This window comes from Lissotriton helveticus, chromosome 2_1, assembly GCF_964261635.1.
Source record: "Lissotriton helveticus chromosome 2_1, aLisHel1.1, whole genome shotgun sequence".
Classification (NCBI taxonomy): Eukaryota; Metazoa; Chordata; class Amphibia; order Caudata; family Salamandridae; genus Lissotriton; species Lissotriton helveticus.
The window spans coordinates 460662387-461815819 of record NC_136059.1 but is presented as its reverse complement, the minus strand read 5'-3'; the positions used below and the strand labels follow the sequence as shown (position 1 = coordinate 461815819).

General features: G+C 45.6%; 1 protein-coding gene across 1 annotated transcript; it reads left to right on the top strand.

The window, feature by feature from the left end:
* Nucleotides 1-276883: 276883 nt before the first annotated feature.
* Nucleotides 276884-1024075, top strand: ANKRD55 (ankyrin repeat domain 55). The gene is made up of 11 exons (XM_078677760.1): nt 276884-276983; nt 277682-277804; nt 333826-333956; nt 379515-379624; nt 483974-484034; nt 489526-489654; nt 581908-582092; nt 661277-661444; nt 820404-821074; nt 876750-876851; nt 1023528-1024075. Exons 1-11 carry the CDS (start codon nt 276884-276886, stop codon nt 1023806-1023808), a joined length of 2061 nt encoding a protein of 686 aa, XP_078533886.1. The 3' UTR covers nt 1023809-1024075.
* The last annotated feature ends 129358 nt before the right edge of the window (nt 1024076-1153433 follow it).

Genomic DNA, 1153433 nt, shown 5'->3' with positions numbered 1-1153433 from the left:
GTAGAGGTGTGTTGTTATCGCGCATGCGCATTATGGAGTTCGTTCTGCGCATGTGCAAGAGTGAGAGGGCCGGTACTACTCGCTCGCGCATGCGCGGTTAAGGCGGTGCGAGCGAGGACCAACATGTGCTATTACCAAATGAAGTGGGGCAATAGGAGGATGCTAATAACAGAGTTACTAGAGCAATGTACGCCTCATTACAACTAGGCAATGGTCTTTTTAGGGTGCATATTTTCATGGCGACCGGGCAATGGTCTGAGGATGGCTGGCACTGCTGATCAGGGGGGGGGGGGGGGGGGGGGGGGTTGGTTTGGGGTTTTTTTTCCCTTAAATGTCCTGATCATGTATGGGACAACGAGTTCCACGGGATGGCATCGTTGAGCCCATTGGTAGCTGTTGACAGACGGTATACCCATCTTTGTTCTTTGCCCAGGAGTCTTTTGTCATTATCAGTGGCACTTTCCGGGATCTGCTCGATTATTGTCCAGTTGAAGTCATTCGGAGTGTGACCTTGGGTAATGAAATGGTTCGTAAGCTTGCTTACGTTTTTCTTGCATCGGATCGTGCTTCGGTGCTCAGTGATCCTGGTCTTGACCTTTCGGGTGGTCATCCCCACATAACGGAGGCCACACGTGCAGGTCAGGAGGTACACCACGTTGCGTGAGTTGCAGTTGGTGTGACTTTGTTGTGTCCATGTTTTGTTGGGTTCCAGGTGGAGCGTCTTGGTATGTGTGGTCAGATGACACACACTGCAATCGTTGCAGGGGTAGTGTCCAACCACTTTCGGAAGGCCCCAGGCATTCAAGATATTATTGGCTGGTTGCTTGTGTGGTAGTCTGGGTCTGGTGCTCACCAGCTGGTCCTTGAGGTTTTTGTTCCTTTTGTAAGCGAATCTGGGTGGTTCCCAGTCCCTCTGTCCAGAGTTGATAATTCTCCAATGTTTTTTTATGATTTTGGTCACTTCATTGGAGGCCGTGTTATATGTGGTGACGCAAGTGATGGGTTGATCTTGGTCATTTTTCACGTGATCCTCCAGAAGGGCATCCCGGTTTTGGTTTCTCGCCCTTTTCTGGGTTTTGTGAATGATGGTTTTTGGGTATCCGCGGTTCTCGAGTTTGGTAGCTAATTCGGCAGATTGTGCTTTGTAGTCATGTACATTGGTGCAGTTTCTGCGGATGCGGAGAAACTGTCCGAATGGTAGGTTTTCTCTCAGGGGCCGGGGGTGGAAGCTGTTGTAGTGCAATAAAGAGTTCCTGGCCAATGTACAGGAAGGATGCCCTTCTGGAGGATCACGTGAAAAATGACCAAGATATATTAAGGATGAGTGATAAAAGTTTCCGTATTAAATCCCAATAGGATTGTATCAAAGTGCACTCAAAAAACATATGTTGATGAGTACCTGGTTGCAAATTACAGTTCCAACAAAGATCACTATCCCTTAATTTTCAAAGTTTGTTAGTTGCTTTGTGGTTGCTAACTTGCTGGGTGGATATAAGGCTCAGTGTTTTATTCTCAGCACTCATCTAGGGCCAGATGTAGGTAAATGACATTCACCCATTCTTAAATACCGAATTTTACCGATTCGGTATTTCAGAATCGGTAAATGAGATGTAGGGGAAAAATTGGTAATTTTTACCGAATCGGTCAAATTCGGTATCGGACTTTCGGATTTTTCCGAATCGGTATTTACCGAATCGGTATTTCCCATTCATTCCTATGGGCCTTTTGGCCCATAGGAATGAATGGGAAATATCGAATCGGTAAATACCAAATCGGTAAATACCGAATCGGTAAATTCCGAATTGGAAAGCAAGCAAAAGTGAAACTTAAGAAAACAGCCAATCAGGTGCTACCACCCTCCCCCTCCCTACCAGGAAGTGGCTACACAGGCAGCTGCAACTAATTAGAAGGTTCTGGAGAGGCAGTTGGAGCAGAGAGACTGGGAGCAGCAGCAGAAAGAGTTTGTGCAGTTTAAAACCCGAAAAATGGCAAGCAGCAAGGACACAGAGCAGACAGAGAGAAAGAGAAAGCTGAAATTCAGCAACATGGAGCTACAGGTCCTTGTGGAGGAGGTGGTAAAGGTGCACCACAAACTGTTTGGAAGGCAGTCCCTTTCTGTGGCAGAATCTGCAAAAAGGAAGATTTGGCATGATATACTCGACAAAGTCAATGCTGTGGGAGTGACCACCAGAGTTACAGAGGATTTAAAAAAGAGGTTCTATCACCTGAGGAGCCTCACAAAAAAAAAGTTAGCAGACCACCACAAGCAGGCATCGCTAACTGGTGGAGGAAAGAACACAGCACCCCCCCTCACTGACCTGGAGGAAATGGTGGCCACAACCTTAGAGCCTGAAAGCGTCTGCGGACTGGGAGAAGTGGACAGCTCTGCCAAAGCTGCAAGTTCCAAAGGTAAGATGCATGCACAGAAATCCCCCTCACACCCTCAGCCTTCCCTCACCCCTTGAAGCTAAGTGACCGCAGTCCCAGTGTGCCAGCATCAAACAGTAGCAATGCATCATGGTACGTGTAGTTTGTTAATGAAAGACCATGTCATACAGCACAGTAACCAAGTTAGTCAAATTAATGCAGACATAATGAAAGGCAGGCAACATTTAAATTGTGCAAATGCAAAAAATTTAATTGTAGTGGCTGTGAGACATTTGCGCCTAGCTAATATACGCTCATATGTCCACAGGTCACACATCCAGAAGGCAGTCACAGGAGACAGAAGGCACGGCACCCGAGAGGGATGAAAGTTAGGAGCCTGGTCCCAGTGCATAACAGGACACAGGTGTACCGAGTGGCCAGCCAGCTTCCCAAGACACTGAAATCACTCAGGAATTGCAGGCATCCCCACCACATTCACAGTCCCCTCTGTTAATGTCTTTACCTGATATGGCAGCATCCCTGGATGTGCAAACACCTGCAGCACAACCAAGCAGGAGGCATGTTGTTCCCCCACTGATAGCAATGGAGACAGCTGCCGGTGAAATGGTGGTTGAATACCCACAAACCTTGCCTGGAGATGATATCTCTGCCACACCGCAGTCCAGCGCAGAGCCTGTCCCTACTAGCACAAGACGCCGCACAGTCCAAGGAAGGAGTGTAGGTGCACGTGGGGAGGGGTCCAGTGTCTTCCAAGGCCTGGAGGAAACCATGGTCAAGATTCAGAGGATGCAGGGAAATGGCATCATGTCCTGTCAACGACAAATGTGCAACCTCAATATCAATATGCAGGACATTGGAAAGGGCATCAGGGAACTGGTGGAAGTAAACAAGAACATGGCTACAGGGATACATGAGATGACACAATCAGTGCAGCTACTGTGCACCAAACTGGACACAAAAATAGCATCAAGGCGCAGGGAGAAGCAGCGTGCACAGCAGACAAACAAAGCTATTCACCGCCTGGCCACAGCCACATCCCTGCTATGCAGGCGAAGCATGAACAGTCAGGAGGTATTGACACAAAACAGCAATCATCTGACAAGGGGCATAGCCGGAATGACCGGTGCTCTCGAGGCGCTATTAAATGCGCAAACAGCACTAACTGCTGCTGTTGATGTGCCAGAGAGTGAAGGGAGCACAAGTAGGAGCAGCATGGTAAGCCCCCTTTTTGTAGAGACAAGGAGGAGCAGCAGGCGACAAGGTGAGGCTACAGCCCAAACGCCCAGCGAACAAAGTGAGCCACAAACATCTGGCAGTGCTAAGCGTGGACGCAAATGAACAGTTAATAGTATGGGCTAGTGACCCTGGACATTCAAATTTGAAAGTTAAAAGTTTATGTTGCACATTTGTGCCTTGGATACCTGCATAGTGACAATATAAAACTATGGTAGGTGCTTACAACACCTGTCTGTGTCTGTTGACTCACTGTGAGCATTGTAGTGAAATGCTTTCTGGTGCACTTTTGTTGTTTAAAATACTGAGATCATTCCAAAATTAAAGCAGTTTTCTTGCATTCTACATCTGTGTTTGTCTCAGTACTTTCTCAGAAATAGTTGCGTGTCACATCCTCACATCTGTGTTGACACTCCAGCAGGTTGTGTTTCAGGCACAGCAATCTCGTCATCATGATCCTCAAAGTCTGACAACTCCACCTCAGTGCCCTTCTTCGCAGCAAGGTTGTGCAACATAGCACAGACAGCAATGATCTTACAGCAGGTGATGGGGGTATACTGCCGGGCACCTCCACTCTTGTGCAAGCACCTGTACCTGCTTTTCCAGATCCCAAAGGTACGCTCCACAACATTTCTTGTGCTCTTGTGGGCCCGGTTATATCTCCTTTGGCTGGGTGTTGAGGGGTTGAGGGAGGGGGTGAGTATGAAGGAGCGGAGGGTATATGCACTGTCTCCTAAAAGTAAATGGGAATACATTACTCACATGCATACATGTACTTCTTACTGCTATAGGTGTTAAAGGGGTCACACACTGTGTCTTACCTAGGAGGTATCCTACACCAAATTCCCCTGCAGTCAGCCGTGCATAGATGCCGCTGTTTTGAAATATATAGGAGTCGTGGGTACTCCCAGGGAATTTTGCCACAAGATCAGTGATGGCGCACTTGGCATTGCAGATCACCTGCACATTGATGGTGTGGGTGGACTTCCTATTCCTGTATATATATTCGGTGGCAGCAGGGGAACAAATGGGAATGTGCGTGCCATCAATGCAGACAATTATATTGGGGAATCGCGCCATCTGGTAAAAGTCAGATTTTGTTTGGACCAGTTCAGCATGGGTTGCAGGAAAAGATATATAATGGTCCATCCTGTGTAACATGGCGTCAAGGAATTTGTTGAAAAACCTTGCCAGGCTGCTCTGGGTCACCCCACCTACCGCAGCAACCACACTCTGGTAGCTCCCAGACGCAAGCAGGTGTAGGCTGCACAGCACCTGCCCGTGGGGTGGAATAGCGTGTGCCCTTGGGGTAGTGTGCTCCAACAGTGGTTGGAGGTCCCTGGTGAGGTCCAAGATGGTGTCTGGGGCCAACCTGTACCTCTGGAGTATCTCTGCCTCTGTGAGCATGAACAGGGTGATCCTCTGTCTGTAGACCTGCTCCTCTCTCAGCCATTCCCTCTCTCCTTCCTCATGTAGCCGTAGCCGTCTTGCAATGACATAAAATGCCGCCATTGTGCAAGTAGAATTGCATTTTGGGTCCATTTTTATAGGTTGCACCTGGTTACCACCTGATTTCAATCCATGGTAAATACCGACTCTTAAATACCGAATTTGAAGCAAATTCGGTATTTAAGAGCTTACCTACATCTCATCATTCAATTTTACCACTTCTTATTTACCGATTCGGTATTTTACCGATTCGGTAAATTTACCGATTCCGTAAATATACCGATTCGGTAAATTTACCGGTTCGCAAACCGTTGCGATTCGGTAAATTTACCGATTCGGTAAATTATCCGATTCGGTAAATTTACCGAGTCGGACGATTTTCGGTCTCCTACATCCCAAATGCTCAATACCGGTCGGTAACGGCCAAAAATACCGATTTTCGGCTGTTACCGACCGGTATTGGCCTACCTACATCTGGCCCCTAATGACTTAAGCTGCTCTGACCTGAAGAGACCACACCAGGTTTTGCACTCTTTTGTCTCCATCTAATAAGTACCCCACCATTCATAATTGGGGAACAAGAGGATTAAGTATCCGCGTATTTGGTTTCCCACTGATCTTCCCACTACCGCTTGATCCATGAAAAATGATGTCCTCTCTTTTTCCCCAGACCACATTGTACAAATTGCCTGGTGGTAGGTTGCATGGTAATATTTCTGGATTTCAGGTAAGAAGTCCCCCCTCCTCTCTTCCTTGGTATGAGGAGAACTATCCTATTTGTCCTGGGCCTGCCCCTAGCTCACACGAAGTTTATCATTGTAAATTGTAGCTGCACTAGCTCAGCTGTTGGTCATGCTAAGTAGGAGGGTTAGAAACATATACAAACAGGAGATTACATGCATCTTTAGAGCATGTTTCCAGAAAGTCCCAAATGACACAATCGGAACTAACACTGCTGGGACTTGTGTTTTGGTTCCTGGTATTATCCTTCGCTTGCATGTTTTTGATGAAACTAACCTGGTTAGGGTCTACCAAGCAAAGCTTCTTGCTGTTTTCACTCTTTCGGGTCTTTGCCCTGCTTATGAATGTGTGTAGCATCTGCTTCTGGCTTAGACTGTTCCACCCCCTTCAGCAGTGAAGACATCAACTAGGCTAGATAACTCCTTACCTAATCATGGGGAGAAGTGTTTGCAAAAACCTATAAGGAGGCCAACCAGTTCTGCTATTTTTTTTTCCTGATGTTATCTGAAGACTTATCCGCTTATGGTATCCCTGTAACAGTGTTATGTTCTCCCAGCTCTGCTGCTGTTTTGGGATCTAAGCGGTACAAAAGGGGGTGGTGATGGACGGAGTATCTGAACCAATCAAACACCCACACCCAGTCAAAAGATCTGGGTTTAATCCATCACTGTTCTTTAGCCGACTCTGCCACCCCAGTTCAGACATGGCCATATGCAAATCAGTCTGACCCTGTGCCTCATGGGAACAGTCCAGCCCGAACTGCCAAGCCATGCCTTCCCTGGACGGGAAACAAGCTTCCTAGGACCGGTTTTTGGCATTTCAGCCGTCTTCAGCCAGGCTTGCTTGAATCCAGTGGCAAAGTGAGCAAGGGACTCATGTGTGAGCATACCCTGCCAACTTATGGCGAACAAAGCGGTACAAAAGGGGGTGGTGATGGACGGAGCATCTGAACCAATCAAACACTCACACCCAGTCAAAAGATCTAGCAGGAGTCGAAAAAGGCCTGGTTGCGCCTGGCCTTAGCATTTATGGTTTGGAAGAAATTCTTAAAACTGAACCTTTTTACCCTCTTCAGTAGAGCCCACTTCCCCATCACCGACTTGAGGTGCTCAATGTTACATTCTCGGGCAAATTTACAAGCCCCCTGCACCACCAGTACGTCAATTTTTGCGACATACTGGTGGCTCAGGGGGCTCCTCCATATTTACAAGGACAGGAAAAGCCACCCTGCGTGACTTTTCCTCTCTTTGTAAATAAGGCCCCTTCACACGCAGCACTTTGCGTTGAAGGGGCGTTACATGGGTTTTGCTGTGGGTGTTCCCACGCAACACCCATGGAACAAGACACATCTCCAGATTTACGATTAATAGTAAATCCGGAGATGCGTCTGAATGCTACGCCACCCTAGAGGTGACATAGTGAAGCGTAACGAGGAGAAATGTTTTAATTTCCCCCTCGTTTTTTCCTCTTTCAATGCGTGATGCATTCTACAATACGCATTGAAAGAGGAAAATGCCTGTAGTGAATGTTTTTGTGCAGGAAGGTGCCCCTTCCTGCAGGAAAATAATCTCCCCACGACGCAGGCATCCTTGCCCCATGGTGCAAGGGTACCTGCGCCAGCGCATTGATGCAGTTTGTGCGCCAGGGAAGGGGAAAGCACAGAGATGCAACATATTCTTGTAAATATGTTGCATCCCTGTGCTTCGGAATTGCCGCAGCGTGGCGCAGCCAAAGGGCTTGCGTTGCCACGCTGCAGCACTTCTTTGGAGATCTTCCCCTCTGTTCTTTGCATGTGGAGACACCTGTGTAACAACAGTACTGTTTTGTCTCCATAAGAGACACAGCCTACTTTCAGAAGGACTTGGGCCCTATTGGTTTCAAGGAGTGACAACAGCCCCGGTCGCAACGCTAGCCTTCTAAGCATAGTGTGGGGAGATGGCTTCTTTTCAAGTTATTCTAGGGCTTTAATCTCCACTTTATGTAGGTTTGTCTATCACTGTTTTCTGTTCTCTTGCCACCTTGGCAGCAATGGCCATTGGTTATCCCCATTACTGTCAACTTTAATGGCGTCCTAGTGTATTCTTGGAAGTAGTTAGTGGTTCCACTAGTCATTTTAGTTCTCTGAGCCCGGTCTCTTAATTACCTTAATTATAACCTCCACATGTCTCTATTAGTATGCTTCCACGGCCCAGACCTCGCACTTTCGATATGAACGTAGTCCTATATATGAATAGTTTGGATATGCTCATGTTTTTAGTGGCACACCTTAGCTCCTAGAAGACAAATATTAAGCTTTTTTGTGAATAGCACCGATGTACGTGCGAGTAGCAAGAACAGTCCTTGTCCTCTGGGTTATGTGCCCACCAGCATCTTGTACAACCTGCTAATGAGGTATTGTCTTTCAGCCTTTGGACATCTTCCAAGTAGCTGCCTGCCCAGTAACTCTTCTGTCCATTTTAAGGTCTCACTCCATATTTACATTAGCCACCCAGAAAACGTTCCCCATCATTAGGGGTGACCAAGGGGCTGATTTGGGGTTTGTCGGGTGACCTGCCATCTGTCAGGGTGGAGGAGAACATTAGGGCTGTCATCCTGACCGGTCTACTGCCTGGCAAATTTAGAGATTACCCTCGACATTGCATGGGCCTACCCATACCATTGATTGTTGGACACCCAAACTCAAATGCTCATATCATTGTGTTTGTATTTGTTTCAATCTTAAGCTCCATGGGTACTGGCCCACTGTATAGACTGTAAATACTTACCTGTCCTTGTACTACTTTCCATTATTTGTTAAGGCACACTTATTTTCACTTCTCACTGCACCTGTTGTAAGCGTTTGATGTATTCCTTCGTTTCATAAAAACAAAGGGGCATATTTACAAGCCCCCCGTTACTTTTCGTGATGTACTGGTGGCGCAGGGGGCTATTCCATATTTACAAGGACAAGAAAAGCCACCCTTCGTGACTTTTCCTCTCCTTGTAAATACAGCCCCTTCACACGCAGAAGGGGTGTTCCATGGGTGTTGCTGTGGGTGTTCCCACGCAACACCAATGGAACAAGACACATCTCCAGATTTACGAGAAATCGTAAATCTGGAGAAGCGTCTGAATGCTACGCCACCCTAGAGGTGGCGTAGGGAGGCGCAACGAGGAGAAATGTTTTCATTTCTCCTTGTGTTTTCCTCTTTCAATACGTGCTGCATTCTACTGCATGTGTGCTGCATTGAGGTGCTGCCAGAGTGCCATATTTGCATTGACTGTGCTCTGCTTGCTGCCAAGGCGCTACAACTGTACCCAGGAGAAGAGGAGCGCCAGGATTCTAAAGCGCTACGAGGGGATACCGGCGTGTGGGATTCCCCCCTGCCTGTTTGGCTGACAGTGGGCAGCTGGAACGTATTGGGGGCATTGTACTCCTCAGGAGAAGAGAGTGAGGAGTGTGAGACACTCCTGCCCTGCCCCAGTGTTTTGCGCACTTTGCTTTTGCTGTTTTTGCAGTCAACCCTGACTTTGCGGGACATAGGGCATTTGAGCCCCGGAGAGAGGCCACTTGGCCTGGGGCCAGTTTCAGAGTGTTGTGCCCCCGATTGGGGTGAACTGTGTTTGTGCTGGCGAGGTCTATTGCCCCGTATGATTTCTTTCATAATATTGTTGCATAATGCATTTGTACCTAGGATGATACCTAATGCTTATCCCTCCGGTTCGCAGTGCTGATTTTGGGCCATTGGTAATTTGAGAGCCCCCGAGTAGGGGCTCCCCAGGCGCAGTAGCGCCAGAAGTGAATCTGCAACTTTGGGGCAGCTATTCCAAGTGTATTTACATAAAGTGTACTGTTAATGTTGCTTATGCCTAATGCATGTGGTTATATCGCTAATGGTTTCTTTGCCCCCTAATGCTTACAGGATGTTGGGGGTTACTAGGGATGCACCATTATGCTAATGTTCTGTCCTAATGTGCGCAATGATGAAATGCCTCATGTGTATGCCCCATTCTAATATGATTAGGCCCCATGTACTGCAGGAGGTGCCTTAGTCATCTGCTAATGCCTAATGTGATGTTGCCTAGCGTTTTTACCCTAATGAGAAGGCTTCATGCCTACTATGGTTATGCCCACAGGTTGACTCCTAATGATCCTACACTGAGGATAATGCCCACTGCTGGTGTATACCCCATGTGATCCTGCCTGATGCCATGCTAGATACCCTGCCATGTATATAATCCCCCCTGTAAATGGTTACCTGGTGCCTAGCTGGCACAGTTCATCTGCACCTGTGATCCCCTGTACATATTGACTTGGCGCCAGTTGGCGCAGTGTAGAGAATTCTGTGATTATACTGAGTTTACCTAATACACAAGTTATTTTTTTACCTAACCTGGTGTGGTCTCTTTTTGTAGTGTGCCTTGTGTGTCGCCTGTGTGTACTGCGCGGTGCTTTACACATTTCCTCCGGAGTTTAGCCCGCCCGCTCTGCACCACGCTACCCGTTTCTAACACCACCACTCCAGGGTTGGTTGGTGCTGGAAAACACCACAACTATGAGCAGACAATCAGCAGTACAAGGTACGAACTGCAAGGGTCCCTGACTTGAGCTGCACAGAGTTTGTGGCTCCGGATGCACAGCGGCCGGCACAGGCACACCGCCACGGCATGGTGACTTGCAGTGCACTGAGGTAGGGGCACGTGAGCTGAGCGTGTACTCGTCGATGTCCAAGGGGAATGTCGCGGAGGGTTGCAGGTGACAGTGGAAGGTGTCCTTCCAGGGCATGATGCAGAAGGCAGAAGCAAGCAGAAACAGGCAAATGGCGTAGTTGAATGCTACAGACTCCTCTTTTCCACCTTGTCAGTATCAGCTACATGTAGATGAAGACAACCTCAAGCCCATGGGCTCAGACGCCACAGACGTTCAAACAGAGATTGCCCATGAATTTCAGGGCACACATTCAGTGGCACCAGAGCTGGAAGGGGATGCAGTCTGCGATGGTGCAGTTGTTGGTAGTGTCCCATCACCTTCGTAAAGGTGAGCATTTTCTCCTCTGGACTGAAGCGCGTCTTCCTCTTACTCATCCCCTTGCGTACTGTGACATGAACATTGCCATGAAGAAATCATGACTCAGTTCCAAAAGTGCGATCTAGTTGGCCGCAGTGTCGGCCGGAGGCAGTGGTCAGCGCGGGTTAACCGCTGTCCAGCCATCTCCTCCAGGATCTCTAACACACGATGTTGGAATGGCATGTGGATTAGATTTGTGGCTGACGGAGGTAGTGGCACCAGAGCTGAGCGGGTGTGCAGCCGGCGAGGATGCCGTGTCCTGCCTGGGACGGACTGCATTGGATTGGTGTGAGGCCTGCAGGACCGCTGTGTAGGCTGAAGGCCCCAGTCAGCAAGGGCCCACAGACACGTTTGGTGGGAGTCCTATGCACAGACTTGGTGGCACCACATCGTAGGGAGTATAGAGACATAAACTCAGTCTTAAATAATGTACTCTGCCATGGTGTAATCAAGACTCAGTTCCAGCGCTCCTCTGTTGCTGTGGTGCGAGGTCCGCTCTGCAGGGGGTAACCCGGGACACACCACAGTAGCTTCCAGGCTGAGAGCCTCAGCATCAACCCAGCACCCAGTACACAAGGGCGGTGAGGATTCCAGCTAACGGGACACGGCAAGCGAGCCATTCATTACCGGCTTCTGGGAATGGCAGTTTACACCGGCAGACACAGAAGCCACCCCGGTGAAGCCTCCGAGAGGATTCAAAGAGGGAGAAGAGAGCTCAAGATGGTGACCATTAACTGTGATCATGGCCGCTGCGTCTGAAGTCCCTGGTTCACTCAGGCCTGTGTTGCGGAGGCTTTGATGGTCTGAGGAGGCTGCCAAGGTCGGGGGCATGTGGTGGGCCCTCATTGACACACGCCGGGGTCAGCAGGTGAGCAGTGATGCCTGGGTGCGCAGGGGCGGCCATGATGGCTTCGGGGGCCAGGGGGCAGCAGGCACACAGGATCCCAAGCAACACCGCTCACGGCATAGGCCTCGTGGCGGGGTGAGAGGCGCCACCCTGGCAGGGACGTTGGGCATTCCGGAAGTAGACCACACCCAGAGTTACGTGCTTTTTATTCACACCGCTACTCTGACCTGGCGTGCACCAGGCCAGCCCACTCCGCACCCGCTTACAGAGGGGAAATAACAAGCTACATTTCCTTGATCTCCCCCACTGGCTGGGGTGACATGGTTGCATCCACTGTCCACTACACTGTGTCGACATGGATATGTCTGTGGTCCGCATACTGCAGTCTGTCCAATACATCCACGTCACACTTGGCATTGTGTGCACTCTCATTCATCGGTCACATCGCCTCCTTCGCACATGCTTAGTTCCCTCCTCTTCCCACAATCTGCTATTGTGTAGCTGAGGTGCCATGATGTTGATGGCTCATGTACATGGCTAGGCCAGGTTCCCACAGTGAGTTGTGCTTTCATGTCTGGTGTGTGGGCATGTTGTTTGGCATGTTGTATGTGACTTTGTGACGTGTGCATTCCCAGAGTTGTGGATTGCATGATTGTGTATTTGAGGTGTGTGGTGTGTTCATTTGGTACTTACCAAGGAGCCGTGCATTCCAATAAGTGCCATCCTGAAAGCGCTGATTGATGATGGACTGTCGGAAGATGTAGGAATCATGCACACTGCCTGGGTAGTTGGCGACGACGTTGGTGAAGAGTCCCTGGTGGTCCACTATTGCCTGCACATTGATGGAATGCGATGTGATTTCTGTTGCGGTAATTGTGTGCAGTGTCGGCAGGGGGAACAATTAGGACATGTGTACAGTTGATTGCCCCCAACACGTGCAGGAAGCGAGCTATGGCGTAGAAGCCTTGTTTGGTCTCCAGGGGTTCCTGCACAGTGTGGGGGAAGTGTAGGTACTGGGGTACCAAGCTGATGGCATCCAGGACAGGTTTTAAGAACGTTGATAGGTCTGGCTGTGAGACTCCTCCGACTCTGGCTGTTGTTGGTTGGAAGGTACCGGAGGCCAACAGATGCAGCACGGCCAGCAGCTTTGTCTGCGGAGGTATGTTGGTTGTCCGCTGTGTTGGTACCGTCAGCCTGTGGGCTATGATGTTCAGGATGCGGAAGATGATTGTCCTTTTGAGCCTGTAGTGGGCAATGACATTATTATTATTATTATTATTATTAAATGAGATTTGTAGAGCGCACTGACACCATGAGTTTCCTGGCGCTATGGGACATCGAATTCCGGGACTGAGGTAAAGTGCAGGGTTAGCAGAGTGAGGGAAAGAGAAAAGTTTTAAGCAACTTCCTAAAATGAAGGAGGGAGCTGCTTGATTTGATGTTCAGGGGAAGGGAGTTCCAAAATTTCGGAGCCAAAAAGGCAAATCTTCATCCACCAAATTTGTTAGTTCTAGTTTTGGGTGTGGTAAGTGATTTTTGATAGGTGGAGCGAAGATTGCGATTTGGACAGTAGGGAGTGATGAGGGAACTCAGGAACGCAGGGCTAGGGCAGTTGAGGGCTTTGTACGTGTGGCAGCCCAACTTGAAAGCTACCCTTTGTTCGATTGGTAACCAGTGAAGTTTGTACATCATGGGTTTGGCAGATTGCCATTTAGGAGATTTAAAGATGATCCGGGCTGCCTGATTTTGGACCACTTGAAGGCGGTGAAGGAGGGTTTTTGGAAGTCTGTGATAGATGCTGTTGGAAAAGTCCAGACGGGAGAGCACAAGGGAAATGATAACCTGGGTCAAGGCAGGTGTGGAAAGTAGATGGCTGACCTTCCGGATCTTTCTGAGCTGGAAGGAGCAGGATGAGATCACGGAGCTGATGTGAGGTCGGAGGGAGAGTTCGGCGTCAATAATTACGCCGAGACTTTTTACAGAGGTGGAAGGGGTCGGCGGGGGGCCCAGTTCGGAAGGCCAGAACTGGGTTCCCCAGGAAGAGAGGCTGGAGCCCGGGAGGAGGAGCTCGGTTTTCCCGGGGTTTAGCTTCAGTTGGTTGGAGTTCATCCAATCTTGGATATGAAGCATGGCAGAATGAAAATTGTCTATTGCATTAGGAGAATTGAGTGGGAAAATAATCTGCAAATCGTCGGCGTAGTTAAAGACTGTAATGTCCCAGTTACGGAGTGAATGGAGTAGGGGCCGGAGGTACAGATTGAACAGAAAGGGTGACAGGGAGGAGCCCTGGGGGACTCCGCAGGTTGTGGGGGTTTTGGGTGCTGTGTAGGGGCCCAGGCGGACGGCTTGGGATCTGTCAAACAGAACAGACGGGATCCAGCTGAGTGCAGAATCCTGGATGCCAGCCTGTTCGACACGGTTGAGCAAGATGTTATGGTCAACCGTGTTGAACGCGGCGGAGAGGTCCAGGAGAACGAGAGCCTGGGGGGTTCCTGAGTCAGCATTTTTCCTCAGTGTGTCGAGGACAGCTAGGATAACGGCTTCACTGTTGAATGAAGGCCTGAAGCCGGCCTGATTAGGCTCCAGATAGCAGGAGGACTCAATGAAATTGGAGAGGCATCTGGTGGCATGTGTCTCGAGGAGTTTTGAAAAGTAAGGCAGAAGCGATATGGGGTGATACTTGGAGAGTTCCGCTGGGTCCGCGGCAGTTTTTTTTAGTAGCGGGACAAGGATGGCTTCTTTGAAGGATCTCGGGACAGTGCCTGTGCTGAGTGAGCTATTCAAAAGAGGTAGTATGCATTCAGGTAAAGAGTGACATACTCTACGCAGGACTGAGGGCGGGCAGCCATCATTCGGGGAACCTGATTTTAACCGGGATGCGAGCTGTACTAGGGAGATGAGGTTGATGGGGGGAATTCAGTGAAGACAGAGGAGTTATTGGAGGAAGATTCCAGGGGAGTGATCTGAGGGACAGTGGAGATCGATGCCTTAATTTTATTGATTTTTTCGACGAACAAAAGGTTGAGGGCGTCACAGGTTGCTTGGGTGGGAGTCTGGCCTGAGAGGGTTCTATCGTCGGATGTCAATTCATTCATAATTTTGAAAAATTCTTTGGCTTTGTTGTCCGAGGAGGAGATTCTGTCCGAAAAGTGAGTAGATTTGGCAGAGACTATGGCCATTTTATAGTCTCTGCGAGCTGACATGTATTGTGATCTAGCTAGTTCGGAGTAATTACGTCTCCATGCCCTTTCAGATTGACGTACCTTCAATTTCAGTTTTTTGAGGTCATCCGAGAACCATCTATGGGAGTTTTGGTGTCTGGTCGGGGGAAATTTGATAAGGGGGGCGAATTTGTCACTGGCTGACTGCAGCCAGAGGGAGATGTCGTTTTCAAGTTTGTCCACGTTGGTGCCTAGGATACGGGCAGGGCGGGTGTCTGATAGGTTCGCAAGAAATCCTTCAGCGTCATAGGCATTCCATTTGCGGGATAGACCTCCGGCCATCAGTGAAATGGGGGGTTTGCCACTGATCGTGAGAGTGGTGTCTATTAAATGGTGGTCTGACCAAGTACAGGGTGAAACAGAGGGGGGGGAGAGGGTGAGGTTTTGGGTCCATATTTGGTCTAAGATGTGGCCCTTGATGTGTGTGGGCAAAGTAATTTGTTGGGACAGATTGAGACTGGTGAGGGCCTCAAAGAACTCCGAGGCATGGGGTCAGGCCTTGATGTCGTTGAACCAGTAATTTAAGTCGCCAAATAAGGCGAAACTAGGATGGGAAGTGAGGAGATTAATCAACTGATCAGACAGAGTGGCCGCGAAAGTTGGCGTCGGTTGGGGGGGGCGATAGAGAAGAAGGAAAGTTAAGGCCCCGCTGTCCATGTTTAAGCTGAATATGAGGTTGTCGACTCCCAAGAGGGAGATGGATGAGGTGGAAGTGGAGTTCAGGTGTTTGGAAATTATGGCCGCTACCCCGCCCCCCCGGGCGATTTCCTGGCCGATCTGTGCGGAGGATGTAGTAGTCTGGGGGGAGGGCTGCCAGAATATCAGGGAGTGAGTCCACCGTCAGCCAAGTTTCAGTAAGCAGGAGGACGTCAGGTTTTTCATTAGAGAGAAGGATGAAAATATCGGCGTGATGTTTTACTAAGGATCGAGTATTTAAATTGAGGACTCTGATGGTGGTATTGCTCTGAGTAGGCTGACTGGAAGATACGACCGAATCGGTTGGGAGACTGTAAGTCCCGTAAGGAGGAGGCCGAATATGTAATGATATGTCCAGCCTGCCTGGTCCCTGGGCCCGGTCTGGCGCGGACGGGCGCAGAAGGGCTTGCCTTAGGCGCGCCTTCGGCGCGCAAACGGAGCGCCCGCTGCGCTCGTCCGCTGCGCTTCCTAAAATGGCACATTTTTATGGGTGCCGGAAGATGGCAAATGGGGTGGCGTGGCCTAAAAAGGGGCGTGGCCAGAGATCTCGCCGGTGATGGCGGCGGGGAGTTTCCCTTTCCCCAGAGTCCGGTAACAGCGCTCGGTCCGCTGACAGGAGGAAAGTGTGGCCCCAAGAGGAGCAGGTAGTGCAACAAGTGAGAGATAAAACAATTTTTTAAAAATGAGTGCAAAGATTGGCCTACTCCCGGCTTTCCGCCTCAGGAGGATTGATGTCACAGCCGCGCTCGTAGTCAGCGAGGCTTAAGTAATGAGGGCGGGGGGCGTGGCCTAAAAAGGGGCATGGCCAGAGATCTCGCCGGTGATGGCGGCGGGGAGTTTCCCTTTCCCCAGAGTCCCGTAACAGCGCTCGGTCCGCTGACAGGAGGAAAGTGTGGCCCCAAGAGGAGCAGGTAGTGCAACAAGTGAGAGATAAAACAATTTTTTTAAATGAGTGCAAATATTGGCCTACTCCCGGCTTTCCGCCTCAGGAGGATTGATGTCATGACATACTCTGGTGTTAAGTCTGTGAGGGTGGTGCGTTTTCTGAAGGTCACGGTCTGTGTCTGCGCTGCTTCTGTGGTGGTCTGTGGGGTGGTGAGGGGAGGTCCAGGGGGGTGGCGGGGAGCGTCCAGGGGGGTGGCAGGCCTGGAGGAGGTGGGTGTTGTGGGCCTGTTGGGGCTCCGAGCGGCATGATCAGTAGCTCCATGGCATCTGTTGCCCTTCAGGTGTGGCTCTGGGCTGGGCTCACTTTTCTGGTGCCGGCTGCCGTCCGACTTTACACCAGGTCAGAGCAGGTGTTAATTTCCGGCTGCTAACGCGCCTTATCGCCTGTTTTGAGTTCTTATTGCCAACCTGCCTGTCGTTGAGAACGGTGTTGTCGCGGCTTTTTGCACGGGAAAGCCTACTCTGCATCTCATTAGCGATAGTTGCTAGGGTCATCTGTGGTGATGTTTTTTGCGGCTGCTATCACAGGTAAACTGGTGATATGGGCTGTTAACACCAGCTTGTGAAAGTGCTCTTAATTCGGCGATAAGTCCTTGAGAATCTACCCCAATGTTTCATTGAAATATTTTCTTCACTTTTCATTTCTTCCCTGAAAAAAAGTTTCTGTATTTTTCAGATATAAATGTGCCACAATGTCTACTGGCCACTGGGAGTAAGAGGATTGCTGTTTGTAAATTCGACACTTTGAAATGGGAGAAAATTAAAACCAAGAGTTTCCTCAATCATTGAAGTAACTTTTAATTTTAATTTTCTCCCATTTAAAAGAATTCAGAAACATCATGTTGTTCTCATGCTCCAATATTGAGTTGACAAGGACTTTTAATAAATAATTAAATGTCTCAGTGCTTCAGTTCTTCACCTCTGAGCCCCAGTCTCAGTCATAAATCTGACTGAGTACTGCACATTATCAGGTCCCGCTATATGCAGCCTGATGTTAATAATGTAAAATAAAACCAGCCTTCACTTACCTTTAAAAGGAAAATGTGTCTCTGTGCTTATTTACAAATGAATTCGGGCTGCAAGATACTCTGAAGGTGTCTGTGAGCTGCTGGTAGCTCGGATCGACCTGGTTGGAGACACCTGGTCTAACAGTTACCTACTGTTTCTCAGGTTGGAGTGGTAACAGTAAATCTGATGCCTTGAAGTCATTCTGTTGGAAAATAGGATCTGCTTTTATGCTTACCCCCACTTTTTGCTTAGTGTTATGCTGTTTCTGACTATTCTTACTCGAATCCTGCTGATCAGAACCCAGTCTCTGTGCTTTCTCCCCAAAATCGGATATGGTGAGTACTTAGGTACATCCCAGATTGGCCACTGGCGTACATTTATAAGTCCCTAGTATATGGTACCAAGGTACCCAGGGCAAAGGTTTACCAGGGGTCTCCAATGGGCTGAAGCATGCATTGTGCCACCCAAGGGAGATCACTCAGATTGTGACCACAGGCCTGCAATTGCAGCCTGTGTAAGCTGGTGCTAGCACCACTGATGACAGGTCGAGGTTTCCCTATATCTGAGGTCACTACACATAAAACCTATAAGTCTCTCCAAAGGCAGGCCTTTCAATCCTGAAGGCAGGGTGCTCAGTTCTAGGTGTGAGGGTGCCCCTTCATGAGCGGGACACCCCTTCAAGCTTCGGAGTCCATTTTCGCGGGTTGTAAGAGCATCAGCCATTAAGACATATAGAGTGGCCATGCGTCATTATGCGATGACCATCTCTAAACTGGCTGTAACGAACCCTGTCATATTTGGTGTCAAACATGTTGGAATCGTATCCCCATACCGTAAACGGTGTGGGAGGTATTATTCCATACACTGTAATGCTCCTCCGGGAAGACCTCAGTGCTCCCGGCACCAGTCTTCCACAACCGGACAGCAAGCTAGGGCAGCCTCCGACCAGAGACATGTTTCTGCTCTCCTGCTGCTGAGACAAGCTCAAGCAGGGGAAGGCATAACAATAGATATCCTGCCACAGGGAGGTGTGACTACCTTCCAGACAGGGTTTAGTGTTTTGGGGCAGGGTGGGGGCGCTTGCCAGTCCCACTGCTTAAAGGACACACGGTGCCCTCCTTGCACACTCTAGTTCAAACCAGTTCAGGGAGCCGTTGGCTCCCGCACTGGCACAAAACTGGACAAAGGACATGGGAGTATCCTCCCTCCTCTGGAAGGGACCCCTGAATCGTCCCAACCCTTTCTTTAGGGTACTTAAGGGCTTCCTTCTGGGTGGGTCCCTGGACTCATCGTGTTACAAGATTCTTGTCATGAATAGACAATTTATGTCAATGCAGAAAGAGTCTATGCACAAAACACATGTTTCATGATGCAACTCTATGTAAGTTTAAAATGAAAAAACCCATCCCTATCCCATGCAGGAGCACTGCTGTGAATGACATATCAAAATGTGCTGTGAGTGTTATTATGTTACGTCTATGTTTTCATTGTGTTATGTTTTCAAAGGACACTCGTTTTTGTTTAGTAAATTAATGCTCGTTGTCGTAGAGGATAATGTTTTCTCCTTTTTGGTCACACGCGTTTTTATGCGCACATTAGACAAGAGAAGACTCTCTGTTTAAAAAAGCTTACATGCATTTCAATGCGCGCTGCAGAACAGAAAACAGCTGACTGGCACATTTGACTGCACGCATTGTCACGCAGGGACGTGAACGTGCATGGCAGCCGTTTAGGGTGTGGCCTGGCTATAAAAGCCACACCCATCTTCTAGAAGGCGCTTTGCCTTCTGCTCATCGTCGAAGAAAGAAGCTGCTGGGACCTTTAGAACTCACCTGAATTCCACGTTGCGATCCGAACGATTTCAAGGACATCTTCTTGCTTCTGCATGGCAGGACCTGCAAAAGAGAATAGAAGATAAGTGACACTGTTAGTTTTAGTTTTACTGGTACCCACCATAAGAAAGTACTTATGCTTAAAGTAAATCTTGAAAGCTTTCACAGTGAAGAAAACTGAAGTAAAGCATTTTCGGGACATTGCGCTTAAGGCTTGTTTTCGACTTATTACTTATGCTACGATTGGACACACAATTTTGAAGAATAACTTTTGGACATTGTGCTCAAGTTTGTTGAATACAAGAAGAGTATTTGGGGGGTGAATTTCTGTTTTCTTTCATTTATAACTAGGAAGCACAGAGAACAAAAGGTTAAGTGTTCCAACAGTAAGTGTTAGAGTTGGTTGAGAGAAAAAGCTGTAGTCCGAACATAAAGTAAAGGTAATTAATAGAACTAGAACTGTCTCTTTTCCAATTAAAGGTGATTTTCTCATAAAGGTGTGTTATTGCGCAAGGACAACCGAACAACAAACAAGTACTTGCCCTCAAGTCAACACATCTCTCCACTCCTCCATATCAAGACTGTTAGACCCGTCTGCTTCTGAGAGTCCCCTCACCACTATGATTTCTTTTGTTCCCCTGTACCTCCCAAAATTTGTTGCTTTTTATTTGTCTACCAGGACTTTTTATGTGTTGTTTCATGGGGTTAGATGTTCCTTGACGCCCAGTTGCTCACAAGGTTTGTGGCACCTATTTACAAGGCGCCTGACCCAAACCTGTGGCATTACAAACTGGGGTTGTCAACCTGTATAATTGGACCTAAAATGGTGGACACCCTTTTTCCTCATGTGAAGTGACTCCCATTGGAGCCTTCATGAACCCTGGCCTTTTGAGGTTTTGGCGCCCTTTGTTTGGCGCGCATTTCTGACAGGAATTCCTTTATTTTCCTCATTTACACAAAATGGCTGCTCTAGAACCCCAGTACGGTGGCTGTGAGTGTCCTAAATACCCCTCAAGAGTGCCATGTCATTGTCACAGCCAGAGAAGGTTCTAGAACCTTCTGGCTCGTGCCAGTACCCCAGGGCACTGGCTATATAAGGCCCAGTCCCTGGCGGCCATTTTAGATTAGTTCAGACTAGAGAAGAGATTCCAGACTTGACACCAGATCGACACCTGCCCTGTTGACCCCTGAGGTGGCTGGTAGCGCAGGCAGTAGAGCAGCAAAGGGTTGCTGGCATTGTGTCTGACTGGCGTTCCAGTCAGCTACGTGAGAAGTGATCTAGCGCCTACAGCGCCTGCCCAGCGAGTACCTCATTGCCCCCAAAGACTGTGGCCAGATTCGTGCCTCTCCGCCCCCCCGGTGGTGAACTGTGATAGAATTATCGAGTCGCGAGGCGAGAGCAAGTTTGCCGCGACCGCGATCGTCAGCTGTGCCCCCTTCGCGTCAGGTGCCTCTAAAGGGGAGCTCGGACGTCTCCGAGCCCCACCAGCGTAGAGCGCCTCCTGCGCAGATTGAAGGTGAGGTGGTGCGCCGGGGCGGGGAAAGGCCGGCCTTCGTTGGGCGGGACTAGCGTCTCTGCCACTCCCCAGTGACCCGGGAGCTGTAGCTGTGGGCGGGAACCACCCTGAATGCGGAAGTCGGAGGGAGGTCCGTGGAGCCCCTGAGAGCCCCGTCGCTAACGAGAGGAGTGCTGTGCCCGACTGAATCGTATCTTGATTGCAGCCGATGTGAGGTGGGCCCGTTTCCTCATAGTGAATGCAGCGTTGTGAAGGAACTGTGAACCGGCATTTACTTGACTGTGCGCGAAGGTTGTGTGACCTCTCTGGCAGCCCGTTCGTCAGTCTAGTGACTTTGAACTGGTGCCGCCTGTGCTCAAGTGGTGCTAAAGCCCGTAGGCGCGCATAGACTTCCCCGGCAAAGCAGAGATCCTATCCCGGTGACCGCCGAGTGCAAATGATGTATTTACTGTGTTTCCTTGCCTTCTAGATATACGCGCATACGCCTTGAGTGATTATTAAAGAGTCCCAAACCTTATTTTGTGCTCAGAGAAGCCGTATACCTGGTCATTGAAAACAGCATAAACTGTAAGAGTTATCTTTCCCATTTGAAACGTATTGCAGATGTAATGATTCTAAAGTATTTAATTGGTGGCAGCGATACCAGAAGAAACATGTGGTTGTTTATTTAAATGAACCAATATTTATTCTGATATTTATTCTGATATTTATTCTGATATTTAGTCTGATATTTATTGTGATACTCATTCCTGAAGGTATTCTATTTATTAATACTATTTATTACCAGAACTGTATGACCAAAAGAAATGTATATGTGCTTTCCCAGTCAACCCTATTTACAACAAAGAACTTTTATATAAAGGAATCATATTTTTCTACAGCAGTGGTGTGGTGTCCTTCTTTTTGGTGTGGATGTACAAGGAGTTATTGTTGGGTCAGAGCCGGCTTAACACTACAGCCTTCACGTGCCTTGTCACTTGAGCCAAGCTACCCCCTTTGTGCTGGGCTTGCCCATCGCAGGTCCAACAAAGACATACTGAGACGTTGGGCCAGTACCACTACTGCTCGCATGTAGGCTTGGTTCTATAATTACAATACAGCCCATTCTAGATAGTTTCTTTTAAAGGGTAAGATAGAATAAAATTAAAAATAGGATAATTAGGTGTTTCTTGGTGCCTCGCAGGTCGACAGCAAGAATTCAGAAAACGTCCAGTATCTGGCCCTCCTCCCCCGGGTCTATCATATAGCTTGTTAAGTAACATACATATCACAGGTTATTGTTTAGATAGTGGGGAAGTTGGTCCCTTGCGTCTCTGCGAAACCACAACCACGCAGATACAAAAGAAGACAAGGTAAGGGACTGCGTGGTTGCCCTGACAATTCTGATCAGACACCACTTCATCTTTGGCTGTCTGGGCACTCTGGACTTGGCTGGATTTTGCTCTGGGCACCGAGACTGCTCCTGCTGATCCTGGTGGCGTCATCCTGCTAGTCTGTTGCCTCTTCTGTGCCCGTGCTCCATACAGGATCCTCACAGGCCTGTGGAAATCCAAGACACCTGAATGAATCTCCCGTGAAGTGAAGGAGTCACTTCCCAGTATCTGCAGGCAACCCAACACAGCTGACTGGTCTGCTGATCCTGGGCCCCTATGGACTCCAAAAGGCTCAGCAACACAGGTGGTGGTTCTGCAACTCCCTCAAGGCCTGCACTGTCTTCTCACTGGGTTTGAGGCCAGTATCCCTTGTCAGAACCTCTGGAACCGAACCCCTGCGCACTGCGTCAACCTGCTGTTGCCAAGCCTTGTTGACTCTCTTCCTCAGAGATCTTCAGGCGCCAAGAAGCTCCAATCTCAAGCATCTCCAGCAGCCATGATCGTTATCCTCACCGCATCCTTTGCACAGTGGTCCTGCATCTTTGTGGAGCTTCTCAAGGTCCTCTGGCGACTCCTGTGCCTCCGGCCTGTGGGTCCTCTTGAGGGTCTTCTTTGACTCCAGTTGGCTCCCGTGACTGCTCGGGCCTACTCCAACTCCCCTGTTGGTGGTAAGCCACTTGGACCTTGCTGGTCCTGACACTGCACCTTTTTTGTTTGCCATGTTGTTTGCAGTTGCCAAGGCTTGTTGGTGCTTCCAACGCACACCGACCCCTCAACTCTCGACATCCAATGTGGGACAGCTTGGCAGCAGCCTGGTCTTCCACAGCATCCTGGTCTTTCACAGCATCACCTGGTCCATACTGCTGCAGCTCCAATGTCATCATCAACTCTCCAGCATCACAGGACATCGATGGGCATTCGAGTTTCGCACCCCCTGGCCACTCCTCAGTGGCATAGACTCTGTCCCGTCTGCTTGCAGGTACTTCTCATCTTGAATCCACCTTTGGGTTCCACTGGACACTTTCAACTTCTACATCAGCGGCATCTTCCTGAAGTCCTCCATTGAGTTCAACTGTGGTTTCTGAAGCCACTTTGCACTTATGCTCCTGGCTTCCCTGGTGTAGGTATCCTGGTTCCTAGGGTTTCCATGGGTGGGGTGGCTCTCCAACCTTCTGTCTTTTACGGGATTTCTTCAGGGTCCATTGAGAAGGGTCCTTCTTCTTTAAAACTGCTACTGCGGCTTCCCCATTGGGTTGAATTGCGCATACGGTCATGTTTCCACTCTGCACACGGCCTGGGTACTTACCTCGGATGGTTCCTTGGGTCTCCAGCACGTCTACGTCTTCTGGGCACAGTCGTGACTTGAGTCGTGGTTCGCATTCCACTATTTTCGTATATGGTTTGGTCTCCCCCTGGCGACCACTTTGTATTCGGGCTACTTACCTGTTCTATTTGCAAAGTATTGTGTGCATTGTGTTTATATCTCCAGGTAGGAGATATTTTTATGTGTTAGTGAGTGTCTTATAATAAATACATATTTTTATAAATACACTCTGTGGTTCTTTTTTCTTTTAATCTATACCAATAAGATTATGTTATGGTAAAACAAGCTGCTTTACACTCCTTCTGGACTAGGCTCTCCACAGCTACCACTTAGAGAGATTTCTAAGGTTGGCTAAGACCACTAAAATCACCATACGGGTTGTCTGGATTAGTGCAGGGTTCCACAATTACATAAGTGAACACCATATACTAAGCCAGCCTCCTACACTTTCCCTATTGTTGCTCTGGTTGGAGTTGGAATAGATAACTGACCCCTCTAAAGTCACTTCAGCACTTTCCCCAATTTCAATTTTGTTTTGTGGGAATAGAAGTTGTAGGAAGGTGGATATCTGACTATGGTTACCCCCAACTTTTTGCCTAGTGTTTTGCTGGTTTTTGACTTAGTTGGCCTGGGATCCTGCTATTCAGGACCCCAGGCTTCCTGCTCTCTCTGTAAAATGGACTCCATGTACCTTAGGTGCATTTACCAATTAGTACTGGGCCACCTTATCAGTCCCTGTACAGTGTACCTTAGGTGCCCAGGGCATAGGTGTACCCAGGGCCTACCAGGGGCTGAAGCATGTATTATGCCACCCCTGGCTGGCCATCTAAAACTGACACAACTGGCTGCACGACAGCTGGGGCAAGGTGGTGTAATCACCCTTTGCTGTAGATATAGTATACCTATATCTCACCCTAAAATGGACACGTATACTCCTATCAGTCACTCCTATGGCAGGCCTTATCAATCCTGAAGGCAGAGTGCTTGGAATTATGTGAGATGGTGCTCTGGCATGAGCTGAGCCGGTCTGCAGCTTGCGGAACCAAGTCCTAATAGCTGTTCCATGATAACGCTATACCATATACTCTTAAGTGCATTATCATCCTCGCGGTTGAATGCTAACTTTGGTATAGCATTATCAAAACATGTCGAGTAAGGTGTCATACGAATTGGAATACTACCCCCTCGCCAATTCTGGCAACGGGGGTAGCATTCCACCCTTCTAGAGGGACACAACATGTATGTAACTGTGAACCCCGGTTAAAGTTAACTTGAGCCTTGGCATCACAAAATGGATGCTGCCACCACAGACACAAGTCTGACTTCCTGCTGCTGGGAGTCCTTCCAGCGAGGGAGGCTTGGACAAAGGGTTTCCTGCCTTGGGAGGTGCTAGCACCACCCCAGACAGGATTTTGTGTATTGGGTAGGACAGGCCTGAAAGGAATGAGACATGCCTGGGGCACACAAGGTGCCCTGTGCATACACCGGTTCAAACCAGTTGCTGGGGCATCCCTGCCGCAGCTTTAGCGCGAAAACCGGACAAAGGATAGGGGGTGTAACCACCCCCCTTCCTGGTCCCACCCAGGGGAGGGACCTAGTCAGTAGTGCAGCCCCATTTAGGAGAATAAAGGTAGGAGCTGGTCCCATTCCAAATTAGATTATCCTGAACAAGTTTACAAGAAGAAACTCTGGACTTCGACGTTCTGCTCCACAGAAGACTGAAGAATCTCCCTTGTGGGAAAGGAGTGTCCACCCTGCAACTGCAGGCACCATCAAGCGTCCAGCGGCTTCACTTTGTCGTCTTCCCTCGAGGATCCAGACTTCAGAGCCCGACGAGACCCGGATTCCCAGACCACTCCGACCTCAACTCACATCTGCAGCACAGCTGAGATCCGTGGGTGCGGCGAGACACGTGGGACCGGCCATCTTGAAAGAAACTGCACTTCGCTTTCAGCACGACTCCCGAGGTAAACTCGACCAAGTGCTTTGGGGATTGAGAAGCCCTAGCCCCGAGCAGCCCCTGCACCGAAGATCAGCCCTCCAGCCTCCACGAGATCTGCGTGGGACCCTTCTGCTTGGTTGCTGCTCGACGCGTTGTCTGGTCACTTGCCGGCTGGCTAGTGACCTCCTAGACGATGATCCTTGAAACTTTCACTGCTGGTCTGGTTGCTCCAGACTGGGCCTTGCTCCCTTCCAAAAGAGGAGCACCCCGAACTCTCCTAGTCCGCACGAGACGCTTTCTCCACTCACCGCGTGGGTTGCCTTTGCTAAGGCCTGTTGACGCCGATTCCGGAACAGACACCGCCGACAGCGAGAGCCTGCGTGGGACAGCTCGTGCCTCCATCCTGGTCGTCGAAGACACCTCCTGGTCCACGTGGCTGCAGAGTCAAGCATCCGCTCTTCACCTGATCACGACAACGACATCTGGTTCCTTCCTGGTTCCACTCCAGTCACTGGCTAGTGACTTTGAACATTGTCCCCTGGATGTATGACGGTACAACGCATACTTTTACATCGCATGCCTTTACAACGCGGTTTTTACATCGCATACCTTTACAACGCATAGCGCTTTGGGGTGCTGGATAGTGAATAGTTTAATTTACTATTCCAACTCCAGTCCCCGTGGACACTAGGGAAGGTGTTGGACAGTAAATTAAACTTATTCCCTATCCTAGAGCGCCCCCCAGCGCAATGCGTTGTAATGGTTTGCGTTGTAAAAGTTGCGTTGTAAAGGATGTTTCCCTTGTCCCCTCTGCTTTCAGGTCTTCAGCTTTTCTGATCCACCCTTGGATCACACCGGACATCTTCCTCCTGGTCGCCTGCAGCATCTTTTCTTTCAGGCTCCATAGACTTCAACGCAGAAACCCGACACGACTTCGCACCTATGCACCCGCAGCCCGTGGGTGAGGTAACGAGAGCATTTCGGTGCTCAAGGGTAGCTTGACTCTCCTAGTGTCCAGATTCACAGTCGTTTTAGTCCTAACTAGTCAGGATTGTCCGTACTCACCTTTTTCTCGAACTGTACTGTCCATAGATGTTGTTACGCATCCCGCGTGTGAGTTCACACTCTGCACCCGTGTCCCGTGGGCCTCCTATTACTTACCTAAGGTTAGGATAGCGTAGTCCCAGCGGTCCTACAGCCTCTGGACAGCTCGATTTCTTCTATCGACTTTCACATTCCATTTACTTAGTATATGGTTTGCAGTGCCCCTAGGGCACCATTGTAACTTTGTGCAACTTATCGTATTTTTCCTACGAGATTGTCATGTGCTTAGCCCTCTGACCTCATAAAGAGTTCAGAGGTGTTTGTTATTAATAAATATATTGTTTATTTTCATAACAACCTGTGTGGTGTCCTTTCATCTGGTATTCAAGGGGTTATATTGTGGTAAAACAGCTGGCTTCACATGCCAAAAGAGTTTAGCCTAAGACTGCTTTGTCCATGCTACCACTAGGATAGCTGGTCTATAAGGTTGACTTACAACCAATCACCATAAGGGTTGTTTGGACTGATACAAGGTGATCACTAGAACTAGTGAGCATCATATATCAGGCCAACTTCTCACATTGGTGTGCAGCGGTTGGGATTTGAGCTTGCTGTTGTTTTTACCACGTATAATCTTGAAATATCATTTGAAAGATCACATAAGGTACTCTAGGTACATATAACAAGCTTAGAAATACTCTGAGTTCTACTGAACCAGCTGTTGTAGTAGAAAGGGCCTAGCACACCCTGACTACAACTCTTAGCAAGGGATCAGTAGGAAAACCCATAGTGTAGGTAGGTGCATCACTTACACCTCACTAGAAAGCATGTCTACCCATGGAGAGACTTCAGAGACTCCCCTAGTGGTTAGTGACCCTCCACAGGTCCTTTCCAGATATGCAGCTCTCAGTTTCCAGGAGATGAGGCAATTGTGTACCTCCAGGAAATTGAAACAGGGTTCCAACCCTACCACTCCTTTTCTGTTAGGTCTCTTAGAGACCTATGATGCTAGAAAGGCCTCTAACCCAGGCCCCTCTAATGCAGATGGGAGCATGCCCCCATTAGAAGGTACTCCTGGTGATCCTGACTCCAACCTCCCTAAAACAGAGAATGAAGATAGGGAAGAAGGGGATGTATCTGAGGATGAGGCAGACAATGGGCAACCTTTAGTCAGCAGACTTACAAGGGCCAACTTAGACCTACATAGGGAAGGAACTGTGGGACCCCCAGTGCTGACCCTTAGCAGGCCTAACTTTGGGGTTAGGAGAGATAGATCTCCTTCTAGGGACTCCAATAGATCTGTGCACTCTCATGAATCTGCTCAGAGGAGAATGACTTCCCCTCAGAGGAGAGAGCATGAAGCAAAGATGAAGGAAGTTAATCTGAGGATCCAAAGGGAAGAACTTGCCCTTGCCAAAGAGAAGCTTGCCTTTGCTAGAGAGCAACAGTTGAGTGGGTTAGCACCCACTGGTGGCAGCAATATCCCTAAGGATAAAGGCAGGAGTTTTGATAATAGACACCTGAGTAAAATAGTGCCCTCCTATAAGACAGGAGATGATATCCACAAGTGGATAACTGCTTTGGAGAGAGCCTGCAAAGTACAGCAGGTACCCCAGAGTCAGTGGGCAGCTATATTGTGGCTCTCCTTTGAAGGTAAAGGTAGAGATGAGCTCCACACTGTTAGAGATGAGGATGCTAACGATTACCAAGTCTTGAAAACTGCACTGATTGATGGGTTCGGCTTAACAACTGAACAGTACAGGTTGATGTTCAGAGACACCCAGAAAACTCAGGATTGGACTGATTTTGTAGATTGTGCTACTAAGGCTCTGGAGGGCTGGTTATTGGGTAGTAAAGTTACTGATTACACAGTGTACAATCTCATAATGAGAGAGCAAATCTTACTTACTTAACTGTCAAAACCAGCTTGTGCACCAGCACCTGGTAGACTCTGATCTGACCTCTCCACAAGAATTGGGTAAGAGGGCAGACAAATGGGTCAGAACCAGGATTAGGCCTAAAAATCAGGGTGGTGACCAAAAGAAAGAGACTACCAAGCCTCAAGAGAAAGGTGGGGATAAATCTACAGAGAAGACTTCCCTAGGGCCCCAAAACTCAAAGAATGGGGGTGGGTCCCAAGACACTTCCTCTACCCAGAAGAAACCTTATTGCCATGCCTGCAAACAGGTAGGTCATTGGAAAACTGACAGCAGTTGCCCAAAGAACCACAATAAGGAAAACATACCCCCAAGTAATACTCCCATGCCTCCTGTTACTACTAGTAGTAATCTCCCAGGTGGTGGGAGTACCCCCAAGAATTTGGGTGGTTTTACTTTGGGAGTTCCTGGGGACTCTGGCCTAACCAGGTCCCCTAACTCAGATACTCTTGTCTGTGAAACTGATATGGGGTTTGCCAACTTCACTGATTGTCCTAACACTTTGGACAAATACAGACAGGAACCCCTCATCAATGGTCTGAAAGTTGAGGCCTATAGAGACACAGGGGCTAGCATCACTATGGTGACTGAGAGCCTAGTCCCCTCAAGGCAACTTATACCTGGTGCCACATACCAGGTGACAAACATTGATGGAGTGCAGAAAAATAATCCCATGGCAGTGGTAAATCTCAGCTGGGGAGGTGTCACTGGCCCCAAGAGAGTGGCAGTGTCATCAAACTTGCCTGTAGATTGCCTACTGGGGAATGATTTAGAGATCTCAGCCTGGGCTGAGGTAGAGCAAGAAACCCATTCTAAAATGGTAAATCTTCCTGAACAGGTTAGGAGGGCTGTGCCAGGCTCAGCCCAATCTCAAACAGATTCCTTCCCTGAAAAGGTTAGCAGGGCTGTGATGGTAACAGCCCATACCCAAACTGAGTCCCTTCCTGAAAAGGTTGGTGGGGCTGTGATGGCCACAGCCCAAACTCAAACTGATTCCTGTGTTGTGAAGCCTGAAACTATGGATCACTCCACACAAACAGAGAGCATTGAGGAGGAAGAGAAATCTCCCTCCCACCAGACATTAGGAAAGGATCAGCCTCCTCAAGGAACTGATCTTACCCCTTGTGAAGGAACTGCCCCAGAGGTAGTCAGGCCAAGCCTGGCAAAGCCCCTGATGTCAGTTGACCCTTCCAAGGTGGGACCGAGTCTGGAGCAGGTAACCTGCCCCTCTCTACCCTGCCTCAGTCAGCCCAGGGCTAGAGAGGTCAAGGAGGCCAGTGAGCCCCAAAGGCCCCCCTGTCCAATAGAACAACCCCATCAGCAGATTAGGGACACCAAAGCTAGCAGCCCTAGCAAGGTGGAAAAATTAGAAACTCCTGAGGGATCCCCCTTAAACTTAGTTAGGGACCTCCCCCAGATGGACTCTGGTGGGCACAGCCAAACTTGGGACCTAAGGGCCCCAGACCTGACCTGTCCCTCCAGTAAGCCAAACAGAGGGACCCAGCCTCCAGCTTTAGGTATCCAGAGGTTAACCCTGAGAGCTCAACACAACTCAGTCGTGGAAAGAAAGGCCTATTTGGTGGATGAGGATTGGAGGAAGCTGAGCCCAACATTAGTGGAGCCTCACTTCAGTACTCCATCTCAGCACCAGCCTTTTACTTTGCCAAAACACACCACAGGTAGAGATTCCCTATGGTGGAGACCCTCAGATACCCTTAGGGTGAGGGATTGCTTAGTGGACCATGAGATAGGGGGTAACCATGCCAGTGCTGGTACTTCCTTATATGGCCACTTAGGCAATATAGGCTTACCTGGTCAAGGATAGCCTTATCTCCTTTCGTTTGGGGGGGGGTTATGTAGGAAGGTGGATATCTGACTATGGTTACCCCCAACTTTTTGCCTAGTGTTTTGCTGTTTTTTGACTTAGTTGGCCTGGGATCCTGCTATTCAGGACCCCAGGCTTCCTGCTCTCTCTGTAAAATGGACTCCATGTACCTTAGGTGCATTTACCAATTGGTACTGGGCCACCTTATCAGTCCCTGTACAGTGTACCTTAGGTGCCCAGGGCATAGGTGTACCCAGGGCCTACCAGGGGCTGAAGCATGTATTATGCCACCCCTGGCTGGCCATCTAAAACTGACACAACTGGCTGCACGACAGCTGGGGCAAGGTGGTGTAATCACCCTTTGCTGTAGATATAGTATACCTATATCTAACCCTAAAATGGACACATATACCCCTATCAGTCACTCCTATGGCAGGCCTTATCAATCCTGAAGGCAGAGTGCTTGGAATTATGTGAGATGGTGCTCTGGCATGAGCTGAGCCCGTCTGCAGCTTGCGGAACCAAGTCCTAATAGCTGTTCCATGATAACACTATACCATATACTCTTAAGTGCATTATCATCCTCGCGGTTGAATGCTAACTTTGGTATAGCATTATCAAAACATGTCGAGTAAGGTGTCATACGAATTGGAATACTACCCCCTCGCCAATTCTGGCGACGGGGGTAGCATTCCACCCTTCTAGAGGGACACGACATGTATGTAACTGTGAACCGCGGTTAAAGTTAACTCGAGCCCTGGCATCACAAAATGGATGCTGCCACCACAGACACAAGTCTGACCTCCTGCTGCTGGGAGTCCTTCCAGCGAGGGAGGCTTGGATAAAGGGTTTCCTGCCTTGGGAGGTGCTAGCACCACCCCAGACAGGATTTTGTGTATTGGGTAGGACAGGCCTGAAAGGAATGAGACATGCCTGGGGCACACAAGGTGCCCTGTGCATACACCGGTTCAAACCAGTTGCTGGGGCATCCCTGTCCCAGCTCTGGCGCGAAAACCGGACAAAGGATAGGGGGTGTACCCACCCCCCTTCCTGATCCCACCTAGGGGAGGGACCTAGTCAGTAGTGCAGCCCCCTTTAGGAGAATAAAGGTAGGAGCTGGTCCCATTCCAAATTAGATTATCCTGAACAACTTTACAAGAGGAAACTCTGGACTTCGATGTTCTGCTCCACAGAAGACTGAAGAATCTCCCTTGTGGGCAAGGAGTGTCCACCCTGCAACTGCAGGCACCATCAAGCGTCCAGCGGCTTCACTTTGTCGTCTTCCCTCGAGGATCCAGACTTCAGAGCCCGACGAGACCCGGATTCCCAGACCTCTCCGACCTTAACTCACATCTGCAGCACAGCTGAGATCGGTGGGTGCGACGAGACACGTGGGAGCGGCCATCTTGAAAGAAACTGCACTTCGCTTCCAGCACGACTCCCGAGGTAAACTCGACCAAGTGCTTTGGGGATTGAGAAGCCCCAGCCCCGAGCAGCCCCTGCACCGAAGATCAGCCCTCCAGCCTTCCCGAGATCTGCGTGGGACCCTTCTGCTTGGTTGCTGCTCGACGCGTTGTCTGGTCACTTGCCGGCTGGCTAGTGACCTCCTAGACGATGATCCTTGAAACTTTCACTGCTGGTCTGGTTGCTCCAGACTGGCCCTTGCTCCCTTCCAAAAGAGGAGCACCCCGGACTCTCCTAGTCCGCACCAGACGCTTTCTCCACTCACCGCGTGGGTTGCCTTTGCTAAGGCATGTTGACGCCGATTCCGGAACAAACACCGCCGACAGCGAGAGCCTGCGTGGGACAGCTCGTGCCTCCATCCTGGTCATCGAAGACACCTCCTGGTCCACGTGGCTGCAGAGTCAAGCGTCCACTCTTCACCTGATCACGACGACGACATCTGGTTCCTTCCTGGTTCCACTCCAGTCACTGGCTAGTGACTTTGAACATTGTGTCCTCTGCTTTCAGGTCTTCAGCTTTCCTGATCCACCCTTGGATCACACCGGACATCTTCCTCCTGGTCGCCTGCAGCATCTTTTCTTTCAGGCTCCATAGACTTCAATGCAGAAACCCGACACGACTTCGCACCTATGCACCTGCAGCCCGTGGGTGAGGTGCTCAAGGGTAGCTTGACTCTCCTAGTGTCCAGATTCACAGTTGTTTTAGTCCTAACTAGTCAGGATTGTCCGTACTCACCTTTTTCTCGAACTGTACTGTCCATAGACGTTGTTACGCATCCCGCGTGTGAGTTCACACTCTGCACCCGCGTCCCGTGGGCCTCCTATTACTTACCTAAGGTTAGGATAGCGTAGTCCCAGCGGTCCTACAGCCTCTGGACAGCTCCATTTCTTCTTTCGACTTTCACATTCCATTTACTTAGTATATGGTTTGCAATTTAATTTTCTGTGATATATGTTTTCTATAATTTTTATTTAACTAGCGCTACAATAGTTTGTTTCTTTTTTAGATGTATTTTACTTAAGACAAAATCTTAATTAACTTAAGACAAAAGCCTAATTTAGGACAAAATCCTAACTTAAGACAAAATCCTAACTTAAGATAAATTCCTAACTTATGGCAAAATCCTAATTTAAGACTACTAAATGACTTCTGTGAATACCAAAAGTAGTAAGGTTAGGATTTTGTCTTAAGTTAGTTCTGTGAATAGGGCCAATTGATAGAGGTACAGGATGCGAAATAGGGTAGTGCATTGGATATGCTTTTTCAGGAGAAAAGTAACAGACTCACAAATCCAAGTACATGGAGGTACATCGATGCACAATGGATGCAAGTACATGTAGACCAAAGATAAATATAATGTCAATGTTGCTATCCACTATATTTTTGTACTGAATATTTGTGTACTTTACATAGTTAGTAGGTAATCTCGATATTTTTGTCTTGATTTTCTTTCTGCTATATTTTTGATTCACAATATTTGGACCTCAATATTATGTCATAGAAACATCTGTGACTGATGTCCTGGGGCCGAGCATATGCTTTTGCCTCTCTGCTATGAGCCATGATCTAAGCTCATTGGAACCTACTGATCCTCTGGCCATGCAGCTAGGTTATGCAGGAATATAAGGCCCAAGTCCCAGCAAAAATTCATATGTCTGTGCTCGTTAAACTGGGCATGACCTGGACATTCCAGCCCAGGAAGACATCAGAAAACTCGTACACCTCCAGGCTTCACCCATTAATTCTTGAAAGAACTTTGATAGTAGATATGTGGATAAGCTTATGTAAAATGCTAAATGCTAATTACAACCATCTCTACCACTTATCAGTGTTTACAATATCACTTAAATAAGCTCAAAATGTGTTTTACTCCTTGAAACATCCATTTTCAATGCATATATCAAGTATGACTCTCATTCGTTTTAAACTGTTGTCCCTGGGTGTAAATTAAAAAGAGAACTACCCCTTGGTATTAGAAATAAATACATATGATGTTACAAAGGCGGTTACTTTTTTACACTGCTATGCTTGAAAATATATGGCTTACTTGTTTTTTGTATAACGCTCACATAGACAAAGGTCTGCTTCAGAGCACCAATAAAAACAGAATATGATCACAAACCTTGGCAATTCCCGGATGGAAACCTGCACTCACTCCTATTGGTGATGAGCTCCCTTTAATACATCATAAATACATCATTTAACTTGGTACGAGAGATTAGTGTATACAAATAATAGTATAATAGGTCATAGCTTGTTAACGCAAGCCACACGTTTCCTAACGTCTGTGTATTACATTAAGAAATGCATGTATTCAGTTACGGGCAAGATGGCGGCCGCTTGATCCCGAGTGAGCGTCACTCCCCCTGTCCGGCTCTGGCAGAATGGAGGTCTGTTTGAGAGTGTAACGGAGCTGAACGGAGAAGAGCGGATCAAGAGCGGTGTGGAGGGGTGGAGAATATTGCTGTACCGTTTATTTGGAGGATCTTTGTAGTTACGAGAAGAATTCTATGCTAGCAGCACGGCGAGATTCTTTGGCTGCGGGCGTCTCGGCTCGCTGCAACCGTCCTTCGGAGCCGGGCTCACCTGTGGGCTTGGAAGGTGTGGTCGTCGAAGAGCCTGCAGCAGGAAGTGGCGGCGCCTGGCGGCTTCGGTGCACGAAGGCCGCCTCGTAAGAACGGGAGGGTTCCCGCTGGAGCCATGGAGGAGTCACCGTCTGCTTCATGGAAGGGAGCGCTTGTACCTGCCTTGGAAAAAGAAAAAATCGGCAAGTTTGAAAGAGCGGAAAGAGCAGGCCCCAAGGCTATAGCGGTGAGTCTCAAGAAGGGCTTGGTTAAAGGGAAAGCTCTGGAGAAGACACAGCCCCTGGGAAACGGGAGTGAGGAAAGCAAAAACCAGGGTACTGGTACTCTGACTTCAGTTGTGGCCGGTACTGGACGGGGAAAAGCTGCAACAATTCCCGGGATGTTTTCAGGGAAGGGGACTGGGAGTAAAAATCTGCCCCAAAATTCCAAAGTGTCGTCTGGGGCTGTAGGAGAGGCGTAAATCAGCAAGAATGTCGAGAAGCCGGCAATGGTCACGGAAAGTATAAAAGGGGCACTGGCAACCACAGAAGGGCTAAAGGACATATCATATGATATGATTGGTACTGTAAATCTGGAAGTGGATGGTGAGATAAAGAGGGGTGTGGATGCTAAGGTCATTTCTGAACTATTACTGTCTGGCGTGGGTGAGCCCGGAGAAAGTGAAGGTGCTATAAATATCACTGAGAGCTCAGCGCAGAATTCAGAGACAGATCAGACTGATCAGAGTGAAGCATTTAAGTTCTCTACTCCCTCTGGAGAAAAGCCATACTCAAGATTAGCTGGGGGTAATCTCCAGGATAGTCAGGATGGTGATAGCTTCTTCTCAGATGCAGAGGATTCGGATTCGACTGCGGACTCTGCTGAAGAGGATATAACGACAGGTGATAATAGTGGGAGCCCTCCTAATATCGGCGATACGCTAAAGGTGTCCCCTCGTCGCGCCAAAGGAAGAAAGATTTCTAAACAAGGATTCAGGGTTGCGGACAGCGATGATTCTGAGGCTGGCAATAATAACCTTCAATGGGACTATTTACATGCTACCACCAGCCTCGCGGGAGCAGATGGTTTGAGCTCTCAGGAAGAACAAGCTGGGGGCTCCACAGGAGAGGCGGATTCATCTCCCTCTAACTCATTGATATATGCTATGCTGAAGTCCATTCAGAGCGAGGCATGTCATGAACATAAGAGGGCCCAGCTGGCCACTATGAAGATACAAGGGGCTATACGCAAGAACACCAAGGCCTGTGCGGAGGTGATTGCCAGGACAACTGCCCTTGAAGAGCGGATTGTTGGGCTCGAAGCCGGATTACAGGGTGCAGAACTGAAAACCTCTGCCAATGATGACAAGTTAATGGATATAATGTGGAAGCTAGAAGATTCTGAGAATCGGCTACGTAGGAGTAATTTAAGATTGCTTGGAATTGAAGAGAATGCTGAGGGGCAGGACGTAAGAGGATTTGTGGTGAAACTGTTTAAGGCTGCATTTCCGGAGTTGTCGCATTTGTGTTGGAAAACAGAAATCCAAAGAGTGCATCGGTTTCCTTTTATGCTAAAAAAGAATCCTGGTTCTGAACCCAAACCGCGGGCTATATTAATATTTTTCGGTAATTATTTGCTGAGACAAGCCATTTTTTAAAAGGCTCGTCCTGATGCTGAAAGATCTGTAGAGGGGCACTCTTTTTTCGTACGCCCCGATTTTTGCCACGCAACAGTGGAACGGAGGTGGCGACTCCGCACACTGATCAATCCTTTTTCAAAAGAAGGGATGTGAGGTTTATTTAATGAACCCCGCAAGGTTAAAGGTTATTTTTCGTGGCAAAACACGGGTGTTTGTATCCGAAATACAAGCCAAGGTATTCTTGAATGAACTGATGGCAAATTGTGGACTTAAGGATAGAGGATACTGAGGATACTGAGTTTGCCTCTCTAATGGTGTATGCCTTCTGTATCTCCTAGGAGCTGTGTATATATTCGCTCTTTCTTTTTCTTTTTCTTTTTCCTTTTTTCTTTTTCTTTGTATATCCATTGGTTGTTATATGCTGTATTTCTCTTCACTCTCATGGTTTGATGTGTTACGGACAGGGAGTGACCATGGGCATTTGGGAAGTGGGAGGCATCACTTGGGTCCGAGGATGGTACACAGTCAAAATATCGAGTTGTAAATATTGACCTACACAAATATCGAGTTAGAAATATCGAAGGTAAAGAATATCGATGTCAAGAATATCGTTTGACAGAATATCGGCACTAAGGTGAGTAATATCGATTTTTTTTTTATATCGATGTAAGTAATATCGAAGTCAGTAATATCGATATCAAACATATTGATGTTAGTAATTTCGATGTTACTAATATCGATATTTGTACTATTGTTATGTATTTTAGTATGTATTTAATATGTATGTGTTATATGTTTTTTGTTAAGTATTTTACTTGTTTTAAGTTATATGTGAACTATTTTCATATATTTATAATGTTATTTTTAAGTCAATTTTATGTTTTAGTACCGGAACGGGCTGTGGGTTTCTAGGGGAATAGGGTGGGAAGTAATTTAATTATATTAAATTAATTATTCATTTTTAGGAATTATAAATTAATTTTAATTAATTTTTGTGTTTAAGTTCTGTAGCGGGTAGTGGGTTTATAGGGGAATTGGGTGGGAAGTATTTTAATTGTAATGAATTATTTTAATTTATTTATTGGTATTGATAAATTATGTATTTTTAATTAATTAATAATTGGCAATTAATAATTGTAATTAATTAATTGTTTATTTGGTAATTAATTTTTGTAATTAATTTATTTAATTGGTAATTAATGTTTGTAATTGGTAGTTAATGTTTGTAATTGGTAATGAATGTATTTAATTTGTAATGAATTTTTAAAATTGGTAATTAATTGATTTAATTGGTAATTAAAAAAATTTGAAATTATTTGTAAATATTTGGTAATTAATGTGTTATAAAAAGTATTTATTGGTATACAAATAATTTTATTGTTTAATGTTTTGTAATTGGTAATCAATTATGAATAATATTTTTTTGTTTTTTAGTTTTTTATTGCTTAATATTTATTATTTGGTAAATATTGTTTTTTTATTAATATTTGTTGTTAATTATTTATTCAAATCTATTTTTTTTAATATTAATCGGTATTTTGAAATGATGTTTAGTTATTTAAAAATGTAAATATTAATACATTTAAATATAAAATGTATTTCTAAGTATGTTATATTTAATTTTTATGGTATCCAATTCTTTACTTACTGTTGTACTCTCTGGAGTGTGAATAGTAATTTTTACCATTACGCTATCCAACGCTTTCCCTACTGTTGCACTCTCTGGAGTTGGAATAGTAATTTTTACCCCTACGCTATCCAACACTTTCCCTACTGTTGCACTCTCTGGAGTTGGAATAGTAATTTTTACCCCTACGCTATCCAACGCTTTCCCTACTGTTTCACACTCTGGCGTTGTAAAAGTAATTTTTACCCCTAAGCTATCCAACGCTTTCCCTACTGTTGCACTCTCTGGAGTGGGAATAGTAATTTTTACCCACCCGCTATCCAACGCTTTCCCTACTGTTGCACTCTCTGGAGTTGGAATAGTAATTTTTACCCACCCGCTATCCAATGCTTTCCTTACTGTTGCACTCTCTGGAGTGGGAATAGTAATTTTTACCCCTACGCTATCCAACACTTTCTCTAATGTTGCACTCTCTGGAGTTGGAATAGTAATTTTTACCCACCCACTATCCAACGCTTTCCCTACTGTTGCACTCTCTGGAGTAGGAATAGTATTTTTACCCTTACGCTATCCAATGCTTTCCCTACTGTTGCACTCTCTGGAGTGGGAATAGTAATTTTTACCCACCCGCTATCCAATGCTTTCCCTACTGTTGCACTCTCTGGAGTTGGAATTTATTGTTAATTATTTATTCAAATCTATTTTTTTTTAATATTAATCGGTATTTTGAAATGATGTTTAGTTATTTAAAAATGTAAATATAATACATTTAAATATAAAATTTATTTCTAAGTATGTTATATTTAATTTTTATGGTATCCAACGCTTTCCCTACTGTTGCACTCTCTGGAGTTGGAATAGTAATTTTTACCCCTACGCTATCCAACGCTTTCCCTACTGTTGCACTCTCTGGAGTTGGAATAGTAATTTTTACCCCTACGCTATCCAACGCTTTCCCTACTGTTGCACTCTCTGGAGTGGGAATAGTAATTTTTACCCACCCGCTATCCAACGCTTTCCCTACTGTTTCACACTCTGGAGTTGGAATAGTAATTTTTACCCCTACGCTATCCAACGCTTTCCCTACTGTTGCACTCTCTGGAGTGGGAATAGTAATTTTTACCCACCCGCTATCCAACGCTTTCCCTACTGTTGCACTCTCTGGAGTTGGAATAGTAATTTTTACCCCTACGCTATCCAACGCTTTCTCTACTGTTGCACTCTCTGGAGTTGGAATAGTAATTTTTACCCACCCGCTATCCAACGCTTTCCCTACTGTTGCACTCTCTGGAGTGGGAATAGTATTTTTACCCTTACGCTATCCAACGCTTTCCCTACTGTTGCACTCTCTGGAGTAGGAATAGTAATTTTTACCCACCCGCGATCCAATGCTTTCCCTACTGTTGCACTCTCCGGAGTTGGAATTTATTGTTAATTATTTATTCAAATCTATTTTTTTTTATATTAATCGGTATTTTGAAATGATGTTTAGTTATTTATCAATGTAAATATTAATACATTTAAATATAAGATTTATTTCTAAGTATGTTATATTTAATTTTTATGGTATCCAATTCTTTACTTACTGTTGTACTCTCTGGAGTGGGAATAGTAATTTTTACCATTACGCTATCCAACGCTTTCCCTACTGTTGCACTCTCTGGAGTTGGAATAGTAATTTTTACCCCTACGCTATCCAACGCTTTCCCTACTGTTGCACTCTCTGGAGTTGGAATAGTAATTTTTACCCCTACGCTATCCAACGCTTTCCCTACTGTTGCACTCTCTGGAGTTGGAATAGTAATTTTTACCCCTACGCTAACCAACGCTTTCCCTACTGTTGCACTCTCTGGAGTGGGAATAGTAATTTTTACCCACCCGCTATCCAACGCTTTCCCTACTGTGTCACACTCTGGAGTTGGAATAGTAATTGTTACCCCTACGCTATCCAACGCTTTCCCTACTGTTGCACTCTCTGGAGTTGGAATAGTAATTTTTACCCCTACGCTATCCAACGCTTTCTCTACTGTTGCACTCTCTGGAGTTGGAATAGTAATTTTTACCCACCCGCTATCCAACGCTTTCCCTACTGTTGCACTCTCTGGAGTGTGAATAGTAATTTTTACCCCTACGCTATCAAACACTCTCTCTACTGTTGCACTCTCTGGAGTTGGAATAGTAATTTTTACCCACCCGCTATCCAACGCTTTCCCTACTGTTGCACTCTCTGGAGTGGGAATAGTATTTTTTACCCTTACGCTATCCAATGCTTTCCCTACTGTTGCACTCTCTGGAGTGGGAATAGTAATTTTTACCCACCCGCTATCCAATGCTTTCCCTACTGTTTCACTCTCTGGAGTTGGAATAGTAATTTTTACCCCTACGCTATCCAGCGCTTTCCCTACTGTTTCACTCTCTGGAGTTGGAATAGTAATTTTTACCCCTACGCTATCCAACGCTTTCCCTACTGTTGCACTCTCTGGAGTGGGAATAGTAATTTTTACCCCTACGCTATCAAACGCTTTCCCTACTGTTGCACTCTCTGGAGTTGGAATAGTAATTTTTACCCCTTCGCTATCCAATGTTTTCTTTACTGTTTCACTCCCTGGAGTGGTAATAGTAATTTTTATTTTTATGCTATACAATGTTTTCCCTAATTTTGTATTTTCTGGAGTGGGAATAGTAATTTTACGTTTTACGCTATCCAATGTTTTTAATACTGTAGTTTTTTTAACTTTAAATAGTAGTTTTATTTATTATTTAGATAATGTATTATATTATTAATTTTAAAAATATTGAAAGTATATTTAATTTTTTTAATTTATTAAAAATAATTCTTTACTTTTTTATGTAATTATTTTATGTGTGGAGATCTATTTGTAATTTATAGTATTTTTAAACAATTTATAAGTAATTAAAGTAATTATTGAAATGTATTATTAAGTAAATATATAATATATATTTTACATATGTGTTTAATTAGTGATATATTATTATATATCTATTATTTATTAATTTTAAACATTACTAAATATTTTTAACAATGTTTATTTTATTTATAAGTATTATTTACTTTATTTTACACATTATATTTTAACAGATATAAAACGATATTTTTAATTACGATATTTTTACCATCGATATTTTTGTTTCGAAAATTTTGTACTTATGTTGTAGATAGGATGTTGATATACTTGCCTTCGATATTCCAGCGTCGATGTTTCTGTAGGTCGATATTTTGTCTGTCGATATTCTGTCATAGATCCATGAGGACCCCTTTTGCCTGTTTTGTGGGTGGGGGGTAGCTGGGGGGTGGGTGTTCAGGAAGGTGGGTTGGAGACGGGGGTGGAAGAGGGGGGGTGATGCAGAGGGAGGGGAGATTGGTTGTTGTTAAAGGATGGAGTTTGTTTAATTTGACGCTTAAGACAGGCAGTTTCAATTTCAGAAGTATTTATTTAGTAGCATGGCCAGAATTCGAGTAGCATCTATCAATATTTGTGGGCTAAATGATCCCAGTAAACGTCGTTGTATTAGAGAAGATCTTCGGTTCTTGCGGGCAGATATTATCTGCCTCCAAGAAACGCATATGGGGGCCAGTCGGCATAAATGTTTGGAGTTTGAGGGGTTCCAGCTAGTTTCATGGACTAAACTAGAAGCCAAGACTAAAGGAGTGGCCATCCTGGCGAGACGTGGTAAGGTCAACATTTTTCGATCTGCAGTAGATCTATATGGGCGTTGGGTTATTGTGCATGGCAAATTTTTAAATAAAGAACTGACTTTATGTTCGATATATGGGCCAGTTCTTGATGACCCAGAAATTTATAAATGGTTGAATTTGGAGCTGTTAGGCTGGCCTTCGCCATTGATCATTTGTGGGGATCTTAACATAAATATTGATTGTGACTTGATGAATCAATCCAGGGCAACTATTGCGGGATGAAAACCAAAGGTATATAGGGCCCTACGGTATATGATGGATCTGCACGGTTTGATCGATGCCTGGGCATTTTTTAGACCTAAGGATCCCGGATTTACTTATTTTTCCGCCCCTCATAAAATGTGTTCTAGATTGGATTACTTTCTTATTTCTTCTGTATTTGCTACCAAATCTAATATTATGCGATATCTTAGAGTGATGTCGGATCACAATCCGCTCTTACTTGAGATCAGTGTACAATGTAGCGGGGACAAACCAGACGTGTGGCCGTTCAATCGAGGTCTGCTCAGAGATAGTATTTATATAGAGGTCATGGCTGTTTGGATTACAAGATTTTTAGAGGAAAATTTGGGTAGCACCGGGATACAAAATGTGTGGGACACACTAAAGGCCGGGATAAGGGGTGAGACTACCCGTTTTGCCTGGGAAAGTCAGAAAAAAGAAAAAGCCACATTAGTGAAGCCAAATGCTCATCTAGAGAAGGCGGAGGTAAATCTAGCCTGTGCCCTCGCTCAGGATGAGGATAGTGATCTTGTGCAAACCCAGATTATATTAGCTAAATCAGCTATAATAGAAATATCACAAAGTAAGGCGGCAAGCAAATTTGTGGCATGGAGATCTAAGATGTTTGAAAACAGTGAAAGAGCTGGACATCTACTTGCCTCTAGAACTAGGGAGAGAGAGTCTGCAATGCGCATTAAAAACACTTCTGATCCGGATGTGGGTCTAGTTTCTGAGGAAGGTGCTATCGCTGTAGCTTTTCAGAAATTTAACCAAAAACTATATAAAGAGGATATTCAGGAAAATTAGGCAATACAGGATGAAATTCTAGAGTATTTGAGGGAAATAGAGGTTGAGGCCCTGTCCGTTGAGGAGAAGGATATGTTAGATACAGATATAGGAATGGATGAAATTTGGCTAGCTATAGACTCCCTTCCGTCTGGTAAAGCTGTAGGCCCTGACTTTTTACCAGGGGAATTTTACAAATGTTTTCGTTCACAACTCTCATTAATTATGATTGAAATGTTTTGGAGTATTCAGAAAGGGGATCTGCCTCCTGAATCGTGGAGAAGAGCCAGAATTGTGACATTCTTAAAGAAGGGCAAGGAACCCTCGGATACAGGGTCCTATCGACCTATCACGCTTATAAACAGCAATATAAAGATCAATACCAAGATATTGGCGAACCGGCTTTCGGGGGTGATTAAAAAGCTTGTTTCCCCTCAACAGCATGGGTTTGTGCCCGGACGGGAAACAATAGATCATATACGGTGCACAATTGCGTTGTTTGATTTTACTAAGGTTTTAGGAGACCCTATGGCTTTAATTCTGCTTGATGCAGAGAAAGCTTTTGATAGGGTATCCTGGCCTTTTTATGGGCTACTATGAAACATTATTGGTTGGGGATAAATTTATTTGTGCAATAAAGAGCATGTATAAACCACCTAAAGTCCAGATCTCTGTCATGGGAATTCAGTCAGGAATAATCAACATTCTGAGAGGTACAAGGCAGGGTTGTCCCTGCTACCCCTTATTATTTGCTATTTATATAGACCCCTTAATTAAAAAACTTTCTTTTAACAACCTGATACGTCCAATATGTTCAAAGGGGGGGAAACCAAAGTTCTAGGGTATGGGGATGACCTAGCCATTTTAACAGATTCTCCTCTGGTGGCTCTACAACAAATTCAGACTCTCAGGTCACAGTTCGGATTACTCTCAGGGTATCATTTAAATGAGGCCAAGACTCAAATAATACACAATGATAAAATTACTCTAGCAGATCCCCGGGTGTTGCATCATGCGAAATATTTGGGGGTAGAGATCTGTGCTAATTCAGATGAGATAATACCGATTAATTTAAATCCGCTGATAGATAAAATTGATGTGGACGCCCGCCGATTGAATAATCTTCAACTAACACTAATAGGCTGATGTAATGTGGTCAAACTGATATCCCTACCCAAAATACTGTATTATTTAAGAGCTATTCCTTTACTATTTGAGCAAAACTGGTTTATAAAGTTGGATCGGATCATCTCCTGGTTTCTATGGGCAGGGAAACGGCCTAGACAGGCCATGAAATATATGACATTGCCTAGGGAGAGGGGGGAGATGGTCAGTACCCAATTTTCAGATATATTACTGGGCAATAACGGTTAGGCATATTGCGGAACTTTTAGATGTTGAAGATTTAGAATACACGGACATTTCAATTTATCATTTAATTTTGGGAGAGGAAGCGCGAGGGCTATTATTTAGACACATTGATTTTGCTTATTTTAAACGGGTTAGGTTTAAGGTGTTGTGGGGGGCTTTCAAAGTTTGGTCTAGGGTCCGGCAGTTGTGCAGTATCGGTCGGCTTCATATCTATTCCCCTCTGGTAGGGAATACCCTACTACCTGGAATTTTCCAGGATGGATATTTTAGAGAATGGGTATCACAAGGGGTCACCGTAATTGGGGATATAGTCTCGGTATCCGGGCTGTTGACATTTAAAATCATAAAACAGAAGTTGGGAGTTAGCAATAGACATTTTTTCAAGTTTTTACAGATCCAAGACTTTTTTTTCCAGAAAAACGGTTAATTGGTGTCAAATTCCACTTATCGATGCTATTAAGGGGGGACAACCAACTATTTCTAGGATGTATAAATTACTAAATGAGACTCGGAGTGATGATTTAGCTAAACATTTTAGTCGTGGCAGACTGGATTAAATGCGCGGCAGGAGGCCTGTGAGGAATCTTTAGGCTATAGCCAAACTGCTACCATTTCAGCAAACCTCCAGGTCCAGTGTTTTAAGACATGGTTCAACCTATATATCACTCCACATCGTATACAATAATGGGGGGGTACGGTAGGGGTTGATTGTCCCAGGTGTGGGGAGTATGCGGTCGATGGTATTCATTTGTTCGCATCCTGTCCCTGTTTGACGTCTCTCTTAAACAAGATCGAGCAATATTTGGAACAAATGCTGGAGCATAGGATACCACTAACCCCCAGGCCATAATGCTGGGTGTAGTAGATCAAAATTTGACTGAATCTGAGCATAAATTTTTCTTTAAAGCCATGGCAACTCTGCGATTGTCAATTGCTACTATTTGGCTGGACCCCACCCCCCCGAATGTGTATGAATGGTTGGCCAACTGGTCAATGTGAGTAAGTGGGAAATGCTGGTTTTCAGGAGAAGAAGTCCTAGGGTTCGGAGGGAGGGAGAACGTATATGGGAATCTTTGAACAATTGGATGTCTCTCGAGAATTAGCGATCAAGGTTTTTTTTTTCCTTTTTTTTATTGAATGAATTGCCAGTTTTCTGATGCTCTTTTATCTCTTTTTTTTGTTACATCCAATCTTGTACTTTTTATTGAGTTTTTCTTTTTCTTCCCTTTCTCTCTGTAGTGTCCCTCTGGTGGATGGGGGGGCTGGGTGAAAATGAAAAAAGAATTGGGATGTTCGACATGGTCATTATGTATGTTAAATTGAATATTTGAATGAATTGGTTATCATGTCTTATGTCTAATAAACATGTTTTAAAAAAAAAAAAGAAATGCAAGTATTTTTGTTATATTGGCTTGTGTGTCACCTCTAAAATTCATTGCTGGTTTTGAGTGACAGAGAAAAATGTTGAAACACATGAATGTGTGGTTTACATATGTCAACAGGAACTATTAATGCTGATTCCATCAAAAGGCAGATTATTAAAGGCCGCAGAGAAGGGGCTCCAACCCAACACCAAAGGCAGAGCAAATCCTCCCTATGTTTTCTCTTTGTGCTTAATCTCTGTTCCTCAACCGTTTCTTCCAGCCGCCCGCCCCTGCTGCTGCGTCCCTGCGGTCCTGCCCCCCTGCAATCCCATTCGCCGCCCCGCTCCTGCCTCCCAGCTGCTCCTCCCTCCCACATCCCCTCATATGGAGGCCACGCCGCAGGCGCTAAGCCCGTCTGCGCCCGTCCGCGCCTGGACCGAGCTCAGCACCAGGACCCCTGGCCCCGCAAGTGCCATGACACCCGCATCTGCTATGACTCTGGCACCCTCCACACGCTCAACACTGGACGATCACACACCTGCTTCCTGGCCGCCCCGAAGCGCACCCAAGGACCCTTCTCCTGCTGGAACTGCAGCTTCACCAGCGTCCGGCCCGCCAACCCACCTACCAAAGAACCCAACTACCTCAGATGCATCCTTGTCAACACCCGCTCCACACGCAAACACGCTGTTGAACTCTGGGACCTTCTGGACTCCAACACCCTAGAGGTTGCCTTCCTGACGGAGACCTGGCTGAACCCCTACTCGGCACCGGACATCGCCATAGCCTTCCCAGAAGGCTACAAGATCACCTATAAGGACCGCACCAACAGAGTAGGAGGAGGAATCGCCATTGTCCACAGAAACACACTCAAAGTCTCGACATACACCGACGACACTAGATCGGGGAACGAACACCGGAAACCTACGCAGCCCACAAAAACGCTACCCGCAGACACCACCACCTCATCAGATCTGCCAACAGGACCTCCTTCAAAGACCTCCTAGACAAAAACGCACACAAAAGCAAAGAGCTCTTCAACGTTGTGAAGGAACTCTCCAACCCCAGCTCCAACACCAAGGACATCCCATCCTCACAAGACCTGTGCGACTCGCTGGCCACTTTCTTCCACCGCAAGATCGCTGACATCCACAACAGCTTCAACACCGCGACCGGCCCGGCAACCACCAAGACCTCCAACCCCACGATCTCCACCCACACCAACCGCCTGATCTCCTGGACACACATCAAAGACAAGAACACCATCAAGATCATGCACTCCGTCCACTCCGGATCCCCGTCAGACCCATGCCCACATCACATATTCAACAAAGCCAGCACCACCATCGCACCCCATCTCCAGAAAGCCATCAACATCTCCTTTGAGACAGCAACATTCCCGGAGAGCTGGAAGCACGCGGAGATCAACGCCTCACTCAAGAAACACAAGGCGGACCCCAAGGACCTCAAGAAAGTCCGACCCATCTCCCTGCTCCCGTTCCCGGCGAAGGTCATCGAGAAGGCTGTCAACAAACAACTGACCAGATTCCTCGAGGAGAACAGCATCCTGGACCCATCCCAGTCTGGGTTCCACAGCAACCACAGCACCGAAACTGCCCTCATCGCCGCCACTGACGACATCAGGACCCTGCTTGACAACGGAGAAGCCGCAGCTCTCCTCCTCCTGGACCTGTCAGCCGCCTTCTACACGGTCTGCCACCGTACGCTATGAACACGCCTCCACAACGCCGGGATCCAAGAGAAGGCCCTGGACTGGACCACCTCCTTCCTCTCCGGCAGAACACAGAGCGTCCGCCTCCCCCCTTCCGCTCCGAAGCCACCGAGATCATCTGTGGCGTACCCCAGGGCTCATCCCTCAGCCCAACACTGTTTAACATCTACATGGCACCGCTCACCCACGTCCCCTGACTGCACTACCTCATCATCATCTCTTACGCTGATAACACCCAGCTGATCCTCTCCCTCACTAAAGACCCCCAAACCGCCAAAACCAACCTCCATGAGGGAATGAGGGCCGTCGCCGACTGGATGAGAAACAGCCGGCTGAAGCTCAACTCGGACAAGTCGGAGGTCCTCATCCTCGGATCCACCCCCTCGGCCTAGGACGACTCCTGGTGGCCAACCGCACTAGGAAAAGCGCCAACGCCCACTGACCACGCACGCAACCTAGGGGTCATCCTCGACTTCACCCTCTCCATGACGAAGCAGGTCAACGCCGTCTCTTCCTCCTGCTTCCACACCCTCCGCATGCTCCGCAGGATCTACAAGTGGATCCCCACCCAAACAAGAAGGAAAGTCATCTAGGCCCTCGTCAGCAGCAGACTGGACTACGGAAAAACCCTCTAAGCAGGAGCCTTGTCCAAACTCCTGAAACGGCTCCAACGCATGCAGAACGCCTCCGCACGCCTGATCCTCGACATCCCTTACTGCAGCCACATCACACCTCACCTGAGAGACCTGCACTCGCTCCTCGCCAACAAAAGGATAACCTTCAAGCTCCTCACCCAAGCGCACAAGGCACTCCACAACACCAGGCTAGCAGACCCAATAACTACTGACCTTCAGAAGACTCCTCAAGACCTGGCTCTTCGAACTGTAGCAGCATCTACCCCACCCCTTAGCGCCTTTAGACCCTCACGGGTAAGTAGTGCGCTTTACAAATGCTTGATTGATTGATTGATTGACATGAGGATAAACTTCAGCCGTTGTATCCTTAGGGCTATAGACAGAATAATAGATGTGTTCTACTTTATTAAGAAAGAACTTTGCAATACTATTGCAAAGTAATTGATTGCTAGAGATCTCAATGTTACAGGGTGAGGTATGTCTTCTCAAAGTTTTGACAATTCTTTGGAGGAGTTTGCAGCAGTATCTATCTGATTAGCGTAATACACTGCCTTTTCTTTTACTATTAAGGACTTGTAGATAGACAGGCATTGTTTGTATTTATCCTTCTCTAGACCATTGTTGCCTTTACGCCATAGGCGCTCTTGACGTTTACAAATGTATTTCTGCTTCCTGAGTTCATTGGAGTACCAGGGAGCAATTGGGTGATGGCGCGAGGAGTGATTGAGTCTCTCTGGAGTGAGATTAGAGCAGGCAGAATGGAGCCATTGGGTGAACAAGGTAGTGTTGGTTTCAACATCACCAAAAAAAAGATGGCTGAGATGTATAGAGATGGTGCAGGAGTAGGTTAGAATTTATTTTGTTCTAGGCAGGCGATTTATGTGGCTTGGAGGTGGGGATATGGGACAGCAGATTAAGTGGAAGGCCACTTCGAAAAAGAACCCAAAATGGTCAGACCAGGTTAATGGCATAGGGCCCGATTCACAGAACTAACTTAAGACAAAATCCTAAACTTACTACCATTTTGGTATTCACAGAAGGCACTGACTCATTTTGGTATTCACAGAATGCACTTACTCATTTCGGTATTCACAGAAGTTAGGAGTCCTAACTTTACTACTACTAAATTGAGAAAAATCTTAATTTTAAGACTTTCAGTATTCACAGCAGGCATTTAGGAGTTCTAAAGTAAGGAGTCCTAACTTTACTACTACTAAACTGAGAAAAAAAACATTTTAAGACTTTCGGTATTCACAGAAGGCATTTAGGAGTCCTAAAGTTAGGAGTCCTAACTTTACTAAGACTAAATTGAGAAAAATCCTAACTTTAAGACTTTCGGTATTCACAGAAGGCATTTAAGAGTCCTAAAGTTAGGACTCCTAACTTCTGTGAATACCGAAATGAGTAAGTGCATTCTGTGAATACCAAAATGAGTAAGTGCCTTCTGTGAATACCAAAATGGTAGTAAGTTTAGGATTTTGTCTTAAGTTAGTTCTGTGAATCGGGCCCATAGACCCTAGATGTGTGAGAAGGCAATGTTTAGAAAAGATGCCTTCAAGAGTATGGCCGCATCATGTGTGGGCACTTGAACCAGTTGAGCCAAGCGTCCATAGTGTCTAAGAGGCATGCAGTGTCATGGTCTGTATTAGCTCCCAGATGGAAATTAAAGTCGCCCAGCAAGGTGGAGTTGGCAGTGTAAAGCCCTAAAGATAGTAAAGGAACGTTCCAAAATCACAAGGAGGAAATAAAAAGAAAAGGGAACGCACTGGCAATGGCATTCAGGGCCCTGTTCGAAAAACTAAAAGGCCCTCATATCACCCCATACTGGAAGTTGCCCAGGCAAAGATAACCCCCACCCTGGAATATGGGAGTGAGGCACCGCAGGAGCGTGAAGGGGAGGTGATAGGGAGGTCCTAGATAAAACTATAGTGAGGATCTACAGGCAACTTCTACAGCTAACTAGCCAACAAATGATCCCCAGCATAAAGAAGACTCGAACTCGGCTTAGTCTAACAGATGTTAGCCAGGAGAGAAGCTTTTAACATCTGCTGCTATAAATTCAAAACTTCTGATTAAAACATTATAAATTACAACATCAGGATGGAGATAAAAGACAGACCACACTCTTCTGCCCAAAAATATCTCAATTAGACAATTTTCATCTTTGATCTAGAGAAAGCCTGGGACTCCTGTGCTAGCTATGCCTCATTCAGAAGAGTGGCTAATAAAATGGTAAAAAAAACTATTGCTACTGGAGGACAAAGCTACTTTAGCCAATAGACAGCATGCTTGGACGTTCCTAGCCAGCTGCATGACTCTGAAGCCACAACAATGCTTGAGATATGTTTTAAACCGCGTCCTCAAAGCAAAATATATGAACATCGAATGGGCCTCCTGCCATCAATTCTGCAGGGCCCTCTTCGTTAAGGAGGGATGATATAAGCATCTGCACGCTGTGCAGCTTTTCGAAGGAGGACACAATTCAGGTGCTGTGCCTTTCCAAAGGGACCCTCAACCTTCCCCGAACCTTACTTCATGCACTCTGAAATGAAAAAGGTCTACACTCCTACAGACAACCTGCAATAACCTGTCTCTGTTCTGCTGACCCACAGATGATATTCTGGACTGCGATATATCTTTGGGTGGAAAACAAACTAAAGAAAGAGGCTGGCCATACTGATATTGATAAATGCTTCAAACCTAGAAGACTATCCTGAATCGCTGTAAGCAAGACCTTGCAGGCTTAAGGCATAATTGTTCAAGAACTTTGTCTAAAGTAACCTTCTCTAACTGGCTGCTATAAACTGCATCTCACACTTTAACTGGGACTTTATTGACCAGTCACTCACCTTGGCCCCTAGCACTGGTCATTTTGCAAGCTTAATTGTCCTTTGAACTTTTTTTTAACTTTATTTATGGATTTTCATACATAAACAATAGAAACATAGTCGTTCACTGTCACTTTCCACACATGAAGCAATACATATGCAAGGATGTACAAGTGTGCCAAATAGCTCGATAACTAAGAAGTCCCGTCTGACATCAAAAACAAGGTCACAGAATCGCTGTCAGCCCCGCAATGTAGGAGATCACATCCGCCGACCCGGCACTGTCCAACCCACCCGACATATCATAAACAAAAGAACAAAAACCAAACATAATAATCATTATTATTGGTAGCATTCATGTTACCTGATATCAATTATATTGAAAAGCAATGGTCTAATCAACCACCTCCAGTCTGGACTATACTCTGCTCCAATTGCTTAGTGGATGGCTTCCTATGTGACTTGACATATGGCCTGAATGGACCCCATATGTCCCTGGGGTGAGAAGAAGTAGGTAACGTGGTGGAGTGTATCTTGCAATTGTTGCAGGATGCCAGACTGCCCAGCCAACTCTGTAATGTGGGGACTGTTCTGCGACCCCAATGGATTGCGATCTCTCTTTTGGCCAACAACAAACCTAGCGCTGCAAATTTCCGCACCTTTTTGGGAAAGTTGACCACATACCCTAGCAGTGCCACTTCAGGAATGGGGAAAAGGGACAGATCGATCATTTTGCCCAGGGTCTTGTGCACCGATTCCCAATAGGGCTGTAGGAGTGAGAAGCTCCATGTGAGGTGTGCGAAATCGACATAGGGGGGCTGCGCATTTGCGACAATTGTGGGGTCTGGACTGATCTAGTCTGTGGGATTTGGCCGGTGTAATGTACATCCTGCGCAAAAACTTGAAATGTAGCAGTATGTGCCTACTGTAAAGGGAAATGTCTCTTGTGGCAGTGCAGCAGTCAACCCATTGGTCATCAGTGATTGGGTGGCCATGGTCCTCCTCCCAATGTCTATGAAGTCTGTTATCATTTACAGGGATGATGCCAGAACATTCTTTAAAGAGTTTGGAGACAATGTGAACACTTTGGGGCATATTACCAAGCCCGCGATAAATGCGTTAGCGACTTATTAAAGTCGCTAACGCATTTTTTTTCATCGCACTATTACCAATACGTCTCTAACCTGAGTTAGAGACGTATTCTTGACGTCATCTTTCGCCCCGCGCTGGGGGCGATAGATAACGCTAATGGGATGCAGGGTGGGCGTTCCCACGTCCAACCACATGTAAAATGTGGTTGGAGGTGTTAACACCCTATTATCAAGGCAGACGTTGGGAGAAGGAAACCTGCGATAAACTTGTTTATCGCAGGTCTCCCAACACCTGCTTTGATCAGGTGTTAGGCATTGATAACATGTGGGTGTGGATCATAAAGCTGAATCCACCCCCCCATATTATCCAGGCACACATTAGCGCGTGAAAACAACACTTGTTTTCATGCGCTAATGTTCCCTATTGCCGACTATCGCCGGATTTAATTTTGCCTACGTGTTGCGCGTTGATAATTACGCGCTATCACGGCGATTAAAACCGGCGATATTGAAATGTGCGATGTGCTTTTATTATCGCACATCTTGTTAATATGCCCCTTTGTTTGCTCCCTATGACCAGGGACAAAGGTGCAAATGAGTCTGGTTCTACTGGAAAACCAGGCAGTGTGGCACGTAGAGCCAAGCGTATCCGATTCAGTACAAAGCTATCCATGAACATGGTGTCTGGGAAGCAGTCAGCATCTTGTACAGAGAAGGCCTGGCTATCCGGGTAAAGGTCCCCAATTTTGGTAATGTCAAATTAGGTTAATGTACACTGCACAATATTTTTCCCACTTATTGGCAACCATTGGGGAGCGGAAGGGAGGTAGAGTACAGCATGGCAGTACCAGTGATGCGCCTTAAGTTTCTCCCAAGCCCAACTGGTGGTGGACACTGTCTGAATTTCTCTGGGATCTCTTGGAATGCCCCAGGGTAGCACTGTAGATAATTTCTCAGGAAGGACAAAATCAGACTCCGGATGGAGGAATGGAATCCTGGCATCGGTAATTGTCCTTTGCACTTTACCCTAAAACATACATTCAAACTGCTTGCCATGATCTGTATTATGAACTTTAACTGACACATCTGTTGTATTTTAAACAACCTAAATGCCTCACTAATTTAAGCCTCTTACATTTTTTATGTCAAAGCCTCTGAGACCCGCACCCAGTCTTTGTTCCACATTTTTAAGTTTTTGTTTAAATTGTTTGATATACATGCGTTTAATGTTATGTATATACAAAGGTTTTTTATTAATCATGCAGGTGTTTTATTATTCAACAGGAATCAGTCAGCCAATCTATCAATCAGTTGACTTGTAGAGCGCATATTTGTCACCTGTGAGGGTATCCAGGCGCTGGCACGGTCCATGGTCTCAGTTGAATAGCCAGGTTTTCAGTGACCGTTGGTATTGATGAAAAGTTGGTGATGTCCTGAGGTGTGGGGAAGGTCGTACCAGGCTCAGGCTGCAAGGTACGAGAAGGAGTGTCCTCCTGATCGGCTGAGTCTTAAGCAGGGGGTGTGGGCTAGTGCGAGGGAGGCAGAGCAGACATGTCTGAAGTGTGTGTGAAATCTCAGGCAGTGGTTGATGTAGGCAGGTCCAGAGTTGTGCAGGGCCTTGAACACGTGAGTGAGGGGTTTGAACTGACATATTTTCTGGGTTGTGGGTCCAGTGGGGTTTCCTGAGGTGGGGTGAGGTGTGGGTGCGACAAGGGCGTACCAGGACAAGTGCAGCTGCGGCAATCTGGATGGTCTATAATCTTTGAATGAGGTGGGCATCGATTCCCATGTAGGGGGCATTTCTGTAGTCCAGTCGACTGGTGACAAGAGCTTGGGTGATGGTGCATCTTGTGTTTAGGGGAAACCACTTGAAAATCTTACGTAGCGTGCGCAGGATGAAGAAGCAGAAGGATGACACGGTGTTGACTTGGGATCTCATGAGCATACTGTCCAGATGATACTGAGGTTTCTGGTGTGCTTATTTGGGGTTGGAGTGGTCACCAGAAGGTGTCCCTGGGGGAATTGTTGCTGCTGAAGATTAGGACCTCCATCTTGTCTGTGTTGAGCTTAAGGCAGTTGTCCATTATTAAATTGGAGAGCCTGGTAATGCATTGGTGGAAGTTGATTCTGGCAGCAGTGGAGTTTTCAGAGAGAGAGAGGATGATTTGCGTCCTGTCAGCATAGGATATAACGTTGAACCTGTTGGATTTTACAATGTTGGCCAGGGGTGTCATGTAGATGTAACAGAGGGTGGAGCTGAGGGATGAGCCTTGAGGGGCTCTACAGATGATTTGTTTGGGGTCTGAGGTGAAGGGAGGAAGGTGGACTTGTTGAGTTCTGTCGGTGAGGAAAGCAGCGATCCATTTGAAGGTGGTTCCTTGGATTCCCATGTTGTGGAGTCTAGCAATGCTTGTGGGATGGGAGACTGTCTTGAAGGCTGCTGACAGATGGAAGAGAATAAGGGCGGCAATCTCCCTTTTGTCGAGGATGGTCCTGGATGTCATCTGTGGCTGAGATTAGGTTGGTTGTGTGGTTGCTGAGTAATCAGTATTGAAAGTCATCCAGGAGGTGATTCTGTTCCAGGTGGATTGTGAGTTGTTGGTTCATAGCTTTTTTGATGACAGTAAACGGTGCAGGGAGATGGGTCTGTAGCAGCAGCGGTCCGTGCAGGTAAGCACAGTAAATGTCAACAGACGACAGAATAGGAATTATTTATTTATTTAATTGTCCCTATTCCATTGTTCGTCAACTTCCCCACCCGCCCAAGCCACCACTCCACCACACTTACCTGCACGGACTGTTGCTAGTCTGTAGTTTCTGAGTTCGTTTGGGTCCAATGAGGGTTTCTTCAGCAGGGGTTTGACTTCTGCCTGCTTCCAGTCTTTGGGGAAGGTGGATGCATCTAATGAGGTATTGAGCAGGGTGGTCAGTTTGTGGCTGATCTTGGATGCTCCTAGGTTGAAGATGTGCTTGAGGCACAGTTCAGATGGGGCCCCTGAGTGTATGGATTTCATGATAGTGATGTTGTCCTGAGTGGTGAGGTGGTTCCAGGTGGTAAGCCTGGGGAAGGTCCTGTGTGTGGAGGTGTGGGCATTGAAGATATCTTCAGGCTTGAGTTGGTTGCTGAAGTTTCTGTAGATTTTGGCGATTTTGTCGTGGCAGAAATTTGGGAGGCTTCCGCATAGGTCCTGAAAGAGGGTGATGTTGCTTGTTGCTGTTACGGATTTGGTGAATTCTTTGACTATGCAGAAGAGCTCCCTACAGTCATTGGGGTTGACTTCAATGTGTGATGCCAGAGCTTCTTTCTTTGTCTCACTTAGTTGGTGGTGTTATAGGTTGAGTGCGGTTTTGAACCTGGTTCTGTCAGCTGGGTTTTTGCTGCTGCGCCTTCTCTTGTCGAGGTGCTTGCAGTGGCACTTGGCTGTCTTGGGGTCATTGTTGTACCAGCTGGCTTGTTTGGTGGCAGATATTCTGTTTTTATTGTTCTTGATGGGGGCAACGTTGTTGGCTTATTCTGTGATCCAGGCGTTGAAGCTTCTCATGTCCTGGGTCATGTTGTTGAGGTGTTTGGGTGGGTTGAGGGAGAGAGTGTTGGTCCATTCGGTTTCTGAGGCCTTGTTCCAGCGGCAAAGGATGAATATTGGGTTGCGCTGGGTGAGGTGGGGCATGGGGGTTGTGATGCACAATGTAGTGGTCGTCCATGTGAGTTTTGTGGTGTGGCTGTATTTGATGCTGTCACTCGAAGTGAATACAGGATCATGTGTGTATCCTGTGATATGCGTGGGGTTGTGGATGAGTTGGAAGAGGACGATGTTGTTTAGGCTGTTCAGTAGGATGGCAGAGGAAGGTCAGTATTGTCGTTGAGGTGGAAATTGAGGTCGCTCAGGAACATGTAGTCTTTGGAGTCTATGGCGAAGGGGCGATGAAATGGATGATGAGGTTGCAGAAGGTGATTCGTGGTCCAGGTGGGTGGTAGGCCGGGGTTTTCTTGTCCGTGTAGATAATGAAGTTGGAGTGTTCTATTGCTGGGATGGTGTCCCTGTGGTAGTAGATCATTTGATGGAGTCTGTGAGAAGTTGGCCTGATGTGCAGTGTTCACTATTCTAGTGATCACTATATATCAGTCCAAACAACCCTTATTGATGATTGGTTGTAAGTCAACCTTATAGACCAGCTATCCTAGTAGCATGGATACGAGCAGTCTAAGGCTAAGACTCTAGAGGGCGTGTTAAGCCAGCTGTTTTACCATCACATTACCCCTTGAACACCCAGTGAAAGGACACCACACAAGTGTTATGAAAATAAACAGTGTATTTATTAGGATCACAACAACCCTGTACTCTTTATGAGGACAGGGTGCTAGGCACACAACAAAACTCTTACGAAAATACTTAAGTTAGCACAGTATACACAAATGCCCGAGGGGCACGAAAAACCATATACTCTAAAAGTGGAATGCGAAATTACTAGCAGGTAAGTACAGTACTAATAGGCTTTGGAATCGCTAGGACTTGACTAGGGAATCGTTAGATTACTTCTAGGAGACCTAGGGGACTCGGGTGCAGAGTGTGCACTCTCACGCGGGATGCGGGACAAAGTCTATGGAAGCTAGTAAAGGCAAAGTTAGTGTTCACGGGCGAACCCGACCTGGTAGGGAGAAAACGACAGTGGATCCTGACCCTTGGATAGTGAGGCTATGCTGGGACACCGAAGTGCCGAAGTTACCTAGCCCAGGGGCTGCAGCTGCATAGGTCTCAAAAGACGTCGGGAATCCTCGTTGCCGGACCAGGAGCCTGGAAGAAAGATGCTGGCAGGCGACCAGTGAAGATTGTTCGAGTTGATCCAAGCCTGGATCTGGAAGAAGGACGATACCTGAAAGCAGAGGGGACCAAGTTCGTGACTACTAGCCAGTAGTCAGTGGGCACCAGGAGGGCACCGGATGGTAGTCACCTCGACTAGGTGAGTGGGCGACGCTGGCTCTGCAGATCTCACGGACCAGGAGGCGTTGTCGGCGACCAGGATGGAGAGGCGAGCTGTCCCACGATGGATGAAGCTGTCGGCGTCGAAGTTACCCAAGATTGGGCAACAAGCCTTGGCTAATTCAAGCCCACGCGGTGGACTCAAAATGGCGTCTTGAGTGGACCAGGAGGGTCTGGGGTGCTCCTCTTCCGGAAGGGAGCAAGGGCCAGTCTGGAGCAACCAGACCAGCAGCAGTGATGTCGTCGGGCGTCGTTCAGAAGGCCACAAACCAGCGGGCTAGTAGCCAAACAACGCGGTGAGCAGCAGAAAGCAGAAGGGCCCCACGCCGATCGTGGAGATGCTGGGGGGCTGCTCTTCGGTGCTGGAGCTGCTCAGGGTCGGGGCTTCTCGGACCCCAAAGCACTCACCAAGAAATTACTCGGCGGGCTTGCTGTGCAGAAGTCGTGCAGTCTTGAAGATGGCCGGTCCCTCGAGGTCTCGTCGCACCCACGGTTCTCAGCTTGGCTGTAGAGGTGGGTACAGGTCAGAGGTGCCAGGGAAGCCGGTTCTCGTCGAGCTGGGCAGTCGGATTCCGGAGGAAGGACGTGCAGCAGACCGCAGTGTTCTTGATGGTGCCTGCGGATGCAGGGTGACTACTCCTTAGCCACAAGGGAGAAATCTTAGGAAGAAGTCTTGAGTTCCTTTCGTAGAAAGTAGTTTCAGGATTCAAAGATGATCTAATTTGGAAGGGGGCCAGTCCCTACCTTTATCTGGGAAAAGGGGGCTGGCACGCGACTAAGTCCTGCCCTATGGGTGGGACCAGGAGGGGGGTGGTTACACCCCTCTCCTTTGGCGGGCTTTCCCCAGGCCAGGGGCTGGAGTGCCCCTGGAACTGGTTTCAGCCGGCCTATGCACAGTGAGCACCGGGGTGCCACTTGCAGTCACCTTCCTCTGTAGCCCTGCCTACCTGGAATACACAAAACCCTGTCTGGGACGGTGCTGGCACCGCCCCTGGCAGGAAACCCTTTGTCCTTGCCTCCTGCTCTGGGAGGACTCCCAGCAGCAGGAGGGCAGACTTGTGTCTCGGTGGCAGCATCCATTTTGTGGATGCTAAGGCTCTGTCTGACTTTAACCGGGGTTACAGGTTACATACATGTCGTGTCCCTCTAGAAGGGTGGAATGCTAACCCCGTCGCCAGAATTGGCGAGGGGTTAGTATTCCAATTCGTATGATACCTTACTCGACATGTTTTGATAAAGCGATACCAGAGTTGGCATATAACCGCGAGGATTATAATGCACTTAAGAGTATATGGTATGCGATATCATGGAAACGGCTAAGGGATGGATCCCGAAAGCCGCAGACAGGCTCAGCTCATGCCAGAGCACTATCTCACACGATTCCAAGCACTCTGCCTTCAGGATTGTCAAGGCCTGCCATAGGAGTGACTGATAGGAGATCTGTGTATCCATTTTTAGGGTTAGATATAGGAATACTATATCTAAAGCAAAGGGTGATTACACCACCTTGCCCCAGCTGTCGTGCAGCCAGTTGTGTCAGATTTGGATGGCCAGCCAGGGGTGGCATAATACATGCTGCAGCCCCTGGTAGGCCCTGGGTACACCTATGCCCTGGGTACCTAAGGTACACTGTACAGGGACTGATAAGGTGACTCAGTATCCAATTAGATATGTACCTAAGGTACATGGAATCCATTTTACAGAGAGAGCAGTAGGCCTGGGGTCCTGAATAGCAGGGCCCCAGGTCAACTAAGTCAGAAAACCAGCAAAACACCAGGCAAAAAGTTGGGGGCAACCATAGTCAGGGATCTACCTTCCTACAGAGTCCCAGTGGATGATGGCGATTCCTCCACCTGGCTTATTTTGCAGTTGCACTTGGTGATTCTGCATGCTGGTGGTGGCAATGGCGGGGGCTGACATGGTGTTGAGCCAAGTCTCGGTGAGGAAGATGATGTGCGGCGCAGGAGTGTCGATGAGGTTTCAGACCTCGAAGGCTTGTTTGCTGAGTGAGCAAATGTTGAGGAGGGTACATGCGAGTTGTTAATGGGTCATAGGAACAGCTTGTGGTGTGGACTGGGTGTTGCCGAGAGCGATGAGGGCAGGCGTGTTGTGGCAGATGAAGTAGCAGTGGATGCAAGTAAAAGAACCTACCAGGGAATGTGGTGCTGCGAGAATGCATTGTTTGTGGTGGCATCCTGGCTCAAGAGCGCGGAGGGCGAATGAGGTGCAGTTGATGGTGGCAGTTGGTCCAGTGTGCCTAGTGCTGGGTACGGTCCAGGCTTGGATGAGTGTTGACAGGCTTGCCTTAGGTGCACGTTTGGCATGCCGATGGTGAACCCGTTGCACAAGGCCACGCTCTGGCCTCCATTTAGTAGGCACTGGGAGGTGGGAGGGGCGCAAAGAGTTGGTGGGTGGGGCTGTCAAAAAAGTGGGAAGGGAAAGCAGGAGCAGGTAAGGAGAGGGGGAGACAGTGCTGGGGGGAAGGTGGAGGAGGGCGGAGCAGGAGAGTGAAAAAGGTGGTTAGTGAAGGACAGGAGCAGCTGCAAAAAAAGGCAAAAAAACAAAAAGAAGGTGAATCAAGAGAAAATATGTTAAGAAACGGCTGAAAGAAAATGTAAAAAGTGAAGATTGAGAGACAAAAAGGGCGAAAACGGGTGAGAGCAGCAGCAAAAATTGTAAGGTAAGGGCCAAAAGACAAAAGAGTGCGAAGGAATGAGCGATCGAGAGGAAATCAGACAGAAAAAGGACGAAAAAGAGGAAAGTGGGAGAAAATGGGCAAAAATTGGCGGGAGCAGCAGCAAAAAGAGCAGGAAAAGAGAGCAGAGAAAATCTCGAAAAGAGAGGAAAGAAAAGGGGGAGATAGAGTGAAAGTGCAGAGGATCTAGCAGAGGGAGGACTGCAATAGAAGAGAGAAGTCCAGGAGGAGTGCGGTTTTTGGAGCTAGCAGGAGGGCAACAGAGGTGGGTGTAGAGCTGGGCCTGGGCACCTGCTCCCTGTTTCATTTGTGTACTATTCACAATACATAATTCTAATGCTATAATTAACTAGTTAAAAGTGTTGATGCACAAGTTCAAGACTGTCCGAGTCTTCGTAAAACCGAGTGAGTCCTCATAAGACTTAGTCCAAAGTTAATAAATAAGCCGGCACCAGACAAGGATTCCAGGATTAAACTGCATGGGTATATTCAAAAATATAATCATTACAGGAAGCAAAAAATAATTAGTTAGCCAATTAGGATTCAGCTGGATAAAATAGACGGAGTATAATTCTTCAAGAGGACTAACATAAAGTCAACATCAGAAGCAAACCAATGAAAGAACGAATCAATAAAGAAACTAATACAGAGTTTGCCTTCTAAGGAAACCCAGAAAAGAAATGTCTCGTCTCCAAAATAATAGTTTTGCAAGGTTTCAGAGTAAAGAAGCCACACACATTTCAGGGTTGAACTAGCAATATCGCAAACACTTAAACTAATCAATATTCTTGTAATCATGTACTTCTCGAGACCTCTAATGCATCTCATTGGTTAGGCTATAGATAGCTATTTAGGGAAATGAATGGACATTTTATCTAACACAGTAATTCAGTGGTTTATTCAGCTAATGAATGGCATACACTAAACTTCAGCAGGAAACCTTGAAAAGTTGCAGAATAAAGTAACATCCAGGAGCTGCAAGTGCAGGTAAGAGCAGTGGGGCAGGGTTGAGGGGGACTTGACACACGACGTCGAGGGAAAATGTATGATTTTCATTTTCCCTCGTTGTCTGTCGAGTCCCCTCCTCCAACCCGCCCTACCTCTCTTACCTGCACGGGCCGCTCCTGTGTAGATAATGCGCATGCAATTTTGCAGTTGTAAATGGTTCTCTTTTCTAGAAAGCAGCTAGGGATCCTTCATTCGTGGTGATCCTGCTGGCTCCAGCTTTTCTGATCCTCCTGAGCACCTCCATCTTCTTGAGGGCTGGTTTGAGGCAGCTCCTACTGTGCAAGGCCTTCGACGCCAGAGAGGTGCTTGCCAGATTATTGGTGAATCGCATGCCAGGATATTTGAGCTGAATCAAGGCCGAATGGAATGACTTGATCCATGAGTATGTATGTATGTGTTATTTCTATAGTGCAAATCTAGTCAAAAGAGGGCCGAGTGTCTACATAGTAAATGAAAGTCCAGCATAACGTGAAGGGGTGATAGGAGAGGTGGGAGGTTGGTGGACTGGTGATACATTGTGATGTCCAGTGGAAAAGTCTCGACTGAATGACTGCGGTAAGCCAATTTACCCAACCATGCATAAACCCCTAATTTATTTACTTCTTGTAGCACCAACATCCCAGTGTTCTGCACAAATGCTGCTCTATAGTAAACAGGAATACCAGGGGAGAGTTAAAAAAGTTGACTGGGGGTAATTAGCCCGGACAATATGAAATTACATTGCTTCATTATAGGACTAGAGGTCACAATCTTGCCTACCATCCTCTTGAATAGGAATGGGTCTAATTCCCATTTAAAGTTGGGGTACAAACTTTAATAGATGTCCTGAGTTTGTACGTTAAAAAATAATGCCTAATTTAGATGTGGTTTGGTTAGCATTACTAGGCCACTGCCAGTTTTCAATGAAAGCTATTAGTTTTGCAGTATAATAACACACCTTTCTTTTATATTCGCATTTTTTTCTGTATGTATGCTTGCGTGTTTTCCTGTTTCAGAAGAATCATCAGATAACAGGGCTCAATTGTACTGACTGTAATGTAATATTTGTGCTCAGTCGACGTAGCAATGTTCAGGATGTATTATCTACACATTTTACGGATAGCTGCATCGTATAAGCTGGTGCGTGCCTCATAACGGTGGGCGTCATTTAATTAGAAAATAGGGCGACAAAGTGTTCTAACTGTTCTACAATATTTGTCTAAACTTAATTAAGGCAGCCTGGGCTGCTAGCGCGGCAGCGCGCGAGCTCGCTGGGGCAGCAGCGCTCTGAGACGCACATCAGCACCCAGGCTGCATAGGCGGCAGCTGTGCACACGCGCTCAGCCGGCTGCCGCCTGCATCCTAGTTCACCCTCCGAGCCCCGTCCCTCCGCGAGCCGCCGATGCGCAGCTCTGCAGTGCCTCCCCGGGACCCGGCGGCAGGAAGGCAGCTGCCCCTCCTCGTGCGGATCTCTTCTCTCAGGGTCTTCTGGAAATGACAATCACGCCGCTTCTCAGCTGCCCTGTTCGCAGTGCGCCTGTCCTCAGAGCGGTCCTCCTGCCGGGGGTGTGTACCGGTTTCACCTTCTGTGGGAGGCAGACCGTGCCTTGACAACAGCCAGCCTCGTCTGCAGAGGGACTTTGCATTTTCCTGCGAGGGGACGTGGCGGCTGCTGCCAGTGCGTGTGCCTTCGGTTGGATCATCGTGGACTCCTGTCCGGAAGCCCAGGAGTGGTGCTTGCATTCATTGTAAATAATGATATAGGCAGCCATGGATTTTAGCACCGCGTCGGTGTTTGACCGCCATAAAGGTAAGTCCATTTCTGTGAATTTCAAGTTGTCCTACTTGCCCGCATCCCAATAGCATCCAAACAGACGCAACGTGTGCAAAAGGCATCCTATATTAGTGAAATACGTGCACACGTGCATCCGCCAGCCGCCTCGGTGGCTTGTACACACTGGAATGCGTCTGTATGCATGAACGCAGTTATTACTGGAGTGGAGGCCGTGTCGTTTGCTTGGAAGTGCGGAACATGTCATCCTTGCATTTGGCAAGTAATTAAAGCAGAGGTATAAAGCTCTCGCGGGCTAATTGACTTCTTTGCGACGCTGCGTCGCACGCGCACTGCCCGCGCGGCGCCAGTGCACCGCGCGCGCCCCAGTCTACTACGAACTCGGCTTCACTCGAGGACAGCGCTTACTCGGGCTGGTTGCTATGGAGATGAGCGGGCTCTCGGCTGTCATTTTAAAGCGATGTTTTGAAAAACGTTCTTGTTGGCCGTATGTATGCATATTTTGTGTGCGTGGTTGTCCCCTGTTTTGATACCGAAACTTCTGAGCTTCTTGTAATACGTTAAAAGGCTCTCGGAGTTCGCGTGAACGGTACTACATGGACGACCGCTCTACCTCAGTCTTTCTTTTCTTGTCCCAGCCTGACGCTATTTCAACCACTTCCGACTGATGGGCTTTCTTTGATTCTGGTGGGACTGAAGCGCAGAGACACTTCAAAAGCAGCGTTTCTTTTCCCTAAGAGTATGCCAGTTAATTTCACCGATATTATGAGCGGTATATAAATTGCGGCCTACATTCCTTTTCCTTTTTTGTTGCTATTATTTTCCATCGTTAATGGGGCACATAAGTGATAAATAGCAGAAATTATATACTGTTTGACCAGGGATATACTTTTTAAACGCTTTAAAAATGGGCTTTTCACAGGTTGCACTAAACGATGCAAATTCGCACATCCGATCAAACAAACTAGTTCTCATTTGTGGAATTAAAGGCCAGTATTTTCACGAATTTCGCGATATGGATTTTCGAAAAAGTCCTTGAAGTTCAGGTTCCGTCCACAATTCCGGAAGACGTCATGGTTTGGCATTATGAAAATAACAGATACACAATTTGCAATCTTTCGAGTTAGGAATGAAGGCTCAAAAACATGCACTTTCACACAAATAAAGGGGGGACAGGGAGCTAGTTAAGAAAAATGAGGTCCAGTGCCAAAGCTCCCAAAGAAATACGGGGCAGATTTACAAGCCCCCTGCGCCTCTTTTACGCCGCCGTTGCGTCACTTTTGTGACGCAGCAGCGGCGCAAAAGACGCGCCGTGGTGCGGGGTATTTACAATGTGAAGCATCTCCCAGATGCGTCATGTTGTAAAGCCCTGCGCCAGAAGAAGGCGTTCCATCGCAGGGGGGGGGGCGTTCCGGCGCAGGAACACCTCCCAAAAGTGGCTGAGTGAAATCTACAAGATTTCACTTAGTCACTTTTGGGCCCATGCTGCGTCAAAACCCTGCGCCTGCTTGAAGCAGGCGTAAGGATTGACGCAGCATTGTGGAGGTAGGGCCCCTCAGGCATTGCTGGAGCTGTGTCGCACTTGCGACGCAACTCCAGCAATGCGCCGCTTTTACGGCACAGATGTGTGACGCATCTGTGCCATTTTTGCCCCATGGTGCGCCGCATTGTAAATGCGGCGCATCCAGGGTGGCGGAGCTACGGCGCACAATAACTGGCACATCCCTGCTGATATGCAGGGATGCGCCAGTTATTGTAAATCTGCCCCTACGTGTCTACACTTAGGTGGCTTAAGTTCCTCTTGAATAAAGATAGGTAAACCCAAAGTTTATGGTATACCAAAGAAAGAAATTATGTAAATCCGTAGGAAAGAAGAATGGTTTGTTTCTTGCTCTTATGGGTGGTTGGGATGTCTTGAGTGCCCTCAGACACCCTTGCGAGTGTCAAATATCATCATAGGGCGTTGCTCCTCGTGTGGGTGGTGCAGCAGTCCCTCACGGGCCCCACAAGGGGGCTCTTTGATGGAGATCTTTTAAAGGAGATGCCGCAGTTGTGCTTGTGGGTGTGGGGGCCTGGGGAGAATGTGGTGAGTTAAAATGGTCTTACAGTACCCGGAACCAGTTTATTCTTGGGTCCGTATGATCAATTAAAAAGGGGTTGGTCCTGGAGAAAACCTCTAAAAACAAATGAGAGGAGTGGTTGTACAACTAGCCACTACTCACAGGACAAGTGCTCTGGTGAAAAAGTGTAAATAATACTTTTCGGTCAACATGTTTCGCGCTCCCTGGTGGTCCCTACCGGATCCATAGGTGCTTCGTCGGGACCAGAAATAAGGGTGAGTTTTACTAATGTAGTGATCTATAAAATAGAGTGATAGGTACTGGGCAGGGGGCCCATGGACCTGTAATACCTTATTCTTCAAGGTGTGGCGTGGCTGAGCGGTAATAGGTAACAGTCGTAACAGTGTCCCGACACTGTTACGGACGGGAAGGTCTCACGGCAGCAGGAGCACTGGACACTTTTTCCAGCCTCCCCTGAGCAGCTGTCGAAGGAGCCCCAACTTTATTTTTAAGATGTTGGGGATGAGTACCAAGAACAAAAGTACCTATTAGCGCTCAGCCGCGCCTCACCTTGAAGAATAAGGTATTACAGGTCCATGGGCCCCCTGCCCAGTACCCATCACTCTATTTTATAGATCACTGCATTAGTAAAACTCACCCTTATTTCTGGTCCTGACGAAGCGCCTATGGATCCGGTAGGGACCACCAGGGAGCGCGAAACATGTTGATCAAAAAGTATTATTTACACTTTTTCACCAGAGCACTTGTCCTGTGAGTAGTGGCTAGTTGTACAACCACTCCTCTCATTTGTTTTTAGAGGGTTTCTCCAGGACCCACCCCTTTTTAATTGATCATACGGACCCAAGAATAAACTGGTTCCGGGTACTGTAAGACCATTTTAACTCACCACATTTTCCCTAGGCCCCCACACCCACAAGCACAACTGCGGCATCTCCTTTAAAAGATCTCCATCAAAGAGCCCCCATGTGGGGCCCATGAGGGACTGCAGCGCCACCCACATGGGGAGCAACGCCCTATGATGATATTTGACACTCGCAAGGGTGTCTGAGTGCACTCGAGACAACAGGAGAAATTCTCTCACTACACCATATCCCAACCACCCATAAGAGCAACAAACAAACCATTCTTCTTTCCTACGGATTTACATCATTTCTTTCTTTGCTATACCATAAACTTTGGGCATACCTATCTTTATTCAAGAGGAACTTTAGCCTCCTAAGTGTAGACACAAAAACGTGCACTCCCTTGAAGAATACTGCCTCATATTTTTCAAATTAACATATTTGGCAGTGTTTTATTTACTTCTTAATTAAAGCCTTATCAATAGTATGGTGTGTGTTTCGGGTTTGTATGTGTTAAAATTTACATTTTATAATTCTCTAAAAAGTGAACTTTTGCGATAAAGCCAACTAAACTCACGTTTCTCTTGGTTGTTCAATACAAGTGCACAATAATTGTGAAAATGCTGTCGATGATAGAGAACGTAAATTAGCATCCAAGTGCAGTTTATCTCGTATGTGTGTTAAACTCAGCATGTACATCTGTTTTTTGCAGTTGCGCGTTGGAAGCGTCCACCAATTAAATGAATGACTTCAACAATGTTTGTTCATTGTATAGTGAATTTTACTACAGTGAAAATCCACAAAAACTTTTTTCTTGGTATCGTTTAGGAACCACAACCAAAAAGCAACTCAAAATCTAAAAAGAGAAATTTATCGAGTTTCTAGCACATGCTAAAATGTCCAACACATAATTATTCTGTAGAAAACAATGTACTATTCCTGTTTACAGTGTTTTGTATTTTAAGTGAAAACATATTTTATAAGATCACACAAACCCCAAGATGCATTACATGTTGATAGAATTTCAATTTGAGATTGTTGGAATTTTTTTTTTGCTTTGCATTATATTGTATTGTAGCGTTTATACAGTGCTTACCACTTCTATCAAGGCCCCAAAGTGGTTTGTTGGGTGTGTAGCAAGTGCCTTATTAGCTTGTAACTCATGGTTGGTAAAATATTGGTTTGTGATGAGGCCTATGTGTAATGCTTGGAATTGTGCGTGAAGTTTGGAGATATGATGCCATTTCAGCTGCCATGGGAATACTTTCGCACCAAGTTGAATGCAAAAGTGTGTGAGAGGTTGGATTGAAGTTTGCATATACGCATTGGTTCTGTTTATGTTAGCCTGTGTCTGCCATATCATGTTTTTAGAAATAGCCAGGTCTGTTTTTTTGTTGCTTTTTTATGCAACTCCAGGTGGTCATTGGTTATCCTTATTCATGCCTTGCGTCTGTTCCAGAGTTTAGATGTCAGCACAGAGAAAGAATACCTGCCAGTGTCGGATTATTTGAATGAGGAGATAATTGAAAGTGGAGCAGTTCTGATTCTGAGGTTCATCCTCTGTCATTAGACTGTTAGACCGGATTGTACTACTGAATATCTGCACCAACAATATTGTGGTGTACTAACATCGAGGACAGAATATTGAGGGACAAAATATTGAAAGGTCAGTGATATCAGAAAGTGTAGATTTACTGTTCCTAACTCCAAATATGTGTACCTTGAAGATATATGTCCTGCGTAGGTACATATGTGTGGAGTTAGGAATAGAGAACCTAGACTTAACTCTCAATATTTTATTTTCGATATTCTGATCCATTCGATATGGTTGATTCGATATTCAAAGCGCACATTGTGAGACGGGATGGAAGGAACACGCATCCTATGCCATGAATTGCGTTATGAGCAAAGTAGAGTCTCTTGAAAGAGATATGTTTTCCAATTGCTGTCCAGTGCAAGACTTTATCATGGTGCAGTCTGACTTTCATCATTTCCCCAGAACTTTAAAAATCTTTGGGGTTTTGCTTAAAAATGAGCTTTTATCACAGATTGAATGATATTTATTCACCCAGAGACTACTACACGATGAAGATTGTTGTTTTAAAAAAAGTAGAAAGTACATCTTTAATGAATGGGTGTATACATGTCCTGAGTATACCAGGTACATGCTTCTAACATTCTGAATACATAGAAGTCACCCTCTCTGAAAATCCTAGCTCATGGATGCATATGTATTTTATAGGCAGACTCCCATAATGCAGCATGATGTAGTACTTCAGTGTTACATGGAAACCTTAGGGTGGGAATAGAAAATGAGGACAGAGATCGTACTGATGCCGAGACAAGAAGACACCTAAACCAGAACAAGGAAACAATCCAATTGTGTCCAGGGGATCGCTGAAACCATGGAGCTGATGTCATTGTGATGGGGCAGTAGCACACAAAAAAGGAGAGGGAGGGTCCAAGGGAAAGGTTTAAAGACCTGCAAGGAAAATGTCCCCTATTTCAATACAACAATAACACAAAAATTCCTCGGGTCTGTGCTAGCACGCAAAAGGCTGAGAAAATGATGGACTAGAAGTCTCACTAAATCTCTGTAGGGGATTAATCCCTTTAAGGACAAATACCCTCACCCACCATAGGTGGCATTCTTCATCATATGGGTTTCTCCTCCCAATGGGACAACCTGGTCCCACTGAGGGCTACAACATCCTCACTATGAGGCGGGAGCTTAGGGATGTTTTATAAGGTGTGTATACTCTCAAAAGGATGCTAAAATCCCATAGATGGATGATGGTGTAGTGAGGACGCAGCGCAAAGAAAAATTGAATCTAAAGTGGTGAGATTAAAACTACCTAGTGTGAGCAAAACTGTACTGTTTATTCACTTGCTCACACTGGTAGTGTTTAAAAACAGTGCAGCGAGCAATATGGATTTAAACTGCTCGGTGTTGACAAAAGGAGGACATGTCTCAGCCTAATTGATCTCTACAGGTATCTAGGCTTTCATCAGGACCAATAAGTTGATGCTGCTGCTGTGTTAAAGTGAAGTAATACAAAAAATAATAAATCAAATGGTGATACCAAACCAGTAATCCTAATTTTCTCGCTCGGATTTTACTGGATGTACCTAAAGAAGTGAGACAGAAATGGACAAAAGCACAAGGTCAGACAAATAGTAGTCAGCCATCTCTATTAGTGGTCGTGCTAGTTTAGAGAGGATAGCATTATATTCTCTCATCACCATATGAGTATTTGTGGTATATAGTACAATTAATACAATTACCCTACGTAAGTAGGGTAAGTGTATTACCTCGCCTCAACCTGGCGACAGCTCAGGGAAGGGGCCCCGCTCTAAAACAGTCAATAGAATATACACAACTATATGTCAGACATCAACACACTGCATGGTGACACTGACAAAGCAAAGTGTGATGGTCCAAAGATCACAGATAAAACACCGTACATGCAGAAGAACAAAAGTTCTTTAGGGACATAAATAATTCAGCATAAAGTATAGATTACGCTGTTGCTGGAGTTTGAGTGTCAGTTAAAAGGTCAATATTAGACTGACCGGGTGATAGGTTTTCAGCTATCTAGAGGCTATGAGTTGCATATCAAAAGCACCCGTTTTGTTAATCAAACAGGATGCTAAGTTGTGCAGACCCTCGGATCATTCATTAAAATGATCACAACCCTGAGACTTCAAGTAAGGTCGCTCTTATTCAAAAGGATGGCAGTTGACCTTAGCACAAGCAAATGGACTCAAAGCCATAAGACTGCTGCGTCAGGGATAAAGGTTAGTTGTTCAAACTGAGTTAGATGACAGATAACCGCCTCACACACTGGCCCCACTTTCATGTTTAAACAGGAGTAAGCCAAGGCAAAATCGCAGATAAGAATCTGGAAAACCCAGAACTAGTTTGATAAAAATTCTTGCCTGTAACTAAATCTACTAGCAAAGTCTTACCTCTCCGTCGGTACCCCGTCACGGTACGTGAGCTGTGACCGGAGGTACCGATGGGAGGCACAGCCTGGAGTATAAATAGGCGAAGTAGCTGCACTTTTCCTGCTGGCATTGCGCTCACCTGTGACAAGGCTGATAGGTGACTGGTGTACGCGCCTGGATGGTGTCCTTCCGGTGACATGGAAACATGCCTTGATCCTGCCATTGATTAAAAAGCCCACCTTGGACCCCCTTATCCATGCCAACTAGAGGCCTATTTCCCTTCTCCCTGCTCTGGCGAAAGTGGCCGAGAGATTTGCATATCGAACGATTTCCAATTTCATCGAAGGAAATGACCTGTTGCATGATACGCAATCTGGGTTTCGTGCAAACTTTAGCACGGAGTCGGCTCTTCTCGAGGTCACAGATGCCATCAGGGAAAGACTCGACTCTGGGGGAAGGGCCATGTTGGTCTTGTTGGATCTGTCGGCGGCTTTCGACACCGTTCCTCATGATCGCCTCCTCATAAGACTCTGGGAGAGCGGCATTCGGGGAACGGTGTGGAAATGGCTTAAATCCTTTCTGGCCGACCGCCGGCAAACGATCTGGGCGCCACCATTTTCCGCTGATATGGCTCCGCTAGAGGTAGGGGTTCCGCAAGGTTCCATTCTTAGCCCCATGCTATTTAACATCTTTATGGCACCTCTGGCGGGAGTCGCGGAATCCTTTGGCGCCCAGATCGTATCCTACGCCGACGACACCCAGCTCCTTTTCACTTGTGATAGGGGTGGGGCATTCGACGGCGTAAAGATCAGGGACTGCCTTAGTGCGGTCTTTGAGTGGTTCAGGTGCAATGGTTTAAAGTGCAACTCCGACAAGTCGGAGCTGCTCTTCTTTGGATGCTCCTGTGAACCAGATTGGAAGGCTTGGTGGCCACAAGATCTGTTCCCTCCTGACAATGTGTCTCCCAAGGCAAAAAATCTGGGAGTGATCGTGGACAGTGAACTGTCCTTTGGGCCACATATCTCGTGTCTCTCAGGCAAATGCTTTGGCATTTTGCGAATGCTGAGGAAGTTTCTTCCTCTGGTGTCTCACCAGCACAGGAAGATTATTGTTCAGGCCTTGATCGGATCTCGAATGGACTACGCAAACGTTCTTTTCTTGGGTTTACCAAAATATCTTCTGAACCGTTTGCAAGTAGTCCAGAACTCCGCAGCTCGTGCTATCTATGGACTGCCGAGAAGAGCAGGAGCTACGGTTTTACTGAATTCTTTACATTGGCTACCGATCGCCAAAAGAATTATTTTCAAGTGTCTGACTTTTGCTTTTAAAGCTCTACATGGAACTTGTCCTAAGTACATAGGGAAACGCCTCTCCCGCTATGTACCTAGTCGATCTCTGAGATCATCTTGCCTATCTAAAATGACAGTCCCAGTAATCAGGCGTGCAAGGATTGGTGGTCGATCCTTTCGCTATTTAGCCCCGAAGGAGTGGAATGAACTACCACTCTTTCTCAGACAGACTCCCAATCTTCTTACTTTTAGAAGAGAGTTAAAAACGTGGCTGTTCACGAAACAAATGTGATTCCTCTCTTGTGTCTGCTTTTAAGTTGTTGTGTTGTTGTTTACTAGCTGCTCTTTCTTCACCAAAGCGCCGGGATGCTCCTCGGAGTCGCCGAGCGCTATAGAAGAAATAAATTAACATAACATAACATAACAGCGCATACGTGTTCACCCTGAAGATGACTGCGCATATGTGTTGCAAAGACGCAGTCTGGGTCACCGCTCTCAATGATAACTTTATTATACTATTTTGCCCCTATTACAAACAAGCATTTGCAAAGCAATAGGTTTCGCATTATTAAAGTTTGAGCTATTGGCATTGCTAAAGAATGCAACACCAATAGCTCAAACTTTAATAATGCGGGACCTATTGCATTGCAAATGCTTGTTTCCTATTTTCTACCGGGGGGAGGCGAGGGTGGGAAGGGAACCTCTATTTACAGCTCTTACAGTGTTCTCAGCCGATTCCTATCCAGAAAAAATGCTTGTTCAGGGAGAAGGGAGAGTGAAGTTGAATTCAAAGTTTGGCTAGAAGAGATGGAGATGAGAAGCACGAGCTATGGGCACAATGATGGTAAGGGAGAGGTAAGAATGGCATGGAAGAAGTAAAGTTGGAGACCCAGGACAGGGATGGACTGAGGGAAGGAAGGGCCAAGGAAGGGGTCTGGGAGAGGCAGAGAAGATGAGAAACTGTAGTGAGCAGCAAGTACTCACAAGATGCGCGCAAATTATTACATGGAACAGTGTGTTCCTACACATTTTTATCGAGTTCAAATCCACATGATTCTAGAACATCATTGTATGGTTTCCAAAAACTTCATTTATTTATTTGTTCCAGTTTATAGTTGTACTGATGTCATCTCAGTAAACAATTTATATTCAATCCTCTCAAAACACCCAATGCATTTCGGGTCATGAAAACAGAACGACCCTTCCTCAGGGGTCTGTAAGGAAAAACATACAGGACCACGTTAATTACCAGTCAGGTTAAATCAAGCATTATATGTGCACAACACGTTCAAAACATACTGCATTTCAAAATACAGCTAAATGGCTCTGCAACATCAAAATACGTCAAATGCTTTTAAGCTGCTCATTGCACGACAAGAAAAACATAATAAACATAGACAAGGTAAATGAAAACGTAATAGAATGTATAACATCCACTCCTACACCGTATAGCGGATACCAATGGTAATAGCAGATACATTCTCAAAATATTATGTCACGGACACTATAACTACTTACTAGAGAGTCGAACAGGCTAGAAACGCTCTCACGGCTTCAACAAGCGGGCGGACGCGCTGCACTGTTTTTTAAGCAAAAAGCCGGTAAGCATTAGTGACGCGCGGTCACATGATCAAGGTCAAGAATACACTGATCACTCGCAGCCGCGCCAAGGCGGGGAGTCACCACTCACGTGACATGTGTCTGCAATGGCTTCAATATGGCGTACCTAGTTACACGTCTATAATGTTGACAGCATCAATTTTAAAATGCATTCAATCAATCATAACAAACAAAAGACTTTGAACGGAATGGCTCAATATGCGCAGCAATCAGTTAGTGTTTCATGTTGTATCGACAAGTACATAACAATGTCAATCAATTATGCGTGTACGAATATCACATTTATATTGTGATTTAAACACATTCAATCAGAAAAATACATGCAAAATACATTGAAAATAACAAAGCGGAGGAAAGACCTGTTACCAATGTCTGTCAGGATCATCAACTTGTTCATAAAAAGCACGTATACTCAATCCTATCATTCATCCCAGATGTCTGCAAAGAATTCAATTTTTTTATCCAAAAGAATTCGGCTTGTAATCGCTGTTTTTGAGGGTCGATGTCTTGGCGCTGTTTTATCACCTGCAGAATCGTGCATCTCAACTGTGAAATTTGGTGACGAGCCTCGATCCAATGATTAGCCACAGTAGATTTTTTGTTAGAGAGTCTGATGTTGCTCTTATGTTCTGTAATACGTACTTTTAATTTTCGTTCAGACTGTCCTACATATACTTTGCCACATGGACACTTGATGGCGTAGATAATGTTTTTACTGTCACATGTTGCAGAATGTTGTAACTCAATTTTATATCCTTTTGAGGGATGAGTAAATTGATTGCCTACAATTACATTACTACAATGCACACAGTTCAAGCACCTGGACATGCCTTTATATGTTTTCTTTTCTTTTGTGGGACTACTCAAAATCTCTTTCAAATTTCGTGATCTTTGATGGGCAAACATTATTTTATCACTGTAAAGTTCTTTAAGATCAGGTTCCTCAGAGATCAAAGACCAATGTTTGTTCAAAATCCGTTTGATGCGTGTGACTTCTGTCGAATATTTGAGTACACAAACTGTTCTTTTTTCTTGACTTAAGATAGATGGTTCAAGCAACGTCTCTCTAGATTTAGTTGTTGTTCTTTCAAGTGACTCTTTCAAAATAGCCTCAGGATAGCCTCTCTTACGGTATTTTTGAGTTTGGATCTCGAGAGATGTAGATAGCTCTTGTTCATCAGAGGTGATACGTTTCAGTCTTAAGAATTGTGAAGTAGGCAGGTGCTTTTTTAGCACCTCAGGGTGAAAACTCTGAAACAGTAAACAGGAATTGCGATCTGTGGGTTTAGTATGCACCTTCGTGCTCAACTGCTGATTGTGAAGTGTAATCCTCACATCCAGGAAAGAAATCGATGACTCCTCAATCATATGCGTAAACTTGATTCTGGCATTATGGGTATTCAAGATTTCAATGTTTTTTACCAGAGCCTCTTTGTTCCCTCTCCAGATTACGAATATATCATCGATATAACGTTTGAATAGAATCAGACCATTTGTCCAATCTGGATTATTCAATACATGGTCAACTTCAAATTTATGCATATAAATATTGGCGTATGAGGGAGCCCCCCCAAAACCCATGGATGTTCCATTACACTGGTTATAAAATTTTCCACTCCATTCAAAATAACTGTAGAACAATGCAAACTGCATTAATTCTAAGATGAACATTTGTTGTGATTGTTCGAGCTCACTATGTAGTAAGCTCCATTCCAATGCTTCAATACCCTCATTATGAGGTATTGACGTATACAAAGATACTACGTCAATAGTACATAGAAAGTATGTGCATCCTTCCTCAAACCGAATGTTGTTCAACATTTTTAAAAAGGCTGTAGTGTCCTTGATGTAGGTAGAACAGTTCTGAACTATAGGCTGTAAAAATCTATCTGCAAATTTTCCTATCGGTTCTGAGATGGAGCCACAGGCCGAGACAATCGGTCTGAATGGAGGATTAACTGGATCCTTATGAATCTTAGGCAACATGTACAGTTGCGGTCTTCTTGGAAATGGTACTTCAAAGAATTTTTTAGTTTTCTCACTTATCCAATTCATTTCTTTAGCATGATTCACAATGTTGAGTAGAATGGCTTGATATTCTAAAGTTGGGTCATGGTCTAAAGGTAAATAAGTGTTCTCATCTGCAATATGATTATTAACACTGTTGTTGTAAAAGGTGGTGTCCATAACAATCAGGGCACCGCCCTTATCTGCTTTTTGAAAAGTGAGATTAGAATTCGAACTCAGATTTTTCAATGTGTTCCACTCTTTAGCAGATAAATTCGTTTTAGATGGTTTCGAGAATGGAATTTTCCGTACCTCAGTGAGCACTGATCTCTCAAATGCGTCTATAGTTTTGTGTGAAATAGGGGCACAGAATGTGCTTTTAGGCTTAAAGTCTTGATCCCAACTCATTTCACTCACACTTGCAGGCATGTCTTTAAAGAAAAACTTAAGTCGAAGTAGTCGAAAGAATTTAAACAAAGCTATCTCAGTTTCTCCCAATGATGATCTGTACGTAGGGACAAATGTGGTACCTTTATTTAATAGTTGTTCTTGAGCTGTTGTTAACGTAGTGGACGAAATGTTAATGACTAGGTTGTTTTCGCACTCTGACTCCGTGTGCGTTTTGCCACTTCTTCTTCGGTTTCTTTTGCCCCTTCTCGTGGGTGTGGAGGAGCATTTGCTGCCGGACTGGTCTCTAAAAAAGACACCTGTTTTGATATGCCATTTGTAGAAGATTTTTCTATCAGTTGAATAGGCCTTCTTGATTGTGAGATCTCGGAGTCTGAGACTACACTCTCTTGAGACGATGTTGCGGTGGTTTTTTGTGGACGTGTGGATGACTGCCATTTCTTCTGATTGTAAATTTCAGCCCAAGTGTACACTTCTTCTAATTTATAGTCGATAGTGTCACGACGGTATTTACGAACTTTTCTTTCATTGACTTCTTTGGCATAACGCTCCAATTTTGTGTTAATATCCTCAAGTGTCTTTCCGAGGTCGGGGATTTTATCAATCTCAGTTTTCAAAGTTTTGATTTCATTCTCAAGTTCAGCAAGTGTCTTAGATAATTCTTCCACAATGAGTAAAATAAGATCTAGTGAACACTTATTTAAAATCAGATACCATTTTTCCACAAATTGTTTGCTGTTCCTGCATAACAGAGGTTTGAGGTTGAGAGGCAGAGAAGATGACATCACACAACAGGAAGGTACCAATGGAGGTGGCGGCGGGGTGGAGAGGGTAGAGAATGAATGTAGAAATGAATTAAAGGCAACGTTGGATGAGGCGAGAATAATTAAGGAGAGAAAGGTGGGGTACTAAAAGGGGGAGGGGGCGCATGAGAAGCTCTGATGCCAGATGGCCAAAAGTAAGGGCGATAGGAGTTAGAGAGAGAGAGAAGAGTGGGGTGGGAGGGAGTCTAAAAGCGGAGGGTAACAGAGAAGGGTGGGAAAAAGGCAGGGAGAAGTAGGTAGCGCAGTAGTCTGAGTGGAAAGCAGTATTAAATGGCGAAAAGCACGAGAGGTCAGCGGGGTAAGAGGGGCAACCACAGGAAAGAGGTCCGGGAGGAGAGAGGCAAGCATGGGAGGGAAGAAGATAAGGCTCAGCGAGTGGAGGGCCTAGGCGGGAAACCGGGGGTGGGAGGAGAGGGGGGCAGAGATGGACAGTGGGGCATTCGAGGTAGATACGGTTTATTAACGTAGTAATTCCTCGGAGGGAACGTATTCTTCATTCTGCAACATTGGAGCACAAGAGCGGTAGAGCCGAAGAGGCCAGGGTCAAACGTGCATCTGAATTTAAAGCTGTGGGCGCGTGGGGGTGCAGGGCACAGAGCGAGGTAATGAGAGGGTGGGGAGGTGGCACAGAGGAAGGGGGCACAGAGAAAATGGGATGGACAGACTCTGGCTGGGACTTATGATTTTTAAAAAAGCATTACGGCTGGCGGGACCCGTCCATAGAGGAAAACACCACCGCGCACCCCAATGAGACGTGTTTATACGCAGCACCGAGATGATGGAGCGGGTGTTTACATGTATGCGCGGCGCCCCGTGTCTATTTATACCGTGCCCTGACGCAGCGGCCCTGTTTATGGCTGGTCGGGGTAGCTGTGCCTATGTACAGCAGCTCTGCAGGCATGTAGCAAGGTCCGCTAGAAGACCCTACAGGCAGTGCCGTAAGTGAAGCATTCCCCAGCCCTGCCCCTCAAAGTGAGGTGAGGGTGCCCTGAAGTGCCCACCCCCCAGGAGTGAGGTGAGGGTGCCCCAAAGAACCCTTCAGAGTGAGGTGGTCTGAGATCAGTAGGGATGATGCCTCGGACAGGCAGGTAGACCTAGGGCTGTAACATACTGTTAAAAGACTCTCGGGGACACCACCCTTTCTTAACCTTAATGAACAGGAAGAAGTCCTGTTATCTGGGGCTGCTTGACTTCCGCTACGTTTGTCCCGGTCCATGTGGCTACATTGAGTAACAAGCATCGCGGCACCGACGCTTTACTGTTCATGTTAAAAGTAAAGCGCGGGTGCCGCGATGATACCAAAAGTAAAGATTTAGATATTTTTTTCTATTTCTTTACTTTTGGTATAATTTCGCCTCCCGCGCTTTACTTATAACATTAAAACTAAAGTGCGGGTGCCGCGATTATACCAAAAGTAAAGAAATAGAAAAACAAAATCTATTTCTTTACTTTTGGTATAATTGCGGCACCCGCGCTTTACTTTTAATGTTAAAAGTAAAGCGCGGGTGCCGCGATTATACCAAAAGTAAAGAAATCGGCAAAAAATGTATTTCGCCCTTTACTTTTAATGTTAAAAGTACAGCGTGGGTGCTGCGCTGCTGCGCGTGCTGGCCACCGGTGGGAATGAGCGGAGCAAAGGCGGGACATGCGCCCGCCTTCGCCCAATCGCGTGCCGTTTTTGTTTAAAAAAAATCCAGCAAAAGTCAATTACAGACGGGCTCAGCAAAACCACACGCACAAGCGTGTGGGTAGCTTTCTGAAGCCCTTTCAAGAGGTCTCGCGCGAGCAGTGCTACGCACTGCAACTCTAGGCGCAAGACCTAAAAAATGCATGCATCATTTTGTAGCTGCACACATGTGTGGTGAGCGCACCTCCAAAATTACACAACTTCCATGTCATAACACCCTACAAGGATGCTGTCCAGCATGACTAAAAAACATTGATAAAGCCAATAGTTCCCAAAGGCTTTTTCAATGCTTGTTGCTTTGAGCTGGCAAGGTGGAGCAAGAAAGTAAGCACTCACTTCCGGCATCGATGTGTCCTGTACAGGTTCAAAATTCAACAAAACAAACTCATCATTTGATGGCTGTCTAGAAACAGGTCTGGAGAATCATTATTCAGGCAACCTGGTCTGCTTTATTGACTTTGGTACTGGGCCAAGGATACTGATCTATAGTTATCCTAACGTACTGTGAGTAGGAAAAGAGTTAAAAAGGCAGCCCAGCTCCTGTACCCATAGGTTTGGGCAGCTTTAGGTAACAGGGTGCAGGTGTGGTCACATTGATCATGATGAAGAACATTAATGTTCCCTTATTGTAGCTACACTTATCCTGAGCATTCTTTGGAGTTCTTATGTACAGACAAATGATTCAGCTAATGAAGAGGGTGAATGGGCATAGAACGCTACAGTGGTTCTACACGCAATGGATTTAAGAAAATACATTGCTGTACTTAAGAAATAGAAGAAAAACACTCATTGCTCAAGTGATCAAGAATGGGTAGAGTTTAGAAGCACACTAGTGTGTATATAGAGAGTGATAATGGTCCGGCCATTAAGTCTCAAAACCAGCGGTATATGATTGAGTCTTAGTTACACAATTTTTTTGACCCACTTATCGGTGGCACCAATGAGGTTTTGATCCTTGTTTCTCACGCGGTCATCATCAAGACTAAAGGCTATTGAGAAAATTTGGAGTGAAAGTGACCAAACAATCCTAAAGAATGAGAGAGCTAATGGTTGTCTCAAGCCGGGGGCTCACTATCTGAATTCGGGATAGGAATAGGTCTAAAGTCACTCTTACTATAAGAAGTAATCTGAAGGAAATGTATGACGAAATTCTGCATGCGTTTTTCACGCATGCCTGAGGAACTCAATCATTTGAACAAATGCGTCTTTAGCACGCATTTGTTCTGCTCGCAAGTCATTTTAATGACTTGCTTTAGGTGGGAGCTGGATAGTGAAATTGTTTAATTTACTATTCCAACTCCAGTCTGCACAACAGTAGGGAAGGTGTTGAACTTTAATTCCAACACCACTCCACCATTGCACCTCCCTATAGCAAGTCATTGTTACGTCTTGCGTGCAGAACCATTGCGTGCTAAAGATGCATTCCTTCTGTTGCCGGCGCTGTGAAGGCACAGCATGATTCCGGCTTTGTCCTAAAGGACGTTTCCCATCTGACGGTAAGGTGCAGAAAGTGCTCAGCAGGCTCTGGCCTTGACGGCTTCAGTACTTGCTTGTCGTTGGCAACAGAAAATTGAGATAGAGAAGTCAGACGGGTGTAAGCACCTAATTAATTAGGGCAAATCACAAAACAGTCTAGCCAAATTCAGTAATCTGGTTGTGTAGTTAAGTAAATATTTAACAAGTTTGCGCCTCAGCACTTCTTCAGTATGCATCCGAGGTCGGCAGCTAAAGGTTGATCACCATTATGGAATGAACACCAGATTTTGGAGGTAAGTTAAATTCTTGCTATTCTACGGGGTCAGTACATTTGCTGGGGGAAGTATTTTATTATTTTTTTAGGTTTTGACTCTCTATTCCATGTGAAAATGAGCATTAACTGTCTTGTGACCGGCTGCATAGTACTTCTTCCACCTCATAGCATTGAATTGCATTTTCAAGTGTGACTACTTTGAGTAGACTCTCTATTAGAACATCAAACCCAGGCGTCTGTTGCGGTTGCAGTCCAGCCAGATTAATATGCCTGGCATCAACACTGATGATCTGCAGGGAAGTGCTTTGGATTAGACGGGGTATTTTTGTTATGGCATCCATAGTCATTCCGGGCTTAGGTGTCCTATTTTGCACTGAAAATAGCCTCCTTCAGCCAGGCAGGAAAATATCAGTGAGGCATAAAGGCCATGATTTTTACCATCAAAATTATCATCAAAAATGGAAAATAACTGGCGCCTGGTTGGGCAGTCTCTACCGGAACTCATTAATCCACTATCATCAGAACTGGTTCTTCATGAAGGAAGGTCTCTTTGGACAGACGCCTTTTTGCCACACCACAAACGGTCATACGAGGGTGCCAGACTGCAACAAATGGCCTCAAATATGGCCTCCTTGCTAGGGGGAGCGGAGGGCTCAAACAGTTAATGGTTTTGTCTTGTTCTTCGAAAATGTCTCTGTAAAATCTTTCTCCAGAGCTGCCTATTGTACACCAGATCAAGTTTGATACATATGGGGTGAAAGTTCGAGATAGTCACTCTAAGAAGGATTTCAACCGCTCAATGGTGTCAGCACGAGCTCTGCCAGGAGCACTAATAATAATACCTCACCACATAGCTCTGTAATACCACTTCACAGTATTTGACTGAGGGCCCGCAATCTTCATTGGCCCGGTTTGTATTGTAAAAGGAACAAAAGGCCCTTACTAGGCGTCGCAAGTTTGCCTCACTTGTTGAACTTAGCCCGGTGTCGCCGTGCCTCTTCCCTGCCTCCTCGAGGTATGCGTTCCGTGTCGTGCGGCTGGCTGCCTTAGTGCTCGCACTCTCACTGTCCCCCGCTCCGCCTCGCGCTGTCTCTTGGCAGGGGTGCTTTCATCTCCTCCCCTCGGGATTGGAGATGTCACCTCAGGACGCGCTTGTCCCTGTCTCAGGCAGCGGCAGTGGCAGAGGCCTGCGGCTTTGACAAACTTCGTTTAATGGGGAGGCAGCCAGGAGGGTTTGAAAGAACTGAACCAACGCTGAAACCCCTTTTATCAGGCATAATTTAAACTCCACATGGGGAGAGAAAAAAAACATATGTCGAAAAGAAAAGTCAACTTCCCTCCTGCTGTGCGCTCCCGCCTCCTCCCCCGGCCCCGGCAGGTTCTAGTGCGAATCCAGCTTTTCATTTTCCAAAAAATGTAAAAGTGGATTTGTGCAGTGTGGCTGGGTGAAGGGAAAAGGAGTGCAGATGTCTCCTCATGAATGCGGCGGCGTGCCAGGAATGGAAGCTGCGATTCCTTTGCTGAGGGGATCTGAGAGAACATTTTAAACAAGCATTGGCTGCACCGCAGTAAAGCCGCGCGGCCGTGAAAGCGATCATCTGCATTAAAAAAAAAGCGCGCAGCAGCAGGGGGAGGGGGCCTGCCCTATTCCCTTGCGGGAGCATGCGACCATATGACGCCACCTTATGGCGCTGCGCGCTCCCACAAGGAATTCGCTAAGATGTGCAAGCAATGCAACACGTGCACGTTTTTGCCTCCAAAGCTGTGGCGATGGCTACAGGTCTCTCTGCTGTGCAGCGCATGCGTGGTGCATAGGCGAGACCTAAAAACCGAGTGTTTTAATGCAATCAACCAAGATACTCGGTTTACAATAGGAATTTTTTTCTAAAAAGACGCGACAATTAACTCAAGGCCAAAGTGCAAGACTGTTGGGAACATAAAGGGGGCCCAGTGTAGTCAACAAATCTCAATGGAAACTTTATTGTGCTAACTAGACCCTGGGATGACAGGTTCTTATACTCAAGGCCGTGCGATCTAATGCACTCAACAAAGATATCGGAGTTGCAATAGGAATCGCTTCTGGAATAGCAGCCCCAAATAACTTTGGGTAAAGGTACAGGAGTGTATCCAAAATACTGATGTTTTAGTGCAAGAGAAAAGAGAAAAGGGCAAGATAAAAACTATCCACCTCCCCAATAATATCTCTGTACTACTTGTAGTGTCTAATGTAGAATTTATAAAGAGAAACCTTGTGTGATGGCTGCCCCCTAAAAAGAGAAACTGATTCAGACATTCCTAAGGTTATTATCCTTATCACCAGAGAGGCCGATTATTTCTGGAATTTGACCCCTTTTGGAGCCTTTGTCAACCTTTGTTGACTTTTTCCTTCGACCATTGGTATTAAAGATGCCTCCGTACATTCAGGACACAAAGGATCTCCTACGTCTCCTTACAGACATTTCTTATAATATGGAGCAAGATTATCTAGTCTCCTTTGACGTAGAATCCATGTATACCTGCATACTGCAGGATGAGACCGTGGTCATGGTGGAGACCCTGCTTAACAGCAATCCCAGTGATAGCAGGACTCCAGTACACAGATGTTTGGGACAGGCGGGCAAAGAAGGAAAAAGAGGCAGCAATCTACCTCGGTGGTTTGCACAACAGCCATTCGTAATAGGAGTATGCGATTGCTAGGATTTGTTGAATAGTGTGGTGGTTGGAATCAGCAAGGATGAACTATTATTACAGCACGCCAGCTATATGTGTAGCACAACATAATAGAACTTGAGGTTACAAATGCAAAAGGTTTCACCTTGTCCAACTCTCTTCTAAAAAACCAGGACCACGGCAAATACATTTTTCTTTGGTTTGGAGAGGTTAGCTAAGCATGTACACTAACATACTTGTTACATATGTTCACACGCATTGGTTCCTCTCTGAGCCTACCTGAACTTTAGTTTATTTAAAACAACCTACTTTTTTCCTGTGCACCATGGTACAATGGCTCTCCACAATATGCCAGGGATTATTGCCACTGTGCGACTGTAAGAATGTTGCCACGGATTGTCACCCATGTGTCGGGGCCAGCCTGTGTCTAGGGATTAGCACAATTGTGCCAACCCTGAAATGTGATGAATGAGTGATGAATTCTTTATTAACTGTACAATTACTTAAAATCTTTACAGTAAAACACATTACCCACCCCTCCCGTCTGCCCACCCCCAAGGAACTTCCCAAAATCCGAAATAAAAAAATGCACCATGCCTGCATGGGCACAGTTTATAGCAGTATGTCCCTAAGAGAGAATGCGTTTAAGTAAGTTAAAATGTCAGAACGCTCCAGTTCACGCCAATATTTGCTTAGTCCTATGAGAATCCCTGTTTATATAAAATCCATCAGTCATTGTTACAAGTTTTAGTTGTACCCCCTTCAATCCCCCACTCTCTCTTGTAGTCTAGTTGACCACGCTGTGGGCCCCTAAGTTGAGTAACGTCCGTTAGGTTAGGGCACCAGCTGATTTGATTACTGGGACATTGAGGCCCTGAGGTCTACGACCTGTTGCTGTGGGTCAAGTGCTATTCTTATTTGATGAGTGAACTTGCCGACTCTAGCAAGTAAGCAGATAGTTGTTTCTGAAAAGCACCATTCCAAGGCATCCCTGCACGTTCTCAAGCCCTTGTCCCTTAGGGCTTGGCACAGCAAACGATGGCGATCCGCAACAAATTTTGGGCAGCAGCATAAGAGATGTAGCCAAGATTCCCTGTGGTAGTTGCATAGTCAGAAGGAGACAATGTTATAATTTTGCGCCCATTTAGAGTTGAAGTCCAAGATCCTGAGGACAGTGAGGCGAAAAAACAGGATTTTCTTTCTCGCTTGAGCTGAGAGTGGGTCACACATGTAAAGGGATGTGGAATTTCTATAGCCCAATGCCCAGACATATTGTTTGGGGCCAAGGGCAACAAGTTTTCATGTGTATTTTGGCCTTGGGACAAGTAGGCCCAACCTCCTACAGCGCAAATCCTTTGGTTGCCAGTTTTCAGTACCACATTATGGATCAGAGAAAGGCATTGCCTGCAGTTAAGGTAATATTTGTGTCCATGTGTTAATGCTGTTCAAACCTGTATTTATGGTTCATTTATGCAAAAGCCTTTATTATTAGGGTGAGCTCTCTCAGTAAATGTTTTAAGTTCAGACTGCAGTACTGACAGTGGGTAGAGTATAAAAATGTGCACACACGTTTGCAAAGTTTAACAATATGAGGCTATGTATACTGCTCCCAGAAAGCTCACTGATTAGATGCAAATATTTGCAGAAGCCTGAAAAAAAGATTGTTGATTCTCTGCTTTCAAATAAAATGTTCACAAAAAAATACAAAAACATTTTGCTTAACTACTAAAAACATTTAGGTACCATTTCTTTTCAGCATCATTTAGTAACACGTGTTGATAGCTGCTAGAATTTGCCAAATATATTATTTATTTATTTATTTTTTATTTTTTGAAAACCTTTATTGACATTTCAACCAAATACAGTTATGGGCCTACAACCCCCGGGGCTGGCCGCTAAGCAGTTAGATTAACAGAGAGAAATTTTTAATCACATGCAGCACCTCGGGGAGCAGAATCACCATGCTAGCGTACTCTTGGTCACTGAACAGCACAATTAGAAAAACAGGATGTAAAAGGTTTTCATTTTATAGTATAGGATGGAAGGATCAGGTGCCGAACAATTTCCCAGCAACGAAAAATGGCAGGCAGAATAGTAAACGTGTCAACAGTAAACAGTAATCGGTCAAATCAATGGCGCTGGAACAGGCGGTTCAGGATGTGAGGGAATATTACGGTCAATTCGCGCCTGCTAGTCACCCGCCCTAAGACCCAGAGAACACCACGAAAATTGAGGCACAGATGAAAAAGCAGGGATTGATACCAAAGGAAACCCACTGCACTGACCCAGAAAAAGGAAAAAGACAAGGAAAAATAAGAGAAGAGAAAAAAGGCCATAGAAACAAAATAAAAACGAAAAATCCCCTCCCCCAACCCCCCACCCTGCACCCCTGCAGATGACTATGGCCCCCCCCCCAGCAGTGTGCCTGTCGCCCGAGAACCAAACCCGAAATATAGAAAAAACAGAGAAAAAGGAGAAAGAAAGGAAACCCCACCCAACGGGGAAGTGGAGGAGGGCAATAGTCTATACGCTCCCGGTCTCTCCCCCCCGCCCTAACAAAGGGGGCCTCCCTAATCCCGCACGAATAAAGTTGTCCACCATACAAAAATGCCCCGGGGGGAACCACAAACCCCCCGCCCCGGAATCCGTCTGTTAATGAAGCAGTCCCGTTACCAATAGATCCATCATAAACAATTCAACCCACAATCTCAGCCTTGGCCCCGTCTATCAAAGTTGCCGAGTCCCTCGGATAAGTAAAGCCCCATCCCCGGGAAGTCAAAAGTCACACAGAAGCAGCCGGAGCTTGGGCCAGTAAATGGGAGAGGAAGAGCAGATCCCAACGCACACGGCTTGCACAAATGATGCCCCTCCCCGTCTCCGAAGCCAAGCATCGTTACATCCGCCATGTTGGGAGACCGATTGGGGAGGGGGTGCGACTCGATCCGATAAAGATTATAGTGTGGGCCAACAGTGTCCAGGATGGGGGAAGCAGTGAAATGTTCCAATAACTGTAGGACCGATGTTTCCGAGAACGTAAGAGAGTCACCAATCTCAGAACACACAATGAGATCCATTTCTTCGGGGGCAGGCACAGCTTCCAGCACCGGGTCCAAACGCGCCACTAGGGCGCCCAACAGGAGGTAAGTCGGCTGCCAGGTCTCAAAAATCAAGTCAGGGCTTGCTCCCGGTCCTATGATCCCATCTGCTGCCGACAGTAAATGATTGACCTGGGCCCTCACCGTCGCGTGAAGCGCCGCAAGTTCCGCCATTACCATCTGCAAGGAAGGGCCACATTGGGTCCGTTCTGCCAAGTTCCATACATCCGCAGGCATAACGATCCCCACGGAGAGGCGCCTTTTCCGGGGCAGGATACGCCGGAGCAGAAACAAGCCGTGAGGGACGGGCCAGCAGCACGCAGCAACGCGCGGCGGGCCCCCCACCCCGGGGCACCAGCGGTGCTAGTGCTGGGCCCCCGGGCCGGGGCCCCCCGTGACGCAGCACCGCGCGCCACCCGTCACCTCACCTCAGGTACAGCACCAGGCAGCAGATGGTTGCAAAGTAGTCCAGAGAAATTTTCAAAAGTTCCAAGGACCGGACCCAACCACTCTCCTCAGTCCGTTGTTGTTCACTTTGGACCCGGGTAGACCAGCAATCGAGTCCCCGGCTTCCAGTCTGGGTTAGGCCTCAAAACATTTTCGATGTTACTTCACCCCAGAACATCAGAAAAATTCCGTGGTCACACCATCGGGGTGCCGACTAGTTCACCCACACGAATCCGGGGCAGGAGATCAGGATATTCGACAGGATAAGCGAGCGTAGGACGGAGGTCAGCTGAGCCGGGAGACTATGCGGCCATCTTGGTCGGTGTCGTAGCTCCTCCCCAAATATATTTATAACGGAAAATGAGTGTTTAATAAGATTATGGGAAACTTAAAAATACACAAGCATTGGTAAAGCCAGTAGGTCCGAAATTGTTGGTCAGACTTTTGGTTTTGTCAATGCGCGACTTGTTTAAGCAGGGTTTTTGTAAACATTATAAGTGTGGAAGCTGCCAGGCCCTCACGATTATAACAAATATTGGCGAAAGCAAAAATCATTTTGGTCTCAAAAAGCAAACATTGCACAGTAGTTCCTGGCACTGAACAAACAACTGTGTCGATATGCTCCTTGTGAAAGAACAGAATGCTGTTACTCCCAGTGAAGCTAGTCGATAGACAGAAAGACAGAGGCAACATTTTAATAAACATAAAAGGTCACGGTTAGCGCCAGACCTAATTAGGGACCCAATTATTAAATAGAGTGCACCCATATCCTAGGATTAAGTGCAGATATACGTCTATTGTGAATCCACAAGATTTAGAGATATGCCAAGAAATAGTACTCCTAGAAAATATTTGTGAACTGCATTTTAGCATGAGCAAATATGCAGGTGTAGATTTGCTCATGCGAAAATCCGAGTGTTTACAAGTTCACTTTCCTTCCAACCACTTTTTTCTCAACCCATGAAGACGTTTTATGTTTGCCATTGTCAGGAGTAAATATCCAACCTTTCTCAGTATGGGAAAAAATAGGAGAAGAGTTGGTGAAAACCCTTAAAACATGCAAGATAGTAGGTTTTCACAGACTCATAAGGGTGTTCCAACCGGGAACTGCTGCTTACCATTACCTTCAGCAGCAGTATGTAAATCGGCAGAAACGTGGCAACATAAGGGAATTGCTAGTATTCAAACCCTACTATGGAATGAGCCTTGGCATAAACATAGAGTCTATTTCAGAGCTCTTATAGAATGAGATTGCTGTCATAATTTGTCGCCTCATTTCATTGCACAAATGGGACAACTGGATTTTGTTACAGGACAAGTCGATACATGAAGCAAACTGCCCTATGGACAAATAGATATTTTATTAAATTCAACACCCCTGCATGTAAGGTTGAGCTTTCCCGGGAGTGTATGATTTGTCTAGTGACAGTGTGAAAGAATTGTACCGGAGTGAGGATCGATCCAGTTCGAACAAGATGGTCTGGACTTGGTGCTTCACGGCTTTGGCCCAGGCAGAATAAGGAATTTCCAGAAGGACCTTGCTCCCTGCCTCTATTTTCAAGCAATCTATAGCTTGATCCAGCTTGGCGTGCCACGGGGAGCCCTCATTTCTAAGAATCGGCTTTAAAGAGTGTTTAAGATTCTTTTCTGGGGATTTCAGTACTCTGATGTAATATTTTATTAGGTCCCCCGAAGTTCCAAGTCCTATTTCTAGCTTCAACCTGGTGTTTCTAGCATGTCTGGGTGCCTGCAGCACAGTTTTGTATGCTTTTACCTGAGCTGCGTTGATAACTTTCGTTAGTGCGCCTGGAAAGGCTAAGTGATCGTAAGTGATTGCAGGCATTAGTTTTGCCCTCAGTACAGTCAACATGGGCTCTATCGATGGACTTGCTAGACGATAGCTTAGTCATCTAAGAGCCAGAGTTATTTTTAAAATTCTCATCCTTAGCTCCCTTATGTGATTGGATGCTGTGGCCCGCTCTGTTACCGATACTCCCAAGTAATTATAGGCTGTGGTTCAACTACAGAAAGCCAGGTGGTAAAATGGGGATGCTCACTGCATCCCTGTTTCTCCTACAACTGTTCTCCAACAGGAACCCATTCTTGCACCACTGGGGATAGCAACCATCGAGGCATCATCGGGTATCAGTATACCAATGACATGCTGTTCTATCTGTGCTTGTTTTTCATCAGGGACCACTTGCAGCTAAGACACTGCAATGGTTTGCTCAGGACATGGTGGACCACCAGTAATTTACGCATGAGCCTACTAAGACTTAGGACATATTTACTAAGAATTCATACGACTCAGTAAGGGATGTTGCTGTGCTGCGTTGCATGAAATGAAGAGAGCAGAACTTCTCCACATTTATGAAGATACAGTACAATAATGCTATCTCCTAGTGCTGGCGTACTTGTAACTGAATAGCGGCAATGCAGGCACGCTTGTGCTGCTATGCAAGGGTGACTCCATTGTGGTCGTAATCGTTTTTTGTGCAGGAAGTAATACCTTCTTGCAACATAAATATTCTTAGAAGGTTATTCCTCGTTTTATGTGTGCTGCACAATACAGCACAAATGCAAGGAGGAAGTAACAAGGAGAAATAAATATATTTATCCTCGTTACTCCAGCCTTGGGTAGGTGCTCCATTTTGAAGCAAACCCATGTTTACTGACTGTGTAACTACAGGTTTGTGTTGAAATACATCAGTGGATGCATGGGAACGCCCATGCTCAACCTATGTAATGCCTCCCCGATGCAAGGTAGCGCTAGCCAGTACTATGTCCTGCTTTGCGTTATCTTTTTTACAAAGCCACCCAAATTGGGCTTTGCGTGGGTTTGTGCATTCCAACATAGATCTTCCATCAGGGCTGTTGGTAAAATTGCACTTTCAAATTACAAATGTTGACTTGCGCCTGGTGGTTTGAGCAAGAACTATGTCGATTGGACTGTTTGATTGTTCTCACAAATCTTCACTTCTTTCCCTTGAGGCAGAGTTGTCTGCTGCAGCTGTGATTGTGGCTTGTGCTCGAAGGCAGAATCATATCACTTCCATTCTTCACAGTCTACATTGGTTACCAGTGGATGCCAAGCTGCTCTGTAAGGTAGACTGTCTTGCAATTAAGGCCATCCTTTAGGGGGTTTCCTGAAAATCTGCCACAGAATCTGATCATTTCAGGGTGATAGGAATTAACTTAGTTCATGGTGGAAACATGTCTTAAAAAAACGATATTTCACACAACTAAGGGAAGAGGGTCAATAATAAATCTCCCACCCCGAACCCCCTAGACATTCATTGTACACACATGAAGGGGTGGAGAGAAGTGAACAAAAACAACCCCAACGCGTCCCACAAAACAAAAAAATTAATTGTTTTGAAAAAATTGCCCTCACTCACACACCGAAGTGTGTGACATGCTTCATCATCGGACCTGCTTACAATACATCCAGGTGTAGCCACACTCTGGACAGAGCATAGGGGGGGGGGTTGAACAAGACAAGACCACAGAATAACAATACGTGACCAAACAACATACATATAACAGAAACACAAAAAACACAATTAGTGATCAGTGAATATCACCAAGTGACTGGAATTGGTGCGCAACACGTGAATTTGAATTTGAATTTAAAAGTATTTATATACAGCGCGCGTACACCAAGCGGTTTCATGGCGCTAAGCAGTGCTACAGACCCAGAGGACAAAATGACGCGGGAGAAGTGGGAGCGTTAAGATGGGAAGGCCTGAGTGAATAGGAGGGTTTTAAGGGCTTTACGAAAAAGGGAATACTGAGGGCAGGATCGCAAGTGAATCGGGAGAGAGTTCCAGAAGGCAGGACCCAAGGTCGAGAACTTGGAACCACCCCATTTTTTGCGTTTATAACGGGGGATCACAAGAAGTTGGAGGGTGGAAGAACGCAGTTCTCTGGATGGGGTGTAATCATGGATAGCTGAGCTGATGAAGGCCGGGGCCAGCCCAGACCAAACTTTGAACATAATGCAGCCCAACTTAAACAGTGCGCGTTGTTGTACCGGGAGCCAGTGTAGAGATTTAAGAAGGGGAGTGACGTGGTGGAATTTGGGTAGATTAAAAACGAGGCGGGCCGCCTGGTTCTGAACCATCTGGAGGCCCCTCACGAGGTACTGCGGCATGCCGCAATAAATGGCATTCCCGTAGTCCAAGCGGGACGTCACCATCGCCAGGAGGATAAGTTTGAGGGCGGAAGGGGAAAAGAACCGGGAAACTTTCCGAATGGTCCGGAGGGAAAGAAAGGCTGAGGAAACCACCGCGCTGACTTGGGAATGGAGGGAAAGTTGGTTGTTGATTTTGAAGCCAAGGGTTTTAACGGAGGGAGAGGGAGTAGGCGGGGAACCTAAGGAAAGGGGCCAAAAGAGAGGAGACCACGGACTGGAGGAACCACCTGTCAACACCAGTTCTGTTTTATCGGGATTGAGATTCAGGTGGTTGTGGTTCATCCAGTCCTGAATGAAGGTCATAACTGAGTGAAAGTTGGATATAGAAGCAGGGGAAGAGGATAGTGAAAAAATGAGCTGGAGGTCGTCCGCATAGTTGTACACAGAGACCTCCCGCTGCTGTAAAGCAAAAATAAGAGGGGCAATGTATAAATTAAATAACAATGGAGAAAGGGAGGATCCTTGAGGGACCCCATTCTGTACTGGCCGGAAGTTGGCAGAATAATCCCCCAAGCGAACTGCTTGGGAGCGGCCGCTCAGGAAGGAGGACAGCCAGACCAAGGCCGCACCCCCGATGCCCACCGCTCCGACACGGGAAAGTAAGATGGTATGATCCACCGTGTCAAAAGCGTCGGAGAGATCCAGGAGGACCAGGGCCTGGGGCTGGTTAGTGTCCATTCCCTCCCTGAGGTTGTCCAAGACAGATAGAACCACGGACTCCGTGGAATGGGCGGGTCGGAAACCGGCCTGCCTGGGGGCCAAGACACAGTTCGCTTCCACAAAGGTGCTCAAAGTTCTTACTACGTGGCGTTCCAGTATCTTGGCCAAAAAAGGGAGGAGTGAGATGGGGCGATAGTTTGCTGAAACCGAGGGATCAGCGCCGGATTTTTTTTAAATGGGTAAGATCACCGCTGTTTTAAGTGAGGGGGTGACTATACCCTGGGACAGTGAGCTATTTAGAAACGTGAGGGGGGGGTGAGGGACAGGAAGAGTAGATCTGTTTGAGGATGTGAGCAGGACAGGGATCCAAGGGGGAACCGGATTTAACCAAGGGAAGGAGGGAAAGAAAAGTATCCCTAGTAAGAGGCGGAATAACATCCAAGTGCGATGTAGCTGGAGGGCAGTGAGGGTTGATAAAAGAGGGGGACGGACTGGGAATGTTAGTTCTGATAATACTAATTTTATCCAGAAAAAAAGAGTTGAGGGAATCACAGAGGAGCTGTGAGGGAACGGGTTTGAGCGTGGACCTGTCCGAATATGCAAGCTCCTGAACGATCGAAAAAATTTCTCTAGGCTGATTTTCAGCAGACTGAATTTTAGAAGAGAAATAGGCTTTCTTAGTTTCCAAAATGGAATTCTTATATCGGGCCGCAAGAGTGATATAGTGTTGTCTCAAATTTGGGCAGTAGTCCCTCCGCCAGATGTGCTCCGCTCGGCGAAGGTTAAGTTTCTGCGTCTTCAAGTCGTCACTAAACCAGCGGTTTGCATCCTTTGTGCGCTTTAGGGGGGCGACTTGGTCACAGCCGGCTCGCAACCATTCATTGATGGTTGCCGCTTGGTCAAGGGATGACAGCCCTGCGAGAGCCGGGCTGGACGCGGAGAGCGAGGCAGTCAAGGAAACTACGTCTACGTGCAGTTGAGGGAAATAGTCTTTAAAACTGGTTTGGGGATACCAAACAACAACTTTATTAATAGGTTCCACAACCAGGATTAAAAAGAAAAAAAGGATGGACGCTGTTTCCAAGAACACAGATTAGAGTTCTCTAAACAGCCCTCCTAATACCGCCTTTGCCAACATGTTTCGACCGACTTACTGTGCCAAAAAGGTCACCCGGTCTTCTTCAGGGCATGTGTCGCCACCAGTGCCAGTATCGGTCACACCGTAATTCGGTTAGAGATCCGATATGTTAATCACATACGATTCCAGTTGAACCAATATGTGTAGAGGGGCTCCCAACAATCCGGGAAACATATACTAAAAAAATATAAGAGACCCCTGTCAGTATGTTGTAAAGAACCACAGGGTGGGATAACATAAAATATACAATCCTACCCCCTTCCGGTTCCTAAAGGTATTATCTGATTATCCATGGTCTTATGAGAATATCAAATTATAGTCCTCATCAGTGTTTGATTAAAAACAATTAAAAACAATGCTGTGTGCTCTCTTCAAATTACAATTCTAGAAGCACTTTGTCTCTCTGATAGTGCTTTCTTTGATAACCACATGCACCCCCTGTGTTATCTTAGGCAGTGAAATGGTGAATTTCCAAAGTGCATGACTCACCGAGTTTATTGCATGTGTAAACTCGACATGGTGTCTCGCAGGCCGGAGTCCCAAGAACACAACCTGTGATTGTAAAAATAAAGAAAGACATACCCTAGAGCTATATCATATCACATGGATCATTGCATCGGGTTCGTTTTATCATTCACATCCGTCTCATGACTGACGTATTAAAATCCAGACATTACCGGCATTCATGTATTCACCCAAATCAGCCCAGATCAGAGCTTCTACTCTCCGGTCTGTAAAGGGCGCATCATTTCCAACCCCCCTCATTTTATGCCTCCTTACTGTTCCGAGGAACCCTCCTCGTGGGTTAGCCTGCTGATTAGATCGCCGCGCGGATAATGGCGGTACGTTCAGGAATACGGAAATAGAGGAGTTGCTCCGCCTACAGCTGTTGCGCTGCTCCGGCCGCACGGCTGAACGTAAAACGTCATTCCGTCGCATATGCGTGCCCCGGGAAGCTGGGGAAATGGAGTCCCAATATGTCTATTTGCCTGCGCCTCCACCTTAATAACCAAAATGTGGGCAGCCCAGTAGGAAGCCTCGAATATCGAACGCTAGGGTATATTAAATCTTGGAAGCGCATAAGGCTGAAGGATTGGTGTACCCTACCTGCACCTGTCTTTAGAATTTTCCCAGGATTATCTGCAGTCCGAATCAGGTCAGACAGTATTACAATAGTCCCAATTACTGTCCTTACCCTATGGTGTCTATTCCGGTGCACCCTCTGAGTATGATGATATCTCCCGGGGTCTCCCATAAAGTGGTGTATGCATATTGGGTGATCGTAAAAAGGATATCAGAACTTTCTTTTAGGGTCATGGCGTGTTTGTTCATATGTAATGATACAGTGAATCGCCCACTCACAGTATTAAATTCACAATGGTCAAGAGTTAAGGGCTACTGTCTCCCCAGTGTTTGCCACGGTATTTCATCATTCAGGCCAATGATTTGACTTCTCAGGCGGTAGACCCATTTTTGCTCACGAAGTAGCAGAGTCCGATGTTCATCTGTCATATGTCTCCCAAGATTTGGTTTTTCAATTACAGTCCACATCAGCTCGTCAGCGGAATGTCCCATTTCCAGGAAGTGTGCTGTCATTTTTGTGTTGGATCTGCCACAGCGTATTGTGCTCCGATGTTCCGTAATCCTCATGCGTACCTTCCTGCTCATCATTCCCACATAAAATTTCTTGCAGGGGCACGTGATTAAATAAATCACTCCCTGAGAATTACAATTGGTATGGGATCTCTGTTCCCAGGGAGTGCGGAGACCCAGGTCCAGCTGTTTCGTATTAGATGTCAACGCACATACACTGCAAGAGCCACATATCGTGTGGCCCATCAATCTGGGGAGACCAGTCACTTGTCTAGAATCCGTAGTCGTATTTTTAATCCTTGGTCTCGTATGGACCAACAGATCCTTTAGATTCTGACTGCGCCTGAAAGAGAAAAGAGGCTTCTCAAAATGGAGTCCCCCTGTATTCAAGATGTTCCAATGTCGCAGAACCAAACGTCTGATCTGCTGGGATGCTGTATTAAATGTTGAGACAAAGACAGGTTTATTAGTCTCAGGTCTGGTGGTAGTTGTGAGGAGAGTGTCGCGATTAGAATTCAGTGCCCGTTTCTTCGCTCTTTTGATAGTTTGGACTGGATATCCTCTTTGTCGTAATTTTGTAGTGAGGACATTCTCCTCGGTCACAAATTCTGCCCGGTCCGAGCAATTGCGGCGGATCCGGAAGAGTTGACCAACGGGCAAATTCTCCCGTCGGCATTTCGGATGAAAGCTCTGATAAGCCAATAATGCGTTTTTGTCAGTTGGTTTATGGAAAACCCGAGTTTTCAGGATGCCTTCACTGGGTTCCAATAGTAGGTCCAAAAAGGGGAGACTTGTCTTGGTCACCGTCGCGGTAAAATGGAGAAAGGGATTTCTTTCATTCAACCACACAAGAAAGTTGTTCACAGAGGTCTCATCCCCTCTCCAGATGACCAAGACGTCATCAATGTAGCGACTCCATAACCTCCAGCCAGACTAGGGGCAAAAACATTGCCCATGGATGTGCCATGGGTTTGTAAATACACTCTGCCCTCAAACTCAAAAAAGTTCTTGGTCAGAGCTATTTCTGCCAGATGTAAAATAAGGGCTCTGGGTGTATGATATGGCCACTCCTCTTCGAACAAGATGGTTTCCAGCATGCGGAGGGTTTCTCTTTGTGGAATGTTAGTGTATAATGCCTCTATATCGAGGCCTAAGAGGAATCCAGTGGTAGGATCAAAGGAGATGTCTTTCAAAAGATTCAAAATATCCAGGGTATCTCGTAGATATGCCGGTAGTTTCTGAACCAGGGGTTTGAAATAGAAATCACAAAACTGCGATAGAGTTTCTAATAAGGACCCCATCCCGGAGACAATAGGTCTCCCGGGAGGGGGTCTCACCCCTTGTGAATTTTTGGCAGGACGTAAAAATAGGGAGTCCTGGGATGTTTATTCACAAGGAAATCAGCCTCATGGTCTGTGATCCAGTCATTGATTCGAGCTTCCTCAACTGTCATGGTAATTTCCCTGGTGATGGTCTCAGTTGGATCCTCCTCCAATCTTAAATAAGTTCTAGAGTCGGAGAGTAGACGGAGACACTTGTTACGATAGGTCACTTGATCCAGAACCACAGTTGCCCCACCTTTGTCCGCTGGTTTCTGGATAATCTCCCTGTTGTCAGATAGTTCCCTCAGAGCCTGTCTTTCTAGGTTGGACAAATTGGAAAAATCATGGTGATGTTGTTCCAAACCCGAGGTCTCCAAGTCATGGATCACAGCCTGTTCAAATGCCGCCATTTGGGGTGGCAATAGAGACAACTGGGGAGTGAACTGAGATTTAGGTCGAAAGGTGGTGTCCCCTCTTTCCTGCTCCATAGGTTCCTGATCCTGAAAGAAGACCTTAAGCCTCAGGATACGAAAGAAGGCTGCCAAATCTTGGCGGAGTCTAAAAAGATCCGGGGGATTAGTCGGCACAAAGCCCAACCCTTTGTTCAGTACCTGCTCCTGTAGTTCTGATAAAGGGTAGGAGGATAAGTTAACTACTAAGGAGGAGCTCCGCTGGTACTGGGCAGGTTGGTCTGTGCCATGCTCCGGGTGATTCGTTGCGTGATTTCCTGATTCGGGTCCTCCCAAGTCACTTGTTGTTGACCCTTCTGTTTGCCCCGTCCCGTGCCCCGGCCTTTCGATAAAAAAGGCCCTTGATAGTTTTGGAACTGTTGATTTTGGTATTGGGGATTTTGAAACCGGGGATTCTCAAATTGAGGATTTTGAAAATGGGAGTTAGGAAATGATCCCGGGGGAGCATAGCCCACTCCAGGCCAATTGAATGTTTGATTAGGATATTGCTGGAATGATTGGTGGTACATGGGAAGTCTTGGTCCTCGCCAAAACCCCCGACCCCTTCCCCTCCTTCTCTGTGGGACATCCCCCTCACTCCCCTCGCTAGAACTGCTGGTGGTATACTGGCGAGGTCGGCCCTGCTGGTTGTGTTTATTGTTTTCAGTCAGTTTTTGCTTGGCATATTCATCATTGGTATAGGGATATACTTTTTCCCTCGAAAAGGTTTTCAAATCCTTCTGTAATTTGGAGACTTTAGAGTGTATAAGATGGTCCCTATATTCTGTCAACTCTGTGTTAATCAAATCCAATTTGTGGTCAAAAGTGGCCATTCCGATCTTGGTTTGTAGTCCTGCCTCAGTAGTTTGAATCTGGATCAGAAGTGCATCTGCCAGACGTTTGGCCATGCTTATTATCAAGACTAACCAGTCCCGGGTACATTTCCATGCCACCAGGGCCCAGTCACGTCTAAAGGCCTCATCCTCTAGGAATATTAGAGGCTTATTAGTCACCAGAAGACCTCTGGGTGCAGCATTTACCCGCAGGTACTCAGTAAGGATTGCTCCATGTAAAATCGTTTTAACTTGTTTTTTTTTCAATTCCAATAATGTGTCCCAGCCTTCACCTTGAGCCAATACATCAGAGACTCCAGTGTCACCTAACAGTGACGGTCCAGCCAGGATATCTTAGACAATGTCCTCACCAAAGGACAAACCGGGAATTAAGGCCATATTGATACAACTGGACTAGAAGCAACTGGACCCAAGACCAAAGCGGCCAAAAAATGACCAAAAAATGACCAAAAAATTGAATAGAACCGAGACAGAGGGAAGAGATGTAAGAGATCAATACAGCATTGTTAAATGTGTCCAGTGTAGAATTGCTATCACCGGATCACCAAGTAAAAACAATCCCTGCGGCTAAGCTGCCTCTCTAAACAATATTTCACACAAGTAAGGGAAGAGGGTCAATAATAAATCTCCCACCCCGAACCCCCTAGACATTCATTGTACACACATGAAAGGGTGGAGAGAAGTGAACAAAAACAACCCCTACGTGTCCCACAAAACAAAAAAAATTAATTGTTTTGAAAAAACTGCCCTCACTCACACACCGAAGTGTGTGACATGCTTCATCATCGGGTCTGCTTACAATACATTCAGGTGTAGCCACACTCTTGACGGAGCATAGGGGGGGGGGGGGGGTTTGAAGAAGACAAGACCACAGAATAACAATACATGACCAAACAACATACATATAACAGAAACACAAAAAACACAATTAGTGATCAGTAAATATCACCAAGTGACTGGAATTGGTGCGCAACACGTGCAGTTGAGGGAAATAGTGTTTAAAACTGGTTTGGGGATACCAAACAACAACTTTATTAATAGGTTCCACAACCAGGATTAAAAAGAAAAAAAGGATGGACGCTGTTTCCAAGAGACAGATTAGAGTTCTCTAAACAGCCCTCCTAAAACCGCCTTTGCCAACATGTTTCGACCGACTTACTGTGCCAAGAAGGTCACCCGGTCTTCTTCAGGGCATGTGTCGCCACCAGTGCCACTATCGGTCACACCATAATTCGGTTAGAGATCCGATATGTTAATCACATACGATTCCAGTTGAACCAATCTGTGTAGAGGGGCTCCCAACAATCCGGGAAACATATACTAAAAAAATATGGTGCACAGACATAATATCGACTCCAAAATATCGTTTGGACAGAATATCGAGTTTGAAATATCCTTTGGACAAAATATCGACAGGACAGAATATAGACAGCCAAAATATCGTTTTTAAGGTAAGTGAAGTAATATCGACTAAATAATATAGAAAGTGAAAATATCCAAGTATATAATCTAGATAGTAAAAAATATCGTTTTTTAAATAATATTTAATTATTTATAGTGTTTTTTCATGTTATAATATGTGTGAAAAGTGTCATTTTATGTTATAATTATTTTTAATTAATGATTTTTTTAAATTATTGTGTAATTTATTCTGTAGCGGGTTGTGGGTTTATAGGGGAATAGGGTGGGAAGTAATTTAATTATAATTAATTAAATGTGTACATTTATTTATTGGTAGTAATATTTAATTAATTGGTAATTAAATAATATTTGTTAATTATTTAAAATTTAATTGGTAATTAATTTAATTTTATTGATTAATTGCTAATTATGTAAATTTAAATAACTTATTTCCTGTAGCGGGTTGTGGGTTTATAGGGGAATAGGGTGGGAAGTAATTTAATTATAATTAATTAAATATGTAAATTTAATAATTGGTAGTAATATTTAATTAATTGTTAATTAAAAAATATTTGTTAATTAATTAAAATTTAATTGGTAATTAATTTAATTTAATTGATTAATTGCTAATTATGTTAAATTAAATTATTTATTTCCTGTAGCGGGTTGTGGGTTTATAGGGGAATAGAGTGGGAAGTAATTTAATAATAATTAATGAAATATATAACATTTATTTAATTGTATTTAATATAAAATAATTGTAAATTAAATTTTAATTATCAAATAAATAATTGGTAATTAGTTATAAATTAGTATTAATAGGTAACTAATTGAAATATTTATAGTTGATTAGTAATTTTAATATATTAATTATTATGTTATATTAAATAGTTAATCATTTTTAAATAAATTTATATTGATATTATTTTGTAATTTATTTATTAATATATGAAGTATTTACTTTCTCTAATGTTGCACCCACTGGAGTGGGAATAGTAATTTTAACCCTTACGCTATCCAACGCTTTCCCTACTGTTGCACCCACTGGAGTGGGAATAGTAATTTTAACCCCTACGCTATCCTACGCTTCCCCTACTGTTGCACCCTTTGGAGTGGGAATAGTAATTTTAACCCTTACGCTATCCAACGCTTTCCCTACTGTTGCGGGAAACATCCTTTACAACGCAACTTTTACAACGCACTACCATTACAACGAAACTTTTACAACGCAAAAACTATTACAATGCATGTTTTTACAACGCAGATACCTTTACAACGCATACCATTACAACGTAAGTATTGGTAAGTATATAATCATTTTTTGAATGTAAATTTTTGTAATTTTTGGGTAAAGGGGTATTTTTAGGGTTCAGGGTCAGTTTTTAGTTTTTGGGTAAAGGGGTATTTTTAGGGTTCAGGGTCAGTTTTTGGTTTTTGGGTAAAGGGGTATTTTTAGGGTTCAGGGTCAGTTTTTAGTTTTTGGGTAAAGGGGTATTTTTAGGGTTCAGGGCCAGTTTTTAGTTTTTGGGTAAAGGGGTATTTTTAGGGTTCAGGGTCAGTTTTTAGTTTTTGGGTAAAGTGGTATTTTTAGGGTTCAGGGTCAGTTTTTAGTTTTTGGGTAAAGGGGTATTTTTAGGGTTCAGGGTCAGTTTTTGTTTTTTGGGTAAAGGGGTATTTTTAGGGTTCAGGGTCAGTTTTTAGTTTTTGGGTAAAGGGGTATTTTCAGGGTTCAGGGTAAGTTTTGGGTTTTTGGGTAAAGGGTTTTTTTTAGGGTTCAGGGTCAGTTATGGGTTTTTGGGGCACAGGGGTATAGTGTAAAAATAAAGTAAAATTAAATTTACATTAAATTAATTTAATGAAATTAAATTAAATTAAAATATATTAAATTAATTTTAAATAATTTAAATTAAAAAAAATTATTATATACTTACCAATACTTACGTTGTAATGGTGTGCGTTGTAAAGGTATCTGCGTTGTAAAAACATGCATTGTAAAAACATGCGTTGTAATAGTTTTTGCGTTGTAAAAATTTCGTTGTAATGGTAGTGTGTTGTAAAAGTTGCGTTGTAACGTCATATATCCACTGTTGCACTCTTTGGAGTGGGAATAGTAATTTTAACCCCTACGCTATCCAACGCTTTCCCTACTGTTGCACCCACTGGAGTGGGAATAGTAATTTTTACTCTTTTGTATTTGTACGTTAATAATATTGGCTATTATTTAATTCAATTTTGTTACTATATATATATATGTTTTAAGAAATATGAATAAAAAACATTATTTTTTTACTTTCATTAATTATTTAATTATTAAAAGTTATTTTAAGTATTGTTAAGTATATTTTAGTAATTAATTTTTTATATTAATGTAATTAAACATTGTTTTTATTAAAGTCGATATTTTTTACAACGATATTTTTGTAAACGATATTTTAAACTCGATATCTTTGTACTTACCTGTTTGTACATAGAAAGTCGATATTTTGACAGTCTATATTTTGTAAACGATATTCTTGAAGGTCGATATTTTGTCACTCGATATTATTTCAGTGATCCAAAAAATATAAGAGACCCCTGTCAGTATGTTGTAAAGAACCACAGGGTGGGATAACATAAAATATACAATCCTACCCCCTTCCGGTTCCTAAAGGTATTATCTAATTATCCATGGTCTTATGAGAATATCAAATTATATTCCCCATCAGTGTTTGATTAAAAACAATTAAAAACAATGCTGTGTGCTCTCTTCAAATTACGTGGGTTTGTGCATTCCAACATAGATCTTCCATCAGGGCTGTTGGTAAAATTGCACTTTCAAATTACAAATGTTGGCTTGCGCCTGGAGGTTTGAGCAAGAACTAGGTCGATTGGACTGTTTGATTGTTCTCACAAATCTTCACTGCTTTCCCTTGAGGCAGAGTTGTCTGCTGCAGCTCTGATTGTGGCTTGTGCTCGAAGGCAGAATCATATCACTTCCATTCTTCACAGTCTACATTGGTTACCAGTGGATGCCAAGCTGCTCTGTAAGGTAGACTGTCTTGCAATTAAGGCCATCCTTTAGGGGGTTTCCTGAAAATCTGGCACAGAACCTGATCATTTCAGGGTGATAGGAATTAACTTAGTTCATGGTGGAAACATGTCTTAAAAAAACGATACCATTCGGTCAATGCTTTCTGGACTTGCCGATTCAGGTCTGCTTTTCTTTTGTTTTTTGCTCAAGAGAAGTCCTTGCTGTCCTTTCATCGGAGTCTGGAAAAAATCCTGCTTGTCTCAGACTTCATCGTGTTTAGTTTCAGATATGCTTAATGTGTTTGATATTCCGTACTTCTTTTGTATTTGCTTGTGCGACTATCTTACTTTACACAGAGTCTTTTAAAATAAAAATAATATAAATAACTAATACAAGGACTTCAAATCAATCTTAAGTAAAGCCTCACCTATGCATGTGGAGCCATACGAATGCGCTGTTTATAAAAGTTCTTACTAATTAATCAAAAACATTGATCAATTAGTGTGCTTGTTTTTGAACTTACATTGATTGAATCACTGTAGTAGTGGGGATGAGAACGTCTGGATAACTTACTGCTACTCTTCATTGCTCCAATATTATTATTTTTTTGTGTATTTTATTTTTATTATTTTTCTGTCAATACAACACAATGACAATAATGAAGGAGAAAATTCTCAATGACATTCATCAGACATGGTAAGCTGAGATACAATCAATGGCATTGTTGAACAATATGAACTCATATTTTACAGTACAGTTTATCTGAACAGGAAGACAGTTGCTCACGCTAGAATATTCATTACACTCGACAAAATCAGCTAGGCTTCTTTTGTACATTAAGGCACTAAACCCTGGGCCAATGGCAGATTATCACATGAAAAAAACAGCATAATTGTAGCTACTCCGCATAAATGCCATTGGGTATTGAGACACAATACACATCACACGTGCCCCACCAGAGTCATGATTCACATATCGGAATCCAAGGTCTGTTCTGGTGCCCCATGTGTGGTATGTGTCTGATGTGTAAATTTCCTTAGTGTGCCAGGGGTCCTGGCGGATGTATGTCGTTACAACGCATGCTTTTTCCACGCATGCCTTTACAACGCAGGTTTTACAAAGCAAGTCGTTACAACGACTTGCGTTGGGGGGCGCTGGATAGTGAATAGTTTAATTTACTATTCCAACTCCAGTCCCCGTGGATAGTAGGGAAGGTGTTGGATAGTAAATTAAACTATTACCTATCCTGCAGCGCCCCCAGCGCAATTCGTTGTAACGAATTGCGTTGTAAAAGGCGCGTGGTAAAGGTAGTGTGTGGTAAAAGTTGCGTTGTAAACGCTGTTTCCCGTCCTGGCTCATCCGGCAGAGACTCTGCAGTCCGAGCAAGAAGGTAGCTCTGCAGGGGACTCCATATGTTTTTTGGCTTTGAGGCCCTGGGCAACAGTTCAGCATACAGAATTAATTTATCTTGGTAGTATACCAAGTCGTCCAGCCATTCCTTGAGCCCTCTACCCCATCTGCAAGCCACTCTACGCTTAGCTAATAAAAGTGCAATGGTAACAAATTTGCGACAGGACTGTGGGATAAAATTAGTATAGCCCAACAGTGCTAGTAGTGGCGTGCACTATAGGGCAATGGAAACCATCTGATGTAAGGCATCGAATATTTGGGCCCAATATTCATTCACTCTAGGGCACTCCCATGCCAGATGTAAAAAGTCAGCACGAGGACTACCGCACCTATCACAACTGTCCGTAGTTCGCAAGCGGAATCAAAACATTTTGACCGCAGTATAATATAGGTGTGGCAGGAACTTGTAATGTGTAATGCGGAGCCTAGAGCTGGCAGAAACCTGTTCTGTTTGGGTGCATCAGTACAGCCATTGATCATCAGTTATCTCCTGTCCCAGCTCCTGATTCCAGTTAATGCGAGAAAAACTGAGAGGTTCCATCTGCTGTGTGCGTATCGTGTGAAAGAGCACGGATACCAAGTGCGCCGGTGATGTGGCTCGCAATAGCATATGCAATGGGGTAAATGTCGGGGGCTCCTGAGTATAGTCTGGGGTGATGGAACGCATACCCTGGCGTAGCCTGACATAAAGAATGATATCCCGTGAGGTTGGTTGTAATCCTTGGAATAGCCTTTCAGAGGTGAGTAATGTCCCATTTTGATAGAGATCTCCCCATGTGGTGATTTTGGCGCGCTCACATAATGAGAGGCATGCGTGGATGATAAGAGAGGGGGAGTAGTGGTGAGTATAACATTGGACATTGAAGGAGAGCTAGAATGCGACGCCATGTGTCTACTGTGCATGTGATTGTGGTAGGTTCAATGTCGCATGCACGGAGAGGTGTATACAGCATACCATTTAAAGGAATTGGGTCAGCCAACCAGTGTTCAGCCGCAATTTGTGGCATATATCTAGGGGGATGGAGCCAGTAAAACGCATAATGAGCCTGTGCACATACATAATACAGTTCGAAATCTGGCACATCAAATTCCCCCTGAGCGTATGGCTGAGTGAGAACTGTCCATTTCAATCGAGGTTGTTTACCCCCCCAAATCAGCCTCATCATTTCGGACTGGAGTGTATGACAAAAGTGTCGCTCTGGATGATATGGGATATTTAAAAAAAGATATAGTATTTGTGGCAGGACGGCCATCTTGATCAATGCTGTACGTCCTGCTAGGGTCAGCGGTAGGGAGATCCATCGGGTGACGTTTTCCGTAATCCGTTGTATTGCAGTGCCATAGTCGAGGCTCATCAGCTCATCCCTATCCCTAGTTATTACTACCCCAAGGTATCGTAGGTCCAAATCACACCATTCTAGTGGGAAGTCTAGGGGGAAAGGCGAGGCCGCAGCAGTCAAGGGGAAGATTTGGGACTTTCCCAAATTTATATGTATCCCAGAAAGTTTACCAAACACAATAAATTCCCTAAGTAGAGGGTTTAAATTATCTTGTGGGTGCCTTACATACATTGTTATGTTGTCTGCGTACAAGGATATGAGGATTTGTTGAAATTACATCGGAGAGCCTTATCCTGATGATGCTGCCTCAACCTTGACGCTAATGTTTCGATTGCAAGCGCAAATAGTAGGGGTGAGAGCGGGCATCCCTGCCGCGTGCCTCTGGAGATGGGAAACACTTCAGAAAGATGACCATTAATAAGGACTCTTGCCATTGGCAGCTGATACAGTAGCTGTATCCAGTACAGAAACAAGGCAGGAAACCCCATGCGCTGCAGAACTCCATAGAGATAATCCCATTTGTTAGAGTCAAATGCTTTAGTGGCATCCAGGAAGACATCCGCCAGCGGCAGCTCCGGAGCCACATTCTGCAGTACAGAGAATAGGGTACGAAGGTTGTGTGTGGTTGTTTTACCAGGAACGAATCCTGCCTGATCTGGGAGCCCTAACATTTCCATTAACAAGGGTAACCTATTTGCAATAATCTCAGCCAGTATTTTGGCGTCGCGATTAATTAGAGATTACTGCCTATAGGAATCACAGTGTAGTGGCGACTTTCCGGGTTTAAACAGTGATGTGATGAGTGCTTCCATCATGGATGGGGGGAGTCTGCCGGCTTCAAGCGATTCCTCATATGGTACCTTTAATATTGGAGCCATCAGGTCGATGTATGTTTTATAAAACTTAGCGGGCTGCCCATCGAGGCCCGGGGCCTTCCCGGACTGTAGTTGCATGATGACTTCTCGCACTAGTTCGAAAGGGGCAATGAGAAATTACCTCTGTGTGTCACTCAGCCAGCCAAGTGCAACATCCCTTAGGAAGCTGTCTAGTTAAAAAAAATCCCTATGCTGTGAGGTGTATAGCGTTGAATAGTGTGTGGTAAATGTAGATAGTATGTCAGTAGTGTCTTGTTGCAGTATCTCTCCTGGTCCTATGATTTCTAAGACACAGTGGGAGAAGCGTGGACGACGTATGGTTTCGGCTAGCGCCTTTCCTGGCCGCTCTCCCTCCCCATATCTCCAGGCCATCCAATATTACCCCCGGAATTTCGTTTCGCTGCCAGTGACCTCAGTATATTCAGAGAGTTTCCCCCGAAAAGCATGTTGAATATCCTTGTTCCCACCCAACCCAGTTGCATCTCTAGGTCCTTGAGCTCTGTTTCTAGTTTTCTTATCGTGTTCTGTATGTCCCGTACCACACCCGCCCCTTTGGAGATACAAAACTCTCATATGGTCACCTTAAAGGCTTTCCAGATTGTTTCCACGTCTTCTACAGAGCCTTTATTCCTTTGGAAGAAATCTTGGATTCATCCTCCAGTTCGCTGTGGAATACCGCGTCCAGTAGCATTAAGGGCTGCAGTTCCCAAGTACGACGTGGTTTGTTATACCCAGGAGGGGCAATTGTATGCTTGACCGGGGAATGGTCCGAATATGTTCTGACCAGATCTGTGACATCTTTTATTAGGGGGCCTAAACCTCTAGATAATAAGCAATAATCCAACCGCGCCCAAGATGCAGCTTGCGCTGTGAAATGTGAGCCCTCCCGCTCATTTGGATCAGAGTGTCGCCAGGTGTTTAACAGTCCTATCTCCGATCTAATGCCCTGCAGGACATGGTAGGACCTATTGTAATGATGTGGTGCGGGGTTTGATCTGTCTTCGGTTGGGTTGAGAGCGACATTAAAATCCCCAACCCATTTGATATGTGTAGATCCTATGTCAAGTAGTTTCCCCCATAGTACTGTGAAGAATCCAGGAATGTCTACATTTGGGCCGTAACAGCTCACCAAAGTGACAGAGTCCGTGCCCAACCCCCCCCCCCACAATGGTGTATCTCCCGTTGTGATCCAATATTGTTCCCGCTAGAGCGAATGGCGTCTGTTTTATTAAAAAGGATTGCCCTGCCTCTAGCATATGAGGAATACAAGGAGAATAATCGATGATCTGCCCATTTTGTGGCGAAGGTAGTGGGGCGCTGTGGCTGAACATGCGTTTCCTGTATTAGCGCAATATGTATGTGGTGCCTATCTAAGTATGCCAGCAGCTGACAAAGCTTTCGCGGGTCCCCAAACCCCTGTACATTCCACGTAATGATCTGTAGACTCCGCTGAGTTGTCAAATCAACCATGGGCACCGGAAATATGCAATAAGTGATGGCCTGCCTCCTGTGCACTGTATGCCACTGTCATAAAAGTACCATTTGTCTGTCTATCATTTTTCAGTGTAGCAGTTAACAACCAACTTATCTGAAAAACCATCTCCCCCCCTTCCCTAGCCCTCCTCCCACAACAGCACCCCAATTGTGCCGGAATGACTTTTCCCTCCCAAACCCCATTTCCTAAACTTATCAATGCGGTCCCGCCAGACCAACGTCGAAGAAAGGCATATGGGGGATCACCCATAATGGGGAACCGCTGGTGTCACACACTTACCTCCCCGCACCGTATGTCCTCTCCAAACCGCTGTAGCAGTAGATGAGGCCACAGGAGTGGCAGGGGGAGGGTGCTCAACTTTATGCAGCGGAGACAAAAGTACCATTGTCCATTCCTTACCAGTAGCACAGTAATTATCCGGCACTTTCCTCTAGAATGCTAGGTATACCTATCGAAGTTCTCTTAATTTTCTATAAGTACATTTTCTTGTGGTCGCGAAAAATCCTCCTCCCGTAGTGCGGATGGAGCAACGAGGGGTCTGCGCCGCCATAGTTCTGCTGTCTTGAGGCCAGAAGCGCTGAGCAGTGACAGCGTTATCCCCCCATTTATAAAAGTCGTCTGCCGGCACAGGAGAATGGGACAAGGAGGAAAGATCATCAGAATTCCGTTGAGGGGAGCGTCGGTTTATACTTTTGAGAAACTCTTCTACTTGATGCGGAGTCGTAAATATGTTCTGTTTACCTTGGTGTGTAATCCTAAGGTGCGCTGGATACAGGAGTGCAAAGTTAATTTGCGCCTTTGGGAGTTGTTGTTTTACGGGGATGAACTTGCGACAAGCGTCCTGCACCGCAACGGTGAAGTCTGGATATATGGTGAAGTTCATTCCGTCGTATGTCAACGGCTTTTTTCACGTGCCAAGAGGAGTGCGGTGTCCCAATCTCAATAATTAAAGATCCGGGCAATAATAGGTCACGGAGCACTACCCGGAAGGGGGCGAGGCCCAAGAGACCGATGAGCTCTTTCTACAGTCAAATGTGGGGGGAAGATGGCAGCTCCAAAGGTGTCTCGTAGGAGACGTTCAAAGTAGTTCTCCATGCGACCAGTGTTCGTGGTTTCCGAAATGCCTAGGATGCGGATGTTATTTCTGCGGCTCCTGGCTTCGAGATCCTCCTTCTTGGAGGCTATTACTTTCAGGATTTTGTCCATTTGTGTCATTTGCTTTTGCATTTGAGTCATAGCATCTTCCGAACTCGATATCCTCCGTTCTGCTTCCTTGATCTGTTTATCATGCTTGTCTACTTTCAGCTAGGACTCCAACATGCATCAACAACAGTTAACAAGAAATATATTTACCATCAACATTTTAATTAATGTTTTTCATGTTTTTTTTCTTCAAGATTATTAATTTTAGAATTTTACAAATCATATTTATACAAATCGATATTTGTCATGTATGCATATACAATCAACAATGACATTTAATAAAAAATTTGCTTTTGACCCAATGCATTTCGGGACTTTTGTGTCCCTTCGTCGGGGGTTCTGTTAAAGAAAAGACAAAAAGAATAAGGAAACCATTTCAAACAATGCACATTGATCATGTCCTGATTATTTACATTTTGACAACTGAAAAAATCATTGGGTATGCTAAACATTTTTAGTTCACTGCTAACATGATTTCTAGTGATTTTGAAACTCAATTAATGTGTACTCCCTTAGAATCTAGATGTGCCCTCTAATTATCAGCGCAATTACACTTATGGTATTGACTGACTTCCATGTCTAATTGCCAAAACTCACTCAACTCGTGAAATGAACAAACTCCTGATAGTTGAACAAACCTCACCTCTGTATTCAATGTCACAAGCACGATGATCTTTTGTGTGTATCCTCAAAAAGCTATGTTCTGTTAAAAAAATCACCAAGTGAAACTCAATCAAGAGAATATCGTTATTCCACTAGATACGCCGTAAACACTGAGTTTAATGTCTTACCTAGTCATGAGCATGATACACCCGAAGAACAAAAAAGCAAATTTTGTATTAAATGTCATTGTTGATTGTATATGCACCACCACTGTATCACTCAGCACCACCACAGTTTCACTCAGCAACACCACATCATCACTCGGGCCAATAATGCATCACCACAGCATCACTCAGCAGCACCACAGTATCACTCAGCACCACTACAGTATCACTCAGCACCAGTACAGTATCACTCAGCAACACCACATCATCACTCAGGGCCAAGAATGCATCACTCAGCGCCACCACAGCATCACCCAGCGTCACCACAGCATCACTCAGCGCAACCACAGTATCAATCAGCGCAACCACAGCATCACTCAGCGCAGCCACATCATCACTCAGTGCAACCACAGCATCACTCAGCACCACCACAGCATCACTCAGCATCACCACAGCATCACTCAGCACCACCACAGCATCACTGGTTCAAATATGTTCTCTCAATGTTTCAAGCTTTTTTACAAATGTCACAAAAAGATGTTAATATTTCTCTTCTGTTCTTGGATTTTCGTCACAATAAAATACACTGAACATAATCTTCACAAAAGTTATTTACAAAAGTTTAAGCTATTGCCATTATAAATTACAATAACTTTTATTTAAGTATTAAATATTGAAAAAAATTAAAAGCCATTGTTATTTGTAATAGCAATACATGTAAGTCACGTAAATACAACACATATTGCATTACAAATGCTATAGGTGTCACATTTGCGAAAGTTTTAACTATTGGCATTGTAAATGACAAAGCTATCAATTTAGCTATTTTCAAAACCAACACATAAATAAAATAATTGTCATTTACAATATCAATAGCAACAACACATTATCACTCAGGGCCAAAAATACATCACTCAACACCACCACAGGATCACTCAGCACCACCACAGGATCACTCAGCACTAACACTGCATCACTCAGCACTACCACAGCATCACTCAGCACCCCCACAGCACCTCTCAGCACCACCAAAGCACCACCACAGCATCACTCAGCACCACAACAGCATCACTCAGCACCACCACAGCATCATTTAGCACCACCACAGCATCACTCAGCACCACCACAGCATTACTCACCACCACCACAGCATCACTCAGCACCACCACAGCAACACTCACCACCGCTACAGGATCGCTCAGCAACACCACATCATCACTCAGGGCCAATAATGCATCACTCAACACCACCACAGGATAACTCAGCATCACCACATAATCACTAAGCACCACCACAGCACCACCACATCATCACTCAGCACCACCACAGCATCACTCAGCACCACCACAACATCACTCAGCACCACCATAGCATCACTCAGCACCACCTCAGCATCACTCAGCAAACCACATTATCACTCAGGGCCAAGATACATCCCTCAACACCACCACAAGATCACTCAGCACCACCACAGGATCACTCAGCACTACCACAGCATCACTCAGCACCACCACAGCATCACTCAGCACCACCACAGCATCACTCAGCACCACCACAGCACCACCACAGCATCACTCAGCACCACCACAGCATCACTCAGCACCACCACAGCATCACTCAGCGTCACCACAGCATCACTCAGCGCCATCACAGCATCACTCAGCACTACCACAGCATCACTCAGCACCACCAAAGCATCACTCAGCACCACCACAGCATCACTCAGCACCACCACAGCATCACTCAGCAACACCACAGAATCACTCAGCAACACCACAGCATCACTCAGCACCACCACAGCCTTACTCAGCACACAACAATATCGCTCAGGGCCACCACAGCATCACTCAGGTCCACCACAGCATCACTCAGCACCACCACAGCATCACTCAGCACCACCACAGCATCACTCAGCACCACCACAGCATCACTCAGCACCACCACAGCAACACTCACCACCACCACAGCATCACTCAGCACCACCTCTGTATCACTCACCACCACCACAGTATCACTCAGCACCACCACTGTATCAATCAGCAGCACAACAGCATCACTCAGCAGCACTACAGCATCACTCAGCAGCACCACAGTATCACTCAGCACCACCGCACTATCACTCAGCAACACCACATCATCACTCAGGGCCAAGAATGCATCAATCAGCGCCACCACAGCGTCACCAAGCATCACCACAGCATCACTCAGCGCAACCGCAGCATCACTCAGCGCAACCACAGCATCACTCAGCGAAACCACAGCACCACTCAGTGCAACCACAGTATCACTCAGCGCAACCACAGCATCACTCAGCACCACCACAGCATCACTCAGCACCACCACAGCATCACTGGTTCAAATATGTTCTCTCAATGTTTCAAGCTTTATTACAAATGTCACAAAAAGATGTTAATATTTCACTTCTGTTCTTCGATTTTCGTCACAATAAAATACACTGAATCTAATCTTCACAAAAGTTATTTACAAAAGTTTAAGCTATTGTCATTATAAATTACAATAACTTTTATTTAAGTATTAAATATTAAAAATTAAAAGCCATTGTTATTTGTAATAGCAATACATGTAAGTCACGTAAATACAACACATATTGCATTGCAAATGCTATAGGTGTCACATTTGCAAAAGTTATAACTATTGGCATTGTAAATGACAAAGCTATTAATTTAGCTATTTTCAAAACCAACACATAAATAAAAAAATTGTCATTTACAATACCAATAGCTCAAACTTTCCTAATGCGAGACTTATTGCATTGCAAATGCTTGTTTCTTTTGTCCTCATTCGTCTTGGAAAAACAACCAGAGAAACTCTGGGGCCCCCTCAAAAGGCCGCCTGCAAACCTCACCGGAGCAGTGAAGTAACAGAGTGTAGAGGCATAATCATAGGACTTTATTCAACTGGGAACGGTCCCAACCTAGTTCGCACATTCAGAATGTTTCTAGCCAATTTACACAAGGGGACTAGAGTTCATTCCTTTTGTTTGCCGATGCCCTGTCCAGCCTAATAGTATATCTTACAGATTTAGTCCAATCTGCTCTAATCAAAGATAGGTTACTTACCTAGTTTTTACAGATCTCTCTCCGAGCAAGGAGAATCAAATAAAAACCTAGCTTTCTTGCATGAAGTGACAGAGACTCATATTGTGCTGGAACCCCAAAGAAAACAAAAACTGTGCTTTCCTGAAGTTCCATATCGAGTATCGTTGATATGCAATTACTCATGTCTGCCCCAAAACATTGAATCTCGGAACACTCCAGAAACATATGCATGTCATCCACCTTTTCTTGGCTACATTTTGGACACCTCAGTGTTACACCCTTCCCCAGTTTAGATAGCTTTAGAGGTGTCCAGTTGCCCCTTTGAAGACATAAAATGTGGTTCCTCCTTAAATATGCAGCGTGCTTGTAGAGGTCGCCCTGCTCCTAAAGTTCTAAGAGCATATCTGCTCTATATTTTACCACTATCCAGAGTCTCCCCCCACCCCCCGGTGCCTGATGCCAGGGTTACACCTCCTCTCCCCCTGGAAATGTTATACCTTACCCCAGATTTGACTGTGTCCTCTTATGGAAGGGTCGTTACCTCCTCTTCCTTCGCAGTTTTCCGCATCCAGGACCCCCAAGGCTGCTTCTCCTTTATCTGGCTCCTGTCCTGCGTTCTACAACTACTCCAAACTCTGCCTAACCGGCTCATTGAGCAAGCCTCTAGTACTCTTGTGCTGCCGCTGTCTCTCTTTCCTTGGACAGGGATTCGCGCTACGGCCCTCCGACCTCTGCGGAGCTCGAGCCGTAGTCGCTCCGACTTGAAAGTGGGGGCAGCAGTGAAAAGAAAGCCGCACTCTCTGTCCTCCACGGTGAGTACTTTCTGAGTGGTTTTACCGTCCTGAACTTGTGGCACTAGCAGAAGAAAGCTCCCGACTTCTGGAGCCTCCGCAACCCGCAACTAGCCGGCCGCCATGTTCTCCGTCGACATGGTGAAATATTTTTAGTTAGTTGCACATTACATTTAAATTGAAATAGATATAAATGTACTCACATAATTAGAATAGAAATAATATAATGAAATTGTAATGCTAAATATTACCTTGTATTTTTTCAATAGAGTATTATTTATGTATGCTTTTACCTAGTATAATAGTGCAAACCCTGCAATTCTGCAGTGGTGTAAAGCAGGGTTGAGGTAATAACCTATAAAGATAACAGTGGAACAGTGTTAGTAGAAATGTGATAGCTGTTTTTAAGTGTTTACAAATTTTGTAAAGTAGGTTTGAAGTGTTAATATTGAAAGTGGTAAAACTCTTTCAATTTTTTTGTGTTAATGTTTTGAGGTAGAGAGTGGTGTTGTGGCCATGTTGCTTTGTTTGTAAAGTAATATGCTTGGTGCACAATAGCCTGGAAGATGTTGCATGAATGTTAGGTAGTGTTTCAGGGCAAACGATTAGGAAATGAGAAGCATTTGATCAGTATTTCTGAGTTGTTTCACTTCAATAAAAGGGTTTAATAATTTCAATTCTCAGGACAGAGCTATTGCAAAACTCTATATCAAATTTGATAGCGGAGTGTTTGTTGACTTCTTCAATTTTGCAAAATTCAATATATAGATATTCTTCCAACTTTTCCACAAACTTACCATCCAACAGCAAGTGTAGGGTATATGCACTGAAGATGATTACACAAATTATATCATGGTAAGTATATTACATAAGGTATGTCAGGCTCGGAATTGTAGTTATGGTAAGTAGGTCAGTATGATAGGTTAGGTTTGGTAGGTAGGTATTCTAGGTTAGGTATGCTAGGTTGGACGTGGGAGGCATAGTAGGTTAAATAGGCTAGGTTAGGTGTGAAAGGTAGGTAGATTTGGTGGGTTAGGTATGATAGGTACATGTGGTAAATAGTTATGGTAATTAAGGTAGGAATTTTAGGTTTGGTTGGTATGTATGGTGGATAGGTGTGGTCGGCTGGGTACACTAGGTTATTTATAGTAGGTAGGTATGTATGGTAGGTTAGGTATGGTAATTTTGTAAGTCAGGTCAGTGTGTAGTTAGGTAGGGTACTTATGGTGTAGTAGATATGAAGGGCAGGCATGGTAGGTTAGTTATAGTAAGTTAGGTATTGTAGGTAGGTATGGTACATATGAATCTTGTGTGTGTTCTTCTTTTGAAGAGCCAGAGTGACAAGTCATCCCTTATGCTTAGTACTCTTACGATGTTTATAATTGTGATCAATATATTGATTTTTTTGTAGTGTGCATCTGAGTTGTTTAGGTACCCTTACTTATTTTAATTTAGACTATAGTAGATAGGAAGCTAGGGTCGGATAGTATGGTAGGTAAGTCTTGCAATTATGGTAGGTGGGTAGATATGATACGTAGATTTGTTAGGATAGGTGTGCAAGGTAATCTGATAGAGAAATATAGCCGCAAATTCCTTAACTTTTGAATTCTCTCCAGGTACCTCTGAGCGCCGGGGGATGGCGTCGTACGGCTTCGCGATGGCGTCGACTCCGGTAACGACATCAGTGAAGCCAAAAAGGTCCCCTCCGGTACGTGGACGTCCGTTTCTCCTTTTCTCGCTGTAATGCGTATCTGGAGAAGTGGCTTCTCTGTCGATTTTTTTACCTTCTTCAACACTTTCTGTCAGTGGAACAGTGTGCCTTTGTTTAATGTCTACAGGTTTTAAACCTTGTGGGTCTTGTAGCCGACCTATGTCGGTGACGGACCTGCATCCACTTTGTGTGCGTTTAGGTGAGCACCTCAACGCTGAGGATTGTGTCTCCTGCCAAAAACTAAAACTGAAGTCGCTAAAAGAGCGGTATTTGAAGTTGATGGCAGCGTGTGTGTCACGGTCCTCAGAGGCTTCCCAGCCTCTGTCTTCATTGGCTTGGGAAGAGCATTTGCTGGGTCGATCTAGGAGCCGAAGCCATCTTGGAGGACGTCATTCTCCAGGGAAGTCAAAAGATAAGCAGGTGAAGTTGTGGCATTCTCAGACTTCACCACATGGAGACTCCCATGCCTCCCCCACTAGACTGTTAAGGAGGCTGTATGTGACTCCCCCCTTCTGCAGCGCCATTAGGCCCCAAGGAGGTGAGTGGGGCGCTGTCGAAGGGTTTACCCTCGGTGACGGTTGAGCTGTTCGAGTCGAAGGGTTGGCGCCAGTCGACGTCAGCTGGCACCACTTTGGCGCAGGTCCACAGTCCTTTGGGATCTCGACCTACGACGCCATACTTCGATCAGCCGACTCCGACACTGACGTCTGTGGTGTCGTCAAAGTTGCTTCTCCTCAGTGTAGGCGTCGTACGACGTCAGATGTTGAGTCGACTATTCAGACTGAGGGAAATATGCAGGTTTTGATTCCTTCTCAGGAAGAGGTGGTGTAAAGACAGCCTGTGTCACTGAGGCAGGGCACTTTCATCCCATTTCTGACATTAGTGTGCCTCAGATGGAGGAGAGCTGGTTGTCTGCTCTGGGAGAGACTAGTTGCCTGGATTCTTCACCAGCTTCAGGGTTGCTTTCTCACCCTGGCAAGTTCGTCCTTTGCAGTCATGCTAAGGAAAGTGGCTACAGTTTTAAACTTTTCACTTCCTACAGTGCAAATGTCCACAGATCCTTTGATCGAGGTCCTTTTTCAGGGATGGACAGAGGAAGAACTTGTTCTTCCATTTGGGGAGGCCCTTTTTGATATTTTAGTTGGTACTTGGGCCAAGCCTGAGTCGGGGGCATCAGTGGACAGGGATATTGCATGTAGACACCTGCCGGCGCCTGGGGACCCAGTTTGTTTTATGGACACCCTTCCACACATGGCTTGGTGACTCAGGTTTTGACCTCTTCACAGGATGTAGATTCTATACCAAAGACTCCAGTGGGTGGTAAGGAGACTAGGAGTCATGATGTATGTAATAAGCACATCTTTGCTTCTACAAGCGCAGCCTTGAGAGCCACAAAAACGGTTTGTGTGCTGAGGCGATATTCTTATGCTTTATGGGATTCACTTTGTAATACGATACCTTCTCTTCCGGATAACCTCCGTTTGGAGGTTGGTGATTTGATTAGGGATGGTCAGCAGGCAGCTAGGCTTCCCATAAGGATAGTATGGACACAAGGACTCTGTAGGTCACACTATGTCATTGTAAGTGGCCTTAAGGCATCGGGCTTGGTTGGCAACTTTGGGTTTCTTGGAGGCCGTCCAGTCGACTTTGGTCAACATGACATTTGATGGTCCCCATCTTTTTGGGAGGCAAGCTGATGCAGCTTTATGATACTTCCATGTAGACAGAGGTCTTCAGTGTCATAGCTTTTCGTTGTTTGTTACTGGTGTAACTTGTCTTTATACTTGAGTTGCAGACTATTTCTTTATAAGCAAGTAAGCTTTGTTAGGGCCGTTTACATGTCCTTCGTTAGTTTGACCACTTGACCACTTGGTGTCCTGTGAGAGCAGATGTTTTATTCTAAGTAACATTTTTCCCCTTTCTTTAGGTTTTTATTGATTTAGATGACCGATGGAGGTTTCCCTTTGTCCCTTGGCCTCTGAGGATGAGATTTGTGCTCAAGAGGTTATTGCGAAGAGATGTGTCTTCTTGCATGGAAGATTTTCTGATGCAAGCTTCTTTGAAGCAGTTCAGTACGCTAAAATGTGCATGGTTGCGACCTTTTGTGGTCTCTGATAGCGATATGTTGGTATGCCAGAGGTAAGTCTGGTATATAGGGACGCTCTGTTCTTTACTTGTTAGAGTAATCCGCATAGCTATGTCCTCACTACTCTTTTGGTGTGTATATTTATTATGGCGCTGATGGATCAGAGCCTACGCTTAGTATTCTTTTGAATACATGTTCTTGTGGTTCATCCTTCATTAAAGTTCTTTTGGACTATTTGTTTTATGGTGCAGGTTGCTTTCTCCCTCTAAGCGGACTGCATATATACATTTTTATTATATGTGCTTCACTTTTTTGAAAATTGTGCAAGTAAACTCAGAGTTTATGGTGCATTCTTTGGAAGACACAAGTTAGTGGCCTTCTCTGTGGGAGGGGATAGGTAATTCATTTGTTCATTCCTAAAACATGATGAAGTGAATTCCAAGTGTCCGAAACAATCTGATGGTGACTTCTAGCTGCAGTTTCCTTACCTGTTTTTAATCATACGGTTTATGGTTGGAGGTTTTAGGCTTTATAGGAAGCTCTTCTTGTTATTCTCCCACAATGCTTTTTGCACCTGTCTCGAGGTTATATATTACCTGTCTTTTTGGGTATGTATCTATTTTTTTGGGGTTTTACAAGTCCTTGGGAAATCATGGCTGTTACTTCTTGGGGTGGACTTGTGATCAAAATGTATTCGTATCAAGCGCTTGTTGCTAACAAGGACTCATTTTATATATTATTTCCTTTTAATGTGTTGTTTTTTCCTAATTAATGTTTTGATACTGCACTAATAGGTGCATTCTCTTTTCTTCTTTCACTTGCCTTAATATTTTGAGCGTTCCCACGGCTCGGAGTAAAGTTCAGACTTTCGGACTATGACACTAAGGCCATGCAGGTGCTGGCTTTGTAGATACCTGCGGTCCTGCAGTAAATGTGGGCCAGCAAAGCTCTATAAGTTGTCAGACCACTCGGAGTCTATTGTGACACACTTTTATATATATATTATGTATATGTCCAGGCGATACACCTTTGTGGCAAAATATTTTACAACTGGCATAATTGATGAATATTAATAATACATTCAAACCTATTAGTGTCATTTAGTCTCTTTAAAGAGCATTATGTAACCTTTGAGTGGCCATTTCATTCAAACAAAATTCTTTATTCCGTTGAGGTATTACTGATCTTTCTTTTGGTTTAATTCATCTTGGTATAATGAATCTGCGGCTAGACTGTGTCTCTACCAGATATTACGTTACCGAAGATAAGTAACGTTTACGTTAACGTATGCTATATAGCTTTCAAATGTGTGGCAGATAGGAATAACAGGTAGGTATTGTAGACTAGGGATTGCTGGAGGCTATGGTAGCTAGGTATGGTAGGTTGGAATGGCAGTTACAGTAGGTAGGTGTGGTAGGTATGGTAGACATGTATGGGAAATAGGTGGGATAAGTTAGGTATAGTAGGTTAGGTATGGTGAATCAAGTAGGTATGGCAGGTAAGTATGGTGAACCTATCTTATGGTAAGTAAGTATGGTGGTAGGTATTGTAAGTGGGGATGGCAGATAAGGTATTGTTGGTTAAATATGATAGTTTAGGCATGGTCGGTGGGTATGGTTGATAGATATGATAGGTCAGGTATGTGAGGGCAGGTATGATAGGTAGGCATGGTGGCTATATAGATGCTTTTGGTCTGTATGGTAGGTAGCTAGGTATGGTAGGAATTATTACAGGCTCTTTCTGATGTTATGATGTGCCTGTAGTAAGAAACTAGAATAGAACATATTATAGTGAGAGCATGAGCACCCACATATCAGAAGAACCGTACAGAATGAGTTCTCTTGTCAATATAACTGTCAACCTACAATACAATGGGAAGTGGGGTTTAAGCAGGTGTGTTATTCATGTTTGAATGGTAGTTTAGAACCAATAAGTCATATGAAATAGACAGGTGCAATGGGAGGGAAGTTGCAGGCATGGAAGGCAAAGGCATACAATTAGTCGCATAAATAGCAGTTTAACAGGAATTATTTAATTTTTTTCCTAAACTGATGGAAATGCAACTGTATATTCCAAAAGAAACCAGTCGAGCACTTTGAGCACAGTAATGATGTCATAAGACATTTTCATTCCTTATAGTAGTCTTGCAACAGAATTCAGCATGGCTTTGAGGAGTGCCAGGACATTTTTGGTATTGCTAATAGGGTTGTATTTTCACATTTGATGATTGAGATTACTAAAGCTTAAACAACCGAACAGAAGTCTTTTGGGTTTAGGAACGATTAAACATTTTATTTTACATTTGAAGTGAGGCTCTAGGACCTTTTAGTGACTATGCAATATGTTAGCTAATAGATTAATATTGGTAAAAAGGCCAGAGGTTTTCCCTCAGAGGAGGGATTTGAAGTGAACCTTCAATGTTAAGTTTGTTCTGTAAGCCAAACTTAGTTGAAGTTGTATATGTGTTGTAGAGACTGTAGGATAAATTCAGTCTGTTATGGTTTGAGTTTGAAAAGGTTAGACATCATAATATTCTAAAGATTTATTAAATAGCTTTTTAATTTACATATGTTGGGAAAGGAATGCCTTCTTAATGTTTCAGGTGTGTTGCATGCCCAAGTGTCTAACTGCGTGTATCTTGTATTCTAGCTTTTGAATTTTAGATGTGGCGTCATTCTAATCTAACTTGTGGGCAGAAACGATGAGGAGAAAAATGTTACAATGGCACATTATGCAGTTTATGTCGTCAAAAATTTCCAAGGTGGCATCCAGTGTGGAATTCAGAGGGAAAAAGTGTTAGATGTTTACTGTTTTCAATGAAGGTATTGCATTGTAAAAAACACAAATTGAATGGCATGAAGTTGTACCAGCTTTGTTGGGAAAGGTGGGAGGGAGTTTATGCAGTTTATTGGGAATGCAAGTTCTGTAGTAGGGGATCTATGTGTATAGTCATAATCTTGTGAATAGTTCCGCCCATGTGCGTGGACCCCGGAGCAATCGAAATAGTCTCTTAAGTTGTCTTCTTCTGCAGTCCTGCAGAGACACTTAAGAGAAAATCAAAGACAAATAATGCAGCCTAAAACTACAAGGCTACATTGGCCAGCACTTCATCTCGAAGTGAAAAAGATAGCCAAATAATATTACATTTTACACACTTTGTAAAGTTTCACACCTAGAGAAACTCCCCTTCACAAAAATACTTTGTCATGATAGAGAGGAAGGGTTGGACAGACAAGCCCCATAGGCTGCCATTATGTGTCTGGAAAAAGGGATACCGTGCCTTTAAGGAACTCTTCAGAGACCCTCGGTATCCCAGGATGCACAGCCAAAGGCCTTTTACTTTCAGTTCTTTATTCCGGCTCCTGCTACAGGACCCTGGAGCATTGAGCTCTACCTTTTTGGGTATATCCTCAATTTTTGGAGCTTTTCCAGTGTTTTGAGTGTTTCACTCGACGTCTGGGGTCTTCTTCTTCCAGTTGCTGTCTTTTTTGACCAGTTTTGCCACCTCTTTTTTGTCGAAATGCCAGCTTTATTCGACAAGTGCCCTGAGTGTGGTAGGAAGAAGGCAAAATCTGACCCCCACACAGTATGCATACTCTGTCTCCCTTCTACCCATGTCCCTGACTCCTGTGATATATGTCACTCTTTCTCCAGGAGGACCCTGCGTAACAGGGAGAAGATCCGTCGCCATGGCCTGGAGCAGAGGAGACATCAAGAACCAGGTGGGACGTCTGGGCATGGAGGGACTCTGTCAAACCTCTGCCCGTGCATCGGGCTCTGGGGGCTCCCCAGTCAAGAAAAGGCCCAGAAAAGGCACCGGACCCGGTCGATAGCTTCGACGTCGGCGTCAAGAGGTATGACTACCATCTGCTCCCCGTCGACCCAGAGCTCTGGGTCGAAGCAACGTCGACGTTCGGCGTCGATGGGTAGGACGTCGAGACGTCGACAGTTTACGTCGAGGACTTCACCGGCGTCAACACACCATCAACGTCGCGATGAGTCCCGAAGAGACAGGCGCTCGCCGTCGAGGCGACACCGCCGTTCACCTTCAACGTCGACACCAAGATCGACGTCGAGGAGAGAAAGATCGATGTTGAGGCAGAGACGCTCGATGTCGGTGAGTTCATCGACGTCAGGAAGAACGACGTCGAGAAGAGAGACATCGAAGAGGTCGACGTCGAGGAGGGAAAAGTCGATGTCGAAGAGGAAGTCGAGGCCCAGAACTGTATCTAGTACCTCTTTGGTTAGCGTATCATCGTCATCATCATCATCGGCAAGTCCCCGGTCGTGGCGGCGCCGGCGCTTGCACTCAGAGAGGTCATCCTCCAGAGCATACTCCCGAGGCCTGCTCGTAAGAAGAGGAGAGTTCTTAGGTCAACGGACTCTGATTATTCCCGGTTATGGGTAACTGTTTGGGTGGAAATTTCTGGGCCTCGGTGCTACAATTGTCAGGGGCCAATTATGTTGTGACACATTCCTCGCGAAAGGCTTCACCCAAGAGCCATTGTAAGAGTAAGTATAGAGGAAAAATAGAGGATTGTGCCCTCACGATTTGTCAATAGTAGTCCGAAAATAAAAAGTAAATCTTCTTTGAAAGTTTTACGTGCTTAGTTTTTATTTCATGTTACATCTGTGGATAAAGAACAGCCTTGGCTTGTTCCAGGACCACAGAGACGAGATACCGGCTTTTTAGAGAATCACGATTTCAACCTGCACCAACACCTGACTCTTGCCTTGAAAAAGCCCACGGCCTAAAGGCCACTAGGGCAAAACATGTGTCGGCTGTTCTTTATCCACAGATGTAACATGAAATAAAAACTACGCACGTAAAACTTTCAAAGAACGTTTACTTTTCATTTTCGGACTACTATTGATAAATCGTGAGGGCACAATCCTCCATTTTTCCTCTGATTATTCCCGGACCTACTCGCCCTCAAGGTCCAGGACGCCTACGCGTCCTCCTCTTCCGCAACTTCCTCCTCCACCACCTCCGCCTCCTCCTCCTCCTCCACCCCCTCCACCACCTCCACCACCGCCTCGGCCTCCACAACCAAACCCTTTGGTTCCGGCTCAGCCTATTCTGTTTCCGCAGCCTCCTGGGCCGGTGGTTCCTCCAAGGCCCAGAAAGCCAAGGTCAAGATTCAGAGGGAGGCATCGCTCTCGCAGTGAGCATAGATCTTCGACGAGGTCACGTCCTAGTCGGCGGAGGGAAAGTTCACGGTCCAGGTACATGGACTCATCCAGTGACAGGAAATATTCTCCCACTTTGTCGGACTCTCCTCCGACGAGAGTGTCACCAGTGGATGACATTGTGACGTTCCAGGATGTGCTGATGAGGGGGGCAGCGATGTTGGGGATCACATTGAATGTGACCACCCCTTCAACCTCTGTGATTTTTGAAACGCTGCAGCGCAGGCACCTCTCTCGCCCGTTGCTACCTTTGGTGCCAGGACTGGAAGAACCGGCCATGGAGCTGTTTCTGACGCTGGCCTCGGTGAAGTCGACGCTATCTATGCTTCAAAAGAAGTACAGGCCCCCGGATTCTGATCCTGCGTTCTTAAGAGCAGATCCTGTGCTGGATTCTGTCATTGTAACAGCAGCCAAGAAGCAGCATTCCACTGCCCCTCCGTCTACGGTCCCTCCAGACAAGGAGAGCCGTCACATGGATTCGGCAGGAAGAAAAGTCTGCAGTACAGCTGCCACTCGATGAAAGCGGGTAGTGCATCAGCGCTTTTGGGTCGGTATCACCGCTTCTTGTGGGAATCCCTGCAGCAATTCATTGAGCTCCTCCCGAGGGACAGGAGAGAAGACTTCCAGGAGATCTTGAATGAGGGCATGATGGTTTCAAATGAGGTCATCAGTTCGGCGGCGGATGCCTCTCTCCTGGCTGCGCATGGGGACTGCCATGGTATTAACTTGAGATGACATTTCTGGTTGCCCCTTACCTCTCTTAAGCCTGTTGTGGTATCACAATCTCGCCATTCTTTTATGGTGGTCGTGACAGAAGATTATTAGTGCGTAACTTATCTGTATTAAATTAATTTTAGGGTGTGCCTTTTAGGGGGTACATACCGCCCAGTTCCCTGTCAACCCGGACCTGATGAAAACCTGGTATATCCCATGCACGGTTGAAACATGTAGACCACAACACATATAAGAGATACTCTTGGCCTTAATATACCCTCACAGTATCTCGCCCCACTTTTTTAACATTGTCCAGTTACTTGTCAATAAAATTTATCTGCCACTAAGTTAAACCAGGACAATTTTTAACACACTTTTTTCTGCACCTACATTCACTACCTGCTCCACTGTAATTCAGGTGTCGTAGCACACCCTGGTGACGCTAGGCCACCAGGGTGGACCCCGATGATGAAGCATGTCACCACCAGGTTGGTGAGTGAGGGGTTTTTAATAAAAGGATAAATTCTTTCGTTTTGTTTGCCTACCGCCACATTAGGAGTCTCTCTCTTGACCTTCCAAATGATGGTACTCCTCCTTTTGTTTATCTAGTCCTTCCACAGGGGAACAGGAGTACACTCCGTTCACTTTCAGTGAACACGATCCCTTGCTCTCCCTACTGTTAGCATATATGCTGAATATTGTTTGCCATGTATACAGTCTTCGTTTTGTCTGCCCTCCTCCAGCTATTCCACCAGTTTGTTCACAATACCAGCTGCGCGAACTTCAAGCGGAGGCTGATACCCTGTTAAGAAAAAGGCCGATAGAAGACGTCCCTCTGTCTTAAAGGGGAAAGAGTCTTTATTCAAGGTTCTTTCTGGTACGCAAAAAGGACAAAAACGAGTTCAGGCCCATTCTGGATTTGCGACAAGCAAACAAATGGATTCGCAGGGAGAAATTTCGCATGCTGCCCTTGCACCAGATTTATCCTCAGCTGCCGCAAGGAGATACGTACTTCCATGTGCCCATTGCTCGGAAACACAGGAAGTTCATGTGCTTCCTGGTCGGTACCAATCACTATCAGTACACCGTACTACCGTTTGATCTGAAGTCTGCACCCAGGACTTTTTCAAAATGCATGGCAGTGGTGGCAGCGCACCTGAGAAAGAACAAGGTGTTTGTCTACCCGTACCTTGACGACTGGTTGATCAATGCCTCCACCTTCCAGGAAGCACAATTGCATTTCAACAGGACTGCCGTTCTGTTGAATCTGCTGGGTTTGCATATCAACATGTCCAAGTCCGTCCCGACTCCGGTTCAGTGCCTGCAGTACTTGGGAGCCTCCATCAATACTCTCGGAGCAAGCGTGTCTCCTTTGGAGGAGAGACGCTTATCGATCCTTCGGAAGGCTCAGGCTCTCATGTCCGTTCCATCAACAACAGTGAGGATGGTGTCTTCTCTTCTGGGATCGATGGCCTCTTGCATCTTCCTCACACCACATGCACGCCTCCACATGAGACTGCTGCAGGAATGTCTGGAGGATCAATGGGACCAGAAACGAGGGAGCTGGGACGACAGGATCCACCTGTCTCTACACGCTCAACAGTCCCTGAGATGGTGGTGTTCAGCAGAAAATATCCTCAAGGGGGTTCCGTTCCACAAGGACATTCCCATACAGACTATTGTGACGGATGCTTCTCTCCACGGCTGGGGAGCGCATTCAGACCATCTACAGATCCAAGGAATGTGGTCCCAGGTGGAATCCACGTACCACATCAACTTTCTTTCAACTCAGAGCTGTTCATTTGGCTCTGAAAGCCTTTCATCCGTCCTTCCAGACCAACTCCTTGCTTGTACAGACGGACAATACGACCACAATGTATTAACTCAACAAGCAGGGGGGCTCGAGATCGCGTACACTGTCCCAAGAAGCGTAGGCAATCTGGCACTGGCTGCTAGCCAGAGGACTGACGATAACGGCTACCCATCTACCAGGTGTGAAGAATGCTCAGGCGGACGCACTCAGCAGGCTGGTCCAGGAAAACCACGAGTGGGTCCTAAACGACGAAGTACTAGGAAACAGCTTCTGAAGATGGGGCACTCCAGACATAGATCTGTTCGCCACCGCCAAACACAGGAAATGCTGAGACTTCGCCTCCAGGTTCTACCAACCGGGGCCTCTGGGGAATGTGCTATGGATCAGCTGGTCGAACAGCTTTCTGTACGCTTTTCCGGCCATTCCCCTGTTTCCGGCAGTACTCTTCAAGCTGTCTCATTCCAGAGCGTGCAATGATCCTCATTGCTCCGGAGTGGCCTCGACAGTGGTGGTTCACGGACCTGCTCCACCGCTCTCTACAACCCCACCTGTGGCTTCCATGTCAGCCGGACCTTCTAACGAAGTTCGGGGGCTAATGGTGCACCCCATCCTCTCATCGTTGAGTTTGACGGCATGGCTCCTGAGATAGTACAGTATGGACACTTGAACTTGCCTGACAATTGCATGGAAATACTCAAGGAGGCTAAGAGACCTTCCACCACGACTACCTATGCCTACAAATGGAAAAGGGTCTGCATCTGGTGCCCGTCCAAGAACGCTGATCCTACCTCCTGCAAGGAAGATGTCATCCTTCCATATCTCTTGCATTTGGCTCAATCTGGCCTTAATTTCCATTCTATTAAGGTTCACCTTGCAGCATTAACTGCGTATAGGAAATGCCCTTCACAAACATCCTTCTTCCAGATTCCTGTAATTAAAGATTTTTAGGAGGGATTGAAGAAAGTATTTTCCCCTGTTAGGCATCCGTCGCCTTCTTGGGAACTGAATGTTTTGCTGTCTCAGTTGATGAAGGAACCTTTTGAACCTATTCATAAGGCTTCTCTGCAGCATCTATCCTGGAATGCGGCCTTCCTTATGGCGATAACATCGGCCCGCGGGGTGAGTGAAATCCAGGCCTTGTGTTGCCAAGAGCATTATACGGTGTTTCATGCTTCTAAGGTTGTCATGAGGACTCACGCCTAAATGCCTAAAGTGATTTCTGATTTCCATGTCAATCAGACGATAACTTTACCTATGTTTTTTCAACATCCTTCCTCTCCGGCTGAGAGGTCTCTTCATTCCCTGGATGTAAGAATGGTGTTGAAGTTCTACTTCGATAAGACCAAGGACATTCGTAGGTAAGACCAATTCTTTGTCAATTATGGTTCGGTCAGGACTGGTCTTGCCACATGTAACAGTCCATCTCTAGATGGATCGTGTCCTGTATCCAATTATGTTACCAAAAGGCTAACAAGACCTTAGGGGGTAAGCCTAAGGCTCATTCCACCAGGGGCAAAGCAGCTACAACAGCTTTGCTACATAATGTTCCCATTGCAGATATCTGTAGGGCTGCCACCTGGAAGTCGGTCCATACCTTTGCCAAACACTACTGCCTGGACTCTGATGCTAGAGCAGACGCTCAGGTTGGGCAGGCTTCGTTGAGAAATCTGTTTGCACAGTAGTGGTTTTTGTCTGTTTCCTCCACCGCTGATTTTGTTTGTTGGGATGAGCTTGCCATTCTATTCACAAGATTATGACTAGACACAGAGATCCCCTACTACAGAAGGAGTAGTTTCTTACCTGTAACTCCAGTTCTGTAGTAGGGGTATCTCTGTTATAGTCATAAGCGCCCTCCCTCCTCCCCGGTGGATGAAATGATAATGTACTGAATTCTACAGGCCTAGCTTTATACACCTTCAAAAAGAACTGAAAGTAAAAGTCCTTTGGCTGTGCATCCTGGGATACCAAGGGTCCCTGGAGAGTTCCTTAAAGGCACGGTATCCCTTTTCCAGACACATAATGGCAGCCTATGGGGCTTGTCTGTCCAACCCTTCCTCTCTATCATGACAAATGATTTTTGTGAAGGGGAGTTTCTCTAGGTGTGAAACTTTACAAAGTGTGTAAAATTTAATATTATGTGGCTATCTTTTTCACTTCGAGATGAAGTGCTGGCCAATGTAGCCTTGTAGTTAAAGGCTGCATTATTTGTCTTTGATTTTCTCTTAAGTGTCTGTGCAGGACTGCAGAAGAAGACAACTTAAGAGACTATTTCGATTGCTCCGGGGTCCACGCACATGGGCGGGACTATTCACAAGATTATAACTATAACAGAGATACCCCTACTACAGACCTGGAGTTACAAGTAAGAAACGACTTCGTCTTTGAGTTGATCAATTCTTGACTCTTTAAAGGAGAACCAATTGAGAACTCTAGTATTTTGGCTTTGGGTTGCACAGGGTTTTGTGTTGATTGAAGTTTGGTTTTAAGTTTGACAACCTGAAACAGCTCCTTTGACTTGTTGAGTGCATTTGTATCCTGTCTCGTACAAAGTTGGCTTTTGTTGAGATTATTTTGCTCCAATATTCTTTTACTTGGTCTTTTAGAGCTGATAAGATTTTAATTTTTCCGTCCCTTTTTTCTATGTTAAGTAATGGCTATTGAGTTTGTGTGTAGGGCTTTTGATTTAAAAGGGAGTATTTTGCCAATAGGTGTTTGGATCTCTTAATTTTATTTGGTGAATGAAGTGCTGACCTCCTTATGCCCTTTTGATAGGGAAGGGAAGAATTAAGTGCTGAAACAAGTGTGGAACCTGGGATGCAGTGGTCTTTTAAATTGTATTCATATATTTACCTTGAGTAAGTGGAGATGCGGGGGAGGTAAAATAATTTCATTAACACAAACACTTTAATTCTAGCTTAATTATTTTATTGATGTGGTGTCTATTTCTCAGAAAAGAGGCTAACATGAAAGGCTGTCATTGAGGTGGATATGTTGCTACTATCCATGACACCCCTAATGTTTAACACACAAACCCACAAACTATAACTTAAAAAAAAGTATAGAACGAGCAATTTATTTAGGCAGCGACAGTAAAATATAAACATATTAAATGTGATACTTGTAGGATCCATTCCAACTCTGGAGCACACAAATCACCACACCGCACTCATTTAGTGTGAAACGAAATTTTTCTTATTCTTCGGCATGCAACCTTTCACTGAACGCACTGCAGCACAGACTTTATTGACCTCACCCAGACGCACCCAAATACCTTCCAACTGATTACATAACTTTGTAGGCGTCGCTTAGGATCACAAGGGTCCTACTGCACATGACCACATGACAATACATCTCGCACTTTGTTAAATAAAAAAAATGCACCAGTCTTCCAGATCAAGCCATACGAGTTTAAGGAGTTAAACTGTCATCTGGCATAGTAGATGTAGACTCAGATGTTTGACTTTGGTACTCAAGTGGACTTGTCCCACTCATAAGGTCTGAAGATGACGAACAATGAGGTGGATGTCTGAAATGTAATGAGCCTCTCATAATGGACTTTCCAGGAAGTTGAGCGGTCACCATATGTCCTTTACTTGTTACAACTCTCAATGATTCAACATCAAATAGAGTGCCAGTCTTGCGTTCCCGTTTTTGTTTGATTAGGACCTCGTCTCCGTCCACGAAAACCGTGTCCCGAGCTCATTGGCGCTTATCTGTATAGGCTTCATCTTACTTTTGCGAGAAGTATGCACAACACAAATCTCAATAGTGTCTATTACTTAGCTTGTGCATTTCCCAATGGCTCTCCCGAACATCAAGGTGGCAGAGTGTTCACCTGTTGTAGAAGGGATAGTTAACCTATAGGCACAAAGGTTTGTACATAAGGCTGACTTGAAATTGATTCCTTTGAGTGAAGTGCACTGAACCATTTTCTTCAGGGTGCCCATAAATTGTTCAACAACGCCATATCCCTGTGGCCAGAGAGGTGTTCTTTTCTGATGCTTGACATTGAAATGACTAAGAAAGTGCTTAAATTCTCTGCTATTGAAGAGTAGACCATTGTCAAATTTGAGGATGGAGGGAATACCCCACGCTGCAAAAATATAATCCAGCCTCTCAATGACTTTGTCAAGGGTGGCCTATGATGAGTCTTCCACTAAGGGAGAACGTGAGTACTCATCAATAAGTACCATGAGATGATGGGTATTGTTTAAGGGTCCAAAGAAATCTACTGCACTTTTCTCTCACGCTTGTTTAGGAAGATCAGACATATTAAGCGGATGCTGCGTTGTCAACGTGAGGAAGCTACACTCAATCTCTGAGGGCTCTCTTGTTGGCTATAATGCCAATATGTCCTTCGTGTGCCAGTTCAATGACTTTTTGTCTCAAGCTCTCAGGTATGACTTTCCTCGAAGCTCTTAGTATAATACCTTTGTGAGTGACAGAAAGTTATTCTTGCACATTCATTTTTGATATTCAGCGTCATCTGTGAGAGGTCGAGTATGTTTTCTTAATGATTGCACTGTAATGATAGCTTTGAGTGTGAGCATGTCTCTGTGTTGGTAGCAGCAATGATCTACTCAATGAATAGAGCTGCAGGTCTGCTGGACTTTACTATGAAATTAGTGTATGCTTCAGCCACTTTAGACATTGCACTGTGGCGCTCTAATGACACTCGTGAGAATTAACCTGTGGGGTTTCGATCCTTCCCAGGCTTATGCTCAATAGTGATCATACTCTTGCAATTGCAACTCCCACCTCTCAATGCGAGAAGGCATCTTGGCTTTCTTATTTCCAAAAATGGTGAGCAACGCCTGGTGGTTAGTGACAAGGGTGAAATGCTTTCTGTACAGAAACACATGAAAATGTTCACAAGCCCACACTACTGCCATGCTCTCTTTTTCTGGCTGAGAATAGGCATGTTAAGTCTGAGATAGACTTTTGCTAGGATAGGCCACAATGTGTCTGAGCAAGGATCGCGCCCAACCCCACTGGGCTTGGGTCTAGAACAATCTCAATATGTAACTTTGGATCAAAGTAAGCCATTTCAGTTGCATTTTCAATTGCGTGGTTGATTTTCTTGATACATCGATCACATTCAGAAGACCATTTGAAGGAAGATTCTTCTTTGTCAGTTCTTTTAATGGGGCACTCTTCACGGCAAAATCATGAATATATCTAGAGCAATAGCTGGGCATGCCTAAGAAGGATCGTAGCATGGTTACATCGTACGGGCAACATGTGGATGACAATGCTTGTACTTTTTTAGGGTCAGGAGTCATTCCCCCTTCAGAGAAAATATGCCCAAAGAATTTGAGTTTGGTTTTGTGAAACTCCCACTTTTCTGCATTTAACGTGAGACCTGTATCTGCGAGGAAATGCCATACTTGTGTAAAGCTTCGTCATGTTCCTTTCTTGTGGCCCCAAACACTAATATATCATCACTGTAGTTAAAAGTATGCGTGACAGGTTAAATTACTCGGCGAATGACATCCTGAAAGATTTCTGTAAATGACAACACATCAAAACTGAGGTGCAGATTTACAAGCGCCTTGCAACACTTTTGCGCCGCCAGTGCATCACTTTTTGTAATGTAGCGGCAGCAAAAACAATGCACCACACACATAGGTGCCATTTACAACGTAACTCATCTAGGGAGATGAGTCACCTTGTAAAGCCTTGCGCCACATTATACCTGCGTCAGGTATAATGTATGCAGGGTGGGCGTTCCCACTCAGGAAAGCCTGCTTGGAGCAGGCGTAAGGCGTGTGTGCTTGCGACACAAATCCAGGAATGCGTGACTTTTGCACCAACAGAAGCGTCAGAATTTCTGACGCATCTGTCAATCCTTGCACCATGGTGCGCTGTATTGTAAATACGGCGCATCAATGGTAGTGCAAGGGTTTCGCATGGAGGCGCAGGGAAATTGACGCATCTGTATAGATTCTTGTAAATCTGCCCAAGTCTCTTGTATCTGAACGAACCAACATGAGTTGAAAAAGTAGTAATTGCGTTCTCTTCCAGCTCAACTTGATGGTATACTTTATTCTCATCAAGATGGGAGAAGACTATGGTGCTATTCAGCTGTGTAATCATGTCCGCTATGCGTGGACCTGGATGTCTTTCTTGATTGCTTTGTTGGCCAGGTGCATATCAACACAGATACGCACTGCACCTGCACTGTTCTATTTTGGCACTACCACCAAGGCAAAACCCATGACATTGAACCAGTAAAGCGCTCAATGATGTGATGCTTTAAAAGTTTTTCTAGTTCCATCTCAATGGCCTCCTGTACATGAAAAGCAATCTAACGATGTCGCTGAGCAACAGGACGATTGTCCTCATTAATGTGAAGTTGCACCTTCATTGTCTTGAGTTTCCCAGGTCCATGAAACAACAACGGGAATAGACTCACTATTTCAGAATGTGCATTGAGGTTCTAGTTGATGGATGTTAGTCTTATGTCAGCAGCAGTGCTGAAACTGAGTAGACATGCACTCAATGAAGTACCTTGGAGAACATGAATTGGCACTTGTGTTGCCATTTTCTTATGCATTATTGTCGCTACAAATGACCCTTGACTTTGCAATGGTGGTGAAGCATCCCATGTTTACCCCTTTGTTTTCGATGCTGTTGAGCATAGGATCAGACACAATTTGTCATATTTTTCTGCCGGCATGAAATTGATTGATGCACCACTATAAAGTTGTAGGGCTGCCATTCATCTTTTGCATGATCTTGGGGCTTCAGCCAAATGAGTTTGGCGCTTCACATGGCGATCCTTCTTCGACTTGTGTTCTTCTTTGCAAGCTGCCAATCCTACACACATATGTCTTTCTGCAGTCGACATCACTATTGCACTTCATTCTTGTTCACTGTTCCTCAATAACGATGCCGAAGAGCCTTTGGCAGATGAATTTGATGACAATCAACTGAGTTTAGTCTCTACTTGCCTCAATTGATGTTGCAGTTTGGGCTTGTGGGGGTGGCTAGAATGCTTCTGAAAACTTCATACACCCCTTTTCTCTTCTCTGTGTGACCCAGCTAGTTTCTCTTTGCAGACCATTATGAAATGGTTTTCGGTCCCTCCTGTACATGCCTTTGCATATCTGTTCAATGGTGGGACATTTACCATTGTGAGGAAATGAGAATCCATGTCGTTAACACAATTTCTTTTTCTTCTGAGCCATCGTCCTCTGGGCCTCCACTTTGTGTTTCTGCTTACTTTTCATGATCAATGCTGATTCATTCTGGGTTGTTCCAGCTTCCATATCAGCAGCCTATCAATCTGCCCGCTCTTCTGCTTTCGCAGCTATGAGTACCTTCTCTAGACTTAGTGTCTCTCTCAGCATGCGTCGTCAGAACGAATATGCGAGGCAACCATCTATGACTCGGAGACGCATGCCTTCTTCATTAAATTCACTGAACTTGCAGTGCTTGATGAGGGTATCAAGTCTATCAGTAAACTCATCTATCGTTTTACCAGATAGCTGTCTTGCCTGGATGAAAGTGTATCTTTCATAGTTGACATTCTGCAATGGATTGAATTTGGCTTCCAGCGGTTCTTTGATTTGACAGTACAATAGTTCATCAGTTTTTGATATTTTCTTTATCACTTCTTTCACTCTATCACTTGCAAGGTTCTTAAAGTATTTGATGATCTTTTTGTCATCTACTTCTTCTGGAGCATAGATGAAGTCCTCAAACGTTTCGATCCATGCAGTGCATCTGTTGCCAATATTCTGCTCTTTGGTGGTGTTGAATGGCGGTGGGGGGGTTGAGGAACACAGCAGCGTCATGATTTGTGTTGTGTTACTGACGTTGTGAGTATATGCTTTCCCAATGATGGTTACTGCTCACTCCAACCTTCATCTTCTGTAAGTAAGAGCCGTGTGCTTACATCTGGCTTGTCGCACCCAGGCTGATGTTCTACGGCCTCATCTTCTTTGTTGACGGTGAGTAATGGTATTATCTCCTGCGCATGTTCGTCAATGTTCCCAACTTTTTGCATCATACCAGGTTGTCGTTGCCTTTATTGTTTTTTGGCGCTTGGTCGTCTCAGCCTTAAGCGCTTCCTTGCACCTGCCTGTCACTGCCTTTTGCACTTTTTCTTTATACAGATGATGGCTCTATGTTACACTGTGGCACAGTATCTCTTCTTTCGGGCTTACCAGTAGGCTTCTGGTGGGGTCTCTAACTGTGTTCTCTGTAGAGCGCAGTGATTTGGAAATCACAAATTCTGTGGGAAAAGGCTAAAGAATCAAAGATAATTACATTTATTCACCAGTCTCTGTCATCAGTTATAGGAGTCCCAAAAGAGAAGGGATCATATTGGTATGCCAGGCAGTATCAGGACCAAATGAACATAGGAAAAGAGGCAACATATAAATTGGCGAAGCAAGGATGCCAGGGGCCCTAATGCTAAAAAACAGAACAAGTGATGGACAGAATGCAAATCAATGTCATACATTCATCCCAGTACAGAGATCTGGGCCTAAATCCATTGTTTTTTTGCTCACCATGCCATACAAGTTTAGACCCAGCCATATGCAAATCAGTCTTGACCCTATGCCCAATGGGAACAGTCCAGTTCGAACTGCAAGGTCAGGTCCTCTCTGGACTGAAAACAAGCATCCTAGGACCGGTTTCGGGCTTTCAGTCCTCATCAGCCAGGATAGCTTGACCCCAGTGGCATGGAGAGCATGGGACCCACGTCTGGGCATACCCATCCCACTCAGGGTGACAAATGCTAAAAGAACAATTGATGGACAGAATGCAGAACAATGTCATACATTCACCCCAGTACAGACATCTGGGCCTAAATCCATTGTTTTTTTGCTCACCATGCCAATCCAGTTTGGACCCAGCCATATGTAAATCAGTCTTGACCCTGCGCCCAATGGGAACAGTCCAGCCTGGACTGCAAACAAGCATCCTCGCATCTCCTTTGAGGACCTTGTACAAGCTAGAGTGGTACCTTGACTCCACATACTCCAACAGTAGCCTGCTTCTTGGGGCACAGATTGCACACACAAGCAGTTTTCTGGACCTCAGCAAACTCTCAGGGAGAGCAGTCTTTTTTCTTCGGGCGCATATCCCCTACTCGTTGCCAGTTGTAGCATCCACCCGAAAGCTGGAGCATGCAAATGACCACACCCGACACAGAGCTCACTGATAGACATTTTTATTCTTTGGCATGCAACCATTAAGTGAATGCACTGCACTGTAAACTTTATTATCCATACCCAGACACACCCAAATACCTCTTAACTCATTATGTAACTCTGTAACGAGTCCGCCAAGGACCACAAGGGTTCTACTGCATATGATGACACAACACTACAATACTTTCTTTAAAAACGCAAACACTTTCACTTTGAATTTTAAACTTGGCTATTCTACAGTAGGTGAAAATTACATCTCCATTCTATTTTCACATTTTTATGTTTGATACTATTTATTATACTTGTTGTATTACACTGCACTAAAGAAGTCAGGAGTCCGCTGCATTGATTCAGTAAAAACATAAGATGATCACACATCTCATGTACCATGCTGGTACACAAGTTTTATGTATCCCTGTCATCAAGTTGATGAGTTTGAATTCTGAGTTTGAATTATAAATGATACAATCATGTATGCACAGCATGCTGTTACAACGCAGTTTTTACAACGCATGCTGTTACAATGCATAGCGCTTAGGGGTGCTGGATAGTGAATAGTTTAATTTACTATTCCAACTCCAGTCCCTGTGGATAGTAGGGAAGGTGTTGGATAGTAAATTAAATCCATTCCCTATCCTAGAGCGCCCCCCAGCGCAATGCGTTGTAATGACATGCGTTGTAATAGTTGCGTCGTAAAGGCACTGCGTGGTAAAAGTTGCGTTGTAAAGGATGTTTCCCATTTATAGGTGAGCATGTAGGGGAAGCATCCCAGAACGCTGATGTAGAATTGTCCTGAATTGGTTTAACAATTAGTGAATCCTCCTTTTTAGATGAATGAGCTGAAGACAGAGAAATCTTTGAATAGTGTGCTGCAAACGCCTCAATTCTTCAGCAGTGTCAACTTTGCCAACTCCTGAATCAGTTATCAGGTTTCCTTTTGTCTCCCTTTGGAACATTTCAAGAGGTGTGAGTCTTTTCAGGAAAGCGACTTTCCAGTAACTTGTGGATCCATGTGAAGGTATTTGACAGTGGCTGCCTGTACTATTTGCAGGGAGGGGTCAGGAGAGGGACGAACACACACATAAACACTCATTTTCATTCATTCACCCATGCACACCCACACACATCCATTCCCAACACTCACCCCCATATATTAATGCCCGCACATACACACCAAACATTAAAAATAAAATCATACTTACCTGCGCAACTCTGCCTCAGAGAGTCCACGAGGGTTGGGATTGCTGCCGTCCTTCATTGGCTGACCTAAGGTATCAATACCTAAGGTCAGCTACTGCGGGAAGGCAGAAGTCCCAAGCTTCGGAAGTCCCAGGAGGGTTGGGACCAGTGCCTTCCCTCATTGGCTGACCTTAGATCAGCCAATAAGGGAAGGCAGCAGTCCCTCACTAGTTGCATAGTGGGATGGGGTCAGTGAGACTGCTGACCCCATCCCTCTCTGTGACAAGGTGATTCAGAAGCTCCCAGGTCCGAGGCCATCAGTGACGCTTCCCTCATCACAAGGGGAGGGCCTTGAGGTGGTTTGCCAGGCTGAAAATGACATGCCCACAGAAGCTGTGACTCCTTCTGCCCGGCAAAGTTCAGCTCAATCAGCGGGAAGCCTGCTTCTTTAGCGCATGTCTTGCTCTTGGCTGCCCGACCAGAAATTAAAGAGTGTCTGTCACGCTGACCTTTGCTCAGCCTGACTGACATTCTTTGTAGTGGCCAAAAGGTGAGGGGGGCGTGGCCCCTCCGCCCATTAGGACAGGCTGCTGCTGGAATTTGAAGGTATTTTTTATCACCGACTGCATGGATCAGCCTTTAAACAGATGTGGCAGGAAGACAAATGGGCCTATTCACAAAGATAAATATACATGTCTATGTTCACTGGTGTGTGTATATGTATTACTACAACTAGGCACAACTTTAAATTTTTTTGCTGTTCACCCGGTGTAGACTTACATGTCCCACCCTGTCAAATCAGGACGTGGAGGCTTCTAGAACAGGATTAAGTAACTTTGTACACATAGGTGGAGATCACTGCAACTATGGCAAAGCTCTTCCTATGCAAAAATACATGAACATTTTTGAAGGTTTTTTTACTTTAACTTTAAAAAAAATGATTTGACGTATGATACAAATGTAAATTACTTGTAGGTATTTATCTGTAACCTAGAACTAATAAAACAAAATGATGCAGCACATTGACTGGCACATGCATCAAGGTAGGCTTTTGCGATTCCTTAATTGCGATTATTAAGGAATCGCAAAAGCCTATGCATGTAGGAATCGCTATAAAAATAGCGATTCCTAAACATTCCATAATTGTGACTCGCAAATTGCGAGTCGCAATTAAGGAATGCCTTCCCATTCATTCCTATGGGCCTGCAGGCCCATAGGAATTAACGGGAGCTTGCATGCGCAATTTGCGAGTACCAGTAGGTTTCTTACTAAAGTTGGAAGCAATTAACATAGAACCGGATGAACAACTGATTCTCTGCACGGCAGATGTACAGTCCTTGTACACGGTCATACCACACTCTCTAGGCATAGAGGCCATTGAAAAAGCTCTAATGAACACAAATTTGGATGTTGCTTTTCAGACATTTCTGATGGAGCTGATGATCTTCTCATTATACCAAAGTTACTTCAGGTATAAGGATACATGGTATCAACAACTCGTGGGCACCGCCATGGGCAATTCAGCAGCGCCGGTCTATGTGAACCTATTCATGAAGGAGTATGAAGAGACACACATACTATCCAAATCCAAATGGCGAGACAACCTTAAATTGTTCACAAGGTATATTGACGACATATTCATTGTTTGGAAAAGCTCAAAGGAAGATTTACAAACAGCCTTAACTGAATTTAACCAGGTGGATGAAATAATACAACTAACATGGGAGATATCCAACACAACTGTGACATTCTTGGATGTCAGAGTCAACCTCACGGATGAAGGATTTGAAACTGATCTTTTTGTTAAAAGCACTGATAGGAACAACATGTTGCACTATACGAGCTTTCACGAACAGAATCTCAAGAGATACCTTCCGTTTTCACAAATGGCAAGAGCTAAAAGAATCACATCAGACCGCACCAAAAGTGAACAAAGGATTCAAGAAATTGGCATGAAATTCAGACAAAGAGGGTATCCTGAACAGATCATAGAAGAATCAAGAAACAAGATAAACCAACTGAACAGAAAAAAACTTCTACAATCAAGCGATAAGAATGAGCAAACCAGAATAGTAGCAGTATCAAAATTCTCTACGTCAAGTCACAAATTAAAAAAAATAATACTGAAACACTGGCGCTTGTTAACCCTGGAACCAGACTTCAATAATATCTTTGAACAACCTCCAATGTTTGCCTTTACCAGAGCGAAAAACATGGGTGAAATGATCCAACCCCACATCAAACCAACAGAAACTTTTAAGGGAACCAAAGCATGTTTGAATTGTGGCAATTGCAACAGTATAATAAAAGGAAGTAAAATCAACCACCCCATGAGGGGCCATGAAATCAAACTCAGAGTGAATGCAACATGCGACACATCAAATGTTATATATGGACTAAAATGCCCATGTGGGAATCTTTACGTTGGAAAGACAGAACGTCGCATTAAGATCAGACTCACAGAACACAAGTCTAACATTCGGCTAAAGAACACCAAATCTTCAGTGGCTGTACACTTTATGGAAGAAAAGCACAACGTCTCACAACTCAAGTTTATCATTTTAGAATGTGTCGCAAAAATTGAAGGAAGAGACAATACGAAATTCCTCCTACAGAGAGAAAACTTTTGGATATACAAACTATCCACCCAAAAGCCTTATGGACGTAATGACAGAATCGAATTCTCATGTTATCTATAGTAATGTTTCCAAGGTGCCAATTGGAACAACTGTGATCATTATTGACATGGATGTACATCTCACCTGAATTATCACAACTAGTCCACAGCACACTATCATAGTACAACACTCATAAAACCCACATAGACCTGGGTTCGATTCCAGCTTTTACATTTGGTCCGAAACACATGCACTCTTTCACTTTTATTATTTTTTGTATTTTCTCATTTCCCAGTTCGTAACACCATTTACCGGACCTGCCGACATACAACAAACTAACTTTGTGGTAATCGATACCGCCAGCCCCTCCACAAACGATCACACACAGATAGTCTTTCTTTAGTCACAGCATACCACGTGATCGGGGCACACCTTTAAACACACCTCCACAATGGCGAATACTTTCATAGTGGCGTCTTTTGAACCGGACATACACATCGAGAGATTACTGCGAGGCTGTTAAACCTCACTCACAAGGTCAGTACATATTAGGCTACTAATACAATAGACAGTCAGACTGAAACGCTCATACACGCGAACCAATGGGTGCTAACTTTTCGACTTGTTATATTATTTTTTACAGCACATATGAATTAGGATCAAAGCAGGCATGTAAGTTACATACTTATCTTTATTTTGTATTTGACCATGAACTCACTGAACCTGACAAACAATCAATTTGTTATGATGATTTATTATAACGAGTGACATTCATGTTTTTATGTTTTTCATTAATAGTATCGTCCCTGATGAAGGGCAATGTGAATGCCCGAAATGCATTGGATATGAAGCAATATTGATAATGCCTGATGTGTTGAAAACATCAAGAATAACAAGATACATTTTGAAAAACAAAAATAAACATTTGAACTGCATTTAAAAAACGATAAAGTTGTGTGGAATCCTCTTGTGATTGAGAGGAGAACTTTTAGTTCCCGCAGGGATGGTTCCAGTGAACCACTGGAACCACTGATATGTTCATTATATATAGTTAAATTACATGAGTATCAAATAACTAATTTATTTTAATTTAATGTAATAAATAAATAACATTTTTGCTCTGTCAATATCATTAACACATAATTATATATTTTTTAAAATATTTATTTTGTTTTTTAAATTAAAACATATTGTAAATATAATAAATGTAAGTACTTAAACTTTTTGTTCCTATGGATGTTATTTTCTTTTCTTGTCTCCATTGTTTATTGCCAGTGTTGTGCTTGACTTACTCCACTACTGTGCTGACATATATTTACACCTATTTTAACACCTTTAGTGCTATAGTAACTTTAAAAGTGTAGTTTGTGACTAGCCATGGTCAAAGACTTTTGTGCGTGTGTTTGTATTAGTATGTGCTTCTCTCCTTAAATTTCCCCAGACGCCTCCAATTTAAGAGTAAGTAGTCTCCTTTATTCACGCACTCTCCTTTGTCTCTCCTACATGTACTACAAAAATGTATATGTATCTCTGCAGAGATCGCCACAACCTTAGGGTCGATTCGGATCTCGGTCGGAAAGGCTCCGAATTGGTTTTGGTTTTACCTAAACCGATCCGAAGCCCTTCTTTCAGACCGACTCGTTCCCAATTCTGAACGACCAGGTACGAGGCATTTGGAGAAATCGAGCCTTCCCAGAGCCGATTCGTACAGCTCTATATACAATTTGGACAGCCTTTCCGATTCGGTTTGCTCGGATCAAAAAGGCATCCGGAATCTGTCTTTGGTGGCCCGTAGCAGGCCCCCCTTCACCTGGGGCCATCCGAATTGGGCCTGCGGGAGTACCCATAGGTCTCCTCTTCCCAACCATACACAGTGTGGCAGGCACCAAGGGGTGCCTGCCACAGGGCGCATGATTATTCCCAACCACTCCTTTTGTCAATGAGAGCTTGTGTATGCGTTCAGCGAATTTAATTGATGATGACCAACTCAAATTTTTGGGAAATTACAATCCTCGTGTCCCCTCTTTATACCTTTTACCAAAGGTTCACAAACATTAAAGAAAAAGATAATCGATTAATAACTGAAACCACAGTAATATCCGTTGAAACTAACATTCAAAAAGCAAGAAGCACAGGTGCCTCCGGCCCTGATCAGATACCGATCAAGGTTTTGCAAGCAGACCCAAAGGAGTGGAGTCAGTTGCTATGCCCCCTATTTAACCATATTTGTAATATCGGCCAAGTACCTAAATCATGGCAGGGGAGCATTATTATCCCCATACATAAAAAGGGGAGTAGGACCCTAGCAGGGAACTACCGACAAATAGCACTTATGGACGCCGCAGGAAAAATATTTGCAGCAGAAGTACTAGATCGCTTGAAAGACTGGGCTTTTTCGTTGGATCTGATACCCATGTTCCAAGCGGGTTTCAGACCTAATCATTCTGTTACAGATAATATCGCGATCATTCAGGCCACTCTAGATAAATATGTAACTCGGAAAACCCAGGTTGTATATGCAGCATTTATTGATTATTCTACGGCGTTCGACCGTGTTGATCGTCCAACACTATGGAGAAAACTAAGGAGGCTTGGAATTCAAGAACAACTGCTGCAAACCATAGTAAACCTTCATACTAATACTTGGTGTCAAGTCCAAATGGGGGGAGAAAAAGGCCTAACAAAAATAATTAAAACTGATAACGGACTAAAACAAGGGTGCCTTTTAGCCCCTATTTTATTCTCCCTATATCTAAGTGACTTACAACAGCAACTGCAACAGGGCACTAGTTTGCCTCCAAAAATCGCTAAACAAAGCATATATGCATTGCTTTATGCTGATGACATAGTGTTGTTAGACCTAACTCCTTTCGGATTACAAAGATCCTTGGATATCTTGCATAAATATTCCAAAGAAAATTTCTTAATCCCAAATATAAAGAAAACAAAAGTTGTAGCCTTTTCGGGGAGGAAACATAGCGCTAAATACAGCTGGAGGCTTGGAGGAGAAAAGATCGAAGAGGTTAACGAATATCCCTACCTTGGCAGGATCCTTTCGAAGAATTTAACAAATACAATTCAGATAAAAAATCTCCAAAGGAAATCCGAATTACATGCCACGGCCCTTTCAAGACTCTACAGTGCCACTGGGAACAGGCATTTTTCCTCAATGCTAAAAATTTACAGAGTAAAAATACCGCCTGTATTATCTTATGCGACAGAGTATATCCCCATAAAGCAATGGGGCTTCATGGATCGCAAAGAAGGAAAAATTCTAAGAAGGATCATGAAGGTCTCAGTTTCTGTACCTGTTCAAGCACTGAGATTAGAATTATCCATCACAAGCGCTTATGCTACAGCTGTGGCCAATGTAATTAGGTGGGCCTACAATCTACTGCACACTAAAGAGAATACTCTAAGATCATTACTGAAAAAAGAGACTTTTGGGTTGGAAGCTAAAAAACAAACTTTTCAAGAGAATATGATTGTTGCATTCCAAATGGCAAAAATTAGTCCAGACATTCTGCTCACCTGGTCAACGGCGCAAATGAAACTTTTCTTAAAATGTTTTACTCCAAAATTGAGCTATGAACTAGACATTGAACATTGTAACAAATTATCTACTTACAAACCCTTTGCAGACCTACTGGAATATAAACAAATCCAGCCGTATACTGGGTTTACCTTAACGCATGGCGCGAGGAGGGCGATTACTATGCTTCGACTGGGCATCCTACCTGTATTAGCATATACATCAAGATGGCTCCCTGGAAGATCGCCAAAATGTACACTATGCGAAGGGGGTGTTCAGAATGTAGAGCATTTATTATTCGTATGTCCAAATCTTAATGTAACCATAGCTCGTGCAAGATACCTAGACCCTATCTATCGTTCCTGCAGAATTACAATGGTGAGAGAACTTATGATATTGTGCAAGCAGCCTCCGAATGAATTTGTATGCTATAATTTTTATAAATTTTTTAAATCCTTTTTACCTTTATATTGAAAAATAATGAAATTCTTAATTTGAAAGTGTAAAAATTTATAATTTGTGGTCCTCTGTCGAGTACCAACACAAATAAACTTTTGACTGACTTGACTGACTGACTGACTAGCCATGGTCAAACACTTTTGTGCGTGTGTTTGTATTAGTATGTGCTTCTCCCCTTAAATTTCCCCAGACGCCTCCAATTTAAGAGTAAGTAGTCTCCTTTATTCACGCACTCTCCTTTGTCTCTCCTACATGTACTACAAAAATGTATATGTATCTGTGCAGAGATCGCCACAACCTTAGGGTCGATTCGGATCTCGGTCGGAAAGGCTCCGAATTGGTTTTGGTTTTACCTAAACCGTTCCGAAGCCCTTCTTTCGGACCGACTCGTTTCCAATTCTGAACGACCAGGTACGAGGCATTTGGAGAAATCGAGCCTTCCCAGAGCCGATTCGTACAGCTCTATATACAATTTGGACAGCCTTTCCGATTCGGTTTGCTCGGATCAAAAAGGCATCCGGAATCTGTCTTTGGTGGCCCGTAGCAGGCCCCCCTTCACCTGGGGCCATCCGAATTGGGCCTGCGGGAGTACCCATAGGTCTCCTCTTCCCAACCATGCACAGTGTGGCAGGCACCAAGGGGTGCCTGCCACAGGGCGCATGATTATTCCCAACCACTCCTTTTGTCAATGAGAGCTTGTGTATGCGTTCAGCAAATTTAATTGATGATGACCAACTCAAATTTTTGGGAAATTACAATCCTCGTGTCCCCTCTTTATACCTTTTACCAAAGGTTCACAAACATGCAACAAAACCCCCATGGAGACCGATCGTCTTGTCCAACGGGGGATTACTTGAGAATACCTAAATTAGTCTGGATCACTTTGTGGCACCTTATGTTAGAGATCTACGATCATATTGCCAGGACAGTATGGAATTTCTGAAAAGGATCCATGATATTAAATAAGAAAAAGGATTTTTGTGGATTACATTGGACGTATGTTCTTTATACACGGGACCGATTCACAGAATTAACTTAGGACAAAATCCTAAACGTACTACTTTTGGTATTCAAAGAAGGCATTTAGTAGTAGCAAAGTTAGGATTTTGCCTTAAGTTTGACTTAAGACAAACTTAAGACAGACTTAAGACAGACTTAAGACAGACTTAGGACAGACTTAAGACAAACTTAAGATAAACTTAATTCAGGATTTTGTCTTAGCTTTGTCTTAAGTCTGCCTTAGGTCTGTCTTAAGTCTGTCTTAAGTTTGTCTTAAGTTTGTCTTAGGTCTGTCTTAAGTCAAACTTAAGTCAAACTTAAGTCAAAATCCTAACTTTACTACTACTAAATGCCTTTTGTGAATTACAAAAGTAGTAAGTTTAGGATTTTGTCTTAAGTTAGTTCTGTGAATCGGCCCCTCCGTGTATAAATCAAGAGCAAGGTTTTGATGCATGTCTATATTATCTACAGAAGAGACCAATTGGCCTCTATGACCACACGATCATGCTTAAATTGATGATTTCCTATTGTTTAAAAGAAAATATCTTTCTATTTGACAAAATGCTGTATTGTCAAAAGTCTGGGACTGCCATGGACACCTGCTTTGCCCCCAGCCTGGCAAATCTGTTTCTGGGCTTGTGGGAGGAGCAGGTGGTCTGGACGGATGGTAACGAAATGTTTACAAATCAGGTACCGTTATGGCTGAGGTATATAGACGACCTCTTCATCGTCTGGGATGGTGATGAGGAATCAGGTTTGAAGGTTCATTGAGCGTCTTTCTTCCAATAACCTTAATCTCAGCTTCACACATAAAATCAATCAAAAAGAGAGTGACTTCCTTGATATCCATGTCACAGTGCAAGACAACAAACTTGTGACTAATTTATTCAGGAAGGAGACTGCAGGTGACAGTACATTAAATGCATGCAGTCATCATCACACTTCTCTCCTTAACAGTATTCCCTATGGCAAGTTGCTGCGGGCTCACCGGAACAGCAGTACAGACAGTGGCTATTCTAAAGAGTGTGACATCATGTTAGAAAGGTTCAAACACAGGGGATATTCTAACAAAATTCTGTCTGAAGCCAAAAATAAGTTGTGTAAGTTTAAACAGGCTGATGTTCTGTTCAACAGAAACAGAATAATCCCAGATAAGAAAGCCATGATGACACCTATAATGATAACCACCTATAATGATCCATCTGGTACACTCAAATCGATCATGAAAAAACATTGGGGACTGATTCAAGCGCATCTCGTCATTGGGTGACCGCTCAGCCCTCCACAGGGCTTGGTCGCCCCACTCACTGCTGCCGCTCTTGCCTGCCTTTGCCGTCTCCTGCCTGCAGATTCCTTCGCTCGCTGCCCGCTGCTCCTGGGAATTTCCTGCTGCTCCTGGGAATTTCCCGCTGCCCGCTGCTTCTTGGAATTTCCCGCCGCTGCCTCCCTGCGGCCCCGCCCCCCTGTGATTCCATTCGCCGCCCCGCTCCCGCCACCCAGCTGCTCCTCCCTCCCGGCTCCTTACTTATGACGCCCTCAGAGCGACCGCGCAGCGGACGCGCGCAGCAGGAGCGCCGAATGAGCGCCGAAGGTGCGCCAAAGGTAAGCCCGTCTGCGCCCGTCCGCGCCTGGCCCGCGCCCAGCGCCAGGACCCCTGGCCCTCCCCGCCGAGGCAAGACGACCCGACTGACCTACGACGCCACCACTCTCAACGCACTCGATGCCGGACGGACCCACGCCTGCTGCCGAGCCACCCCGAGACGCACCCACGGACCCTTCACCTGCTGCACCTGCAAGTTCACCTGCCTCGGAACCTGCCCCGCACCCGCCAAGACAAACACCAGCAGCAACCACCTCAAGTGCATCCTGATCAACATCCGCTCCGTCCACAGACACGCCGTGGAACTCTGGAACCTCCTCGACGCTACATCATCGGACGTCGTCTTCCTCACGGAAACCTGGATGAACGCCTCCTCTGCACCCGACATCGCCATCGCTATCCCGGACGGGTACAAGATCATCAGGAGGGACCGCATCAACCAGACCGGAGGTGGCATCGCCATCGTCCACAGGAACACCATCCGCATCACGACCGACGCCCACGACTCCTTCGCCGCAGCCGAACATCTCCACTTCCAGATTCACACCGATCCTAAGACGACCCTCAGAGGCACCCTCGTCTAAAGACCCCCGGGACCACGCACACAATTCAGCGAAGACATCACAGACTTCATCAGCCCGCACGCCCTCCCCTCCACTGACTACATCCTCCTCGGGGACCTCAACTTCCACCTGGATAACAACAAGGACCGCAACACCACCGCCCTGCTGGAAAACCTCACCAACTGGTCAACACCCCCACCCACTATGCCGGCCACACGCTTGATCCCGTCTTCTCTTCCAGCAAGTCCATCACCTTCAGCCACGCCACCGGACTCCACTGGACCGACCACAGCTGCGTCCACTTCAGCTTCAAAAGATCCACGACCCACCACCACCCGCAACAGGTACCTCACAGGAATTGGAGCAAGATCACCGCAGACCAGCTCACCACCTCCCTCAGCAAGAGCCCACCCGCCAACACAACGGACCCCAACGAAGCAGCCCGCAACTTCACACAGTGGCTGACCGCCTGCGCCGACGACCTCGCGCCACTAAAGAACCCTCCCAGCAGACCCAGAAGCAAGAAGGCATCCTGGTTCACCGACGACCTCAAGGACTCCAAGAAGACCTGCCGCACCCTCGAGAAAGCCTGGCTCCTCGACCGGACCACCGACAACATGACCGCCCTCAAACACGCTACCCGCAAGCACCACCAGCTCATCCGCACCACCAAGAAGAAATCCCTGAAGGAACGACTGGACAACAACGCCCACGACAGCAAAGAGCTCTTCACTATCGTCAAGGAGTTCTCCAACCCCAGCACCGGCACCAACGACATCACTCCGTCACAAGACCTCTGCGACTCACTCGCCTCGTTCTTCCACCGCAAGATCGCCGACATCCACAACAGCTTCGGCGCCCCACCCACGCTCCCAACCGTCGAACCAACGCCCCCCACCGCCACCCTTCGCACCTGGACCACGGTGACCACCGAAGACACAGCCCGCACGATGAACACCATCCACTCCGGATCACCGACCGACCCCTGCCCACACCACGTCTTCAACAAGGCCGACTCCACCATAGCACCCCAACTCCGGAACATCATCAACGCCTCCTTCAACACCGCCACCTTCCCGGAGAGCTGTAAGCACGCCGAGATCAGCGCCCTCCTGAAGAAACCTACAGCGGACCCCACCGATCTCAAAAACTTCCGCCCCATCTCGCTCCTCCCTTTTCCTGCTAAAGTCATCGAGAAGATCGTCAACAGACAGCTGACCGCCTTCCTCGAGACGAACGGATCCCTCGACCCCTCGCAGTCCGGCTTCAGAGTTTGTGAGCTTTGTATAGCTCACAAACTCTAACAGGGGAAAGGACCACCTATCCTCAAGGATATGGTCCAAGCGTACAAAGCCCCCCGCTCTCTCCGTTCCGACCACCAACACTTGCTGCAAGTCAGTAGGTGAGGAGAGAAAGAACTGGTGGAAGAAGATTCTCCATAAAGGTGGCCACCCTGTGGAACTCCCTCCCTCTGTACTTGCGGTCGGAAGTAAGTTTCCCACGTTTTCGGAAACTTTTGAAAACGTTTCTGTTTCCTGCCTGATGCCCTGTGCTGTTGTAACTTCGCCTTCTTCTGGATAAGCGCGGGGATGCCTTTTTGGTAACCAGGCGCTATATCAAAATTCGTAATAATAACCACAGCACCGAGACCGCCCTCATCGCAGCCACCAACGACATCCGGACCCTGCTCGACAAGGGGGAACCAGTGGCCCTCATCCTCCTGGACCTCTCTGCTGCGTTCGACACGGTCTGCCACCGCACCCTAGTCCAGCGCCTCAGCAACATCGGTATCCAAGAGAAGGCACTGGAGTGGATCATCTCGTTCCTCGCCGGAAGAACACAAAGAGTCCGCCTCCCCCCGTTTCGCTCCGAGGCCACTGAAGTCATCTGCGGCGTCCCGCAAGGATCTTCACTCAGCCCCACCCTCTTCAACATCTACATGAAACCTCTCGCAGCCATCGCACGCCAGCACAACCTCAACATCATCTCTTACGCCGACGACACCCAGCTGATCCTCTCCCTCACCAGAGACCCCGACACCGCCAGAACCTGCCTACACGAAGGGATGAAAGACGTCGCCGAGTGGATGAAGGACAGCCGCCTGAAACTGAACTCGGACAAGACGGAAGTCCTCATCCTGGGATCTTCGCCCTCCGCCTGGGACGACTCCTGGTGGCCCCCAGCCTTGGGCACCGCACCCAAGCCAACCGACCACGCACGCAACCTGGGCTTCATCCTAGACCCCTCCCCCTCTCGATGACCAGACAAGTCAACGCCGTCTCCTCATCGTGCTTCAACACACTGCGTATGCTTCGCAAGAACTTCTGCTGGATCCCGACCGAGACCAGGAAGACTGTCACCCAGGCACTCGTCACCAGCCGACTGGACTACGGAAACGTCCTCTACGCCGGAACCACAGCCAAGCTACAGAAAAGACTCCAGCGCATCCAGAACGCCTCCGCCCGACGCATCCTGGATGTCCCCCGACGCAGCCACATCTCCAGCCACCTGAGGAACCTGCACTGGCTCCCCGTCGACAAGAGGATCACGTTCCGGCTCCTCACCCACGCACACAAGTCTCTCCACGACCTGGGCCCCAAGTACCTCAATGACCGCCTGACCTTCTACACACCCACCCGCCAGCTACGGTCCACCAGCCTCGCCCTCGCAGCCGTACCACGCATCCGAAGAGCCACGGCCGGAGGAAGATCCTTCTCTTACCTGGCTGCCAAGACTTGGAACTCCCTCCCCATCCACCTTCGGCTGACCCAGGACCATCTCGCCTTCAGGAAACAACTCAAGACCTGGCTGTTCGAGCAGTAGCATACCCCTCCCCCCAAGCGCCTTGAGACCCTCCCGGGTGAGTAGTGCGCTATACAAATGGCATGATTGATTGATTGATTGATTGAAGCAACATTGGTTGTTCACCAACCATAACTTACAAGAGACCAAGTTTGCTTTGTGACAAATTGGTCAATAGCTATTTTCAGACTGAACCCAACACGAATTGGCTACAATCTAATAAGGGATTTCACAAGTGCTTTGCTTGTAAAGCATGCAAAAACAGTGAAAATCGCAAAACCTATAAAACTGCCAGTGGTATGGATAAAGTCATCTCCAAATGTATCACCTGTACCACCAACTAGGTGGTTTATGCCCTAGAATGTCCCTGTGTTCTCCGCTAAATAGGGAGTACCAAATTGCCCGTTAAGAAAACGGATACTTGAAAATCAGAGGGCCATAGCCAATCTAGATTTTAATTATCCTGTGGCCAGACATTTTTATAATGTCCACGATAGCAATACCAAACTGCTCAAATATATGGGACGAGATAGGGTATACAAACAAATCAGGGGAGGTGACACAGAAAAGCGGCTGTGGATTCTCGTATCCAGGAACATCATTGATCTAAATACGAGAATGCAATTTGGGCTGAATAGAGAAGAGGAATTGGCAACCCATATTGGGGTGTAATTACCCCCTTGATGTTGGGACATTTGTATTTTTTTTTTTTTCAAAGTTTTTTATTTGCATCAAAGGAACACAGGCAATAATCATTTCATTTTTACAAAAAAAGAGCAAAAATATAACACTACTACGCGGCTGCATTAGATAATTATATAACATTACTTACACCATGCCACACATATAGATAAGAACAAATAGACATAAATTTAAAGAAAAGGTTACTAAGACATAAATAAACCCCATATTCTGTCAGCTTTTCGTCTGGCCTGCAAACCCCTTGAGTCTGCAATAGCGGTTTCCATACTATAAATCTCCTTAACTAAACTCCACCATTCTGAAACTATTGGTGGATTCGTTTGGATCCATGCTCTAGCAATAATTAACCTTGCGCAAGTAATTAGGATATTCAAAAGATCTCCAAACCTTTCACCCCCATCGATGCCCACACAGACATCCATGTGTGAGAGTGAGAAGGGTTGCTCAAGCCTTTCGGAGATAACCTTAATTATTCCTTCCCAGTATTTATTAAGGTGAGGGCAAGAAAAAAACATGTGGACAATATCCGCGCCGCTCATGTCACATTTAGGGCACTTCGTTCTATCAGAATAGTTATTGTTCTTTGCCCATTTGAGTATCCTTTCAGGCGTGTAATATAATTGACAAACAGTTTTAAACATTTGCAGTTTTAAGCTGGAAGATTGAACTGAAGCATTAAGACTTTTGAGAGATGTGGTAATTAGATCTGGTGGGACACTCACTGCTAGTTTCCTATTCCATTTCTCTGTTAAAGTAGTAACATCGCTGGTTCTAAGATCAGAAAAGAGCTTATAACCCAAACTTATGATAGATTTATCTGTATCTCTATAAATACAGTCCCATATCTCAGATTCTGATACTGCAGTGAGCTCTAATTTTTTCACCAAACAATCTCTAATCTGATAATATTTAAACCTTGCCGTTTCAGTTAGATTATAGCAGAGTTTCATTTTATCAAATGCCATAAAGCCATGATGGTCATATAAGTCCCCCAGAAATCTAATACCAGAATTTAAAAACATTTGACAAGCTGGGTCATGAAAAATAGTAGGGAAACCGGGATTACCCCATAAGGGTGTTTTACTGTGAAAAAGAGAGGTATTGCATTTAACCATAATAGATCGCCAGACACTCACAGTGTCCCGTATGGTCTTAAATTTAACCCTTTTAAAATAGTTGGGGTCATTTATCCTGTACAAAAACATATTGACATCCAATCCTAGTAGGAACTTATGAAAGTATAAACATTTATCCATAACTGTCAAACTGCAGATCCGAGTCATAAATGCTGACCAATAATAAAATTTAAAGTCTGGAAAAAGCAGTCCTCCTTGAGTAAAGGGGAGTTTGAGCAATGATACAGCACGCCGGGCTTTTTTATACCCCCATACAAAACTGCCAATAATACCTTCTAGTCTGGTGAAGAAGGAGTTATTGACCCGTAGGGGAATTGTTCGAAACAGGTATAAAAATTTAGGCAAAATTTTCATTTTTATTAAGTTTATTCGACCAATTATACTGACTGGGAGTTTATGCCATTTCTTAAGTTGGATGGCGGTTTCTTTTAATAAAGGTTCATAATTTAATCCTATAATAGAATCAATATCCGAGCAGATTTTAACACCTAAATAGGTGGCTGCATTACTTATCCCAGAAACAGGAATGGCTGATTGGTAATTCATGATGACCTGAGTTTTAGTGGTATTGAGTCTATAACCAGAGACGGAGCCGTATGTGCCTGCTTCTATTAAAATACCTTTCATAGTTTTAACAACATCTGGCGAGAAAACAGCAATATCGTCAGCATATACAGTTATATCTAATTTATCTGGGCCAATAAAAAAGGGGCAAATTAGCGTTTGGCTTTGTAGGGCAATTAAAAAAGGTTCTATTGCAAGAGCAAACAACAATGGTGATAAAGGACACCCCTGTCTTGTCCCTCTTTTAATGGAAAACAGAGAAGAGCATTTCCCCATATATGAGATCTTACCCATAGGATTATCATATATTGATTGGATCCATCGTAAGTGTTGTCCTTTAATACCAAATGCCTGTAGAGCTGCCCAGAGAAAACCCCACCCCACCCGGTCAAATGCTTTTTCAGCGTCTAATAAAATCATACCGAGTGGGGTGTGTTTAGTCCGTGCTGCGTCAAAGGCTGATATAGCCATATTAATATGCGCAGTGGTATCGCGCTTAGGAATAAACCCATGCTGTTGGGGAGAGACAAGTTGGGACATATATGGAGCTAATCTAGTAGCCAATATTTTGGCAAAAATTTTTGCATCACTGTTAATAAGTGAAATAGGCCTATAAGATCCCCTCTCTTGTGGTGCTTTGCCTTTTTTTAAAAAGAAAATAATTTGGGTTAGATTCCAGGATCTGGGTGCTTGTTGCCCTTTACCAATAGCACTAATCACATCAACAAGTAGTGATATTAATTCTTCTGTACAACATTTATACATTTCCAAAGGAATAAGATCTTCCCCTACAGCTTTACCCGTTGCTAAAGATTTAATTGCGCCCCTAATTTCAGAAAGCGTGATATCGGCTTCTAATTGAGCCGATTGTTCTGGCTCTAAATTATTGACTTTATTAACGTTAATATAGTTGTTAATACAATCCTCTGATATAGCAACCTCTGGTGTATAAAGAGTTTGATAAAAAGAGGCAAATTGTTGTAAGATCGACTTTGGATCACAAAATAATTGATTATTGTCCCCTTTAATTTCTTTAACCATATTAATAGAACGATCTTCCGCAACTTTGTAAGCCAGAAGTTTCCCACTTCTATCTCCATTTTCGTACTGTTCTAAATGATATTTTTTAAGTTTATTAATACTTTTATTCCTCTAGAGGTTTTTTACTACGGCTTTAAGCTCAATTAGTTTGAAGTTTAATTCTACTAAATTTGGAGCACCATTACAAATAGCATCAGATATCTGGAGTTCAATATCTCTAATTTCATTTAGCCTTTGCTGATTTAAAGTTCGAAGTTCTTTATTTTGTCGCCATATGTATTGCTGAGTAAACCCCCGTATGCTAGCCTTACAGGAATCCCAAACTACCCATGGTAAGCTGGACTGTCTGTTAATCTCAATGAATTCTTTTATATGCTCTTTAAGTTGATTTATGAACATCATATCAGAAAATAAGTAACGAGGAAAAGAGAAAGAGCGGATATTAGTTTCCTCAGTTGTTAGTGTAAATATTATAGAAATCGGGTTATGATCAGATGTCACCCTTGGATGTATATCCATTGAGCATTTGCCAAGAATCAAGTCAGAGGCCCATATCATGTCTATGCGTGAGCATACCTGATGTGCAGCAGAGTCGAAAGTATAACCAGCTATACCAGGGTTTAAAATTCTCCATACATCTTTTAAAAGATGTATTGATGCCAAATCCAAAATTGCGGCTCTAGTTTTCCTCATTCTCTGAAAGGCGTTTTTTCTAGTAATATCCAATTTATAATTCATTATACAATTAAAATCTCCTAACACAATATACTCTCCCCCCATCCAAGTAATTCCATATTAATTTGATCAAAGATTATAGGCTCATCTTGATTTGAAGCATAAACGCCGCATATTGTAAGTTTAAAATTTCCTAGCTTTATCTGCGCTATCGCCCATCTGCCAGCTTTATCAGTTAGAGTCTTAACTATTTCACATTTCAGTTTTTTATGTTTTAGAATCGCTACTCCCCGAATTGAAGTATTAAATTCCGTGCAAACTAAGAGATCAAATCCTAGTTGTTTGATGAGTTGTTTATCTTTATAAGCAATATGAGTTTCAGTAAGAACGACTATTTGCGGGTTATACATCCTAAGTTCCTCATAGACAAGACGCCGTTTTATTTTATTGTTTAATCCTGAGACATTCCAGGTTAAACACTTTATTAAATGCATTTTAAATTATATTTTTCCTTATCCATGCAGCCACTGTAAACAATCATCATCAATGCCATGTAAACCTTCTTAGTTATTTTTTTTCCGTCATTTTTGTGTCCCTTGGTGCACTTTTTACCCCAAACCATTACTACTTCCCTTTGCCCACCCCACAATCTACTTCCACCTCCCCCCACCCCGTGTTTACCTATGGATCCCCCCTTCCTATTGACTGCCGTTCCCCTGGCAGTAGGTGAGCGGATAGAACGCTAACGGGTCCAGGTGTTTGTAATTAATCAGTGCGACACATTGCTACACACTTTCTCACTATTTCAATTATTTCAATTTACACCGAGTCATATAAGCAATCATCTGATAACAAGTGAGTGGCAAGAAGAAAATGTTAACATCAATATATCTAGTAAGACCCGTAAGACCAGAAAAATAAAAAAAAATAAAAAACCAGAGCATAGCACAAAAGCACCCCTATATACTTAACATTAGTCCATTAGTCCTTAGCTCAATCATTTCCCAGCTTTCCAAGAGATAATCGCTTTTTCGACCTCATCTACATCCCAAAAAAAAATATGAGTGACCATTTTTTATCACTTTCAACTTTGCAGGTTCTTGCAGATAAGCTTGAAGTCCAAGATCCTTGATCGGATCTATAAATTGTTTTAACTTCCATCTCCTCTCTAGCGACAGTTTACTTAGATCTGATCTCACAAAAAAAGTGATAGACTCAATAGTAACTGGTGTATTAGGACGCGCTTTTAAAGAAATGGCTTGTCTAAGCAAATAGTTACCGATATAAATCAGAATAGGTCTTGGAAACTTGCTACTCTTATCTCTTTGGACTGGGGTAGTCGATGTGCTCGCTGGATCTGGGAATCCCAGTCCCAGTCTGAAAGGTCAGGAAAAGCCTTTTGGAACAGATGAGTGATGTATGCCCTCGGATCTGCCCCCTCTTTTCCTTCAGCAATACCAAAGACACGGAGGTTCTGTCTTCTATTCCTATTCTCCAAATCTTCCAGTTTGGCTTGCATCTGGAGTATTTGTGAGGCGTGCCTATTCAATTCAACTTCAGAGCTTTGTGATTTCTCTTCTGTAACAACCACTCTCTGCTGCAATTCTTCTATGTCCTGTGACACTGCCCCCAATTTACATGCCATCTCTTGTAGAGAAGTTTGAGTTCTATTATTGTCTTCTCTCATTTGTTGGTAATGAGTTTTTGCCTCTTGTTTCTGTTCATTTAGGAGGTGCAAGATTGTCTGAAAAGAAGCAGTCACCTCCCCTTGCGGTATCCACTCAGTTGGCCCAATAGAAGAGGATGAGGCAGTGTCCCCCAAGTGCATTGCTTGAATGGGCTCTCCTAGCGGAGTCCTTGATATCTCCGAAGTAGTTGCCATAGGAGTGCCAGACATACCCTCGTTTATACTATCATTGCCATCATTACCATCACTACTGCTGATATTGCTGCAGTCAATTGGCACAGAAGCAGAGCTATCTCCAATAAATATCAGGGTAGGTGCAGGAGTGTGTGGATGTAATTGGTCCAGTGTACAATCCCCAGTAGCCCCAGTAGCCATTGGTTTATCAGAAATAATGGGTTGAGTAGAGCTGAATGGGGCATCATCCTTTTTTTTGTGTGTGGATGCAGTAGTTAAATCATTGGGGCTATTATTACCAGAAAGTCGCAGCGCCATAGTTTTTACACCTCCCTTGGCCTGTACCCATTGTCTGATAGGGCTGTTTTCGGCAATGGCCTTCAAGGCAGTTGTTTTAGTTTTGCCCGACATTTTTACCGTTTTATTCTTACTTTTGCCCTTCAATTTCTTGGAGAGTATTTTATTTTTGATCGTACTTAAGGGCGTATTGCTCCCCCGCTCATTAACATCCACATATTCTTCATCCGTTTCACCAATGTCTAGATTATCATCATTTTCGTCATTTTCACCTCCTTCAATTTCTTTCACTTCCACAGTACTTCCTTTGTCTAGGGGCAAACTAGTAGTGCTTGACGATTCAACATAAGAGGTTTTAGCGTTAATATTCATGTTGAATGAGTTGTTGAATGAGTTCGGCATTGAAGAGTGAGGCTCTTGGGGATCAGTGTGATCGGCAAAAGTGTTATTGGTGGTAGCAGCTAGGTCACTTGCTCCTTTTTCCAGTTGAGCTGTCTCTAAGACTGACTCTAAAGCCGCTAAATTAATTGAATGATGAGCTATAGTAGCGTCATTTAGGAGTTGCTTCTCAGCCATTTTTAAATTATTCTGTTCTCCTTCATTTACAACAATTACAATATTGCCTCCAATTTGACCCCCATCAGCTGTATTACCTTTCATATGAGGTGGGACTTTACCTCCTTCGAGTACACCGTTTTGCAATTGCCTGTCTTTCAGAGCAGTTTCAACGATGCTTCCCGTTACCGCCGTGGCTGCTGCTCTTCCGCTTACTCCATGCTGTTCGGTGCTCAGGGCTGTTTCCACAGTGTTGGAAGGTTTCTTACTCGTTATTTCGATTATAGCAGTACCAGACAGTGAGACTGCAGAGGTTCCTGCTCTCCCACTCGCTGCTGTGTTGCGCGTTGTCCGTACGGGAGGTTTCGGCGCCATCCTGCTGGCGCTCGCCCTCTCTGACTGAGCTGTAGCCGGTGTCGAGGGGGAACGCAGACCCAACCAGCGGATTGCTGTTGAGGCCGATCCCAGTTTGATCCACTCTGTCAAGCTCTCCCAGCCCAGCCGAATCCGTGAGGGTTCCCGATGTAACCGCGGTGTCTCAGCTCGTTCTACACCGGCGGAATAAAACAAGCTTTGGATGCGGCTCCTAATCAGCCGAAGTTTCCACATCAGCCTCCGTGTTCCTCCGAGTTACTGATGACAGCCAGATAAGATAATAAGAAATCTGGTTTTTTTTTCCTTTTTGCGAGGTGAGCCCCCACAAGTTATTTTGCACTGTAGTTTAAGTTATTCTGCAATTCTAAGTTCAGTTCAGCGCTAAATACTGTGTCGGTCATTGCCACAATAGCCTTTCAGACCCAGACCCGTCTCAGCGTCCTCCACTCCGGCGGTGTCAATCCGCCATCTTGGATCCCACTCGGGACATTTGTCTTTAATACTTACTGTATATATTCTGATTCACAGTTTCCCTAGTTACTTTATTTCTTACTTTATTTTTTCTCCCCCTTTTTTTTTAAAATAATACTATATATTTCTTCATTTGCTCTCAGGCATGTGGGGTAGGACCTTGGTTAACTATTATGGATGAAATTCCTTTTCCAGTAACTTATATGGTCACTTGCCCGAATGACATTTAGTTACACTATCTGCTATTTCCTCTTGACTTTTGTCCATAGGTACTGCAGTGAGATAAATTAAGATTAGCTCCAATTTTAAGAGTAATCCACCATTATTCTCAAAATCCACCCGCTGAGAGGATTAATCCATAGTACACTTTTTTTTTGCATTTGGGTTTTATTAAAATCACTAATTTGCACAATACTTACACTACCGCTGTATCCATGCCATATGTATTGAATAACAGGTAATGAAACATCTCTTATTGCTCAGATTTTCCATATTCCATCACCCCATATGTAATTGCCGGATGGCCATTATATAGGGGAAACACAAAAATGTTAAGTTAGGACTGAGTCCAACATCATGTTTGATCTTAACTTATTAAGTTGTGCATATGATTATTTTGTGTGTCCACGCCACCCAACAAATTGATATAATATTTTGATGAATTTATAAATCTATAAATATTGCACATTAATATTATTGCAATCATCACAATGTCAACATTTATATCACAAATTGCGATGTGTATATTTTATAGTGCATTCTCCATGCAGGCTTATTACAGCATGCGATATGCGGATGTCTTCTATGTCTACCACTCAGCCAGAGATCTTTGGTACGGGAAGAGGTAGGGACACAATACGATGCGTGAATCGCCAAGGAATTGCGATCACGGTAGATACCTACAAGTGATCAGTTTAAATAATCTTTTCTTCCTTGGTTTAAAATTATGTATATTGTTTATGAATCATTTTTTACGAAGATATAGTGTTAAATCATGTCGCGCAGTATGTATGTTATGTCCATGATGACATATATAATGGTACGGGCGATAGCAGAAGTTTGAACTTGAGAAAGGCGTTTTGGCTGAAACGTGTTGGTTTTTTTTTGCTCCATATAAATTACGTATAGTGAATATTGGTGTGCCACCTTCCTTTCCTATCGGATTGCAGACCTTCTGAAAAAATTATTGTGGATCGTGACGAAGGGCTAAGAGGCCCGAAACGCGTCATGAAGGAGCTTTGCACATACATTTAAATAAATAAAATAATTTCTGGCACCAGCTCAAGAAGTTGCCCGAACCTGTTTTTGTGCATCTAGTGCACAAGGGAGCATAATTATGACCTCACATATTACGTTACTCATGATACATCCTATGAGATCATTTATGACATCACTACTGACATCTCAAATGTCATCTGTGGGGTATCAGCCACCCCTCATCATGCACAGTCAAAGATCAACATCCCGGGTGGGGGTGGGGGGGGAATGGTAATATCATTACTTTATGTATAAAAGTTAGTCATTCACTAAAATAAGGTCTTTTTTCCTTACATAACTATAACGTCACTACATATATATATATATATATATATATATATATATATATATATATATATATATATATATCTCTCATCAAAGTGCCCAAAAGCTCGGGAGAGCACACAACTGTTCGCCTCCCATCCGGGCTTCAATTTCACTCGCTCCAGCCTTCTGGTTTGTATTTTTTACCAATTGCCAACGCGTTTCAATTGTGATTGTGGGATCAGTAGTCCCAGAAACAAGACAATCTCCATTGCGTTTGTTTTCGTTAAGTTCATTATTTCCTTATAGTAAGGTCCAGAAATAAAAGCGAGTGTTTTGTTAAATTTTGGCTTGCAGTGCTGCATAACTTGAAACGCGTTGGCAATTGTTAAAAAATACAAACCAGAAGGCTGGAGCGAGTGAAATTGAAGCCCGGATGGGAGGCGAACAGTTGTGTGCTCTCCCGAGCTTTTGGGCACTTTGATGAGAGATATTACTACACGGCCGCCCGAGCCGTGGGGAGAGGCACCAGCCCATCAGAAAGGGAAGCTGCGGTGAGGAACTGTTCTTTATCGTTATGCAGCACTGCAAGCCAAAATTTAACAAAACACTCGCTTTTATTTCTGGACCTTACTATAAGGAAATAATGAACTTAACGAAAACAAACGCAATGGAGATTGTCTTGTTTCTGGGACTACTGATCCCACAATGCAAAGCGCCAATGAATGTCAAAGCGAGGCTCATTGTTAAAGCGAGGCTCATTGAGGGGCTGACTACGAAATAAAAGATGGATTGATAAAGAGAAACAAGTCTCTGCTGCATTTGTATACTGCCCAGGAAGAAGAGTCTTTAGGACTTGAAACGCGTTGGCAATTGGTAAAAAATACAAACCAGAAGGCTGGAGTGAGTGAAATTGAAGCCCGGATGGGAGGCGAACAGTTGTGTGCTCTCCAGAGCTTTTGGGCACTTTGATGAGAGATATTACTACACGGCCGCCCGAGCCGTGGGGAGAGGCACCAGCCCATCAGAAAGGGAAGCTGCGGTGAGGAAATGTTCTTTATCGTTATGCAGCACTGCAAGCCAAAATTTAACAAAACACTCGCTTTTATTTCTGGACCTTACTATAAGGAAATAATGAACTTAACGAAAACAAACGCAATGGAGATTGTCTTGTTTCTGGGACTACTGATCCCACAATGCAAAGCGCCAATGAATGTCAAAGCGAGGCTCATTGTTAAAGCGAGGCTCATTGAGGGGCTGACTACGAAATAAAAGATGGATTGATAAAGAGAAACAAGTCTCTGCTGCATTTGTATACTGCCCAGGAAAAGAGTCTTTAGGACTTGAAACGCGTGGCAATTGGTAAAAAATACAAACCAGAAGGCTGGAGCGAGTGAAATTGAAGCCCGGATGGGAGGCGAACAGTTGTGTGCTCTCCCGAGCTTTTGGGCACTTTGATGAGAGATATATATATATATATATATATATATCAAGGCTCCAAACGCTTCCGTTAGGAAAGACGTGAAACGCACTCCGAGGGTAAGCAGCAAAAGTTTATTTTAGCCCACAAACAAGTGTAACAGACGCGTTTCGGACATCAGTGATGTCATCAGTGATGTCATTTGAGATGTCATCAGTGATGTCATGAGTGATGTCACTGACCATGTCATGAGTGATGTAATATGTGACGTCATCAGCAGTGCATTGCTGGCACGCGAGTTATAGTGAGTACAACTAACTATAACGTGGGAATTTCAATGGTTTTGTATGAGTAAATTGTACAGCTAACTATAACGTGTGTGAAACCTATGGTTTTTTTCTGTGAATTTCAAAGGTTTTTTAAAAGCTAATTCCTAACTATAACGTGTGTGAAATCTATGTTTTTTTTCTGTGAATTTCAAAGGTTTTTTAAAAGCTAATTCCTAACTATAACGTGTGTGAAACCTATGTTTTTTTCTGTGAATTTCAAAGGTTTTTTAAAAGCTAATTCCTAACTATAACGTGTGTGAAACCTATGGTTTTTTCAGTGAATTTGCAACTTTTTTAAAAAGCTAATTCGTAACTTTAACGAGTTTGAAAACTACAATTATTAAGTGAAATATTGTTTTTTAATGGTACGTAATTATTATATCTATTAACTTTTTTATTTTTTCTAACTATTTCCTAATTCTATATTTGTAAAAAACTATTTTTTACATGTTTTTCATATATATGTTTTTTTAATTATTTGTGCACCGGTGGCTCACGGTACGCGTATCGGCGCGCGCACCGGTACGCGCATCGAGAGCGCCCTATCGCGTTCGAAAAAAATATTAATTTATGTATTAAAAGTAAATAATAATATATAAAAGTACTATTTATAATAAATAATAAATAATGTAAAATTTTAAAAACCATATCTAAACTCACTTTTGATCCATCTACTTTTCCACAAGGCCAAATAGTATATGGAAAGTCCTTTTCTGTGGAAATTAGTCCAGAGTATTCTTAATGTCTCATTTACCCGACTTTCTGAAAGAAAATCTCCAACATCTTTTACATTATGAAACAAGAGTTTTACTTCCACCTCTAGCTTACTTTTTATAAATAATTTCTATAATACTCACAGCACACACTATATGATCAACATATACTATCTCTATGAGAACTACATGTTTTTTATTACCTTCATCACTCTCATTCATTTTTTTCATAATTTTGAAGAGCAAACTAAGTTATATTAAGTGCTGCAATCTTCATAGGCCAATTACCTTCCCTAAAATTTCGGTTGTAAGAACACTAGGTAAGAATTTAGTAAGTCAGAAGGCAAACGTTGTTTGAAAGTCAATTGAGTATCATTACAGAGCTTCCAACCTTTTTGACATTTTAAATAACATGTGTAATGTCCTGATGTTGTTGAAGGACCATCATGGTAAATAATTGCTGCAGTTGTAAAGGTTCTTCCTGAAATTGATAATTGAGAAGCCACAACATTTTTAATTAATGTTGTCAATTTAGTTCCATTAGGTCTACATCGTTGGAACATTAAAATAACATACTGTCCATTTCTTCTTAAAAATAAAGTTGATAGCATTTCAGATTTACATTGACTACAGACCATGTTTTGATTTGCTGCTCTAACTACATTATTAAAAGACACTGATTTGCAGTCTGGTAAAGTCAAATATATAAATCTTTCAGTGTCTACTGTAGTACTACTTTAAAAGGAGCAATTGTCACAGTCATGTTGCCATTTATAAGAAAGGCCAAAAAGATTTTCTACATCTACTCCTTCATCTTGCAAAACAACAAGCATATACATTAGAAATTCCTGACAATCTTGCTGAATATTCTGTGAAAATTTATTTATTTATTTATTTATTTTTTAAGGTTTTTATTGAAGAAGACAAGAGAATTTACATAAATCGGATGTCATACAGAGAAAACGATATAGCGATAGGTGAGCGAGTAGACCAATGCAAAGAAATCAATTCACAGAAGTATGTAGCTTTGGCAACGATATATACATTAAGAGGAGAAATGATCAGCAATCTGACAAAACAACAGCCTGCAAGGTTCGCCCACCCACGATTCAGGATAGTTAGACCAGATTAGACATCCGACTAAGTAAGAAAATCGATACAGGATAAGCGACCCATCTCTTGTGAAAGAAGAAAGGAAAGAGAAAAAAGGCCATAGAACTAAACAAAGGTAAAATAACAAACCCCTCCCCATTCCCCCCACCCTGCACCCCTGCAGTGGCTACGGCCCATCCCCACTAGCAGCGTGCCTGTCGCCCCGGAACTAACCTAAAAGTAGGAAGAAAGAGTGGAGGAGGAAATATCAAACATGCCCCCGGTCTCCCTTACCCCCCGCCAGCAGCAACCCACCCCACACATCTCCAGGATAATAGAATGCAACAAGTAAAATCCAACGGGGGAAGCTTGTAAGAACCACCCCACTCCCGTGCAATTATGAGGTACAAATCCCGTGTCAAATGAAGTCATTTTTCAAACCCATCCAGTAAAAGCCAACCCTGGCCGCTACGATTCTTCATGCGAGCCCTGTCCGTTCGAACCGCCATCTCAATAGGAGAATCAAAAGATAGAAAAAGTTCAAAGTCAGTACGGAAGAATTGAAACCAGGATAGCGGTACACAAAGTCCAAAAGTCAAACGGAGTTCACTGCCCACAAGAAATAGGGCGCTAGAGCATATTTGAACCATCTGGGAGACAAAGGGCGAGGTAGCAATCCGACAGTCACTGGAGAACTCACTCTGAAATATAAGATTGTCCATATCCATCTCGGGTGGTATCAGCGTAGGGCAGGATGCACCTCTGATAGTCTCAGGCTCGCTTACTGCCGTTCGGGAGTCGAAAAAGAATACAAAGTCTGACTTCAGCGCGGGGCCTTCTGTTGCAGTCGGAGCCTGCTCCGCGGGTAAGGCAACTAGTTCCAGAACCAACAAAGGGTCGGAGTCCGGTCTCCGGCAGATGATATCAGCCGTTACGACCATCCTCTGGACGATGGCGGTGACTTGTGAATGGAGCTCCCCAATGGCGGCCATTACAGTATGCAGCGACGGCGTACATTCCACCCACTCCATCGCCCCTCACGAAGCGACCGAGCAGGTTTCTGAACCCCGGAGGTCGACTACTCCGGGGCACCAGGCACAGGCAAAGCCGATGACTACTGTGGGCACTTCCAAAAGCGTGATTTCAACACCGTCGCCGCCAGCGAGGAACCAAGCCCATTGACCCCGGGAGCTCAGCGGGGCCTCCGGGCAGCGGATCCCCGACCACAGCAATCGATGCGTCAAGCCGCCGTAGTTGCGAGATAAAGCTGCCACCGAACCACCATCCAAAATGGACAAGAAACACTCCACTTCGGGAGACTAGACGCCACCCAGGTCCCGCGGCCGATGTTATTCAACTCCAACCCGGCTGGGTTAGAAATCGAGGCCCCGGCTTCGACTCCGGGTTAGGCCGAGAATGGAACACGGCGTATCTTCGTCATCCGAGCAGCTAGAAATTCCGGGATTGCACCTTTAGAGTCAGGAACACTTCAGCTGCACGGGAGTCCGGTGAGGGATCAGGATAATCGTCAGGATTTGTGAGCAACTGGCTGAGGTCGGCGGAGCCGGGAGCTTATGCGGCCATCTTGGTTGCTAGCCTAGCTCCTCCTCCTGAAAATTGATTTAGACCAGAACATATGTCTAAAACCATTTAAATTTCAGAAACACTTTGTATTTTTGTTCTATCACTGCTACATTTCTCTAATACAGAATTTAATAAACAACAAAGTGTTTGATCACGATTTTTAGCAATCTGTTCTTTTACAGTTTGGAGAAAAGAAACAACATTAACCACTACATTAGCATAGCAGTTGACACCAGAACTATTTTCAAATTGAAATCCAGCAACATCTTTAACCGCATGCGTGCGGGCGGATTTCCGCTCGTACGCTGAGATTTTTCATAGCGCATGTTACGTGACGAGCTGGGCTCGTCATCAGCGTGCGAGGAGGCTACGCCATGACGAGCCCAGCTCGTCATCAGCGTGGAAGGGGTTAAGTGAATCCATTTCCTTTCTGCTTACAATTACTGTTTCATCTACTTTTTTTCTTTTTGCTACAACTTCACAACAATTTTTCTCATTTCTTCTTTTTCGGCCTACCACACGCTTTTCAAACAGAGGATATTGAGGTAAATTTGGAGCATACTCTCTTCTTAACCTATTATATTCTTTTACACAATTTAGATCTGCACTAATCTTTGTCTCATCAAAATCAATCAAGTACAATCCAGATAAAGTTCTCACTCAAGATAAAGCAACATATGCCATACCCTCTTTGAACACAGAATTTCCAATATTCACCAAAGCACTATCAACACTTAAACCTTGAGATTTATGAATAGTTACTGCATATGCCAAAGAAACAGGAAACTGTTTTCTGCGCACATATAAATCTTTCACTAGCAAAAAACAAGCAGAACAACGACTGATTTGTTGTACTTCTTTAATACCATCAAGTTTAATTTTTATAATTTCAATTCCATCTCTATTTCGGTAATTGACAAAATCCACAACATGACCCATTGCTCCATTTACTAAACCTCTTTCCACATGTAAATTACGTCGTAAAATTATATGACAATTTAAAGATGCATACAGAGTCTTTTCCATACCAGCAGTTTTAGATATTGTCTTCTCTAAAGAATCTTATTTTGATTTCAACTTTTCTGACCAAATAATAGTTGCTCCTTCATGTTCTATTTTATCAATAGCTTCCAGTTTCACAATTTCTTGATTTTCCAACTTTAACATTTTGGTGTTGAAGATTGAACATTCTTGCAGAGTTGGCATCAAGCATATGACAGATTTGTTTTCAGGAATTTTCTTAAAAATATTCTCTGGGAGAATATTTTCCTTTGGAAACAAATTTGAAATTAATCGTCCATGTAAAGCTTCTTTGCCATGCTCAGTTAGTTTCCCAATTCTTACATCTTGTAGAATATTTTTATAATCTTCATCCGTTGCCTGTCGCATATTTTGAAGTAGTTCTGCATATTTGAAATTTAGCCATATGTTAACATTTCCAATGCTTCCTAAGCACTTCCTGGTATCTTCATGCGTAAGCATTTTAAACACTGGCTGTCCTTTCACTGGAGTTAGTTGCAGTAGATCTCCAAAAACAATGATGTGTTTGCCTCCAAATAACACATCATAGTCTGTTTTAAGAGTTTCTTGCATTCTTAAATGCACAAAAGCAAGCATTACATTTGATACCATGCTTACTTCATCAATGATAAGAAGTTTCATTTTCTTTAGGACTCTTGAAACTTCACAACAAGCTTCTCCAGATAGCTTGTGGTATTGTAATTTGTTATCATGCTCCACTGGCAGCATCAATAAGCGATGTAAAGTAATCCCTTTAATGTTGTGTGCTGCCAACCCAGTTGGAGCAGTAACAACACAAGAGAGCGATGACTCCGTTGTTTTCTGCAAATATGTTGCAATCGCTTTAATCAGGAAACTTTTCCCAGTTCCTGCTTCTCCACTCACATACAGTCAGATAGGTACAAATGATGTACATGAGCACTCTTTTTTCTCATGAGATAAACCATGCTCAATTTGTTGTGTGACTTGATCATATATTTGTCTCTGCTCAACGTTTAGTTCTTTTTCCAAATCTTCTAAGTCAACTCCATCCTCCTGAGCTTGTTCCATGGCTTTTTCAACTTCATCCATGGCAGTGGCAGCTTCATTTTGTATAATTCGTCCTCCTAGTGGATCCTGACTCAATGAAGCAGAACTCTGACTATCTTGAGAACTGTCTCTAGCAATCTCTGCTGCAATTGTAGCTTCCTGCTGTATTTCCTCGTTCAACATTTGCAGATAATTTGAAAAAACAGGACATTCTATCGTATCCTTGGTTGCATTGAACGAATCTTCATAAGTAAGAAAATCTCCAAGTAGTTCCTCTTCTCTACGCCAAGTCTTAAAGAGTTGCAAAAGAGCTAAGTAATAAAATTCCCTTTTGTCTGGAGAATCACAACTCAATTTTCAATGATTAATCAAATGGCCTTTTCTTTGTTTTACTAGACAGCTTTCACATCCAATTACAGCATATACACCTTTATTGATGTCTTCTGTGACTTTCTTTTTAAAAATGTAGGTTTGCAGAACTTCATAGAGACAAGCGTTCTCAAGGTGAGTACTTCTATTTGGATGGTATGTATCCAACATGTTTGTCTTCAAAATATCTGTACTGTCTGGTTCTTTCTCCGCCAAATACTCTATTTCTTGTACAGATTTCAAAACTCGGTTTCGTGTTGCAGCAAGACCTAGACTCACCCAAATGATGGTTCTAGATTCGGCATATAGACTTGCTGATGATAACCGATCAGAACATTCATACGCTCCAATTTCTCGATGCGACAACATCTTTAGACTGTAACTGTATAATTTCTTGCTTAGACTCTTTTCATGTGAAATTTCCTCCCACATTAAAATTCACCCCGTTTACCCGTCCTCCACTTGTGTCTAATTTTACGGCACGAAACTGGAAGCGGGCTGATACTTCTCACTTTCATTCCATTCTGTCTACTACACTTCCTAGCGACACTACTGACATTAACACGCAAACTGCCATCCTTGATCTATGGCTGACACAAGCAAGTGATGTGGTCGCCCCTGTGAGAACTATCAGAACTAAACGCCCGCATGACGCTCAGCGCTGGTTTACTGACCAACTTAAACTGGACAAATTAGCCCTCGGACAAGCTGAGCACCGGTGGAGACGGAACTACGACCCCTTATTAAAAACCGCCTATATGGACTTATTAAAACAGTACAAAAAATCGATTTTATTGGCCAAATCCTCCTACTATTCCCAGAAAATCCTTAGTTCTGCCTCAAAAACTAAGGATATTTTCTGTATTGTAGCTGAACTCTCTCTCCCTGATTGTGTTACAGTCCAACCCCAACCCTCACAGGCTCTTTGTGATTCCCTCAATTAATTTTTCATTAATAAAATCACTACCATTAAAAATAATATTCCCTCCCCCTCCTCACCCAATGTCTGTGTCCTACCCCCCACGAATCCCTGCCGGCTGCATGAATTTCCCCCTATCTCTCAGTCCGAATTTATCTCCCTATTGCACGTAGTCAGTACTGGTTCCCCCAATGATTGCTGTCCCCCTCAAACTTTGAAAGATGCTTTCTTGGCCTGTCCATGTCCCCCGTTAGACCTTCTTAACCACTCACTTGCTACAGGCTCTGTCCCTGATGCTTTCAAAAAAGCAGTTGTAGTACCTGTTCTTAAAAAACAAGGCTCGGACCCAGCTGTCCTCAGTAACTATCGGCCGATCTCCCTCCTCCCCTACTTGGGGAAGGTGTTGGAGACCTATGTTACCCGCTGCCTCGGCGCCTTCATTGAAAAATCTCACTTCCTCGATGATCAGCAGGCCGGTTTTAGACCGGCCCACTCAACGGAAGCGGTCATTGTGGCTGTGATGGATGCGCTGAGACAGGGGGCTGATAGGAACCTGGCCCAGGCCTTGGTTCTATTGGATCTGTCGGCTGCTTTCGACACGGTCGACCATGCGATTTTGATCGACCGTGTCGAAAATGCGGGTATCCAGGGCCTGGCCTTGACTTGGATTTGTTCCTTTCTCCACCAGCGCTCCCAATCGGTTCAGCTATCCACTTTCTCGGCCCCTCACTCCTCACTCTCCTGTGGTGTTCCCCAGGGTTCTGCTCTATCGCCTCTTCTGTTTAATCTTTATATGCAACCTCTTTTAGTTTCCCTCCGTCACACCCCTGTCACTGGGCCAGATTCACAGAATGAACTTAAGACTCAATCCTAAACTTACTACTATTTTGGTATTCACAGAATGCACTTACTACTCATGGCATTCACAGAATGAACTTACTACTTTTGGCATTCACAGAATGAACTTACTACTTTTGGTATTCACAGAAGTTAGGATTTTGTCTTAATTTAGTCTTAAGACAGACTTAAGACAGGCTTAAGACAAACTTAAGACAGACTTAAGACAAAATCCTAACTTAAGACTGTCTTAAGTTTGTCTTAAGACAAACTTAAGACAAAATCCTAACTTCTGTGAATGTCAAAAGTAGTAAGTTCATTCTGTGAATACCAAAAGTAGTAAGTGCATTCTGTGAATGCCAAAAGTAGTAAGTACATTCTGTGAATACCAACATAGTAGTAAGTTTAGGATTGAGTCTTAAGTTCATTCTGTGAATCGCGCCCACTATTTTTAACTACGCGGACGACCTACAGTTAATTTTTCCTATTGATTCCTCTCCTTCCTCTTGCACCAACTTTCAGTCCACCATGCTTACCATCTCTGAGTGGAGGAATTTCAGTCAGCTAAAGCTTAACCCCAGCAAGACGGAGTTGGTCTTGACAGGAGGGCCCTCAAATCCTTGGAGCTCCAGCTTTTGGCCTCAAGCTCTAGGCCTTCCACCCTGCCCGGTCAAGTCCGTAAGGAGCCTTGGTGTTATTATCTCCAGTGACCTATCGATGAGACCTCAAATTAACACCATCACCTCGGCCTGCTTCTACCATCTACGCAGAATTTGCAAAATCCGAAGGTTTCTTTCTACAGAGGCTCTCATACTTGTCATCTTGGCCCTTGTCACCTCCCGCATCGACTATGCCAACTGCTTGTATGTGGGGATCCCTGCTTACCATCTCCATCGGCTCCAGCTGGTACAAAACCAGGCGGCCAGATTGGTCTTCCAACAGCCAAAGCACCAACATGTCACGCCCCTGTTGAGGAGATTGCATTGGCTCCCGGTTGCTTCCCGTTGCATCTTTAAAATGTACTAGAAGGAAGGGGTCCCAGTGTATCAAGGGAACTAATTAAATAATTGAAAAGTAATCATTCAAAAGACAAATGTTTTCAGATCCACACGGTTTAATTCACAGTGGGATAGAGTATCATATACACATAATAGAATGCAATAAACTGTATTAACGTCATACAGTGCCCCAAAGTGGGAGAGGGAACGTGATAGTGAGGATAGCGTGAAGTGAAGGGATTAGGTGACAGTAAAATCAGTTGTTTAAGCATATATACGTGACACCAATGCGGTGGCAACAACTTGTATATCACATAATAACTTGTTCGAAAACAGGCATACTACACCAGGTACAGCATATATACAATATTGGTGTGTAGTTGCCACAATAAAACCAAACAGTCGACGTTTCGACCCTCTTGAAGTTGCAGGATCGTTTTAACCTTGCTGTAGGGTCTTCATCAGGACCAGGGGGTGGGGCAAAGGACCTAATGGGGATATAGTAATTCCAAATTAGAGGGTGGTAATCAACCTCTGAATTAACACATAGGTAGAGACACAATTGGGCTTGGGTCGAGCCAAAAGTTGACCGACTTACATCATTAGTTGAGAAATAAACGTTACGCATGCAGTTAAACCAGATTTAAGAATGGGCCTGGAAATGGGAAACCGTACGGGCCGCTACAACAGCATTTGCAGACAATGGCACCCCAAATGAGACCATCCAACATATCTGGAGGATATGTATGTACATCACCATGCAGTAAAAACGACATAATCCTTATGGAACAGAGAACCACGTGCGCCGCTACAAATGCATTAGCGGACAGCGATGACACAAAATTGAGTGCAAAGGAGTTGGTTACAAACAAGCAGATGTGTCGTAGGGACCTGTATTTGTGGCCGGAGGTCGGCATGAATCACTAACGTTTGGATTAAAAGCGCTGTGCTTATAATCGCAAAGTGGCTGAATTGGGTCTCCCAATCAGCCGCTGTCGGACCTTAGTTTACATTGCTCGCTCTTTTACAGATGCGGTATTCATCCACTTGTTTCCAACTCATTGTATCCGCCGTCTGAGAGCCAAGCAACACGCTGACTTGCGGTAAGCGTCTCCCAGAGGGCCCTGTCCAGCCATTAGCCATTCTCCCCTGTGCATAATATAGACTATGTTCCCAGTTAAATTAACTCGGCGGCTCCACCACGCGCGGCATCTACAGTAGGCCACGTGAATGCGCACTGCCTCTTGTAGCATTTCATGTTTTAATCCAAACGTTAGTGATTCATGCCGACCTCCGGCCACAAATACAGGTCCCTACGACACATCTGCTTGTTTGTAACCAACTCCTTTGCACTCAATTTTGTGTCATCGCTGTCCGCTAATGCATTTGTAGCGGCGCACGTGGTTCTCTGTTCCATAAGGATTATGTCGTTTTTACTGCATGGTGATGTACATACATATCCTCCAGATATGTTGGATGGTCTCATTTGGGGTGCCATTGTCTGCAAATGCTGTTGTAGCGGCCCGTACGGTTTCCCATTTCCAGGCCCATTCTTAAATCTGGTTTAACTGCATGCGTAACGTTTATTTCTCAACTAATGATGTAAGTCGGTCAACTTTTGGCTCGACCCAAGCCCAATTGTGTCTCTACCTATGTGTTAATTCAGAGGTTGATTACCACCCTCTAATTTGGAATTACTATATCCCCATTAGGTCCTTTGCCCCCACCCCCTGGTCCTGATGAAGACCCTACAGCAAGGTTAAAACGATCCTGCAACTTCAAGAGGGTCGAAACGTCGACTGTTTGGTTTTATTGTGGCAACTACACACCAATATTGTATATATGCTGTACCTGGTGTAGTATGCCTGTTTTCGAACAAGTTATTATGTGATATACAAGTTGTTGCCACCGCATTGGTGTCACGTATATATGCTTAAACAACTGATTTTACTGTCACCTAATCCCTTCACTTCACGCTATCCTCACTATCACGTTCCCTCTCCCACTTTGGGGCACTGTATGACGTTAATACAGTTTATTGCATTCTATTATGTGTATATGATACTCTATCCCACTGTGAATTAAACCGTGTGGATCTGAAAACATTTGTCTTTTGAATGATTACTTTTCAATTATTTAATTAGTTCCCTTGATACACTGGGACCCCTTCCTTCTAGTACATATTCAACCCAGGTCCCAGTGACTATACATGGGTATACCCCCTTGTGCATACCCCCCCCCCCCGCATCTTTAAAATGGGCTGTACTGTCTTTAAGTCTTTTTTGCTCTTGCTCCTGCTTTTACTACCCTCAGTCTTAAACGTCACCTCCCTTCGAGGAATCTTCGGTCATCTGCTCACAACCTCCTAATCATTCCTAGATTTAAACGCAAAAAACATGGTGGTTCCTGCTTCTCTTTCCTTGCTCCTTCAACTTGGAATTCCCTTCCCCTTCCTATTCGACTTGCCCCGACTACATCACTTTCCGTAAACTCCTTAAAACCCACCTCTTTCAGTTAGCTTATGATTAATCCCTCTGTCCATACCCTACCGCTTTGTATCTCTGCTTTGTCTGTTGAGCGCCATGAAACCAATTGGTGACCGTGCGGGGTAACAAATTCTTTTAACATAACATAACATAACACATTTCCTTCAGTTCCGTCTTTTCTGATTTTGTGATGTAAGACGTCACATATCGAGCCACAGCAATAGAGTCGTCAGCCACATATTGAATATCCATGTTAGCATTCCACATGGACAAAATGACTGGGTTGTAGTCATTTATGAATTTGGATTCCTCATTTCTTCTTAGGTTGTATGTATTTTTGGGTGATTTCCTGTCACAGTATGTCGCAGAGAAGACAAAATTGTTGACTCTTCCTTTCAATGTTACTGGACGTGGAAATGCAAAACGACATTTCGTGTAGAACTTGTCCTTGGATTTGTATTTTCGACGACAGTATTTCCCACAACGATGGCTTTGAAAGCGTAAAACTTGGTGTCTTAAATTGTTTTCTTCTGTACTTTTCGGAACAGCACATGTAGAATACTGCTCAATAAAACTCATCACTTTCTCATCTGAATCTGTTCCAAATTTAGGTGCATCTTTAATCCATAGCAGCATATGTATATGTGGAGCACCTCTTGCTTGATACTCCTTTCTCCAAAAGAAATCCAACACCTCTCCAAGCGGAGGATTTTTTTTGTTTGTAATAAAGGACATCATAGCTTCAAACCTATGATTGAAATACCTGCATACATTAACTGGATCCAAAGAGCACAGTTCTCCAGGTGTCTTGTATTCAATATTTTCAATATTTGTATTTGCCTCTTGTAGAAATTCAAGTAAATCTTCCCAAGCATACTCAGCACAGCTGAGTGAGGAACCATGTAGGAGTTCCTAAGTTTCTTAGCATACATTTCAATTCCCCATGACGACGGTACCAATACTCGTTAGTACCACGCTGACATGCAATGAGATTAATTAGCTGAGATTCCAAAACACTGTCTTGCAGTTTCACTTTATCCATAAAATCCCTTGCCGAAACATTTTGTAAATGTGTTCCACTTTTCAGTATATGGTTCACTGCATAAGAAAATCCAGACAAGTCACTCTCAAACAGTAGATGGAACAAATATGGAATGCATTGACGAATCCTTGGATCTTCTGCATATAATCTTGAAGTCCGGTATTCAGATGCAGGAATGTGAACAGGTCGGTCGTCATATCGTCCACCTTCACCTGTTGGAAATAACTGTGGAAAACAACGAGCTTCTAAACTTTCTTCCCATACACTAATGGGACTTCCTTCGGCTTTTTTCATCTGAAACAAGTCAATAGCATTCCCCATTACTTCTTTGGAATGCAATGGATGAACACTATAATGTTCGTAAATTTCTTCACTTCTAGAGACATCAACTTTTTCTATTTGTCCAGCAGAGACATCAGTGTCGTCTTGTACAGTTGTTTCCTCTTCTCCCACATACACATTTTTATAGTACTGATTATTTTTTACCAGATACAACGTTGCCTTTTTGACTTTCCTAACATCCACTAATTCTTGCCAGATTTTCTTACTTTTTGTCGGAACACCATTAACTAGAATAACCAGAGGTTCCTCTTCTACTTTTTCAACACCAATTGTATCGATATTTTTCTTAAAATCTAGAGGCAAATAAATAACTCTTTCCTTTAATCCTCTCTGTAAATCTGAAGGAGGCAATTTCCCTGTCTTAGGCTCCATGCGAACAATAGCCTGAAAAGGATGCACACATGGGAATCAGAATAGACTCATAGGTATTTAAATCCATCAATTCAGAAGGAATGTCTACCAACTCCAGAATATTATGAACAGCTCTAGCAGGCATTTTGTTTTCATTTAATTTGTTATAGCAATATGTACAAATACGTTGATCACAGCCCAAATCAAAACAATTTTCAACCAACAAATAAGTTGCGAAATCCTTCCACTCATTATTATTTATCTTTTCGCTTTTTACATATAAATCAACTAATCTAGTCTGATGCTTATAATGAGTTAGTCCACAACAAACACAAGAAAAATTAGGTCTTTCACTTGAATTGACCTTAAACTTTATAATTTTGTTTTCAAATTTTTCTGTACTTTAAATCTCTACATTCTCTTCTACATTACCTTCTATTACTGTATCAATTTCTGCACTGACCTCTTTTTCACCAAAGTAACAAACTCAATTTCATCACAAATGTTTTTGACATCTAATTCAGTTCCATGCAAAAGAGCACTGTTTAACTGTTTTAGTTTAAGTGCTGGACTTTTTGCATAGTACAACCTTCTCACTAATTTCCTCACTTTATTATGATGCACTGCTAAGATCCTAAAATGGTGAAAACACTCTGACATACTTTTCTTGAAAGACAAGCCAGTGAATGCCCTTGCAAACCTGTTTTTTCTCTCACTCTACAAGGATCTAACTCTTGTAAAATTTTCATTTTTTGTTTCTTACTTTTCTTAGTATATGTCCGTAAGAAAGTGCGAAACAAATCAATTGATTCCTGTCGGATACTACAAATACTACTACAATTCCATGTATATACTGGAGCCTTAGGACATCTCCCTAAAACTTCATCAGGTAACACCTCTTCTGTATTTCTAGGCACAATCTCTTCTTTTTCAACCGGACAACCGTCCTTCACCTCATATGCTCGACCACTGGTGTCAACTGCATGCACCAAATCATTATCCTGAAAGTAACTTTCTTCATTAAAAAATGGCTCAGAACTTGAACTATGCTTCCATTCTCCAGAAAAAACATCACAAAAATTAGTCCGATTAATTACTCTCTTCCACTTACATTTTGATTTGAACACATTGATTACTTTATCTAGTGTACACATTCTATTCATTACTAATCCATATAACTTATTTTTCACTTTAAATGCTTCATCCACAATCTTAATTATGCTTTTTTTTCTTGTAAAAAGCGGTCTTTTTTTGATACCTTTTTACATTTTTTAATAAATGTAATACAATTCTGTTGTAAAACCTTCGTCTAAGAATTTCAGAAAATTGTTTGCTTCTTCTATTGCTTTGCAAGATGTCTCCTTGTACATGTCTCACATTTTTAGAAGGACATCCTGTATTTTTTGAAATTACAGGTGTTTCATTGTTCTTAGTTAAAAAACTTTTGTTTTCTTGACATTTCAATAACTTCCTGAGAAAATTTTTACTTTGCTTACCAGGAGCATTTTTCTTTTTCTCTGAAGATTTTATTTTGGTTGGTTCTTGATTTTCTTTTTCCTTAGACCTTAATTTTCTTTTATACATTCTTTCTCTTCTTGTTTTAGAAGGCATCTTTTTGTTTGTTTGTATAGATGATTATAATCTGTGGAAAACAAAAAATAACATATTATAGACCACTACAAACATATTACATAACAATTACAATAAGTAAACAATATAAACACTAGTATACAACAAAAGGCTCATTTACATTACATGTGCTTTGGTTTGTGTCAAAAACGAATTACTAATTAATGTTATATCTTGTTTATATATAGGTGGCCTGTTTTTGGCCTGTAGATACAGAGAAATAATTTGTGCAGAGACACACATACTGCTTGCACAGACAGAGATGGTAGATTACATGTAATATCGTGGACATGTGCCTAAGATCACACCAAATCTATTGCATTTTCAATGCGTGTTTACTTTGGTTCCATCAAGAAAGCATTCAGATGTGTCACACATTTTCCATAAATTCTGAATGTTTGACATTAATGCTGGTCCAGAGATAGTGTAAAGGTTTCATTGGCATATTTACAAGCCGCTTGCGCAATGTTAGATATAATTTACTAATTAATGTTATATCTTGTTTATATATAGGTGGCCTGTTTTTGGCCTGTAGATACAGAGAAATAATTTGTGCAGAGACACACATACTGCTTGCAGAGACAGAGATGGTAGATTACATGTAATATCGTGGACATGTGCCTAAGACCACACCAAATCTATTGCATTTTCAATGCTTGTTTACTTTGGTTCCATCAAGAAAGCATTCAGATGTGTCACACATTTGCCATAAATTCAGAATGTTAGCACTCTAATATGCCAATGAAACCAATACACTATCTCTGTATCAGCTTTAATGTTAAACATAGCGGCTTGTAAATATGCCAATGAAACCAATACACTATCTCTGTATCAGCTTTAATGTTAAACATTGCGCACGCGGCTTGTAAATATGCCAATGAAGCCAATACACTATCTCTGTATCAGCTTTAATGTGAAACATTGCGCACGCGGCTTGTAAATATGCCAATCAAACCAATACACTATCTCTGTATCAGCTTTAATGTTAAACATTGCGCACGCGGCTTGTAAATATGCCAATGAAACCAATACACTATCTCTGTATCAGCTTTAATGTCAAACATTGCGCACGCGGCTTGTAAATATGCCAATGAAACTAATACACTATCTCTGTATCAGCTTTAATGTTAAACATTGCGCACGCGGCTTGTAAATATGCCAATTAAACCAATACACTATCTCTGTATCAGCTTTAATGTCAAACATTGCGCACGCGGCTTGTAAATATGCCAATGAAACCAATACACTATCTCTGTATCAGCTTTAATGTCAAACATTGCGCACGCGGCTTGTAAATATGCCAATGAAACCAATACACTATCTCTGTATCAGCTTTAATGTCAAACATTGCGCACGCGGCTTGTAAATATGCCAATGAAACCAATACACTATCTTTGTATCAGCTTTAATGTCAAACATTGCGCACGCGGCTTGTAAATATGCCAATGAAACCAAAACACTATCTCTGTATCAGCTTTAATGTCAAACATTGCGCACGCGGCTTGTAAATATGCCAATGAAACCAAAACACTATCTCTGTATCAGCTTTAATGTCAAACATTGCGCACGCGGCTTGTAAATATGCCAATGAAACCAATACACTATCTCTGTATAAGCTTTATTGTCAAACATTGCGCACGCGGCTTGTAAATATGCCAATGAAACCAATACACTATCTCTGTATCAGCTTTAATGTCAAACATTGCGCACGCGGCTTGTAAATATGCCAATGAAACCAATACACTATCTCTGTATCAGCTTTAATGTCAAACATTGCGCACGCGGCTTGTAAATATGCCAATGAAACCAATACATTATCTCTGTATCAGCTTTAATGTTAAACATTGCGCACGCGGCTTGTAAATATGGCAATGAAACCAATACACTATCTCTGTATATGCTTTAATGTCAAACATTGCGCACGCGGCTTGTAAATATGCCAATGAAACCAATACACTATCTCTGTATCAGCTTTAATGTTAAACATTGCGCACGCGGCTTGTAAATATGGCAATCAAACCAATACACTATCTCTGTATCAGCTTTAATGTCAAACATTGCGCACGCGGCTTGTAAATATGCCAATCAAACCAATACACTATCTCTGTATCAGCTTTAAGGTGAAACATTGCGCACGCGGCTTGTAAATATGCCAATCAAACCAATACACTATCTCTGTATCAGCTTTAATGTGAAACATTCCGCACGCGGCTTGTAAATATGCCAATGAAACCAATACACTATCTCTGTATCAGCTTTAATGTCGAACATTGCCCACGCGGCTTGTAAATATGCCAATCAAACCTATACACTATCTCTGTATCAGCTTTAATGTCGAACATTGCGCGCGCGGCTTGTAAATATGCCAATGAAACCAATACACTATCTCTGTATCAGCTTTAATGTTAAACATTGCACGCGCGGCTTGTAAATATGCCAATCGAACCAATACACTATCTCTGTATCAGCCTTAATGTTAAACATTGTGCACACGGCTTGTAAATATGCCAATGAAACCAATACACTATCTCTGTATCAGCTTTAATGTCAAACATTGCGCACGCGGCTTGTAAATATGCCAATGAAACCAATGCACTATCTCTGCATCAGCTTTGATGTCAAACATTGCGCAAGAGTCTTGTAAATATGCCCCTCTTTATCTTATATTCCATCTCAATTGATACCATTACTGAAATACTTTATGCATCTGCCACACCATTTGATATGGTTTTCTATCTGCTATTCCTATCCCTCTCCATACATTCACTGCTTCGACCCAGGTTAAAGGTTGCACAAGGCACTTAAAAAAAAAAGAGCATATTTACAAGTCCAATGAAACCATTACACAATTTCTAAACCAGCATTGAATCCAAGCATAAAAATCAATTTATAAAGAAGTCTACCTTATCAACACACAGCGAACATTATGGAAAAAGGTAAAAATATAATTCCTTAATTCACACAGACACTCACTGAGATACTTGTCAAAAATCTTTAAGCTCTCTATCTTTTTTAAAATAATCATTACTCACCTTTAAAAATGCTTTGAAAGATGTAAAACAGTGTCAGTCACACTCAACAGATTTTCTTAACCAGAATCTCTGAACAATGCTTCCTTCACTGGAGCCTTTCAATAATGGCATAGATTCTTACTCATTTCAGACCCATATTCTTGTACATAGTCAATAAAAAGTGTTCCCACACAAATCCAAAACCAAACTGTTCATTTTAATTGGTTGTACATTTCAAGACTTTGAAACTCACATAACATTCACCCATCCCCCCAGTGCTCATTCACCAAGTAACCATGGTAACTCCCTCTTAAACCAGCACACAGTTCACAAGTTCATCATACTATGTTGCAAAACAATCCATCAAGGCTGTTTGACCTCTCAATCTACTAGCTAATGAAATGCAATGTTTGTTTAAATGACTTTTCCTCAACCATTGAAATGACTTCTTACAAAAAAAAAAGCATGCACCCTAATTTTCAGTGGAGATTTTTAAGAAAGCTCCAATCATATCTGGTTATTCATCTGCACTGATTTTCAACCACTTTTTTCATAATCAAACTGCCATTTCATTTCCACAACTCATCTGACTAGAAGCACATCAACCTTCAAAATGACAAAAGTCTGGTTTGTGGGTCATAGCTATGTCCACTGGAGTCAAAAATACCCAGCTAACAGAAGTATTTACAATCTTGATTTACCAAATGTGGACATTATATGGATTGGACAGAGAGGATTGAGGAGTCACCAATTGATACCATTGGTAAAATCCTTTATGCATTTGCCACACCCTGACCTTATAATTGTGCACTGTGTTGGAAATGACTTAGGCACTTTTACTGAGGTAGGTCTGGAAATGCTTTTAAAGGACATCTTTGGGAAATTGATGTCACTTTTTCCAAAAACTGCCTTGGTATTTTCTAATATATGCCAAAGGCAAAAATGGAACTGGTCCAACCAATGTTGTCCACAGATTGAGAAAGCAAGGAAAAATGTAAATAAATCTGTTTCTGCTTTCCTCCGAGACTATGGTATGGGTTCCATTTGCCACAACAACTTGCGTTACAACATGCAAGACATCTATAGGAGAGATGGTGTGCATTTTACAGATGAGGGGAATAGAGTTTTCCTCTTGAATATAAGACTCTGCATTGGTACCTACTTGTAGGTACAAAAAACACCCACTTAACACAGCAGCTCTTTTCAGAGCTAACTTATCTCTAAACACTCTACATTATTTTTTTACTCTATTTTTTTACACTGTTTTTCCCCGTGGTGCGCTCAGGGTGCGTGTACCGGAGAGCGCACCTGGGAGCGCACACAGCGCTTACCCCACGAAAATTTAAAAAAAAAAAAAAGTTTTTTTGACCTTCAAGGTCCTTCTAGGCCCCCCTCAGAAAACCTAGGGGGTCAGGGGGTGTCTACTCTGCCTCCTTTTAATCATTTCCCCCTTTCTTTTTCACCTCTTGTGTCTCGATTCTACCGAGACACAAGATGGCGGACTCTCCGGACTGTTTAGAATGTTGACAGACACCCGACAGCCAATCAGCTTTCCGCTCGCGCACTCCCTTAGCGCGCCGGGTGCGCTCCCCGGTACGCGCACCTGTGAGCGCTCGGAGAGCGCCTGTAGATATATATGTGTTTTTGAAGTTAATTTTTTTTTAAAACCAAGTTTGGCGTAATTCCGTTCAGCGGTTCGGGCTGTAGACTTGTCAGACCGTCCTATGGAAATGAACATGGGGAAAACACGTTCTGGGACCCCCCTTTTTTCTCAGCCCCCACTTCACGAATCCCCCCGAAACTTTCAGGGAAGGAGCACAGCGGAGCTGGCCAAAATTTTGGAAAATTACACACAAATTCCTCAAGCGACGCCAGAGTTATTCCCAATAGAATGTTGCGGATTTCCTATGGTAGCCAATCCTAACTATAACTACCTACTGGCGACCGCCAGCAGGTAATACACACACACACACACACACATATATATAATTATACTTTTGTAAAATGAGTTCCTGTGTGGTGTCACTGCCTCCATATTTTTCAATGGGATTGTGTTGCAGTTTCTGTGAAAGGCCATGTGCAGTGGTTGAATTACTCCAAGGCTGGGCGGGTCTACATTTACTCATTTTAATACCTTTAAGGAGGCACTAACTTTAGAAGTGTTGTTTGGGAATAGCAATGGACTCTTTTGTGGGTGAGTGCGTGCTTGTTTGTAGTAGCTGTTTTTCTCCTTAACCCCAGCCTTAATATTAGCTAAAACCCTCTCATTTTGTAACCCCATTTACCATCCACCTCCCATCCTCCTACATTTACTACTAAAACATAGGCATCCATGTGCATTCAAAAATAGGGAATGCGGAGATCTTCACCTGTAGGTTAGTGTTTAAAAAATTTTTTGTACATGTATGTACATGAGTAGTAGTACTTTTTAACATACTGCAAAGCGTAGTTTGTGAATAGGCACCAAAGTATGTAATCTAATATATAAACTTTTGTGTTCATTCATGCAAGTAATGCATTGTTGCATTGTATTTTCCTGCTGATAGTCACTGATGTGGTGACATTACCTTTGGAGAAACAAAGAAAGTCGTACATCCCCAAGGAAATCTTAATGTATCTTAAAGAAAAGATTATATTTTAACTTTTCAGTTGTTCCAAACGAAATTTAGTCTTACACCTAACCTCTCTGGATATGGGTTACATAAGATGTTTTAAAATGCATCTAGTATTTCGATGCGTTAGTATTTACACTAATGCACTAAAATTCATTTTTGGTGTTGATAAAAGAGACCGGGGCATATTATTAAGGGCTGGCGATAACATTATCGCCGCTTTAGCATCCGTTTTCGGGCAAAAAGCAGCGATAATTTTATCGCTTTATTAACAAGGACACGCTAGCGTGTGTTTCCTTGCATTAGCGCCCGATTTCCTATCGCCTTGCATCGCTAATGAGATGCAAGGTAGGCGTGCCCCTTACAACTACATTATAAAATATCGCTAACGGTGCTTCGCTGTATTTACAACAAAGCCCTGTCTGGTTTAGCACAGATTTTTTTCGCGCTAACTGGGCCTTAACGCTGGAATTTAACATCTGTTAAATTCCATTCTAGGACATACCTAACGTTGGAGGTGGATTGCGTGGCTAAGACAACAGGCCCTATCATCAAGGATATTGCCGTTTTCCATGGAACATTGCTGGAAAACCAGCGTTGTTCCATGGAAAACGGCGATATCCCCGCTATAGTGGAGAAGTGTGGCTCAATGGTTAGAGCAGCAGACCCTGATGCAGAGGTCTAGCCCGGGACCAGGGTTCAATTCCCCGCCTCGGCGGGTCTTGGGCTCAAAAATTCCACGGACCTGATAATTCTCGCCTCTGTGCCTATTCCAATCATGGAGTCCCACTCTGCAACTCTGGGCAATAGCTTGCTTAATCTCCACAACGGCCCCCACAACGCTAAGGATGCCTGGCCTCCACCTTGGGGGTGCCCAGGAGTGGACACCTCACAGGGAAAGCCAGGATGGGTTCCACAGCGGTATTCGTGCAAGCGCCTTGAGACCCTTGCGGGTGAGTAGTGCGCTATACAAGTATCAATTTACATTTATTGCTGGAATATTTATCACCATAGCACTAAGTGTTGTTGATACAGCGCTAACATGGCGATAAGTTCCAGTGATAGCCGGCGATAGAAAAATGAGCGGTAAGCGCGGTCAGCAATAATTAACAACTTAAACGTTCACACTTCGATCAGAGCTGCTGCTCTGTGATGGCATTCAGACATAATCCAGATTTTTTTGAATTCATTGTCGTGTATTCAGACAAGTTGCTATTTTGGGAATCGAGGCTCCACCCTACTTCTTTTCTGTCCCAGCTGAGTGTGATGATTAAGCAGAAGTCAGATTCAGGCAGTGAGATCTGTGTGGTGGCTGTTGTAGAGGCATGGCGTTGCCTACACCAACTATCAAATAGATCATCCAGGACTGCAAAACTCTGCCCTGACCTCTGGAATCTATCACATCTACCTCAGTGTCTCTCCATATTTGACACACTGCAATTTTAAAGGTAGCCCCATATGCTTTCGGTCTAAACCATGCAGTACTGAGAGATACACGCTAATCAGCCTATCACTCCACCTTACCCAACTTTTCATAGTTACGGAATAGTAGGGTGAAAAAGAAAGCTGCTGAGAGCTGAAATATGCAGTTTCAGCTTTCATTTTCCTGCTTCAGTGCGACTTGAGTCAGTAGCGAGCAGTGTGCCTGTCCGAGACTCAATGGAGCATCAGCAACTGAAACAAAACCTGGCAGGCAGCTTAAGTAAATACAAAAATGCTTTCAAGTTTTTTATTTCTGCGGATGAGAGATAACGGGGCATATTCTCATGAACGTGTGATAACCATTGCAAAAGTAACTTAATGCAACACTCCACATCGCGGAAAAATTACGCTGTGTTAACTAAGTATTCACAACACAGCGGTACCATGCAATAGTCACCAGATAACGCGTTAAAATCAATGCCACACCGTAAAAATGCAAAACATGAATGCAAAAGAAGCTGCGATGAGCCAAATCGCGATACAAAATCAGCGAAAACCTGCGACAGGCCTGCAGTTCACGCGCGTCAGGCGGGAAAAATCACCGTAAAAGTAGAAAAAAAAACAGACAAACAAATGCCAAACAACAGCGAAGAACAATGGATGTTGCCGGAGCAAGTACGGAGGAGAACCAGAGCCCCACAAGCCCCCCGGAGGACCAGGCTGGGACCTCTGGGTCAGGGAAGGCCAAGGAGAAGAAGAGTAGGAAGAAGCAGTTCAAGTCAGCGGGAAAACAGGATCCTGACAACGGAGGTGGGAGAACACTATCAATAACTCTTCGTCACCTCCACTGTGTCATTGACAGCCAAACATGGACTATGGCAGTCCATCATGGACAAGGTGACTGCAGTGGGAGTGCTGAAGAGGACAATGGAAGAGGTCAAGAGGCGCTGGAATGATGTCAAGCTCAAAACCAAGCTGAAACTCGCCAACAACCGGAATGCAGCAATGCAGACTGGAGGTGGGAGTCCTGCGCCACAGGAGGAGCTGGATGATATGGAGGAAATGGTGTCCACAGTCATCAGTGGGGAAACTGTGGCAGGAGTTGGGGGACCGAATCCTGCTCAACATGACCGTCCGCAACAGCGCCAGGGTGAGTAACGAAAAGGGACTGGGGGAACGGGGGGAGATGGGCACAATGGCACACATGCACAATTAACTGCGGACAAACCATGCCACAGACCAACAACTCCCACCAAGTGACCAATGTACCCAAGTATGCAGCATCTCAGCACTGTACAAGCACAGAAGTCGCAGGCACGCCGCAGGAAAGGGAGAGGGGCAGCAAAATCAGAGCTGCAGGGGCGACTCCCCCAAAATGCAGCACACACACATAACATTCAGAGCACACCAACACGGACAACAATGTGGAACACACCGCTAAACACCTACAACAGAACACAGGAGACAACTGGTGCCGCTTGGGTGTAGACAGCCCAATCGCATTTGGCATTGCAGGGAAATGTGAGTTGAAAATGTACAAGTACAAACACACACACGTCTGTTGTCGAAGTGTCCACTGTCCCTCTGTGCTACTGGGATCAAGCTATCCTGGCTGAAGAGGGTGAAACCCCGAAACCGGTCCTAGGATTCTTGTTTCCGGTCCAGGGAGGACCTAGCTTGGCAGTTCGGGCTGGACTGTTCCCATGAGGCACAAAGTCAAGACTGATTTGCATATGGCCAGGTCTGAACAGGGGTGGCATGTTGAGCAAAAGAATGATGGATTTAACCCATATCTCTTGACTGGGGGTGAATGTTTTGATTTGTTCTGCATTTCATCCATCAATTGTGTGTCTGTTGCTTCCTCACCCCATCAAATAGGAAGCTCCTCCCAAACAGCCACAATGTACACAGTCATGCAGTCTGTATGAAAACATGTACAATGCGACAACATACATGTGGACACATTGTTAAACTGTTTCTCCCCTTCACAATGCAGTGGGAGAATCAACACCTCCTGCAGAGCAGCCCGACCCTCTCTTTGATGACGAAGAAGACCACCACAGCTTCGACTCCGACGCCCTCCAACAGCTGGTGGAGAGCCTATTTAGCCCACTTCCAGGAGCTGGACAGCCCAGCAGCTACGAGGAGACTCTACCCCCTGCACAGACCACACAGCAGGCAGCACCCACCACCACGGCTGCCTCCCCGGACCCGCACGAAGAACACATTGCCTTCCAACGCCATTTGTTGGGGTTGCAGGAGCAGCAAGCTGAACAGGTGCGGTGGGCTTCGACCGCATGGCATACAAGCTAGATGCCATACGTGGTTGTGTAAGTCCCATCAGAGACCACTCACGGTCCCTGACGGACACCCACAGTCCGCTCCATGCCCTCCAACGGACCATGGCTGACATCGCTGGAGCCCTGTCTCAGAGAATAGAACAACTGCCCAGTCAGAGTGGCTCTAGCGATGTCACACGTGGGTTGGGAATATGGAGAGGTTAATGGAGACCATGGAGCAGGCGAATGCGGAAAGAGCTGCTGCCACAGCTGCACATCAGCGAGTGGTAGCTGGGTTCCTCAATGACCTCAAAACAATCTTCATGGCATTGCTACCACAAGGCCTGGCTCTGATGCATGCTGCTGCTGCTACCACTACATCCACATCGGTGCCCCCTGAAGTGTCAGTGCCACACAGTGCAGGAGACAGAATACCACCACCCACACGTGAGGCACATGAAACAGCAGAGGACAAAGATGCGGATAAAACCGCCTTACTTATACGAAGAAAACCGTAGCATTCATCTCCGCCATATGGCCTGTTCCTGCTTGGTTCTGCCCTTTGCATCATTAACTTCCACTGTCCCCCGATACACTCTGTGACACTCACATTGGACCTCGACATGGACTGCCATATTCTGTTTGATCGCCAATGACACACCAATCGGACTGAGGACTGAACTCTTCCCCTTCCTTTGGACTTCTCATTCCCTGAAGGACTCTGGCTGGCCCTCCATGGGCCGAGATCGTAATGTGTGGTTGCACGGCCCTGTACTGCTCCAGATAAAACACTCCACTGAATATGCATTAAACATTCCTAATCACACAGACGTGTCATGTCTATGGTCTGTCAAGTGTGAAAGTATGGATGAATCTAGGGTCAGTGGATTCCTCTTACGTCCACGTGTCGTTGAACTTGGGTCACAGGGTGACACATTGCTGAATGCGGTCCGGGTTGCACAGACACAACAACAGGGACACACGCATTGCTTACTTCCTTGTCCAGCCCCATAGGGAACCACGCCCAGAGCCCGGAAGTCATTGTTCACACCCTTACGCTGGACTGGCATGCGCCAGGCCAGCCCACTCCGCTTACGCTCACAGGTGGGGACGGCAACGTTACATGTCCCAGGTCTGCCCTGTAGTAATCTGCTGATCACAGGTCTAATTGTCAGCATGATACAGCCACTCCCTCACGGTTGGTATACACCCACACCACATCCATCCAGCATATGCGTCACAGGACATTTGACCCTGCCAATAAAAATGGGCCGGGCGCACGTGCTCGACGCCATTTCCAACCTCTCTCTGGGTGTATCCGTGTGGTGTTCAGGTAGGCATGAGGGCCCAGGGCCAAGCAAAACAACACTTTCCCCCGCACCGGAGGTGACATGATGGTGTCCGCACCACGATACCCAACCATACAGGTCCATGACTTGCGGGCCACAGACTTGATGGCACCGGATACACTGTTGTAACAGTGAGTGCTAATGAGTTTAAATGACTGGGATTGAAAGTGACTGAGAATGAGTGTGAGTGAGTGAAGGAGTGTGAGTGAGTGAGGGTAATGGAAGTTAAGTGAGTGAGAATGAGTGTGAGTGGGAATAAGTGACAGTAAGTACGTTAGTGCTGAGTGAAAATAAGTGAGTTAGAGTGAGAAAGAATAATCGAGATTGTGTGAGACTTAATACAAATGATTTGGAGTGTGGGCAAGCAAGAATGAGTGAGAACAAGATGATTGCAAGTGAGTGTGAGTAAGAGTGAGTGAGAATGAAATAGTGCTAACAAGTAGGCGTGAGTGCAAAAAGTAGGCGTGAGTGCAAATGAGGAGTGCTGGAGTAAGAATTAGTGAGCAAGAATGAGTGCGAGTGAGTGAATGAGTGAGTGAGTAAATGTGAGTGAGTATGAGTGAGAGAGATTGTGTGTGTGTCAGGGTGCTATGCTTCCGGAACTGCTGTTGGCTGTGGCATACTGGAGGTAATTCTTGACTTACAGAAGAGAGGCATCAATTGCAAAAAATTTGTGCTGACACAATGAAGTTAATTCTCAGAATAAGGGACTCACATAGTTAATTGCAGGCCTTGATATATACTATATGTGATACTTGGCATCTGGGGAACCCAAGGCAAAAGACTAGCCCTAGCAATATATGGGGTAATTCTTGGCATATTAAACACCTATGGTAGACATTTGGCACTGCCTCGTGCAGGCAATTCTAAGCTTATGGGACATTCATAGTAAAATGCTGCCACTGATGTATTGTATTTAATTCTTGCCATTAGGGGGCACCAATAGTCTATGGGGCATAATGGAGGTAACTGTTGACATTATGAGGGCAACCATAGTACATTTTGAAAAACAATTGATGAACTAATAGGGAGCATCAGGCTTAATTTGCTTGCCACAACATGAGAGTACTTGAATATTTAATGATTGTCCTTTCACAGCCTATGACTTTTAGGCAAATTTATGTGAAAATTCTGCCCTAAAGTTCAACACTTGACCCTCTTTTTTCAAACTATTTTGTGGAAATACCCCCCTCAAGAACACCCTAGAAGAAATTGAGCTTACTCTCTAACTGCAATTAAGGACAAGGAGTGCACCCTACTACTTTCGAAGATAAGCAGCGCCTCCTGCGATCAGTATGTTAAGAACAAATTAAGGTTTCTCTTAGAGCAGCCAAAGTCTGACTGACTATATAAAGATTATGAACCCGATTCACTAACTACGTTTTTATAGTACATAAAGTAGTACTACACTAGTTCTACTGACTAACTACAAAATGTAATTCACAAACCTACCGGTAGAAATCCCCACCTTCAGATCTTCTATCTTTCTTTGGGGAGAGTGCCACGCATGTAAGTTTTCTACTTACTTCTGAATGAAAGGGAGACTGGCTGTGAAATGGAGAATACTTACTACAAAATACGAGGGGTTTAAGGTTAATACAAACCTTAAACCTGCTATGCGCAGTGTTGCATTACTTTGTAATAAACCAAGCAAAGTAGCTTTGTGTAGCTTTGTAAATTCCAAAAGGGATTTCCCGTCAGGGCTATGTCACAACAGTGACACAGCCCTGATGCAAAATCTCAGTAAATCTGGGCTGTAACGTGTGATGACTGCAAGCATGGTGAAATATAATGACTTAGAACATTCAGCAGGTGCTAAGTGGAAACCCTATGTCAATATCTCGGGTTGAGCAATCTAGTAAAAAGTTGAAAGCCTACACATATGAGGAAAACAGAAACATGAGTTCAAGCAATTGCAGATTTACCAGCAAACAAAAGCGCCATCAGAATCATAAAAGGCAACACTACAATAATTGCATAACTGAAGCAGACTGCTCTTTTAAAGATTCCATACAATTCTAACAGAATTCCGCAAACCAGAGTGCCTAAACACAGAAATACCAACAACACAACCCTTCTGTGTAGAAATCTCTAATGAATTGATCTCAAAGATTGAAAATTACCCTAAGGAGAATATGGACAAAACCACAAGTACACATGATCCAACCACCATAGAAAAAATCAACAATAATAATCCTTCAATGCGCTACTTTCAATACCCAGTCACAAACAAGATTTCTTTTATATTATCATTGCAGCCAGACCATCACTATCAACTTCAGATGCAGCACAGCCAAAACTCTTTAATGATATCCTTCCCTCAACCTGTGCAGGGGAGGTAGACAGTCACTGGAACTAGGTTCATTCCTACCTGAGATGAAAACCTCCTACATTTTTTTTTTTTTTTTGGGTTATAAACTTTTATTCAGCGTTTGAAGCCAGTACACTGCTATTTAGCCAACAACCCGGAGGCAGGCAGCATCTATAATTCCAATTGGACCATTCTGTGTGGTCATACAGCTCACGCAGTTGTACAGATCATGTAGCATCAATGTATAAGAACCATGTAAAACTAAACCAATAACGCATTCAGTTCTGTCAATCACCATTTGTCATAATTAAGAGTACTTCGTCAACCGGACCATGATCATTTGGCAGCAGCGTATGTCTAGTATGAAGAGGAGGATGTGGTGGAGTGTGTAAGAAGGGGGGGAGTGTGGGGGGGAACAGCGTGGGGGGGGGGGCGTAGCAACCCAGCAGGCAAACCAGTCAATGCCAGTCATCAAGTCGCTTCTTCGCAGGCTTACGCCCAAAGTTCATCCGTGTGCAGTCGTCACCTCGCCCATTCCATTCCCTCGTGGTCCAGCCATTTAACTCTCCAAGTCCTATACGTTGCCAATCACCCATCACCAGTCTCTCTCTGTGCCATACTATCCACTATTCATCCGATACTCTACCCGACAGCCAGGTTGTCAGGGGCAGCCAGACGTCAGCAGGTCTAGATCTCAGTGGTAGCAGCTCTCCATATGTGGTCAGTTGATCTCGACAGTATAGTGCCGACTGAATCCAATTTTCCGCCTTTGGGGCAGTCTTACGCTTCCAATGCAGCGCAATTTGCCTTTTTGCCAAGAGGAGTAACAGGGCAGCCAGTTTCCGTGAGGCTTTGGGGACGCCGGCCACAAATCCCAGTAGGTCCACCAACGGGTCAGGAAGCATCGTTTCTCCTATTATTTGTCCCAGTTTTGAGAAGATCTCTACCTAGTAGTGCTGCATTGGCGCGCAGCTCCACGTGAGGTGAAAGAAATCTGCATCTTCTGCACCGCATCTCCAACACCGAGACTCAGCCAGTAGCCCTATTTTAAAGAGTTGCGCAGGTGTGCGGTACGTTCTATGTAGAAAATTAAAATGTATTAGTCGCAGTCTGTAATTAGGCGACAGATTTTCTAATTGAGTGCAGCAGAACGTCCATTGTTTGTCAGTTATGCTTATTCCCGCCTCCACCTCCCACAGAGCTTTCGAATGAGGGCGTACCCACGGTGCCGTGTCTTGCGTAATTCTATAGATCCGGGTGATCAGTTTTTTCGGAGAGCTGTTCGACAGCACTTCTTCAAGCGCCGAAAGTGACGGCGGAACCGCAGGGAACATCGGGTATCTGGCCTTACACGCTGCTCGCAGTTGGTAGTAGAGCAGTAATTCGGAAGCCGTGGGGACTTCCGAGTCGCAGATTTCCCCCAGTTCCACAAGTGTGTCATCGGGGTACAGGTCGCCGGCTACCAACAGGCCGCACTTTCGCGCCCTTTCAGAGATCGCCGTATCTCGCAGAGGACCCAATAACGGATTTCCGCTCAGCGGCATGGACGGGGTATACAGTTCAGTAATATCCGCTCGCTTTGCGATGTTCTGCCAAGCCCATCGCACTGTTTCCACCGTGTTCACATCGTCTGGTGACCGTTTATATTTGTGGTATAGCGCCGTAGTCAATGGGGTAGGCGCCGATACATCCCGTTCAATCACCACGTGAGGCTGATATGGGATTGGGTGTTGCCAGAAGTGCAGGTACTGGGCCTGGGCGCAGTAAGCATAGAGCTCGAAGTCCGGGGCTGCCAGACCACCCTGGCGAAAGGGAAGCGTCAATACTTTCCACTGTACTCTAGGTTGTCTGCCCGCCCACACTAGTTAGAGCAGGGCGGAGCGTATGCGCTTGAAGAAGGCAAGCGTAAGCGGTAGTGGTATGTTCGCAAACAGATACAAGAATTTAGGCAGTATGACCATTTTGGTTATTGCTATACGCCCTGTCAGTGACAGCGGCAGGGTGATCCACTTTTTCACTTTGGTCTCTAGCCAATCCACCGTGGTGCCATAGTTTAAGAGCCACAGATCTTGTATGGAGCGGCTTATGTGTATTCCGAGGTATTTTATTTCCCCTTCAACCCATGCGATGGGGAATTCGGTATGACAGCGTACTGTGCCGTCCGTGAGCGGCAACAGTGTGGATTTAGACCAGTTAATGTCTATGCCGGTCAAGCCACTGTATCGCACTATTTCCCTCATGAGGGGGTCAAAATTATCCGCTGGGTTTTGCATAAAGATCGTTATGTCATCCGCGTAAAGGGACACCAACAACCCCCTAGAGGTAAAACCTATGCTTCTCTGGGTGTGATGTTGTCTCAATCTCGCCGCCAGCGGCTCTGTGGCGATGGCAAAGAGCAGCGGTGATAATGGGCAGCCCTGCCTGGTCCCTCTAGTGATCTTTATAGGCTGCGAGACTTGTCCGTTTATCTTCACTCTTGCCGTCGGGCAATTGTAAAGAACGCAAATTTTCTGTATGAAGAGCTTGCTAAACCCCATTCTAGTGAACAGTGCTTGCAAAAACTTCCATTCAAGTGAGTCGAATGCCTTAGTGGCATCCAACAAAGCAGCTGCGGCCTGGGCCTTCGGATCTAGGTAATGCAGCAGTCCAAATAATGTACGCAGGTTATGTGATGTGGACCTACCCGCCACAAATCCCGATTGATCCGATAGCGCTATTTGTGGTATCATAGGTGTCAGTCTCTCCGCCAGCAATTTAGCATATATCTTGGCATCTAGGTTTATGAGGGACAGCGGCCTATACGAATCTGGACTTGTGGGGTCCTTGCCCGGCTTCAGGAGCGTAATGATCATGGCCTCACGAAGCGACGGGGGGAGGCTTCCAGTCTCAATCGCTTCCATGTACACTCTGTGTAACCTAGGGACTAGGATGTCCGCATATTCTTTATAGAAAGATGCCGTGAGGCCATCAGGGCCAGGCGCTTTGCCCGAGGGCATGCCAGCTATGGTTACACGGATGTCTTCTTGTGTGATCGGCAAATCCATATATTCGCGTGCTCCATTGTTGAACCACGCCAGCGCCACCGTGTCGAGGTAGTCCGTGACCACCTCGTCCGCTGGCTGCACCCTGGAGGTGTAAAGTCTCTCATAGTAAACTTCCATAGTTTTCAGGAGATCTCCCGGCGTCCGTGCTGTTACGCCAGTGTCGGTGGTCAGTTCCAGAATATATTCCGCACCTCTAGGTTTCCTGAGCATTGCGGCAAGTGTCCTCCCGGGGCGGTCCCCCTCCCCATATCTCCTAGCCTGAGCGTATTTGTGTAGGAATTTCACCTCCCGTACGGCCTCCTCTTGATATTGGGTGAGTTTTGCCCTGAAGGCCGCCTGGGTCGCAGCCGTAGGTGAGCTAATAAGCTCTACCTCCAGACCTGCCAAGTCTTTTTCGAGCGCAGCTAGTGTAGTTCTTATGGATCTCAGTACGCCAGTTTTAAGCGCCATGCAATGCCCCCTTGTCACCACTTTGCAGGCCTCCCAGAGTGTACCGGGTGAGTCCACAGTCCCCTCATTGAGCGCAAAGAACTCTTCGAGTTTATCTCTCAGCTCTTCTTTGAACACCTGGTCTAGTAAGGCCTGTGAGGGAAACCGCCAGCTGAACGGTTGTGCGTATTGTGCTGGGGTAGCTAAGGTTACTTCCACCGGAGCGTGGTCCGACAACGATCTCGGCAAGTGCACCGTCTTCAAAACCGAAGCATGCAGTTCCCTGGACAGCAGCCAGTAGTCGAGTCTCGACCATGCGGCCCTGTGGGCCGTAATGCAAGTGCCCGCTCGCGCGTGAGGGTGTAATAGCCTCCAGGAGTCTACCAGGGATGCTTCCAAGATAATACCTCCCAGGGCCTCAGCCGCCTTCGGGTGGTGCTCACGGGCAGCGCCCTGTCGATCCATTGCGTTAGACAGCACTACATTGAAGTCACCCGACCACAGTATCGCTGCATTGGTGAATGGACGCATTTTGTCCCATAGCTGCTCATAAAAGGCAGGATTGTCATCATTGGGGCCATAGACATTCACAAGCAGAACCTGGATGCCACACATCACTCCTAGGATTAACGTGTACCTCCCGTCCCCGTCTTTCAGCACCTGGTGTGTCACCCTGTGTAGTCCCTTTCGGATCAGAACCGCCACCCCCCTGGCATAATTCGAGTAGGGGGCATGCACCACCTCCCCCCATCTAGTGTGTTTGAGTTGTGGAGCATCAGTGATCTGTAAATGTGTTTCTTGAAGCATGCAGATATCCACATTTTTCCTAGCTAAATAGGCATGAACCAATCTCGCTTTCCTTCTGTCATTCATTCCTCTCACATTCCATGACAGGCAAGTTATTGATGCCATAGCGCCGTGCGTATCAGTAGTCGTAGGTGCACTAGACCTTAAGTCACCAGCAGCTGCCATAGTAATACCAAGAGTTGCGTGTACAATCTGACCAATAGTGCGCCCATCGCAGTCCACCCAAGGCCGAGCAGGCCCCACTCCACAGTCATTCGGAAAGACGACCACCTCCAGTCCATCCACAAGCACGCCGCATCGGTGCCATAGACTCTTATGTAATTGACCTCCGGTGACAATATCAACATAGCGTTATCGTAGGTTAACAATGCAAACCAAACATAACCAATCCCCATCCCACCCCTACCACCCGCTCCAACCCCCCAATTAGGTCGTGCAATCATCCCCACCCATACCATCCCAACAGGACAAAGTAATAACAATAGTAGATGGTCGAAACATATTGTGGGAGTCATCCCCTGGGGTACGCGGGTATGTGCCATCTAACCCTGCACTTGTGGCAAGGCGATCGAGCGCAGGCCGGACACTATGAGCTACAGGGCCCCCCGCCCCTCAAACCAAGCGGAGCAACAGTGTTTTAATATCAGAGATCGCAATCAATTAGCAAACAGTAACACATCCCACACCCAAACGGGCAGCGTCTCAATACCTATCTGCTGTGCGCTTGGCCGGTTTCCCTCCATCAAGCCCCCCTCCCTTACATGAAAAGTCCCCATCAACGGGAGACATAAAGGCACTGTGCATTATTCAACATCACTTAGCTGTGCAGCGTCCCCCTGCTCTGCCACCTCTTGTTGTCCCTTCTGTTCCTTGGCAAGCTGTTTAGCAAATTTCAATGCCGCTTTCGCATCTGTGAAGAATGTGGGTTTGCCCGGGCCCTGAACCCTCAGTTTCGCCGGGTAGATCAGTGAGTATTTCATGCCAATTTGCTGAAACATTTTTTTCGCAGGCAGAAATTCCCTCCTCGCTAATTGTACTTGTAGCGTGAAATCAGGGTACATTGCTATCCGGTTGCCCTTGTATTGTATCTCCGCCATACCTCGTGCCAGTCGCAATATCGAGTCCCTATCTCTATAGTTGAGGATCCGGGCCAGGATGGGTCGAGGTGTGGCTCCCGGTTTTGGAATCGGTCCCAATGTACGATGCGCCCTCTCCACCAGGAACATGGAGGACAGTTCTTCTCCAAAGAGGTCTTTCATCATTTGTTCTATGTAACGTTCCATATTTGCAATGTCTGTTGATTCTGCCACTGGATCAGGGCCAACACCTTGTCCATACCACGTAGCTTTTTGTCTAGATCCGACTGGCATTCCTCCGTCTCCGTCACCCGCGTTTCTAACACCCCAACTACTCCTTCTTGCTTGTCCATTCTTCTTGTCATGCCGTCCATCCGAGCAGCCAACGCGTCCATCTTACCATCTATGCCCTGCAGACTTGATTTGAGATCTTGGAACATGGCCTTGATGTCATCCGCTGGCAATACGGGCCGGGCTTCTCCTTGTGATTCCGGCTCCGGGACATCTTGACCCTGTGGTTTCTTGGTCGTCTTATCAAACGCGAGTTTGGGCTGTCTCGTGTCTGGTTTGCCCAAGATGGCAGCTGGTTTCGGCGCGCCCACCGACAGTTGTACGAATCCACCCCTCCTCCACTCGCGTCAGCCAGTCAAGGCACCGCGTCTGGCAGCGGGCGTGATACCGGCACGGTATAGTCCACAATGTAGGCAGCGCGCTATGGTATTACAAGCGGTGTCCTCAGTCTGGAATCCTGGTGCAGAGTCTCACAAGTTCACGATAGTCCGGCTATGGTGCGCTGATATGAGGAGGCAAAGTGCGACCACTGTCCCGATTCAGTTATCACCCACGTTCCGCTATGTATGCGGTCACAGGCACCAGGACAAAAATGGCGGTTCGCGCCCAAAAGGTCAATCGTTGAGGCTGGCAGCTCCGTCCGCCCAGATGTAGCAGCGAGTGGTCCTAGCCCCAGGGTACTATCCCCGTCACCAGAGATAGCCACGACTAGGCAGCGCAAACAGAGACCAACTCACTGTGCAGTTGTGGAAGCGAGGTTCGCAGCCGCGCTCTTCTCCGTCCTTCCGCCTCAATTGCCCTGCGTTCCTCGGTCACTGTGGCCGGAGCTGCGATGTAGGTAGCCTCCGCCGCCAGCCCCCGCTGCAATATGCCCGTCAGGCAGACAGCGCGGTCAGAGCCACCAGACCACGATCTCAGCGGCACAGGTCACTCGCGCGGGGCCGGGGTGGCAGCCACTTCCTGTCGGGCAGCTTCAACGCGAGGTCCCGGCATGCAAATCCACAGCGGGCCTCGCAGCGTCCACAGGGAAGGGGGACAGGACGCCCCCGGAGCGAAGCCGCACCGCAGTAAAGCCGCCGCCGTTCAGTGCGGGGATACTCCGCTGGCTCAAGGGGCACGAGATCCGAGCCCCAGCGTCTTCAAGAACGGATTATTGCCGGATTAATGTTCTCGATCGGCGGAGCTGCGCGTTCAGGCAGCCATTCCGCTCGGCAGTCAAGCCACGCCCCCAAAACCTCCTACATTAGACATGGTGAAATATAATGGCTAAGAACATTCAGCAGGTGCTAAGTGGAAACCCTATGCCAAAATCTCGGGTTGAGCAATCTAGTAAAAAGTTGAAAGCCCACACATATGAAGAAAACAGAAACATGAGTTCAAGCAATTGCAAATCTAACAGCATACAACAGAGCCATCAGAATCACAAAAGGCAACACTACTCCAATTGCAGAACTGAAGCGGACTGCCCTTTTAAAGATTCCATACAATTGTAACAGAATTCCACAATCCAGAGTGCCTAAACACAGAAATACCAAAAACACAACCCTTCTGTGACAAAATCTCCAATGAATTGATCTCAAAGACTGAAAATTACCCTAAGGAGAATGTGGACAAAAACACAAGTACACATGATCCAAACTCCATAGAAAAAAACAACAATAAAAATCCTTCAATGACTACTTTCAATACCCTGTCACAGACAGATTTCTTTGATATTATCATTGCAGCCAGACCATCACTATCCTCTTCAGACGCTGCACAGCCAAAACTCTTTAATTATATCTTTCCCTCAACTTGTGCAGGGGGGTAGCCAGTCACTGGAACTAGGTTCATTCTTACCTGAGCTTGAAACCTCCTACATTAGACCTCTACACAAAATGTAAAACTGCAACCCGCCCAACCCAGTAAACTACAGGCCCATATCAAATGGACTATTCTTATGAAACAGTTTTGAGAGAGTTGTGTTTACTCAATTCTCCAACTTTACCAAACGTTATGGCATATTGATAGATCAAAAACACAGCTTCAGACCAGGTTAGGAGTCATCATATCAATCTGGGATGATCTAAAACTCACAGTTGACAAAAGCAGAGTAGCTGGCTTGTTGCTTATGGATTTATCCGCTTCATTTGATACTGTCCACAATTACATGCTACTTCAAAGACTCCAGAGTTCCCCCAAATCATTTTAAAAATGGATAAACCTGAAGAACTCTACAATTCGCAAGTCTGTAACTGCCTTTGTGCCATAATAATATGGATGATGAATAAACATCTACAGCTCAATACTGCAAAGGCAGAGATTATGACCTGCGGAAAATGAAAAAAGTACCAGCTCACTCCCAAATGGCCTAAGGAATTTCAAGCCCCTCCAACAACATCAAGAAAATGTAGAAACCTATGAGTAACCATGGATTCAGATGTGTCCTTGATACTGTATGCTAACAGTATCACAAAGAGTGCCTTCTCCAGAATGAAAACAATACGTTGCATCTTCCTATATCTTGCACACCAACATAAACTGCAAGCCATCCTCTCACTTGTAATCTCCAAGCTTGAGTATGCCAACAGCCTACACCTTGGTGCTCCGTCAGACCTCATAGGCAAAATACAACTTATCCAAAATGCTGCCCCAAGGCTTTTTCTCTAACTTCACCCAAGAGAACACATGCCTCCAGTGTTGCAGTTGCTCCACTGGCCACCTATAGCTAGCAGTGCACTGTTCACCGAGTCTCCTTAGGAAAAGGGCGGCTATACCTAAACTTTACCTTTAAGCAATACACACTAAATAGAAAACGGCACCATTTATCACTATACAGCCTTACCATAAGAAACCCATTGGAGGCACTGCTTTCTCAGTACAAGCCTCTAAGCTCTGGAACTCACTACCAGCCAACACTAGAAGCACCCGTAAGCATATACACTTCTACTGGCGGCTGCCACATTCAAAAGGTAGTGGGGCGCTGGTGAGGTGGCGCAGGAGGAGGAGTGAATTAAAAAAAACATACCTTAAGTTTACGGCTGCATCCCTCGTTGCGCCGGGTGCTTCCTCTTCCGTGTCCCAGCAGGCACTGGGGAGGCATCAGACTCCCTCTCCAATGGGTCTGAGCAGGCTGGAAAGACACCCTGTTAAGATCACAGAGTCTGTGGGGTTTCTCCAGCCCGGCTGCTCAATGCAGCTGTACAAAAGGGGGTGGTGATGGACGGAGCATCTGAACCAATCAAACACTCACACTCAGTCAACAGATCTGGGTTGAATCCATCACCATTCTTTAGTTTAAAGAACGGTGATGGATTAAACCCAGATCTGTTGACTGGGTGTGAGTGTTTGATTGGTTCAGATTCTCTGTCCATCACCACCCCAATTTGTACCGCTTTGTTTGCCATAAGTTGGCAGGGTATGCTCAGACGTGAGTCCCTTGCTCACTTTGCCACTAGATTCAAGCAAGCCTGGCTGAAGACGGCTGTAATGCCAGAAACCGGTCCTAGGAAGCTTGATTCCGGTTCAGGGAAGGCATGGCTTGGCAGTTCGGCTGGACTATTCCCATGAGGCACAGGGTCAGACTGATTTCCATATGGCCATGTCTGAACTGGGGTGGCAGAGTGGGTTAAAGAACTGTGATGGATAAAACCCAGATCTGTTGACTGGGTGTGAGAGTTTGATTGGTTCAGATTCTCCGTCCATCACCACCCCCTTTTGTACCACTTTGTTCGCCATAAGTTGGCAGGGTATGCTCAGACGTGAGTCCCTTGCTCACTTTGCCACTGGATTCAAGCAAGCTGGGCTGAAGACGGCTGAAATGCCAGAAACCGCTCCTCGGAAGCTTGTTTCCGGTTCAGGGAAGGCATGGCTTAGCAGTTCGGGCTGGACTGTTACCATGAGGCACAGGGTCAGACTGATTTGCATATGTCCATGTCTGAACTGGGGTGGCAGAGTGGGCTAAAGAACGGTGATGGATTAAACCCAGATCTGTTGACTGGGTGTGAGTGTTTGATTAGTTCAGATGCTCCGTCCATCGTCACCCTCTTTTGTACCACTCAATGCAGCTGGGCTGGAGAAACCTAAGTGTGCATGTGTCAGGCTGACCAAAACACACATGAGCACTAAGAGAGTGCACTTAGCACTCCTCCTACTACCCTCTCCCATGCCCCAGACTCGCCCCTCCCTGTACATACTGCCTAAGCCAGCTGCCTAAAAATAAAATGATAATAAAATATCATTTTATTTTTTATCTGCTGGCTCTGCCAGTGTGGCGATGCTCCTCTGCCTTTGCGGAGGAGCCGCCCCTGTGCACTTCGGAGACAGTTGAAGACATGGCTATTTCCTAGGCAACTGCACCATCCACTTCCCAGTAACAGGGATCAGAAAACACCCTCGGATGTATGACATTACAGCGCATGCTTTTACATCGCATGCTTTTACAACGCGGTTTTTACAACGCATGCCATTACAACGCATAGTGCTTTGGGGCGCTGGATAGTGAATAGTTTAATTTACTATTCCAACTCCAGTCCCCGTGGATAGTAGGGAAGGTGTTGGACAGTAAATTAAACCTATTCCCTATCCTAGAGCGCCCCCCAGCGCAATGCGTTGTAATGGTTTGCGTTGTAAAAGTTGCGATGTAAAAGCACTGCGTGGTAAAAGTTGCGTTGTAAAGGATGTTTCCCAACACCCTCAAGCACAATCTGCAGTCTACAGCCCACAATTTTTGCTGACATCTCAACGGCAAATTGCTTGCAATATGTAGGTAAGCTTAGAAGGACTGATCTATGGTTCATTGTCTCATTTTATAGTTGTGTAGTTGAATATTTAACAGTTAGGGTGTACAATAATACTAAATGAGTCAGCAATTTTTTTTTACTTATGCCTCTTAAATTCACATAAAGACATATCTGCTATGATGGTTGCCCATCACCATGTTATGTTATGTTAATTTATCTTTTTAAGCGCAACGGTTACCCTGGGGTGTACTGCCGCTTCCTGAAAGAGAAGCGCTCGGTTGAGTTTCTGAGGTAGAATGGTAGATTGTTCCAGGCCTTTGAGGCACATGTGATAAAGCTCCCACCACCCCAGTTTGTTTTTTTGACTGGGGGAACTATCACTTTTTTTGCTCCCGTAGAGTGAAGTGTCCTTCTGGGAACATACCATTGAACCCGTTGTTTTAGGTAATCAGGGCCCACTCCCCTGAGGGCCTTGAAGACCATACAGAGGGATTTAAATTGTGTCTGTTGTTTAACTGGGAGCCAGTGTAGTTGCTTTAGTTCTTTCTTAACCGAGGCAAACTTTGATGTCCTCGTCAACAATCTGGCCGCCGCGTTTTGCACGATTTGGAGTCTGTTTAGGTGTTTTTTGGGGATGTTCAAATAAAGACTGTTGCAGTAGTCTAGCCGTGATATAATGAATGCCGTGACCACTGTCCTAAGACTGTCTTCTGGAAGAAAAAACTTTATTTTCCTGATGATTCTCAGGAGGGTGAAACTCGCTGAGACAACCCTACTTATCTGGTCCCTGAAAGTAACTGTTGTCCACTATAACAACCCAGGTTCTTCGCATCCTTGGTCGGTACGGGGAGTGTTCCCAATTCTTCCGGCTACCAGTTGGGCGTCCAGAGGTTCAAGTTGTTGCCAAATATGATGACCTCTGTTTTGCCTGAGTTAAGTTTCAGGCAATTTGAGGACATCCACCCCGTGTTGGCTTTCATCCAGTCATGAAATCTTTTACATGTTACAGCCTCTTGCCCCCGCCGGCGAGACAGCCCTATTTGCATGTCATCAGCATAAGATGTCTATTGGAACCCAAATGATCTTATCAGAGCTGCCAACGTTGACACATATTTACAACAAGGGGTGGTGATGGACAGAGTCTCTGAATTAAGTAGAGTACTCTCACCCAGTCAAGAGATCAGGGCTAGATCCAACACCGTTTTTTAGCTCATTGCACCATCCCAGTTTCAGAACCTGGCTGTATGCAAATTAGTCTGTCCCTGGCCCAGTGCATCATGGGAACAGGGCAGACCAGACTACAAAAGCGTTGACACATAAACATTAAAAAGTGTTGGGCTGAGGGTGAACCCTGTGGCACCCCACATGGAAGAGAAAAAGGTTTAGAACTGTCTTTACCTAGGTCCACCGTTTGGGTTCTATCTGTGAGGACGGATTTCAAAAGGTTCCAGGCATTGCCTTGTACCCCGCCCTCTGATAAGCGGTCCATCAAAACATTATGATGTACCATATCGAAGGCCGCAGAGATAAACAGCTTGGTCGGTACCACCTTGGACCAAGGCCTCTCTTATTTCCTCTGTAGATTTTATCAGGGCCAGCTCTGTGCTGTGTTCTGTTCTGAATCCATATTGTGTTGGGTCTAATATATTGTTTGTTTGGAGGAACAGGCTAAGTTGGGCATTAATGGCTTTTTTGCTGGTAGCGGGATGTGCAAGATAGGTCTGTAATTATTATAGTCCTTGGAATCGAGATTTTGTTTTTTTAGCAGAGGAAGAATAGATCCCGTTTTCCCTTTTTTTGGGAAACTGGCCAGATTTGAATATGGCATTGAACAGGGGGGTAATAGCTGTACCAATGATCTCTGGGATTTGTTTGATCACGGATGCAGGACATGGGTCCAAAGGAGATCGGATGGAGGCCAGGAGTTTAATGGAGTCTTGTATCTTTAATGGTGTGAAACTATCTAGCGTCAATGTTACTTTGGATCCACTGGACACCACCCTGGCTGACGCCCAGGTATCCACTTTCTGGGTAAACGTAATGAGGAGAAAATTGCTTACACATTTTGCGGAAAGAAGGAGGCTAGGTTTTCACATAGTTCAGGACTGCTCTGATTTTTTGAAATGTTGGGAGCGGTGAGGTTAGTTATTGTTTTAAAGAGTTCTTTAGAGGAGGATTTTGTTGGAGTGATTTGCTCCGGAAAGAGCGTCCTTTGTGTGTTAAGTAGTAATTTCTTACAGAGGGTGAGGCTAAGCTTATACGTCTCTTTATCAGTACTATTATAGCCTCTTCTCCAGGCTCGCTCTAGTCATTTACAAGCGTGTTTTTGCTTTCTTAATTCTTCTGAATACCAGGGGGCTGATGGCCATAGTTTCGCAGGGGCTAATTTATTGCACGCGGCATCTACCCATTCCGTGTAAGCGGAATTAGCGTTGTCAAATCTTAAGGGAAAAGGGCAAGCTGTTGCCTTGAGTAGATCTCCTAACTCTTTGCTGTTGATATCTTTCCAGGCTCTTATTTCTTTTTTTTTGTTTTTCTTTTTTTTTATAACATTTTTCAAATACGCTCACATTACCTTATGTTACACATAAGTACACAGTAGAGGTACGGGTATGCCACTTGCAGGCATGCTGCGTACATATAGCAGGAACATTGAGGGTGTTAGTCCACCCGTCGTTGTGGTAATGCAAGTCCAGAGGGGGAACTGGGGAAGATGAAACTGGGGACGTCGTGTGGGGGGGAAAGTGGGGGGATGTGGTCAGGGACTGAGAATCGTGGAGGATGTTCAGGTCGCATCAGCTACTATCTGTCAGTGGGGTCCGATAGAGAAGGTCAGCAGGCGTAGCAGGAAGAATCGCATGCAATGGTGTGTCCATACCACTTCAGGTGGCCTGGGAGCACGGGGGCTGCCGCACATGTACTCTAGTGTGATATTTGCACCGCCGGGACTGCAGGATCACTTTGAGAAGCGTTAGGAGCCGTGCGCGCGTGCGTCTCTGTGAACTCATGGGACAACATGGCCCACTCCAGTGTTCAAGGCTCTTATTTCTATCTGTTTTTTTAGGCTCTAACATAGTTGATGGCAGTCTGGATATGTCAGTTCAAATTGGATGGCGATGTGGTCTGTCCAGGGAAGTGGAAACACCTCGGTGCAGGTCAAATTGGGATTGTTAGAATACATCCTGTCTAGAGTGTGCCCTGCAACGTGGGTGGGGCATTCTACCAGTTGCCTAAGTTCCCCCGTGCTCATCACTTGTCCCAACCTAGTAGTGTCGGGGTCGGTGAGAGCTTCAAGATGAAAGTTCAAATCCCCCAGCACCGTGAATGAGTCTGAGCATAGTCCCTCCACTAGTAGCGTTCCGACAGACTTAACAAAGTCACCTCTGAGGCCAGGGGGTTGATAAAGAAGGATCCCCTTGTATGTATTATGATAAGAAGTGCGTAGACTAAACGAAAGTACTTCACAAGCCGAGTTAGATGCTGTGTGAAAGGGAGGCTCCAGGGAATCATTGGTATATAACCGTCAGTCCTCCTCCCCTCCGATACGGTCTGCCTTGAGTGTAGGAGTGAAAGCCTGGGGGTGTAGCTTTGGCTAAATCGTGTCCTGAGGCTTTATCAGACCAGGACTCTGTTATGAAAGTCAGCTTTATATTATATTCCTCAATAAGCAGTGCACACTCCGTGCTATGCTTAATTAGAGACCTTGCATTTAGTATCAAAATAGAAGAAATGGCGGATTTGCATAAGACAATCAGCACATCGTAAAGTATCCCCTTGTTTTTATCAATCTAATCCGTGTCAATTGAAATCCTCTCTTGGAGTGCAAGTCTGATATCGTGCTCATCCACCTATAGCACTAATCTATGATCATCCATCCACTCAAGGTATGGCAGAGTATCAAATGCATTTGACAAAAAATACCAGTGCACATCCTATTCTTGATAGCTATTATCCAATGGGCATCTAGCCACAAACATCTAATATATCCAGTGTACATTAGTCCATAATTGAAGCACACAAATTTCATCAATATTCAATGTTCTTTTATTTTCTTGTCACAGCCAGCCGACGCGCGTTTCGCCCTTCCCGGGCTTTTTCAAGGCAAACAATCGTTCAGTTGAACACTCTGTATTTTCTGCATTCGTTTATCACTACAAGCTTGGCAATATTGTTCCTCCCGGCTTTTTGTTTTCCATACGTAAAATTGCTGTAAGTAGTTTTGTTTTCGTTCCCCATATAACTATTACGAGTTCAAAGGTTTGGTCTTGGAGCCTTGATAAGTTCCATCGCCATTGCGCGTGTAAAGTTTTGGGAATGGTGGCTTCTTTCCGCGTTTCTCTTCGGAAGTATCGTGACTGTTTCTAAACCTTATTAGATTTTATTAACCAGTGATTCCTGTGTTCACTTTGGAACGCGCTACTTTCTAAACGCCCCTTGTAATATGTCGGGCGATCAACAGGCTCCAGGCAGAAACCAGCTCCTCAGAAGAGTAGACAGTGCCCCCCTCTGTTCCTACGACACAACACCCCCTGCGGTTCGCAAGCACACACAGGACGGGCGGTGACGCCAGAAAAGAGAGAGACCTAAAACCCTTAGGTCTCCTAGTGTGAAGACAGGGTACTCAGACAAGGTACACAAATAGGAAGCCGCAGCCTGCAGGGGAGAGAAGAAAACAGACATACAACAGACTACTTAGTATACTACCATAAGAGAACAAGGACAACTAATCTACGTTTTTCTGTAATGAGTGTGCTGCAAGGCTCTTACCTGCCCAACGTGTGTAACGCACCCAAAAGGTATCCACAAAAAAATAATAACATACGAACCAAAAAAGGAGGGTGGATACTTAGGTCTCTCTTTTCCAAAGGAATGATTCCAAATAGAAGAGTCCAAAAAAAATGTATTTCAGGGTCGTGATACTTCTCACTGAGTCAGCAAGGAAAACAAAACAAAGTTCACTCCAGTGGAGCCGCTCCCGGGCGTTTCCCACCGAGAAACAGCTGACGGACGCTAACACTCGGCGTCCTTCGAAAGGAAAAGCAAAATCCATCGGCAAAAGTCCTGTCAGATAACTGACACGCCGAGAAACCACTGCGGATGCCCCAGTATCGGGTAAGAGTGAGCAGGGACACAGCGGAGTCTTACAGGTCTGGGTGACGGCCAGGAACGCCAAACCGGTGATCCGCAATCAGCGGGAAAGGAAGAGAGGTAAACAAATCCGGTGTGCACTGCGGCGAGGGGTGCTTGCACAGTGCCGCGAGGAGAGTAGTTGAAGGGTAGGTCGCAAGAGCCAGCGCGGCCGCGCGAGGCTTCTGCTGCAGAGACGAGGAAAAGAAACACGAACCAGTTCAATGGAGCAAGAACTGCAACAATGATCCAAGGGTCGGGATTCAGGCAGGATTCCAAATGAAAACCAAGCACCGCCGATAGGGGAATGGAGACATAAGAACCTCCCAGTCGGCATCTGATTGGTGCATGAGGATCATAGTCTTCTGCAGAGCGCCTCAAGGCATTCTGGGACTTGTAGTCCCTGTTAGGCAAAAATCACCGAACAACACACTCAGAACATGCCCTAAGAGCTCCGGGTCCTAACATAATAGAGCGCGCTAGATCTAAGTGTTCATAAATGTATGCGTCTACCGCATGAGTCCCCTTATCACCTTTTAGCATTCTGCATACTGGCAGTCTGTATACTAGTGGCTCCTTTGTGTAAACGTTACGCTTTGATCCTGTACCACGTCTTGCACTGACCTGGCATTTACTCTATTACCTGTGACTCCGTAGCAGTAGCTGCTCTGGATTTTCTGAACCGCTTAAAATAAAGATATAATTGGGCCTTACCACTCGCACTTACCTATCGATAATGTTGCCTTAATTAATCACCTCATTTTCTAATAGCTCTTGAGGCGATACGAGTGGAGGCTACTGGTATTTCTATATTACACGTCATCTCTCATTGACTGATGTCTGGAATACATGGAAGACCGCCATGTCTTCGCAATACCTTGTTTATTCTCTGAAGCTGCTCTACAGCACATTTTATCCAGATTGAGGCTTTTTTTAGCAATTGCGCCCTGAATTACATGAATTTATATCTCCAAGCGCACACTACCCCATCTTAAACGCTACTGTTTACACAGTTCGGTCTGAATTTGAGAACGAATAACATATGATGTGATAACATTGACTGAAATTACGTGGATTACAATTTTACAGATTGCTTGTGGCATCTGCAACTTCAGTTTTCCTTTTTAACAGAGCGGTGCGTCACGTCCTGAGCTGCTGCCAGGTGAGGTGAGGTGTTCACCCGTAAAACCACGGGTAACCATACTTTTCCAAATCAATATCTTACTGTAAACGTTAAGGTACGAAATGATGGGCACCAACCCAAACATTGATATTAGCATTCAGTACAAGCCTTGGTAATATCTGTCTCCACTCTTCATGTTTTTAAGTCACATTGTTCTTTTCTTCCACAGGTGATACCAACTCTATTGTGAGATTCTCGCAATCAAGACCACTGGTTTCCTTAGGTTGTACTTATTCCAACCGAACTATTGTCACTTGTATTACACTTTTTTTGCAGTAGCAGTTACTATCTAGATCCTGAGGAAGGCCGCGATCAGAATTTGATCACCATAGCTGAAACATGTAGACCTGCTTTTTGTACTAGTGCAGTTAATATTTCTTAAACTGCACATGCACTGTTTTCTAACCCTGACACCAGGTGTTACCTAATAAACTCTTTTTTCTCTTGGTAGTCAATTTTAGATCAGTCTTCACATCACCATTCTTTGCCCTGCAACCATCACCCGAAATACTTCCAGCGCTTCACAACAAACTGATTTTAGGAGATCTGATAAATTGATCAATAAAACATCCCTGAGCTCCTCCCTCACAGTGAGGGGTTGTGGCCCTTGATTGTACTAGAAATTGCAACCAAGAGGAGATCCCAGATGATGAAGCATGCCATCTCGGAGGATGATGGGATTCCATCCTCTTAAGAGGCCTCCCCCCATGTTTGAGTAGGAGCCATATACTTGTACTGTTTGCGCTATAGACCTGTCCTAAGCTCGGCAGACACGCGTATAACTTGTTTGTGAAATTATTGGTTGTGGGGAATCTATCGGCACCGGTCTTTAAACCTTTCCCTTAGACCCTCTACCCACGGTTTTGTATTGTTAGGATAATAAAAATACCCATCCCGTCAGATATCTCTTACTTCAACCATTTCAGCTGAGGATCACAACTATACACAAAGGCCCTTATTTATCAAGGTTTTGCATCATTCTAGCATGATGCAAGGTCAACGCAAAACCATGATAAATATGGGCCTGTGTATATAGTTGTCATGCTTGATGTGATTGTGTGACGTAAGGGGATGCACAGGCAACTCAAAACCTAATGAGATTTGTCACGCTAAGTCCACCTTCCCTGCTCCTGCATGGCTTGATAAATCTAGAGTAACACAAGCTAGTCGAAATGGCTGCCTTGTGTTACTCTGTGACAGGGAGCCGTGCCATAAGTGGAGTGTGGGTCTTTCCATGCACCCCCCCAAGCATTCTGACACATTCCCAGATTTACCTAACCCGGTAGAATTGGGAATGCCCCACATTTGTACGCCTTCCCAAAGGAGGTGCAATATGGACAAATATGTTTATATGTCCTCGTCATTTCCTCTTTCTATGTCTGCTGCATTCTGCAACCTACTTAGAAAGAAGACAATGCCACTGAGGATTGTTTTAGGGCAGGAAAGGTACCCCTTCCTGCACAAAAAAACAATTCTGCCGACAATTCAGGCCCGTGGTGCAAGGTTACCTATATTGGCAATGTGCAGCAGTTTTTGTCCCAGCGCAGGTAGAGAGCAGAAATGCACCCTATAATGTTAAATATGGTGCATTCCTGCCCTCCCTTTTGCGCAGCACAGCAAGATAGCTTGCTGCTTTGTGTTGTGTGAAATATTGACAAATATGGGCCCAAATCTCAGATTGAAATAACCAGCTAAGCCGACTGTATCATAAGATATACCATAAAGGGACCTGCAGAGCTGTTCAAAGCTACTACTATTCTGAAAACCATAAAACTGCATGTTTGTCTCTCATACGTCATCATCCACCACACTGCTATGTGCTGTGTTCCATTACACGATAGCTGCACCTTAGTGTCATCACACCCTATGAAAACACTTCCCACATAGTATCAAAACAAAGACAATCTCCTTACTACAAACCCTAAACTGTGTAGCATGCTACCCATGTAGGCAAGCGCTTCAGTCCCCCACATAAAGATAGTAAGCACAGAATAAATGTTGCAAAACAATACAATATGTATCACACCTATGAACACACCCTACCAAATATATTTCCCCACACTACACTTGTGAACATGACGACATATATGGGCATTGAAGCACAAACATGATACTAGTTGGTTAGAAAGAAACTGCAACAAAAAGTGACATGAAAAAAACAAAAGGCAACATGTAGACACACTCACAAGGATACCGTGTAGCATACATCCAACAGCATCACACTAACATAATATTCACCATGACTAAAGGTGGCCAGCCCTGGCGTAACTCTTTCTAGTGTAATTAGTCGTAATTAGAGTAAAATTACACGTTATTATGCTTAATTACACGAGAACTGCAATCCAGCATTTAGCGCTATTTTCTTAGTGCAAAATGCACCCTCATGTCCAAAATGGGCCAGAGGATGCATTTTGTGCTAAGAAAATAGCAGTAAATGCTACAGGACATGAACAGTGGTAGCCAGCAGCTGCTCACTCTCTCTTAGGGGCATATTCCCAACAACTAGCGATAATTTTTGTCTCTAACTTGTTTAGAGACAAAAATTATCGCCGCACATCGGCGATTATTATCGCAGATTAAACTTGCTATTAGCAAGGTTTATCGCAAATGCGATAAAAAACGGCCGCAATGCATGAATATCGCTGAAAAGTCAGCGATATTCATGCATTATCGAGCAAATGCTCTTAGCCATGTTATCCACCTCCCATTGGATAACATGGTGAAGAACTGCTCAGGGCAGGTGTTAGCTTTTGGAGATATTCGCGCTTAGCGCGAATATCTCCAAAAGTTGGTAATAGGAGATAGCGATGTTAGCGACTGTTTCCAGTCGCTAACATCTTGGCACGCCCACTTTGCATGTCATTAGTGATAAATATCACTGACATGCAAAGCGGGGCCCGAGATGGTCGCTATCTCCTATTAGCTGTCACTAACTGGTGTTAGCGACAGCTTGGTAATAGGGAGATAATTTTATCTCCGCTTTCTTGGCTTTTAAAGCCAAAAAAGCGGAGATAAATCCCCTTGATAATATGCCCCTTAGTTTGTTGTTCCTGTGCTCCTGCGGTAGGATTTTTGTCCAAAAATTACACTTAATTACTCAAGCTGGTATAATCGCATAATTTCGGTACTTTTGTATCACAAGAGTAATGCATAATTACTGGAATTTCCCCAATTACTCCAGCGTAATTAAAATATCGCTCATGACACACTCCAACCACACACCTCAGATTAGACATGCACACATGACATAGAACATGCCAAACAAAAAAGTTTGTGCCAGCAGCATCCCGCTCAGGGATAAGTAGTCAATGGCACAATATCATTAATTTCACAAAACAAATACATTGTCCTAAATCAATAATTAAAAACCCTCATATTACCTTGGCCTGACTTCTCGGGCTCACGAGCCAGAGGTGACAACATGAATCACAGGAACAGAACAGTTTGAGGTGAGCCAAGCGGTGCACACGGGAAATATCCGCAGCCATTTAATAGACATATTGCGGTTTAGTTCAGAATGACACTCAAGTCAAGTCAAGTCAAAATTTATATAGCGCACTACATACCCATTGGGTCTCAAGGCGCTTGAGGGTGGGGGGGAGGTTTACTTATCGAATATCCATGTTTTAAGTTGTTTTCTGAAGGCTAGGTGATTTTGAGTAAGGCGGAGGTGGATGGGAAGGGAATTCCAGGTCTTAGCCGCTAAGTAGGAGAAGGATCTTCCTCCCATGGTGGCTTTGTGGATGCGCGGAACAGCGGCGAGGGCTTGGTTGGACGAACGCAGCTGGCGGGTGGGGGTGTAAAAGGAAAGGCGCGTGTTGAGACAATCCGGTCCAAGTTCGTATAGGGCTTTGTGTGCGTGGGTGAGGAGACGGAACGTTATTCTCTTGTTGACGGGGAGCCAGTGAAGGTCTTTCAGGTGAGCGGAAATGTGGTCTGTGCGGGGGATGTCTAGTATGAGTCTGGCTGACGCATTTTGGATGCGTTGAAGTTTTTTCTGTAGTTTTGCGGTGGAACCAGCGTAAAGGGTGTTTCCGTAGTCCAGGCGGCTTGTAACCAGTGCGTGGGTGACCGTTTTTCTTGTTTCGGTGGGGATCCAGTGAAATGTTTTTTTGAGCATGCGTTGGATGTTGAAGCATGAAGATGAGACGGCGTTGACTTGTCTGGTCATCGAGAGTGTGGAGTCCAGGATGATGCCCAGGTTCCGTGCGTGGTCCGTCGGTATGGGGGCTTTTCCTAGGGCCGTCGGCCACCAAGAGTCGTCCCAGGCGGAAGGGGATGAGCCTAAGATGAGGACTTCCGTTTTGTCCGAGTTCAGTTTCAGACGGCTGTGCTTCATCCACTCGGCTACTTCTTTCATCCCTTCGTGTAGGTTGGTTTTGGCGGTGGTTGGGTCTTTGGTGAGTGAGAGGATCAGCTGAGTGTCATCAGCGTAGGAGATGATGTTGAGGTTGTGTTGACGTGCGATGGTTGCGAGGGGGCTCATGTAGACATTGAAGAGGGTGGGGCTGAGTGATGATCCTTGCGGGACGCCGCAGATGACTTCGGTGGCATCTGACTTAAAAGGGGGGAGGCGGACTCTCTGAGTTCTTCCAGCGAGGAACGAAATGATCCAGTCCAGTGCTTTTCCTTGAATTCCGATGTTTCTGAGGCGTTGTATTAGGGTGCTATGGCAGACTATGTCGAAGGCTGCGGAGAGGTCAAGGAGGATAAGGGTGACTGTGTCTCCGTTGTCTAGTAGTGTTCGAATGTCGTCTGTTGCTGCGATGAGGGCGGTTTTGGTGCTGTGTTTGGCTCGGAAGCCAGACTGTGAGGAGTCGAGTGATTTGTTAGTTTCGAGGAAGGTGGCGAGCTGATTGTTAATGGCTTTCTCAATTACTTTGTCAGGGAATGGGAGGAGCGAGATGGGGCGGTAGTTTTTGAGTTCGGTGGGGTCAGCTGTGGGTTTCTTCAGAAGGGCGCTGAGTTCGGCGTGTTTCCAGCTATCTGGGAATGTGGTGGAGTTAAGGGAGGAGTTGATGACATCTCGGAGATGGGGTGCGATAATGGAGTCTGCTTTATTGAAGATGTGATGGGGACATGGGTCTGTAGGGGATCCTGAGTGGATGGAGTTCATCAGGCGAATCGTCTCTTCTGTGGTGATTGGGTTCCATTCGAGAAGGATATTCGGGGGAGGTAACCGTTCGGAGGTGAGTGGGGTGGATTGGTTTACAGGTGTGTTGTCAAAGCTGTTATGGATGTCGGCAATTTTGTCGTGAAAGAATGAAGCAAGGGAGTCGCAGAGGACTTGTGAGGGGGTGATGTTGTTAGAGCTGGCGGTGGGGTTGGTGAATTCTTTGATGATGTTGAAAAGTTCCTTGCTGTTGTGGGCGTTGTTGTCTAGTCGGTCTTTGAGTGCTGTTTTCTTGGCTGTCCGGATTAATTGGTGGTGTTTGCGGGTGGCGTTTTTGAAGGCGGCTTGGGTGATAGTGTTTGGGTCTGTTTTCCAAGTTTTCTCAAGGGAACGACAGAGTTTCTTGGAATTCTTAAGGTCATCGTTGAACCAGGGGGCGTTCTTGCTGCCTTGCTTGGTTTGATGTTTTTTCAAGGGTGCTAATTTGTCGGCGGTTTGGGTTAACCATTGTGTGAGGTTGATGGCGGCTTGGTTAGGGTTCGCTGAATAGGCAGGGGTTTTTTGAAGAAGCGATGTTGAGATCTGGTCGATGGTGATTTTGTTCCAGTTTCTTCGCAGAGTTGGTTGAGGGTGGTTGTGGGTGGAGGTCTTATTGTAAATAAAGTGGATGCAGCTGTGGTCCGTCCAGTGGAGGGGTGTGGTATGAGTGAAGGAGATATGCTTGCTGGAAGTGAAGATAGGGTCGAGTGTGTGTCCTGCATAGTGTGTGGGGGTGTTAACAAGTTGTTTGAGTCCGAGATTGGCGAGATTGTCCAGAAGGGTGGTGGTGTTGCTGTTGTTGCTCTTTTCCAGATGGAAATTGAGGTCTCCCAGTAGAATGTATTCTTCTGAAGGGAGGGCGTGTGGGGTCATGAAGTCAGTGATGTCTTCGCTGAATTTTGTACGGGGTCCTGGTGGCCTGTAGAGGAGGGTGCCCCTGAGTGTTGTCTTGGGGTCGGTGTGGATCTGGAAGTGGAGGTGTTCGGCGATAGCGAGGTTGTCATCTGAGCTCGTTGAGATGCGGATGGTGTTCTTGTGGACGATGGCGATGCCTCCTCCTGTTTGGATGGGGCGGTCCTTACGGATGATCTTGTAGCCGTCCGGGATGGCTATGGTGATGTCTGGAGCTGAAGAGGCATTCATCCAGGTTTCTGTTAGGAAGGCGATGTCCGGAGAAATGGTGTCGAGTAGATTCCAAAGGTCGATGGCGTGTTTGTGAACCGAGCGGGTGTTGAGAAGGATGCATTTTAGGTGGTTGGTGTTGGTTCTCTGTTTGGTGTTTGTGGATTTGGTTTGGGACTTGACGCAGGTAAATTTGCAGGAGTGGCAGGTGAAGGGTCCATGGGTGTGTCCTGGTGCTGCTTGGACGCAGTTAGTGAGTCGGCTGGGGTTGAGTGCAAGGAGGGAGGAGGCGTCGTATGTAATGCGGGGAGGATGGGTGATGCGGGGACCAGGGGGTCTGGCTCTGGGCGCGGTCCAGGCGCGGACGGGCGTAGACGGGCTTACCTTTGGCGCACCTTCGGCGCGGCCATAGCGCGTGGACGCTGCGTGTGTGGACATCCGACATAAATGGAGAGTGGGGGGGGTGGAGGGAGGGAGGAGCAGCTGGGGAGGCGGGTGCGGGGCGGAGAGGAGGGGCTCGCTCGAAAGCACAACAAACAAAATGGCAGCAGAGGTAAATACGAGCTGGCCGAGCTTGGGGCCAAAAAGTGAATAATGCAATGGAGAGAAGGCACAGGTAAAACGAACAGTAAAATATAAGGTGGAAGCCAAACAAAGCGAGCGCAGTGCTAAATGATTTATGCAAATGTGAGCAGTCAAATGCGGGCGGTAACAATGTGGACAAGCGCTGCGATACAAGCAAAGAAGAGCAGTGCTAATGAGAAGCGCTACGATACCAGCCGGCAGTTTTCACTCAGGGAATCAGTCAGAGAGCAGGGAATCGGCAGAGAGCGAGTGAGCGGCCGCCTCTTACAGCGTAAGGGAGGTCACAACGCTTTAGTCTACGGGGCAATGCTAATCAATCCTTGGGAGGGAGGAGCAGCTGGGGAGGCGGGTGCGGGGCGGAGAGGAGGGGCTCGCTCGAAAGCACAACAAACAAAATGGCAGCAGAGGTAAATACGAGCTGGCCGAGCTTGGGGCCAAAAAGTGAATAATGCAATGGAGAGAAGGCACAGGTAAAACGAACAGTAAAATATAAGGTGGAAGCCAAACAAAGCGAGCGCAGTGCTAAATGATTTATGCAAATGTGAGCAGTCAAATGCGGGCGGTAACAATGTGGACAAGCGCTGCGATACAAGCAAAGAAGAGCAGTGCTAATGAGAAGCGCTACGATACCAGCCGGCAGTTTTCACTCAGGGAATCAGTCAGAGAGCAGGGAATCGGCAGAGAGCGAGTGAGCGGCCGCCTCTTACAGCGTAAGGGAGGTCACCCATACAGCCTGTTCTATGAGATGTTTTGCCACCATACATTTTGATACCAGCGGCCGTTTCCCTGCCGATCACCATTGTGACTTGCGGATGACAGGACTGGGGAAAAAACTACAGCCTTACAATTCGACCTCTGGATCACCCAGCACCATAACCAAAACAAAGCGCTGTGCCAAGGGAGTAGTGAGAGTATTTCAAATAGCATGTCATTACTGTGCCAGCCACAGACAGACTTCAAGTGACGAGGTGACAGCTTCATCAAAGATCAAACACTTAAGAATAATGGCCTAATGAAAAGCTTCTTTACTAAAAGCAGAGAGCACATTGTCAAGCTACATAATTCCGCGTATGCAAGCAGTTGTGTGCACAGGAACAACACAGTGACTCACTGACGCAGCTCAAGATCATGTACCACAGGTGAGACGCTGTTCGAGAAGCAGCTAGTCGGAGCTGAGTTTCCAGTGAAGGCCACCCCATCCCCACCACAGACACCCAACGATTTGACAGGTTGGAATGACGCGGCTTTCAGATGCACAAGCGTCCGGATTCAGGCTCTGTACAAACAAGGGATCATATGTTGGGCTGGTCAGGCTAGGATCTTTAAAGAAGAGGACATTGGAGCGTAAAAGGGCTTGAATTCCAAGCTGCTCTACAGACTTTCGCACTTGACCACTCAATTTCTGGTTGTTGGTGCCCCTCTGGAGCTTGAGGGGTAGGGCCTGATTATACGGTCAATGTAAAATTGACCCATCGCTATATAATGTGTTGTTAGTTGTTAGTTGTTAGTTGTTCCTTTTTCCCTTGTGTTTAGGATTCCTCCCTGCGTCCCTCCATTGCTGTGTTTACTGATATGCTTTGATACCTTTGGGTGTCCTATCTTCCTTTTACCTCCATAGCTCCAGCCTAGTTTGTGCCAGTGGCATCCTTAGATACCCAGCTGGTATCCTGGTCCTTCAGGAGCTCTTTACAGCAAGCTCCACTGCTGAAGTCGGATTCTGTCTTGTACTACACTGTCCCAGTCCGGTCTGTACTCTGCATTTAACTGTGGTCTCCTAGGGCCAGATGTAGGAGAGGAAATACCGGTCGGTAACGGCAGAATTCGGCCGTTACCGACCGGTATTTAGGAATCGGCATGTAGGGGCCTGCAATTTACAGAATCGGTTAATTTACCTATTCTGTAAAATACCGAATCGGTAATTTTACCGATTCGGTAATTCCACATGTAGGTGACACTCCTGAGAGTGCCACAGGCCCTTAAGAGTCGGTATTTTACCACCCAATCCTATTGGGTGGTAAAATACCGAATGCAGGTGTGCATGCACATCTGTGCATGCACACCTGTGCCATGTGGCACACAGACATGCCCTTAGGGCATGTCTGTGTGCCACATGGCACACATGCCTGTATTTGGGGTGCTAGAGGGTGTCAAAGTGACACCCCCTGCACCCTTGCAGGATTCGGTATTTACCGATTCGGTAAATACCAAATCGGTATTGCCCATTGATTCCTATGGGTTTCAAGGCGCATAGGAATCAATGGGCAATACCGATTCGGTATTTACCGAATCTGTAAATACCGAATGTTACCGATTCGGTAAATGTAAAAAGAAATTTACCTACATCTGACTACTTCTAATTTACCGATTCATAAATACCGAATCGGTAAAATTCGGTATTTATGAATCGGTAAAATAGAATTACCTACATCTGGCCCCTAGTTACCTAACAGTCGGTTCAGTGACTTGCTATTCCTCCTCCAACAAGGATACCCTGTCATACTCCAAGCCAGTGACAAATCCACGCTGAAGGAGAAATCTAGTCCAGTGTTCCTCTCTCTCTCTCTCTCTCTCTCTCTCTCTCTCTCTGTTGTTCCTTTCATTCCTGCAGTAGATGGATCTACCTTTATGACCAATAGTGGCCAACATGAGGCACAAAGTTATCTGTCATTGAGGCAGGTAGGAAAAGTCAAATCCATCTTGGCATTTGTTTCGGAAACATGGGATTGTTAGCATGTCAACTGAGACTTGAGTGTCTGAACAAAGCATAATATGTAATTTCCCTATTAGAAAATTGGTAAATGCATTCTATTCAATGCCTGGGACTGTGAATTGGACACTGTTGGCCACAGGGAACCAGTGCAGTTGTCTTAAGACAGCAACTACACTGTCAGATGGTTGATAGATAGGAACAGGCCGCTGCCACATTTCATGACATATTTAATGAGGCACTTGGGTTAACCAATAGAAACGCAGTTGATGCATATTCAAGGAGATGAAATAGATCATGTTAGAGATATGAGGAAGGACACGGAAGAAACGGCTCCAGGAGGGAAAGTAATTACCATCAACTTTAATCATATGTCACCAGCAGGCTCTCCTATAAGCACATCATATCGGGCCTGACTCATGAATGTAAACTTAGACCTAAAGTCTGAGTTTAGACCTGAAGTCTAAGTTTAGACCTAAAGTCTAACTTTACTACTAGTAAAGTTAGACTTTTGGTCTAAGTTGGACTTCGTCATAAATTTAGACCAAGAGTCTAACTTGACTAGTAGTAAAGTTCGACTTTTGGTCTGAGTTAGACTTTTGGTCTAAACTTAGAGCAAAAGTCTAACTTTAGTAGTAGTAAAGTTAAACTTTAGGTCTAAACTTAGACTTCAGGTAGAAACATAGGGCCTTATTTATGAGGCCATGCGTCAGTTTTGTGTTGTGATGCAACTGCAGTGTAAAACATGCCCCGTTGCGTTCTATTTACAAAGTGACGCATCTAAGCAGATGCATCACTTTGTAAACCCCTGCGCTACATTACACCTGCATAAGGTATAATGTATGCAGGTGGGGCGTTCCCACGCACGCAAGCCTCATTGAAGTGACGCAATGAAATCTATGAGAGTTCACTGCGTCACTTCTAGGACATCTTTGCGTTAATATCTTACACCAGCCTCACAGCAGGCGTAAGACTGACGCAGGCCCTTTCACATGGGGCTTGCTTCATGTGAAAGGACACATTGCTGGGGTTGCGTCACTTTTGTGACACACTCCAGCAATGCGTCATTTTTGCGCCTACAGATACGTCAGAAATACTGACGTATCTGTAACTCCTTGCGACATGATGAGTCATACTGTAAATATGACGCATCCAGCATGTCACAAGGAGGGCGCAATGAAAAGTGATGCATCGCTGTTTTCATGCAGCGATGTGTCACTTTTCATAAATGAGGCCCATAGACTTTTGGTCTAAGTTTAACTTTGTGAATCAGGCCCAAAATTCTTCTCACATCCACTTTCTAAACCCTAAGACTCGCATTTATGGGGTTTTGGCATAGGGCAGAGTAGAAAGTCGCCTTCCTTAATGCCATAAGCCAAAGTGAAAGGGCAGAAATGCACTATATGTATCCAATATGGTGCATTCCTGTCCTTCCCCCCTGCACTGGCTCTGTTTCGGCAGCCTAGTGCCAACGCAGGCTCCTTTGCACCATAGTGCAAGGGTGCCTGTGTTATCGGCAGGATTGTTTTTGAGCAAGAGGGAGCACCTTCTTGAACAAAAAAAAAAAATCCTAAGAGGTATTTTCCTCTTTCTATGTTTGCTGCAGAATGAGATATTTCTCCTCATTACGCCTCACCTCGAGAGGGGTAAGATTTTGATGCGTTCCCAGGTTTACAAGTCCTTGAAAATCTGGGAATGTGTCAAAAAGCATGGGAATTGAACACCCACCGCAACGCCCATGGAATGCCTCCATTGCGCAGAGTAAGGCGATGCAGCAACGTTACGTTATTCAAGATTTATGTGGCCACCCAAAGCCACGCAAAGTCGCTTTAAATGGCTTCATAAATATGACTCAGAACCTGCGTCATGCATGTACCACTTTGCATGGTGCAAATGTGATGCAAGACTCTCATAAATATGCTCCTAAATTCCATTTGACATCAGGGAAGGGAACATACCAACCAGGGAGAATGGGCAAGAGAAATAAGAACGGAGTGACGTAGAGGAGCATGACATTTTATAACAGTTACACTGTAGAAAGTAGCTACCTTCCTGTCAAGGTGGTGGGCATTGATTGTTCACTGAAGCTTGTGTATTAATCATACTCGGTATTATAAGTGCTGTTCTTTAAATGCCGTCATTTCTTCTATCTTGTGAGAGGCAATAGAAGAACAGGTCAGCATTTAGTGATGTGCAGGGCCGGCTGCACTTTAGGGTTGTCTCCTTCCCACTATAGAAGCACTTAGCTGAAAGAAGGTAATTTTCGCCATCTCCTTTCAGCCTGTCTACATGCAGTGCGCAAAAGTTTCAGCTCCTCATTGTACCATGGGGCAGATGACTTCCTTTTATTCTTCATCTGTTTAATAGGGGCACATATATTCAACGTATTAATGATATGTGTACAATAGGATTGATAATTCTTATCCACCGAGTCATCGGGAGCAAAGAAATTTTGATTCATGAATATGGGGCCTTGCCTATTTTTTTTAAGTAATCTCATCCAGTCTCTACTCCTACGATAAGTCACTGGGCAGCTATTGTCTTCCGCTGCTTCATACAGAGCCATTCTAAACTGGATGAGTGAATGATCAGTCCAGCTTTGAGGCAGTACACTGATCACCTCCGTTTCATCTTGATTTGCGAATATTAAATCTAGCACATGTCCTCCTAGGTGAGTGGGATGGCATACTAACTGGCTTAAGCCGAGATTTTCACAGGTTTGCCTAAGATCTCTCAAATGATTTCCTAGGGTCCCATTATCCCACAGGTTAAAATCTCCCAGGAGCAGCATTCTGGAATGTGTTAGAGCCAGAGTAGTAATGGTATCGGCCAATTCTAGATACTGTGTGTCTTGGCCCGGCGGTCTATAACAGACCATTCCAGTTAGGAGCCTTCCCCTTCTACCGTGTAATGAGAAGCCTAGTAGCTCAATCCCTGCAACCTCTTCGACCTGAAAAGGACCAAGATTCCATCTGTCTTTAAACAGGACCCGACGCCCCCTCCTCTTTCAGAGGCCCTAGGCTTATGAAACAGCTTATAGCCAACTGGACAAGCAAGACCTAGCTCTACCAGGGAGTCATTGTTAGACCACGTCTCCATAGGAAATAATACATCCAAGTCCATGTCTTCTAACATGTTGGACACCTCCTGGAAATGTTTAATCAGGGACCAGCAAATTAACAATCCACACTGTAGTGTACCACATCCCCGTGACTGAACTACTTGAATTCCCCCCTCCACAATCCTCTCACCAATACTAACCAGTTCATCCTTGGAGTAGGTAAGCCGGCCGAGGCTGACACGAACAGCATGGCTGGCGCTAGGTGCGGACGAGGCGCGGACGGGCGCAGACGGACTTGCATCGCCCCTCCTGAAATAGGCCGGCAGATGCAGTCGTCCACGCACTAGAGCGCTAACCAAGATGGCGCTTCCTACAGTGGCACTAGGAGAGAAAAGAGTTCTCTACCTCCCGCAAAAGAGCGGGATGAAGTGTCGAAAGCCTTGCCACCCCATTCGCATGTGCTTCCTGCTGTGCCTGCCGCATCTACATATAGAGCTCTCCCTGGTCGCGCAGGATCCTGGATGAGAAGTGCACTCTTTGCTGTGTGGCCCGCGAGCGCCTATTGGAGGCGTGTTCATGCCTGTTCTGGCCCCAGTAGGTCCCCAGTGCCTGCCTCGGTGATTATACCTGCTCGCTAGGCAGCTCTCACACTGCCGGCAATCCCTGCTTCTGGCCTGTACTCTCGCGAGGAGCGAGATTCACCTGGCGGCCATCTTGAAGTCAGGCGCCTCATCCAATACCCTGTCGGAATTCCACAGCAGCCATCTTAAAGTCAGGCATTCGCCTGGAAATGCATTGAACCTGCAGAAAAGACATACTTACATGACTTTATTGAAAATAATAAAACAAAAAATAAATGTTGGAGTGGACCACACGTTCTCCTGCCACATGTGCATGAAGACTGTTAATGCTGGTAGTGTTTGGGCTTTCGTACACTAGCTGTTGCACCCGCTGCACTCCTGGGTCCCTCGCTGCTAATCCTGCACCCTGCTATAAGTGCTGGCATTATCCACTTTACTGCATCTGCGCCAGGTGACAGGCGCTGTGAGGCTTCCTGTGTTTGGACACCTCCCTGCCAATCCTCTTCGTAACTCCGCACCATGTCTGGGTCCCCTACGTTGAGACAACATCATGCCTACCCTGGCGCCAGCACCAGGCCGGAGTCCCATACATCATCGTCCCAGACTGGAGGCCACAGACTTGCCATGTTGGGAGTCCCTTTTCTATGCTCGCCGGAACCCCTAGTTCTCATATCTGGGGGAAGAATGGGCCTTGGCTGGCAGGAATGGCTAGAAGATTTTGAGGACTTCATGAAAGGTTCACATGTGACTAATGAGTATCAGCAACTCATTGAAGTATGCAATCTAATTGGGAAACATGTTGGACAGATTATAAAAGAACTTTCGGCTGATGCTGCGTCGTCCTACGCAGACGTGTGTGACGGCATAAACAGAACATTTCTTCACAAAAGAAGCATTGATTATGAACAGTACACTTTCAATCTGGCCTCGCAAGAAAAAGATGAGTCTCTGGGAACCTTCATCACGCGCCTCAGATGATTGACACGCTACTGTGAGTTTGACTCTTTCACGACGGAAGACTCTCTTCGCTTGCGAATCATCGAAGGATGTCAGTCTGAGTCATTACAAAGACGCCTTTTGAAGAAAAGTTACTCCCTTGATGAGATAGAAGAAATTACGCAAGTGCATGATCAGGCTGAAGAGCATGCAAAACGAATGTTAGCTGGAAGAGGTGAAAAACAAGAACAAGCATTCCGGCTCCAATCACGTAACACAGACAGGTCTTTCCCTGCAAAGCAACGATATCGAGAGACAAAGTTCATTCTCACTGGACAAGTCGTTGTCGTCGCAGTCTCAATCAGACTGACAAAAGACAGGAGCGCCAACTTAAATGTTATCGCTGTGGATATGACTTCCCTCACACTGAGACTTGCCCTGCATTAGGCCAAAGATGTTGGAAGTGTGGAAGGGACAATCACTTTGAGAACGTTTGCAGAGCACCTCGCAAAGACACTCACAGACAATCAAGACAACCCAACACTCGCCACCATGCCAAGGGAAGTGGGACCGCAGTGATCCTTCCACTGGCTCATCACGGTCCAGCCTTTGCTCTCATGTCACATACAAATTTTGCAGAGTTTTATATAGCGCGAACTAGACCCGAACCGAATCAGGTATCAGAGCGCTTTACAAAGCACCAGTTACGTTACATGAGGACGGACACACATTCATTTTAGGCACGGAGAGATTAAGTGATTTGCCCAGAATCACATGAGGTTTTTGGCGTCGTTACCGAGACTCGAACCCAGATCCCCAGGTCCGAGGTCGAGCGCCCTAGCCGTCTTGAGAGTCAAGGTCGCCGTCACCAGTGTTGCAAGACAGTGATGAATATTTCTGCATGGTCGCGGATCCTGACAGGCTGAAGAAATATCCACGACTCCATCTTCAAATGGACACACACATGGCCAAGTTTGTACTGGACAGTGGGGCATGCCTCAACTACATTTCAGTTGCAGAATACAATAAAATGAATCCACAACCGCACCTGCACAAAGCTGCCCTGTGAGTATACACTTGGATGTCAAATGAACTTCTGTAGTAGGGGATCTCTGTTATAGTCATAATCTAGTGAATAGTCCCGCCCATGTGCGCGGACCCCGGAGCAATCAACAATAATCTCTTAAGTTGTCAAAACATGCAGAACTGCACAGACACTTAAGAGAGAATTTAAAGACAGATAATGCAGCCTATATCCACAGGCTACACTGTCCAGTACTTCGACTAGAAATTCCACCAAAAATCCACAAACAGCACAGCCTGTCCAGGGTTTTCTTACAGAGAAAACCTTGCCTGTAACAGCAAACCCCTCTGGGATGATAGAGAGGAAGAAGTGGACAGACAAGCCCCATAGGCTGCTATTATGTGGCTCAAAACAGCCTTTAAGAGAACTTTCCAGAAGCCTCACAGTATCCCAGAATGCACTGCAGGTCCCTTTTACTTTCAGTTCTTTTTTCCGGCTCCTTCTAGCAGGACCCTGGAGCATTAGCTCTTCTTTTTTGAGCTTTTTCTATATTATTTTTGTGATAAATTTGGATTTTTGCAGCTTCACTCGACGTCGTTGGCCTTTATCTACATTCTGCTGTGTTTTTTTGGCAGAATTTCTGCAGTATTCTTGTCTTATACTACTTCTAGTCTGACAAGTGCTTTGTCTGCAGCTGTACTAAAGACCAAAGCTGAAGCTCACAGGGTTTGTATTCTGTGTTTGCCTGTGTCTTTTGACACCTGTCTTCTCTGTAACTTCTTTTCTGGGAGGCTTCGGCTCCCAGGTTGGGAACAGAGGAGTTTGAAGGCATCTTCAGCCTCTGGGTAAGGAGAGGGTGGGTCCTCTACCGAGTCCCATGCTGTAACCTCTGGGGTTTTTCCCCGGTAAGGGCACGTCTGAGCTATGACGTGGTTCCGGTCGGCGTCGAGGACGTGGAGTGCCTCGACGTCGTGGAGTGCCTCGACGTCGTGCAGTGCCTCGACATCGTGGAGTGCTTCGACGTTGTGGAGTGCTTCGACGTCGTGGAGTGCTTCGACGTCGTGGAGTGCTTCGACGTCGTAGAGGTGCCTCGACGTCATGGAGTGCCTCGACATCATGGAGTGCCTTGACGTCATGGAGTGCCTCGACGTCATGGAGTGCCTCGACGTCATGTAGTGCCTCGACGTCATGGGGCGGTGATGCTCGACGTCATGGGGCAGTGATGCTCGACGTCATGGAGCAGTGATGCTCGACGTCATGGAGCAGTGATGCTCGACGTCATGGAGCAGTGATGCTCGACGTCATGAAGCAGTGATGCTCGACGTCATGGAGCAGTGATGCTCGACGTCATGGAGCAGTGATGCTCGACGTCATGGAGCGGTGGTGCTCGACGTCATGGAGTGGTGAGGCTCGACGTCATGGAGCAGTGAAGCTCGACGTCATGAAGCAGTGATGCTCCTTTTGGGGCGTTGGTCGCTTGGGCACCGCTATCTTCCGTTGGGTCCGGACGTCACCGTTATGGATGGCTCGGCGTCTCGGTGTTTGACACCGTAGTGACATTTTGACGTCGGAGTGTTGGTTGTCGTATAGACAGTCACTGTCTTAGTGATGGTGACGTCGTAGTGAGGTCGACTTCATGGGTTACAGCCGCAGAATACTTGCCGGCGCTTGCGGCCTGGGTCTTGTTCCAGGCCTTGCTCCGTGGTGAGCCCCCTCTGCGTAGGAGGGGACTTTGTGTTCCCGGCACCGTCCACCCACGACGCCGAGGATGTTTCGGATTTCTCTCGGTTCCCTCTCTCATCCACCACCCCAGGGGCCTTTGGCCCCTCAGTCTGCGATTCCCCGTGCCTTGTTGCCAGGGATGCGTCTTCCATGAAGTAGGGGGAGTCTCTCTCCGACTCTTAACTGGTTGGCGGTACTTAGCTTTGGTCCGCTACCACCTGCCAGGAGGTTCTGACTTCGAACGTACCCCTGACTTGGTCGCAGGGGTGGCGGCATGTATACGTCATGCGGTGGCCCGCTGTTACTGGGCCGTTGTAGTAAGATCCCTGTGTGGGGGTGTTTTCTTCACCGATATATGGTTCCCCTGCCGAGTGACAGGAGGGAAGCCTTACAAGAGATAGTCTATGGACCTGATAGTTTCAGGTCTAAGTATCGGTGTCGGAGCGGAGTTATCTCTTCTACCGACCCCCAGGTATTGTGGGTTTGCCTACGTTGCCATACTTGTATTCGTCGGACGTCTCTGCAGCCTACGGCTCAACAGTGTGCATCTACTCTCCCGTTCTTTGGGCAACAATTGGGTTGCCATGAGGGTAGTGAGTGGTCCGCATAAGTCTGACTCGGAGACTTTTGAAAGGCTGTAGGTTTGGGGCGTGGAGAACGGCTTGAGGCCTTCTTCCCTTTCTAGTGGCGTTTTTCCTCCCAGGATTTGTCTGTGGTCCCGGGCCGCCTTTAATGCTTCACTAATATATTGTGCGCATACGCGGGGGAGCTTGATGCTCCTCGGCGGACTAAGGCCGGCCGGGTCTAAGTCAGTCTTCGGTTCATCAGCCCTTCTCCAGCAATTCCTCCGGTCAGCTCGCGGTTTCAGCTGCCCGAGCTCCAGGCGGAGGTCGATATCCTGTTAAGGAAAAGGGCGATAGGAGACGTACCTCTGTCTCGAAGGGGAAGAGGTCGGTACTCCCGGTTCTTTCTGGTTCGCAAGAAGGACAAGAACGAGTTCAGGCCCATTCTGGATTTGCGACAAGCAAACGAGTGGATTCGCAGAGAGAGAGGAATTTCGCATGCTATCGTTGCATCAGGTTTTTCCTCAGCTGCAACAGGGAGATTGGCTCTGTGCCATAGATCTACTGGATGAGTACTTCCATGTGCCCTTTGCACACATACACAGGAAGTTCCTGCGATTCCAAGTCGGCGCCAATCTTTATCAGTACACAGTGCTGCCAGTCGGGCTGACGTCTGCGCCCAGAACATTCTCGAAGTGCATGGCAGTGGTAGCTGCAGACCTGAGGATAAACGAGATGTTTGTCTACCCGTACCTGGACGATTGGTTGATCAAGGCCTCCTCTTTCTCGGAAGCTCAAGCACGCTTCCAGAAGACGTGCGTTCTTTTGAACAAGCTGGGGTTGCACATCAACATGTCCAAGGCTGTCCCGATTCCGGTCCAGTGGATACAGTACTTGGGAGCCTCTGTCAATACGCTGTCAGCAAGCGTGTCTCCTTCGGAGGAGAGACGATTATCGCTCCTTCGGAAGGCTCAGGCTCTTATGACCCCCTCCATCTACAACAGTGGGGACGGTGTCTGCTCTACTGGGGTCGATTCAGAAAAGGGGGTGGTGATGGACAGAGCATCTGAATTAAACAGAACACTCATACCCAGTCAAAAGATCAGGGCTTGATCCATCACCGTTTTTTAGCTCACTACACCATCCCAGTTCAGAACCTGGCTACATGCAAATTAGTCTGTCCCTGGCCCAGTGCATCATGGGAACAGGGCAGACAAAACTACCAAGCCAATTCTTTACTGGAAAGGAAACAAGCTTCCGGGGACCGGTTTCTGGCATTGCAGCCGTCTTCGGCCCGGCTTGCTTGAATCCTGATGGTGCAGTGAGCAAGGGACTCACATCTGAGCATACCCTGCCACTCCAATAGTGGCCAAAACGATTCAGAAAAGGGGGTGGTGATGGACAGAGCATCTGAATTAAACAGAACACTCATACCCAGTCAAAAGATCAGGGCTTGATCCATCACCGTTTTTTAGCTCACTACGCCATCCCAGTTCAGAACCTGGCTACATGCAAATTAGTCTGTCCCTGGCCCAGTGCATCATGGGAACAGGGCAGACCAAACTACCAAGCCAATTCTTTACTGGAAAGGAAACAAGCTTCCGGGGACCGGTTTCTGGCATTGCAGCCGTCTTCGGCCCGGCTTGCTTGAATCCTGATGGTGCAGTGAGCAAGGGACTCACATCTGAGCATACCCTGCCACTCCTATAGTGGCCAAAACGATTCAGAAAAGGGGGTGGTGATGGACAGAGCATCTGAATTAAACAGAACACTCATACCCAGTCAAAAGATCAGGGCTTGATCCATCACCGTTTTTTAGCTCACTACACCATCCCAGTTCAGAACCTGGCTACATGCAAATTAGTCTGTCCCTGGCCCAGTGGGGCTGATCCATCACCGTTTTTTAGCTCACTACACCATCAAAACGGTGATGGATCAAGCCCTGATCTTTTGACTGGGTATGAGTGTTCTGTTTAATTCAGATGCTCTGTCCATCACCACCCCCTTTTCTGAATCGTTTTGGCCACTATAGGAGTGGCAGGGTATGCTCAGACATGAGTCCCTTGCTCACTGCACCATCAGGATTCAAGCAAGCCGGGCCGAAGACGGCTGCAATGCCTGAAACCGGTCCCCGGAAGCTTGTTTCCTTTCCAGTAAAGAATTGGCTTGGTAGTTTGGTCTGCCCTGTTCCCATGATGCACTGGGCCAGGGACAGACTAATTTGCATGTAGCCAGGTTCTGAACTGGGATGGTGCAGTGAGCTAAAAAACGGTGATGGATCAAGCCCTGATCTTTTGACTGGGTATGAGTGTTCTGTTGAATTCAGATGCTCTGTCCATCACCACCCCTTTTCTGAATCCTACTAGGGTCGATGGCCTCTTGTATCTTCCTCACGCCACACGCACGGCTGCCCATGAGACCTTTGCAGGAGTGCGTGGAGGATCAGTGGGATCAGAGGAATGGTTCTTGGGACGACAAGATACGGCTGTCTCGGCATGCTCTTCAGTCTCTGAAGTGTTGGTGTTCGGCGGAGAATCTCCTCAGAGGGGTTCCCTTTCACGAGGACATTCCCGCACAGACTATCGTGACAGATGTGTCTCTCCATGGCTGGGGGGGGCGCATTCCGGGACTGACAGATACAAGGAACGTGGTCCCCGATGGAGTCCACGTATCACATCAATTTCCTGGAACTTAGAGCTGTTCACTTGGAACTGTAGGCGTTTGTTACGTCCTTCCTGACCAACTCTCTGCTTGTACAGGCGGACAATACGACCACGATGTCTTGCCTCAACAAGTAGGGGGGTTCGAGATCGCGCACTCTGTCGCAGGAGGCGCAGGCGATCTGGCGCTGGCTTCTAGCCAGAGGACTGACGATAACGGCTACCCATCTGCTAGGTGTCCAGAATGTTCAGGCAGACGCACTGAGCAGCCTGATTCAGGAAAACCACGAATGGGTCATAAACGACGAAGTACTAGGAGAAGTCTTCGCAAGGTGGGGGACTCCAGACGTAGATCTGTTCACTGCCGAAAACAGCAAATGCTGAGACTTCGCCTCCAGGTACTACCAGCAGGGGACGCTGGGGTATGCGTTATGGATTAACTGGTCGAACAGCTTTCTGTACGCTTTTCCACCCATTCCCCTGTTTTCGGCGGTACTCATCAAGCTGTCCCAGTGCAGGGCGCGGATGATTCTGATTGCCCTGGAATGGCCCAGGCAGTGGTGGTTCACGGATCTGCTTCACCGGTCTCTCCTTCCTCACATACGGCAGCTGTGCAGGCCGGACCTTCTCACGAAGTTCGGGGGGGAGATGTTGCACCCCGACCTCTCGTCTTTGAGTTTGGCGGCATGGCTCCTGCGTTAGTGCAATATGGCCATTTGAATCTACCAGAAGTTTGTATAGACATACTGAAGGAGGCTAGGCGACATTCCACTAGGACTTCTTATGCATACAAGTGGAAGAGGTTTTGCATCTGGTGCAAGTTCAAGGACTATGACCTAACGACGTGTAAGGAAGATGTCATCCTTCCGTATCTTCTACACCTGGCGCAGTCTGGCCTTAATGTCCATTCCATTAAGGTTCATCTTGCTGCGCTGACTGCCTACAGGAAATGGCCTTCACAGACTTCCTTCTTTCGGATCCCTGTGTTCAAAGGGTTTTTGGAAGGCTCGAAGAAAGTGTTCCCTCCTGTCAGTCTTCCTTCGCCTTCATGGGAATTGAACGTGGTGCTGTCCAGATTGATGAAGGAGCTTTTTGAACCTATTCATAAGGCTCCATTGCAGCACCTGCCCTGGAAGGCGGCGTTCCTTGTGGCCAGTACATCAGCCCGCAGGGTGAGGGAAATTCAGGCGTGGTGTTGCAAAGAACCTTATACTGTATTTCATGCTGCTACGGTTGTTATGCGTACTCGCCCTAAAGTTCTTTCAAAAGTTATATCTGACTTCCATGTTAACCAGACTATAACTTTACCTACGATTTTTCAAAATCCTTCATCTCCAGCGGAAAGGTCTCTGCATTCCCTGGATGTTAGGAGGGTGTTGAAATTTTTTATCTGGATAAAACCGAAGATTTTCGTAGGTCAGACCAATTGTTTATCAATTATGGATCAGTCAGGACCGGTCTTCCTACCTCTAAACAGTCCATCTCGAGGTGGATTGTGTCCTGTATACAATTGTGTTACCAAAAGGCTGATAAGACCTTAGGGGGTAAACCTAAGGCTCATTCCACCGGGGGCAAAGCTGCCACGACTGCTTTGCTCCGTAGTGTTCCAATTGCAGAAATCTGCAAGGCAGCCACTTAGAAGTCGGTCCATACCTTTGTTAAGCATTACTGTCTGGACACTGAGGCCAGGACAGATGCTCGGGTTGGGCAGGCTTCGCTGCGAAATCTGTTCGCACAGTAGTGGTGTTATTTCTGTTTTCTCCACCGCCGCTTTGGTGTGGGGATGGGCTTGCCATTCTATTCACTAGATTATGACTATACACAGAGATCCCCTACTACAGAAGGATTAGTTTCTGTCCTGTAACTCCAGTTCTGTAGTAGGGGTATCTCTGTTATAGTCATAAGCGCCCGCCCTCCTCCCCGGTGGAGAGAGATATTCATGTAAGAAATACTACAGGTCTGGCGTGTTACGCCTTCAAAAAGAACTGAAAGTTAAAGGGACCTGCAGTGCATTCTGGGATACTGTGAGGCTTCTGGAAAGTTCTCTTAAAGGCACAGTATCCTGTTTTGAGCCACATAATGGCAGCCTATGGGGCTTGTCTGTCCACTTCTTCCTCTCTATCATCCCAGAGGGTTTTGCTGTTACAGGCAAGGTTTTCTCTGTAAGAAAACCCTGGACAGGCTGTGCTGTTTGTGGATTTTTGGTGGAATTTCTAGTCGAAGTACTGGACAGTGTAGCCTGTGGATATAGGCTGCATTATCTGTCTTTAAATTCTCTCTTAAGTGTCTGTGCAGTTCTGCATGTTTTGACAATTTAAGAGATTATTTTTGATTGCTCCCGGGTCCGCGCACATGGGCGGGACTATTCACTAGATTATGACTATAACAGAGATACCCCTACTACAGAACTGGAGTTACAGGACAGAAACTACTCCATCTCCCCTGTCTAGGACAATTTCAGACTGATCTCACATACAAGGACAGGACCATTCCAGCTCGCATTCACTTCATTGACGGTCCTGAAGCAGATTGTCTTCTTAGCTTGCCCACAGCGGAACAACTTCAGTTAGTAAATATATTGTACCGAGTTGATGACAAACCTGACATAGTCCGCAAGTTTCCAAAACTATTCGCTGGGCTCGGAAAAATGGCTCATTGTCAAGTTCGATTGCACATAAATGAACGTGTGACACCCATAGCACAACATCACAGGAAGATTCAATTTCATCTTTAACAGTCCGTAGAGGAGGAACTGCAGGATCCTCTCCGGGCTGAATTATTGAGAGAACATCAGAACTTGGGTCTCTCCAGTGGTCTTAGTACCGAAAAAGGGTTCACCTGGCAAAGTGCGTCTCTGCGTTGATATGAGAGCACCCAATACCGCCATTGAAAGAGAGAGACACCCGGGAACTCATATCAGCGCCATGATTGCGTCACTCAATGAGGCGCAAATCTTCTCCAAATTAGACCTCAATAAGGGCTATCACCAGCTTGAACTCCATGAAAAATCGAGATATATCACCACATTCTCGACCCACCAAGGCCTGTTCGGATACAAAGGCTCAGCTTTGGGGTCTCGTCTGCAGCTGAGATCTTTCAAGAGGCACTTCAAAGATCTGGGATGTGCACAGTCTATAAGTTTAACTGAGTTCTCCATGCTCCATGGGTATCACTCTCCTCCCTGAGTGTACTCGAATAATCCAATGGTCGCAGGACTATTACAACATAGTCCTCTCACCCCGGGCACAAGACGATTGCTGGATCTCCAGCTCAAATAATCCAAACGTTTTTTTCTTGTGATTATGTGTATGTGAATTTATTTCTTCATCATAATCCACATTTGTCAGAAAGTTCACGTGTTAAATATTTCATGTAACATCATTTGTTTAGTTCCCAAATTGATTATTTCCAATGCATTTCGGTGCATCTAGCACCTTCATCAGGGAAATCTGTAAGTTAATTAAACAAAACAAACTTGCTTTAGCCTGCGTTCTTTCATATAGTTCACAATGTTAAACATTACCATCTTCCATTGTAATTAACTGCATTAAGTTTCAACAATGCACAACATAGTTTAATAATTATTACCACGTAGGACCGCTATCTCATAAAACATTTTACAAACTTGACTCAATATAAGTTAGGCGTTCAATGATACAATGTAACGCTACTGCTGAACTCGTACTTCGATGTTGATATGCCGTTCAACTACGCACTATCATGTTCTCGGTTCCTGGCCGCTGTATCGCTTGCATGCTTTTCTACCAGTTCTACTAAACTTGTAAGACGCGGCTGACTGTTGCGAATGCGGGTACTGTGAACGCTCACCTTGATAGTTGTGTAAACTGCTTACGCGAGCTCCATGCTGCGCTTCCTAATGGCGCCGGGGTCAAGTGTGTTCATTTTTCTATCCGCAGTTTAGCGCATGCGCGCTACTCTACCCCGTTTTTTTCACTAAACTTTATTAACGTTACTTAAACGTTGTGCTGGCAATGTGTATGAATTTGACTGCCCGTCCTTACTATGTAATGCCTGACAGGTATAAAGAATGTGTGAGAAACTTCATGCAATGTTGTGTTTCATATACACGGTAATTTTTACAATTCAGCAAAGATTTACGTACTACATCATAGATAGCATAAAAATTCTGTTCGATCATTAAGCCCGTTGGGCTTCAGACTGTTCAAATAATAAATCCAGTGGTTCTCTCTTTTGAGTAAGTTTTTTTTGTTACTTGTACCCTCTGTTTTAAGCACTGTTTCCAATATACAAGCTCGCAATTGGCTTATGTGGTGCTGTTTTTCCTTGAAATGGACTGCCACCGTTGATTTTGTTGATTCTGTTCTTATGTTGCTTTTGTGTTCTGTGAGGCGCGTTTTTAGTTTGCGCTCAGTGTGGCCTACATACACTGCGCCACAAGGGCATTTCAACATATATATTGTATTCATTGTGTCGCATGTCCCATTAACTCTTAATGGTATTTGGAATCCTTTCATTGGATGGGATATGGCATTGCCCTTCATGATGTTATGGCAGCTACTACAGTTCATACATGGTATAGTTCCACGATAAGTGCTTTTTGGAGGTCGCTCAATAGGATGCTTTAACATTTCTCCAAGGTTCTTTGCTCTCGTGAATGCGAACAGTGGTTCTTCTGAAAAGGTGCCTTTGAAATCCACTTCCAATTTCAAAACTTGCCAATGTTTTCTAATAATGTTCTTGAATTGGGTGCTTACATTTGAGTATTTACTCACACATGTGATTCTCTTGGTAGCCTCTTTTGTTTTGTTCGTTAATAGTTCATCTCTGGATGTTTGTTGTGCTCTAGTCAGTGCTGGTTGTATCGTTCGTTCAGGGTATCCCCTGTCCTGGAACCTTTTTGCCATAATTGTCAGTTGCTCTTGACATTCTTGAGTTTGCGAGACCACTCTTCGGACCCTGAGGAACTGTGATTCAGTTTTTGGATGTAGAAATCACTAGAAATCACTAGAAGTGAAAATCAGTTTCAAACCAACCTCTATCGAAAGCCAACCGACAGAAACAACTTATTGAAATTTGACAGTCATCACCCCTTACCCTTGAAGACACATCTGCCATTTTCACAGTTCCTCAGGGCCCGAAGAGTGGTCTCGCAAACTCAAGAATGTCAAGAGCAACTGACAATTATGGCAAAAAGGTTCCAGGACAGGGGATACCCTGAACGAACGATACAACCAGCACTGACTAGAGCACAACAAACATCCAGAGATGAACTATTAACGAACAAAACAAAAGAGGCTACCAAGAGAATCACATGTGTGAGTAAATACTCAAATGTAAGCTCCCAATTCAAGAACATTATTAGAAAACATTGGCAAGTTTTGAAATTGGAAGTGGATTTCAAAGGCACCTTTTCAGAAGAACCACTGTTCGCATTCACGAGAGCAAAGAACCTAGGAGAAATGTTAAAGCATCCTATTGAGCGACCTCCAAAAAGCACTTATCGTGGAACTATACCATGTATGAACTGTAGTAGCTGCCATAACATCATGAAGGGCAATGCCATATCCCATCCAATGAAAGGATTCCAAATACCATTAAGAGTTAATGGGACATGCGACACAATGAATACAATATATATGTTGAAATGCCCTTGTGGCGCAGTGTATGTAGGCCACACTGAGCGCAAACTAAAAACGCGCCTCACAGAACACAAAAGCAACATAAGAACAGAATCAACAAAATCAACGGTGGCAGTCCATTTCAAGGAAAAACAGCACCACATAAGCCAATTGCGAGCTTGTATATTGGAAACAGTGCTTAAAACAGAGGGTACAAGTAACAAAAAAAACTTACTCAAAAGAGAGAACCACTGGATTTATTATTTGAACAGTCTGAAGCCCAACGGGCTTAACGATCGAACAGAATTTTTATGCTATCTATGATGTAGTACGTAAATCTTTGCTGAATTGTAAAAATTACCGTGTATATGAAACACAACATTGCATGAAGTTTCTCACACATTCTTTATACCTGTCAGGTATTACATAGTAAGGACGGGCAGTCGAATTCATACACATTGCCAGCACAACGTTTAAGTAACGTTAATAAAGTTTAGTGAAAAAAACGGGGTAGAGTAGCGCGCATGCGCTAAACTGCGGATAGAAAAATGAACACACTTGACCCCGGCGCCATTAGGAAGCGCAGCATGGAGCTCGCGTAAGCAGTTTACACAACTAACAAGGTGAGCGTTCACAGTACCCGCATTCGCAACAGTCAGCCGCGTCTTACAAGTTTAGTAGAACTGGTAGAAAAGCATGCAAGCGATACAGCGGCCAGGAACCGAGAACATGATCTTTCAAGAGGCAATCAGAAGAGTAATCCACCACATTCCCAACACTCTAAACTACAGTGATGACATTCTCGTGTATGGTGCAACGATACAAAAACACGACAAGGCGCTGGACCGGGTTTGTCATGCTCGTTTGGATGCTAACCTCACATTAAATAAAGACAAATGCGAATTCCACAAATCTATAATAAAGTTCTTTGGACATATTTTCTCAGGCGAGTCTGCTAACAACCTTGCTTATTTCCACTATCGGCGGAAAACTGAAATCATTGTAGATACGAGTCTCATGGGTCTGGGAGCTATATTGGTTCAGTATGACAGAGAGGGTGATTAACGATACATCGTAGCCTATGCCAGCTGGAGCCTAACAGACACAGAGAGAGCATACTCCCAGCCCGAAAAGGAAAGTCTGGCGGGTAGCCTAGGCCTGTGAACATTTCCACATCTTCATCTATGGAAGACACTTTATGTTCATCACACACCATCAGGCCCTGCTAACTATTTTTGTAAATCCCTGAGCCAACATGCCATCCAGAATAGAGCGTTGGGGCATCCCTCTTCAAGAGTATACCTATACTATCATCCACAAACCTGTAAAAGCTGCAAACCCAGCTGACTATATGTTGAGACATCCAAAGTCAACTTCCAAATCAAACCCGTCATTGGCGGAGGAATACACCCATTTTGTAGTGGCTCAAGCCAAACCACCAGCAGTCCCTCTGGAGGCCATTCTTGAAGCCACCAAGGAGGATGTCCCCTTACAAAATGTGAAACACCGCATCCAGACAAACAGCTGGAGACATCTGGAAGAGTCCAGACAGAGCATACAAATTGACAGTCATGAACTGACCTCTTTTAGACACATGGCCGATGAATTGTCCATTACTTTCGATGTTCTTTCACTATTAGACAAACGAATCATCATTCCGAAACAGCTGCACCAAGGAGTTATCAACTTAGCGCATGAAGGGCACAGAGGTATCGTAGCCACGAAAAGAGCGCTGCGTGAGCGGGTCTGGTTCCCTACACTTGATCAGATGGTTGAACTCACTAGTAAGCTAGTAAGTTGAGCGACACACCTGCACCCATACAAATTTAGGAATTGCCGGAAGGCATCTGGCAACATGTCGGAGTCGACTTCTTTGGCCCGCTACAATCTGGCAAATACATCCTGGTTGTAATGGATGAATATCCACGTTTTCCGATTGGGCACCTCATATCGTTAACCAAAGCTGCCACCACTATACCCGTGTTGGATGAAGTTTTTGCAGCATGGGGTATACAGAAGGTAGTGAAAACATTCAATGGCCCACCATTCAATGGGAAAGACTTTGCCGCATTTGCCAATCACCTCAATTTCAGACATTGGAAGATCACTCCCCTGTGGCCACATGGTAGAAAGATTTATGGCCACTCTGAAAAAAAACATTCAGCAAGCAAAACTTTCAAAGTGTGATGTTCAAGTGGCAGTAAATGAGGTGTTATGAGCATACTGAACCACACCACATACTCCCGCAACCTGGATGTTGGGTCGCACGGTGCGCACAAGAATACCGGCCTGGGAAGACATAACTAGTGGTACTCATCAAGACTCTGATCATGAAGAATTAGCAGCAAGAGACAGACTGAAAAAGGAGAAGATGAAAGAATACGTGGACAGTCAATGGAAACAGGCACAGTCATCCATTCAGGAAGATCACTGGGCGCTGGTACGGCAAGAACAACAAAGAAAAGCAGACAGTTGATATCATGCCTGCCCACTGTAGGTTACAAAACAAAAAGGGAATATGATCACAGCTGCGTCAGAGAACAAGAGAATCACAAGGAATGTGTTGCACTTCCAGAAATACACACCCACTGTCAGAGAAGCATTGGCTGTGCCTGACAGTGCATTGAAAGGGGACGCACCTGTGATGGGAAATGAGCATCGGCCCTCCACCTCTCCTGGTGAACGGGAGCAGTTGACTCAGAAGGTAGCTCACCGGTCGCAGGGACTCCATCGAAGACCCGTTCGTCTCATTGAAGAACTGTAACTATGTTGTTTTTCTTGATATGAACAGACACATCTCAGGTGATTCAAGTTGCTTAAGATGGGGGGAGCTGTAATGTTGTAAACTGCGCAGGGCACTAGGACTGGCACAGTAAGAGTAAAGGTGGGAGGAGAGCAGGGAGGCGGAACAGGAGTCAGGATGGGCAGTTATGAGCAGGAGAAAGAATAAGGCAGACGTACATAAAATAAAGCTCCCACCAGATTACATGTCAATGTCGTCTGTTCCTGTACCACAACACTACAGGGAAATCCCTTGTTCATCCATGCAAGCATTAGCGCATGAGAACATAGAGCAGCCATCTTTAGTTCTAGTGTGCATAAGCAAAGTTTTCCCACCAAAGCAGTAAGTACGTCATGTCACGTGAGTATGACAGACGCATGTGCAGAAAAGTTCCCGCGTTGCGGCGGCCATTTTGGGTTAATCGCGTTACGGTTAGTAAAAGCACATATGCAAGCTTCCCCAGCTTACTAGAAATGTCGTGTTTTGCATTGTTAATAAGACGAAACATGTTGGTTAATACATTACTTATTATTGTGAGAGAGTTGAGTCCAAGCAAGGCGCTTTATGCGCGAAACCTTGCTCCATCAATCCCCTCTTTGATGGTATTTTATATCATCACAAATTACAGAAACAGATGCCAACTTTTCAATATTTACTCATTTCTATCTCTTCAAACACTCCTATAGGCTTTTCCCCATTATTCATGTGGAAGTTTTTCATTTTCTTGTACAAATCCCCATTTAATTCTTCAAGCTTAATTTCACTGAAGTTTCTTTTCTTTCCTCTCTGATTTACTTTATATGTCTTCTTATGTTTGCGACATTCGCAACAAATTATTGTCCTTAAAATCAGTAGTGCTACTCCTACCATTGGCATCAGTATTTTACCTACAAAACTCTTTTCTATGTTAGTGAACCAACTACCTTTGAGGAGAGACCACTCTTCTCTCAAATTGGTAATATTTCTTGTGTACCTTTTAATTTCTATGCTTTCATCTGGAATGTAAGTGCAACAATGTTGCGTCTTCAACATTCTACAGACTCCGCCCTCTTTTGCCAATAATATGTCAAGAGCAGGTCGATTTTGTAAAACCATTGATTTTTTTTGATAATCAAATTTTATTGAAGTTTTCATCTCACATCACAGTTAAAAACCCTTGTCCCTCCCTAATGACAACACAGATCATATTAGCCCTTTCTGAGTAAGTAGATAGCACCCTCGTAACACACTGGCATAGTGAGATAGGGCCCCTCAAGATGGCATCAGGCCAAACCATTTGCCCCACACTTTGCTGAACATCTCTGGGCATCCCGGAACCTCAAAGAGGGCCTCCTCCTGCACCCCACACCAGTCCACACCCCTCCTCCAATTCCATAGTACCGGTGCCTCAGACTGTGACCATCTAGCAGCTATGTCCCGTTTTGCCACTGCCAGCGCAGTTCCTAGAAAGCGTTTGTCGGCCCGGGAGCCATCCAGGCCATCAAATGCTCCCAGTAGTAAGTGCTTCGGGTTGTGGGTAACCACCCATCCCAAAGCCCGTATGAGCTTAAGCTCCACCCTCCCCCAAAACGGGTCCAAGGCCGGACATAGCCATACCATGTGATAGAAGTCGGCTGGAATACCAGCACTGCGCGCATAAGCCGGGGAGGCTCTCACGCCGGCTCGAAAGAGACGCGCTGGCGTGAGGTATGCCGTGTGGAGGTAGTAAAGCTGGACCAGGCGTAGCTTTGAAGATGTGGTTAGGGTTTTGGGTGCCATAAGGGCGTCTCAACAGTCTGCTTCGTACAAGGGACCCACCCACCCCTCCCAACGCTCTCTAAGCCGATCCAGGGATGTAGGGCAGTTATTTATCAGGGCTCGATATATACGGGACACCCCCCACCCCCTTCCCAGGTTACCCATCATGACTTGGGCTTCTAGAGGACTTAACTCCGGGAGGGAGGTGGGTGTTGGGAGATGTATGTGGAGGGCGTGGCGGAGTTGCATATATTTGTAGAACTGGGAGTGTAGGAGAGCATGCCTATGCTGCAGGTCAGAAAAAGAGCGCATATGGTCCCCTACCCACACGTCTCCAAGTAGTGATATCCCCACCAAGTCCCAGCGGCGGAAACCCTCCAGGGATGAGACCTCTCTCAGCCAGGTACCATGCCATAGAGGCGTTTGTCTAGTCAGCTTCCGGTCCCAGATCACCAAGCAATGAGCAGCGCGCCAGGCCATGAGCACCGTCCTGGTGATTGGGGGCAAGGTCTGTGGCACCGGAGAGCCGTATAGGAAGCCCTGAATCTGCGCGAAGTCTAAGGCGGTAAGTTTCACCCGGTAAGCTGGGTCGGACCAGCCGCCCGCAAACCAATCATGGATCACAATGAGTCTTGTGGCTAAGTAGTAAAAATGGAGGTTGATGACTTCCTTGCTGCCGTCAAAGGGGGGAATCCGGCAATGGGACAGCGACAATCGTGATCGCCCACCCCCCCACAGAAACCGGGTGAGTGTGTCGTCCAGTTCCCTAAACCAGCTACTCGAGAGGTGGATCGAGGTGTTCTGTAGAATGTAAAGAAGGCTGGGGAGGATCATCATTTTGAAAAGGACGCTCCTGCCCAGCGGGTTAAGGGGAAGGGACTGCCAGTTCCTAAGATCGGTTTTCATCCGGGTGGCAAAATTGAGGGCCCATTCCAGCTCCGGCAGGAGGGTCGCCCACACGCCCAGATACTTGAATGACTGCCTCCGGAGGGGGATCACCGCCAGCCAGTCGAAGCATGCCCAGGAGGGGTGAAGAGGAACCAAGGTAGACTTCGTCGGGTTCAGACGGAGACCCGAGACCTGCTCAAAGTCAGAAAGGGCCGCTAGAGATCTAGGGCGGAACGTTCCGGGTCGGCCAAGTAGAGCAGAACATCGTCTACGTAGAAAGCAATTTTATCCACCTGGCTCTGATCCCACATCCACCCCTGGATAAGGGGGTCCTGTCTGATTAATGCCGCCAGGGGCTCCATCGCCAGCGTGAATAGGAGTGGTGAGAGGGGGCAAAAACCATTGATCTTACCGCAACTAATTCGGTATTGATCATCAAAAATTTACCAGCAGTGTCAGTCGATAAGCGATCCTCCACTTTTGACAATTTACAAATTCTTTGAGTGTTCAGAACCACTCCCACTGAAGGTATTATTGCACTAAATATGTCACCTACAATTTCAGCAAATGATGCTCTTTAACTACGAGTTAGTCCATTAGTTTCTTCATTGCTTCCAGTGATTTTCACTACATGGTACACATTTGGGAATACTATTCCAAAATAGCAACACCCGCACCAATCATCAGGCAATTTAAAATAGGCTTTGTTCCCACAAATGTAATAAATTCCAGGATAAACTGGTTCAGTTCCATCGTTGAAACCCCAACCACCAATAACTTTGAAATTGTGTTCACCTTCACTGGAACCAATGAATATATTGTTATAATAATCTGTTTTCTCCCTATGGAGACAAAGGGGCATATTACCAAGCAATAGCGATAATTATCGCCATTGCTTGGTTAGAGACAACATTTTACCGCTGAGCTGCGGCGATTTTTATCGCAGATAAACCTTGGTATTACCAAGGTTTATCGCAAATGCGATAAAAAACGGCCGCAATGCATGAATATTGCTGAAAAGTCAGCGAAATTCATGCATTACCGAGCTAATGCTCTTACCCATGTTATCCACCTCCCATTGGATAACATGGCTAAGAACTGCTCAGGGCAGGTGTTAGCTTTTGGAGATATTCGCGCTTAGCGCGAATATCTCCAAAAGTTGGTAATAGGAGATAGCGATGTTAGCGACTGTTTCCACGCCCACTTTGCGTGTCATTAGTGATAAATATCACTGACATGCAAAGTGGGGCCCAAGATGGTCGATATCTCCTACTAGCTGTCGCTAACTGGTGTTAGCGACAGCTAGGTAATAGGGAGATAATTTTATCTCCGCTTTCTTGGCTTTTAAAGCCAAAAAAGCAGATAATATGCCCCAGAGTTTCCCTTTCTTTTCGAAATCCAGCAACATAGCAGCTTGAGTCTTGCCATTAGAGGTAAACTCTTTATTCTCAGCCCATTTATGAATCTTCCGCTTATGATCAGTGGCTTTTCTATGGAAATCCTGTCTCCTTTTCTCGACTAAATCTAAAAACACCTTTTCTTTCTCGTGTAATATACATGTTAGATTGTCTTTGTGAGCCTTGGCTACATCTATTGATCCTACTGTTAGAAAATAATCTCCCATAAAGTGTGTAGAGTCTCTAGTACTAGAAATACGATTTAAATTTCTACGTAAAGGAACTTCAGAGAAGATTACATAAAAATTAGAATAATAATACTGCAATTTTCCAGTTCTATAAAACAGACTAGCTAAAATTCTACATGAAATTCCATAGGTCAGAGGTAAGTGATGGTAAGTGACCCCTTCAGCTACTGATGTGGGCAACTTCATGCACATGTAGCAATCACTGATTTCCATAGCTTCTACATAATGTACCAACAAATTAGCAAATACATCTAAATGAGTTCCATTTCTAGCTCTTCTATTATGCAAGTCTCCCTCATCTGGTGCTTCCAAATCTACTCCAGTTTGCTCAAGACTAACTGCTTTCTCATGTGTATGTGTATCTATTGTCTTAGATGAACCTACTTGCTCAGGTATATTAGTGTTATTCTGCATTTCTTTGCTCATTAGCTAAGGTATATCTAATGTCAATCCAAACCATACTATAACTACTATTACTATATTACATGTGGATATTCTACAACATGTCTTTAACACCATCAATGCTACAGAGATTCATCCTCTGTGCTAATCATCGATGAATCCCATTGTTCATGACAAGCTCAGCTCGTCATGAGCACACAAGCAGTGTACTGCATGACGAGCTGAGCTCGTCATGAGCATGGAAGGGTTAAACAATTTCTTTTCGGTCTTCCGTTAACATTATAATCAGCCATTTCTGACTAAGGAGATTTTAATCCCCTCTTTGTAACTTCTCTACAGATTTTAACCTGTTTTTCTTTTCTCAAGTTGGTCTCACTTCTTCGTCAGTCTGATCAACAATCACGGTCATCACTCAGTTCTAGATTTTCGAAATCTTCAAGTATGACGTACATCCACTCAGGTCCTCTGAACTTTTTATTTAGTCTTTTCAAACATGGACTCCTCCTTCTAGGTTGCTCTGTGGACGGTCCAGCTTGGCTTGATATTTCATTTACTTGCTCTGGTTCTTCATTTATTGTTTGAAGGTGAAATTTCAGTCTTTTGACAAAACCAGGCCACTTATCTCCTTTTCTGAGCCTTTTAGCTGGCACTGTGCTTTGACTTTCTTCAAATGCTCTTTTATTTTCGTTCAGTTGTGGCACTACTTGTTCTCTGTCAACTTCTGAATTCCTCTCTATCTGACTTGGTCCAGGTCTTATTTTGATTTCTTCTGCCTGGATACTAATCTGGCCTTGTTCAGGAGTTTGTTGTACTTGACTTTGACTTTGACTTTGTTCGCCTTCTTCTTCCTGAACACGTTTTTCTACCCCTATCTGGTCCTGTTCAGGTCTTTGGATTTCTTGATTGTCTTCTGTCTGAGCTTTCGCCCCAATACCTATCTTTCCCTCCTCAGACTCTGGAGTACTGGCTGGAGTTTCAAATGTCTGAGTACACCGATCTTTCCTTATCTGGTCCTCCTCAGAATTACTTTTGACTTGGATTTCTGTAATCTGAGTACATTCTTCTATTCCTGACTCATCCTCACTATCACTCTGTCTATCTAGATAGGTTTGACTTCTGGTTCTCACAAAGTCTGCAGGTATTTCGACTACTGGAATCCATTCATCCTGACTAGTGCTCGATTGTTCCTCATCAACTGCTTTGGGATCAACTTCTTGAGACCCCTCAGCTGCACAACCTTCAGCCTCTATTTCATCAGGTTCGGTCACCCTCTTGGTGTGACTCACGTGGATCCAGTTTGGAATTCCCCTGCACTTTACAGCTGTGGTAGTAACCAATATCACTTGATGTGGCTCTCCCCACCTTGGTGCTAGGCAAGATTCTCGAGTATGTTCCTTTATCACTACCCAGTCACCTGGATTCAGGACATGTGCTGGAGTTGATTGTCTGGATATAACAATTAACGGTTCAACACCAGAGGGTCCAAGGGAAGATTTGGAGAATGCAAAGTATTTATTACCCAGAATCAGACTAAGAAACAAAACGAAATCCTGAGGACTAAAAAAGAATGGTATATAAAGTGTGGCAATGCCACTACTATCTCTTTTACATTTGTAGTATATGAGATGCCAATCAAAAACCAGTGACTAGGCCCAAAATAAGTATCTATGGGCATTTCCCTTTTAAGGACGAAATCCCTCACTCACCAAGGGTGACATGCTTCATCATAGGGATTCTCCTCTCAGAGAAAAAACCTAGTTTCTATGGGGGTTACAATCCCCTCTCTGAGAGGGAGGAGCTCAGGGGTGTTTTGAATGTTATCTAGGATGTACTAAATCCACAAATGAGGAGCTAATAGTGTGAATGAGGGTGCAGTGCAAAATAAATTTCGTGAAAAACCATGAAGGATGTGAATTAAAACTAGCTTCAGTGTGTCCCAAAAACTGTTTATTATAGGACGTACTTTGCTAGGATTAAAAAGCAGTGGACCAGCGCTCTGGATTCGAAACAGCGGTGGTGTGGAAAAAATTACTTGGTCAACATGTTTCAGCCATAAAAGCCTGTATGTGGGCTAGGCTTTCATCAGAACCTATGATGCTGCTGCAAAAAGTGTAAACAGAAAAGGATACAGAGACTCAATTCTTCTTGGTGTGTCAAAAAATAGAGGAAAAAGTTACCTACAATCAAAAACATAAAGTACATTTTTCAGTGTCATGATTTCTGGTATAACTAGACACAGGTGATGTGGCATTAAATTATTTTTTTATGTATAGAAAGGACTTACCCGTAACTACTGGGTAAATCACCACCCCTCTCCCTGGCAACAGCTCAGGAAAAAGGCACCGCTCTGCAAAAAAACGGTGATGAAGGTTTATTGTGAATAACACGTCTTGTTAACTTCCAAGAAAGAGAAATGTATATCTATATGTGTGTGTCCCAACACGTGTAAATCACACCAACAAGCATATCTATATCGATCCAAAGTCTCATGTGAGGACTGTGCAAGGATAAGTTAAATAAAAAAAAACTCAGAAAGAAAGAGAGTTGCACCATTTGACATTGCATGATAGATGCATATTGATTGCATTGAGGTGTATAACAAAGGTCTAACCAGCGTGCTCTGATCAGATCTCATAAACAGAAAATATATGTACACCTCTGTTTTCTAACAAATAGTGATAAAGTAGCTTGCCGAATACGTAGCTGGCTGCACAGTTGTACTGAAAGGGTACTAACATGTAGTGCAAATCCAGCGTTATCTGTAAACCACAGACATCAGAAAGTTCACAAAGAAAACTGAAAAGAAACTATGCCAGTGACAGGCGTCAGTAAAAATTCCCGTATGGTCACAAAGTCAAGACGCCGAGTGATCAACTTGACAAAAACAATTATAATCATGGCAGAACAGCAGGGCAAGGCTAACCTATCCGTCGGTACCTTGGCGAATGAATGAGCCTGAAGCCGTAGGTAACTTGAACCGGAAAGGCGCCTCTGTTTAAAAAGGGCTGATCTTGTAATGGCAGCCAATCCCATCCATGGATGCTGCGATGCCCGTCTAAACGTAAAACTACATGGCGCATGTGGGATGAGGTATCCACTTTGTTGAAACCTCGCGCATGTCTAATGTATTAAAAAATGGCCTTTAACGCATCCGCAATACGGCAACACTGTTCAGAATAGTATGCCCACGCGATGTGAATAGTAGCGTTATATTAAACATTAAAACACGCGATGTAGGATGAAAACATCGTTTTATGTGAAAGGACACAAAAGATACATAAAAAAAAGTAATTGTGTCAAAATCTAAACGAAAAACCACAGAATGAGGACATAATGTGGCTGCCCTGGCAAACCCAATATTTAGGTCTCTAATTAATCATTCTTAATAAAACCTAGCAATGGGCTGCAGACAATGGCTTTATCCATGTTAAGAAATCCAATATTTAGGTCTCTAAATAATCATTCTTAATAAAACCTAGCATTGGGCTGTAGACAATGGCTTTATCCATATAAAGAAATATGTTTGTGGACAATACTCACTAGGAACTAGCTGTAGATGTTATGTGCGATATAAAACAAAGCTAAATTTAAATTTAGATCAAGGGGTTGATGCTCAGAGAGTAGTGACCATCTTGATTAGACCTTCATAGTAATAGCCACAGAATATCGTCATTCAGCCCTCTGTTATCAGTCTGAAGTTTATGCACCCACCATTGTTCACGTCTGAACAAAAAAGAGGTAACATCAATTACATGGGACGGAATGAACGGTTTCTCCAAAACCGTCCATTTCAGATCACATGGACTCTGTTTCACTGTCAAGAAGTGATTGGTCAATTTCGTAGATGACTTGCCACAACGGATGGTGCTCTTGTGCTCAAGGATGCGGATTTTTACCCTACGAGTGGTCATCCCTACATATCGCATGGGACAAGGGCAAGTGATCAAGTAAATGAGGTTGTCGCTGTTGCAATTGGTGTGACATTTAAGAATCCAAGGTCAGGGTTATCCTATGTCGACCTCTTTTGTCACGGATGTATGAGAACAGGCTGCACACGAGCCACATGGAAAATGTCCCTGTACAGAAGGTAACCCCCATAAGGTATCCTGTGCACCTCTGTTGTGAATGCGAGGGCGAGTGTGTATCAAGTGATCTCTGAGATTGCTGCTCCGCTTAAATGCAAAAAAGGGGTAAACAGTCATAATATCGATTCCAAAATATAGAATGGACATAATATCGAAGTAAAAATATAGAATGGACAAAATATCGAATGGACACAATATAGTGGTTAAAAATATCGAATTTAAGGTAAGTAATATCGATTTTCAAAATATAGAAGTCAAAATATCGAAGTATACAATATAGGCATTAAATATATCGATGTTTTAATAATATTAATTTTTTAAAAGTGTTTTGTATGTTAGTATATGTGTGAAAAGTGTATATTAATTTTTGTAATGTATGTTTAATGTATTTTAAGTAATGAATTTTATGTTATTTAATTTTTGCGTAATTTAATTCTGTAGCGGGTTGTGGGTTTATAGGGGAATAGGGTGGGAAGTAATTTAATTATATTAAATTAAATATTAATTTTTAGCAATTACTATCAATTTTTTATTAAATTTTGCTTTTTAGTTCTGTAGCGGGTTGTGGGTGGGAAGTAATTTAATTGTAATTAATTAAATATTTGTATTTCTTTATTGGTATTCATTTTGAATTTATTGTTATATTTTAATTGGTAATTAATTTTTATTAATTGCGAATTCATTTGTATTAATTGATTAATTGTTAATTATGTTAATTTTCTAAATTTATTTTATGTAGCGGGTTGTGGGTTTATAGGGGAATAGGGTGGGAAGTAATTTAATTGTAATTAATAAATAATATTTTTCATTTATTGGCATTGATTTTAAATTTATTGTTAATTAATTTTTAATTGGTAATTAATTTCTATTTGGCAATTAATTTTTATTAATTGGTAATTATTTTGTATTAATTAAATATTTGATAATTATGATAATTGTATTATTGTATATTCTGTAGTGGGTTGTAGGTTTATAGGGGAATAGGGTGGGAAGTAATGTAATTATAATTAATTACACATTAAAAATACTTTTTGTGTATTGATAATTAATTTACTGTTAATTTTTAATTGGTAATAATTTTTATTATTAATTAGTTTTTGTTATTGAAAATTAATTCGTTGTTAAATAATTATGAATAGGTTATTAATTTTTAATAACTAATATGTAGTTGTATTTCTAATTAATTATTACATAATATTAAATTGGTTATTCATTTCAATTAATGTTTTATTGGTATTGATATTTAATTTATTTTTAATAATATATTAAATCATTACTTTCCCCACTGTTAAACTCACTGGAGTGGGAATAGTAATTTTCACCCTCCCGCTATCCAACGCTTTCCCTACTGTTGCACTCTCTGGAGTGGGAATAGTATTTTTTACCCCTACGCTATCCAACGCTTTCCCTACTGTTGTACTCTCTGGAGTGGGAATAGTAATTTTTACCCCTACGCTATCCAAAGCTTTCCCTACTGTTGCACTATCTGGAGTGGGAATAGTAATTTTGACACTCCCGCTATCCAACGCTTTCCCTACTGTTGCACTCTCTGGAGTGGGAATAGTATTTTTTACCCCTACGCTATCCAACGCTTTCCCTACTGTTGCACTCTCTGGAGTGGGAATAGTAATTTTTACCCCTACGCTATCCAATGCTTTCCCTACGGTTGTACTCTCTGGAGTGGAAATAGTAATTTTTACCCTTCCAATATCCAACGCTTTCCCTACTGTTGCACTCTCTGGAGTGGGAATAGTAATTTTTACCCCTACGCTATCCAACGCTTTCCCTACTGTTGCACGCTCTGGAGTTGGAATAGTAATTTTTACCCTCCCGCTATCCAACGCTTTCCCTACTGTTGCACTCTCTGGAGTGGGAATAGTAATTTTTACCCTTATGCTATCCAACGCTTTCCCTACTGTTGCACTCACTGGAGTGGCAATAGTATTTTTTACCCCTACGCTATCCAACGCTTTCCCTACTGTTGCACTCTCTGGAGTGGGAATAGTAATTTTTACCCCTACGCTATCCAACGCTTTCCCTACTGTTGCACTCTCTGGAGTGGGAATAGTATTTTTTACCCCTACGCTATCCAACGCTTTCCCTACTGTTGCACTCACTGGAGTGGGAATAGTATTTTTTACCCTCCCGCTATCCAACGCTTTCCCTACTGTTGCACTCTCTGGAGTGGGAATAGTAATTTTGACCCCTACGCTATCCAACGCTTTCCCTACTGTTGCACGCTCTGGAGTTGGAATAGTAATTTTTACCCTCCCACTATCCAACGCTTTCCCTACTGTTGCACTCTCTGGAGTGGGAATAGTAATTTTTACCCTTATGCTATCCAACGCTTTCCCTACTGTTGCACTCACTGGAGTGGCAATAGTATTTTTTACCCCTACGCTATCCAACGCTTTCCCTACTGTTGCACTCTCTGGAGTGGGAATAGTAATTTTTACCCCTACGCTATCCAACGCTTTCCCTACTGTTGCACTCTCTGGAGTGGGAATAGTATTTTTTACCCCTACGCTATCCAACGCTTTCCCTACTGTTGCACTCACTGGAGTGGGAATAGTATTTTTTACCCTCCCGCTATCCAACGCTTTCCCTACTGTTGCACTCTCTGGAGTGGGAATAGTAATTTTTACCCTTACGCTATCCAACGCTTTCCCTACTGTTGCACTCACTGGAGTGGGAATAGTATTTTTTACTCCTACGCTATCGAACGCTTTCCCTACTGTTGCACTCTCTGGAGTGGGAATAGTAATTTTTACCCCTACGCTATCCAACGCTTTCCCTACTGTTGCACTCTCTGGAGTGGGAATAGTATTTTTTACCCCTACGCTATCCAACACTTTCCCTACTGTTGCACTCACTGGAGTGGGAATAGTATTTTTTACCCCTACGCTATCCAACGCTTTCCCTACTGTTGCACTCACTGGAGTGGTAATATTAAATGTTAACCTCCTGCTATCCTACGGTAAAATATTGTAAATTTTTTATTAATAACTTAAATTAATTATATCTTAATTTTAAGGGTATTTGAGTATTTTTAAGTATGTTTTAGTTAATTATATTTATTATTTCATTAATTTTAAATGACTTTTAAGACATTTAAAAAAATTCGATATTTTGACTGACTATTTTTTACAGATTATATTTTGGATTCGATATTTTTGTACTTACCTGTTTGTAGATAGGAATTCGATATTTTGGCATTCTATATTTTGGTGACTATATTTTGGTAAGTCTATATTTTGTCATTCTATATTATGTCAGTGATCCCAAAAAAGGACGTGGTAATGACACCCCTACTATATTTAGGATTTTCCAATTCGATCAAATGCTTTTTTTTATTCTGTTGGAAAATTTGCAAAATGTATGGACACAAGTCAGCCTGTTGGTGGTTTCTTTCGGAGTACATGGTTCAAGCAATGTCGCCCGGTTGTTGTTAAATGCTCGCTTGTAAGATTTTTTGATCAGCCTCGTAGGATATTGTCTTTCCTGCAGTTGGTTAGACAGGTTGCGAGCATGTTCATGGTATTTCGCAGTAGATGAACAATTTCTCTTAACCCGCAGGAATTGTCCAAATGGCAGATTATCTCGTATAGCTTGCAGGTGGTAATTGTCGTATAATAACAGGGAATTTATGGCCATCGGTTTCTTATACAGTTCTGTGCTTAGGCCATCTGCCCCATGGGATATCAAAATATCAAGAAAGGGGAGGTGAGTCTTGCTGTATTCACAGGTAAAATTCAAAAAAAGTTTGCAATCATTTAGCCAGATTTTGAATTCATTTAGAGTGTTTAATGTCCCACGCCACACCACAAAGATATCATCAATATATCTTTTCCATACACGTAGATGGTCTCTGTATGGATTGTTGATATTAAAGATATATTGCTGCTCGAAAACATGGACATACAAATTTGCCAGGCTGGGAGCAAAAATGCTCCCTATTGACGTACCTGACACTTGGAGGAACAATTGGTCCTCAAATTGAAAGAAATTTTCTTTCATTGCAATTTTTGCGCAAGCGATGATAAAAGACACTGGTGTGATGGAAACCGGGGGATTGTCTAAAAGAAGAGTCTCAACAACAGAGAGAGTCTCATCTTGTGTGATACATCTGTAGAGGGACTCTACATCAAAAGAGACTAGGTAGTCTTGCTCCAAGTCAAAATCCACGTTCTCCAACAAAGTGAGAAGGTCTTTCGTGTCCTTCAAGTAGGTGGGCATTTTAGCAACAAAAGGACGTAGAAAGTGGTCGGCAAAAGAAGATAAAGGTTCCAGTAAAGAGCCCAAACCAGAGATAATAGGGCGTCCTGGAGGTGGTCGTTGGTTTTCGTGCACTTTAGGTAATATGTAAAAATAAGGCACAATGGGATAGGCTTTCACTAAAAACAGTACTTCATGGGTAGTAATCCAATAGTTTGTACATGCTTCTTCTACCAAGACTTTAATCTCTGTTTGTAATCTCTTAGTTTGGTCCTCTTTTAACAATCTCTAAAAACTGGCATCTTGTAATTGTATCAAACAGGCCTTAGAATATCAAATTAAAATCACACTTACGGGTGCTCTCTTCAAGAAACAGAATGAGGAATGTAACAAACATAATAAAGAGTTCAAAGACTCTGTATTAACAAGTCAAATGATCTTTATTCGGATAAGAATATCCATAAAAGCACAGTTCATCACCACCAAAGTTAAAATACAAGAATGCATTGTAAATATTAAAACATATATATATACATAAGTTCCATTACAAAACACTGTAAAAAATGTTAAAATCCAAGATCAATAAATTAAAAAAAGATCTTTCATGTTTCTCCATGGAGAGGGTTTATCCATACGCCAGTGCTGATTATGCACCCCCTCAATACATCCGACAGGGTCGGAGATATGGGTCTAACTATTCAACTTCAGGCAGCGAGGGTTGGTCTAGCGACTCAGATAATTCTAACCAAGGAGATACACAAAATAGAGGTAACATCAGAAGAGGTAGAGGCAATTGGAGAGGACCACGGGGTGGTCCCCAGTGTGAACCTCCCCCACAATAGTGGACACCAGGTCCTTTCAACTATCCTCCTTTTCCACCACATGGACAGTATTTTCCGTACCCCCCACGAACTCAAATATATCCCAACCAGCCTTTTTTAGGGTATGGTCGCGGCAGGTCCAGAGGAAAGAGGCGGCAACATTCCACTCAGGTCCACTGGACAGACAATCCACTGTCCCGGTCGACAGAGGGTCCAACGGAACAGACAGCGGGACCAAGCTCCAAGATAGCCTCATAATCAACTTGAGTGCCAAGATCCTGAACCCTGATGAACGTTACCTTCTCAATAAGGGTTTGGGTTTGGTATCTTCCTATCAAGGAAATACCTTTGAAATCAAACAAGAACTAGCACAGTTTGTTCGCAAAATCCGATTGAATTTTTCCTTTCGGAATCAATCAATCAATCAATCAATCAGAGTACTTGTAAAGCGCGCTACTTACCCGTGAGGGTCTCAAGGTGCTGAGGGAAGGGGGTGCCGCTACTGCTCGAAGAGCCAGGTCTTGAGGAGTCTTCTGAAGGCGAGTAGGTCTTGGTTCTGACAGCGGTGGGTAGGGAGGGTGTTCCAGGTCTTGGTGGCGAGGTAGGAGAAGGATCTGCCGCCGGAGGTTCCTCGCTGGATGCGGGGACATCGGCGAGGGCGAGGCTGGCGGAGCGGAGCTGGCGGGTCGGGGTGTAGAAGTTGAGTCTGCTGTTCAGGTAGGCTGGTCCGGCGTTGTGGAGTGCTTTGTGTGCGTGGGTTAGGAGCTTGAAGGTGATCCTCTTGTCGACGGGGAGCCAGTGTAGGTCTCGCAGGCGGGGGTGATGTGGCTGCGGCGAGAGACGTTGACGATCAGTTGGGGGGAGGCGTTTTGGATGCGTTGTAGTTGTCGTAGGTGTTTGGCTGGGATTCCTGCGTAGAGTGCGTTGCCGTAGTCCAGTCTGCTGCTGACGAGGGCCTGTGTCACCATTCTTCTTGTTTCGGTCGGGATCCACTTGCAGATCCTGCGGAGCATGCGGAGGGTATTGTAGCAGGAGGAGGAGACAGTGTTGACCTGTTTAGACTTGGAGAGGGAGGAGTCGAGGATGAATCCTAGGTTGCGTGCATGGTGGTTGGGTGTCGGTGCTGCTCCCAGTGTGGTCGGCCACCAGGAGTCGTCCCTGGCTGAGGGGGTGGGTCCGAGGATGAATCCCTCCGTCTTGTCTGAGCTTAGCTTCAGATGGCTGTTCTGCATCCAGTCGGCGACGGCCTTCATTCCCTCGTAGAGGTTGGTTTTGGCGGTGTGCGGGTCCTTGGTGAGGGAGAGGATGAGCTGGGTGTCGTCGGCGTAGGAGATGATGTTGAGGTCGTGTTGGGAGGCAACTTGTGCGAGGGGGGCCATGTAGATGTTGAACAGCATTGGGCTGAGGGATGAACCCTGGGGGACGCTGCAGATGATGTTGGTGGCCTCTGATCGGAAGGGCAGGAGGCGGACGCTCTGGGTTCTGCCGGAGAGGAAGGACGTGGTCTAGTCAAGGGCCTTCTCTTGGATTCCGGTTTCTAGGAGGCGTGTCTTTAGAGTGCGATGGCAGACCGTGTCGAATGCGGCTGACAGGTCCAGGAGGATGAGGGCTGATGTTTCGCCGTTGTCTAGTTGGCGCCTGATGTCATCTGTGGTGGCGATGAGGGCTGTCTTGGTGCTGTGGTTTCGTCTAAACCCGGACTGGGGCGGGTTTAAGATGTTGTCTTCCAGGTGGCGGGCCAGTTGCATGTTGATGATTTTCTCGATGACCATCGCCAGGATCGGGAGCAGGGAGATGGGCCGGAAGTTCTTGAGGTCCTTGGGGTCCGCCTTGGGCTTCTTGAGGAGGGCGCTGATTTCGGCGTGTTTCCAGCTTTCCGGGAATGTTGCTGTTTCGAAGAAGAAGTTGATGACCTTCCGTAGTTGGGGTGCGATGGAAGCGTCTGCTTTGTTGAATACGTGGTGTGGGCACGGGTCTGACGGAGATCCTGAGTGGATTTAGTTCATGACTTTGCGTGTCTCGTTGTCGTTGACGTTGGACCAGGAGGTCAGGCGGTTGGCGCTGGTGGTGTTCACAGGGGAGGTGGGGTCTGGCGTAGTCGGGATGGGCATGGTGTTGAAGCTGTCATGGATGTCAGCGATCTTGCGGTGGAAGAATATGGCCAGTGAGTTGCACAGTTCTTGTGAGGGCGGTATGTCGTTGGCGTTGACGCTGGGGCTAAAGAGCTCTTTGCTGTCGTGTGCGTTGTTATCCAGGCGGTCTTTGAAGGAGGATCTCTTGGCTAATCTGATGAGGTGGTGATGTATGCGCGTGGCGTCCTTGGGGGCTGCGTGGTTGTCTGGAGTGAGTTCATGAAGCCATATCTTCTCCAGTTTCCGGCAGGTGTGTTTGGAGGTCTACAGCTCGTCAGAGAACCAGGTGGCTCTCTTGCGTGCGTGGTTTTTGGAGGGTTTCTTGAGTGGGGCAAGGATGTTGGTGCAGTCGTCAATCCACTGTCTGAGGTTGCGGGCTGCGGCGTCTGGTTTGGTGAGTCGGTGGGTGGGTTCTGGGCGAGGGTGGTGATCAGCTGGTCTTCGGTGACTTTGTTCCAGCAGCGGCGAGGCAGCTGTTGCATGCGGTGGTGCGTGGTTGGTTTGTTGAAGGTGAAATGGATGCAGCGGTGGTCGGTCCAGTGGAGTTCGGTGGTGTGGTCGAAGGCGACGTGGGTGCCTGTGGAGAAGATGGGGTCCAGTGTGTGGCCAGCGGCGTGGGTGGGTGTGGTGACGAGTTGTCTGAGGCCGAGGTTGTCGATCAGGGTGGCGGAGATGGCGTCGTTGTTGTTCTCGAGGTGGAAATTCAGATCCCTGAGGAGGATGTAGTCTGTGGAGGCGAGTGCGTGGTTGCTGGCGAGGTCGGCGATGGAGTCGCTGAATTGTGCTCGGGGTCCGGGTGGTCTGTAGATGAGTGTTCCTCGGAGTGTGGTGGTGGAGTCGGTGTGGATCCGGAAGTGCAGGTGTTCAGCGGTGTTGAGGGTGTCTTCTGCATGGGTGGCGACCTTGAGGGTGGACTTGTGGACGATGGCTATTCCTCCTCCGATTCCGTTGGCGCGATCCCTGCGGGTTATCTTGTAGCCGTCTGGGATGGCTATGCCGATGTCGGGCGCCGAGGAGTCGTTCCACCAGGTATTGGTCAGGAAGGCCACGTCTGGGGCGGAGGTGTCGAGCAGATCCCAAAGCTCGACGGCATGTTTGCGTGCGGAGCGGGTGTTGAGGAGTATGCAGCATAGGTGTTTGGGTGCGGTCCTTGGAGGTTTGGTGGTTCTGTCGCAGGTGAAGCTGCAGGTGTGGCAGGTTAAAGGTCCATGAGTCAGTTTCGGTGTGGCTTGGAAACAGGTGTGGTTTCGGCCGGCGTTGAGTGCGTGGAGGGTGCTAGCGTCGTTGCGGAGTCTGGTGTTGTGGCGTTCGCGGGGTCTAGGGGTTCTGGCGCTAGGCGCGGTCCAGGCACATACGGGCGAGACGGGCTTGCCTTTGGCACGCCTTCGGCGCGCCAGTGGTGCGCCCGCTGCTCGGGCTACGTAAGGGTTGGGTAGTGAGGGAGGACCAGCTGGGAGGCGGGAGCGGAGTGGGTGTAGGGGGGCGGGGCCACAGGGATGCAACGGCGAGAACGAGGGTGCGAGAGACGGCGGCCGCAGGAGCAACGAGGCAGCTGGTGGCTGTGTGGTGGCTTGGGGAGTGACCTGCCTGCGAGCAGGATCAAAGGTCGCTCATAACATTTCTGACTCACCCCAAGATCGAGATGTGAACACCGAACTAAGGAACAAATCCACGTTTAATCCGCTCACCAGCCAAGTACCTCCTCAGGTGCTTACTTTTGAGCAAGCGGTCTCTTCTCAAATCACCAACATTTGTGCCAGTGAAAATAGACAATTCCAAAATTTGAACAAAAAGGAACATTTAGCACTAACTATCCTGACAAATGATGATACCATTATGATCAAACCCGCGGACAAAGGGGGAGCGATCGTGATAATGGACACCTATGCATATCGAGCAGAATGTTTGAGACAATTACAAGATGTCCGTTTTTAGAGATTGCTAAAAGAGGACCCAACTAAGAGATTACAAACAGAGATTAAAGTCTTGGTAGAAGAAGCCTGTACAAACGATTGGATTACTACCCATAAAGCACTGTTTTTAGTGAAAGCCTATCCCATTGTGCCTTATTTTTACATATTACCTAAAGTGCACAAAAAACAACGACCCCCTCCAGGCCGCCCTATTATCTCTGGTGTGGGCTCTTTACTGGAACCTTTATCTTCTTTTGCTGACCACTTTCTATGTCCTTTTGTTGCTAAAATGCCCACCTAATTGAAGGACACGAAAGACCTCACTTTCTTGGAGAACGTGGATTTTGACTTAGAGCAGGACTACCTTGTCTCTTTTCATGTAGAGTCCCTCTACAGATGTATCACACAAGATGAGACTCTCTCTTTTGTTGAGACTCTTCTTCTGGACTATCCCCCGGTTTCCATCACACCAGTGTCTTTTATCATCGCTTGTGCAAAAATTGCAATGAAAGAAAATTTCTTTCAATTTGAGGACCAATTGTTCCTCCAAGTGTCAGGCATGTCAATGGGGAGCATTTTTGCTCCCAGCCTGACAAATTTGTATGTCCATGTTTTCGAGCAGCAATATATCTTTAATATCAACAATCCATACAGAGACCATCTACGTGTATGGAAAAGATATATTGATGATATATTTGTGGTGTGGCGTGGGACACTAAACACTCTCAATGAATTCCAAATTTGGCTAAATAATTGCAACATTTTTCGTAATTTTATCTGTGAATACAGCAAGACTCACCTCCCCTTTCTTGATATTTTGATATCACCAGAGGCAGATGGCCCAAGCACAGAACTGTATAAGAAACCGGTGGCCAGAAATTCCCTGTTATTATACGACAGTTACCACCCGCAAGCTCTATGAGATAATCTGCCATTTGGACAATTCGTGCGGGTTAAGAGAAATTGTTCATCTACTGCGAAATACCATGAACATGCTCGCAACCTGTCTAACCAACTGCAGGAAAAACAATATCCTAAGAGACTGATCAAAAAATCTTACAAGCGAGCATTCAACAACAACCAGACGGCATTGCTTGAACCATGTACTCCGAAAGAAACCACCAACAGGCTGACTTTTGTCCATACATTCTGCACATTTTCCAACAGAATCAAAAAAAGCCTTTTATCGAATTGGAAAATCCTAAATGTAGGTGGGGTGTCATTACCACGTCCTCTTTTTGCATTTAAGCAGAGCAGCAATCTCAGAGATCACTTGATACATACTCGCCCTCACATTCACAACAGAGGTACACAGGATAACTTTAGGGGGGTTACCTTCTGTACAGGGACATTTTCCATGTGGCTCGTGTGCAGCATGTTCTCATACATCCGTGACAAAAGAGATCGACATAGGATCACCACGACCTTGGATTCTTGAATGTCACATCAATTGCAACATCGACAACCTTATTTACTTGATCACTTGCCCTTGTCCCATGCGATATGTAGGGATGACCACTCGTAGGGTTAAAATCCGCATCCTTGAGCACAAGAGCACCATCCGTTGTGGCAAGTCATCTACGAAATTGACCAATCACTTCTTGACAGTGAACCATAGTCCATATGATCTGAAATGGAAGGTTTTGGAGAAACCGTTAATTCCGTCCCATGTAACTGGTGTTACTTCTTTTTTGTTCAGACGTGAACAATGGTGGGTGCATAAACTTCAGACTGATAACAGAGGGCTGAATGACGATATTCCGTGGTTATTACTGTGAACGTCTAATCAAGATGGTCACTACTCTCTGAGCATTAACCCCTTGATCTAAATTTAAATTTAGCTTTGTTTTATATCGCACATAACATCCACAGCTAGTTCCTAGTGAGTATTGTCCACAAACGTATTTCTTTATATGGATAAAGCCATTGTCTGCAGCCCATTGCTAGGTTTTATTAAGAATGATTAATTAGAAACCTAAATATTGGATTTCTTAACATGGATAAAGCCATCGTCTGCAGCCCATTGCTAGGTTTTATTAAGAATGATTAATTAGAGACCTAAATATTGGGTTTGCCAGGGAAGCCACATTATGTCGTATTTTCGTTTTTGGTACGTTTTTAACACAATGAGTTTCTTTTTATGTATCTTTTGTGTCCTTTCACATAAAACGATGTTTTCATCCTACATCGCGTGTTTCCACTCATTAATGTATAATATAACGCTAATATTCACATCGCGTGGGCACATTTGCCAATGCGCTTGCGCACACGAGTGCACTACCAGGAGACGCAATGCGCATACTATTCTGAGCAGTGTTGCCGTATTGCACATGCTTTAAAGGCCATTTTTTAATACATTAGACATGCACGAGGTTTCAACAAAGTGGATACCTTATCGCACATGCGCCATGTAGTTTTACGTTTAGACGGGCATCGCAGCATCCATGGATGGGATTGGCTGCCATTACAACATCAGCCTTTTTAAAACAGAGGCACCTTTCTGGTTCGAGTTACCTCCGGCTTCAGGCTCATTCCTTCGCCGTGGTACCGACGGATAGATAAGCCTTGCCCTGCTGTTCTGCCATGATTATAAATGTTTTTGTCAAGTTGATCACTCGGCGTCTTGACTTTGCCATTCCGATCTTGTGACCATACGGGGATTTTTACCGACGCCTGTCACTGGCATAGTTTCTTTTCAGTTTTCTTTGTGAACTTTCTGTTGAACGTTCTGATGTCCGTGGTTTACAAATAACGCTTTATTTGCACTACATGCTAGTACCCTTTCAGTACAACTGTGCAGCCAGCTACCTACTCGGCAAGCCACTTCATCACTATTTGTTAGAAAACAGAGTTGTATATATATTTTCTGTTTATGAGATCTGATCAGAGCACGCTGGTTAGACCTTTGTTATGCACCTCAATGCAATCAATATGCATATATCATGCAATGTCAAATGGTGCAACTCTCTTTCTTTCTGAGTTTTTTTTATTTAAGTTATCCTTGCACAGTCCTCACATGAGATATAGATACACTTGTTGGTGTGATTTACACGCGTTGGTACACACACAAATAGATATACATTTCTCTTTCTTGGAAGTTAACAAGACGTGTTATTCACAATAAACCTTCATCACCGTTTTTTGCAGAGCGGTGCCTTTTTCCTAAGCGGTTGCCAGGTGGAGGGGTGGTGATTTACCCAATAGTTACGTGTAAGTCATGCTGTACAAAACAAAAATCTTTTATGTCACACCACCTTTGTCTAGGTATACCAGAAATCATGACACCGAAAAATGTACTTTGTGTTTTTGAATGTAGGTAACTTTTTACTCTATTTTTAGACACACCAAGAAGAATTGTGTCTCTGTATCATTTTCTGTTTTTGCAGCAGCATCCTTGGTTCTGATGAAAAGCCTAGCCCACATACAGGCTTTTATAGCTGAAACATGTTGACCTAGTAATTTTTTCCACACCACCGCGGTTTCGGATCTAGACCGCTGGTGCACTGCTTTTTAATCCTAGTTTTAATTCACATCCTTCATGGTTTTTCACGAAATGTATTTTGCGCTGCGCCCTCATTCACACTATTAGCTCCTCATTTGTGGATTTAGTACATCCTAGATAACATTCAAAACATCCCTGAGCTCTTCCCTCTCAGAGAGGGGGTTGTAGTACCCAGAGAAACTAGGTATTTTCTCTGGGAGGAGAATCCCTATGATGAAGCATGTCACCTTTGGTGAGTGAGGGATTTCGTCCTTAAAAGGGAAATGCCCAAATATTCTTCTGTTGGGCCTAGTCACTGGTTTTTGATTGGCATCTCATATACTACATATGTAAAAGAGATAGTAGTGGCATTGCCACACTTTATATACCATTCTTTTTTAGCGCTTGGATTTCGTTGATTGTCTGGCGACAGCGTATTCCCCAACCTGGTGAGAGACAGAACGCACATGGTCAGCCAGTTCTTTGCAGTACTCGAGCACTAAATCATCAGATATATTTATCAGCTTGTGTCCTGGTACCCATGCCTGCCTCATTGCTCTAACCATGAGTATCTCATGGGGATTCAAGCCTGTGTTTCTGTCTGGAATGCTCCTGAGTCCCATCAGAACAAGAGGTAAAGCATCAGGCCACTCCAATCGGGTAGATTCATACAGCTTTCCCAATTGTGACTTGATTGTGCCATTCAGTTGTTCTACCACTCCAGAAGCCTCTGGGCTGTATGCACAGTGCAGTTTTTGCTCAATTTGTAATGCTTCACAGATCAGACAAATTATTTCATTATTAAAATGAGACTCTCTTTCTGATTCAATTGTTGCTGGAAAACCGAAACGTGGTATGAGTTCCCTCAGTAGTAACTTAGCTACAGTGATGCTATCATTTCTGCGTAGTAGGGTAGGTGTAGTAATCACACTTAAAATTCAGTAAGGTTGAAGAGTTTGTTTATTAAGATACAGCTGTCATTGACCCTCAGCATCAACTGTTCGCATAAGAATCTTTGGTGATGTCACTACTTACGTCAGAAAGTTCCATCTTAAAGAAGACATCACCACACATCTCCCCCTCATAACAAAATATAAAATAAAAAACACAACTTTCTAAAATAATAATAACATATTACAATGAAATATTTTACAATACATACAACATTTTTTCTTTAGGATACATTCAAATTAATTAACAGATTTAGAAAAAATAAAGCACTACAATTGTTCAAGCTACAACTTCAGGAAAATGAGGACTGATTTTACATATATTTCCCAAACTCCAGATTTTTCCATGATCTAACTTTACAACTGATCCCATGACTTTTATCACTTTCCGAGGCTGGGAGTATTTGCTTTCTCCTTTTATAACAAATCCAGCCTTCCTCACGACAACCCAATCACCATTCTCTACACCCACAACTTTAACACCTTTTCTCTTATCATACCTTTCTTTATTCCGTGCATGAGAATCTTCCATCCTTTCTGCCATGCACTCACGATCCACCCAAACCTGATCTTTATTTTTTAACCAAATAGGTGATTCTTTAGTGGCAGGTTCTCTTCCTTTCAATGCAATGAAAGGAGAAATCCCCGTAACAGAATGGGAAGTTACTCGATGAGCCCACATCATCTTGTTTAATTCTTCTCTCCAAGCTAGACCATTTGTCAACGATAATTGGATATTGTCCATAATTATCCTATCGGCCCTTTCAACAAGACCATTAGCTTGTGGTCTAAACAATGCAGCTTGAACATGTTCAATTCCGAAATCTTCAAGGAATCTTTTCATCATGCTAGACACCAATTGCACTCCATTGTCAGTAACTAGTGTTCTAGAAATCCCTCCTTTCATGAATACCTTCTTTAAAAACTCAATTACCTTTGCTGCCGTGATATTCTCAACCGGCTTTCTGGTGAACCACTTACTATGATAGTCTACTAAGACAATCAAGAATCTGCTCCTAGTACCCAACCTCTCCACAGGACCCAAAAAATCTAAAGCTAACTTTTCCCATAGACGGTCAGGAACTTTCACACACCCCAAAGGTGGTTCACGTATAACTTTGCATTTGTCACTATTACTACAAGCATAACAGTCTTTAATCACCATTTCTACCTCTTTGTCCATTCCTGGCCACCAGAAGCTTTGCCTCAATCTTCTCTTACACATACTTCTGCCAAGATGACCCTCGTGCACCAGTCTAATCAATCTTGGTCTCAATATCTTAGGTGGTACAACCCTATTGCATCTTAAAACCTTTCCAGAGTGGATACTTAACTGATCCTTCACCTTAACATATTGTTTCAAATCCTTATCCAAATCTGACATATTTCTCCATCCATTTGTTATAGCACTCTTTAAATTCTCATACAACACATCACCTTCCAAGGGTACACTCCAGTCCTCACTTCTCAAGGCTAATCCATCTCCAGAAAAATCAGACATGACATCTACTTCAACCAAAGAAGAAATCTTTTCTTCTTCCACAATTGGCATATGAGACAAACAGTCTGCCACAATATTTTTCTTCCCTCTCACAAAATCAATTGTAAAATTCATGTCCATGACCGACAACAGCCATCTAGAAATTCGAGGAGTCACGTTTCCTTTAGACCTTTACCACCTTTAAAGATATACAACAGTGGCTTATGATCTGTACTGAGCATGAAAGGCAACCCCCAAAGATAAAACTTGAAATGATGCATTGCCCAACAACAACCTAATGCTTCCTTTTCTATTGCTGAATAAGATTTCTCATCAACTTGGAGACGATGCGATGCATATCCTAATATTTTTTCCTCACCATCAACATACTGTGTCAAAATGGCACCCATACCTACATTGCTAGCATCCGTCGTCAATACAGTTTTTCTATGAATATCAAAAGGGCTCAGCACAGGAGCAGAAATCAAAGAGTCTTTGACCTTCTTAAACGCCTCTTCACAGGCTTGATTCTACTCAAATTCAATAGCTTTTTTCAACAAACAACAAAAGGTTATCGCCCTTTGGTCCACGTCGCCACAGGACGAGAGCGGAACGGACTACAACCCCTGCCGTCGGGAAGTGCCGTGATTCGTTTTCCGATCAGGGAACTATTCGCCTTGTATTCCGGCCTTCTTTAAAACCAGAGTGACTGACTACAGCCCGACGGCAGCCATTGGCCGACCAACTGATGCGAACATCTTTCTTTCGCATCTACCCGGAACTGATTTATATGGCATCACCTGTGAGGCAGAGATAGACGCAAAATCTGCGGTGCCTGCTTGCCCCGGACGACGAGACGTGGCCGGCTCACTCTGAACCCCACCCGCTCGTGTAATACAGTATCTAAATCTTGATCATCTTAACTAGAAACCTTGAATAGGAAGCTCTACCCGCCGTAATTGAACAGGAAAATAAAACAGGACCCACCCACGTGAAAAATTCGGACACGTATCAGCCTGATAACATCCAGAAGTTCCGTAACTCTCAGCTTGCAGCTTGTGTGTTCCCCTGCCAGACTCCATCTGTTTGCCCTGACGAAGGTGCCTGACACCGAAACGCGCGTTGGCGCTTCCACCAAGGACGACAATCCTATACCACCTAATCTGCCCCTTCATTTCTGCACCCCCACCCATGCAACTATAAATCCATTCTAGTGTTGCTGGTTACTTGTGTAAACGGTTGGAATGTGTCTGAGTCTGAATGATCCCCTGAAGATGTGAGTGCCTGTGTTTAGTCCCCTTAATCTGCCCCGGAGTGAATGGAACACTGCTATGTATGATGTTGCGCTTATTACCCTGATTTGAAATATAACTTTGATTGTATATCTTTTTAAATGTCTGAACAACCTATCACTAAATCCTTTTTTATGAATATATGTATAAAAATTAATAAAAAGAGATGTTTTTCATAAAAGTATGATTTGATTGTCTGGCTCTGATATTCGGTAATTCAGCTTCTTTATTAATTGAACTGGATCCCTTAGTATCCACTCCGGCAGGGTGTTTTTCTATAATTCTTCTTTTTTCAACAACGCCCTCATTGGCTCAACCAGATCAGAAAAATTAGACATACATTTTCAGCAGTACTCTGCCAAACCTAGAAATGACCTCAACAAATCCTTGTCTACAGGCCTCTGTGCTTGAACAATAGCTTTTACAATGTTATTCTTTGGTTTGAAGCCCTTACCAGATATTTGTGTCCTAAATAGTTTACTTGTTCCTTCCTCAATTGACACTTTTCTTTTTTTATAGTCATGCCATGCTCATCAATCCTTCTTAACACTTCGTTTAAAAGCTCATCATGTTTTTCATAAGATTCGCCCCCCACCAGAATATCATCTTGAAAACACAAGATCTTATCCATCCCTTTAAAAATATTGTGCATAATCCTTTGGAAAACTGCAGAAGCAGAAGCTAAGCCGAAAGGCATGCGACAATATCTGAAGGCGCCCAGCGGAGTAACAAAGGATGTTAAAGCTCTCGACTCTGGATGTAAGTTTACTTGGTGGTAGGCAGCCGACATATCCAAAACTGAAAAAACTTTACCACCACTCATTCCACTCAACATTTCCCCAATATTGGGCAGAGGCTGCCGATCCACACAGATATTTTTGTTCAGATCTCTAAGATCGATTCACAAACGAATCTTGTTACCCTCCTTGGGGAAGACAACAATGGGGGCAAGCCACTCTGATGCTTCTATTGGTTCAATGATCTTACTTTCCAACAATTTATTCACTTCTCGTTGAAGAGGTTCCCTCATAAGTAAAGGAATGGGCCTAACTTTATGTACCACCGGCACCGCATTCTTCTTCAAGATTATGCGATGTGTGAAGCCCTTCAGCAGACCCAATTTGTCCGTAAAAACATTTGGAAATCCAGACATGAATTTCTCACTCCACTCCGTCTCAATCTCACTCACTCTCTCCACAACCATAACCAGTTCTTGATTATTCGGATTGAGAATTATATTTAGGGCTTTTTGGTGTGGCCAACCTAATAAATTAGAACCATCTTCAGATAGGTATACTCTTCCATGAACAGCATTTCCTTTAAACGCAATATAATTCCACAACATACCAATGATATTGATAGTTTTTCCTCCATAGCCAATTGCCTTTATATCAGATCGTAGAAGATCATTCATTCATCCTTTTAGTTGTTCTATGAAAACTGTTTTACTGATAATAGTGAATAAACTTCCAGAATCAAGTAGGACCCTTACTATAGATTTTCCAATCATGATATCACAATGTGGCTTTTCGAGTTTGTCAGTGCTTTCTCTTTTTACCTCATTACCATTGGTACTATCAATATTATGACACTCAACTACATTGCCATTACTAGTTTCATTAAAAATGTCACATTCATCAATTGCAACAATCACATCTTCATGAATTTCACCAAGATTTTCTACTACTTTAACATTAGATTGTTGCACAGGCCGCAATTTCGTTCTACACATTTTAGCTAAATGGCCCCTCCTTCCACAAGTTCTACAAATTGAGGGGCATATTACCAACAACTAGCGATAATTATCGCTATGTTGGCTTAGCGGCACTATTTTTATCGCCGTGCTGCGGAGATTTTTATCGCTTAGGAACCTTGCTATTATCAAGGTTTATCTCCTAAGCGATAAAAATCGGCCGAAATGCATGAATATCGCTGAAAAGTCAGCGATATTCATGCATTACCGAGCTAATGCTCTTAGCCATGTTATCCACCTACCATTGGATAACATGGCTAAGAACTGCTCAGGGGCAGGTGTTAGCTTTTGGAGATATTCGCGCTTAGCGCGAATATCTCCAAAAGTTGGTAATAGGAGATAGCGATGTTAGCGACTGTTTCCAGTCGCTAACATCTTGGCACGCCCACTTTGCATGTCATTAGTGATGAATTTCACTGACATGCAAAGTGGGGCCCAAGATGGTCGCTATCTCCTACTAGCTGTCGCTAACTGGTGTTAGCGACAGCTAGGTAATAGGGAGATAATTTTATCTCCGCTTTCTTGGCTTTTAAAGCCAAAAAAGCAGAGATAAACCCCCTTGATAATATGCCCCTGAATTCCTTGCTCCACAGGTTGGACTCGTGGCAATATGTCCTGGCCCACCACACCTATAACAAATAATTGTCCTTCTTTCAGGCAACTTATTTGTACCAGTCTTATTTTCTAATGTCTTAATTTCTTTCTTGACTTTCACTTCTTCCACATCGATTGCAACAACATCTTTTTCTGATACTTTGTTGCTTGGCTTCCCAACATCAATTTCATTTAACCAAACATCAGTATTCTCCATACTCCTTGCAATCTGAATAGCCTCATCAAGAGTTGGATCCAATGATAAAAGTCTCTCCCTAATCTTTTTGTTATTCGTGCATCTAACAATTTGATCACGAATTAAAGATTCCATTATCCCATTATCCCAGTATACCGCTTAAATCTAGGGGTGAAGGTCACTGCATACACAGCCCCCTGTGCAGTGGTCCAGTTGTCCTCGTCGCCATGAAAAGTGTAGTAATCACACTTAAAATTCAGTAAGGTTGAAGAGTTTATTTATTAAGATACAGCTATCAGTGACCCTCAGCATCAACTGCTTGCATAAGAATCTTTGTTGATGTCACTACTTACTTCAGAAAGTTCCATCTTAAAGAAGACATCACCACAGTAGGCTTCCACCCATTTCGAAAACAGGCAGACAATGACTAGGACGTACTTCAGTCCTCGGCAAGGGGGTAATTGGATGAAATCAATCTGGATTCGTATGAAGGGACCTTCTGCCTTTCCAATCTTTCCTGGCAAGACTACAGTTCTCTTACCAGGATTCATTCTTTGGCATGTTATACACCTCTGGCAAAGACTCTCTGCTACATTCCTGAATCTCGCATTAACCAACTCTGTCTGACATGCCTAATCATCGAGTCCCTACCTATGTGAGAACTTCCATGATACATCCTAGCCATAGGAGCAAGCATACAATCTGGTAACACAGGTCTCCCATCAAGGTAAACAATAACACCATCCTCAACCCTTCTTCGACATCCTATTTTCTCCCATTCTTCCTTTTCCTTCATTTCTGCCTCATTTTGCAAGTCTCTCACTTCTTCCCATGTTTTCACTCTTTCAAGCAACATAAGTTGGCAGCTGTTTCCATGTGCATCAATTTTCTTATTTATTGCCATCTTATGTTTGGCACAATGCTGGGCTAGTTGGTCGGCATATCGGTTACCTGCTGTCACTCAGTCATTTCCAGATTGGTGAGCAGCACACTTGACCACAGCCACTTCTTTTGTTAATTGAATTGATTCTAGCAAGTCTTTTACATAATGTCTATTCTTAATAGGAGTACCTGGAGAAATGAGAAACTCCCTTTGCATCCATAGTTGGCCAAAGTCATGCACAACCCCGTAACCATACTGACTCTCAGTGTATATGGTTACTTTCAATTTATTTCAAAATTTGCAGGCTCTTGTCAATGCAACTAATTCAGCTACTTGTGCAGACTTGACTTCACGTAAATAGGATGCTTCCACTGGACCCCACAAAGTACACACAGCATAAGCAGCACTTAATCCTCCTTCCTCATGTCTCATGCATGAGCCATCTACAAACAGCTCATATTCAAATGTCAACAATGGCTCTTCTTTTATGTCTGGTCGGGCTTTGTACTGTATTCTGTGAGGTCTAATTCCCTTTTCACTTCTGCGAAGTGTGATTCAGGTAACAGTGTAGCTGGATTTAAAACAGTGCATCTGGCAATGGTCACATTCCCTGCACCTAGAAGAATTTGCTCATACTTAGTCAGCCTACTAGGAGTCAAACACTGAGCATGTGTTCTGGTTAACAGAATCACTACTGAGTGTGGAACATACACGGTCACAGGGTGTCCCATAATGATGGATTCACTTTGCTCAAGACTCATGCAGGTTGCAGCTACTGCTTTCAGACATCCTGGCAATGCAGATTCCACTGGATCAAGTGTGGATGAAAAATATGCCACAGGACGTCTCATTAAAGCATGAATTTGGGTCAGAACAGACAATGCACAATTGTTGCGTGCATCACAGAATAATGCAAATTCTTTTGAATAATCAGGCATCCCTAAGGCTGGAGCTGAGCAGAGACAGTCTTGCAGCTTCAAGAAAGCAGTCGTACGTTCATCATCCCACTCTACTGGGTATTTTGCTCTTTTCGTTGTCATCTGTATCAGAGGTTTAGCTAGGACTGCAAATCCCACAATCCACTGCCTGCAGTAACCTACAACTCCAAGAAACATTCTGATTTCTTTCTGTGTCTGGGGTAGATTCATGTTTCAGATTATTTTGATTCTTTCAGAGGTAACTCTTCTGACACCTCTTTCTAGCTGGTGCCCCAGATACTTTACCGATGTGGTGCAGAATTGCAACTTCTCAGGTGACACTTTATGCCCTCCTTCTGCCAAATGATTCAGCAATGCAATGGTATCAACAACACAGTCATTTCGAGTCTTAGACGCCACCAACAGGTCGTCTATATACTGCACCAGGACAGACTGTTCGGGCAAGACCAGAGATTCAAGACATTTTTTCGATATCTGATTGAAAATCTATGGACTCTCTGTGTACCCCCGAGGGACACGGTTCCAAACGTAGACATGGTCGTTGAATTTGAACGAGAAAAGATATTTGCTATCTGGATGTAATGGTATGGAGAAAAATGCATGGCATAAATCAATTACTGTGAACCATCCGGCTCCACACGGTATCTGATACAGAATCACTGCAGGATTTGGCACAACTGGACAACATCGGATGACAATTTTATTAATTTTGCAAAGATCTTGTACGACCCTGTATTTCCCGCTCGTTTTTTTTTATACCAATTATGGGTGAATTACATGGACTGCTCATTATTTCCTATAAAATGCCTTGCTCACCCAAACGCTTTATTTCTGCTGCAACACCTGCTTTTATTTCTGGCCTCATTTTGTATTGTCGAATATTTGGGTAAACTGCACCTTCTTTCACTGTCACTTTTACTGGGTCAACATTTGCCATTAATCCTACATCTTTCTAAGTGAAATCCCACACTTCAGGATTCATCGTATGCTGTAATTCTTTTGGGAGGTCTTCCACTAGCATCTTTTTAATTTCGGTTTCTTGTTTGGCCAACTCCATCTTCATCTGGGGTTTGAATTTCAACACCACCTGGGGTGCAAAAGATTGTGCAATTCATTTTGCACAGCAAGTCCCTAACTAATAGCTTTACTAGACTGGAGTAGCACACCACAAATGTGTGCATTTCTTTAAAATTCCCTATTCCGATCTCCATAGGTTCTGTAACATGGGTACTAATTTGTTTATTAGAAAGGCCCACTACTTGGATCGCTTCCCCCGAGAGGGGTAGGTTTGGAACGTCTGCTGTTCTCACAGTAGAATGGGTAGCACCAGTATCCAACAAAAAGGTAACATCATTTCCCTCAACTTTTCCCTCAATGTATGGACCTGACTGATCTACCGGCAAGGAAGCGCCAAGTACGCACTCCTCGTCCTCCCCTCTCAGTCACCGTCAGTAACTATCTTCCCAAAAAATGCGTCACTCAAAAGAAATCATCTTTTGTTTACTCTGTCCAATTCTCTAACCACACACAGGTGTGGTAGCCTCTTTCTACCATCATGTTTGATGCGGGCGTATTTGGTGGGGGAATAATAATTCCCTCTCTAGTTTTAATCGTTTTGTCCTTTTTAAAGAAATTCTTAATTCTTTTACATAGCGAAATTTTTCTCTCTCCTCCGTACATGATATAAGGTCTTCCCCTTATGTATTGCTTGTGCGCAAAACCTAAGTACCTCCTATCGGGTCTATTTCCTATAACTGTTGGATCTAAATGCCACATATAATTTGCACCAATAAATTTAATATGCAGCTACACTCAATTGTTTACTAAATGCTTCACCAATACCAGCGCGTTTCTTATTTTCGAGAACCAATCAGTGAATTGAATTCAAATTACTTTTGACCAATGATTGCGCAGCTTTTCTCGTGAGACAAGTTCCCACTGTCCTGCACCCACCCCTCCATTACAATTACCTCAGCTACACACCCGCTGTCTCAACAAATAATAGCGCAGCTCTGAGTGACGTCAGCGCAGCTCCACAACTGACTCCCTCTTTTGCAAGGTAATACGAGAGCGTATTTCTTTTCACTTTAAATGCAATATTCATTAATTAACAATGTAAAAACATTCGCCACTGTGCCTAAGTGACTAAATTCAAAGGAAAGATGATTTCTTTCACTGCGAGTAAATCCCTTCCGCTTACTCTTCATACACTGCGAGTAGATCCCTTCCGCCTACTCTTCATAAAAGCATTAGAGAACCTGTTACTCCCTCAGGCTTACCCTTTCTAGGTGATATAAGGCCAAAGTTTCACCAACGAACTCCTTTGCTATCATTTATTCACACCTTTATACAGAAAATCCATAATCAGTGCTTACATTTTTACCTAACCATGCACTTACTTCCTTAGGCAAGTGACCTCATTGCAAAGTGGCTTTCATTTACCACCCGCTATTCTGCCCCCCTGGGGATTCCAAACAAACATAGAACAATACAAACGGGTTTTGGTTAATACATAAAATCTATGCAATTTTCAAAAATAATCAATACACGACTAACTACCTATCTTAACGAAACCCTAATCACTCCTCTGCTACCAAAAGAAATACTGATAGAGCGCGGGTTCACCTGCCCAGAATTGTACCATACTCACCTGGGCCCATAAAATATACACACTTTGAACAGGTAAACCTACGCTTAACCAGTGATTAATTTTAATCTTTTAGGACCTATACCTTGACTTACTAATCCTTGTCACCGGTACCTAGAGTCCTAAGGGATCAAGGGAGTTAGCAAGAAAATAGGTAGTAAATAGATGTTAGCACTCATAAAATAACCACAGACTCGGGAAAGATTTAAACTCTTTATCTAAATATTATCTTACATGTTAGAGTCCATACTTAATAAATCAGAGCTTGATCAATTTGAAAGAATAGAATCAAAGTAAAATGATGCAGAAATATTTTGAGACTTTCTTTATGCATTGAAACTGAGGAAGGGTAAAAAGAGGGAAACAGCACAATGACATATCCATGCAGCTTTATATTTACCTAGAATGGTGTGAAGACCAACCCTGGCCACTGGCTGGGATAAAGAATAGGACCCCCGATAGTGCAGGTGCCAACAGGATAGAACAGGTGCAGACCAGAATCAGGATAAATACGGACCAAATTGGATCAGGACAAGACCACCGCAGGTCAGGACGGGCACCCACAGCTAAAGTGCAATGCCAGCGTCACACCCCTCTCTCCAGCTAACAGTCGGACCCCGATTGGGTTAGCGAATCTTCTTCCTCAGGAACCCCGATTGGGTTATCGAACTCCTTCCCGGAAACCCGATTGGGTTATCGAATCTTCTGACAGAGTGTTCCGCCAGCAGGTCTGCTCCCGAATCTTCTGACAGAGTGCTCCGTCAGCACCTCTGCTCTTGATCGCCTATTGAGTGCGTTGGGTCAGTGACAGGTCAGCTATTCCGACAATCTAACTAGCTAAGCCTACCTTAGTTATACCATTTTCCAGGGCTGTGTACCACCCCCCAACCTTGCAAATATGTATATTCCCTCAATTTGATTGGTCAAAAGACGAGGAGAGGTCATCACACCATACCAGTTATGAGGTCATGCTCTTCAATATTCAGATTAATGTCCCCCCCCAATATCTTATTTTCCCATGCACTTTTATTCCACCCGGCAATGAATGTTCCAATAGTAAATACAATGTATAATTTGACATCCTCTTGGAGGTTCAGGAGGTCGAGTTCCCAGGAACATCTTCTAGCAAGTTGGGAGTTGGCGGGAATTCAATGCCATGGCTTGTAGACTTGGGTGAATTCGGTGCATGCCCAGTTTCAGGACCCAAGATGGAACATCAATATCCTCGATTGGTCAGAACACGAGCTAATAGCAAAGTCAAAGAGAAACAATTTTGGAAACTTTTATAAATGTATGCACTGTATACCACTTATCGCTCTTCTATTTCCATTATTTTACTTTAACTACAGCATTAGGGATTATGCAGAACAAACAACTTAGTAAAAGCAGCAATGCAAGCATTAGCGCATGAGAACATAGAGCAGCCATCTTTAGTTCTAGTGCGCAGAAGCAAAGTTTTCCCACCAAAGCATTAAGTACGTCATGTCACGTAAGTATGACAGACGCATGCGCAGAAAAGTTGCAGCGGCCATTTTGGGTTAATCGAGTTATGGTTAGTAAAATCACATATGCAAGCTTCCCCAGCTTACTAGAAATGTTGTGTTTTACATTGTTAACAAGACAAAAAATGTTGGTTAATACATTACTTATTATTTTGAGAGAGTTGAGTCCAAGCAAGGCGCTTCAAGTGCGAAACCTTGTTCCATCACCACGTCCTAAAAAGCAGAAAACAGTACCAGATTTATTGATTTGGCCTTTATACTTACAAAAAAAGAATTGACAATGCATTGGAAATCTACTGGGGGATAACGACTGCTAAATGGCGAGATGAGCTGGTTAAATGGGCAGGACTTGAGAGAGCTATATCTTTTCGGGAAATGACGAGTGGGTGGGGAAAAATTGAAAGGGCTAGAGCTTGGGAACATTTAGTAGATAACCTACAAGCTCCGGACATTGACTCAGAGACATCTGACAGCTCCCATCTTTTGCTGGAGGATTCAGAGGGTAGAAGTAGTTGATTTAGTGGTGAAGCTTTAGGTGGGAGGGGAACTAAATATATGACAGCTTGGTTAGGGGAATCCGAAGTTGGGGTAATGGATGTGTATGTTAGTTGCTAGCTGAAGAGGAGAAATGCCATGTTTTAATATGTATGCACTGGGGCTGTATGAGTTTGAATGATATGCACATTTTTAACCTTTTTGTTTCTGTACTACCATGCATAGCTCATTGTCTGTTTCTGATGTCCTGTACTACCATGGAGCATAGAACAATCTCTGTTTCTGAAGTACTGTCTTGCCAGTTACTTAGTTTTTTCTTATATGAAAATAACAACATTATTTTTTTTTTACTTTGTTTATTTTCATTTTTTTTCCATTATACAATACATACAATTCTTATTAGGCATTTCCAGCTGACTTGCTTATCGGCATCTAATTACAGCTCAAATTAGAGCATTTGATAATTGTCTACAGTACACATTAAGCTTGTTACCAATTATGTCCCACATGTCTACCCCTTAATTCTATGCCATTCTGCCACTCTTACTGACCTGTAGTCCTTAACTATCATCTCTTCTGTGTTCACCTCAGCATCATTCCTACGCTGGAGATAATTTGTAAAAGGTTCCCAACTGTCACAGGGTTTGGAATTAGGCGGGAGCAGTTAGGCATATATACTGTTTTGCTCCTGACAATATGTCATATCTGCAAGCCGTTCCTTGAATTTGGGGGCTCTGCCCCTGCCCCACCTGCATGCTATCCTCGGTTTTGCATTAGCTGGCGCCACTTGATAAATTGTTTGATTTGCCCTTCAATCCCAGTTTTGTAGCCTATTAGTCCCATCTCAGGCGTCAGATCAATGTGCACATTTGTTATTTCACTCAGGGCCTTACCTATTTCCCCACAGTAGTTTGCTATGGTCCTACATGTCCAGGCCGGATGTAAAACTCAGCTCCTTCTTGTCCACATCAATCACAGGTGTTGTTTTCTCAATTTGAGTCTGTGCATTTTTACAGACATATAGTACATCTTGTGCAGAAATGTAAAGTGTATGATCCTTAATCTGCTACTCGTTGTGATTCGCTCTGTTTGTTGGTAAAAATATGCCCAAATATCATCTGTTAATCGATATCCTAATTCTAGTTCCCACCCTATTTTAGCCTTCAGTGTGTTGGGTGTCCCTTTCCCTATAGTCGCCATATATATGCGTGATACTGTACTGAGATGCCCCAGCTTGTAATAACAGGTGTAACAGGATTATTGTGGGAGGTTCTTCTGGGAATCTCGGAGTGGCGGCTTTGACATCTTGGCGAAGTCAAATGTATAGGAATCGTTCCATTTTTATAGGAGTGTTTTCCCCCAAAAATATGTCTGCCCCCTTGAATTCCCCTTGTATATTCATATCTCCCCATAAATTAATTCCTTCTTTTAAGAGCATACGCTTGCATATTCCTTCGTGTGTAACTGGTAGGACCTGTTGATTCATTAGCTGGAGTAGTGGGGAATATATCATGGGAGGTTGCGATTATTTTGCAATATTACGCCACACAATATTGGTGCATGCTACAGTTGAATTTTTCCCTCCAGCTTTCTTATCATCTGTCCCCAGGAACCCGGCTAGGGGGATGGGCATCATGTACCCTTGTTCCACCACTAGGTGTGTCATAAACGGCGGAGGTTTAAACCAGTATGTGGCGTAATGTGCTTGTACACTAAGGTAATTGAGTTCGGGATCTGGTGCGTCAACCCCTCCTTGCGCAAACGGCAGTGTGAGAGTGCTCCTCTTAATTCTGGTTTTTTCCCACCCCACGCTAGTTTAATTAACTGACTTTGAAGCCTTATAAAGAGGGACTGACCAGGTGAATAGGGTATATTCATGAATAAATATAAAAACGTAGGCATTATGACCATCTTCATTAACACGACTCGGCCAGCCAGCGATAGCGGCATAGCAACCCACCTGGTTATAGATTCTTCTACTGAGTTTAGGACCTTACCATAGTTAGCCCTCATTAGTTCTTCTTTGTCTTTAACAACGTTAATTCCTTAATATTGGACTTCCGTATAGCACTATTTTAGCGGGTATTCCATCGGAAAGGGTGTAGTGTTCTGAGTAAGCGGCATGATCTGTGATTTCCCCTAGTTTATGGGTTCGAGGCATGTGGGCTGCTGAATTCATATCTATAGCATAGATCGCCGCCTAGTGTTGGGTCCGGATGATTGCACATTGTTGTCCTGGAAGAGTCTTCGAAGTAGCACGAGATAGGTGGCTCCTCCCCTGGACTACAGTGCGCATGGGCATCGACTCCATCCTCAGATTGGTTTTTTCCGCCATTGGGTTCGGATGTAATTTCGTTATCTCCAGTTCGGAATCAACATAAACTTTTTCGAGGCCCGAAGGCCTTTTTCGAACCGTCGGTATTGTTTGCGTTCGGTGCCCGGTTCTGTTCCAACTCAGTTCGAGTCGGATATCCAGGGAGTCGTGTGACTCTTCGGTGATCGAGGCCCAGTCGACGCAGCAAGACTTTCGACGGCATGGAACGGGGTCCGTTCAAGAACTGTCCCGTGTGTGGATCTAAGTATCCCCACATTGACGTCCACCCGGTGTGCAACAAGTGCCTGTCGCCGGACCACGACGAAGCCAACTGTATGGCTTGTTCCAGGTTTCGTTCAAAGAAGACGATTCGGCTTCGGCGCGTGGCGCGCCTCGAGGCCCGGCGCACGGCCCCGGCACCGGTGGAGATCTTCGACGACGAAGAAGCAGACGAACAAGAGGTTCAGTTGCAGATTTCACCCCCAACGGTGGACATCGAATACGACTACGAAGCGGATGTCGAAGGCCAAGACGAAGAAGAAGTCGTCGACGAGGTAGGAGACGACAATGAGGCCTATGGGGCCATGGAAGATAGCTCAGAGGAAGAGCTATGCCCCGTTCGAACAATTTCAAAGGCTCAGGTCGAGGTATCGCCACACGGCCTTACCCAAGACCTTATACCAGCATCCATGGCCCCGCCTTCCGGCCCGGCTATGGACACTTCGGCGGAGCCGCCATTATCGAAAACGAACCCGAAAGTGAAACCATCGGTGTCGACAAAAACAAAAGCGGTTGAGGCGCCATCAAAACCGAAGACGTCTGCTCCCCCTTCGACACCGTCGTCCTCCGAGGTGTCGGGGCAATCGAAGCCGAAGAAAGCCATCGACTCGGTCAAGTCGGGCAAAGGCGTCGTGCCGAAAATGGTCAGGGGCGTCGAGCCGAAGTCCAAAAAGGGTGTCGAGCCGAAGGCAAGCAAGGGCGTCGAGCCGAAGACTGGGGCCCCGAAGCCAGTAGTACAGACCGCCGATCCGAAACCGTCGGCGTCGACGTCTGCTTCCACGGACAGAGATCGTAGCGCCCCTAAGCAGGATGCTCCTACGCCTCGGACGGAAAAGCCAAGGTCATCGACGCTCGAGTCTACCCATGTTGGTGGACCGAGGTCGGCTGTCGGGTCGACGAATCCATCCGCTTCCTTTACGAAGCAGGTCTCGGACTCCCTCAAACGAATTAGGGACAAGGCTTCTACGGCGGAACCGAAGACGCCTTCCACCCCGAAGCAATCTGTTCCGACGCCAAAGACTTCAACGCCAATCCTCTTCACGTTGCCGCCGAAGGTGGCGCCGAAGGCCTTCGCACCACGATCGGTGCCCAAGGACTCTATGGTGTCGAAGCCGACTCACCCGGCTGGGAGCTTGAAGCATCGTCCGCCCTTACTAGAGGAGCAGTCGGAGCATTTCATCGATGCCGACACCGGAAAGCTTACGCTTTACAAAAGAAAAATCACAGCATCGCAGCCTTTGGAGTCATACACAATTCCTCTAAAGCGCAAAAGGCCTGCTTCGGAATCACCAGTCTTGGTCGAACCGATAGTTCCTCAGACTCCAAGAATTGCAACACCCTCACCCACTTATTCTGATGGAGAGGATGCCGGGGAAGAAGACGAGGAATACAATTTTCCTACCAACACAGAGCCTGATGAACAACAGGACTCATGGGTTGTGGCAGGTGACCAAGGGGATCAGCACACCGCCCATGACCCTCAGGTGTACAACGTCAAGACCTCTCCCACTGAGGATTCTGCGGCATTTAATGCCTTAATTGAGAGGGCAGCTAAAAACCACGACGTTGAAATGCATGCTGACCCAGTTGAGGTGGACTTCCTCTTTGACACTTTCTCAGCTGCTGAAAAGACTGTAAAGACTCTTCCAATGCTGAAGGGGGTCCTTAAGCATGCTGCGGACATTTTTAAGGAACCCACACGGTCAAGGGTAGTGAACCCTAGAATTGAGAAAAAATACAGACCGATCCTACCTACATCAAGGGCCAGTTGCCATTGGACTCTCTGGTAGTTTCTAATGCCCGCAAAAGGGCGAATTCGCAGACCACTGGTGAAGCTCCTCCCCCAGACAAAGAATCTAAAGTACTGGAGCCATCAGGAAAGAGAGTAGCAGCTCAGACGGCCAATATCTGGTGTATCTCTAACATGCAGGCACTCTTGGCTAGATACGACAGGGCACACTACGACACACTAGAGACCCTGTTGCAGCATCTACCAGACCAATATAAAGAGGCAGGAGAGATGCTTATCCAGGAAGGGAAGCTCATCTCTAACGCTTCCATTAAGTGTGCACTTGATGTTGCGGACACTGCAGCCAGGGCAATTAATACCAGTGTGATGCTAAGACGTCAAGCATGGCTTAGGATCTCCGGTTTTAAGCCGGAAATACAAACTACCATCCTTAACCAGCCGGTAAACCCTGACAGATTATTTGGTCCAGAGGTGGATACCACCCTGGAGAAAATAAAGAAGGATACCGAGACTGCCAAGTCCACGGGGGCCCTCCAGTCCCAACAGTTTCGGGGGAGCACTTTTCGTCGCTCAGGCAATAGAGGTGTTTCCAGAGGCCAGATGTCCCAACAAACACAATTCAATAAAGGTGGGGCGCAATCCTCTTACCCCAAGCAGAATAGAGGAGGATACCGGGGCAACAGCGCCAAGGGCAGAGGCAGGGGCAACAACAACTCCCGTTCCTCCACCACCAACAAACAGTGACTCCCTGTCACTGCCCCCCGACCATCTAACACCTGTCGGGGGGAGACTCCAGCAGTTCCTGCCAGTCTGGAAATCCATCACCACAGACAGGTGGGTCAGGAAACTTATCCAGTTTGGCTATTGTTTGGAGCTAAAGTCCACTCCACCCAACATACCACCAAAACACCGTCCTATGTCCGCAGAGCATTTGCACTTATTGAAGCAGGAGGTTCTTGTCATGCTGCAAAAAGGCGCAATAGAGCTCGTGCCAGTGGAGGAAGAAGGCACAGGGGTGTATTCCCTGTACTTCTTAATCCCAAAGAAGGACGGGTTCCTCAGACCTATTCTGGACCTCAGGCCCCTAAACCAGTACATTCTCTCAGAACACTTCCACATGCTAACACTGCAGCAGGTTCTTCCGTTGCTCAATCAGGGAGACTTCCTCCCAACCTTGGATCTCAAGGATGCTTACTTTCACATTCCACTCCATCCATCACACAGGAAATACCTCAGATTCACCATTCAGAATCGGCATTATCAATTCAAGGTCCTTCCTTTCGGAGTGACCACAGCCCCCAGAGTGTTCACAAAATGTCTGGCGACAGTGGCTGCGCACCTCAGGAGACAGAACGTCCATGTCTACCCTTATCTGGACGACTGGCTGGTTCAGGCAAAGTCAGCCCGGCAGTGCGCCGCCGACATGTCCCACACCATTCACCTTCTTCACGGTCTGGGCTTCTCACTGAACTATCCGAAGTCGCACCTTCAGCCAGCCCATGTGCGGCGTGACGATAGATAGTCTGGCGGCCACGGCTCAGCCAAATTCAGTGAGGGTCGACAACATCCAGTCGCTAATCCGAAAGTTCAGACCGCAGCACTCACTTCCAGCAAGAGTGTTCATGCAGTTGATAGGCATGATGGCCTCCTGCATCTTCATAGTCCCGCACGCGAGGCTGCATATGCGTCCGCTCCAAGAATGCTTGGCACATCAGAGGATTCAGGCTCAAGGACAGTTGAAAGACCTAGTGTTGGTGACCGGTCAGGCATACAACTCTCTGCATTGGTGGAATCCACACAACCTTTGCAAGGGCCGACCGTTCCAAGAGCCTGTGCCACAGATTGTCCTAACGACAGACGCATCTCTCCAGGGATGGGGAGCTCATGTACTCCACTACACGGTGCAGGGACTATGGACGACGCAGCAAAAGAAGATGCACATCAACTATCTAGAACTGATGGCGATCTTCATGGCACTAAAGTCCTTCAAAGTACATCTGTGCAACAAGGTCGTGTTGGTCCGGACGGACAACATGACGGCCATGTACTACATCCAAAAGCAGGGAGGTACACACTCTCCACAGTTGTCTCATCTGGCTCAGAGCATGTGGAAGTGGGCCATTCAGGGGCACATCTTCCTCATGGCGGAACACCTCCCGGGCAAGGACAATCAGATGGCGGATCTGCTCAGCAGGTACAGCCACCAGATGCACGAGTGGGAGTTACATCCATCAGTACTCCGCTCGTACTTCCAGCAGTGGGGTCATCCAGAGATAGACCTGTTTGCCTCAAGGGAAAACGCAAAATGCCAAAGCTTTGCCGCCAGGTTCCCGCACCCACAGTCGCAGGGCAATGCGATATGGATGAACTGGTCAGGCAGATTTGCGTACGCTTTTCCCCCAGCACCTCTCATACCGCTGGTGGCACGAAAGCTAAAGCAACACTCGATGGCACTCATCCTGGTTGCTCCAACGTGGGCACGCCAGCCATGGTACACCACGTTTCTAGAACTCTCCGTGGAACCGCATCAAAGGCTGCACCTCACACCCAGGCTCTTGACACAGAACCATGGCGACATTCAGCATCCAGATCCGCAACAGCTCAATCTGGCGATCTGGCTCCTGAGGTCTTAGAGTTTGGCTACCTTAATTTGCCTCCTGAATGCATGGACATCATCCGGGAGGCAAGAAAGCCCACCACTAGGGCCTGCTATGCAGCAAAATGGAAGCGTTTTGTCATTTACTGTACAGAACATCACATCAACCCGCTAGATGCATCCATTCCTAACATCATCTGTTATTTGTTACATCTTTACAAATGCAATCTAGCATATGCTTCTATTCGGATACACTTATCCGCCATAGCGGCTTATCTCCAAAACAGGCAGCATCTCTCTGTTTTCAGGGTGCCTGCCATTAAAGCCTTCCTAGAAGGGCTGAAACGGGTCATCCCTCCCAGGACCCCGCCAGCTCCTGTATGGAACCTCAATGTGGTCCTCACCAGGTTGATGGGCCCACCTTTTGAGCCTCTGCATTCATGTGAGATTCAGTTCTTAACATGGAAAGTGGCTTTTCTCATTGCCATCACGTCTCTACGGCGTGTTAGTGAGCTACAGGCGCTCACTGTACAAGAGCCATTCATTCAAATTCACTCCAACAGGGTGGTGCTGTGCACTAACCCTAAATTTCTTCCTAAAGTGGTTTCGCAGTTTCATGTCAATCAGACCATTGAACTGCCCGCGTTCTTTCAAAACCCTGAGACAGTAGCTGAAAGAATGCTCCACACTCTTGATGTCAAACGAGCGTTGATGTACTACATTGATAGGACCAAAGACTTTAGAAAAACACAACAGCTCTTTGTTGCCTTTTCAGCCCAGCACAAAGGCAACCCCATTTCAAAAGCAGGGATAGCCAGGTGGATCGTTAAGTGTATTCAGATTTGCTACCACAAGGCTAAGCGCACTTTAACTGTCCCCCCCAGAGCCCACTCCACCCGCAAGTTGGGGGCCTCCATGGCGTTCCTGGGTAATATTCCTTTGGAAGATATTTGTAGAGCAGCCACATGGTCTACACCACATACATTTACTAAACATTACTGTGTAGATGTGCACTCAAAACAGCAAGCAGCTGTAGGACAGGCTGTTCTTAAAACACTTTTTCAAACTTCTGCAGCTGGCACAGGCGGCCGCCGTTAATGGAGGGACTGCTATGTATTCTATGCTATAGATATGAATTCAGCAGCCCACATGCCTCGAACTGAATATGCTACTTACCAGTATGCATCTGTTCTTGGCATGTAGGGCTGCTGACATTCATATCGCCCGCCCTCCTCCCCGGCGCCTGTAGCGGCTGCAGACTTTCTTGCATTTACTCTTAGCATGGCCATCGCTTACACTGTTACACTCCATCTTTGCCACAATGGCTAAAAACAATCTGAGGATGGAGTCGATGCCCATGCGCACTGTAGTCCAGGGGAGGAGCCACCTATCTCGTGATACTTCGAAGACTCTTCCAGGACAACAATGTGCAATCATCCGGACCCAACACTAGGCGGCGATCTATGCTATAGATATGAATGTCAGCAGCCCTACATGCCAAGAACAGATGCATACTGGTAAGTAGCATATTCATTATCCCAGAGTATGCACTGAACTTTACAATTTCGTGAATTATTTCATTTAGCCTAGATTCTGGGTCTCTTATGTAGAGCATAATATCATCTGCATATAACGAGATCAATACCAGCCTCTTTGGGTAGTCTAGCGCATACAGCTTGTGGTGCTGCCGAAGCATGGCAGCTAGAGGCTCCGTTGCTAACACAAATAGCAGAGGCGATAGGGAACACCCCTGCCTTGTACCTCTAGATATGCTGAATGCAGGAGTGTGCTCTCCATTCAATAAAAACGTTGCACAGGGCTTATTATATCGCTGTTTTACCCATGTTAGATATCCTGGCAGGGAACCCCATGTATGCTAAGACTGCAAATAAATGTTCCCAATCCAGGGAATCGAGCGCTTTTGTGGCGTCTAGAAAGACCGCTGCCCCTTTTTCGTCCTGATCTATGTCATGCATGATGGAAAACAATGTGTACATATTATGGGAGGTGGACCTGCCGGGCACAAAGCCCGCTTGATCCGGGCAAATTAAGTGTCCCATCAACAGACTGAGTCTATTGGCCAAAACTTTGGCTAAGATTTTGGCGTCACAATTTATCATGGACAATGGCCTATATGAATCTGTGCAGTCTGGAGGTGTGCCCGGTTTTAAAAGCGAGACTATCAAGGCTTCACTCATAAATGGTGGTAATATCCCGTCTGCCCCTCCTCCTCGTACATGCGTTTCAGGAATGGTACTAGGATGTCTACATATGTTTTATAAAATTCGATCGTGAGACCATCTGGCCCGGAGCTTTTCCATTCCCCATTTGCATTATGGCACTCCCTATTTCCTCTCTATTGCTATCAGCTGCGAGAACTTCCCTTTGCCCTTTATTTTATTAAGCCAGGCCAGTTCTATTTTCTCAAGATGTAGCCCTGTTTCTGCTTGCCTAACACTGCGTGATGAGTGTAGCGTTTTGTAGTGCGCGGTGAATATATCTATTATATCTGCAGTGTCCCTATGCACACCGCCTTCCTCATCTTTTATGGTCAGCACATCATTCGCGGCCTTGAGGGGTCTTATGATCTCAGCTAGCGCCTTGCCTGGTGTTCCCCTTCACCATATTTTCTAGCTGTATAGTATTTACCCCGAAATAGGCATTCCCACTCTGCTGTAGCCCGGTATTCAGTAAGCAGTTCTCTTATGTTTGCCATTGCAGAGTTCGCGTTTGTTGTTCGTGCATTTGCTTCTTGTTCTTTAAGTTTTATTTCTAATTGGGACTGGGTCTCTCTGGTGTCCCTTTGAATGCCCCCCTGCTTTGGCTATACGTATCCCTCTTACAGAGACTTTCAGCGCATCCCAGACGGTGGCCAATGAGGGTACTGAATCTATAGTAATTCTGAAAATAATACAATTCTGTTTAAAATAAATAGGTCACAATTACTTCATTGGAGGAGTGTGAGCAAAAAGGGAATGCAATAGCCATCCTTGACACTGCTAAAGACCCAAGCATCTGGTACACATTTCACTCATTGATGGAAAAAAATTCTCAACCTGACTCCAAATCCAGGATAGCCATTTTTGTGATTGACCTTGATTCTAGGACATACTTGTTCAGGTTTTATTCTTAAACAAAGCCCCCCGACTACGGGCTTGTCACAAATGGGATGCTTCTCTTGAGCTCTTGCCTCTGCTGTTTTTGCAGAAAAGATTTCTTGTTTGAAAAGAGTTTCAAGGGTTTCAGAATGTTCTTTTCCTCTGCTGCCTTTTGAACAATTCCATTCAGCTCTGAGCCAAACAGTTTTGGTCCCGAGAACAGCAGTTTTTGAATGAGGGCTCTTTGTGCCGTGTCTAGCTCTTTGTGCAGTGTCTAATGCCATGTGTTACTATCTCTGCTTCTGATGAGGAAGCTGCTGCACAAAATCACCAAAAAACAAATCAAAGAGGAATCATGCTAGGGTCTTTATATTAGCAAGAATGGTTGATGAATCTCCATTTTCCCGCAGACAATCATATATCTACTGGAGGTCTTTCAGCATAATCAACGTAGCATAAGCCGCATACATGTTTGCTCTAGTGGCGCACTTGGAAGCCACCTTGTTTTTTTAAAACTTTTTATTGCATGAACAAAATCAAAAGCAACACAAACAGAAACTAAGAAGGTGCAGTGCACTTCAATGATGGAGTGCCGTCTCCATCATTCTCAACAATCTCATTACGATAATCCAGCAGTTGTCCTATCAATTCATAGGATTTACAATGCATTTGCGTGTCTCATACATTACGTCATACACAAAACATTACTTGGATCCGTGGTCTACTGACAGTGGGGGAGCGTCACTGAAAGATGTACATATCAACCCTCGGCTTACATTCCAAGGACCCAAGATTCTGGTCCATTTTTGTGGGCATCCTCTGCCTTCGTATATGACCCTCTCCTCCTGCATGCACCAATCCATATCGGTTTCCCAGTCCCTGAACCTTGGCTTGGCCACTCCTTTCTATGTTCTGGCTATATTGAGTTTTGAAACCATACAACCCAGGGAGACCCATAATCTTTCAGATCTCGACAGGTCAGTGGCCTCCCAGATATTGTGAAGACAGAGGCGGGTGAAACTTCGAGGGGTTTATGACAGGTTAAGAATAGCGCTAATGTGACCCTACCCCAGTAACCCTGAAGGGTTGGGCTCTCCCACCACTGGTGTTGGTAGGTGCCGGTGTGACCACATCCTCTGGGACAGACTGAAGAGCCCAGAACCCCCATCTTGACAAGCACCAAGCTGGTGTAATAGGCTCTATGTAACAGTTTAGGTTTGCTGAATTTAAAACGCTATCGGATCGCCACCTTGTGGGAAGAAGCCAGGGTCTCCTGCCAGTCTTCGTCACTAGTATCCCCTACATCATCCACCCATTTTGCATGAATTTTCCCTAGCGTATCTGGTGTGTTGTTAAGTATTTTGAGATATGTCAGTGAAATGGCTTTTTCCTGGAGGTAGTCGTCTAACAGTCTGTCCTCTGGAAGCCACCTTTTAAGCACAGTTTACATTTTAAGCATAGCCTCTAATTTTTTAACCACTATGTCTGGCAATGCAGTGTCCTCAGATGCTAAGGATAATACTGAAGCTTAAAGCCAAGTTTATATTGACCCTAGGTATTCGCAGAAACTGTCCTTCAAACTTTGAAGAGAGTATCTTTTATTAAGGAAGCGAGGAATGGATGTAATGTCAATGTCCTTCCACTCTTTTAGTATGATCTGTTTGATGACATCAAGTAAGGGAAAATCCTCTACTTGTGCCCCACTGTTTTGGGAAAAAACCCTCTTACACTTGGGCTTTCTCTTCAAATCCTAATACTTCCCTAATATGTCTGAAGAGGTCAAGAAGTGGCGAAACTTGAATGTATTTGTCTCTCTTGTCTCCATCTTGGTCCTCCTCCTGACTCAGGCTCAGTGAGGGCAGTATCTATTTCTTCTTTAATATGGGTCTGCAAGTCAGCCCTTGAAATTTGAAATATTTCTTCTTTCTGCACTTGCTCCTTGTTATTCTCCTTGGAGTTAGCTTTTCTCTCCTCTATAGCAATTTGGGGCCAGATGTAGGTAGCCAAATACCGGTCGGCAACGGCCGATTTCGGCCGTTACCGACCGGTATCTGGCTTTTGAGATGTAGGTGGGTCGGTATTTACAGAATCGGTATATTTACCGATTTTGTAAATCCATATGTAGGTGGCACTCCTAAGAGTGCCATAGGCCCTTAAGAGTCGGTATTTTACCACACAATCCTATTGTCTGGTAAAATACCGAATTCAGGTGTGCATGCACATCTGTGCATGCACACCTGTGCCATGTGACACACAGACATGCCCTTAGGGCATGTATGTGTGCCACATGTCACACAAACCTGTACTTGGAGTGCTAGAGGGTGTCAAAGTGACACCCCCTGCACCCTTGCAGGATTCGGTATTTACCGATTCTGTAAATACCGAATCGGTATTTCACATTGATTCCTATGGGCCTTGAAGCCCATAGGTAATCAATGTGAAATACCGATTCGGTATTTACAGAATCGGTAAATACCGACTGTTACTGAGGGCCGTATGTAGGTCGGTCGGTGACGGCCGAAAATCGGTATTTTCGGCCGTTACCGACCGGTAATCCTGAAATGGTATGTAGGGCCCTGAATTTTACAGATTCGGTAAATTTACCGATCGGTAAATTTACCGAATCTGTAAAATACCGAATCGGTATTTTTACCGATTCGGTAAATATGAGATGTAGGTGGGACTCTTCTGAGTCCCACAAGCCGTACAGAATCGGTATTTTACCATCAAACCTATTTGATGGTAAAATACCGATTCCGGTGTGCATGCACATGTGTGCATGCACACCTGTGCCATATGACAGGCAGACCTGCCCTTAGGGCAGGCATGCCTGCCACATGGCACCCGAGCCTCTTTTGGGGGTGCCAGAGGGTGTCAAAGTGACACCCCCTGCACCCTTGTGTCAGTCGGTATTTACCGATTCGGTAAATACCGAATAGGTAATGCCCATTCATTCCTATGGGCTTCAAAGCCAATAGGAATGAATGGGCATTACCGGTCGGTATTTACCGAATCGGTAAATACAGATTTTTACCGATTCGGTAAAAGGAACATCTGGATGCTCCTACATGTCCCCCCTTCTCATTTACCGATTCTTATTTACCGAATCGGTAAAATTCGGTAAATAAGAATCAGTAAATGAGTCCTACCTACATCGGGCCCTGAATCGGTAAATTAAAAATGAAATTTACCTACATATGCCTCTTTCCTATTTACCTACTCTTAAATTCCGAATCGGTATGATTCGGTATTTAAGAGTCGGTAAATAGGAATTTCCTACATCTGGCCCCTGGTGAGTAAAAGAATGCGGCATTCCTTAATATTGGTTACCACTCTTGCCTCAACTCTCGCCCCGTGAGCGCTAAAAGCAAGAAGAGCACCACTTGCAGCCTCCCTCTGACGCCTGCAGTGGCTTTCAAATGGCCTGGCCACCAATGCTGAAGAGGCTTCCCGCCCTGCCCTAGCACATCAGCAGGTAACCCGTCTGCAGATGGTGCAAATGCACAGTTTCAACAAAGCGCTATACCTCACAACACCAGTACTGGTATAATTTCATATCTGCTTTCCACACAGAAAGCAAATATATATAAGTATATATAACAAAATAATTTTACAAAATTGCATGGCTTACCTCTGTTGGTAACAAAGAAATACAGGAGAAGGGGTGGGTGAAGGGACCTTCTTCTAAGGCTAAGCCATTTCACAACAATAGAAGAAGGACTTTAAATCTTGGTGATAAGCTCTGTCGGAGGCGGCGTCGAATCCTTAATTAAGCACTTGGATGTGGAGGACGAGGTGAGGGGTAATGTTTTTGTAATGACTAGGTATAGAATTTTTGGTACCCTTAACAAAGCAATATTTTGCCACCTTGATCCTTGGTAATTACACCGGGCCTCATTTATGTTTTTTTTTTTACCATAGAGTAGCGCAGCAGGACTGGCTGCTACGATTCCCTATGGCAAAAGAAAAGAGCAGGAATGCACTGTACCTATTAGATACGGCACCGTCCTTTTCCCCTGAGCCGGAGCACAATAGGTTACTGTGCGCCAATGCAGGCAATGTTGCACCAAGGTGCAAGGGTGCCTGCGTTGCAGGGATGATTATTTTTGCGCAGGAAGGAAACCTTCCAGCACAAAAACAATCACAAGAGACTTTTTCCTCTTTATATGTGTGCTGCAGAATGCTGCACACGTAGAAAGAATAAAAATAAGGAGAAATAAAGATATACCTCCTAGTTGTGCCTCCCTTATGCCTCCCCTGGAAAGGCATACGTTTTTGCCTCTGCCTCAGACTTACGAGTTCTCTTAAATCTTGAGCAGTGTCAAAAAGCCATGGATGTTGCTGGGAGTGCCCCCTGCAACACCCATAGAATGCCCCTTTCACATAGTTTTCTGTGTGAAAGGGTCGCATATATCTATAAGGCCATGAAAATCCACGTAATGTGGCTTTATGTGGCCTTATAAATATGCCAGTGGCACATTGCGTCACCTTCTTCCAAGCCATTTCACAACAATAGAAGAAGGACTTTAATTCTTGGTGATAAGCTCTGTCGGAGGCGGCGTCGAATCCTTAATTAAGCACTTGGATGTGGAGGACGAGGTGAGGGGTAATGTTTTTGTAATGACTAGGTATAGAATTTTTGGTACCCTTAACAAAGCAATATTTTGCCACCTTGATCCTTGGTAATTACACCGGGCCTCATTTATGTGTTTTTTTTTACCATAGAGTAGCGCAGCAGGACTGGCTGCTACGATTCCCTATGGCAAAAGAAAAGAGCAGGAATGCACTGTACCTATTAGATACGGCACCGTCCTTTTCCCCTGAGCCGGAGCACAATAGGTTACTGTGCGCCAATGCAGGCAACGTTGCACCATGGTGCAAGGGTGCCTGCGTTGCAGGGATGATTATTTTTGCGCAGGAAGGAAACCTTCCAGCACAAAAACAATCACAAGAGACTTTTTCCTCTTTCTATGTGTGCTGCAGAATGCTGCACACGTAGAAAGAATAAAAACAAGGAGAAATAAAGATATACCTCCTAGTTGTGCCTCCCTTATGCCTCCCCTGGAAAGGCATACGTTTTTGGCTCTGCCTCAGACTTACGAGTTCTCTTAAATCTTGAGCAGTGTCAAAAAGCCATGGATGTTGCTGGGAGTGCCCCCTGCAACACCCATAGAATGCCCCTTTCACATAGTTTTCTGTGTGAAAGGGGCGCATATATCTATAAGGCCATGAAAAGCCACGTAATGTGGCTTTATGTGGCCTTATAAATATGCCAGTGGCACATTGCGTCACCGGAACTTCAAAATGTTCAGGTGGCACAATAGTGCGGTAGGGCCTCATAAATAAGGACCACCATAGTTAACTCTTCAAGAGCAGTCTGGCACCATTCACAGGTGGTGCTTTATGTGCCGGGAATGGCCTTGCTATAGAAGCAGCCCTGATTTTAGACAAAAAAAATGACATTTTAAGATTTATATTGATTATCAAAATGTTTTTAGAATTGTTTAACTGTTTGAGTCATGATGTACTTACATCTTTGTTTTTTTCGGTCCTCAAGGTGACACAGTGGAAGAAGTCGACTTGAATGTTGTTTATCAAGCAGCTGCTAATGGAGATGTCAACACACTGACAGCAGTGATTCGTGAAGACCCTTCAATACTAGAATACTGCGATAGTGAAGGTAACTTTGTGATGTATACTGGCATGCAAAATGGGAAATTATTATACCATGCAGGCAAGAAGTGTGGCCTAGTCATATTTTCAGCTTCATCTGTGAGTGAATACAACGCCTTGTCAACGATAAGATTCTATAGCATGGCATCCCTGCACGTCGGGGGCTAGTCGGAAGAGAACTCAGCATTCCCATTAATCTGCAGGACAGATACCTGCAATACATTCTGTTGTTGTTTTTCAGTTTTATATTGCACAAACTCGACCACAAGATACTAGAGTGCTTTGCATGAGCACCAGTTTCTTTTCACAAGGTCACATACGTTTTTTAGGCACGGGGAAATTAAATGATTTTGCCCAGAATCCCAAGTTGTTCAGTCGATAACGGTACTCGGACCTGGTTCCCATTTCTAAAGTTGGCAGCTCATACTCAACCCTGGTTCCCAGTTCTAAAATAGGCAGCTCTGGCCGTAACACCACATCCTCTGCTTAAGAGAGAGGGTGTGCACAAGGTGTGAAAAAGCAGACTCCTGCATCCCCGTGCAGCGGGAGGGGCAATAATTCATTGGTCCCCAACCCTTTTAAGTCCCTCTCTATTTATCCCAATCCAAATCCAATGAATATCTGTGAGGGGGTCACAGTGGTCATAACTCAGTAGGGTGGGTAATAATAATCTGCTGATAGGGATTAGCTCTGGGAAGCCTCCAGGTAGCCATGCACTCTACATATCAACTAGATTAGATTAGAGGGGCCCGTATCACATTCTGCATAGGGGCCACATCATTTTGCGTTGCATCACTGATGTATGTTAATATGTCTATGTGTGGGTGTATATATATATATATATATATATATATATATATATGTAGCGGGCAGTCTTCAGCTATATTTCTGATTGCCATACAAGAGAACTCCCAATACACTGTGGGGCAGATTTATGTTAACTGGCGCATCCCCAGGGATGCGCCAGTTAACATGCGCCACAGTGCGCCACAGCTCCGCCACCCTTGGTGCGCCGCATTTATGATGCGGCGCACCATGGGGCAAAAACGGCACAGATGCGTGACGCATCTGTGCCGTAAAGGTGACGCATTGCTGGAGTTGCGTCGCAAGCGCAACGCAGCTCCAGCAAGGCTCGGGGGTGCCCCATCTCCACAATGTTGCGTCAAGACCTACGCCTGCTTCAAGCAGGCGCAGGCTTTTGACGCAGCATTGGCCTGAAAGTGACTGAGTGAAATCTTATAGATTTCACTCAGCCACTTTTGCGAGGCGCACCTGCCCCGGAACGCCCACCCTGCGCCGGAACGCCCACAAGCGGCGCAGGGCTTTACAACGTGACGCATCTGCCTAGATGCGTCACGTTGTAAATCGTTCGTAGGGATGCGCCACGTTTACGCCGCCTTGCGTGACGCAACAGCGGTGTAAACGTGGCGCAAGTGCCTCATAAATCTGCCCCTGTATCTCTGTGATGTCACACCCTTGGTCTAGTTTTTTTGCTCGATTTATGCTTTTGTTATTGGGACTGGGCCTATTGTATTCTTGCATTTCCGAATTTGTCGGGTCGGCCAATACCCACAGGACATTGTCCCCCTTCACCAAATATAACCACGACATGGAGAGTAATTCTGAATAACTCTTAACATCTCGGCCTCCTTTTCCCTTACGTTGTTTCTTTTGTATTATTTTCTTAGCACATTTCACCCTTTTTGTATACTCCCAAGTCATTATTTGTAATACACATCAGGATGAACAGTTCAAAGTGAAGACCCCAATACTTACTTTTTAAGGGTTCATTATTGCAGTAGTCGGATTTCACTGTTTGCCACAGCAATCTGAGACAGGTACATTTGTATCGAACACACAGTAATCAGGGGGCATTATAATGAAGATTGTGATGTTTTCCAATTCGTTACTGTTTTTTGAAATACACACTTAATAGTGGTCCATGCATTGGAGCATGGTTTATCTTCTTTTTTTGTGATTCATATACTATATGCATGTTTATATGTTATAAGTTCACACGTTCTCTGTGCATTTGTGCAGTCATATAATGGTTTCGTCAATACGAGACACAATGTTGCCAATTATTAAACGAGACGGTTGAATTTGTCTTCAATATCCGTATATATTGTACATCTGTATATATTGTACACAAGTATATATTCACATCGTACATTCCTACCACAATTCTGTTCCAATGACGATTTTATCATTGTATGATTTATTGCGAAACGGATGACGGACTAGGCAATTGATTTTTGGATGCCAGATGTAAAGTCTTCATTTCCCCCCCCCCCTTTTCCTGCTATTTATACATATGTGATTCACGAGTATCTGTTATTAATTAATTTTTTCAAGTTAATTCTGCTACATGCTTTGTAATTAGGACCCTGTTCATGTAGGTAACGTGCATTCAGTATCCGAAGTGCACGTGACAACAGCGAGTCTTTCACCAGTAGTTTTTTACTCAGATAGTATTTCATCTGTGTTCATCCATATTGTAGTTTCCTAGTCACATGATTATTTCACTTATGTATTTAAACCTGACAACTGAGAGACGCTGTTATGTGAGCAAGGCCACCTCGCTGGCCGAAACGCGTCATTTGTTCGATTAAATTGCACTTTATGGATCAATAAAAGGTTACTACGCACCTGAGTGGTAGTTGGATATATATATATATATATATATATATATATATATATATGTGTATATATATATAAATATATGTGTATATATATATATATATATATATGAACCCAATCCTGTGTTCACAATCCTTTCGAAAAACAGGCACCGACTCCGTGGGATTCAAATCAAGGGTCTTTATTTGCAAGAAAAAACTATCAGACGCGTTTCGGCGGACAGGTCCGCCTTGCTCACTACGTGGATATATATATATATATATATATATATATATATCCACGTCACACAAACTCCTTCTGGACCTCCGGGACCCTTGAAAGGTGGCGTGCACGCCAGCGGAGTAACCGGCAATTTAATATCCAAAATAAAGGGAAATTACAGCGCGCTCTCAGGACATCAAAAAAGACACATTTAAACCTGACAACTGAGCGACGCTGTTATGTGAGCAAGGCCACCTCGCTGGCCGAAACGCGTCATTTGTTCGATTAAATTGCACTTTATGGATCAGTAAAAGGTTGCTGCAGCCGGCAGTGATTTGAATCAATCCAAAAGTCCGCTTCTCTGTTTGGGGGTTCTACGCACCTGAGTGGTAGTTGGATATATATGTATATATACATTTAATTCTTGCACCGGGGGTGGCGGTCTCCGGGGCTGGGGGGGGCCTGAAAGCCCCCCGCATACATTAAAGCGAGCCCCGTGGGGTGGTGGTCCCCGCAGCTGGGGGGGCCTCAGAGTCCCCCAGTTACCATTTTAAAGCCCCAGGGAGTGGCGGTCCCCGGGGCTGCGGCGGGGGGGGCCCTGAGCCCCCTGCATATATTAAATTAGAGCCCTGGGGGGTGGCGGTCCCCACAGCAGTGTGGGGGGGATTGGGACCCTCCCCACTTTTATTTCAATAATGCCCCCGGGATTTGCCCCCCCCCCTCCCGGGGCAGATTTACATATTTTCCCCTGAGCAGGCCTAGGGGGTCAGCCCCGTTTTCACGTTTTGCGGCGTTTGTTTTTGTTTTCTTGTGCCTCGGTTCTACCGAGGCACAAGATGGCTGCCAATACTTCCTGATTTTGCCAGTTGTCAGCCAATGAGCATTCAGCCTGTGCACGGCAGGGTGCTTGTAGGCTGTGCGTAGGGTACGTGGATAGATAAGCGGATCCACCGCTCCCATAGATATATAAATGACGTTAACCGTAATTTTCTCAAAAACTACTGAACAGATTGACGCCAGATAAGCGAAAGGCACAAGTCGGAACTGAGGACTACCTCTCTGCCAAATTTGGTGTAATTCCGTTCAGCCGTCCTATGGGTCCTATGGGAAATTGCATGGGGAAGTGCGATGTAATATTTATTTATATATATATATATATATATATATATATATATATATATATACATATATATATATATATATATGTGTGTATTTATGCTACTGGGTAGTTATAGGTCAGCAGTTTCATTGGAAAAACAATTGTTGTGTTGTTAAGACCTTTGGCACCCTTTGAGGAATCTCCATGAAACCTTCCGACTAATTTGGGCATGGAAAGTGTTGGGGTGATATGTCAAGTGGGAGACAAGAAACACGCATTTACAACGTGTTGGTTTTGAAAACATATAAATAAATGGCATTGTCATTTACACTGGCAATAGCTGAGCAGTAGAGAGAAGTAGAGTAGTATTAGTGAGTAGTAGTTAGTAGAGAGTGAGTAGTAGAGTAATAGAGAGTACAGTTGTAGAGAGTAGATTAGTAGTGAGTTGTAGGCAGTAATAGAGAGTGAGTAGTATAGATTAGTAGAGAGTAGTATAGAGTGAGAGGGAGATAGTGTGTAGGAGATAGCGAGTAGTAGAAAGTAGTAGAGAGTGAGTAGTAGAGAGTAATGAAGAGTACTAGATAGTAATAGAGGGTAGTAGAGTGAGTAGTAGATAGATTAGTAGAGTGAGTAGTAGAGAATGATTAGTAAAATTGAGTAGAGATTAGATAGCAGTAGTTAGTGAGTACTAGAGAGTACTAAAGTGTAGTAGAGCGTAGTAGAGTAGTAGAGAGTGAGTAGCAGATAGTGGAGAGAGTATTTGAGTGAGTTGTGAGTAGTAGATATTAGAGAGTAGTTAGAGTGTGTAGTAGAGTGTGATTAGTAGAGAGTGAGTACTAGAGAGTGAATAGAGAGTACTAGAGAGTAGTAGAGAGTGAGTAGAGTGGAGTAGAGTTTGAGTAGCAGAGAGTATTAGTAGAGAGTAAGTAGTAGTTAGTAAAGTGTACTAGAGAGTAGTAGAGAGTGAGTAATAGAGAGTATTAGAGTGAGTAGTAATGAGTAAGTAGATAGTATATAGTGAGTAGTATAGAGTTGTAGTAGAGGGAGTAGTATAGTTATTTGAGAGTAGAGAGTAGTAGAGAGTGAGTAGTAGTGACTAGAGTAGAACGTGAGTAGTAGCGTGAGTAATAGTGAGTGAGTAGTAGAGAGTGCCTAGTAGAGGAGTAGAGTGGGTAGTAGAGTAGTAGAGTGAGTACTAGAGAGAAATAGTTATTAATAGAGAGTGAGAAGTAGTGAGTAACAGAGAGTTTTTGAGAGTACTAGAGTGAGTAGTAGTGAGTATAGTTAGTAGTAGAGAGTGAGAAGAGTAGTAGAGTGTGAGTATAAGACTAAGTAGGGAGTATTAGAGAGTTGTAGAATAAGTAGTAGAGTAGTAGAGTGAGTAGTAGAGTAATGAGAATAGTACCTATTGCATTTGCACACACACACACACACACACACACAGAGCCACACAGTAGAGCGGAGTTGTGTGAGTAGCAGAAAGTAGTAGTAAAGAGTTAGTAGTAGAGAGTAAGTAGTTGACAGTGAGTAGTTGAGTAGAGCGTGTGTAGTTGAGTTGTAGAATTAGTAGTAGAGAGTAATAGTTATTAGGTAGAGTAGTAGTGTATTAGAGTTGTAAAGAGTATTAGAGTGAGTAGTAGTGAGTATTGATAGTAGTAGTGAGTGAGAAGAGAGTAGTAGAGTGTGAGTAGTAGAGCGGGTAGGGATTATTATAGACTTGTGGACTAAGTAGTAGAGTAGTAGACTGAGTAGTAGCGTATTAGAGAGGGAGTAGTAAAGAGTGAGTAGTAAAGCGTGAGTAATAAAGAGAGATTATGAAAGTGATTTGTAAGGAGTAGTAAAGAGTGAGTAGTGGAGTAGTAGAGTGTTAGTAGTGTTAATAGAGTGTTAGTAGAGCGAGTATTAGAATGAGTAGTAGAGCGAGTACTAGTTAGTAGAGAGTACTACATTGAGTAGTAGTAGAGAGTGAGTAGAGTAGTAGAGTGAGTATCAGAGTCGTAAATATTTACTAGTGAATTAGAGTGTTGTAGAGTAAGTAGTACAGTAGTAGAGTGAGTAGTGACAGTAGTAGAGAGTGAGTAGTAGTGATTAATAAAGAGTGAAAGAGTGAGTAGTAAAGGGTGAGTACTCCATGCACACCACTCTAACATCACGACACGGGCTGCAGTCCACCGGAGAAAGAAAGACAAAAACACATTAGCAAACTAACATAGGCAACACGACTTACCTTAGATGTGCTAGCAGCCGCATACATACCAGGGAAAGCACTCCGTTTACGCCGCTCTAACATCACGACACGGGCTGCGGTCCACCTGGAAAAGAAAGACAAAAACACATTAGCAAACAAACATAGGCAACATGGCTTACCTTAGATCTGCTAGCAGCCGCATACATACCGGGGAAAGCACTCAGTGCACGCCGCTCTAACAACACAACACGGGCTGCGGTCCACCTGGAAAAGAAAGACAAAAACACATTAGCAAACAAACAAAGGCAACATGGCTTACCTTAGATCTGCTAGCAGCCACATACATTCCAGGAAAAGCCCTCCGTGCACGCTGCTCTAACATCACAACACGGGCTGCGGTCCACCTGGAAAAGAAAGACAAAAACACATTAGCAAACAAACATAGGCAACATGTCTTACCTTAGATGTGCTAGCAGCCGCATATATACCGGGGTAAGCACTCCGTGCACGCCGCTCTAACATCACGACACGGGCAGCAGTAAAACCTGAAAAAGAAAGTTAAAAACATATTTGCAAACAAACATAGGCAACATGGCTTACCTTAGATGTGCTAGCAGCCGCATACATACCGGGGACAGCACTCCGTGCACGCCGCTATGACATCACGACACGGGCTGCGGTCCACCTGGAAAAGAAAGACAAAAACACATTAGCAAACAAACAAAGGCAACATGGCTTACCTAAAATCTGCTATAATCGCTGCATACATCCCAGCAAGGAACACAGTTGTAAACAGGATAAAGTCAGCCTGTAAAAAAAAAACATTGAATAATGTAAACAGTAAACCAATAAAATAAAAAAACACTCAAAAACCGTGCACGCCGCTCTAACATCACGACACGGTTTCGGTCCACCTGGAAAATAAAGACAAAAACCCATTAGCAAACAAACATAGGCAACATGGCTTACCTTAGATCTGCTAGCAGCCACATACATACCGGGGAAAGCACTCCGTGCACGCCGCTCTAACATCACGACACGGGCTGTGGTCCACCGGGAAAAGAAAGACAAAAACACATTAGCAAACAAACAAAGGCAACATGGCTTACCTTATATCTGCTAGCAGCCGCATACATACCGGGGAAAGCACTCCGTACACGCCGCTCTAACATCACGATACAGGCTGCGGTCCACCTGGAAAAGAAAGACAAAAACCCATTAGCAAACAAACATAGGCAAAATGGCTTACCTTAGATGTGCTGGCAGCCGCATACATACCGGAAAAAGCACTCCGTGCTCGCCGCTCTAACATCACGACACAGGCTGCTGTAAAACCTGGGAAAGAAAGACAAAAATACATTAGCAAACAAACATAGGCAACATGGCTTACCTTAGATCTGCTAGCAGCTGCATACATACCGGGGAAAATCACTCAGTGCAGGCCGCTCTAACATCACCACACAGGTTGCGGTCCACCTTGAAAAGAAAGACAAAAACACATTAGCAAACAAACAAAGGACCCTTCGGGATGTGGTCCCTAGGTCCTAGTGAGTCTCAGGAAAGGGGCTACATGGCCCCTCCCCTTTAATAATAAAAGCCCCTGGGGAATGGGGTCCCAGGGCCAGGCTCTGTGGCCAACCCCCTGCCTTGCACTGCTGATGTTGTGTGCAGTATGGGGTTGGCGGTCCTTGGGGGTTGGCCACAGGTGCAGACAGTCTTTTTGGCCAATCAACCCCCACGGCCAAAGGCCATGTGCAACGTTAGGTTGGCTGCATGCGGTGAGTTGGCTGCAGGCGCTGTTGCCAACCCCTCACGTGAACCATCAAAGGCCCTGTGCAGTTGTCTGCCTTTATGAGAGTTGGGCACAGGGCCTCACCGCAGGCTTTCAGCCGTGCACAGCTAGGGGTTGACTGCATGTGGAGAGTTGAATTTACATCTGGTGATTCAATATTACTTTATTTAAAAAAAAGCCAAGAAATTCACTAAAAAAACAAATGTTAAAGTAACATTATAGTTAATTGTGATAAAAAGATGTTTTTTTTTTGTTTTTTTTAAACCTTAGAAATTCCCTGAAAAAAACCAAGGCTAAAGTAACATTTCAGTTAGGTGAATTTGTCAGTGACAGAGTTAAAGTTTTGATCTAAAAAACCCACAGAACTTCAGCAGTTAAAGTTAGGAGAGAGCCCCCACCTTGCACTGCTCATGACCTTACATATTACATCACTCATGACATGTTCTATGACATCACTGATGCCATCCCAAATGGCATCACTGATGACATCATACAAGCTTCTTTTGTACACATTGCTCTATAAACGGGTATAGCTTAAGAGCTCTGAAAGTAAGTGCAAAATAGCTCACAAGAATATGAGGCAGCATCAATGGCATCACAGAAACAACTCCCCTAGGTGTAGAATGCATTGGTTATGTGCCAAATTAACCCTATACCATACACTTACAGGTAGCATAGTTCACATTAACAATAAACCACAGATATATGGGAAACCCTCATTGCATACGGTGTTCAATTTGTATACGAACTGTTCAGAGAAAGTCAAGTTCTTAAAAATACTGAACGTCTGTTCCAAAATGAGCGCCCCATTATGGACAGCTTTTATCTGTATCAAACCCGTGACAGTCACCAAGCCTACATTGCGAAATGAAGTTGATATGTGTAGAGAAGTGGGGCTCAATGGTTAGAGCGGCAGACCCTGATGCAGAGGTCTGGCTGGGACCAGGGTTCAATTCCCGCCTCGGCGGGTCTCGGGCTCAAATTCCTCGGACCTGATAATTCTCGCCTCGGTGCCTATTCTAGTCATGAGTCCCACTCTGCACCTCTGGGCAATAGCTTGCTTTATCTCTACAACGGCCCCAACAACGCTGAGGATGCCTGACTTCACCTTGGGGGTGCCCAGGAGTGGGCTCCTCACAGGGAAAGGCCAGGAAGGGTTCCTCGGCGGTATTCGTACAAGCGCCGAGATGCCTACGGGTAGTCGTGCGCTATACAAGTGCGTAATCATCATCATAAACAATATTCACTCTACGAAGAGAGTGAACCCTGTACCACACTGTTTGCAGTCAGTGAAACTCATGAGAAATACACTACAGAGTACTAAAAAGTACAGTGTACACTTTATGCAACACTTGGCAAAAAAGACAATACTCGCTTAAAATAAGCAACGTCCGAAGGTGCTAAAGATTATACTACCTGCAACCTTCATACTGTGGTGAAAACTTGACAGATAGCCCATTTTCTGGAACAAAACGAGCCTGTATACATAGCTGAATACCTGGTGCATGCAGTGTTTTATGTTACATAGAAATTGTCATGCTGAGACAATTCTGTCTAATACCCCAAGCCTGATTACAATACTTAGGACTAGATTACGAGTTTGGTGGTCCATAGGACTGCCAAACCCATGGTGGCGTGGCTGTCACCGCCGTACCGGAGGTCCGACCTCCAAATTACAACTTTGGCGGTTGGACCTCAATAAGAACTTGGGGGTCAAAATTGACAACAGCCTATCGCTTAAGTCCCAGATCCTTGGACTAACTGGCACTTGCTATGGTCTTCTCAAAATGTTATGCAAGTTCCTTCCCCTGCTCTCGCTTGCGCATAGGAAGACTACGGTCCAGGCTCTAATTTGTTCTAGGCTGGACTACTCAAATGTTTTATACTTAGGTCTTCTGGACTATCTACTACAAAAACTTCAGGTGGTCCAAAACTCGGCGGCACGGGCGATTTTTGGGTTACCTCGTCGAGAGAGAGCTTCGGATCTCCTACACTCCCTACACTGGCTCCCTATTCGGAAGCGGATTGTTTTTAAAACACTTACGCAGGCGCATAAGGCACTCCATGCTGTGGGAGCTGAATATATTCAGAAACGTCTTGCTTTCTACAAACCAACTAGATCCCTTAGATCGGAATCTCTTGGTCTTGCCATTGTCCCTGCTGTTAGGAAAGCAAGGGTAGGGGGACGCTCTTTTAAACGTCTGGCTCCCCAGCTCTGGAACACCCTCCCTCTGTCGCTCCGCTGTACTCCGAACTTGCTGGCCTTCAGAAAGGGTCTGAAGACGTTGCTCTATGGACAGTGATCCGCTTGCTTCTTCTCTATTTTCTGCCTTGCCCTCTGTAGTCTGCTGTGGGTTAGAAAGCGCCGGGACACTCCTTGGAGTAGCCGAGCGCTATATAAGACACCCATAACATTAACATTAACAATAGGACCGCTGAAACCGCCAGGAATCTGGGATCCCTGGCGGTGACATGGTGGTGTGAGGCTGCAATATGTTTGGCGTGGCCGCTGGGGCCCCACCAAGCATATTGCGAGTTTCCTCACTGTCAGCGATCTCATGGCGTTGCTAGTGAGGAAACTAAGGGGGCCTTACTGGTCCCCCTGGTGCCTCTGATCATGGGGGGGGGGCACATGGCGTGCCCCCCTGTTTGCCTACAAGCCCAGTTCCTGCACGGCGTGGACTTAGCAGTCTGTGCCATGGAGGAACTTGCTTTGGCGTTCCCAATGCATTGCCTTTGAGGCACTGGCATGGGAAGGCCAAAGGACCGCTTGCCGAATAATGAGAAAACTCATAATCTGGCAGGCGGGTGGCGTTCGAGTTTTGTGGTCCGAGAGTGGGGCAGTGGTGTGCCGCCCCACTCCCGCACTACTAAAGTTATAATCAGGCCCTTAGTATGTATTATGTAGAATATTTGCCCTGTTGCAAACCTTCCCTGCAGAGCCTCAAAACGTGTGTGGAATATAATGGGCACAAGTTGTCAACTGTCACCTGCACACTGAGCTACTCTTCAATGCAAACATTGATAACATGTTCAATACCTCTATACACCTATGATGCATCAGAAGCACATGTGTTTTCAAAACTCTTACACCCATTACCTAGACCCAGGCTGTACTAAATTAGGTAGAAATGTTTTATGGTAGTTACCTGCCCCTATGTAAACTATAAACCAAACTAGCATACTCTTTGGATCATGTCATGATTGATGTAATTTGAGATATCAATAGTGATGTCATAAATGATGTCATAGAACATATTATGAGTGATGTAATATGGAAGCAGTGCTTGGCAGGGCGCAAGTTATAGTTAACTCTGCTAACTATAATTGGTGAATATCAATGTTTTTTTTTTAGTTGAAAACGTTAATGTTGTCACAGACAAATTCACCTCACTGTAATATAACATTTACCTTTGTTTTTTTCAATTAATATATACATGCATGCATCAGCGGTCCCGTCCCCACTGGGTTGTTATATTTAGTTTTGTGTTTCCAGGAGAAATTCCTTTTTTAGGTCTCGGCTAGAAGCGCGCGAAGCGCGTTCTCACCAGAACTATAGCAGTCGGCTCAGCCGACAACGAGGGGAGTCAGGAGCTGGCCACGCGCACATTAAGAAGCATTGCAGAGTCGGATTCCGACGCGCGCCTTGGGATTGGGTCGCGCGCGTCGGAATCCGATCTGCCATGCGCCTTGGGATTAGGTCGCGCGCGTGAGCTTCTACCGAGACAGCTCACCTCGTGCGGCTCGTAGGTTTCGGTTTCGTTTTGCTCGTGTGTGTGGCCGGCTGGCATTCCCGAGCCGTGGAATGGAAGGAGCAGCCCAGAAACGCACTGTCTGCACTTAGAAGCAGTGCGCTTTACCTCACCCTGAGTCCCAGGGCTTGGGAGGGGACGACTGGCTTTTTCTCTCCCTCCATGCAAATCTCATTACTGTGGCGGACCTGCAGAGGCAGGCGTGGGGAAGGTCGACATCCAGAGTCGGGATGTGAGCCACCCCCAGCGGCCCAGAGAGCGAGGCAGATGCTGCGGAGACCAGCCGAGGTAAGGCGCGGGCAGGGTCCGGGGTCCCGTGTACCAGGGAGGAGGCCGGGCCCCGGGGGTCTGAACGGCCGCCCACACCGGGGGCCCTCCAGTCTATAGAAGGCGGGGCCCTGTCTCCAAGCCGGCACTCGGGGGCCACAGAGTGTGAAGCCGGGCTCATTTGAAAACTATCAGCTGGCTTATGGACCCAAGGGCCCCACCCACCTCATCCTACCCCCCAACCCCATCCTACCCAAGCTATGTTGTAGTGCACGAGGGCAATCTGTGTATTGTGAAGTCGACAGAACGACAGCTGTCAATAAATAAAGATATGGGTCCTGCTCGCTGATGGGACAAAGGAACAGGTGAAGAACGGGAAGCGCGCAGAGTGGGTAATGCTGATAAAATGTTAGAAGAATCGGGGACCTAGCAAAGACCGAGCAGGGCTGTAGAGGAAGGGAGAAGGAGTGTGTTAGTCAATTCCCGCAATATTAGTTGAGCAGCAACGGCACAAGGGGCCTCTGAGGATGGGGGACTGCTGGGGGGTCTTGGTTTGCTGGCATGGGACGGTGAGGTCGAACAGGGGCTGGTAGTGGTTTGTGTTCGGGGCGGTATAGGTGCAAGGGGGGGGTGGGAGGCATGCGAGGAATGCAGGGTCTTGTAGCTGGTATGGCGGCGCTGACTGAGGGCTGGAGGTCTCTTGGCGCACTCGGGCAGAGGGACACCGCGTAGCTGACAATGGGGCAGATCCACGTCTGTCTTTGTCCTGATGCGGGGGGGGGGCTCGCAATTAATGGTAACAAAGGTTTCGGTAAAATAAGTGCGGGACGAGGCGGCGTCTGTCGGGACAGTGGCGCGTGGCGTAATGGGGGCAGAGGTGCCACGGTGCTCAACGCAACATCAATAGCAGCGGAGAGGTGGGGGGGCAATGAAAAGGAGATCAGGGGCGAAGGATGGGTTTGGCGGGCACACAGGAAGACCTGGGGCGCAGGGAGGGGTGCACGGGTAGGGTTGGCTGGTTGCAGATGGTTGGGGGCTCAGCTCTGGGTTTGGATGCAGGGATGGGGCCGTCAGCACAGGTTGTGGCTTGGCAGGACAGTGCAGGCGTGTCTTCCACGGGGCGGATGGGTGGCGCTCAGGGCACCTGAAGGAACCGGCTGCAGCACGCATGGTGGAACGGCAAAGGAATAACGGGGGGGAGCAAGGACACGAAGTGGGTGAAGGGTACTGCTGGCCTGGTGGTGGCGGGTGTCAATTCGGGGTGGGCATGCTGGGCACGAAAGAAAGATGGGCTGGCAAGAGATGGGTGGAGAGGTGCGCAGTCTGCGGCGGTGGACAGGAACGTTTCTACAGAAGGCTTCTTGATATGTCCAGGCAAGATCGCACACTTATTATTATTTAATTTTTTTAAACTTTGACTGGTGCCAAAAACCCCGCTGGTATTGGTCTCCAGAAGGCACCAGGCTCCCAAAGTGAAATCCGTATCCTAATACGAGCATACAAGAGGATTTGATCCCAGCCCCGTGCCCCTAATCCCCCAGATCAACAAATCTGTAGCAGAATACACAAATATAGTCTGCCTATCCTCATTCAGGAATTAATGTATGCTAATCCTGAGCCAAGAGTACTTGTGTGAGAGGTACACTGTAGCCATCAAGAGCGCTCAGGGGCACCACTCCGGGGCACCACCACATCACTCGGGGACACCACCACATCACTCGGGGACACCACCATATCACTCGGGGACACCACCACCTCACTCGGGGACACCACCACTCATCACTCGGGGACACCACCATTCATCAATCGGGGACACCACCACTCATCACTCGGGGACACCACCCCTCATCACTCGGGGGCACCGCCACATCACACAGGGGCACCACCACATCACTCAGGGGCACCACCACATCACTCAGGGGCACCACCACATCATTCAGGGGCACCACCACATCACTCGGGGGCACCACCACATCATTTGGGGACACCACCACATCACTCTGGAACACCACCACATTACTCAGGGCCTCAGGGGCACCACTCGGGGGTACCACCACATCACTCAGGGGCACCACCACATCACTGAGGGGCACCACCACATCACTCAGGGGACCACCACATCACTCGGGGACACCACCGCATCACTCTGGGACACCACCGCATCACTAGGGGACACCACCGCATTACTCGGGGACACCACCGCATTACTCGGGGACACCACCGCATTACTCGGGGACACCACCACATCAGTCGGGAACACCACCACATCAGTCGGGGACACCACCACATCACTCTGGGACACCACAAATAAAACAATTACAGTTAATTGCGTTTGTGCCTGGGTGTTAATGGATTTTATTGTCTATGGCCTGGCAGCCCCATTCCTAAAAGGAGATGGTGAATGGTCTTTTCTTTTTGCACATTATTTATGGTCTGGTGGACGTGGTACAGGTAGGCTTTTTTTTAATTTATTTATTAGTTTTCACTTTTATATGGCGCAAACTTTAAATCAGCATGCTTATAACAAGCAAGACTAGCACTCTATATGACTGCCAACGTTGTTTAGCATAAGCAACAGCTAACCATTCAGAAACAATGTTTATATACCAATTGCAAATTAAAGAAAAAAATTAATGCAAAGCATTGTCATTTACAATGCCAGTAACACAAACTTTAATGCTGCGAGACCTAATGCATTGCAAATGCTTGTTTGTTTTGCTAATAACTTTGGTGCCATTTGATGAAACTTCACAAACTACTTTCCTTATGGAAAGTTTTGGGGTGACCGTCAAGTGGGGACTGCGAAAAATAGGGGGTCCCAAAACACAAAATCCCCATACATTTTACCTATACTTTTTTTAATAGACTTTTTTTCCCTTGGCCGCCCTTGATTAATGAGCGCTCTAGTTGACTGGTTGCAACATGAAAGAAAACACTCAAAATCCCCTTAAATTTTTTTGAATTTGCAGGAAGCTAGATCTTGGTCCAGAAAGCATACTTTTTGTCATTTGGTGTAAATCTGTTCTGTAGTTTTTGAGAAATTAAAGATCAATGGGCAGATTTATGAGACCCTTGCGCCACGTTTACGCCGCTGTTGCGTCACGCAAGGCGGCGTAAACGTGGCGCATCCCTACGAACGATTTACAACGTGACGCATCTAGGCAGATGAGTCACGTTGTAAAGCCCTGCGCCGCTTGTGGGCGTTCCGGCACAGGGTGGGCGTTCCGGGGCATGTGCGCCTCGCAAAAGTGACTGAGTGAAATCTATAAGATTTCACTCAGTCACTTTCAGGCCAATGCTGCGTCAAAAGCCTGCGCCTGCTTGAAGCAGGCGTAGGTCTTGACGCAGCATTGTTAAGATGGGGCACCCCCGAGCCTTGCTGGAGCTACGTCGCGCTTGCGACGCAACTCCAGCAATGCGCCACCTTTACGGCACAGATGCGTCACGCATCTGTGCCGTTTTTGCCCCATGGTGCGCCGCATTGTAAATGCGGCGCACCATGGGTGGCGGAGCTGTGGCGCACTGTGGCGCACATTAACTGGCGCATCCCTGGGGATGCGCCAGTTAACATAAATCTGCCCCCAAATATATTTGTATATCTGGATGGTTGGGTTCAAACCCAGCTTTAAAAAATAGAGCGTTCTGATTGGCCCAGGGGCCTTTTTATTCCTTGGACCTCCTCACTCTTATAGGAGTTCACTCCTGTGGGAGCGAGCAATATGATTGGCTGGCCATAACATGAAAGAAAATGTTGCTGCAGCCATTACAGGACTCGGGAACTTAGTTCCCTGTCCTGAGAATGTTTACCAAAAAATGAGATAAAAGGGGTCAAGCCTAGGTATACCTTACCCCCTAATCCTTGAGAGAGTGTCCCGGGGCCAAAAAAATAAAAGGTTTCTTTATGCCGTGATCCTTCTGGACTCCCACGGTATGACTGTGGTACCCCAGTGGGATTGTGTGATTTAAAAAAAGCAAAACGGTATTCTTTTTCATTAATAGTCCCATGAAGTGGTGCCAGGGCCTGGAGGTCTTCCTTGTGAAATATTTGGGGAGTGGGTGTGAGTGGGGCCTCCCTCCCTAAGCATCACTTGTGCCCCAGGGACTCAAGGCTCGAATGTACATTAAAGAGGCGGGGTAATGTGGCCCCTTCTCCCTGGGCCACTAGTAAGCAGCAGGGACCCCACCACCTGGGCTCAAATACTAAATACATGTGAGGGAGGCATGCAGCCCCCCTTCATGATTTGCTATTAGAGACCCCATCTTTTGGGCCTATTTGTAAAATATAGGAGAGAGGGCCTGCGACCCCGCCTTATTGAGCCACTCCTGGGGCCCCGGGCCAAATGCTTAATACAAGGGAGAGGAGCCGTGGGTGGGCCGAAGGACTTCCAACTCCAGGAACCAATAGCCTTTAAAAAAAGGGAAGGGAGTCCGGCCCCCCTCCCAATGCAGGTACCCGCCGTAGGGACCCCATCCTCCAGGGTGCGATACTACACAGGGTCCCGGGAAGCCTACCCCCGGGAAACTGGGGTTCCCTGCTCGAGAGAGTGCGGGCATCCACTGCCTGCACTCTCCCAAGGCATGGAAGTCAACTTTGCTCCCGCCCTGACTCGAGCTGCCCGGCCGCTGGGTTCCCCCTGCGATCCTCAACAACTTGCCTACATAGTGGGTGCCGCAGGTAGGTTCTGTTGAAAGTAAAAAGCAAACAAGCGAGTCATTCAAAGTATACGAATTTGAGGATAAGAAATGAATTGTTTGTCTAATTAGTGACAAATAGAATGAAACTTAATATATACATAGGTATAAGAATTTCAAATTAATTCATCTGGCGTAACAAGCATATTCAAATGAATCAATCTAAATAACCAATCGTATACACTGAATTAGATCATTACAACAAATTAATTCTACATCAACATAATCAAGGGGTACACTACAGAAAATAAACTAACATGCATCAAAAGAATAATTAAACAAGCATTTGCAATGCAATAGGTCTCGCATTATTAAAGTTTGAGCTATTGGCATTTCTAAATAATGCAACACCAATAGCTTTTTTTGCAGTTGGTGTTGCAATATTTAGCAATGCCAATAGCTCAAACTTAATTAACCCAAGACCTATTGCATTGTAAATGCTTGTTTATGTCTGGCATTACCAAGGCTTACATGCCAGTCCTTCACAAAAAGTGCATTAGGGAAACGGGGTAGGAGCAGCTACCTTAAAAAGGGAGGTCACTACAGCATTATTTTCGAGGGCTTTGTGCCAAGGGACCGGGAATTCCAGATGCCATAGTCAGCAGCTGCTCCATCATCAAGTAAACCATCTCCCCCCACTCTATGAGGTGCGGGAAGCCAAAGGTGGATGATCCAGACCTATTTCTAGCAGGTGTTCTGCCAGGGCACTTTTAGAGGATTTTCAATTACTACCTACCTATAAATGAGGCCCACGGTCTCACAAACCTGCAAACTTTTAAGAAGGGAAGCTTGTTTTGACTGTATCGGCAGTCAGACTTTTCATATTTAGAATGGTCAATGAGATTTCTGTCCCAACTTCCATCAGAGCTTACCCATGTGCACAATCTCCACCTTTGTCTTGTTTCAGAATCCACTGATGATACAGGCTTCAGATACAGAACTGAGTGCTCCCTCGAGCTTGCCATGGACAATGCATAAACGTGCCTCTCATTCTGAACACTGAGTTACAACAGGCCATGCCTTCTCACAGCACTCTAGTGGAACCAAGCGCATATGAACAATGAGGCTGATAGCAGAGTCCAGTAGATAAACCAAAAAGTATCAAGGCCTTTTCTTGACTCTCAGAAGCTCATGGTCACCTGCTGGGTGAGCAAGTAGAAAGCTTATCCACAATCTCCAATCGGCTCCTACATTCCTGAACCAAACCACATAGTTAAACTCTCATGTGATGCTGACAGATCTACCCGATGATTGGTCCTTCATGAAAAGTCATCCACCAATCCGGTAAAGTTGACTCATTACCAGGACCACTAGACGTTTCTGAAAGAAATTTTTTAAACATTACTCTGCTCAAAGGCAGACCCTATGCACAGGTTAACTGTTGACCTTTCAGTAGCAGATTGCTGCATTCAGGTGTTAAACTCTTACTTATATGAAGCAACTTTCCCCAAGCCAGGATCGATTGGATACAAAATAATGAAATAATACTATAACAGACAGTGTCACATTATGTTGCATAATCTGGCTTTTGTAGACACATAATTTTGTGAAGACAGCTACAAACTGGCCCTCTACTGTCATACAATGTCAGTGGGCCTGACTTCTCTTAACCACATTACACCTAGACCTTATGCTACGAAGACATGTGTTCCTTGTATACAGCTCTCAAAATGAGGCTGACAATCGTCTCCATGAGAGTGATAGAAGGGACGTGGTTTGGAGCAGGCTCCATTGAGCGTACAAGGAGGACCTTTTCAAGAAGGCAACACATCCCATCAGTGTATGCATATGCTGAAGGAGTTTGGTCATCAAATAACTGTTATTCACACTACAGTAAAACATTCCCAGATTAGTATAGCTAGAAGATGGGTACTTACTCGAAGCCTTTATTTCCTGATAGTCATTCCAGATAGTGGATAAATATTACTGCATCCTTGTTTCAGTCACATCATCAGTAATCAACACCCATCTGTGTGTGAAGCATTTCTCTCAAGATGACAGCAGGGCGAAGTACCAAAGAGAAATACTGCATTCGTTCCCTTCACCTGTATATAGAATCGGATTCTCTAAACCGAGAGATCCTTTCTAATCATTACAAGTAACCTGGCTCATTTTGAGTATAGTTGGAAATGGAGAATCCTAGACCACAATCATGAAGCATCTGACAGTGCCTAGCGGAAGCCATGAACATGAGGAGGGTTGGCACAACTAGCCAAGTGTATGCCTTTATGCTTGACAGCAGTGCACCGACTTAGCATAGAAGCAGAGTGAACTCTATGAGGGATATAAAGTATAAAAGGAGGCTATAGGAGAAGCAGTTTGGTTATCCCTGCTGAATGTGAAGGCCCGTTACTGGGAGATGTTATCTGACCCTTCAGATTCTAATGAAGCAGCCTGTAAAAGCCTCAGTGTTTGAGGAGACTTGCACCACTTATGTATACAGGCAGCAGATGTGTTCCCAGTAAAAAGAGATGTCAGTTTCTTCAAACCACTTGCAGGCATCACTTCCTAGTACAGAAGGAAGAACTGGAGTACTTTCTGTAATGTGTTAAAGAGCTGAGGCGGGTTACACTGGTGGACACGGAGGAAGGAAGAAGTCTTAACAGAACTTTATTTAGGCCATTTGGGGAGGAGGGCATTTACCTCAAGAAATCTTTTGTTGACTCCGGCAGGACAGCCTGCTATGCTTAGAGGCACTGCTGGGGAGACAAGGTACTTATTCTGAAATTCAGAGGGGTCTGTTCACGACCTGCATTTTGTAGTATGTTAAGTAGTAATACAGGAGTAGTACCCACTTACTACAAAATGCTATTCACAAACCGATGCACCACCGTCACTCCTATCTTTCCTATGTGGAGCTCAATGCCAAGTGGAGGAGATCTCCACCCATAAGCCTACGTTTTAGTTGTAATGTGGGAACAAGGGAGATTGGCAGGAAAATGGGGAATATTATTTACAAAATGAGAGGGGTTTAGGGAAAGTAAGGAGAGGTTTAGGGAGGAACAGCTTTTGTGAAACATTCTCGGCACTGTCTGACATTTTTCTACCTGCAACGCTTAAATAAACAATACAGCATATACATATGCAGACTGTGAAATGTCACAGGCAGAAACACCAAGGAGAAGAGGTCTGCGGCGCACCCTCGTATACAAAAAAAAGAGACACAGGAGCCAAACACCATCGAAAGTGAAAAAGGCAGACTGGGAAAGCTTGCATTCAATAATAGCAGTGCACGATCTGCTCAAATAAAGCTGACACTACTCTTCCAAATAAAAACGGAAGAACTGCACAGCAAAAACAAACAAGAATGAAACTAACCGGACTCCGGAGGTTTGGGGGGAGGTGGGGTCTTGCTGCTCCGGGGTTTTTCACTGCTCAGTGCGGTGCCTCGCTCCTACCTCAGACGCAGCTTCCCCCTGACGGTCTCGGACCTGTCCCCAGTGGCCGGCTGTGGAATTGCAGCCCCTGCGCCAGCAGCAGCACGCGTTCGGAGCCAGGAAGGGAGCACGCGCACGCTGACAATCTGCGCGTTCACAGACCACAATCTGCGCGTGGCCCAGTCTGTACTCCCTTGCAAGCCGTCACGGTGACAATACATTTTGCTGGTGGGAGCGCTTCGCGCTCCAACACCAGCGAGCCCTAAAAAAGACCGCTGCTATTGGGATTCCTGGAAGCAAAGACAACAGAAAATTAAAAACAGGCAATTTACCAAGCAACACCTACCATCTAGAACTTTCCAGCCTCATACATACACTGCTCTAGGCCTCTTTTTCTCATTAAAACTGAAAGAAATTCCCTTTAAATCACTCTATCCCAAAAACGTAGGAGACCAATTCCCACTCCCCTTCTAGTCCAATGTCATCTTCTCTGCAAGTGTCACCTCCCGGGTAGGTTTGCCACTATAGGTATTTACATGAACTCTTGCTGGCTAGGTTATCAGTTGTTGCCCAGCATCCTGCTGAACCTGTTTCATGATCTGCACTATATACACAACCCTAACCAAATAATTATATTTAACAGAAAATGTGCATTACAGATTCAGAGATCTTTTAAAGCTAAGATACAGCTGAATTGATAGAAAATGTTGTCTTCTCCCTAATGTTCTATGGGGATGACACTCAAATTATCCTCTTGGTGTGGAGGAGTCCAAACACTACTAATTTACTTGCCTGTCTAGCCTCTGAAGCTGATTGGATATGCTGTAAGTCATTAAAATTAATGAGGACAAAACTGAATAACTCATTTGGTTTGCTTTCCATCTCGAAGAATCCCCATTGGTGGCTGACAGAGTGAGGTACTCACCTGACCCCCTTTACTTGTGCAGAAAATGACCTAGACACTCAACACACCTTTGAGAGACACAATGATGTGGTGTTGGTGTCCTGTTTTTTCTATCTACGGATGATCAGCAAAGTCCTCCTTTCTTGCCAATGGAAGTCCGTTGCGCAGTGGTTCAGGCAAAATTTTTATCTTGGTTATATTACTTTAATGCTTTCTATTTGTGCTGGGCTTTTAAATCTCAGCCACACCACCTACAGCAGATTTAAAAGATGGCAGCCAGAGTTCTTTTAGGCCTGTCCCTAAGCTGTTCGCTAACTTCCCCACACAGTTTTACACTGGCTTCTGGTGAGCATTCTTTTTATGTTGAAAGCTTTATTCATTACTCACAGACCATTTTACAAGTAAGGCTGGTGGTGCTTCATTCAGAATCCAAGTGGTACATCTCCATTGAATATTAAGTTCGATGGATGCATTCTTACTTTACATACCTTGCATCAACTGTGCTCACCAGGGTCAAACAGCCTTCTCATTTCTGGCCCGTAACTGGAATTCCTTCCCTTTGCCTCTTTGCACTGAAACCAATCATACTGAAGTATACAAAAAGTGATTGATGGAATGCTTGGATTAATCTTAGCCACTGATAATTAGTAGTGGCCACATCCCAGTCCATCGTTATTTTTCACACCATACTGCCTCAGTTTGGACCTGACATAGGTAAATCAGTCTTAACCCTGCCCCAATGGGAACTGCCCAGTCTGAACTTCAGGCCAGGTCCTTCCTCAACTCGAACACAAGCAATCCAAACCCGGTTGCACCCTTAATAGGGCTAATCGGTCATGCATAGACCATATCAGGGCATTCCCGTCACACTTAGGGAAGGTGACAGCCCCCTTCTTGTGCACTTGCATTACATTTTCTCCTGTGCAGGGTATGCAAGTGCATCTTTCTGTTTATGAATCATGTGCCTATTGCACATGTGCCAAACAGCCGTATTTCCAGGTGCAGTTACATGCAAATCATTTGTTTCATAAATCATATTGTAGCTTTTACTCTCACCCTAATGTTTCCCTAAATGTGTAATGTCTATATTACTAACCAGTAATCACATTATGGCCATTATCCCTGCCTTACCCCAGTCCTTATTTTTTGAGAATACTCTACCTTTCATCCCATCCTGGAGTACAAATATTTCGGGGATAGTGGGAGGAACTAAGGCTTTGGAAGAGTAAGTGAGAATCAGAGCAATGGGAAATCCGGTTAGTAATTGTGAGACCCGGAGTTCGCTAGTTGGCTGAGGTAGATACCTTAGGCCAAATAGGGACCCTTGCTTCCAAGTCAGGGAAAGGAAGGACACCTTCTCAATAGCCCCCGCTCACCCCCTCGGTAGCTTGGCACAAGCATTCAGGCTTATCTTCAAGGCAAGTGTGTAAAGTATTTTCAACCACGCTGTCAGTAACCCAATGATGGCATCACAAATGGACTCCACATGAGTTTCATAAAAACGAGCCTAAATTTATATAAAAAGATGTACGATGAGACCACACAATATATATCCAACATATGCGTATTTGTAATATTCCTCCTAGACGGTTGTTAGGCCAGCCAGCCTTTGTAAGTTCTGGCGATATTAATGATCAAGACTAAATGATCCCCCTGCAGTCCTAATGCAATGCTATGCAGTTCGTAATGCTAGAATCAGGCACTTCGCAATTTAAAAATAATGCAGTTCCTAATGCTAGAATCAGGCACTTTACAATGTAAAAATAATGCAGTTCGTAATGCTAGAATCAGGCACTTTGCAATGTAAAAATAATGCAGTTCGTTATGCAACAATCAAGCAGTTTGTAATGCCAAAATAATGCAATGCGTAACGCAACAATCAGGTAGTTTGTTATGCAACATAACGCAATACGTAATGCAACAATCATTAGTTTGTTATGCAAAAATAGTGCAATGCGTAATGCAACAATCAGGCAGTCCATAATGCAGAAATAATGCAATGCGTAATACACTAATCAGGTAGTTCGTAATGCAGAAATAATGCAATGCGTAATACGACAATCAGGTAGTTCATAATGCAGAAATAATGCAATGCGTAATACACTCCAGCACCGATCAGCGTGCCCTAGGCAGTCTCTCCGCCACTCATACTGACTCGCGGTCAGCTTCTGTCGTCAGATGCCCCCACACGGGTATGGTGTAAACCAAAGTGCAGCTCCGCACTCCGGCCCTGGCACTGCCACTCCTTGGCAAGTACGGGCCACTATACGAGTTGAAGCAGAGGCTCGCGCTGCAGGAATGGGAGAGGCTGAAAGCGTCTCTCTCCGAGCCCGCACCTTGCCCCAGGCGGCGACACACGCTACCTGGGAGGTGCGACCTCGCTCTCCTCTTCTCGCGACCTGGGCCTCCGATGCAATCTTTGTGGATTCCGGGCAGTGGAACTCGGTCCTCCCTCGAACGGGGTTGGGTCGAGGACCTGCTCTGGCAATGGCGGGCTTGGGCCGTCAGCTCAGCTCCTCTGGGGCTGTCTGTCCGGGCCGCTGGTACTACAAAGATCTCCGGCTGCCACACGGCACACGCACACAGCATCGCTGAGACTCACTTGAGATTTGGTCGTGCATGATCACAGGGCACTCATCACGAATGCCTCAGGCTGCACGAGGCGCACGCACACAGCGTTGCTGAGACTCACTTGAGCTCCAGGTGCACGATGACAGGACAATCCTCACAAAGGTCTCAGGCTGCACAAAGCACACGCACACAGCGTCGCTGAGACTCACTTGGACTCTGGGTGTGCACGATAACAGGGCAATCCTCACGAAGGTCTCAGGCTGCACAAAGCACAGGCACACAGCATGGCTGAGACTCACTTGGACTCCGGATGCATACGATCACAGGACAATCCTCACAAAGGGCTCAGGCTGCAAAAAGCACACACACACAGCGTCGCTGAGACTCGCTTGGACTCCAGGTTTGCACGATAACAGGGCAATCCTCACAAAGGGCTCAGGCTGCAAAAAGCACACGTAGACAGCGTCGCTGAGACTCGCTTGGACTGCAGGTGTCCATGATCACAGGGCAACTCTTACGAGGGTCTCAGGCTGCAAAAAACACATGCACACAGCATCGCGAGACTCTCCTGGAAACATTTGTGTTCCTGAGTTTCCGCAACAGGGAGCCAGCTCACCTCGGGCCCTTGGGGATAAGTTACTTCCGGACACAGCACACAGCAAAGTCTTTTCAAGCAAGGGGACACAGCACACAGCAAAGGCCCTTTAGCCTCTCCATGGTTAAAGAAGCAAATTGCAGGGCAGCCCCAGAATACACTGCAAGGGCCAGGCCTTTCCGTCAGTCTCTTCAGCTGTTTATTCCTTGACAGAGATTTCTCTTGACCACGAAGTAGGTTCAATCCTTTTCAGTCTTGATCAATCCATTTCTCCAAAGTTCAGGGGCTTCAGCTCTTATAGTTATACCCCTAAATGTCTTTGAAGTCTTTGTGTTCAGGGGGGCACTGGCCCCTGTTCAAACCAGTCCTGGGTGCCTCCCTGACAGTGACAACTTCTTCCTTTGAGTAGTGGGGGTCTGGATTCTCAATCACTCAGCTGGAGATGGGAACATTGTTTTATTGGCAGCAACCCAGGCCTCTTCACCTCTAGGGGCTAATACTCCCCCCTACACTCCAAATGCAGGTCAGCCTGTTGCTGTCTCCCCTCCTCCCCTGGGTCAAGACATTCCCCAGATCCTATCACTTTAAAATCCAGACAGTCAATCCACAACCGGGCAAAGACACACAGAAATGTTAGTGGACAAAACCCAGCCACTTCTAAAAGAGTGGTTTCTAAACACACAATGCAAAAACCACCCTCATAAAAAGAAGTTTTATTACATTGTGAGTTCAGGCACACTAAACTTCACCTCTCCATCTTAAGCCTTTGGGAAGATAGGCTGGAAAACATATTACACAGCCTCCCCATTCTCTCATATGGCCAAGATGGCCTTTCAACAGTGAAAAATGAAATGGAGATTATTTTACTGTCAGGACACGGTACACACCTTAGTACATGTCCTACCTTTCACATGCACTGCACCCTGCCCAGGGGGTGCCTTGGACCTACCATAGGGGTGTTTGATGTGCATAGAAAGGGAAGGGTAAGGCCTGGCAAGTGGGTGCACTTGTCAGGACAACATGGCAGTTTAACAAACTGCGCGCAGGCACTGCAGTGGCAGGCCTGAGTTCTCTCTTTAGGCATACTTGTGTGGGTGGCACAATGAGTGCTGCAGGCCCACTAGTAGCATTTGCATTACCAGCACTGGCACACATAGTGCACTTTACTAGGGACTTTACTAGTAAGGCAAACATACCAATCATGGACAACTAATTACCATTACACTTTACACAGGGAGCACTTGTACTTTGACACTGATCAGCAGTGGCAAAGTACCCAAAGCATCTAAGTTGGCAACACCATGTCAGAAAAACGATCTAGGGGGAAAGTAAAGAGTTTAGGGAACTTTAGCCAAAAAGGGCCTGGTCCAACAGTAATCTAGATATTACCTCCTCATTATCCTTCTTCATCTCTGTAATTATGAGGATATAACCAAGCAGTAACAGCAGCTTTGAAATTGGACAACACACACAAAGAACCTTGAATAGAGAAAAGAAAAGAGGAAACTGCCTTGGAAAATGCACAAACTGTCCACACAAGCATGAGAGCAGCCATAACACCATCACCAAAAGACAATCTCATAAAAGAAGCCACATCAGTGGGTCACCCAGGTCTGTTACAGAACTTTGACCACAAATATATGAGGATACAAAACTCTTGTTGCAAATATATCAAGAAACATAATGATTACTTATTATACACTGAACAGAAAATACTACAGTATAGAGTACATCAATAACTGTAAAACTATAAGAAAACGTATAGGGGCTTATTGCAATGGCGGTTGGAATTGAAACCGCCCGTTTATTCCGGCTGGCATCCAACGGGCTCATGTAGCCCGTTGGCCAGTCCGGGGCTGGACTGTAATCCTAAAGGGAGGCTTTTACTCCAATGGGAATACAAAGCACGGTTTCCAGCAGGGTTTCCATGCCGGCCTTTCAGACATGGAAACCCTGTCGGAAAGCGTGTTTTGGGACTTCTAGCAGGGCCCCCTTGTGTATGTGAAGTGTGTATGTGGCCCCTTAGTATCTATAAGAAATTAGGAAATTAAAAATATCGGCTGCACATCAAAACAGTTGAAACACTACTTTAATAACAACAAATATATCCTCAACCAAAATAATGATCAAATGCATACAAAAAATATAGATACAAATATTTTATCAAATTATGTAAACATAATGCATATTTAAATGAATGGAAAATATGAATAATTGTCCACTATCTAGAGATAAAAAACAGAGGGGCATAGTAGGAAGCTGTTTGCGATTCGCAAATGCTGGAATTCGCAGAATTTCGGCATTTGCGAATCGCAAACGGCGTTTTGGTATGTATAGGCCACATAGCAAAATAAGGAATCGCAAAAATTGTGATTCCTTATTTTGCTCAAGCATTTAAGGAATCGCAATTTAGCGATTCCTTAAATGCTATTTAGGGGTGCCTCACAAATTGCGATTTTGGCTTAAGGAATCGCTAAATACCACCTACTCCAAGTAGATGGTATTTTGCGATTTCCTGTCAAAATGCATTTTTTTTTATTCAAAGTGCCATGTGGCGCACAGACATGCCCTTAGGGCATGTATGTCCGTCACATGTACTAACAGGCACATTCCAGGGGTGCAGCAGGTGTCCTTTGGACACCCTGGCACCCTTGGAATTGCGATTCTCAAATTGCAATTTTCTCATAGAAAATCGCATATTTGAGAATCTATCCCCATTCATTCCTATGGGCCTCTTGGCCCATAGGAACGTGGCGGGCGGTGCTAATGTTAAAAATGCACGATGCACGATGCACCCGCCATTGTGGCGGGTGCATCCTAATTCCACGGACAGGACCTCCGCCCCTGTGGCGGACGGTCCTGTCCTCAGACAGGCTGGCGGACGGACATCCTAATGGACCTCTATGTTGGAACTGCAGAGATTCTTTCGTATGGTACGTACGATTAAAGGATTTTTTTGCCAAACAAGTCTGACATCTGAAGCAAAACTAATAGGGCTGCATAAAACCTCTATGGTCTACCCTAGGCCTGGGTGGTGAATTCCGTTCCGCTGGCGGAATTTGCAGAACTTAGGTAATTTTGCGATCCGCGGAGAACACGAAATTGCCCAAAATTCTACGTTCCGCAGCTTCGCGGAATTTTTTGCTTTTTCACGTTCTCAAAATGCATGTTTGCAAGATAATTCCCCCCGATCACGCAAATAGCGATCGCGAACAGAAAAAAACATTGCGAACAAGCAATTTCGCATGTTCGCGAAATTTCTGCGTGTTCGCTGAGATTTCTTACCGTTTCGCAGAATTTTGCATAGCGCAACTACGCAAATTCAGCCCACCCCTAGTGTACCCCTTGAATTTCATGATAGCCAAAGAAATTGTAACTTGTTAAAATTCTATCATCACGGAAATTGAGAATCTTTTCCATAACCCAGTAATAACTAAAAATAATTTGACTAACGAAGATCAGAAAGCTCTGCGCAATCTTCATTCATTGGCTGATATGATAATAAAACCAGCAGATAAAGGCGTGGGCATTGTCCTATTAAAGAGATCAAAATATATAGAAGAGTTGCTTCGACAACTCGACATGATTGACCACTATAAACCGCTTGCCCAAAATCCAACACAAGAATTGAGCAATAAAATATTGGCCTTAAGTAAACTTGGTCTTGAGGGGCGTTGGCTTTGAAAAAAGGAATCAGCATTGCTTATCAATGATGACCCTACTGTACCAGCAATATATATCTTGCCTAAAGTACATAAAGATTTGAATAACCCTCCAGGACATCCCATTATCTTAGGCTGCAACTCTATTCTAAAACCTTTGGCACAATACACTGATATCGTTATAATACCTTTTGTAGTCAACCATCCAACATAAATCTGAGACACAACTGCTGTAATTAATGCTAGTGAAGAATTTCCTTTTGATTTGACAACTGAATTTCTTGTCACAATGGACATGGAGAGCCTATATACCAATATACCACAACGAGAGGCACTATCCCTAATTGACATGATCCTGGACACGAGACCACATCTCCTAGTGTCCCCACATCATTTATTTTGTGATGTACTGAATTAGCATTATGTAAACATTTTTTTATCTTTGAGCCACAGTTCTTTGAACAAGTTAAGGGAGTTGCGATGGGGGGCATTTTTGCTTCAGATATAGTAAACATCTATTTGGTGGATTTTGAGACAAACCTCATCTTTAACGATGCAAATCCATCCAAATTGTATATAAAAAATGGATGCGATACATAGATGATGTTTTCCTTATCTGGAAAGGAAATTCTGAGTGCCTCAAAGATTTGCAAAGATGGATCAATACCTGTAATCCCAATCTTTAATTTACCATACAATATGATAATTCAAGTTTACATTTTCTTGATATAACCATCAAAGTAGAAAACAAGCAGCTGTATGGAACCCTTTGTACCAAACCTACAGCAAGGAACACACTGCTAAAATATGAAAGTCATCACCCTAAAGCACTTCAATATAACTTACCCATCGGTCAATTCTTGCGCCTACAGCGCGACTGTTACAGAAAAGAAGATTATTTCCTCAAGGCTGCTAAACTCAAAGAAAAACCGAAAGCTTGAGGCTATCCATCACCACTTCTGAAAGAATCTCTTAAAAGAGCATGTTATAACAATAGATCAGTCTACTCGAGATTAGAGAAAGACCCACAGACTCACATCTAGTTTGTGTCACAACACTTGGCACATTTTCGAATACATCCAAACAATTGGTAAGCAAACATTGGAGTCTTTTATAGAACATTTCAGAATGAATTCAAAGGAAGACCACACTTTACATATAAAAGAAGCACTAATCTGGAAAACAGGCTAGTGAGAGCATATGAAGAACCCAAAAAATCTTCAATTTGGCATAGGCTCCAATTGACTCCAGTGGTTGGACATTTGAAATGCTACAATTGTGCTGCATGCAATACAACTTTAACCACAAAATGTTTGAACTTAATGGCATCAACCACCAGATTACAATCTTCTCAAATTGCAACACAAGCAAGGTTGTCTATTGAATCAAGTGCCCTTGTGGCTTGCCCTACATAGGCAAGACAACACAACCCATATGCAAACGAATACTCCAACATCAGTCAAGTATTAGGTGTCAGGTCAAGCACACCCGTTTGGTCGAACATTAGATTCTAAAGGGTCACTCTGCAAAATAAATGCTTTGGTGGGTCATTGATATGATTAAACCAGCAGTGCGACCTGCAAATGTTGACCATTTGTTAAACGTAAAAGAGAACCGTTGGATCTGTAACTCAGATAGTGTACGGAATAGATTAAACATAGCTGTCGAATGGCAAACGCGTATACATATATTTTTGAATCAATGTAACCGGAAGACTGTTATACTATGGTTCACTTTCTAATAAGATGTCAAATGTTACTTTCTCTAGAGCTCTATTTTAAAGAATGTTCCGAAAAGAATCAACCACTTTCTTTTGAGACTCTGTATTTAGTTTTCACACATTTAAAACACTACATTGCAGTAGTGATTCCATTTGTTTAGGTCCTGATGAAAGCCTGGATTAGAGAATCCATAGGCTGAAACATGTAGACCTGTCATCCTTGTGGACTGTCTATAGTTGTTTTTTACAAACTGTATACGCTCTGTTTTTATGTTTGGCTCTTAGATAGCGTTTATTAAAATTGTTCAGTATCCTGGTAGTCAATTTTAAATTTCACTTCTTTTCACATGTATCTACATCCACTGCAATCATCATCATCACCCATCCTAAATTAAAATCTTATCTCATCATTTCTGGGACCACAGTGGGCACCATCTTAGGCCACTGATGAAGACATCTGTGAGCTCCCTTTCCATGTTGAGAAGGGTGTAGCCCTTGGCTGCACTAGGATTTGCAGTTAAGAGGAGATCCCAGATAATTAAATTTGCCACCACGGTGGGCTGATGGGATTCTTTCCTTCCTTTTTAAAGGGATTTTCTCTGACCAACACATTTTAGTTTGTTGCTGTCTGCTTTTTAGTTTTTTAGTTCCTTGTTTGTTATTTAAGGTTCAGTTAGGGATAGAATACTGTTTGGTCTCTAAATATTTTCCCTAGGATCCCCTGTTTAAATAATTTGTGATACAACTGTTGAATTTTGCTCTATAATAAAGCCTCCTACATACTAACATATGGACCTCAATTTGTGAACACTTTTTGTGACCAATTTCTTCTCACGTCTGTTTCTAAAATGTATGTAGTAAGGTTTGCAGGGATTTTCTGAAAACCTATTTCCACATACCCTGCAATAGGGTTGTTGTCGAAAAAACTAAATGGACAATGTTTCGGAACAGACGAAAACAGTAAATAAAAGTAAATTCATATTGAAAACTCTTCTTTTATTGTTGTATAAATTAAAACTTTAATGTCTTTCGTTTGGGCCATGCTTTGCATTGTTTTAATTCATTATTTACAAACCAGCTGTTTTGCACATTTTCTCCACGTCCAAGTTGCTGATACGGCCTTCTGTACTGCTCTTATCTGGTATATGTTCTGAAGAGACTCTGCCAGTGTTTGTCATTTAGTTAATCATTAATTCAACAAAAAAAGAGGCTGATCAGTAGATTTATTTTACAGCTAATATGTACGCGTGTTTCATTGAAGTCTGACTATCGAGGTATCAATATCTGACACATTTATTAACAAATATAGTAATTATTTAGTCTTATTCTGAAAACAGTTGAACGATAAAAATGTAGTTCTTCAAATTTTAAAATTACCTTGATGGTTTGTTTTTCTTATTAGTGATAACATACAGCCATGCTTTATTAACCAAGGTAGCAGCGCTCTGTGATAACTGTTCAAATATAGATTCAGCTCTGAACAAACAGCACAATGCAAGATGCACGTAATGCTCCAGCATTTAAAGCAAAGCCATTGTTGGATTAAACGCAGACGTTCAGAATTTTAAAGAAAACATTGATAACCCTTGAAATGTTCGTGCGCCTTAATGTAGTCAGGAATAAAATTAGTGTCCTTCCTCTTTACATGTTTCAGAAATCTATTCAAAGCAAATAGTTTATGAGAATTGCTTCTTTTTATGAGTGTTGGTACTTCCCATTCCTGTATGACAAAGTTTGTCTGTGACCTCTCCATAATAACCCTACGCCGCCTTGGTTTGTTTGATCTAAAGCATGGGTACTCACAAACTTTCTCTCGGGGGCCAAATTTACAGTATGGTTTGTGTCCGAGGGCCGCACCGGTGGGGGCGGGGTCAGTGGGGGAGGGGGCGGGGCTAGAGCACCAAAAAATTGTGACCATGAGGTTGAACACAAGTCCCTGCAGCGGACGCCTTCATCCACTGAACCACCAGACCCGGCATACATACATCTCTCTCTCCCTCTCCCTCTCCCTCCATCTCTCCCTATCTCTCCCTCTGTCTCACTCAGACTGTCTCACTCCCTCTCTCTGTCTCTCTCTCTCTCTCTCTCTCTCTCTCTCTCTCTTTCCTTCCCTCTCCCTCTGTCTCCCTCTGTCTCTCTCTCTCCTTCCCTCTCCCTCCCTCTCCCTCTCTCTCTCTCCTTTCCTCTCCCTCTGTCTCCCTCTCTCTCTCTCCTTCCCTCTCCCCCTCTCTCTCTCCTTCCCTCTCTCTCTCTCCTTCCCTCTCCCTCTGTCTCCCTCTCCCTCTCTCTCTCTCCTTTCCTCTCCCTCCCTCTCCCTCTCTCTCTCTCCTTTCCTCTCCCTCTGTCTCCCTCTCTCTCTCTCCTTCCCTCTCCCCCTCTCTCTCTCCTTCCCTCTCCCTCTGTCTCCCTCTCTCTCTCTCCTTCCCTCTCCCTCTGTCTCCCTCTCTCTCTCTCTCTCTCTCTCTCTCTCTCTCTCTCTATCTCTATCTCTCTCTCTCTCTCTCTCTCTCCTTCCCTCTCCCTCCGTCTCCCTCTCTCTCTCCCTCTGTCTCCATCTCTCTCCTTCCTTCTCGCTCTCTCTCTCCTACTCTCTCTCTCCTTCCCTCTCCCTCTCGGTCTCCCTCACTCTGTTGCCCTCCTCACAGTGTCGCCCTCCTCCCTCTGTCGCCCCCCTCCTCCATCCCTCTGTCTGTCACCCTCCTCCCTCCCTCTGTCTGTCACCATCCTCCCTCTGTCTGCAACCCTCCTACCTCCCTCCTCCCTCTGTCTGTCACCCTCCTACCTCCCTCTGTCTGTCACCCTTTGACTAAAAGTTTTTGGGGCACCTTGGTACTGAATAATAGATGTGTGGTGTCCACCAGAATTTAAACCATTAGCCAGTGGCAAGTGGTGAACTTTCAACGTTATGCTTCTTAAAAATCTGCATTGAATGGGACTGAATGACTCAGGCTTGTTTTACTGGTTTTCTTGATGGTGAACGGGTGGTGGTGACGTAGGGGCTGAATTTTGGACACCGGCATGGGTAAATTATGCTTTAACAACACAGTTTTATGTGGTTAATAAATAGCTTGAGGTTTGAAGGGGCAGCGATAAAACTTTCTAAAAATATTTTGAGTTGCCAGGCAGCCCATACACCCGTCATGGGTTACCTGCTCTTTCACTCTCATACTCCAATTTCTCTCTCCCTTTCTACTTCTCTTAGCACTTCGTCCACTGCTTGTCTCTTTCCATGTTCTTTATTTGTCCGTCTTCATTTTCCCTCCTCTCCCTCATTCTTTTGTGTCAAATATTGTTTCTCCTTTCACCTTCTCCACACACCGCCAGAGCGTGCGTGCAATTTACATCCTTATAATGAAGTACATTTAAAACAGGCTTGTTTGAAATGTTAGGCTTGGCAGATAATTTGCAACTCTTTGAAAAATTAGTCACTTTTCAACATATAAACATTGCCTTGTATTCCTTGAATCGCGGGTTGTAACGCAACGTAATGTGATTCATTAACAAGGTCTAAAACAGAGAACCAAAAAAATGGGCGCCAGCAATAACACTAATGGAAATGACATACACTTATTTCTTCCTGAGGCGAGGAGATGCGGCAGGCAATTGTTGCCACGGTAGGTGGGCGAGGCGTGCTTTCTTATCAAACCATCCCCTGCCGCGACGCACAGTGGCAGGTGAGGGCGGGGGGCCGCAGGTCAGCATGCAAGACACTGATTGTCTGCTCATGCCCTTTTCTCGGCAAATGCGGCCCCCGAGGAATCACAACAGCATTAATGGGCCAAGTCCATGACTGTTGTTGTTTTCCATGGGGGGCCGCAAGGAGAGGTCTGGCGGGCCGCAAATGGCCCGCGGGCCGTACTTTGAGTACCGCCGATCTAAAGTCACACTCACATGCCTACGTTTTGTTGATAAATCCTTCTTTTATGGGGGTACTAATTCCTGCCAAGGTTTCCACGGTACAACGAGACCGCAAGACAAAAAGCTGCTTTCGCTTCCCTCAGATTCACTCCTGTGCACCCAGTCTTCTGGAGTCCACACCAAAAGGTGTACATGAGAATTGATCCCCTTTGGAGAAGGAGGGGATTCTGTGCAGCTGTGGAAAACGCACCTTTGGAGCCGGGAGAACCTGAGTTTGGAACTAATCTCACTTTCCCAATTTGCCATGTTTCAAAACCCTTATTAATGGTGGCATTCAGACGCATTACTACAACCTATCATGTTTTCTCTTTCACAAATATTTGACCGAAACTGAGATGGCAGGGTGTGCAAAATAATGGTGGACGTGGATACAGCCCGAGTAATTATAAGTGGCTAAGAATCATTCAAGTATACCATTCATCATGTTTTTGTAGACTTCAGTGTGACGCACTAATTGGGATTTGTGTGCTCAGTGCAGACTGTGCCACTGGAACCAATCTATACCCAACTGATGAGCCCTAATGTTATGTTATGTTATAAAAAGATTTATATCGCGCTCTAATAAGCTAGAGTGTCCTGGCGTGTGCGCGGGCTGTGGAAGAAGGGGCAGGATAGGTTAGATGACCAGTTTAAACAGATGAGTTTTAAAAAGTTTTTTAAAAAGGCAAAAGTCCTGTGTATGCTGTAGCTCCACGAGGAGGCAGGCAGCTGCTCCTTTGACAGAAAGGGACTGGCCTCCCAAGCGTGCCCTACGAAACCGTGGGATGGCCAGCAGGTGCTGAGTGGCAGATCGTAAAAGGCGACTCAGCGTATACAGAGCAAAACGCCTCCTAAGGTATGCCGGCCCTTGGCCATGAATGACCCTGTGGGATAGAGTGAGGGCCTTGAATTGCACCCACTGGACCACAGGTAGCCAATGCAGATCCCGCAAATGCTGCCGGACACTAGACCTCCGAGAGATGTCAAACAGGAGTCTGGCCACGGCATTCTGTATGATTTGAAGTTTCTTAACCAGATAGCCTGGAATGTCAATAAACAAAGCATTGGCATAATCAAGGTGGGAGAGGATGAGGGCGCGCGCTACCATTTCTTTAGCCTCCCTCGGAAACAAGGGAAAGAACCTTCGTAAGGCCTTAAGGGTCCCGAAGCAGACTCCAGTAAGTTTTTTTATGTGTTCTGCAAACCGTAGTTCTTCCCCAAACCACACCCCCAAATTCTTTGCCGGGTCACCCACAGAGCTGGGCATGGAACATTAGGAGGCCACAAAGATTCTCTGAAGGCAGGGGGGTACTGGCCATACAGGAGTACCTCCGACCTATCCTCATTGCACTTAAGTTGGGCGTGTGCAAGCCAGTGGAAAACAGACGAAAGGCAAATCTGAGCGGCCTTGGTATCCAGATCAGAACCCCTCCACATAAATAGCAGCTGGGTGTCATCCGTGTAGACTATAATTTTTGCACCCAGTTCCTCTGCAAAAAAAATCAGGGGGGTCAGATATATATTGAAGAGCATGGGGCTCAACGTGGAGCCCTGAGGCACTCCCGTTGAAAGTTTCCTCACGGAGGACGCATGGGGAGGCATCCAGACCTGCTGAGTCTAATGAGGGGGAAACCTGTTTTGGGTTGTATTCCAGCTAGAGGGAAGTTCAGGAACCTCTGCAGATCCTAGGGTAACCAGTGGATAATGGGCAATATGCATGATTGATATTCGTTAAATTGACCAAGACTCAAGTTAGCTTACACGAGCAGTCAAAGCTTAATTCATGGAGACAGTATAGGTTTGGAACTCAGATACTCTATGAAACAGTATCCACAGGTGACTGCCTTGTTATTAGTAACATGCCAGATGCTGTACAATAATGACTTTGAAACCTTGGGTGACAGAATGGTGTTTGAAACGATCCTGAATTCAGTGCCAAGAGGCGAACACAATAAGCATTCATCACGGTTCTTGGGCTTTGACTGCGATGATGCAGAATTCATGGTTTCTGGAAAATAATTGTATCATGGTATTAATTTGTTATTTTTAATTGACAAAATGTGATCATAACCAAATATGTAGCATACTGATAATATACACACAAAAGACTTGTGGTGAAAACAAGATTTTAATTGGCCTATATGCTTAACATGCTTATAAGATTATTACCTGTCTGAATCACCCACAGGAGCTAGGATACAGGTTGGATACACATTACTGATATGAGAGCCAACACTTCAAACACTCAAACCTTTACCAACTACACTCACTGCCCCTGGCCTTAGAAATGATACATGCACAATGTACACAGACGGGCTTGCCTGGTACTGCCTATGGGATTTTTGTTGAATTGCAGGGACATGAGTGGAGTTGAGAGACAGAGGAGAACATCATAAGAGCCAGTATGCTGACACTTTGGTTTTTAGTTTTCCTGAAAATATTTACTGCAGGATACACGTCATGTTGTTGTAAAAGTAGAAATGTGAAGAATGAAAATTTAGGTGGAATTGGTTTAGGGATTATTACCAATGACAAACAAGACCGCCCCTTTGAAACCTCATGCTTTCTTCTCATGCTTGCCCCAAGCAACAAAAACACTGTATGCCAGAGGAACACTGACGTCCCTTTAGAGCCAGTCCCCTAATGGTTTCCTCAAGGATATATGGAATTGAAGAGCCTGCCTGCTGGAAGAGCTGGCCCCAACTAGTCTGGGTTGAAAGGAGATGGGGACAGCATAGGACCATAGGGATCTGATGCTCAGAGAGACTTAACAAAGGGCATGGACTCAAACGATCCAGTCCAAGGCAAAGTTTACCTAAATTTATGTTTCAATCTTTGAATTGCTGAGACCCTCTATGTTAATGACCGGAACCATGGCTGTTAAACCGGTAGGTCACAGCAACAAGAGTAACCTACATCAACTCAAATGTTTCCATACCACATCACTTTTGAGTGCTTTTTTTGTTACAATGTCAAATGTTATTATTTTAATAAACCACAATTGTACATTTGATACATGTATACTACTATAAGAAATGAAAATCCAGCAAAATAGCATAGTCCATGTAAAACCACCCACTAATTAAGAGAGATCATTATAAGTCAACCATTTCCCCCACTCTTATGTTTCTGTGGACACCCCCTGGGAAGTTAGATTGTTTCTTCTGGTTTAGCGCACCAGTGCTTTGCTGCTCGCCAACTAGCCAGGGTGGGAGGCGAAGGAAAGTTCTAATGTCTGGCTATGTCTCTTTTGGCAAGTACTGTCCTAATCCCTATAAGAGTATGGTCTCCCCAACTTTCCTTGAAGTCTTCAATGTTACCCAACAGTGCAATATGAGGAGATGGATTGACCAGCTCTCCCAGTACCCATGGGAGGAAGGCAAACACGTCTTGCCTAATGAAGATACACTTTCACACCACATGGAAAAATGTGCTGGTGCTTTAGAGCATTGATAACAGGCGATTGTGGTCAGTTTGTTAGCTCACCATAATCTCAAGTGTGTGAAGTAGGCCATGTGGATGTACTTAAGTTGGATAAGTCTCAGTCTTGACTAACACCCTAGGGATCATATAGAGTTTTATAGATATGGGTATACCTCACATACCTAATGGGCCCATAAGAATTGTGGCTTCAAGGAGGCTAAACTTGGCTACATCACAGAGGGCCTCTTGGTGGGGATGAAGGGCATGGTAGAGTTGTAAGCAAAAATAGAATTTTAATGTATGTAATGAGAATTTAGCGTGAAGATCTTGGAATTATTTAAGGTGGGAACCCTGCCAGATATCCCAAACTACTGATATGTCAAAGAGATCCTACCTGTGAAAACCTTTGAGGGAGGTCGAGTGGTGCAATTAGCTTCCCCTCCACAGGGGGGTTTCGAGTGTGATCTTTCTATCACATCCAATCCATTTCAAGGCAGACCTCCATACGAGTAAAATCACCCTGATGAAATTCAGGAGGGTTTAAGGAATAGGGGGGCATATTACCAACAACTAGCGATAACTATCGCTATGTTGGTTTAGCGGCGATATTTTTATCGCTGAGCTGCGGCGATTTTTATCGCTTAGGAACCTTGCTATTATCAAGGTATATCTCCTAAGCGATAAAAATCGGCCGAAATGCATGAATATCGCTGAAAAGTCAGCGATATTCATGCATTACCGAGCTAATGCTCTTAGCCATGTTATCCACCTACCATTGGATAACATGGATAAGAACTGCTCAGGGGCAGGTGTTAGCTTTTGGAGATATTCGCGCTTAGCGCAAATATCTCCAAAAGTTGGTAATAGGAGATAGCAATGTTAGCGACTGTTTCCAGTCGCTAACATCTTGGCACGCCCACTTTGCATGTCATTAGTGATAAATATCACTGACATGCAAAGCGGGGCCCAAGATGGTCGCTATCTCCTACTAGCTGTCGCTAACTGGTGTTAACGACAGCTAGGTAATAGGGAGATAATTTTATCTCCGCTTTCTTGGCTTTTAAAGCCAAAAAAGCGGAGATATACCCCCTTGATAATATGCCCCAGGGTCTTCATAAATCAGACCAAGAATGTTATATCGTTTCACCAGTGTTATTTCCAGTCGAAAGGAAGGATAATTTTTTCCGCTGTCATTAATCACTAACATATGGGCACTAACATAGGCACATATCTGCCATGCCCTTCCTATGTCATATGGCGATTGAACACATTTACTAAAGGATGTGCCTGAGGGTCGGTTTGGCCACAAAAAGTATCGAATTATGGCAAGTAAGTTTTAAACCAGGTTTGAGGTAGAGTTGATGGAAGTTTTGGAGGACGTAAAGTAACTGTGGTAATGCTATAATTTTAAACATGGCAAGCCTGTCAAGAATATTAAGAGGGAGTTTGGCCCAGTTACTAATATCTACAGTCAGTTTCATCATTAAGGGTCTCCAGTTTAGGTTTCAAGTTAAATTGGGTTCTAGTGGTATATAGATTCACAGACATTGGAAACTTAGTTTGCGGATCAGCAGTCTTGATTGCCAGTCCACCACATGCCTGTCACCTTTCAGAGGAATCAGGAGGGATTTGGACCAGTTGACTTTAAGACCAGAGTTTTCCCCATAAAGGCACAGCATTTGAAAAAGGCATGGGCCAGTGGGGGAAGTTCGAGAAAGGAACATGAGGACATCATTCACATAGAGGGCAATCTTGTCCTCAATTGCCATACCCCTATTAAATCTCCATATCTGGGCATCACATGAGATCAACCCCACCTAGGGTTTTAGTTATATGTCTAAAGGAAAAAGTAAGGGGCTAATGGACACACTTGCCGGGTGCCACAACCAATTGGAAATGTGGATGAAAGACTGCTGTTAACTCGAACCTGGGCCAGTGAGTGCGATTAGAGTCCCCAAATATATGATCTTAATTTAGGCCAAACTCCCATTTTCACTAAAACTCCCTCACGGATAAAATAATCCACTGAATCAAAGGGCGTTTCAAAGTCTATGAGCATGAGGGCACTAGGGCCATCTAGATCTGAAAGGCATGCAAGCGTTATTTGGACTCTACGGATACAGTGTCTAGTGCTACAAAACGGCATAAAATCGCATAGATCTGGGTGGACCAATTGTGGTACCGTTTGAAAAGTCTGTTCTCCAAGGTTTTTGAATAGATTTTAATTTTGGCATTAATGAAGGAGATTGGTCAGTAAGAGGCACATCACTGTGAGGGGCTGCCTGGTTTACGTAGAACCAGAATGGTTGCCAAGTCAAGTTCTAGGGGAGAGCGGCAGATTGCTGTTGATTCTTCGTACATGTTTAGCAGATGAAGGATCAGAAACAATTGAAAGTCGGGGTAGTATTCAACAATGTTCAAGTTCAAGTTCAAGTTCTGAAATTTGTATAGCGCACTACTCACCCAGAGGGTCTCAAGGCGCTTGAGGGATGGTGGGTGCGTTATTTATCGAATAGCCAGGTTTTAAGCTGCTTTCTGAAGGAGGGGTGGTTCTGGGTAAGGCGGAGGTGGGTGGGGAGGGAGTTCCAGGTCCTGGCCGCCAAGTAAGAGAAGGATCTTCCTCCCATGGTGGCTCTGTGGATGCGCGGAATTGCAGCGAGGGCTTGATTGGATGATCGTAGTTGGCGGGTGGGTTTGTAGAAGGATAGTCGTGTGTTGAGGCATTCGGGTCCTAGGTCGTGTAGGGCTTTGTGTGCGTGGGTGAGGAGACGGAACGTTATTCTCTTGTTAACGGGGAGCCAGTGGAGTTCCTTCAGGTGGCCGGAAATGTGAGCTTGACGGGGGATGTCCAGTATGAGTCTGGCTGAGGCGTTTTGGATGCGTTTGAGTTTATTCTGTAATTTGGCTGAGGTTCCGGCGTAAAGGGTATTTCCATAGTCTAATCGGCTGGTGACTAGTGCGTGGGTGACTGTCTTTCTTGTTTCGGTGGGGATCCAACTGAAGATTTTTTTGAGCATGCGAACGATGTTGAAGCATGACGATGAGACGGCATTGACTTGTCTGGTCATTGAGAGGGAGGAGTCCAGGATGAAGCCCAGGTTGCGTGCATGGTCCGTAGGTGTGGGTGCGTTGCCCAAGGCCGGTGGCCACCAAGAGTCGTCCCAGGCAGAGGGGGATGATCCTAAGATAAGGACTTCCGTTTTGTCTGAGTTTAGTTTTAATCGGCTGTTTTTCATCCATTCGGCTACATCTTTCATTCCTTCGTGTAGGTTGGTTTTGGCAGTGTTTGTGTCTTTGGTGAGGGAGAGGATCAGCTGGGTGTCGTCTGCGTAGGAGATGATGTTGAGGTTGTGTTGTCGTGCGATGGATGCGAGGGGACTCATGTATACATTGAAGAGGGTGAGACTGAGGGAAGATCCTTGTGGTACGCCGCAGATGACTTCGGTGGCCTCTGATTTGAAGGGGGGGAGGCAGACTCTCTGGGTTCTTCCGGCGAGGAATGAGATGATCCAGTCCAGAGCTTTTCCTTGAATTCCGATGTTGCTGAGGCGTTGTATGAGGGTGCTGTGGCAGACTGTGTCGAAGGCGGCGGAGAGGTCAAGTAGGATGAGGGCAACTGTTTCCCCGTTGTCCAGTAGCGTTCGGATGTCGTCGGTAGCTGCGATGAGGGCAGTTTCGGTGCTGTGTTTAGCTCGGAAGCCTGACTGTGAGGGGTCAAGGGAGTTGTTGGATTCGAGGAAGGCGGCGAGCTGACTGTTGACGGCTTTCTCAATGACTTTGGCGGGGAATGGGAGGAGTGAAATGGGGCGGTAGTTCTTAAGTTTGGAGGGGTCTGCTGTGGGTTTCTTCAGAAGGGCGCTGAGTTCGGCGTGTTTCCAGCTTTCCGGGAAGGTAGCGGAGTTGAAGGAGCAGTTGATGACATCGCGGAGATGGGGTGCAATGATGGAGTCTGCTTTGTTGAAGATGTGGTGGGGACATGGGTCGGTTGGAGAACCTGAGTGGATGGAGTTCATCAAGCGGATGGTGATGTAACCATCAGGGCCCAGGGTTTTACCAAAGTTCACATCCTTAAGAATAATAGCTAATTCCTCTGGTGTGATGGGTTGATCAAGCATGAGACGGTCACTCGTGGCAGCGGGAGATCTTCTGCAAGTGGGGCAGAGGTTTCTTGCAGGTTGCGTCCCTGTGTTGTATAAAGGAAGCAGTAGTAGTCTGCAAAGCTGCAGCAATATTGGTCACCTTAGTTAATGTCTTGCCACAGCCTCCACAAGAGATAGAACGGCCACGTTCCTCATCACCAGCCAGAAGAGCAATTTTGCCCGACTTATACCCCCATTCATATAACTTCCTCGTCAAGGCCATTCAGCACTCGTGAGCCTTTCCAAGAGAATGCTGTGGGAGAGATGCTCTTTGAAGGGCTAGGCAGTGTTCCACCTATTCTGTTAGTTGGCTTTGGGCAGTACATTCTAAGGCCATAAGGCTAGCCACTAGGTCAGTTATCTTTCGGTATTTTTCTCTTTCTTTATCCTTCAGTTAGGATCAGGCAAACCACCCAGTAGTGTAATTGTGCCCTTGTTAACTCAAAATAGGATTGTACTTCTTGGTGATAAATTGTGTGATTTGTTTATCTGTTAAGTACCACACATTAAGCCACCAGATTGGGTGGGCCTGTCTCCTCGTGAACCAAAATTTTGTGTCACAGTGGCATGGTCCGAAATGCTTTGAGGTAAAATAGAGGAGCAAAATGTATGAGTGAAGTCACTGGCAGGGAGGGGACATCTTTTTGTGTGTAGCAAAGGGATGGGTGTATGCCCAGGAGAAGGCGTTTCAGAGCCTCCATGCATCACAGAGGCCCAGTCCCTCAGCCCACTTTTTCAGTCCTCTGTGTCTGCCACCTGCCTCCCCAAGTCTAGTAGAGTCAAGGGTTGGGGCATAAGGTCATTAAATTTGCCTCAAATTGTAGTGAATCCCTTGGGCAACTGCAACATTACCTCCTTGAGCCTCTCCAGAGTGTTTGTGGGCAGGAGGAGCAGGATATAAACAATACGGAAATTATAGTGACAACCCACAAGGTAAGGTAAGAAACTATTCTTTTAGCTTCAGGTATAATGTAGTTTTTGTGTTACTTTACTAACATCCACTGTTGCAAGATTTTTTTGTTTTTGGTAGGGACACCATTTACAAGAATGATAAGTGGTCCATCAACATCTCTCTCAACACCAACAGTTTCAATACTCCATTTAAAATCTAAAGGTAAGGAGACAACTCTTCCTTTAAGGTCTTTCTGTAGCTCTGTCGGTGGTAATTTCCCAGTCTTTGGCTCCATACAATCTATTGCTTGAAAAGGGTGTATATATTGCTTGAGAATGTATTCATAAAGATTTAATTCCTGAAGTTTGTCTGGAATTGTTACTAATTCTACCTTGTTATGTATTGCCCAGGCTGGCATTTTGTTATCCTCTAACTTATCATAGCAATACATATAAAGCCCTGTGGTGGCAAATCAAAGCGTTCCTCTATAGATAAATATACAGCACATTCTTGAGACTTATCTCCGTTCTCTTTTTCAGTTTTTTAGTACAAAGCAACATTTCAAGTTTGGCTTTTGTAGTAAGTGCGTCGAAAACAAATACATACATAATTTGGTTTCTTTGAAGAAACTGTGTTAAACTTTGCAATCTCTTGTGTAAAGTTATCAATACTAAAACCGGACTCCTGTTCCACTACACCTGTATATACCAACTTCTCATTTTCCCCAGACTCCTGTTCAGGACTAAAGAAACAAAAGTGAACTCCTTCACAAACTTTTTCTGCCTCTGCTAATGTACCATGCAATAGAGCTCTATTCACTTCTCCTAATTATAAGGCAGGAGTTTTCACAAAGTAAAGTCTTCTAACTAAATTTTGCATTTTAGAGTGATGAACACTTTACATTCTGAAGTTATATAATGTGCTTTTGCACACTTTCTTCCACAGGCATGTCAGTGAATGTCCCTGTAAATTAGTATTCTTTCTCACTTTGCATTGATCTAAACCTTGCACAATTCCAATTTTCTATTTCAGACTTTTGCATGGAAAGTTACACAGGAAATTTCTATAAAAATTGATCACTGACAAACACTGCACATACGGCTACAGTTCCATTTTTATATAGGGGCCTGTCTACATCTTCCTTTTGCCTCTTTATCCATCACTTCCTCTGCATTCATAGGAACTATCTCTTTTACAACGGGATGTACCTTCTTTCTCTACATATTATCGACCAGTTGTTTCAAGTGAATTCACTAATGTGTTCTCTTAGAAATAGCTTTCTTCGTTAAGAAAAAAAAAGCTCAGTGCTGGACGCATACTTTTTTTCTCCTCTGAAGATTTTACACAAATTACTTCTATTCACTAGTCTTTTTTTGGCTTCTTCATAGACAACCCTGTTGTATCTAGTTTTCTGTTCAGAATCAAAATATCAATTATCAACTATAGCCTCAACATGTTTTTGTTTGAGTGCTTCTCTTCTCCTTTTATACTTCCTCATAGTTCATACAAAATTCTTTATGACCTTACTACGAAAAATTCTGACTCTTAGGGCCAGATTTATGTTAACTGGCGCATCCCCAGGGATGCGCCAGTTAACATGCGCCACAGTGCGCCTCTGCTCCGCCACCCATGGTGCGCCGCATTTATGATGCGGCGCACCATGGGGCAAAAACGGCACAGATGCGTGACGCATCTGTGCCGTAAAGGTGGCGCATTGCTGGAGTTGCGTCGCAAGCGCGACGCAGCTCCAGCAAGGCTCGGGGGTGCCCATCTTAACAATGCTGCGTCAAGACCTACGCCTGCTTCAAGCAGGCGCAGGCTTTTGACGCAGCATTGGCCTGAAAGTGACTGAGTGAAATCTCATAGATTTCACTCAGCCACTTTTGCGAGGCGCACCTGCCCCGGAACGCCCCCCCTGCGCCAGAACGCCCACAAGCGGCGCAGGGCTTTACAACGTGACGCATCTGCGTAGATGCGTCACGTTGTAAATCGTTCGTAGGGATGCGCCACGTTTACGCCGCCTTGCGTGACGCAACAGCGGCATAAACGTGGCGCAAGGGCCTCATAAATCTGCCCCTTAGTTCTTTAAATTCCTTCTGTATTCTTGTTAAAATATCCGCTTTCTTATAAGATTTATTACTCTAGATGTCACATAGCTTTTCTCCTTTCTTAGCTGATTTGAAACATTGCTTTTTATTTACATGGTTTTGCTCATTTAGCATTTTTCCACATTATTTTAAGAAAATTCTTAGTTTGCTTACCAGCAGCTCTATTCTCTTTCACCACATTCTCCACATTTCTCAGTTTTCTTTCTGTATTGTAGGAAGATAGTATCCGTTCCTCTGTATCTTTCTTGTTTGTGATTTTTTGGGCATTATAACTCTGTTTTAATTACAAGATGGCTGAAAAGATAAAAAAGCAAATGAATACATTTAGGTTTTCATTATATACTACTAAAGTACATAATCTGAGCATTTAAGCACCTACATTAATAGGTATGTCAGTATGTTATAGGCTAGCCACTCTAAGTCTGTTACTTTCCACATCTAAATTAGTGTGTGCCAGGGTGTCTCAACATATGCATTGGTGTATCCCTGGATGTGTCAATCTGTGTATAACTGTGTGCTTGGGTGTTTTATTGTATGGATCAGTGTGTCAGTAGGGTGTGTCACTCTATGCATCAGTATGCGCCTAGTTGTGTAAGCATTTGTGTTAGTGTGTGCTTAGATGTGTTAGTGTATTCATAAGTGTGTGTCTGGGTGTGTTAGTGTATGGATCAGTGTGTGACTGGCTGTATCAGTGTATGCATCATTGTGTGGCTAGGTGTCTTAATGTATGTAAAAGGGAGTCCCTGGGTGTGTCAGTGTATCCATCATTTTCTGCTTGGGCATGTATGTGTATATATCAGTGTGTGCCTGGGTATACTACTGTATGCATCAAAGTGTATCTGGGTGTCAGCATCTGATTTACTGCCTACCTGGGTGTGTTAGTGTGTGCATCAGTGTGTGCCTGGGTGTCTTACTGTAGGGTTCAGTGTGTGACTGGGTGTGTTAGTGTGTGCATCAGTGTGTGCCTGGGTGTGTCAGTGCATGCATTAGTGTGTGTGTAGCCATGTCACTATATGTATCAGACTGTACCTGAGTGTATTAGTGCATCCATAAGTGTGTGTCTGGGTAGCCCAATTCCAACCCTAAACGGCCTGCGTCAAGGGTGCCTTTTAGCTCCCATATTGTTTTCCTTATATTTGAGCGACCTACCGGAAAACCTTAACCAGGTCAATAACTTTCCACCTAAGATTACAAATTTTAAAATCCACTGTATGTTGTATGCAGATGATGTAGTAATTCTAGACCTGACCCCATTTGGGCTCCAAAGAAATTTGGTGGCACTTACCAAATATACTGAAGAAAATCATCTAATCACAAATGTCACCAAAACAAAAGTAGTACCATTTACAGGAAAGAAGAGTTCTGTGAAATATAACTGGACATTAGGGGGAAAATCACTGGAAATTGTAAAAGAATATATATATCTCGGGCGAATTTTCAATCAATCACTGAACAACCTGCCTCACTTGCAAAAAATGGGTTGAAAAGCAGACGTCCACCTAGGGGCCCTCCAAAGATTGTATCTCTCCACTGGGCAAAGACACTTCTCTTCTCTGTTACAGGTGTATAGCTCTAAAATTCCTGCTGTTTTATCATATGCAATAGAACATATTCCAATCAAAGAATGGAAACAAATTGATATCAAAGAAAGGAAAATCCTCCGGAAAGTAACCAGGATGCCGCAAGCTGTGCCGGTTCAAGCTCTTAGGCTAGAATTATCGATAGTCAGCTCTTTCGCCAGAGGGATCACAAATATAATTAGATGGGCATATAACCTGGTCCAAGCTGATCAAGGAACTTTAAGAGCTCTGCTAAAAATCAAAACACTTGAGCCAGACTCTCCGAAGAATGTATTTTAAAAAACTTATGCACAGCTTTCAAATTATCAACTGTTACTTTGGATATGTTAAAATCTTGGTCACCAGCCCAATTGAAACTAAGCTTAACCGCATGCGTGCGGCGGTTATTTTTGCGCTGTGCGGCTTTTTTCTAAAAGCCGCGTTACATGACGAGATGAACTTAGACATGCCACATTGCTCTGAACTCTCAACGTACAAACAGTACGCGGACACATTAGTTTTTAAAAAAACGCAACAATATATCTTTTTTAATTAAAATCATGGAGTCAGGCGATGCATTATTCTATTACGACTTGGGATATTACCCCTGAAATCACACACAATTAAATGGTTGCCAAAAGGAAGAGGGTCTAACCTCTGTGACTTATGTAAAGGTGGGGTGCAAGATCTGGAACACGTCCTCTTTGCCTGTCCTAATCCGTCTGTTGTTGCCGCTAGGAATAGATACATAACACCGATTAAAACTAAATATAATATAAATTCTGTTCAGAATTTGATTACCCTTTGTAATGGTCCACCTAATGAATTTGTGTGTATTAACATGTATAACTTTTTTAAATCATTTTTTAAATTATATTAATAAGATAATTTTAATAGTAAAATTGTAATTTTTATTGTTAAAAATGTTGTTGTTCTCGCAAGAGAACTAAATCAAATAAACTAAACTTTCAAACTTTCCATAAGTGTGTGTCTGGGAGTGTGAGTGTGTGCATCAGTGTCTGCCTGGGTGTGTCAGTGAATGCATACGTGTCTTCATGGATGTATTACTGCATGCATCAGTGTGTGCCTGGATGTGTTAGTGTATACATGTGTGTGTGGTTCAGTGTGTTAGTGTATGCATCAGTGTGTGCCAGGCTGTGCTACACTGTGCTTTAGAGTATGTCTGGGTCTGTCAGTTATGCATCAGTGTCTACCTGCGGACTACATTAGAGGTGGCTTAAATGTAGAAAAAAGGGAATTGAAGGCTTGGCAAAGAGTTTGAAATGCCTACTCGACCTTGTAGGAAAACTACACACACAGGATGTGCAGTAGCAGGTCTGACACATGTTTAAAGGACTACTTGTCTGCATACGTGACTTAGAGTGTCACTACTTGAGTATATACCTGAATAAGTGTTTCAGTCCCTCTCTAGGTGTGTTACTGTATGTGCAACTAACTATGTAGGTGTGTCACTGGCTGGCTTAGTATCTCTATAAGTCTTTTTATATTACTTACTGGCTCTATTACTGAGTGTTGGGGTATATATGTGTGTGTGCAACTGGCTCTGGTACTGCTGGATACATAAGTGCTGTATGGGCATGTGACTGAATGTGTAAGTGCCTCTGTCTCTGTTTGACTGGGCGGTTGAGTGCCTCTAAACTATTGTAAGTACGTATGTGAGTTGCGGTATGGTGGGAGACTGGATGTTTAACTGTGCATATGGGTGTGGAAGTGCCCACATGACTAAATAATATCTAAATAAGTGTATCAGTCCCTCTCTGGCTGTGTTGGTGGATGTGTAACTAAGTTTCTATATGACTAGCTGTCTTAGTATCTCTATGGGTCTCTATATGGTGCACAGACATAATATCGACTCCAAAATATCGTTTGGACATAATATCGACTCCAAAATATCGTTTGGAGAAAATATCGACAGGACAGAATATAGACAGCCAAAATATCGTTTTTAAGGTAAGTGAAGTAATATCGTTTTTAAGGTAAGTGAAGTAATATCGTTTTTAAGGTAAGTGAAGTAATATCGGTTTTATTTTTAGGGTTCAGGGTCAGTTTGGGGTTTTTGGGTAAAGGGGTATTTTTAGGGTTCAGGGTCAGTTTTGGGTTTTTGGGTAAAGGGGTATTTTTAGGGTTCAGGGTCAGTTTTCAGTTTTTGGGCAAAGGGGTATTTTTAGGGTTCAGGGTCAGTTTTCAGTTTTTGGGTATTATTTTATTATATTTTATTACTATATATATATGTTTAATAAATATGAAATAAAAAAAATTATTTAACTTTCATTAATTATTTAATTATTATAAGTTAATTTAAGTAATTTTAAGTATATTTTAGTAATTCATTATTAATATTAATTTAATTTAACACTGTTTTTAGTAAATACGATATTTTTTACAACTATATTTTTGTAAACGATATTTTTAACTCGATATTTTTGTACTTACCTGTTTGTAGATAGAAACTCGATATTTTGACTGTCGATATTTTCTCAACGATATTTTTGATGGTCGATATTCTGTCCGTCAATATTCTTTCAGTGATCCCTCTATATGTGTATGTAACTGTCTGTTTATATTACTTACTGGTTATATTACTGAGTGTTGGAATATATAATTGTGTGTGGAAATGATTCTGCTACTCCTGGATACCTAACTTCTATATATACATGTGACTGAATGTGAAAGTGCCTCTGTCTCTGTTTTACTGGGTGGGTGAGTGCCTCTATTCTGTTGTGAATATGTATGTGAGCTGCAGTATAGTGAGAGACTAGATGTTTAACTGGGCATATGGGTCTGGAAGTGGGCATGTGATTCACTAAAACTTCAAACCTCTAAGCACATAGCACCCTGCCCTATGGCCTACTTACTCCCTACCTTAGGGGTGGCTTGTATGCATATGAAGTCAAGTTTAAAGTTTGGGAGGGCTTTTTAAATATGAACTCGACATGGCAGTAAAACTGCACACACAAGCTGTACAGTAGCAGGCTGAACACATGTTTAAAGCCTACTACTATGAAAGAGTGACTAGTAGTACCACTACTTCAGTACATAGCTAAATAAGTGTATCAGTCCCTCTATGGCTGTGTTACTGGATATGTAGCTAAGTAAGTCGCTATAGGACTGGCAGTCTTAGTAGCTTTATGGGTCTGTATATGTGTATGTAACTGGATGTCTATATTTCATATTGACTCTATTACTGAATATTGAGGTATATAACTGTGTGTGTAAGTGGCTCTGTTAGCTCTGGATACATAAGTGCTGAATGGATGTGTGACTGAATGTGTAAGTGCCTCTGTCTCTGTCTGACAGGGTGGATGAGCACCTCTATGCTTTTGTAAATATGTATGTAAGCTGCAAACTGCAGTATGGTAGGAGATTGGATGTTTAACTGGGCATATGGTTCTGGAACTGCGCAAGTGACTCACAAAAACCTCAAAGTGCATGTCTTACCTTCTAAGCACATAACACCCTGCCCTATGGCCTACCTACACCCTACCTTATGGGTGACTTGCATGTAGTAGAAGGGAAGTTTTAGGCTTGGCAATGAGTTTTAAATGCAAATGGCATACCTGGTATTAAAACTGCACTGACACAGGCTCTGCAGTCACAGGCTCAACACATGTTTAAAGGGCAACTTCTCTGGTACATATCTAAATAAGTGTATCTGTCCCTCTTTTGGTGTGTCACTGGATGTGTAAGTAACTATGTGGCTATATGACTAGCTGTTCTCTATGGGTCCCTATATGTGTATGTAACTGGATGTGTATATATTACTGTCTGTGTATATTGCTGGCTGTTTATATCACTTACCGGCTCTATAACTGAGTGTTGGAGTATATAACCATGTGTGCAACTGGCTCTGTTACTCCTGGATACATAACTGCTGTATAAGCATGTGTCTGAATATGTAAATGCCTCTGTCTCTGACTGGGTGGGGAGTGCCTCTGTGCTTTTGTAAATACACGTGACTTACAGTGTAGGTGGGAGACTCTGTGTCCAACTAGCTTAGTTAGCAGGATACATAAGTGCTATCTGGAGTGTGTGAGTGAATGTGTAAGTGCCTCCTTCGCTGTCTGACAGGGTGTGTGAGTGGCTGTATAGTCTTTGATGTAGGTATGTCAGTTGCAGTACGGGTGGGAGCCCTGGTGTATAACTCACTGAAACCACATACTACATACCTTACCTTTTAAGTACATAGAACCCTGCTCTATAGCCTACCTACAGCCTACCTTAGGGTTTTAGGCTTAGTAATGAGTTTTAAATGCCAACTTGACTTGGTAGTAAAACTGCAAAGACACAGACTCTGCACAAGTACGCCAAAGCAATGTTTAACCACTACAGTGCTAGGAGTTTTCCCGCTGTGCGCTGGATGTTCATAAATCCCATTATTCATGACAAAGCCAGCTCGTCATGTGCGCAGCGCAGGTAATGCCCATGACGAGCTGGCTTTGTCATTAGCGTGGAAGGGGTTAAAGAGCTACTTCTCTGGATTTGTGATTTGGAGTGTCTGTACTTGAGTGTAAATCCAAGTGACAATATCAGATCCTCTGTGGATGTTTCAGTGGATGTATAAGTAACTATCTCGCTATATGACTGGCTTTCTTAGTAACTATATGGGTCTATAAATATGTATGTAAGTGGCTGCATATATTGCTTACTGGCTGTCTTAGGAACATTTGGGGTATATAGCTGTGTGTGCAACTGACTGTTACTGCCAGATACATAAGTGCTGTGTGGGCGTGTGACCGAATGTGTAAGCGCCTCTGTCTGTATCTAACTCAGTGGGTGACTGACTGTATGGTTTTGTACATATGTATGTAAGTCGTAGTATCGGTGGGAGACTGGATATATAGCTTGTCATATAGCTCTATAAGTATGCATGTAACTCACTGAAACTTCAAAGTACATGTCTTACCTTTTAAGCACATAGAATCCAGCCCTATGGCCTACCCACGGCCTACCTTAGGGGTGACTTATATGTAGTGTAAGGGGAGTTTAAGGTTTAGCAAGCAGATTTAAATGCCAACTTGACCTGGCAGTAAAATTGTACACACAGACTCTGCAGTAGCAGGCCGAACACATATTTTAAGGGCTACTTTAAAGCTCACAGCGGAGACTCAGGCCAAAACATTGTCAGGTTCCTGTTTTGGCATCCTGAAATCTCTCAGGAAAGTCTTACAGATGTTACTGGTATCCACATGGAGGGTAGTGGTATGGAGTCTAATAAATTCACTCTTTTGGAGTCCTAAATATGTGATAGAAATGCTCCAAGTGGTGCAGAATGCAGTGAAGAGTGGATTTCAGTCAATTGGTTCATCATGGTAACTAATGAAGGTATTGCAACTAGCACTGGGAGGCCAGGTCAGGTAGCCATGTGCTATATAAAAACAACTGAATTAAATTGAATACTTGTCTGGATGAGTCAGTTCTTCAGTACATACCTGTATTCATGTATCAGTCCCTCTGTGGGTAGTTCTTTGGCTAGCTAAGTAGGTATGTCAGCATATCACTAGCTCGCTTAGTAAGTCTGTGGGTCTGTAAATGTATATTTAAGTGGTTTTATGGATTGCTTACTGGCTGTCTTAGTGAGTGTTGGGATATGTAACTGTGTGCGCAGTATCTTTACAGCCCTTCCCTCTACTCTGTTTTAGCTCAGTTTCCATAGCAATTCCTTTTGGAAAACTCTCATGTCCCAGTACGTCAAAAGTTCACACCATTTTCTATAAGTATCATATTAGCTTCTAGTTCAACTGTAGCAGGTGTGTTTGACTGTGATATGAGAGCACGGCCTCCAACCATTCCACACAACACTACAGGTGAGAGAGCCTGGGGCGACACAACCCTCAACATCCCCGCATCTGCTGCCTGTCCCCCCTGCTGTGTGGGCCTGAATCCATAGCCTGGGCGTGAGCTGAGGGTGCGCCGGACAGCGCAGGAGGGGGCGCGGCTACACCTGGATAAATCAGCCTTATGCAGACCGCATCACGGGAGGCCCGGGCCCCAAGGGGGTAAAACATCTGCCTAATCAGAGACTTTAGGGAGAGGAGAAGCCTGGGGCCAAGCAGGGAGAAAACAGAGGAGACATTGAGGCTTGACATAGAGCTTATGTAACTGCGACCCCAGTGTGGTACTCTACGGGCCTCTGGAAGCCCATATGGCGGAGGGTGCCCTGTCGGGAGCCAGGGATAGCAGACTAGCACCGGGAAACCTCCGGGTAGCTGTTGCGCCATATACATTTAAATATAATAATAATAATAGCACCGGAACACGTGCAGTGATCTAGCAGGGGGCGCAGAGCTGGGGGTGTGCTGGGGCCTCACCCCTAGAATTTTATAAAGAGCCTGTTGAGAGCAATACCCGGCCTTAGCCCTGCTGTCGACTCTACTCTAGCCTGGGCATTGAGTGCCCAAAACAAGAAGCAGTGCGGCAGAGGGTGAGTCTGGACTTTGCATACTTATGGCACATTACGCATAATGCCTGAACGAGCCGCAGGGCTGCACAGAGGAGACCTTCGCATTATAGCTTACAAGCAACCTGGGTATCCACGCTGACATAGCCGGTCTTGATGATCACAGTAAGCGTACAACAACGAGAATCGATTGCATTGCTGACCCCTCAATAGCGGTGGGTGTGAGGGAGGAGTCCGCCACGAACCATGGGGCAACCCAAAGGGAAATTGCCCGAGGGAGTCACCAATAGTACGCAGCAAACGGAAGAACTGGAACATTCATCATTTCCACCCTCTCTCCCCTGCACACCGCCCACAAAGAAAGAGGCACCCCCGGACAAGCTAGATTTAATACTACAAGAGGTCAGAGAGTCCAGAAAGGCTATAGAGCAACAGATCGGCTCTCTCACAACCGGCTTTACTCTGCTCAAAGTTGATCACATTAAACTTGAAGGCACAGTGAAGGGCAACAGTTAGGTTCTGGAAGAGGTCCTCCCACAGTACAAGGAGCGCACGTTGCAAATTCAGCAACTGCATAAACAAGTCGCAGGCCTGCAGGACAGAGTTGAAGATGTAGAAGGAAGGGCCAGGCGGAACAATGTGCGCATCATCGGGCTTCCGGAACGCAGTGAGGGCCCCAATGTTGCTAACTTTATGCAACAGCGGTTCCGCGACCATGTGGCCCCAGACGGATTATCGGACTACTTCTGTGTGGAAAGGGCCCACAGGATACCCACGGGGAGACCCAAGGCAGGAGTTCCACCGTGGCCGCTGATAGCCAGGATCCTAAACTATAGGGATTGAGATGTATTGCTTCAGAAAGCGCACAAGCGGCCCCAGATACAATTTGAAAATTGCCGGATATCGCTGTATACCGATTACAATCTCATGGTCCTGTGACAAAGATCTTCCTATCAGGCAGTTAAAAAGAAACTAAGGGCTATGGACCTTAAATACGCGCTCTTATTCCCTGCTGGCCTGAAAATCATTCATGACCAAAAGACTTATTTTTTCGAGAGCCCAGAAGATGTAGAGGAATGGATAGTGGTCATGGACCCGACCTCGCTACCCGGGGCCGCCTCCCAGAGTCTACCAAGCAGCCCCAGGCAAACGCAGGGTCGGCGGTCACGCCGCAATGTGAAGTCAGCCCACAAATCGCAGGTGCTCAGCCCTACACATGAACAAGTGCAACGGAGCGAGGTTGAAGCTCTAGCGACAGCAACCACGTTCATAGAATGTGTCCTACATACAGCCTCTGAACCCTTGGAGGGCAGCACTGTGCGATCGGATTCTGAGAGCAGTGTACCTTTATTCCCCATGGTGTCGCCTCAGACTGCAGACGATCTACTGGACTGAAGCAACACGAGAAAGACTATCCTGATCGGCCAGACAGACATAAAGTTCGATGGAAGAGGCACATAATCTAATAGCCCTATATATATATCCTCTTTATGTGGTTTAAATGGCACTGTAGCAAAATGAATATTAGTCCCGGGCTCAGCTTAGCTCACATATGTAGTTCTCACACCATGGATGGCGCAAGTGGCAACCCCCTAATTGCGTTCGCACTATGTAAATGCAGCACAGTTCCACAGGTTGTGTTTTTAGTTTGGACCGGCTAGGTTCACCGGCTGGGCCTAGTATTAGTAGTTGAGATGGAGTTTTGGGGTTCTGGCACACAACTTATGTCCTGTTCTAAATTATAGTCTTCCTTTCACACCTGTGACACATGCTCCAGTATTACTGCGTACCACACATGCTTAGCTCCTATAACTTAGTCATTTGGAATGTTCGGGGTCTAGGGTCAGTACAAAAGTGTCACAGGGTACACACACAATTAATTAGGTAAAAGGCACAGATAGTGCTCATGCAGGAATCACACCTTACAGAACCAGAAGCGGTGATAATGCGCAAGAAATGGAAGGGGTAGATCTTCTCTACTAATTACTATGCCTTTGCCAGGGGAGTGACAATATGGATCAGATATGGAGTCCCTTTTATAGAACTAGAAAGGCGTATTGATGCGCAGGGTAGGTACATATTTCTCCATGGGATACTCAATGGAACACACATTGTGCTGGGTAACGTATATGCCCCAAACTTCGACCAGGATAAATTCTTTGTGTTCAACACGACTGACTGCATTGTAATGGGTCCATGTAATATTTTTTAGTCCTTTATGAAAGTCTCCAAAGGTTCTCTGATGTTAAATAAATAGGGGTGGTGGAGAAAAAAGTGTGTGGTTAAACTATCACTAGATCAGACCAGAAGAATTATAGAAAGTAAAGATGCCCAACAGGATGAAGTGATTGATCCATCATATTGGTTCCCCCAGAAACTCAAATTATGTAGATAGGAATGTTGCAGATCCTGGTGTGTCAAGTTCTCATGCTCTTGAGTATGAAAGTTGTCTTAGTTCATCTTTGCAGGATGAAGAATCCTCATAGTCTTTGACCAGTCCCTCAGATACTGGCTAACATGATCTTCACCCTGCTGGGTTACAGCCTGTTCAGTCGGAACAGTATGCTGTAGTTGAACATGCAAGTCAAAGTGTAGAAGATTCCAAATCTAGAGTCCCTCGAAATGTGTCTGTTCCGTTAAGGTATGAGGATTTTTATGTTCACTAGTAACATTGTTAGGTCTATTTGTTTTGTTTTCATTGTTGTTTAGGGGAAAGAAGATGTCATTAATGGGTGCCTGGAATATTCATTAGTCCTGCGTTTGTGTTCATCATAGGATCTTGTTACATCATACTTACCTGATGTGGAATCGTTTATGCTTAACTTGTGCTGCCCTGCACACTTCCTTACCTTGAGAGTCCCAAACGCTACTGCTAGGCAGTTGCTGTTGCAGGTAGCAGTACGAGGATCATCCGGACGTGGGCTCTTCTGCATCATTCTAATAAACTACTTCAAAGACAGTTCTGTGCTAAGGGAAGTGAGTAAGGTCGGCCCCCGGGCAAGCGAGGTGTTATCGCTGCGGTGGCGGTGAGTGGAAAAGCGGCCCAGCCCCCCACAATGCACCCAGGTCCTCGCATGCACTGCTGCGGTTCGGTCCCCTTGGCAGTAGACCTATGCTGGGAGGTCGTATCCCTGGTGTGACATAATCATTTATAACATGTTTACACTTTAACTGACTGCTTGGGCCTCTAAGTATTTACAGCTGTAGTTAGCCACATGCACTTTTTATGAAGAACGAGTTATTGCTGATTCGAAGCTGCCAAATGTATGAACATATGTGCTCCTTGTAAAAAATTATTTACAGTTAATCTGAATGTTTGGGTATTATAGGAGCTGAGCACAGTTACAAGTCAGATCGAGGCTGTGACTCTTCTATTTCCCAAATTGTAGGAGTTCGGTTCCCTACAGATATGCTGAAAGAGTTAATGTTAATAAAGACACATGTGTGTATAGTATGTAAATGAACTAGTAAAGGACGAATTCCAGACATGTTTTGTACACATTTTGGAAATATTTTAGAAAGGGAATTAAAAAGATTTTGGACCGTAATTCATGAATACAAATCTATGCCACAGAATAATCTTTTTTGCGATTGAGGAATTGAAAACTGTCTCTGTTTTTCAAAGCACGCTCGATTAATACACTGCAGCCATGATTCTTTACGCCCCCGGCTAACTACTTTGCTAAAATGTACATTGTTTGCAAATCCTTGGTGGTTCCTGCATTAAAATATCTCTGTTTACATCTTTACTGGAAGACTTACCTGTAATATTCAGTTGTTAAATATGTATTCAACTTTTTGTCTGTCCTCAGTGTGTACCGTGCATCCTTTTAAACCTCACTGCTATTTCGCTCTTTCATGGAGGACTCATTCTGTTGATGTGTATTTGCTCATAATTGGGTCTAATCTGTCGAAAGAAAGCACGGTTTAAAGGGCTTACCATTTGCATACCGACCACAAAGGAAATGTTGTATCTCTAATTGCAATACAGAGCACCTCTGTCGCATGCTCATGACGTATCATGCAATGACATTATGTATGTGCCAGATGGAGAGAATGACAATGATAATGTGCTGAGATGGAAGTTAAACTCTTTGCATTTTGAAAAGTCTGTTTGGTTTTGTTTTTCAAGGTTGTACACCTTTGATGCATGCTGTTTCTGGACGCCAACTTGATACAGTAAAGTTGTTACTGAAGATGGGCGCTAATATTAATACTCAAGATGCCTGTGGACGAACCAGTTTATCTCTGGCAACATACCTGGTATAAAGTTTTATGTTTATATTCTAGCGAAATATAGAACGATCTAGAATAATTTGAAACTAAAAAAAGTAGATAAGAGAGCATAGGCTCATTGGTTTTGTGTTGGTGTAAGAAGCTTTTCACCTAATGGTCCCCACTTTTAGAATGGCTGCAGCCCTTTGCTGCTGAATGTTATTGCATTTTCTATTTGTTGTAGCGATGTGTAATAAGTTTGGTTGTCTCAGTCCAAAGCGGGAGAGGGACAGGGGAAGCAACAAAGCAGGAGGAACAGTGGTAAGCCATAATGCGGGATGGAGCAGAAGGGCCTGGGCAAGCAACAACACTGGAGGGGTGGGAGGGCTGTTGCAAGAAACAATGTGGGAGGGACGGCTGCAAGTAAAAGAATAAAAAGGACCTCCAAAAGTCCGAGCTGTGGAAGTACTCACTATTGGCAAGGAAGCAGTACTTGGGCCATATTCTGAGGAAAGACAAAGTACATGAAGAGGTAGTGAAGCCGGCAGGCGCTTACCAAAGATAAACAAGGAAATGTGAGCAATGATGAAGTCAACCAATGGTAAGCAATGGGCGAGCTCTAAACCCCTTGTAAATAGCCAAAATGTTTCACAAGCGTCAGTGCATATGCTGTCTCATGCAAGACCTAAAACGTGCAACAGCACACGCGTTGTCTCAGACGCGTCCTAAAAACAAGTCTAGGTTATTGGTGGTGTCACTCAAGAGCTAAAGAAAGCATTAAAAAATCTAAAGCATCTTCTTATTTCTGTTTCTGTAGTTGTAAATCTAGGTCTGAAGCCATGTCGAAGTATAGTGAGGGTAATGCATATGGCTAATTATGTTTCATATTATATAGACTTCACCTATATTCTACTACAGGATAGATTGATGGTTCTGGTTTTCTAACACCCTGTTATGGTATTTCTGTGGTTTGGTAAAATCTCAGAAAAATGCATTCCGTTTCTTTAAGAGAGGAGCCAAATGACTTCCATTTTTGGCACAGCAAGGAGCTAGTAAGTGCTTTGATGATTTATGTGAACTGAAATGCACATACAACATATGCTAACGCGGGATTACTGGTTACTAATTATCTTACCAAATCCCATTTCCTGTCGACTGAATCGTTGGTACCTGTCTTGAGTAAAAGGTAATCTCGCAGTAAACAATCAATTTAAGAACTTACACCACTCTAAATGACCACTGACCAAAATTAAGTTTTAAAGATTTAATATAAAGTCAAAGATAACTGAAGATACAAACTTCTCAAAATGAGATTAAGAAGATAAATCGGTATCACTATGAACATGAACTTTTTGAATAATCTGAGTCTGAAAAACAGAATAATAAGTACAAGCTCGAAAACCATCAGGGTTGCTAAAATGGATACAAGTTGCAACCTCAAAGTCATTACAGAAAAGAAAAATTAAGTTTAGTCTGTCCCTACACTACACTAAATGACATCCCTACTTAACAAGATCTTTACCCTCTAGGTGTCAGCCGTGGTGATTTCCTAAGAAGATCACGCACTTCTCTTTGTCTCTTCTCTGATAATGGGTCTCTCCTGATCAGCCTATCTGCCTACCCATCCGCTTCCTTAGGCTCCCAAAATCATCTGCTCTGTCCTTCTCCCGGGTCACTTTCCCTAATACCAAATCACATTTCCAATAGAAACGCCCCTTGGGACGCCCCTCACGTGGTACATCTTTGCGCGGTAAAACTCCATGATGGTACTCTTGAAGACCCTCGTTATAGTTGACCTTGGTTCCCAGGCTCCTTCTTCCGTGCGCTGATACCCCCTGAAATTCCTGGAAACTCCTACAGGCCTGCGCAAGGCGCCACTGAACAAAGTCCCTTTCATTCGAGCTGATTAGGACCCTCGCACCTGCATACAGCTCGTCCTGCAGTGGGCCTCAAATTCCAGACTTCACCATATCTTAGGCCATAAAACACTCTCAGAGCTCCATACTGGACACCTCACGACCTCTCCTCTAACGAGCACATGACGATTTAAACTACATGACATTATCTGTTCTGGCCTACTTGATTTACATGCAGCAGGTTCCTGCACTCTTAAAACGTTAACTTGATTTAAACAGCAAACATTCTTAACTAGCATACGTTTCTAAAATAACACATCTATAAAGCATATACTTTTAACCCTAAGTTCAATAGTACATTTTGAAAGAACCATGTCAACTTTATCTCACATTATTTTAGCAGCACGTTCAGGTTTGCTGTGAATTGCCCTAAGGCCTACACAAAATACTGGAATCCAAAATTACATTTAATTCGGACATGACTCTTTTAACATGAGAGAACCATGAGGTTTTCACCTATACTCCAACATTTCTACATTTAATCTCACACCGTTATAATTATGGTTACTCTACTTAACATTCTATACATTTCGCTATTGAATATAAAACACTCGTGTGCAAAACATGTTTAAACTAACTACGTGCTTGTAAATATGGCGTACTTATACATTTTTTCAAACTTGTGCTCTCTCAGTCCCCCCTTTGATGACCTTTAGGGGTCATCATTACCATGACACTAAAATGTAGAACCTTTAAAGTGAAGACAGGGCAGTACCACTTCTTTTCATACTCTCTAATGCTTTCAGACTCTTATATTGAGTGTCCTGCATCGCTGTCAACTCTTCTTCCTGTTTCTTCATAGCTCTCTGTAACCTATTTGCTCTATACCATTGATACAAACGCACCAATCCCCACAAAGTGATTACACAAATCATTACTATGATGATGGGCTTCAATATGTACCAAACGATACCCTTTCCTAAGTTGGCAAACCAACTTCCAACTTTACCCATTCCATGACCTACTTTTTCCCACACATTTACCTTTGCCAGGTCCTCGATTTCGTAGTGTATGGCAGTGATGTTTTGTATATACTTCTCTAGAGGCTTTGAATTGTCTGGAATGTAAGTACAGCATTCCTGTACCTTCAAGGCCCTACAGACTCCTCCCTCTTTTGCTAACAGAACATCTAAAGCAAGTCGGTTCTGAAGAACCATTGCCCTAATCGATTGCATCTCCCCCTCTATCAGCATCAAGGATCTTGCAGTACTGGCAGATAGCCTATCTACGACTGTAGCTAACCTCCTGATCTTAATGTCATTCATTATCAATCCTAAGAAAGGGAATGCAGCACCTATTACATCTCCAACTACTTCTGCTGCACCCAGCCCTCGCTTCCATCTAGTTGATATTTCTTTCTTAGGCGTGTCTAAATTCTCAACATGATATATTTTAGGGAAGACAACAGCCAGATAGCATGATCCGTACCAATTATCTGGTAACTTCACATAGGCATATCTTCCACATACAAAATATACATTTGGTATTGCTTGCATCCCTTTCATGAAGTTCTTAGAGTAGTACTCCAATTGAAAGGCATGTTCACAATTTACTTGTCCTACATAAACGTTTTCATAATAGGAGTAACTCCTGTGAATGCACAGTTTCCCCCGTTTCTCCTTATCCAAAGCAATTGGACCAATACTACCTTTTCGTTGTTGTGCCCTTTCCTCCTTGGTCCAATCTGTTTCCCCTTGTCCTGATGCCTTCAATATCTTCTGCCTCCTGTATCTAGTATCTACCTGAGCTATAAACTTTTTCTCAACTTCCGATATTTGACAAGTCAGATTGTTGATTCGAGCATGTGAAGTATCTAACGTTCTCCATGGAATAAACCATTTGTGTAACCTGTCTTCGCTTTTGTAGTAGTCCCATTTGTTCAAATGCTTGAAATTCGGAACCTCTGGCAATGTCGAGTCGAAATTCGAGAAGTAATACTCAAATCCGTCTCGTCCATAAAACATACTTAACAATAAACTGCACGTTATCCCATATGTCAACGGGAGATGATGGTATTTGATACCCTCCTCCACCGAAATTGGTAATTGCATACAGACATAGCAATCCTTTACCTCCATGGCATCAACATATTCATAAAGCAACTTAGCATAAGCATTTGACTTGTAATTCCCCTGTGACTCATCCATGTGTAACCTTTTTACTTCTGCATCTAACAACGCTTTGTCTTTCTCATTGATGTTTCCCTTCTCCTTAATAATGGTAGTTCTCGGTGTTGACACTTCCTTATCCTCCTTAACTGTGGTTCCATCCCCTTCGTGTCCCGCTAGGAATGAAACAGTTACCACTAAAATTATAAGAGAAACCACTACTCCTAAAAATGTAACAGCTATACATTTTGCCCTGCGGTTCGGGTTGCCAGCCTCCATGTTCTCAAACAGTGTAGTTTTCGACTATCTTCCAGCCTTCACTTCCTCTTCTTTTCAAACAAAGTCTTTCTCTCTTGCAATGTCTTTCTTGGAACACTTGGAAGCTTGACAATGTATTTCCGCAAAACAATTCAAAGTCCAGTAATATAGACAACCCTAGCCCTTCTCCATCCGCTAAAAGGAAACCCCTACCATTTTTTTTTCTTCTTCCACTCGGCGCTAGGTTATCTTGCAACAATTTACAATTTCTTTTCAAAAGTCTTATTTTCGTCTGAAGTTATGTATGACTCAAGGAGTGACACTACTTCTTCATAAACGTCCATCCGAAGTATCATTCCCTCAGGTTCTGGACAGTTCGTACCACAACATGGAAAGTCAACCTTTTCTAGGATTATTCTCCTTATTTCGCTCAAGACAAGTGGACGGACGAAATTGAGAGTTAGCGTTTTTTCAATTTCCACTCCTGGTACTATCAGTTCTACATCCACAATTACAAAGGGGTTCGTTCTAATCAAGATCACTTTCTTCACCTTCCCAGTTCTGCACCCCCTTGAAGACATTCGCAATATGATATTAGTCCACAACAATAAGCGCTCCTAGCATTTCTACTACTCGCTCAAGCATTTCCAAACGAAGAAGAGTTCCCTCCAATATTGGATATCGTGAACAACAAACTGGAAACTCAACTGTTTCTAAAATCAACTTTCTTATTCCACTCAGGAGAGCAGGATGAACGATGTTGAGTGTCAGCAACCTTTCGGTCTCCGCTCCTGGCAGTAGAAACTTTATTTGCACTGTGATGATCGGGTCAGTTCTGATCAGTTCCACTTCCCTGATCCTCCCTGTTCTGTGTCTCCCAGACATCTGCAACAAGGTAGGTCCAGTCGGGAGTAGAGTATCTTCTGCTAGGCACTCGCACCCTACTTGATCTTCTAAGACCCTCCTCGGCTTGATCCTGGATATCTTCTTCTGGATCTGAGTCTTCGGATATAGGAGTAAGCGTTTCTTCCTGGGCCGACCTCAAACTTAGCCTTCTTCTCCTTGTTGGCCAAGTGGCAGCTCCAAGCCTTATTCTCCTATTCCTTGTCCTCCCACTTGGTTCTTGATCGCTCCGATACGGATCTGAGTCTGAGTCGTATTCACTTCTGCTCTCTCCTTCAGTTGCGTCTTCTGTCTCACTGCCGTCCTGCCTTCGCTCTTCTTCTGAATCCGATGCGTTCCCAACTTCTTCCGACACCCCCTCAGCCGCCTCTATCCCTTCTTGCGACTCTTCTTCCACTTCCGGGCTTTCGTCTGGGATGGGAGCTGTTCCCTCTAGAGGTGCTGGAACTCTTCTAGTATGGGATGCATGGATCCAATTTGGCAGCCCCCCGCACTTCACCGCGGTGTTCGTGATCAGGATTACCTGAAAGGGCCCACGCCAGCGAACATCTAGGCAGTTCTTCCGGACGTGCTTTTTAACCAAGACCCAGTCCCCTGGGTTCAGGTCATGACACAGGTTCCTCGCTGCTGGAACTTCAGCCGCATGCACCTGAAGGGACACAGAATGGATGGCGTCAGACAGTCCTTTACAATAATCCAAGATCAGATCATCTGTAATATTCAATAGAGCAGTAGTTGGAACTGTAGGAAGTCTCATGGCCCTCCCCATCAGGATCTCGTGGGGAGAGAGACCTGTCCTCCTATCAGGTGTGCTGCGCATGCTCATGAGCACCAATGGAAGAGCATCTGGCCAACTCAAGGATGTGGATGCCACTACTTTAGCCATTCTATTCTTCAAAGTGCCATTCACTTGTTCCACAATTCCTGAAGCTTCTGGTCGATAACTACAATGCAGCTTTTGATCGATATTCAGTGTGGAGCACAACATCTTCACTATTTCGCTGTTAAAATGTTTTCCTCTGTCCGATTCCAAAGAGGCAGGCACCCCGAAGCGCGGTATCAACTCCCTGAGCAACAATTTAGCCACTGTGAGTGTATCGCACCTACGTGTAGGGTACGCTTCAACCCATCTGGAAAATACGCATACAATCACCAACACATACCGAAGGCGATTGACTCTTGGCATTTCAATGAAATCTAGTTGCATTCTATTGAAAGGCCCCCCCGACCTCCCAATGTGACTCAGTGTGACTGGTGTTCGTTTGCCTACGTTCAGTTGTTGGCAGGTAACACATCGCTTACATACTGATTCTGCTGCTATTCTGAATTTCGGGCAATACCAAGTCTGCCTAAAAACTCTCATCATAGCATCCCTTCCTAGATGTACTGGACCATGTATTTCTCTCGCCATGGGATTAGCTAATTCTTCAGGTAACACAGCTCTCCCATCTGCTGAAACCCAAAAATCCATTTCACTTCACACACAGCCTGCTATTTCCCATGCCTTTTTCTCTGTTTCAGGTGCGTTCTCCTGCATTATCCTTAAATCCTCCCAAGTGTCTACAGTTTCTAACATCATACTTAATTCAGTCTTTTCTTCTGCACCTTCTATTTCCACCTTTGAGAAAGAATAACTTTGTTCCGCACAATAGCGTGCGACTTCATCAGCATATCTATTACCTTGTGACACAAAATCTGTATTCTTAGTATGAGCTACACACTTCACTACTGCAATGTCAACAGGACCTTGTAATGCTTCTATCAGCAATCGCACAAATTCTCCATTTCGAATGGGCGAACCAGAGGAGGTCATGTAACCCCTCTGAGACCACAACTGCCCGAAATCATGAACCACACCGAAACCATATTGGCTGTCCGTGTAGATGGTGACTCTCTTTCCATTTCCTGCTATGCAGGCACGAGTTAGGGCAATAATCTCTGCTACCTGTGCGGAATGTACTCCTTCCAGGCAAGCGGCTTCCACAACTCCAGTAATGGTACAAACAGCATAAGCTGCTCTCAACCGACCAGTATCGTCTCTTAAACATGAGCCATCAACAAAGTAAATTTCATCGGGGTCTGACAATGGCTCATCCACTATATCTGGTCTGGGTTTCGTGCATAGTTCAGTCACATCAAGGCAATCGTGGTCTTCACATCCTTCGCCTTCTATTACCGAAGGTAATGGCATCAAAGTAGCAGGATTCAAGACAGAGCATCTCCTGAGAGTCACGTTTTCTGCGGCAAGTATAACTTGCTCGTAGCGCGTGAGCCTGCTATTGGTCAGATGCTGCGTCTTCGTCCTGGTCATTAACAATTCAACTGAATGCGGTACATACACCACTACTGGATGTCCCATCACAATACTCTCGCTCCTTTCAATGCTGACACCCGTTGCAGCAACGGATTTGAGACATCCGGGCAACGCTGCGGCTACTGGATCTAATGTAGCCGAAAAGTATGCAACTGGTCTACGGGCATTACCGTGGGTCTGTGCCAAGACTGACAAAGCACATCCCTCTCTCTCACAGTAATAGAGTGAAAACGACTTTTCATAATCTGGCATTCCCAGAGCCGGAGCACGACATAAATCGTCTCTCAGCTGTAAAAACGCCACCAGACATTCTTCATCCCATGGTACCGGATCACTCACCTCCTTGTGCGTCAGTTTCTGTAAGGGCTTTGCTTTCAGTGAAAAGTTAACTATCCACTGTCGGCAGTAACCCACCATTCCTAAGAACATTCTAACTTCTCTCTGTGTTGTAGGCGCATTCATTTTCATTATCGCCTCAATCCTCTCTGGGGACACCTTACGTTTCCCTTTTTCTAACCTGTGCCCTAGATACTGTACTTCTGTCAGACAATACTGTAACTTGCTCGGAGATACCTTATGTCCATTTTCAGCTAAATGATTCAGTAAGGCAATTGAATCTACTTTACAAGCTTCCTCTGTTTCTGACGCAACAAGTAGGTCATCTATGTACTGTACCAGAACCGAGTTCCGTGGCAGTACTAGATTCTCAAGATTCTTTTTCAACAACTGATTAAAGATGGATGGACTGTCTGTGAATCCTTGTGGGATTCGACACCATGTTAAAACGCGATCTTCCATTTTAAACGCAAAAAGGTACCTGCTCTCTTCATCCAATGGGATTGAAAAGAAAGCCTGACAAAGATCTATCACTGTGAACCATTCTGCTTGACATGGTATTTGAAACAATATTACTGATGGATTCGGTACCACGGGACAACATGAAACGACTATGTTGTTAATTTTTCGTAAATCCTGAACTATCCTAAACTTCCCGCTAGGTTTCTGCAAACCCATAATCGGGGAGTTACAAGGACTGCCCACGATTTCCTTCAGTATTCCCTGCTGTATCATTGACTCGATCACAGGCTTTATTCCCGCAATCGTTTCCTGGGACAATTTGTATTGAGGCGTTCTTGGAAACTCAACATTTGGTTTTACCAGAATTTTTACCGGTTCTACCCCTTTAATCAATCCTATATCTTCTCCTGTGAAATCCCACACCTCTGACGCCACTGCATCTCTTAAGTCTTGTGGAAGATCTTCTACAGTCAGAGTAGGATATAGTTCTACACAGAATTTTGAATTGGCCACCTTAAAGGTAGCATCATCGTCGGTAGTCTGTACCTCCACTCCTTGTGGGGTGCAGTATATGGTGCAATTCAATTTGCATAACAAATCCCTACCTAACAGACATACCGGACTCGAGTCACAAACCACAAACTGATGTTCGTTCATGTGGTTTCCAATTTTCACAGACACTGGTTCTGTCAAGGGACTAGTCATTCTTTTATTTGCGACTCCTACCACTTGAATTGTTTCCCCTGACATTGGCAAGTCTGGAACTACCGCTGATCTCAGAGTCGAACGAGTAGCCCCAGTGTCCACTAAGAACGTAGTGGGACACCCTGCCACTTCTGCCTCAACAAATGGCCCTCTCTGATCCACTTCTAGAACTGCCCCGAGGGTACAGTCTTCTTCACTGCTCACCCGTTGTCCTGTCAATGGATCAATGTAATAACATTTTTCTTCCTCGATAAACAGAGGCATTTGTTTAAAGACCTTTCCTCCAGCTGCTATCTTCGGTGGCTGTGGGAATTGGGCCCGTGGAGCCGAAGTCCCCCCTTTGGCCACCTTACTGCTTGGGACTGTCACTTTTTGCACTGGGTCTTCTTGGACCTGCTCTTCTACTTCTAGCTCTCCGTTTTCAGGGTTAAAGGGACACTCGCGTCGCCAATGCCCCACCTGATGACACAGATGACACTTTGTCGTTTTCTTTAAAGTGGCAAAGTCTATCCTAGGTCTCTGCCCTTCTTCATTATCTTTGCTCTGACCATTTGGTTTTCGTCCCATCCCCTGCTTCTGCTGGCCACCCTTCCCAGCGGACTGCATTTGCACCACCATCAATTTCTCCTTTAGATTCTTGGCTTTAGAATCTATCTCGTCACTGCAGTACCTCGCATAGCGTAAAATCTCATCTACTGGTTTGTTCTGCCAACAGATTAAATGTTGCTGTATCATCAAACAAATATCAGGTCTCAACCCCAAGACAAACTTTGACACGAACTGCCCTATATCTTTGGGATCCATTACATCTAGTCCACTGTATTGCTTGAATGTTTTCAGCAATCTTTCATAAAACTCGTGAACTGTCTCCTTGGGTTCCTGCCTTGTTCGGTCTATTTTTACCCAATCTATATCCTGTGGTGGTACCTTATCTTTCAGCCATGCTATTACCCTTTCATACTTTCGCATGACAATCTCAGATGGTCCATTTGTTCGAGCATCCCTCAATGGTTCAGCATTTGGCCATTCGACACTAGTCTTACAAGGGGTCCATAGATCAGATGGGACCACGATGTCAAACAACGTGTTCAAATCTATCCACAGTACTTTCGAGATTTTAACGAACCTCTCTACCTGCTTATACCATTCGACTGGATTGTCCCGCAACTTCGGAAATGAGTTGGTAAATGCGGCTAAGTCTCCTCTACTCCAGGGCACATGTACATAATTTCCATTTGATATTTCTCGCAAAGGGAATGCCTCCATCTGCATTACCCTTCCCTCAGGGGTCATCACATTTGTACTTCGCCTAACTGTGCCCTTTTTCGACCACCTTTCTTCCCATTTATCCAGTTCTCTCCACACTCTTATCCCTGTTACCAACTCTCTTATGTGTGTTTTTAATCCAGTAGTTCTCTTCTCATCTAGATCTTGGTCTGCGTACTGTAATCTGTGGTTGCTCTGCAATGCCCTTGTCCTAGACAAATCCACGGCATACTTGTCTGCCAAATCAGTCAGTTTCTCATGAAACGCTCTAGCTTTCCTAGTAATATCCTTTGCCATGAACAATAACTCATCCTGTTCATACAATTCTATCCTTTCCAAAGGCAATGTTCCATCTATTATCTCATCAACATCTGATTTTAAACTGGTAACATCAAGCCTTTTTGCCTTTATTTCAGCTTTCAAGACACTCAATTTAGCTCCTCCATCCGCATCTCTCCCATCCCAGCTCCGAGATCTACGTTTAGGTATTGGTGAATTATAGGGAGTCCTCCCCTGTTCCCATCTCTCTAAGTCCCATGCCTTTCCATCTTCTCGGGGTGGGTGGTGAAACACTCCTTCATGCCTCCCAGCCTCTCTCTCTCCATCCTGGCTAGTTTCACGGGATAGAGGGTAAGAGGTTCTATTACTCCCTCTTTCTTCCCTACTTCCCTGTGATTCCTGATTATTCGAGGCGTGGCGGGACCTATCGCTGTTCTCCTTTCTCCAATGTTGAACGTCTTCCCCAAGTGTATGATGAAGGCACCTAAACCTATTCTGAAAAGCCCGTACCGCCTCATCTCCTCCGTTCCCCCAGAGACGGGACATTTCCTCACATTCTACAATCTTAGTATTTTGTTCCGGCTGTTCTCTCTGATTTGTAGGACATGCATCCCCTCTATTCTCTTGACTTTGGCCTTCCCGGCTCTGACTACTCTCGCTGGCCCCACAATGAGATACTGTCCCGTTTCCCCTGCTTTCCCACTCTGGTTCCGTTCTTGTCCTGTTACTCGGAGATACTATGGACCCGTCCCATTCCCTCAAATCAGCTCTTAACTCTGAAAAAGATCTTGGCCGCGGTCCCCTTAGATCCATTGGTCCTCTCGGACCTCCCTGTTCTGAATTGGGACCGACAGTTGTGTCTAATGGGGTGTTCCACGTTACCGAACCTGGTAATTGTTTCCATGCATTCGTCACATTATTCCTCCTTTCCATCTCAATCCTTTCCCTATCCAATTGCCTTTGTTGTTCCCCTCTATCTCTCTCAGAATTATAGATCGAAACTATGGGTCCTATGGTAACAGGCACTTGAAGAGCGTCTGGCAATCCCACAGACTCAACCCTTTCTGTGGTTGGCGTTTTCTGCACCACAAACCTTCCCACTACACTCTGTACAGTGTTGTTTGGAGGTGTTTCTCCGCCTTTGCTAGGTGTCCATTCCGATATAGGGAGTGGTGTATATCCCTCTATCTCATTCCCATCCTCCCTTGCGAGCCCTCTATCTTCTATCAACTCCACTCTCGGAGGTGGTCTATCCATTAACAATCTGTTTATCAGATTGTCCTCCGACTCGCTTTCCTCGTCTTCTTCCATGAGGTTTCCTCCTCCTGACACCTCCCTCATCGGATACATCTTCTCCACCTCAATAGTCTGTACCCTCCAACGCTTTTCCTCCTCATCCCATTTGGAATCTCGCACTGCCCTTACCGATCGCGTCAGCCTTTGTTGACGCCTGTTCAAATTTCGGTCGTGTGCAGCCTTAATCCATGCATTAAGAGCCTCAAACTGTGTTGGTCTAGGTGAGGGTTTCGATGAGGACATGGTTGCTTTTAGCCGATGTAACACCTCTAACTTAAACGTTCCATACTTCGGGAACTGCATTTCCTCATTTCCTTCCGTAAGCTTATTCCAAGCCCCAATCCACAATATCGTATGCAGCCCCACATTCGTTGCCATATAATGAGCTGGCGTACCCTCTGGGGGAGCCTCTTCCCCGTAATAATGTTCACTTCGTTTACGTTTAAAAATCCCTTTCAAACACTTAAAACACTTCATGATTTCTCTTTTCTCCGCGTTTGTTTACTTCCTGATGATATTCCACCAATCTCAGCGCCGTTCTCACTAACTGGCCTATCCGTACGCGGCTTTCCTCCGACGTCACTCTAGCCGCCCAACCAGAACGCGGCTCTAGCTAACGTCACACCAACCGCTCAATCAGAGCGCGGCTCTAGCCGACGTCACCCGTCCCCCTTCGCAGCAGTTCCCCTCCTTTCTCAGCTCGTCTCCTCGGTCATGCACACATCCCATTCATACTCTGAAAAATGATTACTTCCGTCCAAGCGATCACCTTTCTTTGACTGTACGCCCACAGTCTTTCTGTAGTTGTCACCCTAACTTGGCGAAATGTCTTTCCGTTTACTTCCAGACAATCGCCTTCTCCGATAGGTTACTCACACGCAGTAACTTTCGACCAGCGTCCGTTACTCATACACTCACTCTTACACTCCCCCTATCTTGGATCCACGGCGGTCAATGGTACCTCGTGACCTCCGTACTATGGTCGACAACTACCCTGGATGTTCGATACACCCAAAACCACTTAAGCTCTGGCCTGAACTTAAGATTTCACCAGTTCACCCGTTTACCAGGTTACCAGTTTACCAGGTTGCGCGCGCTCACAACCTTCTCTCTTTCACACTACAGGCATTCAACTCCGCAAGACATTACAATACAAATACAACACAAAACACCGCAATCTGTTCACGCATGACCCTTTTTATACTCACTCTCCGATACTGCTGCTTTTCTCGCACCGTCTGCACCTTTCGGCACACGATTCTTCCGCTGCTCGTCTCTCGGCGTCTCGGGCCTTGGGGTAACTAACCTCTCTAGATTACCTTCCTCAAGAAGATAACCATCCTCTGCTACCAACTGCTAACGCGGGATTACTGGTTACTAATTATCTTACCAAATCCCATTTCCTGTCGACTGAATCGTTGGTACCTGTCTTGAGTAAAAGGTAATCTCGCAGTAAACAATCAATTTAAGAACTTACACCACTCTAAATGACCACTGACCAAAATTAAGTTTTAAAGATTTAATATAAAGTCAAAGATAACTGAAGATACAAACTTCTCAAAATGAGATTAAGAAGATAAATCGGTATCACTATGAACATGAACTTTTTGAATAATCTGAGTCTGAAAAACAGAATAATAAGTACAAGCTCGAAAACCATCAGGGTTGCTAAAATGGATACAAGTTGCAACCTCAAAGTCATTACAGAAAAGAAAAATTAAGTTTAGTCTGTCCCTACACTACACTAAATGACATCCCTACTTAACAAGATCTTTACCCTCTAGGTGTCAGCCGTGGTGATTTCCTAAGAAGATCACGCACTTCTCTTTGTCTCTTCTCTGATAATGGGTCTCTCCTGATCAGCCTATCTGCCTACCCATCCGCTTCCTTAGGCTCCCAAAATCATCTGCTCTGTCCTTCTCCCGGGTCACTTTCCCTAATACCAAATCACATTTCCAATAGAAACGCCCCTTGGGACGCCCCTCACGTGGTACATCTTTGCGCGGTAAAACTCCATGATGGTACTCTTGAAGACCCTCGTTATAGTTGACCTTGGTTCCCAGGCTCCTTCTTCCGTGCGCTGATACCCCCTGAAATTCCTGGAAACTCCTACAGGCCTGCGCAAGGCGCCACTGAACAAAGTCCCTTTCATTCGAGCTGATTAGGACCCTCGCACCTGCATACAGCTCGTCCTGCAGTGGGCCTCAAATTCCAGACTTCACCATATCTTAGGCCATAAAACACTCTCAGAGCTCCATACTGGACACCTCACGACCTCTCCTCTAACGAGCACATGACGATTTAAACTACATGACATTATCTGTTCTGGCCTACTTGATTTACATGCAGCAGGTTCCTGCACTCTTAAAACGTTAACTTGATTTAAACAGCAAACATTCTTAACTAGCATACGTTTCTAAAATAACACATCTATAAAGCATATACTTTTAACCCTAAGTTCAATAGTACATTTTGAAAGAACCATGTCAACTTTATCTCACATTATTTTAGCAGCACGTTCAGGTTTGCTGTGAATTGCCCTAAGGCCTACACAAAATACTGGAATCCAAAATTACATTTAATTCGGACATGACTCTTTTAACATGAGAGAACCATGAGGTTTTCACCTATACTCCAACATTTCTACATTTAATCTCACACCGTTATAATTATGGTTACTCTACTTAACATTCTATACATTTCGCTATTGAATATAAAACACTCGTGTGCAAAACATGTTTAAACTAACTACGTGCTTGTAAATATGGCGTACTTATACATTTTTTCAAACTTGTGCTCTCTCACATATGTAAAAATAGAATGTCAAGCACTCTATGATTATAGAGAAGTACCACAATCTTCAAAACTGCAGCATGTGTTCATACTTGAGAGACTGCAGACTCTCGCACACATACTGATTTAGCTTGATTTAAAATCATTGGTAACTGCAAATCCTTCAAATTCTGTAGCAAATGTCTAATAGAGTGTAAAATCCATGGACTGTATTTTGTGCTATTACTGTGATGTAGAAATCAGCCAGCGGATTCTATTTCATAGTTAGTATTTCCCCCTGAAGTTCGAGGTTTCTGAGTTACAACTGAATCATAATTCATGCCCTAAAAGACAAAGGTCATAGGCAAAAGAAGGAGGGGCTGGCCCATATAACCCTATAGAACCTGGGCTTAAACACATGAGCAATAATAAAAAATGTATATAATGGGGATCGGTAACTTCTAAAGAGGTGATCACAATAAGACACTTAATTCTCATTGGAACCTGATTTAATCAAACATGTTATTACAATCAATGAACCATGTTATATGACCCGTCACTCTTTACATCTAAAGTACCCCAGAGTCCCAAAATACATTTGTATGTACATTTTTAAACAACATATACCACAAAACACAGATGTACAGTATTCTTTATACAATAATGAACATTTATTTTACTCTCTTATCTCTCCTGAGCACTTTCCACTAAGTATGTCTAAGTCATGAGTCCACCTAGAGGTAGTCAGTCGGGCCATGAAGATACCAACACTTTCTGAATATCTTTCCTACTTGTAGTCGCAATACTTCAGTGCTGCTCAGTATATTTATTAGACACTCCACAGGAAAATGTCGATGCATTTTGGCCTTGACAATGTTAAGACATTTCCTATAGAATGTGGTGTCGTCGTTGGACGTTGTCTTACGCTCACTAATGACCACACGTAGTCACTGGTATGTTAGTGGGCAGCAAAACTGAACCAAGCCCGGAGCCCCGGGCTTTTTATTAACTCTTTCCACCGATCTTCTGGCATACGCCAGTCCATCTCACTTTTGTCACGCACATGGGGGTCACGGCTGTTCCCCCGTGTGCGACTGGGAGTATTGTACTCTCCCAAGTCTCGACGACACTATATTCCTCCTTTACTGAGAAATGTCAACAACATAATCCAACAGGGACAACTAAAAACGTAAACAACTTAAAGTTCCCGTGATAGTCATAGTTCAGATACAATAATCATAGCATAATCTAACTTGATCGCAGGATAATCCGGCACCTGTCCGCAGCAGCAAGCTTGTTGGTTACTTTGGATTAGCCAGACACAAAGTCTTTATACTTTTGAGATGGTTTCGGGTGCTACCGCAACTGCTACTGTGCTTGGCTACCTCTCATTGAAGGTGTTGGCGAGGGCGTTTTCTGTTGTTCGGCGTCCTTGGTTCCTGAACTCTCATAGCTGGCAGCTGGGAGCCTAGGCTCCAAGTCTTGGGAGGTGCTGAGAGAGGGCGCTGCACATAAGTTCTCAGAGAGGGTATCTGGATCCGGTGTTAGGTCACACTCCTCGCTGGTACCTTGAGGGTCCGCCGCAGCAGCTACTCCTGACAGGCGAGTTGCAGGGAATTCTTCAGTGATGTCCTCTGGGAATTTCTTTAACTTCCACCACACCCACAGGTCCAATTCAAAAGGCAGTCGGAACTTCCCTCTGGGATGGCGGTCTCATACTAGCACTCTGTCGTTCACAGAGACACCATCCGTATCCCGACCAACTCCGACGACATCCTCACCGCCGCCGAGCACCTCCACTTCCAGATACACACCGACCCCAAAACCACCCTCAGAGGCACTCTCATCTACAGACCCCCGGGACCACGCACACAATTCAGCGAAGCCATCGCAGACTTCGTCAGCCCGCACACCCTAACCTCCCCAGACTACATCCTCCTAGGGGACCTCAACTTCCACCTGGAGAACAACAATGCCAGCAACACCGCCGCCCTGCTGGGCAACCTCGCCAACCTCGGACTCAAGCAACTGGTGAACACCCCCACCCACTACGCCGGCCACACGCTTGACCCTGTCTTCTCCTCCAGCAACCACATCTCCTCAGCCACTCCACCAAACTACTCTGGACAAATCACAGCTGCGTCCACTTCAACTTCAGAAAAACCACAACCCACCACCACCCACAACAAGCTCCCCGAAGATGCTGGAGCAAGATCACCACCGACCAGCTCACCACCTCCCTCAGCCAGAACCCTCCCACCAACACGACGGACCCCAACGAAGCAGCCCGCAACCTCACACAGTGGCTCACCAACTGTGCCAATGACCTCCCACCACTGAAGAACCCTCCCAGCAGACCCAGCAGCAGGAAAACCTCGTGGTTCACCGACGACCTCAAAAGCTCCAAGAAAACCTGCCGCTCCCTCGAGAAAGCCTGGCGCCACGACCAGACAACAGAAAACATGACAGCCCTCAAGAACGCCACCCACAAACACCACCAGCTGATCCGCACCACCAAAAGGACAACATTCAAGGAACGACTGGACAACAACACCCACTACAGCAAGGAACTCTTCAGCATCGTCAAAGAGCTTGCCAACCCCAGCGCCTGCAACAACGACATCACACCCTCGCAAGATCTCTGCGACTCACTCGCCTTGTTCTTTCACCGCAAGATCGCCGACATACACAACAGCTTCGGCGCACAGACCACGCACCCAACCACCGAACCAGCACCCCCCACCACCACCCTCTGCACCTGGACCCCGGTCAGCACCGAAGACACCACCCGCACGATGAACACCATCCACTCCGGCTCCCCTACCGACCCCTGTCCACACCACATCTTCAACAAAGCCAACTCCATCTTCGCACCCCAAATCTGGGACATCATTAACAGCTCCTTCGCATCCCCCACCTTCCCGGAGAGCTGGAAACATGCAGAGCTCAGCGCCCTCCTGAAGAAACCCACCACGAACCCCACCGACCTCAAGAACTTCCGCCCCATCTCGCTCCTCCCTTTTCCTGCCAAAGTCATCGAGAAGACCGTCAACAAACAACTCTCTGCCTTCCTCGAGACAAACGGATCCCTCGACCCCTCGCAGTCCGGTTTCCGAGCAAACCACAGCACGGAGTCTGCCCTCATCGCAGCCACCGACGACATCAGGTCCCTGCTCGACAACGGGGAAACAGCTGCCCTCATCCTCCTGGACCTCTCAGCAGCCTTCGACACCGTATGCCACCGCACCCTGATACAGCGCCTCAGCAACACCGGAATCCAAGGAACGGCCTTGGAATGGATCATCTAGTTCCTCGCCGGAAGAACCCAGAGAGTCCGCCTCCCCCCATTCCGGTCCGCGGCCACCAAAGTCATCTGCGGCGTTCCGCAAGGATCCTCGTTCAGCCCCACCCTCTTCAACGTCTACATGAGCCCCCTCGCAGCCATCGCACGCCAACACAACCTAAACATCATCTCCTACGCCGACGACACCCAGCTGATCCTCTCCCTCACCAACGCCCCGCCAGAGCCAGCCTCCAGGAAGGAATGAAAGACGTCGCGGAATGGATGAAGCTCAGCCGTCTGAAACTGAACTCAGGCAAGACGGAAGTCCTCATCCTGGGACCATCCCCCTCTGCCTGGGACGACTCCTGGTGGCCCCCTGCCTTGAACACCGCCCCCAAGCCAACAGACCATGCATGCAACCTGGGCTTCATCCTGGACTCCTCCCTCACGATGACCAAGCATGTCAACGCCGTCTCGTCATCCTGTTTCAACACTCTGCGCACGCTCCGAAAGCGTTTCCGGTGGATCCCCATCGAAACCAGTAAGACGGTCACCCAGGCCCTCGTCACCGGCCGACTGGACTACGGGAACACCCTCTACGCTGGAACCACAGCCAAACTCCAGAAGAGACTCCAGCGCATACAGAACGCTTCTGCATGACTCATCCTGGACATCCCCCGCCACAGCCACATCTCCGCCCATCTGAAGGACCTGCACTGGCTCCCCATAACCAAGAGAATCACGTTCAGACTCCTCACCCACGCACACAAAGCTTTCCACGACATGGGCCCCAAATACCTCAACAGCCGCCTCACATTCTACACACCCACCCGCCAGCTCCGTTCTGCCAGCCTCGCCCTCGCCACCGTCCCACGCGTTCGCAAAGCCACCGCCGGAGAAAGATCCTTCTCCTACCTGGCGGCCAAGACATGGAACTCCCTCCCCACCCACCTACGGCTGACCCAGGACCATCTCTCCTTTAGGAAACAACTCAAGACCTGGCTGTTCGAGCAATAGCGGCTCCCCCCTCCTCCCAGCGCCTTGAGACCCTAGCGGGTGAGTAGTGCGCTTTACAAATCTGTTTGATTTGATTTGATTTGACTAGGACAGGGCGTTCCTGAGCGTGTCTTTTACAGGAGGCTTCCTCATTGTTATGGGCTGTCCGGAAGTTTGATTGATTCGGAGGGTTAGGTGTTTCTTCTCACACAGGGTGATGTGGGATGGTATCCCTCACAGTCCTGCCAAAGCATAGCTTGCTCAGAGAAATGCTGGTGGTGCAGTGCGGCGTAAGCCAATATTCACTTAAGAACTGGTATAACGCCTGTTCCAGGTTGTGATTCGCTGCCAACGCGATCTGGATCGTTTTGTTGAGGGTTCTCAGCAGGCACTCTACCTCGCCATTGGCTTGGGGCCATTGAGTGGTTATTCGGTGGAGATTGATATTGTGGGATGCTAGATAGTCCATCAGTTCAGAGCCAGTGAACAGCGGTCCATTATCGGTACAAATTTCTCCGAAGAGCCCATGTGTTGCTATGAGCTTTTCTAACTTCGGGATCACCACTGCCACAGACGTTGTTGCTATTATCTCCACCTCTGGGTAATGTGTCCACCATGACTAGCATGTGTCTCCCTCCGGGTAAACTGCCGAAGTCTGCTACTCTATTCCACAGGACATTCGGAGCCGCTTCGGTGATGATGGGCTCTGGCCGATCTGGTGGGCTGGTGGCCAGGAAGACAGGACAGTGTTGCACAATCGCCTCAATTTTTTGGTCTAGGCCCGGGAACCAGACCGTGCTTCGGAGCCAGTTTTTGGACTTGATGATCCCTTAGTGAGCCCCCTGTGCTAGGAGTGCAGCTTTCTGTGCAAGGTCTTCATGGCAACACGAGTCGCGTACCTCTGAGGAGACAACCCTCGTTGGTCACCGACAGCCGACTCCGTGTAGAGTGGTGTTGGATTTTGTAGCGTCTTCCAGTCTCCAGAGTTGACAGCTTGGATGGTGATCTGTAAGCAGTAATCGCGCTGTGTGGACGCTATGACATCTTCTAGGGAAATCAAAGTGGCCTGTATCTTTCCACGGTCATGCTCACATAATCATCCGTGGCTGCAGCTTCTGCGGCTTCAGGTGGCATGACCAGTCGGGCATACCTAGGCAGGAAGTTAGCAGGGTTGCGGGTGCCGGGCTGGTACTCGACGGAGAATTGAAATTCTTGAAGTTGCAGGATCCATTTCTCAATCCTTGGTGCGGGTCGTGATGATGAGCCGTGAAACAGAGGGATTAGAGGTTTGTTGTCGGTGATGATAGCAAAGGGGTGGCTGTATAAATAGATGTAGAAGTGTCGACAGCCCCATAGGATTGCGATCACTTCCCGCTCTATTTGTGAGTATCGCTGCTTCGTTGGTGTGAGTGTGCGGCTAGCGCAGGCCACCGGAGCCCATTATCACCATTCCTGTTGCTGGGCTAGGACTGCGCCTAGGCCGATAAGGCTGGCATCCGCTATGAGTTGTGATTCTCTTCGGGGTCAAAGTACACCATTGTGGTATCTGCGGACTGGGAGTGTGTTGGAACAAATCTTCTTGCTCTGGTCCCCACACCCACGGGCTGGTTGCTTTGGTGAGGTCTCTGAGTGGGACGGTGAGGTCTGACAGGTTCTTGATGAACCGTCCGCAGTAGGTCACCATGCCCAGCAAGCTGCGAACTCCGAACACTGACATTGGGGCAGGTGCTTCTTGGATGTCTTTCACCTTGTTGGGGTCAGGGCTGATGCCTTTGTCAGAGAAACGGTAACCAAAGAAGCTGATGTTGGTCTGTAGGAAGTCACATTTCTCCTGGTGCAACGTGAGTCCGCTCCCGACCTGAGAAAACTGCCTGGAGGCAAATTAGATGTTTTTCTAACGTGAGAGCATGCACCACTATATCGTCGCTCACGTTGAGTACGCCTTGCAGGCCATGGAGGACGCCTTTGACAATGTTCTGGAAGACTTTGGCAGCACTGGAGAGGCCAAAGTGGAGCCTGGTGTACCTTCAGAGCCCTGCGTGAGTCGAGATGGTGGTAATGGGGCGGGAGTCTGGGTGCATTGGAATCTGATGCTAGCCAGACCGGAGATCCATCTTGGAGAACCATTTGGAGCCTGCCAGCTCACCGATGATGTCATCTACAGTCGGTGTGAGGTGGCGCTCTCGCTTGATCGCTAAATTCGGGACTCTCATGCCCACACAGATACGTACGGCGTCTGGCTGTTTGGGCTACTTTGCTACAACGATGGTGAATACACATTGTGTTGGTCCTCACACCTGTTCGATGATGCCGGCTTTCTCTAGGAGTCAGAGTTCGGCTTCCACCTTTGGTCGTAGATGAAAAGCGATCCTTCTGTGCCTGAGAGCTATCGGGGCTACTGACTTGTCGATATGCAACTGGATGGTTGGTCCTTTCCAAACACCTAATTCCATCGAATAGCGGTGTAAAGTCCTGTAGTAGGCGGTCAAGGTCGTGTGCATGCATGTCAAATGCGAATTGTATCAGGTTGAAGTCCTGGGCTGTGCGGCAGCTGAGTAGGAATCCCAAACCTTCTTGCGACACGTAAACCTTTGCACTTTGACGGGTGCATTGTGAGAAAGATCTGCTTGAAAGACACCACACAGCTTCAGCGGTGAGCGGTTGCCAAACGTATATACTTTCACGTTGGTGCTGCGAAGCGCTGGCGGGTTTTGTAGGCTACGGTAGACGTTTGCAGCTATCAGGTTGATGGTGACTCCTGTGTATATGAAAGTGACGATGGGGAGGTCTTGTACTCCAATCTCTCACATTGGTGCAGTCTGCCTGGCAGCCTTGACCCTATCCAGCGTTCTCACCATGTGGACAGTGGCTGTTTCCTCTTCCTCCATGTCCGTGCTTGACATGTCGTCTGGGTGCAGTTCTACTGCACGCACTAGTTTCTTTGGGCCTTTGGGCTATCTTCTTTGAGAGGAGCGGCACACTTTGGAGAAATGGTTCTGCTTACCACCCGCATGGGACGTTTTGCCATTCGCAGGGCAAGCTCCGCTGTCGGAGTACGGCCTCCGCATCACCTGCATGTGTGACTCTGTGGGCCTGGCTTGGTCTGGTGTGGAGATGGTTTGGTGGACTTCGGCTTGCTTCCCCGCGTCTTAGTTTGGATGTAATTGCTCGGTTCCTCTTTGATGGGCGTTGAGGAGTGGGGGTCCATATGGCCCACCTGGGCTTTGGACAACTCTTTGGAATGCCCCAGCATCAAGATATCTCTCATGGGCATGTTGTGTTCTTACAGGATGCGCTCACGCAATTTGGAAGACGCGCATCCTTGAATAAACTGTGATCAGAGTTTGTCATCTTCATCTGGGAGTACACGTGCTGGCTAGCTCCCTCAGTCACCCAGAGAAGATGTCCACCTACTCGCCCGGCAGCTGCCGTGCTTGACGGAGGAGGAACCGCTCATAGTCAGGGTCCCTCCCAGGTGGAGCAGCAGGGGACATCTGCATGGCGCTGGAATTTCTGCAGCTTTGAACTAGGTCTCAAGGCGTTCAACCCACACTTTCCATTGCGCCGCTTGGAATGGTGGGGGCCCTGTGATGGTGTTGGGCTCCAGTGGGGGGACTGATGCCTTGACGATGAGCGGTGGATCATGGCGGTAGGTGGCCAAGCAGAGAGCTGTGCTGTTGGGGGGTTTTCTCCTTGTGTCTTTATAAATCTTTTTTTATGCGAAAGCTGCTGGCTGGGCCGTGGCACAGGCCTGGGTGAGCAATTGAGGCAGCAGTGGCCGTGCGCGCCCCTGATGGTACTCTGGCTGATTGCTGTGGGTAGTAGGTTGCAGCTAGGGTCCACTGAAGGGCTTTGAGTGAGGCAGGCAGCACCCTTTGAGCTACGTGGGCTTAGCGACTGCTCATTCAATGGTACTACAGGGACTTTGGACAATCTGTTCTCTCGTCGGTGTGCAGCGGTGTTGACCAATGCGGCCAGGATCAGCGGGGAAGGCAGACACTCCACGTGGTGGCAGGTGGAGTCGCTCTCTGTTGCGATGTTGGTGCGACTCCAGCAGGGTGCGCTGCAGCATGTGAGGAGGGCTCCGCCTCTTGAAATAGGTGGAATGAGCAGGGGCCGCTGCTAGTTAGAGGTACCTCTGTTGGTTGTGCCCAGGTCGGGTTTCTGGGGCATGCTGGCAGTGGGCTGTGTTCTCCTGCGCAGCAGCCAGAGAAGGAAAATGCATCAGCAGTGACACAGCAGTAGTGGCGGTGGTGAGTGGAGACGTACGGGTGCAGCTAGGAGCGCAGGTGGCTAGGTACGCTGTGGGGCCTTGGCCACCTCGTCACCAGTGTGGTGTCTTCGTTGGGCCTTGTCTTGCACTCACTAATGACCATACGTAGTCACTGGTATGTTATCGGCCAGCAAAACTGAACCACGCCCGGATCCCCAGGCTTTTTTTAAACTCTTGACACCGCTCTTCTAGCATACGCCAGCTCAGCCCACTTTTGTCACGTACATGGTGGTCGTGGCTATTCTCCCCTGTGAGGCTGGGAGTATTGGACTCGCCCAAGTCTTGACAACACTACAGAAAAGAAGATACAGCACCGAAATGAAACTTAGTGCATAAACCAACTGAAGCAAACGTCTCACATGTGTGGCCACTCACCTCTGCACTTTAAATTGCTTGCAAATGCTGCTCAAATCCGCAGTGAAGGGTGCCTGACCGAGTCCCATCATTTAAGCAAAAGAAACCAGGTGAAGAGCCAGCTGGCTTATTTCTGTGGCCATCAGAGTGCTGGGGAAGCGTGTCATGTGATAATTCTGTGATTCGAGGTGGCTATTTTAAAATACCTCTGAACTTAAAACAATATTCGCTTAGCCAAATCTGCAAAGAACGAAGGACCAGATGTAGGTAATCTCAATTTACCTATTCTTAAGTACCAAATCATACTGATTCGGTATTTAAGAATAGGTAAATGGGATATAGGTAATTTTTCGTTAAAAATGACCGAATCTGTAAGTTTCGGTAATTACCGAATCAGTATTTACCGATTCGGTAATTGCCATTCATTCCTATGGGCCTGGGGACCCATAGGAATGAATGGCAATTACCGAATCGGTAAATACCGATTCGGTAAAAGGCGGAAAACATTGAAGGGTGTCACTTTGACATCCTGTTGCACCCCTCAATTGTGTATGGGTGCACATGTGGAACACATACATGCCCTAAGGGCATGTATGTCTGCCACATCGCACTGTTGAAAAAGCAAAAAAATGCTTTTTCCAAGGTTTTCATTATTTACCACCAACTTGTAGTTGCTGGTAAATAACGAATCCTTAACTGAGGAATGCACCAACTTGAGAGATCCCTAAATCCTGGATTCGGTAATTTACCGTATCGGTATGTTAAGAATTCGGTATAAAATACCGAATCCTAAAAAAATGCCACCTACATCTAAAAAGCCTAATACCGGTCGGTAACGGCCAAAATTCGGTAATTTCGGCCGTTACCGACCGGTATTGGGCGACCTACATCTGGCCCTAAATCTCTAAAAAACTTCCATCAAAATCAAAATAACATCCCGAGTGTCGGAAACGCCCCAACCACCCGGGAGGGGGCCTCGCCATCGCCCACAAGAACAGCCTACTCCTGACCGCCTCCAGTGAAACATTTCCCTCCGCCAAACACCTGCACTTCCAGATCCAGACCAGCCCCAACTCCACGCTCCACGGAACCCTCGCCTACAGACCCCGGACCCCTTCGCCACCACCATCACTGACCTCATCACACCCCGCGCCATAGCCTCAATGAACTACATACTCATTGGTGACCTGAACGTCCACCTCGACAACCCAAGCGACCCCAACTCCACCCCACTTCAGGACAACCTCACCAACATCGGACTAAACCAACTCATCACCACACAGGGCAGGGCAAACCCCATCTTTGCAGCAGGGAACAGCGTCCACTTCAGCCACACAACGCAACCCCCATAGACCGACCACCACTGCGTACACTTCACCGTCGACAAACCCAGGGCACTCAAACCTGCCCCATGCCCACCGTGAAGGAACTGGAGCGAGGTCACTGACAAGCAACTCAACTCCACCCTCACCTGAGACAGCCACACCCCGGCATCCGATGCCAATGCAGCAGCCAGAGAACTCCACACCTGGATCGCCAACTGCACAGACAAACTCGCCCGCTATGCAACACCGACAAACAGCGCCCCAGGAAAGCCGCCTGGTTCACCACCGACCTCCAAGAAGCCAGATGCACCTGCAGAAGCCTAGACAAGAACTGGGGAAACGCCAAGACGCCCGAAAACTACACCACCTACAAGGACGCCATGATGGGCTGCCACAACCAAATCAGAACCACCAAAAGATCTTTCATTCACAATAAAATCCTCGCAAACTCCATCAACTCAAAGGAACTCTTCCCCGTCATTCAGGTATTCACCACCCCCCACAGCAAAGCCACAAACATCACCCTGTCTCAAGACCTCTGCAACATGCTTGGAACCTTCTTCCCCTCAAGATCAAAAACCTCTACGACAACTTCGCCAACCACCCATAGAGGCCACAGGTAGCCCGTCCCTCAGTCACACCAGCCAGCCCACCATCTCCGCCTGGACTCCGATCACAGCCGAAGACACCTCCTCAACCATGAAAGGCATCCACTCAGGGCCCCCCACGGACCCTTGCCCCCTCACATCTACCACAGAGCCATCACCTCCATCGCACCCAAACTACAACACATCATTAACACCACCTTCGAAACAGGCCTCTTCCCAGAGGACTGGAAACGCAAAGAAGTCAGGCCCCTGCTCAAGAAGCCCACAGCTGACCCCACCAACCTCAAGAACTACCGGCCCATTTCATCGAAAGACAACGTCGTCCTTGACCCGTCCCAATCCAGATTCCGGAGCAAGCACAGCACCAATATCGCCCTACTCACTGCCACAGATGTCATCCGCACCCTCCTGGACCAAGGACACTCTTCAGCTCTCATCCTACACAACCTATCAGCAGCCTTCAACCCCGTCCCCCTCCGTACACTCATCGCCAGGCTACATGACACCGGCATACAAGGAACAGCCCTAAACTGTATTCGATCATTCCTCACTGGAAGAACCCAAAGAATCAGACTGCCACCTTTCCTTTCCGACCCCACGAATATCACATGCGGAGTCCCACAGGGGTTGTCACTGAGCCAATCCCTCTTCAACATCTACATGGCCCCCTCACCGCCATCGTCCGACAACACGGCCTCAACATCATATCCTACGCCGACAAAACCCAGCTAATCCTCTCCCTCACCAAAGACCCCGCCACCGCCAGACTCAGGTTCCAGAAAGGGATGCAGGAAGTAGCAATCTGGATGACCAACAGCTGCCTTAAGCTCAACGCTGAGAAGACGGACGTCCTCGTCCTTGGAACCACCCCCTCAGCATGGGACAACACCTGGTGGCCGTCCGCCTTCAGAAGCCCACCGACCCCCTCGGACAATGCCAAAAACCTCGGCATCATACTCGACTCATTCCTCACCATGAACTGACAGATCAATGCCGTCACCTCAAGTTGCTTCAACACCCTCCGAATACTCCGCAAGACTTTCAAGTGGATCCCCCCTGAGTTAAGAAAGACAGTCACCCACGCACTCATCACCAGCAGACCTGACTATGGAAACGCGCTGTACACTGGCATAAACAATACTTTACTCCGCAAACTCCAGACGATACCAAACACCTCCACCAGACTTGTCTTCGGCACCCCACCGCACAAAAACATCAGCCAACACCTACGAAGGCTCCACTAGCTCCCCATGGAGAAAAGAGTCACCTTCAAAATCCTCACCCACGCCTACAAATGCCTGCACAACACCGGACCCGAATACCTCAACGACAGAATCAACTTCCACGTACCCAAAAGGAACCTCCGATCTTCCAACCTCGCAATGGCTGAAACCCCGCGCATCCACAGAGCCATAGCAGGCGGAAGATCATTTTCCCACATCGAGGCCAAAACTTGGAAGAAACTACCGGCAGACATCAGGCACGCCCCCAAGACCTGGCTCATCGGCTGAACGGATCTGCTTACCCCCCACCCCCATCCTCAGCGCCTTGAGACCCTCACGGGTAAGTAGCACACTTTACAAAACCCTGATTGATTGATTAATCACTTCTCATGTGAACGGCTCGCAGCACTTGTAGTCCATTTCAAATTGCAGATACCAGAGCATGTATGCAGATCTTCATTTCAGTATTTGTCAACATCAAAACATTTTGCACTATCAAAGCAATTATTCACCAGTGCATGATAGCTACTTCCAATATTTATATCAATTCCTAAATTTCTTCCAGGTTATTTAATCCAGAGATAGCTGTATGCAATTTCTCAATCATTCTGGCTTCTTTCTTAGATAGTAGATTATACATAGGTGGGCCATTCAAATTGAGCTGTACAACATAAAAAACTGACCAGAACAAATCCTTTTTGGAATGTTTCAAAAATTGATAGTGATCAACCAAAGGTGGCCGTGAAAAAATATACAGTGGTCAAACCACTCAAGCTGTATCTTGCAACATAGGTCCTGGATAAGATGCTGCACGCAAGGTGCCACTCCTTTTTATTTAACACAGTTTTACTAAGTTCAGAGACATTTTAGCATGGCTGCCTCGAAACACAGGTTTATCACATGGCGCACTGGTATGCACTCCGATGGTCACAGATATAATCCGCCCGGCTCTTCGTCCAGTTTTTTTTACTTGAATGGCAGGACTCGGTTGGGCCTCCTTTCTTGATAATTTGAGCAGTGGTTTTGAGCAATTTAAAACAAGCAGGTGAGTGGTTACACATGCAAGATGTTTTCTTGAGTGGGTTTATGCACTAAGGGGTATATTATCAACAACTAGCGATAATTTTTGTCTCTAACTTGTTTAGAGACAAAAATTATCGCCGCACATCGGCGATTTTTATCGCAGATAAACCTTGCTATTAGCAAGGTTTATCGCAAATGCGATAAAAAACGCCCGCAATGCATGAATATCGCTGAAAAGTCAGCGATATTCATGCATTATCGAGCAAATGCTCTTAGCCATGTTATCCACCTCCCATTGGATAACATGGCTAAGAACTGCTCAGGGCAGGTGTTAGCTTTTGGAGATATTCGCCCTTAGCGCAAATATCTCCAAAAGTTGGTAATAGGAGATAGCGATGTTAGCGACTGTTTCCAGTCGCTAACATCTTGGCACGCCCACTTTGCATATCATTAGTGATAAATATCACTGACATGCAAAGTGGGGCCCATGATGGTCGCTATCTCCTATTAGCTGTTGCTAACTGGTGTTAGCGACAGCTTGGTAATAGGGAGATAATTTTATCTCCGCTTTCTTGGCTTTTAAAGCCAAAAAAGCGGAGATAAAACCCCTTGATAATATACCCCTAAGTTTCATTTTGGTGCTGCAATTGTTTGTAGCTGGACAATTACCAGTCCCAGACAATGTATTTTGCGCAGCTCAGGGTAAATAAGGAATTATGATGTGCTCAGCTGATTGCTCTTTTGGTAAACCGTGGATTACAAAGTATTGGATTTGCGTCTGTAGGCAGGGCCATTTGGGTGTCTTTCTTGGTGACTGGTTAACCACATGTGCTCTTTATAAAGATCTGTGGTGTCTTTTGGATTTGAATGGACATTTAGTATTTTTTACAAATAATGTTTCCCACTACTATTGTTTATTATGCATGTGGCTCGTGGAGAAGTTCTTTGGACACCTCAACTATGGTGCGGTGGGCTTTTCTATACATACAGCACTTGTTGGGGGCACAGTGGATTTTTTTGGTTGGCATGTGTTGGCCTTTAACCTTCTATTAATTATTTTAATTACTTTGGGTATTTTTGATGGAATTAGCCCTAGTGGCAAGTACTTTGTGAGCGCATACAGGTATGAGATTGTGCAGGTAACAATCAGCACATATTTATTTGTATGTTCTTCTATAGGAAATGTCTTCTTGTCTTTCGCTTCTCTCCTGAGGAGGCCATGAATTGTCTTGGTCAAAACGCGTCAACTTTTTCCTGTGGCGGAATCACTAATAAATACATTTAGCGGCACTGCAGTATTGGGACGACAAAGAGGAAATATCATGGAAATGTTAGTCTTCTTCCTGGTCTGATTGACTACCTCAGAGGGGGACTGTGTTATGAACTCATGATTTAGGCACCTCTAGTGGAAACTGTTCAGGAGAGACAAGTGTATACAAGACATTTTTATTGTTGTTTAAAGTTTCTGCACATAGGTGTTTTGTGGTATATGTTGTGTAAAAATGTACATATAAATGTATTTAGGGACTGTGGAGTACTTGTAAAGAGTGATGGTTATATAAGTTCATGGATTGTAATAACGTGCTTGATTAAATCAGGTTTTAATGAGAATCAAGTGCCTTATTGTGATGAATTGTTTGGATGTAATTTATCCTCATTATATTCTATTTTCTATTGCTTATATACTAACAATAAAGGTCAGCAGTAATTCCACAAAACAAAGCTATTGTTTCAGGCACTGTACATTTATGGAGGTGGCTTACAGCGACCCCAGCAAGGAATAATACTGGTGTCCGTTTTACCTGTATTTAATCAAAAAAACTGAATCATTTCAAAATTATATAGAGTGTTTGATGTTGAGAATAAAGCCGGGAATCCCCAAATGAATGGTATAAACAATGAATGTACTTACTTGTCACCCTGAAAAGCCATGTGAGAGAGGGCGGGGCTTGGAATGTGGCTTTCAGCTCTCATTGCCTAAACAGCCCAGTAGTGTCACCTTAAGGGTAAGGGAAATAGAAAGAGGGTGGGGCTTATTGGCCATTGTTTTCTAAGAAATTTCCTCTGCCACCTTTCAAATACAAAATCAAAGGATTTTTGCCCATCTCGAGTATTCTGTGAGGATGCAAAACTCTACATGGACTGCAATGGGTTAAAGCATCTAACACATTAGAGTATTTAGGATTTTCCACCTCATTCACTGTTCTCTGTGTGATGTCAACTTGATACCGGGTAATTGTGTGAAGAGTTCTGACATCATGTGACACATGGTGCCACCATCTGAGTTGTCATGTCTGCATGTAGGGGAAGATAACTATTTTCTCATACTTTTGTGATGCTCCCTTAGAATTTTTTAGGTATTTTTGCATTTCTCTACTGTCCCAGGGACTGCAGTGGGAATAGTAAATTTTAACTCTCCAAAGTCCAACACTTTACCTACTGTTAGGCTGACTGGAGTGTGACTAGTACATTTTACCCTTCTGAAGTCCAGTGCATTCCATACTGTTGGAGTAGGAGAAGTAAATCTAACCCCTACGAAGTCCAACATTTTCCCTATTATTGTGGTGACTGCAGTAGGAATAGTAAATCTCACCCCCTACAAAGTCCAGCACTTTCCCAAGTATTGCATAAGCTAGAGTGGGAATTGTGGGGCATATTACCAAGGGTGTCGATAGGCAATTATCGCCGGTTTAGCGGCCGTTTTCTGCCGCTAAGCGGCGATAATTCTATCGCTCTATTAGCAAGCGGTCGCTAACTGATGTTAGCGACAGTTTTAAGGCGATAGCGAGCGGTTTGTGGCCTACTTTGCATTTGAGCGATATTTATCCCTAATGACATGCAAAGTGGGCGTACCCAACCTGTTAGCGACTGAAAGCAGTCGCTATCGCCTATTAGCAAGGCAGGCGTAGCGATGGAAATATTCCCGCTATCGCCAAAAACCAATGCCTGCTCAGACCAGTTCTTAGCCATGTTATCCAATGGGAGGTGGATAACATGGCTAAGAGCATTTCGTCGCTAATGCGTGAATATCACTGTATTCTCAGCGATATTCACGCATTTTGCCGCTATTGCTGGATACTTTAGCACAATGGAGAAAAACGTTGCTAATAGCATGTTTTCTCCGCTAACATATCCAGGGATTTGCAGCAATAAAAAAATCGTCGCTAAGCCTATTTAGCGATAAATATCGCTCCTTGTTGTTAATATGCCCCTGTATTTTTATTATTCTTAAACTCCAATAGTTTTCATAATTTTGTTTGTATAAATTTTTATAGCATTAACCCGAACGCTGCTGCCGACGTTCTGCGGACGTCGCGTGCACTACCTCGGTAGTGCTGCGCACGTCCGTTGAACGTCGCGGCTCTGCCCGCGCAATAGAATGTTCCGCACTAGCGCGGAACGTTCAGCGCAGGCAAGGGGTTAAGTACTCATTGTTTATATTTTATATTATTTGTTTTTATTTTTACATTTTTTTTAAGGCTTATAGGTTTTTTGTAAATCTGTTTTTAGATTTAAAAATGTTTAATATGTTAATTATTGTCTAAATTAATTCATATATTTTTTGTTATTCAGCTGTTTATATTTTTAATGGTTTTATGTGTATGTATGTTATAGATATATTTACATTATATATTAATTTTATTAATATCTTACATTTATTACTAAGAATATATATAGGTAGCTATATGTATAAATGTAAAATATGTTAAAAAAATGAATATGTAAAATATATATTTTTATTAATTAAGTTTCACTATACATGCATATAAATAAAAACACATATAATTGTGTTTGTGTATTTATATAAGTATATATTTTTATATATTATAAAATATTAGTTGAATATATTTAATTCACATTATATTACATTTATGTAATAAAATAGTTAATATTTGCTACTTTAAACTCTATACAAAACAAAAAAGTTTTTGTCTATTTGTGGATGATGTTAGTGTCAATGCAATTTTTTTCCCGACATTTTGTGCTTACCATTGTAATTATAGGAACACAATATATTGGTAAATGATATTTTTGACACAATATATTTGTTTACCATGATTTTGTGTCAGTGAACCAAATCTGGTCCAATAAAATGTGTTCTGGCGCAAGTGTACAAATAAACGTGCATGTACTCCAGTGGAAAGGTAAAATGTCATGTTAGCATCAAAGTTTTATATTTCTAACTTGAGATCACTGTTACTGCCTAACAGATTTCATGTTCTGGCGATTTAGCAGATGAAAACTGAGGCCCTACTCAAAAGACCTAGGGGCAGATTTATGAGGCACTTGCGCCACGTTTACGCCACTGTTGCGTCACGCAAGGCGGCGTAAACGTGTCGCATCCCTACGAACGATTTACAACGTGACGCATCTAGGCAGATGCGTCACGTTGTAAAGCCCTGCGCCGCTTGTGGGCGTTCCGGCGCAGGGTGGGCGTTCCGGGGCAGGTGCGCCTCGCAAAAGTGGCTGAGTGAAATCTATAAGATTTCACTCAGTCACTTTCAGGCCAATGCTGCGTCAAAAGCCTGCGCCTGCTTGAAGCAGGCGTAGGTCTTGACGCAGCATTGTGGAGATGGGGCACCCCCGAGCCTTGCTGGAGCTGCGTCGCGCTTGCGACGCAACTCCAGCAATGCGTCACCTTTACGGCACAGATGCGTCACGCATCTGTGCCATTTTTGCCCCATGGTGCGCCGCATCATAAATGCGGCGCACCATGGGTGGCGGAGCTGTGGCGCATGTTAACTGGCGCATCCCTGGGGATGCGCCAGTTAACATAAATCTGCCCCCTAGTCGATAAGATTGTTTATCAATGGAGGCCTCTAACACTCTATGGGGCAGATTTACAAGCCCCTTGCGCCTCTTTTGCGCCGCCGTTGTGTCACTTTTGTGATGCAGTGGCGGCGCAAAAGATGCGCCATGGTGCGGGGTATTAACAACGTGACGCATCTGGGAGATGCGTCACGTTGTAAAGCCCTGCGCCATAAGGAGGCGTTCCTGCGCAGGGGGCGGCGTTCCTGCGCAGGAACGCCTCCTAAAAGTGGCTGAGTGACATCTACAAGATGTCACTCAGTCACTTTTAGGCCAATGCTGCGTCAAAACCCTGCGCCTGCTTGAAGCAGGCGTAAGGATTGACGCAGCATTGACAAGATAGGGCCCCCCAGAGCATTGCTGGAGCTGCGTCGCACTTGCGACAAAACTCCAGCAATGCGTCACTTTTATAGCACAGATGCGTGACGCATCTGTGCCGTTTTTGCCCCATGGTAACGGCTCCGCCACCAATGATGTGCCGCATTTACAATGCGGCGCATCCATGGTGGCGGAGCCGTTACGCACAATAAGTGGCGCATCCCTGCTGATATGCAGAGATGCGCCACTTATTGTAAATATGCCCCTGAGATTACAATTTTATGCTTACATACCTCCATATAACGTCAGTGAACTTCAGGGCCAAAATAAGTAGCCCAAACTTGGGCTACAAGAGAGAGAGGGAAACAGCAACACAGTATTTAACATTGACACAACAATACATCTCATTGATCTTAAAAGTCTAACAACATGAAACGTGCAACTTATAGTACTGCTTCCAATAACCCGATTTAGAAAGCAGAATTAGGCCTAGCAAAGGATCATATTGTGTCAGACCTAACCAAAGAGCCCGAAGAGGGACGCCCCTTCTGCTCTGGCAGTCCGTTCCTTTCATTGACCAAAAAAGTCTCGGATGCCACCTGTTGGGAGAAAACGGGCACCTTGTCTCCATGTCTGATACGTAATTTAGCTGGAAATCAGAGAGCACCAGCAATGTCATTTGAAAAACACTCTTTTTTTGTTGTAACATTTTTATTAAAGAAACAACTTACAAACACACAATGAAAAAAAACAGGTGCAGTATGGTGCAGTAATCAACCTTCACAGGTGGTCATGATAAGGTAGTACAATCACGATAAAAATGTATCCCAGGGTCCATGATGCGATCACATTTTTCGTAGTTTCCTCTGTATTCACACATCAAATATCTCCGTTATCTATCAGCGCTGAGGGGGAATCAGAGAAAGGGGTACAGAGTAAGCCCCTGCTTTCCTTCCATGAGCCCCAAATTGTCGACCATTTGTGCGGGCAGCCCCAACTTTCGTAAATTACTCTCTGCTTGCATACACCAGTCCATATCGGACCCCCAATCAGTGTGTCGTAGTGGAACTCCCCCCAACCATGTTCTTGCTATATTACGTTTCGTAACCATGCAGCCTAAAGAAACCCACATCCTCTCTGATCGGGACAGGTCCGTGGCTTCCAAGATATTTAAAAGACAGAGCCGAGGGGAGACATCAATAGGTGCCTTACTTATCCGGGACATATCTGATATACCCCTGAAGGACCGGACATTCCCATTACTGGTATATGTAGGTTCAGACGTGACCACATCCCCGAGGGCAAGCCGGGGAGTCCAGTATCCCCATCTTGACCAGCAATGAACGAGTATAGTAGACTGTATGGAGTAGTTTACGTTGAATGAGTTTGAAGCAGGAACGGATTGCTACCTTGGGCTGGGAGGTGGGGGCCTCCCGCCAGTCATTGCCGTCCATGTCCTCTATGTCGTCCGCCCATTTGGAGCGAGTTTTCTGCTGGGTATCTGGTGTGTTGTTCAGGATATTTTACGGTAGGTTAATGAGATGGCCTTCTCCTGGAGATAGTCGTCCAAGAGCCTATCCTCCAGGGGCGCGGAGACCGGCTAGTCTGTCCCTTTAGGGATCGCTCTACGAAGAGTGTTGCGGACCTGGAGATAACGAAAGGTCTATCCTCCCTATAGCTAGAAGTCTCTCTACAAGTCAGTGAATGGAGACACCCCACCCGCCTTCCACATATCTACGACCTTTGAGAGGCCGATCAAGTCCCACTTATCGAACCCTGGTTGCTTGGACAACATCCTCAGTCGGCAAGAGTCAAGCAGCAGGGTAACCTGCATGATCCTATCTTTCCACCCAAGTGCAGCCGTTGGTTTATTCCATAGAGCAACCGTGGTGGAAGTTGGTGTGAATCTGGGTGTGTGTTTCGCACCACCGTAAAGTGCCCTGAGATAGTTACCTGGAAGCATATTGGGCCTGCCCATCCTATCGGCGTGGTCTGCAATAGGTCGATGTGTCCAGTGCTTCGAGACCACTAGTTGGGAGGCCCAATAATAGGATTCAATGGCGCGCTAGGCAATGCCGCCATCATATCAGCTTTTTGTAAGTTTGGTAAGGGCAATGCGGGGAACATTGCAGTCACAAAGCAGGGTCCGTACCTCAGCGTCAACAGATTGAAAGTAGCGAGGTGGAACCAAGTGTGGCGTATTCTGTAGGACATATAGAAAGCGCTGGAGCGCCATCATTTTATAAAGGGCAGCTTACCTAACAGCATGAGGGGCAATGTTTTCCAGTGCTGCACATCCGCCCAAAGGCGGTGCAGGGGGGTCAAAAGGCTCCTATCATAAAAAATGGAGGGGTCATAAGTGATATAGATACCTAAATACTGGAAGCCATCCGTAACTATTTTGGCTTCACAGCCATTGGGGACCAGTGGGGGGCCCCCACTCAATACATAAATCAAAGATTTATCCCAATTGATAGTGTAACCGGAGTACCTTTGGAAAAGAGTAAACATATGTAGTACCCTGTGAATAGAGAAGCGGGGGTTAGCTATATAAAGCAAGACATCATCGGCTTAGAGGGAAATCTTGTCCCCCCCAATCTACTAACCAATTGAGACCCCTAATAAGGGGGGTCCGTCCTTATCCAAATAGCCAGTGGTTCAAGAGCCAAAGCGAAAAGCAATGGTGACAGGGGGCAACACTGTCTCGTGCCGTTTTCCAATAGAAAAGCTGTGACCGGCCACCATGTACTGCGACCCGGGCTAGAGGCTTTGAGTAAAGAAGACGTAACCAAGACAAAAATCGAGGACAGACCCCATATATTTTGAGTGAGGCAAACAAAAAGGGCCATTCAATCATATCAAACGCCATTTTGGCGTCAAGTGACATATTTACGTAGTCCTCTTGTATAGTGGAGGCCCATCCCTGGACCCCGAATAGGCGACGGAGATCAGTGCGGTGTTTCTAGCTGGCATAAAGCCGAATTGGTCCAGATGTATCAGCTTGTGAAGGTAAGGCAAAAGGCGCCGAGCCAGCAGTTTAGCTAATATTTTGACTTCTGGATCCAGGAGGGAAATGGGTCTGTATGAACTGCAGTGCTCAGGGGCTTTCCCCTTCTTATAAATGACCGCGATAGTTGCAAGACGCTGTGTCTCTGGTAACACACCTTTCGTCGCGCTCTCTTCATACATTTGCACGCGGAATGGGGCAATAGTGGAAGGGTTGGTTTAGTAAAGTTCAATTGGAAGGCCACTAGGGCCCATGGCTTTACCGGACTGCAAAGCGCCAATCGATTTTGACATCTCTTCGCTCGTCAAGGCGGCATCAAGATCCCGACATCCTGAGGTTCTAAGACAGGCAAAGGCAAAGTCGATAACAGTTCCGCCACCTCCACCTGGGTGAATGAATGCGTGGTAGGATAAACCCGCCAGAAGTAGTCGGCAAATGCTCCTGCAATCCCAGCTCTGTGTTGTATTGTCATACCCTCACGGTCAATAATTTGAGCAACCCAACTTTATGCCATTTCTCTCTTATCAAGCCACGCTAGTAGTTTAGTGGCCTTGTCGCCTATGTCATAGACCCAATGTTGTGTGGCTCAGTACTGGACCCTTGCCGATTCCTCCGCAATATCTCTATACTCTTTTAATTTATTAGCCAGTTTGTGTGCGGTGTCCGAGGTACCCGAGGTCACCAGGTCACTTTCAAGGTGGGCAATCTCACTCTCCATCTCCTCCATCTGCTTGCATTTTTGTTTTTTGTGGCCTGCTATCGCCGCGACCCCACAGCCCCGGATCACAGTCTTAGAGGCCTCCCAGAGAATTATGTCTGATTCAACAGATCTGTCATTATCGTCAAAGTAATTCTTGGTGGCCCCTGTTCAGTTTGTCTCTTATCATCGGCACTCTGAGGTACCAGGGATTGAGCGTCATGTCGTGATGAGAGGGAGGTGGCACTCCAATCCCCCCCTGTAATACGTCAAAATCTGGGAGTGAACCGAGATGCCCCTGGGAAGGAAGGAGATATCGCCAAACATGGGAAGTTGGGAGGCCTTGCCCAAAAAATAATCTATGAATAAGAGACTCCATTGTGCCCTGAGTGGAATGTGTAGTGTTTGGTTGTGGGGTTACAAGTCCTTCAAACATCTATCAGGCCTAGTGCCCCCAAAAAGTCCACCAGTAGTTTACCGGTTGGTTCCTCCGTTTAGTCGGCATGTGGTAAAGATCGCCATTTAGCGCTGTATTGCCGTCGACCCCCATCAGTATATTACCCTCAGGTAAATTCAACATATGCGGGCCCAAGTCTTGCAATGGAGGGGAATAAAATCTAGGGGGCACGTATAAACAAGTCACATTAAGGGATCGACCCTCCCACTGCCCGAGGCCGTTACGAACCTACGCAGTGGATCCTGCGGGGCTGTGTGACTTTTTGTATTTGGAAGGGGAGGGAGGTACGTACCAGGATTCACACCCCTCTGGACCCCCTAGTGTAGCCGGCATGAGCCACCAACCTATAGCCCCACCTAATAAGAGCGCAATAGGAAACTCCCTGTAAATGTGTTTTTTGGAGTAATACAAGGTCAGGGGTGTGTCTCTTCAAAATTGCAGTACTGTACTCCCCTTGATACGATCACCCAAACCGTTCACATTCCAAGAGATTAATTTGAGGTGGCCCATCGGTGGATTTGCATCATAATCAGCACTTATTCATACTGGGGGCAAGGTGCCCCTCCTCCCGAGGGGTAACAAAGAAAAGATAAACGTCTGTCCATCACTGTTCCCCTGATAAATGTTAGATATATTGCTGATGACCCTGGATGTGGTAAAGAAAGCACCATCCATTTGACTGCACTGAACCTACTTGTGATGACAAAAGTAAAACCCGTTGAAACCCCCCTGAACCCCCCACCCTACATCTCTGCAACGTGGACGGAGAACTAGCCACACCCCAATTGAGTAAGGGAGAACGCTACAAAGCCAAACTACCCAAGGACATGAGCACATTCCCCCATGATAACTATTACGTGATCCCAAGGCATATTAAGTTGATAACAGTGAGACCCTTCGAACACTGAGTCCAAATAGTCATAAGTGGAAGTCTCATCTCGATCGAGAACCAGGAGCAATGTGCTTAATTTAGGAGCTTGCCTAATTTGTACAATGTCCAACAGTATATATTAAAAGATATCGCAAACATTACATCACACAGTATAGTCACCCTCACCCTCATAGGGCCAATCGGTATTTATAGTCACTTCAGCCTGGCGAGAGATACTGCCGTACATAAAAAAGGGGACAATGCACAGCCATGGAACCCGGCCCATCTGCTATCAATCGCTCTCATTTCAAGACGGTTGTCTTGCCTCTGCTGTCGGTTGGGGGAGGAACGTCTCCCATCGCCAGAGGAGCGCCAGTCTTCCAGCCACTCCCAGGATTCCTCTGGTGTCTGGAAGAACCATGATTTCCCCTCTGCCTGCACCCACAACTTAGCCAGGAAGAGCATTGCATACTTCAGGTTTTGGTTCCGTGTTTCGAGCGACTTTGAGCAGGTAGCATAGCAGCTAAATCAGCAACATCCTCAGATGCTTACGTGCTTAAAAGCATATATCCAATTCACTAAAGTGAACTTTTACAATGAAAACATTAGACAATGAGAAAGCTGATGATTTTGGGGTCCCCCTTAACCTGGGAGGAGGACCAAGCAGATGCCTTGAACACCTGGGGCCTCATTTATGAAAAGTGACGCATCGCTGCGTGAAAACAGCGATGCGTCACTTTTCATTGCGCCCTCCTTGCGAAACCAATGATGCGTCATATTTACAGTATGACGCATCATTGCGCAATAAGTTACAGATACGTCAGTATTTCTGACGTATCTGTATGGCGCGAAAGTGACGCATTGCTGGAGTGTGCCACAAAAGTGACGCAACTCCAGCAATGTATCCTTTCACATGGGGCAAGCCCCATGTGAAAGGGCCTGCGTCAGTCTTACGCCTGCTGTGAGGCAGGCGTAAGAAATTGACGCATTTGTGTCCTAGAAGTGGCGCAGTGAAATCTCATAGATTTCACTGCGTCACTTCTACAACCCTTTCTTGCATCAATACGCCATCTTGCATACATTATACCTGGCGCAGGTATAATGTGGCGCAGGGGTTTACAAAGTGACGCATCTACCTAGATGCGTCACTTTGTAAATATGGCGCAACAAGGCACATTTTTTTACACCACTGGTGCGTCACAAAAAGTGACACACCAGGGGCGTAAAAGTGATGCACAGCCTCATAAATGATGCCCAAAGAGCATAAACAAAAAGCACATTTTGTTGAACTTCAGTGGTGGTCCCATCCTCTTAGGACCACCCCAAGCACAGTTATGGGCAAAAAAACAATCCCAACCAAAGGCCCTGCAAAGCATTATGGGACGAGACTAAACAAAAAGCACATTTTGTTGAACTTCAGTGGTGGTCCCATCCTCTTAGGACCACCCCAAGCATAGTTATTAGCAAAAAAACAATCCCAACCAAAGGTCCTGCAAAGCATTATGGGACGAGATTAGCAGTGGGCAGTGAATATTATACTATGCCATATGAAAATTATTTTACAAAGAGCTGCAGTTCACCTAGTCGTTACTAGATGTCCCTCACGAGTCAAATGCAAAGCATTGAAATTATTCTTACATCAAACTGTTGTTCCACTAGTCGTTACTAGATGTCCCTCACGAGTCAAATACAAAACCATTGAAACCCTTTCATCAAGCATTTGCATTTGACTCGTGAGGGACATCTAGTAACCACCAGTTGAACTGCAGCTCTTTGTAGAATTATTTTGATATTTGATACTATATAATATTCACTGCCCACTGCTAATCTCATCCAATAATGCTTTGCAGGGCCTTTGGTTGGGAATGTTTTTTTGCCAATAACCGTGCTTGGGGTGGTTCTAAGAGGATGGGACCACCACCAAATTGTTCAATAAGATGTGCTTTTTTGTTTTCAAGGCATCTGTTTGGTACTCCCACTAGGTTAGGGAGGATCCCAAAATCATCACCTCTCTCACTGCTTGCTAACTTTACAGTTTCACTTTTGTGAAAGTACTATATGCACTTTAATATATAGAGATAGAGATATTTAATTTTATCATAACTGGTATTGTGCAGGATGCCATTTACAATAATTTTGCAATTTTTCCACAGTTCAGACAAGTACACAGTGTCATCAGCTATGTTACCAGACTGCGTGCTACCTGTAGTACTGCTACGCAAACTACGTCCAGGGTTAGTCTTTGGTTACCTTAACTCTATTTCCCATGTTGCGGAAGTCGCTGCGGATAAGGGTGACCTAAGTCGTGACCACGTCACTCTTGTGTTCCAGCACGTTCAGACTTCCTGGATTGCCTCCATGACGTCCACTAATGTCGGGCCCCTACATTGCTGTGCTGTCTCATTTCCGGGTCATCGTGTCTCTCTTCAGAGGCGTCCAACTTAGTGTGAGCAAATTTCGCCAATGTTAATTGATGGGTCTGTTGGGAGCCTTTAGCAGTGGCCATTGTATCAAGATAGAGAACCGGTGCAGACCTCAAGTGGGAAGGGCAGTGGGGGCAAAAACGTCCAGAATTGTCACCACCAAGAGTCCGGAGAAAGTACAGGTGAACCACACCACACCCCAAAGTTCTTCAATAGGGGCCCTCAAGGACAAACTGTATCGCCAATGCCACAACCATCCACTCTTATGACGGTTCGATCATGGCCAAAGTGTACCAACTGTACCACCAGAACACAAGTCTGCAGTGGTTTGGGGCCATATACAACGCAAAGTATAGTCCTTTGTTCAACACCCCTTCCCAAGGGGCGTCTAGCAGCTGCCATGAAGTGCAGGGGGCCACAGGCAAGAGTTCCTCATTACGGAGCCGAGAATGAGGAGCGGCTGGGAGAGTTGAGAGGGACTGTGGAAGGCGTCAGACCCCGTGGAGGCTCGATCTGCCGCCAGGGCCCACCTCGGTGACTCCGGAGTGCCATGGTTGAGCACTGGGCAGCGTCGCGGTCGAAACTCTGCCTCCTTCCTGCACAGTTTTACGGAGCCGATAACTCCGATTGGTGGTCAGATTTTCCCACCCGATGAATCTTGTAGATTTCACTGCGTCAGTTTTACGGGGCTTTCCTACGAGGGAACACCCACCCTGCGACAGAACGCCCACATGAAACCTGACGCAGGATTCATGTGGCGCAGGGCTTTACAACGTGACGCATCTGCCTAGATGCGTCACGTTGTAAATAAGTTGCAACATGGCGCATTGTTTACGCCGCCACTGCGTCACAAAAGTGACGCAACTGCGGCGTAAAAGTGTCGCAAGGGGCTCGTAAATCTGCCCCCTGGTGAGCAGACACCATTTAATGGCATAAAAGGATGGCGGCTTTCCTCATTAAAACTCCTCCTTGGTAAACATCCCAGCACCGTGAGCATGCCACCATAGACACCCCCCAGGCCCACATGCTGAGGGCCAGGGGAAAGCAGGCCCCCAAAGTCAGTTTCCGACAGCCAGTCCATGTCAGAAAGGCCTACACGGATTTGCTGTCGAAAACCGACATCATAATCCTGATGGTGGTAACAGCGTCCTTAAGGGATTATGGTGCCTTTCCGACTAACCGAAGGCTTCTTTGAGCCAGTCGGAACCACGTGAGATGTAAATGTAAATGTGTTGTATTTGTAAAGCGTACGGCTGCCCACGTGACGGGGCGTCCCGGCGCTGCACTCATACCGCTGTGGAACCCTTCCTGGCTTTTCCATGTGAAATGTCCACTCCTGGGCGCCCCCAAGGTGAAGCCAGGCATCCAAGCGCTGCAGGGGCCTTTGTGGAGATTAAGCAAGCTATTGCCCAGAGTCACAGAGTGGGACCCATGTTTAGAATAGGCACCGAGGCGAGAATTATCAGGTCCGGGGAAGTTGAGTCCAAGAGCCACCGAGGCGGGAATTGAACCCTGGTCCCGGGCCAGACCTCTGCATCAGGGTCTGCTGCTCTAAACATTGAGCCACGCTTCTCCACAGATTCCCCCGCCAGTTTAAACTCTGACCGCTGTCATCCTAATGCAGCGGTTGGACTTTAAACCTACCCAATTTAAACCTACCATGTTCGGTGGAAAGCATCTGACCAGTGGTCGGAGGCTTTCTGACCGACATTGTAATGAGGTCCTTAGTGTCGAGTCCTGGTAGATTTCCGCTCTTCATAACTATACTGCACAAGTTACATCTTTTCCAATCCACGATTGCAAGTTTTGCCTAGTCACTGTGATGACTGTTTAAAAAGACAATGGTCCCTAGACAGTATAGATAATGAGAGGTAATGAATATAGAACAAAGAATCGTTTCTATAGTGTCTGTCTAGCCGGACAGTGTTAAATAACAAATATATTTGTATGCCAAATGTGATCTATATGCAGACTTCTCCTTCTTGACTAAACCGACACTCCCTATGTATGCCACGATTGTCCTTGTGTGGTAGTGCATGGAATAATGATTATACAAATATATTTGTTATTAAACACTGTCCGGCTGGACAGACAATATAGAAACGATTCTTTTTCTATATTCATTACCTCTCATTATCTATACTGTCTAGGGACCATTTTCTTTTTAAACAGTCTAAGCACCCAAGGTCCCTGACCATTTGCTCCTTTAGGTTCTCTTGTTCCATATAACCGTAGTTATTGTGATGAGGCACAGTATTTTTTTCAAATGACGAAGCACCAATTTGTATAAGGAAAAGTTGACCGAAAGGCACATCCCATCAACACAGCTCAGGTAAGCGCAAGGAAATGCAGGTGAATGGCATCCATTTTGTTCAAAACCTGTAAAGGTTCTACTTTTTGCTTCCAGGGGCCAAAATTGTGAAACTCTTCTAATCTTCCTGTGGGTCAATTACTTTGTACTTGCCTGTCATTCAAGCATAACATACTCTACTCTTGGGAGGCAAGGGGCTTGGCTGCTGGCATCCATCTTTCTAATATTATTACAGTCTCTGACACCGAGCTCCTTAGGTTTTACCTGCGTTTTGGCTGCCCTAGCCTGATTTCTGTGCTCTGTTCAACATGGAATGCTTGCAGAGGAGAGAAGAAGGGATAGGAGAGCCGATGATGACGTCTGAATAACTAAAGAGCACGTGGTCACTTGTGGTATGGAGATAATGGCAACACCTCACCACCTCTCCCTCCCATGTGACAGGGATGGAACAAGCTGGTCTCCAACAGAGAGAGGAGGCTTAAGTATCACTGGCCTGATTGTGAGAGGTGTCTGTTTGCCTAAGCACACACCATCACACAAGTGGTTGGAGGCATCTCTCAGACTTATCAGTATATGTCAGCTGAACGGGGCTTAGCCATGGGTGCTGGGTGCTGTAGTAAGCAGGTACACTCTCTCTGAAGAGAGTTAGCTAGCAAACCCTACTGAGTCTAGCTGCAGTCACAGCGGCAAGGTGAACTATGAATTTCATGGTGGCAAAAAAGCACCAAAGAAGAGAAAAGAGAAACATTTTCCATCTTCAAAAAGAAGTGAGTGCTGATAATGATTGTGGCACAACAGCTGGCAACTTGGCTGAGAGTCAACGTGAAATTGCACTAGAAATTATTTAAAAAAAGCTTGGCAAGGTGGAGAAAACAACATCAATAGGTGAATCTCACTTGGAATATATGGAGACTAAGGTGACAGGAGTGGAGGCTTTTATGGACATAGTAGGTATGAAAGTGCAGCAGATGGGGAGCTGAGTGGGCCCGGTAAAAGTTGAGCTAGGTGAAACAATCTGATTTTTGAGGTATTATGTAAGTTGTCCAAGTCCCCCACAAGGTCCCCCGTGATCCACAGATGATAGTGATGATAGCATAATAATCATGGTCCTCAAAGACTCCTTATTGAAAAAAGTGGAGTCTTGAAACATAACCTAAGAGTGAAAGATGGGGAATTGTACTTTTCCAGTCCACCACAGCAACTCAAGTCAGAAAGAAAGAGTGCTAGTTGACAAAAATGAACGCTTAGACATTAGTGTCCCATCCTCTCTGTGGTTTTCAGCACTTTTGAAGAGAAAGCAAGAAGCCAAATTGTAAATGTTCATGCCATTGGAGATAGACCTGGCTGTACTGGATTACATAAACAAGGCAAAGGGATGGTGACATGATGTGATGGCAAGAGTGTTAGTCAATAGCAAATTAGGCTGTTAACACGACTTGAACCTTTGCGTAGGCCCAAGTGGAGGGAGGGTGGAGAATTTTATTTTGTGGAGTGCTGTTGCCTTATCGTTATTTGAACCTCCCTAGTTAGTTCCTGTTGATGCAGAACCTTCGTGGAGCCATCCTTGCCTTACTACCTCTGCCGCATTCTATCCCTTTTTCCGTTGATTGAACCTTACATGTTTCTCTGTAGAGACATCTCGCATTGTCATTTGAAGTGTTATTCTTAGATAAAAATGCTGTGAGGAAAGATTCATTATTCGCTGCAATACCAGCAATTTAAGCCTATTGTCGGTTGTTCCTTCCTTCCAAGATTTTTTGTTTTGTGGTTTACTGACCTTAGCGTAACCTAGTTTGCTATTAATATAAAGTGATTTAAACATAAAAAGATATCTTTCTGTGTAGAATATAGTGGGATATGAATGAGAGGCTAAATGAAGTTTGTCAATCATGTATGATCCATGAACAGCCTCAATAATATTCCTTGACTAGCTGTGGGTTTCATATAGCTATTCGGTTAGTTGATGGTGAGGTAAGGTGAGCTGTTTTAGTCACCTCAGCCAGCAACTGAATCAAGAGTAACTGCCACTCCTAGAGAAACCCTAACACAGAGCCTGATTATGATGGCGGACGTCATGAGTATTGGGACCGGCTGCCTATATGGGGGCAGTCCCGCGAGTGCAATTACAATGAGACCGCCACTGTGGAGGTCGCACTGTGCATTTTTACCATTGCGGTGGGTGCTGCTGGCTGCACCACCCGCCGCAATGGTAAAAATGCAAGTTTGGCATTTCCCTGCACTATGTGGCGGGCACACGCGATGCCTGCCACATAGTGCAGGGAAATGTTGGGCGGCACCACAGGTGTCCCCCAAGTACAAAACTTGAGTGCCCCTGCTGAAGGGGAGCTCGCTACCTGCCCCCAAAGTACATCCCTGCCAGCCTGTGAATGGCAGTTGAACCGCCATATACATGCTGGCGGGTATGCAGCATCCTAATCTGGTGGACACCATTTTGTGGATGCAGGGTGGGTCAGACAGCCAATTGTAATGATTGCCTGTGTCGGACCTGTGGCGGATGGACTTCCCGTCCGCCAGCAATCCGCGCGCCATCCTTATCTGGCGGGTGGAGCTGGGCCGCACGATGGCGGTAAATCCCCCACTGGCAGGCTGCCGGTGGTGGATTCGCCGCTATCCTAATCAGCCCCATAGTGTTTTAGAATGTAGTGACCTAGAGAGGATTAACAGACTATAGCTTACCCTCAAGAGGACAGTAGCACATTAGGACACTACAGTTAGTTTCTTTGCATTGCAGTCATTGCAATACAATTTTAACTTAGCACTGATGTGAAGTCCCTCCTTGATTGAGAATTTGTTTTAGTTTTCGATCGTGAACTAAGGCTAAACATTGACATAGACTTTCTTCTAATGAAGTAGCTGCAGGTGAAGAAATCACAAACATCTAACTATGGACTTTAGTAGTAACAGACGAACAAAACAAGAAGGGCTGAATAAACAGGAAAGATATTTGCTGGGGAAATCAAGTTTCTAGTTCCTATTTTTATCTCATTTTTAGGGGTGGCTCGAAGGCTGTGTTAGTCTGCTGAGAAATGGTGCCAAGCAGAATATCCCCGATAAGAATGGGAGGTTGCCATTGCATGCTGCAACTGCAGAGTCTGATGTGAGGTATGTTTTCTCAGTTTATTTTTATTTATTTTGAAATTAAACAGTTAACAACTTTTTAAGCCTATATCACATATGTTAAAATCCAAAATTGTTCACTTTTAGATAGCTGTTTTGATCATCAGAATAAAGACCTCTTGTTATGTTACAATGCTGTAAATTAAATCCAGAATCGTTTTGCAAAAAAGATCACACATATTCTGCAAGTTATTACCTCCTTGCCATCAAGGGTGGGCCTCATCCATTCATAGTTCATTTTGTACAAGATCATATAAAATAATTGGCATAACAAAAACACCAGGTGCAACGATAAGTGGAATCACAAATGCTAATTATGCTATATCACCTGATCCAAAATGTAATCACAATTACAATTGCACACTGGGCGAGGTGAATAAAATGTCGGGGGGACTCATCATCTTGTAAACGGGACCGACCGACCTCCAGTCTGCCATCCCGTCAACCACATTAGGATCCGACCGAACACTTTTCGGTTGCATTCTGACATTTCCCTATGGAAGCATGCATTACGGCAGTAACCCGGCTGTTACATGCCCCCAATAGGAAATGGGATGTGTTGTGTATCCCTGCAACCCGTGGCAGGCACCTCAAGGTGCCTGCCACGGTGTGCAGGGATTAACAGGGGGGCACCATAGGTGCCCCCTAGGCCCCCAACCAGAGGCCGCAACCACAAGGGGGCCTAGCTGGGGGCCCCTAAACACGCTCTCCAACATGTCTTCCATGTCACACAGGCCAGCATGGAATCCATGCCGGAAACCAGGCATCTTAATCCCAAGGGTGGAAAGGCCTGCCCTTTGGGATTACGAGCGGGTTATGACTGGCCGACTGAGCCAGTTGGAATCCAGTTGGAATGACCGGCTGGTTTCAATTCCGTCCGGATACATAATCAGCTGGTCGTAATTGAAACTGATGAATGTCAAAGGTTTTCCAACCTCCACCATAATAGGCCCCTTGGTCTTTAATCACCTCTGGAACTACAGATGCTGAGCTTCACCCCTAAAAGATTCAGTAATGATATGCAAAGTAATTGCTTACTAAACTTATATACTATGGTGCCTAGTGTGTCCAATTGAAGGTCAGAAATTTGAGTAATAGTTGGTATGACAAAAGCATACTCCTGGGAAGTAATACTAATTAAATGCAGAATTTATATTTCATATGTTAATGGTTTTCCAGTGAACAACACATTATGTTAATAGCCTAAGAACATAAGAGTGCTGCCTGTGAGTAGCCCAGTGCCATGTGTGTAAACAAGCCCATCATTGTCAAGAATATCTTAACAACTATTGGAGTAAATCAGGTCCACTAAGTCCACTTTGTACTGGAATATCGGAATATTCATTATATGAGTCGTTATATTAGTCTGTGTTCATCGTGTCTTCTTACTTCCAATTAAATTCCCAAAATATTTTTATTGAACTTCTGCCCTTAGTATAGAATATATATTCTTTTCCTGAAAGTACTGTATAATTTAAATGTTCTTTTAGTGTCAACTAATATTGCAAGTTGGTATTTTCTTAACAGAACATTCACGATCTTAACAATTAATATTTGCAGTACTGACATATTCAATGGACGTACCAGTATTTTCCTCCCATAAATATAGACTGCTATGTACCCTGGCAATATGCTAGATACTGTGTGCTTACAAGTTTCTCTTGTTCTTGTATGTCAAAAGATCTAAAGGTCAGTTTACAAGTCTCACTAGCCTGACTAACACATGTATTGCACATACATTAGGTAGGTTTTGAAATAATTCCAAAATGAAAGTTAGGTTTGACCAAAAGGGCATACTACGTAAATAAGCATTCTGATCTACAAAATAATTCCAAAGTCCTAAGTATTGATTCAATGGGGTGATCCAGAATTAATGATTCTTAAAGTAAGGTATTGATAGACTGCTTGGCAATGCAGGGTTATATTAGTTTGTTTTGTTTGTAAATATGAGAACATAAGGAAGTATTTGATCACTGGGGGACTAATTAAATCTGATCTACCCAATAATACTTCTCAAAGTTAGACAGCGTGAACTTGCAAACAGGTATATCTCTCTCTAATACCCAGGAGAATCTAATGATATCCATCGCGGGCAATGGTAGCGTCACCCAAAACACATTTTCTGCTTAAGTTGATTAATTAGAAAGTGTATATTTGAGGCATATGTGTCTTCTTTGTTATGTTTATACCTGGATATCTGAATCAAATGCATGACCATATATGATGAAGTCTTCATTTGCCACACGAGTCAGTGAAAATAATTCCAGGTTTGAGCAGATGATACTGAGCCAGAACATTTCCCCATATTTGTGGAAAGGGGACAAGATTTCAGGTAGTGACTGTGAGGAATTAATGAAAAAATTATTCTTAAATGTATTTGCAAATCAAAAATTTTTTTTTTGTTTTTGATAAAGTTTGAATTTTAATATTTTCTTTATATCGAGGTTATATATTTTTTATTTGGAAAATATGTTAAATGTGGTTATTATTTATTGATTGTTAAGTTTAGTTTATGTATATTATTTCTTTATTATAATTAAAAGTAAAATATTTAAGAAATGTATTAATGTATTTTAATATTTCTGACAGTTTTATTAAAATTTGTAATGTTTTTTGCTTTTATAAAATAATAAATGTTATTTCAATTGAATTTGTATATTCGAAATGTGCATTTATCATATATCTTAGTAAACCATTATTTGCATTTTTTAATTTTTTTAATTAAATGATCAATAATATATTCATTAGTGGGATGTTAGGATGTAAGGGAAATTGGGTAATTAGGAAGCATTTGTTATTAGATGTATTTGTTTATAATTTTTTTAGTTTATAAGTAATGTATTTCTAATTTATAGAATTTTAATTATCATTTTATAATATACAAAAATATTAAAGTTTTTTTTAAATGTTCAATTTTTGATGATATAGAATACATTTTACATTTATGTATATGTGTAGTTATTTTATGTGTTTATTATTTTATTTTGATAATAAATTATGTCATTTACATCATTAAGTTTCAAAGTTATATATATATTGCTTGTAAAGGTGTTGTGGAGGATTACAATCTTATAGTTTAAAAATATTTGAATTATATTATTATTTTCATTTATTATGTTTACATTTATTTATATGAATGCTAAATGTTTGTTTATTTTTAGATTTTGTTCACATTTGTTGTTTTATTTTATATTATTTTAAGCTTAAGTTTTAGCGTATTTATATAAATTGTAAAATCTGTATTGTAAGTTATATTTACTTTGTTCAATTATTATTTAAAATGTTGAAAAATTATGTATTGTCTTGTATGAATACTAAATGTTTCCCCTTTAGTAACCAACACAGTACCCACAATGGTTAAGATTGGAGTGGGAATGGTAAATTTAAGCCCTTTAGTGATTACTACCTTCCCCAAATTTGTTTAAATTGGAGTGAAAACAGTAACTTAGGGGCCAATTATGATGTCGGGTGGATTGCCCCCGCCAGGCTGGCGGTAGCCACAGCCAGCCTGGCGGGGGCAATCCGCCCGACATCCGCATTTGTTTTCCCCCCCGCCATATTAGTATGACGGGGGGACCTCGGCGGACGGAAAGACCGTCCGCCGCTATTCCGCCCCGGTCGCCTTGCAGCCGGTGCGGAAAAGGAATAATATGGTGGCGGTGTCTATCAGACACTGCCACCCATATTATGATCGGCAATTGTGGATGCCTTTCTGTGGCGGCAATGCCACCACGGAAAGGCATGCAGAGAATCCCTGCGGGGGCCTGTTGCGGGCCCCCAGGGACTCCGGGGGAGTGGGGGGTGCACATGGGGAGTGCACATGGGGGGTACCTATGGTACCCCCCAGCAGTTCCATGCACAGCATGGCAGGCACCGCGCGGTGCCTGCCATGCTGTGCATGGAAGTGCACAGCATGCTTTCCTGCCATTGTGGCGGGCGGTGCTGAGTGCACCGCCCCCCTACAATGGTAGGAATGTGGGATGCGCCCTCAACTGTGGCGGGTGCATCCTAATGCTTCCGACAAGACCCCCGTCCTTATGGCGGTCCCTACTACCGCAAGGATTGCGTGCGGGCAAAGTCCGCCACCTAATGGGCCCCTTAGTGTCCAAAATCTTTTTCATAATGGTTTAGATTGGTGCGGTAATAGTTAATAGTAAATTTAGCGCCTTTAGGGGTCGATTCTGAGTTTTGGCGGTGCGGGAGGATGCCGTATGCCACATCGGTGCCCCCGCACCGCTGAGACTTGCTGCTTGCCCCCCAGACTCCGACTTTAAAGTTGGCTGGTGTGCAGGCAGCGTGGGGGTCCCGCGGCAGTGCCTATTTCAGAGGTGGCGTGTCTTTGAAAAAGGTACCACAAGGTTCCTCAAGGGCATGGACTCGAAAGTCCATGCCTTGCAGGCACTGGTGTGCATGCACACAGAGGGGCATGTTATGCCCCCTGTGTGCATCGACATGTGGTGGAGGCACAGGAGGCCCTGTAGGGCCCCCTTTGATTCCTCTCCACCACGTTGTAAATGGAAGAGGAACCTCCATGACACCGCCGGCAGAAAGGAAACTTGTAATATGCTGGGTGGGACCACGGTGGTCCCGCCAAGCATATTGTGGCCTCTGACCGCCGCGTCACCTCCAGGGATTGGTGGTTCCCATGGCGGCGGTTCCAGGGTGGTCTAATCACCCAACTCGTAATCAGTCAGTCGGACTGCCAGTGTGGCGGTGGCTGCACCGCCACCACCGCACCCCTACGAGTATGATGATCTTCAGGCTGCCAGACTTGTAATTTGGCCTTTAATGTCCAAATCCTTCCCCAAAATCATTCAGATTGGAGTGTGAATAGCAAATGGAATCCCTTTAGTGCCCAACATCTTCCCCAGAATGGTTTAGACTGGAGTAGCAATATTAAATGTAACCCTTTTTTGTCCAACACCTTACTTAAAATGGTGTAGATTGGAGTGCGAATATTAAATGTGCCCCTTTAATGTCCAAAACCTTCCCCAAAATGGTTTACTTTGGAGAGTGAATAGTACATCTAACCTCCTTTAGTGTGGAACAAACACCATGTCCGAAATTGTTTCTATTAGAGTTGGAAGAGTAAATGTTATCCTTTTGTGTGAAACACCTTTTTTAAAATGGTTTGTAGTTTGGTCTTTTGTATAGTGTGTAGCTTTTTTACAATACATATGAAGGGTTTTATATATTTTTTATTTATGTATTGTATTTATTTTATTGATTGCACATTTTTATTTTTGATACATACTTTTTATGCAAAGAAATAAAAAATTACATGTTACAGTGGTACAACATTTTAATTTGATTTATAATACAGGTTAAACAACATCCTAAGCATTCAATTCAAAACTTAAAGTGAGAAAAAACTTCTATAAATCACAATCATACTATTAGCTTCACATGGTACACAAGCACATCTAACTCGAATAGAAGAAGGGTGTAGGTGAAGCACATGCTGATAATGTGTTGGACTAGCAGTAATTTCTTAGTGCAGATAGATTGATACGGCCCTGTGGAGCTTGTGTTTTATCTCCATGGTTATGGACAAGTCCTTGATTCCAAGCCGGAAGTAACAGCTGCTCTGTTTCTTTCAGTCTGCCTCATTAGCTTAAAGTCAATGGATTAAAGTCTTCCTGGATATGATGATTTCACTAGCAAGTTGAGCATCATGTATTTATCTATCATTTATTTAGCATTGCCAAGGAATTATTAATTGACTTATTGGTTGTGGGAAACATGTTTGATATCTGAGTTGATGGTGCTGATTTGTCAAATTACGTGCAAAATTAATTGCATGACACTAATGACGAAGTCAGTACACTAGACAATTAATTTGTAGTCTGACTGATTTTTTTCCACAGCAGAATTGCTGTTTGGAATTGTTATTAAATGAATATGGCTAGAGCACCTGACACATATGTAGGAGAGAAGGGTCTGCTTTCTATGGTCACCCTCACTTTTTGCTGTGATTCTCTGGTTTTTCGACTTTAGTGTGGCTGTGGGCCTGCTAATCTGACCCACAGCCCAGCTGTTTTCTCTCTAAATTGATACCATGTACTTTAGGTACATACCTGATTGGGTATTGGGTCACCTTCGTGAGCCCCTGTATAGTGTACCATAGGGTGCATCCAAGGCCTACCAGGGGCTGCAATATGTATTATGCCACCCCTGGCTGGCCACCCAAACTGACACCACAGGCTGATCACTCAGCTTGGGTAAGGTGGTGTAATCACCCCTTACTTAGATATAGTATATCTATAGCTTATATATAGACACATATGCACCTATAAGTCACTCCTATGGTAGGCCTCGACAATCCTGGAGGCAGAGTGCTTGGTTTTATGTGAGAGGGTGCTCTAGCATGAGCTGAGCCCCTCTGCAGCTTTTGGAACCACGTCCATATAGCCATACAATATACTCTTAAGCGCATTATAATCCTCGCGGTTAATGCTAACTTTGGTTTGGCTTTATCAAAACATGTTGTGTAAGGTGTCAAACACTTTGGAATACTACCACCCCGCCAGTTCTGGCGGCGGGGGTATCATTACACCCTTCTAGAGGGAGAAGACATGTAGTTACTGCTTTACCCGGTTAAAGTTAAACAGAGACTCAGCATCACAAAATGGATGCTGCTGCCACAGACACGAGTCTGACCTCCTGCAGCTGGATGAAACTCCGGCAAGGGAGGCCTGGACAATAGGTTTCCTGTCGAGGGAGGTGCTAGCACCTGCTAGCACCTCCCCAGACAGCCTGTAGTGTATTGGGGCAGGGTGGGTCGAATGGAAAGATGCTTTTCCAGACACTACCTGAGGCACACAAGGTGCTCCATGCATAGCCCGGTTCAAACCAGTTGCTGGGGCACTCCAGCCCCGCTCTGGCGCGAAACTGGACAAAGGGAAAGGGGTGTAATCCAGCTGCGGCCCGTGGAGGGAGTTGGGGTGGGGCAGGCAGGCGGGGCAGGGGAGGGGCAGGGTGGGGGGTGATAAACAACGGAATCTGGATGATTGCAGGTAAGTAAACAATTGCATTAATAAAACGAATTTCGTTCCGTGCCCTGCATCACAAAATGCGATGCAGTGCGCGCTACGAAATTCGTTTTATTAGTTTAATTGTTTACTTACCTGCAATCATCCAGATTCCGTTGTTTATCAGCCCCCACCCTGTCCCTCCCCTGCCCCGCCTGCCTGCCCCAACGCAATTTCCTCCATGGGCCGCGGCTGGTGTAACCACCCCCTTCTCAGGGTCCACCCATAGGAGGGACCTAGCAGGTAATCCAGCCCCTAAAATCAGTATAAAGAAAGGAGCTGTGTCTAGAGACATTAGATTATCCTGGACTGAAACTCTGAAATGAAACTCTTGGACCTTCGACATTCTATACCGACTAGAAGACTGAAGACATATCCCTTGTGGTCAAGGAGTGACCACCCTGTGCAAACAGGCACCACCAGTAACTTGCTGGTTTGCTTTGTCGACTCTCCTGCCGGAACCCGAAGTCTCAGAGACTCAGGAACTGGACTTCCAGACTTCTCCGACTCCGATCCACATCCACAGCAAAGCTGAGACCCGTGGCGGACACGAGAGACGTGGGAACGGACACCCTGGACTACCTGCACTTTGCCAACAGTGCAACTACCGAGGCACCCTCGCAGTTGTGCTTTGGGGTTTGAGAAGCCCCAGACCCGAGCGCCATTTGCACCGAAGCTCAGCCCTTCACACTCCACGAGTGCCGTGTGGGGCCTGCTCTTGCGTTTCAGCTTGACGCGTCTTCCTGGTTGCTAGCCCGTTGGCTAATTAGCCCTCCGAAGACTTGCTTTTAAAACTACATCGTGTTCCTGGTTGCTCCAGGCTGGCTCCAGCTTCCATGCGAAGGAGAAGCTCCCCAGACTTTGCTGGTCTGAACTGAAGCCCATCTTCCCTTCCTGCGTGGATTGTGTTTGCCAAGGCTTGTTGGGTCGGATACCGACACCACAGTCAACTGGATCCTTTGTGGGAGAGCTCAAATCCAGCTCCTGGTCATCGTCGATGCCTCCTGGTCCTCGTGGCTGCAGAGACAAGCTTCACCTTCTTCACCTGAAACACTCGACATCGCCTGGTTCCTTCCTTGTTCCATCCTGGTCACTGGCTAGTGACCCAGACTCTGTCCCCTCTGCTTTCAGGTTCTTCTCATCTTCGATCCACCCTTGTATCCACCCGGACACTTTTCTTCTGATCGCCTGCAGCACTTCTTTGCAGCTCTCCATAGGAAACAGCAACGAAACCCGACACAAAAAGACACCTATGCACCCGGCTACCCTGGGTGAGGTAACTCGAGTACTCCGGTGCTCCCGTGGTGTTGACCCTCGAAGTGTCCTAGTTTAAAAGGGTTTTACCGTAGTCTATCCGGAAGTGTCCTTAATCAACTACTTTGTAACTTTTACGTTCCCATTATAACTTAATGGTAACTCGCGACTGTGTTCCCACACTGCACGCGGTTCCCGTGGGTCTCCTACTTCCTAACCTTTGGTTCTGTAGTGTAACCCCAGCAATTCCCTACGCCCTAGGCCTATTCACTATTCCTGAAGTGGTCCTTACACCACTTACTTAGTATATGGTTTGTGAGGCCCCTAGGGCAGAATTGTATTTGTGCAACTTATAGTATACTTAATGAGTAACTTGTTACGTATCTCGAACTCTGACCATATTAAGAGTGCAGAGGGGTTGTGTTAGTGATAAATACATATATATTTGATATATACCTTGTGTGGTGTCCTTTCATTTGGTATTCAATGGATTATATATGGTAAAACAGCTGGCTTCACATGCTCTCTGACGTTTTAGCCTAAGACTGCTGGTCCATGCTACCACTAGGATAGCTTGTCTATAAGGTTGACTTTACAACCACCATCAATAAGGGTCGTTTAGACTGTGCAAGGTGCCCACTAGAATAGTGGACATCATATGCCAGGCTAACCTCTCATAACATATTTTAATACTTGGAATTACATTAGCTCTAGAAAATAAAGAGGATATTCGCTTACACATTACATTGAATCATCATAATATAAGTATATGGAGGCAGTTCTGTGAGTGGTAATTAGATGTATGTTTACAAATCAACCCAGCTGGTTGAGTTCAGGGGTAATGTATATAGGTCACTTTCATTGATAAAGCTCAATCATGTCTATTGGTGGAGTTATAGGGGAATAGGTCAAGCCTAATGGGAACCTCAAATGTGAGGACTTTAGGTATATAGGCCAGTAGACTTAAAGTCAGTGGCGTAACAAAAGCCCTAGCAGCTCCCACAGATCCCCTCCGCAGCACTGGCAGGTCCCTGGACTGTTTCTCCGAACTGGATCCGGAGCGCGGGGTGCCCCAAGAATGTACTTTGAAGTGGGGCCTCCTTAATTTTCTTTACTCCACTGCTTAAAGGTAATGTGTATATGTCGCTGTTAAAGTGAAACTCATGGGCCGTATTATGAGGGGCTGCTCTAGTCCAGAAAAGAGTCCACTGCTTGTTTTAACGCACCCGTTGCGAGTAAAGTGAATTAAGTTAATACAATATTTTTCTAAGATAGCCCTCATTACGAGTCCAGGGTTAAATTCTGATCCATGTGGAAACTTGTGTTTGCACAGGAATCAGAATTAAGAGTTGTGTGATAATCATCACACCCTCAACTCGTTGAATTGTTCGTGTCCCTTGCTCATTTGTTCCACTTTGTGATATTTGCCTATGTACTTGATTTGAAAGTTTCCTGCCACCATCATTTTATAGTAAATGTGGTACTTGAGAATTTCTTTTAAGCTTTGACCAAATGAGTCCATGGCACGAACTCTCTGAGTTTTTGGGGGTTAAAGTAACAGTTAATTAGGAGCAAGGGAGAAGCCTTCTGACCTAATCTTAAGCCTTTTATGGATACCGCTTGCAAACCCCCGTGGATTTGCATCCACGGCGAGATTAAGATTTTGTCTGATTGCTTTATGAAAATCGAGAGGCCACCTGAAGGCCACACAAACAGGCTTGTACATGTGGCCGGTTGGAAGATTTAGTAGAACCCATATAATACTGTGGAATTTCATGCCCATGTTTCCTGCATGCATAACGTAGAGTTGAAGCCAGGCCTGCCACATTCCATGAGATGATTGAGAGCTGATTTTGTATTGCCTGTTTCCCGATCCTCGGTCTTAAACAAAGCAAAGAGCAGTGTTGCATTGTGTTAGGAGGAGTGGTGTTAGTTACATCTCTGGGGCCTTGAGGGCTGGTTTCTACTCATGGGGTTCTGAATTGACATTTGATATCTGATGTTTCTTTCCTTGATTCCTCAGTGTACTATCAAGGGGTTAGAGATGCTATTGTGGTGCTTAATAGCCAGTCATGGGTTGCACCCCATGCACCCTTCAGGACGCTTCAGCGAGGAACAGCTGTATTCGCCCTAAGTAGAACATGCAGGTATTTGTGGGAAATATAGTTGAACCTCAATGCCCCATTCCTTGAAGGTGAGGGCTTCTCACAGATGGCGTCTCTGATTGCAGTTGAACCCCAGTTTGTGGTTGTGGACTCTGATGTCTCATTGCCAGGGGTGTGGGCAAATTTAACCGAAATAAGCTCGTTGAGGTAAGGATTTTTCAGAGATGGAATATGTTGAAATAATCGCAGCAGAGTCAACTTGTTTAATATATCCAGAGGGCCATTCAAGAAGAAGTGTGGAATAAATGCTAAAGCTGCATCGTGGTTGGCGGCCCCCTTCTGTGCAGATCCATTTGTGGAGGTTTGAGTTGGTTCCCCCAGTTGCAAAATGAGGGGTTCATTACTGTCTCTTCACAGTGAGCTCGGTTGCTGGATATTCCTGAGGTGAGTGGGCAAGTACAATTGACTGTGATCGTCCATAAGGTGGTTAGATTGCAAAAATCTTCTACGGTTTCCTCCAGCTTCATTTTCCTCCCTTGGAAACTGGCACTGAAGGGGATTAATGGTTACTGGCTCTTCCTCGGCACATGTACCCTGTAAGATGCCTCTTGTGGATTCCCTTATGTCAGAATTCAGGTTATCTTGAGCCTGACCATTGCTTCTCAAGGGAAGCCGTGGAGTTCTTGTAGTTTCCTAGATGTAAAGCTGTTTAGTTTTGCAGCGCTTGTCTAAAAGTGGCAGAGACCTGGAGAATTACGGTGGCGTATTCTCCGTTTGGTTGTGCCGTTCCTTTTATGTTAAATGTAGGACAAGAGTCCATGATTGCTAGTCAACTCTGGCACAAGGTAGTGATTTCCTGTTCTCCCAGTTTAATTGAGGTGGGCCCGAACTACGCATTAGCGTAGCATCATTTTCTGCAGTGGCCCGGGTTGTACTCTTTACGTGAGGGGGAGACCAATTAGGAGCGTATATTTCCTAGTACTTGGGATTTTATAGCTGGAGGCGTTTGTGCTCCCTTTTTGTCCCTTGATTCGGTTATCTGTTGCATTGTTGGCAGGGATGTCTCCCCAATCCCTTATAGTGCCATACTGTTTTCAATAGGCCGTCTGCCTTATTTACCGCCACGGTTGAAAATTGGGAAAAATTTAACTATCTTTCCTTGTTGTCTAGGTGCACCTACTGTGAAGTTTGGTCCTGTTGTCGCCGGCTACGTTTTTAGGTCTTGCCTGGTGGCGCAGCGCGAAAGCGCTGTCGCCAGCGAGATCTATTGTCATCGACTTGCCTCGGAAGGGAGACAGGAGAGGGGCACGCGCAGGGCGAATGGAGGTCGTGAACATGCCCGTGAACACACGCGATGTGCACATCTCCTGTCCCCCTTCCGTCCACGCAAGCCAGCTGCATGCAGTAACTGCGTTAACCACAAGACGCAGCAGGATAGCATAGACCACAATTGCACCCACTCAAGAGTCCATTTATAAGCACTTAAAAAAGGATGGTAGCCTCTCTCAACTCAAGCTCTATAAAAGTGTTAAGGGCCGTTGCGCTATAAACCCCCCCTCCTGCCCCCCCCCACCCCTGACAGGATAAAACACTTCAGGGCCTACAGTTCAAGGAGGCTGTCGTGCTATCAATTCCCCCCGACAGGATTAACGATCTGTCACTCGGCCAGCTCTCACCTGCTAAACTCCAGCAGAGTTCTACACGTCCTCCGCCAACAAACACACATGCACCAGCCGCACCCAGCCACCACACACATACTCGCCCCCATCAACGCGCGCATGGCGTGCTTTCGCTTTGCCTTCCTCCGGTGTTTCAGCCCTCGCTCAGGTTTTCCCGCCCGCTGTGGCCCCCTCTCTTCCTCCCTCGCAGCTCTCTCCCCTCCTCTCCCTGCCTCCTCTTCGACCCCCTCTTGTCTTCCTCCCTGCTCTTTTTTTCTCAGGTTTGTCTTGGACGGGTGGCTAGCACAGCGGATAATGCATACACTGTAGAGATAGAGTAGGTCCCAGCCTCGGATCAAACACGAACGCAGTGGGACTTAACAATAAGGTTATAACGAGTTCTGTTTGCCCAAAAAAAAAAACATGTTCTTAGTGAGTTTTGCATTAAAGCCATCACTTTTTGATCAGTGAGGACATATATACGCAAAAGACGACCAGTTATGTATTTTTTTAAATTAAGATTTATGATGAACATCTCGGTTATTTGATCTGGTCTGTTGTGGAGATCTGCATTTCGAGCAGCAACATCCTCATTGGGGCAATTTAGCAAATACATCTCACATTTTTTACAATGCCCATGAAAGGATGTCTAAACACTTGTCGCTCTCTCTGAACAGCCTACCACACTAACCCAGTAGAAGACTTAGAAAAGGGGTGCTTTAGAAATCCATAGAATTGAGCAGAGGTGTCAGCTCACCTTCATACTACTGTGTGATCTTCGGTCATTTACACACCCTGAACATCACACATGGGATTGAGATAGTCGTGCATGAGGTTTGGTATATCTTTCAGGCAAACTGTTTACACCAGGAAGCTACAATAGGCAAAATTCAAATGTATTTCCATTAAAAGCTGCGAGTAACCTAGCGTGCGTGCCTGTCTATAGATCTATATGTGTATACACCCCCCCTTAACGAGATCCTTTTGAAGGTGACCCCAGTAGTATAATCTATGGTCCATTTTGTGCCCACTCCTCCCCGTCCCCCCCTTAAATATAATTTCCAGAGACACTACTGCCTTGAGGCAGAAAGGCACTGAAGGAAAGATCACACAAAACAATAGACGGCTCTGGCCTACTGAAATACTATTCAAGGATTCGTTATTTAACAATGCCTCACTCAGTGTTCACAGAGAACCTTCAGCGCACCTCTTCACTTCATCCCAGAAATTGAATGTTTTCATCATCCAGCGAGTTTGTAAAGTACAATGTTGGTAGCGACCTCCCTGAACTAATGCCTGTGTGACCATAACGTTTCCGATTTGGGACAGAACATTTCAGTGGATTGATTGCTTGGTAATGTAATTATTTTATAAAGAACCTTACCGGTCATCAATTTTATTCGAGAAGTTCTTATAAAGACCTGCAAATGTCCTACGCACACCTATGTGGTCTGTGTAGGTCTATTGTATAGTACAGAACAGTATTGTCTACTCATGGGGCCTATTTAATCTACACAGGGGTCAGTCATTCCTTTACACCATCGGCAATGCAGTGTCCTACACACAATAGGTAGTTTCACTGTGTGGTTTGTCTACCTAGACAACAATATTTATTTTATTCACTTCATGTCTTGTGGGTGCACAGTGTGAACTAATGTTTTGAAGCGCCAAGAAGGTCTATCAACAGAGAGAAGCTGGGTCCTCTGATGTAAAGTACGTGCAGTCATTGCTCAGCCACCCCCACTCCCCAATCTTCACAAGCTCCCAAAGGTGACACTACAGCAGTTTGTGAAGATGCTTAACGAGGTTTGCTCAAAGGTCCACGTGACAGGCAGATATCCATTTTTGGACCAAATACACAAATTAATCACATGTGACAGAGTGCTCTCGGCCTTGTCTACAACCATAAGCAGGCTTGGAAAATATCTAGCAGGGTGGGAGGCTGGTCTTCTAGCCAATGTCTAGCCCATCTATAAACCATCCAATACTAGTTTTTTCTAAAGTGATAGACAAGGGCTTCATAAAAGAATGTTTGGACCGTTCTCTCCAGCCGGTTGTAGTGGACTGGTCCTGCCACCAAACCCAGGGCTCCCTCAGTCCTGCCAAGTTTCCCATGTCCATGTGTGATGTTCAGCTCTAGTCCAGGTTTTTTTTCCCCTTTTTTTTAATCCTGGGATTTGCAGTCCGGTTTATTCCACTATAAACAAGCATAAAGGGTGGAAGACTGCTGGAAGTGAGTTAAGGCTGTGCTGAGTAGAACGTTTGTCTGACAGAAGATTCATGGGGAGTGTAGCAATATTGTTGGAAAGACCTGGCTCCGAGTTTTTTCAGGATTTAGGTGTCCAAAGGGTCACTGAGTGCGGCACTGAATCCGCTGTTGGTGTGGGGTTGCTGGATGAGATTTCTTGGTGGTCTGGATGTATATTTCTAAGTATGGGATTTTTTCATTGTCTAGCAGAGCCCACCAACCGTCTGGCAGCCAGGTTAGTTTGTCGATTAGTTGGGTACAAAAACAAAATTGGCCCATTTCTATCTGGCCTAGTTTGTTCTAGCAATATTAGCCTAGTTCCTAGGTCTGCTAGGATTGTGGCAATCAACTGTATTAGAACGATCTGTAGCTCAATTTTTTGTGATTGCCATAGACGAGCTTTGGCTATTGTGTCTTGTTTGAAAGTTTGGTAGGCCAAGTTTGAAGTAGCTGGGCTTACAGGGCTAGCTGGCGCAACAGCAGTTTCATAGGATTGATGCAAAGAGTTGAGGTTAGAGCTTGGTGTCCTCTTGAGTAGGGGCGTGTGTGCGGGAGACGCTTCCATTTGTGCGTCTATCTGTGAAGCTGGGCATTGATCTGACAAGGCCCCCTCGCTCATTTTCTGATGTGCTCCACCTCCTCAACTTCTTAGGTGATGGTGGTTGCGGAACCACTGTTGTTGATGAAGTTACTTGAGACTCTATTCCAATGGGTGAATTTCTTATGTGAATCTAAACTTATGTCATAAAGGAATTGTTCTGCCTTGCCACCCCCTCTGGGTCAAAGTTTGGTAGAGCGTTGGATGGGGATTTGCTCACCTGAATTTGCCCCCATGGGATCTGGAGACTCTGAACTCGTCAAGACCAGCTTGTTTAGAAATAAGGAGAACCTTGTGTTTTCCTTTGGATTCTTTGTGAGATGTGGGAGGTCTGGACTTAAATGGGAGGAGGCCGTCCGAAAGCTCTCTTGGGGCGAGATGGCGCTCTTTATCAGGTCTGCTTCCCTTTTTCTGGTCAAGTTTCTTTTTTTAACCCTGCTGTGAGCCCAACGCACAATGTAACGGTAATGGCACTCTGACACTGATTCCAGAAAGCACTCATCAATTCCTTTGTCCTTTGTTCTTTTGATCCTCTCCTTTTTTTCTTTCTATTTTTTTTTTTGCATACTGGCGGGGCGGTATGTGGTCTTCTCAACTGGCCTTCTTAACAGTTCAGCACCCCGTGCTTGAGCGATCCGAGGCCCAAGCTGCAATGACAGACAGCAAACAACAAAGGAGGCTTACTGAGGCCACCTGTTGCAGGGGCTAGCTACCTGGATTCTGCAGTGGGTCATAGGGTGACCCAGGAAGTGGGGGTTAGAGCAGCTAGACCCTTTAGCTTTAGCTTGTTGGCTTAAAGATCCCCCCCCCCCAGCCACCGCCAGAGGTCCAAGGTTCTGAGGAGGCAGCAGTAAGAGAGGGGGCACCCAAAAAGCCCTACAAACCCCCCCCTACGGCAGTTGCTTCTCCACCAGGAGAAAAGGGGGGCTTGAACGAGAGCACATGGGTAGCCCAAGCCTGGCCTGACTTCTGCCGGGCTGGCCAGCAGTTATGCTAACTCCTAATTTTCCACCTACCTCCAAGTTGCTACACTGGACCGGTGGCCCAATAGTGAGGCTGGTACAGGGCTCATACAAGACTTCCTGGTGTGGTAAAGGAGGAGGCTGGCTGGATACCAATAGCTGCTGCATCAGAGAGATTGGGCCCCTGGTGCACCTGTGGTGAGTGGGGCCAACCAGGCAGACCACAGACCGCACCTCAGACTAACCAGGCCGCCTCCGCATACCCCCTGTGACGCTCACCCCGCAGTCGCTGACTGACGGCAGCCGCATTCGCCCAGGCCGCTTCTACCGTACATTGCCTCACTTTAGCCGGGATGAGTGCCGTGGTCGGAAGACTTAGAATCTTGGAATCAATGAACCCCTGAGCAGGCTCCGGAGCCCTGAGCCTTGAGGTAATGGCTGCTGCAGCTCTCCTCTCTGACCTGCTTGCCCAGCCTCTCACGTCAGCTTCAGAGAATCTGGTGAAGGAGGAAATTTGAGGTAAAGATGAAAATATGGGAACATAGTTCAGAGGTTTGGGCATACAATAGTTGGTACCTTGCTCCACACTTTAGAAGCGATGTAGGAAAAGGCTCGACCGCTGGATATGGTTTTTCCTATGCGTGGGATGTGTGCAAGTAGTACTCCAGATGAGTGGAGGTCTATGGACGGTTTGTGAAAGCAGATGCGATTGTTGAGATATGCTTGGCCAGTGTTATGTAGTGCCTTGAAAATGTGGGTGAAAAGTTTGAATTGTGCTTGTTTGAGTATGGGGAGCCAGTGAAGCACCTTCATGTGTTGATCCTTGCCTAGATGTTGTTCTCGTAGTCCTGCTTGTTTGTGACCATGGCGCACTCAATAGTTTTGCAGGTGCTGATTGGAAGCCATTTGAAAATCTTCAAGGGATGAAAGCCTCCTCATCGTGCTTCAACACCCTGCGTATGCTTCGCAAGATCTTCCGCTGGATCCCGACCGAGACCAGGAAGACTGTCACCCAGGCACTCGTCACCAGCCGACTGGACTACGGAAACGCCCTCTACGCCGGAACCACAGCCAAGCTACAGAAAAGACTCCAGCGCATCCAGAACGCCTCCGCCCGACTCATCCTGGATGTCCCCCGACGCAGCCACATCTCCAGCTACCTGAGGAACCTGCACTGGCTCCCCGTCGACAAGAGGATCACGTTCCGGCTCCTCACCCACGCACACAAGTCTCTCCACGACCTGGGCCCCAAGTACCTCAACGACCGCCTGACCTTCTACACGCCCACCCGCCAGCTACGGTCTACCAGCCTCGCCCTCGCAGCCGTACCACGCATCCGAAGAGCCACCGCCGGAGGAAGATCCTTCTCTTACCTGGCTGCCAAGACTTGGAACTCCCTCCCCATCCACCTTCGGCTGACCCAGGACCATCTCGCCTTCAGGAAACAACTCAAGACCTGGCTGTTCGAGCAGTAGCATACCCCTCCCCCCAAGCGCCTTGAGACCCTCCCGGATGAGTAGTGCGCTATACAAATGGCGTGAGTGATTGATTGATTGAGCATGAGGTGGTGACGGCATTGACTTGGGCGGTCATTTCAAGTTTGCTATCGATGACTATCCTGCTGTAGCGTTTACTGGGCCCTTGCATAAATACTATATTTTCTTGACCTCTTGCTACCTTGTACAGTACAGTTAGTACTGCAATGGATCTTGCTCTGTGCTGAAAGGGGTTGGATATTAGGAGGATGGGCAGCTATTCAATGAGGACCAGGAATAGGATTACTGTATCTTCAACTCACGTTTGTTACAATTGAGTAAAGCTCTAAAAGTGACTATTATCATATGTAACCCAAAACTATTAAATCACTCTCAAGGAATGATAAGTCAGAACAGCAGAGTCAGTTTAGGAATATAGGGGCATATTACCAAGGCCGGCGATATGTGATTATCGCCGCTTTAGCGGCCGTTTTCGGCCGCTAAGCAGCGATAATTCTATCGCCCTATTAGCAACCTGTCGCTAACAGCAGTTAGCGACAGCTTGTAGGCGATAGCGAGCGGTTTGGGGCCCGCTTTGCATGTCAGCGATATTTATCGCTAATGACATGCAAAGTGGGCGTACCCAACCTGTTAGCGACTGAAAGCCGTCACTAATGTCGCTATCGACTATTAGCACGGCAGCGTTGCGATGGAAATATTCACACTAAGCGCGAATATCTCCAAAAACTAACGCCTGCTTAGACCAGTTCTTAGCCAATATATCCAATGGGAGTTGGATATTATGGCTAAGTCCTCATTAGCGATAATGCGTGAATATCGCTGGATTACCAGCGATATTCATGCATTTCGCCGCTAACAGCTGAAATTTGATCGCATTTGACATAAACGTTGCTAATAGCAAGTTATCTCTGCGATAAAATCAGGCGAAGTAGGGCGATAGAAAAAATGTCGCTAAGCCCATTTAGCGATAATTATCGCTAGTTGTTGGTAATATGCCCCATAAAGTTTAGTTATTCACTCTATAGGTACAGAACATTTGCATTCAAATAAAATAACATACAGCAGATTTGAACATTTGTATGTGTTGATAGGGATAAGAAGCCAGGTGAGCCTTGTTTAAAAAAAATAAAGAATTATTGAATTTTTCATTTTTCAACCACCGACCACCCACCCTCCCTCTGCCCACCCATACACAGTGGTGACATATCGAAAATACACAACAGAATTCATTCAAAATTCCACAAATAAATTACAGTGTATATTTTCACATAAAATGTAATTATTGTAAACAAGAACCTGGGAAGAAACAACCAACCCACCCCCTTCTAAAGTGCATAGTGCAGAGCAAGCCATATATATACGATTATCTTTCTGAAACTGATTGGTCCTCCCTCCTACCGAAGCAGGCTCTGATACAGGAGCCCAGATTATCATGCCCTTTCGTCGTGCACAACTACCTTTTCACATATACCCTTTTCTAAATTTTAGACTGTCTAAGATCTATCCAACCATTGTTGGAACCGTTGCTGGTTAGGATCCAGCCACGCCGAGGCAATGCAGAGCCTTACAATTGCAATAAAAATTAAAATCAGCTCACACCCATATTCCAGCTCATCTATACCCGATACTCCTGATAAGATTACATCTGATACTAAAACTACATCCCACTCCCGGTCCTCTGAAAGAAAACTAGATATTTATTTTTTCACATTTTCTGGCTCACCACAGACCACAAAGATATGTACACTGTCTGCTTTATGAAGTGTACATCGAAGGCACACCTTTAACCTCTCCGCATTATGCAGTCTTAACAGGTGTAAAATATAAGAAAAAGCCGGTCTTATAAAACTGTGCTTGTAATCGCGCAGACATTAAGATGGATTGTGCCAAAATAAGGGACTGAAAGATTGTTCCATCTGATATACCCACCTTCTCTTGACATTTTTGTGAGTTTTTATCCATGTCATCGGTCATGACAGAATTAAGGCACACATGCATTTCCTCAATTGGAATGTCTCTTGCACCTAGTACTTTCTCTATAGACTCTGATCTTACAAATCCTGCTGGCCGGCTCCCTGTTCGTAGCAAAAATCTCTCACTTGCAGGTATTTAAAAAAATCTTCTCACCCGAAATTAAATTCCTTTTTCAACTTGTCAAAAGAGCTTAACCCCGAGGAGGAAATAAAACACCCCAACCGATAAACCCCGACTACCACCCAATTATTCATAACTTGATCTCTGAAAGCCTGTGGTAGATTTAGGTTATTAGCCAGCGGTTTATAAAAACTTTATCTGCCAATCCCTAATATTCTATGCTTGGCCTTTAATACTCCATGAAGGGTGTTAAAATGCACTTTTTATAGTAACAGTTGTTTAATTGCCATCAGCCACCATAGACAGACCCATACCTCTTTTCCCATTACAAGTTCATACAGGGAGGATACTTGCTCTATTTCCACACTATCAGGATCTTATTGATGGTACATAAACTTAAAGACAGCCCCACATATTGTAGGGAAGAAGGTAAACACGGTTGCGACAGTTAAGATGATTGACTTTTCATATTTTGGGAGGGGTGAAAAGATAAAAATTGGACTGATGGAAGTTACATGTGTTAATATGTAAAAAGGTCACCTTGATGTAATCAGTATTGAATAAAGAGTTTAAAAAAAGAAAACTCTGAAAGAATACCCAGAAAAAGTTTTTGGGGAAAAAACATCTTAATCACATTACATCTGTCCCCTAAGGATAGATGCAGATATTTGCTTATTTTTACATAAAAGAGGTTTGATATTATTTCTAACGACTTTTTCTATTTTAGGAGACAAACTGACTTCAAGGTAATTTGCTGTCTCCACAACCTGACTATAAGTCATCTTAATTCCCTCATTAATAACTGTCTGGGCCTTGTTTTTATTCAGGTTATAACCAGAGAATCTCCCAAATTGTCCAGCTTCATGAATGCAATGTCATCAGCATAGTCAAGGTTTTTTTGTCTCCAAGCCTTCAGTCTGAATCAATGAAATTGAAACATTGCTCTCCAATCTGCAGATAAAGGGGTCAATATATATAGCAAACAAAAACGGGGAGCAAGGTCAGTCTTGCCTAGTCCCCCGTGAGATTACGAATGACTCAGATAAGACCCCGTTCACAGCGACCCTGCCATTGGGCCAACATATAGCATTTTAACCACCCGAATAAAATCCTGGCCAAGCCTGACTCTCATCATCGCTGTCCAGAGGAACTGCCAGGAGACCTTGTCAAAGGCTTTCTTTGCCTCAAGCAGAATCAAAACCATAGTGTCCACTGTCACACTGGTAGCATCAAACAGTGAGATAACCCTTTGAATATGGTCGATTGTGGATCTTCCGGGGATAAACCCATGTTGCTGCACCAAATAATTGTATGGATAATTGGTGCTAGCCGAGCAGCCAAGACTTTCGAATACAGCTTTGAATCGCCATTGATCAAGGTTATTGGGTGGTGAGGACCCAGTTCAATCGGTGATCTGGGGCCAGATGTACTCCATTTCATGTAACGCCTCGAATTTGCAACAAATTGCGAGGCGCAAATTGCGAGGCGTTAAATGAAATGTACAAAAGTGTGTTTAACACTGTTTGCGATTCCCAAAGGGGTCGTAAATTGCGAAGCTCATTAATATTAATGAGCCTCTCGCAATTTGCGAGCCCATTGCCAATGCTTGCCCTCCCAGGGATGGTGGTCTGCTGGGCTCGGCAGACCACCATGTCTGGGACTGCTTTTAAATAAAGCCGTTTTTTTTTTTTAAATGGAGCCCATTTTCCTTAAAGGAACTCTTCACATTTGCGAATGCATTACCACCTACTTGAAGTAGGTGGTAATTGCGAGTGTTTTGCAACCGCAATTGCGGTCGTAAAACATTAGTACATGGTTCTGAGACTCGTTATTTGGAAGGGAACACCCCTTCCAAATAGCAAGTCGCAAAACCTATTTAGTGAGTCGCAAAAAAATCGCGATGCACTAAATAGGCTTTGTACATGGCCATGATGTTTTTGTATGCGCAAACTGGTTTGCAAACCCGTTTGTGCAAGCAAAAATGGGTCGTACATCTGGCTGTTGTTTTTTTTTTAAAGAAAATCATCAATTTTAGGACCACAAGTTCGGAGGCCTACTGCCCTTAAAAATATGCTCAAATAGCTTAACTTATACACTCCTAGAGCTGGGTAACAAATATACAAGAAAATTTGGTCAGGATACAATCGGTACCCGTGACTTTACCCTCCGCTTTATATAAAGCAAAATCTTAGCTTACTGCGGGGGACCATCTAGTTGCTCCTGATCCTCACTAGAGAATTTCATACACGGAATTGAGTCTAGGTATCCCCTGGAAAAATTAAATTCCCTCCAAATGTTTTACATATACAAGGTTTGATAATATTGCTTAAATGCTTCCCTGATCTGATCATACCTGGGTCAGGTACTTGACCTAATGCTGGGTCATTGATCTACCGGACTGTATTCAGCATCGCCTGCTGTCTAGTTCGTATAGCAAGATGATGGCCCATCTGCTCACTAAATTCATAAGCTGACTCATTCAGAGCCACCAGTTTATCCACAGCTTTTTTACCAGAATTTCTGTAATAACAGACTTGTTAACAGTCACCCTTAATTGACCCTCTCCCAGATACCCACCCACTTGAGTGGCAATGACCAGTCCCTCTTCTGCTGAGGCTAAAACACTGTGCAGCTTCAGTAGAATTTGTCTGCTTTGCTTGTTATAATTAGGGCTCCTGGTTTTATGGTATTTATTTTTTGGCTATTTCCGTCTGTATTTATCCATATTTATTTTTGGGCCATTTTATCTGTATTTATCTATATTTATTTTGTGTTTGCGTATTAATAAAGTTGTAAAACTACCTTTCCATATCTCTTTAACTGACCGACGCACACTCATACTTTGATGTCTGTCGTGTTTTAGCTATGTAAGCTGCCAAATATTACACAATACATACACTGGTAGATATTAGCACCATACCATAAATATATGTAAACATATTCCGTTATTTAAAGACATTTCATCCTGTTTTTTTAATTTCCCATGCTGTTCATCTGCTTAGCTGCTGGCCTATAATTCATGAAAGAAAGCACTGAGAGTCACTTAAAAGGAGCACAATTTTCTGTATTTATCCACTTTTATTTAAAGATAAATGCAGACAGAAAACACATTGTTTTCTGTCTGTATTTATCTGTAAAAATCCATAAAATCAGAAAACCGGGAGCCTTAGTTATAATTCAAGGAGAACCTCAGCGTTTCTCACGAATTCCCACCTTCATTGTAACCCAAACCATCTCTATAGAAGTACTCCCCAAATTGTCCCCCCAAAAATAAAGGGATCCACTGTCTCATGTGTTTACAATATTCTTTTTTAACAGAAGTGTTTGTTCAAAAGTCCAACACCTTGCCTTTAGATTGAGGGCAGTGCCTTCTAGTTCTGGAACTAAGGAGTTATGCTCTGAAAGAATATGTGGTGCTTTTTTTATACTGTATTCCTGTATTAAAGAGTTGGATACAAACATATAATCTAATCTAGCATGCAAAAAGTGCGGCGAAAAAAAGTAAACCCAGGATCGAAAGGTTATGAATAATTCCAACTGTAAACCAAGCCATGATGTTCACACAGGCCCATCAATGCCTGGAAAATCTTTGGTTTCCTCCCTCAGTACCACCACCCTCTTCCAAGTACCACTCACTTAGCAGGTTGATGTTACAATCTCCACATTAAATAATGGGAAGAGGCCATAATGCTAATTCCTTAGAAACAACTTCTCCTGGGTCATTCACATTGCTCCCATACATTGCACATAATGTAATTTTCCCTCCGGAGTTTGATTGAAATTCTGTAATACCCAACGGCCGAACTTATCGGCCTGCATCTGAATAAATAGCCGCTCCCCGCATCCGTTCACTTTTACAATTTATACCCCAGAGATTCCAGCAGATGCTGATGTGACCCTTCAATATGGGTTGCTTGCATGCAGATAATATCTGCTGCCAACAGTTGAAATCCCACTGCTACTTTCTGCCTTTTTTAGCATCAAATGTTGATAGTTGCAACACAAAGTTAACCCATAAAAAATCTGTATCTTTACCCACACATTTACACAAATACTCCAAAATGTCCAATTGTATTTCCGCCAACCCATTTTATATAACCTACAAACTGAATGATTTAGCCAACTTCCCACCCCGCCAGCATGTGGATCTCCCTCCCAATCAACTCCCGCTGAACCCTCCCACCCACCACTAAAACTATGGCAATCAGGCCCTGACTTGAGCCTGAATGAGGACATCCGATGACATCCAATCTTCAACCTTCCCCCTACTCCGTCCTTCAGCCGACATGCTCACCCAATACCCATAATAGCTGGATTGCACCGTGCTCTCCCTTATTTAGTGCCAGATTCCCCATCCGAAATATTTTTGGAATGCCTGGGCCTGAATCTCTGAGGTAAAACTATGGCTCTGGCCCTGGAACCCAACTTTCAACCTAGCAGGATTCTGCAGATACACTGCTGCCCCATCCTTTCTGAAAAGGGGCGAAAAGCTGCCTGAGTTGCCATTGCCTTTCCACTGTGGCATGAGCAAATTCAGGTTTAGAAAAAAAAGCTATTCCTTCAAAGTCTCTTTTAACATTAGGATGTGCCAAGTCATACACAGCTTGCCATAAAAGAAAGTTACCAAAGTACACCAACACTGCACAAGGTCGAACTGAATCCCTGGTGGTTTTTTTTGCCAACATCATTGGGAATCTATGCATGCGCTGGACTTCCTTATCCAGCCACTGTCCGTGCAGGTAACAGCGGTGGGGCCGAGTAAGGGGGGATTTCGAGGGACGATGCCAAGAGAAAAGACAGGAATACAGTTCAGGGAAGGGACCTTTCAGCAAGGTTACAACATACTTCCTAATATCACTGCCCTCAGCTCCTTCCGGTAGCCCCAGCAATCATAAATGTATACGCCGATGACGGTTCTCATGATCTTCAAGCTTCCACATAACATCGGTCAAGATCCCCTCCTCTGATGAACCCTGGGTATTCAGAGCAGCCACCACATTTTCCAGAAATTCTGTGCTGGTTTCAACCATACACATTCTCTCAGCAATGTCAGAAAAGTTTCACCAATTTTTCTCATGGAACCTTGAAGTTTTTTAGGATGTCAATTGTGCCCTTCCATTATTGCTCTTCACTTCCCCCTGATAAAATCTTAATGATTGCAGAATCAATGCCAGTGAGGGTTCTGTACGTTTCCCGGCACCTTGTTTCCCCTGCTCACCCTCCTTGCTTTTTTGGCCAGAGTCTGATGTCTCTCTTCATACTATTTTTTGCTCTGAAGGCAATAATTGTATGCCGGAATAATCCATTCTTAATTCCCCTGGGCTATCTTTTTCACATGCCTCTAAAGGGGATTTCATCCCCCCCCCCCACATCGTCTTCTTTTTCCCCGTTTCAGTTAAAGATCTTCTCTGCTGCGTGGGACCAAACACATCTTTATGCATACTACTGCTGCTTAACTATGAAGCCCCTTCCCCACTAGTCGCCGAGATGCTTGTGTCTGAAATATATGATTCGTCTGTCAGGGAAAAAACTTCTCCATTGTATCTGGGGTCAAGCACATTCCCTCCGCGCCTTTTCCCTCACAGTTTTGATCTCTCACAGCACAAGGATCCTTATCCATTAACTCTCCTCCTTGAAATACATTGCCTTTCTCTGTAACCTTGGTTAGGGGTACCCCCTCCCCCAGATGCCATCTTCAAAGTAATATTTAAAGTTGCCACTATCGGAGGTGCTTCCAGTTACTTCATTTTGCTACAACCAGGGATGTGAATCAATTTCGGAAGCATTACCTGAGTTATTTGAGCCATGATCGTTAACACCCGGGATTCTTTCAATCCTTTTATCAATTTCCATCCGTGATCTCTAGACTCCAGCAGGGCAAAATAGACATGCAATTAGTGGTTGCGAATCCCCCTCCCCCAGGTTCCCGAGTATTCCGTAGAGAGGTTCTCTTAGCCTGCTCTACTTTGTCTTTACCGGGTCGGAGTTCTCCTTTCTTCCCTCCAGTTTGCCTTCCATGGCCGCCTCTCGCCGTGGTTGGGATAGGTGCCGCCAGAGCCACCCGGCGTTGCTAACCCCTTTTACCACCACCGCAGTCATACCTTCAACATAGGACAACACTGGGTGTCCTTCGCAGACGTCACCTCAGTGAGGCAGCACAAATGCTCCGCAGCTGCCACCAAAAACAAAAGCCGATGAGCACTTTCCTCTCTCCATAGCTGCTTCCTGCCTTACAACCGTGAATCCAACCCCGGCATTCCTCATTCAGGGTCCTAGTGCCGGGGCAATCTTCACGCTGCATATTCTCAATCCAACATCCAGAGAACTGGATGCTGGATTGAGAGAGGAGAGGTGAATAGCGACCTCACACAAACACCATCTTGCCCTAGGAAGCCAGAGCAGATGCGCCGTGTTAGGACTCGACTCTCAGGAAAGTTCAGAAAAGTTCCAAGTAGCCAGGTCCAGTTCGCCAAGACAGCAAACTGTCTCAGTCTGTCGCTGTAACCACAGACGTCACAGCAACAAGACCAGAAACCTTCCTCAGAAAGGTTCTATCTGTGTCAGGACACCGGTCAGCAACAATGCCTAGTCCCGACAGCAGAATTGGAATCTAAATCAAAGACTAGAAATCCATATCATGAAAGACAGCCGCAGACAGACGACAGCCCTCGTTTCTCACAAAATTGAACAATTATAATCGAAAGGTTTCCGGGCTTGACACCCTCTAGCATCACCAAATTGTCAGACCACTCGGTTTCATTGGTCAGTCCAAAGTAAGATGAGGGTGATGTAGAAGGAAGAAGATACAAATACAGAAAATGTAAGTAAATTGATTGCACAGTTCCTCATGTCATGTTAGTTAAAGACACATTGAACAATGAGATGCTGGACATAATGACATGAGGGTTGAAATTGTTCCATTCTCATGCAGCTGTTACAAAGTGTAACAAAATGTGATGCAAATACGCTATTCAGTCTGGGCGATGTCAAAAGAAACAGTTATCATTTCAATACAGTTTGCTAGATTTCAAAAAGTTCTCATACGCTTTAGAATATTCAGTCCATGACTTCACTGGAAAGGGAAAGTAAAAATGACGCCTACATGAAATGTTGCTAATGTACGACAATGCAAAACCAAAGGGGATGATGGACGGAGGGTTGAACATTGCAAGCACTCACCCCCATTCAACTGATCTAAGTTTAATCCATCATCATTCTTTAGAGCATCCTGGGACTAGTTTTTGGCTAATCAGCCGTCATCAGCCAGGCTAGCTTGAATCCAGTGGCAAAGTGAGCAAGGGATCCACGTTTGGGCATACCCTGGAGGGTCGCAGCATGCGAGTGGTAGGAGGGGGAGGACCAGGGTTCCTTGCACTGGGTGTGGTCCAGGCATGGATGGGTGCAGATGGGCTTGCCTTTCCGACACACTGCAGCTGCCGTTATAAATGCTGCAATATTTGTGGCTAGACAATGAAACATTGCAATGAAAAATGGTGGGGAGAATTCTTACCGCAGTTGTTAATTAAGGTCCTGCATGGACTTTGTTAACAACAAACTATATATAGTTCTCAAAAGCACTCAAAAGCTGACAATTTCGGGTGGCTCCCGAACTACTAGAGGCACAAACAATCTTTTGCTGAAACCTCGAAGATTTCGGAAGGAAAAAACGTATAAATGCTCCTTTTCAGGAATGGCACCCAGGATCTGGAACTCACTCCCTCCGGAAACAAGGCTCATCTCCTCCGAAACAATCTTTAAGAGGGAAGTTAAAGCGATCCTCATGGCAAAATACACATGATCTATTGCTCCGTATCACTCATGAATCTGCCTTGTAAGTCCTTCCCGACCCTGGTCTACTGTGCCACCCGTGTTATCGAATTACTTAACTGTATACGCTCACTCTTTGTATTTTGTTATAATGTTTGATGCACCTGGTTGATTATGTATATTGTTATATTATTGATGCACCTGGTTGACTTTGCACACTTTACCCTCTCCATCTCAACGTTCCTTACTCCCCTAATACTCTCGCACCTGTGGGACTATACTCCCTGCTCACACCTACCTCAACTGTACCCACCTTTAAACTCTAAATATTCTAAACACGCTTAAGCAAGTATATGCTCCTTATTATTGCACTTTATACTATTGACGCAATTGTCTGTCTATACACTGTGTACCGACACTACCTCACCTGTGACCTACCTCATGTCCTTTGTCCCACCTATGTAACTAGCACCTTGTACCTAATTACCTCATATATTACTCTGCATATACGCTTTATTACTTTGTATTTTTTATCCCCATGCCCTTGTAAAGCGCTCTGATATCTGCAAAGATCTTGTTCGCGCTATATAAAACTTTCAAAATAAATAAATAATAAATAAATAGTTGAGTTCTGATGTCACAATGATTGATGCCGGTGCCGGCAGCCAAGGGCAAAGGCAGGTCAGGTCAAGAGGCATATATAAAGCAGCTGTTTAAAGCACAGAAACAAAACCTTTTTTTTCTTCTCCTCCGATTATCTAGCTGCACATTGGCAAAAAGAAAGAGGATATTTATGACAACAGGTTTCTGTTTTTGCACTCATTGGTAATTATAAAAAAGTTTGAATCTTTCTGCACATTTCTACTGTGCTCTTTCTTTTTAGCTGGCTTGTATTGAACTGCTTCTAATATATTTTCATAACAAATATCATAAAGCTTTTTTGATGGGTTTAATTTTGCGCAAGAGATTTGATTTTTATACTTCTTATTTGGAAACATGCTCCCTCTTTCATATGAAAAGCTACACACTAAGGATTTAAATGGTTTGTGGGAAAGGGGAGGGTGTGACCATGTATAATAAGGAATGAAGTACCCCCCTGCTGTATCTGATAAGGGAATTGCAAGTCACCTCCGAGTTCCATAACCTTATAAAAGAAGTTGCCTTTGCCCTCATTCTTCTATATGATTATGGAACTCCTTGGTGACTTGTAATATGCTTAAAATGTATTGTGGGGGTAACTTTTTCCCATATATTATTAAACTGCCTGCCATTGCTTGTCAAGGCACTTGCACAGAACCTCTCAAGGGGACCAGTGGTGGAGGCTGCCTTGTGCCTGGCATGTTTTGCCCACACTTACTGGCTTCGGGAGCACTGAGATGCAAAGAAGGTGCTGGTAAACAAAGTAAAGATATGTGTAGGGAATGTATATGCTGTGTCTTCTCAACAAGGCAAGCACAGAGATTTGTGTAAGGAGAAACTCAACATTTTAAGAGCCATGCAGAAGTACAGTGGATACCCTGCTTATGGTAAATAGTAATGGAGAGTGAAGAGAGACTTCCAGTTGTGACTGCCTAACTTTGGGCAGATCTGCACTAAAATATGTGCAAAGGATGAACCACTAAAAGTGGAAATAGAGGAATACTGTATCCTTGCTGGCCACATTAAGGAAAATATAATGTATATTTAGATGTGTCATATGCTGCTGTTTATTACTGTTGTTGAGTGTGGGTGGAGGCCATTTCTCACAAGAGGCAAAGCTTCCTGTAGATCATTATTGTCCACTCCGCCATCAGCAGCAGTAATACATAGTATAGTATACTCTATGCTCCTGCACACAAGGTTTATTAGAACATTAGAATGTTGGGAGTAGCATTGAAGACAGTGGACCTGATTCACAAAGGGCTTCCACACTTGTTACGGAGGACCAGCAGTCAGGAGGGAGTCTCCGCTGTCGGGGCGAAATCCCGGCCATGAGAATCCTCATTGTGAAGATTACCCCCAAAGCGCAGAGACACCCCCAAGACTGCGGGGCCTCTGCAACGAGTGCGAAGCCTCTTTGTGACTCAAGCCTATAAAAGTGAGTCATGGATAATGGCTGGTATGAGCCTTCTGCTCTAACATTTCAGTATTTGTAATTCTGTTTCTCTCTTTTAAATTTAGAACATTCTACCCTCATTGAGCAGAAAGCTCTTGTAGCCCTTCTTCCTTGGGCCAAACCTCTTGCTAAGGGCCCGTTCCTGTGGCTCAGGCCCTCTAACTACCAGTGCAGCCCTTGGCACTGAATTATAAGTGCAAGCGCGGAAATTCCATAAACAGCTCCACCTTAAACTTACCAAATTAAATTCCAATTATTTCACACCAGTTTCTTCTCAGGTCGACAAATCTTTTCCACTGTGTTAGAATGGAGCACAACCTGAATACATTTCTAAAATAATCATCAACTTACAGCATTTAATATTCAGTCAATGATGAGAGATTTTAAAAGTTGTATTTTCTTCTTTGAGAGTTAGGTCTGTATTATTGTCTTTTTATTCAAATTACTCAAGGAAATCCATTTACAGAAATATCTAGAAACTTTTGTTAGAGCAAGCATACAAAATAACAGCGTGTTCCATAAAGAAATTAGTCCCTATCTTAATGACCTAACCTATCCTAGCGAGAAACCATAAATAGTTCTTTTAGAAAAGAACAAGTAAAATTTGAAGCTTAGACTAATAGCTGTGAAAGGTCTGGAAACTCAGCTAAGTTCCCTAACTGCTGCAGTAGCAACCGTTAAACAAGTAAAATGAATTATTCACAGCAACAACCACGATCAGCATGGAGTAAGTCCACTTAAAGGTATCAGGAAAATAAGAAAATCACTGTTCGAAGTATCTAACAGCAATCTTGGGCAGGAATAGCACATTCAAGTTCTAAGGGCCATGGCAGCACAGGTATGCATAGAATACCTTAACTCTCTAGCCAGGAACACGTACTATATAGAAAGCACAATACATTTTGTTACAAAGAAAGATGCTTATCTCATTTTGAGCCAATGAGAAAGGATCTTCTGACGGTCTTTCATTTTCTCTTTCTAAACGTCCATGTCGTCATGTTGTTATTTGATTGTGGCTACAACGTATTACAAACAATTACATCTACGAAGGTTCTCAAGAGAACCTTTTCGAACCTACTCTATTTGCCATTCAGTTTACCATTGTGTAATAATGGACTTCTTTGTGAAATGACACATTAATATCTAGCATGTCCTGGTTGGATCATAACATTCAAAACTTTAGCAAGCATTTCTTTCTATAATATACTTGTACATTATAAGCATAAAACAGAGATTACCTTAAATCCGATTAAATCATATGGTATGAGGAGAAAATAAATACATTTTGCAGCAAACAGCACATTTCACGAAAATGTCAAGTTCGGCAGTTCAATTATAACATTGTCAGCATTTACGAAAAAGCATTTATTTTCTTAAAGGGTTCGGAAAGAACCAAGAAAATATTGAGGCCTAGCAGTGAAAGAACGATAGAAATGGGAGTTTTCTGCAGAAATAAGCAGCATTTTTGCTTTTTGCATATTTCATAAAAGCACATTTAACCACTATATTGACACACATTTTCTACGTTAATGTTAAGGCACATTTCTATATTATTATGAGGTTAAAATTACGTATATATTTTCAGCTTCCACATAAGACTATATGCCATGCCATTTTTGCAAGTTTATTTGTTTTAACAAAAGCCAAAACCAAGATTCAGGAGGTTCAATTTGAGCAGTAAGATATAATTGCATTGCAGAGCACTTCTGACTATTAGAGTTGTTTCCCTTGGTAAAATGTAATCAGTATATTCCTAATTTCAATTTTGCTGTACTGTGAAAATAAACTCGAATGTGACCTTGTCACTGATAAATCTATGAACATACATTTATTAATACATTTGCTCTAAACAACCAGTTGTTGGACCACATTTATTTTCACTGCTATTGCATAAACATATATCACACATTTAAAGGCCTCCGGGGGGGGTGAATTGCTGATGGAGAGGGAATGAAGAGTCACCAAATGTTTTGTGATTAAAAAGGAGAGAAGGAGATCGGAAATAAATAAAAGTGACATTGGAGTTTAGTAAGAAGGAAGGAGGAGCCAGATGTGCTAAGAAACAGATCGCTAAACATGGCCGAAACTTGCACATAATGTGCCAGATTCATAGAACTAACTTAAGACAAAATCCTAAACTTACTACCATTTTGGTATTCACAGAAGGCACTTACTCATTTTGGTATTCACAGAAGGCACTTACTCATCAATGAGTAAGTGCCTTCTGTGAATACCAAAATGGTAGTAAGTTTAGGATTTTGTCTTAAGTTAGTTCTGTGAATCGGGCCCCATCTCTTGGAGTTTGCGATGTAACCTATCTGCTAATAAAATCTCAAATCGTAGGAGATCTATATTTTCCATATATTGTCAAGGACTGGAGACATACAGCATTTGTTGAGTATCATTCTGGATTGTCCAAGGAAAGGGAGACCCCTCCCAGTATCAATAGTGCCACCCTGCACATATTAGGACACATGAATGTGTCAAGTGTCTCCTAAGGAGGGTCTAAGCTTTTAGGTGAAAAACATAAATGGTAAAAAAACCTCCTTGGTAATTTTGTAGCTCTTGATTGAAGATGAAAATTACCACATAATTTATTAGAAAGATAATAGCAATTCACCAAAATCCCCTTGACATCAGGGAAGAGAATGAGCCAAGCAAAGACAACCAAAAGTGAAAGAAGCAAAAATCTGGGACAAACATTTTACAAATTTGATGAAGACTGGAATAAGGGAATTAATATTTTGTGACACCTTCATCACTCTTACATTGATTCAAACAGGAACTGACATTACAGGAAAAGACTCTACTTCATCTTGGATTGGGAACCTCAGATATAATTCCTTGGACAGATAACCATCTTGTAAAGGCCAGTGTCTAAAGCTTTGCAATACCCTTTTCCTGAAACTCCTGGCTTTGGGTTAGCACATGAAGAATTAGCTCAGGCTTGACATTCTTTGCCCAGTGATCAACTCTGTATTCCTGCCGCTGCCCTTCCTATCTCACAATCCCTGTGGTTCATAGGCCCTGCTTCTGAGTAACACAGAAACTGCTTGTGTGGTCTAGGCAGTGTCAACGCTTAATTACACACTGAGTGCAGTATACAGCGACATGCTTCATGGCTGCACGAGGAGCACACTGTCTTCTACCGAATGCTTGCAATCTCTGATAAGCAATAATGTATTAATTACTAATGTGATGCATTGTGGAAGGTTCTTTTGTGCTTACTCTAAAGTAAAAGACCACCAAAAAGTAAAATAAAAAAACATTAAAGCAAGGTAGTTGACTACATTTCTGTTATTAAATTAAATATGCTTTTTTATACAATACAGGTAGGATGTCAATAATAAGGCATCAAGGGAGATGTTCTAACAGCTAAAGTCAGGACTTGTGTGATGTTAATAGATTTGAAATGTTCAATGTCTGTTAGTGGAAAGCAGCTTTGGCCCTACATGTATCAAAGAGTGTTACACATTCTGTGTCTGTTGGGAAATGCGTTAATACATATGACTCATTGGGCCAGATGTACATCGATTTGTTATGTTCTCAAATGGCCTGATTCACAGAATCAAGCTGTTTACAAACACAAAATGGCTTTTTGAAATGTACAAATCCTTAATTGCGATTCGGTAACCTATTGCCGAATCGCAAAGTGGGTTTACGATTTCGTATTAGGAAGGGGTGTGTTTAGGGCATCCCTGCCTAACACCAAATCGCTGTGGTAGGTGTGAATGTTTTGCAACCAAAATGTGGTTGCAAAACATTAGCATTTTACCATTTAACATTCTACCACCTACTTCATTCTGCAGCACATAGAGAAACAACAAATCACCGTTAGTAATTGTTCATGTGCAGGAAGATGTCCCTTCTTACACATAAATAATCATTAAAAAAATTACATTGCATATTTAACGGTCCCTGCCGCCACAGGAACGTCTCTTTTTATGAAGTTCCTATGGCGATAAACCCTTTGCTTCTAACATGGCTTAACGCTGCCTTGTAAATAAGGCCCCCTTTCACGCTACACTTATCATGAAAGGGGTGGGCAATGGGTGTTGCGGTGGACGTTCCGCCGCAACACTCATTGATTTTGACGCTGCCCCTATTTACAAGAGTGGCGTAAACAGGAGGCAGCAGCAAAATTAAGACCAGGGAAAACCTGGTCTTAACATGGTGAAACGGGGAGAAATGCTTAATTACTCCGGGACCGATTCACAGAACTAACTTAAGACAAAATCCTAAACTTACTACTTTTTGTATTCACAGAAGTTAGGATTTTGTCTTAAGACAGACTTAAGACAGACTTAAGACAAAATCCTAACTTAAGTCTGTCTTAAGACAAATTTAAGACAAAATCCTAACTTCTGTGAATTCCAAAAGTAGTAAGTTTAGGATTTTGTCTTAAGTTAGTTCTGTGAATCGGCCCCTCCATGTTTTTGTTGTTTCTAAGTGTGCGGCATTGTGCAGCACACATAGACACAGCAAATTGCCACAAATTATTGTTTATGTGCAATAATGTCTCCCTTTTTGCAGATCAACAATCATTTAACAAATGGTGGTTTGCAAATTCTATGTGTGCCGCACAATGCAGCAGAAATAGGAGTTTTAAATTGACACTCTGGATTGTTTATGTGCAGGAAGGGACACCTTCCTGCACATAAACAATCATTTCCCCCAATGCAGACACCCTTGGTGCAAGGGTGCCTGCGTTGGGGCTCGGCAGCTAGATTTGGCGCCAGCGCTTGGCAACACGCAGGGGTGTGGCGTATTCTTGTGAATATGGCACATCCCTGTATTTTCAGAATGGTGAAGCTTGGCGTTAGCAATGTTTGCGTACCACCACACTTCGCCATTCTGTTGTAAATATGCACAGACTTTTTGCAACTTCTATATGTGCTGCATTCTGCAGCACACATTGAAGTTACAACTTGCCATTACTGATTATTTATGTGCAGGAAGGGACACCTGTCCGATCATGAACAATCATTCCCTGCAACGCACTATGTTGCAAGGGTGTTTGCGTTGGTGCTAGACAGCTAAATGTAGCTCTGGGAGAAACGCAGGGGTGCGCTGCATTCTTATAATACGGGGCATCCCTGCGTTTTGAAACTGTCTGAGCACGGCGTCTGCAATTTTGGCTTACACCATGCCCTGACAGTTTCCTTGTAAATATGCCCATCAATGAGAAAAACAGCTTAATATGTTAATATAGTATTTCATTGAAAATCCTGAATTTGTTTTATTTGAAATACAGTTTGTTCTTAAAAACATTTAGCACCTAGACAGAATTGATTTTGCAGGAGTCACTGCACATTGAGAGAAATATGTCAGGAAGGAGCGATATTACATATCTAAAGGTAGATTAGAATCTTTGAAAAAAAATATAGGAAGGACGATTAAAGTATGGAATCGGTAAAATACTAGTTAATAAACAAATAAAGTCCATGTCCAAGTAAATACTACAAAAGTGAGCAAATGGGATGTTGTTTATTGTGCTTTCCAACATTGCAAAAAGTGCAACATTGTGCGTCCAACATACGCTAAGAAATGGGAGAATAAAAATCATTTATGTCCTATTTTATTTGTGTGATAATCCAATTACTGTTCATTTTTCTATTTCTTTAGTCTGACTTAATCAGTAAAACCTCAAACTACCGATGAAAACCGTAAATGTGCAGTAACGTTCACGCTGCACGGTATTACCTCCAGAATTTGCTCGGTGCTCTAAGCATATCCGTAAAAATGAATGTTGAAGCCCGTTAACTGTGTTAGAGAGGATGACTTGGTCATAAATTCTAGAAATGCATTTTATGGTTTATTTGCAGTCGGAGTGAAAGCAGCAAAGTTTGGATGCCATTAAGGGAGAGAGCCGAAGAGTAACGAAAATCCTCAGCGAAGGTGTAATTAAGGCTAATTAACTGAGGTCAGAAAAGACAGCCCAGTAAGTGGAAAACACACAGGAAATGAAGCTCAAACCAGGAAGCCTCGAGAATCCGGTAGAACGGTTTCAATTACACAGATGCAAGAGAAATAAATGTATTACCAATTTAAACAGGGGCAGATGTGCTGTGAATATATTCAAATAGAAGATCAGCATTAGTTCGCATTGCCACATGAAGAAAAGTCAGTAAGATAGAAAGGAACCAGGGTTTTCAGAAAATGCTTCAAAAATTCAAAAGAAAAATGTGGATCTTCTGTACTGTAAAAAGTTAGAGAAGAACTGAGAATAATTGAACCCTAAAACGGGGAATGAGAAAACAAAAGCCAGGGGTTAAGGGGAAGAAGAGGTCGAGTGAGGTAGTGAAATTGAAGAAGATAATCAGTTTAGTTTTAAACGAGTTTAAACAATGGAGAATGCAAAAACACAGAGATGGTGCTGTTCTGCTCCTTGCAGGCCCCCTCTCTGTGATGACAGTCACAGGGCATTGCAAATAGTGGCGTGCAAATTAATATCCATTAGTCAGGTCGGTCTGCAGATTTTATTAGCACATGGGTCACTAAGTTATCATTTATGTTTTTTACCTCTAAGCTTGGACTCTCTTATGAGGCACCTTTTAAAAAAAATGTCTTTATTGCCTTTTAATTTCACATATGTAACAGAACCCATCAAGTACACACATTCCGTATTGGAGGAAGGAAGTCACGCACATTTCAAGCGCATATGTCCTTAAAACCTTTTACTACAGTATGCAGGGTGTGCGCCCCCTCCTATGTAAGTCGATTGTCCCAGGAGCGCATTGGCCCCCCACTGCGTACCAATGAGAGGGCAACCGTTACCAGTGCTTTTACAGCTCATGATGAATAAGATATTATAATAACAAGGAGTCAACTATAACACCCCCCACTGCATGTATGTGCAAAAAATGCCTTATGAATAATCTGTCTACCCAACAATCAGTGTCACCCGTGAGTCTGTGTGGTACTCCAGAATTGGCTAGGTTGCTCCAAAGTCAGCAACTCTGGTATTGCCTCTCGGGGTATGATCTGTACCCATGTGTAACCGTTCCCTCAGACTACCCTCCTGATCAGTTGCTGAAGTGCGGAGAATAGGCATGTAACTGTCTTAGTAGAGTTTTTCTCTTTCAGGACCACCTCTAACTGCACCCCGAAAAGAGTTTGTACCCGGTCAAACACCCAAGTCCTCTGCATTAAATCCCTAAGGGTCGAATTCAGTGGAACCTGATCTGGTCCCAACCCGTTATCCACAACCAGGGACTTAAAAGTATGAAAATCCTACATCTGCCCAGGACTCAATCGCCACTTCCTTCCAATCCCTCGTGCGGTACTTGCTCCTTAGTCCTATGCATTCACGCATTGCCCTTATCCGTAAACTGGGTGCATATTGCATGGAGCGTGAGCCTTCGCAGGCGTACCGTCTCCAAACATGTGGGCTGTACGCAACAATTCTCTGTACGATCTTCTAGGGGGAGCAATGTCTAAGAGCCTATTGAAAACAGGTCGACCCATTAACTCATCTTGAATTCCCATATATTTAAGTGAAGGTGCATCTACCAACCATCTCATTGGCCACTGCAATTGAGCCGCTGCATTGTAGAGCTTGTAATCAGGGTCGCTAAGACCTCCCTCCTCCGAGGGGGAAAATAGTTAACTAAGTGCCACCTGCCGTTGGCCGGTACCCCATATCAAGCTCATCAGAATGCTCCATAGGTCCTTAACCCCTTCGGGGCTGATGATGAGCTCAGCTCGTCATGAGCGTAACCTGCCGTACGCTCATGACGAGCTGAGCTCGTCATGTAACACAGTAATTTTGAAATTGCCGCGTACAGCGGGAAAATGCACCGCATCGATGCGGTTAAAGAATGTCTTGCGTATAATCAGTGGGATTGCCACAAGTAAGTATAATAATCTGGGGAGCACCAACATTTTGGCGATGGTGATTCTGCCCATATGGGAAGTGAGCGGTGGACAGAAGCCACCACTTTTCCCAAGTTTCCTTCCATAAGGGCATGTGCATCATAATATATTTGCACCCCCAATTCTTTGAAGGAATCAAACTGCCAAGACAACTCTGTGCACGGTAGTGCCTATCTCTGGTCGTCGTGTACCGGTACCAAGGGGAACAAGCAGGAGTTAACCAAGTTAATGTAAAACCCTGACATCCTCCAAAACTCGTCCAACACTGCCATAGCTCCCAGTAACACAGTGTGGTCTGCCTTTAAATAGATCAGTGCATCATCCCAACATAGGGGTATAATCTAGGTTCGTCCAATTATCATGAGGCCTCACTGCGGTGCATGGCCCCGTAATATGCATGCCCTGCTATGAGACACATGACACCATTTATGTGTGCTATTAAGTGCAGCATTGATACTAGGAGCAGTCTTCCAGTAAAGAAGAAAACTTAACAGATGTTCTAAGTGGTCAGTCCTTGACAGTAAGGTATAACATCTAGATCCCCTGTGACTAGGGATTTTATGAGCGCGGAGGTCACTTTGCAAAATCTTAGAAAGTTCACACAAAGTCGCTGCACAATTTGCAACTACTTCTAGCTATCTGTTTCCTTGTGCATCTGGCTCCTCCTTCCTTCTCACATATCCCCAATCTTTCTCATGTTGCTTTCTGTTCCTCATTAAGTGCAGCGAGGGACCGGGGATATTAAGAGGCGTCTCCCTTTACTTGGGCTTTCAGGAAAGAAACTCAACAGATGTTCTAAGTGACCGGTCCTTCACAGTAATGATTAATCGCTTATCTCAATGAAGCTGTTAGGCAGAATAAGTGAGGAAGCTCAGAAATAGATTTTGGAACATGAGGAACCATTCACAGACCAGGATTGTGGAAAGGCATCTAGTCAGGTTAAAAATATATATAGTAACACATGATTTAAACTGGTGCAACTGGTTTCAAAAACTATCTACATTAAACCAACTTAACCCCTGCCAAAGCAGAGCAGAATTTATCTTGAACGTTCCTTCATCTGTCTGCAGTTTCAGGAGTACAAACCAACTTTCTCCTTATGACGTGGCACTGACTCAGTACGCAAACTTACTAGTTGGACGTGATGGAGAAATTGCTACCTATCATGAGGTGGTCACCTACACTAATGCAGAGACAATGTCTGTTGAAATTATTCCTGGGTAAGAATAAAGGCAAGATGAAGCTCAAATTGATGACACTGTGAGCAGTATTGGCTAAATGGGCAGTATATGCTAAATGTTGATTAGCCATTGATGGAGCGTGATGGTGCTCTAAAATTGTAGGGCTGCATTATAAACATGAGTAGTCCGCACCCACATACATTCTTGTGTTCTGTTAACGTGTGATTATTAGAAAGTTGTGTAATAATGAGGTGAAGTTAAACTATAGAAATGTATTTGTGCCATGCAAAGAGAAACAAAATGACAGTCATGACCGAAAATGTAATCTTCAGTATGCTGCAATTGCTCTGTGTAATGAATTGCTTTTTAGTTTAAAGGTGCACTCAGATAAAGATTGCACGAAGAAATAATGGGAAGTGTTTAACGCGTATTAATTGTAGATGCTGTAGTGCAAAGCATTAGTAACTCTAGTGTATAATTTGATGTGTAAAGGCCTAAATGAAATGTACACTTTGGAATATGAAAGGCCTATTAGTTTATTCTTACATTGGCCAAATTGTGTAGGCCCGAAAATGTTTTATTTCCCTGGTGTGCTCTCGCATTTAGTAGTCAGCGAATTTCATGTGTATGCAAGGATGTTCTGTTCTCACGTTTCAGTTGCAGGTGGAAGAAGCTGCCTTTGTTTGTTAGAACTAACGCCTTTTGTTTTAGGCGTTAGGCATGGACGAGATGTGCAACAATGTAAGGAATGAAGCGATAATTGGGAGCCAGTGTTCTTTCTCGCTGAGGAGGCCTAGGAATCAAGGTCAACGGAATCCACACGGAGAAGACTGTGGAAAACTACCTAGGAGAGATGTCCGTTAGTGAGGTGATCTGTGGGCATGTGCTACATTTTCGTATTTTGTATTAGGGAAAGCGCCCCAAGGGAGGAGAAGCAGAAGGAGAGAGAGAGAGGTTCAGAGAGGTAGTGGGAGACAGGATGAGTTAGAAGTCAGGGGATTGATTTGGGAAGTGTATCTTAGAACGAACTCTTTAGCTTTAGTCATCTGGATTCCATTGTGAATGTGGTTCTTAGTAAGTCTTCACAAGCTGACACCTTGTTACTGATTTTGCCTGGGAAATGCTAAGAAGGGATATCACTTTAGAGATAGTGTAGGGATAGTTTAATGGTTTTTCCGTTTTAGCGACAGATGAAATCTAACTTAAATGTTGGAGCAGTCCTTGCTTGTGTCCTATTTTTGGAATTGTTTATTCTCTTCATGATTCACCGGAGCAGATTAATCCATAGATTCGGTTTTGTATTAGTTCCTATGTATTTCTACAACCTCGTCTTGAGGTGCTTGTATACCCCTAAACTGAAGTTGGAGTCTGTGGTCCTTAAGTCCTGATTGGGTTGGAAAGCTAAATTGTGATGCATTGTTTCTCCCCTTTACGCTTCTCAGCAGGTAAAAAGAGACATTGACTCGAGGTTCCATTTTAAATTTCTGTAGTGGAACCCGATCCTAACACATTTATTGGGTTAGACTGCAAACAGCTAGACTTCCTACGTGGGTCAGAAGCATGACATAATGGGAGACGACGTAAGAGGGTTTGATGTAATCTGTGATGAAAGATGATAAACGTAGTTTCTGGCAGAATGTGCAGGAGTTCTTCTGGAGCTTACTGATCCTCCACAAAGCATATCCCCATGAATGTGTGAGTGATGCGCACTGACAAGATACATTGTTTGCAGGACAATCTCATTAATATAGCGATTGCTGAAATGGAAAGTGGGGAAGAAAGAAGCTTAGGTTGGTGAGTATAGACTACAGAACGTCCAAAACGCTGCAGCCAGACTGGTCCTCGACAGCCCCCGCCGATGCCATATCACGCAACACCTCCAAAAACTCAATTGGCTCCCAGTCAACAAGAGAATCACTTTCAAGCTCCTCACTTACGCCTTCAGAGCTCTACATGACGAAGGACCAGCATACCTGAACTACCGCCTCACATTCCACGTACCCGCCAGACAACTCCGATCCTCCCAACTTGCCCATGCCTCCCTCCCCAGGATCCAAAAGACCAGAACCGGAGGAAGGTTGTTCTCCTACCTCGCCAAGACCTAGAACATGGTGCCCCTCCACCTCAGGCAATCCGCGTCACTGACCCAATTCACGAAGGACCTCAAGACCTGGCTCTTTGAATGATCCTCCACCAAGTGCAACCAGCAGCCCCCTCTTCCCCAGCGCCTTGAGACCCTCATGGGTGAGTAGCCGCGCTATACAAAACCCTGATTGATTGATTGATTGAGTATACAGGAAACTAACAGTGTACTGGTTCAAGGTGGTTCAAATCACTATATAACACTCAACATGTATACTCCGACTTAACAGTGAGAGTTATTCACAGGGTGCTAAATATTAAGAACTAGCTCATGTCCTTACAATAGTCTATGAAAACCCACATCTGGTGGATACTCCTTTCCTGAAAATGACAACACCTTTGATTTTTTACTATTAGTTTTTGATAGCAGTAGGATACCATGTTTTATTATAAACATTAATTTATATTACCTACCCCTCAGTAAATGTGTTGGAATGGTGTATTTTTAATGGTGTTTTACATTTGAGAAAGCACAAAAACAACCATCACAAACATTCGGTACATTAAGACACTGTGACATTGTTTCAAGTGAATGTTTGAGATGGAATCTCTCCTCTTTGAAGTCTGAATATAGTGATAATTAGTAGAAAGCAGCCAATCACACTGTCAGCGTTGGAGTGGCATCTGATTTTAATGTTTGGTCCCTTTAAGCTACTTTTCATAAATCAGCAAATTTAGGATTACATCAAAATGTCATACATCTGTAAATATTCGATATATACTGTGTCCACAGGAACAGATCATTTCTGTGACCAAAAGTAAAACGTTTACAATTATGCAGAGAAAGTCACAATGGTGAATCACCAGCTTCTGACAATAGGTCCTTTATTACTAATTTTAGTAATTTCTACCGAGATTTCAATGTGCCTGTGTTTGATTCCTGACAAAGCTCAGTTTGTCTTTCATACTTTTCAGTTTGATAACTTGAGTACCATTGGGTTGGATAATAATACAAACTTTTTACAGTGCTGCCGGTGCTTACCAAGACAGAGGAAGAGTGGAACAGTGCTCTTCTAAACCGAAATGGAAAAATTAAAAAGGCATGAATAAAACTGCCTTTGTCTTTGGGAGTAGTAAGCATAAGCAATGGTTGCTGGAGACAACCCATACAATGTAGCCTCACATCTCCGAAAGAAATCAGGTTCTCAATTCTCTAAGGTAGATCGAAACAGAGATCATTAAAGTGCTGCATAGAGAACAATAAAAAACAAAATCTTTTTTTGTTGTTAAAATCCAGTAATAATCCTTTAAAACAGCCACATTCACATCAAATCTATGTGTAATACACTTGGGGGACTACACGTGTAAGTTTAGTCCTACACTTTTGAGTAAGTTTACTATTTTTAGCTAATCACTACTTACGAGTATTTGGTCACTCAAAAGTGTAGACTTGGATGCCAAGGGTAAGTACAACAGGAACAAGCTCTTTTGTAGGGATAACGGAGGTCCTTAAGGGGACACAACCAGGGCAATTCCTAACTAACTTGCTGAAATCCTGTACGCCACTGGATACTTTCAGCCTGATTCATCAAGCTAAATTGCACTCGCAAAGGGCAAGATTCTCAGAATCTTGCCTTTTGCGAGTGCAATTTTTGCATTTGGGATTCATCATCCCAAATGCAAAATTCGCTATTAAAGAATTTGCACATTTGCGAAGAATTGCATTTAAGGAATCTCTATTTGAGATTCCTTAAATGCAATTCATGAATCATTTTAAAAATGCGAAATCACAATTTTGGGCCGCTATTTACCGAGAGGTCAGACCTCGTGGTAAATAGCAAAAACTTAGAAAAATGCATTTAAATGCATTTTTCTAAGTTGCATGTTACACACACACATGTCCTTTGGACATGTGTGTGCGCAACACCAATGTAGATTACATTTCAGGGGTGCTACAGGGTGTCCTTTGGACACCCCTGCACCCTTGAAATCGCATCCTTATTTGCAATTAGCTAATTGCTAATCGCAAATAAGGAATAACTCCCCATTCATTCCGATGGGCCTGTAGGCCCATAGGAATGCATGGGGAGTTATTCCTTATTTGCGATTAGCAATTTGCTACTCGCAAATAAGGAACATGTAGGAATCGCAATATTTTTTGCAATTCCTATATGAATCCCGTTTTGCAAGTCCTTATTAGCGCTTCCTTGTGAATCGCTATTAGGGGCTCGCAAAACGGCAGATTGATGAATCAGGCTGTTTGTTCTCTTGTTTCACAATTTAGAGGGTGCATCAAGCCCTGATAGCCAGACCTGTCCCTGGGTGCCCAACCAAGGTCCATGATTGTTTCCCTCGTAAATTATCTGGATAGAGTCTCAGTCATCAGCATGGCACGTCTCAAGTCAGGTCTCGCTATGGACTCGTCAAGGAGTAGTGTTTTCCTGGACTAGACAGCTCATGTTGAACAACAATGCCAAAGAAGATGGTGGGCTGATGCCACAGCTGAGAGCACTCTCCCTGAGGTGCTCCCACAGTCTCTGCAGAACCTCCAAGCTGCTGTCGAGGGCAGCAGATCTCAGCGGCTGGAGTCACTGAGTCATAAGTTATGGATGCGGAGTGAGACCCTGAATGTGGCAGTTCTGTGGCTGGGTACTGGAAGATCTCCTTGCATTCCTCTGACAACCTGGGCAGTTCGCAATCGACTACGGTCCCGGTATCTATCCAGTAACCCGCATGGGCATTATGGTGCCACCTTGGACGAGTGTGCTCTGTGGAGGGCGGGGAGATTGTGCAGCGGCAAAGGCTATCTTTACAGAGTCAGCCTCAGGAGAGGCTTTGGATGAAGGAGTCAGCTTTCTACTTGCTTCAGAGATGGTGACTACCTCCTGGGTTGGCCACCCGATATTAAAATGATTAAAACCACTTTGCTTCAGGAGTGCAGCGAGGAGCAGTCTGAAGCAGACAAGAAATCACCTATAGCTAACATTTTGATGGCGGCAGCCCAAGCCGGGCAGATTTACTCACTGTGGCAGCTCCTTTACTGCTGACTACGACTGGCCACAATTTTACATAGACTATGACAATTCTTTTTATACCACAACAAGGTAACTCTCCTGGGGTGCCTCATGTATCTATTGAACCTGTTAACGGACCAGTTACAGCTACAGAGGGGAAGTACAGAGGAGACCATTGATCGAGGCATTGAGATGGAAGGAGGGGGCATGGTGAGGGCGACTCACTGTGAGGGGTTACTTACCCTAGTAGTGCTGTTCCTAAGCATGATAACTAGGCAAGTCCCCCCGCTGCCGCTTTTTCTGCAAATGGAGGATACGATGGTAATGACATCCGTGACACTGCTTTGAGTACTGCATCACACGAAAGTGAGGCATCTAAGAGGAGGCGAGGAACGCAGCTGGTTCAGAAGGGCCGGGGTAATGGGAAGAAATGCACTGACTCACATAAGAGTACTCAGTATGGCAACTCAGCAACTCCCCATTTGAAAAACAGGGTTAAAAGCAGTAGTATTAAAGGAAGTCTCAGGCGGAACTGGTTAACATCTAAAGGGGAGGTAAGCTCTAATATCCAGAGTAACTACAGCGACCCGACAGGTCAATCCTGAAGGAGGGAGGATAAGCAATCAGCTACTGATCGGCTCTCCAGTTTTGAAATAAACCTGACCCAGGGGAGTGGTCTTGACTCCTCAGGCATCACCCTCTTGGGACTCTACACACCAGAGGAATCTATAATCCTTCTATACCAGAGGATATAGAGGAGCCGTCTGTCTACAATCTTACATCTGCTACAGGTTCAGCGGTCCGAGGCGCAACAACATTACGCTCAAGTCAGACCAGACAATGCGAGACTGCAACAGTCCCTGGCGGAAGTAACTGGAAATGTCACAACACTTACCACAGAAATGGTATGGCTCCAGCAACGGGTCACAGGAGTGGCGGAAGTAGAAACAGCCACAGTAAAGTCTATTGGGAACCACTGGAACTTGTTCTGTCTAAGATTGAAGATTTGTAGACTCCCCAGCGCAGAAATACCTTGAGGGTCTTTGGGATACCTGAAGGGAAAGTGGGGAATGACCCAATGTAGTTTATTTTTAAGCTGTTTGGGAGAGCGTTCCCTGATCTGGTGGACTAGGTCATGGACTCTCAAATACAATGTGCACATAATTTCCTGATAAACCGTAGTCATTCTAATATAAATGTAAATGCTAAGCCGATGCATCCTTGCCCAATCTTAATATGTGTGGGCAATTTCTTACTAAGGCTGGTGATTTCTCTCAAAGCCTGCCCAACTACACTTGTGGTGATAGATGATATGTCTGTGTAAGGTCAGTCAGATCACTGCCAATTTACTGTGGACCGACGGTTGAAGCTGCGTCGATTGATTGACACACTGAAAGTTGTTGGGGCACAGTCCTTCCTGCAGGAACTTGCTAGGCTTAAGATGCAGCACAGGCTCTCCGCCAATGGCAGTTAATTTTATCGTAGATATGATTCGGATGAACATTAAGATGGTTTGACTTGATGCCTGGGGTTTCATTGCTTATGCAAATCTATGCCTAATGAGTCAATGTCAGATTCTGCATGTTTGAGCGTTTTTGGTTATTTTTCTTGTGTTCTCACCCTTGTGATCTCTTTCTACTCTATTTTTTCTTTTCTTTGGCAAACTTTTTCTATCTGGGTGTGGATGTGGCAATGGACCGAGGGTCCTGAGGTAGAGCTCGCTAGGTGCTGTCATTTCAGTTGACAGCTAAGGGAGTGGGAGGATTAATTTATTTAGACACGGGGAAAGGAGGTCATGCAGGAGGGGCTGGGGGTGCACAATATATGCTGGCTGATAGAAAATCTGCTTTGGGAGGGAAGTGGGGGTTCAGGGACAAAAATAGTCTGACTGTTTACAAGGTGATGTTGGAATGGGTTTGCTATGTGTTATGCTATTGTCCAGATTGGGATCAAAGTATGGTTTTGCTGAATAATGGTGTATTTCAATGAATGGACTGAATGCATGTGCTGGAATATTTCTGACCTTAAACACTCTAGTAAGCAGTGTGAGAAGTTGGCCTGATATATGATGCTCACTAGTTCTAGTGATCACCTTGTATCAGTCCAAACAACCCTTATGGTGATTGGTTGTAAGTCAACCTTATAGACCAGCTATCCTAATGGTAGCATGGACAAAGCAGTCTTAGGCTAAACTCTTTTGGCATGTGAAGCCAGCTGTTTTACCACATATAACCCCTTGAATACCAGATGAAAGGACACCACACAGGTTGTTATAAAAATAAACAATATATTTATTACTAACAAAACACCTCTGAACTCTTTATGAGATCAGAGAGCTAAGCACATGACAAGACTCTTAAGAAAAATACAGTAAGTCGCACAAATTACAATGGTGCCCTAGGGGCACGACAAACCATATACTAAGTAAATGGTATAAGGAAATCGATAGAGGAAATGAAGATGCCCAGAGGCTGTAGTATCGCTGGGACTACACTACCCTAACCTTAGGTAAGTAGCATGAGGCCCACGGGACTCGTGTGCAGAGTGTGAACTCACACGCGAGATGCGGAACAAAGTCAATGGGCAGAACAAATTACGAAAAGGTAAGTAAATGACAGTTCCGACTAGTTACGACTAAAACGACAGGATACCTGGACACTAGGAGAGTCAATCTACCTATGAGCACCGAAATGCTCTCGTTACCTCACCCACGGGCTGCGGGTGCTATAGTGTGAAAGTGTGTCGGGTTTCCGCGTCGGAGTCTATGGAGCCTTTGAAGAAAGATGCTGCAGGCGACCAGGAAGAAGATGTCCGGAGCGATCCAAGGGTGGATCGAGGAAGAAGAGGACCTGAAAGCAGAGGGGACAGTGTTCAAAGTCACTAGCCAGTGACTGGTGTGGAACCAGGAAGGAACCAGATGCTGTCGTCGCGATCAGGTGAAGAGTGGACGCTTGACTCTGCAGCCACGTGGACCAGGAGGTGTCTTCGATGACCAGGATGGAGGCACGAGCTGTCCCACAAAGACTCTCGCTGTCGGCGGTGTCGGATCCGGATTTGGAGTCAACAGGCCTTGGCAAAGGCAACCCACGCGGTGAGTGGAAATGGCGTCTGGTGTGGACCAGGAGGGTCCGGGGTGCTCCTCTTTTGGAAGGGAGCAAGGGCCAGTCTGGAGCAACCAGACCAGCAGTATGGGTTTCGTGGATCGTCGTCTAGGAGGCCACTAGCCAGCCGGCAAGTGACCAGACAACGCGTCGAGCAGCAATCAAGCAAAAGGGCCCCACGCAGATCTCGTGGATGCTGGAGGGCTGATCTTCTGTGCAGGAGCTGCTCCGAGCTGGGGCTTTTCAATCCCCAAAGCACTTACTCGAGGATGTCTCTAAAGTCGTGCTGGAAGCGAAGTGCAGTTTCTTCAAGATGGCCAGTCCCACGTGTCTCGTCGCACCCACGGGTTTCAGCTATGCTGCAGATGTGGGTAGAGGTCGGAGAGGTCTGGGAGTCCGGGTCTCGTCGGGCTCTGAAGTCTGGTTCCGGCAGGACGATAAAGTGAACCGCTAGGACGCTTGATGGTGCCTGCAGTTGCAGGGTGGGCACTCCTTGCCCACAAGGGAGATTCTTCAGTCTTCTGGGGAGCAGAACGTCGAAGTCCAGAGTTTCTTCTTATAAAGTTGTTCAGGATAATCTAACTTGGAATGGGACCAGCTCCTACCTTTATTCTGCTAAAGGGGGCTGTACTAGTGACTAGGTCCCTCCCATGGGTGGGACCAGGAAGGGGGGTGGTTACACCCCCTATCCTTTGTCCGGTTTCGCGCCAGAGCTGGGGCTGGAGTGCCCCAGCAACTGGTTTGAACCGGCTTATGCACAGGGACACCTTGTGTGCCCCAGGCATGTCTCATTCCTTTCAGCCCTCCCTACCTCAATACACAAAATCCTGTCTGGGGTGGTGCTAGCACCTCCCAAGGCAGGAAACCCTTTGTCCAGGCCTCCCTGGCTAGAAGGACTCCGAGCAGCAGGAGGTCAGACTTGTGTCTGTGGTGGCAGCATCCATTTTGTGATGCTGAGGCTTTGTTTAACTTTAACCGGGGTACACAGTTACATACATGTTGTGTCCCTCTAAAAGGGTGGAATGCTACCCCCGTCGCCAGAACTGGCGAGGGGGTAGTAATCCAATTCGTATGACACCTTACTCGACATGTTTTGATAATGCTATACCAAAGTTAGCAGTAACCGCGAGGATTATAATGCACTTAAGAGTATATGGTATAGCGTTATTATGGAACAGCTATAAGGACTTGGTTCCGCAAGCTGCAGACAGGCTCAGCTCATGTAGAGCACCATCTCACATAATTCCAAGCACTCTGCCTTCAGGATTGATAAGGCATGCCATAGGAGTGACTGATAGGAGTATATGTGTCCATTTTGGGGTTAGATATAGGTATACTATATCTACAGCAAAAGGTGATTACACCACCTTGCCCCAGCTGTGTTAGCAGCCAGTTTTGTCAGTTTGGATGGCCAGCCACGGGTGGCATAATACATGCTGCAGCCCCTGGTAGGCCCTGGGTACACCTATGCCCTGGGTACCTAAGGTACATTGTACAGGGGCTGATATGGTGACCCAGCATCCAATTAGGTATGTACCTAAGGTACATGGAGTCCATTTTACAGAGAGAGCAATTAGTCTGGGTTCCTGAATAGCAGAGCCCCAGGCCAACTAGGTCGAAAACCAGCTAAACACTAGGCAAAAAGTTGGGGGCAACCATAGTCAGATATCCACCTTCCTACATAACCCCCCCAAACGAAAGGAGATAAGGCTATCCTTGTCCAGGTAAGCCTCTATTGCCTAAGTGGCCATATAAGGAAGTAACAGCACTGGCATGGTTACCCCCTATCTCATGGTCCACTAAGCAATCCCTCACCCCAAGGGTATCTGAGGGTCTCCACCATAGGGAATCTCTACCTGTGGTGTGTTTTGGCAAAGTAAAAGGCTGGTGCTGAGATGGAGTACTGAAGTGAGGCTCCACTAATGTTGGGCTCAGCTTCCTCCAATCACCATCCACCATATAGGCCTTTCTTTCCACAACTGAGTTGTGTTGAGCTCTCAGGGTCAACCTCTGGCTACCTAAAGCTGGAGGCTGGGTCCCTCTGTTTGGCTTACTGGAGGGACAGGTCAGGTCTGGGGCCCTTAGGTCCCATGTTTGGCTGTGCCCAATGTGAGAAGTTGGCCTGATATATGATGCTCACTAGTTCTAGTGATCACCTTGTATCAGTCCAAACAACCCTTATGGTGATTGGTTGTAAGTCAACCTTATAGACCAGCTATCCTAAAGGTAGCATGGAGAAAGCAGTCTTAGGCTAAACTCTTTTGGCATGTGAAGCCAGCTGTTTTACCACATATAACCCCTTGAATACCAGATGAAAGGACACCACACAGGTTGTTATGAAAATAAACAATATATGTATTACTAACAAACAACTCTGAACTCTTTATGAGATCAGAGGGCTAAGCACATGACAAGACTCTTTAAGAAAAATACAGTAAGTCGCACAAATTACAATGGTGCCCTAGGGGCACGACAAACCATATACTAAGTAAATGGTATAAGGAAATCGATAGAGGAAATGAAGATCCCCAGAGGCTGTAGGATCGCTGGGACTACACTACCCCAACCTTAGGTAAGTAGCAGGAGGCCCACGGGACGCGTGTGCAGAGTGTGAACTCACACGCGAGATGCGGAACAAAGTCAATGTGCAGAACAAAATCAGAAAAGGTAAGTAAAAGACAGTTCCTACTAGTTACGACTAAAACAACTGGATACCTGGACACTAGGAGAGTCAATCTACCTATGAGCACCGAAATGCTCTTGTTACCTCACCCATGGGCTGCGGGTGCATAGGTGTGAAAGTGTGTCGGGTTTCTGCGTTGAAGTCAATGGAGCCTTGAAGAAAGATGCTGCAGGCGACCAGGAGGAAGATGTCCGGTGCGATCCAAGGGTGGATCGAGGAAGAAGAGGACCTGAAAGCAGAGGGGACAGTGTTCAAAGTCACTAGCCAGTGACCGGTGTGGAACCAGGAAGGAACCAGATGCTGTCGTCGCGATCAGGTGAAGAGTGGACGCTTGACTCTGAAGCCACGTGGACCAGGAGGTGTCTTCGTCGACTAGGATGGAGGCACGAGCTGTCCCACGCAGGCTCTCGCTGTCGGCGGTGTCTGATCCGGATCCGGAGTCAACAGGCCTTGGTAAAGGCAACCCACGCGGTGAGTGGAAATGGCGTCTAGTGCAGACCAGGAGGGTCCGGGGTGCTCCTCTTTTGGAAGGGAGCAAGGGCCAGTCTGGAGCAATCAGACCAGCAGTGCAGATTTCATGGATCGTCGTCTAGGAGGCCACTAGCCAGCCGGCAAGTGACCAGACAACACGTCGAGCAGCAATCAAGCAAACGGGCCCCACACAGATCTCGTGGATGCTGGAGGGCTGGTCTTTGGTGCAGGAGCTGCTCGGGGCTGGGGCTTCTCAATCCCCACAGCACTTACTCGAGGATGTCTCGGTCCCACGTGTCTCGTCGCACCCAGGGGTCTCAGCTGTGCTGCAGATGTGGGTAGAGGTCGGAGAGGTCTGGGAATCTGGGTCTCGTCGGGCTCTGAGGTCTGGTTCCGGCAGGAAGGATGACAAAGTGAACCGCTAGGACTCTTGCTGGTGCCTGCAGTTGCAGGGTGGACACTCCTTGCCCACAAGGGAGATTCTTCAGTCTTCTGTGGAGCAGAACGTCGAAGTCCAGAGTTTCTTCTTGTAGAGTAGTTCAGGATAAATCTAATTTGGAATGGGACCAGCTCCTACCTTTATCCTGCTAAAGGGGGCTGTACTAGTGACTAGGTCCCTCCCATGGGTGGGACCAGGAAGGGGGGTGGTTACACCTCCTATCCTTTGTCCGGTTTCGCGCCAGAGCTGGGGCTGGAGTGCCCCAGCAACTGGTTTGAACCGGGGTATGCACAGGGACACCTTGTGTGCCCCAGGCATGTCTCATTCCTTTCAGCCCTCCCTACCTCAATACACAAAATCCTGTCTGGGGTGGTGCTTGCACCTTCCAAGGCAGGAAACCCTTTGTCCAGGCCTCCCTCGCTGGAAGGACTCCCAGCAGCAGGAGGGCAGACTCTTGTCTGTGGTGGCAGCATCCATTTTGTGATGCTGAGGCTCTGTTTAACTTTAACCGGGGTTCACAGTTACATAAATGTCGTGTCCCTCTAAAAGGGTGGAATGCTACCCTCGTCACCAGAACTGGCGAGGGGGTAGTATCACAATTTGTATGACACCTTACTCGACATGTTTTGATAATGCTATACCAAAGTTAGCAATAACAGCGAGGATTATAATGCTTTTAAGAGTATATGGTATAGCGTTATCATGGAACAGCTATAAGGACTTGGTTCCGCAAGCTGCAGACAGGCTCAGCTCATGCTAGAGCACCATCTCACATAATGCTAAGCACTCTGCCTTCAGGATTGATAAGGCCTGCCATAGGAGTGACTGATAGGAGTATATGTGTCCATTTCGGGGTTAGATATAGATATACTATATCTACAGCAAAGGGTGATTACACCACCTTGCCGCAGCTGTCTTACCAGCCAGTTGTGTCTGTTTAGATGGCCAGCCAGGGGTGGCATAATACATGCTTCAGCCCCTGGTAGGCCCTGGGTACACCTATGCCCTGGTTACCTAAGGTACACTGTACAGGGACTGATAATGTGGCCCAGTACCAATTGGTAAATGCACCTAAAGTACATGTGTGTCAATTTAGAGAGAGAACAGCTAGGCTGTGGGTCTGATTAGCAGGCCCACAGCCAGGGAAAGTTGTAAACCAGTGAAGCAAAAAGCAAAAATCTGGGGTGACCATAGGATTGCAGACCCTACTCTCCTTCATAACCCCCCCCCCCAAAACTTAGGGACATTAAACTAACTTTGACCAGGTGAGTCTTCCTGTTCTAAGTGGAAATACCTGGAGAGACCATCTGCATTGCCATGGGCAGTCCCTGGTCTGTGCTCCACTGTAAAGTCCACCCCCTGTAGGGAAATGGACCACCTAAGAAGTTTGGGGTTTTCACCCTTCATTTGATTTAGCCACAAGAGGGGCTTATGGTCGGTCTGAATCTTGAAGTGAGTTCCAAACAAGTATGGCCTCAACTTCTTCAGGGCCCAAACCACAGCAAAGGCCTCCCTCTCAATAGCTGACCAACGTTTCTCTCTAGGGGTCAGCCTTCTACTTATAAAAGCAACGGGCTGGTCATGACCAACAATATTCAGCTGAGATAGAACAGCTCCCTCACCCAACTCAGAAGCATCTGTTTGGACAATGAAGGTTTTGGAGTAGTCTGGACTCTTGAGAATAGGTGCAGTACACATGGCCTGGTTCAGGTCATCGAATGCCTTTTGACAGCTAACTGTCCACTGAACTTTCTTTGGCATTTTCTTGCTTGTCAAGTCATTAAGTGGTGTCACAATGGACCCATAATTTTTGACAAACTTCCTATAGTAACCAGACAGGCCCAAGAAAGCTATGACCTGTGTCTGGGTGGTTGGAGGAGCCCAGTCCTTTATGGCCTGTATCTTGCTCTCCAATGGTTGAACCTGGCCTCCACCTACAAGGTGGCCCAGGTACACAACCTGACTCTGCCCTATCTGGCACTTGGTGGCCTTAATAGTGAGGCCTGCCTTCTGCAGGGCCTCCAAAACTTTCCTCAGGTGGATCAGGTGATCCTCCCAGTTGGAGCTGAAGACAGCAATATCATCTAGATATGCTGCACAAAAGTCATCCAACCCAGTGAGAACTTGGTTCACCAACCTTTGAAAAGTGGCAGGTGCATTTTTCAAACCAAAGGGCATCACCACAAATTGGTAATGACCTCCTGGGGTAGAAAATGCTGTTTTGGCCTTGGCCTCCTCAGCTAACCTGATTTGCCAATAACCAGCTATTAGGTCAAATGTACTCAAGAATTTTACAGTAGCCAATTTATCTATGAGTTCATCTGCCCTAGGTATTGGATGGGCATCTGTCCTAGTGACAGCATTGAGACCCCTGTAGTCTACACAAAACCTCATCTCTCTCTTACGATCCTGGGTGTGAGGTTTTGGCACTAGAACTACAGGACTAGCCCAAGGGCTCTCTGAGGGTTCAATGACTCCCAATTTCAACATCTTTTGTACTTCTTTCTTTATGCAGTCCCTGACATGGTCAGGTTGCCAGTAGATTTTACTCTTGACAGGCAGACTGTCACCAGTGTCCACCTCATGGGTGCACCAGTTTGTCTGACTGGGTGTCAGTGAGAACATGTGTCTAAAGGATTGAAGAACCTGTTTGCAATCCTTTTGTTGATGCTCAGAGAGGCTGTCAGAAAAGACCACACCATCTACTGACCCATCATCAGGGTTCTAAGTGAGCAGGTCTGGGAGAGGGTCACTCTCTTCCTCCTGCCCCTCATCTGTGGCCATGAGCAAGCCCATGTCCTCCCTGTCGACAAATGCCTTGAGCCTGTTAACATGAAGCACCCTGTGGGGGCTCCTGGGAGTTCCAAGGTCCACCAGGTAGGTGACCTCTCCCTTCTGCTCAATGATGGTATGGGGTCCAGACCATTTGTCTTGGAGAGCTGCTGGGGCCACCGGCTCCAACACCCACACCTTCTGTCCTGGCTGGTAAATAGTCAGGACAGCCTTTTGGTCATGCCAAGCTTTTTGAAGTTCTTGGCTGGCCTCAAGGTTTTTGGATGCCTTCTCCATGTACTATGCCATCCTGGAGCGGAGACCAAGTACATAGTCCACTATGTCAAGCTTAGGCTTTTTGAAAGGTAACTCCCATCCTTCCTTCACAAGACATAGGGGTCCTCTTACAGGATGCCCAAACAGAAGCTCAAAAGGGCTGTAGTCAACCCCCTTCTGTGGGACCTCTCTTTAAGCAAACAGGAGGCAGGGTAAAAGGATGTCCCATCTTCGCCTAAGCTTTTCAGGTAACCCTTTTATCATCCCTTTTAGGGTCTTGTTGAATCTCTCCACAAGCCCATTGCACTGTGGGTGATAGGGTGTGGTAAATTTGTAATTTACACCGCACTCCTTCCACATTGCAGTCAAGTATCCTGACATGAATATTGCACCCCTGTCAGAGATAACCTCCTTAGGAAACCCCACTCTGGAGAAAACTCCAAGTAGGGCCCGGGCCACAACAGGAGCTGTAGTGGTCCTAAGGGGAATAGCTTCTGGATACTTGGTGGCATGATCCACTACCACCAGTATAAATCTGTGCCCAGATGCTGTTGGGGGTCCATTGGTCCAACAATGTCTATCCCCACTCTTTCAAAGGGCACCCCCACCACAGGTAGTGGTATAAGGGGGGCCTTTGTTGTGCCACCTGATTTGCCACTGGCTTGACAGGTGACACATGAGCGACAAAACTCTGTTGTGTCCTCAGACATGTGTGGCCAGTGAAAGTGAGGGACAAGCCTGTCCCAAGTCTTGTTCTGGCCTTAGTGTCCTGCAAGGGGAATCTCGTGGGCTAAGGTAAGAAGGAAACCTCTAAGAGACAAGGGGATGACCAGCCTCCTTGTAGCACCAGGCTGGGGTCTCTTGCCTCAGAGTATAGAAGTCCTTCGTCCCAGTACACCTTGTGGGTACCTGTAGCATTCCCTGCAGCCTCAGCAGCAGCTTGCTGTCTGAGGGGTTCAAGGGAGGAACAGTCTAACTGTGCCTGCCTCAAGTCTGCCCTGGAAGGTCCCCCTGTCCCAAGAAACTCAACCTGTTCAGGTTCAAGTTCTTCTAGGAGAGTTCCTTCTGGGGTCTCTGGGTCAGCCTCCTGAGAGGGCTGATCCTCAACCCGAGGCAGGGGGGAAGGCACTGCCTTAACCCTACTGCTCTTCCTCTTGGGTAGTGTCTGGTCCATTGTTCCAGGATCCAGCACTTGTTCAGCTGGGCATTTTCTGGCCTCTGACCTGGTCACAGCAAGCGGTACAAAAGGGGGTGGTGATGGACGGATCATCTGAATCAATCAAACAATTACACCCAGTCAAAAGATCTGGGTTTAATCCATCACCGTTCTTTAGCCCACTCTGCCACCCCAGTTCAGACATGGCTATATGCAAATCAGTCTGACCCTGTGCCTCATGGGAACAGTCCAGCCCGAACTGCCAAGCCATGTCTTCCCTGGACCAGAAACAAGCTTCCGAGAACCGGTTTCTGGCATTCCAGCCGTCTTCAGCCCGGCTTGCTTGAATCCAGTGGCAAAGTGAGCAAGGGACTCACGTCTGAGCATACCCTGCCACACTTATGGCGGCCAAAAGCGGTACAAAAGGGGGTGGTGATGGACGGAGCATCTGAATCAATCAAACACTCACACCCAGTCAAAAGATCTGGGTTTAATCCATCACTGTTCTTTAGCCCACTCTGCCACCCCAGTTCAGACATGGCTATATGCAAATCAGTCTGACCCTGTGCCTCATGGGAACAGTCCAGCCCGAACTGCCAAGCCATGTCTTCCCTGGACCGGAAACATGTTCCCATGAGGCACAGGGTCAGACTGATTTGCATATAGCCATGTCTGAACTTGGGTGGCAGAGTGGGCTAAAGAACGGTGATGGATTAAACCCAGATCTTTTGACTGGGTGTGGCGGCATCTGATGGAACGTCGATCCTCTTCTCTGGCGACGAGCCGTGACAGGCCCTGCGACATGCTTCCCAGCGAAGCGGCAGCGTCTGCTGCTACGTCGATCCTCTTCTCCTGGCGATGTGAGGCGCTTCGGTGGACCTGCGATGACTCAATGATTCTTCTGCCACACGCTTCTCGGTGATGCGGCGGCATCTGCTGCGACGTCGATCCTCTTCTCCGGCGATGCAAGGCGCTTTGTGTTGTGAAGCAGCAGCGGCAGTTCGGCGACATGCTTCCTGTTTTTGAGTCGCACTTCCAGCTCCTGCGACACGCAAGTCCTCAAAAAGTCCTGTATAATTACAAGCACTTCAAAAGAACTCTTGGGGAGCTGGTGGGTGAAGTCTGTTGTCCCTGAGACTTCAGCAGGAGGCAAGCTCTTTCTCAAGCCCTTGGAGATCCTTACACAAGTTGATGAAAGTACACAAAAAGTCCCTCTCTCCTTTCTTTGACAGTCAGGCAACCACTGCAGGCCAATCCCCCAAGCAGCACTTCAGCTTAGGGGTAGTCTCTCATCGGTCTTTCTGGTTCCACTCCTCAGCAAAGGTTTCTTCTTGTTGTCCAAAAGTGATCTAATTCTCTGGGGTCTGGGTACCCTCTTTTATATACAGTTTCTCTTTGTTCTCTGAAGGCAGAGAGGCCTTTGCCTAGTCCAAACCAGACCTGGTCAGTCTTGGAGCACTCTATTTACATGACTCCTTCTTTCCTTTCACAGTGCAAGGCAGAGATATCAGACGCACCACAGGGGTTGGAGCCAACATTGTGGAGGGAAGCCACAGTCCTATTCAGGTCACAGGTGCAACTCCTCCCACCCATCTAAATGCATGCAGATCTCTCTATTCAGCACTGGGCTGACTCACCCTGTCTCCTGGAATCCCTCAGCCCCTGTCACTCAAACTCCAGACAAGGAATATACAACCTAGCAGAGGCCGGCTTGGATAGTTAGACAAGAAAATACCTACTTTCTAAGAGTGGTATTTTCGAACACAGAATGTTAAAACCAACTTCACTAAAAGATGTATTTTATCATTCTAAGTTCAGGCATACTAAACTATTTCTACCTAGTTCCCTGAGTCAATTAGGATTATAAGATGTAATACTCAAACTGCCCATTCTGGCCTATGGGGAATAGGTAGCATCGCAATAGTGAAAGACGAAAATGTTATTCACTATTAGGACATGCCACACGCATCACGGCGTGTCCTACCTAATACTTACAATGCACCCTGCCCTTGGGCCTACCATAGGGGTGTCTAATATGAAGAAAAGGGAAGGTTTAGGGACTGGCAAGTGGGTGAACTTGCCCAGTCAGCATGGCAGTACCAAACTGCACACAGGCTCTGCAATGGCAGGCCAGAGACACACTTTTACAGGCTGCTTCTGTGGGTGGCACAGCCAGTGCTGCAAGCCCGCCAGCAGCATTTGATTTACAAGCCCTGGGCACTCCTGGTGCACTGTACTAGGGTCTGACAAGTAAACCAATCAGCCAATCATGGAGTCACTAATCCATACCTCAATTTTACAATAAGGAGAGCATATGCACTTTAGCACTGATCAGCAGTGGTAAAGTGCCCAGAGTCATAAAACCAACAACAACAGGTCAGACAAAATACAGGAGGGAGGCAAAAAGTTCAGGGATGACCCTGCAAAAAGGGCCAAGTCCAACACAACACCTTCCAGCCAAAACGCAGGGTAGACCAATCACTACCTTGATGGTCTTCCCTGCTTTGAGCGATAGAACCTGGACCTGGCCGCAACTGCAGGTGCATACTGCAGTTCTACGCCAATCTGAACCTATTGAAATTTCTCTGTCCATACTCTCAGGTCTAACCAAGCTAAGCCATGTGGAACCCTTCTCCTCTGTGGACACCATATGTGCAGCACCTAACCTTAGCTTGCTCACAGGTGTGTCCCAACAGACAGACAGCAAGCCAGAGTGGCCACTGACAGTAGTCAGTGAGGAGACCCAGGCCTTATGCCTCTCAGGGCTCTCAAACCTCTGTGGCGTCCGAGAGCAGGGGGAAGTAACCCCAGGTGCTTGGCACCCTTTGTCCACTCTCCCTCATGTTAGGTCAGGTATGACATCCTGACACTGACCCACCAGCTCCAGGCCTGTTCCCAGTGGCTGGACCAGAGACTGGAGTGGCCTCTCACACATCCGATCCTCCTCCTTTGGGCTCTCTACCCTTCCAACTGGAGCGGTACCCCCTTCCAGAATTGTCAGGGTGCCGGTAGTAGGTATCCTGCACAATTCGCGAACCAGTTCAGGGGTTCTATCCTGCAACTGGGCTACCAGGTCAGGGGGGGACACCCTGAACCTGGCCCTCCAACCTAGGGTCTGAACACTCTAGTTGAACTGGGGTCAGAGGCGAGGACTCCCTCCCTCTGCACCCCCTTCCAGAGTGCGGTACCCTCCCACCTGGAGTGGTACCCCTAGAAGCTACATCGGTCAGGTCACTGATTACAGTTGCCCCTTCCTCCAGGTCAGACAACACTTGAACCTGGCCTCCCAATCCAGGGACCAACCCCTGCGGTTGAACACTTGCCTGGCAAACCAGGACTTCCTGAGGAGTGCACATACCCTCCCCGAGGGTGACACATAACTCATGTGTCATGTGACAGTCTGCCTGGCGCCGATCTCTCAACTCCTGCCCCTCTGACAGTGCGCGAAGATCCCCAGGACAGAAGTGGTGTCACCATGGTCACTCCTTGGTGGCTCAGCCCTTCTGGCTGTCCCCTGACCCACTGGTTCTTCCACTGGGGATTTTCCCCCCTCTCACCCCTCAGTCTGGACTTCTGCACCCTCCACTAAGGAGTGGTACTGCCAGACACCAGAACGGATGGATGCCTGCCTACAGACACTCTCAGTTCACCAGACACTAGGGGATCCCCCGCAACGGGCGCCCCATTAGGACAGCCTAGGCTCCCCACCTGGTGTTCCCTTAAAGAACGACCCAGGCCCTGAGACTGGGTTTTGGGCGCCTGGGGATACGCAGCTCCACACTCACTCCTTCTCCACCGAGACAGGACGCGAGTCCCTACACCCCTCCCACCAAGCAGAGGCAGGCTTGGAAAGTCAGACAAGAAAATACCTACTTTCTAAAAGTGGTATTTTCAAACACAGAATGTTAAAACCAACTTCACTAAAAGATGTATTTTATCATTCTGAGTTCAGGCATACTAAACTCGAATTTCTACCTAGTTCTCTGTGTCAGTTAGGCCATTCAGGCCTATGGGAAATAGGTAGCTTTGCAATAGTGAAAAACGAAAATGGCTGTAATTCACTATTAGGACATGCCACACACATCAGGGCTTGTCCTACCTTATACTTACAATGCACCCTGCACTTGCGTCTACCGTAGGAGTGTCTGATATGAAGAAAAGGGAAGGTTTAGGGACTGGCAAGTGAGTGCACTTGCCCAGTCAGCATGGCAGTACCAGACTGCACACATGCTCTGCAATGCCAGGCCTGAGACACACTTTTACAGGCTGCTTCTGTGGGTGGCACAACCAGTGCTGCAAGCCCATCAGTAACATTTGATTTACAAGCCCTGGGCACTCCTGGTGCACTGTACTAGGGTCTGACAAGTAAACCAAATCCGCCAATCATGGAGTCACTAATCCATACAACAATTTTACAATAGGGAGAGCATATGCACTTTAGCACTGATCAGCATTGGTAAAGTGCCCAGAGTCATAAAACCAACAAAAACAGGTCAGACAAAATACAGGAGGAAGGCAAAAAGTTCAGGGATGACCCTGCAAAAAGGGGCAAGTCCAACACCGAGCTAAACATTGTGTACATGCAACACATTCATGTTTACAGAGTTTATTTTTTTGGCATTTTAAAGTTCAGATGGGAGTACATATATACATTACTAGATGTGCGATATACTACACCAGGCACTGAGTTGGTGACTATTGTATGTATTGCATGGAACAAGGAGAAAAAAATATTGTTCAAAACCAACCAGGGAAAACCAAAACTGAAGAAGTCAGTCATGGTAAATGAAACCATAGATGTAGATGACAAATTGTTTGAAGTCCAATGTCCAAAATACTACTTCAATCAGAAAGGTAAATGTGTCCAGAAATAGTTCACAGAGTGAATTTGTTACATACACTGGAAGAGATTCGGTGCAAGGTCTCTTGCTGGTGGTGGTGGAGGTCCTGCCATCCCCACCTCCTGGAAAGTTGCATGGACATCCCCGCTTGGCAGTGCAGGGGGATCCATAGCTGCGGGGTACAGGGGTGTGTGTAGGTATGTCTTCCTCTGGCAGGGTATCCCTTCCTGTGGCTGCCGCAGATGTAGATGGGCCTCATGCTTTTGGACCACAGGAAGAAAAAGATGGTGCTGGAGAAGCCCTGTCCAGGTGTGTGTGGATGTCCTGTAGCACCCTTATGAGAGAGCCCATGTTGGTGTTATGGGCCTGCATCTCATAGTGTATGTCCCTCTGCAGCTGCTTCATCTCATGGATATCAGTTAGTACCTGACTGATCACGCCTTAGGAGTCCTGATAATCTCCCAAGACTTGGTTGATGGTGACCTGGGTGTAAGTGGCACCAGTGGCCTCAATCAGCTGGCTCAAATTACCTCTTTCACGACCCCAGGGTGCCCTCTCCCTATGGGTCCTGACTCATTTCCTGATGGTCCGGTTATTGTCACTTCAGGAACAATGATTGTGGGGCACATGATAGATGTAACCGTGCTAGGTACACAGGTTGGGGGGACTGAGGTTGGCTGAGGTGTTGAGGAAGTGCTGGTGTAAGCTCACAGTGAGACTCACTGTTGCTGTCTGCCCAGGCTACCCAGATGGAACAGCACCGTCATCTATGTCCAGATCTCTAGGAGTGCTGTCATCACTGAGGGCTTGATCCTGGGGTGGAGTGGGAGTCTCTTTGGTGTCCATGCTCTGGCCAGGTACTCTGCCAGATTCACCTGTTGTGAAATAGAGAACTTTGGGGCATATTATCAAGGGGTTTATCTCCGCTTTTTTGGCTTTAAAAGCCAAGAAAGCGGAGATAAAATTATCTCCCTATTACCAAGCTGTCGCTAACACCAGTTAGTGACAGCTAATAGGAGATAGCGACCATCTTGGGCCCCGCTTTGCATGTCAGTGATATTTATCACTAATGACATGCAAAGTGGGCGTGCCAAGATGTTAGCGACTGGAAACAGTCGCTAACATCGCTATCTCCTATTACCAACTTTTGGAGATATTCGCGCTAAGCGCGAATATCTCCAAAAGCTAACACCTGCCCTGAGCAGTTCTTCACCATGTTATCCAATGGGAGGTGGATAACATGGCTAAGAGCATTTGCTCGATAATGCATGAATATCGCTGACTTTTCAGCGATATTCATGCATTGCGGCCGTTTTTTCTCGCATTTGCGATAAACCTTGCTAATAGCAAGGTTTATCTGCGATAAAAATCGCCGATGTGCGGCGATAATTTTTGTCTCTAAACAAGTTAGAGACAAAAATTATCGCTAGTTGTTGGTAATATGCCCCATTGTTATTGGTGAAAGTGTGGTATCTACTTCCAAATGTTTTGTGATACAGTAAGAAAAAACAAAATAGGTAGAGATTACTATTGTAATATATTTCAGTGCTATTGAACTTGTTAACAAGACATTTGGAGACATTAAATACATGTACTTTAATTAAGTAGCTCATTAGATGTCCTGTGGTGTTGCATTTTGGATTAAGGAATGAACATGACATCTCCCAAATATTTAAGGCAACACAGTGGAGAGGTAACGTGTATTTGACCATCCATAGGTGTATATAAAACAGGCGATCAAGCGGCTTGGTTGTACTTTTAGCATTAGTCATCAAGTTAGCAGTGCAGAGTCAATGGGTCAACTGCCACTACTAGTCAGTTGAGTTAACTTCATGCCTTACCAATATCTGAGCTACACACTTGGAGCCTCATTTACAAGGCCATTGCACCAACAGTGCGTCACTTTTTTTATGCACCTTTGGCGCATTGTGCCTGCCCATATATACAAGACCACGTAAATGCACCCTGCTTGACTTTTCATGGCCTTGTAAATATGGGTCCCATTCACGTATTAATCTACGTGAAAGGGGAGTTCCCTGAGTGTTGCTGTTCCCACACAACATCCATGCAACCTGACACATTCCAGTGGCAGAACAAGGAAAAAGACATGTATTTCTGCTCGTTTTTTCCTCTTTCTATGCGTTCTGCATTCTGCATGCTCCAATAATGTCTTAGTTATTATGGACTCATCCCTACCACTGTCCTTGCTTCTGGTCTTGTCTGGGGGCATTCCTGATTCCGCAGCTTCCGATAATGTGTCTGTTTTTTTGCACTTGACCAGGCAAACCTATCTTTTACGGAGGGATCTTTTTTCGACGTCCGGTTGGGGGACATCCTGGCTATGAACGGGCTCACCATGTGTGGGGCCCTACAGTTATTACATGACACACCTTGCCTGTGTGCCCCTCTTCCAGGCTTGTCGTGCAATCCTTCTCAGACTGGTGGAGTTATAAGCCTCTGGTGAGGTGCTTCCAGCCTCTGAACCCGCCTTCAGTGGAGGGGAAGGTGAGTGGGGTCGAGAGATAGGCTTTGGGGGAGGAGCAAAGTCCGCCAGGGTGGGCCAGTCCACCACCAGTGGGCCGCTGAAGCTCAAATCAGTAGCCCTCGCCTCCGGTTATCATCCTGTGGCCCTAGGAAAAGTCAGTGAGAGCCTCCAGCTTGTTTATCCAGGCTTGCCATGCTCAAGGGTCCTCAATGCCTTCCCCGCTTGTGTGCTGCTGAGGTTTCCGCCCTTCCTGGCGTCTCACTAATGGTCCAGTCTTGTCAGGTAGGGGTCCATCCCCTCGGACCACCAGTCTTCCAACCGTTCTGTTCACGGGTGGTATGATGGGTGATGCAGATTAGGGATGGGTTGGTTCACTCAACGTGGGCTGCAGCAGGCCGCAAGCATCGGCCCAAGTCCTGCATTATCTTCCCTTGGGGTGTGATGATTAGGTGGCGGGTGGGTCGCGCTGCACCCCCACCTCATGGGGTGCCTACACGAGTGCCACCGACAGCCCCACTATGGCCAGGGAAGGAGAACAACAAGGGGAAGTAGGTGATTTCGGCTCCGGGCCCCCCATCCGTGTTAGGCTTTACGCTGTCCCCTTGGCCTCTCCTTTTCCCGCACATCTCTGCAGGCCGCAGCGCAGTCCCCCCCCCCCCCGGGTGAATGATAACTCTGCATACTGTTGCTGCCCCCCATCAGCACTGGTTAAAACCACCCACCGCGGCAGGTTTGAATCCGGGGCGCGGCTAACCGACCGGTGCCGGATGTGTGTCACAGGACCAGGCCGGCAGGAATGACGACGCCCACGCCGTCTCAGGTAGCTCCACGCAGCAGGCCCCATCGCTTCACCAGACGACCTGTCCGGACAATCGGCTAGTCACCTGCCCTCGCCCCCAGGAGCTTCTCCGTTGCGTCCCCGCAGGTGTCCCACGGGTGCATGGGTGCTGATTCTGGAGCAAGAGCCCTTTTCCTCCGCTGTGCTTTTGCAGGGCCTGACAGTGCGGCGGAGCACCAAGATAGGTGTCCTATGCTGATGCCATCTTGGACATGCCCCGTAACATAACTTTAAAGTAAAGTAAGTGACAATGAAAAAAGAAACAAAAAAACAAGGGATGTGAGAAAAATGTGTAACTAAAGTGGGTGAAGAGTGGTAATAGCGATGGGAGAAAAGGGCTGTCTATCTTCCCCAAAAACTTGAGCTCTGCCGTGCTGCAGTGGAGTGGCAAAGGATCATGGTCTGAAATGGGGTGTGTTTTATAATTTGATTTTCACGTGTATCCACTTGGCATAAGGCATGTTGTATTCATACCCACCCAATGATAACTGTTATGGTGCTTTGCTGAGAGCGTACCACGTGGGCCACCCCCATCAAGGAACCACCGCTTGGGGACTCCGGGGCAGATTTACAATAAGTGGCGCATCCCTGCATATCAGCAGGGATGCGCCACATATTTTGCGCTGTGGCTCCGCCACCATGGATGCGCCGCATTTACAATGCCGCGCACCATGGGGCAAAACCGGCACAGATGCATCACGCATCTGTGCGGTAAAGGCGGCACTTTGCTGGAGTTGCGTCGCTAGCGCGATGCAGCTCCAGCAATGCTCTGGGGGGCCCTATCTGTACAATGCTGCGTCAATCCTTACGCCTGCTTCAAGCAGGCGCAGGGATTTGACGCAGCATGGCCTCAAAAGTGACTGAGTGAAATCTTGTAGATTTCCCTCAGCCACTTTTGGGAGGCGTTCCTGCGCCGGAACGCCCTCCCCCGCGCTGGAATGCCTACTTCTGGCACAGGGCTTTACAACGTGACACATCTCCCAGATGCGTCACGTTGTAAATACCCCGCACCATGGCGCATCTTTTGCGCCGCCGCTGCATCACAAAAGTGACGCAACAGCGGCGTAAAAGAGGTACATGGGGCTTGAAAATCTGCCCCTCCCAGTACAACTGTGTTTTCATAAGCAGCTCAGCGGGAACCCGCAGCCCTGAACGCGATGGAGTATGCATCGTCAACATTTAAGTCTGCCAAGGCACAGGCGGGACACACTCCATTGACGCCGTCTGCGGTTCAGGCTGCATGCATCGTAATAGGGCGGGCGGAAGACAGTCAGCTCAGCTGTCTTCTTGGGACTGCCGCCACAGCGGTACGGCGGTAAGACCACCAAACTAGTAATCAGACCCTAAGGTCTGATTCACAAAAGGGAAAAAAATCTATTTTACCTGCTATTTTTTTTGTTTTATTAACGTATTAATGTGAGCCAAGAGTGCACATTTTCTGAAAAAAGTATAAATTGTGTTCCCAAAGGCTACTCAAATACCAGTTTTTCCTATTCTGAAAACCCAAATGTTTGGCTCCCCTAATACCAACATATTATTTTCATCAAATGCTTGCATTTACAACACATCGACTGGATATGTTCTAAAGTCCTGTTAACTTCAAACACATGCAACGGATGCCCATCATATGTCAAGGGCAGCTATTACATTAACAGAAGTCCTCCTCCTGCTAGGATGGCTATCAGAGGCTTAGGCTGGACCGCAAATGCAAAAGACCAACGATGGTTGGTCTAGATCCTTAATTTTCCTTCTTCCTTTCGCTTCCTTCCATTTTCCCTTTTCTTACATCTTTCTTTATTTTTCCTTCTTTCATTTCTGTGCTTTCTTTCCTTCAATCCTTACACTCTCAACCTCTCCCCTTTATTTTCCAAATCCCTGCTTTTCTTTGTTCCTATTCTGATTGTGTCACGATTGGGCACAAAATGATTACATATCCATGATATGTAAAGGTATTTAAAGCTGTTATGTAAGTGGAAATTCATGCTAAGTTGGTGTTAGTTAACACTGGTGCTATTAATTTGCTACTAGAGGGTTTTTGCTGCTATGACGACAAATACATAATTTGTGTGCAGGCATTTACTATAGCCTTATAGCCTGCGGTAGCGGGCTATACCAGCCATTAAAGGCCCGCTTTAGCGTTAAAGGCACGAGCCGAAGGCGAGGGCCTTTAACAAGGGAGCGGGACTTTAATAGCTGGTATAGCCCAGCTATGAAGGGCTATAAGGCTATTAGAACATTCTGCCACTAGAGGGCAGAATGTTCTGACAAAATAAACAAAGGCCTCTCGGAGTCCCAGGGGATAGAAATCCCCTCGGGCTCCGAGAGGCCTTTGTTTAAACAACATTGGAATGTTTTTAGTGGCCCGTAGAAACACAGAGCACTCCATTGTCTGCATTCCAATGTTCCAATAAGCTATAATGAGGAAAATTTTAAAATATTCTTTCCACACTCTGCCCTCTCCCAGAATGTTCTTCGTCATAAAATGTGAATGAAAATCTAGTTGGAAAAGGCAAGATGAGGATCTGAAAGTGATGTGATAAATCCATCTTTAAAATATCAATTTTATATCCAGAGTTCTTATATTGGCTGTGAACCCTCATTATTTTAACCAATTTATGGGTAAAATGGGCTGAAGTGTTTTATTTTGCCACGATTTTTACCAAATGTTCTTAGGTGGAGTGGTGTGGCTCACTGGTTAGACGCGGCAGACCCAGAAGCAGAGAATGGCCCGGGACCATGGTTCAATTCCCGACGCGGCAGGATCGTGGACCTAGGGTCAGCGGACTCGACAATTCTCGCCTCGGTGCCTACTCTAACCAGGGATCACACTCGGCAACTCGTGGCATTAAGCTTGCCTCATCTCTACAATGGCCCCCCACAGACGCTGGGGATGCCTGGTTCCACCTTGGAGATACCCAGAAGGGACCATCTCACAGGGAAAGCCAGGACGGGTTCCCCAGCGGTATTCAGCGCCGGGACGCTTACGGGCAGCTGTGCGCTTTACAAGTCCAACACACACACACACACACACACACACATACACACAGGGGTGGGTCATCTATTACATGTGATGGCGTAGTCTTATTTAATGTGGAGTTCCTCTTCGCAAGTGTGGAGAAATATTCTAGGACAAGGGTTTTAAACCTTTAAACTTCTGTGGACTCCCACTTAATCATTACTCTTACTGAGGGCCCCCACTATATCTTTATTGGAAACCAGAGATCCAACTGAGTAATTACTGGAAGCCGGGCCCCCTGGCCTAAACATGTCTGATAATTGGAACTGCAAAAAAATACAGAAACAAGCGTTCATCAAACAAATATACAAATGATGAAATATTTTATATAATTCACAAACAAACAGAAATAAATTTAATTTGTAATATTTATGCGAAGTTTGGAGCTGTTCTAAATTCAACTGAGGCCACTCATAGCGCATAGTGTGTCCTGTTTGATTTACTTGCACTTTCCCATGAATGTCTGAGGATACTAACTTAGGGGTATATTATCAAGGGGTTTATCTCCGCTTTTTTGGCTTTAAAAGCCAAGAAAGCGGAGATAAAATTATCTCCCTATTACCAAGCTGTCGCTAACACCAGTTAGTGACAGCTAATAGGAGATAGCGACCATCTTGGGCCCCGCTTTGCATGTCAGTGATATTTATCACTAATGACATGCAAAGTGGGCGTGCCAAGATGTTAGCGACTGGAAACAGTCGCTAACATCGCTATCTCCTATTACCAACTTTTGGAGATATTCGCGCTAAGCGCGAATATCTCCAAAAGCTAACACCTGCCCTGAGCAGTTCTTCACCATGTTATCCAATGGGAGGTGGATAACATGGCTAAGAGCATTTGCTCGATAATGCATGAATATCGCGGACTTTTCAGCGATATTCATGCATTGCGGCCGTTTTTTATCGCATTTGCGATAAACCTTGCTAATAGCAAGGTTTATCTGCGATAAAAATCGCCGATGTGCGGCGATAATTTTTGTCTCTAAACAAGTTAGAGACAAAAATTATCGCTAGTTGTTGGTAATATACCCCTTAATTTCTAGCCTCCAATTTAAAACTTCTTCACATTTGCAGAATGTATGATCATTTCCAATGGTACACTTTGCTTCTTTATGAATGAAATCTGTTAGCTGAACTACATGAATATGCAAAATGCTGATCTGTTAGTACATTTGATGTTCAACATTACACTGGGTTTGATTGAGAAAGATACTCACAAAAAGAATTCAGGTAATTAACTGAAAAAATATTTTTTCAGTACCAGTAGCGTCTCCCCTGCATAACAAGTGGTGGGGCGGAGGGGAGGTGTGAGGGATAGGTGGGATATAATACATTTTTAAAAAGCACTTACCTGCTGCTGCACTGCCAGCCGCTGTCTCGGGATTCTTCTGCTCGTGGTCCCTGCACACTGCAAAGTCTCCTAGACGTCAATCAAGACGCTGCTCTGAGGAGAGCAGCGCCGTGATTGGCCTGAGCGTGCTTGTTTAACGCTCCCTCAGGTCCTAGGAACTTGTGCCTCTACTCCACCCAACTGTACTACACAGCTCAGGTGGAGAGAGATCAAAGTGCGCATGACTGTTTGGACGGCAGTAGACAGCCGGCCAAACCGAAATGCGCACTTTACAGTGTGCGCTACTCCTCCCCCTGCACTCGTCATGGCCCCACCCCGACTTGGCTGCCTGCAGCAGAAAGAAAAATAAAGTGATAACTTAATTTTATTTTTCCCGTTTCTGTCTGCTGCCTGGCACTCAGCAGGAGGGGCGACGCTCCTCCTCCATTACGAATACCCCGCTTCTTTGTAGACCATGTATCACTGTCCTAGCTCATAGCTGTCATTACAGGATGAAACAGCTGTAAAATGCAATGGTCGGCACAATGCAGTGCAGTGCTATACAAACACATTCAGGATTGACGGGATGAAAGGTTTTTGAAAGACACAGAAGCCGCAACTACACTGATGAAGGTCAGCTCTGATTTTAGTGCACAGGAGGCTGAAATCTTTAAAGAGCAGGAAACTCCAAACAACATATTTTTTGCAACCATCTGTATAATGTGCCATGCTTTTCCAAAGGGCTTTTCTGAGCGTGGTGTTTATCTTGTAAGTGATGCTTAGTCTAGGAGCTGCTCCTAGCACAAAGAATCATTTGCTGACCCAAGTTGCAGGAGGACTTTTTCCCCTAGAACTTCTTTCTGAGTGGACATGAAAACGCCCCCTGGAGTTACCAATAAAGCGGGTATCTTCTGTTACCCGCCCCATTGGGATTACGGGCCACTCAGAATGAGTACCTCTTGAGCCCTAGGAAGATCTGGACCCAAAATGTCTTTTGCTGACACAGAACATCCCTGGCCCAGCTGGACCTATCATGTCGGCTCCCGCTCTCTCCCTGTACCTTGCATTGCGCAGCGCCCCGCACGTTGCCCTTCACATTAAGCAATTCTTGCCCTCCATCTCAGCATTACCCATTGCACAAATCTACTCTAAAGGCCAGGAGATCCAGCCTTCTGCGGGGCTTGCAGAGTTGAAGATCCACACAAACAAAATCGCAAATCTGTGTTGTTTTTAGTAAAACAAAGGGGCATATTATCAAGCAGGGCGATAGGCAATTATCACCCGGCGATAATTCTTTTGCCCTATTAGCAAGCTGTCGCTAACTGATGTTAGCGACAGCTTTTAGGCGATAGCGAGCGGTTTGGGGCCCGCTTTGCATGTCAGCGATGTTTATCGCTAATGACATGCAAAGTGGGCGTACCCAACCAGTTAGCGACTGAAAGCAGTCGCTAACGTCGCTAATGCCTATTAGCAAGGCAGGCGTAGCAATGGAAATATTCGCGCTAAGCGCGAATATCTCCAAATACTAACATCTGCCCAGACCAGTTCTTAGTCATGTTATCCAATGGGAGGTGGATGACATGGCTAAGAGCATTTCGTTGCTAATGCGTGAATATCGCTGTATTCTCAGCGATATTCACGCATTTCGCCGCTATCGCTGGATATTTTAGCACAATGGAGAAAAACGTTGCTAATAGCATGTTTTCTCCACTAACATATCCAGCGATAGGCAGCAATAAAAAAAATGCGCTAAGAGTATTTTGCGATGAATATCGCTATTCTTTGGTAATATGCCCCAAAGTTCCCTGCCTTTGTCTGGCGAAGCAGGTGAAGTATAAACTTTGATACCTTTAGTTTCTGCACAGTTCAACAATCCACGTAGATGTTGACCAGAGATGCCAACTTTGGAACTAGGGAACCAGGTTTGAGCCCCATCGTTGGCTCAACATCCTGTGCTTCTGACCACATTAATTAATCCTGCGAGCCAAAAAATAAAAAAGAAATTAATCTGACCTTTTGTACTATAACTGGTGTTCATGTAAAGCACTTCAACGCCTTTGGGCCGAGTTTGCGCTTTATAAAACCGCAGTCAAAGAGATAAAGATGCAGTAATCTGTAGCAATACCCTATAGGTTCAGGAAAATTCTGTGCAGATTGCCCATAGGCAAAGGCTGATGGTAACGGATTGCAAAATAGTAAGAAATCATTTGCTAACCAAAGTTGCATCAGGGACATTTTCAATACAATCCCATTCCGAGTGTACTTGAAAACAAACCAGTACCACTTGCTGTTTATCATTGTATGACACAGTACTGAATCAAATGGTAGTATAATGTAGTACCATTATTACAACGACTAGGTACTAGAACCAGATTTACTTCACCTTTCTAAATAAGACCCCAAGTTGTACCCAAATTGCAGTAAACCTAACTTTAAATGTTGGCACTATTTTTTATTTTATTTAATTTTTTTATTTTCTATATTTAAACCCATAAAACCAGTTACAATATGGTTCAACATTTCATGCATAGTAGGGCAATACATTATTACAAAATGTCTATATACAAAAAGTAGCATTTGAGATGATTAATACCTGTTGGTTTATAAAGTAGTTGTTCAACACAGAAAAGGGTTGAGGGTCCTGTAAATTTAGACTCTACCACCCCTGACCCCCATGAATCACAGATGTACACACACGAAGGGGGTGGATAGAGTAGACCACACAAGTAAACCACAAAAACTTAAACATAAAAAATCCCAACGAGGCAAATCGCTCTGTTTGGAAAAACTGCCCTCACTCACATACCGAAGTATGTGACATGCTTCATCATTGGGCCTGCTTACAATACGCCCTGGTGTACCCACACAGGACGGAGCATAAGGGAGGGGGAAAAACAATAAATTCCACTTAACAAGACGTACAGCCAGAAAAATTCAACATAGGACTACACATAACATAAATTGCGGTGAAAGCCGTGCAAACACCCAGTGACTAAAACTGTAAGTGCGACCAAAAGTGCAGTACAAAGGACGTGTTTAAAACTGATTAGGGGTGCCAACCAAACAAATATATTTATTCAACTTTCCTTGGTACCCCTATCAGGATTAAAAAGTAAGAAAGGGATGGGAAATGCCTTAAGGAGAATTTTAGGAATCTCAAGGCTTCCCTCCTACCACTGCTAAAGTCAACATGTTTCGACCGTTAACTGTGTGCCTCTAAGGGTCAATTCGGTCTTCTTCAGGACTGTCGCAATCAGTGCCACTCTGGGTCCTCCCGTAATTCGGACGATGGATCCCACAGGATGGGCAGGTCCACTGGATCCGTACCCTTCCTACGTTATGTGTGGAGACTGGTCCCTGTGGTGCGGGACTTCATTCACTGTAGAAACACAAAGGGTGATAATAGAGACCCTCACTTAAGCCTCTACTCTCCTCTTCCCCATCTACAATTGTCAAGCCCCCTCAAATTAAGCCTATGTCAAATGAGTACTGGTTAGGCAAACTACTCAAGTATCTGCTCATAGTTAGCTGCCTATTCCTGGGACATGCCCTCCTGTTTATTTACAGCATAACGCACTAGTTGTCCGTTGTTTCTAGGTTTTTCAACCTCTATACACCTTGTGCACCCATGCATCAACAGGGCCCCCCTCTCTCTAGGATCACGAGGGTCCCCCACCCACACACACACCACACACACCCCAGTAACTTGCAAAAAGTATATAAGAGCCTGGCAGACTTCACGTATATGTTTGACTCCCGTAATGTTTACTCACCGAGTTTATGTAAATGTATTGCGACTTATATAGCGCACGTATCACCCGAAGGTATCAAGGCGCTTGCTTAGGGAACCCGTCCTGGTATTCCCCTGTGAGATACCCCGGCAGGGTATACGCAAGGTGAAAGCCAGGCATCCCGCCGCGAGGGGCCGTAGTGGAGATTAAGCAAGCTATTGCCCAGAGTCGCAGAGTGTGACCCCGTGAGTCGAGTAGGCACCGGAGCGAGAATTGACGAGTCCGTAGAATTTTTTGAGCCCGAGACCCGCCGAGGCGGGGAATCGAACCCTGGTCCACGGCCGATCTCAGCTTCCGGGTCTGCCGCCTCTAACTACTGAGCCACGCTTCTCCACTTTATTTATTCTCCACAGTTTATGTGGTCCATAAACCCGAACTGGTGTTCGGCAGGGAGATAGCCAGAGAACACAACCTGAGTAATAGATAATGGGAGTCGGAGAGTTACCTTTAGTTCACCCGTCTTCCGAGGTGCACCGAAGAACTAGTACGCCCTCCACGTGGCAAGCGCTTCAGTGCCATCCTCGGGTACCTCCTCATATCACCAGCCCCTATGGTCACCCTTTGTACCCCCTCCTTACTGTTCCGTAGGCGTACCGTCTTCTGACAGCCTGTATTCCGTAACACCGTGCAGCTAGTGAGCGCGATGTCGGGGAAAGATTCTTAAAGCCATTTCCTCAAGTTCGTGACCCACGTGATCACGCTGTCAGCGTGATGACGCGGCACGCTCTTTCCATGTCGGGTGCTCGGGAACACGAGAGATGTAGTTTAAAGGGGCGGATCGACTAACTATGTTGGTTCTAGCCGCCTACGTATCCTTCCTAACCAAACGGACTCGGATTGACAATATTACCGGGAGTACCAGTATGTTAAAGAAAAAGAAAAAAAGAGAAAAGAAAAAGAAGAAAAAGAAGAAAAAGTCTCAAAGGTTATCAATGGCATGTGCTGTGAGGGATGTTCAGAATATTCTGCTAGGGTCTCGATTCACTAGGTCACATCGGCAATCTCCCCGAAGCCCGTGTATCTATCCCTCTCATTGCGGGGACCCCTGCCCGGTTCCCAAGTCTGGACATACTCCCCTCCTACTGGATGTTAGAATATGGCCATTCTGCTGCCATGTGGGTTAACAATAAAGACTGTAGCCCCCTATGGAAAAAGTAACTGGGGAGTACATCAATTAATAATTAATGAGTGAATTGACAGTACTAGAAGGGATAGGAACTCTAGATGTAATTGGTATCATCTTGTTCTAAGCAAAGGAATCCCTGATACTGCTGCTATGTACAGGTAGGACCGTGTTGATGTCCAAAAATGTAGTTGTAAGTCTCTCTTACCTGCTTAATGACTGCCATGGGATATCATCGTTGAGTCCCACCACATGGCTCCTAAGGCGATACACCCATCTTTGCTCCGGTCGAAGCAGGAGCCTCTGATCCTCTATCTGATGTCTCCCCAACTGGACCCTTTCTATCACGGTCCATCTTAGGTCATCTATAGCATGGCCAGCCTCCTGAAAGTGTGCTGTGAGTTTTGTGTTGGTTTTGCCACACCTTATCGTACTCCGATGTTCCGTTATTCTAACACGCACCTTTCTGTCGTCATCCCCACGTACATTTTTTCACAGGGGCAGGTTAACAGGTAAATCACTCCCTGGGAGTTACAGTTAGTGTGGGATCTCTGCTCCCAGGTTTATAAAGTAGAACATATCATAAATATTAAGGTATTGCATCCATTAAGAGCATAATAAATAAGGCACACACAAAAAAAAGATTCCAGGGATAAAGAATACATAGGCGTAAGAGTGGTAAACTCTCAATGGCAGCAATGATTTAAAACATATTATTGTGGGATACAATACAACACAATTTAAGTCACTACCCTGCTTTCACTACGACTGCTTGTGTCAAGGCACTTCATATTCTCTCTCCATCTAACTATGGGTGCCCAAATTGCCTGCCCCAGCTTCCTTGCCTCCCTACCCTGGCATGAGTAAAGTGCTATCTCTTGATTATAGACCCCCAAGAGGCGTGAGGTATCGGGTTCTGTCAGGCCTACATACTCTGCAAAAACACTCAAACACCATAGACAGAAATTGGCACGGAAACTGAAAATGCAAAGAGACAAGTTTATTAGGACCCCATGGGGTGGTGGTACATTCCTACAGCACCCTTCGGTAATGCAAGAAGTATCACACCGAACATCGGTGCGCGACCTCTTTTATACAGTTTAAAGGTAATAAAAAGGTAGGCGGTACACATTTGAACAGTTTTAGGTACATATAAGGACATTTTTGGCGCACAGCCAGCATGTGGGAGGAGCTTAATACCACTGGTCAGTTAGGGGACCATTCCTAAAGAGTGACCACTCTCTTAGTCCAGAGATCGTGTGTGCGCATGCGTGAAACTGACCATCGCTAAAAATAGCCTGTTGCTGGGCAAAGTGAAGGTTCATTGGCATGAAGGAAGGACAAAAGGGCACTCTACCACGAGGCCGCATGTTCGTACAAAATGGAAGCCACAAAATACAAAATGGCCCCCGTACGCTTAAGTCAAGTTAACAGAAAAGGTCGTGTAGCTGAGCTAAACGCTAACTCAGGTGCTGCCAAATTACGACAGACTGCCCTTTTAGCGTTTAGCTGAAGCTACCTCATAATGGAAATAATCCGGATGTTCATCTTCGATATCGATCATCATGATCCGCTTCACTTCGGCATTACTCATTTGTACATTTTTAGCAATAACTCGTTTGGATGGGATACAGGCCGTAATACATACAGAACATAGAGCAGGACCACATTGAATACATAAACAGCAAAAGAAGAATATTCCAATAATTACACATAGAATCGTTAGCAGTTTCCAGCCCCATGTACTGAGCATAGTCCAAAACCAACCCGAAAAAGTCCAAGTACCATTGTCAGTGTGAATTTCAGAGGCGATTTTGTGCAATTTAGAAATGGCATCATACACAGAAGGCGAATTATCAGGGACATAGACGCAACAACTACTTCTGATGATACGACATGCACCCCCACGATCAGCTAACACTACATCCAGAACCATTCGGTTCTGAAGCGTAACAATTCTAGTAATCTGGAGCTCTTCAGTTATATTCCCTAAAGCAGAAACAGTTTCATTAGCAACTGCCTCCACAACACGTGTTAGCCGCCTAATTTTCCTGCTGTTTAGAGCGGCGCCCACAAAGGAAAATAACCCTAAATTAAAATCCACATATTGTTGTAGGGAGGTGTCAGTTTGATCAACACCATCAATGTCCAATGTCCTCTTAACTCTATTCAAAATAAAATCATGATATAATACAAAATCATTATGGTACATAGGAGGAGCAATAAACACAGGGGGTAATACAAAGGATATGTAACATGTACCTAACCATCCAAGAGGAAGACGATGATAACCTTTATTACCACAGATAAAATAAGTGTTTCGTGAGGCCACAAATGAAATACCATTGGGAGTATCAAAAGCAAGAGTAATATTGCATTCACTTCTCCCCACCGAAATTGTTCCCTTATTCCTAATACAGAGATCTGCTTTCGTATCAATGACAGTAATTACGTGTAAACTAGACATATTTGTAAGTCTCTGTTTAGTGAAGATGCGAGGTGCAGATACATTGTCCGGTCGATATTCTTCCCACTCGAACTTAGTTCCTTCTGCTTGTGGATAGCCATCTCGATCATTATAGCAGACCTTGTTCAGTCGAAAAAGTAGTCCACCTTTTGTTGGCCATCTCAAAGTAAAGAGAAGAGTGTACCAAGCATTGCATGACCCATTATGAGAAAAAGGAAGAGGAATAAGTGGGGTTCCTCCCTTCTTCTGATGCCCAGGTAACATCCCACATACCCAACAGTTGGATGTGTTGGTCATATTATGCGTGTGATGTAATATCTGAATGAAACTATTATTCAAATAAGTCTGTTTATGTCTTTCTTCGTGATAGGGCAAAGTAAAATGAAAATGTTCAGATGGAATCGGAGTAGTAGGCAGTAAATAGTCCCGTGCAGGAAATAGTCTTTCTATAGTCCAAGCTATTACTGCTATTACCACTATTGTCGCAACAAAAAGAACCGCACCCAGAATTCTTCTGTTTCTCAATGTCATAGGTGCCATGGTACCATGAACAGAAGTCTCAAGAAACAAACTAAAAAATAAAAATATGGTGCTGAGAACCGAGGCTGCCGTTGAGTTTTTCTCCGAGATTCAAGACGGGTGTCGCTACACTGGACAGAACTGATCCCCCCCCCCCCTTGATATTCCCGGCTTCCGTTTCACAAACCTCGGAACGGTTACCAACCAGTCATGAAAAATACAAAAAAAAATTATTTCCTTGGCCGTAGATTGTACTTCACTCCACCAGAATCGGTGTGGTCCGGGAAGGCTCCCTCCGACTCGTGAGGCGTAACAGCTGGGCTCTTCTCCGCGTCCAAGATGTCTCTGTAGTCGGACAGCACAGTAGGGTTCACCAGATCTGGAGAGACACGTCGGCAGTGCGTCAAATGTATCCACCGCTTCTTATTCGTGACACGCACAGCCGTCCGCGTTGCCAGCAGCACTTGCTCAGGGCCACGCCACCTCGGCTCCAAGCTGCTGGATCTCTCAAACACCCTGATCATCACGAAGTTGCCAGGATGAAGATTGTGAACCTCTCCAATGGAATTGTCGGGGAGCGCTTCTCGAACCTGTTGATGAATAGAAGATAAATCATTTGTTAATCGTGCCAAATAATCGTTCATCATTATACAAGGCACATCATGTATCAAACGAGGCTTTGGAACTCCCCAGATATTCATGGGCCTTCCAAACACCACCTCATAGGGTGTGAGGCCAGTCCGAGAGTGTGGTACTGATCTAATAGACAATAATGCCAATGGCAAAGCGTCCGGCCATTTCAAAGACGTGGATGCCACGATCTTTGCTAGCTTCAGAGTCGCATTATACCTTTCTACTAGACCTGCTGACTGCGGGTGAAATACAGCGTGGAACTTTTGTCTTATTCCCAATCCTTTCAGGACATGCTCCACTATTTTCCCAACGAAATGAGGGCCATTATCATTCCACAAAAATTTACAGACACCATAACGTGGGAAGTACTCTTTCAGTAACACCTTAGCTGTTGTTAATGCTGTATTATCCTTCGTGGGGTAGGCTTCAACCCATTTACTGAAAACACACACCACCACCAGGACATACTTGAGGTTATTACAGCGCTCCAGCTGGATGTAATCCATTTGCAGTACTTTGAATGGTGCAGTAGGTGGAACGAACCCTCCTTTAGGAGTAGAGGTTCCTTTAGCAGGATTGTACTGTAGGCATATCAGACAGGTCTGTACTATTCTCCTAGCCGTGCTGGTAATCTCAGGATGCTCCCAAACTCGTGTAAGCAATTTAGTAATCGCAAGAGCTCCAATATGTGCCAGCCCATGCGTCATTTGAACCATTGCCTGCAAGTAAGCAGCAGGTAATTTCCATCTCTTCATGTCTTTGCTTCTCCAGCAACCCTCATCATCCAACACTCCCTCTATTGCCCATGCTGCAAGCTCCGCTTCAGACGCTGATTTCTGTATGTCTAAAACTTCCTCTCTAGCATCATGCTATCGCTCGGCTTGCGATGTCACCACATACATAGGGGAGTCATTTTGCAACATGGCAGTCTCTCTCGCTATGCGGTCTGCAAAAGCGCTTCCTTGGCCTATTTTGTCTGTCACTTTCTTATGTGCACTACATTTTATTATCGCCACCTTCCTTGGGCATAATAGTGCATTCAGGAGATCACATACCAACTCTCCGTACATAATGTGTGTTCCGTGTGAAGTCATAAACCCTCGTTCCCTCCAGAGTAGGCCAAAATCGTGCGCTACTCCAAAGGCATAACGACTATCGGTGTAGATATTCACACATAATCCAGCACTTAGATCACATGCTTTCGTTAAGGCTATCAATTCAGCTGCTTGAGCCGATTTCTGCAGTATCCGTGCTGTTTCTACCACTGTCTTAAGTGTCATGATCACATAGGCCGATGAGACCGTTCCATCTGGTAATCTCACACACGACCCATCAACCCACAATTCCCCATCTACATCTGGAAGTGGCGTGTCCTGTAAATCAACACGACCCTTTGTTTGTTCATCTGTCAGAAAAACACAATCATGTTGTTCTTCTTCCTGGGTCTCAGTAACAGGATATGGCAATAAAGTGGCGGGGTTCAAAGTGGCGCACCTCTTCAATGTAATGTGTGGCGCCAGCAGTGTTAACTCGTATCCTGTTAAACGGGCACTGGTTAGATGCTGCGTTTTCGTTTGGTTCAATAGCGCATCTACTGCATGGGGAACTAACACCAACAATTTGTGCGATAAAACTATTCCCTCACTCTGCCGTATAGCTACTGCTGTTGCTGCAACTGCTCGAAGGCATCCAGGCAGTCCTCGAGCCACAGGATCGAGTACCGCTGAAAAATATGCACAGGGTCTCTGTTTGTCTCCGTGCAATTGTACTAAAACTGACAATGCGCACCCATCCTTTTCGTGTACATACAGTGTAAAGAGTTTTGTATAATCTGGTGTACCTAACACTGGTGCAGAACAAAGAGCTTGTCTCAATTGTTCAAAGGCATTCTGACATTCATCCGTCCATTCGAGGGAGGTTGGTGCAGTTTTGGACAGCAATGCTAACAAAGGTTTTACAATGTACGAAAATCCTAATATCCATTTCCTGCAAAAGGACGTCAAACCTATGAAAGCACGAACATCCTTCTGTGTGCAAGGGACTGGTGTATCTAAAATTGCTTGGATTCGGTCTGATATTAATGCACGTCCCTTCTTAGACAAAAGATGACCAATATATGTCACCTTTGGTCTACAGTATTGCAGCTTCTTCCGTGAAACCTTATGATTATGTTCAGCAAGAAAAGAAAGCAGGGAGAGCGTACTCTCCTCACTTTGCTCCTGTGTGTCTGCCGCAAGTAAAATGTCGTCAACATATTGGATAAGCGCCACCCCAGACTGCAAATCAAAAGAATCAAGCTGTCTTTTCAAAGCCTGGCTGTAAATGCTAGGACTTTCTGTGTAACCTTGAGGAACTCGACAAAATCTATAAGATTTATTATTTAATGTAAAACCGAACAAATATCGGCTATCAGGATGAATGGGGATCGAAAAGAAAGCGTTTTTCAAATCGATCACCGTAAATGTAGTAGCTGTGGGTGGAACCAGAGTAAGTAATGTGGTGATATCGGACACTACTGGATACTGGGTACAACTATCTTATTAATTTCTCTCAAATCAATAATGAAAGGATAAATCTTGGAGTCTGTATCTTTCTTTAGAATCGGCAAAATTGGACTGTTGCAAACATTGTAGGGAACTTCCTCCACCACCCCTGCCGTTATCAAGTCATTCACAATATGTGTCAAAGCCAGTTCGCCTTCTCTAGAGATCTTGTACTGATGAACACGAGGTAAAACCGCTCCCTCCTTTACAGTAATGTGCACAGGGGGAATAATCATTTGACCCACATCAGTATCAGAAGTGGCCCATAACGTGCTTGGAAGGGAAGCTAATGCATCGGACTTTTGCATGAGGCACAATCTCTCAATTTCTGGGTAGTTCTCATTCAAAATAACCTGCACCCCTTCAGGGGCACAGCGTATTGTTGCACGAAAATGCTTTAGCATATCAAGTCCCATAATATTATCTGGTGTATTTGGGGATAATAGAAACGGACATGGGGCAGTGAATTTGTCAACATGAAATGTAAGAGGTTGAGACAATGGGCTTAGAGAATGTGTTCCATCGAACCCTATTGCTGTAATTGTTTCGCCAGACAGGGGAGCCCTTGGAACCAAGTGTTTGGACAGAGCGCTACGAGTAGCTCCTGTGTCAACCAGAAACTGATTAGTAGAACCCAAAACATGTGCTGATATATATGGACCCCTCTGATCGACTGGTACCTCAACCGATTCCACACCCCATCCTACGCAATCCTATGCATGTCTATTATCCTGTGACTCAATACATTCTCCTTCAGCTACCTGATATTCATTCCGTCGATCAAAAGTATTATGTTCAACCTGACCACGACCCCTCTCTTCAAACCTACCACGGTCATTCGCTCCACCTCTCGGTCCTGAATAACTATTCCGTGACCTTCCACTTCCTCGACCCCTCTGACTACGCTGTTCACGAAGTACCGGACAATCTGCAACCCAATGTCCAAACTGTTTACAGTATGCACACCGATCCTCAGAAATGTCGGAACGAGGGGGAGACGTAACGTACGATCCCCGTCTACCCCTATCATTCCCTCTCGATTGCGTAGCATGAACTTGTGCCAACATCACCTTCGTCTTTAAGTCTTTCACTTTCTTATCACTACTTTCTTTTGCCTCTAATTCCTGTCGTTCATAATACTGAGCCATGGTTAATAAAGAAGCGGGCGTTGCAGTGGTCCATGAACTTTCACTAGCCTTTAATCGTTTTGCAATCTCCGGTAGGAGATTAGCCACATACTTGTCTACAAACAAATGCCTGCCCGTGTCCTCTGTTAATGATTGACCACTGTAATCATGGAATGCTTCCTCGAAACGTGAAAAGAAGTCAGAAACTGATTCATCTAGCTTCTGTTTACAAGATGCCAATTCTGTCCAATCTATCTTCTTAGGGGGGACAAGCGTTTTTAATTTAGTCAAGATAGCCGTCGGTAATTCTAAAATTAACTGGCACGGCTTACATGCAGGTTCCCTATCTAGGTCAGCTCTCACTATCTCCTTCCAATCTGCACCTAATATCGTACGATCGTCAAACTTACGAATCGCCCTCCACATATCAGGAGGCAATATCAACCCAAAGAAAAGATCAATATCGACTAACGTCATAATACATGAAGAAATAGCGCCCTCCACACCTTCATAGAAAGCTGCTGGATTTTTACGGGGGTCAGGCAGAGCATTCTTAAGTGCCATAACATCTGCTCTATTCCATGGCGTATAAACCCAATTATACACAAAATAGCCCTTTGAATCTTTAGACATCTTATCATCATCCGTACCGTCCCCTTTGGGAGGGACATACAAAGGTGCGGCTTCCCGCATAGGCAAAACATTAATCGCAACACTCTTATCTGATCCATAGATAGGGCACACTCGAGAAGTTTCCGTCGATTCAGTCGCTGGTGGGTTCGATGCCTTTTTCACCGCTCGCAATCGTGTCGCCTCATCCCGTAACCAAATCAACCGTCGGAAAAATTCCTCCGCATCTGAAAGAGCAAAAACACCTTTACGAAAATTCTCACGACCAACTGATATATCCTTAGGTTCAAACTCAGGAGATTGTTTTCTAAACCGCTCAACAACTTCGCCTGCAAAATGATCTAAAAAATACAATCGTTCCTTGTCAGACCACTTACTCATAAAATCATCAACCTCTGAAACAGTTATAAAATTTACATTAAGTTTACGGGCAACCGAACGCAATTCCGTCATACGCTTGGCATGTAACCTGGTACGTTGTTTGTCCTGATTATCCTCGTCCAATTCCACATCCGGAGCCGTAGGCTGAACATACGGAGGCGGGCAACGATCTAACAATGAAAAATCATCTAATTCATTAGTAAGGACAGGATAGAGAGGACGACGAAGAGGAAACTGACCATTAACTTGTAAATTACGCTCTCGACTCTCTTTTTCTTTCTGTTCCTGCAATTCCTTCTCCTGTAGCTGCAAAGCTTTATCCCGAGCAGCCTTACGCTGCTCTTTGTCCGCCAAGGCTTCTTCACGCTTCATTCGTTCACGCACCGCTTTCTCCCACATACGCACCCAATCAAACATGTCCTGTCTAGACCTGCGCTGGAACAAACACTGCTCCACATACTGGACTTTTCGCAAGTCGAATGACCCATGTAGTGGCCATTGCAATTCACGATCAGATTTTGTATATTTGTGCCATAACGTGCTATACATTATGGGAGGAAGGCCAAATTTAATGTACATTTCACGGTTAGGAGTCCCCTCTGGGGGAGCCGGCTGAGATTCATTTAATCGATAACTGGTACCATTTCCAAAACAGCACATTCCTCGGAGTGTGCTGAGAACAGGCATGTTCAAAATATCACAGGAACGTGATATTACAACAAATGGCACTTAAAAAGGTTCTTACGCACGATGTGCCGTTCAAACAAATTCAAAATCAGAGAAATATCCCTACATGCCTGCCTATGTGAGGTGCACTCCACATATAATTCAAATCATAGGTCCAAACGTTAGCTAACTCATACAAATTCAAATTCAAATTCAAAAAAGCCACAGTAAGTGTCAGTAGACTACCTTACCAAACATAAGCTTACCAAATATCTTCAAAAGTGTCCAGATTTCCAACTGCCAAGTTCCGTAGCCGAATCAGCCAAAACGGGCACTACACGACAAACCAACCGATCAGGATCTCAGTCGAAGACCGGCGCCACCTGGAAGGTCAGATCCGAAGGAAGGGAAAAACACCGTGGGTGCCGAGACTCGGGTCACTCAGTGGCAGCGTACGCGTCCATAGCGAGTTTCCAATCCTTCGTCGTGACCTCTCCTTCGGGCATCCGAGTCGCCGATGAGTCCCTTCGTGGTCGCCAATTGAGGTATCGGGTTCTGTCAGGCCTACATACTCTGCAAAAACACTCAAACACCATAGACAGAAATTGGCACGGAAACTGAATATGCAAAGAGACAAGTTTATTAGGACCCCATGGGGTGGTGGTACATTCCTACAGCATCCTTCGGTAATGCAAGAAGTATCACATCGAACATCGGTGCGCGACCTCTTTTATACAGTTTAAAGGTAATAAAAAGGTAGGCGGTACACATTTGAACAGTTTTAGGTACATATAAGGACATTTTTGGCGCACAGCCAGCATGTGGGAGGAGCTTAATACCACTGGTCAGTTAGGGGAACATTCCTAAAGAGTGACCACTCTCTTAGTCCAGAGATTGTGTGTGCGCATGCGTGAAACTGACCATCGCTAAAAATAGCCTGTTGCTGGGCAAAGTGAAGGTTCATTGGCATGAAGGAAGGACAAAAGGGCACTCTACCACGAGGCCGCATGTTCGTACAAAATGGAAGCCACAAAATACAAAATACAAAATGGCCCCCGTACGCTTAAGTCAAGTTAACAGAAAAGGTCGTGTTGCTGAGCTAAACGCTAACTCAGGTGCTGCCAAATTACGACAGACGTGCTAACCACATTTGAAAGGTGGGGGTTTCACATCCTTCTATCTGGAAGCTATAAGTATCCTAAGAACAGCTACGCAGATACATATAAAATATTCTTCCATAGTATCTATGTCTAGGCTGTTTTCATGGCCCATTATCAGGGGATAGATTGATTCTCAACCGTAGCAGCCCCTGCCAGAATCTTACCATCTCATTTTTTACTGAGAGTAGCCTAGCACAATCATAAAACATATGCATCAGAGTAGATGGCCCTTCCCCACATCTTGGATATTTATCGTCCTCTCTTCTGTCCCAGTTGAAAAGTTTAGCAGGGGTAAAATATAAGTTAAATAACATTTTATAATGTTGAGCCTTAAGGCTAGTTGAGCTAAAAGTTTTAACGGCTAATGGCAAAGCCTTATACAAATCAATGGCTTCAGTTTACTCCAGATCATCCTGTACACTTTGTAGCAATATATTATAAATATTCTTGATTCTTCTACCGCTCCCTATTATTAGTTCAATTAGTGGAATTCTTCCCGCAGGGGATACCATTGGTCTGCGACTGGCAACATTTTTTTGGATTTGAACATATTTCAAATATTGTCTGGTCGGAATCCCATACTTCTGTTGTAGAGCACCAAAAGAAAGTAACTGGCCTGATTCAAATATGTCTCCTTCTGTCGTTAAACCAAGTTGTTCTCAGTACATTCTCACCCTATCATAAAAGATCATGCACGTGAGCGCCATTGTGGTGTATAGTGATTAATTTTTGGTATTATCATAACTTTCTGCACCTTGTTCCATAATTCCAATGCGATGCGCTGGACCTTTGAACGCACCTTCTTTTAATAGCTCCCATCTACCTGGAGCAATAGCAGCCCACGAGCCACCTTCCCAAAGATAAGCTCGTATAGCGATGGGGGTCTATTATTACTTCCCTCTTCTGCATCTTTGCTTTTAGCTGGGTAGATTAATAACGACATCTGGCACAGGGGACACGCCCAATGATAGAATCCAATATTAGGGAATGCCAACCCACCCGCACCTGCGGAAGTGTCATATATTTTACAGAGAGCCTGACTTTCCCGTATTGCCAGGTAAAGTTTGAGAACATGGCTTACAGCGCTTTCATAATATCTTCATCTGTCATAAGTGGAATAGGTCGAAACAGATAAATAATCTTTTGCAGCATTGTCATTTTAAGACTGTTTCCTCTTCCAATAATGGAAAGATGCAAACTGTTGATCCTCTTGTGATCTGGTGCGATTTTCTTTACCACTGGATTAAAATTGATCTTGGCTATTGTATTAACTGCTGGACTAATACATACCCCCAGGTAGATGGCATTCTCTGTACACTGTGGGTCATTAAAACTAATGTTGTCTGTACATACAATAAGAGTCTTGCCATAATTCATCAGATATCCTGGTATCTGCCCAAATTCCTCATCTATAGCGGTGGCCTCCTTAATTGCATTGGCAGGATTGGTGGTTAAAATGACTAGATCGTCTACATAGGTGAGTATTTTAGTTTCAAAACCTCTGGTAATAATAGGCTTGATAGCTTGACACCCCAGCAATTTTTCTATCAGAGGGTTTATGTATAAGGCAAACAGTATGGGGGAACAGGGACACCCTTGTCTAGTCCCTCTTGATATAAGAATATTATCCGATGTTTTCCCCATTAATTGTATTCAGGCCTTTGGATCCGAATACATTGCCTTGATTGCTCTAATAATTCTTGGCCAAAACCCTTTCTGCTCTAATATTCCCCAAAGAAAGCTCCAGGCCACCCGATCAAATGCTTTTTCTGCGTCGAGGTGGATCATGGCCATCCCTCCCCCTTCGCAGCCTGGATATCAAATAACATGATAGTCCGCTTGATATGTTTGGTTGTCCTTCTTCCAGGGATGAACCCATGCTGCCACGGCGAGACCAGATGCCCTATAACCCTCCCTAATCTTTTGGCTAATAATTTGGAGTATAATTGTGTATCAGAATTGATCAGGAGTATAGGTGTGTATGAAGATGCATTTTCCGCTGGTTTACCTTTTTTATGAAAGACTATAATGTGTGTGTCTTTCCATGATTCAGGAACTTGTCCATTATGTTGTATTCCTACACATAGATCTAATAGTAGGGGAGCAATCACGGTACGTAATTGTTTGTAGATTTCTAGTGGAATGCTATCAGGGCCAGCTGCCTTTCCTGATGGTAACTCCTGTAAAGCTGCTAATACTTCCTCTAGTGAGAAGTCCCTATCTAGTTCCTCTTTTACCTGGCTATCTAACTGGAGTCCCAGTTCAGTTTCCTCTAATCTAGACATGTCTTTGTGCTCCTCTTCCTTACAGAGAAGCTGATAATACTCCTGAAATACCCTAAGTATATCGCTAGTCTGTGTATAGGTTTGATCGTCCTTTTGTATGGCAGCTATTTGATTCTTGACATTTTACTGCCTAATACGAAGCGCTAATAGTTTTCCAGCTTGCTCCCCGGTCTCATATGTTTTGCCCTGCTGCGTCTGGTATTCCTCCGCTGATTTCTGTGTAAGCCATTTATTTAACTCGGCTTTTATGGACAAAATCTGGAGTTGTAGGTCTGTTGCCTCATGCCCCTGAGTTATTGAGGCTGTGTGCGCTTCTTCTGCCCTGGCAAATTCACCTAATAGCAGTTTGTTTTCAAGCCGGGTCACTTTTCTTTGCCTTACTACAAAGCTTATCGTTTCGCCCCTAAGGGCAACTTTAAATGTTTCGACTAGCACTATATCTGATGATATCTAAAAAATCCTGAGCTCATTTCTTTTTTTTTTTGCAACACAATATTATGAATTACACATTGATACCTGAGGAATTATCAATCATCTTTTTTACATACAGAAGGTGAAAGACTAATACCATAAAAAGAATAAAAGTTTACTTATACTGCCCTCTTTTTATACAATAGTAAGAAAAGAAACAAAAGTCCCCCCAAAAAACTTTCAGGTACCGATTAATTCTCGGCCCATGTTTCCTTCCATCTGTAAATTGATGCCCAGATACGCCTGTGGAAAATCTTAGAGAGAAAATAGCATGAACATTTGACAGGAGACCGAGGAATTTTTTATTTTGTTACATGACCATTTGGAATCTGTTGACAGGCGATGTGATGTGTTTTTTACGATACAATATGTCTCATATTTACAATCTGTCAGTGTCAAGTACATTTATTTCTATTATTGTTGATTAGTAGCGATGTGTGACAATTTTGTGATACGCTATGCACATGCACATGATAAATCATTTGATGCAAAATATAGATGAGTCCAGCTTTTCTTGATAGCACTAAATTGCCACTGTACACTAGTGAATAACTACACTTCCAATCACACAGTGTTGCATTATTTTTTTGAAATGGGAAGGACACGAGGGATGCTGCTGGTCCAAGATTAAAATACGCCACCATGGCATTGCTTAACTACTAGAACCTTGTCATCCTGGCTGCACCGCCACCACCTGGGAGAGGTTGTGCCAACTCCTCTTTATTTTTGTAAACAAGCTTTATTGCATTTTCCATTAAACCAGTGCAACAGGCAATATTCTGACGTATTTACTAGGTCCTTCTCAGTCACTTGTGCCAACTCCTCTATCCACAGTTCTGAATTCCTAAAAAGAATTTCTCTTCGACATGGCTGGAATTCCTTCTTTACCTGTGGAGTCCCTCTCTTTTGGAAGTGTATGGCCCTGTGCATCTGCAGAGTGGGGGGCTTGCAGGCAGCAGACTTCCAAAGCTGACAAATAAGCCACTAAAGACAAATACAGACTCTGAAACCACTGAACTCAACAGGTGTGTGTTCATTATTAGCCTCATTACTATTGGCTCTCACTCTGGAACATGCTGATCCTCAAGGCCACTATGGGGATGACATAATGAAGTACAGAACACCAGCACTGAAGTACTTGAGACAACAGATGGTTCAGCCAGCAGAAACTTTGTGATCTCATTGGGGTGGTACAGGCCTTTGTAACCAGTAGTGGTCTAACGTAGCAAAGAAGATAACTGACTCCAGAAGTGAAGCAACCAGGTGACATATTTGCCGCTCCTGGACTCTGCCATCTTACCTCTAGAGAATATTAGAAGCCTGGCTGAGACTAAGAAGATAAATGAAAGTCCAGGTTGCAGATGAGGAGGAATACAATTCAATGTTGCTGCCCTTAACTTTAAATAATACTCCCTGTAATGGAGGAAGGTTGTAAGCACAACAGCTATCTGCTCTGCTATACAAAATGTCTTGCTTTAACTGTCACATAAAGGACAAAAGGGGTCACTTTGAACAATTTGGTAATGCTTTGTAGTTGGATTGCCAGCAGTTTTTCACTCTGCAGAGCTTCACATAGATTTCCTGAAATTAACAAGAGGTGCTGAGGTAATGACACATGGTTTCAGTTGATTATCAGAAATGTCTCTGGTGTCTAGAAAGAATTTTACTGCTGAAGCAGACATTCATTAATGATTTTCTCCTATAATCCCTAGACACATTTAAATTTTGTAATATTTTGCTGGATGATTTGCACTGGGGCCATAAACTCCTGGATCTGGTTTAATCGATATGGCCCTACCACCACTATGGACTGTGGTCTAAAGACGATGGCCTACCGAGTTGTTGCTGGAGCACTTGATGTCTTGACATGATATTGCAAACAATATTGGGTTTAAAAGGGTGGTATGTTGTGTTATGTTGATTTGTGTAGTGCACTAATGACCTGAGAGGGTATCCAAGTACTTGGGCAAGGTGTATAGGTTTGTGGTCCCAAGGTCCTTTAATGAAGAGCCAGGTCTTCAGATTTATGCTTGTTCTATGTCTTGGGTGCGATGTACCACACAGAAGCCGCTGCTGCCGCTGTGCGAGCTCTTTGCATTTTAGAATTCTGATTAATTGTATTAATTGTGAAATTGATTTTAGAACCAGCTTTTGCTTACTTTGCACATTGTGAATTTTTGCACAGAGGACGACAGCGAGTTAGGCTGCTCCTCATATTTTAGAAGTTTTAAAATCCAGGCTGCCCCTCACCCTTAGCTGTGATTTTACTGCATAATTGCTAGATATCGTGAACCTTGTCACACGCTCTGTTCATTTGTCACATCTGCGAGGACGTCAGCGAGTCAGGCTGCTCCTCTTTTCCACTAGCTCTTTGGTCGCCGAATCCCGAGCTCTGGTCCACCACGGCTGAGTGCCGATTGAGTGGAGAGCTCATGGGGAGGTAGGCGGACCAATCAGGGACATCCCAGCAAGCCGGAGGGCGGAGACAGAAGCCTGCGCCTCCCGCTACCCCCATATTTATCACAATGTGTTGGCCGAGGCGCAGCGGTCGGGCGCAGCGGGCGCGACGATGCCGCGCCGAAGGTGCGCCTACGGTAAGCCCGTCTGCGCCCGTCTGCGCCTGGACCGAGCCCATGGCCGGTCAGGCTGCCTCTTTTGACCCAAGTATCTTGAGCTCCCTTGTCTACAGTCGTGAAGCCCTGCTTTCCCTGAACCCAGGTTCACATACGGGTCTGAAAAGGTGCATTCCGAGCTCTGATATGGTGTGGGAATGCCAGGACTGCAACTTCCACATCCCTCCCCTATTAACATGTCCACCATCCAAAGTCCAGAACGAGTTACGGATTAAGGCTGCTCTCATCAATGCCCGCTCGATGGTGAAACACGCCGATAACATCTTTGAGCTCATTGGGGATAACAACCTGGACATCCTGTTTGTCACGGAAACGTGGCTCAGTGAATCTTGCGCTCCAGTGGTAGAACTGGCGGTCCCACGTGGCTACCGCCTGGCTAGGGCCGACCGCACCTCAGGTAGAGGGGGCGGCACCACAGTAGTGTTCAGGGAAGCGTGGGCACTTTCCTGTGACAAATCTATTAGTGTGCTGGAGGGAGAAGCCTTCGACTTCTCCTTTATCCTCACTCCTCATTTTACCTTAGGGGGAACCCTGATCTATAGACCGCCAGGGCAGATTGGTTCTTTTCTTAGCTCCCTAGGAGATGCACTGGCGGAACGGGTGTTACGCTTTCCGAAATTTCTCCTTCTTGAAGATTTTAATATACATTTAGATTCCCCCAGTTCCCCGGAAACACTGGGCCTTCAAGACCTCCTGGGGATAACTCAGTTGACACAGTGGATCTCCAAACCCACGCACTCTCGCGGGCATGTGTTAGATCTGGTATGATCCAATTTTGCAACGGTCATTAAAGACCCCCAGCCGGTCACCTGGTCAGACCACGCTGTGATCAACTTCTCCTGTGCCACGGCACTGCCATCTTGCCACCCCCCTCCTCTGGCAGGTCCCTTAGCACGAAAAATTAACATTCCTGGGTTGGTTGAAGCCCTTACGCACTCCCAGATGGCTCTCGCGAGTAATCTAGAGGGGCAAGTTGACCTCTTTAACGCCTGGGTCAGTCTGGGGGTTGAGGCCATTTCCAAACCTGCATCAAAAATCCCCCGGCGTGTGCTGCCCTCCCAACCTTGGTACACGCCAGTGCTTAAAGAGCTAAAGAGGACATGTAAGAAGCTTGAGCGGCTTTGGAGGGCTGCCTATTCCCCGCAAGCCAAAGCTGATCTCCGCTCATCCCAAAGAGAATACTATACCGCAGTTAAGACTGCGAAAAGTGCCTATTTCGCGACTAGAATCATGAAGGCGGATAATAATGACAAGGAGATCTTCGCCATAGTCCAAAGTTTTCTGTCGCCTCTGGCGGAGCAAAAAACGATCCCGGTATCTGCTGGCTGGTGTGAGGAGCTCTCCTCCTTTTTCATTAATAAGATCAAGCTCATTGAGGAGGGACTAGCCTTGAGCGATGCCACCTCACGCCTTCTTGTTGAGACGCCCGGCCCTCTTTCTAGCAGTTGCCTTGCCCAATTTGATAAAGTTGATCAGTCGGACATTCTTGCTCTTTTGAGATCTCTCAAATCAGGCTCCCCCTCGGACCCTTGCCCTGCAAGAGTTTTAGCGGGAGAAGCAGATTGTGTCGGGTCTGAAATTACAGCTATGGTCAATTGGTCACTGCAATCTGCAGTGGTGCCTAGGCAGTGGAAGCAAGCTAAACTCCTGCCTCTCCTGAAGAAGCCATCGGCGGATCCCCTCATTGTAGCCAACGACCGTCCCATCTCCTTGCTTCCTGCACTGGCCAAAGTCTGCGAAAAGGTCGTTTTTCGGCAGCTGAACGCCTTTGTGGAAGATTCCGGGGCGCTTCACCCGGCTCAGTCTAGTTTCAGGGCCTCCTTTAGCATGGAGACGGCCTTGGTAGAGGTGGTGGAAGCCATCAGGGAGTGTATGGACAAGGGTGGCAGAGCGGCGCTAATTTTATTGGACCTCTCTGCCGCCTTTGATACGGCCCCCCACCAACTCCTCCTGGCTCACCTCGCCTCTATCGGCCTTACTGGGGCTGTGTGGTCATGGCTGGAGTCTTTTTTGGATTCCCGCTCCCAGCAAGTCTGGATGCCCCCGTACTCCTCCTCAGCCAGGTCAGTTCAGACAGGGGTCCCACAGGGCTCAACATTGAGTCCACTTCTTTTCAACATCTATATGACCTCGCTGATCTACCTGGCTGAGGAGCTGGGTGCAAAAATTATGGCCTACGCCGATGACACCCAGCTCCTGTTCACCTGGGGTAACTCGAAAGTAGAAACGGATGCGGCACAAAAATGCCTTGCGGCCGTATTTACCTGGCTGGCCCAAGCCAAACTTAAATGTAACGAGGGAAAATCTGAGACAATACTATATGGCCAATTTCCTACCCAGTTTACAGAATTAATATGGCCTCCTGATTTCCCCCGTCCCCTCTCTGAAGGTGGCCCAGCCAAGAATCTGGGCATTTGGTTTAACGATGATTCAAGGTTATCAGAGCACATAAAAAGACTGACAGGTGTCTGCTTTGGGACCCTTAAATCCCTGGGCAGATTCTTTCCTTTACTGCCCCAGCCGGCCAAAGAGACGGTCGCTAGAGCCCTCATATTGTCCCGTCTAGACTATGCTAACGCTCTTTATTTGGGCTCTCCCTCCTTTCTGTTGAACAAGCTGCAACTCATCCAGAATGCGGCCGCGAGACTTCTGCTGGGCATTCCCAGACGTATCAGCATAAGATCGCAAATGGCCGCACTCCACTGGCTGCCGGTGGCCCAAAGAGTTCCATTCAAGGCTCTGGTTCTCACTCATAGAGCCCTGCATGATACTGGCCCTGCCTACCTCAAGAAAAGAGTGGCTTGCCATATCCCCAGCCGAAGCCTTAGGTCGGCCTCCCAACGTCTGGTGGCAATCCCCCGCTTCCGGCGATCCAGGCTGGGCGGTCAATCGTTTTCGTTGAAAGCAGCCATCCTCTGAGTGAGGCAGAGCATAGGTGTCAGGTGGGTTGGAAAAAGGGTATGAACCTGTTTAGGTATTCTGGTCTTGTGTTATGTAGCGCTAGAATGTGTGAGCGAAAAGTTTTAATTGGCTACCCTTGTGAATGGGGAGCCATGAAGCCTCCTGAGGTGCGGTGTAATTTGGGTGTGGCATGGGAGGTTAGGTATGAGTCTTGCAGCTGTGTTTTAGATGGTCTGGAGTCTGTGTAGGTGTTGTTTGGAGATTTCAGCGTAGTTGACTGTTGCCATAGCCCAGCCTGCTAGTGCTGAATTCTTGCATGATGGTCTGTCTGGTATATACGCTAAGCTTACAGTGGCACAGGTGTTGCACCTCAATCCAGTCAAGTTCAATTTAGTGTCCTGTGTATCCTCTTCTGGCACTTGCTGCCGTTTGGTGCCACTGGCGACAAGAAAACAGGAATATGTTCAAAAGGAAGGTTCACCAGAAAATAAAGTCAATGTAGCAAATTTTAGTCCATCGTCTTCTTTTATTATTCAAAAAATATTGTACAAGAATTAAAATCAGCCAACGCGTTTCGTTCCTGTCACACTAGGAACTTCATCAGGGCTGAAACAATCACATAAAAAAACAATATAAATCACCACATATAAAACATGTAAAATGACATAACATACTTACATATATAGACACACAATATATTACAATCTCTATGAATCTCATAGAGATCACACCCTAAAATACAGGTTTAAGGCACATAAAACCATACACAAAGGTCAAATTAGACTTAGTTTTCCACTCAACAGGCCACGTATACATGTATTAAAAAACGACACTAGTCCTATACAGATCCCAACAATTTTATACAAGTGTATACATCATTATATCCAACCTCACATGACTGTACATTAGAGGTTTAGATTCAAAACGGTCCACATCATGATCATAATGATCATAAAAACAGGGGAGAGTTAAATATAGATATCCACATCATCACATTACATTTAAATGACTCTGCAGCATAATCTTAAGGAGGGGAGAACACACAGGCTAACTGATAAGGTTTAGGGGCACATATAACAAGCATTTGCAATGCAATGGGACTCACATTTACGCGAGACCTATTGCTTTGGAAAGTGGCACGAACATGAGGGGGAGCGGGGGGGGGGAGAAGTCATAGACTGTGGGAGGGGCGGGGGGGAGAAAGGGAAGAAAATAGTGTTAGGAGTAAAGGGGCCAATAGCCATGGAAGGATATTAATGACGACATGGCCGTCATGAGGAGGAACTAACAATCCTAAAACCAATCAGAAGGCACCATTTAGGACCCAAGACAATGAAAAAGATGGGCAAAGAGTGGGCGGAGCTTCCATGAAGCTTCCATGATATACTGTATACTGCATGCCTCGTAAAGCGAGCAGCGAATGCGCTGCAACGCTAGGCTCGACCTAAAAACGTAGTTAGTTCTTCTGAACAGGGCACCTTAAATCCTAATTTGTGGAGCATTGCAAGATTACGTGTCGAGATTGCATCATGCAGCAGTGGTTCAGAGGAAGCCACTGGGCTGCGTCATCATTGAGGATGCCACCCATGAGTTGCTTGTGATGCGAAGTCCTGCATCAAAGATGCATTGCGCACCGGTGGTTCCAAAGAAGCTGCAGGGTGCGATGCAGAGTCTGGCATTATTGTTTAGGATGCCATCAACAAGTGGTTTGCGATGCAAATTCCTGTGTGAAGGATGTGTCATGCAGTGATGGTTCCGAGGAGACTGCGGGCTGTGATGTGAGATTCAGCAACAGGGATTTGTACCACTGTGGTAATTCTGAACTGGAGCTGCAAGAAGTTATGCACAAATTCGGCTCACAGTGCCACAGCTGGGATGGCAAAGTACCTTCAGACCCACCTCCAAGGGTCCAGGACTAGGGTGGCACCACTCATAGAAAGGAGCGTTCAGGTGTGGGCTTCAAGTTGGTTGGAGCCTTTTCTGTCCCTGAGGCTGTGCTCAGTAGGCCAGCAACTAGCCATTGGAGTCTCTATGCTGGTCCTGGGATCAAGATGCAGGTCCAGTTCTTTTACTCAGGCCACTAGGTAACAAAGTAGTAGTCCTTCTTGCAGAGCAGCAAAGCAGTCCTTCTGAGTCTTCTTCATGTCCAGAGGTGTACTGATGTGCTTTGAATTTTCTTCCATGCTGCCCTGTCCCCAGCTTCTCTGCTGTCACAAAAAATATGAATCTATGACAAAATATCGACTACAAAAATATCTACCTACCAAAATATTGCAACAAAAATATCGATGATAATATTATCGAGATCCTATCTCTAACAAGGTAAGTACAAAAATATCGAAAAAAATATATTGATTTAAAAAATATCGTTTTTTTTAAAATATCGCTTTATTTTAACAAAAAAACAATGTAATATTAACAAAATAATAAATGTAATAAACATAGTTAAAAATATATTATAATATTTAAAATTATAAACAATGTAATAAAAACTAATAATAATATAATATAATGCTTAGTATATACTTCATTAATAATAACTCTAAAATAATTATTTTAATAACTTATAAATAAATGAAAATATAATAAATTACAAATAAATTTATATACATAAAATAATAATATAAATACCAATTAATTACAATGTAAAACTAATTAAAAAACATTAAATACATTTTGGATAGCGTACGGGTAAAAATTACTATTCCCACTCCAGAGAGTGCAACAGTAGGGAAAGTGTTGGATAGAGTAGGGGTAAAAATTACTATTCCCACTCCAGAGAGTGCAACAGTAGAGAAAGTGTTGGATAGCGTAGGGGTAACAATTACTATTCCCACTCCAGAGAGTGCAACAGTAGGGAAAGTGTTGGATAGCGTAGGGGTAAAAATTACTATTCGCACTCCAGAGAGTGCAACAGTAGGGAAAGTGTTGGATAGCGTAGGGGTAAAAATTACTATTCCCACTCCAGAGAGTGCAACAGTAAGGAAAGTGTTGGATAGCGTAGGGGTAACAATTACTATTCCAACTCCAGAGAGTGCAACAGTAGGGAAAGTGTTGGATAGCGTAGGGGTAGAAATTACTATTCCCACTCCAGAGAGTGCAACAGTAGGGAAAGTGTTGGATAGCGTAGGGGTAAAAATTACTATTCCCACTCCAGAGAGTGCAACAGTAGGGAAAGTGTTGGATAGCGCAGAGGTAAAAATTACTATTCCCACTCTGGGAGTGCAACAGTAGAGAAAGTGTTGGATAGCGTAGGGGTAAAAATTACTATTCCCACTCCAGAGAGTGCAACAGTAGGGAAAGTTTTGGATAGAGTAGGGGTAAAAATTACTATTCCCACTCCAGAGAGTGCAACAGTAGGGAAAGTGTTGGATAGCGTAGGGGTAATAATTACTATTCCCACTCCAGAGAGAGCAACAGTAGAGAAAGTGTTCGATAGCTTAGAGGTAAAAATTACTATTCGCACTCCAGAGAGTGCAACAGTAGGGAAAGTGTTGGATAGCGTGGGGGTAAAAATTACTATTCCCACTCCAGAGAGTGCAACAGTAAGGAAAGTGTTGGATAGCGTAGGGGTAACAATTACTATTCCAACTCCAGAGAGTGCAACAGTAGGGAAAGTATTGGATAGCGTAGGGGTAGAAATTACTATTCCCACTCCAGAGAGTGCAACAGTAGGGAAAGTGTTGGATAGCGTAGAGGTAAAAATTACTATTCCCTCTCTGGAGAGTGCAACAGTAGGGAAAGTGTTGGATAGCGTAGGGGTAAAAATTACTATTCCCACTCCAGAGAGTGCAACAGTAGGGAAAGTGTTGGATAGCGTAGGGGTAAAAATTACTATTCCCACTCCAGAGAGTGCAACAGTAGTGAAAGTGTTGGATAGCGTAGGGGTAAAAATTACTATTCCCACTCCAGAGAGTGCAACAGTAGTGAAAGTGTTGGATAGCGTAGAGGTAAAAACTTACTATTCCCACTCTGGAGAGTGCACCAGTAGGGAAAGTGTTGGATAGCGTGGGGGTAACAATTACTATTCCAACTCCAGAGAGTGCAACAATAGGGAAAGTGTTGGATAGCGTAGGGGTAACAATTACTATTCCAACTCCAGAGAGTGCAACAGTAGGGAAAGTGTTGGAGAGCGTAGGGGTAAAAATAAATGTATTTTTTTTAATAATAAAAATATTAACTATTAAATAAATATAAACCATTTACAAATACCAATACATAATTATTAAAAACATGATTAGCAGAATATTTTTAACCAAACAAATTAATAAAAAATACCATATAATAATATTTAATTACCAATTAATAATTAATTAACAATTATATAATTAACAAAACAATTAATTAAAGAACATTATTACTTAATTACATTTAAATTACTTCCCACCCTATTCCCCTATAAACCCACAACCCGCTACAGAACATAATTATCAATTAATCAATTAATTAAAATTAATTACCAATTAATTAAAAATAATTATCAATTAATTAAAATTAATTTATAATTCTTACTAATTAATAAATAATTTAACATAATTAAATTACTTCCCACCCTATCCCCCTATAAACCCACAACCCGCTACAGAACATATTTATCAATTAATAAATTAATTAAAATTAATTACCAATTAATTAAAATTAATTACCAATTAATTAAAATTAATTTATAATTCCTACTAATTAATAATTAATTTAACATAATTAAAGTACTTCCCACCCTATTCCCCTATAAGCCCACAACCCGCTACAGTACTAAAATACAAATTTTATATTAAATTACATAAAAATAAATTAAAAACATAATAAATACATAATAATATACACAAAAATAATTTAAAAATCGATATTAGTAACATCAAAATTATTAACATCGATATTACTGACATCGATATTTTAAACTTCGATATTACTAATATCGATATTAAATCTATCGATATTACTTACCTTCTATATTATGTCCCTTCGATATTTAAACTTCAATATAATTGTATATCGATATTTAAATATCGATATTTTGTCTGCATACCAAAAAACATAGTGTCAAGCCATTCATGAGTTTGCTACGCAGAGCATTGGAGAAGTGTGGCTCACTGGTTAGAGGAGGCAGACCCTGATGCAGAGGTCAGACCCGGGACCAGGGTTCAATTCCCGACGCGGCAGGGTCTAGAGCTCAAAATGTCCATGGACTCGCTAATTCTCGCCTCTGTGCCTACTTGAATCATGCGATACATGGTGATGGATTAAACCCAGATCATTTGACTGGGGGTGAGTGTTTGATTTGTTCAAACGCTCCGTCCATCATCCCCTTTTGTATCGCTTTGTACGCCCTAAGTGTGGCAGGGTATGCTCAGACGTGAGTCCCTTGTTCACTTGGCCACTGGATTCAAGATAGCCTGGCTGATGAGGATTATGAATCCGAAACCGGTCCCAGGATGCTTGTTTTCGGTCCGGGGAAGACATGGCTTGGCAGTTCTGGCTGGACTGTTCCCACGAGGCACAGGGTCAGACTGATTTGCATATAGCCATGTCTGAACTGGGGTGGCTGAGTGAACTAAAGAATGGTGATGGATTAAACCCAGATCAGTTGACTGGGGGTGAGTGTTTGATTTGTTCAAACGCTCCGTCCATCATCCCCTTTTGTATCGCTTTACTCGAATCATGGGTTCACACTCTGCAACTCTGGGCAATAGCTTGCTTAATCTCCACTACGGCCCCACTGCGATGGGATGCCTGATCTTCACCTTGGGGATGCCCAGTAGGGGTTATCTCGCAGGGAAAGCCAGGACGGGTTCCCAAAGCAAGCGCTAAGAGACCTGTCGGTGATTTGGCGCTATATAAATCGAAATTAACATAACATAACATGTGCAAGTGTGGTAGGTGACATCTCCTACCCCTCATCAAGTCAGAAGTAACCTATCTTACCAACACGGATTCTGCCTTGTATCTCACTGTCTGGGAACAATACAGAAAAACCAACTGCAAGCTACACCTAGTCATGTGACCCAGTCTACAGGCAGCAGGTACCAAATGGTTGGGACAAGAAACCGTCAACATTCTAAAAATTGCATTTTCAGAATTGTGACTTTTAAACACCAAACTCAGCATTCCCATCTGCTCCCAATTGAAAGTTAGATCTTATTTGCTCCCAATTGAAAGTTAGATCTTATTAAATGTAATAAGGTAACCCAATACTATACTATGGGAGAGGTATGCCTTGCAATAGTGAAAAACTAATTTAGGAGTTCTTTACTACCAGGACATGTAGAAGTTAAAAGTACATAGCCAACCTTTCAAATATACTGCACCCTGTCCTATGGGCTGTTTAGGGCCTTCCATGGGGTGACATATGTATTTGTTGGAAAGTGGGTATTTAGTAGTGGTAAATATGTGTCAACCACTGGCAATAAGACCACTAACACAATATAGGGCACAGTATAGATCTTAGAAAATTATTCCCATGCTCATACCTTGGTAGCGTGGCTGCTAGCAGGCAGGCCTAACCTCAAAGACAGGGATTTAAAGCATTTAAAAAAAAACACAAACTCAGTAAATAATTTAGACACAAACCCTAATTAAAATCCAAAACCAATTTATAAAAATAGGAAATATTTGTATCTTTAAAACGACACCCAAACAAAAAAAAATCGAAATGTAGTGAACTGGAGATATGAGTTTTTAAAGATTTACCACTATATAGAACATAGAAACCTATAGCGCCTTTGGGGACATCTGGTTGCACTTGACCGGTAGTAAGTCAAAGTTTCAGGCCAACCATGATGTAGTCCTGCATGGACCATGATGTAGTCCTGCATGACGGCTACCCCTCGTGGTAAATCTCAGTCAAAGTTTTTACCTTTGGACTCCTCTGGAGCTTTTCTTCCCCGGGTCCCTCAAAACTTTCAGCCAGTCTGAGTAGGTGAGGGTTCGCCGGCTTGCCTTGCTAAGAGCTCCCAGTCAAACTTGTGGAAGTCAGACCTCCAAGGCTTTCCAGCGGGACAAACCATGGATCCAGGCGAGCTCACAGTTGAAGGTGGGCGGCTTGGCTCTTGCGGTTGGTCCCGGTCACCTCTCTTACATTAGGAATTAGGAACATTTGCAGAGCTTTTTCTTCAGGTGTCCCTCGCTGTTTTTCACCAGGCCGGCTTCAGTCAGGGTCCGCTGGCTTGGGTTTCAGCTTGCTCCTGGTCAAACTCTGGAATTTGGACCTCTGGAGCATTTTAGCAGGATGAACCTGGACGGTAGTACTGATAGAGCGCGCGAGGTCACCCAGCCAATAATTTCGCCGTTTTCCGGCTTCGGGCCCATATACTTTCAATTCACAATATACATTGACCGGGTGACTTCACAGGCTGCTACCAATTTGTGTGAATTTCCCTACTGTTATTCCTCAGCGTACCCGACTTACCATCCACCGACACGGGTACCTATGACCACAACGGATCAGGGAGCTAGCTGTAAAGGAAAGGCAGCAAATACAAACTCAAAATGACATTCAAATACTGTTGTAAAATGACCACGGACAACTGGAAGTTTTAAAATGTTTATCTAAAGTTCGTTTTCTTCTAACATAAGATTTACAAGAATAAGGCAATCATTAACCAAGATAACGAAAAGTACATAACTATAGAGGAACAAAGTCAGGGTAATCATTTAAATGCTAATATGAGATGCAAAGGGAAACGCTATGCATTTAGGGCAATAGTTCTTTAGACAAATTAAGCAAGGCCGTTCTAGACCATATCAGGAAATGACAAACCGCAATGCAAAATATAATTTCTAACAGGTAGGGTAACATGGGAATATTTATGAAATTATGCAAATGACTTTACGTTTTCAATGATTTGCGGAAAGCATGGAAAGTTCAACATATGCAAAGGTGTGTCTTTATTGAAGCAAAAGTCAGAAAAATAGAAAGGTGCAAGTTTAAAGAGTTTAGAGCAATATTTACCTAGACTGGTGTGGAAACCAAACCCTGGCCACGGGTCAGTTAAGGACAGGAAACCCTCAAGGAAGGATACCCCTCAAAGGACAGCAGGTGCAGAATGGACACCCTGGACAGGACAGGATACCCTCAAATTAGGAATCAGGACAGGACCTCAGGACAGGAACCCCTCAGGACAGGACAGCAAACCCTCAGGACAGGACCGCTCAGGACAGGACCGCACCCGCAGTTTGGAAGCAACGCCTGCGCTCCACCCTCTCTGCAGCTAATCGATCAAGACCCCGATTGGGTCAGCGAACTCCCAGCAAAGTGCTTCGCCAGCACTTTAAGGTTCAGTAGAACCTTAGTCTATGGTCAATTTCGGACAGAGTGCTCCGCAGCGCTCTGTATCTTCAGTCACCTATTGAGTACGATGGGTCAGTGACAGGTCAGCTAAACCAGACAAGTCGGACAATTCCCTAGGTGAACCCAGGGTAGATATACAGTTTGGGGACGGTGTACCACCCCCCAATGTTGCAAAGTGTCAGAATCCCTCAATTTGGATTGGTCCTAAGATAGGATTTGGGTAACACACCAATCATAACACACTATTTGGATGCCTAATTTACATCTCTGGGTACCGCCTAGCAAGATTGGGGTTCCCATGAGAAACTGCGCAGAATACAGGCAAAGAATACATTTTTGCAACATAATAGAACAATATCGCGATGCTGCGGGGCGAAGGTGCTGCTTTCCCAGGGTAGCTTCTGGTATCAACCTTCTTTGGCAGCAATTCAATGCCAAGATATTTCGGTCGAGTCTGCGCACAAGTACCCTCCAAGATGGCTTTCGGCTCAGTCAGACCCCCATTCCCCGCGGTACATGAAAAGTAAGCGAGAACAAATTAATACATAGAAATAACATTATGAAAACACATCACAGGGTTTGTACTTTCAACTTATCACTAAGAAATATACTTATGCAGTCTAAATGTTAGCTACATATATACGAGTACGAGAGCAGTGGCACGAGCAGTACCACGTTACTGGCAAAGCTATGCATTACGCATGCGCAACTATTTCCCTCCAAACCCGCGAACACATCAGGACACGTGAGTGTGACTGACGCATGCGCAGACACTTATTACAAAGCAGCGGCCATTTTTACCGACTCGAATTAATGGTATTAGAAACACACATATGCAAGCTTCATGGACCTCGTTCAAACATAAAATAAACGTTAGTAAGACGTACAAATTATTACATTGTTACACATGAACGAGGTTCATGACAAAAGCAAGTCGCAAATGCGAAGCTTTGCTTCATCAGTACGGCTCGCGGTTGAGGGTCGCCGGCTTTGCTAGTCAGGTTGAGTCGGTTTACTTATGGAGCTTTTTTCAAAGTTGCTCTAAAGTTCTCTAAACTTCTGGAACTTTTTCTTAAGGTTCGTCAGAGGGCCCCAAACTGTCCAAAACTTACTCTAAGGGTCTGAAGCTCTTCGATTGTCCTTGAAAGTATGGGACTTCAGTTCCTACAATCCACTCGGACAAAATCCTTACAAAACCACTGGTAGTACTCCAGGACTAGGGTCCGGGTGGAGATGGTCCAGATGAGCTCAATTAACCTATAGCTAGCAGGAAGTCCACTCTTTAATCCTTTTGAAGCAGGTTTGATCCACTGAGCTGTATTTCCAGGTTGGTCAGTCAGAGTGCAGGGCCTGGTTGGTGCAATTGAAATTTCAAGCTTGGACCTTTCTTTTTCTTTAACCACATCGCTGCGGCGGCTTTTCCCGCTGTGTGCGGCAATTTTTAAATTACCGCGTTACATGACGAGCTCAGCTTGTCATCCGCGTACGGCAGGTTACGCTGATGACGAGCTGAGCTCGTCATCAGCATGGAAGGGGTTAGGGTTCAAGCAGCAGATCTAAGAGTCTCTGCCTCTCTTAGATACTTATTCCAAGTTCTCTGGGTCAAACAGGGGGGCACTCATGTCCTAGAATGTGCAGGGCAACATCCCAGGGTATAACCACATCCTCCAACGTGTGGCTCTATATTCTCCCAGAGTGCACCATTTCTACAAATTCATCGTGGCTGATTTTCCAGCAGAGAGAGAAGAGGTAACTAAAGCTGCCTACAGGCTGGCTTATCTACATATGCTCTCTCCCCTTTGCATCTGGAAATTCCTGCTTTAAGCCTGTCATCTGGCTGGGTTCAGAGGGTAGGGCTGTAACTGGACCAGACTTTTTTTTGTGTGTGTAGTTTTATATAGCACAAAATAGACCCGAAGGTATCAGAGCACCAGTTACATTTCAGACAGACACATTCATTTTTTTTAGGCATGGGGTGATTAAGTGATTTGCCCAGAATCACAGAATGTTGAGCATCCCTGCAGAGACTTGAACCCGGTTCCCCAGCTCCGAGGTCGACCACCATAGGCATTAGGCCACAAACTCTCCCCAAGACTTACACTGTCTGTTCCCTTTGCCCTTTAAAGAAGATGGTTTATGACCCCTCCTCCTACCATAACTTTCCTCTGTAGCAGAACCCAGTATGGCTCCCTGACCTCCTGGACTACTAATCACCTTATGAAAGCAGCCTGACTAATCCACTTAACTCTGGTCAATAGATCGGAGCACTAGAGGGTTGAATCTTGGCTTACAGACGACAAAAGTGTTATAACTTCTTGTCTGTACATTTTAGTATCAATTCAACAATACCATTTTGTTGGATTTAGCAATACCATTCTAGTAAGTCTTTGAATGGGTTTTTCTCACCTCCTTGACGTTAGTTATTATTTAATAACTTCTTGCCATGTTAATCTATGTGGCTGGGGATCTGCACTGGGGAAAATAAACTGGGCAATTTCTCCAGCAACAGGCCTTATAAAACATTGTTTGTAAGGACCCTCCCTGTATCTACAGAACCCACTACCCCTGGAACACCTACAGAGAGGTTTTAGGGGTTCTGGCTATGTAAAAATATTGCAGATCCTCCTTCCACAGTGCTTCTAGCACAACAAAAGTCGATTTTGGGAAGCACTTCACTGCAATGTGTGGAGTGAAATGTGCAATTTCACTAAACCCCAGGGCATATAAAAACCTATTTTATAAGGGCCTTCCTTATAAATACCTGACCCTTCACCATAGGGACACATAGGGAAGAAACTGGGGGTACCTAATATGCCCATAAATTGGAGTTTATTAATTTTAAAGTGCCTCAAATACCAAAGTCGAGTTATGGCACAATTTGCATTTCAAATGGAGTCCTGTAACACAGGCCTGATTTAAACTGACATCAGGCTCCAGCAGTGCACACATGTGGTAAACATTGTTTACCACACATGCGATACAACGCATAGCAATTACACACGGTCATAACGATGACCGCATTGTTACATCGCATGCCATTACAACGCAAGTCGGAACAGCGACTTGACTGTAGGGGTCTAAAGGTGTTGGATTTAAAATCCAACACCTTCCCTACTGTTGCACAGACTGGAGATGGAATAGTAAATTATACTATTCCAAAATCTAGTGCCCCCCGTACAGCAAGTCGTTGTTCTGACTTGCGTTGTAATGGCATACGATATACCAATGCAGTCATTGTAATGACCATGTTGTAACGGCAGGCGAAGAAAAGCATGCAATGTAACGTGGCCTATTCACACATGCAAGTGCAGAAAAACTGCTAGCATTTAAACTGCCATCCCTATGATATTCTAGGGTTTTAAAGGTAGGTTTACCCCCCTGCCCTGTTATGTACTAGGACCTTATAGGGGAGGTCATGCCAATCATAGGAGTACTTTAACCCATAGTGTACCCTTGTGTATGTGGGTGTTTTCACTGTATTCTAAGTATCTTTTCAGCATCACACTGGTCCTGGGCCTGGTTAGGTAGAGCCCAGGGGCAGTCAGAGTCAGTTACCACCAGTACCTGTCAGCAAAAACAAATGGGGGGGTGCCCAGGGCACAATGATTGCTTTGTAACAGTATTATAAAGGAAGGTTTAAGCCTGTCATATGGTTTACTTTGCCAGGACGATGTGGCTGTTTAAAAGTGTATACACAGGCTGCAATGGCAGGCCTGATACATATTTGAAAGGCAACTTGAGTGGGTGATACAGTCAGTGTTGCAGGCCCACTAGCAGCATTTAATTACCATGCCCTGGGTACATGCCGTCCCATTTTACTAGGGACTAACAAGTAAATGAAATGTGCCAATTGGGTGTAAGCCAATTTTAACATGTTTAAAGTAGAGAGCACAATCACTTTAGCAATGGTCAGCGTGGTAAAGTGCACAGAGTCATAAAAGGTAACAGAAATGGGTTCAGAAAACAGGAGGATGAAGACAAAAGGTTTGGGGATGGCTCTGCGGAAATGGCCAAGTCCAACAGTCCTTTTAGACCACTGCAACATCTACTGTTAACATTAGAAATATATTCATGAGATAGTTAAGCATTTTATGCCTCAGTGCTTTTGTTCCCTTTCTCGTTCACCAGAGCAGTCAAGTGGTCCCATGATATGTGCTGTGAATGCAGGCTTGTTAGGCAATAACAATTTTTCATCCTAGAATTCTGCATTGGTTTTAGAATTACCAGTGTGCAAAGTGCTGTTGGCTTAAACGTCAGCTCTGACTTATGGTGTTGCACATGACATGGGTCCATTTGGTAGCTACATGTGTCACTGGTGTGATAGTAATCAATACAATGAATGACATGGCTGTCAATCTCAGAGGAGAGATGATATTAGCTGTGAAGTAGTACAGAGCAAGTGTGAAGCACTAATGCTTTTGTTACTGGGGACCGATTTTGCAGCAACACTGCAAAACCGGCCCCCAGTAACACAAGCATTGGCAATATGATATGATGATACAATATGATGAGGCGCACCTTGGGTAAGGTGTAGATTGTTGGGGTTCTAGGATGGTTGACTTTGAGATATTCATATTCCTTATCTGTAAGGAAACCTGCTTTTTTGCCCCTTCTCCTGATGTCTTGGATCTTTTTTCTGATCTCTTGCATGTCTTTCATAGCATCTTAAACGCGGAACTAGGTTTTTCTTTAATATTTTTCTGACTCGTGCACCAACGTAGCCAACTATCCTTCACCCCGCAAGGCCACATATATTTTTGAATCGCGGACTAATCCTGCTTTCCATCCTTCACTCCACGAGACAGATTCACTATCTCTTGTCACAATTTGTGGGATCAAGCTCCATAAGGGCCCGGCCTTTCACTAATCGTACGGGGGGTATAACCACACGTAAGCCTGCATTCTTTTAAACACCTTAACCAACGATCAGCAGCCGATCACTGAACGAATGACGTTTTTTTAGTCCACTATAATTGAGATAATTGCGTTCCGAAAAGCATTTAATGTATGGATACACAAATGAAATATATTTGAGTGAATACATGAAACAACATTTTTGTTTTGAATTGAAAAGAATCTAACGAATGTGTCACTCATTAGAATAAACCTATGCTCTTGACAAGCAAGAAATATCGCTGTGGTGTATTATATGTTGAAATTTATAAATATTGATACTACCTCGACCCTTTTTCTCAAACGTAGCGTCACAGAAGTGATGCAACAGTGGCGCAAATGAGGCGCAAGGGACTTGTAAATCTGCCCCAAAGTCTGCTTCCAGTGGGCTGGAGCTTTAAAAATGCACCCGCCAGCTGGGAACAGACTTCAGCTCTTTTTCCCTGCCCGCACTGATGCGGCCAGAGAAACAGTTCAACAGATTGCTCCTGACCGGAGAGAGCAGCATAAATAGCTTCTCCCTTGGGATGGGAGCAATGCCGGCTCCTGCAGCATGCAGGGAACCTGCTAGGTCTGTGGGGGTCCTGGGGCTCCCCGCGGGCCTGCAACATCTGCGCGTTTGATGACTTGGGGGAGCACCAAGCCATCTACCTTTAATTAATGCAGGCCTGTAACTGACACAAAGTCTACTGAAGACTGAAAGAGAGTGCAAGAGAGAGATTTGGATCCTGATCTCCTTTCATTCAGTACAGAAATTGTAATGCAGTGCTGTGACCAAGAACCTGATCACAATACTAAAATGTCACTTTACACTGAGGTACAGCAATTATGCTCTACAGCTGTCTTGTCTATTATATTGAAAATTAAATAGAGAACAACAGTAACTGTTTAAGACAGGGTTTGCATTCATAGTAGGATGGTGTTTGAATGATGACTCACTAATGTTTGCTCCAACAGGCTTCTAGGAGTTCTGCTGCAGCAGTCGACACTGAGTGAAATTAACCACCAGGACAATGAAGTAAGTGACCAATTTGTGCTTTGTAATTCGTGGCATTATACAAGTGTGTTACTTGGTCATCTCATGCAGAAATGCTCATTTTTATTTAGTATATGACTTTTAACAATATTTTAGCAAGCAAGAGCAGAGTTATCATCCAACTGCATTCTTCACAACCCAAGTATGTTTGTGCAAATATGAAAGCCAAGCAAGTATAATAAATGGTCACTATCACTATGAAAATGTACTCTATATCTGCTTTGGATAGTGCTCAAGATACGATGAAGCAAGCGATATGACAATTTGAGTAAACAAGGCATAACAAGAATTAATATATATTCTTCATTACTGTACAAGATCTCACATGCTGCCTGTAAAAAATGGGAATTATGGAGCAATCTGAATTATGAAAGCACCAGGAGTAGTCATTCTGTTATCTACATGAGGGGTGCTTGGGCTTCCTACCTTACCTTCTCACACCACAGGTATACATAAATATTACACTTTTTCATTGTAATAAATAGCACATAAATTGCAATGAAATGAAAAATATATGACACCCCTTGAAATGAATGTGACCCTAAATGAAAATAGTAGGGCATGCTTTGAAGGAAGTATCTCCCACAATGAAATAAATATGACGTGTTAGTGTAATATAATTTGCCTCAAACGATAGTAAACATAGAAACAGATATAGAAACAGATATAAAAATCATTGTAATTAGTATGGCCAATTACTAAAATAAATGTGGCAGCCACAGAAAAGAATATTACAGACAATTAACTTAATATGACGTGCAATGAAATTAATATGACATGCATCGTCACAAATATGCCATGCACGGAAATAAATGTAACCACCATGAGAATGAAAACAACATGGTTTTGAATGGCTATGACCAGGGCCAATAGAATTATGCAGCAGGGAAGGACCAAATCATGGGGCAGGGTTTCCTAAAGTATGCAGCAAGAAAAAGCAAATTATGCGTCATAATGCAGCATATTTTTTGGTACTCTTAATGCATAATTCTGTCCATGTCTTTTTACATATTAGCACTGTCTGGGCAAAGGTTTCACCTCTTTAGTACTAATTTAACATCCAACTACAGCAATAGGCAACAGAAAGATGGCCAGTCAACCTTTGGTAGGGCCTTCCATCCACTGGGCAGCAAAACTTTTGATCCATTTGAACTAGAAACAAAGATTTGTTTATGAAAATCTACAGATTATGCAGCAGATGATGAATTATGTGTCAAAAACAGCAAATCCATAATTGTGCAAAAATGCCGTGGCATCGCATAATTCCAGTGGCCCTGATATGATTATAGAAGGAAATTAATCTGCAGTGAATTACGATGAGTCGAATACCCACTGAGAAGAATACACATTATTAAATGTGCCAGTGTTCCTTTCTGAAGGAAGGGTCACCTTAAAGTTTAGGATGCACTGTTCCTGTGAGGAGCATGGACAGTACTGGCAAGCCTCTCTTTAGTGTGACACACTGTTCCAAAAACGATGGGCTCGATTCACAGAACTAACTTAAGACAAAATCCTAAACTTACTACCATTTTGGTATTGACAGAAGACACTTACTCATTTTGGTATTCACAGAAGGCACGTACTCATTTCGGTATTCACAGAAGATAGGAGTCCTAACTTTAGAACTCCTAAATGCATTTTGTGAATACCGAAATTCTTAAAATGAGGATTTTTCTCAATTTAGTAGTAGTAAAGTTAGGACTCCTAACATTAGGACTCCTAAATGCCTTCTGTGAATACCGAAAGTCTTAAAATTAGGATTTTTCTCAATTTAGTAGTAGTAAAGTTAGGACTCCTAACTTTCGGACACCTAAATGCCTTCTGTGAATACCAAAAGTCTTAAAATTAGGATTTTTCTTCATTTACTACTACTAAACTGAGAAAAATCCTAATTTTAAGACTTTCGGTATTCACAGAAGGCATTTAGGAGTCCTAAAGTTAGGAGTCCTAACTTTACTACTACTAAATTGAGAAAAATCCTAATTTTAGGACTTTCTGTATTCACAGAAGGCATTTAGGAGTCCTAAAGTTAGGACTCCTAACTTCTGTGAATACCGAAATGAGTAAGTGCCTTCTGTGAATACCAAAATGAGTAAGTGCCTTCTGTGAATACCAAAATGAGTAAGTGCCTTCTGTGAATACCAAAATGGTAGTAAGTTTAGGATTTTGTCTTAAGTTAGTTCTGTGAATCGGGCCCGTAGGCTCGGAACAGGGTCAGAGTGGCCTACATAGCAATCAGACAGTGCCGATGGGCTGGTATGATAGGTCAGTATGTAGGCCAGTTTTTGGGCTGTTAGTTGGCCCGTATTATGGTCTGCTGGGCCGGGCTTTACTGTTCATTTGCCTGATAATAATCCTTGCAAAACACTTTTATAGCGTGTCCTTACAAGTTCAAAAAATCTCCCAATTTGCAATTAAGGACCACTCATTTTAGCGATCTGATTTGCTAATGCGGGCTACTTTTATTTTGGTGCCCGAATCTGTTTTCTGTCTCAGTCCCACCCTGGCCTGTAACGCTACCCCGAGCTATTCCCAGTTGTTTAAGACTATCTGTAAACATTTCTCCCTTCACCTTTTGGGGCATATTTACGAGTTCTGGCGCATCTCTGCATATCAGCAGAGATGCGCCAGAACAAATGCCTCACGCAAAACTACCCTTATGCATTACAATGCGGCGCGCTGTGGCGCGAGGGTAGGCAGATGCGTGATGCATCTCGCGACTTAAGGGCGGCGCATCGCTGGAGTCGCGTCGCAAGCGCGACGCAACTCCAGCAATGCTCAGGTCCACCCAATACTTAACATACTGCGTCAGTCCTTACGCCTGCTTCAAGCAGGCATAAGGAATTGACATAGCAGCGTCGCAGAAGTGCCTGCGTGAAATCTTGTAGATTTCACGCAGGCACTTTTGGAGAGGCGCACAGGCGCCGGAACGCCCACCCTGCGTGGGAAAGTCCCCATTGTGGCGCTGGGCTTTATAACGTGCCGCATCTCCCTAGATGCGTCACGTTGTAAATGCCTTGCAGGGAACGCGCCACGTTTACGCCACTGTTGCGTCACGCAAGGTGCCGTAAACGTGGCGTAAAGGGCTTGTAAATCTGCCCCTTTGTGTTTAACTATTATTTCTAATTTTATATCATCAGCAACAGACATGGTTTGCAAATATTCATTTCCGATATTTTAAATCACGGCAATGACTCTTTATAGGATTACGTGAGTTTAAATTAAATCACTTCTTTTACCTCTCTAGTGTTTGTTTTTAACTTTATGTATTTCATTATGCCCGGAATGCAAACTCATAAATATTTCGGGGCAGATTTATGAAGGCCTTGCGCCGCCGGTGCGTCACTTTATTTGACGCAACGGCGGCGCAAACAATGCGCCCTATTTACAACGTGACGCATCTAGGAGATGCGTCACGTTGTAAAGCCCTGCACCTTAAGGAGGCGTTCCGGCGCAGGGGAGGGCGTTCCTGCGCAGGAACGCCTCCTAAAAGTGGCTGAGTGAAATCTATGAGATTTCACTCAGTCACTTTCAGGACAATGCTGCGTCAAAACCCTGCGCCTGCTTGAAGCAGGCGTAGGTCTTGACGCAGCATTGTGGAGATGGGGCACCCCCGAGCCTTGCTGGAGCTGCGTCGCGCTTGCGACGCAGCTCCAGCAATGCGCCACCTTTACGGCACAGATGCGTCACGCATCTGTGCCGATTTTGCCCCATGGTGCGCTGCATTATAAATGCGGCGCACCATGGGTGGCGGAGCAGCGGCGCAAGATGACTGGCGCATCCCCAGGGATGCGCCAGTCATCGATTAAGTTTAGGAAGAAAACGACAGAAGTTTTATTGCTAGTAAAGATGAAGCAGAATGTGCATCCTATCTAAAGTGCCAGCAGGGACTGAATTACATTTATACATACCTAGAATTATTTATATTTATTATAAGTCCTGTAGTTTTCTGGTATAAAAGTATATCAGACGTGTCCTGTATTCTCAAAGCAGCACATAATTAAATACACTTTTTGTATTAGAACAACCACAATAATCCCGATTGTTCGTTCAAAAACATACCAAATGTAGGTAAACACATTTGCATGTTCATTAATTTGTATTACATTTCATGGCCAACTGCATAGATAGGTTTGGTGAACTCTGCATCTACAGCTGTGTGGTGGTTGTATTTTGGTGTTGCCTTAAGCCCCGCAGTCTTGTGATACTTTAGATTTAATTGTTGTGCCACGTTTTGACCCCCCAGTGCATCTGCAGCTGTGTGTTTGCAGATCCCCACATTTCGTAGCACTGGTGTAGTCTGTGAATATGAATAGACTGGACATGGGAACCTGCTGTAGTCTCCGTGTGCTGTGCATGCTTAGCTGTTGTGCTGGAGCAATGGTGGCCACAGCTTCCATATTGAATGTGATAGATATATTTACGGCCTGGAGTGGGGCAGGCTTCTCAACGCCCATTCATAGGTACTCGTCTATACATGATCCAGCGTAGGTTTACCAATCCAGAGTCCGATTAATGTACACATGCAGCAGGAGTCGCACAGGTAGGTGTTCAGGTGTAAGTGCTTTCGAAGTGCCAGTGCTAGGCTGCCAGCACATTAGGGTGGTGGCATAATAAACATCAATACAGTGTATCATGTACATTGTGAAAATGCTGTTATTGTCCTCCTCTTCTGCTTTGTTTCTCTCAGTGCCATTGTGCCAGTAGTCCATTATCCCTCATTAAAAAGCTGAAAAGATCATGCAGTTTCATTCTGATATGAAATATATTCTTGTTCCGATTTTGACTTTGCTCTTACTTTTAGTCCTCCTCAATATATTCATATGTGTCATTTTTTCCATAAGGGCATTTGAATTATTTCCAACAGTTTTTATTTTTATTAAAATATGCCAAAAGTGGCCATATTGCAAACCGCATCACTGCAATTCACCTTCTAACACGTCTAAGATCCCTAATGGAAGCCTCCAACTACATGGCTTAAACCACTTGGAAGACCTTCCCCAAAGCTGTTAGGAACTGAATCCTTCAAAACTCATTTGCCAAAAAGCAAAACGACAGAATTACTATCTGCACTCGATTTAAAATGCATAACGCGTAGTGTGCTGTAGTTTCACAGACAGTGCCTTTGTTTCTTTCAGATCTTTAGAATACCCTTATTTGTGTCAGGTTCTAATGATTGGCAGCTGCCAATCAATTAAAAGCCCCTCACTGTCCTTTGGATAAGTTGTGGAGAAACACCTAATTAATCCTCCTCGAGGAGAGCACCATCAAGACAAACTCAGTGCACAACTCAGCAGCAATCACACCCCTTTGCAAGATGAAAGTTATAAGAGCCAAGATGTATTTTGTCTTGTTAGACACCCGGTCGTAAACTAGAGAAAGATTAGCATTTTAACTAATTTCACCTACTCACCCAACAGAAAGCCTTGTTCCTTATAGTGAGTTAATCTGATTTTGTTGTTAACATTTCTAGGGAATGACGTCGCTTCACTGGTCTGCGTTCCATAACCGCCCTGCCCATGCACAAATATTACTGCAGAAGGGGGCAGACCCAACTCTTGTCGACAAAGACTTTAAAACAGCTCTTCACTGGGCGGTGCAGGTAAGGATCTCAGAGCGAAACCGAGCTCCACACTTTCTCTTTTCACTTTCATCATTGCGAATGTACCATTCACAACATCTCGGCAATTGCTGCCTCCCGCCCACAAAGCTTCAGCTGCAGACTGCAGTCATTGTGCGTCCTGCTGGTATGACTGTGTACGTTTGAAGCTGATAAGCACCTTTACGTGCTTTATTGTTCTGGGAATGAGGCAATGGCTGCAGTCATTTTAAGAGAATTGCCATCATTTCGACTGGCAGAGGGTAAAAGCAAAATAATTGGCACAGCCTTTCTTCATGTTGAATTATTCCTTGCACAACGACTGTCCATGCCGCACTGCAGGGCTACAGCATGACTCATCAGGCCGCTACTTATCTGGTTCTGACCACCATCAGAGGAGCAAACTGAAACACCACAGCTTGATAGCAAGTTCATTTTATTCTAAGCGCTAGCCGGAAAGGCTTTTGCTTGACTTCAAACTGTGAGCAAAACTATGAATCCTTGTTCTCAAATGAGGGCCCAGATTTACAGATAGGTTGCGTTGGGTTTCTGTTACTTTTTTAATGCAAACCGGCCGCAAAGTGTAGTGGTGGTGTTTGCATTCCAGTGCAAATCGCAGTTTCCCTTGGATGGTGACTAAGAGTAACTTCAAGCTATTCAATGCGCTGCCTTTCAATGTTTTGCGTCAAAGGGGCGTTCTGTGGTTGGTGCATTGGCGTTCCCATGCGACTAGCCATGGGTTTTGACACAAATTCCTATCTAAAAAAATTTAAGCGAGGGACTTGCCCCAAAAAGTGCTCTCCCTTGAGGATAAGTGTGTCCATTTGTCCTTGTTTTCCCTCTTTATGTGTGTGCTGCATTCTACAGCACGCAAACAAAGTGAGAAACGCCTTAAAGAATAGTGGGGCATATTACCAAGCAATAGCGATAATTATCGCTATTGATTGGTTAGAGAGAAAATATTACCGCTAAGCTGCGGCGATTTTTACCGCAGATAAACCTTGGTGTTACCAAGGTTTATCGCAAATGCGATAAAAAACGGCCGCAATGCATGAATATCGCTGAAAAGTCCGCGATATTCATGCATTACCGAGCTAATGCTCTTAGCCATGTTACCCACCTCCCATTGGATAACATGGCTAAGAACTGCTCAGGGGCAGGTGTTAGCTTTTGGAGATATTCGCGCTTAGCGCGAATATCTCCAAAAGTTGGTAATAGGAGATAGCGATGTTAGCGACTGTTTCCAGTTGCTAACATCTTGGCACGCCCACTTTGCATGTCATTAGTGATAAATATCACTGACATGCAAAGTGAGGCTCAAGATGGTCGCTATCTCCTACTAGCTGTCGCTAACTGGTGTTAGCGACAGCTAGGTAATAGGGAGATAATTTTATCTCCGCTTTCTTGGCTTTTAAAGCCAAAAAAGCGGAGATAAACTCCCTTGATAATATGCCCCAGTATGTGTATGGGAAGAGACCCCCTTCCCGTACAAAAACAATGCTTATCATAATGCAGACACCCTTACACTGTGGCGCAAAAGTGGCCACATTGGCGCATGTCAGCCAAAATTGCGCTACACAACGGAGAGCAGAACAGTGCCACATCTTAGTAGATATGGTGCTGTTCTGCTGTCTCCAGTTCATACAACGCAGCACAGCAGCTTTATTTGGTGCAATGCATTGCATGATTATTTAGTAAATATGGGCTAAGGTTTGCTTTCGTGCTGTAGAATAGGCTATTTCATAAATCTGTTATTTTTATGTAACATCAGAATGTTCCAATTCATTTTCGAAAGGCACTTTGCAGGTGCACCTTTTCCATATAATATCACAAAGGGCTAAATTAACAAAGGATTTTCCTAGGTGCAAATCAGGTATGTCTCTAGGCAAAGATATATCTGACACAAATGTTATTAGCACAGTATTCAAAGGTGATACCCTGGCGATTCTGATTTGAGCTCCAAAAACTGCATAATGAGTAAATAAATAAAGGCATAATTAATAAATACAAGTGAGGGATAGGTTTGTGCGTAACATACTCGTATGCTTCATATAAACGTAGTTTGTTTGCCTGTTTTAAATTCAAGGACATTCTCAGAGGTGAGTAAAGAGAGCGGATAGTGAGGTCTTATTCATATGTTGTGACCACCCACTCACTCTTAAGTTAGGGAGTCCCTTGTCACAAATATTTAAAAACTGTATGCATTCGTGCATGTCGGAGGCGGAAGTGAGAGACCGGAGACTGAGGAACCAGGAGGAGGAGAGAGGGAAGAGAGGGGCTTCTTGCCTGAAAGCAGGCAATTATTGAGTGCGTGTAGCCCAGCAACTCAACACTGAATATAGGCTTACTAAAATTACTGGTGATGTTTTCAGAACAGATTAAGATCATATCATCTATCATTTTTGAGAGCCTGACATCATTTGGATGCCGGGTTAATCAGAAGTGTCACCTGTTTTATAAGGTAATTTCTCTTCATGCCTGTGAGTTCCCTTTAAATGCATATTAAGCATCCACAACGTGCTCCCGTTATTGGACATTAAGGGGCATATGTAGGTAGCCGTTTGCGATTCGCAAACGCTGAAATTTGGCTAATTTCTGCGTTTGCGAATCGCAAACAGCTTTTTGATATGCAGGTGCCACTTGGCAAAATAGGAAATCGCAAAAATTGCGATTCCTTATTTTGCTTATAGCACGATTCCTTAAATGCTATATAGGGGTGCTTTGAAAATTGCGATTTTTGCATAAGGAATCGCAAAATACCACCTACTTCAAGTAGATGGTATTTTGCGATTTCCTTCAAAAATGCATTTTTTTAAAAAATTCAAAGTGCCATGTGGCGCACAGACATGCCCTTAGGGCATGTATGTGCGCCTCATGTACTTACAGGCACGTTCCAGGGGTGCAACAGGTTTCCTTTGGACACCCTGGCACCCTTGGAATTGCTATTCTCAAATTGCGATTTTCACACAGAAAATCGCAATTTGCGAATGTATCCCCATTCATTCCTATGGCCTTTTGGCCCATAGGAATGAATGGGACTCTCATTCCTTAATTGCGATTCGCAATTTGCTAATTGCAAATAAGGAATGTTAGAGATTCACAAAAAAATTGCGAATTTATACCTACATTCCATTTTGCTATTCTCAAATAGCAATTCCTTAAAAATCGCTATTTGGGAATCGCAAAATGGAAATTACCTACATATGCCCCTAAGTTTTTTAAGGTTTTTTTTTTTGCCAAATTTTTGTTCTTGCCCCATGAACATCATAATCTGTATTCGGCATAATATTTTAAGAACTCAATACTCGTAAGCATTGGGCAAAGTGCTAATTTATGAGCATTGGGCTAAGACGGTACTCATCTATGGTTTAAGTGTATACGATGCATTTTGGAGGGAGTATTATGATAAACACTTTAGCGGATTGGGAAAGGGTATTAGGAAATACAGGGCCTCATTTATGAAGCCTTGCGTCAGTTTTGCGCTTCTGATGCGTCACTTTTTGTGACGCATCAGCGGCGTAAAACATGCGTCGTGTTGCGCTCTATTTACAAAGTGACGCATCTAAGCAGATGCGTCACTTTGTAAACTCCTGTGCTACATTTTACCTGCGTCAGGAATAATGTATGCAGAGGGGGCGTTCCCGCGCAAAAAGCCTCGTAATAGTGACGCAGTGAAATCTATGAGATTTCACTGCGTCACTTTTAGGACGCTGTTGCGTCAAAATCTTGCGCCTGCCGCACAGCAGGTGTAAGACTGACGCAAGCCCTTTCACATGGGGCTTTCCCCATGTGAAAGGACGCATTGCTGGAGTTGCGTCACTTTTGTGACACACCCCAGCAATGCGTGACTTTTGCGCTTACAGATACGTCAGAAATACTGACGTATCTGTAACTCCTTGCGACATGATGCGTCATATTATAAATATGACGCATCAATCATGTCGCAGGGAGTGCGCAGTGAAAAGTGACGCATCGCTGTTTTCACGCAGCGATGCGTCACTTTTCATAAATGAGGCCCACAATTTTTATGGGTATCCTATGTATTACTCAATTATAGCTTGAGTACTGGCATCAAAGAGCAGATGCTGCATCTAGGAGGCATCACAGCAGCTGCATTAATGCATGAAGTTTGTACAATATGATAAGCACTTTACTGCCTGAGCAGGTATAACGATTTATGTCCTTCAGGAAGTAAAGTACAAGGGGATTTTATTCAAGCTGGTTCCTGTGTATTCCCAAGATCTATACTGACTGGTATTCCTAGGTTTAGCTCATTCTGATTGATACTAACATGATATTGTTTCAATTATTATCCAAGCTCAGCTTAATTTGATTGTAAGTTATGTGGCGTTTTTTATGTGTTTTGATGCACATGTAATGGTTTTAATTACCTATGCATGATAAATAAATACATTTGAATTTGAATATCAAAACTGTTTATGAACTGGATTCCTTCTCCATTCAGCAGATGCAAGTTATACCAGAAAGATCCACGTGCAAGTGTTCCTGAAAATGTGAGGAAGTGCGCCAGTTACTCCAGTTGTCACTAGGGCATGTAGGAAGGATAGACATTTTAGTAACAATATGTAAGTTTAAAGGAAATATAAATTCCCTTTTTCAGCATTCCTTTGCAAATTTCCTAACGCTCTTCATGTATAATGTGAAGAGAGTGCACAGGCATATTTAGCAAAACAGGCACAAGATTTCTCTTTTTGTACATATAGATAACATATGCTTGGCACCTCTGGACACAAATTGTGTGTTTGAGGATGTTAAATAGTGTCATTAATAGTACACACGTGTATGACTTACAGATGCGTGAGAGGATATAACCTATATGATGAGTAAGGTATTCCTACTTTACTTTCATCAGTTAGGCCCAGTGTGGATGTTTAAGCTATTGGTCGCTGGCTAAGTGCCCACGTGCTGTCTTTCCTCCCTTTCAGTGCCACACCATTCATGCTAGTCGTGTGTCTTTAGTAGCAATAAAACTGCGTGATACTGAATAAAATGAAAGTATTCTTTATATGAAGTCTGTAAATATTAGTACAGAACTGATTCAAAATATGGTTTGTGGGACAGCACAGATCATGCAAATCCATGACAATAAGCGGTGAATAACTGCTTTGAAAGAAAAAAGAAAGTCAGAGAAAGAGAATTGTGAGGGTGGATGTACCTGAAAATGTTGACACATTTATACTTAAATAGCATTTGTACATATGGCTTCCTGCCAAACTTGTGCAGTCTTCGAGAATCCCAGTCCTTCAGCTTGTTCTCTGTAAATGGGTTGGACTCAAGCCCTGTTGTCCGCGAGAATGAAGGGGGGAAAGGGAAACAGAGGAAAAGAGAGAGTGAATGAGAAAGAGAGAGAGAGAGATGGCTCTCATGAGCTTATTTGGAATGTCAAGTAGGTTGGCTGGCTCAGTAGGTATCTAGGTTTAGGTTACAGATAAACACATGAATATCATTTGAGTGAATGCCCAAAGTATCCAATCAGTAAAATTTGTAATTCCTTACCAAATTCCTAGGTAGATTGAGCTGTTATCCCACAAAACAGAATTTAGGTATGGAATTCCTTTGACTTTCAGATGGAGGATGATGTTAGAAAGTACAAAAAAGTAAACACACAAGTAGACCCTGCCTACACCCTGCTAAACTTGAGGAACCGGAAATAGGGATGAACAAGAAAGGCGAGGGAATCAGAATACGGTGCCAAACTTGCCGGAATGGGAAGCCATACAAAACAATGGAATGTTGTCAAGGGGCTACTGCATAACATGCTGTTGACTTCAGCCTATTGTGGTACAGGACATTCAGTGACAATCCCTTCTTAACAGGGTACATCATGAGAACGTGATAAAACTGCACATTATGAGGCACCACTCCTCAGACATATAAATTAAGTTAGTAATGTTTATTCCAAAAATGTGTACTGTGACATATAAACATCAACTGTTGCTATTGTAAAAGAGTTTAATGCAATGCATCCTAAGACAATTATGGAAAGGACTGCGCATTTATCTTTCTACAGCACTGTGTCCGGTTTATCCTAGCAACAAGACTCACAACTCTCCCAAACTGAAAGCGGCCGTCCTTAGACAATAAATTGCTCCTTCCCCTCTTCCACCATATCTTATATGTAAATGTAAATGTATGTATACTTGTAAAGCGCACTATCACCTTTCAGGCATCCTGGCGCTGTATACCGCTGTGGAACCCTTCCTGGCTTTCCCTGTGAGATGCTCCCTACTAGGCACCTCCAAGGTGAGGCCAGGCTTCCTAGTGCTTTCGGGCCGTTGTGGAGATTAAGCAAGCTATTGCCCAGAGTTGCAGAGTGGGACCCATTATTAGAGTAGGCACCTAGGTGAGAATTATCGAGTCCGTGGACATTTTGAGCCTAAGACCCTGCCGCGTCGGGAATTGAACCCTGGTCCCGGGCCAGACCTCTGCCTCAGGGTCTGCTGCTCTAAGGGGTGAGCCACACTTTTCCATGTGATGTGTCTAGCAGCCAGCCATTTGTCTGCTTTTTGCTTTTGACAACAATTCATAAAGCATCTTTGCTGTTCGTCTGTAAAAAATACTTCCCTCGCTTGGAGCTACAGATTTTTGTATTCTGGTTCAACCTTCGTGACCTGCTGGATATGACCCCTTCGCATTGTGATGTCCTTCTCTCGTCTAGATTTCTAGGTGATAAGCAGGAAACATTTATTGCAATTCTGATTAATGTATTATTATTATTAAGATCTTAGTATTATTAACCAATCAAGCAAAAGCCCCTTCCTTTATTAACAAATACATGTTTTCATTACTTACAAAGACTTTCATGCTAAATCCGATTATGCTATGAACGTTAACAAAATGCTTATTTTCTCACTAGCAATCAGGCGAGTGGCAGTATGTATTATAAACAGTTAAAAGTCGATACTGAATTTCAACAGACACTATTGTGTAACTGGCTTACATCGGTGATTCCAAACCTTTTTTCTCATGTGCGAAGCCCTAAAATACCTTTTCATATTTCGTGTAAATCCTACTCATGAAAATATTTAAAAGTAAAAATAGCAATGGAAGGTGAAGTAATTGTCACTATATTGTAAAGAATTTTTTTTAAAGATATTAGTCAATTCTCTTTCTGTTTTACTCATACTTGATCATTTTCATTTATTAGCAGTGTTCTCTATTGCACTGACCAACAACTATTTTTTGAGCTGTATGAAAATTCTGTTACATGGGTAGGAATGTTCGAACACAAAATCAACCACAGTTTTTGTCACAAACCAAACATATGCTAATAAATAGGACATACTGGACACCCAAGAGAATCTATAAACTTAATCTCAGTGAGAACCCGACATGCTGGAACTGTAAATCTCACGTCGGCAACCTCACCCACATGCTCTTCTATTGCCCTACTTTACAAGCATACTGGTTAAGGTTTCAGAATGTATGAGCAATACATTTAACATAGCCCCTCCAAAGGAATTTTCCTAAATTATACTAGGTGCTCTGGACACTAAGATCGAAGATGTGAATGACCGATACTTGCTAGATCCCATCCTCTCTTTAGCCTGTACAGTTATACTGTGTAAGAGGAAAAACTCCAAAGAATCTTTTTTTAGAATGTGTCAGGAATGGCTATCTTTCCTTAGAGGAGCAGATAATGTCGCACTTCATACATCACCATGTCGTAAATCACACAGGAATTGTGGAAGTCCCTTGATGCCTCTTCCTTCTCACAAGATCCCCCGTAAAAGTCGACCTAAGTCCCAAGACTGTAATGAGTATTGTATGCTACATTTGCGGGGATACTCCTGTACTGCATTGTATTTCATGCCTCCACAACTGCGAAAAATGTACATGCTTGACACACCTGTACTATGTATTGTATCGTATCTGTTTTTGAACTCTTATAGGTGAACTGTGCTTGTTTGCCCACCTGTACGTCACTGCGGGCTCACTGCGACTTCAATGGCTAGGCACTTGAGTAACTTGTAGTTTTCCATTTATTTATCCTGTACTTCTCATGATTTGTACTTATTGTTATCATCATTATTACTATTATTATATCTATGATGTGTCAGTACTTCTCATTTTCGCTCTTATGTTTCCATTATTGTATTGTATTTTTATTAGTTATTTGTCTATTTCTTGAAACTCAATATAAATGATTTGAAAAAAAAAACTTTGATTACAAAACTACGCATAGCCTACAGATCTACAAAATAGTGAACAACTGTATTTACTGGTTGACTGGAGTGTGAGCCCTTGTCAAACAGCAACTGCAATATTTGTTAGGGTAAGGCATAAGCAAACCTCAAATTAACCTGTGCTCAACCCCTAGTAGCTTTGCACTGAGCAGTCAGGCTTAACTTAGAGGCAATGTGTAAAGTGTTTGTGCTACACTTCAAACAGTAAAACATTGAAAACGTGCCACAGATAGACACCAGAGGTTCATTGGGGGAACAAAGCAGATGCCGGTTTAACGGCCGCTGGTTTCCGGTCAGCTTTCTCATGATCTGAGTAGAGCTCTCTTCGCTCACCCCCCCGCCAGGCCAGCATACCTGATTTCTTACGGTTTGTCTCGCCTGCTTTCTGTCTGAGGTGTAAGGGGAGCATGAGAGGCAGCTGCTTCTCCCCTCAATGGTGTTCGAGCAGGGCGCTGATTGCGCTGTTCCACCCCCGTGGCACCGAGTTCCCTGCTGCGAGGGAGCTGCCGGGAGGCCGCACAGCCGCAGGATCGTGCTTTCCTCTTCCCGAAACACCAGTGGAAGAGTCAGCACCTCCAGGGGTGTTCCTCATGGATTGGATTGGAATCCTCTAGGAGATTGCTCCTGACCCAGAAGCGGGTGGGACGGACTGTAGGATGGACTGGTGCCTCAAGGGATGGCGGCGGTAAGATCTTCCCATTAAGGGAGAGGGCAACATACCGCAACACCTTTGGTAATTGTTTTGGCAATACCAGTAGGCAAGCTGATCAAGTTGTTACCATATGCTCTATATCGGACAGCGCTGAAGTGACTCCCTCTGTACCCCCTCTGTCCCCCTCTGTACCTCAGAGAAGGGGGACTGCAAAAGTAGCCACGGATAGCCCAATAGGGCATAGCTGGGGGTCTGTTTTGCAGCATATGGAGAGGGGGAGGACTATACAGAATAGAACCTCCTTAGTAACTGAGAAGGTGTGTAGGGACACTCTCTGCACTAGGTGGGGTCTGATGACATCTCTTCAAAGGTTGGAAACCTTGCCCCTTCCTCATTTTGGCTTTGATCTAAATTCCGTAACAAAAGGAGGGTGTAAAACTCGCGAGCCAACTAAGGAAGAAGGGAAAGCAGAGAAAGCCATATCTTCTACAATAACGGCCGGCAAGTCCCCCAGGAGTAGGGGCAGAGGGAAGAAAGGTGTTGCATCTAAGGTTAAGGTCATCCCCTCCCTGAAATCATTTTATAAGGTTCTGGCTTCCCCTGCTGCTGCTGTCTCTGAAGCTCTTGGTCCTCCTAGAATGGAATCTCCAGTTGGTCTAATTCAAGGCCTTAATGCAGCAATACCTACTCTCTCTCCTCCGCTGGAGACACTTCAAAATGTAGCTCCATCTTTAACTTCCATTCTTACATCTAACTGATTCCAGGCCTTGAGGCACCAGAGGTAGAAGGGGCATGCGGAGCAGACCTTCATATTAGGCAGGAGCCCATACAACCTATGCCATCATTACCTGTGGTTAGCCAATCCTCTCAGGCAAACTCAGAAACACTGGTTGACATTCTTCTAGCCTTTAAGGAGGAAATGAAGAGTAGGTTTGCAATTTCGGAGCAGAACCAGGTTGCTATACAGGCATCCTGTGCTATATTGACACAAGAACTTGAGGTTTCCCTGCGAACAGAGGGGCAGATTTACAAGCCCCATGCGCCGCCGGTGCATTGCTCTGCGTGACGCACCGGTGGCGCAGCCTGCTAAGGGATATTAACAAGCACAGGTAAAGTCACCCTGCTTGACTTAACCTGGGCTTTTAAATATCGCCCCTGTCCACGCAACACTTTGCGTGTTAAGGGCGGGACATGGGTGTTGCTGTGGGTGTTCCCACGCATCACCCATGTCCACTGAGGCATTTCCAGATTTACGAGAAATCCTAAACCTGGAAATGCGTCAGTTTGCTGCACCACCATAAGGGGTGGCGTAGCCAAGCGAAACGAGGAGAAATCTAGTTTTTTTCCTCTTTCAATGCGTGCTGCATTCTACAGCACGCATTGAAAAAGAAAAATGCCTGCAGTGATTGATTTTGTGCAGGAAGGGGCCCCTTCCTTCACAAAAGCAATCTCCTCAAGGCACAGGCATCCTTTCACCAGGGTGCAAGGGTGCCTGCGCCGGCGCATGGCAGCTGTTTCTGCGCCAGCGCAGGGGAGAGAACAGGAATGCGACATATCATTGTAGATATGTTGCATTCCTGTGCTCTGAAAGTGCTGCAGCGTGGCTCAGCCAAAAGGCTTGCGGTGCCGCGTTGCGGCACTTTCTTGTAGATCTGCCCCAGAGCCTTTAGAACATGAGGTACCTATGTTAAGACAAACTATTGATAAGACGTCTGCAGGGGTGAGCAGATTAACCCGTCAAAATAAGGAATTGAGGGAGGACCTGGAACGTCTCGAGAATCACAGCCGAAGGAACAACCTCAGACTTATCAATATCAGTGAGAATGTGGAAGGTCCGGATATTAAGGCCTTTGTGATCAACTTATTACAAGATACAGCCTTAAAAAATTGGTCAGCTATTGACCTCTCAAATAAAATCCAGCAGGTACATCGAGATCCATTTAAAAGGAAACCCGGACGGCAAAGGCCAAGGAGAATTTTAATTAATTTCCTCACTTACACTACTGAGGAGCCTATTTTGTCCTCCGATTTGAAAGAAGGATCTTTTTCAACAGGTTCCTACTCCTTCTCGATTAGATCAGATGTTTGCCACACTACTTCATTAAGGCAGTGGGACCTGGGGAAAAGGGCGGAGGAACTAAATAAACTTGGCGCAAAAGCTCAGTTAAAGTTCTCCGCTTCACTCCGTATAATGTTAGAACAATTATATGTATATGTATTGCTCTGTGGAGGAAGCTGATTTGTTGACTGAGGGAATTAAGAAGGGGGCAGCAAGTAGAGGGACGTGGTTGAGGGGGAGGGTGTGAAGGGAGTTCAGATATACTGAGTTTCTTTTTTTTTTTTTATGACTTTGGAGACCGCTAGGTTTTATGCCTATTTCAGCTGGGTGGGTTGGGCACTGATAGTGAATGGGTGGGTGGTTAAGGGGGGGTCATGAGGTGGGGAGCAGTGGGAAAAAATAGAAAAACAACTGTTTTCTCTCTATCATCTTAGTTTCTTTACTTGCCAATCCTTGGTTATTGTTGTCCTTGATAGGTTAGATGTGGGGGATTCATAAGTTAAATCCTAACCTGGAATTTGAACGGGTTTAGGTGAAAATGCATGGAGAGATTGGCAATGAAGTATCTGGAAGAGAGTAGTGCCCATATCTGCTTGATTTAGGAGACCCACTTAGACACCGTAGAAGGTAACATAGTATTCTCCAAGTGTTGTTGGATAGACCATTTTTCAGTTTCAGAACAGTCTGCACACTGTAGGGGGTTGCAATCTTAATTAAGAGAGGAGCAGGCTAATAAAGTCTGATTAATCTGGGAGGTGGCTGATTGTTACCCTGGAATGTGGTGGGGTAGAATTGGTTTGTCTTATTTTCTGTGGGCCTAACATTGACGATTCCTCTCAAGTATCCAATCTGGAATGTAACGTAATGGAGGGTATGCCCCCTATTATAATGCGGGGAGATTTTAATGTACTGCTAGACCCCGTTCAGGATAGATCTAGTAGGGGTCGATTTGATAACACTCTTCAGGTCCGGCGGACGCAAAAAAATATTCTGCTAGAATTAGGCCTATTGGATGTCTGGAGATATAAGATGGGTACAAAGCAGGGTTTCACTTTCCATAGTAAAAAACATGGCCATTTTTCTAGATTGGATTATTTCTTTGTTGATAGAATCATGGCGGAAAATATAACATCTATAAACATACTACCAGTCCATATTTCGGACCATGCAGCTATGACTTTTTCCCTGGTCGGGTATTCTAGTCCTGTAAGACCTAGATGGACTCTTAGGAGAGCTACTTTATCTGATCCAGAGGTAGATGGGGTATTAAAACAAGTATGTAGGTTGCTCTTTCAGGACAACCTAGGTTCTGCCCCTCTAGATATCTTATGGGACCCGTTTAAGGCCTTCCTCAGAGGGAAACTGCAAAGTCAGTCTTCCGCTCAGAAAAGGGCTGAGCTTTCAACTCTAAAAGCCTTAGAGGATAGAGTAGGCCTATTAGAAGGCAGCCTGCTTCACGTCGGAATGCAGCCCGCTGACATTCAGGTATGGTTGCTAAAGCAACTTGAGGAAGCAAGGATGGAATATAGGGTGTATCACGATCAAAAATGTAGAGCCCAGTGGGATGCAAAGTCTATGCAGAATTTTGAATACGGGGAAAAAGCTGGTGCATTACTGGCCTGGAGCCCTCCGACAGACAGGTCTAGGAACTTGGAACTAGGAAGTTGGTCGTGAACGACAGGGGTGGCACTTCAGGGAAGCAGGAAAATATGTAGGCATGTCTATTGTCTCTTTTTTCCAGTATATGGGAAAGAAATCTCTTGTGATCCAGACTGTGTTAAGTGCTGGCTGGGGAAGTTGCAGCTTGCCAACTTAACAGACGCCAGCTGCAAGTCCCTTGATGATCCAATCACTAAGGAGGAGATTCGCTTGAGTATAGGTAAGGGTAGGAGGGGTAAAGCCGCAGGCACCGATGCCTTACCAAATAAAGTGTATAGCGTTTTGATCGATGAGCTGATACCATTCCTGGAAACTTTTTTTAATTCCATCTTTAGCCATGGCGGTGAGGTCCCAAAATCCTGGGAAGAGGCCTCCATAGTCCTTATTTTAAAACCTTCTAAGGATCCTACTAGGGCGGATTCTTATCGGCCAATCTCTCTGCTCAATGCGGATAATAAAATCTTTATGAGCATTTTGGTGGGGAGATTGGTTAAGCTCGCCCCCAGCTTATCCACCTAGATCAGAAGGACTTTATCCCCAAGAGACATATACAGGAACACACCCAGCAGTTAATCGGTACGATAGACCTTGCCATATATGATCTTCCCCTTTGGCAGTAGTAGCGTTAGATGCCGCTAAGGCATTTGACCGAGTATGCTGGGTCTATCTCTGGAAGGTTTTGAACTCAATGGGATTTGGCCCTAAATGTATTAACACAATTAAGGCGATCTATGCGGGGGCTTCGACCAGGATTTTCTTTAATGGTATATTGTCCCCCAGTTTTAATATCCTAAGAAGGACATTGCAGGGCTTTATCTCCTCTTCTTTTTTATATCTACATAGAGCCTCTCGCCCAACAGCTGAGACTGGAGCCCTTAGTTGTTCCATTTTGCTCTTCGCCCTGTAGCTGTTGAGTTGCACTTTACGCTGATGATTTATTAACCTATACAGCAGACCCTTTGACTTCTGTTCCTAGAGTAGAACAATTACTGGTGGAATTTGGCTCGTTTTCCGGCTACTTAGTCAATACTGCCAAAACGAGCTTATGTGTTAGAACACCACAGATTGGGGGAGGGAAGTAAGTTCCAAGTTCAGATATATATGTATCACAATAAAATTGATATAGAGACAAAAATTCAGATCTTAATCTGTCAAGGGTCTCTAAAGAGATTGGATGTCTATTAAGTAGGTGGAAAAACCTTCCGTTGACAATCCATGGATGGTTTAATTGATAAAAATGGTTATTCTTCCTAGACTGACCTATCTGTTTAATGCTATCCCTCTTGGGTACCCCGAACAGGGTATTGATAAAATTCAGGGGAGGGTGTCAAGCTTTATTTGGGCCAATAAAGGTGCTCGGTAGTCTTGGAAAAAACTCAGACGCAAATTGAATAAAGGGGGATTGGCTTTACCTGATTTAACTGGTTAAACTCAACACCGATAAGACAGAGGTCCTAATCCTCGGCCCTACTCCCACCGCCTGGGACGAATCCTGGTGGCCCCCCGCCCTGGGCAGCACTCCCCAACCCACCGACCACGCCCGCAACCTCGGCTTCATCCTGGACTCGTCCCTCTCCATGATCAGAAAGGTCAACGCTGTGACATCGGCATGCTTCAACACCCACCGCATGCTCCGCAAAATCTTCCGCTGGATCCCCACCGACACCAGGAAGACCGTCACCCACGCCCTCGTCACCAGCGGCATGGACTATGGGAACACTCTGTACGCCGGCATCACTACCAAGCTACAGAAGAAACTTCAACGAATCCAGAACGCAGCCGCACGACTCATCCTGAACATCCCCCGCCACCACCACATCTCCGGACACCTGAAGAAACTTCACTGGCTCCCAGTCAGCAAGAGGATCAACCTTTTAGGCTCCTCACCCACGCACACAAAGCCCTTCACAACCTCGGACCAAAACTCATTAACCACCGCCTCTCCTTCTACTGTCCTCCTCGCACCCTGCGCTCGACAGGACAAGCCCTGGCAGCCGTGCCCCTCATCCGCAGGGCCACCGCCGGGGGCAGGTCCTTCTCCTACCTGGCAGCGAAGACCTGGAACTCTCTTCCCAGCCTCCTGCGCGCCACACAGGACCACCTCTCCTTCAGAAGGCAGCTCAAGACCTGGCTTTTTGAGCACTGACCCCCTCCCCCCCCCACGGGTGAGTAGCGCGCTTTACAAATGCAAATGATTGATTGATTGATGGTATTGTGTTGCCTTTCAGTTGAAAAATATTCAAATGCTTCTTGTAAAAACGGATGTTTCCACTTGGGGGAAACTTATGGGGTAAATGGTAAGGCATGGAGGGTTTTCGATATAAATTTGGTGGTTCTAAGTTTTTTAAGAAGGTTTGGCTAAAGGTATTGAGAGCTGCCTTGGATGTTTGGTATAGAGTCAGGAGGAGGTGGGGTATTGGATATTATTCGGATTTTGCCCCAGTTTGGGATTCCCCCTAAACACAAGAATGCTTAAAGGATGCCCTTACTTTTCCACTCAGATGGTTGGGGATTACAACTTGGTCATACTTGCTAACATTGAAAGGAGTCCACCCCTGGAAAGTATTAAATACCAAAACCAGTAATGAGCTGTCCAGATTTACATTTATTTAATTATCCTCCTGGTTTGTGCATCAAACAAGGAGATTGGGGGTGGCTATGAATTAGAGCTGTCTCTCCAAGACATCAGGCCCAAGAACAAAGAAGTGGCAAGGTGGTATGAAGGATCCTTAGTGGCAGAGGAGAGAATGTTGTTACCCTAATATGCAGTATGGAGAGGAACGCTCCCAGAGGAGGGCATCGGGTCAGTTTGGGATAGCTCATTGAAGACGCTCTACTCAACTGTTAAACCTGCTAACTTGAAGTGGAACAATTTTTTTGACTATTAATCGTCTTTATTGGACTTCACATAAAATAACCAAGTTTGCCCCTCAAGCTCCCCCCAAGTGTGTGAAGTGTGGTTGCATAGGAGCCAATGATGTCCACATCTTTGCTGATTGTCCATCTGAAAAACGTTTGGGACAGTCTAGGACTAGCACTTAAAGTGATTTTCGATCAAGAGATTAAATTAAACATAACTCTAATCCTTCTGGGAGAAGATGGAGCATTAACTTTACTGTTGAGGAGGCCACATAGAAGGTTGCTCTTTTAGTTAATCTTATCGCTAGGAGGGAAATCTGCTTGAAATGGAGTGTCCTTTGTCCCCGACAGCGGAAGATTGGGTCAGGGTCTGTTGCCTCGATCAGAGAATAACAAAGAGCCCTGACTTATCTACATGGTCTCCCTTTCTGATATGGTCTCATTCCTTGGGTGTTGGCTATTCATCCCTATGAATACACCGACTCAAGCGCAGAGGTGAGGGTCCAGGTGGAATAGACCAGAGCGAGTGCAGTGACCGCTGGAGGGATAGCTAGACAAAACGATTTTCTTTGTTTTCCAGACGCTTTTTGGTGATATGAGGGGAAAATAAAAACATTTAAAAATGAAAAAACCTGCCACAAAAAGATCTTACTAAATAAAACAAGACCAAAATAACAAAAATCTAATCAGTAGAACCAGAGTTATGAATTTTCAAAGAATAAAGTGAAAAATAGCACCTAAAAGCAACGGGGAATATCTGGTCATACTGTACAGTCAAAAGTTCAGGCCAGCCGCGATAGAGCACAGGTCGAATTAATCCAGCTGAAGGTTTACCTTTTCAACTTTTGTGCCAAAAGTCCAGTTCACATTGGAGAGGGCCACAGGGTGCAAGGAGAGCGTCATGAGCGGTAATTGGTGTGGTGTGAAGAACAGGTCAGGTGTCACAGACGTGCAGGATGGAGCTTCGCATTGGCGCCCTTCTCCAGGTGATCGATGCTTGCTGTGCAAAGAGACGGGCTGGTGGTGGTTTGTGATGAACTTCATTACGAGCAGCACAGTCTTGATGCGTTTGACCCATATGTGGTTGTGAAGGGCCCAAAAGCTTGATTTGAAGAGCCTGTGAGCCATAACAAGAGTCAAGAAACTGAGAGGCACCACTTGACAGTCAGGAACCTTCTGCAGCTGGGTCCAGTAACTGTTTGTGGAGCCTTTCTTGTCCCTGAGGCTCAGATCACGTGGCCAGCAGACTAACCCTTAGAGTCTCTCTGGAGTCCTGGGTTCAAGATGAAGTTGCAGGCTCAGTTCTTCTGACTCAAGCCAGAGGGCAGAAAGCAGCAGATCAGCACAGCAGGGCAGCAGTTCCTTTAGAGCACCAGTCCAGCAGAGTGGCTGTCCTTGTAGTTGCACAGCAGTCCTTCTTCCTAGCAAAGAATCCACAGGTCCAGAGTTGGTGTCTGAGGTCCAGTATATATACACAGTTGTGCATTTAAAGTGGGGAGAAGCTTCTAGATGCATGCCTTGAAAGTGAACAGATGCCCTGCCATCCTGTCCCTGGCTACAGACGAACTATAAGCGGCATGAAGCCATTTGTGTGAAAACAGGATACAGCCTATTCAAGCTTAAGACGGGATGGGCCCAGCTCCCCCCACCTATCCTGCCAGTGCTGGCCAATCGAGTCACACCAAAGCTCCCCATTGTATGTGGCTGTCTAGGAGGAATGCACAAAGCCCAACTATCAGCTACACCCAGTGATGTGACCCAGAGACATGCTGCAGGCACCAAATAGCTAAGGCAATAAAATGCCAACATTCTTAAAGTGGCATTTGTTTTCGAATTGCAATTTAAAATCCAACTTCACCATAAGTTAAAGTTTTTATTGTAATTCCAGAGACACCAAACATGAACTGATTATCTCTTCCCATTTGGAAATTGCACCTTAAAAAATGTAACAAGTCAACTCCAATATTATCCTATATGCGAGAGAGGCCTTGCAGTAATGAAAAAGGAATTTAGGAGTTTTTGACTACGAGGACATGTAAAACTTAAATATGCATGTCCTGCTTTTTGCACCCTGCTCTCTGGGCTGTACAGGGCCTACCCGAGAGGTGTCATATGTATTACATATGAAGGTTTGGGCATAACAAAAGGTTTACTTTGCTAGGTTGATATGGCAGTTTAATGGGCTACTTAAGTGGGTGACACAATCAGTGCTTCAGATCCACTAGTAGCATTTAATTTACAGGCCCTGGGCACATGTAGTTCCACTTTACTAGGGATGTATAAGTAAATGTGCCAATTGGGTATGAGCAATTGTTACCATGTTTTAGGGAAAGAGTAGAAGCACCTTAGTGCTGGTTAGCAGTGATAAACTGTGCGGCGTCCTATGGCCAGCAAACCGAAGTCACGAAAGACAGGCGGTCTGAAGGTACAAAGTTAGGGGAAAACCACGTCATGGATGCCAGGAGTAATAATCACTGTCGCTGATATCTGTGGAACTGTCTACTCTGTCTACACAGTTGCCAGATCGCCACTCTTAAATAAAAGCAATCAGTAGGTCTGATGTTGGCCACCAGCCGGTTGACTTTGGCAGTTCTTGTTTTGTTCTGTCCTGGTCAGTGCAAACCTTTTGTTGGAGAAGCAGCTGTCCTCTCATCAATCTAAAAACATCATTGGTGAAAGGCAAAAATCGACATATTACCATTGTAGCCCCGTACACAGAATTTGAATACTTTGTGGATGTGCTCCTTGTAAAATGGTTGCATGAGGTAACTCAAAGTGAAATCAGCCATTGTTTGAAGTGTGGTGACCCATTTCCACATGTATGCTGTAGTACATGGATGACAAGTTTTAATAGCACAACAGATCAATGAATAACATATGGCTGAAAACCTCTCTAGGTAACTATATTATACATATAGTTTTAGTACAAATCAAAAGGTTTTGGCTAACACCAGACCTAAAAAAGCCAATAGAAAAAATAGAAAGATAGACAGATAGATAGATAGATAGATAGATAGATAGATAGATAGATAGATAGAAAGAAAGATAGATACCACAAAAACTACTACATTAACCTATGCTTGTTGGAGAAGGTTGTGGGGGGGGGCTTTTGGTGTGAAGAACAAGTTGGGCATTTTAGATGGTCGTCACTTTCGCGCAAGAAAACTGTCATCACTGGAGCTTTCCAATGGTGGATTGTCATGGACGGTCACTGTAGGTCTGAAGTGCAGACTTTGCCTTGCCAGTTGTCACGGGCTGTTGCTGACTACGCGGTGAGGGGGGTCTCACTGGAAATTTGTTTTAGATGTCGCAGAGGGCGGCAAGGTTATGGCGCGAATGGGCCTAGTTACAGTCCCGAACAGCCCATACTTCAGGATTATCACCTTTTCATCAGCAGGAGCACTTACTCACACCAACCGAGTGTCCAGGACCTGAAGGGCCCCCATAGGGGATCAGGACTCACTCCATGCAGAGACCAATAGCAGGGGTTCAGGCAGGTTCAGCTGGAGAGTTGCAGGGAGGCCTCTGGAAGCTTGTTGTGTCCCTGTAGCTCACACAGGAGGCTAGCCAGGTAGCCCTTAAAGTCACTCTATTGGTCCTGGGTTCAAGGGAGCAGCTCCAGAATTTCTTCCTCAGACAGCAAGGCAGTCCTAACAGCAGGGCAGTCCTTCTTCTGAATTTTCCCAAGGTCCAGCAATTACCTTATTTGGAGTCTAAGAGTGCCAACTTTTATCTCCAGTGCCATGCTGTGGGTGGGTGATGCCCCTCCAAATGTTTTCACTGCAAAGACATGTAAAACTAAAACCCACATACTCTGCTTTTTAAATACCTTGCTTCCTGCCCTAGGACCTTTAGGGTGCCTTTGGGTGACTTATAAATATTAAAAGGAAGATGCAGGCCTGACAAAAGGTTATTTTGACAGGTCATAATGGCAGTTCACAACTGCACTACATGCTACAGTGGCAGGCCGGAGACATGTTTTAGAATCAAACATTTTTATTATTATTATGCGGTTAGAGTATCTTATAACACAGCCCAGCTGCCTACATCAACTCGCCGGCAGGGCGGATTCACATTATAATAGGACACAGTTTCTGGGTCTACATCCCAGAGGACGACCCTGCGTATGTAAAGAATCACCACCATCTCACCGGAAGCATAGAAACCGCTTTGAAGGGAGAAAATCAAAAGAACAAAAAGAAGAACAGGACCCCCCCTACCCTTGCCCCCACCCCATCTGTGTTAAAGTGATACTTTGGTGAGTGGCACAGTGAGTGCTGCAGACCCACTAGCAGCATTTTATTTACAGGACCATGGAGTACCACAGGACACAGGACAAGGAGTACCACATACCAGGGGCTTACAAGTAAATGAAATGTGGTAATTTGGTGTAAGCCTATGTGAAGGGTCCGGAGACCTGGTGGGTGTTGTGTGGTTACTGCTTACTAAGTCAGTGTGTACCAAAAATGTAAGAAAGAAACATTTCTTTCTAGAGTCCCCTCACTCACCGGGGTTGCCCCACGGTGACATGCTTCATCATTGGGGCCATCCCAGTTCTCTACGAAAAGGGGCGTGCTGCGACAAGGCGACTACGCTGGAGCACTGGTTTTGTGAGATGACTATGTGTGGTGCTAGTGTGGTGATGGTGGAGTGGGTGTGAAATTAAAAATACCGTGCTAGTGGGCCTCAACAATTTATTTTGCTCCTAGTGTGGTATAAAAATTAAAAAGGGGTAACACTGTATTCTAACTTTTACTGAGCTAGATCAGTGTTAAGGTCGACATGTTTCAAGCTCCCCCAAGCTTTTCCTCAGGACCATACAGGGTCCAGCCCTGTATTGCCACTCCTGTTTTCAATTGAAAAAGTATAATAATAAATACTAATTATTTATATTGATAATAAACGCTGTTGATAAAAAAACATGCGTGTAGTTGTACATACAGTATGCGGTCGGGTGAGGAAGCATCAGGTATTACCGAGCGGGTCTGCCGATAGGAACAATGTTTCCACGAGGCGTTCCTGCCCTTGCCTAAGACCATGGGGTGTTAAAAAACACTCGTTTATCATTACGAGTACAATACCAACCGTATGTACAACTACACGCATGTTTTTTTATCAACAGCGTTTATTATCAATATAAATAATTAGTATTTATTATTATACTTTTTCAATTGAAAACAGGAGTGGCAATACAGGGCTGGACCCTGTATGGTCCTGAGGAAAAGCTTGGGGGAGCTTGAAACATGTCGACCTTAACACTGATCTAGCTCAGTAAAAGTTAGAATACAGTGTTACCCCTTTTTAATTTTTATACCACACTAGGAGCAAAATAAATTGTTGAGGCCCACTAGCACGGTATTTTTAATTTCACACCCACTCCACCATCACCACACTAGCACCACACATAGTCATCTCACAAAACCAGTGCTCCAGCGTAGTCGCCTTGTCGCAGCACGCCCCTTTTCGTAGAGAACTGGGATGGCCCCAATGATGAAGCATGTCACCGTGGGGCAACCCCGGTGAGTGAGGGGACTCTAGAAAGAAATTTTTCTTTCTTACATTTTTGGTACACACTGACTTAGTAAGCAGTAACCACACAACACCCACCAGGTCTCCGGACCCTTCACATAGGGTTCCTGTATTGCAAATACTGACTGGAGGCCGACCTGGTTGGGTTTAACCTCCTTCTCCCTCTATTTTTTGTTTATGTAATTTGGTGTAAGCCATTTTCGCCAAACATTAGAGGGTAGCACGAGCACTTTAGCACTGGTTAGTGGAATAAAGTGCACATATTCCTAAAGCCAGCAAAAGAAAAATCAGTAAAACAGAATGGACAAAGGCAAAATGTTTGGGGGACTACCATTAAAGGGTGTCTAGTTTAACAGATAGGGTCGGATAGATAGATAGATAGATAGATAGATAGATAGATAGATAGATAGATAGATAGATAGATAGATAGATAGATAGATAGATAGATAGATAGATAGATAGATAGATAGATAGATAGATAGATAGATAGTTAGATAGAAAGATAGACCTCTTGCTAATACTTATTGAGGAATATTTTTGTAAAGTTTCTTACAAGTAACAAGGTTTGCAAATACATAGATAGAGGATAGCTGGATGGATGGATGGCTAGATAGATAGACAGATAGATAGATAGGATCGACAGGTAGATAGATAGGGCAGATGATTGGGATAAATAGCACAGCTTCAATTAGTAATATAAAAGTTAAATATCCGTAGAAGCACAACATGGAAGAGCACTAAAAGCACATGAGAAAACTAGAGCACACGAGAAAACTAGAGAAGCAGGATATACAGACTGAATTTGTTTACAAATATAATGACATATAAGAGCACCGAAAGTCCATCAAGCAGGACATACAGATTGGTTTACAAATATAACTGTAGTCCTCAATAAAATACATACCAACATAATATAAGGGCGTGTAGTTATAAATGCATTTTATTGCACGCATACTAAAATAAGCATTTGCAATGCAATAGGTCTTGCATTTGCGAGGTTTTGAGCTAATGGCATTGTAAATGACAATGCCTTTTATTTATGTATTAAAAAAACCTGCAATAATATTAGTCATTGTCATTTATAATACCAATAGATCAAAGTTTCGAAAATGTGAGACCTATTGCATTGCAAATGCTTGTTGTGCAGTTCTTATCCCTTGTTCAATTTTTTTAGTTTCTCAAAAATCTGTGCAATTCCGTATTGCTGTGTTCATTATATGCCCCACGCCTCATTACACATGCTAATCTGCAACGGAACCCTGTGACTCCGTAAGCAGGAATATTTACTTGCTTGTTCTTATCTTTTTTATGGTACTTTTATCCTGAACAGGAAACAGAGCAGAACGCAAAAGAAACTACACAATGTCAAGCCAAGCAGAGTTAAGAACTAGAACAGAGATGCATACTAGGATATAAGAAAGATGACTGTCTAGATGGCAATGATTTCAGAGGAGAGTGGCAAGCACATCGAAGAAGCAGAACCAAGATGTGGAACAGGAGGAAATAGTACATACAGGCTGAGAGGTAGAGGCAACAGGGCGAGAGGGACAGGTTGGCTAGCTTGGGGGATGACTGAAAGCTGCATTTAATAAATCAGCATATTTGAAAAGAGCTGTAGATATACTTAAGGATGTATGTATATGGTATATACATAACACAAACCTAGCCATAAGGTGGAAGCGAGTATAACATAGTGGACAAGGCAGTGGATATTTAGGGTATTAAAGCGAGTGCAATACAAATGTGGAGTCAAAAGAAAGGAAAGCATAGACTGCTTAGGTTCAGAAGTTTGAATCTACAGGAAAAGGGGAGGGGTAAATGTGAACAGAGAAGAAACTATTGTAGAGTGAGGGAAACAGATAGATAAAGGCACAGAGGAAGGGGGGTCAGCAGGAGATAGGAAATGTATCAGTTCAGGAATGGTTTGTGCTGAGCTGAAGTAGAGAAACTGCTAGCTTGATGGAGTGCGAAGAATGGATCCCACACAACAATGAGAGAATAAGACATGTGAGAAAAAACTGAGGGGAATATGTACAAGCTGCGCCATATGTACAAGGCAGCTTTAAGCCACATAACGTGGCTTAACGCTGCCTTGTACATGAGGCCCTCTTTCATTCTTTGGTTAGCGTGAAAGGGGTGGGCAGTGGGTGTTGTGGTGGGCGGTCCACCGCAACACCTATTCATTTTGACTCCTATGTACAAGGGTGGCGTACATAGGAGGCCGCGCCAAAATTAAGAGCAGGTAAAAACTGGTCTTAAGATGGCAAAATAAGGAGAAATGCATTCCCACTCTGAGGCTGTTATCTGTACAGGGTCCCTGGTTTCTCCCTTGCTATCTGTGTCCCCTGCGGGATGCTCTGATGTTGTCTCTCCCGCGGCTGTCAGTATGGAAGTTGAAAGGCAGGGGGTGCGACGTAGGGGGTTCCCGGAACATTTAGCAGTGGCTCTTCAGCAGTCTCGTAGGCCTTCTACCTTAAAATCCTATGGGCCTCAATGGGGTAATTTCCAGCACTGAAGTTTGGCTATGGGTTTGTCACCTTTGGAGGTGCTGCAGTTCCTTTGGAAGGGCTTAGAGTTTGGGTTGGCGGTTTCCACTTTGAGAACTCAGTGGGCCGCTATTCTGGCTTTCCCTTCACCTTGGGGTAATTTTTCAGATGTGGAGGATTTGGTCTGTTATGTTATGTTATGTTATTTTTATTTGTACCGCGCACAGCTGCCCCAGCAAAGGGGCGTCCTGACGCTTTGATAAGGCAAACACAACACAGCACTGAAAGGAAACAGAGGGGAAATGCAGTACATCATAAAGGCTAAACAAATAAAAAGGTCTTGATGGCCCGTCTAAACTGAAGGAGCTCATCTATGACCCGAATTTGCGGAGGAAGAGAGTTCCACCAGCTTGCCGCCAGGACTCGAAAAGAGCGGCCACCAACTCTACTCAATTTAAAACGCGGGACCACTGCTAAGTTCTGACCCAGAGATCTAAGAGTGCGCGAAGGAACATAAGGTGTTAACAAATTCTCTAAGATTTGGGGGGATATACCTCTAAGGATTTTGAACGCGAGGCAAAGAACCTTGAATTTAATCCTCCGCTGCACAGGGAGCCAATGGAGAGAGCGCAAAGATTTAGACACTGAGCACCGCCTGGGCAAGCCTGTCACCACTCTCTCATCTGTTTGGGAGTTTTTCCTTTTCTTGTCCTGCGGTGCTGCCTTCCTTTCCATTATGGGATCTATCTTTGGTTCTGAAAGCTTTGGTGGCTCCTCCGTTTGAGCCTTTGTCTGAAGTGGACATCAAGGTAGTTACTTTTAAGATGGTCTTTTTTGTGGCCATTACCTCAGCATGCCACCTGGGGGGAGTTAGAGGCTCTGATGGCACGGGAGCTGTTTTTTGCTTTTCGGAGGATGGTGTGGTCTTTAGGCTGGATTCCGCTTTTGTCCCGAAAGTTTCTTCTCAGTTCCATCTCTCCCAGGAGTTGGTGTTGCCTGCTTTGGGTTCTGATCTTGACTCTCCCAAAGACCTTCCTTCGTCTTTGTTGGATGTGTGCAGGGCTTTGCATATCTATCTGGTTCACACAAGTCCCTTTGAAAAATCTGATTCACTTTTTGTTTCTTTTGGGGTTGCCTCTTGTGGTGGGAAGGCTTCTTCTGCTTCCATTGGTCGTTGGCTTCAGCATGTCATTGGATTGGCTTACTCTCTTTCTGGGTATCTTCTTCCGGCAGGGGGCAAGGGCAGTCGACCCAGGGGGTGGCGGCTTCCTGGGCTGAGTTTCGGAGGGTTCCCCAGTCCGAGATGTATAGGGCAATCACTTGGGCATCCTCTAATACCTTTGTGAGGCATTATCAGCTGCAGAATTTGCTGGGGGTGATGCTAATTTTGGTTTGGGGGTACTGCATGCTGTGTGCTCCTGAATTTCTTGTGATGCTGTTTAATAAATCACTGGGTTTTGGTGTATTTTGTGTCCTTGTGCTTTGTTGTGGATTAATGCCGATGGTTGCTTGGATATTCTCACTTTGTAAATGAATGGGACGAGGACAGGAGGGAACTGAGGGTAATACACTTTTACTTACCGGTAATCTTCATTACTCCTGGTTCCATTGTCCTCATCCCATTCATTAATTCTTGCCGGCATTCATTAATTCTGTGCAAGTGCAAAGAGACTTGTCTGGCTACTCCCAGAGATGTGTTCGCCGAGCCATCTCTCTCACATTTGCTTGAAAATGCACCATTTGCCCACTCTTTTTTCACAATCTTCTCGGGGAAGAAATCCCCGAAATCCCCCATAGGTGGTTTGGGCTCGCTCGCCACAGTGCAGTATTTACGACACACCACTTTCAAATGTCACAAGCCGCCACTGCTGTTGGAAATTAGCCCTGCGACCAGCCTCCTAATTTAGAGTGGCCAGTTGAATGGTGTTTTTTTGTGCTGTCTGTAACCACCATGTTGAACATGGCAATGAGAGACAGCAAAACAAAAACAATTACCCCTGCCTCCAACATGGGAGAAAAATCCCATGGTGTGGGTGTAAATTCCCGCTTTGAAAAATTTTAAGCTTTGTAAAAGTTGGAGGGCTGGGCGTTATGTCTGACGAAGCCGCACATTGAACGTTTACAACATTGACTGGAACCACCATGATATTTAGTAGCTGTAAATTGTTCTTATGCAGTTGCTAAGAGAAAGTCAGCCTTGATTGTAATTGTAATTGAAATCTGTATTTACATAGCACTTACCACCCCTGACGAGGCATAGAAGGGCTTTGCTGTGAGTAGTATGCTACTCCGGAACCCAAAGTTAGAGGGAAAGCATAGTGAGGTAGTAATATATGCTTCCTTTTCCTGATAGGATTAGTTGTGTTAAGTCTTTGAGATCTCATATATTTAAATGTACTCTTGTGTTTTGTATGCGGGCAGAATAATTCAAATGGGTTAATAAACAAGTGAGATATTTTTGGGAGTGGTGGACATGTGTGCTTGTTAGGTTGGATGAATTGGATAGAAAAGAGGGAAAGTAATGTAAATTAAATTTATAAAGTACAGCTTATACCCAAAGGCGTCTTGGCACTGTAGAATTCTGATCAAAGGACAGCAGAGCTAAGCATTATGATAGACGTGAGCAAAAGAAACGTTATCTGTCCTGTGTAAAAAGCCATGTTTTGAGTGACTTCCTGAATCTGAAAAGGGAAGTAGTTGTTTTTATAGAAAGTGGCAGATCATTCCAGAGCATTGCTGTTGTCCTGTAAATACTTCTCCACCCCCATGTGCTCTTTTTAAATGGGGGGGGGCACCATGTTCCTGGCTGAGCATGAATGCAGTGTTCTTGCCGGAGTATACCATTTAAATCTTTTCATAAGCATGTCTGGCCCAAGTCCGTGCAAAGACTTAAACGCCAAGCAGAGGGCTTTAAACTTACACCTTTGTCTAACTGGCAACCAGTGTAGTCTTCTGATGGCTTCTTTTTCTGACTCATATTTAGGTATTTTAAAAATAAAACGGGCCGCAGCATTCTGTAGAATCTGGAGTCTGTTCAGGAGGCCTGATGTCAAGGTGAGATAGAGACCATTACAGTAGTCTATCAGTGTAAGCACCAAAGCCATGGTAACTGTTTTAAAAAAATCAGGGGGTAGATACTTTTAGATTTTTTTTAACATCCTTATGTAACAAAAAGAAACAGATGCTATTTTGTTACCTTGCTCTTTAAATTTTAACTCGCTGTCCAACACAACTCCCAGGTTCTTTACCTTGGTCGAGGGTGTGGGCAGTGTGACTAGCTCGGGCAGCCACCAATCTGGTGTCCAGAGAGAGGGTTTGTTGCCGAAGAGGATCACCTCGGTTTTTGAGGCATTCAGCTTCAGGCAACTATAATCCATCCAATCGCTCACCTTTTTCATGCATGAGCTGAAAGCAACGGATCACTGACATAATATCGACCTCAAAAATATCGAGATATCAAAATATCGAGGATAAAATATCGAGGGACAAAATATCGACTGCCTATCTTCAAACAGGTAAGTACTAAAATATCGACTCCAAAATATCGACTTACAAAAATATAGACTGTCAAAATATCGATTTTTTTAAATGTCTTTAAATTAAGTTAAAACGAATATAATAATAAATATATTTAATATAAACTTAGTAAAAATGATTAAATAAATGTAATATTAATAAATAATTAATATAAATAAAAAAACACAAAAATAATACATATATATATATATATATATATATATATAAAAACATATTATTAAATAAACATATATAATATTTTTACCGTAGCATAGCAAAATGGTTAAAATTTATTGTTACAACTCTAGTGAGTTCAACAGTAGCAAAAGCGTTGGATAGTGTAGGGTTAAAATTGACTATTCCCACTCCAGTGGGTGCAACAGTAGGGAAAGCGCTGGATAGCGTAGGGGTTAAAATTACTATGCCCACTCCAGTGGGTGCAACAGTAGGGAAAGCGTTGGATAGCGTAGGGGTAAAAATTACTATTGCTACTCCAATGAGTGCAACAGTAGGGAAAGCATTGGATAGCGTAGGGGTAACAATTACTATTCCCACTCCAGTGGGAGCAACAGTAGGGAAAGCGTTGGATAGCGTAGGGGTAAAAATTACTATTCCCACTCCAGTGGGTGCAACAGTAGGGAAAGCGTTGGATAGCGTAGGGGTTAAAATTACTATTCCCACTCCAGTGGGTGCAACAGTAGGGAAAGCGCTGGATAGCGTAGGGGTTAAAATTACTATTCCCACTCCAGTGGGTGCAACAGTAGAGAAAGCGCTGGATAGCGTAGGGGTTTTTATTACTATTCCCACTCCAGTGGGTGCAACAGTAGGGAAAGCGTTGGATAGCATAGGGGTTAAAATTACTATTCCCACTCCAGTGGGTGCAACAGTAGGGAAAGCGCTGGATAGCGTAGGGGTTAAAATTACTATTCCCACTCCAGTGGGTGCAACAGTAGGGAAAGCGCTGGATAGCGTGGGGATTAAAATTACTATTCCCACTCCAGTGGGTGCAACAGTAGGGAAAGCGCTGGATAGGGTAGGGGTTTTTATTACTATTCCCATTCCAGTGGGTGCAACAGTAGGGAAAGCGTTGGATAGCATAGGGGTTAAAATTACTATTCCCACTCCAGTGGGTGCAACAGTAGGGAAAGCGCTGGATAGCGTAGGGGTAAAGATTACTATTCCCACTCCAGTGAGTGCAACAGTAGGGAAAGCGCTGGATAGCGTAGGGGTTAAAATTACTATTCCCACTCCAGTGGGTGCAACAGTAGGGAAAGCGCTGGATAGCGTAGGGGTTAAAATTACTATTCCCACTCCAGTGGGTGCAACAGTAGAGAAAGCGCTGGATAGCGTAGGGGTTTTTATTACTATTCCCACTCCAGTGGGTGCAACAGTAGGGAAAGCGTTGGATAGCATAGGGGTTAAAATTACTATTCCCACTCCAGTGGGTGCAACAGTAGGGAAAGCGCTGGATAGCGTAGGGGTTAAAATTACTATTCCCACTCCAGTGGGTGCAACAGTAGGGAAAGCGCTGGATAGCGTGGGGATTAAAATTACTATTCCCACTCCAGTGGGTGCAACAGTAGGGAAAGCGCTGGATAGGGTAGGGGTTTTTATTACTATTCCCACTCCAGTGGGTGCAACAGTAGGGAAAGCGCTGGATAGTGTAGGGGTTAAAATTACTATTCCCACTCCAGTGGGTGCAACAGTAGGGAAAGCGCTGGATAGCGTAGGGGTAAAAATTACTATTCCCACTCCAGTGGGTGCAACAGTAGGGAAAGCGCTGGATAGCGTAGGTGTTAAAATTACTATCCCCACTCCAGTGGGAGCAACAGTAGAGAAAGCGTTGGATAGCGTAGGGGTAAAAATTACTATTCCCACTCCAGTGGGTGCAACAGTAGGGAAAACGCTGGATAGCGTAGGGGTAAAGATTACTATTCCCACTCCAGTGGGTGCAACAGTAGGAAAAGCGCTGGATAGCATAGGGGTTAAAATTACTATTCCCACTCCAGTGGGTGCAACAGTAGGGAAAGCGCTGGATAGCGTAGGGGTTAAAATTACTATTCCCACTCCAGTGGGTGCAATAGTAGGGAAAGCGTTGGATAGCGTAGGGGTTAAAATTACTATTCCCACTCCAGTGGGTGCAACAGTAGGGAAAGCGCTGGATAGCGTAGGGGTAAAGATTACTATTCCCACTCCAGTGAGTGCAACAGTAGGGAAAGCGCTGGATAGCGTAGGGGTTAAAATTACTATACCCACTCCAGTGGGTGCAACAGTAGGGAAAGCGGTGGATAGCGTAGGGGTAAAAATTACTATTCCCACTCCAGTGGGTGCAACAGTAGGGAAAGCGCTGGATAGCGTAGGGGTTAAAATTACTATCCCCACTCCAGTGGGAGCAACAGTAGAGAAAGCTTTGGATAGCGTAGGGGTAAAAATAACTATTCCCACTCCAGTGGGTGCAACAGTAGGGAAAACGCTGGATAGCGTAGGGGTAAAAGATTACTATTCCCACTCCAGTGGGTGCAACAGTAGGGAAAGCGCTGGATAGCGTAGGGGTTAAAATTACTATTCCCACTCCAGTGGGTGCAACAGTAGGGAAAGCGCTGGATAGCGTAGGGGTTAAAATTACTATTCCCACTCCAGTGGGTGCAACAGTAGGGAAAGCGTTGGATAGCGTAGGGGTTAAAATTACTATTCCAACTCCAGTAAGTGCAACAGTAGCAAAAGGAAAAAAAAAATATATATATAATTATTAGAAATATTATTACCAATTTAATTTAATTTCCAATACCAATTACTTTTATTTATCAAGTACATTTTATTTAATGGTCAAATATTAATTAATTAACACTTTTAATTAATTAACATAATGAATTAATTATTATTAAATTACTTCCCACACTATCCCCCTATAAACTCACAACCCACTACAGAAATTAATTTACTAAATATTATTTATTTATTAATTAAATATTTATAATTAATTACCAATTATATTTTAATTAATTACCAAATAATAATTAATTAACAATTATTATTAATATACATAATTAATAATTAAAATTAAATTACTTCCCACCCTATTCCCCTATAAACCCACAACCCGCTACAAAAATAATTTAGTAAAAAATAATGATTTATCAATTATTCAATTATAATTATTTTTCAATTAAATTTTAATTATTTACCAATTAATAATTAATTAACAATTATAATTATTTTACATATTTAATTAATTATATTTAAATTACTTCCCACCCTATTCCCCTATAAACCCACAACCTGCTACAGAAAATATTTTACGAAAATTTAATTATTGATCAATTAATCAATTATTATTAATTACCAATTATATTTTAATTAATTAACAATTAATAATTAATTAACAATTACTATTATATTACAGATTTAATTAATTATACTTAAATTACTTCCCACCCTATTCCCCTATAAACCCACAATCCGCTACAGATTTATATTACATAATTATTACAAATTATAAAACACTTACCTTATTTTCGATATTTTTGTTGTCTATATTCTATCTAGTCGATATTATGTCTAGTCTATATTTTGATTCGATATTTTGGCTATTAATATCGATAGTAATCAATATTTTTGTAGTCTATATTATGTCTGGTCGATATTTTGTCTAGTCTATATTTGTACCTCGATATTACGTCCAGTCGATATTTTTGCATCAATATTATGTCTGTTCACCGAAAGACACAGCATTGCTAGTTCCCCTATTGGTCAAAGACACCACAATTTGGGTGTCGTCGGCGTATGAGGCCAGGGTGAAGCCCGCGTTTTTGACAATCGAAGCCAATGGCGTAACATATAGATTAAAAAGTATAGGGGTCAATGCAGATCCCTGTGGAACTCCACATGGCAGGGAGAATTGCCTGGAGACACAGTTGCCCAATGCTACATTTTGTTGTCGGTTTGTTAAAAATGATTTTAGGAGATCCCTAGTTGTTCCTTTTAACCCCAAGTCCTGGAGCCCGCCGACCAGGATCTAATGGCTGATCGTGTCAAAGGCAGCGGAGAGATCAAGTAGCACCAGTGCCGCCTTCCCCCTGCCATCAATAATTTCACGTATGTCTTCCGTAGCCACAATTAGTGCTGATTCAGTACTATGGTATTTCCTGAATCCGTGTTGTGTGTCATCTAAAAAAGAGTTTTCTTCTATATATGTTGAAATTTGTTGATTCATAATTTTCTCTTCCAATTTAGCAGCAAAAGGGAGTCTTGAAATAGGGCGATAATGGTTCGGGTCAGCGGAGTCCAGGTTATCTTTCTTCAGAAGTGGGAGGATAGAGGCACGTTTCCACTGAGCTGGGAAGATCCCACTAGCAAACATCTGGTTCAGAATAAATCCCAAGTTTTTGGGCACTTGGACAGGCAGCATATGCATTATACTGGGCGGGCAAGGATCATATGGTGAACCAGATTTGATTGACAGGATTAGGTCTCTAATTTGTTCCTCCGGAGGATTACTGAAAGTGGACAAATTCCTTCTGTCCTCTTGGTTGGTTGTCAGCTGTTCCGCCTGATGGCTGACTTCTATGTTTGTAACAAATTTATTATAGACGTTAACAACCTGAAAAAAACTAGCTAGCATGTCGCAAAAGTCTTGGTTTATCCCAACGTGATTGGCACTGTTAGGTGTAACCAGTTTCTGTATTTAAAAGAGAGTTTTATTAGAATCACAGGTGGCTTTTATGTGCTTTGTGAAATAGATGGTCTTTGCAGTTAAGATGCTTTCTTTATGCTTAGCTAGTTTAGCTTTATAAATGGTCCTTTCTTCTGCCTCATAATTTTTTCTCAATCTTTGCTCTTGTCTCCAGCAATCCTGCCTAGATAACCTGAGCTTCTCATTATACCATGGTTGTGATTTTTTTTCCCTTGAGAATGTTTGTAAGTAATTGGTGCTACAGTGTCTAAAGCAGTTTTTAACCAAAACAAGAAGTTCCCCACATTCTCCTCCAGGTTGTCTCCTAGTTGACAGGGAATTGAAGTAGTGGCCTCTCCTAATTCTGCTGGGTATATTTTGTGCCAAGCTCTACCTCTTGGTTGTTGAGTGGGGGGGCCTATGTTGGAATGTTTTTTTAATTTCTATTAGCCATTTAATCACCCAGTGGTCGGCCCATATCACTGGAAAGGATGGAAAGAGTTTAATGGCCTCATCTTTGGAAAAGATGCCACCCTAAATATGTCCAGCCTTATGTGTTGCACCCTGATTGATTAGCGTAAGTCCAAAGGAGTCAATCAATTTTAGAGAATCAGGGTCGGTATGTTTCTCCAAGTGGAAGTTAAAATCCCCTAGTACGGTGAAATTATCATTAATGATTGAAGACTAATTCTCCGTACTGAGATTACTAATGAAGCTGCTCCTTACTCCAGGTGGGCAATAAATTAGCATCCCCTTAATAGCTGATAAATCTGGAGGCTGTACCGAAAATTTGAATGCCTCAAATCCTGTCGTAAGTAGTGGTTCAAACTGTGTTTTAAAATGATTGCGATAAAAAATCACCAATCCAACTCCCTTTTTTTCTGCCTATCCAGTCTAAAAACAGCATATACGGGTGGTGTGGCAGCCACAATATCTGGGCCAGAGCTCTCATCTGCCCAGGTTTCTGTTACAAATGCCACATCAATGTCTTGGGTTTGGACAAGATCATAAAACTCTAACTGGTGTTTTACCAGAGATCTTGTATTTAATAGTATGCAACAGACATTGGAGCTAACGGGACCAGAACTTTTTTCTTACTTTTGGCCAGACTTTCCTATAGGGACTGCCAGGCTTTCAAAATGAGGTGTGGGTTGCTACTATAATAAGGAGGGCGTGCCGGGGTATCCGTGTTAGTGGGCCTTAAAGCCATTAATGATTCTGGGAGTAGCAAAGGGAAGAGCTTTGAAAGTATGTTTGGAATACCATAAAACACCGAACTGTGTGGGTGAGTAGTCAGAGAATGGAGGAAAAGAAAGAGGTGAATTAAAAAATATATATATTTTATATATAGAGAAGCGCTTGGGAAAGGTGGCGCCTATCTTTGCAATGGTGTGCTCAAATTGTTTGAGACAGCTTTTATTGTCTCATGCTGATGGCTGGCGTTAACCATTTGCACATTGCAAGATATCAGTATCTGTCAGCTTACACTTGGCATGTACACCTTAGAGACCTCATGAGGAATAGAGAGCGATCCCACAGACCACCACATGCTCGCTCCAATGTTCAATTCACAGCATGCCACTGTGATTAGCACGGCAACCATATATGAATTTGTTGTCTTATCTAGTATAATATTTATTATATTTCACAGGTATTCTCACGAGTCTGATTTGATGGTGACAACAATGTGGCAAGTATTGAACTGTAGGAAGTCTTGATTGTCTTTACAAGCATAATAGGGGCAGATATTTTCATAAGGATTCTGACAGCAAAACGGTCAATTTTCATAAGTTACAACCATTGTGAGCATGAAATTCAATTCAACATAAATTTGTGCAATACATCGTTTAAGACAACAACGGACGAAAACCTTTAGATAGCACCCACAACTAACTGTTCATCAAGTGTAGTAGATGTCTCAGTCTGGACAACTGTTCTATCTTCAGTATATAACTTGTGCATGTCTACTACAAGTTGTGCATGCATTGTTTGTCATTGCAAATAGAAAGCTCTATTGTCATAACATGCCACATCTTGTTTTTTTTGGTGGTTACCTTCTATGTATGATAAGTCTTGCTAGTAGTAGGTGTGATAGCAGCCCGCCTGCAGAAGATGGAAATGTAAGGATTTCCTTCTCGTCTACTGCACCCAGTTGTATGACCAAGAGATCAAGCGAAGATTGGAACGGGACTGTGGGATTTATTACATGTGCCCACCTGAGTTTCAGGCTATTTCGGGATTACAAGTTGTGGTTTTTCACCTAGGGATCTCAGCTGCTGAAAGCTGCGAAATCTCCTATTAAAACACAGTGGTAGCCGTGCGGGAACCCGCTCAGATAAACAGAATCCAAAGCTATTCCCAGAAATCTTACTATGGAGAAAGTAAACAATGTCCTCAGTATTGATGACTACAGAGAAAAAAAACAAGAGTCAGATTTCTGGTGGATGATTATATTTTATCTTACAGTGCATTTTTATTGATTTTCAAATACACAACTTACAGGCAGACATTACCAACTTAGAAAACTAAATCAAACCCTCCCCCTCCTGCTGCCTCCATCCACTCCCACTCCAAAGTCTGTCTGGAGTTCCAGCCTGTACTGAATTGACAACAGAGTTCACACACATCGAATCGTATCCCACCAACAAAAGTCAGGTCTTCAAGAATGTGCTCGCCTCTAAAGTGCGTTGGACAAGTTAGAGCATGAAAGGTATGTGGTAGGTATTTGATAAAGGAGCCCAAAGTCCTGCCTAATGTACCCTGAGTGTTCTTATATTTTGTGCCTGGTCTTTTCCATGTCTATAATATACCACAAATTCTGTATGCAGCTGCTTAGTAGTGGTATTTGCTGTGCACCCCACTGTGTAAGGCAGTCTTTCCCCTAAAAGCGTGTGTGATATTTAACTCTAGCAATTCCTGACCTCACTGGGTGGATACTGCCAATGGGGCCACCCAAGACTAAAGTCTGAATTTTAAAGAATGACACCCCTTGGAATGCTGTAGTTCCTTTATAATTTCCCTCCAGATGTCTTGTAGATTCGTTCAACTATCGTAGCTTGTTGGTAATGTCCCTGTGTCTCTACACTCACTTTAACAATTGTGTGACAGCGCTCTGTCAATCAAATGCAGCATAACTGGGTAGTAGAACCATTTGGGGTACATCTTCAGAAATTTTTCACAAGCTTGTATAGGCGAATCGAAATTAGAAACTGTGGGGCATATTACTAACAATAGCGATATTTACGGCTAAGTAGGCTAAGCGGCAATTTTTTTATCGCCGCGCATCACCGGATTTTATCACTGAGATAACGTGCTATTAGCAACGTTTATCTCAAAAGCGATAAAATTCCCGGCAATAGCGGCAAAATCCGTGAATATCGCTGAGAATACAGCGATATTCACGCATTATCGCTAACAGGGTCTCAGCCATTATATCAACCTCCCATTGGATATAATGGCTAAGAACTGGTCTGAGCAGACGTTTTTGGAGATATTTACGCTTAGCGCAAATATTTCCATTGCTACGCCTGTGTTGGTAATAGGCGATAGCGATGTTAGCGACTGCTTTCAGTCGCTAACAGGTTGGGTACGCCCACTTTACATGTCATTAGCAATAAATATCACTGATATGCAAAGCGGGCCCCAAACGGCTCGCTATCGCCTACAAGCTGTCGCTAACTGCTGTTAGCGACAGCTTGCTAATAGGGCAATAGAATTATCGCCGCTTAGCGTCCGAAAACCGCCGCTAAAGCGGTGATAATTTCCTATCGCCCCCCCTTGATAATATGCCCCTGTGTGTGATACCATCCCATGTGTCCCATAGTTGACAGAGAGCTTCCCCATCTGTCTTACCTTGCAAATATTTTCCAAAAAATGTAGACTGCCTGATTGTCAGCTGTAAAAGACAAAGTTGTAATTGAGAATATTGAAAACATATTGCCATCATCAGACTGTAGTCACTTTTTGTTTTCTTAATGAGAGTGTCCCCTAATTTCGTTCACCCCCTCCTTCTAGGCCCATGATTAAGCTTATCCAAACCCTGTGAGAAGTGTCTAATACTCAATAAAAGGGTAATGGAAAGAGGCATGAAATTACCCCCATGCTATTTGCCAACTTTCCAAAACTTGTAAGATGCTCCTGTTAGCTGAAAAGCACAGAGCTTGTGCCTATGGCTTACATTAAGGCAGAAGCCACCGTCCTTCTCGAAGGTGTTTCTATGTGAACTTGCTTATTGGTTTAGTGCCTATCCACTGCACACCAGAACTTTGCTGCCTGGTAACGAATATTTGGTGTCCCAAAGTTGCCTGAATGGGTACACTAGCCCAGTCCTCTTTAATTTTGAGGAGCCACTGTTAAATTTTGTAAGGACTTTTTATTCCACTGGGCATTTTCCCTGTAGGATGGAGCCCATTAGACCGCTTTCGAAAGCCTAGGGCCCCTCCTGGTGCCTCTGTACCTACACCAGGTGCAGAGAGCTTCAAGCAAGAGAGGAGGAAGGTAGAGAGAAAGAGATCAGAGAGGGAGAGAGGAAAGACGGAGAGAGAGAATGGATGGATGAAAAAAAGAGAGAGAGAGCTTCAGGAGACAATGGGAGCAGGGCTGGCTACTACAAGAATAGCTCGGTCAAGTGCTCATACATATCATCCGTAAACATTGTGAGATTGAAATTGCCCCTCGCCCAGCTTTTTTATGTTTTAGAACATCTATTACATGCATGACTTCCTTAGTTTTGTCACTGTGTGCTGATGCCAAATAAAGCCAGTCCGACCAGGTGGAATAAACCTGGCAGGACCCTATTAAGTCTATTACTTAACTTGTTCATGAACAATTTGGCATCCACGTATAACAGGGCTAAGGTCCTACTGGTCTTACAGCCTGATTCATCATTCTCCCGTTGTGCGAGCCCCTAATAGCGATTCATAACGAATCGCTATTAAGGACTTGCAAAACGGGAATCATGTAGAAATTGCATAAAGAAATGCGATTCCTACACATTCCTTATTTGCGATTAGCAAATTGCTAATCGCAAATAAGGAATAACTCCCCATTCATTCCTATGGGCCAAAAGGCCCATAGGAATGAATGGGGAGTATTCCTTATTTGCGATAAGCAATTTGCTAATCGCAAATAAGATAGCGATTTAAAGGGTGCCAGGGGTGTCCAAAGGACACCTTGTAGCACCCCTTAAATGCAAATCGAAACAGGTGTTGCGCACACACATGTCCAAAGGACATGTGTGTGTGCAACATGCAACTTAGAAAAATGCTTTTAAAAGCATTTTTCTAAGTTTTCGCTATTTACCACGAGGTTTTGACCTCGCGGTAAATAGCGGGCCGAAATTGCGAATTCGCAAATTTTAAATGCATGATGAATTGCATTCAAGAAATCTCAAATAGAGATTCCTTAAATGTAATTCCTCGCAAAATAGCGAAATCGCTATTACCGATTTTTGCATTTGGGATGATGAATCCCAAATGCAAAAATAGCGCTCGCAAAGGGCCAGATTCTCAGAATCTGGCCCTTTGCGAGCCGATTTCGGCTTGATGAATCAGGCTGTTAGTTTCCACTGGGTCTGTATTCAGCTTGGCGATCAAAGAGATTTTGTTGCTTCAGTCAACTTCTGAGGAATCGTCTGCTGAATCTCTATGACCGCCATTATGAACCTAATAATTGTTATGACTCATATGTTATCAAGTGTTGGACTTGTAAATGGACTTGTAAATGTAAATGTGTTGGACTTGTAAAGCGCACAGCTGCCCGTAAGCGTCCCGGCGCTTGCTTAGGGAACCCGTCCTGGTATTCCCCTGTGAGAAACCCCGGCAGGGTGTCCACAAGGTGAAAGCCAGGCATCCCGCCGCGAGGGGCCGTAGTGGAGATTAAGCAAGCTATTGCCCAGAGTCGCAGAGTGTGACCCCGTGAGTTGGGCTCTGGAGATCAGCCTTAGGACTGGTCTGCTTCTGCTTAGGGACCTTTTTCTGTTCAACTGCCTCTATTTAACTGTCTTGAAAATAAACGACCAGCAGAGGTCAGTCAAATACAAGAATTGCTTTCTGCTGAGGGACTTTCTTTTTTTAATTTTTCTGGTAACTGCCTCCATTTAACTTTCTTGATAGAAAACGACCAGCAGAGGTCAGTAAAATACCAGAATAACTTCAGCATTCTCTAGATTCCAGTCCGTAGAAATTGTCTTCCACGAGCACCCGTAGACAATAATATTTTTTTTCAAATCTTGTATTTTCCTTGATATGACTACCGAAGGCCCTGATTTTATATTAAAAACAGAGCTTTGAACAATACCATTTGCAGCTGAAAGGCAATATTTCTCTCCATGTGTTCCCATACCTGGCGGGTCACGCAGTTTGGTGCTTACTTTCCCTCTGTTTTAAAGAACAGTAGATGTTCAGCACCCAGGCTAATGTGCTGCATTGCTGATGTAAGGTCCCAAAGGCGAGACCGATTGTATTGCAATTGCTTGTTTTGCATTGCAGAGTCTACTATCCAGCCTCATGTACACTTCAAACTGTGAGGCATCTCTGGCAAGCATGGCTTGTATTATCAAAGTTTGTTTTACAGCATGACTTACTGAGCCAGGGTCTAAATATATATATACATACATTTTTAGGAAGAAATGCATTCAGGGAATGGGGTAAATGTAATCTGTGATCATTATATTTTTCTATAACTTTGCATTAATAATAATAATCATTTAGATATAAAACATATCTTTAAAAGAATTTACAAATTCACAACCTAGCCAAAAATTAAAGTAAAAACTTCTAAGAAATAACACACAGTATAGGTATAAAAACACAATCCAATACAGTCTTATAAAAAAAAAAAAACGGATTTTGTCTCATAGTATTTTTTTAAAATCACAAAAATTGAGGCAGGGCTCCAGCTTACATTCGGTAACCAGAATATATCAACTTTGCTAAAAATAATGTCAGTTATTGTTCATTTCAATGAGAGAAAAATTGAAAATTAAGCACTTTAACATGGTCTCCTTGAGTTAAAGGTGTGATATGCTTGCTGAACAAATTTTGTAAATTTTATGTTTAGCACAGTGTTTTCCGGGTTTATAGCGGCCTTGATGGCTTGTCTGCAGGTCCGAACCCCCAGCCTGTTCCACTCTGATTTTAGTTCGGACCTACGTTCTGTATTAAGAGCTGGGCAAAGACAACTTACGTGCAACATGGTTTCCGCTGTTTTCCCACACCCTCTACAGGAGAGATCTTCCGATGTGCGTCGCCATGATGGTAAGTCCTGCAAGAAACGCCAGTCACCCAGTCTGATGGCTATGAAGCCACGTTTCAAATATAGGGGGTATGTGCTGGCCAAATAACTGACTGGGGCTGGGTGTCTGTAGGAATTTATCATTGCCCAAGCATGGCTGCGTTTCAGAAAAAGTGCTTTATCTGTAAGACAAGAAGTCATTCTCACACATTTTTTAATAGCTTTTTTAAAAGCTGTCTGGCCAGGGTTTAAGGCCCACAAATCGCTTGCTGACATTTGCTTAATGGCGTCTGTGAAAAGTAGTCCGTACAACCCCCCCGGATTAATCTGGCTGATTTCTTGCCAGACTAAGGATTCTAAAGTTCCTGGCTCAGCTTGTCTTAACTTGTGACACAAGTTAAGATATGCCCCGGTGGCTGAGGCCTCATAATTAATCAGCCCCATCTCCAACCTAATCTGTGCTGCAGAAGCTGTCTTTGGCAGCCGGAGCACCCTTTTGTAGATTTTGGTTGTCTGCTGGTTCAAGGTTGTGTTCATTTTACCACAGAAAATCTCAATGCCATAGGATAAAGTGGGGCCAACCTTTGCTCTCATTACCTCCAAGAGGGGAGCTAGGGTTGGACCAGAAAGGTCTTTTGCAAGTTTGCCCAGTGATACCATTAGGGTCACTGCTTTGGCTCCGATCTCTCCGCGCTGTTTTTTGTAACCACATTTTGAGTCCAGGTGGACGCCTAAGTATTTATAGGACTGGCCATTTTCTAGGCTGACATTGTTGAATGACCAACCGCCCCCTGTGTATCGTTTCTTGCCAAATGTGACTACTTGCGTTTTCTTCAGGTTAACCTCGAGTTGGTTATTGATCGTGTAATCGAGTAATTTGTCGAGGAGTCTTTGTAACCCTACCCTGGTTAGGCTGAAGAGAGCCAAGTCATCGGCATATAAAAGATTACTTAGAATCATGCCACCCACCTTTGGAGAGTGATAATTGGTGTCGTCTAGGGCCGCCGACAGGTCTGCTACAAATAGGTTGAAGAGAAGAGGGGCCAGCACACATCCCTGCTTCACTCCTCTGGTTGTCATTATTTTGCGTGAGAGATGTGTGCCGGTCCCCAACTTCACCCGCACCCACGTCCTAGTGTGAAGCTGAATTATTCCCTCTAGTAGTGTCTCTGGAATCCCCCACATCTTTAGTTTGGCCCATAGGGCCTCCCTGGGGACTCTATCAAATGCTGCTTTGAAGTCAACAAAGCAGCAATGAACTAATCTTGAGGTTGCAACTGCCCTATCAACTAGGGTTGATATTGCTAGCAAATTGGTGCGGGTTCCTGAGTTTGCCACAAATCCTGTCTGGTTCATTGGTAATAAATTATTGTTCTTTACCCATAACCTTAGGTCCTCTAGTAGAAGACCTGCATAATGCTTTGCTTCTATGTCCAAAAGGGCGATGAGTCTATAATTGCTCGGATGTGCGTGAGATCCAGATTTATAAATCGGGTGTATTATGGCTCCCCGCCATGACTCCGGTATTGTGGCTGTTCTTAATGCATAATTGAAGAGATTGGCCAGAGTTCCTGACCAGAGGGAGATATCTGAGTTAAACAAAGTCTGTGGCAGGCCATTTGGGCCTGGCGCCCCGTCCGATCTTGCTTTTGCCAATAATTTCGAGACCCTTTCCAGTGTTATGCTCCGCGTAGGAGCGTGCCCTTGGCTAGTCTCGGTTACGGTGACTTTTCCGATGGTGCTTGGATAATCTGGAGACTTAAAGTGATCGAATAAGAAATTGGCCCAGTCTGATTCAAGGATATTAGCCGATCCCGTACACATTGTTCCTAAGCTGGTGTGGTTAATAAGCGCCCAGAATTTCCTTGAGTTTTTTTGCTTACTTTCCCACACCAGTTTACTCCAGAATTGATTTTCATGTGCCCGTTTGTCCTTTTTGGTCGCTTGCTTGAGTGATTTTTGCGAAATTTGATAATTGGATAAACAGTTACTGTTTCCCGGGAATTTGGCCAGTGCCCGCAGGGCCTTATTTCTCGCTTTCTTTAGTGTCGTCTGTGATAATGTGAATTGGTGCGTCGAGGTTACCCTTTGAGCTTGGTGCCTTGCAGGAAATAGTTGAATCAAGTGGGAGCATAACATGGACCATGATTCTGTTGGGCTGACCTCTTGCTCCCGGCCCAGTCTTATTATGTCCGAGCTTGCCTGCAGGATATTCAGGCTGATTTCATCTGTCCACTTTAGGCGCTTTAGGTTCTCTATGTGGGTTCCCTGGGATGTCGATGGTGCCTTTTTATGATGCTCAGGGTTTACGTTAAAGACTGTAACCTGGGGCCTATGGTCGCTTTCGGTTCTTGGGTGTATTCTAAAGTCAGTAATACATTTTAGTAGAGGTGCGGTGCAAATCGTGTAATCCAGGTGCGATTGCTTAGAGCCATTTGTCCAAGTCCACTTTGGTGGAGTGTCCCCGGCTGTTCTGCCATTAATGACAAGATAACCTGCACTGTAGAATTGGCTCACACATAGGTCGCCTAGATTACTTTGAGATTGTATTACCGGCTTAGTTTGAATTGTGGCCTCGGAAATTTGGATTAAGGGGGGGCCGTCGTTATCTGCTGCATTCCCCTGAAATAGGTAGATGTTAAAGTCCCCAGTAACTATACAGTCTGAATTAGGTTGATCCGTGACTATATCATTCATGATCTCAGATAGCCGAATTAGATGATCCTTTTTTGTGCGTGTGCTGGGGTTGATGTAAACGTTTAGGAGGAAGAGGGGGCGATGATTCCGCCAGGGTTCAATCTTAACCCCTAAGATCCAGTCTTCCTTAAGTGGCCATCGTGTAATTCGGGCTTTTAAAGAGTTTGATACGTAAGTTGCGAGTCCGCCTTTCGAATGGCCAAAGCGACTGTCCCTTATTGCTGGATTCCATATCTCGGTGAACCCGAGCATTGGGCACCCCTGTAAAGCCCAGGTTTCCTGTAGAGCTATTACAGAGTGACTCTGCAAGAAAAATTGCGTATCTGAGACCTCAATTTTTTGACGTAACCCACTTATATTCCAAGAGCATAATGAGTTAGTTTGTTCCAATAGTAAGTTGGGTGCTGCTCCTAGCTGTAGAGGGTATGCTGGTGTTTTTGTACCGGTTGACATGATCGTAGAATTAGATGGTCATTCGTGCCTTTTACTTGATAAAATTGCTGGAAGCCAGTCCCACCTTTGGCCAATATTTATAGTGGGTGCATCTCTAAGTTGAATATTACTATCTTCTTCTGGCCCTGAGGCATTTTTTAGAATTGAGTAGGTTTTTTCTTGACCATTCTGCCTTGTCATCCCGGTTTTTTGAGGTGGTGTTAGATGATTAAGGAATGTAATTGGATAGCCTGGCACGGAGTATGGGTAGACTCGAATACCCCATTCCCTTAAAGTTGCTTTGTTGTTCAGAAACGTAGATGCCCACTTTGCCTCCTTGAATGACACCAAAGTTACTTCCGATGGTTGTGTTCCCCTTGGTGGGAGGAACTCGATGGCCTCAATTTCATTGGATACTAACCCCGTAAGTCCAGGGATCCCCTCAGTCAGTTTAAGTATGTTTGCTCTGTTGAGGATGTCGTGACGACCCTTTGATTTATATTCAGGGGCTAAAATGATATACGAGTATGATGTGACCTTGGCAGTCTCTGTTTGCTGGTGACATGTTGTGTTTTTATTGAATGTCGGTCCTTCATTGTGCTTGTTCTCTAGAGCTATCAAGTCGGTCCTGATCTTTGGGGACATGCAATGGTTTATGAAATGATCTGATCTCTGGTTATGGATCGTTTTAGTCAGTTCCTGGCCCCGCATTGAGACGTCGCCCTGAACCGTAAGTGTAGCGTACCCTGTTTTAGGGGGCACTTCAATTTCTTTGGGTCTTAAAATCCCTTTTTTATCTTTTGTCGTGTCCTTATTTACTGAAGCCGGGCCAGGCTCTTTTTTGGCTACTCGCATTAGAGGATCAGTTATTTCCTGGGGGCTCCCCGTTGTAAGTTGGTTCTTAATTGCTGTTGGGTCCTCTTTTGGCTTGAGCGCAGCAGGATTTCCCAGTGAAGGTGGGGCGTCAGTCACACTCAGAGCCCCTTTGCTTGATGCCGTTAAGAATAATGGGTAGTATCCTGGGTTGGCGGCAGTTGTTAGTGCCTTGGCCTTATTTCTTTGTTTACGTTGTCGTTTGCGTTCTCTTTTGCTTAGCTGGGGTCCAAACCCTGGCTGTTTGACCTGGATGGAAAGGGCCAAACACTGAGGGCTGACCAGTAGGCCATTCTTGGAATTAACCGAACTAGTGATGCCTCTTTGTGGGGACCCCATCTTTCCCTGCTCGGCTTCTATCTGGTCGGATTGTGTGTGACCTGGGTTTGCTTGGACCCTTGCCTGGTTTAAGCGGGGGTCTGTACCCTCAGTTTGCTTGATGGCTTCTTTGACGTCTGGCTGGTAAGTAGCTTGATCCTGGGACCTATGTGGTGACTTTTGGGTTGAAGCTTCCGGTGAGGTGCCTGGATTGCTGCCCCTCAAAATCCTTACCTCCTTTAAAACACTGGCCAGGAAGTCAGGGAGCGATGATAGGGAATCAATTATTGGGGAGCAACAGCATACCGACTGAATTAGTTTTGTTGACGCTTGAGCACCTATAATTAGATTGTTCAATTGGTCTAATTTATTGTCTATCCCTGCTGTAAATACGGCTAGCGTATTTAGGAGATCAACCTGTACATCCAGGTTATCTGAATGGTAATGTAGGGCGTTGACAGTTTGTTGGAATGTCTGCAAAAGTTGGGGCCAAACGCTGGTGGCTATGTGGACATCATGGTTAGAGTTTGAAACAGTGGGAGAGACGTTTACGGGGTTTTGAGTGTCTTTGCAAAAGTAGGACAGATCAGCTAAGAGCTGGTCACTTGGGTCAGTTTTATTGGGAGTCTTTTGGGACGGAGGCATTGTTAATCCATATGGTACGAATGAATGCAGAACTGTGGGCAAAGGGCTTGGCTCCGTCGGTTGAACAGTAGGTGTGCTGATTAGATGGAATGTTTGAACAGGGCTGTTACTTGGCACGGAGCTTGGGGCATGGATTTGGGCACAGGTTAACTTCCGATGTGGGTCCAACAAATCTTCAATTACAATAACGGAATCTTCTTCTCCGTTGGAAGTTGCCAAAGTGCATAGTTTCTGGGTTTTTGCTGTGGGACCAGTCTGCATTGTCAGTGGACTCGTTGATGGGGTTTGCGACAGAAAACCACCCTTGGTGTCTGCCACCAGAAGAGCCGGTTGGGGGCCAAACGCCTCACCCGAGAATGTGTCCTGTTGCCAATCGGCTTTACTTGATTCTGGGTTGGCACCACCCCAGCTTCCAAGACTTCCAAGACTTCCAAGTGGTTTGATTGGTATAGCGCCGAAGGTGAATACCTCCCTGGCTTGAGCTGACTTGTTGTTTTCGCCTTCCCAAGGCTGGGCGTTCGGCTGTTGTTGTAAAGGGGAAGTTGGTTTCCACTCCCAAAGCGGTTTTCCGCTCCTAGTTACCTCCTGAAGCGGAGGCTGTTGAAAATTTTTAGGTATAGTTAAAAAATAATTTGACAAATCCGACTGCTTCCCTTCCTGTGATTTAGTCTTGATTATGGGCTTTTGAAAAGAACTGCGGCACCCTTCTGGTGGTGTTCCGTCCACTGCCAGAGTTTCACTGGCTGGGGGGGAAACCATGGCCGATGTCAGTTGCCTGGTCCCTTTTCGTTTTGGGACCGATGCCGCCTTCCTTACTTTCCCAGACCTCATCTTTGTTATGGCTTTTTGTTGCGACTCTGCTCACCGTGCAGAGATTTCAAGTAATCTTTGGCAAAGTTCGGTAACCTGTGAGGGCTGCGTTTGCTGATAGCAGAGTTGTGTGGGTCTGACCGTCTGCACTCAGCTTGGTTTAAATTTCTGAAGCCCGTAGTTTAGTGGGTCCTGACTCCAACTGGGGGCTTGCTTGCTGACAAGTTGGCGTTAGTGATTAATAGAAGCTGGTTAGTGCAGTGTCACTTTAAAGCCTTTTCTTTTCCGTTTTTTACGAGGGTGCAACGCTCTGTACCGCAATTATTTACCCCCTCTGTGTTCACTGTCCAGCATTATGTCTCCTTCCTGACGGATGATATTTAGCAATGGACTATAGAGTGTGGTGAACGACGGTGTGGGTTGTCTTGGCGGTATGTATAATGAGGGCTTTTATAGTTCTTCAACTCTTGCCTCTAGCCTCTGCATTTATTACATTCGTTCCTCTGCACTCACTGCCTAAGTCCTCTTCCCTCTGGCAGCCTCTCTCAGCTGGCAGCGCGCACTGACAGCCCCCGCCTCCCCTGCCCCAGTACAGCTCGCTCTGCGGTCCGGGGCTCACAGAGGGCTCTGCTTTAGCGCGGCACCTACCGGATCGATCAAGGTCCGGAAAACGGCAGGCTGCCTCATTAGTCCTTGGCAGGCTTGGCTTGGGGAGAAGGCATTTGGCAGTGCAGGAAACCTCTGTGGGTCCGCTCCGGATCTGCAGGGAGTAGCGATAACAATTTCAAAGGCCGCCAGCTATCCCGGTTATCCCCACGTGTGCCTCACGAGCCCAGGCTCCTCGGCACTGCTCCTCCTTCGGGTGCCTCGGGACCAGCAAAAGCGGAGGCAATGGCGGCCAACAGAGTTTGAGGCCAGGCAGCTTCTCGACGTCGGCGATGGGGTCAAGGTTGGTGCGGGATCAGTATCGGGCTCAATATCGGGCTCAATATCTCGTGAGCCCCCCTGATACTTTCCGACGCTCCGATGCTCCGCTCCGCCACCACAGCAAGGCTACAATCCGCTTGACTCAGGAGGCACGGCTCGGTCTGCTGCAAACTCCGGGGTGGGAAATGCAAGATTAGTATGCTCAGTTTAAAGTAGCCTTGAAAGCTAGGGTCAGGGAATTGTTTTTCAAAGTAGCAGTTTTTTGCGGGTCACAATAATTTGGGCTCTGCTGGATTCCTATTTCCTGGCTTGTCGTGGATTGTATGCTAAAATATATTCATAAAGCAACATGCCCCAGATTAACTGGATGATTGTGCATATGAGATTTCTACAGTTTTAGTTTCCCACATTTGTAAAATACTGTAAACAAGCAGAAACCTGTAGCTTGGCTTGTCAGTATTGATAGCTTCCCATACCTAAAGTTCGAACATGCAGAGAAGTGAGATCTTTTTGTTAGAGTTGAAATTTCCAATCGTACCTGTTTGATTTGTCAAGTTTCAACACCTTCAGAATCCACTAGAAATCTCAAAGCTTCTTTGCTAATGCCCTTTTTCTTATTTTGTTGTGATATTATCTGCACCTGAGACCAAATGTTTTTGTTTGAGATTCTGTTGCAGGGGTGGTAGCATATAAAAATGTGGCTGCCCTGAAGTAACTTTATATGTACGATTTGCTTTTAAATGTTTTTAATTAAAAAAATTGTAGTTACTTAACAACCCAGTATCATTAACCCATTTTTCCCTTCCCACGTCTGCCCTACGAAACTCTGCCGCGTTTTATCCTGCTCCATGTTGAGATTACCATCCAGAATTAGTAACACCGTAGCTAATACTAAAATGTTTTTGCAGGACGTTCTGCAGGAAGTGCACTTCAGTCCAATTGGGTGCCTATAAGAAGACCAGCAAAATGGCATACCCATTATACCCCTAATTTGCATCCTCCCACTTACCCTTCCTGTCTCTGCAGAAACTGACTACCCGAAAGTCAAAGTGGTGAGTAATTATAACCCAGACCCCCACTACCTTTCTACAAGCGAAGGAAAACATTTTCATGGGAAATGATGCAACCTCAGTCTAGGTTGGTCGTGCATCAAGAGATGCGTATCCTGGAGAAGGCCTGCTCTTCAATTTTTCCTTCCTCTCTAATAGGATGCTAAGTCCCTAGGTTTTTCAGGTGTGCATGTTCAATGACTAGCAATGAGCGTTCCAGACTCCTTAACCCCTCTTTTTCCTCTCAACCCGAAACTCCCAAGACCTCACCAAAAGCAAGCACCTCAACTGAACTTGGGAAATCACCTCTTACCCCTGAAATCAGTAAAACAGAACCAACCTGAGAGATCTCTCCCCACCCCGCAGTGATAGAGCCCCAGATCACGACAAATGGCCACCCCTATGTATAGGCTCAGTTCTCCCTAGCCCTCAAGACTAAGGGTTAGGAGGTTCAAAACAATTTTTGCAACAGTTAAAGTGCTGCCAGATGTCTCCTCTCGTTTAATTAGATTCCACCCTTCGACCAGACATGGTGACCACTCATCAGATTAAGAATATTCTGTTTTTGCACTTGATTCCACTGTGGTACCGCCACAGGTGTTGCAGTTCATGCCTGTGTTCCTCCCCGATTTCCAATCATCTGAGATCTTAATTTGCTCCTTCCCACCTTTGGCCAAGTGGAGACCTTAGCCACCATTGGGGTGCTGGTCTTTATGTGACTGTTGTTTTCTGATACCGCTGCCCTTTGGCTCTTTTGCATGGGTTAGAACTGGACCTGCATCTCTTGAACCCAGAATGACTCCAATGGGTAATTGACTGGCCTCCTAACCGAAGCCTCAGGCTTCCAACCCCTGCACCTAGGCTCCGCCAACCGTGACTCTACCATGACAAGTGGTGACACCGCAGTCCTGGAACTTGGAAGTGGGCCTAAGGCACATGCCAACGGAACTGATGCATCTTCTGTGTGGAACGACACATTTCTGAGCAGAACCGACGCATCGCCTCAGCTGAGCAGCGCATCCCCAAGCAGAACCGCAACACAACAGGAACTTGCACTCTGTTCCAGGCTCGCACTCTCGCACGCTTCCCAGCAGCTCCGCACACTGAGCCCCCTGTCTCTGAGTTGGAAGCCCTCAACCTGCAGGTTCGCTCCGGCTGAGCTCTGATGCCGCAACGCTCTCAGCGCCCCCTGGTTAGGTCTGCTCCGGCTAGGAGACTCGTCTCCTCCTCACCTTAAATGTATTCTTCATTAATTTGAAATCTCACTCGGATTCTGGGCACAGGATAGTACCCCTACTGGTCCTGTACCCATTCCCTGTAGCCTTTTCCCGCCGCTAGTGCCCCGCAGCCCAGCCTACTGTCGCAGCCCCACTCCCTCCTCCCTGCCTCCAGTTCCATCCCCTCCCCTACTTAATGGCGGCCGCTGCGCAGTCGCGCGGCGGACGCGCCGCTGGCGCACCTAAAGCAAGCCTGTCCGCGCCAGTCCGCGCCTGGACCGAGCCCAGTGCCAGACCCCATGGCCCCCGTGAGCGCCATGACACCTGACGTCGCTACGAGGCCCCCTTCCTCCACGGACTTAACACCGGCTGATCACCAGACAGTGTCCAGCCCAACCCGAGGATCACCCACGGACCCTTCTCCTGCGGACACTGCAGTTTCTTGCTTTATTCGTCTGGCACTCGAAATCTCCCTTTATTTTATGTATATCAAAATATCATACGTTCATTTGTGCTACTGGCTCCTTTAAAGTCCTAGACACTGCAGTTTCACCAGCCACTGAGCACCTGCACATCCCGCCACACCTGTCAGGACAGGACAAAACCACATCAGATGCCTTCTACTCAACACCCGCTCCGTCCACAAGCACGCCATCGAACTCTGGGATCTACTCGACTCAGCCTCCCCAGAGGTCGCCTTCCTAACAGAAACCTGGTTGAGCTCCTCCTCGGCACCCGACATTGCCATTGCCATCCCAGATGGCTACAAGATCACCAGGAGGGACCACAACAACAGACCTGGAGGAGGAATTGCCATCGTCTAGAGGAGTACCATCAGAATCTCGACCAACACAGCAGACACCTCCAGCACCGCCGAACATCTCCACTTCCAGATCCACACCAACCCCAACAACACCCTCAGAGGAACACTCGTCTACAAACCCCCAGGGCCCGGCCACAGTTCATCGACGCCATCTCCGACATTGTCACTACGCACTGCCTTGCGTCCACGAACTACGTCCTCCTTGGAGACCTGAATTTCCACCTGAAGAAAACCGACGACAGTAACTCCATAGTCCTGCTTCACAAACTCGCCAACCTCAGACTAAACAGCTCGCCGCGGTCCCCACCCACACCGCTGGACACACGCTAGACCCTATCCTCTCCACCAGCAAATACATCGTCTTCAGCCACACCCCCGAACTCTATCTGACCGACCACCACTGTGTCCACTTCCCCTTCAAGAAACCCACCACGCTGCACCACCCGCAACGAATCCCCCACCGCAGCTGGAACAGGATCACCAAAGACCAGCTCATCACCACCCTCGCCCGCAACCCACCTACCGACACCAACACAGCCGCCCGCAACCTCAGGCAGTGGATCAACGACTGTACCAACACCCTCACCCTCAAACAGACGTGCAGACAGAAAGACCAGCTGGTTCACCACCGACCTCCAGGAGTCCAAACGGAATTGCAGAAAACTCGATAAGAAGTGGCGCCATGAGCAGACACCGGACAACCACGCTGCCCTCAAGGACACCTGCCGCAAGCACCACCAACTCATTCGAGCCACCAAAAGGACCTCCTTCCAGGAAAGTATCAACAACAACGCACACAACACCACAGAGCTCTTCAACGTCGTGAAGGAACTCTCCAACCCCAGTGCCAACGACATCCCACCGTCGCAACACCTCTGCGATTCACTAGCCTTCTTTCACCGCAAGATAGCAGGAATCCAAGACAGCTTCAACACCCAGACCCTACCAACAGCTGCTAACACCATCCACTCAGGCTCACCATCTGCCCCCTGCCCTCCCCACATCATCAACAAAGCCAACCGCATCATTGCACCCCAACTCAGGAAGATCATCAACAACTCCTTCGAGACCGCCACATTCCCGGAATGCTGGAAGCACGCCGAGGTCAACACACTCCTCTAGAAACTCACAGCGGACCCAAAGAACCTCAAAAACTTCTGGCCCATCTCCCTGCTCCCGTTCTTGGCGAAAGTCATTGATAAGATTGGCAACAAGCAACTGTCCCACTTCCTCGAGGAAAACAACATCCTGGACCCGTCCCAATCAGGATTCGGCAGCAAGCATAGCTCCGAAACTGCCCTCATCGCTGCCACCGATGACATCAGGACCATGCGAGACAACGGCGAAACCGCCGCCCTCATCCTCCTGGACCTCCCGGCCGCCTTCGACACTGTCTGCCACCACACCCTTCGCACACACCTCCATGATGCAGGAATCAGCGACAAGGCCCTGGGCTTGATCACCTCCTTCCTCACTGACAGAACCCAGAGGGTCCGCTTCCCCCTATTCCGCTCTGAAGCCACCAAGATCACCTGCGACGTGCCACAAGGATCATTGCTCAGCCCAACCCTTTTCAACGTCTACATGGCTCCACTCCCCAACATCGTCTGCTTGCACAACCTCAACATCGTCTCCTACGCTGACAACACCCAGCTAATCCTCTCACTCACCAAGGACCCCGCCACCACCAAAACGAACCTCCACGAAGGACTCAAGGCCGTCGTCAACTAGATGGAGAACAGTCGCCTGAAACTGAACTCAGACAAGATGGAGGTCCTCATCCTCAGCTCCTCCCCCTGCAAGTGGGACGACTCCTGGTGGCCGGCCGCGCTGGGAGCCGCACCGACGCCCACCGACCACGCACGCAACCTGGGGTTCATCCTGGACTCATCACTCTCAATGACCCAACAAGTCAACGCCGTCTCCTCCTCCTGCTTCAATACCTTCCGCATGCTTCGCAAGATCTACAGATGGATCCCCACCAGAACTAGAAAGACAGTCACCCACGCCCTCGTCAGCAGCAGACTGAACTACGGTAACGCCTTCTATTCTGGGACCACAGCCAAACTTCAGAAAAGACTTCAACGTCTACAGAACGCCTCCGTACGCCTCGTCCTCGGCATCCCCCACCACGCCCACATCACTGCCCACTGGCTCCACGTCAACAAGAGGATCACCTTAAAGCTCCTCACCCACACTCACAAAGCACTCCACAATGCCGGACCAGCATACGTCAACAAGTGTCTCACTTCTACACCCTGAATAGCCAGCTTTGCTCCGCCAACCTCGCCCTCGACACCGTCCCACACATACACTGAACCACCACCGGCAGCAGATTCTTCTCCTACCTCGCCGCCAAGACGTGGACCACCCTCCCCATCCATCTGCGTCAGACCCAGGACCTATTGACCTTCAGGAGACATCTCAAGACTGACTGTTCGAGTAGTAGCTGCTACCACCCCCTCCCAGCGCCTTGAGACCCTCACGGGTGAGGGTCTCAAGGCGCTATACAGATGGATTGATTGATCGATCGTACCTTTTTTCACCTCATCTGCGCAATACATCTTCAATGCGGATCCACGCAAGGCTCCACAACCAAGATTTAAGGTACTCTGTTCAACAGACCCTAACTGGGTCCCTGTAGCTGGCCCATGCTTCATTCTGGTCGGCCTGAACTTATGACTTTTTCCTGATCCGGTCCGCCCAGAAATCCCCAATAGCGCCTTTGTGCTTTTTGTCGCTATTTTTCACTATAAACTTTAAAATTCAATGTCTCCCGTTCTACTAATTTGGTCGTGTTTTATTAAGCTAAGTTCTATTTTTCTAGCCAGGTGTCGGATTCTTTAGTGTGGTGTTTTCACTGTCTTACTGCTTGAAGTTTTGCACAAATGCTTTACACATTGCCTCTAAGTTAACCCTTATTGCTCTGTACCAAGCTACCACAGGTTGAGCATTGGCTAATTTAGGGTGTGACATTACCTTACCCTGACTAGGATTGTGGTTGCTGCTTGACCACACCCCGTTCAACCGGTAACACAGGGGTATATTATCAAGGGGGTTTATCTCCGCTTTTTTGGCTTTAAAAGCCAAGAAAGCGGAGATAAAATTATCTCCCTATTACCAAGCTGTCGCTAACACCAGTTAGTGACAGCTAATAGGAGATAGCGACCATCTTGGGCCCCACTTTGCATGTCAGTGATATTTATCACTAATGACATGCAAAGTGGGCGTGCCAAGATGTTAGCGACTGGAAACAGTCACTAACATCGCTATCTCCTATTACCAACTTTTGGAGATATTCGCGCTAAGCGCGAATATCTCCAAAAGCTAACACCTGCCCTGAGCAGTTCTTCACCATGTTATCCAATGGGAGGTGGATAACATGGCTAAGAGCATTTGCTCGATAATGCATGAATATCGCTGACTTTTCAGCGATATTCATGCATTGCGGCCGTTTTTTATCGCATTTGCGATAAACCTTGCTAATAGCAAGGTTTATCTGCGATAAAAATCGCCGATGTGCGGCGATAATTTTTGTCTCTAAACAAGTTAGAGACAAAAATTATCGCTAGTTGTTGGTAATATGCCCCACAATTTCTAAAATTGGTGATCATCCATGAGGATTAGCCTTGTGTTTGTGCAATGCCATAAAATAATTTTGTATTACACTTCTACCCCACATAAATAATTTAAGATCATTCCAAGTTTTTTTTAAATTATTCTTTCCAAATTTTGGTTCCTGCGTCCCATTCATAGACTTGGGACTCTGTTCTACAAGGAGAGAAGGCTGACAATGAAAAACCTGCAGGACGCCCTGGAAGGTTTTGAGGAAGCACAGTGGTGGAAGGCTTAAACAGAGGGTCATGAGAGGGAAGAGTTTGAGGAGGACTACTTCGCAACTTTAAAGCGAGGAGAGCCTATTTCACTCCTGGACCCAAACCCAGAGGACTAAGAGGGTGATGGCCCTGATAAGGATGAGGAGGAGGAGAAAAATGACTTAGCGATGGCTCCAGAAGAGAGGAGGGAGCCCAGAGAAATGGAGGGGTATATTATCAAGGGGTTTTATCTCCGCTTTTTTGGCTTTAAAAGCCAAGAAAGCGGAGATAAAATTATCTCCCTATTACCAAGCTGTCGCTAACACCAGTTAGCGACAGCTAATAGGAGATAGCGACCATCATGGGCCCCACTTTGCATGTCAGTGATATTTATCACTAATGCCATGCAAAGTGGGCGTGCCAAGATGTTAGCGACTGGAAACAGTTGCTAACATCGCTATCTCCTATTACCAACTTTTGGAGATATTCGCGCTAAGCGCGAATATCTCCAAAAGCTAACACCTGCCCTGAGCAGTTCTTAGCCATGTTATCCAATGGGAGGTGGATAACATGGCTAAGAGCATTTGCTCGATAATGCATGAATATCGCTGACTTTTCAGCGATATTCATGCATTGCGGCCGTTTTTTATCGCATTTGCGATAAACCTTGCTAATAGCAAGGTTTATCTGCGATAAAAATCGCCGGTTTGCGGCGATAATTTTTGTCTCTAAACAAGTTAGAGACAAAAACTATCGCTAGTTGTTGGTAATATACCCCGGAATCCCCTGCAGGATCCTAGTCAGGAAGCAGCATCTCCTCTCACACCCTGGGGCATATTACCAACCAATAGAGATAATTTTTGTCTCTAACTTGTTTAGAGACAAATATTATCGCCGCAAATCGGCGATTTTTATCGCAGATAAACCTTGCTATTAGCAAGGTTTATCGCAAATGCGATAAAAAACGGCCGCAATGCATGAATATCGCTGAAAAGTCAGCGATATTCATGCATTATGGAGCAAATGCTCTTAGCCATGTTATCCACCTCCCATTGGATAACATGGCTAAGAACTGCTCAGGGCAGGTGTTAGCTTTTGGAGATATTCGCGCTTAGCGCGAATATCTCCAAAAGTTGGTAATAGGAGATAGCGATCTTAGCGACTGTTTCCAGTCGCTAACATCTTGGCACGCCCACTTTGCATGTCATTAGTGATAAATATCACTGACATGCAAAGCGGGGCCCAAGATGGTCGCTATCTCCTATTAGCTGTCGCTAACTGGTGTTAGCGACAGCTTGGTAATAGGGAGATAATTTTATCTCCGCTTTCTTGGCTTTTAAAGCCTAAGAAGCGGAGATAAACCCCCTTGATAATATGCCCCCCTGTCTCCTGCGGAGTTGAACGACAGACAGGCTGAGAGCAACCTGAGGCTTCAGCTTGTCCAACAGGCTGCAGAGGAGAGAAAGGCTGAGAGGGCCTTAACCAAGAAGCAACTTGCCATTGAGGCAGAGAAGCCTTGGAAGAGAGAAAGTTTTTGTTGGCCCATGAACTGAGGGGCATATTATCAAGGGGGTTTATCTCCGCTTTTTTGGCTTTAAAAGCCAAGAAAGCGGAGATAAAATTATCTCCCTATTACCTAGCTGTCGCTAACACCAGTTAGCGACAGCTAGTAGGAGATAGCGACCATCTTGGGCACCACTTTGCATGTCAGTGATATTTATCACTAATGACATGCAAAGTGGGCGTGCCAAGATGTTAGCGACTGGAAACAGTCGCTAACATCGCTATCTCCTATTACCAACTTTTGGAGATATTCGCGCTAAGCGCGAATATCTCCAAAAACTAACACCTGCCCTGAGCAGTTCTTAGCCATGTTATCCAATGGGAGGTGGATAACATGGCTAAGAGCATTAGCTCGGTAATGCATGAATATCGCTGACTTTTCAGCGATATTCATGCATTGCGGACGTTTTTTATCGCATTTGCGATAAACCTTGATAATAGCAAGGTTTATCTGCGATAATTTCTGACGATGCTTAGCGTTAAAAAATTCGTTGCTAAGCATCGTTAGCGATAAATATCGCTTAACGTTGGTAATATGCCCCACAGTCTTTAAGAGCTTGACATGAAAGCCAAACAGCTGTTAGAGTCCAGCAAGATTGGTGGCAGCGAAACTACTGTGTCCAGTGGTGAAGGGAGGATCCACATTCCATGGACTTAGTGCCTCACTTTAAGGTGGGGGACAACATAGACAGTTGGTTTGATGCATATGAAGTCGCTGTAGAGGTGCACGTTATCCCTGAGAAGGATTGGGGAGCTGGCCTTTGGAGGCATAATCTTGGTGATGTTAGGGACACCCTACTTGCCCTAGAGAAGGTGGACAGGTAAAGGTATCCCACCATGAAGGAGACCCTTGTCAGATTTTTATTCACCCCTGAAGAGTAGAGGTTGAGGTTCAGGGACAGCCAGAAACGGTCTCACTAGTCCTGGGGGGGGGGGGGGATTGTGGGTTACTTTTGTAAGGCATTGGATGTTATGTTATGTTATGTTACTGTTTGTTTTGTAGAGCGCTCAGCTGCTCCAAAGAGCGTCCCGGCGCTTAAGATCATCACACCAAATACCAGCAGCAAACACACAGCCATAACAGAAAATAAAACCAGAATTAACAATAACAGCATTACATAGCAAACAGGTGAGTTTTAAGTCCTTTCCTAAACACCGAGAGATTGGTGCATGCCCGCAGCGTCAGGGGCAATGTGTTCCAGAGGCGGGGTGCAAGGTAACTAAAGGAGCGACCTCCACAGCGAGCACGCTTCACTGTTGGAACGATAGCCTTGGCCTGGGCAGCAGATCTCAGAGGTCTAGATGGAAGATAAAAATTGACCCTTCTCTGCAGATATTCAGCGCCGAAATTGTGAAGCGCCCTAAACGCTGTAGTTAGGGTCTTGAAGAAGATACGCTTACGAATCGGCAACCAGTGTAGAGAGACAAGGAGACTGCTGGCCCTAGATCTTCTAGTTAGGCCGAAAATTGCTCTGGCTGCAGAATTTTGAACTATCTGTAGACGAGTCAGCAGATATTCAGGAAGACCTAAGTAAAGGATGTTGGCGTAGTCTAGGCGCGAGCCAATTAATGCTTGCACCGTGATTTTCTTATGCTCCAAAGATAAATAGGGCAGAAACTTACGCAACATCCTTAAGATGGCAAAGCACTTCCCCGTCAAGCCAGCAACCTGGGTTTTGAAGGAAAGAGTGTTGTCGACCATCATACCCAGGTTCTTAGCTGTGACCGAATCGCTGGCAGGGGGAGACATGGCCGAAGGCCACCATTGCTTCCATCGTGGGTCTGCAGAACAGCCAAAGAACAATATCTCGGATTTGTCGGAGTTGCATTTGAGGCCGTTTTTCCCAAACCAGTCAAACACAAACTCCAAACACTTCCGAATGGCTGCTCCATCGAAGTCACAACCCCTGTCACAAGTGAACAGGAGCTGCGTGTCATCCGCATAGGATATGATCTGGGCCCCTAGCTCCTCCACCCGTGCCGCAAGAGGTGTAAGGAAGATATTAAAGAGGGAAGGACTCAGTATGGAGCCCTGCGGGACCCCTACCTCAAGCTGTGGCATCCGGGCGGAGAAAGGGGGAGCCCAGATCGTTTGTCTCCGATCGGCCAAAAAAGACTGAAACCATGTGAACACCGTACCCCGCAGCCCAATCTCCCAGAGTCTAATTAGGAGGAGGTCATGGGGGACGGTGTCGAAGGCCGCCGACAAATCAAGCATGATGAGCAGGGCCTTTCCACCCCTATCGAGGGTCTCCTTCACAATCTCAGTTACCTCAAGTAGAGCGGTCTCGGTGCTCAGGTTAGATCTAAATCCAGACTGTGACTGGTGTAAAAGGGAGTTACCCTCTACAAAGTTGGTAAGGGTGGAATGAACAAACTTTTCAGTGATCTTGGCCAGGGCAGGAAGCAGCGAGATAGGCCTATAGTTGGAATGCAGTTTGGCATCTGCATTCGGTTTTTTAATAAGGGGAAGAACTAAGGCCTGTTTCCAGGAGGAGGGGACTTTGCCCGACTTCAAAGATGCATTAATGAGAGGGTTGATGATCGGGTTAAGGGCAGGTGCCAGGGTCGCAAGACACTTGGCGGGACAAGGGTCCAGAGGAGAGCCAGATTTCAGGCTAGACAAAAGGTCAAGCGAGACCTGAGGCTCTAAAGAGGGAAAACAGTGCAGGGTAGGGCCCACGGAATCCATATGCATCGCTAGTGGGCATAACCCGGGGTTGGAAAGGCCGACGACCGCTGAACCCGTACTCAAGCTGATCTGGGTTCCTTGCAAAGCTGACTGGATAGTACGTATTTTATTAGTAAAAAATACTGCAAGCTCCATGACCCAAGGTTCCGAGAAAGCAGACGCAGGAGTGCAGCAGGAGGGGGAGGTGAATTCTTTAACGATCTTAAAGATCTCTTTGCAGGAGCTGTCTGCTTCCTCGATCCTTTTGGCCAAAAAGGATTTTTTCTCTGCAACGATCTCCCTGTGGTATTCTTTCACTGCTACTCTGTAAGACTGCTTAGCCGATGTATCATAGTGCCTCCTCCAAATTCTCTCCAGCCTCTTGCAGTGCCTTCTCTTGGCCGCCAAGGCAGCAGAGAACCACGGGGCTGATGCTCGTGCCAGTTCAGATCTAACCTGGCGAGATGGTGCCAAGGATTCCAGACGTGCAGTGAGCCAATTCTGAAAACACACCACATCATCCTCCAAACTGCCCGTAAGAACACAAGGATGGGTTTCTAAGGCCTGGGTGATCATGACCGGGGTGACTTTGTGGAAGGCTCTAGAACTACGAGCAGCGAGCCGCTGCGAAATGCGAGCGGCCACAGGCTGATGTACTAACGTGAAATCCGCTAGGAAATGGTCCGACCAGAGAACTGGGGCAAGGGAGGAAAGGACCACCGGAACGGTCGAAAAAATTTGATCTAAAATATGCCCCTTCTCATGTGTAGGAGACTGTAGGTACATATGAAGTCCCACCGACGATGCCATATCCAAAAATTTTCGCACTTCAGGATCCTCGCCCTTATCCATGTGGATGTTAAAGTCCCCGAGTATAAGGCAGTGTTTTGCTCTAAGACTCAGTGTGGAAATGATCGATAGCAAATCCTCTGTAAAGGAGCCCAAAGGGCCAGGTGGTCTATAAAGCAAAAGCCCCAGGCAGGATTGATGGGGGGATAGGGCCAGGGAGAAGGCGAGGGTTTCACAGCCAGGTAAATCATCCGTCGACAAGATGGTACAAGGAATGTGCCTTTTAATGATAAGTGCAACTCCGCCTCCCCTTCCCTTGCATCTGTCTCGACGGAAAATAACATAAGAGGGAGGGATGGCAATAGCCAAATCAGGTTCCGAGCCCTCACCGAGCCATGTTTCTGTAAGAAAGAGACAATCTATGTCGTCTTGTGTTAAGAGATTATATATGTCGAGAGCGTGCTGAGGAAGAGACCTGGTATTTAACAAAGCGCATTTACTACCTAAAGGAGGGAGCTTGCCAGAACAGGGAATTGTGGGGACCGGCATCCACCCACACGTGGTGCACTCAGTAATATCCCCAACAGAGTAGGGGATAGCTCGCTGACATGGAGCAGTGTGTACATTGTAAGACAGAAGATCATCTCTAGTGTACATGAAGCCAAGAGCTAAGAGGAACCCACCAGAAACGCTACCCGAGCGCTTCCGGGACGGTGACGGGCGCAGACGGGCTGACTCAGGCGAGACTCCGGCGCAGCGACGGCGCCCCCGCAAACGCGACCGCTAGCGCGGTAGAACACTGATTCCTTATATGTGGTAGACTAGAGCGCTCCCACCACTCTAGCCCCCACTCAAGATGGCCGCCGAGTACAGAAAAGCCTGAGCCCGGTTTGAAGCTCTAACGGCAGCTAGCGCCGTGATAGATGGGCGAAAATGCGTGCAAGTGTATCAGAGGTATGCTGAGTGCATTTGCAACATGAAAATCACATAATTTAAAAATTAGCTAAAAATCACAAAAAACGATCCGTTTTGCTCACGGAGCGCTAAATACAATGCACATGCTCTGTGCTTCACCAAAATCAATTCAGACTGGTATAAGGGATAGATCTCGCGAGCGCTGCTTCAGGGCTCCTTATATGTGGTAGACTAGAGCGCTCCCACCACTCTAGCCCCCACCCAAGATGGCCGCCGAGTGCAGAAAAGCCTGAGCCCGGTTTGAAGCTCTAACGGCAGCTAGCGCCGTGATAGATGGGCGAAAATGCGTGCAAGTGTATCAGAGGTATGCTGAGTGCATTTGCAACATGAAAATCACACAATTTAAAAATTAGCTAAAAATCACAAAAAACGATCCGTTTTGCTCACGGAGCGCTAAATACAATGCACATGCTCTGTGCTTCACCAAAATCAATTCAGACTGGTATAAGGGATAGATGAGGTTAGGTGAAGGGTAGTGAGCTAAACTCCTATGAGGGACTGGACATTTTAATCGCCAGAGAGCACATGCTCAGGCACTGATTTCCAGAGCTACACTAACACCTGGTCGATTGCAAGCTCACTCATCCCAGGAGCTTGCAAAGGAGGCATACTTCTGGGTGGGTACCAGAGTGCCTGGGAAGGCAGCTGGGAGTGATCCTAAGGAGGGTGGCCTAGGATAATCCCATCAGAGTGAGAGGGAAGTACACAGTGACCCAGACAGGTCCCATTATGGTGAGAAGGAAAGGGTTCCCAGGTCTCATCTAAGGATAGGAGGTGAGGTTATGGTGGGCGGATACCCAGAGGAATTTTCAGCTCTAGTGCTTGGTAAGCATGGGCGGATTTTGCGGATCCATGATCCGCGGATTTGCGGATTTACGGATCGTGGATCCGCAAAATCGGCGGATTTGCGGATTTGCGGATCCGCGGATTTGCCCTGCTGCAGTGCTGAATGAGTCACTGATTTTGAGCTTCAACTAGTTCTAGCGACCATGTGTGTGTTACTATGCAATCGCCCCGAGGGGCGCAGGGGTCCCTTGGGTGAGCTGTCCATCATAGTGGGTCAATGGCGGGAAGACGGTGCACACTGCGAGTGTGTGGGGGGGGGTGCTTCCATGCGAGTGCACAATCGTGCACTGCCGATTTTCGACGGTAGATTTGGGAAGAAGGCACACATGCCCAGCCTCGACGACGCTCACAATTGTTTTTGGGCTGATGAATGAGTCACTGAATTTTGGCTTCAACTAGTTCCAGCGACCATGTGTGTGTTACTATGCAATCGCCCCGAGGGGCGCAGGGGTCCCTTGGGTGAGCTGTCCATCATAGTGGGTCAATGGCGGGAAGACGGTGCACACTGCGAGTGTGTGGGGGGGCTTCCATGCGAGTGCACAATCGTGCACTGCCGATTTTCGACGGTAGATTTGGGAAGAAGGCACACATGCCCAGCCTCGACGACGCTCACAATTGTTTTTGGGCTGATGAATGAGTCACTGAATTTCGGCTTCAACTAGTTCCAGCGACCATGTGTGTGTTACTATGCAATCGCCCCGAGGGGCGCAGGGGTCCCTTGGGTGAGCTGTCCATCATAGTGGGTCAATGGCGGGAAGACGGTGCACACTGCGAGTGTGTGGGGGGGGCTTCCATGCGAGTGCACAATCGTGCACTGACGATTTTTGACGGTAGATTTGGGAAGAAGGCACACATGCCCAGCCTCGACGACGCTCACAATTGTTTTTGGGCTGATGAATGAGTCACTGAATTTCAGCTTCAACTAGTTCCAGCGATCATGTGTGTGTTACTATGCAATCGCCCCGAGGGGTGCAGGGGTCCCTTCAGCTCCTGGCCACAGGAACAGCACGAGGATTGCGCTCGTGAAAGTCAAGGATGTGAAGGCCTCTATCCAGCATCACAGGCACAGCTGATTTTCGACGGTAGATTTGGGAAGAAGGCACACATGCCCAGCCTCGACGACGCTCACAATTGTTTTTGGGCTGATGAATGAGTCACTGAAGTCACAGGAAGGGCCTGTTGTAACTATTTTATGATGGCGCCGGCAAGCTGCCAGCGCCATCCTAAAATAGTTACTAAATTAGCTTCAAAAGGAAGCTCTAATAGATAAAATAAAGCAGGTGCTCGAGCACCTGCTTTATTTGATCTATTAGAGCTTCCTGTTGAAGCTAACTTAGTAACTATTTTAGGATGGCGCTGGCAGCTTGCCGGCGCCATCGTAAAATAGTTACAACAGGCCAGCCAGGCTTCAACTTTTGCCCCCGGAATCCGCCGCTCGCGGATTTGCGAATTCTCGGCAAATTCGCGGGAGTTCGCGGATCGCGAATTTACCGAAAATTCGCAAAATCCACGAGCGGAACGGATTTTCCGCCCATGCCTAGTGCTTGGGTTGCTCCCAGTGGGGGCACAAGCAGACGGATCTAGTCTGTACCAAGAGACCATCCACAGTTTCAGGGGACCTGAGTGGGGTGGCCACCACCAACGCCCTAGCAGTTCTGTTTTCTAGGGTACCACTCCATAGCCGAGGGTACAGTCTACAGTGGAAGGGCCAGTGAGTCATGGTTAGCCAGCTCTGAGAACCGAGCTCCCTGGGGAGCCATTTCTGTACGGGGGGATTCCTGCACTGTCAGAGAGTGCAGAGGGCTGGAGACCTAAACCAGGAAGACTCTTGCATGACTCTCTTGAGACTGGTAATGATTACCCCTTGTAAGTCCTGGCTTGCCAGGCTCATGTTCAGCCTAAGGGTATAGACCCTGGGTTGAAGGACCAGCTTCAGGATACTGCCCCTGAAGTGGTGGGAAGTAGAGTGAAGGCAGGGTGCATAGCTAGCACCCGGGGCTACTGCGCCCACTAAGAGACACCTCAGAGGTCAGAGAAAATGTATTTATCTAGTCACCCTTTGTTCTTTACTTCCTTTTCTCCATCTATCCAACTACCCTTTGTTCTTTCCATCCAGACAAACTGTAGAATATTTAACCCTCACACTGACTATATCCTCCAGTGAGCAGTGACTGGAGCCAGCTACAATAAGCAAGCCAGGGTGCACCTTTCCAGAAGCCTCCAAAAGCAGAAGACAGCGGGATCAGGGTGGCAAGGATTGAAGAGGGAGAGGCAATACACCTGTGTTAGGAATATGTCTACTGGCAGCAAATTTGTCATCAAGCAGCACCGAGGTTCTGATCTGGAGTCATTCCAAGCACCAGTACAGAGATCTCCTCTTTCTGATCTACACTGTTTCAATCATGCTATTTGACAGTTGGAGAAATGAAGCACAAGCTTAGAGGTACATACTATACATGCTCTTTCCCCAGAGCTTGATGCAGTCAAATAAGAGTCCCTAGATGAAGGAGTAAAGAAGGCAACAAACGTGCCACGGGGTACCTCGTCCTCCATGGAAGGAACTGCACTTTAGAGTTCTCAAAGTGGAGACCAAAAAACCATTACGGATTGCTACAGCGATTACAGTAATAGGTGATGGTCTAAGGTTTGTCTGCAGCATGTTCTAGATTCCAAGCAAGCACCATATGTATTCGGTGGAAAGGGCTTTCTGTGTCACCCGACCTGGCAGGGCGTTTTATGGCTGGGAGAATGTGGCCCACCAGACCGCCAGTGCCACTGGATTAGGGGCTAACTGGCAGCTGAGTGAGAAGGTGTGCACTTGCCACATCAATCCGCTTGCATGCCTCAGCCCCCGCATGAGATAAGAACCTTGCAAGAGCGCCACAGGCCTCGTGGCACGGCCCGCTGTTGGGAGCCATAATCTGCCTGAAGACCAGCTTCTGGCCCGCTGTGCCTGGGAACCGGAGCGGAGACCCTGATTGGAATCTGGCTTCTCATGGGAGAGGGACTCGTGACCCTGCAGGAGGGACTCGTGACCCTGCAGCTCGGAGCTCTGCTCAGCACGCCTGCAAGTATGGCCCCTACCCAGTGGTTGAAGTGGGGAAAAAAAAGTAGGGGAACTGTGGGCGGAGAATCAGAGGGTGGGAATAACCAGAGGATTGGATCAGTGGGCGGAGTTGGAGGTGTGACCAGGATGCGCAAAGCATCCCAATCTTTAGTATTTGTGTGGCATTTGACTGACCAGTTATAGCTTATTATGTTATGTAATTCAACCAATGGATGATTTTTTAATGATTAATATGAGCTATTGACATTAGAAACATATTGCACTTTGTGAATTTATTTTAATCACAGAATTTCCCAAAAATGCTTAAAAGTGGAAGCACGAGCCATTTGTTTCCGAGCCATGGAGTTTTGCAGCGTGAATCTTTCTGGGTTCACTATGCTGTGCATTATTCCGCGGTCTTGTGGTTGGGTCCGGATTCGTAGTCTTTTCTTTTTTTTTTTTTTCTTAGCCCAGGTGGGCGTCGGCGTCACACCCCCTTGGGTGTATTTCCGGTGACGTCGGCATGCTTCCTGCGGAAGCTCCCACTCTTGGGCGCCATCTTCAGATTCTTTTTTTCCGCGGTCGGGTCTGGATCGTTCCCGTTTGGGCTCCAGACATTTTTGGAGAAAGAAGAAAGAAAATACAGAAAAGACGAGGAGAAGTCGTCTGAAGACTCCAGGGGACTTCATCGACGAAAAGTCAGCAAGTATAAGGCGTTTTCCATCGAGATCCTCGACGACCGTCGACGAACACGCAACCAGAGAGGCCCTGGACGCTCGATGATGGACAACACACCGTTCAAGTTCTGCCGTAACTGCCACCACAAGTACGCGCAGAAGGACCAGCACCCGGTATGCAACCTTTGCCTACCGGTGAACCACGAAAGCGGAGACTGCAACGCCTGTTCCGCCTTCGCCCCGAAGACCCTTCGTGTGAGAGAGAGGCAGAGGGTAGCACACGCCGCCGCCCTGCAGGGGAAGGCCCCGACTCCGTCACTCTACGAGCTGGGGATGTCCTCCGAGGAAGAAGACAACGCTGCCGCCGAAGACGACAGCTACACGGTCGTAGAGACCGATTACACGAAGACTTCTGACAAGGTAGGAGACTCTTCGGCCCCCAAGAACCCGAGAGACTCTGAGTCTAGAAAAAAGGCGGCGTCCGCGACTACTCCCAGGCCCAGCGGATCCTCCGAGAAGGAGTCCCCGGCGCCGAGAGCTGCTGATCAGCAGAAAACGTCGAAAATCGTCCCCGAAAAGGATCGATCGACGCCGAGGGAGAAAGACCCAAAACTGACGACGACGACCAGAGACCCAAAATCCGGTTCGACGTCGAAAACTTCGACACCGAAAGGCAAGGCGACGAGCCATCCGCCGAAAAGAGCAGCCGACCCATCCGACGCGGAACACGCGGCCGAGATGGAGAAGAAGAGAAGGCGCCTCGAGGCAGAAATGGAGAACATCATGCAGCGGAAGAAAGATTTCGACGCAAAGATGAAATCCTTCACGATCCCTCACAAGACCAAGCCACCGGTGGTGGAGGCGGTCGAGGAGGAAGAGGAGATCGCCGAAGTCACCGAGGAACAAGACCAGGACGTCGAGGTGATCGACGACCAGGAGGAGTACGAGAATCCCTACGATAGTTACAACTATGGGGAGGAAGAGGATGGCAGGACGGACACAGAGTCGGCACCCTCTGACCTTCAGGAGGTAGATTACATCGATGTCGACACCGACAGTCCGGAGGAGGTGGTCGACACTTACCCCTCGAAGCCCTCGCCGCCGGACGACATCGGGGCCTACAACTCGGTGATACAATCTGCCGCAGCAGCTTTCAAGCTCAAGCTCGACGAAGAGAAGCAGAAAGCAGACTTCCTTCTAGAAACATTGCTCCCAACACAAACAAGGAGCCAATTCCTTCCAATGCTCGAAAGCGTCTTGGCTCACGGGAAGGAAGCATTCAGGGAGCCCGCAACATGCAAGGCAGTAACTCCCAGAACTGAGAAAAAGTACAAACATGCCACAAAGGACCCGGCCTACATTCAGGGCACGGTCTCCGCAGACTCCATTATCACGGCCACAGCAAGGAGGAGGGCTAACGTACCCACTACCTCGGGCCCGCCACCGGATAAGGAGAGCAAAAGGATGGATCTGGTGGGCAGAAGGATCGAACGGAATGCCGCGACCGACTGGCGCATGGCTAATTCCAACGCCCTGATAAACAGGCACATGTACCAGATCATGGAGGGGCTGGGGCAGTTGGTGAAGGACCTGCCCCAGGATGCCAGGCAAAAGGCCAAAAAACTGGTTGAAGAGGGAAAGAACTCAGCTAATTCTTGCCTTAAGACGGCCCTGGATGGGGCAGACACAGCCAGCAGGCTCATGATGATGGGTGTCACGGAAAGGAGGCACGCCTGGCTCAGGATCTCAGGTTTCAAACCGGAGGTTCAACACAGCATCCTGAACACACCGTTCAACGGCAACACGCTTTTCGGAACAACAGTTGATGAAACGCTCAGTCAACTGAAAAAAGATAACGAAACAGCAAGATCCATGGGAGCATTGCAGTTCAGAGGGAACAAGAGGGGCACCCCGTCACGGAGGCCCGGCGGGAGAGGCGGGAACCAGCCAGGTACATCATACCAGGCTTTCCAGCAAATGCACCAGGCAGACTCGCAGGCTCAGCATGGTCAGCAGAAGCAGTCCTGGCAGTACCAACAAAGAGGCCAGTCCTTTCGAGGGAGAAACGGACGGGGACAAAATAGGAGAGGAGGGCAGCAGCCCACCTCTAAGTGACTTCAAAAAACTCCGTGTGCCCGCCCACAAAAAAGATCCCAGGGGGCAGCACGTACAGATGGGTCAAGACAAACTAGACACCTATGACCACATGACACCAGTGGGAGGAAGATTAAGATTTTACCTCCGAGAGTGGAGAGAAATCACATCAGACAAATGGATCCTCAACATTATCCAATTCGGATACTGCATAGAGTTGGAGGGGAGGCCAACAAGCAGAAAACCAAAAAGAAAAACACTAGCGAGCAAGCAGCTGCAGTGTCTTCAGGAGGAGGCAAAGGAACTCCTGCGGAAGCAGGCCATAGAACGGGTACCCTTCAAGGAAAGAAACACAGGAATATACTCAACGTACTTCCTGGTACCAAAGGTAGACGAGACAATGAGACCCATTCTAGACTTACGGTTCCTGAACAAATTCATAAGAACGCAAAAATTCAAAATGACCTCCCTGCAAGAGGTGCTCCCACAATTGCAGACCGGGGACTTCATGGTCACAATAGACCTCAAAGACGCCTACCTGCACATCCCAATGAACAGAAAGCACAAACACATGCTCAGGTTCACCATTGGAGAAAGCCACTACCAGTTCACGACACTGGCCTTCGGACTAAAATCAGCACCAAGAGTTTTCACAAAGTGCCTCGCAGCAGTCGCAGCGCACCTACGAAGGCAAGGTATACACGTATACCCTTACCTGGACGACTGGCTGGTGAAAGCAAACTCATACCAGAAATGCAAGCAGCACGCACATACAGTGACGCGCACGCTCATAAGCCTGGGGTTCTCCATCCATTGGAAGAAATCATCAATGGAGCCGGAACAGGTAAAAATCTTCCTGGGAGCACAGATCAACACCTTACAGGGCAAGGTGTTCCCCAGCGAGAAGAGGGCGAGGGCGCTGGTGAAGGAAACTCGCCTCTACCAGAAGGGACAGGCTCAGACAGTGAGGACTGCGAGCAAGATCATGGGCATGATGGCATCATGCATCCACCTGGTACCAAATGTACGACTCCACATGAGACCCATTCAAGAATGGCTACAGGAGCAATGGTCACAAGCTACAGGCGGTTGGGAGGATCTAGTGGTTGTAACGCACGCAGTGCAGAAGGAGATGGCATGGTGGACAATGGAGAACATAACAAGGGGAAAGCCTCTAACGCCCCCAACGCCAACAGTGACCATCACCACAGACGCATCCCTGAAGGGATGGGGCGCTCACATGGAGGAGCTCAAGGTGAGGGGACTGTGGACGACAACAGATGCGGCAAAGCACATCAATTACCTAGAACTGAAGACAATCTTCCTTGCACTGAAAGCCTTTCAAACAAGACTGTACAAACACAAGGTATTGATACAAACAGACAACACCACTGCGATGTTCTACATCAACAAGCAGGGGGGCACACAGTCAGCACCGCTTTCAACGCTGGCGCAGGAGATATGGAGATGGGCCATCCCTCTCAAGATAGACCTGCTAGCCATACACCTACCAGGGAAGGACAACATACAAGCCGATTGGCTCAGCAGGCAGACATCGGCATCTCACGAGTGGGAGCTCAATGCTCAGGAGACAAGGTACCTGTTCGACAGGTGGGGGACACCATCGGTGGACCTGTTTGCCACACGCCAGAATGCAAAATGCCAAAACTTCGCATCCAGGCAGCCCGAGGAGGGGTCACTGGGGAATGCCCTATGGATAGATTGGTCAGGGACATTTGCTTACGCCTTTCCCCCGATACCACTGATGCACAGAGTGCTGAGCAAGTGCAGAGCGAGCAACATGACACTGATACTGGTCGCACCACAGTGGGTGAGGCAGACATGGTACTCGCAGATCATGGAGATGACACAGTGTGCACCCCACAGATTCAGCAGGAGGAAAGACCTACTCTCCATGCAGAACGGAGAGGTACTACATCCAGAGCCAGAGAGCATGAGCCTAGTGGCGTGGCTCCTGTGGACATAGAGTTCGCACATTTGAGACTACCAGAAAGCACCCTGAGGGTACTTCGGGAGGCACGAAGGCCCAGCACTCGAAAGTGCTACGTTGCGAAATGGAAAAGATTCACAATATGGTGCAGACAGGAAAGACTCCACAATAAAATGAAGAGGTACTCCACAGTGCTAAGGTACCTGACGCACTTGCTGGAGAAGAACCTTAGCTCATCCTCCTTAAGAGTTCACTTGGCAGCGATAGTCGCCTACACAAGGGGAGAAACGTGCAGGAGCTTCTTCACATCACAAGTGGTGAAGAGATTCCTAGAAGGAGCGAAAAGGATCGCACCACCCAAGCGGGTGCCGCCACCTGCATGGAACTTGAACACAGTCCTAACGGAACTGATGAAAGAGCCCTTTGAACCACTTCACAAGGTCTCCCTAAAGATGCTAACTATGAAAACAGCCTTCCTGGTTGCAATAACGTCCTTACGCAGAGTAAGCGAGCTTCAAGCGCTGACGCTACAAGAACCCTACATACAAATACACAACGATAGAGTTGTGATGAGGACTGACCCACACTTTCATGCCGAAGGTGGTATCCAAATTTCACATGAACCAGTCTATACAGATACCGAGTTTTTTCCAAAAACCAACAACTAGCGCAGAGCGAGCTCTGCACACCCTGGACGCCAGAAGGGCAGTCATGCACTACATTGAAAGGACAAAGGGACACAGGAAAACAAAACAGTTTTTTGTGTCATTCGCAAACAGCTTCATGGGGAAAGCAGTAACCTAACCAAAAAGACCATTGCACGATGGATCGCACAGACAATTCAACTCTGCCACAAGCGTGCAGGACAAGAACTGGCAGAGGGGACACGTGCCCACTCCACCAGGAAGAAGGGCGCTACAATAGCCTTCCTGGCTAACACACCCATAGAGGACATATGCCTGGCGGCAACATGGGCTTCGGTGCACACGTTCACGAAGCACTACTGTGTGGACATACAAATGAACAAGGAAGCTCAAGTGGGACAGAAGGTGCTACAGCACATATTCAACACCCAACGCTCATCTTCCACCCAGGCGCCACAGAGATGAGAAACCGCTACAAAATCTATGCACAGCATTGTGAATCCAGAAAGATTCACGCTGCAAAACGAATAGTTTTCTTACCTGTCGGTGTAGTTTTGCAGCTTGAAGATCTTTCTGGATTCACTAGCGAACCCACCCACCTCCGCCAGAAAGATGAGGCTGGAGAGAGAAGAGGTGGTTAACTAAAGAAAGGACTTTGAAAGTACAAAGCGGTAAATACAAACTAAATAGAACATTGCCATTACTTCGGAAACGAAAGAAACACGGAAAAAAAGAACCCGAAGATGGCGCCCAAGAGTGGGAGCTTCCGCAGGAAGCATGCCGACGTCACCGGAAATACACCCAAGGGGGTGTGACGCCGACGCACACCTGGGCTAAGAAAAAAAAAACAACAAAGAAAAGACTACGAATCCGGACCCAACCACAAGACCACGGAATAATGCACAGCATTGTGAATCCAGAAAGATCTTCAAGCTGCAAAACTACACCGACAGGTAAGAAAACTATTCGTTTCTGTCATTAGCAATATACACAGAGATAATCAATTTTACGTGTGTAAATGACTGTATAGGAAATGTTACATAAGACAAAGGACTACACGGTGTAGGAGTCACATGATAACCATACTAGTAGACAGTATAGTTTAATAGTGATTGGCCTGGAGAAACACAAACTCAGAATTTAAAACTTAATACCATGATTGGGGGTTCTCTTTAAAAATCATTATTGATTTGTATCAAAAATAACACTTTTTGCAACATTAGGATAAGAAAAGGCTTAGGGAAAAAAACATAACGCTCTAGTTTATACCTTGCAGTTTGCATGCAGCTCTTAGATGAAAGTTAGTAGCTCACTGTTCTTTGTTAGGATTTTAACTTATAAACTGCAAGTAGCAAAAGGATCTCACTGACAAATGCAGTAACCCACTGACCTATTTACAATATGTGCACTTTGTGATGGGCCTGGTAAATTTTCTTTGCAGCAGGCACATTAACCCTCTGCGCTATCTTTCTATGAGTCAAAACTTCCACTAGACAAATCTCCGATCTCGCTCTAGGAAGAAGTTTATTCATCAAAGTTATCATGACATTTTTGTTATTGCCGAAAATAGCCGGCGGCCAGGAAGGAGGCAGCAAGTGCTTTTAAAACCATAATATACTTCGCCCCCACTGTAAGTCAGCGCCTGTTGCGGTCACACCAGTCGCACCGCCCTAGAGCCAGCTCTTCTCAGGGGTCCTGTGACCTCAGTGACAGAGTCACTGTTGCTCTAGGGTCTGCTACTTCGTAGGCCTGCCCGCAAGACTGGAGGTGAACTTCAGTATAGATTGTGGTGGGCAAGCCTTCAAGGTGAACCCACACTTGCCACTGCTAGGGTCCACTTGCTGGTGCTAACACACCAGGGCTTTTCTGGTGCATTCTAGGGTCTGGCATGGGAATGTGCTCCCTCAGGAGAGTGGTCTGGGGGACTGTTCATGAAGGCTGAACCTGGTTCCCCAGTTCTAAATTTAGCAGCTCTGCCCCCAGTGCTACATCTGCTCCCTCACTGAACACCATACTGCCCCACTGAGAGAAACTCATACTGCCTTCAGCTACAATCCAATTTGACCTGCTATAAATAACTGGATGCGACTCAATTCAAATTACACACTAGGCAAGAGCAATATGCTGCCTAAAAGAAAAGGTAACAACATCCTGGAAAAAGCAAACATTCATAAGGAATGAAAGATTTAATAAAGCATGTAAAATGTAAGCAGGAACATGGTGAACTTAACGCTTTTACAGTCATTATTCAGAAATCAACAAGTATTTTTGCCTGAAAAGTTAAGGACATAACGACAGGGCCCAAAAAGGACCCATTTCAATGTCCACTGCTTATATGCTTACAAAACGTTAGCAGTATGGTTTCAAAAGACCACATTTGTGAACACAAAGCTGCGGTACACATTTTGTTTTCCAATCCACCCATCAACCAGGTATTGCAGTACCTCCAGGCATGGCCGGTCCTAGGATTTTCGGGGCCCTGGGCAAAAGGGAATGTGGGAGGCCCCTGAAATCTACATAAGTGACTCCTTCTGATCTCGGGGAAGCTGCTTTGTGCAGACTCCACTTGGGCCGCAGCTCCTCTTCTCAGCCACCCCAAGCAACTCTTGCACAGCCCATTTCGAACTGAAGGTGTGAGAATTGCTTGGGGGCTGAGTTAAACCTGTGTGGGATAAAGTGCTGACAATGGGAGCCCTGCCGAGTCTCTGAACTGGCTGCCTGAGAGGTGTGCCTTCCCACACCATCCCTTAGAGGCCCCAGGAGGGGGTGGGGGGGGCCCTCCCATGAGCCCGTTTGTGAAGCATTTCTTTCACTCTGATCGGCAGACATACACGAGGACTAGTGGGGTGTTAATTGCCATTGTGGGGGGCCTCATCCTGGCAGGCAGAGTGCCAGGCCGTGGGCAGCTGCCCACACTGCCCATGCCTAGCGCCGGCCCTGCCTCCAGGTAGGAGGTACTGGAGGAAAACAATGCTGTTCAAAGAAAGACAAGAAAACAAAAGTAGCGCTTTCCGGGCAAACTCTGTAAAGTGGCGCTAATGTGTTGGGGTTTGAAAAAAATTATCTGGCCACTTTAAGACCACTCCATCTTGCTTTATTTAATTATTTTTCAGAGTTTGAACATTTTTTTCCGAGGCTGCACTTTGGAATAGAAAAATGTCAAAACGGCATTTCCAGCAAAAGTGTTTTTCTATTTTGCATCCATTTCACAGGGGTACAAATGGACGACAGGAAGAGACGGTGAGAACAATTTCTTGATTCATGGTTTTCGGAAAAGTGAGAAGGAGTTAGACAGAACGAGAGGGAATAGGAGTAAGAAAGAGGGGGCAGCTGCCAGCGGCAGAGCAGAAGTGGACACCTTCCTTGTCCTGTCTGGGCAGGAAGTAAGAGACAGAGGGGCAATATTACCAACAACTAGCGATAATTATCGCTATGTTGGCTTAGCGGCAATATTTTTATCGCTGAGCTGCGGCGATTTTTTTTTTTTGTAAAAACTGCGGCGATTTTTATCGCTTAGGAACCTTGCTATTATCAAGGTTTATCTCCTAAGCGATAAAAATCGGCCAAAATGCATGAATATCGCTGTAAAGTCAGCGATATTCATGCATTACCGAGCTAATACTCTTAGCCATGTTATCTACCTACCATTGGATAATATGGCTAAGAACTGCTCTGGGGCAGGTGTTAGCTTTTGGAGATAATTGCGCTTAGCGCGAATATCTCCAAACGTTGGTAATAGGAGATAGCGATGTCAGCGACTGTTTCCAGTCGCTAACATCTTGGCACGCCCACTTTGCATGTCATTAGTGATAAATTTCACTGACATGCAATGCGGGGCCCAAGATGGTCGCTATCTCCTACTAGCTGTCGCTAACTGGTGTTAGCAACAGCTAGGTAATAGGGAGATAATTTTATCTCCGCTTTCTTGGCTTTTAAAGCCAAAAAAGCAGAGATAAACCCCCTTGATAATATGCCCCAGAGACCTTTTCCTTCTCTGCTCCCCGCCCATCCACGAACAGAATATTTCTGACGTCCAGGGACGCATGTTCATAATAAAAAAGTTGGGGAACGGAATCTACAGAATTAAAGAAGTAGGGGCACGCCGTGCCCTGCCATTCCCGCCCACTTCGACCACTGCCCCTACCACTCCTGACAGTGCAACAGGAAGCGCTGCCTGTCGGGGTCCAGTGGCGAGAGGGAGTGAAGCCTGCACAGTGAGACGGGCCTCACTTCTCCCTCCCTTTGCCTTTCGTTGGTGCTCCACCTCACTTACATCAGTGCCACCATTTACTGAAATGCCAATACACATCCCTGCCCCGCACCAAGTCCTGACACCAGGTCATGGCCCCTCATCAAGCCTTGGTTGGCTTGCCAGCTGAATCATAGCTGGCTGACAAAGTGCTGCATTGCCTTTTTAGGGTTGGCTACGAGGAGAGCTCCCCTACAAAGACTTCTCACCCGGTTCCTTGTGTGAAGAGCACTCATTGGATTATCTGCCCCCTAACTACCACAGACCACTAACCTTGCATGAACCCACTGCTTATTTGCTACCATGAGTACCTTTATACCAATTGGTGGGGCATGAACTAGGGTGCATGCTTGAAACTTACCCCTGGCTTTGTGGACACTCCTGCAGCAGGATAAATGGCCACCACCTGCCCTCTTGCAGCTGCCTCCCTTATCACTCACCCAGTCACCTTGACTGCTTGGTCGATCCCTGTGGGAGACAAAGGGTGATTGAGCCCCTGATGTGAGATTAGTCTGCGCAGGCTGTCTGTGATTCCCTGACTAGTACAATGGCGGGCTCAACTTCCTTCCCTCCTGGGGTCTACTGGCCGTGCTCCCATTATTTCCCTCCTGGGGCTTTAACAGCTATTTCATCAAAACGTAGCTCACGACAGACGGCATCCCATTCAGAGAGGGACAGTGAACAGTCCTCAACTGCAGTGGCCTCTCTCTTTTCCTTGCACCCGTATTCAGCCACCATGCCTTGTCTCAAACCAGTCAAAGACACCTCACGTGGGTCCACTAAAGACAATTTAGGAACCTCCCTCTGGAGCAACGCCCCTGTCACGGAAGTAGAGACAGTGGACCCGCCTAGCACCAGCGCAGCCAGAGATGTGTCTCCAATACCTATCACACACATGAACCTTTTTTGCAATAAATCCTCTCTGCAATTGGCTCCTTTATGACAGACTTTAAATCTTGCATCCCAAAAATACAGTGAGATGTCTCTGAAATGGGGGAGAGGTGGACAGCACTAGAGGACCAACAAACAGAGCTGCAGACAAAGCAGGATGACTTAGACAATAGAAGTCGTCGGAACAACATTTGTATCAGAGGCATGTTCAGGGGGCAGAGAGCAGTGACATAATGGCCTTTACAGCTGAACTACTGCAAACGATCCAGCAGGACAAAGACACCCCTCTATCGACTCTAGACAGAGCTCCTTGTGTGTCAACAGCCCCAGGACGCACAAACTCCATCCCTGGAATCCTGACGTGAGTTCATTTCTTTATGGACAAAGAAGCCAGCAAGCGGGCTGCAAGAGCCAAAGCAGACCTATTGTAAGGTGGTCACACTGTTCAACTCTACCAAGATCTCTCACCCATCACTTTGCGCAGTGGCTGTGACTTCAAACCCATCACTGACAAATTACGAGAGATGAACATTCGTTATCAATGGGGACACCCTTTCGCCCTCTTGTTTCACAGGGAAGGTAAACAACGCATCGTCCGGTCTCTGGCAGAAGCAAAACATCTATTTGGGCTACTGACCATCCCTTAAAATAGGGACCACTCACCACCTCACTCACCTGCGAGGGAAGGAGTGCACCCTGTCAGGACCACAGTGAGGCACCCACTCCCACAAAAAACAATGGTTGCCGTTTACTACCGAAACTTCTATGCAATGTGGTAGATGTGGCTGAAATCCGTAAAAAGATTACTGAGTACTTTTAACTAAATGCTTTTCCAGATACCCCCACTCTCAAAGCAACCATAAGCGGAGTAATCTACACCATAGCAATAGCTAGAGGCGAGAAGCATGTTTAATAGAGGAGTCCTTGACCACTGAGATTAAGGACTTGGGGAGGCAGAACGAAACGGAGACTAGCCATTCTTCGCAATCAAATGCAGACACATAGAACCAACAGAGCGGAACAACAGAGCACTAAACCAAAAGTTCTATGAGGGGGAAAACAAGGTGGGCTCTTTGCTGGTCCACAGGCTTCATGTAGTGCAGGCCAGGGCATGTGTTGCTTATAATGGGTGGGCAATCTCTAAATAAAACATTTAACTCATGTCACCTGCTTCTCAATTTGTGTTGGTTGAGAGTGTCAGCATGTCATCACTGTCAGCATCTTATCTCTGTAAGTTGCACAGAATCGCATTTCAGTGTGTTCAAATCGGGATCTTGTGAAGACCTAGCGCATCTTCTCTAAGTAGCGCCATGCCTTCCATTGTGGCCTACACTGTAGGGTACATATCCAAGCCTGTGCCCTGGGAAGTTCAGCAGACTTCCACCGTTTTGTGATTAGTCGTTTCGCCACTATTAGCCCTAGCACTATGAAGCGAGAGATTACTTTTTGACTTTTGCCTTTGTGATAAATATGTAGGACGCAACTTGTCCCCTTCAGGGGCACGGGGCGCTCCGTGCATCGAGCTAGGTTATCAGTTACTGTTGTGCTGTATTCCCCAAGGTGCTGGGAGTTCCATAGCATGTGTAGTAAATCCACACCTATGGCATGGCATTGTGGGTACCCGGCATCTGTTAGGTTAAAGTATTTATTAATTGTGGCCAGGGTGAGATGCACTTTTTGTGTTATGTAGCATTATATTAATCAGAAACACATGTTCCGTGGCACTCCAGTAGGACCCTCTCTCGTACCATCGCTCACTCAGCGTCTCTGTGAAAGGACGCTGTAGATCCTCCTCCCCGCTCTGTCATAAGGGCAATAGCGCTATCGCCATTTGCTGCCTAAGACATGCAGCAAACCATTTGGTGAGGTGCCAGCCCTGTCCCATAACACGCAGGTATTGTATAGTTAAATGCATCGAGGGTTCCAGGGTCATATCGCCCCACTGCTTACTTAGTGCTGTTATAAGTGCTGGGTGTAATAGGAACTGACCTAGTAAGAGTCCATTCTCTTTCATCAACAAATCAAATGATATCAGGGCGCCTTCACGGTATAGATCTCCTATATCTTGGATCCCCCCCCCATCTTCCCAGTGCCGCAGCTCCAATGGTCCGATGAACGTGCATACCTTGGGCGTGCCCAGTAATATTATGAAGTAGTATTATGGCGTTTGTGAAGTCTCCCAATGGGATTATCTAGTCTTCCCCTTGTAGGCGAATGACCGCAGCCAGGGGTTCAATAGCTTGGGAGAACAGCAACGGATTCAGTGGGCAGTCCTGCCTAGTCCCTCGCTTTACTCTGATTGGAGCCAAGATGTAAGGCCCTGTTTGTACTCTCATAATTGGTTTGTTATATATCAGTTTGACCATGGTGAGAAAAGTGTCCCCTATTCCACAGGGCGGCAGCACATCGAACAGATACTCCCATTCTAAAGTGCCGAAGGCCTTCTCCAGGTCTATCACTAGACAGCCGCAATAGGCCCACTGATCTACTGAATATTTTACCACCCTAAAAAAGCATCTCAAATTGAATGAGGTGTTGCATATCGGTACAAATCCATTTTGGTCAGCATGTACTAGAGATGGGACCGGAGTGCCAACCGATCTGCCAATAGTTTTGCAAATATTTTATAGTGTGTGTTTAATAGGGCCTCTGTCAGGTTTTGGAAGCAAGCCTCCTTTAATGATTTCAGGAAGGTGAGTCGCTCCAGGGCAGCGCTGTACAGGGCATATAAGCTTGGGGTCAAGGATGTTTCATCGGATTTGTAATATTCTGTGGGTAGGCCATCTAGACCAGGGATCTTCCCTATTGCCAGGGCTGCTATAGCTGTTGGAATCCCATCGGTGGTTAGCGGGTTGTCAGGTGTTATGGTGGGCAGGTGTACGGATTCCTAAAAGGTGCTCACACGTGCCTGATCGTGGTGGGTTGTAGATTTGTAGAATCATTGTAGTGTCTCATCATTCAGGCAGAAAGCCGCCTCCTGACAGTCGGATTCCCCTAGACCGTTTTGGAACCCTACCGACCGACTCAGTCGGTTCCAATCTGCCTGACCGATTACGATGTTTGTGGTCGGATTGTAAACCAAACCGTCTTTCCGAATCGGTTCCAACTGGCTCTCGGAAAGTTTGTGTCTGTCCGAACTGCATCGTACAACTCTACGGACAGCGTTTCGGACCGAGAGATTACTATGCCGGTTTACAACTGCCTTTCCAAGTCAGCCTGTCTGCATGAAAAGGCTGTTGGAAACTGACTTTGGGGGCCCCTGGCAGGCCCCCCTTCATCCTGCGTTAAAAAACACGGGTTGACCCAATAAGTCACTGGGACCTGGGTAAATGAGTGATATCAACAAGGTGGTCCCAAGTACTATCAATGAATATAGACTTAAATAAATTCAGAATCAAAATATCACAACATTGTTTTTAATAACAACGTGTACAATAGAACAGAATTCATAAAATACATCAAAGAACTAAATCACATATAAATGCCCCTACGGGAAAAGGAAGGGAAGGTAGTGGTTGGAAGGTGAGGAGACTATACAATTGATGAAACATTGGTCATTACGACCGCAATAAAAACACCGATGTTTAGTAAAACTAAAAATAGCAAATCCTATAACAAATATTTCAATAACCTCATGCCTCATAAGCGTAGAATCATAAATGATATATCCAGTTGGAGGCTGGGAAGGTACAAAGGATGTCGACGTTTCGACCCAAATTAGTGCAGGTGTGCGATAGAACCTTGCTAGAGGGTCTTCATCAGGACAGGGACAGACAGGGGGCAGATGATCTGCGATTTCAAAAAGCGGGGCCACTGGCTCAAAAGGGTCCTTATGAAATGATTACCCCGGTGGATACAGTCTGTGTTCTTTAAATCTGATTAGCTAGCAGTTTGGAACTATGTGATCGTAGTTTGTAGATTATGGCGTTTTATAGCGGGGAAGAGTATCAGTTCCTTTTATATGAGAATCCCGGACTCACACGGGGGTCCGTTGCACCAATAGACGATATCAGGGTCGGTGGATAGGCCGCTTAAAGTCGATCCAATGACTGAAAGATGGATTCGAGGCTCAAAAAAGTGAAAACGCAGTCCACACTTGGTCATTGGATCGACTTCAAGCGGCCTATCCAGGAGGACGATGAGGAGGATGATCAAGGGCATTATGTGCATGAAGATTTCTCAACGCCATATCAGTCGCCCCTTACCAGACCTCCTCGATCTGAGGACACTAGTCATCTGCCATCTACTTTAATTCAAGACTTACAAGCTATGTTGGCAGACTATCGCCAGAGATTTCCTCCAACTTCAGTTGCACCTAGTGTGTCGCCTACCTCAGTTAACGTGCCAAGGCCTCCATCACCACGAGCATCATTGTCACCGAGACAGGATACTGGCCCTGCACCCCAAGGTGACAAGGATACCTCTTCTCATGATGAGGATGATGGCAGGGAAGAGGGCAAATTGCCAGATAATACACCTATTGATCCGTGGGAGGATTATGTCATTCCTATGCCTTCACTGCCTGCGCCACGCCCGTCAGATTCTCCACCTGAGGATATTGGCGGATTTCATAATATTATGCAGCGTGCAGCTAATAGATTTGAATTGTCTGTCACAGTTGAGCAGTCTGACTGCTTTTTGCATGACTTTAAAGAGGGTTATCGCAGAGTTACCAAAGCTATCCCCATTATTGATTATAAATGGAAGGAAGGCCTCAACATCATGAAAACGCCTGCTTCCATTCCTGCAGTCCTTCCAAGAATAGAGAAAAAGTATTGTGCGCCATCTGATACTCCTTCTTGCTTAATAGGTCATCCTCGCCCAGACTCTGTCATATCCCAGGCTGCACAGCAAAGATCCAAGAACCCTTCTGCTCCCATTTCAACGCCACCTGACAAGGAAGGCAGGAGACTAGATGCCATTGGGAAGAAGTTCTCTGCAAATGCAGCAGCCTCCATTAAGGCAGCTAATTCATTGGCTATTTTGGCCCGTTATGATAGACAGATGTGGTCCGATCTGTCTGAGTACCTTGATTTGGTCCCTGAGGATCGTCAGCAAGAGGTGCGCAGGATCGTACTGGAGGGAGAAAGGGCAGCTTCGGAAATCATTGCTTGCGCCCTTGATATTTCAAACACCAACTTCAGGCAATTGGCGGGAGCAGCAGTCCTCAGGCGTCAAGGTTGGCTCAGGGCTACCAGCTTTAGACCTGAGTTCCAAACAAAAATCTTGGACATGGCGTACGATGGGGATTCCCTTTTTGGAAAACACATCGATGACGCTTTGCTTGCAATTAAAACAGATACGGACACAGCTGAATCCCTGGGTACCCTGCAATACAAGAGGGGATCCTTTAGAGGAGCGAGAGGCCGTGGTTACTCCTCCAGAGGGAACTATTCCAACCAACAAAATCGCCAGTACCAGTCTCAGTACAAACAACCGTACTATCAATCTTCTTACAGACAGCCTACCTCTGGTTCTTTCTCTCGTCAAGGAGGGAAACGGCACTCAGCCAATCAATGGCGTGATTCCAACAAGTGCCAATGAGCTTTGCCGGACGTCAGCCATTCATCCTCCCCTTCCCGTGGGCGCCAAAATTTCCGCCTTTTACCAACAGTGGCGGAAAATAACTTCGGATCAGTGGGTCCTGGATCTTGTCAGGAATGGACACACTCTGGAGTTTTTGCAGAAGCCACCAACAGCGCCGCCCAGGGGTCCCCCTCGTCTTCACTTACTCTTCAAAGAGGCCTTAAAGATGCTACACAAGAATGCGATAGAACGAGTTCCTGCTTCTCAGAAAGGGAAAGGATTTTATTCCCGCTTCTTCCTCGTAGAGAAAAATTCAGAAGAGTGGCGTCCAATACTAGGGGCCTCATTTATGAGAAATGACGCATCGCTGCGTGAAAGCAGCGATGCATCACTTCTCAGTGCGCACTCCTTGCGACATGATTGATGCGTCATATTTACAGTATGACGCATCATGTCGCAAGGAGTTACAGATGCGTCAGTATTTCTGACGTATCTGTAAGGGCAAAAGTGACGCATTGCTGGGGTGTGTCACAAAAGTGACGCAACTCCAGCAATGCGTCCTTTCACATGGGGAAAGCCCCATGAGAAAGGGCTTGCGTCAGTCTTACGTCTGCTGTGAGGCAGGCGCAAGATTTTGACGCAACAGCGTCCTAAAAGTGACGCTGTAAAATCTCATAGATTTCACTGCGTCACTATTACGAGGCTTTTTGCGGGGGAACGCCCCCCCTGCATACATTATACCTAACGCAGGTATAATGTAGTGCAGGGGTTTACAAAGTGACGCATCTGCTTAGATGCATCACTTTGTAAACAGTGCGCAACAGGAGGCATGTTTTACGCCGCCGATGCGTCACAAAAAGTGACGCATCGGAAGCGCAAAACTGATGCAAGGCCTCATAAATGAGGCCCTAGATCTGCGCAAACTCAACAAATATCTAAAGAAACAGAGTTTTCTCATGGTAACGTTGACAGACATTCTGAATTGTCTCAGCAAAGGGGACTTTATGGCTTCTCTGGATCTGCAAGACGCCTATTTCCACATCCCTATTCACCCAAAACACCGCAAATACCTAAGATTTGCAGTGGCTGGCGACCACTTTCAATTCAAGGTGCTTCCATTCGGCCTCAAATCGGCCCCCAGAATATTCACCAAATGTTTAGCCCCGGTGGCAGCCATGCTGAGGTCACAGGGAATACAAGTTTTCCCATACCTCGACGACTGGCTATTGAAAGGACCATCAAGAAACTCCACGATGGAAGCGGTCAACAGTTCCCTCTCCCTATTCTCAAATCTGGGACTGACCCTCAATTCAAACAAATCTCAGCTTCAACCTCGCCAGGAGTTGACCTTTCTGGGAGCGGTGCTGAACACATGCCAGTGCAAGGCGTTCTTGACTCAGGAGCGGCAAAACAAACTGTTAAAGCTAGCAAAACAAATATTTGCAAGAAGGTCACTTTCAGTTCGAACATTTGCTTCCCTTCTGGGGATGTGCTCATCTGCAATCAGCCTCATCCCTATGGCGAGACTCAGAATGAGGCCGCTACAGGAGGAATGACTTCGCCAGTGGAGGCAAGTCGACGGATCGTTCGACGAACGCATCAAAGTAACTACCAAGATGAAGCAAGCCCTTCTTTGGTGGTCGAAGGCGCACAACTTATCACCGGGTCTCACTTTTCTCCAAGACATTCCAGAGTTCACCCTGACTACGGACGCTTCCATGGAAGGTTGGGGAGGTCACCTTCAGGACCTTCAGATCCAGGGACGATGGTCTCGTCAGTACCGACAGAAACACATCAACAGCCTAGAGCTGAGGGCCATTTTTCTATCCCTGCAAGCCTTCCTTCCAAGGATTGCGAATTCGTCCGTGCTGGTGCGTACGGACAATACCAGCAGCATGTACCATATCAACAAACAGGGAGGAACGAAATCTCTCACCCTGTCGCTGGAGGCTCAAGAGATGTGGGAATGGGCCCTACGCCACGGCATATTCCTCAGAGCAGAACATGTGCAAGGCGTCCAGAACTCTCTAGCCGACAACCTCAGCAGGGCTTTCATGGGCTGTCATGAATGGGAGCTCGAACAACATCAAGTAGAGAGGATCTTTCAGACATGGGGAACACCAACGCTGGATTTGTTCGCCACGCAGCAGAACAGCAAATGCCTGTTTTATGCCAGCAGGTTTCCTCAACAGGGGTCAAGGGGAAATGCCCTTTCGATGAGATGGTCCGGAATATTTGCGTACGCTTATCCTCCGATTCCGCTCATTCCGAAAGTACTGCAAAAGATGAAGAGGGAACATTGCACTCTCATCCTCATTGCTCCCCGTTGGCCAAGACAGTTTTGGTTTCAGGAGCTCCTTCTGCCCTCTCAGCAGCCTCCACTTCGTCTCAAATCGACAGTGTCAATGTTAACAAGAGACGGAGGCCAGATCCAACACCCGGATCCTCAATCACTGCACTTGCACGCTTGGCTCCTGACTTCCTAGAGTTCAAGGATCTTAACATCTCCTCAGACTGCAGGGCGATTTTATCACAGGCCCGTGCGCAAAGTACCATCAAGACATATCGTTTTAAGTGGAAGTGATTCTGTTCCTGGTGTGGAGAAAATAATGTTCATCCACTTCAAGCTCCTCCTAAAGCCATCCTTCCTTATCTACTGTCTTTAGCTAGGGCTGGACTAGTTTTCTCGTCCATTAGGGTGCATCTAGCGGCCATATCCAGCTTCAGGAAGAGTTCCAACAAACCATCCTTATGTTCTTCATCTTTGATCAAACAATTCCTTAAGGGGCTATTCCGAGCCTTTCCACCAGTTCGTCCTCCTCCTCCTGAGTGGGATCTTAATGTTGTTCTGTCTCAACTCCTAAAAAGGCCTTTTGAACCTATTCACAAGGCGGAGCTAAAGTTTCTAACTTGGATAGTGGCTATCTTGCTGGCTCTCACTTCAGCCCGCAGAGTCAGTGAAATACAGGCCTTCACTATTGCACAGCCTTTTCTTACAATTCTCTAAAGACTTTGTGACGCTTAGAACCAACCCAAGATTCATTCCAAAAGTACCGACTCAATTCCACATCAATAAACCGGTCAAGCTCAAGACTTTTTTCCCCGATCCTAAAACTCCGGCGGAGAAGGTTTAACATTCCCTAGATGTGAAACGGTGCCTTAAGTTTTATCTTAAAAAAATAAAGGACATCCGCAAATCTAATCAGCTTTTTGTTGCTTATGGTCGAGCCACCTTGGGTCAAGCTGTAACAAAGGCAACTATAGCTAGATGGTTGTCTTCTACGATTATCTTCTATCATGACAAAGCTGACAAACCTTTAACAAGAAAGGTTAAAGCGCATTCCACCAGAACAATGTCAGCATCAACGGCCCTTTTCGCTGGAGTGACGCTGGAGAACATTTGCCGAGCTGCTACGTGGAAAAGTGTGCACACTTTTACGAAGCACTACTGTCTGCAGTCGGCAGCTCATGATGATACAGCAGTTGGAGAAGCGGTGCTGCAGCATCTTCTTCACTAAGGTTAGACTCTTTATAGTCTTTTCTTATTCATTGACTGTTTTAAGCATATGTATTTCATTATGATGTTTTAGCATTTTCAAACGCTATCCTCTATGTAATGTACTTATGAAGGTTTTTGATGCATATGTTATGTAAACAAGTTTGTGCTCTATTACCTTCCTGGTTGTGTGGGGCTGTATATGATTTATTTTGTCTCCCACCTTCCTCTAACGACAGACATGATGTCACTGCTTGCTACTCTGATTCAGGCATGTGAATCTATGAAAGATACCCCAATACTGGATAAGAAAACAAGTTACTTACCTGTAACTACGGTTATCCAGTATTGGTATCTTTCATAGATTCACATGCACCCACCCTCCTCCCCGGCACGGCAGTTTTGTTTTACGGATACTTACTCTCACTTGTGCAGGGAAAATCTGAGGAGAACTACCTGATCTGGGAAGGTTCTAGAGGGTGAGGACAGCTGATTGGCTGAGGCTACTTTTTCAGGTCTTTTTATATAATGAGGTAGATAGGCTGCTAAGTTTTGGGCCTAGCTAGACCTTTAGGCTTTGCCAGCCTGCTACAAGAAATTTTTAGGCACTGCTATTGTATATATTTTTACCGTGGGACTCCCGCCTCGACGACGGGGAATGATTCAGGCATGTGAATCTATGAAAGATACCAATACTGGATAACCGTAGTTACAGGTAAGTAACTTGTTTTCTTATGCTCAAAAGACTCAATGGTGTATGTTTGCAATAAAAAACTCCATTGTTTTGGGTCCACTTCCCCACATCATAGAAATAAAAATACAGATGACTGCACACCACCACACAAATATCATAAAAGAAAGAACAACTGTCCAGAACATGTTTATGGGTTAATCTATGATTATTAATTCCTCAGTTCATTACGTTTGTTCTTAAATCACAAAAACTGCAATTTTGTAAGTTTATTTATTGGGATTTCTTTGTTCAGCCTCCTATTCACAGATAAGAGATGTCAGGGAATGCGCGACGGTTCAGCAGCCAACATGTGTTTTGCCTCGTGTAGGGGTCCCGGCTTGCAGCTTTTTCAAACTTACAAATATATTCTAAAACAAATTATTTCCAAGAGAATTCGCTTACATTACTCTAGCAGGTGATAGCACACCGGTGAGGCACTGCACTCCTGCAGATAAACCACAGTAAATAGAAGAATAAATGAAACACACATGCCTAGAGATCTAATCTATCTATTTGTTCAGTATCAGGATACTTTAGGGAGGAATTTACTTCTTTGTAGTTCTGCATGACCTGAAGGTAGTGGGAGAGAAGTTTTTTGCAAAGCTGTAGGAAGTCTTCCTTTTCAGCACCCTATTTCTGTTGGACTTACAACACTGGTACCCCTATTATACAGGAGGAAAGTCTGTGTGCTCTTCCTTTAAAAAGGCTACATTGGCTTATCCCTGATTGACATATTTAACTTTCCTATACTTCCCTAGTATATGGCATAATAAATGCACCCATGGTGGGGAAGCTAAACGCCACCTGTGAACTTCAGCAACTATTGAAACATTCACGGAGTGGGCCTGGAAAACATGGCTTGAGGCCTACCCTATGTTCCCGCTTTCTAACCTGTCAAAATAACCCTTTAAGGGAGGACGAAAAAAGCCTGCTTTTAAGTATTAATGAGACACCTTGTTGTCCAGAAGGTAGGGTGTTTGATATTTAAAATAGGAACATGCACAAAATTAAAAATAGGCATGTTACTCCAGTGACTAGGCCCCAAAAGATATTTTTAGTGGCAGGGCTGTAGTTGGATCCTACACAATTTCAAAATTTAAATTATAAACTTTAATCTGTGACTTTTGATTGGAAATGGCTGCAAAAGTAATTTATTTACCATTTTTCATATTTATTAAAAGTGCAATTCATTTGGTGAAGTTTGATTTTTAATAAATATTTATGAAATATAGTTTTTAGAAAGTTACCTTATTAATGCCTGAAGCTCCTAGTGGCACATTTTTATTAGTGATCCAGCAGCTGCCCAGCCAGTGGGTAGCCCTAATGACGAGTGAAAACTGCTCCCGGAGCAGGACAATGGCATGGATATGGGATGGAGTTTTTCTTTCCCTTGCGTGAAGGCCAGTAAAGTGGATCCTAGAACTTCATTAATTTGTAAATGCCCTTTGTCCCCACAGTCAGGTTGGCACCAAACCCAGTGGAAAGAAAGCAACCATCACAGCCGATTTTGAATGACCACAGAGAAGGGGATTGCTCTTTTCCCTGGCCGCACCTCTAGGGGGGAACACAGGCTCTCCATCTTTAATTTCTAGCGTTAGGTTCACTGTGGGATTGTTTGCAATAGGACAAACAGGAACTTCTGCAAAACGTTACCCGTTCGTTATATAGGAGCCAGTAGCCACCCACTAGCTGGTGCGAGCCATGAATGTGGCACCGTCATCAGAATCCTTTCTGGACCTATGAAATATCAAAAGAGGACTGAACCTAAGAGGAGCCTTAAGGACAAGACCTGATACCTCTTGAACTCAGGGCAAAAAAGTGAACTCCACGGGTCAGTTGGCGGACCTCCTGCATGGCTACAGGGACAAAACAGCCTGCACAAAGCCTTTTACCTGAAGTGACCAGTTGACCAGTATCAACTGGACTGGACTTCCTTGATGACGTTTGTTGGAGTGAGTCCTTTCCCCTAATAGTGTTGTTTTTGGGGTCCTGATAGCCTAAGAAGTGACCCAGAGGAGTTGCTACATACATCTGCAAAGTAGAGACTTGAAATATTTTTGGACTTCTAAAACCTTTATAACGGTCAGAGCAATCTTGCGGTAAAGGTGTTTCATTTCAATGCTCCTTCTTGGTTTGCTTGTGTTCGGGTGGAGGGAGCACCGGTCTTTGGCTGCGTGTATTCTGGTGTATTCTGGTCAAAGGACACTTCGGGCTGAACTGTTCCTATTGGAGCAGGTTTGAGGCTGATTTGCATATGACTGGGTGCAAAACGAGGTGGCATGGTGTGCAAAAGAACAATTGACTGATATGTAACCCCGAGTAATTACCAGCGGCTGAGATTAAATCAAGCATTTCACTCAAATTTCAGTCAAATTGATGACCAGAATAAACCTGCTTTATGTATCTGGCCCACACTCCATCGTGGTCGACCTGAGATCGTGCCTATGTCACTTTGTATGCCACTTCCACAGACTTCCATTGCTGCTTAGTGCTTTTTATAGCTACTTTTACTAAAAAAAAAAAATAAAAAAAAAATCTTATCTCCTACTTCCCCTCCCTGGATTTTTGTCATTATGGTGTCATTTTGTTTATTACATTTCACTCTATTTTTTATGAGTTTGGGATTTTTTTGTTTGATCTTTTTTTTAATGTATTATTATTTTGGTACTGCATAAATATATTACACATTGATTCCGTGGATTTTGTATATGGCCTCTTCGGGACCCGTTATTCGGGGGGCATGAATGCACTGAAGAAGGAAGTAAAATCGAGGTCGAGCCTTACCTCAGGGGGCAGGATAACACCAGCCGCTCCTGCTTCAGGGACGGCCGTGAGGGGAACGGTTTGCCTCCCGCTGTTGCCTCCTTGTCTTCTCCACTTCCCGACCGGAGGACGGGGCCCGCACGCCATGAGGGAAACGGCCATTAATAACTACATTACCCAGCAGTGACTGCGAGGCGCAGGCTGCTGACGACACCACAGCGACCCCCTGCACCACCAAAAGCGCGCCCGCCTCTCGCAACGCGGGACGCGCTTACCTCAGGGGGCAGTATAACACCAGCCGCTGCTGCTTCAGGGACGGCCGTAAGGGGAACGGCTTGCCTCCCGCTGTTGCCTCCTTGTCTTCTCCACTTCCCGACCGGAGGAAGGGGCCCGCACGCCGTGAGGGAAACAGCCATTGAGAACTACATTACCCAGCAGTGACTGCGAGGGGCAGGCTGCTGACGACACCACAGCGACCCCCTGCACCACCAAAAGCGCGCTCGCCTCTCGCAACGCGGGACGCGCGCGTGCGACGCCGGGCTGTGGCCATCCGGGGCCGGAAGAGGCCGGGTCGGGGTACCCCCCTATCATCCACACCCCAACATCCGCAATGGGCAAGAGGAAACAGGTATGTGCCAGGGAAGACGAGGGGACAAAAGCAAAACATCCCAGAAAGTCAGAATCTATTATCTTGTATCTAACCTCTGCAGTGGGGGTTCTGACTAAAGAGATCGCTAATGCAGAGAACGAGCTGGGCCTGAATGCAGGGGAGGTCGCACAAGCCTCACCTGCAGATCATTGCCGGGTGATACCCTTGGAGCCAAATGTTGTGATAACTAATCGGGGAGTGAACTCAACCCACACTGTACCACCCACCCCACAGGACGCTTCTTCTCAGCCACTGCTCACAATGCCTGCTGCTCTTTCACATAAGCCGTATAAGAAGCGAAAGCTCCTAAACACAGCGGGCAGAAGAAAAATAGCCATGGTTAAGACCAACCGAATAGACCATTGTCTTAAGGATCAAATTGGGAAAATTATGGAGGACCTATTTATCTCACGCCTGGAACCAGCTCTTGTGTCCATCGCCAAAGACATTGTTGACACTTTAAATACCTGCGTAGCTGGGCTTTTGACCAAATGTGAGAAAATTGATGTGATGCTGAAACAACACAGGGGGCAATGGGGGTTCCCATCCAGCCAGCGGACTCAGTTGTTAATTTGACTATAGTTGACACCACAACTACTAATCCTATACCATGTAGGCCCAATAGACCGGTAGGGGATGTAGTTACAGATGGGCACCCAACTGTAAGGGAGGTGGTAGGGAATTGTTTGCCTGGAGTAAACGCTAGGCGAAGCCAGGCATGTGATAATAGTAGGTGCACCCAACAGCTGGCCCATACCCTGGATTTGCCCCCAGAGGCAGCCCCTCTGGTGACTGTTTTTACTGGGGTACCTCCGGTCAGGGGAGGCATTACTGAAACGACTGCTGACCTGATGAACCAAGCTAGACAGTGGTGTCATCAGTTTAGCACGGGTGGAGATGATGTTGCTTGTGCTCTCACTACGGCATGAAGGGTCCGCTGGGTGGGGCACTGCCCTAAGAATATCCCGGGGGACTGTGTGGTGGTGAATTTTAACAATAGGTATAGCGCTGAAAGACTATTTTGGGATGGTTCGAACATTGAAAATAAAGGTATTAGACCACTCCCTCTGGGGTTCTTCTACCCCCCAGTTAGGGTTTATAGTCACCCTCAGCAACCTAACCAGAATTATACACGCCACAATAACAAATGGACAACATCCTACCAGGCCATGATGAGCTCACAGAGGAGAACTGCTCAGGGGCCGCTACGGGGGGGGGGAGCCTGCCCCCACACCTATATCCACACCTATATTTACATCAACAACTATACCACCAGAATCCCCGGTACATCTTCCCCCTAGGGATGAGATAGAGCTTTGTAATCGATATTCGCCTCTCTCACAGATGGAATCCAACGATTGATTGGGTCCTGAAATCATAGGTCAGGGAACTGGGACAGGTGGTGCAACTTATATAGTTAAAAATCGGACGACCACATGTAAAATCTTAAGCTGGAACGTGGCGGGCATTAGATCCATAGGCACTGACAACATTTGGCTGCAATTTATAAGGCAGTTTGACATCCTGGCTTTCCAGGAAACTTGGGACTCAGAGTCTAGCTTTATTCTGGATGGTTATCATAGCTTTACTATCCCTGCGGTTCGTGGGTCTGTGGGGAGACCAAAGGGGGGTTTACTCTTCCTTATTTCCTTAAACCTTGCAGGCACTTTTAGAAAACTTAATGGGGAGTCAGATCATTTTCCTATAATAGAATGGCTTGTCTCTGACCAATACTATCTTTTAATAAATGTATATAATGCCATGGAAAACTCCCTACAGAAGGAAGATTTTAGTCTGTTAGATCATTGTTTGTCAGTCTATAAGCTTAACAACCCTTTTGTGCATGAGATGTTTTTAATGGGAGATTTTAATATAACCCTTGCCCATGGGATTGTTATGGTGAAGATTTTGCGGGACCCACGAATGGGAGAGTACCCCATTTTGAACATAATAAACAGGGCGATGCCTTGGAGGAGCTATTATCTAACTTAAATTTACTCGAACCGGGCAAGGAAGGAGGTAGAGAGGTTGTCCCCACCTTTATAGGACGAGGAGCCGAGTCAGTGATTGACTATATCTTCGTATCCCCCCGAGTCCTGATCAAAACCCTGGAGTATAGAGTAGTGATGTCAACCTTCAGTGATCACAATCCGCTTGTGCTGGAAGTTGAATTGAGGTGTAAGGTGGCTATCACAGTCCCAGGTAGGGAGGCACCACGGAACTTATCCACAAAAGATCAAGGTAGACGGATAAAGTGGGACGCCGTTGTCCCGGAGGCCTTTTTTGAGGACCTGGCCGTCAAGGCAGAGACCAATTTTGGCATCTGCCTGGATGAGCATGCCGTGGGTGCGGAAACTATAACATCCTTTACAGCAATCTGTAAGCAAATAGCTGAAAACCTACATAGGGGAGTAGGCCACATATCAAGAAGGCATATAAATGGTTCGATTCCTCGTGTTCAAAGGCTCACGGGGCTCTTCTTAAGGCCCCTAAGAGTACACCGAGGTATAGGGTTCTAGTCTCCTCTCTCCGCAAGGAGTATAAACAGGTAATCTCCATGCGGAAACGCAAAATTAAAGAGGAGGCATGGGATAACTTGCAGTCAATTGATGTATTAAAGGACAGCAGAAAGTTTTGGGCTACAATAAATCAGCCATTCTTTTCGGAAAGCGACAACCTAGACACGGAATGTGTAATTCCGGATGACATCTGGCTCAAACACTTAAGGAGCATTTATAGCGATAAGGAGCATCAAGAGTTAATATCAGGAAGACCCATCCAGGGTCGTCCTACAAACCCTGTCAAATTTGACCTGGCGGAAGTAGAAAGGGCCATTCGAGATACATCTAAAAACAAGGCCCCAGGACCTGATGGGGTCCCTGCCGACCTTTACATCCTGTACCCTAATTTCTGGGCACAGAGTTTAACTAATGTGTTCAATGCATCATCCTTAGCGGGTTTCCCCCCTCTTGGGCCTCTTCAATAATTGTACCCATTTTCAAAAAAGGGAGCAGAGGGGACCCCGCCTGTTACAGGCCAATCTCCCTGTTGGACTCTGCTGTTAAGATCATGGGCAGAGTCATTTTACAGAAACTGGGAGATTGGATGTCTGGCAGGGGGGTGCTCTCGAACCTCCAGTACGGCTTCAGGCAACATAGAAGTACCATGGACCAATGCTTAAATATACATCTTTTGATTAATAAATACACGATAGCTAAAGAGGGCTTTTTATACCTCGGGTTCATGGACTTATCTTCAGCATTCGACCTGGTGAACCGCTCCAAATTATGGCATATTCTTCTGGAAATGGGCGTAGAGGCACCCTTGGTTTACTTCCTTAGCGACCTTCACCAGGACCTAGCGGCAGCCGTTAGGGTTACGCAGGACGGCAGGTGCACGAGCCAATTCAGCTCCAGGCGGGGGGTCAGACAAGGCTGTATTCTGGCCCCTCTTCTCTTTGCAATCTACATTAACGGCCTGAAAAAGTCTTTGGCCGGGGCCGGTGCAGACATTCCGCGTGCCGGGGGATCGGGTATTCCGGTCCTCCTGTACGCGGATGATGCCGTACTCATCGCCCGCACAGGCCTGGGTTTACAGAGGCTGCTGGATAACTTTGGCGCCTTTATGGAGTCACTCGACCTTAAAGTAAAGAGCAGTAAATCTCACGTAATGATTGCTGGGGTTCGTAGGAAGATTAGCAAGGTTAATACATTTAGATGCTTGGGCGCGCAACTCTCTAGGGTTCTGGTGTTCACCTACCTGGGAGTGCTATTCGATGAGAAGGGCAATTGGGGCCCCCAGCAGAAACAGAAGAGCAATGCTGTCATAAGATCTACATCAGCCCTCCTCAGCTTCGCCAAAAGGTTGGGAGCTAGGCCCATGGAGGCCATGCTCAAAATATACAAGTCCAAATGCTGTGCGATTGCCTCCTATGGGGCCTTTATATGGGGCTACGCCTCCGTGGGTAAATACAACTTGCAGAAAACAGGTTCCTTAGATCCCTGTTGGCGCTACCTCAGTCATCCCCGACCCTGTCTCTACATTCTGAACTAGGTCTGGGTTACATCACAGACTACCTAAAGGTAGCCCCATTGATTTGTTGGGTAAAGACGTGGCTCAATGAGGATATCACCCTCAACCACCTTATCCTAAAAGACTGTTTAGCCCTCGAGAAGGCCGATAGAATCCCATGGCTGGCATACGTTAGAGCGGCGTGTGTCAGACTGGGACGTCCTGAATTATATACAGCCCCAGAGGGAATCAAGAAAGGGGATTTGGAGTGGATCAAATATAATTTCAGGATCATGTTGGAGGCAGATAGGGAGGAGGCGGAGCTTAAAAAACCAGGTGCAAGAAGTATTTATGTCTTACAAACCTCTCCATCAATTGAACCTTACTTGAAGATTTCCACTAAGCCTTTCCATCGCTTTTTGTTGACAAGATTTAGGTTCAACTTAATACACCTTACTCTAGGAATTTTTCCGCAATGGGGTAAACCTGAAGAGTCTGCACCATGCTCCTGTGACAATTTCTCCACACAAGATACTCTCCACCTGATCATTTTTTGTGAGAAGTTTTCTAAGGCGCGTAAACATTTTTTATACCCCATATTACGTGAAGCTGGGTTTCTGCAAGTAAGGCCCGCACTCTTACATCTGCAACTGTTGAGTAGCGTGCACACTATTTTTAGTGTAGCAAGCTTCTTGGTGGCTGCAGCCAGGGCGAATAAAAAAAGTAATATCTGTATGCACTAAGCACAGTAGGACGAGAAGGAGGTACTCTTGTTTTTAAATCATGGAAACATAAAAGATGCACTTTAGATTTTATATATTGTAGATTTTATTGTGGCGCGATAAGTTTGACATAGACATTTGCTTATTAACTATTTTGCATAAATCATGAATTGTAAATATTGTATATATATGAATGTTTGCAAATGAACGTATAATTATTTATTCGTACATATTTTATCTATTTTATGCACAACGGATGTATGTATTGTTTCTTCTTTTATGATTTTAATTAATCGAAATAAAGATTTTTGACTGACTGACTTCACATTGTCTAAAATTAAGCCTGTCTCCTCTATGCCAAAGTTACCAGGGGCGCGAGCCCGGATTAATTTAATGCCTTTGGGGTTTACCCACTTAGTAGTATTATTCCTTGAGGTGGGCAACTGCCCACCCCAAATAATAATCCACTTTGTTACAAACGTATATTGCAATAGTCGAAGAGAGATGAGATCATTGCTTAAATAACAGTTACATGACTAGGCAGAAGAAGAAGACAGATGATCTTGCTCACTTCTTAAGATGAAATATGCATGTAGAAGCAAGGTTACTGACTTATGAAGTGAGGAACAGCCAGTTGTCCAATAAAAAGCCTACATTACATACTAAGTTTTCAGGGGTGGGGGTGGTTTTCAATATCTGGAGGTCATGAGGTTGAGGTCCCAAGAAACTGGTGATGTTATAGAATAAGTAACTGTTTGATCAGTGTAAAGGTGGACAGTTTTTAAGACCAACCACAATGAAATATTGTGCTCTTCAAAGTGAGTGGTGAGGCAGTCTTCTGTCGAAGAAATTTCCATTCTGAGAAGACTCCTTTCGGCACATCGGAAGCATACCAGAGTTCATTACTACTAGTCAACCAAGTGAAAAGGTGCCATTGTGATCCAATTTGCAATTGCTTTCCATAAATTGTCTGCATATTGGAGAACCACTCTGGTCTACAGCAAATCAGTGAACACTGGTCTACACCAAATCATTGACCATTTCTCATGTGCAATGGTTCAATTGAAATCTCGTTTCCACTTGCTCATAAAGGAAGTTCCAGTGGAGTTAATTCTAATCAGGTGCTTTATGTAAATATGTGATCCCTTTGCAGTTAGTTTATTTAGGGATTGGTGTTTCAAGGTCGGAGAGTCCCCTCACGCCTTTCTACTTTCTGAAAGAGAATGTTTGTAATTAATTATATATCCCTCCCCATCGGTGTCTTTAATAGAAATAATCTCTCCTCAACAAACCTGGGCTTATGTTGCATAATTTATGTATTAATGATTGCTCCTGTACCTACACCTATAGGGCTACACTAAATGGGTTGATATTGGAAATGTTAGCTTTGTGCTGTATTTTACAAATGCTTTCTACTCATAATGCACAATTCATAACGTTTAACAGAAATAATATCTACTGTTCTTCTATCCGTCTTTTCAGAGTGGAAATAGACTGTTGTGCTCCATCATTTTAGACCATGATCAAGGTCAATCCATAATCAACTATGACGATGAGAATGGGAAGACCTGCTTGCACATTGCAGCTGCGGCGGGTTTCAGTGACATAATATGTGAGCTGGCAAGAGTCCCGGAGTGCAACCTGCAGGCTCTGGATGTGGATGACAGGTAACCTTAGAAACCTGCTGGAAGCTGTGGTGTGAAGCTCTGTGGCCTAGTTTTAAACTGCTGTCCCGTAAGATCAATACGTTCATGCGCTTGTTAATACATATAGCTATACACTGTTTTCATTACATTTTGAACCTTCTAAAATAATTTGAAAAACGAATAACATTTTTGAAGTTTACTTCTTTGTCATACCAGCTTCCTCTGGTACAACTATGTTATTTTTTAATCTTTTTTGTTGATTTTATACACAAGAGGAGCATATATGGCTTGAAAATACCACATCAATTCAAAGCATAAATCATTATAGATCCTACATAAAGATTCCTTATCAAACCATCAAGTCATTACACTTCGCATACATACAATGGTAGGTCCAATGAATACATTATCTTCTCCATTTAAAATTCACATTCTAATTCACATCGAATTCATGGAAAGAAATAACAGACAGCACCCCTGGTACAACTATGCTTAAATATGTAAAAGTATCATACGCATTCTAGTTAACTCTGCCAATATCATACCATAACCAAAAATATATATTATTTTATTGAAGTGATGTAATGGACACAAAGATTAACTATATAGCAATCATATACAACAGGTCTTTTTCCAGCTTGTTGGTGCTGTGTGTCGATATGTTATGCAATTTGTATACGTCACTGCTTCAATGTAATCAGCCTGCGGCGTCCTTTATATCCCGTAACTGTTACGGGTGGGCAAGTTTGCCCCTCAAACTGCATTTGGTCTACGTAGTCTCATGTTGTAAAGCTTATTACACAAGTACCAAACAGTCCAGAGTGAAATAAGCCCCACCCCACCAGTAGGTTCCATCAGCAGTTCCAGAAACTCATCAGCAGTCATGGTTTGGGGTGAAGTGCTCCGATCGGGGAGGGGTCCGGGAGCAGGCACTCAGCAGATAGTTCCAGAGTGGACCACATATGCCTTTTGGGTAGGAGTGCAATGGCGGATATTTCCATAGGTTTCTGATCCGTCATTACATCCATCCATGTATTTTAATCCAAATGTATTCAAACTAGTGGGACTTTTTACAATACTTTTGCCACTTCCGCTTAGCCAGCAGAAAGATCATTGCCACAAATTAAGGATTGATCTCACATTCCCAAGATGCCCGTTGCTGCTAGTTACTCAAAGGTGTGATCAATGATAGATCCCTGTTTTTTTTTATTTTTTATTGATAATTAAGACAAGTCATGACAAGCATTATATACAAAAAAGGAATAGAATTAGCCAGTAACAAACTAAAGATAATTTAGAATACACAAAAAAACGATCCGACCACAAAAACTGACAAGAGTTGATAGATTAAAACGTATACAGTATTTTTAGAAGCTAGGTAGACTAGACAAAAAAAGGAACGAAAATATACAAAAGCATAGGACATATCTGTACAGCGATACATTAGTCAAACCCCAGTGTGTCCTTCAACCATTACACCACTCCTTGATGGGGGCCCATATTCTGGTTCCCAGCTCCTGCCTCTTTTTCCCCCTTAAAAGATAAACAGAAGCCTCCAGGTTATACAGTGCAAGCATCCTAGCTCTCCAATTGAAAAAAGTTGGAGCTTCTGGACTGATCCATTGAGATGTAATACAAAGTCGGATCATGGACATTACTAGAAAAAGAAAAGCAACAGTATGCCTAGATCGCCCTGCCGACCCAGTACAGTCACACCTCATTATCACGAATTCCGGGGAGATTTGGACTGGAATCTTTAAGACTACATTAATAAAAATGCTCTACTTCTTGTAGGAATTCTCCGAACCTAGGACATAGATAAAACATATGGACTGCATCAGCCGCTTAGAACCAGCACCTGGCACAACTATCACCCTTCTGCCCCCCCACTTTGCTATCTTCGCAGGTGTATAATAGAAATCAAACATCGCCATATAGCATTGTGTCTGTAAACTACCAGAAACTAAAATTTGATTTGCTAATTCTACAGCGAACATAGTATCGGTCCCCATCTTACCAAATTTACCCTCCCACTTAGTATCCTGCGCATCGAGATCATTCGGGAGGGAGGAGATACCGTACCTATTTTTACTTTCTTTTGGACTAATTCAATCATCGTAATGAGATGGCTACAAAGCTCGGAAAGATAACTATGGTTGAATTAGTGATGAAAATATTTAAAATGTAACATTTTATGTTTGTAATTCATGGAGGCTGGTAATTTGTGTGCAGAACCTCCAGGTTTTATCATCAAGAACCATGTCCAGTTTGCCCTCCTAATTCTCCTTGACATATAGGGCCAGATGTAGGAAGGCTAATACTGGTCGGTAACAGCCGATTTCGGCCATTACCGACCGGTATTTGGAGTTTGGGATGTAGGGGCATGTTAAAATACAGATTCGGTCATTTTACCGAATCGGTATAATTACCGAATCTGTATTTTGACATGTAGGTAGCACTGTAATCAGTGCTACAGGGGTTTAAGAATTCTTAATTTACCACCAATTAGAAGTTGGTGGTAAATAATGAAAACCCCTTAAAAAGCATTTCTTTTGCTTTTAAAACAGTGCCATGTTGCAGACATGCATGCCCTAAGGGCATGCATGTCTGCAACATGTGCACCCATGCACAATTGAGGGGTGCAACAGGGTGTCAAAGTGACACCCTGCCACCCTTCAATGTTTCCCCCAATTACCGAATCGGTATTTACCGATTCGGTAATTGACATTCATTCCTATGGGCCTCCAGGCCCATAGGAATGAATGGCAATTACCGAATCGGTAAATACCGATTCGGTAATTACCGAATCATACAGATTCGGTAATTAAATCGGTAAAATTACCTACATCCCAATTCCCAGTTCTTAAATACCGAATCGGTATGATTCGGTATTTAAGAATCGGTAATCTGGGATTACCTACATCTGGCCCTTAGAGTGGTGAACTCCTGTGTCTCCCCTAGCAGTTTGTATAATTTAGTGGCCCAGTGTCAGTGGTCTATTGAGTTTATGATATGTGTCAGTGGTTTACATTCCATGGGTTCTATGGAATAATTTACCATTTTAGAGTATGCTGTGTGTTTTAACCTAAAGTACAGAAAAACATTAAGGGCAGCAGTATGGCAGCTTCTTTGTATAGTCCTAGTGATAAGAAGAATCCTTCTCTGTATAGGTGGCCCAGTTCTATTCTATTCTTTATTTGGTAAAGCGCAAAACAGCTGCCCCAGCAATGAGGCGTCCCGGCGCTGAAGAAGTCACAGCCCTAACCTATAGGCGCAAAGGTGAGGGAGTTAAAGGGAGGGAAATAGGTAGGTTTTAATAGCTTTTCGGAAAGTGGATAAGCTTTCTATAGAGCGAATATTAAGAGGTAGATCGTTCCATAGCTTGGCTCCCAAAACCCTAAAGGAGCGGCCGCCCATGCGGCAGAGTTTTGTGCGAGGGACGCATAAAAGATGTTGGTTAGAAGATCGCAGATTGCGTGATGGAACATAAGGGGTGAGAAGCGGTCGCAGCAATGCAGGACTGTCAAGTTTAAGGATTTTAAAAGTCATGATGAGGGTTTTGAATCTAATTCTGGAGTCAACAGGTAGCCAATGTAGTTTGCGGATAGTAGCTCTGGCCGAGCATCTACGAGGAAGGCCGACCAGGGCTCTTGCCGCGGAGTTTTGTACACGTTGCAGCCGTGCTATCTCTCCTTTGTTAGCGCCCAAGAGGAGAACATTGGCGTAGTCCAAGCGCGAGAGGATGGTTGCTTGGATGATAAGCTGGCGGACTTTGGTATAAAAAAAACCTAGTATGTGTCTGAGATTCCTCAGCAAACCAATGCACGTGCCAGCGACTTTTTTGGTGTGGGTCTGATAGTTAAGTGAGGCATCCATCCACACTCCTAGATTTTTAACTAGGGATTTGGGAGGTGGTATGGTGCCTAAGGAAGACGGCCACCAGTGTTCATTCCAATGGCTGGTGTTTTTACCAAGGAGTAGCACTTCTGTTTTACCAGCATTAAGCTGTAAACAGTTGTCCGTCAACCATTGGGCTACTGCGGAGAGACCATTTTTAAATCTGGAAGCCGAGATAGACGGGCCTTCCGTCAGAGTAATGGCCAGCTGTGTGTCGTCGGCGTACGACACCAGCGTCAGACCCCACTCTCTCGCCACTGTTGCGAGAGGTTGCACATATAGATTAAAAAGAGATGGGCTCAACGCAGAGCCCTGCGGAACTCCCTGTGCAATAGGATGCGATTTTGATAGAAAAGGGGGTGCTGAGACCCGGAAGGATCTGTCTTTAAGGAAAGAATGGAACCACCTTAGAGCCAGGCCGATACTCCGGAAGTCTCCAGACGATCAAGAAGGATGTCATGGGACACCGTGTCAAAGGCCGCGCTGAGATCGAGAAGAATCAGCGCAGCGCTTTGACCGGCATCTAGGACCGTTCGGAGGTACTCCGTAGTGGCCAGGAGAGCAGACTCCGTACTATGGCCTGGTCTGAACCCATTTTGAGATGGGTCCAAGATGTTATTCTGGACCATGTGTTGGGACAAAACGCTGTTGACATGGGCTTCAGCGAGTTTAGACAGCCATGGAAGCAGCGAGATCGGACGGAAATTTTCCGGTTTGGAAGGATCTAGGGAGGGTTTCTTGATGATAGGTTGAAAAGATATAGTTTACCCAGGGAGGTCGGAACCGTTTTCTCCTGGGTCAGAGGTAGAAATAGGTTGTATTGAAGAGTTATCAGTGGTGAGTAAGCCATTGTTAACTCAGTTCTACCACTCTTTGTCTGTTACGCCCAGCACACACCAACTACTGTGGGTATGTCCATTCTTGATCTCGGCACCCCATTCAACAGCTGCATACCTAGATGGCTTAGGAGCACCTGATCCTTCTCAAGGATCTTAGGTGAGGGGTGCCTGATATAAGATGACCGAATAAGGTTAATGGGGTAATACTGTGTCCCTCTGAACCTGGGCTAGTACGATATAGGCTACAATACATTCTGTTAGGTTCAGCAATTGGTTTGACAAACTGATACTTGAAAAATAGACAGCAACAATTGGTTAGCCTAAATGTAGGTCTAGACACACTACAAACAATTCCAGCCAATATATTCATATGTGTGTTTCATTTGAAAAATGGGACTGTCATTCATAAAGAGACAAAACAAACATTAGAAGAGAACATACAGTGTTACTTGGTTTTGTGACAATAAAAAAACTAACATACATTACATTGGTACATAAATTATACATGTAAAACAAGGTCTCCGTCCAAGTAAGGTTACTTACGTTCAACAATAACCCTTATAGGCTTTATCAATTATTCTAGAGTTACAGTGACTCTGGACGTGATCAACTAGAGCATCAATATTTTGACCCTGGTGAGAGCATTATTCAAGAAGCATCATGTAGGGTCTTCTTCAGGACAGACAAACCTGCGCAGACAGTTCAATCGTAGGAGTTAAGACAATGAGAGATGAGAAATTCCTCCAGGCCTGGATGGAGTACATATGTAGGTGTAAATCAAGATGTCAAAAGAGACAATGCAAAATGTTGTCAGTTCTGGCCACCACAGTTTTTCTTCAGCAAAAGTAATATATGGTCATGTTAAACAGTTGATGGTTCGATAAGATCTTGGAGATTCTAAACAGAAAAAGGGGCGGGTTGTTGAAAAATAATTTATATGTGTGTTTATTCATATATAGTGTGGCTCAAGTGGCCATCACCAATATAAACATACTTACAAATTGCCAAGACACAAATTGAGAGTCCATGAGAGACAAAAAAGCCTAATCTGGTTAAACACTTTACTATAGAATAGAATAGAAAAAATATTTATAGAGCTCTTAGCTACCCTAAGGCATCCCAGCGCTAATAAAAGCTGCAAACAAAAGATGACAGGTTACTGAGTGGAGTTTCAGAAAAAACAGGTTTTGAGAGATTTCTGAAAGGCCAGAAGATTGGACTCAAGACGTATATGAGGGAGAAGGGCATTCCACAGCTTTGCAACATTATAGGAGAACAAATGGCCACCGCTTCTCACCTTTTTTATTTTGGAGACAAAGGCAAGATGGAGGTTGGCCGAGCAGAGACATCTGTTAGGGCGATAGTGCGAGATAATGGAGAGATTAATAGGCGGTCCTTTCCTTTCTAGGGACTTATGGGCAATACACATAGACTTAAATTTGATTCTCTCCAATATGAGAAGCCAGTGAAGGGCCTTCAGTGCTGGTTTAGTGGATTGACGGTTAGGGGTCTGAAGGAGCAAACGTGCTGCACAGTTTTGCACAATCTGCAGCTTAGCAATAGTTGCTTCGGGGCCTCCTAGATAAAGGGCACTCCCATAGTCAAGGTGAGAAAAAATCGGAGCCTGGACCATTAGTCTCCTACGGAGCATCCTGAGGATGCCGTAGCAGGTGGGTGCCAGTTTCCTCACTTGATGTTCAAAATTCAGAGAACTGTCCAGCCACCTGCCTAGACTTTTGATCTGGGTTTTGGGGGCAGGAGGGGGGACCAAGACAGTTTGGCCACATCAGTCCTGAATTTAAAAAAGGGGGATTGCCTAGGAGCATTAGCTCAGTCTTATCTCCGTTCAGCTTAAGACATGAAAGCTCCATCCATGTGTACACCTTTTCCAGGCAAGGGCCTAGGCCAGGAGAAGAATTCTCTGAATGGTTTAAGGCCACGACTTATTGTGTATCATCAGCGTCTGTGATTATCTTAACGCTAAAAGGAATGACTGACTCATGGGCTCATATATACATTGAACAGGGTGGGACTCAGGGAAAATCCCTGCGGGACACCACAGCTTAGAGACATATTCCTAGAGATGTTATCTCCTTCAAAGACCTGAAAGGACCTATCTTCCAGAAAGGACTGCAACCAAGAAATAGCGCCACCAGCCACTCCAAGATTCCTGAGTCTGAGAATCAGGGTGTGGTGGTTGACGGTATCAAAAGCAGCACTAAGGTCTAAAAGGAAAATAGCGAGGGCGTGGCCAAGATGGCGGTGTGAGCGGACGTGCTTCCCGGAGCTCCCGCCGCCGGCCGCTAACATAGCACCATCTACAGCATCTCATCCCCCGTTTTTGGGGCCCCTCCGAGGAGCTTTGGTTGCCCCGACGGGCTTGGCCCCAGGGAGAATTCTGGCGGAGCAGCTGGGGCTCCTGTAGCCGCAGAGAAAGGCGCGGGCCGAGAGCGGCCTGGTTTGGCCTAGCGGCAAGACAGGACAAGGAGGCGTGGCCGAAGGTGACGGCGGAGCGTGCCCCGCCTGGGAGTGCCGCCGACAGGGCTCTGCTACGCGAGAGCCGGTGTGCAGGTGGTGGGTCTGGCCCACGCGGTCTCTGCGTGAGGCCCCTGGAGTGGAGCTGTCCGGGGGCTACTGCAGACCTACTGCCGCCGCCTGGGATCGGCCACGGCGGGAGCGGCATCTGCTGAGGCCAACAGAGAAAGAGAGCGGTGCGGCGCTGTGTGGAGGGCCCGCCTGTGGAGCGCCATTTGCCCGTCGACCGGACGTCAGCTTCGGGGGACCCCGGCCCGAGGTGAGGTGCGGTGAGCGGGCGAGGGGTCCACCCAGTGAAAGCGTTCTCGGCCCCGTGGTTTGGTGGGCCGGCAAGGCGCTACGGCGTGACGCTGCCCGCCTCGCTGGACATTGGAAGGCCTGACCGGACCGGAATACCCGCCTGGAGGGGTGCGGTGGGGTCGGTCACGGGCGCTGGGGCCTGACTGGTGGGCCCCGGGGGGCCGGACTTATTGCATGCTGCCGGTTGCCATTCTGGAAGACGCATTGGCCGCGCACCTGAGCGAGGGGTGATCCTCCGTGAGGCGCCTTGAGGGAACATGTTGGGACCTCGGACAAGTGAGCGGAGGCCGGCGGTGGTGTGCTCACCGGGTCAGTACGGCCTACGACAGGACTGGTGGTTGGAGCAACGAACGGGGGAAGGCGGCGCTTGTCCCGACGGCACGGTGAGAGCGTGGCTGAGTGAGTGTTGGGGGGACGGACGCCTTCCCACCGGCGGCGTGGTGCGTGGTGAAACTACGGGGGGACCTGCGGAGGGCCTTTGAAGGCAGTCGACGGCCCCACGATTTCAGGTGGGGAACCGGGCCCTCCCGCTTGTTTGAAACCCGGGCCCGTTTCGCCGCATAACATCAGTGGCGGCCCAGCCGCGAGCCCCGCGGGACATGTCCTCTGTCCGGGGACGGAAAGATAGAACCATTAAGGACCTGTTCACCCCCACTACGTCGGGGAAGCGGGCAGACCTCACTGCGGCGGGTCAGCGGGCGTGTGCCGACAAGATGGCCACGGGCTCCCCTACCTCTGGAACGGCGAATACCGAGGAGCCCATCACCAAGGCCTTTCTAGAATCCCTCTTCGGTGGGCTGCGGGAGGACATCCGCGCTCTGAAGCGGGAGTTAAAGGAGGAGATCAGAGAGGTCCGCCGCGACGCAGATGCTATAGGCGAAAGGGTGGCCGACTTAGAGACCAAAGGCGAGGGGCGCGACACTGAAATAGAGGCACTGTACAGGAAATCACCCGTATACATGACCAGCAGGTGGACCTGCAATCCCACGTCGAGGATTTAGAGAACCGCTCCCGGCGGCATAACATCAGGATCCGGGGGGGTGAAGCAGACCCCCGACACGGAGGATCTCTTCCACTTTACGCAAGGCCTGTTCAACCACGTTCTTGGTAGGCCGGCAGACTCAGCACTCCGCCTGGATAGGGCGCACCGGACGGGCCCGCTCAGGGCCGCCTCGGCCCCGCCGGCTGATATCCTAGTCTGCGTGCAGGATTTCCGCACCAAGGAAGAGATCCTCAGCAAGGCCTGCCAGATGGGATCTATCTCCTTTGGAGTTCGCCCGCCGTCTTTATATCAGGACTTGGCGGCCATCACTCTCGAAAAACGTAGATCCTTCAAACCGGTCACGGCGGAGCTGAGACGGCGCAACATCTCCTATAGTTGGGGCCACCCCTTTCGCTTGGTGTTCAGGTTGGACAATAAGGTCTGCCAACTGCGGTCCTTCCGGGAGGCATGCCGTCTTTTGGACATCGAGGAGCCGAAGGAGGAGGAGGGGCCGCCCGTCAGGGGGGCGACTGGGGTGGACCACACAGGACAGTGGCAACAGCAACGGCGGAGACGCAGGCCAAAACGTCCGCCCATGGGGGAGATCAAGGAAGGTCAGCGAGCGGCGGTGGAGACAGCAGCAACGGAACTGGCGGGCCCAGACAGCGGTTGAATGTCGATCACGACACGCTGTGGCATTACTGAGAAAGGAGGGGAGGAGACTAGAAAGGTTGGCGGCAGGAGAGGAGGCGATGGATTCGGGCACATTTCCCCAATATTGATCGTTACTGTGCATCTACACGAGTGGATGATGCACAAGATTGTTTTTTGTATTCTACACGTTGGGGAGGGGGGGTTAGTTGTGGGTGGGTGGGAGAGGGGGGCTCCGGAAGGGGAGGGTGTTTGGTCCATGGTTCACGGGAAGGGCTGTATGGTCTATACTCCAGTGAGTTGGTTGTTGGGGGGGAGGGATGGCTCTGGGATCCTCGAGCGGGACTGCACAGGTCTGCGTCTATGGCAGGGTCGCAGATACACTTCTCTAGATGGTGATGGATGATTTGGTTATCCTCACTTTAAACGTGAGGGGTCTGAATAACCCAGTTAAGCGCAAAGCGATCCTGCTCCAGTTAGAACAATCTCAGGCGGACATCTGCCTCCTACAGGAGACGCACCTTCTAGCCAGGGACTGTCACCGGCTTCAGTCTTGTAAATTCCCCCTTCAATTTTTTTCCTCATGCCCTGATAAAAAGGCGGGAGTTGCGATTTTGGTGGCACGAAAGTTTAAGGGTAAGGTTCTGGGCAAGCTTGCTGAAATTAAAGGTCGACTTTTGGTCTATAGGTTTGCAGTGGGGGACTTGACTTACACGATTGGCACGATCTACGGGCCCAATGAAGGCCAAGAAAAGTTCCTGCACAGAGCGCTCACTGACACTACTGATACGACAGACCGCTACCTCTTGCTAGGTGGGGATTTGAATTAGGTCTTTGACAACTTGTTAGATAGGTCCTGTCAACGCACTGCACAGGTGGGAGCGCTATCAGCCGCAGGCTTGGCCCGAGTGCGGGACTTGGGGTTGGTGGATCTTTGGCGCGTGCTCCACCCCGGGGAGAAGGACTTTTCAGCTGCCCATAAAACATACGTGCGCCTAGATTACCTGCTTGTCTCCACAGCTACCCGGATGCTTGTCACTAGCGTTGACATAGGTACGGCCTCTCTTTCTGACCACGCGCCGGTCACGGTCACTCTCTCCAGGCCGGCAACGCAGCGCTCCCGCAGAGTCTGGCGTCTCTGAGAATCATTGTTGCATAGGAAGGTGGTGGTCTCCAAAATCCAGAACGTAATAGCAGATTACCTTTCTCATAACAGCAACACCGACACCACGTTGGCTACACAGTGGGCAGCGCTGAAGACAGTCCTTAGAGGAGAGTTTATTTCTATCTCGTCAGCGGAGAACGCGGAACGCCAGGCCAAAAGGGACGAGCTTACCCAGAAGACTAGGGAACTGGAGCAAATACACAGGAGGACAGGGGCCCCGAGAATATGGAGGCAATTGAAAGCCGCCCGCCAACAGCTTGCTGCCTTAGATTTAGCCCGGCTGAAGACGGCTGTAATGCCAGAAACCGGTCCTGGGAAGCTTGATTCCAGTCCAGGGAAGACATGGCTTGGCAGTTCGGGCTGGACTGTTCCCATGAGGCACAGGGTCAGACTGATTTGCATATGGTCATGTCTGAACTGGGGTGGCGGAGTGAGCTAAAGAACGGTGATGGATTAAACCCAGATCAGTTGACTGGGGGTGAGTGTTTGTATTGTCAACGCTCCGTCCATCACCTCCTTTGGTTTTTCTTTGTTCGCCCTAAGTTGGCAGGGTATGCTCAGACGTGAGTCCCTTGCTCACTTTGCCACTGGAGTCAAGCAAGCCCGGCTGAAGATGGCTGTAATGCCAGAAACCGGTCCTGGGAAGCTTGATTCCGGTCCAGGGAAGACATGACTTGGCAGTTCGGCTGGACTGTTCCCATGAGGCACAGGGTCAGACTGATTTGCATATGGTCATGTCTGAACTGGAGTGGCGGAGTGAGCTAATGAACGGTGATGGATTAAACCCAGATCAGTTGACTGGGGGTGAGTGTTTGTATTGTCAACGCTCCTCCATCACCACCTTTGGTTTTTCTTTGTTCGCCCTAAGTTGGCAGGGTATGCTCAGACGTGAATCCCTTACTCACTTTGCCACTGGAGTCAAGCAAGCCCGGCTGAAGACGGCTGTAATGCCAGAAACCGGTCCTGGGAAGCTTGATTCCGGTCCAGGGAAGACATGGCTTGGCAGTTCGGGCTGGACTGTTCCCATGAGGCACAGGGTCAGACTGATTTGCATATGGTCACGTCTGAACTGGGGTGGCGGAGTGAGCTAAAGAACGGTGATGGATTAAACCCAGATCAGTTGACTGGGGGTGAGTGTTTGTATTGTCAACGCTCCGTCCATCACCACCTTTGGTTTTTCTTTGTTCGCCTTAAGTTGGCAGGGTATGCTCAGACGTGAGTCCCTTGCTCACTTTGCCACTGGAGTCAAGCAAGCCCGGCTGAAGACGGCTCTAATGCCAGAAACCGGTCCTGGGAAGCTTGATTCCGGTCCAGGGAAGACATGGCTTGGCAGTTCGGGCTGGACTGTTCCCATGAGGCACAGGGTCAGACTGATTTGCATATGGTCATGTCTGAACTGGGGTGGCAGAGTAAGCTAAAGAACGGTGATGGATTAAACCCAGATCAGTTGACTGGGGGTGAGTGTTTGTATTGTCAACGCTCCATCCATCACCACCTTTGGTTTTTCTTTGTTCGCCCTAAGTTGGCAAGGTATGCTCAGACGTGAGTCCCTTGCTCACTTTGCCACTGGAGTCAAGCAAGCCCGGCTGAAGACGGCTGTAATGCCAGAAACCGGTCCTGGGAAGCTTGATTCCGGTCCAGGGAAGACATGGCTTGGCAGTTCGGGCTGGACTGTTCCCATGAGGCACAGGGTCAGACTGATTTGCATATGGTCACGTCTGAACTGGGGTGGCGGAGTGAGCTAAAGAACGGTGATGGATTAAACCCAGATCAGTTGACTGGGGGTGAGTGTTTGTATTGTCAACGCTCCGTCCATCACCACCTTTGGTTTTTCTTTGTTCACCTTAAGTTGGCAGGGTATGCTCAGACGTGAGTCCCTTGCTCACTTTGCCACTGGAGTCAAGCAAGCCCGGCTGAAGACGGCTGTAATGCCAGAAACCGGTCCTGGGAAGCTTGATTCCGGTCCAGGGAAGACATGGCTTGGCAGTTCGGGCTGGACTGTTCCCATGAGGCACAGGGTCAGACTGATTTGCATATGGTCACGTCTGAACTGGGGTGGCGGAGTGAGCTAAAGAACGGTGATGGATTAAACCCAGATCAGTTGACTGGGGGTGAGTGTTTGTATTGTCAACGCTCCGTCCATCACCACCTTTGGTTTTTCTTTGTTCGCCTTAAGTTGGCAGGGTATGCTCAGACGTGAGTCCCTTGCTCACTTTGCCACTGGAGTCAAGCAAGCCCGGCTGAAGACGGCTGTAATGCCAGAAACCGGTCCTGGGAAGCTTGATTCCGGTCCAGGGAAGACATGGCTTGGCAGTTCGGGCTGGACTGTTCCCATGAGGCACAGGGTCAGACTGATTTGCATATGGTCATGTCTGAACTGGGGTGGCGGAGTGAGCTAAAGAACGGTGATGGATTAAACCCAGATCAGTTGACTGGGGGTGAGTGTTTGTATTGTCAACGCTCCGTCCATCACCACCTTTGGTTTTTCTTTGTTCGCCCTAAGTTGGCAAGGCATGCTCAGACGTGAGTCCCTTGCTCACTTTGCCACTGGAGTCAAGCAAGCCCGGCTGAAGACGGCTGTAATGCCAGAAACCGGTACTGGGAAGCTTGATTCCGGTCCAGGGAAGACATGGCTTGGCAGTTCGGGCTGGACTGTTCCCATGAGGCACAGGGTCAGACTGATTTGCATATGGTCATGTCTGAACTGGGGTGGCGGAGTGAGATAAAGAACGGTGATGGATTAAACCCAGATCAGTTGACTGGGGGTGAGTGTTTGTATTGTCAACGCTCCGTCCATCACCACCTTTGGTTTTTCTTTGTTCGCCCTAAGTTGACAGGGTATGCTCAGACGTGAGTCCCTTGCTCACTTTGCCACTGGAGTCAAGCAAGCCCGGCTAAAGACGGCTGTAATGCCAGAAACCGGTCCTGGGAAGCTTCATTCCGGTCCAGGGAAGACATGGCTTGGCAGTTCGGGCTGGACTGTTCCCATGAGGCACAGGGTCAGACTGATTTGCATGTGGTCATGTCTGAACTGGGGTGGTGGAGTGAGCTAAAGAACGGTGATGGATTAAACCCAGATCAGTTGACTGGGGGTGAGTGTTTGTATTGTCAATGCTCCGTCCATCACCACCTTTGGTTTTTCTTTGTTCGCCTTAAGTTGGCAGGGTATGCTCAGACGTGAGTCCCTTGCTCACTTTGCCACTGGAGTGAAGCAAGCCCGGCTGAAGACGGCTGTAATGCCAGAAACCGGTCCTGGGAAGCTTGATTCCGGTCCAGGGAAGACATGGCTTGGCAGTTCGGGCTGGACTGTTCCCATGAGGCACAGGGTCAGACTGATTTACATATGGTCATGTCTGAACTGGGGTGGCGGAGTGAGCTAAAGAACGGTGATGGATTAAACCCAGATCAGTTGACTGGGGGTGAGTGTTTGTATTGTCAACGCTCCGTCCATCACCACTTTTGGTTTTTCTTAGATTTAGATAGGGCAGAATACGCAGCCTTGCGACTGCGTCATGCGTATTACACAGGGGGGGGACAGATGCGGGCGCCTCCTAATGCACAAGTTACGCGCGGTCACCCAGAAACGGGAAGTCCAGGAATTGAGAGGGAGGGATGGCGTACTTGTAACTGGGGATCAGGCTATAGCTGGGGCCTTCAGCGCTTTCTTTGCAGAGTTATACGCGGCTGCCCTACCAGATCCAGAGGCGGAAGTAGATTTCTTGGCAACGATCCCACTGCCGGCCCTGACACAAGACCAGATTGACTGTCTAGAGAAGGACATTCGTCCAGAGGAGGTGATCTCGGCTATTTCCCGCCTAAAACTGGGCAAAGCTCCTGGCCCGGATGGATTCCCGGCGAGCTTTTATAAAACATTCTGTGGCCAGGTGGCCCCTCTGCTTGCTAAACTCTTTACCTCTTTCGCGGAGGAGGGTGCGATCCCGAGAGATTTGTTGGAGGCGTCTATCGCGGTGATACCCAAACCGGGCAAAGACCACGCTGATTGTGGAGCGTATAGGCCCATCTCTCTCCTAAACGTGGATCTTAAGCTTTACACCGGGATCCTTGCCTCCCGACTGGGACCTTGCATGGGGGGGCTGGTTGACCCAGACCAGTCTGGATTCATTCCGGAGCGACAGACCTCTGACAACACCAAGAGGGCCCTCCACCTTCTAGAAAAGGCCGCTCGCACGGAGGGTGAATACATGCTGCTGGCGATCGACGCCGAAAAGGCATTTGATAGGGTGCATTGGCCCTATTTGGAGAGAGTGTTAGTGAAGGCCGGCATGGGGCCCAAATTCCGAACTAGGGTATTAAACTGTTATAAATTCCCTTCCGCTGCGGTCTGGGTCAATGGCTACACGTCTCCCCGGTTCGCGATCGAGCGAGGCACCAGACAAGGTTGCCCGTTATCCCCCCTATTGTTCGCCCTTTATATGGAGCCTCTGGCACAGCTAATTCGGCTGGACCCGAAGGTGCAGGGAATCAAGTTTGGGGGCGACGTCCAAACCATAAGCTTGTATGCCGATGACGTGCTGATATGGCTTGCCGAACCCCGGAGCTCTCTACCTGCGTGCCTTGACGATCTTGCTCAGTTCGGCTGAGTCTCGGGCTTTAAAGTCAATATGACTAAGTCTGTGGCCCTCGATCTGTCGCTGGAGCCAGCCACGCGCTCCGGTTTACAGGAGGCGTTCCCCATGCAGTGGGCCTCGGAGGCGGTCCCATACCTCGGGGTACAACTGGCGCCTTCCCTACAGACTACCGTAGATATTAATTACTCCCAACTGAGACAAAAAAATCAGAGGCGAGTTGGGACAGTGGAAATACTACCCGCTTTCATGGCTGGGCAGGGTGGCGGCCGTCAAGATGACGATCCTCCCTCAAATTCTCTACCTCTTTCGCACGATCCCCCTTACTCCGCCGAGAGGCTGGATAAAACTGATGCAGTCGGAACTTTCGCAGTTTATATGGAACGGGAGGAATCCCCGTCTGAAGCTGCAGATAGAGATGCTAGCACCTGAACACGGAGGGATTGGGATTCTAGACCAGGCCATGTATTTTCAGGCGACGCAGTTGCGCTTCCTGGTAGAATGGGCCCGATGGGAATCCGGGAAACATTGGTTGTTTCAGGATCAGGCGGTCGCCGGAAGGACCCTACAGGAGATTCCCTTTATGCGCAGAGAACAGAGGCCTCCCAATCTCTATGCGTCCTTTATCACGCGAGTACCGCTGGAAATTTGGGATCGAGTGGGAGTTTCCCAGGGTCTTACCACCCTCCCATCACCCCTCACCCCCATCGTCGAGAACCCGGACTTTCAACCGAGGATGGACGGGAAAGCTTTCGCGCGTTGGAAACCGGCCGGCTGTCGCGCTCTCCATCATATTTATGGCCCAGAAGGTGTAGTCCCTTTCCCACAGTTCCGTCAGGAGTTTGGCCTACCAGAATCCGAACGGCTCCGATATTTACAGGTCAGGCACCGGGCACTCAACACCACTGTGAGATCCGCAGCGGACAGGCGCCTGACGGCTTTTGAGTATTGACTGATCACTCGCACAACAGACAAGCAGTTAATCTCAGATCTCTATAAAATGCTCATGCACAAACACAGATACACTTACAGCGCAAGCAGGGCGCGTTGGGAGCGAGAGCTGGGGAGATCCCTTACTCATAAGGAGTGGGAGGGAGTGTACTACAGGGCGCGCCACTCGGCCTACCATATGGGGCTCACAGACACTCTCACGAAAGTAGCGACTTATTGGTACTACACCCCCGAACGCCTGTATGAGATGGACAGTAGCAAGGACCCCCTATGCTGGCGTGGCTGTGGTCAGGTGGGAACGCTAGTTCACATACTCTAGGAGTGCCAGTTTTTGCAGGACTACTGGCATCAGATCTTAGCAGATGTAGACACTCATTTTGACACTGACATCCCGCGCTTTCCCTCCTATGTCCTTCTGGGGCTGCCTAATGCGCTGACCTACCCGCTAAGATCTCGGAGGGATCGCTTGATTGCCATCGCGCTGGGGTCGGCCATACAGAATATTGTGGCGCACTGGCGATCGGAGCAGTTTCCTACATACCAAGGTTGGCTTCACCTCCTCTGGATGGTTCTGGGCATGGAAAGGCTCTCGTTGTCCAGAGCAGGGGAAGGGGCTCGCTATGCTGAGCTGTGGAAGCCATTTTTAGCTTTGTTATCTTCTGTGTTTGTGGAGGTAACTTGTCCGAGATACCTTCGATTGTTGAGGTTGACAGAGACCGAAGATGAGAGGATGGAGGCTGACTCGGCTCTGAAGGTTGGATGAGATCATGGAGGGAAAGATGAGGACCATGGACCAAGAGGGGTGGGAGCTGGGAGGGAACGGGGGTTGGGGCTACAGGGATGGGAGGGGGTTTGTTGAGTTTTGGGTCGGGATGGGATTGCTGGGGGGTCTTCCTTCCTTCTGAGTGAGTCGGATGACGGAGGTGCGACGCGCCTCCGACGGACTGAGGGCGATGGGAAGGTGCTAGACTGAAAGTTGGTTAGATTCGAGCGGTTTAGCACTGTTATAGGATATAGGCCTAATCAACTGGAAGATCAAGTGACGAATACAGGGGTCGCTTTCTAGCTTCACTATGTTTATGACGCGGCCGGCCCATACTGGGTTGTAGGCGGCTTGCTGTGTATAAGCTTGACTCCACAAGTTATGGCTTTTGTTTGGCACCTTCCCATTACACTGATTTGCCTGTCGGTCATTGGGCTGACCCACGGCCCTCTTTCAGCTTTACTGTAATTCTGTCTTGTTGCAAATAAAAACATTTCATACTAAAAGGAAAATAGCTACTGTGCCTTCACCGTCGAGAATTTTCCTGGACTCTTCAACTACTGCTAAAAGAGCAGTTTATTTCCCCTGTTGGGGCCGAAAGCCAGTCTGGGAGGGGTGAAGGAGATTGTGAGTGTGAGACTCTACGAATGTGAAGAGAGGGCTGAGTTAACGTGTTTTTCAAGAATCTTGCTGATCCCCGGGAGGAGTGAAATAGGGAGGTAATTCCCCAGGAGATCAGGTTTTTTTTAGTAGCGCTTTCACCATAGAACATTTCGACGGTGGGGGGACTACTCCAGTAGAGATAGAGGAATTGATCAATTTCAACATCACCAGGAAGACTGTTCCTGCTGCTTCATTCAGAGAATGAAGGGGAAGTGAGTCTCTGGGAGAACCTGATTTTACAAGGGCCGAGATGTCTTCTTAGGACTTGAGGTCAATCAAAGGGATTTCCTCAAGAAGATGCTCAGAGTTATGCGAGGCAGTCTCCAAAGGCAATGAATCATTGTGGCAAGCCACATGAGAAAAGGTAGTGTATATAGCTTGAATTTTATTGTGGAAGAATTCTGCCAATTCGTTACAGCGAGGGAGGGAATGTTTAATAAGATACTTTGCGATGCTGAAGATTTCCCGTGGGGAGTTGGGCACTGATTTTTCCTTCATAATATGTGCCTTGCACTTGTTAAATTTGTTGTTAGCAGCAATAGGGTCAGGTTCAAGGATGGGCCAGGTGTCTTCAAGAACTGAGACCCACTATTCTAACGGGAGTTTAGACCATATGCGTTCTTGATACATACCGTGCCGGAGAAGGGAGGAGGGCGCGAGGTGCGCCAGGAAAACGGAATAAGGAAGTGGTCTGACCGAGGCATGTGGATAGGAACCCCCACTGATAATTCATCAATATTAGAAAAGATTGGGTCAAGTAGGTGGCCTTTGGAGTGAGTGGAACCAATAACTTTTTGTTTGAACTGAGATGCTGCCATATTTCTCACTAACTCAGAGGCTACTGAGTTTACAGGGTCATCTAAATGAAGATTGAAATCCCCATATATCGTAAAGTTGGAGGTGGAGCTGGCTAGATTGGCTACATTTCGGGAAGAAGTAAAAAAATTGTCCATGGGCTCCAGGTGAAAGATCAATTAAAATGCCTGAGAATGTGTGAATAGGTGAGACACCTATTGCAAAGGAGAGGTTCTGGCAGTCAGGTAGGGGGTCTGCTGTAATATGACATTTTGCGATCTTTTCTCTGAATATGGTAGCCAGGGGTAGGGATAGTACGAGGTCAGGGTCCGACTCAATGCTGAGCCACGTTTCGGTTAGAAACAGAGCATTCGGGAGTTCCTCCTCTAATAGTATAGAAATTTATGTAGAGTGTTTGGGTAGCGACCTACAGTATAACAGAAACATTTTGTAAGGTTCGCGATTCTGCGTAGCGACCTGGGGTTTAAGGAACAGAGAGAGCTTAAAGGAGCAATGGGAACAAAACAAATTGTTACTTGTTAGAGAAATGGAATGTAAGCATTTGTCATTAATGGCCCCCCTTAATCGTAGGAGGTGGTCCGAAGTGTAGAAGAGTTTACCTGTAGAGAAACGGACAGGGGTTGTGGACCCTGACCCCGGTCAGACTTGGATGGGAGCAGGCTTGCTGGCCTTTGGCATGTCAGTGTCACGCCCGCTGCACAGACGCGTCAGCAAACTCATTAATAGTTGAAAGCGGCCAACAACTAGACCCCTAACCAAAAAAGTCAGCCCCGCTCTAACATGCGGGAACCGTCAAGTACAAATCAGAGGTAGGAGAGCCACAAATAAATGTGTAAAGAAGCAAAATAGATTAAAAACCTCAATTAAAACCTTAATTAAAAATGTCCCTGGAGCCTTAACACAGCTCCTGCTTTCTCAGGTCACAGCGCCTATGAAGCCTGATTAATGAAAAAGATAAAATGACTCTAACTGATGAATGGTGTGAATATATCACAGAGTAGATAGGAAGTCGGGGATTAGAAAGGCCTTGTGTGGTGAAAAGAAGAGCTGCTTTAGGGAAAGTTTCCACTGCTAAGCCACAGCGAAATCTCAATGAAAGAGCAGGAACTGTAACAAAAATGCTGTGTGCGCAGGAGCTGCCCCGATTGGAAAATGAAAAATGTGCCCGCCATTGGTAATCAGCACATCAAAGGTTGCAAAAATGTGTGATACTCAGAAAGAGATTCAAAATATTTATGGAAAAAAGGGCCAAATGTAAACAAATGATATAAAGAAATACTATTGGTGCCTCAGTGAAGATGGTTATCTTAAGGGGAGAAACCTTGCTCATCCCGCCAACCTCATGAAAGCACATAGGGCCTCATTTATGAAAAGTGTCATATTGCTGCGTGAAAACAGCGATGCAACACTTTTCAGTGTGCCCTCCTTGCGACACCATGGATGCGCCGTATTTACTTTACTGCGCTCCATGTCTCAAGGATTTACAGGTATGTCAGTATTCCTGTATCTGTAGGCGAAAAAGTGGTAAATTGCGTGGGTGTGTGTAAAACAGGCGCAACTCCAGGAATGTTTCCTTTCACATCAGGCAAGCTCCATGTGAAAGGGCCTAGGTGTCTCCATACGCCTGCTGTGAAGGACGCATAAGAATTTGACGCAGTGGCGTCCTAGAAGTGGAATAGTGTAATCTCATTGATTTCACTGCACCAATACTACGAGCCTTTTTGCGGGGTAATGCCCACCCTGCATAAATTATACCTGATGCAGGTATAATGTAGCACAGGGGTTTACAAAGTGACACATCTGTGTAGATGCAACGCTTTATAAATATATGGTGCAGTGTGACGCATATTTTACACCGCTGCAGCGTCACAAAAAGTGACGCAACGGCAATAGAGGGCTCATAAATAAGGCCCATAACATCTAGCAATAACTTCCGATGGAAAAATATATGGAGTATATCACAGTGAAAAAACTTCATATGGAAGCAAATATTACGATAAAACAATCTTGCCATATGCTACGAAACTTGGCATATGAGCCTTTGACAGAGCCTACTAAGACACACATAGATAATGACACCGAGTAGATAGTTATAGGCAGAATCTAAGGTACCCACCAAAATAAACATAACCTTTTAATTATAGACCATTTTTTGACACAGTGATTCACATCTATAGACAGATTTTAGTAAACAAACAATAGTCCATCAGCCATAGTAAGCTAAAGATCAGATAATCCGTGCACAGTATCAAGGAAACAGTGGAAAAAAGGCAGTGGAAAGAGGGGAGGAAATGCTATTCCATTTGTTCATTGTATTCAGGTTCTGTCTTGTTAAGTAGAAATTGAATATCACTGCCGCCTTGTGAGCAAAAACAACAGTTGATTGACAGAATGCAGAACACTGTCATACATTCACCCCAGTACAGAGATCTGGGACTAAATCCATTGTTTTTTTGCTCACCATGCCATTCCAGTTTGAACCCAGCCATATGCAAATCAGTCTTGACCCTGTGCCCCATTGGAACAGTCCAGCCCGAACTGCCAAGCCAGTTCCTCCCTGGACTGGAAACAAGCATCCTAGGATCGGTTTCGGGCTTTCAGCCCTCATCAGCCAGGCTAGCTTGATTCCAGTGGCATGTAGAGCACGGGACTCAAGTCTGAGCATACCCGTCCCACTCGGGGTGACAAATACAAAAACAGTTGATGGACTGAATGCAGAACAATGTCATACATTCACCCCAGTACAGAGATCTGGGTCTAAATCCATCGTTTTTTTGCTCACCATGCCATTCCAGTTTGAACCCAGCTATATGCAAATCAGTCTTGACCCTTTGCCCCATGGGAACAGTCCAGCCCGAACTGCCAAGCCAGGTCCTCCCTGGACTGGAAACAAGCATCCTAGGACCGGTTTCGGGCTTTCAGCCCTCATAAGCCAGGATAGCTTGATTCCAGTGGCATGGAAAAACAACAGTTGATGGACTGAATGCAGAACAGTGTCATACATTCACCCCAGTACAGAGATCTGGGCCTAAATCCATTGTTTTTAAGTAGCAGTATCACAGCCCCTCACAGATAGTTATGACTTCTGTTACCTGACAATGTATTTCATTGTCTATACGATTTTTATCAACAAATTATTGGACTAAAGGGTGCAGTCATTACTTTACATGTTATTCTGCTATGGTGATGGCACAGTCTAGTTTATATGTTTTGCTTTGTCTGGCCTATTCACAACACATAGCAGGATCACCATGCAGCATGGATAACATTATTGGTGTTACAATTAGAAAATTGTCGCAGTGTTTGCTTGACATCTCCATGTGAGAATTCATTGCATTTTGCCTTGAATTGCCATGGCACAGTTTCTACATCATTAGTGGCCCACGTGTAATACACGGGAAAGCATACAAAAGAAGGGAACGCAGTTTGTACTCATCTGGTACTTCGGAGGCAATAGCAGTAGTGAGTCCCAGCAGTACCAGGAAGCCTGAACCACCCAGAGGACAGTCAAACAAAACAGCTGAGTTATGAAACCAAATCAACTGAGCACAGAATACAAACAAAGGAAAGAAGGTAATGAAATAAACTATCATATGAAACAGGTACCAGGGAAGAGAACAAACCTTCCTGCACAAAAGTAATCCTGAGAGGCGTTTTCCTATTTCCATGTGTGCTGCAGAATGCAGCACACATGGAAAAAGGAAAAGAAGAGGAGAAACAAACATATTTCTCCTCGTTACTCCTGCTCTGGGGAGGCATAAGGTTTTGGCACTGCCCCAGCTGTACATGATTAACTATATCTAGGGCAGCTTCAAAATCCATGGGTGTTGCGTGGAAAAACCCACTGCAATGCCCATAACACCTCCTTGATGTGGTGTAAGGCAAGGCAAATACTTCACTGCTGTGTCTTACTCTATATCTATGAGGTCAGGCAAATCCATGGAGAGTGACTTTGCATCCAGTGGCGGGCGGTGACCCCAAACAGTGGGGAGCCACAGCTCTCAATCATGGCTCGTTAACAGATTGTTGTTTATAACGGCCTTGACTGTTCTGGAGTTGAGGTTCAAGGCAGTGCGAGCGTTGCAATGGAGGTTTAGTCATCAAAGATGCTCTAAATCTTATATTAGTTAAAGAAATATTGTAAGCTCAATACTATAGGGGTCCACATACGAAGCTCCCGTCGCCTCGGCCAGCCAGTGGAAACTGACTCAATCGATGCTCCAAGAGTGCCAGCAGAACTCAGTACAGCTTGAAACATAACAGGATGAAACCAGGCGTATGCACGAGAACTAATAATACAAAAGGTAAACAATTCTAATGGCTGTGAGCTACATCCCACTCGAGCGAGATGTGGTTTGCAGCCTTTAAAATTGTTTACCTTTGTATTAGATCTTGTGCTTGCGCCTGGGTTTATCATGTTATGTTTCAAGCTGTAGAAAGCAAGACAAACCCCTCACATGAGCTGCAACTTACAGTCCCCTCAAACACTTATGCTAACTACAACACCTAGTGAGTCTAAAAGATAATTAAAAATGTACTTACCTGTGCCTCCTTGTTTTCTTCTTCTTGAATGCCGTCAGCGTGATGGCACCTCATGCAGCCTCAGTCAGCCCTCTCCAAATCCCGATGCTGCTGTCATGATCCAGATGAGCAGCATGAGTGCAGCGTCGTGATTGGCTGGTGTGGGCTGCCTTGACACTCCAGCAGGCCGTGGGTGCCTGTAGCGGCTCTCCACCCAGCTGTCTAATACAGCTGGGTGAGAGGTTTGCACTACGCATGTCAGGCTGACCATCGCAAGACAGCTGGCCAAAGTGACATGCACAGTGTAAACTGGTGGAGTAAGCACCTCTCCCCTGCTGCTAATCAGCAACTATGGCCCGCCCTCAAACTGCTAAGGCTGGAATCACTGAAAAATAAAATGGTAATTCATTTTATTATCATTTTATTTTTCACCTTTGCTGCAACCCCAGCAGGGGTGGGAGTGGTGCTCCTCTGCCCTAATGGGGGGCTGCAACTGTTTGCATAGCCACATAGATATGATTAGGCATGCGCCGCCGGAGCATCAACAAAAGTGATGCAAACCTCTCATAATAGGCCCCCAGGTCTCTCCTAACGAGGAGCCAAATAGAATTACATTCCATCTCTTGAATACGCTGAATTAAAGTGAGGTTCTTATGCAGCGTGGCATGTAACCGAGTGGCGTGGATAAGGACTCACAATTGCGCGACATTGTCCTATGAGTATATTAGTTCAGTGGTTATTTTAAGACCCAATACATACAGTAAAGACATTGTGGAGAGGAAACTTCCCTTTGGAATCAGTAATGTTACTTAATTTAATCAAAGTCAAATAACAGATGTAGGAAACAAAAGCAGGATGTGATTCATGCCTGGTTTTTCATATTGTGACTCGCCCTGCAGAACTTCCTTAGAAATTGATTTACTTTGAGTTAATTTGAACAAGTTCTGCATGTTCTCGTGATGTTTTGTAACACGAAATGTAACTTAATTGTATGCTAGGGAGAGCGAGCATTGAAATCTTAATTGTAGAATGTTGTGTGTGGGTCCCATTGACGAGAGGAGCTACCCCTGAGGTGCAGGGCATTCAAATGAGGGTCGACCCACACAACAAAGCTTAAGGATCAGTATTTCTGGAAGATTTATTATCATGTCTTATCTCCATCCTCTGCTACAAGCTTATTATGTTCTGTCTTGTGAGCCCAGCATGAAAATGAGACTGATTAAGATATGCAGAAATTACAAGCATACTTCTAAGAACAACAGTTTCCATGTACAGATTAAAGGAACATATTTATACACTAAATATGAGCCAAGTTGTAAATGACATAAAAATAAAAAGCTTAATATGGTGACTACAAATGCGAAATTAAAAGGTCATGCAAATATGATATGAGAATAAAAAAGCTCCTCTCAGTTTACAAAATGTAAACAAGATTGTAATTTGCAAAAAATAAATGCAATAATTTTACCTTTGCCAGATTCAATAAGAAAGAATCAAGGAGGGAGCAACAGAAAGTAGCGAGATGGCACGAAGTCCACAAAGATAATGAAAGCGAAATACCAAGATGATGTGATGTGCAGAATAAGCCCCAATACTCCAGGCAGAACAGACAGTGCCAAACCATACTTGAAATTCGTACACTCTTCTCTCAGTCCTCAAACCACGGATCGGTTTGGTGACAAGGTCGGTCAGGAGGCAGTTGAAATTATGTTTGTGCGGTACGCAGCAAGTCCAATATTTAAACTTAAAATTTGGCTATCTGAAAATATGTGAACGTCCACTTCCTGGTGGGGACACATTTTTTTTATTTCACTCAATGAAACCAGCTGCTGAGCAACATATTTGGAGAGCCTTGGACTTTTACCTCGGTTGATAATCCTGGAAACGTATACTCTTTCAGAACAACTGCCTAGTCCACAAAACCAACTATGGGAACGAACCACGCTCTCTTGCAAAAAACACTGATCTGGTATAACCCACCAGAACCCTCAGGTCTTCCAACAAACATTTTCTCATCCCTTTTAAAATCCTTACCGCCAGGAATGGCGGGAGATCTTTTTCATACCTTTTCCAAACCCTGTGAAACTCGCTCCCTTTGCATCTACTTATGGAAACCAACCACAGAAAATTTCGTAAGATTCTTAAAACCTGGCTGTTCTGTACTCTCCTTTCCCTGTCGGCTCCCTCCACTCTCTTTTCTTCATGTCCTGGGTTCAGGCTAGCGCTTTGAGACCCTCGGGTGATATGTGGGCTTAATAAAATCCTATGACTATGACTATGGTTTCATAATACATGGCATATTCTCTTTGGGATTAAGTTACTCTAGTCATTTCATAAAGATGTAAAGGAAATTCACGGAAAGTGAGATTCCTAATTATATTTCAGTACTAGTTCAGTGAGTATGACTGCCAAGTAACAATATCGAAGTCAGTATTTGGTCAGTATTTGAAGGAACACTGCATGATGTCCGATTATTTTAAAATACCTTACAATGAGCAAACACAAATCATCAAAGCTTCTTGACAATTAATTTACAAATATTTAATTCATAACAATATTAGGGCCATAGAGTATGGTGCCCATATAACCTCAAACTCTTTTAGCACTCATGGCACTAAAGGAACCCAGGTCTCCTTCCAGGACACATTCTGAGCCGAACCTTTCGTCACAGGGCAAGCCTTTACCCTTAGGGGCAGATTTATGAAGGCCTTGCGCCGCCGGTGCGTCACTTTATTTGACGCAACGGCGGCGCAAACAATGCGCCCTATTTACAACGTGACGCATCTAGGAGATGCGTCACGTTGTAAAGCCCTGCGCCATCAGGAGGCGTTCCGGCGCAGGGTGGGCGTTCCGGGGCAGGTGCGCCTCGCAAAAGTGGCTGAGTGAAATCTATGAGATTTCACTCAGTCACTTTAAGGACAAATGCTGCGTCAAAAGCCTGCGCCTGCTTGAAGCAGGCGTAGGTCTTGACGCAGCATTGTGGAGATGGGGCACCCCCGAGCCTTGCTGGAGCTGCGTCGCGCTTGCGACGCAGCTCCAGCAATGCGCCACCTTTTCGGCACAGATGCGTCACGCATCTGTGCCGTTTTTTCCCCATGGTGCGCCGCATTGTAAATGCGGCGCACCATGGGTGGTGGAGCTGTGGCGCACTGTGGCGCACATTAACTGGCGCATCCCTGGGGAGGCGCCAGTTAACATAAATCTGCCCCTTAGTTCTCTGATTAGCAGGTACATCGCCTGCCATACAGGAAAATGTTGCTTCATTTGTCCCAGCCCCTAAAAGACATAGGGGCAGCTTTATGATGCCCTTGCGCCTCCTTGCGCCGCAATTGCGTCACTAAATGTGACGCAACGGCGGCGCAAACAATGCGCCCTATTTACAACGTGACGCATCTAAGAGATGCGTCACGTTGGAAAGCCCTGCACCATAAGGAGGCGTTCCTGCGCAGGGGGGGGCGTTCCTGCGCAGGAACGCCTCCTAAAAGTGGCTGAGTGATATCTATGAGATTTCACTCAGTCACTTACTACGTCAATTCCTTATGCCTGCTTGAAGCAGGCGTAAGGGTGACGCAGCATGCATTGAATAGGTGGCTCCTGTGCATTGCAGGAGTCATGTCGCACTTGCGACATGACTCCTGCAATGCACCGCCCGTACGCCGAGAGATGCGTCACGCATCCTCACTGCCTTGCACCATGGTGCGCCGCATCATAAATACGGCGCACCATGGGTGGCGGAGCAGTGGCGCACTGTGGCGCATGTTAACTGGCGCATCCCTGGGGATGCGCCAGTTAACATATATCTGCCCCATATTCTCTTTAACCAAATCAGGAATCAGTATCCATTTATTGGCAATCATTGAAAATGTGTATTCTAAAAACCTCCATGCAAGTCAGATTTTGATTCCAACTTTACCTCTCAATAAAATTGCCAGCGAAAGCTGTAGTAAAACTGAGTTACCTCTGGCTCATGTTTTTTTAACATTTGTGTCAATGTCCTGCCTTGATTCTTAAGCCATTTATCACAGGATGTTTTAGTGACCGCAAGTACCAAAATGTATGCTTCTGGCACAGTGCAAGGAATGTAAGAATACGCCTATCAGTATCAAAAGAAGAATCTTAAACGTGTGTATGAGGGTAGACCTCAAAGGTAAAGTTTGCATGTTCATTACCGATGTATATATGATTATAGGCATGTCGTTTAGGATTCTTTTGTTCTTTTGATGCTGATGGGCTTATTCTTACATTCTAGTTACCCCTCAAGAAGGGCGTAACAGCCCGAAATGCATTGGGAGAATTTAAGTCTTGTTGCCCAGGATGTATTGTATATTTCCAACGTGCTAATCGATAAAGCTTAGATGAGTGTGTCCTTTGGCGTTTGAAGCTTGGAAATAGTTTGCCTCTGCTGTGAACTTGGAAAATTCTTAAAGAGATATGGAATAAAAGTTGAATAAATCAGGTTTACCTGGATGGGTTTATACAGTTATTTGCAACTTGATGGGTGTATGACGATGCACCGACTATTTTCATAAATGGAACTTGTGCTTTTGAGACAGAACGCATCAAGCTTGCACGCAATAATATTGCCGTGAACAACTGAAACAAAGGTGTAATCTAAGAAAGATTGGAGTGCATTCAATCATTTATTTTTAACACTTTTAGAAAGTTGGCATTTTCTTGTCCCAATCATTTGCTGACTCCAACCTGTATCCTGGGTCACATAACTAGGTGCAGCTGGCAGTTGGTCTTTGTGTATTGCTTCCAGACAGTGCGACAAAGGGGATTAGATGTTGTCAGTATGTGCCATCTCTGACTTGGCAGGGGTAAGAACTGTCACCTACCACACTTGCACATCAAAAAGGCTCTGCACCAGCACACTCGCAAAGGGTTTCATACTAGTCTTTTGTGTCCCTAGACAACTTGGGCCATAGCAGGGAGGCAGAAAATTCCAAGCACCTCTTGGGGAACCCTCTAGAAATTTTGCCAACTTCAAAGCTGGAATTAAGGATAAAAAGTGGACCCTCAGTCTTAACTCTTCAATACACCTCTTGACCTGTGCTGCTGTGGGCTAGTTGACTTGCCTCCAGATCAGGGCCTACTGGACAGAAAAGGCTCCAACCACCTTGAACTGATCACCTGGACTCTGTCTGTGTGTCAGTCTTGCCCACCAAGGGGTGCCACCCCATTAATGGACACTTGGAAGTGGGCCAGAAGGTGCTCTGCCAATCCAGCTGTAGTCTCTTGGGCCGAAACGACTCAGCATGGCACATTTCCTCGTAGCTCTGCATCAGAATTACCACAGCATGACACACCCCTGATATAGGACCTTGGATTGCAGACCACAGCTTCTCAGAACCGCCGCTGCATGATGCATCCTCGATGCAGGACACCACATCACAAACCTCCATCAACAGCATCCTCGACGATGACACAAGACCGTGCAGCACAAGCCTTGTCGATATCTTTATGGGAACCGCAGCTATGCGACGCCTACTCAGCAACGGACCTTGCAATGCTTCACAACCAGGATTTAAGGTACTTTCCTAAGCGAGCCTACCTTGGTCCCTGTTTTCGTCCCTCTCTCCATTGCAGTCGATCTGAATTTGTGAAAATTCTTTGAGCTCTTTTTATTGCATTTTTTTAAAAAGTCAACCGAAACATCAGATACCGGGATGTCCAAAAAGTAAGGGAACGCCACATTGTGATACACAATGACTACTATTCAGCACAATTAAAAGTCAGAGTATTCATTAGGGTATTACACATAATTATTGGAGTTCGGTAATGGTTAGATGAAGGTAGTGCATCATGAAAGTGTTCCATCCATTTTCCCATATCTTATGGTGTTTCCCAGAACAACCCCGGCTTTTATAAACCGTGGCCTCCGCTCGGGCATGGTGGTCCATACCCTGCAGCCATTCTGCCTGTGTGGGGGCCTCCGGTGAGCGCCAATGTTTAGCAATGTCCATTTTGGCCACTAGGCAATCAATGTTGTACAGAGTCCTGCCCCAGTTTGTGCCGTCCTACCCTCGATGAATGCCCAGTATTGCTTTGCATAGGTCGCTGTTCGACCTGGCCCTTTTGACTGGTTTATTCACAAAGTTTTGCCTTTTGCCTGCTATTTTTCTGACTCTGTTTTTGTTAGCTTTAGGATTCTGGGCACTTTACCAATGCTGATCAGTGCTAAAGTGCATATGCTCTCTGTTTAAATTGTGACATTGATTAGTTATCCATGATCGGCATATTTGATTTGCTGGTAAGTCCCTAGTAAAGTGTGTGCTACTAGTGGGCTTATAGCACTGATTGTGCCACCCACATGAGTAGCCCTGTAAATGTGTATCAGACCTACCACTGTAGTATCGGCGCGCGCAATTGTAAACTGCCATGTTGACCTGGCAAGTGCACCTACTTGCCAGGCCCAAACCTTCCCTTTTCTTACATGTAAGGCACCTCTAAGGTAGGCTCAAGGTACCCCCATGGACAGGGTGTAGTGTATGTGAAAGGTAGGGCATGTACTAGTGCGTGTGACATATCCTGATGGTGAAATTATGTGTATTTTGTTTTTCACTATTGAAAGGCTATCTATCACATAGGCTAACATGGGAGTTGATTTGTAACATTTTACAAGTATAACTTTCCATAGGGACAAGATCGAGAAATGGAGTTTAGGCTCTCGGAACTCAGAATTGGTGAAGGTGGTTTTTAAATTCTATGTTTGAATATGCCACTTTTAGAAAGTGGCCATATTCTTACTTTACCATCCTGTGTGCCTTTCACTGTTTGTGTATTCAGCATCTGTTGTTAGAGGGACAGGATCTGGGGGGGGGGTGCATTCACTCTAGACAGTCACTGGGGGTGTTGCAGTGTGCCCTGCCTTGCCTGGGTGCCTCATCGCTGGGCTGAATTGACCTGGTCTGCATTTAGAGTGGTGGGAGGAGTTTTTTTTTATTGTTTTTTTTAGTAAAAGCTTTATTCGATTTTAGAACAAGATAAAATCATAAAAGCGACAGACATAATATACAGTTTCATTATACAATCATAAAAATAGACTAAAAATAGTATTAAACAATTGATATAAGATTTGTCAAATAAAGTCTTTTGTAACTACAATTGATTTGATAAAAAGGTTGAGTACATCCAAGTGATTATATGATATCAAACATAGGTGCTATAGATGGTTCAGATTCCAGCAAAAGTACAATTTTGGAACTATAGTTAATCATGGGAACGTCAAATTTTTAGGCAGTTTTTAAGGAACATAGCTACACTTTTGTCATTTGATACTGTTTCTAAGTGTTGTAATGCCAGAAGTGCGGGCGGCATCTTCTCAAGCCCTGGGACAACAGTAATGGAATTATCCAGCGTTTGCGTGGTAGGTCGTAAAACTTACAGAACAGAACTACATGAATATTAGACTGTTCGGAAATACCATCGCAAGGGCACCGAGTAATTGAGGAGGACCAATCTTGTCTCCTTGGAAATGTAATCAGTCGTAAAAAATGTATTTAATCTAAACCGTGCCAACATGTATTTTTCATAGTTGGTCAGACAGTAAGTTAGATACGGTTGAATGCCCTGATTACACTGGATACTTAAAATGTGTCGATTTGAGACTTTATTAATTTCTTGGGCTGTGCGTAGTTCTCTTAAATGTGACAAACATGATAATCTCAGGGTCTTTCTTGTAATAGTGTTTAATAACGTGGGTTCATTAAAATATATAGAAAGATTCAAGTCCTTGAGAAAATCATGTACAAAGGACAGCCACGGAATTTTTGACCAATTGTCTAGGCCCAAACACTCTAAAATTAACGCACGTGTTAAACTACATTGTTCTGTTGTCCAAATATGATGCCACAATAATATTGGCTGAGTTTTTATATAATCGGCTATGTAATCCAGTCCCAATTCGATATGACATGCAAACGTAGGAGAACTCTGTGAAACGGCCAACAAATAACAGATCACAGTATTCTCCACCCTCTGCAGGATGTCCACTGGCACGTAGCCCCATACCCCAACGCCATAGACAGCTACGCTATGGCACTTCGCATAGTATATTTGCAAAAGTTCTTTTGGGGAGGCTTCCCTACTTTGCGTGCAAAGGCGATTAGGGCGGATGTAGCTCTTAAAAAGAGAAGGTGCCTGCTAACGATGGCCGGTTTCCAGGAAGAAACACTATCAAATAAAATGCCTAAGTAGGGGTATGTCTTGGTACATTCCAACTTAGAATCTTCAATAAATATCGCTTTTTTCTTGACAATTTTTTTCCCAAAATGCATAACAAATGTTTTTTTAATATTAACCTTTAGATCCAGTGAGTCCATAAAGTTACAGTAGGAATTTAACTGTATTTGAAGTTGTACTGGGGTTTGCGCCATGATCACCGCGTCGTCCGCGTATAATAGCGCAGGAATAGGGCGACGGGCGATAGCAGGTAAATCCTCCCCTCTAACATGGCCTTCTCAAGCCCATTTGTATAAAGGTTAAATAAGAAGGGAGCCAGGACACATCCCTGTCTGACCCCCTTTGTAACTGTAAAGGGGGGAGTAAGCTCCCCATTCACCACAAATCTGACCCTGACCGTTGGTCCCTGGTACAGCTCACGTAAGAAGAATACTATCGGGAGGTCTACACCCAGTTCTATTAGGATTGACCACAACCTTGAATGTGAAACACAGTCAAAGGCTGCGGTCAAGTCCACGTAGACCAGGTGAAGATTACCTTTCTTGGCCTGAGCATACTTCCCAAATAGAAGGGAAAGAATCAGAGCCTGCTCCACAGTGCCCAGCCCCTCCCGGAAACCATATTGCAGGTCTGTCAAGATGTTGTTGTCCTCTGACCAGATCCGTAGTCTGTCTAGGATCAAACGACCTGCAACTTTACCAAGAGAATCCAGGAGAGAAATGGGCCTGTAGCAAGCCGGATTGTTCCGATCACCCTCCTTAAAAATGGGAAGCAGGATAGAAGTTGACCAAGATTTTACGAGACCCCCTTTTAGTGCTGCTTCAATTACTCTGGTTAATACTGGTGCTCAGAGTTCTTGGGTATGCGTATAAATATCTAACGGTACGCCGTCCGGTCCCGGGACTTTACCAGACTTCGAGGATGACAGAGCTTCAGTTACTTCCTCAAGGCTAAAGGTTAGATCAATAGGATATGGTGATATATTTGTACTTGTATTTGGTTTAACAGCTTCTGCTAAAAATATTTTAGAAAAGTGTGAAACCCATCCATCTGCATTGATTGCTACCTCTATACTTGGACCAGTGTTCGCGTCATTCAAAAAGGGTGAGTTGACCACTTTCCAGAACATTTTACTATCCTTTCTGTTGCAGCTCTCATGTAGCTTTGCCCACAGATATTTTTTCCTTTCCTTCCTACATTCTTTTTTCGCCAAATTATAGAGCTTTCTCAGCTTCCTAATTTCCGGCTGATCCCTCTCGGATTTGTGCAGAGCCCTTTTTAAGTTCGATAGGGCTCTGGGGCATTCGGAATTGAACCACCCTTTTTCCTGAGAACCAGCCTGCTTTTGTTTACGGAGCAGCTCATTACTAATTACTTTAGCAATATTAATAAAACTAGTTAAAATATCATCTACAGTGGAGTGCAAATTTAGGCATGTTTCTAACATAGGAAGGGCTTTGGTAACGACATTAGTTGTGATTACATCCGGGTCTACTCTGGCCCATTTTACCGAGTAGCCGTTAGTTTTGTCTAGAGACAGGGCTCTTTGGTTTAACAACCCAGGGTTACCTGTTAGGTCACGTCCTGTTGGCACTGAAATAGTGACACAGTTAGGAAAATGGTCGCTACTAATGTCATTGCCAGTGTTAAATAAAATCAGTTCGTCCTTCATATGAATAGAGGTCAAAATAAAATCAATTGTGGTGTTACAACCCCTGCCATGAAAGGTAGGGGAGAAATCAATTGGGGGTTCAACTAATTCATTCGCAAACCCCAGTCCTAGGGTAAAAAGCTTTTCACTTAGAATGTTCCCAGCACTGGAGTGTGCAAAATGCGTTATGGGGCTCCCATCCTCATCTACAACTCCACAGTTCGAATTAGTATAGTCTTTACATAAGGCAATATTGAAATCGCCACCCCTAATTAATTTAAAAGGCAGAGAAGTACATTTGTTCTGATGCTCATCTAGAACAAAATTTATCTTGTTTAGGACTTTCTCAAAATCGGATGGTAGATTGTTATAGAGGTTTATCAGAAAATATGTATACCCTTGATTTACTGAGAGTTTAAGTAGCTGATAATTCTCATCAGTAGAACTTTCTACCATTTTCTCAAATGTAAGGGTATTGGATACATAAACTGATAAGCCTCCCTTTGGTCTACCAGCAAGGGAAGGACGTGCGCTTGACTGAAACAATCTATACCCCTGAAGGTGGATTGCGGTTACTGACCATGTTTCCTGGCAGCATACTATGTTATGTTTTCTGATTGTTTCTTGCCAGTTAGGTTGGTCAACTTTAGAGCGCAAACCCGCAAAATTCCAAATTAAGATAGAAAGAATCAGGGTAGTAGATGAGGCTGAAGTATCCATGTTGCACCCCTGCAATAGTAAGGAGGCAACCTGTGTTGAGTTCTTTGGCCCTTCAGTCAAAACAGTAATATCTATATCCTTAATTGGGCAATCACTAGTGGAAGAAAAACTGCCACAGTGATCCTCCAATGGAAGTACCTTATGGGGTGTTCTTAATTTAACTGGAGGAAGCAAATCAAAATTATCCTCAAGAGTTGGAGTAAATAAGAGTCATTCAATGTCATCTAAACCTGTCAGACCCTGTCAGAACCCGGTCAGGCAACCAACTATGAGGCGAATTTCCTGTGGGCTGCTTAATGTCCGATCCCTTTGCAAGCACTATACGGAAATTGCCTTCCTCATCGAATCAGAAAAACTCGATGTCCTGTTTCTCACAGAAACATGGACTCGGGAGGACTGTGAGGTTTAGTTGGGCCTAGCCTGTCCTTCAGGCTATAAAATCAGTCACACCCCACGCCCACTCAATCGAGGAGGGGGAATCGGGTTCATTTATAGAGACTCGCTGACCCTTTCCCAGCTAAAGATTCGAGAAGTACCGGGATTTGAACTGATGGGTTTCACAGTCAAACAGCAGGAGCTGATACTTTGCTCGGGTGTCCTATGCTACCGTCCCCCGGGACCGGCACCTTCCATATCGCTCCTCATTGACCTGATCTACGAACTCTCTAGCTCCCACTCCAAGTTACTGATTCTTGGTGATTTTAATCTGTGGGCAGGCGGTTCACTGGACAATGCATTCTCTTCCCTTAGTCAAGCATGCACGGATATCAATCTGGAACAGTTGGTGAACGCCTCCACGCATCAGAAGGGTCATATTCTGGACTTAGTATTTGCGGATCCACTATGGGTATCATTAGATGATATTAAGTGCCAGTTCTGGACAGACCACTTTCTGATTACGTTCTCTCTTTGTTCAGAGGATTATATCTCACGAAAGGCTGGACTATCTCTAGCCAAGCTAGAGAGACCTTGGTCCCAAATTCTTAAAACCTCTCCACTGCCGAACATCTTAGGTAAGGACTTTAAGCTTGGCAATACAGCTGAAGAGAGTTATACTCTCTTCTGCCAGTCCGTATCGAGCTCGCTGGATAAGTTTGCACCCCTTCGGAAGTCACGAGGGAGGGTGAATCGAGCTAGCCCTTGGTACACGAGCGAATTACGCCAGCTTAAACTTGACTGTAAACGCGCAGAAAGGGCCTGGAGGAAACAATACTTAGACTCGGAGAAAACTGTATTCAGGTCCGCTATACAAAAATACAAGGCTCAGATCAAGATGGCCAAAGTGACCTATCTTGAATCTACCTTGAATCAGGCCCCTAACAAGGCACAGGCCCTCTTTAAAATCGTCAGGGACCTTGCCCACCCTACGTGTGTGGCTAGCGCCGTCCCCTCATCGCAAGCTCTCTGTGACTCACTTGCTGATGCCTTCGAGGAGAAAACCCGTAAAATCCTGGAGGGTTTGCAGGACCCAGTTAAGTCCACTACTGGTCTGGGAGCTCCGGAGGAGGTGGCCAGTCGACCCCTGCAGAGGGCTGCTCACCTCTGTTTGGAAGCTCCGGCCACGCCTTCCAGTCGACCCCGACCAGAGGACCAGGCCCTCAGCCTGGGAGCTCCGGCGATTGAGGCCAGTCGACCCCAGCTGAGTAGCTTCTCCCCTCCCTCCTTGGACCCGGCCCTCAGCCTGGGAGCTCCGACGATTGAGGCCAGTCGACCCCAGCTGAGTAGCTTTTCCCCTCCCTCCTTGGACCCGGCCCTCAGCCTGGGAGCTCCGGCGATTGTGGCCAGTCGACCCCAGCTGAGTAGCTTTCCCCTTCCCTCCTTGGAGGAGTTTGGCAGCCTTGCCCTTACGATTTCATCCGGCTCGCCTCTTGATCCTCTTCCTCCAAAACTCTGGAAGGTGTTTCAGGAGGATCTCTTCCAGCCCTTGCATTCCATCTGTTGCCAGTCGTTTGAAACAGGGACGGTACCGGGCTGCTGGAAGAAGGCAGTGGTATCTCCGCTCTTAAAAAAACCTACGCTTGACCCTGTTTGCCTTTCCAACTACCGACCAATCTCCCTGCTTCCTTTTCCAGTCAAAATCATGGAAAAATTGGTTACCCGCACTCTGTCCGGCTTCTTAGAAGGGAACACCTGGCTGGACGAGACGCAATTCGGTTTTCGCCCAGCTAATGGGACGGAATCCGCGCTGGTGACCGTGTTAGACAATCTGCGGGCGCGAGTCGACAGTGGTCGGGCAGCCTTTTTGGTGCTGCTCGACATGTCGGCCGCGTTCGACACGGTCAGCCATCCCACCTTGATTTCGAGGCTGGAAGAGTGCGGGGTCAAAGATAAGGCCAGGGACTGGTTAATCTCCTATCTGGACAACCGTCAGCAACGGGTTTCGCTCCCCCCCTTCAGTTCAGAGGAGCGGAGAGTAGGACAAGGAGTACCTCAGGGCTCAGCCATCAGCCCTATACTCTTTAATATTTACCTCCGCCCTCTAGTCCAGCTCATTAAATCATTTGGGATCTCCGCATTTAACTATGCGGATGATACCCAGCTGGTCTTTTCACTGGAGGGACAGGATGCAGTCCCACTGGAGACCTTCCACCGGTGCATGCAGGCTACAGCGGAATGGCTCCGTTCAAACTCATTACAGTTCAATGGAACTAAGACAGAGGTCTTGTACTGCTCTAACGACCGAGTTCCCCGAGATCTCCCAGACGATTTTTGGCCCCCGTCATTTTCAGAGACGGTGTCAGCCGCACAATCGGCACGTAATGTGGGTGTCATTTTTGGGCCCAACCTGCAGCTGGATCTGCACGTAAATAAGACCACCTCAACGTGCATGATGTTGATCCGCATGCTGCGCAAGGTCTTACCCCTCCTCCCTGAGCAAGCCAGGCCCGAAGTAGTGCGAAGTACCATCCTAAGTCGACTCGACTATTGTAACGCACTACTTCTGGAGGCCCCGGTAACGCTTCTGGGCAAGCTCCAAAGGGTGCAAAATATGGCTGCCAAACTCGCCCTCTCCCGCCCCTATTACAGCTCTGCCACGGCAGCGTTACAGGAACTCCACTGGTTGCCGGTCCATCTACGCGTTCGCTACAAAGCAGCGTGCATTGTGTTCAGGGCTATCCATGGCCTGGGCCCAATCCCTTTGCGGAGAATGTTTGCCTGGTACCTTCCATCCCGAGCCTTACGCTCCTCTTCATCCAGGCTACTAATAGTTCCGCGCTTCCAGAGAGTGAGGATGTGTGGCCGATCGTTCAGAGTAGCGGCGGCCAAACTCTGGAACTCCCTGCCAATATCCCTGAGAAGTCTTGAGGATCTTTTAGCCTTTAGAAAGGCGCTGAAAACCTACCTCTTCCCTAGAACAGGCTAGGCTGCTGAATTTGCTGGATCATGGGTCGAAGCTCCAGGATGCCCTTGGTGGTGACAGGTTTGCGCTATATAAGTATACCACAATACCACAATACAATACAATAAACCTGACAGAATGTTAAAACGGTTTTGTGTAGGAATGAAGAATGGTCTTGTTATGGGTTGGTGAATGGAACTGCCCCCCTGAATAGAGAAATGATTCCAGAGTGAGGGATAATAGTTACCTGGAGGGTTAGTATAATTGTTCTGGTAATAGGGTGTAGTTCTACAATAATCTTCCTGCTGTGTGGGTTGAGACCTAGAGAAAGGATCCTGATATTGAGATAAAGGCCTAGAATAGTCAGCTCGTAAGTCCACTGGAGGCCTGGGATAGTTGGCCTCACAATGTAGTAAGGGTCTGATGATATCATCCTGATAATAGACCTGCGGCCTGGGATGTGTAGGGTTTATCACATTTCTGGGGTAAAAATAGGTCAAATCACGAGGTGTAATTAAATTACTACCGGTGGGGGGAAATCAATCTAAAATGTAAGTAACTGCCCTTGTGTCTCTAAAATGTATTATAATGACATCCCCTGTGATATTCTTTATGCTAGGCCCCAACCAGGGAAGGCGCCTAACATAAAGAATTTCACCATTCACATTAGGGGGTAGAGGACGGTTTTTCCGAAGCCAAAATATAACTTTATTTTTTAGCTGATTTTGATTTTCATTTTTACTCTCATTCCCATCCTCCAAGACCGGAACTCCGGTGAGCACCACCACTAGTGGAACTGCTTCGGGGGTAGTTCCACATTGTGCCTCTTAGGAGCGGGTGGCTTCACCGGAGCTTCCTTACCGGGGGGTTTTGTGAGGATTACCCGGGGTATTAGACTTTCGACCCTCCTGTACCGGTTTATCACTGGTTTTCTCCTTTAGCCTCGATATTTTAGGGGGCATTGGTTTTGGATTTTGCACATTTGTCTGGTTAATCGTTTTATTCACCGTTTGATCAATAACATCTGGGGGCAATACAGTAATTGTAGTCGGTAGTGGGGGAACTGAAAACTCCTAGTTCCTTCTTTAATTTCCTTAATTGCCTGTTCTAAATTACCCAGTTGTTGCCCTATTTTTTGTAGTCTCTCTACCAAGGGCAATGTGAGAGACCTAACTAATTTTTCAATACTTCCCAATAAAGCAAGACCAGTTGAATCTAGTAAGGGGAAGGGAGATTCAATAGGTTGTATGGGTGAAGTTGGTGAGACCAAGACAAGGCTCATAGGTTTGCCACAATCTATACGGCTGATTTTGTTTATCTGTAATCTACTACCCCCCTTTTTCCTTCTTTTCGGGGGAGGACCTTGCGAGCGTAGTTTTTTTGTAGGTTTATTGCGTTTTTTAGTAGACTCGACCACTGGAGATGGTAAAGCTACCAAAACTTCTGCCTCTTGCGTCATGTTACCTGTAGATACAGAAAGGTTTATAAGCAAATCATTATGTGTAGCAGGAGGAGAGGTAATATCTTGTAGGAGTAAAGGAGTGCTGTTTTCGATCGAATCTTCAGCATCTCTACTTTCACAGTAAGTACTAGGGAGCGGAGACAAGGCTAGCTGTAGCGGACCCAGACAGGAACGTTTATTCTTAATTAACTCAACCGATCAACGTCTCTCGGCCCGTCGTTCAGCGAGGGTAATATCCCTGTCCGTATCTCTGATAGCACTGATAAAGTAGTTATCTAGCGTCCCTTGTTTTTCTCCTCCTCCCGCTAAAGGCGTTGTAATTGGGGCAGGTAAAGACATTATATCAGCTTAGCGCTATGAATTAAAATCACACAATAGCAGTCGTATAAATACAGACCTAAGTAAAGACTCACGATCCACCAGGCCCGGTTGTTAAAGTATATCTTATAGAAGTCTTAAATGTATCAGGGGGCTGAAAGACATAAGCGCAATCTAAAAGGCGTTCGTACCTCACCTAAGATTACACAGCTAAGAGGGGGGGCCCGGACCGGGCTCTTCCGGCCTCTGAGGGCCTAAGAGGGCCCGCCCTTTGCCCTGGCTTCGCCCGGCGCCGTCCCGTGCGCGTTCCGCGATGCATGTCAGGGGGCGTGATCTTATAGCCGATGGGCAGGCAGAGCACCTGGGAGGCGAGGTCGGGCGGGAAGAGTCTTCAGGTGCGGCTGCTGAGGACGCCGCAAACACTCCTGGGACTCGCAGTCCCACTCCGTCTTCTAGCGCCCCAAATGCTGGTTCAATGCTGGGCACAGGTAGGCAACAAAGTCCCCTGTTTTACACCACGCCACACGCCACACAACTACGAGCGGCACCTGCGGAGCGGGGGCCGCGTGTCGTGGTAAAGACCACCCGGGAGGCGGGGTCGGGCGGGAAGAGTCTCCAGGTGCAGCTGCTGAGGACGCCGCAAACACTCCTGGGACTCGCAGTCCCACTCCGTCTTCTAGCGCCCCAAATGCTGGTTCAATGCTGGGCACAGGTAGGCAACCAAGTCCACTGTTTTACACCACGCCACACGCCACAAAACTACGAGCGGCTCACGCGGAGCGGGGGCCGCGAGTCGTGGTAAAGAGCACCCGGGAGGCGGGGTCGGGCGGGAAGAGTCTCCAGGTGCGGCTGCTGAGGACGCCGCAAACACTCCTGGGACTCGCAGTCCCACTCCGTCTTCTAGCGCCCCAAATGCTGGTTCAATGCTGGGCGCAGGTAGGCAACCAAGTCCACTGTTTTACACCACGCCACACGCTACACAACTACGAGCGGCTCCCGCGGAGCGGGGGCCGCGAGTCGTGGTAAAGAGCACCCGGGAGGCGGGGTCGGGCGGGAAGAGTCTCCAGGTGCGGCTGCTGAGGACGCCGCAAACACTCCTGGGACTCGCAGTCCCACTCCATCTTCTAGCGCCCCAAATGCTGGTTCAATGCTGGGCACAGGTAGGCAACCAAGTCCACTGTTTTACACCACGCCACACGCCACACAACTACGAGCGGCTCCCGCGGAGCAGGGGCCGTGAGTCGTGGTAAAGACCACCCGGGAGGCGGGGTCGGGCGGGATGAGTCTCCAGGTGCGGCTGCTGAGGACGCCGCAAACACTCCTGGGACTCGCAGTCCCACTCCGTCTTCTAGCGCCCTAAATGCTGGTTCAATGCTGGGCACAGGTAGGCAACCAAGTCCACTGTTTTACACCACGCCACACAATTACGAGCGGCTCCCGCGGAGCGGGGGCCGCAAGTCGTGGTAAAGAGCACCCGGGAGGCGGGGTCGGGCGGGAAGAGTCTCCAGGTGCGGCTGCTAAGGACGCCGCAAACACTCCTGGGACTCGCAGTCCCACTCCGTCTTCTAGCGCCCCAAATGCTGGTTCAATGCTGGGCACAGGTAGGCAACTAAGTCCACTGTTTTACACCACGCCACACGCCACACAACTACTAGCGGCTCCCTCGGAGCGGGGGCCGCGAGTCTTGGTAAAGAGCACCCGGGAGGTGGGGTCGGGCGGGAAGAGTCTCCAGGTGCGGCTGCTGAGGACGCCGCAAACACTCCTGGGACTCGCAGTCCCACTCCGTCTTCTAGCGCCCCAAATGCTGGTTCAATGCTGGGCACAGGTAGGCAACCAAGTCCACTGTTTTACACCACGCCACACAATTACGAGCGGCTCCCGCGGAGCGGGGGCCGCAAGTCGTGGTAAAGAGCACCCGGGAGGCGGGGTCGGGCGGGAAGAGTCTCCAGGTGCGGCTGCTAAGGACGCCGCAAACACTCCTGGGACTCGCAGTCCCACTCCGTCTTCTAGCGCCCCAAATGCTGGTTCAATGCTGGGCACAGGTAGGCAACTAAGTCCACTGTTTTACACCACGCCACACGCCACACAACTACTAGCGGCTCCCGCGGAGCGGGGGCCGCGAGTCTTGGTAAAGAGCACCCGGGAGGTGGGGTCGGGCGGGAAGAGTCTCCAGGTGCGGCTGCTGAGGACGCCGCAAACACTCCTGGGACTCGCAGTCCCACTCCGTCTTCTAGCGCCCCAAATGCTGGTTCAATGCTGGGCACAGGTAGGCAACCAAGTCCACTGTTTTACACCATGCCACATGCCACACAACTACGAGCGGCCCCCGCGGAGCGGGGGTCGCGAGTCGTGGTAGAGAGCACCCGGGAGGCGGGGTCGGGCGGGAAGAGTCTCCAGGTGCGGCTGCTGAGGACGCCGCAAACACTCCTGGGACTCGCAGTCCCACTCCGTCTTCTAGCGCCCCAAATGCTGGTTCAATGCTGGGCACAGGTAGGCAACCAAGTCCACTGTTTTACACCACGCCACACAACTATGAGCGGCACCCCGGTGGGAGAAGTTGCACTTGCACCTGAATAGGCTGTGTCTCCTTTTCACAATGCTCTCTCCGTCCCTAGTGGTCATGTTGCACCAAGGAGGACAGGAGTGGTTTGGACTGCATTCAGAGTCCCTTACACTAAAGAGATAAATGACCTAAAACCCAGTACTTTATATTACTTCAAGGAACAAGAGGACCGTACCAAGAAGAAGAGTGCAAGAATTGTGTCAGGAGCGCGGCCTTTTCTGAGTGAGGGGTGGGTTGGCCTGCAGTTGCTGCTTCTGTCTGTGGTAGAGGAAAAGGACTGACTCCTTTTTCCCTGCTGTGGTGTCCTGCTTGAGAAAAATCTCCAAGGGTTAGTGTGTGCTTGCCTCCTGGTAGAAGTCTCAGGGAGATAAAAGAGTTCAAGAAAAGATCTGTGTTATATCTAAAAAGGACCTGCCATGGAAGAGCACTGGAGAAGCTGTGTGAGGAGTGCTGCCCCTGAGGTGTGTGGGGTAGAACGGCCTGCAGTGGTTGCTCCTGCCTGCGGCAGAAGAACTGGACTATTTTTCACCTTTTTGAAAGAGAAAGCCTGCAAGAAGTGCTTTTTTGTTGTATTTCTCGCAAAGTGTTTGTGGAGCGATGGGTGCAGGCGTGAACTTGTACTGCTCATAAAAGATATAACTAAAACTCTTCCCCTTTGTCTCACAACTACCCCACCACATACTTCCTAACTTGAAGCATCTGTCGCCACCCCCAAGCAAAACCCACCTATTCGCCCTCTAATCTCCCCCCATCACCACCTCCACAGCCTTCTTCCCTACCCAAGTCCCATCATCACCATTAGGTTCTGAGGTTTTATATTCAGTGCCCCCTATCTCTGTATGGTTTTGCAACTGGAGTGTTAATCCCTATTGTCTCCCAGTCTGGGGTCTCCTGTCGGGTCTCGGGTGGGTGTCTGAATAACCCAAGGTGGCTCTTTGCTGCTGTCCTTGGGTGGCATGTCACTCATCCACCCACTCCCATGCAGGTTCAAATGTCTTTAAAAAAATTGTTTTTCCCTGAAATATGACTTTCAATTTTGCCAGGTACAGTAGTGAGTATTGTAGTTGCATGGCTGTATTGCCGGACCTTGGCTGTGTAGTTAGGAAACATTTTCAGATGCTCAGATGTGAGTCCCTTGCTCACTTTGCCACTGGATTCAAGCAAGCCGGGCTGAAGACAGCTGTAATGCCAGAAACCGGTCCTCGGAAGCTTGTTTCCAGTCCAGGGAAGGCATGGCTTGGCAGTTCAGGCTGGACTGTTCCCATGAGGCACAGGGTCAGACTGATTTGCATATAGCCATGTCTGAACTGGGGTGGCAGAGTGGGCTAAAGAACGGTGATGGATTAAACCCAGATCTTTTGACTGGGTGTGAGTGTTTGATTGGTTCAGATGCTCCATCCTTTACCACCCCCTTTTGTACCGCTTTTGGCCGCCATAAGTGTGGCAGGGTATGCTCAGACGTGAGTCCCTTGCTCACTTTGCCACTGGATTCAAGCAAGCCGGGCTGAAAACGGCTGTAATGCTAGAAACCGGTTCTCGGAAGCTTGTTGCCATTCCAGGGAAGGCATGGCTTGGCAGTTCGGGCTGGACTGTTCCCATGAGGCACAGGGTCAGACTGATTTGCATATAGCCATGTCTGAACTGGGGTGGCAGAATGGGCTAAAGAACGGTGATGGATTAAACCCAGATCTTTTGACTGGGTGTGATTGTTTGATTGGTTCAGATGCTCCGTCCATTACCACTCCCTTTTGTACCGTAGTTTTATATTATGGCAATAATCTGGGTTCAGTGAGGTCCCTAGAGCTGTTGGCCCCGGTGCCACTGCCCCTGCTGCACCTTTCAGATCAAGTCCCTTTTAACTGAAAGGTAACTGCAATTGTGACTGCCTGTTTAGTTGTAAAATATAGCAATAATTGGTGTTTAGAAGAGTTCTGACAACCTTTGTTCCCCATGCTACTGCACCCTGTGGCACCATTCAGATCATAACCCTGTTCTCTGCAAGGTAACTGATCTTGTGGCTGCCTGTTTAGTAGTAAAATATAGCATAGCTTTTGTATATAACATTTAGAATCTGATTATAATGACCAAATAGATTAAGTTGAAAAAATAAATCTGATAATGCCTACAAAGTAGAAAGAAGGGTACTGAGGCATGAATAGGAATGCCACAATCATTCTAATGTTAAATCATCTGCTATACACATCTTAGTAATAAAAGGAAAGCATTCCAGCATACTGTTAGAAGCTGTCTCCCTTTTCCGTGGGAAGAGATCTTATCTTGAGATTGAATGGGGCTTAAATAGTGTGAACAGCGTTAGTAGAAGTATTGTAAATGCTTGCAGCCAGCGAAAGCTAACAAAAAAAAAGTTCCACACAACAGCGAATGAACACAGTAATTTGCGATTTAGGAACTGATAAGAGCCCACTTTTAAGATGTATTAAGTACAAGAGATTTCACAAGCACAGCGAAAGCACTGTGCAGGCGAAACCTAAAAAGTAGTCTAGCCTCAGGTCTTCACACCCTGGAGCTGCCTGCTATTACCTCATTTATTCCTATTGTCTCTCTTTCAAAGATTCTGTATGGTAAGGGCTCAATGCGTCACTTTTGCGCCTACAGATACCTCAGAAATACTGACGTATCTGTAACTCCTTGCGACATGATGAGTCATATTATAAATATGACGCATCAATCATGTCGCAGGGAGTGCGCAGTGAAAAGTGACGCATCGCTGTTTTCACGCAGGGATGCGTCACTTTTCATAAACGAGGCCCCTAGGGCCTCATTTATGAGGCCTTGCGTCAGTTTTGCGCCGCCGGTGCGTCACTTTTTGTGACGCATCAGCGGCGTAAAAAATGCGCCTTGTTGCGCCATATTTAAAAAGTGACACATCTAGGTAGATGCGTCACTTTTTAAACCCCTTGGGCCTCATTTATGAGGCTGTGCGTCACTTTTACGCCGCCGGTGCGTCACTTTTTGTGACGCACCAGTGGCGTAAAAAATGCGCCTTGTTGCGCCATATTTACAAAGTGACGCATCTAGGTAGATGCGTCACTTTGTAAACCCCTGCGCCACATTATACCTGCGCCAGGTATAATGTATGCAAGGGGGGCGTATTGACGCAAGGAAGGGTCGTAGAAGTGACGCAGTGAAATCTATGAGATTTCACTGCGTCACTTTTAGGACGCCGTTGCGTCAAAATCTTGCGCCTGCCTCACAGCAGGCGCAAGACTGATGCAGGCCCTTTCACATGGGGCTTCCCCCATGTGAAAGGGCGCATTGCTGGAGTTGCGTCACTTTTGTGACACACTCCAGCAATGCGTCACTTTTGCGCTTACAGATACGTCAGAAATACTGACGTATCTGTAACTCCTTGCGACATGATGCGTCATACATTAAATATGACGCATCAGGAATGTCGTAAGGAGTGCGCACTGAGAAGTGACGCATCGCTGCTTTCACGCAGCGATGCGTCATTTCTCATAAATGAGGCCCCTGCGCCACATTATACCTGCGTCAGGTATAATGTATGCAGAGGGGGCGTTCACCCGCAAAATGCCTCGTAATAGTGACGCAGTGAAATCTATGAGATTTCACTGCTTCACTTTTAGGATGCTGTTGCGTCAAAATCTTGCGCCTGCCTCACAGCAGGCGTAAGTCTGACGCAAGCCCTTTCACATGGGGCTTTCCCCATGTGAAAGGAAGCATTGCTGGAGTTGCGTCACTTTTGTGACACACTCCAGCAATGCGTCACTTTTGCGCCTACAGATACGTCAGAAATACTGACGTATCTGTAACTCCTTGCGACATGATGTGTCATATTATATGCTCCCTCTGCATGCATTGGGCCTTATTTATGAAAAGTGACGCATCGCTGCGTGAAAACAGCGATGCGTCACTTTTCACTGCGCTCTCCCTGCGACATGATTGATGCGTCATATTTGTAATATGACGCATCATGTCGCAAGGAGTTACAGATACGTCAGTATTTCTGACGTATCTGTAAGCGCATAAGTCACGCATTGCTGGGGTGTGTCACAAAAGTGACGCAACTCCAGCAATGCGTCCTTTCACATGGGGAAAGCCCCATGTGAAAGAGCTTGCGTCAGTCTTATGCCTGCTGTGAGGCAGGCGCAAGATTTTGACGCAACAGCGTCCTAAAAGTGACGCAGTGAAATCTCATAGATTTCACTGCGTCACTATTACGAGGCTTTTTGCGTGTGAATGCCCCCTTTGCATACATTATACCTGACGCAGGTATAATGTAGCGCAGGGGTTTACAAAGTGACGCATCTGCTTAGATGCGTCACTTTGTAAATAGTGCGCAACAGGACCAGGGTCTTGGACCAGGGTCAACGGACTCGATAATTCTCGCCTCAGTGCCTACTCTAACCAGGGAACACACTCGGTAACTCTGGGCATTAAGCTTGCCTCATCTCTACAACGGCCCCCCACAGACGCCGGGATGCCTGGTTTCACCCTGGAGATACCCGGGGCCTCATTTATGAGAAATGACGCATCGCTGCGTGAAAGCAGCGATGCGTCACTTCTCAGTGCGCACTCCTTACGACATTCCTGATGCGTCATATTTAATGTATGACGCATCATGTCGCAAGGAGTTACAGATACGTCAGTATTTCTGACGTATCTGTAAGCGCAAAAGTGACGCATTGCTGGAGTGTGTCACAAAAGTGACGCAACTCCAGCAATGCGCCCTTTCACATGGGGGAAGCCCCATGTGAAAGGGCCTGCATCAGTCTTGCGCCTGCTGTGAGGCAGGCGCAAGATTTTGACGCAACGGCGTCCTAAAAGTGACACAGTGAAATCTCATAGATTTCACTGCGTCACTTCTACGACCCTTCCTTGCGTCAATACGCCCCCCTTGCATACATTATACCTGGCGCAGGTATAATGTGGCGCAGGGGTTTACAAAGTGACGCATCTACCTAGATGCGTCACTTTGTAAATATGGCGCAACAAGGCGCATTTTTTACGCCACTGGTGCGTCACAAAAAGTGACGCACCGGCGGCGTAAAAGTGACGCACAGCCTCATAAATGAGGCCCCCAGAAAGGGACCATCTCACAGGGAAAACCAGGATGGGTTCCCCAGTGGTCCACAGCGCCAGGACACTCGGGTAGAGTAACAGTGCGCTTTACAAGTATCCCACATTTAGGACGCATGTTTTATGCCGCCGATGCGTCACAAAAAGTTACGCATTGGAAGCGCAAAACTCACGCAAGGACTCATAAATGAGGCCCATTATACCTGGCGCAGGTATAATGTGGCGCAGGGGTTTACAAAGTGACGCATCTACCTAGATGCGTCACTTTGTAAATATGGTGCAACAAGGCACATTATTTACGCTGCTGGGGCCTCATTTATGAAAAGTGACGCATCGCTGCTTGAAAACAGCGATGCGTCACTTTTCACTGCGTCCTCCTTGCGACACCAATGATGCGTCATATTTACAGTATGACGCATCATGTCGCAAGGAGTTACAGATACGTCAATATCTCTGACGTATCTGTAAGCGCAAAAGTCACGCATTGCTGGGGTGTGGCACAAAAGTGACACAACTCCGGCAACGCGTCCTTTCACATGGGGAAAGCCCCATGTGAAAGGGCTTGCGTCAGTCTAACGCCTGCTATGAGACAGGTGCAAGATTTTCACGCAACAGCATCCTAAAAGTGACGCAGTGAAATCTCATAGATTTCACTGCGTCACTATTACGAGGCTTTTTGCGGGTGAACGCCCCCTCTGCATACATTATACCTGACGCAGGTATATTGTAGCGCAGGGGTTTACAAAGTGACGCATTTGCTTAGATGCGTCCCTTTGTAAATAGTGCGCATCAGGAGGCATGTTTTGCGCCGCCGATGCGTCACAAAACGTGACGCATCGGAAGCGCAAAACACACGCAAAGCCTCATAAATGAGGCCCCAGATACTTTGAAAAGATGGGTTTGTTTTCAGAGGTGCTTTGAACGTAACCTCCGACGGTATATTGCGAAGGTGGTCAAGAAGGGAATTGCACAGCGTTGGTGCCAAAAAGGAGAAAGCTCTAGCGTGTTTTTGATTTATGAATACATAAAAGATTTTAATGGGAGAATCAAACATTTCTGTAGGGTTGTTACCTTCTAATCTTGTTCTGAATATAGCAAGGGCCTAATGAGTTTATGACCCTAACGGTAAAAAGAAATGCTTTAAATCTAATTCTTTTACTGATGGGTAGCCAGTAAAGTGTTTTTAACCCCTTTCTAATAGAGTTGTGATGTGGAATATTCCGCACAAGGTGAGCTGCAGCATTTTAAACCCGCTGAAGTCTATTGAAAAGCCCTTGTGGAGCCCAAGAGGCAGGAAATTTGGCAACATGAAAGAGACAAAAAAAAGAGAATCTAAAATCCCCTCAGATAGGGGAACAGGGGAACCAACAAGGGAACTCAGGGAGAAAGGGGGGAGAGATCCGTACAGGTTGAGCCGATGAAAGAAGCAATGCCACTAAGGGTGCGGGAGCAAAGGCTGGGCTAGAGCTAGGGGCTCGATGCCTGGGGGACGGAGACCGGGTATGTGGGGTTTTCCAGGGGTGGTCATGGTGTCCCTGACAGCAGTGAGGTCTGTGCACAAGGAAGGCAGATATCCTCCACTCAAGAGGATCAGACTAACAGGTAAAGATCACGCAGTTTGTGTGGTTGGAAGTAAAGGTACTCCATCCGTGACATGTAGTCGAAGAGAGGTTGCCATAACCGGATGAACCTTTTATTGGTGAGAGAAAACTTATGTGACAGGTGTTCTAGTGGTAGTGTATGCCAAAGTCTAGTAAACAAGGAGGATATGGGAGGGGAAACAGGAGTCTTCCAGGCAAACGCTATCAATTGTTTTGCCGCCCCCGTCATATGATGGATTAGGTACACTACCAGTCAGCATGGGTTAAACTTTCAAGTATATTTGGGCGGAGGCCAAGTATGATCGTGCAGTAGTCTGCTGGGATTGGAAACCCTTAATGTAATGTAAGTGTCTTGTAAAGCGCACTGCTGCCCTGAGGTGTCGTGGCGCTGTAGACCGCTGGGGAACCCGTCCTGGCTATCCCTGTGAGATGGTCCCTACTGGGTATCTCCAAGGTGAAACCAGGCATCCCCGGCGAATGTGGGGGGCCGTTGTAGAGATGAGGCAAGCTAATGCCCAGAGTTGCCGAGTGTGATCCCTGGTTAGATTATGCACCGAGGCGAGAATTATCGAGTCCGCTGACCCTGGTCCACGACCCTGCCGCGTCTGGAATAGTGAGCTACACCACTCTAAAGTGTTTTTAATGTGTCCCAGGACCTCTTTTCAAAAGAAAGTGATTTGGAAGAATGTCCACCAGATGTGTTTGAAGTTACCTTCCTGTGCCCCACATCTCCATCAAGTAGCGATGTCATGGGTAACATGGTGTGCAGGCAAGCTGGGGTGTAATACCATTGGAAAATCAGTTTGTAAGTGTACTCTTGGTGCAAGATACTTCTATGTGTTTTTGGGATTTTTCACCACAGCAGCTCCCATTGTTTCTGAATGATGTCTGCTGGAGCTTCTGGCTCCCATTTTGCCTGATACAGGTGGCGCTGCAGGACCTGAGACTGCTGGCGGATACTATAGGTATTGGAGATCAGACCCCTTGAGCCTTCAAACTGACGAACGTATTTATTGAAGGGCGTGAGTGTTCGCATTGCCCCATCAACATTGGGGTGGATAAAGCGCCCAGTGTTGAAGCTGGAGGCACTGATGTCTACGTTTGTCAGAGAGACAGAAGTCAGATATGCATTGGTCAAATGGTTTAATCTGTTGCCCCTGGAGGAGGTCCTGAAGTACTCTGCATTCACCTCTCTCCCAAGCGGGGAATGAGCCCGGATGCAACCCTGGTGTAGAATACGGGTTATGCGCGATAGTATTCAGGGAGGGGAACGAAGTCAAGCCGTACTTCACTGCCACCCTATCCCAGATCTCCATCACCTTTCTAGTAGGGGTCGCAAGGTAAGCACTTTGAGAGAGTGGGTCTTTGGTAGCCATGCCGAGTCCCAAAGTGGCCAACAAGTCATCAAAATATTTTTGCTTGAGAGCCAAAAGAGAGCACTCAGCTTTGTTAACTCTGTGTGCTTGCAATGGCCCGTGAAGTATCATGAGCTGGCATTTGTTACAGCTCGAAGAGTTGCGTTTATCTAGTTCCTCCAGGATCCTAATCTCGTCAGTGAGTTTGGTTTTGAATATGCGCACCTTGCGTGCCAGTGCTTTGGCAATGTAGGAAATGACACCCCGTATTGTTGCCTTAAAGCCATCCCATAGCATAAGAGGAGTGGTGTCAGGTAGAGCTTTGAGTACAAAATATTCTTGGATTGCATCATTGGTGGCAACCTTATCTACTAGATCATGCGATAGCTGAGGGGGCATCTAAGGTACCGCTAGGTGTGCATGGTCCGAAATAGAAATGTCGGTAATCAGTGCTGTCTCCAGGCCATGCCGAAGGGAATGCGTAAGGAACACATAGTTAAAACAGGAGTATGACTGATGTACATGTGAATAAAAGGAGTAATCTTGGGCATCGGTGTGAAGGGAGCGCCAGGCATCAACAAGGCCTCAGTCAGTGATTTTCCTCTTAAGCTGAGCCAACATAGCTTCCATGCCTTGAAAGTGAGTGTTACTCCTTTCAAGCGTGGGCTCCTATGCCAAGATAAATGGTGCAGCCTGCTCAAGCAAAAGTCAAGAGTCCGAGCCAGAGTGTTGCGAAGATTCCCGCTTCATATTTTTTTACTGCTCAGAGGGCTCTTGCCTTCCCCAGACGATCCCTGCTACGTCTGCCCACTGTGTTCCACGTCGGGCGCCATCTGTCTCCCTCCTCCAGGGGAGGGAGCGAAGTCTCGCACTCCGGGCAGCCCTCGGGTAGGCCAAGCTGGCATTTGGCTTCAGTGAGGGAGCGTCCAAATCTCTGGTTTCCATGCAACAGGAAGAGCAGGCCAATAGGATGTATTTATTTTTTAAGGCGAGAGGTCTTGAAAGATTTGCAGTGTATGGCCTTCAAATCGGCCATGCCCCTAGCCGCTTTAAGAATGGTATCCTTCTCCCAAAAAAAGTGGACTCTCGTCAGTATGTCTAGAGTGGTGTCTGGCCAGCCGACATTGCCACAATGTGTTGAGCATGGTCCAGAAGCAGCAGGTGAGCCCCTTATCCCATTGAGTCGCTTAGAGTAGGTCTGTAGTGAAGGTCATAATATGACCACAGTCTGTGCCCGGTGGAACACCCAGGATTCATATATTGCTTCTGCATCTGCGATTCTCCAAATCCTCCTGTCTGGATTGGAGTTCAATTTGTTGGTCCTCCAAGGCAGTAACACGGTGCATAAGCATCTCTTGATCCTCTGTGCAAGAGTCCATTGTGCGCTCAAGGTCATGTACGCATCTACCCACTTACGTAACGGTTCTGCATGCAACTTTTAAAGTCTGTTGTTAGGGACCCAATTTCTTGCTTAATGTCATTTAGGAATTGGGCCATGGAGTCCTGGTTGATACGCTGAGCTGCCTCAAGAGCTTGTGTGGAGTCATCTCCCTTAGTAGCCATTGTCTGCTAGGAGGATTTGGACCATAAAGAATCCACAGAGCAGTCTCTGGTGGATTTGCCCCTCAACATATTATCATGGGGAAAGCATTGGATGAGCATGAAGGTTGGTGCTGCAGGGTCCCACAGTGGGTAAACATCAGAGAGCCCCGGGGGCCCACAGATAAATGCACATGAGGACACCCAAGGAGATTAATTGTGGGCCATAAAATACAGCGCCCAGAGGTCTCACTCAAAGACCACAATGCAAAAGAAGTGCACAGCCAGGGGATCACTTCATAATGTCCTCACTTCTTCAAGAGCCATCCCTCAGATGCCTGCAGCAGAACATTTATGGGGGTCCACATTGAACTAGAGCACCTTAAAGGGGGCCACCACCTCCAGGGTAGCAGCTAGAGGGTTTAGGCCAGGAAGACCCCAAAAGGCAGGCCCAGTCCACAGAGTTTGGGAGAGTCTGTGGGAGTCAGGGAACTACACCTCCTCCGGGGACCTCCAGGGACCCAGCGGGCCTCAAGCAAGGAGAACAAACAATAGGAGTGCTCTGCCTTCAGAGTGCCACAAGGTGCCGGGCCTCCACCTCTTGCCCCAGGACCGCGTGGGATTCAAGATACCCCTAGAGAGGGGCACTGAGCAACCAAGGAACTCCGTTGATGTGCCCTGGGGCTCAGTGCAGCAGTAGGCCCTGCTGCCGACACAAGTTTGTGGGCCAGGAACCTGTAAACCCGTCACTGGGAGCCCACAGGCAGCGCTTTGTCCGCCTTTGAGGCTCCTCACTTCTGCCAACTGAAAGCTGCCCGGGAGTACGCCATTTCAGTAGGCGGTCCCAACTGTGTACCAAGGTGCACTCAACGTGCTTGTCTGTGGTCGGGAGGCCAAAATGGCAGGTGCTGCCGGGCCCCTAGAGCAGAGTATTGCACCTCTTCCATCGGGGGCCTCGTCGCCGGACTGCAATCATCCATTTATCAGACTTCAGGGACTTCTGGGGTCACACGTGCAGCAAAGAAGACGAAAGTCAGCTTTAAGGCCCACAGGAAGTGACTCGGAGCACAGATGAGCTGCGTCCTACTCCGTATCCCCATGTCCCTGTCCCCCCCCTTGGAGTTTACCGGTACCATGCCGATTTCTAGGGAAAGGTTGAACAGTTCGTTAATCTGCGGATTAAGGGAATTAATTGCACCTTTGGTTATCTATGAAGGGCAGGCATACAGTGGTGAACCAGATTTAGATTCTTGAAAGATCCTTTCCGAGTATTCTAAGGGTAATCGGTCAAATGAGATAAGCTGTAGCTGAATGTCCTGATGTTTTAGTGGAGAACCCAAGGGATCATCAGTCTGAATATCTTCAAATTTGCAGTACAGTTTGGACACTTTCTGAAAAAACAAGATAGATTATAAACATATTCTTGCATTGTGGGGATTGGTTGTTTACGTGGCTTTGGGTTCAGGAAAGAATCTACAATTTTAAATATCATCCTCTGTGCATTGTCAACCCTACCTACCAGGTGCTCCTCACTAGAAAGTGAATATGTTTTGTGAGCTGCAAATAATAGATGTAGTTTATTGAGCCTTTATATTGTTTCTGCCCCATATCAGTCAGGCCTATGAAGTTTAACCATTCTCCGCTCTTATCAGAGAGGGTCCTATCTTTAAGCCCTATCCTTGTTGCCTTCCATTTCGAAATTGAAATCCCTCCGTATGAGGACGTCACTCAAAATATTTCCTGATACTGACCTTCAAGAAGCTATTCTGACCAGTGGCGGTTCTTCCATGGGGGCGTTTGGGCGCCGCCCTACCTGCTTTCTCGCCGTGCGAGAAGAAGGCAGAAACAAATGGTAGTTATTTATTTATAACTACCATTTGTTTCTGCCTGCCCTTCTCGCACGGCGAGAAAGCAGTCAGCAGAACTTCCTGGTTACTCGAGCCTCAGGGCAGGGGGGAGTGGCTTGGGGGAGTGGCTTGCCCACTGTTGTTAATACTGACTGTTTGGACAGCCTGAGAGCAGTCCAAACAGACAGTATTAGCTACAGTGGGCAAGCCGCTCCCCCAAGCCACCTCCCACTCTCTCCGTTCTGCAGGATGCAGACTAGGAGAAATGACGCGGTTAGGGCAGCCGGCCGAACCAATCAGCGCCGGCTGCCATGGAGGGGAGGGAGGCTGCCTGCAGCCTTCAGTGACGAGAGCCCACACCACGTCAGACGCAGCGGCGGCATTCAAAATCCAGGACGGCGGGAGTTTGCAGTCTCGGGACTTGAGTCGGGAGTCAGCGCGGGAAGCCAAGGTAAGTTTTTTTTTATATTTATTTTCAGCAGCGGGTTCTCCCTGGAGACGCAGAGACAGGCTTACAGAGCAGGACCACACTGTCACATGTCGCTTTTTATCCGGGCCAGCAGCTGTGTGACGCAGCAGCGGGATAGACATCTGGCCTTGTTAGCGCATTAGGGATTGCATGACACTGGGGTAGTTATACAGCAGACTGAAGCTAATATAAGATTGTGTTTAGTTTTTCGATGCAATCACACAAATGTCCCTTAACAGTCTTCAGGGACCCTACTGCCCGGTTGTCCTTGCAGAGTTAGTACTTTTCTGAATTTAGCAGTTTTGTGAGAACCTTTCTGGTCCTCACAACATTTTAAAAACAGAATCACTCATTCTCACTCCTTTCTCGCTCTTTTGGGCTTTTTTTATTATTCTCTTGGGACCTCTGTGCTTTTCTTTAGGAGCAATATGGGAGGCACCCTTTACGCTACAGATAGTAGGCACTCCACGAATGACGCTTTCATGTTTGTAGACACTGCTGTGCCTGTTCTATGTGTGATGAGTAACCTAAAGCATGCTCTCTGCTGCTTCCTGATCTGTACTGCTTCCTGATCTGTCCACTTCGGCTTAGCGATGTGTATCATATGGCTGAGGGGCATTTCAGCTGCAGTCTTTATGCTGAGTCTGTTAAGCTTGTACCCCTGCTTTATGTGCTGTCTTTTCCATGTGTGAGTGTGTGGGAAGTCTGCAGGACTGTTATCTCGTGTGGCGCATATTATGAAATCACCGGCCAACTTTTCTCTAACATTCTAATAGCCTCTGGTGTTTGTTCCTGTATGGACTTTTCTCCACCGCCAATTTTACGCCTCGCCAATTTTACGCCTCACCAATTTCAAATGTCACCAGCCGCCACTGATCCTGACTCATGTTAGGTAAGTAGAGTGTGTGTTTATGAACTCCAGTCTCCAAAGCCAAGGCACTTCCCAATAATATTTGGCATACCTCCCAATCACGTTTTTTGAGATGTGTTTTTTGGATACTACTTGCCTCCCAACACCCTTTTCTTCAGCATGTAAAGAACTGCCACCTGCTTAATTTGTCATTCACTTCACAGGCATTAAAGCTATCTACAACATTGGAGCAGCGGATGTTTCTTCATTTATGGACAATCTTATCAAAGCAGTTCTGAAACATTACAATCTGTGTCCCTTATCGATAAATGCATCCTCTGAGCATAACGCCTGCATGCTTTATTACCTCTTCTTGAAAAAACGTGCACTCTGGTAAGGATTTCATGTTTTAGATCTTTGCGAGTACCAAGCGAGAGCTTTCTGAATGTGATCCAGATGGATTGATGACCCAGACGTCCAGTTCCAAATTGCTTGTAGCAGACCTTGGGTTATCCCCTCTCTGTTCCCAATGTGAAACCAGAAATGTGAATGATGTTGCGTCTTACAAGGTTCTTTAGGTCTTCTTGGCATGCTTTATGCTGCTTATGTTCTCTTTTTAGGATTCTAGCATCCTTATCTCCTTTAAAGAGCTGCCAACTGCTTAGCTGGGATATTTAGGGGTATATTACCAACAACTAGCGATAATTTTTGTCTCTAACTTGTTTAGAGACAAAAATTATCGCCGCAAATCGGCGATTTTTATCGCAGATAAACCTTGCTATTAGCAAGGTTTATCGCAAATGCGATAAAAAACGGCCGCAATGCATGAATATCGCTGAAAAGTCAGCGATATTCATGCATTATCGAGCAAATGCTCTTAGCCATGTTATCCACCTCCCATTGGATAACATGGCTAAGAACTGCTCAGGGCAGGTGTTAGCTTTTGGAGATATTCGCGCTTAGCGCGAATATCTCCAAAAGTTGGTAATAGGAGATAGCGATGTTAGCGACTGTTTCCAGTGGCTAACATCTTGGCACGCCCACTTTGCATGTCATTAGTGATAAATATCATTGACATGCAAAGTGGGGCCCATGATGGTCGTTATCTCCTATTAGCTGTCGCTAACTGGTGTTAGCGACAGCTTGGTAATAGGGAGATAATTTTATCTCCGCTTTCTTGGCTTTTAAAGCCAAAAAAGCGGAGATAAAACCCCTTGATAATATACCCCTGAGTTCCCAGGTATTGAAGCTATCCTGACCATTGAGCGGCACAATGCAGTACAATGGCTAAACCACAGCACATTTGTTGAATTCCAATGAGTTAAGCTTCTCCCGCCAACACCAGTGATTCTTATTGGCATTCCTTGATAAGTCATCTCCCTTTCTTAAGAGTGCAGATTTCGCCCCAAATATGCTAGCTTCTAGAATTTATAGTGCCACATCTTACTGTGCACTGTCCTCTTAAATCTTCACCCTCTTCGGGGAAATCACAGCGCTTATCATTCAAACGTAATAAAAAAAGAATCTCTAGCTCCACCAACGCCCCATGATTAAAGAAGGTTAGTCACTGTTTAGAATGGTTCAGTCATTAGGCTGGACTAGTTTTCACCATCACTGCCATTGGCCTAGGCTCTGGACTCATCTCTTGCACTAACGTTCTCTAGATTTGGAGCCCCCCTGGCTGTATGCCACTGCTATGTCTTTGGTTGAAGGGAAACAGCTCTTGCTTGAATGTTTAGTTGTCTACCTCTCTAATTGAGATCCATGGCTGCCACTGTCACACTTTCTTTCCAATCCCGAGGAGCTCTTACGCATCCTACAAGGACTACAACCCCGCTTTTTTATTTTTCTATATCAGCAGGGTAGCCTCCAATGATGAGCAGCTTTTGCTATCATAGGTATATTGTAACTAGGCTGAGGTTTGTACGTTTAAAGCATTAGAATCTGTGTCGCCTATAGATAACTTCCTCCCCTGAGCATAAAGCCTTCATTAAAGCCTTCATTGTTTATTTCCTGTCTTCAAAAAGTGCACTCTGGTAAAGGTTCCATGGGGGAGAGCTTTGCGGGTCCCAAACAATAGCAACGTCTGAATATTATCCAGTCTATTGGAAACCTTGAATGTACATGGGGAAACCCTCTCTCTCTAATTCTTATTGTAAACCTGAAATTTGAATGCTGTTGCATCTTCAGGGATTCTCTAAGTCTTCCTGACATGCTTAAAGCTCTTTGCGTTCTGTTCTTACAGTTCTAGCGTCTTTCTCCACATTTGTGATTTTCTCTTTAACTCCTTTTGATGGGTCATTTAGATGAATACTTCTACCTGCGAATTTCTCATCTCATGGGTCTCCTTGAGGCAGCAAACTGGATTGGGGAAGCTATGCAGGATGTACACTTTGCCCCTAATTTTCTGAGATCAGTGGGAAACGGACTTCTGAACAGACACAGAGGTGCATATCTACAAGAAAATAATGCAGCATGGCGGTGTGGCAAATTTTGCAGCGCAGCGTCATTAAAAAAAATGCAGGAATGTGCTGTATTTAAACTGATACAGCGCACCCATGTGTTTCCCCTTGCGCTGGTGCTTCAAATAGCTGCCCAACGCCAACACAGACACCCTTGCGCCATAGTTCAAGGGTGCATGCGTTGCTGGTAATGATTCTTTATTTGCAGGAAGGTGTCCCTACATGCACATAAGCAATCAATAATGGCGATTTGCTAAAGTATGTAGCAAATCGCTTTTATTTAATGATTGTTTATGTGCAGAAAGGGACACCTTCCTGAACATAAACAATCATTAAAGGAATTTTGCTCTTTCTGTGTGTGCTGCAGAAGGCAAAACGCACAGGAAAAGCAAAAAACGAGGAGAAATAAAAGTATTTCTCCTCGTTCACCAATCTAACACTTCCTTTTGCATGCCGTTAGTTTTTGGCACCGCCTCAGATTTACAGATTCTTGTGAATATTGGGCAGGGTCAAAAAGCAATGGATGTTGTGATGTTACACCTCTTTCATGCAGATAACTGTGTAAAAGGGTTCCATATTTATAAAGGGTTGTTAACTCCTTCCGTGCTCATGACGAGCTCAGCTCGTCATGAGGCACGGCGGCGCTGTGCTCATGACGAGCTGAGCTCGTCATGACACGCGTGGCGCTCAAACGCGGGGCTAATGACCAGCTGTGCTGAGCGTTCCGAGAAATGGGCGTGGTCATGACGAGCTCAGCTCATCATGAGCACAACGCGACCGTGCAGCGTGATGATCCGAGCTCGTCACAAGCACCGTGGCGCTGAACGCCCCCCCCCACACCCCCCCAGCGTCGCGGGGGAATTAGCCCCACGGCAAAGGGGTTAAGCCACGCAAAGTGGCTTAATACCACTTTGTAAATATAGTGCAGGGCATGGCACCACCAGACGTCGTAAAAAGTGACGCTCTGGCGGTGCAATCCCCTTGTAAATATGCCCCAGAATGTCGTTTCAGGATATAAGAAAAATTAACTTAACTTTTGTAACAAGAATTTAGGAGATATAGATATGTTTTGAGATATTGAAGAATCGCTTTTGCACAATATATCCATTGGATTGTTAAAAATGCACCTATAAGTATCTAAATCAGGACATTTTATTAAATGAAGAAATCTGAAGAAAAAAAATTTAATCACAAAAACACCAAATAATGTAAGCCTTCAGCGTGAGGAATTTCCTAGTATTTTGTGTAAAAATACATTATTTCTGAGATTGTATTTGCAAATACAGATTGGTTTTGTGGTATGTAGATGGCTCTTTTAATAGTTTTTAGGTCTCGCCTGTCGATGCGCATGCGCATCGAGCAAGCGAGACTATAGGGGCTCATCCAGACTTTATCTAACTTGCAAGGAATCGTGGCGATTCCTTGCAGTGCCCGTGACTTTTAAGCTCAATGCGCATGTGCATTGAGCTTAAAAGCGCGTGCACATGCCCCCAGCCGCCTGCCTTGCCTACTCTCTCTCACAGCCTCCCCCAGCTCCGCCCCCTCACTACTTGATTGCACGGCCGCTAGGCCGTGCCTCCCCTACTCTCCTCCCCCCTCCTCCTCTCCTCCCCTGCCTGCCTGCCGCTAGGCCGTGCCTCCCCTACTCTCCTCCCCCCTCCTCCTCCTACTGCCGTGTCGCACCTCTCCCCTCTCCGCCCCCTCCCCTGCCAGCCGTGTTACGGTGAAAGGCTTGTTTGTTTATTTTACCCGCCGTGTCTCTGCTGCTTCCCCCTGTCCTGTCTCTCCTCCTCTCCCTCTCTATACCCTCCCCCTCCCCCCCACCACTCCCATCAAGTCCCTCTGGCCCTTCCCTCCTCCCCGGACCCCTCCTCCCCTGCCCCCTCCTCCCCTGCCCCCTCCACCCTTTCTTGTCTATTGCACTTCTCTGCCATCTGTCTTTTCTTGCGGAGTGATGCTGGCTTTCACAGCATGCCGAGCTGCTGCGTGCGTCCCTTCTACATTAACTGGCTCCTCTCTCTTCACCGACCACTTTGGCGATCGGCGTCCTGAAGCAGCAGGTAGAACAGTGTGAAACAAGCAACAGGGACCGATGCTGGGGATTAACCTTCCGCAGACCAAAGCCACCCGACCTGTATAACTCTGTGTCAGTGGTGCGTAGTGTCCTGTGGCCGCATCCAACACTTCCTGTGCAGTGCATATCTGCCCTGGTGAAAATACTTTCTCCGGGGAGTTTCCAGCAGTTTAATGGCTTCACTGGTATTTCCTAGGGAATGGGGCATTGCACAGGAGAGTGTGCCGTCGCCTTTCGGTATCTTTTTATGCGTCGTCCCGCCATGTACTATACTGTCCCCTTGCACACGTACAGTTATATGAGAAGGTGCTCAGCAGGGGTAGGCTGCATACATCCTTTTGCTGCCACTGCTCCGAATGCTAGTCTTCGTTCTCCCTGCTCCTCAGTTGCGGGGCTGTGCTCACACCGCAAACAGTGGTCATTAGAGCTCGGCCATACGTGTCAACGTTTGGGAGTAAGCGAGAGGGAACTTAAAGTTGTCCCAAATTGGTTTGCACGTTAACTTGCATTTAGCTAAATTCTTTGTTTCTTTATGGAATGCATTAAAATCGCCAATCAAAAGGATACACTTCTTTTCAACGTGCAGGCTTCAAGACAAACCAGCATTGGCCAGGTGATTATTTATGCAGCCCCTCACCCTCCAGGCTCATGCTGTGACAGCACACTCCTCCATCCCTATGGGCGCCCAATACTCTCCCCCTCCAGGCTTGTACTGCAACATTACACCCCTCCACTCAAAGACACTCCCACGCCCCTCCCCCCACGCACCCCCCATGAACATACTGTACCATTGCACTCTTCCATCCCAGGACACTCCCAGGTCTTCACCCTCAAGACTCATGTTGTGCATCACGCTCCGCCGTCTCTGGAGGTGCCCAAGCATCTCACCCTCCAATATGGCACTACGACGTCACACCCACCTTCCTCAGAAACTCCCTGGCCCCTGACCCTCCAGACTCTTACTGTGACTTCGTACTGTCTCATAAGTAAAGCAACAAAAAAACTTTTTTTTCTATTGCTTTACTTATAAAGCTATTGCAGCACCCTTGGTTTAGCTTAAGATGTGTAAAGCTAAAACGTGGGTGCCGCAAAGGCCTTGCATTTGCAATAGTTTACGCTATTGACATTGTAAATGAGAATGCCTTTCATTTATATATTTACAAAACCTACAAGCAGTGTTTATGCACCGCGTTCAGGATTTGTAAACGCATAAATAAAAGGCATTATCATATACATTGCCAATGGCTTAAACGCTCATGAATGCGAGACCTATTGCATTGCAAATGCTTGTTAAATATGGTGTTTAAGACATGTTTTTATCTTTATTTACAGCCTTGGGAAAGAGGATTTCTTTGCATAATAAACTTAAGAATGAGTGTTTAAATAAAGGACCATATATTTTTCTTAACCTCTATCAATGGAGTTTGTTGGATTAATACATTTTATTAAAAGGATATAAGGAAGACCACCTTTTGGGACATTATCTAATGAGAATGCACTGTTGGAGTTTGGTGCTGGAGGTGGAGACGCTGTGTGAAAATTCCTCTCTTTGTTTGTGGTTTATCAGAACTTTGCAATATTCTCCCACTTTGAGAGGGCTCTGAATAAGAAAAGTCATAGAGCAGGATTGGTGTCAATAAATTAGTTTCAACCTCTGTCCTGTGTAACGCTTGACACTAACCCATCTTCCGTCTCCCTTCCTCTACACCGTGGAACTCAGGTGTGACCTACATTGTTAATTTAACAGTACGAACTCAGTTAGTTCTCTGGTCTTGCTCACTTTGTAACATTTACAAAATATATTGTTTTCTATTCCTGATGTTAATGAAGAGAACAGATTTACAGTTGTTTACAATTGAAGGCCACATCCTTCGGCTGAATGGAGTCGTTTTTGCCATTTTTTTTGTGGTATTGTTTTCAGTGCAAAGCATAGCACAACGGATTCATAGATGCAGGGAAAATGTTAACACATCTTGTGATGTGTTTTCTGTTTACCTATTGGTTTGGATATGAAACGTTCTCTGTCAGACCACAATGACTGCATAGTTCCTCTATCTAAAATTGTATAAGGCTCACCATTTTGGGGACGAGACAGATTTCTTTCCTGACTCTTCAAGAGGGAGGCTTCACGTCAAGGGCTAGTTTATTTTAATACTTGGAAAATGACAAGTGTTCTTTCCCAAGTCCTTTTAAGGCTGTTGTAATAATTAGACGGAGAAGTCTGAAGCTGTTCTCCCAGGCTTGAGGGTACTTTTTATACAGTCTTAGTTTGGTTCCGTTGCCTTCGATCTTGAGTAGTGCCTTCCAACTTGAGGGCAGGTGATCACAAACAGCTCCTATCCCAAGTTTGACATTCGCCTCACCTTGTTGCAGTATTGGGAGTTGGGCCTTCCAGGTTCACTGGATACCTGTTCTGAGTTAGGAGAATTCTCCTGCTGGTGCATGATAGGGTGTTCATGGTAGCTGGTTCCTCTTCTTTATTTGCTTACTCACTTCTGTATCCTATTGCCCTTCACTCTGGAACAGTAGCAGAGTTCAGGCTATATTTGTGCTTTTGGGCACTGCAGCGAGTGAGTAAATAGTTTCAGATCAGATACCATTGTGTTCTATTTTCACTCTTACAGTTGGCCAACCTTCACTGTCCTTGAGGGTCACATTTCCCCAAGGCTTTATTACCTTGTGCTTGCTTGGCCTCTGTTAACATTTTCTAAAGTTATGGCTGTTTTCCCCTCTTTCTTTGATGTTTTTATGGCTTTTACTTTAATGTATCTTCCGTTACTGATTTATGCAGACTAATGAATACTCCCTTTTGGGTGGAACTTGGTGGAGTCGTCCTGCTCCCAGTGGTTGGTTGAGTTGCACAGGTTTTACGAAGGTAGAGATCTCCCTTGTGTGCCTGGTCTCAGCTAGATGGTTCCGTTTCTAAGACCTTGCTTTTCTTGGTCATGCATTTGTTTCTCTTTGTGCCCTTATATCAATTGGTGGTCCTTTTTCATTTGTCCTAGGATGGATAAAGGTTCTGGGTCAGGTGGTTGGTCTGGGTAATTACTCCTTTAGTCCCTTTGATTGGCTTTTCTTTTCTTTCTTCTATGTTGTGAATTTTATCTTTCGGACCAATTAGAGGTGTGGAGTTACTTTTTCTCGGATGCCTTTTTCTGTTTTAGTAGTTAGCTAGTGCCCAAGCGTGTGAAGGGGTGCACCAAATTGGTACGGTTTCGGCCTTATTTTGGTGATGCTGTTGGAATACAGCCGATCTGTTGTGAGTCTTGTTGTGTCTTAAGATGTACTTCTTATCTGTTAGAGATATAGCCAGATTTAGGGGTTTATTACGATTTCGGTCGGAATTTCCTCAGACCGACATTGTGAAGGAAACGGGACTGACCTCTGGTCGGAGGTCCTGACCGCCTAATTATGATGCGACTGCACATGGTGCAGTCTCATTTCTCTATGGGAGCTTGTGTTACGGCCGTAAACCGACCGCAACACAAGCTCCCATGGAGAAATGTGAGAATGTGTTGATCCTTGAGGTGCCTGCCACAGGGTGCGGGGATTAACAAGGGACCCAAAACTAGCCTGCATAACAATGTTGACTTCAATATCAAATTCAGTAAAAAAAATAACTCATTTAAAAACACTGGGGAATTCTGAACACAGGCAATTTAAAAATCACATCACCTCTGTTTGTGTTTAAAAGCAGTCGGAACATTCAAGATAAAATTGTCAAAACAAGCCCCAGAAAAAAAGCAGGAGAATCACAACAAAAACTCTGGAATCTTCCTCCACCCACCGGTCACCAACCATACGGTGGATGTGGGGTATGTAAACGTACAAACATAGTGCACCTCAGTAGACTTGGGTCCCCCCACACCATGGAAATGTAAACATTTTACAAACTGGAATACTAGCAATGTAGTTTATGCACTGAAACGCCCATGTGGACTGTTGTACATAGGCATGACATCACGCAAGCTTAAGGTGCGACTAATGGAACACAGAAGCACAATTAGGTGCAAAATAGACAACACGAAATTGACAGGGCATTACACCGACACACAGCACACTGAAAATGATATCGAATGGTACATAATAGAGAAACTAGAACAAAGAAAAACGGATATAACAAAGACACTTTTAACATTCGAGCAACGCTGTGTGTTCCCCCAGTTGCCTAAAAAATAGGCAATAACAGGGGAGAAAAAACAACTACTCCCACCTTTATATAACATTCCAGTAGGAAGGGGGTATCTATTGGACAGAAATGACCAGTTCCTATCTTTTAGATATAATGGATTAGGAGAAATGTATCCTTACTAGTGGTTGACACACTATTGGACTTGGCCCTTTTTGCAGGGTCATCCCTGAACTTTTTGCCTTCCTCATGTATTATGTCTGACCTGTTTTTGTTGATTTTATGACTCTGGGCACTTTACCACTGCTGATCAGTGCTAAGTGCATATGCTCTCCCTGTTGTAAATTGATGTATGGATTAGTGACTCCATGATTGGCTTATTTGCTTTACTGTCAGACCCTAGTACAGTGCACTGCGGGTGCCCATGGCTGTTAAATCAAATGCTGCTGGTGGGCTTGCAGCACTGGTTGTGCCACCCACAGTAGCAGCCTGTAAAGTGTGTCTCAAGTTTGCCATTGCAGAGCCTCTGTGCAGTCAGGTACTGCCATGTTGACTGGGCAAGTGCATCCACTCACCAGTCCCTAAACTACATCTTTTAGTTAAGTTGGTTTCAACATTCTGTGTTTGAAAATACCACTTTTAGAAAGCAAGTATTTTCTTGCCTAACTAACTATCCAAACCTGCCTCTGCTAGGTTGTGTATTCCTTGTCTGGAGTTTGAGTGACAGGAGCTGGAGCTTGGGGATTTCAAGAGACAGGGTGAGTCAGCACAGGGCTGAATAGAGATATCTGCATGTAGATGGGTGGGAGGAGGTGCACCTGGGACCTTGATAGGGCTGGGCCTGCCTTCCACTATGCTGGCTCCACTTCCTGTAGTGCGTCTGATGGCCCTGGCCCACACTGTCAAAGGAAAGAAGGATTCTTGTCAACAAAATGCTCCAGGACTGACCAGAACTGGTTTAGACTAGGTGATAGACACTCTCTGCCTCCAGAGACAAAGGATACTGGTGTATAACAGAGGGGACCCAGACTCCAGAGAATTAGATCACTTTTTGGAAACAAGAAGAACCTTTGCTGAGGAGAGGAACCAGAGAAACTGGGGAGGAAACTATCCCTAAGCTGAGTGCTGTTTGGGGGATTGACCTGCAGTGGTTGCCTGACTGCCAACGAAAGGAGAAAGGACTTTGTGCTACTTTCAAATCAACTTGTAAAGTATTTCCAAGGGCTTGAGATAGAGCTTGCCTCCTGCTGGAGTGTCGGGGACAACAGACTTCACCAACCAGCATCCCTGCCTTCCCTTGCTGGGAATTGAAGTGCCTGCTGTTGAGCTGGGCCTTCTCAGAGACTGTGTGTCGCTGGGAGCTGGAAGCGCGACTCAAGATGAAGAAGCATGTTGTTGCCGCAGCCGTTGTCGTCGCATCACCGGAGAAGAGTCACCATCGCAGCAGACGCAGTTGCATAACTGGAGAAGTGTGCCGCCGCTGTGGCCATCGCATCACCCGAAGCTCCTCGCATCACCGGAGGAGAGTGTCGCCATCGCAGCAGATGCCATTGCATCCCCAGAGAAGCGTGTCGCAGGGCCTGTCGAGGCTCAGAAGAATCGTGGAGTCGCTGCACGGCCGTCGGGCATGCACGCATCAATGTCGCATCAAGAAGAAGACGCCATTTTGTTTCATCGCAACGGATCTTCATCGCATTACTGCGCCGCCACGGAAGCGCAGTACAAAACCGACGCATCACCTCCCCACGAAGAGAAGAACCGACGCCTCCTCTACGCAGCAGTAGGGACCCGGCGCATCACTGTTCTTGCGTGTAAGGAACCAACACATCACCTTCCCTGTAACACTTTCGTTGTATAGTGTTACACATCCAAAGGTACATTGAACTCAAAGTGTAACATTTTACATCAAAAGAGAATTAAGCTATTGCTACCATTTTTAAAGTACAGTATTGTGGATTTTTGTCGTTTGTGGTCTTGTGTTAAGTCTATATAAAAATACTTATTTTTATACTACAAATTGTGTGGTGTCCATCTGTAGTGTTGTCAGTGGGTTACTGTATGTGTTCACAAATGCTTTACACACTGCCTCTGAGATAAGCCTGCCTGCTAGCGCCAAGCTACTAATGGGGTGAGCAAGGGTTATTTTAGGAGTGGACCCCCTTACCCTGACTAGACGCAAGGGTCCCTATTTGGTCAGAGGTATCTACCTCTGCCAACTAGAGACCCCCAAATCTAATACCCAGACGTGCTTAGCCTCAGTATTTAATTGGCTGACCCAGGCTTCCCTTAAATGTAACGAGGATAAATTGGAGGTCCTCTTGTATGGCCAGTTCCCTGCTGACTTCAGAAACCGTGTGTGGCCACCTAACCACTCCAGCCCGCAGTCCGAGGGCGGGCCAGCAACAAATCTGGGGATCTGGTGTAGTGAGGACCTATGATTCAGCGCCCACGTGAAAAAATTGACGGGGGTCTGTTTTGGCACTCTCAAAGCACTCAGTAAAATGTTTCCTTTTCTCTCCCGAGAGTAGCCAAGGAGACGGTCACCCATGCCCTGATCCTGTCTAGACTGGATTATGCTAATACTCTGTTCCTTGGTCTGCCTGGCTACTTGCTTCGCAGGCTCCAAATTATTCAGAACGCCGCACCTAGGCTCCTCTTTAATGCCACAAAGAGATCCAGCGCGCGTCAATACTTACGGGAATTACACTGGCTGCCGGTGGCTCAGCGGGTGCAGTTTAAAGCGATTACTCTGGCCCACGGGGCTCTACACGGGCAGGGCCCATCCTACCTTAGGAAGTTGAATTTGAATTTTAAAATATTTATAAAGCGCACGTTTACCAAGTGGTTTCTTGGCGCTAGGAATCGCTTTCTATGTGCCAAATTGCCCTTTGTGATCGGCGGGTTTCCGCCAGATGGTCGTTCCGCGCTTCCGCAGAGTGCAACTGGGGGGTCAGTCTCTCTCTGTCAAGGCTGCTGAGGCATGGAATGCGCTTCCTATTGATCTCTAACTCATCCCTGAGTTTCAACTTTTTAAGAAGCATCTTAAAACACATCTGTTCAGCAAGATCCACTAATCCGAATCTAGCTCCTACTCCTGCTCTCCCCATGCGCCAGGACACTCTAGAGTAACAACGCGCGTTACAAATGCAATATAACATAACATACCCACATAAGAGCCACATGCAATAAGACAAACTTTGGAGAGAAAGGCCAGAAAATGCGACCGTAACCGGGTTTCATTCGCTTCTAAAGAGCAGGATGTAATCAGCATTAATATACATAATCTGTACAATAAGTGCATAAATACCCTCACAATGTGTTGTGTTTGGCCCACACAGGATCTAAATGCACTAAGAGAAACTATGGAGAAAACAGACAGAAACTATGACCATAACCACGTTCCATTCACCTCTAAAGAACAGGATGTAATCAGCATTAGAAAATCTTTACAATAAGTTTATAAATACCATAATATTGTATCAGCGTGCACTAACATATAGACTACATGTCCCAGGAGGTCGCCATATGAAATTTAAATGAATGTGATAACGTGGCCCTCATTAACACACAGCAAGCTGCATAGGGATCACACACGTCAGATAACGTAAGAAGAAACGTCGCAAGCACTACATGCTAGGTTGGTGCACGCACGCATGTAATACACACAATCTGGGACCCTCCTACCCCAACCATGAAGGTCTGAGAGTGGGTAGAAAAACCTGGTACACGCTACCCTTTCAAAAGAGAGGAATGTGAGCGAACGGTCAGTGTTACAAATGAGGCCTTGAAACCACAAGGCAGTCCAAAATCCTTCTCACTCCAGGCCGTGTTTTATTTGAGCCTTTCAGACCCTCGGTCACCAGTAACAGATGGGGATGAGGCGGTTCATAAGAAAGTGTGTGCCAACATGTAGCTTCCACCAGTTGGCTGTTCGTAGGGGCACGGTAGGACAAGAAGTGGGTTCTCCACCATGATGAAGTAAGTGTAAATAAAAAATATGCTTGTAGATACTAACATTGTATGAAGGCACAAAAGGCTCTAGGTCCTTATGAGAGGAGATAAGCTAGTTGTAAACAAAATAACATGTTCTCATTATGCTCAGGCTTAGCTGCTAAACAAATCTATATAACCCCACCACCAGAGAGTGACTACAGGAGAGACCATGCAGTAATTAGCACAACCTAAATAGATAAAAACAATTCTTTGGTGTCTTCACATGTTTTCAATGCCACTTATGCATGTTGTGTCAATGAATATAATCTTAGAATTACCTAATCATGTTTGGTGTACTCTCATGTTAGTCCAAGGTTTTTAAGCACAACTGGCTAAAACGGGTGTACAAGTATGTGGCTCCCCAAAAAAATGGACTAAATGAGCCTCCTCTGTTTATAAGTATATAAATGATGACCCCCTTTAATTTTTCACTCCTTTTTATTGCTTGTATTTTTAGGTTGTTCTTAAAAGGGAATAGTCCATACGTGAGAGGTAGGTCCTCTCCGCATACATATTCCTTTTCTTTGGATGCCCTGCACTGACTGCTTGCAGTATAGGGACTCTTAGACACAACCCTGACGAATGACATTGACGACTAGGCCAACGGAAGGCAGAAATATGTTGGCCCCAAAAATATGAACCCGAATACAGAGACACATATAGGTCTTGCACCTATATATATGCCTCCTGTAGTTACACCCATAGTGACTTTTTAGCATATCTGGGATACCACCAGAATAAAGGGTATCGTTGCGGTTTATCCTAAGATATTTTTAATCCGTCAGCTGGATCACGTTACTATCCAGACAAGAGATATTTAAGAACTCCCTCTTGGCAAGCCCCAGCCTGAGGTTGAGTCCGCCCTGTTAGTATTATCTTACCTGGGTGGGACGAGGTGGCAAATGATGAATCATATCACATTACTCAGCTAAAAAACTGGGCTGTCACGCCATTTTTGTGTTTTGATTATTAACAGGGGAGAACCAGAGGTGCCCCCTCAGCCCCCAACCGGAGGCCGCCAGGGAAACGGGGCCCTGCTAGGGGCCACTAAAGACACTTTCTGACAGGGTTGCCATGTCGGAAAGGCTGGCATGGAAACCCTGTCAAAACCATACATCGTAATCCAGATGGCGTAAACTGCCGTCCATATGGAATGCGGGCCGGTTCTGGCTGGCCTCCTTGGGCCTGTCGGAAGCCAGCCGGAATGACTGGTCGATATCGTAATCAGCCGGTCAGAATTGAAACCGACGATGCAAGTCATATAGCCTACGGTCGGAGGCTTTATGACCAACATCGTAATCGACCCCTAAGAGTCAACCCTTTGTCTGTTACTCTCCACAGACCCATTTCTCTGGGATACTGCTTGGCTATCAATTCATTAGGAAAGGAATTTGCTGGTATAAGTAGCTATAAGAAGCCAAATTTAGGGGCATATTACCAAGGGCAAGTATCTCCGCTTTCTCTGTGAATTGTGCCGAGAAAGCGGCGATACGGGGCACTAGAGGGCGCATGAGCAGAATGGCCGCACTTGCATGAGGCTCCTGCTGCCTGGATCATTAATCCTTCATTTATATGCTTAAACTAGCTCCTTATCTGTCACAATCACGGTCGAGTGTGTAGAAAGTGTTCCTACAGCAGCGGTGAAACTTTGGCTGATTTGCGACTTGGCACGGTGAAAATATCGGAAGCGACATCCCCGCCGAGACCTGCGCTGGAGAGTAGTGGAGCAGACTGCGGGGACCCGAGAGCTACGCAAGGCCGCGGCGCTCCACGAGGTGACCAGGCCTCACACGGACGGACGGCTGGAGTGACGACTGCCTGCGCTGCTGCTGAAGTGTGGGGGATGCGATATTCGGTCTCCGGAGCTTTATAACACCGGCATGGCGCACATGGTGAAATAGCTGCTGCCTATGAGTGACCTGGGCCCCGACATCAGAACTCCCATTCATTTGCGGTAAGGAGCCGGGGCTCGTGACGTCCCTGTGCGCTTCGAACCGCAGCGGCGCCTGACTGAGGGTGCGGGAGGGACCAGCATGCCACCGGAGAGGTCGTTAATAGAGAGGCCCCCCTGGCTCCCTCTTTCTCTGGCCAGCTGCGCTGAAGACTGCAGGCGCTATACAAGCAGCGCGCCTCCCGCAGCGGGGGTGACCAGGAAGACCGGGACGGACGGGGTGCGGTATTGAGGGATGGCCGGCCCGTGTGACCAGGTGACGGAAGGCATCACCGGTACGAGCGATGTGGTGACTGTACAGGCGCCGCGATTACCAACGGTCCCGAGCACGCATGTAAGGCCGGTCTGAGGCTGAGGGGAGATTCGGCGGAGTGTGGGGACGATCTCCCGGACGTCTTTACAGGTATAACTCTGTGGCACATCGAAGCACCAGTGTGTGATCCTGGACGATTGCGCGCTCTGAGTCACACTACAGTGCTCTCCTTTCTTTACTGGAGCTAGTGAGGTGTGGAGACATATTTATGCTACATTGCCGCCATATAGGACCTTTGGCGGGCTGAAGCTCCGCGCTACACACAGGCTCTGTGACGTTACGAGGGAAAGGACATCTTGGATCGGATTAGGTGCAGTGCTCTGTGGCGATTGCGGTGCTGCGCTGCTAGGGCTTTGAGCCTAATTCAATAACCCAGGCCTAGGAGATCAGATTTGCACACAGCGAGGCCCAGACTGCGTAATCTATGCCCCTTTGACTCCAATCGAGTCCCCGTGGCTCAAGGTGCTCCTGAAGAGATCCTGAGCGTAAGGATCTGTACACGACGCTGTAATATTCAGCTGGCCTCTTCGTGCTCCTTTGTTTTCTTCCTCCTGTGGCTCTGTACACGACTCGGCGTTGCTCTGGTGAAAGGGGCTTGGTTGCCCCCCTCCCCGTCTCCTGCTCTGGTGGCGCATGTCTGTGTTGGGCCTGGCCTTCTTTGGACACTAGTGACTGCACTGCTCACTCGTATCGCGTCATAGGAGTGTCTGCAGGCCTTACCCATGAACTGCGAGAGCCGAGACTATCGTCTGTCACCACACGCCCATACAAACAGTCGACGATGGGAAAACCGGATAATAAGTAACCTAAGCTGACATTCGACAACACACATAGCAAGAGAGGACTGCGTCCTCCGCCGGATGCGGCGTGCTCCCAGAGCCCTTCGCCAACCGAGGCTGGTCCTGACTCCTCCACGACTGCTCTACAACAATTGATGCAGGAGATGCGGCAGGGGTTTGCTACCATAGTGGACAAAGTAGATCGAATGTCATCCAGAATGGACGCTATAGCACAAAAAATGGATGTGCATGAGGAACGCATCACGGAAGCCGAACGGCGCATATCTGATCATGATGACACGGCGGCCTCTCATACTGCTCAACTTTCGCGAATGGACAATGTGTTAAGAGTCATTGCGGCTAAGAACGAGGAGTTGGAAGCTCGCAGCCGCAGGAACAACATCCGCGTGATAGGTGTGCCGGAATCCACCAACACAGGGCGCATGGAAGATTATGTGGAGAAGATACTGTTGACAGCGGTTGGAACTGAGGCTTTTTCCAAGCAATTCATTGTTGAGCGTGCGCACCGATCGCTAGGGCCACAGCCTAAACCAGGTGCCCCGCTGAGGCCTATAATTGCACGTCTCCTCAACTACCGTGACCGCGACACTGCCCTTCGAGCTGCACGCACCAACCGCGATCTCTCCTGCGATGGAGTCAGCTTCTCCATTTATCCTGAATTTACGCCTGTGGTGCACGAACAACGGCGGAAATTTCTGGATGTGAAGAAAAAACTGAGTGCTCTACAGATCAATTATGCGTTGTTATACCCTACCAAGTTAAGAATAACTCATCAAGCAAAGCAACGCTTTTTCACGAATCCACAACAAGTGGAAGACTTTTTGAAAACCTTGCATCGTGAAAGAGCTGAGCGCAGGAACAACGAAGATGACGATCGGGATGGCGACCTATAGCTGCATGAAGACACTTGATTGTATGACTTGATTCTTGTTACAACATACTGCAATATCGGCATTGCCCTAACGGCCCTAGAAGATAGACGGATGTAAGATGACGCCGCTGCTGTGCGGGCATACCATGGACGGGTATTGGACTGCTAGTGGTAACGTACTCCAGGCACCACCCCCCTTCCCCTTGGCTGTGCCCGTTGGAGGCCGTACAGGATGAGGGGTGCGGTGGAGGGGGGTGGCTATGTGCATGCCTCTTGATGTTCCCCATAGGGTATACCCCATGGACTGTACTGATTACTTTGCACCTCTTTAGTTGTTTGGATGTTGCGGAGGGGGGGATGCGGATACTGGCAAGTTGGGGATGCTCCAGTGGGTGGGGGGTGGTATGAGGAACTGCTTACACAATATACTGATCTGTGGTGTCAAGGGCGGTAATGATGCATATTCAATGAGAATGCTTAGCAAATACTCTTCCAGTACCGAGACGTGCCCCTCTTTGGAGAGGAAGATGGGTCACCCCAGTGATTGGATCCTTCTTACGATGTCTGCTCTGGGAGTAAGTGGGGATGGGGGAAGGCCGATTGTACCTGGTGATGGCCATCCCACGCTCCGGCAAGTGGGGCTGCTAAGTGATATGTGTTCTGAAATCGATGATGTGGAGACACTGGTGATGCTTGGCACTACAAAGGGGGGGAATTTTCAGTTAGAGGGCAGGGGAGGGGGGGAGTTCGGGAAAGTTCACATTAAGTTTGGAGTCACAGATCTTGAAGTCATGTTACCACAGGATCCGACAGGATTGTGGGTAAGTGTTACTGTCAGTGATGGAGGGAGGGGAGGGGAGGCGGCAAGGGGATTGTCTGACATGGTTGGGGGAAGTCAGTGGGTGGGGGGAGGAGACGGGAAGTGTGGTTCCACTGGAATATGGTTACGAATGCGGTTACAGGGTCAATGGACGTTTTCTAATGGTGCAGGAGTGAGATGGTCGATACAGGTAGATACAAAAACTGCCAAGGGCACCGGTGGGGCAAATGGCTGAGGGTGATGTGAGTAGAACATCTATAATGTCCTGGAATGTGCGGGCCTAAATGATGCCAGAAAGAGTAGGAATGTAGTTGCATACCTGGATAGACATAATGTACATATAGCATTGCTACAGGAGACACATATACATCCCCGGTCCGACCCCAAGATAGCGAGTAAATGGGCGACGATCAGGAAATTCTCATCATATTCCTCACATGCTAGAGGGGTAGCGGTTCTGATAAAGAAGTCGATTGCATTTCAGGTATTAGGGGAGCTCCTGGATCCCAACGGGCGCTATGTAATATTGTGGGGTAGATTAGGCACTGATGTTGTAGTCATAGTGAATTGTTATGCTCCTAATGTGGACACCTCAGACTTCTTCACGACACTTTGGGGGCATGTGATGGGAGTGGGGGCTACCCATATCATTTCAATGTTGCATTAGTCCCTGGTGCGGATAGGTCAGATGGGAGTGCTCAATATAACCGACAGGCGAGAGATGTTCTACTGGGCATACTTGAGGAGGCAGGATTGGGAGATAGCTGGAGGTTCGTTCACCCTACACAAAGGGAGGGGACGCATTTCACAACATATGCTAACACATGGGCTCGCCTTGATTACTGTTTCGTATCCCGTGGGCTTAGTATAGGCCTTGGTAAGGTCGTACATTTGCCAAGGACATATTCAGACCATTGTCCTGTGGTGGTACAACTGGCTGTACTGGGACATAAGAAAACACGACCGCCATGGAGACTGTTCCTCTCTATATTGTTAGATCCGGTGTTTAAGGCGGAACTGGGAGAAGAAATAGAGGCGTTTTTTCCCAGAAACAAGGGATCGGTGGCAAGTGTGGAAATGGTGTGGGAAGCATTTAAAGTAACGATTAGAGGGTTCTGTATATCGAAAAGCTGTGGGGTGCTGCGGGACATTACAAGGACACTTGGGAAGTTGGAGAAAGAGCTTAAGGAACTTGAAATAGTGATGGCAGGGGGATTTGATCCAGGGGTGCATGAAAAATTCAGAGATAAGCTCTCACAATATAAGGAAGAAGCAGCGAGGGAAGTAAAGTATAGGGGGAAATACTGGACTGCACGGAGATATTGTGAAGGGGAGCGACCGAGTAAAGTACTTGCAGCTATCACGAGGAAACCGAGATTTAATACCTCTATACTTGAAATTGTCACGCCTGAGGGTACGCGCTGTCAGGATACACAGGGGATCCAAGAGGAGTTTTTGACACACTATGGGCAGCTGTATACTTCACAACAAACGGGCATGGTGGAGATGGGGGATTTCCTGGATGATATTGCCCTCTGCTGATTAAGTGACGTGCACAGACTATTTCTGGGTGCTCCCCTGGAAACTGATGAAATACGGGACGCGATTATGGCACTTGCTAATGGCAAGGTGGCGGGTCTAGATGGCTTGCCTGCCGAGTTTTATAAATGCTATGTAGATACTATTACGCCCGTCCTGAAAGAGGTTTATGAGGAGTCGCTGGAAGTTGGGGAATTGCCGGGATCGATGAGGGAGGTAGTAATAGCTTCCTTGTTGAAACCGGGTAAGGACCCGCTGGATACTGATTCCTATCGGCCGCTGTCTCTCATTAATAGCGATGCGAAGATCCTCGCTAAGGTACTTGCCACACGTTTATCGCTAATTATGACTAAGATAGTATTGCCAGATCAGTCAGGCTTTGTGCCAGGCCGTGCCACTAATCATAATCTTCGCACGCTGTTTTCCTTATTGCCAACTATTGCCCCGGAGCTCTCAGTCGCTGCCATATTCCTTGAGGCTACTAAAGCGTTCGACTTGGTTGAGTGGACATTCCTTTTTACTATATTAAACAGAATGAGGTTTCCAAAATTGTTCGTGGCATGGATAGAACTGCTTTATACCAAACCTGTTGCTAGAGTGGTAATTAATGGTGTGTTGTCACCTCAGATGCCAATAACACGAGGCACTAGACAGGGATGCCCCCTTTCCCCTTTACTTTTTGCTATAGCAATAGAACCACTGGCATGTCGTGTTCGTCAGTTGCACAGGGCTAGTGCCTTTAATTGTTTTCAGCGCCAGATAGGGGTGTCGCTATATGCAGACGATATCACGTTGTATGTGAAGGACCCTCAGGTCACCCTTAATCCTATTTTGCGTGAATTCCTGGTTTTTGGAAGGATGTTGGGGGTTGCAGATTAATTGGACGAAATCGCAATTTTTCCCGCTCACGAGTGCGGTGACGCGATTTCAGCTGGATTACCCACTGGAATGGTGCGACGCAGACCTTCGCTACCTGGGTATCGTGATCTCCCTGGATAAAGGAGAAACTCTTAGACTTAATTATGGTGTAGCCATCACGAAGCTAGCTGAAAATGTCACGCGGTGGATGACACTGCCGTTGTCTATGGCGGGTAGGGCGTCGCTCATAAAGATGGTGGTGTTGCCGCGATTTCTGTATCTATTTCAGAATATTCCTTATTATCCTGGCGCTTACTTTTTTCAACGTCTGAGGTCGGAGCTTCTTCGCCTTTTCTGGGGGGGCAAGCAACCGCAGTCAAGATGGTCCATTTTAACGCAGCCCTATGAGAAGGGAGGTTTTGATGTCCCGGATTTCAAAATCTATTATCTCAGTGCCCAGGCGCAGTATGCATACCATTGGATGAATCCTACACCTTTTTATGCCGCAAATTGCAGTGGAGGATTGGATTGTACGACCTCTTCCCCTCAGTGGCATGATCCAGGGCACGGTGGGAGACATAGAAACACCGTACACCACAGTAACTTGTACCATAGACGCGTGGCGTCGTCTGAAGAAAGTTTTAAACGTCTCACAGCTGTATTCTCCACTAATGCCACTCACATACCACCCCCGACTGTCGCTTTTATAAGAGAAGGGATTCCAATTAATGTGCAAGCGGGTTAGGATTGCCAAGTGGGGCGACCTGTTTCTCAATGGGCAATTCCGCACCACAGAACAGTTGTTTCAGGGAGTGCAACCTACTCCACTGGAGGTCTTTTATTATGTCAGACTGAGGCAGGGGTTGAGGGATGTCTTGTCACACTTCCCAGATGAACCGGCGGTAGTTCTGCCATTGCATGTCATGCTGCTGTCGGATGGACGCCATCTTGTCTCTAGATTGTATAACACCATTAGACTGCATCGTGCGGGATTGGAGAGTCCGGCGCGCTGTTTGTGGAGTGCTGATATGGGCCAAGACATTACCGAAGACCAATGGCGCCATTGCTGTGCCATCACGGCTAATATATCATCTAGTAGTAGACTGAAAATTATTCATTTCAAGTTCTTGCATAGATTCTATTATATGCCAGCTCGTAAACTGCGGTTCTAGCTGACAGATAACGATAGATCTGATCGGTGCCATGCAGAGGGGGCGGGATTTATCCACCTGGCATGGGAGTGTCCCGGAGTGCATGAATACTGGACACAGGTACATGCTGCATTGCAAATTATGACAGACGGGGCGATTCATAAAGACCCATTAGTCATGCTATTGGGATATACACTGAATATACCTAAGCCAATCCGTAGGTTGGTCGACACTGTACTACTGCTTGCTAAGAGGAGAGTTGCTTGCCGCTGGGGGAGGGGGAGAGCTCCTAAGTTTAAGGAATGGCTAGAGGATGTTGTCTACTGCCAGGAAAAAACTTAATATTTATGCTGACTTGTTACCAGTTCGTAGCAGGCCACGTGATTTCTGGGGTCCTCTACAGGCATACCTTTTGACCACTGCAACGTCACAGGACGACTCGGATGATGGCAGCTAATTGTGTGACACATGGCTGACTGTTTACCAATGTATTGCATTCTTACATTAGTGGGGGCGTACTGATAGCCAATCTTCTGTATAAAGTAGAGCATTGCTGGAAACCGGAGTTCTCCCAGGAAGACTGTCAGAACTTCCAGGATTTTTTTATAAGTAAAATCGAGGATCTTCAGGGTGAAATATCTCGGACCCCAATCTTTGACTGTCCATCTTGTATTCTGCCAGTTACCCCTGATGTACACCAATCCATTAACACATTCCCCTTGATTACTAAGGAGATGTTCCCCAGTTTGGTGGAGAGAGTAAACTCAGGCTCTCAGGTAGATCCGTGCCCCCCTAGTGTCTTCAAACTTGCTATTTTGGGATGTGAAGAGGATGTTCTTACCCTCCTAAATAAGTCGCTGGAAATGGGACAGGTTCCAACGTCTTTCAAAGAAGCTCGGTTGATTCCGCTTCTAAAAAAACCTGGGGCCGATGCTAAAACTGTAAAGAATTACAGGCCCATCTCCCAACTACCCTTTCTAGCCAAAGTAATTGAGCAGCATGTTCTGACACATCTGTCGAAACACCTGGAGACCAACGACCTACTAGAGCAAAATCAAGCTGGCTTTCGCAAACATCACAGTACGGAGCTGGTGATGGTGTCCATTTTGGATGAACTACGATGCAGAGCTGACAAGAAGATCCCCGGGGCCCTGGTGCTCTTAGATCTCTCTGCCGCGTTTGATACGGTGTGTCATAATCTACTGTTGAAACGTTTGAGAGATCTGGGCATCGGGGGGACCGCGTTAGGCTGGCTAACTTCATTCCTGCAGGGAAGATCGCAGAGGGCCCAGCTGTCAGACTCTGTATCTACTGCAGCAGCCATAACTTGTGGAGTTCCGCAGGGTTCAGCTCTCTCACCGCTCCTTTTTAATATATACCTTCAGCCACTGATTTTCGCTCTTAACCACATGGACTGTCAGATTTACAACTACGCCGACGACACTCAGATTATCATACAAATTGAGGATACATCTGGAGCCCAGGCTAGGTTGCATAACATCTTAAAGTTCACAAGCAACTGGATGTCCACCAACTCCTTAAAAATCAACCCAGAGAAGACCGAAGTGTTGCCCATCACCAGCTCGGGTAACCCGTGGAACGATCGCTTCTGGCCAAAGGAGTTGGGCAGGACCCCGGCACCAGCTGCGGTGGTGAAAAGCCTGGGCATCCACATTGATGGTAATCTTTCTATGAAAAATCAGGTGTCGTCGGTGGTGGGTAAGTGTGTTGGCCTCCTTAGGCAGTTGCGCAAAATCTCGCAGATGCTGTCCTTTTCTACCCTAAGAACTGTGGTGTCTGCAACAATTCTAGGCCGTCTCGACTACGGAAATTCTCTTAATGTAGGACTCCCCCAGCAACAACTTTCAAGACTGCAAATTGTGATGAATGATGCAGCGAGATTGATTTTTGGAAAGTCTAGAAGAGCACATGCATCTCCTCTCCTATGCCAACTACATTGGCTTCCAATTAGGCAGAGGATTTTATTCAAAGGTATGTGCATTGCGCATAATGCAGTCTATGGCAATGCTCCCAGTTATATTAAAGCTAGGCTGGTACAATATTCTCCAAAAAGAACTTTGCGCTCATCCGAGGATTCGCTTTTGATCTGCCCTCGCTATCGCATGGCTACCTGTGGTGGACGTGCCTTTTCAACTACTCTACCGGCAGCTTGGAATAAATTACCTCTCTGCCTACGGAAAGAACCGAATCTATTGCCTTTTAGGCGGAAGCTAAAAACGATCCTCTTCCGAGAAGCTTGGGGCTTGATCTAATTTGGGTACCTATCCTTTTGTACTGATCAGTTTTCACACTACAAGCGCTTAGAGACCTACTGGTGATAATTGCGCTATATAAATTGAATAAATAAATAAATAAATAAAATAAACTTCAGGATGCTTCTCTTATGGCGTGCTGATCACCCGAACCTGTGTACCCTGATACCCCTGTCTTTGTACCTATATTGATTGATACTAAGCAGTGAATGTATGGCCGGGGGTGGAAGGGACCGACATATGTATACTCCTGCATGCTCGGATCATCGACTCATGTACTGTACCTATATGATTGTCAAGGGATTGTGACTCGTATGAATGTAACCTAACTGTCTGTTCTCTGTTCACTATGAAAATGATAAATAAAGGTTTAAGAAAAAAAAAAAAAAAGAAAGCGGCGATACTGCTAGAGCCCTATTAACAAGGGCATTTTAAAGCCTGCCCCAAGCCCACTTTGCATGTCGGCGATAAACATCGCTAATGACATGCAAAGTGGGCGTTCCCACGTCCAACCACATGAAAAATGTGATTGGAGGTGGGAACACCCTATTACCAAGGAAGGCGATGGGTGGAAAAGACCTGCGATAAACTCATTTATCGCAGGTCTCCCAACGCCTGCTCTGACCAGGCGTTAGGCATTGATAACATGGGGGTGTGGATCATAAAGCTGAATCCACCCCCCATATTATCAAGGCCCACATTAGCGCGTGAAAACAATGTTTGTTTTCATGCGCTAATGTGCCCTAACGCCGGATTTCTATTCGCCTGCCTGATGCACATTGATAATTGCGCGCTAAAAAGGCGATGAAATGGGGCGATAGCCGGCGATACGGGAATGTGCGTTGTGCGTTTTCCAACGCAATCTTCGGTAATATGCCCCTTAGTTCTCTTTGGGAATTATCTTTCTGGTGGATATTATACCTGTAAATTCTTCACTGTCCCACCTGCCTCCTAACTCTGAGGAGTGGTTACTGCACTGAGAAGACACACAGTTGGTTATCTACTTTGCTCTCCTCTAAATTTGGGAGGCACGTCTCTGCCTCTAATGGTATTGGGGTGGTAAAAGGACAAGAACTAATGTCAGAGCGTCTGCTGGTGCCATCTGTGGCTCCATGTCTGAGTCAACATGGAGCCATGGCCCCACCTATCAGAGCTGGAGAGCTATTACAAAGTTTTCAAGATCCAGTCTGGCACCTGGAGGAGGTCGATACAGTAGGAAGGTAGATCCAGGCCCCAACAGAAAGGTCATTACCAAAGGTATGTACATTTTGTTTCCAGATCAACTCAGTTGCCTATCTCTCCAATGTTTTTTTTTAATCTCAAGAGCTGGACGCAATGGTCTTCTCCTTTTCACCTTTCTTGATTTCCCAAGAATGACGCCTGTTCCCAGCAGACATGTTGCCAATCTGGAAAGGGATATATGTGCCAGGTGTCTCCTTAGCTGAGTCTCAAAATAGAAAAGAAGTAAAAACTCCAAAGTACAAAAAAAGCATCAATTTTTCAGATGCTTTTATCAGCGACTAATGCAAAAATACGGTGGCCATCATGAAACATTGTTCTGCATACTCATGTTGTTCTACCTTTCCGAGATGGCTGATATGTATATAATGAATAGGCGAGCAGCCTAGCACCACTGAAACTGAACAGTTTCAAAATACTGCAGAAAATAAAGCAATTCTTTTTATATCGGGGTTTTGACAGCACAATTTTCAAACTGGCCTATTACTTACAATATAGTGGCCCTTGGCTCTACCCCTTTTAGCCATTGGTTTTCTTCTACCAGCCTCTTCACAGTTATTGGCTTGAAACATTGTTAGTCAGATCTTGGCGCAGTCCACCACTGGAGTATTCATCTCTCATCTAAAACTATTGACGGTTACAGAGTTTTCTTCTACCTCCACTTTGCCCTCTCTATATATCCTGCTGACTCCCTTCCGTGTATCTAGCTGAAAGGTGCTAACTCTGCATGCATTAGCACATTAAACTTAAACCTTTTTGCTTTGCAGATGTTTGTTTCCCATAGCATCCATTTGTTAAGATGCCTTTGTCTGTTTATTAGTAAGTAGGTTTGATGTTCGTAGGATACGAGCCCCTCCCAATTGCACACCATACAGACGTCAAACCTTCTTCCTTTGCCAGTGCTTGTTTAGGAATGCAACACAGAAAACAGCTTTGAGACCTATCTGATGCAATGCAGAATATAGCAACCTTCGATTTTATAGTTTCATTAATATTGTTGCAACATATTGGGTAGCCACACCGTTTTACGAGAATAGTATGTCTTTGTTTACAATGGTATGTACGAGAGATTCCATTTTCTTGTGTTTGTCTATTTTTTCTAGGACTCCGATGCACTGGGCAGCAGCCGCAGGCAGAGCTGATTGTGTACAGACCCTCATGCAGCTGGGAGTCGATAGCAGTCCGCGAGACATCAATGAAAACACTCCGCTCACATATGCTATGTACTGCGGTCACACAGCTTGCATCAAACTGCTCTCTCTGGAGAATAGGTAAATCAACAGCAAATCAATCTTACGTGTTCGAAACACCCTTTGTTAGCTCAAACTTTACTCAAGGACGCTGAAATGTTCTAAGACCTTTAACGAGTGGAAATATATGTTACAATAGGGTGTGAATGCAGATTAATTACTGTATTTGCAGACTCGTGCATCGTTTTGCATCTCGTGGTTACATTTATACAGATGGAATGTGATATTACCAGTTTAAGTGCAGTTTGTGTACCACCGAGGAAGTAATGATACTGCTGCTTACTTCACTCTGCTTCCCATGCATTCGGGCTGAAGTCACCACTGATACTGAAGACCTGGGACCAGATGTTCGAACTCTCCATATTTTTCGAGTCGGTCACCGATTACCGACTCGCAAAATAGGATTCGCGAGTCACTATTAGGAAGGGGCGTCTCTTCCTCATAGCCAGTCGCACTGGCATGTATGAATGTTTTGTGAGTGGAATACGGTCGCAAAACAATCATATTTTACCGACTCTGCGAAGGAGGTAGTAACCCATTCGCAAACCGGAAGGGGTCCCTACAAGACCCCTTCCCCTAAGTGAATGTGTGCACCAACATTTTTTAAGAGCAGGCATTGGTCCCACGTACCACTCCCTAGTCTTAAAAAATGAAACAGAATCATCAAATTTTTCTTTTTTAAATGCATCCTGTTTTCTTTTAAGGGAAACAGGCTGCATTCCATAAAAAAATGCTTAATTTAAAAAGCAATCACAGACATGGTGGTCTACTGACCACAGCAGACCATCATCCTTGTGATTAAAGGACATTCCCAATGGGTCACAAAATGACCTCCTCATGAATATTACTGAAGTAAGTCATTTGAAACCCCATTGGAAATCACTAACAGCTAGATTCATCAAAGACCCATTTTGCGAGTCTTTAATAGCGATTCATAAGGAATCGCTATTAAGGACTTGCAAAACGGGATTCATGTAGGAATTGCAAAAAATATTGCGATTCCCACATCTTCCTTATTTGCGATTAGCAAATTGCTAATCGGAATAACTCCCCATTCATTCCTATGGGCCTAAGGCCCATAGGAATGAATGGGGAGTTATTCCTCATTTGCGATTAGCAATTTGCTAATCGCAAATAAGGATGCGATTTCAAGGGTGCCAGGGGTGTCCAAAGGACACCCTGTAGCACCCCTGAAAAGCAAATGTAGCCAGATGTTGCGCACACACATGTCGAAAGGACATGTGTGTGTGTAACATACCACTCAGAAAAATGCACTAAAGTGCATTTTTCTGAGTTTTCGCTATTTACCACGAAGTTGCAATTCGTGGTAAATAGCGGCCCGAAATAGCGAATTCGCTAATAGAAAATGGTTAATGAATTGCATTTAAGGAATCTCAAATAGAGATTCCTTAAATGCAATTCCTCGCAAATATGCGATTTCGCAATTAGCGATTTTTGCATTTGGGATGATGAATCCCAAATGCAAAAATTGCACTCGCAAAGGGCCAGATTCTCAGAATCTGGCCCTTTGCGAGCCGATTTTTCTTTCATGAATCTACCTGTAAATGTGTCTGAGATACATCAGTACAATATATTTTGTGGCTCGCTAATTGCGAATCGCTAAAATCGCAATTGGCGAGTCGCAAAATGAAATGGTCATATATCTGACCCCTGGCATACAAATGAAAGTACATTGTTTTTTGTGTTTAGTTGTGTGAGTGAGGTATGAATGCTGTTGGTAGGATGTGCAGAATTTGATGTAAATATATGTAAATCTTTTTGCTTTTGTATAGTTTTATAAATGTTAGTACATGCATAAAAATATATGATGATATGATTGAAAATTAAATACGTTCCAGGAGTTTAAAAAATAATAAATTTAATTACTGACGTAAATCAACAACGGACCGGTATGTTTTATTCATAAAGGTCAAGGTCTGATTACATTAAACCACGTCCAGTATTGGCGATTGTTCTGTTTTTTCGTTATACTTGGCTTAGCCTTACTGGGTTCAAAGCCAGAACCCTGTGTTGTTTTTTCCATACAAATGAAAGTGGCACATCGGTTCCAGCAGTCCTGCGACCTCCCAGACCTGTATATTGATGACGTTCTGGCATTCAAAACCTTTTCCAGATTATACCTGAAAGGTTGCAGTTTTTTAGGCATACTTCAGGAAAGTTGTTGTGAATTCATGGCTACACCTTTGCGTCTGTAATTTGACAGACTTAATTGTACAGCAATACAATTGCACCTGCTGCATTGCCAGCATTACAGCTGCATGATATATCTTTTTTTCTTCTTTTTTGTCTCCTTGGAAAAAATATCCCTACGGGGAAACCCTTTCCCCTGCACTGCAAAGAAGCTTAGGGTTTTCCATTGCTCTTCTCACCATACAAAGGATTACTACTTCCCCGAACAGGAGTAAAACTCAACATTTCTAGGATGAAGAGGAATTTGTAATTACCCACAAACTCATGAATATCTACTAAATTTGAAAACAAACTATGTCTTGAAATGCCCACTCCCTACCACCACTGAGTGGTAATATTACACATGAGTAAAAGGGGACTGCAAGATCACTTTAATTCGCCACTGTCAGAAACCTAATGAATGAATGAAATGTGATTTATTCACGCGCTACTATGCCCAGTGGGCGTCAAGGCGCCTAACTCAAAAAAAAATTAGCTGCGGGCAGACAGAGACACGAGCTCACTGATAGGCTTTGGAAAAACACCAAGTTTTCAGAGCTTTCTTGAAGAGATCAAGTGAGGGCTGTAATTTGATCTCCAAGGGAAGAGTGTTCCACAGTTGAGGTGCAAGGATGGAGAAGGCCTTGCTCCCCCATCTTGCCATCTTAGCGCGTGGGACTACCAGTTGATTAAGCTCTAACGAGCGAAGACATCTGGTTGGAACATACCTAGAGAGCAAAGAACCCAAGGCATCAATCGGGCCTGCCCTCAGGGCGCTGTAGGTAAGACAGAGAAGTTTAAAAGAGACTCTGAAAGGGATAGGCAACCAATGGAGACTCTTCCTTGCCGAGGTCGCAGAGGACATCCACGGCAGGGCCAGAACGAAGCGCGCCGCGGCATTTTGCACAACCTGCAGGCGTTGAAGAAGGCCCTTGTTGGCCCCGGCATAGAGTGAATTACAGTAATCCAGCCTTGAGCCAACAAGGGCGATCACAACCTGTTTTCGTGCCTGTGGGGAAAGATAGTACGCGATTCTTTTCAGAATCCTGATAACACCCCAACAGGTGGCCACTGTCCTGTTCACCTGCAGTTCCATGGAGAGCCGGGTGTCAAAAATGACGCCTAGGTTCCTAGCAGATTGTGTGGGTGTGGGGCAGATGCCTAAAGATGAGGGCCACCACTCGCCTGACCACATTTCCTGGTCTTTGCCGAAGACCAGGACCTCCGTTTTGTCACCGTTCAACTTTAATGACTATTTGTACTTATAAGTCAAACTTACATGTAACTTACAAATAGCTTTGGGAATAGTGCCTAAAGAGTACTGTAGTTACCCCTATAACACTTCGTGCTAGTGAACAATTCAACAAGCGAGAAAGAAGAAGAGAGAGATAAGGCAAGGAGGAGGGAGAGATATGCTTTTTCTCATTGTAACATGGATGTAAAGAAGTGGGAGAGATAAATGGGGGAGATAAAAGACATGAGAAATTCCTCTTTTTACGTGGTCACCCCTATTATATTTTGCAGAATTGTATTGCTGTTTTTTTTAATTTGCACACTGGGGCACTGCTGTCCAGGTAAGACTGGCTAATTTCAAAATAACAAATTTAATGCTACAGTAAGACCATAGGATATGGTGCAAGAAAACACACCAGTGGCATGGAAAATTAAATGTCACCTGTGACCTGCAGCACTTTTTGTGCCACCCACTAGAATTACAAAGAAAACTTGACTTCATACCAACCTGGAACACCTGACTGCTTTAACTGTTTTAACCTGTCAAAATAAACCTTTTCGACAGCAAAGAACCCTACACTTAAGCAAAATATGTCACCCAAAAGTAGGTTTTGTAGCCCACAAAGTGGGGTGTCTAGTATTTAAAAGAAGTATATACAAGAATTTAATGTTGGCATGTACCTACAGCGAGTATGTCCTAGCCCTCAAAAGCTATTTTCACTGTCCTATGAGTAAAACAAAGTTCCAAATAAAATCATAACTCTGCTATTTCTGGTTTGGGAAAAGCTACTAGAATAATTCAAAAACTATTTTTAATGTTTATTGAAAATCCAGTTCAGTGGTGAAGTCCAATTTTTGATAAATATTTATGAAAAGTAACTTTTAAAAAGTTAGATTTTGTCTGCCTGAACCTTCGGTAGCCTAGTTGTCATTAGCCTGCTGACAATTGAACCTGCCAGTGCGTTCTCTTGGTGAGGTGTGAAAAATGCTCCCAGAGTAAAAGCAATGGTTATACCTTCTGAAAGGAAAATGTGTGTGAGGTGTGTGACAGGAAGGGCAGCTGGGGAGGATTCAGGAATTGATGCACAAAGGTATCCCACCTAGTATGGAGAGTCGGGCACTATTCTCAACTCTCGGGGCACCAAACGCTCAGGTGCAGGGAAGGAAGCAATTCCTTTTTGTTAAATAACCCCCACACACTCTAGTAGTGTCATGCTTCATCATCGGGTTCACCCTGACTCCTAAAGGTCTGGGTGGGCTCAACCGTATTGCAGGGAGCACTTAAGAGAAATAGGCCAGGGGGTTTAAAGATAAAAAATCTTCCTCTGACTCCAGGTATCCCTTTATTGGCAGAGTCGTAGGGGATATTAAAAATAAAAAACAGGGGGGGTCATAAGGAGGTAATGGTCCTATGACCCTAATGTCGACATGTTTCAGCCCTTTTTAAAAGGCCCAAAGGGATCCTGGACTTTCTTCAGTTCTCCCTGGTTCTTCACGTAGGTACTATCCTATATTTCAATATGGAGTGCAGAAAGCTGTGCTCATAAGGGCCAGTAAGTAGAATACTTATCTCTCATACGGAACCGATTGGTTTCATGTCCGCCTGTAAAAGAAACATTGATTTGTATGATCACATGTGTCCAACTTACGCTACGCCTGTATCACCCATATATTTCATTCAGAACAGATTCTAAAGTGTGCTTTCATCCAACATGCTTTGTGTGGGTGAGATCAAAACTAGCTTTCTGGTTATAATGCTGTCCGAGGTTGTTAGTATTATCGAGTGGTGATGCCATTCACATCTAACCACCACTATCATGGAACCAGGTACAATTGGTGTAGTGTTTCTGCACCCTCATGTTACATTCATCCTGCAACTTTACACTCATACTCATACTTCCGGGTTAAGTATTGCCCATAGTTTGTCACCTTACAGTCGGAATTGCTCACTACATCGAAATATCTTACCCTCTTGTCGCACTGCAGGTAAGTGGGGATAGCCTTGTAGTCCGCCTCTGTACGAGTACAAGCCAAAAATAAGATGAGGGAGAGAAGACAAAACAAAAGAGACACTTGCTTTGTTAATGAAATGTGGCCGCTAGTCTCACACATAAATCTCTCGGTTGCTCTGAATGCATTCTTACTCATTCTCGCCTCTTACTTACTGAATCAAAGGTCCTGCCCCATTGCCTCACCTACTTGGGTCCTCTGATGGTGCCACTGGGCTACATCGCCGACATTCCAAAAGCGCTGCGTAGGTATGTTGGTATAGCACTACTCCTTGCTAAAAGAGAGCTGGCAATCCATTGGTGCAGCAAAAGTACACCAACACTTGAACAATGGCTTCACAGTTTAATGCATTGCGACACCAATAGTGAACTGTATGCTACACTGCAACCTATTACTTCTAGGCCTAAGGATATTTGGCGACCATTGGGAAACGATTTGATTCAGGAATGTCATTAACTTGAAAGGGGCCAGGGAGAGGCCTGCCAATTCATTGTTAATTGTAAGTGGAGACATGAGGAAACAAAACCTTTTATTTCCTGGTTTCTCTGTAGCTAGTTTGGCACCAGCCCAGTGGGAGGGGGTGCTGGTCCCAGAACCAATTTGGGGTAGATGAGTAGGAGATGACTGGTTATTTCCCCCAAACATTCCCTAGGCTCTTTCCAAGATCAGAAAGGCTATGCCATCTTGGTTTTCAGTTAGGATAGCATGCTGTGGGATAGCTTGCAGTAAGGTGAACAGGATGTGCTACAACAGTGGGAAGGTTTGTCCTTGGGAACTTTTTCCTCAATGGTTAGGGAGTGTGAGCATGTAGGAGTCACTTCCACCCACTGGCTAGTAAATCCTATAAGAATCACAAGGGGCATACTTAGACTTCAGGTCTAAACTTAGACTTCAGGCCTATAATTAGACTTCAGGTCTAAGTTTACCTTTCTGAATCAGGCACTAGTACATTTGGCCAATAAGTCTGAAGGTTGGAATCTTGACCGGATGAATGTGTTTAAAGTATCCACGCAATGCGGCTGCAAAATATGAATTTCTCACGGTCACAACTTTTCCCACCAAAACCAACAGCTTCAGATGGGCCTGGCCAGCAGTGTTCCAGCTTTGAGAGGACTTCATATGATACAGCCTGCAACCTTACCTCGATAGAGTATTAGAACTTCCATTTCAGAGACAAGGCAAACTCTTTGCCCGGAACCAACCTGCTTGATGTATCCGATCATCGCTCCATCATAGTCGGCCTGAATTCATGCTTATGTCCCGGTCAACTGCGAACAGTGACTTCTGACTGGCTATGTACTTTCTCTTTTTAAAGTGCCCTATTTCTGGTTCCCATATTTTTGTTGTTTTGGTGTCCTCTTAATCATTAAATGTTTCTCTATTTTTATTTTTATTGTGTTGTTGATTATTATTCGGGGAGGCTGGCTGCCTAATTCAAAGAATAATCACAACTCTTGTCAGGGTGACCGCATAATGTGACTTAACCTGAGCTCAGCCACCTCTGCAACCTCTTGTGTTATGGTGCAGAGAAGACAGCCTTAACTTAGGGCAGTGTGTAAAGGATTTATGCAGTACCAACACAGTAATAAAGAAAAAATACCAAGCAATACAAATCCTAAAGTGAATTAGAAAAATGGGGAAAGATTTTGGGAAGAAAATGACACCAGACCAGCAACAATACAATAGGGGAAACCAGAGATATATATATTTTTAAATTAAGTAAAAGTAGCCCCAAAAGTGCAATGGTAGTCAATGGTCACAGTAGGCCAGGACCTAGGCATAATTTGAGGCCAACCGTGTTGGTGCCCCTGTCGGATACACCAAGCAGAAATTGTCCTGGTGAAAGTCTAGAAGTCAAAAGGTTTGATAAAGTCGCAAGTCCTAACCTAAAAAGGAACTTTGTCATCTTTTTGAAAAAAATGTTATTTCCCAGTGGGACAAATCTGATGTTTTAGTCGCTGCGGTGGGACTGCCGTTGGGATGCCAGCCACAGGTTCATCCCGCTCAGGCTCAAACTTTTGAGTTTTTTGTTTGGGAACATTTTGAAGTCCCAAAACAGAGATACTTGTTTTTCCAGAGATACTAGATCCTTTCAGGGGGACGAATATGAAATTTCATCTAAAGGCCTGGACTGCTGATCAGTTTAGGAGTAGGTTCCCCTTGGCTCTGAAGCCCTGAAGCAAAAGTATTCAAAACTGTCCAACTTTTTCCTTGTGACCGAGCAACCACAGGCATACACTTCTAAGCCCCACCCGACTTCAATGGGGCACCTAGAGACTCTCAGATTGCCTGGCAGAGGTCAAAGGTGAATTTCAGTCCAAGTTCCAGTTGCCTCTGGTCAGCGTGGCACTTTAGGAAAAACACCTGTTGGAGCTTGTTGTGACCTTGGTGGAACTACCTAGGAGGTCAGACAACCAACCCTTGGAGTCCACTTCCTTGGCCTGTGTACAAGAATGATCAGGTCCAAGCCTTCAGAGCTCCTGTAAGGTTACAGTCAGCAGGTCCAGTCCTCTGCTGTTCTTCTTCAGGTCCAAAAAGCATACAGATGGGTCACATTTATGCCTGGCACTAGCTAGTGGGTGGGGGTTACACAGAGGCACTCCCTAATCAATGCTGTAAAAGTTCCTGGGGGTAGCTCTACCCATTTTTTCAGTAGTTACTGTATGTGTCAACGCATTTACAAGATGCAAAAGTCTTGTGCCACACTAAACGTGAGCTGTGGTGGTTGTGGGTATGTAGGGAAGTGCCTTATGTTAATCACTAGTGCCCACCCACATCTAGTTTTAAAGTCCGGTTTGAAGCAGTCCCTGTACTCACAACAAACTATGACACGGAAGTATAGTAGGACAAAGGCATGTTCATACAGCACCCAGAAAGGGGATACAGAATAATTGCCCTGGAATTTTGTTCTCTTCCCTTTCAATTGTGTCAAAGTTTTAAATGCGACTCAAACAGACCTGTCAGGCAGGATTTGATACTGTGGTGTCAAAGGGTATGACCATAGCCTTCACCCTGAAGGTTCTGCAGGGCTCAGAGGAGTCATACCAGCCTTTTTATGTCATCCCATTGTGTAGCTCCTGGAAGGAACCTCACCATTTATTTACACCTCGGTTTGCACTGCAGCAGTCAGGCTACACAAAATAGACCTGTAGCCATGTTTGCACTGCTACTGTAGTGGATGGCACTATAGGTACTGCAGACCACCTGTGGCATTTAACTTCCAGGATGAGTGCACTTTCTACACACACATACTAGGGACTTGCAGGCAAGTTAAATGTGCCAATCAGGAATAAGCCAATGGAACCATTTCAAAGGGGGAGTATAGGCACGTTATTTCTGGTTGGCATGGGTAAAGTGCACAGTTCTTCAACCAGGACAAATAGGTCCAAGAAAAAGGTAAAATATCATGCAGAAAAGCAAGATTTTCTAGTTAGTTTTGACTTTTCAACTGTTTTATTACTTCTAAGTGCTTTACACTATTTCCTGTTAAGCGAGTGGGTTGAGCCCAGGTTTAGATTATTGAAACTATGTTTTACCATGAAAAGTTTGTAACCTTATTCCTTGTAGTGGATTCACACCCGCCCCAATTACTAACCCATTACCTTACAGAAGAGAAAATGAAATACAGAGAGAAAAGAAAAAGACAGAGATGGGTAGAGAGCAAAGAAAGCAGAGATAAGCGAGATAGAGAGAAGGGCGAAAGCGAGTGGTGTTGATTTGAACATTTTTGCCAAGTCTACTCTGATTCCCAGTCTAGCCCTGACCACACCCATTTTAATTCCGTTATTAATTGAACAGCGAAGAAGTCCAGTAATTAATTATAATATTCTGCAAACATATACGGGTGAGTGCAGTCATGGAATACTCATTTGAAACTGGTGTGGTGACCAGATAACCAGCCCCTCCCAGCAAGAGAGTGTAACCTTTAATACAGAACATTAGCAGAGGTTATTTTACCCTACACCTCCACCGGCTGCCTGCTTATTGTCAACCACCATTCATGCCTTACAACCTATTGTTACTTGTTTTCCAGGTGGTGGCACAGGTACTGCTGCCACCAGATGACTAGCTGGTACTGCCAGAGACTCCCACTGCCCCCCAGAGGCTGGGTGGCCACTACCACCAATGAGTCCACTGCCCAAATCATTGCAGCCTCTTACAACCTCAACACTAGCCTACTGTCACCTATTTTCAGATGTGTTTCCAATACCAGCTTTTATGATGAAAAGCTAGAGCTCTGCTAATATAGAGAGCTACCCTAAAGCATACACATCCCTAACGACTTTGTTTAATAGTCTAATTACACCTGCACATTGCACAAAACACCTCTTACTGTGAAATTATGCAGATTCACTAAGTGTTAAGGGCCTCACTGATCAACCATGCACTCCTGCTCAGGAAGGGGTGGTTTGAAACCTGATGATGCCTTGCACCAAATCAAGTCAGTGCATCAGCGCCATATAGATAGGGGCAGTGCATTAGAAGCTCCCCACACAATCCACCTCACCAACCCAATAGTACACTGGCTGTTATCTGTGCCTGGCCGGTCTTTTCTCCAGTTACAGCACTGGCTATACAGGGCCATAGCCATGTTGGGTGGGTATTTGAGAGCCAGGACAGCCGAGTTTAATCTTTGGCCCCTCCAAATGACTGAGGCAGCCGGCACAGTATTTATGGAAAACTCAGAATAGAGGTGCAGGGGTAGTTCAGAAGTTGAATGAGCAATGAAAATGTCTTTACAACATGTTTGTATCATTTGTTTTGAATTCAAAGGCAGATGTCAGAGGTCAGGCTGTGTATTCTGTCAAATTGTTGCTGCTTCTTTTAACATGAAGATGGTGGTTACTTTTCTTTCTCTGACTGCAAAGTGAGACTGCTGGCTGGTATTGCATTTCAGAGCTTGGTGGCTTGTACTGGAAAAGCAGTGCCTCCTGCGTATTTGTTATGGAAAGGTGGTATGATGATAAGTGGTACAAGCCCGAAGCACAGTGCCCTGTTTTATTTGTGTTGCTTGAATTTAAGTTGTAGGTATATTTGTCCTTTTCCGTGGGAGGATCTGTGGGCAATATAAAGTGCCTTGTACATTGCCCTTCTAGCTAGAGATAGCAAGTGGATGGACTGCAAGACTGAAGACATGTTTTCTTGGGTGAGGTAGAGAAAAGTATTGCAGCAGCATTTTGGATGAGCTGTATTTTGTCTATGTTGAATGCGAGTGCACCAAGGTATAGGCAAATGTATGTTACCACACATGCCATTACCACCCAAGCTTTTAGCATGCAATTCCTTTACCACATATTGCCTTTACCGTGCAAGTCTTTACCACACATATATGCCTTTATCATGCATGCCTTTAGAATAAAAATGTAAGTATATATCAGGTAAGTGAAACCCCTTTTTTTAATATATGTATTGTGTGGCTTACGAAACGTATGCAATACCATATGTGAACTGAAAAAACGTATACTAGAACATGTACGTTCTACAATCAACAAAGATAGAAGCAACGCAGTAGCCAAACATATGAAAACCCTTCATGACAGTAATTGGAAGAGTCTAATATTCTATGCAATCGAAGAAGTAGAGAATGATAAAAGGGGAGGAAATCGAAAACGAAAATGAAGACAATATAAATCAAGACACATCTTAAAACTACTTTCTCTTACACCACTGGTCTGAATCAAAATGAAGAATTATACACACTTTTATAATTGGCTTTTTTGATTTCGGGGACAGCAATACAGATTAAAGCATGGGAAACAGTTTATTATCCCTCTATCCTTAAATAACAAAAGAGATATATCGTCTGTATAAGATCAAAGATACTATTATGGACTGAATTCACAGTGGCACTTTTGCACTTGTCACTTTCACTTTTGGAAGGCATTTTAACAGAAAGCAGACTGTATAACAATAGCAATGACCATGTTTGATTACACCCAATAGTGTGCTTTACAGAGCATCAACTAAACCAATGAGATTTTGTGATGCCCATAGAATACATGGGATGAGTAGGACAGCGAGAAGGATAAATTAAGGGTACATACTCAAACCCCAGGTCGTTCTTGTCATCACAAAACAGTTTTGGTAAAAAGAAGAGAGAGAGATGGAAAAAAATGACACTTTATAAATTTGGGTAGTTTTAACAACAATATTTTTTTTATTTAGCAATATTATGTATACTTGATTTATAGTGCCATCTAGACGCCACAATGACTGTGAATTGAAATGCCTGGTTTTCTGCAGGCTATTTTACACAACAAACATGCATCATGCACTACATGAACCAGAATTGCATAGGTGCACTGAACAGGAAATGATGTAAACACTGCTGCACTTTATACAACTGCCCTGGGTGGTTACTGATTAACCTGTGATCAAGGTTTAAGGTAGACCGAAACGCGTAGGGACTATTTGGTCACTGCTAAGAGAAAAATAAAATTCTTCTCGTTTCTATCTTCTTCTGTGTAGGAAAACGTGGTGAATATACATATATATATATATATATATATCGGCGAAATTTAACTCCCGCTACTTCCAACCCCACACAGCGGTGGCGGCGGCAAAGAAGGAGACTCGGACCCCGCAAAACAAGATGTTTTATTACTTGCAACAACCCACGCACAACGCGTTTCGGGCCACAGGAGCCTTGTTCACGTGCGGTTTTGTGTTTCGCCATTGCATTTTTTTATGTGTTTGGTAAGCACTCACCTTCACCTCTCCAAGTCACATGATGATAATCATGGAAAACAGACTCACTGTGAACAGCAGCATATGTAAAAGCCAAATACACATGTACCATATCGGGTGTTTATACATCTTGTCAGTAAAAACAAAGATTTAATATACACATTTATAGAATCTATGTGCATGAGTACTAAATCTGAAAATATAAATACATATATTGTTCAGGTAAATAGATATTGCTGGATAAATCCACAAAACATGTACATTTCTTCAGTTTCGAGTCTCTGTTATCATTGACAAAAAAGCTTATTCCCGGATAAATCCGGTATATAACATTGGAGTGCATATGTAATAAGCAGCAGAAAATTGAAAAGTATTTCAATGTGCAAACTAGTGCCTAATGTGCAAAAAAAGCTAATATAAAATGCGACACAAAATATACATATAGACCAATTTTAGTCTAATTACGGTGCAGACATTTAAAAATATTGTTAACAGTAAAATTCCACAGAAGGAAAATACTATTAAAAGACATATTTTATAAAAATATTCTTGCTTTAAAACTTCATTATACATAAAAACAGATCTAAGTTGGGAAAAATTTCATTCTTTGTGGTGGCTGATTTTACTTAAGCAGTGCACCTATATAATCATATCAGTATCATTTTGTTGTGCTGGTCTAGAGTTGCTCGGGAGAATCTTAAAAAAACTTCATTTATACTAATAACCCACGGAGTATGATGACATTAGAATACAGAAAAACAACAATGCACATAAATAAAAAGACTTTTACAAGAAATTGTGCATGTCTTCCGTGTTGTTTAACCCATTAGGCCACTTGCTATCGAACTCTAAGATGATCTTGGTTTCTAATTGTCTGAGTTGCCGTTCCCTGTTACCACCCCTTCAGGATTTAGGGATAGTATTGATCACATAATAGGAGAGACAATTAATATCATTCGCATGAGTTTGTTTGAAATGCCTTGCCACTGGGTACGCGGGGTCACTGTGGAGAATAGCCCTTATATGCTGCAAAATTCTGACATGCACCTGCAGCTTCGTACTACCAATATAGTTAAGGCCGCAGGTGCATGTCAGAACATATACAGCATATTCAGTTTTACAATTATAGTTGCCCTGGATTGGAATAGGCGACTCACTGAATGGGGTGGAATAGTGTGTCATATTGCAGCCAAATTTACATGCTGTGCATGTTGCACATTTTCTAAAACCTTTCGTTGGTTTCAACCAGGTAGCAGCTTTTTGGGTCTCAGGGGAGTTTTTATCAAGAATAAAACCCATTGATTTCCCTTCTCTAAACGTGACCGTTGGGGTCTCTGCTAATCTGTTACGGAATACACTGTCAGTCAGCACTATCGGCCAATGTTTGGTAATAATGGCTCTGATTTTCCGTTCTTCATTACAAAAGGTTGTAATAAGTCTAGGGGTATCAATGTTTTTTGACCCATCAGTAAGTTCTAATTCTCTCTCATTATTACCATTTTTAAAGAGACTGTGTTTGGGTCGTGTGCTAGCTTTTGTAATTGCATCATTATTTTATCTGTATACCCTGTGGCTTTTAACCTTTCCAACATCTCGATCTGGCACCTATTGAAATCTGCCTCATTGCTACATATACGCTTAAGTCTGAGGATTTCTCCATATGGTATATTCGCAATCAGGTGTCTGGGGTGTGAACTGTTTGCATGCAACGTAATGTTGCCAGATGTAGGTTTTCTATATAGAGTGCTTTTGAGCCTTCCTTCATTAATGTGAAGCCTCACAACTAAAAACTCAATCTGTGTCTTATGAATGTGGGATGTAAATATTAGGTTCATGGAGTCTTTGTTAATGTCCTCAATGAATTTATGGGCTTCTATCTCATTACCTCTCCACAACATAAAGACATCGTCTATGTATCTCAGATATGTCACCACATGCGACTCAAATGGTGCTTGGTGTGTTTTTATGAGGACCTGTTCAACATAATAAGAGTGTTTAGATAGGTGCAGGTTTGTGAGTGGGTGTGCTGAAATGACAGATTATTACATAGCTCAAACCACCATTTTAGATAAATTGTGCGCAAATTGTTTTTACTAGGGCGGTTTGTTTTACACATGACATTGATTGATAACACCACCAACATAAATGTGACGGGTGTGCCTGTTTTTCACCACAGGCGGTCAATTTGTGGATGGATTTTTGCTACTGCCATCCTCAGGTTGTGCTCCACATCCAGGGTCAGATTTACAAGGAAGTGCCGCGGTGTGGCACTGCAAGCCCTTTGGCTGCGCCATGTTGCAGCACTTCCGAAGCACAGGGATGCAACATATTTACAAGAATATGACGCATCTCTGTGCTTCACCTGCGCTGGCGCACAAACTGCAGCCATGCGCTGGCGTAGGCATCCTTGCACCATGGTGCAAGGATGCCTGCGTCGTGGGGAGATTGTTTTTGTGCAGGAAGGGGCAGAACTTCGGGTGGGGGCTAACACTCCCAGCCAGGGCTGGCCCAAGCACTTGTTGCACACAGTGCAACAGTCTTTTTTTGGTACCCCTTCCCACATTTCCTCCTTCTTCATGAATTCTCTCACTACCACTCACCAACGATGCACCTCATCTCTCTTTATTTTGTGATAGCGCTACTCATTGTTTACTCGCACTCAGTTCTGTGATCTGAATGGTACACATTCTGTGGAGCAGTGACATTAACCCTCTGTGCTGTGTGCGTGGCAGGAGTGCTCATGTGAGTGCACAGTGAGCCATGCAACAGTTTGCAAGTAGGGTAAGAGGAGTGACTGCAGGGTGAGCGAGGTGACCATATGAATTTGGGTGCAGATATAAGTGCAGAGTTGGACGAATTAATGTATGGTTAGAGGTGGGCTTATTTGAGTGAGATTGCAGATTGAGCAGTGAGGGGGACAGGTGAGTGAAATGTCATATGAGTGCAGGGCGAGTAGTGTGCTCCTGTGACTGCAGGGTGAGGTACAGGGTGAACAGTGCAAGTGCATTGTGAGTGCAGAGTTATCACTGTGAGTGCAGGGTAAGTGCTTGAATGGTGTGAATGCATGGGGATCAGTGTGAGTGCAGGGTGAGCGTGAAAGTGAAGGGCGAGAATGAGAAGTGAGTTGTTTCAATGCAAGGTGCATTCGCAGACACTTGAAGTAACTCAGAATGTTATTGAGGGCAGCATAGGGTTTCAAATGTGTTAAATTATCGATTGCACTTAGAAGACCAAGGCAAACAAACACATTCCCAATATTAATAAACAACAACGTGTTTCAACATAGCGCTCCATACCGCATGAGTGCCGTTTTCTAAGCGCTGTAACATCTGTTAATATTACCCAATGTATAGCACTTAAGCCCGCATAAACATAAATTCTTATTGTGGAGAAATGGCCGTCTTCTTGCTTCTTTCTTGTGAAGAATGTGCACATCTGCGACGATAGAGTAAAAAATACAACAAATAATAATGCGCTTTTTCAGAACTTCCACTTGACAAATCTCCGGTCTCTTTCAAGGAAGATTATTAATCAGCTGAGTTATCTTGACATTTTAATTGATGCCAGGAACGCGCAGCAGGTGTTTTAAAAATGATGATATACTTGCAAAAAATGACGCCCCCACCCCTATTCAGCGCCCGGTGCGGTGGCACCGATTGCACCGCCCTAGAACCGGCCCTGGTCTCCTCTACTATAATATCGAATGCAAAGGAACAGGCCTGTCTGTTTGTTTACCTTCGTATTTAGCAGAGGAGACTTCCTACCTCCTCACTGCAGCTGAAGCTGAATGAATTAACCCTCTCCTTGGACGGTGAACATAATAAAAGCAGGGCACTTCGTGCCCCGTTGATTTTCCCTCCCTCCACTTGCCACAGGGAACAAAGGTTAAATTAGAGTGGAGTGCGGGCCCCCCTAGGATGGCGCCCCACAGTTTGAAGAACTCTGGTCGTATGTGTCTGTATTTCTTCCAAGATCTTCAACAGACCTGTGGGCATCAAGTACACGCAAAGTAATCTCCTTTGGAGTGAAGGAGTCACTCTCCTGCATCTGCAGACACTGAAAGGAAGCTGACCAGCCTGCTGCTCCTGATGTCCCTTGGACCCCGAAAGGCTCGGTAACACAGGTGGTGGTTCTGCAACTCCCTCGAGGCCTGCCCTGTCCTCTGTAATTTTGAGGCCAGCATCCCTCGTTGGAATCGCTGGGACCGAACCCCTGTGCACCACATCCACTTGTCATTACCAAGGTTTGTTGGCTCTGCACTCCAGAGATCTCCAGGCTACAAAAGCTCTAGCCTCCACCATCTCTTCCTGCCAAGTACAGCGTCTTCACTGCATCCTCTGCATCATAGGCCTTCATCTTTGGTGAGCTGCTCGAGGTCCTCTTTCGAGTCCTGTGCCTTCGGCCTGTGGATCCTCTCGAGGATCTTCTCCTGCTTCAGTGGGTTCCCCTGCTTATGGTGCCTGGCTCTGGCTCTCCTGCTTATGGTGACTTCCTAGGACCTTGATAGTCCCAACGTTACTCCTCCTTTGCTTCCCACGCCTGTGGCAGCTGCCAAGGCATGTTGGTGCTCCCGCCAGACACGAACCCCCTGGTTCCTGACTTACGACGTGGGGAAGCTTGTGCCCGGCTTCCTCAGCATCGCCTGGTGCTCATAGCTGCAGCAACAAGGTCACCGTCATCACTCCTGAACCTTCGACATCGGTGGGCATTGCTCTTCCATGCCTCCTGGTCACCTCAGAGTGGCATATACTTTGTCCTCTCTGCTTGCAGGTTCTCCTCTTGGATTCCACTGGACTCTTGTACAGCCTTCGCTGTGTTTTTCTGAAGTGCTCCATTGCGATCTACGGCGGTTTCCGACTTCACTTCGCACCTCTTCCCCGGCTTCCCTAATGTAGGTATTCTGGTTCCTGGGGTACCTACGGGTGGGTGACTCTCCAACCTTCTGTCTTCCATGGGGTTTCTTCAGGGTCCACTGGGAAGAGTCTGCAACAGCGACTTTCGATATGACTTCTATTGGAGATGCAGCTGTGTTTTCACTCTGCACATAGAGTCCGTGGGGATCCAGGGTACTTATCTTGGGTGGCGCCTTGTGTCCCCAGCTCTTCTGAGTCTCCTGTACTTTGGTCGCAGTGCGTATTCCATTTGTTTAGTAGGAGTGTGTAGTATTGTGCTTACTTACCTATTTGTAATTGAAGCATTATTGTGTATTTGTGTTTAAATCTCCGGGTAGGAGATATACCAATGTGTTAGTGAGTGTTGTGTAATAAATAGACATATTTTTATATAGACATTGTGTGGTTCTTTTTCATTTAACCTGCACTACATGATTAAATCGGGTAAAACAAGTTGCTTAACACTCCTTCAAGATAAGCCTGAAGGTTGCTCTCCGCAGCTACCACTTAAAGAGCTTTCTATTGTTGTCCAAGACCACTAAAACCACCAGAATGGTTGCTTGGATTAGTGCAAGGTCCTTCTCTTAAATAAGCGTGCACCATATACTAAGCCAGCATCCTACAATCCCTTAACCCTAAAACCACCCTTGCCACCTGATAGACCTGGCATCCTCGGCGTGGTTTTCCCTAACATTTTGCCTTCTGACCTCCTGTTTTGCTGACCTAATTTTTGCTGGTGTTAGGATTCTGAGCACTTTACCACTGCTAACCACTGCTAATGTGCACATGCTCTGTACATGTTGACATTGGGTTATCCACAATTGGCATATTTGATTCACTTATAAGTCCCTAGTAAAGTGCACTACCAGTGCCCAGGGCCTGTAAATGAAATGCTACTAGTGGGCTTGCAGCACTGATTATGCTCCCACAGAAATAGTCTGTCAAACTTGTCTAAGGCCTGCCATTGCAGGGCCTGTGTGTTTAGTTTAATACAATTTCAGCTTGGCATTTAAAAGTACTTGCAAAGCCAGTAAGCTCTCCTTTTATTACATATAAGTCACCTCTAGCTTAGGCCCTAAGAACCCCTAAGGGCATGGTGCTATGTACGGAAAAGGTGGAACATGTACTGTTGTGTTTCACGTGTTCTATTGATGACAGACACCCAGATTCGTTTTTCAATGCTGTGAGGGCTAGTCCTCTCATAGATTAACATTACGAGTTCCTTAATGCCCTTTTAAGCTGTCATTCCTGATTGCAGTGGAGTAGCTGCTTTAAGTTTCATATCTTTGGATTGGTAATGACAAGTCCTCCTTGATGGTAAAGTTGGATTTGGCATTATTAGTTTAGGAATGCCACTCTTAGAAAGTGGGAATTTCTCTGCTCTTAGCACTCTGTGCCATGCAGCCTGTCTCCAATACACAGCTGAGCTGGGTGACAGCTATACTTTGTGCATTCCCTCTAGACAGCCACAAACACAAAACACTTCATGGCATCTGCATTCATCTGCATAATAATGGGTCTTCCTGGGCAAGAGGGAAGGGAGGACCTGAAAACCTACATTTCAAGAGGTAGTGTGCTGTCCTCACACTAAACACTAATCAATCCCCCAATGATAGCCTGACAGACAGGACTGTTCTGAAAGGGGACCTGTGTACTTCAAAGACTTTCCTTTGTAGTCACCCCACTTCAAAGGCACTTTTGAGTATAAGTACTGGGTTTCTGACCCCCTCAAATCAGTTCACTTTTAGGTCCTGAGGAGATTCTGCCAAGAAGTGGAGCAGCGCTGAAAGAGGGACTGCCATTTTGCTATCTGTGTTGTCCTTCTGACTTCTCGGCTATAGGAGGGACAGCCACTTGGCAAATTACTCTGCTGTGTTGGCCTGCTGCCTGCTACCTCTTACCTAATAGTGAGGATGTTGGATCCTCCCTCTACAACCTTCTGGCTCTGCGAAGTAACTGCAAGGGCTTGTTGATTTGTCTCCTGTTCATGAAGTCTGAAGTCCATCAAAGACTTCACCTTCCATCTACTGCTGTGGGATTCTAAAACTCTTGAGTCCGGCAGTTCAACTGTAACAAAGACTGAGCGCTCTGTTTTATGAAATATTGAGTGCTTCATTGGGAGACCAGCACTGCCCTCGAGCTACAGGTAAGCTCTGTACTCTGTGCTTCACTGCACAAAAGTACAGCGCTTCGATTTTTAATCTGCCGACTTAGGAGCAGCTGTTTCCTGACGGACGTGCGTGGCTTCTCTGTGTGCCACAGAGTATTGCTGTGTTGGCCCATTTGGAACAAGTTTGCTGCATCTACAAGGAAGGAGAGCCAAGGGCACCGTGAGTTTGATGTTGGGAGTCTGCTGCAGTAATCCGGACCATTATACCTGCCTGCCAAGTGACTCGTCGCCGCACAGTCTGCTCCAACACGGGAGAAATCACCAACAAGGCCCTCTTCCGATACTGTGTATCCCTCCGGCGACTAGCAAGGACCCTGTAACTCTACCCACAATATCGCAGCAACCAGAGCCAAGGTGTCACAGCATTCTCCAGTGACCAGCTCCAGTCTTTCCCGAATGGTGACTTTGTAACATACTGTGTTATCCCGCATATATCTTTTGCCAATTTACCTTGGTCCAATGTGGCCACAATTACCAGACTGAGCGTCGGTGTTCTCCAAGCACTAGAATTGCTATATGCTTAGAGTCTGTATAACTGAAGATGTATTATTTGGATTTTTGTCGTTTTGGTCTTGTATTGCACAGTAAAAAGAGTACTGTTTTTCTAAACTGGTGAGTAGTCTTTTTGTGGAATTTACACTGTGCTACTGTTGCAAGTGATGCACATATATTTACATATTGCTGTCCAATTTAAGCCTGACCGCTCTGTGGCAAGCTACCAGAGGATGAGCAAAGGTTAATTTAAGTTGTTTATCTGACTTACCCTGACTAGGATTATGATTGCTTCTTGAACAAAGTACATACCCCTGCCAAGTAGAGACCCCAGTTTCTAACATTGGTGGTCAGTGGTGGGGATAGGACTTGTGTGTGTGCAGTGCCTTATAATAAAATGGTGTACACTACTATCCATCCACATTAAACCAAAGCAAATCTATTGTTTTTAATCCCGCATTTTGCATTTATTGTGCAGCTCTCTTTTTAATTGGCATATTACATTTTTCAGTTTTCTCTGATTGGCATTTTTTGCTTTTTCTTTAAATCGTGTCTCTGATTGGTGGTCCCATAACTGCTTCTGCCCATGCAAATATGGAGTTTGAGTTGGCCATAATAGAGAAGTACACAGTAGCTCAACTCAAGGATTTTTGCAAAGGATTTGAAATTTCTACCAAAGGCGTCACCAAGAAGGTGGAGCTGAAAAAGACGCTGAGCGCCTGGCTAGAATCTAGGGATTCAGCACATCAGACCAGGGAGAAGGATGAGTAGGAGGAAATAGAGGATGATAATGAGTCACTCCAGGATTCAGTGGAGAAACTGAGACTGCCTATGGGCTGGGGTCAAACAACCAGCAGGAAGAGATGCACTTCAATCCCTAGGGCAGGAAGCAGTGTGTCCTCTAAAGGCCTGACTCTAGAGGAGCTGGGTGACAGGAGGGAAAAAAGGAAACTCAAATTGCAACTTGCCAAGCTACAATTGGAGGCAGGGCAAAAGAAACACACCAAGGCCATAGAGGGAAAGAAGTTGGCTATGGAGGAGAAAAAACTATGTATGGTTAGGAGTTGAGCCTGAGGGAGTTGGAAATCAGGGCAAGGAGTCCTAAGTCCAGCTAAGATGGCGGTAGCAATTCTTCCATGCCGTCTGGCAGGACTGTTCACATACCCAAGGGTCTGGTGTCTGATTTCATAGTGGGGGACGACACAGACAGATAATTGGAGGCCTACAAAAATGCCCTATGAATTCACAAGGTCCCTGAAGCAGATTGGCGAGCTAGTTTGTAGAGGCATAATCCCAGTGAGGAAATGGGGACTTTACTGGCCATAGAAGGAATTGACAGGACAAGGTATGCCCCCCCATGAAGTAGGCCCTAATCAAGAAGTTTGGTCTGACCTCAGAAAGGGATGTATGTTGTTTCAACGCATGCTTTTACCATGCATGTCTTTACAACGCGGGGATTACAGCGCAAGTCGTTACAACGACTTGCATTGGGGGCGCTGGATAGTGGAATAGTTTAATTTTCTATTCCAACTCCAGTCCCCGTGGATAGTAGGGAAGGTGTTGGGTAGAAAATTAAACTATTTCCTATCCAACAGCGCCCTCCACCGAAAGTCGTTGTAACGACTTTCGTTGTAATTCCTGCGTTGTAATGGTAGTGCGGGGTAAAAGATTCGTTGTAAACGATGTTCCCCCTCAGAAAGGTACAGACAGAAATTCAGGGATAGAAGATTTCCCAACAGACCTGGGTGGATTGTATGGATTCATTTTGCAAGGCACTGGATGGGTGAGTGAAGGGAAAAGAGGTAAAAGATTACCAGGGGCTGTATAATTTTTTTTCAACAGAACATATGTTCACCCTTTGTTTTCCAGATCTGCACCAGAACCTTGTTGATAGCTAGCGCACGGACCCCAGAGCGCTTGCTAAGGAGGTGGACTGCTGGTCAGCACCGGGGTCCATAAGAAGGTATCTGGGGGGATCTCCACAAGGGTGGACAGGGTCCTCACCAGAAGAAGGAGGGGGGACAAAAAGAGCAAGGAGTTCTCTAAATGGCCTCAAACTAGTTCTGAGGGTCAGGGTTCCCAGTCCCCTGATGAGAAGAAGAAAGGGTTCCCTGCTAGTAAGTCTCAAGGGAAGGCTCCCATGAAGTGTTATGAGTGTCAACAGGAAGGACACTACAAAGGGAATGCCAAGTGTCCCAACTTGACCCAGCCCTTCAGAGGTGGGCAGTCACTAGGGTTGGCTTGTGTAGCACTTAAGGAGGAGATGGCCCTAGATAGTTCTGGCGAGAGTGTACAGTTGACCCTAGTGTCCCTTGGTGATGGTGAGATGGTACAGAGAACCCATATACCTGACAATACTAGCATGTACAGTGGGTGTCCATCAGAGGGTGGAGGGTCTGAGAGACACAGGAGCCAGCATGTCAACTGGCAGGTGTAATATGGCCTCTTCAGAGCAGGTAGTCCCTAATATGTGTACACCCAGCCTGGCAGGGCTATATGTAGGCGCTTTTGAACAAATGACCATCTTGGATACCAACGGACCGTGGTTTAACAACCTGCGACTATGGCGTCGTTACATCGATGACGTTTTAATAATCTGGAGGGGCGATAAACCATCAGTAGATCGCTTCTTGGAATGGCTCAATGCCCAAAATCCTTTCTTACATTTTACCTCCACCATCACCAAAACACAATTACCTTTCCTGGATTTGGTGATTGAACCCTCCAATGGGACCTTAAAGACAAAGGTGTTTCACAAATCTACGGACAAGAATTCCTTACTGGAATTTGGGAGCTTCCACCCCCGCTCCCTGCGGGAGAATTTACCCGTGGGACAATTCTTCCGGATCCGGAGAAATTGTTCAGAAACTGAAGATTTCCAAGCTGAATCAGAGGTACTGACAAATAAACTCCAACAAAGAGGGTACCCACTCAGAATAATCAAAAAGGCCAAGAAAAGGGCCCTCAATACGAACCGAGAGGTATTACTTGTGAAAACTGTGAAACCAGAAATGAATAAACCAGTTTTCGTGTCAACCTTCAACACGGCCTCACACCATATTAAACACTTGGTGATGCACAACTGGAAAATCCTGAACACCGGGGGAATGAACATTCCATCACCTCTGTTTTCATTCAGACGGAGCCAAAATCTAAAAGATTTACTGGTACACACCAGACCCAGGGATCTGGGGAGAATGAGGGAGACCAACACACTACCAGGTCTACCGAAATTGATTGGCCACACGAGGTGTGGTTCATGTAGCGTTTGCCATCTCACACATAATTCCAAAACCATTGATCTAGGCCTTCGCACCCCCTGGGAACAGCGAACTCATACCAACTGTAATTCCCAGGGGGTAATATACTTGATCACATGCCCTTGTCATTTAATGTATGTGGGGATGACAAGTAGGAAGGTACGTGTGAGAATCACTGAACATCGCAGTACCATCAGATGCGGGAAGACCAATACCCGACTCACAGCCCACTTCCAAGAAAAAGGACATGGCATAGATGATCTGGAGTGGACTGTTATAGAAAAAATTCAATTAGGGAGATATCAAGCAGACGATCAGAATCAATTGCTCCGGAGGGAGCAAAGATGGGTATACCGACTGAAGAGCCACCTGGTAGGACTGAATGATGACATTCCCTGGCAGGCGCTGAGTAGGCAATAGCTCCGTATTCAGAGATGAAGCTATTGATGCCCCGACACACTAATTAGCCAGTTCCAGCATCAGGGTTTGGCCTTAGAACTATATGGGCCTAGATACTATAGAAAATCCACATCGGTCTCTTAGAATACATTTAAGCACTCAATATAACTGATACCAGCATCTACTTTGAGACCGATGTTGAGCCATGAATGAAGGAGAGGGATGTCTTATCCTACCTATATGGTGGGAGATTGGCTTTTTTACTGTGTGCATTTTCCCTTGTTGGTACTCCAATATAGGCTTACCCGTGCGTGGAAGATCTGAGGCATGGGACTTAACTGAGGGGGGATTCTTGTTTTATCATGACACGTTTCCCTACTTTACTCTTTTGTCTCAGAGAGGAATATGGGACTTAAAGTGCGCCTAACTATCCGTGCACACAACAATTATTAACGAAGGTAAACTGCCAGAGGGGATTTCAACCTCTAACATTAGTTATTCTCCCGATCACATTTTTTGACCCCTTCTAATTTTCCAACAGCGATTTTGTAGTTTTCTAAACATCTCTTCCCCTTTATTGAATTTACTTGAGTGGGGAATATCAGTGAATAACATCGAAATATTTTAAATAATCACGCCACATCATTAAAGAACGTTATAGGTTTCATAGTAGTCTCGAACCCTGTGTAGTGTAGTTCCTATTATCCCAATAGGCTCTGCGCATTGGAATAATACCTTCAATAGTATAGGCCTAGACCAGACGTTAACTAGGTCTTCTATTGTCGATATTAGACTTAAAGTTTTGGGTTTGCCAGCTAGCTCATTGTTCACTAGAAACTTTCTCGACTAGGCAAGGAGGAGTTGAACCTCCCTGGATAGACAAGAAGGGATTTAGTTTCTGACAACCATAGAACATGACAACTTTGCTCTCCCCTAATCAAGAGTGTATCTCTAGAGTCGTGTGAAAACAAAAGACAACTTATTTTACTCAGTACGTGCATTCTTAGTCTCACCAGATTGTAGAGAAAAGGAAGAGACGGGCGTGTTCAATAAAAGATGGTATTTATTGATCAGTCTCTTTTCTCATACAAGAGAAATGGATCGATATTATCGCAATATTTATGGTTAAGTAAAGTGCATACAATAAAAGCAGAAGTATAAAATAATACTGTAAAAACATTTATATGGTTTCTAAGCCATAAGGTGGTTTAAAATGGATAAAATAGATACATACACATATACATTTGACTAATCGTACTCAACTGGTGTTTCTAACTACGCCTACCCCAGTGTACCTGACCTAAGCCTAATACGTGGGCGGGAATAAAAAGTAGCAGTTTAAGTTAAGTTTGTTTTGCCAAGTGACTGACTCAAGAATTCTCTGCAAGGGGTTATTCAGTTCCGTACCTGGAATCTAGGATGAATGAGGGATGGTATCTCTCGTCTCTGGTCTCGATATTCCAGGCTGCCTGCGAGGGCTACCCGGAAGCGCCGGAGCTGGATTTCTCGGCAGGAGAAAGCAGCGTCTCGTTCTCAGCGTGTCAGGAAGGCGGGGCTGCGCCAGCGGGGTCTGCTCTGCTCTGGGCTTCGGCAAGTCTGGCTGCTCCGATCTCGTCACCACCGCGTGTGTTTGCTTAAGGCAATACCGGTAATATTTATACCTGTAAGGTGCCGAGATTGACGTAATGATGGACATAGATACGTCAATAAGGATGTCATACGACTTGGTCGTTAGCACATTCTTTTGCTGAAGTTCTCGATGAAATCAAAACAATGGCCGCAGGGTTTTTCCCAGGTTGTCATAGGTTTGATTTGTTTTGAGAACTCCGTATGCCTTATCAGGGGCTGGAGGAATATCGCTTGTCTAATTAGATGGCAAGCGTTATGACCTAATCAGATAACACGTTCCTGTGCCGTGGTGTGGCTTCATCAGATAACGGTTTCTGCATCATGGGATGGCTGCTAGTTAACTTTTTAACCAGAACAGGGTCAGGAATAGGGGGATCGATACAGAACCTATAGGAATACATCACACCCACTCCACGCTAACTATGGCCATGTTTACGAATCTAGGCATAGTAAAACATACTGTAGAGTATTGTGTATACCTTACCACCCCAAAATACATAAAATGCATTTCGAAATTATCTAATATACGGAAAAAACAGTCACATGTATTATATGCACTCAAGCTGTAGAATAATGCTAAAGTAATCACGCATATGTATACATTATTGCTAATTGGTATATGAGAATTTACACATGAAATGGCTCTTAATACAGAAGAAAAAAGTTCGAGACCATTTCATCACAGAATAAAAATAATTATGAACATACCAGCGGGCAGCTAATGTCTATAAAGTTTCTAAAATAGAAATTTTAGTTCTCTAAGAATAGTTCTTACTTTAAGCAGAAGATAAGTGTCCCGAAAAAATCGTAAAAATATTTTGGGGCTGCTGAAAAAATTACTGTCCGTGAACTGGAGGGGAAATTGTTCATGTTATTTTGCTATTCTAGTTGAAGGCCAAATTCAGGGAACGCCGTGTGCTAGCTTGCTCAAAAGTCTCTATTTCTGCTCTGGTGAGAACATCATATCATTTAGACTGTCGAAAAAGCTGTCAACAGCTTCCTGGGAGAGTTCCACTAACTCGGAAAAAGGTGTAACCATGCATTCGTGTGCATGATTGTCTCCATTGACGTTTTGATTAGTATTGCTGACAGAAGGTCGTACCTGATCGATGCTGCTTTCATCTTGAACTTCACTACCCCTCAATCGTAGTGGTGAAGTTTCCACGAATGCCGTCATCAGGATTGGTAGCCGTTGAGGGCAGCACAAAGCATGAGCCTTTATTGGACTCAACAATGTTTCTGCATCCATTGGCGCATCTGATTGTAGCGTCAGACAGGTGTCCAACACGCATTCTTCTCCGCACAGCAGGCACCTTAATACAGGTAAAACACATCGATGCCACATTGGTCGAATGAAAGAAACCAAGTCATGTTCAGGTCTCTAAGCCGGGAAAGTCCCAGGATTTTTGATATCCGGTCCCGGTATCCAATGGCTCGGATTGTTTCTTCCCTTGTCGCAGGTGTTTTGTCTGTGACACGGTTTGCCATAACGAAATATAAGGACTAAGAATAGGATTCCTGCAATTAATCCCAAAATGAGGGGAAGTCCGCCAAAAATCGAATGGACGAAATCTGGAAAAATACCCAGTATGGCTTTGAATGGTGTTAATGCCATCGAAAATACTGTCTTAAATACTTTTGAGACTCCACTGGTATCAGAAATATTTAAGATTTCATTCAGGATTTCTGCGAAATGTATGGGGGAATTAGTTGATAACAATGAGTGAATCTCTGCAGTCGTCCTTGCGACTAGGAGATCATACGTTTCTTTTGATGACGTGAGTCTGGTCGGCGTCTGAAGAAGCACTGTTTTCATTCTGCTTAAAGTATCTATTCGAATAGAAGTAATTTTCAAGTTGGGCCATGCCCTTGCCTCCCTGTCTGGAAAGGAGCTGGGGAACAATGAGTGTCCACAGCACATGACCTTCGCAGTCGTAGTTACGAGATAAGGAGTCCCGGGCATAAGACTACAACATCTGCGATCCACAATTAGAATGTAACTCCCATTATAGAGTCTTTTAAAGAATGGTTCTATCTCTGTTGCAGGTGCGCCTAGCTGGTGACATGAAAGGTTATTTGAGTTCCCTTCACAGGCTCCATGCAAACTAATTCCATTACACAGAAGTGTACCGCTTAGTGACATCGCACAATTATTGCCACTAAGAAACACTTTCTGTCCTTTATTACTGACACATGCATGTGAATAGGGCAAGTTCCATGTTGTCTTAATGTACCCTTTTCCCAATTTTTAGTACATGCCAGCCTGTATATATTTTTGGCAGTATTGAAACCTGAAGGTTGATATTGGAATATTAATTATCCCATGTATTATCCATTCACTGACAGGTCGTTCTGACATTGTCACTGGTAATCTCTCGAGTTTCTCAATGCTCAGGATTGTATAATCAGCACCCTTCTGTGCCATACTGATTTGTTTATCAGTAAGGTTAAAGATATTGAATAGTGACGTTGTGTTGATTAAACGCCAAGGCACATAGCCTGAACGCAGATTTTGTAACGTCCAGCCAAGCTGTACAATAGAACGCAATTGAGACTGACCGTGTTGTAACAACAGTAAGTCTTGCGATATTATGTCGATTGCTGAAGACACAATGCTGTCCAAAGAAAAAATTCTGGAGGACAGAGTCATTAACCCATTGTCCACTACAGAAAGTGATTTTTCCAAATTAATACGGTCAATTTCCCGTATACTTTCTGCTGTCTCAATTTGAGTCACCTTCCAGGCCTCGTTGTAAGCTGCATATACAGAGGCTGCTATGAAACGTTTTTGACGCTGTTTGCGCGGTCCCATAATGAAATCACGCAAGTCAGCACCATCAGTAAGTAAAGTTAGGTGTTGCTTAATTTCTGCCAGTGTGGAAGTTTGTAGCCATTGAAGGCAGAGTTTGCCCACACTGTAGGTGGTTATTATCCCTGGGTGTTGTCTTTGGGAATATCTAGGGTCTGGCCTGGTCAATTTGAACCCCTGTGTTTTGTTCAGGAATCTGTCTTGACAGTTATTAGTATCTGTGGGCCAGATCAACCATTGTTTCCAATCAGGATGTGTTCTGTTTTGGTTTAATACATAGTTTACGTCTATCTCTTCATCTGTAGAGCTATTGCTGTCCATTGTTGGCTTTGGAATAGACGGTTTATTTAAGTCTTTGATTTTGGCTAGGCCAAGACAGGTAGTTTGTTGAACAGTGTCATTCAAAAATATAATTTGTTCTGGGATCATGCAGGCTCTAAACAATGATTCTATACCTTGTACTTGCCATTCTTTTGTACCCCAAACACTTTTTACTTCAACATTTTTGTCCCAATAATCAAAACCAAAAATATTAATTTGTTCAAAAAATGAGTCTGAATATATAAATTTCGTGTTTGTTATCATGGTCTTTGTCCCTGTCTTATTTGACAATTTGAAATAAAATGTTTCAGCATTACTTGTGTTGAACCCTGAAAAGTATGAATATTTGTCATAAAAGGTTCTTGAGCTTCCTTTTGGAGGGGTTGCACAATGTTCCCATTGATTATAATTTAAAACATTTCTAGGTTGTGCAGATTTATGTAGAAAATGGTTACCATAGTGGTTGTAACAGTACATACTATCATAATTAGTCGAACCCTGCAAATAATCATGTTTGGTAAATTTAGCAGACATCACTAAGTCAGACATCATATTATTTATACTTTCAAAGTCCCAATCATCAGCAAATGAGCTTGGTTTTACGAAGTCACTCAACGAGATCTTGATTTGGTGTGGATATTTCAGGATTTCAACCGGACCATAAATTTCGTAGTCAGTGTTGTCCCATGCTACCCCACCCGGTATAGGATTGGCTGTGAAGTTGACTGAAGAAAGTTCTCTTTTCTCGACGTGTGAAGATGTGTGAGGCTTGAGGATCAAGTTGATTTTCTGACTTGCTGTGTCCATTTTAGCATATTTTCCCTCAATGAAGCGTCCCAAGCATAGTACCATGATGAGCCAAAGTATGAGGATAAATGCACCAAAACCCACCCAAAATTCAATCCATGGAGAAATTAGATATGTTTCTTTCAGTTGTTTCAAAAGTTTTTTAGCTTTATCTTTAAAGGTTTTTGTTGATGGCTGTGTTTTTGATTCACTTAGGTCTTCAGAGGAATCATCGAAGTTTATGAAGTAGCCGGATGCAGTTCTGTCAATTGTTCCAATTGCTTCAGGATTACTGTTTCTTGCATATTCGTTTGTTACTTCATTGTATGTTGGTGTGTCTCTACTAAATGTTTTTATTTGGGTTTTCAGAGGTTTAAGTTCCAATGCATTGTTGCATAGTCCTTGTTGTTGTTCTGTAGGCGTTTCGAATGTGATTAGCCTCTTAGTTAGGACCTCTGTATTGGTAGCAAACCTTGGTGTTCTACTACTTATCGGGAGTCCACTTGGCCTACTGTTTGTTATCGGCCACATGATTGTGGTTTTACCAGGTCGATGGATACAACTCGGTTCTCCTTTTTACCAGCAAGCGGCGGTAGTACAACTGATCTTGTCCCGTTGATAGACAAGACAGGAACTGCTTTTCTATAAGAAGGCCCAAATTCCTTCTTTACCACGATCTTTTCTCTGACTAGATCCCCGACTTTTGGAATCCAGACAGGTCTTGCTGGGACAGGTGGTGGTTCTTCAGTGGTTGTTGGCTGCTGTTTCAACTTTATGTTGCTCAGGTCTTTTCTTGTTTCGTTTAAGTCCTGCAAAATAGCCAAACGATCTTTGATATCAAAGTTTTTTTCCTTCACCACTGAAGTCTGACTGTCGAGATCTAAGACTAACATCCTAGTTCCAAACAATAATTCGTACGGACTGAATCCCTTCAGAGAATGTCTTGGCAGGTTATTTAGACTACGTTGGACACTTATTAGATGTTTGACCCACCCAGCTCCCGAACCTAATATCCTTTCTGTTATAGATAGCTTTATGCCTTGGTTTTTTCTTTACACCATCCCGTATCCCTCAGGAAGGAAGTGAGAAGAATCCCGCATCGCTAGGCTCATTTGGCCGTGCTTCCCCACAAGCTTGAGGGCTAAAGTGAAAACATTGGTCAAACGTAGCATGCTCCTAGCGTATATGCCATTTAGACTCGCAAATCTTTGTATAACAGTCCAGACGTCAGCCGAGTGCTGGGGATCTACATTATAAGTGGAAACTAGCCTGTATATGTTAATCGGACGCTTTGCTTTTTACTGTTGATCCTTTCTGGAGTGAAACGCCACGGTAGTATACCGTTTCTCTCGCCACTGCGATCTCTGTTGCAGTCCGGGCATTTTTTTACAAAAATGTGATGCTGCAGGCTCATGCCTGGCCACCAGTACATTGATTGGAATTCTTCCAGAGAATCTTTTAGTTTGAGGTGTCCGAGACCCTCACCCATATGTGCGTCTGCAATTAACAAGGTTCTCCTGTCCATGTTTGGAATTACTCTATCCCCCACTCCAGGGATTCGAGCAAAAGGGACGGAGTTTGCATCGATTATGTATGTATAATTGAGTGGATAGTTGATCGGTAGCGCTGAGCAGTCGCCTTTTGATGACGTTCTCACCGCCAGCACTGTTTCACCGTCAATGTATTTCACTGTACGCTTTTTTCTAGCTACGGAAGCCGATTTAGTTGCTACCGCTGTGGCTGCCTCAGCCAATGAATTCCCTGCAACGTGAACGCCATCACGCTGATGACTCAGTGAGTGTGTTACGTGAGTCTTTGGTAGTTCTTTTTGTAACAGAACTATTTGTTCCCAAAGCAGTTTTTGCTTTATTGTTGCACCTGTGTCATCTTTGTAACCGTTTTGAATCCATGTCTGCAAATCGTTGTTATATGATTTGACGCAGTAATATGAATCGGACACTATAAGTGTCGGGAATTCGCGATCTGCATTATCTAGCGCCATTTTCAATGCTATTATTTCAGTCTGTTGTTCTGAATTAGTTTCTACTGAGTGTGTTTTTGTTAATAGAGGTCTTAGTTTACCTCCGCGCCACACTTCTTTTGTAATCTCACATGTGGGGTTGTATGCTTGTTCTCCCCAAACGGAGGGTTGAGCATGTCCGTCTGTATAGATTACACAAGCGTATTGTCGTAAGGGCAGAATGTCGATTGGCAGAGGGAATGTTCTTTCATATTCTAGATTTTTTAGTTCCTCTAGTTCTGGATCAAAGTAGTAGTTTACTTTGTCCATTGTAATGGAATTCACCCATTGTATCCATTCCGGATTCAATGCTGTTGTTGGTAAATTACACGGTGTTGTTAATGCCTCAAAGGCTGATTCTGCTGTTCTGACTGTGATCCGTCTACCGTCAGCTTTATCTTTTTCTCTAGCTATTCCGGTTTGACCTGCATGAACAATGTTTTCTTTAATGCTGAACTTCTTTTCAGCTTCTGTGTACAAGTGTGATTTGAATGCAATTGGTACCTTTTCTCCCTCATTAGAGGTCAGGTATGTGAATCCGCATCTTCCTGGGATGACTCGAATCACAAGATTGCGTGTGTTATCACGTGTTTCTAATTTTGTTTTAATTAACATGTCTGTTTGTAAGGATCTCAAAATTTCTGTGTGTATTTGAGTCCAATTGGTTCTTTTAAAATCTGGTTTTATTAGATCATAAAGGGGTTTGACCCTTTCTGCGTAATTTGCAATGTATGTTCTTCCGAAATTTAGGAAGCCTAGAATTGACTGTAGGTTTTTTAGTGTTCTAGGTGCTTGGAGTACGGCACATTTCTCTAGGAAATTGTCTGCCAGGCTTTTGCCTTCACTTGATAATTCATATCCTAAGAACAGGACTGTTAGATGGGCAATTCTGGATTTTTTAAAGTTGAATTTGTAACCCTCTGCTGCGAACCCAAGTATTATGGTGTTCACTCTCTTCAAGTGAGTATCCAAGTCATCATCTGTTAGGTATATGTCGTCGACATAAGATAATGCTTCGTCATCATATGTTTGTAGTAATTCTGTTACTCTCACTGAGAATACTCCTGGGCTGTTCTTGTACCCCTGGGCTAACCGACAGAATTGTTTTTGAGTGCCATTTATTGAGAACGCGTACAAATATCTGCTCTCTGGTGCTATATTTTGACAAAAGAATCCATTAGAGATGTCTAATGTTGTTTTGTATTTTTTGCGTACTATGTTATTCATTAGTGCAGCACTATGCGAGTTTTGCACTGCAAAAGTTTTGCAACATGAGTTAAGGTGTCTGTAATCCAAAACTAGACGATATGAATTGTCTGGTTTGGAGACCGGAAACAAAGGGTTGTTCATTTGTGAGGTGCAAGTTTCAATCACCCCCTGGTATTCTAGTTGATCTAGGATTTCTTTTACCTGTTTTTTAGCTTCTTGCTTAATTGGATACTGTCTCTGTGCAGTAGGTTGTGATTTTAACTGGATTTTGTGAGGAGGAGAGTCCTCATCCCATCCTACGTGATTTTTATATAAAGCAGGAGCTTGAGCTACTGCCCACTTTCTAGCAAGTGTGTATTTTTTATGAATTGGGATATGATTTGAGAAGGCAGGCATAATTATTTCTTCGCCATGAGGGCAGTCCCTGACAAACTCTGGTGGCCAGTCTTTTTCAGCTAGAAGGATGTCATAGCCCTTGGAGAGATTATCCCAAAATAGTCCCCTTATTTTTCTAGTCTTATCCCCGTCTATACGTAAAGTTATTTCATATATTTTGTGAGGTTTGCTATCTCTGGTGTCTGCAGTTTCCACTTGAAGATATTCATTCGTGTCCACTGTCTCCAGATGATTCATAAGGACTTTGCGAGCTATGCTCACTTCTGCTGCGCTGTCTAGCATTGTCTGAGCCCATTCTCCGTTTTTCAGTTGTGTCCTCAGTATTCTCGGCATTGTTAACTACTTTAATACTGGCTACCTTCTTTTTTGGAAATTGTAATTTCTTTTTTAGATGAGCAGGTTCCTTGTCTTTGGACTTGGCGTGCTCTTCTCTTTGTTCTGATCGTCCTCTTCTTTCCGATTTCTGCGAGGAAGTCTGAAAAGATTGAGAGGGGCGTGTATCAATTTCTTGATATCTATCAGGCTTCTTAATATTATCCCTATTTCTAAGGTTGTATCTTTTCCCAGAGGGCTCACTTTGGGGAGACCTGTGTCCTTGGTTTGGAGATATTTCTCTCCGCCGAGGAGACCTTCTTCTGGACTGGAATTTCTTTTCTTTAGGATTGGATCGTTTGTTTCCATCCCAGCTCTTTTTTTGTGATGTTAAATTATTATTAAAAAATACTTTTTCAGGACTTTCAATCAGTCGGGGTTTTACTGGTATTCCACCTAAACTATCTCTACCTAGTTCCTCATAGGATTTTTCTATAATTCTGGCAATTTCAGCTGGTTGGTCTGCTATATCTGTTTCATTTAACCTTTGGCGGATCGCCACGTTTGCTGCTTCTCCCTTTATATTGGCTAGTAATATAGCCGAGACCTGCTTGAAGTCTTTTAGTAATTTCATACCAAGAGTTAAAGCGGGTAATGTAAATGTATTTATATAGCGCAAATCACCGACACGGTATCTAAGCGCTTGCTTAGGGAACCCGTCCTGGTATTCCCCTGTGAGATACCCCGGCAGGGTGTCCACAGGGTGAAAGCCAGGCATCCCGCCACAAGGGGCCGCAGTGGAGATTAAGCAAGCTATTGCCCAGAGTCGCAGAGTGTGACCCCGTGAGTCGAGTAGGCACCGGAACGAGAATTATCGAGTCCGTGGAATTTTTGAGCCCGCGTCCCGCCGAGGCGGGGAATCGAACCCTGGTCCACGGCCGATCTCAGCTTCCGGGTCTGCCGCCTCTAACCACTGAGCCACACTTCTCCACTGGACCGTATTCATCTTGAATTTGTTTTAGCACATCTGGTATTACCGAGATGGATGGAACACCATGCGTTTTTGTGTAAATGGAAGCAAAGACTGTACCCCAAGTGTCACAGTCCTCCACGTGTGGTGCGATTCCCATTGGAAGACAGATAGTCAGAATCCTGTGTTTTTCTAACGGGGTGGTGTCTGGAAACACCGCCTCTATTTGGGTGATTTTTTGTGCTAACCAGAATGGTATTTGTTCCCGTTTAGCTGGTACTTTACCCAGGCAGGATTGTATGTTCTGTGGTGTAATTTTATTTGTGTTCCCCTGATGAGGGGTCAGCTGTGGAATTTTAATTGCTGGTTGGATTGTTGAAGTCCGCATTACATATTGGACTAATTGTCTATGTACTTTTATTAATTGTTTTAGTTGTATTAAAAGGTTTGCTGCAGACATCCCATCGATGTCTGGATGTGGTGTGTATCCGGCTAGGACCGTCCACGTTGCTCCTGGTCTACCTAATGGACCGAGCCTGGTGATGTGATTATTATGTTTTAGGGCGCCATTAAACAAGAGCAGGTGCTCTTGAAATGTAAGTGGTACTTCCACCTCCTCGAAAGGAGTGTACTCATTAGGAGGATCCTCTGTTTTGTAATAGTGGAAGTGCTTTGTTACAGCGTTTGCTGCTGGAAAGTGTATCCATGAATAGAATACCTCTGTCTGCCGATATTCGTGTGCCTCAATTACGAATATGACTGTGCCACCTCTAGGTGTCAGTCCATTTTCTATAAGTTTTAAAGTTATAGATTTTCTTACGTTGACCGCGATGAGTATTATATTCGGGTCTGTTTCTTGCATAGCATTATCAGCTGCTACAAGTTCAGCTGCTATTCTAGCTGCCTCTCTTTCTCCTTCACTGTCTGACATTGTACTGTCCAGAAGGTTATTCCGTTTGTTTGCAGATCAGGTTTCTTATGGAAACAAAGATTAGATGCACAATATTTTGGAACAGTGTATCCTTCAACGTTGACTAAACCAAGAACCATACATAGGAGTTTCCTCCTGCGAGGTTTGGCGGATATGACCTTTCACCCACTCCAGACGTCTTTGGAGTATTATGGGAAAAAAGGGGTCTGAGTGAAAAAGCACGACTGAGTTACTCTAATGTCTTGCGTTAGTTTTATCGCCTTTCCAAACGTTTGGGCGCCATGTAGTGTAGTTCCTATTATCCCAATAGGCTCTGCGCATTGGAATAATACCTTCAATAGTATAGGCCTAGACCAGACATTAACTAGGTCTTCTATTGTCGATATTAGACTTAAAGTTTTGGGTTTGCCAGCTAGCTCAGAGTTCACTAGAAACTTTCTCGAATAGGCAAGGAGGAGTTGAACCTCCCTGGATAGACAAGAAGGGATTTAGTTTCTGACAACCATAGAACATGACAACTTTGCTCTCCCCTAATCAAGAGTGTATCTCTAGAGTCGTGTGAAAACAAAAGACAACTTATTTTACTCAGTCAGTACGTGCATTCTTAGTCTCACCAGATTGTAGAGAAAAGGAAGAGACGGGCGTGTTCAATAAAAGATGGTATTTATTGATCAGTCTCTTTTCTCATACAAGAGAAATGGATCGATATTATCGCAATACTTATGGTTAAGTAAAGTGCATACAATAAAAGCAGAAGTATAAAATAATACTGTAAAAACATTTATATGGTTTCTAAGCCATAAGGTGGTTTAAAATGGATAAAATAGATACATACACATATACATTTGACTAATCGTACTCAACTGGTGTTTCTAACTACGCCTACCCCAGTGTACCTGACCTAAGCCTAATACGTGGGCGGGAATAGAAAGTAGCAGGTTAAGTTAAGTTTGTTTTGCCAAGTGACTGACTCAAGAATTCTCTGCAAGGGGTTATTCAGTTCCGTACCTGGAATCTAGGATGAATGAGGGATGGTATCTCTCGTCTCTGGTCTCGATATTCCAGGCTGCCTGCGAGGGCTACCCGGAAGCGCCGGAGCTGGATTTCTCGGCAGGAGAAAGCAGCGTCTCGTTCTCAGCGCGTCAGGAAGGCGGGGCTGCGCCAGCGGGGTCTGCTCTGCTCTGGGCTTCGGCAAGTCTGGCTGCTCCGATCTCGTCACCACCGCGTGTGTTTGCTTAAGGCAATACCGGTAATATTTATACCTGTAAGGTGCCGAGATTGACGTAAGGATGGACATAGATACGTCAATAAGGATGTCATACGACTTGGTCGTTAGCACATTCTTTTGCTGAAGTTCTCGATGAAATCAAAACAATGGCCGCAGGGTTTTTCCCAGGTTGTCATAGGTTTGATTTGTTTTGAGAACTCCGTATGCCTTATCAGGGGCTGGAGGAATATCGCTTGTCTAATTAGATGGCAAGCGTTATGACCTAATCAGATAACACGTTCCTGTGCCGTGGTGTGGCTTCATCAGATAACGGTTTCTGCATCATGGGATGGCTGCTAGTTAACTTGTTAACCAGAACAGGGTCAGGAATAGGGGGATCGATACAGAACCTATAGGAATACATCACACCTGCTAATGGTGTGATATGGGTACTTCAAACTACACTTCCCAGAGTCCTGGGGATACACGCGGGAGACGCGATGACGTCATCAGACAGGGTCACGTGGGACGCGAGTGCCTCTTACAACATCAAGAAACAGGGTGCACCATGGCGTACTCCATCTACGCGGTGCCACGGGTCGTGCTAGAATCAGCCAGGACAAGCCTTCGGAACGGTATTGTGGGGGCCTTGCTGTTACGAAGGGGTGAACGCTTCTGGCATAAGCGGTTTTTTCACTTGTTGACGGGGGAAATCTGAGCGCACGATTGTGAGGGGGGATCGCTTCTGGCATAGGCGGTTTTCTCCACTCAATAACGAGGACTATCAGAGTGGACTAGAACACTAGAGTGTTCGGATATACACGAGGGGTTATACCTTTCACCTTACTTTTCCCTCAATATTTACTTTCAGATTGTGTTCTCTGGCGTCCTGTACACCGGACACCAGTACGAGTATATTTCATACATAAACTCGGTAAGTGAGACGTCTGTTTGTTACACCTACAGTGGGGGAATTGTAACAGTTTTAGATACTGTTGATTTAGAATGGATTTTAAACTGTTCACAGTGTTACTAGGTACTCGGTACTGTTGTCTGCACAAGGGCAGAGAAATGGTCTAGTAGAAGGTATGCATGCCTTGTACATTTTAGACTACATAGGGACCCTTAATGTTTTTGTGAAAGTAGCCTATGCATGACAATGCATTTGGGGCTTTCTAAACAACACCAGACACACCGCTTAGTGGCCCATAACAAAGTACATTATTGAAAGTTTGAATGGATGGGTATACACAAGGGTCCTTATCCGCCCTTTCTGTTCTTCTTTCTTTGCCACAGTGATTGTTTTCCCGCACTTAAGGGGACACTCTCCATATATCACACAGGATGGGTATGGATTAATTGGACCTACCTTCCTGTTGGGGTAATAACTTTCCTCCGGATTACGGGGGAACCCTGAGAGAAACCGAATGCGACGGTCCTGACGAAGACCGGAGTGACCATACAGGTGCATCAAGAGCAGTCGAAACATGTTGACTCTGGCAGTGGTAGGAGGGAAGCCTTGAGGTTCCTAATTATCTCCTGAAGGCATTTCCCATCCTCTGTTCTCTTATTTTTTAATCCTGGTAGAGGTGCCAAGTAAAGTCTAATAAAGTTTGTTTTCTGGTTGGCACCTTTAATCAGTTTTAAATCACTCCTCATACTGCACAATTTCTTTGTCGCACTTTTCGGTTTGGAAACACTTGGTGTTTGCACTATTCTCACTTCATTGGATGTGTTGAGTGTTGTGTCTGTTCAGTTTTGTTTGACTATATGTTGTGTTAAGAGAAATTTATTTATTTTTTTCCCCTCCCTTATGCTCCGTCCTGTGTGGGGTACACCAGGGCGTATTGTAAGCAGGCCCAATGATGAAGCATGTCACATACCTCGGTGTGTGGGTGAGGGCAGTTTTTTCAAATAGAGTGATTTGCCCTATTGGGGCTGGCTCTACCTTTCACCGTATTAGTATATATGGTGTTATTATTTATTTACTCTTCCCACCCCTTTTGTGTGTACACTATAGGTTTCTGGGGGTTTGGGGTGGCGGAGTATAAACTGTTCTTAACCCTCGCCCCTCCTTTGTGATTGTAGTTTGTAAGAGCGGCAGCCTAGCCGCAGGGGTATCAGTTTTGTTCCCTTCTTTTCTTGTCCTACTGGACAGACATCCCAGTACCTACTTATCTTAGAACCACTTTTCACAGTACACTAACCTACCCTATTGGCATTCATAGTAGTCTTGTCCACCCTACGTATATCCGGGGCGATCCATAGTGATTTTGCTTGTCTGAGAATCCGGTAGTACCAGTACACTTACGTGGGGGGCACCATTCGGCCCTATTGAAAAAGGTTTTGTAATGGCACTGATCCCCGGCCTCTCTTTTAGGGATGATATAGTCACCGATATTCTAGCAGGACCCTCTCTACTGGGCGATAGCACAGTCACTGCAGTGCTAGCTCAAGGGGAGGGTTGGGACACCTTATTGGAACTAAAGAAAAATCAGGTATAAACTATTCTACACGGTGCGATACTCACTGAATACTTGCGGGTAAATGCTACCCCTAGGGGCTTACTTGTGACCAATGAGCCTCTAATTTTCCTGGATGACGAGGAATTCAGACGGGACTGGGCTCTGGTGTCATGGAAATGCACCAGAGACTGGCTCGTATTAATCATCCGGACTGCCAAGAGATTGGCGGATGCTTTGCTAATTAAAATTCAGACGACTGAAAGGGGTTTACAAACTGATATCGTCATGGCAACATTCGACCACAAATTAGAGCAGATCAATAGTCAACTTGCGGAGTATAGGGATCATTTGATACATTCAAAGATCTCTAAATTACAAAAAGACTTGAAGAATTTCTCAAGGGAGAAGGCTTACCCTTACACATCAGATGAGTATGCAAAACAAAAAATGGCGGAAGGGAATAAGACCAACCAACAAGGCCGACCTCGCCAGTATACCACCAGCAGTTCCAGTGAAGGGAGTGAAAATGAGTCCTACCCCAAGAGAAGAGGACGAGGACGTGGAAACTGGAGTGGTAAGACCCCAATTTTTCCAACAACCTTTTCAACAATTTCCCACTCAAGCATTTAATTGGCCTATGATGGGCTTTCCCCCAACAGGACAATATCCAAATCAGGGATTTGGTAATCCACGGTTCCAGAACCCTGATTTTCAGAATGCGCAGTTCCAAAACTTCCAGGGACCTTTTTTAGGGGGAGGCCGCGGAAGGGGTCGAGGCAAGCAGAAGACACCCGCGAGAGTCAACTGGTCAGACCAGGATCCGGAGATTACCCAACGCATCACCAGGAGCATGGCACAGGGAACCACACCGAGTACCAGCAGCGACAATCACTAGTGGTCAATTTGTCTTCCCATCTGTTGACAGATCTCCAAGAACAGATCCTGAATAAGGGTCTGGGCTATGTTCCTACGAACTATCCTGATCTATTTAAATTGCGACATGATTTGGCTATCTTCTTCCGAAATGTGAGATTGAGAGTGTTCTTTGAACATCAAGACCCTCCCGAGAGATATAGGGGCGATACACCTTCATCCTTCACACCACAATTGGCAGTTCTCCCGCCACAGATTGCGGCTTTTGAGGCAGCAGTGATCCACGACTTGGAAGCAGCGAATTTGGCAAACTCTGGACATTTCTCCAACCTTTCAAATCAGGAAAAGGAATCTCTGAAGACTCTGGCATCTAACACAAATATTATTCTGAAGCCTGCAGACAAAGGCGGGGCCACCGTAATTATGGATACCGAGGACTACCGCGTAGAATGCTTGCGCCTGCTGGCAGACCCACGAACATACCATAAATTTAGACAGGACCCCACAGAGGAGATCACCACGGAGATTGGTATCATGGTGGAGGAGGCTAAGGCTAATGACTGGATCACCCAACAAGAAGCGGAGTTCCTTGTACAAAAATCACCAAGGACTCCGTACTTCTACATTTTGCCCAAAATCCATAAAGCAGTGCGACCCCCTCCCGGGAGACCTATTGTCTCCGGGATGGGGTCCCTGCTAGAACCCCTCTCGGAGTTCTGTGATTTCTACCTGAAACCCATGGTTCAAAAGCTACCCACTTATTTGAGGGATACCCTAGATGTACTTAACCTATTGAAGGAAATACCGTTCAACCCTGAGGAGGAATTCCTAATAGGGCTTGACATCGAAGCCCTATATACGAACATTCCACAGCGGGAAACCCTCAGGGTATTGGAAACATTACTTTTTGAACGTGAGTGGCCTTATGAAACACCTCAGACCTTCATCCTACATTTGGCCGAAATTGCCTTAACCAGGAACTTCTTCGAATTTGAGGGGTCCATTTACCTTCAAACCCATGGTACCTCAATGGGGAGCGTTTTCGCCCCCAGCCTGGCAGGGCTATATGTAGGCGCTTTTGAACAAATGACCATCTTGGATACCAACGGACCGTGGTTTAACAACCTGCGACTATGGCGTCGTTACATCGATGACGTTTTAATAATCTGGAGGGGAGATAAACCATCAGTAGATCGCTTCTTGGAATGGCTCAATGCCCAAAATCCTTTCTTACATTTTACCTCCACCATCACCAAAACACAATTACCTTTCCTGGATTTGGTGATTGAACCCTCCAATGGGACCTTAAAGACAAAGGTGTTTCACAAATCTACGGACAAGAATTCCTTACTGGAATTTGGGAGCTTCCACCCCCGCTCCCTGCGGGAGAATTTACCCGTGGGACAATTCTTCCGGATCCGGAGAAATTGTTCAGAAACTGAAGATTTCCAAGCTGAATCAGAGGTACTGACAAATAAACTCCAACAAAGAGGGTACCCACTCAGAATAATCAAAAAGGCCAAGAAAAGGGCCCTCAATACGAACCGAGAGGTATTACTTGTGAAAACTGTGAAACCAGAAATGAATAAAGGAGTTTTCGTGTCAACCTTCAACACGGCCTCACACCATATTAAACGCTTGGTGATGCACAACTGGAAAATCCTGAACACCGGGGGAATGAACATTCCATCACCTCTGTTTTCATTCAGACGGAGCCAAAATCTAAAAGATTTACTGGTACACACCAGACCCAGGGATCTGGGAAGAATGAGGGAGACCAACACACTACCAGGTCTACCAAAATTGATTGGCCACACGAGGTGTGGTTCATGTAGCGTTTGCCATCTCACACATAATTCCAAAACCATTGATCTAGGCCTTCGCACCCCCTGGGAACAGCGAACTCATACCAACTGTAATTCCCAGAGGGTAATATACTTGATCACATGCCCTTGTCATTTAATGTATGTGGGGATGACAAGTAGGAAGGTACGTGTGAGAATCACTGAACATCGCAGTACCATCAGATGCGGGAAGACCAATACCCGACTCACAGCCCACTTCCAGGAAAAAGGACATGGCATAGATGATCTGGAGTGGACTGTTATAGAAAAAAATCAATTAGGGAGATATCAAGCAGACGATCAGAATCAATTGCTCCGGAGGGAGCAAAGATGGGTATACCGACTGAAGAGCCACCTGGTAGGACTGAATGATGACATTCCCTGGCAGGCGCTGAGTAGGCAATAGCTCCGTATTCAGAGATGAAGCTATTGATGCCCCGACACACTAATTAGCCAGTTCCAGCATCAGGGTTTGGCCGTAGAACTATATGGGCCTAGATACTATACAAAATCCACATAGGTCTCTTAGAATACATTTAAGCACTCAATATAACTGATACCAGCATCTACTTTGAGACCGATGTTGAGCCATGAATGAAGGAGAGGGATGTCTTATCCTACCTATATGGTGGGAGATTGGCTTTTTTACTGTGTGCGTTTTCCCTTGTTGGTACTTCAATATAGGCTTACCCGTGCGTGGAAGATCTGAGGCATGGGACTTAACTGAGGGGGGATTCTTGTTTTATCATGACACGTTTCCCTACTTTACTCTTTTGTCTCAGAGAGGAATATGGGACTTAAGGTGCGCCTAACTATCCGTGCACACAACAATTATTAACGAAGGTAAACTGCCAGAGGGGATTTCAACCTCTAACATTAGTTATTCTCCCGATCACATTTTCTGACCCCTTCTAATTTTCCAACAGCGATTTTGTAGTTTTCTAAACATCTCTTCCCCTTTATTGAATTTACTTGATTGGGGAATATCAGTGAATAACATCGAAATATTTTAAATAATCACGCCACATCATTAAAGAACGTTATAGGTTTCATAGTAGTCTCGAACCCTGCTAATGGTGTGATATGGGTACTTCAAACTACACTTCCCAGAGTCCTGGGGATACACGCGGGAGACGCGATGACGTCCTCAGACAGGGTCACGTGGGACGCGAGTGCCTCTCACAACATCAAGAAACAGGGTGCACCATGGCGTACTCCATCTACGCGGTGCCACGGGTCGTGCTTGAATCAGCCAGGACAAGCCTTCGGAACGGTATTGTGGGGGCCTTGCTGTTACGAAGGGGTGAACGCTTCTGGCATAAGCGGTTTTTTCACTTGTTGACGGGGGCAATCTGAGCGCACGATTGTGAGGGGGGATCGCTTCTGGCATAGGCGGTTTTCTCCACTCAATAACGAGGACTATCAGAGTGGACTAGAACACTAGAGTGTTCGGATATACACGAGGGGTTATACCTTTCACCTTACTTTTCCCTCAATATTTACTTTCAGATTGTGTTCTCTGGCGTCCTGTACACCGGACACCAGTATGAGTATATTTAATACATAAACTCGGTAAGTGAGACGTCTGTTTGTTACACCGACAGTGGGGGAATTGTAACAGTTTTAGATACTGTTGATTTAGAATGGCTTTTAAACTGTTCACAGTGTTACTAGGTACTCGGTACTGTTGTCTGCACAAGGGCAGAGAAATGGTCTAGTAGAAGGTAATGTAATGTAAGCACACATTTATATAGCGCAACTATCGCTCCAGGGAGCATCTTGGCGCTTCATACCCAACCCAGCTGAGATAAGTTGGTAGACAGAAGGCAGTATCACGCAGTACAATCACTACACCAATACTCTGCAAGCTACATCAGAGAGCGAGAAGATCCATGTCTTCAGGGATCTCCTAAAGTCATTCTCCTTGACTATACAGCGGAGCTGAGCTGGCAGTTTGTTCCAAGCTCTTGATCCCAACACAAAAAGAGACTTCCCTCCTTTGGTGGCTAGTCTAAATCTGGGTACAACTAGAAGGTTTTGATTGGCAGACCTCAAGCAGCGTGTTGGCATATAGCGTTGAAAGCCCCTCAGAAGATATCTAGGGCCTTGAGACTGAGAGGCTCTAAAGGCAATAACAAGAATCTTAAATAGTACACGCTTGTGAATGGGCAGCCAATGTAAAGCCTTAAGCGCCGCCGAAGCAGATGATCTTCTCGGCCAGCGGAGTACCAGGCGAGCTGCAGCATGTTGGACCATCTGCGGCCTATGCAGCACCACTTTATTGGTGCCTGCATAAAGACTGTTGCAGTAGTCCAGTCTAGATGTTATAAGGGCCACTGCAACAGTCTTTCTGGCTGCCAGAGGAAGAAGATCAAAAAACTTCCTCAGTGATTTGATGATCTGTAAACACGAGCCCGCTACAGCCACTACCTGCTGTTGGAATGAGAGTTGGTAATCAAATTTGACCCCAAGATTTCGCGCAGAAGCAATGGTGTTAGGAGGAGCTTCTGCGCCTTCAGGCCACCATTGTGAGGGGGAAAACGAGTTTTGAGATCCAAAAGATATTATCTCTGTCTTTCCCGAGTTACACTTGAGGTGATTGTTAGTCATCCACTCAAATGTGGCCCGGAGACAGTTCATCAAGTTTTCTTCTGCCCCAGGCAACTCCCTATCCAGCACTAAAATCAGCTGGGTATCGTCAGCGTACGATATGACTTCAATCTGGTAAGACGCAATCAGCTCAATCAAGGGGACCATATAAAGATTAAAAAGAACAGGACTCAAACTGGCGCCCTGTGGGACCCCTGAGCTGATGGTCTTTTCCTCAGATTTATAGTCACCTAGTACTATTACCTGACGACGCAGAGAAAGGAAATTAGTAAGCCATGCCAGCACCATTCCACCTACACCTGCGTTCTTCAAACGGTCGATCAAGATTGAATGTGCGACCGTATCGAAGGCCGCCGATAGATCAAGTAAAATCAGGACGGCCTTCTTCCCTTGGTCCAGTGCCATTCGTAGTGTCTCGACTGAGAACAAAAGAACGGACTCAGTCGAGTGCTTGGACCGAAACCCTGATTGATTGGAGTGTAAGATGTTGTTCTCCTCTAAGAAACTCGTCAGCTGGTAATTGACGAATTTCTCCGTCAGTTTAAACACTGCCGGAAGTAGGGAAATAGGGCGCAGGTTAGACAGAACGGTTGGATCTGATAGGGCTTTTTTTTGCAGTGGCATAACCGCTGCACATTTCCAATCATCTGGGATTGCAGCAGTGGCCAACGAAGAGTTGATGATACTATTGATCATTGGATTTAACTCTGCAGCCAGAGTTCGAAGGACCATGGGCGGGCAGGGATCAAATGGGGATCCAGATTTTATGGCCAAAATGGCCTGATACGAGTCCTCCAGAGAGACCTGCGCAAATGATTCCAAACAAGAAGTGTTGGGTATCAAGGCGCCTGTCCTCATTTGTTCCGGAGCAGCCGGAATGGAGGGGCTCGATGGGAAATCCCTGACAATGTCCTGAATCTTCTTTTCAAAATAGTTGGCTATATCATTACAGAGCGAACGCGAGGGGGGCAGCTCCTGGGAGAGTGCAGTGGGATTAGTAAAACTCTTGACTATCTTAAAGATCTCCTTCTGTCCCCTGTCAGAGGAAGAGATAACCTCCAGATAGTAAGTTTTTTTTGCCAGCTTGATTGCCGCATGATAGTTCTTACGTGCCAATTTATAAATATCACGAGCAGCTGACTCATATTTCCTTCGCCATCTGCGCTCCAAGGATCTTACTGCACTCAGTTCCAATTTCAAAGCTAGTGTGCCAAGGGGCGCTCTTTTTATTTGTGGAGCCACGTGCGTTACCACGCTTCTTCCTTACATCCAAAGATGACCCGAATGTTGCTAACCATTCGCAATATTGCTGGTTGTCTGTCAAAGTGCACCCTGTTAAACCAGGTTTACTGGCCCTCAACTTCTCCATGAGCTCCGGTCGTGCTAGGGCAGTGATCCAATCTGGCTTGTGATCAGCCGATTGTAGGTCTGCATTAGAGACCGGAACCTTCTGTTTCACCGAAAGATGAAATGGAATGAGTTTGTGGTCTGACCAAGTCAAGGTATATGGAGCTTTAACTGACAAACCATCCATATTAGTACAAATGCAGTCCAGGACATGGCCTGCTGCATGGGTGGGTTCTAATGTCAGCAGGGTAAGACCGAGTGTATTTATAATATCCATAAAATCACTGGTGCCTGGTTCTTTAATGGAATCTAGATGGAGGTTAAGGTCTCCCATCACCGTGCAATGTGCGAACCTAAGAGTAAGCTCGCTCAGAGCGTCTCCCACACTTTCCATAAAATCTGTCAGAGGGCCAGGTGGGCGATAGATCAGGGCACCGGAGAAGCAAAGGGAGTCATGGATAGTAAGGCAGAAAGCCATAGCCTCCGCTCCTTTGATGTCAGGCAGTTCAAATGTTGTACATTTGATTGCGGTGCAAAAAATAATTGCCAAGCCGCCTCCCCGCTGCAATGGTCTATCCAATCGTTGGATTGAGAAGGCATGAGGGAGAGCCACAGCTAGATCAGGATTGCTCCATGGACGAAGCCATGTTTCCGTGACAAATAGCCAGTCTAAATCCATTTCAATGATCAAGTCATGAATATGCTGGGCATTTTTGCATAGCGACCTGGCATTAAGAAGCCCCCCCGAAGAACAGTTGAATGAGAGTAGACATAGGGACTTAATACGGGGGTGAGCTTTGTCTTACAGTGCTGACATAAGGCTGTTTCCTTCCAAGTGTCTGGCGACAAGAGATCGTGACAAGAGGGAGAATGGATATTAAAGGAACCTAACCAGTCCCTAGAATGCACTACAGGTGTAGGTATGGGGATGGCATCTTTTACCCTCGCCACAGCCTCGACGCGGACAAGCGCAGACGGGCAGGACTCTGGCTGGACTCCGGCGTGAGTCCGGCGTTCCCGCTGCGCGTTCCCGCTGCGCGGCATCAAGGCAGGTTTAAGTAGGGCCGAGTTCTGCCAAGCAGGAGACTAGGGCGCTCACCAAAATGGCGCCGCGTTATCGTCCCTGCCTACCACCAAGATGGCTGGGGGCGTGAGTATGAGGAGCTAAGAGGCCCGCCAAACAGCGGTGAGATATTTCATTTATAGTGCAGGTAGGCGCTATGTGTGCTTTTTAAAAGAAAAATAATGTCGGCGATTTAGTAATTTTATTAAAATGAAAACTAAGCGGTGATATTAAAAGCGCATACTACCACGATGTACTCAGGCTAGGCAGCGCGTCGTGTGAAGCAAGCGCTGCGTTACAACGTACCTTGTCCAGGGCAAGGTACGTTGCATGCCTTATACATTTTAGACTACATAGGGACCCTTAATGTTTTTGTGAAAGTAGCCTATGCATGACAATGCATTTGGGGCTTTCTAAACAACACCAGACACACCGCTTAGTGGCCCATAACAAAGTACATTATTGAAAGTTTGAATGGATGGGTATACACAAGGGTCCTTATCCGCCCTTTCTGTTCTTCTTTCTTTGCCACAGTGATTGTTTTCCCGCACTTAAGGGGACACTCTCCATATATCACACAGGATGGGTATGGATTAATTGGACCTACCTTCCTGTTGGGGTAATAACTTTCCTCCGGATTACGGGGAACTCTGAGAGAAACCGAATGCGACGGTCCTGACGAAGACCGGAGTGACCATACAGGCGCATCAAGAGCGGTCGAAACATGTTGACTCTGGCAGTGGTAGGAGGGAAGCCTTGAGGTTCCTAATTATCTCCTGAAGGCATTTCCCATCCTCTGTTCTCTTATTTTTTAATCCTGGTAGAGGTGCCAAGTAAAGTCTAATAAAGTTTGTTTTCTGGTTGGCACCTTTAATCAGTTTTAAATCACTCCTCATACTGCACAATTTCTTTGTCGCACTTTTCGGTTTGGAAACACTTGGTGTTTGCACTATTCTCACTTCATTGGATGTGTTGAGTGTTGTGTCTGTTCAGTTTTGTTTGACTATATGTTGTGTTAAGAGAAATGTATTATTTTTTCCCCCTCCCTTATGCTCCGTCCTGTGTGGGGTACCCCAGGGCGTATTGTAAGCAGGCCCAATGATGAAGCATGTCACATACCTCGGTGTGTGAGTGAGGGCAGTTTTTTCAAATAGAGTGATTTGCCCTATTGGGGCTGGCTCTACCTTTCACCGTATTAGTATATATGGTGTTATTATTTATTTACTCTTCCCACCCCTTTTGTGTGTACACTATAGGTTTCTGGGGGTTTGGGGTGGCGGAGTATAAACTGTTCTTAACCCTCGCCCCTCCTTTGTGATTGTAGTCCCTAATATGTTCCACCAAGTTGTTGCTGCTGACAACCGTGAGAACCACTACTCTGTGGTTCTGGTTCCCATTGAGTGTGGGAGGGGGATCTCAGGTATGCTGAAGGTAGCTGTGCGTCTGTCCATGCCTGCAGGGCAACAACCTGGAGCATGCCATCAAGAAGGAGGTGGAGCTCAGGTCCCACTTCAAGATGATGGGGTTGCCTGAGTGGGTGAGCCTGACCACATGGTCCATGGCAGCTCAGGAGGGTGGTCAGAAGGACCTGGAGCATGGAACAATGGCCCAGGTACCTGCCAAGAGGAGGCAGGCTGAGTCCCAGGCATCTGGCGACCCTCAGGGCAGCTCCTGATGTACTGGGAGAATGATCTCCTGTATAGTGAGCCTAAGGTGCCTGAGCCTGGTGCACCACGTGTGTTGGTGATACCTCGGCGCTTCAGGACCTTGCTACTGGGTCTGACTGATTATGTGCCACTGGCTGGTCATTTTGGGCATGACAAAAACTTTGACAGGCTTGTCACCCTCTTTTATTGGCCTTAAATGAGTAAGACCTCAGATGCGTTCTGTAGGTCCTGTCCTACTTGCCAGGTGAGTGGCAAGTCAGGAGTGAAGTGTAAGGCTCCCCTGCAACCTTTCTCTGTCGTTATCATCCCTTTTGAGTGCCTTGGCATCAACATTGTGGGCCCTTTGGAGTCCAGGAAAGCCATGGGCAAAATATTTTCTGGTCATGGTGGGCCATGCCACCTGGAAATTGGAAGCTATCCCTCTGAGGACAGTGACCACACCGGTTGTGGCAAGGGCACTGATGGAGATCTTTGCTGGTGGGCATTTCCTCAAGGAGGTGGTGTCTGACGGGGTACCAATTTCATGGCAGACGACATGAATGTTATGTGGAGTGTGGTTAACCTATACGCTTTTCACTCCTTCACACCCCAGACCAATAAGTTGGTTGAAAGGTTCGTACCCTTAAATGCATGATTATGGGTCTTCCCTAACCCATTAGGCGTAAGTGGGATGTCCTCCTGCCATGTCTTTTGTTCACCTGCAGGAAGGTTCCACAGAAGAAGGTTGACTTCAGCATTTTTTAACTTCTTTATGTACACCCTGTTAGAAGACATCTCAGTTTGATTGAGGAAGGCTGGGAGCAAGCTCCCAAGAAGCCACCCCAAGATATAGTCAGTTACATGCTGGCATTCCGCAACCAGGCAGCCCGCTTCAGGAATCTCGCACAGGATAAACTTGAAGCTAGCCAGTAGAACATGAAACAATGGTACGATCAAAATACTACTCTGGTTGAGTTTCAGCCTGGTCAAAAAGTGTGGGTGATGGAGCCAGCGGAGCCCCAAGCCCTACAAAATCGATGGTCTGGGCCGTATGAGGTGAAGGAGCACAAGACTGATGTCATCTACTTAGTGGATCTCAAGACTCTTAGGAACCCTGTGAGGGTCCTACATGTGAACTGCCTTAAGCCCCACTTTGAGAAGTCTGAGATTGCCATGCTCTTGATCACTGACAATGGGGTGGAAGAGGAGAGTGAGCCTCTCCCCTACTTCACCAGACCTCCTTCCAAGGAGCAGGATGGGTGTCAGCCTCTCTCCCACACTGACCCTAGATCAACAGAGATTTCCGCCAGTTGCTGTTGCTGTTTGATTCTTTGTTTTCCCATACCCCAGGAATCATTACATGGGGTACCCATGATATTGAAACTGGGGATAGCCCACCTGTAAAGAGCAACATTTACAGGTTGTCTGATAGGGTGAAGGCTAGCATCAAGGAGGAGGTCTCCAAGATGCGGGTGTTGGGGGTTGTTGAGCCTTACAACAGCCCTTGGTCCAGCACAGTGGTTTTGGTTTCCAAGGCTGCTCCTCCAGATGACTCACCTGAACTAAGGTTCTGTGTGGACTACCGTGGGCTCAATGCAGTCACTAGGACTGATGCACACCTCATCCCCGAGCTGATAAGCTCATAGATCTGCTTGGAGCTGCCAAGTTCCTCAGCATGTTTGACTTAATGTCTGGTACTGGTAGATTTCTTTGACTGAGGGGTCCAGAGAGAGGTCTGCGTTCTCTGTCCCAGAAGGGCATTTCTAGTTCTGGGTTATGCTTTTAGGTTGAATAACACCCCTACCACCTTCCAGAAGTTGGTCGATCAGGTCGTGTTTCAGGTTGGATAACTTCAGTGCTACCTACTTAGAAAACAGTGTGGTCTTCAGTTTAAGCTAGGAGGACCATTTGAACCGGTACAGGAAGTCCTCCAGGCCCTGTAGATTGCAGGCCTAACTATCTACTCCAGTAGGTGCCTTATAGGACTGGGTACAGTGGTCTACTTTGAATACCAACTAGGGAGCGATAAGGTACAGCCCTGGCAGCCCAGAATTGACAGCATCCTGGCTTGGGAACCCCTTCAAGACCCAGCCAGAGGTGAGAGCCTTCTTAGGCCTCACTGGATACTACAGGAGATTTATCAGGGGTTATGGCTAAATTGTTATCCCGTTGACAGAACTGACTTCCAAGAAGCAGCCATGTCAGATGATCTGGACAGAGACATGCCAGAATGCTTTTGACCCCCTGAAGGAAGCCATGTGAACGGCACCCATGTTCATGGCCCCCGAAGAGTTTGTTGTGCAGATGGTCACCTCGGAACATATCATAGGTGCCATACTCTCAAATCTAAAGGAAAAGGGCCTGGACCAGCCTGTAGCCTTCATCAGCAGAAGGCTCCTCCCCAGGGAATAGAGGTGGAGTGCAGTTGAAAGGGAAGCCTTTGCTGTGGTCTGGGCACTGAAGAAGCTAAGCCATGCCGGTTTGGCACTCACTTCTGGGCTCAGACAGACCACAGGCCCCTCAGATGGTTGATGCAGATGAGGGGTGAGCATCCTAAACTTTTGATGTGGTCCATCTCCCTACAGGGAATGGACTTTAAGGTGGAACACCATCCTAGAGTGGATCGCACCAATGCTGATAGTCTCTCCAGGTTCCTCTGCCTTAGTGAAGAGGACTCCCAAGCGGTTGGTAAACTCTCCCCACCTTCGGCTGGAGGGACACATGTTAGACCTGGCGTCCTTGGTGTGGGTGGGGTTTCCCCTAACATTTTGCCTTCTGACCTCCTATTTTGCTGGCCTCATTTTTGATGGTGTTAGGATTCTGAGCGCTTTACCACTGCTAACTTGTGCTAAAATGCATATCCTTTGTACTCTAAACATGTTGACATTGGGTTATCCACAAGTGGCATATTTCATTTACTGATAAGTCCCTAGTAAAGTGCACTACTTGTGTCCAGGGCTTGTAAATTAAATACTTCTAGTGGGCTTGCGCAAAAAGAACAATTGTTGGACAGTATGCAGAACAATGTCATACATCCAACCCAGAACAGAGATCTGGGCCTGAATCCATCGTTTTTTTGCTCACCATGCCATTCCAGTTTGTACCCAGCCATATGCAAATCAGTCTTGACCCTGCGCCCAATTGGAACATTGCAGCACTGATTATGCCACCCACGGAAGTAGCATGTCAAACCTGCCTCAGGCCTGCCATTTCAGGGCCTGTGTGTGCAGTTTACTGCTACTTTAACTTGGCATTTAAAAGGTTTAGCCAAGCCTTGAGCTTCCCTCTTATTACATATAAGTCACCCCTAAGTTAGGCTCTAAGTACCCCTAAGGGCAGGGTGTTATGTGACGAGAAGGTAGGACATGTACTATTGTGTTTCACATGTTCTAGTAGTGAGAGGTACCCAAATTCATTTTGTTACTACTGTGAGGCCTACTCCTCGCAAAAAATAACATTGGGAGTTCCGTAATACCATTTTAAACTGTAATTCCTTTGGATTGGTAATGACAAATCCTCTTTACTGGTAAAGTTGGATTTGACATTACTAGTTTAGAAACTGTTAGAAAGTGGGAATTTCTCTGCTCGCAGCTCTCTGTGTGCCATGTAGCCTGTCTCCAATACACATCTGAGAAAGACAGTCACCCAGGCCCTCGTCAGCACCAGACGCGACTACATAAACGCCCTCTTCGCGGGAGCCTCGACCAAGCTAATCAAACGATTACAAAGCATCCAAAATGCCTTGGCACGATTGATCCTCGACGTACCACGCGACGGCCACATCACCCCTCACCTGAGAAACCTGCACTGGCTCCCCGTCAACAAGAGGATATCCTTCAAGCTCCTCACCCACGCACACAATGCACTCCACAAGACTGGCCCAGCCTACCTCAACAGACGGCTCTCTTTCTACATCCCCAACCGCCAGCTACGCTACGCTGACCTCTCACTCGCCACCGTCCCGCGCATCCAAAGAACAACCACTGGTGGGAGATCCTTCTTTACAAATGATTAATTGATTGATTTACAAATGATTGATTGAGCTGGGTGACAGCTACACTTTGGGCATTCCCTTTAGGCAGCCACAAACACAAGACACTTCAGTGCATATGTCTTCATCTGCATACTGGTAGGTCTTCCCGGGCAAATGGGGAGGGAGGAGCTGGCACTTATACTTTAATAGGTATTGTCCTGCCTTCACACAAAGTACTGGTCAACCCCGCACCGGTAGCCTGGCAGAAAGGACCGGGCTGAAATGGGACCACCGCACTTCAAAGACTTTCCTTTGAAGTCACCCCCACTTCAAAGGCATGTTTGAGGATATGTACTGAGACACTGACCCTCCTCAAATCAGTTCACTCTTAGGTCCTGAGGATATTCTGCCAAGAGGAAGAGCTGCGCTGCATGAGGGACTGCCACTTTGTTACGTTCTTTGCTGTGTTGGCCTGCTGCCTGCTGATGGCTGTGCTGCAGGACGGACTGCCACTTGCAACTTTCTCTGCCATGTTGCCGCTACCTCTTACGTAACAGTGAGAAGGATTGGATCCTCTCTCTATAGCCTTTTGACATGGCAAAGTAACTCCAAGGGCCTGTTGGCCTGCCCCTTTTTCGTGAAGTCTCAAGGCCATCAAAGACTTCACCTTCTGACTAAAGCCTGAGACTCAGAAATTCTTGAGTCTGGCAGTTTAACTATGACAAAGACCAAGTGCTCCGTTTTAATAAATATTGAGTGCTTCACTGAGAGACCAGCGCTGCCCCTGAGCTACAGGTGAGTTCTGTGTTTTGCTGCACAAAGGGGCTGCACTTCGATTTTCAAGCTCCGGACTGAGGACCAGTTGTTTCCTGATAGACGCACATGACTTCTTGGTGTGTCACAGAGGGATGTATGACAATACAACCCCTTGTATTACAACGCAGTATGTTACATCGTGGTTCTGACAACAAAAGTCGTTACATCGACTTGCTCTGGAGGGTGCTGGACTTAGGGACAGTGTGAATTACTATTCCAACTCCAGTCTACGTACAGTAGGGAAGGTGTTGGAATAGTAATTTACACTATTCCTTAGTCTAAAGCTCCCTCCAGTGCAAGTTGATATAACGACTTGCGTAGTCAAAACTGCGATGTAACATACCGCATTGGAATTGATGCGTGGTAAAGGATGTTTCCCGTCACAGAGTATTGCCATGTTGGCCCATCCAGGCCGAATTCCCAGCATCTACTGGGTTCTCAGCAGCTGCAACGTCCAAAAGAAGCCAAACACGATTCAGCACCCCTCCCCTTTCTACACTGGAGGGCAAACGCACCTTGACTTTGATGTAAGGAGTCTGCAGCAGTAATCCCAACTAACATACCTTCCTCCGTAGTGGCTTATTGCCACACAGTCTGCACCCACATTGCCGTGCTCCCTAGCAAAGATGCTGTGTCTCATACCTCCCGCACCCTGCCTGGGACTAGCAGGTCCCTGTAACTCTACCCGCAATATCACCGGCGGCCAGAACTGAGCGGTCACAATGTTCTCCAGTGACCGGCTCCAGTCTTTCCTGTATAGTGTCCTTGTAACATGCTGAGTTATCCCATATATGTATTAGTGAATCCCCTGCAGGGATTTTTTGCCAATTTACTGTAGTCTAGCGTGACCATGATTACCCGACTGAGCGCCAGTGTTCTCCTAGCTCTGGAATTCCCAGCATACTTCAAGCATGCATAACTGAAGATATATTAATTGGATTTTTGTTTTTTGGTTCTTGTTTTACAGAGTAAAAAACTTACTGTTTTCTAAACTGGTGTGGAGTCTTTATGCAGGGTTTTCACTGTTACTGTTGGAAATGTTGTAAAAATAATGTATGCGTTGCCTTCTAAGTTATGCCTGACTGCTCTGGCCCAAGCTACCAAAGGGCAACACAGGTTAATTTAAGCTGTGTAGCTGACTTACTCTGCCTAGGATTGTAGTCCATACTTGGACAGGGTACATACCCTTGCCAACTAGCGACCCAATTTCTAACACCACCCAATACCCAAGCCCACCCCATAACCCTAAAAGCATGCTTTCCATACAATAACCCTACCCACTCTAAACTCTAAAAATAACCATACCACTCAATACCCTTAAGTACCCTAAACCCTAAAAATACCCTTCCCACTTACCCTTTCCCACCCCTAAACCCTAAAAACACCCTTAACACCCAATAACCTTACCCATCCCTAAACCCTTAAGGCACCCTTACCCCAATACTCTTACCCACCCCTAAACTATAAAAACACCCTTATCACCCAATATCCTTTCCACTGTAAATACACCTCTACCACCCAATACCGATACCCACCCTTAACACTAAAAATACCTTTCCCACCCGATACCCTTACCCATCCAATAACCTTAAAACACCCTTACCACCATGCTTATGACCTCACCTATTACATCACTCATGGGTTGGCCTAACGGCTAAGGAGCTTGACCTCGGACCTGGGGATCTGGGTTCGAGTCTCGGTAACGACGCCAAAAACCTCCTGTGATTCTGGGCAAATCACTTAATCTCCCTGTGCCTAAAATGAAAGTGTGTCCTCATGTAACGTAACTGGTGCTATGTAAAGCGCTCTGATACCTGATTCGGTTCGGGTCTAGTACGCGCTATATAAAACTCTGCAAAAAAAACAACTCATGTAATGGTCAGTGACATCACTGATGACATCTCAGATGACATCACTGATGATGTCATCCAGCGATTGTGAGTGTTTTCCAAAAGGTTCTGAGTGTTAAACATATATTCTAAGGTACCACAAAAGGTACATTAGTATAATTTGTGTACTAGTAATGAGGGATAACATTTTTTAACATATAATATGTGAGTGGCTGTGGGACTTTGTGTATCTGTGTGTGAGTGACTATTTGGGTGTGTGAGTTGGTGTGTGAGTGACTGTATGGGTGAATAATTGTGTGTTTGAGTAGCTGGATGGGTGAATGGATGTGTAAATGACTGTATGGGTGAGTGAATGGGTCTTTGAATGGCTCGAGTGAGTGACTAGATGTGTAAGTGGCTGCATGGGTGAATGAGTGGCTGTTTGCGTGGGTGTTTGGTTAAGTGATTTGGTTTGTGAGTGGCTGTATTAGAAAGTGAGTGTCTGTGTGAATGACTGTATTGGTGAGTGAAGAGATGTGGGAGTGCTTGTTTGGATGTGAATGGGTATGTAATTGGTTGTGTGGGTGTGTGAGTGAGTGTGTGAGTGCTTGTATGGGTGAGTGAGTGGCTGCGCTGAGACTGTATGAATGAGTGGCTGTGCTGAGAGACTGTGTGGGTGAGGGAGTGGGTATGTGAATGAGTGGCTGTATGGGTGAATAAGTGGGTATGTGAGTAGCTTTATGGGTGACTGTGTGGCTGTACAGATGAGTGACTGGTTGTATGAGTAGCTATATGGGTGAGCGAGTGGTTGTGTGAGTGGCTGTATGAGTGAGTAAGTAGGTGTGTGAGTGGTTCTATGGATCAGTGAGTGGTTGTGTGAGTACTTGTATGGGTTTGTGAGTGGGTATGTGAGTGGTTGTGTGGATGTGTGAGTGGGTGTATGAGAGGTTGTATAGGGGTGTGTGTGGTTCTGTGGATGATGTCATGAGTGATATCACTGACCATGTCATGAGTGATATAATTTGTGAGGTCATAAGCAGGACATTCCGGGGCATAAGTTATAGTTATCTCAGGTAAGTACAACTGCTTAATATCAATGGTTTTGTACAAGTGAAATCTGAGCCTAACTATAACGTCCCTGTAACCTTTTGTTTTTTCTGTAAATTTCTTAGGTTATTATAATTCTATTTCCTAACTATAGCATCCCTGTAGGAGGCGGCTTGGTATATGGTGCCCACGTATTTAAGTAATGCACCTTTCACTAATCCAGAACACCCTTATGGTGATTTTAGGGGTCTTTGACAACCATTGAAAGCTCTCAAAATGGTAGCTGTGGAAAGCAGCCTTCTGGCTTATCGTGAAGGAGTGTTAAGCAGCTTATTTTACCAGTTTAATCATATATTGTTGGTTAAATGAAAAAGAACCACACACTGTTTATATAAAAATACTTCTATTTATTACACAACACTCATTAACACATTGGTATATCCCCTACACAAAGATATCAACACAATACCCAAAAAATACTTCAAATGCAATAAGGTAAGAAGCACAAAATACAGTGGTCTCCAGGGAGCGATGGACCACATACTAAGAAAGTGGAATTCAAACTCCAAAGGAGAATGGGCCTTGGACCAGAAGACCCAGAGGAGTCAGGGATACAAGGAACCACCAAGTTAGTACCAAGGAACCCCACGGAGGCTGTGTGCAAAGTGGGAACACAGCTGCGTGCCCAATGGAAGTCAATGGAGAAGTTGCAGTTTTGCAAAAGAAGGACCCTTCCCAGAGAACCTCTGAAGTATTCCCTTGTAGGATGGAAGGTTGGAGAGCCACACCACTGGTGAAAGACCCGTGAACTAGGCAACCTACACCAGGGAAGCCAGGTACATGGGGGTGAAGAGACATCGGAAACCTCCGTGGACAACAATGGAAGACTTGGAAGACCATGCCTGTGGAGAAAAAGGTGAAGAAGTCTGATGGAATCCAAGGGTGAATTCTAGAAGTAAAGAACGTGCAAGCAGAGGGGACAGAGTCTCTGCCACTCGGGAGTGACCAGGAGGCAAGAAGTGACAATGCCCACCGATGTTGATAGGTTCAGGAGAGTCAATGGTGACCTTGTTGCTGCAGCTCTAAAGACCAGGCGATGCAGAGGAAGACCAAAGCCATGCACAAGCTGGCCCATATTAGATGTCGGTGACTAGGTGGTCAGTGTCTGGCGGGAGCACCAACAAGCCTTGGCAACTGGCTTGCAGAATGAAAAAGAAGCAACGTTGAGATCCAAGGGACTCACCAACAGCAGGAGAGTCAGAGCACTCCCTGAGCAATCAGGAAAACCCACAGAAGCAGTAAGGACCCACAGATTGAAGGCACAGGAGTCGCAAGCGGATCTCGAGCAGGTCACTGAGAAGATAAGCCCACGGTTCAGAGGATGCCTTGAGGACACTGAGCTTGGAGGGAAGAGATGCTGGAGGCTAGCGCTTCTTGTAGCCTGAAGATCTCTGGAGTGCAGAGCCAGCAAGCCTTGGCAACGGCAAGTTGACTCAGTGCACGTGGGTTCAGTCCGAGCAGTTTTGGCGAGGGGTACTGGCCTCAAAATTGCTGAGAGGACAGCTCAGGCCTTGAGGGAGTTTCAGAACCACCACCTTTGTTGCTGAGACACAGGAAGTCCGTAGGATGACAGGAACAGCAGATCGGTTAGCTTTGTTGCGGTGCCTACAGATGCAGGGGAGGGACTCCTTCACTCCACGGGAGATCATTTTGTGTGTACTTGATGCCCACAGGTCTGTTGAAAATCCTGGAAGAAGCACAGACACAGACGACAACGAAGACTTGCAAAGCAGAGAGACCAGGAGCAGCAGGAGTCTTCCTAGGTGCAGTCTCAGTTCTAGGATAAGTTTAGCAAAGTCAAGTGTTCAGACAGGCGAAGAGTGACATGGTTTCAGGATTCTCCCATGTCCATTGTCCAGTTTTGCACCAAAGTGGGAGCCAAGGGCTCCCTGAACTGACTCAAACTGTAGTATTCAAGGTGGGCACCAAATGTGCCTTTCAAAGCAGTCTGGTGGCACTGGCAAGTGCCCTAACACCACCCCAATACACCCTAGTCCCACACTTCCCTGTGACACGAAACCTATTGTTCTGCCTTCCCCTGCGTGAGGTTGGCTCAGCAGCAGGAGGACAGAATCATGTCTGTGGTTGGCAACAGCAGCACTAGCATGCTGTCGGACCCTGAAAGGCAGTTACTAGAAGTACAGGGGGGTACACCAAGGGAGCACCCAGTACATGCGGTCATACTTCCAACACTAGAATCAGTGTTGGGGTATGATTCCAACATGTTTGATACCAAATAGATATAAAATAGCACTTAATACTAGGAAAAGAGTATTACAGACTGAGGCGTGGGATAAGTTGAAGGAAGCAGCCGAGACCAAAAACTGCAAACTTTATTGGGAAACAATTAACAGCCCTTTTCTCAATAAAGAAGATGTTCCAGAACTAACATCTTATGTGGCATGCAGTGATTGGGTCAGTCACTTTTCAAAAATTTTTAATCCAGAAGGTTTATCCCCTGAGTCAGTGTCATCTGAGTCTACCCCTTGGCTACCCCTCCCGCTGGGAATAACATTAGAAGAAAGCCATGAAGCAATTTCTATTAGCAAAGGAGGCAAGGCACCTGGCCCTGATGGGGTCCCGCTGGATTTATACAAAGATGAACCAGTTCTGTGGGCTCCCATCCTGGCGAGGATATTTAATTGCGCGGCAGAAACTAATTTCCCGTCTACCTGGGGTCAATCGGTTATTATCCCTTTACATAAGAAAGGTAACAAATCAGAGGCCTCTAACTACCGGCCAATTTCATTATTGGACGCCTCTGTAAAGGTAATGAGTAGGATTTTGCTCAAAAGGCTGGAAGATTGGGCAACTGATTTTAATATTTTAACCAGAGTCCAATATGGCTTTCGGAAAGGTTTGGGCACATTGGATCAATGTGTAAATTTGGACCTTTTAATTAATAAATATACTGTGGCCAAAAATGGCAACCTCTTTTTATGTTTTGCTGATTTGAGCAGCGCTTTTGATTTGGTCAACCATGCCATTCTTTGGGAGGTTTTGCTTGATGCAGGGGCTCCGAGGGAAATTGTTCATTTCTTAGCTAGACTTTATGAAAAACTCTCCTGTAAGGTCCGCTATGGCACCCTTGGTGAATGCACCCCGTTTTTCAAAGTGTCTCGGGGCATACGCCAGGGATGTGTTTTGGCCCCGCTTTTATTTTCCCTTTTTATTAATGATGTCGACCGTTCCTTGGTTGACATCCCAGCAGACGCCCCCCTGATTGGTGGTAAACCTGTCCCGCTGTTACTTTACGCGGATGACGCTGTTCTCTTATCCCGAACACAGATTGGCCTCCAGCGCCTAATTGATAATTTTATGCAGTTTATTCAAGTTAGGCGGCTCCGCGTGAACAAAACCAAGACGTATGTTATGTCATGCGGTCGGGCAGCTAAACAGTCAAAGCATACTTTTTTCCTGGATAAGGAAAAGTTGACTCATGTTAAGTCCTTTTGCTATCTAGGAATTACGTACAACAATAGCGGGTCTTGGACCTCGGAATTTGATTCTATCAGACTAAAAATGCTGCGGTCTACTAGCAGTATTTTTCGCTTTGCCTCTAAACTTGGCTCACGAAGCATTTTAGACATGATGAACATATACAATGTTTGTTGTGTCTCCTCTGCACTGTATGGGGCAGGTGTATGGGGCCACAGCGAGGGTATATCCCTGCAGAAGGAGGAAAATAAGTTTCTAAGGAGGTTGTTATGCGTCCCCCCTTCTGCCTCTGTTCAACTGATCCATGAAGAGGTCGGGGTCGAGTTCATTTCTGACTTAGCAGCAGTCCGGCCACTCTTATTGTGGCGTTCTATTTGGGCTAAGCCAGAGACTCGATTTACTCAGGATATTATTCTTGACTGTATAGGCTTGGACCACTCTTTACGCATACAGTGGTTGAGATACATTCACCGTTGGTATCTCCTTCTTTTTAATATCGATGTGTTCCGTGAGCCAGAAGAGGTTGTTTCTATCTCAAAAAAAGAAATTAAGACAACGTTTTTAAACTTTCGAAAGGCAGAGCGAGATAAAATTTCTGGTAATCTTATTACCGTGAAATTTTATAAAGATTTGAATTTATCTTCGGGGTTCCAACCCTATCTTGTGTTCGTGACCCGTCCCTCTCATCAGTATGTTTTAACACGTGTCAGATTGGGTATTGTCCACCATCTGGTTGCATTTCCAAACACAAGAACCAGTTCAGAGACATCCTGCCCGTGTGACAGTGTTTCTCGCCAGAGTAGTTGCCACTTTTTACTTTTCTGTAAATTTTTTCATTCTCTTAGGCTAAAATACCTTAAACCGATTTTTATTAAGTATAATATTTGTACTACAGAAACTGCACTGATATTTTTATCCTCATTAGAGAATGAGGAGATTTGCTTTTTTCTGGCTACTTTTATTTTGAAGTGTACAGCTGCCAGGAAAAGTATTGTATTATAACATTTCTTATACTTACCTGTCTGTACCTATGTTATACAGCTGCCAGGAATTGTATTATGCTGCTATTACCTTTTACATTCCTGTCTGTATATATATGTTTCCAAGTTTTATATCAATTTTTGTAACTAAGGTATTATTTTTATCTGTTTATGTCCACAGTATATTATGATTATTCAAATTGTTATGTACAGCTGCCAGGAAAGGCCTACTAAGTAAACCCTACTGATTTCCTGTCTGCTTATTCATGAATGTCTTGCATTTTTGTAACAGTATGTTGACCTAAAATGGCAAGATTAGTTTTTAATTGTTGCACTCCAGCCTTTGCACATCTTCCTACCCCCTTTCTTATAAGTGTTCATATGGTGATTTTAAATATTCTAATTATGTATTTTTTTTGCTTGTATGATTTGTATGTACAAATCGAATAAAAGCTTTTTGAATTGAATTGAAATTGATACCAAATATAGTTAGACATCTTGTTATGTTATGTAAAAATTCTTGTAGAGCGCACTTACACCCAGCGGTTTCCTGGTGCTATGAGCACATGGAGATAGATGGAAAGGAGAGGGGGGGGGGTGCAAAAGAGATGGGCCAAAAATAGTTTAATCATGTACTTTGCGAAACAGGTGAGTTTTCAGGAGAGACCTAAACTGGGAGTAGGAGGAGGTGAGTCTAAACTCCAAAGGGAGTGCGTTCCAGAAGGAAGGGGCAAGAAATGAAAATGTAAGCCCTCCATGTTTCTTGCATTTAAAGGTGGGTGTCCTAAGCAGGGCGAGATGGGAGGATCGAAGATTGCGGGAAGGAGCGTAATGGTGGAGAAGAGAGGAGATGAAGGCTGGGCCAAGACCGGCCAGGGCTTTAAAGATAATACAGCCAAGTTTGAAGTTGCAATGCTCGGTTACCGGGAGCCAGTGAAGGGATTTTAGCAGGGGACGAACATGTTGGTACCTGGGCTGGTGGAAGATCAGTCGCGCGGCCTGGTTCTGGACCAGCTGCAATCGGTTCAGCTGGTAGGCCGGGATACCACCATAAAGAGAATTGGCATAATCAATCCTAGAAATTACCAGGGCCAAAAGAGCAAGAGTGAGAGCCTCAGTGGTAAGAAAGCGGGATATCTTGCGGATCTTGCGTAGGTGGAAAAAGCTAGAGGAGACCACAGCGTTAATCTGGGGCTTCATTGAGAGATCTTTACAGATGATAACCCCAAGGCTTTTAGCGGAATCCACGGGGCGAGGAGGAAGGCCCAAACGTGGAGGCCAAAAATTGGAGCTCCACGGGTTGGGCGCACCCCCGATCAAGACCAACTCGGTCTTGTCGGGGTTGAGTTTCAAATGGTTTGTCCCCATCCAATCGCTGATGTGGCACAGGGTGGACTGAAAATTATAAATGGAATGGTCCGAAGAGTCAATATCAAAGATGAGCTGAATGTCATCTGCGTAATTGAACGCAGTGACATTGCTACCTCGTAAAGACCGGATAAGAGGGGTAAGGTACAAATTAAAAAGGAGGGGGGGAAGGGAGGAGCCCTGCGGGACGCCACACGTCAGCCTAACCTTGTCGGCCGAGAAGGGGGGAGAGACGGACAGCCTGGGAGCGGTTGCTCAAGAAGGAGCGAACCCAATCAAGGGCTAGCCCCTGGATGCCGGCCTCCTCGACACGGCCGACCAAGATGTCATGGTCGACCGTGTCGAAGGCAGCCGACAGATCCAGGAGCACCAGGGCCTGGTTGGTCTTAAGGTCCGCCCCCCTCCACAGCTCCTCCATCACTGAGAGAATGACCGACTCAGTTGAATGGGCAGGTCTAAAGCCAGCCTGTTGGGGGTCGAGGAACTGCGAGCTTTCGATGAATGAGCTCAAAAAGTTGGTGACATGGGCCTCGAGTAGTTTACTAAGGTAGGGAAGTAGGGAGATGGGACGGAAATTACTCATAAGGGACGGGTCGGCATTAGGTTTCTTGAGGATGGGCACCACTTCAGCGGCCTTAAAGGAGCTAGGGACCAAGCCCACTCTAAGTGAGTTATTAAGAAGGGACAAGGGAGGGGAGGGACAGGCGGTAAAAGCCTCGCGTAAGACATGGGGAGGACAGAAGTCCGTGGGGTATCCGGAAACGACTTTTTTTAACAGAACTAGGAAATCATTCTCCGAGATCGGGGGTATCTGTGTAGCTAAATGGGGGTTAGGGGTAGCAGGGATGGTAGCCAAGATAGACGGGGCTGGGGGGGGCAAGGGAGGAAATGCTATTTTTAATTTTGGCAATTTTCTCAACAAAGAACAAATTGAGGGAATCGCAAAGAGGCTGATACATCTTGTATTGAAGAATGTCCACAATGTGTATTAAAATGGCTGATCGCACTTACAAAGCATGGAGAATCAACTCTGGGATTTGTAGGAGTGCCCTACTCATGCAGGGGCACCCTCACACTTATAACCAAGCACCCTTCCCTCAGTACTGAAGCACTTGCCATGGGGTGACTTATCGGTTTTAAGTACAGTGACCTCAGATGTAAGGTAACTTATATCTGTTGTGAGAGGTGCAAGCACCAACTCACACAGGCTACAATGGCAGCCATGTAGTCACAGCTTAAGTGGACTCCCATGGGTGGCACAATACATTCTGCAGCCTATGGGAGACCTCTGGTGTGCCTATGCTCTGGGTACCTTAGTATCATATACTAGGGACTTACAAGGGTACATGAGTAGCCAATTATGGATGTAAGAAAGTACTTAACATGGTCAATTTAGGGAGAAAGCACAGTGACTGGGGTCCTGATTAGCAGGATCCCAGCCCGACTAGGTCAAAAACACACTGACACCAGGCAGAAAGTGGGGGTAACCATACTAGAAGGATCCTACCTTCCTACAGTCCCTGTAACCATTGTTTTATCATTGAATTTCTACGTTTTTTAATGTTATTTCCTAATTATAACATCCGTGTAACCTTTGGTTTTTTAAGTGAATTTCTAAGGTTTTTTCAATTTATTTCCTAACCGTAACCTGTAACCTTTGAGAGTGAGTCTGTGAGTGAGTCTCTAAGTGGATGAGTATGTGTCTCAGTGGGTCTGTGATTGGCTGCATAAGTGTCTGAGATGATGTCAGTGGATATGTGAATATCTGAGTGACTGCATGACTGTCTAAGTGGGCCTGTGAGTGGGTGCACTGGAGTCTGAAACTGTTGGACTGTGAGCAGGTCTATCAGTCTCTGACTGGGCCTGTGAATGTGTGCATGGCTGTCAGAGTGAGTCTGTAAGTGTATTCATGACTGTCTGAGTGCCTCAATGACTGTGTCCGTATGTTTCTAAGTGATCCTGTGAGTGGGTGCATGAGCCTCTCAGTGGATCTGTCAGTGGATCCATTAGTGTTTGAGTGGGTCTGTGAGCAGGTGTGTGAGTGTCTGAGTGGGTCTGTAACTGGGTCCATGTGTGTCTGAGTGAGCCTCTGATTTGATGAGGGTCTATGGGTGCATACATCTCTGAGTGGGATGTGTGAGTCTCTGAGTAGGTCTGTAAGCAAGTGTGTGGTTCTGATTGGGTGTGTGGGTGGGTGTAAAAGTGGGAGTGGATCTCTGAGTAGGTGTGTAAGTGTCTGACTGAGTCTCTAAGTGGGTGACTGTCTGAGTGGGTTAATAAGTTGGTGTATGACTATCTAACAGTGCCTGTGAGTGGTGTGTGTTAGACTGTGCGCGGGTGTGTGAGTTTCTTAGTGGGTCTGTCAGTGTGTGTGTGAGTCTCTGAGTGCGTCTGAGTGGGTGCATGACTTTCTGATTGTGTCTGTGAATGGTTGCATGAGTGTCTGGGTGTGTCTGTGAGTGTGTGGGTGGGTGGCTGTGTGGGTCTGTGAGTGCCTGTATGGGTCTGTGAGTGGTGCTATAGATTTTGGGCATTTGAATACTTTGGGTATTTAAAATGGAGTCTGTTCTCACCAGGAGATGACAACAAAGAAACCACTCATCCGTCACCCCAGATCTGATTGAGCTCCAATAAATCAACAATGCATTCACCTCCATCAAGGATTTCAGACCATTTTTCAAAGTGGAATACAAGAGAAAACATACTTGCTTGGCCTTTCCCAAGCCCAAGAAGTTAGGATCATGTGTGCTTTACTGAAGTGGAGCTACAACTGGGGCACCTGCTATGTTTATATTTGTAAGTGCTTCCTATTGAGGTTTTATTTCTGTAAATGAGCATCAGGGCTAGAACTGCCAAGCCCAAACTTAATGGGGGACAAGGGCCGCACACCCCACTTCTCTAGGCCGATTTCGGCCCTGGGGACCGTGTCCCCAAGGGCCCAGCCAAAAATCAGCTGTCTCCCAATGGTAAGCACCTCAGAAGATAGCAGGGGCTGGCAATGGCTGGTGGCAGGCCCCAGGGCCATTAGAGGCTTCAGGTTGGGGCCTCCCTCCTTTTATTAGCATGGGTCGGGCCAGTGAGGTGGTGGTCACCGGTGCCAAATACGGGAGAGGCAGCCACATGGCCCTCCACCCTTACTGACAGTTTATTTGTGCCATGGGAGGTGGCTGTCCCCAGGGCAAATAGGAAATAGGAGGGGGGTCCGTGCGGCCCCCTCTTTCCTTAATGGCAAAGCTGTGGGAAGGTGTTGGTTCCTGGGGTCTCTAAAGACCTGAGGCGGGGTACGCACAGCCCCCCTTTCTTTCTGACAGTTCTTTAGTGCTCCGGAGAGGTGGGGGTCCCCAGGACAATTGGGAAATAGGGAGGGGTCCGCACAGTCCACCTTTTTATTTAATGCCAAAGCCATAGTGCGGTGGTGGGGCCTTGGGACTCCAAAGGCCTGAGGAGGAGGGCAGTGCATGCCCCTCCTACTAATATAATAAACCCCTGGGAGGTGGTGGTCCCCAGGGTAAACTCCCCTTTAGCATAGTGGCTGCATGCACACCTCTCCAAAAATACAAAATACTGACCTTGCACCCAGGACCTGGCCCTCGCGGGGGCTCCAAAAATGTACAAGTGCTGGAGCTCTCTTATTTTTTATTTATTTTTCCCGTTGTGGATCTGTCTGCAATTTCAGCTGAAAAATAAAAAAAATGCTTGTTGCCCTGGGGACCCCAGGACTAGGGCTAAGGGGTCATGGTATTCCTACCCTGCCACCTTTACTATTTTATAAAATGTTTTATTTTGACTGAAGCTAAGTCCCAAGACGGATGTCAACACTCTTTCTTGACCAAGAGCTAGTTTTCTGCCTAAATTGGTGTTATTCCGTCTAATGGTTTGGACTTTAGTCACGTCCAAAATTCCTACGGTAATTAACATAGGAAACACACTTATTTGAACCCCCTTTTCTCGGCCCGGCTTGACAGATCACCCCGAAACTTTCCATGTGCAACAAGAATCACTGGCACACTTTTTTCGGAAACGTTCGTGAAAATTCGTCAAACAGCTGCAAAGTTATAGGCAAGTCAAACAACACTTTTGCTATGGAAACATGGTTCTAACTATATATATATATATATATATATATATATATATATATATATATATATATATATATATATATATATCAACTCCAACCCTACTTCCCATGGATGATAGCACGCACACATAGGACTAGCACAGGGGTTGCTTTTAGTCATTTCAGGTTGGCTTGAGTTGGCATTTGACCAATTCAAAGCTGTAATACTGTGCCTGGAGTGATAAATGGCTTTTGCCATTTTACATCTCGGCAAGGACAGCACTGTGCTAGCCCTATGCTTAAAGACTTTGCTGTAGAAATGGCAAAAGACTTTGTCCTTTTCTATCACGGCGTGGATGGCACTGTACTAATCCTATGCTTAAAGACTTTGATAGAAAAACAGACATTTGAGGTGGGCAGATCTAGAGTGTCGCTGGTGTTGAGAGTGTTCTAACAGAAGCTGCTTTCCACCTAAACTTGAGAACTACCCAGAGTTCTCTCCTTTATATATATATATATATATATATATTTCACAAAGAAGAGGCACACAGTTCTCTCCTATATATATATATATATATATCTGAATTCAGCTTTTCCCGTGGGGAAGTTTGTTTCCTCATGCACTCCCGTGTGAGAAATTTCGAAACCACACCGGGTTTGAAGTTCAATTATAAATTCTTTATTCAGCAACCAGCACAACCCAACGCGTTTCGGTCTCTACGGAGACCTTGCTCACAGGTTAGTATTTTTTAACCAATTGTTGCTGTCAATTAAATACAAAAAGAAAAAAAAAGGAAAAAGGGGGTGGGAACCCTTGCAGATTACATCACTTCCTGTAAGTTTGTACAGGTATTCTGGGACATGTAGTTTGTTGGCAGAACTTTGACTATTGTAGGTCTATTTACAAAGAATAAACATATTTTTGTTACACAATTAAAACTAATTTGTGATTTAAGCATTAAACTCATGCAATTGTAATTGTAATTGGACCATAATGGAATTGCAATTTCTCAACACAATCTTCATAAAGCCCTCAAGTGGGCAACTTCATTTTTACTTAAGCACGAGTTCATAAGTTATGCATTTGTGTCAAGCAATATGAAAAACAAAATGAAGTAAACAAAAATAACAATAATTATAAAATTCCAGCCCTCTAGTGGGCAACACCGGGTTCTGCACCTTAGTTCATACTTTAACACTTAACATGTCCTGATTAAAGAAACTATTTGTGAGAATAGAGAGTTTTTATAAAAAAAGATAATTAGTGGGCATCAGTCATTCTCCGATAAATGCAACTTTACAGATGGCAATGTAGTTCTTCGTCCTGATTGTGCCCAAACGGGCTCAGAGTGCGGAAATTCATAATGTGTTTCGACTCTTTTTGTCTCATCACCAATTCACGGTCTCCGCCTCTTCGATTTGGTCCAACACTTTCGATTCCATAAAAAATCAAAGATTTCCATTCACCTTTGTGTTCCTTCTCCATATGTCTTGCCATGGCATTGCTACGATCACAGTTGATTGTGGCACGAACATGCTCCAAAATCCGCAGTTTTAATTCTTTTTTGGTGCTACCAATGTATTTCTGGGAGCATGGGCACTCGAGGGCATAAATAACAAACTGAGTCTTACAATTGATTAATTGTTCAATTTTCCAAGTTTTTTTATTTGCCATTTGTAACTCCTTGGTTGTCTTAGCAATACAGCATACCTTGCATCCTGAACATTTATAGAATCCTTTTGGTCTACGCCAAGCTTCCGGTTTCTTTTGTTCCTGAAAGTGACTGTGAATCAATTTGTCTTTCAAGTTTTTTGCCCTTCGATAGGTTACATTTGGGTGATCTCCTACAATTTGAGCTGCTGTGGGATCCATATGGAGAATATGCCAGTTTTTTTTAAGAATCTTAGTGATGGCCTGGTTAGCCGTTGAATGGGTTGTGATGAAGCGAATTTTGCCTGATTCATCCTCTTTTGATTTGTTTTTATCCGCCAATAAATCAGTTCTCTTTATCATTGCTGAGCGATTGGAGGCAGTTTGAATCCATGCTGGATTATATTTCCTCATTAAAAATCTGTTCCTGGCAGCTTCTTTGTGTTTTTGGCCATCGTTTTCGTTTGAACAGATTCTTTTGATTCGGAGAAATTCTCCATATGGGATATTTCGCAGAAGACTAGTTTGATGAAAACTCTGCGCATGTAGAACCGCATTTGTCGCTGTACTTTTCCGATGCAGTGTAGTGTGCAAAACATTGTCTTTAACAAAGATCTCCGTGTCTAAAAACACCACTTTTGAGTCACTGATAGTGTAGGTAAAGTTTAAACCAAAATTGGAATTGTTGAGAATTGCAAAGTACTCTTCAAACTCCTCATTGGTTCCTTCCCAAATAAGCAACAGGTCGTCTATATATCTCAACCAGGCTATGGTTTTTTGAACTGCTTGGTCGTTCTCTGAGTTCCATGCCCAAGTCTTTTCCCATTGCCCCATTGTCAGGCAGGCATACGAAGGGCTAAAGGAAAAGCCCATCGCGGTGCCTTTCGCTTGGCGATAGATTTCATTTCCAAATAAGAAAATATTTTGCTCCAGGCACATCGAAATCATCTCCAATAACATGTTGCTGTGATCGGCCAGTTGTATACTTCTGTCTTTGAGGAAGGATTTACATGCTTCCATGCCAATTTTGTTTTCAATATTGGAGTATAGAGATATTACATCCATTGTGATCAATTTATATGTTGGTTGCCATGGAGTGTCTTGTAATCTTCTTAGCATGTCACCAGTGTCCTTTATGTAAGATGTTAAGCCTTTTACATAGGGCAACAAGAAGACATCAATATAGTTGGCAATGGGCTCTAATAATGCTCCTTTGGCAGAAATTATTGGTCTTCCTGGTGGTCTAGTGGGATGTTTGTGGATCTTAGGCAGAAAATAGATTGTTGCCATTTTAGGGTGTTTCGTATGAAGGTATTTATGCTCTTCAAAATCCAATAGTTTTTGTGCAAACCACAAATCCAATTTTGTATCCAATTCTTCTTTGAGTTTGGGTAGAGGATTGGTTTTTAATTTCTCATAGTATTCCCGGTTTTGTAATTGCGAGTAAGCTTCCTGCATGTATGCCTCCTTGTCTTGAACAACGACGTTGCCACCCTTATCGGCAATTTTGATTTCAATTGAATCATCCTTTTGCAATGAGTTAAGTGCCTGGCGTTCTTGTCTAGAAAGATTGTCTTTGGTGATTGGTAGGTTGAGTTGGTAAAGGTCTTTTACAACACATTCCTGAAAGAAATCAATTTTATTCCCAGGAGGGAGTTGTGGGTAAAATCTGGACTTAGGTTTTAAATTTGAAATTCCTGCTCCTAATTGCGTACAGTAAGTTTGTACTTGTCCACCTCCTGCTTGTGGTGTTTGACTTAGTTCCATCAGATTTACGAAATGTTCTGCATCCTCCAGGGGAATCTGAAAAGTCGGTTGTGTAATTGTTCTCCTGTGGCTGGCCATGTCCGGTTTGTCAATAAAAAGTTTAGCAAGTTTGATCTTTCTGATAAATTTGTAGAGGTCTATTCGCGTCTCAGCTAGATTTATACTGCTGGTGGGGCAAAAATTCATGCCTCGTTTAAGAACCTGTAGTTCCAATTCACTTAGTTGTTTTGATGACAAATTGATAACTTGTAATTCTTGATTATTAGATGTGTCTTGTTGATTTAGGTCAATGTTACTCATGTTTAGGTCTTTATCTTGGAGTCCATGATTGTTATTTATGCATTCCATTTCTTTCTCATGTTGCGTGTCTGAGTTCCTACGCGATCTTGACCAGAAGCTTGTGCCGTATTTGCGCTTGCCTCTCCTTGTTTGTTTTGGGGTATGCTTCCCCGTCCTCTTCCCCTCCCTCTGCCTCTTGAATTTGTGTATCTGGGGGGACCCATTGTTTTTTCCCAAGTCTTTTGGTTGAGAGCCAGTTTCAGATCGCCTAAAAAAGAATTTCTTGCTCTCGCTTCTCTTTGCTCTTCTTCTCCCCCACTGAGGCTTGGTTCTGTTGAGAAGATGGAGGAGATTGAGGATATACTTCCAAATTCATTATCTCTAAATCTGTCGTATTTTTTAGCATACGTAAAAATACGTCCATCCTCATAGTCTTCTTTGTCTCTTTGGAACTTTGTTTGTTTCCGGGTTCTAACACTTTCCTCGTGTTTTTCAATAAATATTTCCAAGTCCTCTTTAAATTTTTTCATTTCCGGATTAAGCTCAATTTTGGCCAATTCTTTCTCCATTTCCTTTAGTTGTCTGGTGATTTTTTCCAGAGCTATTTCTACATGTTTAACAAGAATCTCCATAAGTCCTAGTGAGGATTTCAAGATGAATTCACCCCACTCCGTTAGCAGTTCATTACTAGTGTCTTGATGATTAGGCATAAGATTAATACGTAGTCCCCGCGGTATGCGTTTCACATCCAAATATTTTTTAAGGGCTGCAACCTCCCACCACTTATTAATTTCTTTTTTTGACAATTTTTCCCATGCACGTAGTTTATTTCTCACATCTGATTTGCGTGTGCCAGCTCCATTGTTTGTTGAAGCTGGATCGATATATATAGATATATATCAGTCAGTCAGTCAAAATACTTTATTTCGATAAATCAATATCATAAAAAGACAATAGCACTATACAAAAATGTACATATACTAACATACATAATTTATACAAGATAAAATCACAGTTGATATACACAGTAAAAAATATGTGCTAAGTTATTTTAAAAATATTACCCTTTAGAAATACATTAAAAATACATTAAAAGAGAGGTCAGTTAAAAAGAATACAAAGTAACAGACATTATTGGTTCCCATATTTCATTCTCAATCATCAAACAGTCCCGTAATGTAAACATAGTACTCGAATTCATCCATTATAAAACAACATTATAGGAGTTATTGGTCATCTTCCTATTCTTAATCCTAGCGGCTCCCACTAAGAAACTGGCAACATGAAACATAATCCTAGGGGTCTGCAGTAATTGTAAAAACAAAAGTGCTGGCTTTACTTGTATAAACCCAGCCTCCTTTAGTATAGGGATCAGATATTTCGCCCTTATAGCCGAGTAGTGACCACAGAACAATAAAAAGTGCATTGTATTCTGGATGGAAAAGTTGTCACAAGAACACTGCATTGCGTTTTCAGGGGTACTCCAAGATGGAAAATTACCAAGGTTCAGATGAATCATGTTAAGACGGAATCGAGTTAAAAGGAACCGGTGATATGGTCGATTCACAATGGTTAAATACAATTCAGGACCTTCTTAGGTGCTCATAATGAGATTAGCCCTCACCGTAGGTTTTTTTAGTTCCATTTGTTCCCTCTCCATACTTAGCATTTCTCCCATTGTACCCTTAATCAGAGCAATGTCCTTTGTTGTTATAGACTCTGGGGATGAAAAAAGCTCTGGTCTTCCTAATTTAGCAAAACTGCCTTTAATGTATGCTAGCCACAAAATTTTGTTAGATCTATCTAGCTGTAAGCAGTCTCTCAAAATAATATGATTAAGGGGAATTTCCTGATTCAACCAGATCTTCAACCATGCTAGTAGAGGGGCCATTTTTATCATGTCTAAAATAAAGCCTACACCAAGTTCAGTGTGAATTGTATATGATGGGGTAGACTGTGGCACAGAGAGAATAGCTCTTAAAAATTAATTCTCTGTAGTCTGTATACTATCCGGGGAACAATATCCCCAAATTGAGCTACCATATGTGGCCACCGCAAGGCATTTTGCTTTATAGATTTTCATTAATGTTGTTATTGGCCTTGCTCCCAATTTTTTCGAGAAGCCCTGTAGAGCGGAAGATGTTCTTGCAAGGGAGATATTTCTGTTTTTTAACTGTGGTCCCCAGTTCCCTCTCTCATCAAAAGTAATCCCTAAATATGGGAAAGTGGCTACTCTACAGAGTTCTTCTTTACCACAGGTAAATGTTTTTAGGTTCTTATTCTTTGTAGTTCTACCCATTATCATGATTTGTGACTTCTTGACATTTATCCTAAGGTCCAGGGAACCCATAAAATTCTCAAATACATCCAGGAGGCGTTGTAACCCAACCCCGGTCCGCGAAAGCAAGACGGCATCATCCGCGTATAGGAGAACTGGAATTCCAAGTTTTCCTACACGCTGGATGTCAAGGGAGGCCTCTTTTAACGCTGGTTCCAGGGCATTTATATAAATGGTAAATAGGAGGGGTGCCAAAATGCACCCCTGCCTAACACCCCTTTCGGAGTTAAAATGACTAGTGCAACGGCCATCTGAGGTAACTCTGACGGACGCTAAAAGCCCAGAATGTAAATCCGCCAGGAGATTAACTAAAGCCTTGTCCAGACCCATAACCATTAGGATTTGCCACAACTTTGATCGGTTAACAAGGTCAAAGGCTGACGAGAGGTCCATGAACCCCAGGTACATGGACCCCTCCTTGGCCCTGGTATATTTATCCACTAGTAGGTGCAAATTGAGGCCTTGGTCTAGCGTGCTCCTCTTTGGTCTAAATCCATACTGGACGTTTGAGAGGACCCCTTTCTCGTTCACCCATTCATTCAGTTTGGATAAAATAACCCGTCCCAGTATTTTCACAGAGGATTCGATTAGAGAAATGGGTCTATAACAGGAGGGGTCTTGCCTGTTACCCTTTTTATAGACCGGAATGATAATAGATTTTTTCCACAACGTCGGAATATTGTCATGGGATAAAGCATTGAAAACATTACATAAGATTTTTGACCAAACTTTTGGGGCACATTTAAAGACATCGGCCGGGACCCCATTGGGGCCAGGTGCCTTGTTTTTCAGGGTCAAGTCTATTGCCCTTTCCACTTCTGCAGCCTCAAAGGTTACAGCAGTGCCCTCGTTGTTATACATGATGGCCTCAATTTGCGGGTCATTGCTGGTATCTGAATACATTTTACTAAAATGTTGAATCCAAACCTTGTCTGTAATGTTTGCCTCGAATGGGGAATTCTCCTCCCCCGAAAATAGTGGTTGATTTTTAATTTTCCAAAATAAACCACTATTTTTTAGGGTATCTGGGTCAAGTAGTTGAGCCCAAGCTACGTCTTTCAACTCCTTTTTTCTATCTAGGATGTTTTTTTTATATATGCTCCTTAAACTAGCTATATGAGCACGATTTTTGGGCGTAGCCTTCAGGGCTTTAAGTAAGTCACCATGTGCTTTGGAGCATTTTCTATCGAACCACCTTTTGCCTTGAAGCGGCTTCTGACTTATACCAGCCAGTAGACTATGATTAATTTCAATGCAAATGTTATCAAAAGCAGGAATAACATCTTTATTTTGTATCCGATTAGCTAGGCATATTGCCACTTCATCCTCAACCTTATTCAGTACCTCTTGCAAGAATGTTTCAGGGACTATCAGCCTGATTCATCAACGGGCCGTTTTGCGAGCCCCTAATAGCGATTCATAGCGAATCGCTATTAAGGACTCGCAAAACGGTATTCATGTAGGAATTGCTAAATAAATAGCGATTCCTACACATTCCTTATTTGCGAGTAGCAAATTGCTAATCGCAAATAAGGAATAACTCCCCATTCATTCCTATGGGCCAAAAGGCCCATAGGAATGAATGGGGAGTATTCCTTATTTGCGATTAGCAATTTGCTACTCGCAAATAAGATAGCGATTTCAAGGGTGCCAGGGGTGTCCAAAGGACACCCTGTAGCACCCCTGAAATGTAATATACATTGGAGTTGCGCACACACATGTCCAAAGGACATGTGTGTGTGGACATGTGTGTGTGTAACATGCAAAAGAAAAAAATGCACTAAAGTGCTTTAATCTATTTTTTCGCTATTTGCCACGAAGTCAGACTTCGTGGTAAATAGCGGCCAAATATAGCGAAATAGCAATTTAAAATTGGTTGATGAATTGCATTTAAGGAATCTCTAATAGAGATTCCTTAAATGTAATTCCTCGCACAATAGCGAATTCTGTAATAGCGATTATTGCATTTGGGATGATGAATCCCAAATGCAATAATTGCGCTCGCAAAGGGCCAGATTCTCAGAATCTGGCACTTTGCGAGCCGATTTTCGATTCATGAATCAGGCTGTGTCCTTCAACTTGCGACCTAGCTGCGGTTTACGGAGCTGAACGTGAATTTTTGTAGGTAGAAGATGCTTTTTGCAGAAACATGAAGATGTTATATTACTTCTGTACAAAGGCGAACTCCATTAGAAAGCGCACGTGCGACACGCCTGGAGCAGGCAGCTTCAACTCTTGGTAGGAGAGGAGGCTTGTTTGACCATGGCAGGCTGTCTCTTATTTAATTAGAAAGGGTGAATAAAAGAGTCTCCTCTGATGTAACCTCAACTTTTTGAAGCAGAGACAAGTACACTGTGCCCCTCCCACTGGCTGGGGTCGTAGGAATGGTATGGCCCGGAGGGGGCGCAGCTCAGAGCACTGAATGCCCTGCTCATGACTTTTGAAAGAGGTCTATTGGCCCGAAAGTATTGGGGCACTTTACATGAGCACCAGTTACATTACACAAGGACACATTCATTTTTTTACAGGCACAGGGAGATTAACAGCCTGATTCATGTACGGGCCGTTTTGCGTGGCCCTAATAGCGAATCATAGCGACTCGCTATTGAGGACACGCAAAACGGTATTCATGTAGGAATTGCTAAATAAATAGCGATTCCTACATGTTCTCTATTTGCGAGTAGAAATTTGCTACTCGCAAAAAAAGGAATAACTCCCCATTCATTCCTATGGGCCAAAAGGCCCATAGGAATGAATGGGGAGTATCCCTTATTTGCGAGTAGCAATTTACTACTCGCAAATAAGATAGCGATTTTAAGGGTGCCAGGGGTGTCCAAAGGACACCCTGTAGCACCCCTAAAATGCACATTTGAACAGGTGTTGCGCACACACATGTCAAAAGGACATGTGTGTGTGCAACATGCAACTTAGAAAAATGCTTTTAAAAGCATTTTTCTAAGTTTTTGCTATTTACCGAGAGGTCTGACCTCTCGGTAAATAGCGGCCCAAATTTGCAAAATCGCAATTTTTAAATGTGTCATGAATAGCATTTAAGGAATCTCTAATAGAGATTCCTTAAATGCTAATCCTCGCATATTAGCTAATTCTTCATTAGCGATTTTTGCATTTGGGATTGTGAATCTCAAATGCCAAAATTGCACTCGCAAAAGGCAAGATTCTGAGAATCTTGCCCTTTGCGAGTGCAATTTAGCTTCATGAATCAGGCTGTATATTTGTCCATTTTACCCTGCGCCCTTGATCTTTGACGGACACATTTAGTCCCCCTCTATGAGTCACCGTTTTCAATGAAAGTAAGTCTGTGCACTTTAGTTCCATTAAAACCAGATTATGATCACTAAAAACCGAAACCTCTGTGTTATAGTTTAAAACCTTGCACAACATAAAAGAAGACATAAAGATTTACAGCCTGATTCATGTACGGGCCGTTTTGCGTGTCCCTAATAGCGATTAATAGCGACTCGCTATTGAGGAAACGCAAAACGGCATTCATGTACTTTTCGGGGGAAAAATAGCGAGTCGCACGCGGGCGCTAAAGGCGTTAGCGACCTACAAAAAACGCAGAAAAATCGCTATTTCCGGCTACCTGCGATCGGGATAGCGACTCGCAATCCCGATCGCACGGGATAGCGACTCGCAATCCCGATCGCACGGGATAGCGACTCGCAATCCCGTGCGATCGGGAATGCGAGTCGCAATCTCGCGGGATCTGGAAAACGGGAAGACGCATTTCGAGCACCGTGATGACATCACAACCAGGAAGCAGCCAAATCCCACCCCCAAACAACACAGTGACGCTATCAGTCGAGTGTTCACGACCGAAAGCTGCCGCTAAACCGCCGTTAGCGACTCCCGACCCCGCCGAAATAGCGACCGCCATGTCGGACGAACCCCAGCCAGGCCCCAGCAACAGCGCTGGCCGCAAGCGCAAACTGAAATTCTCCGAAGAGGAGCTGGAGAACCTCATAGAAGGGGTGGTGGGCAACCACGACCAGCTGTTTGGTGCCAACTCCCGGAGGGTCCCAGAGCAGGAGAAGAGGAGGATCTGGGTGGGGATTGCCTCCAGCGTCAACTCTGTTGGCGTTGCGGACAGGTCTCTGGAGGAGCTTAAAAAGCGGTGGTACGACCTCCGAGGGCGTGCCAAGGAGAGGGTGGCGGAGCGCCTTGGTGAGGCATCAGGCACCTGAGGTGGTGGACCGACTGTCCCACCCAACACCCCCCTGGAGGACCAGGTAGAGGACACCTTGGAGAGGGAGGCGTGTGTTGGCGTGACCCCTCTGGACTCCTCCCGCCCCACCCAAGACACCCAAGGTAAGTGGCATGCGACTGCGACCCTGTCCCCTATGACCGCCCCTGACCAAATAGGCTCACTCATTGGCCCTTAGTCATGCCTATGTTGTGCATCAGGAAATGCCCTGAAGCATTGTGGGAGACGTAGTATGTCCACAATGTAGTAGTACCACAATGCGGCCAGAAAGGTTCCAAAGTGCGCAAATACACAGCCACCCAGGGAATGACACCCAGGATGCATGTAACATCTGCACGTCTGACAGTCACATGCACCTAATGAGTATCCACTTACCCTCACAGGTGCGGGTGATAGCAGTGACAGCGAGAGGCTGCTGATCGATGAGGAGGCCCAGGAGGAGGAATCCCTACCTGATACCCAGCCACCAGCCCCTGCGGCAGCGCCAACACCAGCAGCCAGGCCCCCCACCTTACCTGCTGCAACACCTGCAGGCCCACCGGCTGCCAAGGCCAGGCCCCCCGCCTCTGCTGCTGCAACATCTGCAGGCCCACCGGCTGCCAAGGCCAGGCCCCCCGCCTCTGCTGCTGCAACACCTGCAGGCCCACCGGCTGCCAAGGCCAGACCCCCCGCCTCTGCTGCTGCAACATCTGCAGGCCCACCGGCTGCCAAGGCCAGGCCCCCCGCCTCTGCTGCTGCAACATCTGCAGGCCCACCGGCTGCCAAGGCCAGGCCCCCCGCCTCTGCTGCTGCAACATCTGCAGACCCACCGGCTGCCACAGCCAGGCACCCCACCAATGTGCCTCCAGTGCCTGCCGCACCTGCAACACCAGCTGCTACAACACCTGCAGCACGTCCAATAAGATCTGGGCCAGCCACATCCGCTACACAGCGGCCCAACAGCAGGCGGGGCAATGGGCATCTCCATGCCTGCATGAGCGTGGAGCGGCGCATGCTCCGCATACACCAGCGCCAGTCCCAGCAGCAAGGAGCCATCCAGCTCCAGCTGCATAAGATAGGCCGCAATGTGGCGGGAGTCGGCGAGAGGATGGACCGCATGACGGCGGCCATGGACCGCATGACGGCGGCTATGGAGGACAACACTGCAGCGCTGGTGAAGCACCGCAGTGTTGCAAGCAGGCGCCACCACCAGCTGCTGAGCCGGCTGTCCACCTATAGTCGCTCCAATTATGTCTCGGCAAATGCCACCACCCAGCTTGCGCGGCGCTCGTTGACCCAGCAGCACCAACTGGTCCAGTGCTGCGAGGACATTACCCGGGTGCTGGAGCACTTGACCACCGCCGTCACCGCACTGCACGCACCTGTGCTACCGGCCATTGTGGGGGGAGATGATGCGAGTGAGGGTGCCTCCAGTGTCAGCAGCCACTCTGCCACGCAGGCCCCCCCACCTAGGCGCAGCACCAGGGCTACGCCTGGTACAGCTGCCCAGGATGAGGAAGAGCCTCACAGGCGCCTGGGAATTGTGCGCCGGAGGCGCCAATGACATTGTGTCAGGGACACAGGCGCAGGCTGAAGCTAAGCCTGCCATGAACCGTCTCATGCAGTATGCATGAATACTGCATTTTGTAAATAGTTGTTACCATGACCCTTTTTTTTTGTGATTCAAACAAATACATTTATTTTGCTGCACACGTACGCCTTGTGTAATCATTACAGTTTGCATGCAATTGTGATATGTGGGGTGGGGGAAGGGGGTGGGCTAGAAATTGTTAGCTGTGATGTGGTTGCGACGTCTGTGGCCTTCAGCTGGGTTCTCCCCGCGTGCATGGTGCGCATGTGCTGGTGGCCGGTCGTCCCCCTCAGATTCACTGCCTGAGATGTCAACTGGTATCCGGCGCTTGGTTGCAATGTTATGAAGCATTGCACAGACAGCCACAATGCGGCAGCACGCTGCAGGACTGTAATACATGGCCCCACCTGTCTTGTGCAGTATACGGAACCTGCTCTTGAGCAGGCCAAATGTCCTTTCAATACAGTTCCTTGTCCGGATGTGCGCAACATTGTAGCGGCGTTGCTGAGGTGTGGCAGGGTTGAGGTAAGGGGTCAGGAGGTATTCCCGTAGGGCGTAGCCACTGTCACCTGAATGAGAGGAGCAGATGTTGATTGCCTGTGCAGCGCAGTTACTTCATGGCAATGTGACATTGTCGACAAAGTGTACTTACCAAGTAGGTGTCCTTCCCCAAACTCTCCCCTGATCAGTCGTGTGTGGAGTCCGCTGTGCCTGAAGATAAAGGAGTCATGGGTACTCCCTGGGTACTCGGCCACAATGTCAGTGATGATGGTCTTGGCATTGCAGACCATCTGTATGTTGAGGGAGTGGTACGACTTCCTGTTGCGGTACATGTACTCCGTGCCAGCTGGTGGGCAGATGGCGACGTGGGTACAGTCTATGCAGCCAAGGACATGGGGAAAATGGGCAACATTATAAAATTGTAGTTTTGTGATGTCCAAATCCTGTTGGCTCGTGGGAAATGTGATGTGCCGGTGGAGCTGGCTGAGCATGGCGTCAACAAAAGTGTGGAGGCAGCGTGACATGGTGGGCTGGGATATCCCCCCAGCAGCGGCTACTATGCCCTGGAAACTGCCGGATGCCAGGAGGTGCAGGCTGCACAATACCTGCACATGTGTGGGCACAGAATTGTTTCGCCTTGTAGGGTGCTGCATGATGGGGTCGAGTTCTTGTATCAGCCAGGTGATCATTTCCCCATTCAGCCTGTATTTAGCATAAATCTGTTCTCTGGTTTGCCCCAGCAAGGTGACCCGCTGCCGGTAAATCCTTGCCTGCCTCATGCGTCTCCTCCGTGCTGCTCGCTGTAGCCTTCGCCGCCTCACCACCATGTACATCCCAGGCATTGTGGAACGCCTATTGCTGCTGCTGAATGTCCTTATGTGTGATTGGTCAGGCCTGGACCTGTTGGTGATTGGCTAACAGTTTTTCAAATTTTGGTTAATCATGGCTTTTATGGTTACCACCTGCTTTGAGTTGTCCTTAAATTGCGCCGCGCAAATGTGCGATTTAGCGCTTTTTCGCTAATGTATTTCTTTCATGAATGCCGATTGAGACAATATTGCGTTTCGCTATTCAATTCGCAGATTCCGTGGTTGGTCGCTATTTCAGTATCGCTAATGCTCGACTTCCCGGAGTCTGCGACTATTACAGCGTAATCGCTATTCCGCTCGCTATTATTTTTTAGCGATTTCGCTATTTCGTACTTGAATGCCGATTCCGTGTTTTGCACCCGCAATTGCGTTTTCGCAGCCATTGCGGGCGCTATTTCGCTTCATGAATCAGGCTGATTGTCAATAATAGTGCCATCGTCTTTACCCTTGAATGTAGGGGACCTCATTTTACCATCCCCGCAGCCTGACTCATATAGGTTCCATCTGGCAAGGAAGTTTTCTAAATATTCCCCCCGTCTAGTGTGTTCCAGATGGATAAACGAGGAGAGGGGCGGACCTTCTTCCTCGCGGCTGATACATGGTAGGGTGCAGGGGTGGATGTTAAAATCCCCACGAAGTATTATTTCGAAAGTATTTACATTTACACTGTAGGCTGACAAGAATGTGTCCAATACATCCAGGTTGTGTTGTACACTCATTACCGTTTGAATTATAAAAATTTATGAAAAGAATCTTGGCCTTATCCTGAGTAGAAAGTTCAACAATTAGACAATTATCACATCCTGAGTTACACTGTGTTATTTTGCCTTTTACATCTAGTTTAAGTAAGGTTAATAAGCCGCCCTTGGCTCTTCCTGCAGCACTACTAGTTGCAGGAATGCAAAAGTGACTGTAACCATCCAAAGAAAAGCTGTTAGCTTGATCCCATGTCTCTTGTAAAGCAATAATGTCAAAAGTTTTTAGTGTATTAAGCCACTCAATATTTCCAACTTTGGCCTTAATACCAGCAATATTCCAGGTTACAATTTTGAAGGTGGGTGTGGGGGACTGAGCTGCAATCCTGGGTTCGAATGGGAGTCAATCATTTTCCTCCAATGAGGATAAAGGGGTTTAGCGATTAAATAGTGGTAAGACTTGATCAAATTGGTTATACGTGCTAGCCAGCTGGTAACAGTAGGGATCCCCTGTGTTTTGATGTTGATGAACATTTGGCACAGAACAGGCAACTCCCCTTCTGTATCCGTTGACTGGACGCTTATGCTGATGAAGTTGTGGACGTTGGGTATTATCAAGATGGTTGTAGAAAAACCCAAGAGGCCTAGCACATACAATATTATCCACTGTGGGTAAGGAGGCTGCTCTAAGGAGGACTGTGGCAACATGTTGGGGGTGCTTAAAATTTACAATAATGCAATCCCCTCTTGTGTTCTTTATAGTGTTACCAATCCAGCTGACTCTTCGAGTAGAAATTATGTCATTTGAAAAAGCAGAAGGAAATCCACAATTCCTATTTAACCATGCTAGTGTTTTGTTCTTTAGAGCAGCATGAGTTTCTAACCTAGAATCAGTAAGGCAAGAATCAACCTCAGGGACATTTGTTAAAACAACTGTGTATGGGACACACTCCGGTGGGAGGTTAACTATATTTCTTCTACTAGGCATACTTCTCCCACCCTTGTCTCCCCCAGCTGTAATATTCTGGCTACCAGTATTTGATGGAGATGGATGAACTACTGGAGCTGGCAATGATGGTAAGTTGATGGGTGATGCCTTCTGTGGTTGAGTAGCTGGTGGGTTTTGTGCGGTGGCCGTTGGCCCATTTCCCCCTATGCTAGCAGCACCCGCAACCCCTATTGCATTATTGCCAATAGAGGGACTCTTATGTGTGTTAGACCGGGTTATATATTCTAGGAGGCCCCCTAGTCTAGAAACCTCTTGGGTAACCTGGTCTAACTTAAAAACAAGAGGTCTGATCATGAGTTCTAATTTTGACTCAATGATGCTTGCCAGGAGCTCAATATGGGCAGGGGGCAAATTATTCAGCTCAGCGTTATTTGTGGGTTCTGATACGCTTCCAGATCTAGTTGATATAGACCCTGTCTTTTTTTACTTCCGTCCCGCCACCCACTTAACAGGTGCCTTCCTACATGCCCGCACAGCTCTCCGGACACGCGATTGTACTGGTGAAGGCCTAGGAGAGGGTGTCGGGGTCACACACAGGATAGAATCGGTTATGACTTCCCGCTCTTCCTGTGTCACTGCTATGGATGCATCATTAATGTCAGTAACAATAGGGTCTTCAATACAGCTATCCGCCTGATCTGTGGGAGTTGAGGGCGCACTCGACCTTGTAGGTGAGGCTATTGGGCTTACCCTATTTAATGAGAGTCGCCTCTCCTTGTTAATCTTACTGACCACCTTCACAAGATAATTATCCATTGTCCTGATTTCATTCATTGCCGATGTTTTTACTGATCTCACTTTCGACATTTAAAAGCAGCTTCAGCTAACAGACTCAAAGTTAAAGGCTCAACCAGGAAGTTCATATAGTACAATATCGTTGATAGGACCAAGGAACAATAAAATGTAATATGTGTTATATTATCTCACAGTGTTAGTAGAATCCGGGAGAAGGGGCCAAAGTCCGTGGACCAGCCCAGCCTCCTCTGGCCTTTGGCGGCCGCAGACGGCCCCGCCCTTGTCCCGGGCTTCTCCCTGGCACGCCCGCGCGCGTCCCGCAGGACGAGGAACCAAGGGAGCCTTTATGCGCCTCCAGGCGCTTCCAGGTCGCGTCAGCGGCGTCCTTGCCGCGATGGGGCTGCTGGGGATTGTAGTGCAGAGAGGCCCGGCGGAGCCCAGCCCGGCCAGACCACGAGCGGAGCTAAGCCCTGCCCACAAGCACCACACCGGAGAACAGGTGATCGGCGGAGCCAAGCCCGGCCAGGGAAACACAGCGGAGCCAAGCCCGGCCGTCAGCAGCACTCCAGGTCAGCAAAAGAAACGGCTCTATGAAATTGTCCCAAACAAAGTGTACCAGCCATCTTGGGAGTCGGATTGAGCCAAGTACCCAAAGAGTAACAAAAAAGAAATAGAGGCAGGGTAGGAATACCCTGACCCCAAAAAGTTGATCCGGAAGTCCCAGAGGAAAGAAGATTGTTTATTAAAATACTGCAAAATCACGAGATTCGAAAATATGTGGTACAAATAAAAAGAGAACAAGCGCAGGCTCCTGTGCTTGTTTTTAAATACCCATGGGGTGGGCCATGTCCCAGGGGAATGCCGGTGAAATAGGAGGGGTTGCACGGGGACCACCTCCTAGGGCTTTTGAAAGTCTCGGAGACCTGGCCGGGGCATTGCTTTGTATATATGCCAGAGGTCATCAGTGATGTCACTGACCATGTCATGAGAGATGTAATATGTGTAGTCATAAGCAGCGCATCGCTGGCGTAAATTACAGTTTGCTCAGGTAACTATAACTGCTAAATTTCAATAGAATTACTACTTTAAAAAAAATCTATTTCCTAACTGTAACATCCCTGTAACCTTTGTTATTTTTTTTTGATAACTAACTTTATTGATTTTTGTAAGAGACATACGTGATAAGACAAAAGATTAACAGCCAGCTCAGATCTTAGCTCACATGAGGCGCACAGTGTCCTTTAGGCTTTGTACATGTCCTTGATAAACAATAAAAGCAGACTAACACACACCACATCTCGTGATTGCCCAACGAGAGCATTAGTCTTCTTTCACACCAACCCATTTACCCCACACCCTGTGGTATTTCTTCGGGCATCCCCGGACCTCATACATGGGCCACTCCTGTGCTGCACACCAGTCCACCCTCCTGCGCCACCGCGACATGGCACGGGCAGTCGAGTTCAGCCAGTTCGCTGGAATATCTCTTTTAGCCACCATCAGGGCTGTGGTCAAAAAAAGTTTGTTGGCTCGAGAGCCGTCCAGTCCCTTGGCAATCCCCAGGAGTATATTCGTTGGGTTAGGAGGTACTTCCCAGCCAAGCACCTCAGTAAGTTCCCCTACCACTGCCTCCCAAAAGCATGTGATTACAGAGCAAAGCCATACCATATGGAAGAAATCAGCCTGTGGGTGTTTGCAGCGTAGGCAGGATGCTTCAGGACAGAGCCCAGCGCGGTGCAGGCATAGCGGTGTGAGATTTGCGGCATGTAAGTAGTATATTTGGACAATGCGAAGCCGCGCTGAGGCTGTGATTGTTTTGGGGGTCATTAGCGCATAAGGACCCAAGCCAGCCCTCCCATCTGTCTCTGAGCCATGACAGTGTGTTGGGGGTGTTATGCGTGAGGGAGCGGTAGATACGAGAGATCCCTCTTTTCCCCAGATTGCCAATCATAATCTGGCCTTCAGGTTGGCTATATTCGGGTATAGAGGTGCCCTCTGGGATGTGTGAGTGGAGAGCGTGGTGCAGCTGCAGGTATCGGTAAAACTGCGAGGTATGCAGGGAGTACCCTTTCCAGACGTCCCCCAACTGCGAGATCCCAAGCTCTAAAGCCAGATAAACTGGCAACCTCCCGAGCTAGATGCCCTGCCAAAGTGGAGTTTATTGAGTCAATTTGCCCGAGCAGTGGGTGTGGCGCAGAGAAGCCCGCCAGGCCAGAAGTACCCAGCACGTGACCTCAGGTAGGATTCTGGGGACAGTAGTACCGTACAGCATCCCCTGAATGTTGGGTCAACCCAGGGTGCGTAGGTCCAGCCTGAAGGTGGGGTCCGACCAGCTGCCGTTGAACAAATCGTGCAAGGTAAGGAGCCGGTAGATAAATAATAGAGGAACAGATTTGTCATCCCCAGACCGCCATCAAATGGCTGGATCCGGCACTGAGTGAGGGCCAGAAGGGGCCTCTGACCCCCCCCCCAGAGGAACTTGATGGCCAGACTGTCCATCTCCCGAAACCATGCACGCGAGAAAGGAAGGGGCGTGTTCTGAAGCATGTTAAGAAATCTGGGTAAAATCATCATTTTGAATAGGGCTATTCTGCCCATTGGGTTCAGCGGCAGTGTTTCGCATCTAAGGAGGTCAGCCTAGGCTTTCCTCACTAAGGGAGTGACGTTGAGCACCTAGGCGAGGTCCGGAGGAGGGCCACCCAGATCCCGAGATACTTAAAAGACTGCCTTCAAAGGGGTATCGTGGACTGCCATTCGAAACATTCTCTCGAGAGATGCAGGGGGACCAGGACGGACTTGGCTGAGTTCAGTTGAAGACCAGAGGTCTGCTCAAAGAGACTCAGCGCCCGAAGGCACCGGGGTCCCGACTTCCTGGTTTCCGCCAGGTATAGGAGGACGTCGTCTGCGTGGAGAGCGATTTTATCTTCCTCTAATCCGTGCCATCTCCACCCCATGATGCGCTCATCAGATCGTATCAGACACGCAAAGGGCTCCATTGCTAGGGCAAAGTGGATGGGTGAGAGGGGGCATCCCTGCCTCGTATCCCTTTGGATGGGAAAGGGCAGCAACAGGACTCCGTTGACCAATACTCGGCCACCGGTCAGCAATATAGCACCTTCACTAGTTTGTAAAATTATTCCCCAAATCCCATTTCTACCAGGACCGCTTCTAGGTACTGCCAGTCCACAGAATCAAAAGCTTTTTCGAAGTTAATGAGAAGAAGAGACATGTATGGAGTGAAGTGCTGGCCGTTTGCTAGGGCGATGTGGAGATGCCTGAGGCAGTGTTTGGTGCCCCACGATGGCATGAAGCCGCACTGGTCAGGATGAACCAGTTTGGCCAGGTACGGCCGCACACGGTTAGCCTAAATGCCGGTGAACACCTTGAATTCCAAGTTTATGAGGGAAATAGGACAGTAGTCGGAGCAGTGCTTCGAGGGGGGCTGAGACTTGGGTATCACCACGATGGTGGCCATGTCAGTTTTGGTGCAGAACGAGCCTTTATCAGTTGCATCTGCATACAACTCCAACAGGTGGGGAACCAGCGTGTCCCGGTAGGTTGCGTTAAACTCCTGTGGGAGTTCATCTGGTCCCGGGGTCTTACCGGAAGCAATGCGGGAAATTGTCGCATGGACCTCCTCCGGCGTGATCGGGAGGTCTAGGACCTCTGGCTCAGATTCACTAAGTCGCGTAGGAGGGATCCATTCTCTGTGAAGCAGTTGCGAGAGTGAGAGCGGGGGGGGGCGCACGCCATGAAAGGTAGTGTAATATATAGCGAAGCACTGAGCCAACGCCGCCGGAGACCGTTGGACCTCGTCGTTCAGGGCTATCACTTCAGGGATGATGTGGTTGGGCATCGGGTACGTGGCCAGCCGATGGAGGAGCTTCCCATTTTTGTCTCCACACCCATAAACTTGCGCCACCAAAGACCTCCATAGCAGTCTGGCAGCCTCCAGAGAGGTCTGCCTGAGCTTGCCTTGCGGAAATGACAGTTGACTGTCCAGGCCTCGGTCCTCTCCTCGGGTGGCAGGCCTTCAATGAGGGTGGCTTGAGCCTCTAGAAGGTTAGTTCGGGAATCCTGCGCTGCACGTTTAAGTTTGAGCTGGCCCTTGGCGATGCCACGAATGGTGGCCTTACCAGCCTCTCATAGGGTACCGGGTGAGGGAACGGAGCCTTGATTGGTAGTAACGGAGTTCACTGCCCACCGAAACCCGTAAGTATTTGTCCTGGAGGAACCAGGTGTTCAGCCTCCAAATTGGGCGCCAAGCCTCCGGGAGGTCACCCATCCGCAGCGTCACCGGGGAGTGGTCGGAGATACCTCTAGGGAGTATGGTTATCTCTTTGATTGTCTGACAGTCCAAGGCCGTCATGAAAATGTAGTTGAGCCGTGCGTCAGTGTGGTGGGATGCCGAGGTGTGGGTGTAGTGTCGGGCCATGTTGTGTCCAGGCATCGCAGACCCCCAGGGCAGTCGCCCAGTTCGATAAAAGCTTGGCCTGGGAAATTCTGGAGGTCAAGGGTGCTCCCGCCACATCGAGGGCAGGGTCCGTGACTGCATTGAAGTCTCCCCCTATAATGGTCATACCTGGGGGCAGGGCGGCCATCAACCCAGCAAATTGCTTAAGTGTGGGGACCATCAGCGATGGAGGGGAATAGACAGACAGCAGATTTAGAGCTCAGTCCCCTACGGCTCCCTCCAGGGCAACGTAGGTACCCTGAGGGTCTATTGTAACCTGTGTTGAACGAATAGGAGGGCGGGGCGCACAAGGATGGCTACGCCTCTCGACCCCTGAGCAAAGCCGGAGTGCCAGACCCACCATAGCTGTATCTCATCCGGAAGGGGCAGTTATTGCCTACCAGGTGGGGTTCTTGTAGGAGCAGTACGTCAACAGTGAGGCGCTGTGCATATCGCAGGACCGCTGTTCACTTGACCCTGTCTAGCAGCCCTCTGACATTCTAGGACATTACGTGGAGCGATCCATTCCCACTGTGGATGTCAATCATAGGTGATATAAGTGCAGGGGGAGACATCTTGTGCGGGTTCCAGGCTCGGGTTAAGTGTTTGGCCTGCATGAGGCAGTAGGAGTATCCATGTAGGGCTGTTAGTGCGGGCATTCTCTGTATTGTGGGTCAAGGATGCGAGTGTGGTGTACAACGTGTGCCAGCAAGGAGCCGGGACAGCAGACTCTATTGTTTGTGCAGTCATCGTGCTGGTGATCAAAGCTGCTGGTGTGAACAATGTGTGACAAGAGAAAACTGGGACAACGGCCCCCCCAACCCTGAACGATCCCTTTTCCCTTACCCTACTCCCTTCACCCTCCCTATACTTCAGGAACAGAAGCATCTGTTGACCCGAACAAAAAAGAACTGGAGAAGTAACCAAACTAAAACGGTTGGGAATGGGGATTTTTGGAGGACCCCTCCTTGCATCAGGATGTTATGTGACAATGTCCCTCGAAGAGAAAGCGGCAACAAGCTTGAGTGATGTTTGAGGCCGCAGGACTGATCCTGGCCCGCTGTCCATTGCAGGCGCAGGGTCAGGCCTTGACAAGGGTCCGACTCCGAGAGAGATCGGTGTTGGTTAGGCCAGGTGGGGATAGGCGAGGCGAAGTGCCTCCCGGGTCTGAGAGATGTGGGGACCCAATGCGGTGTATGATTAATTGGTCACTTAGGGGTGCTCCGGACGCCAAGCGCCGACCGGTGCCCAGTGTTGAATCTGATCTGGCACGTCATGGGCCTCGCTTCCTGTGTGAACAACTGCGTTTAGATCGCGGCCCAGGAAGGACTCTATGGGCATCCTCTATGTGAGTGTGGGGGGACTGGTCCGGGCCGTTGACTTGCAGAGGGCGCTCCTCCATCATCCACGTCCAGGCTTCCTCAGGGGAACACCACACAGAGGTGGGCCATGAAGAGAAGCCTGTATTGAATGTCCAAGGCATGGAGCTTCTGCTTGACTTCTCCGAAGGAGTGTCTTTGGCCCTGGACCTCCCGAGTGTAGTCGGGAAAGATCATAATCGCATGACCTTGATATCTGAGATGTTGCTGCTTACGAGCTTCAGCCAGGATGGAGTCTTGGTCTCTGAAGTTAAGAATTCGGGTGACTATAGGCCGGTCGAGCACACCCGGTGGTGGCCTGAAGGCAAGTGATCGGTGGGCCCGTTCAATTGTGAACCACTGTTAAAAGTAGCCCATGGGCATCCACGAGCCCAGCGAGCATTCAATGAAGTCAGATGTTCTGCCCGGTTCCGAGTCCTTTGGAAACCCCACCAGGCAGAGGTTGTTCCGCCTCGATCTCTTCTCTGCATCTTCAGCCTGCCTGTGTTGTTCTTGGGTTTGAGTATGAAGGCAGCTGACCTGGGTTTTAAGCTGTTGGACATCATCCTCCACTATGGAGATGCGAGACTCTGCTTCCTTAATCCGGGCCGTGGCATTACGAAGGTCCTGCCGGAGTCACGTTGACCCAGACTTCTTCGATTTTGCTCTCCACTGAGGATTAGGAGGTGTGAATGGCCTGGAGGATAGTGGTGAGATCGTATTGGAAGGGGTATCTTTGTCCGCGGTCCCCCCATTGCCAATGGTTGTGTACTGGTCCATCTTGGTCTGTGTGGCAGGGGGTTTCAGACCTCGATCTCTCCCCATGGTCTCGTCAGGCAGGAGGAGCTGAAGCCCCAAACGTGTCCGACTAGGGCAAGGTAGAGAACAGGGAGCGATCGTTCAGCAACCACTACTCGCCGCTCCGGTGTCGGGAGGGTTCCGCAGCAGGCAGGTGCTCCAGAGCTTATCTCAGGGACAGCTCCGGTAGGTCTCACCAACCCAGGCGCCACCCGGCTCCGCAGTCAGTCTCCAGATGCCTGCAGCCGGTCTCAGCGAGAGGTAAGGTTTAGGGACAGGGAGCAGTCGGCCTGGTTCCAGAGCAAGCCGTGTCTTCATGCCACCGATTCAGGACCAGGGATGCGCCAGGGCCAGAAAAAGAGCGCACCCTGCAGGGGTCCACCCTCAGTAGTGAACTAGAGGGAGGGAGGTGGGGCTCCCATGGAATGGGGACCCCCTACTGCTTGAAAGACAGCCGAACCACTCCAACACGTCCAGGTTCCCCAGAGGTCCCCCACCAGAGCACAGACACCAACGAAGGTCTGTGGTGATGAGGGGTACCACTCAGGGGTCTGTGCGTCCGCTAAAGTCCAGGGACCCGGCAAGACAGATGGCTCAGGGACCTCGGGCCTTGTAAGGCGTCCTCTCGCTGACCCATGCATGAATCATCTCCCTCCGTCCCCGGCCGCAACCGTGTGTCTGGCCGCTGCAATGTGGTGTAAAGATGGTGGAGAGACCCCGTAGACCCAGGAGCACCCCTGTGTCAACGACACCGTGGAGATATGAGGGGGGGAGAGAAGAGAAGGCAGGCCCTCGCTGACCGGTATGTCAGCCGATGCCCCCCAAGTCCACCCCGCCAACCAGACCAAGGCCCGGGGAGACCACCGAGGTTCACCGCTGTGCAACACCACGGCCGAGCCTCTACCCGACACCAGAGTGGATGGTGCGACACAGTATGGGAAGCGGGCATGCCAGCCTAGGCCACCACGACACAAGCCAGTCAATCGGGGGGGTCAGTGTCAGAAGGCCCGCAGGGGCAACGGGGGCTCCTTCCGCCCTCAGAGGTGACCCCAGGGACAGAGGCCGCCGGGGGAGGTCGTCGAAGCAATAGGCGGTCTCCACTGCACGGGCCAAACAGGGAGGCCTCCTCAGTCTGTGACCAGGGCCCAGCCACTTGGACAGGCGCGCGGGGAGGTTACACCGACGCGTGGCCCAGCCTGGCCGCAGGGTCCAGCGGGCCGCAGGGTGTCCCCAATAGGTAGGTCAACAGAACCGTGCAGTGGACGTAACGGGGGGTCTGGGACCCTCAAACAGGGCCCCTGCCGTGCGACTCCTGTGGCCTAACAACCCAGCCACCACACCGGGGGAAGAACAATCAGGGGCAGAAAAGAATGGGTGGGTGCTAGGGTGAGGAGTGGGGGGACCTCCGCTGCTCGATATCAGCAGCCGATCAGCCCCCCCCTCCCCCGCCGGTAGAAACCACAGAAATCAAGCAGGGACAGGCAGGGGATGGCACAGAGATCTCCTGAAGCGTGATGACTTCTCCCCGCTGCCTGGTACAGCAGCCGAGTCCCCATCACCAACTTCACTCATCGGAGGTCGGCGCCTCCGTGGCGCAGGAATCAGTCTAGACCTTGGGCCCCAGCCAGGATAGTGCCTGGAACCACTCGGGCCCCCCGTCCGCCTCCCAAACAGACGACCCTCGCGTGCGAGTCAGTTTGCATCCAGGCGCAGGTCCGGTCAAGATCACGGACTGCGGATCCCAGGAGCCGCCATCTTGTCCCCTCAGGTCCTCTGGAGCTCCGGAGTCAGGACAGGTCACGGGCCCACCAGGGCGGCACTCCTCCGGAATAACTCACCCACTGTGTGGGGCTCCGAGGAGAGCACGGGCCACACCATCGGCAGGCGCCCTGCAACAGGATGTCTCAGGGCCACGAGCGGCCAATTGCGGGAGCCGCCATGTTGCAGTCCGAGAGTCTCGCGGAGTCCGGATTCAGAGCGGGCGCCAGTCTCAGAAGGGCAGCAATTCGCAGCACCAGTGCATCGGATCCGCCTCAGGGGACGGCAGCGTACAGATGAAAGGTATGCATGGCAGCCGAGGGATGTAGAATTTGAAGCGGATGACTGGGGGTTCCGGAGCACTCTTAAGAGTGTGACCGCCATCTCGACGCTTCAGGCCACGCCCCCAACCTTTGCTTTTTAAGTGAATTGCTACTTTATAAAAAATCTATTTCCTAACTATAATGTCACTGTAACCTTTGGTTTTTTAAATTAATTTCGAAGGAGTTTTAAATTTTATTTCCCAACTATAACATCCCTGTAACCTTTGGTTTTTCAGTGAATTTCAATGTTTTTTTAAATTAGTAGTAGGCTTGTTTGCAGAGTGGTGGAGAAAGGGGACAGGGCCTCCGACCACCTCTCAGCAATCCCTCTGTGTGCGACTTACTTCTGGTAACAGGTGAGCTTTTTGGCCCCCAGGAACCCTCAGCTACCAAAGGTACATCATCAGCCAACAAGTAGTTTACCAGGAGGCACGTTTGTAGAGAATGGAGAAAGGGGGCGGGCCTTCGATGAACTCTCAGCAATCCTGCTTTGTGAGACTTACTGGAGGTAATAAGAGGAGTTGTTGGATCCAGATGGTCCCTCAGCAGCCGAGGGGACTTCATCCCCCAAACAGTAGTGCGCCAGGAGGCATGTTTACCGAGTGATGGAGACAGGGGGCGGGTCCTCCCACAAGCTCTCAGTAATCCTTCTGTGTTGGACTTACTGGAGATAAAAGGAGGGGTTGTTGGCCCCCAAGGAGCCTCAGCATTTAAGGGGACTTAGTCTCCCAACCGGTAGTGCGCTAGGAGGAGCATTTGCAGAGTGGTGGAGGTAGGAAGCGGAGTTCTACATATGACATCTCAGCAATCCCACTGTGTGGGACTTACTGGAGGTAACAGCAGGGGTTGTTGGCCCCCAAAGACGCTCAGGATCCAAGGGGACTTCATCCCCCATCCAGTATTGTGACAAAAGACTAATTAGCAGAGTGGTGGAGAAAGGAAGCATAACCTCCCATCAGCTCTCAGCAATCCCACTGTGTGGGTTTTAAAGGAAGTATCAGGAGGGGTTGTTGGCCCCCAAGGAACCTCAGCATCTAAGGGAACTTCATCCTCCAAACAGTATTGCGCCAGGAGGCTTGTTTGCATAGTGGTGGAGAAAGGAGGCGTGCCTTGGATCACCTCCCAGCAATACTGCTGTGTGGGACTTACTGGAAGTAACAGTAGGGGTTGTTGGTCCCTAACGACCTTCACCAGCCAAGAGGACTTCATCCCCCAACAAGTTGTGTGCCAGCAAGCCCCTTTGCAGAGTGGTTGAGATAAGCTGGCGGGCCTCAAGCAAATTCCCCCAGGTCCTGCCATTTAGGGAAGGGGAGCTGCAGGGACACCCATCCCTCGGGCCTGACCTTTTTTTTTAATACATTTTTGTTAGGACTCCCAGGCTGATTTCGGCCCCCGGGGAGTGGGGATCTCATTCCACAGGGCACGGCCATGTTGCAATGGTGCCCTCTACTTTAAATCCCATCTAATTGATAGTATCTAGAGTTGGATTGTGAAAAATAAATTGAGTGTACTTTAATATATACCTTCAAAAAAATCAATGCATTCCTTCACATAGAATCACACAGTGTATACCCTGAATATCAAAACGGAATATCAATGGCACAGAATATCAAATCCAAAATTTTAACAGGTTAGTAATTATAGATTTTTTTTTATCTTACTCTACAAATATGTACCCACTTGCTATATTAATCAATCCATCAAACATTTAGAGAGCAATGAAAATCTCCCATGATGGTCTTGAGGCACTGGAGATGTTGGCTGCTGCGTGGAGGATGATTATTCAAACAACCAGTTCTTAATATCCCTTCGGAATTGTTGGAGCGACAGTCCAGTCCTGAGGTGCAGAGGGAGATTGTTCCAAGCCTTGGCTGACAGGTGCGAGAAGGAGCATCAATTTCTTTTGGCTCGACGGATCCTAGGAGGCAATGTGGATGGAGGCTCATCGGAGGGTGGCAAGGCAGATAGTCTGCGGGGTTGTTCATCCCAGCGCAGTTGGTGGAAAGTCAGGCATTTGTTGATGTATGCTGGTCCTTAGTTTTCCGTATTGAGTTTAAGACAGTTATCCTTCATCCAGTCCGCGATGTTCATCATGCATCTGTGGAAGTTAGCTTCTGTGGTGGAGGGATCTTCGAACAGTGAGCGGATGAGCTGTGTGTCGGCATAGAAGATGATGTTGAGTTCATGTGCTCTGATGGTGTTGGCCAGGGAAGTCATGTAGATGTTGAAGAGGGTCGGGCAGACGGACAAGCTTTGGGGGAAGATATATATATCTCAGTGGCAGCTACTACTAAGCATGGGTGGTGGACGGGGGTTGTGCGGGGGGAGCAGAGGGGGTATTAAAACAAATAAAAATAAACTGACTTACCTGGGTGCCACCAGGTGCTGCCGCCTCTGCTCTGCCTCTGTGCTGCAACAGGAATCTCCCAGCCTCCCAGAATCCCCTGTCCAATCACGATGCTGCCTTAAGCAGCGTTGTGATTGGTCTGAGCGCTGTGGATCGGCGCTCAGACAGGGGCTTGGAGGTTTTGCATGTGTTCCACACCCGGCTGTGTAATGCAGCCTGGTGGGGAAGATGCAAACTGTGCATGATGGTTTGACCGGCCCTCTTGGGCCAGTCCAACCGTCTTGCGCACTTTAGAGTGTGCTTTACACTCCTCCCCTGCCCCCTGCACTGGACAACCTGACCAAACGCCCTGCACCGCACCCGAACAGGAAGAAAAACTAAAACGATAATATAGTTAGTTATTATCGTTTTAGTTTTTCTTTTTACACTGCTCACCGAGCAGTGGGGTGACCCTCCTCTACCTTGGCGGAGGAGCCGCCCCTGGTATATCTTCAAGGCACGTAGATGTGGAGTTAGGAATCTATAATAGTGCACAGCTTTAATGTTTGGTCGTAGCTCAGGGCCATCATTGCCAGCCTAGAAGTATACTTTTGGCTGCTGGCCTGGGGTTATTTGCAGTCAGATTTCATTGCATGAAAGGGTACCGCCCGGGGTCTTTTCTCCAGCGAAAGCACCTTTCCCTACCACGTTTTTCTAGCGTTCTTCGCCTTTGCCTGCGTTTAACCTGTACGTTATGATAAACGAAATATTGCCACTGGTTTTATGTCAGCAATCACCCTAATTATTCCACTCAAATCTGATTTGATCATTTTGACTGTGCAGAGATCGAAAGCGATGTGTATTCAGAATTAGAGTAAATAAAGCGGGAAGCTAAACTCGCCCATTTCCGGCATTGTGAAGGATTATCTCTGCTGTCATGGCAGCATAAGCTCCCGGTAAACTAGATGATTAGCAAAGAGGAACTAACTTGTACTTATTGTGCAAGAGGGCGGCTTCATCGCAGAGATTATCTCATTTCGCTTTGAATCTTATTCTTGACTTCTGTTTTTTTCTCACTTATTCCTGGCTTCGAGTGATCCCATGTGATTATTAAGTTATTCAAACAGACTGCGCGGCCAGGCCTACAGGACCAATTGTGAGAAAAGCAGCTAAGTGCTTGCTTGTCCAGTATAACTTCGCGACACCAATAACTGCGAAGGGACGCCAGGTAATAACGTTTTATTCCCTGAGGAAAACGGGCTGCAATCATTTAATGCTCGCCCATTATCATTGTTATTGCTCATTGTTTCTGACGTGGCCTCCTTATTGATAAGCTCCATTGCCAAAGAGGCCATTGTTAAGACTGTCAGGGAAGCTTTTACAGGATTGTCATCAACACCTTCTATCATTTTACCGGCTTTCCGTAGCCCCTCGCTCATTCCTTTTACATGTTCTCAGGTTAAGTCGTGACTCGTGACCGCTCTCACGTTTATCTTACTTCTAAGCAGTGGGATTTTCAAAAGCAAGTGAAAACTATGCTATATTCCTTTATTCCTGGGGCCTCATTTATGAGGCCGTGCGTCACTTTTACGCCGCAGGTGCGTCACTTTTTGTGACGCACCAGCAGCGTAAAAAATGTGCCTTGTTGCACCATATTTACAAAGTGACGCATCTAGGTAGATGCGTCACTTTGTAAACCCCTGCGCCACATTATACATGCGCCAGGTATAATGTATGCAAGAGGGGCGTACTGACGCAAGGAAGGGTCGTAGAAGTGACGCAGTGGAATCCTTGAGATTTCACTGCGTCACTTTTAGGACGCCGTTGCGTCAAAATCTTGCGCCTGCCTCACAGCAGGCGTAAGCCTGACGCAGGCCCTTTCACATGGGGCTTGCCCCATGTGAAAGGACGCATTGCTGGAGTTGCGTCACTTTTGTGACACACTCCAGCAATGCGTCACTTTTGCGCTTACAGATACGTCAGAAATACTGACGTATCTGTAACTCCTTGCGACATGATGCGCCATACATTAAATATCACGCATCAGGAATGTCGCAAGGAGTGAGCACTGAGAAGTGACGCATTACTGCTTTCACGCAGCGATGCGTCATTTCTCATAAATGAGGCCCACGGAATCTCCTCCGGCACCAGGGCACACGGTAATGGTAATATAATGCTCTCTCTATATATACTTTCATTTATTCAGCAACAGTAGCAGTTAGAGATGATCGGCTTTCCACATCACAGACAAACCCCATGCTTAAGCCTCCGTCCACGTCACTGGTTGAAAGCTCTTGCTTTTTGTTTGCACTTGTGAACACTTCTGTAAATGTGTTCTGTTTAACTTTCCTACAAATGCTTTAAGAACATCAGACTCAGTGTGATATTTACATGGGGATTGCACCTCCGGAACATCAGTTTTACCGATGTTCTGGTTGCACAATGCCCTACATCATATTTACAAAGCGTCGTTAAGCCACTATTGGTGGCTTAATGACTCTTTCTAAATATGGTACTGCAAAGGTTGTGCAATGGGTGTTTCTGTGGGCGTTCCACCGCAACACCTATTGCTTTTTGACACTGCCCCAAATTTACAAGGATCTGTAAATATGAAACAGCGCCAAAAACAAACGCCATGCAGTAGCAAGTGTTAGAATGACACAACACGGCAAAACACTTTTATTTCTCCGTGTTTTTGCTTTTTCTCATAGAAAGAGCAAAACACCATTAATGGTTGTTCATGTGCAGGAAAGTGTACCTTCCTGCACATAAACAATCATTAAATAATGACGATTTGCTACTTCCATGGAAGTAACACATCGCCAATATTGATTGTTTATGTGCAGAAAGGGACACCTTATTGTACATAAACAATAATTCCCTGCAATGCAGGCACCCTTGCACTATGGCAGAAGGGTGTCTGTGTTGGTGATAGACAGCTATTTTTAGCGCCAGCGCAAGGAAAAACCCAGGGGTGCACCTTATTGCTGTAAATACGGCCCATCCCAGCGTTTTGGAAATGGCGCCATTTCCTTGTAAATATGCCCCTCAACGTTTTAATCTTGGCACTCAAGGCCTTTTTCTATTCATAGAACTACAGAAGTCAAAGTCAAATAAGTCTTTATTTCGACAATCAGTCATAAAAGACAACACAATAAAAACCATAAAAGTCAACATTTCATACTTGTTACATCCAATATTCACAGTTTACAGGGAAAATTCATTAATTAATCTATCCAATCGATACTATGTACAAGGAGTTCCAACACAACCATTTAAGAAAATAAATACTGTGTGAATATAAAATCCATTAAAATTGAGTATAATCTTTACTTGTCATGCTTTTTTCGGTTTTGGGGCCAGATTAAAATAGCGCAGACTACAGTAATTTCAATTTATCTCTGCGTATTGACCACATCCATTTTAGAAATTTTGCAAGTGCAATTACCATGCTATCAGTGCAATCTGTTTTGACAATTCTTAGTGCCGCAGTACCACTTTGGATGCCTTTCTGTATACAAATTGGTCTAATCCATTTATGGCGCGGGGCTTTATATGCTGGACATATAAACAAAACATGAGCTAGACTTTCAGATTGGGCTACACAAAATGGACACAGTTGGTGATCTTTATTACCTGACCATTTGCAGGTAAATGTATTGATAAGAAGGGTTCCCACCCTAAATTGATGGAAAAGTTTCCTATCATTTGGGATGGTAATGAGGTCCCAGTATCGCTCGTAAGCACGAATGTGTTTTTGTTCCAGAAAGGCCCTAGTGAGTGATGGGTCCGTATATTTCTGAAACTCCCTCTGGGTTATGTACGCCCAGTACAACTCTTTTAAGGTCTTTTGAGAAGGGAAGATATTTTCTGAAGGATTTTCCCATAGTTCCATCATTCCTAAAGCTTTAAAAAGTGACTTGACCTGTCTGAACCTAAGTATTTTACCCCCCAAATCCATATTTCTGGTTTCCAGACGAGCTAAAGCATAGTGGGAAAGTTCGGGTGTAACCCATAGCCTCCTCCAGTATGCGATGGGTCTAAAGCTGGATATGTCCTGTATTTTCCGACATCCCAGATCCATGTACAAAGCTACCAGTGGTGTAGATTGCGGGAGCCTTGTTAGGCATCGCAACAATTTGTTTTGTGCGTTAGTCAGGGCTGTGACGCCGGAAACCCCCACAATTCAGCCCCATACAACATTGAAGCCCTAACTTTGGTGTCATATATTTTAAGGGCTGGGGCTATTGGTTGTGTGGCAGAGGATTTTAACTCTCTCAGTAGGACACCAGCCAACTGTGCATGTTTGGTGGTTAAATAAGTCATGTGTGGCTTCCACTCAAACCGAGACCCCAATGTAATACCCAAATAACTGAAACTATCTGTTTGTTCTAAGAGCTCGCCATTCATATAAACTGTGCCCCTTACTTTCTTGTGTCTGTGCATTACCATAAATTTTGTTTTCGACACATTATTGATTAGGCCATGATCATTACAAAACATCTCAAAGCAGCCACTTGCTTTCTGAAGCCCTTCTTGCGTTTTAGAGATTATGAGAGTGTCGTCTGCAAACATTAATAGGGGAACTGGAATACCATTTTGTTTGGGTGCATCTGTATGTACTTCCCTGTAATATTCAATGACCCTGTTTATGTATAGCGTAAACAGTGTTGGTGCCAGGACGCACCCTTGTCTGACTCCCCTTTCTGTTACAAATTTACCAGTAACCTGGCCCTGGTTTCCCCACCTAACCTGAGCATAGTTGTTTTCATGAAATTTGATCAGGAAGGCAAGGAGTTCATGTGGCATACCTTGCTCGTGAAGCACACGCCACAGCCTACTCGGTGGCACAAGATCAAAAGCCGATTTCAGATCGACAAAGGCTGCGTAAAGAGTGCCCCCTCCAAGGATATCCCATTTCCAATATATCGTAGAAAATCTAAAAACTTGGTCCACTGTACTCGTATATGGGCGAAAGCCTGCCTGAAGCGTGGACATGACCCCTGAGTCGTCTATCCAGTTCTGAATTCTAAGGAGCACGAGCCTGGCCACCACCTTCTGGATACATGCAATTAGGCTAATTGGCCTATAATTCGCAGGATCAGCACGATCCCCTTTTTTAAAAATTGGAATTATTTCAGCTCCCCTCCAAACTTCTGGTAACGGCGAGCCCCTTGAAATGGCATTCGCCAGCAGCTCTATATACGGTACCCAGACCTCTTTACTATGAAGAAAAAGGTCTGCCGGAATCATGTCCGGACCCGGGGCTCTTCCTCTCGGTATTGTGTTTAGAGCTTGTTTAATATCTCTCCGGCTAAACACCAGCGGAGTAGTAGCTGTATAGCTTATAATAGGATCCAGGCTTTCTACGCTTACCCCGTCGGGGCGTGCAAACTGTAATCTAAAGTGCGATACCCAGCGTTCAGGAGGGACAACATTTTCTGGCTGGGGCCTACCGTTCCCTTTGCCCCATCTCACTAGATTCCAGAAGCCTATCATATTTCTGGACTTGCTTGCCTCATATAATTCTTCCCAGTATTTGTTGTCCCAGGATTTTTTTGCTTCCTGCTGGGTCAATTTGTAATGCCACCTAGCATCGCGTGTTAAAAGCCTATCCATTGATCGCACTGCTAGTGCTAAGGCTTTGTAGGCAGTTCTACAGCTTTTGCCATATCAGGAGTCTGGCTTTCTTCTACCTTTACGGAGTGGATAATTTCTTGCCTTGATAAAAAATTTACTGAGATTTAAAAAAAGGGTTGTGTGAATTGGTACCACCCTGGTCACATAATCATCAACGGAAGAACAGCCCTGTAACTCAGAGATTGCACCTGATACCAATGCATCCATTTCTGTGATGCAGTGGCGATTACCTAAACATTCAGCCCATTTTAGTCGCCTTCTGTCGTTAGCAAGAGCGATATCGTTTGTTGAATCCCTGGCAGCTTCTCCCTTGCCCTTAAGAAGCTGAATCTCTAAACTAAGGGGATTATGATCACTCTCAGTTCTTTTGATAACGTTCATGTCCCGGATAGCTGACCATAATTCCAAGTTAACTAGAATATAATCTATCCTACTTGAGCTATTGCCATTGTTAAATGTAGGACTTCCGTGCTTATCCCCATTTGTTCTTCCATTTGCTGCTCTAAGTCCACACTCAAGACTTAAGGTTTTGAGTTGGAGAGCTGCTTGGGTCCACCTCTTTATTGGGGGTATGTTTAGTTGGGGAGTTTGCCAGCTATCGTCTTCTGCCTCTGTAAGATCGATATCAACTTGGTCCAGGGGCTCAAAGGAGCAATTAAAATCACCACGTATCAATACATTTGCATTTCCCTTAAGCGTTTTTACAAGGTGACCCAATTGGTCAACTGTCTCTGACGATTTTCCCCCCGGTTTCCCCCTTGCGTACACATTGAAGATTATTAGATCTCCAACCATGGGGGAGTTTAGTTTTACAATTAGAATATGCTTGGAGTTGGAATCTAATTGCACAGTTGTATACCTGTCATCCTGCTTAACCCAGGTGGTCAGTAACCCAGGTGGTCAGGCCCCCCATTGGCCTTCCCCTTTTTATATGGGTTGCTGGTAGCGAAAAATTTAGGTAGCCCGGCCTATGCTGGGATTCCACTGCCCAGGTTTCCTGCATGATGATTACGATATATTTATCAATAAAATTTAACCAATCCCTGGAAACCATCTTATTCCTAAGACCAGCTACATTCCATGACACTAAAAACTGTCCAACCTGGTCTTTACTTAGTTCTCTTGGGGCCTGGTCATACTGTAGCTGCACATCTCCCATAGAGATTGTAAATCCGGGGGGTCGTTGGGCTTAGCGGACCCATGACTCAACTATCATTGGGTCCTATAACATCTACTTCTGTTGTTCCTGTAGCCCTCCTAGTTAATTTGTGAGACACTAAACCATGATTAGTTATATCTTTCACTGTTCCCCCCCTGCTAACTGTCTGAGGGTATGTTCTAATCAGGTCATGTGGTCCCACTGAAGCTTCTTCCATAGCCAGGAGTTTTTGGGCCTTTTGTGTGCTAGAAGTTTTAGTAAGTGATGATTCCGCGTGAGTATCACCCTCAGAGTAGGGTGAAAATACAGTACTGTGTTTTCCCCGATTATAATTGGCCACATTAGTTCTCCCCAGGGGCTGATGTAACACAAGGTGTGAAGTATTAGTCATGGAAAACCCATAATCTTTGACTACTGGGCTGTTAGTATGTGTTCGACCACCCATTCCCCATATAAACTGTAGTCTTCAGTGGCAATCATCCATACCAGAAAATACGTCAAATCTGTTTGCTGTCTCCAGGGGTGTAAAGGGTCTCAAGTGATCCATCCTCCTATTAGCACTTGTATTGAACCTAGGAGGTACAATATTCCACCCAAAGGGATCAGCAATGGGTACTGGGTATCGTGCATATAATTGATGCCTAGTGTTATATGAAGTTGGAAAATAAGTATTGGTAGATAGTTGACCGCTTGCATAAGTTGGAGGGTACACTAGGGATCTAGGGTAAAAGTACGTCAGGGCACGGGGGATGATGCCATTGCCTGGGGGCCAATTTAATATAAAATTGACCGCACGCGGGTCTCTAAAATTAACTACAACTACATCTCCCTCAATGTCTTTACCTCTGCTGTCTCCAGGGGTGTAAAGGGTCTCAAGTGATCCATCCTCCTATTAGCATTTGTATTGAACATAGGAGGTACAATATTCCACCCAAAGGGATCAGCAATGGGTACTGGGTATCGTGCATATAATTGATGCCTAGTGTTATATGAAGTTGGAAAATAAGTATTGGTAGATAGTTGACCGCTTGCATAAGTTGGAGGGTACACTAGGGATCTAGGGTAAAAGTACGTCAGGGCACGGGGGATGATACCATTGCCTGGGGGCCAATTTAATATAAAATTGACCGCACGCGGGTCTCTAAAATTAACTACAACTACATCTCCCTCAATGTCTTTACCTCTGCCACCCAGCCATTGAAGTCGGCGAACATGTACTATTTCGCCATTGATGTTGTTTGCAATAGGTCTGTGTATACTAAGCCAATGCATAATTTTATTCTTTAGCTGGGTGAGCCCTTCCCTCTTATTTTCTGCCAGTTCAGGGACCCTTGTGAAAACAACCACAAAAGGCACGGCTTCAGGAGGAAGTTCTACTAATGGACCCCTATTCATTGGAACCCCTGCATGCCTAGTGCCTCCCCCCTCCTCTCGTGATTTCCCCATGCGCACCTTCTCCAATCCACTTGTGGGTTTACTAACAGCGATTGCAGCTAAGTTGTTTGTCTGCTTTGGGGGGGGCGACTTATGTTGGTTAGTGTTTGTTATTTTGGGAGGTTTTGGTATGGCTATAGTCGGTTGGAATGAAACATTAGTGGCAGATGTTGTGGGTAATGTAGCCAAAGTAGGAAGTTGCACAGCCACATTCACCGGTGCCTTAATTGAGCCATCCTTGCTCCTTATTCCCAGCCCTATTTCTTTGAGTCGTTCCTCCACCCTGTTTAACCTCTCAATAATTGGTAGGGTATAAGACCTGATTAGTTGTTCAATACTATCCAGTGTAACAGTAGAATTTACTGGTTGCAACAATAGTTCAACAGGACCTACAAGTAATACACTGGTATTGGTGTCCTTTTCGACTTGGGAAGAGATTAGGGGAACTATCACATTTGGCAATTTATCAGGTGCCACTGTTACAAGCTGGTCAGTAATGTTAGTAGGGCTAGAAGACTTACCGAAGTCAGAGTGACTGATCTTTGATTTTTGCCATTCCACCCACTTACGTCTTCTTTTACAGGGTGGTGGACCATGGACCTTGAGCGGCATTAGCTTCTTTGTCTTACTTCGAACAGAATTACCATGAATAGGAGTTGGGATGGTCATATTCTCAGCTATACTAGTTATGCTTGTAGGACTGGGGGGGGAATGTGGCTCAAAGACTGCTAGGTGGAAACACAAGGTGAAGGTGTACAATCTCTAAGTAAAAGTGGCACACTCTCCAGGGATGTAAAATCATCGTTACCACCAAGGCTACCTTCATTTAGGGAGTGGGCATGGAGCATAAGATCTGTCGGAGTCTTTCTCTTCATGCTTTCAACCGAACGACGGCGCTCCGCCCTTCGCTCTTCTAGTGTTATTTCCTTATCTAGATCAGTGACAACTTTTGTGAAATATCCATCAAGAGTGCCATTAGGTGACCCCCCCGGTTTTTCTGCAGTGGCTTTTTCAGGGCTTGGAACCATGATAGACATTTGACAGATAAATACTAATGCTAGGTACCTGACAATGAAAGGGGGTGAGCCCTGCCCGGCCTCACTCGGCCTCTGAGGGTATAAGAGGGCCCGCCCTTTTCCCGGGCTTCACCCGGCGTCCCGCGAGACGTTAGGCGAGCCGTTGAAATAGAGGACGTTGCAGGCAGGGGGCGTGGCTACCAGGGGGCGCGGCCGCGATGTTCCTGGCTGTGCAGGGACTCCTGGTCAACGGAGTCCGTGCTGCGCACCACCCCTGAGGCTGCTGCTTGCTCCCCGTCTCCCCAGAGTCCGCAGTCACAGCTTCCAAGTTCTGCCCGCTGACCTCGAGCACGAAGTGGCACCCGCGAAGCGGGTGCGGCGAGATGTAGCGCCAACTCCAGAGACCCACACAGGAAAACAATCAAGAGGGTCCAAGGTCAGTATCCTTGTTCCATTGTGTGGCAGTATAGTGAGCGTCCCACAAGCTCACAGGGAATGTCGTTCTTTATGCACCTGGTCAGGCAGGGGGCGTGGCTCAGGGTGCGCAGCCGCGATGTTCCTGGCTGTGCAGGGACTCCTGGTCAACGGACTCCGTGCTGCGCACCACCCCTGAGGCTGCTGCTTGCTCCCCGTCTCCCCAGAGTCCGCAGTCACAGCTTCCACGTTCTGCCCGCTGACCTCGAGCACGAAGTGGCACCCGCGAAGCGGGTGCGGCGAGATGTAGCGCCAACTCCAGAGATCCACACAGGAAAACAATCAAGAGGGTCCAAGGTCAGTATCCTTGTTCCGTTGTGTGGCAGTATAGTGAGCGTCCCACACGCTCACAGGGAATGCCATTCTTTATGCACCTGGTCAGGCGGGGGGGTGGCTACCAGGGGGCGCGGCCGCGATGTTCCTGGCTGTGCAGGGACTCCTGGTCAACGGAGTCCGTGCTGCGCACCACCCCTGAGGCTGCTGCTTGCTCCCCGTCTCCCCAGAGTCCGCAGTCACAGCTTCCAAGTTCTGCCCGCTGACCTCGAGCACGAAGTGGCACCCGCGAAGCGGGTGCGGCGAGATGTAGCGCCAACTCCAGAGACCCACACAGGAAAACAATCAAGAGGGTCCAAGGTCAGTATCCTTGTTCTGTTGTGTGGCAGTATAGTGAGCGTCATTTGTTGATGGGTTGCACACCTTATCTGTAGGGTTTAAACCATTCTCATCATTGTTCTCACAAAGCGTGCTCAGTGGTGACGTGCCCTGCCCCGGTGGCACGTGTTATGTAACATCGCAACTGTGGGACATAGGATCATGCCCCAAACCATGGCACATTAGCTCCTACTTATGTAGTAATTATCATTCATTTTTCACCATTTTTAACTTTTTCACTCAATATTCTCATTTTTTCATCATTCACGTTAATCAACAGATTTTTGTCCACGTGCAAGGAAATGCCAATTTCCTGAGTTTCTCATATTTCTGATGGGCCATCCGAACCTCTTCTTTCAAAAATACGTGCTGAAGCAGATTTCATCCAAAAAGCAGTTTATTGACAACCCAATGCATTTCGGGCCTCATAGGGCCCTTCGTCAGGGGTGACTGGAAAATTAATAAAACAGGTATTGTAATACACTGCACCACTGTACATATTAATTCTATAATCATTAGTTATTTACTCATTCAATATTGTGATAATAAAACATTACAATTGTGTGCGCTGCTGCAACTGGACTTATTAACTATGCCTATCATAAATGGCTTGCTCCAGGTCAAATGTATGCATTAGTAACTACGTTCACCAAATCAACACTTAACCCATAACTGCTCGAGTACTATACTCGCCCCCTATTTTACGTATTTTAGGCCCATATGCTAGGATCCGTACAACATTCCTAATTTAACGTTTATCCCTCGACTTTCAGTAATACAGAATGATTCAAAACAGGCGTCCCGCCCTCCATCCTTCCTAATTAGATCGTGCATATGACTTTATTTAAACACTCGGCAGTATTAACTAAGCTTCACATCCTCCTGCTGAGGGTATTTCAGTGATCACCATCGGAAGTGCTGTGATTACTCTTAGTATGCTCTCGTACTTCAACTCCCAGAATGCATGCTAATGTTAACAGATCGACACCATGATTAAAAACTCAATACACATGTTGTATTTAAAGCAAGCGCCTAGTTCCAGTCCTTCAACGTACAGTTCATGATTACAACCATACTCCAATTATAGACGATACGATCCCAGATTCCTGCCGACTCCTCTTAAAAATAAACTTGCTGATGATCAGATGTTGCTCCTTGCATGTGGTATGTAGCGTCCTCAACATTAATCCATACTTTTCCATTGTTTGTGGGTGCTAACCCAGAAGGGCTGATACTTAAACATCATTTGTTGATGGGTTGCACACCTTATCTGTAGGGTTTAAACCATTCTCATCATTGTTCTCACAAAGCGTGCTCAGTGGTGACGTGCCCTGCCCCGGTGGCACGTGTTATGTAACATCGCAACTGTGGGACATAGGATCATGCCCCAAACCATGGCACATTAGCTGCTACTTATGTAGTAATTATCATTCATTTTTCACCATTTTTAACTTTTTCACTCAATATTCTCATTTTTTCATCATTCACGTTAATCAACAGATTTTTGTCCACGTGCAAGGAAATGCCAATTAGTATAGTGAGCGTCCAACAAGCTCACAGGGAATGCCGTTCTTTATGCACCTGGTCAGGCAGGGGGCGTGGCTCAGGGTGCGCGGACGCGATGTTCCTGGCTGTGCAGGGACTCCTGGTCAACGGACTCCGTGCTGCGCACCACCCCTGAGGCTGCTGCTTGCTCCCCGTCTCCCCAGAGTCCGCAGTCACAGCTTCCAAGTTCTGCCCGCTGACCTCGAGCACGAAGCGGCACCCGCAAAGCGGGTGCAGCGAGATGTAGCGCCAACTCCAGAGACCCACACATGAAAACAATCAAGAGGGTCCAAGGTCAGTATCCTTGTTCCGTTGTGTGGCAGTATAGTGAGCGTCCCCACAGAAGTCAGCATGGGCATCACACTGTTTAATGGCAGCAAACAGGAAGCTGTAATTGTTAGAACAGCTGCAGCACCACCGGAAGGAGCAAGTCGAGGCGTGAACATTTTAACAGGTGTCCCTGCTCACAAGGTTCACACCAAGTAGATCCATACTTGCTCCACAGTGTGGAAAACATACTTTTTGAAGTGGGCGTTATTTCCAGCTACTTATTATATTGCTATGGATTGACCTCTTGCTTGTTTCAGCTGATAACAAGGTACTTACTGGTAGTCCTCAATGCAGCAAATAATATTTTCCGTCCCGGTCCTTATACAGCCTTTCCAAGTGTGAGAAGTTGGCCTGGTATATGCTGACCACTAGTTATAGTGGTTACCTTGTACCAGTCCAAACAAACCTTATTGATGATTAGGTTCAAGACAACCTTTATTGAAAGCTATCCTAGTGGTAGCAATGGAGAGCACCTTTCAGGCTAAGTCTCAAAGGAATGTAAAACTGCTTATTTTACCAGTCTATAACCTCCTGACTGACCACATGAAAGGAGAACCACACCAGGTATATATAAAATATATGTATTTATTACTAAACACTCTCTACTAACCTCTTTATGAGATTAGAGCACAAGGCACACCATATTACAGTACTAGAACAACAGTAAATAGCACAATACACAGCGGGCTCTAAGGGGAGACCGAACCATATACTAAGAAAGTGGTATAACAATCACGACTTGACTAGACACAGTGCCTAGAGCACGTAGAATTGCTGGGACCCCAAGGAACCACCCAAGGTAGTGACACAGGGGACCCCCGGGGGACTCGTGCAGTGTGAGAACACAGTCGCAATCTCCATACAATCCTACGGGAAAGTCGCGGTTGGAATTTTAAAGATTAAGACTTAGAATGTTCTAAGTCCAGCACCCATGTGAGCACCGGAGCACTCGTGTTACCTAACCCAGGGAAGCTGGGTGCATAGGTGTCAAATGGGCCGGGAATCTTCGTCGTTTTCAATGGCAAGATGCTGCAAGGTGCTGCTCTCGTGAAGAGGAAAAGTGTCTGGTGTGATCTAAGCCTGGATTGAAGCTGAGAAGAACCTGAAAGCAGAGGGGACAGAGTCTGGGTCACTTGCCAGTGACCAGGGTCTCGGTAGACGAATGCCCACCGATATCGGTTGTTTCAGGTGAGAAGAGTTGAAGCCTGACTCTGCACCACGGGAACCAGGAGACGTTGACGATGACCAAAGTCTGCAGGCAAGCTGTGCCACAAAGGATGTCGAGTGCTGAGGTCTGACATTGTGTGGGACACTGTGTTGATGCATTCTGCCAGACTCTCAATGTCAAATGCTGTGAGCCGTGACTGGGCCTGCATAGACTGTGGACAACCTTGGAGTGCTCTCTTCTCAACTCCCTTCCCTTTATGCATAGACATCGCATTGAGGGGTAATAGTCTTTGCCTATATTTTACAATGCACCTCAAGTGCTTCTCCTTCCAGCCGGCCTAGCACTCCCTTTGGGCCAAAAGTAAATGCCCTGGTGTCCTTTCACCTCCTGCATGCTGGCAAATCGCTCACTTGTCTGCAGGCTACAAGAATAAGACTTTCGTGGCCTCAGGCTCATCGTACAGGGTGCAGTACCTCACGCTGAGCAGCAGGTAGCCCTGAAAGTGCAACATGTGGCCGGGACCTCTGTACGCTGCTCACACGTTCCAGCAGACTTCCACTGCTGCCAGAGTGGAGAATAGGATGCGGCCAGCAGGGCACATGTGCACTGGCCTGTGCACTGCAGCTCCAGTGGCCAGGGTCGCTCTATCGGGTGCACCGACGGCTGCACAGTGCAGTGGCACCGCTCCATTGCCCACCGCAGGCGAGAGCGATGTAGCCCCAGCGTGGGAGGCAATCCAATCCTCTTCGCCAATTGGGACATCCCCCCTCAACATTCCAGCAATGCCAATGGACAGGACTCTCATCTACCCTTCAACACCATCCTGGAATCTCGCAGTTATCCCCCCACCTCCCAACCAGGCTCATCACCCCCTAATCCAATATACTTTTCTAACAGCCCTACCTCCCTGATCACTTAGCGAACTGTCTACCTCATGCTTTCCCTTTTCTTCCACCCCACCCGTTCTCCCCCTCTCCCTTTAACCTGAATCCTACACAAACCCCCTTCTTCTCGCCTCACCCCCATCCGTCCAATAATGCTGCTTGACCCATGATCCACTCTTGGCAATCTCTTCCTATCCCCTCCCTCTTGTCTGGCAGAGTCATACTCTTTCTTGGACTACCATCCGGGTCAACCCTTCCCTCTGTGCTTGTTTACAGTCACCTTATACTCATTTCTCCCAGGCCACGTTTCCTCTCCAGCAGTTCCTCCATTCTCCTTCCCCAACCTCCTGCCCTTCTGTGACCACCTTCTATCCCTTCCCCTCATTCCCTCCTCCCACCACTGCCCTAACCCTTTTCTTCCCAAACCCGAACTCAATACTTCTTTTTCGTTCAATGTTTGCCCAGACAGTTGCACCGATAATCAGTACCAAGCGACATTACACGAGTCTCCCTTCACTGTACTCTACCACACCCCAACACTCCCTCCTTCCTCACCCTCTCAAGCTGATCTCCCTCCTGTACCTGTCGATCCACTTAACACTCCATGCTCAGCCCTACTCTCCTTAGAAAATAAACTGGGTTACCTCATCTCCTCTATCTCCCATCTTGAAGCCACCAGATCGTTCCTAAATGCTAAAATCGCCACCTTGCCCAGCTCCCTAATTCCCCTGACAAACACTCACTCTATCTCCCAGCCTGAAGCCACCATCTCACTCTTAAATGCTAAACTCTCCACCTTACCCAACTACCCAATCTCCCGGACAAACACTCAGTTCCCCAAACTCCTGAGGAGCACCCTGCTCTCTCGCCCCAAAAAAGCAACACACAATCTGTCCCCCACAGACATCTCACATTTATTGGCTAGCTAGAAGACCTCCAACGCCAGCCTCCTCACACTCTCCTGTCCAGTTAATTCTAATATTTGCACTGTTCCAACCATCTCCCATGCCCAAACTAAACATCAGGCTTGTTCTACCCAGGGATCATCAGTCAGGAACTGTATCCCTATCGCCCTTAACAGCCCTAACTCCCCCTTCACCAAAACACTAATTTCATAATTGCGCTGTTAGCTTCACAATTGCAGATCTGCAAACAAACACAAGTTGGAAATCGCAAACTCCATCAATCTTCACAATCTTGATATACTTCTTCCAACTGAGACCTGGTTCAATGACACCTCTTATACTTTTTTCAACCTTCTGCTCTCCTCGGATTATTCCACTGTCAGAAATGATAGAGAGGATAAAGCTGGGGGAGGCATGGCAGTTATCTTCAGAAACTCCCTTCAACTCAAGGCTCCTCCCAACAGCTCTTTCCGTATATTTGAATTTCTCTCTCTGGAGCTCTAAGTACAGCACTGCTCCCCGTTCAGGTTTCATACCATCTATCACCCACCTGGTAAATGTTCCGCCTTCATGGGAGAATTCATCGACTTTGCCAGCAGCCAATATTCTCAAAACGACAGCCAGATTTTAATTGGAGACTTTAATTTTCATTGGAGCTCTCCAGATGACTCACCTGCCAACAGTCTGGCCACTTTTCTCTTAGGAAATTATCTTATTCAACATAGCATGAATCCGACACACTCTACATGCTCCATTCTTGTCCTTGTCATATCCAAAACAGATGTGCTAACTACTGCTGACCCTATACCAGTAGACTCGTCTGATCACTTCCCCATCCCTTTCTCTGTGCACCTATCCCACTCTTTATTCCTTGGCCAACCTAAAAGGTCTACTTCCTGGTTCCGTAAAACACCAAAAACATCGAACTTGACACACTGTGTAACTCAGCTTATGTTTTAACTTCCAATCGTAGACCTCAACTCTGATGTCAGTTATACAAAGAAGCTCGTGGACGACGTAGGGTATAATTGGGTGCACTGCTAAGGGTTATTGTCAGTCAGTAGTATTTAAGTACACTCTACCAGCTACTGGGGCATCGTCCCAACCCCAGACTAAACATATGAATATTCAAAGAATGAGCTGGGAGTGCTGAATTGTCTCAGAAACGTCCAATCATTTAATCGTCAATGATATACAAATGAATCAATAGTCAAGCGATACACATTAATATTCAAATAATGTTTCAATCACAGAAGCAATGTAATTCTTGTGTTTCAAAATATTTTTCTTTATATTGATCGCAGCCGACGCGTTTCGTCCTATAGGGTTTGCTCCCTCGTATGCCAACCTATTCATGGGTTGGTATGAGAGGGAGCATGCCTGGAGCCGCAGAGCAGGGGAATGGATGGATCTGGTGGTATTTTGGGCTAGATTCATCGATGACATTCTCATAATATGGAGAGGCACCTCTGATGAACTGAAAAACTATTTGTACTATTTGAATGACAATGATTTTAATGTAAGGCTTACGATGAACCAAAGTTCATCGAGCATAGAATATTTGGATGTGACGCTAATGGTGGATGGAGACAAAATAAATAGCAAACTGTTTAGAAAAGAGACTGCCACCAACTCTATCTTGAGGGCAGACAGTTTTCACCCAGGATCTGTTATTTCAGGGATACCATATGGAGAAATGGTTAGAATTAGAAGGAATTGTAGTCGTGAGGAAGACTATTCCATAGAATTAAACCAATTACAACGAAGACTAAGCAGGAGAGGTTATGCCAATAAAGATCTAGCACGGGCCAGTGAGAAGGCATCAAAAATCAACAGAGAAATGACTTTACTCCCTAAAAAGAAAGAGGTAATCAGACACAGACCATCTTTTGTTACAACATATTGCATGCAAAAAGATAACTTTACTACTACTAAATTGAGAAAAATCCTAATTTTAAGACTTTCGGTATTCACAGAAGGCATTTAGGAGTCCTAAAGTTAGCAGTCCTAACTTTACTACTACTAAATTGAGAAAAATCCAAATTTTAAGACTTTCGGCATTCACAGAAGGCATTTAGGAGTCCTAAAGTTAGGAGTCCTAACTTTACTACTACTAAGTTGAGAAAATTCCTAACTTCAAGACTTTCGGTATTCACAGAAGGCATTTAAGAGTCCTAAAGTTAGGACTCCTAACTTCTGTGAATACCAAAACGAGTAAGTGTCTTCTGTGAATACCATAATGAGTAAATGCCTTCTGTGAATACGAAAATGGTAGTAAGTTTAGGATTTTGTCTTAAGTCAGTTCTGTGAATCGGGCCCTGGGGGGCGGGGGGGCATGTTCCTTGGTAGCCTCTGTGTATGTTTATAAGTCTACCCCAACCCTTTGATTATTCGGCTGCCAAGGCCTGATGGGTTGTTTAAGTAAAGGGGATGAGCAAGCCTAGTGGTGGCGATAGAAGACCTCTCTATGTTGGCTCTAAAAGGGGCTGGTGGTTGTTGTCTCTCTAAATTTAATGCTTGAGTAGTTGGACGATAATTATATTTGGGAGTTGGAATGGTCTTTATGGAGTTCACAGTTACCTGGTCTCCAGGACCAGTGTCTATTTCAACGGTCCCTTCAACTGCCCCCCATTACTTGTCCAGTTGTTAATGAGCAAAGTCAGTTAATCTACCCTTCCTACAAGTGATTTAAGTTCGTCCTTAACTATGTCCTTCACTTGAATTTGGAGATCCACCACTAGATTGGTAACCCACACTGGCTGTTCATAAGCTGTTACAGTGTTATTGGCTATCCCTCCCGTCCCAGTATTCCTATATTCTTTCTTCTCAACCATGGCTTTCTTCCTTCTTGCCAACGCTTTTATTTGCGGTTTGGGTCTCCCCATTATAACAGGTGTATAGAAGGTTTCCCCCTGGATTTGTCAGGAGTGCTTGCTTCGACTATTGAAGTTTGGGCCCTAGTGAATCATTTTTCGGGGCTCCTGGGGTTCCTGGAGATTGCAAGGTATGAGAGTCTGTCGTATGAATTTCCAAGTTGGGAGCGAGGGAGAATCGCCTTTCTGTGCGTTCAATTTCAGTGGCGACTGCTCCTAAAGCCTTTTCCAACATCCTATCTAGATCGGCTTCGTTTTTGGAATAGGGATGGGAGGGGCCATTTATTTATTTTCTGTGCATTTCCCCATTCCCTTTGGGTTGGGACGATTATCTTAGGAACTTTGGATGGTTTTAATTTAGGCACTAATGAGTGTCTTAAAGCTCAGAATGGTGGGATAGTTATTAGCTATCGCTAGTTCAAATGACCAAGTGCATGAATACTGAAAAAATTCAACGGAACAAATACATTCTGTCTGGTTACAGGGCCATGAGCATAAAAACTCACTGGCAGAAGCTTAAGAACTCCCTGGCGGGTAGCTCAACTGTCAAAAAAGGCTCAGATGTGTTTTGAACCCAAGAAATGTAATCCAGTAGTTGCTCATTAGCACTTAATAGAAAGTTAAAAGCATAAAACCTTGTTTAACGGTTGGACCATAAAGTGCAAAGTGCTAGGGGCTAACGATGTCAGGGCCCTAAAAGAGCAAAAGCAACGTGGTTATGTGTATAGCGGCAGTATAAAAATGTAAACATGAGCCATAAAGTGCAAGGTACTGAGGTCTAGCGAAATCAGGTCCCTATAGACAAAAGTGCAAGGTGCTTGATGAGTTTGACAACTATAATGGGCATGTGAACAATTTACTGTTTATAAAACACATTATATAAGGTCCCACTATTAAATATAAAAAAATTCCAATATGGTCCAGTAGTCCAAAGCCGGGATGAAAAACACTTTTTGATGATGTACCTTGTCAACTTAGCGTTGAAGCTAACCAGTACCAAGTGTCTACAAGAGGGGGAGTGGCAGTTACAAGTACATGGGCTTTTAAAAGAGAAAGTCTCACTGTACCTTTTCTACCATCTCAAGTAAAGCGCGAGGGTCTTGGTCCTTAGTAGTAAGGGGGCTGGCCCTGCCCTGCCTCTTCCTGGCAATGACGGGCAAGGACGGTCCCGCCCTTGGCCCGGGCTCTGCCTGGGTGTCGCCTGCTCGCGTCCCGCGGTGCAGGGGCGCTTGGCGTTTTAGTGGCACCTCAGGGCGCAGGTGCCGCATCAGAGGTGCGGCACTGGCTGCAGGGGCTGCTGGGGAATGTGGTTTTTGGCAGCCGTTCTCCTCACGGCGTGGTGGAGAGAGACAAAGCCGTCCCCCTCACGGCGTAGTGTAAGAATGCTGGGCCGTTCCCCTCATGGCGTCTGATGGCACAGACAGGCGTGACAGTAGCCGTTCCCTTCACGGCATTCGCGTATATTCAAAATATTCAAACACAACTTCTAAAATGAATCTCCTAGACATATAGAAAAAAACAGTTCAGTGGCACATAATAAATCAATGACAATACAATAAAAACAAGTTGATTAAGAAGTCAAAGTATTAGCAGAGCTAAACTTTTGAAAATAGAGAGGATTTTTTTGAAATGTGCAATGACGATCTAATTTAAAAAAAACTACTGTGAATTCTCCTGTGAAATATTTTTTGAATTGTTTAGGATTTTTTTTTTTTTAAACAGATTTTATTGATTGCATCGTGGACATAAATCAAGTAACGCTCTGACAGCCAGAGACAATCACTAGAAGCAAATTATCAAGTAATGCAAATATTCTTATAAGTAATCAAGCAATTGAGACAAACCAAAGAAATACAAAAGTTGCACAACCCCCCCCCCACCCACCCTCAACCCCCCGCCCCCCTGCGTGAGCCGCTGCCTATTCCGCCTGTTTTTTGCTTGGAACATGTTACACTCGCCAATCATGCCACAGTGTCCGCATATATCACAGGCTATCAGTCTGTCAAGTGAGCTGAAAGACATCTTCCTCTGGAGGCGGTTCCAAGTCCAGGCCCCGATAGTCCGCCCACTGCTTCCATATTTTGTAGTGCTTGTGCGGGCAGCCCCTGGCCACAAATATTGGCTGTTCCAGGCCCATGCAAAAGTCCATCCCATTCTGCCAAGCTATGAGTGACGGGATCGGGGCGCCTTCCAAGATCTTGCAATGTCCCTTTTGGCCAGGGTTAGCCCCAACAGTAGTAAATGACGCTTATATCGATTCCCCCCAACTCCAGCCACCACGTGAAGGAGGGCCAACTTGGGATCTTTCTGAAGCGCCCAGGCCAGGGCCTCATTCAAACAACCGAACACCCTATCCCAATACCTCCCTATAACCCTGCAGTCCCATACTGTATGCAGTAGCGTACCCACCTCTGAACCGCACCTAAGACAATCTGGGAATGCTATCAATCCCTCCCTCCACAGGTGCTGTCTAGGCACTAACAGGTTGCTATTTTCACTCCTGAGGCGGAAGCCGGGAGCATTCTTGCACTTTTGCACTGTGTTTTTAAAAATTGTTGTGTATTTTAATACTGCTCTAGTACCTCAGCGGACTTACCCGCCTTCCCCGCCTTTCCCTCCTCTCTCACCATCATTTCCTCGTGCAGCCGACTTGACCCTGCTACAGGGACTGGGAGGGCAGCCGCCATCTTGGGAGTAGCCCAGGGTCGCTCCTGTAGTTGATTTGCAACTCTCTCGCCTGACTGCATATAATGTGCCCCCCATCCCGGCCGCGCAGCGGGCACGCCGATGGCGCGCCAAAGGCAAGCCCGTCTGCGCCCGTCCGCGCTGGGTCGGGCCCAGGGGCCAGGCCTTCGGCTCTCTGTATAACCTATTCTGCCGATTGATAGTTGAACCTTCGCAGGTCAGCTTGCTGCCTGTCCCCTGCTACTAGAGGGATTCTGAACTCATTGGGTATCTTATCCCCCTCTGCTAGCACCCAGCTACCTCTGCCCTTGCAGTGTCAGCAACCCCCACAACCAAAGCCCATTTCTGGCAAAACTCAGTATTTAAATATTTTTTATCTTAATAAGAGGTCATTAGTCAAACACCAAATGGACATTGTTCTCTCCCTTACCTGCCACAAACCGGATATCTTTTTTCTCACGGAAACTTGGCTCAACATCAGCTCTTCCCCTGACGTCTTAGCTGCCCTACCGGATAATTATTATATTCTTCAGGCAGATCGAGCCACAGGGAAAGCAGGGGGTGGAGTCGCCGCTATCATTAATAAAGATCTCGTCTTCTCTAAGATGACATCTCTCGATCCCGCCGCAGTCGATAACTTGGTCATCAAGCTTGACTCGAGTTCTGGACCTCTCGTATATTGCTATATAGACCCCCCCAAAACATGCCTTCCTTTCCTTTTTCCTTGTGTGATCAACTTTCTTTTTTGGTTACAGACTATACCAATATATTGCTTATTGGAGATTTTAATTATTGGCTTAACAGTGTGGATGGTGGCCCTGCAGCCACTGAGCTCATGGAGCTTCTTGCTGGGCTTAACTTTCTGCCTCACATTAATACTGCTACTCACGTCAAAGGGCATACTTTGGACCAGATTTGGAGCACTACTGTTGACATATCCCCTCCTATTGTTTCTCCGTGTATCTGGTCAGATCACTTCTTGATCCAGTTCAACATTTTCATCTCTGAACCCATAATTAAGGCGGCCACTGAACAGGGACTCATCAGGAAATGGGGCACTTTGGACACCCCAGCCTTTCTGGAAAGTTTAATTAACTCTCAACCGGCCCAAAACTCTGATCTTAATTCTGCCGAGTCGGATGTTTTCAATTGGCTCAAGGCTGCCAGCGACATTCATGCTCCTTTGAAAAAATGCAAAACCATTCGTCATTCTAATGCCCATAAATGGTTTTCATCTGATCTGAGAGAAAAAAAACGTATTGTCCGGCAAAAGGAGCGAGCTTGGAGGAGAACCTATAACATTCTTGACAGGACCAGTTATCTGGCCGCCCGTGCAGATTATATGAAAACTATTCTGTCAGCCAAATCTAAGTTTTTTTGCAACCTAATTGAACAGTCTAACAATAATCCTAAGGAGATTTTCTCCATTGTTAAAAAACTCTCGAATCCTAGTAGAACTGAGTCCAAACCTGCTGCCAATCAAGACTTCTGTAACACCTTGAATCAATACTTTCTGGATAAAATTGCCACAATCAAATCCAGCATCCCGGTCACTACCCCGGATCTGTCTGTCTCGGCCTATACTTCCAACTCTCCAACTTTGGATTGTTTTCCCCTCTTGGACATACCAACTTTAACATCCTTATTGAATAGGGTAAAATCAGGTTCTCCCCGTGACTGCTGTCCCCCTTATATATTAAAGACGGTCTTTACCGCCTTTCCAACCCCAGTGTTGAGTCTTTTTAACACTTCTTTGCTTCAAGGAACAGTACCTGATTCCTTTAAGGATGCAGTTCTGTTGCCCCTCTTAAAAAAACCAGGAGCGGACTCCACTATTCTCTCGAATTACAGGCCTATATCTCTGCTTCCGTATCTGGCCAAAGTATTGGAAGCGCATGTTACCTCCCACCTTTCAAATTTTGTTGAACAGTCTGGTGTGTTACATCCCTCCCAGGCCGGTTTCCGTCCAGCCCACTCGACCGAGTCAGTTATCGTAGCGGTCCTGGATTCTCTGCGCCTTAGTGCAGATTTGGGAATACCTCAGGTGCTGGTCCTGCTTGATTTGTCGGCCGCGTTTGACACGGTCGACGACAACATCCTCCTCGACCGTGTCAGATCCGCGGGCATCTGCGGCCTGGCTCATGACTGGATCAGATCCTTTCTCTGTGACCGCACTCAGGCGGTCGGTTTACCCCCTTTTTCCTCTCACAAACTCCAAACCACCGGTGGAGTCCCGCAGGGTTCTTCCCTATCACCTTTGCTGTTCAACATCTATATGCTCCCCCAGCTTCAGTCCCTCCATTCTTTTAAAGTCACCACTTTCAACTACGCAGATGATCTGCAACTCACCTTTACAATTGATAACTCCCCTGACTCGATCCATCAATTTCAGAACACAATGCTCCATATCTGCCAGTGGATGGATGAGAATCAACTTAAGCTAAATCCGGGCAAGACGGAACTGGTTTTGTTTGGCAATAGTCATCTATTTTGGGGCCCTCACTACTGGCCATCTAAATTGGGGCCCCCACCTGTGCCGTCTAAATCAGTTAAAAGCTTGGGGGTATTTATTGATGGTGACCTTTCACTTGCGGAAAATAAAAAAGATCAGTCAGATGCTCACTCGATCAGCTCTGATGCAGGTAGTAAGAGCACTGGTGCTGTCCCATTTAGATTATGCAAATGCCATCTACCTTGGTCTGCCGGTCACCCTTAGTAGACGTCTGCAGATGGCACAAAACCAGGCGGCTCGACTTATACAGCGCCTCCCACGATGGCAGTCAGCCAGACCTCTTTTGAGGCAACTCCACTGGCTCCCGATTCAACATCGTGTTACTTTTAAATCGGCCTGTATAATTTTTAAATCCCTACACACTTGCAGTCCTCAGTTCATTCAGAAACTTCTGCTTAGATACACCCCCTCTCGCAGCCTTCGGTCTGCTTCCCAAATTCTCCTGACTGTTCCTTGTTACAAGCTATCGTGCAAGGGAGGCCGCAGGTTCGCCACCCTTGCTCCCAAATTGTGGAACTCTCTCCCCTTGGAAAATCGTTACTGCACTGCTCTCCTTCCATTTAGGAAGTTTTTAAAGACATGGCTGTTTACCCAGGCTACGGCCTAGTGCTTGAGGTCTCCTTTGTAGAGTCAGTGTCCTGTTGGTCAGCGCCATGAAACCCTTGGGTGTGTGAGTGCTTTATAAAACTTTGATAAGATAAGATAAGATGAAGGTACCTGAATTGTATTATTCGCAAGCTCACGGAGATGGCCGCTCCCCTAGGTCCCTCCAATGCCTCTACCCAATCCTCCTCGTCCAGCTCCCCGACATCCCGCTCCCAAGTGGTCCTAAGTTGTGCAAGGTCTGTGGAGCAGTGGCGCACTAAGGTTTGATAAATGCGGGATATCTTTTTGTCTGGTAGTTCTCCCATAAAGATCTTGGCCTCGATGGGACTGAATTCCGGTATGTCTTCCACCCCCTGAATATACGGAGTAAGGGCATGTCGGAATTGAAGGTATTTATAAAATTGAGTACGTGGCATCTCAAATTCCTCCCGTAGAGTATCAAATGACTTGAGCACCCCCCCAGACATGACATCACCTAGTGTAGAGATGCCTATCGCATCCCAACCCCGGAAGCCCACTAGGGCCGCGAGTTGAGGCAATTTACCATTCTGCCACAGTGGAGTTTCTAACGTTAGGACCTTCCACCATCCCAACCTGCGCAGGGCCTGCCGCCAGACCTGAAAGACAACCTGTGTAATGGACTGTAGAGATCTCCGAAGCGATGCCGAGTATAGCAGCGTATGCAGGGAGGCAGAGCCCATCAGGGCTCGCTCCACTGCATACGCGGGGTCCCCCCTGTCTGCATACCACCATTCGTTCAGAACCAGGAGGTGGGATGCCTGATAGTATGACAGGACGTCTGACGTGGCCAGTCCTCCCGTATAAGTGGAGCGAAAGCAAGTCCGCAACGCAACTCGCACTGCGCCCCCCTCCTACAGAAAGCTGCTCAACGCCGCGTTAAGGCGTCGAAACCAAGTTTGTGGGACTAATGCCGGGTGGTTTTGCAATTGATACAGAAGGCGCAAGAGTGCCACCATCTTAAAAATGGCGGATCTACCCTGAATGGAGAGCGGCATTCTGGCCCATGCCTTGAGGTCTTCCCGAGTGCGCTCCCACACCGGGGCAATATTGCGCTCCAGGGCCACAGATGCATCCTCCGTGAGGAACACCCCCAAGTACTTCACACCATCCGCGGCCACTTGAATCCCATTGGCCCAGTCTCCAATCGGCTGCGGACCTCCCAGAGTTCAGAGGGTAGACTTTCCGGGGTTCATATACAGGCCCGAAGTTTCGCCAAATATTTGTAGGATCTGCAAAATGCGAGGCCCCGAGCGCTCCAAGTCGGTGAGGAAAAACAGCACATCATCCGCGTATAGGGCTATCCTATCCGCCACATCAGGCGACCACTGGAAACCCTTCAGTTGAGCATCGATCCGTACCCACGCCGCAAGGGGTTCCATCGCAAGTGCGAATAGGTATGGGGAGAGGGGGCAACCCTGTCTCGTCCCCCGCTGGATACTAAAGGAGCGGGATATTCCTCCGCCCACTCGCACCGCTGCCGTGAGGTCCGTATATAGGAGCCGTACATACGTCAGGAATCTGGGCCCAAGTTTCAGAAGCCCCAATAGAGCAAATAGATACGTCCAGCTCAGGGAGTCGAACGCCCTATCCATGTCTGCCAACAGCAGCGCAGCCCGTTCACCCAGTCCCCGCCAGGCCGAAATCGCAACCTGAGCTCACCTGATATTATGCCGAGTGGCACGTTGTGGCATAAAGCCGGCTTGGTCTGGATGAACTAGATCTGTGATGTGAGGCTTGAGTCTATTGGCGAGGGCCTTTGCCAGTATCTTGGCCTCGGTGTTGAGCAACGAGATTGGACGGTAGGATTCATGCCTCTCCGGGGGCCGCCCCGGCTTCAAGAAGACAACTACCTCCGCATGTCTCCAATCCGGGGGCAGCGTACCACTCTCACACGCCTCCTCAATGACCGGCCGGAAGTGGGGTGTCAGCTGCGTCGCATACTGTCTAAAGAATTCGCACGGGAACCCATTCGGCCCCGGCGCCTTTCCCGAGTTCAGTTCGCCCAGAGCTGTGGCCAATTCATCATCGGTCAGCGGTCGGTCCAATGCATCACAAACCTCATCCGTGACGGCCCTCGGGGGGCGGTCATCTATGAACCGCTGCACCATTTCCGCTTCCAAGCACTCCAGGGGCGCATATAGGGTCTCATAGTATGAGGCAAAGCTACTCGCTATCGCATCAGGCTCCAACAGCGGCTCCCCATCCAGGGTGTCTATCCGGGGCAGTGGCTGGGCATGCATGATGCCCTGACACAGGCGATGAAGCATTTTGCAAGACTTGTCGCCCCACTGATAGATGCGGCTGCGTGTGGCAAGCCAGGCCTGTCGGGCCTCATCCAACAGTATTGATGTGTATTGCTGTTGCGCCAGCACCAACTGACGCCTCTACTGCCCGCCGTCCCCTGCGCTCTAGGTCTTCCAATTCCGCCTCTCGCCGCACAAGTTCCCTACGCTTTTCCTTCCCCGCTGCTGCGCACCATGAGATGTCAATTCCCCGTAGTGTGGGCTTCATTGCTTCCCACAGCACAGCCGGGGATTCCACTGAGCCCGTATTTGCAGACAGGAAGTGCGCGAGCTCGCGAGTTAAGTGTGCGCGATAAGAGACCTGCATTAATTGCCAAGGCGACATGCGCCACCTGAACGGCTGCCGGGTGCGCCCAGTGTCGACCAGGACTGCAATCGGGGAGTGATCTGATAGTGCCCGTGGTAAAATCTCAGCCGACAGAACCTTATTGACCATTGCCCGTGGAACAAAGATGTAATCTAGGCGCGAGAACGAGTCTCGCGCTGAGGAAAAGTATGTGAATTCCCTACGCGCCCCCTATTTGTGCCGCCAGGTGTCAATCCAATCCAACCCCGTGACCACCGCTCTCAACCGAGTCGCCTGCCCTTCCCTCCCCGCCACCTCGCCAGCGCCAGCAGTGCCCCGTCATCTGTCCCACGAGACCTCCATGACGTCGTTCCAGTCTCCCCCCACAACAGATAAAACAGTAGGCATGTCCACCAAAAGAGACATCAGCTTCTCCACCAGGGCCCATTGTAACGGGGGTGGCGCATACACGCTACCAATGACCACCTCCTCTCCTCCAATCTCACCCTGTACGAACACATACCTGCCCTGTGCGTCTAGCCATGTGCGTCTATGAGTAAAGGGGACTCTACGATGTACAAGAATGGCCACGCCCCGTGACCCCCTCGTGAAGCCAGAATGGAAGACCTGGGTAAAGCCATTTCGCTGAAGGCAGAGCGCTTTGGTGCCCAACAGGTGAGTTTCTTGCAGTAGCAATATATCGGTCCCCCTTCTCTTGGCCCATGCAAATACAGCCCCCCTCTTCACCTTATTCAGCATCCCTCGTACATTCCAACTCAGTATGCGTGTCCCGCAAGGACCTAGCCGTGATCCCACATTATCTGATGACATTTGTGTAAAAACGTATGATTAGTACACGTCCCACTGCCGGCAGTACCCAACACAGAATGGAAGCAGCATTTTACGAGCAGACCCTTCCCTTGAACTTGAACAGTCCCAAACCCCAACAGCCCCCCCCCCACCCTGCACCTCCCAAACACGGAAGCACCTGTCGTGGTCGGGGTATGATCCCGGCCCCAACCGGGAGCCAGGGAGCACCCCCTCCAATGGATCCCTTCATCGCAGCCCATGTATAACTAGGCTGTCGTCCCCTCCCTAACCCTGAGCAAGCGTGGCCTCCAGCCGAGCCAAAGCGCCCTGGTCATTGTTATCAAGAAAGTGGATCAGCAAATGTCAGTTCCCCCCACAGTCAGGACACATCCTCGTCGGCTTCCTGCGATCCCTTATCTTTACGTGACTTTGAGTTGGAGCGTGAGCTGCGGCTCGAGCGAGATCTGCCTCGGCGCCTACGCTGGTCCGCAGGGCCTTTACCAGACGGGCCCCCGGTTGAGGAGTCGGACTCCCCGCCTTTTGCTGTAGTGACGCGCACCCTTACTGTCTCGTCCGTCCACTGAAAGACGGCCTCCAGGGTATCAAAAAAGAAGGTGCGGGACTGAAAGACGACCCGCAATCGCGCTGGGTAGAGCAGAGCATAAGGTAACTTCAGGTCTCGGAGACGAGCCTTGGCCGCAGCGAACGATTGTCTCTGCTGCTGAACCAACCTCGTGTAGTCCGGGAATATGAGGATATGAGAGTTCTCGAACAGTAGTTGGCCCTTCAATCTCGCCTGTTTCAGGATAGCGTCTCTGTCAGCATAGTTTAATAGTTTGGCGATCATGGGGCGAGGGCGTTCTCCCGTTGGAGGTTTTTGCATCAGCGCCCGATGGGCCCTCTCTACAACGAAGCAGCGGGACAGAGTGTCAGCCGGCATCCATCCCTCCAGCCATTGTGTCAGGAAGCGCTCCGCACCTCCCTTTTCGCAATCTTCTTCAAATCCCAGGAATCGAAGGTTGCTGCGCCTAGCGCGTCCCTCCGCCTCCTCAGCTCTCGACACTAGGCCCTTCTGAGTCCTTTCAAGGGCAATGACCCTATTTTTTAGGGTAGTCACGTTGTCCTCCACAGCAGTTATGCGCGTTTCTGCGCCTGTTATGCTTTCCACGGCGTTCCGCAAGTCCTGCCGAAGGAGCATAACATCTGAGCCCACAGCCCCAATCTTAGCATCCAGGGCATCTCTGGACTGCGTGATCGCAGCCAGGAGCGCAGTATTGTCCGGCACTTGAGTTTGCGCCCCTTTCGCGTCGGCGGCTTCAGTAAATCTATCAATAGGGCCCTGCTTGCCCTGATTTCCACCTCCATCCCGTGTCATGATGTCTTCGGGGAGGGAGACCGCCCTCCGGCCCTCTTCCAGTTGCGGTCGCCCAGCAATTGTCACCGCCAGCCGCTCGTCGACAAGATGGCGGTACCGTGTGTGGATCTCGCACCGCAGCTCGCGGATAGCAGTGCCGCCCCCCAGCTGGCTCCCGAAGATTTCTGATTGGCAGTATCTGTTCCACTAGGCCTCACGCCAGGGGGGAGTCACCACACGGTCCGCTCCTCCTATGTTATGCACCGGGGTCCGACCTGACCCCCGATATGTTGTGGGACCCTGCCGACCCCTCGTGCCCCCGCCGCCGGGCTAATCAAGATCCGCCGTGGCCCCCGGCACGTTCCGTTCCGGCCCCCCTCTTCCCGGGGCTCGGGCCTCACGGACAGTGCGACGTGTCGCCGTTCAGGAACCCCAGATGGGGGTGAGCCCGGGGCCTGATCTGACCCCCGGGCAGGCGATGCAGCTCAGCGACCACCCCGCCCGTCTCCCTACAGGGCACCACTCTGACCTGACCTGTGGCAGCCGTCTGCTGGGCCTGGGGCAGCCGCCCGCCTGGCCGACGCTGCCCTCCTCAAGCCGGCAGGAGCTCCACCCTCACCGAAGATGGCGGCCACTCTCTCCGGCCTTCTTCGTATCCGGCGTTCGCCAGTCGTATTCCGCAGCTGCTTTTCCAACGGCGGCGTCCAGCGGTGACAATCACTCCAGGGACCCAGGATCCGCCGGCACACAGTAGGGCCGGCACCTCTGCAGCACTCGGCGCGGCCCCTCTCACTAGTCGGCCCGCGCCGAAAATCGTGGTCCCGGCTCAGCAGGCTGCCCCGAACAGCTCTTCTCGCGGTCTCCCTTCAGGTCGCCTCCCAGCCTCAGGAGTGGAGTCAGGCGACCCCAGCCGCTGTTTTCGGATGACTCAGAATCCGGGAATCAGGCAGGGTGGCAGGGAACCACAGGAGATGACCAGGGCAAGGATAAATGCTAAGGATTATGAACGGCTGGTCGGAGCTCCGGCTCTACACGACCGCCATGTTCGCTGGCCAAGCCACGCCCCCATTGTTTAGGAATTTTATTGATGTATGTGAAATATTTTTAATCAAGGGGTAGCATTTTTTTTTACAGAAAGCAGTCTGCGTAGTCTAAGTTTAAATGAATATTAGTGCGTGTAGTTTGAGCTATGTGAGGAATGGTTAAAGTACTACGGAGTTACAAGGGGGATAATATCATGTTGCCAGATGAACACGGTCCAACCAAGGGCACAAATAACAGCCCTTCTGGCAGGCGCCTCAGACTGAAGTCAGAGGCGCACAAGTAAGTCGGCATCCCGGCAAACCCTAGCACGGCCGTAAAGCGTCCTGGTTAAATAGATTCGCCAGGAGCATACTGATAGTGTGGGCGGTGTCAGAGTTTGAGGTGCCGGAAGTGTCCATTTAAAGACCTGAATAACAAGCATTGGAAATGCAATAGGTCTCGCATTAGGAAAGTTTGAGCGATTGGTATTGTAAATGACACTTTTTTTTATTCATGTGTTGGTTTTGAAAATAGCAAAATTAATAGCTTTGTCAGTTACAATGTCAATAGTTTTAACTTTCGCAAATGTGACACCTATAGCATTTGTAATGCAATGTGTGTTGTATTTACGTGACTTAGATGTACTGATATTACAAATAACAATGGCTTTTAATTTTGTAAATAATTAATACTTAAATAAAATTTATTGTAATTTATAATGGCAATAGCTTAAACGTTTGTAAACAACTTTTGTGAAGATTATGTTCAGTGTATTTTATTGTGACGAAAATCGAAGAACTTTGCATTTGCACCTACACACACACAGAGCCACACACACACACACACACACATATAGATGTGGTGGTGGTGGATCTGGGGGATATGGTGGTGGTGGTGGATGTGGTGGTGGATGTGGTGGTGGTGGTGATGGTGGATGTGGTGGTGATGATGGTGGATGTGGTGGTGGATGTGGTGGTGGTGGATGTGGTGGTGGTGGAGGTGGTGGTGGATGTGGTGGAGGTGGTGGATGTGGTAGTGGTGGATGTGGTGAAAATTGTGGTGGATGTGGTGGTGGATGTGGTGGTAGAAGTGATGGTGGAAGTGATGGTGGTGGGTGTGGTGGATGTGGTGGTGGATGCGGTGGTGGATGAGGTGGTGGATGTGGTGGTGGTGGTGGATGTGGTGGTGGTGGATGCGGTGGTGGTGGCTGATGTGGTGGTGGTGGATGTGGTGGTGGTGGTGGTGGTGCATGCGGTGGTGGTGGAAGTGGTGGTGGATGTGTTGGATGTGGTGGTGGATGTGGTGGATGTGGTGGTGGATGTGGTGGATGTGGTGGTGGTGGATGCGGTGGATGTGGTGGTGGTTGTGGTGGTGGTGGGTGTGGTGGATGTGGTGGTGGATGCGGTGGTGGTGCATGTGGTGGATGTGATGTGGTGGATGTGGTGGTGGATGTGGCAGTGGATGTCATGATGGATGTGGAGGTGATGGTGGATGTGGAGGTGGTGGTGGATGTGGTGGTGGATGCAGTGGATGTGGTGGTGGATGTGGTGGTGGTGGATGCGGTGGTGGTGGATGCGGTGGTGGTGGAAGTGGTGGTGGATGTGTTGGATGTGGTGGTGGATGTGGTGGTGGATGTGGTGGATGTGGTGGTGGTGGATGCGGTGGATGTGATGGTGGATGTGGTGGTGGTGGGTGTGGTGGATGTGGTGGTGGTGTGGTGGTGGATGCGGTGGTGGTGCATGTGGTGGATGTGGTGGTGGTGGATGTGGTGGTGGATGTGGCGGTGGATGTCATGGTGGATGTGGAGGTGATGGTGGATGTGGTGGTGGATGTGGTGGTGGATGTGGTGGTGATGGTGGATGTGGTGGTGGATGTGGTGGATGCGGTGATGGTGGTGGATGCGGTGGATGTGGTGGTGGTGGTGGATGCGGTGGTGGTGGTGGATGCGGTGGTGGTGGTGGATGCAGTGGTGGTGGAAGTGGTGGTGGATGTGTTGGATGTGGTGGTGGATGTGGTGGATGTGGTGGCAGTGGATGTGGTGGTGGATGTGGTGGTGGTGGGTGTGGTGTATGTGGTGGTGGATGTGGTGGTGGATGCGGTGGTGGATGTGGTGGTGGATGCGGTGGTGGTGCATGTGGTGGATGTGGTGGTGGTGGATGTGGTGGATGTGGTGGTGGATGTGGCGGTGGATGTCATGGTGGATGTGGAGGTGATGGTGGATGTGGTGGTGGATGTGGTGGTGGATGTGGTGGTGGATGCGGTGGATGTGGTGGTGGTGGATGCGGTGGTGGTGGATGCGGTGGTGGTGGAAGTGGTGGTGGATGTGTTGGATGTGGTGGTGGATGTGGTGGATGTGATGGTGGATGTGGTGGATGTGGTGGTGGTGGATGCGGTGGATGTGGTGGTGGATCTGGTGGTGGTGGGTGTGGTGGATGTGGTGGTGGATGTGGCGGTGGATGTCATGGTGGATGTGGAGGTGATGGTGGATGTGGTGGTGGATGTGGTGGTGGATGTGGTCATGATGGTAGATGTGGTGGTGGATGTGGTGGTGGATGTGGTGGTGGATGTGGTGGTGGATGCGGTGGATGTGTGGTGGTGGATGCGGTGGATGTGGTGATGGTGGATGCGGTGGTGGTGGTGGATGCGGTGGTGGTGGTGGATGGGGTGGTGGTGGTGGTGGTGGATGTAGTGGTGGTGGGTGTGGTGGATGTGGTGGTGGTGGGTGTGGTGGATGTGGTGGTGGATGTGGCGGTGGATGTGGCGGTGGATGTGACGGTGGATGTGATGGTGGATGTGGTGGTGGATGTGGTGGTGGATGTGGTGGTGGATGTGGAGGTGGATGTGGAGGTGATGGTGGATGTGGTGGTGGTGGTGGATGCGGTGGAAGTGGTGGTGGTGGATGTGGTGGAGGAAGTGGTGGTGGATGTGGTGGTGGATGCGGTGGTGGTGCATGTGGTGGATGTGGTGGTGGTGGATGTGGTGGTGGAAGTGGTGTTGGATGTGGATGTGGTGGTGGATGTGGTGGATGTGGTGGTGGATGTGGTGGATGTGGTGGTGGTGGATGCAGTGGATGTGGTGGTGGATGTGGTGGTGGTGGGTGTGGTGGTTGCGGTGGCGGTGCATGTGGTGGTGGATGCGGTGGTGGTGCATGTGGTGGATGTGGTGGTGGTGGATGTGGTGGTGGTGGATGTGGTGGATGTGGTGGTGGATGTGGCAGTGGATGTCATGGTGGATGTGGTGGTGATGGTGGATGTGGTGGTGGATTTGGTGGTGGATGCGGTGGATGTGGTGGTGGTGGATGCGGTGGATGTGGTGGTGGTGGATGCAGTGGTGGTGGTGGATGCAGTGGTGGTGGTGGATGTGGTGGTGGTGGAAGTGGTGGTGGATGTGTTGGATGTGGTGGTGGATGTGGTGGATGTGGTGGTTGTGGATGTGGTGGTGGATGTGGTGGTGGATGCGGTGGTGGTGCATGTGGTGGATGCGGTGGTGGTGCATGTGGTGGATGTGGTGGTGGTGGTGGATGTGGCGGTGGATGTCATGGTGGATGTGGAGGTGATGGTGGATGTGGTGGTGGATGTGGTGGTGGATGCGGTGGATGTGGTGATGGTGGATGCGGTGGTGGTGGATGCGGTGGTGGTGGTGGATGGGGTGGTGGATGTAAAAAAAGTAAAAGTCCACATTTGTAAAGCGCACAATCACCCGTAAGGGTCTCTAGGCGCTGGAGGGCCGTCGGGAAGATTAAGCGAGCTATTGCCCAGAGTCACATGGTGCTGGGCTGACCTGCCGCCGGAGCCGGGGATCGAACCGTGGTCCCCAGATTCCAGCGTCAGTGGTGGTGGATGTGGTGGATGTGGTGGTGGTGGGTGTGGTGGATGTGGCGGTGGATGTGGCGGTGGATGTGGCGGTGGATATGGTGGTGGATGTGGTGGTGGATGTGGCGGTGGATGTCATGGTGGATGTGGAGGTGATGGTGGATGTGGTGGTGGATGTGGTGGTGGATGTGGTCATGATGGTGGATGTGGTGGTGGATGTGGTGGTGGATGTGGTGGTGGATGTGGTGGTGGATGCGGTGGATGTGTGGTGGTGGATGCGGTGGATGTGGTGATGGTGGATGCGGTGGTGGTGGTGGATGCGGTGGTGGTGGTGGATGGGGTGGTGGTGGTGGTGGTGGATGTAGTGGTGGTGGGTGTGGTGGATGTGGTGGTGGTGGATGTGGTGGTGGATGTGGTGGTGGATGTGGCGGTGGATGTGGCGGTGGATGTGACGGTGGATGTGATGGTGGATGTGGTGGTGGATGTGGTGGTGGATGTGGTGGTGGATGTGGAGGTGGATGTGGAGGTGATGGTGGATGTGGTGGTGGTGGTGGATGCGGTGGAAGTGGTGGTGGTGGATGTGGTGGAGGAAGTGGTGGTGGATGTGGTGGTGGATGCGGTGGTGGATGCGGTGGTGGTGCATGTGGTGGATGTGGTGGTGGTGGATGTGGTGGTGGAAGTGGTGTTGGATGTGGATGTGGTGGTGGATGTGGTGGATGTGGTGGATGTGGTGGTGGATGTGGTGGATGTGGTGGTGGTGGATGCAGTGGATGTGGTGGTGGATGTGGTGGTGGTGGGTGTGGTGGTTGCGGTGGCGGTGCATGTGGTGGTGGATGCGGTGGTGGTGCATGTGGTGGATGTGGTGGTGGTGGATGTGGTGGTGGTGGATGTGATGGATGTGGTGGATGTGGTGGTGGATGTGGCAGTGGATGTCATGGTGGATGTGGTGGTGATGGTGGATGTGGTGGTGGATTTGGTGGTGGATGCGGTGGATGTGGTGGTGGTGGATGCGGTGGATGTGGTGGTGGATGTGGTGGATGTGGTGGTGGTGGATGCGGTGGTGGTGGTGGATGTGGTGGTGGATGTGTTGGATGTGGTGGTGGATGTGGTGGATGTGGTGGTTGTGGATGTGGTGGTGGATGTGGTGGTGGATGCGGTGGTGGTGCATGTGGTGGATGCGGTGGTGGTGCATGTGGTGGATGTGGTGGTGGTGGTGGATGTGGCGGTGGATGTCATGGTGGATGTGGAGGTGATGGTGGATGTGGTGGTGGATGTGGTGGTGGATGCGGTGGATGTGGTGGTGGTGGATGCAGTGGATGTGGTGATGGTGGATGCGGTGGTGGTGGATGCGGTGGTGGTGGTGGATGGGGTGGTGGATGTAGTGGTGGTGGATGTGGTGGATGTGGTGGTGGTGGGTGTGGTGGATGTGGCAGTGGATGTGGCAGTGGATGTGGCGGTGGATATGGTGGTGGATGTGGTGGTGGATGTGGTGGTGGATGTGGTGGTGGATGTGGATGTGGTGGTGGATGTGGATGTGGATATAGCGCATACTTATGGCATGACTAAAAAAAAGCAAGCTGGTTCTGAGACACTGCGGGCTCTTAACGACTGAGATGAAATCAGCAGCATTCCTGGATTTCTTAAAGTTTGTCAGAGGGGAGGGGGGCCGTGGGCTTTGCAGCACTCATGAGGCGGTTTTATACATTTTGGTTATCCATTCGTTGTGGGCAAGAGATGGGGAGATTACCAGTGACAGGAGGGCGCAGACCTTTGCAGCTGTGAGCGCATTCAATTAATGAAAAAAGAAAAGGAGACACGACCGGCCGGCCGTGAAACTGAAAGCACGGCCGGCCGGCCGTGAAAAAGCCTTTGATGCAGCAGGGGGTAATTAGGGGAGGAGAATGGCTGGGCTGAGGCAGAGCGCAAAGCCTTTGATGCAGCAGGGGGCAGAGCGGGAAGAGCTGCTGGCGGCACCAAGCTGACGATTTGATGCTGTGCACGCGCATTTTACCTCATTGCGCTTGCGCATTGAGTTAAAAGTGCACATGCACTGCATCAAATCGCCAGTCTAGGTAAACTCTGTTTAAGCCCCTATAGTCTCGCTCCGCTCAATGCGCATGCGCATTGACAGGCGAGACCTAAAAAGGTAACTTCTGTATATAACACCGTCGCACACGCTTAACAGTAAAAGAAACATGCAAAAAAAGTAAGTAATCAGGGGGAAATGCACTCTTTACAAAGCCTCGACTTTTTCAAGTACAAACTAGTGTTTCATCCGCTGTGCTACAGGAAAGAATTCGAAAAAAAAATATGTTATGGTCAAATCTCTATTTACTTGACATATGGAATGTTAGTACCTCATTAGGAATGCTTTGGAGGCTGACATGATTCAAGCGCTGGCAGGCGTCAGACTGGGTCAGAAAATAAACTCAGCCAAATAAAAGCGGACCCCGTTTGTGGATTATTAGATACTTAAAAAAGGGACCTCTGTTTGCAAATTGAGGCAGTTTCCAGCTTGTGAAGACAAAGCATATAGATGTAGATGTTTTACAAGGCATGGAAGCCTGTATGGATTTGAGCTTGCTGCAGGCAATGTTGCCGGGTATGGTAGCTCAATGTACCAACTAATGCATCCATTGCAGGGGCTTGTGTTCGACCTCATGGTCACAGGTTCAAATCCCGGCAGGTCCACTCAGCCTTTCATCCATCTGAGGTTGATAAAATAAGTACCATTAAGGTGGGTAACAATGAACATCTGTTATTCAGCGCCAAGAGACCTCTGGGGGTACGTGCGCTTTACAAATACATTTATGTAAAGTTCGTTTTAATACCAGGGAAATTAACAATATAAATAGCCAAGAAGACCGTATGGTCACAAACAAACAAAAACAGGGCATACACCGACCTGGCAGACCAGCCCTTTAGGCACTGCCTGATTGCTCTATAGACCTGTACGACCCTAATGGCTGCAGACCTGACCTGCACTTCATGGAGTTTCTATAAACTTTCAAGTGACGTTTTTAATAAGACTCGTGGATTATGTTATTGTTGTGATTATGAAGGAGGAGACTTGCTGCATAGTAACAAGTGGCCTGGAGGGGGGCAGGCTCACATCAATAACCCTGTGTGGGAGTTAACATTTAATGTACACTGCTCCCTTACTCCTGCAAAGGTGGAAAACTGGAGGGATTTGGTCTGACCCACTGTCGCTTTGAGTGAACTTTCAAATTTTTAGACATTAGACTTTACCAGCTCACTGTCATCTTGAATTGCATTAATGCAGTCTTTCAGGTCATGAATCCTCAATTAGTTAATGCAATCACTTGAGGAGTGAATGTGTGTTTAATCAGAGAGACACAACATTGAATCCTGGTTGATGCAGTGGGAATGCAACTTGTGTATTTTTAGTGCTACAAGGTCCCAGCCTGCAACCGAAAACACTATGAACAAGCAAGTCATTATTTTTTCAAGATATTTTTAGAACTAATTTCACTACAGGTGTAATTTCTTTACTTATCTCTTTCCATGGACTTCATTCTTGGATTACTTGTTAGATTTACTCGTGAGAAAGTGTCACTCTAAGTGTCATATATTTGGCAGTGGATAGTCACTCCTAAGTATATTGAAAACATGAAAATGTAACACATAAGTAATCTGAAATCTTTGCAGCAGCTATGCTTATCCTGGGAGGAGAAGTGTGGCTCACTGGTTAGAGGAGGCAGACCCTGATGCAGAGGTCAGACCCGGGCCCAGGGTTCAATTCCTGACGCGGCAGGGTCTTGAGCTCAAAATGTCCATGGACTCGATAATTCTCACCTCGGTGCCTACTCGAATCATGGGTTCACACTCTGCAACTCTGGGCAATAGCTTGCTTAATCTCCACTATGGCCCCACTGCGATGGGATGCCTGGTCTTCACCTTGGGGATGCCCAGTAGGGGTTATCTCACAGGGAAAGCCAGGACGGGTTCCCAAAGCAAGTGCTAATAGACCTGTCGGTGATTTGGAGCTATATAAATCGAAATTAACATAACATAACAAAACAGGTCATTTCATGACAAGACAAATTGGTTACAAACTGCTTCCTTACCTGCGATAGGTACACGCAGTGGCGACAGATGATATTTGTAAGTGGTAGAGGGTAAACACTAGTGATCCTTAATTTCGCTTGGGGCGTTTAGGAAGGTGCGGTTCCCAAACAAAAATTAAAATAAGTGTCTAAATAGTTCATTTTCAACACATCTTTAGGAAAATGTGTTATAAATGTATATTTTATTTATTTAGCATTTTTATGGGATGCCACTCTACTTTTGAATGGGTGTCAGAATACTTTGGGGCATATTACCAAGCATAAGCGATAATTATCGCTAAGCTTGGTTAGCGGCTATATTTATATCGCCGTGCTGCGCCTATTTTTATCACTTAGGAGCCTTGCTATTATCAAGGTTTATCTCCTACGCGATAAAAATCGGCCGAAATGCATGAATATCGCTGAAAAGTCAGCGATATTCATGCATTACCGAGCAAATGCTCTTAGCCATGTTATCCACCTACCATTGGATAACATGGCTAAGAACTGCTCTGGGCAGGCGTTAGCTTTTGGAGATAATCGCGCTTAGCGCGATTATTTCCAAAAGTTGGTAATAGGAGTTAGCGATGTTAGCGACTGTTTCCAGTCGCTAACATCTTGGCAGGCCCACTTTACATGTCCTACTAGCTGTAGCAATAAGACCCTTGGTAATATCCCCCTTTGTTTACAGCAACAGGTGAGACCAAACATCTCTTTACATTGAATCAATAAGAAAAAAAGAAACGTGCGGACAGGGGCAGCCAGAGGAGCCTTCTTCTAACTCAAAACACCAGAAGTGATAAAGTAGTGTTTTTATGGTTACCAGCAAAGGAAATAAATCCTAGACAGGACAGTGGCACAACAAATTGGTGAAAGCAGATAAGTGTGCTTAGAGAGGAGCTATCAGAAACAGAAGGAAGAGGGGGGAGGATCATAGATTAATTAAAGTGAATGGTGGAAAACGAGAGGTACATGGGCATTATAGACGAGCCGGCGGTTACTGGTCCAGATAAAGTCTGAACCAATATGTTCTGAAGGGAACTCATAAAAATGTAATCATTTCATGTTATATCTGACCACCAAGGCCCTCACTCTCGTCACCCTGGCCTTGGTCATCTCTCGCATCGACTATGCAAACTCACTTTATGTTGGCATTCCAGCATACCAACTCCGCCGTTTACAGCTGGTACAAAACCAAGCAGCCAGGCTAATTTTCCATCAACCTAAGCATCAACATGTCATCCCTCTGGTGAAGAGCCTTCATTGACTCCCGGTGGCCGAACGCTGTGTATTCAAATTGGGATGCACCATTTTTAAAGCCCTCGCTGGCCGGGGCCCAGCTTTCATCTCTTCTAGGATCCATCGCTATGTCCCAGTACGCAAACTCCGCTCCTTCCACCTCAACTTGCTCATGATCCCCACGTTCAAACGCAAAAAACATGGTGGCCTCAGATTTTCTTTCCTGGCCCCCCATTTTTGGAACTCTTTCCCGACCGGACTGAGATCCGTAACCTCATACACCCAATTTAGAACACTTCTCATAACCCTTCTTTTCTCACAAGCATACGAGTAAAGTCCCTGTTATCATCCTGCTGCTGTCCTCCCGCCCTCAGCGCCATGAAACCGCTTGGTGTAAGTGCGCTCTATAAATAATTTTAACATAACATATCAAGCAAATGTAGCCCTCACTAGGCATGCTGGAGATTCACCCTCCCCATTAAAACATTGAGAAAATTACAGGCTGGTCATACAGACTATGTATCAATTTCCTAAGGCCTATCATTTTACCAGCATAATTCCCAGTAATACACTGTAACAGAGTACGTGAAAGAGATGTGCTCAACATGCCTCTCAAACTCAGCTAGAAGTATCACTTAAACACCAGCTTCAAAGCAGCTTGGAAAAACTATGTCTGAAAATACATATATTCTGCTATTGAATATGTATTTTTCTTAAACTCAGTTACCTCAAACAGAAGCTTGCCATTTTCATGAAAATCCGCTAGGCCCTTTTCATGTTTAGCAAATTCATGCTTGCCTCTCAAATATCAGTTCGCTATTTTAATCAAGTACACACATGCTGCTGCCACATAGGTATAGAAACTGCCTTTTATGCTTATATGTCACCCTTCACATGCCAGTTCTGCCCAGCAAATTTAAGTATTTATCATTATGCCAGCAGTAGTCATCATTAAAACATCTTTTTCATTGACGTGCATTTAGACATGGATGCAATACAGACATATATCGTGTGAGATACACAATTTTAGCTTAGCATTAGAGTTCGATTGGCTGCATAGGGTACAATAGTCAGCAGTGTGGTTTTATTAATGTATAGTTTTCTACATAACAAACAGCGAATTGAACAAAACGTTAGCTTCCATAGAGCCCCCTCCTCCATGCCTCTTTTCCCCTCTAGTTCATCAGAATAATTAGCAGGCCGTCTATAAATCTAGTATATCACCTTGTGAGGCACTCAGGTGCTCCAGTGAATGACGAGGGTCCAGTTAGGGCCCCCCGTGTAGCGTATCCCTTTTCCGTTGGCCAGTGGTTAAAGAATTTTACATCTTGTGTTTATAGGTCTGCATGTGTGGGTCAAGGTCATGTGTGGGTCAAGGGGATATCATAGTGGGGGAATATCCAGGCACATGCATCAAGAAAAGCTTTTGCGAGACTTAATTGCAAAATTATTAAGGAATCGCAATTAAGGACTCTCAAAGCCTATGCATGTAGGAATCGCTATTAAAATAGCAATTCCTAAACATTCCTTAATTGCAACTCGCATATTGCGAGTCGCAATTAAGGAATGCCTTCACATTCATTCCTTTGGGCCTACAAGCCCATAGGAATGAATGGGAGATTGCATGCGCAATTTGCGAGTACCAATAGGTACTCGTAAATTGCACATGCTATTTCAAGGGTGCAAGGGTGTCCTTTGGACACCCTCTTGCACCCCTGAAATAGCTCTGTGCACATATGTTGCACACACACATGCCCCAAGGGCATGTGTGTGTAACCTACAACTTTAAAAAAGGCACTTTTCAAAGTTTTTGCAAATTACCATCAAATTCAACTTCATGGTAATTTGCATCCCCTGGTAGCAAAATCGCTATTTTAAAGGGGTTCTTGCATTGCATTTAAGGAATAGCAATTTGCGATTTCTTAGATGCAATCGCAATTAGAGAAATTGCAATTGATTGCGAATTCTCAAATTGCGAGTACCTTGAACCTTGATGCATCGCAAATGCCCTTTTGGCGGGCGCAAACGGATGATTTTTGCGAATCGCACCGTTTGCGCCTGCAAAAATGGTTGCCGCAGGTGCCTGATCGTCTTTAGGGTGCCCTTTGAATTTCCCCAGTGTCATATCGTATTCCTCCACAATTAAGTACTTCCTCAGGCCCACCCTCTCTTCTCTGTATAACAGGGTGCTTTCTGCCCGGCTCCACGAAGCGACCACTCGTGCCCAAGCTGCCAAGGTAGGCGTCTATGACTGTTTTTAATGCATAGTGAGTTCTCAATTTGTTAACAGTAGGGCAAGGTCGACAAACCTACGCCCTGGGTTCTCTAGTTTGGGGCGAGGAAACAAACCCATTAACATACCTACCAACTTGAAGGACAATCTCACTGTGTGAAGAGGGGGCGGGGCCTCGTGCCGAGAAGTACCTACCAGGCACTTTTTAACCTCTCCCTGCCCTCAAGCCCCCTCCACCCCCCACAAAAAAGCTTGCTAAGGCTGGTGCTGTGGTCTTGCGGTCTTTCACACCCCTTAATGGACATCAGTTGTTCAAAGCCTCAGAAAAGAAGCTGGAAAACCAATATTTACAGTGGCTTTCAGCTCTTTTGCCCCACCACCGTGTGATATTGCTGCTCACTGGGAGACAGCGTGATGGGAGCTGATATAGTGTGTCACACAATGGCACTGTGTGAGTTGGTAGGTATGCATTAATACAGCATCAGGGGTCCTCTGAACTGAAAGGCCGGTTGTGTTAGATAATACTTATATCACCAGTGACCAGAAGGACTGCAGTGAGGTGGGGGAGGAAAGGCCTACAGCATGTGGAAAAGGTCTGCTTCCAGAAACAAACATCAGAGGCAATTCACATTTGAACCAGGCATATCTTAATAATACGGGCCGGTGTGAGGTGGGCTCTATTCAAAATGTTAAATTGTATATATTTAAAATGTGGCATTTAGCTACTTTTTGGTGATACACCAAGGTTTTTGAACGTTCTGTATCATAAAATAATCTGGCTAAATCAGCTTCCCAAGCATTTCAAAGAGTTATTTACGATCTATCAATCTTTTGTTAAAAAAAAAAAAGCTCTCTAGATCCATCTCATTAGGTTTCTCCAGGTACCCACTGTGTGTAATGTTTGGTATACCTCATATGTCGGGGGTAGCTGGTGTCAGGTGTGGAAAAGTGTGGAGGAGGAGCGTACAATTTACTGATATGTCAGAAATCGCCTGGGCAAGAGGTCAAAGTCCATCACTAGGGTCTGGAAGTCTATGAATTTCCCATTCTGTCACTAGGGTCTGGAATTCTATTACTTTCTCAAAAAGGAACAGGTTTCCAAAGGTGAAGAGATCTGCGGTATGCCAGGGATGGAGATGCCCTACTCTCAGTTGCCCTGTTGTGGACTGTAGGCGTAATAAGGGAATGGCAGGATCGAAGGACGTCATAAAGATAATTAATCTGTAAGTCATGGCTAAACAGGCTCTTGCCACATAAAGCAGACCAGTAGACAAAGTGGCTAGACAAGTGTAGTGGGATAGAAGATAGCTCACAAGGCAATTCCGAAAGTCTATAATTGTGAGGCCACTTAGCATAGAGAAAGCCCAGAAAGCCAAGGAGCCATCCACTCGAGTTGTGCAGCTAAGAAGTAGCATTCAAAGTCTGGGAGGGTCGGTTCTCCAGCTGCTACTGGGAGTTTCAACGTGGCACACGAGACTCACCATCATCCAGTCCCCCATATCAATGTCACTGTGGAGGAGTCTATTCATTTAAAGATGGAACGTGGGAGTAAAAGAGGAAGGTTAGTGAAATAGTAAAGGAGTCGAGGTAATATCTCCATCTTCACTAAAGCCACCTGGCCAACTACCGACAGGGGCAAAGAGGACCAGAATGTGATCTGCCCTTGTATCAATTTGGCCAAATTCCCATCTCATAGGTAAGCATGAGTATGCTATGTGTTGATCCCTAACTACCAGAACAAAGTTGCTTCAAACCATATCCTATGCTCCAGTAGTGGCAAAGAGGAGGCCCAGGTGTTTGCTGTAGTGGGGAACTGCACGACTAGGCCCAGTTCACCCAAGGACAGAAAGGGTTGTGAATTCAGTGAGGATCTGCATCACATCAGCTAAACTGTTATCCATTGTATTAGACCTGGCACCATTGGTGTGAGTCTCACCTCCATATTTCACTGTTGTCTCCTCTGTTTTTGCTGGTATTAGATGCTCTGGGCACTGTGCCACTGCCACAACACGAATGCTCCCTGTGTAAATGTAACTGTGAATTGGTATATCCCTGATTGGCTTATTTGGGTTACCTGTTAGTCCCTAGTAGTGTAGCCTGTGTGTGCCCAGGGCTGGTAACTCAAATGCTGCTGGTGGGCCTGCAGCACTGGTTTGCCCACCCACAGAAGCAGCTTGTAAATTGTACCTCAGACCTGCCACTGCAGTGTCTGTGTGCAGTTCGGAACTGCCATCTTGGCTGAGAAGTGCCCACACTTCCCAGCCCCTGAACCTTCCCTTAGCATCATGTCAGTCACCCCTATGGTAGGTGCATTGTGTTTGTAAGGCAGGACATGGCTTGATATGTGTAGCATGTCCTGGTAGTGAATTACCCTCCATTTTGTTTTTCACTGCTGCAAGTCTACCTGTTCTCCATAGGTTAGAATGGGCAGTCTGGCTATTACATCTTATAGTCCTAACTGTCTCAGGGAACATGGTAGAAATTCGAGTTTAGTATGCCTGAGCTCCGAATATTAAAATACATCTTTTAGCAAAGTTGGTTTTAATATTCTATGTTTGAAAGTACCACTTTTAGAAAGTAGGTATTTTCTTGCCTAAGCCTTCCAGTGTGCTCTGCTGTTATGTGTATTGGCTGTCTGGGTTTAGAGGGGCAAGGCATGCTGAGTCAGACCTGGGTTGAATACAGAGATCTGCATTGAGTACTGGGGAGGGGTAGCTCATTGACCTGAATAGGGCTGTGCCTGGCAAGGTGAATGCTGGCTCCACCTCCTACTGTGCGTCTGATGGCAGACCCCCTCTTTCTGAAAGGAAGGATGTAGCCTGGTAAACAAAGTGCTCCAGGCCTGAGCAGAACTGGTTCTGGCTGGGTTCAGTGACTAGAGACTTTTGAGAACAAAGACTTTTGGGGTATAAATATCTGTGCCCAAACCCCTGATTTTGGTATTGCTCCTGAATGTCAAGAGAACCTCTGTCCGTTTCACTGAAAGACTCTGCAGGAGAGGATTGTCCTTGTGCTTGTGTGCTATTTCTTGGATTGGCCTGCAGTAGTTCCCCCTGAACATGGAAGAAGAGGGAAAAGGACTTTTGAGAAACTTTTATTTTGCTAAAGCAATCACCCAAGGGCTAGAAGAGAGCTAGCCTCCTGCTGGATTCACAGGCACATCTGACTTCCCCATTAGCTTCCTGATTCCTCCCAGCGAGGATTTCTATCTGCAGATGCGGCCCCTATGATTTCCATTGCCTCTAGATCTACTACTGAGAAGAGAGTGCTGAAATCGTCGCTAAAGCCCATTTGCGAGCCGCAGCAGCTGATGAGCGTAAGAAAAATCCTCACACTGCTGCCGCCGAGCGCTCGCAAACCCAAGATCATTGCATCGCACGCTTATGGGCCACAAAGTGCTTGCTAACCCCAGAGATGATCGCATCACACGTTTGTGGGCTGTTGAGTGCTCGCTAACCCGGATCATCACATCGAGATCAACGCATCACGCAGTGCGGGCGCAGGGCGTCTGCCATTTTCATCGCATCGCACCCGGATCGTCGCTCCCTCGCTGGGTGCCATTTTCTTTCATCGCAACAAGGTCGCACACGCAACCGGACCAGCGCATCATCCTCCCTTGCAACAAGGATTCAACGCATCGCTGGCCTAGCGTGAAGAAGTCTGTCGCTTTGTCCCCACTCCTCCTGCCGCTGCATCCCTGCGGCCCTGCCCCCCTGCTTCCCCATTGGCCACCCCGCTCCCGCCTCTCAGCTGCTCCTCCCAACTCTCCCCCTCTTATGGAGGCCGTGCGGTGGTGAAGGAGTGACCTCTGACCCTGCTCGCAAGCAGGTCGCCCCCCACGCCACCACACGGCTGCTAGCTGCTTCGTGCCCGATACTGCTGCCCGCCTTTTCCCGCCGTTCCCCTCCTCCTGCTGCTGCGTCCCTGCGGCCCCGCCCCCCTGCCTCCCCATTGATCACCCCGCTCCCGCCTCCCAGCTGCTCCTCCCTCCCTCTCCCCCTCTTATGGAGGCCGCGCAGAGGCCGTGCGCAGCGGGCGCGCCAAAGGCAAGCCCGTCCGCGCCTGGACTGCGCCCAGCGCCAGAACCCCTGGACCCCGCGAACACCACAACACCAGACTCCGCTACGACGCCAGCACCCTCTACGCACTCAATGCTGGCCAAAACCACACCTGCTTCCAGGCTGCCCCGAAACGGACTCACGGACCTTTCTCCTGCCAAACCTGCAGCTTCACCTGCGACAGAGCCACCAAACCTCCAAGGCTGGACCCAACCACCTCCACTGCTTACTCCTCAACACCCGCTTCGCACGCAAACACGCCGTCGAGCTCTGGGATCTGCTCGACACCTCCGCCCCAGACGTGGCCTTCCTGACCGAGACCTGGTGGAACGACTCCTCGGCATCCAACATCGACATAGCCATCCCGGACAGCTACAAGATCACCCGCAGGGATTGCGCCAACGGAATCGGAGGAGGAATAGCCATCGTCCACGAGTCTACCCTCAAGGTCACCACCCATGCAGACGACACCCTCAACACCGCCGAACACCTGCACTTCCGGATCCACATCGACCCCAACACCACCCTCAGAGGAACACTCATCTACAGACCTCCCGGACCCCAAGCTCAGTTCAGCGACTCCATCGCCGACCTCGCCAACACCCACGCACTCGCCTCCACCGACTACATCCTCCTCGGGGACCTGAACTTCCACCTCGAGAACAACAACGACGCCAACTCTGCCACCCTGATCGACAACCTCGCCAACATTGGCCTCAGACAACTCGTCACCACACCCACGCCGCCGCCAGCCACACGCTGGACCCCGTCTTCTCCACAGGCACCTACGTCACCTTCAACCACACCACCGGACTCCACTGGACTGACCACCGCTGCATCCATTTCACCTTCACCCAACAGCTACCTCGCCGCTGCTGGAGCAAAGTCACCGAAGACCAGCTGAACACCACCCTCTCCCAGAACCCACCTACCGACCCCACCAACCCAGACACCGCAACCTCAAACAGTGGATCGACGACTGCCCCAACACCCTCGCCCCGCTGAAGAAACCCTACAATAACCATGCTAGCAAGAGAGCCACCTGGTTCACTGACGAGCTTCAGCTCTCCAAAAGCGCATGCCGGAAACTGGAGAAGATATGGCTCCACGAACGCACACCGGACAACCAAGCAGCCCACTAGGACGCCACCCGCAGACATCACCACCTCATCAGATTAGCCAAGAGATCCTCCTTCAAAGACCTCCTGGATAACAACGCACACGACAGCAAAGAGCTCTTCAGCATCGTAAAGGAACTCTCCAACCCCAGCACCAACGACATACCGCCCTCACAAGAACTTTGCGACTCACTAGCTATCTTCTTCCACTGCAAGATCGCTGACATCCATGACAGCTTAAACACCACGACCACCCCGACTACACCAGAACCCACCTCCCCTGTGAACACCACCAGCGCCAACCTCCTACCTACTGGTCCAACGTCAACGACAATGAGACACGCAAGGTCATGAACTCCATCCACTCAGGATGTCCGTCAGACCCGTGGTCACACCACGTATTCAACGAAGCAGACACAGCCATCGCACCCCAACTACGGAAGGTCATCAACACCTCCTTCGAAACAGCGACATTCCCGGAAAGCTGAAAGCACCCCGAAATTAACGCCCTCCTCAAGAAGCTCAAGGCGGACCCCAAGGACCTCAAGAACTTCGGGCCCATCTCCCTGCTCCTGTTCCCGGCGAAGGTCATCGAGAAAATCGTCAACATGCAACTGGCCCGCCACCTGGAAGACAACAACATCTTGGACCCGTCCCAGTCCGGGTTCAGACGAAACCACAGCACCGAGACAGCCCTCATCGCCGCCACAGACGACATCAGGCGCCAACTAGACAATGGCGAAACATCAGCCCTCATCCTCCTGGACCTGTCAGCCGCCTTCGACGCGGTCTGCCAACGCACTCTAAAGACACGCCTCCTAGAAGCCGGAATCCAAGAGAAGGCCCTTGACTGGACCACGTCCTTCCTCTCCGGCAGAACCCAGAGAGTCCGCCTCCCGCCCTTCCGATCCAAAGCCACCGACATCATCTGCGGCTTCCCCCAGGGCTCATCCCTCAGCCTGATACTGTTCAACGTCTACATGGCCCCCCTCGCACAAGTGGCCCGCCAACACGACCTCAACATCATCTCCTACGCCGACAACACCCAGATCATCCTCTCCCTCACCAAGGACCCGCACACTGCCAAAACCAACCTCCACGAGGGAATAAAGGCCGTCACCGACTGGATGAGGAACAGCCGCCTGAAGCTAAACTCGGACAAGACGGAGGTACTCATCCTCGGACCCACCCCCTCAGCCTGGGATGACTCCTGGTGGCCGACCACACTGGGAACAACACCAACACCCACCGACCATGCATGCAACCCAGGATTCATCCTCGACTCCTCCTTCTCCATGTCTAAACAGGTCAACGCCGTCTCCTCCTCCTGCTACAACTCCCTCCGCATGCTCTGCAGGATCTACAAGTGGGTCCCGACCGAAACAAGAAGAACGGTGATACAGGCCCTCATCAGCAGCAGACTGGACTATGGCAACGCACTCTACGCAGGAATCACAGCCAAACACCTATGACGACTACAACGCATCCAAAACGCCTTCGCCCGACTGATCATCAACGTCCCCCGCCGCAGCCACTTCACCCCCCACCTGAGAGCCCTACACTGGCTCCCGTCGACAAGAGGATCACCTTCAAGCTCCTCACCCACGCACACAAAGCACTCCACAACGCCGGCCAGCCTACCTGAACAGCAGACTCAGCTTCTACACCCCCACCCGTCAGCTCCGCTCCGCCAGCCTCGCCCTCGCCGCTGTCCCCTGCATCCAACGAACAACCTCCGGCAGCAGATCCTTCTCCTACCTCGCCACCAAGACCTGGAGCACCCTCCCTACCCACCTACGGCAGACCCAAGACCTACTCGCCTTCAGAAGACTCCTCAAGACCTGGCTCTTCGAGCAGTAGCGGCACCCCCCTCCCCTCAGCGCCTTGAGACCCTCACGGGTAAGTAGCGCGCTTTACAAGTACTCTGATTGATTGATTGATTGATTCACAAATACTTTGATCACATTTAGTTTGAAAAATTCCAGTTACTATTCTCTTAGTTAATAAAGGAGCCATTTAAGTAAGCATTTAATTATATGGAAAGTAGCCCTACATGAGTATTCTATAATGTACTCTTACATATCTGTGAATAAAGTAATCTACATGAAATCTAGTTGCGGCTAATCTATCTTTGGTGCCAGTACGGTACTCTGATTTTTTTCCAGTCCTTTCTAAGCCCAATCTTTGTTCACTTCCCCCAAATAAGCAATATATTTGTTGTTGATCATTTGAACTTGGCACTATTGCTTCTTTTGTGTGTATTTTCTCCTTAAGGAAAAAAGATAAAGAGCTACTGAATTTGGAATTTAAAAGCATTTATAGAGCGCTCGTGTACTAGGCAGTTTCTTGGCGCTTAAGAGTTAACAGTGGCAAGAACAAGCAGACAGAAAACAGTAGGCTAACAGTTGAACGCTTGCTGGAACAAAAGGGTTTTTAAGGCCCTGCGGTATTCCATATAGGAGGGCAGAAGCCTTACTGAGGATGGAAGAGCGTTCCAGAAGGTGGGGGCCAGAACTGAAAATTTCTGGCCACCAGCTCTTTTCTTCTTGAAGCGAGGTACTGCCAGCAAGCCCAGGGAAGAGGAGCGAAGGGCTCTCGGCGGACAGTAACTCGTGATAACAGAATTGATGAATGCCGGAGCAGTGCCCGCTCGGGCTTGAAAAGTGAGGCATCCCAATTTAAACAGTGCCCGCTGTTTGATAGGGAGCCAGTGAAGGGCTTTCAAAAGGGGGGTGGAGTGGTGTGACTTGGCCAGGCCGTAAACCAGGCGAGCTGCCTGGTTCTGGACCAGCTGAAGGCGATGAAGGGCATATGCGGGGACACCGTTATAAACGATGTTCCCGTAGTCAATTTTTGACAGAACCATGGCCATTATTATCAGTTTGAGGGCGGGAACAGAAAAAAATCGGGATATTTTCCTGATGGTCCGTAAGGAAAAAAAACAAGAAGAAACAACTGAACTAATATGTGAATGAAGTGTAAGTTGGTGATTAAGAGTAATACCTAACGTTTTAACTGATAGGGAAGGAGTGGGGGGGGCACCCAGGGATGGTGGCCAACAAAAAGGTGACCAGGGATTGCCAATACCGCCCGTCAGGACCAGCTCCGTTTTGTCCGGATTTAGCTTAAGGTGGTTCATATTCATCCATTCACGGATGAATAGCATCACGGACTGGAAGCCAGTTTGACCTGACGAAGCCGGGGATAAATCAGAAATAAGTTGGAGGTCGTCGGCATAGTTATACACCGCGACCTCCATGTGCTGCAGAGCAAAAATAAGAGGGAAGATGTATAGGTTAAAAAGTAGAGGGGAAAGGGAAGAGCCCTGGGGAACCCCACAAGTTATTTTACGGGGAGGAGCAGCGAATTCTGCCAGGTGGACAGCCTGAGAGCGATCAGACAGGAAGGACTCCAGCCAGGCCAGGGGAGGGCCCTCGATGCCCGCCGACTTGACACGGCGCAGAAGGATGGAGTGGTCCACCGTGTCAAAGGCGGCGGACAGATCTAATAAAACGAGGGCCTGAGGAGCGCTGGAGTCCAATCCCTCCCTGAGTCGGTCCAGGACTGAAATGACCACCTTCTCTGTAGAATGGCGGGGGCGGAAGCCTGCTTGGCAGGGGGCGAGATATTCGCTGCCCTCAATGAAGGAGCTCAAAACCTGAGTAAGGTGGGACTCAGCGATCTTCCCTAAAAAAGGAAGGAGGGAAATTGGCCGGGGCGCCAGGGTCTGCCCCAGGTTTTTTTTTAAATGGGGATGACCGTAGCAGCCTTAAAGGAAAGGGGGACAGTACCCTGTTCGAATGAGTTGTTTAACAGGGTAAGGGCGGGGGAAGGACAATCCAGGAAAATCTGACTTAAAACGTGTGCTGGGCAAATGTCGGCAGGGGAGCCAGATTTCACCCGTCTGAGGAGAGGGGGAAGTGAGTCCAGAGTCAGAGGGGGGATAAGGGCTAAAGACTGGCTGTTGGTAGGAATGGGACACTCACAGAAGGTGGGTGAGGGAGGGGGGATGTTAGCCTTAATGGTAGCCACTTTCTCTATAAAGAACTCATTGAGAGAGTTGCACAAAATCTGTGAAGGGGGAATTTTTGACTGGGTCCTGTCAGAGGCGGCCAACTCATGGACCATCGCAAAGATCTCTCGTGGCTGATTCTCAGCCGCCAGAATGCGTCCAGAGAAGTAGTCTTTCTTTGCTGCGAAAATATCTCGCTTATATTCAGAAAGGACTGTGACGTAAAGCTGCCTAACGGAAGGACAGTAAGCACGTCGCCATGCGCGTTCGGCCTACCGCACTAGTAGTTTCTTAGCTTTTAGGGCTGGACTAAACCACTTATTGGCATTGTGAACGCGGTTAATGGTTACTCGCTTGAGTGGGGCTATATGGTCGCAGGTTTTAACAAGCCAATTGTCCAATGTGGTGACCTGGGAATGTAGAGCCAGACCCTCAAGGGCCGGGAGGGAGGAGCGGAGTGAGCTACACAAGGTGGAGATGTCAACTCGGCTCCAATTCCGGGTCCAGATGTTTTTGGGATGACGTGGAGGGGCAGGGATGTTAAGGGCCAACGAGAAAGACAGGAGATGGTGGTCCGACCAGGCACAGGGCAGTACCGAGGGCGCCGAAATGGGGATGTTGAGGGTCCATATCTGGTCAAGTATATGCCCCTGCCTGTGTGTAGCAGTGTGAACATGTTGCGAAAAGTTCAGGCTAAGGAGTAGTGCGGTAAAGTCTTTGGATATTGCATCCTCAGCAGGGTCGCCGGGCCAAAAGTTAAAATCTCCAAGGACTAGCACTGAGGCGTTGTTAATGGACTGAGGGCCCGATGTAGGTAAATCCCATTTACCGATTTTGAAATACCGAATCCTACCGAATCGGTATTCAAAAATCGGTAAATGGGATGTAGGTCCCAACATCTGGATTCGTTACCGAATCCTTAACAATTCTTTAATTACCGATTCGGTAAATACCGAATCGGTAATGCCCATTCATTCCTATGGGCTTTGAAGCCCATAGGAATGATTAGGCATTACCGATTCGGTATTTACCGAATCGGTAATTAAAGAATTCACAAGGGTGCAGGGGGTGTCACTTTGACACCCTCTAGCACCCCCAAAACGGGCATGTGTGCAATGTGGCACACAGACATGCCCTAAGGGCACGTCTGTCTGTCACATGGCACATGTGTACATGCACATATGTGCATGTACACAGGAATCGGTTTTTTACCATGGATTTGTATTCCATGGTAAAATACCGATTCTGTAGGCCATGTGCTGATGGAACATTGGCTACCTACATTGCATTTTCGGTAGTTCTACCGAATCGTCATCATTACCGAATCGGTAAATATTACCGATTGGGTAACTTTACCGATTCGGAAATGATAACGATTCGGTAAAATTACCGAAAATGTGCGCCTACATCTCGATAGCCCTTTACCGATCGGAAACGGCCGAAAATCGGTATTTTCGGCCGATTCCGATAGGTAAAGGGCTACCTACATCGGGCCCAAAGTGCCTAAAAGTTCCTGAAATGTAGTGATAAAACCAGGGGAAGACTGAGGAGGACGATAGACCAAAACACAGGTAAGGGGGGTTTTAAAGGAAACAGAACGCACCACTAAACAGTCCGACGTTGGCAGGATGGAAGAAGCCAGCGTCTGAAATTGTAGGCCCTCCCGCGCTATTAGAGCAACTCCACCCCCCGTCTTCCCGTTTGGGCGGTCAGCACGGAGGGCAGAATAAGAGGGGGGAAGGGCCGCCAGGACATCAGGGAGAGAGTCCTGGCGGTACCAGGTTTCCGTTAAGAAGAGCAAGTCTGGGCTCTCGGTGTCCAGCAAATGGAAGATGTCAGTTTGGTGCCGTACTGCGGACCTGGTATTAAGCAAAAAAGCAGAAGTGTCAGGAATAGGAATGGGGGCACGTGGACTAGGAGTGGGCGGTGTAGTGATGAGAGGAGCAGGTCTGGGACAGTGCTGGAAGGGGCTAGAACGGGCAACACCATGTGCTATGATACAAGCAAGAGTGGCAGGATCAAGTGGATAAGCGGTATGTAAGGAGTGTAATACTTGCGAAGAATAAGTGAGCAAGTGGGCGTGGTGGTATGGCCCTGGTCCCGGCCTGGCGCGGACGGGCGCAGACGGGCAGGACTTTGGCACGACTTCGGCGCGAAGTCGGCGCTCCCGCTGCGCTCGTCAGCTGCGCTTCCGCCATTGCATCGTGAAGTACCAGAAAGGAGAAAAACACTAGCCCGCTGACCTGCCAATCGGCCAGCAGGGCGGAAGTGAGGATGTGGGGGCGGAGAAGGGATTTTGTGCTCACGTGGCCACCGCCGCTGCAACCGGCACAAGCCGTGGCGGATCGGTGCCTGGAGCCAGGTACAATAATATAAAGAGAAGCGTTGCGCCGAGGAGCGGCGATCAGAGACAGGTGAGTATTAAATTGTTAGCAGGTCAACAATCTAAGCAAAACAGTACATGAGGCCAAGAGTAAAAACAAACACACAGCGCGATATTGTTTAAAATGTTTAAAAAAGGGAGCCAGAGAAGCGCATAGCCTCAGCAGCCTCTCTTACCAACTATTAGCCTGAATGCCTGACTGAAGGAGAATTTGCAAAATGGGTTTATTATACCATCTTTTTCATGTGCTGGGACACTTTAGCTTTTTGTACTACTAAAATATCAAGATCTTTGGCCTTGTATGGGTTACAGAGGTTTAAATTAGATTGCAATCAAGGATCAATGGGCAAGATGTATGAAAGCATTTTGCATTCACAAACGGTGTAAATCACGAAATTCGGCCGTTTGGTAATGCAAAATGGCCTATCCTCATGTATGAAAGGCTTTTGTATTCGCAATTTAGGTAATCACAGTATTTTGCGATTAACTAAATTACGTATGCACATAGGGAATTGCAATTAGCGAATACCTAATGCACATGTAAGAAGCCTTTCCTACATACAAACTGTGCATTTAGCAAATGCTAATTATCATCAACTTCAAGTTGATGGTAACCATGTGCAAACTTTGAAAATGCACAAAAATGCATGTGCCATGTAGTGCATTCATTCCCCTAGGGCATGTGTGTGCTTTACATGTGCACACTTTCTTTTTGGAGGGTGCTTCAGGGGGGCCTTGGGGTGCTTCAGGGGGGCCTTAGGCCCCTGGGCATCCTTGACTTTGCATTCGCTAATTTGCGATTAGCAATTAGGTAATCGCAAATTAGTGAATGTAATCGCAAATTAGCGAATGCAAAACCATTTGCCCATAGGCATGAATGGAGTCATAATACCTAGTAGTGATTCGCTATTTAGCAAATCGCTATCAGGTAATATTAAGGAATCCCCAAAAAGATTTCGGATTCCTACACGCACTGCATTTAGCGATTCCCAAATAGCGATTCGGTAAAAATCGCTATTTGAGAATCGCAAAATTCTTTTTTGATACATCTTTACCTCTCACTAACAGCATTTTGGATTCAGTTCTAGGAGCATGAGTCTTCACTAAATTGAATTGCAAGGTGCTTATCATTTTTGCATATACAGGAAGGCAAGAAGAGGAAACGTCTTTCCTTTCCTCATTTGGGCATTTTGTGCATCATGTAATGCTATTTAGGTTGTGCATGCCTCTGCCATATTTTAGTGTTTATGGATTCAGTAGTGTCTGATATTTGGTGTCAGGTTGTATTGCTCCATCCATATGATATCTAGAATTTTCTAAGACTCCTGCGGAAGACAAAGAACATAAAACATATCACAACTTCAGCAACATAATTTTTCTTGTAAACCTGAAAAGTGAAAATTAAAAAAAAAGAGGTCGAGTATCTTGGATTTAGATTGAGTCTGGCTATTCCATGAATCCAAAGAAGGTGTCAACTATTTTTGAACGTCCTTCATCCACTAATGTTAAAGAGACTCACAGTTTCCTTTGAGAAAGTCAGTGACATACCTCATGTTTTGAGGAAGGAAAATATGGAAAAAGATTTTTGATAGGATGATCAAGCTGAAAGGGCTTTTAGTACACTCAACAAAATGTTTTCTCAAATGTCAATTTTATGTCAGCCTAATATTTCTAAGGAATTCATTATTTAAAAAGATGCATCTAAAAGAGCTGTTGATGCAGTTTTGTTACAAAGACAATAAGATGATGAACAATAACATCATGTCTTTTATTTATTCAACATTTTTTCAGAGTCTGAATGGAGAACTCAGTCCTTGAAAGGTATCTTTTACTCATGAAAGTCTTCTACTGAATAGAGACATATTGTGGTTTGCACTAGAGAACTGTTTGATATTTGATCTCAACATTGGGATTCACAGTGTTTGTGAAGTCTTCAGTGCTGTCACTTATATATTGCTCGATCCTGACGGTCTATCTCGTCGTTATCCAGAAATAACCCTCAGCTGTCATCAACCTGTATTTCCTTCTTGTTGTCAAGTCATATGTGTTTAGTTTTTTGTGGTTAGAGTTAAGATAGTTCAAGAACAAATGGATCCCCAAGGAATTGAAAATCTTTATATTAAAATTCCTTTAGTCCAATAAATGTAGTCATAGTTCAGCCAACAAGCTACTCATATTCCGACTGAAGAACTGCAATTAGATGTAATAAAGACGTGTCATTACTCATCTATTTCTGGTCATTGGTGTGTCAAGGCTATATTTGGATTTAGTATGATCATTTTGGTGGCAAGCTATTCATTCTAATATTCAGGAATATGTTCTTGCCTGTGCTATTTGTGCCCAAAATAAATCATTACATTCTAACAGCTAGATTCATCAAAGTCCCGTTTTGCGAGTCTGTAATAGCGATTCATAAGGAATCGCTATTAAGGACTTGCAAAACGGGATTCATGTAGGAATTGCAAAAAATATTGCGATTCCTACATCTTCCTTATTTGCGATTAGCAAATTGCTATTCGCAAATAAGGAACAACTCCCCATTCATTCCTATGGGCCTAAAGGCCCATAGGGATGAATGGGGAGTTATTCCTCATTCGCAAATAAGGATGCGATTTCAAGGGTGCCAGGGGTGTCCAAAGGACAGACACCCTGTAGCACCCCTGAAATGCAAATGTACACATGTGTTGCGCACACACATGTCCAAGGGACATGTGTGTGTGTAACATGCAACTTAGAAAAATGCACTGGAGTGCATTTTTCTAAGTTTTCGCTATTTACCACGAAGTTACAATTCGTGGTAAATAGCGGCCAAAAATTGCGAATTCGCAAATTAAATCTGGTTAATGAATTGCATTTAAGGAATCTCAAATAGAGATTCCTTAAATGCAATTCCTCGCAAATATGCGATTTCGCAATTAGCAATGCGATTTTTGCATTTGGGATGATGAATCCCAAATGCAAAAATTGCACTCGCAAAGGGCCAGATTTTTCTTTCATGAATCTACCTGTGTGTCCTTTGGATGCTGGCATATGATTTTTACAGATTGTATTATGGATCTTCCAACTTCAGAAAAAACACTGAATAATAATGTTTACAGTAGACACTTTTTACAGATGACTCATTTTTTCATTTCTCCAAGTTACCAACAACAGCACAAATGCCCTAATGGTTTTAGACAGAATGTTTTATAAATTACTTTATTCGACTATTTCTGATAGAACAGAACATTTCCATAGAGCTCTTTGGAGTTCATTCTTCTGGTTATCACCCCTTATCAAAGTTAAGAACTGTATCTGTGATGCCCTCTTAATGCTACTCAAGATAATTGTGCTGCCTTTTTACCCATGCAGAGTTCTGTAATACCTTTACTACTCATAGTGGTAACACGATTTCACTGTATTCTGTATGAAAGGATTTTATTCTCGCTAATACTTTATTTGTGTCCTTGTTCTCCCTGTATTGCTCCTTTGCTTTCTGCTGCTACTGATTATTTGAATCCGCTACACAACCATATAGAGATTATTTCTGAAAGTCTGCACCATCTGAGGTCAAGAGTAGGAAACAAGCTGGCAAATCAAGAACACAATCTACTCCTTTTACTCATGGAAATACAGTTAGGATATCTTGTAAATTCCAACCATATTTTTTGCTCCATTTGTAATTATTCACCGGCTTAATCTTGTGATTTTTTGGTGGAAATTACCACAATCAACAGAAGATTAATTCTGTTTTTATTCATTCAAATGAGCTATATGTCGCTGATTCTTATCATCAGTTCTGGCTGAACCTCCGCCATTCTTAGGACAAAGTCAGCCATAATGTGAGGACCATTAAATTTGTGACTCTTAGACATTTTGAAGTCAGCTTCAATTTCAGATTAACTGGGAATATATTTTTACATAGTGAGCTTTTTTAAAGAAAATACTTCTTCTATTCATGCTCCTTTATTCACCTATTTTGAATGGCATGCTGATAAGCCTGGTGCTCCAGGTGAGGGTCATACTGCTGTGTGCATGTGAAGGGTGTATCAGAACTTGCAAGCATCAAGAAAGTGTGCATATCGGGCAGCCATGCAGCTTGCTGCTGGACACTATGCTTAGTGTGTGGATGGGCGTTCTTGCGCCTTCGACTGCACTGGTCTTTCTGCAGGTGTGGCCACCAAGAGGTGTAGTCCATTATCAGTGCAGACCATCAGGTGGGAATACACTTTGCAAACTATATCAAGCTCCTTCTTTATATGTCAAGACAGTGCCATGAGTTACCCACTGAAAAGGGGTGTGAACAAGCCTTATGAGCCCCCTTTTCCAGCAGTGTGGTCTGTCTGTTCATAGAGATTTGCCTCATGTTCCAATTTAAAATGAAGTGGAGTCTTTTCCTGTGATGTCAGTTTCTGTTTGAAACATATCTAAGAAGTCCATTACTAGAATGAATGCAGCCCCGACTGTTGTGTTATACTGCTGGAATTTCCATTGGAATTTTCTGCAGGGTGTTTTGCCAGGCTCTTTCCTCTTCCCCGATGCCATGGAGAGATCGGTGCCATGCTATGTACAAAAATAGAACTTTTCATTCTGCAATGCCCAACCTCCTTTCTTGAAAGTAATGTGCCAATCAAGTTAGTCCCGGTGCTTTAGAGGCACAAACAGACCCAGAGATTGTGGCAAATACCTTATTCAAAAACCCAGAATCTACATATAAATGAACTTTTTGAAAGGTAAAAGTAAACATGGGCAACAACACCATTTTCATATTGGCAATCCTACTTCTACTTCAGTGTTAGATGCATTTTAGCAGTAACTCAGCCTCTAAGACGGCTACCTCGAGGTTTGTCTATATGACCTCCCCAACTTTTTTTATTAATTTTAAATTTAAATATTGGCTTTTCTGTACCTGGATGTCATCAACTGTTCCACTGTATCACCTTAGGCTCTGTCTGACTTGTCCCAAAATAAATAATACTCCCCCAGGATTACCAGTGCTTCTTTGAGCATCTCCTCACCACTCTCAGAATACAAAATTAAAGTATCAGCACAAAACGTAGATTCATCATTACCCCAAGAAACACGAATGGTTGGTTTGGGTTTACATTTTGGTGAAAACCTCTGCGCAAGGAGTTCTGTCAGAGCAAAAGGAAGGGGGAGAAAAGGCAGTCCATGGACCAAAAGACTCCCTCCTACCCCAACAGGTTATTCACGTATTCTCTGTCTACTATCTGTATCTACTTTAGAATGTTCTAATTGCTTACACTAGCCCTTAAATGCATCCCACATAATGCATACTTCTCCCTTTAGGGAGACCAAATTGTGTACTGACATATATGTGCTTGAATATCATAGAAAGAGACACTGTCACTTACAGAATCATAAATTAATAAAAATATAGTCAATAGTTATTTTTAAGTTTTGCTGGATAGAAAGTGTATTATTTTGTACCTGGGTGCATTTACCTCCATACATTAATCTTCAAATCCCACTAAAGGAACACCTGATTCTATGGAGACAATTGGAAAGAACTTTGGGCTGTTTTATTAATAAGTTCTACAACATGTAACTTCAGGTAGAAAGGTCTCATATGAAAGAAAACACAAGTTGCTGCTTGGATGGCACAATTACTTAGTAGCAAGCAAAATACTTTCAATTGGCTTTTTTGTTCCATGCCAAAACACAGCACCAGACACATTTCATGAAAAAATAAAAATAAAAAAAACATAGATAAGAGGCGCTTTTGGTGAACTCTTTTCATCCACTGGTCTGTTCAGCTTTCATTCACATTTTGCTTTCATCCACCACACCATATAGTATTGAATAAACCCACTTCACCCTTTGGCTCTCTTGCCCAGTCATCAACAGAATATGCTTGTTCACATGCTCATCCACCTAAGATGAAGATCACTTCAGTGCCAGGGCTGTCGAATCAATACTTTACTTTGCCACTGGTTTTTCTTTCCATATTTTATCGCTTTTTTATAGCAGCCCTTTAAAATATATATTAGTAATTGAAAGCCAATAGTGCCTTTTCTTTGTGCTCATAAGAATCAAATTTGTGTGAAGTGCTTAAAAAGGGTTTCTATATACATACTGTAATTACACCTGCTTGCTACTAAGCACCCTCCTTGTTCTTTCAAAGTTAAAGCTGATACTTTTTCAATTTATAATAAATGTGTGTTGCAAGCACTTGGTTGCCACATTTAGCGAGCTGCTTGCTTTCTTTTTTCTGGTTTTAGTTTTCTGGTATATTTCTCCACTTAAAGAAATACGCTATGCTACAGTTTGCCAAGGCCAGACCTACTGGCCTTAGCAGTGCTTGTTTATAAAATGTTTATACTACTTTTAAACTTCACAGAAATGTGTGATTGCCTAAGAAAATGTGTACGGGTTAATTGAGAAATAAGTGCTTTAAACTCCAAAGTCCTTTATCAGTAGGACTTTGGCACTAGCAGAAGTGTAATTTACTCAACAAGTTTACAAAAGGACTACATCAGCTAAAGTCCCTTACAATATCGGTAACACACCATTACGTATTACAGTTTTGAGAATGCTGTGAAAGATTAGAGAAGTACAGGATTTAATGTTGGCTCAACATCTATTACTATATTGTGGGATGCCAGGAAAGCCTTGAAAGCTTTGTACAGGGCCAGACATAGAGCTTCTCTACTCAGAAACACAAGGATGAAAAGGTAATAGAAGTTTGGTTGAGATCCACACTTTTACAATTAGAAACAGAATATGCTGCGTGCATTGCTGAGCAATCCTTAATTATGCCTGCAAGTGTCTTTGAGAGACTAGCATTCCTAAAAATGGCTCTTAAAAATAGGTTTTGTGATAGGGACAATAAATAAATCCAGATATATCAGTCAGCCAGTTTGAAAACAGCGATGAGATGGGGCATTTATTGGCATATAATCGAACATAAAAACTCAGAAACCTTCTTCTTCAAAGAATAAGGCAGCGGGGCTTATTTACAAGTCCCTTGCGCCGTCGGTACGTCACTTTTAAAATGGGAAACGATGACGTACCGGCGGTGTATGGGGCTTGTAAATAAGCCCCTTAGTTCTAGATGAGGCTTAGGCCAGTTTTACTCCAACTTATATAATGAAGAATATACTGCCTCTAAAGAGCTGATAGATGGGTTTTTAAATTTGTTTCAATCTCATGAATTGTCTTCCATTTAGTGAGAAATGCTAGAGGTAAAAACAATGGAGGTTGAGATAGAAAAGGTGATTTCTCAAATGGCTTCTGGCAAAGCTTCTGGCCCAGACAAGATGCCCAGGGAAATCTATAAAACCATATCCAGGATAAGGATACCACTGTTCTGTGAATTATTCAACTCCTCAACATTTCCTAATAGGGTTCTACCTTAATAGGGTGAAACCTATATAACTATTTTTCAAAAAAGGCAAGTGGCTCCTTTGGGCCAATCTCATTATTTAATGCAGACCCCAAAATATATACTGGAATCCTTTGTAACCGTTTATCCACAGTAATTACATGTTTGGTAGATCCCATGCAGTACAGTTTCGTTTTTGATAGAGACACGACCTCACTTATAAACCCAGCTATAACTGCATTAGAGGACTCAGGAGTGCAGAAAAGATCCATCGAGATGATCCTATTGGATGACGAAAAGGCTTTTGGCAGGTCTCCTGGTTGTTCTTATGGGCAGTAATGAGCTCTGTGGGTTTCAGTCCAAGCTTTTTGCGGCAAGTTAGGTCTTTCTATGTGGCATTGTCATCTCGAATCGTCTGCGGCCGCGGGAAGGTTTGCCAGATTACATTCAGATCAGCAGGGGCACAAGGCAAGGGTGGCCCCTTTCACCATAGCTATTTACTCTTTATTTAGATCCTATATTCAGGTGCTAACGACTACAGACTCTATCCCCTCTTTACATATTCGTAATTAGGATTTAGATAATGCAGATGAGCGCTATCCTGACATCTTCCCTGCAAGTGCCTTATTAGCTCTTAAAGGAGTAGCTAGACATAATGGTAAGCTGTACAGTTATTATCCTAATGTTGATAAAGCTCTGACTGTAACCAATTCCTCTGTTTTAAAATCAGTCCCTCGTTGGCTCAAATCAGCCAATTATTTAGAGGCGCAGATATCTCTGCAGATGGAAGACATTATTGAGTTAAATTACACTGCACTATTTGTAGAATAATTAGCATTTTTTGAGAAATGGGATAAACTACATTTAGCCTAATTGGCAGATCATCAAAATGACTATACTCCCTTGTTTCCTTTGTTTTTCAGATGTATACCATTGTATCTTTCTAATGGATTCTTTAACAAGGTAGAAGCAAGTTGGCATAAGTTTATTTGGGGGTAGAAAAACCATGCTGTACAGTACTATACCCCCAACTCCCTCGTCATTGGGGCGAAAGTAATTACCCTCACTTTGGCTTTATTACATTGTCGCGTTTACCTTTATGTTGGAAGCAGTTGTGGAGAAAAAAGAGTGGCATGGGGATCATTTTCTTAATTATCAAGGAATTGGTCATGCTACTAAGCCCCTAAAGTTGACATTGCTTACTTTAAAAGAACACAATTTAAAACACATTTTGTTTGTCATCAAATTTGGACAAATATAAGAAAGCTATGCAATAGCTTTAGCTTGAATCAATATTCACTAGGCCATATTCCTATCTTTGCTATATCTATACGTATTAGCTTTTCCTGTTGCTGGCATGATTTGAACCATAACACTCTAGGGCAGATAATTAAGTATGAGGATTGTCCTTCTTATGAAGGGATACAGAATAGCTATGACATGCCCAGACATGGCTTCTTCCTGTATTTACAGCTTAGTAGTTTCCGTCAGAGAATGAAATTGCATTAAATGAATTTTGCACATAATGATTTTTGGGGCATTTCTTATGAGTTACCTGGTAGCGAGTATATATGGCTTGCACATAAAATGCATAATCAGGATAAAAAATATAAGTTTCTTTATTTGGTACTAAACTGGAGTCAGCATTTAGGCAATAAGGTAATCTCTGAGGAATTTAAAAAGAGTAATGTGTCAGCTCAAACTATTCTCAATGTTTCACATATTAGGGTTCATCATTTCAAATTTATGAATGATTTTTATTCCTACACTCTACCGTCTTAATAAATCGGGACACAGAGGTGACTCAACATGCTTTTGATGTGATAGCAATGATGTTGGTTTTTGTAGCCTTTTTTGAAACACAATGAAGAATTTCAGAATGTATCTTACCTAGTTAAAAAAAGAGAATGCTTTGAAATCACCTTTTTACAACAGGTGTGCTCATCTTAGTGCTCATCTTAGTTCCAGGAGAGTTGGTCACATTCCAAATTTGCAGCTTCGCCGCTAACTTTGTATATGAGTTCCTCTTAGATTCTTTAGCATGTGCAAACACAACATCTGTTCGCAAATAGCCTTTGATTTGATTGTAAGGCTTTACTATTGCTATTTACAAAACATGGCAAAAAACATCTAGAGACAGATTTATCAAGAGATTGCATTGCCCTTGCGTCATATAGGGTGTTGCAAGGACAACGCAATCCCTATTTCAAATTTGCCAAGCAACACAAGGCCACCTTGCGTGGCCCTGCGTTGCCTGGTAAAGCTGGAGTTACGCAAAGCAGCGCTAGTCACTGTCTTGCGTTACTCTGCCCTGGGAATGCTTTCCATGGGTGGAGCATGGGTGACCCCACGCATCCACCCTTGGATTGTTTTGCATTCTCAGATTTACCAACACTGGTAAACCAAGGAATGAGTCCAAATGCTACACTTTTCCAGGGGAGGAACAGCAAGGAGAAATATATGTATTTCTCCTTGTTTCCTGTAAGAAACTGGGGGGCATATTACCAAGGCGGGCGATATAAGATTATCGCCGCTTTAGCGGCCGTTTTCGGATGCTAAGCGGCTATAATTTTATCGCCCTATTAGCAAGCTGTCGCTAACAGCAGTTAGCGACAGCTTGTAGGCGATAGCGACCGGTTTGGGGCCCGCTTTGCATGGCAGCGATATTTATCGCTAATGACATGCAAAGTGGGTGTACCCAACCAGTTAGCGACTGAAAGCAGTCGCTAACATCGCTATCGCCTATTATCAACGCAGGCATAGCGATGGAAATATTCGCGCTAAGCGCGAATATCTCCAAAACCTAACGCCTGCTCAGACCAGTTCTTAGCCTGTATATCCAATGGGAGGTGGATATTCAGGCTAAGTCCCTATTAGCGATAATGCCTGAATATCGCTGGATTTCCAGCGATATTCACGCATTTCGCCGCTATCGCCGGAAATGTTATCGCTTTAGAGATAAACATTGCTAATAACACGTTATCTCTGCGATAAAATCCGGCGATGCGCGGCGATAAAAAAAATGTCGCTAAGCTTATTTAGCGATAAATATCGCTAGTTGTTGATAATATGCCCCAGGGTTACTAGTTAACTGGGGAGTGAGCCCTGCTCAATCAGCAACCACAATCCTAGTCAAGGTAAGGCACAAGCAAACGCCAAGTTAACCTGTGCTCAACCCACTGGTAGCTTGGCACAGAGCAGCCAGGCTTAACTTAGAGGCAATATGTAAAGAATTTGTGCAACACTCAAAACAGTGAGATAATGAATACACTACACAAAAAGTATACCATACAAGATTAGAAAAATGAAGCTTAATTTAATCAATTAAACAAAAACAAAACAATAAAATTCCAATCAGTAGGACCAGAGTTATGATTTTTTACAAGAATAAACTGTAAAATAGCGCCTAAAAGCAGAAAGCAGATACAGTCCTAGATTAGTCCTGGTAAAGTTTTACATTCTTAAGTTTTATGCCAAGAGTCCCATTCACCCTGGACAGGGTCACGAGTAGCAATGAGAGCGTCGGGGGCAGCAGTCGGCGTGTTGCAAAGAGCAGGCTGGGTATCGTGGACGGGCCGGGTGAAGCTTCACCCTGGTTGTCACCCAAGGGATGTTGATATCGCTGTGCGAAGAACTGGGCTGGGAGTGGCCCGTGCTGGATTTTGGTGCAAGCAGTGCGGTTCTCGTTCACAGTTGTGAAGAGCCCAGAAGGTTGATTTCAAGAGCTTGAGAGCCACACCAAAGTTCTAGGACCTGAGAGGCACCACTTGGGGGTCAGGAACTCTCTGAAGATGGAGAAGACATTGGGGAGCCTTCAATGCTCCTGAGGCTTAGCTCAGGAGGCCAGCAGACTAGCTGTTTGAGTCACTCTGTGGTCCTAGGTTTAAGAGGAAGCTGCAGGTCCAGTTCTGATTCCACAGGTAAGAGGGCAGCAGTTCAGCACAACAGGGCACCAGTTAGTTTAGAGCAGCAGTCCAGAAGAGTGGCGGTACTTGTAGTAGCACAACAGTCCTTCCTGGCAGAGTATCCACAGGTCCAGAAGTGTACTGAAAATTTGGTGTCTAAGGTCTGTTTTTCATACCTAGTTGTGCCATTGAAGTGTGGAGAAGCTTCTAGAGGCATGCATTTGAAGTGCACAGATGCCCTGCCTTCCCTGCCCTGGCTAACTAACCAGACTAACTACAGGGGGTATGCAGCCCTTTATGTGGAGACAGGACACAGCCTATTCAAGTGTAAGTGGGACCGTGCCCAGCTCTTCCCTTGCATCCTACCAGTGATGGCCCATCCAGTCATACTGTGGTATTCTCTACACTGTGGTCCTTTACAGTGGTCCTTTGGTTGACAGTGCTGTGGAAAGTTTGGGTCCAGTGAAGATAAGGACACAGGTTAGTTATGGTTGTGTCCTTGTTGACATTTTATCTATGTGGCCTAAGGTAAACATTGTTAACTCTGTTAATTCTAGAACTGTTGTTAATTTTTTGGACAAACTTTTTGTGAGGTAAGGATTACCAGCCTCTACCTTGTCAGACAACGGAGTCCAGTTCACCTCCATGGTTGTGGAAAGGTCCAGAGTGAGAGAGACATTAAACATAAGCGGGCTGCGCTGTATCATCCAGAGTGCAATGGTGTTGTAGAAAGATTTGTGATGGTGCTGAAGGAAGCGATGCAATTACCCGTAGTCTCTGGTGGTGACTGGGAGAATGCTATAAAGAAAAAGATGCGTGAGAACAGGTTCACTCCACATAGTTCAACTGGAGTCTCACCCTTCAGATTGTTTAAAGGGAGACTGGCAAATACCCAAGTCACTCCTCTCTGGGTCACTTCTAGGAGAAAGGAGGCAGATGGAGTGGTGGACTGTCCTGATGTGTGGAAGGACAGAGAGTTAAAGAGGATGGAGAAGAGAAAAATTTGTTTTGATGTAAGGAAAGCTGTGAAGAAACAGTTGTTGAAGTTGGTGACTTGGTTAGGGTAAAACTTCCCAAGAGAAGAGTTGGTATGTCAAAGTTTGGACAGCCAATAAAAGTTATCAAACTTTTGGGTAATGCTGTCAAAACTCAAGATCATAGAGTTTGGAATCTCAACAGGATTGTAAAGTGTCTAACACACTGCTCAAGTGAGGAAGGGGGTGAAGAATCTTCTTGTGCTCTGCAAGTCTTGAGAATAAAGTCTGTTTGACCAAAAAAGGGTTCCTCTGCGCATACAAGATTGTGTTTCTTAATTGTTTTTTTTGTTTTGATTTCTGTCACTTTGTTTTTTCTTTTGTTGCTGTTATTTTGTTACAGGGAAAGGGGGAGGTAATTGGTATTATTTAGTTAACCAAGTTCCATCTTGTTACTAAGGTCTCTTGTTCCATTATAGAATGGTCTCTTGTTAGGAATGTTCATGTTTAAAGTTGAGGCAGTTGGAGCTTGTACTTAGAGGATGAAGTTTCTATGGTTGTTACCTGGAATAAAAAAAACTAATTCAAGGCCATTGTGTGTCCTCATTCTTACTAAGGGACTCGGTCCACCTCACATACCTAAGTTCCCATTGTGAGTGGCTGTCTTGGAGAAATACACAAAGCCAACTGTCACCCACCACCAGTCATTTGTCCCAGAGACAGGCTGCAGACACCAAATGGCAAAGGCAAACAAATGACACATTTCTAAAAGTGTAATTTTCAGAATTATGATTTAAAATCCGACTTCAACAAAAGTTAGGATTTTAAATTAGGATTCCAGAGAAACCAAACATGAACTGGTCATCTCTTCGCCTTCGGGAATTACACGTATAGAATGCAATAAGCCAACTCCAATGTTATCCTATGGTAGAGATAAGACCTTGCATTAGTGAAAAACGAATTTAAGAGTTTTTCACCACTAGGACATGTAAAACTTAAAAGTATACATCCCTCGTTTAAAATACACTGCTCCCTGCCCACGGGGCTGTCCAGGGCCTACTTTACGTGTGGCTTATATGTATTAAAAAGTAAGGTTTATGCATGACAAAAGGTTTATTTTGCTAGGTCGACATGTAAGTTTAAAACTGCACACACAGGCTGTGCAATGGCAGGCCTGAAACATATTTAAAGTCTACATAAGTTGGTGGCACAATCAGTGCTGCAGGCCCACTAGTAGCATTTAATTTACAGGCCCTGGGCACATGTAGTGAAACTTTACTAGGGACTTACAAGTAAATTAAATATGCCAATTGGGTATAAGCTAGTTGTACCATTTTTTTAAGGAGAGAGAGCAAGCACTTCAGCACTAGTTAGCAGTGCTAAAGAGCACAGAATTTTAAGGCCCGCAAAATGAAGTCAGCAAAAATAGGAGGTCTGAACGCAAAATGCTAGGGAAAAACCATGCCAAGAGTGCCAGGTCTAACATTTCCTCTTTTTAAGAAAAAGGAAAAAACCTCAGAGAATTGATTTTTGAGCAGGAAGGATTACATGTTATGCAGGCACCCTTGCTTGCACCATGGCGCAAGGGTGCCTACGTTTATGCTAAACAACACGATTGAGAGCAGCAATGTGTCAAATATTGGTAAATACGGTGCATTCCTGCTCTCTTGTTTTCACACAGTGCAGTGCAGCAAATTTTCTCAGAAACAATAAAATATTTACTCTTCTCAAGAGTGGCAGTAAATCCCTTTGCAGTATGGGAATGGAAATGGAGCATGCTAAAATTTGACGGGATCTAGAATAGAGGGTTTCTTTAGTCTTGTGAGATATTTGCATGTCTAAATATTAAAACTGTATAATTAATAATTGTAGAAATGTCTTTGTTTTGGCATAAATCGAAATACTTAAAGGTTTGCCAGGAATACTACTGGGAACCTGCAACTACCATAGTATCCTAATCGTATGCTTCTAAAACTGAGAATTCACAACTATTAAAAAAAATACTGCAGGTGTAGGAAGAAACTCACTGGAGTAAGTTTTTGGTTTTGTTTTGTGAATCTTTTCCAATGTATTATGTGATTATCCTGATAGTCTGACATGGGTTTGGCCCTGCTAGAACCGCTTGTATCTGAACCACTTAAATGTGCATATATCTCTGACTTTTTTAACATTCAATTTTCAGCAAACCAGAACCAGCCCAGCAGCTCCCATCAGTGAACCATAGGATTCTTAAGAAAGAAGGACGGTTCAGCATGCTGCATCAAATATTTTCATGCAAAAAGAAGAAGGAGGACCACAAGGCACATTCAAAGGACAGAACCCGAGACCGATACCAACGGGAAGAGATGTCGGAGGTTGATGATATCATAACTACATTTGATTGTATCATGGAGACAAACTGCAAGGATCCCTCTGATGAGAGTGAGGCAGCCGCAAATTTAAAAAAAAGAACACTTGAATCCCAAAAGTATATTTTTTCAGATAAAAAGCAACAGGGTTGCAAAGGGCTCCCACCAATACGTACCCAAAGTCTGCCACCTATAACTCTTGGCAATTCTTTTCTCACAACTTCTCAGTGTGGACCTTCAAGCCTTTCCCCTGGAACTAATACGCACCATTTTGCACACCGTTCGCAGAAGAGCAGAAGTGAGCATGATTTATTTGATAGTAGGACTTGCAACCATGCCTTGTTAGACCATCCGTGGAGTAACAACACCAAGCAAAAGCTCACCCATAAAGTGTGGACCGCCCCGTCTTCTGACAAGACTGCAGATGGGCTGCTACTTGAACGCCCCAGCCACATGAATTTCGCTTGCCCTCCACAACTCCCTCATTTACACACTGCTCCTCCAGGTAATGTCTTCACTTCAAATGCCATTATCATATGAGTGAAATTGTAACAGTGAATATTTGTTTTCTTAAGGATGGACAAGCTTGACTTTATTCTTCAGGTTCGTATTAAAGGTCAGTTTGCAAAGACTAAGGAAATCATCTAGAATATACTTACACATTTGTTGTTCTATTTCAGGTCCACAGTTTCCAGGTCTCAACTCTGTGTAGGTGCATAAACAAATTGACCGGTGTGTGTGTGTGTTTCTCCTCCAATCCAAATTAAATGTTCTTCGAGTCAGGAGGCAAAACTATCAATATTTACTGTAAAACTAAACATTCAGCTCAATTAAATATTTGCTCTATATAGTTTAAATAGATCTAAACAAACTCATGGTAGCTGAACCCAAATGTTACATTAACAAGTACTAAAATGTCAATGTAAAATGCTTCTAATGAGGAAGATAAATCTTCTTATAATTAAAAATGGCATTTGATTTTTATAGAGTTAAGTGCAATCCTTGCAACTAATATTTACCTTTCACTTGTATTATTTATCTAACAGGACTTTATCTGCAAGTTCAGGATTAATTACACTTGTATATGTGTATTTTCCTTTTCTCCCAATGGAATGATGTGTTTGGAGTCATTAGACAAAACCTTTGCTGTCTCACAAGGGCAAAAACATTAAATTCAATTCAATTGAAATATTTTCCATTTTTGTGTAAATAGATCATATAGTTTTTCTATACAAAATCCGCTGAGGTGTAAAACTGTTTTACAATTTTCTAACATTAACATTTTAACTCAAAATTATTCTTATCATTATCATAAACCTTTCTATAATTAAATACCGTATCTGATTTTTATAATATTATGAACAAATATTGATCTAGCATTGATATTATTCCTCCAACAAGCAAGATATCTTTCCTACTCAATGAGGAACCCGAAAGGCCGTCACAAAAGGCCTCACTAAGCAACACTAAGGGCCTTATTACGACTTTGGAGGACTGCCAGGCCTGTGGTTCACTCCCCCTTTACCCCCCCACCAGATTCAGAGTGGAATCCAGGTCAGGCGGGCGGTGCGGTGGTGGTATGTTAGGCTTAGGCATACAGACTGCCATAGAGAGAGCGCCGTCTGCACGTTCCTGCACAGTGTGGCATGCACCATTTCGTGCATGCCACACCGTGCAGGAACGTGTGTGCAATTCTAGGAGGGCACAACATGTGCCCTCCTGCATGCACCTTCAAGCCCCAGAGCAGTAGGGGGCACTGTTTCGGTCCCTTTGTTGCCTCTCCGCCACCCTTTTCATGGCGGGCCCACCACCATGAAATGGGACTGTGGACAGGCAACTCATAATACGCTTGGCTTGGCTATGCTCTACTCCTGACTTCTGTGCCAATGCCGCAGGATCCTGGATCCCGGTGGAGGCGGCTTCTACTGTGGTGGCCCGCCGGCAAACTCAGGATACTGTGGCCGGGCCGGCAGTGGTGGCGGTCATTGGACCGTCCCCGCAAGTATGGCTGTCCTGTGGACCGCCGTACTCGCAATGAGGCCCTTAGACAAAAAGACTGAACACTTGAACATAGTGCAATGAGAATTAAGAATACAAAACAGATTATATTGGGATTGAATAATGAGTGTACTATATAGAGTTGAAGATCAATAACAAGAAAATGTTTAGGGATAACCACAACTTTGCAGTGTCATGTTTATTTTCATATTGTACTTACACACCTTCAGACTTCCAAGACTTGATCTTTCTCCTTATTAGCTTTTTGTCCCAGGGAAGGTAGAAACAACTGCTTTGGCCTTCAGTGTCAAACTAAGGCGGAAGACAACCTAAACAAAAACACGCTGAGCCATTAACGATTCAACTGCCCTTTTTTTCTTATGACTCTTGAAACAAAATTAATATAGACGTATACTTGAGTAATAGAAGTGTAATTTTTGCTGTCGCTACAGATATACTCATTCTTGTCATTGGTTAGACTGAGTTTCACAGACTGAAACAGACACCCCCATTTCTTTTTGACAACATTCCTTAACTTTGTCGCATGCGCTTGACTCAGAAACTTTGGAGCCCTAACTTTGTAGCTGCTTTTTTGTTTTTGGCTAGTGGTATCTTTTAATTGTTCCTCAAGTCTATGGCCTGGAAGATCCTTTAATTAACAAAGTCTGAGGTAACTCAATCGGCTTTCTTTACATGTATTCAGGAGGGAGGAGATGGTGCAGACTAAAAGACAAATACCGGAGGCATGGCTGAGATAAAGTTCAACTGGCTATATGGCTCACCATATGGGTGGCCACGTGGTAGCCAGTAGAAGGGTAAATTGTTGTGGCAAGCAACACCACAGTCTGGCAAGATGCAGGAAACAGCACGAATCACTACTCACCAAATCATCATCCAACATAGGGCCTGATTACGATGATGGTGGGGCCGCCACCAACGGTCTCACCACATTCATAATACTGATTATCACCTGTCACATTAGAATTGCGGGCATATGTTTGGAGGTTGGAGAGACCAACCACCACAGATCTGTCTGTCGTAGAGACTTGTATCCCTACAACAGTGGCACTGCCTGCCAGGCACCGCGGTGGGGATTATTACAATGTCCATTACCGCTGACCATTTCATGGTGGTTTACCCACAATGAAAAGGCAGGTGGAAAGGGATATTGGAGTCCCGTAGCGGGCCCCCTTCCTCCCTGACCCACCGACATGGGTGCTGGGGGCACCTATGGTGCGCCCCAACATATCCCTGTACCATGTGGCAGGTACCACGTGGTGCCTGCCACATAGTGCAGGAATATGTACAGAGTGCATATTTTATACTGCGGCATGTGCTGCAGCCCGCAGCACCCACCGCAGCACAAAATATACACTTTGCACAGGCGGACCCGTTTCCCACCAGGATGGCCGGCGGATGTAAGTCCAAGCCGCCATCCTAATCAGGCCTTTTGTGAGGAAAGTTGTACTGTGGTTCTGAGTTGGTGCTCACCAAGGAACAGAATGGTGAGCCCCATGGTGAGGAGCAAATGTGCGACCACTGTCTCCTTAAGGTGGCAGCACTGCTCACAAGTAGTATGAAGGACGGCGGAAAGAGGAAAAATAAGAAGCCAATCCCATTCCTCGTAGCCAAATGTAATTCTTGAAGTAACAACGGATGAAGGTACTCAGTAGGGTTTACTAACATGCATTCAAGAAGAGGGTGCAACTAGAGTGAATCCAACAACATGGAATACACCAAATAAGGTGGAATCGAGTGTGGGAGAGAGGGGGTAAGGAAAGAGAGGAATGGAGAAGGAGAGAGGAATACAATAATGTAATTAAGGTGTTATAACTGTAACATTCATCATGGGGCCTAAACTCTGTCTGCCATGTTTTATCCTTCCAGGCTGTATGACAAGTCAAGTCAAGTCAAGTCAGAATTTGTATAGCGCACTACATACCCATAGGGTCTCAAGGCGCTTGAGGAAGGGGGGGGGGAGGTTTACTTATCGAATATCCATGTTTTAAGTTGTTTTCTGAAGGCTAGGTGGTTTTGAGTAAGGCGGAGGTGGATGGGAAGGGAATTCCAGGTCTTGGCCGCTAAGTAGGAGAAGGATCTTCCTCCCATGGTGGCTTTGTGGATGCGCGGAACAGCGGCGAGGGCTTGGTTGGACGAACGCAGCTGGCGGGTGGGGGTGTAAAAGGAAAGGCGCGTGTTGAGACAATCAGGTCCAAGTTCGTATAGGGCTTTGTGTGCGTGGGTGAGGAGACGGAAAGTTATTCTCTTGTTGACGGGGAGCCAGTGAAGGTCTTTCAGGTGAGCGGAAATGTGGTCTGTGCGGGGGATGTCTAGTATGAGTCTGGCTGAAGCATTTTGGATGCGTTGGAGTTTTTGACAAGAAGGCAACAATGGAATACTGAAATATCGTAGTCATGAAAAACACAGTGAGTGCTCATGACCTGTTCCACAAGGCATGTAGAACTCGAGGACATCTAGTCAGTCCAAGTGTCCAAGTATTACCATTATCAAAGTTTGATACTACTGTGAGCACACTGAGTTCCCAAGTACCTCAGTCATGGGTGGCAAGGATGAACAGTCAGGACTTATCCTAAAAGTTGGATGAGAGGCAAAATAATACCTTTGAACAACACATATATCACTTTCAATACATCTAGGGACCGATTTCGATGCAGCCCGGAAAGGCTCCGACCAATGGTCGGAGCCTTTCTAGGCCGCATCTCTTTTAAATTTCCGACCGCCACATTAAAATGCTGGTGGTCGAAAACTAAACCGGCCGGTCATTCCGACTAGCTGCCGATGGGCTCAGATAGCCGTCGGCCAGTCGGAGGCCCGTCCGTAATTCCAAAGGGTGGTCTTTTCGCCCTTGGGATTATGATGCACAGTTTCTGGCACTGTTTCCATGACGGCCTTTCCGACATGGAAACCCTGTCAGAAATCATGTTTGAGGGCCCCTGGCATGGCCTCCATGTGTGCGCGGCTTCTGGTTGGGGGCCGAGGGGGCACCTATGTTGCCCTCCTGTTAAACCTTGCAGCCCATGTCAGGCACCTTGAGGTGCCTGCCAGAGGGTGCAGGGATTTCTGCTCACCTTTACCAACATAAAAAGCCCAGGCTCAGCGGGCGCGCGCAGCGGGTGCGCCAAAGGCAAGCCCATCTGCGCCCCTCCACGCTTGGACCGGGCCCAGTGCCATACCCCCTGGTCCACCAACTTCTACATCCGGCAATAAGGTATTATCTTACTCTATTACCCAGCTCATGGACATCAATCATATCGCCAATACCCACCACTGCCCCCGCTTCAATATGGACTCATTTGTCAACAAACCATCTACACACTGCCCCAACTGTCCTTTTAATCTGGTCCTACCTCTCCCACCCCCACCCTCCAGGACTCACCCCTTACCCCCCCCACCCAGAACACATTTACTCTGCCCTTATAAATGCACCCTCCCTTCTTAGGCATACATTTGAAATCTCTGAGTTACTAACCAACCATAACCTAGACCTCCTATTCGTTACTGAAACCTGGGGTGACTCCTCCTCTGGTCCCGATTTCTGCATTGCCACTACCGACGGCTATTGTGTATTCAGACAGGACAGACCCACAAAAAAGGGAGGTGGCCTAGCCATTATTCACCGAGAAAAATACCTAACTAAAATAGAAGCTATTGACTCGCCGGTCTGTGAAGCACTGACCTTCTCGATTGCCCTCTCCAACACCCAATCATTCAAAGGAACACTCCTCTACCGCCCTCCTGGCCCTCAAACTAATTTCCTCACAACCCTAGACAGCTTGATAGAGCCTATAGCGGGAACTCCCGATTATACTATCTTGGGAGACTTCAACTTCTATCTAAAATCCCTCAATGACAAGGATATTTCCTCCCTCGCGACAGACTTATGGTCAGTGGGGCTACTACAGCTAGTGACTAAACCCACCCACCTGGCTGGACACACTCTTGACGGTCTTTTCACCAACACCAACCCACATCGCCCTTTCCTCCGCAGTAATTTTTACCATTCGGATGCGAAACACCAACCTCCCGCACCCCAGCACCCGCACTCCCAAACAGTCTCGAACATGGAAGAACATTGATACCCACCACTTAAAAACAACCCTCTCCTCTACACAACATGATTTCACACCGGACCCTGAACTAGCCTCCAGTAACTATTCATACTGGTTACACAGTGCCTTCAGTACCCTTGCACCACCCAAGAACATCTCTACTAATCGGAGTACCCCCTCCGCCCCTTGGTTTTCATAGGCGCTTAGACTCAAGAGGCAACACTGCAGAAATTTAGAAAGGCACTGGCGCAAACACTATAACAACCAGGACAAACTGATATACAAGGACGCGATAGCCAAATATAAACAGCTCATCATCACAGAGAAGAGCAAATTTTACCTAACACAAATAGAATCGGCCCACAACTCTTCTAAACAGCTGTGCCAGGTAGTAAACAAACTATCCAGTCTACCCACCTGCCCAAACATAGACGCATCTCTAGTCCTCTGTAACTCCCTCGCTAACTTCTTCGCAGACAAGGTCAATACAATCTACTCCAACTTCTCCTCCCAGGTTAACTCCGACTTCCCTAACTGCCACATTCCCACTAATACCGCCACCACTGTATTCTCTGAATTCAGCTAGGTTTCACCCGAGCAGATATCAGAGTTAATCTCCTCCATTAGATCAGGATCCCTTCTTGACTCTTGCCCCCCTTCCATGCTAAAACTCATCCCTGATTCGATAACTCCCACCCTTACAAATATCTGTAACACCATGTTCCATAAACGCTCTTACCCCTCAGTCTGGAAAAAGGCCATCATCAAACCCCTCCTAAAAAAATCTAATCTTGACCCCACAGATTCCAAAAGTTGTAGACCCATTGTGTGCCTCCCATTTCCATCAAAAGCTTTTGAAAAATTAATGAACATTCAACTGTCTGAGTTCATTGATCACAATCACCTCTTGGATGACAACAATTTGGGTTCAGGAAGAGCCACGGAACCGAGGCGGCCCTCATCACGGCAACTGACGAGATCAGGATGATCTTAGACCAAGGCGGCGTGGCAGTCCTGTTACTACTGGACTTGTCTGCCACCTTTGACACGGTTGATCACGCCACCTTAATCAACCGTGTCTCCTCCGTGGGCTTCAACCATACTGCCAGAGCCCTTCTATCCTCTTTTCTCACCAACCACACCCAATCTGTAAAACGAGGCGACTTCTCCTCCCCGGTATTAGCTCTCCCCTGTGGTGTGCCCCAAGGATCCTCGCTAAGTGCGACCTTATTTAACATCTATATGTCGGACTTTGCCAGGGTCATGAAAACACACTGGATGAGGCTAACTTCATATGCCGACGACACCCAACTGGTGCTAGCAGTACACAACGATGGGGGAGCAATTGCGGCCAGATTCCAGGAGGGAATGCTAGCCATTAGCTCCTGGATGACAAGCAACTGCCTAAAACGTAACTCCGATAAGACAGAGGTAATGATCTTTGCAGTCTTACCCCTGGGTGGTCTTCCACCTGGTGGACAAACGATCTGGGTTACCCACCAGAACCTGTCACCAAGGTCAGGAACGTGGGTGTCCTGTTCGATGACAAGCTCTGGTTCATCCACCACACAAATGCGGTCGTCTCTTCCTCCTTCTACACCCTAAAAAAGATAGAGAAACTTCTACCATTCCTCCCCTCCAGCGCTGGCAAAACCCTGATGTCCACACTAATTATGTCAAAAGTAGACTACGGACTCCTCCTAAATGCCCAAGAGAAAGTCCTGAACAAGCTGCAGTTTGTTCAGAACTCAGCGTCCAGAATTCTGTCCGGCACCCCCAAGTTCAAATCAATTTCACCAGTCATACGTCAACTCCACTGGTTGCCAATCAGAAGCCGTACCAAATTCAAATCACTGTGCATCGCGTATAAAGCAATCAATAACACAGAACCAGAGTTTTAAAAAAAAGTACTATGCCCATAAGCCCCTAACAGACGTTTGCGCTCCACAGCTCCACAGCTCACCTACTTACTGTTCCCCGCACTAAGAAATCCTCCTGGGGAGACTGACGCTTCACAGTTGCCACAGCCAGAGTTTGGAATACCCTCCCACTCCACATTAAAGCCAGTCCCTCCCTCCTGACATTTAGGAAACAAGTAAAAACCTGTCTCTTCAACAAGTAGTCACCACACTCAGCTACTCTCCTCCGGATTTACTCCACAGTGCTGAGTCACCCCAGGGTATTTGCGCATTATATAAGTTGCAATTTTTTTTTTTAATGAACACCACCTCCCATATACCTATGAAAGGATGTACTACAGCTGGTTTATGGCCGTAATACATGCTCCCATTATGAAATGTCAGAAGGCGACCGAACAGTGTTCAGTCGCATCCTGATCAGGAGGTCGGGGCCGCTGACTGGAGGACGGTCGGTCCGAGTTCTGTGATGTGTCAGGCGCCCCAAGTCCGCCCAACATCGTAATAAGCCCATTAATGTCCAGACAGTGCTACCTTATGTAAATGTTCTTTATGCTTAAAGAGCACAACTAACAGAATATGAACAAAGGCCTATAGATAGTATGGCCCAGATTACTAAACTGTAGCATTGGCACTGGCATGAATTAAAGGTTCACTGCATTATACAAGGTTGTGCAAATGGCAGTAACAGTAAACATTTGTGTACAAAAGAAGCTTCAAATCCCCTATACATTATGAAGAGGGTGTGCAACAGTGCAATAAAAGAGTAAACCTTTCTAGAAGTACACACAAAGCCACATCAATTATAATAAAGTAATTCAAAGTGGCACATGCCTGAGTTGCATGGATTCCATGCTCCAAAAGTAAACCAAAGCAAACATTGGGGATGAATTTGGTTGGGGGGGTCATTGCATCAGCTTTTCATCCATTGGTTCTCCTGGCTAACTTTTTGGAAGTACTCCGTTATAGAAAGAGAAACCTTATGGTGTTTGTGGGGCATTTCAGACAGATCATTTGGGAACAAACGTGACTGTTAGAAATTATCTCAATCCTCTAACTAAAGTTCTCACCTCACAAGGTCTCAATAATGTTTAGCCTAGGCTAACCAGATTGTCTATGCAACTTTTGGACTATGTGTATGAAGTCTGTTATGTCCCAGGTGCTTGCAACAAAATTGTTGATTGCCTCAGTAGGTTACCATTATCCATCAAGGAGGATACAGGAAATGAATGGGACGATTGTTTGGTGGCAACTTTCTTATTGGGGGAGTTACAAAGTATTGGTGTAGAAGTATGGATGACAGAACTGGATCAGGATAATATGTTGTCTAAAGTCAAGGTGTTTGTCAAGGATGGTTGGCCAGAGAAAGAAGAGTCTTGAGAAATTTTCGGTTGCCTTCTGGAAGGTAAGGAATGAATTATCATTGGAAAACTTTTTTTTATTAAGGAGTGGAAGGCTGATTTCACCTAGTGACCTACGTAGGAAAATAATTAGTTTGTAACACGAGGGTCACCTTGGCATTGCAAAAAGGAAGAGAGTGCTTAAAATGTATAAATTCTGACAAATCAGTGATCACATTTAGACCTCCCTTTTATCCCATTAAAGTTTTTCAAATTCCCTGGGAGAAAATATGAGTAGATATTTTTGGTCCTGGGCGAGTGAGCAGGATATACCCAAATTTATTCTGGTTACCATATGTCACTTTCCTTAATAGCCGGAAATTAAGGTTGTAAGTAAAGTGGATACCTGGTCAGTGGTATGATTTTTGGAAGACATTTTCTGCAGGGAAGGTTTTTCCAAAGTTGTAGTCAGTGAAAATGGTGGCCAATTTATTTCTGATGTATTTAAGGAGTTCATCACAAATACTGGAGTAGAACATAAAACTACTGCTCTTTACTATCCTGAAGTGAACAGTAATGAGGAGCAGTTTAACTGAATTATAAAGGGTATCATTGAATTGTCAATCAGTCACAACATGGATTGAAAAAGAGAAAACTGTATGGGCTTACAGATTGGCTCGGTGTGAATCTACAAGACATAGTCCTTATGAATTGATGAGGGGGAGAATTCGCTGTATCAAAGACAACATGGGTTGGGTGTCAGAAGCGAAGAAAGTAAAATTGGTCACCAATGGAGTAAGGGATCGATGAAAATTAACTAGAAAAAATATAAAAACGGATATGATTTGTTATATGGGGTGAAAAAATTAGACCTTAAGGTAGGAGATTTTGTGAAAGTGAAAAATGGGCATTTAGTGAAAAGGGGAAAAAGCTGACTTTCTGATACTATGCATGTGGAAAAGATTTTGTTCAATTCAGTATTGCTGAGAGATAGGAAAATGTGGCCTGCAAAGAGGTTATCTTTGTTCAAAGGAAAACAGTTGTGGTACCAAAGCTGAAGAGGTATTATTTGGTGCATAATGTACCACCAGTAGATATTCTAAATTCCCGGATACATGACACACCACGAAGAAGTCAGATGGAAGAGAGAGTTGGGAAAAATATGAGTGAAACCAGATAAGGAGGGGGCATTGCAGCAGAGCATTTTATCATGACATCCAGAAGATCAACTGTGAGACCTAGTTGCTAAAATGATTTTGTAGCCTTAAGCACATGATTTTGATCTTCATATTGGTATATCATTCTTATGTTATATCTTAGAATGTATTTTTTGGATATTTATGTAACCTGATTGCATTTTATACATAGTTAACAAAACTCTGAGAAACAATTAGTATATCATCCAGATAAATTACTACAATTTAAGAGATCTGTGAATATGTGATCACTGAATCTTTGAACACTGCTTGAGCATTGCACAATCCAAAAGGCATGATTCATTATTAAAAATGCCTAAATAGAGTATGGGAGGTAGTCTACAGTTCTTATTCTAAGAATATGGTTAGTACCCTTATACCAAGTTTATTGAAGAAGGTGTTGTGTTATGTTATTTGTTTTTGTATTTGTATAGCACATAGCTGTCACCCTTTTGGGGTATCCTGATGCTAGTGGTGACACCTCAAACGCTCTCCACAATGTTCCCTGGTTAAGAGCAACAAATATCCATCCTTGATTATGAGCTTATTGGGCCCTCAATATTCAGTGCAGGGTTGCAATTCATTAGATTGCTTTCAGATAGAAAAACAATTAATCCCCTGCTGTGGAAGAATATCAAACTATTAACCCATTTTGCAAATTGTCCAGGAGATGCTTTTTATGTGTGTCTTCTTCTATTTCAGTCAAAGAATATATTCCCACAAATGCGACCTGAGTGTCTGGTTAAATTTGTGTTTCACAATCAGATTATCTATGTAGTGATTAAAATAACTTTGTAGCATTCTAAAAAATATCAGCATAGTTTGATGTTCTGCTTAAATCAGTGCCACGGAATTGATGGTAGCGTTCTTTGACTCAGCATAGATTTCTTCAAAATGTGGCGCCACGGCCAGGTGACTGACCCTGGAATCTGGGGCTCACGGCCCAGCACCATGTGACTCTGGACAATAGTTTGCTTAATCTTCCCGACGGCCCCCAGCGCCGGGATGCCTTCGGGTAGCTGTTCACGCTTTACAAATACAAAAATACTAATCTCCAGAAAAAAGGCCCTGCTCATGATACAATTGAGGAGACATGGCAATTGTTCTCATAGCCTTGTTCAAGTACAGGTTGTGCCAGAGTAGTCAAGTTTTTAATATTTTTATATATAAGTTGCACAGCTGTAATTTTTTAAGTAATTCATTGGGTAAATATTTTTTACATTGGATATTATGTATACTATTTTGATTTTAAATATTTTAAGAGTTGTTTGTAGGATTAGTGGGGGGTTTAGATGGGAAGTGTTTTAATAGTATTTTAATGTTATTTCTTTATTCCATATGTATTTCATGTTTTGTATTTATAATATTTTAAAATGTATTTAATGTTTTCCCCAACATTGTATTTTTGTTAAATGAATACTTTGTATTGTTTAATTATTTTTTAGTTTGTTTTATTTGTGATTTTGTTTAAATATAATATTAAATATTTTTAAATAAAGGGTAACAATTTGTTCCAAATTCCATTTTTGATTTTGAATTTAGTTTTTAGAATCATGGTTTTGAATTCTTTTGATTATTTTTAAATGTTTAATTTTAATCTGTTCAAACAGTTGCTTTTGCGTTTTTGTATTTTATTTTGTGGATTATTTTTCATATTTTTTGTAATTGTTAATATATTGGTTTTAATTTGTTTGTTTAATTTTTTGTCGGAATGTCTGTGTAAATATATGTGTCTTACATGTTTCTAATTATAAGAAATTTAGTTCGTTTTTAGTGTAAATATTTTATTTCTAAGTGTTTGGTTTGATAGGACATGGTTAAGACGAGAGCGTGGATATTAAATGTGCCCAAACAAATGTAACAATTCCCCCTATATGTGTACATTTGAAGTGGGAATAGTAAATGCAACCCCCTCAACGTCTAATACATTCCTAAATATGGTTACATTTGGATTGGGATTAACAAATGTAACCCCCCCCCCAAAAAAAAGTACAAGACTTTCCCCAGTGTGGTTTAGTTTGGAGTTGGAATATTAAATGTAACACCCTCAAAGTCCAATACTTTGCCAATGTGGTTGCGTTTGAAATGGGAATAGTAAATATAACCAACCAAACCCAGCAATTCCCCCAATGTAGTTAGGTTTAGAGTGGGAATGGTAAATGAAAGCCTCTCAAAGTCCAACACTTTCTTTAATATGGTTAAGGGTGGAGTGGGAATAGTAAATGTGCTCCCAACACCCAAAGACCAACACTTTCCAGAATGTTGTCAAGTTTGGAGTGGGAATAGTATAGACTTGTCCCCCCAGAAGTCCAACATTTTCCCCAATATAGTTGGATTTTGAGTGAGAATGCTTACTTTAAGCAAGAGATAATTTTTATTTGGTTAAGTTGGAGTTAAATCATGTTTATTTTATTTTATAATAATACAAACTTTGTTTACAATTTTTTCATGTATGCCATTTAAAACATTTTTTAATAAAAAAAGTTTATTGTGACAATTGTCATTCAAATTAATACACGTTTTAATGCACAATTGTTCAATTTGTAATCATAAAAACATTTGACATACATGTTCATAAACATTTTCACACACATGTACATATTACCATTATTTAATATAAAGTTTATACGTTTTTCAATTTATATATATTTCTTTCTATATTTAATATGCTAAAAATACTTTAAAGGAATTACGTTTTAGAAGTTTGTCTATGTGTATTTACATTATTTAAAGATTTTTACACAGTTTGTACATATCTTTGCAGTTATTACACATTTGTACACATTTTAGAAAATAAATACATTATTAGCATTTAATTAGTTTATTGGTTTGTATAGTAACAAAGTATTTTTTTCATTTACCTTAGTCAGCCATTATTGTTTTTCTGTTTGCTTTGTTTTGTGTTTTGTTGAAGGTGTTTTTGGATGCTGGCAACTCTGCAGGTTAGATGTTCCTTGTTGCTGTTCTCCAGCAAAGGTACATTTAATTGACTCTATTTTTTATACTTAGGGCCTGATTCTGATGCGGTTAGGAAGGCCTCCTAACGACATTTGCTCCGTCCAAATTGGATCAGGAACATGTCTTTCCTACCGACTCGGAAAGATTTTTAACCATCTGAGTATGATGCGAGTTCGGCATCAGGAATATTCCAATCCCAACCCGACGGCATTTGGAATGAAGGATTGGTGTGTGAGAGGCTGTGTCAGTTGCTCTATGGGTGAGTGAGTGACTGTGTGTGGCTGTGTCGGTGAGTGAGTGGGTGTGTCAGATGTGTATGGGTGAGTGAGTGGGTATGTGAGAGGCTGTATAGGTAAGTAATGGGGTGTATGAGTGGCTGTATGTGTGAGTGAGTAGGTGTGTGAGTGAATGTATGGGTGATTGAGGAAATGTGAGAGTGGCTGTATGGGTGAGTATGCTTGTGTTATTGAGTGTATAGGTGAGTGAGTACATGTGTTAGTATATGTATAAGTGAGTGGGTGTGTGAGTAACTGTATGAGTGAGTGAGTGGCTGTGTAAGTGACTGTATGGGTGAGTGAGTAGGTGTGTGAGTAGCTGTATGGGCGACTGACTCAGTTTGCGAGTGGCTCTATGGACAAGTGAATTGCTGCATGGGTGAGTTAATGGTTGTATGAGTGGGTGAATGAGTGACTGTCTCTATGGATCAGTATGTGGGTGTGTGAGTGCTTGTATTGGTTTGTGACTGGGTATGTGAGTGGTTAGGTGGGAGTGGCTATATGAGACTTTCTATGGGGGTGTGAGTAGGTGTGTGAGGGGTTCTGTGGATGATCTCATCAATGATGTTACTGACCATGTCAGGAGTGATGTAATATGTGAGGTCATAAGCAGTGCATTGTCGGGGCATAAGTTAAGTTAAGGGAACTATAACTGCAGAATTTCTATGGTTTTATACAAGTGAAATCTGAGCTTAACTATTACGTCTCTATAACCTTTGCTTTTTTCAGTGAATTCCTATGGTTTTTCTAATTTGTTTTCCTCATTCTAAAGCCCCTGTAACCTTTGATTTTTACAGTAAATGTGTATGTTTTTTTAATTCTATTTCCTAACTATAACGTCCCTATAACCTTTGGTTTTTCAGTGAATTTCTATGGTTGTTTTAAATCTGTTTCTTAACTACAACGTCCCATTAACCGTTTTTTTGTGTGTGAATTTCTACGTTTAAAAAAAAAGTATTTCCTAACTATAACCTGTTAACTTTGAGACTGGGTGTGTGAGTGGCTGTATAGGTCGGTGAGTTTGTGCATGAGTGACTGGGTCTGTGAGTGGATAAGTGAGTGGCTATGGGTCTGTGAGTGTCTGTAAGTCTGTGACTGGGTCTGTGAGTGGCACTATGGGTCTGTGAGTGCCCGTGTGAGTAGTTGTGTGGGTCTGTGTGTGTCTATGTGTGCAGTGCTGTGGATGTGTGAATGGTTGTGTGGGTCTGTGAGTGGGTGTGAGTGCCTGCTCTCACCAGGAGATGACAAGAAAGAAGCCACTCTTCATGGTCACTACAGGCGCTTTGGGTCTGTGAAAGGCTGTGCGGGTCTGTGCGTGGGTGTTTGAGTGCCTCCCTCTGAGTGGGCATGTGAGTGTTGCTATGGGTCTGTTATTGGGTGTGCAAGTGCATGTGTGGGTCTTTGAGTGCCTGTGTGGGTCTGTGACTAGGTTTGTGAATTGCGCTATGGGTCTATGAGTGGATGCATGAGTGGCTGTGTGGGTCTGTGATAAGATGTGTGAGCGGTGCTATGGGTCTATGAGTGGGTGTGTGAGTGACTGTGTTGGTCTGTGAGTGGGTGTGTGAGTGCCTCTGTGTCTGGAGGTGCCACTATGGATATTGGGCATTTGCATACTTAGGGAGATCCATGGACTCTGCTCTCACCAGGCGATGACAAGAAAGAAACCAATCTTTACAGTCACAACAGATCAGATTGCACTCCATTAGATTAACGTAGCATTCACTTCCAATAAGTAGTTCTGATTGTTTTTAAATGTGGAATATGGGAGGAAACACATGTAATTTGCCTTTGCCAAGCCATAGAAGTTATGAACATTTGGACTTTACTGAAGTGGAGCTTCAAGTGGGGTACCTACTATGTTTATATTTGTAAGTGCTTCCCGTTGAGGTTTAATTTCTTTGAAATGCGCACCAAGGCCAGAATGGAACCTCCTTTTTTCCCAGAAGTGTCCCTAGTTTTGTTAAAACGTCTACCCAGGAGGAGTACTTTCAACTGATTAATTAGTAAGTGCTACCTCATAGGCTAAATGTCTCATGCATATTCTGCACCACAGCAGTGTAAAGGACCACAAGTTAATATTTCCATTGACCTTGTGTGCGTGCAATTTCGGCAATAAGATTATTCCTCAAGCGTCTTAATCCACAAATCTGTGATAATTTGAATCCTCGTCCTGAGAAGAAGACGAGAATACAAAGGGATGAATTTCCACCAAACATGGGTACTTCATCTTGACTAAATGCAAATAAGTGCTTCTTTGTTTGGTGGAGATGTCCTCGTATTCCTCTGAATCAATAATGCGTCACCAAAATTGGCTGAAACGGGAACAGGGGCATTTGATAAGCTGTCCATCAATGTGGGAAAAGGAGGAAAGACCTTTGCATTCCCTGGGATCCAGTCATATTTGAATGGGAGAAGGGGCCATGTGGCCCCCGTCCTTGTGCCGATTTCAGCCCTGCGGAGGCCATCCCCCTGAGGCTCGGTCACAATTGAATAGGGGAGGAGGGCCACAATTAAGTAGGGAGGGGGGCTGAGTGGCTTCCCTCCCCAGGATGATTTCAGCCCCGGGGACCCCATATCCAGGGTCAAGCCTTGTTACGCTGGGTGCCCTGGAGCCCACCCAGGGTAACCAGTCTGCACTGTGTAGGACCGGAGGGGAGCCTGAATACTCCTGCAGTCCCTGTTGACTCCCTGCCTCCAGCGGGAGACAGCATTGCTCCCACACAAAGTGAGCTGCTAAACATAAAGCTCCCTCTGCGTGCAAGCAATCCTTTCGCTTGTTTCCCAGCCTGCATGACACAGGGCAGGAAAACAGATGAAAACTCTGCTCCCAACAAGCAGGAGCCGTTTGACACCTCCCGTTTGCTGGAGGTGGAGTCACTGTTTGCTCTGACCGCCCGCCAAGTCAGAGCAAACAGTAGCTATTTCCAGGGTGGGCACCCCGAGACATTGCAGGAGCTGGCCCAGGGGTGTGGCGGTCCTTATGGCCATTATTGGCTCCAGGAGGTGGAGTCGCGCGGTCCCCCTCCTTTCATTTTCTTGGGCTGGCCCGAGAGGTGGTGGTCCCCGGGACCACATATGGGCCCGATGGGGACCCCCTCCCAGTTTCTGAAATTGTATTTGCCCCAGGGAGGTGGTGGTCCCTGGGGCTAGGGAGGGTCTGTGTGGTCCCCCGGCATATTATTTAATGTTGCCCCGGGAAGGTGGTGGTCCGTGGGCATATGAAAGAGAGGCCCATGATGAAATTTGATTGACTGCCAACACTTCAACAAGGAAGTGTTGGCTGCTATCTTGGGACTCACCTTAAGACAAGCCCCACAAAAAACGTTTTAAAAAAAGAAAAGGGGGCAGGGTAAGAATACCCTGACCCCCTAACTGTGCTCCTGGAGCCCCCCTGTGACACTGACAGGAACAAAAGCACATTCATTTTTTTGCCACAGGAACGCAACAGAACTGCTAATCCGTCGCAAAATTAAAAAGAAAAAACAAGCATGGGGAGAGGATGAGGCCTTAACAGCTAGGGCAGTTGACCTCAAATCTGGTGACCTGGGTTTGAGTCTCGGCAGGGACGCTCAACATCCTGTTATATTGGGCAAATCACTTAATCTCCCCGTGCATACCAAAATAAATGTGTCTTTCTGTAACAAAACTGGTGCTCATGTAAAGGGCTCTAGTACCTTTGGGTCTAGTTTGCGCTATATAAAACAAACCAAAAAAAAGCACGGTCTCCTGCGCTTCTTAACATTACAGCCCCTCAGGTGGGCCAGGTCCCTAGGGCATGCAGGCCTTTTTGGAAAAAAGGAAGGGGCGCATGGCCCCCCTTCTTGGGCCTAATTATGCTCCAGGGACCACCACCTCCCTGGGGCTTAATTTTAATAATGCAGGGGGGCACTCGGAACCCCCCCCAGCCCTAGGGACCACCACCTCCCTGGGGCCTAATTTGAATAATGCGGGAGAGGGGCACTCGGACCCCACAGTCCGGGTGACCACCACCTCCCTTGGGCTTAATTTTAATACTGTGGGGGGCACTCAGACCCCCCGAGCCCTGGGGACCACGACCTCCCTGGGGCTAATAATAAATTGACTAGGGGGGCTGCGCAGACGCGCCTGAGACCTCCACCTCTGTGGGACTAAGTTAAATATGGAGTGGGGACACTCGGACCCCCTGCCCTGCTGGGACCACCACCTCCCCAAGGCTTCTTTTTTTTAAAGGAGGGGAGTCATGTGGCCGCACTCCCGGACGTTCTCGGCCCAGGGACCCCCACCTCACTGGGATGACCCATGCAAATAGAAGGATGAGGCCACGCGGCCCCCCTCTTGTATCCATACACACCCTGGGGCCCGCAACCCCCTGGGCCGGCTACTGCTTTGTTCCATAGTGCCCACCCCCGGTACATAGCTGTTTGCCTTTGCTTGGCGGGAGCTTTGACAGCTCCAGTCAAGCAAAAGTAAACATTCTTGTTCCAGCAGGCGGGCGCTGTCAAAGTGCTCCCACCGTTTGGAAGCAGAGGTTTCATTTTTGTCCCTGCCCGCAAGGGCGCTACCTTTCCAGAAGCTTCATCAGTGCAGCAGCACCAGCTTCCACAGGAGGCGAGGAGGTGTCTGGAAGCGCAGGGCCTTGAGGGTCCCCCAGCGCGGGTCTGTGTAAATGAGTAGAAAGAGGCAAAATAAAGGTCAGCAAGGAGCAGAAAGAGGCAGACTAAAACTGAGAAACAAGCAGAAAGAGGCAAAATAAAAGGTCAGACAGGAGCAGAAAGAAGCAGAACAAATGTCAGAAGGGAGCAAAAAGAACCAGAATAGAGGTCAGAAACCAGCAGCAGAAGGCAGAATAAAGGTCAGAAATCAGCAGAAAGAAGCAAAATAAAGGTTAGGAGTGAGCAGAAAGAGCCAAAATAACAGGCAGAAAGAGGCAAAATAGAGGTCAAAAGTGAGCAGCCAGAGGCAAAATAGAGGTCCGAAACGAGTAGCAAGAGGCAGAAAAGAGGTCAGAAGCAAGCAGAAAGAGGCAAAATAATGGGGAGAACGAGCAGAAAGAGGCAACATATAGAGCAGGAGCAAGGAGAGAAGAGGTAGAAAAATTTGCAGAATATATGCTGAGGAGGCACAAAAACGAAGGCAGCAGAGGGTAGCGGACTGCAGGCAAGACTGACAGGAGGACCTTCACAGGGGAGATGTCAAGAGGATCTACTCCTGTGAGCCACCTGCTTTTTTTACCTTAACCCCACTGACAGACCCACTCATACACTCATGCACCCACACCCGGACCCACTCACAGACCCACTCAGAGACTTACACACCCACTGACAGACACACACAAACACTCATGCACCCACTCAAAGATTTATTCAATCACTCATTCACCCTCTCACTGACCAACTGGGAGACTCACACACATGCACTGACCCACTCAAAGACTTACTCATACAACCGCTCATGCATCCACTCACAGACCCACTCAGAGACTCACACACCCACTTACAAACCCACTCCATCCCACTAAGATCCACTCACTCATGCACCCACACATGAGTGATGTAATATGTGAGGTCATAAGCAGTGCATTGCTTGGGCGTAAGTTATAGTTAGGTCAGCTAACTATAACTACAAAATGTCACTCGTTTTGTACAAGGGAAATCTGAGCCTAGCTATAACGTCCCTGTAAACTTTGTTTTTTTATGTGTGAAAATATATATTGTATATATGTATATACATAATGGGGCAGATTTACAAGGAAGTGACGCATCTGCAGAGATGCGTCCGTTTTCTTGCGTCACCTCCAAATGTCTTGCGCCACCATGGATGCGCTGTATTTACAATACAGTGCACCATGGTGCAAGGTATTACAGAAGCGTCAGAAATTCTGACGCATCTGTTGGAGGAGAAGTGATGCATTATTGGAGTTTGTCACAAAGTGACGCAACTCCAGCAATGCGCCAGAAAACATAGGTAGGTCCCAGGTAAAATGCTCTGCGTCAATCCTTACGCCTGGTCTGAGCAGGCGTAGGGATTGTGATGCAATGAAGGCGTAGAGTGACGCAATGAAATCTTGTAAATTTCACTGCACCAGTTCTACGTGGCTTTTTGCATGGGAACACCCACCCTGCATACATTATACCTGGCGCAGGTATAATGTGACGCAGGGCTTTACAACGTGACGCATCTCCCTAGATGCGTCACGTTGTAAATGGGCCTCAACTTCTACGCCGCCGCTGCGTCACAAAAGTGATGCAACAGCGGTGGAAAAGTGACACAAGGGGGTTGTAAATCTGCCTCATTATGTGTGCGTGTATATGTATATTTATATATATATATTTTTTATAATGTTTTTAGAGATACCTTTTATTTTCATGGTTTTTGGCATGTTTCTTATGTTTTATTGTAATCACATTATTTAGTATTACTAGATTTTTGTTTTTTACATTTTATATATATTTTACGGTCAATATTTGTATTTTATGTATGGAATGGTGATATGTATGTTCACAGTATTTTTAACAATATGTTTTGTATGCCTATAGTATTTATGTTGATACTATGTCATAGAAGCACAGTGGCAGGGACCATGTTCATCGCCTAGCTCTTCACAAATGTAGACAGAAAACTAGCACATCCAACTGCTAATATTTTATTTAACAAAAACAGATTACTGTTATTCAAGTACATACCATGGACTACAGTAAAGAACAGCTCCAACAAACAGAAAAAAAGTTTGTAGTAAATAAAACAAAGTTCACAGAAAGAAAGCTTTCTAAATGTAAGAAAAATAGAATTAATATATTTTACTTTAAGTGCATTTACAATCACATATATGCAGCTAGTATCAAAGACAACAGGTCGAGCCGAATATAAGAGTAAATGTTAAGAAATATTTATTAAAAATGATCATTGTAATTATAGGTTATGCACTAATGGATTGCCTATATTAAATTGCATTTACAAGCACTCATATGATTATTTACTGTAAAACAAACAAAAATCAAGCCACACTGCTCCAAGAGCCGGACAGATTGAGGAAACTGCCGGAAGGACATAAAGATGTCTAATCTAGTCTCAAAAGCCTTTCTGTTAAACAAACAGTTTGTCAGACACAGTGAAATGAAGCTGCAAGGCAGTTTCCCTGTTAAAGAAACAAAAAGAAACCCACAAAAGTGTGCTTACACAGACAGTAAAACAAAACGTGCATTGCTTTTTGTCCCCCTTTACCCCCCAACCCTCTAGTTGCTCTGTCTCTTCCCGCTAGGCTGCTGCTCTACAAGCATGTTCACCAGTTTCCTGTAATGCAGAATGGCACTCTCCCTTCCTGCAGAGCTGCTGCTCTCCATGCGCCCTGCTATTCAGTATTGTCCTACAAGGGTGCTGTACTCCATAAACACCCAATAGATTCCTGTAAAGCAGCCTAGCTGCACTGTGTCGTCCTGTCCGGCTGCTGCTCACCCTGTGCACCTAGCAGGTCAATAATGCAGCCCCAATCAAACAAATAAAGAGCGGAAGAAAGTTTGGTGGGTCCATCATACGACCTCCCACTTCACACAGCAATAAAACAAGGTATGATGTCCAGACAAGCATTTTTATTGACAACCTTGAATGGCCAACCAATGTTTTTAGGCTCCATAAAAGGATTACCCTGTAATTACAAGGCCAGTATCTTTAGGATATGGGGTCGCTCACCCACTGAGTTGGCATGTTTAATCATTGGGATTTACTCCTCATCATGTGAAGGTTGCAATACCAGATGGGCATTCTTACAGAGCCCTTTACAGAGATCCCTTATCCCAAAGTTCTTTTTTTTTTGTTTTGAGGGATGGTGGTGGAAGATTGGGCACAAAGAGAAGAATGTTTAAAATTACCTATGGAAGGCCCTAATATGATAAATATATTAGTAGTTGACTTCGATGGTAAGACTAAAGATGGGTGGATTCACTGGACATAATCATCACTGGAACCTGGTTAGGTCAACATGTTTATTGTTGCTAACGGCCCGTGACATTCATCAGGACCATTTTGAAGGCTCCTGTTAGACTTGGCGTGGTTTCGTTGGCGTGGTATCCCCAGCTATGTATCTAACATGTGATAACAATTGGTTTATCCCTTATTGGCATATTTGATTTAGCTATAAGTCCCCAGTACAGTGCACTACATGTACCCAGAACCTATAAATCAAATGCTACTGGTGGACGTGGAGTATAGATTGTGTCACTCACATAACTAGCCCTTCAAACATGTCTCAGGCCTGCCACTGTAGAGCCTGTATGTGCAGTTTGAATTTGCCATGTCGACCTGGCAAGTTAGTCTACTTGCCAGGCTCAAACCTTCCTTTTTATTACATGTAAGTCAACCCTAGAGTAGGCCCTCAACAGCCCATGGGCAGGGTGCAGTGCACTTAAATGGTAGAACATGTACTTTTAACTTTTACATGTTATGGTAGTAAAATACACTTAGATTCATGTTTCACTACCGCATGGCCTGTCTCTCCCATCAGATAACATCAGAGCTGCCTTGTAACATTTTATAAGTGTAGCTTCCAATTAGGAAAAGATAGGAAAACCAAATTTGGGGTCTCTAGACTCAAAATGTAAAAAGACATCTTTTAGTGAAGTTGGTTTTTAGATTGCAGTTCGGAGATGTCCCCATCATCCGCCGCACCCCCCTCCGACCCCCCAGCGCCTTGAGACCCTCACTGGTGTGTAGTTCTGCTTTACCAACCCCTGATTGATTGATTGATTGATTGAGTTTGCCACTTTGAGAAAGGACGCATTTTCATTTTTAAACCATTTGGTACCTTCTGCCTGTCTCTGGAATACACGTCTTGATGGGTGAGAGCCGGCTTCCTGCATTCCCTCTAGACAGCCACACACAAAGGAAGGGTAAGTGTGCCTGAGTGGTCATCTGCATGTTGATGGTTCTGCCTGAGCAGGATGAGGGGGAGGAGCTGACTCTTCTACCTGAAAGGGCTGTGTCCTTTCCCCACACACAGAGTTGTATATTCCCCTGTAGTGAGTCTGGAGCCAGGGGAGTGAACAGAGTCGTGTGCACTACAAAGACCTGTCTTTGAAATCTCCTTAATTCAAAGGCTAAAAAGGGTATAAGTACTGGACCTTTGACACCATGTACTCATAAAACTGCTAGAACTAATGACATTCTACCAGGAAGAAGAGCTGATGTGCTGTAGGCGGTACTGCCACTTTGTTAACTGCTTTGCTGTGTTGGCCTGCTGATTGCTTTGCTGTAGGAGGGACTGCAACTTTCTTACCTGCTTCGCTATGTTGGCCTACTGCCTGCTGCTTCTTGCCTGAAAGTGAGAAGGAATAAACCTGCTCTCTACATCCTAAGGACTTAAGTTTCTCCAACGGCTTGGTGTTTGCCTCATGTTGCTGAAGTCTCAGGGTTATCATAGACTTCATCTTTCAACTTCATGCCAGCACCTAGACGTTCCTTGCTGTAAGTCTTGCTCTGCCGAGTGGTGCCATTCCAGTCCTTTGTTTGTGAGTTTAAAGTGCTGCATCTGCCAGAACTTTAGCTTTGACATCCCTGCTCTGATCAGACACTGACGTATCACCTGCCGCTACATCAGGATCAACATATCACTGCTGCTGCCTGGTCTGGACCTGACATACTGTACTCAGCACCACTGCAGCGCCTCCGGAATCTCCGCTTCAGGAATCAAGGCATTGCCGCCAGCACGTGGAGAAGATCAGTACGTCGTCTCCAGTTTTGATTAACCCAGCACATCATCCTCACGTTCCAGACTCGGGGTGTCATCCATGGAACCGACACCTCGCCACTTCTGCATTTATTTCTGCGACAAGGATAAAGGTACTTTTCTCACCTGGCCCTGCATGCAATGTTGTCGTCAACCCCTCACTTTAACAGCTAAAGCAGGCGTGGAGTTCTCGATGGGCCTCTTCTGTCTGCAACTCTGCAGACAAAGGCCCATAATTTATATGAAAGAGTGGGTTGGTGAAGTTATTGAGAGGATGGATAGCTAGATGAATGGATGACTTGGAACAGTAGATAGGTGAGTGAAGGGTGGATGGATAGATGCATGAATGAATGAGTGCAAGGATGGATGAGTGAAAGGGAGGAAGGGTGGATGAGTGAAAGTGTAAATGAATGGATCGATGAGTGAAAGGGTGGATGGGTGTTGAGAGGGAGGATGGATGGATTTATGAGTGAGGGAAAGCATTGATGAGGATGAAAGGGTAAATGGATGGAGTGATGCTGGGTGGATGGACAAGTTGAAAGGGTAGATGGATGAGTGAAAGGATGGGTGGATGAGTCAAAAGGATAGATGTAAGCATGGATGAGTGAACGAACAGGTGGATGAGTGATAGGGGAGTAGATGGATCGAAGGGTGAAAGGGTGAATGGATGGATGAGTGAAAGGGGGAAACGATGGACAGCTTGATGGGTGGATAGATGGATGTGTGAAATGGTGTGTAGGAGAGTAGGGTCTGCTTCCTATGGTCACCCCCACTTTTTGCTGTGATTCTCTGGTTTTTCGACTTTAATGTGGCTGTGGGCCTCCTAGTCAGACCCACAGCCCAGCTGTTTTCTCTCGTGGTAGGCCACAACAATCCTGGAGGCAGAGTGCTTGGTTTTTTGTGAGAGGGTGCCCTAGCATGAGCTGAGCCCCTCTGCAGCTTTCAGAACCATCTCCTTATAGCTGTTCTATGATATAGTCATACCATATACTCTTAAGTGCATTATAATCCTCGCGGTTAATGCTAACTTTGGTTTGCTAACTTTGGTTTGGCTTTATCAAAACATGTCGTGTAAGGTGTCAAACACTTTGGAATACTACCTCCCCCCCTGCCAATTCTGGTGGTGGGGGTAGCATTCCACCCTTCTAGAGGGAGAAGACATGTAGTTACTGCTTTACCCGGTTAAAGTTAAACAGAGCCTGAGCATCACAAAATGGATGCTGCTGCCACAGACACGAGTCTGACCTCCTGCTGCTGGACGAAACTCCAGCAGGGGAGGCCTGGATAATAGGTTTCCTGTCCAGGGAGGTGCTGGCACCTCCCCAGACAGGGGTTTTGTGTATTGGGGCAGGGAGGGCTGCATTCAGTGAATGCTTCTAGACATTGCCTGGGGCACACAAGGTGCTCCATGCATAGCCCGGTTCAAGCCAGTTGCTGGGGCACTCCAGCCCCAGCTTTGGCGCGAAACTGGACAAAGGGAAAGGGGTGTAACCGCCCCTTCTCAGGTCCACCCATAGGAGGGACCTAGTCAGGTAATCCAGCCCCCATCCTTAGTATAAGTATAGGAGCTGTGTCCCTGGGACTTTAGATTATCCTAGACGAATCTTTGAAAGACATATCTTGGACCTTCGACATTCCATTCTGACTGGAAGACGGAAGACATCTCCCTTGTGGTAAAGGAGTGACCACCCTGTGCAAACAGGCACCAACAGCAACTTTGCCGGTCTGCAGTTTCTAGACTCCCATCGGATCCTGAAGACTCTGTGACACAGAAACTGGACTTCCAGACTTCTCTGACTCCGACCCACATCCACAGCAAACCTGAGACCCGTGGCGGACACGAGAGACGTGGGACTGGACACCCTGGACATCCTGCATTTTGCTACCTGCACTCCTCTCCTGAAGCATCAGTAAGTTGTGCATTGGGGCCCCAGCCCCAGCCCTAGCCCCAAGCACCATTTGCACCGAAGACCAGGCCCCCACACTCCGCGAGTGTCCCGTGGGCCCCGCCTTTGCATTTGAGCTCGACGCGTCTTCTTGGTTCCTTGCCCATTGGCTTGTGAGCCCCCTGAAGACCTTCCTTTGAATTTCACTTGCTTTCCTGGTTGCTCCAGGCTTGCTCCAGCTTCCCTGAAAAGGAGAAGTGCCACAGACCTTGCTGGTCTGCAGCAGAGCCAATCTTGACATCTTGGGGCCCATTACGATGTCAGGCGGATTGCCCCCGCCAGGCTGGTGGTAGCCACCGCCAGCCTGGCGGGGGAAATCCGCATGACATCCACACTCGTTTTCCTCCCCAGCATATTAGTATGGCGGGGGGACCTCGGCGGATGGAAAGACTGTCCGCCGCATTTCCGCCCCGGTCGCCTTGCGGCCGGGCGGAAAAGGAATAATATGGTGGCTGTATCTATCAGACACCACCAGCCATATTAGGATGGGTAATTGTGGATGCCTTTCCGTGGCGGCAATGCCGCCACGGAAAGGCATGCCGAGAATCCCTGCAGGGGCCTGTTGCGGGCCCCCAGGGACTCCAGGGGGGTGTGGGGTACACAAGGGGGGGAACCTATGGTACCCCCTAGCAGTTCCATGCACCGTGCGGGGCCTGCCATGCTGTGTATGGAAGTGCACAGCATGCTTTCCTGCCATTGTGGCGGGCAGTGCTGAGTGCACCGCCCGCCACAATGGTAGGAATGCGGGATGCACCCGCCACTGTGACGGGTGCATCCTAATGCTGGCGACGGGACCCCCGCCCTTAAGGCGGGCGGTTCCTATTACCACGATGATGGCGGCGGGCAAAGTCCGCCCGCCATCCTAATGGGGCCCCTTGCGTGGGTTGCGGTTGCCAAGGCTTGTTGGGTCCAATCCGGATACCGACACCGCAGTCATCTAGATCTATTGTGGGACAGCTCGAATCCAGCACCTGGTCATCGTCTATGCCTCCTGGACCTCGTGGCTGAAGAGACAAGCTCAACTACTTCACCTGAAATCACCCAACATCGCCTGGTTTCTTTCTGGTCACTGGCTAGTGACCCAGACTCTGTCCCTTCTGCTTTCAGGTTCTTCTGATCTTCGATCCACCCTTGGATCCACCCGGACACTTTTCCTCTGGTCGCCTGCAGCACTTCTTTGCAGCTCTCCATAGAAAACGACGACGAAACACAACACGAAAAGACACCTATGCACCCGGCTTCCCTGGGTGAGGTAACACGAGTACTCCGGTGCTCCCGTGGGTCTTGACTCTCGAAGTGTCCTAGTTTATAAGGGTTCCATCCTAGTCCATCCGGAAGTGTCCTTAAATTGTATATTTGTAACTTCTTCGTTTCCTGTAGAAAGTCAATGGTAACCCGCGTCTGTGTTTAGACACTGCACACGTCTCCCATGGGCCTCCTCCTTCCTATCCTTTGGTCGAGTAGAGTAGCCCCAGCAATTCCACAGGCCCCAGGCCTGCTTTTTAACTCTCATGTGGTACTTTTACCACTTTCTTAGTATATGTTTTTGAGGCCCCTAGGGCATAACATATACTGTGCAACTTATCGTATATTAACTGTGTGACTTGTATTGTATTTTTACCTCTGACCTCATAAAGAGTGCAGATGGGTTGTGTTTGGATGAAATACATATATATTTGATATATACCTTGTGTGGTGTCCTTTCATTTGGTACTCAAGGGATTATATATGGTGAAACAACTTGCTTAACTCGCCTACTGAAGTCTTAGCCTGAAGACTGCTTGTTCATGCTACCACTAGGATAGCTTTCTATAAGGTTGACTTTATGGACAGAGTGAAAGGATGAATTTGTGGACCAAATGAAAGGAAGGATGGATGTGTGAGTGAGATGGTGGATAGATGAGCGAGTGAAAAGGTGAATGGATAGATGCATGAGTGAATGAGTAAAAGGATGAGTGAAAGGTATGGATGAGTGAAAGGGTTGATGGATGGAAGATGAGAGAACGGATGGATGAGTGAGTAAAAGGATGGATGGATGAGTGGATGGATAGATGAATGGAAGGCTAGATAAATGGTCGGAGTGAAGAGGTGGATGGATGCATAGAATTAAACGATGAGTGAAACGATGTATTAGTGAAAGAATCGATGGATGAGAGAATGTGAAAGGGTTGAAGGATGGGTGACTGAAAGGGTAAATGGATGGATTAGTGGATGGATGGGTCGAAGGGTGGATGAGTCAGTGAAAGGGAAAATGGATGGATTAGTGGATGGATGGGTCAAAGGGTGGGTGAATGAGTGAAAGAATGGGATGAACTATAGATAACATCATGTGGGCGGGGTAGTTATTAGTAGAGTCCTAACCTTTTCATATTTGGGTCTACTTTTTAATAGAAAAGGTACCTGGAACACACATATTGAAACATGTAATCTGAAATTTTTAAGAAAAACCTAGGGTATTTTTAGAGTTTCCGCTAAAATTGGAAATAAACCCATAAGGGAAATTCTTACCTTGTACAGATTGAAGTGTGTTTCGGGTGCCTGTTATGGGGTACCTATATGGGGGAGAGCTAACACTACCGCCTAACAAATACAAGAAAATAAACTTTTAAAGAGAGTGCTGGTTGTACCAAATTCCACAGCCAATTATATAGTACACAAGGAATTGGCTGTATCATATATAAGTGATCTTATATATATATATACTGTTGGAGATGTGGCCATGCGACCGGCTCCAGGGGCGCGTGCAGGAGGGTCCGGTGGTTGGACGAGGGACACCGTAAGGAAGTGAACACCTGGCACATGTGATCTCTCAGGTTGGGGTGAGCTTTAAGAGGACAGTGAACATTCATGCAAGTAAAGCGCGCATGGAAGGGAAATGCTCATACAGAGGACTTTGTATATAATGCCATACAGGCGGGATACAGTTCCCTCAAGCGCTTCACTAAACCTCAAATCCCAGAATGCATCAGGGGGATTGGACATCGGTCTTGAGGGAGCAGTCCTCTTTCATTGCCACACCCAATCACGAAAGACTCACCTGTTTAAAAACTAACATCATGTTAGAATGTGCGAACATTTGTAACAAGCTGATGAAGGCAGCACGCCGAAAACGCGTTCCTTGTGAATAAATGCACTTCTGATGGTGTCCCGCGAGTGAGGCGTTTATTTTGAAACAGGAGCTTTGATTTTAAGTATGGTCACCGCCATACTAGCTGCACCCGTCCACAAGAGTGCGCAGATTGCCCTGGCGGTGAACTTTTGGAGCGTGATTCATATCGGCAATTGCATCACCACGCAGGAAAGAATGTACCGCCGCCGACTGATGTTGACAGTGATCAACACTGTTGGAGATGTGGCCATGCGACCAGCTCCAGGGGCGTGTGCAGGAGGGTCCGGTGGTTGGACGAGGGACACCGTAAGGAAGTGAACACCTGGCACATGTGATCTCTCAGGTTGGGGTGAGCTTTAAGAGGACAGTGAATATTCATGCAAGTAAAGCGCGCATGGAAGGGAAATGCTCATACAGAGGACTTTGTATATAATGCCATACAGGCGGGATACAGTTCCCTCAAGCGCTTCACTAAACCTCAAATCCCAGAATGCATCAGGGGGATTGGACATCAGTCTCGAGGGAGCAGTCCTCTTTCATTGCCACACCCAATCACGAAAGACTCACCTGTTTAAAAACTAACATCATGTTAGAATGTGCGAACATTTGTAACAAGCTGATGAAGGCAGCACGCCGAAAACGCGTTCCTTGTGAATAAATGTACTTCTGATGGTGTCCCGCGAGTGAGGCGTTTCTTTTGAAATAGGAGCTTTGATATATATATATATATATAGCGAGATTTACTTTTTGGCGGGGTTATGGGTGAAAGAAGAGACCAAACTTACAAAGGAATTAATTATGGATTGCTTGGTCCTTGACAATAGCAGAAGAAATCCCCTGGGTAGAGCATTTCCATAACCTTCTAATAAGGTGTAAGATAGACTGGATAAAACAAATCATATGCAAATTCAGGAATATAGCAAAAGCGACTTGAAGTTAAGATATATTTCCGCTAGAGAATGCAATAGAGTGGACGAAGCAAAACGAAAAACAAGTGTTATTACTTATTGTCAACTCCCTCTAGTGATGGGGACTCAAGTATATCTTATCTATGTTGAATATTTTTAACCATAGTTTTATTTAACCAGGCTTAGGCTTGGTACAATACACTATATAATATCATTTCTAAATATGGAAAATTGGTCTCATAATCTCCCAAACTGTCTGTGTGATGGAAAGACCCCCAGTCCACATTGCATTATATACTTTTTTGCAGTTTTTACAGAGATATCGGACATTGGTTTTAAAACAACTCTTTTTAACCAATAAGCTTTTTCATTATAAACAAGCTTTTTACTTTTTATGTGGCCTTGATAACATAAAAACTATTAATTCTGTTATTCAGTTCATACAAAAGGCAATCAGGAAAAGAAAGGACTAGTCACATTTGGATGCATTAATATATGAAAAACCTGATGATTGCATTTAGCTGTGTCTTTAATATGCCATTTAGATATGTTAATTAGCTCTCTAGATACAAATTGATTCCTTGTTTTTAGAAGTTTTATAAGATAGTTAGCTATGCACTTTATTTCTATGTAAACATATTTCCGCTCTGTGATATTCACGATTTTTTGTCGGATACAGGATAATATTTTGCACATTATGTTTCTTCATGACATATACCTTTTGACTCAAAAAATGATTTTAATGTTTTATATTTGTATAGGGTGACATGATATATTGGCGTCTACTTTTAAATCAGTACAACATTGTAAAGAATAAATGCACCATTGTATTTTTGTTTAGTATGCTTTTATGGATGTACATTTTACACCTAATAAAGCTGATTTGACTTGATGAGTGAAAGAATGGATGGTTGAGTAAAAGAATGGATGGATGAATAAACAGGAGGATGGATGGATGAGTGAAAGAGTGGATGGATAGGTGAAAGGAAGGATGGATGAATGGATGATGAAAGGGGGACGGATACGTGAAAGGATGGATGACGAGTAAAAGGATGGATGGATATGTTTGATTGATAGGGTTGACAATGGTTGGATAGTAATGGATATGGATGGGCAGACGGATGGACGGAATGGTGACAGACTGCATGTTGGATCGAAGAATGAAAAGATGACAGAATGTTCAGGTGAAATGGTGGATATGAGTGGGTGCACTGAATAATGAAAGAATGAACGGATAGATATTTGGTTGGAAGAAACAAGCAATCTGTTCTTCTAGGGAGGGGGTGCCATGACTTGCTTTGATTGCTTGGTGCTATGAGCACTTTGGTTCAAAGTGGGGAGTATTTTAATGTTCTGGCTACTCCCATGCCTGTGTGGGTCCTGTAACTGGCCTGCGCTGTATCACAGGCGTACAAACACTTGACTTTGTCCCGATCCTGCACAACCTATAGTAACCCTAAAGCTTTATTTGCTTAATTTTCAATTATTCTTAAACAATTTATATCTTGACTTGTACTTACTGGATTTTTGCTATTTTAAACTTGTTTTGTTCCCCATATAATAATCTATTTTTCTAATCTGGTGTGGAGTCTTTTGTGGTGTTTACACTGTGCTACTGTGTGTGTGTGCTGGAGTGTGTGTGCGTGTGCGCACAAATACACAATGCCTCTTTAGATTAGTCTGACTGCCCTGTGCCAAGCTACTGGAGGGTGAACACAGGGGAGCTTTTAGTGTGTACTGTGTACCTCACTTACCCTGACTAGGATTGTGATTTCTGCTTGGACAGGGTGCATACCTCTGACAACCAGAAACCCGATTTCGAACAGCACCTTCATCTAATCATTTGTGGTTGAACAAAATTGAGTGGTGGTGCTTCACGTCCGGTTGCAAACACACAGAAAAGAAAGACTCACTTGAGTATCTGTTCATGAATGAAGCCTGGTTGATGAAATTTGCATAGTATCTGTGAGGTGTGACACAGTATTTCACCTCCACCACCCCCAAAGGGGTAAGACTTCATAGTCAACGTCGGCCTTGCAATAAAATCCAGTTAAAGGAGTAGCTGAAAAAACATTAATCAAGGCTGTTACCACAGCCTAGATGTTGCTTATATCTCCTGCCTCTAAAGCGGGGAGATAAATTGTTCTCATCACCATTCTAGGATGCAGAGGCTCACAACTAGGTGCAATTGCTGGCTTATCTTACATGGAGAAGAAGTAGCGTGGCTCTACGGGCCTGGGCAGGTTGGGTTTTGTTTTTCCAAAGAAGCACTGCTTTTTATGGCCAGCCAGATTTTTATTTGTTACCTAGTCATTTCTTTTAAAAAATCAGGTAGGTTTCAAGTAGAAATTACTGCACAGGCTTTTTCTTATGAAAATTATTTTTGTTCATTTATTTTTATATAGGTCATTTGTTACGCGTTGTTGTCTTCTTTACTGTGGGTTGCAAGTAACATCCTGTTGCACCACTGGCATAGTCATAATTCACAAGTATGTGTTTGATGGGTTTGAAAGAGTGTCCCATCCAGACATAGGGCCTCATTATGATGGAGGATTTTCCGCCTCCTCCGGGCCGGCGGAAGCCACCTCCGGCCCGGAGGAGGCGGAAAATCCTCTGCGGACTCACCAAAGACCCACCGCCGCATTACGATGGCTGGTGGGTCTTGGTTTCTGTCCGCTGCTTTTCCGCCGCGGTCGGATTACAACCGCGGCGGAAAAGCTCTCATTTGGCTGGCAGTGTCTATCAGACACCGCCAGCCGAATTAGGAAGCATTTCTAAACATGCTTTTCCGCGGCGGTTTTTCCACCGTGGAAAAGCATGTGTACTTTTGATTTTGGGGCCCCTTTGCGGGCCCCCAGGGTGTTGGCGGGTGGGGGGTGCACATGGGGGGTACCTATGGTACCCCCCAGCATTTACATGCACAAAGCACCAGGCACCGCGCGGTGCCTGCCGCTTTGTGCATGTAAATGTTAAACATGCACTTTTAACATTGCGGCGGGTGCTGCTTGAAGCAGCACCCGCCGCAATGTTAAATATCCAGGATGTGACCGCCAGGGTGGCGGTCACATCCTAATCGCACATGAGGGAACGCCGCAGCCCATGCGGACGTTCCCTCATCCTCTGGGGTCGCGGACGGACGCAAGTCCGTCCGCGATCCTAATGAGGCCCATGGTTTGGTTCTCTGCTGCTGAGGATAGACAGTTAATGTTGTTGGGCATGGGCATGATAGGTGTTGCATGTGGACTAAGATAAACCAAAGGGGATGATGGACGGTGTGTTGAAGAATGCACCCCAGTCAACTGATCTGGGTTTAATCCATCATCATTCTGTAGCTCACTCCGCCACCCCAGTTCAGACATGGCCACATGCAAATTGGTCCTAAGATGCTTGTTTCCAGTTCAGAGAGGACCTGGCCTGGCAGTTTGGGCTGTACTGTTCCCATTGGGCGAAGGGTCAAGACTGATTTGCATACGGCTGAGTCCAAACTGGAATGGCATGGTGAGCAAACAAACTATGGATTTAGGCCCAGATCTCTGTACTGGGGTGAATGTATGACATTGTTCTGCATTCTGTCCATCAATAGTTATTTTTGCATTTGTCACCCCGAGTGGGACGGGTATGCTCAGACGTGAGTCCCGTGCTCTACATGCCACTGGAATCAAGCTATCCTGGCCGAAGAGGGGTGAAAGCTCGAAACCGGTCCTATGATGCTTGTTTCCAGTTTAGGGAGGACCTGGCCTGGCAGTTCAGGATGGACTGTTCCCATTGGGTGCAAGGTCAAGACTGATTTGCATATGGCTGGGTCCAAACTGGAATGGCATGATGAGGAAAAAAACAATGTATTTAGGCCCAGATCTCTGTACTGGGGTGAATGTATGACATTGTTCTGCATTCTGTACATCAATAGTTCTTTTTGTATATTGCATGTGGACTACCTGCTTCAAGCGGACTCTCCTGGGAACACCAGAATCTGCATGAATTTGGGTACAGTTTGACTGAGTAAGATGTCCACTTATGGGTTCCTTGTAAATTGGAGTGGTTGTTCAGGTCATGAACTTGGAATTGCTGCAAGCTCTAACAGATTTTTTATGGCTCAACTAAATCTGCTGGCAACATGTTGGGACAGGCCACAGTGTCTGACAACTGCCCAGTAATGTGGAGTAACCTCAATATCATTAACTTCAGGATCAACTTATCCTTAAATAACAACAGCAACCACCACCAGCTAAACATGTACCTACAATGGAAATACACCTCATAATACTCAACTTCCAAAAAAAGAAAACCCTAATAACTGTTCAGACTTCTGCCTTCTAAATTAGATATCCACTGCATTGGATAACTAGAGACCAATAACAACTGCATCCACGATAATGACAAGAAAAAACTAATGGATTAAAGACAACATCAAAAGAATGGAAACATAACTCAACAAGCTGCAAGACAAGTGGAGGAAATCAAGGGGTGAAAACAACAAAATCCTATTTTGCCATTATGACAGAGCCTAAAAAACAGTGACCTCAACCACAAAAACAAAACACTACTCCATGTGCATAATTGTAGCAGAATACCCATCTAAGGAACTGCTCAAGATTTTGGCAGAATTCCACCATCCAGAGAGCCAAAACACAGAAACACAATGATCACAAACCTTCTCTGAAAAAAACCTCTATGGAATTGATCTCAGAAGTACAATCACCGTAAAGACAACACAGTTAATACTCCTTCTACACATGAGTCAACCACCACAACGAGTAACAGCACCAATCATCCATCACCTAATACTTTCAGTATTCCACGACTGTATCATTACAAGCAGACCATAAGGCTCTCCTTCAGGTCAGAAAATCCTTAAAGATATTCATCATAAAATATACACTGAGAAGGTAGCTAGAAGCTTACTCAACAAGTCCCTCTAAGTTCCTTCTTGCCTGGGTTGAAAACATCCTTCATTAGACCACTCCTCAAGAACATCAAAAAGAAGAACCTCGACCCTCCAACTCTGCAAACTGCAGACCAGTATCTCATAACTTGTTACTAAATAAAATATCGGAAACACCAGTTTTTACATAGCTTTCCAAGTTTAGCAAGCAAAATTACTTGGTATGAGACCAGTCCAGATTCAGACCCGGTAGAGGCACAGATTCAGCCCTTGTATCCATATGTGATGGTCTAAAACTCATGGAGAACAAGAACGAAGTGACTGCCTTATTGCTTCTGGACCTCTTGGTGGCATATGTCACTGTCCACCACACGCTTCTATAAAGATTACATCATCTCAGAATACATCAAAAGAGGTACGAAACAGAGGTAAGCCTTGATTCAGACCTATCTTTGACACCACATGTCAACTAGGCCACAATGAGCATTTTCTGTACAATGAAAACACTGTGATGCAGCTTAGCACATCTAGGATACCAACAAAAGCCACAATCTATACTCATACTCCTAATCTCCAAGTTCGCCTACCCCATCAGTCTATACATGGGCACCCCGAATTTCATCATAAGAAAAATACAATGAATCCAAATTTAATCCAAAACTATGCAGCAGGACTCTTTCTCCACCCTAGAGAATGCACCAGTCCTGCAAGCACTTCAATGGCTAACTTTAGCGAGATGAGCAAAGCTCAATACGCTTTGTATCATCCAAAGAGCTTTCCAGCCAAAAGGACCACTAAACTGACAAATTAAATGCAACTAGTACAAACAAAATAGGACACTGTGTTCCAGGCTTGCATCACAGATTGTCATACCGTCTCACTATAGAAATTCATAGGAGCATCACAATCTCATTACAAGCAGCCAAGTGGTGCAGAGACAGAACATTGAGTAAAAAATATCGGGTTGCACAAATATCGAGTCATTATTATAGTGGTTCAGAAATATCGACAGCATGAATATCTTAAGGTAAGTAATATTGATTTTAACAATATTGTTGTTAAAAATATAGTTTTTTTAATAATGTTATATATTTTAGTATATATTTATATGTATGTGATGTATGTTTTTTGCATAACTTTTTTTTTAATATGTGCGTTACATTTGTAGTAGTTATTAAAAAACAATTTATTTGAAATTAGATTTTTTAGTTCTGTAGCGGGTTGTGGGTTTATAGGGGCATAGGGTGGGCATTAATTTAATTATATTACATTTATTGAATATTTTGTATTTATTAATATTTGTTTAATTGAGATGATATAGTGTTAAATGTGTAAAGTAATGTATGATTAATTAATTAATAACTGGTTGTTAATTAATTTTCATTAATCCATTGGTAATTAATTATGGTAATTAATTTTAGCTGTGGGTTGTGGTGTTTATAGGAGTAAATGGTGGGAAGTAATTTGTAGTTAATTAATTAATATACATTTGTTAATGTTAATTATTTGATATTTATTTTGAGTAATTGTTAATTTTAGGGTGGGTTTAGGGGGTAAAGAGTGGGTGTTAAATGCATTTTAATTACTTTCGTCTTTCATGTAAAAATAAGTTTTAATTGTGTTTTATTACTTTATAGTTTAATTTAGGTGTGTGTTGTGGGTATTATAATGTTATAGTGTGTGTAGTCAATTAATGTTTACTGGTTTTTTTAATAATATTTTTTATCGATTATTAATTTCGTTAAGTATGGGAGAAAATGTAATTAAAATGTTGAAGTGTTTTGTTATTGGTGTAGGTAGGAAATAAAAGAAATTGATTTTCTGTATTAAATAATTTTTGCGTTTGTAAATATTTTCTAGTTTAAAAGAAAAATTATTTTATAAATATATTTATTATCTTATTTTATATATTATTTGTAGGTTTTTGTTATATGTAATTAATATTATAATATGTTTTCTTTTTATATATTTAATATATTTGATGTATCATTTTTATGATTTTGTTTGATTTTTATGATTTTTAATTTTTGTTTTAACTGTTTGAGTGGGAATAGTAATTTTTACCCCTACACTATCTAGCACTTTCCCTAATGTTGCACTCACTGGAGTTGGAATAGTAATTTTTACCCCTCCACTATTCAGCACTTTCTTTACTGTTGCTCTCACTGGAGTCGGAATAGTAATTTTTACCCCTCCGCTATCCAACACTTTACTAAATGTTGCACTCACTAGAGTGGGAATAGTTATTTTTTCCCCTCCGCTATCCAACACTTTCCCTACGGTTGCACTCACCGGAGTGGGAATACACATTTTTACCCCTCCGCTATCCAACACTTTCTCTACTGTTGCACTCTTTGGAGCAGGAATAGTAATTTATGCCCCACTGCTATCCAACACTTTCCCTACTGTTGCTCTCACTGGAGTGGGAATAGTAAATTTTACTCCTTTTCTATCCAACACTTTCCCTATTGTTGCACTCACTGGAGTTGGATTAGTAATTTTTAGACCTCCGCTATACAACACTGCCCCTACTGTTGCACACTTTGGAGTGGGAATAGTAATTTTTCCCCCTCCGCTTTCAAACACTTTCCCTACTGTTGCTCTCACTGGATTTGGAATAGTAAATTTAAACCCTTTGCTATCCAACACTTACCCAACTTTTGCACTCAGTGGAGTGGGAATGGTTATTTTTACCCCTCTGCTATCCAACACTTTCCATACTGTTGCATTGAGTGTATTGTGAAATGTAAGTCTAAATATTTTGTAATAGTTTAATGTTTTAATTTATTATAGTTTTTAGTTTTTCTATACTTTAAATCATTAATATATATTGTTATTTTGTATATTATTTTAAACTTTAAACATAAATTAAAAAAATTGTTTAATTGTTTTAAAGCAAATATATATGTATACATTTTTATGTTTGTGTGTTTATATTTTTATGAAGTTTATTTGTTACATTTTATTAAAATGTATATTATTATTTTTTATTATGTTAAAATTATATTTAATATTTAATATATATTTTATTTTATATTTATATAAACGTCGATATTTTATACATCTATATTTTTTACATCTACATTTAGTAATCAATATTTTTATACTTACCTGTTTAAGAAGAGGAGTCAACATTTTTGTTGTCTATATTATTTTTTACTCGATATTTTTTACATCGATATTTTTTACATGTGTCAATGAACCCAGCCAAGCTCTGGAACTAGCAACCAGCCAAGATTGAAATCATCTAGGAGCTCATGCAGTTCAGAAGAGAGGAGAAAACATGACTGTTTTCAACCTAACTACACCATTCTATACCCTTGAGCTACAACCCAGGACAATAATCACTCCCTCAAGTACAATCTATAGTTAACAGATATGAACTGTTCGGCCAGCACACGTGCTTCATGTTCACAAAAGCTCTACCAATTTCACAGTGATATTAATACAGGGAATGATTATAACAAAGTCCATCCTTGCAGTTCCTGACGATCCCCCCTTCCCACCTATTCCTGTTCAAGACAACAAAAAATGCAGAAGGGGCAATCCTGTGCAGTAACCAACTTAGTGGACTGTGGTCATAAGAGCCACCATAAAGGGGTCCCTCAGAGCCATCAAATCTGCCAGCTTTCCAATCCTCATAAACCGAACCCTGTCTCTCACGCTTCTTCCCACATCACAATGCTAAGCACTGCATTTGCAGAACACAGTAACCACCTCTCAGTGGTCAACACACAACATGGGAGCATTTCTGTTACATTCTATGCTCAATGTCATATTCTCTGTCCCTTTAATTTTTTCTGTCATCTGGTCGCATGCTGCATGCGACATGTTAGTCTTTCAATGATGTTCTAAGTTCTACTATCTTATGTAATGCCACAAACTACTGTTATATTCAGTTGAATCCTGATCTTTCAAGAAACTTGTTCTTCCTTGCCGCGTTGCGAATAAAGGAACTTTTTTATCAAATTTGGATTTACATTCATTTCAATATTGGCGATGAGTGAAACCATTCAGCAATACGGCTACAGAGTGGTGCTCTGAACCCACCTTCTTGGATATTTTATGTATTTTTAAGAAAATTACTAGACGGTGAATACCTTTTTTTTCTTTACTCAACCTGGATGGTATGTTAATTACTTTTGTACTTTGATTGTACCTGCGGCAGTGTTTATGTGTATACAAGAAGTGCTTTTGATTGCACCCCCGGCAGATATTAATTCCGTGCTGAAATTTTAAGGATACCTTTGTCAAAATAATTTTGCTGCATTTGGATATTTATCTTTTAACTCACTTACGACACTATATATATATATTTTGTTTTATGATTCTTATTTAATTTAAAACGTTTGTTTGTATCTATTGCCGAGTGTACAAAAACTTTGTAAATACCTTTTGTCGGCAAAGTTCTGATTACCGTTCCCTAGCATGACGCGATGCACTTCAGAATACTAAGACAAGACTACGCATACGTGACTACGGGTTGATGCAAGACGCCACTCAAGTTGCAGCCATCTTGGAATTAGTGAATTTCACCGTTACAACGTCAAAACGCTGTGGTTGCTGGCGTATATATTTTGTTTCATTCACACTTTGTCAAATCCACTTATTGACAAACATCAATGTGTTAAAGCAAATTTCACCGTTTTAAAGTATAAACGTTGTGAGTCCACCAGCACATTGCATACATTGCCAGATTCATAGTCTTAATGACCAGCATCAAAGCGTCGAAGTAAGTGAGTTTATTTACTTTGTTGTTTTGGTATCAACATGTAAAGACTGTCAGATATTCAACCCTAAGGAAGCACATGGAACTATTTTTCAAGTTTCAATCACAAATCATCTTTACACCAGTCATTTTTGCATGGTATTTTTTTTACTAATCCTATTAAACACATGGGTGGTCATTAGGATGACGGGCGGACTTAATCCGCCCGCCATCCTATCGGAAATTGGGACCGCCCCCCCATAAGGGCGGGGGTCCCATGGGGGGTATTAGGATTTGCCCCCCACAGTGGCGGGCACATCCTGTATTTTTAGCATTGTGGCGGGCGGTGCTCTCAGCACCGCCCGCCACAGTGCTAAAAATGCATTACAGCATTTGCATAAACAAAGCGGCAGGCACCGCGTGGTGCCTGCCGCTTTGTTTATGCAAATGAAGGGGGGTACCACAGGTACCCCCCCGTGTGCAACCCCCACCACTCCTTCACTCTGGGGGCCCACAGGGGCCCCCCAGAGTGAAGACCGCATGCCTTTCCTTGGCGGCATTTCCGCCACGGAAAGGTATGTCTGAAAGCCCATGATAATATGGCTGGCGGTGTCTAATAGACACCACCACCATATTAAACCTTTTCCACCCCGGCCGCAAGGCGACCAGGGCGGAAAATTGGCGGACGGTCTTTCTGTCCGCCGCGGTCACCCCGCCATTCTAATATGGCGGGGGGAATTCTGGAGAGGATGTTGGGCGGATTGCCCCCGCCAGGCCGGCGGTGGCTACCGCCAGCCTGGCGGGGGCAATCCGCCCGACATCATAATGGGCCCCATGATGTTTAATTGAAATTTTAAAACATATTGAATTCATACTGGATTTTCAGGATTAACCAATTCATTTTGCTGTTTTTGAACCACTTCTATTTCAAGACCACAACTTTACATTTAGTTATACAATATACAATTTGATCCTCCGCAAACTTTTTACAAGTCAAAGGCGATCCACCAATGCCATGGTCCAGGTGGAAAGAAGAATTCTTGACGTACATGAAAGCCATCGCTGGTGAGAGAATGGGCTCAGAAAGAAAAAAAAGTATATTATTACATTATCTTGGGTCAAAGGGTCAGGTTATTTTTAGATCTCTTCCACAAATTGGTACACAAAGGGGTCGATTCCGATCCGGTAAAAAAACAGTCCGTACGAATCGTATCCGGAGCCCTCTCCGTACGACTCGTACACACGCCGTACGACCCGACGAGTACGATCCAGACCGGGGCATCAGGACACGATCCGTACGGTCCACGTCAGGTAAGGGCGATTCATACGGAAAAGCGCGCAATCACATACACACCGTACGGTGCGTACCCCCCATAATCGCAGGGATACGCCCCCTACACCCAGCGTACATGGGGTACGGTGCATACCTCTGCGATCATGGGGGGTACGGTGGGTACCCAGGGGGGGCGTTCCGTACCTGTTTCGGCGCGTACTCTGCTTTTACGGCTGTTTTCAGCTCCCGTAAAAAAAGGGTTGTACGGTGCGTAACCGACACGTATCGTACTTGCTGGGTCATATAAACCAGCCGCGAGCCATACAGATGTCGCGTACAGCGGGTTCCGACGGAACTCGTATGGGGATTCGAGTCATAGGGTCTCTGTACGATTCGTACGGAGCGTGGCACCTGGTACGAAATGTACTTCGGCGTACATACGCGGGACGTTGCAGGGTACAATTCGTACAGGAAAAATGCTCCGAACGGCTATTCGGAGCCGTTTTTCCCGAATCGGAATCGACCCCAAAGTGATGGTGGAGAAAAGATTTAAACCCAATATCAGTATTGCCCTAAATCGTTTCAAATTTTATACTAGGAAGCAAAAAGATGATGTATCATTCGATGACTTTTTACCATCTCTAAGATCCTTAAGTATTCATTGAAATTTTGGTACCATGACTGATGAGATGATACGTGATCAAATAATTGTTCATGTCAAATGCAAAAAAATCCAGGACAAACTATGGGTCATGGGTCATCCAAATTTAATTGAAACAATAGCTACAGTCAAGGCTCAGGAACAATCTGATTTATGGATGGATACTATTAGAAAGAATACGGAAAAGAAAGTTTCTGATGAAGAAGTTTGTGCAATTGGAAATAAATTTGAACCTAAACAGGATTCCACACAAAGTATGTGGGAGATACAATTTTAACAGGTTTAAGCAGTATCCAAATGAAAAAGGAAATGAAGGGTTTAATAATTATGGCATGTGTTATAGATGTGGACACAAATCTCACTATGCTTCTATTCCAGGTTATCCAGCTTTAAAAAGAGAGTGTAAGAACTGTAATAGAGTTGGACATTTTAGTAACACGTGTAGAAATAGACGACCACAATTTCAAAGGCGGGGAGCTATTTCTTCCTTATCGGAAGAAAATATAAATAATACTTGTGATGTTTCTCATGCTCATGATATTAGCAAAGGATTCGCGGTATGTATCAATATTGGATAACTGCACACCGGTACATTTGAGGCCTCCAAAGTGCGCCTTTCAAGTGTGTGGCATTGAGTTGTTTCTTATGATCGATTCTGGGTCACCATGGACAATTATTTTTCATGAATATTTCATTGATACGTTAGTGAACTCTATCTCGTTTGACAGTTTGCAAGAGTCAGACATTGTGGCTGAAAGTTTTTGTGGTACGAGAATTGACATAATGTTTTTTTTTCCTGTAGAATTACTTTTTAAACATAGGAAAGCCAATATAACACTATACATTTCAAAGGAGTGAATGTTTTAGGGTGGCAGGATAAATGAAAATTTGGAATTATGTTGAATTCTCGTTCCAAAGAGCCTGTTTCTTTATGTGATGACTGCCTAATGGATACAGTCACTGCAGTGGATGACGCGGTTGATGACAACCCAATACAAAGTGAAAAGGGTGCTACTATAGTAAAAACCTTTTAGAATGTTTTTAGTGAAAAAATTAGGAAAACTTACAAATTTTTCACACAAAATTGTACTAAAAGAGAATCATACACCTGTGGTACAAAAACTTAGAGGTGTTCCTATCAATGTCAGGGAAGAACTCAAAATGATGTTAGATGAATTATCTAAGGAAGGCATTATCGAACCTATAGAATCCTCTGAATGGGTATCTCCCATAGTTTTGGTACGCAAGCAGGATACAAAATTGAAAGTGTGTGTGGACCTGAGGGCATTAAATTCCAGCATAATTATTGACTGTCATCCTTTGCCAAACATAAATGAGCTGATCTCTTTTTTAGATGGTGCATAAATATTTTCCACACTTGATCTCAGATCAGCTTACCACCAAATGGAACTCACTGAAGATTGTAAAAAGTATACAGCTTTTATCACGCCACAAGGTTTATTTCCATACACTCGCATTCCTTTTGGTCTGGCATCTGCCGCGTCAGACTTTCAAAGAGTCATGTTTCACTTATTCAGAGATGTTGATAATTATGTAAAATCCTTTAAAGATGACATATTGATTTTTTCTAAGAATACAGTTGAACACAAAAAGCATTTACAGGAGGTTTGTAAGAGGTTAGAACAAAGTGGTTTGACTCTCAAAGCACACAAGTGCAAATTGATTGAATAATCAGTTGAGTATTTGGGTCATACACTATCGGGTAATGGTGTCATCCCCAAGAAATCGAATGTGGAAGCGATTATTAAGGCCCCTTCACCAGATAACAAAGATTAACTTCTTTCATTTGCTGGTATGTGTGAATATTACAGCAAATTTGTAGAAAATGTTGCCACTAAGATGGAACCTTTGAGAAAACTTTTAAGACAAGGAGTTAAATATGAATGGTCTGAGGTTCAACAACGTCCTTTTGAAGCGATTAAAAATAACATAATCATTGTCCCCACACTTTAGCCTTTTCGCATCAACAAGGAATGTATTATTACTGTCGATGCCAGTGTGTATGGATTTGGAGGTGTGCTCTCACAGAAAGAGGGAAAAGATGAATGGAACGTAGCATTTGCTTCCAGAACGTTAAATTAATGTGAACGTAAATATGCGGTAATAGAAAGGGAACTATTAGCTTGTGTTTGGGCAAACTAACACTTTAGATTGTATGAGTGGGGAACTAAATTTATTCTCAGAACAGACCACAAGCCTTTGGTCAACATCTTGTCTGCTGGGGGATGTTGGAACTCTACTGCCAGAATTGCTAGATTAACTTCCAAATTACAAGAATACAATTTTGTTACCATTTATGTTCCGGAAAAGAAAAACGTTACAGCAGATTTTTTATCACGGTTACCATGTGATCAAAACTAAGGGGCCGATTAGGATTGCGGTGAATCCGCATCCTCCAGGCCGGCGGAAGCCACCGCCGGCCCGGAGGATGCGGATTCACCGCTGCGGTGCCTCCAAAGATCCCCCGCCAGATTAGGATGGCTGGGGGGTCATCGGCGGACAGGAAGACCGTCCTCCGCTTTTCCGCCGCGGTCGCCTTCTGACCGTGGCGGAAAAGCTCTAATATGGTGGCGGTGTCTATCATCCTAATAGGCCCCTAAATTAGGTGCACATTACGATCGCGGACGGACTTGTGTCCGTCCGCGAGCCCTGAGTAGGAGGGAACGTCCGCATGTGCTGCGGCGTTCCCTCCTGTGCAATTAGGATGTGACCGCCACCCTGGCGGTCACATCCTCTATTTTTAACATTGCGGCGGGTGCGGCTTCAAGCTGCACCCGCCGCAATGTTAAAAACGCATCCATTGCATTTACATGCACAAAGCGGCAGGCACCGCGCGGTGCCTGCCGCTTTCTGCATGTAAATGCAGGGGGGTACCATAGGTACCCCCCATGTGCACCCCCCCACCCCACTTCACCCAGGGGTCCCGCAACCGGCCCCCGAAGTGAAGATCCGTATGCTTTTCCACGGCGGAGAACCCACCGCGGAAAAACATGTCTGGGAAGCCATCCTAATATGTCTGGCGGTGTCTGAGAGACACCGCCACCATATTAGAGCTTTTCCGCCGCGGTTGTAAGCCGACCGCGGCGGAAAAGCGGCGGACTGAAACCAAGACCCACCAGCCATCCTAATGTGGCGGTGGGTCTTTGGTGGGTCCGCAGCGGATTTTCCGCATCCTCCGGCCCGGCGGTGGCCTCCGCCGGCCCGGAGGATGCGGAGAATCCGCGATCCTAATCGACCCCTAAGTGTGAGTAATGAATATGATTTTGTTCTGACCATCGAAGATATACTTCAAGAGAAATTTCAAGATATCACTGAAGTACATTGGCGTGAATGTGAACAGAAAGATGATAAATAGGGGGTATTGAAAGATTACATTATTAATGGTGTTCAATTAACCTCTTCTGAGATGTCTGATTTTCTCAAGGAATGTAATATCACTCACAGGTTAACATCACTGTATGAACCACATGAAAATGGTCAGTTAGAATGATTTAATCGTGTTCTAAAGGGTTTTATAGTGGATTCTCTCAAACTTGGTGCGAATTGGGTGAGTGCCTTAAAAGAACGTTTGTGGATCTACCGTATTACACCTCACACCACCACTGAAGTTAGTCCTTTCAAACTTTTTAAAAGGAGAAATCCAGCGTCAAAGGTTTTTCCGTGGTGGTTAAAAGAGAAATCACAGTTTTTTAAATTGTAACAGAGTGTATAGGTGTTAATGCTAAATGTGTTGAAGTTAAACAATTAAAAACAAAAAATTGGTATTATAGTAAACGGAGGACAAAACCACATTGTTTTCAAGTAGGAGATTGGGTGAAAATTCTTAAACCAGGTTTGACACGCAAAGGTACAAACAGATTTAGTGAAGCCATCCAATTAAAAAAAGTATTTATGAATAGCGCGATGACACAAGATCGAAAGATTTGGAATGTCAGAAGGTTGGCTAAGTGTCCTGATTTTGATTTTCCTGTACAAAATAAGTTTGATGCTGATGTACACATTGACAGCTATGATTCTATTGCCCGCAGAGTAAAGGATTCCAGCTGTACTATACATATTCAAAAAAGATATGACAATTTCATATAATTTGTGTTTCTTTTGTTTTACCATTATTTCTTTATTAAATAAGGGGGATATGTTACATCCTATTCTCAAAGTCATATTCTCTGTCTGTTTAAGTTTTTCCTGTCATCTGGTCGCATGCCCCTGCATGTGACATGTTAGTCTTTCAATGATGTTCTAGGTTCTATTATCTTATGTAATGTCACAAACTACTGTTATATTCAAGTTGAATCCGATCTTTGAAGAAACATGTTCTTACTTGCCGTGTTGCGAATAAAGGAACTTTTTATCATATTTGGATTTTCACATCATTTCAATAATTTCCCATATAGGCTGAGAGGAAAGACAACGCCATTCGAACAGCAAATTCAAAACTAGTGTAGCATACTACCAATGTCATCAAGCACTTCAGTGCCCCAGGTAGAGGTGGTAAACACTATACAAAATTACAATACAATACAGTACAATAACTGGTTTGTTCTGCAGTGGTGCCCGGACATTTGCTGGTTCTTGCGGTTTCCCATTTTCCTTGAAAGTGAATTCTAAATCCAACAATCATGCAAAGACTTCCAAAGGATCAGCCCTCAGCCCTCAGCCCCACCCTCTTCAACACGTACATGAACCCTTGGCTAACACCGTCAGAGCACACAGACTGAACATAATCTCCTACTCCTACGACATTCAGCTCATCCTCTCACTGTCAGAAGACACCTCTACCACAAGAGTCAGCTTCCACAGATGCATGATGAACGTCGCTGAGCGGATGAAGGACTACTGTCTCAAACTCAACGAGGAGGCATGGTGGCGTGACAAACTCGGTCCTTCGCCCACTCTGACAGACCATGTTCTAACCCTGGCATCCTCCTGGACAGCAAAGCTATCCAAGAACAAAGAGGTAAATGCAGTCTCATCTGCCTACTTCTACACCAACGCATGCTCCAAAATATCTCCAGGTGGAGACCCGTCCTGCACGGCGAATTGTCCCAAATGCCACGCACCAATGGCAGACTACTTCCACATGACATGGATATGCAGTGGGGTGGCGGGGTACTGGGTGCAAATCTTCTTGGCACTGTAGCAAATGGCAGGTCTCCAAATTAGGCCATCTCTACAATGGCGCTAGTGGGCTACATCGCGGACATCCCAAAAGCACTGTGTAGGCATGTTGGTATAGCACTACTCCTTGCTAAGAGAGAGCTGACAATTCATTGGGGCCGAAATGCACACCAACACCTGAACAATGGCTTCACTGTTTAATGTATTGTGACACCAATAGTGCGCTGTATGCTACACAGTTGAGATACTATTTGAGCAACTGGGTGCAAGACGAATGTAGCCAGTGAGTATGGAATACAATGATGATGGACTGGGATGCATCATAGACGCAGGAGTGTGGGGAGTGGGCAGAGTTGGGCTGATGTTCTGTTGTATAAGCACGTAGCTGGCGTCACAAGAAGAGGATGTTGATATTACGATGCTAGATGGGTGGCATGACGGAGCTAATGAATGCAATACCAATTGATACGTTGTTGAACATACGGATTGGCATTTTAATGATATCTTAGATATTGAAGTAACGTGTACTGCTGTAAGTACTACGAATGCTATGAAATGATAAATAAAGTGTTGAAAAAAGAATCTCTCAGACAACACCAGAAGGATCGTCATGCAGTCCCTCATCACCCGCAGGCTGGACTATGGGAACACATTCTACTTAGGAATCACTGCACACATCCTAAAGAGACTACAGACATTACAAAACGCAGCTTCAAGACTCATCCTCGAGCTCCCCGGATGGACCCAAATCACACCCACCTCTACACTGGATCCCAATCCAGAAGAGATGCCAATTCAAGATGCTGACCCATGCTTACAAAGCCCTGCACGAGGGATCAGCATACATCAACAAACGCATGACCTTCCACCAACCGACCAGACACCTACAATTCGCCTCCCTCTTCCTTGCAGAAGCCCCCTTAATCCGCTGAGCCAACAGCAGAGGATGCTCCTTCTCACACCTGGCAGCCAAAGCTTGGAACAACCTTCCCCTGCACCACAGGAACGCTCCAGCAATGCAAGAAAGGACTCAATACCTGGCTGTTCGAATGAACAGATTACCACGAAGCAGCTAGCAGCCCCAGCACCTCGAAACCCTCACGGGTGATTTGCTGTGTTGTACAAATCCTGATTGATTGATATGGAAACTACTCCCAAAATTCTTTCATTATATTTCATTATTTAATTAAGATTTTAAACAGATCTTAAAGAGGAACTAAGGTCCATATGACTCAAGCACTAATGCGTTCGCAAACGCTGAAATTCGCAGAATTACGGCCTTTGCGAACACATTTTTGCTAAATGGTATGTATCAAAGAAATCTGCTTGCAAAATAAGGAATCGCTAAATTTGCGATTCCTTATTTTGCGATTGCATTTAAGGAATCGCAAATTTTGCGATTCCTTAAATGCAATGTAAGAAGCATAAAAAAAATGCTAATTGGCCTTAAGGAATTACCACCAACTTCAAGTTGGTGGTAATTTGCGATTTCCTTGAAATATGCACTTTTTTGCATTTTTCAAAGTGCAATGTGAAGCACATATATGCCCTTAGGGCATGTATGTGCGCCACATGGGCACCCATGCTTATTTCAGGGGTGTAACAGGGTGTCCTTTGGACACCCCTGCACACTTGAAATTGCATTCTCAATTTGCGATTTTCTAATTGCTAATCGCAAATTGAGAATGTCTTCCCATTCATTCCTATGGGCCTCTAGGCCCGTAGGAATGAATGGGGAGGTATTCCTTAATTGCAAATCGCAATTTGTGATTCGCAATTAAGGAATATGTAGGATTCATAAAATTTATTGCAAATCCTACATACATAGCATTTTGCGATTCTCAAATAGCGATTCGCAAAAAATCGCAATTTGAGAATCGCAAAATGACTTCTTGATCCATAAATTCTGCCAAAATATTCAGTTCATTCAGATACGAAGGATGTATAGAACTGAAAGTTATGAATACAGTTTACTAAAGAAATGTTTATATGTCACACTAATTGGAGAGAAACATAAACCGGAACATAAATATTCAGTAGATATGAAATAGGCAAAGCACATGGGAATTAACTGCTTATCAGTGATATCATGTCCAATACAGAATGGAGTTTCTAAGCAAATAATTTTAAATATTCAGATCAATTCTGCAGAGTAAAGCTATAACAATGAACCAGCATTTTTGGTGCCAGAGACCGCAGTTTATGAGCAAAGGGACGTTGGAACTCAAAGTTTTCCACGTCCTTTGCTCTCCGGAACTATAATTCTATTTTAAGCATGAGTTTGAGGGGGTTTCACTGAAGTACCATCCCGATACACGACTTAAGGGAAAACTGCCTACTCAGTTTAAGGTTTTTAAATGGGGGCCATCCAGATGATGGGCATGAGATATCATAAGACAGAATCATGCAGCATCACTGCTAACCTCACATGAGTGGAGAACATTAACCATAATTTCCTGTGTTTTTTTTTAAATATCACTGCCAACTGGGAAAACTCAAATGTATTCTTAAACTGACTGGCTACCAGTAGGTTTTCCCTTGAAATTCTCCCTGAATTATTGCATGTAATTTATTTGCAGATTGTGTGATGTCTCTTTTAGCTAATAGGTTTTTTGGAATATACTAGGTGGCAGTATACTAGGTCAGTGCAAGCAGTCAGTACATAAAACCCAATTGGCTAGAGCGCCTTGCCAAACTTTGGCTTCTTTTTTTAAAAAAAATTATGGAAGTTACTCAAACTTGTAGCCTTCTAGAAATTCCTGACTGCACCAGCTTTGGTCATTCTTGTCATAGCAGATCTTTCGGACCCCTGCGGACCAGGCCTCAGTGTTGACCATCCACCTCTGTCTCCCATTTCTAGCCACTTTCTTAGATCCGGGTCTGTGAAGAAATGCAAATTACCACCATGTAGTAATCTCAGGCTATATACAGAACATGTATTTCAGATTAAGGGCCTTAAGTTTTTGTTTCACTGCTTCAAAGGAATTGAGTTTTTGTACCTTTTGCTTTATCCGAGAAGAATCTTATCATTTGGCCTTCAAATTCTGCTTTTTTACTCTTCATACATTTTGCAGTATTAAGTCTCTGTCTTCGCAATTTAAAGTCCGAGCTATTGTATTATGGTGTGCGGCGGTGCACCTGGGCAGTGCAGGATCACCGGTGCTCGATGAGCTGTTTCCACAAAAAATAAGAGGTCCAGTATTACATTTTCTTAGTCTCTCAAATTCATTTTTCCAAGAATTCATTCATCACCGATCCCTGTGCTTTCTCAGGGATTCCAAGAATCTTAGATTATTTCTCTTCGACCTCCCCCGGGCGTGACTTCATTTTTATTTCCAGTACCTATACCTCCAACTTGAGCTGGTCAACTATTTTGTTCTGTTTCTTTTTCCTGCTTTGGAACTTTCCTGCGGGATTTGGATTGGTAATGGTTTAAGGTGGGGAGGTGCGCGAGCGTGTGATCAAGATGGCCGCCGCAGCTCTGCAGTAGTGTTTTTTTGCCCGCATTTATATATTTTAACGCCGATTCTTGCCATAAATCATCTCCAAAATAAGCGGAGAGCCTTCTGAACACCTACTGTTCTGTGTGGCGATTTTCATCCATTTTGGGACACCAGAGGTTCTTCTTTTGACGGTGTGGTTCCTGGTCCCAGCCCAGCTTCTGAGGTACTGCAGGACTTTCTGTCAGAGGGGCGGAGTGCAGCTCTAGGAAAGGGCATGGCTTGGGCCTAGCCACTCCCACAGCTCAGTTTAGCTGCTGCACCAGGGATTTTTGCTGCTTTTTCACAGAGTTACAGTTTTTGGGTTAATTTCTTGTATTTCTATTGTTTTTCTCCTTCTTTTTTTGTAATTATTAACAAAAGGAGGCAGCAAATGTCCCCTCCTATAAAATCTAAGGTTGTGGAATCTTCAGAGCCTTCCTTATCATTAATATTGGAAGAAATTCAAGCATTAAAAGTCAATACTGATTCTATAGTGTCAGAAATTAAAAATGTCCGCAAGGAGATGGCTGTTTATCCATGAAAAGTTCTGATAATTCAATTAAAATTCAGGATAATAAAGCCAGACTTGACTCTTTCGCTCCTTTGGTGACAAAAATTTCTCCTTTATGCTCTCATTTGCTTGAGTTGGAAAATCGCAATAGACAATACAATCTTCGCATTTTTAATTTACCTGAATATGTTGAAGGGGATAATTGCAGATTATACTTGGAAAATTTGCTCCCTGGTCTTTTGCAACTCAAATTTCCTGAAAAATTTGAAATAGATAAGGCTCATAGAATCCCTTCACATCGAAATCCTCACCACACCAAACCACGTCAGATGATCTTCAAGGTTCTGCTTTATCACCATTTGGTCCTAATTAGAAAGGCAGCTCGAGAAATCCCTTCGTTGATGGTTAATGGGAATAAGATTTTTATTCACCAAGTTTTCGCAATACGCAAATAATTTTCTGCTTTCCGTCCTCATCTTCGACGCCTTGGGTTCAAAGATGGTCTTTTTGATCCATCGACAATGCGTGTTTGGAAGGATAATTTTTCCAAATCTTTTCTACGTCCTGATGACCTGCGGCATTTTCTTGATCAACAGTCTCGTCATTCAATGGATAATAATGACTCCAATACCTGAGTTATGATGATTCTGCCTTTCTCATTTGACAGGATACAAAGTTTTCTTCTGTAGGGCTCCAGCGGTTCTGGCCATTCTTGTAACCGTGTGTGCGTTTTCACAATTCATATTTATGTCTCTCGTTTGTCTTTTTTCCATGTTTCTTTTTCTCCTTCTTTTCTTTGATATGTGTTTTGGAGTTACTCTTTTCTTCTTTTTTTTCTGTGACCGATTTTTTCTTTGCTTTTCCTTTTCTTCTACTTGTTTTCTGGTTCTCTTCTTCTATTTTAATTTCTACTATGGCTAATACTCATAAGTTGAATGTAGTATCGTTAAATGTTAAAGGATTGCGAAATCCAGTTAAAAGTACCAAGATATTAGATTATTTAGGAAGACTTAATGATGATATTTGTTTTATTCAGGAGACTCATATCGATGATCATATTACGAAGTATATGAAAAAGAAATGGGTTGATAGCATTGTCTCTTCCCCTGCGTCTGGCAAGAAAAATGGAGTAGCGATCTTGTTTGTAAAAAGATTACATTGCCAGATTTTAAGCAAACACTCTGATGCTGATGGTAGATATGTACTAACCAAAGTTAAAGTTCATGATAAATTCTTATTTTTATTGAATGTTTATGGCCCTACTGCTGACGATCCTACATTCTGCACCACTCTTACTTCGGAGGTCTTGAGGGTTGGAAATGTTCCTTTTGTTGTTGGTGGGGATTTTAATGTTATTTATGACCCCTTACTGGATAGAATTTCTCAAGCCAAATTCCACCCTTCTAAGGTATGTTTTGCGTTCAAAGCCTTTCTCCAATCCACTAAATTAGTTGATATCTGGAGATTACACTTTCCCACTGAAAATAGTTTCACTTTTTTCTCCAATCCTCATAATTCCCATTCTCGAATTGATTGTTTGTTAATTTCTAGACACTTAATTAATTCTGTTTCAGATCCCCAGATTGGTAATATCGATATTTCTGAGCATGCTTTGGTTTCTTTATTTGTAAATTTGCAGTCCACTTACACTAAAAAATCTAGGTGGCGTATGAATACTGATATTGTCTTGAACGAGAAACATAAACCCAACCTTTTATCAGCCATTACTGAGTATTTTTAATTTAATCACGAAAGTGCTACATCTTTAATTACAAGATGGAATGCTTTTAAAGCTTATATTAGGGGGACTACAATTTCAATTATAGCACATGAAAATACAACTTTCAATGCTTCCATTTTAGATTTACAAAAACAAATTGCGAAAACTGAAAGACTCTTTATAACTTCAAATGATCCCAAATATAGGTTTACGCTTCAAAAATTGCGCTATGAATTTAATTCCATTCTTAGTAAGAGAGCAGGCATTCAAATTTCTAATGCCAATGCTAGATTTAAGTTTAATACTAATCGTTCTGGCCAACTATTAGCTAAATATTTACGCATTAAAAAAGACAAAGCCCAAATCAACTCTATTCACGGCTCTCATGGTAAAATCTCTTTTTCTCAAAATGATATAGTTAAGGAATTTTTGAAGTTCTATTCCACATTATATAACAAACCTGATTTTCATGAGGAGTCTTTAATTGACTCCTTTTTATCTTCCTGTGATCTTCCTTAAATATCCCACTCTGATAAACTTAGTCTTGATTCTCCTATTACTAAAGAGGAAATTTTACTTGCCATAAAGTCCCTTAAGAAGAATAAATCTCCTGGTCCAGATGGGTTGCCAGCTGAATTTTATAAAGAATTTCAAATACTATTGGTACCCTTTTTACATCAACTGTTTACTTTTTTTGGATCCATTGGTACAACCTCTGGTTCTTTCACTGAAGCGCTAATAATTGTACTCCCAAAACCTGATAAAGATCCCACTCTTGTTTCTCATTCACCGCCCTATTTCTTTGATTAATCAGGATTGTAAATTATATGCAAAAATACTCGCGTCTAGATTAGCTCCTATTTTAGATTCTGTTATATCTCCCGATCAATCTGGTTTTATGAAAAATAGAGTCTCTGCTAATAACACCAGAACTCTCCTTCACGTTATTGAACAAAGTCCTACTCTATCATCCCCATCAGGTATATTAGCCTTAGATGCTGAGAAAGCCTTTGATAAGATTCATTGGCAATTCTTATTTCATACATCATCTTTTTTTAATTTTGGAGATTCTTTTATCCGTATGATTTCTGCCTTATATTCAGCTCCGACTGCTCGATTATTCATAAATGGACATATTTCTCATCAGTTTTCTCTTTTTAGAGGTACAAGACAGGGATGTCGACCCTCGCCTCTTTTATTTCTCATTGGCATTGAACCCTTTCTCTCTTCGATTAGGAGGTGTGAGGAGATTAAGGGGATCAATGTTAAAGGTGTTCCTGTCAAAACCCTTGCATATGCTGATGATATACTTTTATTTTTAAATGACCCTGTGTCCTCTTTCCCACCTTTATTGTGTATAATAACACAATACTCTACAATTTCTGGCTATACTTTAAATATAACTAAAACAGAATTGTTCCCTTTGAATGTTTATTGTACTCCTGATATGCTTCCCTTGAATTGTTTACTTTGGCCAAAAAATTAATTGAAATACCTTGGGATTTTATTTTCTACTTCCATAAAGTCAACTATTACGTTGAATTGTGATTTTCTTTTATCGTATATTAAAGACAAAGGGGCAGATTTATGATAACTGGCGCATCCCCAGGGATGCGTCAGTTATTTTGCGCCGCTGCTCCGCCACCCATGGTGCGCCGCATTTACAATGCGGCGCACCATGGGGCAAAAACGGCACAGATGCGTGACGCATCTGTGCCGTAAAGGTGGCGCATTGCTGGAGTTGCGTTGCAAGCGCGACGCAGCTCCAGCAAGGCTCGGGGATGCCCCATCTTTACAATGCTGCGTCAATACCTACGCCTGCTTCAAGCAGGCGCAGGGTTTTGACGCAGCATTGGCCTGAAAGTGACTGAGTGAAATCTTATAGATTTCACTCAGCCACTTTTGCGAGGCGCACCTGACCCGGAACGCCCACCCTGCGCCGGAACGCCCACAAGTGGCGCAGGGCTTTACAACATGACGCATCTGCCTAGATGCGTCACGTTGTAAATGGGTCGTAGGGATGCGCCACGTTTACGCCGCAGTTGCGTGACGCAAACGTGGCGCATTCCCAACATATATCTGCCCCAAAATTTCCAAATGGTCATCTTTACATCTTACTTGGTGGGGTAGGTTAGATTCTATTAAAATGACTTTAGCACCTAAACATTTTTATACACTTGCAATGCTTCCAATTCAATTTCCGCTAAAATATTATAAAGATGTTGATAAAGTTTTGTCAAAGTTCTTATGGAATAATAAATCAACTCGTATTAGTTATAAATTGCTCAAAATTCCCAAACGAAATGCCGGTTTTGGCATTCCAGATTTCTTGCTTTATCATACAGCTTTTATTTTGAAGCAAAGTTCCCTTTGGTTTAACACTTCGTTATTAAGTACTCCACATACTTGGTTATCTATTGAGAAATCGTTGGTAAATCCTCACCCACTTCCATCCCTATTAACTATGTCTAACTCCACTGCATTTTTCCATAAGTCAGTCATTATTAAATCTACTAAAATGATGTTTAATGATTTGGACCTAATTTTTCTTTCTCCCATGAATAATACTGGTGATATCTCCCTTTGGTATAGCAATGTTATCAAATTGAATAGGAATGTCACTTTTTGGTCCTCATGGATTAATGCAGGTATTTTCTATCTTAAAGATGTGTATTCTAATAATAATTTTATTTTGTTTGATCAATTAAAATCTCGATTTGGTTTACCTCGATCCCATGTTATCAAATACCAATATTTATGTAACTCAATTTTATATTCTTTTGCTGTTGCTATTCCCTCTAATGTTGATGTTGATTTGGCTCGATACATTCAAACGATTTCCTTTTCTTCCCATGGCATTTCTATTTTATATAAAAAGTTATTAGATATTCTTGGTACTAACGTTGATACGCTGTCAGCCTTCTGGAATAATGAACTATCACTTTCCTTATCAAATGACACTTGGAAAGACATTTGGTGTAATGGTATATCTGGATGGCTCCCTGTTTTTCTCTTTCAAACTAACTCTTATATTTTACTTAATAGACTGTGGACCCCTTTCCGTTTACTTCATGCTAACCTTATTCCTTCTCCTGACTGTTGGCATTGTACAGTTGAATCGGGTACACTGCAACGTATGTTATTTGATTGCCCTTCTATTTTCAAATTTTGGACTGATGTTTGGGTCGTTATATCTAAGATTTTTAATATTCAAGAAGATATTTCTTATAAAATGTTGATTTGTAAATCGCATATCTTATCACATGACTTAAATGTTTTAGAATGTAAACTTTTTAATTTTCTTATTTCAGCAGCTTTGAAATCCATTACTTATTGTTGGAAAGACTGTTCTTCTTTATCTGTTCATGCATGGTGGTCCTGGGTTCTTTTTACAAGAAGAGGTGCTTAACTATCTTTGAAGGGTCTTGTTCATAATTCGCTTTCTTTTCAATCATTTTGGTTACCTGTTGATTTATATTTAGGTTTGAAGTATGGTATACATTTTTCTCTTCTAGTGCTGGCATTCTTATGACCCTTAATGTTGTTATCTCTTTACTACAGTAGCTCCTTTCACTTTTTTCTTATCCTAATCATTTGTATTTTCCCTTCCCTTTCCCTTTTTAATTTCCTTTCCATTACGATTTATTGTTACCTTTTGCATTCTTATAATGTACTGTTTATTAACGTTTTGATAATATATTAAGGTATTTTCGCTATTTTGTAATATTTTTTGCATTGTCTCTATGTTTCATCTGCATTTAAAATTCAATAAAAAAATATTTTGAATTGGTAATGGTTTAAGGTGGGTGGGGGGGCATCCTCGCATTGGCTACCTACTTGTGGCCAGGATTTCTTTTTCTGCACTGGTTATCAGCATTTAATGATCAATTTTGTTGTGTTGTGAGTGTCATGGGCATTAATCTTTCCCCATTGCGGGAAACCTGTGTGTTTTTGTCGGACCCACAAAAGTTATGCTGCTATCACTGTTTCGGGTCTCCGTGTCTCAGTGCAAGTGTTCCTATCCCACCCCCTGAGTTTGTATGTTTAGAAGCCAGTGTCCACAGTGTTAGGCCTGGCACCTTAGGGGTTCTCCTCAGAGGCAGGATTCGTCTCCTCCCCCCCCCCAAATTAACAACCTCTAATAGCCCAGACATGTCACACATGAGAGAAGTAAACTTGGCCGCATTAACTACTTGAAAGAAAGAGGAAAAAGCACAGTACATTGTAAAGATCCCTGTCAACATTACCTGCTGTTTTCAAGATATGAGATATGACGAATGCTTCTGTAGCATGCATCACTGAAGAAGTCGATCTATTGTACAGTAGGTGATAGTGTATGACTTGATCACGAGCTAGATGACTACATTAACAGTACATGTATTTGTTTTCAGGCAACAGTTTGCAGCTCAACACCTTGGACCGATCCAAATTTAAGGAAATTACAATTACACGGAACTTCCTAGCTCCTATACCGGATCACTGTGTTCAGAGGAGTAAGTGGTGCAAATCTATGTATCTGTGTGTTCAAAGCTACCAAGATGTTTTTTACTTTGCTTTTGTGTGTGGCTTTGTTAGTTTCAGATTTTCACACCAATAAAATCCTAGCTTACCCTTTAGTGGAAGATGTATTATGTTTGGGTTGGATTTATTAATTGCTCTTCACAGCATTAATTCATGCTAAAGCCTTACAGAAAATCTGAGCAGTTGGACACAACATGAAATTGCTGTTAGTATCAAAGCAACATTAAGAATGGAGTTTAGCTTCAGGAGGGCATTATAAATCTGCTGTTTTTATTCGTCACACTGGTGGTTGGAATCATTCCTGTTTTCACTTTGAAGGCACGTTTCTGTGTTATGCTTAGCACTGTGTGTATTTTTCTGGCTAATAACATGTCATCGTTTCAGAAATACTCCTCTTGCATCCCTGTCTTATCGTGCTGATTTACTGCGCGGAATCAATTCTCTACATTGAAAAAGTAAACGCATTTATGTTAGTTGAAAATAATGTGTTTTCTGCTTTACTGCAAAATCTGAAAGGCCCCTGAAGCCTTTGAAAATGGTAAAATGCAAATGTTTATTGCTTCTACTGTATTGAAGCTGCCCGATTCATACCAGCTGTCTAAATACAGCCAATGATTAATTTAGTGCATGTGGCAGCAAATAAAGTGGCAGTCACATTTAATTCGGCCGTGTCCCGCAGGTTCATGGATTTCGGGTCATACCTGTTCTTCAGATATATTCTTGCTTGCTCAGTACTCTTTTTCATATGTGTTCTATACCTTTACTTTAAAAATAAAAACTTAAAAATTGTAATTCAAAGACTGCTAATTCAGTTTAGTGTTCAGGCTTCCTGTCTAATCATTACAACAAGGCCTACATGGTCTCAAATATCACCCTTGTTTTTAGGACTACTGTAACTTTTTTTATATAAATGCACGATTTTTAATAATGTACTCTCCTTTCTTCTATTTACAACCTTTACAGGCAGGTTATACCACACACTAACCACTCCACCCATGAAACTAAATTCTATTGCCACTCTTGGCCATTCCACCTCTACTGCTGCAAATGTGCTGCATAGTTTAAGGTAGACTTGTCAGCCTTAGGATGGTCTTCCCCAATACTTTTGCCTGTTTTGCTGAATACTTGTTTGTTGGCCTTAGGACTCTGTGCACTTTACCACTGCTAGCCAGTGTTACAGTGCTTGTGCTATCTCTTTTAAACATGGTGATTTAATTAACTTAAGTCCATAGTAAAGTGGTACTATAGGTACCCAGGGCCTGTAAATTAAATGCTGCAGCAATGATTGTGCCTCCCACTTATAAATCCCTTTAAACATGTCCAATGTTTGCCATTGCAGGCTGTCTGTGCAGTTTTAAAGTGTCATTTCAACCTGGCAAATAAACCTTTTGCCAGGTCTAAACCTTCCTTTTTAATACAAATACATAAGCCCTAGGGTATGCCGTAAACAGCCCAATGGGCAGGGTGTGTAGTTGAACATGGACTTTTACGTTTTACATGTCCTGTTGGTGGAGCACTCTCAAATTAGTTTTTCATTATTTCAAGGCCTACCTCTGCATAGGATAACATTGTGTTACCCTATTACATTTAATAAGTCATAGCTTTTGATTGGGAGCAAGTAGAAAAGTCATCTTTGGTGTCTGATGTTTGTAACTTAAAGCCCTCTATTATAGTAAAGTCGGATTTTAAATCACAATTCGGAATATGCCACTTTAACAAAGCTGCCATTATCTTGTCATATCCCTTTGGTGTCTGTGCCATCGGGGGGTGGGTTATCTCACCTCATAGCTTATCTCGATCTCCCGGCTGACAACTGTGCTTGCAGGCTGTAAAGACCCCCAGGAAACGGTGCAGGAAGTGCGGGCTGTCCTCAGCTACGTAGTCTCGGTTTCACGCTGGGACGAGGCTGCTAGGGAACTGTGGTGCTGCTGGTCGGTTGGAGCCAGAGCTGGAGGCAGAGGCAGCACAAGTCAAGCTGCAGGTTGGAGCTCACCTCAGTCCCCGCGGTTTGGGAGTTGTGGACGGTCTTCCTCATTGGGGGTCCGAGATTGGGAGAGTGGAAGAGCAGCTCAGAGGAATCCCTGGTAAGACCTTTCTAGCATAAGAAGGAAGGTGCTTTACCCGAGGATAAAGCTGATGGTAAGGCTGGGGTTAAGCCCTCAATATACACACAGCTCACCAGGATTATCAGGGCTGGCAAGGTGGGACAGGTCCCTGACTTCCCCTTTGAGACTCCCTCAGGTACTGTAAAAAATGTAAAGGACATTAGGATGGGGAAGCCCGGGCAGCACAGTGGAGGCTCAGGGGGGACAGCCTGTGTTCAACAAAATAAAAAATTGGGCAAATTTCCCACGAAGAACTCAGGGAAGAGAGGTAACAAATCAACTACTCAACAGCTAAAAATAACCCCCTCACTTAAACCCTTTTTTTGGAGTGTTACCTGATCTTCAATGGGAAGAGAGTGCTGCTGGATCACCTCTAATGAAGAGTTCTAGAATGGAAAAGCCTGCTGAGGGCTGTAATTTTAATGAGTTGCATACTACAGGAGCATCTCCCCCAATAGAGGGCAATGAGGGTGAAGCGAGTACAAGAAGAGTCCAAAATAATGCAGACTCTGTTCCTCTCAGTAACAGTTTTGAAGCATTGGCATTAGGAGAAGCTCAGGAAAGGGCGGAGGATCTACCTACAATGAGTAAGGCGAACGGTAAACCTGGAGAGGCGCCCAAGGAAGATGTTGAAGATTCACTGGCAGGTATCCTACTGGGGCTAAAAGAAGAAATTGAGAGCCGTTTTGAAGTCTCAGAGGCCAATCAGGTTGACATTTAAGCCTCATGCTCTGAGTTAGCACAGAAACTTGATGAGATCACCTCCCGAACCAAAGCAATGGAAGAAGAAGTTGGATCGATCAGGCAAGATGTGGCAAAAATGCCACTGGAATTCCCTCGCTGGTTAAACAAAACCAATCTTTAAGGGAGGATCTTGAGAGACTGGAAAATCACTCCTTTAGGAATAACTTAAGATCTCTGAACATCCCAGAGATGGAAGAAGGTACAGTATAAAGGCCTTTCTAAGCGACCTTCAGCGAGATACAGTCCTAAAGGACAGAAAGGATATTAATCTCACCGCGGTGCGGAGAGCAAAATATTAACATCGGGTGGCTTTTCTGTGCTGGCTCGTCTTTTACTCATATGAGGTCAGAACTTCCGGGCTGTTTATCGTGCCCCGGATCCCTCTCTGCCTGGGAAACGCCGGTTGAGTGAAGCCTTTAGTATATTGGCAGGCACGTTTGGAGAACCATCAAGGTCTCTCTATATAGATTTTGGTGAATGTAGTAAATGTAGAAGGGCCAAGTATATATGTTATATTATCCACTAAACCCCTTTGACCACAACTATCTGTCTTGCCAACAGGGGTTGTTCAACAAATTGTGCTAGTGATATTTTTTGTATAAATTATATTTGCAGTGCATCGTGAGTAATCAATCCAACCGAGGGAATTTGCCTTCGAGTTTACCCGGTTGTTGCGGACCTTTTATGTCATGGAACTCAATTGGATAGGACCTTAAAACCATCCCCCCCAAATATCACCCACTGGTATGTGTCTCTCCCCCCATAACCAGCTATCTTCTAATAAACTATACAGTGTATAGGTGAACGGTAAACATTCATCTATTTTCTCCTGCTCCCTTCTTGTTTTTATTAGAGATAAAACGGAAGTCTTTTTTCTATCATGACTGTACCTGTTGAGGCCAGCATCTTCATCTGAAACCTTATTGTGCCTCCTAATTCGGAGAATGGTATTTGTTAAGCTGTTGTGAAATATCTTGTTGCATGTGGGTTTAGACCACTTTGGGATGTTGAAGTGTGATGCACATTTACCACTCCTTTACCACTTCTCACTTTGTTGGGATCCTTGGTATGTCTTAGATTCTTTTTACACATCCGTATCACTTATATCTGGAATGGTCTTTTCTTTTTAAGCTCTATTCTATATATGTAGTTTATTCTTTATTATGGTGATAAAACTCTTTGACTTATTGAATATGAATCATGCGGTTTCTCTTTTTTAATCTATAATGATTGACTATCTGATTGCCTTGAACCACACTTGATGTCCTATGAATTTTAAAAGTATGTATGTATTTTTTTCTCAGACATGCCTCTGTATACTCCCGCCCGATGAAGGTGTAGCCCCGGCTGGGGGTATACACCGAAACGCGCGTTGGCGTTTTGTACAATCTGGGAACCATCTGAGTGATCTGGGACTTTGTTCCAACTATTATCACCAAATCAATCATTGGCTATGATATTTTTGTGGAGTGGTGTGTTGTTTGTGATCAGAGTTGTATGTGTGTTGGTATGAAAGTGTTGATTGGCATGTGGGTTGTTGTGAGGATGTGATTGAGTCATTTTTATGTATATTTTCCATAACAAAGAATAATGATCTATATTTAATGTAATGATTCAGATTATAATCATCAATTGAAGAAACTGTTGTCTTATTTAATAAAATCTTAATAATTTTGTAAGTATATTGTGAGATTTTCATGTGTGGTTCGGGGTTCAGTATAAATATATAAGGACCTCCTTGAGGCCTACTCTTGAATATTATGGGCAGGTAATTCCCCTTTTGCCTTGTCTCTTACTGTTGCCCGTCTACCTGCCTTTAAGTGATGAGGGGTCCCCCGTCTTTGTAGGATATTAATCTAGAACAGGAGCTCCAGAAAGTGCACAGGGACCCTTTTAGGCGGAAGCCTCAACGGACTAAACCAAGGAAGATCCTGGTGAATTTTCCTTTCATATTCCGTCAAGGAGACTATCCTTAGTGGGGCTTTAAGAGCTGGGCCTTATGCTGTTAAGGAGTTTTCTGTTATTTTAAGATCCGACATATGCAAAGCAATGGAGTTGAGGCAATGGGAGCTTGGCAATAGGATGGAGGACCTGAGGAAGTTGGGGGCATAGGCGCAACTGAAATTTCCTGCAATGCTCCACATAATGTGGAACAATCAAATGTATAACTGTCAGGCAGTTGAGGATGTGGATGCACAAATAGACTCTGTAAAAAGACAAAAACAATAGAGGATGATCCTAAAATTTTCTAGCCATGAGTTTGTGGTGGTGGTAGAACACGGGTGGGTAGCAGCTGGGTAAAAAAACAGAAAAAGAGGACCTCAGTATCACCAAATAGCTATGTTTATTTCACTAGAAGGTGGGAAATAGTGCAGGGGGATAATGGCTGGAGAAGGTAAAAACATAGGCTTCCTAACCTGGAATGTGAAAGCCATGCCCACAATATAATTCTCCAGGAGACGCACCTGGTTGCAGGGGAGAGAAAAGAGCTATTCCGCGGGTATGGATGGATTAAAAGTTTTGCAGTGTCAGATCAAGAGCAATGTTGTAATGGGGTTGTAATCCTGTCAAGGAAGGGTTCTGGGCTGCAGGTCAAGTATTCTAAAACGGATGGCACTGGTAAGTGGGTCTTAGCTGGAATGAAATGTGTAGATTTTGAACTTATCTGTGTTAGGTTTTATGGACCAAACATGGATGATCCATAGCATATCGTTAACTTGGAATTAAACTTGATTGAGGCTTTAGCTCCGCTGATCATGGGTGGTGATTTTAATATCCTAGGACATTGTGCTTGATCGATCAACTCAGCGAGTAGGTGCTCAGACCCCCAGGATTAGAAGGGCTCTCAGGAATATGTTGCAGAATTTAGGGTTGGTAGATGTATGGAGGAATTTAAAAGGGCAGGCAGAGGGGACACCTTCCACAGTAAAAAGAATGGCCACTATTCTAGGTTGGACTATCGTTTTGTGTAAAGGTGATTATTAATGAACATAAAAGAGGTTAAACACCACCCGGCACATGTCTCAGACCATTCTCCTGTTACTATGATATTACAAGTCCCCAGAAGTAAGCCTAATATAAGGTGTATCTTAAAGCGCGCCCTTCTCTTAGATAACAAGATGTGCTTGCTTTAAAAAAGGCCATATTTGAGTACTTTTTGAATAATATAGGACCAGCTTCATCAGTAGTAGTATGGGATGATTTTAAAGCATATATTTGGGGGTTACTGAAAAGCTTGATTGTTCTAAGAGCAGGGAAGAGAGGGTAGAGCTGAATGGTATGGAAAAAGCTGTTGGAGCCCTTGAGGCCTCTCTGCAGTTGTTGAGTGGGGGGAAAGAAGCAGAAATGCTACTTAAACAGCTTGAAGAGGCACAGCTAGGAGGGTAGCCTGGCGGCACTGGAAGGAGAAGCTACAGGGACAAATGAACAACTCACACAACTGCGGGAGGCTAACATTCAATAGGCAGAACTGCTGCAGGAACTGCGGGTTATTGATTACAGGCTATACACACAAAGACAGCACACGCAAGCTGACAGGTCGGGACCACTGCTAGCACGATTGGTTCAAAACACCCCATTGCCCACACCCATACTAGAAATTAGGAACAGTGTGGATGTAGTGGTGGACACGCAATTGGACATTAATGCCGCGTTTAGGGACTACTATGAGCCCCTTTACGGCCCATTACCTGGGCTTATTTACACTGAATTTGAACCTTTTTTCGAAGGTTTACGCCTCCCCCAACTTACACATCAACAACAAGATGAATTAATGCGGCCAATAACAGGGGCGGAAATCCGGCAGGCGGTAAAGGCTTTACCACGTAACAAAACCCCAGGGAATGATGGTCTACAGGTTGAATTTTAGGCGGTATTTGCTGACTTGCTAACTCCTCGTTTGCAGTGCCTATATCGTGAATCGTTTGAGGGAGGTGAGCTCCCCGCTACTTCCCTACAGGCGTTAGTGATTTCTTTATTGAAACCCGGGAGGGATGCTTTGCTCATTTCGAGCTATAGACCCTTATCAGTCCTCAACATGGACTATAAAATTCTGAGTAAGTTGTTGGCCCCTCGTCTAGGTCAGTTTATCCCTACGCTAATACACACCGATCAATGTGGGCTTGTTCCTGGTAGGAACACGGCACTCAACATCAGACGCCTGCACCAGGTCATGCTGGGCACGCGCGACATAGGAACTAAGGAAGGTCGCATATCACTTGATCTGCGGCAGGCGTTTGATTACTTACGCTGGGACTATATGTTCTATGCCCTTGCACGTTTCGGTATACATGAGGAGTATATAGCATGGGTGTGTGTAGTACATAAGTATGTGCTCTAGTTTTTGTAGAATGTAATTACTTCATTCAGAATGTATTCCTGTATTGTTCCATGTTTGCTTGTAAAGTAGAGTTCTGTTCTATAACAGTTACTGGTTGCTTTTGTAAGGAGCAGTCCGCTCTTGTTACTTCTCTATATCTTATCAAATATCTCTACCAATCTCACTGGGATCTGTCTACTTCCTTTACTACAATTTTGGTGACGAGGATGGGATACACCATTCTCTGGAAGACACTGGCAGCAGAATTGAGACCAAAAGGGAGGTGTGTGAATTGAAATGTGCCATAGGGTGTGATAAAAGCTGTCAAGTATTTTGAATCTTTTTGTAAGTTGATTTGATGGTAGGCACTCCTGAGATCTATCTTAGAAAACACCTTAGCGCCTTTTAGAGTGGTGATGAGTTCTGAAATATTGGGCAATGGAAATGTGTCTGCAACCACACACTGGTTTAATGATCTTAAATCCACACAGACGAGGAGGTTGCCATCTGACTACTTTGTGACTACAATGGGAGAAACCCATGTTGAAGTCTCTACAGGTTCTATGACCCCAGATGCCAACATATCTTGAATGAGCCCCTTAACTTCCTTTCTTACAACAATAGGAATCCGTCTGACTTTGTGTTGTACTGGAATGGAACCCTTTTTTAAAAATAATCTTGTGAGAATAACCTTTTAATTGACCTAACCCTTCTCTAAATACACTTTTGGCAATACATCGAATTATCGGGACGTCCCCCTCCCTCCTTCCCCCCCACCCCCCCGAGAACGGCATGGACTCTTGGATTACTCAGCGCTACAGGCAGTCTGACTAACGGAGAAACAAAGTAGCAATCTTACAAGATTGCAGCGGCAACAGTGTGTTTCTTGTTCTGCCTCCTGTGTCGATAGAGAAGAGAAAGGAAAAAAAAAAGGAAAGGGAAATTTACTGCTCAGTGAAGCCGAAGGGAAATCGACGGAGATTTGTCACATATCAAAACGGGGGAAGCGATTATTACGGTCTAGACGGCACAACGCGCTTTTCTTTCTTTCAGATTAAGCGCACTATGACCTTTTCAAGTCTATGAGTATTTCCTGAGTTTATCCACGTAAATAAATTGTTTGGGCTACAACTTAACACTAATGCAGAGGCTGCTTCGTGCTTACCTGCTGCTTGCTCGGCATCTCTTTCCCCGGCTGATTAGCGGCTCGGCTCTCAGCTGGTCTGGCCTTGGGCTGCGTCCTAGCTCACAGGGGATCACAGACTCTGTACAAGTTGGTGGGTTGCAGATGGCTCCAAAAAACCCACCCAGATCGACCAGGACAAATAAAACTAACAATGAGGTGGTACCAACGAGCGAAGGAACAACTATATAAGAAGTCCCCACATCCCATGGAAAATCGAGAGCTGGGGTTCTTCCTACAGGGATTACAGGGATTACAACCACTACTGATAAGGCTTGAGATAAGGCAGGAGAAACCGTGCTATCTCCAGGAGGGGGAGTTGGTGATGCTATCCCCTCTTCAGCTTCCATAATACACAGTAAGAAAACTTTGCGACCTCCGATCCTGCTTGTACCTCTGCCCTCGCCCTTACCAGCTCCTACCCCTGCAAAGGACTGTAGCATTAAAATTGGCACAAATGACACAAATAACGTTACTAATGCTACCAATGATATTAATGCTAAACCACTGAAAGGAGGAAAAAGCATAGTGGAGTTTGAGGGAAATGTAATCAATATGGCTGTCTATACTGAAGTCACAGAGGGGCCTCTGGAGGGGGGTCCTACAGAAGAAATAGAAGGAGAAACAGTTGGTACTACGGAAGCCCACTCAGTTGACTTTTCCATGGAAGACCTTCCCTCAGAGAGGGGGCCTGATGCTGATTCACTAGCTACTAGCGCGGAGGCAAATAACTCTCCGAATGGGGAACTATGCACAGCGGAGGAGTTGGCAGCTTTAGAGGGTATTGTGGAGGATACAGTAGAGGGTGAACTATCTAACGATGAATTTGAGGACTTAACAACGGCCGGCTCTCTCTCAGACACAGCAAAATACCTTTCGAACAGAAGGGACAAGGCTAAGTCTAAGTCTAAGTCTAAAACAAGGGGCAAGAAGGTGAAAACCATGGGCTTGGTAGTAAGTTTAAACCCATCGACAAGGAAAAATCTGTTGGTTGAGAAAAGCCCTCTCAGGAAATGGATTCAAGCCAAGGGGCTGGTGAAAAATATGACACTCAGGCTCTCTGGTACAAGCCCTTCTGGTCCTAATGGTACTGACCCTCTTGCATTTTCTCCGGAGGATTTAGCAAACACAGCAGGTATTCCTAGGCCGCTCTTGGCTGGAGAAATTGGATTAACAAGTGTAACTGACCTGACTGGGCCCCAGGATCTGGTTCCCGGAGAGAAAGACGCCATACTGGCTTCCACAACTATTGAGACCTTGCCCAATAGCATTTCTATGGCTAATATGACTACTGCTAATATCTCTCCTGTCAGGATAAAGTCACCTACGATTCTGCCGACATCTATCTCCACAATCCCTCAGTGCATAATTACTCTTAATGAACATTTAGAGTCAGAGATAGAATCACACGACTCCCCACTGGACATCATCTTACAGACTTTGACTGGACACAGGAGAGAAGCGCAAGAACATTTCTTACAGTTGCGAGATGATAACATCAAACTCCAGAGAGCTATGCTCGAGATTACATCTAAGATGGGGGGGATAGCTCAGGAAATGGAGGGTTTGCAACAGCGAGTGGTTCAGGTGGAAGAGGGCTCAGCTAGAACTGAAGCCAAGGTTAGCGAACATGAATCCCAGCTTTTGGCCCTTCAAGTGAAAGTTGAGGACTTGGAGAATCGCCAACGGTGATCTAATCTAAGGCTCTTTGGTATCCCAGAGGGGGTTGAAGGGGAGGACCCGAGGGCATTCATGGTGGACTTACTCCAGAAAGCCTTCACGGATCTCTCTGACTGGGATTGGGACTCCCAACTTCAGAGAGTCCACCGGCTACCATTGATTCAGAGGAACAAGCATAACAAATTTCCTCGCCCTTTCCTTATCCACTTTGGTAACTATCTGTTAAGGCAGGCAGTATCATCAAAAGCTAGACCGAATCTGCCAGTCTCAGTAGGGAATCTATCTTTTTTTGTCAAATCGGATCTTAGTAAGGCTACTATGGATAGGAGATGGCAATTACGTAAACTTATAGATCCGATTAAGTCACATGGTGGACAAGCTTTCCTACAGGAGCCTGCCCGCCTCAAGATAATCAAAAATGGACATACTCACTTCTTTACAGATGTAAGGGAAGCAGAGAGTTTTCTCGCCTCACTTTCTTAAACTTACAGAGAACTATAAGTGATCTCGTAATATAATATTCTAGACTCAAGTACCCATTTATAAATAGCCTCTTTTTTCCTCTTTCTCTCTTTTATTCGCTCTCTCTTTATCATTGAATCACGCACTAGTTTTCTTTTTCTTAGACACATGTAGAGTCTTTCTGTTCGGGTGGGGCTAGGGGAGGAACCACTGGCTGCTCCTCAGGTTGGCTGCCATTCTAGCGGCAGCTAGTGTTCAGGGGGGGGGGCTCCTTCCCGAGAGGGGGGAGGGGTTGGAGGGGTGGGGGGTTTGGGGGGTTGGGAGGGGTTGGTGGGGGGGAGCAGTACACTATGGGAAAAGCAACTCAAATAGCGAAATTATGGTTTCACTTCAAAAACATTTTATTATACACTTCAGCCTTGCGGAATGACAAGATTTATTTGATCTTTTTTTTTTAATGGTGCGCATAAAATGTCTTGCATGGAATGTTGCAGGTTTAAACAGCAGAAATAAGAGAAGACTTGTCCGGGAAGAATTAGCCCTCCATGACCCGCATTTTGTTCTTCTGTCTGAGACACACATAGCCTACAAAGACAGGAAGTTACTTGGTCAATTGGGCTATGATGTGATTATTTGCTCCACTTTTAACGCTTCAATAAGAGGGGTCACTATCCTAAAAGATAAACGCTTTAAGATTGAGATATGCAGAACCGCTTGTGATAAGAATGGCAGATGGGCTTTAGCGCAAATATTAGTTGGAAAATGCAAACTGGTTCTCTGTGTGGTTTACGGTTCAAATTCCGATGAGTCATTTATTTTTGATCAATTAAATTTGGAATTACTACAGTGGGAAGGGGAATTAGTCATCATGGGTGATTTTAACTGTATAATGAACTATCAGATTGGCACTACTAAGCACAACTCATTCCAACGAATGCGGAGAACCCGTGCCGCCATATTAGAGCTTGGCCGCATTCATAACATCAAGGATGCTTGGCGCAGTGCTTTTCCCAATGTTCCCGGTTACACATATTATTCCGCTCCCCATAGGCTTTGTACACGGATTCATATGGTTTGGACAACAGATAATCTGCTGAAAGACAGTACTATAGAACTATGTCCATGAATAAACTCAGACCACAACCCCATCGTATTCTCTTGCTATACTAAAGAGAACCGCGCAGCGCCCCGAGCATTTTCCTTCCCCAGGCATTTATGTTCAAATACTTTATTTATCTCCCAACTTAAACTCCACATTCTAGACTTCATTGAGCTTAATATTAATTCTACCACTTGTCTCATCATGTGGGACGCCTGTAAGGCTAGTATTCGTGGGCTCACACAGCAGTTTCTATACCAACAAAACACTGAGCGCCGAAGGAGAGACAAAATAATGGCTAATGATATTATGAATGTAGAACTTCAACTAGCCGATGCTATCCGCTCGTGCCCCGAAAATGTGATTACATTAGGGCTACAATTAGGATGTTTGAAGGCCAGACTTAAAACGATTTTCTGGGAAAAGAGTTGTTTAAAACTACATAAATCACGTCTCTCGCAGTATGAAAGCAGAGACAAGCCAGGGAAACTGCTGGCCTATAAAATAGCGGACGAAAAGGCTAGCACTCGGATAAAATACATTAGCGGCCCTAATAATACAATATGTGACCAACCATGTCAAATTCTAGAGCAATTCTCGCTGTTTTATGAAAAGCTGTACACACCAGAAGTATGTCCCACCTCGGCAGCTATTCAAAAATATCTGGATTATTATGTAGGAACATTTGAACCCCTTGAATTGGAACACCTGTCTAATAATATTAGCCAACAGGAGATCAGACCAGCGATCTCCTCTTTACCATCTGGAAAAGCCTCTGGTGAAGACACAATACCAATTGAGGTTTACAAATTATGCTCGGACGAATTGACTCCCTTACTCCAACAAGTTAGCAATTACATCGGGGACCACAGGAAAGCACCCTGCTCCTGGAATAGGGTTAATCTTGTGTTCTTTTTAAAAAAGGGAAACCACCTGATAATTGCGGCTCTTATCACCCTATTTCATTAGTTAATGCTGACGCTAAAATATTTGCTAAGGTACTGGCCACTCGGTTGGCCCCGTATATACAAAAAATTGTCAGCCCGCATCAACACGGTTTTGTAATGGGCAGAGACACTACGGCACATAGTAACATGGCAATAACTGCCTTTGATATTGCAGACAAGGAATCCACCCCACTCGGCATGATTTTGCTAGACGCAGAAAAAGCTTTTGACCGAGTGGGGTGGGGATATCTTTGGCAGGTTATGACTAATTTTGGTTTTGATGGCAAATTTATGAAATGCACTCAATCTTTATATGACAACCCTACAGCTAAAATTAGCTATGCCAGTATCACATCAATTCCATTTTCAATAGCTAGGGGCACCCGACAAGGATGCCCCCTCTCACCATTATTATTTGCTTTGTCAATGGAACCATTTTTATCTGCTTTGCAATCTCAACCCCATATCCCTCCTTTTGAGTTTGGCCCTCACACATTAAAAATTACGGCCTATGCCGACGACATTGCTATTTATTCCACTGATATTACAGAAACAATGAAGGGTATCATAGAGGAGGCCAACCGATTCGGAGAGATCTCCGGGTGTAAATTGAATTTAAACAAAACTCAAATTGTATCGAACTATAAACCAGTACTGCCAACTGCAGGTCTATGCCAGACTGCAACTTATTTAGGGGTTCAAATTTATGATAATATAAAGAGTGTAATCAAAATAAATTACGAAGCCCTACTCAAAACCACGGGTATACTATTAAAAAAATGGCACAAGATCCCTATAAATATCATAGGCAGAATCAATCTGATACGAATGGTTATACTGCCAAAATTCTTATATTTATTTCGTTCTATCCCTCTGGCTCTTAATAACTGTTTCTTTAAAAAATTGGATGGCTTATTTAGCAGCTTTATATGGGGCTACCGTAAAGCTAGGAGGTCAATGGCTCTGTTAAAAGGACCTTTGGATGTAGGGGGATTAAACTTTCCGGACTTTAAGCTATATTTTTGGTCATCATTTATTGAACGTCTCCGATGTCTAATTAATCCGATAGCTGAAGGTAATCAATTTTATTTTTTTACTTTTATGTTAGACATGGACTCAAATATGTTTCTCTGGAGGGTGAACGATCCCAATTAATTCAAAAGGGTCAGGTTTAAGACCGCTAGGGATTTAGTTAAAATATGGCGGAACATTTTGGATTTTTGTCACACTTCTTTTTTCCATCTTAAATTATCACTGTGGGGCAATCCGGGACTCCCGGAAATTTTTAGTACTGGTGCAATAAACACCTGGTCATCAATTGGCATAAGGACATTAGGAGACTTATATGGAGCACTGGGATTTCTGAGCTTTGATACATTAAAACTTCTCTATAAAGCCACCGAATGCATGAGATATAAATACATACAGATGCATGACTTCTTTATATGAAAGATGAAACTTTTTAATATCTCAGATTCGGATTTTTGGGATTGTATTTATTTATATAAAAAAAAGGGGTTAATTAGCGCTGGCTATAAATGCCTCAACACCTATAAAAATACTGAATGTAATAAAATTGCAGAAAAATGGAGCAAAATGCTAGATAGTAACATCACATCGGCAATGATTAACAACTTATTGTGCAATATTAACAATGCCGTCTCTTCATCTAGTCTAAGACTCCAACAATTTAGAACAACTTGCATGCTTTATCACACTCCAGAAAGAATTTCTAAATGGGCTGAATATCTATCAAATATTAATGAACGAACTAAATGCCCTCAATCAATCAATCGATCAAAGCATTTATATAGCGCACTACTCACCCGGAGGGTCTCAAGGCGCTAGGGGAGGGGGGGTCCGCTACTGCTCGAACAGCCAGGTCTTGAGCTGCTTCCTGAAGGCAAGGTGGTCCTGGGTCAGGCGGAGGCGGGTCGGGAGGGAGTTCCAAGTCTTGGCGGCCAGGTAGGAGAAGGACCTTCCTCCTGTGGTGGCTCTTCGGATGTGGGGGACGGCGGCGAGGGCGTGGCCGGTCGATCGAAGCTGGCGTGTGGGAGCGTAGAAGTTGAGGCGGCTGTTGAGGTATCCTGGGCCTTAGTTGTGTAGGGCTTTGTGTGCGTGGGTGAGGAGACGGAAGGTGATTCTCTTGTTGACCGGGAGCCAGTGCAGATCTCTCAGGTGTCCGGAGATGTGGCTGCGGCGGGAGATGTCCAGGATGAGTCGTGCTGAGGCGTTCTGAATCCGCTGGAGTCTCTTCTGGAGTTTGGCGGTGGTTCCGGCGTAGAGGGAGTTGCTGTAGTCCAGACGGCTGGTGACTAGGGCCTGGGTGACCGTTTTCCTGGTCTCGGTGGGGATCCACCTGAAGATCTTACGTAGCATGCGCAGGATGTTGAAGCACGACGAGGAGACGGCGTTGACTTGCCTGGTCATGGAGAGGGAGGAGTCCAAGATGAAGCCCAGGTTGCGTGCGTGGTCTGTTGGTTTGGGTGCGCTGCCCAGGGCGGGGGGCCACCAGGAGTCGTCCCAGGCGGAGGGTGAAGATCCCAGGATGAGGACTTCCGTCTTGTCCGAGTTCAGTTTCAGGCGGCTGTTCGTCATCCACTTGGCTACGTCTGTCATCCCTTCGTGTAGGTTGGCTCTGGCGGTGGCGGGGTCGTTGGTGAGGGAGAGGATCAGCTGGGTGTCGTCGGCGTAGGAGATGATGTTGAGGTTGTGTTGGCGTGCGATGGCTGCGAGGGGGCTCATGTAGACGTTGAAGAGGGTTGGGCTGAGCGAGGAGCCTTGAGGAACGCCGCAGATGACTTCGGTGGCTTCTGACCTGAACGGGGGGAGGCGGACTCTCTCTGTCCTTCCGGCGAGGAACGAGATGATCCATTCCAGTGCCTTCTCCTGGATTCCGACGTTGCTGAGGCGCCGCACTAGGGTACGGTGGCAGACAGTGTCGAAGGCCGTGGAGAGGTCTAGGAGGATGAGGGCCGCTGTTTCTCCGTTGTCGAGCAGGGCTCGGATGTCATCGGTGGCTGCGATCAGGGCGGTCTCGGTGCTGTGGTTGGCCCGGAAGCCAGACTGCGAGAGGTCGAGGGATCCGTTCGTCTCGAGGAAGGCGGCCAGCTGCTTGTTGACGGTCTTCTCGATGAGTTTTGCCGGGAACGGGAGCAGCGAGATGGGGCGGTAGTTCTTGAGGTCGGTGGGGTCGGCTGATGGCTTCTTTAGTAGAGCGCTGAGTTCGGCATGCTTCCAGCTCTCCGGGAAGGTAGCGGTGTCGAAGGAGGTGTTGATGATGTCCCGCAGGTGGGGTGCGATGACAGCGTCGGCCTTGTTGAAGACGTGGTGAGGGCAGGGGTCGGTCGGAGATCCGGAGTGGATGGAGTTCATCGTGCGGATGGTATCTTCGGTGCTGACCAGGGTCCAGGCGCGGAGGGTGGTGGTGGGGGGCGGTGGTTCAGTCGTGGCGTGCGTTGGTTGAGTGCTGAAGCTGTTGTGTATGTCCGTGATCTTGTTGTGGAAGTAGGAGGCGAGGGAGTTGCAGAGGTCTTGCGAAGGGGTGATGTCGTTGTAAGTGCGCTCTGGCAGCAGCAGACTTGGTACACATGTTGTACTTATGTCCAATGCTATTAGAGTTCTGGAGTATTCTGGGTAAGATAATTAATCAAAAACTGAATTGCCTCTTATCACTTACTGCTTCCTCAGTCCTATTGGATATTAATATCATTAACTCTCCACATAAGGATATTATCACTATCATGCTGTCCTGCGCCAAACTTACAATTGCACGTGCTTGGATTTCCCCTAACTCCCCGTTAATTGCTGAGTGGTGGGCTTTGCTAAATGAAATATTTAGCATGGAATTTTCCCTAGCTAGACTAAGGGGTCCGAAGTCAATATTGAGGTTCGAAAGGATTTGGGGACCTCTCGGTCTTTGATGGTCATTTCCCTGATGAAACCTGTTCCCTCGCCCTGTTTGACCTCTCTCTTTTTTTTATTTTTTACTCCTTTATCTATCTTCAATTAGAATGATCCTTTTATTACCTGCAATACCTCAGGATATATAAATTTATCATGTATTCTGTTGTGCATTATAATGATTGTTTATTTTTTGTATATATTTATTTCTATTTTTTTATTATACAATGACAATTCCTGTACCGCTGAATGATTCATGTGTATGCTATTGCGTTGCTGTAAATGTTTTTTTTTTCTGAGTTGCAATAAAAAATAAAATAAAAAATAAAAAATATATCTCTACCACTGCGCGGGCACACACGGGTCAGCATATTACAGGGCAATACGGAGTGGCGCGGCAAACCAGATAGGGCTGCCCCTTGTCACCGTTACTGTTTATCCTGGCACTGGAGCCGCTTCTGCACAGACTCCGTGCATTAGCAGATTGTAAGGGTATAACGCGTGGTAGTGCATCCCACACAGTCTCGGCCTACGCAGATGATCTCATTCTTTATATCAAAGACATGGACGCAGACCCTCACCCAATGCCCTACATTTTTGAGTCATTCCAAGGCCTTACTGGCCTGGCTATTAATGCAACCAAGTCATACGCATATTTCTTTGATAGCAATGAGAGGAGCGGTAACTTTAAGTTTGGCCCCTGGTCCTTCCACATAGCACCTGATACCTTTGAATACCTCGGAATACAGGTTTATCGCGATGCCACGGACCTCCTGGATGGAAATCTGGCACATGCGATCGTCGCTGTCAAACCTCAAGTTCAGTTCTGGGTCTCGTTACCTCTATCGGTAGCGGGCAGAGTAGCCATTGCAAAAATGGTGCTGCTACCGCGGCTCTTATATTATTTCACCAACTTTCCGATACTAGTCCCCATGAGGCTTTTTAAAACATTGAATTCTCTGGTGACAGACCTGATATGGGGTACTTGACGTAGACGTATTAGCCTAGGGAAATTACAACTCACCACGACACAAGGGGGGATGGATGTGCTGGATTTACGTGCGTATTGCTACGCCAGCCAATTACAATGGCTAGCATATTGGCTCGCAGGACGTAATTTGCATGAATTGGATATGACATCACGGGACAGGGATAGGGGACTCATCCAAAGGCTCTTACTTCCGCAGGCCCCCCTAGCGACATCGACGCCCCACTTATTGAAATTAGCTATTCTTGACTGGCGGAGTGCAGTGAGGTACACTGGACGAACGACACCGTATGCCCCTACTATTCCGCTGCTGGGTATCCCTACACGTTCTGGACTGGCTACTACCCGTGCTCTACGAGCAAGGACTGGGGCAGGCATCACCACGATAGGAGAATTATTTTCGGAGGGTGTATTAATGACACACGAGACGTTTGTGCGAGTCCATGGTGCCCCTGATACGTTGTTCCTCTTACATGCACATATAGCTAGATATATACGCACTACGTGGTCACCCGAGGGCACTGAACCAGCTTCCTATGCAATATCTAATGGGAAATGGGGCACAACTGACAAAACGGCTAAACCACGGGATTCGAACTGAGAGGGCGATCTCATTACGCCCGCTACGCGACATATTGGGAAGGGGATGTAGGCCATGCATTTACAGTCAAAGAATGGGACACTATATTGGGGTTCCCCAAAAAGGTCTCCCGTAATCCTAAATTTAAATTTATACAATTGATGTTGCTACACAGAGCTTATCGAACCCCACACAGACTGAGCGTTATGTTCCCGGGTGCAAATGATGACTGTCCGAGCTGCCACGCACCCGATTGGTACACATGGTGTGAGACTGCCCTAGGCTGGGACACTATTGGGTGACGATATGCAAAATATTGACGGATATAGCCCCGGCGTGCCAGAATGACAGCTTGGAATACTACATACTGGGGTTGGGGCCTCATGACAAGAAGGGTAACCCTGTCTCCCGCTTTGCTAATCTTGCGCTCCTTCTGGCCAAGAGAGCTATAACCACACAATGGAAAGCCACTAGGGTTCCGTCGCTGCAGGACTGGCACACGGAAATGATGAGATGGGGTAGGGCGGAGGGGGCTGAACTAAAGGGAAAGGAATTTAGAGGCCTAAGGAAAACACTGATTTCGATGAGCTGGAATGCAATGATGGAAGAATATGCTGCGATAGATATTTTGTCTTACTAACGTGTACTCAAACTATAACATGGGTGCGGAATCCACAACTACGGGATACACGGGCTCCTCACAATAATTGTGGGCTATACTGGGTAATGCTAGCAGGACTGTGCAGTTTATTTACGATGGACCTTGGAGCCGAGACACACACGACTACAGATATGAAAAATGTGTGTAGAATATTGTTCGATATTGTGGCTGAGCATGCGGGGAGGGAAGGGAGGTGGGTTAACGTTTTTTGGTAGTATGGTATAATTTTGATTATTCATGTTATGTTTAGCTGGACTTGAAACACAGGCGAGAATGTTGAGTGTTATCCGTATCGGCTTGCCATTGAAGATTCCTTTTGACGATTTCAGTCCACTTTGTGATGTCCTACATGGCCACTCATGGGGGTCCGATACTATTATGGGGTATTCTCCTAAAATGGATATAAACATGTGTAATGATGCCATGTATTTATACGTCTAAATATCGCTTTGCATTGGATGGTTTACTGTTGTGTGTACTCAATAAAAACAAATAAAAAAAGAGGCACAGCTAAACTACAGAATCATGCTGGACTCAAATTGTAAAGAAAGGTGGCGGACTGGAAACTTGAGATAGTTTGAGTATGGGGAGAAAGCGGGAGCTATACTGGCATGGAAGGCCAGGGTGGATAGATCTAGGAATGTGATTAAGGAATTAGAATTGAGCTCCCAGGGTGAGGCTATAGATAAACTAGAAGACATGCAGAGCCATATGGTCTTCCTATTTTCTGCATTATACAAGGAAGAGCCTTTTCCAGAACCTTGAAGCCTTAGAGAAGGGTTGTATGAAGTTGGCCTTCCAGAACTTATAAGAGAAGGAGAGGAGTGAATGGAAGCCCTGATTACCCAGAAGAAGATTAGAAGGGCCTTATCAAACATTAAGGGCAGGAAGGCTGCTAGTCATGATGCTTTTTCTGCCTAGGTGTACAAACTCCTAATGGAGGAAATTGTCCTAATCTGAAAGAGACTATTAGTAAGAGATTGCTTACCTTAAAATTACCCCCAGGTGTCAGACTGGATCTGGAAAATGTTTTCTCAGCAGTACCCCTACGCGTCGGTAGGCGGCGCCGGTCAACTCCATGTTTGTCGTTGGCGTTGTGATTGCCCAGATGACGTTGCGGTATCTACTTAGACGTCGCCCCTGTGCGCTGACGTCATTTTATCTTTTTCCGCGCCAGCCAGCGCAGATCCGGAGAAAGGGGTACCCTTAGTCATTTTTTGACTAACACTTTTTTGACTTTTGTCGACATCTTTTTAGAGTCGTGCACGTAGGAATGCCCCATCGTCGGACCAGCTTCAAGCCTTGTGACTCCTGTCAAAAGTTGATGTCGATCACAGATCCGCACCTCGTTTGCCTTTGGTGCCTGGAGCGCGACCACGACCTGAAGTCGTGCCCCGACTGTCGGGCCATGAACCCGAAGTCTTTGCGGGAGTGGTCCCGAAAACTTCTGGAGGCATGGCAGTCAACTCCGCGCCGCTCGAGGTCCCAATCAAGAGGGAGGTCACGGGACGGATCGTGGAGTCACCACCATCATTCCTCCTTGAAGTCTTTGTCATCGGGTAAGTCGAAACACAAGAAGAAGGCGAAAAAGCACCGTCGCTCTTCGCCTCCTCCTGTCGGGACGCGGAACGTTGTCGTCCTTTGGCTCCACCCGCGAAGCCTTTTGGGATGGCTCCGAGTTTCCCTTCCTTCCCAGGAGCCGGAGCGTCCCCTGCTCAGCTTAATGCATTTTACGAAGCCCTCCACTCCATCTTTCGGCAGCCCGACTCCGCTAGACTGCCTTCGGGCCCGCAGATTCACCTGGGGGCTCTCTTCGATGCTGGCAGCCACGGCACCAGAGGGCCCCCAGGGATCCAGGCCTTGATATGGATCGATGCCGGTCGACCTCACAACACCTCCCCCATAGCTGATTCCTCTGACGACGCCTCTGGTGGTGGAGGTGTCCCTAGCCAGCATTGACCCCGGCCTCCCCCTCGACTTGGACACAGAGCCAGCCCAGCGTTGACCTGCTGTTCCTTATCGGCCTGAGTGGCAGCTATAAGAATGTGAGAAGGACTGGGAAGGGTCTGTTGACAATCTGGCAGACCAGCTGAAGAGCTGGACTGGAGAGAGGAGTTTGGTGAGGCCAGTTGTCTGGATACCTCCCCAGACCTTGGTATGCTTTCTCCCCCTACCGTGGCCATAGAGGAGGGATCCTCATACACTGTGGTGTTGCATAGGGCAGCTGAGGCCTTGGGCCTCGAGCTTCCTATGGTGGCAGTCAGGACTAACCTCCTAACTGAGGTGCTTCAACCGGCAGCAGCCTCTTCAGAGCCCCTGCTGCCGTTCAATGATGCCCTCACAGACATCCCTCTGGGCACTTGGCCCAAGCCCAGCATAAGGGCTCCTGTGTATAAGATGATTGACCAACGCCACCCCCTGGCCCCAGGCGACCCAATTTTCCTATCCCAACACACTACCCCAGAGAGCTTGGTGGTCCAAGCCTCAATATCCAAAGGCGCGTTCCTTCCTGCTCCCCAATAGGGAATCCAAAAAGTTGGACCATGTTGGGAAGAAGATGTTTCTTCCACCAGCTTAGGACTGTGGTCAGTGAACACCGCATGTCTCTTGGGCTGGTACACCCACTCTGTGTGGGACATTGTTGTACAAGTGCTGCCACAGTACCCGAAGGAGGCCCGGGCCGGAGTCTCCCGTGTGGTCGCAGAGGGTAGAGACACAGCGAAGTACACCATTCGATGTGGGGTGGGATCTACCGATTTCTACGTCAGTAGCTTTGAGGCGCTATGCCTGGCTGAGGTCCACTGGCTTCTCCGGGGATGTCCAATTGACCCTTTTGGATATGCCCTTTGATGGCTGTTACCTGTTTGGTGATAAGGCGGACAATTCGCTTGAGCGCTTCAAGAACTCTAGAGCTACTGCCAGATCCTTGGGCCTCGCTGACACTCTTGCCCTGTTCCGTCTGCCTTTTGCCCCTTTCATGGCTATGGAATGGGTGCCCCACCACGTTTCACCCAGGGCCACAGGCCGTCGCAAGCTACCCATCCTCTGCGTGGCTGGGATGTGGGACACAGCGCCGTAGGCCTGGAGGCCAGCGGGTAGGCCAGTGTACCTGTGCCCCCTCTGCAGCAGCCTTCAAACCTTCCTAGTCCGACCTTTCAGGGCCACCAGTTGCCAGTGGGCAGCATGATCAGCCATCACCTCCTAATTGGCACAACATCACGTTGGACAGGTGAGTTTTGTAGATAGTCCAAATGGGCTACTCCCTCCCCTTCAAGGCTACCCCTTTCTCCATGCCACCAATACTCCATTGCATGTTGGAGGATCTCTTGGCCCTTGTTACGGATCTCTTGGTCAAGGGAGCTATCGAGCGAGATCCTGTCCCAGAAGTAGGTCGTGGTTGTTACTCCCACTACTTCCTGGTACCTAAGAAGGACAAAGGCCTGCGTCCTATCTCGGATATCAGGAATGTCAACCACTTCCTCCGGAAGGATCAGTTCAAAATGTTGATGTTAGCTCAGGTCCTGTCTGCCCTCGACCACGGAGACTGGATGGTAGCATTGGGCTTGCAGGACGCTTACTTCCACTGTCCTGACAGCCCACAGTCATTAGCTACAATTCACAGTAGGCCACAAGCAATTTCAATTGACCATGCTCCCCTTTGTCCTTACCAGTGCCCCTCAGTGTTCACGAAAGTGATGGCGGTGGTCGCAGCTCATCTGCGCAGATCAGGGGTTCCAGTCTTCTCCTATCTCAATGACTGGCTGTTGAAGGTGGGCTCACCCCAGGCTGTCGTCTCCCACCTCCAGTCTACGGCAGACCTCCTGCACTCTCTGGGGTTCACTATCAACGTGCCGAAGTCACATCTGATTCCGTCTCAGAAGCTCCTTTTCATCTGAGCAGTTCTATACACAGCGCAGTTTCTGACTTATCCTCCCAGCGGCGAGTTCAGGATATTCTGGCTAAGATACCAATGTTTCAGCCTCTATCCCGGGTTTCGTTGAGAATGATCTTGAGGCTGCCGGGCCTCATGGCCTCCTGCCTCCTGCTGGTGGATCATTCCAGATGGCATATGCAGGCTCTGCAGTGGGACCTGAAGTTCCATTGTGCGCAGCATCAGGGTAGTCTTTCCGATTGCATCTAGATCTCGGAGAGCACTGCACACCAGTTGCAGTGGTGGCTAACGAACCAGGATTTGGTCAACGACGGATCCCTTTTCCCTTCTTCAACCAGTGCTCAAAGTGGTGACAGATGTGTCACTCCTGGGATGGGGCTGCCACATGGGAGAGGTGGAGATCAGAGGCCTCTGGCCTCTGGTCTCCGGGGGAGTCTGGGCTCCACATCAATCTTCTAGAGCTCTGGGAAATTCACCTGGCACTGAAGGCATTCCTTCCTTCTGTCAAAGGAAGGGTGGTGCAGGTGTTCACGGACAACACCACGACCATGTGGTACTGCAACAAACAGGGCGGGGTGGGGTCATGGACCCTGTTTCAAGAGGCTCTTTGCCTTTGGACTTGGCTGTAACATCAGGGTATGTCCCTGGTGGTTCAACATCTGGCAGGTTCTCTGAACACCAGGGCGGACGAACTCAGCCGCCAGTGCATGATGGATCACGAATGGCGTCTTCACTCAAAGGTGGTGTGAGGTCTATTTCAGCAGTGGGGAGAGTCTTGGTTAGATCTGTTCCCCACCGAAGAGAATGCACAATTTCAGCAGTTCTGCACGTTGGAATTTCCAAGGTGGCACTCGCGAGTGGAGTTGCGGTCTTCTATACGCCTTTCCGCCTATACCACTTCTGCCCAGAGTGCTGAAGAAGATCAAGCATGACTGGGACCAAGTAATTCTTGTGGCTCCGGACTGAGCATTTATAGTCTGGTATCCTGAGCTCTTGAGCATGGCCATCGATGCTCCGACCACACTGCCTCTTCGGGAGGATCTTCTGTTGCAGCAGCAGGGGAGAGTCCTCCACCTGAACCTGCCCAGCCTCCACCTCCTTGTGTGGAGATTGAGCGGCGACAGTTGACAGCTTTTGACCTTCCTCCCAAAGTCTGTAATGTCATCTTCGCAGCCAGGCGTCCTTCCACTAAAACAGTATACGCATGTAGATAGAACAAATTTGTGGCATGGTAAACAGCAAAGGCTATGGATTCCCTTTCTGCCCCTCTTTCGGAGGTTCTCTTCATTCTATCTTTGGCCCAGCAGGGCTCTTCTCTGGGCAACCATTTCGGCCTTTCTTCACCTTCCTGATCAGCCTTCTCTTTTTAAGTCCCCTATAGTAAATAGGTTTCTTAAGGGCATTACTCACCTCTTTCCTCCTATTCCTTTCGTAATGCCCCAGTGGGACTGGAACCTGGTCTTAACTTACCATATGTGTGCTCCTTTCGAGCTGTTACATAATTGTCCTCTCAGACTCTTGACCTTAAAGACTGGCTTTCTGGTTGCTATCACCTCTGCTCGCAGGGTGAGTGAGCTTCAGGCTCTATCGTGTAAACCTCCTTTCCTTGCTTTCCATTCGGACAAGGTTGTCCTTCGAACTAGACCTTCTTTTCTTCATAAAGTGGTCAGTGTCTTGCACGGCTCTGCACTTCACGCAGACAAACGCAGAGTCGGCCAACGCCACCTACCAACACTCAGGGGTACTGCTGAGAAAAAATTCTCCAAATCCAGTCTGACGCTTTGGGGTAATTCTAAGGTAAGGAATCTATAACTAATATATGTCTCTTACAGATACAGCGTTACTGAAGGTAAGTAACTTGCTCTTTGGGCGTAAAACACACTTAGAAATATTACTAGCAGTGCTAGGCCCACTCGTGTTGTGATATCAATAGTATGCACACTGTGGACAATTCCTAATCTAACCCTCACAATAGAGAGCACCCTTATGCGGTGTTACACACTGTCCACCCCAGGCCCACCCTAGCAATCCTGATAATACAGTCCTACACAGTTATAGGGTACACACTGGGTCACAACAATATCAAAGTTATGTACATACACGAAAATAGAACACTTTTTAGTAGCACCATGGACCAGAGCCACATGGGTAAACCTAATGTCAAATGCATTGTGCTTTTGGCATGAAATCAATGTATAAAGCGGCAATGCCGGCAGTGTCGTGAATTACAGGCGGTCAACAGACTGTCCCTCCACTCACATACACTCACTCTGCCTCGCTACAAAGTACAAGTATCAGCCAGTCCATACTCAACGCTCTTGCACACATACACACTCAGCACACCAATGCTGCTCCACGGGTACCCAGCAGGTCGGTAGATAGCATCCTGCAGACTCCATGGCCCCAGCCTCCCTCCACCCTCTAGTTCACCCCGATTGTCCTATACCCCGGATGGAAGATAGCCGGACCTGCCTCCTGGATACTAGGCCACAAATGGCTGAATTCACACTTAGTCTGGGTCCTCGTAAAGCAGGTAGGGATATGTAGCATGTTTTAATTAGGCGGTAGACGTAAACTAGGGGAGTTTAGCAGCCACTTGGGAAGTTCACCCTTAGGCCTTAAAACACAAAGGAGTCACGCAGTCTCTTGACCTGCTTCCGACTGTCTAGGAAGCGTTCCTTCAACCCAGGCAATCTCTCTCGCTACTACCTTTTACTACCTGGTGCCAAGATATCTTCTGGAGGGGCCAGGTGTGGAGAGGGCTTTTGGTCTGCTGGAATGAGGGCAAAAGGGAACAACCGATAAATGGAGAGTAGCACATGGGAGCCTCTCCAGAGGAGGAGGTACCCCGAGCGGTACACGATGATCAGGGTCCTGCCCTCTGATCCCAGTGGGAATTCCTCATTCTCAGTCCACTAGACAGTGCTGCTTCTCTTTTCCGGTCGGTAAATCCTCATTCTAAGTCCTCTAGACAGTGCTGCTGGCTACTGCTGGTTTAGAAGATTTGCTTACACTACACAATTACTATATTTGTTTTTAATGACGCATTGGAACTTTTTTCAAAATACAACATTCTCTATTTAAATACGTAAATCACTTGCGTGTAGGATACCTAATTATTAATATGTTGCCATTTTATGACTCATTGCAACATTTTGTCTATGCAGTTAATTATACTAACAGTGTGGACGTAATCTGATTATATGCGTAAAACAAGGTGGAAAATTACTACATACTTTCTACGCTACAAATAAAATTTCAAAATTGTTGCCCGTATGGGGATATTTTTGAACTATTTCTTCCATAAACTCTGGTGAGGGGGCAAAAACCAACAAATGCGCTTTAATGGCAACAACAAAGGGCTTTCCAGCTTGAGAACGAAGTTCGATCCTCTGAGGGAAGTTTACCGTCCTGTTTTTAATGGGAAATCACTCCATGTTTACATGAAGAAAAGAAAAACCCACAAGCTGCTCGTAACAATGATAAGGACCTTAACTACAGTGCAACTTTTCTCTTTTTCGGTCAAGCAGTCGAGATCTCTTGTATATACTTTAATATATACTTATATGTGTATATACTTTGTGGGCTCTGGATATCAGCCCTAGGACTTGTTTGCTTCTGCTTAGGGACTTCTTTTTGTGTTCAACTGCCTCTATTTAATTGTCTTGATAGAAAACGGCCAGCAGAGGTCAGTGAACTACCAGAATCACTTTAGCATTCTCCTGGTTCCAGGCCATAGAAATTGTCTTCCACGAGCACCTGTAGACAATACAATTTTTTTCAAATCTTGTATTTTCAGTTATATGACCACCGAAGGCCTTGATTTTATATTAAAAACAGAGCTTTGGACTATACCATTTCCCGCTGAAAGGAAATATTTCTCTCCATGTGTTCCCATACCCAGCGTGTCAAGCAGTTTGATTCTTACTTTCCCTCCATGTTAAAGAACAGTAGATGTTTCAGCACCCAGGCTAATGTGCTGCATATCTAAATACATATAAAGTCCCAAAGGCGAAACCTATTGCATTGCAAATGCTTGTTTATACCAGCGCTGACTTTGGAAACATGTGAAGAAACAATACAAACCGCTCACCCTACAAGAGACTCCTTGGCGCACCACCCTTTGCTCTTTTAGCAAGAAGGTGTGTACACATTGACTCCTTGGAAAACCTGTCTAGAATCAATACAAACTAATCATACTACCACAGACTCCTTGGCGCACACACCCTTCTCTCTTTTAGCAAGAATGTGTGTACCCATTCACCCCTTGTAAAACATATTGAGAAACAAAACAAACCGTTCACAACACCACAGACTCCTTGGCGCCCGCACCTTTCTCTCTTTTAGCAACAAGGTGGTAACGCATTACAAACAGCTTCCAATGTAAGGGTAGCCTGAAGGAAAATATTACCCTTTTAGCCAACAAAAATCAACTTTAAAAAATAATTCCTTTTTCCTGTTTTTACATTATGTTGAAATTATGGTGCATACAAATTACAGGCAACCCTACTTCTAACTGACATATTTCCTGTAAAAAACTGTTGTTTCCGGCATAATGAAAATGAGCATGGGTCCTTCTTCTTTCTAACATCCAATAGCTCTAGCTAAACACTTATAAGGTCCCTAAGGCAAGCCCTATTGGCTATGCCAATGTTTGTTTGTTAAAAGCTGTGAGCATTTAAATTGTTGTCAGATTTGTTCGCTGTTATGTTCAGACAACCTAGCCTCTTGTATTCTTATTTCTGGTTTGTGACCCGCCTTTGGGAAAGGACGCAGTGTCTTTTAGTGAGCAGAGAGTGTTCTTAGTTTGTGTAGGCACAGGAGATGGCATACCACGTACCTGTGTGATATAGGACTCCATGCATGTATAGTAGATTGGGACTTCACACTTGCACAATGTTTTGTTGTTGCACATGTTTATGGAGTGGTCTTTTGGAACATTTGAAGAGGTGCTTCTTGGTAAGTGTTTTGTGTTGTTATTGGCTTTTTTTTTTAAATGTGATTTCTTCTTAATTTCTATGCCTGTGGAGATCTTCCTTTGGTAAAGAATGGGGAAGGCATATTTCTCCTTCCCCTTCAACATCTTCAAGATCTACATCACCATACATGGTTAAGGATTCCAGATGGGAGGAGGAGGGAACAAAGAGGATTGTTGTTGAAACTGCCAGCTATTAAAAAGAAAAAAAAGCTGAATCTGCAGGCCAAGGACCTATGGAGCAGGATGAATTATATTCTGATGTGTCTAGATCAGAGTGTATTGATTATCATAAAGGGGAAATATATGTCTAAACTGTTACTGTCTGAACTGCTTGCTCACACGAGGGAAAACCTGGGGCCTTATTTATGAAAAGTGACGCATCGCTGCGTGAAAACAGCGATGCGTCACTTTTCACTGCACTCTCCCTGCGACATGATTGATGCGTCATATTTATAATATGACGCATCATGTCGCAAGGAGTTACAGATACGTCAGTATTTCTGACGTATCTGTAAGCGCAAAAGTCACGCATTGCTGGGGTGTGTCACAAAAGTGACGCAACTCCAGCAATGCGTCCTTTCACATGGGGAACGCCCCATGTGAAATGGCTTGCGTCAGTCTTACGCCTGCTATGAGGCAGGCGCAAGATTTTGACGCAACAGCGTCCTAAAAGTGACGCAGTGAAATCTCATAGATTTCACTGCGTCACTATTACGAGGCTTTTTGCGTGTGAACGCCCCCTTTGCATACATTATACCTGACACAGGTAAAATGTAGCGCAGGGGTTTACAAAGTGACGCATCTGCTTAGATGCATCACTTTGTAAATAGTGCGCAAAACTCACGCATGGCCTCATAAATGAGGCCCATGGTATTTCTTTGGAATATGTGATGTTACATCGCATGCGATACATCAGCCATTACAATGCGGTCATTACAACGACCTCGTTGTTACATCACATACCTAACCAACAAAAGTCGTTACAATGACTTGCTTTAGGGGGCGTTGGAAGTTGGAATAGTATAATTTACTATTCCAACTCCAGTCTGTGCAACAGTAGGGAAGGTGTTGGAATTTAATTCCAACACCTTCTGCCCCCCTCAGTGTAACTACTTACGTTGTCATGGTATGCGATGTAAAAGATGTCTCCCATTTCTTTGCGTAGAACTTCTGAATATAATCTTCTGAAGCATTGTAGAAAGCACCTAATGTTGGGGCCCCTATTCATCAATATCTAATAGATGTAATATGAATATATGTAGGGATCCATTGTCTCGGTTTATGGCAAGACTTTATCATTGAAATTACTAGACACTGTTCATTTTGATTTTGTGTTAGATGGTCTAATGGAAAGAACTTCTATGGCAGTAGAAAATATTCTGAACGACCCAGCTTAAAATAAAGTAATTTCTACTTTGAAGAAGGTCTATGAAGAATCTAATTTTTCACCCTGAGCTAGGATTTATGTAGCCTATATAGTTCAATATTTATTAACAGACTTTAAGGCTCTGTTCAAATGTTATTGGACAGTTTTTTCGATGATGTCGTTAGAGACTCAGCCTTCATATGCAGTGCATCAGTGGCAGCTTACTGCAATTTGTTCCTGAAAGAATGAAATATTGAAACAGCTCAGAGATCAGATGCCCTGAGAATGCCATTTGAAAGAATACAGAATTAGAGGCCAAGTTGCATAATATTTTCTAGGAGAGAAAACATTAATTTTCCTTCCGAAAACACTACGGCAGAAGCTCTAGTTCTGCTAAATAGCCATTTTTCTAAGACCGCCACCAAGAAGACATCAGAATTTGGAGCAATTGTCTAAATTTCAGGGTAAATATTTTCAGGTAAATTTCTGAAGAAACAGAAGCAGGATTCAGGGGCCAGAGTACCTCATTTTTTACTGTGCCGGGGTTAGGGAGTTAGTGGCCACAGGTTAGGCAGGTGGAAGGATACCCCACTTCCTGGCAGAATGGGAAAATCTTCAGGTGCCTGGGTTCTCAACATTGTGCAGAGGGATACAGGCTACACTTTGTGTCTCCTCCTCAGGAGGCGGAGATACAACCTATGTCAAGTTGAACGTGCCTAGTCAAGAAGAAAGTCCTGGGGAAATGCAATCATTAGTAACCTAAAGAGCCATAATCCCTTTTCCAGAGAGGGAAAGGGATCAGGGAGTTCATTCAATTTGTTTTCTAGTCCGTAAATTAAAAGGTGGATTTTAAATTGTAATAGATCTCAAAAGAGTGAACAAGTATGTGAAGAACATTCCATTTAAGATGGAAATCCTTTGGAGAATGCTTCCTTTGAATCATGCAAACAACTTTATGCCAGCAATAGATCTGTTGGAGGCCAAGAACTACACTAGCAAGGTTTCAGCTTTTTGGGCTTCGGTCAGTGACATGAATGTGGTAGCTCCACTAGTGGCTCATTTTAATCTCCAAAGGATATTGATCTTCCCATATCTGGACAAGTGGCTAATTCATGCTGCATCAGAAAGGGAGTAGAGTTAATCGTGGTTGCTCTTTTTTTTGCTTTCTCGCCCTAAGTGCGCCAGGTATGCCCAGATGTAGGTCCTGGGCTCACTGTGCCACTGGAATCAAGCTATCCTGGCTGAAGAGGGGTGAAACCCCGAAACCGGTCCAAGAATGCTTGTTTCCGGTCCAGGGAGGACCTGGCTTGGCAGTTCGGGCTCGACTGTTCCCATGAGGCATAGGGTCAATACTGATTTGCATATGGCCAGGTCTAAACTGGCGTGGCATGGTTAGCAAAAGAATGATGGATTTACCCCAGATCTCTTGACAGGGGGTGAATGTTTTGATTTGTTCTGCATTCTGTCCCTCAATTGTGTGTCTTTTCCTCTTTTTTTTTACCATGCAGGTTGTGGTTTCGGCTTCCCAGGAAGTGGAGCATTGCTGTAGTTGTTCATAAAACGGACTCAGCTACAGCAATGCATCAAAAAACAGAAGAGAACTGTCAGTTTTGACGTTTGCAAGTAGCCTACTGTATGGGTACCAATGTAATGGAGTGTCAAAAGGTGAAAAACTCACCTTGCACTCTATTACATTGGTCCTGGATGTTACACATACAAGTGGGCATTGTGAACTTATGTGTACCACTACGCCTACGTATGGGTGATATAAGTCATTAATGGTGTCTAATTTGTGATTTTCTGTGTGCCTTATATTACCTTATGTGTGCACTTACCTGATGAAGGGATGTGACCTGATTGCAGATTACACTGTTTCAAGTCACTTGAGCTGGTGAAATGCATCTGAAACAGCCAATGTGTCATTCTTACGCCTGGAATTTTGAAGGAGCTCAGTGGCCCGCCTCGCAAAGATGCGTCAATTTGGGAAAAAGTCATAAATACCATTGGTCAGTTTTACAGGGGATTGTAGGTGGCAACGCCTACCTTGCATATATTCAAACTAATGTAATGCAGTTGATTCCGACGAAGAAAAAAACAGATGAAGGCCAGCGAAAAGTTGGATTCTGGGGGATGGCTACGGAGGACCACGCCTCAGTGTAGCCACGGGTGACCCGCGACCCAGCCCCCAGCATTGGCGGCATGTACCTGGCTGGTGGATTCGACGGGCTGCTCCTGGAGAGTATGATGCTGGCGATTTGTGCGAGACACGGCGTATGGGGAGCATGAGGAGTGCCGAGGATCGGGACGTTTTTTCAAGTGAAGGAACAGCTTCACAGTGACTAGAAGCGGCTTTGTGGCAGCAGAGGCAGCAGAGAGATTTTCGCGCACCCAGCTGGTGTGGCACTGCCGGCGCGATCGGCCCGGGACGCGGGCTCCCAAGGTGCCTTGAATCTGGCTCGCTCCCCCCGGTGGCGTTCTTATGTTAGCGGCGGGGACGTGAAGTAGACATATGCTGTCTGTGAATTAAAGAGACGGGAGAAGAGGTGAGGAGGATTCAGGGAGGAAGCGCGGGATTAATTGAAAATCTTGGTGAAATCCCAATGAGCTTAATTGTAATTAGTCTGTCCTGTTTTCAGTTTCTATTTTTGTTAAATTCTGGTGGGGTTTTTTCAGTGTTTTCAATATCTTAAAAAACAGTTGTTATCAGTGGTTACACATTTTCACGCCACTAAAAACAACAGAAAAAGTGTTTTTCCGGTGTTTATGGAACTTTTTGCTTTTATCATTGCTTGCTTTCTGCACTGAAAGAACATGGTATATAGAAAGTGTATGTATAGTGTATGTATAGTGAGGTCCAAAGAGATTTTTGCAAATGAATCTTATTGTACTACACCATACAATACTTCTTCAGTGAGTCTTTGGTCATGTGCGCTCGCGCTTTCCTTCCCATGTAAACTTCTGTGAAAAGACCATCTCAGCATTCATAGCCCCTTGGGCTGAGAACCATCAGCTAAGGGGCACAGTTGGGATGACTCTTTCCTTGATGCCACATAAAGCACGAAATGATAAATATTTGCGTTTTAGTTCCTGGGCATAAGAAAACAGTGCACCAGAATGGACTAAAAAGTCAATAGTATCCCTCATTTACTCTGAAGATTGTAAAGATGCTTTCAGCATACCATCTAACAAGTGGCAAGGATCTCCTACAGGGAATCACTTCAGCTCGGATATCAATTTTGACAGGTCATCACACAAATTTTTTATATGCGTAGCTGAATCACTACAAATACAAACAATATCACTCCAATCTTTGTTGAACTGGGAAAGATCCTTTTTTGCAGAGAATAACAAGTGACACTGCGTTCCATGTTTTCCAAAAGTCTGGTGTCACGTTTTCACCACTATCCCAGATGCTTGGTGATATATATACTTGTCACTATTATTATTATTATTATTATTATTTATTTTTGTAGAGCGCGTAGTCACCCGGAGGTATCCCAGCGCTAAAAATCTTATCTCCTGAGTACAGTGGACCAAGGGAGGGGGGAGAGGGAAGGAGGGACAAGGAAGAGGACGGGGAGGGCGGAACAAGGAACAAGATAAGGGCCAGGAGTGATTCACTGTGGGAAGAGGTGAGTTTTGAGTTGTTTCCTAAACCGGAGGTATTGAGGTTTGAGACGCAGGGCTCGGGGGAGAGCGTTCCAAAGTCGTGCAGTCTGGACTGAGAAACGCCTTCCTCCCGATCGAGCTCTCTTGAATTTGGGGGCAACAATGAGGTTTTCGGTGTCAGAACGGAGAGGTCTTGAGGATTTGTAAGGGGCGATGAATTTCTTGAGAGCAGGGGGGCCTTGATTTCGTCGTAGTTTGTGGGCCAGACACAGGGCCTTGAATTTGACCCGCTCTCTTATGGGGAGCCAGTGGAGGAGTTTTAAGGCCGGTTTGGCCGACGCTCTGGCAGGGGTATTCGTGAGGATACGGGCCGCGGTATTCTGAATTCTTTGAAGTTTATTCAGGGTCATCTCTGGGGCGCCCAGGTATATCACGTTGCTATAGTCAAGCCTCGAGATTATTAGGCCTTGAATAAGCAACTTTTGGGAGTTGGGGGGCAGGATGGGCAGGACTTTTCTCAATGACTTCAAAAGTCCAAAGCAGGTCCCGGCCACTTTCTTTGCCTGCACATTGAACGAGAGGTCGGTGTCAAGCCACACTCCCAGGCTCTTTACTTCCTCTCTGGGCTCTGGAGGAGGGCCCAGACAGGCTGGCCAGATGTTTGGGGACAGTGTGAGTCCTTTTGGGCCCAGGAGCAGAACCTCCGTTTTTGACCCATTTAATTTTAGGGCAGAGGTGTTCATCCAGTGATGGACCTCCACAAGGCAATTAAATAGATCTGCTGGTTGTTGTTTGGGGTGGGATAGTGACACAACCAGTTGTGTGTCGTCAGCGTAACTGACGACACTCACTCCGAATGGAATGATGACCTCCTCCAATGTGGACATATAGATATTAATTAAAGTGGGGCTCAGGGAGGAGCCCTGAGGCACGCCACATTGGAGGGGAATTTCGGAGGAACGGGCGTTGTTCTCCCAGATTTGGTAGGTCCTTTGAGCCAGGAAAGATGTAAGCCAGGCTAAGGCGGAGCCCTCTACACCGGCTCCCTTGAGTCTTTTGATAAGGAGTCGGTGGTCGACGGTGTCGAAGGCCGCGCTTAGGTCGAGGAGGATCACTGCCACTGATCCTCCTCCGTCCAATAGCGTTCTGGCCTCTTCCACCGCTGCTAGGAGGGCGATGTCTGTGCCCTGCCCTGGGCGAAAGCCCGTCTGGGAGCTTTTTAGTATGTTATTGCCCTCCAGGAACTGGGAAAGTTTTCTATTCACCAGTTTTTCAGCAATCTTGCTGATTCCTGGGAGTAGGGAGATGGGCCTATAGTTTGCCAGGTTTTCGGGGTCGAGGGAGGGTTTTTTTAACAAAGCTTTCACGACCGCCGCCTTCCAGCTTGGGGGTACGACTCCCTTTTGGAGTGAGGTGTTAATCAGGTGAGTCACGGGGGGATGATCGTGGAGGCTACCTTTTTGAGAATTCGGAGTGGGGCGGGATCCTTAGGAGAGCCGCTTTTTATGGATGTTAACGTGTCTTCTACTTCTTCAGTCGTGACTTGGCCCCATGAAGAAAGACGGCAGGGTGTTGACGGTTGCGGGAGATCGTGTTCCTCACCCGGAATCGCAGAGGGAATAGCCTCGAGGATTTTTAGGATTTTCCCGTGAAAGAAATCCGCCAATTGTTGGCATTTGGTCTGGTCAGCTGTAGGGTCAGTGGGGTGTTTAGGTCCGGGTGCTGGGGTTTTCAGAAGGTCTTTTAGGATAGCATAGGATTCCTTGCTGGAGCATACTGCTTTCTCTATTCGCTCCTGAAAAAACACGATTTTGGTTTTACGGATGGTGGTTTTGTAATTAAGGAGAGAAGCAGAATAGATCTCTTTATTTGTTTCTGATTTGACTTTCCTCCAGGATCGTTCCGTTCTCTTGCACTCTTGACGCAGGGCTTTAAGCTCTGGTGTGTACCATGGAGCCGAGGCTACTCTTTTGGAGTGTTTGAGAGAGGAGGTTTTAGGGATGAGTGCATCAAGAGAGGAGGTGATCCATTCAGTGACCTGCTCGTCAGCCATAGCTGGATCGCTGGAGAGCTCGGGAGTGGACTCTGCTAGAACGGCGGCCCATTCCTCAGGTGCAAGTTTGTGCCACCGTCTGTCAGTGGTCTGAATTTTAGGGGTTTGAGGGTCGGTGAGGGGTGTTTCCCAAGAGATTGGGACAAGAAAGTGGTCTGTCCAAGGGAGGATCAGGGGAGGCTTAGTAGTGATGGCTGTGGCATTGGTGAGGACGGGATCCAATAAGTGTCCCTTCTCATGGGTGGGTTCATTGTTTACCAGTCGGATATTGAGTGACGACAGGTCTTGGAGAAGGTCAACGGCTATCCGATCTGTAGGGTCTTTCAAATGTAAGTTAAGATCGCCTAAAATGAGAAAATTGCTGACAGAGGATGCTAGTTGTGCGACTGATTCAATAAGGGCGTTAAGGAATTTTCCCGGGGGGCCCGGGGGCGGTAGATCAGTAAGCCCGACAGGGAGTGGGCTGGGGAGAATTGAATGGAGAATTGGCAGCTTTCGCAGTCCTCGATTTGAGCATCAGTGGTTCTACAGGTGAGATGATCCTTAAAAATTATGGCTACCCCCCCTCCCCTCCCTTTGGGTCTGTGAAGTGCTTGACAGCAGTACCCTGGAGGCAGGGCCACGACGATGTCCGAGTCGGTGCTGTCTGATAGCCACGTTTCCGTAAGAAAGAGCAAATCAAAGTCATGGTCTAGAATTAGCAAGTTTGTTTCAATTGCACGTTTGGGGAGGGAACGGCAATTAAGAAGGCCAATCTTAAGTCCGGGTTTTGTAGATGCGGTAGGGGGTGGAGCGCAGCGCATACAGTAGTAGAAAGGTTTACCTTCGGTATGCGTATGGTAACAGGCCAAGATTGTTCTCGGTTGAAGTGCGAGGAGCATGTCTCCAGTGTATACCATGCGCGCGCGTGGGGTTTCCGGCAGCATTTCTGGGCCTGGGTCTTGCCTTTGGTCTTGCCTTGCCTTTGGCGCGCCTTCGGCGCGCTGACGGCGCGCCCGCTGCGCCCGTCCGCTGCGCGTACGGGTGTTGCACATATTTAAGCACAGATTGGGTGTGGCCTCAAAAGTGGGCGTGGCCTGACTGCCGGCTCGCTCGCTGCTGTCGGGAATGGCGTTTTTCTATCCCGTGGCGGTGTTGAAATCGACTGCCAGGGAGTCAAGAGGTAAGAGTAAGTGCCCAAACCGCTATGCAGGTGAGGGGAAGTGCGCAGTTTTAAAATCACAATGACACACAATTTTTAAGAAAATACACGTTTTTTAAAAGTAAAACCTCCCGGCTGAGCCTCAGGAGTACAGATGAAATGAGGGCGGGAAAGCGGCGCTTTAAATAGTCTTGGGGGCGTGGCCTCAAGAAGTGGGCGTGGCCTGACTGCAGGCTCGCTCGCTGCTGTCGGGAATGGCGTTTTTCTATCCCGTGGCGGTGTTGAAATCGACTGCCAGGGAGTCAAGAGGTAAGAGTAAGTGCCCAAACCGCTATGCAGGTGAGGGGAAGTGCGCAGTTTTAAAATCACAATGACACACAATTTTTAAGAAAATACACGTTTTTTAAAGTAAAACCTCCCGGCTGAGCCTCAGGAGTACAGATGAAATGAGGGCGGGAAAGCGGCGCTTTAAGTAGTCTTGGGGGGCGTGGCCTCAAGAAGTGGGCGTGGCCTGACTGCAGGCTCGCTCGCTGCTGTCGGGGATGGCGTTTTTCTATCCCGTGGCGGTGTTGAAATCGACTGCCAGGGAGTCAAGAGGTAAGAGTAAGTGCCCAAACCGCTATGCAGGTGAGGGGAAGTGCGCAGTTTTAAAATCACAATGACACACAATTTTTAAGAAAATACACGTTTTTTAAAGTAAAACCTCCCGGCTGAGCCTCAGGAGTACAGATGAAATGAGGGCGGGAAAGCGGCGCTTTGAGTAGTCTTGGGGGGCGTGGCCTCAAGAAGTGGGCGTGGCCTGACTGCAGGCTCGCTCGCTGCTGTCGGGAATGGCGTTTTTCTATCCCGTGGCGGTGTTGAAATCGACTGCCAGGGAGTCAAGAGGTAAGAGTAAGTGCCCAAACCGCTATGCAGGTGAGGGGAAGTGCGCAGTTTTAAAATCACAATGACACACAATTTTTAAGAAAATACACGTTTTTTTAAGTAAAACCTCCCGGCTGAGCCTCAGGAGTACAGATGAAATGAGGGCGGGAAAGCGGCGCTTTAAGTAGTCTTGGGGGGCGTGGCCTCAAGAAGTGGGCGTGGCCTGACTGCAGGCTCGCTCGCTGCTGTCGGGAATGGCGTTTTTCTATCCCGTGGCGGTGTTGAAATCGACTGCCAGGGAGTCAAGAGGTAAGAGTAAGTGCCCAAACCGCTATGCAGGTGAGGGGAAGTGCGCAGTTTTAAAATCACAATGACACACAATTTTTAAGAAAATACACGTTTTTTAAAGTAAAACCTCCCGGCTGAGCCTCAGGAGTACAGATGTCACTATACCTTGCAGGAGCCTCAGGAGTACAGATGTCACTATACCTTGCATTTAATGTTTAAAGCCTGAGGTGTTGGCAATTCACCTGCTATCAATACTGACCCACTAGAAACTATGGTCTGATGTATTAAGGGTTTCTACCCATTCTCTGTGGACAAATGTGATGACACATATTAGGAAAGATTTTTATGAAACTAGCCATTTTACCTATCAGTGAAAGAATATAATGCAGCCAAAATATCAAATGTGAGTTTGATATGTCCTGATTCTCTACAGTTTATAAAATAATTAAACTAAACCTAAAACGTGAAACTAAACCCTGCATCTTTAGACCAAAGGCCATAAAACTGAAAAATGTAAAAGGAAGAAGAAATAATATTTTAGTGGCATCCCTAAAGAAAAAACTCAAGCAGAATAATGTTAGCCAGTCTTTCTTACTGCTAGCTTGTATAACAAAGTTACATTTTATTGACCCCTTCAGTAAGAACAAAATGACTCTTTCACTTTCTTTTTCTTTCTTTGAATGACATTTAGTTTGTGGTTGTGCATGTGTTTTTTCAGTGTTTATATGTTTTCACCGGTGAGGGGTATTTTTCTTTCAGTGGGGTTTTATCAGTTATTATAGGTTTAAACCTAAAACCCCACAGCCTAATTGTAATATAGACCCTGAGTTAAGTGTTAAAGAGGATACGGGGGCTGCAGAAGCAAAGAGATTCACAGTATATTGAAGGTAAAGACGGTAAAAAAGGGTAAACCCCAGAAGGATGGAAATACTGTAAGCAAACCTAGCAAAGCAGATGTTGCGGTTCGCCTTAAAGCCAAAACATGCCAAGCCTTGGGAAAAAAAGCTGCACCTCCGGCTTCCAAGGATAAAGATAAGGAAAACAACTCCACCTCTCCTGGCCTTGATAGCACCCTCGAGAGCTCAGAGGACGAGCCCTCCCCCACCCTCGTCTCTTCACATCGTGAGGGGCAGCCTGAATTAGTGGAATTAGTGGCTGACTAGGTGAGCGTCACATCATAGCGGATAGATGCTGCTGTTGTATCAACTAGTCCAACTCAAGAAAGAAGAAAGGTGTAAAATTAGTTAAGGAATTTACCCTGTTTATAAAGAAAACCACCTCACAACCTTCACAATTTTCACACCCACAATCCTCCTCACTAGCCTTAGGCTCAGTTTCAAAACCATCCAACACCTCACTGCTGGAGGGAGGACTGGTTTCACCTTGATCACTAGCTCCTAAAGATCAGGTAGCAACGCAACACAATCCTGAAACTGATCATTTAGGAGTCCAGCAGCTACAGCAGGATCTAACTCGATTACAAGTTTCGGCAGTGCCCGGCATGCTTTCAACCTCCTTGAGCGCAGCGGGAAAGACTATGTCTAGGCTGAATCCATCTCAGGCTCAAGACTCAGCAAACAAAGATAGAAAGAACATGAATGAAACCTCTGTGAACTCGATGTCACCACAGCCCCATTTACGATCCCAACCCCAATTTCAATCTCAATTAAGAATTCAAGGGCAAGTATCGGCAGAAGCTGCATCGGCGCAGGCAGATCCCAAGGTGGGAAACACGAGTTGTGCCACTGACGATCTGCTAAGTAACTCCAGCCAAAATATGGAGACTACGGGGGTTTACCAGTTAGACATCAGAGTCATGCTTAAATTCATTTTAGAAGAGATACGTGAAATGAAAAAAGTGCAGCAAATGAAAATTACTGCCCTGCATCTGAGATTGGGGAAAATTGAAGAAGTAATGACTGGTTTTCCCATTAGATTACAGGAGGGAGGAGCCAGAATTTCCGTATATGAGGATCAAATTAATATGGCTATGGGAGAGGTAAAAGAGGTGGCGAAAAAGAAAAGCTACCTTGAGATCAAACTGGAGGGACTTGAGAATCACTCTCCAAGGTCCAACCTTCGGATTGTCGGAGTTCCTGAAAGAATAGAAGGCTCCCAACCGCTCCAATGGGCAAACTCATTTATTAAACAGCATGTTCTGCCTGAGTTTGAGGGTGACCTTACTATTACAAGAGCTCACTGAGTTCCAGCGCAACCTTTTCCTAACTCCACGATACCAAGAACTATCTTGCTGAATTTCGCAGACTTCGTAGCAAGGAGAGATTCCTGACAAGAGCGATTCAGCAGAGACAGTTTTCTGTAAATGAGACTAATAAGTGTCGTATATTCTCTGGCATGACTGCCGCTGCTGCGCGTAGGAGAAAAGAATTTGTTAAAATTCTTCATTTGTATAAAGCTCATGGCGCTCAAGATTCAATTGCTCAGCAGTCGAAACTGAGAGTTTTAGTTAAAAGGAAGTTCTTTATGTTCTCGGATTTAGAAGAAGCATAGGCCTTGTTAAAGGAGATCTCGGTAGGGTCTAGCACTTGAATATTTGCATATATACAGATTTTCCAATGGCAAGGTTAAGGAAGCCCTCCCCCTTGATACAAACCGGGCTGGCTAGCCTTCGGAATGGTCTTAAGATATTGTTGGGGACCCCCAGGCCAGCGGAGTCCAGTCTGATGCTAAGATAGAACCATTAAACGATGATGGGGGGTGAGGAAAGGTTTTAATCCCTCAAATAGGAGATGTATCTACTGTTGGGCAACTTTGAATTGTCTTTAAAGGTTTTGCTGACATTAGTCCATATTTAGATCTACCATATGGTAAATGAGAATAACAGGGTTTCCTTTTCTTCAACATTTAGCGTGTAGACTCTTAGATTGATTTTTGGAAAAATAAGGGTTTTGTTTCCCCAAAGCTTAGGTTGGGCAGGCTAGCCAACTGATTAGTTGTTAAAATATTGCAGGGGTGCTCGGGATCAGTGGGGTCACTTAGGGTGTAATGTCATGACATCCATGAGGCTAGACGGGAGGGGCTAAATGTGGGTAGCGTGGCTGGTAGGTGCTTTTCCACATTTCGAGGGGTGGGTAGTTGTTTTTTCTTTTGGGGTGGGAAGGGTGGGGTTTCTTAGCAGAAAAAAAGAGCACAAGCAGAGGTTCCAGAAGGTCCTGAAAATACACAAGGAATAGTTATTTATGGAAGCCAGTAAATGTAAGACCCTATCAGTCAATGTAAACGGAATACTAAATAAAAGGAAGTATGGCGCTCTTATTAGATGGTTATTGTTGGAACCTAATGATGTCAGGTCACCTAGGGTAGCCTGGCCTAGGGTGAGGCAAAAATCAAAAGAGGCACATGTGTAAAGGTTGCAAACCACCCAGCAGTAATCCAATGCAATATCACTCAAAAATGACGCTACACCAATGTTTGGAAAAATACGAGCTTGTTTATAAAAATATTCTTTGCTCTCTTGTCCTCAGAATTCACAGTTCAGTCTATTACATTTATCCATGAAACTATTATGATTTTTAAAGTTGCCAAATCGTGTCATTAAGCAGTTTTTCAACTTAACAGCACATTACATTTAGTCATGAGTTTAGTAAATTCCTCAGAATTGCCAAAACAATCACACTACTTGGCTTTCTAACATTGCATCACATTACAGTAGTTCACAAGAAGCAGTGCCTGCACTTCCCCAGAAAAGGTTTGCACATTTACTCCCTCTCCACCACTAACATCCAGAAGAATTGGTGAGCCTTACTCACTTTAGTTGCCCTATAAAAGCTCCTCACCAGATCTAACAAAAGTAAGGGAGAGGGATTGGTATAAAGTAGTCTAATCACAGAGGAGGAACATCCTGCATTGAAAATTATGTCTCAGTAGTTTCTTACAAGAAGCTTGATGGCATTCCCCAGTACCAGCCCAATCCTTGTTTGGCCAACTGGAAGTCTTTGTTCCTTTGAAGGAAACTCTATGGCCTCCAACGTTCCCCTCAAAACCTCCTTACTTCATTTGTGTTGGGCCCCCCGTGGGCCTGTGTCTCTGTCTGGCAGGGGTGGAAGGAACCAATCTTCCCCGGCACTCGATGCGGTCCTTCGCCCCTCCTCCCCTGCTCAAGTCCGCTCCTTCTCGTTGGAGCTTAGGCAGAGAAAGGGGTTTCACAAGCGGAGAGTGCCAGTGCTCGCTTCCCGCCCGCTTCCTTGGGGATCTCCCGTCAGCCGATCCGCGACGTATCCCCCGCAGCGGTACTACCGCGCATGTGCGGGAGACTAGCGGACCAAGACCGGAGTCTGCCCCGGCCGCCTGCCGCTGGTAGTGGCTCTCCCGCGGGCCTGCTCGCTCCTAGGCCCCTCCTGACAGGGAGAACTGAATCCGCCTGGGGCATGCGCAAAGGCGCCCGACTTCCGCACAGCCAGTCCCCTTTTCCCCAGGTCAGTGGCGCCGCCTCACCAACGCGGCCGGTGCCCCAGGGGTCCTGATCACGGCTGAATCGGCGCTGCCACTAGGAATCCGACACCCCTCTCCTTCCTCTGACTCACGAGTGGAAAAGGTGATTCGCCGGCTGCACGACCGGTAAGGGACCTCAGGGTCACAAGGGCAGTAACCTACTTTAACCCCCAAGGAGATGGGTAATAGAGATGGATCTCCTCACGTATAAGCTCCCAGTTCTCTATCCTTATCAGGGACCTACTATCTCTCTGTACTGGACAGGGGCTGGTGAAAGGGGGGCACTCAGTTCCGTTCTCACAGCAGGGACCTTCGCAGTTCCACAGTCCACTGGCATTAACCCCTTCACCTAACTGTCCAGGGTCAGCAGGACGAAACTAACTCGGCTAGGACAACAGGAATGGGGGGTTGGTGAACCCAGACAGAGGGCAACCATTGTAGAGCAGTCCACCCTTCAGGACCCTACCCCTTCCAGACCTCAGCCTTCACTCTAGCTGTTCCTCACTAGCAAGACCAAATGGCTGTCCAGCATTCCGCCTTATATAGGCTGACCCTCAGAGGTCCAGAAGGGACCAGAAGGTTCTGGAATGCCCTATTCTATCCTATGGGACAGGTTCCAGGTATGTCAGTTATGACAGTTGGTAGCCACCATTTTGTGAATCCCAGGAAATTCCTGTCAGGAAAGGCCTATAGGCCTGAGGTGAAAATTTATGAGGGCAAAAGAGCACCTATCCCCTAGACCAACACCTTGAAAAATCTAGTGGACACAAAAATAAATAAAGGCATGAGGGGCAAAAAGGGGACAAAATAAATAATAAATTGGAGGGACTACGCAAAAGGTCAGACAGGTCTAACACGCGTCCCTCCCAGCTGAAAGTGGGGAGAGCTACCCAACCCCTTGGGAGTCCTCATCACTAAGGCGGAAATACCTAGAGAGACCATCTGCATTGGCGTGGTCCACTCCAGGTCGTTGTTCCACCCGGAAGTCCATTCCCTGTAGGGAGATGGACCATCTCAGCAACTTGGGATTCTCCCCCTTCATCTGCATCAGCCAACGAAGGGGTCGGTGGTCAGTCTGAACCAGGAAGTGCGAGCCAAACAAGTATGGCCGCAGCTTCTTCAGTGCCCACACCACCGCGAAAGCTTCCCTCTCGATTGCACTCCACTTCTGTTCCCGGGGAAGCAGTCTCCTGGATAGGAAGACTACAGGCTGATCCAGGCCCTCTTCATTCAGTTGCGATAACACTGCCCCAATGCCATGTTCTGATGCATCTGTCTGGACAATGAACTCCTTGGAGAAGTCTGGGGCCCTCAGGACCGGTGCTGCACACATTGCCTGCTTCAGTTTTTCAAACGCTTGCTGACAAGCTTTCGTCCAAACTACCCGTCGAGGTTGTTTCTTTGTGGTGAGCTCTGTGAGGGGCGCTACAATAGTGCCATACCCCTTCACAAAGCGACGGTAGTAGCCTGTGAGGCCCAGGAAAGCTCGGACCTCAGTCTGTGTCTTGGGGGGTTCCCAGGCCATGATTGCCTCAATCTTTGCCTGCAGCGGCTGCACTGTCCCCCTACCCACCAAGTGTCCAAGGTACACAACCAACCCCTGCCCAATCTGGCATTTGCTGGCCTTGATTGTCAATCCAGCCTGTTTCAGGGCCTGGAGAACTGCTTGCAAATGTTGCAAATGGTCCTCCCAACTGCTACTGAAGACAGCAATGTCATCCAGGTAAGCAGCGGAGAAAGCCTCCATTCCGGAGAGGACCTGATTCACCAGCCGCTGAAAAGTGGCAGGGGCATTTTTGAGCCCAAAGGGCATCACGCAAAATTGGAGGTGTCCCTCAGGCGTGGAGAAGGCTCACCTTTCCTTTGCTCCATCTGTCAAGGAGATCTACCAGTACCCTGAAGTGAGGTCAAAGGTACTTAGGTATTGGGCAGCTCCTAGCCGGTCAATTAACTCATCCGCCCTAGGGATCGGATGGGCATCAGTTTTTGTAACTGAGTTCAGTCCCCGGTAATCCACACAGAACCTCAGTTCTGGCGTGGTGCCCGGTGGAGCGGCTTTTGGCATTAGCACCACCGGACTGGACCAAGGGCTGTTGGAAGGTTCTATAACTCCTAGCTCTAGCATCTTGGCAACCTCTCCATGGATGCTAGCCTTCACCTTGTCGGACAGCCGGTAGGTCTTTGACTTCACTGGTGGGCTGTCCCCTGTGTCCACATAATGGGTACACAGGTGAGTCCTTACCGGGACAAGGGAGAACAACGTAGAGTACTGCTCCAGTATCTGGCGGCAGTCCTCCCGCTGTTCAGGAGTTAGAGTGGGAGAGAGAATCACTCCGTCCACTGATCCATCCTTTTCCTGAGACGAGAACAAGTCCGTGAGAGGTTCGCTTTCCGCTTCCTCTCCCCCATCAGTCACCATCATTAAGATGACCTCGGGCCTCTCATGGTGGGGTTTGAGCCGGTTGGCATGCAGCACCCGTAGGGGCTGTCGAGGGGTCTTAAGGTCCACCAGGTATGTGGCCTTACCCTTCTTTTCCAACACTTCAAATGGGCCTGTCCAGCGATCCTGGAGGGCACTAAGCTCCCCAGGCTCCATCACCCACACTTTCTGGCCAGGCTCCAGTTCCACCTGGTGAGCATTGTGGTCATACCACTCTTTCATGACTGCCTGGCTGACCTCCAAGTTGTCAGAAGCTTGCTTCCACAACTTCGCCATTTGGCTCCTGAAGGCCAGCATGTAGCTCACCACATCCTGGGGGGGTTCCTGGGAGACTTTTCCCAACCATCCTTCACCAGGCTGAGAGGACCGCGTACAGGGTGCCCATACAGAAGTTCAAAGGGGCTGAAGCCCACTCCCTTCTGTGGCACTGCCCTGTAGGAGAATAGCAAACAGGGTAGGAAGACGTCCCATTTCCTCCGCAGGCTTTCAGGCAGACTTCTGATCATGCCCTTCAAGGTCTTGTTGAACCTCTCGACCAGTCCATTTGACTGGGGGTGATAAGGAGGGGTGAACCGGTAAGTCACTCCACACTCCTTCCACATTGCCCGCATGTAAGCTGACATAAAGTTGGTCCCCCTGTCAGACACAACTTCTTTGGGGAAACCCACTCGGGTAAAGATCCCCATTAGGGCCCTAGCCACCACAGGTGCAGTGACAGTCCTCAGAGGGATTGCCTCTGGGTACCGTGTGGCATGATCCACCAGAACCAGGATAAACCTGTGACCAGCTGTTGTCGGTGGATCCAATGGCCCTACAATGTCGATGCCCACCCTTTCAAAGGGGGTGCTAACGACTGGAAGTGGTTCCAGGGGAGCTTTCAGCTTCACCCCTGTTTTCCCACTGGCTTGGCAGGATACACATGTCCGACAGTAGGTGTTGGACGCCACTTTCATCTGAGGCCAGTAAAAGTGGAGGACAAGCCGAGCAAAGGTCTTGTCCTGCCCTAAGTGTCCTGCCAAGGGTATAGCATGAGCCAATTCCAGCAGAAAGGCTCGGTATTGTTGCGGGACTACCAAGGCCCTTGATGAACCAGGTAAGGGTACCTTGGGTTCACTGTAGAGGAGTCCACCCTCCCAGTAAATATGGTAGTGTCCCGTAACATCACCTGCTGCCTGGGCTTCAGCCTGTCGCCTCAGTCCCTCAAGGGTAGGGCACTCCCTCTTCCCCTTACAGAATTCCTCTCTGGTAGGCCCTCCCTCCACATGCCACTCAGCAGGGATGGGTAGGTCCTCTAGAGAGACTACTTCCCCCTCCACGGACTCCTGGTCCACCACCGCAGGTGGCCGATCTGTCACATGGGGTGTGGAAGCCGAAGCAGGCTCTTCCTGTCTTCGGGTCTGTCCCTTTTTGGCAGCGGGTTGGGCCATTGTTCCAGGCTCCAACCCAGGCGAACTCCCTCTCCGGGCAGTCGCAGACCTTGTGCTCACACAGGCCCAGTCAGGTGTACCCAGCATTGCAGAGTGCGTCCGGTATTCCACCTCCCTCCAAGCGTTGTGCTCCATATCATTCCCCAGCAGACAATTAACTGGCACGGCAGGGCTTACGGCAACTCGAAGTGAACATGCAACCCCTTCCCACTCAAAGGGAACCTCAGCCACGGGATAGTGGCCCATTCTGCCGTCAGCCATCGCGGCGGGGTGGAGTACATTGGGAACCACCTGCTCTGGAGACACCAGTTGACTTCTCACCATAGTCATACTGGCTCCTGTATCTCTCAGAGCCTCCCCTCTCTGTCCATTGATGGTGATCCATTGCCCATACTTAACAGTATTTGGGGGCACCTGGATCGTAGGAACCATCTCCCGTTCTCCCAGGGACACTAAGGCGACACCCGCCCACTCACCCCCCTTTTCTAAGGGCAACTCCTCCCCGAGCGCTACACTAGCTACTCCCGGGGGTTTTCCTCCGGTGGGAGGGGGTGGTCTCTTTGGGCATCTGACATCTCCCTTATAATGTCCAACACCACCACACTCAAAGCAGTGGAGAACCCTTGGCTGCTGGCTTTGGCCAGGATGAGGGTTTCTGGGCGGGTTAGCCTTAGGGGTGGAACCTGTTCCCTTTCCCTGGAAACTGTTTTGGGGACCTTTTGAGAACTCCCTCTTTTTATCTCCCCCCTCCTTCTTCTGAGGGGCGCCCTGTCCGGCCTTTTGGGAATCCCCTCCAGTCCCCTTTGAGGACACCCGGGTACTTGCCCAGATGTCCGCCTCCTCTGCAAGCTTCCGGGGATTGGTCAGCTTGCTGTCCACCAGGTGTTGGCGCAGCTCGGGAAAGCATTTCTCGAGGAGGTGCTCTTTCAAAAATAGATCATACAACCCCTCATAATCCTTCACCTCACTGCCCTTTACCCAGCCCTCTAATGCCTTTCTTGCATAATCAAGGAAGTCCACCCAGTTCTGGGTGCTTAACTTGTGGCTCCCCCTGAACTTCTGGCGATACTTTTCTGGGGTTAACCCAAACTTCCTGATCAATGCTAGCTTCATGGTGGGGTAGTTAGTCTGCTCCTCTGGCTCTAAGGCTAGCAAGGTGTCTCGACCAGTGGGAGGCATATACTTATACAACCCACCCCCCCAGTGCTTTTCCTGGATCCCATGGGCTCTTAAGGAGACCTCATAGGCAGCCAGCCATTTGGCTATGTCATCCCCCTGACTATAGCTGGCAATTATATCCTTAGGCAGGTAGGGTCTGGACTCCCTGGTTGTTTCTCTGGTTTCGCTGCCACCATTTGGAGTTGGAAAGGGTCCCCGTTGCAGGGCCTGGAGTTCTAACTCTTTTAGTTTGAATTCATGAGCCATTCTCCGCTCTTCCTTCTCCTGTTCTAACCTCCTCCCCTCCCTCTTTTCTTCCAACTCCATTTTTGCTATTTCCCACCTTAACAGTCTATCCTCTCTCCTGTCAGCTAACTCGGTTTCTGACAACCATCTCGATGACACACTGCTGCCCTCCCGTGAGGTTGCCTTGGGGCTGATTGACATCTCACCCACCCCCGGGGGACATTTCGCAGTCCTATCAATGACAGTACCTCTGTCCGATTCCTCCTCTTCCACCGTTCCCTCCTCATTGCGCGCTTCCACCCAAGCCCTCAAACTGGTCTGGAGTTCCCCCTTCTTGGCACCACGCTTAAAGAACACTCCCATTTGTTGACAGAAATCTTTTAGCTGGGCCAATGAATAAGTGTCCAGTTTTTCCAGTGCAAATTCCATTTTGCAACTGGCAACACAAGGTTAAGCACACAAAAAGAATAGATTTGCAAGGGCAGCCTGAAGCTACCTCCACCCCCCCACCAGGAATAAATTTGGAAAAAGCAAAAATAAAAATTAGGAGGGCCGATAGGAGAAAACTCCAGGTGTAGGTTAGTGGATTACACTCAATTACTGCAGAGTAGTTGCAACCACAGTCAACATCCCACCGCTGGACACCAATTTGTTGGAACCTAATGATGTCAGGTCACCTAGGGTAGCCTGGCCTAGGGTGAGGCAAAAATCAAAAGAGGACCATGTGTAAAGGTTGCAAACCACCCAGCAGTAATCCAATGCAATATCACTCAAAAATGACGCTACACCAATGTTTGGAAAAATACGAGCTTGTTTATAAAAATATTCTTTGCTCTCTTGTCCTCAGAAATCACAGTTCAGTCTATTACATTTATCCATGAAACTATTATGATTTTTAAAGTTGCCAAATCATGTCATTAAGCAGTTTTTCAACTTAACAGCACATTACATTTAGTCATGAGTTTAGTAAATTCCTCAGAATTGCCAAAACAATCACACTACTTGGCTTTCTAACATTGCATCACATTACAGTAGTTCACAAGAAGCAGTGTCTGCACTTCCCCAGAAAAGGTTTGCACATTTACTCCCTCTCCACCACTAACATCCAGAAGAATTGGTGAGCCTTACTCACTTTAGTTGCCCTATAAAAGCTCCTCACCAGATCTAACAAAAGTAAGGGGGAGGGATTGGTATAAAGTAGTCTAATCACAGAGGAGGAACATCCTGCATTGAAAATTATGTCTCAGTAGTTTCTTACAAGAAGCTTGATGGCATTCCCCAGTACCAGCCCAATCCTTGTTTGGCCAACTGGAAGTCTTTGTTCCTTTGAAGGAGACTCTATGGCCTCCAACGTTCCCCTCAAAACCTCCTTACTTCATTTGTGTTGGGCCCCCCGTGGGCCTGTGTCTATGTCTGGCAGGGGTGGAAGGAACCAATCTTCCCCGGCACTCGATGCGGTCCTTCGCCCCTCCTCCCCTGCTCAAGTCCGCTCCTTCTCGTTGGAGCTTAGGCAGAGAAAGGGGTTTCACAAGCGGAGAAGCGCCAGTGCTCGCTTCCCGCCCGCTTCCTTGGGGATCTCCCGTCAGCCGATCCGCGACGTATCCCCCGCAGCGGTACTACCGCGCATGTGCGGGAGACTAGCGGACCAAGACCGGAGTCTGCCCTGGCCGCCTGCCGCTGGTAGTGGCTCTCCCGCGGGCCTGCTCGCTCCTAGGCCCCTCCTGACTGGGAGAACTGAATCCGCCTGGGGCATGCGCAAAGGCGCCCGACTTCCGCACAGCCAGTCCCCTTTTCCCCAGGTCAGTGGCGCCGCCTCACCAACGCGGCCGGTGCCCCAGGGGTCCTGATCACGGCTGAATCGGCGCTGCCACTAGGAATCCGACACCCCTCTCCTTCCTCTGACTCACGAGTGGAAAAGGTGATTCGCCGGCTGCACGACCGGTAAGGGACCTCAGGGTCACAAGGGCAGTAACCTACTTTAACCCCCAAGGAGATGGGTAATAGAGATGGATCTCCTCACGTACAAGCTCCCAGTTCTCTATCCTTATCAGGGACCTACTATCTCTCTGTACTGGACAGGGGCTGGTGAAAGGGGGGCACTCAGTTCCGTTCTCACAGCAGGGACCTTCGCAGTTCCACAGTCCACTGGCATTAACCCCTTCACCTAACTGTCCAGGGTCAGCAGGACGAAACTAACTCGGCTAGGACAACAGGAATGGGGGGTTGGTGAACCCAGACAGAGGGCAACCCTTGTAGAGCAGTCCACCCTTCAGGACCCTACCCCTTCCAGACCTCAGCCTTCACTCTAGCTGTTCCTCACTAGCAAGACCAAATGGCTGTCCAGCATTCCGCCTTATATAGGCTGACCCTCAGAGGTCCAGAAGGGACCAGAAGGTTCTGGAATGCCCTATTCTATTCCATGGGACAGGTTCCAGGTATGTCAGTTATGACAGTTGGTAGCCACCATTTTGTGACTCCCAGGCAATTTCTTTCAGGAAAGGCCTCTAGGCCTGAGCTGAAAAATTATGAGGGCAAAAGAGCACCTATCCCCTAGACCAACACCTTGAAAAATCTAGTGGACACAAAAATAAATAAAGGCATGAGGGGCAAAAAGGGGACAAAATAAATAATAAATTGGAGGGACTACGCAAAAGGTCAGACAGGTCTAACAGTTATCTTCACTAAATCCCCAAGTTCTGTTTCTGCAGGAGACACATTTGAAATCTAATTCTCCTAAACTTTTTATACCCAAGGTCTTTTCTAACGTTTTCTTTGCATCTTCAGGCCTTGCGGTTAGAGGAGTAGCAATCTACTTTTCGAGTAAATTTCTTAGGGAATTTCTAGTGCAAAGGGACACACTTGGGAGGTGGTTATGGGTAGTAACTAAGTTACAGGGGAAAACGCTAAATTTTATAAACTATTATGGCCCTGTCTCAGATCACATTGTACCCCTGGTTCAAGTTAATGATTTATTGAGAGGATCTCCTGGGCAGGTGATATTTGATGGGGACTTCAATTTCATACAGGATGTAAAACAAGATACCTGGAATAAAAACAAAAAACAACTAAAACCAAATTTAAAAAAAATAATGGGAACCATTACACAAGAATATCAATTGGTAGATCCATGGTGGGAAATCAATCTAGATAAGGAATTCTACACCATTTTCGGACGGCGTCTCAAATAGATTTTTTTCTTACTTCCAGATCCCTCCAGATTCAAGATGCTGGCACAGGCTGAAACCCTTTTTCAGACCATGCTTATGTCGGGATAGAAATGGTGCTTTGTGGAGGAAGTAGGGAACGCCCCAGGTGGCAGCTGGATCGTCTCCTCTTGGATTGGGTTCAAAGGTTCAGAGAGTGGATTCTGGAATATTTTCAGAATAATGAGAATACTGCAGCCCCCTTTTGGTGTGGGGGGTTCAAGGCTGCAGCCCGTGGACAGATAATAGCCTTTACTGCTGCCAAGTCCAACACCCGGAGGACTAAGATAGCTCAATTGTAAACTGAAGTGGATCAGGAGTATGCTCTCCAACTCCAGCTTCTCCCTAACCAATATGAGCAGGCAAGAAAAGCACTGAGGGATTTTTTTTACTTTAGAAGAAGTTTGTAAATCACAAATATTCCAACAGAGGGTCTATGAAGAAAGCCAATTAATCGCCAAATTCTTGGCAAATTCCACTAGGAAAAAGCAAGAATCAGCTATAATATCTAAAACCATAGACTCTCGGACCGGTCAAAAAGTAGTTAACGGTAGCTATATCTCACAGACTGTGCTGGAACCATAAAAATAAACCGTGGAACCAGGCAGGGCTGTCCGCTTTCGCCTTTACTTTTTACCTTTTTTATAGAACCGTCTGTTTTAAAGATTCGGAACAATGCTGCTACCGATCCCTTGCATGGCTAAGGTAAAACTCAGATGACATTATTTTGTACCTGACCCCTGATAGAGAGAACCTCGAAACAGCTCTGAGGGAATTTTTGGTGTTTGAACAAAGAGGCAGGTATAAAATCAATGCCAATAAAACCGAGGTTCTTGCACTCAATGCTGATCTGAATTTTTTTCCACCTTGTCTGAAGATACAAGCACCAAAATCTGACCCTATAAGATATCTTGGGGTATATGAATCTAATCAGTTTCATCAGTGATTTGAATTGAACTATTTAAGAATGAATGGTTTTTAAGAATGAAGGGCAAGATCAAGAAGCTGTTGGAACAATGAACACTACTCCCCCTATCGATAGTGGGTAGAGTTTCATTGTTCAAAATGTCCATACTTCCGCTGCTTATTTTTTTGTTTACTAATGTCCCGAATAAAATAAACCAGTCATACTTTAGGGAAATTGATACCCTACTTAGGGAATTCATATTTGGGGTAAGAAAGCTCCTAGGGTCAAACTGAACGTGGGACAACTACAATAGATCAAGGGTGTTTAGCACTGCCGCATCTGAGAACTTACTATGAGGCCGCTTTTTTAGATTTAGTGTCCAGCTTGATGGAGTCTAACTCTACTAGAGACAGCTTTTTTTATAGATAAAATGACACAAGAAATTGGATCACTAACTCGAGTGTTTTTAAAAACTTCTAAACTTCCCAAAAAAACATGTTATAAAACTTTAAAAGACTATTTTAGACTTCAGTCCTTTTTTAAAAAGATGGGTTTGTCAGGTTTCTAGTATTTAAAACTAATAGAATGTGCTAGTCTCGCCCTCCAGCTGCAATTAAGGCATATAAATATTTGGGAAGGCTGTGGACTTTCTGAGCTAAAGCATTTTATAGTTCAAAATAGGCCGACTTCCTGGCAAGAAGTAATGGCAAGGGCGGAGAGCCATCGGAATCCGACTTTTTTTTGAAGATTTACGAGTTGTTCATTTGCTAAAAAATACCAGTGGTATTTTGGATACCCCTAACCAACTAGTGGTAGCCCTTTATGGGGCCAATGTTAAAGGGGTGGGGAAACTGGTATAGGCTGCTACATAAGCAGGGACAAGCTCCCGTGATAGAAAATCATTTAGATAAAATAACTCGGGAGACCGGATGTAGACTGGCTGGGAAGGAGTGGGAGTCCATTTGCCATTTAGGAAGGAAATCACTGCGTGCTGCATATTTCAAAAGGATGGCCTTCCTATCGCGATGGCTTTCTTATCTAACTCCGGAGGCCTTAAAAAAAAAGATTCCTGGGAGCTGTAAATAAGTGCTTTTGCTGCCAGATAGATGGGGAAGGCGGGTGGCACCATACTTTTTTTCATGTTCAGGACTCTGGCATTAGGTGATAAAGATGGCACTAGCACTTTATTGGTATTGCACTTTAGACGTACTAGGAATTTTCTTCATTGCTGCTATGTTGTAAGCTAAATTTACATTTTGTTTTGTGAATGATTATATGACTAGCTGCTTTAGTTTCAGTTCTTTTTCATTATGTATTGAGAGGCTGTCATTTTGATTATTTGTAGAAACTGGTTTTAATAATGATTTTAAGTATACTATGTACTTCATGAACCAAATGCTCTGCTCAATAAAAATAAAAAATTTTTTTTAAAAAGGAACACTAAGCATGGAACACATAATAAAAGAACAATGTTTAAAGAGGTATCATCATAAGATATACCACAGTATGTATTCACAATTCCAAGTTGCGATTCGGTACCGAATCGCAAATTGGAATTCATACATACCAAAATGCATTTTACTGGGTACTGATTCTGAAATCGGGCAATTTTGCGACCAGTGAAATGCATGCTACATGTGGCCCTGAGTGTCTCAAAAGCCATGAGTACTTTGTGATGCGAGTGTCCACCACCTGTCCATCTAGTACAAAGCCTCTACTAGTGCTGAAGCTGGGGGCAGATTCTCTTCTGTGGGAACCATGTTGGCTCCACAGATGTCCTTCCTTTGTTTTTTTAGTGTGCGGAGGCTATTTTAAGGGTAGAAGCAGACCCTGCCGCCTCTTCTTCATGTTTCGTTGGGCCCAGTGTGCTGCCACGCTTACTTAAAACAAGTCGCAGCAGGCAGCTCAACCTGTGATTGGAGGTGGCCTCCTGGGATAGCCTCTGTATTGAACATTACAGGACCTGAAGCACCCATATCCTGGCCCAAGATATTTATTTGCAAGACATGACCGACCCAATTCAAAAATACTTTACTGCGTGGCCATAATTTACAAAGACTCCTTGAAATCGATTAGTGGTAATGCTATCACAATTGCAGACTCAGGACTAGTGGTTACACACTTTTCAATTAATCCTAATAAAATTCGAGCAATATCGATAATATATCAACCTCCAGGGTCATCTTCTCATTTTGGGAAGGCATTTATGGGCATAGTTTTTAGAATTTATCGACTCCTACAAGAAAATGTCTTTTTATTCTAGGGAACCTGAATGTCCATGTTGATGACAAAAGTGATCCTTTGGTAAAACAACCTCTTATCCAGTTGAATGACTGTGGCCTGAACAGATTATTAACACTCAGACACACAGTCAGTCATATTTCGCACCCTATGTGTGTGTTACTTGACCCAACAGTGGTGCCATCTATCTGGCGCACGTCTGCTTGCTTCACGTACTGACATTATGTGGATGCAAGCTTAGTTCCTACGTGAGGAACAAGGAGTTCTCTAGGCGCTCCTAGAGACACTGGAATAGAGTGAGGCATCAATCTCTTAGTGCAGTGGTTCTTAACTCGTGGTACAAGGACACCCTAGGGGACCATGAGGCCTACTTAGGGGGACTGTAACTATGTCACAAAATGAAATAATATTACAATTACTACATTCAAATTAATAAAGTATATAGAAATAAATAAGCAAACTTGAAAATGTGAAAACTTGTTCTATATTTGATTGTAAATTAAACTAAAAATTTCAATATTTGAAAAAAAAAAAGGCCAACGAAAAGTGACCCAGCAGCCTAGATGCGTCACTTTGTAAATATGGAGCAATGACAGTGCCACATCTGCGTTAAAAAAAAGATGAAGCGGCAGTGCAAGCTCCTTGTAAAAATGCCCCTGTATGTTTTTCCCTCCCTTGCACTTGGAAAATATCTGTTGCAAAAAATAAGCACCAGTCCCCAAAAATAAGTGCCAGTGCCCCCCATTTACAACCAGCAGCTCAATTTAAATACTGCATCAACCAGTTGACTACAAAGCTCATACATTGTAATTTGTCTTGAAGATAGACTGAGATGGGCTATTTACTTACTCAACACTCTCCAGAATACTCATGTTATCTGGCAGTTATGAGTCTCCTGAAGTAGGGCCTTTGCCTCATTCAAAGTTAGCGGTTCCCATTCCTATATTTTAAAGAGAGGAGTTCTGCTGAGATGAATTACCTTATTTTATCGCATGTAAAAGGCCCTCTGAGAACAAGAAATGTTCTTGAAGTCCTTTATAATTCTACGTACAGCTTTTCTGGACCAGTACAAAACACAGAACATGTACTCCAATTATAGGCATAAATTCTTCTTGTTTTAGGACATTTGCTTCTGCTTTCTTTTAATGGGTTACTTTTACTCTTTGGATAATAAGATAGTCCTTGTTATTGGACTAAAAACTATTACCTTCACTGTGCCATGTGTCGGCTGTTTCTTCTCTATCTCCAGGGGTACAGCTTGTCACAGATGTCCCTAATCCTAATTAGTCCAATTCTTTCCAAGGTTGATGGCCATTATTGTGACTTTTGGAGTGGTGCCAGTACTGTGCCATCTCTTGCTGCTCCTGGTCTGTCAATCTGAAGCCTGATCAGATACCTCACAAATTGCAATATTCTTTCATCACTTGCTAACAGAGTTTTGTATAAAACGCAGAAGGAATTCACTCTCAGTCTGAAAATAAGTGATTCAGGGTTGGGTCACGACTGTGTTCAGGAGTCAGTACGCCTTCCTTGGTGGCCCAAAGTGCAAGCGTAGGTACTCTTTTCTTAGAAGGGGTCTGGAGTCAGCTACCCTCATCCCTTTTACCTACCAAAAACATATGTGAACCCAGAGAATGCCCTGTATTCTTGACCCACTGTAGGCTACAGTTTATCAACCGTCTGTGAAAGTGAGGATGCCACACAACAAAGATGCTTAATGAAGATTTATATATGATGAATCCAATCACCTCAAGCAGCTCAGCACGACCTGTCTCCACAAAGTTAGCTCACCAACTGACACCAGTTCCAATTCCCACATTCTTATAATCCCTCACTCATCTAGCAACATGCCAAGCACCCGCATGCACAGGAATTCTATCCAGTAATCACTAGATACCACATACCTTCCCCTTTAATAAAATATCATAAGATTTAGTAATATGCAAAAAAACTTAATTTTCCCTATGTACATTATTCTATAAAGGCTTTTAAATATGATGGATCTTGCCCTTCTTGTCAGACTCTCACTACTATTCCCACCCATGTCGCATTCCAAGCTTATTTTTTCATTTCCTTCCTAATCCATCATGTTGAAATTAGCAACCCTATTCAAATACCATATTTTATGGTCATGTGTTTTTACAGCATTAGTAAACAATTTGATAAACTTCATAGTCTTGCTAAACTTAGAAATACCTGTACAAGACCTAGGTAGTTTAATCCTCACCCCGTCAACAACCATAATGTTTGTCACCTTCAATTTCTTTCATTTGTCAAACTCTTCTTTCATTTTTTTTCCTTCTTTCTTACCCTTCAACATGGCTTTATCAACACCTTCTTTCACACAACCTCTCTTATCTTGTTTACCCAACTGGGGCACATCACACTGTTGGGCTTCCTTCCCCTGAAAAGCTACAAATGGCGTCATACCAATAGTGGGTCTATATATTCTCACTTTATCCCGAATCGCTTTCATCCATGACCTATCAGTCATCCTTGAACGCTGCATAGTTTCTTTAAAAACTTTGTTGAACCTCTCAATAATGCATTACATTCAGGATGATAAAGAGCAGATTTATTATAGATTACACCCTTGTCTTGTCTCTAAGAAATTCTTCCATTTCTCTTGACGTCAACTATACCCCATTAAGAGTCAACATTACAGAAGGACACCCCTCTTGATCAAACAATTTTTCAAGAAATGTTATTAAAACCTTCGTCTCCACTGAATTTACAACTTCCAACGTGAGTACCAATGATATAACTCAAAATACATTGATCAACACTCCCTGTTCTAATGAGACAAACAGTGTCAAGGGAAATCTCCTCCCAAAGCACAGAAGACACTTCAAAATACTATCACTAGCCAGGCACTTCACACAATCCCTTACCTTCCTTTCTATCATTACATCCATTCCAGACCACCAATAACCAGTTCTGATCCTTATTTTCATCTTTGACATTCCCAGGTGACTCTCATGTCCCAAGGAAATAATCCTATTCCTGAATGCAGTGGGAGAAAGTTCTACTTAATATTTCTCAGAAGTAAGACCCAGCGAACTGTCAGCTCCTCTCTTCCTTCCCAAAATCCTTTCATATCACTTCCACAAACTTCTCTTCTCTGCCAACCTGACAATATCTATTGTTTTGTCACTGGTAATAAATGTGTATTTTTCATCTCACCAACCAACTCTTCTTCAAGAATGGAACCGCCAGTGACCTCACCTACTTTGATTTCATCCTCACACAACTTTCCTTCCAAAATGTAATTGTCCGTCTCAACCACAAGTTCATCCCTATACATGCGAGATATACAGTCCAATAATATATTTTTAACATCTGGCACATTCTCAACTCCAAAATCAAATTCCTGCAGTGCAATTACCCAATTAGAAGTTCTAGAGGATTCTGCATCACTACCTTTTGACATAAATATCTTTCCCAAAGGTTTATGATCCGTTTTATTCATAAATTTGCTTCCCCATAAAAATGTCCTCAATTTCCTCACTGGCTAAAACACCCCCAGCGCTTCCTTTTCTATAACAAAATAGTTTCTCTCTGCCCCTCTCAAGCTTCAAGATACAAATATTATGGTTCTTTCCTCACCATTTACTACTAGTAACAGGACAGCACCTAAATCTTTCGAACTGGCAATCATCATCGGCACCCCATCTCCTGCCCTGGTTCAAAGCTTGATAGGCTGGAGGCTTCATTCAACTTAGTTTTTATTGTCCAAAATTCTTTTTGGCAATCCTCACTCCATTTGAATTCCACTCCTATCTTCAGCAGCTCTTTCATATTGATACTCCTGTCTGCAAATCCGGCCACAAATTTACCATACTACTCCACCATCTCAAGAAATGTCCTCAACTGTTCTTTGTCCTCAAGGGTGGGCATACTACCAATGACAGTCATAAGTTTGTCCCTAGGACAGATTCCATTGGAGTATATTTTATGACTTAAGTACTCTATACTATCTACATTAAATTACATTTTTGTAAATTTGAGTATGAGACCACAAGCATCCAGCTTCGCAAGAACAGCATGTAATCTCTCATCGTGCTCTGCTGCCACACCCCTAAGCACTAACTAATCGCCCTTGTAAATCTTATCACCCCTCTCAAGCCATCTTCCATCACCCTCTGAAACACAGCTGAAGCTGAGACTAATCCAAAAGGCATTCTTCCATACTTGAATATTCCGAATGGGGTGACAAAGGATGTCAAATCTTAAGACAAGGGTTTGGAGTCTAATCTGGTGTTAAGCAGACCTCCCCGTTGGGCTACCATGACCACCGGGGACAACCACTCGGACCCTTCTACCTTCTTAGTGATGCCATCTCCCTCTAATCTTTCCGTCTATCGCTTCATATCCTCCCTCACTTTCAAAGGAACATTATGTACTTTACAGACTAGGAATTGATCTGGGTTTGGCCTTTATGAAATGTTGATACTTTCTCAAACAACCCAAACCATTTTTGAATATGATGGTATATAAATGTTCATACTCCTGGTTGCACTGTACAACATACACTATCTCTTTCAATCTCACAGCAGGGGATTCTTTAGGATCCAAATAAACACCGAGTTCTCTCTCTGATGAACCCAACTTATCAGTGAATCAACTCTCATGGTTACATAAATTCTCCCTACCATAACTCTGTCACGACACTCAATGTCACCTAGAAAATACCCTAACATTTGCATTGGTTCTCCACCATATCCCTTAGGTCTGCTTTAAATAATTTGACCTTCTATTTTAATTCCCTATCATAGAAGTCTTTTGGTAGCAAAGTAATTTTGGCACCAGAATCAAATAACATTCTCACCTTAGCACCACCCACACTCACCATATCAACAGGTCCTTCTTTTTCCTTGTCACTTCCTTGCAATACAATCAGATTGCAATTGTCACCTGACTCTTACTCCACCTCTCTCACTTTGCCTTGGACATCATTAGACCTGCCTTTAGATGTGAAATGGCCCTTATGTCCACATTTCTTACAAATGTCTTTCCAACCTGGACAATCTTTGCAGTTATCCAGGTGTGCCAAACTGTTTCAAAGTAAACATTGACGTTAGGTTTTCTTAACATCTTTATAACTCTCTTTGGTGACTTTACATTTATCCGTATTTTCTTTAAGAATGTGTTTTTATTCAATTTAGCTCTCACAGTACGAATCCTGTAGCCATCACCTCTTTCATATGCACCCGTTTCATAAAGGTTTGATTTGTTCTTAATAGAATCAACACATGCCACAGAATGCTCCCCTGTTTTTGCTGTTAACAACACTTCACTCAAAGTATGGTTGTCTTTCTGCAATAAAGCTTCTCTTGCTTTGTCGATAACACACCCTAGCATAAACTGATCCAGTAACCGCTCCTCACAAGAAGCACCAAAATTACATGAAAAGGCTATCTTTAGTAATGACAGAATTTACTCCTCCACTGAGTCATCGGACCTTTGAATTGACTTCCCAAAATGGTACTGCTCTAACACGGTACTCACCTTTGGTAAGTAATTCAAGTCCAACTTCTTTATGCTGATTACAAATTCAGTTAAATCTGCTGTCTCAAGATCACTCAATTGAGGAAGATGCTCAAAGACTTCTTGCCCTTCCAAGCCCCAAGAATACATCAAAAGAGAACTTTTATGTTACACACTTAAAGTTGTTCCACAAATTTTGCTGTATGTATAAAAACATTTTTTCCATTTAGACCAATGCAGAATTGGCTCCCCAGGTGAGGACAGAAAGAATGGAGTACTTACATTTTGCATACGTCCACAGTATTCAGTCACCAAAGCAAAAATAAAAAATAAAATAAAACACACCAGTATACGATTTATACAAGAGGCTCCACCTGTCAGGAATAAATATTAGTTATCAACTCCTTTGTACGTTTTTATTTCCCTTCCCACTAGCGCCAACATTCGTCACATATGAACTCTATTCAAATGCTATCACAAATCCAGAGCACTACAAAGTTTTTACATTATTGTCTGTCAATGTAGTAGAACCAGCACTTTATTTTCAAAACATCCAAGGATCGATGACACGCAGGCCAGTATCAAAAGAAAGAAAGAAACGTGTTTCATCGAAGGACGACTTTTTCAAGGCTCGTTTATGTTATGAACAAGGCAGATCAGTTAATGGTGTGTAATGTAGCAGCGCCCAGAATTCCTTAGAGGCCCAGCGGCTAATTGCATTAAGTACGTGGAGGTCTTCTCTCCCCAAGATCTAAATGTCAAGTTCTCTAAAAGGCCATGGTACCATCTGAGTTAGGACCAAGTTACGCTACATGTAAAGCAAAAGTCTGCAGTGTCATCACAAAAGTAGTAGCATTACTAGAAAAATTGTAACGAGTCACATGCAGTTAGGTATGGGCTGTGGTATCCGGGGCTACAGTCGGCCCATGCTGCAAGTATATGCCCGTAGTGGCATCCACCCTGTCCCAAGTCGTGCAATTATTGAGAAAAGCTAAAAAGATCTTAAAACTGGTGCAATACCCCTGGTCAGTAACCCACTGTCCCTTTCCCAAGATGTTCATAACGTCATTTTGTTGAAGACAAGACAATTTCGTTTTTCAGTTTTATATAGTGTCAACTCGACCCAAAGGTATTTTAGTGCTTCACATGAGCATGAGTTACATTACACAATGGAACGCTCATTTTCTAGGCACGGGAGATTAGGTGATTTGCCCAGAATCGCAGGATGTCAACCCGACTCTGGGACTCAAAGCTGGTTCTGTAGTTCAAAAGCACTGCCTGTAACGTCACATCTTAAATGTGAGGAATCATGAAATGTGAACAGTTAAGGGTCCAAGTGGGAGGCTATTTAGTGAAGAAGTGGTGCCTTTTTGTTTCCATGCAAAAACAACAGTTGATGGACAGAATGCAGAACAATGTCATACATTCGCCCCAGTACAGAGATCTGGCCCTGAATCCATCGTTTTTTTGCTCACCATGCCATTCCAGTTTGAACCCAGACATATGCAAATCAGTCTTGACCCTAAGCCTCATGGGAACAGTCCAGCCCGAACTGCCAAGCCAGGTTCTTCCTGGACTGGAAACAAGCATCCTAGGACCGGTTTCGGGCTTCCAGTAGCATGATTCCAGTGGCATGGTGAGCAAAAGAATGGGGGTGAATGTTTTGATTTGTTCTGCATTCCGTCCATCAATGTGTGTCTTTTGCTTTCTCGTCCTAAGTGCGCCAGGTATGCCCAGACGTGGGTCCTGGGCTCACTGTGCCACTGGAATCAAGCTATCCTGGCTGAAGAGGGGTGAAACCCCGAAACCGGTCCTAGGATGCTTGTTTCCGGTCCAGGGAGGACCTGGCTTGGCAGTTCGGGCTCGACTGTTTCCATGAGGCACAGGGTCAAGACTGATTTGCATATGGACAGGTCCAAACTGGGGTGGCATGGTGAGCAAAAGAATGATGGATTTAACCCAGATCTCTTGACTGGGGGTGAATGTTTTGATTTGTTCTGCATTCCGTCCATCAATTGTGTGTCTTTTGCTTTCTCGTCCTAAGTGCACCAGGTATGCCCAGACGTGGGTTCTGGGCTCACTGTGCCATTGGAATCAAGCTATCCTGGCTGTAGAGGGGTGAAACTCTGAAACAGGTCCTAGGATGCTTGTTTCCGGACCAGGGTGGAACTGGCTTGGCAGTTCGGGCTGGACTGTTCCCATGAGGCACAGGGTCAAGACTGATTTGCATATGACCAGGTCTAAACTGGGGTGGCATGGTGAGCAAAATAATGATGGATTTAACCCAGATCTCTTGACTGGTGTGAATGTTTTGATTCGTTCTGAAATCCGTCCATCAATTGTGTGTCTTTTTCTTGTTTTCATGCAGCGTTTCTGAAATGTTTTTTCTCTTTGACATTAATGACATAGAAGCTATTTAAACACAAAAACAAACAGCTGGGTTATATTCGACTATGATAAGTATCTGCACCCTGAGGATTGGGCCTGTGAAGATATATGCTTAGGCACAGAGATATCATGGATCCATGCTATACAGTTGACGCAAAGTGGCATATGTACAAGGGGATATCGCCACCATAACTTCACTTTTAGCGACTTGTAAATATGACCCCTTTTCACGCACCACTTCGCGTGAAAGAGGTGTGCAATAGGTGTTGCTGTGGTCGTTCCATCGCAACACATATAGCTTATTGACACTGCAATAGATTTGCAAGGCTGTGGCAGTGCCAAAAACTAAGGCCTGAGGATACCTGGTCTTAGAATGGCAATATGAGGAGAAATTAATAATTTCTCCTCGTTTTTTGCTTTTTCCATATGTGCTGCATTCTGCAGCACACATAGAAACAGCAAATCACCATTATTAAATGTTTATGTGCAGGAAGGTGTTACATCCTGCACACAAAGAATCATCCCTGCAGCGCAGGCAACCTTGCAACATGGCAGCAAGGTGCCTGCGCTGGCAGCTTCTTTGGATGTCCTGCTGCCACGGGTCATGCACTGCAGTGCTTAGGGCTAGCCAGGACTGCTTGTATCATGTCCGTCCCAACATAGGGTGAAATCCTTATCTGACCCACAAGGCAGGAGAGTCGCCCCCCACCCATAAACATGCCAGATTCAGATAAAGTCATTATGTCCAGGTCCTGAGTGGTTCAGAGAGAGCCATATAAGTGCTCAGTCTCCCCGGAGTCTCTCACTCTGCCCACCCATACACACCGCTGAGGGGGTGTAGTAATCTCCCAAGAATGGTAGCGTACAAGACGTTTAGTAAAGCATAGGTTCCATTATTCCAACCCCTGCTGGAAAGAAAGCATCCAACACGAACGGTCTCCCAGTAGATCTCAACATACAGAACTCTAATACATCCTTACCATTCTATAAATCTAGAGCACAAGCTAGAGTTCTACAATCAACTCTATACCTACCAAAGAGGTGCTCCATGAAGTAATGCACAATACTACACAATCCCCTCTTAAAATATATTTCTAAAAAAGAAAAAAATTAAATACATGTTTTTTTAAAATAAAACATAAAAATAACTTAACTACAATCAAACCTTTCTAAACTCTTTGGTTTTCTTTCAATTCTTCCTTTTGAACTTTTTATCACATTGGTGTCACGATTGTCACAAACAGGTACATCTGTACTGGTTGTATACTGTGAATTCTTGCGAGGTGTAACCTTAAACGTGTTGTAAGCATTTTGAGTGCCACACTCTTTAATACACTCAGGATTTGTTTCGCACCTAACCAATTCGTTTGCATTGGTGTTTTGACTTACACAATTATCTTGGGGCACATCAGCAACATTCAACCACCAAAAATTTCTGGTATTGGAGGCGCTAGGGGGCGCACAGCGGTATGGCTGTGTGATTCACAGCTCCGTCGGGCGATCACCAACGATGTGAGCTGTCCTCGCCATTACCCCCGCCAAGTTGCCCACCAAACGGCCCAATGTGCGTGGGAAGGTAGGGTGCGCCCACAGGTATAATACGGTGCACGTTCCCCTTGTAGCAGTGGAGATAATTTGCAGCGATCACGGAGTGACACGGCTCGCCTGACAAAATGGCGGACTGCCGGCTCACCGACCGACTGGAGACCGCAGCGACTGCCTGATCAGTGAACGGCATGCAGCGACTGGGCAGACTAAATGCGGGTAAGAAAAGTCCTTCCGGACCTCGGTCACCAAAATAAAGCGCATTTCAACGCTAGCCTTGCCACCCGCTTTAGACGCTGCTCCGGACCACAAGCCTGACCAAATGGCGGCGCCCATGACGACAGCGTTATTATCCGCACCCTTGCGCTCCTGAAAGCGGACCCGGATTGCCAGTGGCGTCCTGCCGGCCCCGCATGCCTCACTGAGAGACACCGCATCACAGGCACTGTAACCGCGACGGCTCGCAACCAAGCAGTCCTGCGCAGCACCACACAGACGCACGGGAGATAAGGCGGACTGGGGGTAAAACGGCAAAAACGGACTTCTGCAGAGCAACCCCTGTCAGAGAGTGCAGAACGAGGAGGGCTGGGTATCGATGACCGGCGACAAATAGCGGACTGTGTGCTTGTACCTTCTCGAGGCATGAGACCGGACCCCCTGTGACAGCGGACTACTACAGGAGGTGGGTGGATGCCGTTTCTGCGTTGACCGCCGAGGTGCGTTGCCTAGCTTGCACGATTGCAGCTGATAGCCTCCATGAACACACCGGAAGAGTGCCTGACAAGATGGCCGCCCGGGGAGCCGGAGTCGGGTTGTTGCTGACATCGCGCCTAAGTACACAGACTGCACGGGACAAAACTCTCTAACTGGTGGGTCAGTAAGCGTGCTGCTGCTGGGTAGTAAACGATTGCAGCTGAACTGGAACGGCCGGCGGTTGACTCCTGCGGAGATTAATTAGCGGAGATCCGCAGTGACAGAGCGTGAAGCGTGTCCAACGCAGGCGACGTGGGACTCCTGTTACCGGAAGGGGGGAACTGATTCATACAACAGGTACTGCCTGGCCGTGCTGCACAGCATTGCTGAAGAGTTGGCCTGCCCACGCATCCCCACTCACAACAAAGACTGGCATGAGGTCATCGCAGTCCTAATCCTTGCGATCTGTGGCAGAGGCGAGTGAGAAGATTGGGCACCCTGGGAGCTGCATCACGACGACGGCGGTACGAGTAACAAGGGCGTCTGTGCCCATTTGCAGGAAACCAGCGTCCCCATCCAACAACATGGGGAAACCAGATAGGCAGCAGCCTAAGATCTCCTTTGATAATAGGAAGGCGGCAAAATCCACGGAGGACGTGGTAGAAAGTGGAGACGCGGCTGCGTCCGTCCCTAACAGCAACATGGAGAAGATCCTACTAGCGATTCAATCAAACTTGCAGGACATCAACGGCAAGCTTGACAACCTGACTTGCAGGATGGACAGCATGGCCGCCCGGCAAGAAAAACATGGCGAAAGGTTGGATGAAGCCGAGACCAGGATTGCAGCCGTTGAGGATGAGGCGCGAGCCTCCACCTCCAAATGCGCAGGCATGGAAAAAATCCTGGAAGTGATCAGAGCGAAGGAGGAGGATTTGGAAGCGCGCTCAAGGCGCAACAACGTTCGGATCACAGGCGTGCCGGAGACGACCAACACGGGGCGGATGGAGACCTATATTGAAAACCTGTGTAAGGATCTTTTTGGGGCAGAGGCCCTATCGCCAATCTTCATAGTGGAGCGAGCTCACAGGTCGTTGGCCCCCAAACCACCACCCGGCGCCACACCTAGACCAATCGTGGCGAGGATCCTGAACTATCGAGACAGGGATACAATTCTCCGGCTGGCACGTGAGAAGGGTAAAATTCAACATCAAGGCAACTCTCTGGAGTTCTACCCAGACCACACGGTAGCAGTTCAGCAGGCCCGGAAGGAATATGCCACAGTGAAAGCTAAATTGCGTGATTTGAACGTGGTGTACTCAATGTTGTATCCGGCACGACTCCGAGTGGTGTGGAAGGAGAAGGCGATTGTACTGGCTACACCTAGGGCGGCTCAGGACTTCATCAAAAAGGTACAACGTGAGGCGCGAGAGGCTGCGCAGAATGAACAACAGAGGGACTCAGACTAAAGCCATTGTACATAGCCTCGTCAGCCGGTGGTGAGTGATATAATGCTGTTGACAAATGAGTACTGTCACGTAGCCGCTAACGGTTGCAATAGGCGAACTTGCTGGGTGCGCAGATCCACAGGGCGAACGATGGTAATAATACTGCGCTAACTATCTCTTTGCAAGGCTACCTTTCACTGGGGTACACGGATTTACTAGACTTCTTTAAAATTGTGCGCTGACTGGGGCCTGTAGCTGAAGATTGCGATTAGACTCACCTTGTGCTGTGATTACATTAGATAACAAGCAGCGTAGAGGTGCTTGTGGGGCACTTGGACAATTTGGTGTGATCCTGCCCCGAGTATTCACTGACACGTTAAGAACTTGTGCACGAAGGTAGGCAGCAGGTGGGCGGCCACATTGTACTGAGTGAGACACGGACATACGTAATGGACTGGGGCGATTCTATACCAGCTGCTACATGTCTCAAATATAAGACCCACTGTCAGTTTACTGCCTGCGATTAGATACGCTCCGAACATTAAAAGTGGGGTGGATGGGCAAATACGGCTGCCGTATGATGTTGTGGAGGGGATCTACGGGCCCTAAATAACTGCAGTTGCTTATGTCATATCAGGATGTACTTGGAGAGTGGAGGGGTGGGCGGTGGATGATCACGTATTTAACGCATTTAAACAATTTATGTAGTGTCGCCTGCACCCTTAATATGGGTGTAGTAGTGTGCTCCTGGCGGACCTCCGTAAGGGTAATACCCACTGTGAGTCTTAATAGGGGCACTGAGTTGATGGTTTTTTATTGTTTGTGGGACTGGTGCTCTGAAGGGATATGGCTTCGGCAGGTTGGGGTTGCTGGAGTGGGCGGGAAGAGGGGAGGGGGGATGTTTGTATGTTTGCATAGACCGACAGCTCTGCATATAGATATGTTCCTAGTTTCTCCACCGAAACTGCATGACAAGTATCTGACTGTTCATTGTGCCATGGGCGGGCGCGCATCAATTGCAGCACGGGATTGTATGAACATGTTATGTCTTAAATTATCTACTGTTAATGGGTTCTAGAGATACGGACAGGCGAGGCTTGAACGTTCTTACCTGGAACATACGGGGCTTCTCGAGGCCTCAGAAAATCAGACAGATTTTTGCCAGTCTTACCAGATGGAATGTAGATATCGCGTTTCTGCAGGAAACACACATTGCACCACATACTCACGCATCACTGGGAGCGAAGTGGGCTGGATTTATATACAGGGCATCTTACTCCTCCTACTCCCGTGGGGTGATGATATTGATTAGGAAGGGGGTCAGCTTTGAGGCACAACAGGTCACACAGGATCCCTCTGGTAGGTACGTGCTGGTCACGGGCACACTGAGGGGCCAGCGAGTAACGCTCCTTAACGTATACGGACCGAACACAGATGCCCCAGACTTCTACAGGGAAGTGTGGGACCACTTGCAAAAACATGCTAACACGTACATATTGTGCGGGGGGGACTGGAATGTTACACTGCAGGACGGAGTAGACCGATCCGCTGGTTCATTAGAGCAACATAAGCAATCAAGACAAATGGTAGGCCACATGATGTCAGACTTGGCATTAGCGGATCTCTGGAGGATACAACACACTGACACGCCAGGCGCCACGCACATAACAGCATCTCACAATAGCTGGTCCAGGCTGGATTACTGGTTGGGTTCAAGGGACTGGGCCTTATGGGTGCATCATATACAGGTACTGCCCCGCACACTGTCGGACCACAATCCGGTGCTGTTAAGCGTGGCCGTTCCACACTACACCCCTCCCCCCTTCCAGTGGCGGTTTAATTCTCGGGCCCTATCGGACATAGTGTATGCAGATACCATTAAAACAGCGATAAAGGACTATTTTGATATCAACACACAGGCAACAGACGACCCGTGCCTACTGTGGGAGGCATTCAAAGCCACGATTAGGGGGGTCTGCATTGGCACCACCATAGGGGTACTCAAAGACATTAGAAACCAGATCCGCCGTTGTGAACAGCAGATGAGGGACCTAGAATTGCGATATGAGACCACGCAGGATGTTTCATTACTGTCTGGGCTACGTGAAGTGCATACTGAACATGCAGGCTTCCTGGAGTCTGAAATGAAATACCTAGATCGCCCACAGGTAGCTAGAACCTTTGGAGAGGGGGGAAGGCCGGGGGCACTACTGGCTCGGAAAATTTGTGAGGGGCGGGGTCGGGCAGAGATACTTAGAGTTAAAACAAAGGAGGGGGTGATACAGACACACCCTGAGGACATACTGAAATGCTTTGTAGACGCCTTTGGCTCCCTCTATCAATCACAACCCACAGCGCCAGCGGAGGACACATATGATTATCTGCATGATGTAGCGATTGGGTGGCTATCAGATGCCCAAAGGGAATATCTAGCTAGGCCAATTACGGTGGAAGAGGTTACTGAAGTGATCGGCTCTTTGCAAAATGGCAAAGCTCCGGGCCCGGACGGATTCACCACCGAATTCTATAAGCAGTTCGCGGACAGTCTAGCTCCTCATCTAGTGGCAATGTATGGCGCCTCCTTTGAAAAAGCATTGCTTCCCCCTTCGCTACGAGAAGCAATGATTATAGCTCTTCTGAAGCCATCCAAGAACCCAGAGGACTGCGACTCCTATCGACCCCTATCCCTGATAAATGTGGATTCGAAAATCCTCGCTAAACTCATGGCAGGACGACTATCCCCCTTGATGACCCGACTGGTCCTTCCGGATCAATCTGGGTTTGTGCCCACCAGGTCCACCGCCCATAATACTAGGTCCTTATTTGCGCTATCACATTACCTACAACCCTCGGTTAAAGCAGTGGCAGTCCTGCTGGACGCCGCTAAAGCATTTGATTCAATTGAATGGCGCTACATGATTACAGTCCTAAATAGAATGGGGTTTCCGAAACGGTATGTGCAATGGGTCTCTTTACTTTATACACAACCGCACGCAAGAGTCAAGATAAATGGCTATGTTTCAGATCAGTTTAATATTGAGCGTGGTACACGGCAGGGCTGTCCTCTGTCACCGCTACTGTTTGCGCTGGCACTGGAACCACTAGCTTGCATAGTGCGACAGAACTATAAAGAATCGGCGCTGAAATTCGTGGCCAGACCTCTCCACATATCACTCTACGCGGACGATATGTTGCTCTACGTCCGCGATCCGGAAACCAACTTGAACCCGCTGCTTAGGGAATACATCAGATTCGGCGGGCATTCAGGGCTAGCGATTAATTGGGCTAAGTCCTCTATAATACCTCTCACTGACACTACATCGACCTTTGAAGTAGACTTCCCATTGGAATGGCAACGAGAACCGATTCGGTACCTAGGGGTCATGTATCATAGAGATCCGGATGAGGTCCTAAGAGCGAATTATGGTGTGGTACTCTCTACACTGGAGGACAAAATCCAACGGTGGATCCACTTGCCGTTGTCACTGGCTGATAGAATAGCTATCGTAAAAATGAACGTGTTACCCAAGTTGTTGTACTTGTTTAACAACATACCGATCACACCACCACAAGCCATATTCCGCCGTATTGGTTCCCTGGTGCGGACTTTGATATGGGGGGGAAAGCAGGCTCGTATTGATTTGCAGACACTTACGTTACCATTTGCACTTGGGGGGTTCGGTGTGCCTGATTTCCTCCTCTATTATCTTTGTGCGCAGGCGCAATATGCGGCGTATTGGTACCACGCGGTCCCGTATCTCACGCACACGGCCATTGAAGAGGATGATGCCTATCCTTTCCCCCTCTCCGCAATCGTCACGCACACACGACCACCACTACATGCACAGGATATCAACACGGTGGACACAACGGTTAAAGCGTGGCAAAGACTTGGGCAATTGGCCCACAAGACACCGCTGTATGCACCAGCCATGCCTTTGCTGCACCATCAGGCTTTATCCGTAACTAAGGAAAAGGTAGGCATGTCTTTGCTGAGCAGGGCTGGTATTGACAGACTGGGTGATGTGTTTCAGGGGGGCACGTTCATTGGCCTAGACCAATTAAGCTATATTCAAAATCAAACTCCCATGTTTAGATTCACATACTACAGATTGACCAGGGCGTTGAGGGAACACTACCCGACATTCCCAACAGAGCCAGAATGCTTAGCGCCGCTGCAACTGCTGATTACCACTACGGATCTTTCACATCTGGTGTCCAGATTATATACAGCTGCGCAATCGGAACTGGCGGGACACACACAGAAGGCTAGGGGGAGGTGGGATGCGTTAATGGACACGCCACTGACAGATGAGGAGTGGAGTAGCACCTGCGCTCTGACACAGATACTGACACCCAACGGCAATTTAAGAATTATCCATTTTAAATTTCTTCACCAAGTCTACTATACACCGGCAAAAATGCTTAGGTTTGGATTGCAGGAAGAAGACAAGTGTAAGAGATGTGGTGGGGAGGGTGCGGACTTTGCGCATCTGGCCTGGAACTGCGCTAGGGTGGCGAGGTATTGGAAGGAGGTGACTGACACGTTAACGGTGATGTTGGAAGAGGAGGTGCAGTGCACACCCAAAATCTGTCTACTGGGTATAGTGCCACAATTCAGGGCATTAAAGCGCAGGCTCTGTGCCATTGCCTTGCTGTTAGCGAAGAGGCAGGTGGCACAATGTTGGCACAGCCGTAAAGTGCCGACGAAGGAAACATGGCTTCATGACATGAGCGTCTGCCGAGACAAACTGCAAACATATGAGGAGCAACTGCCAGCAAAATCTAGACCGAAGGACATTTGGTGTTTCCTCACAGACTACCTTACCTCAATGCGGGAAAGTGAGGAGGAGTAGTTCATATTGTGCAGCTCTAACGAGGGTAATGTATGGTGCACAAGCCCGAGGCTGATGGTGGAGGCACTAGGCTGACACGGGTACTGTTGGCACAATTGATGTCTAGGCTGTGTGGGGGGGAGCTGTGAGGTCTTAGTTGGGGTATGTTGAATTTCTGTTTTCCTTTCTATAAAATGTGAAAATGTAAGGCTCACGTAATTTTTTCGGTTAAGAGACCTACGAATGTTATACGAGGTGGCTCGAATCTAAAATACTGTGCTGTTCTTCATAACACGTTTGAATACTGCCAGAGGATGGTACCAACGTAGCGGGCCGGCCCCAGGGTTGTAGGCTCATGCTGTGTACATTGCTTTGTGTTAATAAAGGTCTTACAAAAAAAAAAAAAAAAAAAAAATTCTGGTATTACTTTCACTCTCTTCTACTTTTCCATCCAAACCTCTAACAGGAGCTAGTCGGCTAAAATGCCATACCTCACCATTTTGTAAGAGAGGTGTGCTGTTCATAACTTTAACTACTCTCTTAGGTTCACTGAATCTGCTTTCACATTTAAAGGCTCTTCGTACTTTTAACCAGTACCCATTGCCCTTCACACAAATGAACTTGTCTAGGGCCATCTTTATGATCATAATACAACCTGTTTTTTTTAGACTCATCAATACATTTCCTGACCTCACTCATGTCACAATGAACCATTTTGCTTCTTTTCATCCAACCGGATTTAACTTTGGAATGAGGTATTCTGCCTCTCATTAATGAAGACTGGCTTTTACAGACTGTGCCAAGGATTGTGCTCCTATAGGCTCAAATGATTTTCTTTAATTCATCATCCCACCTTTACTAGCAAGCTGCAGGACACCTTTAATTCTACAGTGGACCCTGTTATACCATTTCCGCTAGGATGATATAAGTCAGTGAACCGTTGTTGAATTCCAGAAGCTGACAGATAATTTTTCATTTCAGAAGATTTGAACTGTACCACATTGTCAGAAAGGATTACAGCTCGGAACGCTTCCCTTAAAAATATCTCATCCAAAAATGTAATTACAGTTCCTGTGTTTCACCCACCTTGAAAAGCTATCCATCAGAACTAGGATCTATTTCTGTGAACAGTTTTGCCATCAAATGGGTCCCATAATATCCAACGCAATTTCCTCCCACGGAAGCTTTGGACAACTTGAGAAGCCTAAATGTGGGTAAAAAGTTTTCATGGTTTTGCCAGATACCTCACGCTTGACACATGATCTGACGCCTCTTTCAATGTCTATATCCACTTTGGGTCACCAATAAAGTTTCTTAAGTCAGTGTTTAGTACGAGAGATGCCTGAATGGCCTTCATGACACTAATCAATGATTTTTTCGCATACCTTTTTAGGGGTAACCACCTTATCTCCACATTAGACTAATGAGTCACACATACTAAGCTTATTACGCACCTCCGAGAAACCTCTGAACTCATCTTTCAATTATTTCTTTTCCATTCACAATCAATTGTTTAACTTCAAGTACTATGTGGTCAGAACTCTCAGGTTCAATCCATTATTCTTTGCTAAAACTGTTCTGAGCTCTATCAAATAACACATTAGCAACCAAAAATGTATTCCAAGAAGTTCTGTCTACCTCTGTTAAAGGTAGAGACATTCGGCAAAAAAAAATCAGTGGTGAAGATTTAACACCTGTCATACATGAAATCTTGCAATCTCATGGAGAGCCTAGCAATTCTCGCAGTAGCATTTATCAATCCTTCAGTAGTTAATAATTTAGTATCAGGTTTGTGGTCACAGCTCAGTGCTCTAGTGCCCAAATGCATGCCAAGGTTTCTCGTTCGATCACTGAGCAACTCTCCTCAGTGGGGGTAAGCGAACGAGATGTAAAAGCAACTACTACTTCTTTGTTATTGCTATCCAGTTGAGTGAGGACACTGCCTAATCCTTTGCTGCTAGCATCGGTGGTAACAATGGTACCAGCAAGAGGGTCAAAACCTTGTAAATTGGGTGCATGTTCTATAGCCTTTTTAATTTCCTCGAAAGATTGTTGAAAACATCACACCAGACAAATTTTACTTTGTTCTTAAGCAAAGATCTCATAGCCCGGGTTTTTCCAGAAAATGCTTCTACAAATTTTGCATTAAATTCCGCAAGACCTAAGAAAGATCAAAGATCTTCCTTAGACTTTGGTGCAGGAGCATCAGTGATAGCTCTCACTAAGCTAGTTTTTGGTCTAATACCCAAAGTACTAATCTCATTACCTAAATAGGCAACTTTCTTTTCCACAAATTTACATTTAGAAATTTGCGCTGTCACACCTTTAATTTGGTGAACAACCGTTACAACTAAACTTTTACAACGCACTACCATTACAACGCGGTCATTACAACACAAACTATTACAACGCATTGCTCTGGGGGGCGCTCTAGGATAGGGAATAGGTTAATTTACTATCCAATAACCTTCCCTAGTGTCCACGGGGACTGGAGTTGGAATAGTAAATTAAACTATTCACTATCCAGCACCCCAAAGCGCTATGCGTGTAATGGACTGCGATGTAAAAACCGCGTTGTAAAGGCAGGCGTTGTAATAGCCTGCGTTGTAACGTCATACATCCCTTTAATTTGCAGGATGTTCATTACCTTACTTAATCGCGCATCATGGATTTTCTTATTAGTTCCCATAATCAATATGTCATCTTGGAAGAACACCACTCCTTGCATATCACCAAATAACTCAGACATCAATCTTTGGACTACTGCTTCCGCAGATGCCAAGCCGAAAGGCATGCTGCAAAATTGGAAGCAACCGAAAGGTGTACAAAAAGCAGTATATTCCCTTCTAGAAGGATGTACAGAAATCAGGTGATATGCTGTCACATCAGAGTCTGATTAACTAACCTTAAAAAGTCGGATACAGCATGAGCGATGAGGATGCTAGTTAACCTCTTCCCTTTAAACGGCAATACCTGTGAGCTGGTATAAACTCACTCTACAGATATTACCCCAGCCGCGGAAGGGGAAAAAAGGGATAAATGAAACAATTAAGTTGCAGCAGAAAGAACACTCAATGGCGTGGATGCAGGAGTTGGAGGCTTCACTCCTATGAGAGCCCAGTGTTCCCTGTATGAGAGACACAATACAACATACATGAGTTTCCTAGCCTCACCCACTCTGTATGACTAAATATGTATATATACTGTGTGTCTAAACTTACGTAATGTCTGCCACAATCATCTGAAGAATAAAAAAGCACAAAAGGTAAAAATAAAGAAGAGAAATCAAAGTGTCTTTTGCCTCTAATAATCCAGGGTTTGCAACACTCAGCAGGATTAAGCTTCCCAATAAAAGAAGTAAATGTAGAAAGTACTTATCTGATATCTTTGTCTTGAACCTCATGTATTTCCATCAAAGTTGAGATTGCTGTTGTGGTTCAAGTTACACAATGTTAAGAATCACACTGGTAACATCCAAGATACACAATAACCCATCCGAGCCTCTCAACCACTCAACTATGCCAAAAGAACAAAAAAGTAATCCATAAAAGAGCTCGTCTTCTTGCAAGCACTTCAGTGCATAGGACGGTTGCATAGATACCCAGATCCTGCCAGGAAGCTCAGGGCACGTTTTTTCGCAGTAGTGCTTCAGCGCGAACGCGTGCTGGAATACATGCTGATTACCGGTCTCTGCCGGCGGGTGAAGGACGCGTTTGCGCTCCAGCACGAACGCGTAAACAATAAACATCAAGGAATCTCTTGCCGGATACCGGTCTCTGCCGGCGGGTGAAAGGACGCGTTTGCGCTCCAGCGCGAACACGTGCATACAAACAATGAGGCAGATATCTGTAAACAATCTGGTCTCTTCTTAAGGTAGACTTCACCTCATCATACAGGTAACAAGCACCAGGCAACATGAAGGAGGAGCTTATAATGCAAGTAGATGGAGACAGAGAAGACAGAGTTATACTTTAGGTTATGTAGTCCCCTATCCATTTTCGTCACATTCATGCATACTTGGCTTCCTATGTTTCCTCTTCATCCTGGTCTAAACGTGACATAACCTCCCCTCAACGACCGATGTCTCGGCGTTCCACCGGGCTTAGTGGGGAACAATGTATGGAAACGCCGAAGGAGCCCAGGGCAATGTTGGTGGGTACTTGGCTCCCAGGAACTCTCCTCAAGTCAAGTCAAGTCAAGTCAGAATTTATATAGCGCACTACATACCCATAGGGTCTCAAGGCGCTTGAGGAAGGGGGGGGGAGGTTTACTTATCGAATATCCATGTTTTAAGTTGTTTTCTGAAGGCTAGGTGGTTTTGAGTAAGGCGGAGGTGGATGGGAAGGGAATTCCAGGTCTTGGCCGCTAAGTATGAGAAGAATCTTCCTCCCATGGTGGCTTTGTGGATGCGCGGGACAGCGGCGAGGGCTTGGTTGGACGAACGCAGCTGGCAGGTGGGGGTGTAAAAGGAAAGGCGCGTGTTGAGACAATCAGGTCCAAGTTCGTATAGGGCTTTGTGTGCGTGGGTGAGGAGACGGAACGTTATTCTCTTGTTGACGGGGAGCCAGTGAAGGTCTTTCAGGTGAGCGGAAATGTGGTCTGTACGGGGGATGTCTAGTATGAGTCTGGCTGAAGCATTTTGGATGCGTTGGAGTTTTTTCTGTAGTTGCGCGGTGGAACCGGCGTAAAGGGTGTTTCCATAGTCCAGACGGCTTCTAACCAGAGCGTGGGTGACCGTTTTTCTTGTTTCGGTGGGGATCCAGTGAAATGTTTTTTTGAGCATGCGTAGGATGTTGAAGCATGAAGATGAGACGGCGTTGACTTGTCTGGTCATCGAGAGTGAGGAGTCCAGGATGATGCCCAGGTTCCGTGCGTGGTTCGTCGGTATGGGGGCTTTTCCTAGGGCCGTTGGCCACCAAGAGTCGTCCCAGGCGGAAGGGGATGAGCCTAAGATGAGGACTTCCGTTTTATCCGAGTTCAGTTTCAGACGGCTGTGCTTCATCCACTCGGATACTTCTTTCATCCCTTCGTGTAGGTTGGTTTTGGCGGTGGTTGGGTCTTTGGTGAGTGAGAGGATCAGCTGAGTGTCATCAGCGTAGGAGATGATGTTGAGGTTGTGTTGACGTGCGATGGTTGCGAGGGGGCTCATGTAGACGTTGAAGAGGGTGGGGCTGAGTGATGATCCTTGCGGGACGCCGCAGATGACTTCGGTGGCCTCTGACTTAAAAGGGGGGAGGCGGACTCTCTGAGTTCTTCCGGCGAGGAACGAAATGATCCAGTCCAATGCTTTTCCTTGAATTCCGATGTTTCTGAGGCGTTGTACCAGGGTGCTATGGCAGACTGTGTCGAAGGCTGCGGAGAGGTCAAGGAGGATAAGGGCGACTGTGTCTCCGTTGTCCAGTAGTATTCGAATGTCGTCTGTTGCTGCGATGAGGGCGGTCTCGGTGCTGTGTTTGGCTCGGAAGCCAGACTGTGAAGAGTCGAGTGATTTGTTGGTTTCGAGGAAGGTGGCGAGCTGATTGTTGATGGCTTTCTCAATGACTTTGGCAGGGAATGGGAGGAGCGAGATGGGGCGGTAGTTTTTGAGTTCGGTGGGGTCAGCTGTGGGTTTCTTCAGAAGGGCGCTAAGTTCGGCGTGTTTCCAGCTTTCCGGGAAGGTGGCGGAGTTGAGGGAGTAGTTGATGACATCTCGGAGATGGGGTGCGATAATGGAGTCTGCTTTGTTGAAGATGTGATGGGGACATGGGTCAGTAGGGGATCCTGAGTGGATGGAGTTCATCAGGCGAGTGGTCTCTTCTGTGTTGATTGGGTTCCATTCGAGAAGGATATTCTGAGGGGGTGACTGTTCGGAGGTGAGTGGGGTGGATTGGTTTACAGGTGTGTTGTCGAAGCTGTTATGGATGTCGGCGATTTTGTCATGAAAGAATGAGGCAAGGGAGTCGCAGAGGACTTGAGAGGGGGTGATGTCGTTAGAGCTGGCGGTGGGGTTGGTGAATTCTTTGATGATGTTGAAAAGTTCCTTGCTGTTGTGGGCGTTGTTGTCTAGTCGGTCTTTGAGCGCTGATTTCTTGGCTGTCCGGATTAGTTGGTGGTGTTTGCGGGTGGCGTTTTTGAAGGTGGCTTGGGTGATAGTGTTTGGGTCTGTTTTCCAAGTTTTCTCAAGGGAACGGCAGAGCTTCTTGGATTTCTTAAGGTCATCGTTGAACCAGGGGGCGTTCTTGCTACCTTGCTTGGTTTGATGTTTTTTCAAGGGTGCTAATTTGTCGGCAGTTTGGGTTAACCATTGTGTGAGGTTGATGGCGGCTTGGTTAGGGTTCGTTGAATAGGCAGGGGGTTTATGAAGAAGCGATGTTGAGATCTGGTCGATGGTGATTTTGTTCCAATTTCTTCGCAGGGTTGGTTGAGGGTGGCTGTGGGTCGAGGTCTTATTGTAAATAAAGTGGATGCAGCTGTGGTCCGTCCAGTGGAGGGGTGTGGTATGAGTGAAGGAGATATGCTTGCTGGAAGTGAAGATAGGGTCGAGTGTGTGTCCTGCATAGTGTGTGGGGGTGTTAACAAGTTGTTTGAGTCCGAGATTGGCGAGATTGTCCAGAAGGGTGGTGGTGTTACTGTTGTTGTTCTTTTCCAGATGGAAATTGAGGTCTCCCAGTAGAATGTATTCTTCCGAAGGGAGGGCGTGAGGGGAGATAAAGTCAGTGATGTCTTCGCTGAATTTTGTACGGGGTCCTGGTGGCCTGTAGAGGAGGGTGCCCCTAAGTGTTGTCTTGGGGTCGGTGTGGATCTGGAAGTGAAGGTGTTCGGCGATAGCGAGGTTGTCATCTGAGCTGGTTGAGACGCGGATGGTGTTCTTGTGGACGATGGCGATGCCTCCTCCTGTTTGGATGGGGCGGTCCTTACGGATGATCTTGTAGCCGTCCGGGATGGCTATGGTGATGTCTGGGGCTGAGGAGGCGTTCATCCAAGTTTCTGTTAGGAAGGCGACGTCTGGAGAAATGGTGTCGAGTAGATTCCAAAGGTCGATAGCGTGTTTGTGAACCGAGCGGGTGTTGAGAAGGATGCATTTTAGGTGGTTGGTGTTGGCACTCTGTTTGGTGTTTGTGGGTTTGGTTTGGGATGTGACGCAGGTAAATTTGCAGGAGTGGCAGGTGAAGGGTCCATGGGTGTGTCCTGGTGCTGCTTGGGCGCAGTTGGTGTGTCGGCCGGGGTTGAGTGCAAAGAGGGAGGAGGTGTTGTATGTAATGCGGGGAGGATGGGTGAAGCGAGGACCAGGGGGTCTGGCTCTGGGCGCGGTCCAGGCACGGACGGGCGTAGACGGGCTTACCTTTGGCGCACCTTCGGCGCGGCCGCAGCGCGTGGACGCTGCGCGTTGGGACATCTGTCTAACATGGAAAGTGGGGGGGGCGGAGTGTGGGAGGGGCAGCAGCTGGGAGGCGGTAGCGGGGAGGAGGGGCGGGCCTGGGAACTGCAATACAAACAAAATGGAGGGTCAGAGTGAAAGTGAGGCAGGGGCAGCAGATGGACCAAAGTGCCTACTGTACAATCAAAGCGCCAGCAAGCACAGAGAGCCACAGCAAATGTCGCGCTGCAATGCAGAGCGGAGCGAGCGGCGCCAAAGGCAAATCCAGGTCAGCTTAAAGCTCTCAAAAACGAGCTACGATGCAAGGCATACACAGCGCAATTACATGAGACGCACAGCGCTAATAACGATACCAAATGCGACCAGCAGCACCCACAGTGCGTGAGACCAGGGAGTGAGGGAGGGAGCGACCGTTCAGGAGCAAGTCCGGGCGGTCACACCCTTTCCATTCGATAAGGGAATGTACCCGTCCCCTTATACGTTTGGAATCAAGAATGATCTGGACTTCCTACTCCTCCTCCCCTTCTATTTCCACTGGCTTATGTCTCACAGCTATTCTAGTTCCAGGAAGGCAGGGTTTCAATAGAGAAACATGAAACACCGGGTGAATGTTCCATTTAGAAGGGAGCATGAGCTTCATGGCCACAGGACTGATCACAGTAATGATCGAATAAGGACCCACAAACTTAGGTTGAAACACCTCAGGTATTGCTCCAGTGTTTGATTGAGCCTTTCTGTTTTGCCGTCTGTCTGAGGATGGCAACTAGTAGACAATCGGGCATCGATTTTCATTATGACACACAGAGCTTTCCAAAACCTTGACGTAAATTGGATCCCTCTGTCAGTGATGATAACAGAGGGAATTCCATGCGGGCGTACTTCGTGTTGCAAAAAGACAGTAGCCAATTCCCCTGATGTGGGTAACATGGTAAGCGCTGCAAAATGACCCCTTTTGGTGAAATGGTCAATGACCACAAGAATGGTGTTGTTACCGAAACTGAGAGGCATTTCCACTATAAAGTTCATAGACACAGTATGCCAAGGGGCTGGGGGTATTGGTCTCAGTAATCCACTGGGTTGTTGATGCTGAGTCTTTGCCTGCGTACAGATAGAACATTCTGAGACATAGTCTTCCGTGTCTTTCCGCAGTGTTTCCCACCAGAAGTATCTAGAGACATTTTGTAAGGTCTTCTGTTTTCCCAAATGGCCACCCAAGGTAGAATTGTGCGTCCATTGTAGGACTTGCCTTTGCAGAGGCCCGTTGGGTACAAAAAGCCATTTGTCATAAAACAGCAAATGTTTCTTTATTGATCGGTGTAGTGGTTCTTTGGCCACCCAGGCCTTTTTGTCCAGTGAACCAACTTGCTTTTTTACCTCTTCCAGGAATTCTGTGGATGTTGTAAATGCCATAATTTCTGTTGGAAATGAAGCCTTTTGGAGAATAATAGGAGGTTCTTCAGCTCGTGCTAGGCTGGTTTCCGGGACAGGCAGGGGTCTTGAGAGCGCGTCGGCTTTACCATTCTGAGGTCCTGGTCTATATCTGATCACAAATCAAAATCAGAAAAAAATAATGACCAGCGAAGCTGCCGAGGCGTCAGCGCTCTAGCCCTCTTTAGAAAGAGCAGGTTCCGGTGATCAGTGTATATTTCCACTGTGTGTCTGGCTCCCATTAAATGATGTCTCCATTCTTCACACGCCCTCTTTATTGCCAATAATTCCTTGTCTGTGATGCTGTAATTTACCTCACAAGTCGACAATTTTCGAGAGAAGTAGGCAACAGGATGTAACTGTCCAGTCTCTGGATGCCTTTGGGACAGAACGCCTCCAATGGCGTAATGTGAGGCATCTGTTTCCACCACAAATGGTTGACTGACATCAGGATGACGTAGGATGAGAGCAGTGGTGAAGCAGGTCTTTAATGTTCGGAACGCCTGTTCTGCCGAGTCAGTCCATAAAAAGGCGGTTCCTTTTCGAAGGAGGTGTGTCAAGGGTTGAATGATTTTGGAGAACTCCTTGATAAATCTCCTATAGAAGTTCACAAAGCCCAGTAAGCTCTGCAAGGCTTTCACGCAAGAAGGAGACTCCCAATGGATGATAGCGTGTATTTCCTTTTGATCCATATGAAGACCATTTGGTCCAATGACATACCCCAGGAACTCTACTTCTGTGGTGTGGAACAGGCATTTCTCAAGTTTGGCATACAGAGCGTACCTCTGTAGGCTCTCTAACACTGCCGATACGTGGTGGACATGTTCCTTCTGTGAAGGGGAGTATGTGAGGATGTCGTCTATGTAAACGATGCATGACACATCCAACAATCCTCTGAGCACTTCATCCATGAAATACTGGAAGCGGCGGGGGCGTTGCAGAGGTCAAAGGGCATAACCTGATATTCATATAGCCCAAATTTTGTGCAAAAGCCGTTTTCCACTCGTCCCCCCGCCGCACTCGCACCAGATGATATGCACCCCTAAGATCCAGTTTGGTGAAGACCTTTGCTCCTTTTAACTGGTCCAGTAAAACTGGTATCAAAGGAAGGGGGTACATGTTCTTTTTAGTCACCCTGTTGATCGCCCTATAATCGATGCAAGCTCTCAAGCCTCCTTCCCGTTTCGGAATACAAAACAGGGGCGAGGAAGCAGGTGAGGATGATGGATGAATGAAACCGGAAGACAGCAGTTTCTTCAGATATTGTTGCCGATAGGTGGTTTCTGCCTCAGTGAGGGCATATATCCGACTACAGGGAATGCTGGCACCAGGTTCCAATTCTATCACAGAATCACAGTCCATATGTGGGGGCAACTTGTTGGCTTCTTGTTCGCTGAACACATCTTTATATTGTATGTAGGCCTCCGGAAGCGTGGAAACAAGGCAAATACTTGACTCACGACATTCACTGGCCAGCAAGGTAGCAGGATTTTCCATCTGGTAGTGTGTGTGTACTCGGCCCTGAGTACAGTGTTCTAGACAAAACGCGGAATTTAATGTAACCGTGCGAGCTGCCCATTGAACTACGGGATCATGTTGCGTAAGCCATGGCATTCCCAAAATAAGTTTATATTGTGGGGCGTCTATGAGGTCGAATTGTATATGTCCATAGTGGTTCCTTCCGAACTGCATTATGAGTTGACGTTGACGGTATGAAAGCGCACCGGACCTGATGTTAACGCAGTTCCATCCACTGCCTTTACAGGTCCTGGAATCTTTTCTTATGCACGGTACTCCCAATTCCTGTGCATATTGCTGGTCGATGAAATTACCCGGAGCCCCGGAATCTAATAATGCATGCGCAATCACTGGCTCCACTCCTGGCCACTCCACAGTAACACACATGTTCATATGGGGCACCGAAGTTTGCACTGTATTAGCCACAGCGTGAAAGACCTCATCATGATCAGGTCTCAATCAAGGGGTCTCTAACTTGTTTGAGCATAGCCGTTTCCCGAAGCAGCTGGAGGGTATTCCACCACAGGTACAGTTCAAGCACCTTTATTGTCTTTTTATATGGCTTTGGTCTTTGATTTACAATCCTTGATAAAATGGCCAGGCTTCCCACAATACATGCACAGTCTTTGACTGTGTCTTCAGTTCCTTTCATCAGGGCTCAGTGGTCCACGCACGCCACTTATCTGCATAGGTTCTGTTCCATCATTTGACAAAGGGGTTGCTTCAGTGAGCGCCCTTGATTGGGGAATTAGAAACTTTACTTCGGAACGCTGTTTATCCCCCTTTCTTTCCTGTAGGCAATGATCCATTTGTACTGTAAGATCTATAAGTTCGTCACAAGAGGTGGGCATATGAACCACTTGGGCCAATACGTCCTTCAGTTCCCCTCTCAGCCCTTGATAATACAAGGAGATTCTTTTTTCTATAGGCCAATCAGTTTCTATAACAAGTTGGTTAAATGTGATAATATATGTCAAAAGGTCTTGTGAGCTTAAGTGTCATAATTTCCGTGTCTAGGGAGAGCATATGCGCTTTCCTATCAAAAAGTTTGCGCATTTCCTCACAAAAGTCAGAAAAATTGAGCAATACCGGGTCGTTTCTCTCTATCAAGGGGAAGGACCAACTAGCCGCGTTCCCACCCAAATAGGACATCATGAAAGCTGTCTTGGCCTGGTCATCAGAAAATACAGCTGGTTTGCACATAAAGTGCAACTTGCACTGTCCCAAAAAAATGCCAAACTTCTTTGGATCCCCAAAGAATCTCTCGGGAGGAGCTAACGGTAACTGCACAGGCTGGATTACCTGGATGGTGGATATGCCTAACCCCTCTTGTTGTGTCAGGGGTATAGGCGGAGGTAGAGTCCAATTCCTAATGTAGGAAGCCCCTCTTGTAACTGTAGGGCTAGTACGAGATAGACCAGCAACGTCACGTCTCATGGTGCCCATCTCATTCCTCAATTCCAAGTTTTCCCCCTAAAGGCATCCACCTCCATTCGTAAGGCGGTCAAGGTTTCCAACACTGAAGTAAGTACAGTGTTGTGTCCATCGCTCGGGCCGTAGGTAACAGTGGGCTTGTCACTCTGTCACAACAGAGTCTGGTTAACTAACCTTAAAAAGCCGGGTACAGCAGGAGCGATGAGGATGCTAGTTGACCTCTTCCCTTTAAGCGGCAATACCTGTGAGCTGGTATAAACTCGCTCTACAGATAGTTCCCCAGCAGGGGAAGGGGAAAAAAGGGATAAACAAAACAATAAAGTTGCAGCAGAAAGAACACTCAATGGCGTGGATGCAGGAGTTGGAGGCTTCACTCCTATGAGAGCCCAGTGTTCCCTGTATGAGAGACACAATACAACATACATGAGTTTCCTAGCCTCACCCACTCTGTATGACTAAATATGTATATATACTGTGTGTCTAAACTTACGTAATGTCTGCCACAATCATCCGAAGAAAAAAAAAGCACAAGAGGTAAAAATAAAGAAGAGAAATCAAAGTGTCTTTTGCCTCTAATAATCCAGGGTTTGCAACACTCAGCAGGATTAAGCTTCCCAATAAAAGAAGTCAATGTAGAAACGTACTTATCTGATATCGTTGTCTTGAACCTCATGTATTTCCATCAAAGTTGAGATTGCTGTTGTGGTTCAAGTAACACAATGTTAAGAATCACACTGGTAACATCCAAGATACACAATAACCCGTCCGAGCCTCTCAATGACTCAACTATGCCAAAAGAACAAAAAAGTAATCCATAAAAGAGCTCGTCTTCTGGCGAGCACTTCAGCGCATAGGACCGTTGCGGAGATACCCAGATCCTGCCAGGAAGCTCAGGGCAAATTTTTCGCGGTCGCACTACAGCACGAACGCGTGCTGGAATACTTGCTGATTACCAGTCTCTGCCGGCGGGTGAAAGGACGCGTTTGCGCTCCAGCGCGAACGCATAAAAAATAAACATCAAGGAATCTCTTGCCGGATACCGGTCTCTGCCGGCGGATGAAAGGACGCGCTTGCGCTCCAGCGCGAACGCGTGCATATAAACAATGAGGCAGATATCTGTAAACAATCTGGACTCTGGAGTGCAATCAAAACAGTGGCAGCGTCTCTTCTCAAGGTAGACTTCACCTCACCATACAGGTGACAAGCACCAGGCAACATGAAGGAGGTGCTTATAACGGAAGTAGATGGAAAAAAGGATAGTAGACAGAGAAGACAGAGCAATACTTTAGGTTTTCTGGGATATGTAGTCCCCTATCCATTTCGTCACATTCATGAATACTTGGCTGCCTATCTTTCCCCTTCATCCTGGCCTAAACGTGACATATGCAGAAGAGAGATCAATGGTAGAATACCATTTCACATCTTTAGTTAGGGAATGCATCTCATCAATTCTGGGTAATGGAAATTGGTCCACTATGATATTATCGTTCAAATACCTCAAATCAATACACATCCAAATCTTGCCATTGGAACGTCTAGCAATAACAATGGGTGAAACCCATCCAGTGGCTTCTGTAGGTTCAATGATACGCGCCTCTTGTAAGTTTTTTAAGTTCTTTCTTAACATCCTCTCGCACAATAAGGGGGATTTGATGTACTTTATGGATTTTAGGAACAGCATCGGACTTGACACGGATGTTATGTGTAAACCCTTCAAGTTTTCCAATTTCACTGGTCAAAACACTGTGAAATTCTTTTAAGACCCATTTTTTTGTTTCCCCAGCATCACAAGTAACTGGTACTTGCTCCGAACTATTAGGATCAAGAATAATATTCAAAGCGCTTGTGGGTTCTGTGGAGGGTTTTGACGTGTACAAGAAGTGTGGTGCCTTTACTGGTAGCGGTGTGTGTTAGGTAAAAAACAACAATAATGTATACGGTGCAGCAAGGTCAGAGGAGACCCGGAAACCTCTGCAGAGAGTGGCCAGGGCCCACTCAGTAATTATGACAAGAATCCTGTGCACACGATAAGCGAGGTGTATACATGTATCACGCTTAATCAAAAGAACACAATAGGTAGTAAATGAAACAAAGTGGACATGATAGAACGTCTTTTTGTTATTCAAAGGATTGTATTTGACCTTCCTTTGTTGGAAGGTAACTTCAAAAGCAAATGACCAGCCGACACGTGTTTCGTCAAGCGGGCAAGGAGCCCCTGACTCTTTAGGGCTGGGGGTGAGATGAAAAACATAGTACAGTATGGAAAAATATGTACATGGCGTATTGTCTTTGAAATGATGCATAGCGCAGAAGATCACTTTACATGAGTGAAAACCAGGGCCGGACTGGCAATGAAAGGCACCGGGCAATCCCCCGGTAGGCTGCCAGGGGTGGGGGCCGGTTTTTGGCCAGGGACGGTTTTGTTGCTGGATGGGGCCCATTTTTGCACACTCAGTGCAGTAGTAGTCTGTTACGCATACTGTACTCCTCGCTCTGTGTGGAAAAAAGCACAATTTATTGAATCTCTGATGCATAAATAATGCATTGGAGAGCACAGAGCAGCAGTGTCATTATAGGGGGTGGGTTGGGTCAGCCACCTTAGGGGAGTGGGGCAGGCACGGCTGTTGGAGGTGACACATGCGCATTGGGGCTCACGCAGGACCGTGACGATAAGAGGCCCTCTCTCGCCACCCCATAATTTAATTATTTCTAACCCCCCCCTGGCCGTGCCTGTCTCAGTGCCCCTGTGCCGAGTGTCTGCCAGTGCCGACCGCCGCCAGGTGAGTGTTGTTTCCATTTTTACAAATTGTATTTGCAATCAGATAAACCCTCCTATGTTTGCGTACTCCTGCTGTGCACTGGAATTAAACTAGACTGTGTAGGAGGCAGAGCAGCCAGGACCTGGGCAAGGGATCATGAGGAAGAGCTTGCGCAGGCTGCAAGCCGAAGTTGAACCCAAACCTGGATGGGCGGCTCTGCTGAGCATGGCTCAATCACCTGTAGCTCGGCCGAAACTGCGTAATCCCATAAGTGTGCGCAAACAGGAAGGTATTGCAGTGTGAATGAGGGTGCGGGTGAAAGGGCGAGATTTTGATCGATACCTCATCACTATTGATCCAAACCTCGATCTGGTCGACTGAACCTTTGTTGCCTGTCTTGGAGGATGAAAGTGCCCCTGTACCAAACCAGTTCACCCAATAAAGGACTCTGCTCCCAAAGATCACAAACAACTTCTAGCTTTCAAAAGTTTATTGTAAAGATATGATAAGCTGCAAATACAGGCATCTCAGAATGAGATTCACGAGATACACAGGTCCAATTACATACATGTGCTCTCGGAAAGCCCTCAGACGAGCAACGGAAATCACTAACACAAGTTCTAAGAATAATAAAGCTATCAGCATTGACGCATATCTCTCCTTCATTTAAGTTGGAGGAAAACGCACAGGTTAGGCTGTCCCTACCCTGCTCTAGATGGTATCCCTACTTAACCAAGTCCCAACCTAACAAAGGTGTCAGCAGTGAATGACCCCCAAGGGAAGTCACTCACTCTAAGTCTCTTGGTGAAAACCTATAGTTCTCCAGTCATGACCCCTCTCTGCCTACCCATCCGCTCTCTAAAGGGTCCTCAGGCATCTGCTCTAACTCCACCCAGGGGTGCTGTTCCTAATACAAAACAGTCAACAACATTTGAGACGCCCCTCGCAAGACGCCTCTCACGTGGTGTAGCTTCTGGCTTTTTCCATGCTGCTTTGTGTTGGGCCTCATACGTTAGAGTTGACCTTGCTTCTCAGACTCTTCTCCGGCCCGCTGATACCCCTTAAACATTCCGGAACCCTCCTCCATGTCTGGGCCGTCTACTGAACAGACCTCTATTCATTCATTTATAATTGGATCCCCCCTTTCCTTGCAGACAGACATCTGCAGCCAAGAACCCAACTCTCATAGACTTCCAAAAAGGCTTGCAACATTTCTTGGCCCAGACATGTACGTGTAAATCAATGTTAAAACATTTCAGGCCTACAATATTTCTCATCATGATTATAGCATTCAACTTCTTATTCTATTATTCAGTAAACATCTCTATAAATCATGGCCCATTTAATGCAATGACCAAAAACATTAATACAATCTATGTCGTGAAAAGAAACACCTTCCCTTTTAGCTCTGGCCCTGAGGCCTACCACATTCTGCGTTTAACCACATACCATCTTACATTTTAACAGCTACACGACATGGATTCAGAAATAATCACATCTACTAAAATCATATAGTGTCACACATTTCTGTATTAGTTCCACTTCTACTTAAATCTCTACATTAGCTATACATTCAGAATATAATTACAGATACTATTAGCACTCATGGCATTTCTCCTCATGATTTGTGCTTACTACAGGTAAGTGTGATGTACTCATACATTTAGGTCAGTTTGCGCTCTCTCAGTTCCCCCCTTTGATGACCTCTCGGGGTCATCACTAACATTTAAACTGCAGTTATTGGTAGCATAACTTGTCTCTGCGCTTCCAGAGCCCTTAGACTCCTGTACTGATTATCTTGTATGACAGCCAATCTCTGCAGCTGTTCTCTTTGGGCCCTTTCTGACCTTCTTGCTCTGTACCATTTGAATACCCTCACCAATCCCCACAATATGATCCCACAGATCAATATTATGATGACAGGTTTTAGTATATACCACACAAAGCTTTTGCCTAAGGTGGAAATCCACCCTCCAACTGCACTCATTCCGTGGCCCACCTTTTCCCAGACATTTTCTCTACTCAAATCTTCGATCTCTTTGTGAATATCCGTTATGTTCCTAATAACTTTTTCAAGGGGTTTTGAATTGTCTGGAATGTAAGTGCAGCATTCCTGGACCTTCAAAGCCTTACAGACTCCGCCCTCTTTTGCTAGTAGGACATCTAACGCAAGACGGTTCTGAAGAACCATAGCCCTTATCGATTGCATCTCTCCTTCTACCAGCATTAAGGACTGAGCAGTGCTGGCAGAAAACCTGTCGACGACTGTTGCCAGCCGTCTAATTTTAACATCATTAAGGATTACTCCCAAAAGAGGGAACATAGCTCCAAAGACATCTCCAACCATTTCTGCATCTCCTACATCTCTCCTTCCCCTCGAAGATGTCTTGCCCTCAATGATCACTAAGTCTTGTGCATGATATATTTTGGGGAAGACAATTGCTAAGTAACATGATCCATACCAGTTGTCAGGTAGTCTCACATAGGCATTTCTTCCACATACAAAATACACATTTGGAATCACTTGCATTCCTTTCAGGAAATCCTTAGTATAGTACTCTATATTGAAAGCATGTTCACAGTCAACTTCTCCCACGTATACATTTTCATAATACGTTTTGGCTCGGTGAAGACATAGCTTTCCTCTCTGCGTTTTATCTAAAGCTATTGGACCACTACTACCCTTTCTCTTGTGTGCCTTCTCTTCCTCGGTCCAATCTGTTTTCCATTGTCCTGATTTTTTCAAAATCTTTTGTCTCCTGTAACGATCATCCACCTGCCCTATGAACTTCTTCTCGACTTCTGACACCTTGCATGTCAGGTTATTTCTACGGGCATGTGAAGTATCTAAGGTAATCCAAGGAATGAAGAACTTGGCCAATCTGTCTTCACTCTTCCAGTAATCCCATTTGTTCATCTGCTTATAATTTGGGACTTCTGGCAACACTGAATCATAATTGGAGAAATAGTATTCAAAACTATCTCTCTCATAAAATATACTAAGCAATAAGCTACATGTAATGCCATATGTCAGCGGGAGGTGATGATATCGAATGCCTTCATCTACAGACGCCGGCAACTGCATGCAGACGTAACAATCCTTAACCTCCATGGCATCCACGTATTCATATAAGAGTTTAGCATAAGCATTTGACCTAAAGTCTCCTTGGGACTCATCTACGTGTAACCTGCGGGCTTCTGCAGCTAATAACGCTTTCTCTTGAGTGTTTTCCCTTTTCTCACCAGCAACAGTAGGTGTAAGCGTTTCTACAGAATTCACATCAGTTACCTTTGCCTCTTCCTCATGTCCCTTTACATAAGAAATTGTTACCACTAAAGCTATTAATATTATCACTCCTACGATTAGTGTACCTATTATACATTTAGCCCTGCGGTTCTGGGTGCCGGCCTCCATTTCGTCAGACAATATGGCTCTCTCTTATCTTAGCAAAAAGTTCTTTTCCTCTCGTTCCTTTATAGTCTCTTTTTAATCCTTTTGTCTTTAGAATCCACACAACTGGAAGCTGACAACCTTCTTCGCAAAAGTCCTTTAACAGTTCAATAAAGACAACCCTAGCCCTTCTCCATCAACTCAAGGGACGTTCCCTAATATTCTCTGCTTCCTGGGCGCTAGGTAATCTTCTTTGTTTCTGCTCGCTTTATTTACAAAGTCCTTTAACAATCTACTATCAAGTTTGTACCTGCAGCTTCGATAGCAAAGTTCAGTATTTCCAAACGAAGATTGTGCTCTTCATGGGCTGTTATCGTTGTACCAAAGTCGGGGAATTGCAATTCTGAGAGAAACATGTGTTTTAACTTGCTGAGGCGGGGAGGTCTGGGGAGCATGAATGTTAGTGACCCTTCTTGTTCGACTCCGGGTACCAACAGTCGTATTTCCACGGTGACAATGGGCTCAGAGCTGGACACCACCACCGCTCGAATCCTCCCTGTCTCCTGTTTCACAGACATTTGTCGCCAGATATGTCCACTCAGGTGTGGAGTATCTTCTGTTAGGCACACGCACTCTTCTTGACCTTCTTCGGTCGGGTGCTTCAGCGCCCTGAGCACCTTCTTCCGGGTCTGAGTCTTCTGATATCGGAGGAAGGGTTACCTCTGGAGTTGACCTCAGGCTAGAGCTCCTTCTTTGCGGCCAATTAGCTTCTCCACGTGCCCTTCTACTCCTTCTCCTTCTTGTCTGTTCTCGCTCTCTGTCAGACCTGTCAGTGTCTGACTCGTACTCCCAGCTACTTTCTCCTTCTGTAGCGTCTTCCGTTTCGCTGTTGTACTGACCGTCCTCAGCTTGGTCAGACTCGTTCCCTGCTTCCGCTGGCACCTCTACAGCTTGGCTAGCCCCCTCTATGGCTTCTCGGTCCTCTTCTGGACGTCTATCCGAGAGAGGAGCTGTTTCTTCCCGAGGTGCTGGAACCCTTCGCGTATGTGACGCGTGGATCCAATTGGGCAGGCCTCCCACCTTCACAGCTGTGTTCGTGATCAGGATGATCTGGAAGGGCCCACGCCAACGAATATCCAAGCAGCTTCTTCTCACATGTTTTTTCACCAGGACCCAGTCCCCAGGGTACAGGTCATGGCACGGGCCCTGGCACGATGGAACCTCGGCAGCCTGCACCTGAAGGGACACAGAACGAATGGCGTCAGACAGCCCCTTACAATAGTCCAGGATCATATCATCTGTGATATTTAACAGTGCAGTAGTTGGGACAGATGGCAGCCTCATTGCTCTCCCCATTAACACCTCATGTGGTGACAACCCCGTTCTTCTGTCTGGGGTACTACGAAGGCTCATGAGGACCAATGGCAGGGCGTCAGGCCAACTCAGGGTCGTTGAGGAACAAACTTTGGCTATTCTGGCCTTGATCGTGCCATTGATCTGCTCCACAATTCCTGAGGCTTCTGGTCGGTAACTGCAATGCAACTTCTGATCGATATTCAGAGCTGCACAAATCATTTTCACAAGCTCGCTGTTAAAATGTGTTCCCCTATCTGATTCCAAAAAGGCCGGCACCCCGAAGCGCGGAATGAGTTCCCTAAGCAGTAACTTGGCCACTGTGAGGGTGTCGCACCTACGTGTAGGGTATGCCTCAACCCATCTGGAGAACACACAAACAACCACCAGGACATAGCGGAGGCGGTTGCACCTTGGCATTTCAATGAAATCTATCTGCATTCGATTGAATGGACCTCCAGACCTTCCTATGTGGCTCAGTGCAACTGGTGTTCTTTTTCCTACGTTCAGCTGCTGACAGGTCACACAACGCTGGCACACTGCTTCTGCTGCTATTCTAAACTTAGGATTGTACCAAGTCTGTCTAAACACTCTCAGCATAGCATCTCTCCCTAAGTGTACGGGACCATGTATGAGTCTAGCCATTGGACTCACCATCTCATTGGGCAACACTGCTCTGCCGTCTGCTGAGACCCAAAAATGGGACTCACCCATTACACATCCTGCCTTTTCCCATGTTTCTTTTTCAGAATCAGGAGCATTTTCTTGCATGTTTGACAGTTCATCCCAAGTATCAACAGTTTCCAGTATCATGGCTAATTCAGTCCTTACATTTATTCCACCCACTTCCACCTCTGTGAAAGAGTACCCTTGTTCCGCGCAATACCGCGCAACTTCATCAGCATATCTATTGCCTTTTGAAACGAAGTCCTCATTTCTGGTATGTGCGGTGCACTTTACAACTGCGATACCTGCTGGGCATTGCAACGCCTCTAACAACAGGCGCACAAACTCTCCATTGCGAATGGGAGAGCCTGAAGAGGTCATGAACCCTCTTTGAGACCATAACTGCCCGTAATCATGAACTACCCCATAACCATATTGGCTGTCGGTGTATATGGTGACTCGAATTTGATTGCTTGCCAAGCAAGCACGTGTCAAGGCAATAATCTCGGCTACCTGAGCGGAGTGTACTCCTTCCAGGCACCCAGCTTCCACAACTCCAGTAATTGTACAAACAGCATAAGCTGCTCTCAACTGCCCAACTTCGTCTCTTACACATGAGCCATCGACAAAGAAAATTTCGTCTGGGTCGGTCAGTGGCTCATCTACGATGTCGGGTCTGGGTTTGGTGCATAGTTCAGTCACATCGAGGCAGTCATGGTCTGTACATTCATCATCATCCTCGATATCATTTGGGAGTGGCATCAAGGTAGCAGGGTTCAAAACAGAGCATCTCTTGAGGGTCACATTCTCTGCAGCAAGAATTACTTGCTCATATCGCGTGAGCCTGCTGTTGGTCAGATGCTGTGTTTTGGTCCTGGTCATCAACAGTTCAACAGAATGGGGCACGCACACCTCTAACGGGTGCCCCATGACGATATTTTCACATCTCTCAATGCTGACACCCGTTGCAGCAACGGATTTGAGACATCCGGGCAACGCTGCGGCTACTGGGTCTAAAGTAGCCGAGAAATAAGCAACTGGTCTACGGGCATTCCCATGGATTTGGACTAACACAGACAACGCGCAACCTTCTCTCTCACAACAGTAAAGAAAAAATGGTTTATTGTAATCAGGCATTCCCAATGCCGGAGCACGACACAGGTCCTCTCGCAGCTGTAGGAATGCCATCAAACAGTCTTTGTCCCATGGTACCGGATCGCTCACCTCCTTGTGCGTCAGTTTTTGCAAGGGCTTTGCTTTCAGTGAAAAGTTCACGATCCACTGTCGGCAATAACCCACCATCCCTAGGAACATCCTGACCTCTCTCTGTGTCTTAGGCGCATTCATTTTCATGATCGCCTCTATCCTGTCTGGTGACACCTTTCGTTTGCCTTTCTCTATTCTGTGTCCCAAGTACTGCACCTCTGTCAGGCAGTACTGCAATTTCCCCGGGGACACCTTGTGCCCATTGGCAGCTAGGTGATTTAACAAAGCAATGGAGTCCTCCCTGCAAGCTTCTTCTGTTTCTGACGCCACGAGGAGGTCGTCTATGTACTGGACCAGAACTGACTTCTGGGGCAGCACTAGACTTTCAAGATTTTTCTTCAAAAGCTGGTTAAAGATCGATGGGCTCTCTGTATACCCCTGAGGGATACGACACCATGTTAGGACGCGATTTTCCAGCTTAAATGCGAAAAGAAAATGGCTTTCTTCGTCCAGAGGGATCGAAAAGAAAGCCTGACAAAGATCGATCACAGTGAACCACTCAGCTTGGAATGGAATCTGAAACAGTATCACTGATGGATTCGGTACCACTGGACAACACGAAACGACTATGTTATTAATCTTTCGAAGGTCCTGTACTATCCGAAATTTCCCATTTGGTTTCTGCAGACCCATAATCGGGGAGTTGCATGGACTACCCACGATTTCTTTCAGTATTCCCTGTTTAATCATGGACTCAATCACGGGTTTTATGCCTGCAATCGTTTCTGGAGTCAATTTATATTGGGGTGTTCTTGGGAACTCAGCATGCGGTTTCACTACAATTTTCACTGGGTCCACCCCTTTGACCAATCCAATCTCCTCCCCAGTGAAATCCCATACTTCTGGTGCCACTGTCTCTCTCAAGTCCCAGGGGAGCTCATCTACTGTCAAAGTAGGGTACAGCTCCACGCATATTCTTGAGTTTGCAACTTTGAAGTCTGCATCATCATCATTGGTCAATACCTCCACTCCCTGAGGTGTACAATATATAGTACAATTCAATTTACACAACAGGTCTCTTCCTAGCAGACACACAGGACTTGAATCGCAAACCACAAACTGGTGCTCATCGCTGTACTTCCCTATTTTCACCTGTACCGGTTCTGTCAATTGGCTGGTTATTCTCCTGTTTGCGACCCCCACCACCTGTATGGTCTCTCCAGACATGGGCAGGTCTGGAACTGCAGCTGATCTGATCGTGGATCTAGTGGCTCCTGTGTCCACCAGAAATGTCGTAGGGCACCCTGCTACTTCTGCTTCCACATAGGGTCCCCTCTGGTCCACCTCCAAGGCTGCCCCGAGGGTGCAGTCTTCTCTTTCCACTCTCTGTCCGGTTAATGGGTCCACATAATAGCACTCTTCCCCTTCTACAAACAGGGGCATTTGTCTATAGGTCTTACCCATAGTCCCTACTCGAGGAGGTTGCGGGAACTGGGCTCGGGGAGGAGCCCCCCCCCCTTTGAGCACCTTTCCTTGGTATGGCGTCACCCCTCTTGTAGGCGCGCTCTGGACCTCTTCCTCCTCTATCTCTTGTTCTCCTATCTCTACATTGTAGGGACACTCGCGTTTCCAATGCCCCACCTCGTTACACTGGTGGCACCTAGTCGTCTTCTTCAAGGCAGCTATGTCTAATCTGGGTCTAAAGGTGGAACTCTCCTCATTGCCCTTGTTCTGACTGTACTGCTTCTTTCCTCCTGTACCTGTTCCTTGCTGCTGTTGCTGTTGTCCCCCCTTCCCTGCTGCCTGCATCTGTACCACCATCAACTTTTCTTTTAGTTTCTTAGCCTTGGAGTCTATCTCATCACAGCAGTACCTGGCATATCTCAGTATTTCGTCTAGGGGTTTACTTTGCCAACAAATCGAGTGTTGCTGAATCATTAAACTAATATCCGGTCTCAGTCCCAGGACGAACTTGGACACAAATTGCCCTATGTCTTTTGGATCCATTACATCCAAGCCGCTATACTGTTTAAACGCCTTCAGCAATCTCTCGTAATATTCGTGGACGGTCTCTTTGGGTTCCTGTCTTGTTCGGTCTATTCTGACCCAATCTATGTCTTGCATTGGCACTTTCTCTTTCAGCCAAGTCATCACTCTCTCGAATTTTGCCATCACAGTCTCGGACGGCCCATTAGTCTTAGCATCTCTCTCTGGCTCCGTTGTGGGCCACTCAGCGCTAACCTTGCATGCTGTCCACAGATCTCCTGGTACTACAATGTCAAACAGCGTGTTCAGATCTATCCATAGGACCTTTGAGATTTTTACAAATCTCTCCACTTGCTTGTACCACTCCACTGGGTTTTCCCGCAATTTGGGGAAGGAGGTGGTAAAAGCAGCTAAATCTCCCCTACTCCAAGGGACATGTACATAGTTCCCATTTGCGACTTCACGCAAAGGGTAAGCTTCTATTCCCTGCTGTCCTCCTGGTGTCATACCAAGCGTGCTTCTCCTGCCGGTCCCTTTCTTGGACCACCTCTCTTCCCACTTATCTAGTGCCCTCCATGTCCTTATTCCAGCGATCAGTTCCCTTATGTGCGTTTTCAGCCCAATCGTTCTCCTCTCATCTAGGTCTCGATCTGTATAATGTAGCCTGTGGTTACCCTGTAATGCTTTGGTTCTTGACAAGTCCACCATATATTTGCCTGCTAGTTCGACTAACTTCTCATGGACTGCTCTCGCTTTTCGAGTAATGTCCTTTGCCATATACAGTATTTCATCCTGTTCATACATTTCCATTCTTTCTAAAGGCAGGGTACCATCTATCATGTCATCCAGGTCTGACCTTAAACTGGCGACATCGAGTCTCTTGGCTTTTATCTCAGCTCGCAATATGTCTTTCGAAGGGGGCTCACTGGTCTCCCTACCATCCCAACTTCGAGCTCTACGTTTGGGCTCGGGAGAGTTAATGGGTGCCCTCCCTTGCTCCCATCTCTCCAGGTCCCATGCTCGGCCATCCGATCTTGGAAGGTGATGGAACACGGGCCTGTTACCCCTACTCTTGCTCTGCCCACTCTCTTCTTCTTCTCTCCTCTCACCGCACCCCTCTCTGTTATTTTCCCTCTGGTCGCTACTCTCCCTTTGCCTAGTATCGCTCAGTATCCGATACGATCCTTCCTGGTTCCCCATATTCCCTGGGCTGCGCTCATTTCCGTCATCACAGGGACTATGGTGCGACCTCTCACAACTCCCATTCAGTTCTCTGGTGCCGGGCACACAGTGTGGACACTTAAAGCTGTTTCTGTACTCTTGCGCTCTCCTCTCCCCTTCACTGAGTATTGGGCACGCCACCCCTCCACTCCCGGGGCCCCCGTTTTCCAAATCTATTCTATTCCCACTCCGGGCCCAATGGGTGACTCCCCTACTATCTCTCTCTCTACAGTCCCACTCCGGGCTGCTCTCCCCAGCCCCGCAGTGAGTCCGAGCTCGGCTGTCCTGACTTTCCCTTTCAGCTTCCGCAGCTATGATGCTCTTTTGAGCCTTCACTGCCTCATCCCACTGCTTCATGTACTCATTTAGCTCTTGAAAGGATTTTCGTCCAGATCCCCTCAGATCCACTGGCCATCTAGGGCCCCCAGGATCTCCTCCTGGGTCCCCTGCTGTGTGCATCGGGGTGCTCCACTCTCTCGGTATCGGCATCTGACTTGGGGAATTGATCGTATCGTTCCTTCTTGCCTTCTCTGCTCTTTCTCTGTCCTTCCGTACCCGTTCTTCCCCTCTTGCTCTCTCTTGGTCATATATCGATATTATAGGACCTATGGTAACAGGTACCTGTAGTGCATCTGGTAATGCGTAGGATGTGGCGCTTTCCGTTTCCGGCGCTCTTTGTACCACAAACCTCCCGACTACCTGTTGCACCTGACTAGGCTGGGACAGCTCTTTCTTTGCCTCAGGATCCCACTCTGAACTGGGAAGCGGTCTATGCTCTCCTGCATTGCCCCCCTTTTCTCCTTCTGTATGCTCGACCTCTCCCCCTGCTCTATTATACGGGGGTGGCCTGTCTGTCAATAATCTGTTTATCAGGCTGTCCTCTGTTTCGCTCTCATCATCTTCTTCTAGGGGGCTTTTATTTACGGGCACCTCTAACACTGGGTACAGTTTATTTACTTCCATGTTATGCACTCTCCATCTTTTAGCATCCGCATCCCACCTGGCATCCTGCACTGCCCTTACCGATCGTTTCACCCTTTCTTGTCGTCTGTTCATATTCTTTTCATGCGCTGCCCTAATCCCTGCTTCAAGAGCTTCAAACTGGGTCGGTCTAGGCAAGGGTCTCATTGAGGTCATGACTGATTTTAATCGATGTAACACCTCTAATCTGAACGTCCCGTACTTCGGGAACGTCAGTTCCTCATTTCCTTCAGTAATCTTACTCCACTCTGATATCCAAAGGATCGTATGCAGCCCAACATTCACTGCCATGTAACGAGCTGGCGTACCCTCCGGCGGGGCTTCTTCCCCTTCATACGATCCCCGCTTCTCTTTTTTAAACACCGCTCTCAGCCATTTAAAACACTTCATAATTATGCGCACAATATCCAGCCTCGCTACTCTGTTTACTTCCTGATGACAATCCACCAATCCTGTCGCGGCTTTGCTAACTTGGCCTATCGCAGCGCGGTCTTTCTCCGGTCGGCCAATCACGTCGCGACCCTGTCTGACGTCTTTGCTAGCTGGCCTATCACAGCGCGGTCTTTCTCCGGTCGGCCAATCACGTCGCGACACTTTCTGACGTCACTTTTCTCCGCTTCGCAGCAGCACCCCTCCTTTCTCAACTCGTCTCCCGGTTATGCATGCGTCCCATTCATACACCGAAAAATGACTACTTCCGACCAAGCGGTCACTTCTCTCGACTGTACGTCCACAGTCTATATGTAATTGTCAACACAACTGACGAAATGTCTATCGTCTCTCTGATAGGTTGCTTACACACACAGTAACTTCCGACCAGCGTCCGTTACTCACGCACTCACTCTTACGGTCCCCCTATCTCGGTCTTTCGGGTGATCAATGGTACCTCATGACCCCCTTCACACTAGTTGACAATTACTCTGGGTGTCCGATACACCCGAACCACTTAAGCTCTCCTTGAACTTAAGATTTCCACCGGTTGCGCGCGCTCACAACCTGTTCCACAGTCACTCTACAGACATTCAACTCCGCCAGACATTACAACATAGATACAATACAAAACACCGCAATCTAACACGCATAACCCTTTATACTCACTCTCGACCGATACTGCTGCTTTTTCTGTCTCACGTCATCCGGATCTTCTTCGGCGGGCGGTTCTTCCGATCATCGATCTCTAGGGGCCTTGGGGTAAGCTAACCTGGCCTAGGTCACCGTCCTCAAGAAGGCAACCATCCTCTATAGCTACCAACTGAAAGGGCGAGATTTTGATCGATACCTCATCACTATTGATCCAAACCTCGATCTGGTCGACTGAACCTTTGTTGCCTGTCTTGGAGGATGAAAGTGCCCCTGTACCAAACCAGTTCACCCAATAAAGGACTCTGCTCCCAAAGATCACAAACAACTTCTAGCTTTCAAAAGTTTATTGTAAAGATATGATAAGCTGCAAATACAGGCATCTCAGAATGAGATTCACGAGATACACAGGTCCAATTACATACATGTGCTCTCGGAAAGCCCTCAGACGAGCAACGGAAATCACTAACACAAGTTCTAAGAATAATAAAGCTATCAGCATTGACGCATATCTCTCCTTCATTTAAGTTGGAGGAAAACGCACAGGTTAGGCTGTCCCTACCCTGCTCTAGATGGTATCCCTACTTAACCAAGTCCCAACCTAACAAAGGTGTCAGCAGTGAATGACCCCCAAGGGAAGTCACTCACTCTAAGTCTCTTGGTGAAAACCTATAGTTCTCCAGTCATGACCCCTCTCTGCCTACCCATCCGCTCTCTAAAGGGTCCTCAGGCATCTGCTCTAACTCCACCCAGGGGTGCTGTTCCTAATACAAAACAGTCAACAACATTTGAGACGCCCCTCGCAAGACGCCTCTCACGTGGTGTAGCTTCTGGCTTTTTCCATGCTGCTTTGTGTTGGGCCTCATACGTTAGAGTTGACCTTGCTTCTCAGACTCTTCTCCGGCCCGCTGATACCCCTTAAACATTCCGGAACCCTCCTCCATGTCTGGGCCGTCTACTGAACAGACCTCTATTCATTCATTTATAATTGGATCCCCCCTTTCCTTGCAGACAGACATCTGCAGCCAAGAACCCAACTCTCATAGACTTCCAAAAAGGCTTGCAACATTTCTTGGCCCAGACATGTACGTGTAAATCAATGTTAAAACATTTCAGGCCTACAATATTTCTCATCATGATTATAGCATTCAACTTCTTATTCTATTATTCAGTAAACATCTCTATAAATCATGGCCCATTTAATGCAATGACCAAAAACATTAATACAATCTATGTCGTGAAAAGAAACACCTTCCCTTTTAGCTCTGGCCCTGAGGCCTACCACATTCTGCGTTTAACCACATACCATCTTACATTTTAACAGCTACACGACATGGATTCAGAAATAATCACATCTACTAAAATCATATAGTGTCACACATTTCTGTATTAGTTCCACTTCTACTTAAATCTCTACATTAGCTATACATTCAGAATATAATTACAGATACTATTAGCACTCATGGCATTTCTCCTCATGATTTGTGCTTACTACAGGTAAGTGTGATGTACTCATACATTTAGGTCAGTTTGCGCTCTCTCACGGGCTAATGTAGGAAAATGCCAGCATGCCTGAAATCCTACATGTGTGCGTGTGTGTGAGAGAGAGGGATTGTGTACACAGGCGCAAAAGTATGAACGTTGGTGTTTATCAATGGTACTGAGTGCGAATGTATGTGTAAAAATATCTGCTTGTGACTGCTACAGCCTGTCAGTGGAAGTGTGAGCAAATGGGAGTATGTGGGTGAATGGAAGTGCGATTGAAATGAAGTTTGCTCACACTGAAGGGTAGTCGTGTGTAAGACAGCTATCGAGTGGGAATGTGAGTGCATTGTGTAAACAAATGCAGGCGTGAGATAGTGATGTACAAATACATGTCCCTGAGTGTGACTCTGACTAATTTATAGTACCTCTGCATCCACTGGAATGACACCAGGTCAGTGATGATGTGCATGCTTATGTCCTGAGAGGGCTTCTGGGAGAGTGTCTGTGTTATAACACAGTTTCAACGGTGTGACTCTTGAGTAGGTCACTAGTCCTTTGTCTCCATTTAAGCTACACCAAGTCAGAAGCAGGGTGCATGTTCTGGAACCTACTTGTGCCCCGGAACGTGTGTGTGTGCTGACATGTTCCTGAGTGTGACTCTAACTGCGTCTAAGTCTGTTTCTCTCCACTGGAGTGCCATTTGGTCAGTGCCAGTGTGTTAGTTGTGGACCTTGAGTATTTCCCTGAGTATTTGTGAGTGATTGGCGGTGTAGTGACACATATCCATGAGTGTGACTCTGACTGTTTTATAATGTCTTTACATCCATTCAGTGACACCAAAGTGGCGGTGTGTGTGTTATGGTCGCCCAATGTGCCCCTAAACGTATGTCTGGTAGGGTATGTTGACACATGTCACTGGACCAGTGACATATCAGAGGCCCACACAAGGCCTTTGCATTCATTGTAGTGACACTGAGTCAGTGGTCATGTGGATGTTCTTGTGCCTGAGTGGAGCTCTGAGTGTGGCTTGAGTGAATAGAGGTGTGCTGCTTGCGACTTTCTTTTGTTGAAGAGTCAGTGACAGTGTAAATACTCTGGTCCCTGAGTGTGACTTTGAGTGTGTGTCTGGGGGAGTGGCATTGTACTGACACATGTCCTTGATTGTGATACTGACTACATCATAGTGTATTTGACTCCAAAGGAGTGTCACTGAGTCAGTGGTGGCGTGCATGTTCCAGTCCCATATACAGGGGTGGTTGGCCACAGGCCCTTCACTGCTCCAGCACCTTAATTAGGCAGTAAGAATGTTGCTTCTTTAAAAGTTGTAGGTTTCTAATAATAATTAAGAAGTTCTCAATGTGAAGTGCAATACAAGTACAGTACAAAAGTGATGTAAGAACGCAGGCATCGTGCCTGCGCTTAGGTATCAGGGAAGCAGTAGGAAGCATGGGAAGGGAGAACAGGGTCCTTGCAAAGGATTGGACATGAGGGGCTCATAAGGGGCTGTAACAGGTAGGATGCCCTGCTTGCCCAGGTGCATACCTCAGGAAGGCAGTAGCAGGGGTAGCTGAAAGGGGCCTCCTGTCGAGGCATGGGCGTATGAAGGGCTGCAAGATTCAAAGGGTCCCCGATACTCAGATAAGAGCACCAGAAGACATGGGTGGGGGTGATTAACGTATAGATTGGACTCTTGCCCTTCTCCAGCAGCAGAATGCCTTTCTTGCCTAGGCTGGTGTCCCTTTGTGGTGCATGTTTTCTGGCGCTCAGCACGTGCCCCTTTTGGTGCAGTCTCTCAGTGCATAGCTCCTAAGGCTGCTGCAGGCAGAGGGTCATTGACCTCAGGTATGGACACCATGGAGAGCTACATCGGATAAAGGGAATGGAGAGTTCTTCTTGTACAGGTATGGACAGCAGGAGCGCTGCAGCAGTATGGGATACACAATCATATACTGGCTCTCTATGACATACCGTGTTGCCCCCCATTCTCACGTACACCACCAGGTTGGTGCTTTCTCTGACTGCCCTCAAAAGAGTCCTCCCCAGTAGATGTACTACCCTCAGTGTACGCTTGCCATGCCGGGGCTGCTCCCTGCGGGGCAGTAAATGCTTCCCACAGTGCATTGGTGCTTCCCCTGAGCATTCTGTGTCTCCTCCGAGATGCTGAGCTCTGTGGGGCAGTAAGTGCTTCCCACAGTGTGCTGGTGCGTCTCCTCAGCATTCTGTGTCTCCTCTGGTATACTGAGCCATGTGGGGTAGTAAGTGCTTCCCACAGTGCACTGGTGCTTCCCCTGAGCATTCTGCGTCTCTTCTATACCAAGTTAAAGCCGAAATAGTTTGCTTCAATGTTAAAGGGGAGGAAATAAGTAATACCTTTCCTGGAAAGGTATCTTTGTCATGTTGAAACCAATTGCTATTGGACACTTCTCCAAGTAGCCGGCCGGTATCTCGAAAGTGCACCCGAAAAGAACCCCAAACGTGCCCAACCTTCTTTTGAAAGGTTGAAGAGCTCAAATCCTAAACGTGTCTCCGAGTGCCACTGTTGCCACATATGCTATTCAAATAAATGCACTGTACTTGGCTGCCTGAGGAGTTATTTCTTAATGAGCGCGATAGAAAGCAACTGTTTATACGTGCCTGCCCCCTAGTATCTGGATTTAAATACATCTTAAACTAGGCAGTTTAAGTAGATGCCTCTTTAAGCAAGATCAAATTAGCCTTAAGTTGCATAACATAACCGTTACCCCGTAATCTTTTATTACAGGGCTATTTCTTAAGGAGCGAGTGTACTCTGTATAGCACTCCGCTCTCTCTTGAATGAGGAAATTTAAATGTATTTACATAATAAAGCCAATGCTTATTTCATCGAATAATATGCTGCATACTTTGAGATTCCATGCAGCATAAATAATTCAAACTCCCCTAGTAGTCTTCGAGGCGCTTCAGATAGCAACTCATTTCACTTGCTGTGCGCTCAGTAGCTAGTTAAAAAAATTTATTGTTTCTACACCTATAATAACCACACAGAAGCCAGAGCGACTGGAATAAAACGCAATATTCGAATTGTTTCAGTCTACTGGTGCTGCACAGCAGTATCTAAAGAGGAGGGTGGGAGGGACCGCATCGTGCACTTCTATATGAGGCATCTTTTTATGCGGTTGTACATGGTGAAGCTGCGCATTGATTGATTCAACAAGATAAGCTGTGATCTGCCCCAAAACAGTGGCTTCTATTTCCGCACTGTTGCGAAATCTATAGCAATTTTACACTGACTCACTCCATTTTGCCTGCCACTACAAAATGATATAAAGAGACCATCATGCTGCAGTAAGGAGAGCCTGAGGCCAGAGCACAGTCATCACTTAGGAGGCATTGATTGGTACAGGTACAGTACAGAAGCAGAAAAAACGCAGCCTTGTATAAATAACACCGGCCTTCCGCTTTGTAGTTTCTACTTAACTTCTCAAATCTTTCCCATTACCGTTTGCATTGCATTGACTGCTCAACAATCTCGTTGCTATCTCTGAATAATTGTAATACTGATCTGTTGAGAATGGGACCAGATTTACCGTACCACACTAAATGCCCACCACTGCGACCCCCCACACACAAGATCACTGAATTGTACTGGTAAAGCAGGATGTTATGGTTACAAGGCTGGTGTCATGTGTCTAAAACCCAGTGATGCCATTAAAGCCAGGAAATGCTGGAGAGGAGGGAAAGGAAAGGGGGAAATAATGGAAATTTAGGGGGAGAAAGTAGGGGGAGATAACAAGAAAGATGTCCTGTTCAGTCATAAGCTTGATAAAGGATCCATTTTACTCTTTAGGAGCAGGTCCATGTACACCATTGTACAGTAACCCAGGTCTGTGAGATGCAGCACTCGTAGATATTTCAGCCAAGAGAGTTCTCTAAATGCATTTGGGAGAAAATTCACGCAGGGGCCCCACTGCTTCTCAAACTGTTGCGGTTGGAGGTTTACTGTAGCTGAGATCTTCACCATGAATAGGGTGTGGTACAGCTTGTGAAGCCAGTCGATATCTTCCGGCATGTCACCCATACCCCAATGACCGTTCACTGTTTGTATATGAATTACAGATGAGCACGTTGTCTGCATTGAAACAGCTGGGTGGAAAAGGAGAAGCTACAGAAAAAGTCCCAGATCCATTAGCACATGTAAAATGTTTTTTTAGATACATATTGTTCATACTGACTGCTGAGACATGGTTAGATAAGTCCCTGTCGGCCTCAGATTCCTCCAAATTAAAATCCGGTTTCATCTGCTTTATTACATCAAAAAAGGCCATTTTTGTTGGCTCTTAGGGTTCAGTGCACTTTACCACCACTAACCAGTGCTAAAGTGCTTGCGCCCTTTCCTTTCAAACATGGTAAAATTGGCTTACACCGAATTGGCAATTTTAATTTACTTGTAAGTCCCTAGAAATGTGGTTCTACATGTACCTAGGGCCTGCACATTAACACCTTGAATGCTATGGGGATTTTTCCCCTGTGCTGGAAATCCATGAACACCATTATTCATGACGAGCTGGGCTCGTCATCAGCGTAGCAGGAGGCTACTGCATGACGAGCCCAGCTCGTCATGAGCGTGGAAGGGGTTAAATGCTGCTAGTGGACCTGCAACACTTATTGTGCCACCCACTGAAGTAGGCTATTTAAAGCTGTGTCATGTCAAGGCCAGGGCCTTTGTGTTAATTTGTCATGCTTTCTGGCCAGGGTGCCATTTGAGACATTTCCATGCCTTCTGTCAGCCTGGGTGCTTATGTGTGACGTTTCCATGCTTTCTGGCCTGGATGCTAAATTATGTGTGCTATTTCCATAGTTTCTGGCCTCAGTGACCTGGAGCTGGAGGCTCATGTGTGACACTTCCATGCTAACGGCCTGTGTGAAAAAAGTACTAAAGTGCTTATATGTGACGTTTGCATGCTTACTGGCATGGTGGTGTGACCAAGCCTGGGTCAGTGTCTAGGTGCTTATGTGTGACATTTCCACAGTTTCTGGCCTCAGTCAGTGGCCTGTGTGCTCATGTGTGATATCACGTCAGTGCTTGATGTGGGACAATATACTATGCTTTCAAAGTTAATACAATCTAATATGTAAAGACAAATGTGTTGAAAAATGCTTTCTTTTGGCCTTTCTGTTGCTCAAATTTTCTTGGGGTGGGACAAGTTCAACCCCCCAAACTCCCCCTAGTAGTGATTGCTCACTGCGCTTGGTCGCTGCATACCATGTGGGGGCTGGTCTCACTTTTACTTTGTTTTCTCTGATTACACACACATAACTTTGAGTTCCTATTGTTGAAATTTCGTGTTCCACAATGTTGCTCTCTGCTTGTATCTTGACTTTGTACATGATTGACAATAGTAATGGAGCTTTACTAAGAATAGTCTGATGATTTGTACAGAAGGTTATGCCTATTAATATTCTTTCTCATTACTTTCACTTATTCCATTTTTATTACTTTTTTCTCCTTTATACCTTTATAATGCTATCAGCACCCTTGATTACATTGCCATCCCCGAGAGTAACTCTTCTCTCCAGTCAATCCATACTCAGGCATGTTAGCGGACTAGTTGCCCAGTCTCAAGCGATCTACATTTAGGCCCCTTTTTTATATCGATGATACCGGCGATTTACTCACTTCCTGTTCCTGCACGGGTTAGCGGTCTAGCGTTCTAACTAGGCACCAGGTTTTCCCACCCTTTTCCATTATAAATACTGAGTATCGGCACCTCCCTCACTTGCCAGCCCCTTAGGAAGACAGGACCCATCGCTCTGCTACCATATCCCAGGTAAGAGTCCCCTCAAATAACAGTACTTAACTACGGCCCCCTGTTTGACTCTTAGGCAGGGCTAGTCTGGAATCTCATGCCCTCGTTTTGACTTTATTTTGCTAGGCATTAGCTGGTTTGAGACGGATGTACCCGTCCGTCTCTGAGTCCAAAGTGACTCACTATCGCTGATTCTTTCAATCCAGACCTCAGATGCCGGGTCGGAAATATTACCGGCTATACGGTGAGTCAACGTTTCATGCCCACACGTCTTAACTTTCTTGTGGGTTCCCTGCCTTCACCTGTTACTTACTGCCCCCCCTGCCTTTTCTTTTTTTTCAACATGACCGTTACCCCATTTGTGCCTACAGGTATTTCTTTCGCCTAAACTTTTGCTGCTGCGCGGTATGCTCCCACCCGCCCACCACCCCTTTTTTCTTTTTCTACGGTAACCTTACCGTTCTTTCTTTACTCACCTCGTGGCCGCAATTAGTTCTCAAACCTTTTTTACATAAACCATGTGATCACTTTTTGCTCATTGATTTCTGGATTTAGACTGGTCTTAACGACACCATTGCAACTTTTGTTTTTCATCGAGGCCATTGATTACCTGTGCATGTAATTTATCGTTTGGGTATCTAGACTTTCTTAAGCCTGACTTGAAACGTGCAGAAAGTGTTAAACATTAACACTTTCTGCATGTCATGTAAGGTATATGTACAGATCAGAGGGAAAATAAGGTACATGAGAGGAGGTCGTCCTCCTAAAGTAACGTATGAAAAAACGAGCCCAAAGTTTGGGTTCGTAGACCTCTCTCGTGTTGTGACCAGATACAAAATAATATTTGATGTGGCCAAAAAAAGAAAAATATCTTTTTTAGAGTCCCCTCACTCACCGGAGTTTCCTCACGGTGACATGCTTCATCATTGGGGCCATCCCAGTTCTCTACGAAAAGAGGCGTGCTGCGACTTGCGAATTACGTAGGAGCACTGTCAAGTGAAGGACTATGTGTGGTGCAAAAAAAAGGGTGTTGTGGAATGGAGTGGGTGAGTAAGTGAATTTAAAAATACCGTACTAGTGGGCCTCAATGTTTTATTCTGCTCCTAGGTTGGTATGTTAAAAATGGGGTTATACTGTGGACCGACCAATTATGGAGGCGGACTCAGTATATGGTCAACATGTTTCACGCTACCCCTAGCGTTTCTTCAGGACCTTACAGGGACCTGCCCTGTAATTTCCACTCCTAAAATCCTAATTTTAGGTTGTAAATATTAGTAAATAAGATCGTGGTGACCGCTGTTCAATATATAAACATGCGAGGTTCAGACATTCATACGTAATAAACTTACTGACGTATGTATATGTTCACTGGAGAACCTGTAAATTGAAATAAACACATTAAATAAACACCTTTCCCTTCTCTTTAGGAGGTCGGGGATTAAGTAAGTCCTTCATGCTGCACATTTCAATACATATACTTGTATATGCATGCTTTATATGGTGCAAGTTGCCCCATACTGGTGCGTGCAGGCTTTCAGGTCTAGCAAATGGTGAAATTGAACACGTGCTTGTATATACATAGACACTGACATAAAAACTAGTTGTGACACAAACGTGAGACGCACTACACAAACACACAAATAAAGAATGCCGATAATTACATGTCAAGGTGCTCGATCGCACTTCATGGTCTCTGGGAGGGACGGTGTTGCTTAGGTGGAAGCAATGCTGTAAAGGTCATATTTTAGACAAACGGACCGTTATTTTAGGGAGAGAATGCACACGATAAAAATTCAAGAGCGGAAAGGTATTATCGCTCGTGATCTATCTGGACACTTGGTCACTTACTTCCTGTCTTGCAACACCGTACGGGATTACCTGTCTGCTTCCCTCTCGGACCGCATCTTAGAATGCGTTCCGTCGGGATCTCTTTTGTTGGTATCCATTTCCGGGTGCGCCTAACAGAGGACTAGACCGTCTGGTTAAGTCGGCCATGTTGGGAGGATGTGATTGCGCTTAATGCGGAAGTGTTTTATCCGTAGCGCTGGATGCTCAATAGATTTTCACTTACACAAAGCGGGGCTGCTAGTCTCTATTACATGATGGGGCACAATTAGTGTCGGAGAGAAATATTTATTTAAGACATTGTTGGGTCTTAGAAGGATTTAATTAAGAATTAAAAATTGTTGTAAAAGGGTTTTTTTTATATTCTAACACAACAATTTATATATTAAGTTCATAATGGGTATAGTTGTTCGAGAAATTGTGAAGTTATTGAACATTAAGTTCGGTATGGTATGGGCCATGGATGTATGCCAGAAAAGGTTAGTCTTAAAGGGCTTTAGATTGGTATCATCACAGTTATTTAGGAGTTGAATGCACCCCATGGAATGTCATCGTTCAACCCATGGACATCTGTTTGAAGCTTGAACACCCAGGGTTGTTCATGTTCATGGAGAATTCTTTCTTGGTTTTCTTTGTCTTTGACACATTCCAAAACTACCCATCTGAGGTCATTTGGTGTGTGACATTTTTCGATGAAATGGTTGGTCATGCGTGTTGTCGATCTTTTGCACCGAATATTGCTCCTGTGTTCCACAATTCGGGTACTGACCTTCCTCGAGGTCATTCCGACATAATGTAAATTGCAAGTGCAGGTAATCAAATACACTACTCCACTGGTATTGCAATTGGAAAAGTTCCTAAGTTCCCATTTCATGTCGTTGGTGAAGGTTATCACTTTTGTTGCTGACGTCAGGTGGCAGACACTACAGTTGTTACACGGGTAGTGACCGCTAGGGAGAGGTTTTATTCTGTTAGTGTTGTCAATTGGTTTTGGTCGCGTGTGAACCAAATAGTTTTTCAGGTTCATTCCTCTGCGATGGCTGAACATCGGTTTAGGGATGTTGAGCTCACCGCTATTCAGTATTGGCCTGTGTTTTTTGATAATTTTTGTGATCTGGTCAGAAACTCTGTCAAAAGTGGTGATACAGATTGGTCTTTCCGTAGTAGCGGAATCTTTATTTTTGCGTTCCAGAAGGGCATCTCTGTTGTTATTACTAGCCCTCTTTTTGGCCTGACGAATCACTGTCTCCGGGTAGTCACGTTGTTTTAATTTCTTACTCAATTCTTCCGCTTGTGTGTAATAATCCTGTTTGTCGGAACAGTTGCGTCTCAGACGTAAAAACTGTCCGAATGGCAGATTCTGTTTCAGGTGTCTTGGGTGGAAACTGTTGTAAGTTAACAAACAGTTTCTGGATGTTGGTTTATAATGAGTTGTTGTAGTCAACATCCCATCTTTTGCCCAGATGTTCAGGTCCAGAAACACCAATTGAGAAGTACTCATCGTGTTGGTAAATTTTAGAAATTGGTCTTGTTCATTTAACCATCTACAGAACAAATGTGCCTCGTCCTCGTTACCTTCTCATATCAACAGAATATCGTCGATATAGCGTTTCCACAACTTTATGTGGTTGATGTACTGATTTTCCAAAGTGAGGATTATTTTCTTCTCCAGGTAATGTACGTACAGGCAGGCTATGCTCAGCGCAAAGGTGCTGCCCATGCTGGTCCCGTGTTGTTGGCGGTATAGTGTCTCCTCAAAACGGAAGAAGTTCTCTGTGAGGGCCAAACGGCAACATTCCAGGACGACGTGCCTTGGTGTATGGTACAACCAATGTTCTTCAAAGAGTACTTCCTCTAGGATTTCCAATGTCTCCTTGTGTGGTAAACTAGTGTACAAACTCTCCACATCTAGACTTATTAAGATGCTAGACGTGGGGTCGAAACTCTTGTCTTTTAGTAGGCATAGTACGTCCTTTGTGTCCCTTAAATAGGTTTCAGTTTTCTGCACAATTGGTCGAAGGAAAGCATCCGCGTACTTCGAAAGGGGTTCCAAAATAGATCCTATTCCAGAGACTATGGGTCTCCCAGGTGGTTTCTCAAGCCGTTTGTGGATTTTTGGGATTGTGTAGAAATATGGGGTCGTTGGTTTGGTGTTGACCAAAAATTCAGATTCTATTTTGTCCATCCAGTCGTTGGCTAGGCTTTCTTCAATCAGGTGGGCTATACAGATCCTCAGGCGCTCTGTCGGGTCCTCTTTGATGATAGCGTAATTTCTGGTATCTGCGAGGAGTTTTAGACATTCCTGTCTGTAATCGTCTGAATTTTGTAAAACAATAGCTCCGCCTTTATCGGCTGGTTTTATAGTTATTGCATTGTTCTTGGATAGTTCCTGAATAGCTTGTAGCTCCATGTTGCTAGTGTTTTTGAACACTCTGACCGTGTTAGGGTCTAGATCTTTCACATCTCTCATGATGGCTTTCTCAAAAGCCAGTAGTTCCACCGGTAGGCTGTGAGGTGGTGGGACAAAGTTTGATTTCTTCTTTAAACCTGTGTCAGTTCGGTTAGATGTGGTCGAATCCTTGTCTTTGAAAAAAACTTGAAGTTGCAATTTCCTAAGGAATTCTTTGAGTTCGCAACATAGTTTAAATTTGTCAGTTTGGGGGGTTGGGACGAAACCCAAACCTTTGTTTAATACATTGACTTGGTTATCAGACAAAGTTATTGAGGATAGGTTGACCACTAAATCTGGTGGTTGCTCGTTGTTGCTTCGGGCGGGCCCTTGCTGCGTGTGTGTCTCCCTGTTGTTTCCAAAGGTTGTGCCCATTGCATTGTTGGGTTGTTTTGTTTTTTGTTCTTTGGGTCGATTGGCCCCTTCCTAAAAAAGGACGACTTTGATTTCCTTGGTTCGGGTTCCAATGTTGGAGTGGTTGTTGAGGGTACATAGGGGGGAATTGTTGGGGCCCGTAAAAAAACGGTGGCGGACCAAACGGTGTTTGGTAAGAGGGCCACATTTGTGGTTGGTTCCCTCGATTACGGCCCGCATTTCCTCTACCTCTTCTCTGCCTCCTATTCATCGGGTTGTAGTAGTTTGGAGAATACGAGCTGTCGGATCCACTATCAGACCCGTCGGTGTCGGTGTTGTATCCTGGATTTCTATTGCTTTGTTTGTAGTCATCTCGTGTATATGGATACACCTTTTCATGTGAGAAAGCTTTTCGATCTTTTTCCAGTTTAATGTACTTATTATCCTTGAGTCCAATTTCAAAGTCTGTCATAGTCTTGTTAAGTTTATCAAGTCTCTTTTTGAGATCAGCAGGAGATTGGTATGATTTGAGGCGTATTTCCAGGGTGTGTATTTCTTCTTTTAGTGTATCTGACAGGCGTGCCGCTGTTTTGATTATTAACACTAACCAGTCTCTGGTACAGTGCCATGATATCATTGACCAATCCTTTTTAAATTGCTTGTCTGTTTGGAATATGAAGGGTTCATTTCTTACTATGAGACCTCTTGGTGCAGTATTAATTTTAAGATATTCGGCCATAATCACTCCATGAACCAGGGTCTTTATTTGTGTTCTCTTTAATTCAGTTAATTCATCCCAGCATTGGTTAGCATCCCCATTGTCTCTATTAGGGGCCCCAGTGTGTGGTACTATTGAGGCCATTATTCTCTCCACTTCTTCTTCCAAAAAAGAGAGACCTTTGATCTCCGCCATGGTTCCTAATGTTCTTATTCCTTATTTAATGTGAAATGGTTGTGTGTGTCAAATTCTGTCGCCAGGAACAGGATTTGTGAACCAAAACCTGTTGGGTATGATTCCCGCAGCCTAAAACTGCTATCAACATGTACAGATCAGAGGGAAAAGGAGGTACATGAGAGGAGGTCGTCCTCCTAAAGTAACGTATGAAAAAATGAGCCCAAAGTTTGGGTTCGTAGACCTCTCTCGTGTTGTGACCAGATACAAAATAATATTTGATGTGGCCAAAAAAAGAAAAATATCTTTTTTAGAGTCCCCTCACTCACCGGAGTTTCCTCACGGTGACATGCTTCATCATTGGGGCCATCCCAGTTCTCTACGAAAAGGGGCGTGCTGCGACTTGCGAATTACGTAGGAGCACTGTCAAGTGAAGGACTATGTGTGGTGCAAAAAAAAGGGTGTTGTGGAATGGAGTGGGTGAGTAAGTGAATTTAAAAATACCGTACTAGTGGGCCTCAATGTTTTATTCTGCTCCTAGGTTGGTATGTTAAAAATGGGGTTATACTGTGGACCGACCAATTATGGAGGCGGACTCAGTATATGGTCAACATGTTTCATGCTCCCCTAGCGTTTCTTCAGGACCTTACAGGGACCAGCCCTGTAATTTCCACTCCTAAAATCCTAATTTTAGGTTGTAAATATTAGTAAATAAGATCGTGGTGACCGCTGTTCAATATATAAACATGCGAGGTTCAGACATTCATATATAATAAACTTACTGACGTATGTATATGTTCACTGGAGAACCTGTAAATTGAAATAAACACATTAAATAAACACCTTTCCCTTCTCTTTAGGAGGTCGGGGACTAAGTAAGTCCTTCACGCTGCACATTTCAATACATATACTTGTATATGCATGCTTTATATGGTGCAAGTTGCCCCATACTGGTGCGTGCAGGCTTTCAGGTCTAGCAAATGGTGAAATTGAACACGTGCTTGTATATACATAGACACTGACATAAAAACTAGCTGTGACACAAACGTGAGACGCACTACACAAACACACAAATAAAGTATGCCGATAATTACATGTCAAGGTGCTCGATCGCACTTCATGGTCTCTGGGAGGGACGGTCGTCACCAGCCGACTGAATTACGGCAACGCCCTCTACGCCGGAACCACCGCCAAGCTCCAGAAGAGACTCCAGCGGATCCAGAACGCCTCGGCCAGACTCATCCTCGACATCCCCCGACGCAGCCACATCTCCGGACACCTGAGAGATCTGCATTGGCTCCCGGTCAACAAGAGAATCACCTTCCGTCTCCTCACCCACGCACACAAAGCCCTACACAACCAAGGCCCGAGCTACCTCAACAACCGGATCAACTTCTACACCCCCAAGCGCCTCCTCAGATCAACCAGCCACGCCCTCGCCGCCGTCCCCCGCATCCGAAGAGCGACAACAGGAGGAAGGTCCTTCTCCTACCTGGCCGCCAAGACCTGGAACTCACTCCCAACCGACCTGCGCCTGACCCAAGACCACCTCTCCTTCAGGAAGAAGCTCAAGACCTGGCTGTTCGAGCAGTAACGGCACCCCCCCCCCCCCCAAACCAGCACCTTGAGACCCTACGGGTGAGTAGTGCGCTCTATAAATGACCTGATTGATTGATTGATTGATGGTGTTGCTTAGGTGGAAGCAATGCTGTAAAGGTCATATTTTAGACAAACGGACCGTTATTTTAGGGAGAGAATGCACACGATAAAAATTCAAGAGCGGAAAGGTATTATCGCTCGTGATCTATCTGGACACTTGGTCACTTACTTCCTGTCTTGCAACACCGTACGGGATTACCTGTCTGCTTCCCTCTCGGACCGCATCTTAGAATGCGTTCCGTCTGGATCTCTTTTGTTGGTATCCATTTCCGGGTGCGCCTAACAGAGGACTAGACCGTCTGGTTAAGTCGGCCATGTTGGGAGGATGTGATTGCGCTGAATGCGGAAGTGTTTTATCCGTAGCGCTGGATGCTCAATAGTTCGATTTTCACTTACACAAAGTGGGGCTGCTAGTCTCTATTACATGATGGGGCACAATTAGTGACGGAGAGAAATATTTATTTAAGACATTGTTGGGTCTTAGAAGGATTTAATTAAGAATTAAAAATTGTTGTAAAAGGGTTTTTTTATATTCTAACACAACAATTTATATATTAAGTTCATAATGGGTATAGTTGTTCGAGAAATTGTGAAGTTATTGAACATTAAGTTCGGTATGGTATGGGCCATGGATGTATGCCAGAAAAGGTTAGTCTTAAAGGGCTTTAGATTGGTATCATCACAGTTATTTAGGAGTTGAATGCACCCCATGGAATGTCATCGTTCAACCCATGGACATCTGTTTGAAGCTTGAACACCCAGCGTTGTTCATGTTCATGGAGAATTCTTTCTTGGTTTTCTTTGTCTTTGACACATTCCAAAACTACCCATCTGAGGTCATTTGGTGTGTGACATTTTCCGATGAAATGGTTGGTCATGCGTGTTGTCGATCTTTTGCACCGAATATTGCTCCTGTGTTCCACAATTCGGGTACTGACCTTCCTCCAGGTCATTCCGACATAATGTAAATTGCAAGTGCAGGTAATCAAATACACTACTCCACTGGTATTGCAATTGGAAAAGTTCCTAAGTTCCCATTTCATGTCGTTGTTGAAGGTTATCACTTTTGTCGCTGATGTCAGGTGGCAGACACTACAGTTGTTACACGGGTAGTGACCGCTAGGGAGAGGTTTTATTCTGTTAATGTTGTCAATTGTTTTTGGACGTGTGTGAACCAAATAGTTTTTCAGGTTCATTCCTCTGCGATGGCTGAACATCGGTTTAGGGATGTTGAGCTCACCGCTATTCAGTATTGGCCAGTGTTTTTTGATAATTTTTGTGATCTGGTCAGAAACTCTTTATTTTAGGGTTCCAGAAGGGCATCTCTGTTGATATTACTAGCCCTCTTTTTGGCCTGACGAATCACTGTCTCGGGGTAGTCACGTTGTTTTAATTTCTTACTCAATTCTTCCGCTTGTGTGTAATAATCCTGTTTGTGCCTCGTCCTCGTTACCTTCCCATATCAACAGAATATCGTCGATATAGCGTTTCCACAACTTTATGTGGTTGATGTACGGATTTTCCAAAGTGAGGATTATTTTCTTCTCCAGGTAATGTACGTACAGGCAGGCTATGCTAGGCGCAAAGGTGCTGCCCATGCTGGTCCCGTGTTGTTGGCGGTATAGTGTCGCCTCAAAATTGAAGAAGTTCTCTGTGAGGGCCAAACGGCAACATTCCAGGACGACGTGCCTTGGTGTATGGTACAACCAATGTTCTTCAAAGAGTACTTCCTCTAGGATTTCCAATATCTCCTTGTGTGGTAAACTAGTGTACAAACTCTCCACATCTAGACTTATTAAGATGCTAGACGTGGGGTCGAAACTCTTGTCTTTTAGTAGGCATAGTACGTCCTTTGTGTCCCTTAAATAGGTTTCAGTTTTCTGCACAATTGGTCGAAGGAAAGCATCCGCGTACTTCGAAAGGGGTTCCAAAATAGATCCTATTCCAGAGACTATGGGTCTCCCAGGTGGTTTCTCAAGCCGTTTGTGGATTTTTGGGATTGTGTAGAAATATGGGGTCGTTGGGTTGGTGTTGACCAAAAATTCAGATTCTTTTTTGTCCATCCAGTCGTTGGCTAGGCTTTCTTCAATCAGGTGGGCTATACAGATCCTCAGGCGCTCTGTCGCGTCCTCTTTGAGGATAGCGTAATTTCTGGTATCTGCGAGGAGTTTTAGACATTTCTGTCTGTAATCGTCTGAATTTTGTAAAACAATAGCTCCGCCTTTATCGGCTGGTTTTATAGTTATTGCATTGTTCTTGGATAGTTCCTGAATAGCTTGTAGCTCCATGTTGCTAGTGTTTTTGAACACTCTGACCGTGTTAGGGTCTAGATCTTTCACATCTCTCATGATGGCTTTCTCAAAAGCCAGTAGTTCCACCGGTAGGCTGTGAGGTGGTGGGACAAAGTTTGATTTCTTCTTTAAACCTGTGTCAGTTCGGTTAGATGTGGTCGGTTCCTTGTCTTTGAAAAAAACTTGAAGTTTCAATTTCCTAAGGAATTCTTTGAGTTCGCAACATAGTTTAAATTTGTCAGTTTGGGGGGTTGGGACGAAACCCAACCCTTTGTTTAATACATTGACTTGGTTATCAGACAAAGTTATTGAGGATAGGTTGACCACTAAATCTGGTGGTTGCTCGTTGTTGCTTCGGGCGGGCCCTTGCTGCGTGTGTGTCTCCCTGTTGTTTCCAAAGGTTGTGCCCATTGCACTTGTTGGGTTGTTTTGTTTTTTGTTCTTTGGGTCGATTGGCCCCTTCCTAAAAAAGGACGACTTTGATTTCCTTGGTTCAGGTTCCAATGTTGGAGTGGTTGTTGAGGGTACATAGGGGGGAATTGTTGGGGCCCGTAAAAAAACGGTGGCGGACCAAACGGTGTTTGGTAAGAGGGCCACATTTGTGGTTGGTTCCCTCGATTACGGCCCGCATTTCCTCTACCTCTTCTCTGCCTCCTATTCATCGGGTTGTAGTAGTTTGGAGAATTCGAGCTGTCGGATCCACTATCAGACCCGTCGGTGTCGGTGTTGTATCCTGGATTTCTATTGCTTTGTTTGTAGTCAGCTCGTGTATATGGATACACCTTTTCATGTGAGAAAGCTTTTCGATCTTTTTCCAGTTTAATGTACTTATTATCCTTGAGTCCAATTTCGAAGTCTGTCATAGTCTTGTTAAGTTCATCAAGTCTCTTTTTGAGATCAGCAGGAGATTGGTATGATTTGAGGCGTATTTCCAGGGTGTGTATTTCTTCTTTTAGTGTATCTGACAGGCGTGCCGCTGTTTTGATTATTAACACTAACCAGTCTCTGGTACAGTGCCATGATATCATTGACCAATCCTTTTTAAATTGCTTGTCTGTTTGGAATATGAAGGGTTCATTTCTTACTATGAGACCTCTTGGTGCAGTATTAATTTTAAGATATTCGGCCATCATCACTCCATGAACCAGGGTCTTTATTTGTGTTCTCTTTAATTCAGTTAATTCATCCCAGCATTGGTTAGCATCCCCATTGTCTCTATTAGGGGCCCCAGTGTGTGGTAATATTAAGGCCATTATTCTCTCCACTTCTTCTTCCGAAAAAGAGAGACCTGTGATCTCCGCCATGGTTCCTAATGTTCTTATTCCTTATTTAATGTGAAATGGTTGTGTGTGTCAAATTCTGTCGCCAGGAACAGGATTTGTGAACCAAAACCTGTTGGGTATGATTCCCGCAGCCTAAAACTGCTATCAACATGTACAGATCAGAGGGAAAAGGAGGTACATGAGAGGAGGTCGTCCTCCTAAAGTAACGTATGAAAAAATGAGCCCAAAGTTTGGGTTTGTAGACCTCTCTCGTGTTGTGACCAGATACAAAATAATATTTGATGTGGCCAAAAAAAGAAAAATATCTTTTTTAGAGTCCCCTCACTCACCGGAGTTTCCTCACGGTGACATGCTTCATCATTGGGGCCATCCCAGTTCTCTACGAAAAGGGGCGTGCTGCGACTTGCGAATTACGTAGGAGCACTGTCAAGTGAAGGACTATGTGTGGTGCAAAAAAAAGGGTGTTGTGGAATGGAGTGGGTGAGTAAGTGAATTTAAAAATACCGTACTAGTGGGCCTCAATGTTTTATTCTGCTCCTAGGTTGGTATGTTAAAAATGGGGTTATATTGTGGACCGACCAATTATGGAGGCGGACTCAGTATATGGTCAACATGTTTCACGCTACCCCTAGCGTTTCTTCAGGACCTTACAGGGACCAGCCCTGTAATTTCCACTCCTAAAATCCTAATTTTAGGTTGTAAATATTAGTAAATAAGATCGTGGTGACCGCTGTTCAATATATAAACATGCGAGGTTCAGACATTCATACGTAATAAACTTACTGACGTATGTATATGTTCACTGGAGAACCTGTAAATTGAAATAAACACATTAAATAAACACATTTCCCTTCTCTTTAGGAGGTCGGGGACTAAGTAAGTCCTTCACGCTGCACATTTCAATACATATACTTGTATATGCATGCTTTATATGGTGCAAGTTGCCCCATACTGGTGCGTGCAGGCTTTCAGGTCTAGCAAATGGTGAAATTGAACACGTGCTTGTATATACATAGACACTGACATAAAAACTAGCTGTGACACAAACGTGAGACGCACTACACAAACACACAAATAAAGAATGCCGATAATTACATGTCAAGGTGCTCGATCGCACTTCATGGTCTCTGGGAGGGACGGTGTTGCTTAGGTGGAAGCAATGCTGTAAAGGTCATATTTTAGACAAACGGACCGTTATTTTAGGGAGAGAATGCACACGATAAAAATTCAAGAGCGGAAAGGTATTATCGCTCGTGATCTATCTGGACACTTGGTCACTTACTTCCTGTCTTGCAACACCGTACGGGATTACCTGTCTGCTTCCCTCTCGGACCGCATCTTAGAATGCGTTCCGTCGGGATCTCTTTTGTTGGTATCCATTTCCGGGTGCGCCTAACAGAGGACTAGACCGTCTGGTTAAGTCGGCCATGTTGGGAGGATGTGATTGCGCTTAATGCGGAAGTGTTTTATCCGTAGCGCTGGATGCTCAATAGATTTTCACTTACACAAAGCGGGGCTGCTAGTCTCTATTACATGATGGGGCACAATTAGTGACGGAGAGAAATATTTATTTAAGACATTGTTGGGTCTTAGAAGGATTTAATTAAGAATTAAAAATTGTTGTAAAAGGTTTTTTTTTATATTCTAACACAACAATTTATATATTAAGTTCATAATGGGTATAGTTGTTCGAGAAATTGTGAAGTTATTGAACATTAAGTTCGGTATGGTATGGGCCATGGATGTATGCCAGAAAAGGTTAGTCTTAAAGGGCTTTAGATTGGTATCATCACAGTTATTTAGGAGTTGAATGCACCCCATGGAATGTCATCGTTCAACCCATGGACATCTGTTTGAAGCTTGAACACCCAGCGTTGTTCATGTTCATGGAGAATTCTTTCTTGGTTTTCTTTGTCTTTGACACATTCCAAAACTACCCATCTGAGGTCATTTGGTGTGTGACATTTTCCGATGAAATGGTTGGTCATGCGTGTTGTCGATCTTTTGCACCGAATATTGCTCCTGTGTTCCACAATTCGGGTACTGACCTTCCTCGAGGTCATTCCGACATAATGTAAATTGCAAGTGCAGGTAATCAAATACACTACTCCACTGGTATTGCAATTGGAAAAGTTCCTAAGTTCCCATTTCATGTCGTTGTTGAAGGTTATCACTTTTGTCGCTGATGTCAGGTGGCAGACACTACAGTTGTTACACGGGTAGTGACCGCTAGGGAGAGGTTTTATTCTGTTAGTGTTGTCAATTGGTTTTGGTCGCGTGTGAACCAAATAGTTTTTCAGGTTCATTCCTCTGCGATGGCTGAACATCGGTTTAGGGATGTTGAGCTCACCGCTATTCAGTATTGGCCAGTGTTTTTTGATAATTTTTGTGATCTGGTCAGAAACTCTTTATTTTAGGGTTCCAGAAGGGCATCTCTGTTGATATTACTAGCCCTCTTTTTGGCCTGACGAATCACTGTCTCGGGGTAGTCACGTTGTTTTAATTTCTTACTCAATTCTTCCGCTTGTGTGTAATAATTCTGTTTGTCGGAACAGTTGCGTCTCAGACGTAAAAACTGTCCGAATGGCAGATTCTGTTTCAGGTGTCTTGGGTGGAAACTGTTGTAAGTTAATAAACAGTTTCTGGAGGTTGGTTTATAATGAGTTGTTGTAGTCAACATCCCATCTTTTGCCCAGATGTTCAGGTCCAGAAACACCAAATGAGAAGTACTCATCGTGTTGGTAAATTTTAGAAATTGGTCTTGTTCATTTAACCATCTACAGAACAAATGTGCCTCGTCCTCGTTACCTTCCCATATCAACAGAATATCGTCGATATAGCGTTTCCACAACTTTATGTGGTTGATGTACGGATTTTCCAAAGTGAGGATTATTTTCTTCTCCAGGTAATGTACGTACAGGCAGGCTATGCTCGGCGCAAAGGTGCTGCCCATGCTGGTCCCGTGTTGTTGGCGGTATAGTGTCTCCTCAAAACGGAAGAAGTTCTCTGTGAGGGCCAAACGGCAACATTCCAGGACGACGTGCCTTGGTGTATGGTACAACCAATGTTCTTCAAAGAGTACTTCCTCTAGGATTTCCAATGTCTCCTTGTGTGGTAAACTAGTGTACAAACTCTCCACATCTAGACTTATTAAGATGCTAAACGTGGGGTCGAAACTCTTGTCTTTTAGTAGGCATAGTAAGTCCTTTGTGTCCCTTAAATAGGTTTCAGTTTTCTGCACAATTGGTCGAAGGAAAGCATCCGCGTACTTCGAAAGGGGTTCCAAAATAGATCCTATTCCAGAGACTATGGGTCTCCCAGGTGGTTTCTCAAGCCGTTTGTGGATTTTTGGGATTGTGTAGAAATATGGGGTCGTTGGTTTGGTGTTGACCAAAAATTCTGATTCTTTTTTGTCCATCCAGTCGTTGGCTAAGCTTTCTTCAATCAGGTGGGCTATACAGATCCTCAGGCGCTCTGTCGGGTCCTCTTTGATGATAGCGTAATTTCTGGTATCTGCGAGGAGTTTTAGACATTCCTATCTGTAATCGTCTGAATTTTGTAAAACAATAGCTCCGCCTTTATCGGCTGGTTTTATAGTTATTGCATTGTTCTTGGATAGTTCCTGAATAGCTTGTAGCTCCATGTTGCTAGTGTTTTTGAACACTCTGACCGTGTTAGGGTCTAGATCTTTCACATCTCTCATGATGGCTTTCTCAAAAGCCAGTAGTTCCACCGGTAGGCTGTGAGGTGGTGGGACAAAGTTTGATTTCTTCTTTAAACCTGTGTCAGTTCGGTTAGATGTGGTCGGTTCCTTGTCTTTGAAAAAAACTTGAAGTTTCAATTTCCTAAGGAATTCTTTGAGTTCGCAACATAGTTTAAATTTGTCAGTTTGGGGGGTTGGGACGAAACCCAACCCTTTGTTTAATACATTGACTTGGTTATCAGACAAAGTTATTGAGGATAGGTTGACCACTAAATCTGGTGGTTGCTCGTTGTTGCTTCGGGCGGGCCCTTGCTGCGTGTGTGTCTCCCTGTTGTTTCCAAAGGTTGTGCCCATTGCACTTGTTGGGTTGTTTTGTTTTTTGTTCTTTGGGTCGATTGGCCCCTTCCTAAAAAAGGACGACTTTGATTTCCTTGGTTCGGGTTCCAATGTTGGAGTGGTTGTTGAGGGTACATAGGGGGGAATTGTTGGGGCCCGTAAAAAAACGGTGGCGGACCAAACGATGACTGCAAACAAAGCAATAGAAATCCAGGATACAACACCGACACCGACGGGTCTGATAGTGGATCCGACAGCTCGAATTCTCCAAACTACTACAACCCGATGAATAGGAGGCAGAGAAGAGGTAGAGGAAATGCGGGCCGTAATCGAGGGAACCAACCACAAATGTGGCCCTCTTACCAAACACCGTTTGGTCCGCCACCGTTTTTTTACGGGCCCCAACAATTCCCCCCTATGTACCCTCAACAACCACTCCAACATTGGAACCTGAACCAAGGAAATCAAAGTCGTCCTTTTTTAGGAAGGGGCCAATCGACCCAAAGAACAAAAAACAAAACAACCCAACAAGTGCAATGGGCACAACCTTTGGAAACAACAGGGAGACAGACACGCAGCAAGGGCCCGCCCTAAGCAACAACGAGCAACCACCAGATTTAGTGGTCAATCTATCCTCAATAACTTTGTCTGATAACCAAGTCAATGTATTAAACAAAGGGTTGGGTTTCGTCCCAACCCCCCAAACTGACAAATTTAAACTATGTTGCGAACTCAAAGAATTCCTTAGGAAATTGAAACTTCAAGTTTTTTTCAAAGACAAGGAACCGACCACATCTAACCGAACTGACACAGGTTTAAAGAAGAAATCAAACTTTGTCCCACCACCTCACAGCCTACCGGTGGAACTACTGGCTTTTGAGAAAGCCATCATGAGAGATGTGAACGATCTAGACCCTAACACGGTCAGAGTGTTCAAAAACACTAGCAACATGGAGCTACAAGCTATTCAGGAACTATCCAAGAACAATGCAATAACTATAAAACTAGCCGATAAAGGCGGAGCTATTGTTTTACAAAATTCAGACGATTACAGACAGGAATGTCTAAAACTCCTCGCAGATACCAGAAATTACGCTATCATCAAAGAGGACCCAACAGAGCGCCTGAGGATCTGTATAGCCCACCTGATTGAAGAAAGCCTAGCCAACGACTGGATGGACAAAAAAGAATCTGAATTTTTGGTCAACACCAAACCAACGACCCCATATTTCTACACAATCCCAAAAATCCACAAACGGCTTGAGAAACCACCTGGGAGACCCATAGTCTCTGGAATAGGATCTATTTTGGAACCCCTTTCGAAGTACGCGGATGCTTTCCTTCGACCAATTGTGCAGAAAACTGAAACCTATTTAAGGGACACAAAGGACGTACTATGCCTACTAAAAGACAAGAGTTTCGACCCCACGTCTAGCATCTTCATAAGTCTAGATGTGGAGAGTTTGTACACTAGTTTACCACACAAGGAGACATTGGAAATCCTAGAGGAAGTACTCTTTGAAGAACATTGGTTGTACCATACACCAAAGCACGTCGTCCTGGAATGTTGCAGTTTGGCCCTCACAGAGAACTTCTTCCGTTTTGAGGAGACACTATACCGCCAACAACACGGGACCAGCATGGGCAGCACCTTTGAGCCGAGCATAGCCTGCCTGTACGTACATTACCTGGAGAAGAAAATAATCCTCACTTTGGAAAATCCGTACATCAACCACATAAAGTTGTGGAAACGCTATATCGACGATATTCTGTTGATATGGGAAGGTAACGAGTACGAGGCACATTTGTTGTGTAGATGGTCAAATGAACAAGACCAATTTCTAAAATTTACCAACACGATGAGTACGTCTCATTTGGTGTTTCTGGACCTGAACATCTGGGCAAAAGATGGGATGTTGACTACAACAACTCATTATAAACCAACCTCCAGAAACTGTTTATTAACTTACAACAGTTTCCACCCAAGACACCTGAAACAGAATCTGCCATTCGGACAGTTTTTACGTCTGAGACGCAACTGTTCCGACAAACTGGATTATTACACACAAGCGGAAGAATTGAGTAAGAAATTAAAACAACGTGACTACCCGGAGACAGTGATTCGTCAGGCCAAAAAGAGGGCTAGTAATAACAACAGAGATGCCCTTCTGGAACCCAAAAATAAAGATTCCGCTACTACGGAAAGACCAATCTGTATCACCACTTTTGACAGAGTTTCTGACCAGATCACAAAAATTATCAAAAAACACTGGCCAATACTGAATAGCGGTGAGCTCAACATCCCTAAACCGATGTTCAGCCATCGCAGAGGAATGAACCTGAAAAACTATTTGCTTCACACGCGACCAAAACCAATTGACAACACTAACAGAATAAAACCTCTCCCTAGCGGTCACTACCCGTGTAACAACTGTAGTGTCTGCCACCTGACGTCAGCGACAAAAGTGATAACCTTCAACAACGACATGAAATGGGAACTTAGGAACTTTTCCAATTGCAATACCAGTGGAGTAGTGTATTTGATTACCTGCACTTGCAATTTACATTATGTCGGAATGACCTCGAGGAAGGTCAGTACCCGAATTGTGGAACACAGGAGCAATATTCGGTGCAAAAGATCGACAACACGCATGACCAACCATTTCATCGAAAAATGTCACACACCAAATGACCTCAGATGGGTAGTTTTGGAATGTGTCAAAGACAAAGAAAACCAAGAAAGAATTCTCCATGAACATGAACAACGCTGGGTGTTCAAGCTTCAAACAGATGTCCATGGGTTGAACGATGACATTCCATGGGGTGCATTCAACTCCTAAATAACTGTGGTGATACCAATCTAAAGCCCTTGAAGACTAACCTTTTCTGGCATACATCCATGGCCCATACCATACCGAACTTAATGTTCAATAACTTCACAATTTCTCGAACAACTATACCCATTATGAACTTAATATATAAATTGTTGTGTTAGAATATAAAAAAAAACCTTTTACAACAATTTTTAATTCTTAATTAAATCCTTCTAAGACCCAACAATGTCTTAAATAAATATTTTTCTCCGTCACTAATTGTGCCCCATCATGTAATAGAGACTAGCAGCCCCGCTTTGTGTAAGTGAAAATCGAACTATTGAGCATCCAGCGCTACGGATAAAACACTTCCGCATTCAGCGCAATCACATCCTCCCAACATGGCCGACTTAACCAGATGGTCTAGTCCTCTGTTAGGCGCACCCGGAAATGGATACCAACAAAAGAGATCCCGACGGAACGCATTCTAAGATGCAGTCCGAGAGGGAAGCAGACAGGTAATCCCGTACGGTGTTGCAAGACAGGAAGTAAGTGACCAAGTGTCCAGATAGATCACGAGCGATAATACCTTTCCGCTCTTGAATTTTTATCGTGTGCATTCTCTCCCTAAAATAACGGTCCATTTGTCTAAAATATGACCTTTACAGCATTGCTTCCACCTAAGCAACACCGTCCCTCCCAGAGACCATGAAGTGCGATCGAGCACCTTGACATGTAATTATCGGCATTCTTTATTTGTGTGTTTGTGTAGTGCGTCTCACGTTTGTGTCACAGCTAGTTTTTATGTCAGTGTCTATGTATATACAAGCACGTGTTCAATTTCACCATTTGCTAGACCTGAAAGCCTGCACGCACCAGTATGGGGCAACTTGCGCCATATAAAGCATGCATATTATACAAGTATATGTATTGAAATGTGCAGCGTGAAGGACTTACTTAGTCCCCGACCTCCTAAAGAGAAGTGAAGGAGTGAACGATAGTGAAGGAGTTCACGTCCCCGACCTCTTATTCACCCCCGCCTGTGTCACCTGAGGCGTGGGCGTGTGATCTGGCCACTTTCTTCACCAACAAGATTAAGGCAATTCAGGCCTCCTTCTCGGAGAGCTCAATGGAGGATGGTTGCTGCCCTGGGGCAGGACCTGGAACATCGCCCATGTCCACGGCAGTACTGGCTGACTTTCCACCTGTCTCCAGTGACATGTCTCGGACGCTGCTGGCCAGCCTTAAATCTGGCTCACCACTGGACCCCTGCCCCGCCAAGTTTTTGGCGGGGATGGCGGCAGTGGTGGATCCTTTGGTCAACCCGATCCTCAATGCCTCCTTGCGGGAGGGGATTGTTCCACGCACCTGGAAAAGGGCGATGGTGATCCCCCTCCTGAAAAAGCCTGGTCTTGATGCCGAGGTGTTGGCCAATTACAGGCCAATTTCACTTCTCCCGGCTCTGGCCAAGATCACGGAGAAACATGTCCATGGCGTCTTGTCGAGCTTTCTTGAATCCAACAATTTGCTCCATCCATCCCAATCCGGTTTCCGTCCGAATTTCAGTACGGAAACAGCGTTGGTGGAGGTCTCGGAGATCATCAGGGAGACCTTGGATGTGGGTGGCAAGGCCATGTTAGTCATGTTGGACCTGTCGGCGGCCTTCGACACCGTCCCCCATGAGGCGCTTCTCGCCAGGCTTTATGACATCGGCCTAAGGGGGACAGTGTTCAGATGGTTTACATCTTTTCTGGAAGGCCGCCGCCAGACGGTCTGGGTGTCCCAGAGACTCCGCCGAGATGCCGCCACTGGGAGTCGGGGTTCCACAGGGATCTGTGTTGAGCCCGACATTGTTCAACATCTTTATGTCCCCTCTGGCAGCTGCGGTGGAGGCTTACGGAGCCCAGATCGTGTCCTACGCCGACGACACGCAACTCCTCTTCACATGTGGCAAAGATCAGCCATTTGATGGGGAGAGAATTCGGGACTGTCTGGATATGGTCTTCGGCTGGTTCCAGCGTAATAGCCTGAAGGCCAACTCCAGCAAGTCGGAGGTTTTATTCTTCGGCTGTGTCATCGATCCCGAATGGCGGCAGTGGTGGCCGGCCGCTATGTGCCCTCCGGTGCAGTCCTCCCTGGTTGCCAAGAACCTCGGTGTTAGGCTTGACAACAAGCTTTCTCTGAGAGCGCATGTTCTCGGCCTGTCCGGCACCTGTTTCGGTATTTTGAAAATGCTCCGCAAGTTTCTCCCTTTACTATCTGCGGAGCACAGACGGATTACAGTGCAGGCGCTAATCGGATCAAGGCTCGATTATGCCAATGCTCTCTTTCTAGGCCTACCGGACTATCTGGTCCAGCGTCTGCAGGTGGCACAGAACTCCGCAGCCCGTGCGATCTTTGGTCTGCATAGACGAACACGGGCTTCTGGGCTGCTGCAGACGTTGCATTGGTTGCCGATCCGTAAACGGATTATGTTTAAAGCCCTGACGCTGGTGCACAAAGCTCTGTTTGGCTCAGGTGCGGGATATCTGCAGAAGAGATTGGTTTTTTATCGTCCTACCCGCTCTCTTCGTTCTGAATCCCTCTTTATTGTTGTGGTCCCACGGGTGAGGAAGGCTCGTACGGGGGGGCGTTCTTTTAGCCTCAAGGCCTCCCAGTTGTGGAACTCGCTCCCACTGGTACTTCGCAGCACTTCCAATTTGTTTCAATTTAGAAGGAACCTGAAAACTTGGCTTTTTAATCTTTCTGTTTAGGTGGATTTTCTTCTTTCCTGCTTTTGGGATTTGTTCTTTATGTTATGTGTTACACTGTAGCTGTTGTGGAAAGCGCCGGGACACTCTTTTAGAGTAGCCGTGCGCTATATAAACGCATTTTAACATAACATAACATAACATAACATAACATAACAAGGGAAAGGTGTTTATTTAATGTGTTTATTTCAATTTACAGGTTCTCCAGTGAACATATACATACGTCAGTAAGTTTATTACGTATGAATGTCTGAACCTCGCATGTTTATATATTGAACAGCGGTCACCACGATCTTATTTACTAATATTTACAACCTAAAATTAGGATTTTAGGAGTGGAAATTACAGGGCTGGTCCCTCTAAGGTCCTGAAGAAACGCTAGGGGTAGCGTGAAACATGTTGACCATATACTGAGTCCGCCTCCATAATTGGTCGGTCCACAGTATAACCCCATTTTTAACATACCAACCTAGGAGCAGAATAAAACATTGAGGCCCACTAGTACGGTATTTTTAAATTCACTTACTCACCCACTCCATTCCACAACACCCTTTTTTTGCACCACACATAGTCCTTCACTTGACAGTGCTCCTACGTAATTCGCAAGTCGCAGCACGCCCCTTTTCATAGAGAACTGGGATGGCCCCAATGATGAAGCATGTCACCATGAGGAAACTCCGGTGAGTGAGGGGACTCTAAAAAAGATATTTTTCTTTTTTTGGCCACATCAAATATTATTTTGTATCTGGTCACAACACGAGAGAGGTCTACGAACCCAAACTTTGGGCTCATTTTTTCATACGTTACTTTAGGAGGACGACCTCCTCTCATGTACCTCCTTTTCCCTCTGATCTGTACATGTTGATAGCAGTTTTAGGCTGCGGGAATCATACCCAACAGGTTTTGGTTCACAAATCCTGTTCCTGGCGACAGAATTTGACACACACAACCATTTCACATTAAATAAGGAATAAGAACATTAGGAACCATGGCGGAGATCACAGGTCTCTCTTTTTCGGAAGAAGAAGTGGAGAGAATAATGGCCTCAATATTACCACACACTGGGGCCCCTAATAGAGACAATGGGGATGCTAACCAATGCTGGGATGAATTAACTGAATTAAAGAGAACACAAATAAAGACCCTGGTTCATGGAGTGATGATGGCCGAATATCTTAAAATTAATACTGCACCAAGAGGTCTCATAGTAAGAAATGAACCCTTCATATTCCAAACAGACAAGCAATTTAAAAAGGATTGGTCAATGATATCATGGCACTGTACCAGAGACTGGTTAGTGTTAATAATCAAAACAGCGGCACGCCTGTCAGATACACTAAAAGAAGAAATACACACCCTGGAAATACGCCTCAAATCATACCAATCTCCTGCTGATCTCAAAAAGAGACTTGATGAACTTAACAAGACTATGACAGACTTCGAAATTGGACTCAAGGATAATAAGTACATTAAACTGGAAAAAGATCGAAAAGCTTTCTCACATGAAAAGGTGTATCCATATACACGAGATGACTACACACAAAGCAATAGAAATCCAGGATACAACACCGACACCGACGGGTCTGATAGTGGATCCGACAGCTCGAATTCTCCAAACTACTACAACCCGATGAATAGGAGACAGAGAAGAGGTAGAGGAAATGCGGGCCGTAATCGAGGGAACCAACCACAAATGTGGCCCTCTTACCAAACACCGTTTGGTCCGCCACCGTTTTTTTACGGGCCCCAACAATTCCCCCCTATGTACCCTCAACAACCACTCCAACATTGGAACCCGAACCAAGGAAATCAAAGTCGTCCTTTTTTAGGAAGGGGCCAATCGACCCAAAGAACAAAAAACAAAACAACCCAACAAGTGCAATGGGCACAACCTTTGGAAACAACAGGGAGACACACACGCAGCAAGGGCCCGCCCGAAGCAACAACGAGCAACCACCAGATTTAGTGGTCAACCTATCCTCAATAACTTTGTCTGATAACCAAGTCAATGTATTAAACAAAGGGTTGGGTTTCGTCCCAACCCCCCAAACTGACAAATTTAAACTATGTTGCGAACTCAAAGAATTCCTTAGGAAATTGAAACTTCAAGTTTTTTTCAAAGACAAGGAACCGACCACATCTAACCGAACTGACACAGGTTTAAAGAAGAAATCAAACTTTGTCCCACCACCTCACAGCCTACCGGTGGAACTACTGGCTTTTGAGAAAGCCATCATGAGAGATGTGAAAGATCTAGACCCTAACACGGTCAGAGTGTTCAAAAACACTAGCAACATGGAGCTACAAGCTATTCAGGAACTATCCAAGAACAATGCAATAACTATAAAACCAGCCGATAAAGGCGGAGCTATTGTTTTACAAAATTCAGACGATTACAGACAGGAATGTCTAAAACTCCTCGCAGATACCAGAAATTACGCTATCATCAAAGAGGACCCGACAGAGCGCCTGAGGATCTGTATAGCCCACCTGATTGAAGAAAGCCTAGCCAACGACTGGATGGACAAAAAAGAATCTGAATTTTTGGTCAACACCAAACCAACGACCCCATATTTCTACACAATCCCAAAAATCCACAAATGGCTTGAGAAACCACCTTGGAGACCCATAGTCTCTGGAATAGGATCTATTTTGGAACCCCTTTCGAAGTACGCGGATGCTTTCCTTCGACCAATTGTGCAGAAAACTGAAACCTATTTAAGGGACACAAAGGACGTACTATGCCTACTAAAAGACAAGAGTTTCGACCCCACGTCTAGCATCTTAATAAGTCTAGATGTGGAGAGTTTGTACACTAGTTTACCACACAAGGAGACATTGGAAATCCTAGAGGAAGTACTCTTTGAAGAACATTGGTTGTACCATACACCAAGGCACGTCGTCCTGGAATGTTGCCGTTTGGCCCTCACAGAGAACTTCTTCCGTTTTGAGGAGACACTATACCGCCAACAACACGGGACCAGCATGGGCAGCACCTTTGCGCCGAGCATAGCCTGCCTGTACGTACATTACCTGGAGAAGAAAATAATCCTCACTTTGGAAAATCCGTACATCAACCACATAAAGTTGTGGAAACGCTATATCGACGATATTCTGTTGATATGGGAAGGTAACGAAGACGAGGCACATTTGTTCTGTAGATGGTTAAATGAACAAGACCAATTTCTAAAATTTACCAACACGATGAGTACTTCTCATTTGGTGTTTCTGGACCTGAACATCTGGGCAAAAGATGGGATGTTGACTACAACAACTCATTATAAACCAACCTCCAGAAACTGTTTATTAACTTACAACAGTTTCCACCCAAGACACCTGAAACAGAATCTGCCATTCGGACAGTTTTTACGTCTGAGACGCAACTGTTCCGACAAACAGGATTATTACACACAAGCGGAAGAATTGAGTAAGAAATTAAAACAACGTGACTACCCGGAGACAGTGATTCGTCAGGCCAAAAAGAGGGCTAGTAATAACAACAGAGATGCCCTTCTGGAACCCAAAAATAAAGATTCCGCTACTACGGAAAGACCAATCTGTATCACCACTTTTGACAGAGTTTCTGACCAGATCACAAAAATTATCAAAAAACACTGGCCAATACTGAATAGCGGTGAGCTCAACATCCCTAAACCGATGTTCAGCCATCGCAGAGGAATGAACCTGAAAAACTATTTGGTTCACACGCGACCAAAACCAATTGACAACACTAACAGAATAAAACCTCTCCCTAGCGGTCATTACCCGTGTAACAACTGTAGTGTCTGCCACCTGACGTCAGCTACAAAAGTGATAACCTTCAACAACGACATGAAATGGGAACTTAGGAACTTTTCCAATTGCAATACCAGTGGAGTAGTGTATTTGATTACCTGCACTTGCAATTTACATTATGTCGGAATGACCTCGAGGAAGGTCAGTACCCGAATTGTGGAACACAGGAGCAATATTCGGTGCAAAAGATCGACAACATGCATGAACAACCATTTCATCGACAAATGTCACACACCAAATGACCTCAGATGGGTAGTTTTGGAATGTGTCAAAGACAAAGAAAACCAAGAAAGAATTCTCCATGAACATGAACAACGCTGGGTGTTCAAGCTTCAAACAGATGTCCATGGGTTGAACGATGACATTCCATGGGGTGCATTCAACTCCTAAATAACTGTGGTGATACCAATCTAAAGCCCTTTAAGACTAATCTTTTCTGGCATACATCCATGGCCCATACCATACCGAACTTAATGTTCAATAACTTCACAATTTCTCGAACAACTATACCCATTATGAACTTAATATATAAATTGTTGTGTTAGAATATAAAAAAAACCCTTTTACAACAATTTTTAATTCTTAATTAAATCCTTCTAAGACCCAACAATGTCTTAAATAAATATTTCTCTCCGTCACTAATTGTGCCCCATCATGTAATAGAGACTAGCAGCCCTGCTTTGTGTAAGTGAAAATCGAACTATTGAGCATCCAGCGCTACGGATAAAACACTTCCGCATTCAGCGCAATCACATCCTCCCAACATGGCCGACTTAACCAGACGGTCTAGTCCTATGTTAGGCGCACCCGGAAATGGATACCAACAAAAGAGATCCCGACGGAACGCATTCTAAGATGCGGTCCGAAAGGGAAGCAGACAGGTAATCCCGTACGGTGTTGCTAGACAGGAAGTAAGTGACCAAGTGTCCAGATAGATCACGAGCGATAATACCTTTCCGCTCTTGAATTTTTATCGTGTGCATTCTCTCCCTAAAATAACGGTCCGTTTGTCTAAAATATGACCTTTACAGCATTGCTTCCACCTAAGCAACACCGTCCCTCCCAGAGACCATGAAGTGCGATCGAGCACCTTGACATGTAATTATCGGCATTCTTTATTTGTGTGTTTGTGTAGTGCGTCTCACGTTTGTGTCACAGCTAATTTTTATGTCAGTGTCTATGTATATACAAGCACGTGTTCAATTTCACCATTTGCTAGACCTGAAAGCCTGCACGCACCAGTATGGGGCAACTTGCACCATATAAAGCATGCATATACAAGTATATGTATTGAAATGTGCAGCGTGAAGGACTTACTTAGTCCCCGACCTTCTAAAGAGAAGGGAAAGGTGTTTATTTAATGTGTTTATTTCAATTTACAGGTTCTCCAGTGAACATATACATACGTCAGTAAGTTTATTACGTATGAATGTCTGAACCTCGCATTTTTATATATTGAACAGCGGTCACCACGATCTTATTTACTAATATTTACAACCTAAAATTAGGATTTTAGGAGTGGAAATTACAGGGCTGGTCCCTGTAAGGTCCTGAAGAAACGCTAGGGGTAGCGTGAAACATGTTGACCATATACTGAGTCCGCCTCCATAATTGGTCGGTCCACAGTATAACCCCATTTTTAACATACCAACCTAGGAGCAGAATAAAACATTGAGGCCCACTAGTACGGTATTTTTAAATTCACTTACTTACCCACTCCATTCCACAACACCCTTTTTTTTGCACCACACATAGTCCTTCACTTGACAGTTCTCCTACGTAATTCGCAAGTCGCAGCACGCCCCTTTTCGTAGAGAACTGGGATGGCCCCAATGATGAAGCATGTCACCGTGAGGAAACTCCGGTGAGTGAGGGGACTCTAAAAAAGATATTTTTCTTTTTTTGGCCACATCAAATATTATTTTGTATCTGGTCACAACACGAGAGAGGTCTATGAACCCAAACTTTGGGCTCCTTTTTTCATATGTAAGGTATATGACCTGATAATATCTGTCTCTGACTGCCCCTGGACCGTTTTAACACTGTTCTTTTACTAAGTAGTAATGTTTTGCTTTTTGTGCATCGTCCGGGTTTTTACCCTTCTCCATGAATTAAATGTTGATTGAATTTCTCTGTCTAACTAGCCAATCTGCTTGTTCTTTTGAATAGAACGTCTTTTTGATTTTTTCATTTATGTTGCCGGCATAACCGATGAGACTTATTTTCCAGACTGTATGGTTAACTTTTTTCTAAACCTATATACATCTTACTGTTGATACTGTTACCTACCAGTCCAATTCTCACCATCTCACGCGTCACGTTATCCTCATTTTTGGGTTCCTAGCCAGAGTACCGACTCTGTTCTTCTAGATTATTGATATTGTTTGTTTTCTGATATCTTGTGTTTCTTCTCAGTATTCACGGAACCATATTTTTATATTTCCTCACCTGGTGTCTACCTATCTCATGTGTGATGTCACTACCTAACATGTGAGATGTATTTTTTTTTCTCGCTTTCACATCCATAAGGGTTTTCACTCACGTAAGGTGATCTTCTGCGCTATGCACCATTTCACAGACAATACGCCATGTACATATTTTTCCATACTGTACTATGTTTTTCATCTCACCCCCAGCCCTGAAGAGTCACGGGTTCGCTTGACGAAACACGTGACGGCTGGTCATTTGCTTTTGAAGTTACCTTTCAACAAAGGAAGGTCAAATACAAGCCTTTGAAAAACAAAAAGACTTTCTATTGTGTCCACTTTGTTTCATTTACTACCTATTTTGTTCTTTTGATTAAGCATGATACATGTGTACACCTCGCTTAACGTGTGCACAGGATTCTTGTCATAATATTCAAAGCGCGTTGATCCTTCCATCCTAAAGCTGAGGGTCTATTAGCAGCCACATATAACTTACATGATGCCCTTCTGCCTTTGAACTCAAATACAAGAGTTCTGTACCCCAACATATCAATTTTCTCCCCAGTGAAACTTTCAGGCTTTACATCAGTAGGTTGGAAATAAGGACCTATAGTATTAACAAACTTATCTTCCCAAATGGAGCGAGCAATGATGGTGAATGGTGAACCAGAGTTTGCTGCTACTTGTAAAACTATACCGCCAAAGGAAATCATGCACACAGGTTTGTGGATATTATCTCCATTTAAATACAGAACAACATTGTTCTTCAATTCTGTAGAAGTAGTACCAGAATTCTCAGGAGACTCATCAGAGTCATTTCCCGACAAATCTGAACCACTTTCCATTACACATGCTACTTGATTTTTCTTAGTATGTTTTTTCCTACATACCCTCTCAAAATGTCCTACAATCCCACATTCTAAACTCTTAAATTATTTTGCAGGACATCCAGCAGACCTGGCAGTGTGTGAGGTACTACCACATCTAAAACACACAAAACCAGAATTGTTCCCTAAAGTGTTCCCTTCTTTCTTAGAATTGGATTTCTGTTTTTTCAGTTCAGAAATAAGTTTATTAAGAGAAATATAAGTCTCAATACAGAATACAATATAACAATACATAGTCAAATGAATCAAATTTTGAATATAAAAGCAAAATAGTTGTATATATAATTGAAGTTGGTCTATCTAGAAGAGAAGGATTAATGAAATTATATAAATAAATCAGTGTAAATGCAGGAAGATCACAAGTCACATAATACAAAAAATGACGATGCAAAATTCAAAATGATCTTATATATAAAAATACAGTGAAAGGAAAGTCATGGAGGTTTGGAAACATCTTGTTGTACAGGAGTTAGGATGGAGGTACGTTTAGCACTAGCTTCAATGAACGTTGTGATAGGTAACCATAATTACAGACGTTTCGTTGCCATGGGGATAGGGTACACAAGAGTTGTATCTAATCTATGATTACAACATATATCACACCACCAAGCTTGATAAGATAATTTGGTAAAGTCTTTCCAGTTTTTGGTTATTTGCTGAAAGGCAACTGCCAACAATAAGTCTACTGTTTTTGTGTTAAAATTGCATTCTGTCTAAACCGGAGCTAAACTTCCCAAAAATACATTAGAAACAGAGAAAGGATATTTGGAATGAAAGATTACATTGATTTGAGCCCCCATCTTTTCCCAAAAACGGCAGACGAGTGGACATGTAAAAAGTAGATGGTGCAGATCTGCACGTGGGGAGGAGCATGACCAACAATCATCTGGAAGATCAGCATGTCTTTTATGTAGAGCGACTGGGGATAATAAAAGCCTATTATATATATATAAAAAAAGAGTGTCTGTGTAGTATTGGCTGCTCTCAAAGATTTTCTGATTTTATTCCATTTTTATTCCATGTGTTTATGGACCAATTGACTTCCAAATCCTGTTCCCAAGAGAGTTCCAATTTAGGGGCATATTATCAAGGGGGTTTATCTCCGCTTTTTTGGCTTTAAAAGCCAAGAAAGCGGAGATAAAATTATCTCCCTATTACCTAGCTGTCGCTAACACCAGTTAGCGACAGCTAGTAGGAGATAGCGACCATCTTGGGCTCCACTTTGCATGTCAGTGATATTTATCACTAATGACATGCAAAGTGGGCGTGCCGAGATGTTAGCGACTGGAAACAGTCGCTAACATCGCTATCTCCTATTACCAACTTTTGGAGATATTCGCGCTAAGCGCGAATATCTCCAAAAGCTAACACCTGCCCCTGAGCAGTTCTTAGCCATGTTATCCAATGGGAGGTGGATAACATCGCTAAGAGCATTAGCTCGGTAATGCATGAATATCGCGGACTTTTCAGCGATATTCATGCATTGCGGCCGTTTTTTATCGCATTTGCGATAAACCTTGGTAATACCAAGGTTTATCTGCGGTAAAAAGCGCCGCAGCTTAGCGGTAAAATTTTCTCTCTAACCAAGCAATAGTGATAATTATCGCTATTGCTTGGTAATATGCCCCTTAGTTTTTTCTCGTGTAATACATTACATTTGTAAAAATTATAAATAATAGAAGCCTTGGGGTTAACTTGTAGGAGAGAATGTAATTTATCAATTGAGAGGAGTGTAGGATCGGTGGAAAGATTTGGAGGTATGCATCGGGAATAAGCAGCCAGAATAGCTTGTTTTAAGAGTGTATATTTAGATTGGAAGGACGTTGGTAAGTCAAAAAGTCTTTTAACATGCGCAAAAGACATAATCTGATCCTTTATATATAATTGATGTATCCAAATCAGACCTTCTTGTCTCCAGGATTTCCAATAAAAGGGCTTGCCACATATCAATATCATATTAACTTATTATGCCATATCGTGGAACTGGAGAAAGAAATTCAATGTATAGAATCCACTGGGGAAGTGGGTTTCAGAATTTTGGATGTGTATCTTATTATGAGGGTTGAAATGTGTTGTGGCTGGCAAGAAAACAAGAGGTATTCTTGAAATGAGAAAGGGGAAAGAAAAGAGAGCTCAAATGTAGCCCATAAAGGATAGTCTTAGGATGAATTGGAGAGCCATCTTGATGCTTGAAGGAGCAAAAAAGATTTTTGATATATAGGAAAATTAGGGAAATTAATACCCCCTTCTGACTATGGACGAATCAATTTTGATAAGGACATGCGCAACTTTTTGTTGCTCCAAAAAAAGAGGATAACCAGGAGTTTATTTTCTTGAAGAATTTTAAGGGAATGGATAATGGGATATTGAAAATTGTATAAAGAACTATAGGGGACAGCATAATTTTTATGGTATAGAGACGACCCCTCCCAGGATATGTATAAAGGGTGCCATTTAGCAGTAAAAAAGGTTATTCTCTGTACACAATTATCGATACAGTGTGAAATTGTATTTGAGATAGATGGAGTGAAATGTAGACCCAAATATTTAATATATTGAGGGCACCATGCAAAATTTGAGAGAGCAAAGTCATCTTTAAAAGTATATTTTGTTAAGGGTACTATAATACCACCACAGTATATAGAGTAGCACTATTGATAAGTGTGTAGAAACAAGTAAAAGGGCACAACTGAGTTGTGGACGAAAACCCTCGCTCACCCGAGGGTGACATGCTTCATCAGAGGGTTCCTCCAACACAGGGGGATATTGGATATTGGTGGTATTGGATAAATCTCATTACCATAGAGATATGGGACCTCTTGAGACTATATTGTTCTATAGGGAACAACAATGGGTGTTCATATTGGGTATCCACCAGAAAGGCCTCAATGATGATATATCCTGGTGTGCTGTGGGCTCTCATTTACCCCTTCGCTGCGGGGGATATTCCTCCGCTGTGCTGGGGGGGAGGGAGGGCGCGCACTGCGCTCACTTGCTCATGACGAGCTGAGCTCGTCATGAGGCACGGCGCTCCTGTGCTCATAACGAGCTAAGCTCGTCACGGCCACACCCGTTCTGGTGGAACGCTCAGCACAGCAGGAGAATTATCCCCGCATGCGAGCGCTCCACGGCTCATGACGAGCTGATCTCGTCATGAGCACCGGAGCGCCGTGGCTCATGACGAGGTTAGCTCGTCATGAGCATTCAAGGGGTTAATATAGACTGTTGACACGCCATGCGGCTGCATGGCTGGTTCACAGTTTACATGATCTTCTTGATTTACTTCTAGCTACCTTAAGAACACTCACTGTGATATAAGGCCATAGATGATTTTATATATATTTGTATTTATCATCCATGTACATTCACAGAGTATGGCTAGACTAAGCATGTAATAGCTACACCACATGAGTGATATAAACAAGCTCTTGAATTACATATCATTGTACACTAGTGGCAATCTCACGTATATCTTTTTCATTTATGGAAAGGGATTGAATTTTTAATGTATCAGATCCTTTTACATCTAGATACACCACTGTAGCGGGGAAATATACCTATTGCGAATAAGCCACCGCGTACAATTAACTCTTGCGCGCATGCTCTGTATCATACAGTTCGGCTGAGTCAAATGCTTTGCTGCATTAGGCTAGCTACCATTACTTGCCAACGGAGTAGATTGGAGGTTTAGGGTGCAACAATTTAAACTCCAGGGGTTAATATTATATAGCTCCATGTAAGACATAAGCTCGCGTACAGTCTACGGATAGAGTCAAATTACAAGTGGCATGTCCTTTGTATTTTACTTAGCTGCTGCTGTATAGTATCGGTTAATATACCATTTTAATGGTTCTAATACATAATTTTACAATACATACATCATAGTCCTGTGTGTCAGTTTTCGTGATTTTTCGGTTGTTTTAATGCGGTGGTGCCTGCAATATGTGCTGAATCGATTACTTCAATGAGTTCATACAATTTATTTTAAACCCCTACTAGAAGAACCCACATGGTGTGAGACTCTGTAGAAGGTTCAGTTGGCATATACATACTACGCTTTAGGTAAGAGTTTTCACTCCAATGGGCACTGAATATGGGTGGTGGTACATATTGGTGATAGTTTTGTTCATTGATAAGATGTGGTTTTACTATTGTTTTGCAAAGCCTTCTGACCTATCATATTGATCGATATACGTGATGGTAAAGAATTGAGGCCTAAGTACCACATTATGATTTATACACCTGATACGGTAGAGTGACTGATTTTGATCCTGATGGCAGAAACATGTTGATCACTAGATAGGATATACATCTATAACCCTACATTCACTTACGTTTTAACTGACTACCACATAGGAAGGAAGAATAAAGTTGTTGCCCCATGTAGGTAGTTGTTTTTTTGTTTTTTTAAACAGATTTTATTTGATAGATTGCACACATAGCGCAGCACCCCGCACTCCGGAGTAGGCTGCCAATCATTTACAAAGCATCAATGAATTAGCAATCATTACATCATTTTGTGTCAGGCAATAGTATCAAACTTAACAGTGTCAACTTCCCCCCCCTCCCTAGCCCCCAACCCCCTCCCCCCAGGACCCCCCCTGGTCACACCACACCATCTCCCCTATTCTGCAAATCAGTTCTTGATCTAGTATATACATACATCTTCCATCATGGCTCTTTATACAATCTCCACAGCAGCCTCCCTCTCCACCGGAGGCTCCAGCCACAAGCCCCTATAATCAGCCCACCTCTTCCATATCTTATAATGCTTACGTGGGCAGCCACGGGCTACAAAGATCGGCTGCTCCAGCCCCATACAAAAATCTAATCCCTTCTTCCATACTGGAACAGAGGGAGCTCGGGGGTCTTTAGCTACGTCTCTTTTGGCAAGGGTCAGGCCTAATGACAATAGGTGCATCTTATACCTGTTCCCCCCACCTCGTCCATCACATGCAGCAAACCTAATCGCGCTGTGCGTGGGAGCTCCCACCCCAGAACCTCGGACAGACAATCCCACAGTCCCTTCCAGAATCTGGCCAGTGAGCTACAGCTCCACACCGTGTGTATCAACATCCCGACCTCCCTCTCACATCTAAGACAATACGGGGATGCAATGAGGCCTGCCCGCCACAATCTCTCCCTGGTATAGTAGATCCTGTGTAAATATTTGAATTGGATAAACCGCAGGCGCATCGCTATAGCTGCAGTCCTAGGGGCCTCTAATGCCTCCCGCCAATCCTCCTCCTCCAGGACCCCTACATCCCCTTCCCATGACTCTCTGAGCTTCTGTCATGTTGTGGAGCAGTGTGTGACTAGTGTATGATAGATGCAAGATATCTTTTTGTCCCCTAAGTCTCCCATGAAGACCTTGGCTTCCAACGGACTAAACTCTGGGAGGGAGTCCAGACCTTCCAAGCTCGGTGCAATGGCATGGCGGAATTGCAAATATTGACAAAATTGTGACCGGGGCATGTCATATTCCCTTAGGAGATCCTGGAAGGATTTAAGTGTTGTTCCCGACATTACATCCCCTAACGTTGAAATCCCTATATTGTCCCAACCCCTGAAACCCTGAAGGGACTCCAGGGCAGGAAGGCTACCGTTATTCCACAATGGGGTTTCCTCAGTCAGCGTGCCCCACCATCCCATGCGATGCAGTGCCCGCCTCCAAATCTGACATACCAGTTGGTTAGCCGGCGGCAACCTCTTCCGAAGCTGTGCTGCGTACAGTATCTCATGCAGGGAGTGAGAGCCCAAAAGGTGTCGTTCCAGGGCATATGCTGGGTCGCCCCTATCACAGTACCACCACTCATTCAGGACCAAGAGATGGGAGACCTGGTAATAGGAGAGGATATCTGAGGTCGCTAAACCACCACAATACGTTGAAAGAAAACATGTCCGCAATGCCACCTTCACCGCACCTCCAGCCCAAAGGAATTGTCCCAGCACTGAATTTACTTGGCGGAACCATTGGGGTGATATTGGATAGGGGTGGTTCTGTAACTGATAAAGCAACTGGGGGAGGGCCACCATTTTAAATATGGCAGATCTGCCATAGATAGTAAGGGGCATACAGGACCATGTCTTCATTTCCGTCCGGACCCGATCCCAAACCGGCACCAGGTTGCGCTCCCAGGAGATCGCCGGGACCTCTGAGATAAATACTTCTAGATGTTTAATGACCTCAACTGCTACCTCTAGCCTGGAAACCCAGTCCCCTACTCTGGATTGCGCTCCGAGCACCCACAAGGTCGATTTATGGGGGTTCAGGTACAAGCCCGATGTTTCGCCAAAGATCTGCATTATCTCAAGTATACGTGGCCCCGATCTGTGAAGGTTGGTAAGAAAGAATAAGACATCGTCCGCATATAGGGCGATTCTATCAGACGGACCCATCTCCCACTCGAAACCACTAATCTGTGCATCTATACGCACCCAAGCCGCCAGTGGCTCCATGGCCAGGGCGAATAGGTATGGCGAGAGTGGGCAACCCTGCCTAGTGCCTCGCCCGATTGAGAATTTAGATGATAAGGCACCTGCCACTCTAACCGAGGCCGTCAAGCCCGTGTACAATAGTCTCAGATAGGACAGGAAACGAGGCCCTAAGTTAAGCCGGGGCAGTAACACAAACAGGTAGACCCAACTCAGTGAGTCGAAAGCCCTGTCAATGTCAGCTAGGAGGAGTGCCGTCTGCACCCCGGCTTCTTGAACTGCCGCCACTGCTACATGGGCCCTACGAATGTTGTGTCTGGTAGCCCTATGGGGCATGAACCCGGCCTGATCTGGATGGACGAGACCTGTGATGTGGGGCAGGAGACGATTAGCCAGCGCCTTGGTTAAAACATTTTCCTCAATATTTAGTAGCGATATGGGCCTATATGAAGCATGTTGCTCCGGAGGCCTGCCCGGATTCTGAAACACTACTACTATCACAAAACAGTTAGATAGGGAGTCCGGTGGAAGCCAACTTGTCAGCCATTGAGCCAGGAATTTCTCCATGCTTCCCTTCTCGCAGCCCTCCGGGAGCCCAACAAAGCGCCAGTTATTCCGCCGAGCCCGCCCTTCCGCGTCCTCTGCCCGGGGTGCTAGATTCTTCTGGATACTCTCCATGTTGGCGACCTTGCGCTTCAGGGTTGCCACATCATCCTCCACTCCCGAGAGCCTTGTTTCGGCTTCCATGATGCGGGCTACGGCATTGCGCAAGTCTTGACGCAGTAGAGTAACGTCCGCTCCCACAGCCCCAATTTTCGCGTCCAACATATCCCTGGATTGGATTATAGCTGCTAACAGTGTTGCATTATCTGGTCCCGGGTTTAGAGGGCCCCCCGCTGCCCCGGCCCCTCCATGCGGCTCTGTGAATTTATCAATTGGCCCATGCTTCGTGGCACCCCCACCACTCCCACCTCTTGTCATCTTGGGCGGCACTCAGGGACACTAACCAACAGTCCAGTCGTCTCGTCCACCAGGGCCCTCTCCGCTCCCCTCCGGATCTTTCAGTGCGCATGTAGACCCCTCCTTGTAGGGACCCCCGGTCAGGCTCCGGCGGGGCAGGCCAGCCACTCGATTCCAAGGCCCGCCACCCTTCACCACAACCTTCCGCAGTAGGGGGCTGTCGCTGCTCTCTTGGGCCACCTGTAGGATCCTGCTGTCACCGGGCACAGTGTGCCAGTCCTGTCAACTATGTCCAGCACTCAGGCGCACAGGTCAGGCCTGCACCATGGGGCCCAGCGCCAGGGGCCACAACACAGTGGGTCAACAGCTTAGGGACCGCTACTGCCCATACAGGCCCTTCACCTCAGAAATGCGCCCCGTGCCCTCATGCTGACGACCGCCTCCTATGGCGCTTCTTTCACTGCCGGTGTCACCCCTGGTCCAGGGTCCCCAGAGCCTCTGCAGGCGAATATGTTGTCTCTGAGTTCTGACTCCTCACAGGGCCTCAGCCAAACAAAGCGTCGCACTTGGGGGGTGCCGGGCTCCGCCCCTAATCATAGGCACCCCCGATCACTGACCTCCGCCGAGGGCTGATCTGCCCCCCAAGCCCCTGCCAGCGCCCCGCCCCGCAGGGATACCCTCCTCCAGCTGCGCCAAACTGTGGTCCCCGGCTCCACGGCCTACCTTCGGGCTTCACAACATCCAGGCCTCCGCACCTCTGCCCGGGAAGGATCGGGCCTCACTGTGGCTGCCCACAAACCTTCGGAGCTCTCTGGGGGGGTACGGAGCCCCCGCCGGCTATGGTCGGGAAACGCCGGCCCACCCGCTGTTCTCCTCTTCTCGGTGGCCGCCTCTCGTGCGTCGGGTCCGGGAGGCCCGAAAATCGAGGCCCCGGCTTCTTTGGCTCGGACCAGACCCAATCCGCTGCTTCGCTCTGCTGACTTTCTGGGCTCCCCCGCGTCCCGCAAATGGCACCGGAGGCTCGCCCCTCGGTCCGGAGCCAAGAGCTGTGCTTCAGGGTCTCGAAGCGGTGTGAGGGGACAGGATGAGATGACGGATAAGTGGCAGGCGGGACGGAGCTACACTAATCTCCGTCCGTCATGCTGGCCCGCTTAGCCACGCCCCTTCCCCATGTAGGTAGTATTTAATATACTTTTCACTTGTTAATTTGCACTCTGCCCCTCCTTACCATACTGAGTTGGTAGTGCCAACACGTGCTTTGCACTCCTGCTCCTTCCCCCTTGGGTAAAGTTGCAGCCCACACGGGGTACCTTGCGGTCTCCGTGTGTTGGAGGAACCCTTTGATGAAGCATGTCACCCTCGGGTGAGTGGGGGTTTTCGTACACAACTCAGTTGTGCCCTTTTCTTGTTTCTACACACTTATCAATAATGCTACCCTATATACTGTGTGGGTATTATGATTATGGAAGTTAAATAGGATGGAAGTTTCTATATTGTAGCATAGTTCTTCCTTTGACCCTCTTTGGTGTGATATATGTTAAGGGTAATATCTTATATTTATTTTTGTTTAATTTATACCTGGATAAGACTACAAAGGAGTCAACTTCATTTAGGAATGCAGGAAGATTGGACTGGGGTTGCGAAATAAATAGTAATATATCATCAGTGTATGCTGCCAATTTGATGTGAGTGTCTTTGAAATTAAAGCCATGAATGTCTCTTTTTTGACTAATTCAAGATAAAAAAGGTTCTAAGGCTAGGTTAAAAAGAAACTGCGACAATGGGCATCCTTGACAAACACCCCTACCGAAACTGAAATAAGAAGATACAGTGCCCTTTGCACATACAGCCGCTCTTGGGTTAGAATATAGAAGTGAGATTGAGGAAATTATTTTAGGTCCGAAGCCAAACCATTTGAGAGTCTGAAAAAGGTACGCCCATTCCACTCTATCAAACGTTTTATCTGTGTCCAATGCTAATACTGCCAATGAATGCGAGATATGAGAGGATTTAGATAAGATATCAAAAAATAAATGAGTGTTGTCTGTGATAAGACGACCTTTAACAAAGCTTGACTGTTCCACTCCCAATAAGTCAGGTAGATGGGACTCCAAGCGTAAGACCAGACATTTTGAAAACATTTTGTAATCAACATTGACTAAAGATATGGGTCAAACAAAAATGTGCACAATATCGTAAGCCTTTACCTTCCTTGGGGATAAGACAAATGAGAGCTTCTGAAAAAGAGCCTGAGGATTTACCTGAGTTCAAAAAAGAGTTTATTAGATTATATAATTTGGGAATTAATAAAGAGGCGAAATGTGTGAAAAACTCAGCAGTAAAACCATCTCGGCCAGGGGTTTTATCTTTTTTAAATGCCTTTATTGCAGCAAAGAGTTCATTTTACGAGAGGTTGGATTCTAAAATAGAAAAACCTGATTGGGTAAAAGGTGGTCGTTAGATATCTGACAAAAAGTGAGAAATGTGCTGCTCTGTAGGAGGGGCTTCTGATGTGTATAGTGTTTTGTAAATGTGAAGACATTTATTTAAGATTTCATCATCCTTATATTTCAATGACTGCTGTTCATCCATAATAGATTCTTTTATTGAGTTTATTATGTTTAACCTTCAAATAATTAGCTAGTACTTTACCCGCTTTATTCTTATCCCCATAGAACTTCACACTAGACTTCAATAAGTAAGTAGAAGCATTATTTGTTGATTCCTTATTAAACTAAAATTTCACGTTAATAAGTTCTGATAAACAATCTTTTGATTTTGAGGAATAAAAAGAAGGCTCCAGTTTCTTTATCTTGGCTAGGAGGGATGTGGTGAGTGCTTGCGACTATTTAAGCTTTTTGGAGACATAGCCAATAATAAAATCTCTAGCAGTTGCTTTAAAAGCGTCCCACACCACATGAAAGGGTAAATCATCAGTCTAAACAAAAAATATTCATTAAAAAAGGAAGTAAAAGAAGAACTGAATACCGGGTCCAAAAGAAGAGCGTTGTTTAAGCGTCATTTACGGGGGGTACGGGGTTTCTGTAAAATATCTACCGCATGGTAATAGGAGCATGATCAGAAATTAGAATGGATCCAATATCTGCTGCCATTAATGATTGGGATACATTATGCGAAATGAAAAAGGAATCCAGTCTTGATCGAGTATGTTGAACTGGTGAATAATAAGTGTATTCTTTGGTAGTGGGGTTGCAAATTCTCCAAGCAGCAATAAGCTTATATTGTTTAATAGTCTATATAAAGAGCTTATGGGCCTTATGACGGACAAAAGAGACCAGTGAGTTATGATCGAAAAAGGGATCAAAAACTTAATTACAGTCACCTGTAAGAATGAGATTGTCATCAATACAATTTGCGAGTTGCTGAGCTAAGGATATCCAGAAGGAAGGGTCACCAACAGTAGGTGCGTATATATTTAGTAAAGAAACTGGAACATTACCAATCAAAAGTTTAGTAAACAACCATCTACCGCTTAAATCAGAACATTGTGACAATAGTTTAACAGAAAGTGATGAATGACATATGGTTAGGACCCCATTTCACATGCCTTCTCCTTGTGAGTAGAAAATCTCTCCAACACAACCTCTTTTTAATTTTATTGATTCCTCTGCTGTTAAATGGGATTCCTGCAAACAAGCTATATCTGCACCCAGTTTGGCTAAGTGAGTCAGAACTCTTTGCCTTTTAATAGGAGAATGCAAACCTCTGACATTCCAAGAGACACGATTTAAAGACATGGGATAAATGACAGTGTGCATATGAGACATCAATCACTATAAGAAAACAAACAATAAGAAATATGTCAAGAAACAGACCAACTATCTGCAACATAGAATACATTTGTGAGAAAGGAATAAGGACAAAAATGAAGAAGTAAGTTTACATGTGATAGATGTAGTGTAAGGTAAGAAAAAACATTATGTGTAAGATTGAAAAAATAATAATAAGATAGAATAAATAGGAAGTGGAAGAATAGAGCAAGATAAAGAAAGAAGAGTAGGCAGAATGAGATAGTATGCAGAAATAAGTTAGAGAAAAAAAGACAAAAAAAGGTGAAATAGAAAGAAATTGCTGGTAGAAATAGTAAAGGAAAAAAACGGTATCTAGAAGGAGTCCAAAACATAAAGCGGGTGATGGGGAAGAGGCCACATGGAACGATGACACATCCAGACTCCACGAGGTGAGGTGGGGGAGACTTCAGGATGAGCGACCACAAGACAAAAAAGTTAGACATTAAGGAGAAAAAACCTGCAGGGATAGAAAAAATTGATTAGAGCAATTAAAGTATTCTTAAATCAAAAGCAATTAGCTTGACTTTCTAAAGTTTACAATTACGAAATGGCAGAATAAAATATTAAGTTGTAGTAAGTAAAACAAGCCAGTGTCTAAACTGGTAAATGATCTACAAACTCCACAAGAAACTCAACAGGCTAAATATATAACGCTGTATCCAGGAGTTACAATAAAAGAAGAGTCATCAGGGGCATGATTTAGAAATATCCACAGTGCGAGTTCAGGAAACATTTGAGTTTGACCAGATCTTAATAAGTGATGGTGATATTGTTAAAGGTCACTTTGAACAAGCATGAATGGAATAAGCCAAATTGTACACCGATAGAACACAAAGCTGGTCCCATGGCCAAAAAATCATTTCCTCTGTCTGCTGTAGCCTTTGCATAGTCCTGCGAGAAACAAAGTTCATTTCCTGATGTTGAAATCCGCTTCAGGGACCTAACTGCGGCCAATACTTTGAGAAGATCTGTATATTCAAGAAAATAGAGTATGACTCCTCTTGGTTTACACAAGGTAGATGGTGATGAATTGAGAGGACCTAGTCTGTGAGCACGTTGAATGTTCAAGACAGTGGTTTCTGACAGATTGAGCACCGTCTGCAAAAATGATTTAAAATAGTCTATAGGGTCAGAGCCTTCTGAACCCTCTGGCAAACCATATATACGAAGGTTGTTCTGCCCGTTCCTATTTTCAAGATTTTCAATCTGCTTCTGAAAAGGTGCAATCTGAGATTGAAGGACTGCAACCTCAGCGCAAGCTGAGCCCATGGAAACCACACTTTGTTCAACCGCAGTTATTCTCTCTTCCATTTTTGCCCAACCATCTGTTAAAACTTGTATTTTGGAGTTTGTCTCCTCCTCAAATGTGCGAAGTGCTTGTATTTCCTCCAGAAGAAGATCCATTGTGACTTACGTAGGCTGTTTTGGTGGAGAAGGAGGGTATTTTTTCAAACGTTTGGTTGACACCTTGGTGGCTGCAGAAGAAGAAGTAGAGGCACTTTTAGGAGAGGAGTTCAAAGATTCATCCATTTTGGCAAGGCGAGTGTAAAGGTGTGAGCAAGCAACAAAAGAGCGATTTGGGGGCACCACCAACGATTTTACTGTTTTCAGTCTGCCCATAAATGGGATGACTAGGATCAAACTCTCCTCAAATGTGAATTGAGCAAGTGGAACCGTTAGCACAAGTGACAGCAAGTGCCCGGAACTCCAGGAATAAAACTGGCACTAGTAGTGATGCATTGCATAGTAATAACCTGTAGAGATTATCCTAAAGAATACCTTAAATTTGCAGCAATAATTTCAATGACGAAGTGTGAAGAAAAAAATTGCTAGCTCAATCACAAGAGTCCCTACAAGGCTCACTGGTGCTTAGCTATCAAAAGAGAAACAGTACGGCATGTATTTGGTAATCTGTTCTGTGCTTTGCGGCTCTAAACTCCGTATTGTTTCTTTCTTTTTTTTTTATAAAACTGCTGACAAGATGGTAGATGCTTTAGAGTGAAACTCAAAGGTTCGTGAATAACTAAAGATGGCTGCACGTACGGTCACGCAACGTGACCTCGTCAGCCCTGCTTAACGTCAGGTTTGACGAGCTGATTTGACATCAGACGTGCGAGTTATCGTGCGTGCAACTCGCGCAGAGCACTCACTGCACAACAATGTCTCCACGTTCCAGGGAGAACAGTTCAGATAGCAACGGCACAGCAATTTGAAGGTAAACAAAACTTTAAATGAACACTGAAAGCACTGTAGACATAATTCAAAGTAAAAGAGGGGTTTTAAACTCATGCACAGCGGGCGGAGTGCCCTTGCTGTAATTTTCCTCGAGTAAATACTCAAAAATTGTTCTGGGAGGACTCCAAAACGCATGCAGTGGATAAGAGTACTGAAACATTGACAGGCAGCTGATAAGAGTGCAAGCAGGGGTTGAAACATGCTCATTCGTCGCCAAAACGATGTAGCATTCTCCCAAGAATGGTAGTGTACAAGAAGTTTAGTAAAGTATAGGTTCCTTTATGCCAACCCCTGCTGGAAAGAAAGCATCCAACACGAACAGTCTCCCAGCAGATCTGAACATACAGAACTCTGATTCATTCATATCATTCTATAATTCTAGAGCACCTGATAGGGTTCTACAATTAACTCTATACCTACCAAAGAGGCGGCCCAGGAAGTAATAAACAGTACTACATGGGGTTAGGCACTGCACCACTTGCCTGGGCTGCAGAGTGAAGTAAAAAACTTTGGTCCTTTCCGGAGACTGGAGCTGGCACCAGGACTAATGACCACAGTGGCCCAAAAAACAACAGAAGGCTCCCCCAGATCAACGGGAGGCTGTGGAGTCTGGCAGCACTTTTGCTATGTTTAACAAACTCTTTCTGTCACTGTGAATGACTGTAGCTGCTGCCGGATCCACGTGACATCTCCAAAGCTGTTGTTTTCATGCGCCTCGCATCGCTGCGGAAACAGTTTTACCATCACACTTCATATAATTTCTCACTTTATATCAACGTGAATGTGCCCAGGCCGACAGCCTGGAATAAGACCATAGAATATATCATGGAGCACACAGCGACACAGCAAGCAGCCAAAACAAGCTTGGGCTGCCTTTTTAAAAAATTCCTGCAGCACCTTATTGCACATATCGTAGGAGGAGCCTATAATGTGTGACTTATGCATTTTAGTGCGGTGATGTGGACACAAGCACTAAAATACGTTGATGAGTGGCACTTGGCCGGGCTGTGTTTGTGCTCCCGTTGGCCAAGTTTCAACTGAAACTCATGGTATGTTATTGCCCTATGCAAAAAAGCTTCTTTGAACGACGCCCACCTCGTCATGGTACCTGCAGGTATCTCTAGGGATCTAGGAACCTCAATGGTGGGGGGCACTCAGTATATATCTGTCACCATGGCCCCTTCAGGCACAGTCATTTCCTGTTTTTCACCTCATGGGCAACTGGTAGGGCTGTGAAACCTTTGATGTCTACCTTGAGTAGTTTGGGCTGTTTTACCATTTCATAGGGCTTATTCTCAAGTGAAAGTGCCTCTGGAAACCTTTGTTCAGGACAGTCTCATAATTATGAAGGATGGTGACGTCTTGGGAGAGGAAATTGGAGTTTCATTGTTTTACATTTATTGTCCAAGGACATTAGTCTCCCCTGAAATTTTTATTTCCTACTTTAATTTATATACAGGGCACATTGATGGCTCCTTCTTCCAAACTGTGTTTGAGTGAGCTGTGTTGTAATTGATTGCTGTTTTTGTTTTAATAAGAATACACACGTGTTGTATTCATGTTTCACATTTGTGTGGTCCTTGGTCACAGTCTTTGTGTTCTACTGTGTAAAGTCCCATTGACTGTGATGAGACAATTGGATGAAGTGGTAATGGCCTGGTTAATTACAACTAATCTTCATTACACTTACTGCCTGATTAAGAGTTGTTCGTAATATTTCGAGCCATGAGTACAGGAATTGCTAGGTATAAGGTATTTAATGCACCTGATAAGTATTGGATGAATTGAACACCTCAAGCTTTGTTAAATTTCGGCAGGCAAACTTGGAAATGTGTACATTCTGTACCGCATCATGCAGATTTTGGTGCTTTAAACATCAAAATCTGCATGCTATTCCCCATGAACTCATAATAGGTGTTCTGTATCACACCTGGTACATAACATACCCTGTAATATCCTTATTTATCATAGGCGATAAATAATGCCTTAACTCGTAATCACATCTTTAGTCTTACACTTCTTAATCACAGTCTTGCATTCTGCTCTACCCCATCCATATTCTGTTTTGTGGGCTTTGGTCATAGAAGTCACTCCTGGGCGTAGAGTACATAGTAGGATCTATGTGTGGTTGACTCAGTTACACCCTCCCAAAGTGAATACATAAAGTGAAGTAAGAATTGCAATGAGGAGCCTGTCTCAGAGGAAAGAGTTCTGAGGAAGATTACGGATAGCGTAATGAAGATTGGCAGCAGTGTATATCTTCTTCTTACTGGCAAATAGGTGTAGATTTCAGGAGAGGAGGTGGTCCAGCGGTTAGTCTGTGGATTGTTGAACCAGGAGACCTGTGTTGAGCTCCACCTTACCAAATCGTGACATACTGGATAAATAACTTTTGATTTAGCATTGGTTCTGCTAAAATTATAGCACTTAGAAAGAAGCAAACGATCCCTAAATCCACCCTGTAAAATGATGAATGTATAAATAATTGTAAAGAATAAACTAAACTTCCTATCACACATATAGTTGCCTATTTAGAGTGTCGCCAATGCAGGAAATCAGACACAAATTGGTAGATGTCTCGTCTGCCCTAGTTTTAGTGTTTAGACTCCAAACTCTAAATAATCCTCAAAGTAAATTATGTGAAAAGAATATTTCCTCTCTTGCACTACCTTTGCTACATATTGCCCTTTGGACTTCATTCTCCAACGCGTGGAACTGATTTCTGTCTCCTGCTTCTTTTCCAGTTGGTAATCTACCACCAGGTCCAGCCTCACAGGTCGTGAAGAAGTCGAAGTCCTTGCCTTTGAACTCTTTAAGAACTGGCACTCTCCCGCCAGCATTCACCTCGAAATCACAAATGATGGGAATGTCTCAAAGCCATTCACTGTATTCCTTCCTACCGATCCTGACAAGAGCACCTCTCAGAACAAGCCGTGTTCTCCCAGCCATACCAAGCCAGAAGGAACATGTCGCGACGGAGGAGGATGCTCAGGACACCCTTAGTGAGGCTAAAAGCAATCAATAGCTCTACACCCAGCCGATATGGAGACGTATACTGTAAAACTATGGATACTAGGTGACAGGATGCATCCACAAAAGCCAATTTATAAGTCATTGCAGTGACGACCAAACTGTGCACGAATATTTTTTTATTAAAATTATCAAAAATATGTTTGAGTAGATGAGATATTCCTATTTTTCTAACATTAATGCTTATTTTTGCATCTTGCATTTGTGATCTTTGTGACCTTGATATGCCAAATCTTTATAGGACACTGTGCGGTTCAAAGTAGGCGAACATTGACATTTAAATTTCATAATGAAGTATTCTTCGCTGGGGCATGCATTGCCAAATGTGACCATAGACTATCACATTTTTTATTCATATAGCTACCTTTGTCCAAGTATAAAGCTTAATTGCTGCGAATATCGGAAATTGCAGCAGATAATGTAATCAGTCATTAACTGTATATGGCGCCAACTGTATGTGCTTTACATAACGGTGTACTGAATGATGTATGTGTTTGTCATATTTCAAATGTTTGTAAAGGTAAATGACAAAACAGTTGTTGAGTTCATGCGTGTTAGTCTATTTAGTATATGCTAATGTCTGCAGGGTTTGATAGTTTGGTAGATAATCATCAACCTACTAGGGTTTATTTAATATGTTTGTGTATTGATTTCTTATTTTGGCAGAACCCTGATAGAGCAAATTTTAATTTTGTTTTAAATCACAGCGATCAAAATCAGACCGGCTGCTGTGAACCTGCGCTTGACTAATGTGTCCACATGAGTGGTCCGGGTCGAAATCACCAACCAAGATGATTATTTGCCTTACCTCTCAATCTTTGGGTCATCCTAGGAGCATTCTCCTAGGAGGATCAAAAAAGGTGAGATTGAATTGTTTTGAAGGGTGACCACATTGGAATCAATGGCGATGAAACATGCTTTGGAGGATAGTGGTGATTCCATTGAAGTGTAGGGAGCCTTTTTCCCTGTTTGGAGAGTAAAGATCAGTTCATAGGGGGATGACGGCCCTCAAACGTGGGTGAGCTGAGAGGTATGTCCTACCCAGTTGACATTTGTAAACCGCAGTATGCAGCAACAACATAATCGAACCAAGCAAAAGCCAAATATAGGCGATCTCCCTTGTACCAAAAAATCATACATAAAATAAGCAATTCTGTGTAATTCTGTGAAACGGAACTGAAATGACAAGAAGCAGGAAGACACCTTCTGAAGAAAAGCATCATTACTTTTCTTCGGAGAAAAAAAGTCCATAATTGTTTTTCTTTTCTTCTAACTTTTTCATGTCCTTATCAGTTCAGAAAGCGCCTTCCTATTTGGACAGAAAAAATATAGATCTTGGTGGGAGCTCAGAATCTGGGCCTCATTTATGAAAAATGTTGCATCGCTGGTTGAAATAAGCAATGCAACGCTTTTCATTGCACCATCCTTGCGACACCATTGAAGCGTTGTATTTAAACGGCACTCAATGTCACGAGGATTGAACAGATACATCAGGAATCCTGACGTATCTGTTGGTGCAGTAATGACACATTGCTGGAGTGCGTCGGAAAGCAGACACAACCCCAGCAATGTGTCATTATCCAGTATTAGGGTATCTTTCATAGATTCACATGCCTGAATCATTCCCCGTCGTCTGGATGGGAGACCCCGGTACATAGGAAAAGTAATGTCTCACTAGACATATAAAGAGATAGGCCAAAGGCCTCACATCAGTAACATATCCAGGTCCTTTTGTAAAGAGGACCAAACTCCAGAGAACAACCAATCAGCTATCACCACCCTCTGTAACCTTCCTGGAAGGAGCTCTAGTCCCTCCGATTTTCTACCGCACGTCGTGCTAAGGGAGTCTCCCTTGAGCTCTGCTCAGTTTTCCTTTTTTCTGGAATTCCAGTGGTTCTTTCTTCAGAATTTCTTCTTCTGACTGAAATTCTCTATGGGCCCGATTCACAGAACTAACTTAAGACAAAATCCTAAACTTACTACCATTTTGGTATTCACAGAAGGCACTTACTCATTTTGGTATTCACAGAATGCACTTACTCATTTAGGTATTCACAGAAGTTAGGAGTCCTAACTTTAGGATTCTTAAATGCCTTCTGTGAATACCGAAAGTCTTAAAGTTAGGATTTTTCTCAATTTAGTAGTAGTAAAGTTAGGAGTCCTAACTTTAGGACTCCTAAATGCCTTCTGTGCAAACGACTACATGGTATCTTTGGATCTTCAAGATGCCTATTTCCATATCCCTATCCACAGGAATCACAAAAAATTTCTGAGGTTCACTGTGGCAGGCAGACACGCATTTTCCCGAAATGCCTTTTTCCAGTGGCTGCATACCTCAGACAACACCATCATCAAGTTTTCCCCTATCTCGATGAGTGGCTCGTCAAGACCCCTTCTCTAGACAGCGCAAACAAATCTTCCGACGCCTGTCTGCAGCTTTTCAGTCGCCTGAGGCTTACTCTCAATCAGGACAAGTCCATCCTCCAACCGTCTCAACGTATAACTTTTCTGGGTGCTATTCTCGATACAAACCAGAAGAAGGCTTTCCTGTCACAAGAGCGACAGTACAAACTTCTTCATTAGGCAAACCGCATAAAATCCAGGAAGTTCCTCTCAGTACGCTTATTCAAGTCCCTTCTCGGGATGATTTCATCTTGCATTCTGTTGGTTCCTTACTGTCGCCTCCACATGCTTCCTCTCCAGGAATCACTTTCCACTCAGTGGATTCAAGCCGAAGGATCCTTCAATGATTTTGTTCAAGTGACCCCTCAGATGGTCACTGCTCTACAGTTGTGGACTCGTCCTCAGAATCTTTCTCAAGGCCTGCCCTTCTTCATCCATGCCTCTCCACAAATAATCACAACGGATGCATCCATAGAAGGTTGGGGAGCTTTCCTCCAAGAACTCCAGATCAGCAGAAAGTGGTCTCCTTCCGAACTAAAGCTTCACATAAACCTCCTCGAGCTACGAGCTGTTTATCTGGCCCTCCTGGCGTTCTTTCCCAGGATCAAAGGTTCTCTAGTGCTTGTCCGGATGCACAATACTAGGACAATGTACTACCTGAACAAGCAGGGGGATACCTGTTCACTGCCACTCTCTCACGAATCTCAAAAGATCTGGAACTGGTTACTTCGTCACAACATTTCCCTACAAGCGGAATATGTTCCAGGAACAGACAATGTGCTGGCCGATTCACTAAGCAGGCAACAAACAACATGTCACGAATGGGAGTTGAACCAGCGGACTCTCGACGGCTTATTCTCTCATTGGGGCACCCCTCTCTTGGATCTATGTGCCACCCAGCACAACGCCAAATGCCAAAACTTCGCAAGTTGACATCCCCAACCGGGATCTCTAGGGAATGCATTTTCGATAGCATGGTTCAACGTCTTTGCCTACGCCTTTCCACCGATTCCCCTGATTCCCGGGGTCCTCAGGAAGTTGAAGGCAGAACCCTGCACGCTACTCCTGATAGATCCAGCGTGGCCTTGCCAGCATTGGTTCACCGAGATCCATCTTCTCTCCCGGGAATTTCTCTGAAAACGTTTCCCTCTCTCCTCACAATGCACAGAGAACAAGTTCAACATCCGAAACCAGCATCTCTCAAATTATCTGCTTGGCTCCTGCGTTTCGAGAGGTCCATGGCCTAGACATTCCTCCAGACTGAAGGGCAGTTCTGGCTCGGGCTCGAGCCGACAGTACAAACAAGACATATTCCTTGAAATGGAAGAGGTTCTGCATCTGGTGTACGTCTGCGCATGTACACCCTCTCTCGTCTTCTCCAGAACAAATATTGCCTTACCTTCTCCATCTGGCGACTTCAGGTCTTGCTCATGCCTCCATTAAAGTTCATCTGGCAGCCATATCCCGTTTCAGGAGATCTTCTACAGGCTCTTCTCTTTGGTCAAGTAGACTGATTAAACAATTTCTCAAGGGTCTGTTCAGGACTTTCCCTCCAGTAAACTCTCTACCTCCGACTTGGCAACTCGATATTGTTCTTGCTCATCTCTGAAACACCCTTTTGAGCCAATACACAGAGCCGATCTCAAGTTTCTTTCTTGGAAGACGGCCCTCCTTCTAGCCCTTACTTCTGCAATGCGAGAAAGTGAGTTTCGTGCATTCTCAATTCAAGACCCTTTTCTTCAATTCAAACATGATAGGGTTATACTTTGGACTAATTTAAAATTTGTGCCCAAAGTCCTGTCAGATTTTCACCTCAATGAGCCTATAGTCTTACGTACCTTTTTTCCAAATCCTCAAACGGCGGCAGAAAGAGCTCTGCATTCACTGGATCTTAAATGTTGCCTTAAAGTCTACCTTGACAGGACAAAGGCATTCCGCAAATCCAACCAACTCTTTGGAGCTTACAGTCTACCTAGGAAAGGTTTTCCTCTTACTAAACAAAGTATTTCTCGGTGGATCTCTGGAGCTATTACTTTCTGTCACCAGCAAGCGGGCCAACCCTTGCATTCCACAGTTTATGCCCATACCACTAGGGCGGTTTCTACATCCATGGCACTCTTTGCAGGTGTGCCTATCACAGACATTTGCAGAGCGGCGACATGGAAGACGCCGCATACATTTGCCAAGCATTACTGCTTGGATACGGAACTCATGAAGGATGCTGCAGTGGGACAGGTGGTGTTTCGTCATCTATTTCAATAGAGGTGAGCCTTCTTTCATCCCACCATCCTTTCTGTTTATACTCACATTTCTACATTGTGCTCTCTACATTGATATGTTATTATCTGGTGACCTTGTACATTCTGTGCCTTCCAAAATGTGCTTATTATTGCTTACTACTCTGATTCAGGCATGTGAATCTATGAAAGATACCCTAATACTGGATAAGGAATGCAATACTTACCTGTAACGGCAGTTATCCAGTATTGGTATATTTCATAGATTCACATGCACCTCCCCTGGAAGGGCTCACCTGGTTCTCTCAGTGATACATCTAATTAGCACTGTGCTTACGAAAATCTGAGGGACTAGAGCTCCTTCCAGGAAGGTTCCAGAGGGTGGTGATAGCTGATTGGTTGTTCTCTAGAGTTTGGTCGTCTTTACAAAAGGACCTGGATATGTTACTAATGTGAGGCCTTTGGCCTATCTCTTTATATGTCTAGTGAGACATTACTTTTCCTATGTACCGGGGACTCCCATCCCGACGATGGGGAATGATTCAAGCATGTGAATCTATGAAAGATACCAATACTGGATAACTGCCATTACAGGTAAGTAACGCATTCCTTACACTTGGGGGGAGTCCCATGTGAAAGGCCCTGTGTCAGTCCTTATGCCTGCTTGAAGCAGGCTTAAGGATGTGAAGCCGTGAAGTCATAGAAGTTGCGCAGTGAAATCTCATAGGTTTCATTGTGCCACTTCTATGAGCCTTTTTGTACAGGGAACACCATCCTGCATACATTATACCCGATGCAGGTACAATGTAGCGCAGGGCTTTACAAAGTGACACATCTGCCTACATGCATCACTTTGTAAATAGGGCGTAGTGTGGAGCATTGATTACGCCGTCGCAGCATCACCAAAAAGTGACGCATCGGCAGCGATATGGGCTTGTAAATAAGCCCTGTGTATTTATGTACATGTTGTTTGGATCACACTAAAAGTTTTACCCAGCACTGTGTACTAATTATCAGGAGAAACCTGATGGAAAAGCAGGATAACGAGATTTGAGGTCCTGTCAATAACTAGGTTAAGTGTTCTGAAAATAGAGCCTTATTTGAGCATTTTCAGACTTGAATTTGAAACTCAGCTGCCTCAGCTGCCTCATTGTGCATATTTTTAAAGAGTAGACCTGATTTTGCTTTGATAGGTCAGTTCACAATTTGACAAAGTTAGAAAACAAAGTACCTATAGGGTTTATTTTACTGTTTTTACCAATGTGAGTTTTAGAATCCTTGATAGCAGCCTTCCATCATTGTAGCCATAACGCTTTGAAAAAATGTCTTCACAACAAAGCACATGCAACAGTTGGCTCCAAAGACAAACTTTTTATAGTTTAAACGATGAGGAATATATTTTCTATCCCAACGTCCTTGGGTTTTTCAGCAGCACCTGCCACATACCACTGCATTTTAACCATATTAGCCTCTTTAGTAACAAATAATGCAGTTCTCATTCTACCACTCAAACATCTGAGGCACCCAAACCCTAGCTCAGGACTCACATCAGCCAACATCTCATAGAAGACATCTAAGTGGGGCAATAACCCATCCCGCCTGATTAAATTATTCCCTTGTTTCTGCACTCCTAAAGTAATACTATCACCTGCCTTCCACCTTGAAAACCAACTAGATACAACACACTCTATCCCACTCTTTGAACCAGCCACTTACCATCTCTTTGCGACTGGCGTTCATGATGGAAACTTTATACAGCTCTACACAGCAGAAGGTAGTGGCACTACCAGATAAGTGAAATTACTACCACTTGCCTTGGTCAGGGTTCTATTTTCTGCTTTCAGCTAGGTGGATGTTCAAAGTGTAAAAATAGAGAATTTTGTATTTTGTTACTATTTGAGAACTCAGAAGCACTGCAGATGCCTAGACACTTCAGTAATACTGAAGGTGGTATACGCCATCCAGAGCCAAGTTTTCATGAGGAAAAGGGTGCAAATAAAGCAACAAAAAAAGAATGTACCTGATCATACTTACCCTTGCTTCCCTTTGTTACAAAATGAAGACATCCTGCCTCACCAAACATCAACTGCCACGTTAATTGGAAATAAATAACACTCCCTCCATCCCCTCCTCCTGTTTTTTCCTGTCTCACGCTTCCTTACCATGTTAGCCGTGTGCGGTGCTGCAGCTGCTTCGTTACTTCGGGGAAGTCGTTTTGAATTGCAGGCATGTTGAGCAGCGGAGCAGGCCTGGTATTCTTTTCCTTGGCTAGGGTGCTGTTTGGGAGATCAATGAGGCAGGCTGGCGTGGTGTTTTTTTCACAAGCGGTGAGGATGTAGTTTGAACAGCTTGATGCAGCTAGGGTTCTCCTTCCAGGTCACAGGATGACAGTGTAGCGACTTCATGGCATATGGGGACGAGGTGTTCTGCTTTGGGCCGGTAGCTACCAGAACGAAGTAAAGGCCCCATATGGAGCTGATTGATTTATTTATTATTTTTTTAGCATATATGTCTTCTTTTCCCATAGGGAGTGGTTCTTTCCCAAGTGTATTTTTGTGTATTTAAGTAGGTTCTTCTTTCCTCTAGTTATTTATTGTGCAGTAATGATATAGGAAAAAGATCTGCTTACAGGAGACACATCTTGTCCTCTTCAGAGGATGAAGGCCCCATTCCAGCTAATAGGGCAGACCTGTGGAGTCCCCTGAGTCGCCAGCCTTAATTTCTGCTGCAGTGGTTCAGGCCATGATTGAGGCAGCAGTATATAGGGCTTTGGAAGAAAGAGCAAAAAAATAAGCCCAAGGATAAAAAGCATGTTGGTGGAGCTGTTGTTTCTCCTCCATTGGACTCCTCTTCTTCAGAGACTGAAACCCCTTCTACTTCTTTAAGCAAATATATTTGCAGAGAAGATGTGCCCGACATTTTGCAGTATATAAGGCAGAACCTAGGATTTTTATGTTTTCCTGCTCAAGAGACTTCAGGGGGCCTTTTTTCGCAATATTTGAAGCCTGCAATTTTTGCTCTGCCAATTCATGGGAGAATAAAAGACTTAGGGCCTTGTTACGATCTTGGAGGACAGGGTACGCCATCACAAACGAGTTGGATATCCCCTCCACCAAATTAGAATTATATCATATCCAACGGAACATGTAATGCAGTGGACGGGATATCCGTCATGTTTGTAACGGAGTACCGTAATCATACCCTTAATTACAGCAGACTGGCGAGAACTGGACCATTCCACAGTGCAACGGTTTTTACAAAAGCTCTACTCTTTCGAGGTAGGAAAAGATTCTCTTCCTATAAGTATTAAGTTGGATGCCACCTTGGCCACATTGATTGTCAGGACAGCTATTAGTCCCAAGAATTGTTCGCCTTCGGATACAACTGACAAAAAGGTGGAGGGAGCTTTGAAGAAAGCTTTTGCTGCAGAAAATCTTATCCTAAAAGCAGGGATCTATACAGGCTCCGCTGCTCAATCTTTGGTCTCGGATTTTGAGAAATTGGCTACGGCAGTTCGGGAACAACCCAACCGCTTTAAGCTTCTGGTTGATATGGAACAAGAGGCCAAATTCTGGCAGGCGTATCTTCAGATGTCTTGAGAGCCTTTATTATGGCCACGGGATCTGTGGTTATGGCAACAAGGAATTTTTTGGCAAGATTGGAAAGTGGATTCATTAGAAAAAGCAGCTCTTGTTAAAATTCCCTTTGAAGGGAAAATGTTGTTTTGGGAACAGCTAGATACAATGATTAAAATGTCTTTTAAAGACCTGTAAAGAAAAATCCTCATCCACCGACAGCTATTGGGGCTATTGATCTTATCCCTATGCGAGAAAAGATTCAAAGCCCTACTCTGAATGTCTGAGTAAATTCCAGCTGAAGAAACCTTCATCCAACCGCCGATTCCAAAGCTCAGGAGGGTCCTTCTAAGTGGCAATCCTGAAAATTACTGGGCAGAATTCACCCATCCAGGAGGAGGCAGGCTTTCACATTTCCTTAAGGCATGGGAAGACAATGTTGGAGTTCGATGGGCATTGAATATCTTCAGGAATGGCTATTATATAGTCTTTGCAAGTTGCCTCCTGAATGGGATACCATCTGAACCCCCATCTTGAAGGATCCTGTAAAACACCAGGCACTGTGGATGGGGGTTCAAGCCCTCTTAGAAAAAAAGAGCAATTGTGTGGGTTCTCTTGTCTCACCAAGGAAGGAGAATTTATTCCATCTTATTCCTAGTGCAAAAATCTTCTAGGTCCTCCAGGACAGATCTGGCCCTCAAGAGAGTGAGTCAGAACAGTACACTTAAAAATAGTTACACTCCAGTTCATAATTCTGGTGGTGGACGCACAGGCCTACATGACATCCATGGATCTTCAAGACGCTATTTGCTTGTACCTATAGCAGAAAAATATCAAAGATTTCTTTGATTTACCATTGGCAACCACCATTTTAAATTCAGAGTATTGCTATTCAGGTTGAAGTCGGCCTCACAATTATTTACAGAAATCCTGGCACCGTTGATGGCATTGATTCATCATCAGGAAATACTCTTTCGTCCGGACCTAGTCGATTGGATGATTCATGCTCCATCTGAGGATTTGTTACGGCAGAATACAAGCACAGCTCTTTCCCTTTTGCAAAAGCATTTTTTTTAATCAATTGAGAAAAGTCCAATCTGATTCCAACACAAGACCAGTGGTTTACTGGGCCAACATTTTGCACCGATATTGGTGTAGTCACTTTACTGGAACAAAGCAACAAAGATTAAATCTCACATGGAGAATCTTCTAACTCTAACTGCTCCAATGGCTATTGCATGTCTTCAGGTGCAAGGGGTTCTGGCCGCAACATTGTTTCTTATTCCTTGGGCAAGGTTCTATTTACACAATCTGATATGGCACATTCTAGCATGTTAGGCTCCCCTATCTCAGCCTCTGACAGGGCGCATTCCTCTTTCTCCCCAGGCACAGGAGGACTTAATATGGCGGCTGAAAAAGGAACACATTCTGAAGGGGATCCCTCTCTCCCTCCCAGCTCCAAAGATTGTTATAACGGATGCCAGTCTTTCAGGCTGGGGAGCATAGTAGGTGTTCGCCAGACCTAAAGATTATGGTCTCTCTCCCAGAGCAGGAGATTGTCCAATTGGAGAGAGTTGGAACTTGCACAGTTAGCCCTGAAGTCCTTTTCAGATTAACTGAGAGGATTAGCTGTTCAAGTCAGAACAGACAATGTGACAGCAAAAGCTTATGTCAACAGGCAGGGAGGAACCAAGTGATGGTCGCCGGCAAAGATTGCTGACGAGCTGTTTCATTGGGCATAACCTGGACTGATATCCATCTCGGCAATCCATATCCAGGAAATATCCAATATGTACAATCTGAGCTGGGGCATTCCACCTTCAGTGGACTTTTTTCTCCATCAAAGGATACTTGTGGACACATTGTTTAGATGGGGGCATCTAGTGATAGACCTGTTTGCAACCTTTCTCAATTCCAGAGTGAGAAGGTTCTGTTTAAGGAACAAGGAGGATCATGCCTGTGCTGTGGGTGCTCTCTCATGCAGACACCCTTGGTGACATCTTTATGCTTTGTTCCCCTTGCCTCTGATTCTCAAACGTCTGCTTAGGAGGGAGAGGACTCTTGTGATTATTATTGCTACCCGATCTTCTTGGCTTTTTCTTCTATAAGCAATGAGGCAGTCAGAGGAGTGGAGGTTGCCTCTGAACCCCTACCCGCTTCAATTTCCTGTGTTACGACAAGAGGCTCTATCCAAGCTGAAAGTAGCGGCCTGGGTTTTGAAAGGCTAGTGTTACTGAATAGAGGGGTACTAGTAAGTCTGACTAATATTCTTCAAGCTTCTATAAGATCATTAACTGCCAGATAATTTTTATGGCACTGGCATTCTTGTAGCAAGTGGAGTCAGTCTAAAGAGTTAGATCCTGGGACCAAAGATTTATTTCAGGTTATGTCTTTCCTTCAGGACGGTGCCTCTCGGTGGCTAAAGGTGACTACCATGAAACTTTAGTGGGCGATAATCAAACCATTCAGATGTTCTTGCCAAAACCTTTCAGATGAGGAAGGGTCTAAATAATATTTGCCTTCCCCAGGGAAGCAGTTCTCTTCCTGGGATCTTACCTTGATACTAGAAGCTTTGATGAGTCCTCGATTTGAACCTCTAGAAAGTATAGATATCAAGATCTTAGCTCTTAATACTTTCTTATAGGTGGCAGTTGGTACTTCTGCTAGGTGATTGGAAGAAGTGGGAGTTTTATCTTCCAAGTATCCTTTTGGCAGAATATTTGGGGATAGAGATATTTTAAAACCTCTTCTTTCCGTTGTTCCCAAGATTAGTACTTATTTTCCCAAGAATCAGGAGATAATTCTACCTTAATTTTTCAACACTCCAACTTCTGAGGTTAAACTGCATCATCTGGATATTAGAGACACTTCTGGCTTATCTGAACAGGGTAACTCCTTTTAGGCTTTCTGATTCATTGTTTGGTAATTTTGGACTGGTGAAGAAGAGTTTAAGCCACCTTTGTCTTCCTTAAGTCTGTAGGTTCGGTCTTTGATTTCCCTGGCTAATGAGGCAGCTGGACAGGTTTCCCCTTTGGGGGTACAAGGCAGGTCTCCTAAGTGTATTTCAACTTCATGCCCTCCATAGTTCAAATCTGCAGTGCAGCCTCTCGGTCTTTGCTTTTGACTTTTGCCTCCAACTATGGGATTGTGCAAGAAGTAGAAATTTCGGATGTTTTTGGTTCTAGAGCTTTCTCCACTATGAAGTAAAAGTGGTGCTATTTTTATTTTGTTTTCTTATGGTTCAATAAATTATGCGTGTGTTTTTTGGGCATCAAATCTTCGTTTGTCTTGTTGCTGCTTTGTATATCTCATTTTTTAATGAAGGGATTTGAGGGTAAAGACTATGAGGTAATGCCCAAATTACTTAACAGTAATTGCATTACTCTGAGCAATATTCCCTTGCATAATTCATTACATCCCTTCCCGCCCTCCCAGTAATACCAGGCCAATCAAAGTTAGGTTGAGTCATGGCTTTTTAAAGGAACTGGCGTAGAGTAGGGACTTTTATTTCTAATTAACGTGGTAATCGATGTCTTGTGAGGCAGGATGGGCAGGACAGTGCCAGGACACTCTATGACTAGCTGTGCACTCTACAAATCACTTGCATTAATTCATTCATTTTTGTAATAAATGGAAGCGAGGGAGCATGATTTAGAGTAATGAATTACCAGTAAGTAATTGGGGCATTAACAATCTTTTTAGCCATAATGATGCTACCCTGTTATGAAGAAGGAAGCAAAAGCGGTGCTCAGATATGGTAAACTTTGATTTATGTTTACACTTTGCAAAATTCATAAAGCTGGTGATTTTTTTTTAAATAATCGTAAAAAAGATTTTGTGAAAGAAAAAATAGGAGGGCTAATTTACGTGCTAAAAATACTTGCACAAAAGCATATATTTGGTAGAAATCTTCAACAGATCTTTTTTAAATATATTTTTGCTTGCAAACAAGGATGCATATTTACATGGGAATGCTGGAGCTTGGAGTTAAGCACAAAATGCTAACGCAGCGCCCCACCATTCCGAAAACACAGGGATGAGGCGTATTTACAAATATACAACTCATCTCTGTGTTTTCCCTAGCACTGGGGCTAAATTAAACTACCTAGCGCCAACGCAGGCACCCTTGCAACATGGTGCAAGGGTACCTGCATTGAGAGAATGATTGTTATGTGCACCTGACATCTTCCTACACATTAACACATGTGGCCATACACAAATGGCCATTTGAAACTTCTATGTGAAGATGCAAATCGCCATTTTTTTTAATGATTGTTCATCTGCAGGAAGGGACACCTTCCTGCATATGAACATTATTCATGGCGTTTTGTTGTTTCTATGTGTGCTGCACAATGCAGCACACACCGAAACAGCCAAAAAAGGAGGAGAAATAAATCATTTCTCCTCGTTTCACCATGTTAAGATCACGTTTTCCCTGATTCTAATTTTGGAGCTGCCTCCTATTTACCCCACCCTTGTAAATAGGAGGCAGCATCAAAATCGATGGGGGTTACGGTGGAACGCCCACCGCAATACCCATTGACAACCCTTTTCAAGCTAAGTATGAAAGGGTGTCTTAACGCCGCCTTGCAAATAAGGCAAAGTATGTATCGCCATTTAAACGTCGTTAAAAAAGAGCTGTTCCTGTGGCGATAGGGGCTTGTAAATATGCCCCAAAGTTTTGACAGTGGCATACATGACGATATTTTGTAGGCAGAAGTATAAAAGTATAACGTGGTATACCTCCGCCTCAGATTTATGATTTCTTGTAAATCTGGGGCAGTGTCAAAAAGCCATGGATATGGCTGAGAACACCCCAACAAAACCCATTGCATGCCCCATAAAGGCAGAAAACTGTGTTAAAGGGGACAATGTTTACGAGACAGCATTAAGCCAAAAAAGTGGCTTAGTGCTTCCTCTCAAATATGGAGTAGGCTCCTTCGCCACGGAACGTCACATAAAGTGACGTTCCGGTGGCGCATCAGGCCTCATAAATGCTGGCTTCTCCACTTTTGGATTCTTAATCTTAATCCAATGTCCAAACACACCCTTTTAAGTAAATTAAGTAAAGTAAATTACATCTCATTTGAAACTAACGCAGAGAATATTGGGGCATATTACCAACAACTAGCGATAATTTTTGTCTCTAACTTGTTTAGAGACAAAAATTATCGCCGCACATCGGCGATTTTTATCGCAGATAAACCTTGCTATTAGCAAGGTTTATCGCAAATGCGATAAAAAACGGCCGCAATGCATGAATATCGCTGAAAAGTCAGCGATATTCATGCATTATCGAGCAAATGCTCTTAGCCATGTTATCCACCTCCCATTGGATAACATGGTGAAGAACTGCTCAGGGCAGGTGTTAGCTTTTGGAGATATTCGCGCTTAGCGCGAATATCTCCAAAAGTTGGTAATATGAGATAGCGATGTTAGCGACTGTTTCCAGTCGCTAACATCTTGGCACGCCCACTTTGCATGTCATTAGTGATAAATATCACTGACATGCAAAGCGGGGCCCAAGATGGTCGCTATCTCCTATTAGCTGTCACTAACTGGTGTTAGCGACAGCTTGGTAATAGGGAGATAATTTTATCTCCGCTTTCTTGGCTTTTAAAGCCAAAAAAGCGGAGATAAACCCCTTGATAATATACCCCATTGTTTTTTTATTACAACTCCCTTCCTTGTTTGCTAGCTTCCTGATTCTGTCAATTCTAGGTACCTTTTAGGAAAACAGTGGAACAGTCATGTTTTCTTTCAACAGGATTTTTACAAAGTTAAAATATATTGGAACTTGTGCCTCAAAAATCCATCCAAATGACAGACATTTATTTTCTATAGGCTTATTACAGTGCATGTGAAATGTCATTCTGGTGGTCACAAAAATGTTTCTCAGGAAGGCTTTTTTATGGAGTGCAGCTTACTTTAAGTGCCATTCACTGAAGTGACAAGTATTCGTTTGTGTGACCTAAAATAAATCTCCTATTGGAGATACCACTTATAGTTAGTTACTGTTTAATGAAAATCTGCACCTGTTTCTTGAAAGGTCCTCCATATTTGCACTGATATCTTACCCTTAGCTGGATAATCTGTCTTTTAAAAGATACAAAGCTCCCCAGTTTGTTTGGTATCTTCATCATCACAAGTCGTTCCCAACCAGTTTTCAAACATTAGCCTCTTGAGTCCATGGGTTGTCTATCGAGTTTACCAATTGGAATGCTGGAAATTATGTGACTGTCTCTTACATCATTGTACGTTGGGTGTTTATTTTCCATTGAAGAGCACCTCTGTATTTCTTTTGCACAAGTACTTGATGGTTGGTCCTGCAACAGGCGGAACTGAAACACTATTTTCCAGTGCTGTATTTGTTTTCCATATATCCTTTGGAAAAGGGAGAATGAACAAACACACTGGCACCTTAATGTGTGTGGCCTTATTGATAGCTATTTTGTTCTTCATCGCCTGCGCTGGTCACCTTTACAGATCTTCATTGTCTGCTCACCATCCCAAAATTTCCCAAAAACAAGACTGTTACACAATGATTGGTTGTCACTCACTCACCCCATGTCTTTGTATCATCAGAATTGGGATAAAAACCACATGTCTGGAACTGAGTGCAAATAAACCTTATTTTATTGTTTTAGAGCAAGCTTTTAGACACAAACAAACAATTGTTGGCCTTCGTGATGAGATCCTCCATATCCTCAAGTGTGAGGTTAAAGTACAGTTCAGCGTATATTTGCTTTTATTTCAATAGCATGTCCGCCCAGTAATACCCTCAGAACTTGTCCACCGGTTGCTAGGACGGCGAACCATTGCTGGCATGATTACTGTGCCAAAGTTGATTGTATTCTTTGTTGTGTGATGTAATGATACTGTGTTTTGTATTGGACTCTATGGCAACAAATGATTGTACAGGCATTGTAATTATTAAAAAACAAGACTGCTGCTTTTCTAACTAGTAGTCCTCATTTCGGAAATAGAAACAGTCTACCTATTAAACTTAATATAGCAAAAGACAAGAGCTTGGCAATCCTGCCACTGACTGTTCCTGGATGGTCGGTGTAACAGCTGTGTTGTAATGAAGGTGCACTATTTACTTCCAAGGACAATACTTGAATTTGAAATTCTGAACTTAAGGTCTTGTATAAGATTACTGCTTTTAAGTATTCTCGAACTACGTGCAGAGTTTTACGACCCTGCACCTGAAGACTCCCGCTCAAGGTGGAGAACTCCGCACACATAAGTGTAAGGAGTGTGGAGCCGTAAAACTCTGCATATAGTTTAGAGATACCTAAAAGTAATAAATATACATAAAAGTGTAAGTTTACCTTTGTGAATCGGGCCCTTAGTTTCACAGTCCTGATTACAGCAGTCACCTGCTTTACAGTGTTTACCATCTGTTTGTAATACCCTCTCTGAACAATGTTGCTGTTCCTGAAGAAAATGGTTGAGGTCTATTTCTACTGCACATAATATGAGAAACATATATATTTTTTGATCACCTTTTTCCATTGGACTAACTTCTTATTTACTACTCGTTTGAAGCTTAGCAAAATCAACATTTTCATTTGAGTAGGTACTCTGGAGCTGCCCACTTAGTGTGTGTGACTCTCCCGAAGGTACATCACTTGGGCAAGAAACGTGCCACTTTCACAATAACCTCTCACTATATAAATGAGACCCAGTTAGATGTATGGTAAGTAAGTGAATCTCAGAAGGATAACTTAAAAATATGGCATGTGACCTACCCTTGTGAACCAACTTTTAGCACCTTTCTTCAAAACCTCTTGCTACTTTACTCACATATAGTATAAATACATTTGTGGAATGAGGAGTCCTGCAATTCTGTCCTCTGTAGCCACAGTGCTAGATTATGAGTCATTATCAAAAATAACGGGCCAGCAAGGGATTTTATTTGAAGTACATAGTGTCAGCGCTGTAGGACTCAACTAAAATAGAGTACCAAACTACCAATGGTTAGTGGCTGAAAATAGTTAAATCAAAATACAAGATCAACGATGTTACCACACTAACATGATGATATCAAACAGTAGGTAAAAAATTACAGAAACCAGGTAAGTTATTTCAAAGGATTATTATTTTCTTTGTAAAAATTGAGTTCAAACAATAAAAACAGGGTACACAAAAAATGCGTTTGAGACAAAGAAGGAGAACATTTGGTTACTCCAAACTAAAATCACAAAGCAAGCCTAAACTGTTGGTTAATAATGATGCACTGATTCCAAATCAATGTACAGAAATCAAGTGGAAGCTGATGAATAGTAGGTAGAAATAGGCTTAGTGGTCGACGTTTCGGTCTATCAGGAATTGGATTCATAAGACCATCATCAGGACAAAAACTTAATGCATTGTAGTTGATGACCCTGGGAAGAGCTGTAATAAAAATAACATCCCATTACAACCTGGTTATGTTAAAGAGAACAGAATGTGCAACACATCTCTGTACTTGGCTAACTACAGAAAGCATATTGACCATAGAGTCGGTGTGGCAACTAAGGCAAATTGATGGCATAATCGATTAATATTTCAAAACATCAAAACAATTGAAAATGTAATCACTCTAAGACAAAACAAGGTGAACCACATGTCTGTACTTGGCTAGCTGCAGAGAGCATATTGACAATTGAGACGGTGTGGCAACTCAGGCCAACTAATGGCTTTATGGCTTCATACTTATATACATCAAAACAATTAAAAGTATAATTAATTCATGAACAGTTCATTATCGTATTAGTCAAAAGAAGTTCATACTGCTCAAAATGACACATTTAGGGCCATCCCTTTTTGAAGAAAAATGAAGTTAACAGTTAAAAGCAAAAAGGTACTCAAGAAAGCACAAATGCTGTAGTTTCTTAGATGGATTTGAAAACTCAAATGTATGAGGATAACCTCCACAGTTTGGTAGGGATAATTGAAAGAAATGGGTTGAATCAACGGATTGACTTTGCCAGTCGATTTGGTCAAGGGACAGAAACAGCAATATTGCTGAAAAATAAATGTCATGGCATAACTAATTTGTTAATTAATAGGTAGAAAACTGGAGAAAATCTGTCTGAGGCGGTGATTACCTTAATTATTTAATCTCTGCAGCGAAGTTGTATTTAGGTGACCACCAATCTTGCTTGATACGTCAGGTTTTTGATTCCCAACCTATGATTTGTATAGAAAGATAATACAAAGTTGATTTTGGCTTGACGCCTGGCGCTATCGCTATATTTTATATTTAGCAAAAGCATGTAGTTTAATATAGAGAGTGGTTCAGTTTAAGAGAGTGTGTTGCATGGACAACGCAAAGCTCAGGGTGTCGGGAAAGCACTCCATAAAATAGATGGAGGCAGTGTGGAAGACACCAGTTTGACTTGGAGAAACTTTGACCAAAGGGGACAGCAGGGCAATAGTTGCCCAAACTATTCGAGCGTTGCAAATTTAAATTACAAAATGCAGTCTAAGTGCCCAAGGTGGTGACGATCAATTGGGGTGCACTTACTTTAAAAAAAACGGGCGAAACGGCGAGAACACGTCCTCGGCAACAGCGCTTCTCACGGAAAACAGCTGATGTGACGAAGGCAGAAAAGCCGGTATTTGAACTAAATGACAAGATCAATGACGCCCATGTTACGCGTCATGATCTCGCGATAGAACTAAATACACTATTACGGTGAACTGCACCGATTGACTGTGTGGCGGCCATCTTAAAATGTGTAGATACTATGAGACGCTATAGGTGGTAAATGCATTGCCATCAACTAGAACGGCAAAAGCTACAGTTTATGCTCGATCGGCAAAGACTACCGTTTATGCTCGATACGGATCTTCAGAATGATAATTTGTGGCCGTACAGCTGAACGATAGTATTAATCCCATTAGAATGTTAATTTGTGGCCGTAAAGCTGAGCGATAATATTAATGACATTGGAAAACACAAAGAATGGTACTGTCGCCCTAATGTGACGCGCACAATCTTACAAGGGACCACAACAGCAAATTACACCACTTATCAACATTGCGGCCATCTTAGAATATTTAGATGCATGAATTGTCCTCAGATAAAGTAGCAAGAAACCTCTGCTTCTTCTCAATTAAGTTTTTGGAGCCATGAAACTACAGGAAGTTGGCCTCCAAAATCAAAGCTGGTTCATTTAGATCGCAGTGAACATAGTTCGAATATGGAAATATAACCCTCTAATGACAAATAAATAAATTGCATTGCAGATGTTATACTAAACTGCAGTGTGCGAAACCGAATATGCAATCATATAGTCTAAAAGGCTTGTAATTGAAAATAAAGCAATGAAAACAATGATAAACAAACGAATGGTGATCATAGGGTTTTAAACACACTGTCGCTGATATGTTGCGCGCACAATCTTGTCTTTAGCAATTCAAGGTCTATGGGGTACATAGGGAATCATGATTGTTTTGTTGTGATAAGGATTTCAGTGTAGGCATGCCAAAGTATTTATCAGATTATGAGTCAAGCAGAGTGGAATTTCTTCACGGAATTCTGCTCCAGCTGATTGTGAGTAGTTAGGTTTTCCCTAACCAATGTGTTCCGAGTGTCAAAAAGTCTAACTCGATTTTTCCATTTAGTAAAACCAGCTAGAAAAGTCGCATGAGCCTTTAGCAGCAGAGTCTTATTCCCATTTTTTTTTAATCTGACAGGGTGTAGAAAGCAATATTCTACTCTGCCGAACAACACTTTACCATTCCCTCCCCTACTGCCCACCCTCTTCTGCACCCCCTACCCTACCTAAAGGCGTGTGCATACATATCCTACCTGCTTGGAGCAGGGAGCAAATGTATGTGGTAAAACCCATGGAAAGGCACTTCTGTGGGGTTTTACCACTGTGAATTTCGGTCACACGTGATAATTCCTCAGTCCATGTGGTTTTACTTGTAATTGTGATTTTATCGCTACTCCATTACTGTACAACTTGGAATCAGGCAATGTGAGGGTAACCACCCCGGCTATTCGTATAGCAAACACAGGCTATATATTTAACTGCAACATTCCCAAATTCAGAAAAATTTAAATTTAAACATACAGTGAGATCAAAGTGTGGTTGATAATAGAAATATAGTATCCATTGAGTGTAGGACGATAGGATAGGACACTAGTCGCTGACGGCGTCAAAGTTAATAATTGAATCTCTTTGTTAAAAGATGCCTGAAGCTCTAGATCTGAAGCAGTAAATTCTCTCTAATTTTTCACTCTCTTTCATCTTTCTTACCACTGAAATTGTTTCGATGGGTGTTTTTCACCCCTTTTCTTGATAGAAGGTTAAAAGACATTAAATTTACTGAATGCAACCTGAACGGAATTACCATAACTGTGATCAGTGAAACTAATGTATACTAAAGACAAGATACGTAATATAAAAATTGTGATTGTCTAGGTCTGTTCATTTTGGGATAGCTCCAGTAGTAATGTTTCCTTTTGCACTTCTTGTAACGAAATAAGCAAGAATATAAATATAATAACGAACTGCATAAGATATTCCCATGTCAAATGAAGTGAGCCAAACAACAGTAATGAAATGGATAAGTGTTCCAGGGTTCGCTATAACCTATCATGAATGTATAAATCAAAACTGTAAACTGTGACACTGTTTTAAAGCATAGAAAAAGAATAAGAACTAATATCATTTTGTTCTTTATAGATATATTGGCTGGTATTATAAATGTCCTGAGGAAGACACCACGACGTGTCGAAACGCGTTGACTCATACCCAACAGCCACAGCAACAATAGACAGGACATGCATTATTGCCCGTCTAATGCCTTTTAATTTGTGTTTTCTTAAATAGAAAATATATCACTTTTTATCATCCATTCAATATAATTGTATATTCACATTGTATAAGAAATTTATCCCTGTTTTTATTAAAAATACACTATTTTTGATATCATTTTTATTGTTTGTGTCATGGTTTAAATTTAAATTTTTCTGAATTTGGGAATGTTGCAGTTAAATATATAGCCTGTGTTTGCTATACGAATAGCCTGGGTGGTTACCCTCACATTGCATGTTTTCCCTGACCCAGGATTCTCATCCTTACCAGGGGGCCCTTGTTTTTTTCACAAACAACTTGGAATCAGGGACATAGTGCAAAAACTAGGAAAGGCACTGTAATGGTAAAATCGCATGTGATGTAACTGCTCAGCCAGTACTGAACAACTTGGAATTGGGGTGTAAATGCTAGGAAAGTCAGATTCTATCATACATAGCAGATGTGTTTAAACTTTCTCCTCTCAGAGACAGTAGCGGCTGGCAGGGAATGAAGGTGGAGGGTGGGAGGTGGACAAAAAAAACACTTACCTCTTCCGCCGACTGTATCTGTCCTCTACTCCTCCAGCGAGTCACAGAACCATGAATTACCCAGGCTCCCCACAGCAAATCACAACACTGCAATGCAGAGTTGTGATTGACTCCCCTAAGCCAATCACAATGCTGTAAAGCAGCGTTGTGATTGGTCTGAGCACAGTGGGGACTTGGGGCCCAGGCATGTTCCCCACCAGGCTGTATATTTCAGCCTGGTGGGAAAAATGCAAAGTGTGCATGACTGTTTGGCCGGCCTGAGACAGCAGGCCAAGCAGTCATGCGTACTTGGAGTGTGCAAACCACTCCTCTCCCTGTGCCTTCAACCCTGCCCTAACCCAGCAACGAACCCGCAAAAAATAAAATAACAATAACTTCGTTATTATCATTTCATTTTTACTGCTCACACAGCAGTGGTGCGACGCTCTTCCCCCTTAGCGGAGGAGCCACCCCCTACTCAGAGACTCACAGAACTGAGTATGGAAACCTCCCACCGCCCCTGCTCCATGTAAATTATTTCTAAACACATTTCAAGCACATCATCTATGAAAAGCGACCTTTTTGAACTGGCAGAGCCAGCTGCAGATTATTATTTGGCCTTCCTTCTGAGAGTAGGTAGACACGAAAGTCTGAAATAGAATTTTTATGTATTTTATTTATGTATTTAATGCATTTTTATAAAGCGCGGACTTTACTCGAAGGTGTCAGAGCACTGTACAATAGAACCAGTTACGAAACATGAGAGAACTGTTGCAGGAATAGAACAAACAAAAATAGCATGCCATCGAGTCGAAGTAACGCAGACAAAAGGCACACAATCTCAAGCACAGTATGAACAGACAAGACAAGCAAAAGTAAGAATAAATATGACACTCATCTGATGTTCGTTATAGTACCAGATGCATTAGTAAGCAATGACATACATACTCCAAATAACTGACAGCACATATTTACATTTTACTATGATATAACAACAGCATTATCATCGTATAGCAGCACTTTCTGATAGATACATCTGCCGTGTGGATTCCTCACCTTGTGGATATCCCCTTGCGCCAGCAACATTCGGAAATTCTTTTTGTAGCTTTGCGCCGACGTGGACTCGGACGTCATAGAGACACGACATCGCTCACGACTCCGCTGACGTCACCGACGCCTACAATAGGCCCACGCCGGCGTGATAACATCTGTTGCCTTTTTTCTGCGTCGTCGACGCTAACGGTTTCGGGATACTCTGTAGCTTCTAGTAACTCTGTTACTGTATTTCTTCGTTTCTCTGTTCTCTTGCCTCTTTGTTCTTTTAATATGTCAACAAAGAAGACGGGTTTTAAACCCTGCAGGGAATGTGGAAAGATGATGTCCGTTACGGACCCACACCAGGACTGTATTTGGTGTTTGAGCTCCGAACACGACGTGGATGGGTGTTCGTCGTGTCAAAAGATGAATCCAAAGGCCCTACGAGAAAGGGAGTCTAAGCTTCTTGTGGCTAAACTGAAGGCCGATAAGGTTAGGAAATCTTCGAAATCCCACTCGAAGAAGTCGAGATCGAGGTCAAGGTCGAGGTCTCGAGCGGCATCGGCTTCAAGGTCTTCGTCAGATCATGCCTCGAAGTCACGTAAGAAGCATAAGAAAAGGAGACATGAATCTCGACGTCATTCAGGTGATAAGTCTGACTCGAGGTCGAGATCACCCAAAAAGATTAAATCGAAAGTAATTCCTCCACAAGAGATTTCGGATCAAGAAGGCGAGGCCTCGCCTTCGGAGTCGCAAGTTCATTCTCCGACTCCGGTTCCCGATCCGACTCCGGCACGGTCTCCAGCTCAAGAAGAGGTCGGTGAAATTCCTGTTGAGGAAGAGGAATCGACTCCTGTTGTTGAAACAGATTCGAATCTGCCTCGAGGTCGACCTGAGCATCCACCTTTTCCAGCTCAGGATCCTTCAGCGTTTCTCAACGCTATGTATGGTGTTTTCTCGAGGTCGTGGTACCCCTCTGGAGCGCCTTTGGGTCCCATGGGTCCAATGGCATTTAATTTGGGTGTACCTCAGTCCTATGCCCCGGCACCTTTCATGTCGTATATGCCTGCCCCGACTCCGCTGTGGCAGTACCAGGCTCCACCGAGATCGACGTCGATGTCGACCGAAGTCGACGACTCCAGCACCGGCGTCGCCCGCTCCAAGCAAATCTCTGGAACATCCTTCTAAGCCTTCGGATTCGATACTGACGTCGGCTCCGGCGCCGTCGGAGTCGACAGTGGATCCGGCTGCACTCCGTGTTAAGCAGAGATCTAGGAGAGAGGCTCAACGTCTCCTGGAAGAGAGGAGGTATTGTGAGTCTCATTCTGACTTGGAAGAAGGTGAGCTGGATGGAAATTATTTCGAGGAGCTAGCAGAGGCTAGTGGTCTTGAATTTTCCCTAGAGTGGGTATTACCATCAGGTCCTGATGCACCGTCTAAAGATGTTCAGCCATATCATGTGGTAATGAAAAAAGCAGCGGGACTTTTAGGTTTAACATTGCCTACTGTTGAATTTAAATCGAATCTGCTTACTGAGGTTCTTCATTCTCCGAGCTCAGCTGTGGAGCCATTGCTCCCATTTAATGATGCTTTGACTGAACCCATTATGGAGGTGTGGAAGAAACCTCTTTCTGCTCCTGCTGTCTCGAAAGGTGTGGCTAGGAGATATAGAGTGGCTCCTGAGGACCCTGCCTTTTTGTCTTCTCACCCTTCTCCTGAAAGTTTGGTGATTCAAGCGGCATGTTCAAAGAAATAAGTTGGTGCTTTTCCACAAGTACCAAGTGACAAGGAAGCTAAAAAGCAGGATCAAGTGGCCAAGAAAACGTTCTCTTCCGCGAGTATGGCATTAAAATCAACAAATGCCACTTGCCTTATGGGAAGATATGTCCACGCACTTATGGACTCTATGCGTACATTGATCCCTAAGGTTCCAGAAGACTGCAGAGGTGACTTTGAGGAAGTTTTATCTGACACTCAAGCGGCAGCTCGTCAAGTTATCCAGAGCGGCCTTGATACTGCAGATTCTGTGGCAAGGATCATGGGCACTGCTGTTGCCACAAGGCGTTCAGCTTGGTTAAAATCCTCAGATTTTTCTGCTGATGTACAGTCTGCTTTGTTAGATCTGCCTTTTGATGGTGAAGGACTGGCAAGAATGCAAATACAGCCTTGGAGAGATTTAAGGATAGCAGGGCGACTGCTAGATCTCTTGGTCTTCAAGTTAGAGGTTCTACGACTAGGAAATTCAGAGGCTTTGATCGCTCTTCTTTTCGTACATATAGACAAGGTCAGCAGCAGCAGCAACAACAGCAGCAGCAGCAAAATACCTTTTATAAGTCGTACAGGGGAAAGCAAAGAGCACGTCCTCGAGGGCGTCAAGCCTCTTCCTCCTCCACCTCTTTCAACCCCCCAGTCACAGAAAAGCAGCCCTAGATCCGCCATTCAGGATCATGTGGGTCCGGTGGGGGGTCAGCTTACCCACTTTCTATGAGATTGGGAATCGGTTACATCAGATCTTTGGGTTCTCAATCTCGTAGAAAATGGGTATGCCCTTCCTTTTCGGGAATTCCCTCCCAATTACCCTCCTTGCCAGGGATATTGCTCAGAGGAACATCTGTTACTCCTTCAGGAGGAAGTTCAAACTCTATTAAGAAAGGGTGCGATAGAGGTGGTCCCAGAGCAGGAAAGGGGTCAGGGATGCTACTCCCGGTATTTCCTGATTCCCAAAAAGGATGGCAGACTTCGTCCAATCCTGGATCTCAGGATCTTGAATCTCTATCTGAAACAGGAGAAATTCAAGATGCTCACCCTTGCTCAGGTTCTTCAAGCGCTGCTAGAAGAAGACTGGATGGTTTCAGGATGCGTACTTTCACATCCCAATCCTGAAGTAGCACAGGAAGTATCTCCGTTTTACGGTGGGATCGCAGCACTATCAGTTTGCGGTCCTTCCATTTGGACTTACTACTGCACCTCGAGTCTTCACCAAGGTGATGGCAGTGGTGGCGGCGCATCTCAGAAGATCAGGGATTCCAGTATTCCCTTATTTGGACGACTGGCTGATCAAAGCAGAGTCGTCAGAGAGAGTGCTCCATCATCTGCGAGAGACAACCCAGTTGTTGTACAGGTTGGGTTTTTCGATAAATGTACCCAAGTCTCACCTGGTGCCCTCCCAGCGCAACCTGTTCATAGGTGCTGTACTGGACACAACTGTGTGTCGCGCATTCCCTCCTCCTCAAAGGATTCACGACATACAGGAAATGATTCCTTTATTTTACAATGGAGCGGTCGTTCCAGTCCTGAAGGTCTTTCGTCTGCTCGGTCTGATGGCTTCCTGCATTCTGTTGGTCAACCATGCACGCTGGCACATGAGGGCGCTCCAGTGGTGCCTCCGCAGGCAGTGGTATCAACACAACGGAGATCTCAGGGAGTCAGTGAGGATCTCCAGAGAAGCTGCGGTGGATCTATCTTGGTGGGGCGTGGAAGGCAACCTGTCTCAGGGGAAGCCTTTTCAGTTGCCTCCTCCGGTGGCCACAGTGATAACGGATGCATCCACTCTAGGGTGGGGTGCTCATCTGGGGGATCTGGAGGTCAAGGGTCTTTGGTCTCCAGAGGAAAGGTTGCTTCACATCAACCTTCTAGAATTGCGGGCAATACGTTTGGCGCTCAAGGCCTTCCTTCCTTCCCTTTGCGGTCGTTCGGTCCAGGTCCTGACGGACAACACGACCGTGATGTGGTACATCAACAAACAGGGAGGAGTGGGGTCGCAATGTCTCTGCAGAGAGGCTCTGCGTCTCTGGTCCTGGGTTCAGGACCATCAGATTTGTCTGATGGCAAATCATCTGGCCGGAGTTCTGAACGTTCGTGCAGACTGTCTCAGTCGGCAGTTCTCCGCCGACCACGAGTGGAGGCTTCACCCAGAGGTGGTTCGTCACGTCTTTAGGACGTGGGGGACTCCTCAGGTGGACCTGTTCGCCACTCGCGAGAATGCTCACTGCCTGTCATTCTGCAGTCTCCAGTATCCGTTGCAAGGAGCCTTGGGGGACGCGTTTCAGTTGAGTTGGGGAAATCAACTCCTTTACGCGTTTCCCCCCATACCTTTGATTCCTCGGGTTCTGAGGAAGATTCGCCAGGACCAGGCCCAAGTCATATTGGTCGCCCCGGACTGGCCAAGAAGGGTGTGGTATACAGATCTTCTCCACCTCTCCTCTCGCCCGCCGCTCCGTCTCCCTCTCAGGGCAGACCTCCTCTCTCAGATGGAGGGGCAGGTTCTACACCCCCACCTCCAGACATTACACCTTCATGCCCGGAGATTGAACGGGGCAACCTGAATTCCTTTTCCCTCCCACCTGACGTTGTGGATGTCATCTTGTCAGCCAGGCGTGACTCCACTAAATCTATCTATTCTTATAGATGGTCAAAATTTGTCACGTGGTGTGGGGAAAGGTCTATTGATCCTTTGAGAGCCCATTTGTCTGATGTTCTCCAATTTGCCCTTTCTCTGGCGCAACAGGGGCTTGCTGTTGCCACAGTGAAGGGCTATCTTTCAGCGCTGTCGGCATTTCTTTGTTTGCCTGACCAGCCATCTCTTTTTAAATCTCCTGTAGTTTTAAGGTTTTTGAAGGGCCTCACAAATAAGTTCCCTCCTACTCCTTTTATTGTGCCTCAGTGGGACTTAAATCTTGTATTGACCTTTTTGATGGGTGCTCCCTTTGAGCCTCTTCACAAATGTCCTATGAGGCTTCTGACTCTCAAAACAGTCTTCCTCGTTGCTATAACCTCGGCAAGGAGGGTAAGTGAGCTTCAAGCTCTTAGTTACAAGCCCCCTTTCTTGACCATTCATGCTGATCGAATGGTTCTTAGGACCAGGGCTGCTTTTCTGCCTAAGGTGGTAACTCCCTTCCATCTAGGACAGTCCATTACCCTTCCTACCTTCTATCCTCCCCCTCACCCTTCTAAGGAGGAAGAGAGACTGCACCGTCTGGACCCCAAAAGGGCGGTGTCCTTTTATTTGGACAGATCTAGAGACTTTCATTTGGATGACCAGCTCTTCATTGGGTTCGCTGGTTGCAAGAAAGGAAGAGCGGTCCATAAAAGAACTTTGTCGAGATGGATCGTCCTCTGTATAAAGATCTGCTACTCTTTGGCCGGTAAGAAACCACCAGAGGGTATAAGGGCTCATTCTACAAGAGCTAAGTCGTCAACCTCTGCATTGGCTAGAGGTGTTCCTGTAGAGGATATTTGTAGAGCGGCAACTTGGTCTTCCCTCCACACTTTCGCGAAGCATTACTGCTTGGATACCGAGGTGAGGAGGGACGGCCATTTTGTGCGCTCGGTCCTCCAGGATTTCCTTGTTTAGAAGAGTGAACGCCCTCCTCCGGGAGTGGGGACTGCTGTGGGACTCTATTCACAAGGTGAGGAATCCACCCGGCAGATGTATCTATCAGAAGAACAAGTTACTTCCCTTCGGTAACGCTTTTTCTGGTAGATACAATATCTGCCTGTGGATTCCTCACTGACCCACCCGCCTCCCCATTGTCCACTCTTCTATACCAGAGTTTCTGTAATGTATTTATTTTGTTGTCAAGGAATTGTTTATTTCATATGTTTTATTGCATTTGTTTCACACTATGTGTGTTACCTTGATATTTTCATGATATTTGTACTGCGTATACTGTGTATATTTCTCCCGTCATTGGTCCGTCCGTATGCCTCGAAGGCACGGAAAAAAGGGCGGAACTGATGTCATCACACCGGCGTGGGCCTATTGTAGGCGTCGGTGACGTCAACGGAGTCGCGAGCGATGTCGTGTCTCTATGACGGCCGAGTCCACGTCGGCGCGAGGCTACAAAAAGAATTTCCGAATGTTGCTGGCGCAAGGGGATATTCACAAGGTGAGGAATCCACAGGCAGATATTGTATCTACCAGAAAAAGCGTTACCGAAGGTAAGTAACTTGTTCGCTACTGCATCACAGTACCCTCCTTGCTGCATCTGCCTATCCAACCCTGCTCACTCTACAGAGTATTAAAACTGTGTGTTAGATATGATATGATATGATGTAAATTAAATTACCTGTAGCTATCACCATGCAAGATGGAAATAGCATCTTAACCGTAATGATGTGAGCTGCACAGTGGGTTCTATGCCTGATAAATACTGGTCAACTCCACCTACCGGGACACTACTTAAATATTCTATGAAGTTTATAAATAGTGCAATTGCTTCCTTGGAGAACATTGTGCTGGTGACTCGTCGTCATACAGGTGAGTGCTTAAGGTGAGGAGCCAGGGTTGGGAATTGTACAGATTTTTGCTGTGAAGCATCGCAGCAGTGGATTGGAAGTGGTTCACCAGAACACCTTGTGGTAAGAAGCAAAAGTGAGTGTACAGGAGCCGTAGCATCCTTCATGCGACTGTGCCTGGGCACCCAGATGTGACCCAAGCGGTAAAGTGATGCTAGAGAAAGTCCAGGAGAGTGGCAAGCCATTACCGTATCAATCTGTCTGATCAAGCTTCTCATATAGTGGAGGCAAAGGTGAGAGCACCACACCATCAGCATTTTAGTAGAGGAAACTGCTCGGCAATAATTACATTTTTAATTGTCAGAAGCCAATAGCGTGAGAATTAAGAACATATGCTGCAAAGGGGATGCTATTAAACATAAACAGAGATATTATTATGGTACCTGTAAGAAATTAGGCCGAGGGAGAAAGGACCCATCTCAAGTAATAATCAGTCAGTCAGTCAGAAAAACTTTATTTCGGCTATACAGCCATAAAATCACAAGTGATTAAAACATTCATAAAAACAAGAAGTTATGATTAAAAGGAATTTATACTATCAGGAAAAGGTGCAGATTGTCCTTAAAACCCATATGTAGCAATATACTACAAGTTTGTACAATGTGTTCTGACCCCGCGACCCCTCATCGCTCAATATTTATTATGCTCCCTCACAACGCCTTTCGCCCTCCTTTTTTAGGGATGGGTCGAAGAGGAAGAGGACAACGCAAGGGGAACAGTCAGGTTCACTGGGAAGAACAGGACAACATGGGCAACCACACAAGGAGCAAAACACAAACACCACAACAAGGGACGAGCAACACCAGGACCTAGTGTCTAACCTCTCCTCCAGGGAACTCACAGAAATAGAAAAGAGTACACTCAACAAAGGTCTAGGGTTTGTCCCAACAGCTAGAGTAGATCAGTTTGATCTACACTGTGAACTGGCCGTTTTTTGTTTAGAAAATTAAATTAAAAGCATTTTTTGAGAAAGAAGATGATACCCCAGACACACAGACTCGGGCTGACACAGGCCTACGAAACAGATCCACTTTCTTACCACCCCCACATACCACTCCAGTTGAGATAACAACCTTCGAACAGGCAGTGTACAATGATATTGAAAGGATGGAGGAAAAGAAACCCTTTTATAACATGAGCAGAGATGAGACAAAAGCTCTAGAGGAACTAAAGAACTGCAGGGAGATTGTTTTCAAACCAGCAGACAAAGGCAGAGGGATAGTTGTACTTGGCAAAACAGCACACCAGCCTGAATGCCTCCTATGGGATACCAAAAACTGCTCCACCCTGACTACTGACCCCACACAGAAACTGAAACAGGAAATAAGATCATTAGTGAATGCAGCAGAATCGTGTAGCTACATTACCAAACATGAGGCTGACTTTCTCACAACCGGTGAATAAAAAATTCCATATTTCTACATACTGCTGAAGATGCACAAAAATAAAACCAGGGAGACCGATTGTGTCTGGCATCGGGTCCCTACTGGAGCCCCTATTGAGATATTGCGACTGCCTTTCCAAGGAGATGGTACAAAAAAATGAAACCTACTTGCTTGACACCAAAAGTCTCCTGCTTCTTCTCAAAGACATTCAGGTAGATGATGCCACAATTCTCGTTAGTTTCGACATCGAAAGCGTCTACACTAGCCTCTCCCAGGATGAAACGCTAGAGGTTTTAGGTAGAGTGCTTGATGAAACCATGTGGGCTTACCACGCTCCGAAACACTTTGTTCTGGAATGTGCCACCCTAGCGCTCAAAAGAAACTACTTCGAGTTCGAAGGCAACCTTTTCTTGCAAATTGGGCGCACTTCCATGGGCAGCAACTTCGCTCCAAGTGTAGCGGGGATGTACGTCTTTGACTTCGAGAAAAAAATTATTTTAGGCGAGGGTAACCCCTTTGCGCAACACATTGTATTTTGGACGAAATACATTGACGACGTCCTTGTCATTTGGCAAGGACCAGAAGACACTCTGAGGGAGTTCATCACGTGGATTAACACCTGTGACAACAACCTTAAATTCACCCACTCAATGGACAAAAAGACTATGGTATTCCTTGACCTAGTCATCACCAAAGAGGAAGGGAGTCTGGGAACCAGGACTCACCACAAGCCCACTGCTAAGAACAACTCCCTTAGATACGAAAGCTTTCACCCGAGGACATTGAAAGAGAATCTTCCATATGGCCAATTTCTTAGACTAAGAAGGAACTGTAGCAAATTACAAGACTATCGCAACCAGGCAACCGACCTTACTAAAAAACTCTCCAACAGGGGATACCCAGAACACATTTTAAGAAAATGCCAGATATGAGCCAGGAATCAACCCCGTGAAGCGCTCCTAGAGGACAAGGTCAGAGATGCGGATTGCTCCCCTGCCTTCCGCGGGAGCCATAGCCTTAGACAAGACCATTTTTAAAAAAACTTTACTTCACTTTACAGCGCTCGCTCGCGCTTTATTTTAAAACTGCCTACCTGCCTCCAGGGACTCTCCCTTGCCTCTGTTATCGCCGCGCAGCCCAAGGCGACGCTGCAGCGGCCATCGAAATTCCTGCTTGCCGCCTTCAGCGGCCGCTCCCCAGTTCAAGCCCACTCTTATTGGCCACGCCCACTTGGGGCTTTAAAAGGAGCTGAATACTAGCTCTGTGCATCGGATTGCTCCCCTGCCTTCCGCGGGAGCCATAGCCTTAGACAAGCCCATTTAAAAAAAAACTTTACTTCACTTTACAGCGCTCGCTCGCGCTTTATTTTAAAACTGCCTACCTGCCTCCAGGGACTCTCCCTTGCCTCTGTTATCGCCGCGCAGCCCAAGGTGACGCTGCAGCGGACATCGAAATTCCTGCTTGCCGCCTTCAGCGGCCGCTCCCCAAGCCACGCCCACTCTTATTGGCCACGCCCACTTGGGGCTTTAAAAGGAGCTGAATACTAGCTCTGTGCATCGGATTGCTCCCCTGCCTTCCGCGGGAGCCATAGCCTTAGACAAGCCCATTTTAAAAAAAACTTTACTTCACTTTACAGCGCTCGCTCGCGCTTTATTTTAAAACTGCCTACCTGCCTCCAGGGACTCTCCCTTGCCTCTGTTATCGCCGCGCAGCCCAAGGTGACGCTGCAGCGGCCATCGAAATTCCTACTTGCCGCCTTCAGCGGCCGCTCCCCAGGCCACGCCCACTCTTATTGGCCACGCCCACTTGGGGCTTTAAAAGGAGCTGAATACTAGCTCTGTGCATCGGATTGCTCCCCTGCCTTCCGCGGGAGCCATAGCCTTAGACAAGCCCTTTTTTAAAAAAACTTTACTTCACTTTACAGCGCTCGCTCGCGCTTTATTTTAAAACTGCCTACCTGCCTCCAGGGACTCTCCCTTGCCTCTGTTATCGCCGCGCAGCCCAAGGTGACGCTGCAGCGGCCATCGAAATTCCTGCTTGCCGCCTTCAGCGGCCGCTCCCCAGGCCACACCTACTCTTATTGGCCACGCCCACAAGCAACCCTACAAAGCATGTGCTTTCACCGTACGCGCAGCGGACGGGCGCAGCGGGGGCGCCGTTTGCGCGCCTAAGGCAAGCCCGTCTGTGCCCGTCCGCGCCCAGACGGGCCCTGGGCCCCGAGATGCTGCCCTTTTTATATCATACTCACCTGCTGCACTTAGAACTCTGCAGCAGCCTTCTTGCGCTCTCTCATCTACAACCTGGGACCGCCTGGTATCTCTCGGCATCGCGGCCGACTTGCCCTCCCCCAGACTTTCCCGTGCACCTGAGTCGCTTCCTGCACCGTCGGAAACTCGCATCCGCATATTATATCTCAATACTCGGTCCCTTCCCCAACACCACACCGATATCTTCCTCCTGCTAACCGCGGAAGACCCAGACATCTTGCTGCTCACTGAGACCTGGCTGACTGATCTTTCCCTCCCTGACATCTTGGCCGCTCTACCCCCCAACTACTACCTGTTGAACGCCAACCGGCCCCACGGCCGCCGTGGCGGCGGGTTGCAGCAATCATCCGCAAAGACTTACCCCTTATTAAGTCTTCATCTCTATGCCTTCCCGACGTCGAAAATCTGGTAATCAGCCTGCCAACCGAAGCTGGGGCCTTGACCCTCATTGTTTTATATCGCCCCCCTACCCCCATGCCCCTGTTCCCTGCCACTCTTTGTGATCAGCTCACTGCCCTAATGACTTCCTCAGCCCGTGTTGCCATATATGGCGACTTCAATTACTGGTTCAACCACGCCGATGCTGGTCCCCACGCTACCGAATTGTTTGAGGCACTTTCCAGCCTCAACCTGACACAGCATGTTACCTTTCCCACTCACACTGGGGGCAACATCTTAGATCACATTTGGACTCAGGGTATATCGCTCCTTGGTCCGACCATCTCCCCCTGTGTCTGGTCAGACCATTCACTGATCGAGTCATCTATTCTTATAAAGGGCCTGGTCAGGCCCACCCTCCCGCATGGAGGGTCCGCTCGGAACTGGAAGACTCTCGACTCACTTGCCTTCCTCTCTTTACTCGCCAAAACTCAGCCTCTACTTCTTGAGTCCTCAGATGTCAATACTATGGATGCCAATATTTCACACTGGCTAACGACGGCTAGCGACGCATGTGCATCTCTAACCCGCTTTTCTCGCTCTCACCCTAATAAGTCCCACAAATGGTACAACTCCATTTTAAAACAACAACATCTGGAGCTGCGCCGACTGGAGCGTAGATGGCGGCGCCATTATCTTGGCCCCGACAGGGAAGCATACGTGTCTGCGCGCAAAGCCTACAAAGTCGCAATCACCACTACCCAAACCACCTTCAACTCTAACAGAATTTTAACAGCTCCCAACAGATCTAAGGAGATATTCAAAGTCCTTGGCGAACTGACATCGGACGCCAGGACACTCCCGAATCCGCCGTCTTCCTTAGAATCTTGTACCGCTTTAAACTCCTTTTTCATCGATAAAATCACTACCATCAAGAATTCCATTCCTCACCCACTTTTTTCTGTTACAACAGCTCCACTTCCTGTTAACACATTCACTCTCTCTCCGTTCCCCGTGCTCGACCCGGAATCTCTCGCCAAACTGTCCACTCGTGTGAAATCTGGATCCCCCAAGGACTGTTGCCCTCCCTTCGTGCTTCGCGATATTTGTCACTCCCTTCCCCACTGTATCCTCCCTTTACTTAATTCCTCCCTTAACTCGGGCATAGTCCCCAGTTCATTCAAAGAGGCCGTATTGGTGCCTCTCTTGAAAAAGCCAGGTGCCGATCCAGCAGCCCTGGCTAACTACCGCCCTATTTCCCTCCTGCCCTTCCTATCTAAAATCCTCGAGGCTCATGTCACGACTTGCCTCTCACATTTCATCGAGGAGTCCAACTTCCTGGCGCACAACCAGGCCGGGTTCAGACCAGCCCATTCCACCGAGGCCGTGATCCTCGCTGTGCTGGACAATCTTAGACGCAATGATGACAGAGGACTACCCCAGGCATTAGTCCTACTCGATCTATCGGCGGCATTCGACACGGTGGACCATAACATCTTAATCCACCGTGTCGAATCCGCTGGAGTCTGTGGGGTCGCTCTGTCTTGGATTAAATCCTTTCTAGAGGAGAGGTCCCAGGCAGTTAGCATGGGTCCTTTTCGCGCCACCAGCGTCTCTTCATCCTGTGGAGTCCCTCAGGGATCTTCTCTGTCTCCCCTTCTTTTTAATTTGTACCTCCAACCCCTCCTTCACTCCTTAGGCAAGTGGGATATCACCGTGTTCAACTACGCGGATGATTTACAAATTATTTTTCCCCTCACTTCTCCTGACGCTGTCCTCAACTTCCAGACTGCCATGACACATATCCAGCACTGGATGAACCAAAACCAACTCAAGCTCAATCCTGGCAAGACTGAGCTCCTTCTCCCTGGGAGAAGTGCCCCTTTCTGGGGCCCTCAGTACTGGCCGAGTGAGCTCGGAACACCTCCCTCTCCTGCTGGATGTGTCAAGAGCCTCGGAGTCTTGATTTACTCCGGGCTCACCCTCAAGGCACAGGTGAGCGCAGTAACATCTTCCTGCATGTTCCAGCTCTACAGGATACGGAAAGTCGCTCACCTCCTATCGCCTGAAGCCTTGCTGCAGGTCCTAATAGCCCTGGTGATGTCCCGGTTGGACTTCTCGAATTCAATCTACTACGGTCTCCCTAAATCTCAGCTGTCTAGGTTGCAGATCGTCCAAAACCAGGCTGCTCGGCTGGTTTTTAAAATCCCCAAATGGCAGTCGGCCCAACCTCTACTACGCCACCTTCACTGGTTACCAGTGAACGAAAGAATCACTTTCAAGGTTCACTGTCTGGTTTTCAAAGCTCTCACAGGTCCCGCCCCTGCGTTTCTCAAGTCTCTAATCTCCTCCTACTGTCCCCCTCGTACCTTGAGGTCCACCCACCTCCAGCTCCTTGTCGTCCCCCGTTTCAAACTCTCTAGATCGGGTGGCCGCAGCTTCTCTTGTCTAGCCCCTAAGTTGTGGAACTCCCTCCCCCTCTCTCTCAAGTCATCTTGTTCCCTTCTCTCTTTCAGGAAATCCCTAAAAACACTACTTTTCCCCCACTAATTTTCTTTTTCTCTCCCCTGTCCCTCCCCCTCTCTTCTTAATCCGATCAGCGCCAGGAAACCTATGGTGACAGTGCGCTCAAGAAATTAGTTATAACATAACATAACAGATGAGAAAAGAACACTACTAACGTGTGTAACCACATACAACACACTATCCAATCAAATGACAAAATCCATAAACAAACACTGGAACATACATAACACCGGACATCTACATCGGGAGAAACCACATTTCTCCTTCAAGAGAGCCAGAAGCATCAAGGATACACTAGTGAACACCCGCCCGAGACAGAATGACCCAGAGGAACCCACAACTGTACTCAGCGCGTGGGGGTTACCTAAAGTCACCGGACATTACCCATGTGGAAATTGTAGCATGTGTCATTTGACCACGGCTACAAAAACACTAAATCTGGAGAAGGACAGAATCTGGACACAAAGGGCACACACGAACTGCAACAGCCACAATGTGGTGTACCTGATAACATGCCCATGTGGTCTACGATACGTGGGCATGACAGGGAGAAAGGTTAAACAACTCATCTGCGAGCACAGAAGCAGGATCAGGTGCAAAAAAGAAACCACAAAATTGACCGAACATTTTCTCACCAAAAATCACTCCACCAACGACATAAGGTGGACAGTGATAGAGGTGGTAAAACTAGGGGAAAAGATGACACAACGCTTATTTGAAAAAGAGCAACGCTGGGTATACAGATTTTCCACCAATGTATCTGGTTTAAATGATAGCAGACCCTGGAATACTGTGAGACAACGATAAAAGCCACAACTATGCCCCTGGACACTAACTGTCTCTGCATATAAATGTACCAACAGCACAGAAAAATCTGAATATCCATTGCCCTTCTTTAACGACTATTAGAAGGCTGGGTTCAAACACTGAGTAAAAAATACTATCTTCTTATGACGAATTAACCGTGGTTCAATATTTACTATCCCTCTAATCTTCCATTTTAAACCATTGAAACAGTGGAATAACAACAAGAATTTTTTCACCATTAATGTATGGATGCCAACGGTGCTAAACAATAGGGTCCTAATTACCAACATATCACCATTACTATCCACATTGACTAAATGCACGGCACACAAGGGATTCAATAACGTTTCCTTGCTATTCACAACATACACCCGGGGCAATCCAGTTTGGTGGCTCCCTTCCATTGGTTTGTAAATGCTCGGAGTGAGAGGACACCATAACTGAATTGGAAATATCATTTCTTTGCGAGAAATGGCTGGGTGTTATTCAGAGCTTACTCAAACTTGTATTGCTGTTTGACATCTAGAAACCTGGAGGTCAAACTGCAAGAGTTAATGCTCTGGGATAGTTGTGCAAATTTAAGTTCTTTGAGGGCAAGAGATAGAGACTTTTTAAGGATGGTGGGGCAGGTCTCTTCAGGAGTTAGCCATATGTTTGCCCTCCCTAGAGCATGGCATGTACTTCTAATATAGGATAGCCATGGAATGTTCCCTGCTCCCAAGATGGACATAACGTCCTTCAGTTCTTCCCTATAATTTAGTAGCTATGTGGTACACCATAATTGACGCCAAAATAAAATCGGTCGGGAGGCGATCAAATCAGCAATCGGGCCAATACCCAAATCCATCCTTAGTGGAATTAGAGGAGTGCTTTTGGGAAGGGCCAAAAGCTGTCTGAGGAAGGAATTCTCTGTAATAGATAGTATATTGGATGGGCAGTGGCCCCAGAGTTCGCCCCTTGCCTTGACGTCGTAAATTTCTGCGGCCGGTCCTACCACTTTTTGGGTACAGTTTTTATATACTTTTAGGATGCCCCCGGTAGACTGTGTCATTTTTAGGTTGGCTTTCTTAACTTGGGTCCCCCAATCCATTTTATCATTGAGTGTGAGTGTTATATTGTATATGTTTAATACTGTATTATTACTTTATGGCTCGTGTTGTACTAGATTTAGAATGTGTGTAGGTAATCGGGTTCTAGTGTAGCTGAGTCAGTTAGAGCCGGCTGGATATCTGCATGGTTGTGCTTCCTGGCGCAGACCTGTTCTTTTACATGTACTTATTCAATAAAGGAGTTTAAGTACTACCGCTTCGTTATAATTTACAATTGGCGACGAGGGAAATCGAGGAAATGAAGGACAGTCTACTCGAGATATTTTTTTTATTACAACGTGTGGAAGCTACGGGAACTTCAAAAAAAAAAAAAAGGATATTTGCACAAAATCAGAAGGGGAGTATTGCGTGAATTTAACTCGAATTGCTAGAGGTACGGGCACCTTCGCACACAAGGTAGGAATAGAAATTACTTCAGATTTACCTTGTGGCAGTTTCAGTTGGAGGACGATTAAGCCCGCATCCTTCAAACAGTGAAACAATTCTGAGCGCGATCTTCCTGCATCAGGACGTTCCTTGGATCTTCCCCGAACGTATTGACTGAGCTTGGAGCCGCGCACTGTGCAGCGTGCGGGATGACATCAGTGCGCAAGGTCACGTAGCATGACCTTGCGTGGCAGCCATTTTTTTTGTATTAATTGTTATTGAAGTATCGGAAGGCTTCACAAGATGATGTGGAGTTGAGGGACAATCAAGAGGATTTTAAAGTGAATAAACAAGCGGTTTTTGAAGAAAAGAACAGGTGAGACTGTCGGGGCACTATGGAGTTATTTGAAATTTAAATATATATATATATATATTTTTGTGTGTATGTTATTATTGGGGACATTCACTAAGTCGACTACATTATATGGAGAGGGGTGATCAATTGGAAACCAGATCAGAGGAGACGGTTCAACAAAATTTCACGATCAGCCCTCCACAACCTTTCTGGGCCACGGGCACACAGCCAGATATAAAGTGGGTAGAATGGAAAGAATATTTCATTAACTATATTTGTGCTATTGATGAATCTGGGAAAATGAAAGCTGAACAGAAAAAGAGAATACTATTACACTCTCTGGGACCAAAAGGTTTGAAGACTTATTCGCGCATGCAAAAAGTAATTAATACAGAATTGAATGAGTTTGACAATGCTATAGGAGACATGGACAGATATTTTGCACTGAAAGTTTGTATTGGTGTAGTGAGACATAAATTCTTTCAGAGGAAGCAAAGGAAAGAAGAAATGGTGGATGAATGGTTGGATGATTTGAAAAAGTGGGTAATCGATTGCATATTCGGCAATTTGCATGATGACTTGATTCGAGACCAACTGGTCATCCACAATGATAACTCACCAATACAGGACAGACTTTGGGTAAATGGTGACGCACCCTTGGATGACGTACTTGCTATAATGAGGAAGTCTGAAATGTCCGGGAGATGTACCAATGTAGTCAAAGATGCAGAGAAGGAATCTGAGAAAGCGTCATCAGCAGTTTTCAAGATACAAGGAGCAGCATATAAACTGAACAGACAATTTCAAAGTAAAGGGCCTATTCAACCATTCAGGAGTCAAGGAAAGGAAAGGAGTGTAGAAGAAAGAAGATGATATCGTTGCGACATCAAAGAACATATGGCTAACAGCAAGATATGTCCAGCTCTAAGGAAAAAGTGTGGCGTGTGTGGATTAGTTGGACATTTTAGCAAAATGTGACGTAGGCGTAGTAATGTAAAATGTATTTGGAATGAGGAATTAAGTGCGAATAAGAGTGGGGAAGATGATGAGTTTTGTGTAAAAAACGTAAGGGGGAATTATATGTTAACTATCACAGATGAGGCAATGGAAGGTAAACCGATATGTGAATTGTCTTTGGGTGGTATAAAGGTAAAGGTGTATGCGGATTCGGGATCTCCATACATTATCATTAATGAGGAAATATGGAGAAAGAAATTTACGCAAAAATTGGAGATAAGTTGAACGTCTCTGATGTTAACCCGGTGAGTTACACGGGGGAGAAAATAGGTCTGTTAGGGTTTAGATGGCTTACTTTTCTTTTTAAGGGAAGATTAACGAGAGGGAAGCTATACATAGCCAAAACGGGACCATCTGTATTAGGATGGCATGACCAGAAAAATGTACATATCATCTTAGATCCAAATAGTAAAGAGAAGGTTCTAGTTCTAGATGAGTTTAGCAAGTTAGAAGATATTTTGAAAAACAAATTTACTAATGTAGTGGGAGAAAAGTTGGGGAAACTGAGAGGTTTTGAGCTTAGGATCATGCTCAAGAGTGATGCACAGCCCAAAGTACATAAGGTCAGGCCTATCCCTATGTTGATAAGAGAAGAGGTGAAGAAAGAGATACAAGGCCTGTTAGCTAAAGGTGTTATTGAAGAAGTAGACTCATCCGAGTGGATTAGTCCAGTAGTAGTCGCAAGGAAACCAAAGGGGAAAATTCGTTTGTGCATAGATTTGCGCCATCTCAATAAAAATATTGTTATTGAAAGGTTCCCGTTACCTAAGATTAATGAGATGGTTTCTTCCTTGAGGGGAGCAACTTAGTTCTCCAAGATAGACCTTTCTGCCGCCTATCACCAGGTGGTTTTGGAGCCAGAGTCAAGGCATTTAACGGCTTTTATCACGCCGTTCGGTTGTTACCAATGTAAGAGAATGCTTTTTGGGCGTGCATCAGCCGCGGCTGTCTTTCAGCGGTTAATGCATAAATTATTTGGAGAAATACAAGGGATATGTTTCTTTCAGGATGATGTTTTAGTTGCAGGCACCAACAAAGAAGACCATGATTCAAAATTATGGAAAGTGTTTGAAACACTGGATTCAGCGGGGTTAACTGTGGAATTATCAAAATGTAAATTTGGTGAAAGAAGTGTTTCTTATCTAGGCCATGTCATTAGTGAGGAGGAGTCAGTAATCGGGTTCCAGTGTAGCTGAGTCAGTTAGAGCCTGGCTGGATATCTGCATGGTTGTGCCTTCTGGCGCTACCTGTTCTTTTACATGTACTTATTCAATAAAGGAGTTTAAGTACTACAGCTTCCTTATACTTTACAGTGAGGCCCAAATAATCATAAATAGACACCCTTTCTAGGGGCCTGCCTTCCGTTAGAGGGTGTGGGCAGTTACTAGTATTAGCGTGGAACACCATATATTTTTTTTTTGGGAGGTTTATCTCCAAATCCCTTTTCCTACAGAATTTGCAGAACTCCTCCAGAACCCGCTGCATACCCACAGGACTCTTGGACAGTAGTAGCGTATCATCCGTGAATATTGATGCTGGTATTTTGCGGTTTGCTAACCTCGGAGAGTCTTACAGCCTGATTCATGTACGGGCCATTTTGCGTGTCCCTAATAGCGATTTATAGCGACTCGCTATAGAGGAAACGCAAAACGGCATTCATGTACTTTTCGGGGAAAAAATAGCGACTCGCACGCGGGCGCTAAAGCCGTTAGCGACCAACTAAAAATGCAGAAAAATCGCTATTCCCGGCTACCTGCGATCGGGATTGCGACTCGCAATCCCGTGCGATCGGGAATGCGACTCGCAATCCCGTGCGATCGGGAATGCGACTCGCAATCCCGTGCGATCGGGAATGCGACTCGCATTCTCGCGCGATCGGGAAAACGGGAAGACGCATTCCGAGCACCGTGATGACATCACATCCAGGAAGCAGGCAGTTCCCACCCCCAAACACCACAGTGACGCTATCCTACGAGTGAGCACGTCGGAAAGCAGACGCCTAACCAGCGATAGCGACTCCAGAAACGCCTGAAATAGCGACCGCCATGTCTGAGGAACCTGTCCCTGGCCCCAGCAACAGCGCAGGACGAAAGCGAAAGCTCAAGTTCTCAGAGCAGGAGCTCGAGAACCTAATTGAAGGGGTGGTGGCTAACCATGACAGGCTGTTCGGCCTCAACTCCAGGAAGGTCCCAGAGCAGGACAAGCGGAGGATCTGGCTGGGAATAGCCTCCAGCGTAAACTCGGTGGGTGTGGCCGATAGGTCATTGGAGGAGCTAAAGAAGCGCTGGTATGACCTCCGAGGTCGTGCCAAGGAGAGGGTGGCGGAGCGCCTTGGTGAGGCATCGGGCACTGGAGGTGGTGGACCGACAGTCCCACCCAACACACCCCTGGAGGACCAGGTTGAGAACACCTTGGAGAGGGAGGCGTGCGTTGGCGTGACCCCTCTGGACTCCTCCCGCCCCACCCAAGACACCCAAGGTAAGTGGCATGCGACTGCGACCCTGTCCCCTATGACCGTCCCTGACCAAATAGGCTCACTCATTGGCCCTTAGTCATGCCTATGTTGTGCATCAGGAAATGCCCTGAAGCATTGTGGGAGATGTAGTATGTCCACAATGTAGTAGTACCACAATGCAGCCAGAAAGGTTCCAAAGTACGCAAATCCACAGCCATCCAGGGAATGTCACCCAGCATGCATGTAACATCTGCACGTCTGACAGTCACATGCAACTAATGAGTATCCACTTACCCTCACAGGTGGCGCAGATAGCAGTGACAGCGAGAGGCTGCAGATTGATGAGGAGGCCCAGGAGGAGGATTCTCAACCCGAAACCCAGGCACCAGCCCCTGCCGCTGCACCAACACCAGCAGCCAGGCCCCCCACCGTACCTGCTCCTTCATCTGCCGCTGCACCAACACCAGCAGCCAGGCCCCCCACTGTTGTGGCCCCTCCATCTAGCATCCCACCGGCAGCCAAGGCCAGGCCCCCCACCGTAGCTGCATCTCGATCTGCCGCACCACCCGCAGCCAAGGCCAGGCCCCCCACCGTACCTGCTCCTGCATCTGCCGGCCCACCGGCAGCCAGAGCCAGGCACCCCACCAATGTGCCTCCAGTTCCTGCCGCACCAGCAACACCTGCTGCGACACCACCTGCAGCTCGTGCAACGAGATCTGGGCCTGCGACAGCGGCAACACAGCGGCCGATCAGCAGGAGGGGCAATGGGCATCTCCATGCCTGTATGAGCGTCGAGCGGCGCATGCTCAGAATCCACCAGCGCCAGTCGCAGCAGCAAGGAGCCATCCAGCTCCAGCTGCACAAAATTGGCCGCAATGTGGCGGGAGTTGGAGACAGGATGGACCGCATGACGGCGGCCATGGGCCGCATGACTGCAGCCATGGAGGAGAACACTGCTGCGCTCATCAAGCACCGCAGTGTAGCAAGCAGGCGCCACCACCAGCTAATGAGCCGGCTGTCGTCCTATAGTAGGTCAAATTATGTGGCAGCAAATGCCACCACCCAGTTGTCGCGGCGCTCTCTCACCCAGCAGCACCAACTGGTCCAGTGCTGCGAGGACATAACCAGGGTCCTGGAGCACCTAACCACCGCCGTGACGGCACTTCACACACCTGTGCTACCGGCCACTGTAGGGGGAGACGATGCCAGTGAGGGTGCCTCCAGCGTGAGCAGCCAATCGGCCACAATGGTCCCGCCACCTAGGCGCAGCACCAGGTCAACGCCTGGTACAGGAGCCCAGGAAGAGGAAGAGCCTCAGAGGCGCTTGGGCATTACGCGCAGGAGGCGCCATTGACAATGTCTGCATAAGACTGGCACAGGCTGACGCTAAGCCTGCCAAGTACATGCACACTGCAGTATGACGCAATACTGGTATTTGTAAATAGTTGGACTGATTACCTTTTTGATGTGAATGAAACAAATATATTTATTTTGCTGCACACATTAGCCTTGTGTAATCATTACATTTTGCATGCAATTGTGATATGTGGGGTGGGGGAAGAGGGTGGGCTAGAAATTGTTCACTGTGATGTGGTTGCGACGTCTGTGGCCTTCAGCTGGGTTCTCCCCGCGTGCATGGTGCACATGTGCTGGTGGCCGGTCGTCCCCTTCAGATTCACTGCCTGAGATGTCAACAGGTATCCGGCGCTTGGTTGCAATGTTATGGAGCATTGCACAGACAGCCACAATGCGGCAGCACGCAGCAGGACTGTAATACATGGCCCCACCTGTCTTGTGCAGTATACGGAACCTGCTCTTGAGCAGGCCAAATGTCCTTTCTATACAGTTCCTTGTCCGGATGTGCGCAACATTGTAGCGCCGTTGCTGAGGTGTGGCAGGGTTGAGGTAAGGGGTCAGGAGGTATTCCCGTAGGGCGTAGCCACTGTCACCTGAATGAGAGGAGCAGATGTTGATTGCCTGTGCAGCGCAGTGACTTCATTGCAATGTGACATTGTCGACAAAGTGTACTTACCAAGTAGGTGTCCTTCCCCAAACTCTCCTCTGAGCAGTCATGTGTGGAGTCCACTGTGCCTGAAGATAAAGGAATCATGGGTACTCCCTGGGTACTGTGCGACAATGTCAGTGATGATGGTCTTGGCATTGCAGACCATCTGTATGTTGAGGGAGTGGTAGGACTTCCGGTTGCGGTACATATACTCCGTGGCAGCTGGTGGGCAGATGGCGACGTGGGTACAGTCGATGCAGCCGAGGACATGGGGAAAATGGGCTACATTGTAAAATTGTAGTTTTGTCAGGTCCAATTCCTGTTGGCTCGTGGGAAATGTGATGTGGCGGTGGAGCTGGGTGAGCATGGCGTCAACAAAAGTGTGGAGGCAGCGTGACATGGTGGGCTGGGATATCCTCCCAGCAGCCGCTACTATGCCCTGGAAACTGCCGGAGGCCAGGAGGTGCAGGCTGCACAATACCTGCACATGTGTAGGCACAGAATTGTTTCGCCTTGTTGGGTGCTGCATGAGGGGGTCAAGTTCTTGTATCAGCCAGGTGATCATTTCCCCATTCAGCCTGTATTTGGCATAAATCTGTTCTCTGGTTTGGCCCAGCAAGGTGACCCGCTGCCGGTAAATCCTTTCCTGCCTCATGCGTCTCCTCCGTGCTGCTCGCTGTAGCCTTCGCCGCCTCACCACCATGTACATTCCTGGCATTGTGGAACGCCTAATGCTGCTGCTGAATGTCCTTATGTGTGAATGGTCAGGCCTGGACCTGTTGGTGATTGGCCAACTGTTTTTCAAATTTTACTTAATCATGGCTTTTATGGTTACCACCTGCTTTGAGTTGTCCTTAAATTGCGCCGCGCAAAAATGCGATTTTGGGGTTTTCCGCTATTGTTTATTTTTCATGAATGCCGATTGAGAATAAATAGCGTTTCGCTATTCATTTCGCAGATTCCGTGGTTGGTCGCTATTTCCGTATCGCTAATGCGCGTCTACCGGGACTCTGCGACTATTATAGCGTAATCGCTATTTTAATCGCTATTCTGTGTTTGCGAATTCGCTATTTTGTACTTGAATGCCGATTCCGTGTTTTGCACCCGCAATTGCATTTTCGCAGCCATTGCGGGCGCAATTTCGCTTCATGAATCAGGCTGTATATCTTTAATTGCCAGTAGGGTTTCAATTAGGCCATTCAAAAAGAGGGAGAACAGGGTCGGGGCCAACACACAACCCTGTCTCACCCCTTTCTCTACAGAGAAGGGAGCTGTCAATTCCCTTTTCTTACCATATCTTACTCTCGCATACGTGTCCTTGTGCAAACGCATCAGCTGATGGCATAGGTAGGCTGATACTTCCATGTCATATAGAGTAATTAATCACAATTGTTTGTCAGACTGAACAACTAAAGTCACTAAATAAACATGAGCGTAACCCTGTGGTAGCTATGGCACAGAGCAGACGGGCTTAACTTGGCGGCAATGTGTAAGCTTTTATGCGGTATTGCTACAGAAATTAGGTGGAAATCCAAAACAATAAAAATTCCAAAATCAATGATAAATATGGAGTAAAATATAATAAACAAAATGACACCAAAATTACAAAAATCCAATAAGGAGAACCTGAGATATGATTTTTTAAATGTTTTAAAGAGACATGGTGCCAAGAAGCACAAAGTGCCGATGGCTGTCAATGGTCGCAGCAGACCAGGACCTAGGTGCAATTTGATGCTGACTGCAATGGAGCACGGTACGTAAACACTGGGGAGGTCCATATAGACCCTGGTAGAACTTGGGCGTAATGGAGAGCAGGTAAGATACACTAATCAGGTTGGAAATGGTCAAAGATTTTACCTTCTGACATTAGTCCTTTAAGTCCTAATCCACCACAGGAGTAAATTTGGAGACTTACAGGGTGTCAAGCAGAGGCCACAGTAGTGTCTATTCCAGGTCTAGTTCCAACTGGTCAGTTGGACAGTTGCGGTAAAAGGCCTCCTGTACCTTTTGTATTGTAGCTTTCACAGGAGGGGTCTTTTGACCCGTGGAGTCCAATTTTTTGCCCTTGGTACAAGAAAGAAAGCAGGTCCAGTCTTCTAAGTTCTTCTCAGTACTCAGAAAGGGTACAATCCTCTTCAGATCTTCCCCAGGTCCAGGAGTGTTCTAAGGTGGATGCTTGGAGATGTTACATTTATGGCTGTCACAAGCCTGTTACTGGGAATGAACCCTGGAGACTTTCTAATCAATGGGCAAGGTTCCCGGTGCTGACCCTACCCACTATGGACATTTTGAAGATGGCCAAAGTCTTCAAACACACTATATTTGGGCTCTTAAGGATGGAGGTGCATGCAACGAGTGCACTATGGTAATCCAAGAGTCCTCCCATCTAACACTAAAATCCAGTTTTAGGCAGTCCCAGAACCAAAACCAACCACAAAAACAGAAGTCTGGTATAATAAAACTGAGCTTTCAGAAACCAGACAGTGATACACACAAATAGTTTGGGGATTTTGCTTCTCACCTTTGAAGTGTGCCTCAAATGTTATATGTAAGCCCAGCATACCGTTAAAACAGACTCCGACACTAATGTCAAAAGAGGAACACATAATAGGGCGACAATAGAAAGCCCATTGCCAAGTGTCAGCTACCATTTGCCAGTGGCAGCAGGATGCAACATTCAAGCAGGACTTGACACTTTAATGTCAAAAAAGATCTTCCAAGCCCCGTTACATATTCTTTCAGGTTAAGAGAGGTTGTCTCTAGCAGTTCTGGTAACCCTATTGTATCGCTCCTGGGAGCAAGTTCACACCTTCTTCACAACTATTTAAATGCTTATTGCTGACTGGCTGAAGTGAGAGAAAAAGATTCAAATTTAGCTTCCAGAAACAACTGTTAAAAAGATTTTAATTGGCGGCTTTCAATGCTGCAGGGAAGCTAAAAACGAAACAGGGCTTGGTTCTATTGGCTGCCGAAATTGCATTTGACCGGGTGGCCTGGGAATATCTTTGGGCCACACTTACCGCATTTGGGGACAGGAAGAAACTTAGGAAATGTACCATAGCCCTATGGCTAGATTTCTTTACTCCAATATTCCTTTTCCCATCCGCTGTGGCACAAAACAGGGTTGTCCCCTTTCTCCCCTTCTTTTTGCTCTCTATATAGAGCCATTTATTAGGGCACTTCTGGCCAGTGACATGATACGTCCGTTGAACATTGGGCAGCGTTCGTTGAAACTCATCGCTTACGCGGATGACATTGCTATCTTTTCAGCAGAGCCAAATAGGAAATAAAAAGTATCAACATGGAAGCTAAGAAGTTTGGCCTTTTTTCAGGCTACAAATTAAACAGTAATCAAACACAAGTGCTTTTTAACTTCCAGCCGGAACTCCCGGTGGAAGGGGCATGCCCGATTGCGATGGATTTAGGGGTATGTATTTCGTCTAAAATTGAACTTATCCATTCATTAAATTATGATCCTCTTCTAGTTGTTATTACAAAGCAATTGAAATTGTGGCACAAGCTTCCAATCAGTATTTTGGGTAGGTGCAACATCATTGAGATGAAGATACTACCTACATTTTTGTACTTATTCAGGTCGATCACGCTGCGAATTCCTAATTTGTTTTTTAGTAAATTGGATGGGGTTTTGAGTAGTTTTATTTAGGGCTATAAAAATCAAGACTTGCTATTGGTTTAATGAAGCTTCCCTACAACCAGGGAGGTTTAGAACTCCATGATTTTAAATTGTACTTTTGGAATGCATTTCTTGAGCGCCTGCGCAGTCTTTTGAATCCAGATAAGGTGGATTTTTGGCACTGGCGTGTTCTTGTCCCAGAGACAATGATTCTGATTTAAAGAATTAATCGAAAACCAGCATTTGGATCCACAAAGTTTATAATCACTGAGGGATCACGTATGATGAATATACACAATAAACAATCAAATTATTTAAGGTTGTATCGTGCCCCGGGGGGGGGGGAAGGGAGGATGTGATCATAGTGAGGATGAGGAAGTGGTAGGAATATGTGACAGTAAAATCGAACATTCAGAACACAATTGGCAATTAATTATATAGCCAAAGCAGCCAGTAGATTAATGGCAAACATTACTTTATGGAATCAGAAGATCTCTCCTCCCGGTTGGCACACCGGGGCTACCCAAGACGCTTGATAAAAAAGGCTCGCAAACGTGCTTGGTTCTATCCCAGGGAAGAACTTCTTTCTCCTAAAGACAGAACCAGCCAACAAGAAAATCGCATCGTTTGTGTGACCACTTTTAACACAAAAAGCAACAGGATCAAACTAATCATAAATCAGCATTGGCATTTGGTTTCTGACGAAATTCAACATTCAGAGTCACCGCTGCACGCGTTCAAAAAAGCCAAGAGCATTCGGGACTATGTGGTACGCTCCTTCCTACCCATAGCCATCCAACCAACCATCAGCTGTCTGTGGGACCTGCCACCGATCACCGGTCATTCCAGGAGTGGAAAATGCAAAGCATGCGAGTTCACTATCCAAACAAAAGAATTCCAACATCACCATCTTACAATCAAGCTCAAGACTTTCAGTAACTGTAACTCATGCAACATCATATATGCCATTGTCTGCCCCTGTCAGAAAATCTACATAGGGCAAACCCAACAAAAAGTTAAAGCCAGAATCTTACAACATATGAGCAGGATCCGATGTGAGGTACCAGGGGCACCCCTTGTCGACCACTTCAAGTCCAAATCCCATCCTCCACATAGCTTGAAATGGGTAGTAATCGAGAAGGTGACACTAGGCCCACGTGGCGGTGATATCTCAGTTATTTTGAATACCAGAGAACTGAAGTGGATGTACTTCTTTGACTCAATAAATACGGGTCTGAATGAACACGACAGTTCCTTTTCACAACTAGCACTATTACCCTGATGTCAGTCCCTATCATGTCAATGGGCTTGCTGTTAGAACCACCTTCCCTACCCACATGACTACCCACTTACAGTGGTTTATTTCCAGCTTTCTTGTATTAGACTAATGGCCTTACCCTCATGTCTGAGAGGTACGCTATTTTTGTGACACTCTACAGTCTATGTGTACTCATTAAGTAATTCTTTGCCTATGTCTATCCTATGTGCCTTACCCTCATGTCAGAGAGGTACGCAACATTACATGTACTTGCTAAGCAATCCCATGCTTATGTTTATCTATTGTGTTTCACCGCCATCTCTAAAAGTTATGTAACACTTCACGCAATTCAGTAATGTCACTACCTCCCGTTCATCCAGGTCGCACGGCATTCAAAAATTATTTTATTGTAAAACTATTTTTTATCGTAATTCACAATCCAATACATTGAGGTCCCGATGTATACTTTAATGATATGAACGAAATTAGCACTAACTAGGTTTGTCATTTTCAACTGACACTGAATCAGATTCTGCAAAGTCTTTCTTTGAGCTCTATCGGCTCGTACAGCACGTGACACCATTGCCATGGTGATTTCACGAACCCGGAAACCTGGCCAACGCCGTTTCCCTTGCACGGAGCCTTCCGATTCATTCGGCAAGAGTGAGTAGTTTTACCCCTTCACAGCCATTTCTACCCAGTCACCGCTCCGGCGGCCACCTCCCATTTAATTTGATTATTTTCCACCAGACCAGAGCGGCGGATTAATTTCCCTTTCTCCTGACGCTAACCCAGTCCGGCACTGGACCAGTCTGTCCTGATTTATCGGTAAGCCTGATTCACCAGGGCATCCCCACTGCCCAACCACATGGGCAGTCCCGACGTTAATGACCCATCCATTGTTGGTTTTCATATGCGACTTGGCCATCAACGACGTCCCTACAACAATCATTTCAAGGAGCAAACCGAAGACTCTTAACACCAGGTATGCTCGTTCCCTCCATCCTCCCTCCCTTTTTTACCACCACAACTTAGTAGAGGATAAACCGTGTAATTTCAGGTCTTAATTTTGCAGACTACTTCCTGAGGATTACCAATCTCGATAGAACTCCTTCCATCCAATTCCATCATCAATTTATCCCAGGTACCTAAGTTAGAATTCGTTGCCTTGATTCACGTACCGGTTTTCTGACCCTCACGCTCGAGTGGTTTATCAGATGTATTAGATTCACTCTTTGATTGCCATACCTTCGGGTAACAGGACGTTTGTATCGTCTACAGAGACAATTCAAATCCTTTATAATGTACAACATTGTTCAACTATGACCAACAAATTATGATTTCAACTATTGTTTATAGATATACGGTCCTACCCACCTTTGTGATTATCAATGAGGCAGGAATCATACCCCTCCAGTAATTACAGTTTTTCATACTTATGTTTATTAGGTTGCCTGCCCCCCCACCCCTTGGTCCTGATGAAGACCCCGCAGCAAGGACATAAACATTCCCTGCATCGATAAGAGGGTCGAAACGTCGACTATTGTTTCTTTTGTGTCAGCTTCACGCCATGATTATCTTGATTTATTGCATTTTGTGATGCATGTCTGTTTCAACGATGTTTGCCATTAATCTACTGGCTGCTTTGGCTATATAATTAATTGCCAATTGTGTTCTGAATGTTCGATTTTACTGTCACATATTCCTACCACTTCCTCATCCTCACTATGATCACATCCTCCCTTCTCCCCCCCCCCCCCGGGGCACGATACAACCTTAAATAATTTGATTGTTTATTGTGTATATTCATCATACGTGATCCCTCAGTGATTATAAACTTTGTGGATCCAAATGCTGGTTTTCGATTAATTCTTTAAATCAGAATCATTGTTTCATTGTTCGTTGTTCTCACTGGGACCCCTTCCTCCTAGTACTTATCGAACCCAGGTCCCAGTGACTTCAGATGGGTAAACCCCCCTGTGCATAAACTTGTCCCAGAGAGTCAGATGTTTTTATATCGAATCAATGACCCTAACTACTTTAAACGTGTACGGTTCAAGACTATTAGAGACTGTGCTTATATATGGCAGGGCATCAAAGCTAGAGCTTCTCTATCTCTTATACATGATAAACTTCCTCTATAGGGTAACCCAATGCTGCCTGGGATATTTCAAGATCCTATGGGCCTGCAATGGACAAAGAATGTTGTGTACCCTCTAGGGCAATTGTATGATTGAAATGGTTTCAAATCATTTGAGAACCTACAGCTAACGTTTGATATTCCTCAGCGGATGTTTTGTAAATATATCCAGGTTAGGGATTATTTTGTTAGACACTTAGCTATCCGGTGCGTTTCAGGCTCAGAGGTGTGGGAGTGTTTGTGTGCTCAGAATTGACAGGCCGCTATCAGTAGGATGCATTGATCTCCCTGTCAGTTTAGATTAGATGGTTGTGCAAAATTAGCATCAAGATGGAGCGAGACCTTAGGGATAAATATTACTATAGGATAGGTGAAAAGGGCTTTTGATACTTATAGCATGCTCTGTACATTCGGTTAATTTATGACTGCAACAATTTTGGACATTCTGTGCACTTTATCATACCCCGGAGAGGATCCCTAGATGGTCTCAAGGTGGGGTTAGAGAGGGCGGGGTTGTAATTGTCCCAAGTGCGGGCTTTATGCAGCTGATCTGACTCATATGTTTGTTACGTGCCCTACTTTAAGTCTTTTTTGGGAGAAGATATTGGGGCATATTATCAAGGGGGTTTATCTCCGCTTTTTTGGCTTTAAAAGCCAAGAAAGCGGAGATAAAATTATCTCCCTATGACCTAGATGTAAATGTATGAAATGTATGAAACTTATATAGCGCAGTACTTACCCTGGGGCATCTCCGCGCTTGCTTAGGGAACCCGTCCTGGTATTCCCCTGTGAGAAACCCCGGCAGGGTATCCACAAGGTGAAAGCCAGGCATCCCGCCGCGAGGGGCCGATGTGGAGATTAAGCAAGCTATTGCCCAGAGTCGCAGAGTGTGACCCCGTGAGTCGAGTAGGCACCGGAGCGAGAATTGTCGAGACCGTGGAATTTATGAGCCCGAGACCCGCCGAGGCGGGGAATCGAACCCTGGTCCACGGTCGATCTCAGATTCCGGGTCTGCCGCCTCTAACCACTGAGCCACACTTCTCCACCAGTTAGCGACAGCTAGTAGGAGATAGCGACCATCTTGGGCCCCACTTTGCATGTCAGTGATATTTATCACTAATGTCATGCAAAGTGGGCGTGCCAAGATGTTAGCGACTGGAAACAGTCGCTAACATCACTACCTCCTATTACCAACTTTTGGAGATATTTGCGCTAAGCGCGAATATCTCCAGAAGCTAACACCTGCCCTGAGCAGTTCTTAGCCATGTTATCCAATGGGAGGTGGATAACATGGCTAAGAGCATTAGCTCGGTAATGCATGAATATCGCTGACTTTTCAGCGATATTCATGCATTGCGGCCGTTTTTATTATCGCATTTGCGATAAACCTTGGTAATACCAAGGTTTATCTGCGATAAAAATCGCCGCAGCTCAGCGGTAAATTTTTGTCTCTAACCAAGCAATAGCGATAATTATCGCTATTGCTTGGTAATATGCCCCATTATTTGTTATTAAACTCCGACTTGGGGTTAAATATACTTTACGATTGCTCAAAAGATGGTTGGTTATAAGGCGGGTAGTGGCCGGCACAGATCTATAACTGCAATTATGTTGGTTGCTGCCCTTCTGGCGATCACTAGAGCCTGGATATCTCCCACACCTCCCACTGTGACTGTGGTGAATTGTTATGGAAATCGGTGAAAGAGAGAAGGCTTTAGCTAAAGCAAGGGGTATTCATGCTTTGCAAAAATGTGGGTCTATATGGGGCTGCTGAGATTACTTTTAGGACAATTTTCTGATGGGATTAGCATGAGTTTCTTATCTGTGTTGTTTTAGCCTCCTTTGTTTTTTCAGAGAATTTTTTGTATGTCCATATTTATATGTATATTTATATTCTACTGATATTCTATTTCTTTGCTACTACCCCTGTATAATCCCCACATTCTTTTTCTCTTTTGTCCTTAGATTGTATTATTGTGGAGTAGAATTTTTTCTGAATGCATATCTTTTTGACAATAACATTTTTCAACAAAACAAATTTCAGGCAGGGAAAAGGTGACTTTTTAGAAGTTACTTTTTCATAATATTAAAAACAAATTAAACGTCACAATTGAATTGGATTTTTAACAACCGTTAAAAAGGTTTTCTGTCCTAGGTAGTCGCATTCCATAGATTGGGAGATTAGTATTTGCTACAGCATCCCAAGTTTTCCTGTGAAAAAGTCAAACCTGCTGCAGTGAAAATAGTCTTGAGAGCATTTATATGTTCTACTTTTAAATACCATGCTCTCTGTCTATTCAGATCAGAGCCCAACTAATTCAAGGTTGCAAGTCATCCAACCTCCAAAAGCTACTATTGCGGCAGCCTGGAATAACGCTGGATGAAATTCTGATCCTAGCCAGGTTACTTAAACTTGCTGACAGCAGGGCCAGAGTGATGGAATCTGCACTCGCCCATTGCTCGAAACCTCCTCCTTTAGCTGGTGTGGTGAAGGTGAAGGAGGAGAAGATGGAAGCTGTACACAGCGCCAAGTGGGATCAAGGGGGACTGCCGTAGCCAGACAGAATGAGAGGGCAGGTGGGAGCTGTGGAATGACCTGCCACCCGCCACGTGGTTGCCCAGCACAAGGGAAACAGTGCTTGAAGTGTAGTAGTCAAAACTACTTTGCAACAGTCTGTCACAGTTCTACTGCTGGATCTGGGCCACAAGCCAAGGGGAAGAAGCCCCTGGATATTCTGCAGTTATCTCTGGAAGATGGAGGGGATGACGAGAGTAAACTGAGTGTCAGCTGGATGACGACGATGAGGAGGAGGTGTTTTCTATATCTTTCACAGGCCAGAACGTCCAGTGGCAAAGACCTCCCCCAAAGTTCTAAATCGTAGTGGACGGAGTGAAGATCTCAACTCCAATTGACGCCGGGGCATCGTTAAATGTCATTGATTTGGTGCAGTTTTTTAAGTTTGACCCAAAGCCTAAGATCCTTCCCATGGAGGCCAAAATATACACATATGGAGGTACGAACCCTATCCAGTTAAGAGGAGTCATTGAGGTGGAGGTTGCCATTGGAGATGCAAAAACAAGAGTCAAATTTCATGTGAGCAGGGACATCACTGGAACTCTTTGAGGCTGTCACACGGCCGAGGACTTGGGTCTGGTATTTTTTGCAAGACAAGTTTATCAGTCACACGCTGATAGCATCTTGAGCGAGTTCCCAGAGCTTTTCACAGGTTTAGGATGATTAAAAGGCATCCAAGGGAAGCGCCACATTGATGACACAGTGCAACTGGCAGCACTATGCCACAGAAGGGTCCCTTTCACCTTTGCCCGCAGTGGCGAGCGAGAGCTGGAACAACTGGAGGGTGCTGGGGATGTAGAGAAGGTGACAGGCCCAATGCCTTCGGTTTCGCCACTGGTCATTGCCCCAAAGCCTAAACAACCTGGTGCAATTAGGTTGTGTGTTGATATGAGACTGCCCAATAAGGCCATTTGCTGAGAGAGGCGTATTAGACTAACCATCAATGAGATCATCACTGATTTTAATGGCACAAGACAGTTTTCCAAACTACACTTGAACTCTGGATATCATCTACTGTCGCTGGAGGAGTTGAGTTTATATATAGCAACCTTCTCTACTCATTTGGGACTGCATCACTTCAAACATCTCATGCTTGGAGTGTCCTATGCAGTGGAGGTCTTTCAGGATGCCCTACTTGAAGTATTATCTGGCCTGATTCGAGTCATTAATGTAAGCATCGATATTCTCATCTTTTCAAGCACACTGAAAGAACACCATGCCAGATTGAGAGGCACTCTTCAACGACTGGCAGAGTGTAGCCTGACCCTTCACCGTCAAAAATGCTTATTCTACACCAATGAAATAGAATTGTTTTGAATCAGATTTTCCAATGAGGGCCTACAAGTCAACCCAAAGAAGATCAGAGCTATCAGAACAGCCCTTCTCAGGTCCACAGTTTCCTGAAGATGGCAAATTACTGTGGTAGATTAATTCCCAAATTGGCCACGTGGTCAGATTCGCTGAGGGCTCTGACCAAGAGGATGTCATCTGGGAGAGGAACTGAAAAGCTGCGCAGGCATTTAGAGATAAAAAGAATGCCGTACTACATGACGCCATCATGTTGTATTTTGATCCAGCACTTCGAACAGAGCTTATCGTGAACACTAATCCCATGGGGCTTGGCGCTGTACTGTTGCAATAGGAAGGGGAAGGAAAATTGGTCCCAATAGCACATGTGAGCAGGGGAATGTATGACGTTTCGGCGCATACATTTACAACGCATGCACTTACAACGTGATTTTTTCATCGCAACATCCACTACAACACATTCCACACATCGCATGACACTAAATCGCATATTTAAAAACTACCTTTACAATGCATTCCATTACATTACATACTTCCTTTACAACGCATACCATTACATTGCATTTAACGTAAGTATTGGATAGGTTAGGGGTAAAAATTACTATTCTAACTCCAGGAGGTGCAACAATAGGGTAAGTGTTGGATAGTGAAGGGGTACTATGCGTTTTAATGGTATGCTTTGTAATGGTATATGTTGTCATTTCTGCGTTGTAGTGGCATGTGATGTAGTGTCATGCGTTGCAATGGTATGTGTTGTAATGCCTGCGTTGTAGTGACATGCATTGTAAAGGATGTTGCAATGTAATGACTGGGTTATAAAGGTTGTTTCCCGAGCAGGGTACTGAGGGCTGTGGGAACTCGATATACACAAATAGAAAGAGAAGGCCTGGACATTCGTTGGGCCTGCAAACAGTTTCATCTCTCCCTCTGCAGGCAAAGTTATCAAATGGTGACAGATCACAAACCCCTGGTGCCATTATTTGTTGCGCCACCTGCAATGGACCTCCAAGGATCGAGAGGTCGGCCGTCCAGCAATACGTGTTTGAGGTAATATACCCTGCTGATTATCTGTCACATCATCTCCTGATAGCTGATCTGAGCAAGCCATGAGAAGATGATCCAGAAACAGAGACGTACATGAAGATGATCATGGAGATGGCCTGCCATCAAGCGATATCGCTTCCAGAAATCGCAGATGCGTGTCTGCAAAGAGTAACAGAGGCACTGAGAGAACATCAAGAGCGGAATTTCTTGGTTGGGCCAGTGGATTGACCTCGGAGGAGCAGAAGTGAGAACACAGCTGTGGCAATGCCGAGACAAACTGAGAATGAGTAATGACTTATTTTGCGGGGTTTTCAGATTGCCATTCCCCAAAGTTTGTGAGACAGGACAGTCTAATTAACTATCCAAGGACATCAGGGCATTGCCAAAATGAAAGCACATCTAAGGAGCAAAGTGTGGTTTCCACGCATGGATCGTCTGGTGGAGGAGAGAGTGAAAAATGCCAATCTTGCATCATTACGGGAGGTGAACTACCTGTCCTGCCATCACAAAACTGCCAGTTCCCAGCTGTGGGCATCTGTGAGCATGGATTAGGGCATTTTTTTAGCTAACAGATGGACACTTGTCATCATGGAGAGCCACACCAAATTTCCTCATGGCTCAGGAGAAAAGAAGCGCTAATAATGACAGAGTGAGCCGAGACAGGAGAGCTGTAGAACCCACCCTGCGAGTAGGCGATCAAGTGGTCATTAAGGATCACCATCCTGGGTGAAAAGTTCCCACCCCTTTTGAGAAAGAAATGTGGAAAGTCATGAAGATAAAGGAGACTATGGTGACAATCAAGGGATGGGGAATGGAAGTATTGAGGAATGAATCTTGGTTATGGCAGATTCCACCCAGGAAGCAGGATAACTGTGGGAAGGGAGATCCTATATGGGAACAGGACATCATTGTGAGTGACCATGGTCAGGAGCATGCCAGAACTCAAGTATCTGATCGTCACTGGAGTGAGGTCAGTCGTTAAAGAATGGGAACATCAGAAGAGAACAGCCCTCCTCAGCCTAATGGTGAACAGTGTACTCGTGGCCAACCTGAGAGATAATCCCTGGCTGAGCCAGAAGCTCAGAGTCTTTGTCTTTTGAAAACTCACAGTTTGAGGTGGTGTGCTGAAAGAACATAGAACATAGACCTACATTTAAAAAATAATTGGTGCAGGGCAGTGGTGCTAGCCTTTCTAGGGTTCTGCCCAACTTAAAAAGAAATGGGCAGGAATGTGCTGTATCTATGAGATATGGTGCATTCCTGTCCTCTTCTACTGTGCTGGAACACTAATTGCTACCTAGTGCCAATGCAGGCACCCTTGCACCATGGTGCAAGTGTGTCTGCGTTGAAATCAGGTTGTTTTTGTTGGGGAAGACGCCTCTTCCCAAACATGAACAACCCTTGCACCACCCCTGGGGAGGTGTAGGCCTTGACATATTCAGCTTGTTGTAAACCTGGAAATGTGTCAAATGCCATGGGTTTTATGTGGGAATACCCACCGCAACACCCATGGCACGCCTCCCCATCGCAGTGTGAGGAAACGCAGTGACTTGTGCTGTGATGCCTCACACCATATCAATGAGCCCATGAAAAGCCATGCATGGTGGCTTTCTGTGGGGACGTAGATATGATTGAGAGGCCTGCGCCACCGGAGAGTCATTAAAAGTGACGCTCCAGTGGCGCAGGCCTCTTGTAAATGAGGCCCTGAGTGTTTTGTGAATTGAGAACTGGGACGCTATATTCTATCCTGGGTTTCTTTTTAGTTACCTTTCTTTTTTTTTCTTTAGACAAAGGTTATTAAGGATATAGTGAGCCACCTAGCTACTACGTTATGCTGTAAGGCGCACATCTCCTGACGGCTGTGCATGGCCTAACGGATTAAATAAAGGCACACATAGCCACTCATGGTTATTGCGTAGACACCCACTAAAACATGTAGCTGTGTGTCAGTTCTGGGTTAAGCATGCTCGAGTGGGTCCTACAAGGTGGTATCATTAGCCATCTAACAGGGCCCACCTGAAGGGTGTGCTTTTGTGCTTCGCTCACAGAAGTTGTCCTTTCACGCTCGATCTTCGGGCTGCAGACTTTGCCTCCTGTGTTTTCCGGAGGTGGGACTGCTGCAAGCAACTAAGCACAGTGCCGCCAACAGGAGTGTAGTGGGCGCTTACAGTACGGATCCCTGAAGCCTCCATTATTACTGGACCTCTCCACGCCCTCATAAATGTGTACCTCCACTGCATTTCAATCACCATAGACATGCAGGGGTGCAACTCACAAACACAAAGAAAATAACAGGCGGACAAATTTGCCTCTTTAGGTGTAGTAAGCACCATATAAATGCAATTTCAATTTTGCATAAGGCCTGCAGTCCCTGTGTCCTCTGATTCTCTTAAATTTCTTGAGGGCATATTTACAAGCCCGTTGCGTCACTGGAGCATCACTTTTATGACTCTCCTGTGGCGCAGAGTACAGGCCCATATCTACAAGGCCACACAAAGCCACCCTACTTGGCTTTCCCTGACCTTGTAGATAAGGTGTAAGGCCACACAGCTCAAGTTGCTGCTTTGCCCTACACTGCGGCAGGGAAGTGTGCCATGGGCGTTGTCGGAGGTGTTCCCACGCAACACCCTTGGATTTTGACACTGCCCCAAATTTTCACCATACCATGAATATGGGGCAGCGACAAAACCGTACACCTCACAGAAAAGGCATAATGAGGAGGAATGTTACATTTCTCCTCGATTTTTCCCCTTTCCACATATACTGCATTTTGCAGCATGCATTTATGAAGGTCTTATGCCGCCGTTGCGTCACTTTTCAGTGATGCTGCGGCAGAGTAATCAATGTTCCACACTGCCCTCTATTTACAAAGTGACACATCTAGGCAGGTGTGTCACTTTTTGTAGCATGCTGGCTCAGTATATGGTGCTCACTTATGTTAGTTTAGCACCCTGCACTAATCCAGATAACCCTTACAGTGATTTTAGTAGTCTTAGACAACCTTAAACCTTAGAAAGATCTCTAAGTGGTAGCTGTGGAGAGCAATCTTCAGGCTTAGTCCAGAAGGAGTGTAAAACAGCTTGTTTTACCAGAAGGTAATCTTTTGGTATAGATTAATTGAAAATTAACCACACAGTGTATTTATAAAAATAGATATTTAATATAAGACACTCACTAACACATACAAATATCTCCTACCTGGAGATATACACAATGCACACAATATTTTGCAATAAAAACAGGTAAGTAGCACGAATACACAGGGGTCACCAGGGGGGAGACCAGACCATATACTAATACAGTGGGATGCGAACAACGACCCAAGTCAAGACTATACCCAAAAGACGTAAAAGTGCGGGGGACCCAAGGAGTTGGCCTAACGGCTAGGGCGCTCGACCTCGGACCTGGAGGAACTGGGTTCGAGTCTCGGTAACGACGCCAAACTTCCTGTGATTCTGGGCAAATCACCTAATCTCCCCGTGCCTAACAAAAATGAATGTGTGTCCTATTGTAACGTAACTGGTGCTATGTAAAGCGTTCTGATACCCGATTCGGTTCGGGTCTAGTTCGCGCTATATAAAACTCTGCCCAAAAAAAAAAAAAAAGTAAGTAACCAGGAACCCCATTGAGGCCGTGTGCAGAGTGGGAACACAACCACGTGCTCAATTCAAGTCAATGGGTAAGTCACAGTTGCAATTTTACAGAAGAAGGACCCTTCCCAGTGGACCCAGAAGAAACCCCATGGAATACAGAAAGTTGGAGATCCACCTCGCATGTGCATACCCTAGGAACCTGGATACCTACACCTGGAAAACCGGGAGCATAGGTGGGAATTGACGTTGATAACTGCTGTCGAACTCAATGGAGGACTTCAGGAAGATGCCGCTGTTGAAGAAGGTTAAAGTGTCCGGTGGAACCTAAAGGTGGATTCAAGTTGAGAAGTACCTCCAAGCAGAGGGAACAAGGTCTATGCCACTCAGAAGCGACCAGGAGGCACGGGAGACGAATGCCCACCAATGTAGGGGGATGCAGTAGAGTTGACAATGACCTTGGAGCTGAAGCTGTGTAAACCAGGCGACGCTGTGAAAGACCAGGAGCCGTTCATGAGCTGTCCCACGTTGGATGTCGAGAGTTGAGGTGTTGGTGTCCATCGGGAGCAACAACAAGCATTGGCAACTGCAAACAACATGGCAAGCGAAAAGGGTGCAGAGTTAGGAACAGCAAGGTCCAAGGGACTCACCAAGTGCAGGTGAGTCGGAGCAGGCCCCAAGAAAACAGGGGAGTCCACTGGGAGTAAAGAAGTCCATTGAAAGGACCTAAAGATCTCTGGAGACAAGAGTCATCCAGCCTTAGCAATGACCAGCTGACGTAGTGCACAGGAGCACGGTTCCAGTGGTGCAGACGAAGGATACTGGCCTCAGACTCGGTCTGAAGACAGTGCAGAACTCGAAGGAGTTGTGGAATTGCCACCTGTGTTACTGAGTTTCTTGGAGTCTGTAGGAGCCCAGGATCAGCAAACCGATCAGCTACGTAGTGGTGCCTGCAGATGCAGGGGAGTGACTCCTACACTCCCAGGGAGATTCGTTCGGTGTCTTTGATGTCCACAGGTCCTGTGAGGATGGAGCACAGACACTGACGGGGCAGCAGACATGTGGGACAATGAGACCTGGAGCAGACGGAGTCTTACCGGTTGCAGTCTCAGTTCCCCAAAGCGAAGTTCGATGCAGTCAGTCCGACTCAGTCAGCACAACATGGTCACAGTGGCAGGCGGTTGAAGATGACGGTGAGTTGAATCTGAATCCAATCCCACGAATAATCTACGGACCTATCCACAGGTAAGCCTTAAGTACCCTAAAGAAAGGGTTGGGAGGATTCAGGGGTCCCTCCCAGAGGAGGGGCTGGACAGTGGGGAGGATACTCCCATGTCCTTTGTCCAGTTTCATTCCAGAGGGGAAACCAATGGCTCACTGAACTGGTTTGAACTGGAGTATTCAGGGAGGGCACCATATGTGCCCTTCAAGCAGTCTCAGTGGCGCTGGCAAGCGCCCTCACCCTGCCCCTATTCACTAAACCCTGTCTAGGTGGTGGTCACACATCCCTCTGACAGAATATCTTTTGTTCTACCTTCCCCTGCTCGAGTTTGGCTCAGCAGCAGGAGGGCAGAACTGTGTCTCTGGTCGGCACAGCCCTAGCTTGCTGTCCGGTTCTGGAAGGTTCCGGAAGACTAGTACCGGGAGCACTGACGGCCTCCTGGAGGAGATTTACAGTGCATGGAATCATACCTCCCACACTGTCTACGGTGTGGGGATATGATTGATACCAAACGCGACAGAGTTTGTTACAGCCAATATAGAGTTAGTCATCGCGTAATGACTCATGGCCACTCTATATATTGTAATAGCTTTTGCCCTTACAACCGGTAGAATGAACTCCGAAGGTTGTAGGGGTGTCCTGCTCACGCAGGGGCACACTCACACTTAGAACCAAGCACCCTGCCTTCAGGATTGAAAGGCCTGTCTTAGGGGTGACTTATAGGATTTGAGTGCAGTGACTTCAGATATAGGGAAACCTATATCTGTCATAAGTGATGCTAGCACCAGCTTACATAGGCTGCAATGGCAGGCCTGTAGTCACAGTTAGAGTTGTGTCCCATGAGTGGCATAATACTTGCTTCAACCCATGGGGGACACCTGGTGTACTTATGCCCTAGGTACTTCAGTACCATATACTAGTGACTTATAAGGGTACACCAGTAGCCAATCTGGGATGTACCTAAGTACTCCCCATTACTCATTTAGGGTAGAAAGCACAGAGACTGGGGTCCTGGTTATTATAACACCAGGAAAAAAGTGGGGGTAACCAAAAAAGCAAGACCTACTTTCCTACACTTTGTAAAGGCCTATGCTACATTATACCTATGTGAGGTATGATGTATGCAGTGTGGCCGTTCCCCTGTAAAAAAGCCTTGTAGAAGTGGTGCAGTGAAATTTAAGGGATTTCACTGCGCTACTTCTACGACTACTAACTCAAAGCTTTTCACATGGGACACGCCCATGTGTAAAGACACATTACTGGAGTTGCATCAGTTATCTGACTCACTCCAGCAATGCGTCATTATTGCGCCACTAGATACGTCAGGATTCCTGACGTATCTGTTAAGTCCTTGCGCCATGGAGCTCGGTAGTGTAAATACGGTGCAGCCATGATCTTGCAAGGATGGTGCTAAGAAAAGTGTCACATCGTTGTTTTTGCCCAGCGATTTCCACTTTTCAAGAATGAGGCCCATAGGATGAGGAAAACGCCTTGCATGACTGTATTGGTGCAGGAAGGTGCATCTTCATGCACAAAAACATTCATGCCAACAAGACAGACACCCTTGCACCATGGTGCAAGGGTGCCTACGTTGGCCCACGGCTGCAATTTTTGGGCTGGGGTGGGCTGAAAGGACAAGAATGCACTATGGGCCATATGTATCATACTTCCGTTTAGCGAATTCCAAATAGCGAATTATAAGGAATCGCTACTTGGAATTCGCAAAACAGTTTGTATGTACAAAATCGCTTTTCAATAGCGATTCCTTAGCATTCCTAATTTGCGATTAGCAAATTGCTAATCGCAAATTACCCTTTCATTTCCATGGGCCAGGAGGCCCATAGGAATGAAAGTGCAATTTGCGATTAGCAATTTGCTAATAGCAAATTAGGAATATTTTCAAGGGTGCAGGGGTGTCTCAAGAACACCCTACTGCACCCCTGAAAAAGACATTTGGGGGCATATGGCGCATATACATACCCTAAGGGCATGTATGGGCGTCATATGGCACCTTTGTTTTTTTGTAAAAAAGCTTTTTGAAAAGAATTCGCAACTTACCACCAACTAGAAGTTGGTGGTAATTTGCGAATCCTTAATGGCAATTTTCGAATATTTTTTGTTTGATACATTGCATTTAAGGAATCGCAAAATTTGCGATTCCTTAAGTGCAATCGCAAAATAAGGATTAGCAAATTTTGCAATTCCTTATTTTGCATCAAACATGTTTGATACATACCATTTATCTAATTGCGAATTTCGGCCTTTACGAATGCTAATTAGCTTGGTACATATGGCCCTATATCTTGTATATACGGTGCATTTCTATCCTGTCGAATTAGCGTAGAGCAACTCAGCAAAATGACATGCGGCGCTGCCTTATGTCAATTCTTTGTAAATATGCCCCTTGATGTTTAAGAGTTTTTTATATAATGCAAATAATGACCAAGAGCTTACATGGCAGTATGATAAATTTTAAACATATCTATACGAGATATGTGTATTCATGTGTTATTTTAGAATCTGCTATATATCAAATCTAACTGGCAACCTAAAAAAACGCATCTAATTTCCTGAGTGAGCATATTTACCAGATAACTGTGTGATTTGAGACATAGGGCCTCATTTATGAGACCGTGCGTCACTTTTACGCCGCCGGTGCGTCACTTTTTGTGACGCACCAGCAGCGTAAAAAATGTGCCTTGTTGCACCATATTTACAAAGTGACGCATCTAGGTAGATGCGTCACTTTGTAAACCCCTGCGCCACATTATACCTGCCCCGGGTATAATGTATGCAGGGGGGGCGTTCTGACGCAAAAAAGGGTCACAGAAGTGACGCAGTGAAATCTATAAGGTTTCACTGCGCCACTTCTAGGACACAAATGCGTCAATTTCTTACGCCTACCTCACAGCAGGCGCAATACTGACGCAGGTCCTTTCACATGGGGCTTGCCCCATGTGAAAGGACACATTGCTGGAGTTGCGTCACTTTTGTGACACACTCCAGCAATGCGTCACTTTTGCGCCATACAGATACGTCAGAAATACTGACGTATCTGTAACTCCTTGCGCCATGATGCGTCATACTGTAAATATGATGCATCATTGGTGTGGCAAGGAGTGCCAGTGAAAAGTGACGCATCGCTGTTTTCACGCAGCGATGCGTCACTTTTCATAAATGAGGCTGTGCGTCACTTTTACGCCAACGGTGCGTCACTTTTTGTGACGCACCAGCAGCGTAAAAAATGTGCCTTGTTGCACCATATTTACAAAGTGACGCATCTAGGTAGATGCATCACTTTATAAACCCCTGCGCTACATTATACATACGCCAGGTATAATGTATGCAGGGGGGGCGTTCTGACGCAAGAAAAGGTCATAGAAGTGACGCAGTGAAATCTATAAGATTTCACTGCGCCACTTCTAGGACACAAATGCGTCAATCTCTTAGGCCTGCCTCACAGCAGGCATAAGACTGACGCAGGCCCTTTCACATGGGACTTGCCCCATTTGAAAGGACACATTGCTGGAGTTGCGTCACTTTTGTGACACACTCCAGCAATGCGTCACTTTTGCGCCATATAAGAACGTCAGAAATACTGACCTATCTGTAACTCCTTGCGCCATGATGCGTTATACTATAAATATGACGCATCATTGGTGTCGCAAGGAGGGCGCAGTGAAAAGTGAAGCATCTCTGATTTCACGGAGCGATGCGTCACTTTTCGTAAATGAGGCCCATGGAGCTTAAGTGTTTTTCCCAGAGTCACAGGATGTTGAGCTGACGCCAAGACTCCAGAGTTGGCAGGTCTGGTTGTTGCTACATCCTCTCACTTGAGAACTGAAAGCAGAATTTGCATTATACACGGCACCCGTTAGAAGCCCACATTCCTAAATATCAGGAACTTTATACACACATAGCAGTAGCACGTCCATGTTGTTGGGATGATTCAAATTTTCACACACTGCTTGCTCACATACTGCTCGCAGCTTTGTGGGCCTCCCAAGACTTCATTGAATCCCCCTTTCCACCCCAGACTGTAACCGCTACCTCAACTCTATGACTCATCCTAAACCTCATTCTACTACTATAATCTCCAGAATAACCCTTTCTAGACTCTTCCCTCTTTTATTCCTCCTTGACTCACCCCAAACCTCATTTTACTACTATGATCCCCAAAACAACCTTTTCTAAATTCTTTCCTCATGTATCCCTCCTTTGGCTCATCCCAAACCTCATTTTATTTTTCTACCATGATTTCTGTCATCCCTTTCTAAAGATTCTTCCCTCCTCTATCTCTCCTTTTACTCATCCCAAACCTCATTTTACTATTATGATCTCCTAAATAACACTTTCTAGACTCTTCCCTCTTCTATCCTTCCATTATTCTATTCAATCTAACTAACAGACTTGCTTGTCCACTGCTCAAATTAACTCATATTTCCCTATAGTAATCCACCACTAAGCCTTTTTAGGTTTAGGAGTAGCATCCTACTTGCCAAAAAGCACTTTGTCGCCTCATCAGGGATAGTAAGCGCTGTGTATATACAATTACAATAATTTGTATAATAATTAGGGGAGCAGGGCATGAGCGGCACTTTAATTTCAGCCCCAGGGACCACCACCCCCTGGGACCTGGCCATCAAAAATGAAGGGGATGGGGCACCGCTCCCCACTTGGGCTGATTTTGGCCCCAGGGATCACCACCCTCTGGGTCCAGGCCATTAAGAAAAAAAGGGGAGAGGGCAACATGGCCCCTTCCCAGGCCATTTTCGGCCCTAGGAACATCATCCCCCAGAGCCTGGCCAATATGCGAAATAGGACGGGGATCACATGGCCCCCTCCTGAGCTGCGATCGGCCCCGGAGACCCATCCTCTGGGGCCTGGTCATGCATTGTATGGCCCCCCTATCTATTTTGTGTTTTGGCAGAGTTGGTAGTTATAGTTAGGACCTAGTTTCCATAGGATTTGCATTTTTTGCTTTGGTAATAGCTTAGGCGCAGTTTGACGAATCTTCACGAAATTCTGTAAACTAGTTTGCCACTCTTATCAGCTGCATTCTGGAAAATTGGGGTGATTCGTCAAGCGGGGGCCAAGAAAATGGACGGTCCCAAAATACATTTTCCCTATGCAATTTACCATAGAGATCTTAGACACAACTACAGCTTGAACTGCTAAACAGAATTACACCAAATTTGGCAGGAGCTAGATTTCGGTCCAGAAAAAATGCTTTTTGTAATTTGGTGTAAATCTGTTTTTGGTAGTTTTGGAGTTATTAAAGAAAAAAGATTTATGTATATCTTGAGTCCTAGATCCACCGCAGTGGATCCGTGGATCTAAACACCAACAACAATGTCGTGATTAGCTAACCTGAGAGGAAAGTTGCAGCCACCATTAAGTGAAACGGAACACAGTTCCCAAGGGAGGGAAATAAAGTAAAAATAGGATATAAGGGGCCAGAATACAGGGATCCTGACCCCAGGGGACTGATAAAGGGGTTTGTGAGGGACTCCTCATGGGCAAGAAGATGTGTAAAGAAAATTTGCACGCATGAATCCAAGGACCACAGCAGTGCTCAGTGAGGCTCTGTGTGAAACCACAACAGATCCGTGGATCTAGCAGATGTTTAAAAAATATACACCTACTTACAAACCCACTCACATACTCGCACTCCTACAATCATATCCCAACACAACCACTCACACACTCACACATCCATACTCCCACTTACCCACTCACATATCCAAACAGTCACTCACACACCCATACAGTCACTCATACATCCACTCAAAGACCCACTTCCAGTCCCAAACATGAACTCACACAACCATTTACACACCCATACAGTCACTTATACACCCACTCACAGACCCATACAGCAAAGCCACTGACACACTCATTAAACCACTCACATACCACTCACAGACCCACACAGCCTTTTATACACCCACTCAAACACCCACCCATCACAAACTCACACGTCCATTTACACACCCACACACACCTATACAGCCACTCACACACCCAGTCAGAGACATAGAAAATCACACACACACCCACTCACCTACCCATACAGACACTAAAACACTTAGGGCCCGATGTAGGTGGCAAATACCGGTCGGAAACGGCCGAATTCGGCCGTTTCCGACCGGTATTTGGCATCTTGAGATGTAGGGGGCCAGATTTTACAGATTCTGTAAATTTACCGAATCGGTAAATTTACAGAATCTGTAAAATACCGAATCGGTATTTTTACCGATTCGGTAATTCCCAGATGTAGGTGGGACTCTTCTGAGTCCCAAAGGCCCTACAAATTCGGTATTTTACCACCCAATCCAATTGGGGGTTAAAATACCGAATTCAGGTGTGCATGCACATGTGTGCATGCACACCTAGCCATGTGACAGACAGACATGCCCTTAGGGCATGTCTGTGTGCCACATGGCGCACATGCCTATTTTTGGGGTGCCAGAGGGTGTCAAAGTGACACCCCCTGCACCCTTCTGTAATTACAGAATCGTTATTGCCCATTGATTCCTATGGGCTTTAAGGCCCATAGGAATCAATGGGCAATACCGATTAGGTATTTACAGATTCGGTAAATACCGAATCGTAAAGATTCGGTATTTACCGAATCTGTAATACCTACATCTCCCCCCTTCATATTTACCGACTCTTAAATACCGAATCGGTAAAATTCGGTATTTAAGAGTCGGTAAATATGAATTACCTACATCTGGCCCTTAGTCACACATCCATACAGCAACTCACACACCCATAGTGTCACTGATACATCCATTCAGAGAACCACTTAGTCACCCAATCACAGACCCACACAGACGTCATCCGCAGGTAAGCCTGGGCGTAGTGGGCGTAGTGGGGCTCCGCGGAGCTACGTGGAGTGGGCAAGAAGCTACGCCCACTCCCGCACTCCGCGTAGCCCCACTACGCACCTCCCTCCCGCTCTCCCCTACATTCATTATTTAAGCAGCTAGCCTGAAAAATACAATTAAAAAGCACTTACCTTGTCCGGCGCTCGTCCGGGGCTCCCTCATTGAATAGCGTCGTTTCCTGGATACCAATGCGCATGCGCGGGCGGCCGCGCATGCGCATTTCTCCCAAGAAATGCGCATGCGTATTGGTATCCAGGAAACGACGCTATTCAATGAGGGAGCCCCGGACGAGCGCCGGACAAGGTAAGTGCTTTTTAATTGTATTTTTCAGGCTAGCTGCTTAAATAATGTATCTAGGGGAGGGCCGGAGGGAGGCGGGTGGCGGCCGACTCGGCTACGCTCACGGAGTGGGCGTAGTGTTGCCGGCTACGCTGTCTACGCAAAATGCGTAGAAGGCAACACTACGCCTACTCCGTGGGCGTAGCCGAATCGGACGCCCAGGGTTATCCGCAGGTCATTGGGGGGTGCGAGATATAGTTAGCTGAACTAACTATAACGGCCAAATTTCTCTGGTTTTGTATGAGTGAAATGTCTAACTAACTATAACATCCCTGAAACCTGTGTTTTTTCAGTGAATTTCTAAGGTTTTTTAAATGCTAATTTCTAACTATAGCGTCCCTGAAACCTATGTTTTTTTCAGTAAATTTCAAAGGTTTTTTAAATGCTAATTTCTAACTATAACTTCCCTGAAACCTACGTTTTTTTCAGTGAATTTCGAAGCTTTTTTAAATGCTAATTTCTAACTATTCCTACAGAGGTAGGACATGTGCAGAAATAGGAAGAAAAGCGCAGAAAGACGCAAGAGAAGTGCAGAAAGAGGCAAGAGAAGCATAAAAAGAAGCAAGAGAAGTGCAGAAAGAAGCAAGTTAAGTGCAGAAAGAGGGAAACGAAGTGCAGAAATAGGCAAGAGAAGTGCAGAAAGAGGCAAGTGAGGTACGGAAAGAGGTAAGAGAGGTACAGAAAGAGGCAAGGGAGGTACCAAAGAGTCAAGTAAGATGCAGAAGGAGGCAAGAGAGGTGCACAAAGAGGCAAGAGAAGTGCAGAAAGAGGCACATAAGTTGCAGAAAGAGGCATGAAAGGTACAGACAGAGGTAAGTGAAGTGCAGATAGAGGCAAGAGAAGCACAGAAAGAAGCAAGAGAAGCACAGAAATAAGCAAGAGTGATTTGCGTACCATTCGTACAAATTTAACACCTACATTTAGCAATAAGTAACAGTTGACCATTCCAGCTTTGCAAAGGACCTTCCACCACGCTGTAACACTTGTTGCTGCATTTTTGGTAACGTTTGAGCTCTTTGAGCGAGAAACAAGGTTTTTTTGTTCAAGTCTGCAGATTATACAGCAGAGGATGAATTATGCGGCAAATGCGGATATGTGAAAATCAGTGCAGTCAAACAGTCGCCTAATTCCAGTGGCCTTGCTCATACCTCTGACTAGGTCCGGAAGTGCTCATCAGTGGTTCCTTCTTTTTTTGTCTCATTGAATTTATAGTTTAACTTCTATACAGATGAGGAAGACTAAACCTGAGGTTACCACTCAAGAACACAGACTACCATACCACAAAATTATTCACTTTAATACATAATCCCACTATACATAATTCCTATACACTAAACACTACATACTTTCATTCCACATAATTTCACTGCACAACATACCACATAATTCCACTACACACAATGTACATTAACTCCACTCCAAACAAATCTGTAAAAATCTTTTACATTTATAACGTTAATAGCTCTAACTCTCGCAAATGCAAAACCTATTACATTGCAAATGCTTCTTTAACTACTAGTCGCGTTTGCAGAGTGGTGGAGAACGGGGGCTGGACCTCCATCCAGCATTGAGGAATTTTGCTGGAAAGGAATTACATGAGGTACCAGGAGGGCTTCTTGCCCCCTAAATTCGCTCAGGAGTAAAGTGGACTTCATACCCCAAACCATAGTGTGCCAGGAGGTGCATTTGCAGAGTGCTGGGGAAAGGGGGTGTGGCCTCCGAATACCTCTTAGCAATACCACTGTGTGGGACTGACTGGAGGTAATAGATGGGGTAGTTGGTCCCCAAAGACAAATTTAGGGGCCAACAACCCCTCCTATGACCTCCTGTAAGTCTGATACAGCGACAATGGTTAGTTATCAAAGCATGCCACACCCCCTTTGCCCACCAGTCTGCAAGCACGATCCCTGGCATGCTCTTGGATAGGGTTTGAAGTCCCCTTTGCTGCTGGGGGTCGTTAGGGGCTGACTAGCCTACCTGACACCTCCAGTAAGCCCCAGATAGTGGGATTGCTGAGAGTGGACACAGGCCATGCCCTCTTTCTCCACCACTCAGCAAACATGCCTCCTGGTGTGCTCTTGGTTGGGGAATGAGGTCCCCTTGCCTCCTGAGGTTCCCTGGGGGCCAACTAGCCCATCTGGTATCTCCAGTAAGCCCCATTCAGCTGAATTACTAAGTGGTCTGAGGCCAAGCCCCCTTTTCACACCATTCTGCAAACACGCCTCCTGGGGCACTGCTGCTCCGGGGATGAAGTCTACTTGTGTCCTCAGTACACAAGAGGACTTCATCGCTCCACCAGCAGTGTGCCAAGAGGCTCATTTGCAGAGTGGTGTAAAAAGGGGCGTGGCCTCAGACCACCTCTCTGCAATCCAGCTGTGTGGTGCTTATTGAAGGTACCTGGTGGGCTAGCTGGCCCCCAGGGACCTTCAGTATTCAAGGGGACTTAATCCCCCAACTCAGAACGCGCCAGGAGCCGCGTTTGCAGAGTTGTACAGGGAGGGGCGTGGCCTCTGGTGAGATTCTGGCTTTTTTATTTTTATAGAAGGGGCCTGTGTGGCCCACTCCTTTTAATATTTTGGGGCCCTTGGGGACCCCATCCCCCAGGGCTTGACGCCTTTTTTAAAAGAAAAAATGTAAAAACGGGAAGGGGGCCCCATCCTCCGGGGCATGGCCTCCTTTTTTATACGTATTTATAGGGAAGGGGTGCCACTTGACCCCTTTCTCTGGGCCCCTTTTTGCCCCAGGGACCCCATCTCCTGGGGCATGGCCTATTTTTAAAAAACATTTATAGGGAACGGGGGCCGCGTGCCCCCCCTTCCCTGGGCCTCTATTGGCCCTGGGGACCCCATCGCCCAGGACTTGGCCATTTTGTTTTATTTTTTTGAGGTGGGGCAATGCGGCCCCCCTTCTGAGGCCAATTTCGGCCCCGGGGACCCCATCCACCGGGGCCCGGATTTTTATTTTTTTTAATAAAGAGAGGGGGCCTCATGGCCCCCCTCCCGGGCCACTTCTGCCCTCAGCGTTGGGGACCATGGGGGGAGCCCCAATGCCCCTACAGTCCCTGCCGGTTCACCGCCTTCGGCGTGAGCCGGCATTGCTTTTGGGCAAGGGGAGTTGCTGACATGCGGCTCCCCTTACCCAAAAGCAATTCTGGTTTGCTTTGTTGAAGCGAGAGTAGGTTTTTCTCCTCTCGCTTCAACAAAGCAAAGCAGTGTTTGCTATGACAGGCCATAGTAAACAGCAATGTCCCAGGGGTGAGCACCCCGAGACATTGCAGGAGCCAGCCTTGGGGGGTGGTAGTCCCCAGGGCCATGAAGGGCTCCAGGAGGGGGGTTGTGTGGACCCCGTCCCTACATTTTCAATATCCCAGGGAGGTGGTGGTCCCCGGGGCAGTGTGGGGGGGGCAGGATGTTACCAAAGTTTAAAAAGCAACTTTATATCTGGTACAAAATAATGTTTACTATAGAAATGTAGAAAACCTGCAAGATATATACATATATACATATGGAGGATGAGACATTTCCATCAGCAGAACAGATTGATAAGGTGGATCAGAACAGAAGACATTTATGAACATTATAGCATCCACTCTTTGGTTATTGATGATGCCATTGATCTGTTTCAAATGAAGGAGGCAAAAGGAGCTCCATTAAGTGTGTGGGAGAAAAGTTTAGAAGTTTGGTGTTTACGACATCTTTTTCCTACTGGAGTAGGGGGCAGATATGATGACTAGCCTCTACAAATACCTGCAGCTGAATATAGATCTACTAGACTTTATTCAGAAGACCTTAGATTTTTTCAGTGTATTCAGTATATATTTCACCTACTATTTGAGAGTGACTTGTCCAGTCTCTCTAATGCTGTGAATCACATTTTAAAAACAAGAGTCAATATGCAGAATAAATGAGCAAGAGAATATCTGGAAAAAGTTCAAGAAGAAGATGATCACTTGGAATACAATTTAATAAAGCTAATGGCATGTCAACATGGGGCGAAAGGATATTGGCATCAGCATCATGGGGAACTCAAGTGCATGTTGAGGATTCTTGGAAAGCATACTTGGTTTTTGAACCTCAGTTGTGCTGAGTATGCATGGGATGCACATATTTGACTCTGAGATTTCAAGCAATGATGGCTTTCATCTTGAACAAAATAAAACCTCTTCTTGGTGAAGTGGTTGAATTTTTTTGGCGCAAACTGTACCAAGCCAGAGGTGCTCCCCATATTCACATGCTGTTGTGGGTAAAAGATGTCCTAAGGTTTGAAACAGACAATGATGGGATTGTGTTGTCTTTTATTGATCAGTATGTAACTTGCTCTATCCCAAAGCAGAGTGGTGACAAAATATTAAGAAAACAAGTTCAACGATTCCAAAATCTTAGATGTGTAAAATACTGTCAGTGAAAATACAGAGCAAAGGAGAAATCTTATACAAGATGTTGTGGATCCCCACGACCTGTCATCTCACAAGGAAGAGCGAACAGTTTCTTGTCTGCAGTCAGACAAACACTTACAAGAAAAGCACAGAAAAATACATACAATCTAAGAAGAACAGAGGTTTTTAAGTACATTAATGACTACAACCCTATGATTCTGAAGATATGGAATGCAAACATGGATGCACAGTTTGTTGCAGAAAACTCAATTGCTGTTGGTCGGTACCTTACGTCTTACATAACAAAGTCAGAGAAAACTGAGATGATGGAGGAGATTTTAGCAGAAAAGAGTCTTACAAAGAAATTGTGCAGCTTTAGTTTGAAAATACTTTCTCTTAGAGAGATAGGCTGTTCTGAATGTGTAGACCGGTTAAGCTCAGCTAGTTTGTTTTCTAAATCTAGAGGCGTTCTACGGGTTAGTTTAGGGCTTGCTAATACTCGTAACAAAGTACTGAAGTCTTTTCCCGAAATCCAATATCTTGCAGACTTTGAGCCACACAGTACAGATATTCTGAAGAGTAACATGCTGGATATGTAATATCCAAGAAGTCTTCATCTAGAAAGGATGTGTCTCTATGAAATACTTCAACATTATACATTCAGAAATAATGTCAGTGAAAACACAGAGGAAGGAAAATTTGCTGTGGTTGGATGTAACAGATGTTTGGTCAGACATAAAGGAAAAGTAATCAACCATTGAAAGCTAAGTTGCCAAACTCAAGACAAAAGAGAGTTTTTTATTTAGCCTTGTTACAGTTGTGTAAGCCATGGCGAACTAAAAGCGAGCTACTTGGAGTATTTGATTGTTATGAAGACTCATTCAACGCTGTGAAAGACAGCATTGAGTGCTCTGTGTTTCCAGTGTATCTTCAAATGTTGAGATGAGATTGAACAAAAAGAAACAATTGGTGCTGAGTTAGTTAAAGAGAGTTCTTAGACATGTCAAAGTTCAGCACCTGAATGTCAAAATCCACTTGGACAGTAAATCACTCAACATAAAGCTGCAATACCCATTAATGAGGTGGAAAATGCAATGCAGCAAGTAAGACAGGAAACTGTGGAACTACAGAAACGAATACAGCAATTGAATATAGATCAGAAAGAACTGTTTGAAGACGTAAGAGGTAAAGCAGATCATGGATTTCTGCATGAGAAAAAAGAGTGTGCATGTTCTACATATAAACCAGTTCTATTGTACATAAGTGGTCAAGCTGGAACTGTAAAAAGAAGAGTTTCATGGAAGATAATCATGGTTTATTACGAATAAAGGAACTGTACTTAATACAAATGTTTTAATATTGTATTCGAACCACTCGCCGCTCGCAGTGAGGTTTCTTGCCTGACATTGTTCCTTGACGCTACAGGAGTAGCTTGCTGTCTGTTCATTGCTCCAGCTCCTGGTGAAGAGGAGTAACACCATCTGCGTGGCCGCAGAGGAGGCGCGAGGCGCGGCTCCGGGACTGCGAGGCTCAGCGCTCAGCTCCATCAGCTGTTGCCTCTTCCCGTGTGAGCCGCGCCCCCTCCCAGTGCCCGCCCCCACCGAACTGCTCTTACCTCTCGCGGCCCCGCTACGCGGGTGCCGCTCGCAGTGAGGTTTCTTGCCTGACATTGTTCCTTGACGCTACAGGAGTAGCTTGCTGTCTGTTCATTGCTCCAGCCCCTGGTGAAGAGGAGTAACACCATCTGCGTGGCCGCAGAGGAGGCGCGAGGCGCGGCTCCGGGACTGCGAGGCTCAGCGCTCAGCTCCATCAGCTATTGCCTCTTCCCGTGTGAGCCGCGCCCCCTCCCAGTGCCCGCCCCCACCGAACTGCTCTTAACCTCTCGCGGCCCCGCTACGCGGGTGCCGCTCGCAGTGAGGTTTCTTGCCTGACATTGTTCCTTGACGCTACAGGAGTAGCTTGCTGTCTGTTCATTGCTCCAGCCCCTGGTGAAGAGGAGTAACACCATCTGCATGGCCACAGAGGAGGCGCGAGGCGCGGCTCCGGGACTGCGAGGCTCAGCGCTCAGCTCCATCAGCTGTTGCCTCTTCCCGTGTGAGCCGCGCCCCCTCCCAGTGCCCGCCCCCACCGAACTGCTCTTAACCTCTCGCGGCCCCGCTACGCGGGTGCCGCTCGCAGTGAGGTTTCTTGCCTGACATTGTTCCTTGACGCTACAGGAGTAGCTTGCTGTCTCTTCATTGCTCCAGCCCCTGGTGAAGAGGAGTACCACCATCTGCGTGGCCGCAGAGGAGGCGCGAGGCGGGGCTCCGGGACTGCGAGGCTCAGCGCTCAGCTCCATCAGCTGTTGCCTCTTCCCGTGTGAGCCGTGCCCGCCCCCACCGAACTGCTCTTAACCTCTCGCGGCCCCGCTACGCGGGTGCCGCTCGCAGTGAGGTTTCTTGCCTGACATTGTTCCTTGACGCTACAGGAGTAGCTTGCTGTCTGTTCATTGCTCCAGCCCCTGGTGAAGAGGAGTAACACCATCTGCGTGGCCGCAGAGGAGGCGCGAGGCGCGGCTCCGGGACTGCGAGGCTCAGCGCTCAGCTCCATCAGCTGTTGCCTCTTCCCGTGTGAGCCGCGCCCCCTCCCAGTGCCCCGCCCCCTCTCACCCGATAGCTTTTTAACCAGGTCCACAAACGCGCATCGCGGGACGCGCGCGGGTCGGAGCCTGGGGCGAAGCCTGGGCCAAGGGTGGGCCCGTCCTAGCCCGTCACAGACCGGAGGAGACCGGGCCGGGCGCACCCCCCTAACATCTAACGAAAGGTAAAATTTGAGTAAAAGCCCCCTAAGAGGTAAAGAAAATAACAGTATAGCACTCCTCCTAATGACATACTACTAATTTTAGTTCTACATACTCCGTTGTACCTGGCCATCCAACATACAATGTCCACAAGAAGCACCAGAAGTAAGACCATGAAAAAAAACATAACAACCACTGTGGGTCCTATCGAACAATTTTTACATAAAGTAAATGAAACCATTGATCAAACAGTATTTCTGATTGACCGCCGTGTCTCATATGAGCTAGACCAAGCACGGCGCTCATCGATGGGTATTTTGGCACAGGCCCAAACCCCAAAAGTGGTACCCCTAAATAAGTCAACCATGGACACAAATGTTGAAATCCACGCAATACCAAACACTGTTGACCTATCAGTAACCTCACAACTGTCTAACTCACAATCTTCTGAGGATCTTGAACTGACCCCCGATATCTTTGCAAGCTTACAACCAATGAACACCGACTTAACACAGTCCGAACTTAAAGGCATAAGGGAAGGAGCAATCCCTAAAAAACAGAACTACTTGCAATTACGATCTCATAGTTCAGAACACATAATTGTCACAAATCTGGATACTGTTCTACCCTCTAGCCAACAAACTCAACAGAACACCGACATTATAGAATCCTCTAAGAACATTTTTTCCGATGTCCTCATAGTTGAAGACCATGCGAACAGTCTCAGCACCAAACCGAATCGACAAGAAAAATCGGTTCCTCGCTTAGAAAAAAGTACAAGTCACTTCAAGGTAGATACATCTTTGTTAAACAAAATTTCGGAAATAATAAAACATCAACTTCAACCCTTACAAAAGAGCCTTGAAATAATAGAAAAACAAGTGGCTATATTAATCGCCTCTGCTAAAACAACTACCAACTTAAGGAAAAACGATCTTCCCGTTTCTCTAGGCGCCGCCACCAACCAAGGAGAAAGAAACGCAACTAACCTATCAATACAACCAGCCAATAAACCAACTCCTACTAACATTATTAATACCACAACGAAAATGGTGAAAGAATCGGAAAATAAATCAACTAACCAGATCAATTCCGCGAAAACAAAGCTTGACCAAAACAACACAAAACTCATTTCCAGCACTCAAAACCAACCAATTACAGATTCCATTTCAACAAATGCTAATCAGACAAAAATTTCTTCCATCCCACCCACTGTAAACACTCCTAGACTTGATCAACCTCAGTCTCATAACAGTAAACCCGGACGATCTAATAAGAGATGGCCAAAGGTAGTAAATCTCCCCCCGGAAGCAGCTCCCTTCGTAGCCATATTAACGGGTGTTCCCGAATTAAGCAGAGACACGGACGAACCCACCTGGTCTCTACTTAACAAAGCACGATACTGGTTAAACATCAACAGGCCCAACCACTCTAATAACAACACCAGAATAACCACGGTAAGAAGGGTTTCCTGGATAGGTCATCAGCCAAAAACAACCTCTGGGGACTGCATAATCGTAAACTTCGAAAACCCACGTGCAGTCGAGTACATTTGCTCCTGGGACACCTTAGAAAATAACGAAGGAATAAACGTCAAACGCCTATCCTTTTTCTACCCCCGACAAAATCATCGCTTTGAGGACCCCAGTTGGCCTTCAAACTGGTCCTGGAGCCAACCCGAGCAAGGACCAAGAAACTGGCATCAGGTTAACAGGGGACAAGGAAATAATCAAAGGTTCCACCCTCAGGGGGATTGGGGAAATGAACATAGAGAACGAGGTGACTGGAATAATTTTGGCAGAAGATCATATCAACATACGTACAACGAACCATGGTCGGGAATTCCGACCTTTAATCATTTTAGCTGCCTAGATATGGTCGACTGACCACCATCACAGTCCCACATGCCAAGTCAAACGTACAAAACTAGCATGCTACTATCCTCATCACCTGGTATCGCTAAACCAAATACTCTAGGAAAGGCTCAAAGCCCATTACAACGAAGAACAAAAGACACCATCCTAAAACCCATAATTCCAAATGGAGGCCGCCAGTTTGAAACCAGACAACATCACGTCAATCTGGTCACAGGTCCGCAGATATCGTCACTATCTCCCTTAAAAAAGCGACTGCCTGAAACGGCCCAGATTGGAGACGAACCAAACTTAACGGCATATGAGCTATCCCCTCCTCCTACGACCCTTCCTAATGCCAATACAACCAATGTCGAGAGGAACCTGCTATTTTGGAACGTGGCGTGTCTCGCAACCAAGTACAAAGAGAAAGCCTTCTTGGACCTGGCCCAGACAAACGACCTAATATGTCTTCAGGAGACATGGCTGAATGATCCAGTCCACCTGGTGGGATTCAGAACATACTTCTCGCAAGCCACAAAATCGCACTCAGGGAGAAGCAAAGGGGGTTTAACAACATACATCTCGAACCTTTGGCCCTGCCAGGAAACAACGCCCATAGCTCTTCATCAGAACTATCAAGTAATCAATATTAAAGCAACTAATCAAATTTTCTACACAATAATAAACTTTTACAATAATATGAGCTCGGTGGACTTACTCAAAACACTAAGCGAAATCACTGAAATAACAAATAAGCAAAAAATTAAACATGCCAAAGTCACACACTCAATAATCTGGGGTGGAGACTTCAACTTACACATCTGCGACAAAAGTAACGCACTCACCTGTGGGATTACCGATGAACAGGATAACCCCTTAACTCATTTTCAACATACGGAGGAAGGAACAAACATACAAGCCGTTATGTTTGAGCTGGATTTGGGGTTTGCGAATATGATAATGTCACCGACAATCCCATTTACGTCAACTTTTCATGGTAGAGGCGCTCAAACACTAATTGATTACATCTTGGTTTCTACCATTAACGCAGAACGCATAAAGCACTTTGAAGTGATTAATAATGTACTTAGCGACCACTATCCCCTCAAATTAACATATTCAGAACCTGTCTGCCATAAGAACCCAGCAAAGGATAATTTTGCCCTACTCCATCAAGAAAAACTTACGCTAAACAGGTTGAATGGCTTCACCCTAAAATGGGGTATTTTAGATCAAGAACTGACCACTAAAAGAATAGTCGAAAAATGCAGGACACTTATTGATAACTGCTTAAATCCTTCTGCCACTGCGAAAGAAATTCTGAGCGACTATGACAAAATAGTGAAGACCATAGGAAATGAATTAACCAAACCCAGAAAACAAAACAACACACTAAGAAAAGGATGGTTTAATACCAAGTGTACAAAAGCCTATTCTAATCTAAAGAAAGCCCTAGCAAAGAAAGAACGAAACAGGGAAGAGATAGTCAACTTAAGGAAATTATACGCGCACGTACTAAAACAACGGAAAAAAGAGATACAACTCAACCTCTGGACTCAGCTTTTAGACAGCAGCTTGCAAAAAGATCACCTAGCATTCTGGAGAATAGTCAAAACTCCATTCTTAGCTGGGAACAAGGAGGGCCCATCCTTGGACATTGCAATAAGCGCGGAGGACTGGGTGTTGTATTTTTCAGGGGTCTTTGGAGTGGCAAAAACTGGAGATCTAACTCCTCGACCTGACCTTCTACCGGTGAAATATCCGTTAGACATACACTTTACCATCAACGAGATACAGAAAGCTATTAGCCTGGCAAAAAACGGTAAAGCGCCAGGTCCAGATTCCGTTCCAATGGACCTTTACAAATTTCTTCCTGACCTCTGGTCCCCACTATTAACAAAAGTACTGAACGCAGCCAAAGAAATCAATCTCCCTAACTCATGGTCAACATCAATCTTGGTCCCTATTTTTAAGAAAGGCAACAGAGACAGTCCTTCCTGCTACCGACCCATCTCGCTCCTGGACTCAGTGGGAAAGATGGCAGGAAGGATACTTCTTGACCGTCTCCAGGAGTGGTCCAAGGAACAAGGGCTCCTTTCAGACCTTCAATACGGGTTTAGGTCAGGCCTGAGCACCGTGGACCAAGTTCTGAACTTAACCCTACTGGCCGCAAAATATACAACCGTAAAAAAAAACAGTCTCCACATGGTCTACGTTGACCTCACGGCAGCGTTTGACTGTGTGGTACACACAAAACTTTGGTTAATAATGCTGGAAATGGGGATTGACCCTGCAATAGTGGACTTTTTACGTGAGCTATATTCTGGCGCCACAGGCAAGGTAAGATACGGGCTGGAAGGACAACTTACGGATAGCTTCCCAATACAGAAGGGGGTCAGGCAGGGGTGTGTATTGGCCCCCTTCCTATTCACGCTGTACACTAACGGCTTAGAGGCAGCAATGCTACAGGGAACAAAAGACTTTCCAACAGCAGGTCGGCGACCAATTCCGGCACTGTTATACGCCGACGATGCGGTGATCCTCGCTCGAACTCCAATTCAGCTACAAAGAGCTTTAAACAATTACTGCACTTTCATGACCAACCTCAACCTGAAAGTTAACATAAAGAAAACCTTTGTGATGCATGCCGGCAGTAAGGGAAAAAGGGTGAAAACAATCTTCGTGGACAACTTACCGCTTGATACAACAAAAACCTATCCATATCTTGGCATCACCATCGATGAGGAGTTCAAATGGAAAGACGCAATCAATTCCCGCAAGCTATCGCTCATACGAACAGTGGGTGCTCTAAAAGCCTTTTCTCTTCGCCTAGGAAAAAAAACCCTGGCAGAGATGTTAAAGATCTATAATGCTAAATGCATTAGCACGGCGATTTTCGGAGCAGGAGTCTGGGGAATAGCAAATGCTGACCAAATCCAAAAAACCGAAAACACCTTTTTCTAATTTTTACTAGCAGTCCCCAAAAGCACGACCACCTTCGGATGCCACCTAGAACTGGGAGTGGAACATATCTCCGACCTTATCAAGATCCAACCCATAATGTTATGGCGTAGAATATGGGCTACGGATGAATGTACACTCACCAGAGAAATTATTGAGGACTGCATGAACCTAGAGCACATGGAAAAGATAAAGTGGCTACACTATGTAAAAACTTTCCTTACAGATATCGGCCTCCTGAGGTTCTTTAATGACCCACAGTCAGTAACAGACATAGCAAAAAAAGAGCTAAAAAAGATATGTCTGTCCCACTTAAACCAACTAAGGCTGATGACAGAAATAGGTAAGCCATCAGTACAACACTGCCTTATGATACAAACTGTACCATCTATTCAATCATATCTGCAGCAAGACCTGACTCAATTCGAAAAGTTACTGCTCACCCGTTTCAGGTTCAATCTTTTCCATATCATGGTTTCATTTCCCACTCAGAACAACTGGTCACATAATACAACAGCGTGGCCCTGCGACCTTAACTCTCCTCAGTCCACCATCCACGTTCTTTTCTTTTGTACTTTTTATTCACCATTCCGTAAGAGATGGATTTTACCAATTCTAAAAGTAATGAAGGTCAGAAGATGTCGGCCAGCATTCCTGGCACTGCAGTTCTTGGAGAATCCCCTAGTATCAAAATTTGTGGCACACTATCTTAGAATGTGCCTCAAACACCGCATGAACCTATGAGTAACCCGAGAACCTGTCTTAACATGGACCCTAGTAAATATACTGTACAGTATAAGAGTTCTCAATTACAACAATTTATGAACTTTTAACTTTTTCTCTTAATTTTTGGTGTTTTTACTGTGTAAATTTGTACTTTTGTGGCTTTCATACTGAAAACCGAATAAAGATATCTTGAAATTTGAAATTTGTATTCGAACCAATTCTCCTCTTTTTAGGTTGTGGTAATTTCCTGAAGAAGGCGTTGGATACGCCGAAACGTGCGTCGATAAATTACTACATAATTAATGATCGGATTGTTATTGGATTAATGATAGTTACCGATAGATTAATAACTCATTGTAAAATAATTTTTATTAAAAATTCATTTTTTATTGTAAAATTGATTGTTGATATGGATGTGTTATGAAATGATTTTTTGATGTTTTTTTAATTTTAGTATGAATTTTTATTAATGAACAATAAACACACTATTGAATTTTCATAGAACACTTCAGCGTTTTGGATTTTTGCCATACCCTCCGTATATGTATCTATGATTGCCTAGGAACTGTTTTTCGCACATGATATACTGAAGGACATCAGAGTGGGAGTCCTCACAATAGAAGAAAAGAGAGTATTAGAAACCTGTCTCATCAAAAATCTACTTCCAAGTAATGTTTCAGCTGCAGAAGTAATGTATGACTTTGTTAAGGAAGAGAAGTCTATTGTTTGTTTGATGCTAACTCTTGAGCAGTGTAGTAAGTACAATGAACAATTATTGCAACTGGAAAAAGAAAAGATTATCGAAATTAGAGCAAATGATAAAATGGAACATCAAGGAGCTACAGTGCTACTAACAGAAAAACTGCAATCAAAATTGGATAGTTTAGAAAAGTCTATTTAAAAAACTGCAGGATTAGAAAAACAGTTACGTATCTGTAAAAATTGTTTTGTAATCTTACGTAGTAATTTAAATGTTGAAGAAGGGTTAGTGAATGGTGCAATGGGTAAAGTAATTAAGGGCCCGATGTAGGTAATTCTTATTTACCACTTCTTAAATACCGAATTTTACCGATTCGGTATTTAAGAAGTGCTAAATATGAAGGGGGGAGATGTAGGTATTTCAGAATCTGTAAATACCGAATCGTTAAGATTCGGTATTTACCGATTCTGTAAATACCGAATCGGTATTGCCCATTGATTCCTATGGGCTTTGAAGCCCATAGGAATCGATGGGAAATACCGATTCTGTAATTACAGAATCGGTAAATTCCGATTTTAGCAAGGGTGCAGGGGGTGTCACTTTGACACCCTCTAGCACCCCAAAGACGGGCATGTGAGCCATGTGGCACACAGACATGCCCTAATGGCATGTCTGTCTGTCACATGGCTAGGTGTGCATGCACACATGTGCATGCACACCTAGATTCGGTATTTTACCACCCAATTGGATTGGGTGGTAAAATACCGAATCTGAAAGGCCTGCGGCACTCAAAGATGTGCTACCTACATGTGCTTTTACAGAATCGGTATTTTTACCGAGTCTGTATTTACCGATTCGGTAATTTTACCGAATCTGTAAATACAGATTCGGTAAAATACCGATTCTGTAAAGCATGCTCTTACATTAGAAAACCCTAATACCGGTCGGAAACGGCCGAAATCGGCCGTTTCCGACCGGTATTAGGGCTCCTACATCTGGCCCTAAATGTATTAATTATCCAAACAGAAATGACGTGGAATACTTAGCCATAAAATGTGATGATGTTGGTGAAGTTAAGTAGATTGGTAGATGCACTGCACGTTTCATATTCATGAACGATTTGTATGTCCGTCAAAAGCAGTTAGTGTCTTTAGCTATGCAGTAACTATCCACAAATCACAAGGATTAAGTGTAGATATAGCTCTTGTTAATATTGGTAGTAGTGTATTCAAAGAAGGAATGTCATATGTAGCTTTGTCACGAATTAGAACATTGTCCGGTTTATTTCTGATCGACTTTGATGAGTAGAAAGTAAGTGATGATGTGAATTGTGTAAGAGAGTATAATCTGTTAACAGGTCAACATGCTCCTCATTTAGGCCAGTATCCCCTGTTTGAAAAACCAAGAATGTGTTCAAAGAGGAAAATATCAAAGCGGTCTAACTGAGCTGAACAGAAAAATGAACAAAAAGAAAAACAACAAGGATCTAACAAAAGAAAACTACGGCAAAATGAGATAACTGTTATGCACATATAGTGTTAAATTGGCTGTATCATTTGCCTCATTTTACAAAATCTATTAATCCCTTGCCTGCTGGGGTTCTTCTCCAGCTGCGCTGGGGGGGGGGGGAACGCACAGCGCCCTGGTGCTCATGACGAGCTAAGCTCGTCATGAGGCACAGTGCTGACCACACCCGTTTTCGTGGAACGTTCAGCACAGCAGGGGTATTAGCCCAGCGTGCAAGCGTTCCACGGCTCAGCTCGTCATGAGCAGCGGAGCACCGTGCCTCATGACGAGCTGAGCTCATCATGAGTATACAACGGGTTAAAGAAAAAGTAAATAAAAGAATGCCTTCACAACTATGTAGTTTACAAAAGTATTATACATTCTGCTACGAGAATAAGAAAACCTACAGATGACTGTACTGGATCAGTAGTGTTTGCTCAAAATCTTCAGCAGGATGCTCAATAATCTTTAGTGGTAGTGCTAGGACTACGTTGTTACTGCAAAGGTATGAAAAATATGTCTTAGTCATACTACAAAGTTGCAGAGTGGATGGTACTAAATTAGAAACTGAAATTACAAACTTTATAGACGGAAACATTTCTATTTAAAAAAGAACTTTCACAACTATAGCAAACATATTTCCTGAAGGAGTTAATATAACCTCTGGACAGTATACAATGGGGCAGTTTTACAAGAACTGACGCATCTCTGCATTTTAGCAGAGATGCGTCAGTTCAAGTGTGTCACGCGAAAGAATCCTTGCGCCACCATGGATGCGTCACATTTACAATGCGGCGCACCGTGGTGCAAGGATTGATAGATGCGTCACTCATTTGTTGTTGTAAAAGTAACGCATTGCTGGAGTCGTGTCACAAGTGTAACGGAACTCCAGCAATGCTTTGGAATGCCTATTCCTATTGTGCTGCGTCACTCCTTACGCCTGCTTCAAGCAGGCATACGGTTTTAGACACATTGGCACCATAGAAGTGACTCAGTGAAATCTTGTAGATTTCACTACGTGACTTTTACGAGGCTTTCATGCGTCGGAATACCCACCCTGCATACATTATACCTGATACAGGTATAATGTGATGCAGGGCTTTACAGCATGACGCATCTCCCTAGATGCGTCACATTGTAAATGTGTTGCAATGACGTGCATTGTTTACGATGACGCTGAGTCACAAATGTGAAGCAACAGTGGTGTAAAAGTATCGCAAGGGGCTTGTAAATCTGCCCCAATATATTTAAGATGTCAAACAGGATGGACAGAGTCCAATGACATACAAATGACATTCAAATTAAGACTAAAAAGTTACCAAACTCATATCTGCTATTTCTAGAACCGAAGTTCTAAGGAGAATATAGGATAACTAAATGTGGCATTGTGTTGACATATATATGGATTATGTGTTTCTGAGACAATATTTAGTATATTAGGGTTATTTTCTACAGCAAGCTGATAGAAATGAAAGACTAGTTATACCCGCAGAAAAGGGATTTATAAAACATTTGAGGACTACGTTCTGTTACTACAGATAAAAACTAAATGGAGCTACTATAATACCAGTAGCCTTGAGTTGCAATCAAGAAGTCTCTTCACCACTAAAAAAATGCCTTCTTTTGTTTCTGCTACAGCAACTTCTATGTAGTACCATGTGTTATGTATTTCGTACATGGACCAAGAACATTTTAGACATCATTTGGCTTAACAGGGATGATGTTTAGAAAAGGATATTAAAAAATGAGGACTGCTTCATAATTGTTGGACATTTTGAACCAGATATAAAAATATCAGAAACAGTTTTAATTTATAGTTGTTTTCTTTATGGTAGTAATCTGTCAGCAAGCCAGTATTCACAAACTTGTAGTGAGTGGAATGCACAGTATGACATATTTGTAATGATCTACTATGTAAACTTGATGAAGTATGAAAGCTGAAAACAGTAAAACACAGAAAAACATTAGACTATGTTAAATTAAAATTTTGAAGAAAAAATATTTTGTGTGTTTTGGTTGCCTAATGTCCAAAATCCTAATACGTTGAATGCCTAATACGTTTTTCTCTGTTTATATTTTTTTACAGGGGTTGCAGATTGGGATATATTACGTGAGTCAAATCAGTAATGTACTGATGGATTCATCAAGTCACTACTCATATAGTCACCCATCTCCCAGGCACTACACTCCCCACTCATTCAATCACTCAGTCACTACCTAACACTCATCCCATCACTCAGGTGGTAGGCATGCACACATCTGTTCACCCAGGCGCTACCGATACAGTTATGCCATCAGCCAGTCACTGCACTCGCACTCGCACTCATTCATTCACCCAGGCACTATACTTGCATTTGTCCATTCACCCAGGAACTACACTTAAACGTATCCATTAATCCAGGTCTATACTTGCAGTTATCCAACGATCCAGGCACTGCACTTGCACTCATACAATTATACAGATACTGCACTTACAATCACTTAAGCATTACCCTTTCTATCATGCAATCACCCAGGCACTACCCATGCACTCAATCAATCAACCAGCCACTACCCATCTATTCATCGAAATACCTAGGCACTACTCATGTACTCATTGAATCACCCAGGCAGTACACATGCACTGATCAAATCACCCAGGCACTTCTTATGCACTAATTCAATTACCCCGGCACTGTACATGCACTCGTCCAATCATGCATGCACTACCCATACAGTTATGGAATCACCCAGATCTATACTTGCACTCATTCATCCACCCAGGCATTGCAGTTGCAGTCATGGGATTACCCAGGCACTACACCTGCACTCATCCATTCACTCTGACTCTACACTTGAGGTTATTCATTCACCCAGGCAGTACATTTGCACTCACCCAGTGATCCAAGTACTGCACTTGCAATCATCCATTCACCAAGGCACTACACTTGCACTTATCTATTCACCCAGGCACTGCACATGCAATTATCCATTTATTCAGGGACTACTCTTGCACTCATGCAATCATACAGGCAGTGCACTTGTGTTTATATAGTCACCCAGACATTACCCATGCAGTCATGAAATCACAGAGGCACTGGACTTGCACTCTTCCATTCACTCAAGCACTGCACTTGCACTTAATAATTCACCCAGATACTGTACTTGCACTCATCCAATCATGTATGCACTGTACTTACACTCATACAATCACCCATGCACTACTTATGCACTCATCAATTCACTTAGGCAAAATGCATGCACTCATGCAATCACCTAGGCACTGCACTTACACTAATCTATTCACCCAGGCACTACATTTGCACTCATCCATTCACCCAGGCACTGGACTTTCAGTCATGCACTCATCCAGGCACTACACTTGCACTCATACAATCACTCACACAGTACCAATGCACTCATTTAGCCACCCAGGTACCAATCATGCACTTATGCATATACCAAGGTACTACCCATGCACTCATTCAATCACTCAGGCACTACCCATGCACTCATTTAATCACCCAAGTACTACCTATGCAGTAATCCAATCACCCAAACACTACCAATAGACTCATTCAATCACCCTGGAACAACCCATACACACATCCAATCACCCAAGCACTACACACACACTCATGCACTCACCTAGGCACTACTCATACAGTCACTACTCATATATTCATCCAATCACCTAGGCACTACCCATGCACTCGTTGAATCACTCAGGAACTAGTCATGCACTCATCCAATCACCCAGGCGCTACACATGCACTCATCCAATCACCCAGGCACTACCCATGCACTCAAACAATCACCCAGGCACTACCCATGCACTCATACAATCACCCAAGCACTACAAAGGTAGTAATCCAATCACCCTGGCCCTACCTTTACACTAATCCAATCAACCCAAGATCCACCCATGCACTCATTGAATCACCCAGGTACTAGTCGTGAACTCATACAATCACCTGGGCACTACTCTTATAGTCAACCAGGCACTACCAATGCACTAATCCAATCACCCAAGCACTACACATCCACTTAGCCAATCACCTAGGTACTACCCATGCACTCATCTAATTACCCAGGCAGTTTCTATGCATTCATCGAATCATCCAGGTGCAACCCATGTGGTCATACAATTACCCATGCACTACCCATGTGCTCATAGGATCACCCAGGCACCACTCTAGTACTCATTCTAAGATCTATGCACTAGTCATGCCGTCATCCAATCATCGTACACCAGTCATACACTCATTTCAACATACATTCATACTTTTATCTTTTTTTAACTGTAAAAGGCCGTTGCAACAGGAATCTGTTTTGCGTTTGATTTTTTTTTGTGGTTTTGTAAAGTTTTAAAACTTTTATATTCTTTTTTATGGTAACAAAAATGAGAACTGGGACAATACCAACTTGAAAAACGTGCACTGAGAAATGTGCAAACATTATAAAAGGGGGAAAAATAAGCATGTATGATTTTTTGCAGCATTGCAAATAGCCGCAACACACTGCTCACCAGCATTTAAAACAACACAGTCCATGCAATTTGTGACCATTCTTGAAAACTTTGGAGCCATATCTGTAGTAGTAGTCTGGACCTATGAAGGAACTTTCTGGCCTGGAATTGTTGCTGCTGCAACTGATGTAGATGGCCCTCCAGTGTACCTCTGCTTGATTGCTAGTTTTAGACATTTTCCATGAAAGGTTTTAAGATGATACAACATGGACGTTGTCCCACAAGAATATGTTCTGTTTGTCCCTCTAGAGAGGGTCCTCAGACAGATTATGCTTTGCACTAGTTTTGCAACAGTGTTTGATTTCCCAGATGGGATTTAAAAAGCCACACTTGCCCTCTTCTGGGGAGGCTCCTCATCTTCAACATCTACTGTGTCGACCTCCTTCACATCCTGCTTCTGCTGTTGTTGTACCTGATCCACATCTCCTTAATCTGTTGCCATTTTTGGTACAAAAAAGGCCCAAAAAAGTCTCTAGGCTAAATCAACTACCTACTCTCAATAAAGTGCAAAAAAAGAAGATGCCAGAAGGAGGAGTGGGTCATGTGATATTCTCGGTGACCGACATACTTGCGGTTAACCGCAAATTCGCAGTTACTGTGAGAAAGCTAAAACTCAAAAGACAAGTTTAAAGTCATTTTCTTTAAAAATGGAAACAGAAGCAGAGCTTTCAGTACTATAATAGTGAACAGCTATACTGAAACTTGTTCACAATATCTCTATATATGTTTCAAAGTTGTTGAAAAACACGCGATATCCGCGATGATCAACGTCATCGCTACTTCCGCTATCTTCGCGAACACGGGAACGAAATAAAAAGTATTTTGTTAAAAAATTATTATAGGCAGACACTTTTAAACAAGAGAGTAGAATACAACTAGTTCCAAATATCAATTATAATAAGTGTATATATGTATTTTAGAGTTTCTGTAAAACATGTGGTATCTGCGATGAACGGTGTCATCACCACTTCTGCTGTCACCTCGAACATGGAAGACGCAAAGTAAAAGTGGTTTTATTTTGAAAAGTATTATAGACAGAAAACTTTAAACACGAGATTAGTAAACAACTAGGGCCTCATTTATGAGGCCGTGCGTCACTTTTACGCTGCCGGTGCGTCACTTTTTGTGACACACCAGCAGCGTAAATAATGTGCCTTTTTGCACCATATTTACAAAGTGACGCATCTAGGTAGATGCGTCACTTTGTAAACCCCTGCTCCACATTATACCTGCGCCAGGTATAATGTATGCAGGGGGGGGCGTTCCCCCGCAAAAAGCCTTGTAGAAGTGACGCAGTGAAATCTATGAGATTTCACTGCATCACTTCTAGGACACCGTTGCGTCAAAATTTTGCGCCTGCCTAACAGCAGGCGTAAGACTGACGCAAGCCCTTTCACATGGGGCTTGCCCCATGTGAAAGGATGCATTACTGGAGTTGCGTCACTTTTGTGACACACTGTAGGAAAGAAAGAAAGGCACCCCCTACGGTAACTAAGGTCAGGGAAAAGGGGGAAGCAAATACCAATACAAACTATCAAAGGATAGTGTCCCTCTGGACCTATAGTTCTTTGGCAGGTGGCTAGATTAGCTCACATGAAGGGCACAGTACACAATGAGCCAAGATTTCATTAGTACATTTATTTTATTTTATAAATTTGTCTTTTTTTGGGATTGATTATCATAAAGTATTTTCAATATATATTATTTACACATATTGTATAGTCAATTCACAAATTCATGATGGATGTTTTATACAACAACATATTGATATTTTTTACCTATGTACAAAATATGCTGTTATGATAAATTAATATGGCTCGTACATTATTTACAGGAAAAACAACAGTTTTTTTCATGAACCGATTCACACTATCTAACACCCTCATACAAACACACCTCTTGCTCCGCTACATACGCATCACTTTCATTCACTACAAACATTCTCAGCACCCCAATACCGCACTACATACACAGATGGAACCAAGGGGGTGAGACACTCAACCCTCCGATGCTGTGCTGTATAAGAGGGGTGTGACACTCAAACTGGTCAACGCGCGTTTCGGCGGCTTTTCTTTCTTTCTTTGCCACCTTCTTCAGGACCTGTTACTTTGTAGAACTACTGCAGGCTGGATGATGGGGAAGAACAGAGGGTTCTGAATATCTGTGTGGGGGCTAGCGTCCCCTACTGCCCACCGAGTTGGGATGGTATTCAGCTTTTTTGTCGTCACACTGGGTTTCTTGTGGCCACACTGGGTTAGCATTACTTGCAGGCTAAACTATGCTCTAAGAACTGCCAGGCATCTCGTGTAACTACTTGCTGTCTTAGATTCCATGTTACTGGGCGCACCTCTGCTGGCGTTACTGAGGGAAAGTCACTTCCATAGGGAGGCACCTGTTAGCTGTACTTATTCCCCAAAGGGGTTCTCCCTTATGCGAGAGCCCCGTATTCTGCTGTGTGGTCTACGTTGTTTGTATAATTTGTTCGATTTTCAAAAACCAACCTCAATAGAGCACGTACTGCTACCGTCTACTTTAACTTCTGCTTCTATCCGTGGGACTACTCCAGCAATGCGTCACTTTTGCGCTTACAGATACGTCAGAAATACTGACATATCTGTAACTTCTTGAGACATGATGCGTCATACTGTAAATATGACGCATCAGGTATGTCGCAAGGAGTGCGCACTGAGAAGTGACGCATCGCTGCTTTCACACAACGATGTGTCACTTTTCATAAATGAGGCCCCTAGTGTCAAACATCAATTAAAATATCTGTATATGCTTGTTTTAGCGTTTCTAAAAAACAAGCTATGTTCATGACTACCGATGTCATCGCAATGCCTGACATCTCCGCAAATTTTCTGGAAACTCGCTACGAAAATATGAGTTTGAAAAGTACACTAATAAAGCTCTACTGTTAAATATACTGTAGAATGTGTCTATATATATATATTATATATATATGTGGTACAAACCACATGCTCTTCGCGACCACCGACGTCACCGCGAGGACGTCGGTAGTCACAAATATAATTTTTTTTTGTAAAGCTGGCTTTCTCCTAAATTGATCACAAAGACAAAAGTTAAAACAATATCTTACTAAATATTTAGGCTTAAAATGTATTTATAAAATGTCTTTAAGTGTATTTTTTAGTATGTGAAATTTATTTCCCCATCACAGATTCTCCACAGTAAATGCGACAATGTTGTGCTAACTTAAAAAGTCTTAAAAATAAAACCAGTTATTAATGTACTTTCTGATCAACACATATCGAATCAAAAAATTAGTGGTATATAATATAAATATAATATACAATCTAAAATTAGAGACAGAAAGCACGAAAGTCTTAGAGGCTCACATATAAAAAATGGATGGTACAAATAAGAAGTAGATTTTTTTTTCAAACTTAGAAATTCACTGAAAAAACAAAGGTTTCAGGGTCGTTAGAGTTAGGAAATAAAATTTAAAAAACTTTGAAATTCACTGAAAAAAACAAAGGTTACAGGGACAAAATAGTTAGGCTGACTTTTACTTCGTACAAAACCAGAGAAATTCAGCAGTTATAGTTAGCTGAGCTGACTATAACTCGCGCTCCCACAATGCATTGCGGAAGACCTCACATATTACATCACTCATGACATGGTCAGTGACATCGGTGATGACATCTCAAATGACATCACTTATTACATCGTCCAGTGGCTGTGAGTGTTTTTAAAATGTTTATGAGTGTTAAATATATATACCAAGGTGTATTGATCAGTGGGTGTATGAGTGCCTGTATAAAGGATTCAGTAGGTGTGTGACTGACTGTATAAGTGCGTGATTAGGTATCTCTGTGAATGTATGGGGGACTTATTAGGTGGTCTGGATGTCTATATCAATCAGTCAGATGGTGTCTAAGTGGCTGTATGAGTTGGTGAGTGGGTATAAATGAGTGGGTATATGGGGCCTGTGTGGCCCCCATTCCTGGGCCTACTTCGGTGCCGGGACCCCATCCCTGGGGTAAGACCACTTTGTTGGTGACTGCAGGAGGAGCCTGAAGGCCCCCCGGTCCCTGTCAGTTCCCTGCTGCCTGCGGGAGCCGGTATTGCTTTGGGATCCAGGGAGCTGCTGACATGCAGCTCCCTGGGTCCAAAGCAGAGTGTCTCTTTCCCTGCTTGCTTCACAGCGGGCATGGAACCAGACACTGCTCTGCTTTCAGCAAGCAAGAGCATTTTTGCTCTCGCTTGCTGAAAGCAGAACTTAGTTTGCTATGCCATGGCAGGAGCCGTGCTCCCAGTCCCAGGGAGGTGGTGGTCCCTGGGACTGCATGGGGGAGGTGGAGCCCCCCACGCATTAATATTTATGTTAGCCCTGTGGAGGTGGCAATCCCTGTGGCTGCGAGGGGACCAGAAAGGCCCCCCACATTCCTAATGTAAAGTGTCCCAGAGAGGTGGCGGTCCACGGGGAAGGCCATAAGGCCTCCCCCACACTTTTAAAAAAAAGAATGTATGTTCCCCGGAGAGGTGGCGGACCCGAGGCTGTGAGGGGGAATGCGGCCCCGCGCATTATTTATGATTGAATCCCCGAGGAGTCGGCAATCCTCTGGGCAGCAGGGGTGGCCCTACCATCTCACTCGCATTCGTTTTTATTTCATTTCTGCCCTGGGGAGGTGGCGGTCCCCAGGGAAGCAGGGGAGCCACATTATGTATTTATATAGATTTTTTTTCACTGAAAAAACAATGGGGTTCCAGGGACATTATAGTTAAGCTCAGATTCTACTCATACAAAACAGTGGGTAGTGGGTGCGTGACTGACTGTATAAGTGAGTGATTAGGTGTCTTAGTGAATATATGGATGACTGACTGGTTGTGTGAATGTCTGTATCAGTCTATCAGTTGTTGTCTCAGTGGCTGTGTGAGTGTGTGAGCGGGTACATGACTGGCTGCATGGGTAAGTGATTGGTGTCTGCGCATATGTATGGTTGTCTGAGTGTCTGTATAAGTGGGTGAGTAGGTGACTGACTGTATGGATGAGTTAGTGGGTAAGTCAGTGGCTGTATGGCTTAGTGGGTGTGTATGAGGTGCTGTATGGGTGAGTGTGTGTGTGACTGTGTGGTTGAGTGAGTGGATGTATCTGTGGTATATGGGTGAGTAACTAGTTATGTGAAGGGTACTATAGGTGAGTGATGGGGTTTATGAGTGACTGTGTGGGTGAGAGAGTGAGTGTGAGAGTGGCAGTATGGGTGTGTGTGTGTTTGTGTCAGTGGCTGTATAGGTGAGTGAATCCATGTTAGTATCTGCATGAGTGAGTGGGTATGTGTGTATCTATATGGGTGAGTAAGTGGCTGCGTGACTGACTGTATGGGTGAGTAAATAGGTGTGTGAGTAGCTCTAAGGGTAACTGACTCAGTGTGTGAGTGGTTGAATGGGTGTATGAGTGGATATGTCAATGGTTGTATTAGTGAGTGAGTGGGTGTATGAGTGGCTGTACTGGTGAGTGAGTGGATATGTGTATATAGATCCATGAGTCCGTGAGTGGGTGTGTAAATACTGGTGTGGGTCTTGAATGGTTGTGTGAGAGTGAGAGTGGGTGTATGAAAGGTTCTATGGGGGTATGACTGGGTGTGTTAGTGATATTGTTCCCCACCGAAACCAGGAAGACGGTCACCCAGGCCCTCGTCACCAGCCGTCTGGACTACGGAAACACCCTCTATGCTGGAACCACAGCCAAACTCCAGAAAAGACTCCAGCGCATACAGAACGCCTCGGCACGACTCATCCTGGACATCCCCTGCCACAGCCACATCTCTGCCCATCTGAGAGTCCTGCACTGGCTCCCCGTCAGCAAGAGGATCAAGTTCAGACTCCTCACCCACGCACACAAGGCTCTCCACGACATGGGCCCCAAATACCTCAACAACCACCTAACATTCTACACATCCACCTGCCAGCTCCGCTCGGCCAGCCTCGCCCTCGCCTCCGTCCCACGAATTCGCAAAACCACCGCCGGAGGAAGATCCTTCTCCTACCTGGCGGCCAAGACATGGAACTCCCTCCCCACCCACCTACGGCTGACCCAGGACCACCTCTCCTACAGGAAACAACTCAAGACCTGGCTGTTCGATCAGTAGAGATGGCCCCCCACCCCAGCTCCTTGAGACCCTCGCGGGTGAGTAGTGTGCTTTACAAATTTGTATGATTTGTTTTGATTTGATTTGATTTGATATTGTGGCTGATGTCATCAGTGATGTAATTTGAGATGAATAGTGATATCACTGCAAAATATCAATGGGGAATGGATCACTTGACCAGAGTAACAAGGGTCCAATGTACTTGCCGCTTTTCGATAAAAACTCTAATTCACGCACACAGGCCGTGATGCGGTATATCTTGGTTCTCTGCCTTATTAAAAACAAGACAGAATCATCATTGAGTTTCTTTTTCTCATATGCTATCCTCCTCCAGGAGGAGAAACCACTGGTTATTACAGTAGTGATCAGTGATGAAAATGTGGAAATGCTAAAGTGAGGTGAGTTAAAAAAGAAGAACTCGTATTACTTAAACTGTACCTTTATTCAGTTTGGAATGGAGGTTGGTAAAAACAGTGTTGTGCGTGGGAAGATGAGTTATTAGTCTAACGCACTGGATTGTCCATGTAAACGGTTAACATTTTTTAGCCCCATAAAATTGCCCTGACGGATCGGGGTCCTTCTTCAGGACCTAAAAAGGTGTGGAGGCTGTGAGTTGTCACAGCCTTGGTGAGTACGACATTGGCTCACCTGGTTAAGTTATGGTCCATAAGTACCTTTGGGTCCTTAATTACGGACTCCCTCGGGGTGCCTGCGACCATATTGGCCTGGTTAGAATGCCATGAGGCACAGGGTCAAGACTGATTTGCATATGGCTGGGTCCAAACTGGGGTGGCGTAGTGCGCAAAAGAACGATGGATTTAACCCAGATCTTTTGACTGGGAGAGAATGTTTGCATTGTTAGCATTCCGTCTATCATTTGTTTGCTGTAACATTTTGCGCCCTAAGTGGGATGGGTATGCCCAGACGTGGGTCCCTTGCTCACTGAGCCACTGGATTACAACTAGCCTGGCTGAAGAAGGGTGACATATCCTGAAACCGGTCCGCCGGGACATAACAGGAGCTGGTCCTGGAGGGTGGCGGACCCCAGGGCCTTGTGTGGCTCCCCTCCTTTCTTCTTTTAGGTAGGCCCTGCCCCAGGGAGGTGGCGGTCCGCAGGGTCGAAAGTGGCCCAGGAGGGGAGCCATAAAGCCCCCTCCCATTTTAAAAGAATCATTGTATCCCCAGGGAGATGGTGAGTCCAGGGGCACAGGGGGTCTACAAGACCCCCACTTTGTATTGCATTTAGCCCGGGGAGATGGTGGTCCCTTGGGCTTCGGGGGAGGCAGTACAGGCCTCCCCGTACTAATTTTAGAAAGAGCCCCAAGGAGGTGGCAGTCCCGAGGGCATGGGGGTGTTGCGTGGGCACCCCCCACATAATTAAAATACACTGCCCCTGGGATTTGGCCCACACAGGGGCTTCGTATGAAAGATGCGCAGGAGCCCAAATGTATTATTTTTCAATGTTGAGGGGGATCCTCGGGTCGTCCTTTGAATTTGCTGCAACATTGAATAACAAATGCATTTAACTCTTAGTGGGCTCCCCGTGGGACCCCCCCCCACCATATGTGGAGGTGAGGGGTATTCGTACCCCGCTCACTGGCTGCCAACACTTCCTGGTTGAAGTGATATTAACTAATCAAATTATAGCACGGGGACCGTGGATCTGTGTCTCAAAATATCTATCTTTTTTCAACTTAAATATCTCTAAAACTACTGAACAGATATACACTAAATCAGAAAAAAAGCATTCTTTCTAGACAAAGATCTATCTTTCTGCGAAACTTTGTGTAAATCAGTTAATCATTTCGGGCCGTAGTCATGTTCAAAATCACTATGGGAAAATGCATGGGGAAAAGGCATTTTGGGATCCCTTTTTTTCTCGCCTCCCGTCTGACGGATCACCCCAAAACTTTCAAGACAGCAGCTAAACCGACTGTAGCATAAGTTTTAACAATTGGAAAGTTATTGGCAAAACAAACAACGTTTTTCCTTTGGAAACATGGTCCTAACTATAACTAGCCCCAAATCGTGTCATTTGTGCCGAAACACACATTCACAGGGCAAGGAAAACAGCAGCACGGCTCCAGTTTCCAAATATTCTTTTATTTTAAATTTCACATGAGTGCAAAACACAAGACCAACGCTTTCAGCCATAGCCGTCAACACGGTCATAAGGTTACTAAAGTGCAAGTTGTGCTTTTAAAGGTACAAACCCTTGACTCCAATTCCGTTTAAAAACAGCAAGACTGCTAAACCCACTTTGCATATGGCACACCATTTCCACCATATTGTTTATAAACATATCAAGCATATTATATGTCTACTATAACCAATTAACACCTTGGCTGCGGCGCGAATTCCGGCGCGGTGCTAGACATTCCATTTGCGGGTGTAGCTCGGGTGGCCCCGGGCCGTCGTTCGCACACGCCCACCGTGACTCATGATGGCCAGGGTGTGGCATGAGCACGGAAGGGTTAAGCTAAACACCATAATATTGAATCTTTCAATTGTCATAAAAAACATAACTGAAGAAAAGGAAAACATAGGTAAGAAAAATAGTATATATATATATATATATATATATATATACATGGCGAGAATCTGCACCCTGACGAAATAAAGAAACAAGTGGCACATTACTGTGGTCCGTTCCGTTTTTTCCTTCCCAAGGACGAGTGACGGTAGTTTGGAATATATATTGGGGGGTCACATGTGACTGCAGCGGCGGAACCACGCAGTGAAGGGGGCTTCAGTATTCGGGAAAAATTCAAGAAGCTGGAAAAACTTATGAAAAGGGAACAAGTCAAGTGGTGGGAACATCGATCACTTAGCAGGTATTTGGAGGTGGGACGCATTCCCAGGGGTTTAAAGATCATGCTTGCCCCTAGCTATGAGCTCCCAGACCCTAACATGCTTAAGGAGTGGGCGGAGTGCAACCTAGAGTCGTCACGTCGACTTGTTACCATCCTAGTTAAATATGCTGAAAGTGATCGTGCCGCACTCCAGGTTCAGATTGATGAAATAAATGGAGAAAATGACGCTTTGGATGCTGGGGCTGCTGCAGAATGCACCAAGTTGAAAAATGACATGCTGGTGAGGCTACACAAGGAAGAGGAAATGATTAAAAAGAGGAAGGCATTTAAGTTCCAGCGTGATAAAATAGACTATCAGGAAGGGCGAATATTTACATTCGCCAGGAAGTTTGACGCCATTAAAGCTGCTACCTCTCATGTTCCTCCTGTCAGCCATGCCGCCCCAAATGTTACTGCCGCTACACTCCTAGGGTCTTCGGCATCTGAAGTAAGCTCCATGCTTGACAGTGGGTCTGATACTGAGGCAACCAGGGGTGACCCACGTTTGGGGTTTACCCTGTCTCGTTGGCGCAGGAGGTGGATTGCCTACGCCAAGACAGGCACGAAACATTGCGCCCCAGAAGACCAAATCAACTAAACGCAAAAGTAACAACTTCAAGCGACGCAAGCGGAGACAAGTTTGCGCAAAGCACAAAACCGAAAAAGAAAAATTTCTCCTGGAGATGGAACAACAAGCAGTAGGAACACCTCTGCATTCTACGAGCGAGCCCTCAGTAATAAATCTTAACCAATGTTGTCCTCACCAAATCGGACCTCCAAACCTTGTCGCGGGGCTTATCATATAGTCCAGCGAGTAACTTTGATTATGCGAGGACTAGAATTGACCTCTTTAAATACACACGCAAACTCAAGTTGCAGAAACATTTCCTGTGCAATAAATCCCAGCCTGTTCTTGTCAGACCACCAGAAACAAGTGTCACGCCTGGTCTCAATGTCCACGATTTACAGCTGATGCAAAACTTGGAGGCATTAAGAGCTGAGCAGTCAATTTCACAAAGCACAGAGGAACCACCACTTCTGAACACTGCTGGTATCACCAACTTTAAACCATGGTCCACATTTACGCCTTTGATGCTACATGACAATATTGACATTTTTCATGATTTGACCAATAAAGAAATCAAAACTCTATATGTCAAGACACTGAAAAATACACGTCAATATCACATACAAAACAACAAGTATGTTAGTCTAGTGAAGAAAATTCAAGGGGACAGTGACCTCATAGTCCGACAGTCAGACAAAGGTGGCAACGTCGTCTTGTGGCCGCGGACATTATGTTAATGTTAATGTTAATGTTAAATGAACTTGTACCGCGCACAGCTGCCCCAGCCAAGCGGCGTCCCGGCGCTTGCTGTAAGAAGTGTGTCAGTAAAGATTGATAGTTCTGTCACAGTGAGGTCGTTGAACATTAGCAGAAAAGGTGGGTTTTTATCGCTTTCCTGAAAGGTAGAAGTTCTTCAATTTTTCGAATATGGATAGGGAGTCCATTCTAAAGTCTTGCGGCGAGGTGTCTAAATGACCTACCGCCCATTCTTGCCAGTTTGAAGCGGGGTACTACTGCCAGGTTCTGTCCTTCTGAACGCAGCGTACGTCAGGGAACGTACGATGTGAGAAGGGAGCTTAGCATGGGGGGAGAGGCAGTTTTAAGGATTTTGAACGCCAAACAAAGGGTTTTGTAATGGATCCTTTTTTCAACAGGGAGCCAATGGAGTTTCAAAAGGACAGTAGACACTGACTTGTAGCGTGGGATACGGGTTAGCGCTCTCGCTGCAGCGTTCTGAACTCGCTCGAGCCTCGCTTTCTCTGCTACGTTTGCCCCTAACAAGAGAGAGCTGGCGTAGTCTAGTCTTGACAGGATTGCTGACTGCACCACAATTTGGCGGGTTTGGTGGTCAAAGAACTTAAGGATGGGTCTAAGGTTGCGTAAGATACCAAAACAGGTAGCTGCTACCCTTTTGGTATGGATAGTGAAAGACAGCTTGATGTCCATCCAGACTCCCAAGTTTCTTACGTGGTCTCTACATTCGGGAGGTTGGTCGAGAATTTCTGGCCACTAATTGTTTCCCCAGGTCGTTGTTTCTTTTCCCACCAGTAACACTTCCGTTTTTCCAGCGTTCAGCTGGAGACAGTTTGTTGTCATCCAGCTGGTGATGTCAATAAGTGTCTGCTTAAAATGTTGTGCACTAAGGCCGTTTGTATTGTCCAGTGACACCACCAGCTGGGTATCATCGGCATATGTCACTAGTGAGAGACCATGTTTTCTAGCTATTTCTGCCAAGGGTTGGACATATACATTGAACAGGGTAGGGCTCAGAGCTGACCCTTGGGGCACACCCTGTTCAATGGGGTGTTCTGTAGACAAAAAAGGAGGGGTAGAGACTCTAAAGGATCTGCCCGAAAGGAAAGCTTTGAACCATTTGAGGGCAAGCCCTGTTATTCCTATCCCCTCCAGCCTTGATAGCAAGATCTCATGTGACACCGTATCGAAGGCAGCACTGAGATCTAAAAGAATCAGTGCTGCGGTCCCCCCAGAGTCTAATATGGTACGGAGGTGTTCTGTCACACTAAGAAGAGCTGTTTCAGTGCTGTGGCCCGTGCGGAAGCCGTGTTGAGATCTATCCAGAATGACAGTGGATATCAAGTAGTTGGTCAGAATGGAGTTGACGTGGGCTTCTGCGATTTTTGCCGGCCAGGGGAGGAGAGAAATGGGTCTGAAGCTTTCGGGTAGGGCAGGATCTAGTGTGGGTTTTTTGATGATGGGAGTCACCCAGGCTTGCTTCCATTTAATGGGTATGTTGGCTGTCGTGAAGGAAAGATTTATAATGTCTCTAAGAGGGCCTAAGACCGTCCAGTCGGAGTTTCTGAATAGTTCCAGTTTCAGGGGATCTGCAGGTGAGCCTGATTTGATTTTATTGCATAGTTTGAGGAAGTCGACTTGATTAAGTGCTGGAATTTCGGATAGGTTGGGCCCATTCAAGTCAGCTTGAGGAGCGAGGACAGTGTTTGTTGGGAAGGTACTATAGATTTTCTTAATTTTGTCGATAAAAAAAGACGCCATAGTGTCACAAAATGCAGAAGATATATTAGGGTTGTATGTCGCTTTCTTAGCACTGAGCTCTTTCAATATCCTGAAGATAGTTTGGGAGGCATTATCACTGTTCTTGATTTCCGTGGTGTAGTAATCCGTTCTAGTTCTGCAAATGTTCTGATGATAGCTTTTTTGCATTTGAATGTAGAGGGTTTTAAGTGAGGGATCATAGTCTCTCCTCCATTTTCGTTCCGCTTTTTTGCATTCCTTCTTTTGCAGGGAAAGTACTTAATTGAACCAGGGACTGGATTCATGTGTACGCGCTTTGATCCATTTAGCTGGTATCAGAGAATCTAAGGCCTTTTTGATCCACTCACAAAACTGTTCATAGTTTTGATCAAGGTCTTCGCTTAATTGGGGGGAATTCATAGTAAGGAGTGCATGGAAGTCTTCACGGCGAAGCTTCCTCGAGGGTCTTTTCAGGACTTGTTGAGTGGGTTTTGAGTTAGTGTCACTAGCAAAAGGGACAGTCATAATCACCAAACAGTGGTCGGTCCAAACCGACGGGATGGGGGGGTTCAGCAGTTGCATTATTTAGATTGGAAAAAATGGGGTCTAAGAGATGCCCACCGCTATGTGTTGAGCCACTCACTAACTGTCGGAGTTGAAAAGCATCCAAATGAGCTAGCAAGGTATTGATCTTAGTATCAGAAGTAAGATCAAAATGAATGTTTAAGTCACCTATAATGGTGAAGTTGGCAGTGTCGGTGATCAAAGAGCATAAATGCTCCAGGAGCGAAGTAGTGAAATTCGTGCTTGCTCCCGGGGGTCTATATATCAGAAGACCTATCAGACTAAGTTGAGAGTTTATCTTAATTGTGAATCGTGCACTTCTCTCTCCTTAATTTCTAGTTTCGATATGTGGCAAGTAAAGTCCGATTTAGCCATGATTGCTATACCCCCTCCCCTGGTGTGTCTATTCAGCGTATGTGTAGGGTATCCTAAGGGGGTGGTTAGATTGATAACAGTGGAGTAGTGGAGGAGTGTGGCTCACTGATTAGAGCGGCAGACCCGGATGCAGAGGTCTGGCCCGGGACCAGGGTTCAATTCCCGACGCGGCAGGGTCCTGAGCCCAAAATGTCCACGGACTCGATAATTCTCGCCTCGGTGCCTATTCTAATCATGGGGTCCCACGCTGCAACTCTGGGCAATAGTTGCTTAATCTCCACTACGGCGGCCCACCCGCTGCGGGATGCCTGGCTTTCACCCTGGGGATACCCAGTAGGGGTTATCTCACAGGGAAAAAGCCAGGACGGGTTCCCAAGGCAAGCGCCTTGATGCCTTCGGGTGATACGTGCGCTATATAAGTCGCAATACATACATACATACATACATAACAGAGTTCATGTCGTCTTGCAGCCACGTTTCTGTCAAAAACAAGATGTCTAAAGAATAGTTAGAAAGTAGTTCGTAAATTTCCGAGCAATGTTTTTGCATGGATCTTACATTTAACTGGCCTATTCTGATTTGTTGGGGCGAAACTTTATTCAAGGATGGTGGTCTTGAAGGACACGGGAGTGAGAAACCACATGGGCATGAAAAGGGACCTTGTCTACATGAGAGTTTTACTTTGGCACTTTTTGTGGTCGAGTCTCTTAGGGATAGTATAGATTGTCTTGAGTACGATATTACCTCTTTACTTGTTTCGTCATAGTTCCTGGCGAAAGGCGACGTACAGGCGCGGACGGGCGCAGACGGGCAGGACTCTGGCGCGACTCCGGCGCAGATCCGGTGCGTCCGCTGATCGCGTCCGCGGAAGAGAGTCTATCCCCTTACATACTGGCCACTCAAATGAGTGGAGATGCTTTCCCCGCCCAAGATGGCTGCCGCACTTCTGCCTGCCTGGAAGATAATCTCCCCAGCCCCAAAATCAGCTGAAATGAAATTAGGAAGCAGGGCAGTGCGGGGGTAAGTGAGCAGAAGTCACTGGTTGATTATATATGGAGGAAGCCCTTCTCCAACTGAATGACCCGATGTGCTACAGGCGTTGTCCTGCCAACATGATGAGGAAGGTGCAGGCAGAATTCTATTCTCTTTTGATGGGATGGCGATGTTCGGGACTTTTGAGCTTGGACGAATTCAAGTTTTTAAAAAACGATCATCCTGTTACACCTGTTCTTTACCTCATCCCGAAGGTACATAAGGACGCCGAGAGACCACCAGGCAGACCTATTATATCTGCACGCAATGGTTTGTTGGAGAACACCACTGTGTATATTGATTCATTCTTGCAGGAATTTGTTTGTAGTCTGCCTTTTTTCATACAAGACTCTGGTGATTTCCTATGGAAAATTAATGGTATTACCTAGGACTCTGACAATTGGCTCATAACTCTGGATGTTTCATCCCTTTACACCAGTATCCACCATCATGATGGTGTCAGGGCGGTCCAATATTATCTGGGCAACAGGCCTATACAGATGTCAGAACATAACAACATGTTATTAGCCATGATTACCTATTGCTTAAATAACAACTACTTTATGTTCAATAAGCAACACTATCAGCAGATCAGGGGTGTCGCCATGGGGGCCTGTTTTTCCCCCAGTTATTCCTGTCTTCACATGGGCTACTGGGAGAGGCAGGTACTCCATGGCGATCATCATGACATTTGCATTGAACATATTGTACATTGGTATAGATATATCGATGATATATTTTTAATACGGCGTGGTTCGCATTCACAGGCTGTTGCATTTTTGGAACTCATCAATTCTAATGCCTTCAATCTATCATTTACGTCCAGCATCAGTCAAACTAAAGCTTATTTTTTTGATGTAGAGATTGGGATAATCAATGGCATGCTAGAAACCAAGCTATACAGAAAGCCCACGCGGGCAATACCATGTTGCACGCTACAAGTCACCATCCAGCCCATCTGATACGCAGTATTCCCTACGGGGAAATGCTGCGTATCAGACGTATCTGCAGCACAGACCATCAATGCCATCTGGCACAAGAGGCTAGTAAAGTAAGGTTTCTGGCTAGAGGTTATAAGGAGTCTGATATAGTCAATGCTATTAGAAAAGCTAATGCGTTTTCTACAAAAGAGGCCCTTATACATAAGAAGAGTCAGAGGGCAAGTGTGGCAGAATCTAAACAGCCCACCAGATTAATCTGGACCTATAATAAACAGCACGGGGCACTCCTAATGATTGTCAACAGGCATTGGAGCCTTGTGCGTAATGATCCAGTAATTGGTGAGCACATGACACCCAGACCAGCGATAACTTTCAGGAAAGAGCACTCTATGAGTGATGCTCTTGTAAAATCCAGTCCTGAAGTTGTCACTTCCAAAATTTGGTTGCATGCTAGCAAAGGCTTCAGAAAATGCACTAGTTGCAAAGCATACAAACATGGGGTCAGTAAGACTGAGCTTGCCACACCCTTTTCTGACATCCCTCGTACCATCGCCAAACAAATCACCTGCAAGACTGAATATGCAGTCTATGTGCTGGAGTGTCCGTGTGGCCTGCAATATGTTGGGCGTACCAAATTGCAGGTCCACAAGCAGATACTCCAGCACATTAGGGCCATCAACACCAACGATGCCGCATCCCCGGTCGCCCGGCACTTTAAAGAACATCACGGTAATAAAAGCGAGTTACTGCAATATTTCGTGATAGATGCTGTTGGCCCCTTGAGAAGAGGTGGCAACAGGGAGGTGATCGTGCGAGCCTTAGAAACCAAGTATATCTTGAAATTAGATAGTAAGACCCCCTCTGGCCTGAATGCAACCGAAGACTTTTACACATGCCTCTAGCCCATTGCAAATAGCTTTATTCCATCTGTTAGCTTGGCTAGGTGTCACAAATGACTTTGATTATCTGGAGGGTTACTGAACTAGCAGTCCTAGCTTAATATATGAATTGCAACCTCCCCTGTTAGGACCAATAGCAACTTTACTCTGGTTCCGCTGCTGTAATCACTTGTATATATTTTTATCAAACATGTTTTTTAATTTCACTATTCACACACGTTCACTAGGCTGCACAACATTGCATTTGGTAGTTAAGACACAACAGATCATATTTATTTTGATCTCATCCTTTATTGGCCCACTTGGGCAGATATTGTTTGCACATGGCGTATTTTGCACTAATTTATCCAAGGGCAACAAGTCGCATTGGTCTAGAGTTAGGGGAACTGGTAATAAATGTATTTATCAAACCAGTTCTCTTACTTAATATGTATTACAGTATTCATGCTCTCTTGTATTATAGATCTACTTAGACCATTCACATGAGGGGTATGACGTTATCTTGTATGGCACGTATTTGCATATTTGCACATGAATATTTGCACTATTAGTGTAATTGTTGCTTTACAGGTCTTTGCTGTTATCATGAATTTAATCATGTAATATAGTAATTTTAGCATTGTACATAATACAAGTAGAATGAAGCGAGCAGTGAGTGTTTTTCTTACCCCCTTGCCAAGTCCAGGAAGAAGAGGCGTACCAGTCTCGAAACGCGTCGACTTTTGAAAAACAATGCATGGAATGACAAATTGCGAGTGACAGCGAGGCAAACAGCACGGAAAGTGGGGAGAGCGCTGTGTGCCTTCTTAGAGCGCAAGGGCTCGTTGGTGGATCATTGTTGCACGGCCCACCCTGGTCGTGGAGAAGAGCCCCGATTCCGGCTCAGTCTGGACTCAAAGCTGAGCACGGAAGGCTGAGGGTGGGAACCATCCCCTCCATGGACAGCGCGCTCTCCCGGGAGATTATCACTCGCTAATTTGGAACCTTCCACCTTACTAAAAGGGAATAATATGGCCAAATAGGAGAGGGGCACGGAGCCTACTATAGGTTATATGGACTTACTGCTCATGGGAATATTATTACCAGCATGCCGCTGGAAGTGATGACGATGCCACGCCCACTGAGGGCGGTGCTACATTCAATAAAATAAAAGTAAAATGAAGCGAGCAGTGAGTGTTTTTCTTATCCCCTTGCCAAGTCCAGGAAGAAGAGGCGTACCAGCCTCGAAACGCGTCGACTTTTGAAAAACAATGCATGGAATGACAAATTGCGAGTGACAGCGAGGCAAACAGCACAGAAAGTGGGGAGAGCGCTGTGTGCCTTCTTAGAGCGTGAGGGCTCGTTGGTGGATTATATATATATATATATATATATATATATATATATATATATATGTGCGTGTGTGTGTGTGTTTTTACACAAGTTTTCCCACACGCAAGGACGCAATCAAAGAACAGACAAATCCCCCTGTTTGGAGCAGAATTCTTTATTCACAGCAAACCGGCAGCAATGTCCTGACAATTCTGCAGCCCTGCACGTTTCGGAGCTGCTTGCTCTTTGTTCACGGGCAATTTGAAAGTCAATTAGGCAGAGGTGAGCAATCGGCGAGTTCACATTTTCATTTCTTGTATGCCTTCTGGTAGGTTAGTACACACCACAGCATTCTGGGGCTCTTACTACAATTGCTCATTACTTAACCCTTCGATGGGTACTGCCACATGACATTACAATATTTGCATTTTAAAAGCTCTCCAGTGAGCCTCAGAGCAAAAGGCTCCGGTTCAATTCTACTTAAACTGTACCTTCTGCAAACACCATTCCAGATAATCTGAAAGAAGCAACCCACATTATTTTCATGGCGGTTCATCCTTCCGACCGGGATTGGCCGGATTAAGGGCCTCATTTATGAAAGCCTTGCGCCACCGGTGCGTCACTTTTTCCCATGTTAAAAGTGACGCACCGGCGGCGCAAGGCCTTCATAAATAAGGCCCTAAGGGCCAGATGTAGGTAAAAAATATTTACCGATCCTTAATTACTGATTTTTACCGAATCGGTAAATAAGAATCGGTAAATAAGAAGGGGGGGTATGTAGGAACATCCAGATGTTCCAATTACCGATTCGGTAAGAATCGGTAAATAAGAATCGGTAAATATAGAATCTGTAATTACCGATCGGTATTTACCGATCGGTATGGCCAATGCATTCCTATGGGGCAAAAGTCCCATAGGAAAGCATTGGAAATACCGATCGGTAATTACCGATCGGTAAATACCGATCGGTACTTACCGATCGGTAAATACCGATCGGTATTTCCCGCGTCGGCCAGCAACCAAAAGTGAAACTCAACACAAACAGCCAATCAGGTGCAACCACCCTCCCCCTTCCTGGCAGGAAGTGTGCACACAGGCAGCTGCAACTAATTAGAAGGTTCTGGAAAGGCAGTTGGAGCAGAGAGACTGGGAGCAGCAGCAGCAGCAGGCAGAGCTTGTGAATTGAGAACACTTTAAAATGGAAAGCAGCAGGGAAAGTGAGCAAGCAGAAAGGAAAAGGAAACTTAAGTTCAGTAGTACTGAATTACAGGTGCTTGTTGAGGAGGTGGTCAAGGTACACCACAGACTTTTTGGAAAACTGTCCCTCACTGTGGCAGAATCCACAAAAAGGAAAATATGGCTGGACATCCTAGATAAAGTGAATGCTGTGGGAGTGACCACCAGAGTGACAGAAGACTTAAAGAAGAGGTTCTATGACCTAAGGAGCCTCACAAAGAAAAAATTGGCTGATCGCCACAAACAGTCACAGAAAACAGGTGGAGGAAAGAACACAGCACCCCCACTCACCGAGCTTGAGGAGCTGGTAGCCACAACCCTGGAGACTGAAAGTGTCCATGGACTGGGAGAAGTGGACAGCTCGGCTAAATCTGCAAAAACAAAAGGTAAGATGCATGCACAGCAATCCCCCTCCCACCCCCATCCATCCCTCACCCCTTGCAGCTCAGTTACCCCAGTCCCATGGTGTGTGTGCAAAACTGTAGCAAAGCATCATGGTACATGTAGTCAGTCTTTGAAAGAACATGTGACATAGCACTGTAACCAACAAGTAATTTAAATGTTTGCAGACAAAATGAAGGGCAGGCAGCATGTTCAAAGTGCAAATTGATATGTTTAATTGTAGTGGCTGTGACACATTAGCACCTAGCTGATATGTGCCCATATGTCCACAGGTCACACATCCAGAAGGCAGTCCGAGGAGGCAGAAGGCACGGCACCCCAGAGGGATGACAGTCAGGATCCAGGGCCCAGTGCATCCCAGGACACAGGGGTTCCGAGTGGGCAGCCACCCTCCCAAGCAACAGACATCAGTGAGGAAATGCATGGATCCCCAATTCCCTCACAGTCACCACTATTGGTGTCATCACCAGAAATGCCTGCATCCCTTGAATTGGTAACACCTGTTGCACACCCTAGCAGGAGGCATGTTGTTTCCCCACTGCTGCAAATGGAGATAGGTGCTGAGGAAATGGTGGGTGTAGAGTCACATGACTTGTCTGAGGCTGACATCACTGCCACACTGCAGCCCGGCACAGAGCCTGTACCACCTACCACTAGAAGGCGCACAGTCCAAGGAAGGGGTGCAGGTGCACGTGGGGAGGGGTCCAGTGTCTTCCAAGGCCTGGAGGGATCGATGGTCAGGATACAGAGGATGCAGGGCAAGGGCATCATGGCCTGTCAGAGACAAATGAGAAACATGAACATTAACATTCAGGACATTGGCAAGGGCATACAAGAGCTTGTGGAGGTGAACAAGTGCATGGCAACAGGCATACAGCAACTGTGCACTAAACTTGACTCTGAAATTGCTGCAAGGCGCAGGGACAAGCAGCGAGCACAGAGAGCAGAGAAATCCTTACACCGCCTGGCAACAGCCACATCCCTGCTATGCAGGCGTAGCATCAATAGCCAGGAAGTCCTGACTAATAATACCAACCAGTTAACAAGGGGCATAGCTGGAATGACTGGTGCGCTGGAGGCCCTACTCAATGCACAAAGTGCACGAAGTTCTGCTCTTGACGTGCCGGACAGTGAACCTAGCACCAGTAGGAGCAGCACAGCTAGCCCACATGGTGTTGAGCCAAGGAGGAGCAGCAGGCGACAGGGTGAGGCTACAGGCCAAACGCCCAGTGTACAGGCTGAGCCACAAACACCTGGCAGTGCAAAGCGTGGCCGAAAATGAACATTTTTTACTATGGCCTACTGCCTGTGGACATTTGTTTCTTTAGTTGTTAAAGTTACATTTGCACATTTGTGCCATTTAAACAAGCCTAGTGACAATATGCAACTATGGTGGGTGGGTTCAAGACCTGTCTGAGTGTGTTTGCTCACTGTGAGCATTGATGTCAAATGCTTACTGATGCTCTTTTTTACTTTACCATCTGTTTATGAAACCTAAATAAACAGAAGCTTGTGCTTTGACTATAGCTCAGTGTCTTCACTTACTCAGAAATAGTTGCGTGTAATCTCCTCACATCTTAATCTGCCATCACTTGGTGTTGACACTCCTGCAGGATGTCTTTCAGGCACAGCATTGTCGTGATCCTCATAGTCACTTAACTCCACCTCAGTCCCCTTCTTAACAGCCAGATTGTGCAACATGGCACAGGCAGCAATGATCTTACAGCATGTGATGGGGGTATACTGCCTTGCACCTCCACTCTTGTGCAGGCATCTAAACCTGCTCTTCCATATTCCAAATGTTCTCTCAACAACATTGCGTGTGCGCTTGTGTGCCCGGTTGTACCTCCTTTGGCTGGGTGTTGAGGGGTTGAGGTAGGGGGTTAGTATGAATGAGCGAAGGGCATATGCACTGTCTCCTGGAAAGAAAAGGGAATAATTTACTCACATGCATACATGTACTGCTAATTGCAATAGGTCTAATAGGTGTTGCACACTGTGTCTTACCTAGGAGGTAGCCTTCACCAAATTCCCCTGCAGTCAGCCGTTCATAGATGCCACTGTTCTGGAATATATATGAATCATGGGTACTTCCCGGGAATTTAGCTACGAGGTCTGTGATGTAGTGCTTAGCATTGCAAATCACCTGCACGTTGATGGTGTGGGTTGATTTCCTATTGCGGTAAATGTATTCTGTGGCAGCAGGGGGACAAATGGGGATGTGTGTGCCATCAATGCATCCGATGATATGGGGAAATCCTGCCATCTGGTAGAAGTCCGATTTGGTTTGAACCAGTTCTGCATGGGTGGATGGAAATGAAATGTAATGGTCCATCCTGTGCAACATGGCGTCAAGGAATCTGTGAAAAAACCTTGAGAGGCTGCTCTGGGTCACCCCTCCCACCACAGCAACCACGCTCTGGTAGCTCCCTGACGCCAGCAGGTGGATGCTGCACAGCACCTGTACATGTGCTGGTATTGCATGTGCCCTTGGGGTGGGGTGCTCCAACAGGGGTTTGAGGTCCCTGATGAGCTCCATGATGGTGTCTGGAGCCAACCTGTACCTTTGCACAATCTCTTCCTCTGTGAGCATGAACAGGGTCACCCTCTGCCTGTAGACCTGCTCCTGTCTCAGCCATTCCCTCTCTCCTTCCTCCTGTAGCCGTAGCCGTCTTGCAATTACATAGAATGCAGCCATTTTGCAAACAGAATTGCATTTTGGGTCCTTTTTTATAGGCTGTACCTGGTTAACACCTGATTTGAATCCATGGTAAATACCGACTCTTAAATACCGATTTTGGCCCAAAATCGGTATTTCTGAGCCTCCCTACATCTCAAACTTCAATTTTACCTATTCTTAATTACCGATTCGGTATTTTACCGATCGGTAACGTTACCGATCGGTAACTTTGCCGATCGGTAACTTTACCGATCGGTAACTTTACCGAATTGGGAAATTTACCGATTCGGCCTATTTTCTGTCACCTACATGCCGATCTCCAGATACCGGTCGGTAACGGCCGAGTTCGGCCGTTTCCGACCGGTATTTGGCTACCTACATCTGGCCCCTAAATGTTTTCACACAAGTTATCCCACATGCGATGACGCACTCAGAGTACAGACGAATCCCACGGTTTGGAGCAGAATTCTTTATTGACAGCAAACCGGCAGCAATGTCCTGACAATTCTGCAACTCTACGCATTTCGGAGCTGCTTGCTCCTTGTTCACGGGCAATTTGAAAGTCAATTAGGCAGAGGTGAGCAATCGGTGAGTTCACATTTTCATTTCTTTTTTGCCTTCCGGTAGGTCAGTATACACCACAGCATTCTGGGGCTCGTAGTACCATTGTTCATCAATTAACCCTTCGGAGGGTACTGCCGCATGACATTAAAATATTTGCATTTTAAAAGCTCTCCAGTGAGCCTCAGGGCAAAAGGCTCAGGTGAACATTTTTTTACACTGTACCTTCTGTAAACACCATTCCAGATAATCTGAAGGAAGCAGCCCACATTCTTTTCATGGCGGTTCATCCTCCCAATCAGGATTGGTTGGATTTAATGTTTTCACACAAGTTATCCCACATGCGAGGACGCACTCAAAGTACAGACAAATCCCACTGTTTGGAGCAGAATTCTTTATTCACAGCAAACCGGCAGCAATGTCCTGACAATTCTGCAGCCCTACGCTTTTTGGAGCTGCTTGCTCCTTGTTCACGGGCAAGTTGAAAGTCAATTAGGCAGAGGTGAGCAATCAGCGAGTTCACATTTTCATTTCTTTTATGCCTTCCGGTAGGTTAGTACACACCACAGCATTCTGGGGCTCGTAGTACCATTGCTCATTAATTAATCCTTCGGTGGGTACTGCCGCATGACATTAAAATATTTGCATTTTAAAAGCTCTCCAGTGAGCCTCAGGGCAAAAGGCTCAGGTGAATTTTTTTTTACACTGTACCTTCTGTAAACACCATTCCAGATAATCTGAAGGAAGCAGCCCACATTCTTTTCATGGCGGTTCATCCTCCCGATCGGGATTGGCCGGATTTTAATGTTTTCACACAAGTTATCCCACATGCGAGGACGCACTCAAAGTACAGACGAATCCCACTGTTTGAAGCAGAATTCTTTATTCACAGCAAACCGGCAGCAATGTCCTGACAATTCTGCAGCCCTACGTGTTTCGGAGCTGCTTGCTCCTTGTTCGTGGGTAATTTGAAAGTCAATTAGGCAGAAGTGAGCAATCGGCGAGTTCACATTTTCCTTTCTGTTTTGCCTTCCGGTAGGTTAGTATACACCACAGCATTCTGGGGCTCGTAGTACCATTGCTCATTAATTAACCCTTTGGTGGGTACTGCCGCATGACATTAAAATTTTTGCATTTTAAAAGCTCTCCAGTGAGCCTCAGGGCAAAAGGCTCCGGTTCAATTCTATTTACACTGTACCTTCTGCAAACACCATTCCAGATAATCTGAAGGAAGCAGCCTACATTCTTTTCATAGCGGTTCATCCTCACGACCGGGATTGGCCGGATGCGGCCCCCGGGGGAAGCGAAGGTCGCAGACCAGTCTTCCCCCGGGGTTTTCGCGCAATACGGAAGGACAAGGTGGAGGGCGGGACTACAGGGGCTAAAGGAAGGGGTGGGATGGGGGAGGGCATATAAGGTGTCAGGAGAGGAAGTTCCGGCCTCTTCCTGACACCTGAGCACCACCGGGAGGGTGTTTTTAATTTTGTGGTTGAGCTGTGGGGTGTTTTGATGGGCGGCTGATTTGTCGATCGGCTGCCCGGATAGCGTTACGGCATGAGTCTTTCAGCATGGCTGGGGTTTTTCGCCCTGTTGAGACGGCGGAGCTCGGACCGGCCGGGTAGAGAGGCCGCGGCGGGCGTGTCCGGCGGGCGCGGCCCAAGTAGTAAGTGGAGCGCGTGTGCACGTCGGGGCTGGCTGTTAAGGAAGGAACCCCCTGTCGGGAGCGGGCGGGGCCCTGCGCGTGTCTGATTCTCCTCCCCTGAGGCTTTCCCGGGTTTCTGGGTGCGCTGCCGGTATCCGCGAGGGGTGGGGGGGGGCTTGTGGCCGGTGCGAGGCTGATGGGGGCCCGCAGCGGGGCTGGGGGAGGGCGGGTGTCCTGGCTTTGCCTGCGGTTCCGGGGGGTGGGGGCTTGCTGCGGGGTGCCTGGGGGGGGGGGGGAGGGGTCTGGGCGGGACCCGGCCCCAGTTTGTTCGTGGGGTGGGTTTTGGATGTAGCTGCTTCTGGCATTGCAGTGGCTCCCTGTAGTATGGATTAAATAAACCTTCCTGAATTTACTTTGGATGCACTGCTTCTTCATTCAAGATACTACACCCCCCTCTTCCTTATTGCAGACAGGCGGGCCTCAGTTTTGGCGGGCATTTAGCACCTGGGGTCAGGCAGTGGGGCGGGGCGTCGCATGTGGACGACGTCGCCCGGAGCTGGCTGTGGTCTTCTGGCCCACCACCCCTCCCCCCCCCCCCTTTTTGCTGCGGCGTGGTGGGGGTGTGGGCCCGTCCCTACTGGGAGCCTGCGCTATTTGGGTTGGTCTCTGGGCAATGCTGATAGCTGGGGGGAGGGGGCCAGGACCGGGCCCCTGGGGAGTTGGTAGGCGGAACTGCGTAGGGTATCAGGGGCACGTGTGAGGGACGGCCATGACAGCATGAGGCCCGGTGGTGTTCGGGCCCACCTGGTTATGGCGACCTGGTGGGGGAGGCGAACTGAGGATGGCGGTCCAGCTCGGCAGCAGGTGTGACACCAGGGGGGCGCACTACGGCCTCCTAACGCTGGTCCGAAGCAGTAGGGGGGTCCGCGGCGGCCTGCCCTCCGTCGGGGGATTCGCGCAGCGTCCAATGCAACGTTTTATCCAGACAATGTTCCATATGTACGGTGTGACCTGTTCAGTTTGTGCGGTGTGAGAGTCGGTATGGTTGTTGTAAGAGATGTTCTGGGGATCGGTGGGTGTGAAGGTGAAGGGTGTTGTGGGCTGTGGGTGTTGTGTGGTGGAGAGGTTGGGTTGACCGGAAGTTGGTGTGAGCAGGGCTGGTTATTTCAGAGGGGTACAGGGTGGTTGGACGGTTTTTATGGTGGCGGGGGTCAAGGGCGGCCGAGGTAGGTTCTGCGGGCACAGACGCGGTGGGCATGGCGCTCAGGAACAAAGGGGCGTTGTGCTGGAGCTACTTTTAGGTACACGTTTACGGCTGGGGCCTGGGTTAGGGGTAAGTTGTGCGGGGATTATGGCGCTTCCGAGGCGATGCGCTGCAGGTGTGGGGTGTCTTGGGGGATACCGGTGCTGCTGCGACGGGCGTAATGATGGGACCCAGTGTGGGTGGCGAGTTTCACGGTGAGGTTGACGGGGAGGGCCGGTCGGCTCCCATGTGGTCATTTGGTGGCGTGGCATTGGTGTCCTGGTTGATGGGGCTTGGGGGTTGGATGTCTATACCGGGGGGAGTGTTCCAGCGAGTTGCGGCTGTCCTCACCATGACGGGCGGGCCAGCGTGACAGCGTCATGTGGGCGCAAGGTTGGAGTAGAGAAGCTAGAGGCGGGGGCTAGGTGCTCCTGGGGTGGAGGCCAGTTTTTTGGTGTACCAGGTAGGTGGGGGACTGCTTCACATCTTGTCTTAGCGGATGCGCGGGTTATGCTGGAGGCTCAGAGGTTTTTAGTTTTCAGGATTTGGTGGCATGGCAGTTGCGGGGTTTGGGGGGGTCTCATGAACGGGGGCAGGAAGGAAGGCGCAGCCTATGTCAGCGTATACAGGTCGAAGGGCAGCTGCGCGGGGGTTCTCGGGGGGTGAGCGTCATAGGGAGACGTGCGGCTGACGCGTCCGATAAGGCGGGGGGTGCTGTTTGGCAGGGAGGTTTCGGGAGTGGCGTGTTTTGGCGGTAGCGAGGAGTTCCCTGGAGGTGGGGGCGGGGAGCTGTAACACGGTGGGGAGGTATCGGGCCGCTGTGTGCTGAGGTCTATGTGAGTTTGTTTTCATTTTGACCTGGGGTTTGGTACTGCCCGCCAGGGACGTGGAGTGTGTGGTGCATAGGTAGCTGCAGGTTGGAAGGTACTGTGGGGAGCTTAGGTTGGGATTGCGACGGGGCAGTTGGGGTGCCAAATTGGGGGCTTAGGCTTTTTGGGGAGCAGCGGGGGGGCGGTGTAGTTGTGACGGCAGTGTGCCCGGACAGGAGGGCAGTGGGGGCCGGGCGTAGCGGGGTACTGGTGTTGGTCTGTTCGGGGGGCAAGGGCGTGTGTGGAAAGGTCACAAGGGACTGTGAATGGAGGAGGTTGGGAGTGAAGTAGAGGTTTTGCGGCAACGGGGGAGACATTTCTCCTGGTCTTTGGCCTAGTGCGTAACCGGGCTGTTCTTTGGCGGGACTGCCTGGCGGAGGAGTGTGGTTTCTTGGTTGTTCGGGGGGCCGCGACGGCTGTGGTCATTGGGTGGGTCCTAGGGAGATGGGGGGGGGCGCTGACAGGGCAGCGGGTGTACAGTGAGGTGTCTGTGGCGCCGTGGGTACTGGGGTGTGGGATGTTGCTTGGCAGAGGTTTGAGGCTGGCTGCCGGTAGTGTTGCATATCTTTGGAATATAGGAGTTGGAATGTAAGAATTGTACGAATGTCTTCTACATGAATTTAAGGGAGTTGGCGGACCTGATCTCTGCTTCACGCTGGCAGCACCTTTCATACCTGCTTCATTACTTTCCTTGACTAAGCCATAAGGGGGGCCAGGGAACACCATGCGTTTCTGGCAGGACTAGTTCTTCTTTTCTACCATGGGGTCTGGGAGTGGAGCAGGAGCCAGGGCTGTCGCCTGGAGGGGGGGGGGTTCCCCCAGCAGGTGGTCAACACGGGAGGTGCACTAGCGGGGGTGTGGACGGGTCTGGGCAGGATCCCCGATGATTGAGTGGTGAACGGTAGGAGACGGGGCGAAGGACATTGTGGGAAGGGGTTGGTGCCATGACGATTACTGTAAGGCGCAGGGACGGTAGGGTTGCCCTGCTTTGGGGACACTTGAAGGGGAGAAGTTGCTGGGATATGTCAGGCTGGCAGTATCCTGAGGTGCTTGGCGAGGGATGTGTTTCCAAGGAACGGAACGTGGGGGCGTCCTGGTCGGGCGCAGGGTTTTGTGCTTGAGGGGGGAGACGGTTTGGGGGGCTGAGGATTTGGAGGTCCAGGCTATGACGCTCTGGGTGATGGGGACGGTTCGGTGTGAGATTGATGGTGGGGGCCTTTGGTCAAAGGGAGCCGCCTGTCGCGGTCCGAGAGGGGTGGGGGACTGTTGCTCACGTACATTGGGGTAGTGGTACAGGCAGTGGATGGTCGTCCACGGGGGGGTGCCTGGCATGGCGAAAAACACACAAATAAATAAAAATAAAAAAATAAATAAATAATTGGCCCTGGACCGTTTTGGGTACGGAATGCAGGCACGGATTGGTGAATGGTCGTTCACGAAGTGTGGTGGGAGCCACAGTACATTATACAACGCATGGAGATATAGGAGACGAGGTGTGGATGACCGTGCAGGTCAGGGGCAAAGGATGGAGGTACAAGGGGTGGATGGTCGTTCACCTCGAACATGGTGGGGGGACACCTTGGGTGTCTAATGAATGGCCCGGGCCGTTTGTTGGTTTTGTGAGCCAAGTACATGTGGTGGACGGTCGTTCGCCGCGCGGGGGGCGCCTTTTGGAGACTGTGTTTGGCCTGTGACTTTTTCTCTGTTGCACTGGCGGCAAGCAGGGGAGGGATGTTTTGGCCTGTGAAAATTTTTCTCTGGTTGCACTGGCGGCAAGCAGGGGGTGGATGTTTGGCCTGCGAATTCTTCCTCTGTTGCACTGGCGGCAAGCAGGGGGTGGCTGTTTGGCCTGTGGATTTTCTCTGTTGCACTGGCGGCAAGCAGGGGGTGGATGTTTGGATTGTGAAATTTTTCTCTGTTGCACTGGCGGCAAGCAGGGGATGGATGTTTTGGCCTGTGAATTTTTTCTCTGTTGCTCTGGCGGCAAGCAGGGGGTGGATGTTCGGCCTGCACATTTTTCGCTGTTGCACTGGCGGCAAGCAGGGGGTGGATGTTGGGCCTGGAATTTTTTCTCTGTTGCACTGGCGGCAAGCAGGGGATGGAGGTTTGGCCTGTGAATTATTTCTCTGTCGCACTGGCGGCGAGCAGAGGGTGGTTGGCCGTTTTCACCTGGAGGGGTACTTTCGTCGCGCTCAATGTTGGACAGACTTCCTATTGATTTACTTGAGGCGCAGGAATGGTGGTGGCTGGTCGGTCACCATGGGGGGGCACCTTTCGCATCGAATGGCCCGGAATATGTGCTTTGTAGCGGGGCGCAATAATGATTGGTGGATGGTCGTTCACCTTAAATAGCAGGCAGCTTCCTGACAACTGATTGGGAATGTGATTGGTGAATATGGGGCACGGATACAGGTGGTGGATGGTCGTTCACCGGCGAAGAGGCGCTCATGTCCCTGACATGGTTTGGCCCGACGAAGGTCGGATTACAGGGATTGCAAACAAAGTGGGCTTGGTCTGTTACCGCGAACGGGGGGCATCTTTCCTGGTCGGGATTTGCCTCGCATGGGCTATTTATTTGCCCGAGACGCGCGGTAAGGTGGTGGCTGGTCAGCCATCGGACGCCACAGGGTGGCGGATGCATTCGATGCACACGGGGGTGGGGCAGGGAACCGCCCTCCGGGGGTTCCCTGGGTGGCGGTACTTTGGAGGGGTGGGGAGTCACATACGGGCAGATCCACCCCTCGGGTGGGGGGAAAACGGTACACAGGTGACTGATAGTGGGGCATGGGAGGCAATGAGCAATAAAGGCAAAGTCAACAGAGGATGCTTGGAGGGCAAGTGAAGGTGAGAATGGGGAAAGGAAGGAGGTTATCGAGTGAATGGGTGAAGAGTCAAACAGGTGAGATGGTTTTGGAAAGGCAGAATGGAGAATGCGTGGGTATGGGATGGAAATGTATATTTCATGCATTGATGTACTGTTAATAAGTCTAAATGATTATGGAAATGTATATTTCATGCATTGATGTACTGTTAATAAGCCTAAATGATTGCAACCTTGTCCTAATAAATGGCCTTTTACGCTTCAAGTAACAGCGTGGAGTGTAGTTATTGCGCGATTGAATGTTTTCACACGTTATCTCACATGCGAGGATGCACTCAAAGTACAGACGAAACCCACTGTTTGGAGCAGAATTCTTTATTCACAGCAATCCGGCGGCAATGTCCTGACAATTCTGCAGCCCAACGCCTTTCGGAGCTGCTTGCTCCTTGTTTACGGGCAATTTGAATATCAATTAGGCAGAGGTGAGCAATCGGCGAGTTCACATTTTCATTTCTTTTATGCCTTCCGGTAGGTTAGTATACACCATAGCATTCTGGGGCTCGTAGTACCATTGCTAATTAATTAACCATTCGGTGGGTACTGCCGCATGACATTAAATTATTTGCATTTTAAAAGCTCTCCAGTGAGCCTAAGGGCAAAAGGCTCCGGTTCAATTCTATTTACACTGTACCTTCTGCAAACACCATTCCAGATAATCTGAAGGAAGCAGTCCACATTCTTTTCATGGCGGTTCATCCTCCCGACCCCGGGACTGCCTTCCCCCTCTCAGCATGGCCGGACCTCACGGAGGTCTGCCTGAGAAAACCTGGATAAAAAGGACCATCGGCAAGGGGCTGAGAGGTAGGAGCGTCCCGGGGCCCTTGGGGGCCCTGGCGGGCGGGCTCCGGGACTGCCTTCCCCCTCTCAGCATGGCCGGACCTCAAGGAGGTCTGCCTGAGAAAACTCGTAGAAGGACCATCGGCAAGGGGCTGAGAGGCAGGAGCGTACCCAGGCCCCTGGGGGCCCCGGGACTGCCGTCCCCTGATTCAGAATCGCCGGACCTCACGGAGGTCTGACTGACCCTCTCCCTAGTAATCTGGAGGAAAATTACCTCCCTTTCTTGTAATCCGTGCACTCGAGGTGACAGAGGGGACCCAAGGCGCAAAAGTATCTGACCTCCTGGAGCCCTCGCTGGGATCCGGGAGGCAAATGGCACCCCATTGGGACTTCCAGGGAAGCCCGGCCATCTGGTCGCCCCAAAGGAAAGCATTGAGGGCGACCAGATGGCCGAGGGGATCTGGGCGACCAGATGGCCGGGCACGAAAGGGAAGCCATCTGGACACCCTGTGCCCCAACGAAGGAGTGAGCCGGCGCATGGCAGACTGGAGGCCCGGGGCCCCAGCTGGGCCCCAGCCATGGAGGCTGCAAGGGGGCCCCGACAGGCCCTCCGGCCCGGCGGGGCCCCTGGACCCAGCCGGGGCTCCCAGGCCCGGAGGTGCAGGGGAAGCCTCCCCGGGCCTGCCGGACACCATCCAGGGCACCCTGCCACGCGGCAGGACCCAGGCCGAAGCCCGGGGTGACGAGGCCGCACTCCCCAGGGCCCTCAGGGGCCACGGATGGAGCTCCTGAACCCAGCCAAGCAAGGGGAGGCTCCCCGGGCACAACGGAACCCCGTCCCGGGCCTTTGGCAGTGCGGCAGGCCGGGGGACAGGGCCCAGGGCCGGAGCACCTGACCCGGGCCCGGTGGGGCCCCTGGAACCAGTAAGTGGGCCCCCAGGCCCGGAGGTGCAGGGGACACCTCCCCAGGCCCTCCCGGACCCCGTCCAGGGCATCCTGCCACGCGGCAGGCCCGGAGACGGACTCGGGGCTGGGGCGGCATCCTGGCCCGTCCAGCAGCCGGTTGAGGACAGCTAGGCCGAGAGTGGTCCCAGAGTACCTTGTCCCTAGTAATCCGGAGGAAGGCTACCCCTCTTTCTGGGAACAAGTGTGCACCGCACGGCTCAGGGGACCCTAGGCGCGAATGTGCCCGACCTCCTGGAGCCCTGGCCAGGTTCCGGGAGGTGAATGCCAACTCATTGGGACTTCAAGGGAAGCCCGGCCATCTGGTCGCCCCTCTGGGAAGCATTGGGTGCGACCAGATGGCCGAGTGGAAAGGTGCGACCAGATGGCCGGGATCGACATGACGGCAATGAGCCTCCACGGGAGGGCTCCCGCTTGCCCTTCCAGGGCTGCAGGGCTCGGGGGCCGCAGGGCTCCGAGGCTCCAGGGCTCCGAGGCTCCAGGGCTCCGAGGCTCCAGGGATCCGGGGCTGCAGGGCTCGGGGGGGCTGCAGGGCTCCAGGGCTGCAGGGCTCCAGGGCTGCAGGGCTCCGAGGCTCCAGGGCTCTGGGGCTGCAGGACTCCGGGGCTCGGGGGCTGCAGGGCTGCAGGGCTCCGGGGCTCCAGGGCTCCAGGGCTGCAGGGCTACAGGGCTCCCGGGCTCCCGGGACGCAGGGCTCCGGGGCTGCAGGGCTCCGGGGCTGCAGGGCTCCGGGGCTCCAGGGCTCCCGGGCTCCCGGGCTCTAGGGCTGCAGGGCTCCCGGGCTGCAGGGCTCCCGGGCTGCAGGGCTCCTGGGGCCGCAGGGCTCCGGGGATGCAGGTCTCAGGGGGGGCTCTGAAACCCCATGCTGGGCCTCAGGCACAGGGAGGACTGCCCAGGACCCATGGAGCCCGTCCCGGCTAGTTTGCCATGCCGTGGGCCGGAAGAGGGAGCCCCAGACGCCTGGGAGGTGTTGCCCGGTCATCGTCCATCTGGTCCCTGGCAGGGAACCGCGAGGCCGAGAGGGGTCCCAAAGTACCTTGTCCCTAGTAATCCGGAGGATGGCTGCCCCTCTTTCTGGGAGCAAGTGCACATCGCACGGCTCAGGGGACCCTAGGCGCGAACGTGCCTGACCTCCTGGAGCCCTGGCTTGGATCCGGGAGGCGAATGGCACCTCATCAGGACTTCCAGTAAAGCCCGGCCAGATGGCCGGGACCGACATGACGCCAATCTGCCTGCCCCGAGCCTTCGCGGGAGGGCTCCCGCCTGCCCTTCCAGGGCCGCAGGGCTCCGAGGCTCCAGGGCTCCGGGGCTGTAGGGCTCCCGGGCTGCAGGGCTCCGGGACTCCAGGGCTCGGGGCTGCAGGGCTCCGGGAGCTGCAGGGCTTCAGGGCTCCAGGGCTGCAGGGCTCCCGGGCTCCAGGGCTCCGGGGCTGCAGGGCTCAGGGGGCTCTGAAACCCCACGCTGGGCCTCAGGCACGGGGAGGACTGCCCGGGACCCATGGAGCCTGTCCCGGGTACTTTGCCACGCCGCAGACTGGAGGAGGGAGCCACAGACACCTGGGAGGTGTTGCCCGGTCATCACCCATCTGGTCCCCGGCAGGGAACCGCCAGCCCCGAAAGGGTGTCCTGGCATACCCTTGCCCCTAGTAATCCGGAGGAAGGCTACCCCTCTTTCTGGGGTGCCGAGTGACGGAGGGGACCCAGGGCGCCAACGTGCCCGACCTCCTGGAGCCCTGGCTGGGATCCGGGAGGCGAATGGCACCTCATTGGGACTTCCAGGGAAGCCCAGCCATCTGGTCGCCTCATTGGGAAGCATTGGGTGCGACCAGATGGCCGAGTGGAAAGGTGCAACCAGATGGCCGGGACCGACATGACGCCAATCAGCTTGCCCCGAGCCTCCGCGGGAGGGCTCCCGCCTACCCTTCCAGGGCTCCGGGGCTGCAGGGATCCGGGGCTGCTGGGCTCGGGGGCTCCAGGGCTCCGGGGCTGTAGAGCTCCGGGGCTGCAGGGCTCCGGGACTCCAGGGCTCGAGGGCTGCAGGGCTCCGGGGGCTGCAGGGCTCCGGGGCTCCAGGGCTCCAGGGCTGCAGGGTTACTGGGCTGCAGGGCTCCCGGGCTGCAGGGCTCTGGGGCTGCAGGGCTCCTGGGCCGCAGGGCTCTAGGGCTCCGGGGCCACTGGGCTCCAGGGCTCCGGGGCCGCAGGGCTCAGGGGGGCTCTGAAACCCCACGCTGGGCCTCAGGCACGGGGAGGACTGCCCGGGACCCATGGAGCCCGTCCCGGGTACTTTGCCACGCCGCGGGCTGGAGGAGGGAGCCCCGGACTCATGGGAGGTGTTGCCCGGTCATCCGGAGGAAGGCTAGAAACCACCGCAATGGAGCGCACACCGCTAGCCCCTACTCCGGATCGCCCCTCGGGATTCTGGTACTTGTAGTTCAATAGTGGATCACCCAGGTGGGTGCAAGTCGGTACTTGTTGGACTGATGAATCTCTAGACCCGATACATGTCCCGGGTTTAGGTTAGGGGTGGAGGAGAAGGCCGCCAAACAACCGTCAATGGCCTCGATGCCCGAACGGGCTCCTGGATGCTGCCCTGCGTGCCGGTTCGGGCATCGAGGCCATTGACGGTTGTTTGGCGGCCTTCTCCTCCACCCCTAACCATTTCTCTACCGAGGAGGGAAGTTATCCCGAAACCCGAGCCATGTCTCGGGCGATACCCAAAAACCCGGGACATGTATCGGGTCTAGAGATTCATCAGTCCAACAAGTACCGACTTGCACCCACCTGGGTGATCCACTGTTGAGCTACAAGTACCAGAGTCCCGAGGGGCGATCCGGAGGAGGGGCTGGCGGTGTGCGCTCCATTGCGGTGGTTTCTATCCGGAGGAAGGCTACCCCTCTTTCTGCATGGCCGAGTGGAAAGGTGCGACCAGATGGCCGGGACCGACATGACGCCAATCTGCCTGCCCTGAGCCTCCGCGGGAGAGCTTCCGCCTGCCCTTCCAGGGCTCCAGGGCTCCAGGGCTCCGAGGCTCCAGGGATCCAGGGATCCCGGACTGCAGGGCTCCGGGGCTGCAGGGCTGCAGGGCTCGGGGGCTGCAGGGCTCCGGGGCTACCGGGCATCAGTGCTGCACGGCTCCTGGGCTCCAACCAGGCCGGGGACCCCTGTCCCGGGTACACGGACCCTCAGGACGCGCCCCCGTTTTCCACGATTTCTTTCCAAAATTCTGCGTAATGTGCGTAGTGGCACTACGCAAACTACGCCCAGCCCTACTCACCACCACTACTCGCCACCGCACACCGCCGGCAGAGGCAGAAGGTCCAACGGGTCTGCAGTGGGAACTGGGGCCAGCGGAGAATCAGCAGAGCAGTGAGAGCAGAACCGCGGGCCGGGAGACGCGAAGCTAAACACAGTGTCCCCCCCCCCTCCCCGAGACCAGCGCCCCCCTCCCAGTGCGACCGCTCCAGTCGCACTGCCCTAAAGCCGGCCCTGCTGCCCTATATTATCACATCTTGCCCTCTACAATCACATCCTGCCCTCTCTACTTCGTTCCTCTTTTGCTCACACTCTGCTTTCTGCTCCTTGCATCTTCTGGGAACACACTGCACCCTGTTACGCATTCCCCATCTGCTCACTTATTTTCCCCCATTTGCTATCTGCCACTTCTGCTCACAGCCTACTAACTCTGATTCCTGAGTCCCATGTTTGTCCCTTGTACACATATTGCCCTCTGCTTCTTTACCCATCCGGCTCACACAGTGGCCTATATGCTCATACACTGCGCCCTCTTCATCAGTGCCACTTCTGCTCATACTCTGCTCCTTTGCTCACAGGCTGGCACATATGGTTACTGATGGTTCAGCTTACACAGGACCTTCTTCAGTACACACATTGGCATATATACTCCCCTCTGCGTCTGCTAACACACTGGCCCTCTTGCTCACACATTGCTGTCTCAACTCCCTGAAGATGTTGCTCACACATTGCCTCCTTTGCTCATATACTGCCCTTCTACTTCCTGCCGATTTAGCTCATACATTGCCTCTATGCTTCCTGCCCCCTCTGCCCATGTTCCGTCTGCTTCATTTTCCTTTTCCTCACACACTCTCCCCTATGCTTCTGCTTAAACTGCCCCATCAGCTCTCATACTGACCCATCTCGACTCTACACTTGCAGCTCCAACTACAGCAGTACGACCCCTTCCATGTTGTCACATCTCTCCAGTAACACAGTGCTCTCGTCAAGAGTGCTTTGCATTTGTAGTTCTTGGCTGGCACTAACTGCGCCTCATTTACTGCCAACCTTGCTTCTCATAAGCTAGGACTATAAGTCCACGTACGTGCTTACGCACGGCTTTCAGGTTTTCCAAACATATAAATAAAAGGCATTGTCAATTACAATGCCAATAGATCAAACTCTGGCAAATGCAAGACCTATTGCATTGCAAATGCTTGTTTTTTAATGGTTTTATGCTTGGGGGTCATGGTATTCCTAACCTGCCCCTTTTCTTTTTTGTGTGCATTTTTTTGGGACTACTGCCAACACTCCCTCATTGAAGTGCTGGCAGCCAAGCAGAGCTCTGGATTTTCCTACTCAAATTCATAATTTTTCGCAATTAATCACGAAGGACCACAGCCACAGATCTCACTATCTTTATTTTTTTTAATTTCTCAAGAAATACTGAACAAATTTACACCAAATAACTGAAAGCGAGATCTGCATAACCAAATCTTCCTTTCTGCAAAATTTGGTGTCATTCCGTCCAGTGCTTCGGGCTGGAGGTTCAACTAAAGGCCCTATGGGAATTAACTTGGGAAACACACTTATTTTGACCCCCTATTCCAGCCCCATTTCACAGATCACCCTGAAACTTTCCATGCACAACAAGAGTAACCAGGGCACTTTTTTGGGAAAATTTGGTAAACATTTGTCAAACTGCATCAAAGATATAGGCATGTCAAAAAACGCTTTTACTACGGAAACATGGCTCTAACTATAACTATATGTATGTATTTATATATGTATGTGTGTGTGTATATAGACACAAACATTTTTTGACTTGCCTATATCTTTAAGGCAAAAAAGGTGTCAATTTGGGGCTTGTGCATGGAAATTTTTGGGGTGATCCCTCAAGCAGGGCGAAAAAGTGAGTTTTCGATGTTAATTCACATAGGAATTTTAGACAAGACTACAGCCCGAACAGAATTACACCAAATTTGGCAGAAAGGTAGCTCTTGGTTCAGAAAGCTAACTTTTTGTAAATTGGTGTAAATCCATTAAGTAGTTTTTGAAATGTAAAGGGAAAAACACATTTGCATATATAGGTACACAGATCCTTGGAGGATCAAACAGTCACTGTGCTTGGCAGCCATCTCAGTCGAGTCCCAAAAACAAGATTTAAAAAAAAGAAAAGGAGGCAGGGTATGAATACCCTGAACATCTAGACCTGGTCCTGGGGTCCAACAGGGACACCGGTAGGGAAAAAATGCACTTAAAAAACAAAAAAATTGCCTGGAGTGCGAAAGAGTCGCAAATCCGTGTCAAAAATGAAAAAACAAGCACAGGCTCCTGCGCTTGTTTTGAAAAGAGCCCACGGGTGGGCCAAATCGAAGGGTGAAGTGGAGAAGTGTGGCTCAACAGTTAGAGGCGACAGACCCGGAGGCTGAGGTCAGCCCGGGACCAGGGTTCAATTCCCGACGCGGCCGGGTGCAGGACCAATGTCAGCGGGCTCGATAAATATCGCCTGCAACTCTGGGCAATAGCCTGCTTAATCTCCACTCCAGCCCCACCACCGCCGGGGATGCCTGGCTTCACCTTGGGGATGCCCAGTAAAGGGACCATCTCACAGGGAAAGCCAGGACGGGTTCCCCAGTGGTACAGCGCTGGGACGCTCCAGGGTAACCACGCGCTCTATAAATCCAACATTCATTCATTCATTCATTTGTACCACCTCCCCAGGGCTTTATTTTAAAAAATGGAGTGGGCCATGCAGATCCGCCCTCCTGGGCTTCATAGAAGCCATGGGAACCACTGCCTCCCTGGGGCTTTATTTTTAATAATGAAGGGGTGCCACACCAACCCCCCATCCTGGGCTTCCTGCACAGGGCAAAAAACAAAACAATTTGTAGAGGCTGCGTGGACCCCCGAGCCCTGGGGACCACTACTTCCCTGGTGCCTATGAAATATCAAATACGGGTAGGGGGGCCTTATGGCCACCATCTTGGGCCATATATTACAGCCCCCGGAACCCATTAATGGCCCTGGGGACCACCACCCCTCAGACCCAGTTCCCTATGTTCCGAGGTGCCCACCGCCAAGATACAGCTGTTTGCTCGGACTTGGTGGGAGCAGTAAGTCAGAGCAAACACTAACTCCAGTCCCAGCAAGCAGGAGCTGTCAAACCGCTCCCGCTTGCTGAGAGTAGAGTTTTTGCTTCCCTGCCTGCTGTCAAGCGGGCAGGAAAACAGATGAAACAATTGCTCTCACACTAAGGGGGCTGCATGTTTATCAGCTCCCTTTGTGTGAGAGGTGGGGAGCCAACAAGGACCGTGGAGGCATCCAGTCTTCTCCAACAGTACAGACAGGGGCACTGGTTGGGCTCCAGGGCAGCCAGAATGACAAGGCCGGGCCCCAGGGGATGGAGTACCCATGGCTGAATTCAGCCGATGGAGAGGGGCCGGGTGGCCCCCATTAAGTTTTTACTGGGCCATTTTGGCCCTAATGCATATTTCACAGAAATTAAATCTCAACGGGAGGCACTTACAAATATAAACATAGCAGGTGTCCCCATGAAGATCCACTTCTGTATAGGACAAATGATCCTAACTCCTATGCTTAACGAAGGCAAAGCAAATGTGTTTTCTCTGCAATTCCATATTGAAGAACGATCTGAAATCCTTCGTTGAGGTGACTGTATCGTTGGTCTATGGGAACAATCTTGGACCCACTCATGGACCCACTCAGACAATCATATACCCACTCACAGACCCATACAGTCATTCACAGACCCTTTCAGCCACTCATGCACACACTCACAGACCCACTTAGACATGTACACCTACTCAGCCACTCATGCCCCCACTCACAGACCCATACATCCACTCACAGACCCCCTCAGAGACTAACGCACCCACTCAGACACTCATGCCCTTACTCAAATACTGACACACACACTCATGGAGGTACTTACACACCCACTCAGACACTCATGCACCCACTCAGACACCCACTCAGATACTCACGCACCCATTCACAGGCTCACTCACACACCCAGTTAAACACTTATGAAGCCACTCCCATGCCCACACCGTGACACAAACACCCATCTACACACCATTGAGACACACACACTCAAAATTCAAATAAAAAAAATGCTTTATTCGGTTTGTCAAACACAACCATATAAGCAAACAATAAAACAATACTTTTATCAGCTTTTGCATATTGAAATCATCTAGATTACAAAACTAATTAAAGCACATGGGGAAAGGCATCATTTGATACAAAAGGTGCCATCTGCAATACAAAGTATGCTATACAACGCTTCCGATACTGTGCATATATTCCAAGCAATTCTCCTACTACAAACAATTTCTATGGTGTTTTTAGTTAGTACATTATGTGCAAATTTCGCAATAAAGTGTCGAATGCAAAGCATTTTGTGCAAAACTTGCTAAAGTGTAAGGACCGCATAAAAGTTCCATGTGCTTCCATAGTTACACAGTGTGCAGAAAGGGCAAAATATATTATAAGCAATTCTCCTACTACAGACTTTTCTACAAGTTTTTAAAGTTAATATGTTGTGTGCAAATTTCGCAATAAAGTGTCAGATGCTAAGCAATTTGTGCAAAAACTTGCTAAAGTACATGCGGACCGCATAAAAGTGTTGTGTGCTTCCATAGTTACACAATGTGCAAAAAGAGCAAAATAAATTATAAGCGTTATAATTTAGTATTCATGCTGGATATATACTCAAAGGATAATAGATTTCCTAGCAGCTATACATTTTAAAATGTACGAAGCAACATAAAAACAGATGTCTGCGCTTTCTAGAGAGGACATTAACTTCATTGCCGTTTTAGTGGAACGAACATTATATTTTAAAAAGATAGGTTTCAGATAAAATTTCCTAAATGAATGATAAAATTTACAAAACATAAAAAAGTGGCAACAGGGGCGTGGCTTCGGCTGCAATGGAGTGAGCAGCGACTCCGACGAGCTCCGGTGCCCCGCTGCCTGCTTTAGCTATCTTGAGCGGAACCTGGGGGCTGCTTTGCACCTTTGGAGCTAGGGGGGCCCGCTGCCTGTGTGGGGCATGGTGTGCGAGACAGCAGGGACTACGAGGAGCTGATGCGTCGGCGGGGTCCCGACCAGTGGTCGTGCCCGCCATCTTGATTGAGCGGCCAGAGGCGGGATCCTTCACCCCTTCGCCTGGACCTGGGCGGCCTCCCCTGGGGGACCCTTGGCGACGACCTGGTGGGCCCTGCGGAGCGGCCCGGGCGCTGACCTTGCCCTGGCGCTGCGGTGCTGCCACTTGAAGCGGCTGCCCGATCGGAGGAGGCTTCGGAGACCTGAGGCTGGGGCGGACGCCGGATCCTGCGGCGGGCTGTCCCTGAGTGCAGCGGCGGAGCCTGCGGGGGCGGCGAATCTTGGTGCCGGCCCCCTCTGAGGCCGCGGAGTGGCCGTGCATTGGACCTGGGCTCTCCCGGTGCCTGGAGGAGACGCTTGGTACAGCGGTGGCCTGGGGTGCTGGATCGCCGGAGAGGGTGCAAAGAGCCCGGCGGGGAGCTGCAGCCGCCACTTTAGGCGCGGGCCTGGACACGGCCGGCGGCATCGTTGTTACACGGAGGAGCCCTCGGATTCTGGTGCAGGGGCAGAGGTGAGGAGCATTTGCTGGGCGGTGCGGCTGAGTGCGGTGGGCGCCCCCTCGCCCCCAGTGTTACTGGCGGGACACGACCTGCTCCCTCGCGCCCCTCCCCCCCTGTGGCCTGGGCAAGCTTTGGACATTGTCCCGAGGGAGCGTGGGAGCCCTATGGACCTCTGGAGCGGGGGCCGCATAGCGCCTCGAGACCTGTTGTTTCTCTCCCCGTCCCCTTGCCTATCCTGGACTGCTTTGGCTGGGGACTCGAGAGGCGGCCTGCATGGTGCGGGATGATAGGGCGCTGCGGACCCTTGCTGTGAGGAGTGTGAACTGGTCCGAAGCCTCGGGGGCCTGCGATTCTTCCTGACTGGCGTGACCTCATTGAGGCCGGTGGCGGTGCGCCGTCGCGATCGCCTAGGCCTGGACTGATTGCAGCCTGTCCCTCCTGCCTGGTGGTGTGATCTTGGAGGCTGGTGCAAAGGCCCTATAGACGCTTGGAGTACTTGCTGGGTGCTGGTGGTTGTTGGAGGGGGGTACTACCTACCACTGCGGGGTGCCATACACCTTGCCACACGTGCGCCCTGCCCTTGAGGCAGTGGAGTGGACTTTGACCTGTTTTGGTGGAGGACCTGGTCAAGGGGACTGATGGTGCTACTGGACCCGGACTCTCAGCAGTAGAGGTGTGTGGGTTTCGACGCATTCGAGCGGCACTGAGGAGACTGCGCCACCTGGGGCTTCACCTCCTTCTGCTGTCCCTCATGCTGTGGGCACTCACGTATCTTGCCTCCCGACTTGCAGCGTCCCCGCTCTGAAAGAGGTACTCTGTACAATGCTCTGCACTGCTGGGTTCCGTTCTCTACCTGAATAGCTTTGGATCCTAGACGTGCCCTCCACCGGGATCTGTAGTGGACGGGGGGCCCGGCCACTAGTCTCTAGACTGCGGCTATCTGACACGCTGGGAATACGGTGGGAGGACTTGAGGTAACGAGGATTCCCCTGTTGACTAACCCTTGCGGCTACGGACTACCAGCTTGCTTGCAGCGGCTCGGGCACGTGGCCCCCCCCTGCGGGCCTGACCATGACACGGTCCAAAGGAGGTAACAAGGACCCGGCGGCAGCGGCTAAAGGCACGTCGGTGATGGCTATGTGGGGCAAGGCTGGAGCGGTGGCGCCGACCGACGGGCCCTCGGAGGCGGCTGCGGACTCGCCGCCGGTGACCCAGGCCTTCATGGCCTCCTTCATGTCTGATCTCAAGACGGAAATAGGCTCCCTACGCACGGAGGTGCAAACATGTGGCAAGGAGATGCGCAAGGAGGTCACGGAGCTGGGAGACAGAGTGGACGGCCTGGAGAAGATAGTTGATGTACGCACGGAGGACCAGGAACAGCTGTGGCAGAGAGTAGTGGCCCTGGAAGAGCAGAATATTGAAATGCAGGTTAAACAGGAGGATCTTGAGAACAGGAGCCATAGGAACAACCTCCGCATCCGTGGCGTTCCATTGGACGAGGAAGGGACGGATATCTTGACCTACGTGGCGCAGCTCTTGCATGAGGTTTGGGGGGACGACGATGCATCCCCCCCCCGACTCTGGATCGCGCTCATCGCGTATACGGCCCGGCGGGTAGAGCGGGACCCCTCCCAGACATCCTGACGCGGGTGCACTACTTCACGGAAAAGGAAGCTATCCTGAAAGCGGCCCGGGACAAACCCAACCTCACCTACGGAGGCCACAAAATACAGATTTTTCAGGATCTGGCGCCTAACACCCTGCGTCGGAGACAAGCTTTTCGACCAGTCACGGAGAAGCTGAGAGCTCTTAATATTGCCTACCGGTGGGGGCACCCCTTCGCCCTCATCTTTCACTGGGAGGACAAGCGTAGAGTCCTTCGGTCATACCATGAGGCAGCGCAACTTCTCAAGCTACCAGAGTCGCCGAGCCACAGCCCGTCCCGATCACATCAACGGGAGAGGATACCTGCCCGTCCGGACTGGACCAAGGTTCGGAGATATCGTCAATCTCCCCCGGTGGACGAGAAATCCGCGTCACAGGCTAAGCAAGACATCATAGCACACATCCGCTCTTTGGAGGGTGATCGAGATGGCCGGTCCTCCCAACCGCCCACTCCATGATCTGACACTCGTTGGGGCTTCCCCTTCCGGGGCTCCTCCTGATGTTGGGGGGCGTCTCTTTCCTGGTAATACCGCTGCCCCCGGCCTCGCCAGGCGGATTCCCCCGGAGCTACTTGCGGGATGGGCGTGGCCAAGATGGGGCCCTACTCGCATTGCAACGCTTGGTTCATCATCAGGGGCTAGGCGGTGACCATTCATGTGCCCATCTGCTCCACTTAGTCACGAGATGCCCCTGGTCCTGGTTCGAACAGCGGGGCTGCCGGGGCTGAGATCTCCTCTCCTGCCTGTGAGTGCCCCCCCTACTGCCCCATAGGGAGTGACATTCCTGAGTGCGTCCAAACCCTTGGGTAGAGGATGCCCGGTGACTGGGGTAGTACACTGTGGCCCTGTTGGCCTTTGTTGTTCTTGATATATTTGAGGCGTGCTGGGTGCTTCCATCTCGGACATTTCACTGTCGGTTCACGCTCATGTTGAAATGCGTCTTCAGGACCCGGCAGTGCGTCCCATGCGTGTCGCCTGTTGGCCTTTCCCGCTGGGTGTTCTCCGGGATGCTGATGATGTTGATAGCATCCGGGAGGCTATAGACGCCTACTTTGCTTCCAACGACACCCCGGACATGCCTTTCCCGGTGGTTTGGGATGCCTTCAAGGCCACGATTCGGGGCCATATCACCTCACTGGCGATTGCACGCAGGCGTGCTGCCAGCAAGCTGGAGGCTGAGTTGGCAGCGGATATTAAGAAAGCCGAGATACAGGATCGGGAACGGTCGTCTCGAGATACTAGGAGGAGCTTGGCCACTCTTAGGGGGCAACTCAGACTGCTGCGCACAAACAAGGCGGAAGGTGCCTTGTTGGCCTTGAAGCAAAGGTACTTTGAAGGTGGCGATAAGGTAGGCCGACTGCTGGCGGGAAGGCTAAGAGCACGTACTGCCAAGGCCCACATAACTAGTATCCAGCTACAGGACGGATCGAAAGTGATTACGGAGACTTCCAAACAGGCCGCGTTTGTGGACTACTATACATCACTGTATGGGAGTGAGCCTGTATCGGTACACGCGATAGCAGCCGTTCTCGATGAATATGAGGGACCGCGGATGCCGCCTAGGGACGTGACTGTTCGAGAACACCTCATTACGGAGGACGAGGTCACGACGGCGATTAAGAACTTATCCCTGGGGAAAACGCCGGGCCCAGATGGCCTGCCGCTATCTTTCTATCGCACATTTCAGGCCCAGTTACGGCCTCTCCTCCTCAGGTTGTTCAACTCTTTCTCGGACGAGGTGGGACCATCCCCTGACATGGGCATGGCGGAAATAGCGTTAATCCCGAAACCCGGGAAAGACCCCGCACTGTGCGCGTCCTACCGCCCTATTGCCTTGCTTAATACGGATCTCAAAATATATACTAAGATCCTCGCCCAACGCTTAGATCCGTATATGCAGTGGCTTTATCCGTGATCGCCAGGGGGCGGACAACGTGCGCAAACTTGCGCACCTTGTAGGGAAAGCGCGGCGTTGGAAAATCCCGGCCTGCCTTCTCTCGCTGGACGCGGAGAAGGCGTTTGATCGGGTGGACTGGGCCTTCCTCAGGGCGGTACTTCGTAAGCTCGGGCTGGGTCCAATGATGATTGCTAGGATTATGGCTCCATACATAGGGCCCCGAGCTCGCATTCGAGTCAATGGTGCCTTAACGCAGCCCTTAGCGATTCATAGGGGCACTAGACAGGGGTGCCCCCTCTCACCCCTCCTATTCGCTCTAGCAGTGGAGCCCCTTGCGGAGCTTATACGGCGCGACTCGAACATTCACGGGATAGCACACGGGGGACGGGACAACAAGGTGGCGATGTTTACGGACGATCTGATCCTTACTCTCACGCGCCCGCGAGACTCCTTGCCGGCTGTTCATAGGGCGCTTTGTCTCTTCGAATGTGCCTCCGGCCTAAAGATCAACCACGACAAGTCCTGGGCCCTGAACCTTACCATCCCGGCGGAGGACCTTCCCACCCTGAGAGAGATTGTGCCCTACCAGTGGGCCGAACACCATATCAAATACTTGGGCCTCACCCTGACCCCCTCCCTCGATGACTGGAGTTCTGTTAATTGGCGGACCTGCAGAAAGGAGGTCTTAGATGATCTGCGGCGGTGGAAACCCCTGATGCTGTCCTGGTTGGGCCGCCTCCATGCAGTCAAAATGTTGATCCTCCCCAAAATCTTGTACATGTTTTAATGCCTCCCCACTCCAATACCGTTGCACTGCATACGAAGTTTGCTGTGTGAGC

Excerpts from the sequence above, each read along its gene's own strand:
- ANKRD55 (XM_078677760.1), top strand. The coding sequence starts at position 276,884 with ATGGCAAAAGAAAAGAGCAGGAATGCACTGTACCTATTAGATACGGCA. Across the intron at positions 379,625-483,973 it reads ACTGCAGAGTCTGATGTGAG|GCTTCTAGGAGTTCTGCTGC; the intron begins GTATGTTTTCTC and ends TTGCTCCAACAG. Across the intron at positions 876,852-1,023,527 it reads GGATCACTGTGTTCAGAGGA|TTGGTAATCTACCACCAGGT; the intron begins GTAAGTGGTGCA and ends CTTCTTTTCCAG.